This window comes from Vanellus vanellus (assembly GCF_965231255.1).
Source record: "Vanellus vanellus genome assembly, chromosome: 5".
NCBI classification, from domain to species: Eukaryota; Metazoa; Chordata; class Aves; order Charadriiformes; family Charadriidae; genus Vanellus; species Vanellus vanellus.
This window is the reverse complement of record NC_138910.1, coordinates 5670247-6687056: the sequence shown is the minus strand read 5'-3', so window position 1 is coordinate 6687056 and position 1016810 is coordinate 5670247. Positions and strand designations below refer to the sequence as shown.

At 39.1% G+C, this 1016810-nt stretch overlaps 1 protein-coding gene across 1 annotated transcript; it reads right to left on the bottom strand.

Moving 5' to 3' along the window:
• Positions 1-139440: 139440 nt before the first annotated feature.
• On the bottom strand, positions 139441-912478 carry LRP1B (LDL receptor related protein 1B; the record flags this gene model as incomplete). The annotated part of the gene is made up of 92 exons (XM_082483434.1): positions 139441-139581; positions 142102-142200; positions 143237-143381; positions 145614-145704; positions 147849-147925; positions 158563-158676; positions 160746-160850; positions 161444-161618; positions 166058-166219; positions 177589-177753; positions 187115-187240; positions 187766-187939; positions 190259-190375; positions 193622-193728; positions 193991-194214; positions 200182-200423; positions 202761-202880; positions 203882-204016; positions 204517-204654; positions 204914-205036; positions 205570-205692; positions 208757-208889; positions 209810-209916; positions 210933-211062; positions 211702-211808; positions 218325-218441; positions 225148-225267; positions 228123-228242; positions 228400-228516; positions 230140-230233; positions 233358-233506; positions 234304-234492; positions 248289-248488; positions 251888-252069; positions 255796-255918; positions 259464-259549; positions 261610-261793; positions 263246-263433; positions 264570-264710; positions 269368-269490; positions 270459-270587; positions 272003-272122; positions 273888-274010; positions 277837-277986; positions 278184-278297; positions 279301-279420; positions 282749-282877; positions 286632-286757; positions 287233-287425; positions 299856-300060; positions 301490-301679; positions 317066-317437; positions 320470-320594; positions 320886-321037; positions 321192-321318; positions 326255-326384; positions 326795-326929; positions 333930-334061; positions 335944-336065; positions 339391-339535; positions 355212-355361; positions 360948-361042; positions 361339-361513; positions 364985-365212; positions 366411-366542; positions 377083-377327; positions 378246-378410; positions 382321-382525; positions 384192-384389; positions 392762-393007; positions 395430-395630; positions 402406-402588; positions 404486-404653; positions 405979-406059; positions 410886-411002; positions 412889-413014; positions 417128-417268; positions 418894-419016; positions 425679-425868; positions 428607-428826; positions 431744-431924; positions 440385-440621; positions 441928-442071; positions 444098-444269; positions 447233-447455; positions 488157-488319; positions 509325-509582; positions 518430-518558; positions 519934-520053; positions 612563-612700; positions 732100-732225; positions 912364-912478. The coding sequence occupies 92 exons, from the start codon at positions 912476-912478 to the stop codon at positions 139441-139443; spliced, it is 13947 nt and encodes a 4648-aa protein (XP_082339560.1).
• Between the last annotated feature and the right edge of the window lie 104332 nt (positions 912479-1016810).

The following is a 1016810-nucleotide window of genomic DNA, read 5'->3' as shown; positions in this document are numbered from 1 at the left end:
ACAGGGACCTGCTGCTCCCTGCTTCTCTCTTTTGCTTTTTTTCTAAAACTTCTTCCTCTAGGGATTTTACAGAATACATCAGTTTCAAGAAAAGAAGGGCGGTGGTACATCTCAGGAGCTTCTCTTTTATACAATAATTACCAACTTTTTATGTTAGAAAACATGTGGGGAATATCACGTGTTGGTGGTTAGTGGTGCCTTGGAAGGTGAAACAGTAACTGCTGAAATACGCGTCATAAACAGTGTACTTCCAGTATAGGTGGGAGACTCTCCATCACCTCTTACAGAAACCATTTTTTCAAAATCTCAGCTTTTTTACTGCTAATATTGTCATAAATGTCTAAGTGGCCACCGGCTTTAGAAACTAGAGATATGCTGGAAATACAGGGCTGGATTCTCTGATATGTTTACTCCATTACTCTCAGTGGACTTCATCTGATTCATGCACATCACCCCATGGGAAAAGGAAATTTCCAACAGGGCTCAGAAAGACCTCACGGGAGCTAAGGGCCAATTTATAATCAGCCCGATAATTTATTTTCCACAAGGCTTCCTCCATTCAGTACTCTCAACCAGGAATTTTGCAAATCCTAGGTTTTCGTCTTTTGAGATGGTAAAAATCAATTCATTGCTGACTTTTTCTGAAGAAATTATTGTGGAGGGAAAAGCGGGTGTTAAACAAAAACAGAAGCACTCCAAACACATTCTTTCAGCTCTTATAAATAACATTTTTCTCATAAATTCATCTCTTGTGAAGAGATCTCATCTAATTCACCTGCCTTTGAAAACCTAGTAATGTGAAATTAATAGAATAGTATTTATTGTTATAGACCAGTAACATTTTAGAGGGAATAAAACTTCTAGAATAGGTTTTATTTTGTGCAGGTCTTTTTCACCAAGGTGAGCAGTCATTCCAAATATCACGTAAATTGGAATCATAACTCCACTGTACAAACCTGTTTGGCTTTCCGGGCACTATCTAATGGGCTTCTCTTAAATAATTGTGTTGCTGTCTCACACTATAGGTAGACCTCTCTCAAGCTATTTTTTGAAGGCTTCCTTTCTTTTGGCACAACTTTCCTGTTGTCATCCATTTCAACAAGCATGAGCATTTTTCTGACTTCAGTTTGGATTAGCTGTTCTTAGCCACTTTTTAAAGGGACGTTTCACCTTGAGTACAACAGCCCTTAGCTTCTAATATTCATAAAATTCAGATCTTGCCTACAGTCTCTTAATGCCATTGTTACCTTCTACAGTTGCTTTTTATCCTTTCAGTTTTACTGGCCACGTGAGATTTGCTATTAACCACCCAACAATTCCGCAATCACTGCTTCTGAAGGTTCATGAAAACAATACAAATGCAGCAGAGAGAATATTGCATTTTCCAGTTCGATTTTTTTTATCTTGGCTCAAACTTATGCAGTGCGGGTACTTGAAATTAGTAGTCTATCACAGCAAATCTCATACAAGCATTATGTTATCTATTTATATAAACCCAAGAAAAACATTTTTGCTTTATTAGGGACTTCAATCACATTTACCTGTTTGGATTTTAGAGCATCAGTGTCACGTGATAGGTTTTACACAGTTGACTGCCTATTAGTTGAATACTCTAATTCAGCCTCTAATTCTCCCTTTTAATGGTTGAAAACCCATTAAAGCCGCTATTTCTCTAATAGCTGTGTAGAAAAAGTGATGTTTGTTGTTGTTTCATCCTGATTGATTCTTCTCCTCATCCTCCGGCTGAGTGGTCTGATGGGGCTGCCCAGGCCCTTTCGGTTCAAGTTCAGTGCTAGAGCAGCACAAAGCACTTTTTCAGAAGTATGAAAATAAGACAGACTTGCTCTGTGTACACTATCCACAATAAAACACTCCTCTAGCTCTTTCCTGTTAGCACACATCATTAGCCTACTATCATTTATTAGCCTAAAATAAAGGTCTGCAGATCTTTTTTCAGCATTCGAAATAATTTCAGAAAATTTGGGCCAAACCCTTTGCCTACCTAGCTGGGCAGACTGGATGAAGCTAAATAAGTCCTCAGAAAATTGCGTAGGAGGGAGGAAAGCTTCTTTTCCCCAGCATGCACCGAGCTTTGTAAAAATCTGGTCCAAGTTGAAGCAGACTAGGTTACAGGACGCTTTTTCTCTTCAGCTATAAAAAAAGAAGCAGGCGTTTGCACCTGCCAAATTTGCTTTTGACTTCCATGCTGCGAACCTGTAATCACTGCAGGTAATGGCATCTCGCTGAAGAGTTAACTCAATAAGTAGCATTAAGGGACATGGAGCTTATGATTCATTTTGTTACAGCATTTTGTTATACACTGACTAAATATCAGTGGCTAAATTATGACTAAATACCACTGGCTAAGTTATCAAGGTAGCTGGTTTTATAACCCTATCTAAATGTGCTTTGCTGTTTTGTAGGCTCTCTAATGTACCACAAATTGTCCATTTTTTTAATTATTCTAGAATATGTCGACTTCCACCGTTGCTTGGCCTAAAGTCAAATGTAACAAATGCTTTGTTAAATAATTGGTCTAAGACTAGAGAACAAAGTCATCCATCATCAAGTCACAGGTTTTGTTTTGTTTCCAATAAATAGTTTCAGTTCAATTTCCTTGGGTAATAAATCTTAAATCTGTGATATTCAATAGCATTACACAACACTGAATTTACTATATGTGTTTAAACACAGGTTAAATACCTACATGAAAACCAAGAGCTTACAAAGCCCTTTTACAGCATTTTTGAGTGTGTAATGGACATAAAATATTTAAGACATAAGCCAACTACTGTTCAGCTGAAGAAGAAACTTCTGTTATTCCCCGAGCGCTCATTATCAAGTTTGCTGAACTTTCCTCAGAAGCAGCTGGTGCTGGGCAGTGCTCGACAAGAGGGACAACAGTCTGACTTGTCGCATCACAAATAAGTCTCTCAAGCTTGGAGTGGGTCACAGAACAGAAATCGGTCATTTCATGGTGCAGGAACCGTTGCCTTAGCCATATTTTCAGCCTTTGGATAAAAAACACATTACTCCCCCCGAATAAGGATCCTGGCCCCGGAAAGCCATGCCCTAGGTGCTGAGGGTGAACAAACGGGGAACAAGGCACCTCAGTGACGCAAAGCAAACTCAACAGCCGTTATGGGAAGGCGCGGTCCATTTTGTAGCATGGCTCAATAAATTTAAGAATCTAATTCCTATTATACTACCCTTCTCTAATTTTTTAAAAATTTATTTGAATTGTTTGGAAGGTGAATTCATTAGTAAAGGATTCGGCTTCACATGTTCACAGAGACATGAGAGTCCCAGTGGTTCAATAAATCAAACAATAAATAGAAATATTTTTGGATATGTTGTGGCTTTCTCTAGGTTTTAAGATCTAAGTGAGCCAAAATGGTACCAAAAGAGTCAAATTTTGCCTATTTTTTGATGAAATTATTGAAAATTTTCCTGATTCTATAAGATTTTCAGATGAAATACAAAGACCATTTTACCGCAAGATTCTCTGAGACCGTCTTGCCAAAACTGAGTCCAGGTTTAGCTGGAAAAAATTGGGATTTTATCCTGAAATAGCAATATGCATTCGCATTCTGTTGTCCTAAATCCCACTAACAGTGCTACCAGGACGTACTAAAGCAGAGAAATGACTCCAGAGAAATACAGGACCATCAGCTCTGTGGATGAGTGTATAGATAACTTCAAATCTTTCATGAGATTTGCTATTATTTTGGAAGGTGAAGACAAGATACACATGGTATCTGATACATTAGCACAAGATCCAACAGCATGTCAAGGGCAGTGAGGAAAAGCGTTGGCCGCTCAAAAAGACTTGTCAGGAATTTCTGGAATACCTGCAGTGTTTCAGTGATGCTTACAAATTGCAAATGTCATTTTGTGATGGACTGCAAATAATTAAAAATTGCTAAATATACTGCTTGTAAATGGGCTTGTTGAAAACTTTGATCACAGACGGAAAGGAATTCTTTTAAAAACCTACTGTTAACAGTAGGTAAAAAGTTAATGAGAAACATGTAAATAATTAATTCTTCCTCTAGAGCCAGAAAAGATTTGTTGTTGCTGCTAATGGACTCACAATATAGGTTGTACTGTCTTTTCTGAAGTAAGCGCTGAATTACTTGTTCTCCATAAAAACAAAATAATTTATTGCACCAATAGCTTTATTAGTATTTGTATTGCCAGTAAAGAATATTTTCCTGGGTTCACTAAAGCAACTTGCCTTGATGATGTACATAGGATGGCAGAGCTAAATTGACACTTCAAAATAAGCAGCATACTTCAAATCAAAAAAAAGCTGGTGAAGGAAAATATGCAAGAGAGGTCTGGCACTTGGTATTTGCAAGAAAGCAATTGCAAAGGGCACAGAACTATTTAAGATGACCCAGTTGTAATACTGCATTAAAACACGTCTTTCCTCCATGTGATGTTCTTTGAAGCAGTATCATCAGGAGAAGCAATACCCTTCCTTTGTTTAGACATGTGGAGTATCCAGAGTCATCACAGCTTGAAGGTAATTCAGGTCAAAAATAATTACAAGATCCAGGTGTTCAGACGGGGTCATTTCATAACGGAACTGAAAATATACTCTCCCTACATTATTTGATAAATATTTTGGCAACATTACAATAATATATCTTTTGACATTATGTTATTAAGTAATGTCATTGCTTTCAGTTGTTCTATAGAAAATAATTCCTATATAGTTCTGCTGAACTTATACATTTCATGCAAGCTTGCTGGGGACCGTGTCTGCACAGTATTAAACACTGTGTTGTGGCAGATGCATCTCAGGGACAGCAGAGATACCTTGGCGTAAATCAGTGGATAGCTTGGGGATAGGTAACAGATTTGAAAAAAATACGTAAAAAACTGTCTTCCAAGTTCTTTCTGAGTAAGATAGACAATCAGCCCCTGGTACAGCTTCATTCATGTGTGACAGACACTGATAATATTTAATCATAATAAATGCACAGGATCTCCTGTTGCTTCTGCTACTGATGGAGAAAATGCACCTTGGCTGTCTGATGCTATTAGTTTTCATTTATATGTAAATATAAGTGAATAAATATATTAGAAGGAAGGGTATTTTTTTTTCTTAGAGGGAAAGTAGGTTTCTGAGGCTAGGGATTTACCACCATTCAGCTGTAAATATATATATTAATATTAAACAATCTAATCTAATAGCCACCTAGAACAAAAAAACCTTAAATATTCCCAGTGAGTCGGTTCACCTATGGTTGCACTGAACTTTACTGGAGAAAGCCCTGGCAAGGCCCCTAGCGGGGATGCTGCAGCTGTACCTATGCCCAGACTGCTATAGGACCTGGCCTAAGCCTTATACCTACCCTCGGCCTTGCCTTAACGACTGCTCCCCTGGTCTCCAAGTATCCCATAACAAAACGCCCAAGTTCATCATCTGGCCTCACCGAATAGCATTTCATTGTGTGCCACACTGTCCTTCCTCCAGGCAAGTCTTTGCAGCACAGACTGCATCTCCTCTGGATATTTCTTCCCGAAATCCAAAGCATTTTAAACCTTGGTAGCACCTACCAGGAGGACAAGGAGTTTTAATGACTTCATCCTTTTTTTCTTTTTTTTTTTTTTTTTCTCTTTTGCCCCATGGCGGTTTGAAATAGCTAGAGGCATTAAGAGCTTTTAGAACTTTGCAAAAACTTGTAGGGCTGATGAGTGGGAGGGTCTTGCAGAGCTCCCAAAGTTCTTCCTCTGCAGAAGAAGGAAGTCTCACTGTCTTTCATGTGAGGGCTGTTACTCATCTCAATTTAAGGGACAGCCACAGATGGTCTCCCCAAGCTAACGGACACAAGTTTTGTCCTTGTTTCTGACTCCTGTGGAAGCAATTCTCTACTGATCCAATCGTTAGCAAGTCTCTGGTCATTTGGGGGAGGTGGGGTGGGGGTGAGGGTAGCAGAAATGCTCTGCGAGATACCAGTCACATCACCCTTGTTTGTGCCTTAGGCTATAGAAAACGGTGTGCCTTAACCACATTAGCCGAGTTGATAGGCTTGTGGCTTTTCAGCTTGTTTCTGCAGAATACCACCTATGTGTCACAGATGCCCCACACCGTTACTGGAAATTATTTGTATCAGAAATAAGGGTGGAAGGAGGCTACGGTAGCTCTAATAGACCCAACAGCAAGAAATCCTACAGCATTTATACTTCCTGCAAGAATAATTTCTCAGTCTTTGTCACATGCTGTTTTCCACATCTGGCCATGGCACGCATCTCCACTTGTCAGTGGACGTTGCTATTTCCAGGTTTCTGCTTAGCAGGCTCGATGCGTGCACCTGCATGTGACCTAGCAACAGATCTGTAAGAGCAAATCATATCAATTCTGATGGGAACCAAATTAATATATCTTTTACGGGGCACAGCTGCTGTACTGGTGCTGCTCCCTGCACAGAAATGCTATGAAAAATGTGCCCCGTTTCCCTACTCATGTACACCCATGCAAGGCAGTCATTTTTTATTACGTATCTATTTAGCTATGTCTTACATAGCGAGCAGCCTAGAAAAGCGTCAGTCGACATTAATAATAAAAATAATGAAGAATTACGTGATGAGGGCTTACCAAGCATGTTCTGGTATGTACCAAAGAAGCCGTGGCTGGGAGTCGTGGGCGCTTTCGTCTCCACACAATCTCTCTCTTCTCTGTATTAAGCGGCTGCCCAGTAGATGGTGGTGTTATTTCAACTACTTTCCTCCACGCTCCCTAGGAAGCGGCCAGGCTGCACGGAACAACTGTGGGAAAAGTTGCTTTAGGATTTCGCAGCTCCTAGGATCGCACTTACAGGTTATTTCCTGCGGCATCCTGATATTCCTTCTTGAAGAAATAAATGTTACTCATAGATACAGATTACGTTAAACATTTTTACAACGGCCTTGATGAAAACGCTGGTGACAGGAGGAAGGGCCCCTTCTCACAAGCAGGAAGAAATATTTCTTCAAAAGATCTCTTTTCCAGAAATTTCAGTCTGCTACAAGCTGCACTCCAGCCCTGGTCTGGTAGTATAATTACCTCCTTCTGGGATTTCCAGTCTTCTCCACAGCTTATGTAGGATAACCTTATTACTCATGCTCTTTACCAGCAATACCCTGTTCCTTTCTTTTTCAGTTCTTGTAACACTTTTACTCTTCTCTGTTCCTGTCCCCTCCTGAGCAGATACTTCCTTAGATTTGCTGATTCCCACGTGTTTCTTTTTTGTAGTCTGTATGGTGTCCTTTTCTCAAGCTACTGGTCACATCTAGAAACGCAGCAGCTCAGCACCTGGCTGTTCGGTGGTCATGGAGTAAGATCCCACAAAAGAGTAGTAAACCCCATCACAGATTTGCTTCTCCCTTTGGATGGGAGCTAGAGGGGGGGAAATAGCATTTTTAGGGTTGAATCTCTCTCTACAAGTGCTAAATAAAGTTGTACTTAATCTTTTTCTTAATTGAATAATTATGACAGAGGTTGCAGGGTGACATGGTCAGTCACCAGCTGGAAATGATCATCCAACGGCAGTTTGAGAAGTTTGGTGGCTCAGCTGATGATATTGAATCAATTATGGTCTGATACAATACCTGGAAACTAGCTTGCTCATATTTGAGGTACGACATGCTTCAGTGCATACTTTTTGAGTTGCTCCATGTGTTTAGTTAGCCAGATATATCTTCATGAATAGTTTATATGAACTCCAACATGATGCAGGCAAATTTTCTGATTTCAGTAGAGTGAAAATTTGTAATACTTGTTTAGGTCTTTGTTTCCATACTATACTGCTAAGAAAACAATAACTGATTATAAACACCATATAATAACTAGAGAATTTTAGGACCAAACCTGTTTCTTGAGTGTGGCAAAACCTTTAACAAGACTTAGGAGTCCAAACAACTTTTGACACAAGTGCCATTAATGACCTACAGTGAAATAGTTCCACACAGGCATATATCTATGTCAACAGACTTTTGATTATACTATTTTTTCCACTCTTTGATCATGAATTGAGCTGCTGGACTTTTCACATACATAGTGGCCACCAGCCAAGCCAAACCCATACCTGGGTGCGGGTGAGAGGTAGTGGCAGTCTGGCCACCCTCCAGCCAGGCATGTTATCATAGAATTATAGAATGGTTTAGGTTGGAAAGAACCTTGAAGATCATCGAGTTCCAACCCCCCTGCCATAGGCAGGGACACCACCCACTAGACCAGGTTGCCCAGGGCCACATCCAGCCTGGCCTTGAACACCTTCAGGGATGAGGCCTCAACAACCTCTCTGGGCAACCTGTGCCAGGGCCTCACCACCCTCACAGGGAAATCTTCTTCCTAATGTTCAATCTGAACCTGCCCTCTTCCAGTTTAAAGCCATTCCCCCTCATCCTATCACTACATGCCCCAGTAAAAAGTCCTTCCCCAGCTCTCCTGTAGGCCCCCTTTAGGGACTGCAAGGCCGCAATAAGATCTCTCCAGAGCCTTCTCTTTTCCAGGATGAACAGCCACAACTCTTTGTGCTGCTTCTGGGCACCACAGAGACCTGCTGCACAGCAGACATCCGCAGTGTCACAGACTGCAAAAAAGCAATTCTTTCCAAGAGAGCGCGTCTCTTGCCGTGTATCTGCAAACCTCTCCACCACTGTGCAGTTCCCCCTGAGCGGTGCCAAAGGCAGAAGCCAACTCCTCTCGTCATCCTTTAGGGTATGACAGCTTCCAGGGAGGAATGCTCCATCGGTTGCTCTGCCCTGTGGAGGTCCCACAAGCCTTTATTCCCAGTCCCTGCCCCTTCCCAGGGAGCTCAGAGACGGCTCCAAGTCAGCAGCTCCCTTGCAGCGTGCTTTGCCTGAGGCTGCATTAATTACCTCCAAAGCCAGGTTGCACGGAGATGGCAGTGCTCTTGCAGCCTCTGGCATTTCTGGCCCTAGCGGGAGCTCCCAGAAACCTCAGAGTTTTGGGGCACCCACAGTGCAGATACAGCTGAAATCTGTGGGCAGGACCCAAATGTCTGTTTCCAGCGTGTTTCCTCAAGCGCCACCGCCCGTGCTCGATCAAAGGGCAGTTGGTAATGCAGTGCTGCAGCCTGGGTTGCAGTTATCCTGAGCAGACAGGCATCCACATCCACTTAGCCATGCAGAGTAAGGTATAAAAATGTAAAACACATGAGAATGAGGCTGCTTGAGAAGAACAGAATATATTTTTTGTAATATAAGGCAATTTATATGTAAAACATCTGTAATCACAAAAGTGCCTTAAATACAATATTCAAATTTCAGTAATAAAAATCCTGTATCTGACAATGATAAATCAGCACATTAAAAACATGTCACTCAGAGAGCAGATGCTCTTTGCAGGGGAAACAAGGTTTGTAATGTGGAGTTAAAATAGTGGTGACATAAACAGGATCCGTCATGCACAGCTGGTCTGTGTCCCCAGCAGTGCCAGGGTGGGAGCTGAGGAGGTGCAGAAATACTTCACGCTGCAGCATGTTGCTATGGACACAATGACTTCTTCACCAGGGCTGCCAGGATTGCGTGTTTACAGGGTCGGACCCCATACTGCCCCTAAAATGATGGGAGCTCCTTGATGGTCAGGTGGTAAATTCCATTAAAATGGCTCTAATAGGAATATTCTAGCTATGCCTTTCTTCTTTGTGTTCCAGGACCCAAATCACTTTATTTTCAAATTGGCTAAAATAATTCATAAACTAAACAAGTCTTACCTAATTACCTTGGTGTACCCCAGTATGAAAACAGCCTTTGGATCATACATGTCCCTGATCTTTTGGATGACCTTCTACTACTCCACGTGATTTCTACACAGATGATCAGAAAGCAGCTTTTCAAGTAAGCCAAGGAAAAAGAAACTGAGGAGATTTCTCAAAGTAGAAAACATAAGCAGTTCAATTGCTTAGAAAAAAAAGGACCCAAAAAAATTCACTAAAGAAAGAGGAATTATTGTATACTATACAGCCACAACTCAGCCTGAAATTAACTTTAGATAGCTATATAGGAATTGGGAAATTTCACTCATACAATGCAAAGAACAGGGTCACAAGCTAACTTTCATGGGAATTAGACCTTTATATATCTGGTCTGTGCTTGATTAGAGCAGTGGGCTGAAGTGCAAGGAGTTTTCTAGTATTCTCTTCTTGTTTTTTCTTTTTTAGTTAAATCTATTTCTAAAGCAATAAGATGGAAGGTTTAGATGCTGGAAACCAACCATGCCGTCAAACAGTGTCAGTGACAGAAGACTTCAACATGTAATACAGTGTGCAGTGTAACAGGATTATCAGAAAGTAATAGTTAAGGTTTTGTTCTACTAAATGGTCGCCCATCCTTTGTCAAGTATTTCTAATTACCAGGATTCTAATGGTAATGTTTAACAGCCCCAGAACTCCAGGGTCTTTTAATATTTGCCACAACAGAGTTTTCAATTATCAAAATTCTGTCCTTAATTTCCATCATCATAATTATCCTTCATTACGGCAACGTTCATAAACCTGACTCATCAAAGCAAAATTTTTCCTTGTTTCCCTTGACTTGCAGCTTAAACTGGGACTTAACCTCCCAAACAGTCATTTCACCCTATACTTGCAATGAATGAAAAAAAAAAAAATCACTTCTTTGGTTTCCCACATACGACAGTTGCTGTATCAGTGTAGGGGACACACAATACTTTTTGTGAAAACTAAGAGTCAAAGGTTGAGTATTTATACAATTCACATAATAATAACAGTAACAGTACAGGATAGAAATCTCTAATATTTACAACAGTCACTCAAATCACAGCATGGCTGACCTTCAGAAAACCTAGCATGTTAAAAAAAAAGTATTTGTAGTAGATAAGAGCCATCTCTCTGATAATTCACCTGTCGTAGAGGAGCAATCCATTTGATATGCTACTAATTACATTAAAAAATACTGGGACACCATTAAGCTACAGATCTTAATTTATTTAAATTGCTTATATGCAATTCACTTTCAAAGTGCCTCAACATTTGCACTTGAAAAATGTGATCAGCCTACAAAAAATTTAGATGTTCTCAGTGTCAGATCTTCTAGCCTCCACCGGCTGTGACTGACCTCAGTTTGATGGCAAAACCAGGACAGAGTCCGTCTTCCTGAAAAAATGCCTTTCAAACCCACTGAAGAAGGGTCACTGCAACCAGTGGCGCACCGCTGCATTGAGCCGTCCCCTACCGCACCCTGCGCTTGCTGAAGTCAATGAGGATTTTATTGCTGATTTCGTGGGAGCAGGCTCCAGCCCTCCATCTCTTTGTCAGTGTGCTTTCAAAGTCCCTTCTGCAGTGCTTCATCCCAGTCAAGAACTCAATTTAACAAATTCAGACCAAGAAGACTACAAAACAAATGCAGCTGTAACAAGCAGGTCACGGTAACGGGTTAGGTACTTTACATTACTTCAAGTACTTCTATGGCATTTCTACTCTTAAGTCTGTGTAGCAGCCTCAGCCTAGAAGGTTTCTAAATTAAAAACCAGACTATGAGAATTACTGCTTCATAAGGCTTTAAGAGAGAAAAACAACTGGCAATCTCGCTGTCATCTTCTGTCATTGCCCTGTGGGATACTGTGTGGTGTAAGGAGATTGTGTGGTGTAATGGATGAAGCAAGCCCTGGTAGCCAGCTGAGCCTTGGAGTGGCTGTGTAATTTTGGGCCAGTCACTTGACCTTCTTTTCCTTCACTCAAGCCAGCTGGAAAATTAGAGGTAACATAGAGCCAGAGTGAAAACTGGACATTGCTGATTTTCTGAAAACGTAACTTGCAAAGCCACAGTTTTGTAACACCGGTTTTATTCAGTGCTGTAACGTGCATGATGCGTGCAAACAACAGCTCTATATATACAGAGTGCCATATAAATTTATGTGATTTATAAATGCATGTCTTCAGGTTTTGGCTGTGTGTTATGGACTAAAGAGATCTTCTTGCAACTGCCTAAAACCTACAGATAATAAAAAGTGCAGTCCATACTCAATTCCTAATTAATCTAAGACCTTCTCTTTACATTTTTATTAATTTTAATGTAGCCCGTTAGTGGGCAAAAGACATGATTTATATAAAGGCTGCAGTTAGCTCATTGCGAGAGGCTTAAGCTGTCTGCTGTAACACTGAGGTCCTGCACACAGCAGCGAAGGAGGCTTGGAAGCCTGGGTTTTTTCTCTCATCTGTATGCTTGCTCTCATTAATCCGGTGTTGACCGCACAGTCTTGCCAGGAGGGGATCGAGTCATTCCCGTTAGGCCACAGCTAATATACTGGCCAGGTCATTAAGGCTCTGCTGGGAGATCCTGACTGGGAGGTGTAAATGTTTTCAGCCTGAAGTGGGAACTAAAACCATTTCTTCATGTTTCCTTGGCAAACCTGAAGCTCTTTGGGCACTTTGTGCATATTCTTGCGTTAACGTGGCTGATGGCCTCTGGTGACCAGCTCTCTGTATCACCTCTGAGGAGGCTCAAGAGTCCTCTGAAATAAATTTCTGTTCATCCTCATGCCCAGCCATCTCACTTGCCTCTGCAGCAGAAGTGGACTGTGGCTCCTATTCCAGAGGTTTTCCAAGACTTGGCCCTGGCTGACCTGATCTGGTCTTTGTGATCATCCAGCTTCAAGCAGGCTGGAGTAAATGACCTTCAGATGACCCTTCAACTGGCGTTTCTATGCTCCCCTGGTCCTGCCTGGTCACTGGTGCAAAATCAGCTTAGGCATGATGGCACCATCTCTGAGCATGGGCAACAATTGGACCTTAAGTGCCTCGTTTACCTATTTAAGAGGTTGTCTTGGGGACTTGGAAATCCTCAAGAATTCACTTCAATTTGCCTTCACCCATGAACTCTTCTGGGTGTGCAAGTCTGGATCTGGGTCTTACTCATAACTCCTCTCTAATAGCCTTTGATCCCAAATCTGCAACTGAACTGTGGATACTATAAAGTTTATTTTCAATCTATGATAGTCAACTGTTAATGAACTTTGTCTCAGATAACTGTTCCTGAGCTGCTGCCAATGTGAGCTTAGCAGCTTGAGAGCAGTTTCGTTCTTCCTTTTCAGTAAAACTCTTTCAGTTGTCACAAATACAGAAGTAGGATAATATTAGCACTGAGATCTACCTTTATCAGATCAATATAACTTGATTCAAATTCTATATGCAGCTATTCCATTTATAACTATACAAATATTTATTTTAAAAAATCAAGTACAGCAAAGAAATATGACAGAGTGACTGGCAGTAACTAAAATAATGTATGCAGATATCAATAATATCATGTGTATATGTGTGACACCAAAGAAATAAGTAATTACAAGGCATGGCTTAAATACTACTACTGTATTGGGAAATCGGTGCCCTTATATTGTACTGCAATCTAAAGCAAAGATGAGTAGCTTTATTTCCTGATGGCATTTTGAGAACCAGCCGCCATACAAGCTGGTGGTCCTTAACTTAATACTGTTAAGAACTGTCAAGATTAAATTTATGCACATGAAAGCGTAAGCAAATGCATGTACTTGAATTTACATGCTTGTTTTCATGCAGTTCTAGTATAACTGCTCCTTATGTCCATAAAGTTAAGGAAGATCCTGACTTGACTGTTGCCCATTTAAAATTTCAGAAACTACTAGCTACCTTAGATAATGAGATGAGGGAACGTCTTTTGCATCTAGCTGGTCTTTGGACCTTAGTTTTTGGACGAGCTTTCTGCTGGTACTCTTGCAATGTAGAGGAATGTACAATTAAAAATAATCTTAACAATGGTTTAAAAATATTTACTGAAAATACTTTTACTCACACAATATTACCTATTGCTCTTCAACTTGGATTGCTAGTGATAACGTTGAAATTCAGTGCTGATCAAGAGAAGCAGCAGAAAGTAGTGTCCCAATCTAAAGCAGATTTATAAACAAGTTATATCTGTCCTGGGTGCATTGCCAGCCCTTGCTAGGCATTGCAGCACACTACTCTGGTGATGGACCATCTGCCATTTAGCACACTCTACCCAACATCTTCTATATGATGGATGCAAAAAAATGTCATTCTTTGCTTAGCCTCTACCGGAGCACAATCAGTGGCTCATAAAAGCTTACCGCCCTGTATGGGGAAAAAGTCTGAACTAGCACGTGGAGTCAGCTGTGTTGGGAAACGGTTACATTTCAGAAGTCCGTCACAGCTGGAATTTCTATTTCATCTGGTGGAACTGAATCAGTTCATTTCATCCAAGCAGTAATTCAAGGTCCCAGAAGAGCCAGGCAGGCAAATTCTACCAGAGAATCGAAATTTGGCTGTGCGTGGAGAGTTGACTCTGGGCTTGAGTTACCTTTACAAATACAAGTGCATATTTCAAACTCTGCAAGCACATATGGTATTGGTTGGCAATTAGGCATCCCCCGACAAGGTTATTTGTCTTCAGAGTCAACAAATACAGCATGATTAACCTTTGTCTAGGTAAAGAACAAATATGTTAAAGTTCCTTATTTAAAATTATTTACTTTATCATTCACAAAAGTCTAATCGTGCCATCATTTAATGTAATAAAATAATATTGCAAGACCCATGGCAGGTAGGCAAAATGCAACAGCAAAAGCTCAACAAAAGATTTTCTCTGTACTTTGATTATGATAACTTACTGGCCCAGCATAAAAATGCTGAAGAAAATGGAAAACATTCATCCTGTTCACTTTTCTATTAGCAAAGACTGTTTTTTCCTTTTGTTTCCTCAGAGTCTTGTCTACCCTAGTCTCCAGTGCTCCTGACTATGAGACTTCCGAAATCATTTACTAACAAAATAGATACTACTGTTAAACTTTTCTTTTTGCTATGTACTGGTATTTACCACACACTTAAGTCTTCTTTTATTAACAAGTGAATAAATGTAAAGCTTAACCAAGCTCTTCTTCGCAGGGCTTTTTTATAAAATACAACGAAAAAAAAGATTTTTTTTTAAGTCATACTAAAATTAGGAATTGGTTATGATCACGATTGATAAAATTTAAGTAGTTGAATTTACAACCTTTGAGCTAATGTCCCTTCTCATAAAACATATTTTTGTGTCCATTATCTCATATTTCTATGGTTGATAGGAAGTAACTACCATATAATGTTAGCAATCAAATCTGTTATATATAAGCATGTTTTCAAATGAAGTTGTAATAAGCAAATATTTTCAACAGAGCTTTCTTTAAGAAAATATTAAATGCATTTTTTGCAAGTTAAATCAGGTATAAAGAAAATCATGATAAAGGCAAATATGTCAACAGTCACAGGCTAACCAGTCCCTCCCTTGACTGACTGAGGGAAAACTTTTCTGCTTTGGTAAATATTAAGAGTAGAATTTGAAAAACACTAATTAATGTGCACAGCCCCTATTGACTCTCAGAAAGACATGACTTTCAAGGTCACTTAGCCATTTTTAATTATTTTATCCTTAGTCTTTAACAGGAGACTCACATCACCATGGTATTCAAGAAAAAAAAAAGTGACATATACTAGAAAATACTCTAATGACTGAAAAATCGAGATCCATTTTATTTAACTATTTAAAATATTTCAGTAGAAGAGACTTGCCTGGCATTTGGACAGGGGGATCCAAGTATTCCTTGAATGGTGTTCCCTGCATAGGTGGGGAGATAAAGTCTATAGTTCCCTCTGATAGTGAATGCAAAACAGCTAATCTTCCTCTGACTCCAAAATCCTTTTGCCTGGGCACAAAGTGAGCTGTCGTCAGGAAAAATATCATAAATAAAATATGATTTAACTACACACAGCAAATAACATATATAATGCTTTAGTAGCAACAGCAGACTGAATGACTGCTCATAGAAGAGAAGTACTGTTGTTATGATCAGCATCAGAGTAAAAATGAGTGCCCAGAATGGATTCCTTTTTGGCTTGTTATTGGATGTAAAAAACACTACCTGTCTTTCTCCAGGGAACAGTAGATTGTTTGTTTGTTTGTTTTTAAGGGGAAAAAGCCAAAATGCAATAAAGAGGTATCATACAATCTGCCAGCAGTGCAAACAGTGAAAGCTGGACACGCACATCACATAATGCTTTGTAAGCTGACAACTGATACTGATAAATGCCATCAGACCGCACCTCTGTCCTCCCACTGCTCATCTTAATGTTGCCTAAAAAAAATGGTAGTCTGGTTTATGAGAACTCAGAGATTTCTCTCCTGACACTGTGGAGAGTCAGTGATGGGGGAAAAAAAGGAGCTAAAAGTACGATTTTGTAAAGGAGAAATCTTTTCATTGTAAATAGCCTAAGAAGAAAAATGTGAGTAGCATGAGTCTTTTTGTGACTGGAGGTATCGAAATTTTAATTCCTGCATATGATGGAGGCTTATAAAATTCTGATGTGGAAACATCTGTTGAAACAAGCTGCCTCGGATCTTGCCTTATAATCTAGACCAAAGGTCTATTTCCAGCTCTGCCACGAGCACCACTGTGACCCAGGATGAGCTACCCATCTCTCCTCTGTCTCTGTTTCCAGCTATGAAAAATGGGTTAATAACACCTGTCTCGCAGGGAAGTTGTGAGCTTGCATTTTTCAGCCAGATTGGGGATGGTAAGAAAAAAACGCGTTGAGATAATTGACTGATACTTGCAAAGTGCTTTGAATGCAAATATCAAGCAGTCTTACTTTATTCAGGCTTTCCTATCTTTAGTTTCCCATTTACTAACCAGTGCACATGTGACAAGTTTCTTAGTTACAAAAGACATTTTTTAAGGAAGTTTACGAGCAGTAGCATATCAGAAGGTCTGAACAGGGTGGATTTGTTTTGCTTCTTTCAGATTAACTGTTTACAGCTTTTACCATTGACGTTTTAAAAGGCCAAGAAAAGAAATATAAATGCCTATTTGGCTTTAAAAGCATTTGGAAGACTATAACGTGATTATCGTCTCCCCACACTAAAGAGCCTGGTCATTTTTGGTGACCTCCTTTCTATACATTTCTGTCTTAATCTTGTAATTTTATCGGTTTCAGTTCACCATCTCTTCATTTTCTTCCCCTCTAAGTGCACACACTCACCATCTCTCACTTCCCCGCTCCCTCTGGAAGTAGGAAATGCACTGCGGCTGTCCAGTGCAAAGGCTCTTATATGTCTCAAGGTCAAAGTCTTGCAACTCCCGTGACTTGCCATATGTTTTGTAATTCCTCTTCTGTCCCTGAAGATGCTAATGTTGCTGCTGCACTGGGAGGCCATGAGCCGTGGGTGTGAAAGCTGCTGATGGCAGCAGAAGTGCCCCAAACAACCCCAGAAAGAGGATGAAAGTTGGGATCCAGCAAATCCGCTGGCACTAATGGCAGCTCCGCAGCTCCTACTCCATGGAAATGCTCCCAGGGATCATCTGCTCTTCCTTGTGGCTTAGCAGAGGTGGGAGTCTCATCTCCCTCCTTCGTTTCCCAACGGAATGAGTCATCACTGGTGCTCCAATTCGCAGCTCAACCTATGGATTTTGCAAAACCAAATCACCCGGCAGACTCGTCCTTTGGAGAGCTGAAGTGACCATGTGTGAACGCACTGAGGATCTGGCGTGAACCCCATTAGCACCGGCACACCAGCCAGCACTCGAGTGAGAGGCCCTGAAGTTCACAACGACTTTCAGTTTAATTTGTTTTCTAATCTGCTGAACAATCTTCAACATGACCTGGCTGGTGCTTCTGAATGCTCATAGCCGTGGTTGTTATCAAAACAAATAGAGGAATTATTGTTCTCTTTAGTCAAATATTGATTCACATGCTGTTTCTACTGGATAGACATTCTACAGTCATGATTACGTTTACACAGCGGGACCAAGATGTGTGGATCAAGTCCATGTCCATTCTACAGGCTGTTGTGTTTTCTGAAGGAATTCCCTTTGGATGATCTAGGAGAAACTTTTAGGGGTTTAACCAAGAGACCTCTATAGCTCTAGTAGTATAAAAGACCATTTTCAATACCATGCTCTTTTGTGACCTTGATTCAAACAGGTAGGTAAAAACTTGTCAGCTGTAATAATATGCCTTGACGCACTGAAGTACACTGAGTCTTCATCAAAGTTCATGTTTTCCATTGCATTTTTAAGCTCCAGAACTCTGAAGTTCTATCAATAGGTGCACAAGTATTTAGCTTTGATTTCAAACTGTGATGTTGCTTTTGCTAAATGGAAGTCCTTTATAGACAATTGTGTTCCTGCTCCAATAATCTCTGCAGCGGCTTGTTTCCATCGCACAACTTTCTCTGTGCTGGAGTGATTGAAGTTTCTTCCAGTTCAGGAGCACTGCTGCAGACAGAGACTGGTTAAAACTAGTTCTGGCATGCATTAAATTCTGACTCTTTTTTCTGCATGTCACTAATCATCTTATTTGGTTTAAAAGGAAGGGTCATTGTGCAATGCTGTTCCAGAAGGCTTCAAAGTCATTGATCAAGAAATATGAATCCATCACAGCGTGTAATTGGGTATGAACTGTCATCCTCCCACAACAGGCACTTTGGCAATATCAGAAAGGATGCACTTTTGCTTAAATAGTCATCATAGCAGGATCTTGTCTTCTTGGTAATACAGCTTTTACTAACTAAGAATGCGGAAAACAATTTGACATAGCTGCTCAAAGAACTTAGGAGCAGCCCTTGAGTGTACTGCACAGGCTCTCATGATACTGTAAGTCTTCTCCATTATTAAAATAGATTAATTTATGGTTATAGTGTTGAGTAGCCAAGGATTCACCAACTCAAAATCACTGCACAGCAGTATCCAGAGCTGCCAATCTGCCAGTTTTCAGAAGGGTCTCAGTGAAGGCCCGGCGGTTGTTTGTCCCATCCCAGTGGGTGAACAAATATTTGAGCTGACCAGCTGCTGGGCGCAAGAGGGCAGCTGTGACAGGGACATTGGGTAGGGACCGGTCAGATGGGAATTTCAACTGGTTTCTTGAAAGAGGAGTCTTCCTGGTTTTCTGAGAAGTCCTGAAACGTCCTTCCTGCTATATAGTTTTTAATTCATGGTTTGACCTTTTTAGGCACACGCTAGAAGTTCAGATGCTTGTCTCACACTTAACTCCCTCTTATACACTGTATTCTGCTGTACTGTCTGCAGTGAATGAAGGCAAGCAGTGTGTAAGCTCATATTATTCCCTGTCTTTATACCCTCTCTTTATCCCTCTTTGCCTGTGAGATTTGCAGAGGAGAGATTGCATTTCTGAAGTGTTCAGAAAGCATCGCACTTGTAGGTAGTGTTACCAAAAATTAAATAGAGTAAAAATGGAGCAGACATTATTCTCAAAACCAGCTTGGTGTACTTTATTGGCTCCCATCAGTCAATAGGATGCGTATGAAGAAATCATGCATACAGATGACTTCAGAAACAGGAACATATATTTGCCTTCTAAACTAAGAGTGCTTCTAAATATTTGAAATTACATTCAGCTTACCTCTGTCTTTTTAAATGTACCTTGAATTTCTTTGTAATATGAATCTGTTCAAATAAGGGTAGGGACAAAACCTTCCCTGTTTTTCCTATTATTTTTTTGACAAAATATTATTAAAAAAGCTATGGCAGTAGCGGCGGGCTTTATATAATAGAGGTTTACAATGGATTTGCGGATGGGCTCTTAGTGCAGTACTAGCCAACAGAGCTATAATAAAGAGCTTTATCTGGGATTACAGCTTCTGGAATTACTCATTAATTGGATTAATGAACTGTAATTCATCATGCATGTCAATCCTGCTTTAGTCGAACTCCTTCTTCCGCCCTCCTTGTAACGTTCATCCAAGGAAGACCTCTGTTCTGGGAAAGTTCAAGAACAATGTTAAGACTTCCATGGTTTCACATTCATTTTAAATCCCTAATGTGGTCAAAATTCCCTTTATTCCTTCCCTGAACACCTCTGTAACTTTTCTTTATATGATATTTAGGGTACTTGAGGTATTTTTTTAAAACCCCTCATTTCAGAGCTCAAGTCTGGGTGGGTTTCTTTAGATTTCAAGGCTGCAGAAGTGCCTTCACTGGGCATTTTTTATTTAAAAAAATTAAAACGGAAGTGTTTAACTTAGTTTTTTTTGTTGTTGTTGAAATTCAGTACATTCTATTAAAATATTTTCTTAAGTAGAGTGAAAAAGAGATGCAGCTTAAGACTTCTGATAGTTTGCGGTTAAAAACCTTTTTTGGAAACCATGATCTAGTTTTTATTTTCTCCCATTTTTTTCCTATGTGCTGATAAACGATCTAGAATATTAAATTTCTTTTTTTTAGCTTTTTGCCTCAGATAAGCTCTTTCATTTGCACCTTCAAAGGACACTTCTTCATTGGATATACAGAATGTACATTACTCGAGTGATGGCACTCTGAAACAGTAACATTAGTGCTGTTCAGCTGTCAAAAGCTGAAAAACAGATTCTGCAGATATCACTCCTCTGGAGCTGTTAATAAGTTGCCTCGGAGCCTGGTTACAGAAGAATACGTGCATGGCAGGAAGTCAGAATTTGAAATGAAAATGTTTCTGAAGTTTGGAAGTTACCTAATCATACATCTTCCCATTTACTCTGTGTGTGTCGAAGCCCCTCGGCCTGAAACTCGAAAGGGTAAGGAGCTCTCTGCTTTCATATCTTGGGGGAGAGAAAGAGCCGTTTCATCTGCATATCCCAGCGATTCTGAATTTTCGGCAGACGGAAGTTCCTGAGGGAAAGGAGCTATCTACTCCCATTTATTTGTAGAGTGGAAGTCAAACATGGTCACAGAGACGGTTTAATGTACGTATACTTTCTATACAGAGCATTTGCCGTGAAACGGCAGGACTTGTCTTGCCTGAAAGAAGTGCAGAATAGACTGAGGAGTGGAGCGAAAAGAGCTGCTGCTATTTTATATCAAGGAGCTTTTTCTCTGCTCCCGGCCCCTCTGTGTTGGTTGGGAGGATGCTTTGATGGGAAGCAGTGAAAGCCTGCATCTCACTGAGATGCATTGTGAAGCCCTTCTGCAGGAGGGGGGTAGCAGAGAGGAACCAACGCTGGCGAGATCTCACCAACTCAACTGCTGAATGTGACTCAGGTCATTAGAGCTGGATTAAGGTGCCTCAAGAGAGGTCTAGGCTCGGCAAATGGACTGGAAGACAGGTCAAGCTGGTTGCTCCCAAAAAATATTTTTAAATATTCCCTGGCACCAAAGCAAGGATGTGGTTTAACCGAGGAAGAAAAAAAGGGGGGAAGTGATATCCAAAGTGACGTTTTTCCACGTGCTCTTCAATTGGTATGGGGGAATTGAGTTAATGAAATATTGACAATGTTTCTGTGAGTGAATGCATTACCTAAAATAAAGAGAAATAACTTTTATAAGGAAAGATAATATCCCTTATTAAACCAACTAATATAATTAGAAAACAGATAGACTTTCAAGCCAGAGTCCCTTTGTCAGGCTGACAAGAAGAACAAAATTCTACCTAATGTAGGTCAAACCCAACAGCTCATAATTCAATCTAATTGCGTTAATCATTTTGTGGCAGAGAAGGGAGCCAGCGCCTCGGCGCAATGAGGGCTGTTGAGAGGGGACACGGACCATCACCTTAGTTTGGGTGACATATGAAGGTGCTCGGTGTTGTAAAGTGGGTGAGAGGAAGACTGTAATGTACTGTAACAGCAGAGCTTTTACAGATTTGGATTAACAGTTGACTTCTAAGTTTTTAATTCCTGGCTTGTCTTTTGAAGGCATTTTCCTGGGTCTTCTGTGAGGATCAGTTCTGAGAGATCAAAGAAGGAGCACCTATTTTGAGGCTCCCCACTGGAAAAATAGGAATTGTGACTCATATGGCATAGTTGTCTTCCTAATAGGACTGTTCACTCTTTATTACTCCTAAAAGTTTCCCTTGTTTTGTACACAGGCTCAGGGTGGGCTTTATATCATTGAAATTTAGCTGCCATGTATGCGATAGCCATCACTCAACCAGTTAAGGCAAAAACACTCCTCCAGAGAAAAATTCACGTCACTTACCTTCAGGGGAGGCTGATATTGGATTAACTTAACGCATTTGGCAGAAAACGTTGGTAATTCAATAGCTGTCACGTCGTCTACAGCATCCTACAACGGGGCGATGACTCAGGGAAGCCCCAGCTGGGGACGGAAACCACTGAGGTTATCCAGCCTGAGCTGCCCCTGGTGTTTCAGATATATTTGAAGATGGCTCAGATCAGCCTTTACAGGTGGTGAAACAGAGGGCACCAAGGTCAGAAGCTTTAACCAGCTGCCTTGCCTGTGTAGCCTTCCCAATTTTAGTGCAATCATTTCACTGTTTATAAGTAGGGCTTAGCAAAATACTACTAATCCCAGGAATTCACAGAGGCTGCTCCAGCCAGAAGTGGTTTTCTTTTAAAGAGATCAGCTTGTTATTTGAATCTGGCCCTTGCTGCTAACAGTAGGATTTGAAAGATTAAATCTAGAGGCAAGTAGGCCTGGAAGATATTTGCAATAAAAATTACGTAGTTTTATTAATTAGAAGGGTCAAAGTGAATTGGGCTGAGCGTCCAGTTGATCCTTCTGCTTTCAGGAAACACGGCAAACTTACCACTGCTCTGAGGTGCCTTGACACGGGTGGAAGGCAGAAATGAGCCTGGAATGGACTCAGTGACGGGCAGGAACAGGATTTTCCTGGGAAAATCAGCTTCTTGCAATGCAGGTTACAAAGCCCTGGTCTTGTGGTGAAGCACCAGAATGACTGCACTGAGTCCAACCAACTGCTGTCTGAGGTTTAGCTGCAAACGACCTCGGACACACAACCTTCCAGTGCAGTTTGGGTTGCACAGATTGCCTAAATGTGCAAATTCCAACCAGTGTATTTTTATAGCCGTTACTACAACCTTGATTTCCCTGTTTGCGGAGCAGAACGCTACACTGAATAGATGCGTGGTTTGTTCTGATTTATCCAGTAGGCAGGGTATTAGGCCTACAGATTTATACCATCAGTTATGCCAAAGTCTTCTTGTCAAGAGCCGACATTGATTTCACGCTAAGGTGAAGCATTGTGTGGGCCGCAGTCAGGATGTACACGTCTGAGCTACCAAAGGCCCGGAGAGATTAAAAGCTGTCTACAGCTACCGATAACAGTATCAGACATCCTCATTTACCAGCCGCTTTTTGGAGTCTGCACACTCTAGGGTCTGTCTCTGATACCATCCATGCCAGCAGCAACTTGGTGTGTGTCCATGAAGCAGCTGACTCAAAGCTTCGGTTACACAAGGCAAAACCGTCTACCTCAACCTCAAAATCTGAGCGATTTGCATGAAGTTTAACGCACGCAGTTCGGGCTGTGGAATGCGACAATGAGCAAGCACTGTGTAGAAATGCCACTGTGTATATTAATATGCCAGGAGAGAGTTGCACTGAATTGAAATTGTATTTCTGGCTGTAGTGTCCTTTGGTGAAATTCGGGGTTGCACACCTCACAGCTTGACCCACTGCGCTGCCACATCTCCATCCCACTTATAAGTGTCCTCTCTTCTGAAACCCTCATACAGCCTAAACATGACTCTTTCTATAATGAGATGAATCTCTGTAGCTTGCCTTTTTCTTTATTCAAAGCAGACTTTAGGGTCTTTTTTTAATACCACAATATATAAGCGATATACTCTGCATCTATTGCAATTAATCTGAGTGTTTTTGCTCTCCAAACGAGGTAAGTGTTGATCTCATTCTGCTCCTGGATCGCCTCTGCTCTGAGTTTTGTTCTGTGCCTCACAGAGCCCTGATCCCCCATCCTAGGCATTACGCCATGGAAATGATAACACTTTAATTGTATTTTAGGATGTAGATTGAGGACTAAGATTGCTTTTCTGCAAAATCCCAAATCTTCCACGATTGTGGAGCTTTTCTTCAACACAGCTGACACTATTTCAAATTGAACATTTTTAGATGGCTGCCACAAAAAACATCAAACTCTTCTGTTGAGTGTAAAAGTCAATGCCTGAACCCCAGGAAACACTGCTCAAATTATCATTTAAAATGTCAGCGCAGGCTGTAATGAAAACTGAATTTTCAACTACTCCAAGAAGCACACTTACAAAGGGATTTTTCTAGAGTTTTGAGGCCTCTGTGGTTTATGAGGGAGAAAACACCATTATAGATATGTAAAAGTTAATTTGCAGAAGTATAGATTATATTGCATTATTATTTTATTAACACTTAATGACTGGATCACCTTACCAGGAAGATGACAGTTTCTGCACAACTGAAAAAAATACGTGAACATAGCAAATAAAATCTGATTTTCTAATACAGCACAAGATAAATTATGATATGTAGTTTTACAAAAGGGTGAATGCCATAATATTAAAGGAAAAGTTTATTACAGATAATTGCTTGCTCTGTTTATGCTGTTTTGTAGAACTTGGATAAGCAATTTGTTACAGAGATTTATAACTGTTTTCATGAAGATGTATGAAACTACAAAAATTGCAAGCCTTTTTAATCCATCTATAAATCATTTTATACATTTAATTTCTTCCATATAAATTTTATGGGTTCATATATAAAATACAAGTTAAAATTGCTACATGCTTTCAGATGAACCAGCTACTGCATTTCTTTTCACCTTTTTTGTTATTACCTTACATATTCTCTTCAAGTATAATACATTAAAATTCCCACAGGTTACTTAAATATTTAATGGCTGTTATAATCTGCATTTAAAAATATTTTTGTAGGGATGTCAGTGGTGGGTACTGCGTATGTTTCTTCTTGATAGGACTAGCAATGCGTTCATTAGTTTGGAAACCAGACTAACGGTGAGTGAGCCCTGGAGAAAAAAATTAGCCAAGGCTGTGTGCGAGGGAATTACCAAAGCAAGGGGAAACCAGCTCAGGCACAACCAAGCCCCAGCGGTGCTGAGACCCGGTGCTCTTTGGTCAGGCCAAAGTCTTCTGCGTTGTCCCATGGCTGATCCTTGTCCTTGAGGCAAGCCCCAGGGAGCTGGGGATGTTGGAGCCGCTGCTCTGTTTATCTGTCTTGGCAAGATGCGGCAAAATCTCTCTTTTGCTAGCAAGACTCTGTGGATTTAATTGAAAGCAAGTGGTGGGTGCCAAGGCTCTTTCTCCTCCCTGCCCTGGGTAGTTCACGCTCCGGTCTCCTCCTTTCTCCTTGTCATACCCAGTCTGCGGCTGGCATAGGGCCACACCTGTTTCCGTGAAGTTAATGGAGGTTTTGCTGGAATTTTGGTGCAAACAGGACCTTAAATGGTGAAATCCCCTAAAGAGTTTTCTGAAACCTGTTAGTCTGCAGCGTGACTATGCCACTTCTATGGCAACGACATGACATTGTTCACTCCTAATTGTTTTGACTGCTTACTCATCCGAGTGGATTATTATGCACATTTGTGCTTTGCGAGAACAGATTTCTGCAAAAATACCTGTGAGGAAAATAGATTTAAAATGTCCTTTTAGCATCACAGTCTTCACATAGGCCAAATACATGTGGAACAAAGTTAGGTGATCTTTTTTGTTTGCATTTTATCTAACAATAGCAGAAGAGTTCTGACTTCAGAAACGGGGAGATCTGATCATTAAGGTTCCTTTTAAAGCATAATTAGAATTTTTAAAAGAATTACAGACACGGTAGAGATAAGGTGTCCATTTTCCCAAAATGTTCTGTAGAAGAAATCCAAACAGAAAATTTCACCTAGGGCAAATTTAGCAAAATTCCTCAGTACGAAAACAGGTAGGACATCATTTTTATTATTTGTACAGAACTCTGCTTTTCACTCAACAAGGGTACAACTTAATCTTACAGTGAAAACCCCTGGTACAGGCACGGCACTGAGGAACCATCATGAGCTGTCCCTTGCCACTTTACTTCCAGTTGAAGTTCCACAAAGTATCTGAGCCCCTCCTTCACATTGTACCTTCTCTTAAAATTTTCTTCTGATTATGTTACCTGGTCTTTCCCCTCACCCCTTTTGGAATTTTCCCTCTTTTTTTTTTTTTTTTTTTTTATTTTTTATTGTGTTTATGCATGTGTTTGTGTTGTTGTTGGGGTGCGTGCAGTATACAGAACACATAATGCAAAATATTCCTTATTTCTGTGAGGGAGCCTTCCAGTTCCCCCCTGTTTGCTCCAGGACACCGTATTTCAATGGGTCCACAAGGATTTCCATTTCCTTCCACCCTTCAGTGAACTCAGAGTACTTGTAGGTTATTTAATGATTTTTCAAAAGACTTAACAAGGTTATTGCCACTAAAGTGCCTATATCTCAGAGGACTGAGAAAAAGAAATACGCAGTTTAAGCCACAGAACTTTACAAAATCTTTTAGGAGAATAATCCTCCAGACTTTGTATTTAGGCATCTGGGACGTATACCTTGATGATATGCAACTATTACCAATGCGCTGGTACATATGTTTTAAATACGACAGCGCCTCAATTATAAATTACTTACTTGTTTCTGTATTATTTTAAATGGTAGTTAAGAAGTTCAAAGCCGTTTCATTACTACAGCAAAATTTATCTGTGGGGACATTAGAATAAAAAGTACTTTATTTGCTTTGTGACTTAAATTGCACCATTGTGGGGTATTAGCTTGCATTTTAAAGCTGTAAATTCACAAAATTACATTATGTTTATAGTTGTCATCAAAATATAAAAAGTAACATTAATCTTCTTGAATTTAATTTTCCTGGATTTTAATTCCATTGCTTATTACCAGAGGGATTTATAGAATTTTTTCTTAATATATCTGACTTCACAAAGTTTATGTTTGAAAAAAATGATATGCCACAGTACTAAAGTAATTTTCTAGTTGATAGCTTTAGTATTGCCTTCTTATTCTCTAATAATTTACATACAAGTATTACAGTACTCCATTTTTGTCCCAGTTCAATAGAAATTTTATGCCAGCAATATTTCAGCCCTCAGCTGAAACACAGTGCTGGGAATGAGGTCGGAGTTTCCCAGGTTCTGCACCAGCTTCTCACAACTCTGCTCAGATTAGAGGTGGAACCAAACTCCTGCTGAGAAAAGATGCTCTGATACTTCTTTCAGCTGCCAAGTGTTTTTATTATTAGATTCAGGTTTGATTTCCATCAAACTTTCCCTTTCCATCTCTTTCTGGTATTCAATCTCCTAGAGCATGGGTTGGGTGTTGCTGAGCTTTCATGCATCCCTATGTGATCATCCCTCTCAACTACACGAATTGAGTGAAGGAAGAGGATGACCTAGTACATGTCCTCCTTTGGGCAAACAGCATCATTCTGTATTAGTGTAGTTCAGGATAAATATTAACTTATTAATACCATGTTAATACTTATCCTCCATGAGGAAAAATGAGAGATTATTTTTCCTTCATTTCTTTTCATAGGCAAACATTTTATTGAGCAGATGGGACTCTGATACTCCAGTATCAGACAAGATATGTAAAATATAATATCCCCAACTGCCTTGTTCACGCTGATATCAGAGAAGCTTATTTTGTCCCACAGTTTTGAAGTCTTGCATGAGGTGCAAAATGGGAAAGGTGTGTGATATGGCAGATGCACGTTTATTTGTCTCATGACTAGACGTGGGAAGAGCAGCTGAAGTAACAAGATACTACAAGAAGAATGTACTCTTGCCTGGATCTCAAAATGCTTTTGTTTAACAGTTTAGGCTTGTTCTGGTTTTAAGTTTCTTAATAAAATAAAAAGAATAAACTGAGAAACGGTGAGAAATTACTTGCACTGCTCATCCTTTGCTGCTCTCATGGGGAAGCCCCCGTGAGATTCTGCCCTTCTTGGAGACTGCCTATATTTTCTATAACTTCTGAGGTTGATTGTCTTTTGCTGGTAGGCATCGGGGTGAGGAGGTCAACACTTGCTGAACTTGCTGAACTGGGATGAATTTCTGATGTTGCAAGTTACCCCCAACACCCAAGTTTAGAGAGAAATATGTCTTTTATCCCTAAATCAGGCCCATCTCATCATTGCCTACCCCACTCTCCTGTTGCCTGAATTTTTATGGGCTGTATTTTAGCTCTGTTGAGAGATCAGCAGCTCTTGCATTATAGAATGGCCTTGAACACCTCCAGGGATGGGGCCTCAACAACCTCTCTGGGCAACCTGTGCCAGTGCCGCACCACCCTCACAGTGAAAAACTTCTTCCTAATGTTTAAACTGAACCTGCTCTCTTCCGCTTTAAAGCCATTCCCCCTCGTCCTATCACTACACGCCCGAGTAAGAAGTCCTTCCCCAGCTCTCCTGTAGGCCCCCTTTAGGTACTGGAAGGCCGCAATAAGATGTCCCCGGAGCTTTCTCTTCTCCAGGCTGAACAACACCAACTCTCTCAGCCTCTCCTTATAGGAGAGGTGCTCCAGCCCTCGGATCATCCTCATGGCTCTCCTCTGGACATGCTCCAGCAGGTACATGTCCTTCTTCTGTTGGGGCCTCCAGAGTTGGATGCAGTACTCCGGTGGGGTCTCACGAGAGTGGAGTAGAGGGGCAGAATCACCTCCTTTGACCTGCTGGCCACACTTCTGATGCAGCCCAGGATATGGTTGGCCTTCTGGGCTGCGATCGCACACTGCTGGCTCGCGTTCAGCTTCTCATCAGTCAGCACCCCCAGGTCCTTCTCCTCAGGGCTGTTCTCCATCCATTCCCCACCGAGCCTGTATTTGTGCTTGGGATTGCCCTGACCCAGATGTAGGACCTTGCACTTGGCCTTGTTGAACTGCATGAGGTTGGCTTGGTCCCACCTCTGCAGCCTGTCCAGGTCCCTCTGGATGGCATCCTTCCCCTCCAGCGTGTCTATCTCGCCAAACAGCTTGGTATCATCGGCAAACTTGCTGAGGGTGCACTCGACCCCACTGTCCATGTTGCTGACAAAGGCGTTGAACAGTACAGGCCCCAGTACCGACCCCTGAGGAACGCCACTTGTCACTTGTCTCCTCTTGGACATCGAGCCATTGACCGCAACTTTTTGAGTGCGACCGTCCAGCCAGTTCTTTATACACTGAGTGGTTCATTTGTCAAATCCATGTCTCTTCAATTTAGAGACCAGGATATCGTGTGGGACAGTGTCAAACGCTTTGCACAAATCCAAGTAGATTACATCCGTTGATCTTCCCTTGTCCACTGTCGCTGTAACCCTTTTGTAGAAAACCACCAAATTTTTCAGGCATGACTTGCCCTTGGTGAAGCCATGCTGGCTGTCACCAATCACCTCCTTGTTTTCTATGTGCCTCAGCAGAGTTTCCAGGAGGATCTGCTCCATGATCTTGCCAGGCACAGAGTTGAGACTGACTGGCCTGTAGCTCCCGGGGTCTTCCTTGTTTCCCTTTTTGAAAATAGAGGTTGTGTTTCCCCTTTTTTTGAAACATTTTCACACAGGGCAGCTTAGCCCTTCACCTATTTCCTTATGGATTTTGCTTTTTCCATTTTGTTCTACAAAAGCAAGCAGCAGACCCAGTTTCCAAGAGGGATGGGTCACAATGTTTGCTCACCTGACTTGAGAGAGGGAAAAAGTTAATTTGGACACGCTCATTTAGAGGATCTTTTTCCCAGTCCTTGTGGGAAGACCATGAATTACTTGCAGATATTAAAATCTTAAAAATGCGACTGAGATGCTAGTTTAATAGAAGTCAGAACTTATAAATATTCCATGTGCCTGGGATTGTATATTGCATTTTTGCAATTTTCATACTATTATCCATTTTTATTATGAGCTTTATTCTATCAGCAGCTCTGATAACTTCAGTAAAAAGTTTATTTAAGAAAACAAATCTAAAATGGTTTTCATTGTAGACTAAGTTAGTGTAGTTTTGGACTGTCAGTCATTCTTATTTCTAGTCGGGATTTATTGCCTGTTTGTCAGGTGTAGTCCACAGATGATACTTAACAGTAAACAAAGGCCTGTCTTTTATTATAGCTTATGTGTGTCAAGGATGATTTTTTACTTGCATTAGACATCAGACAAGCCAATTTCTGAATATCCTGCACCTCTAGTTTGTCAGTTCATGGGACGATATGACACCCTTGTTGTCATTGCTGAGGGTCTAGCTATATTGTTATGTTAGTGTCTAATTCTTGGATCTGTGACTGAAGGTACAAATGTTAGCAAACTGTGATGGGTGGCTTGGTTCTCATAAGTTCCTCAGGAGCAGTATGGTTTGGGGTCCAATTTAAACCCAAAATTAAGAAAAATGTGTTTTGTTTCAGAGTTTCAGAAGTTGTTTTTCTATGACCAGCCCGCCAGACTATGTGTCAGGGAGGGGAAACTAAACACAGATAATTTACCTCTCTTATAAAAACTGATCCAGGATCTTTCCACTTACCTACCTGTGTTGGATAGAGCAGCTACACAGGAGGAGGAGGAGGCATTTGCATGGGGCCACATCCTTCATATGCATTTCAGACATACCAAATAAATAATACATCCATTACTAATGTCTCAGCAGGATGATCTTTCACCCTTTTGCTCTAGTCTCCGGGAAGCCATTGTAGTTCCAGTTACAGTCATGCTCTTCTAATTTTTGAAAAGGTTAACACAGTTTTATCCTTAATAGCTGCTTGATCATTGCAGAAGCTAACAAGTCATGTTGGAAACATTAGTCAGGGAGACAGGGGAATATATCTGTATGTCTCACACAATTATAAGGAGAGTTATTCTCCTGCTGTTATCACTACATTACCATGGCTGGTATTGAAATGACATATTTATTAGGGAAGAGTACATGAGGTTCAAGAAGCTTTGGGTGCCTGCCAGCAGTGAAGTGTTTGCCTCTCTCTCCTCCATCTGGTCATCTGATTGTCCAAACCATCTTGTGAAAATAGTCAGGCTATTGTTGCTTCTCTTATGTTCAAGGATCCCACATTGGCACTTTCATGAAAGGGTATCACCAAGTTCATTGCCACAGTGATTTGACTAAATGGCAGAGCACTGTTAAGTAGACAGCCAAATAAAAGAGTGAGGTTTTTTTTTTTTTCCCAAATGTGCCTAACTAAGCATATGCACGTCTGTGTGAATTGTCTTTGACAAATGAATTGCAATTCAATTTTTTCATTCATTTAAAAAAGTAAACATTTTTCCCACATCACCTCTCTGACCATATCCAGCAGAGCGCTGCCTTCACCAGGAACAAGTAAAATCCCTCCATCTCTCCTGCTTTGGGTTTCATCTTCTCTGGATGGTCTGATCAGTCGAGACCCATGCAATGGCTTGGAAAATCACAAGCTTCCCCAGCTCAGCGTTGAAGGGCAGGCTCCAGCATTGTGCGGCGGTGGTGCAAGGCCAGCTTTGCTTTGCTCTCGCCTCCTCCCCAGTGTAAAGGAGAACAGATACCGAGGTGGAGGCAACACTCAGGGGCGTCTGCGTCTACAGGATCCCAACAGAGAATGCTTTGCTGACCCTGACTGTCTCCTGTGTGCAACACCTGCCTATGCTTAAAGACAAGCCTGACTTAAGCTCTATAAATAGAGATATGCTGAAAAAAAAACAAACGAAACTGCTGTGATCAAATCTGTTACTTACAGCCGTGTACCTTGTTTACGGTACATCTCTTGGTGTTACGCTTCCTGATTCCACCTGCACTGGAGCGTGCCCCACACAGAGACATCGCTTTTGCACTGCAGCTCGGAAACCTTGCCAAAACAAAACCCAGCAGGAAATCTTGGTTAAGTCTTTGTGGCTTGGATGTTGCTTAATTTAATGGCCACACACAACTAGTAGAGCCTTTTTCTGCTTTGTAAAGTAGTTAGGAAACTAACGTAATAACTACTGTGAAAGCGGATTGCGTTTCTAATATATTTGCATGTTGAACTCCTTGAAAGAGCAGAGAAGCTTGAAATGGCCTGAACAGGAAACCAAATAAATACAGGAGGGAGAAAAGGTGGAGGAGGAGCTGGAAGAAACACCACTGCCAATGCTGTTTTAGCTGCCCTCAGCTGGATCAGAACTGACGCATTTTGCACTGTGGAGATCAGGTGTCCGGAGCTGCAGTAACATGAAAACTGGAGTTATGGGACAGGTCGAGGAACACAAGCAAAATCAGTTGCCTTTCGTGTGTTTTTAGCCACAAATCCAACCTCTTTCCAACAATTCAGGTTAGGAAATGTTATAATTCATCCCATCATGTATGTAGCCGTGTGCTCTGGGAAAGGGGTAGGAGGATGCAGATACGTTTAAGTGGCTTTTCCACTTGAAGAGAAAAGCTCTTTTAACTTGGAGATTAGCACACTGATCTAATCTTATATGGCAGTAGTCTACAACTAAGACTTATTTCTAGTATTGTGATGGATTTTTTTGCTCGCTTTACTTCACAAAATATTTTTGTGAAGAAAGACTACAAGCAAAACAATGGTACTTATTCCATTTTATTACAAAATATATTATGCTACTTTTATATACAACATATGTATACATGCATCTATAGATAATAATATATCTCTATTGGTAGACATAAACAGACATCAACATTGATATCGAGATATATATATATCTATAAATATGGATATTTGTAAAAACATTTCATGTTTAGAAATGAGAACTCTAAGTAGAATATAACTAGGAATATCTTTGAAAAAATCTACAGATGTTAATCAGGCTGTTCCGGTAACTGTTGATACAAAAGTAACACAAAGAGTTTCTTATAGGTATAATACAGTGTTTTCGTGAAGGCACACATTGCGAGTAGGGCACACAGAAATTATACTCAGTGCAATAATATCAACATTTACCCACACTTAACTACGTTTTAGCTGAATATAGGTTGATATTGCAGCATTTTTGGTAACAGTTTTCACTAAAAAGAGTATTTTAGTGGCAATATTTGTAGCTAATTTCATATCAAACTACTATCAGATTGCATTTAAAATATTTTAGTGGCTTAGCGTTACTGCCGGACAATGCTAGTTAGTCACTGTAATTGCCTAAAGATTCCATATTACTTTTAAATGGGGAAAAGAAAGACTAATGAAGTTATACAATTAGAGTAATCATAGCTAATGGTTAAATAAGGATGTGAATTGCATCCGTGGAGCTGTTCTGGGTTCTTTGATGTCCTGGGTTTAATGACACTTAGCTGAATCTTAAGAGCAGACGCTTAAGAGAAATTAAATGTTCCCCATCTAGAGCTGATGACCTGAGATTGTGCAACAGCTTAAAAAGATTAAGTCTAGCTGAAAGCCCGGACTACGCTTATTATAATGCAGTTATTGCAATAAGATTTTTATTTTTACCGTAACATCTGAAAATATTTTATAATTAGGAAAAAAAATCTATAGAAAAGGTAAAAGAAGAAGAAATTTTATTCTTTAGCTTGCACAATTACAGGAGATGTTTCTGACCTGAGCTGTGAGTATGCACTTCGGGCAAACCCTGAGGTCCTGTCTTGTGGCCACCTCCTGGTATGCAGGGTGAGAACCTGAAGTTCCCAAGAAAACCTATGGCAGGGAGGATGCTTGGGACATCGAGAGCATCTCAAAGATGGTAGAAGTGCCTTCCCTAAAACTGTCCAGCTCAGTACCTCTCTCTGGGAGGGAAATGTTTTGGGCTGAGATATCTGGAGGCAAGCCTGCAATGATTCCAGGCAGTCTTTGCAGCAATACGAATGGCCACTCCAGAGTCCAGAGAAAAGAAGGTATAAGTGATTTTTTGAACATCTGAAGTGAGCTCAAAATATAAATTTTTGAGTTAAAAAATTAATTTTATGGAAAATATTTTTTTTCCAGCTAAAGCACTCTCTAGATTTGGTTTATTTAGACTGTTTGTACTCACACATTTTGTAATTTTGGATTTCTCAGCTGTTTAATGTAAACACTGGGTGACATCTCAGTTATTTTATCAAGAGTGTCATACTAAAAATGAATGTGTCAACATGAATAAACCTAGAAAATTTCAAAATAATTGGACAAGTAGCATCATTGCAGCCTCCAGTTGACTAAACTAATAGCAAATGAGAATGCCATGATGGAAATATTGAGACATACAGTGCAGAAAACACATAAAAAGCTAAATGGAGACTAGTTTTTTTAATTATAGGAACTGAAGGGGGTGCAGGAAGCATTGCTTCTCACACAGGCTTGTGGGCTTTTGTGGCTGACTGGCAATATCTGTTTCGGCTTTCAGCAGGGCCGTTGGGGAGCTGTATACCTGAAGCGTATTCATGTCCCATGTACCTTTGGCACTGCCTTGTCAGAGAAGGCTCAGGTAGCATCCAGCGCCTTTGGTCTATCTTTGCAAGGAGAACACACTTTCCAGCATTTTTTTTTTTCCGTTTTACCCATCACTGTAAACCTCAAGCACTTCAAAGCGCAAAAACCTCAAGCACCTATTTATGCTTTCTAACCTTGATAACAATGCCACGTCCGTACAAAAAATATGATGTACAGGATTACATATCAATGACCCTTAAATACAATGTCTGTAACATCTGTGGTACCGTGGCCCATGATCCTGTAATCACCAGTGAAGGATCAATGAAAATCTGACATCAAATTACAACAGTGAAACAAAACCTGCCTCCAGAAGAAGGAAAATGGAACAATGCTGACTGAAACTGCTACTATAACCTGTGACAGGTTTTGGCCGTGATCCACCACTTAAACCCATATGCGTGTCCACTAAGTTTGACCCCGGTGTGACAAGATACAAAGCCCAGCCTGCAGAATCCGAAAGAACAACTAGGGTAAGTTAAGTAAGCATCTGCTTCTGCCTTTCCCCCAGAGGCTGCTGGCACAAAAGCTCTGGAGTCACCTGGAACTTCTATCAGAGAGCAAAAGCAGTGTTGAGCAGCTCACTGCCTGGGAAGAGCATCTCAAAAACTATCTGCAACTACCAAGACTGTCATTAAAAGGGCTCCTTCAGCCTGTCAAGTTTAAAAAAAAAACCCAGAAGATAGGAACAAACTTCCAACAGATGTAGCTGTCATTTAAGATTAAAGCAAAAAGCTGGCGGTACAGAACCTTACGATGTGTGCAATCACGCTTGTTTCTACCAAAGCAAAAGTAGCAACATCTCTTAAAATATATCAGTTAAAAATAAAAGAACAAAGTACGCCAACAATAAATAAATCAAGACGCTGAGTAGAAGAGCTCCACAATATGTCCACACATGCATCCTATAAGCACCTCAAAGCTCTGTCCTCAAGGACCAATAATCCCTCCAAGAAATCATTTCCTTTCCTTTTCACAAAGCATGCTGAAACATGAAGTCATAAATTCTCCTTCTGACAAGAGGAAAACACACCTGCTCGAAAAGTGAGAGAAACAGGGAACAGGAATGGTTAACAAAACCCACGGCGCTAAAGCAGTGTCGAGTCTGGGCAGAGGAGAGCTGCCGGAGTCCCTGGCTCGGGACCAAGCGCTTAGAAAAGAACCAGAGAAGACAGTTGTTGTAGGAAAATAGCCCCGTTTCAAACCAAGCAGCCATCCTATCTAACACAAATTAGCAGCGCTTCCAAAAACCAGCCTCCTGCTAACCTGGAAATAAAGTAATCTTCCCATATTAATCTGTACTGTGTCCAAACACCGCATACATCCCCTCAGCCAAAAGGGTAAATGGTACAGATAGCGCCTCATGCCACCAGGGCCTTTTTCAGCTTCTTGGGACCGGAGAGGACTGAGTGAATAGGCTGTTGCATACACAAAGTGGGGGGATAATTGTTTTCAGGTGAAAGAATCTTACAGTCATATCCAAAATCCACTTCTACTCAAGTAGAAGCAAGACCTCTATATATATGGGGGGGGGGGGGGGGGGGGGGGAAGAAAAGCTTCATGTAAAGAAAAGCCTGTTCTACATATATGGCTTTAAGACATTCTTGCATGTTGTTTTACCTAATACCTGAACGCTTGATATACAAAAACATATAATTTTCAAATGACTGCTTCTGCCACACATATTAGAATTTCTTCCCAAGTGAATGAAATCCTAATTTTTAAGAGCCTATCCAATTATTTGTATTTTAAAAATCATCTTGGCTAATCACTGACGAGCTGCACGGTACAAGAAATCTGTTGAGTGCGTAGTTTTTAAAAGTACTATATAATCAAACCACTTAACCAAGCATTTTATATGTCTCAGGACAAAACAAACCTCTGTCAATGAAATTACAAGGCATATCACAATCTACAACAGATGCTTTATTGAATTCTTTAAATATATTACTCTATTAGTATCAGTTCGTGTCACTGTTACTCTTCAGGTGAAACCTTCTTAAACGAACACCAGATAAAGGATGGACCTGTTGCAGCAATAGATTTACTGTTATGGATTTAAGAGGTCTCCACTGTATTCACATTACTTTATTACCATTTAGTACATTCTAATTAAAAATAAAAAGACTTCTTCCCTTTGCCTTCTTCCCTTGTGCATTCTGAAGTGATTTAATTCTAAAGAGAAAGAGCAAACGACAGATCAAAAGAAAATGTTAGACTATAAATTACCTGCTTCTCTGGACATATGGACTATTCATTAAGTAGGAGGTTGAATGCTAGTTAAATTCCTTGCCTGGCAGATACGCTAATTCACCCAAGCCATTTTACACATCATGTAAGACGTTCCCACTCTGTGATTTAGGGAATTGCTTCTCAAATGGAAGCTCCGGTTCCCAGACACTCTCCAGCCGCAGCTACGCTGGTACAGCAAAGACTGGCACCACTCACTGGGAGGGGGTCACCCCTGCTTCCAACTTCTAAGGATGGAAAAAAGGACTTTGCTCAGGAGTCCTGTCCCCAGGCGCCGTGTAGACCTTAAATTAACTTAATTAATATCACATCCCAAGAAGGTAAGCAATGTCAGTGGGGAAGGTAACCAAAAAATGGCTAGAAATAGCGATGAGAGGTGCACAGACTTGTCTTTCTCTTGGAAAGACTCAGGTCTGCATACATGGAAGTGGCACCAGTGAAGTGCTGCGCTCCCCCATCTTTGAAAGTGTCCAAATCCTTGAAGACAGCCCGTGCCCCACAGCGCTTGTGCTTCATACCGGCAAGGCAGGGAAATTGCATTCAAGCAGAAATGGAGTTGCAGAAAAAGCTGCTTTGCTGCCAGCCTAAATGTAAGTTAACAGGAGCATATGGGTAACCCATGACTTTTTGTATGTTGGGAATGGTTTGTGGTTAAAACTAAGCACAAACCTTTGTTGGGCATACAAAGCTGCAAAGTACCTACATTAGCGCTACATTTTATTGTTTCATTTTAAAAAGCCCCATAGAATTTCCAAACTTTATGCAGAATTTGAAGTACGTTAAAATTGGCATTATTCATGGATGAAAGTCCTGAATGCTCATTGTCGGATTATTATTTTTTTAAGTGTTGATGATTCTTAACATTTATAAAAATAAGAAGCCAATTTGCACTGGATAGATCCTAGCAAAACCCTGCCAGAATCAGCTTGGCCTTCTCAGCAGAGTCGAGCGAACGCAATTTAGCATTCTCCAGCAATCCCTAGCACTTCCCAGGCTTCTTCTCATCAGAGACTTGCCAAAGTATTTTGAACCGCTTGCTTTTTTTCTGACTTAGATAAACATCCTATAGGAAATTAGATTAATACTAGTTCACAATGGAGAACCTTTATGACCCTGTTTCATTATTACCACTCAGATCATCGTTCACATCATGAATAAAGATGTGGGGTATTGCTCCTGGAAATACATTATGCTGCTAAAAGGCTGTGTTGTTTAATGCTGCCTGTGCCCTGCTGGGAGGGAAGAGGTGGTGTTGAGGCAGGCTGTCTCGGAAAGCTTCCCCTGTTGCCAAAGTGAGCCGCTACAGCGAACTTCCAAAAAGCAAACAACCCCTCTGAAAGGCGCACGAGCTGGCGCTGGTGTTGGACCCACGCTGATGGATCCGGTCCAAGGGTGTCCCTTGCTTTGCTGGTGCGGAGCTCGCTTTGGCAAGGAGAGGATGAATGAACATAATGATGGATATAACATCAGGGCAAAAGGTAGTCTCATTCCTCACCCTCTTTCCAGAAGTATCAGTACCAAATAGTACAGGCGAAGAAATAGAGGATTTTGCCTTAGACTAGAATTTTTTTTCTTTAAGATCTTTTATAGCATACCTGAGTCTCAGGTTAAAGTTTTTCCCAGCCACTAGACAGGAACAGATCAACGGAGCTGAAGTTTAATCACAGGTTGACATGGCACTTCAACGTGGTTTTTGGTAGGTGGGTTTCCAAACTGAGGAGCACACTGTTAGAATTCATTCGGGGCGCTCCCCACACAGTAAGTTTACGGAAAAGAAATTCACTTCTGTGATAGAAGAGAAATCTTCTGTGTATGTCAAACCACTTCAGTCATTTGGGGTATCATGAAGAATACGTTATCCAGTTTTAACTGCAGCATCAGAGAGTAGATTTTAACTACTAAACGGGAATTTGGTTACCGAAATCAGGCTTCTCACTTTCATTTTTGTGAAAAGCACCACTGATTAATCATGTTGTGGCAGGAGTCACCAGGCCATTTTGTTAATGACAGTCTTAAAGTTACTTTTTCTGAGAGAAAGCAAAGCGGAACTTCTGCCTGGAAAAAAAACACAGTATTGTTCTTTGTCCTGCTAAAGAGTGGTCCTTTGAGAGAAATTGTCAGATCATTGAGAACTTGTTCTTTCATTTTATTCTCCATCTTTCAAGGCAGTTCCCAGGGCAGAGTAGCTTTCTGGGAACTGAACCATGGCACGTGGGTTAAAGTTTTCAGAAGAATGGATTATGGATTGCCTGCATTGCCTGACTTTTTCCTATTACAAGATTGATGTGGATATGTACAAAGTAACTTAAACTCAGACTATAGCCAGACTCTGCTTCACTGATTTCTCCTCCCTGAGAGCTACTTTCGGAGCCTCTAAGGGCAATTCCAGCCCTCAAATGTACATAACTTATTAGAATGACATTGAAAGTCTGGCCAATTAGTGAGAGCATAAATCTGAGTTAAAATGTCCACTTCTGAAGATTTTTGGTTACTGACACTGGTTGTGATCGCTCTTGCTTTATCATACCCCAAGAAGGAAATTATGCAGTGGATTTGCATGGTTTTATTTGTAAATAATTGATATTGTGTGTCATTGGCAGTGGGTACAGAAGATTTACAGCGGTTGGAAAGATGAGGGGAGGAGCCGGCGGTTCACACTTCAGTAGTCAGAGCTGCTAAACTTAAAATTCAAGCTACATTCCCGTAAACATGAAATATGAGGATGAGGAAGTGATTTAAATTTATGAATAGGGAATAATGTTCTCCCGCTCTAAAATTCTCTTACCATTTGCTGTAGCTAATGATGGAATGGTTTGTGAATTTACTTTGTGACTAAAATACAGATTTAACCAATTTTAAGCTTTTAGAACATCAGAGTCGGATGGCACGCAATAAGTTGTAATTGTCAATTATCGCAATATATCCATAAAGACAAAGTCATTAAACAGCAGTGAAACTGCATACGGTTTGAAAGGTATCTAAATGTTTCTAAATTTAGCCCAATTAAAATAATAGACCAGTGTAAAAAGTAGTGCTTTGAGGAGTCTGAGGGGGAAAAAAATGAGACTAGTGATCTAGTAGTCTGTGCTCTGTATAAATAAAGCTCTAAAAATTCAGAGACAAGAGACCTTAACTGAAGTCCATTAAAATCAATAGAGGAATAAAAACCAGACAGAAATAGAACAGGAAGGATGACGTGCCAAGGGAGTTTCAAAGTACTGATTGTACCAGGGGAGTTTCAAAATATTGAGTGCCACCTGTAATTTCTACTGACTTAACAAAAGCTATTGATGATCAAGAACCCAGGAAATTTTGGAAATCTGTCTGCTGCTGAATTTTGGCATGAAGTCCTGCTCTAAGGATGTTATTCCACTGACCTCGCTCAGCCTGTGATTTCACCCCGGTCCCTCCGTTTTTCTTTTTTACAAGGTGTGGACCATAAATAAGTCATTATGCTGAATCACTCTCTTTCTCCGGGGCAAAAATTCTCCAATCTGCTGCATTTGCTTCATCTGAAAGGGCAGAGAAAAGTATTTATGTCTATCCTTAGGCTTATAAGTAGCCCATGAGCACCTCCCCAATATCTCTAAAAATATAGAGGTCATTCAGAGAATACTTGTTTCTACCCTGTCCTCCCATTCCTCGTGGCTCTGAGGATCCTGAGAAGGCTCATCGACATACAGGGACTATACAACAGCAGCGCTGACCTTCCTGTTCTGAATTCATGAGCTCAGCTTCAGTAGCAAAAGATTTTACTTTTATTTGTGTTTGCCATCTGCTTTTTCAGCTTCATGTGTCATTTTTCAAGATTTTCTTCCTGTCTATGAAGAATGCCGTTTTTTCCATTCAGGGAAATCCATTTTGAAAGAATGAGATTCTAAGTGTTGAGGTTTTAAGAAAACATTAACTAGTACGAGATTCATAAGGTACAATTAAATGAGATTTTACTGGTATACCTTAGAGGAATTTTTCCCTTACTTGCCTGACTATTCTCTCTATTAAAATAGCACCAAAAAAAAAAAAAAAAAAGTCTACAGCATCCCCACATAGCCATCATCTGAATTTACAGTGCTCTGGTGCCCAGTTGACCCATTAGTGATTATCACTACAGCCAGAAAGTGCTTATTTCGGAAGAGCATCCTATTTGATTATAAACTGTGGAATACATATGATTTTAATATGCTATATTGGCCAGATTAACCACTCCTTCGTCTTACAATATAAATAGTCTCATTTATCTCAGTATAGCACAAAATTAAGTTAAGGAAAAAATGAAAGAGAGAATGGGTGGATTTAATAGTCAGGAGATTGCACAGCCTGCACCAGTCTTTGTGCTTCGCTCAAGACAGGCTGCAGTGATAATTTTAAGTCTGCCTGATCAGTGACGATGCAAAACGCCGGCCAAATGCTGTACACCTTGCTCATGCCAGCAGTCCCACTGAACCCCGGTGTTTATAGCAGTTTCTGTACTCCATCAACCGGATGCCACGAAATGAAGTAGGATAGTCCATTAATTTCTTTTAGTGCAGGACTGGCAAACGGGCGAGCGCATCAATTGATGTGCTGAATAGGGGGCTGGGAGGTTAGAAACGCACCTGATACTGAATCTTTACAAAACAGCTCCAGTAAAAATGATCGTTAGTCAATAAACAGCACAATGTATTTTTCAGAGGAATATTGTCCAATAAGAAATCAACCGCTAAAATGGCTGTCATAAGTAACATAGAACAGGATGGAAGTTTTCCCATTTGAAGTGAGATGTTTGTATAAATTGGCTAACAAACAAAAGAAATAAGATTATTTGGCAGCCACCACCCTTAAAAGAAATTTTAGGCCCATCAGGCAAAGAGATGCTGTGTTACTATGACTATGAGCACATCCCTGGCTCAGAATTTCCTTTACTTTCATTTGATAGACTAATTACTTCCCATTTATGTTTAAGTAAATGATTCTTCACAGCATTCACAGACTAAGTTCTTATTGGATAAACGTAAACAAAATTTATGGATATCACTAAACCCAAGTCCTTGGACTGCGGAGAGGACTGTCTTGAGATTTCAGCCTTCAATTTCTAACTTCTTAAAAAGTCCACAGTAAGTAATGATGCTCAGTATATCAGCCTGATACTGCCTCTGCACATTAGTGCTGGTTAGATGGTGTCCATAACTCTCGCAATGCTGAAACCCACAGTAAAAACAAGTACCATCATGAGGCTTTTCTCCCTCAATAAAAATGTTTCCTTAAGTGAAGCCTATATCAAAAGAACTTGTCTATCTAAATAGCTATTTGCTGAACACACTTTGGGGACCAGAAAGGAGGAGAAAGGCACAAGTTTCAGTGGTCTGAGCTGCTCCTCCGGCTTTCTTTCCTCTGCTGTCTTACAAAGCATAAGCCCAAATGTGTGTGACGTTTGTTAAATTGACATGGGAAATTGTACCTATGTATTACCCCGATTAAGCAATCTGGCATTTCAAAAATACCAACAGCAGTGATGTTTTCTTTAGTAACATTCTTGTAAATGCTCATTTTTTGATCTTTAGGCAAGGGCAAAAAAATTAATATTTATGAAATAAAAATCATGATTATTCAATTTTGCATGCATACTATCTAGTAATGACATACTGCCCTCGCCTTTGGCCAGATTTGGGCAGGTAAAGTGAGCGTGAACCTGACTAATGGACACTGTGCTGGTGTAAGAAATCTGCTTAAGAAACCAAAGCAGGCAGGTACTTAAAAGAAACAAGCAGGCAAACAAAACTACCTTTTCACTTAGAAAAGGAATTTCAAAAAGGAAACGAGAAACAGGGTCTGAAAGAACATTTGTTCTTAGTAGATAGGCAGGCATTTTTAGAGACTATCCAGACTACAAGGGCATTAAAATAAAAATTGAGCAATTTAATGAAGAGAACAAAACATTTCAAGAGCACTGGAGTACACGTTTTACATAAAGAAGAATTCAAAGAAAAAGGAGGAAAAGAATGAATTTTAAATACTGTTTTCACTAGTAACTATCTTAAAGTCTCTAATCAAAAACTGAAGGCTTTATAGAGAGCACAGCAATTACAGCTATCAGACACTGTATGTAAGTTTTTCTTTGTTTTTTTTTTGTTTATTTCTTTTTCTTTCTTTTGTTCTTTCTCTATTTCTCCATTTCTTTTTCCCTCTTCCTCACTTCCTCCTCTTGCATGTGCACGCTATCCCTTTTTCATAACTTTTCCCATGCTTGTTTTTTTTTTTTTATTTTAAGTCATTTCTAGAAAACTTTACCAAATATTTGAAGCAAATGATGACATACTGAAAACATACACAAAAAACACTCTTCTTGTTGATTTCTTAAAGTCTGTAATAAAACTGCTTTCTAAAAGTACGTTTGAGGTTTGACTGTGAATAGTTATATTTAGGGCCCAATTAGGTAACATGAACACAATGGAACAATAGGCTTTGTTACCTGCTAAACAATATTTTGTAGACAAGGGTGTCTCGCAGAGAGCTTAAGTACTAAAGTGCTTTGGCTTCGGAGTTCTGGCATCAAGATAAAATAGGAAACTATTTAGGTGAAAATCAGTTGTTTGTAGCTGAGCTCCATTTGCTGGGACTGCAGACTCTGAAATGGCTTGTATCACCCTCGACAACAATGGCATTATACAGGAGATGTCTAATAATATAAATAAGCTCATATTCAACCACTTATCAACAACGATCACAACCAATCATTTCAGTATCACACACAGAGCATATAAGCCTACAGCAAAAAGTCTGGGTAGCTTTAAATCATTCTTTAGAGTGTTTCAGTTTGTCGCTCCCTCTCTATCATTGTATCTCTCTTTTTTTTTTAAGGTTTACATATTTTATCATTATAAACAGTTGGGAATGAAATTGCCTATATTAAAAAAAAATAATTAAGCAAATAAGGCAGAAATTATTGGTTTATTTTATCCCCAGAACTTACCAAAACACCAAAATTGTAAAAACACAAGGAACTTTTAAAATCTCTATCACTGCCCGGTTCGGTTAAGCAAAGCACAAAAGTGAGAAAACTGTGGATGGAAGGAGAACAAACTGCTGTTGTACAATTTAAAATGTAAAGAAACACATGCATATCTCACCTTTCTTTCTTTTCCAACCGATACCATGCTTTGTGAAATAACACATCTTGCGAGACATATCTGAATGTCATGATACTCACAAGATTTTCTATAGAAGACAACCTAGAATGCTGCAACATCCTTCCATGAAAACACTTTCTGTTTTCTGCTATTATCAGGGCAGATGAGCTTTTTGATACACAGACTAGTTCGTAACAACATCATTGATCTCGTTAACACTGTAAATATCTGTGAGGCAGTATCAAGCTTCCAAAATGATTAATGCCCATTGACATAATTTCCTTTTCATGTGAAACCTTAAAAATATTTTAAAAGGCTGCTCCACTGAGCTTTTTAAAAGGCATCGAAGATTAATTGTCCTCTATCATGTCTGTAGCATCTGAGTCTTTCGAGCTGTTCATTTTCATGGAGATATACATTAGAGAGAAAATTAAAAGTTTTAGACTGAGTGTGAAGATTGTTAGATTGCAAATAATTAACCAAATGTGAGTACCTGAATAAACTAAATTATTGGGATTTTCAGCCTCACCTACAAGAACGTCGCTTTTATTACCATTTCTACCACTTCTAGTAATTCAAGATTTAACTGGAAGGAAATAAATACATTCCTGGAAAAAAAAACTTCTTGTAGAATGAATTTAAAGTAGAGCTTAAAAGTTTGTTTTTCAGCAAGACGATTGGTATAATACATTTTTACTACAAAAGCATGTCTGTATCTTTCTCCACTGGGGAAAGGGCTAAAAATATATATATGTTGTTTTAGTGTTTCCTCAGCAGGCCTCCTCTTTTCCAGTTCTTTTATGATATTTAAAATCCCCAAAAGAGAATCACTTATGACAGAAAAGCAGAAAAAAATTAGAAGCCATTTTCTTTCAGCTTCTGTGGACTATGCTTTCAGTAAGAGTCGCTCCCATTTTTCAACCGGGAATCATTTTCTCTCGGTTATCAATATTGACAATTTTACTTGTTTGGGAAAGACATGATAGGTTTTGACAGGTCATTGCACAGGGTGCGCCAAATTGTGCTCCGTTCCCAGGCTCTCTGCTCTGATTCCCATCCCAGAACATTAAATCTCCACTTTTCTAGCAGGTCAGATGCCGTCGTCTTCTCCTGAGGAGATCAATTTCCTCGATGCCAGTAAATGAACGAATGAAGACACTGCTGTGTCAAAAATCGTTGCTGGATACTGGTAGTTCACACTAACAAGAGGAAAGAAGCCAGTGAGTGATTCCTACAGTTAACCTTCACACGTACACAGATGGGCCTGAGCAAAAGAAAATGCCATGCAGAGCGAAGCCGTAAAGGCAATATCAGAAAGACAAATGTTCCTGATGGAAAACGATCTTTTTCCACCAGGTCATCGGTTCAAACCCATTCACAAACTGCAAGAATAAGAAAGGTTAAAGGATTGAAGTTACTGAGAGCCCAAGGCTTTAAAAGAGTTTTCCTGTCCTCTCTGTGTACTTAAAAGATAAATAAGTAGCAATAGCTACGAGTACCTGGCAAAAATTCCAATGAAACGTGAAGAATGTTCCTTTAAAACTACAGAAAAATTGAGTTAATACACTTCTCGGATACTCAGGTAACCTACTTCTAATGATAAATATGGCCACATTATCACAGGGAATAAGGGAGAGAAAAGATGAGTGAGAAAACGAACACTGCTCATAGTAACAATAGTATTTAGGAAGTGGTGATAATAATAAAAAAAAATAAGATGTGATTTTGATACGTGCTTCAGAAGATGATCTGAGAAGTGAATAGATAGGGGAGCGGTAGATGTAAATCAAATAAACATTCGTGATGTAAGAACAGTGTACACTGCAAACACATCAGCACAGCACATCCACTGCACCTCACACTGGAGCACACACTTCCTGAAACATCCAAACCCCATTGGCACTCAGACTGGAGTAGAGATGACGACTAGAGATTTTCTATCAAAAATATTAGCCTAACAAATATTAACTCCTTTCAGATACACCACTGAGTGTACACAAGAAAAAGCCTGCACAGGTACCCACTTGAAATTCTTTCTTTAGAGGAAGTCCCGGGAAGTTAAAGTACAGTGCTTTTTCAGGCGCTTTCTCTTCTACTCATTCAATGTTTACACTATCTGTAGCATTCAAAATATCTTTAGCTATGGAGTAGGTTATAATATTGGTTTTTTTCAAGAGACTGGGATTGCTACCTTTTCTGTACTCCTTCAACTGTCTTTTAGTAAAATTATTACTGAAGCATCTGTATTACCTCAGAGAAAATTTCAGCATGTCCCAGACTCGCATAACCTGGGTAACGTCTACAAACTGCATCAGTCTGAGAGGCGCAGGTCATGGAACGTCTCTTAAGAAGGAAATAAGCTGCCTAATCATAGTTAACTGCCTGGGTCTACGTGACTGGGAAGCAGGAATCCTATCGACTTTTGTTTCGGTGCTTTTGGAAATTCTGCTTTTTATGGCATTTATAAGCATTGCCACTTAATTGCTTGGGAGAGGAATGAGAAAGAATAAACTTCACATAATCAGATGTTAGTAAAATGATTAATGTACTTCTGGAAGACATGCAGTTGGTAGAAAATTAAGCTGATATAGGGACCTGTGCATAACAATACTTAAGCTCTTTTCCTGATATTGAATAATATGTGTTCCCCACGTGCAATAATGTATTCCACTATTCACCGTGTTGAGAGATTATTTATTTATACCTCTTTTTTTCCTACTGGCATGACATTTTAATGTTGAATCTTGTGTTTTGGTGCACGGATTATTGGATGGATGACAAAACCCAGCGTGGTAATTAGCATACACAAGTATGAGGGAGCAGAATCGAGATTTCTGGGCAGCTCGGTGAGCGCTGTGCCCTGATGGATACATTTTCTCGTTTGCTTGCAAGAACAACTGCACCGTTTCCTCATGCTGAGTCTGTTAGAATTCAGGAGCAAACATGAAGAAGCCATTGGCAAGTTTCTTCCAGCACAGAAAGTTAGTTTAATTTGCTATTAGACTGGTTTTCATGCAAGAGCACCATGACATCTGACATGGTACGCTTTCTTCTGTGACTTAAATTGTTTTCACCAATTCTTACACCACCATTTGCTTCTCTCTCCTTAATGGTTCAGTTACCAAATGAGATAGCGGAAAAGACTCTCATATACCTTTAAAATATCCAGGAATAATTAACCTCTGAAATAAAACTTTGCTCTACTTTTCAAGGAATCATTAAGCAATAATGGAAACGACAGACTTTTTAATTAAACTTCACTAGGGAGGCAATTCTCGTATTTGCTGAGCTTGTCAGATGCCTTGACAGCATTTCCCAGTTTTTCTGGAATTTTACTACTTTTTCTCCCTGACCCTCACTGAACTCTAGCTTTATTTTGGGAATCTCGATGTTGACAAAGATGTTCCCAGCAAACTGAATTTTCCTCTTGCTTGCAGATGCTTTCTGGCTGCAATGTCACCTTGTGCAGTCCAAGAGTATGTTGCTTACTGCCTTTCTTATCTCAAAGTGGTGGACTGGGGAGCAGAGAAGGAAACATCCATCCAATTTTGCTCTGGACATTGGCTCTCTGCTCCTATTTTCTCATGAATCACCTGAGGTCCTGACTTCTCCAAGAGCAAGCCAGACTTTTGAAGGTATTTCAACTCTATTTCAAAGGGATGATCCCTTGAAATTTGGACCACCATTACTGACCACCTTAATCTCTGTTCAGGGACTGGCAGGTACAAAATAGTGCTTTGAGGGAATCAGCCTATGAAGGATGTGCTGGGGAAAGGACCAGTGGAAGAAACACCAACATCAGCAACTCCAGGTTTTATCTCCTTTTGAATAGTCTGTAGAAGAGCACAGAAAAATTGTAGAGTGAAAAGTGGACCGAAGAGGTCGAGCAGTAAATTAAGATGTCAGAAGCAATAGAGCGTGATGAATTTATGAAGTCCGTGTTAGACAAGTGTAATGCTTGGAATGTAGGAAAGTTGCTAGAGAAGGACACACACAAAAAGAGTGATCAGAGCTGGGACTATAAGTTAGTGAGTGTGGTAAGACATTAATAAGTTTTCAATGTCTCAAAGAGAGAAAACTGGGTATTGGGAGCTGAAACAAGAGCAGCTCATGCATACTCCTCAAGGGGAAAGAGAACTGACCTTCCATAGTGCATTTGGGTGCAGCAGAAAGACAAATCTGCTGCCAAATCATGTCATGTTCCAACCATCTGCAAATGATGCACGATGATGAAGGCACGAATACAACTATCTGTTAGTGGCACAGCTCTCCTGAAAATGCTACTGCTGATTTTTTGAAGTCTTGGGTAGGTGTAGTCAGAAACAAAGGAGACAGCTCAGGCATGATGTAATAATTAGACCTTCACCCCCAATCCAATAAAAAAGTGTAAAAAAAGGCCTTGTAAACTCCATGTGCGGAAGTTGCAAGCTGGGTTAGACAGGTAATCACGGAATCATGGAGTTTCAGAGTTGGAAGGGACCTCTAGAGATCATCTAGTCCAACTCCCCTGCTAAAGCAGGATTGCCCAGAGCACATTACTCAGGACTGCATCCAGGCGGGTCTTGAAAATCTCCAGAGAAGGGGACTCCACCACCTCCCCGGGCAGCCTGTTCCAGTGCTCTGTCACCCTCACCGTAAGAAGTTTTTCCATGTATTTGAACGGAACTTCCTATGTTCTAACTTGTGCCCATTACCCCTCGTCCTGTTACTTGGAACCACTGAAAAGAGCCTGGCTCCATCCTCCTTCAACTCACCCTTTACATACTTGTACGCCATAATAAGGTCTCCCCTCAGCCTTCTCTTCTCCAGGCTAAAGAGTCCCAGCTCTCTCAGCCTTTCCTCATAAGGGAGATGCTCCAAGCCCTTAATCATATATATATATATATATATATGATAGGAATATCAATTATAGGTATATCAAGATACCATCATAAAAGGACCTTCACAAATTACTAAAAATTGTATTATGAGATTATTATGAAAAGTGAGGTATATAATAATCAATAATTGTCTGGATGTGCAGAAAACCTTAGCCATGAAAAATCCACGGCACACAACTACTTACAGTATTATGAAAACTAGTTCCTTAAAGTCAACGTATATTTCAGCTGTCATATCTTTTTTGTGCAGTTATCCAAAAATTTCAGTTCCAATCTGTCCTTTGCACCTACAGTAAAAATTAAAAATAAACTCATGTTATCCTCTTCTACCACCTGTTTAAAGAATGGCATTCAATTCTGACATAATAAATACAAAATATATAAATAATACATTTGGGGTTTTTAAGTTTGCCTTAAAAAATAATTTCTTACTTGAAAATTACAGTTTTTAAGCACCAGGGCCTTACATTTCTGACCAGGTGATTTTAATGGGAATCACATTGGATCACTACCAGACATTACATAAAAAATATGCTCTTAAGTGTCTCCGTTAAAATTATGAAAAGAGTGCGGTTCCGCTAAATCTAAAAAACTTATCCCTAAGTAATCTTGCCATGACTTTTCATTAGGGTGCATTAGTTTAAAGAACCCAGGCCAAATCAACACTTGATTTAGAAAGGAAGGGTGGTGAGTTTTGTAAAACTCTATAGAGGTGTCAGCATCTGTACAGCTCTTTTTTCCAGTAACGATGTATTGCGATAACAGAATTTCTACCCTCAGCTATGTCATTGAGAAAACATTTGGTTGGCATTTTCTACAGGCACAAAAGCAAGCTCGGTAAAGAATGCCTTAACATAAAGTCTGTAAATCCAGCTGAGGCCCACAACTGCATGAAGGTCATTTGAATAGCAGAATAAATAAGTGACCATTTTCTGACTCGTCTCTGACCTGTTCATTTCTCAACTCACATAATTTGAGCAGTGCCAAGTTTTCCCTTCCAAATCTTCCATCACCAAATTTGTACCGAGCAGAGTCTCATCTAATCCTCCCAGGAGTTAATTTCCATCGAGTTCAGCAAAATGTTCAAGACTTCCTATTTTCATCTTTTGTTTATAATATGAGCTTTTAGAATGGATTCCTGAGGAAACAGCAGAAGTTTTTGCATTATGTGCTTTTTTAGTTTATTCTAATATTGATAAAATCTCACTCAAATGTCACCAGATGAAATTTTATTTTTATGCCTTTTGCAGTAATATTAATAAATATTAACATTAAGTTAATGCATAATTAAAATCTTAACATTAAATAGATATTAAATAGCCAAATGATTTCTAGTCTGAACTACACCTGCACTGTTGCTACGTAACAGCCATCGATACCTGGGAATTCTTGGAAGAGAGTTCAATTTTTCTCCTTACTTTCTCCCTTACACATTTTCTGCTCTCACACTCACTCTGTGGCCTTTTGGGGGAATATTTTCCTTTCTGGATATACGTGTTACAGTCCTGTGTCCATGGAAACTGGAGTCCCAAACAAGCAAGAAAGACAGAACAGCAGTTTTTGCCTCCTCCAAGACCCAGTACTTAGCCCCAAATCATCTTCTGCACTTTCCTTATCTTCCAGATAATTGTTTGTTTCAAGCTATTTATTTTTTTTTCTGAAATGGTTTAGTTTTCATCTTAGTTTTCAACTATTTTTAAAGGTATAAAGATTGATTACATTCTCCCCCTTTCTTTTTAGCTGCCATTTGTCACTGTTGTGAAAAACATCAAAATGAAGGCTACTTCTATTAAATGGGAAACACTATAATTCCCCTGCAATCTGTCCTTGTATAAGAAAAAACGCAGAAATAGCCTTTCCTCCATGGCTAGATTTGATTTCCCCACATAAATCCACACCTTCACACACCCCACCCACACATCATTTCATACATACTGCCAAGTTAGTGAAATGCCACAGACCGCAAGCAAATATTTTAGAAACAATTGCATTTATCTTGTGAATGGCACCCTCTGATTAGCTTTCTTATAATCAATCACACTGATATCTGATTCAGAAAATCTCATTTATGCCTCTGTAAAAGCAATTAGATGGAGACCTTAAAAGAACAGATTAAAAGGTTTGAATACTTGGAGAGAGTAATTTAAAAATATTAAAAGGAAATTACTTTTTAATTTTATGTATTCATCTATTTGTAAGTTAATGAAATTAATGAGGCAAGAAATGAAATGGAAATTCCACAACTTTGCATTTCTATAGTTAGTTTGTTTGCCAAGAGCAATCCCAGAAAAGCCATATTTACTACCAGTCTACAGCTAAAAATAATAAATAGTCTAATTGCAAGAGTATTTCCATTAAATATTTTGTCTCTTTTCTGTCATATAATCTATAAATATCCTAAAGATCTCCCTGAAGGGATCTCTGCTGGCCAGCATGAGTCTGAAGCCCTACTGTAAAAGTGTATAAAGTGACCCTGGAAAAATCCAGCATTTCTATTAAGGTTGGTTTTTTTCCCTCCTGCAAACAATATCTGCTCAGCTTTCCATGTCAACATAACTTTGAAATGAATCATTTGAGAAACTGAAAGCTGTGGCCTAAGAACTGTGAAAAAAAAAAACAAAAAAAGCAGTTTTCAGAAGATATGTGTGCACTTGAAGTGTTTTCTTCCTACTGCTACAGATGGGGGAAGATTCGCTCCTTTCTTTCGTCTTAGCTTGTAAAAATCAGCACAATCAAAATGAGTCCAAGAAATAGGCCGAAACCCAACCTGCAATTCCTTTGCGACCACTGAACATCTGTAAATTTTGATCAAACACCCAAGCTATGGATCAATTCCAGTGATTGATGAGCCCAGGTACTCTAACGAGGTAGCTGGGCAGCATCTCCTGCTGCTGACTTCTTCTTGAGCGTTTTCAGTCTATGGTTGGTCCTTGGTAGGCTGCCATCCTCAACCCCTTTCCTTCAAAAAAAAAAAATCATAATAACCCATCCCAGCTCTGGGACACTTTAATACATACAAGGAATTAATATTTAGAGCCTTAGAGACACAGGGTAGGTTATGTTGCTTACAGCTGGTTTTGCTGTAGGCAAGATCATGTCTCTGGATTAGGGTGGGTTATGCTAGCAGATAGGAGGCTCCAAACAGGCAGTAGCAGAATGTTCTTGGTTGTTTAGGCCCTAAAAACCATTGGCAGTGAGTGTAGATACAGAGTGAGGGAATAAGATCTGACAGTGCCGAAAAGAAGCAGAAATGGGAACCACTGCTCTTGAAAATTCTCCTCATAAATGTTAGGAAGGTCATTACATAAAACATTATTCAAGTAGGTATTAATATTTGATAAAGATCTGAACCTCAAGACCTGGTTTGGGGTGAAAGGAATGGAAATAAGAAACTTGGGGTTTTGATAAGCATACTAGGACAATTCCCGTAAGGGCTCACATGCATCAGAGAACTACGGAGGTTGGGCAGAAATATTGGACTTTCTGCCTCTGCCCTTAACATCTAAACAAGCTAATAATCCGATCGGAGCCTGGGTGTCTATCATACGTGTATGTTAGCAATTGTACAGTGTCATTCAGAAGTGGAGAAGAATTGGATTTTTCAACAGTCTTCAAGTTTTCCAGCCTATTTCCTGAAGAATTTGGAAGAAAAGCAAGTCTGATGTTATTGCTCATGGAATCAGTAGGAGTCACTTGGTCGAATCCTAAGCTCCTTTGGGAACGCCCTTAGAAGGAACAGGAAGGGGAACATGCAAAACATCAAAATCTGAAAGATTACATATAAAGTAAAAGGGAGTCAGTAAAATTACTCGAAGAAAGTGACATCAGTAGTCTTTAGTTCTTGTGAGGAACAAAATGAAAAGATAACTTTTGAGAAAAGTAGGAAAAAATACACCATCAGGGCTGGTGTCCCAAGCTAATATAGCACCATCTCAGTTCATATTATACTTTTACTGGAAGCTATGAAATACTTAATTAAAAAGAATATGTTGGCAAGAAGTCTTTTTATTAGTTATATCTAATCACAAGCAATTACTGCAGTATTAAACAGGCAATATACCAAAAGTGTCATTTATTGTTATGAGATTGTGTAGTTTAAAGCTCTGTTTAATAATACCAACAATAGTGATAATAACAATAATGGACAAAGCATTAACAGGAAGCTTGTGAGACCGTTTCCCCTCTTGTCCTGCCCAAGAGAAATCTTCCTGGCAATTTTGGATCTCAAATTGCACTGCTGGGATTCAGCCAGATAGACAGTCACTAAGTTGCAGCATTTGGGTCTCACTCCATCAAATATCAATGTTTCCAAGTTTCTCTATACTAAAATGAAGTGGTTGAGCAGCTCCTCGTTGCTCTGAACCAGGTTTCCTTGATGGACACTTGCTGTTGGACCCCTGTCCTTGGAAAGCGGGATGTCGTATGGCTGCTGCAGGGCTCCCCATAAAAGCACCTAGCACCCAAGTCTGGGAACTCTTTTTGTATTGACATCTTTCTTTAAAATGAATGTTTAAATCATATTTTTTTAAAGTGAAGAAGCTCCTCTAAAATGCATGGCTGCAGACAGATCCACAGCACCTCAAAAGAAGCAGACATCTGTTTTCAAGATGCTCATTAGTCACTCTGTTTTGGCTGCAGTAACGAAGACATCGATTTGGATTTAATAATAAAACCATGTAGGTATATTTCTTTTCTTAATTTTCCCCATTACTTTTACACATAAACTTTAACCTTACCAGTCCTTCTGCTTCCCCGTTTCTCTTCTGCTATGCAAGGAACCGCTATCTCACCTGACTTATGAGTTTCCTTCTTCTCTTACTGGTCTCATAGTAGAATAGGAGCTATCCATTATTAAAATATCCCTTCTCTTTTTTTTTCCTCCCATCCAAAACTTATAAAAATGCCTCTCACGGGGATCTTCCCTTTTATAATTTCAAGGCCCATTTCAAAACAACTCCCAGATCACTCTCAGCAGGGGAGTTAAGTGTTCCACTGTGATTTTGTCTCAAAACAGTGGTTATGTTTCAGGTCTGACAGTGGTCCATGAGCTTGAATGGTCATCAAGCTTTAACTACTTCCTATTATTTCTAGACAAAGTTATGCCAATGGCAGACTGCATGGGACTCAGTATATATCAAAGCATCCAATTAAAGAACAATTTTAGACCTCTACACAGAATTCATAAATTCTGCATAAACAGATTCCCTGAACCATCACCGCTAAGTCAGCTGTGAATATATGTGGGTAAGTGTCAGTGCTTATGTAAGTAAAATAAACAAATAAAACAGCATATGACATTATATCTTTAGTAACACTAGAATAAATCTTCAAAGTAAGAATTTGATTTAGTATGTATTTGTCTGAAAACAGAATTTGGCCCAAGATATTCAAAAACCTTTAAGCGTATTGACAATGAACAGCAGTAAAATATTTAATTTCCCTATTTGCAGCAGCCCACTAGACATACAGAAAATTTCAGGCCCTGATATGCAATTAACTTGACTTTGAGAAGGTTTTGGACCTAACTGGATTCACTTGCAAGATAAAACAAAATCTACTGAAAGAAATCTATTACTATATATTTTGTTTTAAATTGGAAGGATATATCCTTTGAAAGTTTAAATCTCACCAAATTTTACACTTCTTTTATGATCTTTTTATTATTTTTACCGGGAGAGATTTTGATTTCCGTGTCTGTAAACAAACACAATATCTTGAGATTCTCACCTACCCGAATTGTTATCTATAAAGTCATGTTGTCTTCTTTGATGCTTTCTCATTGAAATTGGCATCAATGATATTAAGTATATTGGCATTTACATGATTTTAGGTGCATCAATGCATCCTTAGGTATTTATTGGGTTTGTATTTCTTGTTGCTATCTTGTGTTTTTCTCAGCAGCAGCTTTCTCACCTCTGCTCATATCACTGTCTAATACAATTAATCAACAGGAAGTTCTGGTCTGTATAGTCGCTGATCTATAAACATTATAAAAGCTGTGTCACTGCACCCTGACAACATCAAAATAACAGTATCAAAATGTATTTCGATTAATCATGCAGTTACTTCTATGGAACTGCAAATGCATCTTTTTCATGGAAAAAAAAATTAATCTTTTCAGTAGAGTTTTATTTCCAGAGAAAGAATTCGCTGTATGTGACCAATTTTGCTTGTTCTTAATTTTTTTCATAGATGATTATATTCAGAATATGGATATTGTAATGACTGAATCTTTATTTTAATGACAGTTTGAGATGGAACTATCTAAATCTGCTCAACAGAAAATGAATTCACAGTAAATAACAAATTACCTTTGTCTTACAAAATAAAATAAATAATGGATTCAAAAATTATTGAGAAGAAGTATGGAGTGTTTTCAAAATGTTAATTTAGAAAATTGGATGTTCACATTTATTTCATGCATTTCGGGCTGATCTGCAAGTAGAATCACTTGTTAACCAAAGCGGAACAGAGAAGTAATACATTTGCAGGAATATTTAAACTAAACCTAAGTGGAAAAAATATTTATTTTTCATGTAAAATGTTTCGTAAAAGTGGGAGAAATCCATGTCAATTCTTGCTTTTCTGTTTTCCACTACATTGTCAGCTTTTGCAAGGTGAAGTTTGCTCCATTGAAACCCATAGTAAAAACCAAAAATCCCTCGCTGCAGTAAAATCAAACACTTTGTGAAAAATGGGTCACTCTGAAAATTAAGACCTTGAAAACTGAAAACACTTTTTCTTTTGTGCCTTTTTCTTATTATTACTTCTGTGACCCCTCAGAAACCTTCAGCTTATTTTTCATGGAAATTATGAACAAATTTCTGACTCTGTTCTCTTAACCATCCACCGATGCAGAAGATAACATTTATCTTCTCAATTGCAAAGCAGAGCTTTGGAGCTCTTATTTACCCACAAACCAGACATATTATAGGCAGCAGCAGCCAATAACTGTTGTCACGATCTCCACATTTTGCTCAAAAATATTCCAGTCTTTGGAATAAAAACATTGCTGGACCTGGAAAAGCCTTTCATTTGCAAACCCCTCAATAAGACTAAGATTTTTTTAAAGGTCCCTGCCAATAAGACAGGACATCTATTTTGGCCAGGATTCATATGTGTTGACAAGGGAATGAGCAAAGTCCTAACCCACTTTACACAGGCCATGGAATATTCCCATCAAAAGGTAACACCACTAAACTAAGACTTGGGGTGATTTTAAGAGCTGAAGAATGCTGTGCAAGCATGAACCCTTGGAGCAATTAAATCCTTCAAAAGGCAGCCATATAACAGGATTTAGTCTAGAATAAGAAGTGAAAGACCTACATTCTTGGGTCACATATGACATAAAACTCAAATTTGGCATTTTAATTTTTTTTTCCAAGAAATGATTTGAAGAATATTCACTTTATTCAACTGCCAGACCTAAAGCTTTCCAAGATAATATACTGCTTCCTTTGATCCTACTTTGGCACAAACGTAACATGCCTCATTGTAATCCGAATCCTCTCTTTTGTTTCCTGTTTAACGTCAGACATTTTAACAGAAGAAAAAAGTCCCCGTTCCATCCAGGTCTCAAAAACATCTTCTCTGCCTCTTTTTGCTTTACCACTAAAACTGGCAGATCTCACAAGTGTAAGACCGCATCTACAATTTTTCTGAGGTTTCTGAAATTTCCCTGTCCCACAGCACTTGTATTCACAAGTCTGCAGTTTGAACCCATAAAATACTCTCCATACTTACCTTGTGGAAAGCACCAAGTATATGCATGTCTTAAATCTGTATCAGTTCCCCATCACATCAAGATGATCCAGTTGAGGTTGCTGCCATGAACTCAGGCCCTCAGGTTATTCACCCTGACAACTGAGGAGTCAGGCTTTAAATCTGGGCTCACTATCATTGACTACAGCTAGGATTTATGACTGAGCTTCTCTTAAACGCCTGTATCAATGAATCATAATTGCTCTTCTGAGACAAGCTGGGTTTTGCTGTTCAAATCTTCCCACTGCAAAATCAGCTGGCTGCCCTCGACAGTCACATTTTCAACAAGTTTCATAGATTTGCTTCGTATAGTGGTTAAATGTTACCCAGGCTTTTGATCCATCTGCGACACAGCAGAGCCCAGTACTGCACACGGAGCGATGTCACGGTGCCCAGTAAAGGTTGTTTTTGAAAAACAAGTCCCACAACAAACCAGCTCTATGACTGACCACTTCAGGTAGTACAAGAAGTGTTTTATAAGTGATTATGAATCTTTGGTGCCATATATTTCTTCCTGGAAGGTCTTATAAAGGATTATATAGACTTCGAAACACCTTCATATTTCTTCTCTTATTCTCCTCCAATCATTCTCAATGACCTCAAATGTTGCATGGAGTTGTCCATCTGCTCTATATAAGCTTTACATCATTATATTAAGCCACATATTGTTCATGTTAGCCTGCATTTGTATTTGAGACTACCAGGTTGAAACAGTTCGTTCTTCCCTTGCAAAGTGGTGATTTAGTTAATCATTGTTCTTAGCTCCTTCTGGAGTTTATTCCCGTTTGGGGCTTGGCACAGTGCTTTCTCCCAAGAATGGTGTTTCTTACCTACATGAGATAAAAATTTACAGCAGAAAGTTTCATTGTATCTTTCACTGCATCTTGACAGAAAATCTGTCAGTCATAGTGCTCTTCACTAAGTTTTAATTTCTCTTTTAGATATTATGGACTAAGGATCTTCTGACTACCTTGGAAGAAAATTCTAAAATTTAAAATTTGGTTTTGTTTGCATTTCACTCCAACAATTTGGGTTGACATCTGTGGATTGTAGAGGAATAATTGCGTGGCTGAGAATTTAATAATTTGACTGTGCACAAAACAATTAAATATTTTTCTGAGTGCAAAAGCACTGCAACTCTTTCACCTCACTTGTTCAGAGGAATGTAAATGAGTGGGTCAGGTGGGAATCTTTATTCTTTCTTTTTAAATATCTACTAATGGAGCAGTTGTCAGAAGGCTGAGTCATAATGTAAGTGTGTTTCTGACCAAAGGTCTGATTATTCCAGCACACTTCAGGGTAGCCAGAGAATTACACATAATCTGTGTCCACTCCAGTTATTCAGCAGACTCCTGTAATTCTCTCAAGAGCACTGTGGGAAAGAAACACGCAGACATGGGGAAATTGTTGGAGCAATTTTTGATCTAACTGAACTCAAGCTACTACTTCTGTTAGAGGCAGAAAGATTCCTTACAGAAGCCAAAAAACAATTATAGCAAAATATACTACAGTTCATCTTTGACATCAGAAAGATGTCTAATGAATATTTATTTTCAGCATAAAGACTGTCTTCTGAGAGGATACTTAAGTCTATCCATCTTGAAATACAGGAGATGGAAAAGAGCTGCCAAAGAAAACAAAAAAATGGAGAACTGTGGCAGTGGTACAAAGGATAATCAGGTCATCTGGACAAATAGTTTAATAATAAGTAAACTAACACAAATAGAGCTGCAAATTATATCTGAAATTATTAATACAAAGTGAAATCATGCAAGATATATTGTGAGAAGATTTAGCATTACTTACTTAAGTAGAAAACGTTTCAAGAACTATACTGTCGCTACCCCTGGAGAGTACGTATCATTCGTAATTGTTACTCAAATTTGAAGGATTCCATACACTTTTCTAACTACACTTTTTCTGGATGAGTGGATAAAAGAAGGTCATAGGTTTAATAAGTACATAGGAAAAGAAGGGACAGTTAGCAAACAAAAGGCGCAGACAGTCAGAAAGATGTTAAACTAGTAAAGAGAGAGAGACCGGGATATTTGGTAGATTCTCCTGCAAATACAGAAATCATTTGAAAAGAAGTTAAAGACCTTACATAAAAGGCTTTTTCAGAGGAAAGGTGTATTTGCAATTTGGTCGGATCCTGAAATCAACCTGTGCTTTCCTATAGATCTACACGTCTTCCTTCCATGATTTCAAAAGGTATTTTAAAAAAATATATCCTCGGTATCTGTTTTCTTAATGTTAATTGTTGTCAAAGACCCTGATCTGTTGTGACAGCCGTGGTACATCTACACGCGGCCTCTCAGCTGGGAAGGGGCTGAAGCAGAAGGAAGGATTTGTCTAGACTCGACTGCTAGGGCACAAGTTTTCGGCTGTGCAAACAGGCTCTGACTCTCAAGTAGGTATGTGCATGTGCTTGCACAGTGTTTCAAATATTTTTAGCTTTGGATTGCCACCAACTTGCAAACTTTCTGTGTGCCTGTGCACATTAATTCTTTTTCTCACTGTAAACTTCCTCACCTTTAGGGAAAAAAAATGGCTTGAGATTACGTTAGGAGAGTAAACACACATAGCCCTAGGTCTAGGTCAAACATTGACTCGGAGAAACAATAATTGTGTCAGTAAATTATTTCTGGCACAATATCTGTCACCTGTTTCAAAAGAGTTGAAGGCAAACATGCCCATTCCTCAGCTTAAACAAATCTGGCCTCCATGCTGCTGAGCTGGCAAGAGATGGTTGCATTTCTTTTCTCCTTTTCTTTTAAAATCAAGTTTTAAAAGATCCTTGTTGCCAGGTTTCAACAACAGCCATTTTAAGCCCTTGCGGGGGTTTGCCTGCCAATTTCTGGTTTCTTCTTTGTTTTCCGAGGAAGGATTTGAGGGCTCTGTGCTGCAGGAGATCAGACAGTCACTTCCCTTGTGCTCACGTCTCCCCTTCTGCTGGAGGGTCAACGTCTGGGAAGGACTTAAAACTTGGGGAATCAGTAGAGACCAGCAGTCAAAGTACTCAACGCAAGTATTTGTGTAAATATTAGGAAATGGAAATTCTATGTATCGTTAATGCCATTGTACAGGAGAATAAGAATATTGAATGGTTGTATCCCCCCATCTGTTCTGGAGAGCTCATCTTAAATACATAGTTCAGGACTCACTGAATGCAGCAGCTTCTTCCGTTGATGCTTGTACTAGTTTAAAGCTTAACTGCAGTAATATTGTTAGTTGCTTCTCAGTTTGCTTCTCACTTTACCCATTTCTGAAGTTTTTTAGACCAATCTTGTTATTTTCCATCCTAAATGAGGAAAAAACTGATGGACAAGACAGGTCACAGACAACCTTGAAATTATGCTGTGTTCTCCAAGGAAGGGATGAAATCCTGCAGTTTTATCATTTACGAGTGGCTGTTTACTTATACTGCCTCATAACTAGACCTTGGGATTCATTAATGACTGAAAATCAAAGAGTCTGTAGCAAGCAGTTATGTAAACCTTAGTGAGTGAAAAAAGAGTCATATGTATCTTTCATATTACGGTATAGGAGAATAATAATATCAAATAACCCAGAGTATGCTGCAATGTAAATGTATCAGCTGTGGGTCTTCATAAAAATAGGAAGACACATAAAACTTTATAGCCAATGTCTTTTTAATATTCTAAATTGCTACGTAAGTATAAAAAATTACTTTGCCTATGTCCTGTTAGCCAGAGAGGCCAGAGATCTAATGTTTTATCCTATAAATTTATTTTAAGAAATAAAGCAAACTGTCTTTAAAGAGTATACCAATGCAAAAAAAAAAAAATTATTACATGCAAAACCCTTAGCATAAAATGAAATTAGACAAGAAATAAGGGAAATGATACAATACTATTTGAATGATTAAATCAATTTAGGCTGGGGTCACGCTGCATTAAGGGAAGACATTATATAGGCAGGACTATATTTTCTTTTCCTTTAGAGAGGACTGAAGTTTACTTGACTCCCACACCCTAGCAATACATGTGACGCAGAGGAATGTTATCTTTCACTGTCGTTTTAGTAGGAAATGAAAGCTGTTCCTCTTGAATGCAAATCTTGCCTCTGTGACCCCTGTACTCTTGAGTTTGGATTATTTGAAAGGGCTATACCACTAGTGACCTCAGGAAATGAAATTATCAAGGGCAATCGTATCTCCCCCATTCAAAGTTTTAGCAGAAACAAGTCTGATTCTGTAAACAAGCACTCCTCATCTGCTGATCCTTTACCCCTTCTCTGCACCAATTCCAGTCTGGATTCACCTTATCTGAAGACGGACAACAGGCAATGTATGCCGCAACTCACTTCAGAGTCTTATTCTGTAACCTAAATATCTCACTGTCTTCACTGGAAAGAGGCTGCAGAAGCAGCCCTACAGAGCAGCTCCTATGCAGCATGCAAATGAATACCATATGTTATACTTTTACATGTATCAAATCGATTGACTTCATCACCATCTTGTCTACCCGAACTAATAATTTTCCATGTTATACCAAATCAGATGCTTTGCTGAAAGCCAAAACCTAAGATATCCATTGTCTTTTCATTTTCCTTTTTTTCAAAAATATGTAATGTCTAAAAAAAATCATGATTTAGGTATAGTAAATACATGGAGTATTTTACTCAATTTCCTCATACACATTTTTTTCATTCCAAATGCAGACGGAGGTGAACCTAGCAGATGAACAGCAGTGGTTTCACATCTTGCCTCAAACCTTTTTTTATCAAAGGTTTCTTCTAGGAGTTGAAAGGCTACGTCAAAATGTCTAGACAATGCTTGTGTGAAGCTGTATGTCAATAGATGAAATTATCTAAGATTCTCAAGACTAAGTTATTATTTAGTTCCATGGTTGGCATCACTTTGAGCATGAAAAATGCAAACTAAAATTAGGGTAATGAAAGGACTGTTTTTTAGACCATGCACGTGCAATTTGTTGAAGTCGTTGCTGTCAGATATTATACAGGGAAGGAGTTTAGCAGGATTAAATGAATGATTAGCCATTGGTATGGATGGAGTAAATGTTGACTGAACATCAAATAAGGACATAATGAAGGGGCTGTGAGCCCTTGTGCTTCAGGCCATAACAGTTAACTGCAGTGTTTAGGAGGAAAATACTGTTATGACTGGGTCTTCCGACCACCAACCATATTATTGTACTTCTGAAACATCAAGCAATGCCTAAAGGATGCTGCAGTAGATATACCAAAGGACAGTTGTGATATTCCAAGAAACAAACCCAGAAAGTCAAAACTCATCATTTTAAAACTCTTAATCTACTCTATCATTTATTCTGCCCATTCTGTTTGTAAACTCTATTAAAGTGCATTAACGAACTATAATACTGAAGGCAGACAAGAAATCTAATTATCTTTTGTCGCAAAGCACCATATGCTTCTTTTAACTTCAAATAATAGACTGAAGAACATTAGTATTTTAAATGAATCTTTGATGAAGTTGAACAAGAGAGAGGAAAAAACAAGTTAACCGATATATTCCACATACATTGTTTTTTACTAGATGGGTTTACCTTGTCACATAGTTATTTTGCAGCATACCAAAGGCTAAATGAAAACAGGTGACACGGTTAGTCACTTTTATGTCAGACATTATTTTCCTTCCAGCTGTGGCCCTGAGGATGTTTTTGTTCAGGGTTGGTTTTTTTATTATTATTATTACTGTATTTTTGGCATGCTCATCTCATTGCAAATGCACCAGATGTCTCCATTGACTTTTTGAATGAACAACCAAACTAGAAAATAATAAAACTCCTTCATATGTTGCATACATAAAGGATGGTCCTGTTCTTTGGGATTTATTTTTTACTCCAAAATGTTATACTGAAAAAAATAAAAAAAAAACAACACCCCAACCCACCAAAACAAAACACCACCCCCAAAGCAATACCTTCTTGTGGCTGACAACAAGTGTGGATCCACTGAACTGAAGATTACTTATGCAAAAGGAGTGAAGCCAACGCATTCCCTCTCCATCTTGCTGGGTGTCTGTGTGCACTGAGGAAAACAAGTCCATGTGAGTGCAGAAGTGGGGCCATCAGCCCACCCCAAGTCATGAGCTTCACCCAGGACCTCACACGCTGAATTTCTGCTGTTGACAGCACACGATGTATCTCACTGGCCCATATTTCAGAGAGGGACTCATTGCCCCAAGGAGCCCGAAGAGAAGCGCAGAGCTCACCCCGCTTCACCCCTTTCTTCAGTGGGATGGTGAGCCATGTGTCAAATGTGGTGTCCATTTTTCCAGGGGTATTTATAAGGACATGAACCCTGTTTTCAAATGGCAACCCTTCTGGTGATAAGAAGAACAGTATGGAAAAATAGTTGTTTAAAACTGTTTTTATTGCCCACCTTTGAAATTTTCCTTTTCCTCTTCCTCGTTCACAGGTGTCATGGTTCCAGTCGGGATAGAGCTGACTGTCTCGCTAGCAGCTGGTATAGTGCTATGTTTTGGATTTGGGATGAGAATGGTGTTGATAGCACAGTGGTGTGCTCAAGGCCTTTTCTGCTCCTCACCCCACCCCACCAGTGAGTAGGCCGGGAGTGCACAAGGAGTTGGGAAGAGGACACAGCCAGGATAGATGACCCCAGCTAACCAAAGGGATATCCCATACCATATGACATCACGCTCTGTACATAAAGCTGGGAGAAGAAGACATTTGGAGTTGTGGCATTTGTCTTCCCACATAACCGTTACACGTGATGGAGCTCTGCTTTCCTGGAGATGGCTGAACACTTGCCTGCCCATGGGGTGCAGGAAATGAATTCCTTGTTTTGTTTTGCTTGTGCATGTGGCTTTTGCTTCACTTTTTAAACTGTCTTTATCTCAACCCACAAGATTTCTCACTCTTCTGATTCTCTCCCCCATCCCACCATGGGAGGAGTGAGTGAGCAGCTGCATGATGCTTAGTTGCCGGCTGGCGTTAAACCACAACAACTGGTTTTACAGGAGAGGTTCTGAGGTAACCAGTGTAGTTGTGCAGTTCTTTCTGTCATCGGCAGCTACAAGAAATTTTTTTAAATGCATGATTAGTCTTTTATTGAGTAGTCCATAAATAAACTTAAAAGGTAAACAAATGGCTGTTTACAATATTGAAGTTGGAACCAAAAAGAAAGCTATTTTAGATGCTTGGCAAGACTCATTTTGCTTTGTCTTCAGCTAGAAAGAAAACAGAAACCATTTGGCATGCCTGCAAGGGTAATGAACACATACACACGGACTATCACTCGCACTGCTTCATGAAGCCATTGCGTGCTCTCTCGTGTGATGAATACAAGCCTGTAACTTTAACAGTGCATTTGAAAGAAAATTGAAATAATTGTTTGGATATTTTGGTGTCAGCCTTCTCCCCCTTTCACTACATTTCCCAAAGCATTGCTCAGATTAAGCTCATTTTATACCGCCTAGTTACCTGTGCTGAAATTACACTCCTATTTAGGAAGGTGGGGGGTTGGTAGAAACTTCAGTGGGCTCAGGGTTGCTCATTTTTCACTCCTCTGCCTGTTCCTCACCAAAGTTAGAGGCCATGTGTCTTGCAGAATCTGAATTTTTTATATTTTAAATGCATTTTTTACTTTTATGTTACAGATGTGACATTATGTGCTCATTTCAGATTATGTGTCTTTGCCTTGATGTACAACATAAACAATGTACTTTTACAGTTGAGATTGAGGGAAAAGAAGGAAAAGTCTCATATACGCACACATTTTTGCTCTGGGTTTCTTTGTGTGTTTTTTTTTTTTTTTTTAAAGGATTACTCACATTCTTTCCAAAAGAAGTTGGCAATACTTTTTCTCAGAAAGGAAATTAATTATAACAGCAACTTCTGGTTTCCTTAAATATATTAGTACTTTAATATTTGATATTGGGTTAAAATCTGAAAAGAGAAATAAAAGCTGTTAAATCTTTAACACATCACTTCAATTTCCTCAGAAAGTCTGGGAAAGCACTTCCATCTATTCTATTCATTGCATAAAGCAAAAGAGGATTATTCTAAATGTGTTCAGAGACCTTAACTATGCAATATCCTGGTGGAATTCACATGTAATGAAGATTTTAGACCAAATTCTGCTTTCAGATAAAGCCACAGTAATATCTTTGACTTCAGGACCAGTTTGACTGAAAGCAGATCTTGACCACATGCTGCTCTGGTAATTTTTTGGGCAACGTCTCCTTCTCTGCTCTGAGAACTGTTCATATGCGTCAATCCTACTCCGAATGAAGGTTCAGGGGCCGTCAGTAATCTGCAATATGCTCTCATTCTGAGTGCAGAGTGCAGGAATTTGGAAACTAGATAAAGAAATGTAATATTGGTTGGCTAAAGAATTTTACTCAAAGCAATAATCCACAAATTACATTTTTTCAAACGGGTCCTAAGAATGCCCTTTTTCAGTTACACCCACAGAAGGAGAGGCGTAGCTGGCTAATATAATTTCCGGACTGAAAAGAAATATTTTCCTAGTTAAGCATTTCATTTGGATCCTGACAGTTCATTCAGGATCCTTTGGGTTTTCATCTCTCCGCTTCAAGTATATTATTCCAGATAATAGCTACGGTATTTACCATTTTTATCTCCTCCTCTCAGTGGTTCAATAAAAGTGCTTTTTGAATATATTGGTCTAAAGTGTTTCTTGCAGGCCTTTTGAGTGCACTGAGGGACAGTCCATCCAGTGTTGGCTCAAAGTGGGTGCTTAAGACACTTGTGACCTGTTCTTTTCCCCCTGCTATCAACTACACTTTTGTATACTCACTTTAAAATCAGTCAGTCAATAGTAGTCTTAACTGTGTTTCTTTGCAAAGTGGAATACAGTTAGAGGGAGGGATGGTGATTGCATCCTCACCAAAAACTGCTGAGAAAGAGACATAAACCTGATCCCACCTCTGTCTGAGGAGGTCTTTCAGCCCCATCCCAAGGCTATTCTGAAAACATCAGTCTTCTAATAAAAAGTGCAAAACTACCTCTCTTCTAAAATTTCTGTTCCACATTTAGCCAGGATGCTGTTTTTAAGTGAGCCTTTGTCAATTCTTCAAAAGAAAGCATGTAGATACCTCTCTTCATTCAATACTTTCAAGTGAGATGGAAGCCGATGATGGCTTGTCTCCAAAGTCCCAAGTGAGAGACCTCTGCTGCGGCGGGGACAGCATCTAAAAGAGTTTCTTCTTTTTATGTCTTCCACCTACTTCTTTTAAGTGGATGTCTACTTAATTGTACAGTTGAGGATCCTTAACTGTTGAGGATGTCTCCTCATTGTACAGTTTTGGATCCCAGGTGCTTTAGAGAAAGACTAGGATGCAGATAATGGAAATCTACTTTATTTATTTATTTATTTTTATTTCAGCTGGACTAGGTGATCATTGTAGGTCCCTTCCAACTGAAAATACTCTATTCTGTATTCTACTCTTTTTCATGGGTTCAGTCTTAGGCATCATTTGCACTAGTATCTCCCCATCCTGCCCTTGGGCAACCGCATTTTTGAGTTTCCTGACTTCACTGCAGAGTGATTCTCTGATCACCAGGAAAGAAGAGAGAAAAGGACAGTTTTCCCTGAGCCATTGTAAGTATTTCCTGCCAGGACCCCCGTGATAAGATGGAGCTGGTGATTTCATTTTTGCAGCTGCATCACAGAATGACAAAAAGGAATTGTACAGTGTTACCGCTTACAGAGCTCATAAAGCCCTATCAAGATCTCTGTCCCCACGTGCCCACGCTAAAGAATGGCTATGATAAAGCTTGGATATCATCCAAACCCTGCTTTCTCTCTCCAATTTTCTGTTTTCAGCAGCCAAGCTTTTCAAATATATACTAGAATAATGTGACCTCAGGAGATCTTTATTTAAACAAATAGAATTAGGTTGTATAGCTATGTTGCTAATGACAGTTCCTGAAACACATTTAACAGCGATTTGATGTTATTATTACAGCTAAGTAGTTTTCATAAGGTGCCAGTTAAATATTTCTCCACTAACTCATCAAGACAAAGAGTTGACCTCAGCTTTCTTTCGGAGTCCATCAATACAGCTCCTTGGGAAGCAGAAGGGCCGTTTAAAACAAAAACAAATCCAAGAACTTCCACCTCCTCCTGTTCCATATTAGCTAAATAGACTGAGCCTGCAGGGCTGCCCATCCCTTAATGGCTCGTAATAGCCGTTTTCATTCTATTTTTAAGGGTAAAGTTCTTCATAAAGGTGGGCTGCCTGCTGGGCTCCTGATGGATTTAAGATCTTGATATTAGCTATGGTGGAAGTAGCTGAAGAGGAAGGAAAATACATTCTAGTCTTGCTGTTGTGTTCAATGGAAGTCTAATCACATCAGACTTTTTTTTCAAATTAGCATTATTTGCTTTTAGCTTTCATTAGTGCAGTTTAGATTAAGCAGTTGGTTACAGTAAACCCTACGCAAACCAGGCTTTGTTTTAAATGCCATACTGTAAAAATCTCTTAAGCTTCTCTACAAAGGGGCCTAAGGGCTGTATATTTATAGAGATCCATGAAAAGGATTAGAAAGGAAAAAACCATGCATGCTTTTGTGAGAATTTAATTTATATGAATACGATGAAGCTATTAGCAGGAAGGGAAAACATTCTGCCAATAAAGGGGCGTCACTGCATTTTGTCAGCTTGATGGAAATGTGTTGTAGCTGGGTATTTTCTTCAGAATATCCATATTGCAAAGCTCGCTGCCCCTGACGCTGCCCTAGAGTCTGGGCTCAGTGCCGCTCATTTTCAGAAGCACATGTCCCTTACCGCTATGCGCTTCTCTCAGCGTGGTCACCCTGGAAGAGCTGTGCTTGTTTTCCTGCCCTTCCTGCAAAGAAGAAGCTGAGAGAAGACACTGGAAACACAGACACGTATTTCCCTCAAGGCACAGCTACAAGAGACCTGCCTGAATTTTTGAGGATGGCATACATATTACTTGGTGCTTGATCTCTCTGACCTTGGAAAGCTCTCCTAGACCCATGGAAAGGTTTGGGCTGCCAGGCAGATCTGGTGTCCCAGAGGCTCTGGAAAAGGTTTCTGAGTTACCTGAGGCTTGTCTACTGCTTTGAAAAGTCCTTCCAGCCTGCGGCCTGTTGGCAATAGCATTGCTGTTCATGTCAGCCTGTGAAGATGTCCTGTTATCCTGGATGTCCTTGTCCATGCCTTCTACTTGCCCTCTATACTTTTAAGCCAGAACTAATGTAAATCTAAATTCTTCAAAACGTCAAGGCCCATTTCCTTCAATCTTCCTTTCATGAGCATCAACTCTTAAACCACGTGGGATACAGACGGTTTCCTGACTGGCACGCAGTGCGCTCTTCCAATTATGGCTAAAATTAACAGCGTGAGCTGCTCTTCCCCTTATTCAAGGTCGGATTTTTGCACCTAGTCCTTGTAGTCTGGGGACTAAGAAAGTCATCAGGTACCTCTGGATGCAGTGCCTGGCTGCTGATGGTCCAGGGACCTTGTCAAAGTCTGCCACAGCCTCAGCAGCGTATGGCAATGCATGAACAAACAGAGATGTTGCAACAGCAGGATGAGTTAACCCCGTACTGGAGAAGCAGGACACCGCTGTGGGAATCTCCAGTTGCTCTCCATGATCTAAAGAAGTAACTACAGAAAAATAAACGAAACTTTGCTTAAAAATGGAAGGAGATATGATTGAAACCCCTCTATGGAAAATTTTAAAGCAACCAAGGGACCAGAGTCTGAATTTATAAGCCGGCCACCGTGTACTGCCTGGGACTGAGTCTTTTCAGCATCCCCTGCAACTACATGCATGTGCTGAAAAGTGAATAAGCAACATTATGCTTTTTCCTTTGGGGGAAAACTCTGAAAGCACTTTTTCCTCTTTAATAAACTAAGAGGTTTAAAAGATTTCATGCTACCTTCAGATGTCAGCGCCAGATTAGGATGTGATGACAGAGGACATAAGGTATCGCTGGACAGTAAAATGCCTCTGGCCACCAGCAAGCCTGTCCTCGTTAATTTTATCTCAACCCCATCTCTCTGATTTGTCACTGGCTCTGAATTCTTCAATCCCTTCTCTCCATAAAAATGTCTAGCTGTCTCTTAAATTCATTTATGCCATTGCCTTTTATGACCTTACTTGATAACTTACTCTTTGTGTTTTCCATCCTGAATAAAAAGCCCTGCCTGAGTGAATTCCCTCGTTGCTCCTAATTTCCTAATTTTGAGGTTGTGTGGCTGTCTGCTGTGGTTATTCAATTCCTCACCAATATGGGCATTATTTTTATGGATATTTTTTTCTCACTAGCTAAAAAGATTATTGTTTTGTTTTGTTTTTTAAATGGCAGTTCATTTACTAAAATATATGTGGGCAGCCTTTTTTACATTTTTGTGCCAGCTGCAAGTTTGGAAAAAGTTTTAAGAAACCTTACTTTCACGTCATACATACGTATACTATACATATAGCAGGGACTCATTGAAAGGGCTGGGCATGGGCCAGGTAAACACCGCCTGGAGTCAGGTTGGTAGCTTTGCCAAGTTTCTTCCCAACATACTAGTCTTTTCCCATTTTCTATGGATTGTGTACTTTACCAGCCTCCTCTACTATGTCAACCACCAATAGATGAGAACACACCTTCTACAAAAATGTTCCTGCAGGCTGTCTAGATAATTTTCACAATGGTTAGTATAATAATAAACTTTAAGAGACTGTAATAAGAATATTATGTTCACATGTGTACCTCTACTCTTCACACCTGTCCTGGTTTGAGGGACACAGGACTAATTTCTTTTCTAATACTTGAGAAAACTGCACTTTTAGAAGACTCTAGTGTCTGAATTTGTGAAAATATTTGCTTTATAGCCAGCTATGGTGTGTGGGTTTCAAGGTCTCAGTGTTTTTGAGCTCATCAGGTGCCGGGAAGAGGAGGAGCGAGACCCAAGCACTCGACACAAGCTGGCCAACAGGGTTATTTCATACCATGAATGTCACATTCAATATAAATTAGAAAGTTTGCCGCAAAGTTCTCTTTCTCTCCCTTGATGGCTGCCATCCTGAGAACCCCTTGCCCCAGTGCCGGACCCCTGAGCCCTTCCCTTCCCCCCGAAGCCGTAGCGCTGGCAGTGTGCGACACTTGCTGTCACTGCTGGGAGTGCACAGCTTCTACGGATAGAATTGGCTGAGTATAACCTTTACATATTCTGTATTGGTATCAGCATCAATATTGGTTCTTTAGTGCTATTAATGTTAATTATCTAATCAGTCTATTAAATCTCTTTATAATTCAACCCCTGGGTTTCCTTGATTCTTCCCAATTCCCCTTCCTGGGTGGGGAGGGGTCACTGGGTGATAGAATGATTATCTAAATGACAATAAATTATTGTGGGTTTCTCAAACCATAACAACACCTCAGCCTGGGTTATTTGCAAAACTCTCTTATATGCATTTGCTATTTTGAGACTTTGTGCTCCTGTCCAGCTCAAAGGGCATTATTAAGGCTTTCCCTGTTTCATTTCTGTGCAGATTTCATTGTCCGTCATGGTCAATATATCTTCCCTTAATTTTCACAGAGTCCAGCCAGGTAGGTCATGACCAGATTCTTCTATAATCTTTTTATATATTTAGACACTGTAATGAGATCATCATCCAGTCTGCTTTTTCTTTCAGGCTAAATATGTTACACTTTTTGAGTCTTTTTCTCATCTATGGCATAAATTTAACTCCTTACCTTTACTGTGCACTCTAAAAATTGAATAAATTGTCAAAGCTGTAGGTGGTATTTCAATCTTTGTACTCTTGAGTTAATAGATGATTTTAAAAATATGGTGGGTCCAGCTTAGGTACAGTTCTTACACCTTTCTTAAGCAGAAAGATCTGCCTCCACAACACTGCTGAGTGTTACAGAAGCTGCCATTTGGGAGCACTAGTGAAAAAAAAAGAAAAAGAAAAAAGAAAAAGGTGTTGGCTGTTCCAGCTGATTATACTGGGACCTGATGGTTAGCCCGACCAGCATCAAGCCCACCAGATAGAGGGAAGGATAAAGGCTCAAAGCATTCCTGCTCCTTTGTTATAAACCATGCGGACCACAGTTCTGGTAGGAGATGGAGTAAATTATCAGCAAAACAACCTGAGGTCCGGTCTGGAACATGCCTAATGCTCCCTTATAAAGGTATTTTTTTCCTATAGATTTATTAGTGAGAAGAAACTGTGAATCACTGAACCTATGGATTGTGCTGCAGCATTAAATAATAATAAGCAGTTCTTCTAGTGTTATCTGTGGGCTAGTAATGAAATGACTGTGTCCTTCCTCTCTGTGTTTAGCAATATTAATTCCTATGTCCCTGAGTTATGTGGAAAACATAAGTAGAGTACCCAGAGGAAATGCTGTATTTATCTTTCAGTACTGCCTACAGTCTCATGGGGCTGGCACGGTTTCTACCAAGGAAAGATAATAATGTGGTCTACTTGCAAGGAAGGAAAAAAATAATCGGGGGTGGAGGGTATTTACCGTAGTTGTATAAATAAGAACATTTTGATGTTGATTTTGGAGGCAGATGTGATGGGAATTGTCAGATACACGCCAAGAGTATCGGAGCTGATGTTCAGTAGCTACGACAGGCAGCAGCCACACCAAGGACAAGGTCACGCAAGTGCGAGAAAGATAGTGGGCTAATGACTGTATTGCTATCATTTGCTGCAAGGCTAGCACAATAGGCATGCACTGTGTAGCACTTTAAAATATTGGTTCCTAGCTGTAATTTCATGTATGAGCTGCAGCTGCTTTGCTTGGCTGCTCTATGTCCTTCTTTGGTGTTTTTATAAAAAAAAAAAAAAAAAGGGGACTGTTTTCTCAGCAGAAAAAGGACCATGTAATAGATAAAGCACCACAAGCAATTTTTTTAAATATTGGCAGGCTGGAACTAGCCAAAGATGATCGTTATCAGGAAAAAAAATGCTGTCATTGGCTTGATTTGCTCAAGTCAGGCTGATCGTATGAACACGAAGCTCCACTTTCTCACATGTTCCGAAGCATGCCTAAGGTCTATTCCTGAAATTGCATCCAAGTGCTATTCATTAACAGTTTTACCATGCATATTTATTTTGCACTGCAAACAATAATGTGTGAATAACAAAAGGGTTAATGTCGTTATGGAGGTGCAAGTAGCTCTGTAGTTATGAGACGGTTTATGTTTTCGTTCAAAACCATGCAGCGTTTTCTGCTCTCAAGATTTGTCTGCAGTAACTGATGTGTTTGCTTAAAATAGCAGACAAAAAAATTGTTTCAGGATATTTAAATCTGGATTAAACATGTTTCTATACTAATTAATAAAACATCGTTTAAGTGTCATCTTGTACTGTGCTTTTAGTACAGATCACTCACACCCAAGAAAATAGCTAGGGCAGAGACGGACTTTGAGCCTAAACTGTGTCTGCTCCAGGATTCAAAATGGCAAGAGATGTAATTTAAGCAGCCCACCCTGGAGATGGCAGCGCTGGCCAGATTTGCTGGAGATGTGTGTTTTGACTGTGGATGCTCCACTTGAGCTAAACTTTGGCACAAACCCCGATGCCGGGATTTATACCAGTAAGTAAGGAAAGCAGCTGCCTCTTGCAGCACATGCAATCACGGCCTATCAGTGAGCTCCGTGGTCTTAGTAGCTCACAGGATGTGTTTTTTTGAAGGAAATAAAAGTCACACCCAGGAAAAGAAGACCTAAAACAGTTCTGAGAATAATGTGAGAATATGAAGAGGCAGGCAAATGTCAGTGTCTCACCCTGAGGTGGGTCTGAAACCCATTTTGAAGGAAGCAAAGGTAACCGAAGAAAGTTAGAGTGCAGTTTTATACAGCTATTTGTGTGGAAAAGCAAGCTGCTTGTGTATTTGTTACACAGTAGAAAAACGTACGTGCCCTGTGCATGCCCAAGCTCCCTCAGTAATACAGCAGGAGCCGCGCTGTCCTGCCTTGAGACGGAGCGGGTTGCCGTCACCAAGCCTTGAGCACTGGCTGCACAAACGAACAAGGAGGCCGTGTCAGTATGGGCCACATTTGGGAATTTTTTTTTATTTTTTTTTTTTTTTTGACAAAATGAATTGCCATCAGTGGAGAATAATTTATCATAGCTGAGCCTTTTTCGGTAGAAAACACTGGCTGAGCCAAGCCTTTTGTCAGGAAATACTTTTTAGCTGCAAGTTCTGTTCAGGGTGAAAAATGCCTCCCCTGAAGCAAATTGATACCCAGGACTGTCAACAAGGATGTGTGAGGAAAGGTCCTTTCTCCGATGAGTACACCTGGATGGCTCAAACAAAAGACAGTAAAAGCCCCCCTTTCTGCACGGTGGTCAATAACCCCATGGTGAGGACTTGCTCGGAGGAGGTGGAGGAATGGCAGTGAAAGGACATGAGTCTGGGCATCCTATGCCTCCAAATGCCAGACTTCAGCTTTCCCAAGGTAAAATTATTTAAATCTCAATATTTCCTAGGAAAGGCAAATTCTCATGAGCAAAATGCTTCTTTTTAGGAAGGAAGGGCTTGTTCCTTTGTGCTTTCCTTGAACAACACTGTCCAGTGTTGTATTGCCACCTTTCAGCAGAACTTTTTTAGCCCTACTTTGGAAGCACAGGGGAAGAGTCAGGGGAAATCAGCTATGAAGAAATAGATGTATTTGAGGTTAGGGAAGTTTTTTGACTTTGGTTGTACATGAACAGGCAGAAAAGTTCTCAGGAGCCATTGAATCTGCTGACATTTCTTGTGCCATGTGCATTTGCAGGTTTTCCTCACTCAAAAGTTAGTCCGTGGTGTCCTAGAAAACCTGGGCACCACGGAAAAAAAAACCTCCGGTTGTTTGTGTGGGTTTTTTTTAGATTTAAGAAATATTGCCATCTTTCCTGATGATATAACAAACAAAATACCTGTTGAAAGAAAAGGACAGCTTTCTTATTTTGTCTCTTCTCTCGAATATGGTACAGCTTATTTGCAGGAAGCAGGAATTATCTGAAACTAAATGAAACAACTATCCACGATGTGTCGACTAGGCAAGAAATAGTTTTCTGGTCTCACCTGAATTTTTGTGGTTTTGGATGTTTGTGGCTGCCAGGTGTGGGTGAGGAGGCAAGGTTTCACCCCCCGTTACAAGAGGGCTGTGAGGCTGAGGGAGTTCTCATGGGTCCAGTCAAAGTTTTTATTTTTCTCAGGTTTCCTTTCAGTTTTGATCCTCTAATGTTTACACTTCATCAAGGCATAACAAGTAGCAAAACAAAATTAATTTTCAGCCTTCAGAAAACACCTAAATAGGTTTAGAAAAGGTTGCAATGGAACACTTCAATAACACGCAAGCCTTCCCCTCTGAAGAGTTTTACATCAATATCTTTGTGGAAACAAACATTCTCCTGATTTCAACAGGCCAGTGTTTCTCATTAAAATCCCTTTCAAGGTTCTTTCCTAATTCAGACTGTTGCACGGACCCCAGTTGCTGGAAACTCTCTCACTTTAGGCTTTTTGAACCCTCCTAAAACAAAGGTACGATTTTCTATTCAATTTTCTGGAGTAGACAGACCTATGGAAAATTGTAATTGTTTAACATTCACTGGACTTTTGCAGAAAAACCCCAAAGACATCAGTTTCTTCTCAAGTTCTCCAAACCTCCACACTTTACTCTTGGAGGTCCAGAAGAGAGCCAGAGACATTTCCTCAATGTCCTCATCTGGCACTGCTGATGGGCACGGGCAAAAAAACCCCACGTATTTTGGAATCGTGCTCTGACATACATGAACCTTTTTTGGGAAACTGAACAGGTGTCATTCAAGCTCCACCAACGGAAGGAGAGCAACTTGTCCGTGAGCCAACTGCTTCCTCTTTTCACTCCCAGTGTACTCCTAAGAAGCCCAGTGGGTAATAGAAATCTTGCTTTATTACCATCCTTCTATGTATAGATTAATGCATTCACTACAGCCTTTTAGCAAGACGCCAAGCACTCCCCTGCTCAAGTAATAGACATTCAGGAGGAAACAACAGAATACAATTAAGAACAGAATACGTAATATTCACTGAAATAAAACAGATTTCCAATCAATTAAAACAGGCTCTTCTTCCAATAGCACCAGACAAATAATAAATTTACAAAACTAATCGGTTCTACACAAGCTGAGCTAATGAGTGTCATTTGGGTCACATCCTCAAATTGCAAATAAATGTTATCATTTATCAACCTAACACATTACTCAATAAATCTTCTGCACCAGTGTTCATACTTATCAGCTGTGTCATTTAATATTCCTTTCTGATTTAGAAAACTATTTCCTCTGGTGCCTGACCCCTTGTAATGGAAAACTACTGAAAACAGACAGTAGCTAATTCAAGAATTGTATCACTTAGAGCTAAACAGAGCTGTGGACAGCGTTGAAATGCTCTAATATTAATTTTTCAGTGGGTGTCCTCCCAGGTTGCAAATATTACAAGCTGTTGAGATAAAAGTTTCATTTAAGGAAAGTCAGACTGTAGGCAATGCAGTAAGAGCTTTTACGGCGTGTAAAGTCATGAAAAAGATTCCGCTCTGGCCAGACAAAAAGGTCTGTTATCTCATTTATGCAACGCAGAATTGTGGATGCTTCCAATTACAGGCATAAAACCTCCCCATCTCAGAGATCTGATGTGCTGCACACTATTTTGTGTGTATGCTTGTAGACTGGTGATTTTGGCGAGTTCAGCATTTTCCAATCCATGCCAAGATGGGAATGGGAAAGAGGGGAGCTTCCAAACACTACCCCTTCACCAACACGCCTCTCCCCCCCAAAAAAAAATAAAACCAGAAGGGGCGATAGGTCTTTTTGCCCCACAGGTGATACCTGGTGGGTCCTTTCCTTTGTCCCAGCCTGCTTCCCCATCAGTGGCATCTTTTCAGGGCTCACTGTGTGTTTCTCTGCCTCGTGCAGATGGAGACCTTTTCCTGACACTTATCCATTCCAGAACTGAATTACCCAGATTCATCTTTTTCATTGCAGACACATAAAAGCATAGGCATACAGCCACTGGGACACATCTAAGAGGGACATCTTGTGACCGACCTTCTTCATAACTGTTTGTTCCTGTGTCTCAAGAGCACGTTTAGATTGACTGTCAAACACTAAAGGAGTTATGAACTGCGGTGTCCTTTTTGTGCACCCGCTTTACAAGCCCCTGCATAGCTGTACACAATGTACAGGTACAGGACCACATTTTACCAGGAGGGCCCTTACTAGCACCGCACCGCGTAGTAAATGATCCATTCGACGAGCACGGCTGAGCAGGGCATGTCAGTGGTCGGCTGCCTTATGTTCTTATGTGGATCTAACTCGCTTCTCATTTTCAATTCCCTTTCCCCTGGCTCCTTCCGCCTGCTGCTATTTTTCCTGCCTCCTGTCCCACTTCTGCCCTGACTAGTGCCCTTTCATTGATTCAAGTCCCCCCTTTACCATTGTCATCGCTCCTGTCCCTTCTTCTTTATGGCTCCTAATGTTCTCTTTGGCTTTCTTATTTTTACATTCACATCATGCCCCATCCATTTCCTATGACCTCATTTGGTGCCCTCCTTCATTTCCCTGCTTCTCACTCATCTCAGTCCTTACCCTTCATCATTTCAATCAGATGAGTTCTCTTATCCCCTACCCGCCTCTGGCACCAGCATGGCTAAAAGCAAAGGTAAGACAGCCTTTTTGTTGTCAATTTGACCTTGTTGTGACAGAAACCCCAAAATGCAAAAACGATACGACTGCTCCAGCAGCTGGAGACGCAACACGAGCAGGCTGAGTCACCCCTCAGCAGGAGCGGTGGGAGTACGGACCGTGCGTGATGATCACAAAGCTCTGCAACAACTCTCTGCCTAGCTGGGGGGCACCGAGGTTTGCAAGGATTTCCCCTTTGGGGAAGTTTTTATTACAAAGTCAGGAAATAGCACCTCTGACAAAAGAGGACGCTGCTGTCAAATAACATGTTCTTGTAGGTAGAGCCAGAGATGAAATCCAAAACAACGTGGCTTAAATTATGTAGCCAAAGCAGACATAAGTGTGGATAGAGTTATAAGCAACTGAAAAGTAGAGGTTGATAATCAACTTAACCTGAAGTTAAGGCAACCTTCACTTCAACTTAATGTATTTCTCACTATAGGTATGGTTCCCATACCGCTTATAAAGAAGTCCAGATCTAATGAAATACTCCAGCATACGCTGGGTTGCAATACTCATGAACTCTCCTTAACATATTAAGGTCTATCTTATCTGATTTCACTGAGAATGTATGGAAACAAGCAAATCTGCCATTTCTGATTTCCGTATCAACAGAACTCAGATAAACATGCCAACACTTAACTGCCCGTTTGAACTGTAGTTTTGATCTCACTGCTTTCAAGTGAGAGTCCTGAACGCTTAACGACACTGGAGCATCCAAACTGGTATCTGCTGTGAGAGGGAACTTTACACTTGACTGTTACACTTATTTTAATATTTGTTTATATAATTTAATAAACACAGGAGTACTATACATGGAATCTAGCAATGTGTAAATACCTCAAAAATAGTATGCATAACATTTATGGCACAGCATAGTCATAACACATCAACCACTATTAAAAACAAATTTACTTGAATTTTAGGGTTGCACTTCACACTGCTAAATGTCTTAGATATGTTTATCCAGCCATTTCTAATGTAACGTGCAACATTAAATTTAAAGTAAATGCATTTGCAGTGCCTGTTGACCACTTTAACCGGTTTAATAAACCATTCATAATAAAATACATGCACAGAAGTGTTGCATAAGTGTTGGATAAATCATCATTATTAAAATACTCAGCCCTCCAACTAAAACAAACACCTTTTCTTTGAATGTTAATATGCTGAAACTCCTAGAGTTATAAAGTCTCTTTGCACTTTGGGTAAATATTTTGCTTTGTGAGTTTACGCTGTGTGTATTGTGTGTGTATGAATACTTCAAATGAATGTTTTCTGGCAGTATTTGCGTATCTATACGCACGTCACCTGTAACGATAATGAACAATTGTTAAGCATCTTGCAGAACTTTGTCTTTGCTCCAAACTATTTCTTTCCTCTTGGACATAAAGCAAGTGCTGTTTCCTTAACTAGCTGTGTGTCAGCATTTAGAACAAACTTCCGCATTATAACCTGGAAATGTTTTCATTCGGTTACATTATCTACTTTAGGCAGCTTTTAGGTAGTCTCAGGAGGTGAACTTGCAGGCTGTTCCACGACAGTATCTGTTTTCAAAAACATAGAGGCCACAGCAGAGAGCATTCACAAGCCACACTTTGAGTATTTGTTATTTTACTCCAGTGCATATTTTTACATAGCAGTAACAAGTAGATGTCCACAGGGATGTGAACTTTACACAAATCCCCTGCCTGTTCAGGCCATGAAGATATATGCTATACCTTTGTTCCTCCGCTAAACCGTTCTTCATTTAATGACCTCTTTGTGCCACATATTCATTACCCCCATGAGCCACCAATTTCCTCTCTTTGTGCTTTCTGCTTGTCCTTCTCCCGTTCGACAGCGTGCAGAGCCCCAGTCATTCCCTGCGTATCTCCCCCCTCTTCCTACCGCAGCTTCTGCACGGCCCGGCTCGCAAGCTGAGGCAGAGCCCCTTTCGGAAGAAAAAATTACCAACCGTTTAACAAGATTTTGAACACCAGTCATCTGGATTTACTCTGCGGGTCTTTAAGCGGGTATTGATCACAAGGACTATCTCTGAAATAGTAGGGTTCTAGGCAAATAAATAGGAACAGCAGAGAGGTTTTTTCTACCCATACTTCCAGTATCGAATGCTCCATTATGAAAGCCACTCTGGTTATAACTCCTCTCTTATCCTAACTTCTCTCTGCTGCTTGCTATTTTCAGTAAAACCTAATAAATAGTTTCTGTGGGGTTTTGCTTTCAAAGGTACAGAATAATGGTTGTAACTTCCCTCGGGTGCCTGTTCACCATGGTTACCACGTCACGTTTCTGAGAGCTGCTCGTTTGACTGAGCTTCGGACCGCAAAGATGTGGGCTGAAGGAGTGAGCCTTTACCAGGACAGGGGAGCAGCTCGGGCTCTCCTAAGGCAGCAGAATAAATTAGAGGGTAATTGCCACTGTGAAGGCAGTGGCAATCATAATTTATGCTTCAAAAAGGTGTGACATCAGGAGCCCTGAAAACACCCCACTGTTGGAAAGCCAGGTATATTAACACAGATTGCGATGTAACATGTCTCATCCTGCAGTTGGTGGTAGTTATTATTGCGAAACCTTTGACCTGCTTCCCCCCCAGATTTCAAAATTTTCACCCTGAGCTCTGCCGTTTCTTAATTTTGACCTTCTTCAACAGTATACATTAGATTTCAAAAAGATTTGCCCATAGCACTAAGCAGAAATCACAGTGCGCTGAATTTTAAACTTTGATTGCATGCAAATTAGAGACATAAGAACGCATCAGTATGCTTCTGTTCTGAGAAATGAGTGAAGTCTATTCTCTCATGGTCGTAGAAGTCTGACTTGTAAGAAGGTAGTTTAGATTTATTTAATTATATCACAGAGCAGGATAAACTCTATAGAGTGTCGTGTCTGCTGACTGAGTTTTCAAGATTAGCAAGTATGCTCCAAAGATAATATTCTGAAAAACATCACCTAATCAGTGTGCTCTCTTGCCATGGATTTTATCGCACACGCTAGCTGGCATCAGCATTCTGTTTTACTTCAGGCTCTGCAGCATTTTGGACATCTTTTGAAACTATTTCAACGAAGTTTTGGTAGAGCGCTCAGGGTGTTAAGCACATGTTCACCATTAACAATAATGCGAGTCATGCACGTACTGCTATCAGGACTATGTTTACTAATTACCTCCAAGGCTTTGTATTCTAAACCAAATACATTAAGTGCAGCATTTGCCAGAACGCACTTGAGTTTCTTTCATTCATGCTTCTGTTCCGGTCTCCAGACAGACCAAATATTCTGATCGTGTCACTCTTTGCTGCTAAATTGGATACAAATGTACTCAGATAATTAATCACACTCAGTGCTTATTGTGCATCTTTCTTATTACTATGCGAGCAAATTTTGCACAGCTTGTAGTTCGTTATCAGATTGCATGAAAACAGCTGATTACCTTTCTTCTCTTATAATTACATTAACAGAGAAGCCAGCTTCCTTTCTCCATGCGTCTTTGACCATGTGAAACATTTCAGGAAAGACTCATCAGGAAAAAGGAACAATATTTCCCATTATTTAGGTTTCATTTACTGCTGTCAAACACTGTAGGTTCAGAAACACCCAGCGTTCCCAGCATTCCCATCCTGCAGAAAGCAGAAGTAAAAGAATGAGATCCCTTCTGCTGTCCCTCAAGTCCAGCAGTGCTAAATTCTGCTCTTAGTTGCGCCCTTCTGCCTCTGCCTGGTCATGGTCAAGCTCAAGGAAAGACTCTACCATGGCTGTTACATGAAGAACCTTGTTCTGTTAAAGCTACTGTCATTGAACTTCTCTCCATGTAATGAGAATCCAGGGGGGGAAACAAACTACTAAGATGAACCCAGAAACCCATCTAGACTGATCTGTTTAGCCTTTTTGCTGATGTCCCAGTTTTACACAGAGTAAAACTTGGCTGAATGTCACCACCACCTTTCCCAGGAAGAGTCACGTCTGGAAAATGTCACTAGTCCCACGTCCTTCCTTGACAGCGTCACTCCTGAAGCAAATAAAGCCTTAACATTCACAGGGTACCTTAACACCCTAATATTTCCAGAGCACCTGCAAAACCTTCCTTGGCCTCCCCTTGATTTCTCCTTTCACTCAGTAAAAGGAAAAAAAAAAAAAAAAAAAAAGAAGAGTGCAGAAGAAACACAGATTGATTTGGGTGCGGAAACCTGTTTTCCATGGGTCTTTATTTTCATTGTTAAATTATTGAAACATCCAAAATTACCATGACGCAGGTTGCAGCAAGTCTACTGATTTTTACTCCTTATCATCCTGGGTCATTGGGGCTCAGATTTATTTACCTTCTCCAGATATCGCTTTACTCTGTGTTTGTAGCCCTAAGAAAGCTGGTTGGGGACCTTCTGGGGATGGGTGCTCTTCTTCCAGCCAGCCCGCAGCTCCCTCTGTCCTTCTGCTCTTCCCACCTTGGGGACCTGCCTTCCCTGTGGCCAGCTGCCTGTGTGTCCTGAATAAGATGTGGACATTAATTTCTGGAGCATCTAAAAGAGAGGTGGGTCATATTTGGACTGAAGTGCATACTAATTTGAAGTGAGATACAGCCACCACAGTTCAGCCTTTTAATGATGGGTAGAGCCTAAATACCTTCACAAAAATTTATGCTGATGATGTATATTTTTTAAATAAATGAAAAGTGTTACTTGGTGACTATTATTTTAATTCCATCTTGACAGGATGTGTAATTTTTCAGTTTTATTAGATTGTGTGAAAATGCACATATAAGATTTTAGCTTCCTTTTTGAACTCCCATAGTAGATATTGTGCTTTGTATTGAATCTGCATTGTATTATTAATAATTGCCCCTTTTTATCTGATAACTTCCAGGAAAGGGAAGAAGAGTGGCTTAAATTCTATAAAGAAATTAAGAGCTTTGCTGGCAAAAGATTAACACTGTATTGACCCACTTTAGTGTTCCTTTCAAGACTAACATTAAAGGAGAATTCATCATCTAAGCCTCCCCTAAATATCGAGCATTAGCCTGTCTCTGACACAGAAAAATATTGCTACTCTTATTAAAAGTAACAGTAAACATAAACCAGAGAAAACTTTGTTCAAGATGCTCTAATTGGCCGGTTCCGTTGAAAATAAACATAGAACTGCTGTCTCCCAGAGCAAGCGGATAAAATCACCCGTGTTCTCCCCGTGCAGCTTTTGCTGACGTGTACATACAGCTGAGCGGATAGATTTTACTCGCTCAATATTTCAATAGGAAGGACTGCCAATCAAGCATTCATTTCCAGGAGATGGATGAATCTCTGCTAGTAAGGGTTGTTTAAGAGCAGTGGTTTCTTGTAAGTGTTTATAAGAAGATTCTTCAGTTCAATTCTGTCCCACAGTGCAATTACAAATTCTTCCTTCTTACCATACATCTTCTTTTGTTTGAAAAACAGAAGGCCTGAGCTGTTAATATGCTTATTTGCATATAGGCGTTTTACAGCACACACCAACAACCCTATTCCCTTATGTAATTATATCAGTTCAGCTTTTTCCTAAGGCTTTATTCTCCTCCTCATTATGCTTTCACCAGTGCTAAACTTCTCTGTGTGTGCCTCTAAATTATCTTCTTGGCCCAATCAATGCTTAGAGCTTTAATCAAACTGCATTCAGACTCCACAATCCTTTCTCATTAGTTTGGTTACACTTAAAAAACGGTAGAGACAAATAACATTCGTTTCTATTATACTTTGGAATCGCTTCTGGGATCAAATTATCTTTCACACCTGGATGATGCTGTTGACTTCGCTGGGATTGTGTGTGCAGATATGAAAATAGAACACAACGCGATCATTGGATGCGTAATAAAATAGCGCTTTCAGAAAATTAGCTCTCCTTTCTGCTGGGATCAAGCAGTGGCACAAAATCAGCTCTAAACACATATTTACACTTCAGAGCCCTCAATTATTTTCCCAAAGGTTATCTTTTATTTGTCTGTTTCATTTGTCTAGGAGGGTAAATCCCTCTGGTAGCTCTTGTGAAATTTTGTAAACCTTTTATTTTCTTATTAATGACTTCCCTTTAAAATTTTAAAAAAAAAAGGGAAGGCACCTCATGAACTTCGTACTACTTTGGTATGTCATATGCATGTTTAAATACTTACTACTTACACATATGCATCTCACCACTTACAGCTGACGGGGAAGCAAACCTTTCAATGAGGTTCCACAGTACAGCTTGTCTCTCATCACTGCTTTCAGATGCCTATGCTAGACGAAGAACAGCCGGACTTCACTGTCAATGTCATCTATTAAGCAGAATAGCCTTTGAAATGTCTGTACGATTTTTGTATATTTTTGCTATGAACATGAGTGCGTACTATATTTTCACTGCTAAAATACTGGAACTTTTCAGATGGCAAATTGCCCGCAAGCTTTATCCTTGCAAACAAGAGCATCATTATTTCCTTTTTTTTTTTCTTTTCAAAAGTTAGTATATGAAAAGAGAGAAATCTCTGCCCTCAGATAATTACCCGAGTAAACTGGTTTCATGTTATATCAAAAGCGAGCAATAACTATGTTGCAACAAAAGACATAACCTAGCATAAATAAAAGGGGTTTTAATTACTCCTATGATTATATGAGATAAAGGTAAAATTACAGCTTCAGGTCTCTGATGGGCAAGAGTTATATCTTGCCTTCTACTTCTTGTTAGTGGAAATCCAGGATGTTTCCAATTATGCTCTGGTGGGGTCTTGTTTTAGATCTCAATCTATTCCTTCCTTTTCTCTGGCCATTTTGAAAACGTGAGATGAAATACTGTTATTCTCTTCCGGCATTCCCTGGGACACAACGCTCTCTGACAAGTACCTTCACAAGTCCAAATTACGCCATTTGGATTAGCAGAGCTTGCTGCATCCCAGGAGGAGCACTCAGTCTGGAGGCGGCACAGACGTGTCCTCCTCTTCTTGCTGTGTCAGAGCTAAAGCCTGGATCAAACATCCTCAACACCAAACACCCTTGTGACAGAAGAACAGATGGACATCCACAAATTAAAATCTCTCCGGAATTCCACTGGAATACTTAGCAGTTTTTCTTTTGTTGTTGTTGTTGTTGTTTTATTAAACAGAGCTAGATTAAAAAATATCATCTCACTGAAGACACTGAAAATTGTAATGAGTTTTGTGGTCAGGCAGTAATTATATTATCTTTCCCTAAAACTGGATATATTCAAATTCTCATCTAATTACATTTTCCAAATGAAGCAGGGGAGAGAAAGGTCATAGTATTATAGCCAGCATATTTTGTTTTCCTCTGGAAAGAGTACAAGAATAGTTTCAATGGAAATGGTTTGAGATTATGCTTGATAATTTGTAATTAACTCTCCAGGGTGCTGTGAGGCCTAATTAATTACTTATTGGAAAGCATTTGGAGATCTTTGGATGAAAGTTGCTACAGTAATGCCAAGAATTGTTGTTATTGTTATCGTTAGGTATTTTCCATCCCCAAATGCAGTTAGGTGGAAAATGTACCTTTATTACCTTACGATATCTTACAACCAGGATTAATCTGCTGAAAAGCAGTATTTAAAAGCTGAGAATAATTCTCTCTGCAGTGGGAAGCTGAAGAAGTTTGTTCTAAAACTGTGACTATAATTTATGAATAAGCCAAATACATAAATTGCATTCAGAAGTTCCACAGTAATAACACACTTTATATTCTCCATCTGCAGATAAGCAGGTGCATCTATTTGTAGAATTTGTCTTGTGTTATGAAACTGTCTTCGGTGCTATGAAAATACTGTATCATGAATGTCTCCGTGTGTTTAGCATCCAGCGTTTTTTCTCAGGTCTCTCAATAGGAACATGTGTCCTAAATGCAATTAACCCAAATTAATATAATAATGGAGGGTCATTAAGGTGTTAGGATTCCTATTCGAATTAGGATGATACCTTGGTACAAAATTAAGAAACCAATTAATCCCAATTTAATTTTCAAAGCACTCGCGTTTGCAGAATGGAAGAGAATCACATGTAAAAAAGGAGACAGATGTTAGTCCTTCTCCCAAAAGTCAGAGAAGAAAAGGACAGCTTCAAAAAAAAAAACAAAAACACCCGCAGGAGGCTTAAGCTGGAGGAAGGAACTCACTTTTGCAGTACGGTCTCTGCTGTTCAGCTGAGCTCTGAGCTGTGGAGGAGGGAAACTGTGAGCAATGGAATAAAAGTTATGTGCAGGGACCCAAGAGTCTTTCGGTGTCTCCAGCCGGAACACAAAAAAAAAGTTCAGTCTTGGTATAAAAACTGAGAAAGCTGTAGAGAATCTTGTCAGAATTAAATACGGACATTTTTCTTCCCCCTACCCCCTGATCTTGCTGTTTTATGATAGCTAAAGCAATTCGTTAAATTATGCTTCGTAACCCCTCACCATATCTATGTGTTTACTGTAAGTATGAAAACCCCTTGAAAATAACTGCAGTTGTGAGAAAGGATCTATTTGTGTTGCATTGAGGAGTGCAAGGGATAGGAAATATTCCTGAGGTTTCCTCGCTGTGAAGCGCTAACAGCCCAAGAGGCTACAGCAGAATGCTTTGCTATACTCTGTTTAGACAAAGAAAAGCTGAAGTTTGAAGCTAGTGTCTGTCTTCCGAACGCAGATCTGCCCTGGAGGAACCCTGCCAGTGCTGTAAAAGTGTGGGTAGAAATAAACACAAATTTGCATGCAATCTATGGTACCCGTAATAACTGTATACAGAAATACAGTTTACTAATAGTAAGTCTTCATGCTTTCTTCGGAAGAAGAAAGATCTCAGAATGTATTGCTTTTAATCTTTTTCCCATGTAGTAATACGTTTATGAATAAATCTCAACATGTGCACAAGATAAATATAAACCCCTATTTTTTATGGTGTTGAATGCGTAGTTCCCTCAAGCATTAACTGTCTCTAACAAGCAGGTTGTGGTGTCTCTCTGTTTACCTTGTCAGCAGTATTCATTTCTGTTATCACTCTTCTGGAAGAACAAAGTTTCTAGATATGCCTCAAAGGTGAACATAATTACGCTGTTTACATTGCTATTCCTACAGGGATCATAAAATAGTACTTACAACAATGTTTACAGTCATCAACGAGTCAGAAATCACTCTGTACATACTAGAAAGGCAGAAAACAATACCCCATCACTAACTAATTGCAGATGGGACTGTGCTGTATAAAGATCCCCCGTCTCGCATGTGATCTAGGTGCTGGGTACATCAGTAGCCTGAAGCATCCAGCAATTACTCCGTCCATCAAATCAAAATTTCTCTAAGGTGTTTTCTTTTCACGGGGGCCATGCAGACAACGTGACTTACCAGTTTCTAACTCAATATTCAAAGCAACAAAATAAATAAACCAAATGTAATGAAGCATGGTCTAACGCACCGACTACGACGCATCCCTCCCCCGTGGCAAACTTTTTCATTTTCCCGCTAGGGTCAGCGACAAAGTGAATCTCACAGAGGAGTTCCCTTTAACTTCCGTATGTTTTGAGCCAGAACTTTGCAGTGGGGCTCACAAAAACCAGGAGTGAAGGGGGAATCCTGCTGCAGGGGGGTCCTAACCATCCTGCCCCCCAACCCTGCGAGCGCCTTCCTCTGCGAGCACACGGGAAACGGGAACATAGCGACAGCAACGCGCTTTTGAAGTTAATTCTGCAAAATACACAATACTGGTTTCAGACAGCATGGCGAGGATAATTTGTGCAGTGCTGATAGATGACGACGCGGAGGCAGCTGGGTTTTAGCACAGAAACGGGTATTTTCCTTATTTCTTGATTGCTAATCACCAGTCAGCCTGTTCCATGCAACCTAAGGTAACTGTGATGTGATCTTATATTCACAGTCTTCCTGTTGTAATATTAAGCTTTTCCTGGCTGACACGTTACATTCATCATTTGGTGACTTGATAGTCAAATATCCTTGCTGTTTGCCGGAGGGAGAGCGCAGGGGAGGTATCAGCTCCACCGCACATCCGTGGGAACATCAGCGACAGAAGTTCAAACTAATCAGCCAACATCATCAAATACGTATCATAACAACCCAAAAGCTATCATTTTGGAGAGAGAAAAAATAATAAAAGAACTACAGCATATGAAATGCATCAAGGATAGAGGAAAACCAATTTTTATGGGAATCCTTGGACCTTGTCGACACAACGCTGTTGTTTATGGAGGTAGTTACACTGGCGTAAACATATTGCTCATATAAAAGTGCAACTTTAGAAACTAACCAGAAGGAGAACATACATTTACCCTGGTTAACCTGGATGGCATAAGGGTCTGGGGAGCCCTGTGGGACAGTCGTGCCATGTTGATGGACCAAGGCGTTCACCTGTGGGTCCCACTGAAGCCTCAGCATCACACCTGGGGGGCTGGGACTGAGGTGGGCAGTCTCCCAATACCGTGGTGCCAGTACAAGAAGGGCACGGAGCCCTGTACCTACATCTTTTGTACATATACATGTGTTTGAAATTCCTGTCCGGAAACCAAAAAGGGTTTTGGGAGGGTTTCAGTCATTTGCCTTTTTTTTTTTTTTTTCCATCTGTCTAAGGTGAGAGCTGGTGAATTTACTGAGCACATAACCACGGATGACAGCGAGGGCAGCGTTTACACCAAGCTGTGAAGCTTGTTCTTAACACAGCGTTTCCAGCTGCAAAACACCGGCCAAATTCAGGGTTACTGCTGTCACATATATTTAGGAGGTGACAATCATGAAAGCAAGGGCATCAGAGTTTCCCAGAGGTACAGTACGTACATTATCGATTTCACAACCCATCTGTTAAATCCTGATCTCTTTAGACCTATTTCCAGCTTGAAAAAAATAAAGTCCTAAGGAGACAGAGGCATCTTTGAATCACTCAGAAGACCGAAATGAAACATTTTCACATCATGGTTTGCTGTACCTTTCTTGCCTTTTGTACAGCGTGTTACAGTTTCAGTTACTCGTTGAGTTCTGCACTCACACTATTTAAACTGAGACCAGAGCTGGTGTTGACCGCCTCTCTCTTTACAGTTTCAAGCTAAAGAACTTAGCAGACCTCAAATACTTCAATTTTTCATTTGTGTTCAAATGATTACAAAGAGGCCGTTTTGGTGTTCTTGTCTTTCCAGAACATTATTCATATTATCCTTTGCAAATGGGGAAATATTTAGAAGCCTGCACTACCTCTAAAGCATTGACAAAACCAGTTATTTCTGAGCAAATTTGTCAGGATACAGGAATTTCTAACATTATTTCTTATTTCGTCTTAGACTAAACTCTTCGAGTTCAACAGCCATTCACATATGTGAAGTCTCATTAATTGTGATGGACTTCTTTCTGCATCTCTTAATAATAACGGATAAATGGACAAATTGATTATGTAATTAGCTATCCTCAATATCATTATATGACTAGATTTTTTTAGCCATCTGCATTAGCATGATTAAGTAATTAAGATCCACATAAGGAAAAAAAAAAAAAACACAAAAAAAAAAAAAAGAGAGGAACTGCTCACAAACTTTCAGACACATGAAGAAAGCATGTCTGGGAGCTGGGGGTCGCACAGACAGAAGGTGGCGTCAGTGTGGTGCTTTCAGGTGTCAAATAGGACATGTCCCCTTCCTCTGGAGACCTGTTCTGGTTGGAATGACCCCTTCAATATGGCCCTAACCGCCCCTCGAGCGGAGCCAGTGGTGCCGATTAACCTGCGAAACCAAATGAGTGGGAGCAAGCAGCAGCTCCGCTCGCGTTTGTGGGGAGGTTTGTGCATGGACCGTATCCGAGGTTTGACAGGTCATGTCGCCCCAATGCATGCCCATCCCAGCAAAGTCCTCACCCAAGAACGCACCCCGGTCACACAGCTTGTCCCCCAAAATGAAGCAAAATGCCTCGTACATGTAGGCATTTATAAAAATGTGCCTTTTTAATCCCGGGGCATTTTCATGTTAGTCATCTCTTAGTCATCTGTAAATCCACTCACACTTCTTCTCTCTGGTTTCCTTCTTCTCCTTCCAAATGTTGCCAAAATAATTGCACCTTTCACACTGATCGTGTTGCAGCCTCTTTTTGCACACACCGCTATTCCCTAATGACTGTTCTCTTTTTTTTTTCCTTTGAGACCAGAAGGCACTCTGGATCGATGTATCCAACTTCCTGTAACATGTACTGAACACTTGCCTTCCAGAAAGGCACTCAACTTTGATATAAAGATGTTAAAATTAAATTTGCCGTTTCCATTGCTGTTTTAAATTCTAGCTATCTTACTTTTCTGAGTAACACCCTACATTTCTTTATTGCAATCATATTTTAATTTCTATATGGATAAATTCATGCATACTTTTTTAGCTGGACCAGGAAGACTAGAATACATTCAAGAAATCTGTTTCTAGGAAGCTCTAAATTACATTAGCAATATATTTTAGTAATAACAATCAAGCCTGGCTCATTTCCTAGGGATTAATGACTAGCTGGGAGAGCTGATGGCCCCAAGTAGTAGTCATTATTTTATTAGAGATCTTTTTTTTTATTTTTAATTAGACAACAATTAGAAAAAATCCTGGCTTCTCTGTGCTTAAGAGGAATGAGAGCATCATGGGAGAAAAAATACCATCATTCAGAGTAAGGAAAAGGTCTCTTTCAAACGTTTGATAACCTTTGGTAAGATCACCAGGTTAATACTGTAACACACCAGTGTTTTCTGTGGGTTTGATCTGCTCTCTCAGTGTTTGCATTTCTCTGTTCCCAGAGGGTTTTTTTGTTGATGTTTTGAAAAATGCAGCATGTAGATTTTGAAGAACATTTGTAAATATATTGTGCAGTTTTAGAAAATGTTTTACAGCACAATCTTTTATGACGGGTGGCTCTGTTTGAGTCTGTCAACTAGGATGCATTGGAAATGGGTGAGGAAAAGGAAGACTGGAAAATGCCAAACATCTTTAAAACATAAACCTCCCCCACCCGTGGGGGAGGAAAACAACCCAAAACAACAAGAGCAGAAGAGCCAGAGATTTGCAAACCAGTCATTTTAACCCCTCTTACCAGAAAATATTGGAACAAATAGTTAAATTAACTAATTGCAAATGCCCAGAAGAAATGGGTAATAGTCAACACAAGTTTAATCAAGAATTTTGTCACTATTATGACGAGATTCTTCACCGATAATTGTCAACTATTTTCTTCTATCACAAGGCAAGATGCTTGTGCTACCTCCATGAAATTTTCTTATGCTAACATGGCCTAGATGAGTTAGCTAGGGTGGATAATGAAAAACTGTCAGAAAGCTCACGCTGAGAAGGAAGGCAGTGTCAGAGAGGAGGACCTGGCAAGCAGCTCCCGAGAGAGCTGCTGCATCCTCAGCTTCCTGCAAATCCGTGTTGCATCTGTGACCGGTTAAGGTCAGAGCACAGACCTATAAAATTTACACTTAACATGAAGCAGAAGGGAACTGCAACCACACTGGGTCTTGATGAATTGTGGAGTTGACCTGAGGGGGGAGGAACAAAAAAAAAAGGTGCTATTCAATAGGAACAAATGTCAAGTTTAAACAGGAACAATCAGTGGCACAAATAGACTGGAAGACACTATTTCAGTTGGAAGGGACCCGCAACAAACATCTAGTCCAACTGCCTGACCAATTCAGGGCCAACCAAAAGTTAAAGCATGTTATTGAGGGCATTGTCCACATACCTCTTAAACATAGAAAGTCTTGAGGCATTGACCACCTCTCTGGGGACCCTGTTCCAGTCTTTGACCACCCTCTCAGTAAAGAAATGTTTCCCCATGTCCAGTCTAAACCTCCCCTGGTGCAGCTGTGAACCATTCACACGTGCCCTGTCACTGGATCCCAGGGGGAAGAGATCAACACCTCCCTCTCCACTTGTCCCCATCAGGAAGCTGGAGAGAGCAATGAGGTCACCCCTCAGCCTCCTTTCCTCCAAACTAGACAAGCCTAAAGTCCTTAGTTGCTCTTCATAGGAGATTCCTTCCAGCCTTATCACCAGCTTTGTTGCCCTCCTCTAGGAGGCATTCAAGGACCTTTACATTCTTCTTAAATTGTGGGGCCCAGAACTGCACACAGTATTCAAGGTGAGGCCACACCAGCTCTGAATGCAGCGGGAAATACAGGATGGTGAAGACTGCCTAGTTTAGGGGCGAATCAGAAAAACGCATGGAGCTCAACCAACGGTGTCTAAGAAGAGCAGAAAGTATGGCCAGAGGTTTACAAAATTAAAATTACTGAACTGAAAATTGGTTCTCTTTTACCTCAAACCAGGATAATGCGCAAATCTCATAGGCATGTACACATGGATACCATCATCGATCTTGGGGAAAGAATAAGCATTGTACTAAATAGCAAAGTGCTACAGACAGTGATTTTGTAAATAAGGACAACAGCAAAAATATTTGAGATCAGACTGATTCTGAGGACAAGTTTTTCTAACCATACCTGACCAGGTTGCCGTTGGGTTCCTTTGCAGCTTTTGCACTCCTCAAGAAAAGCTGTTGAGAAAAGGGAAAGGGAAGAAGCCTTCTCACTGTGTCTGATAAGCAGGAACAAAATATCTTGAATAAGAAAAGCTTAACCCACCAGAGAAAAACTGGTGTGCAAAGTTCAGACCGGTTTGATCCTAATTTCCGAAACAACTTATAAATTACCATCATCTTGCGGGTTGCCTCTCTCTTTAAGTGTGTTATTTGTAACTTTAAATGTTGTAGCTAAATAAAATTAGTGCCCGTGACAATGTTGTTTTCAGTTCAAGCAGACTCTTGATGACTTTGTCTCTGTTAACTTATTTGTCTTTGCTTTGTGAAATTATCTGCCATTAACTCATCATGTTCAGTAAATCCTCTGCAGTAATAACTAGATGCAACAGCCCTTCTGTCTAATCAGTTGAGATTTGACAGCCTCTGTTTGCTAAACGTATCACTTCACTGAGACTTTGGAACACACTTTTCATCTCTCTCCATTCTCATTATCCAGCTAAGGTCCTTATAACATATGGTCCTATTTTCCTAATTGCATTCACTGTTACACGTCAAACCAAGCTAATCTTTCAAACCGTCAGGCTAATCAGTACAAAATGCATGGCCACTGTTTGCACACATGCTGGTAACAAGAGGGGAACAGGACCTACACAAATCAGAAAATGCCAGTGAGTCCCAGCTGGCTTGTTCATTCCTCCTTCATTTTCTAAGATTATCTGAAATGCATCTTCTTTCACATTTTTATTTTCAGAGCAATTTTCTCAGCCAAGAATTATTAGCACTGGTGCCCAATGTCCTACCCAGCCAGACCTTTACTATAAAGTATGACTTTGGCTAGTGACTCCCATGAAACAGATCTTAAGGTGAAGGACCAATATTGTACAGTATAGAATCATAGAATCCTAGAATAGTTTGGGTTGGAAGGGACCTTTAAAGGTCATCTAGTCCAATCCCCTGCAGGGACATCTTCAACAAGATCAGGTCACTCAGAGCCCCGTCCAACCTGACCTTTAATGTTTTCAGGGATGAGGCATCTCCCACCTCTCTGGGAAACCTGGGCCAGGGTTTCACCACCCTCAGTGTAAAAAAATTCTTCCTTATATCAGTCTAAATCTATCCTCTTTTGGTTTAAAGCCATTATCCCTTGTCCTATCACAACAGGCCCTGTTAAAAAGTTTGCCCCTACCTTTCCTCTAGGCCACCTTTATGTACTGGAAGGCTGCAATAGGGTCTCCCTGGAACCTTCTCTTCTCCGGGCTGAACAACCCCAACTCTCGCAGCCTGTCCTCATAGCAGAGGTGCTCCAGCCCTCTGATCATCTTTATGGCCCTCCTCTGAACCTGCTCCCACAGGTCCATGTCCTTTTTATGGTGGGGGCTCCAGATCTGGACGCAGTACTCCAAATGGGGTCTCACCAGAGTGGAGTAGAGGGGCAGAAGTATGTTATTACTATTCACAAGAAAATACAACATATTATTTAACCATCTTTAAGGCAGCTAAAATGTAGAGATAATCTGTGTGGTAATTACCACTTGGTTGTAGGTTTCTTATTTGGTAAAAATAAAAGGTAAAATGCAGCCTGTAATTTACGTCTCATATCTCTGACATAATCACAGCAAGGCTGATCATTCTGCTAAAGCAGGTTAGCTGGGAACATGCAGATGAAGGTTAGGGGAGTTACTGGTTTGTACATTTAAACGTACAGCTGTAAACTAAAAGAAAGCAAGCCAAAGAAAAACTCCGTGCTTGCCTTTTAAAAATATTTTTTGTATCTGGGCCGTCACAGACAATTCCATCAAAGCTGTACAAATTCAGTAGACCTGACTTAACTTCTAATGCATCTTCGGTAAATCACTGATTTTCTTTAAACTGGACTAAATGTACCAGAAACCTGAAGCCTGAGCCACCAGCACTCTCTTGAAGTACCTGCATTAGCCAGATGCTTTGATTTACCCAAGTAAATTCCAACAGCTAAAGCAGAATACACACACAGAAGAAAGGAGCGCTCAGTGAGCCAATTAGCAATTTTCTGTTTACAAGCTATTTTTCCTGAATCCCCTGTAAAAATCTTATAAGTTTCCCAATCCAGTAGCCCAGTGGAGGTGAGGATGCCACAGCGCCATGCCCTGAGACCCAACCAGCAGTGGGGCCGAGCACGTATTCCCGACAGGCACACCACAAGCACACATATACAACACACATATACAGGTCCACACAGACAGCAACACTCATGTAAACACAGATGATACTGATGGCCTCATCCTGTCTCCCGCTCTGGCTGGTCTGGATGAAGGTCCATTTGTGGGAAGTACATACACATATGTGGTGTGGATCACTCCACCAGCTGGACTTAGACACATAGTCCACCCAGTAGCTAGTCTGGGATGCTCCCATCTTGCGCTGCCTCGTACACAGACACACATACACACATACCAGCAGGTCTCCCAGCCAACCTCCAGACCTTCTGATCCTTCCCTGTAGCCAACGTGGACCCCGTCCCTTCAGCAGCCATCCCACAGACCCATTGGTCTCCAGAGCCAGCCTTGACTTAGGATTTTCCCCACCTTTGGTTTCATCCCTCAACATCCCACAATATGCCTTGTGTCGTTGTGCCCTGGGCCCCTTCAGGTGTGTGTGGGGCTGAGCCTTTAACCACACAACATAACAAAACCCACCGATTTTCTAAGTGTGGTCTGCAAGCACACGACTGGTGCCTGTGAGCAGCATTTCTTGCGGTGTTGCTCCACCAGCTGCAAATGTACCAGAGGAACAACCTGAGAGCATCTTCTCAGTGGGATGCATAAGAGGTATAACCCATTTTAAATTAAAACCTGGGTGCCAAGGGACGATTGGTTTATAAGATCAGATTCTGAACTATCTTTAAGCATGAGTAAATGTTTCAAATATAATTAGTGCAAATCCTCAGAAGCCTTCCTCAGAAATTAGTTTCTGTAAAAGCGATTTAGGAGTCACTTCCCCTTCCTGCTCCGTGGACAATCCTGTAACTTGCTCCTGGTTACGAAGATCTGGGGTTTCCCACTCTTGCAACGGCAAGGCCTGTTGCCTAACCCATCATAATGAGCATTGAACGAGGGAAAGGACTGTATTTTCTCATATAAAGGGAACAAATACAGAATTCAAGGGTCCTGCCCCCATTTCACCGGCACCTTGCATGTCTCTCATTTATTTGACACAGGAATTGTGGAACTGTCTTCTGTTAAAGAAACCTGAGTACTGCTCCATGGAAATGTATGTATTCACACTGGGACCCTGTTTAGTGCTGCAGTTTGATCTCTAGTCTAAAGTTATATCTGAAGTAACATCAAAGCGTGATTTTAGAACAGTTTTTCTTACATGTATTACATAGAGTTGACTTTATACAATTCAACTGATGCGACTCAGGCTAGAAACCAAGTAGGTAGCTATTGAACGTGTGATACATAGTAGGGCTAGGAAAGGCATATAGAAGAAAGGTAAAGACTTAGATATAGGGAGCAGCTTCAATGTAGGGAGAGATTAAATATGTTGGTATGTAATCTGTTTGGGAAAGAGATGGCTGAGGTGGGATGTCACGGGGAAAGTTACGAACAACCTAGAAAAAGTTAATAGGGAGCAATTATTTGCTATTTCTTACCACAGAAGGGTTTGGGAGGGTGCACTAAATTAATTTATGTAATTTAAGAATGGGCAAAGGGCAGATTTTTTTTCACACATTCACGATTTAACTGTGGAACCGATTATTATAGGGCGTTACAGATGCTAAAGTTATAAAAATGGTTCAAAGGCAATTAAACTAATACAGGGAAGAAACACATTTCTGGGGCTAATCTACATAAGATGTGGATACAACCTTCGGATCAGACCCCTCTAAGCTGCGAGGGTGAGGGCAGAAGTGCCAAACTGCGGGTCTACTCCTATTCCTCGGGCGTTTGCTAATAGCCACTGCCAGAGATGAAATACCGAACTGGGTGGCTTTATAGCCTAGTCCAGCACAGTCAGGTTTATGTTTTATATTCTGAGTTTTCCTTGTACACAGAGGCCTCTCAGCGGGTAGCTCCGACCCTGGAGCTGCTCCAGAGCCCCTGGCAGGAGAAAGCAGTCACATGCCACCAGCAAAATCCTGCTGGGCAGGCAGCAACCACCTAGCAGTAATTAATACTGCTCACGTAAACGATAAAATGACTTGCTTCTAAACACATTACTGAAGTTCAGCTAATGGCCGAAAGAAAACAAATTGTTATTAAGAAAATTATGTACTTCTCTGTATTTTTGAGGCTTTCTGAAGAAGAGGAGGAAAAGGATGCTTAGGAGCTTGGACTTTCAGATTCAGATAATTAAGTTCTGCATTAGAGGCTTATTAAAATATATCGCCCAAGAGACCAGACAGAATGTAAAATGGCTGGGTACAAAACTCTCAGAGACAGAGAGAACAAAGCTGCAAGGCCTAAATGACCTTTTACTATTCCTGAATATCTTATGATGTTTGAAAATGAAGATTGCGAAACAGATGGCGCTGTTAACGAGTTTAGGAAACAACACGGCATATGCTCAGAAGAGCTTTAGGAAAAAGCTTGCATTTCATATGAAGTGCTGTGGGTCAGTTAAGATCAATCAAAAGCAGAAAGGAAAAAGACAGCAAAAAGTCATAACTTTTTTGTTATTAAAAACCAGAAGACACAAAGGCGTAGCTCCAAATCAGCTGCAACTTTTGTTCATCCAGATGGTCCCCCCCGCTGGCTCTGGTGGACAGAATAGGCTGCGTATGTCTCAGAGGGGCAAACTGAAGCTGGCGGGTCTATACCAGAGCTAACTGCCACGGTTTATGTCTGAATAAGTGAAATCAATTAAATCCAGCAAAAACCTATAGATATTGCAACAGCAGTCAATTGTTGCTTAAGCAAACAGCAGTAAAAATTCAGAATTTTGTCTAAAAACTGAGAGAAATTAGCCTATGCCTTTCTTCAGTGCAACCTTTGAAGTCTGTTTTCCATGGCGAAAAACCAGTAAACTTTATCTGCTGCCAAGTGGAATACTGGAATATGTTTAACTTCAGTTAGTTATTGCTCACTGGAAAACACAGCTTTCAGTAAGAAAACTTTTAGCCCTTTTAATTTCATGCTAGCCAGCTGGGTGAGCAATTCCCTACCTCTTGGAGCACAGTAGCTTGCTACACAGTGGATCGTCCAAATTATTGATGTTACCCGCTGCTGTCACGACGTGTCCTCTCTGACAGTGCATGGAGCTGTGCGAGCAAGGCACTTATCTGTCCTCCCAATCATCAGACCTGTGTCGTTACAAGACTCTGGTTGCCTGTTGCACTTGCATTTATGAGGAATGTGAAGAAAACTTCTCTGCGTATTTTTCAGGCTGAGGGAAGGGTCTAGCCCTGCGAAATGCATTTCTGCACAACCCACAGAGCGGTAGCATGCTTTATGAACAATCTTTAAGAGATGAAGCCATATATCCTATTGTCCTTCAATATTCTGACATAACCTTCTATTTTTAATGATGTTAACATTTCATTTTCTTGACTATAAGCTATTACTGGCAATTTTATTTACTACAAGACTGAGGGAACAAGGGGCAGTAACTTATATGGGGATGCTTTCACAGCCCCTGATGAGGATGAACTCAGGTTCAGCTCTGAAGCCCCCAACATAAGGACATGGACCTGTTGGAGCGGGTCCAGAGGAGGGCCACAAAGACGATCCGAGGGCTGGAGCACCTCTGCCATGAGGAGAGGCTGAGAGAGTTGGTGTTGTTCAGCCTGGAGAAGAGAAGGCTCCGGGGAGACCTTATAACACCTTCCAGTACCTAAAGGGACTACAGGAGAGCTGGGGAAGGACTTTTTACAAGGGTATGTAGTGACAGGGTGAGGGGGAATGGCTTCAAACTGGAAGAGGGGAGATTTAGATTAGATATTAGGAAGAAATTTTTCACTCTGAGGGTGGTGAGACACTGTCCCAGGCTGCCCAGAGAAGTTGTGGCTGCCCCATCCCTGGAGGTGTTCAAGGCCAGGCTGGACGGGGCTTTGAGCAACCTGGGCTGGTGGGAGGTGTCCCTGCCCAGGGCAGGGGGGTTGGAACTCAGTGATCTATAAGGTCCCCTCCAACCTAAACCATTCTATGATTCTATGATTGGTACCCAAGTCCCCGAGAGCAGGGTAAGTTTATCTGCTATCAATTTCTTATTCAGGTTTTTGTTTCCAAACTTACAATTTTTCTGGATTTCCTTTCCCCCCTAGCAAAGTTTCCTTTGGTTTAAACCCCTCAGCTGCTTTTCAGTGGTGGGAGAAAAACTGTTCCTGGTAGGAGTTTAGGTGAGGTAGTTTGGAGTCCCAAGAAAGCCTGGGTGAATGCTACTTGCATACGTCTCAAGTGCTGAACTGGGTCTGTGTCCTGCCAAACCACACCTGACAGAAAGGTTAGATAAGCATTCTGTTACATTCCATACCCACCACACACAAAATATAAATGTTAATAATTTATTAACATTTGTCATTAATATTACAAAGTTAAGCATCCATAAGCCAGGTTGTCTGGGCAACCTTCTTTTTTTGCTCTCTCTCATGCACTATATTGATGTGATCTGTAATTACACCGTGACATGCTATTATTTCCGTAGGACCCTTGGCTCTTTTGGTGCACGGATCAACCAGGGCTCCTTTAATGAGTACCGCTAGTCAATATTTTATTTCAGCCCCACCGTTAATTGTGTGGCTGTATCATATTTACCAGCACTGTTTAAACATCGTGCTGAGGACAGACCTGCTAAGCTCCTTGCTGACTTTCAAAACCACATTCATTATTTCCCCAGATCTGCACGGAGAGTCCGTTTGATCTTCACATCAGCACCGCAATGACAGGATGGTAACCTGCTAATTTTATTGTAGGAAACTGAAGTACGAAGAGATGAAGGTCAAAACGGTTTGCTAATTTTGTATGTCCAGTCTGGGACCTCTGGGATCTGAATTTTTTAGAGTGCTCAGCATTAAGTGACATTGGATATGTGCAGTGCACCCCTCCTATTCCCATCCGCTGCATCTGCAGGTGCTCAGCCTTTCTACAGATCACACATGAGGGTGTTGAGGTGCGTACCCAGAAAATGTTGCTACAGAGTAGGGCCAGCAACTACTACGACTTACAAATGGGTTTGGGTGACCTTCTGCCTTTGCCCGGCAAAAAGAAGAGCTACCTGAATTATTTTATCCACTTTCTTTGCTTTTAAGCTATAAAAGTAAAATGCTGTAGGACAAGCACCAGTGCTATGCACTGTCCCCGCAATTAGGAACATGAGATGTCTCTAAAGAAAACATGGGTGTAATGAAAAGAAAGGGGAGAAAAGTAGGCTTTTGTACATAGTGGTTTTGGAGATTTTGGGGCACAGAGCCACAGAGAGTGGGGCAGAAAAGTCCTCCGTAATTTTTTACTCAAATGTAATAAACTGGGTTTGGGCTTTTTTTTTTTTTTTTTAATCCAGTGGAGTATTTTTAAAATATTTCATTTCCATACTTTAGAAATAAAAGTTTTGTTTTGGACAAGACCCCATTTTTCTTTCCAATCAAAAAAAAATGACCAGAGGGTAAAAAAAATTATAACTTCAAAATGCCACAAGACTTACCACATTAGGCTGAATTAAACACTCTTGGTTGCCCAAATTATGTAGTGTTTCCATCATTTTTACTATTTTATGCCATTCACCTTTTCTTCTCATCCCCCCATTGCTGGATCATCCCAGAAGGCCATAAAACTCATCCACTTCTGAAATTCTCATCACTTTTGTTCAGGTGGGGTTGGGCTGGCCTGTCAGAGCAGGATGAAATGCCGAACTTCTCTTTAACAGGAAGAAAGAAACAAAAGAGAGAAAAAGGAAAAAGAAAAAGCAAACTCTCTTAACAGTCCAAAACTAATTTTTCTCCTTCATTTATATTTTTTTTTTGTCACTAATGTAAAACGACTCAGCACTGCAGTGCTTCTGGCGATGCAGGAGCAGGGCTGCAGCTCTCTGCAGTGCTGGTCCCAGCGCGCCGAAGCTGGCAGCTCACCAGAGTTAGTCGGCAGTTTCAGCATCTCTTACTCCCACATGGTCTCGTGCAGTTGTGTCCTGATCCTGCTTCCGTGGAAGTACGCAGCAAACTATTCAATGGTTTTAACAGAGCCAGGTTTGGCCCAAAAAGAACAACATTTAATGCTCTGTTCAATTTGGTAAATAATCTTTTCTCGTGCTACTGCAAACAGGGATGAATTGATCCATGCGGTGACCTCTGTCTTCCTCTCATTCCCCTACCTTCCTCCATGCAGCTAAACAAATTAACAAAACTTCAAGGCAATCAAGTTCATAAAGGACAGTAAATGGTGTTTTCTCTTCCCAAAGCCAAAATAATCTACATTTGTTTTGGAACGCTACCATGAATCACTTTAATCTTCCCTTTCTTGAGATATTTTTTATTTCTTTTGATAAATTCCATCCTTCCTCGGCTGCACAGTGTCCATTCCAGTTACATTTGAAAACTCCTCAGATGAGGGTTTTAGTCATTTGCTTTTTGGTGAGTAATTGTATTCATTTTCAGCCAGAAGACGGTTAACCTTTTGAGACAGTCAATTGCCCTCTCTATGTACCTATCGCTGTGCTTACTGGTAGTGTAAGACTAAAACTTAATAACCTAGAAAAGATGAAGCATTAACTTCGCTCTGACAAAAACTCATTCTAAGTTTTAAGGCCAGAAATTTTCAATGGAACCTGAAGGATTTGGCTCTCAGAGAACTATAGTTTAGTAGAGTTGGAAACCTGAATAACTTAGTACTTATTAAATTGCAGCCTGTATGGCTCAGACAACATCTATACTACTTTTTTTTTTTATATTTGAGTGTAATAACTACTTGAGTTCGAAGACTATTGCTGAAAGATACTGTAAAATATAGGGAATGCATGGATGTAAATACCTTTTATCAATTAGCAAATCTTGTTTTGCTTTAGAAAAAGAACCCTACGTACTTAAATTAAATGATAGCAATCTTTAACAAACACACAAGGAGATTGTGATTATCTGTAAGCATATTTAACTCTACATATCTTTGTAAAAATTCCATTAAAAGAAGCATTACATGCATTACATATACAAAACAAATAGTACAACGTGATACTCTTGGAATACTGCATTTGATAGTAACTTAATAATCTCCAAGTTATAAAAGACTGTGCAAACACAGCAAAGCCATAAATCTTTAACGGCTTATAAGCAAAATTCTACCCTGCTTTCTGGAAAGGCTCACAATTATCCAGACAAAGCTCAAGGTGACTTTTAAAGATGAGAACTCTAAAAGTAAAGTGAGGGGGTAGGTTCTTCACCTGTGTCCTTATAGTGCGAGACAGGCTTTAAGCTTTCTCTCCTCTTGACCCTGGAGGGCCACCAGGAGTGCCTTGGCCTGGGACAGCTGGGACAGAAGGAGACCGGAGGAGACCGGAGGAGATCAGAGGGTGACTAGACCCATCCAGCACTAGTGATGAGAAGAGGGAAAGGAGAGGACAGGAAAGGTGGGTTAAAGACCAAAGCCTGGCCTGGGCAGTTACCCTCTGTCAGTCTGGGACTTCTAATATAGCACGGGCATAGTCAGAAATTCTGGGAGTTTTTTGGGGGGAGGTGGGAGAAGATGAAGATGAGGTCTGTCAGACCCAGTGGGAGACACACAGGTGGAGCTCTTCAACTGAAAGTCAAAGAGAGGAAGAACTAGGTATGGCTTTGGGGACTGGTTTTGTTTGGCTTTTATTTCTACCTGCTAGATGAAGAGAGCACATGGCCTTTCCATTGAGTATGGATGTCAAATGGATCTGTAAAATCATTCTTCACTTGACAGACCTGGTCTCCTGGGTGAGAATGGTGAAAGCTTTGAGAGAGATGGTTTTAAAAAAACCCAGAACAAACAAACAAAAAAAGAAAACAAAAAACAAACCAAAACCCAAACCCCCACCAACCAAGAAGTCCCAAACAAAACCTGCTTAAGATCTTCTTAAGTGTAAAGTCTAAATAGCCCTGTGTGAGATATGTTGAGCTTCTAGCCCTGGCCAAGTACGCTAATGATGACATTGCTATCTCAGAGCAGAGCAGATGTGAAGCTGAAGTTGCATGGTGAGGTTAGCCTCTGATTCATATACTTTATTCTTCCACTGTGCCTCTGAAAAATCAGACTCTGGGAGTCTTATCTATGCTGTACGAAGCAGATGGCCTTTTGCAGCTCCTCAGCTACCCTGGTCTTATCTCAGTGTCTTCTAACCTGCCATGGCATGGCCACCAGCAGCCTCTGGCAGGGAGCTCGAGATGTCCTTCCTGCTCCAAGAGCAGGACATCAGCAAACCCTGAAACCGGCACACCCGTGGCTCTTTCCTCAACCCCATTTGCAGGAACAGATCTCATTTCTAGAAGTCTTTGTGCGGGCTTGAAAAATTCTTAGTAAAATTAATCCTTTTTATAAGCATTCTAAACTCTTAACTCCTTAAATGTTAAGAACATTTACTGCTGAGAAATGTTATGTAGAAAAAGTTTCTTACTGCTAAATCCATCTGCCTGCTTAAAGGTGAAAACTTACATATATTTCTTAACAGCCCCAAAATGACATATTCTTCTGACGTGTCTATTTTCAGATGTTTTGTGTTTTGCTGCAATCAAAATTACAAAACTTTTTAAAATTATAGCTCTGAAAATTATATTTTTGTGTCATTTTGATCTTCCTTTAACCGACTACAGAGTCAAAAAGCTAAAAACATTAATATTCTTTAGGCAGTCATTATCTGGCAATTCTTAAGCAATTTCCTTGCCAAAACTAGAAAGAAATATCCCTACAAAGATACTTAAAAAGAGACAATACCTGCTTTGGTGATGACTCCATGCAAAGCCTTTGTGAGAACTGAATTTAAGAAGACATGCTTAAAGCTGGAAGTCTTTCTTTGTTCAAATAAGAATGAACTGACCTGAAACAGCACTTCAGTTCCTTTTCAAACCCTCAAAAAATTAAAGGTGTAGCACAAGAAATGTCCTGCATGAAAAAAAAATAAAATGGAAACTTTTACAATATGCAGTGATTTCTGCCCAGACAAAGGACACGCAGCCATCAAAGCTCAGTAAAAATTATAACCCAACTGCACGTGTTGCAGCATATTAAGTAGTCATGACCTGATCCTGCTGGCATGGTAATTCTATGGAAACACTGGGGAAATGACAAAAAAGGAAGGGAATGAGGATTTTTATCAGCCAGTGCCTGGCAGAGGTGGTGTCTCATGCTGCGCGGTATGTGGTGATGCCAGGCGAGCACAAGCCCCTGAGGATAAGGGAAGAGCACGGTCGGTCCCCTCCCAGCCCCGGCTCCACAGCAGCCGAGATGCTGTGACACAGCCTCGCCCAAACCACCCTGCTGTTTTAGCTGCTTTTTTTCACCGGTTCGGAAGAGGTTGGGTGGACCAAAGTTCTGTCAGCGAGTTACATTTAAATGTGTCTTGTAATGCTTTCATGGAATAATAAGAGGATAATGTAAGACAAAATATCATCAGCTTTTCTACCATACACTTCTGTCCACTTGAGGGGGGTTAGGCAAACAGAAAGCAGGAGACAATATTTATAAATCTTAAGAAACAACGTTATGCCGTTTGCAATTTAAAATTTTAAATTTTAACCTATTTGGCTGTTCCAAAACACGTCCGCTAATAACTCTTGAATAATTATTTTCATTATTTTCTTTGATCATTCAGGACTTAGTTCATCAGCTTTGACCAATTCTAAAATTGTTTACCTAAAATGGTTTACTATATCAAGCACAGTTCCTGTATCTTTACAGGAAAACATTCTATCCCTTTATAACCAACTTCAGTTTTCTCTGTAACATCAGGACAGGGCACTTCAAGGCATGAGACATCTTAGCCTTGTCTCTCTAGGACACATGCCTGGTCAAGCACAGATCCACTAGGAAATTTGCAATCTTTGACAAAAGCTCTGCAACAGGATTCTTACAGAAGAGGTGGTAACTGATGTAATGTTCACTTTGTTTCTTTTTTCTTTCCCATTGAAAGAAAATATTGACATGAATAGACGGTTCATGCTAGGACAGAGCGAAGAAACGCGTGTGACTAAGGCACATTCCTCAACTTAACGATGAAGCGAGAATTTGGATGAGATCTTCCTCACTACTTGTACATTGCTCCAATGCAGGGGCATGACCATTCTCATGAGTTGACCAACGTGATGAAAAAGCCATGGGTATAATTTTCATAATTCTTACGCAAACCGCTGTAAACACCTCAGGCTTTGCAGTGTTGGCCCCGCACGGGGGGATTTGGCTTAGCTGGGAACGTGCCTTGCAGGCAGAGAAGAGGCTGTGCAAAGCACATCTGCTCTGCGTGTCCATGGGATGAGCCCACACATACGGCTGCATGCCGAGCCTGGCGCAAGCCAGGGGCTTCTCCCAGTCTGGGATACAATATGTTTTCTTTATAATCGCTTGCTCTCTCCTTTCTTAGCTACTAAGCCAGACAATGGCTTTCTATAGTGTCCTTTTATTAAGAGTCTTCAGTGTATTCACATTTTTCATCATTATCTGTTGGGGTTTTTCAGCCGCTCCTCCTGACCCAATGGCTGAAAATTCAAGGAACATCAAATATATTTGATTCTCCTAAGAAGCTTCAAATACTCCAAATTCTCAGCAAATCAGGTAATGATTATTGCACAGTTTTCACAACTCATAAAATATTCCAGAAACGCTGCTTTTCTTAATATACTCGTGATCTAAGAGAAGCAATTATCACTGCCGAGCCTTATTTTAGGGCTGCAGCTTTAACAGACTGAGAGCACTGTGATTTCATTAATAATCAATAAAAGAGGCAATAGAAGCCTCCCCTTTAAGCATCCTATTCACTGTGAAGGAATCTTCTAGTTTAAGGCAGAAATGTAATGCAGATGGATGATGACAACATCACTGCAAAGATCTTCAGGCATTTACATATTTTTCTGATTCCAAAACCCATTAGAGAAGTCAGGCACATTTTGCACTCACTTTTGAGCACTCTGAACGCCACAAATTTAATAATAAAGAGGGTTCCAAGTCACTGCTAGCATAGTGCTAAATGCAACCTGTATTTCTCATAGGTTTTTTCCTAAGTGACGATCTCGACAAGTCTAGACAGAATTTTTCTCCCACGTGTTCACTAAATTCTTCTCATTTTGCTACTGAAAAATTCCAGCAGCTGCCGCAGTGAAACAATGAAGCCAAAACTAAACATAAAACTATGCTACAAACCTTCAGTGGATAGTTGTGGGGAAATATCTTTTTCTGCAAAAAACATATTGATAACTCGAGCATCTTGCTTTTATATACCCAAGTAAAAATTTCATATTCCCTGATGGTATCAGGGAATGGCTTGCAGCTGAATAGCTACTGCTAACTTTTTCCTGCTAATATTATTAGAGTAGCATCGTAATAGCTGTGATGGTCTTAAAATGTAAGAGAAACAAGGTTTTCGGGGGAAGAGGTAGTACCTGTTATTAAACTAGTTGACATAGCTGGAAGAATGACAGCTCTGTGCCCCTGGTAAAAGTTTTGTGTCTGAAAATATCTGTTGGTTTGGTTTTTTTTCCTCTACCGAGGGCAATTTGTTTCTTCCTACAACCACTTTATAATTAATTCGCACCAGCTATGCCAGGGAATCCTCTAACCCTCACTGTCTCTGGCACCGCCACAGACAGGCAATAAAAATATCACTCTAAAGCAACATCCAAAGCTTCTCCACAGCCTTGGGTGTGAAAATTGTCCAAAAAAGATGGGGAGGAAAACAAGACTGCAGTTCTCTGTCCTGGCATACCTACCTATGGAGGTAGGTGACACATAAAGAGGAATAAACCATTCCATAGGAGATGCTGAAAAAAAAACTCAAGAAAGAGGATGCACTGTGGAATCTCCGTGTTAACGTGCAGTCCCAGGCTGAGGGAGATGCAGTCAGGGCTTTGCACAGAGGCACCATCGACATCTCCTGTCCCCTTGCACCAGCCCTGTCCCCAGCAAGGACAAGGAGCAGGGCTGGCGTGGGGCCGGGAGCCCGGGAGCTGGTCATGCTGGCTCAGCTCCTGCAAAAACAAAGCCAGAACAAGGAGGGGATAACAAGCACTTGAACCAACAAAGCCTTCCCTAAAGGAGAGGTCAATATAAAAAAAGACTAAGGGATTGTCTTAGTTGTCAAAAATGCCATCTTTTAATGAAAATGGCAAGCACAAAGTCATTTATTTTTCATGTATTACATGGCAACACTTGTCTTGCAGTCAGGTTTCGCAGGCATACTTTCAGCGCTGGGGTTTTAATGAGGTGCTTGATCCTTATGTAAAATCAGCACCACAGCCCTTATCCAGGAAGAACTAACAAGGAACTATAAATGGCCCAATTACCAGGCTGAAATGTCATTCACACATTTGTTATCTCCCACACCAACAAGGAAAAATAACACAGAGACACGGTAGCTGAAGGCAAATTGCAATTACTGTTGATTGAACTAGAACTTGTGAAGCTCTTCATGTAATTCAAAGCTTTAAAATTTAACGTGAACTATATTTAGTTTCAAACGTCTGCTGGGTTCCTTGATATTTTGTTTTTGGTTTTCCACAAGTCACAATATCCTTATTAATAATATTAGCAGCTCTAAGCGTTGCTTTCATGATACTGCATTGAGTTCTTAACTCTTTAGAGAAGTGACATTGGGAGCAGCAGTGCTCGGGATGGGACATTTCTATGACATGTGGTCCTGGAGCTCAGACGATCTTCCTCCATGTCACCACCACTTCAGTGTAAGGCATGACACTCAAAGAAGGGATTTGGCATGTCTGTCTTATAACTGAATTTTTCTTCTTAAATCTTAATCATGCCGTTCCCAAAGCATATGCTGGTAATCTTTGTAAAACAGGTGTTAATCCCATCTAATTTAGATGTTTATATTACCAGTACGGTAACACCGGAGCACCTAAATAAAACCATCTTTCCCGGAAGAAAAAAAAAAAAAAAGGTCTGCTCATAATATCATCATCTTTAATATTATAAGAGCATTATAATATGAGTTATGCCAGATAGTGGAAGTGCCGTGGTCATGGCATGGCAGCACTCAGCTCCTCCCAACTTTCCCCGTTTCTCAGGCACACCAGCTAATCCAAGCAGAGCTCTGAGATAAATCTAGCACAGGCAGTTCCCAGCAAGTAGACTTAATCTAAATCCCTCACCACTTTCAGAAAAAATAAAGTTGTTGTTTCTCTTTTCTTTCCAGTGCACTGCGTTATTACTCTTGGATACCTGGATACATATCAATAGATGACGCGATCTCCTATAAAGCGCTTTGGATGTAAAGATGAAACAAAGCTACGCACCGAATATCTCATTTCTGGAGCGCTCAGGGAAGCTACGGGATGTGTTCAGGTACCGGCACTGTCAAGTTTAAAAAGCCTGCTAAGAGAAAGAGAAGACTGCTTGTATTCCCCCTCTTACAGCGAGCTGTCAGTAAATTCGCTAATTGGGGCTGCGAAACTGCTCATTGCTGGTGTTATCTGAAAGGCAAAGAAGAGGCAGGGGTAAGGACAGGAGCGGACCAGGCGCTGAAAGGGAGGATGCTCTTTTGCGACTCACTTCATTCCAGATTGATCTTATACAGGGGTAGATCAATTGTTTGCAATATATTCCCGTTGATTCCCAGCCAAGAAATATCTAGCCGATTTTAACGCATGTGCTTAAATTTGCTTGCAAGAGCACGCTTACGTTGCACTTCGTATAAAAACTAATTATGGTGATACGTGTTGCTGAATGCAGAGAGCTAAAAGCGCCAGAAAGAATAAACGTCTTATCTTCTCACCTTTGTGAGTGATAGTTCTTCAGGTTTTTAACAGTGAAATAACATTTTTTATTTTTCTCAGAGCTTGTTCATTCATTGGGTTTCACTGAACTATGGTGTAATGAAGGGGCAGAGCCTAATTTTCAGTAATTTTTGGTAAATCTTATTTTAGCACCCATCTTCCAGAAAATGTTGAAGTCTTTTATAGACAGAACATGTTATGGACTGTTTTGACTCCAAAGTACATTATTTCCAAATTAAAATTTGAAAAAAAAAAAAATTAGAAAAAAAGCTTGGTTTTCATCAGTACCATATATTGCATGAGAATTTCTCACGAGAATATTGCTATAAAATATCAAAAATTTTAACGCAATAAAAAAAATTGCTCCTGAAATGTTGCTTTTCTTAGTATTTAAAACCCAAGGAGCTACTTACTGCCATTTAGCATGCCTTTCCCTTTTCTCTTACATTTTTACTTTTGTTCTGTTTTGTTTTGGTGGCTGACTTTTTTGGAGTTTTTTCAGGTGGTGGTGGCTGTTGTTTTCTTTGGGTTGGTTTTTTTTGGGTTTTTTGGGTTTTTTGGTTTTTTTTTTTGCATTGAAACTATTAGGATGAAAGATCAAGATAAATTACATTTTCTACCCATCATTTTTCTCCCGGACTATCCTTTGCATCAGCATTTCCCTCAAGCTGAAGTCATGCTTCACCAGTTTTTTAAGCACAACAAGCAATCTCGGGGTTCCCATCTCATAGCAGAGTCAATCCAGCTTGCAGGAGAGGATATTGCGTTATGCTTTCTACCCTGCGCACATCACTCCTTTGAAAGTATGTGCTCCTTTCTGCTGTGTGATAAGGGAAGCTTTGTCCTTTGGAGCAAATGTCACTCGCAATGCGCGTTGGAACAGTAATGTGTATTATGGATTTGCTGCAAAATCCGCTACATTATGGAAATATTCCTCACGAATACAATGGTCAGTGGTTCCAGAAAAAAAAGCAATAAATCACAGACAGACGCATAGACAACCACTGGAGTGGACATAGCTGCTTCACTTTATTCGTTTTTAAATATCGCCTGAATGGAGGTGCCTGGTTTTGGCTTGGGATGGCCGGACCCCGAGGTCAAGCCAGACTCAACAGCTCCTGTCCTCTGTCGTGTCATGTAATGGTGATGGAAAGCTGCAGCCAAACACTAGTTCTGGCAGTACATGTTGCAGGAACATCTGCTGTAAGTTATTTAGTCTCCTGATCCATCATGCAGTCAGGGCAGCACGCCACCCCTCTCCTCCACTCCTCCTCCCTGTGAAACGGGGAGGGAGGGATGTCCAACTTCCAAGGCTGAAAGTACAGCACAACAAAGTTTCTTCTCTCTTCTGTTTTGGTTTTTGGTTTTTTGTTTGTTTGTTTGGTTGGTTGGTTGGTTTTGGGTTTCTTGGTTGTCTTTTTTTTTTTTTGTAAAGGCTATTAGAAGCTTTGCCCATTGGTCTAGGTTGTGTAAGCTTACAGGGAAACTTAAGAAAATGAGCAGCAGTGTTTAAAAAAACATCCCTACTTGAAGTCAAACAAGAGCTTCATCCCTTTGCAGGAGTGGTCCCTACCTTATAGCCTTATTTGTAGATTAAATTTGCCACAGGATGAGAATTTTCAAAGGGACTGGATAATCCTATGGACATCCAGGGCATCCAGAGACATAATTAGTAGCTCCAAAGAAGCTGGAAGGTAATTTAAACATTTATGTTTCAGGTATTAATGGGCTGGATTGCATTTGGTATCTTTGCATCCTGAGTTTAGGGGAAGAGCTTCATTAGTTTTTTCAGGCGTCTCACTGCTGACAGAGACAGATTACTGAAATATATGGTCTTTAGGTCTCATTCAGTTCCTAATCACTGGATCCTGTGATGCAGTCAGCTCACATTTTTCTCTCCGAGCACATTACAATTTGCAGGCGAACTCCGTAACATTTTCTAAGCTTGTTTAATATTTCTAGTGTGGTTGTCAGTTGGCTTATGAAATGTTTACCTTTACAGTGTTTTTTGTGTTCCTCTCGGTGAGTTTCTTCTTTGGAAATTGAACCTATCCATGATCTTGTGCAAAGATATTGCCAGTGCTGCTGACCAGAAGGAGCACTGCGTTTCCCGAGGCCACTCTATAATTGCATTTTGGAATACGAGTGAGTTTACTCTCTGAAGGAGGTATTTCATTTGAATTCTTCCCAACTTAATATCTTTTTTAAACTCCATCATCCAGTGTTCATGCAGTCTGTCCACAAATTAAATAGTATCTTGCAACTGTACAAAGTAGTTCCTGTACGGGATTCTGACACGTAATTTTGGCTCTGCTTTGGATCCTGCTCTCTGTGAGGAGGAAGGACGGATGAAGCAAAGTGGACGCAACCCAAAGTCGTCATGACGTGCGAGGTTGAGTCGTGCGTCACTCTGCAGAGATACTGAAATTGCAAATTCAGAGGCCCTGACTTGCCCAGCTGTGAGTCAAATCAAAATAAAATAGGCAACAAATTGCATGTGGATACTATCTCAGACCACCCAGAGTCCCTCTGATCGAGTAATGCTGTCAAGTGACGGCAGTTATTATTAGAGCTGCCTCCCTGTGGGGAATTGGGTCAAAAATTTCTAGAAATGTGGCGTAGTTCCCTGTTTCACATTACTGTTTTGTGATTTTGAAAGCCCTGTGCGCTAAACCCCCTCAGGAGTTGAGAAGGGAAACTTCCACCACTTAATACACGCGCTGCCAGAAAAAATGTTGCCACTAATAAATGATGATTCTCTACTTCTTGTGGTCATGCCTTTTCTCTTGCGTTTCGGTGGCATTTTTCCCTATTTAACTACTAAAACAGACACATATGCTCCTGAGATCCTTTGGTCTGGACCCCAGCACTGTGGTGTCCTGACCACCCCCAAACCACCGTAAACATCTCAAGAGGGGTTTTCTAGTTTATCCCCACACAACCCTTGTCAGCCCTTCATTATAGTTTTAACACACTGAATTCTTCCACTACCTATGTTTATACACTTTAAACATTTCTAATCATGATTTTCCAGCCAGTCTAGACACGGATAGTTCATTTTATCTTTCCGCACAGTGCACGCTTTGCCAACCCGCTAACCATTTTTATAGCTTTCCTCTAAACTCCCTCCAAATTAGTCAACATCTTTCTGTTAATGATGCATTCAGAGTTAACCTAAAAGGTGAAAAAGCATCACTAAATGAGCTCCTTTCTATGTTAGCAGTGGCTTAAATGAAAGCAAGTTCAAGTGAAAAAGCTGATTTTAATGGTACTGGTGGCTGAGTAGAAGTCCGCTTAGACGGTGAGCCACCGGGCAGATGGATGGTTACACGGATTTTAACAGACCGACGTGCTAATGTGGAGATGCCAATAAACAGAATGATTTGGATGAAAATTTGATGGATTTGGGACAAATTCATAAGGATTTCAATGTCATTAAAAAGGTCTTGGAAATTAGAGAGAGACGGATACGTGTTCCCTTCATGCTGCTTAAAGTGAATTGTGGTAGGTTTTTTCAATCCAACAATATGGAATTTTTTAAGACAAGGAGTAGTGAGTACGCAGTCTTTATAGAAAAGTTACACTTCAGGGAAGGACTGAAATATTGATTCTGACTGCAGCAGAAGGGATGTTTGGGGCAGGGGCCTGGAGGCAGAGAAGGAAGTTTTCCAAAATACGGGTAGGGAAAGCAATGCATTGTGCTGAATAGTAACTGCGCACTATTCCTCTGTATCCATAGAATACCGTACAATTTCTTTGGTGTTACAAGTGAGCAGTAACGTGGATTTGAGTGGAATTTCTTAGGTTCTAAAACATTGTTGGTTGCGTGGAGACATTTGTTTTGAAGTTAAAATTGTGTATGCTTCTGTAGAGGCCTTGCATGTAGCACAGTGCAGAAATATAAGAAATTAAGCATCCAGTCCTTAAAAAAGCCTGATCAAGAAAAACAATAAATTGAATGCTAAAAGTGAGAAAACATTAAATGCCAGAGTCTAGATCCGCAATTGCTAAAGTAAATGCTTAATCTTTTGTACCTTAATTACATAAGTACTAATTCCATGACAAAGTATCTCTGGCTGAGCTAAAAGAAAAATATGAGTAAAGCAACTTAGATTCAACATCAACTCATGAGAAAACTTTTGATGCTTCCCACAGCTGAGGATTAAGCTCAAAACATTTATGGAAATACGTAAGAAATTATAACTTCTAATGAAAAGGAAGAGGGCCCTTGTAAATTTTTAATATGAACTATACAGACAATTACATTAATAAGATTTAATTATACCATGAAATATTTAGTGTTTTTCTCTATGCTAAATATTATTTTGAGCATAGTTCTAGAAAGATTTGAAAGCTTAAGAGATACCTAAAAACAAAACAGGAGAGAGTATTAAAAAAAATAATTTCGACAATGTATTCATAGTATAGACCAGTATTTCTGTCTTTACTTAAAAAATTGGAAAGTTTTGGCCAGCGATTGCATTTTAGTCTCTTTAAAAATACAGACATAACATAATAAAGGCATTGTGCAATATGTTTAATAGAAAAACAGCTCATGTATTATAGATTTCATTTTAACAAGTACATCGCAACCTACAATTAACATCAAAGTTTTGGCAGAAATACATAACTATTTGTTAGTGTCTACACTTACTTTGTATTATGCCAAAACTAACCAGCCATATATTTACTATCATCCACAATGCGACTGGCTAATTAATCCACTTGTGAAATACTGTTTCCTAAATTGTATGCTATTGCTATTTTTGTTCTATGGCTCTTCGGTCTAACACCACTTCATAATTAACGGATGCCAAGTTTCCTGCAGGAAATGCACTGCTTTCTTTTCATCCTGGTCCTCAGCACTCATCCTGCTTCAAGGTAGGCTATGGCCATACTGACCCACAGCTTGGGCTCCCGTTCCCACCCAAACACTGGCCACAGCTGCCCACATGCCTGCTCGCATGTGGCAGAGCTTAAACTCTAATTAAACTGTAACTTAAGCATATTACCAAAAGTGGTGGAATACCCTTAGAACAGCTGTAATTGGATCAGCAAGTTCTTACACTTCAAAATGGACATTTGTAATGTCATGGCAGCCTCCCCTGTGGTATCTGAAGCACTGTAGAACACATCTGTGGCTCAGACCCACTGATTTCATGGAGGTTCAGAAGAAGTAGGTGCCAGAACACCATCAACTGATTTTTTTCACCCTAAGAATGAACAAGATACATTATGCAACTAATATGGCCAAAGTTCAACACCCAGACAGGGGCCACAAGGGTTCACCTACCTTCCAGGTGGGTATAGAGCAAGCAGAGCATCCAGGGCAGTGCGCTGGACCCCGTAAGGATATGCAGGACAAGTCCTTCCCGAGGCTGCCACCTCCTCCTGAGTGGGAATGAGTCCTATGGAGGAGACACCAAAAAAATAAGCATCATTTTGCATAAATGGGAGCTCTGAGGATGTACTGACTTATATCTATACAAATTGCTTAATATGTATATGCATAACATTTGCATATGGACACACACCTATCTATATATGCACACACGCACACATACAGTCTGTCCAGAAGCAAAGCCTCCAACCTGTGGTCCTCCATCCCTCCCACATCAAAACCACAGATTATTCTTATTTCTGCAGGGCACAATCACAATTTGTGGAAAAAACAGGAGAGGAGTTTGGGCAGGGAGGGTGTCCATAGTAAGACAATCTTTGCTTTCCGCAGGCACCTCCGCATCGAGGGCGTCGTGTGATTTAATGGCACGGGGTTTGCAAACTGCTCCCCTGCACTGATGGGGATTGACATATGGAAGGGGGAAGCGGTGCTCTGTTTATTCAGTCCCAGCAATTCTTAATGATTTATTTAATAATTTGTCTCAGGAGGAGGCGCTATTATTAATTTTTAATACAAAATCTGCATGCCATTTCGCTACGGTAAGCTGTTTAAAAGTTCTGCTCGCAGCACACACACAAATCGTGATTTTCCCACTCATCGCAACCTGCCTGTCTACCTGGTCTCACAACAGCTGGGGCACCGCAACGTCTTCTAAACTTGCCTTTCTATTCTGTTTCATGAATTTTCTCCACCCCTTTTCCACCACTCTCTCCTGCCTTTTTTTTTTTTTTTTTAATTCTCTCATTTTTGTCTCTGTTACCTTTTTTCTACAACACCTCATTAGCTTTAATTCACTGTATTTCCTTCTGCCTGCTCTGCCAGGCTGCAGTTTTGATATTTGTTTCTTTTCCATTTTATTTGGAGGCCAATAAAGGCAGGAGCGGAGCAAGTGGACCCCCATGCAGAGCGGCAGGGAGGCAGCACAAGGGCTGGCATGTTGGAGGCACGGTGGAGGGGCACGAAAGAGAAAAATTACAGACGGGGAGCCTGTAGCTCAAGGAGAGAAGCTGCAGTAAAGCATGGAGAGCCAACAGCCTGGCCTCAAAGGAGACGAGCAAATAAACCGACCCGGGGATGAGCGAGAGAACTGCAATTTGCTGCAGCTCAGGAACTCCGAATTAACCGAAGCAAATCCCACAAGCCAGCACGGACCTGCAAGCGCCTGGCAGGGAAGGGAGGAGGAGATGCTCAGAAACCCTTTTTTGATGTTGTTCTGCCTCAGCTCATTTCTTTGAGTTTTGTTTGGGGTTTTTTGGTGTTTTCTTTTGTTTAGAAGGTAACTAGGCAAATTTGAACTTCAAGGGAAAAAAAAAACTAGATTTGTGGGTTTTGGTGGTTTTCGTTTTTTGTTTGTTGTTTTGGTTTTTTTTTTTTTTTTTAATGTAAAGAATTCTGTTCTTTCTTGGAAGCTCCCAACCAGGAAGAGGCAAGTGCAGACTCATCTCAGACTGAGCTGGTTTGGGGTCCCACCACATCTGCCCTGGGACACAGAGGCAGGTACGGGCAGAGCTGGTTCCCTGGTTAGCACGTGGAGCAGTGGAAGACATTCAATTTTGTCAGATCATAAAATAATTTAAAATTTCTCTTTTTTTCTTAAATGCCTATAAGGATAAGGAATATAAATTCCTCAAACTTCCATGTATTCAGGCACCTGCTCAGGCACCGTGGCACACCTTGTATTTAGTGAAAGCTATGGCTTAGCTTTAAAATACACTCCCCACTTATATTTCCACTCTTCCAAGCAGTAGACTGTGCACAGTAGACCTCACCTTTTCTTTATAACGTGTGGGACAATCACCCATGCATCTCCTCCCACTGGCGTGCAGCAAAGTTCTCCCCTTTGGACCAGCAGCCTGTGGATAGAAAAAGCAGTCGTCTGTTGTTACTACAGTCTCCATCAGACCTTGCAACAAATTTCACTATACTTGGCACCCCCAAATCTTGAATTTTTTTACCTCAGACACATCGCCGTGCACATGGGCAGGAGGAGAGAGGGAGAAGAAACTGCTGGGGCCAGCGCTCCATGGAGGGCACTAGGTTCAAATTTAGGGTTTGAAGATATAATGATTTGAAAACAAACATCAATTTACCTTGCCATCTTACAAGCTTCTTCTAGAACACCAATTCATGATATAAATAAATCAATGAAACATGTGTCTGTGTTAACTTTGATGTTCCTTAAAGGAACTTTCACAGCAGTAAATGTGTCTAACATTTGGGAGATTATTCTCATTGCAAATATATCTATATAAAATATAAAATGGGAACTATTCTCTCTCAGTACCTGGAGAGCCATTTTAGAGGCGACCACAGCATCTGACTGCTGCCCCTAAATGCTAATACATGTGGTTGTGGATTTATTTATTTCGCATTCTATCCTTCCGAGCCATCATCACTGCATCACAAGCTGATGTTCCTCCATCTCAGTCAGAGAAGGTAGTCCCATAGCTGCGCCTCAGCCACCTCTTCTCTGGATGCTCTTTGTATTAATCAATTATTTTTTTTTCACATGTGTAAAATTAACCAAAGCAAAGACACAGCAAAGAGACAACATATCAAGTAGCCTGCTGACAGCTTGGAGCATATCAACCCAGAAGGCCACGATGGTCTACACTTCTGCTGGATTTTAACAGCAGTTAGATAATTTTTGTTAACAGTAAAAGCATTTGTAGCCACACCATGGCAGCTAAGATAATAACGGCAATGCAATCCCATGCTCCAGGCAGTGTGGACAGCTACGGGTGCCTCCCACCACCCCTGGACCTCTGCGAGGGAGGACACCTGACAGTGGTGGGAGGCTCTGTGGGTAGGGTATAGGGTCAGCTTTGGTGGGCCCAGGGTCTAACCAAGCATGGCACGTTTCACGTTCTGAACACAGGGAAACTGAAAGTCAAGTGCAAGGAGGAGAATTAAACACAGGACAATTTTGCAACCAGCAGAGGAGAAACGAAAATAAGATTTGGCTGGAGATCGGCTTTAACTCGCAGGCAAATCCAACAGGCGCCAGCGATAGCGTTTAGCTATTATCCCTACAGTGACAGAGGAAAACATCAAAATAGATCATTTCCTTTGTGCCTGAAATGTGCCTTTGTCCTAGCTCCGCACACACACAACCTGGGCTGGATAATACAACCAGCTTTATCGCGGCACTGATGCTCTGACAAGGAGCTTTGTGAGCAAAGCAAGGAAAGATTTATCATCATAGATCTAGTTATCAGTCCTAAGAATATCTTCCATTTTAGTTTGGTCATTAAGATGGATTCATTCCGCAAGTCTTTCCTTAGTACCAGGCTAAAAATAAGCTAATGCTTCCCCTTCACCCACGCCATTTCTGTGCTTTGCATTCACTTTTCAGTAGCATACAAAATAGTTTGATAGACACATACATACATATATACAAAACGGGATTTTCACACATAAAAATTAAAGAAAGCTCAGTTCTTTACAGCAAGATCTGAGAAGCCCGAGGTAAAATATGCTGCTTGAATTTTAAGTGTCTTCTGCCATAACAAAAAACTTTTCCAGGGACAGATGCTCAGATAAATCAGCACAGCTCCTCTGAAGTGAACTGAGCCATGGCTGTGTGCACTCCAACTACAGATTTCGTCTGTCTCAGATACCTCTGCAGACTGATCCTGGTCCTAGCAAAGTCAGCCATCGAATACCATATATTTTCAGTAGGGCAGGATTGGTCCCGGCGTAGAAATATAGTTGAATTGCTGAAAAGATGAAGGGAGAAAAAGACATCGTAAAGTTCCTGTTTTGCTAAGCAGATGGGAGAAAGAAGGCCAATTATAGCGTAAAGCATCATTTCACTAAAAGAAGTGTGAGTGCTGGAAGAGCTCTGAACAGAGGGGATTTTGCTTTGCCATGTGTAGTCTCTGGGAAACAAAAGGAAGGGTGTGACTGAAATGAAGACAGGCAGAATGCAATATTTTCCTTTGATGTGTAAACAGATTTAATGCAACAAAAATCAATGAGGAAACTCTCCAAAGGAGAGTATTTTAATGTGTTATCATATTTCACATAGATTTCATAAAAATTCAATTTCAATTATAGCACAGTTTACAAACAGCGCTGTGCCTCCCTGGAAAACATATGGCCATCAAAACTTCAAACAAAATACTGCCAAAGTCGCTCATAAAAAATAAATAGCCATAAGCCAGTGTGTTATTGTCCTTTTAATGTTTGTTGAATGCCTATAATTCTTCTCGTGTCCGCCTCGGCTGTCAGCTTTCTGACACTCAGGTCTCCCATTCGCACACCTCCCCTTGAAGATATCTTGGAGTAGGAGCTGTATTGTGAGCAGTCCTTAATTATTTTGGATATTATCTTACGTCTCCAGCTGGGCTGCTGCAGGAAAAGAAATGAAATAACCACACACACCCCCAAAATAGCGGCGTAGCAGCAGCAGGGAGATGCTGAGCTGAGGAGCGGGCCAGCGCCACGGCAGCTGCTGGAAGAGGAGAAATGGGCTCTACCCCGAACAGCAACAAATGGTTTCCTGAGAGCTCTGGGCTCCATCCACCAAATCCTGCTTTGATACATTAATAACCCGCTCCATGGCTTAGTTTGCCCAAGCTGGGCAAGGAAGCTTGGCGTGGGCCACCTCGCCTTTGGCCCCACCACAAGAGGTAGGAAGGAGCCGGGCTCCGGCCCCGTGCAGATCAAAGCGAACATTCTGCACACAGGTATGGACCTATTTTTGTCAAGGAATTAGATCAAAGTGAATTTTGAGCTTTAGCAGTGCTCGGTGCTGCTTCATATACTGCGGTGTGCAATGGAAGGGTGTTTACATCTTCCACAGATGTTGCTGAAAATAGATCAAAACATTCAGCATTGGCCTTGCATCTGGCTCTTCCCACCCGGGCTAGGAGTTCCAAGGAGGATAGGAATGAGGCTCAAAGTCCAGGCAGGAAGGCAAAGGTGGCTTTGAAGGATCATGCAGTCAGCACATGTGCAGCTCTGACAGCAGCGCAGCCTGGACCCCACTGGCCAGTGCTGGGACAACCTCCTTCTCATACGGCTGGGATATGGGCACCATTTTATGGAAAAGAAGCAAAGCTTTTCCCCCCACTTTTATCACAGAATCATAGAATGGTTAGAGTTGGGAGGGACCTTAAATATCATCTAGTTTCAACCCCCCTGCCATGGGCAGGGACACCTCCCACTAGACCAGGTTCCTCAAACCCCCATTAACCTGGCCTTGAACACCTCCAGGAATGGGGCAGCCACAGTTTCTCTGGGCAACCTGTGCCAGTGCCTCACCACTCTCAAAGTAAAGAATTTCTTCCTAACATCTAATCTAAATCTCCCCTCTTTCCATTTAAAACTGTTACCCCTCATCCTGTCACCATACTCCGTGACAAAGAGTCCCTCCCCATCTTTCCTGTAGGCCCCTGTGAGTACTGGAAGGTCTCCCTGGAGCCTTCTCTTCTCCAGGCTGAACAACCCCAAGTCTCTCAGCCTGTCCTCATAGCAGAGGTGCTCCAGCCCTCTCACCATCTTTATGGCCCTCCTCTGGACCCACTCCAACAGGTCCATGTCCATCTTATGTTGGGGCCCCAGATTTGGACGCAGTACTCCAGGTAGGGCCTCACGAGAGTGGAGTAGAGGGGCAGAATCACCTCCTTTGACCTGCTGGCCACGCTGCTGGGGATGCAGCCCGGGTTAGGGTTGGCTTTCTAGGCTGCAAGTGCACATTGGTGGCTCATGTTGAGCTTCTCATCCACCAACACCCCCAAGTCCTTCTCCAAGCTGCTCTCAATCCATTCTCTGCCCAGCCTGCATTTGTGATTGGGATTGCCCTGACCCGTGTGCAGGACCTTGCACTTGGCCTTGTTGAACTTCATGAGGTTTGCACAGGCCTATCTCTTAAACCTGTCCAGGTCCTTTATCTTCAAGAGGAGTCATGACATCTCTCCATATAGTTTCCAATTGATGGAGAGATGAACTTCTTCCATTAACAACCAAACTCTGCCCTTTTTTCAATGGAGACATTTCTCTTGTGTCCTTCCGGCTGTTGGATGGAGACCAGCATGGACAAGAGAAGGGATTCCATGTCTGGAGGAGGCGAAGATGCCCCATCCCCTGCTGAGCTTTTTCCCCTTTGCAGTCCCTGTGGAGGGTGGAAGGAAGGGTTGTGGGGACCTGCTCCTGAGACAGGGCTGGGGCACAGCAGGGTGAAGGCAGCATGCCGGGAAGAGCCACCCTCCATGGCAACACCACATAACACCCTTAATTCCCAGATGCATCTGGGAATATGGTGGGGAGCTACCGGTCATGCAGGTTTTGTGGTGTGCTTGGGCCAGAGAAGGAAACTGGAGGTGGGGGGAGGTGAATACGGAGCAAGTGCTGACAAAATACCATGAATGCAGCAGAAGAAATGAAAAGAAGAAATATATGGAAGGAAGGAGGATGTTATTGATAGCATTAGTGAAGTGTAAGCGTGGGGGAAGACAACATGATGTATGCTGGCAAGGGAGGAAGAGCTCACAAAACTGATGTATTTCAGCTGTGAGAGAGAGGACAGTGTTCAGAGCTATTAGTTTTCCTTCGTACCCACCTGTGGAGCAAAGACTGTGTGATGCAATGGCAGGCAGAGGTGCCGGCTGCACCTCCGTGGGGATGTTACAGCTGGTACTCACAAATTTTGCTCTGCTTTCATCGGAACAGGGGACACGCATCCTGCATAAATATAAAGAAGAAGAAAAATAATTTCTCCTTTCTTAACAGTAGCCTGCACCTAGGCTAGAGATTTGTTTTTCAGAAAGGATATAAAATGTATCATCCCTACCCTCCCATTGGCATTAATGTGTTGTCTGAAAACATGCCCAATCCTGAATCTAGGATGTGTACCCCTTGGAGTAAGGCCAAATATCCACATATCTCCCATTAGGATTTTACAGGAAATCATTTAGCGTCAAGGTTTTCCCACAAGTAATTCGTCTCCTCACTAAATGAGCCATTTTCACAGCTTCTCGACCATCTTTCTAGGTAAGCTCCTAGGGAGAGTCAGGTGTTATGGCTCCTCAGCATAAGCAGCCACCAGCTGTATGTTTTTGGTCACTTCTAGAATAACAAAGAAAGAAAGGAAAGACTGATTTTTGTTGTTGTCGTCGTTTTTTCTATTACGAGCAACAGTAGCTAAGTTCACAGTGGACATTGTAAGAATACTAAAATAGATCATTCCACAAAGGCCTAAGAAAGTAGCAATAATTAAATATTAAATATAAACGCATGACACTTTCAAGGTAGTTCAAATCAGCTTCATCAATAAACATCCTTACACAGAAAGATGAGTCTCATAGCATCTCCTGAAAGAACTTACAAATGATGGGAAAACTTCAGCTACAGTTACAAAAGCAAAAGTATCACGGTGCACGGGAATGTACATTTCTGCACACTAAATATTCCCCTTACAACCTACCATGTGGGCCTCTCCTGTGAGGTCAAATTTATTCCAATAATTTACAATCCTCTATTTAGAGACCTATAACGTCAAGGTAGCTGGAACCCGTAAACCATGGATTCACACTGAGATGAAAGCCCTGGAGGACATTTGTAGATGTGCCCGTTGACTCAGCCTCACCGCTGAACACAAAACCCCAGAATCTGCAGCAGTTTTGGGCCAGGCATAATGTGCCTTTTTTTATGGTCTTTGTTTTCCCCCTGCCCCGTTGGCTGAGCGCCTTCCCACCCGAGAGCGGGCGATGGTGGGGTGGGCGGCTCGGGTGTCAGGAGGGGAGGGTTTGGGTCTACGCGCTAGGGAAGAAAACGGATTGGAGTGATCTCGTGCATGTACGACAAAGCATCGGGTTAGTACCTAAATGCTCTTAAATATTTAATGAAGAGTCGTGAGGAGGAAATTAGCCACCTCGCTTAACTTACAAACAGCCGGGCTGTGTTAGCTGACAGATACAGCCAGGGTCTAAAATGCTAACGGAAAGGGAAACATAAAGAAAAACAAACACTGAGGTAATGGAGGCGTAAAAGCACCTTTGTTAGCAGATAAATCAGCGGTGGTGCTCTGTGTGGGAGGTGGGACTGGAGCCCTCCGGGGGATTGCGCCATGGGCTGTGGAGAGCAATGGTATTTTGTGGGCTCCTGGGAGAGCATCGCCGGTCCTCAGGACGAGGCTGGGGGAGAAGTGAGCGGCTCAGGTGTGTCACCTCCAGTTCACCAGCTGCTTCTGAAAACCTGGCTAAAGCAAGAGAGGAATATATCCTTTTCCCTTCCAAAAACTCTCCACGGATCCACATGTAAAATTAGAAAGCTCTAACCTGACATTTATAAAGAGGAATAAAAGATATTGTTGTGGTGGGTGAGCAGTTGATTAAATCAGGCTGGAAAGCCAGAAAAATTACATCTTGTGTGATGAAGTGCAGCCAGGAGGAGATACCAGCAGGAGGGAGGAGAAGTGGCCAGAAGGCAAAAGCCACTGCTTGCCCGGGATGCTGCAGCAGCCTGCACGCTTGGGCAATGCACCCGTGCCTTGGTCATGCACGAAGGGAAGAGAGAAAGGAGCAGAGGACACGACTATGGACCTCCAAGCAAGGTAAGGAAGAAGATGTGGCTTTGCGAGACCAAGACAGACTCGCAAAACCTCGCAAGCTCTCAGGCACACCCAGAGATGACGTTGCTCTACCACCATGGGATTCACTGGGGAGAGCTCCTCGGCATGAGACGACTTTTAGGGAGCTGCAGTAACTCCTAAAGAAGGTTGGTTTTGTGTAGATCAGCCCTGGACACCCTCCCTAGCTCTCCTGGGGAGGGAACAAGTTTGGGCCAGAACTTCCCCATCCCGGCTGAGAAAGTGGGAGAAGTTGCCATGTAAGAAAGCTGTGGTGGACTTTAATGAGGCTGCCCATGAGCAAATGTGAAACAAATAAAAGACAGCTGATGGAAAGTAATTATTACTTGAAAGAGTTCAGTACAGATGCGTTTAAGACAGTTATGAAAGAGAGGATTTAACATCTTTTCCAATAAAACCTGTGTCGAATGACAGCCAAGCCCGAGACAGTTAATTAAAGTGCGGCGTTGAGACACTCATATATAGAAAGCAATAAACAGCTTTTGCAGTTGATTAAACAGGAAAGGCTGGGGCTTTTAATTTGGCACAGGAGATATTTGCTGTAAGTGTACCTCAGAGTTATCGGTATTATTGCTCCAAACAGGAAGGTTTGTTCAGCTTATCCCCCCCAGCCCAGGAGCAGCGAGCGCACAGGCACGGGCAGATAAATTATCACCACAGCCCTGCAACGGTGGGGCCTCAATGAGGGTGGACGTGGTCATGAGAGAGACTGGGAAGTGGCTGACGTGCGCAGCAGAGATGAACCAGACCTCTGAAAGCGGGTAAAAACACGTGGAGACGGACACTCATTTCATTGCAGTTGTTCGGCTTTTCCCCTTCCATTTCACAAATGCTCCTGTTGGTTCCTAGACAAGAGAAAAAACGTGCCAGAGCTGAAAAATGACTTTGGGAGTGCAGAGGCTCGCTCTTAGAGCGCCTGGCTTTCGTAGTTCACCGCTTTCAGCCATCGCCCTCAGCGACAGCCAGAGGTGCCGTGTGACAGTCAGGGTACGCGCACACAATAGCGCAGTGCCTTACCCCAGCTCATCTTTACAGACAAAGAAAGAACAATAGAAAAACAAGAGGAGCCTTGTATGCATTTCACAGTGCCCGGCCGTTAACAACAGCCTCCCGCAGCCTTTATTCCTCAGCAAATAGTTTTACTGAACAATTTACCGGGGCGGCCAAGAACTAAAGCTAGGTGTGGGTGAATTTTTGCTTTCCACCTCACTGGGTTCATTAAGCACGATTAGCTCTCTACGGGAGAGTGCCACCAGTTGTGCCTTTCACCGCTTTATCGCCTGCTTTGCCGCAGCCGGCGGTGACTCCGTTAGCCCGGGATTTGTGGGCATAGTTCATATTACTCCTCGAGAGTGCCACACTTACACAATATTTGCATGGACAGGACAGACGAAAAAGGGTAAGGTCATAAGGCAAAACTTCTGCTACGCATTTTTTTTCTCTGCTAAGCGGCAACACCATGCTTCCCAGCTGTATCGACATGGTAAACGGTGTAGGAAAAGAAATCAGAGGAATTCTACTCAAAAGTATCAGCTGAGAACCGCAAATAATATAATGCAATGCAATGCAACGCAACGCAAGCTGCATACCAGTGTCAGAGGCTTGATGGAAAAACAAGAGAAGTTGCTGGAACACAGGCTCATCAAAGCTAATTATCCCTCATGAATGGATAATATGTATAAAACACTATTTGTATAGGATCTGGATTGCCAAAGGAGGATAAAACCCCTTTGGTTGTGCCGGGAGGAGTGAGGGGACAGGGCGGGTGGAAAGGAAGGGACACATTTTTACTGACCTTGTGCTGGTTTCAGCTAACAGCCCAAGTTCTCCAGGCTCAGGAACCAAGCGGGACTCGCTGTCAAATCTGCACTGAACTTAAAAGTAGCAGAGAAAAGCAGCAACTCAAAATGAGTTTTAGTAATGAAGCTGCACTTTACTTTTCATAACAATGGATTTTTTAAAAGGTATGTCAAAGAGAATTGAATTTGGATCCATGAATATAGCAGTAAGCGATGTAACTCAAGTTAATTCAATTCTCTCTGTCTCCCAAGAACTAATTTTTTCCTTCTTCCTGAAGATATATGCTATATATTGTAGTCTTGGTTAAATCTAAGCATCCATTTTAGATCAACAGCTTTTCCTAGTGAAACTATTGTGAATACACTTCGAATGTCTAAAATATTCTCATGAGCAAAAGCTATTTAGAATGACAAAGATGAGAAAGTAGAGACACTGCGAATTAGTTTGAAATTCTGTGAAATTCTGGTGTATGCATAGGAACGTTCATTGCCTGTGCTCTGGAGGTGGGGTGTTCTCAGCCTCTCTCCTTTGGGTAACACAAAGAGCCCATGGGACCAGAAAATGGCCAAACTGTTACTCACAGCATTAAATCACGGACAGTCCCAAGGTGTATGTGGCAAAAATAAGTTTTTCTCCAGGCTTTGTGGAGAAGATGATGCCGCTGACAGGGTGATAGAAGACCTGCACTCTTTTTGGTCTTTGGACTATCAATATCATTTCACATCCAGATGCCCATCAGCAGTGTCCAAGCAATGTTCATTACAGTGGCATTATTATTATTGTTGTTGAAAAATGAAAATAAAGAAGATGCATGTACGTATCAGCAAACCATAGGGCAACAGGGTTTTACAAGCACTTTAAAATACATAATTTTTCATTTTTTTTTCACTTGAGTACTCTCAATAGCAATATTGTGTGTTCTTACAAGGGTTTCAGACTGCAGATTTATGCTTTAGCGTGAACTACACTGCTACCTTCAACAGTAAACTTGGTTCAGGAAAAAAAAATCTCCTGTGTCCTGACTGCACAGTGAACCTCAAAAAAAAAAAAAATCTATCGTTAAGGAGCGGGTTTGCTACACAGAATTTTGAGCAGTCTTTAATTTCCACTGTACATTCTCACACACACTGGATGGTGAACTCCAAGCTCGCACACGAAACATCCAGAGACAGGATTTTAAATCCTAGAGCATAAAGAAACCAATTTAATCAGCTCAAAGCATGCTGATAAAATAGTTAAGTAGATTAGATTAGAATTCTACACTTACAGTATTTTATGAGCAAAGCTGTTTAGTCCCACGGGTGGCATTTTTCTTTGCCATAGTCGAAGGAAAGCACTACGAACAGCTGTGTTATGTACACTGAATACATGTTACTTATATCATAATAACTGCTCAGTTCCTGGCAAACCTGGAATTCGGAGTACTCATAAAGAGCGGGTTATGTACATATCCATTTCCCATTAGAAATTTAATTACCTGAGACCAGGCTATGAAAACCAGAAATTTTGTTTCTTGCCTGCCTGCCTGGACTTTAGAAGTCATCCATGTGTTTCTGTGGCACAACAGCCCCAAATATTCCTAAATTCCTAAAAATTCCTAAAAAGATGAGTGTCACCGCATCTTCTACTGCCACAGTCAATACTTACAGAAGTGCATCTCGATACTCAAACACGAAGCTAAGCAGCACCACGAGCAGTATCAGGTAAAGCGGGTCCATCTCCCTGGTGATCGCTGCTACGTTTCCCCCAGCTTGGCATGCGGAATGGGTATGGAGAACGCTTAAAAGCATTCAAAACTGAAAATACAGGAGAAAAGGAAGGATAATGGAGCACTTTGCTTTGCAAGGCTGCTGTAGGTTAGGTCACACAATGTTTTCAATGGAAACAAACGATTTCTACAAAGTCATAGCGATGAAAACTAAAGAGCAGCGTGCCTTTATTATCATAAACGTCCATTTCCCTATGTACTCTTTAGAAATACAACTTTTCGGGAACTCCGGTACTTTATAAGGTTATCATGATCCCACGACCGCCTCGAAGCAAATACGTATCTTTGCACAAAACATATAGGCAGCCCGTTCCTTGCGAGGGAAGGGAGCCAGCGGAGCCAGCCGTCCTTTGTAGCTCCTGTGCCTGATCCCCAGAGGAGGTCGGCATGAAGTGGAAGCCAGAGCGAACGTGAGAGCCGTCAGGATGAGAAATGACAGAATTTCAATTCCTCGGGGCAGGAAACAGCGAGAGCGGTGGCGAGGGTGAAGAGGGAGAGGAGGGGACTGGAGTGCGAGTTAAGAGCGCCCGAAACCAGCTGGAGAGAAAAAGGGTGTGATGGCTGTGATTACACAGAACAGAACTAATGCTTTATACAACTACAGTGTTCACACAGAAGCATTCTTTCCCCCCTTCATGAAGGAAACGTGTAGTCAGGGCATTCCTGGGGTTGTGCTGCATGCCCACATTCGCTTCTCTCGCCTTCTTTCCCCATGTCTGAAATCCTCTTTTTAGCAAGGAGTGAATGTACCCAAATGCTGAGGGGGAGTTGGGGAACAAACCCAAACAACCAACAACAGAAAACCCCAAACCCCTCACTAGAAGATCTGGGGGCGTGATGAGACACCAGCTTTTGAACCGTCACCCCAGAGGAAGCCTCTGCCTGCTAAGCAGGACTTTCTTCCAGCTGCCTTATGGCCCGAGGCGCTGAACCCACTGGGAAATTAGTCACTGTTGGGTGTATAGGAGGAGTAATACAAACGGTAGAGTATTTTTTCCCTATTCTACAAATACAATGCTATTTTCTTTTTCCTGAAGGTTAACAGTATTCAGCCAATTCCTGAATGTGACACCCCCAAGCACAGTTCAGTGGTGCACCAAACTCCTGGGGTATTTGTTGACTTTCTACCACCAGCAGCCCCACTGTGCTCGGTAAATACCATGGAGTGCTCCTCCTCAGCCTTCCCTGGCGGAGAATCTGTACCAAAGTACGTCTGCGTTGGTCTGGGTTTTATATATTCTTTCCCTTTTTTTCATCTTTTGGCTTAATTGTAGCAAAGAGGAGGTGGCAGCTGAAGAGGAAATCTATGGATTTTGAACCAAAGTGCACGTAGTGGGAGCTAGGTGGGACTTGGATACCTACCTCCTGTAGTCACTGTGCCCCTCCGTTCACTGCCTGAATGTTTTCTGCAGCCAGCCGATCCGCGGATGTACTTCTTACAGTCAGTCGTTAGTGCTAAACTGTTAATGGACTCGCTCATCTCAGAGACTGCAAATGGAGAACATCATTGCTTTCTTGCTGATGCTGTGAGTATCATCAGACGACTTAATCACGCACGTACCTGTGGCTCTGCATTTAAAATACGGTTGAATAAAGTTGTGCCCATTAAGCGCAGCCTCTTACGTGGGTAAAATATGTGACTTGCAGCTTATCACCGTAATTTTGCCCTAGAAAATGAAATGGTACTGGTTTGAAATAAAACAAGAAAATGAACATTACTGGTGTTTGGTGGTGGTGGGGAGGGTGGTGGGGGTGAAAGTTGCACCTCTCAGAACGTTTCCAACTACTTATGAATTGCTTTTGTAACAAGCCCGCAGAATCATAGCCCCCATGGCCTGAATATAATGAACTTCTAGACTGACCCCTTGTATAACATAAGACCTACTTGAGTTAAACCTTGGCTGAATTACAGAATTATCTGTTTAGAAAAAAACATTTAGTTTTGATTTAAAGATTTCTAGTGATGGAGATAGCAACAATGACCCTTGGTAATTTGATTGCATGGTAAATATCTTCACTGACCGAACCTAAAACCTCAGAACAAAACAAAAATAGATCATCAAATTTCATTCATCTGATTCTAAATTAATCCCACCAATCCCAGACTCACCTAAATTCCTCTATCTTGTCTCATGGAGGGCTCTGTAGACTCTAATCAAATGACCCCTTAAGCTGTTCTTTGTAGCGAGAAGTTTGCAAAGGCGTAGGTATTTTTTTTATCAATGACCCATACCAGTCCCACAGCTCAGCTGTGCCCTTCCTTCAGCAGCCCTCTTCAAGATCCTCTTAAATTTCATAGAGTTAGTATTTCAGTTTATTGCACGCAGGAGTTCTGTTGCGCCATTGGCATTACCGATTCATTATCGGCGTTGCTGACCTGATGCTTCAATGGATTCAGCCTGCTACTGTGAAATAAGGCAGGGCAGGGCAGTCAGCAGAGACCTTCCTTCAAGCTAACGAAGCTTAAAGGTTTCTCTGGCAGAAATAATTAGGAATTTTTTTATAGAATCAAGTCTTGTTTTTATAGGTATAGATATAATGAAATTAGATACATTGGCTATATTAGATACAGTCTACGTGATTCTCTGATGTCCAGAGCTTTGCAGAGAAATTACCTCTTGCCTTTTATAGATATGGATATTTGGATATTGGATATATGGATATATGGATATTGGTTTTTTCTCCTGAAATATGAAGATACTTGCTTACAATGCCACTTCAGTTCAAGGATTAGTTTCTTACAGATCGTGCCTAGCATCAGCAAGGGATCAATGCATGTCTTCATTTACAGGCTAAGATTTGTAAGCAAAGAAGTGACAGTTTAGAGTTCTGTGTTCATTTGGACTGCAGTAAGGAGGAGTCAGGAAGGAAAGTGGTTCCCCAAGTCCCATGTTACTCACAGACACTTTCAGATAGCAAGCATGGTCCAGAGCTTCAGTGAAAGAGGACAACATGATGCTGTTGGTCTTTGTGCTGTCACCCACAGACTGATTAGAAATGGTATTCCAGCAGGTTCTTCCATGCTCATGAGATGTGGAGCAGGACTGTGCCATGCACATCCCAATGGGATCATCTTCTCTGCTTCATTTTAACTCTTCACTTTCTTAAAGGCTGTAGAAAGATGTATGGTTTGGAAAAGCAGCTTTAAACTTCAGCAATGGAAATTGAGATATATGCGTGACCAAAAAAAAAAAAAAAATAGGACAGCAAGTGCTGGAATTGGTTAAGGACATCGTTCTCACTCTTCAAAAATGTTGGAGAAATGCCTGTAGAGGCTGGCTCAGCTATAGCTGATGCTGTTTGGGAAACATGAAGAGGGCAAGATGGCCCCCCGAGGTCCTGTCAAGCACTGTGATTCTGTATTTGTTATTCTTAATTAAATAGTTCCCTCCCCCAGTGCTGTCTACAGGGCTTCTGCATCTGTCATGAGTGTGAATCTGTGTCTCTATCATTCAAATCTTGCAAAAACATCACAAGTTTTTAAATTGCAATTCAAACTCTAAAAATATAATACGTACAAATAAAAAGAACAGTTCAGTACAAAGAATTGTATTTCATATTATCTGTATGCATGGAAATCCAGTTAATTTCCCTGATTTTTTTTCAACCTGCCAGTGAACTGCTTCATAGAGAGCAGGAAGCTCTCTATGAAAGGCGGAGTACTTTGGAATATGAATCAGAAAAGATTGAAAATAATTTAGTAAATAAGATGCTGCTGGTCACTGAGTCCTACAGACTTTGGATAAACATAGATGCTTTCTAAAATAGCTGAAAACAAGAATTAAAAGAATCTCATCTGATTCTTTTAACATATGTAATATACAATGGGATTTACTGGCTAGACTCCTTGTTTAAGTCATCCAAGGAACTTCAAACAGATTACGCCTGACAAATTTGGTGGCCTTCTACAAAGGGGTTACAGCAACAGTGGACAAGAGAAGATCAACAGATGTCATCTACCCGGACTTGTGCAAAGCGTTTGACACTGTCCCACACGATATCCGATATCCTGGTCTCTAAATTGAAGAGACATGGATTTGACAAATGGACGACTCAGTGGATAAAGAACTGGCTGGACGGTCGCACTCAAATAGTTGCGGTCAACAGCTTGATGGCCAAGTGGAGACAAGTGACGAGCGGCGTTCCTCAGGGGTCGGTACTGGGGCCTGTACTGTTCAACGTCTTTGTCGGCAACATGGACAGTGGGGTCGAGTGCACCCTCAGCAAGTCCGCCGATGATACCAAGCTGTTTGGCGAGGTAAACATGCTGGAGGAGAGGGATGCCATCCAGAGGGACCTGGACAGGCTGGAGAGGTGGATCCAAGCCAACTTCACGCAGTTCAACAAGGCCAAGTGCAAGGTCCTACATCTGGGTCAGGGCAATCCCAAGCACAAATACAGGCTCGGCGGGGAATGGCTGGAGAGCAGCCCTGAGGAGAAGGACCTGGGGGTGCTGACTGATGAGAAACTGAACATGAACCAGCAGTGTGCGATCGCAGCCTGGAAGGCCAATCGTATCCTGGGCTGCATCAGAAGAAGTGTGGCCAGCAGCAAAGAAGGTGATTCTGCCCCTCTACTCCACTCTTGTGAGGCCCCACCTGGAGTACTGCATCCAGCTCTGGAGTCCCCAACAGAAGAAGGACATGGACCTGCTGGAGCGTGTCCAGAGGAGAGCCACGAGGATGATCCGAGGGCTGGAGCACCTCTCCTATGAGGAGAGGCTGAAAGAGTTGGTGTTGTTCATCCTGGAGAAGAGAAGGCTCCGGGGAGATCTTTTTGTGACCTTCCAGTCCCTAAAGGGGGCCTACAGGAGAGCTGGGGAAGGACTTTTACTAGGGCATGTAGTGATAGGATGAGGGGGAATAGCTTTAAACTAGAAGAGGGCAGGTTCAGATTAAACATTAGGAAACATTAGGTTTTTCACTTTGAGGGTGGTGCGGCACCGGCACAGGTTGCCCAGAGAGGTTGTTGAGGCCCCATCCCTGGAGGTGTTCAAGGCCAGGCTGGACGTGGCCTTGGGCAACCTGGTCTAGTGGGAGGTGTCCCTGCCTATGGCAGAGGGGTTGGAACTCAATGATCTTGAAGGTCCTTTCCAACCTAAACCATTCTATGATTCTATGATTACACAGTTAGCCAAAACTGGTTAGTAAACAGGGAAGTACTGTGGTATAACTGTTTCCACTTGCTGCATTGGAATGCTGTTAGTATTTTCCATCTGCAAGCAGCAGAATCTGAGACACTTAATTCTGGACTCAGCCCCCCAATGTGTAGCACCCCACTATTATGTCTGATGGTAATCCTTGCACAGACAGTGACACATCACAAAATCACTGTAACAAGAGTCCCTGGAGGTCTTTAGGGTTCAAGTGTCTTCCCCAGTATTGTTCAGCCCACTGGGGAAACCTTCTGGATTGCAAATGGAGGGGAGGAGACTTTGTCCTCTATTGATGTGTGCATTGGTTCTCTTCACAGGGCTCATGTGTCACCAGTGGAGGTTTATCTGTGGATCCTTTCAAGGGTACTCTGGGAAGCCAAGGCAACCGTTAAGAACTGTTAATTGACTGATTTATGGTTTTACCATACCTTCATGTGTGGAGTGCCTGGTTGTTATCTTGTATGTTGACTTCTCTCCCAGCTCCAGCCAGCAAAGGGAAAATCTAAACAGAGGTATTTCTTCATAATATCAACATTCAAAATAGACCATGTAGTTGCAAATGGACAAACCCCCAAAATTAGTTTCATTCTTTCTCTTTTTTTTTTTTTTCCGCCCAGTTTGAACTAACTTGCATGCAGCTTTCCATGTGCATCCTGGAGTCTCCATCCTTTTGGCCACCTGTGAAGCAGCACCTTTGGAGACAGTCCCTTCTCAGTGCACAGCACTTGCTCATGTAGCCAAGCACATTTTGCACATCCCCAAAGACTCGTCCCAGATTTAATCTTGCTCTCTGAAACTTGCCATTATAAGATTGTGTAGGTGGTGTTCTTAATTAAGAAGCGCATCGTTTCACTTCCTCTGAGACACAACTGTTGCTTTATTAGGTCAAGAGCCACCTCCTTTCCTGATGGACTAATTAACTGCTCCTTGTCCCAGTGAAGGGTAACGCTGCCTACTCCCTCCCCTTTGGAGCATCGCCGAGCACATCTCAGTGTGAAGTGTCCTCTTCAGTCAACTTTCATATTTTACATCATGCTGTGCAAATAAACACACTTGATGCAGGTTCTAAACAGGGTTTCAGTGTTCACAGGTTATTTCTCGTCCCTGGCTGCTGTGATAGCGCTGTCACTGGAGTGACAACCTGTGTGGGGTGACTGACCTCAACATTTTTCTCTGTGGTGGACTGTAACAATTGTTCTGATAATAATGATGTCCACGAAAATAGGATGTGATACAGTAACACGTGACAAGATTTAGGCTGTCATACTTTATTTATTGGATATGGATAGTTAAACAGACAAAATAATTGCTGCTTTTTGATTACTTTGTCATTATGGTCAATGTTTTGCTATTTCATTTAGTGTTAATGTGCTTGTTAACCTAAATTATTTTATTCCTTCATTAAAATATTCATTTTTTAAAAAAATAATTAAAAAAAAAACTATTTTATAAGATACGAGAAGAAAATTCTTCTATTTTCAAATATTGAAATATGTTATTCACATTTTAAAATCCTTACAGCAGTAGACGCAAATGCTAATGGATGTATGGACTACTTAGCATGAAATAAGGGGGTTGCCCTGCTGATTACAGTCCCTTAAAAGCAATGTGACATTGTTTGTTTCAGTTTTGATATTCCTTAACAAAGGGCACTACGGTCCAGTCAGATGTCATTAATTAGGATTATTCGGTGACAAGAGATGCTGTTCAATCCTTTAACACTTATTAATTTTATAGTAAAATGCACAATGAGAGCATTCATACAGTTTGACGGATAGTCTTAAAATTGGGTAGTCGATATTTTGATGAGGCTTATGGACAACTGTAACTTTCCAGTGTGATTCAGATTTGGAAAAAAAACCCAACCTTAAGCATTTTGCTGGTCTACAGAAGCAGAGCCACAAACACTGATGGTGGTGTCCCCATCAGTCCTTCACATGGCATGGTGGGACATGACGATACGTAATCCGTATCTCCTCCACAGTCCTTCAGTGCCTGACGTTACTTTTTAACTGTCACCACAGTACTAGGGGATTACTTTCAGCTCTTCCACTCGCTGTGTCCCAGTGACCTTGCATATTTAATCATAATTGGAAGTCAAGTGACTTTTACGAGACATGAATGCTAATTAGCTTTCAAATTGCTGGAGAGGGTACTTTGTCTGGAGTTCCTCTGATTGTGATAATTAATTAGTTGTGCGAGGTCAGCCTCCTGTCTTGCACAGTTCATTGAACAGCGTCTTTTCAAATATTTATAAAGATGTTTTAGTACCTATCACTGAAAGCTACATTAATGTTTTAATTTTAAGCAGAAAAAAGGACAACCTGATACTGTCAGATACAACTTTGGTAGTATGTATAATAGCAGTCTCAAATTAGCCTTTTTATTATGCTTTATTTTATTCATGTTCATTAAGAATAAGGGAAAAAAGATATCTGATTCTGCAATATAGGAAACAAACTAAAAAAATTAATTAAAGCTACAATTGCAGAATAATTTACATTAAAATACTGTTCAGGGCAATGAACTGTTAAGACTTCAGGAATTTCAAGAAGATTAGAATAGCTCAATGTATGCAGAAAAACATCGCACGTCTTTCACAAAGGCATACCATCTTCCGAAGCGTCAGGTAAGACACAGCATGGCAGTAACAATGCACGAACCCAATCAGCACACACAGACAAAACCTGAAGAAGGTCACTGTCTTTTTATGACAGAACTATTTTCAGACTGCCTATTGAACTACAAAACCCTACAGGGTAGATACGTTTTTTCCGAACCAAGGTAGCTCACCGCAGCCGGTTGAAAGGCCACCAAAAGACCACGGGATGCCCAACCCGGGGACGCGGGGGCTGCACACCAGCCTCGGGGAGCTCACTCGCCGCATGGCTTTTACTGCGCAGCGGCTCTGATTATGCTGTACGAAGCATCCCGGTGCTGTCCGAATATACGTATTACATATCAAAATCAGTTCTACAAAGCAGTCCAACTGGCTATTATCAAGGATTTATAATTGGAATATCGCGACTCCTGCAGTGAGGAGAGCAGCGCAGCGTTGCATACTTTCGTTCCTTATGCTGTTTCAACAAATGGGCTCTGATCCGTGGAGGATGCACTGGGCACCTTAAAACTACCTGGATGCTACGCCCCTCCTACTATAAAAAGCAGCAAACACGATCAGACTTTTAAAGTAGAGCATTTACGAGCCTACATGCTTATAAATGCAGATATGCACACATGACATTTTTGGGTGGGGGTAAGAGGAGAAGAGAGATGTTTGCAACTACAGACATGCCTGGAGAAGGGCAGCCTTAACCTGAAACAGAAGAGAGACCTCCCATCCCATCTTACTCTCACTAGTCTCTTACTCCTTAAGGACATCTCTTCTGACATATTGTTATAAGATGTGGCAGACTCCCTCCCGGTATGTGGGAACATTAGTCGGGCATCGTTTCCTTTTCCTTTTAAAGAGAAAATCAGTTATGGACCTCTATCAGCTCAAAATAACAACATGACTCCAGCTGCTGTACTTATACTTCTGTAAGTCTGAGGGTACTGATTTACCAAATACTTGTATTTGTACCATATTTCACCAAGTTTGCAGAACTTCTGTTGGGCGATTCCCAAATTGATATTGACCTCCTCCCTCCAACCTTTTCAAGGCTTCCAGAATATTTATCCAATAGGATATCCAACAGGAGCTACCTCCCACAGGAGATGGGGTGCGCTAACCATACAACAGCAAGTTACTCACAGGTAATTAATGACAGAACAAGAGGGAATGGCCTCAAGCTCCAACAGGGTAGATTTAGACTGAACATTAGGAAAGAATTTTTCACAGAAAGGGTGGTCGGGCATTGGAATAGACTGCCCAGGGAGGTGGTTGAGTCACCATCCCTGGATGTGTTTAAGAGATGTTTAGATGTGGTGTTGGGGGATATGGTGTAGGGGAGAACTTTGTAGAGTAGGGCAGATGGTTGGATTTGATGATCCCAAGGGTCTCTTCCAACCTAGACAATTCTATGATTCTAAGTTCTAGACAAGGATGTCAGCTGTGCAACTAACACCAAAGCTCATAACAAGATCCAGGCTTCAGAATCAAAAGATAAAAATCTTGGGTTGTTTTTTTTTTTGTTTGTTTGTTTGTTTTTTCTTCTATTTTAAGCTCACAGTGGCAGCGTGTAATCACAGAAAAGGTCTATTTCCTGTGCTTCACGTTTGCCAACATTGGGAACTGGAGTTTGAAATTCAGGACTCATACGAGTCACCAGCAAGCATGTATCCCAGTAAAAAGGGCCACCTATGACCCATGTAATGCCATTTGCCAACCTTAGAGGACAACTAAACCGAGTGATCAGCATGCTGCTGTCGCACACCGTACAACAGCGATCACCATGGCATCTCAGGGAATACTCTCTCCATTAAATTATCATATCAAGATCCCCTCAGACACAGAGGCGGAAAACCGCTTTAGAGACTTGCTCCGGCAAAATGCAGGGTGGGACACCCTCATTGCGCCTGACCGCCACCATAATTCCTCTCTAAGGTCACTTACCTGGCGCTGCTCTTCTTTAAGGTGTTTTGCCTGTACGTACACTCGCACTGGAAGCATGGCAATATGCAAACGCTGCAGGGACGGTATCCATAAGTACACCTTTACACTTTCACTGGATCTTTTAAGATGTCACGAAAGGAAAGAGGAGCAAACATTCTTCTCTTTTACTTTCAAATGAAGTCACAATGTATTGGCAGTGAAAAACAGAAGGATGGGGCTGTGAAATACATAAGGAGAACACGCCTCAGCGGAGAACCAGAGTTGTCCCTACCTGTATCAGTTTCCCGGGGGAAGGCGCAGGCTGCTCACCCAAATGAAGGGGAAGAGCACCCCCCGGGGTGGAGTAACCCATTACAAGTGTGAATGGAGCCCCGAACAGCTGCTCTAACTGTCACAGGAGCCAACACATTTTGCTCAAGCCTGACACACAAGCCCAGATGCAGTTATGGAAGGGGAACAGTCTCAGCTGACAGCACACACCACAACTTCTCAGTCAGAGGTGTGGATACTGTTCTTTCTGAACACCACGAAAGAAAGGCAGCGCGTGGTACTGTCCACCAGCAGGGCACGACGTCTGGGACAGAAGACAGAAAGCTCCATCTGACATGCTTTCTGCTACAACTTTCCTATCAGGTGTGACTGCTCTCACCCACCAACGATGTGCTCTTCAAAGGTTCGTTCCTGCATTTCCAACAGACCAGGACTCCACCGTGCTTCGCACTGGGATACCCTATCAGCCATGCGGGTGATGACCAAACCTTACGGTCATCAATGGAATTAAAACTTTGTATCTTACCTTTGCCTGCGGCTCTTTGGACAGAGCAAGACCGCTCAGGCTCCCGGCCTGATTTAGGTGTTGGCCTGTTACAGAGGTCCACACACATGGGCCACCAGATTTAGACATCAGCATGACCAGGCTGTCGATGCAGGTGGAAACCCATTCCCCGAGGTTCAAGTGCAATCCCTTCCCAACCTCTTGAGGTATTCAGGTGGCTGAACGCTGATCTGTTGAGCAGACCATCTCTTCAGTCAGCGCTGCCATAAATCTACATGTGCTTATCTTATTCTGATTATCTCTAACGAAACATCAAACACCTACTTATGGGGCACAAGATTGCTGCTCGTGCATTACCGACACCAAACACGAGTGAGAAACTGTTTGACTACACAGCTTTTTTTTCTGAAATCTTTTGAGGTGCCAACTCTTGTAACATTCAAAATTGTTTATCCTTTTTTTTTTTTTCCTCCAGGTTGACACTCACTTTAAAAGAGCTTAACAGTAATCCTAAATTAACATATGCCTTGAGTTTCCATGGTAGTTTCAAACCTTCCTTTACTCACCTGTGAAAATGAGTTTTTACTCAGAGTAACCACACATCAGTTCTGATACTATACATATTGTGTATATGTACAAATCTTGATATTTAATTTATTTTTTTTTTTTGACAAAAAATGGATCATTATTACGTTTAGTAGCAACAGTGGAGGTAGTAGTATCATTATCTTCTTTCCAGGAAAAGCTCATTCAACACCCTCTTTAGGCCAGCAGACAGTTCCCTCTATTCAAGTACTACTTTGAAGACCACCGTCAGAGGTCATGAGAGTCACAACATCTACCGAGTGATGTGCAGCTGGCATAGGGAAGCAAAAAGATGCTTTATGCTTCTTTGGTCCTTTTTGTCATCTTACAATACGGGCACTAAATTAGACACCCTTATTTTCCCACAAATAGAGATAGTAAGCGCGATAAATTAGAGAACGAGGATGATAAATTATTATTCCCCCTGCCAGCCATGCTTCCGCCCATCTAAGACTTGAAAAATTCCTCATGTCTCAATGTCTTTGCAGAGATGCCCTGGGCTAGACAAACAAGATTCACTGTTGGTCTGCTTGTTCCGTGTGAAAAATGTCTTTATTTTTCAGGCTGATTATCTTGAGGACCTTTTATTATCACTGACATTTCTTTCCTTTATCATCTTCTCATCCTCCAAAGAGGGGGATGCACAAGAAGACACTTGTGTTTATTCTGACGCGTTATGCACTTTTATGTGAAACAAATTTTCTGAAATGTGTTTACACAAAATTTTGTTACATATGTGACCACACCGATTCTGGTCACTAAGAGCTGGATAAAAATAAAATAATGACTGTTATATGAGAACCTTCTCCTCAATCTCACTGATAGATTTAGATAGATTTTATCTCACCGATAGAACTTAGGTAGTTGTACAGGCATTCCACTACAGAGCTTTCCTTCTGCAAACATCAAACCCCATGACTGTCTTGGAAATGAAAGAGCAATTAAAAAATGCACATCAAAATAAATATTCTGAAATGTGCTTCCTCGTGTGTTTATCGACAGGGCTGTATTCATGTTGGCAATCTTATTTCTGTGAAATGACTAATCAAAGTACTACGAGCATCATCCATCTCAATTTGTCATTTTGAATTTTTGTTGTCATAATTTAGTGTTTATGCAAACTCTTGCACAGAACAAGAGGTCTGTCACAAGGCAGAGACTCCACTGCACCAGTGTTACATGTAAATACACTGGTGTAAACTCTGGGGGAAAAAAAAAAAATCCATTAGACACAACTATGTGAAGTTTGGCAGAAATGCTTTTTTTTTCATGTACTGCGCAGAGCTTCTCCGTTCAGCAAAGAATTTAAGAACCTAGTTTGCGATGGAGCACATCATGTTGCCCTTCAAGCTTACATCTTTGGGGTTTTTTTGTTTGTTTGTTTGTTTGTTTGTTTTTGGTTTTGTTTTGTTTTCTTTTTTTTTTGAATGAAAATGCGGGTAATGAAAGTAAAAAGAGACACAGAGCTGTATCATGGTCACCCAGGAACCTGGAACCATTCCTTAGCCTAAGACTAAAAGGTAAATGAACAGTGTATTTCAGCATTAGATTTATCAGAAGTTCCATTTCCCTGAATAATTTTAATACCTGATATTTATGGAACCCACAAACTGCTTCACATTGCTAAGAAAAATTATTAGCACTGTGGAAGAAAAATTTTACCCTGATGAATTCAATGAAATAGTACAGTTCTAGCGTTTCACATGAAACGTCATTAGTATCTTGAGGAAAGCAACCACAAAAAGCCTTGCAACTATACCCTGAAGAGACAGATCTTTTAATCAGTGACACAGGCACATTTATCCCAATTTTTTTCTTCTAAGCTTATGTGAACTTAAAACACACATGAATCTGTGGCATTAATAACAGCAAGAAGGCTATGGAAAAGTAGAAAGTTAAAAATTTTTCTTGTTCCTTGTAAAGATTTATAGAATTTCCTGCCCAAAAGTATTTTACTGAACTTATGAGGATGCACATATAGGTTATTGATCAGGTTCTCCATCTCTCACCCTCCAGCTCCTTGTGTATTTTGCACAGCTATAGAGCCTCGGGATTCTGGGGCTGTTAAAGGATTGTGAGAAACAGTTCCTATGGAGAACCTTGGTAAAGTAAAAGCCAAACAAACAAACAAAAAAAATCCATTGGAGATTATTACATCAATGTGTAATTTAAAGATCTTTAAGGCACGGCAGTGGTAGAGCTCAGTATCTCCATCAAAGTTCTGCCTATAAACTTAAGACTAGATTCTGATCTAATACAATATCTCATAGCTCCACTGACATCAACTGTGTATTTCTAAGAAAAGAAATTAATTTCATTTTTTTAAAAGTAGTTTACACTTAAGCAAGCGTAAAGTAAATAAAAATGCCTCACTGAAAGGAAACATGAGACATCACAATAAATACATTTCATCAGGCCCGTATAAGAGTTCATTATTTCAAACTCACGTTACTCATACACTCACTAGTTAAAATTTAGTTCTACCTGAGTATTAAATATATGAAATTCTCTGCCAGAAAATAAACAGTAATGTTTCTGAAAAGACCAACTACTTACGCCTCATAACCGCTGCAATTATGCAAAAATTGAGGGCCAAATCCATCTCTGATCATGTCAGCGGAATAAAGGTAGGACTTGTTGAATCATAGCTGTATGGTAGGAAACTATTTAATACAGCATTTTCCGAGAAAATCAAATCGTTTTAAAATTCTATTGACATAATATACAGCTATACACCTAGGTTATCCACACGTGTGCAGAGCTGCAAAAACATTGACATAGGAGTTGTATATAAAGCAAAAATTGTCACTGAGAAAAGGAATTTAGCCATTTGTACAAAGTAATCTTCTTTCCCTTCAATTTGCTCAGTTTTCATTTTATAAGTTCAATTTAAAAATTAGTCAACACACTGAATTAAGTATGTAGATTTTCATTTAAATAAATCAGTCAACAATTTTTTTATAAAGTATTTAACACTTCATTGTAGAAACATAGGCAAAATGACTATTATAACCAAAATGAAAAATACTGTTCAATTTAAAAAAATGTACTTAAACAAGAACCTGAAAAAGTTTATGATATGCATAACATTGTTCAAGCAAAATTGCACTAGTATTACATAAATCAAGAGTTTTATAAAGGCCCCAATATGGCAAAGTTTAGAAATAGGTAGTATGCATGCACAATAGTACAACAAAAATCTTTTATAAAACAGCAGTTATTTTTGTAATGCTTGTACAAAGGGAGTAAAGAGCAACCACAAACATATTTAATCTGTTAGGTTAATATATTATGATAGCTAAAAGTCAGTCATGTCTAGCAGAGGCAGGAAGAGTCCTCCACAGTATATGTGTGAATAAGTCTTTTGTGCCTTTAAAGTTATGTATAAAATATTTCGATTCAGTTCAAACCTGAAAGAAATCGTATTCTTTATTTCCATAAAATTAAAAAAGGCGAGTCAGATTTTTCCTCTTAGCAACAACAGAAAGCAGACCGGGTCAGAGCAAGTGCTGGAAACTGATACTGATGCTTTTCACTTTCGATAACCGGATCTTGACATTTAACCCAGACTATTGAAACTCAGGCTCAGGGAAGGTTTCACTAACAAGCAATTTGGTTATGTTTTACCTCATCGATATCACAGTTTGTCTCCATTTAAAGAAACTGCTTCGTTTTGTATTTTTTCGTGTCTCTAAACAGGTGTGACTTTTTTGTGATTGTCAAAATTGAATGCTGTGATCATCTGTGTCTGTGTGTGCTTAAGGTTTGGGGTTGGGTTTTTTCCCTACTGCTTGGTATGTGTTGGGGAATTATTAATACATAAGTAATGCATGTGATTAAGTGAATAAACATATAATGCATGTGTAGGCAATGCCCTCTTGTGCTCTCGGGTGGCTACTGTCCTACAGGACTGTTGGAGTTCATATGCTTTGTCCCACAGCAAGTAAGGTTTCAGCTTCCAAGATATATCTTTACTATGTTCTATAAGGTTTTAATAAATACAAAGCTTGTTTACATGGTATATATGTTTAGTATATCATGTACAGTCACTGAATTTCTGAAACATAATCATCGTGTTCATGCAGATCATTAGATGTTTCATTTCTATAGTCTCGTTTACTTGTTGGCAACCTAAAGCTAATTTAAAAGCAAGTTATGTTTGTTTGTGAAAAGTTATCTAGCTTTATCAGGATTTGAAGAGAAATTCTAATGGGCACAAAGAAGAGAGTAGACCATTCAATCATTCTTTCACCATTTAAAATAAACAAAATTACACACTGTACTACAGCTTCCAGACTACATAATGAAAAAGTGCAGATACCATCTTCATTGATTAAGTAGAACCAAAAAAGTTCATAGAAAATAGATTGCTCATTTTCACGCTACAAACGAATATGTTGTTTGCAATTTTAACAAATTTAAAGGTGTGTTATTTCAGCAGCATTGTTGTAAATTGTACCGTAGTGCAGTTTCTTTTTCATAAAAATACCTTACAAATGGTCAGTCAAAAGTCATCAGCAAAAGAAAAACCCAGAAAACAATCAACCGAACAAAAAACAGAGGTAATGCTGATGCCAAAACAATTATAATACTGTTGGTACATAGAAAAGTAATCCTTATATTTTATACATTTATACAGAGTATAAAAGGTTACAGCAGGTTATGCCACAGTCTCCCTTATCCCAATATCTATTTTCTTTGGAAGGAGTTCTCTTCTTTCATCAACACTTGCTAAGGAGTTTCGACAGTTTTGTCCATCCATGTATAACTTTGCATATACTGGATTGGCGTAATTTGTTGTCTGCAGAGAAATTAAACATACATTAGCTCAGTCGGATTAAACCAAAATAAATGTTTATGGAAATGGAAATGGTTTTATTAAAGCAAGAACAAGTACACACAAAATATAACTGGACATATTTAATAGGTACCTGGACTTCTGCAAACCTGATAATGAGTTAATTACTTAGTTAAAAATTAAATTCGTGATGAGAGACATGCTATTAAAATAATCAATGACATGACATGCAGCATATTATGCTATTAAAACCATAAAAACAATGACAAAAAAATAAAACAAAAACAACCTTGAAAAATGTCTCTGAAGTTGACTTTTTCACCTTATTACACTGGAAGGTTTCAGAATAGGTATGAAGAAGTTTATAGAGAAGGTGCACTGTGAGACCATGTGACAAGGTTAACAGTAGAAAACTGCAACCAACAGTTTCCATATATTACCTGTTCTAAGACATCAGCATCCCATCAATAGCTGACCATGTTTTCGAATTCTGTGGCCCAAATATACAACATGATTTGACCAAAAATTCAATACTTTTGTAATGAAAATTAAACTTTAATAATAAACCAGCATAACTCTTAATATATCATAGTAGTTACAGATTGAGAAGTATTTTCTCAACAGTTTGGGTAGTTTGGACTGTAACAAAAATATCTACTCAAATGAGCGGTACTTCAGTATAGGCCAAGTCCATTTTTAATTCTGCAAAGCACCTCACCATGTGAGACATCTCCTGAGTCTGACAGCAGAGATGTATAACATGGATGAAAACTTACTCTCCTACCACTCGTGCTAAGGAGAAATCGCTATCCAAGGTTGGTCATGTAAACATCTCCAATAACGCCTTTGTACTCTGTGCGTTTACGGTCTCCTAGAAGACCTTTGCTATCCAGCTCGAGGTTCAGCTTTTTACCTATAATAACTGGAAAGTGTACCTTATGGTCAAGATCTTCCGCTTTCTTGTAACTAATGAAACAGCACAACTTTGCTTACAGAAATACTGAGTGGAACACCAGTAAGCTCTAAAATAGGTAAATTAATTTGTTTGATGTACGCAAGAAGCGGCTAAACTTTAAATCACCCAAACCGGAATCGGGTAGATTTTCTTGACTCGCAAATACACCCCGGCTAACAAGGAAGGAAAGATGTCTAGAATCTTCATTCTTGCCTTCCCTGTTGGTCAATTCTGAACGCGGGATTCAGGTACTCCTTAGGCTGGCTAGCGAAGGCAGCTACTCATTTAGTTAGTTAAAAGCTGCCTATTCCATTTATTACAGATGACAAAGTGATTGCCTGGTTTTTCACACTTTCATGGAATGGAGGCAGAAAAAGGTGAGTCACATTTATTAAAAAAAAAAAAGAAAGAAAGAAGCTGCTACTCTTCTATATTAATGGAACATAAATATGCAATCAACTGCTGTAGTAATTTATGGGAGCAAAGTCTCAGTTATACCTGTCTGTCCCCCCATTGAATTAGAGATTTTTACATTTGTTGTAATGACTTTCATCAGAAATTTAGCCAAACAGAAATTTAGTTTTATTTTGATTGACAGGAGGTTTTATTTCATTGACAGTCATTACGAAGGATGATAACCACAACAGAGAGACATTTGGCCTCTATATAGTCCCTTATGGAGTTATTAAAATTATACATACTAGTAGGCTCTATTGAGTCTTTGAGGGGGTACTGACAGCAGAATGCAGTACAGTGAAGTACAGAAAGTAACTGGAGTGACTTGAATGACAGAAAGAGTTAATGTTAGAGATGGACATATAGTCCTAGCTTTCATCATCCATGGTTTTGTGCTCCATCAGAAATATCATACCCTATACGAATTGCTAAACTTCCAAATACAACATATTACAATCACGCAAAAATGCCAATGGCACAAAAGATGAATATATATATACCGAGGCACATGAAAATGAATGTCAGATTGATGTCCCTTTTTAATATTTTAAATTTCAATGTTTGCAAACATCATTCTAAGTTGTAGTCAAATTCTGATGTGTTAAAAGTAACTATTTTATGATAGGCTGAACGATTGATTGCAAATATTAAAGGAAATTGTTCATTTTAGTGTGTATCAAATTCCTCTAAAATAAAAGGACTTCATTTATTTGGGAACTTCTTTCAGTTTGAAAAAACTTCACTAAATACCTGTAATTACATATAAAATGCAAATATATCAAGATACATGGCTGTCAACGCTATGCTAAACTTACATAATGCTATGGAAAAGCATCCCATTGCATACTGGTTTTGCGTTCCTTTGCAACAACACATTTGCAGTTTTAGATCGTGTTACAACGAAGGGTACACAGATGAAATTTTGTATGCGGAGAGGAACCCTTTATTTCAAATAGAAAATGTAGTATTTACTGTCATTCTTCTTGCCATTAAAAGAAGAAAAACAACATTAAAAACAAACAGAAAAATGCCTCTATTCTAAAATGACAGACAAACTTTCTTTAGAAAGAGGCTGTGGTGGAATGAAATGGATTTGAATCATCATTTCTCACCCCTGTTGATAGTGGTCCTTTCAAGTCAGAGTTTAGGTAGATTGATGGAGCTGTGTGGGGAAGCTTGAATGCAGTGGGCCCTCCCCCTATGTATCTGGCCTGTATAAACAGAAAATTTTAGTTTCTGTGCTAATAGAGCATCTTCCACGTGTACTTACCAACACTGTTAAATAAACAGTGCACTGATTAAAACCATTCTTTTAGAGTGACCTACCATTAAAAAAAAAAAAAAAACAAACCCAACATCTACTTACAGGTATTCTTCAGCATGAAAAATTCTTGTATTCAGCAAGAGAATAAAATTCAGCATTTTAAAGTCATCTTCCATTAAGGATTAGAGGCAGACTTCACAATACGCATTGGCTCAGTTACTCTTCCTCCAGCGAGTAACTCCATTTTCAGCTTACCTCTTGTATTCAGCACACTGACTATGTGATTCAGCGATGTCATTCCTAGAGCTAACAGTAATCCGGTTATTGCTTTGTCAGAAATGCCACAGAATGATGGCTGCCCTTTGGTGTATGTCTGATTACAGAGCTCTAGGAAAGATATCGCAGCATTACCCCGTTCATCCCATGTCACATCGCTCAGGGAGTTCAATCAGTGAAGAGTGGTGCTGCAGAAGTGACAGCATCTTTTACAAGAAAATGATAATACTTACTAGCTTTGTGTAAACATTTAATCTATCTACCCCAGCCAGGACTCTGAATTCTTTGTGCTTTTGGAAGTTTTCACATATGAAATAAGGTAGTCTCAGATGTACGAATACACTCTTTCACGCTTCAAAAGCCAGACTGTACGATAAGATATTTCCACTCAGTATTTGCAACTAGACTAAAAAGATAGGTTACGATTTGGCAACTTAAGCAGCTGTGTCTATGACAAAAAACTCATTTCATAGTTTAGTTCTAACTCTGTTTTGGTGAAACGCAAGCACTAGGAGTACTGTTCATCAGCAAGCATCAGACTGCAAAACAGCTGTTAACGTATACATGAAGTTTATTCTAATGAAATCCAACTTGCCTTTCTATTCACCTAAATCATTGTTTTATGTTTCTATTAATTACATGTAAAGTCAAAACCTTTGTAAGACAAAACATGTAGTGATCTCGCCATTAGAAAAAGCAAAAATTACCTTTTCTGCATTTACAGTAAAATCTGAGGCTAAGAGACCACCTTCGGTGTGATCATGGCCCACCTCATACATGTTGTATGACGGATTGCCAATTTCTACATTGATTCCTCCATTTATAATGGGCTGTCTTCTGATAGTTTTTGTCCTGTAATGGATAAACACACACAAAAATGCTAGTGACTTTACAAGTAATTTCTTGGATGCTTCATCCTAAAATACTGCAAGTTTTACTTCTCTTTAATCATTAAGACCAACAGGATGAAAAAGTGTTTCCTGCTGAGACAATCAGAAAATCCTTGCATTTTCCAACAAAGTGCAATCTGAGTCTATGTGTAGATCTCACATAAGCTGGAAGGAGCTTTTTATTCTTTTTCTCAGTTTGGCTGCAGTGATATGAATTCATACGCAGTGCTCACTCGTTGTCTATAACCCTGACTTCACCCTACTGTCTCCAGATTTCCCTCACTTCCCAAGGAAAGCCTTGCAAATTCATTGCAGATTCCCTGCAGTAATGAAGATGGAGCGCGTATGAGTTATGTTCCCTTGCTCATTCATTTCACTTCCATTTGAAATCAGTTGCCCAAAGTCAGTTGTAATCTGAGGACAAGCAAATGGTTTCATTACGATGCATTAAAAATGTATGAACTTCTCATAGTTCCAGTTTGTATTCCCTGCCAGTGGTTATTGGAAAGCTGAAGTTCAACTTGAATTTTTCCAAACTTTAATAAAAGATAGAGTCTTATTTTTAACCTTGAGTTAGATATCAGTACAGATAAGTTATTGAGTTGAATTGTTTTAGTTGCTAAATTCATTTCTTTTAGGTAAGGAGGTGATTTTAGTCTGAGCAATTGAAATAACCTCAAGAGGGTAATTTCTCCCAGTGCAATATGTTCTCTAGAATTACAAGGGAATAATAGGGAGGTCACAGTCAGGGTAATAGTCAAGTCCTTTTGTTTGGTTGAGAAAGATGCAGTCAGTGTCTGAAATCTGTGACACTAAAAGATCTGTATTTTTCAGAAATGGCATAGAAGAAAAATTCCTAAAATAAGCACTTGTCTGTAGCGTACAAGTATTGAGCATCTATACCTAATTTAATACTTGACAGTCTTCTTCGAAGAGATTAAAAAAAAAAACACCCTAAAATACATTTTCAAATATAATTTTAAGAAAAAAAAAAGTTCTTTATTGAGGTCAGTTCTATTTCTCTAGTGAAGATCTATTATTTAACAAGTTCTTCTCAAGATCTTGTTCCACTTAAACAATTTACAGACCAGCAACTAGCTGTTGGGATTTGCCTGTCACTAAATTGGGTCCTTAGGTATAGCAGCATGTGATGACATCCATGGAGCCCAGCAGGGTCAGTGTTACTAACAGTAGGATCAGGGAATGTGTTTATATGGTCAGCTTTTCAAGAGGGATTTAAAAATGAATGCTTACTAGTTAGCACCACAGTTTTCAGGGGAATGCTACACATGATGCCAGATGATAGTAACTTAAAAGATTCTTTTAATCTAGAGGACTGAAATAGTCCAGGTCTTCCCTAGTTGGCCACATCTTTACTATTTGGAATCTTTCCTCATTAAATCTGCATTACCACTACCATCACTTTCTCATTTCTCTGAACACGAGAAAATTAGCAGCTCTCTCGGGTGTCCGCTTACAGTAGAAACACCCTTACTTCCCTGGCCACCCACCACGGCTTCTGAAGAAATGGCGAAAGTCAAAACCTCTACTACACTCCCTAAGTTCATTATCAGCTAAAAGGCAGCTAAATTCAAGAGAACAAAAGATTCACTGTTCATCGAATTTGAAATTTGGCCTCCTACGCAAGATGCTAAATATAGTAACGATGACATGAGTTGGGGCTCTACAGTAGATACTTTGAGCACTGTTTACATCTTCACTGTAACTTATATAAAATTGAAATGAACTAGTCAAAGTAAATAAATTGAAGTGAACTGTAACTAGAAACTGGAAATTCTGCACAGGCTGTATCTGAAAGTATTTATAGACATGACCACTACTAATTGCGTGGTTCCAATGAAATACATTAATTCTGCTTACTAAGTTCACTGAGTCTCTGGATAAAATTGTTAACAGTTATACGGCCTTGGCAGGATGGAGCAAACTGGATGAGAAAAGAACTACATTTTCTTATCTAGTGTATATGGAACGTAAGTATAAATAATAGACTTCATTGCTCCAGCAAGAACCAAAATGTAACTAACTCACTGCGTCCAGAAACAAGTTTTGGGTTTTTTTATAGCAGTTTTTTTAATATCTGCTCAACATTTATAAAGTGAAATTTTATATCAAAGATGCTCATACTTTAAAGATTTACTTTTTTAATTTCATACATCAATATAAAATTACTTACCTTCGTTTCCTTTTGCAAAGAAATAGTCCAATGACCAGAGTAGTGATCAACGTCACCAGTAAAACAAGAGGAACAATGATTGCAATGCTTCCTAAAACAGGAAAAGGAAATATCATTGAATACTCACAGCTGCATCTAATAATTTCTTCACAGCTGTAAAACAGTTAAATTAATTAAAAGAAAAAAATTCCCCCACCAACAGTTGTAATTTCACATGATGAACTTCACCAATTTGAGATTTTAATGTTGATCAATAAAAAAAAAAACATCATTACAGATAACGGTGTACACACAAGTACTTTTATGAACAAATCAGGAGCTTCCTCTTTCTGGATACCAATATACTTTGGAGTAATTCCCTGCCCTCATTTGCAGTGATATCATATGAAGGCGTGTGGCATTGCTGAACAATTTGGATTGGAGTGGCACAGACGCTGACTTTAACTGCCACCATCATCTTCACACTACTATTAATTTAAAATATTCAGTAGGCATTGCTCCGATTGAAGAATTCCACTATTACCATTTATGTGTATTTCTTACTTTTATTTGTGGGAAAATGAAAAGTAGTAAGCAATATTCATTTCTAGATGGTTGGTGCATTCCTGCATTTTACTGCATTGTACTCTAGAGCCAATAATTTTGCTATGTTGATATAGGCAATCAAGGAACCTACAATAATGCTTAATGTAGCAGATAAACAGTGCACAGATCAGACAGCTATGTTAAAGGAGAGGAGGGAACAGGGAAGAAGAAAATGGGCTTAACGTTATTTTGGCAGATAACTTCACCCAAATGAGACTACCTGCAAAAACAAGGTCAGTGGTGGTACCCTTCTAAAAATTTCTCAGCTTTCATGTAAGGATCTGGCAATAAAGAAATACATGCAACAAATAATTTTATGTTATAAAAAACTGGCCGCTATAAACTACAGGACTCCAGTACAAAGCCAATGTGGAATAGCATGCATTTCCTTTAACATCACAATCCTTAACTGGTGGAAAACAAAAATATAGCTTGTTGTTTCATTGGTTACATTTATTGATTTATTAAAAAAAAATAAGCTGTTGGCAGTCTCTGCTCTACATTAAACACAGTCTAAACAAAGAATTGAAAAAGATGCCTTCAATTCTGCTTGAAGGCTTACTGAAAGCCAAGTTGTCTTGTCTGGCTTGAAACGGAGTACTACTGAATAAAAACTACTGAATAAAAACTTGAAGCATCCTGAGTTCACTTCAGCTGATGAAGATTCAGCATGTAAAGGACATTACCACAATGCTATTTTAAGATAATATTTGATAAATAACTGGATTAAGTTCTACATAGGAGGAAAAAAAAAAAAAAAAAGGTTAATTGTGTCTTGGCAGGTAAACATTAAAGAAAACACCCTGAAAAGCAGCCTGCCAGGCATGAATTGCGACCATGCCATCTGGTGCCCATGGTGCAGGCTGGGGTCTAGCATTAGGCACGAGACAAAGATCCATTTCCCAAATCGTAGCAGGTATGCTCCTCAACGTGAAATAGTGATCTAGGTTCCGGCTGCTTTTTTGCCTGTTGCCAGTGTGTAAGCGTTATTTCATTCGTCTGGATTGCTAGAAAGATTTCATCTAAGCATCAAGCTGACCTGAATAGTGGGCTTCATTTTACTGCTCCCCTTGGGTTAAATGTGACGGGGAGACGTACAGCAGGGTACCATCAGCATACTCAACGCACAGCAGGGAACCTTGTCCGGTTTAAACTGCCAATAGTGTAGCAATACCATCCCTTTTATGCTTACAGACACATTTAAAAAAAAAAAAAAATACGACAGGAGCTATTCTTACTTCCAGGATGATTTTCACAGTAGGTAAAATTCAAACCTCTGCAGACAGCCAATGCAGAAGTTATGCACTACTTACAACTCTATTTTTGATGCTTTCAGTAGGACTTAAACGGTCAGAGGTCTCGTATTAGTTCTCTGCACAGCAGTGATATCACCGCGCACTTGCCACTTGGTACATTTTCTTTAAGAAAAGTGCAGGTTAGCCCTTGAAGCAGTGAGTGTACAGCATAGGGCCTGTATCCCAACCAGCTCATGAAACACTGAATGTCAATCAAAAACTATTTTTTTTTTTTTTTAAATGCGGGTAACCAGCACATTTCATGACACAAACTCACATTCTAAAACATCGCCAGGTTAAAATGCCTAAACTGAGCCCAATTTGACAAGTGATAGCAGTGATTTGAAGTACTTACTTGTACTGATATTGTCAGACTTGCTGCTTTTGGGAGCTGGCCTCTCACACTGGGTGCCTGACCAGTTGGCTGAACATCTAAAAGGATCCAATTAAGATGGTAAAATTAATAGATGGCAGCTGTCAACACACTAACCTATTAAAGAGACCACCAGCATCTTCTCAAGAGCTACGCGAATGGCAACAGTGATTCTCCGAAATAAACAATAAGCTTCAGGGAGGAGTCGGCGGTACTCTGGCACGGCACTTACAACACTGAGTAGGTTTTCAGTTTGAAACTACAGCTTTGTGCCTTCAATTCCTGTTATTATCACTGCAATCTTCACTCCAGAGTCCTTTTCTAAAATTCTTGAATAATAAAACAACAATCGATGGTATATTAGCGTCCTATTAAACCAACTGCCGCCTACAATGCAATAACGAAGGAACGCTTGAGCTGGATGTGCACACCACCAACTGAGTCCAGCACGGCTTATTTGCTAAGGCACTTTATTGCACCACATTGGTTTAAGCTCAGCTTTGATCGAGACGCTCTGACAGCCACGTCCGTATCGCGCGAGGCATATGACTGGACATAAACTACTACACACATCCAGCAACCCGCAGTATCCATACCAATTGGCTCCTTCCCCAGTTCTGCTGTCCCCCATTGCTCTGGATAACGCAAAGCTTACCGCAGAATAGTTCCCACAGACCGGGTTGTAATAATTTACTTGAGCAAAGCCCCATCTTTGACTAATATTCACAAATTAACTGAAGTTCTCCTTTTCTTTGCTTTCAGATTTAAAGGTTTTCCTGAAAATCCTACACTTTAATGGTTTTATGTTTTTTTTTTTAATTTGAACTATATAACTAGATATGTAGTTGTAGAATTATATATATACATGTGGGTGCGTAAGCAGGTGTGAGTTAAAGCATAAAGAGCTGTCCTGAAGGGCCAGGAGTACCTACAGCTCCAGAGGGCCCTGAATACTGTTTACGTTCACGAGCCAGGTGCCTGGATGAGCACAAAGGTATTCTGTCATAATTTCCTTGTGTGAATATCAATACACAAATATTTCTTCAATTGGGACTCGGAACGCTCTCCCATGCATACAAGCAAACACAAGGAGTCCATGTGTGCCGACTCAGCAAATCCATCAAAAATGGAAACAAATCCCTGAATGAAATTCAAGTGCGTATTCATCCCGCTGTAAATATAATTAAGTTTACCACAGAACCTCAAACCCTCCTTGTGGAAACGGCAGGAAATAGTCACTTTTCATCTGCTTCTGTTGCATATTGTGCAATGAATCATATTTGTTTCTAAGTATTTTTGAATTATTTATGAATTTCAATGTGGCTTATCTTTAGGAAAATGCAATAGAGCATTACCTTCCACGCAGTTCTAAGAACTACTTTTACTTGATGCCTTTCTAAGGATTTAACAAACTGCAGAGTTTAGAAGCGGACATGCTTAATGACTGCCATTGTTCTATAATTCAAAAAGGTTTGGAAAGGTACAAAATATTCCAGACAACAATTGTGGAATTCTTCCAGGAAAGCCCTAGCCAGCTTTGGTGGTGATGGTTATGGCTCTCTTTTGTCTTTGCAGATCACTGCAGAAGAATGCCCAGTTTCTCTCTTTGCTCCTAAGCTTATTCCAGCACAATCCAACATTCAGAGAAATCTCTTTACTGGGTTTCATATTAAGTTTGAACTTTTGGGGGAGGAACTAATTTAATTTTTAGTAGGATATGTTATGAAGGTGCTTAACGCAAACTCTACAGAGGTAAAGCACAGATGGTCTTTAAAAACACGTTTATTAATTGATATTTTTTTCAAATTTTTTGACACAATAGATAAATTGCATTTGACTTGGGAAGTTGTTCATGTTTATTGAAATAAGCTTGTTTACTTAAACATACACACTTAAATTTCCTCACTGCAAAGGAACCCCCATATTAGTAATTGGTTACACACATTATGGTTCACAAGGACATATTTTAGAACTGAACCCACGTGACTTTTCCACTCCTGCTTACCACCACTTTAGCACGTTCTAAGTCACACGGAACACGACTTTAATCTTTTAAAAGATGGACCTGTTCCTTTTTTTTTTTTTTTTTTTTTTTTTTTTTTTTTTACAGATCTCTTCAGCAATTATATCAAATGGAAATGATTACACTGACAGCCTACCTTACTAAGATACTATTCAAGGAACTTGTTTCTTCAAAAGATTAGGATTCAACACACGACTGCAAAATAAGTATTTCCACTCTTGTAGAGAAACACTATAAATCTTTATACTTAGAATACTCTACTGGGATCCAAACTGTTGGCATGTGACAACCATGAAATAAAGTCTTTATATTTCTTACTGGAAGTTTTGCATCATTGCTGGTGGGGATTCAGCTCATGTGATTAAAGCTTGTTATGAGAGGCAATTTTCATTTAAGACGACACTGTTGAAAGGGAAAGATTTCTTTGACAGCTAGACATACCTTAACTTTGTGCCTAAATCCTTATATTGGAGGTTTCAAATGATTCTGCTGTATAAGAGAATCGTTACTATAAACCTGTCTTAAAACAGTTTAAAGTATATAAGATAGTAAGACTAGCAAAAGAATCATTATGAAGCTTGCAAGTATAAGCTTATGAGAATCGACTGTATAATGTACAATTATGCTCTTCAGAATCTTACAGCAGATATGACACCACAACAGCTGGTGAAGAAAGAAATCCTACAGCTATAGAGGTAGTAAAGAGAGAAACAAAAAAGGTAAGAATATTAGCAGTTCTTTACCTATCTTGCCATTTTAATTATAAAAGTCAGCAATATTGAAACACTTGTGAGGCATTTGATAAAAATCTCATAAAAACCGGATAGCTAGTTGCCACTTCATTTTCAGTTTTTTCCTAATGCTTGCTGTCTGCAAGACACTCCAAAGGGACTGAAGCTGACAGCATGGCAGTCATTTCCTTCTACACTCAGAGGTAAAATGATTGCCCTTTTATGGTTCAGCAAGCTCCCAAAGACTTGTCGTGGGCAGACAGAATAGAAAAAGAAATAAACCCCAGGGGAAAGGTATGTTGTCTGCAGGAGAATTTGACACAGAAAATTAGCCACGAGCAGGCACGTGAATAACGATGGGGTTGGGACATGGACAACCGTTCATGTAGGAACATGGGAAATGAGCAGGTCTTAACCAGTTTCAGTTGTCTTCAGGTACCATAGACAGAAATTGTTCTGATATTAGGATATTTAAAAACTCTGACTGCTCAGTACCTAGGCATGGGAACTGGCTTCTGGTCCAATTTGATGCACAGTCTTTTGTACCTTTCCAAATCATTTGGTACTACCAGGAGCTTTTTGTTCTGTAGCATTGCCAACAGTTGGACGGGCAGAGATAGGACATGTGCAGTACGGGCAAACAAAAAACGATTCATGAAGCAGAACTACCCGAAGCCACTGGTTTCACTGAAGACATTCATATTACCAAGAACTGTGAAGAAAGAACAGCGATAACGCCTAATCTGAGCTACACATAAACAAATACAGATGGAAACAGATGGGGAGGTGACAGTGAAGGACAGGTTGGAGTCAGCTGAGTGGTGCAAAGCGCTACAGTGAACTTCTTAAGGTGCAAATTTCCAGTTCCCAACAGAATTGGTGAACAGAGTAAAAAGCAACAATATCATAGAGAATGACAACATAAAAACCAAAAGGGAATGTAATAAATAAAGGTTGTACATGGTCTGCTGCCAAGGTCATTAATAAAACTATGATACGGCTTTCTCTCTTACAATTTAATTCTACATTTAGGAAGAGATGACTGCTTGGGACACACATTCTGAGATACAGAATGCCTACGTGATAAGAATTATTTATTTTGGGGAAACAGTATTACAGAGGAGATGTTTTAAAAATTTTAAACTGAAATTATAAAGGTGTCCCAGTTGTAACAAGGAATACTTAGAATTAAGATATTTACATTTCAGAGATTGATCACTCTTGTTAACAGGATCTATTCACGAGAGAGAATATGTCTCTCTTCTCTATTTTTGTATGACCCTTACAGGTCAGTGCACTGAAACACTCTAAACGCAATTATATGGGCACTTGACCAAAAGGAACCATTTGACTATGAAATCTTTGAACAAATAGAAAAAAAAAAGTAAAAAGGCTAATTTGGTGGCAGTGTGCAATTTTTTTTTTGGTTTTGTTTCTCTCTTTTTTCCCTTTTTTTGTGCCACAGGCATTGTCATAAAAATATAATATAGCAAGCATAATATGCAGTTAAAAGTGCTTTTGTAGACAACTGCTTTCCAACTCAATATACCAGTGTGTGTCAAAAAAATGACAGAAAGTAGCATTGAAAGATTAGTATAGAAGTATAACAGAATCTGTGAAACAGTCATTACAAAATAGAGGTGGAATGGGAATTGAAAATGTTTCTTACCTATAAATGATATTTCTTCATTATACAAAGTAATTTGCTACCTTTGCTTTTATTTTCAGTCACGACAGAGACAGTAATATACAGTAAAACATCCTAATGAAAGTGTTCAGCCTCACTATTTTAAGAACCCTTACATTAAAATTTCACTGGAACATATCTTATCATTAATATTAAAACTATTTGTAAAATGAGAGAAGAGAACATCTGGATTATAGTTATTTACTCCCTGTATTAAATTGCATTGAAAGACAGAAATCAAAATAATCCCCTTTTTCCCCCAAACTCTGTAGGATGACATAGGAGGACAAAATCCTTGCACTAAAACAAATCACTAAACCATTCCTTATAATAAATTTAGCAATACTTCATACAAGGAGCTGATATTATAGAGTTATACCCACAGATAAACCCTCAAAGATACAAAGAACTTTCATAAAAATGAAAGACCAGAAACCCTCCCCAACTTTAATCAATAGCACATCCTGTACCTTGTCCTATATTGTAGGATTTAATTATTTTCAAAGAATATCTTTTCCATAATTATTTTATACATAAACAGATGACGTTTTAGTATTTTTGTCTAATGAGCATCACTTGCTATCTTTATAAGGAAAACAAAGTGAAGGAATTTGACGCAGAAGTTAAGGGATAGAAATTTTACAATGTTACTTTAAAATGAAAAAAAAGGTTACCTTGCAATCCAATAAATTAAGAATAGGAAAATTGCATAATCCAAAACAGGCAAAACAACAGAAAATTACTTTTGAGGAACCCAAAGAATCTTAAATTTAGTAACAACACACATGAAAAAATAAAATGTGACTTTAACCATGAATTTTAATCTGTGCATGACATTACTGTACAAATCATCATCCACAGTTGCTGCATGGTGTTCCCTGCAAAGGAACAAGCCTTCAGATGCAATCAGCCTCTGTCATCCCAAGGTAAGAAAAAGAAGTAAATGAGGGTCATTAAACACCATGCTTAGCAATATGTGCACAGTACATACGCTATACAAGTATTAATATTAACATAGAGTAAATATATAAAAATTAAGCATGTCTAGATGACTATTGCTGTAGCTGAAATTACACTGAGCAACAAAGCAAAAGGAAAAGAAGAGATTGAAATGTTAAAAAAAAGAATGAGAAATGACTGGATCGATAGGTATATGACAAACCACATTTTTCTCTCCTCACAGAAGCAAAGTAAGCAGTGATGTACAGCAGCAGCTACTACGCAAGTTTTATGCGAACAATTTTAAACTCACGGACAAAGGATATCTGCATTACAGCCTTGCTAGTAAATTTTCAATCAAAAATATACACACTCTTTTCCAAGGTCTTCTCCTTTCTTCCTTTGACAACCACTCTTCAAACATGTGTTTGCATTTAATTCTTGAACTAATACTAGTTTGTGATACAAACTGAATGAAAGCATCTTCTATAATATAAAGTTATAACCTGCTGCTGATTATGCTCAATTTCAAGACATTTGTAACTAAGGTATTTTTAGTTGAAAAAGGAACCTCTCAAAGAACTAGCATAACACTCTGAAATCCCTGTTGTAATTGTAATTGGGGAGCTCATTAAATATACCCCAGGAAAACACGTACCTCAAGATACTTGATAAAATTTTCTGTTCTCTCTTACGTCTTTTCAACGCTGCAATTGTTCTACGCTGCAGTGGCTTTTTCTACCCAACCTTCAGACAGTGCCCGTCAGGGGATCGCACGGTTCAGTCTCTTTCTTGTCCACAACCGGACTATGGGTGTACCTCAACCTTTTTTTTTTTTTTTGAACAGGGGTTTGCCAGAGTTACGAATTTTACACTTATTTATGAACTTGCACGTACCTACAGCGTTTATACAAGTCATACACGTACTTACAGGAAACCTGTTCATATTTGAAGATTTATCAACGCGAAAGAAATGTCAGGAGGAAGATATAGCGTCACAGGAGGGAAGTTCCTCCATCGAGAGGAATGCACTCTTTTCTTTCTGATTTCCATGACATAAACACATGCACGTGTGTGCACACATGTGTGTACCCCTCCACACAGTGTCTCTCTGCAACCTACCAGACATAAAGCTGGCAAGAACATCTCTCCTGCTTATTTCAACCCTGCAGGAATTATCTTTCTAATTTATCCATGCCTCCACTTCCAACTTCAAGCTTCTTGTTATCACTTTTAAGCAATTCCACAACTTGTTCTCTCCCTATGTGTTCACTATTGTTTTTAACCTATTACTCCACCAAAATTCTCAGTTTAGAAATGAAGTAACGTATTCTTTCTCCACCCTTCACTTTTCGGTTTTCTCTGTTACCAAACTCATGCTGTCTTTCAAGCTCCTGTATGGTATGTGCCTTTTAATTAATCTGAAAGATCACTGATTTCTCTATCATCTAATTTGCTCTCAAAATCATGCACCTGCTTACTGCAAGCAATTAAACTATCCAGGACAACTTATTCTTCATTACAGAAGAACTGATGTTCGTTCTAATGTAGAAGTACAACACGCACAACCTGAAGCCCTCTGAACAGTTGACACATCTACCCACAGGCAACTAAATGCTGTACATTGTCCTCTGAATTTCTCTCTGTTTCTGATGACACCTGGGAAACAGAGGCTCCGAACTACAGACACAGAATTGCACACACCTCTATGCGCAAAGTAACCTAAGAAGGAATAAATTATTATCCTCTTAATTAGCCACCATAATATAATCTTACTTGTTTCACCTTAAAGTCCTCAGCCAGTCATCCAGCATTGCTTAAAAGCTCTTTGAAGGACTTAAAAGTTCTCTTTAAATTTAGTTAGCTTTAGATAAGAATCAATATGATTTATAACTTCTACAGGTCTTGATTGTAAACTTATAACAGAAACTATCCTTTGTCATCTCTCTAGAATGCCTAGTGTAAGTTACGATTTGATCACATTCATTTGCAGATGCTACTACTAATAATACAAATAGACCACAGCTATGTGCAGATGCAAATAATAATAGTAATACAAATAAAAAGATGGAATTATAGCAACCTATTGTTACAGTGAAGGTATAAAAGAAACAAAGGTGAGAAAGGGCAATATTCTGTACTGAGGAGATTGATACAGCACTGCCTATGTAACAACCAGTGACGAACTTGTGTACTTGAAAGTTCTAATTTTTTTCCAGCTCGCTTCATTGGTATCATACAAGGCATGATCTCTCCCCAAACCTCGCTCCTCTTGCATGGATGTATGTGCAGTTAGATAATTAGCAAGAAGGAAAGAGAGAGGTAAATAAAGGTAACTAGTAAAAAAAAGACAGACTTGCAGAACAGATGGAACTGACAGTTTGTGAAATAAATAGGAAAAGCATTTCTCGATTATTTCCCATCTGAATCTGATCTCCTGTTCATTCTGTTTTCAATGGATTTGTGAAGTTACTGGAGCAATTCAGACGTATCTCATATGCTTCTAGTGTTATACACATCACAGCCCACCCAACCCACCTGTGAGTAGTGCTAAAGATATCCTTAAAAACTTATTATGTGAATCCTACAAAAGACAGTAACTATATGTAAGATAATACTTCTTTAGATGACACCCTCATGGTACATTTTTCAGAAAAGGTCAGTACCTCAAATATTAACATTCTGAAATTCTCTCACAATCTTTGTTATTGAGCAAGTAGGGCATTAATGGGGGGAGGACGGAAGAATGTTCTTTATATTCCTAAAAATAATGCTAATAATTAATAAGCTAGATTGCACAGGACCAAAAAGATCCAAAGAGAAATCACAGTACATTCTGTATATTTTAAAATGTGACAGACCATTCATTGAAACTCGAGACCAACTTCACAAAACCTTCCTTTTTTGGTCACTTATATGCAGCCACAATAAGGCCTTAATTCATTCCTAAACTGGTTAGGTGAAAAGCACAACTTCTATTTTCAATGTGCACCTAATATTTAGAGCATTCTAGTTTAAAAAAAACCAACCTTGAGATAGGAATTTAAAATAAAAAGATACCCTAACAGTACTTGTTGGTAAAAGGAGAGTATGTTCTTACAGGCTTATAGTTCCTCTGTATAATTATGGCTTTAGGATTGCCCTTTAGAACAGATAAATCTTATTCTCTACTGTCTTTACTGAATGATAATAAGGGCTTGATCATGTATAAAGTTTGCATTCTCAACTGATCTGTCTGTGCGAGAGAGAGAGAGGAGTTCCTGCTGAATGACAATAAACCCAGACATTTCCTATTTCTTCTAAAAATTACCCAGCTGTGAATTAAAGACTGGTTAAGAAAAATGTTAGCCCTTAGATAACTGTCTCCCAGAGACCAGAGACAGATGTCATACATAGCGTGGCCACACGCGCAGGTTGAAGGGAGAAACCATTTTCCCTAACAATGGAGTAGAACTTCCAGAGCAAATCTTTGAGACTTCTGTTCCCTGACACAATGATGCTCGTGAAGCACGGGATTACTTAATTCCTTCCCGATGTTCTCTACTTGCCACTATCCGGTTGATAAAATTATAAACAAGCTCCAGTTAAGAACTAATTTGATGCCAGAAACCCACAAAACATTGGGAACAACTGGAGCTTGAAGTGAGGTTGGCAAGGAGAACTGAGACATACGGAGTTACACTTCTTCCTCTCCATCCCTGTAACTGTCTTCCACTCCATCAAGCAACTATCTGCTTCTTTTCCTCTTTGTCACCTTGGCTTTGTGAAGAAACAATTTAGAAGATTCCCTTAACAGTTCCTAGACACAGACAGTGGTGGCCCTACTAACCCAACAATCAGTCTAAATAGACAACAGGAACACTAATGCTTCTATTCTGAATGTGAAGAAGTGAATTATCTACTAAAGTTTCGTTTAAACTTGAACACATGATTACCAATGCACCTGAAATGCTTCCTCATACTGAACAGAAACTTGAATTTAATCTTTCTCTACCACCTTCTTTTCTTCTGTTCCCCCTTTTCCACCTTTCCATCAGTGGGTTATCATCACGATTCTCATACTAAATCCAAAACACAGCACTATAACAGCTACTAGGAAGAAAATTAACTCTATCCCAGCCGAAACCAGGACACAATACATTTAATAAAAAAAAAAATCCAAAATTATATGTATTATTCCGAAAACCCAAATATGATATGAGGAGATACAGACTGTTCCAAGGAACCATGTCCCATACAAATGCCGATCAACAGACCCGATCCATACTCTTCAAAGTTTAAGAAGTGGTAGTCAGAACACTAATCTAGTTTCCCATGGATTTCTGAGAGCTCAAATCGTAGAGTTTCATTGCTTGAGAACACTGACAAAGGAATTGTGATCATATTTTTCAAAAAAAAATTAGATTATTCACCATACCTAGTCACTGGCATCGCTACCCACCAGACAACCACATCACAGACAACCCTACGGCATATTATGTTTTCATAAACCACACATTGAGATAAGATTAAAGCTGTTCAAGTTTCATATTTTATCCCGAGTCTACGTCTTTGCCTCATGATTTCACTTCTGGCTTTTGCATCACAACTGTTGAGTAAAGCGATGTTCATCTGACTGGTATTTCATATCTCTCTGTATGTCTGCCTTACAGAATGTTCAAAGACTAAGGTTGTTGCTTTCCCTGATGAGGATTAAAATTTTCTCTTTAAGAAATAGACCTAAAATCCTTTAGAGAAATACAGCACACAAACGTATCTATTTTATACTTTTTTTTTTTTATCAGAGGAGAAGTCAAAGCAATGATGTAGCTCACATATTTTTAAGAGTCTCTATTTTGCAGCATTATTTCTATAAAGTTAACAATGAGACTTATGACTACAAGCTTAACTCCTGAAGTGGTACCTAAATAGTTCTTCTGTTCCTTTCTCTGTGCAGATAAGAAAGAGGAAGTCAGGTCCGGACTATGGAACAAGCGCAACATCACTGTTTGCTAAACTTTATGCTCCGTGGGATTAACTTGGTAAAATATCTCAAAATGCGAACAATAAAAGCCAAGTGGCATTTTCAGTATTTTCAATTCACTTATTAAAAAGAAAGTTTTTTATTTCTTCCTCCAATGATACAGATACTCCAAAAGTATGTTTAAATATACTCATCAGTGCAACTATCAAAGGGTAAGTGTGTATTATAGAAACGAGCCCCCAGATTAAGTATATATTGTGAAATGTATGCGAATGTGCATGACTTGAGCCAATGAACTGTGGCCTGAAATGATGTCACAGAATGTGCAGCATTAAGTGGAAGGTTAAACCTACTTGCATCGCGGTTCATTAAACGCGGTTAAAGTGCAAATTCCCTCATTCTGACAGTAGTAATCACAAGGGTTCACTTTCTGGTCACAGCGCTGACTTTTAAACCCCACAGAGCATCTGCAGAATTTCAGTAAAATAGACCTATATAAATATTCTGCCTTTTGCTGAACAGATTTTAAACGCATTATATATAATGATGGCAAGACACGCACACGTATACAGGCACACACCCATAGATAACAAAATTAATACTCTTTTTTTCATGGAAGGTCCAATCTGACTATACTGAAAAGTTTGCTCATCAGCATTGATCAAACAATTTTAAAACAATGGGCCTACACTAACTGATGGGTTCAGGAATCCAACCTTCTTCACGAAGTATTATTGTCAAATGTACTATGCATTTGTATTGATTGATCCAGACTGCAATGGTCTTAAGAATGTTCATGACCATTTCTTTAGCATTGTTAACAGTGTTAACTGTTAGCAGTGTTAACAGTGTGCTGCAGCATTTATGTATTGTAAATCCATACACAAATTAAGGTAGGAAACTTTTTTTTTTCCCTTGAGATGCTATGGTGTTCCATACAAATTTGAAAAAGATGCCCGTTTTATAAGGAAAAAGAAAGAAAATATCATAAGCTTCCAAAATTGCCATTCTAGGGGTTTAAGCAAAGGAATCGGACTCAGTCATCGTATTTGGTCCTTACACATTATAGCTGTGATATTTTCCTTTTGCTGGGATTTATGAGTCTTTCTAGTCCTTAAGTAAAGTCATTTAAGGAGATAAAAACAACATATAAAAAGGACTGGATCAAAATAAAAAGGAAAAGAGAAACAGGCTTTTAAGCATTTTCAGCTGAATAAGGACTACCGTGCAGAACTGCATTCCACCGTCTCCAACCCCAAAGCTGCAAACATCTGTTGAGAACTTCTCTTCGACAGTCCAGCAACTACCGTTTTGCCCCTCTGCATGTTCAGAAGTGCTTGAGCTCTCACAGGGAGGAACCATGGGTCCACCTCTTACACTGGTCAGGCTACAAAATCTCGGCATTTCTCCACGTAACTTGCTTGAGAGTGTGAATACAGCAGGCACTCTCTTTTAAGATCACCTCCCTCATACACATCAACAAAATGAAGGGACGGCTGTATCTGTATTTACACCGTTGTAGGGCCAGATCCCTTTGGACAATAACTGACCTATGTCACCCTGGAAATGAGACACTCTCTTCCAACAACTCATGCGTTCCTGGAGGATGCTCTGACCTCCAGACTGTCCTGAGAATTGGAAGACTGTCCACAATGAATCCTTTCTGCAGCGCAGAAAAGATCGGATTGTTTATTAGGCAAAAGTGAAAAAAAACTCAGAGTTTGACTAGATAGCTCAGTGTAACTGAGAGCAGGGAAGGAATTAATTTCTTGCTACAATGACTACTTCTGTATTTTATATTTAGCAGCTAAAAAAGAAGATACACCATAGCTCTCAAGAAAGGACTAGAAATGTAGGCTTTTCTACCTCTTAAGAGAGTACTTCATCGGCTAGACTACAGAATCACATTTCCTTTGGTATTTGATGTTTGGGCTTAAGAAAAGCATCCCACATGATTCTATCAACAATAGTGCAGGAGGGAGAGAGAGCAATCGCACCACAGAACGGCCAAGCTACTGCGGGCAGCGTGAAGGTTAGGGCAGAAACAAGAGATACGTGAGCATATCCTCAGAGCCATAAAGGATATAAATGCTGATATTATTCCTCCTATTCACTAGCCATCAGGTTCCTTCCAGGAGTGTACCGCCCCACCTCTGACCATCTTTATAGGAGAAAAGACTAAATCCACCTTTGAGAAGCAGGGCAGGCAACCATCCCCTACCTCCGGATTCCATTCTGGAACAAATGCCTAAATGGACTTTACATCTGGCCTGAAATTATTAGAAGTCTTAAAAGAGATATATTTTTATATGTATGCATTCACTATATATCTCTTAGCTATATATTTCAATACACATATTGCAAAAAGGTAGAAAAATTACAGAAATAGCTATAAAAAGCTAAAAGTCGTAAGTTATGACTGCAGCCAGCACATTATACATCCTAGGGAGATCAAAAATACAGACACATCCATAATAATTTTATTATTTGTGGGCACACAGATATTCTAATGATCTACAGAATGCAGGATACTCACAGACAGACAGGGATATTTGTCTCTGGGTCTAGCTGACATGTACCACCATTGTAACAGTAGCCATCGCATAACTGACAGGTAGAGGCAATCTTTCCGTTAGTGCAACTGTCATGGTAAAAGAGAAATACAAATAGCAATCAGTATTTTATTAAATCTGGTGAGTTCCTTTATAATTATCTATGTATTAAAATACTGATTTTGTATTTACAAGATCTACTGATTGCAAGAATTCTAGGCTTCCACTTTGAAAAGTTAGCACAGGCAGCGAGCTTATTACACAAAATATTTTTAATCTTTCTTTCTATGAAAATGAACTATTATTATACAAAATAATCACTGAGCAATATACCACCACATCTCACCACTATGCTTTCATTAGGATACAATATGTCTCTATCACTGTCACAGATACTGCAGAATGAACAAATTTCAACAGTGTGATAAAACTTGACTGTTTGTTTTATTAAATATTCCAATTTTTCCAAGCAAAGACCCATTCAATCTCCTGCTATATTATGCTTCCCCCAGTGAGGAGTGCTCCAAAAGTTGGTTTAAAAAAGCAGGAGCCACACAAAGGAACTGTTCTGATGCGGCCGGTTCAAGGCTAAGCACCGTGTAAGAGATTTCAAGCATAATGCAATATAATCACTGGTAAGTATATGATTTTGAACACAATCACCCCCCCTACACACACTTACTTGCATACTATGTCATTACTGTCCTTGTTTATTATGCAGTGTCCCCCATGACATCTGATACACCTGTCCACTTCACATTTTGGACCTTCGAATCGTACTGGACAGACACATTCTACGCTTCCATCATCAGAAATAGTGCACGATTCAGAATTCACACAATAATGGTGGCAAACATCTGCAAGCAACACGACAGCTAATTACTCTAGCGATTAGGGAGTATCATTTAAAAATAATAAGTTACTTTTCTGTGTTTTAAAAGGCGTTATAATAAAAACAAATGATAAACGCAGCTGGTGGCTCACTGGCAACTACAAGAATCAAGAATACCCCATAAAGAGATACATAATATATTAATGATGTAGTCTTGAGAAGTGAAATAGAAAGATAAACTCATAAGAGATTTTTTTTTTTTCCTTCTAGGTGTCTAACCGTTTATGGCATCATTCCACATAATGCAAAGACCACTGATGAGAAAAGCAGAGTAATGTTAATGTATTTAATGGGACATCGGCTGAATAAAAATCTTTTCATACATTCACATTAGCATTAACAGCATTATGCTAGACTGAAATGGAAACAGTATTTTGGAATAATTAAGTTTTATTTTCATTTATCTGCATATTAAAATTTCATTAAGTTCTAATAATAATACATAAAGACATAATCCATAAGTTCTGCAAAAAAGTACATACATGCTTATCTTTATAGACTGTGCAAGACCACATTATCTTACTTAACTGCTTAAATGTCAGCAGGACTGGGATCTCAAATAGTGAATTCTTTAACTCTTTAGAAGGACCAGTAGGTGTCTCATTTTTTTCATATCCCTTAAAAAAAAACAAGTTGCCTGACTGAAGGAGCTTCCAGAGCTACAAAAGACTGGTATATTAACATTTAGGCTCATTTTTTGTTTATGTGGTAGCAACAACTTTCTTTGTTTTGATTTTTTTTTTTTTTGGTCGTCATTTAAGCTCCTTAACGGGGCCCAACTATTCAAAGTCTTTATTTCTCCCTATTTCTAATACTTTCTCCAGTTCTGTGTAGTTCACATGTTGCATTGAGCTTTTGGTGGCATTCTTGATGGACAGATGAACTAATTGCTATAGAAGGTGCCTCAATTCTGAACAATGCATCTTTATTAGCTTCGAGTTAAACTGGTCCACATTAATAAAATATTACCTTTCTGTCAAAACTAAAAAATTCACATCCTTTAAAGCCCAAGACGCGCCTGAGGGTGAGTAGCAGCATTATAGTAGGGCATTATCAGGCTGTTCACTAGAGAACGAAACCTCGGCCAAACTTCAACCTTGAGTCTGGCAGCGTAAACGCTCCAGCTGCCGTTTGACGGGGCACACGTTGTGAGCAGCAAATTGGAAACTACTAATATGGGTATATTTTATGGAATGTATTCAAGATGGACGATTTTGTGAGGGTATCTCAAAGAGAGAAACATTTTGCTTACGCTTCTCTGCGCTCAGTTTTCCCCCCTCTCAGAGAAGCGCGTCCTGACTGCCGTGCCATTGGTACTCACCACGCTGGAAGACCTCTGCTAAAGGACAAAGTTTGACTGTTGGAGGAGTTATTTGTGTTTGATAATTCATTGGATGTCTCCACCTCTCTACGCAGGCTGTAGATTCATCTACTTATGGAATCACTACTGGGCAACCAGAGATCCTTAAAAGATACTAAATGAAGTGGCTCATTGTTTGCCGTTCCCAAATTCAAGGTACAGAATGGTAATTTGCAGCAGGGGGTCTGTTTTCTGAGCAAAAACTACCTTAGTTTGAAAGCTAATACTGCGAGACATTTTATGAAAAAAGCATTGCAAGGGGAAAATGTTTCCACGTTCATTAGGACAAAAAAAACCCAACCCCAAAGCTAGGCATAGGAAGTTCATACTCTAAACCATTATTGGTTTTTAGTATTGACTGAAGTCACAAACACCTTTAATCTTCTGCTACATCTAAAATGTGTATGCTACATTTGGACTGAAATGACACAATTTTTTTCCCCCCTACAGAAAGGGATTTCAGTTTCAGGGAAAGAAACAGCTTGTGAGCTCACTATAATCTACTTTGAATTATTGTAACTGCGTGAAAACGTTTTCTATTTTTTAGGTTGTTTGGGCCTTAAATGATACAAGAAATGAACTTTAACTAGTCTGTATGTTTTATTTCTGGAATTTAAAATAGGGAGTTATATTCAAATATATCAAATACATGTGTATATAACAACATGCACAGTGTTAGTAGAATTCTATGTAAATTCATTCACTTAAATTTATTTCAGCAGCGCCAGTGCCTTGACACGGAGCACACATTTTGGTTATTAGCCCTTATGTGAACTAATCACAGGAGAAACTCTGCATTGGGTAATTGGAGACGATAAGTAGGAGGAAAATAAGGTCTTTGCAATCTGGCAATACCGCAAGTAAATGTCTTCTCCCTGCCATAAAACACACTAATAATACTTTCAGCTTGGGAGCATGAGTGAAATACCTATGCACATTCATGTATCATCCTTTGCATATGAACTAGTTTCAATCACATCATAGAAAGACTGAAAAAGGTATCTTAGAGGCAACCAATCTTTGCAATAATACTATATTAGTATATTGCAACACGCGTACAAAGTGAATGCGATTAATAAAGCAAAAATCATACATATGTGTGAATAAAGCAGAAAATCATAGATGTGAATTTATATAGACATTAGTAACTGTAAACCTGTACAATTTCATAGAACTGTTATTGGCCACAAAAAAAAATATTCTAAAAGACTGTAAGACTTTTTTTTTCCCTAAAAGTATTAAGCTTTAAATAAACAAAAGCTTAATTTTATTTTGTATTTTATAATGTGTTCCAGTCTCTGTATTATGGCATTTTTCCAAAGTGTCAGCAGACAATCCAAATCTGATAATAAATACTGTTTAAAAAGTACCCCTAAATTTACATTTAAATTAATTCTTTAAGAAAAAAAAAAAAAAAAAGGATGTTTGCAGAAGCATTCAACTAGAAACAATTTGTTTGGTTTTTGGGTAAGCCTCAAGTAAATATTTTTTCTTAATCTGTGTGTCTGTCTGTGCATGATTTATGTACTATACTGTTTTCAAATACCCAATTGTGTTTGCAGATAGTTATTTGTGGATCCATGCAGTTTGTTTAATACCAAGTGGGAGAGAATCACAATTACTGCTGGTTTTCCATTCAAAGGTTTCAATTTATTTCATAGTCTCCCAACTGGAAATACATTCAGTTTACTTCAGTACGAATCCTATTTAAGACACACACTAACCCTTTCCTTGTTTGACAGACCTTTCACTAAAACTAAGTACTTTTTGTATCTTGAAGATAATTCTAAACCAGACCTTTATAACAGCTAATTTGCTTTCCATTTCGTTTAAATCTAGTCTTCTTCAGCAAATTCACTGAATTACGTACGAAAGAGATGATGGCTTTCACGTTTAATGTTCTATTCTATAACAAGCACTACGACAGTCCTCTATTTTAGAGTTATAGTCAAAGTAAAGCAGGAGCAGAGAAAAGATTAAAAAAATAATTCTGATCTCAGAAGAATAATCAGTTTTAGGTTAGGGTTGCCAGTGAGTCATCATGTTGAAGAGACATGAGGAAGGAAAACTGTAATTTTGGAATGAGTGACCAAAAGAATAAATTCAAAATTATATTAAACTGTCTTGAGTCACTGGAAAACAGATAATGGTGACCCATGCTAGGAGAAAGCGTGGAGAGAAAAGACAGACAAACGGAGTAAGAACAGAAGGCCTAATGGTTCATAATCTTCTTTCCCCTCTCTTCTGTAAAAGAAGTAAAAAGTTAGAGAAAGTTCTAAAAAGTGAGAGGAGCCTTTCTAAAGACATGGAAACCTTTAGAAAACAGTATCTCAATGAGAAGAGACTGATGTGTCAGTGGAATGAAACACTATGGAGAACTTGAGATGCAGAGGACAGAATCCAAGTCCTGAGCATTAAACAGTAATACTTAGAAATCGTCTTTTTCAATACCAGGAGGGGCCAGAAAACATATCAAGGTGATCTTAGACTGCACAAGATGAAGGAATATAGAGGTGTGACACTCGAAGCAGTTGTCAATATACTGCTTACTGGGGTTAGAAACAAGAAAGAAAGGAAAGGTAGCAGTCCAAGGGGCGTGTGGTGTGCAAAGCTAAGGGACACCAGACAAATTCTTTAACCATCTACATCAAATCATTATGTTTAGGCATTCCACCAGCCTGAGGTAACAAATAGGAGAAGTTGGAGTAGAAAATTTTAACGTAATTATCTCTTTTATACTGACAGTCAGCTGTCTTGTACAGCTCCACTGTATGTATTCATTCATGAAAATACTAAAATAAGTAATTCCTAAAAAAGCTCTTTCTTCACCTACGCATGGAGATGGATATTGCAGAAGTATGTTCAAAGATCACTTGACTACGTCAGCTTCCATTCCCTTAGCAGTATGAGTAATTTAGGAGCTAAGTTTACCAACGCATGTCGTAGAAAAATAACTCAAACCATGTTAAAATTAAACTTCTCTTATAAATCCAGATTTAAGAGTAGTATATATCAAGATTTAAGAGTTTATGAGGATTACTTACAATACTGACATCTGTCTCCCGTATACTCAGGCAAGCAGTTGCAAAAGGGCTGGTTCCCAGCAGTGACACTGCAGGTTCCTCCGTTCTGGCAAAACCGATCGCAGACCGTCTGATTGCAGTTTGGTCCCGTAAAACCCAGCGCACAATTGCAAGTAGGCCTCCCTATTCCAAACAAAGAAAACTGTTTTATGATAAAAGTAAATAAACATGAAAATAATCATCGGCAATTTAAAGACTGATTCACTGATCATAACAGTAGCAAGTCGTAACGTGTGAGCCCATTTCTCCAAATACGAATAAAAAATGACTTTGCAAACATTGCTTGAATTCAGAACCTCTTAAAAATAAAGTTAGCGCTGTGAGATATGGACACCTCAAAAACTGCACCTTTGCATTTGGCACTTGTATATGTATGATCACTGTCTCTCTATTCGGAAAGTATTTTAAAAGATGGACTTAAGCAGGAATTTAAGATATGAATAAGCTCTTCAAATCATCCTGCCAGGCTGGGTCACTCCAGTTGCAGAGGACAAACATTTGTATAACCAACATCAACTCCTCTTCAGAACACACGCCGTTATTCTCAAATCTACAAACCTTTACGTATAACCACACGAATATACAAATATTTACTAATGCCCTTATAGCCAAACTTTACATAACAATTTTTACTAAAACACAAATAGGTGGGCCTGTTTTGTTATCCTACCTCTCGCATATAATAAATACTGTAACATAAAAATTGCTGTCTTGCATCAGACCAAAGATGCCTGTAAGGTCAATATTCAATGTTCGAAAAGTAGTGAACACCTAGGGTGAACATTTGCACAAAATTAACTCCTAGTCTACAGCTTCTTTTTAAAGGGCTTTAAACTAGTGTTTAAACACCGATGCATTTTCCTGCTGTGATTCTTCCCTATTTTAATTTTTCCAATTTTTTTCCTTATCTAAACCTCATGTCTAAAGGATTTATAGCTGTGTTACAATTCCACTCTTTTATTAAACGCTTCCACTTTTCCCTGGCTTTTTTCTTAAGGCTTATCTTATTTAAAACAAACTTCTAGATCCCATAAATGCTTTTCCATCTCCTGACTCTGCTTTTATATCTCATTTGTAATCTTCTTTTCAAGTAAACGACCCGATGTGTCCAACTAGCCATCTCCCTTCTGACTTCCTAATAATCTATGCTCATTCTTGTTTATCTCTTACAACATGTTATTTTTCCCTAACTATCCTTCCTTTGTTTTGATTCCGCCTTCAGGGTTTTCTTAAACTTAGGGAAAACAGACAGAGCTTAACACTTTTCTTCTTCCTGGCTTCCAAGATGGGTAAGGAAACAGACAAAGATGAATCAGGACCTGAGGACACTTCTGAAATCAAGGGGTAGACAAGATGGTCTTTGGTTGAACCATAAGAAAACCAACCCGCTGGCAAGTACAATCAAGAGCTTCACTGGGTCACTGCAGAGCATGGGATAGCTGACAGGCAAAGACTAGATTGGACATAAGGAAAAATTTCTTCACTGAAAAAGGGTTATCGAGCATTGGAACAGGCTGCCCAGGGAAGTGGTTGAGCCTCCATCCCTGGAGGTATTTAAAAGATGCGTAGATGTAGTGCTGAGGGACACGGTTTAGTGGTAAGTTGGCAGTGCGAGGTTAACGGTTGGATTTGATGATCTTAAAGGTCTCTTCCAACCAAAATGATTCTACTGTTCCATAAGTCTATGACTCATCCCTTTGAGTAAAGTCACAGAAATACCATATAGCTGAGTACAGGACCATGCATGAGCTAGCAACAGTCAAAGAGAAAACAGGTATCAAGCAGAACAAAAGGAACGCCTCATAAGTAGACTACAGAAAACCAAATCAGTAACACACATGCTTTACATAAATGGTAAAAGTCTAACAATTAAGATGGGAGAACCAAAATGTCTGGTCCCGAATGGGAACATCAATATCACTGGCTATAGCCAAATTTGGAAAAGAAAGGCAACTAATAGGCCGTTGTAAAACTAATCCACATTTCCTTGATATCTTGTCTTTGCCCTGACAGAATAGGGCTACACGTTAAGAAGTGCTAAAGTCAAACAGATTAGCAACTTAGCTACAAAATGTACTGTATGTGTGATGCAGAAGCCCTTTGGACGGGAATTACAGGCATAAACAGCAAAAACAGCCTACTAGATCAAGTTAATAATATGACTGTGGAATTCGAAAGAGAGAAAGAATGTCTGGGAATATGTTAATGATGAGAAACGCCATTTACCCCTGCATTTACATTTGAAAAACTTCGTACCAAGGCCATAGGGCAGAAACGATCTTCTACTTCATGAAGGGGTGGGTCAGCGAGCACACAAGAGAAGCTGTGCTTGACTTGGGCCTGACTTAGTTTACAACGTACACAAGAGCCAAAATCCTAAGTAGTCAAATGAAATAACACTTAAGGGTTATTTTTCCATAATAATTATCTCTTCTTCATACTGATCTACCAGGAAATACTTGCCACTGCCTGACTTGCTGATGGATTATGACCAGGTCCCTTCCTTGCTGTCTTGTGTTTTATTCATTGTTTCCTCATTTTAATACGATGTCTGGTATCGGTATCCACAACTACTTGCACATTTGCCTCCTGATATCTTTTACCACAGCTGTGTCTAAAACTCTGAAATGTGCAACCCTTCCTTTTTTTTTTTTTTTTTCTCTGCTTAGTTGGCTGTCTCATTAAAGTAACACAGAATAAACTAAATATTCCCTAAACCCCCCAATTTTAATTTTCCTCCGGTCTGTCTTTGTTTTAGTACTATGTAATTATTTAATATCATATTCATTGGTGAATTTTTCACTGCAAGTGAAGTGCCCCCGTTTTTTTCTACTCATTCATGCAGAATGATTTATTTATTCTTCTTCCTTCACTTACTCTTCTCACATGAAACCCTTCACATAATTCTTTTCTATATTTTCTATTTTAAGCTATGCTAATTTAAAGTGTTTTGCAAATCATCCTAAAGGCCATGAGATCAGTTAGTCTCTTCCTCTAATGAGTACAGCAGGAACAAAACCATTGACTTAAAAATAGCTCCAACTAGTTTAATATGCATCAGCCTGGTTATTCATATCTGTCCCCTGTGATCTAAACATTAAATCAAAGATGTTGAACTCAGATGTTAGCACAGACTCTTTTTGTTTTTCCCCATGTATACACTTGTATTTAAATTTCTGCCCCCAAGCCAGGTGGTTTCACACAATCTTTCATCTGAATCAAGTGTTTCAATAAAAAAGTTAAAATAAAATAGTGATAGAACACAGATCTGGAGGTCTGAAATCAGTTTTGATTATTAATACTCTTCAATTTTTTAAACTGATGGGGCAATGATATTTTCTTAGGTTGTAGAAAAGATTATTCTATTCTTTGCTAATGTAGGCTGATAAATATGCCAAACTGCTGACAGTTATATGAAAATTTAATACAGTATAGCCTAAACCCTGTTTTTGTCACTCAATTTAACATGACTTTCAGTAATGTTAATAGTTCATTTTCTATTTATACACAGACTGTGGCATCTAAAATAATACTAATAACCACATTTTAATCTGCCTTATTCTCATAAATTATTTCTGATGCAAAATGGTTCCAAGAACAGTTTAATAAAACTGCAGCATTAAACAATGCCAAACAATGCCATAAGGTTTTCTCTCATAGAATCAGAATATTGATTTATGTTTGCAAAGGAAATAGTCACGTTAACCAAGATGTCACAGCTCCTAACTAACAATCTTGTGATCTCACGCACAGAGAACTTCAGCATTTACACTGGTTGTGAAGTTTCAGGATTAGAGCTGTACAGAGACAGAAGTAAAATCATCTCTTAATTCTCAACCTTCACCACCACAGAAATGTTCACAACCCACCACAGTGTAGAAAAACATTAATAAGGAAAGTGGTTTGTGGAATGCTAACTGCTTCAAATTCAGATAATAATCTTTTTTTGGTGCATTTTATGCAGAAATGAACAAAAATCATTTTCTGAAAGAAAAGACAAAAAAAGTTCTGCTGTTTTCAGTTCTTCCTTCTTCAGTGCAATCCTCAACTGGATTTACTGTATGAGAATACTGTCTTCTCTTCCTCAGCCTATTACAGATTAGCATCCTCACTTTCCTCATCCCCTTCGTTAGTCTCTTCCCTAACATAATAATCCCAAGAAAAATTTCCCGTTTCAATTATCTACATTGAAAAATGTTTGTCAAAGTGTCAAGGAGGACAAGGTGGCAGCACATTCTCAGCATCCCATGTGTAAACGTTCCAGTTTCAAAAGCACAGTAATAATATCTAGAGAGCAAGAAGCACATCTTTTTGTTTTGTTTTGTTTGGGATTTCTGTATTCTCAGTGATTTACAATGAATTTACATCCTCTTTGCTATTTACTATCTCTAATCCAATTCTGGGACACACTGCGTTTCTCACTATATGTATATGCAAATGGAAACATAATGCATGTAGTCCCTATATTGATGAGAGTACTTAGAATAATTCTAAATAAAAATTCTAAAGAAAGAAATTGCTGAGAATACATTAAAGTGTGCCTGGTAAGACATATAAAACAAGTAACAAAAATAATAATGAAAATTCTCTAAGGCAACAACATACTTGACAGTCACTATTCTCTGAATATTCTTTATGTAGCCTCACTCTTAAAAAAATAAGAATAATAATTTACATATTTTTTTATCTTAATTCTAGAACTGATAGAACTTGAAACAAACTTATAAAATTCTCACATATTTTTTCAAACGCTTTGCACAGAAACTGGTAAATTAAGGGAGAATATTTTATGGTGCCCCTAGGACACGTAAAGTTATTTTGGCCAGTAGGACATGAACAAAATATGTGAAGTTTTTTGCACAAAGATGAAATGCAGTTTCCCTCTTTCTTATGAAGAAAAATCTTCCATAAGAAGATGATAGGGACTGAAATCCTACAATGTTCAATTAGGTTTTGATGACAAAGACTGTAGTTAGTCCTAGTTTGTCAATTTAATTTGCTATGTAATAGCAAATAACTTCTCAAATAATCTTTAAAAATAGTGAATAAATATTTTAGTGCACTATCTCTGTGATGTCTAGGCAATTTCTTTTGGGAATCTACTCCTATATCTTAAACTCCTATTTATATTTTTTTTGTAATGAACAGAACTCTAAGGAGATTAGCTTTGATTCATGCTATTGCCTAAGCAACAGAGAAATATTACGTATTTTGTATGACCATATAAGATATTTTGCAACTGAAAAAAAATACACTTTAGGGAAAAAGCACTATTTTTGTAAGCTGTCTGAAAGTTTCAAAAAACATGACCATCCAGAGTAATGTCTGCACCAAGACATAGACTATTTATTTCTTCCAGTCAATGGTAAATTCACTACTAGCAATGTGTGGTTTTAAGTTGTTATGTGTGAATATGCACATTTACTCTGCATATTTCACTATTTAAGAACATAATGTGGCACTACACCAGCCTACTGTAAGTAAGATAATGTCTCCTGGAGTAGTTATCAGCAGTCTGTGGGAATCACAATGATTCATTTCCTTGTGGCTGAAGGACCATAATTAGCTTTACTGAACCAATCGTAGTGGAGAGAAGCTGTATGACTTTACATGATTAGCAGGTGAGCTGATTGTGAAAGAATGTTGTGAAAGAAAGGGAGAAAAAACAATCCCTAAATATATTAGAGTGGTCTGAAAGGCTGCTCTTCCCAAGGCTGGTTGTGGTAGTTCTGTTGGGACCATTAGATCAGCTGTGACCAGACTGCCTCGATATGAGCTAAATATCACCCTTCTCCCCTTCCCACAGTCCCCGTCCCGGTGAGAAGATGACGTAGCATCCCTGTTGGAGACTACCTGGACTGATATGACATTAGCAAACTAAACAGGTTCTTCACTGACAGCGTTTTCAGTATGCACCATTGTGTCCCAAAAGCCACTTGTTTTGCTTATAAAATAGAATATGAAATAATATCTACTTTACACAGAATTATTCTTTAGAGAACATTTCATCAATGTTCATTTAGTGGAAAGACATAATAATTTTTTAATGATTTTGATACAAAGATCACAATTCTATATGGTTAGACATACTCTTCATACTGTAAGCATAGTACAAATATGTATTTATCTAATTTTGTGAACTATTTAGATCTAGTTAATGCATTCAAGACGTAGTAAATTATCGCACCAACATTTTTGCTTTAAACTGTAAGGGGAAAGGAAGTGCATTTTTACGGTAACATTTAATTTTTTTCCAAATTCCCATTAATTTGGCATACTGGAAAGTGTTCATTATTATACCCAAACTTTTAATTACACGTCTCAGATGTGTACTTTTAATTAACTGATGACATTTTCTTTGTTCAATTATTGTAGTTCAATACAACTGTCATAAACTTATAAATTTTAATTAAAGCTGCCCCAATCTCTAGCTATATAATGTTCACATAGGAATTTGCCAAAAGGCTTAGCAGTAAGTAAACCAACAGTGAATAATCCCTGAATTGCCGGTGGGATTTGTTTAACAAATTAACATTTGTGTGCAGATAATGAGGTTCTACAACTTACCACATCCAGCAAAGATTTAGCACAATCACGTTTTAAAAAATGAGTAATACTCTGCAATTTACTTAATTGGTTATCACATTACTATTATATATTAGGCGGTGAAAAAGAATGGGATTTACACATTCACTAGAACACACACATCCACTAGAAGAGTACTTTATATGCTGTGTCATTTTATTTAAATCAGAACATGATGAAAGGTTTCTTTTCAGGATATGTCTTCCTTAGTTTTTGAGCCAGAAGCCAACAATAAGGCGGTTCCCCGACTCCCGGGGAAGCCTCCCAGCAGCGGGGACCCTGCAGAAGCTCACCTCCCTGTGAGGCTAAATTTACTGGCAGTCCCGAAGCCTTCCAAAGGCTGTGCGTGTCAAATGACACTCGTTAGGTCGACTGCATCACAGCTGCTTGAGTTGGATAATATGTGAGACTCGTGAAAGGGCAATCAGAGCTGCTAAGAAAGACAGAGTCGAGCAAGCCAAAATTATCGCGGGTCATTTTGATTTTGCAGATAGGATTTGGATTGGCACTCGCACATATATGGCTTCTGCAGCTTCCAGAGGAAAAAGCTTCATCACTTTGAACAAAAATAAATTTTTAAAAAAAGAGAAAATTGGGGAAAAAAGTGCAACTTGATTGCATCAGTTTAGCAGGACTGTTTGATGAGCCAATTGTATAATGGATCACAAGTCTAAATGCTGCTACATGAGGAACTGGTTGTCAGCATTGTAGTTTGGGAGGTGGTATGCACAAATAGCAATAGCGCTGGAGAAGAAATTAAGATGATATTGAGCTGAAGTAATTTTAAAATAGTAATGTTATACTATCCAGAAATGTGAGAGAATTCTCTACCAAAAAAAAAAAAAAAAAAAAAAACCAACCAAAAAACCAACACCCCAAACTAAAAAAAAAAAAACCCAAATTGTGCAATGTACCTATTGCTAGTGGACAGGTCCACCTGGTAGGATGTAATATTATAAATCTAGACAAAACATAATGCATAAGCTCTACAACCATTAAGGAAAAACTGAGAAATTCCTGGTAATAAGGAACCTTTTTATTCCTACATGTAGCAATGTGCAAGAATAAAGTAACCTGTGCACTAAAGACACTGCTGCTAACCTGAGAAAGCAGAGCAACCCTGCCTTGAAGGCTGAGACAACGAGCAGCAAGTGCATGAAGGCGGCTCTGGATTTCCCACCCTCAGTCCAAACTGGGAACAGTGTGTGCAGCCCCTGCAGCTGAATGTGCCCTGACCACCTGCCATGCTTCGCACCCTGGTATATTTGACCACAAAGAGGAAACGGTTGTTGCAAAAACACTTGAGGAATTGAGCTTTGTTGACTTAATTACACTTTTCAATACTTTGGGGGCATCCAGTTTAGCTTCCCTCTGTAAGATACATAATGGCTTTAGTATATCATGGATTAGATTAAACTAGGATAAGGGGACAGCTCACTGACATGCTAGTTTGTTTCAGAAACACACGATTTATGGTCTGATATAGATAAGAAATACAGTCTGATAAGAAATAGAGATTTGTTCTTAATACAATATTTACAGGGTCCAGGGGCCAGGCATGCAAGGAAGACGAGATGTGGATCAATTTGAAAATTTTATCTGGAACGCTGGATGGAGTCACTTCGGTTTTGAAAGATACACAGTCTTTTTTTCCACATCTGCAGCACATGCAAGTTACGGCACGGGCTTCAAGGCCTGGCTACCCTCACGCATCAGAAACGGCAGACAGGAAAGCTGCTTAACTTAAAATGTGGTTATGAAAATTTGATTAAACTGGGAAAGTGGAGACGACACAGCAGAAGAGTATTCCTTTTAACAGGTATGCCCAGTAAGAGTGATGAGAACCAGCTCTACGTTGGTCTCGGCTCACAGGGGCTTGGCACACTTTGGCCATGAGTGGTATAGTAAACTTCAGTTGCAGTTAAAGGTTCGGATTCCCCAAAATGAGGCAGTTGAACAGTGAGATGTGAGCTTTGGCGACATCCACGCTGGCTCTCCTGATGTATTTTTGGTGCAGGCACATTACCCTGTTTGAGACCAAGCAGAAACAAGGCTACGCCTGCATCTCCAGGCCCTCTGTAGCAGCTCGGGCCTTGATTAACAATTTAGCAGTATACTGTAGAATCTGCTCGTATCTCTCCTTCACTCACTGGTGGCCAAACCTACTACACTAATTATTTCAGCAAGGCTCGGAGATTTCAGAGGCTGGATTTAGCCTCTGAAAAAAAAAAAAGCAAAAATCCAGGCGAGAGCACAGCCGTGTGAGCACAGCAAGCGTTAGCTACCTCGTAAGGAAAACACGAGCTGCTGGAGGGGAGTGAGGCCTATGGCTACTGCCAAAAGATAAGGATTAAATAAAACCCTGGAGCCTCTGCAGGATTCAGAACTGAGCTGAGTTCTAGGGGCTGAGTTATTAATTTTATGAAGCCTTTAAACCCCACAGAAGTATCAATTAAACGCCAGACATGTAAAGATGTGGGAGTAAACATCCTCTCCACAGATGACAAGGAAGTTCTGCACATCATTTAAATCACCCGTGACTTACTTTCATTCACTTGCATGTTCTCACTAAACATGGATCGATCTCACTACATTGATAAAAATCTCTGCTTATCATTTGTGTCAGTAGTTCCATCAGCTGTTAGAAGCAGTTTCCAGTATAATTAATCAACTTCAAGCACAAGTAATTCTCTTTTTCAAATATTTAGCCATTATTAGTGATGTTAACTATGAACAACATTATTAACCCTCAAATACTCAGAACGGAAAAATCTGGTGTTTGGCAACAACAAATTCCTCCGTTTGCTTTCACTTGGGTTTTTGCCACCACATCTCAATAAATAAGAGGAGGCTCCACAGAAGCCAGCAAGTGAAGCTACATTGCAAAACTATATAAGCTAAAATTAATTAGGAATGAGTGCTGAGGAAAACATTGAGATGTAAGCCCCCTCTGTCACAGAGGCTAAGATACATAATTCTGCATTACAGGGAGCTCTCTCTGGTTGCCCTAAACAGTCACAAACTCCTGTTCTGAAGTCAATTGCCCATACTTTTCTTACAGAAATCAGGGTGTTGGTCATTTCATCACCCAGGAGAAAACGTTTCACACCATCTTCTGCAGCTGATAGGCCTCTGAGAAGAGATGAGACCTCAAACACTTCTCCAGCTCTTCGACTTTGAACCAAATATTTAAATATTCCGTGGAGCAGAAAATAGAATTCAACTTCTCCTTTCTCACATAATTACTAAATTTTAGAGTGCTTCTTATCACACTTTCCCTCTCTAGCCCAAACACTAATTGCATTATACAGGGTACAACAGCCTACATGTTAGATCAGCTGCCCAAGACCCGCGTTTTGACCGTTTGCTTAATCTCCCTGAAGATATAACATGTGATTTCAAATTCCTTCAGGAAAACAGAATCACAGAATGGTCAGGGTTGTAAGGGACCTCTGGAGATCATCCAGTCCCACCCCCTGCCAGAGCAGGGGCACCTACAGCAGTGGCACAGGACGGCGTCCAGGCAGGTTTGGAATGGCTCCAGTGTGGGAGACTCCCCCACCTCTCAGGGCAGCCTGTGCCAGTGCTCTGCCACCCGCACAGGAAAGAAGTTCCTCCTCATGTTTAGATGGAACTTCCTATGCTCAAGTTTGTGCCTGTTCCCTCTTGTCCTATCACTGGGCACCACTGAAAAAAAGACTGGTCCCATCCCCCTGGCACCCTCCCTTTAACTATTTATAAGTATTGATAAGATCCCTCCTCAGTCTTCTCTTCTCCAGACTAAAAAGCCCCAAGTCCCTCAGCCTCTCCTCATAAGAAAGATGCTCCAGTCCCCTAATCATCTCTGTAGCCCTTTGCAGGACCCTCTCCAGCAGTTCCCTGTCCTTCTTGAACTGGGGAGCCCAGAACTGGACACAGTGCCCCAGATGCGGCCTCACCAAGGCAGAGCAAAGGGGGAGGATGACCTCCCTCGACCTGCTGGCCACACTCTTCTTGATGCACCCCAGGATGCCATTGGCCTTCTTGGCCACCGAGGCACATTGCTGGCTCATGGTCATCCCGTTGTCCACCAGGACTCCCAGGTCCCTTTCCACAGAGCTGCTCTCCAGGAGGTCAGCCCCCACCCTGTACCGGTGCATGAGGTTATTCCTCCCCAGGTGCAGTACCCTACACTTGCCCTTGTTGAATTTCATAAGGTTTCTCTCTGCCCAACTCTCCAGCCTGTCCAGGTCACGCTATAAGGCAGCACAGCCTTCATGTGTGTCAGTCACTCCTCCCAGTTTTGTGTCATCGGCAAACTGGCTGGTGGTACACTTTATCCCTTCATCCAGATCATCGATGAATATATTGAACAGGACTGGACCCAGTACTGACCCCTGGGGGACACCACTCGTTACTGAAGGACAACAACAAAGGATCTGAATTCCGATCAACCAAATCTTCCTGAGAATTAGGTAAGTAAAATGCCTATTTTGTGAATTCCAGTAAGACAAAAGTAAACAACTCTGTAATTTAAGGAAATATCTCTGCGTATGCACCTAAAAATTTAGAGGGACAACTGAGATAAAGAGAGAGCAAGATGTGTGGGGCTGTTCCAGATGTAGTTTGACCAGACCTTACGCTTTACAGTTGCATTTCTACACCTCGGCATGCACGTCTATACTGGATACTTACATGCTCCGTTTTCTGGGATGCAGCTTAATTCTGCTAAAACGCTAAGGTACGTGAATGAAAAGCACTATTGATTATAAAGTATATGTATGGTATATACTGCCATATCGTGCATCACTTAAGTACAGACAAAGCAAATAAGTTACAAAGAGAAAATATAACAAACAAGGAAGAAATTCCAACATTTAAATTAAGGCAGGTATAATAGTAAGATAGAGCTGCTCAGAAATATTTACCGAGGAGAGAAGCTCCACAGGTTCCTCCGTTCTGGCAGTAGTTGTAGCAATGGTTAGTTTCACACCTTTCACCGGAGTAACTGGGCCAGCAGTGACATCGAGGATCCCCCTTCTCGTTTATAATGCACTTTCCTCCATTTTCACAGGTTAATTTACAGGTATCGTCTGCAGCAAGAGCACACACAGAATTGGTTTCAACCGTTTCATGTCACTGGCAGAACAGAACCTGTTTGCATCTTAAACAGAGCTACAGAGCTCTATCAATGGGGGGAAAAAAATACCACTTTTCAAAACTGAGAAAGTAAACTATCACTTCTGTTACCACAGTGCTAGAAAAAAAGACCCACTTAGGAGACTGTAAGCCCTCGCTGGGAGCTGGAGAGGCGGTGGGGGCTGCGCTGGCCTGTACAGCAGGGCTCGTACCGTTCCCTGTCGGGGCCCTCTGCACGGCAGCTCTGCTTCATCCACATGGTGTCACAGGGAAGTTGACCTCTTTAGGATGTAAGGTAGTAATGACAGTATGGGTTCTTGCATGAAACTATCATTCTCAGTTAGATTAAGAAATGAAAAAAATGAATGGTGGTTTCACCTGGGGGATCTCAGAAAACTTCCCAGCCATTTTCTGGTGACTTCAGCCTTTTCCTGGTTGATTTTTTAGATCTGTCTCCCACTCCCTCTATTAACGAACACCCTTCTAAACTAAACCCTATCCAAAAATACTTAAAAGGAAATCATTCAGCCTTTAAATCCTCCTCAGAAATTGATATTTGCATACTAACTTTTTGCTCCTAAACCAAGTTTTCTGATTTATTCTTATTCTCCTCTGGTCAGTCTGTGAAATCCCTGAGAAGAGATACTGCCTGCTGCTCTGCATTCATCGAGTGCTTACGGCAGCAGCGCCACCGTCTGAGCGGTGAGCTACAAGGTGACACAAATTCTGATTAGGCCACATTCAATCTTTCTGTAAAGCTGTTTTGCAATTAGAGGTGTGCCTGTCTTGGAAACTCTTTGAAAAATAAATCTCTATTCATTTCAGTGAACGAGATATAAAATCATTCAATGATACCAACAAGAAATTAATTACAGACTAGCATGCATACCATGCTCAAACATCCAAATAATTGTAATCCTAAAGAAACCGACAAGCACCTTTCCAGCCCAAAACATGCTTTCGGCAATAAGACCTTTCATTTCTCACATAGCAAAACAAATCCTGTGAAGCCAGATTGGCGCCTAACTAATCCAGCATCTGAACCTACATGGCTTGTAACAAGAGGGATACCACTAGCACTGAGAGAGAACTCTTCAGATGTTTTGCTGAATTCATCTGTTGTAGTTTAACAACTAATGAAAAAGAGTCAACGTCCCTATTTCATAGAATCATAGAATGGTTTGTGTTGGAAAGGACCTTGAAGATCATCAAGTTCCAACCCCCCTGCCCTGGGCAGGGACACCTCCCACCAGCCCAGGTTGCCCAGCCTGGCCTTGAACACCTCCAGGGATGGGGCAGCCACAGCTTCTCTGGGCAACCTGGGCCAGTGCCTCACCACCATCACAGTAAAGAATTTCTTCCTGATATCTAATTTAAATCTATCCTCATCCAGTTTAAAACCATTACCCCTCATCCTCTCACTACACTCCTTGATAAAGAGGTCTAACATTGATAGACACAGGCACAGCAACTCCTTTTTTTGATGTTTAAATAAATACATTGCGTTATAAGTGTAGAATTTAGGAATGACGGATATCCTCTAGCTGAACAGTTCTCTCCAGCAGGGACTCTGCAGAGTCCAGTGATATAACGGTGCTTACGCAGCAGCTTTTTCTTTGGCTGCACCCTCTCCCGCCCCTGGTCCGCCCCTCCTCAGCAGGGTCGGGCTGCCTCCATTAGCGGCCAGAGCTGAGATGATGCAGATATGTAACCTGGGATCAAACCTATTTAAACAAAACTTCTGGGAACTGATCATCTTTCAGACAATTGCACCTCTCAAATGAAGCTTAAACCAAACAACACATCTAAAAGTTATTGTGGGGGACTGACTGGCACATCATTATTTCAGATGTTTTACATCAAAATATGAAGTACTGTATGCATTTCAATTTTTTGTATCCACTCTGGACACATACATCTACTGCAACAAAGCTACTTTGTATTTGGGAGTTTGAAGATGCCTCAGTGTTTTATTTATTTGGGTGGTTCATTAAATCCTTTGATGTTCCATGAACCGTTCTTCAGTTACTCATTATAGAAGTTGTTTAAATGGATAATGTAGCATATCTTATTGGAGTGAAGGTCTATTTTTGTTTTGCTTATCTTATCTGTTTTACTTATCATTAGTCATGAGTTTATAGAGCAGAACTTGGTAAAAAAGGAATAAATAATACTAAAGTACAGACAAGTGCTCATTTTTATGAACCTTTCTTATAGCACATTAGAAACATGTTATATTTCTCTTCTAGAGCAATTCCCCAGAATTAAGTTATAAAATTTGAGAAAAAAAATGGAAACTAAGACAGACTATGAATTCAAGAGAAAAAGAAAATATCAAAAGGCATATTTAGAACTATAAAATATGAACTACAAACTTGAAAGTTACCCTAACCACACCAAGAAATACACGCCCTCGTATTTTCAGAAAAATATGCCAAACCAAAAATTGCCCACAGTAATGATTTTCTAATCCAATTGTCTTTCAAAGATTGGGACAGTCATGTCTTATACTTTTAAAATGCAACATATGTTACAACTTTATACAATGGTCAACCAAGAAGGTTCCTGAAAAAACATAAAAGTTTGTAATATTTGGTGTCATCATAGGATTATTAAAATTCATTACTCATTTTGTTCTCTCTAAAACATTTTAAATTCAAGAGTTTCAACCCAAATCTAATATGAAACAGAGAAAAGTTACTACAATTATGGACTTTAAATAAACTAAGAAATAGGATTGAATAATGTAACGGATAAGCCAGTTTTAAAATACTGTGTTAGTCTTTAACAATATAGGGGTTTAAATGCTGCTACTTTGCTGTCTGAAGGTAAATACAAGAATCGAATTACTCTTGCTGATTCACATCAACCGAGTACAAAAGGGGATCAGACGCCTTTCTGTGAGAGACAGGAGCAGAACGGTCCCACAGGAGAATACAGGAAGACAAAGAATACGGGCGAGAGACACAGAAGAATTGTTATAAAAAGCTGAATAGTCTTTATTTGAATTACTGAATAAAGACCTCTGAAGAAGAGCTCCAATAAGAACCCACTATTGGAACAAAGTTAGAAGAAAAAAAAAAAAAATCAGAAAAATTTCTATCTGGAATCAATTCAATACTAGTCTGAGCTTGCTGGAACTTGGATTAAGAGATCTCTTAGCTGCTTTTTTCACTTCTGAATTGACAGAAGTAAATAATTTCACTTGTTATTCCACTTCTTGTCTAGCTACTGGAGCTCTCTAACATGAGAGAAAGGAAAGGATTACAGGTCCTGTAATTTTAAATATTCACTCCTCGCCTCATTATTTAGTCTTCTGCTGCCCTGATTTGCCCATTTCAATCTTAATGTATCTTTCATAAAGAACCAAATAAATTTGATTTGCACTTTTGCTTATGCGTTTCTCCCTGTTACGACTGTTTGACACAAACATTAATGGACTTAGGGCTTATTTGCTCTTTGACTCTTTCCTTTAACTGAAAGTAAAAGGAAAATCTTACATGGAGGAAACTGATAAAGCAGCAAAACAAAGCTCTGTGAACTCTACTGGCATTTTTTCCTTCACTCATTCAATTTTTTGATATTCCATCCCTCTCCCCCAATCGCGCAACCACATATCTTTTATTGGCATTTCTAGAACAACTCTTTCTTTCTTGAGAAAAACGCATCTGACTTTTTGCCGTTTTTTCTCTTTGAAATATCCACTGGTTTCCAGACTAGGCAGTTAAATGGAGAGACGACGCTACAGAGCACAAGGTTCATGAACTACTTTCTTTGGGACAGAACGGTTTCCCTCCCCACAGTGGAAAACACTCATCTCATGGGGCAGAAAGGGATTTGCTCTTGCCTGCCCTTCAGTCAAGGGGGTAGCTCAGCCTTTACTGAGTTGAATGCACCTATTAAAAACAGAGTAGAGAGTTCTAATCTTATGGTAAGGTTTTAGAAATCTTCCTGCCCCTCCATACGAGGGTCTTACTATTTGCCAGTTTTCCATTCACTGAAATTTATGTGAACAAGTTGTAATCCCCAATTTTTTCCTGAATGCTCTAAGACACACCCTCATTTTTTATCCCCCTTCACTTTTCTTTTCGTTTTTGTTTAAAAATCTGTTTGCTATCCAATTTTAAATGGAAGAGAAGGGCTAAGGAGGATGCACAGTGAGAAAAAACTGACACCTGCTGTAATGTAACCCATTTTCTTCTGTTCTGGGAAATACCAGTCCCAATGGTAACCCCTTTGTAAATATAGAAGATACTGCTGTAAACAGAAGATTCTTCTCAAATCAGAAGTAGCTTTCTGTATTTGACCTGGTTCTACTCTATAGCTAAGAAAAACAGAAAGCAGGGCAGAAATCGAGAAGATAGCATGGACTTAACTGCCATAGTGTGGGGACTGAGGCAAAAGAAGAGTTAAGTGTGGTAGAACTAATAGGGAGGAATAAGCAGCTGCAGCACTGTTCTGGCAGAGGATGAAGTTGTGTGAAGCTACTCCCTAGATAAGGAGGTGCTGCTCACAGGGAAGAGAGATTCCCTTTTCGGTGGGAAAGTGATCTTTTAGGGTACATGATGGTGTAAACAAGTAAAGTAGAAAATTACTGGCCTTGGTAGAAAAGTATATAAAGAGCACGCTTGCTTAATAAAGCGAATTTGGATTTGGATTTCGATCCTGCAATTCGGAGTCCGTGTGTTTCAATCGCCACAAATGGTGACCCTGACATGATACGAAGGAAGAAGACGACTGGAAATAGTCGTGGGGACGGAGCCCAGTGAAGCTGAAGACAGCGGGCAGAGCTGTTGACGGATCCGGATCATATTTAAGACGACACCTGTAGTAGGTGAGCCACTGGGGACATGGGAGGGAAGTCTGGCCGTCCCGACAGCCACACCATAGCTTTTGCTAGTGCAGCTCCCTGAGGCAGAGTCTGGGGGTGGAAGAGAAGGTATTAACCTCTACATCCCCAACCAGAGCGCTTGGTCTACCTGCAATCTCTGTGTGCAGTGGGCAAGTGCCCACAGAAATGTGCTGAAGGAAACCCCATGATAAATTACATTTCATCTCTGTTCAGAAGCAACGTCAGATCTGAGTCTTCATAATTTTTCTCAGCCTTTTCATCCAGCCAAGAGAGCACAAGTATTCCCTTCTTAAAATGAAAGCGATAAATGTGCAGCTCCAGAATAGTGAACTCTTGGAAGTGTTCATTACTCTTGCTCATTCAGCTGTGGTACACACCGTCTTCCTCCAGTGCAAGTGTCTGTTTTCATCCTCTTGGTACATTTTTAGCTTCATTGTGCTACAGACAATTAGATACAATAAACCTAATGGATGCAAATCCAGTGGTCTCTTTTAGGACAATGAAGCGGTACTCTACCCATTTGAAAACTAAAGGGTAGCTTCTAAACTGAAAAAGTCAGGCCTGCTATAGTCAATAAATAAACCACAGAAGAACTGTGCTCTGTCAATCATAATCATCTTGGGAGAAATGAGATTGAAGCTTATCGAAGAACACACAGGAACTCTTTCACTTTGTTATAAAAACATTCTGAATGATATAACACACATATGTTGTAATAACTCCGGCTCGAAAAAGCCAAATCAAACCCAAAAGCTGTTTCTCATCAGTTGTGGGAGATGCTGGTGAAACAGCTGTCTGAAGCAATCTGGATTCAGTCTTACAGAAAGCCACTGAGGGTTCAATATCTAGAATTCCTCACATAGGACTCGTCAAGAAAAATCAACTCAATGGATCAAGCCAGTAGTAATATTGTGCAGAATTTCAAGAATTACCTCAATTTCTTTTGTTAAAAAGAAAAAAAAAAAAACCACAACAACAATCCAATGAGCCAGAATCTGAGTCAGTTTTTCAGTCACAAGAAACTGAGCAAGACTGAGATTACCACCTGGTCACCAACCTTCAGGCAGACTGACTGGTGAGGTCTCATACAAAGCATGTGAGGCGTCTTTGCAATAGTCTTGCAAAAAAGTTACCAAAAATGAAGAATGGCATACTAATGTTGAAAAATAACCATTATTTGTTGGAAGGCGTTTTTCACAAGGATAGAGACCTATGCATTGTCAAAGCAGAATCTTCAAACACAGACTCCCCCAGAAGCACTACTGAAGACGGATGGGAACTGGAGATGGCTGTCCCGTTTTGACTCTGCCAAGTTATGGAAATCTACCACTGGCTTCCTTACTACATTTTGAAAGAACCAGAGCACCAAGAAGTGTTATGAGTGTTCAATATACTATTGTTTGTAACTTGAATTATATGCTATTCAAAAGTAAAGTTTAGTAACACTAGTTGTTGATATCCACAATTAATACTTATTTGTGAAACTAAAAGACTTCTTACATGACTCGAACAAGCTACTGTGCAAGCACAAAACAACCAGCACACCTCACTTCTATTGCTACATGAATGACGCCCACTAAAAGAGACTTCAAAAGTTGAGCTTTCAGATCTGAAAATTAGTGGTACTGTTTTTTTGAACACATAAAATACAACGTATGTAACCTGTTTACTATTACATTGTGATTAAACCAGTAAGAAAACCAAATGAATACATCAGTTTAAAAATGTTTCACAGATACTCATGTCTCAAATTAAAATCTTCTGGATTTTGTTCTCTTATGGACAAACTAGAAGACCACCAAAATCAACAGGAATATTTCAACTGACTTTGAATCTGGATTTTATTGCAGATCAACAACAAAAAAAATTACTATATAACCCCCTTTCTATTTATATCATGTCAATCTTCTACAACATATAGATTTTGACAGTTACGTAAGGCAGGAATTGCTGTTTTGGGTTACTGACATTCATAACTATGCCAAAAATGTTCTGAGACAATGAAGACAATATAATGTTAGATTTAAGCAAGTTGAATGTATGCAGTTTGGAATATTTCACATACATTTTCTAGCTCTTCATCAGAAAAGGCAAGGAAGACTGCAGCTCCTATTTTTTTTTTATTCCATACTGTATAACTTCCTAAAGGAAAAGAATGTGGTTTAGAACTTGACTTCCAATAAGAAAAGACATTTACTGATAATCTACACAATGTCTTTTGTTTGGAGGCTATTAGTGACCTATTAACAGCAAGCGGGTTGTCAGCCAGCCATTAATTATTAACCTGCATTAATTCAAGATGCTGGTCTAAAGGTCAACTCTGATCTTTCCAGGAATCTCTGCTGATCCTTGGAAGCCCAAGTGGAGCGTCAGCATGAGACAAACGTTTAACATTCCCTTCATACTTTTTTTTAAAAAGTCAAAACAGTGAAAAACATACACTTGTTAGTGTGCTATGATACCGAGGCTTGTTTCAATTCATAATTTATAATCTGTGAGGCTAAAAAACCTGCAATCTACTATTACACAACTAACATACAAGAAAAAAAAAAAACTGTGCAAAAATGCCTATGCTAGACATTACTTGAAATATAATTGTAATCAGCAAACTATGGAACACTTCTTTAGCAGCCCTTTTAAAAGGCGTAACAGATACTGCAGTTGTGGGAAGATACTCAAAATTATCAATATATTAAAAATGCTTCTCTAGGCATTTTCTGTCTATCCATAAAAATTTATAGCCAGCAGTGAAATAATTTAAAAGCCTCTTCAGATCTTTCTCTAATAAAAACATACCTGAAAACTCTACCGGCGCATAATCCTTTTCCCCCACTATAAAACTGTAACATTATTGAAATACCAGGTGCAAATTACTACCGATCACCAGTGAAAATCAGTATTTTTTTACGTGTCCTTTCTTCAACACCTAAGTAGTAACTATGGGTGATTTTAAATAGTTTTTAGCTGGTACTGTATCAGCAGAAAGTCTTGACAAGCGTCCACCTCAGATGAACAAAGAGCTGACGCTTGGAGGGACAGGGAGAGTGGGTGCTCTGTGAAGACAAAGGGTGTTCAGACCGATTTGTCTCAAGAGCTAGAAACCTTGTACAGTATACCGATGTTTTCTATTTCACCTATTTCAGTGACATCACTTCCCCCCTAACAGTGGAAATTGTTGTAAAACAGCTGCAAACTACTTTATACTTGTATAACTATTATATAAATACACCCTGATAGGTATTCAGCCGAGGTTAATAATAATACAGTACAGTATTAAAGTGTTCATTTACTCTATTTTTGCTAGAGAATGGTGTAGTACATAGAAAAGTTGGTACTGTAAATGCATTGCATACAGCGGACTCCTACATAAGCAAAACCAATGAATGGGTTTGTTATCTAGAACAAGTTTTCTAATGTTGTTTCAGTCTCTAAATTATTCTTAAATTTCTCGATACAGAAAGAGAAATGCTTCTAGGCAGGATAGCTTTATTAATACCACATCAAAAACCACTCAAACACAGTTGTGTTAATCCAATATTTAAAGAGTAGGCAGTATAAATAGGTGAGATTCTCTCCACAGAAGGATGACATTTCAGGCAAATTAATTTAATTGCTAAATTGAGCATTTGAAGTACTGAGGATCTCACCAAAATATGTATTGCTTACACATCTGAACCTGGACTCAAACATTAGAAAAACATCCTAATACATTCTGACTTCTAACACACAAGAGAAATCCTATTTTATGATTTCTAGAACCTTTAAAATTCAAGCCGATTAGGAATTCATTCCAGCAGTCTGACCACCTTAGGTTTGTCCTCAGTTAAAGTGGGAATAGTTTTAGAGTACATAATAATCTTCTTCTATGGAAAAGATTTTTTTTCACCCCTACAGTATAGCAAGAACTTAGTAGTTCTTTTACCATGAAGTCAGGTTTCCTGTGTCTTGATATTAGTCATTATAGATGTTACTGAAAGATATAATTTTAGATAAAAATATTTCAGTTGCTTTTTTTTTTCCTGCCTGTTACATCAAAGTCATTATTATTTGCCATGTTGCTCTTACTGCCTTTTGACTATTGCTGCAGTCTAAGCAGAGGTGTTTCTTGATGGTCTTTAAGGTGTTGGGTTTTTTTCTCCTGAATAGTTAATGTTTAATTTGGAATCCAAAATGCTTCAGAGCTTTTCAAACTTCTTTTGGTCGATATATACACACTTTCGTTTTGAAATATCATCTTGTATCAGTTCAGCTGAAAGCTCATTTATCATTTTGATGAATATAAACTTTTTTTTTTTTTTAATCAGGGATTTTGCTTCTTCCTATTTTGTTTCCATTTCGGACGAGTAATATGTATATTGAACAACATCACAAAACTCTTGACTTGCAGACAGCCTAGCCTTTTGCAATGACAACAACTGAGTAGTTGTTTATTTTTGGGTTCTCATGCAGTTTTCGATACCTACCTAAGAGGCTCTGATCGATGCATGTTCCATTCACCAATGATTTTCCTTCTGGACAAGCACATGTTGCACCAGAAGGGTTGAGTAAACAAATGAATTCACATGTCAGGTCCAAGCATGGATTAGGCACTGTTTAAAATGACAAAATATTAAAAATATTGATTTTTTATGATTATTATTACACTGCGCTTTAGAACTAGGAAAAAATAAATAATCAGATATAAAATTTCTTATACCCTTCCAGGTGCCTGGATATCAACAGCCTAAAGTCAGTGAACAAACACACTCACTCACTGGCAGTGCAAGACTCGCACCGGGACAGAATTTATTCCCGTAACAAAAACATGCATTGGTAATACGAAGTAAAACCCCTCATCTGGTTGTGGCTAGAGGCATTTGTATTCAGCTCTCTTCTAATTTTTGTATACCTCATTCACAGTGCGGGTACACATGGCAAGCGTTTGTCCAATGTCTTTCCCAAGGAGAGAAAATGCATCAAAAAATCTAAATTAAACTTATATAAAGAAAATGACTAAATCTATTTTCAGTTTGTACAATCAGGCTCTGTTTGATATTTGTATAACTCGGTCACATTCTTTTCCCCCTGAGGTGAACTTGCTCAATATTGAGTGTAAAGTAATTATGCTTACTCACAGTCCATTTGTTTGTAGCGGTGAAAAATCAAGGCACTTTTTGCTTTATCAACATCCACACTTAGATATTCTACGAGGCTCCTGCCAAATTTGTGTACTCTAAATGCACCATTTTTAGGACCTGCTCCATATATGTAATCCTCAAAAATGTCAATTCTATGTGGATGCAGTAAACCTAAAATAAAAAATAATAATTAATACATATATATATCCATATGCAAATAATAAACAACATTGTTTTAATAATAACTTAAATTGCATTATTGCAACTACCACCCAAAACTATTCTTTTTCAGATAGCTTGTTTTGCACCCAGACAGTTCGCCTTTTAAAAAGCATCTTCTTAGAAGGAACTCTTCCCATACTACAAGCAACTGAAATCTCTAGCTTTATATTAGCTCTCCACCCAATTCAGCCTCAGAAACTGGTTGAATACTGAAAAGCAGGGAAATCCCACAGTAACAGCTAGCTAATTAGAACGTACTTAGCAGCAACAGTTTACCTAGAAGAATGTGACAAGAAAGAAACAGATTATTTTGTTGTACATAAAAAAACCTATTCTGACGAAATGTTTCTTCGGTTCCTTCTTAACATGTTTGAAATGCTAGCTTTCATACGACACTTATTTAAACTCATAATTATAGTAAATTATTATAAAATGACATGCTAAGCCTCTACCAATTCCTCATTTTTAAGAGCTATGAGTGCCAATTAGACCACATAGTTGGATTCTGTCTGTAGAATTTCACACCTTTTCCCCTGTAGCTTCTGACTAAAACTTCTTTGCCAGAGATGCACCTCTTCTTGATTTGAAGCCATAAAGAAGCAGAATCTATCTTTCCTTGTGATACTTTGTTCCTACCACTATCCCCATTTACTCTAAAAATGGTTTCATATTACATTTGCATTTATTCAGTTTCTTTCTACTGTTTTTCCACTCTATCAATAATTTCTACTCAGTACTTTATTTCAATACAAAGATTTATAAATTCAAATTCACTATTTTATGCTTGCTTAATTAAATGGTTCTAAGTTTTTACTCTCGTCGTAAAGCAATTTCTAGACTCTCTCAATTTTCTTTTGGTCCTATTTCTCTAATTTTTCCATAGTTACTAAAACTGTCAACAGGAGACAAAAGGTGACATTGCATTACTGATCCTGCATTTCAGTATTAAAGGTTACATATGGAATTTAAAAGGTCTCTGCATTCCACTTTCCCCTTTATAAACCCCGAATCGCTGGGTTTGGCACAGTGCAGCATAGCCCTTCTGTGCTATAAAATATCTTGAAAGACAACACCTTATATGCCTTTTATTCTGTAGCAACGTTGTGCCTTTTCTTCTCTTGAAGGATAACCTCACGTTTATTCTTAAAATACAAATGACTATTGAGACACATTAAAACAAACGTAGGATACTCTGCTGGTCTTCGTACCAGCCACAAGGACTAGCGTAACCACCGAGTATGTATTTTGTGATAGATTACAGCCCGGCCACCAGGAAACACTATAACCAAAGGAGGTGCAGGCAACCTTATGAGGAGGAGTTACTGGCTTCTGAAATCTTTTGTCAGGCTTCGGCACGGTATGGTTCAGTGTTCCAGGAGGTTGTAGTCAGATCCCTGCACTCAAAGTGATCCTTTTTGAGATGACTGCTTCCACGTATATTGATCCAAATTGTGAAATACAACGCTATTAAACCAGAATAAAATCAATTTGGATCACGGGAGATTTTTCCTAGTATCTTCCAGACCCCTCTGGTGAATTCCAGATCATTGGCTGAAACACTCAGTAGCACTAGATGTAACACCATCCTGATGAAACTCTACTACCAATTGCCCACTAAGTAATCTCCCCCAAAAGCCTGCTTTCGTATTTTTGATTTTTTTTTTCAAATGTGTCCTCTCTTTTCCACCCAAATTTCATAAATTGTTACATATATTGTCAAATTGTTAAAAAGCCAACATGCAATTCTACAAAAACAAATGGTTGTTTATCCAGAGTCTTTTTCTTTAGAAAAGGAACTTTCCTCATTCACATTCTGTTAGCAGAATTCTGTCATTACTTACTGACCTGAAAGCCAAATCCATTACTTTTTCCAGAACTGATTCAGGTCAACTGTTCTATAAACTATAAAATTCCTGTGCAATGCAGACAGGTCTAATTTTTAACTAGTCAAGGTCCTCTTGTCGCTATGTAAGTCCAAGTGAGGCCAAGCATAAATATTAATCACGGTATTTGATAATACCTAAGCTAATAATTAGGTAACATTCTTAGACATTTGCGCATATCACTGAATATTTACTCCTCTAAAGTAACTTTATCAGAATATCCAAAAGCTAAAATTATCTAAAATATCTATTTGTTTAGATAATATCTGAAATGTTATCTAACAAAAGTAATGACTGCTTTTTTGCTTACACAGGTTCCCTGAATAGTGAGAGTTCAGCCAAATAAATCAAAACAGAAATCACATTATAGACAAGCTGCCCATACCTTGTTTAGTGCTCACAGACACAACTGAATCGGAACCATCAAAAAGAACACTGCCAATAACAGATAATTCAAAATCAGCCCAAAACAAACGCTGACTGAACTGATCAACTACGAGACCTACAAAGAAAACAAAGTTCAAATAGGTATACAAAACCTGAAAAAAAAATAGTATTTTTATGTAACTGTACATTTTTATATCATTTATATTATTGTGAGCACAATATATGGTGACAATGAAAAAACATGACTGGAAACCAATGAGAACAAAATATAACACCTTCCACTTAAACCTTCCCCTTGAGGCAGGCGTGGTTTTTTACTTACTTTAACTTACTCTTCCAAGGTCAGTACCTTTTCAAACCCATTATCCTCAGCAGGTAGGGATACATACCAGGTGGGAATTAAATATAGAATCTAACCCTGTAATTTCTTCTACCAACAAAAAAATCTATTATGTCAATAGATTTCTAAGCAGTAGCAACAGTGTGACCACAAGTTAGAAACAACGCATTCAAATTTCAGTCTTCCTCACCTCTTCTGTTACCACAAGTATACAATTGTGGGAGTGGTTTTTGTTATGAGCAATGCTTCACGTGTAATTACTACAGAACTAAAAATCAGATTATTTTAATTAAAATAGTGTTACAAGACTTAAACAGCAATATTGACAGATGTCTATATTCACTTATATATGCAAAGAAAGGACAGGAGTGACTGCGAGTACAACTGAGAAGAGAGATAACATTGTGACTACCCAACCTCTGGGTAATAACTAAATAGTTAAGCCAAGTAGTCCGTGTTTCATAGAGGATGATTAAATGATTAATGTGCCGTTTTAGGTCATGTCAAAAGCTTCAGCCTGAAAAAAATATTTGAACCATAAAATAATTTAATTCTAAGCTTTTGAAGTTGTGCTGTATTTTTAACAAGAATGGGGAAAAGTATTTTTCTTTCTATTTATGCAAGTAGGTAAGTCAGAAAAAAATACATCAAAAGAAATTATACATAACAGCAAAAATTCTCCTCTTAAGGTCGTAAATTAATCAGCTACAGATAGATGAGAGGAAGTGGAAGAAGTCTTTCGCACAGACCAATGAAATATGTTTACATTTGCAACTCCATCAAAAAAAACCCCAACTCTTTAAAAGAAACACTGGTATTCAGGCATACAGCTAAAGAGAATCACTTCTGGTAAAAGATAATCACAATGTGTCAACTCTGTGTGATACACGGTACCTGTAAGGGGGAATATTTTAGAAGCAGTCCCCAGTCTCCAGCTTTAAATTATTCTTTGCATTTTAGTAAGAATATTTAAATATCAAATAATAAATAAATAAATAACATTCTCGATGTATCTTTCACAGTATCAGAGATAACACAAAGTGAAAAGTACTTATTTTCGGTTTTTACATATAGCGCTCCTGTGATAGTAATTTTTATGTAAATCTTGTGAATTCAAGCCCAAATGCTCAAAACTCTCTCTCTTACTTGAAACAGGAAAGGCATATTTAGTAATAAATTTAAAAGCAGTGGAACACTGATGTTTAGTAAAATCTTAAACTTCATCTAAACAATAGTAGCAAAGTCTCATTTGGGAGGAAATATTAAAAACTTGGATTCTTCCTTTGACTTCTCTTTACAAAGACTTGGATCTGTATGAAATGTCTGACAAAAAAATTAAAAGGCTCCATAAACATCTACTTTCTACCATGAAGTAAAAGAAGAAAAGCACAGAAGGATGCTACAAAAGTGCTTTCAGGCAGTAGGGACAGGAAAATGCAATACTGTGGCAGGGTATTTGTGAAATCCCCTCTTTGTAGAGTCTGTTGATTTTTAGTAATTCTGCTAGTTTTCTTAGTTTTCATTTTATTCATCCTTACACGCAGACAGAGGTCTGGTTAAATGTTTATATGAAACTTTTCTATATATAATATATATCAAGAAAATGTTTATGAAGAAGAGCTCTTGCAGTTCTGCTTCTGGTCAGGAAAAAACTAATTACCTGCATTTTCAGATAAGTTTGATACCATTACTACCTGCAAAATTCAATAATTTCACTGGTCCAATACTGATGGCCAAAAAACCAAAAAGGCTTTAAATGCCCTTTAATCACCAAGGAAGGGGTGACTGGCTCCGTAGGACATGACCTTGGCAATCAACCAAACTGATAAGAAGAGACAACAAAGCACAAATCGAGCAATTTGAATTAAATCTAAAGATTTTTATATCTGATATGTTCACAATGTTTTATATAAAAAGTTCAGGAAAGAATACATAACAACACTGATAAACATAAAAGTCTATTGTGTTTCGGTTATTATTACTACTCTGCTTCTTTCTTACCCAAGGAACATAAGCTTTCTCGCTTCAAAACTTTCCTTATCACATATGTAACTTCTTGAGTTGCTATATTTCAACCTAATCACGTCAATAAAGAAAGAGGGTTTCCTTTAAGGGATGAGCGTAATTTGCATATGCAAGACCATAAGCCCACCTTAGCTTGGGACTTAACAGTCTGTTAAGATATTATTAACTTGTTGCTGTGACAGCGGCAGCTTCTGAGACACTTAGACGTTCAGATAGCATCCTCTTGAAAGACGCCAATTTCAATAGATATGAGTACCAAAGTTGGACAACCCCTAATTTGCAATGCAGTAATAACAAATTATCATTGGAAGCCTGGAGCAACATCAAATATCGCATGAGAAAATGGGTCATGAACAAATCATTTGTGGTTTCAAGACAGGATGCTGCTATTTAAGAGACACATTTCATTCCGGATTTATCATTTCCTTTGTCATAAAAATTACTTTTATCCTGCCAATGGAGTCTTAATGGTAATTCACAAGATCTCAACATTTACTGTCAAGCTTCAAGATAGTTCTGTAAAATACTGACATAATTAAGTTGTTGCTTCTTTGAATACTTAAACCTTGTTTTATACTATTTTGCAGTGTATTCAGGAATGTAACTAGAATAGGCTGTGAGATTTCATTTGCATTCTGAAAAAAAAAAAAAAAAGTATCTCACCACGAACTGGCGTTCCCTTAATTGATTTTGCTTGTTCAGTGCTATTGAAGAAATTGTACTGTAACTGATTATGTATAGTCCTTTGGTACTGCTTTGTAAAATCATCATGTTAAGCTTTGTTACAGAAGTTTAAGTCGCGTTAAGATGTGTCATTTGAAAACAGAACTAAGAATTTTGATTATGCATATGAATAACCAGAATACATATTTTTAAAAGGTGGTGTTTTTTTTTTTTTTTTTTTTTTTTGCAAACTGAAAAACTGGAATTCAGCCAACACATCTGCACTGAGTTAGCAAGTACCATGCAATTAGGAAAAATGGATAAACTGTATACCTGTAGGTCTTTGTAAATTCTTTTGAACCAATATCCTTCTCAGAGTACCATCCATAGATGATTCCTCTATGTGGGAGCGATCCCCAATAACTGTCCAGTACATCATCCTAAAATATTAAACATAAACAAGCTGGATGCCTATACAGAACCTCAAAACACTTCACCAATATCAAATTATTGTGAACTTTCCTACCTACCTGAAAGATGGGAGATAACCGATCCTGATTTATACACAGGTAAATTGAGCAGGAAAGCTCAGTAAATGATTTGGAAAAGTTTAGACATTTGTAGACATCATTTTATTTCTGTTACTCTATTTTGCATTTTTGATTGAATTTCCAAAACAGAGTAACGTTGAAACATACGTACCCCTTTTTAGGATTTACAGCAATTGCATACGGTTCTCCCGCCATGCTTGTAAGGAGTCTTGTACAGTTAGGTCCGTTCAGTTGACCTACGTTGATGGAGTACCTCAGACTAGTCCAATGAGTTGTATAGTAGCTGAACCAATGCATTCTGGAATGATCAGTCCAGTAAATATTTCCAGCCACCCAGTCAACAGCAATGCCCCTAGGTCTTTTGAATTCTGGACACTAAAAGGAACAGATGTTAAAGTCAGATTTATGGAAATGATCTTTCCCAGCAGCTGCATAGACACAGATTTATGTAACTTTTTACAGTTAGGGAACTTTTACCTTTAATATGGTGAAATATTTAAAAACACTGCATTGGAATGACATAAATTCCACCTGTAGGTGATGAGCTCTAAGTGATCTGCTAACAGTTCCATTCCATGCAGAACAACTCGATGGTTCAAAACTCAAGTCTAAGGCTACCTACATTAAGACAAAGGCACTTAGGCATCAACTACTTCAACTATTGATACTGAAGCAAATAATTGTTGCAGACTGTAATTCAGAAGGAAAGGAAAAGGAAGAATTAAGATTATACAGCTGTTATATTCCATGCAGAACTATGGTCTGATTTGTCATGCCAAATCCCTCAGTGAAAATGGTGCTCGAGACCACCTTGGGATACTGCTGCTCAGCAGTCTGCTAAGGATCAATAAAATCACTGCATTTAGAAAATTGCGTAAAATTACCTCTGTATTCTGACCAATACTAGTATGCAATTGTAAGGAAATTTTAAAATTTTCTCTTCCCTTGCTGTGAACTGTTCCTGTGTTCCACCAACCAACCAAACTAGAGTTAGTACAATACCCAGCTTAACGTGTAAAAGAGGCTTGACTGATTATAAATTTAACATTATAAACTGTAGTATCTCTGTCATGACTTCACCGTTACCATTAAGGCCTAGATCCTAAAAAAATGGTCCTAAGGATAGAAATTGATATTGCAAGTAGGAGATACATATGAACAAGTTTCTCTAAAGTTTACTAGAACTCCTGCAGAGAGGAGAAATATCTCTAAACTAGGACTACCCAACTATTTCTAACATGATTGCAGTATATCAGAAAAAATTCAAGACCCACATGAGCTAAATACAGATGCAATTGTTTGCCTGTTTACCTATAATAACATCAAGTCAAATTATGAACAAAAAAGTCTGTTCCTTGACAATTGCAGTAATGGAGTGCTACTAAGCTGCATAACTAAAAATCAGGAAAGAAAATCCTAAAATAACTTGTTTTCCTCAGGTGTCAGAGTTCCCTAATACCGCAAGACATTTGTAGACTATTTTCATCATAAAATAAAGGTCATTCCATTCTCTAGGTGAAATAATAGGACTGCAAGGGTGAATTTAGATAGTTCATTCTTCATAAACCTTTAATTCTGCAAAAATGTCATAGAATGCATGTCCAAAAGACACTCAGAACCCTGACTTTCTATTCAGATGAGTATTAAAGCAGAAAAATCAATCATCACATTTACAAAACATTTCTTTAAAAACAGGGTCACAGTGATTTTTTTCAAGTTAAATGAAATAATGTATTGTAATTCTTTGTTATGAAATGATGATACAGGCAGCATACACTTCCAGAAATACCACAAAAGATAAACTTTTTTTTTTTCCAAGAAACATAACATTTGCACGCAACAACCTCTTTTTTTTTTTTTTTTTTTTTTTTTTACATTATCCAAGGAACATTCACGTAAAGGACAAGATACCCAAAAATGTGGGTATTTGCAGATAAGCCTAATTGTACTTTTAATCCAAACTCCTTTTAATTCTGGGTAATATTCAGGTGCCTGTGTCAAGAAGCCTCTCACTGGTTCCCAAGAAGCTGGGAGTAGAAGCAGAAGAGACAAAGGGGACGTCCTAAAAAGATTCTGGAACGAGGTTGGGTTGCTCACTAACTTGACCCTTTCCCATTCATCTTAACTATACAGAAGTGAAATTCCAGTAATGTTGGGGTGCGTATTAAGGATCAAATGAACAAGGAAATAACCAGAAGAAGTAGAAAGCAGCCACCTGGTACAAGAGATCAAAAAAGGGGAATAAAAACCACTAGCTGATGCGATGGCTGTGTAATTCTCAGTTGTGTTCATTAAGTTTCAGCCTAGATACATCATATTGCTGATGTCTTATGCGTCTTCTGATACTGTCTAGGAAAATTACTGTAAATGAGCTTTTACCTAATAGCGTATTTGGATTACGTTAATTTTAAAGAATGATTTTTGCAGGCAGAATAAGGATGAAAATACAGGAACAAAATCACATTAATATTTTCTACAGTCATTTTAGCCCACTTTGATGCTAAATACAATGTACTACAACTTATTAGAAAAATTGAGGTTTGAAGCCTAATCGCCTTTAGTACTATGGTAGTCTCCGCACAACTACAGCCCATGACAGCTTGATGACTTTTTATCAGAACTACTGCCTATTGTAAAAAAAATAAAGAAAAACAAAGAAATAAAAAAAAGAAACTGCAGTAACAGCTTGGATTTGGAAACCAGTTTGATATAATGGTAAATTACAGAAAAATTGTCAACGCCTAGAGTTGAGTTTTGACTGGAGACAATATGTTACACGTGCAGCAGGAACCCATCACCTTGCAACACTTAGCATATTAACACAGGAAGATTAAATTACAAATCTAATTTATAACATAAGCACATGTAAAGCAATGTTTTCTTCTGTTTACTTTACAGATGATTTTGGTATGGCATTGCTGTGGAATAAAGTAAACCAACGATTTATTGTTGCTTAAAATATCCTAAATAAAAAAATATATTATCTCATGATATAGTATTAGAACAGAAAAAAATAAATGAGGAACACTAATACTAGAAAACTTTTAGACTTCTGCTCGTGGAAACAGAAAATTTTCCTCGACAGAGGAGCGGCCCAGAAGGTGCGATGGTTCACCAAAACACCATTTGCATTACATAAGTTTGATCATTTAAAAATCCCAACCAGCTGCTTGCAGAAAGAGAAGGTCTCCTAAGTCTAGAAATTGTTTCCATTCACACTGAGGTGCTGAATTGCCCTGGGGCAAACGTTGAGAGTATATACGTGGATATATCACAAGAGCAGTTAAAGGTCCTTGTTAAGCTCTCACAGCAGCGGGGCCGGAGCAAGGTGCTAATGTACTGACGGGATACATTACAAACCCTATGTTTTTCTTCCTATTATATGGTACAATTATTTTAATGTTCAGCTTTGTGTCCTCTTCCAGGAAAAACAGCGCAAGTGGCAAGTCACTCTGTGTTGAATATTTACCTCAAATAACTTACACATCTCTCTCCAAGGATTATGCCAGTGAACAGCTGTACCAGTTATCACCAATTCACTTATACCATCTTAACCTGCTCGGAATGCCATCCTCTTCTGCATCTCTCGATAAACTCTAAAGAGTTGATATTTACTATTGCCTTTAAAGCTTCAATTTGTAGCAAGCTTAAACCTCTTTTCACAGAAAAATGTAAGAGATACTTAGAGCTATTCTCTGAGGAAGGCTCTTGATATGCTAATTCCATGGAGCAATTGCAGTTGAGATGGTTTTTTGCATTAATGTAATTACCTGCAAATGCAGGTGACTTTGTTCAAGCTTACTGTCCTGATTTACATATCAAAGTCTAGATTTAAAAGTTATAATATAACCTTTGAAAACTTATCCATTAAAAAACTTGGGTTAAAATTAAGGAATTCTCAAGCTTTTCAAAACCAAATTTAAGTGACAATATTAAAGCAACACTATAAAACCAATTAACCTACTGATCAGTTATATATAAGGCAATAACATTGAGTATTAATGAGATAATGCTGGGAAAATATTCTGAATAGTTCAGCACAATGAGAAGTAAATGTTTCACAAATATAAATGAAATGTGTCCAAGATATATTCAGATTCAGTCTGTGAATTTTCCACGTGTAGATTAGTAAAAAAGCTTTGTATGGCTTGGACCAAGCATCTTCATGAGCACCTACCTGCACTGAAGAGACAGGGGGAAATGGTGTATAAAGAAAACCATAATTCAAAATTATTGAAAAAATTAAGAGGAAGTGACTAGAAAGTGTTCTTGCAGAATGGTGAAACACCGATACAAAAAGCAAAAAGTATTTCAGTACTTCAGAAAAAATAACAGCACTTCTAAGAACATTTTATCTTTATTAGTTTAAACAGGGAGACAATGTCAAATCAGCTATGAAAATTTCAACCCCTGGACGATGAAGTCTCACGGAAGCTTATTTTCAGTTTTATGGACCTGTAAGAAAGTGTAGATCCATTAGAGAGACCGTGGGTCAGCAGACTGCACTTATCCTTGCAGAAGGCACCTACATATTAACCAAAAAGAAATAAAATAAAAAAATAACAACAAAAACCCCCAGCACTTGAATTTCACAAGACTTTACAAGTTTGTTACTTTCTAATAATGAACTCAATACAGAAATGGGCCTATCAGGTATCTGCCACATTTAAAAGAGAAAAATGTCACAGCAGAATTACTCCACATGTTCACTACATAGTTTCTCTGAGTATCTTTCCCCGGAACTCAAATGACGTACCTGACTTACTAGAAATGCTAGGAATAATTTTCTACTTTAGATCTACTTTACAAACACTTTCTGTCAACAAAATTGAGACCCTCTTCAGCTGGGCAGGTGGAAAGGTTGGTTTTAAACCACTCTTCCCATATATATGCCATCACAGACACGAGGTATCTTCAGTGGCCACCGTGTCTACCCCCCCAGGCTTCTTGCACCGCTGGCATCAAAGGTCAGGAATGCAATTCATGTGCAAAGGAAATATCCATGGATGAAAGGTACTTAGACGGGGAACTACTGGAGAGACTCCAGCGGAAGGCTACAAAGATGATCAAGGGAATGGAGCACCTCTCGTATGAAGAAAGGCTGAGAGACCTGGGTCTGCTTAGCCTGGAGAAGTCTGAGAGGGGATCTCATCAATACTTATCAGGGTGGGTGTCAAGAGGATGGGGCCACACTCTTTTCAGTGATTCCTAGTGACAGGAGAAGGGGCAACGGGCACAAACTGGAAATTGTCTCAACATGAGGAAAAACTTCTTTACTTTGGGGGTGGCGGAGCACTGGCACAGGCTGCCCAGAGAGGTTGTGGACTCTCCTTCTCTGGAGATATTCAAAACCCACTTGGATGCTTTCCTGCGCAACCTGCTGTAGATGACCCTGCTTTGGGGGTTGGACTGGATGATCTCTGAAGGTCCCTTCCAACCCCAACCATTCTGCGATTAGTCTACTGTTGCTACTGCTGTTTATTCTACTGGGTATTTAAAAGCATTCATGTGATGTAAGGTCACCCCTGTTACCCCTCCTAAGTTTAAGGAAACAGCCAGGCAGATGTTATTTCTAACCTGAGTTATTACTGGCCAAGAAAAATCTAAAACCTCTCCTCTGCCATCACATTTAATAGAAAGTAAAAAAAAAAACATAAAAATCTAAACTTAGAGCATTATAGAAACACCGATGTAAAGATCACATTGTTATCTTCAGTTCAGCACTAACACTTCCTTGAGAATTTTGTAGAAATATATTATGCAAAATAAGTATCAACCTGCATTTATTTTATTTTCAAGTAAAGAGCACTTGAAATTACCCTAGGTTATAAAAATCCACATTTCTGTTGTAAAGTGCAGAACTACCATACACTTGTTCTAATTCTTAAATGTTTGTCATAGCTTTGCCGATATTGTTTATATGGTCACTACAGAAATCAAACTCCTCTTTGGCCTTTCGACATTTTCTGTTTTCCAAGGATTTGAAATTCATGCCTGCCTTTAAACCATCTGTTGCTTATATATGTCTATTATATCCTCTCTTTTCTCTCTTAAAATAAAAGATCTTGACAGTATACAATCTTTCCAAGCCTCTAACACACTGGTTATTTCTATGTAGAAATTTTTTTTAAATACTATAGTTGTCTTCTCTTAGAGACTTGACCGAGTCTGCCAGAGTCTTGAATGAAAAGGCATTAGTAGACATAAATACCAGTTGAATAAAATCATTCTCAGATAGACATTTTAATTTACTAAATTAGCACTCGTTATGACAGGCAATCAGAGCAGAAAAGTAAATCAAAAGAAATTTGTATCATGTAATCTTTGATTTTGATCACTTACTATCAAGCCACTGTTACTTTGCCTTCTCTCTCTGTCGTGAAGTTTTCTGTAGAAAATCCCTCCTGGATTAAATTGAGTACTCCAAACTATCATGTCCCCTTGAAAATAAGCATCCATTCCAGTTATCCTTGAATTATGCTCAATATGTGATATTTGCTGATGAACATCGCTGTAGTTGAATGGATATGCAAAACCCAGGATGTCAGTGTCATTAGCAACATAGAGAACTTGATCTTCAGAGCCTAGGGATTATTATAATGAAACAAAAATAAGGTAAATGTCAACGAATGCAAAAATCAGTGTTTTTCACTCAAGTAGCTTTTAGGTGTTTATCTGATATAATTTCTTATGTTAAAATCATTTTCCGATTGTTGAAGACTGCAAAAACACTCACAACTCTGGGCAACAAATGCAACTCTTCATACTCTGATACCAATATATATTACTTCAATGCTCTCCAAGCTGACGCTGTGACATCTGACACTATATTTTATGGAGTATGTAATATAAGAATTGGAACACTTTAAGCAGTATACAAAAATAGAGATATTATGCATTAAGCCCGTATTTTTACACAATCAATTTATATAAAGATAAATATAAATTAATATAAATCAATAATTGATATTTACATCATTATTAATAATGTATATATTTCTATTTTAAACTACGTATTTTTATATGCACGTTGTGTTTACAGGGTCCTAAATGTATATATTAAAGGAACACAAAGTTGCCAATAAGCATTATTTTAAATTGCTTCATCGGAAATTAGAAATGAAATGATCCTATCTTTAGTGAAGGCAGTGAAGTTTTGCAATTGACTGCAACATGAGAAAACTGGCCCAAAGCTGCTACAGAACATGTGCAGTTGTGTCTTATATCTCCTCATTTCAGATAGTGAACATTTATGGATACCTGTGAATGGGTGGCATTTATGGATACCTAGTTACCATCTTGATTCAGATGTTGTAAAGTACGTTATTCATAAGAAAATGCTGTCTCAAATCTCAAATTTGCTGGATACATTAGAATGCATTTCAGTTTTTTAGTTTTCCATTTTATTTCGCATTTATCCATAGAGAATCAACTTATAATAAAGTCTGTCCAACACATTTCCTCCTTATGAGTATGAAATATCAAAACCCATTTGTTCCCTCACTCCTGCTAAATACAAGAAGAAAGAGGAGTTCCATTAAAGCAAGTACCAATGAGGGAAAGAGGGAAACATTAACTGTATTACAATGGAAATGAAGCTTGTGAAAAAATTCACATGTAGGATAATGATTCCCAGATTTTTAAGTTATAAGCCCCCAGAATTATGTCTGTGTTTCTAGAACAACAAGCCACTACCCTCAATTAGTAACCTTGTTTGTTTGCATGTCATAATCTGACTGCTTCTTCAGTAATAGGCAATGATGCTGAATCCTGATAGAGTCCACATTATGTATAGAGGAAATTACTCATTAATGACTCATTAATCTGATCTTCCCATGGTAAGCTTGCTTCAAGAAAACGTGACGAAAGCATGTAAGAAACCTGACTGCCACCATCTAACCACTCAGCATGGGTGTACCTACATCACTCACTGGTGTGCTACAAAGAAAGAAGAATTGGAATTAACGTGATACAATTTATTGTGGTTCTAAGACGTAGGTCCGCAACATGTGCTTACTGGCCAAAAGGTTCAGAGCAGGTATTGCTCACCATCATACATCAGATATGGACAGAGATCTGTAAGGAGCCCCATCTTCTAACTTCAACACTCCTTCTGCACTGAAGACTCCAAGTGTAGGGATAAACCAAATTCACACCAAAATTTCACCAAATGGCAGGTGAGATGCTATGATCACACTTTCAGTTATTCAGAGACAGATCCATAAAGATTATGTTAACTTTACTCAGGCAGCCAGATTATTGCTTGTTTCATTTATAAAATGATTTAAAAGTTACATAATAACCTGATTTAACTACTACCTCAATTTTGTGCAATACCTCTGCACAATACCTCTGCTTTGGGAAAGACACAAATAAAGTCTATGTGTGCATATTTCTTTATCTTCACTGGAGCATGATCTAGGCAGCCAATTTATATGAGTATATTCTTAGGTGACTATACTTATAAAAACTCCACCTAAATGACTTCTGTAAGATTTCTCAGTAAGACAAAGCAAAACATAACTCCAAATACGAGTTAACTTATTCCTCAAGTTCTAAAACAAGTTTCTATGAAAGAGTTGATTCTTCTTCTCTACCTTCTAAAGCTTCACCAGAATGCTTACAAGCTTGCTAATATATAATCTCTGTTTTTCTTATTTGTGTGTCTTTCTGTAAATAGAGAAAGCTGGAGCTGGAAATCGACTTTCATATTAAGCATGTTCATTTACACGGAAGTGATAAGAATTTACTGCTTACCGAAATGAAAGGTAAATCTGAGTGGTTTGGGGAATTATTTCTGTGCACTATTCAAGAAATATTTATCTAAAAATAAATTGTATATGCAACACATTAGCGTTACCAACCATGTACATAACAAATGATTTAGTAGAGTCTCTCTATTTTGATTTTTATAGCCTTACCTTTTGCTATGCAGCTGTTATTCCTCTCCTTATAATTTTTCTCACATGCACATTTGTACGACCCCTTAATATTATTGCAGTGTTGGGAACAGGCACCAAATACCATACACTCATTGATATCTATGAGGAAAAGAATTGTAATTGACATACCTATTGTTTAATGCACTATTATTTAACGTGTTCTAAAAATCATGGAACAAAGCAGATGAACAGAAGGAACTTGCAAACATTGGTATATATTGCAACAGTAAAAAGAAGCCTCCTGCAATTATCACTATCTATATCTCCGAAAGATTTTTTTTTTTTAATCTTATTTCTCCATCCTTCCTATACCAACCTATTATCATTAGAGCTTGAAATCAACTTTGAGAATGAAAATGTCTGTTACGATTGTCTCCAACATGCCTATCTCTGGTACAGTCAAAACTACATGGTTATCCCTTACTGGAAAAGCTCCTTTTTCTTAAGAGCCAAACAATGATGTTTTTGTATGGAAGTATATATTCACTTTGATAGTCACATTGGAGTGATCTCCACTTCTTCTGTAAGTAACTGCTCACCAGTAAGAAAATAAATTCACAACCCGTTGTTTGGAAAGGGAGATTTATCTTATCTTTCTGATCAACTCTCTCATTATAACAACTATGTCTTTTTTTCTGACCAGTGTGGCATCATATATATTAAGACTACATTTTCTGAGGAATTTTACTTTCAATCTGTTTACTTTCATTTCAATTTGTTTTATGCATCTTTGTTATTTAAAGTATCTCGAAATATTCTCGTATACCAACTTAAATACCGATCCCAATTGCTCAGTTAAACTAGACCTTAAATCACCCATTTACCCCTTAATTTATAAAACCATTCAATGGTCCGACCTGAACTTTTTGACATTCACCACCAACGTTAATCTTTGATAACCTCTCCAGGTAAAATGCATAAATCTAGATCCTGTAAATCCTTTCAGTTTCTATTCTTGATTTCTTAATCCCATTGCCATGAACCAGTTTTTACTCTGCAGATAAAAGTGTGTGATATGCATCTCCTTCTGCAGCACAGAAAATTGACAATGCAGTTGACTTTTAGTACTTTACAGCAAAGGATGACGGAAAGATCTGTACCTTCACATTGTCTATTCCTCTTGTTTCTCTGAAACCCAGGTTTACACTGACACAGTAAAGATGTTTTTGTTTGATTACAGTATGCGTCATCTCCACAAGGATTCACATTATCATCACATGTATATTCAGTGACACCTAAACATAAAAAAAATGCCTAAAAAACCACTGTAGATTTGTTTTAACTGTAAAAATGAGGTCTAAAATAAAAACAACAAATAACAAATTTATCTTTGTGTTAAAAGAATACCCGGTAAATTTTACACAAATTTATCAAACACTGTTTACCTACATATGTATAAATTGACAGTATTTAATTGAGATATTTCATTTCCTATCAAGAATTAAATAGTAAAATTTATTTTGTTGCAAATATGAAATAAAATACAATCAACTTAAAACTAAACTACTTCAAAACCCCAAGAACTACTCTAAAAACTACTGCAACCTGAACTGATATAAAATTTGCCTTCCTTTTGTGGTATGTCAAATAGCATTAACTTTTTTTAACTAAAAAAAAAAATAACTTTAATTTTAATTAGCTTCTGTGTTGAGTAGGTTTTGCATGGATGAAAGTCCCAGTTAATTATTTCGTTTCTGCTACAATCACGAAAATGTATCTTGTCAGCCAAACTCACTTATTTTGCAGTCTTGCTCATCTGAACCATCTCCACAGTCATCAAACCAATCGCACTGTAGCTCCATTGGAATACATTTCTTATCATTACAAGCAAACTCATCTTTTTTACACGGTCTTGCTTTATATGTGATTTTATCTATATAATTACAAATTAATAAGAGAAGAAAAAATCAGTATTTAAGATACTTAGATTATTTTCGACACATACAAATGGGAATGACCATGAAGCATTAAGTAACTGGAAATTATTTCAAGCTTAATTTCTTTCAATTTCAAATTCTGATCTACTAACTTCCAGTTAAGCTTTACTGAAGGACAAGCAGATCTCTGTAGCAAAGTTTGCCTTCAAGTTGCTCTCTTTGATCTGAATGCCTTGAAAGGTAATTATCACCTACCGCAGTGATCTTCATCCGAGTTATCACCACAGTCATCAACCTCGTTGCAAATCTGCTCAGGTCGCAGACAAACCCTGTTGTTTCTACATCTGTACGGCCTTGTTGGAGGGCATGGAAACTTTACTGTTATTAAATTAAAAAAAAGAAGCAGCTATTAGCCAGCTTGTATTGAACCTTCTTTAATGTCTCTTTGTCAAAGCAATAAGGAGGCATGGGAACACTGTTGTACTTGACATATGAATGGTACTTGATTTTAACTTCTGGTACCTAATGGAATAATGCTTCAATGATGTTTACAGTATAAGTTATTAATTTAGGGAACGAAATTATTTTGTTTGATAAGGGTAATTACACTTCTTTCTGAGAATCAGTAAATATGAGAGAAATAAAACAAAGGAAGTAGAAAGTTTAATGATGATCAATATTTCAATGTAGAATTAACTTTTTCCCATCTGTGCATTTCCTACAAAAAGATTAATTTCTCACCAAAATCTTACCTGAAATTACATGAATAGCCATAACAACAAACTATATCCCACATTTCAAGCTAATCTTCTAAAAGTAAACTTAGATGCATGTATCCTTATATATTCATGTATGTTACATGACATTTCTGCTTCACGACATGAAAAGTACTTAAAAATGTAATGTCTTACCACACATTTCAGCAACTTCATCAGAGTTATCTCCACAGTCATCCTCGCCATCACAAACCCAAAAATGTAGTTTGCAGAGGGAATTGTTGCACAAAAATTCATCAGCTCTACATATATTTCCCCCTGGGAGGATAAAAAGAAGACAGAAAAACCCCAGGAAAAGAGAAAGACAAAAGAAAGAACGTCAATTCTCGATAAACCCAGTACAACCACTTATCACGAAATATCTGCAGAGAATGACACATGTAGCATAATTTAATGAACAAATCTCAAATGAAAGGGTTGGAGAGGGAGAGAGAAATACTCTTTTAAAAATCTCTTCCTTGACCATATACTTCTTTCACTTTCTTTTCATGGCTTTTAGCTGGGAATTACCTATCTGGCCTGACTAGAAAGGGCAGTCAGCAAAGACAGACACCGATGACTCACCAGCTCGGCATGTTCCCCTCGCATTTAGCCAGGAGATGATTTAACTATCTTTCTGTCTGTAACTTCCTTCGGTGATGCTGCCTTTCAGAAAAGGCCTGGCTGAGTACCATCAGTAACTTGTGCTATCAGAGAACGGTACAAACCAGAAGACAGAAATACGGTCAAACTTGTGAACGGCCACTTCAGTCCAGTTTTGTTTCATGTGACTCTCTGATCCTCCACCTATTCCTACTCCCACTCTCTGAGCCACGCGTTGTCTACTGATGAGTAATAAGCTTGGCCAGGCTTGTAACGTCCCCATCAGCTATAAACTCTGGAATTAAGGAAGATCTAGCCATGTAGGCACAGAGCAGATAAGACCAGGTGACCTCGAACAGCGTCTTCTTTTTTGTAACTCCTGAAATGTCTCATTAGGATAGTTACTGAACACAGAATGCAGCAAGAATAAATTCCTCTGTGTAACTTCATTATTGACTGAACTCTGAATCATCTAACAAAATGGAACAGAGGGCAAGAGAAAATGTTTTAAGATGGAGTGCTCAAGCTTGAAAAGTTGGTTCAGGTTAGATTCAGTTTTAATATGCATAGCAGTAAGAAGGCATTTTGTTTCAAAATTGTGACTAAATTTTACCATCACCAATCAACAAGGTTACAGAAACTTCTTGAAATTAATTTTCTATATAACACATTTTTATAGTAACTGGATTCTCAGTTTCCTGAGAGGAGTAGAGTATAAAAGAAATAAAGCTGTGTACCTGCAGAAAGGAAAAAATGAAGTTTTATATGATAACGCCAAAACTCTCACTGTTGCTTACCTCAGTGCACCACCATGCTAACAGTTAGATCAGGCCCCAGTGGCTTTTTACGTGTTCATTCAGTGCCCTGTTCACACCCCATTAAAATCAAAAGAAGCCTTTCTTTCGCTATAAAGGGTGCAGAATGGTTTAATTTTTTTTTCCAGAAAATTAATTTATATGAAGTACCCACCGTGTAACAGGATGTTGAGAACTCTCACACTATGTTATCAGATACAATTCACTCCCATTGCAAATATAACTTCTGAACATTAACAGAAATATTTTTTGTTATCATCCAAGGAAAAATATATAAAATTCAAGTATTCTTCATGATGAAAGACATAAATATAAATAATTGTGTGTGTAATCACAATAAAACCATAATTCTAGTTGTATAATAAGACCAAAAAGAGCTATGTTTATAAATATGCACAGTGGGCTACAGATAAATATTATGGAGATTGTTTTAGAATGCTGTCGAATAAAACTCCATTTGTGTTTGCTGCATTTCCAAAGAGGAAAAAAATTAGTTATCAGTGAGATAAACTGGCATTTGTTTCATGTGATTGCTCTGCCTGTCGTAATTCCTTTATAGAATAGATTTCTATAACAGAAATCATAATTGTGACATAAATACAAAGTATTATAGCAATAACCAACTAGGCAAAAGACTTCTTATTGCATTATAAGCAATTTGCAGTTCACAGAAGCCCCATTATGCTATCCAAAGAATAATGTGGGCTTCAGATAAAATAAGCGCTTTACTACTTAGTTATGCTTCATTGGTTTTAAAGAGATACAGTCCAGACATTTTAAAAACAGTTTTAAAATGGACTAGAAGTTTTTTTAAAACTTTGTTATCTCAGTCTTTTTAAAATAATCCATTCTTCAATGCTTCCAAATGTGACGTTTCTTCCCTTTGCATCTAAACATCTCTGGAACACTCTTCCCGTTTTCTTCACTTTCTGGTCAATCATCCCATATAACTCCTTTTTTTTTTTTTTACTAGTGGTAAGTGTTGCTTAATAGACTTACAACAAAATAAGGGAAGGGTATTTTACTCCATAATTGCTTGCTTCATCTCTGATTCTTGTTACTTCTTATTGTACTGCATTATGCTTTTGAAGTTACACACATCATGTGATTGTAGACGACACACACAGAACTACTCACTTTAAAGAAAAGAAGAAACATCTGGAAGAAGCTGACAAAACGCCCGGTAAAATTTTGCTTTTTAAAAAAAATTCTTAATTTGAGTGAGTAGTTCTGTGTTTGTCAAATTTTTTTAAATACTACACTTACTAAGAATTTTGTACAGAGTTACACTGCTGCTGCCTGGTAGCTGAAGCAAGGTCTGGTTAAAAAAACCCAGCAGCAACTACGAGAATTAAATCAACAGATGTATTTCTCAAAAACATATTTGGATGCTTAATCATAAGCATGAAAGTCTGAGCCTAGTGTTTAGCTTCATGAGAATCAATTTATGTGCATAGTTCTGCTCTCTGAGGAGAGCGAGAATTCAAAATGTGGTTTTACGGGTTCTGGTTAGTTGCAACATTTCATCTCCATGGAAATAAATAGAAAACTGGGGTCTTAAGATTACTTATTTAGCAATTTTTCATTATATTGCATGGCTTTGTAATTTATTGTTGCCTATAAAACTGTAAATTAACTGGACTTATTACCGATTTCTCTGATGAGACAGAATATGCTTCCAGTAATAACACAACCTTTTGGTCCTTGGGGAAGGAAAAAGAAAGAAGGAACAATGAGCTGTGTTATAAACAACGTAAGTTTGGCTTCGTCCTGAAAATCACTTGTGAAGTTGCTATACTGTCTTTGTCAAATGAGGTCACAGAGTTTTCATTTCAGCGCTAGGAATGGGCAGGGTACCACTGACTTACGTCTGTTCATCCAAAACCCAACAAAGTCAGCCTATTAAAAAGAGAAGTGTCTCTCGCCTTGGTCACAGTTTTCTTCATCACTGCCATCCACACAGTCATGGATTCCATCACAAAGCCATCTGACAGGGATACAGTAGGCCTTATTTTTGCATCGAAACTGATCTTCTTTACATTCCGTTACACAATCCATCTGTGTGAATACAGATATGAACTAAGTATGAATGGATGAGCAAAACAACAACATACTTAAATACAAACCTAACAGAATTCACCACCGCTGGTTTTTATTGCCCTATGTATTTCATACAATAAAGTTGTGCCTGACAATGGAACGTGCAATTTAAATAGTTGCTAAAGTCGAAGTGAAATTGTAACCACATGTTATAAATGTTCTGATTTTACTTCTTTACGTTGCTTAGTATTAGCAATGGAAACAACGGCTACATTTACATTTCTGAAGTCAACTGCCCTACAAGAAATGGCCCTGATGACATGAGGCCAGTTAGTGTGAACTGGTTCATATTGATCAGCACTAGAAACCTCCAGAGTGGATTGTCTTCACCTGCAGTATGTAGCATTTGGCTAAAGCATCCTTCATACTCTCACTGGCACCTTTATGGCTCTGAGAAATAACAGCAGTGATTTCTGGTCTCTTTTCTGGAATTTGTTTATGAAGGCGGTAATTTTTTAGAAAGATATCATCAGTGCAACATGTAGGAAGAGCATGGCACGAAGGCCCACAGCGGGTGAGGTGCCTGCTAGGATTGTGTTAGGTGAATCTAGAGGACAGAGGAAACCAAATGTGAGACAAACTCGTCCACGCGGCCAGTACAGAGCCGTCCCTGAAGCAAACTCCTCCAGATCCACCTCAGGTTTTGACTTAGGGAAAACAAATATGTCTACTCCAAAAGGTGGCCACAGAGCAAACAAACATAATGCAGTGTAATTACCAGGGAACCAAAATCATGGGGCTAAGTTATCTGATACTCAATGGATACAAAAAAAACCCTAAACATTTTCCCTTTTAATTCTTTTCAGATCTAAAACTGTTAACAAATTTCATGTCAGACAACTGAAAGAGGGGGAAATCAATGGAAATTTGTCAGCTACCTCATCAGATCCATCAGCGCAGTCATACTCTCCGTTACATTTCAAAGATGCCGAGATACAGCCTCCACTTGCACACACGTACTCGCTTGAAGAGCAGGTTGGAGATGCTGGTTACAAACACATATTTTAGCATTAAGAAAAAGACAATTTATAAATAAGTTGCTTTATAATTTAATGTTTTCATCTGGTTAACATAGGGAGCAAACGCGGATTTGTAGCTGACCAGAGCTTTTCCGAACGTTGGTAAACTACAATGAAATATTTGACAAAACTGGATTGTTGCATCCTAAGTAAATTTTATAATGACAGTGAAAGGATATTTGTGTTTTATCACTGAGAAACTTCTTTTTGTGTTTTTCTTATGCTTGGTAACAATGGTTCCTACGCACATATGCATATTCATAGAATGAGTATATTAAAAAATGGGCTTATGGTTTAGCTAATTAAATAATTAAATAAGCTAAATCTAGAAGAAGCCATGGGTTTAGAAAGTATACATTATTACAATCAAAATAAATACATATTAGTTTTATTTAAAATGTAGGTAGATATTTTTGTCAAATTGTAAATCAGGGGTGTTTTGTCACAGGCTTCTATCAGTTGCACCCATGGAGACAAAACTTATAAAAATTTAGGAAAATTCCTGCAAAAATAAACAATGGTATTTTCCAATACAGCAGAAAGGAAATAAAACAGTAACAAGAAAAATAATAATTTGCTAGAGAAAACCTTTGCATAATGACTAGTAAACTTGAAATGAACACCACAAAGCAAATAATCCCCAGAGACACTTTAGTAACATGCCAAATATTACTGCAGGTTTCAGAGCAGAATTTTATATGCTGAGTATACATTATCAAATTACATTTCAATATAATTAAATGAAATACCATTCCCCCAACAAGCCTCATATTGCATAGCTGTACATAAGGGGTGTTTCAAAATACGAGTAGGAAGACATAATGACGTATATTCAAAAGTATTTCAAGTATTTCATATTTCTTTGCATCCCTCCCTACTTCTAGTGCCCAAGGAATCTCTATTTGATGATTTATTTTGTCCTTGTTTCATTCTGATTTATCCCTTGCTTCATTTCATTTCTCAGCATTATTGAAAACAATACCTGGTTCACAATTCTTCTCGTCATCCCCAAGTTTGCAGTCTTCGTGACCATCACATTTCCATTTCGCTGATATGCACTGACCATTGGAACACTGGAACTGATCTCTCGAACAGCCTGTTTCACAATACCTCTGGTACAATAGAAACAACATATATACGAGATCAAGGGTTTAATATAAACATTGGTAAATACAGAGCTGATCACAGAAGTTACAGCCTATACTCCTCCACACAATGACATGCAGTAACGCCTTGTGAAACAATATATTCGTAGATACAAATCACAAAAGGTGGCTTGCACCCTCTAAGTAGGTGGGAAGCACCTGAGGTCCCGCACTGGCAGGAAAGGAGAAGGGACAAGAGGTGCAGGAAAGAACAGAACAGCAAAGCATCAGCCAGGGAGCTTCTGCTACACAGCAAACAGTCTACACTGTCTTCTCAAAAAAGCCCACAAAGCAAACCACTGCTGTGCATAGAAGGAGTGGTTCCCCAACCAGGACAAAACATTTCCAGGATGGAAAGAGGTGAAGATCATTGGTGGGACAAAGAGATGTAGACTATTGTTAAACCTGATTTTATTTGCATGTTCTCTTTTTAGGATAACTATTTCACTAAGTTTAGTTTTAATTTAGTAGAGATATTCGCATATATGGATTCATGAGTAGAATTCCCATTGCTGCTTTTTAAAATATTCATACGTGGGAATCCATTTTCCAACAATACAAAACTATTTATTTTCTAAAGAACTATTTTTCCTGGCAGAAGCCTACCTCATCTGAGCCGTCTGCACAGTCATAGTCTCCATCACACCAGAATCTTGCTGAAACACAGTCTCCATTTGCACAAAGAAAGTCTTTCAAAGTGCACGTTTGAGGCTCTGAATAAAGAAGAGTAAGAACCCTAGGTTTATTAGCATTTCCATAAGGGATTTTATACAGAAAACACCCGAATCACTCAATGAATGACTATAACAAAGTCAAAACCACTCACTTGCAAACTGTAAGGATTTTTTTTCTGTAGGACTTCTTTTCATAACATTTTATAACTAAATTTCATTTACATTTAGTAAGATAGTAATGAAAATACTTTCATTTCAGTTCTATCAAATTTCTTTGGAAAATTATGTGATGCTGACTATATAAATATTTTTTATTTCAATGCATGTATGTTATTACAGGTTTTGCGAGATATGTACCCAGACTAGAAATTCATTTTGCACCTGTCAATATCCAATGTAATTAGAACTAACCAGATCTTTGACTTTCCATCACGCAATCACATACCATTTATCACATATCTTTTAGCATATACGTGTGTGTCGATTCAGCTTCCCCTGTGCTAAGCTTTCAGGGGTACAGTATTGAGATGGTCAATGGAATGCCCAAGAGGCAAGGTTTGGAGCTGCAAGTAAAATCCGTTTTCCAGAAATGAAGTATGGGAGGAAGCATAACAATAATCCACTGACTTAAATACTGACAAAATTGTTGGAGAGATATCAACAGAATGAGAATACAGCCAGTTGCTAAAGCCAACGGACAGTATGCTTTCATAAAAAAAAACACTACTGTCAATTCGTTAGAAAACACAGAAAAGGAAAAAGAATGGTAAGGATAAAGATGGAGTTTTCAAGTCATTTCAGGGAGACAGAAGGGAGATGTTAGATAAAAAGAATCTAAGGAGCTTACAGATGGATAGGAAACAGTAAAGGTTGGAAGGTAGGTGGGATATTTTGTGATAAACGGGTATGTTGTTCTACTCCCTGGGAAGAAACAAAAGACAGGGAGGTCCAAAGTCATTACTGGAGGGGAAGAGTAGACATAAAATTAACTCAAGGCACAGGCAAAGCAAACAGGAGAAGCAGGCTGCAGGGAGTGATGCAGTAATCCCGCATAGGTGAGACTGGCTGTTTCGGCCTCTTTACTTCACTGTCTGCACAGCTCTGCGTTTTCGCTGCTGCTGCTACCACGAAAACACTGGCAAAGGGGGACCAGTGTGGAAGATCCCCCCAGCAGAACACTGCGTGCTTTCCTCCTGAAAATGAGGACCATTACAAAAGACGTTGGAAAAAATGAACTTCATGTCTGGGCTTTGGACAAAGGTAGATAAGTAGTGGGGGTTGAGGAGAATTTAAGCAAGTCTCTACATGCAATTTAGACTTTGCCAGTCAGAGCTTTGGGAAAGCAGGCCTGTAAAAGCAAACAAGGATTATTTGTGGGATTACTTCCATCACAGTAAACGTTGCATTATGTAAATAATGTAAAATCAAGAATAAGGATTAATTAAGACCTTCTCAACAGAGAGATGGGAAAAGAGTTGAGGCAAATGCTAAATGAGAGTGACTAAATCAATGGAGGAAGGGTAAAAAAGAAAGAGGAGAGACTGAGAACTGACAGTAGCAATGGACAATAATGGGTTGGGCAATGCTAAAGGGTCCTTTAGCTAGTTATGGAAGGTGGAAGCACGAATGCTTTTGAAAAACATACCATAGTGATCAAGGAAAGCAAACACAAAGTTTGAGACTTCCCATTGAGAAGAATTTTGTAAATACCAGCATGAGAATATAAAAGATGTGAGTGGCACAGATCTAAGCTAAAGTTGAACTTAGGGGTTTTTTTCTGGCTTTATAAAAATTAAAAAAAAAAAAAAAAATCAAGAAAGGAATAGTTTTAATAACCCTTTCAGCTACTTTTTTTTTTTCACTTCATAAAAAAAGTCAAAATTACCCTGTTTGAAAGGTTTTAAGAGAAATTTCATTTTTCAAGAAGGCCAAACTTTTCATTTTGAAGTTGCAGGAAAGTCATAATAAAAGCAGATCTACAGCAATTGCATCAGTTCTCCAGCAATGCTATATTTAAGCAAATCAGCGGTTAGCATTTATATGGATTCTTAGATTATACACATACTACTTCTAATTTTTTTCACAGCAAAAGCTCATTGTATAGATGTTTGTAAATCAGTGACATTTGATTCCTTTTGTTGTAAACAGGCCAGGAAGAGGAAGTTCAAGATATGATAAAATATGTAAAGGAAATAATTTGTGGAAAAAGTAATTCACATGCAAATAAACATTTGTCATGTTTCTATATTGATTTGCAAAATATAAGCAAATACATTTTCTATACTGCTCATGAATTATTTATAAACAGAGATTTGATTCTGGAAAAAAGTACACAATGAGCTAACTTCTCAATTCTCTGTTTGCAAGAAATATTTCTGCTGCTGCTGGAATACATCTCTGTGATTTACATATGAACACAGAAGAGTACTTTCCCATCAGTGCTCAGACTGTTAGTGAAAGGAATAAGTATTAATAGACTTCTGTATAACCAATGAAGGACAGCATCTTTCAGCTTCTGCTTTAGAAAAACACTGAAACTCCTTCACAGGAAAAGCATTTTTGACTTATTAGAAAGAAATTTATTTGAAACCCACCACATAAGATGGTCTAGTTTTTCACATTTTTAAGACTGAAAATAATCTGTAGAGCCAACAGACATTTGTCATCAACTTAAATGGTAGAAAGAAAAGGGTGTCATGAAAAACATTTAAAAGATTGTCATATTTGGGTTTCAACTTTCCATTTAATTATCAGAGATATTGCACTAAGTCATCAATTGAAAATACTTTAAGAGACTGATTACTTATATACAAGTCAGAGGGAAAAAACAACTTTTTTTCTTAAAATAGGATATGAAGTTCAAACTTATAGTCGTCTTTTACTTGTATTCGTATAGATTAAATATGCTCACGCCTTGTGAAAATTCTGTCTTGTAACAGCTGTTACAAAGCCAACTTTTAGAGAAACTAATTTGCATATTAGAAAAGGTGGAACTTGTACATAGAAAGACAAACAACAGCAATACAAACATGTATTCAAACATCCAACCAAAATGAATGAGAAGCGTACATTGACCTCTTGATTCATCCTGGCATTTGGCAGTAGATCACAAAGATTTAGAGGAATTACTTAACCCACACTTTCTTGTGATGAATGAGTATTCATCTCATCTGCTACTAGACGGTTGTGTTGGAGTAGAAACCTTTCAATAGGCCAAGCCAGAGTATCTAGTATGATGCATCCACAGAACATCAGCAAAACAGTATTATCACGATGTTGTGGGTTAACCCCGGAGGGCAGCTGAGCCACACACAGCCACTCAGAAGGGTAAAAGTTGAAAAACTTGTGGGTTGATACAAAGACAGTTTGATAGGTAAAAAAAAAAAAACGCGTGCACAAGCAAAGCAAAACAATAATTTATTCACTGCTTTCCATCGGCAGTCTGGTATCCATCAAACCAGGACAAGCTGCTTCCAGGAAAGAACTTGAACATAAGAAGTTCCATCTTAACATGAGGAAGAACTTCTTTCCTGTGAGGGTGGCAGAGCACTGGCACAGGCTGCCCTGAGAGGTGGGGGAGTGATTCCAAACCCGCCTGGACGCCGTCCTGTGCCACTGCTGTAGGTGCCCCTGCTCTGGAAGGGGGGGGTGGACTGGATGATCTCCAGAGGGCCCTGCCAACCCTGACCATTCTGTGACAGAAGGGCTTCATCATGTGTAACTGTCTCGGGAAGACAAATTGCCATAACTCTGAACATTCCCCCTTCTTCCTTCATTTCCCCAGCCTTTTATTGCCAAGCGCGATGTCATATGGTATGGGATATCCCCTTGGTCGGTTGGGGTCAGCTGCCCCAGTTGTGTCCCCTCCCAGCCTCTTGTGCACCCCCAGCCTGCTCACTGGCGGGGCAGCGTGAGGAACAGAAAAAGCCCTGACTCCGTGCAAGCACTGTTTAGCAACAAGTAAAACATCAGCGTGTCACCAACGCTGTTTTTGTCACAAATCCAAAACACAGCACCATAGAAGCTACTATGAAGAAAATTAAATCTATCCCAGCCAAAAACAGTACACGTGCCAAAATGGAAGACGAGGGAAAACCAAAACCACCCTTCCTTATCATTCACTATTACAATACTGCTAAAAACAGTGACATGGCCCATCCTGCAGAATGAATGCCTGCAAAAATAAGACAATTAAAGTGGTCATAGTTGGGTTGGTTTTTCTTTTCCATATATTTGATGTGGCATTAAATGCATATTTCCTTTACCTATTTATTTTCAGTAACTTTAATTATTTGGTATTTCACCAAAACAAAGACGACACTTGTTCTTTGTTAATCGAGGCATAAGACTGGTAGGAGTACAGAAAAGAAGAAACCTTTGGTACACAGGATTTTATCATACTAAAGTAGCATCCTTGCTTCTGGCTAGCTTTGACACCAAGCTGCCTTTAGAAAACTGACACTAGCCATTGTCTGACTTGCAGCAAGTCAACTCAGCCTTAAGCGTGTGAAGAATATGAATTTACATCACTGTTCACTCAAAATTTACTCAAGAGGACATTATGAGACATTCCAGCTTAGTTTCTTTCAATATGTCAGTTTGAAACATTTTCACTTAATTTAATGTTTAACTGCTAGTTCTTATTGCATCGGGGTACAATCTCATCCCAGGACAAAATTAACTAATTTGTTCTCTTGACAACTTGTAAGAGCAACAAAACAGCACTGAGAAGATTCTCTAGCAACTGTAATATTTTTACACTGATTAAATTAATGTGTTTCTACAGCACTATTACATTTGCTTTGCTTCAATGTTTACAGTGTACTGTATCTTCTTTAATTACATTCAATAAAACACTGCTGGTGCCTTCTTTTGAGCAGGAATAAGATCATCATTACTATGGAATTATCTGCGTTTGAAGTTCCCTGAAAGAGAAAAATGCTATTTTTGCTCTAATTTGTTTGAAAAAATCCAAATAAACTCTAAAAGTTAATTCCCCCTCCAAAAAGATATTAAGAACTCTTATAAAGATACTAGGAACTTTTCAGAAGAGTTAAAAATGCATTTCACTTTGCTTAGCGCTAACTCAGTATGGATCTATAACCTTCCTAATACCTCTTCCTCATATGGGAGGGTCCAAATGACCGCTGGCAACCTTAATTAGGTTTAATGTTTTAAAAAGGTCTTCCAAATTTGAATATATTAACCGGAAAATTGAGCTGCCATTTAACACTATTTATGGCAAGCATAGAGGTCCCATTAGTACTGCTCTCTCCGATGTAAATTCTGCTTCCCTAGTGTCCTTGCCTAGGTTCTCATCAACGTGACTGCTTCATCTCTTCTGTAAGCTGCTCCTATCAGACTGCTTCTGACAAAGTCATGGGAGAGGATGTAATTTCCTCTGATAACTCTCCCTCAGTTTTTTGAAGGAGCACAACAGATTTACATTCAGCTATATAAACATTAGATAAGAAACCAAAGAAAGTAAAGAAATAAGCTAGGAAGGATGGTTCCCACTACATATTGTAAGACAAATATAGTTAAACAACAATAGACTCCAAGACAAATATAGTCAAAGGACAAATTCATAATGGGCACAACTATTTGCATTATACCACTGATAATTTTTCACACCCATACGTGATACTTTTTAAGATACACACTCTGCTTCACTTCTGATAACTTCACCAGGATGCTGCGTGAGCATGCGAAGAAACTATATAGAGAAATGTAAACACTTAAGCTGAATTTCTACAATTCAATGAATTCATTCTGCATTCTTGAGAAATAACTCATTTTCTGATATAGTTGCCCGACAAGCCATTTTGTAAATTCATGTATGCTATGAACAACTTATTGTAATGTGCAGTGCAATATATATTGTCAAATGCTTTTGAAGCTCTAATGTCATATATATTTGTTTCATTATACTTTATTCTATAAGTGGCTTGACAGCATATAAAGAATTTTATACATCTATTTCAAACAGCTGAACAATATTATACATTTTCCCAATGCTTCCAGGGTTTTGAATTTTACAGCTGTGTCAGCTTTCTGTACTTAATTTAAACAGCAGAATAAGGGACTCAACAATTAGAAATGATGTATGCATTTGACAAGCAAAAGCAATTGGAAAAAAAGCTAACACAAAGTACAGTTCACCAGTACTCTCAACTCACTTTATTGTTAACAAAGGTTTATTGCTTTATCAGGGAGCAGTTTTTATGATTCTTATCTAGAAATAAGAAACATAATATGTAACTTACCAACACAGCTAAACTAATTATAATATTTATTTTGAATTAATCGGATTATTGAGAAGTCACAGGTCAAGCATTTTTGCATAGCTGATACAGAATTATGGCTCTTTATAAGAATGAATAAAATTGAAGAACTTCTGCAAGGGACATTTTCAATTCTGGTCAACTGATTTTCAACGGATCAGATGGCATTGTATAACACACGTGCGGTTTATCAAAACCGAAAAGTTTCCTCTTACATGTTGCTAAACTGGCTCTACTCCTTATAACACAGACTTAGGCAAAAGTTACTTACTACAGTTTTCTTCATCAGAGTTATCACCACAGTCGTTCTGGCTGTCACATCTCCAATGATCTGGAATACAGTTGTTGTTTTTGCACTGGAATTCATGAGGCCCACAAGTTTTTTTATCTGTAATTAAGATGAATAATGCAGACAAAGAGTCAAAATGGGAAAGACTGCTATTAGTCAGTGACACGACAATAGTGCTAGAAACATTTAAGAAGGAGCAACCATAGCACTTGAAATGTTACTTTCAGAAATAATTTCTCATACCACATTCTTTCAGGTTCTATTAATTCATCCATACCAAAAGACATAAACTCATAAAGTTGATGATAAAATTAAAATATGGACTGTATGCAGTCATTTACAGTAAAAGTTACGAAATTCAGAAGTGCTCACAAATTAGTCTGAAGAGAGGGTATCAATGCACTGAATCTCAAAACCTGCGTTGACTTTTCCTTGAATTTATCTGTAAGACTGCTTTACAAAAGATCAGATAACAGTAAAACACAAGACTATTTATTTGAAAATGTACAAAATATACATATATATACACATATATATATACACATATATACTTCTCAAAAGTTATGTTTGCATATCATAAGACTAATCATATCTGACAGATAACTATTTTGATTTAATTTTTCACCTTCTGATGTCTTGGATTGGATGTCTACTTATAAAAAGTAAAACATTTTGTAAACTGAGATTAATTTTCTTCATGCAGTAAATTTTCAATGAGCTTTCCTGTTCACACAGTAGCATTGCAGGCAAAGCCTCCTGGAGATGCAGGAACATCTTGAACTCCTCCAGCAGGAAGGAGTCACCTGTGTTTTATTTACATTTTCTACTTCTTGAGTAATTCTTTCAGGTTTTAAGGACTGAGATGAAATGAAGTAAATTAAGAAGTTATCAGTGACATTTTCCTGGGGTGGGGGGAAAGTTTGATTTGTAAAAGCCTCAATGACATATTTAAAATGACACGTCACTGTGATGATATTTCAATAAAAATTGCCTAAATTTACATTAGGCTACTTCATAGCATGTCAGTTCAGACTTCGTATTGCTATCACAACTACTCAATGAGTTCTAATAACTGACAGAATGAAGAAGGACTGAAACACTAACTTAAATCAACCGGCTTTCTCTGCCTGTGGAATGCTACGGCCCAAACTGCTGCTTTTTGTGCTTTGTTTCAGGTGTTATTCTAGAACTAGAGTGATAAATCAAAACTATACTTGAATATCAAGAAGGTGGAGGTAAATGGTGTTGCAGCTAAGTTGCGTACTCAAAAATTTGATGATTACAATACTTCCTTTTGCATTTGTTCCTTAGACACTGGTAATATCGTGACGGTAAGTAGTTTTCACCCAAAAATACTTTCTCCTATGATGTTTCTCAAGATGACAGTCTGTGACTTTTCAATCATGACCTGCTGGAGTGGGCCACAAAGATGACCAGAGGGCTGGAGCACCTCTGCTATGAGGACAGGCTGAGAGAGTTGGGGTTGTTCAACCTGGAGAAGAGAAGGCTCCGGGGAGACCTTACAGTGGCCTTCCAGTACTTAAGGAGGGCCTACAGGAAAGATGGAGAGGGACTTCTTACAAGGGCATGTAGTGACGGACGAGAGGGAATGGCTTCAAACAGGAAGAGGGCAGATTTAGATTAGATATTAGAAAGAAATTTTTCACTCTGAGGGTGGTGAGACACCGGCACAGGCTGCCCAGAGAAGCTGTGGCTGCCCCATCCCTGGAGGTGTTCAAGGCCAGGTTGAACGGGGCTTTGAGCAACCTGGGCTGGTGGGAGGTGTCCCTGCCCAGGGCAGGGGGGTTGGAACTGATGATTTTTAAGGTCCCTTCCAACCTAAACCATTCTATGACATTCCAAGTACTTGCACCGGCAAGCACTTAAAAACATTTAACATTACAAAGCAAAAAATATCCCCACTCCCCCTGAAAATAAGACACCTGTATTTTGTTTCTGTAGCTTGGCAAAAGTCAAGTTTCAAACCAGAAATCCATCCTATATTTATTAAAATACTTCTGGTAAAGTCTACAGTCTCCCATTAACACACCTGCCCACAAAATGAATCTTAAAGACTAATGACAGATTATATTCTACCGATCCTCTCACATTCAATAGAAATACCAAGATTTAAGGAGCGATACACCGAAGCCAGAGATGACATCCCTTCATTTCAGCTACCCGCTAGGATGAAGAGAGCATGCCATATATATTTTCTTTGTCTTCATGAAGAACTATCTAGTTCTAAAGGATGCTAAATCCATTTTCTAGCATTGTCTCTTTACACTCATGAAGAAAGGCTGGATTTTTTTTTTAAATTTATCAATGTGTAGTCTAACCTTATGATTCCCACTTGAATATTAATCTTACCCTATTTTTACGAAACGCAAAAAAAAATTAATTCTTCCTTTATACAAAATAATTTTTATGTTTGTAAGGAGCTCTCTTTTTCATTTCACAAATCTGAAATCCTTATTTTTTCTTTGGGTTGACTCTGATTTCTCACAGCAGCTTAAACTTGACAATGGTTTACAAATCAGATTTGTTTATCTTGTATTTCCTTCTTCACATTAATGAGAGCCGAAGAAAACACAAGGGTACTAGAACTAAGATATAACAGAGGAAGATTCGGGGAAGGTGCGTAACAAATATCTGATCTTTGAGAAAGACTGATTTACTCAACTCAAAGAAAATAGTGCAAGACCTTAATTTTTGAATCATGGAACCCCAAAAACCACACGCAGACCCACACACATTTTGTCATTGCTGTCTTCAATGCTAAATTGCTTTCCTTTTTTCTTAAAATGAGACCATCTTAAAATGTGAAAGTTCAGGTAGGAGTAGTACACAAAGTAGTAAGTACTGATAACTCAATTTTCATATTTCTCTCTTCAAATTATTATTAGGAAATTCATTGGTCTACTGTAACAGGCAAAGGGCACTTTTCAGGTATTTGTGTGACTGCCTGAGGAAGCTGTTGATGTGTTGGGGTTCGTCTTTTATGCACACCAATACAGGATTTCAATTTAGAAGTAATTCTAAATGAGCGTGAAGAAAATGGGATGAAGGCTAAAATGGAAAACAAGACAAAACAACCCCCAACATATTACATATGCACCCTAAAAGCATTTTGATTCAAATATAAATTGCTATGAAGTAAAACACTATTTTGCCACTAATTGCACTACATTGCTGTTTGGGGGATTTTATTTCCATATCTGTGCACGTGTGTACATTTGTGTGTTTGTGTGTGCACGCCTGAGAGGGATAAAATCCAAAACGACAAGAAACTCGCTTTCGATCGAGGATCAGCTCACTGGTCTGGAGCTCAGCAGGCTGTCACTGATGCTGGATCCAGAGAATTATTAGCCTGTTGAAGGAAGTTTACATAATGCATCCTTCAAGTATCTCAAGGAACTTATTCTTCATCAACAGAAAGCCCCGCCCCACTTTGACTTGGCTAAAAATAAAATAAATATCAAAAAAGTGAGGAAGCAGAAAGCAGTCATACTACAGTTGACACGTTAAGCTCATAAAGACCTGAAATACATATAACCTTTAAAGCAGATTATAATCGCTTTCCAAGACCGCACACAGCTTTCTTCAGCTTCTAACTCAAACAAAGCCTTTTGTGATGCAAAATATTGAAGTTGTGAGCAAGGATTACCATAATCTAATGGCTTCTTTTAATTGCCCAGACAGAAAGCATGAATTAACTCTACCTGCTGTTCTTTGATAAACACCATACACTCATTAATAAGCATATATTTCCTAATTCTACTTCAATTGTCTGAGTTTGAAAGTAACCGCAGAAGACTAAACACATTCAGATTACTTCTAGCAAATTTACTCAATATAATATCTCCAATAACACACAGTAGCAAGTGTTGACTATGCAAAATATACAACTATGGAGCACTTAAGCAAAAAACAGATTATCCTTTATACAAGTTTTGCATTGTAAGCATTTCAGAAATGAACTATAAATGATACCAAGTTAGTATTAGCACCAACACAGGCAGTTCTTTATTATACTTGGCTTGCAGCTTTATAATTTAATTCTATCGAACTTTGTTCATAAAAATAAACATCTTTAAATTAAAAAAAACAACCACAACAAAAATAAAAAAACAACCAATGCAGAAGACCAAACCGTGTTCAAATTACTGCTATAATAAAGTCATTTAAACATAATTCAAATGTTAAAATTATGAAAAACTTAAAATGTGATTAAACCCATCCTGTTCTTGACAAGGCTTAGTTGTTCTATGAGTGTACATAACTGCAAGTGGCACAGAGATTGAGAATACAGATAAATTGTTCTGTCTCCTCCAACACAAGAACTAAGACGATTATATGCAGCTAACAGATTTAAAATAAAAACAGAGGCGTTTTTTCAGGGAGGTAAGTAATTAAGCTGTGGAACTCCTTGTTACAGCCTGTTGTGAAAGCTTTACAAAGGTTAAAGGAGACTGAAATCCACCAAGAGTTAATGCATACAGAGGCATATTTGACTCACGATATCTCCGATTCTCAAATTGTTAGAGGCTTGAAGAGTTTCCCAGGGAAGTTTCATTACAGGCCGGCTTTCCTCACATATTCTTCCCTAGATACCAGCTTTCCGTCACTGCCAGAGACAGACTAAAAGGCACGTGTTGTCTTAGATATGAACCAGCACAATCAGTTGTATATATTGTGCCTGAAAAAAACCATTTGATTTGGGACTGCACGCGTTGCTCCTCTATACTATTTAACTGTTTGAGTAATTTGGACTTTATCCTTTCTATTGGCTAAAATGATGAATCACAGTGAAGGACCTATTATAAATACAGTTTCCCCTGTGCAGTGTTGGGTTGGTTTTTTTCCTCTTTCCTTTTGAACATTGTATCTTGAGGACATTATTAGATTAATTATGTTAAGACCCTTTGTTCCACAACAGTTGGGCTTGCATGTGTTACTCAAAAGATGAATCCACAGTTTGGAAGCTTGGAATGCTGTTTGCATTGGAAGGAAACAGCATGTTGGAGATCAAGGTGATGGAGGACAGTGCCGGAGAAAACACATATGAAGTGGAACAGAAGGTGAGCAGTGCAGGCGTAGTTCCAGAAGAGCTCAGAACAGGATATCAAGAATCTCTATGACGTGGGTTCATCTCCTTTTACAAGCTTTGCATTCACTGTTTCTTCAAGACAAATGTTTTTGGACTGTAACTTCTCTCCACTTGATACGATTTAATTACTTTCCCCTTCTTGACAGTTCAAATGATGGTCTTGCATTTTCAGTGTTGAGGAAGAGTTCAATTTCCTAGACATATTTACCAGCTCCAACATTTTCATGTATGGGCTTGTGTCAATTGCTTGAAACATATCCCTGGAAATTTGCCTGTCTCTCAGTGCTTTGCTCTTGACTACAGCCTGGAATTTTGTCACTCTGTTGTGCCAGTGGTAGCATAAACTTGTCCAGACTCATGTGTTTCATCAAGACATCTATTGATGCACAGATGAAGAAAGGTCAGAGCTTTGAATGTTTTGTACAACTATTTTTCCTGTTCTCTTCCATCTCAGAATATTTTCCATCTTTTCCTTTATAGACCCGTCTTGAAATTTCCACAAGTTTTTCTGCACTTTGTGTGTGCAGCTTTTGAATTGACATCCATGTCCAATGATTTTCCAATGATACCGGTCCACTTATTTTGACTTTGATTACCTGTAACCCATTTCCCAGGGGGAATATTGCATTTATTATTTTCTTTCATTTGCAACAAAAGAGCTGACTCAGTACTTTCCAACAATGCAGCAATGACTGATAACAGCTTCTACGACTAAACAGCGTGATCTTTTCTTTTCCAAGTGATGATGAATAGCAGATGTATACAACAATATCACAAATAGACCAATGTGAAAACTGCCTAGATATTTTCAACTTTCTATGAGTATTGTCTTAATAAAATAATTTTAACTGTTTCTGCAGAAATATAAACAATTCATCTGTTCTGTCAGTGAGAAACATGCTAAAAGCTGTACAGTTTTAGCTGTGATCCGACAACAAATCTTCAAAAAAAGCAATGAAAGAAATTCTTGGATTCAAACCTATTACTTACATTCTGAAAAATCTGCCTCAGTGAGAAAGAACCCTGTGGTTCTGGATACTGTGTAAAATCTAACAGAAATTAGGGCTTGGTTTGGTAATGGTGCGGTTCTATCCCGGATCTCTCTAGAGGATCTGCCTCCTCAAACTATTGGATTTAAGTACAGAAGTTTCATAAGTATCAGGGGCTCGTGGAAAAGTCCTATGGGGATGCAAATTTTGTGGAGCGGTGTGTCAGTGCACATAACCTCCTGGAGCTCAGAGGGAGAAGGATAGTTGGCCATGTCAAGTTGGAATCTGCTCTGGACCCTTCTGCACAGCCAGTCTTAACTAACACGATTTGCAAATTATTACATTTTTCGCTACTTATTAACTACAGCAGCAGCAATGTATGCAGAATAAATTGACAGAAACTGGATAATACTGTAAGAAAAATCAAGAATGTCACTATATTCCACATGATATGCTCATTTACAGCTTCTGCCAATAAAGTGGTAGTATAATATGAAGCTTATAGACTACCCATATGAAGATTACCATCTAAAAAGAACCATACGAGCCAGATACAGCTATCACACCAGACAGGAATTATTGTACATTGAAAGAGGACATATTAAGTGGGATGATTATTTCCTTGTGCTACTTTTTTCAAAATGTCAAGCATACAGTAATATATTCAAACCCACAGTAATATATTCAAACCCACTGTTATACTCACCACAGTTCGCTTCATCTGATCCATCAGCACAGTCTGGGTCTTCATCACATACCCACAGTTTAGAAATGCAGTGTTTTGTTGTTTTACACTGGAAATGCTCTGGAGAACAACTGTTTTCAGCTTTAAATAAAAGGATTCCAAATTAAAAAAAAAAAAAAGAAAAGAAATTTCTGCTAATATTCAAAATATTTGTTTTAAAGAAAAAAAAATTCAGAAACTGGACATCTCTAGCATCACTTATGTAACGTCTGTAAGATAAACAATATAAACCTGAATGCTGTTTTAACTTTGTCTTCTTTTTATGTATTATTTTATATATAACAGTAAGGTTAAACAAAACTCAAACAAAATGTCTTGTGATATTCTTTTAACAACAAATAGAGTTAACGTTGATACAATCAAACCGCTTTAGTAAGAAATAGTCAGATTTTTTTTTTTCCTAACTTCCTAAAACACCGGTTATCAATTCTAAAAGTCAGTTTGAAGGGCTAAGGCAGCTCTCAATGCTCTGATTGAAAAGGTAATCAAAATTATGTACAATTTTGGTGAAGTTCTGTGCTCTCTGTGAAAAGAGGCTATGGGTAAATGGTGAGAAAGGTTTGAAAATTATTTCATTTCAGCAGTTTAGCAGAAGAATTTTTGAATGAATCCCACAGCAAGATAAAGATGCAGCTCACCATCAACCTATTCTTTCAGGATGCTTTAAGTTAAGGCTTGATTGCTCGTCGTGGTTTAGGCCTTTAAAACAGCCACTTGACAACAAAAAACACCCTCAGTGCACTCGTGTGATTCTACACCGACTCCCTCACAAACATATATGTCAGATCTTACTATTTCTTAAACTCTTATAACTGAGAGTATATAGGCAAGATGAATAAAGGATATATACCTGGACTGGACTGTAAGCTATTAGTGATCAGATACATAAGGATATCTTTAGAGATAAGCATATGTACAAGAACCTCCAAATTGTTCTAAACTGAATTGAACATAGGTGGAAAACATTATGACCTATTTTTTGATTATGTTTACCCACATGAGTGTTTGTCCCACTTTCACTCAGTGAACTCTGTAAGGTTTTTGTTCTGTTGAAAGCAATCTGCTCCTTGATACGACCATTCTCGTTTCTTGGGTTTGGCAAGATGAAAAATTTTAGGTTTGTTAAAAGTTGTTGTAGTATTTCTTTCATTGTCATGTTTCCACACATAAATTTACAGTGCTGGAATGACAAAGCATTTAGACTTGGCTATGCTGCTAACTATACTTATAAAAAGTAATACCAATTCTCAGCTAGGACACCTCACGGGGGGATTTCAAAGTGCTTTACAAGGAAGACCAGCATAATTACCTCCATTTTACATATGGAAAGCCTGAAGTACGAAATGTGACTTTTTCAAGGTCACTTGAAATATAACATGAAACAGTGGTAGAGCTGAAAAAAGGTCTGTATCTTACAAATCCCTGTCTGGTGAAATTAGAATGAAATAGATAATCTCATCTGTTATCTGTCCTGTGACAGGAGCCCAAGTCAATATGGACTTTGCAGTAGACCCACTTAAAACCTCCCCTCTTTGTAATCTCCCCAAAGGCAAATGAACAGTTTTCAGAAGCCACAAACAAGGTTTTATTAAAATATAAACTAGCACACTTAACTTTCTTAAGAGAGAAATTAATAAAGTCTAGGTAAAACAGAACAGAAATAAAAAATGTATATAATTAACCTCCCGCACTCCCCACTGTGTCTTTGCAGGTGGGTTGATGGCTGAGTTTCAGACAATTCAAAAGCTTGATTTATGTCACAGCAGACTGTCCTATCCCCATTAATCCCTAGGAAGTTTTCAGCTCCATCACCGCTGATCCTGACCCTATCCCTCCCACGGTCCCTGAGCACCGCGGCGCTGCAGACTCCGCTGCTCTGATTGCATTTCATTTCTGTCAGCTACACCTCAAGGTTTTGGGAACCTTCCATATACCACGCGTAGTTCTTTACAAATGAAAAAAATCAATCTCCCCTCTCTTCCCCAGGAGTTTACCTGACACCACTTAATCAATTTTTAAAGAAACATAACATGCAAACCAACATAGAATACTGTCTGTCAGAGGCTACAGCTCTGCTGAGCCATTTGGAAGACGGCCATTAAACGTGACCATCAACAAAGCCTTTGTATCCTTAGCAACCCTTTCCTTGGAAAAGGCCACGTTCTTTCCAGAAATGTAGCATATGCAACCCTTGAGAAAGCTAATTCAGAAAATAGGACCAAGCACCTTAGATCAGCAGTAGATCTTAATAATTAACTAAGTGAAGCACTGAGATGTATTTCAAGAGCGTACCATCATTTAATTACAGAATGATCAAAGATACGAGCTATTCAATACATTTCTATTCTAAATCTGAAAATATTTTCTCTACTTATACCTAAGAAATACGGAGCGAAAATGAATTTTAAAAAGATGTTTTAAAAGCTGAGTAAATGGAAATCAAGTTACATAGGCAAATTAATGAAGAAGTACCCAGAGGAAAGGGAATAAAAAACGGAGAGAACTCCATCAAAGAAAAAGGATGTAGAAGGACCTATGGATCTACATCTTTTCCAATAGAAGATGTAGAAAAATATCTTTTTCCACTGAATGTCTTGCTGCAAGGCATGGCAGATGAAAGCCATAGGAAGATGAGTCATTTGTGAGGTGGTTATGAGTAAAACGGATGTTTCAGCCTAAGTCAGAAACCCAATTAAATGCTTGAAAATAACCCCTCTTCTTTTCAATGACTTTAAAAAAAAATATGAAGTCAATAAATGACATTTTAGTTTGTTCTCTTGTATATGAAGCATTGTACAGCAAACAATCCCATGAATTAACTGTTTTGCATGTTATTTTACATAGAGGACATCTACAGTATTTTACATATTTGACTTCAGTTCCTTGTTTAAAATCAGCTACAGTTCTAAGAGCAAAATTCTCTAAACATAACTTACGACAGTCTCTTTCATCTTCTTCGTCACCACAGTCATCCTGTCCATTGCACCTCAGATTTATTGGAATACACTTCTGATTCTTTGTGCACTTGAACTGCCCTGACAGACACACGTGTGTGTCTGTAAGTTAAAAGAACAAAAATATCAAGTTAAAAAGATGAAATGTTGAAGAATAAAAGATTTTAAAATATATATGAGTTTCTTGATAAAATTTAAAGCATGGCATTTTAATCAGTTTAGCATATTTCTGAAGTCTACAATACACATAATCACCTACCACAGTTCAGTTCATCAGAGTTGTCCCCACAATCATTCTCTCCATCACAGATAAAGGCTGGAAGAGCACAAAGTCCAGTTCCGCACTGAAAACGTCCTGGCTGACATCTGAATTCAGCTGAGAAAAACGAAAACTGCTTATCAATACTATCAGAGGAGTGGTTAAATTATCAATAGTGTTGTTTCTCTATGGACTAAGCAAAAGAACATACAAACCTTTGTATTTGCCTTTATAGTCTCAATCTGAGTAGACTTCAGTAACTGAAATGTACACGCACTATTGCAAAATTAATTTCAAAGTCTGAGATTTTGAATTTGCATAACTATAGTTCTACTCTACTAATGATACAGAGTGCAACCCTCTACAGGTCGATGTTTACTATTAGCTCAACAGAAACTTGCAATTTAGGATATAAACACTTGAGTTCAAGTCTGCATATAAGAAACTAATCTATCCCACTCGAATTCTATTTCCCATGGAAGGTCTAACATTGTTCCTTTTCACAGCCTCTGCCATTCGAGCAAATGAGCAATTATGCACCTCTATAGTAATATTTTATATAAACACAGTGTAGCTTAAAATGTAATTTTAGGTAGAATGATTACATAAGTTAAAGCTGGCTTCAAAGGTCTCTGCAGCAGCAAAAGAGAACTAATTATAAAATTGTAAAAATACGGGTGAGAGATTTCAATACAAAAACATCAAATGAACCGTTACTGAACTGGAAGATTGTAGAACACATAGCAGAGCATTTTGTGTGTATAAACTTGAAGGAAGAAGGCAAGAATCTTTTGGTTTATGTAGATTAATATAATAGCATTAAGGTAGTCACTGACTGGGACTGAAAAATAGCATCATCAACAGATATTACTCTTTTTGCATCCAGTACGCTAGAAAGGTACTTTTCTTACAAGTAAGTAAACTTGCAGTCAGCTACCATCACAGCAACCATCCCTTGGGATGCTGAAAACAACATCATCATTGACTTCCAGTTGCTGACAATTCAAATACTACAGTATTTGACAATTCGAATACTACAGTAACCTACTATTTGGACTACGGGAGAGCATCGAGAAATAGACTGTATCTGCACCACCTTCAGGATAGTGTGTCAAAGTAACACAGGACGCACAAACAATGTTCATTGCATAAGACTCTTCATGCTGGAGGGGTGAGATTTAGCTCTCCAAACTTTCCTTTGACAATATGTATAAAACCATAAAATGAAAATATTTACATAAATCATTCTGGGAAAAATACACAGAATCTTAGTAAGAATCACATGGAGAACGTTGTTAATCAGGAGATTGCACTAAATAATAAACATAAGCAAATGAGTTTATCATTCCACATGTCTACTACATACAAAAATAAATCAAATAAATCTGGCAGAATTTTGTATTTATATATAAAAATCAGCAATCTCAGAACACAGGTTTAAAATAAAAATCTTTAGCAAAAACGTAACCGGGATCAAGCAAAGGTTTAACACATGAAAAACACCTTCCTATAATTTTCTGAAGACCTTAGAAGACCCTTAGTAGACATGAGTTAATGAAAATCTTTTACAGGCTGACAAAGAAGAGCCTGTACTCTTTGTAAATCTGACAGAGACCAAGGAAAAGAAAACAGTGGGAAACAAAAGTGTGCAAAAAAATCATCCACCTAACATTTATGAAGCATTGTATTTGATTTGGAGCCTACTGACAAAACTGGATTCCAAATTCAGAATGGACTTACGGCATTCCTCAGGCTCGTCAGAGCCATCTCCACAGTCATCGACAGTGTCACATTTCCACCAAAACGGAATACATTTGTCAGTTTTGCAACGGAACTGTAAAAGGAAGGAAAGAAGGGAGAAAAGCTTTGATATGAATATTTATTTATTTATAAACAGAAATAGTACAGTTTATGAAAAATTAGATTCACTGCTTAAGTCATTGTTCTATTAACCAACTCCGGCTGTTAATTTTGTAAAACCTATTTTTTAAATATTCTTTTTTTGGAGAAGTTTTGCACTGAGTCTTCCGCTGATACAAATCATTGGAGTTTCACTGCCATACAGTGCCCCTGATATAAACAACCTATTGCATTTTGCTGCATTCCTTGATTTGGTCCTTTAAGATCTTATTCAAAACAACCACTCCTTTCTTAAACAGTCTTTGTGGGCTGTTGGAGCAGACTTATATCATTTTCCCAGAGAAACAGAAAACCACCCACAGTTACAGAAAAGGACCTTAACGTGCAGTGTTGTGCTTGTGTACAATATTGTTTACATTGTTTGCATTAAATGAGAAAACCAGGAGGTAGGCCTTCCAACCTCGCAAAAAGGTAAAATATTTGTACAAAACAAAGTCCTTTGTAAGACTTTGGCAGTGCCTTTACTCTAAGCTCAGGCAATACTGCACCTTTGTTCTGACTGAAAAAGGAATGTGAAACAAAACCGAGTAGAAATTACTTGATGCAATGCGCTAGGGCTAAACCTAAAATCAGAGTTCATTATGCGGCTAACGCTAGGGAGAAAAATCTGGATAGATTATCAGCAGCTTCTGAGAAATGTTGTGTTTCCTACCTGCTGTCTATACAGACACAGAAAGGAAGGAAACCAACAGGTTTAGAAGAGCAAGACATTTTATTTTTGGTGACTAGGCATTTATTTTTTTTTTCATTTCTTCACATTTTTAAAATCACTGATTATTCAATAAAGCTGTAGTTAAAAGGTATATTAAATTTGGTGCCTTAGCTCTGTTTCATCTTTGCTGCCACAAAAACATAGGGTTTCATGGCCATTGATGTAGTAGGACCTACAGTTGGAGCTACATCCTTCTTGTGGCACGCTGAGGGACATGCTCTATAACAGGTTGGGTCTGAAAGGCAGCTCTTCCAAACTGTTCATCTGTTCCACAAAGCTATGCATCTCAGAGTAGCTCAGCGGAAGGCCTCCAAATATAGAAGACAGACAGAAACTCAGGCAATTCTCATCCTTACTATTTCCCACTTGCTAGCCTAGCCTTCCTGCTGCTTCATTGTTTCAAGGTGCCAGCCTCGCTCTGCTCACCACGAGGGACTTCGGGCTGTTAAAATGACGTGATGAATTTAATTCCAGGACGTGGGTACTAACTCTTAGATGCTGTTATGCTCTGCATGAAAATGCTCGCACTCCTTTCTGAACTGGGGAGCCAGCCACTTTGCAAAATCAGGGGGCAGGGTCACATGGGTCTGCCTGGAATGTCCATTTTTGGCATTCTGGAGTCTGATGCATTTTGTACCAGACAATTTCTCACGTCAGATTAGCCATCCAAAGACAGCTGAAAGTCCAAAAGACAGCTGAAAGTCGGTAGACGAGCAAGACCGGTGTATCAGCCAACTCCTTTTCATCAGAAACAGCTAACAGAGGGTGTGTTGTCAAGAGCGCTTACATCATAGGAACAGCTATGATTTTACAGCATCGGCTGAAATTCTTAAGTAGCAAAGTATATTTTTGCCACTGTTCTCTGCATCTGATACCAGATTGACAAATTATCAAGCGGCAAACAGATTTCAAAATGGGAAGAAAATGACTAATAACCAATGTCAACTTAATAATCAATGCCAACCAACGTCCGTCTGAAGCAGCTTCTTCTGTTTAACCCTGCTCTCCCAACTAGGGAATCCACAAGAGATAAAATATTGCTCCTGGAGGATCCAAGATGTGATGCTATCCTTCAATTCAGACTACCAAATGAATTATTTAGAAAGGAATAGAGCCATTCAATCAACTGGTAGCACATAAATTCATGGTAGAATAACCCTCCAGTGCCATTTAAAGGAAATTTTAAAAAGGAAAAAATGCAGTTTTTTAACCAAAAAAATTTGAGAAGATACATATGGAGGGAAAATAGGTAAGAAATTCCTCATTTTACAAGTGGTTTACACTTTCTTTTTGTTCATCACTTTATGGGAAATAACAAGCAGACAATCTGAACAGAAAAAGTATGACGAACATCATAAAATCACACCAAACACTACCTTAAAGGGAACAGAGGAAGAGAGTGGAAAGGTTTCTTAAATAACAATATTACTTGAATAAAAATTTACATTATTTATTCAGATAACCACCGTTCCCTAAAAATTAAGAGTAAAAACTTTCATTAATGAGTGCAGACAAAATGCACATGATGTAGAACACAGTAAGAGGTCATTAGCATACAAATAATAAAAGTGGATACTAGAAAAGCTGGATGACTAGAAAGATTTTATAAGGCCATATGTACTATTACAAATCAATTAACTAATTCTCTGGGTAGAACAGTCCAAAGACTTTTTTCAAAGTGGTTCTCTTATAAGAAATCAGTATATTCTACTTAATTTACCTTATATTTTACAGAGAAAAATTCATGAAATATTTATTTCAAGTACTAGGGAATCCACCTCCCATAAAGAATTCAGTGTTTTATAACTGATGCTTAATTAATTTAAATGATGTTAATTAATTGCATATTCTACCATTTTTGTTTCAGCTACTGGATTGTTTTTAATGTAACTCTATTTTTTACCCACTTAGCTAACTGGACTGAGCTTGTTTCCATATATTAATGTAAAGTTCGCTCATGCATGAATACTCCCAAATCGTTGTTATATACACTTCGTATTTTTATGTTTCGTATTTTATACAAATGTTTTTGAAAGCAATTTTTATGGGTTTAGTAGCTGTATTTGTTCTAGTGACTGGCAGAAACATCCGCATTTGAAAGGGAACAAGTTTTGCATTCTCTGGAAAAAAGGCATTTGCAAGTCTATTTTCAACTAATAGCCTTGAAGATGAAACACTTTAAATGCACAAGAGTTACCTAGTCTTCAGCTCCTTTGACTGATGCTTCCACATTTCAGAGGCACCAGCGGTCGTTACTTAAAAGCAGGTGGAAACACAGCAAAATATAATCCCCGACGCGTCCTCCCCTCCATAGGTATGCACTTACCTGACTGGCCGTGCAGTTCGATAAGCACGTCTTGTTATCCGCAGCAAGGTAAAAGTTAGTGGGACAGGCACAAGTATGCATCTTGCCAGGGGCTAGAAGGCATAAATGACTGCAGCCACCATTGTTTAGTGTACACAGATGTTTGGACACTGTGGACAGAATAGGAAAAGAACACCAGAGCCCATCATTTCAGCATACTCAGGGTATCTGCTTTATAGAGGAAGAAAAACGTATTACACATACTATTTTTACAACGGAGCATCTCAAATCAAAAAACCTGTGAGAGGCAACCTTTTCCTTTTGCCTTTAAACTATTCTCTGTTGCATGCAAAAATTAATGATTACTATGGATGTAGATTCAATACTGAAAGAATGAGAGGAAGAAAAAAGCACTAGGGTTTTCTATAATGAGACAAAAAATAAGCTTATCTAGGTCAAGTGCCAAATTATATCCAGTTACAATTCAAATACAGGGACATCAGGAGATCAGACACAATAGTAATGCCTACATTCTCTGACATTCCCTCAGTCCAACAACTTCCTAAATAAAAGTATTCTTCTGTATTATTAACACTCTCTTACTTTTCAAATAAGAAGGTTAAAGGTTTTCATAACACACTGTTCCCGTCTTGATAACGGGTAACTCATACTGTAATGTAACTTAACAGTTCTGTGCTTCAGTCAGTATCTGGGTTAATTTTTGAGTACCCAAATTGGTATCTCGTCACTGAACAAGATGTATCACATTTATTTAACACCAGATACACTTACAACATTAATCAGAGATTTATGTTTAAAAATGCTAATTTGAAAACTTCCACAATTTGAAACAAAACAGAAATAAAAATAAATCACTGCAGATAAATGAGCTTCCATTAACTCAGCAACTGCCTCCTAAGTGAAATACATCCACGTGCTGTACAGAAAGCATAGACAGAATAATTACCATCAGGTTGCCTATAAGAATGATACACCTGGATGTCTGTTATGGTATGCCATGAGTTAATCAGTGATAGTCTGTCTGATCCAGAGGTTTTGTGGGCACGGCTGAGTGATTTGGTTTTCCCGTCTGTCCAGTAGATGTAGTCTTCAAACAATGTTAGTGCAATCACCCCTGGAATATCTTGATTAGGGACTGTAAGAAGAGATGCTAAGATTAATGCTCGCTCTTGGAAGACTGCCAGTTAAAATATTCCATACTGCATGGGTTGACAGATACAACTGCTATATAATGTCTTGAGAATAATTGTCATGACAATATGTCAAGCCTAGAGGGTTCTTTATTACCAGTTACGATAAAGATGGATGGGGTACGAGCTCTGCTTGCTTAGAATTAGTTGGCCCAATCAGTGTTAAGGAAATGAAAGAATTTCAGTTAACAAAAATCACCTCCAGATACTAAACCAATTATATGCTAAGCTTTAAAGCAATACATAACATAAATATAACAACCTCTTCTTTACAGAAGGCTAATATTCATTTGCTGGTTTAGGGGAATAAAAGTTAATAGAAAACATCCAAAACATAAGGTATACATCTCTAGATGCACTGTATTTAACACCCTTTAAGACAATTAATAGTACTTTATGTCAGCAAAATATACTGACAAGACAGGGAAAAAAAGTTTTGCATTAAAATAAACAGAGCAGTGAGAGGGCTTATTGCTTATTCCTAGCGCAACCAACCATACAATTTAAAAAAATAAACAAAGTGATGATAATACCCTATTATTACAATACCAAAAAATTATGAGCCGACATCAGTTTAAAAAGGATGGAAAGACAAAAGGGAGAAAAAGCTTTGAAGCATTCTTTATCCTACTGTACTCTCTTTAATCTTTAATCTTGAACTATTTATTATTGGCAAACATAAACAACTCCACTTTTTTTTTTTTTTTTTTGCTTTAACGTATACAGCTGTAATCATAAATGCCACAGGACAATATCTTACCACAATGGTCAATTTGTAAATTATAATCTTCTGTCTCTGATTCACTCTAATTATTGATAGAGCTGAAAAGGCAGATCAGAGCAGCCGAGTCCGCCATTTTTAACCAGCATATCATTAACACCTTTACCTCGTTTTCTTAGATGAAAAAAGCTTAATCTTTTTACTATTTAAGTAATAGTGTTGGCAAATCTCAGATTCCAGTTGGAAAATTTCATAGTTCTTTGACAACCGATGATTGATAATGGAGTTTATGGAATGAGAACTTCGCAAATTCAATTTCATATACAATAGCCTTGCTGACAGTGAACTCTAGCGTAGGGTACGTTGCCTTCTGGTCAAGGAAACCTTGCTTCTTAGACCTGAAATTATTTTCCCTTCTTGTATATTTACATATACCGTAGCCATCGTACTGAAATAACAGTATGACATTCTTATAAAGAGCTTCGCGACATTTCTAAGAAATTAGTCAAAGTGCAAAGAAATCTTAATTTTGGCACTTATTACATAGGCAAATTCAACGCGGTTCCTTACGTAGTATAGTCCCCCCAAGAAAAGCTCTTATCGTTTCCCCTACTTGTAGAATCACATTGTGAAAAACGAGAAGTGAGTCTCTTCCCACAGCGATTGTTGCTGTCCTGTTCCTCTGAGCGAGGAAGGGAAGAATTTTGGAAGTACCATTAATTTCAGTTTTGCCACCAAAGTAACAAATCAAGTACAAAAAAACAAGAATACAGGAACTGTAAGTACAGGTATTTCCGTTATATTGATTCTTTTTCCTCTCCTCTTTTTCCTTATTTTCTCACCACTGGATTTATCAGAATAAATTGCCAGAAAAACCTCCCAGATTCAGGAGAACACCCAAAGGCTAGAGCAGGCTTTGTCCGGCCGCTGGAAGACCTACATGTATTATCACCTAATTATATATGAAGACTTCGTTATATTAAACCCAGCACTTTTTATTTTAGATAGATTATAAGCACTTGCTACTGAAAGTTTTCCTTTAAGCTCTAAATCATATGATCGTGCCATAGTAAAAAATTAAAAGACAAGCAGGAATTTTAGGTACATCTACAGAACTGCAGGAAATTCCCCACTGATCTTAAAGGGCAGTTTCTAATGAGAAATACAAACCAGGCTGACAGAAGAAGCAGGAAGGAACAGCAGAAAGAGAAGCGCTACTCTGAGCGAAACCCTGAAGCTATCCATAAAAGCTATTTATTTTACTTTTACTTGACTTCGGGAAAAAAATATCTGTTCATATAAATTATGACCCTTGCTGCTACTTTTGACATCAAATTAAAGATGTCAAAGATACCATTCCAGTCTTTCTAAATAAAATAAATGTGTTTTTTTCTTTGTCTGTTTTCTCTTATTTTGATCACGGTTAAGATTAAAATGAGAATAAATGGGCCTGCAAAAGCCTTAATGCACATGAAGAGGATTTACATAGGAAAATTATTCTGATTTGGTCATCTTTACCATTCCACACAAATGAAAAATGTGTGTAGCAGTGCTCCTTCTTTTTGGCCATGCCGGAATTACAAGTAAACACCATACTCTGAATATAGATGTATGAGTAAATGCTTACTTTTGTTTCTCTGTACTTAAAAACAAAACCGCAATATCAAACATAATGCAACAACGCTATACTCTTTTTTTTTTGTGATCTTTAAAGAAGTATGACAGAGTGTATCTGTTTCTAAAAATTGAGTTTTCCATTGTTACCACATATGGGTCAAGAGTTGAAACTCTCAGTGGTTTAAACACTCCCAGATTAGGACTGTAGTTTGTCCTGCCACTATTTCTGATTTCTGAGTAACTTTATAATTTTAATGAGCTTCTGTGTTTAAGTCAACTTTTCATTAAGTAATGTTCAACACAAACTTGATCAAAGTTCTTTCAGAAGCTTGCACTGTTTATAGCTGTCAAACCTAGAGAAAGTTCTAAAAAAAAGAAATCAATTAAGGAAGCAATGAATGGCCTGTGTTAAATAAAATAGCACAAATATATATGTAAATAAAAATATATGTAAAGTAAAACACAGAAAATAAGTATAGCATCAAGGGATGCAAATATTTCTTATAAAAACTCTAAGCTGACCATAACAATTTAAAAATTCTTAGAAAATAAGAATAATAATTACATAAATATAAAAATCTTATCAAAATTATTCTAAGCTGACCATAAAAGTCAATGTATTTTCTTCCAGTTGATACATCTGTAAAGACTGAGAGAAGTTTGTGAAAACAGGCATTTAATGGCAGCTAATTCTGATTAACTTTACTGATTGAAAAACAGTTCTATCACAGCTGAATAGTATTTTTCTTTAACTTTTAGTATATTACAAAGAATGGAACATCAGAACTGTTGATGCAATAGGTTATAAAATCTACAGGTCACATCAACAGTGAATGACCATAAAAAATGAACACAAAACTGTGAGGGAAATTTTACATCTTATTTTCTGATGGAACAGTAAAATAGTCTCTCACGCTCTTTATTCTTTGCCTTTGAGGACATCAGCTTTCCAAAATTTCAGGCGGTGACAGCTATTAATTTATCATAAATGTATGTAGTAGAAGAAACACCCACTTTCTTTCTTCAGTCTTTCCTTTAACTTCAAGAGAACCTTAGCTGCATTAGTGATCTACCTCGTCATAAATGGCATACATTAGTTATACGTTGCAATACTAATTACTAACCTCACAGCGTACATTATGGTGTGAATCAGAGTTTTAAACAAGGAAAGCAAGACTAATTGCTCTCCTTTCTTTGGTAAATTCTCTGAAAATGGACTACTTCCTACAAAATCAAAGTAAAGGCACGTTAGTCATAACTGGGAAGTAGCTCTGCTTCCTCTGCATCACCTATTTGAAAATATTTAATCAAGATGTCTACTTGACAATCCATTAGTAAGAAAATAATATATTCTGTTAAACAAAAAAATTACATTACACCAACACAAGGGTCAGATCTCCACCAGCAAATCCATGGAGAATTTAAATAGTCGTATTTTAACACACAGCCGTGAGAACTGTGCTCACTTGCTATTAATTACTTTCCAGGATTACCTACATATTCAATAGACTTTTTTTTTTTTTCTTTTGTTTCTCATAACAATGTAGCCTCTATGAAACCTTCAAAAAGTGGGTTGAAGTAAACTGAAGCCCAATCCATATCTCAAAACACTAGAATAACTAATAAAGCACCCCACGTGCAGACCAACAATCCACTGGACACAGTTCTAGCAGTCCCTAAGAATTTTCTAGACCAGTACTTACTACATGTGCTTTTTTACCCTCATTGTTAGAGCATCAAAGCCTGAAATAATCCGTTGTAACCCATGCATATGATTTTTTTCTCTCAGATGAAGAAATCTCAACACCTATAACTGAAGTGCGGTTCCATCAGAAAGGGGATAATTGCCCAACCACCACAGGTCTCGGACTCCATCACCATGGCCGGGCACCCCGGCCAGCTGCTACAGAGGAAGGGAAGAGGCGAGAAGTGCTTTTAGCCCTTTTCATTAATCCTTGCCTGAACAGTATAACTCAGCTGACTGCTTCCACTGAGTCCCAAATAGTTATTTCAGTCACTCAAGTTTCTTGCCGCTGGTGATACAGTACAGTTCAGAACATATACAGCAGTTTTCATATACTGCAACATACACCGTGTCATATATGAGTAAATAATGCTCTACCTTGTGCCAGCAAAAGAATCTTATGAATTCAAACTGATGCTTACTTTGATTTTCAAGGCCCCGCTCTTCTTATTGGTGTAATAAAATGCGTTATGGGGGCATATTCAACAACCTACTCAACAACTATGAGGGACAAAAACCATGGAATGCGAAATCACGACCCCAAGTAATTTCTGAAATTCAGTTTTGTGACTCCTTTTCCTACCAGAGATGGGCGAATCCTTTGCAATCCCTCCTCTTCTAACAGGCCTGCTGCTGCCACCTCTAGCTCTCTACTGGGGTTTCAACGTTATACGTAAATCATGGATTCTCTTACACTGAATGCTAATCCCAAACAGTGCTTGACCAAACAACACGAAGATGAGAAATGCGATAAGAAAGAGAGGGCAGAAAAGAGAAGGGAATGCACATACCTATCAGAAAGCTGCAGAAAACAGGAGGAAGAAACACAGGTGGGTAGTAAAAGGGAAAAAATTGGAAGCTTGCAACAATCAGAAACGGTGGGAAATAAAAATTATTAGATACTTGAACACAAATAAAAATGACAATATATAACATACTAAAGGGAGATAAAGTGCTGCATGAACTTTAGGGAAGAAGAGCCACATAGCTCCATAAGAGGAAAGATCTCTCTCCTGCGTTTTGTACTAATTTTGATCCAAAAATATAAACTTGTATGCTGCAAGTCATATCTGTGATAAAAATGTCTCATTGTCTCTTGTTTCCCTTATATTCTCCGAGTACCTCTACTTTAGTATAAAAAAACGTTCATTTGATTTCAGGGGTGAAGATCATGCCAACTGGGAATCAGCCCAGTCCCACTCACCTCTTACTGAAACACAGATTATTTCCAAAAGCAAAAGCAAATACTCTAACTAAAATGAACAACAACAACAAAAAAGGTCTCAATGTCAGCTTGTCAAATCCATATGCCAAGAAAAGCGTCCTTAAAAAGAACAAATGCTGACTACTTCTAATCAATAAACACTACAAGAATAGCTGGACTCTATCATACCCACCAAGCCTACATTTCCTTTCCCACTCACCTCCCGTTCAAGCTGAGGCTGGTTGATCACTTCATTTCTAAGGTAGAAAGAGATCTGCCCCTTTCCAAAATGAAGGGATTGCAACCTTGCAAAGTCTATGAGAAGGGGAGGAAGATTCCTGCCACGCTCCTCCCAGAACTACATTCACCCATCTACAGTTGCAGTGCTGGTAAGTAACTGCTAAGGTAATTAATTGTTGTTAAGCAACATTTTAAATGACCACCTCCTCTCACTGTGGAATTAGAGAAATTTCTGTTGAAGAATTTTGGCACTCAAAGACAGAAAATTGGTGATCAAACCTTAAAAACAAGGCCGCATTGTTTTGTTTTGCATTCCACTCTCTGAAACTCTTGATTTCCTGAACTGTAATAAAATTGAAATAAAAAGGCTACTGACATCTTGACCCAAATGGAATCGGTGATAAAAATCTTAGGAAGAATTAAAAATCTTCCAAAGAAAAACTGCATCAAGGAAGAATAACACTTAATAAGAAAATAGCCATTATACGTACAAAATAAAAAAAAACTTGGGAATTACTGATTCTCTCTCGTGCTGAATCCACTGCTCCATACTGTCCTGTTTTTCAGTTGAACTCCTTTATATCCATTTCTGTCTCATTTTATATTCAACTTGTAACCTCTTCGAGACAGTCAAGATTTTTTTTTATTTCTGTATAGTACTCACTTCTGGTTCTTGCTCCTTTTGATAAAGGATTTGAAGTGTTCAGACAATGAAATTATTAATGATTAATGACAATATGATTATGCCTATTAAACTTGTTAAAAGCATGTAATTTTGATTACATTAAACCACTAGTTTTTTTTAAAAGATGAGACTTTTTATAATCAATATTACTTTTACTAAATTGTCACTTTGTTTAAAAACCAAAACCTGTTAAACTCAATAAACAGAAAAAAATATTTTCATATAATATATACATTAATTCCAGTAACTGAAGCCATGTTTCACAGAAATATATATATATGAATATACCTTTAGGATGATAGTACCAATATTTTTAATAACAACACGTGCATGCACACATATTTCTTTCTGCAAATGTAATATAGACATCACACATCCATACTGGGTAAGTATGGAAGGTACAAGTCCTAGCATTACGCGGTAAGATATTTTGCCAGTCAAAAAATGTAATTGAAATAGTGACGACTGAGAATATCTCAGTATAATAAACTCACACAAAAATGTATATGTCCCAAAACTACTATCACAAAAGAAGCAGGAAATTTAGACTTAAATCCCAACATCTTAAGGCACAAATGTATCTGCTCTATTAAAGCTGATTATTACATATGACTTATAATGACACTATGAGAAGAGATTAACAAATTTTCAAAAATCTGCCTATGAAATCACAGAATCACAGAATCACAGAATCACAGAATTATCAGAGTTGGAAGGGACCTCTAGAGATCATCTAGTCCAACTCTCCTGCTAAAGCAGGATTGCCTAGAGCACGTTTCTCAGGACTGCATCCAGGCGGGTCTTGAAAATCTCCAGGGAAGGGGACTCCACAACCTCCCTGGGCAGCCTGTTCCAGTGCTCTGTCACCCGAACCGTAAAGAACTGTTTCCGTGTATTTGAACGGAACTTCCTGTGTTCTAACTTGTGCCCATTGCCCCTCGTCCTGTCACTTGGAACCAATGAAAAGAGCCTGGCTCCATCCTTCTTCAACCCACCCTTTAGATACTTGTATGCCATAATCAGGTCTCCCCTCAGCCTTCTCTTCTCCAGGCTAAAGAGTCCCAGCTCTCTCAGCCTTTCCTCATAAGGGAGGTGCTCCAAGCCCTTAATCATCTTAGTTGCCCTTCGCTGGACTCGCTCCAGCAGTTCCCTGTCCCTCTTGAACTGGGGAGCCCAAAACTGGACACAGTATTCCAGTTGTGGCCTCACCAGTGCCGAGTAGAGGGGGAGAATGACCTCCCTCGACCTACTGGCCACACTCTTCCCTATGCAGCCCAGGATTCCATTGGCCTTTTTGGCGACAAGGGCACATTGCTGGGCCATGGATAATTTACTGTCTACCACAACCCCCAGATCCTTCTCCTCCAAGCTATCTCCCAGCAGGTAAGCCCCTAACCTGTACTGGTGCCTAGCATTCTTCCTCCCCAGGTGCAGGACCTTGCACTTGGTTTTGTTGAACCTCATTAGGTTCTTCTCTGCCCAGCTCTCCAGCCTGTCCAGGTCACGCTGGATGGCAGCACAGCCCTCTGGGGTGTCAGCCACCCCACCCAGTTTGGTATCATCAGCAAACTTGCTGAGGATACACTCTGTCCCCTCATCCAGGTCATTAATGAATATATTAAACAAAATAGGACCGAGTATTGACCCCTGGGGGACACCACTGGTTACAGGCCTCCAACTAGACTCTGTGCCGCTGATCACAACCCTCTGAGTCCTGTCCCGCAGCCAACTCTCAATCCACCTCACTGTCACCTCATCTAGCCCATACTTCCTCAGCTTCCTAATAAGGATGTCATGGGAGACAGTGTCAAAAGCCTTGCTAAAGTCAAGGTAGATGACATCCACGACTTTCCCCTCATCCAGCCAACCAGTTATAACATCATAGAAAGCTATCAGATTGGTCAAGCACGATTTACCCTTGGTAAATCCATGTTGACCACTTCCAATAACTTCCTGTTCCTCAACGTGATTGGAGATGACATCCAGAATGAGTCGCTCCAATACCTTCCCAGGGACAGAAATCAGTTAATCAAATCTAGGACTGAAATATTTTATTGCCCTACTTTAAAATACTTTATTGCCTTTTTAATTTTGGTGTGAGCAGTTGTTTATATGCCGGTTCCCCTGTAGCAGTAGAGAGCAGCATGCTGTCACAGCAGCGCTGAAATTATTCTCAAATACATACAAGTCACTATTCGAGTAGAGCGACTCACAGTGTGCAAAGGAGTTTCAAAGATTCGTAAATTATTTCTCAGACCGACAGAGACCACTTACGTGCCTGCCAGCCCCTACGCCTCAGACTCGTGCCTTGCTGCTGGTTTCACTATTGATGCCCACTCTGCCCCGCAGGCTATATGTCCCTTCGTCTTTGTCTCTCCGTACTCCTGCCTGGATTGTCTCCTGCCATCACCCAGCTATGAGCACAGGAACTGCTGAGTCCCTTCGGTTTATCTCATTTATCTTCTACCGCAACTGGAGGAGCCGTGCAACACTCTGCAATTTTCTTCAACAAAAACCTCCCGGTTTTGATCGTGTTGATATGAACAGGGGGAGACCCCGTGACACAAGAAAAAACTGCATTTTATGTTCTCTGTTCTGGTCGCTTTCTGGCAGGAGCAACTGCGTGGAAAATAATGCCCATCCTTTAAAATTTGTGATGGCACATGTCCAGCTTATACGGAAATATATGGCGAATGTCTGCTAAGTTTTTGATGAGTTCGTAAAAAAACTATTTTCAGAAGTTTATAATTAATAGAATTTTATTATCACAAGAACAGTGGAAAATTCAAAACCCCACTTGTTGGTAATCTTCATAAACTGGGCTCCATAAACTGGAGACTGTGGAACCTTAGAGTTATGTAACTGCGTGACTTGCATTTAATATAGGTGAATCTGTGCATTTTTCCTGAATATTATCCTTTAAAAGAGATAGAATAAAATAAAATAAAATAATCAGATTCAGGGAAACATACGAATTGGAGAATTTTATCTGAACAATTACGAAAACTGAATCTAGAATACAATTGTCAAATGCATTTGTGAAGCAATTTTCATTGTGAAGCAAATTGAGAAATGCAATTATGAAGCAATTATCAGTTTGTGCTATCAGATGTGGCTATAAAAAGTAATTCTATAGACTCCTCAGAAGTTGGGAAAAAACTGTTGCAATATCAGAACTACCGTTTATATGTCATCTGCTGTGAGAAACGCTCTTTTCTGACTTCTCTAAGTTTTGAGCTATGAAAACTGCAGTATCAAGTGGGAAGGAATCTCACAGATTCCTTTTACACTAGGACAATTTCATGAATAGCTGCATTTACTCTTATAAAAGTCTGGTGGCAGAGTTCAGAATTAGACACAAATACTCACTTTCTACCTAGAAAGCCCTTACAATTACCAATTTTTGAAATTACAGATGCTAAAAATGTTATAATCTCCAAAAACCTTATCCATGATACTTTAAAACTCGCATATATGTACGCCAATCCTGAGGTTTGTAAAAACTCAGGCAGAAGCCAATTCTGAAGAAAAGGTTTTTTCAAATTGAGATACAACAGGAAAGTTTCTCTCTGTTAACTATACTACAGCTAAAGAATTCAGTGATGAATACTTAATTCCTTTAAGGTTCAACACTTTTTCATTGCTTAATTTTGATGCCGCTGTAACAGCACAGAAGTGCTCAACTTTTGTTTTTACAGTATAAAACATCAAAGAACTCGACACAGTTAAGGGCTAATCTCAGCTCAGAGAAGCTTCTGTACTTCCTAAACTGGACTATCAGATTCTACTTTTATAGCTTCATTATACTGAAATTCTCATCTTCAAAGAGTGAAGTGGGAAAATGGGAGGCACCTCTGGGTTTTAAGAGCTCCGAAGGATAGGAAAACCTGCATGAGGCAATCGGATACCGAGGGAACTGCGAAGCTTGCATCTCCTCTGGGCAGTGGGAACCAAAAGCAACTGTTAAGTCTGACAAATTCTTAAATTATTTTTTTTTAAAGCTCATAGAAGTAAACCAGCTTAGCGCTTAGCCAGATTAGCGCTTCAATGCTTGCTTAATCATTTACCGTGCATAACATTTGTGAAGGCTGCAGTGCTAAATTGGCTAAGCTCTAAAGACAGTTTACATAATCAAGCATTAAACTTCAAATAGATAAGCAAGGTCATTGCTGCCCCTAGCGCCAAGAAGAGCTCCCAAGTACTGTAAGATTTCTGGCCTAGTTAGCATGTTTTCAAAGTTCTTCCTAGGACTCTCCTGATAATTATAAAAGCCTATTTCTGTATTGAAATGCAGGGGAAATTTACAATAGAAAAGCAGCAGATGTTCTCTTTTCCTGAAAAGTTCTTTAAGATTTGTAAGAAAGAAAGAAAGAAAGAAAAAAAGCTTGTTGCAAAAAGTGTTAACACTAAGATCTAAATACATGGAAACCCCCATTGCATGGCATAAACACTCCTTGGTTTAACATACAGCATGTAATAATTAGCCCAAGGTTGTTCCGTCTGTCCTCAAGAAGTATTTAGTGCAGAGCACAGAACACCGCAGTCTCTCTCATACAATAATATCTCTTTATGATATAAAATCCACCCATTCTGATAACATACTTATTTGCTGGGTCTTGTGAAATCCCTGTGGTGTTTTCGGATACATTTTGTAACAGGTAATTTAAGATCCCAAAAGCATATTCTCAGGGAAAGAACCTCACAGCAAGCTGGCCTTATGCTCACAGGTCACAGAAACAGGGGAAAACATAATTAGCTGACGATAACAAGCACTTCAGACTGCATCACTCACGTGATTCCCATTTAGACTTTTTTCTCTGCTTCATGAGCATTTATCTGATGGTCATCATAACTGTGCCTTTATCCTTCTCCATTTGAAAACACAAAGGCTACAATAAACTCAACCGTCCCTTAGTTAACTTTGACAATACAAAGCGTCTCAAAATGACAAAGGAAAATGGGCCATGAAATCCATGCGAACAATACGTCAAGAAACACAGTTATCACAAGATATGAAACTGATCTTTCTCATTTAAGTCCTCATCAACATGGATTAGAATTGCTCGTATCAGGAACCTCGAAGGGATGACAGTTTGACCTCCTCTCAACCCCAACCACTGAACTTCCACAAGTTTCCCTTATTGAAGACAACTAACATGCAGAAATATTTCTAGTCTTGTGCTGAAACATGAAGACACGCAAACATTATTTGGTATTTTATTTCAGGGGGAAGGGGGAGGCAGGGAAAAGATTCTGATTAAAGACAAATTGATCGCTATGTAGGAGGTTTGCGAAATGCTCAAAGCACCCTTCGGAGCACCTACAGGCGTGTCTGATCAGTTTGACACCAAGAATTCTATTACTACTTTGTTAAATCCACAGAAACTTTTCTACAAATTAATTTTGGTTTGATAATCACATTTTGAGTGAAGCTCCTGACAATAGGAAGTGACAAACAGCATTACCTAAGGAGAAAATCTTCCTTCTGCATAATTTAAATACCTCGGGATCTTTCTCCCAAAGCAAAGGTTTCTTATGGCTTGAATTTACATATCATCTGTACTTAAACCAGAAGTAGTATGATACCAGGATTAACCAAAGTCACTGTCACTTTTGGAGCTTGCCTCAGATATTTAACTAGTACCAAATTTCGATAAATTTTCATTCACAAACGGAAATGGTAAAACTCTCAGGCACAAAAGCCTACAGCACGTCCGGTAATACGTGACTTCGAACTCCGCGATACCTGGAGAGTCGGACATGCTCCCTGAACAGCGAGGAGTGCATTCAGCTGTCTAAACTGGCAGTGGTGGTGCTCTGTTGAATGAGAAAGATAATTTGTTGTACGAAACACTACTCTTCTCTGCTACCAGCCGTGGCTCTGTGACAAATTTCCTTCTTCTCTAGGATCACATATCCTCAGGGAAGACATTAACTCCATGAATATAAAAGCACTTGAAGCTGATTTTACTGACTTGGGCAAGAGATATCCACAGGCTGGAGACTGAGACAATGGACACCAAAGAGAGCATGGCTGGAATTTTGCAGATACCTTTTGAAATTTAGCGTTAGGAGTACGTTTTCTGAGAAAGAAAAATTCTGAAACTTTCAGGTTGAAAGAGAAAATTGAGAAAGGTTTGACCACTGCAGTCAGGTCAGGGCTAGGAGAGACACTTTGGCTATTAATCACTTCTTTTCTTTGAAAGATCCAGAAAGAAGAGTAAGAGGACAATTGTATGAGAACAAAATAGCAGGATAGCAGCATGGGGAATAACATCAAGAGGCGGACGGAGCTTTGCTTCATTTGTCAGAAAAACAGACTGTCAGCAGGAACCAAACCGGCACTCGGGGGTATGTCTAGGCATGAACTGTTTAGGTGAGCAGGTTATGGCTGTCCTGTGCTCGTTACAAAAACCATGGAATTGAATGCTGAGATTAATGGGAATGTTTACAGCTCTCATAGCTATTGCCGTAGTCTCTCTAATCTACCATCTCAAATAACTGCCATTGAATTGTTCATTATCTGTTTATAACTTACTAGTCACGAATACAAAGGCTAGAAAACTTTTTGTTTTGTTTTGTTTCACCGCGAAGCTTCAATCTGAAAAAAAGTAGTTACTTCATGAACTCTGGTTTGGAGAAAACCTGGAGGCAGCCAGTACGAGATAAAAGCCAAAAAAAGCCCAAATGCATGAAGTTTTACCAGGACAGCAGCACTTCTGAGGTTTGGGTAAAGCTTGCAGAAGGGAGCTGAAGTAACACTGTTTCGTCTCAAAAAAAAAAAACAAAAACAACCCAAAAACCAAAAAAACCAAACCTCAACACACCAATACCAATTATTTCATATATTTGAATTAAAGTGAAAGATCTTTAATTATACCATTTAGAATATGAGAACTATTATTCATAGTATGAACCTTTTTTCTTTTCTTTTAACGCTTTATAGATAAAAGATACTAGGTTTTTAATTATCTGTCAGGTGAGAAGCAGAACAAAAGGATAAAGATTACTTCACTATATAAGTATTTCAAAAGTTATTATTTTATCCATCTACCAGGAAAGCCCCAAATTACATTTGCAATACTGATCTCCTTTATTGACTCAGGCTGAACAGACTAATGGACATTTCCAGGTTTTCTCAGGCTGGAGAAAAGGCTGCTTTTAGCCACGTTCTGGCTTTGTAATTTGGTCGAGAACACGTGTTGCAAATATACACTAGAGTTCAGAATTGACAAGGCAGCCTCATATTGCTGAGCCTCTTCCCAGAGTTTCTGGTTACATTTGACACTTTTTCCATGGACATGTATTACTGCATGTTTAAAAATTATTCATATGCATAACAGAGAAGGAATATGAAAATCGACTTTTAAAATATTGATTAAAAAGGAAACAATGTATCAGTAAAGGTTGCATAAATGTTTTAAAGTATAGTTTTTACATAATTAAAAATAACATACAAAGCACCTTCAATTTAAAAACTACCAAAAAAAGAAAAAAACAAATTAAAAAATATAAAAGCTGTTGACCAACCTTTATGTCTATGAGATCCATCCATGTCAGAAAACTCAATATGATTTTCATCAGCCCAATACAGTCTATGGTTGACATAATCTATCGTAAGAGCCATAGGTCTAGATATCTGTGTTTCTATGACAACTGTTTGACTGGAGCCATCCATACCAACACGGCCAATGTGAGGATACTCACAGCAATCAATCCAGTACAAGTATCTATAAAACAAAATACAACAGCTGCTTCGCTTAGAGATGCGAAAATAATAACAATAAATTAATTTATTTAGTTGATCTCAAGAGAAAATCTGTAATTATTCTACAATGTTTCCATTTTCCAGACAGATTTTTGGATTTTTCTAGACCTGCTTGTAAATGAGTGTGCTAAATGTAAAGGGTTTGAGTAGCAGAGTCCTCATGCTAGATGTGATTTCATCAAATTCACTATGGACTAGTAAAAAGTGCAGTTAAATTGCTTGGTCTTGATACTTTAGAATTATAGAATACTGCCCAGATTGTACTTCGTGAATCTAATATTCTGCAAAAATGGCATCACTGCTAAACTTATGACAGATATAGTATCACAGTTAAATTTTCTTTTATTAACACATATTATAAAACGATGTTTTTTTTTGTTAATAATTGTATGATGCAAATTATATCACTTCAAGAAGCACTAGTTCCAAACCATTAGAACAGTTTCTCATATAAAGGGATTAAAAATAGGTAAAGCACTGAGAAAGACCATTGGAAAGCTGAGTAGCAATTTTCTTTTTAATATACTATTGAACCGCAATACAGAGCATGTTTTCCAAATAAAAAGTCCTATTATTTGGTACATGGATGCACGTTGCCACTGCTGTATGCCATTACTTGGAACCTCAGGACAGATTTTTCCAGCTGTGATGCTGACATGGCTTTAACTCTACAGGTTTTGGACAGGTTCTCAAAAAACCCAGATGCAGCTCACATTCTTAATAGCCACCCGGAATACTATTTGCGTGCAGGAGAAAATGATGGCCCTAAGAACAGCTACTGGTATCCTACAAAACACAGGAGCAATACGTTGGCACTGAGCATGCTCCATGTAAGCAGCAGAGAAAGGGAACCTTCTCCACTGACTCCAACAGTAAACTTTTTCTTTGGAAACACATCATTACTATTGTATGGCATCAGCAATATCGCTGATTTAGCATTTCTCATTTGTGAGAGAAACCCTAAGATACAATTAATGCTATTTCAGACAATAACCCTGAATTTGAAATGCAAACGTAGGTTTTATTTCCAGCAGCTTTCCATACTAAAAATAAACCAACAAACAAATAAATATTAAAAAAAAAAAAAAAAAAAAAGAGCTCGGTCGTGGAAAGTGAAGTCTGTACACATGCTGTGCACTGAGCAGGAGCACAAGAAGGTTTTTAATGCCTGTGCATATCTAAACCTTCCTGGAAGACTGGGACTCTCTGTAAAATCTTTGTGGAGTTGATTTTTGCATACACAGGGAACAGATTCGGATATCCAGGCAACCAGAGAGAGATACCATGTATCGGTAACTTGAATACATTTAACAAACATCTACATAGTCCCTGCCAAATTTTGCAGGGAAGAAAAGGTAGTTACAAGAACATTCAATGCTAGTTCTAAGAACGGGTAGAAAATGGGTTTTCTCTTAAAAATAATGAAGTAGAGAGGTTCCGTTTCTTAGCTAGGAAACACACTGATTTTGTTTAGGCAGAGTCCAGATGAACTCAACAATTTTCTCCTGTCACTGACACTTGAGACGATTACTTGAGCCTTAAGATTTAGAGATGGAGAAGAATCCTTAATTTGCCATGATACTATAAGAGTGTTGTAAGACTACAATAGCTTTATTCACACAGATGTATCCTAATGTTCCGCAAAACGGAAAGCATTACATGTGGAATTCAGATATGAAAAGACATAGGGCAAACCTTCTATAGTCTCTATTTTATTTATCCAGAGACTAGATAATAATTTAAGTATTACTATTCAGAAGTATTATTTTTCTTAAAGAATCTATGCAGCATAAATATTTAAGAGAATACATTTGGTTAGAAATTCACCAGGTTTGAATAATTTTCAATTAAATGTACACTCATATTTTAGTGGATAGTGTTAATACAGGTGATGGTTTACTGGTGAATTGAGAGGTCTCTGAATACGAGGCATTAACTGCATATTGACCCATATAGACCCAGTGGCCAATGGCTGTGCATTACACATATAGCCACATAAACAGGAAATACCTCAATTTTTTAATGCATTTTCTGTTTTAAGAATATCAAATATTTTATCTTCTATCATCAGAATTAGAGGCTGGCATGAAATGGTTAGATGGTTTAGATAAGTCTCTCTAATGCTGATTTGGTTTTGATCAAATAGCAATGGCTAGAAAGTTTCTGTTTAAAAAAAAAAAAAAAAAAACAAAACAAACTGAAAACAAAATAAAAACACAACCAAACAGGGAAAAAAAGGCCTTGTATCTCTTGGGGTTGGGCAAGATGACCTTCAGCAGTTCATTCAAAGCTCAACCATTCTGTGATTCTGTGAAAGTCAAATATTGAATAAATTTTTTAATGGAAAGATGATTTCTTTTCTTTTTTTTTCTTTTTAAAATTCATCATATTAGGTCAATTTCCTCAAGGACATAAATTTTATGAAAAAAAAATATAATATTTTAAAATTTTAATATAAGTGTTAAAAAAAATGTCTGCGGTTCCTATAGCTCTCACACCATTCAAGTAATAAAAAATGGTGGTGGTGCTCAAAACTGTCCTCAGAATACCAGCACAGATTTATACTAATAAATAAATGATAAGTCATGCCATAATTAGCAATTACAGGTACCAGTTAACAAAGTACTTAAACTAACTAGGCAGTTCTCACTTCTTATCATTGTTGTTGCAATACATTTTTAAATCATGGATAACATCAAATTTCTGAAAACTAAAGTTAGAAACTGTCACCTAAAACAAACCCCTTGTGTCCTAATAATGAATCAGTCCAGTTATTAGACATGTGTGAAAATAAAAACTTTAATTTTATAGAGTAAAAAAGGCAAAAGCTATCTTCAAATTCTGTGGGATTAAACATTTTCATTCTGCAATTAACATGAAAAAACTATCAGAAAAAAAGTCTTAGGGTATGTGGTAGTTGAATGGTGTAAATTATTTTGGAAATTAGTAAACACAGAACAGAGCACTAACAAGACAGTTCAGTGAATCAATAAAACAAAACATATGAATTGTCTTTCATGTAATATGAACTTTTTGTTATTTAGTAACACATTTCTTAAAAAAAGACATATTTTTTTTTTAATATCTGCTTTCCTCCTATCAAAAGAAAACATTTACAGAGTAGTAGATATAACAAACCATGGTTTTAGGATCTGCATTCATCTTTCTACTACACCTATTTTAAATGTAATGATGATATAGTAAGCATTGGGAATGCATTTTAGACTAGTGATATCCAGTGTAGCTGAAAGTTAGATAATAAAAAACTAATTAGTATTTCCTATCTTCTGTTTTTGTAAAAAAATATTTAAATATAAAATTAAGGTTACATATTAATTACTGCGAAATGACTGATTCATACCCAGCTTGAGGATCTAAGCACAGGTCTCTAGGAAACTTCACTCTTTTGCTCACAAGGACGGTGGGGTATAAGCCATTGAGTTTAGACACCTCAATAATTCTCTTTTCAGTATCAGACCAGTAGAGATTCTTCCCAATCCAATCGACAGCCAGTGCATTGGGAACAGCTGTATTGTGGACTACCTAGAAAAGCAGATATTACATAAATTATTCATCCAAATACTGGGAAAGGAAAAACTCCCTACGAGTTTCTAATACCAGAATATTGAGAAGTTGGATATATGATAGTGACATACAACATGCAAAGAATAGGTATTTTTCCCTGTTAAACACTGACACTTCTGAAGTAATGACACTTCTTAAGTAACTAAGACAATGTGACACTTTCTTATAGTAAGAGAGAATGGAGAATACCACCTGAAGTAAAGACCAAATTTCCAACGTTATGTGCCAACTTTGAAGAGTTCTGTATCTTTCATTTTTCAACTGAAGTTTCTAATTTTTCTTTTGTCTCATTTTAAAAAGACTTTTTCCCCTTTACTATTCTGTTTATTTTTCAGAGAACCGATTGGAGACAGGGCTTCTCTCCCCATAGCGTGCCCTCAAACACATCTGCTCACCATTTCTCTCACCAGTCTACATTGGCATATATTTCATTTTAATATCACAGTAGTGCCGTACGTCATCACGACAGACAGACCCTAAGGGCACTCAACTCAGGCAAACAGGAAAAGATTACCCAGTTGGAAAGTAAATACTGCGCTCTTATTTCCAACATTCATGTGGGAGAAGAAAGAGGAACTTTCTAAGAATTTGTTAAATTTCAAAAGGGCTACTTTATTAAAGAAAAAAAAAAAAGAGACAGGAGCAATTTAGTGACCCACTGGAAACCCCAGGCTCTACTGACTGGGATGTGTTATTCTCAAGTTTTTTGATGACGTGAATAATTCCAAGACTTGAACAAACGCCTCTAGATAGACATGATTACAAATCTCATCGTGATTGTATGATTCAATCTTGCTTGACTGGGAGTACTTCATGTTAAGTGCTGACTGACATTTGAATATTCCAAATCATTAGAGTCCAACTTCTTCTTAGGCTTAAAAACTCTATTTCTGATAAGGTCTATTCTGACCTATTCTATTCTTGATTAGGTCTGATTAGGTCTGTGCAACTAGAGCTTAAGAAAAAAAAAATAATCAGAGCGCGCAATACTTGAAAATATTTAAGATTTCTTAAGTACTAATAATGGGTTTATCACTGTAGTGTATATTCTAATTTATGGTCGTCTTCACCACTGAAAGCATCTGAAATAGAGTATAAACAGTACACATAAACCTGATTATGTATAACAATGTGTTATTTTTAATTTTATTTACCATCTGAAGAAACTGAAAAGCCTGCAAGATAAGAAGGGATACTGTAAGATACTTGAAACCAATTTTATAGTTATGAATATGTAAAAGCACCCTTTCAGGTTATTACGTTATTTATCACTTTATAAAATCTTTTTAAAATTAAATCCAGGCATGCACCGATTTTTTTATATGAATAAAATACTTTCTTTTCTAATACCTTAGCACTTCCAGCTTCACTGTTTTATAAATCTATAATTGCAGCAACCGCTGCACTGTAACATGGGACATTTCACGTAGAAACGGATAGCTCTGCAAACCTAGATAGGGCTTTAGCTACGCTATCTAGAAGCATCAACCAAAGCAATTAGTCTCGCTTTTCTGATGACTTTTCCTTTGGAGAGTCTCTTTAAGCTTATTCCAGTCACCGAGATCATCAGTGTGACATTTAATGTACACAATCCAGCTTACTACAGCATTTTCCAACGCCAGATTTCATTTGAATCTACAATGCTATACATAAAACACTGTGTTAATGTTTGAACACATTTATGTGAAAAAAGTTCTTGCTTCAATTGTATAAATATCTCCTCCATGATCCGATGCAGAAGAAAAATGAGGTGCCATCAGGTTACCCAGAGCAAGAAAACTAGAGTTGGTATGCTGAAAAGATGTTATCTTCTAAAAGGGAAAACCTAGATAATATATCAAATAGTACAATTTACTCTAATAGTATATTTATTTATAGCAAATAGTAACACAAGAACAATGAAGAAAATAAAATAAGGAATTCATACTTCAAGGGAAAAGGTTGTCAACCATAAAATCTCTCTTCCACAACAAAAAAAAAAAGTTAAAATATTTAAACAGGTTTAGTGGGAAACTAATTATTTGTAACATCAATTATTAAATATGTGCTGTGCTAACCTATTAAAATCTAAGTTGAAGAGACATAAGGTTATCATTTGTCACTGGATAAAAGATTACTGGCAGAATATCAGACAGCTACAATATATAATTCTTGAAAATTTCTGCACATACTTTTAGCTTTCAGAGGCCAAATCTGGGCCAATTTTTTAAGTGAAAAATACCAAATAATCTTACAAAAATTAAATGCACTTATTTTTACAATTTTTGCCTTGAATTTGGCATCCTATTTGAGTAAAACCTCCATCGAGGTGACATTCTGTAAATTGCAAAATATTAATGAAGGACAAAGGAAACCGCCTCCATGACCCCAATCTAGTTTTCTTCTAATGTTTGTTCAAGTTTCTGAAACCTTTCCTTAAAAAAATGAAATTATTATTACATCATTAGAAAGAAACAGGAGTTTTTTTGGACTCTCCCACCTGGACATTACAACGTTTTGACTGGGAAAAAAATTATTTGTTCTTCTTGAAATAGTTAACATTAGAAAGAAAAAGTCTGTGGTCATCCCCAGTCCTGAAATCATTTCCTAAAACAAAAAAAATTCAAACTCATTCAGAATTGACAAGAAGCTGACTAGGATGCTTTGTAAAACGTTTCAAGGCAATAAATATGATTCAAGGATTTAATGGATTTTGAACCCCACACTTGCCTGTCAACTATTTTTTGCAGGAAAAATCTTTGCAGGAACTCGCCAGAACTTTTGAGGGCATGCTGGACTTTAGGTTTACCCTAACGGAATCAGAGTGCCATAACTTAGGCTCATCCACATTTTTTTTAGGTTCTAAGAACGATTATTTCCTTGTGCAGGATGTAAACAACATTCACTGATGCCAGCCAGTTGCAAACCTCAACCCTCAAAAAGACTAAAGTCGGTGTGCTCTGAGGATGTGTCAGTCCGTGTACTAAGCTGCAAATGAAAAATAGAAATCTTTTCTCTCTGTAGATTTTACTGGTGTACAATGAGGGAAAAAAATTCACAGGATATGTTACTGCTCATTTGTTCCATGTTTAAGAAGGTCAGACATAAGAGAATAAGCAAAGAAGAATTCCTTACTGCTTATCACAAATTCTGGAAAAATGTTCGCGTAAGTCAACAAACGTGCTTAATAGTGGATTTGTGAAGTTTTTCCACTAGAGAGGCAAAACGGACAGGCTGTGCGGAAATGGGAGCACAGTTTTACCATGGATTATTCACAGCAAAGACATCGAGTTACTTTCATTATCAGCCTAATGGAGGCGAGACAAAAACAAACTGAAGACCATGGAAAGTTGTATATGAAGAAATAATACATCAGTGTATTTACACAGCTCACACCTAATATACTTCTTTTCTTTGGCATTCTGTAAACCACACTGAATATCCATTTCAGTCAACTGTCAATTAAGTCATAAGGAATTTAGCACATAAATAAAGTCCTCTTAGTCCCTACCTTTATATTTCAAATAAGATACAAATGCAATTAAATTTTACTAGGACTAGCTAGCTTTTACTGTCTTTATATGCATATATCAACACTCCCAACCCCCCCCCCCCCCCCCAATCTGGGTTAAAAGCAAGAAGGAGCATTTCCCAAAATACCGAAAAAATTCAATTCTAGTAGTGACATTATTAACCCCCAATTACCTTGATGTCACTTCCATTTAAACACATTCTGTTTATGCGACTGCCATTCGGTCTGCTGGAATCAATCCAATAGATGAACTCTTCTCTATAGTCGAAGTCTATTGCAATCACATTGTTCAGCCCCTAAAAACAGAACAAAAAGAGTCCATTTATTCAAATGTTTGAATATAAACTGTTGGACAGCATTCAGAATACAAAATACATCGCGTGTAATATTCAAAATAGTTTATTTTACTGACTGCATATTTTTGAAGTACCTCTCTCATTTTTCCATGCATTACTTGTAAACAATCAGAAAAAGAGAAAAACTGTAACAAATAAATATGGTGACAAAGAACTATCTCACTACAAAAATGCAGATGACGTATGTAACTAAATGAAACTTCTGTGTTGTTCTTTCCTATTATTAAAATGAACTTCAGCAGTAAATACTTTAATTTTTGTTCAGTTTCTCTGTTCATGACTACTTTTGGCATTACCTTGGCAAACTAGATAACGTTCATTTTAGAACAACTCAGAAATAGTATATTTACTATTTTTATTAATGAAAACATGCCATTATTAATATAAATTGATGAGGAATTCAAAGTTGTGATGCTCAAAGAAGCATTAATTTTAATTCCTGAATAAGGAGGTTTTAAATTCTTAGATGCTATATTGTAGGTACTGCGTACATATATATATATGCGTACACACACACACAGAGGTAGTATATACATAAAGTGTGAGAGCTGGAGATCCAGCAGGCATCTGGAAGTCTCCTATGGCTCCAGTTCCTAAGCCAATACATTGTAAGAAAGAGTGGTGATCATATTTGAGGTACTCCTCCAGGTTGGAAAGAGCAGTCATCTAATAATGGCTTTTCACCCCAAATAGCAGATAGGAAAGAGAGGTGTTGCGCTCAGACGCTAGCTCTTATTTCCTTATCTGAGAACAGGAAAGCCTTGCCCCATAATCTCCTTAACATTCTGAGATGTAGTGAAATCACAATTATTCTTAATGTACAAAGATGTTGTTATTAATCAAAGACGGAGCAGCAGTGGTAAAAAGAACGGATGCAGTTTGCGCTCCTTTGAAAACCGCGAGACCATTTTAATCAATCCCCTTATCAGCCCAATGCCCTTCTACTCTCAGGTAGATGAGCGATCTCCCTCGTTAATGTAATTCATAGTTGTAGAGGGAATGTTCCGGACTAGCCAACTCTAAAATAAACAACTAACAACAACAATATTTAATTGTACAGAAAGAGATACAGGGCCTATCTGCCAACTACTACAGTCTAATACTGTAAATCTATCTTTTGATCAAAATGTAGAGGAAAAGAGTAATTAGGCTGCACAACCCACCATTAAAGAAAGCCTGAGACAACACAGCGTTGGAGGACCACGCTCATTTTCAAAAATCACATATCCATGCACAGTGTTTTAACAAAACCAACTGCGGCTCTGTCATAACTGTGCTGCGAAACACTCTTCCCGGCCCTTTTTCTACTGTCAGTATAAATGCACCTACAGATAAACCCCCACCCCAAATACGGAGACAACAGGCAAATGAATACAGAAGAGTATCAAAAATTTGTAACATTCATGAAATCAAAGTCTGTAATTTGTGAAAAAATGGCCTTACAGCTACATATTCTACAACGCTGTAAAAGTTTCTTAAGTCTCCAGACTAAGCAAGAGAAATGGCTGCCTGCAAGTCTTGGGTTTCAAGTGGTTCATTTTGTGTCAGTTTAGTTCCAATATTTTTCAGAACATCAACTGCAGGTAAAATTGTTTGTGTACATCTGCAATAGAGTTCTCTGTCCTGACAACATCTCCTCTTCCTGATCCACACGTCACTTGTAAGTCCTCCTAGCGTAACTCTCTGTCACTTCTCACACAGCCTGCCTTTAAACTGCAGCCGCTGCATTAGTCGCTCATCTGAAACCTGTGGTTTTGTTTGTTCCTGTTGCACACAGCGCAGGGTACCCTAGGCTGTGATTTGCGTTGCCTTGGTGCCCCAATTAAAAAAATGCAGGTAAAAATTACAAATAATCAGGAGGGAGATTCTCTCTATCTACTCTGCCTATGGACACCCCAAAGAATTTCGATGACTAGGAGCGAAGGAAATGGAAGGCAAAGAGCATACATGAGACACAATTCAAACAGTCGCACTGTTTATATATATATATATATATAAAAACAAAAAAAAAAAAAAAAAGAAAAAGCTGGTACGTGTAACTCGGAGAAGACTGAATGAATTCCTACTTTCAGGTCCTTTACTCCGAGTTTGTGTGAAGCTCTGTTAGAATGGCAAAGCACAGATCAAATACACAGAGAAGGGTGGGTTTGCTCCTTTGCCAGAGCAGCTCTGCTATTTGCTTTCATCTGGTAGACGTCTAAGAAAGAGCCGATCCATCATAACATTACAAGGCCAAAAAGATGTCCTTATGAGGAAGACAGCCCACCTGTTCTGCTGGTATAGCTCCCTCTTTTGCTTTCATATCTGGAGGCTTTTTAAAATGCTGTATTTGGAGGATCAAAGGCCAGCAGGTTCAATAGCAGAGGTATTTATTAGACCAGTGAATTAATGCGATATGGAAAACACAGATTCTCTTCCATGGCTGGAGCTACATGGTCTCTGACATACTGAGGAGGAGTCCGTTAAATTCAAGACTGACGAAGCTCTGAGACAATCTGTCAGCACCAGCCATAAAGAAAATTTACTTGTTGCTCCCCTCTTTTCACAGGCTTCTATCAATAGATATACCAGCAAAAGAGGAGAGAGGCAGTGAGATGTAAATGAGAGGCAGTCAGAAGGATTTCAGAAGAACAGACAGACTTTAACATAATGCTTGCTGTGCTTAAATAAAGTCAATGTGTAATGCAAGATGGTTAATTTTGTAATTACTGCTGTGAAGACCTGAGCACCTCTCTTGTGATATTAAGATGCAACAGCTTACTGACGCAAAAAGTCACAACAAGCCTAACGCTACCGATTGGCAATAACTGATTTTTCTAGTCTTTCTACAATTCGTTAATTAGTACTCCAGGAAATAGTTGTTCTTATCAAAACATATTTTGGAACTCTAATCTCTGGTAAGTAACTACACTTAGGTGAAGCATAGAAGCAGAGCGGAATGCTAAAAGTGACAGCTCTGTACTTACTAGGAGACTTTCTCTTTTTGTAGGTTTTTTCAAATAAGTTTTTTTTTCTGTAAGAATAATTTATAGTAATTATTAAAAAATTAGATTTAGCCAAAGATATATGTCCATGTATTGTAATATTGAAAGTCTTGGAATTGTCTAAGTCAAAAAAATAGATTTGTATCGTGACAGTAAATAGCCCAAATAATACATTACCAAATAGTTTTTGGGTTGGTGTTTTGGTTTTTTTTGTTAGAACTGAAATATACAAATTGCGCAAAACATTGTGATGAAAGAGGATCACAAATAACATAATTCTTTTAGTACATCAGAATGACTGATGAAACAACTGCCTGAGATTCAATCATGTCAAATTCAGATAAAATAGTCAATTTAAAATATTATGAAAACTCTGAAGATACTGCAGTTGTTCTATGGTGCACACAATGCCAATTGTAGGATGATGCTTCCGTCAGTTGCACACTTTAGAAAAGAATAAAAGTATTGAGTTAAACTTAGAGCACGGTACTATGATTATACCTGTTTCAACAAAGTGTAGTTGGATCCATCAGTGCTAATTTTTCTTATTTCATGATGATCAGCCAGAATTAAGAAAGGTTCCTCATCTAAACCCCGGGAGAAAGAATATATTAGACTAGCTTTAACGTTAATTTATGGAAAATCAGGAATACAATGCTGAAATACAGATGGTTTGAAAAATAAATGTTACATGCTCTGATCAATGTTATGGATGAAAGAAATATTTAAAACATTCAAATGTTCCAAGAAAGATCAATGATGCAGTATAAAAATGAACAAAGCAATCAATTAGTATATCTTTCAGTGTAATTTAAATTTTTTTGCCTTTGCAATATGGGAATCATACTGTATTTTATGCTAATTAAATGTCAGAGATTAAATTTGAAATATATTTCATACCACTTGTTTTTATTTCAACATTCACTTTCAAATTATCACTAAGACTATTATTTGTTGTGGTTGCAATCCAAGAACGTTTTGACCATTGCTTTTTGAGATTTCAATACTCTGAACAGTATAGACATTAAGAACCAGCTATTTGGACAAACTTTGATTCTCTAATTCTGAACTGAAGCCAGATTTGGCTTTCTTACCCCTGGTTTTCTAGTTTATAAAAAAAAAAAAAATTTCTTCAGCTACTCATTCATGCCATCACTTACTTTGAAACACCTCTGACACTGACACACATAATAGCAAAAAAAAAAAAGAAAAAGGAAAAAAGCTGTCTATTTTAGTTCTGTTAACAGAGACCTCACATACAATAAACCCCACATTTACTACTAATAATTAAAAATGTATTTAAGACTTGTATCTACTGCTCATACATTCTGGAATGTAATGTGTTGTCCAACCTGCTCTGCCCTCGCACTGAATACATCGAACCGCTTTGCTTGCATTTTCTGTTCAACTCTTAAGACATTCTCCAGTTCGTAAATGATCCAAGGCATCACCCTCGGCGCCAGCTGTTCGTGATTTGTGGAGAATGGCTGTAATGCTCTGCTCTGTTGTAAAGAGTTCAAGGCAACTTATGCAGGAAATTAGAATGAGGCTGAACATTCACGGGTTGGCACCTCCTTGCAGCACAACCATCCGTGCCACAGCCCAAACAGCTTTGTCGTGGTCACTTTTGAAGTTTGATATATGACAACTCCAATAAAAGGCACTATGATGTGTTCCAGCGCCCTTTCTCATGTGAGCGATCTATGCCTTCTACGTGGACGAGCGCCTCGCAAGGCATCCCCTAGACAGACCCTGCATTTCTGCCCTCTCCTGTGCTTCCCCTGATTACCGAGGGAAGCACCCGCGACAGGAATACGAGGCAGGCAGCGGTTCCAGCCTTCCTGCCGCTTCGAAAGAAAGTAGAAGTTTTTTGATATTTAAAATGGGAACACAAGCAAACAACTTTGTGCGAGACTGGACTAAGGAGGAGTCTGCTCAAGCTGCAGGTTGCCTGCACTGCGAAGCAAATCCAGCAGAACGCAGTAATGGGTTTTCTGTTTTTTTTTCCTGTTGACGTCTTGCTCTTCCTTTCACTGATCTAACGAATCCTACTCACTGAAGCACATAAAAATAACATCAGTGCCCTAGACAGAGGGGTGAGGAAATAACCAATGTTCTTATATATCGTGAACTTTACTGTGTATTACACGTAAGACTGGAGAATTTCATATGCTACAGGAATAATGGATTTTGCAACTTCTATTATTTTTTTCCCCGTTCATCTTTTTCATACCAGGAAGCTTGAAGTACTTTCTAATATTCTAGAGTTGATGACGTAAAACAGCAGAAGTATTTTAAACGCTTATAAACATACTACTATCATGTGACTCAGAAGTAGAATTAAGTGATGTATTTTAAGTTTCCTAATACTTTTTCTAACACAGTTACTAAATCAAACTTTCATAATCCACTGTAACTATTCACTAAAAATGGATTGAACATAATACATACTAAAAATAGAAATTATTATAGAAATTATTATTAGATTCAGACATTGAATCACGTTCTTACTGCTTACTGAAGAAGCAGCGTGCTTCAAAGTATCTCTGTTTATGCAAGCATAAAAGGGTAACACAGACCTTGGAGCTAAGGTATTTCACAAATTAATTTGGATACAGCTGTGAATTAAAAAAAAAAAAAGTGATACCTGAAAGGGATTTGCAGCCATTTAGGTTATCAGGCTGTATTTCATACCCATCTGCACACAAGCATTTGTAAGTTCCATATGTATTGATGCATTGCTGGCTACAGGGAAATCCCGATGAACATTCATCAATATCTATACATGTTTTGCCATCATCCTTCAGCCGGAATCCAGGCCAGCACTGGCACTGGGAAAGAAAAACAAATACATTCATTTTGAATTACTCTTTGATTCTCTTTGTTATCTTACGTACTTTCTTCTGAATATGTTAGCATTATAATCTTTTTCATGTAGTTTCAGTTTTTCAAGTGACATCTTAATTACATTGCTATTTATACTGTTTACAGGCAGACATACCTGCATTTCTTTTCAACTACTGCTGGTGTGATCCTAAGTACCATTCCCTCCCAAACAACCCTGTAGAATGAGTGATTATTCTTTCTTCTTTAACTGAAGAAAAAGTAAAACACATCTTCTCACAAATATGGAGAGGATTCTCCCATGAATTTAATGATGGATGGACCCTTTGGAGTTCTTTATTTTCAAGTACATGTGTGTTTTTTGGTAAAGACAAAGTTTTTAATAACTTTTCTTGAAGTTTTCTTGAACATCTGGCATTCTGTGTAATAGATACAGTAATGTGAATGAGAACTCTTGAAGATTTTTATTGGGGCAGATGATGACCGTGGCAAGCTTATCACATGCAATGCGAGTAACGCAACATACAACTGGGTAGAGGGGATTTGAAATAGGGGCATAGTTTAATCAACGGAAAACTTTCTGTCACGTTCCCTCCTGCATCCTCTCTATTATTCTCTGCAGAGACCCACGACATGCTTTCTCCCCAACAACGCGACTTCAACAAGGTTTTTGCTGTACCCAACCTAGTCTCCAACACGTCTCCGGCTCTCAGTCTATGGCCTCCAACTGGGACGTGGTTTCAGAGGTTTGAATACCTTTCGACAGATTTTATTTAGTTCTCAGTGGGCCAATACTCTATTACAGAAATGAAAGATTTGAGGTGCCGTTAGGGTTACTTCAGAGTTAAAACTCTGAAAAAAATCTCTCTTCTATTCTCAGCATCTATTTACAGATGCGTGCAGCGGGTGGCTAGGGTTTACGTAATTCCCGAGGAGTATTCCTCTCTACGTCTCCAGGCCAAAGAGCAAATTCAGCTGACTCAGAAAACACCAATGAGCAGTTTTGTTCTGCAACTAAGGCAATTTTATTTTGTTTAAAAATTTCTGTGGTTTTGACTTAGAAAAAACATTGGAGAAAACTGTTATGCCTGCTATTCCCTCCTATGTGTTTTCATTTTTCACAACTGGTTTTCAGTGCTCTTTATACATCAGTGCTCTTTATACATCTTTATACATCAATGCTTTAATTATTTGTTAATAATTAAAGCATTGTATGTTCTTTTCCATAGGTCTAAAGTATGTATTTTACCAGGTTTTTTTTATACAATTGGCAATTGTTTGCTTACTTGAAATAAAAATTTGAATGTTCTTACTACGGTATTCACTTCATTCCAAGGAAGTACAACTCACTGGAGTTTTATTATAATCAGCCAGTAGTTTAGAAACAGTTAAGAGTTAAGAATTTGCATTACATTACCCCATCTTTTGTAATTATTCACCTTGTATCCAACAGGAAGATCCTGACACTCTTGAGAACAGCCGCTAACTTTCTTACTGAGGCATTCATTGACGTGGCAGCTTTTCTCATCAGATCCATCACTACAATCTTCTTTGTTATCACAAACATCACTTTGAGGAATACACTTGCCATTTTTGCACATAAAAAAAGAGCTGTTACATGACTGCTCTGGAAAACAAAAAAAAGAAAGCACAACTTTGTGTAGTCTACTAATATTTGGAATGAGTTGTCTCATGGGCTAGCTGCAATATGTGCATGTGAAATGAAACAATTGTGTAAAAATTGAATATTAATTTCTTACTGATAGTATTATAATCCCTTTTTACATTTCAGTGTCTTTACAGTTTTATCCCTCTCCTGGAAAATGTGTGAATACTTCAACTTATTATTCCCTCCTACACATTTGTTTTCATTTAATTGAGAATCCTCTACATTATCTCTGCACAAAATACATTTCTATAGTTTGCAAAACTTAAAAAGTGTGGCTTCTCTCCCCTGTGGATGCTGAGGTGTTTAGTAACATGACTGGCTGAATTCTGATGCATTCCTTGTCTAAGGACATGCGCACATGTTTTTTTTTCCTGTTTGGAAAAACTTGAATAGGTCAGCTCAGCTACATTCAGCTTCTTCAAAGCAGAATAATTAGAGTTAAAGCAGGTATGTTGCCGTACCTCAAAGCAAATGAGTGATTTCTATCAAAACTGGTAATAAGGGACCAGCGCTACCGTACAATAAAGTCGTAAGACCTAAATGGAAGAACTGGTCTTTCAAAAAGCCACAGAATAGGATATAATATACACACCAGGATTCATTTTCCGCTCGAAACCCAGTCAGACCTCAGCAAACTTATGCCAGTACAAAATATCAATAAAACAAATCACATTTGGTCAGTAATTTGCTAATAAAAGTAGACCCCTTTTTAATATAGCAAGAACATCCCCTTTTGTATGATCTATTTCTGTCTGCTGAGTATATTAAATATATTAAATATTTCCAGGGCAAGCTATAACCTCTGACAATAATTACGTGAATATCATCTTATTGTAGTAGTAACAGAATTAATGCCTTACTGAACTAGCAGCCATCTAATGCCATCGAAGCTGACGGCTTGAACTTCGTGAGCTGAGATTTTGGATGCTGAGGACTGACAACACAGTTGTCTTGCAAGACATGAGGAATAGCGCCATGAAAGCACTGGAGATTTAAGCTATGAGGTTTTACATCTGCCTGTCTACAATTCTAAACCATTACTTTCCAAAAAGAAAGGTCACACGTGTTACTCAAAAAATTTAATAAATACGAACCTGAACTTTTGCATTTGATATTTATAGGTGCTTCATCGGAATGGTCTGGGCAGTCAAAATCACCGTCACATTGCCACTGGGAATTTAACAGGCATCTTCCATCAGCACAGGTGAACTCTCCAGGACGACAGTGACGATACCCTAGAAATACAGCAGTCACTGGCACCATGCTTTGCTTCATACTTTCGACATAAAATTTTACATACAGAAGGCAATGTAAGTATCTCTTGTTCCGTAAAGAGATACAAAGCATTATACGCTTATACACGGGTGTGTACCAACAAAGAGAGAAATCAAATGTCTCTTATGCAGCACAGTATAGTCAGGAAACAATTCCCACATATGTAAAACATATTTATGCAGCTCTCGATCCTAAATACATTTTCTTTTAGGTGTAATTTAACTTTTTGCTATTATTAGGAAATAGCTTTCTAACAGACATTTTAGAAACTACTATAACCAGCAAATATTTTGGGATATCCTTACTACTATATGTACTATGTGCTTGCCCTTTAAAACGTGTAGAATACTAATCATTTTAACCACACTAAATATTCATTTTCTAAGATGACCATAAAATCAATATATATAAAATGCATACATTTGCAAAGCTAAAGTGGATTTCTAACAGAAAATTATAATACATAATGAAGTAAAGAACCCACAGACAGGCATTTGCTTCTTAGAACACAGCTGTGTAAGCTAGAGTTCAAAAACAACAAAGTAGTAGAAAAATTCAGAAAAGTCAGCACAAATTTAGGTTTTTCTATTAAATTTTGAAACATGAAAGCTAACAATTCCCAGAAGGAAAATCACCTGCTGTTTGTAAGATGTTTACTTGTAAGCTTCATAACACTAAACCAAACAGTAAAAAACTTATGTTCCTGTTTGGGAAAGAAGAGTGTAACTTCTCCTATATTCTATGTATATAAATTCTGCCTCAAATAATCCGTAGTCCTTTCAAAAAAGCCTTGAAAGCAAGTCTTGATTTAGTTTAAAACTCAAAAAAAAAAAAAAGATTATAAAGTAAGAATTACATAGCAACACCCGTGCTGATTATGAAGAATTTTGCAACTTTTTTGAAAAAAATCCAGATTACACTGAATTATGTTTAACACACTTTCCTGCTGAAAAAAAAAATGCAGATTTTAAGCTCAAAATTTGATTCTTCCAAGGAATATATCTGAATTATAGTAACTACTGAAGCTGTGAACATCCGAAATGAGCACTGATAACTTTCTACTCTCTAGAAGTAGAAAGTTGATATTTTTTCTTTTTTTTTTTTTTCTAATTACTGTATTTCCTGCTATCTAATACGGTTTATTTTTTCTGATAGCAGATGGAGATATAACATTTGACCCTCTGCGATGAGATATGCGTCTACATCAAGAGCTTTAAACCTCTCGTCGATCTTTAGTTGTCATTTAGAAATGTGCTAATGTACTATTTTCAAAATGCAATATGTTATTATATCAGTTACGAACTTTACTTGGAATTCAAATAATTCTGTGGTCTCCGGAAGGTGTGTTTTTTCCCTCCTTTTACACAGATCATGCTCGAAAGAAGGCAGGCTGCCTTGATACAGAAGAAGGTGAAGCTTTTCGGTGGTGTGAGACACATTTGAGTGCAAGATTTTACAGACCAACAGCTCTACCTCATGTCTGCGGTATTTCACAAGTGCATCATCGTCAGAAAGGTCATTACAAATGTGCCCATGAAGGGATTCAGCCTAATACTGCCTCTGCTCTGGATGACAGGACATACAGAAAGTGGGAACTGAAACCAGAAAATCCTTCCTATTCCTGTATTTGTCTTTTGATTAGCCACCTAAACAACGTATTTCATCTTCTTGATGAAATTTCATATTCCTGAATACAGGTCCTAAATTATTATTTTAATTTTCAAGAACATCATAAGAAATACATTACAGGATGAGACAGTGGCTCATCGAGCTCAGTATTCTGTCTCTGACAGCAGCAACAGGAGATGTAATTTAGGGAGAATGTATTTCATTCTCATGCTCTCCCCAGCTTGAATTATTGCTATTTTCTTTGTTTACAAGTAATTAATTATTAAAATTTCATTTAAAAGACAGGATTATGCAATGGAATCAAAACTTGTATCAAAGAAATTTTCAAGGATTAGAATGACTGTGAATCTGTTTAGATGCAAATTCTGACATAGAAATAAACAAGTAAAAAACTGGTTACTCCAGTCACCAGTCCCATTTTTATATATCTGAATAATACTCTAGAAAAACAAGAAGATATATATTTTTCAATGATACAGACAGGGGAAAAAAAATAAATCTAGATTTTTAAATGGATTTCCTTAATTCAGCTTTTAGGGTTTTTTTTTTTGTTTGTTTGTTTGTTTTTTTTATGATATCAAGATGGAAAGTTCTAGCTCTAGAATGTAATAGAGCTAGGATCAGGCCACATAGTTTCCAGTCAGAAATCACTTGGTGAATTAGCTGGTGACATCCCGACAACACCTTGAAAAGTCTGTTTTGCAATTTGATTCCTACGCTCTACAAGTAGTTCCCTTTTCTCATAAAAGAATGTAACCCTTTCCTAAAATTACACTATAATGATTTTGCTATACTAGTCACATGCTAAGGTGTGTATTTGAATACCAGCTAGTAAAAAATTGCATTGGAGCAGTGTAACACCTAACACATGTTGTTCTAGATTTCAGTTTACTCAATAGAAATAAACCGAGCCAGTGCCTGAAGGTAGGTCCATACTACAATTAGATAAGGAGTTTGTACATCCTCTGCTTCTGTTGCTATTTCCTCCTCCTGTCTCTTCCCAAAAGTCTGTCAAACTATCCCTATTTATTGACATATAAATAGTACTGAGGCGTACTTTAAGGGACTGTGTATGTATATGATGCTTTAGAAAACAAATGAATATACCAGCAAAAAATTATAAGCATGTAGGGAAAAAAAAAAAAAAAAGCACTTATTTCCAAATTTTGTGACTGTTTAGCTCTAAATACTTATTTAGGAATTGAAGAACCACTTCCAAATAAAATCTGAGCGGAAAGGTTCTCCTACTCCCCCACCATTCAGCTTGAGCAGCCCTCTGTGCGTGAGTGGGCCTGTGCGCTTGTAACCCCGTGTCCTGGGCAGGGGCAGAAGGGGCACAGAACTCTCCTCTGTGGGGGTCTGCGTGTTCAGAACTTTTGGGGACTAGTTATAAAATGGTGTTTAAAAATGCCTAAGACGTATCAACACTTTGCAGGTGTGATTTACCCATTGCATTGTTGCAATTGATATTTAACGCATAGTTCACTGACTTCCAACGAGTTATCTGCCATTAATAAATCAATAACCTGCGTCGATCCTGATTTGGTTTAATTTACGTGAACTAAGCAGTTTTCCCTACAACAGCTTATTGTTGCAAACCGCTCCTCTCAAAACACCGTGCAGTTTACATAAGGGAAAAGCAAACAGAGTTTCCTGGGAAAGGTGTGTTTGTTCCCTTCCTTCTTCCAGGATCTAGAAGTCTGGGCTGGCAAGCGGTGTGACGCAGTGACGGAGCAGCAGCAGAATGAAAGAGCTGGTAAGGAGAGAACCCAATATCCACGCGTTTCAGGGTTTTACTTCACACTAGCCCTCCTCTGCTCTTGTGGACTTCATGCCCGCCACTACCTGAAGTACATCAACTGGCTCAGCTTTAAAGGGGATTTTGTGGTGTTTTTTTCCCCCCCGATCAGTTCATTTGCTTTGACACTACTCCTTGTGAGCCGTGGGAGAGTCGCTTCAAAGGTGCTCTCCTGATCTGTCCTGTCTAGTGTTGACGTGGCAGGAACGGCTGTTTGCCTCTCAAGTACCAGCCTACTTCTGGTGAGCACAGAGAGAAAAAGGACAATTTGGTGACTGCCCAGTTCATCACAGAACAGATTTTTTCCATCTCATATACAGTTCTAAGTGACACTGATGAAATCTGTTCTTTCTATGACCAGCAAACAAATAAGTTATTTGCTATGTTATATTCTTTTCCTCCAATGTTCCATTACATGTTCGATTGAAACTTCACATGAAAAATTTTACTCAATGCAAATACCAACCATGTTTTTTCTTACAATCTTTGGATGTCTACTTGCCTCGTTTATGCACACACACACTTCAGGTGGTGTGTACTAAAGACTGCCTAAAATACATAGCTAGCTATCTTCTGCTGTGGTTCTCATCTCTTGAGCACATTTAATAGATTAAATAAGCAATATAGATTTTAACTGCACAAAATCAGGGATGATAATGAATAACTTGCCTTTTGGGACAGAATATTTGCTCTGTATTTTCCATAAATATCATTTAGATAGATGGATGTTTCTGAGTATGGCCTAGATATACTGTACAGACACTTACGTAATGTAAGAAACCCTAAATTCATATGAATAGTGAAAATTAAACATTCACATGAATTTAGTTGACATCATTTAACGCGATAATCATGAGATGCTTCATTATTTCACCAAAAAAATGTACAGAGACAAAGATACATAAAAAGAAATACATAATGAACAAGAAATTATAGACTGTACATTTTTTAATTCTGTTAAACATTAGCAATTGACTGTAAGTCACAACTATAGCAAATAATTTGTCACTGTAGCTCCAGCTCCAAGTTAATACCAAGTTGTATTCATTAATGCATAATTTAAAAGTTAACATTAAAACAGTTTTTAAAAGGGAATCACAAGTCACAACAGTGACTTAAATTAACAGACAGAAGGCCTTATGGTTAACAGTCTGAATTTTTTCTGTTTACTCTACTTTTGTTATACTTGCCACATTCCAGAGATTCATCTGATCCATCTCCACAGTCATCATCATGGTCACATACAAACTGTTTGGGAATGCAGACTTTGTTATGGCACATGAAAGCATTCTCGTCACAAGTGTTATTAGGAGCTAAGGAAAATACAGTACATAAAAATAAATGAAATTGAGAAAAGTAAGATAAACAGCCATTTTCTTACAGAAAGATGAAACGAGAAGTAGTTAGTCTGGGCGGATTCAATGGAAATAACCATAACTTTTGAGCAATACAAAAAGCACCACACAATTCAATAGCAGAAAAAGCTAATCATCACTACAAAGATAGCTAAGTAAAGATAGCTAAAATCTCATGTAATCCAAGGCAGAAAGGCTTCAACAGTTGATGACGTCTACTACTAACCCAAGGGTCTGCCACTGAGGAAAAGGGCATATGGGAAGCAGAGATCCTTCCTGTGTTACTCTGCTCCTGAACAAAAGCTCTTTAAAATCCGTAAATGATCAAAATATAACTCAGCCTAGAAATGGCAAGTGATAGAATATGCATTCAGCGGAGAGAACACGTTTCAATATTTTTAACCTATACCATTTTTATATACATTAATAAAACAAAACCCCTAATGAAGCTACTACTGAACTCCTGACACTTTTAATAGAAATGTAACTCTGAAGATTGGAAGTACCAGTTTATAGGGCAACAGATGTCAAGATCTGAACAATTAGCCAGCATAAATTGGAGACAGAACTGTATCTCCCTTTTTGATGCACAACCCTGACATGCAGCAGCATTTTCTTCAGGAAGAGGAATAAAACTGCACAGTCAGTAATGTGCTAAATTTCATAAGTAAACAAGCTGTATAATGTCCATGAAGTGACACAAATGCTGGCGTGCCTCAGTGTATCTTAACAAAACCTGAAGACGTTAGGCTGACTAAAACATGAAGGATCCTGGTATGTACGCTCACATGTGGTCCATCAATCTTTACTAACAATCTTGCCAGTATAGGGGTATGATACGACAGACACAAACAGCATCTGGATATTGTAAAGGCAAAAAAGCGCCAAGAAAAGAAATACTATACATTTTGAACATGCAAACATACCACAGCCTGCTGTGGACAGTTCATCGCTTCCGTTAGGACAGTCTCTCTCACCGTCACAAAGCCAGTGTTGGGGAACACAGGCATGGGAGCCCAAGCAACTGAACGTATCTGCTGCACAGGTCACTGAACCTAAAAAAACCACATTACATGTGAGTCTCGAACATGTTCTGATTCTTCTTTTAAGGTAATGGGTAATGACTGAGTAAGGAGTTTTTATCTTAAAAATAAAATTGAAAGAAGATTTTGTTCTGCACGGTACGATAAACGTGCTGGCTAAGACTATTTTACAGTAAAATTTTGACAATCTACTATTTCTTCCATTCTTTCCGTCTCAATTTTCTGCAAAGAAATTTAATTTAGCTTACTTCATGAAAACTATCCAACAGAATAACTTTTCAAACCAATTTTGGTCTTTATGTTTGTCTGCATGTTTGGACTGACAGAACAAAGGAACTCATCTTGTAAACCGCATAATCCTCACATCACTAGACTCGACGCCAGGAGGCTAAAAGTATTCAAAACTTGCATGAGTCAGCCCCATGTAGAAGAGAACAATGCGTACCAAGTACAATAGTAGTGGGAGTGAGAAAATATCTGACTGTTCTAATGCAAGTAACTCGACATATTGTTTATTTCACTAATTATTTTTTCTTTAACAGGCTTTTCTCCAGATAAAAATATAACCCTAGGATTAATTTTACACTGTTTGGAAGTAAACTTTTACACAATTCTTCACTTATTGTGTTGTCTTAGATAAATTAAATATACTTCATTAAAAAGAAGACTGTATTTTCTACTAATTTTAATTGGAAATTAACAAAATAGTAAAACAAATACAAAAATTTGATGGACTTTAAGTAAGAGGATTTTTGAAAAGGAACAAATATTTAAGAGTTAAAAGTTGAAATTTTAAAACGAAAATCTTAAAATACAGCATAGATAACGATGGAACCAATGTATAAAATATCGTGAAATTGTGACAGTATGACTTGCCACAGCGTGATTTTCTTTTGAAAAGAATTAACTACCCCATTTCCAGTCAACTGAGCCCCAGAATGGAAGTAAAATTTTCAATTCCTTATGCAATTTGAAGGGTTTGGGAATTTGCGAGGAATATTATGCAATAATGCTTATGACTGTATATAGGAAAATTTAAAGGGAATAGGAGAAAAAGCTGGGGAAGAAAACCCAACCTTAGCGTCTTCAAGCACCTACCACTGAAATCTACAACTCAAACAGCAATACAGGGGTTTTGTGTCAAAGATGGGAACTGGAGAAAAGTTTGGTTCTCCTTTTGCCCATGACTGGTGTGCCATTCCTGTCTTCACTGGCAGACTACACACAAATCATATAGTCCCCATAAAGAGATATTTAGCTTCAGGCTGGAAGGGGCTGGGGAAAGATGTCCTTTAACACCCTACCCTTAGAGCACATGCTCCTTGGAGATGCTGTACTTGTTCCCTTTCCACCACCTTCTTAGATCACTTGGTCTCTTTCAGTATATATGATCTGACACAATATGGAACTGAAATTATTGTACTTACCACAAATAGCATCACTCTCATCTAAACCATCTCCGCAGTCATCCTCACCATCACAAGTCCATTGCTTAGAGATGCATTTGTTTGCAGAGCAAGCAAATTGATTCCATGAACAAGATGAATCTAGGAATGATACCAGTCACTGCATTGGTTAGGTTCACAACAGAACTGTGCTCTCTGTATTTTCTATCATAGTTTAGGGATCTCCACATTGCTTCCTTCCGTTCTCCCAATTCTAGCATACTAAAACACTCAAATACAGTGTAATACTAATCTTGGTGTTCAGGATGTTACCAGTTTGTCTAAGACTTTGCATTCACAAATTCATTAACTAAAACAAATAAATAGTAAAACTTTCAAAACACTTACATTTTAATATTTTTAAACTTTTTGCTACTAAGATGAGGAGAAACAATTTAAAAAAAATACAGCTGGTTTATGTATTTCACAGGGATGTTATAACTACATTGAACTCCTTTATTTTGGTAGTAGGGGAGAAATGGCACAGTCCAAGCTTTCCAACGGTGCCTTCCTCTTCGTATTGCAGTATTTAATTGTCTTTAAAAGATTTCACGTTATTTTCTCTCACAAGAAAAATTGCTGTGTATTTGCGTTCTGTTATCCCATTTACACTTTTGCATACATTGAAAATAATGGCATACTTCTGCATTTCAAAATCGGTGCGCACAGCTCTTCCGAGTAAGTGCTAATACTATGATCTTTCCTGAAAACTTCAAATCACCCATTTTTCCCAGACTTCTTTAAGAATAAAATTTATTTTGTTTTAACTGATGACAAAAAATTTTAATATTAAAAATAAAAAGAATTTTAGGTAATACAATCTGAATTTAAAAGCAGAATGTTGTAACGGCTACCTCAAAACGAGTAAAAGCAGTAAGTAGGGAAAAAAGAATTGACTAAACCCCCTTTCCTCTCTCCCACAAAAATCGGCTAATAGGTAGTACAATATTGATAGAAGTCTATATGTATAATAAAACCTGGAAACTTAAACACTGAGTTGCGCTTGATAAACATGGTCAACACAAAACTTTCTGATTTTCTTAGTGCACAGCATTTCGAAGTTGTAAGATGTATATATACAATGTAAATTGCAAACCAAACATGGAGGCATGTTAATGGAAACTGGGTCGTGAAGAGAAGAAAGTATAAGTTTCAGTCACGTTAAGAGGTAAAGCAAAAAAACCAAACACATTTCAGGTTTTATTTAAATAGGGAATAGGAAAACTTGATGCTGCTTTTTGCTGTGCTGCTACAATTTAATTATTGAATTCATTCAGTTAATCTGTACAAATTTAAGGTAAAAGACCAGCTCTCACGATGAGCAAAACCAATCCCCATTGCTCCTCAATTAGGTAGAGCTGAAGAATCGAAAAGATCTGAGACAGAGCGGACCCTTAACCTGATTCACAGTTTATGCTGTATTTTATTCACATCACTTTTGTCATTACTTCAAACAATTATACCGGCTTCTGACACAAAGAAATGTCTATTTTTACATTATAAAGGTCTATTTCTGTTACTTCCTGTTGGGGTGACAAGATATTGACACGAACTGATTATATCTATATCTATATCTATCTATAACTGTCCTAATAAGGAATTATGAAGAGTCAGTGAAATTGTTAAATATTAAAGCAATAGGAAAGTCTGTATAGAAAAAAAAAAATCGACAGGGCTTTCATTCTGGCATGAAATAGGGTTTAAAATATCGGCAGCGTGAAGTACTAGAGAGTTGAATCTGGAAATGTAGTATTAAAGACTGTTTTATATAGCTCTAGATTCAGTCTCTGAGATATAAATGCACACTTCTTTCTGTTTTCGAAGTGCATTAGTGATTACAGGAACACAAATAAGATATAATGCTCACCACAGTGCAATTCATCTACTCCATCCTCACAGTCTTTCTGCCCATCACAAAGCCAGGTGGTCAGAATACATCTTCCACTAGGACAACCAAAATAATTTTCTTCACATGTGGGTTTGTTTTGAACTGTGACAAAATAAAGAATGTAATGTAAAATGGTCTCTACTAGTATGATTAGGAGCCTAATACATTTCGGCTAAATTTCTGAATACTAATGGACAACAAAGTGTTTATGTCTGAAAATGCCAAAAAATACTATTTATATTGTTTGTGTTCATACAAATTAGAAAAGAGTGATAGCTAAGCAGTTTAGGGAGCTCAAATACTGCATTTATTTAGAGAAGAATCAGAGCAGAGCTTCAAACTACATTAAAAGGACCTATAGAATAAAGTCGTTCAGTTTACAGGTTTTGAGCTCAGGTAGATCAACTTTGCTTGTTGTTTTACACTAGGTGAAGAATTTGCCCTTCTGCTCAACCTGCCACCACCTACAAGATAACCCAATCGTGGCAGTATTTTAGTCTTATTCACCGGGATAAGCTACAATCCTGCTGCATGCACTGACTAACTGGAGCTATACCGCTGATGTTGGAGCCAGAAATTTAGACTTTGTCACAAATGAAAAAGATGTTCTTCCTTGCCTTTTTTTCTTTGTAGAGTATGAAAGTCATTTAAGATTTTACTTTTATGAATGCTGAGAAAACAGACGTGAGGAAAGAAAACATACGGTATATTTAGTTTCATGACGTAAGCACAAATATTCGTTTACTGAGTGGCACAGGTTATTTTCAAAATCTCAAGCAAGGTCTTTGACTGGGAAAACCCAGGCAGTATACACCCGTTCCGAGCACTGAAGATCTCTGAAGCTCTCTACCAAGGTTTCTATTACTCCTTAAATGTACTGGGCCTATTCACACTGGTTATGTTCCCCCCCACCCCGTAAAAAGAAAGTTGAAGTTATCATATTTATGGCTTCTACAGCTGTATGAATAGAAAAAACAAAAGAATAAAGAAAGAAGTGGGGCGTCTATGATGACTGGGTAGATATTAGAGTCTAAGTATAGCCACCCCTAAATGAATATTTTGCCCTAATTTTCTGTAAGAACAATGACACTGAAAAAAGACTGTTAGAGGGAATTATCATATTCATAATACAAACAGCACTCAAAAACTTAATGTGCCAAAGTTGGTCAGTTTTGAATGAAATGGCAAAGGAAATCACATGTAGGTTGAATTGGAATAGTATTCCTTCCAAGTAAAGGGAGGAATGATCCAGGCAATTAGTCACACATTAAAATGATGGAACTTTTTGGCACACGTTTGAAAGAGAGAACAAAGTAATATAAATAAATGGACTATGGAATAAAATGCAACATTAGTTTACTTATGCAACATTACTTTAGTGAAGCTATAGTATACTGCCCTTCTTTGGTATGAAAAATCCCCATATAAACAAAGGAAATACAGTAAATCTAAGCTATTTTGAGCTCAGTGAAGCGTTCTATACAGCAAATTCTAAAGAATTATTAGATAAACTGGAGAATATGGAGATTTGAATGAAAACTATAATTTAACATGCATCTGGCTTATAGAGAGGATGAAAGCTTTTAATGTCAGGTTGATTGTTGTTAGTGCTGACATTCTAGGTTCCTTCTGGAGTCTGGTAATATTTTCATCAATAAAGCTGGCACAAAATGTATGAGACACCAAACAGAAGCTTTTGGGGCCACAACAGGCTTATCACACAGAAAAACAGAATATTAAATGGGAATAATCAGATGATGGTAATTACTAGGCTAGCAAAAATTGGATGGTATTTAACAACATAAAATTAAAAATTTTTACTAATTAATAACATTTATTATTTATTAAATCTTTTTAATAAATAATGATTCTTAGAAGACAGAGTGACGTCTCAGTCACAGGAAGACAATTACAAACTAGAGTGAGTCCATTATGAAAACAAATATAAACAAAATTTTTAAATGTATTTTCACTGATTCAAGGCAAAAGTAAGACTTCATCTGATATATTGGATACTGGTCTGGTATATTCAAGAGAGATGCAGGTTGAGTTGACTACGGTGACAGAGACGGAAAACCCTGTCTTGAAAGCGGGAATTCTAAAATGCTTTGGCCTGTTTGCCACTGCAAGTAATGAGTAAGGATGTGATGACTGAAGGACTACAAGTATAAGAACAGCTATAAACTGGAATAGATGTAGACTAAAAATTAAGAGTGAATGAGATTCTGGAAGATGATAGTGATAGGAATACTATGAGCAAAAAGTACTACTAATTTTTAATTCTACAGATTTTTGCATAAATGCTCAAGCTGCACAAGAGGAGATACAGGCTTGGCATCCCTGGAGTTTCTTTACTAGCGTACTGTCTTCCGCTCGATCAGAATTTCACAGGATGGGCCTAATCCTACAAACGCATATTAATGAACCTGTGTTCATTAAAGTCTTGTCATTCTAAATAGAGTTTGTAACTTCTTTATTTATAGGTATGTTTACATATTGTACTTAATATTCTCAAACTTACATGAGGATAAAGGAAAAAAACATAAATGCCATCCTTCATAGGTAAGAATTTAATATTGTAACTAATTCATTGGTTAACATTAGTTACGGTACTAAAAGTCTCAACGATTGGGGTTAAGGACAGTATAATTCATAAAAAATCCTACTACCCCCCCAAAATTAGAAAATAAGTATGTATTCATAATACAGCTAGATATTTATACTCATTCATCATTAAGACAACACTTCAGAATTTAGGCTAACCCAAACAACCTATGAAATAACAGAAAACAGATGCTAAACCTGTGATTATGAGATAACGAGCATTTCTAGATAGAAGATACACAAAAGCACTATACACCTGCATGTGGGATTTTTCCCTCCACTGCTAATAGTAAGGCTCAGCAGGTAAAACTATTTAAACTTTAAAAACTTTATGTTATCTTCTGAAATTCATTAACACTTCCTTGCATCATTCTGATAAAAATTGCATCATAAAGTCTCATGAAAGTAGAGGCTTTCCTTCAAATTTATATCTGCATATCTTGAAAACTTGTATTTCTAATGTGTTAGTATTCTGCTTTCTCATGAAAACCCGTCAGATGAGAAGTCAAAAAAAACTTTAAAATGTCAAGTAAGTTTGCTTCTTTTTTCTTCCATGTAGGATATTTACATCAGTTGTTCTTGTAATTGGTTCTTTGCCTATCTTTATTTTAATAAAATTTTCATGTGATTCATTTTCCAAGAAACTAAGCTTATTATTTCTTTTTCCCTACATGTCGTAATGGTATAATGTCTTTCCCATAGGAGAGCAGAAATACACAGGGAAAACCCAGAAAAGGATCAAAATTTCCACCTGTAAATATCTCTTCCTTTTCTGGAAGCCTACAGTCTCAGCCCTGGGACTGGGACTCAAGTGTACCATCACCTTTTTGTACTGGCTGAAGACCACAACAATCACAAAATTCTACACTGGCAGCCTACCCCAAGTACCTCAGCAAAATAAAAGAGAAAGTTAAAAAAGTAAGCAGGAAAGGAAATACTATCCACTAAAATAGTGGCTAATAAAAGTTTCTGAGTGATTGTGTTGAAGCTTGATGAGCTGGACATTTTAATGACTGATGTTCTACTTAAATAAAAATGATTAATGACAGACGTAACTTTGAGGAAATAGAAAGCCAGACATTACAGTCTTCTTCAGAGAAATGCATTAGTAATTTGTAATAATTTGTGTAATCTAATGAAACACAAAATAAAGATTGGTGAAAAAAACTGCATTCAGTGTTATATTTATCTCGTAAATAAAATAATAATATAATAAAGCAGTATTGACTGACTAAATATTTTACAACACAATTAGAAAAAAGACCCAAAAGTACCAGAATATATTTTTTAAGAGTAATATTTTTTTCTTGTTTTTCACAGTTACCTGGGCATTTTAGTTCATCTGTATAATCTCCACAGTCATTAGATCCATCACATGTCCATTCTGGCAGTATACAAAGTGAAGTCGAATTACAGCTAATAAACCCTGAAGATTTTATTCCAAGTTTATAGAAGTAAGCACAGTTTGTATTATCTGGAAAGAGACAGTAAATTACTATAGCACACCTAATACAGACTGAAAGCCTTATAGCTTGGTTTTCAGGTTTAGCTTGAGTTTGCGCAGATCATGCAGCTGCTGGTATCCAACTAGTAATGACTACGAATTAACTGCTATATAACAAGGAATAATCATGGAACAGATGCTACAAGGAAGCACAAACACAAACTTACTACAGTTCTTTTCATCTGAAGCATCTGCACAATCAATGATCTGGTTGCACTGTGCTGATTTTCCAATGCAGATCCCATCTGCACAACGGAATTCTGTTGAAGCACACGTTGAATCTATAACATATGGTTATAAAAGATGTAAATTTGTGTACTAAACAGACTCTTCAGATGCGTATTATATGTATTGTGTTTAAACCTTCTACCTTTTAGGATGAGGCATTCAGAACACACTGTAGCTTCCATAGCTAAAAATTCAGTAGAAATGTAATGCCTAATAAACTTGAAAGACTAAGTTTCTAATTTTTAAATTTATTTTTTAAGCCAAAAAGTTTCTCTCTAGATAACTCAACTCAATTTGAGACAATCACCATGCAAGGAAGGAAGAAGCGCTTTCAGGACCATCTTTGAATCTCTCCAGTTTCTTTCATGTAACAGCTTTTGCCTGTGTGCTTTTCTCTCTACTCATATTCAGCTAAATGATTAAAAACAATGCAATGCTTTCAAAAAAATGCTAGTCGCTACAGCTACGCAGGTTTAGATGTATTTTATGGAATACTTTCCCTTCCCATCTTTCTGAATTGTAACTACAGATTAGTGTTGTCTGCTAGCTAGTCTTTATTCATTGGCTGATGCACAGGTATAAATATTCATGTTTTAAGACATAAAAAGAAAAACAATTCTGATATAAAAAGGAGAACAATTCCGGTAAGTTTTGCAAAGGACACAAACATTGCCAGGCATCTGAAAAGCAAAGAAATAGAACACTAGCTGCTTCAAAGAAGAAACAGCGCAGTAGATGCAGAGAAGAGATCACCCTTCTGTCTGTAGTAAAGATATTCTCTCATTTATTACTTCACAGAAGAGGCAGAAACTGTATTTTCTGAGTTCTCCATAGCTAAAAGCACTCTCCTTCTAGAGGACTGTAGGTGTAAACCAAAACCATCCTTCATATCAATCCCAACATATGGATGTACCTGCTTGTTTTTGAATTCTAACAAAACAAATCCCAGCACCTGTAATTCTGATAGTTATATGCATTTTCCAGCTACTTCTATTGACATACTAAGTATTTACAAAGCAATATTCTGAAATCAGCTCAGAAGTAACTGTCATTTACCTTTACAGTCAAATTCATCAGAGTTGTCACCACAGTCATTTTCACCATCACATACTTTGTTACTTGAAACACAGCGACGATTAGAACATGGCTTGAAACCCTTCCGACAGCCTCTGTTTTCTGGGAAGTTAAGTACAAGCACATGATTTCATTTGGACACTTTTATTAAAACAAGACAAACATCACTTTAATTAAAACAAGACAAACATTCCAGAAAAAAAACATTTTAAATGAAAATGCATTTGAAGCTACAGGATAGTCTTCAAAAATTGTTCATGTGTTGTCCAGCAGAAGAACTTGGACTGATAAACACGTAAAGAATAATAAAGAAAAGCACGATGAGAAAAAATGACAAAAAAAATGAAAAAAAATTCCTAATTCCCAATTTTCATTATCTTGTGGTATAAAAAGACCATGTGCTTTAAATGCGTTTGTTTAGACACACTTTTGTCAGGTATGTCACATCCTGGGCTGCATCAAAAGCAGTGTGGCCAGCAGGTGAGGGAGGGGATTCTGCCCCTCTACTCCACTCTCGTGAGACCCCACCTGGAGTACTGCGTCCAGCTCTGGAGTCCCCAACAGAAGAAGGACATGGACCTGTTGGAGCGGGTCCAAAGGTGGGCCATGAAGATGATCAGAGGGCTGGAGCACCTCTGCTATGAGGACAGGCTGAGAGAGTTGGGGCTGTTCAGCCGGGAGAAGAGAAGGCTCTGGGGAGACCTTATTGCTGCCTTCCAGTATCTGAAGAGCACCTACAAGAAAGCTGGAAAGGGACTTTTTGCAAGGGCATGTAGTGATAGGATGAGGAGTAATGGCTGCAAACTGGAAGAGGGTAGATTTAGATCAGATATGAGGAAGAAATTTTTCACTCTGAGGGTGGTGAGACACTGGCCCAGGTTGCCCAGAGAAGTTGCGGATGGCCCACCCCTGGAGGTGTTCAAGGCCAGGCTGGATGGGGCTTTGAGCAACCTGGGCTGGTGGGAGGTGTCCCTGCCCCGAGCAGGGGGGTTGGAACTAGGTGGTCTTTAAGGTCCCTTCCAACCTAAACCATTCTATGATTCTATGTGACAATTTTTGTATATAGCATATAGCATCAGTAATTCTATCATATAGAATGAAACATACTAAATTTGACCTAAACCAAATTAGGAATAAATGGAGAGTAAAATAACAAAAAATATTAGCAGAAAAGTTTCTGAATACCAATATTGCAAGTGTTCTGCTCAAGTAGGTACACTATTGAAGAATGTATGAATTTTACATAGGTTGATATGTTTGAAAATTAAGGAATTATTTACTAAAGCCCTAACCTTTATAGAAGTCATGCCACAATAATTCATAAATAACGTTCATTGGATCGATTAATCAATAATAATGAGTCCATCATCCTGTACTTTATCAGATTCAGAAAACAACATATTGTATATGACCTAGTGCATGGCAGAACCTGCTTTTTCCAATGTGTAGCAAAGAGGTCAGTATGGTTGGTTTAAATGAGGCAAAACATACACTGTCAGAATACAAATTATATAATGTCCTTCATAAAATTATTTGGCAAATCCATGGAAAGGCAAATTATTGGATCTTGCATTTATATTTTTTCAGTACTGTAAAATAAAGTATAAATAGTTTTAGCATCTCAGTAAACCTCAAACCTATACTGACATATAAGACAACTTCTCCGGAATGACAAGAAAGAGTATTTTGAGATTCCTCACCAGCTACAACTTTCTTATTTCTTGCCAGATTACTTTCTCTTTATTCCTTCAACCTGTTCTCCTCTCCTAACAAAGTTAAAGAAACTACATGCAATCTTAATCTTTCTTCTATGAACTGTGAATGAAGTAAATGACTAAAATTAACAGCAGAGACAAAGAGGTTTAACCCATATAAAATATAGCTGAGTGGGTTTTTTGGTGGTGGTGTTGTTTTGGGGGTTGTTTGTTTGTTTGTTTGTTTGTTTTTTAATTATTTCTTACATGTAAGCAAGCTGCTTACATAAACACAAATATGTACACATACTTAGTAAGGAAACCTAAGAGGGAGTTCACAGACATAAATCATGACAGACATGAATCATGTAGTTTTCAGTGATTTAAAGCTGTCACTTGTAATTCCAGGGCCTTTCCCCACTGGTAACTAGAAGTGTTTTGTATAGTCCAGATTCTTATTTCCTTGTCTGATGTGGATTTTTTTTTGAGATCTAAACAAACCAACCTCCTGAGATATCTACATGTAGATGATCTGACGGAATGTTGTTATTAGTTTTGCATGACACGATCAAAGCAATTATCACATAGAAGTTTGAAAGCTAATGGGGCACAAATTGGAGATGAAAAAAGAAAAAAAAATTACATGGTATCAGTTGCTATACTCAGATGGTTGGTGTTAATTTCTTTAAGGTTAAAAAAAAAAAAAAAGAGAAAGCTATTCCATTTCTTTTTTTTTTTTTTCAGTATCAGCCTTGGAGTTGGACTCGATGATCCTTATGGGTCCCTTCCAATTTGAGATATTCCATGGTTCTATGATTCTATTAAAATGCCAGAGGTGAACTCCAGGAATTAGAGCAGACATTTTCATAAAACTATCAAAGTAGCAGGTATAAATATAATAGGTGGGTTTGAAATGACCTGAAATTTTTCATATGGGAAACAGAAGAGATACTAAGGCTGTGATATGGATATACTGAACAAGGTAAAGACCAAGAGTTACAGGCACACAGGTCACAAGGAGACTTCACTTAACATGCAGGGTACATGAATTCACTAAGGTGACTTTAGTGATTTAGGAACATTATTTGAACAGTACTGTTTTAGGCACTGCAGCAGGCAAACTCAGCTGGACAACAAAAAACTGGAAGTGATTTGGTTAGTTATCATTAGGTTAAAAAAAGATAGATAGAATTCCTTGGGAAAGAATTAAAGAGCAGATGCCCTTGCGTCTAACTTGCAAGATTAAGACTGATTGGTGTGAAGAACAATGATATTATAAATAAAAAGAAAATTTGGTGGAAAGATTTGTATTACACAGCCATTTTGTATTTTATAATACTACTATTTTGGTGTTTTATATTCACGATCATAGAGAAGCTTATTAAATATGGAAAACTAAATCAAAACTGCTAAATTAAAGCTGAAAATACCCAATTGTTCATCTTCCAAAAAGTAGCTAGCTCTGTTTTTCCTTCTGTTTTAGAGACAGAAATATAAGAACATTTGAGATGCTTTTTTAAACTACGAGTCAGCTAATATATGAAGTTTGTGAGGAAATTATGTTCAGGTACAAGTAATTCTATCCATATAATGTCAGGGTTTTTTTAATGTGCGAGTTGGCATTTGCTCCCTTTGCATTTTGGTGAGCAGTTGGTATGAACAAGCAGAAATGTCAGAGAGGAACCAATGTACAACCAAAATAGGAACACAAAGGTGAAATGTCTGGAAATACTTACCACAGTAGAAAAGTTTCTCATCAGACTTGTCCTTACAATGAGCAATGCCATCACAAGTCAGCTGATAATCAATGCATTCACCATTTCCACATTCAAACTCAGAATAAATGTTGCAAGTGGAATTTTTAGCTAAAATTAAAACATATTAACATGTAATTTTTAACAGCTTTTACACTTAGTGAAAACGAGAAAAAGAGGATTAAGATTGGATATTAGGGAAAATTTCTTCACCGAAAGGGTTATCAAACATTGGAACAGGCTGCCCAGGGAAGTGGTGCAATCGCCATCCCTGGAGGTATTTAAAAGACAGATAGATGTGGGGCTGAGGGACACGGCTTAGTGGTGGTTTTGGCAGTGTTAGGTTGATGGCTGGACTCGACGATCCTAAAGGTCCCTCCCAACATAGACTATTCTATGATTTAAAATATTTCCTACACAATTTTTGAAAACCTAAGTAGAAAATAATCCCACCACAGCATCAGAATTTAAAAGCTTCTACCGAGTGGTGGCCTGCAAGACTGCTACGCTTCTCTGTGTTTGGTGATATTATGAGGGATTGAGGACAGATACCTAAATAGCAACAATTTTCTGAAATTTTATTTTGGGGTGAATTCCAAACCAAGGTAAGAGAGAGCCTGTCAAAGAAAAATACATAGCCAAATATCCATGAAGTAACGTGTAGTGAAGCAACTTTTGTTTTGCTTTGCTTGTGCGTTACTTATTAAATTGTCTTTATCTTAACCCATTACTTATTAAATTGTCTTTATCTTAACCCATGAGATTTCTCAATTTTACTCTTCCAATTCCCTCTCCCATCCTGCCATGGGGGAGTGAGCGAGTGGCTGTGTGGTGCTTAGTTGACCGCTGGGATTAAACCATGACAATGACATAAATACCTTAACCAAGCACTGAAAAACTTTTAACCTGCTACAATGCGATTTTGTTTTCTTTAGCAGCCAATGAGATTTCTGCCCTGCTGTGAAGAAGTAAAAAAACCCCATCAGGCTCTTGCCAGACTAGCAATGAAGGAAGAAATCTTTGCCAGATTTAGAGCAGGTGTCAGCAGTTAATTCCAAGACTTTAGCAATTCCTGTACTTTATCTCATGGGCAAAGGGATGGGCAAAGGGATGGGCAAGTGAAGGACCTGACCCACGAGGCCAAGTGCAGACTGGTAGGCAAAGGAACTTAAGGAAATTTTCCAGCTCCAAGAAGTCTCTTAAATGATCAAAATCAGTAAAACTTGACAGTGTGGGAGGGTGAAATAAGGTGATTATATAAGCCTGGTGGTAATATTCCATCTGCAAGAAGCAGAAACATTTGGCTCTAGTGGAAAATATCTTTTTGTGAAGTAGTGAAGTCTTAATTAATATCTTTGAACCATTAACAATCAGATTCCTGTTGATACAATCTCAATTGATCACCGTATTCTGTTACTAGACTAAAAGCCTGATACTCTGAAACAGTGTTATGGTTTAAATTGAAATCTTTATCACTGCAAATCATCTGTAAAATTCATTGTATCATCTCAATTATACAGCTAGACAAAGCAGTTTTTGAGTAAGAGCTGGAAATGTAATACAGGTTAGTTTTACACTACTTTACCACTGCATCTTGACTCTAGATCAGCTGTATATTCCCTGATGTGAAAGATAAGAGTTTTAACCCTCATATCTCTACATATTTAACTACAGAACCACGTCCTTCTGTGAAATCTCACTGACCTGATTCACTATGTAAAGCTTAGTTAACAAATAACAACAACAGGTATGTGTGAACCAAAGGTAAAGGTGGAAGGTGAACTATGAAGTGTGTGAAAGTGCAGAGTAAAACTGTAGCAACGCACGTATTTGTTTGGAACGCGTTGCTACCTACTGTATTATTATACTGATTATCTGTATAATTAATGTATGCATCTGGCTTCACTTAATAGCAATATTTTAGGAAATAAGGCAAGAGGTAAAGCTATGGATCCAAAATAAACATAGTAAAATAAATCTTAGGATTAAAATCTTAGATACAATTACCAAGCAATTAGTGTGGTATGGTACAAAACTAATTACAGGTTCCTCACAAAGCTATGTAGCTGAGCTGCCAAGCCTGAGAATCTGATTCTAAAGGACTGGGCTCCAGCCCTAAGGATGGCTTAAGCCAAAGCACACCAGTACCAGGTATAGTTCTACTCTTTCCCTCATCCCAGTCTTCTGCTCTCTCTAGTGGCTGGCTCTAGTGATCTTGCAGTTGCCCAACTAAAACTAGGTCTAAATCCAAAAAGTCCTGATTCCCAGTCAAGCAAGTTAGTTAAGTCATCATTCAGTTACACAACTGGTTTTGCTGATGAAAGGCATAGGACAGGAGGGAGAATAAGGCTGTCCTTAGCAGAAGTACACTTCTTGCTCTTCAACGGATCATTAAGCAACAGTATTCTTTCCTCTTCTGAAAATAGTGATATGAAAATACTATTGACGCAGATGTACCAGGAAAGCCCAATATCATTCTAGCATAACAAATATCAGTGGCATGACCAAAATAAGCTCTATTAGCAAAGCAGTAGGTTTGCAAAATAACCAGTAGGGGTATGTCAATGAAGGACTACATCTCTTCATATCCCACACCAACACAGCTCAGCGTATAAAGAGAAGCCACTTGGTAGGCTGTTCAAGAGCAACAGACTGCCACAGAAGAGTCTGAACCAGGTGAACTGTCTAAACTTCTAGCAGGATGGTAAATCTTGCGAAATAATATACAAAACAAATATTTTTTTTTCTTGAATGTTACAGTGTCTCTCTACCTTTACGATCAAAGTAAAGCAGGTGGGTCAAAGCTATGAAACTGAAGCAGCAGAACAGGCATGCTTGGCAGACAAGTTCTCCATTTGCATATCTGATCTAAGAGATGGGATTTCTAACCCCCAGAGGTAAAGGTCCAATAAACCACCGGAATTTGGCAGCGGTCTCTTATCATGACAGAAGAGCTGTAAGACATTGACATTAACAAAGACATAAGGAACCGCATGAGTGCCCTCAGCTTTCCCTCCGTTCCAAATGGAGCCAGCTACACTTGTTGAAGGGAGAAGCACAAAGTCAAGTTCCACATTAGGAATGTGGGTCACCCCTGGGGAAACAGCCCAAAGCTTTCCAGTTCCTTCATTCCTGCTAAGGCACACCATTAGCAAAGTGACAGAGATTTTCTCCAAATTATTAGAAAAGCTGGAAGAGTGCAGAGTATGTATACACATTGCATCCTTCCAAATTACCAGCACATACGTGCATGTTCATAAACACCAACACTGCACATGGACAGTGTGATCTAAAGAAGCTGCAGTGGATGACCACATATTCTGAACTATGAAAAAATAGTTCTCTCATATTTACTTTATCACGTGCTGAGACATACTGGTTTAGAGGAAGTATGGGAAGATGTGAGAAGAGAACTTAGAAGAGAGTAATCCAGAATATTCTGCTACAAAACCAGTCTCCAGAGAGTCTGCCAACTTAAAGGGATGTCTTCCCCAATTACTAAAACACCAATTCTACATGCTTAAACACAACAGCTGGTTAACAAATTACAATTATTGTATATGTCCAAGCACATGACGTGAAAATATTTATACTCAACAGAAACAAATTGCAAATAAGAAATGTTCGGTAGAACACAACTATCCAAACTGGAATTTAAGAAGAGTAGAAGTATTAATGCTTTTTAACCCCCCAAGAGCCTTATAAGACATAAACCAGTTGAAAGTCCAGTATGCGCTGCGTTGCCAGATCAATTTTTACAGTATATAAAAGCAATAAAATTAATGGCTTGGGCCAACAGTCTTTGCTTATGATGGCCAACTGCAGCACAGCATAGAAAAGCATTGTGTCAGCTAGTATTACTTACTCACACATCTGTTATCATCTATCAGTATTCTATCCCCTCTACATGAACAGTTCACTCGTCCGTCAGGAGTCAGAAGGCATAAATCATGACAACCTCCATTCATTTGTGCACACGGAGATAACTCACCTGAAAAAACAAATGATAAAAGATGAACTCTGTTTTATTAAATTTGCTTCAATGACCAATGTCTTTGAGAGAGCAAAGATCACCATATCTCAGATTCATGGGCAATTGATTCAAGTTTTATCAGTCAGATGAAAATGTCAGCATGCCTCAGATGCTAGCATACTAAAGATAAACAAATGGAGTTACCTTGCATATAATAAATTTTAAAACCCACAACATTCAAAACTGCTGACTTTTGACAGGAAATGATTTAACTGCTATTAAATAAGCACAATGTCCAAAAAAGAAAATGGTCATTCATTAATATTTATTTACTTGGGGAAGAGGTTATATCCCACCTTTTGATGAAGTCTTTTTGTTGTGGGAACGGTTATGAAACACCATGAAATGTTTAAACTTGGTTAAAACTAAGTAAAATTCTTGAAACAAATGACACTGGAATTAACAAAATAGTCTATCTTGCTTTGTAACTTACAACTGTTGGTATCATTGGCAACAGCAATAATGCCCATTGGCTGATGTGGGATATCAGAACGAAGAACTTTTGTATCTCCTCCTGTATATTTACTGGAACGCAGAATAGCTCTCCTCACTCCATCTGACCAGAAGATATAATCATCATATACAGCCAGGCTGAGAAAGGTACCTGGTCCAGATTTGACAATTACCTACAATACATAAGTACAGAAGAGAAACATGAGAAGGAAGGTTGTTGCTGCATAAGAAGTTTTGAAAGTGCAAACTGACTGGCATCACTTCGTAGTTTTGAACAAAACACTTAATTCTTCTACACTTACAGCACCTGCAAAAATGAGATAAGAGCACTATACGTGTGTTAAAAGGATGCTACAAGGGTTAACTTATTATTTATTGATAAGTCCGAGTTTCAGAAATCTATGCTTCTATTCCTTAGGTAAAAAATCTCAGTTTATCTAAATGTGCTTGTAAAAATACCTACTCAGCACAGTACCTGCTTCATAGCCTGAACAGAATAGAGGAAAAGAGGTACTGTGGCATGGCTGAAAGTCTGAAAACTCCAAGTCTTTATGAATCAAAGCTAGAAGTGGGTTTCAGAACTGAAGCGTGTCCACCACTATGATCACATTAGAAACTTGAACCCAAGACAATAAATGTTTTGCAAGTGTTTTCCAATATAAAAAAAAAATAAATCTCCTCAGTCACTATACTAATTATCAGTTTAAAAACTAGAAATTAGGAATTGCAGTTCACCATATAGCAGAGTTTGAATGAAAACAGCAGAAATGCAATTAATTTAATCCCAGTATAAATCAGAGCTCCTCTAAAATATTTTCATATATGTTCTTTCTTTTTATGTATCAGAATTGAGAATTTAACATGTACAGTTTCAGTTCTGAAGAGCATAACACATTTTCAATCAGTTCTGTAGCTGAAAATTTAATTTTGGCTGAACAGCAGAGTTATTGGAAGTGGGTCGTTATTTCTCCAGTAGAATTTTTGTAAGATAATGTAAATAAATAATATTTTGAACATATTAATTGCATTGTCTTCCATGTTTCTCTGGGAAAAGTAGTAACTTATGTTTATGTATAAAGTGGGAACAGTTCTTTTGATCCAGGCTGGCAAAAAAACCCGCTGTATCCATGTATATAGCTGCTACTTACCATAGGGAAATTAGGATAAAACCAGAAAAAGAATATCTGTCTTTTAACAACCCCCAAAAAATCACTCTTTTTTATAATCATCAATGCTCAATCGATATCTCTACTTAGGTCATCAGGGGGTTCAATCTGCTTTACGTCCTTTATCCTCTTTCCCACAGGACCTCTTAATAATGATTTGAGTACATTAAAATCAACTTGAAATATAGAGGATAATTCTTTGCGTATACACAGCACATCTGATGAATTTAAGCCGTTCATGCTGATTGCACACATGCACACAGGCTGCACTACGCATGCAGAGCCAACTGGTAAACTGTTTAGCATACCTGCAAGAGGATGCTGTGTACGATTTATTTTTTAAATGATGGAAGGAAAAAGAATAGCAATGTTCAATCCCATATTTAAAAAAAAACAAAGAAAAAAAAAATCTTTCTCATCATACAAAGAATTAACCTAATATATCAGACACCCAATTGCTGGAATAGAAAAAAAAAACAAAAACAAAAACAAAACATTTTTCCCACTACTGCTATGCCTTGGAGATGAAGAAGGTGCCCTAACTCCGCAGTATGCACTACTAAATAATGCTTCAGTGGCTGTTCATAGCTCTGCCAGGTCCCTGCCCAGGGCCAGGCAGCGAACAGCCTCCAAAAGAGCGGCTTGCGAAATGCCTTTGGACTTGTCTTTGGAAATGTCCTTGGACTGACACAGTGCCAAACTACCCCCAAGAACTGTCTGGAAAGAGCATGAGCTAGCACAGGCAAAGTTGAGACAGGTGAACATTTCAACAATTTGCTCACATAAATAATTCTATTCCAGTGCACAGGAGCATTCCTGGCCATGTTTAAATTCACTTAGACAGATATAGTGTCAAAATTACTTATGAATCATATAGTTATAACAAATTCTGCACCACTATGCACATTATTATATTTCTGCATATTTGTAAGGTTTGACCAGCAAATCCTCTTTTTCCAGCAAAGACTTTTTCCAGTGATAAATGTCCCAGAAGGACAACTTTTCTCTAACCAACCTTTTTTTCAAAATTAAAAGTACTATAAGATAGATGGAAATGTATTAATGGCAAAAAGGCCTCTTCTGCAATTGAGCACATTTACCGTAAGACACTTTTCATAACACAGTCTTTAAAAGTCTATGCTATTCATATTCAGACACTTTTCAGAAAAAAAAAAAAATCAATCATATATGTTTCTGAAAGATCTGTACGAAATGTGGCCATGTGGATTTTGCAACCCCATACTTGGTCTCAATGACAATGTGAAACTGTCCCAGTTTGAGGTATTGTATTGTCACAATCAATGCTAAAGAAGGCATTACGCTGTTCAGCATTCTGTGTTCTGTAGCACCATCATAATTTTTCTTGAATTGTAACAAAGGAATGTAACTTCATTACAGAACCAATCATTTTTGTTCAACCTTGGGATGTTCAAGATCCAAATAAAGGGTCACAGAAGTTAACATCCAGGGACATTTGTCCACTAATGCTCACAGCATTACATTCACCAGGGTCACCTGTACTATGTCACAGCACTTATCCAAGGACGTTGCTTTTATTTTAGCATCCAAAAGAAAGAGTTCCTGTTTCTGCCAGCTTTTGGGCAACTTACAGCCCTTCTAACATTCTAGTTTATAGAATCATGCTGAAAATGATAACTTTTTTTTTTTTTTTTTTGTTTTTAAATCTTGATAGCACTCCTGGATGATCAGAAGTAACTGAAAATGAAAGTCTTCTTTAAAAGTCCGTTCATCCTTTAGTTACCCGCCAAACCATGTTTAATTCCTAATGATGCGGTGTCAACCAAATTTGCTGTGTATCAACCCTGCTGTAAGTCATCTATGTTTCTAAATCTTGCATTCTGTACAGCTTGCCTGTTCATTCATCCAGCAGCGCCTGCAGGTTTGGGCAGAAACACCTGCAGATTCACCAGCAGGATCATGTAACGAAAATTCAGGTTTTTACGCTGTGACCCTACTGAAATCCTCCTTGGGTGGCCCCATCTGGTTGGCCCAGGAGGGGTAAGAAGCACGAAAGGGTCTGCCCACCACTCCCTGCTTCCTTTTTTCTTGCTGATTGCTTGTCTCTAACAAAAATAATTACGGAAGCCAATAAAAGCACTTTGCAGATTTATTCCTCTAGTAATGTGATAAGCTTTGGATCAAGACATAAGACGACTGCAGCAGTCTTTCAGGGAATGCATGTACCCAAATACATAACAGAGAAGAAAGTCAATGCAGAATCAGTGATATTACTCAACCATGAGAAAAAAAAAAAATCATGTTTGCAAACTGTAAAAACTCCAAAATAATCAACTTATAGCAAGTTTTATATAAAACTGGTGGCTGGGTAGCAACAAACGACCCAAAGTGGTGCTCCCACTTATAATAATACAGGCAAAAACCTCTTTACATATCCCATCCGGAAGCACATTATCAACACAAGCATAATGCCCGGTTAATCCGCAATCATACAGCTGCGGTTATGTGCAGCCTGTTATTCAATTAAGGTTGCGTAAACTGTGCTGAAATGGGACAGCCGTTGTATGAGCTGAGTCGGAAGAAAAAAGGAGACAGTTCCATAAGAAACTGAGCATCTATGTTACACTGAGTACCATACATGGAATAACTTTTTAACATGTGCAGATAATATACAGGTAAAGAGGACTAGAAAGTACAACCTCAACCATCAAATTTAGTCTGGAATGGTATAGATCACCATGTCACAGAAATTTAATTCACAAAGGCTACATTCATGCACTCCCCCAAACTATTGCAGTACTGTATAAATACTTAAGACCTTTTCTACAAAGGACAGAAACTGCCCCAAAGCACCCTGTGCCACAGAAAAACAAATAAAAACAATTGTGGTCATCAGCAACGTTTTCGGCCACAGAAGAGGGAAATGTGGTAACTGAACGAATGTGAACACATTGAAAAAAAGCAATGTATTACCATTCTGCATTACAAAGATGTGAACCGAACAGATTATTTTTTTCTACAGCAACAACAACTTTTTAAACAGGGATTTCAATGGTATGAAACAAAATCAATCATATAAAGACCCTGTCTTGACATATTTTATCATAAGTCTGAATTGATACCCCAAATTGCAACGATATAGGTACAATTTTAAAACATTAAGGAAACCTGAACAAGACATCCCTGCCACCCCTTCCGCCCGAACCGGCAAAGTCAGACACATCCAAGAGTACATCACATGTTTTCATACTGAATGATACTGACATTCAGTTCCAGCATGTGCTTCGAGCTCTGAATAACAGGTGAAAAGTTTCCTTTGCTTCCTGCAAAGAGAGAAGGAGGCTGGGGGCCAGGGGAGGAATGTCACAAGAAGCAGGACAATTTAATTTTAACTGCGATCCTTTCTTTTTTAAGTTCTGATTTTCAAGTTCTCCAGACAGCTTTTGTTTTAACATACAGCTGCTCTAAATTTGAGATATATGTAGCAGTTTCTCTAAAATAAGAGGACTGAAAAAGGGGAGAAGCCAGTCTGGTATACGTCAGGTAGACGAGAACTTGTGCCAGAATACTATAATTTGAATGATTTATATAAAACTCTTATTAGGTTGTCACTGATAATTAGATTCACAACAATTCTTACCATGACAACGCTTAACTTTTATAGAAAGACAGAGGTGTTTTTTTTTTTTTTTTTTTTTTTCGAAAAAAGCACATAAAGTTAATGCAACAGCTAAAAATATGAGTTGCTTTTACGTATTTTAACTAATAAATGGCTTATTGATAATACTTCTCTTTCAAAATGCTTAATAAATGGCCAGTGCCATCTAGTAAAGCTTTTAAGTTTTTTAAGGGCTTTTTACTTTTACTAGAGATACCCAAATCTCTTTGAGGTCTATAGCAGAATGACAAAAACTGCACTTAAAATATTGAAATTAATGACAAAGTCCATTGCATAATAAAATCATTACACAAGCAGAAAGCAGTATCAGTAATCTAAAAATAAATAAAATTTTAGATGAATATCTGAAAACTCAGTCTGACAGAACCGACTTATACAGAACACATTCATCCAAAATTAGCTAATGTATTTCATTCTTTCAAATGGAAGACATAAAATAGTACGCCATATTTATTATTCCGTTACAAATGCTGTTTTTAAAGGAGTACAAACAAGGAACATAGGAAAAAAATACAGGATTGTGATACAGGGAAACCAGTTGCACAGCCAGGGGAAAAAAATAAAATACTCTAAGTCATAACGTTTCTGTATTTGATTTAGCCACCCAAAAAAAGATACATTTAGATCAGACTCCTTGTTTTGCTTGTTATTGATGTGGTTGCTTTAATAAAAAGCAAAAATGCTATCTGCTATCTCTTGCTGGATAAACAAATCTATCACTCTTGATCTGAAGTATCCAAAGTCTGCCCTTCCCACACTGCGGTGTTATTAGGAAAAAGTTTATGTTAACCAGAAAAACAACAGGCATGAGTTGGGGGGGGGGGGGTTAAAACCAGTAGGAGAAAGAAATTTGCTATTGAAGCAATTTGCTATTGAAATTTGCTATTTTTGAGTACAAATTCCTCATTCCCATTGCCACAAAGAAATTAAAAGAATTTCTAGTCTAGTTTTAAGTTGGGTTTTGTGGAAGAACAGTGCCAATCACTACTATACCCTGCTAAAAATAATCATGCTTTTTGTTGACTGCTCTGAATAAATACGGTATTTTCATCATTGTCATATCTTTAATGCATGGATTTTCTTTTCATTTATTGTATCTTTCAAAAATACCTTCATAATAACTTGAACTGCAATCACATAGCAAGGGATACAAAGGACATACTGGAATACCACATTTACCGAGCACAGTAAGATCCTGTTTCCGTTGAATTGTCTGAGGGAGATGTAACAAAATCAGAAGGGCTTCCTCTTCAAGAACTAATTTCTGTTCCTCCATGCTAGAAATGAATGTTTGAGACACTGAAAACCAATTGCAGCTGTTACTTAGATTTGCAGTTCAGTTGAATGAGATATTGAGCAACTGTTTATAACCAGCCTGTACTTTTCAATGCCATTCAAATGGAAAGTATATAGTACATCTCTATAAATTATGACTACATTAACCAGGTTCTTTGCAACTCCGTGCATATTAATTAGAGGATACTTATTTTCAACATCATAAATGACAATGACAAACTTCATCTAATTGGTACCTTTATTTCAACCTCCCAGAATTTTGAGGGATCCTGAGGTATTATAAATAATCTGATTCTCCATAGCCTTAGAGATTATTTTTATCTTTTCATTAAGTCCTTCTTTCGGTTAATTTCTACCAGGCTACCAACACTGGACATCAAGATATTTCAGCGAACAGTCCCAAACCAACAGTGTTGGATCTGTGCCAACCAGCTCCTTAGCTCACCTGGATTAGATGATTTTCTTGCCATCGGTAAGGGAATCACTTTCATTAGGTTTGTCTTCGCATTACTTTACAGAACTACTTAAAGAAGGTGACTAATCAATGTCAATGAAGTGAAGTCCCTAAAAAACCAACTAATTAAGCAGCGGGGATATTTCTCTCTCTATTTTAGTTCTGGACTTTTTCAGACCAATGCTAATGTGAAACATGGACATTCAGCAAGCTGAGAAACACCGACTCTTGTTGATCAGATTTGCAAGAGAAAAACAAGAACAGAACATTCTCACTACAACTAATATCTTTATACTAACGAACAGAGAAAATTTAAAAATCCACCACAACTTCACTTCTACTACCGTTAGTTTCCAAGATTATCCACACCACTCCAGTTGTTTTACAAACACAGAAAGAGTAGCTTGATTAAAAAGCCCGGACCTAACAATAAGCTATAGGGGGAATAGGAGAGGCAAAACATGATGAACTTAAATGTATAGGTGGTAAACTCTGCACGTTGTGCCAACTATATAAACTTTTACTAGCATTTCTTGCTTTTCTACTATTATTGCTTCTAGTGCTGTTTAACAAAATCACAAGGAAGCAGTAGAAACTGATGAAATAATTTCTCTACGGAGAGTAGGCTCAATTTTATTTTATTTCTGCACAGCCATCCAAGTTTATTAAAATACCTGCCTTCTAGTTGACAGTATTTTCCTTCAGGTTAGTTTTCACATCTGATTATTTATTAGTATATAGAGAATACAGCAATGTGATTCTTTAACTCAGAAACACGTTCAGGACCTGCATCTTTTTGTAACTGCTCATGTTCAGATCTAGGGAGAATCGTTTCTAAGACATTTTAGCACATTCTGATTTTAACGGGCTTAGACATTCTACATTTCCGATTGTTAATATTTTGCATGATTTATCTCTGTTCTGGATACCTTGGCTGATCTCACTTCTATCCTGCCTTAGTAAGTTATTGGGCTACTTCTCAAGGTAATGTTGGTGTCATCATGAATACCTTCCAAAAATTGACCAAAATTACTCTGCTGTCCACAATCATACTCGTAGTACAAATAAATATAATGACACGTCTGAAAAGTAATTTTAGATGTCATTCATTAAGTCAAGTTTTTCATAATTGCACAGCCAAGCCTTTAACTTCCAATTCTGCATTTAGTAGTTTGAAAACCAGATTTGATGTTACTGAAGATAATGGAAGTTGAACACCAACTTCAGGACTTGTTTAATTGCTTAAATACAGAATTCCAACAGAAACATAGAATGGTTTAGGTAGGAATGGACCTTGAAGATTTGAATAAAAACATATATTCTAGAAATTTAAAGTTATAATCGGAAGGTTGCAATTAGATGAAGGTTATAATTACCGATGACACCTCTAAAACCATATTGATTTTAACAATCACACCTGTAGGCCCACAAAACCATGACTGATACCAAAACATTCCAACCTGCATGTTAGAAAATAACCAAATTTCTGTTTACAGGAAATTAACTATACTTCCAGGTTCTCGAGCTGTAAAATGTTACAGAATACTCAACTCTGAAGAAAAGGAAGAAATAAAAATAGATCATGATTTATTGGAAAAATAAGTGCAAAACTTGAAATCAGCTTTATTTGCTGTTGGCTCAGTCTCTGAGCTCATGAACAAAATGTTGCAGCTAAAGCACTAAGCTGCTAAAACCAGCTATGGCCACAATACTAAATCTAACTAAGGGCAGGAGCTAAAATGGAAGAAAAAGGGGAAAGGATTGTGAAAGAAACAATTGTCACTTTTGTTTTTTAAACAGGAAGATCTGACAGAGCAGAACAAGAAATGATAAAAAAACACCCTGCCTGTCTTCTAAGTAATAAAAAAGAACAAAAGTAACAAAAAAATTCTTCCAAACTTGAAAGAGTACTCCAGCAACCAAATACTAGTATTAAAATATCAGCTTAACATAAAATCAATAAACTCTTACAATCCACTTAAAAGAGTCGATTCAATACTGCTAAATTATTTTGTACCCATTCATTGTACTATATTATTGTGGTGAGTGGAATGAAGAAAGAAGCTGCTATCTAGAAGAAAATTCATTACATTACCATTAGAATTTCATGTTCTACTATACAATTTCTACCTTTGTCAACCTAACTGAAACTAGAAAGCAATGAAGCAGAGATAGTGAGGAAAAGGGTAATCTGTTTATTTTTGAGGGGTGGTTGATGGCAGGACCTTGCTGAAACACCCTAAAGAATGTCAGATCACCAGAACGTTGGAATGATTATTAGTTGTATTATCCCAAATTTACAGAAACCAGAGATGTCGTCAATCTGGACAGCATATGAATGAACGAAGAAAAACAATTGCCCTGGAAATATTATTTCGCCAGATCAATAATACAATTTCATGGTTGGATTCTGGCATTCTTGTATCAGTAGGAGTGCACCTACACGCTGATGAGCAAATCTGCTGAAGCCCTGTTAGTGGAGGCAGTACAGCTTAAGTGCAGATTTGAATGAAGAAGCCTGGTGGTTTTTTTTTCTGGTATGACAATCCCCACTTAATGCAGGAAAAGTGCCTTCAGAGCCCAGGAAACACACCCAAGTCTGTTTCAAAGCTTTTCAAAGCTTCAAAGCTCTGTTTCAAAGATCAGCGTTTTTGACATCAGAGTTAGTTGGTTCTCCTGAAGCAGGTACTGGTGTAGGACAACCAACAGTAGCATCGCTTTGTATAGGTAACCCGCTAGAGCTCCCCAAAAGCCTTCAGAAGACCATGCTGGACTCAGCTTATTGCTTTCAGCTTTTTTTGCTTACTGTCATGGGGAAGAAGAGTTAAAATGACAGAAAGCCAAACCAAGAGACAATATATTAGGAAAGTTTCAACATTCAGTGGCTGAGAAAATTGAACGCCCAGTTTGCTGACGCAAACTGAAAGCCAGAGGTCTGATCAAAAGGTGGGACTTCAGTAACGGTTTCTGCAACTACGTTGTATCATCTCCCGTTTCATGTTTGCCATCTGCACTTTGTTATACCCTGTGCATAGATGAAGTTAAACTGTTTCCACATAGCTTACTAATTACCTTGTACTTAACTGACAGCATATTCAAAACCTTAAGAAAAACAGAATCAGGAAAGTAAAACTAAACGCGATAGCAAAATGGAAAAGAAACATCAGTAAAGAGACAGACGTGTACATCAGAAAGTGGAAACACAGCCAAAATGAATAGGAAAAAAAGTATTAATTCTACCTGAAAAAGGTGTAAGAAAATAATTTAAGAATCCCTTTTGAACTAGAAGAGGAACAAAAGAATATACAGTCTAAAAAAAAAGGTATTTGCAGAGAAAAAAAATTGAAGAAAGCATAGAAGATAAAGGAAATGATGTTAAAAATTATTTACTACTGATGATATAAGTGAGATATTTTGCTCTTTCCCTAATAAATATGACAAAAATAGCAGTGACATAGCCAAATAATTAGTAGATAGAGAGGGCAATGTCCTTAAGCAAAGCAAATCACTGGAATAAAATGGCATGTATGTAAGTATTTATGTACATTCTTAAGCTCCAGGAACTTATTCTTAAGTGTCTGAATTTGCAATAAATTTGCAGGCAAGCAGAATGAAGTATTAGCACACATTCCCTACTTGTGAAAGAAATAAAAGTTGCATGTGTCTTTTAAATAGACATTTTTAATTGACAAATGAACCTTACTTCAACGCAGGAGTTTGTCATTTACAGCTATAATAATGTAGATGAATACATCACATGATGGAACAATATCCAACAAACTCTCTAATATACTGTCAATCTTCAACAATGACATCAAAATAGAAGATAAAGGGGAGAGGGGGTCAAGAGGAGGACGATGTAGCACAGTAGAGCTTCCAAATTGTGATTGAAGTCCTACAAAGGAAATACTTGAGAAGCTGATGAGTATGAGAAAAACAGGTAATTTCCTCTACCTGTATTTCCTATACTTTTATATTAAGATGGCAACAAGTCCCTCAAGATTCCATCTGAAAAATACTTTAAAGTGGCAGAGAGCAAACTGAGGTACTTTCCGGATTCATAATTATTCCAATTAGTCAGGAATAAGAACAGCTAAGACTAGACCTATTTTAGGAGAACTGATGAATGAGGCAGGATTTAAGACATCAAATGGCAGAAACTAAGCAGAGATCATTTGAACTAGTTATATCCTTTTCTATTTTAAGGAGGAACTCCAAGATCATTGCACACAACCCAGTTAAAACTTTTGATTGCTTATATTTAGTAACATAAGAGAAAGAATAATAAACAATTCTGCAAATACTATTGATCTGTTATATGGTTCAATACAGACCCATTACATGTACATCTGGAACACCATGTGCTGTTCTGTTACATTATCTGACAAAAGATGCAGCAGAATCTGAAGGAAATACAGATATAATGACATGAATAATCTCTGAAAGTATGACCCAAATTTAAATAAAAAGTACCTACAGGTTTTGTATAAAATTTAGAATCAAGATACAATTAAAGGAATTAAAGGAATAATATGAAAGAAGGAAAGACAGTAATTCCATTTTTATCTTCCAAATGATAAAACAAAACAAAACAAACCCAAAGAAAACCACCAAACTGCCTTCTGTACGTTATTCTCAGATACACAAGTGGATTCACTGAGCCAAAAACCCAGTCATTGATTTTCTCAGCAAATTTATAGTCAGAGATTGAATACTTTAGCATCCCTATAGCTTTGATTTGTCTAGTTTGTGATATAGTTATTGCACCTGGAAACACTAGTGAGCTGCGCTTTATACAAATTAAAACAAAAGGAGGAAGGAAATGGCATAAAACTATATGCCTCGTCAAATTGATTTTACTTCTGCTGTTACAAGCATGGCTCTCTTATTTTGCTCCGAGACGGAAATTTTCACAGAATCACAGAATTTTCAGAGTTGGAAGGGACCTCTAGAGATGACCCAGCCCAACTCCCCTGCCAAAGCAGGATTGCCCAGAGCACATCACTCAGGACTGCATCCAGGCGGGTCTTGAAAATCTCCAGAGAAGGGGACTCCACCACCTCCCTGGGCAGCCTGTTCCAGTGCTCTGCCACCCTCACCGTAAAGATGTTTTTCCGTGTATTTGAACGGAACTTGTATAAACAACGTATGTGGAACTTCTGGATAAGATTCCAGAAACACATGTAATTCCTATTTAAGATGCAAAAAAAAGATTTCAAAGCTTTCATACAGTATATGAAGGATTTTTTTACATTAATAGATATGAAAGTGAGCTGAGGTACCAAATACTGTCCTGTATAGGTGGGAATTGAAAACACAAGCCAGAGCATGCCCTTCATTTATTTTATCATGCACTTTTGGGAGGTACAAAATCACCAAAAGGAAGACTTCATGAAATCTGAGAAATGTAGAGCTAAACATGCAACAAAATTGCAACCACAGATCAACTGCCTCCAGCATATTCCAAGCAAAAGGTCTACTTGAGCTGAAACTAATAGAGCATTCAAGGACCAAATTGTATTATGATAAAAGAGTAATGGAGTGCCATTGAATATATCTGAAAATGAATAGTTAGAAAAGAAAAAAAAAATAGAGTTGTAGAGTAACACTCAAGCATTACACAAAAGAAATTCTAGTGCGTTCAGAAAATTTTGGCACTGGAAGGAAATTATAATCATCCTATGTAAAGCAGAACATTTCTCTACCTCTTCTACTGAAGTTCTATGTTTTTTTCAAGCTGATATAGACCATTTAGGACAGTCATGCTTCACGCTCAATACCCATGCAAATAGATTTTGTGGTACAGGTCTGCATCTCCAGACGGCCATCCAGAAACTGGAATGTGTTGAGTAACAGAGTATTTACTTGTAGTTCAGAAGTGATTTCAGTTTTCAATCTAATGTACAACTACTACTAGGAGAAACTTAGAGAACTAACAATCTTGCTGTAGCATTTTCATTTTAAAGATGCTAACAAAAGCAAACAAGCAGATTTACAATGAATATGTTTGGGATTTTTGTTTTACTTACATATCTTTGTGATCCATCATATTCACACCTCTCGATTTTTCCCAAGCTGCCATCTGAAAAGTAAAGTTTCTCCGCCCTATGATCAATGGTAAGTCCATTTGGTGTCAGAATATCTGTACTAATGATAACTTGTGCGTTTTTGCCCGAGAGGGTAGATCTCATGATGCTTGGGAGCTGCTCATTCCAGTTAGTCCAAAACATTAAGCTGTATTAAAATCAAAATAACAAACAAAACCATAAGATACAGTTTATAATTTAATTCTCTATGAAATGAGCAACAAAAGAAACATATGCCTTTGTAGACAATTACGAATGTCATCTATAAGTAATTGTGATAATCAACGGTGGATAAGAAAATGTGATAGCCAACAGCCTATAAATTATATAGCAGTTTCGTAGCTCATTAACTTGTATGCAAGTACAGATTTTTTTGCCCTTCACAGGTCTGTTCAATTCTGATCATGTCTCTATACTAATATACCATTACAGATAGACATAAGCTGTTTAACAATATAAACTTAATTCTACTAATGTGTATATTAGTAATTTCTAACAGTGAAATTACTCTACAGCTTTTCCCGTATTAGACCAAAGGACTGGTAGGCAGAAGGATGAAAACTGAGAATCAAAAGACCTTAATGTGCTTTGCAGGAGGCACAATCAGCCCCTTGCTACTGTTAAACAACAGTGGACAAAATGAGCTGTGGATGTAATTTATGCACTGATCAGAGCCTGCCCATTCTCTCATTGCAATCTTCATCAGCATTCAGTTGGTTTTTTTATGATATCCAGATAAATTGTATTTTACAATACAGCATAAATTCTTAATTTGCATAAACTGTATGTTAAGTCACACATGGAAATAACCTCCTTGACTACCCATGCAACGTCGTACGTTGTACGTTCAGCTATCACAAATTAAAACCAGAACACAATAAGGCAGAAATGCAGCCGAGCCTCCCCAAAGGGGAGACAATTAACAGAAGCAGAAACAGCAGGTAGCCTTTCTTCCAGAATTAACAGAGAAGACAGCAGAAGTTGCAGCAACTCAACTCAAATTTTAAGTCACTTATTAGCAAAAGGTTGAACTAGAAATATAAACCCTTCTATTATGTTACTAGGAAATACAGTTTTCTTGAGAGTGGCAGGAAGGGAACTAAATTAGACTTCTTTCCAGGATGATGTCCACAAGCACTGTAAATATATGTCCCTTGTTATATAATTTTATACAACATTGATCTTTGTGATAAACACGTGGGCCTATCAATTTGCCACATAAGAAACTCAGATTCCTGTTCATAAAGGCTTAAATTAATTTTGTTTTTATTTAAACAATGACAGTCTTGATAATTCGTATTTAGCTTACTTCTTCTTGAAACCAGCTTCAATTTTTTAATATTCCATGAAAATGCAATAATTATTTGATCTGAAACATGAAAACATATAAGATGTTGTACCTTAATTCTGCAATTGCTTTAAACTAAATTAATGCTGGCATTTGTCTCCGACACCAACAAATCTACTTAACCTTCACAGACTTCATCAGTATTAGCTGACTGTGAAATAAAGAAGTGCTGCTGCGTCCTTGACATCAGGCAAAAATTAAAACCTGGTAAGAAAGATATAATACATACTTTTGACATTCGTCTAGCGCTAGCACGTGTGGATGATCGTCTTCAGACATTGTTATTACAGCTTCCCGGTTGAAAGCTCCTCGACGTCTCTGGTCAACAGTATGTCTCGTGATTGAGGATGTGGTTGAACTGGTCCAATAGAGAGTGTCCCAAGCTCTATGATAAGCAAGTCCCTCCACTGACCCGACATCTGGAAGACATGGTTACAGACAGAGCAAATAAAACTCCTTCTGACAAGATGTTTGTTTTTCTTTTTCCTTCAAGCATGATGATCCTGCAGAATCACAGAGTAATTCAGCTCATTGACCGTCAACACTTTTATCGTTTCACCCCTTTATGTTTTTATTAGAATCAAAGGCTTATTGCTTTTCCATAAATTTAAATAAAAAATCATATAGTTCAAGATCGCTATTAATATCCCTGTAATATATTTGTCAACTCTAACACTCATTAAATTAATATTTTTAATACAGTGTCCCCAGATAATACATTAGAAATAATAAGCAAGTATTCAAGACAGCAATAATTTAGTCACAACTTCAAACATCATGTAAGCCAAGTCTAGGGCATGTTTTCTCTAATTACTTGTACTATGTAGCATTATCTTTCGATGTATTTTCTAACACAGATACAAATTACATTAATAGGGATCAGGGTGTCCTGTCGTTAATAACTCCATAAGGTTTTTTTAAACACCTGAAAAATACTGAAAAAAGATGAACTCTGAAGGTCTCAGCATCAAAACATTGTTTTAATAAGCCACAATACCACGCTCTTTCAGTCTACATAAAAAACGGTGAGCTAGAAACAAAAGCAAATATTAATAAGCAGCTAAAGCATATATTTAATGTCCAGAAAAGATAAATTATACCTTATTCCAATATATAAAAGTGACAGACCGTGAGAAATAGGAGTAATTATTTCCTACCATTATTTTTGAATTACCAGAGAAATGTACGTTGATTACTTCACTTATTATTTTGTTGGAAACAAATAATTTTAGACCAGAAGCTTCATGCAGCTTATTAATGAACTACAGAAGGCAAAACCCTAGAAATATAATAAGGATTACATTACGCTAGTTATTACAACTTACATTTGGCTTTCTGGAAGATGCAATTTTTAGCATGCAATTCATATACACAGAACTGAAAGTCCAAAATGATGTTTGATCACACTGAAAGTGCTAACACTAAATCAAATCGGAGGCAAATAAATTAAAAATATGAGACATAATTATTTATCACACTTTTATATTTCTCTTTCTAAAGCATTTGGAGATCTTCTGAGTACATTTTCATGATATATCGGCAGGGAAGTCTCAGTGACTTGTCTTAAAGAAGAAAGAATAGAAAAAATAAATTAGATTACACTCTTTAAAGGGAGGCGAATATATGTAAAATGGGTTTTCCTACTTATGAAGGTGAATTTATGAAAAAAGGTATGTTCCGTTCACTTACAAGCAACACAAGAAAGTGATTAAGTTTAACTTTAAAGTTTAAAATTCTACTGACCCTTGGAAAGATGACCCTTTAGATAAGAATTCTGGTTTTCAAAAAGATGAATGAGGTACAAGTATTCTTTCTTTAAATGCAATATTCAGTTGCCTTATGGGTTTATTTTGAATTTTAAGCAACAAAAATGTTTTGAGACATAGCGAAGGTTTTATCTTTTGTTTCAGAAATCGCTAGCTGAAATCAAAGACAAGCAGTTCTTTCAAACATCGTGACAGAGATGTGCAAACAGCAACTGAAGTATTTTAAAACCAGTTAGAACATGCCTGAATGCAGGCTTATTATCAGCTATGGTTTCTGCAGTTTCGGAGTATTTCTGTCTATACTACGAATTGAGAAAGTCAGTTGCTTTACTCTTGGGTCTTGCACCCCTGAGCACCCACACCGCATGCATGTTACTTCATACCAAGCCAACCTTCTGGAACAAAAGAGCTAATTCCTTCTGAGATGTAACCCAGGTATTCTTCTGGCAAAAATTTGCCGCTCTTTCTGTAAAAAACCTCTTTGGAGAGTGTAAACAAGACCACACCAAGTTTTATTCCTTTTGCCTGGAGACACCTCCCAACCACTAAAATCTCTACACCTCAAACACACCTTAACTTTCTCACACCATGCTTCAGCACATGTAGAAAACATCCCTGACATCACAACAGAAAAATATCACTCCTAGGACTGACATATGGCCAGCACACAATTTTTAGGCAGCATGCGCCAGAAGAAATCCTAAAAATAATGATAGTGTCTCAGAGCCACAGAAACACAACATCGGATTCAAAGGAAACCTGGACAGCCCAAATCATCCTAGTGGCACCAGGCCAAGCGCTGCACACATGAACCACCCCGCTCCACTGCCTGCTCTGGGCCCACGGATCGCTCCCAGGGGCAGAAATCTGTACAGTTTAGATATGGGCTCTGATACGCGTCTTGGACGCTTCTTGCAAAACATCCACTAACTGTGAAATTAAGAGAAAACTTAGTAAGTGTGATAAGTGTTAAAACGAAGAGTCAGGAATACAATTCTAACTTAATTTATTGATTTCCATTAAAATTATATGCTGAATCCCAATTTGCCACTACCTACAATTCTCTTAACTAAAACCAACACTCTTAGATATAATTTGGACAATGCTCTTAGCTATATGGTTTAACTCTTAGGTTTCCCTGTGCGGAGTCAGGAGTTGGTCTTGATGATCTCTGTGGGTCCCTTCTAATTTGGGATAATCTGTGATTCTATTAAAAAATGACAGAAGATGTATTGACATTTTCTGACCAATTCTGCACTTTGTAATGAACAAACCGTCAGAGCATTTATTGCACTATTTTTCCCTTTCATATCTGTGAATGTCGAGGGTGTCCTCATCTTTATTATGGAAGTTTTTAGAAAAATGTAATCAAGTCTTTGTCTTGTGGTTAAAGACACAGCCCTTAGGAGGTGAGGATTTACCTAAGATTTGCTGCAAATCCTGCTCTTCATTTGAAAGATGACTATCAAAAAACCCCCAAACAAAAACATTTCCCTCATGTAACCTCTTGAATTTCTATCAACTTTAGCTTTGTTCCTTGTCTGAATCTGTCAAGAAATTTGAAAGCAAACTGTTTATACAACATAGCCTAAAACTCTTCTGTAGTAGACAAAAGATAATGATGCTGTTCCTGCCACAGCTAGATGTGATGAACTAGAACACAACTAGAAAGATGAAAGTGCTCTTCAAATACAAGATGTAGGTTTACTTGTAATTTCTATACTTAAGAGAATAACTCTATTTTTCTAAAGTAATCAGAAAGTGTAGCTTCACATTCTTAAACTGGACCAGCAAATCATACTGCAACTCTGTATCAAAGTCCGTAAATGGTGACAGAAGGTTTAATTCAACAATACTATTTACAAAATGGTAATTTCTAAATTTTTAGAAAAGATAGTCCTGAAAAGTTGTGCCATATATGGAGACAAGCAAACATTTATCATACAGGTGAAAAATTCATCTTCCTCTTATTTTAATAAAATATCTAAAATGAGCAATTTTGAAAAACCTTGCCATGTATACATATGTTCTTAGCAGAGCAGAACTAAAACAAAGCAATCAATAAAACTTTTTCTTTAAAAGAGAAAATAGAGAAGCTAATATTAAAAAAAAAAAAAGTCTCTATCTTAATGGCAATTCCAATGATTAAGACTGTGACTGAAAAGAAAAAAAAAAAATATCTGAAAATAACCCAGCAAGAGAATCGGGCTGTGAAAGCTGCTGAAATCCAACGTCTGATATCCAATTAGATAAATGTGTTATCACAAATAAAACTTCGGGAATTGCTTGATATACGTATGCTTTTTAAAGAAGAAGAGAGGGCTCCATATTACATGATCACATCTTCGAGCAAATTAAATCTGAAACTATCAAAAGGTTCAGGTGATGAGCCTGTGGACAATGGTTTCATAAACACCACAAACACAAAAAATCAGAGTAAAAAAAAAAAAAAGCATCTCTAAGAAAAAACCAAAAAACAAACAAAAACATTCAGAGGAAATAAATTTCCTTAATGTAGGATTAGGAAAAAAACACTAATTAAACATAAAACTGTCTGCTGCAAACACATACCGCATGCATTTGCCCAGCTCCACCGAAAGTATAAATTCTGAAGTATTTATACCAATCGCTCTCTTTTATTTGCCAATAAACTTTTAGTTTTATCATGTTCTTCACTTATGGAATAGACAACTCCACCAATACAAAAGAGAATCATTTAATACTTTTAGATATCTGTGAGTAAGGTGGTTTTAAAGTCAGTGGCATAAGACCTAGAGAGTAGGTGCTAAAGCGATCCAAGATTTAGATGAATTCTTATAGTGGAAAATACAACTAACTCTGTTCTTATTAGCACATAGTATGAGCTGGATGAAGTACCATCAGTACACTACTCAGGCAAATCTTCAGTATAATGTTATCAGTGCTAATATAGTATTTGTTGTTAGTTTATATTGTTTCTACGTTAAAATAAACTGGTTTAGAGGTTAATGAAGAATCCCAAAATTCATATAAATCCTTTTATCAATGATAAAATAAGTGCCAAGTGAGGACAAAAATGGACCTAGAAATGGTCCTCTGGCCACTCTCAGGTGGTTCCTTAAAAGTAAAACCCTCTAGCAACTTCATATTGCCAAAGACGGGACACTGGCGACACTTCCAAAGCAACTGCATTCTAGTGTTATATCGTTACCGGTTTGCATAGATATTATCTTATATTTACTTATTTCACACTTCCTTAAAGAATATTCCAGATAATTTTTTATCTCTCTAAGTTAATTTATTATTAGATTCTCAGTTACTTTAAAATACATCAGAAATATGTATTCATCCTCTCTGGTGCTACGATTGGGGGATTCAGTCCAAAAATCTAGTGACAGGATGAAAATTAGCAATTTGTTTACTCTCAGCTTCATATTTTCACAGTATCATATAATATTCTGAATTAGTAAAGCATAAAGAAACTGGAAATGAAAAGAAACACATTTGTTTCACTGACATATTGAATTAAAACACTGATGGCATTAGATGCCTACAGCACTGATTAAATTTATTCTAGCCATGAAGCAACAGTTTATGATTTTCACATGAATAGCATACTTAAATGAAAGGAACATTAATACAATATGATATTAATATACAAATACTCACATTATTCACCTGCCACTGACATTCTGAATTAAATCAGTAATGGGGTGTATAACTGATTAAATATCTACACAAGAGAATGCAACAGCTTATGATTTACAAAGGCAATGGTAGACTGATCACATCATTACGTTGCCAAATGCTATCTATCACTTTTACTGAACTTAACGAAGATGGATTGCATCCCACAGATGAGATGCAGCCTATAAATATTGTCATGCTGATCTTCATCTGACTTTCCCAGGGAACAGACAAGCAACAAATCAATAACTGAAGAACTCAGATTAGAGCTCCCTCATTATTACAAATAAAAAATAAAAATACTAAAGGACATAAAGTTTAAATTATCCAATAGTTGTTGCCAACTAATGTATATACAATGTAACGTATATACTATTTCTCAGTTTCCTAGATTTTTTTATAGTTCACATATGTAACTGACTGCACAATTAGAACTTTAAATAATTCTTTACTCTTCTACTTTGCTCTTCAAGTAGCCATAAAGCAGTAAGTTTTTCTGCTTAACAAAAATTTTAAGACGATAGTAAGTTGTAATAAAAAAGAAAAGGCAAGATGAGTTCCCTTTGTCTCAAAAATTAGAGGGTGATTTAATTTCTTAATTGCTTCTGTCAGTCACATGTTAAACAAAGCCATCATATTCTAACAGAAGCATTAAATATGAAATATGGCATAAACAACTCTGAACTGTAATAACCAATTATTTCATTATCATATTTAGCCTAAGAATATGATTTTATTTTACAGCACATGTGAAATTTGCTAAAATTACACCATAAATCAGCAAAAATCTGTATAGTTTTCTGTATCTTCAAAATACAAACCCATGCTATAAGCTATTACATATTAAAGATTATTAAATGTAATAAATAGTATGAACAAAGGCTTTGGGTTCTTCAAGGCAACAGCTAGCTTAAGTTCAAGACACTATAAATATCTCCATGGATGTAATTTTATTATTCCTTCAAACTCACTGTGGTAGGCAGTACTGGAATGAATGAACATTTGTTGGGAACAATCTAAAGGAAAAATAAAATCATTTTAGAATCCAGAAAAAAATAACCCTTTGTTTCTGTAGAAAGTATAATACTGAAATCTCACATCTTCCAAAATGTTTGGTGTCTTCCTCATGACAATTAAAAATTCAGTCTCTGTGCAAGTAAAAATGAAAATACAAACACTGGATGATTGCTCAGAAAACACTTCTAATACATTTAGCAAACAGAAACTGCCAGATAAATATCTTTCTGGACTTTTAACATTGCTTTAGTCTATATCAATGAAGATACATAAAATATTGTATGTAATTAGTGTATCTGTGAAATAAGTACAGTGTGAAAGAAAGATAGGCAAATGCTAAGTAGTAGTATATTAATAGTTCATCAGTGAACTTATGAAAGTCTTTACAAAACACCTGATGAGACTACTCAGAGTAGGAAACTTCAAAATTGAGCATGAAAAAGACCATGAATCTAACCTCTAGTTGACTTTAATCATGCTTACATGAACTAACCAACCCACTGAATAGTATGCGATAGATGGATGCTATTTCTGTGCAATAAAGTGCACTGGATACTCATCCAACGTACCTGTGGCACAACACTGGGACAGCCCACTTTGGAGCTAGACAAGGCACGTGAAGCTGGACCTCTGAGAGCAGGGGACCTCTCGAGGCGTGGTGAATACCTGCACGCTCACTAAGACGAGGTTGTGACTTACGGAGTGCAGATGATGTAAACAGGACAGAGATACCAGAAGGAAAAGCCGATCCCAAAAGGATCAATCAGCAAGTTGTACAGTGTTTCTGGAACATTTTGTTTGGTTTTAATTTCATTATGGAGACTGATAGAAACATGATATTCACTCTCTTAAACATTTTCAGTTATTCAGGCAGAGCTCGGTAAAAGTTTTATACCAAGAAATAGATAATTAGTACCAGCATTTCAAATCTTAGATTTTTTTTTTTTTTTTTTTTCGGTCCCCTACCCGCACTGGTTGCTTTTGTACACGTCGCTTTACAGTTTAGCTTACTTCTGGATCAAACAAATGGGCTTAGAAACTCACAATGAAAGACCAGAAACAGCACTAGCTCTTTGGTCATTTTTACCCGAATATAAACGGAACAAGAAATAAACTCTTTAAAATGAGGAAAAAAGTAACTTTGAAAACCATATATTTGTTCCAGAACTATGCCTATATATACATAAATGCTGGGTTTCTTTTTGGCTCCCAGTTAACAGCATTTAAAGAACACGCTAATCAAGCCACAGTAGATAGTGTCATAATTTGCCGTGACAATAGGCTTTTAAAAGCTAAATCTGTTTTTTACATGCAATTATGTATTTAATTCTATGGCTACATTCTTGCGGACCATAATATTTCTTCAAAGAATGATTTAGCCCTTTTATCATGAGGAGAAAAAATAACCAACAACTTTTTATGAGGAAATAGTATCTACCTCCAATGATCTTTTTTCGCAGCAATGGATACAGCCCTTCCGTAGTTGTTCCCTGACAGCTCACTGAAGAAATCCACATCAACAGAAATTTAAACCTACAATATTCTGTCTTCTATTATCCTAAATATAACTTACTCCTTGATTAGGTTTAGGGACTGTTTGGGGGTCAGTGGGAAATAATGTAACAAAGGAATAATAATACATCATATACTTAAGGAAATACAGTGAACTCAACAAATGATAAAAACAAGAGTGTTTTGTATAACTGTAAATTGTAACCCTCTCAGGATAGTTCAATATATCATTACTAGTAAACAAGGGTTATGATATTGTAAATTCAAAATAATTAAAAGTATCCATGTAAAAGAGGCTTTAGAAGCAGAAAGACTTACAGAATGATAGCTAACATATAGACATGGAACTGTTTTATTAAGTTTTTAAAAATTTCAACAATTGACATGGAAGAGCCCACATAATTTTTTTATGCCCTACATCTAGAGTCTCAAAAAAAAAAAAAATTACTACTCAGCTTTACCACCTTTAAATCAATAAAAATTACCATTACCATAAGAGCGCCTGCCCTAAGACTAAGTAAGTCTTCTACACATTTTTCTTGTTCTTGTTTAAGTAAAACCAAACGGTATAGAGATATTAGAAACTTTAATGACAGAATAGCCTAACAACCTATTAATATTTGCTGGATCACATTACCCATTAGAATAAAACAAAGGAGAGATGTGAAGAGAAGTTCCTATGTATAGCTTTTTCCTGACAATGCACTAAATATATTTTTGCATTTTATGTAAGTAAGCCACAGCTGCTGATGTAAAAATTTATTTCAGCAAATATTTACATCAATAAAAATTTAAGGGCAACATGGAAAGTTGAAGCAGTCACAAACAATATTAATTCTTTGTGAATAATCTCAAGTTTTACAGGCAATAGCACCTTTCCTGAATACTGAGGTTGGGAATGCTTGGGACATACTGAACTGGAAGATGAGAGTATGCCAGCTTCCATCATGAATACATTTCAGAGTTTCAAACCAGGAACAGCTAAACAAAGCACAAAATATGCAGAAACACATATTTCTAGAATAACAGCTGCTTAATATAAAGTTAGTAAACTTTATCCACCTATAGTAACAGTTATTTACTGAACAGCTCATAAAGCTTGGGTTTTCACTCACAAGGAGGTGGTTGTAATAATAAATTTTAGTTTTTACTACTCAAGTGTCCTAGACTTAACAACAGCCTCTCACTTTCCCTCCTTTAAAAAGTGAAATTCACAGGACCTATACTCCAACATACACAATTATAATGAATCTAATTCATTTATGAAATGAAAAGCAATAATATGAAAGTATTTATTTTTAATAGATTAAAAATTTCTTTCCTGGAGAAGAAAGCTCCCAAACTAAAGAGACCTCATACAATATACCAAATCTAATGCTGTGTAAGAGAAATGGGAACATAAATGCCTTTTTGACAGTTAAATTGGACCCATTTAGTTAGAAAGAATAGCAGCACACATTGGAAAACCTTTAAAAGACTCAGACTGTAAAGAGCCTTACAATACATCACAGGATCTGACACTTTATGTTAGCAGTGAAAAGATTTTTGCCTCCTATAGGCACTGGTGCCTAAAGTTCAAAGCAGAAAAAGCATTTTTTTTTATTTTTTTTTTTTTATTTTTTTTTTTTACAAAATGCTTCCTTTTGTGCTATGAAAGGCACTGGCAAAACGTCTCAGTGCCATTGTTTACAAAGTTAGGAAGAAAACCAGCTCATTGAGAGTACCTCATCTTAAATACTTTTTCTTCTTTTTCCTTTGTTTTCTTTTGCCTTTCCTCCCCCTTTTTTTTCCTCTCCTCTCTCTTCTTAAGTTTCTAACTTCTTCAATTGCTCTTCTTTCTAGTGTTGTGCCACTACATTAAACCTACTTGAATGCTGAGCTGCTTTTCTACAGATACACTGAGGTAGGCTTTGGTTAATGAATATATTACCCTAAACTTCTACCTATGATAAAAAAAGGAAACTGCACTATTAGCTTAGAAACTGAGACTTAGTTTAAAACAAAACAAAACAAAAAAGTCTTCCTTTCATAAACATAAGCTTTGAAACAAGTTAGAAAACCCAAAAGCCATCTCCAGAAATGCTGTGAGGCAGCTTCTTGTTTCCCCACTGTAAATTAGTCAACAATTAGTATGTCCTCCACTGTCTAAAGCTAATCTTAATTTGCATTTTTACTGGGAGGAAAGATAGCTCACACAGATGGTTTATCACAGAGACGGTTAAGATGGTCTTCTCTCCTTTCTCAGTTGACAGAAATGTTAGACTTTTTCGGAGCTGCTGATCTACAATGTCATGTTCACCAGGAAGGAAGAAGGAAAGCAGACGCTCCTCTGGCGCTCTGCTTCCAGGCAAGCAGAGGACGAAGGATGGCAAAGTAAAGAAGAGAAATTTAGCAGATGGTTTTCAAATTAGGGCTTAATCTTGGATATTACAGAAGAAAAAGAACATACGTTTATCCCATCCAATATAATATATGTTTTGCTTAATGGGTCAGTCCACAGCGGTAATCATCTTATGCGTAACAGGAAGCAAAAAGTTTAGCGTGCTGGTCTTCATGATTTTGATTTAATTAAGGTTCCCATTAGCTGTTTGCTCCATTAAAAACACAAAGAATCTATTTTGTGAATAGTATACTGTCTTTCACTGGCTTTCCCTGGGTCAAACTGAGACCTCTAATTCCTTGTAGAAGAAATCTCAATTCAGATCATCACATCATTAAAAATAAAGACAACTCGCCATTTATCAGTTGACAAAACAAACAGCAGTCAATGGGAGATACGGTATCAGAGGGGATAAGTGTATAATATTAAAAATGTCATATGTCAAATAGACGCTTGTTTCTGTTGAAACATTTTAATTTTGTCATCTCAATCTACTTCAAAATTACTTGAAGATGGAAGATAGATCTATTTAGATCTATAAAGATTTTAAGTACTTCATAGATGTTTAGCAGAGTGCCTTTGAAATGGCTTCCAGTTTGAATACTACAGAAACTGGTTCAGAAGTTTGAAATAATAGTGGTGTTCTGTCAAGAAGTGATCAACAACAAAGAAAATAAGAATAAAATTCTCCCCTGTGCTCCTCCTGAGAGGAGAATAGACTCTATTGTTCCAAATGAAACTGATAACCTTTAGCAATTTTGAACAAGTCAGATTTCGAAATACCTCCTTGCATAACTCTGTGCCTTTAACTGCTTCTGTTCATTCTTTCTGTACACTGCTGCATTACCTCCTGTTAACCTTGGCTTTCAGTAACAAATTCTCCCGGAGAGACCGGCAACAGTTAGATGGTCTACTTCTGGTAGGGCTGAACAGAAATTGTAAAGATTATTCAGACATGGCCACGCCAATATATTGATTTAAACTCAGTGTCACATCCATGTAAATTTGTTACCTTTTCTACCTCCTTTTCTATTTAATGCATTCTTTCCATTTTCTACAAAGACTACAGTCCATGCAGGGCTAAAATTAAACAAAAACCAACTTCCAAAGTGTATGCAATCTCTCTGTATCTTGTCTAGAATATGGAGTTAGGATTTGATTTGTTGAGGCACTGGTTCTTACAATCTAAAGCGCCAGAAAGCTTATGCAAACTGAAAAAATACTCCTTTTTGCAGAGTGAATCCTGCATGATCCCTCAAACTGAACGAACAGTGAAAGTATACAGATAGCACGAATTTTCCAAATATAATCCCTGTGACTGTATTTTGTTTTACAAAGGACTACCATTGGCAATGAAAAATAGGAACGTCATCAAGGTTCTCCAACATTTTGCCTTAACAGGTTCACAAAGCTTTTACTACACAACGGGATACAAATGTACACACAGGTACAGTTGGCTTCGGTTACTCGTTAGAAGCAGAAGCAGTTTAATCTATGTAAAGTGAACTGCAAGGCTGACCTTTACAACTAAAAAGTGGAAAGTTAAAAAGAAATTAGTGGATGGGTGGAACCGCACAGTAAGTACCTACTCATCCCTACGTAGCCTGATACTTCTCAAAGGATGTACTTAAAGCAAGAAAGACCTATTACACTCTTTTGGGAAGGAAAGGCTGAGATCAAAACACATGATATAGATGGCAGTAATGTTACAACATATTTAAAATAGGTATTGCTGCATTGATAAGTTAATTTTAAAAATGTCTGCAGACTGGATTAGACTGTACTTATGCTATAGCCATAAAATCATGTGTGATGCTGAATGGATAGGTAACTCATCACCCAAAAAAATATTTGGAGGGAATCACAGCCAAGAACAAGGTAAATTTTTAAAAATTGGCAAATCAACAAAGATTAATCCCATAAAGGTACTTATAAAAATGCAAAAAAAAAAAGTCCCTACTGACTGACCAAAGGAAATAATGCTCATTCTGTCAGCAGACTTCAGAGATAAGACAGAATCTACTCCAAAACCCCACACTGCACAAAGAATAAAGGTGTTAGGGTATGGCTTACTATGCACATGCTATGCCGTTTTTTTTGTTGTTATTGTTTCTTCCCGCTGAAGACAGAACACTATCAGGTACTGGGTTCTTGGTGAGTTTTGAATCTGTTTTCAGTGAACTGGAACAAGTTAGATAAAGTTGTTTATATGCTGTAAATCTACTTTCCCTGAGCCGAAAATGTGTTAGCTAATGGGTTGTTTATGAGTTGCAAATCTGTTCAGTGAGGTGAAAATTTGTCAGATAATGGGTTGTTTATGAATTCTAAATCAATATTCAGTGAGTCGGAACTATGTTAGATAATAGCTTGCGTATGGGTTGTAAATCTGTTTTCAGTGAACTGGAAACATGTTAGATAATGGGTTGTTTCTGGGTAGTAAATCTGTTCTCGGTGAGCTAAAAACATATTAGATAATGGGTTGCTCGTGAGTTGTAAATCTGTTTTTAGTGAACTGGAAACTTGTAATAAAGGGATCTTTATATATCTTAACTCTGTTTTTAGTGTGCAGAAAAGTTCAATAACGTGTTAGATTTGAGTGGCATATCTGATTTCAGTGAGGTAGAAAGCCATCAGATAGCGGATTCTTTATGAGCAGATCTACATTCAGTGAACTAAAAATCTGGGACAATATATAACGCACTCTATTTTCACTATTTGAGTCAAATAGCGAGTAAAGGTTTGCATGATTTGTAGATGTCAACGTAATGAGGTAGAAAGGAGTTGTAGAACTGTTAGAACCACACTAGACATTTCTGATGTGGTTTTGAATCTCTTCCTAATAAAGTAAAACTTGTTACAGATGCGTACTAATAATTTTGCAGGAGAAAGATAGCAAAATCAATGTCACAGATGTTATTTTTCAATCCTGCAACGAAACACTAAAATCTCTCAGCTGGATTCCATTTAATAATCACAGTGGAATCACTGATGTCAACCAGTCTTACCACCGCTTTTTCCTTTATAGGTATCGCTGTTGGTCAAATACTTCCACTATATCAAGCAGCCTCATGAATTGTTTCCTGTTTACAGCAAGACAAAATCATGTGTGGACTGCGGAAAAGAAGGTTATGTAGTACAAAAATACCAGTTTAAAATTAATGACTCAACATAAAGAAAAGGGGTTTAAAACATATGAAGGAGAACAATAAACTAACATATACTGGGATGTGATATAACTTCTCGTTTACAACGAAAAAACAACCGAAGCATTTCTAGAAAACAAACATCATTGTTCACAAATACATCCATAGCACATACAGTAAATTTTTTGCAAGGACAGAAAATTTCATCTGACATTCAATTATTCAGAGTGCTGACTCTGCTAATGAAAAATGAAATTGGGCATATTAAGATTACAAGTAGAAACACTTCCTAACAATTTCTTAAAAGTATAATTCTCAACTATGCATTATGGAATGTCTTTAGCTCTTGTACAGCAACATATTATAAAGTAATGAGGAATACTTTATTGTTCTTTAAAAAAAAATAATCTGCATTCACACTTTACCAGTATTTTTTTTTTTTTTTCCTCCTCTTTGTCTGTTTTAAATGTAAAAATTTCCAGAGGCTTTTCATGTCATAGAATCATGGAATCGTAGAACGGTTTAGCTTGGAAAGGACCTTGAAGATCATTGAGTTCCAATCCCCTTGCCATAGGCAGGGACCCCTATGTATGTAATATTTTTATTCTCTTCCTATAACACCAGAGTTAAAACAGTACTTGTATATCAACACTGCGTATTCTGTGAGCTGCTTGTGTCTCTTGCATGGCTAACATCAACTTTGAATCCCCCGGTTTTAAAGTTTTCCTGGGAGTAATCAGAACATCTGAAAACATTGCTTACTTTACCATATATTAATACAGATATCATTAATTCCTCTAAAATATGCACACATAAAAACTCAAAGCAAAAAAAGGCTTTGTATCATATTTGAAAAATGCTTTTCCATTCATTAGTGTCAACAGATTTCATGACCGCAAATACCTTCCCAGAAGCACAGTGCAGAAGTACATAATGATACAATTATCCAATGTCAGTTGTAGAATAATATTTCATCAGTTTGCAGCTGTTTAACTTCTTTCTTTTCTAAAAATATTTCCATTACCATGCAACTGCAAAGGGCGATATGGTCCACATCAAGTGTGCTTCCATTTTTCCTCATCACTTTCTTTGGTCTTGTTATCAAACTGTTTGACCCAAACCAATAGCTAAATGTAGCAATGCCATAGGCAACACATGACAACAGAAATTCAGATGGGAATGAAAAACGGTTACTGGAACCAACTGCAGCCTCCTAAAAAACCAGACAGTACTCAAAAATGACAAGGAAGCGAAGAAATACAGTAAATATATGCATCTGATATCTGGCTACAGATGAATAAGGTTTATTGCGTATTTGAGAAAAATTAAATTGGAACAGAAATGGAAGACAGCAGAAGTTTTTAGATTCTAAATTTTTGTAGCCCATATTTTTGGATGTTTAGCATTAAGGATACTTTTCTTACATATCAGCATTCAGATTTTCCTTGAATTTTAATTTTACCATGACAAACCATGATAACTTTTTACGTACATCTTGTTTTAAAGTTAAGTTGGACTTCGTTGAGAAAGATTTCAGTGCCAGATCCTCAGAAGATTTGACTGAGCTGCAAAATATGTTCTGTGTCTTGTCCTGAAGACTTTGTTGATGATATTGGCATCAATTCCTTGATAGCAGTGTCAGGCTTCAAGTTTTCAGAGGCTAAGAAAATGTTAAGTTTCATACAACTCCTTGTGCTAGTGTGGGGAACGAAAGCATAGTAAACATGCAAAGGTATGGAGCAAGCCGCTACTAAAATGGACAATTTTGTAGGTTGGAATTTGCCTCCGATTATCACTGAGCACAAGTTGCTTTTCTTGTGCTCCCTACAAGAAGGGCGAGTCAACTGGACACGCTGGCAAGGGTCCTAATATTTCATACTGAGGACTGGTTATCTCAGCAGAGATATCTTACAGTACTTCACCCCTACAAACTAGAAAAATAAACAACCAATGGGTTTGTGGGGTAAGGAGACTTCTTTCATTTCTAGGCATTGCACAATGAGGTTTTGTTTCAACAGTAAAGCCCCTTAAAATCACAGTAATAAAAATTAAGCACCATCATGATCACTTCTGTTTTCTAGTAATATGCTTCGTGCATTGCAAGATTGTTATAAAATATATTATTTTGAAGTTGCAATTCTAAAGATGATGTTTAAACTTATCTTACAGGGATAAATTACAATCATTGTGTTATATACTTAAGCATGGCAAAACTTTATTGACATTTTTTACTCTCTAAAGTCAAGCAATTATCAACTTTTCACTTAATAAAGTTTATTAAAATAAAATATGTATTTTGGGAAACAATGTTTTTTACTTACTTTCAATTAGCACTTTTCTGCCGGCCCAGTTGTCTTTAATTACTTGTATATTTCCGAAGTGTGCATCACTGAAGAATATGCGATTCGTACCTCTTCCTTTCAGACTGTAGTCAAAAGCAAGAGCTATCACATTTTTGAAGTACTCTGGATTTTCATATGGCCTAACTGGTGAATTTAAGTTGGTTTCATCTGAAAGATGTATACTTTTTAATATTGTCCTTCCCGAGTACAACAGGTAACCTTCATGTCTCAGGCAAGTGATTCCATCTTCTGCAAGATAGCCATGTGCACAAGCACATGTTCTCTGTGCATTTCCCCGATAGAGGCAAAGTTGATGACATCCACCATTATTCTTGGCACAAACATTAGTACCTGTACAAAAAAAACCCAAAAATCTATCTTTTATAATATTACACTTAGCTAACTTAAATCAAAGCACAATTCTATGTATTCTAAGAATTCTCCTCTTAAAACTGTTTCTACAACATTCACAAGTAAAACAAAAGCCAAAACAGTAAAGAATGTCACTTTAACTGCAACCTAAAGACATTTTTAAGAGTACAATTAGTGAGGAAATATAATTAATGTCCTTTCCAATTCACAAGAGTATCTATTTCATTAACAGAAAATGATAAAACGGATTATTCCTCCATAATCAGCTGAAGACTTGGAGATGGATTCAAGTGCTTTGAAAGATATACTTTTTTTTTTTTTTTTTAAAACACCTGTTACTGGCAGAAGTCAAATTTAGATACCATCAGAATACACTACTGCTTTTAGAAAATTTATATCAAAATGAAAACATATACAAAACTGTGTCAATCCAGTTCCCTGTTTTTAATAAAGACATTTCCTAACATTTTGTTCAAATTTCCTTCAAAACCCGACTTTAAAAAAAACTGCATACCCTTAAAAAAATCATTGTCAAATTAGTAACTTCAATAACTTAAACTACACTCGTTGCAAGCAATATTTAAAATTACAGTAATTGTCAATAATTAGGAGCTATTTTCCTCTGTCTTTTTTGGACTATGTATGAATTACTATTGTAGTCAGTTTAGATAATTTAGTTTCTGTTTCTGACAGCACTTTCCATGTTACAACTCAGCTTTTTCAATATAACCATTTTCCCATTTCTGAAAGTTTTCCACATAGCAAATGAGAAGAAAACATTTTAAATAGACTGTTTTCACGTAGAAAACCATAATAATTGTCGGGGAATATGTAGTGCCTGAAAGTACTGTTGATCGTATAATTTAACTGCTACATTCCAAGCTGAGGATACTTTTAAGAAAAAATAATGGGGAATGATAGTTAACTTGCTCTTAACATTAGAAACGTTGAAGTTCGTGTTCCTGGGCAAAACTGAGATATTCCTCTACAGTTATGTAAAAACACTTGGAGATTTAGCTGTATACAGTTGGTTTGTTTTAAAGATTCTTTTGAAGTTTTATTAGGCTAGAAAAGTTAATATCTGTTTGGAAGGATAAGAGGTTGAGAAGAGAAAGGGAAATACATGAAAGAGATCCTCAACATTCTAAAATCTCTCTTTGAAAACTTCAATGCTTCCACAGGTCACCAGCTCTAAATATCTTTAAAAATGGCCAATTCTAAAGCCAGTGTAGTTAGGGTATATCCTTACACACATGTAAAATAGCGCTGAAAGACAGGAATCTGCTTGCGAATTGCACTGCAGGACTGGCTCATCAGAAAGGGTAAAACAGGTGTTTGAAAAAAAAGCATTAATCACAATCAGCACAGGTTGTTGGGTTTTTGTTTGGGGTTTTTTGTTGGTTTGTTTGGGGGGTTGTTTGTTTTAATAACAGGAGGTCAGGAAGCTAGCTAATTACAATTTTTCAAAACAGTGTTAACTACTTCTAGTTCAATGAACTCAAAAAATATATATAATAGCGTGATATAGAAAAACATTCCAAAAACATTTTTCACCTGTTTTTTCCCTTTTGTCCTTCTGGCTCACTGACAGCCCCTCCCAAAGACATTAACCATTTGTACCCTAGTAAAATTTGAAAAACGTATTAAAATTTCATCCAGTTATGTTTTTCAAACTAACATCAATCAAAAGATTTTTAGGCTCAGTAATCATTTCTCCTATTGCTAATGTGATCAAATCTTTAAAGCTATCAATAAAATCATTCCATTTAAAGAAGCATTTTTTATCCAATTGTTCTATTTTCCTAACATTATAATATAAAACCCTTCCAAGCAAGCAGACATTAACTATTTCTAGCCTAGTTAAAAGAAACGATAAGTTTTTGTGTGGATTTTATTTTCATCCACAAAATATGATGCCCACAGTAGTCTGAAATTACATGCAGAAATACTTAGTAAAATTAATATTCACGTCTGAGAAATGATTTTTTTCAAAACTATTTAAAATTTCCTTTAGAAAAAAAAGACAGTTTTTCTTTTTGATTGTTGAAGATGTTTTCTTTCAAAATGCAAATTTCTTTTTCAAGTCATATTTAATGTGGTTATTTAGGAAAGATGTACATAAAAGAAACAGGATCTTTGGGTATGTAATGTTGTGATTAAAGCAACTTTTGAGCGCTACCAACACCAGAAATATATTTGTATTAAAAAGTTTATCTTGTATTATAGTAGGATTTTAGTCTTCTCTCTTTTTGAATACTTTTATAGAAATTTTTGTCTGGATTGACTGGTAGCAGTTTGTTCTGAGGAAATCATCATCATTTTTGGTAGACCTTTGCTCACTGACACAAGTTTTTCAATGTCTCTTCAAAACCAGAAATTTAGGAAAAAGATAGCCAGAAGTAAGATTATTCTTAGTCAGGTAGCAGAGAGTAAAATTTAACCATTGATACCATAACTCACTGAGAGTATAAGTTTTTGCAAAACAAATCGAATATAAAGGAAACAGGTTTATTTACAAGGTCTCTTCCCACCCAAAAAATCCTAGGACTCAAACCCAAGGAATTTCAGAAAATAAATATTCGAGACACAGAGGCTGGGAATTTCTAGCTGTGAAAAAAAAAATATTCTGGTTTGCTTTCCAATAGAAATCTGAGACTGACTGAGATTACTGCTCTTTAAAGCACAGTTTAAGGTCCCTCTCATTCCCAAGACTGGTTTTTGCTTTTCAAAAAAACCCCAAACAAATAAAACCAAACTCAAAACAAAACCACCAAACCTGGAATGATAGGAAGTGTTTTGGTTTTATATTTTCTCCTTAAAACAGTCAGAAGAATTTTAGTAGAATTTGTACTATATGTTTTCTTTAGTACTTTAATTTTAACTTAAAAAAAATACTTCAAAAGTAAAAAGTGGAGATAAAATCAGTGATTACTTAACTTTTGGTATGCTTTAATATACATAAAAAGTAGGTGATATTAAAACAATTAATAGCATCCTTAAGAACAGCCAACCTTTCTCTCGTGCTCTATTAAAGACTTTCACTTCCTTCAGGTTTATTCCAAGGCCAGTCCTCATGGTCACAGCATCCGTGGCCTCATTCTTGTGGCCTCTTCTAATAGAGCCATTTGCATGTGCTCTGCCAAAAAAGTTGAAGATGTCTCATCAACAATCCTCAACTAACTCACACCAAACAAATGACTGAAGGGCAGTGGAGAGTTCGCCTAACAGAAGATTAAGAAACCTTTTCTCATCTATGACACTGATACGCTTTAGCTTCCAGTATCAGAAATGCCCTTTCTTTGGAAATTGCGTAGCTTTCTGCGATCCATTCTGTGACCTTGCTAAGGAATGGCTAATCCTACAGAGGTGAAGCACCTGGCACTGAAATAACATTTTGAGACGCAAATACTTATGAAAAATAAATTACCTGTCAGACCAGTAGATGTAAGCTCCAAACACCGCGACTGAAAACATATCCACATTGCTCCCTGACAGCACAATCTCCCGATTCCCTCCACTCTCAAGGTCAATTCTTTCTATCTTGTCGGTACGAGCATCACACCAATATAATTTATTTTCCTAAAGATTAATTTCAAAGGAAATATCAACAGTCTTGTCCAAATATTTAATTAAGGGTTATTAAGATTACATCAAAGCGGAAGACCAGCTGGCTTTAATGAAACATAACAAATACTGTACATTTTAACATATACTGGAAGACAAAGGAACTAACCTCATAGTCGACGGAAATTCCATTAGGCCATGCAATCCCCAGGCTCACAAGCACAACCTTCTCAGACCCATCTAAGTGCGCCTTGCCTATGCAAGGAGTCTGTCCCCACTCTGTCCAAAATAAGTACCTAAATAGTTATAGAAATTGCCAATTAAAATACCATCAAAATAAGAGTCAAAAATGTGTGATACTGCACTTTAACTGGAAACAAAATGCATCATTACCATAGGTATTTAAAAAACAAGGCTCGTGCCTCTAAATAATCTTAAGAGATTAAATGTATCATAATACTTGTTTCATAGAACACTTTGTTGAGAGATTTTTTGCAAATGATACATATGAAGCAATTCTTAAAACTGTAATCGATCAGTCAATATGCAATTCTATTCCCTAAAGAGTTTAGCTTTACGCTTGGGAAAATAAAAGCAAATTAGAAAAAAAATTACTGAACAGAAGCTCTCACATCTAATTACTAGCAAATATGATAATATAAGAGATGTGTGTCTAATTTAGAAGTGTCTTAAACATGAAGCAGTGAGGAGCACTGTGGGAAATAGTAGAGCAAAGGGATTTTATTTGGGAAGAAAATATTTCTCCCATTCCCCCTAATGCACGTGGGAAAAATCTGCATCTTACCTAATTTTAAATTGCTGTTTACATACTGGCACAGAAACATCACTATCTCGGGGTAAGACGCTAGGTCAAACTTCTGCCTTGACCTCCTGCTTCTCAATCTGTTGCTTTAGGTATAGCAAAATGAGGCCAGTGAATCTACACAGAGCACTTCCTTTACTGACCAGTAACCTACAGAATAGCTTTAAGTAAATGTCTATGTGTCTAAAAAAATATATATATGTACATATATTTGCGTTAAAATGTATTATAAACACACACAGATCTATATGTTCTGAGCAAGAAATCTCCTTCTAAGACAACATAACTGAGGTCTAGTGTGTTACTCTTCCCCTGAAGGGAAGCATTTTGATAGCAAATATTCGTAAGCACACACTAAAACATTGTTTAATAATACGCTGTACACAACATCAGTAGAACATGTAAAACCATTCTCCGTTGTTTTTCTCTGTGTGGAACGTATATGTTAGTCTGTTTTTAAAAATTACAAAAGTCTGCTGTGCATTCCTAGCCTGTTAGACAACCCCTGAGTCTGGCGATATCACTATGCCAATCTATTGGTATATTTGATTGGATGACTGCAGATACGTGATATAAAGTGGGATAAAAACGGGAGAGGGAAGAACAAATATGGATCCTATAATTAGCTCATCAAATTTATCTTCTGAAACATTTTCTGCCTTATTTTGGCTCTAAATGTAGGGCTTTCTGGCTATAATAAAAATGAATTTGATTCTCATACTTCTTGACATAGCAAACAATAATACAAATACTAACTACAAAATTTATACCACATCAGGAAATTGAACTTCTACATTAGCTAAATTAAAAATCTGTTTTAGAAATGTTAAAATAGACAGTATTAGCCAGCTGGATATCAACAATCACTGCTTAAGTTTAATACAACTTTAACCAGATTACTAACAGAATTGAGCTTGCTTTTGGGCACCTACTCAGAGATATTTTCTTAACACAGGGCATCAACTAAATGCTGACTACAGAAAGGCAGGCATTCAATATACTTGAAATAAACATTCCATGCTCTTTCCTTAGACTAGTTATTCTGAGGAAAACAAAACAAAACTAAACTAAATAAACCAAAAAACTCCATAATTGGCAGGTTAAATGACTCTAGAATCCCCCAAAGAAAATCCTGAGTAGTTGCTAAAAATGTAAGGCAAGTTGCTTAATGCTCTCCTAGAGCATTAACGTTTATAAATATATTGATATATAAACTTACAACATAAACTATTAACTAGTATAGAAAAACTTGATCTTCCCGTATCTTCCCAAAAGGTCTGGGAAGTACCATCTAAAATACTTGATTCCTGGACCTTTGTAGGTAGCAATGTGCTACCGACACATTTGCTGTATATACTGCAATGCTAGAATAACTATGACTCAAGTTATTTTGGAGATGCAAGTGGTGGAAATTTGATGTTGGCCTAGAGTCAAATTTAAAAAAAAAAAAAAAAAAAAAAAAAAAAAAAAAGACTTCTTTGGAAAAAATTAAATCAGAGTTTAAACCCCCTTCCCCTTGCCCTGCCCCAAACCCTAAACACAAATGAAATTCCCAAAATGTTTTTGAAGGAGGCATCTTCAAAGTCTAAGAATTATTTCAGTATGAGCTTAACTCCACATTTCAATCACAATTCTGAGCTTGAGAAGAAAACTATTACTCAATTGGAAAAAAAAAAAGTCAGCCAAGTGTGTGTTCTATTAAGAAGTATACCTGATGAGGGACAAAGACACTCCTTTGTAGGACTACACATTCTTAACTTGTTCCTTGGTAACAATAATAACGCTACCAACCAGCTGAATCCTGGCTGCTTCATATCTTGGTATAACTGGCAGGTTCAACGAGATCTAATAACTGCTATTTTCCTTTCCTTTCTTATAGCTGTCAACTCAAGCTTCAAGAGAAATGAAGAATGTGAAGTCAGGGTAAGGGGAGGGAAGAATACCTTTGAAAGTTTTGCCTCGTAAATGGAAAGAGATATGACAATAAGCCAGAGGGTGAAAAGGCCTTAATCTTCCCACAGAAAGGTGTATCTGTACTTCACAAGCAAAACAGTGCTATCCTTCTCCTGAAGAAACTTTGATTGGAGACATCTCAAGACATCATTTTGTGTCAAAGTATTAAAAAAAAGAAAGATGAAGCTTACCTACCTTCACAGAAGATATACTGTTCTACCAAACGTGTAAATTATATTACTCTTCCTATGTTTTCTCAAGTATTCTAAACATGTCCAAAAACTAACCATAAAACTCAACCAGATCAAAACATCTAAGGCATGTTTCACAACTGAATGCATTTCTACATTTAACATTTCTCTTCACTGTTTTTTGTTTCAAGTGCAATAATTGAAACTCGTCCAAATTACATTTTACCTACATTTTATTAATATCTGCTTCTTGGTTGCCTTACACTGTTCAATTTTAAGACCTAAGAAGATGGTTCAGTGGCATCTCTAAATAACCATTAACTTAAAAGCAGGAACTGTTTCTTTCCAAAGAATCTTGTTAATATTGCTGGCTATTATTTCATCTGCTTATGTGCACACTTACCATTTTTGGTAAAATAAAAACATGACCTGTTGAGTTAGAAAGCATCATGTGAAAATATTTTCATTATAATAAAAAAAATCCACACCTGAGTAAAAAAACAACTTTTCTGTCAATACCAGTATTAAATAGTATTCTGTCAAGGGTTCTGCATTTACTCTTCCCTACGGCAATTGTTAAATGCCGGATCTCAGCTACAATCCATCTTCCCTCTCCAAACACTGCAGAAGAGTTGATTACACTTTTTACCATTTCTAGTTGAAAATAATGGATTTTATTTATATAATTAATATTATTTTAATATCTAATTGTTCTCCAGAGAAACTGCATCTGCTGCACTTAGCCCTCATAGACTTCATGGGGGCTTTTCCTTTCCTTTGATGTAAGAAAGGGGTGAAAACCTATCTGTATACGTGTACAGCAAATACATTATATAAATGTGGAGGGAAATTACACTGTAAATTAATTACTGTTTTGAAGAAGTTTGATCTACCCTTCTCTACCCTTCTGGTTAGGCTTCTGTGTACTTACCTTCAATTTTTTGTTGTTGTTGTTGTTTTTTTAATCTTTTTTGTAACAGAAGAGCACAGCTATTCTGGTACATTAAAGACAAAAATATAATAATCAATTCAGCCAGATCCTGACTAGGATCTGGAGAAGATCCTACTCTAAAGAACAGCATTAATCTTAAACTGTTAGCAGATAACGCCAAGCAACCGGTGCTGCTATATGAGCACAGCTGTAATGATTTGTGGCAAAAGCTATTACACGATGCAGAAAATAAAACAAGTTATTGCTTTCAACTTCATTCTAGTCTACAAAATACACAGATCACTATGTCTATATTCTCACAGAAGAAATCATGGCAAAGACTCAAACAGCATTTAGATCACTGGTATCAATCTGGTCTCAGTGAGAAGTCAGAAATCTTCATTGCTATGGCTGCAAACTCCTCTGAGTACAGAGACTGCTTTCCTGAAGATAGTGAGATATGGATTTGATTGAATCTGGGGAAATTGAGCTACAATGTCATCTCTGGCTTTGGGGGTAGGTGGTTGCTCAAATACTTCTTTAAGATTTTGATACACACCATTTAGCACTTCCCTTTTAGCAGTGTAGTACTTAAACCCACTGAGTCTTGCTCATATGCCTTCTCCTCTGAAAGAACATGTCATACCCCCATAAAAAGAAAAAGGGAATTCTTCACAGAGTTTACTGCTTCTGTTTTAGTTGTAGCTCCACTAACAATAGTTTTGGAGCTGGAAGGGGACAGAATGTTCTCCATTTCTGTTAATGCTGCAGTGTAGTCCCTACTCTCAACAAATAGTTGTATGAATACAGATGTCATTTTTGACCACCCTTACTTTCTTACCCACGTGCTTCATCTCCCATTGCTTTCAGCCACCCTGGGCAACCTCCTTGGTTGTTGTAGTGGGATGTTACGTGACTCTAGAATTTATAACTACCAAGGACTACACTGTTCTACCATTTCATCATGACTTTGAGGTCTTCATTAGCTAATGTGAATTCCTCGGAATTGCTGGAAGCTTAAAAACAGATTTAAGCATGCTTCCAAGCAACGTCCAAACTTCAGTTGAAGTGATCGTCTTAGAAAATGAAAACTGTTTTTTAAAGAAAGTACAGTATGTCATGTATACAGAAAGCAATGAAAAACCTCAGTATATGATAAGAATAACACTTCCTTCCACCTGTGCTTAATTTACAGTAGACTAGTTTCCAATACAATCCTTTTGGGTTTTATTAAATGCTTATCTACTAGAATGAAGGCCTCAATGTACTTATCGAAGAGCTTCAGTGCTAGCATGCAAGCTTTAAAAGAAATGCAAGTAGCCATGCCATGTTACCCTTTTTCTGGGTGTACCGCAATAGATCTTGGCTGGTCCAAACCCTGGGATATAATTACATATCGGAATGAGCCGTTGAGCCTGGCAACTTCAATTAAGTTGAAGCCATGATCCGTCCAATATATGTTACCTAGGAAAAATACCTTGAAGTTACTGGAAAAAGAAAAGACTACTTGAAAAGTGTTTAAATCTCAAGTGTGTATGTTAGGACCAGAACCTAACTGCTCTATTTTAACTTATGTATCTTAAATTTGTAATTTCCAGTCTTACTGAGCCTTCTGCTTTAAAATATAAACTTGTATTCGTGGTTGTCACCGTTGAGACAGTCCATCTAAGAAAGCGTCCAAGATATTTAAATAATTTTTTTGTCTGTAGTAAAACTTCAAAAAACAGTAGTTGTACCTTCAAAGAAAAATATCTGGACATTTGGAATATTAGAAATTAGAGCTCAAAGCAAACCAAGTTATTTAGTCTTGAGCTGAAGATGCAAGAGCGTACTGTCAGAAATCACGACAATTCCTGAAGCAGATAAAGACCTACCTGCTATCCAGTCCACTGCAATGCCTTCAACTCTTCCCAAACCATTTGTAATAACGTCTTCTTTCCATGTTTGGTCTCGTTTAGATCTGCTAATTTTGTTGAAACCCATGTCTGTCCAATAGATTGTATCATTTCCTATAAAATACACGGCAATGATTCTTAGATTAATTCAGTTACTTCAGTCCAAGTGTCTACATCAGTAACTGTAAAAAATGACAATCATGACTTTATTAATTTGCCTCAGAGTAAAGAGAAGACTGGTATCAAAACTATAATCTTCAATTCCTCATTCTTTTGCCTTTTGTTTTTATTTTATTTAAATCAGAATTCTAGGTTTTCTACTGGTTGTGTAGTACTGCACATATAACACAAAAGGGCCATGATAACAGATGCAAGCGACTTCCCCTGTTAAAAATCACAATAAATATGTTGTCCTTTTTTTTTTCTAATGGTATAAATGTTTGAAAAACATATTATTTTATTTATTAATCATCATTCCAAAATATTTAGGGGTCTGAAAAACTACAGTGTAAAACTGCCTATACAGCCTTTTCCTTCAGTAATCGTACAGATTGAATTTTGGCGGTATGAAAAAATTTAACTAGAAAAAAAAAGTGTGATGTTTGATAGTGATAGACTGATAATAGAATAAATTTACTCTATCCACAATTAATCCTTTATTTTAAATGTCCTGACAAGCTTTCACTAGGAGACTTTTTTGGTGGTTTAAGGCATTTCAGGTGTCTTCCCTGCCATTCTGCTGCAGTTGGCTGTCCATAAGGCAGAAGAGAGGGAACACTATGTAGTTTTAAAATACAAACCTATTTTCATTGACCATTCAAACTTGTGAGTCAGGCTGAGAATTTAGAGTGGCCAAAGAACAAATATACCCTCCTCTTTGTTGCCACAAAGTGCCCTTGATAAAGAGATGGGGCAAACATCCCTCAAGCAGAATTCTATGTATTTCCATTGACAGAGCTCCGAGTTAAAAACACAGATATGCTGCAAGCCACGTTCTGGTTTCAAAGTCATCAGCTGGGGACCTCCCGAGTGAGCTGTTTTGTCTAGGAAAGACATTGCTCAGAGAGAAATAATATTTTTTCCTTCTTTATTTTTTCATACTTTATATATCTGCTTTTAATTCCATAAGAGACAGTGTGTGTATATAGTTATATAATATATATATTCCTATAGATGAATATATTGCATCTATAAATAATAAAAACTTTTATATAGCTGCATATATATAGACACATATATACACGTGTATATGTGTGTGTGTGTAAGGAGAAAACCAAAACTTACACAGATAACAGTCAATTCCAAGACCAAACCGGTTTGGTGAGCTCAAGAACCCTAGCGACACCACCAATAAAACAAATGACAAATTCTGACTTCAAGTATCCCAAACATATGGTTTGATTATCACATACAGGAGCCATGTATTTTGCTACTTTTTTCAAATGAGTATGAAAATTACACAGCTCTTAATCCTAGCTGCACATACATTCAACAGTAAGATACTGATCTATTATTGTGTGCAAGCGTACGCCAAATATCCTTCACTAGAATATAACATATACAGAATTACTACAAAATCTTATCTGAAAGTACATAGTTAATAAAAAAGAAATTCTATCTATTCTGATTACCAACTGGATAAGCCATTCTACAAGTGAATTTTATGTATTTCATATTCCAGTTTAAGTCATCTCCATAAAAATAAACCACTTTGTATTCATACTATGACTATTTAAGTCAGCCACAGGAGCAAGAATCCACATAACAGCTTAGAAACTGTTATAAGAACAGAGATCAACATGGTTTCACTTCCATGACTATATCTTAATGTATATAGCACAACTGACTTTGTACTACTGTTTTCTTAAAATAGTGTTTTTCAGTAATCCAAAAATTCAGACAACTGAATTACCTGGATTTGCTTCCAGATAATCATGTTAAAAAGTTAAAACCAATTTAAAAGATCATATTTCTCTTTAAAATATACCATTACAGACAAAAACCATTAAAAGATCATCTAAATGACTAATTTACTTTCTGTAAAATGCAATATTTTATGAAAAAGCTTCATTTTGTTAATAATAAACGTTTTCCCTTAATACACAATATACCTGAATATAGACAGGTAGAAAGCAACTAATGATTATATACAAGTACAAAAAAGGATGCTGAGATGGGCAGACGTAACTTCAGAGATATAAAAATACTTCCCAATAATAAAGGAAAAACAAATTTTCAAGACAAATATTACAGGGAATACTATTTTAACATCAGTCAAATTAGATTTTTATTTAGTTGGTAGTATTCCTGTAAAATGACCAGAATTTTTAAGCAGATCCTCTCTGTTCTAATAACAAAAAATTATGTAAGCAGTTTTGGGACTGGAACTAACCAGGGAAACTTAAGTAATATTTGCTGTGTTGGAGGAAGTTCGCAAAGCACATGCAGTTCACTTCTAGAAAGTGCCCTTAAAAGTAAATGCTAACAGCTTGAATATGTAAAGATAATAATTACTCAACCATACATACACTGATATTAAACGCCAGCTAAGACATAATTTCTTTAAAATTAACATATTATTTTACAGTCCTATGCCTCACTTGCCTACCTTTGTATCTTGAATTAAATATTCATTAAACTTATTTGTAAAACACATTGACAATGACATTTTGATGTAATTGTTCGAAGATGCTCCAAGGAAAAATTTTTTTTTTTTTTTCTGAAGTACTGATAAAGGTAATTTATTCACAGCAATGCAAACCTTTTCAGTCATTATGTTCCATACATTACATTGGACAATTTTTTTTACTTTTCAGGTACGTCATGACACCTTAAGAAAATTAAAATATATATATATTCTTTTGCTGTACAGAGTGAAAATATCCAAGGAAGTAGTTGTCACCAAACTAATAAAGATATCACTACAGCATTTGCTGAGTTTCAGTGTACGCTTGGATACAGATGGTAAGATCCAAATGAGAAACCCCCTCTCACTTTATGGAGATCGCAATTTTTATGGGTTCCTTTCTGTTAATAATCAAAGTTCTCCGTATCTCAATAAAACATGGAGTAACATTCTAAGTAGGACTCAACCACTGATGACCCGTGCCATGCAGAACAAGCTAACAGGAATTCAGATTAAGTAACTGGCCTTTATTTTGGTTTAGTCTGTTCACTTATAAAGGTGGGTGACGTTTTCACAGACCTGTGCGTCAATGCCGTTTCTGCCAGGTAGCACTATTAATATTATAATTGCACAAACCTGTTTTATTTTCCCAATTACTCTGAAAAATAACAGACGTGAAGACAAAATCTCCATTCATTCTGGTTCCTGAAGTCAGTTCTGGCATTAGACAGATGGAAAGAAGGCCTATACTCAATTTGGAGCCTTCAGCATCTATTTACCTATTCTATTGCTGGAGCGTGGAGAGAAGAGAATTACCTACAAATGGCAGTTGCCACAAAATGGCAAACAACTGTCTGCAACTGTACACAGCTTCTGCAAGCATTTTGCTAAGTGGTGAGCATTAGTAACCATGGCCTCGCACAGACGCCTGCAGTCCACAGGCAGCTTATCAGCAAACGCTGAAAGTTAATTCCATTTAACGCATTAGTATTTTGCCAATAAAAACCTGTAACTCAAAATTCAACATACAAAATATGTGCTGAATATCACCCCTTTTGTCAGGCCTTGTCAGCTTAGTCTGTAAATGTTTAAAATGCTTATGTCAACGAAGAGAGTAAAATCTGTTCTCCTCCCACCTGTACACACCTGCACGTACACCACAGGTACCAGTGCCCGGAGGCACAATGATCGCATGAGTAAGAGGGTGAAAGAAAACGGAGGCAAAAATGTGGAAAACTATGTGACACAACACCTCTGGGTTCCCAGCTCCCACCAAGTCCAGCAAAACTCGGGGAGGGACTGGGAAGCCTCTGCTTTTCACAGAGGCAAAATCTTGCAAATCTTAAGCTGTTTCTGAGATGAACTACTGCAGAACTGAAAGGGGCTCAGCAATAGCACTATTCTTTCAAAACTAGCAACGATTTTAGCTATTACTCCACCCTTATGGAGGCTTTTGGGCACTAATGAAAACATCCGTGTAACCGCTCTGCATTGTACTTTAAAAAGACAGAAATGCTACTACTCATTAAGTAGTTTGTGCCCTCTAAGTCCGTAGGAGTTAAAGTAGTGTCTCCTGATGAACAGGATCACTTACTGGGAGACTGTCCTGGTTTCAGGTGGGATAGAGTTAATTTTCTTCCTAGTAGCTGCTGCGTTTTGGATTTATTAGTTTGACACATCAATTTGAAGACCATCATTCTGCAAATAAACATGTTCTCATTTCTTCAACACTTAGAATGCCCCTGATATCTTAAATACAGTAGTGTTTCTCTGCCGTGAAGATTCTCCTCCAACCAGAGGAGAACCAACTTCCTCCAACTTCAACAAATGCAAACCGGATTCTAGGGTAAGAAGTATGATGAGCTTCCCGGAATAATGTTGAGAGGAACAAACAATGCCATCATTTTTAACAATATAGAAATGAATGACTACTAGGATCACACCCAGTTTTACAAACCTATGTCTTAACACTGGCAACCTCTCTCCCCAACAACCTCTAAAAATGTCCAAAGGTCAAAACTACTCTTGTAGTTCTTTTATGAGAATTTAGAAGTACAAAGATATAGGGAGAGAAAAGGTGCATTTATCTTCTACCTCTTCCATGCCTGCAAAAAATATTGCTGTAAGTCTTTTAACTAAAACACGCTATACTACGAGTATATCTTAATGTATTTTAGCCACTCTGCAAACCTAAATATTACTGACAGTAGATAAGAATTTGGGAATGTTTCACGATTAAGAATGAAACACAAGCAATAAGCACTAAGTGAAAAGAAAAAAAAAAAAAAAAACAACAACAAACAAACAAAACCCAAGATGAATTCTGGAAGTACCTCCACTTGCCTTCTGAATCATATTTGATGATCAAAGGTTTTACTAATGAATTCCGAAAATTCAAGGTAAGGTATCAAAAGTATCAAAATGAGAAAAACAATTGCTATTTAAGCTGAAGTGCTGTTGAAAGCTGAATTTCTTATAACACAGTATCCCCTTGTGATTTCACTGCTACAGAAGATTCACATTCATGTTTAGCAATGCATTTGTCACTGTCAATCATATTCATGTTCCTTGTACTGATCATCACACAAGTGGTGAACCTCATTCGATTTCATCCTTCCTCAAATCTCATTTTTTCAAAAAGCTAAAATTTAGTACATGTATCTTATTCTTCCAAAATATTAATTTGATATTGGCTAGTGAAGTCCAAACAAAGGTCTCTAAAGTAGGAGCTAGCATACCCTATAAATAGACTACGCTAAAAAAATCCCCAAACCAAAGAAAACACAAGATGCAAAATCCCCAATAAAAACCTAGTATCGGTATTTTAGAATGAAAAGATGGAATTTCAGATTTCTGTATTGCACATCATAACTTTGTAAAGCTTGCAAGACTTGAATTCAAAACCGGTACTTTTTAAGGTAAGTATACTATAACAACAAATATAATCCCTGGAAAACCCAATCGCTTTGTCTTAGTACTCTCTGTCAGAAACATGCGTAGCTACCACTTCTCTGTCATCCTGTATCTTTCCAGGAATAGATGAAATCAGCTCTATTATGATCTTTCCCATCCAAGATATGTGTGGAAAGGCACTGGCTTTTAAGTGATTTTTATGTCTCAATAGACTGTGACTGAACTATACCTATGATATAACGAAAGGTCTAAAAATTAGCAGTCACTGGTTTGAAAGAAAAATATACAAGTATGAGGGCACTGTAAAATGTTGAGTGAACTTGGAATTTTGCTAGGCAAAGCAGAGGTGCAAGAGCATCAGTGAAGAACGAAGGCCAAAAGAAGAGAAGACTTCAATGAATTTAACTCCTAACCTGTTAAGAAAAGGTTAGTGATATTTGTGTGATGAAGTAGTCAAACAACAAGCAGAAAAAGGTTTGTTTTTAATATGAAGGCATATATTAACATATACTTAAGCAAAAACTTAGGCTCTCTCAATGCTGAATTCCCAGGCAGAATTTATTTCAAAACGAAAAACAATGGAGTATGACAAAATAATTGTATGTTTCAGGAATCCAAAGTCCATATGTATATAACGTAGGTAACTTAAAATTTTATTTCTGAAGTGCTCATTTGTAAACTCAATGGGTACCAAAAACAGCTCATGAGAAAATCAGTTCAGAAGGAAGGCTGGTCAAAGAGCTAATGGCAAAAATATGGAGATATAAGATGTTTTCAGGTCACTACTTGGTCACAGATCTCTCATTTTCTGTAAACTAACCAAAAATTCCTAATGTCTTTGAAGATATTCAGACACCTTTTAGTACCAGTGGGAGATGTACCCAGTTACTTTTCAGGACTGATCCTTCATTTCTTTCCATCTTCTTCCATGTGCATGCAAACCAGAAACCTCCTAATTTCAGAGGGAATTTTTGATGCTACCTAAAGTGAAAACAGTTTCCTATTTATACACTGCAGTGAAAAGGTACGTAGTGTACTTAAGATAGAAATGGTTGTTCTTCAGGCTGTTAGAACATCTGCTTCTAAAAGGAAGAAACAGGTACCGAGTTGGCTTGTAGGCTGCAGTGAAGTGGCTGAGCTTTACTGGACAGAAAGAAAACTATCCCACTCAGCTGTCAAACCCACCTGCTAGGTACAATACGTAGGACTAAAACAATTCAGTGGAAAAAATGTCATGCCAGGAACAAGCTTTTTTCTATGAAAAAGGAACTAATAAAACCTCCTTTCCTACAGATTTGTGACTACCTTCTGTAAAACCACGTTTCCCACTCAAGTTCTCAGTGATGTCTCCACTGAAAAACAGTGTATAGTGCTGCTAATTTGATCTATACATACATAATACATGTTTTTCTATTTACTGTAAATAATAAATAGCTAGAGGTTAACACTAACACACAATCAACTTGAAATATAGTTGTAAATACTTAGAAGGTTTGAAAACTGGGGACTTATTTCATTTATAAGAATAGTGTACAATATTTACCATACATACAATAAACTGTACATAATATTTACCTGCATGAAAGTCTATGCCAACAGCAAATGAAGTTCCAGATATAGGCATTAAAGCATCCATTTTATCATTTGGATCAAGAGGAATTCCTCTAATCCCTTCATGAACAGAATACATAAGAAATGATTCAATACCTATGGGAAAAATAAAATAGCCAATGAGAGCAAAGTGGAGACTTCCCCAATTAACAAGGCTTGAGGAATTGACAAGCACTAGACATGGTTTTCCAATACTGCTCCGTAGTTTTCCAGAATAACTCCATTTCTTTGAAAAAACAGCCACGAATTGTTATGGTGTATTTCTAATTCAATGATAAATGCAGTTTCACAAAGAGAAGGGAATTACTGTCCATTTCAATCATCACCTTATAATTAAGTAATTAGTGGTAATGAAAATTAAAACTTAAGAAAATGTTTTGAATTATGAAAAGTTTAAGAATATTTTCAGTGCACATCTGCACTTTATGCACATATTCAGCAAGAGACAATTTTTGAAGAACATATGGAAAGCAGGACTCAAGACTGTAAATTGTCTTTTGAGGCATGGGATTTATCTCATCTCAATTAGTCATGCACACTTCCTTTACAGACAATAGAGAGAAAGACATAGTTTTAGGGAACAATGCAGCTGATTCATTTGAAATGTCTACTTTCGTGTTAGATTAATCACACCCCAGATGCACCTATTTCTAGTAAGTAGGAAGAAAATCAACTGTGTAGAGTTCTTGCTATGTAGTCATTCCCAGTTGAGATGAATCACACCTAATTGTTGAAAACCAAAATTAGAACAAATACTTTGTTGCCCTAATCTGCTTATATATCAGAACACTCCTAAATTTAAGGGAAATTATGCAGCATGACGATACATAACTCATTATTGAAGAATTTTAGCTACCATACACAAAAAAGCTCCCTTTTCTTCACGCCAATTCTTTGAATATTTCGTTCTTTGTAAAGAACTAGCTAGAAGAGACCCTAAGAATACAGCTTAAAAAGTTTCAGGTAGAGAATTAGAAAGTTTTCTCCAAAGCAAGAAGAAATCTAGCTAGCAAATGAAAAGAACAATGCCAAGCACGTATATATGTACAGAACCGTACTTGTCAGTTTTTCTCCATGAATTTTCAAGACAGAATAAAAATGTTTTTGATTCATGACCTCTTTTTAACTGAAGAAAAATTTAATCATAAAAAGCTGTTATGATCTAGAAAGTAGTATAGCTAGACATAAAGGAGGAATACATTTCAAATACACAACAACCACCTGCTTTACCTTAACCCACAACTGAAATCTATAAATATCTGAAGAAGTAATTGTAAAAGTAAAAATTACTATTTTTAAAAGAAATAAAAAACATTAAGAACATGCTATTAAGTCACATATGAAAAGCACTGAAGTAGAAAAGCCACATTTATGTTGCTTAATTCCGCTTCCATGTATATTCTACTGTTAAGGTAGCAAACCCTCACAGGAATAAGTAGTATTAAACTTATACAACTATAAGGTACCTTGACCATAAGGCTGTTTTGTATTATTCAAGGAAAAAGTAAGACTTTGGATGTAAGCTACGTTTTGATTATTTTCCTGCTCAAATAGACGAATGATTAAAAAAAATTAATCAGGCCTTACTTTATATTAAGGGCAATACAATAGGATGAGATACCCAACCTTTCAGATACTGTAGCTTATAATTTAGTTTAAAGATAAGGCATATGACCTTGAACAAATATGTATTGTTATTAACAATGGCTTAGATGGTTTGCTTTTCTGCCTACATTTAAAACAAAACAAAACAAAACATATTTCTCAGAGTTTCCACAAAAAGCTATGCAGATATAAATAAAGAAATGAAAAGCTAAATTTAAAGTCTGTCCTAACCACAACAGTCATTTCTCTGTTACTGCTTTAATCAAACTTATTAAGTATGGTTATTTAACTTAAAATTATTAAAGACAGTTTATTTACTCATTACAGCATTTCCATAAAACTGAGTTAAAATAAATATGGAAAGCCATTTTACCTTTGCATGCCATGCGGTTTTTTTGAAGGTTGTAGCCTACTGTACACACACAAGTTCTGGTGTTTTCTGACGTTGGTAAACAAAGCTGGGAGCATCCACCATTGTTTAACTGACAGGAATTGCTGCCTATAACATGACGGGAGAAGACACAAGAGGAATCAAAATCTGAACAGTGCAATCCTGACTAAAAACAACTGTTGACATCAATTTATTAATATTAACAAAACCAGATTTTGTGCAGCTAGCTTCTAGAAAAATTGAGATACACATAAAATATTTCAGGTAAGCTACTAGTCATATACCCTTCCATGCTTCACACTTACAGCATTTTTACTCTGCACTTAGATTAGGGGATTTTTTTTCCTCGGAATATTTTTTTTTTTAATAACTCAGTTTTCTGAGTGAGAATCTGCCTATTTTAAAGTAAAAGCTGAAACTTAAAACTGAAAAGAGTACATTAATTTTGTAAGTAGCAATGCTGAAATCTCACTGATGTTAATCTAGAAAGTGTATCTTATTCTAGATCATGATCAAATCATTAATCATACTGTATTCATTCATCAAATCCTATATTAACCTCGTATCTTCATGAACCACGATTGGTTTAGCATATTTAAGATACGCTCCATTGTGATCTCACAGATCCATGCTCCTACTTCTTAATTAGAATAATATTTACTTTTAAGTAATAGATGAACACTTTTTAATAAGAGTTATAACAAACATTATACACAGTACAATAAACACATCTCAGAAATTTGAAGCTTCATGAAGAAACATTTAAGGCTACGAAGGCATTCAAGGAATTAATTGATTACAAGTTACCAAGTCCACATGAATCAGAGCACTTCTTGTCGCATTTATTTTTGCATTCCTAATTTTGAAGTAGAAACCATTTCTTCATTGTAAAAACATAGATATTTTCTAATGATCCAACCATAAAAATGGAAAAGACAGGTGAGGTTTCAAAGCCTCAAGTATCCTCAAAGGGACAAATTGTAAAGAAAGGAAAAAAAAATAATCTAGGACATCAGATTTGTATTCAAATCTACAGAGCCTCATCACATTTGCTCTCGTGTCACTTTGTTTTAATGAAACGCAAGATGCATACAAAATATGCAAAGATTCTTTAAAAAAAATTGTGCAAGTGTAAAGCTGAATCCCGTCTACACTGTTTAATTTTTATATCCTTTTGGATATAAGAACTATATCCATCCTTACATTGCTCCGTCAAATATGGATCAGCAAGGTGACATTTCATTACACAACTTCAGGGCTCTCCTTACGGTTAAAGTTCAGTAGTACAAAAAGACAGAACTGCTCCTTTTCTTGACTTTTTTACAGTGGAAGATGCATATTAATGACAGACACCAGACATTGCTAACTCATGAGGCCATCTGCACATCTCCGTGGCAGGCAGTTCAAGCATTTTAAAATGACAGAAACATTACTGAATGCCTAAATGTTTATTACTTACTTTTCCACCATATTTAAAACTAAGGGCGAGACTGGCAAAGCACCTTTGGTGTTTCCTAGATTAGGTAAAATGGTAAGCGTTCCCAAAAGTGCTCAATATGGAACTGACTTAATGTACTCTGTACGTATAATACTTATTATCCATCAGACACCTAGCTCCATCCTGCATTCTTTTGGAAGCTTCTCTGCAAAATTAAATTATTTGTTTCACGTAGATCCCCTCCTCATCACTTTCAGTGCAACCATCAACACTTTGAAAGTAGCTAGAATCAGAAATAATCTCTTTCTAATGAATCTCCCAAATGTCTTCATCACTGATATCCAAATTCATAAAACTGTGTGCATGACCCCAAATTACACTTTTTCATATTATCTTAGCTCCCCCTTTGCCAACTAAGTTTTGGCAATATTAGCAATATTCCCCCATTTTTCTGCTATCTTACCTCTGATTTATACTACAGAATCACAGAATGGTCAGGGTTGCAAGGAACCTCTGGAGACCATCCAGTCCAAACCCCCCTGCCAGAGCAGGGGCACCTCCAGCAGTTGCACAGGACGGCGTCCAGGCGGGTTTGGAATGGCTCCAGTGTGGGAGACTCCCCCACCTCTCTGGGCAGCCTGTGCCAGTGCTCTGCCGCCCGCACAGGAAAGAAGTCCCTCCTCATGTTTAGATGGAACTTCCTATGTTCAAGGTTGTGCCTGTTCCCTCTTGTCCTGTCACTGGGCACCACTGCAAAAAGCCTGTTCCCACCCCCCTGGCACCCTGCCTTTAAATATTTATAAGTATTGATAAGATCCCCCCTCAGTCTTCTCTTCTCCAGACTAAAAAGCCCCAAGTCCCTCAGCCTCTCCTCATAAGAAAGATGCTCCAGTCCCCTAATCATCTCTGTAGCCCTTTGCTGGACCCTCTCCAGCAGATCCCTGTCCTTCTTGAACTGGGGAGCCCAGAACTGGACACAGAGATCCAGATGCGGCCTCACCAGGGCAGAGTGGAGGGGAAGGATGACCTCCCTCCACCTGCGGGCCACACTCTTCTTGATGCACCCCAGGATGCCATTGGCCTTCTTGGCCACCGGGGCACATTGCTGGCTCATGGGCATCCTGTTGTCCACCAGGACTCCCACGTCCCTTTCCACAAAGCTGCTCTCCAGGAGCTCAGCCCCCACCCTGTACTGGTGCATGAGGTTATTCCTCCCCAGGTGCAGTACCCTACACTTGCCCTTGTTGAATTCCATAAGGTATCTCTCTGCCCAACTCTCCAGCCTGTCCAGGTCACTCTATAAGGCAGCACAGCCTTCATGTGTGTCAGCCACTCCTCCCACTTTTGTGTCATCGGCAAACTTGCTGGTGGTACACTCTATCCCTTCATCCAGGTCATTGATGAATATATTGAACAGGACTGGACCCAGTACTGACCCCTGAGGGACACAACTCATTACTGACCTCCAACCAGACTCGGCACCACTAACCACAGCTCTCTGAGCTCTATCTGTCAGCCAGTTCTCAATCCACCCCACTGTTCATTCATCTAACCCACACTCCCTAAGCTTGCCTATGAGGATAATGTCACTTCTGTCAATTTAGATGAATTAAACTGCCTTAAACCAAATAGATAATTAGGAATATTAATGAATTCTCTCGTAATACTTCACTTCTTAAAATTGAATAATTTGAGATGAGGTTCAGACTGTTTGTTTTTTTTTTTTTTTTACTAAATATTTTAAACTTAGATTCTGTCAAACTTCACTGTAGTGTAAACTTCAGAAAACAGGATATATCAAAATATATCACACAGATATTCTAAATCAATTATCCTATTATATTCAGTAATCTGTTCAATAAAAAATATTTAATATTATTTTATCCCAGAATTACAATGAAATACATATTCTTTTCTTGTAGCCACGTTTGGAGAGTAACATGGGAAAAGATAATAGGCAATCTAAAAGCTAAACATGCTTAAAATCTTACATACCTTGCTGTGCTGCTTTATCATACACTTTCATATGCACAACACCTGAAGTTTTGTTTCGCAGGACAGTTGGGTTTCTTCCATCTTTTTTGTTACAGGTACCAATCTGAGCTAAGTTCTGGTCTGCCCACCAAAGCTTTTTATCTGTAAAATTTTCAAGTTTAAAAATTAAGATGATCACTATCAAATTACATGTGTTTGAAACCTAAGGTGGGAAAAAGATTTTGAGGTTAATTTTCAGATCAATTTTAAGGAAAATTGCTCAAAGAATAAAGAATGTATTTTTTTTTATTTTAAACACAGAAATTTTGGATTTATAAATTTACTTTTTTCTCTTTAGTGATAGGTTTTCACACATTTTTAAGTGGAAAAAATGAATTCCCAATTTGTAACTGAAAGTTACAAAACCTTATTCACAGATCATATGCTACTACCACACAGGGATTGCTCTCAAACTTTGCTATATCCATTACGTACGTAGAGACGACAGGAACTCTGGTTCCAGGTTTTCATTGCTTGACTTGAGTGTTCAAATTAATAAGTACGACAACTACCATAAAAATCATTAAGGATCTAGTTACTGTCTTAAAGAAATGATTGAAATTACCAACTTACAAGAATAGTAAGTTTTTCATCCTAATTTACACAAGATCTTAAAATAACAGAAAAAATGAGACCTGCTATGCACATACTAGCATAAAACTTCAAGCCATCCTTGTCAATCCACACATGTAGAATACTTGAATCATAGTATGTAGGACTCGTCAAAAAATTATGACAGAGAATTCTCACTTGATGCACAATTGCAGTATGTGCAACACATTTTTCAAGGGTGGTATTTCAGGTGATTTGAGTCATGAAGATTTCACTTAAATTCACACAGGTTTCTAAATGACATGAGGATAGAAACGCTCAGCTTGATCATATTGTTGTGGCAATACCGGTTACTGTGGAACGTAAATTTTCATTAAAAAAGAAATTAAAAGATATGAATGTCAGTACTAATGCAAAGATAATCTTCATCACAATTTAAACAACAGTGTACAATGAAAAGCAATTTAAAAGACATTTCAAGAAATGAAAGGTATACATGAGATGTATATTCTTTATTTCACTTACATCACTTCAGGAAAATGTTATTTTTGAAGCCCTATTAACGTAATTTAAATATCAATGTTAGAGATTGCTTTAGTTTTGTTCAGAAATATACAACAATTGTCAGTGGTACCAGTTTGTCATTTTGAGACTTTGGCTCATTACCTGCTGGAATTAATGAAAGTGCCTCTTCAGTTAAAGAGCTTGCTGGTCTTTTATTCATCTAATGAACACTACTAAGATGGCTCAGTGTCAACAGTTTATAATTTCTTTAAGGTAATAATCTTTACTACTTTTCCTCAAACCAGTATCGGGGTGGTATTCCTACCAAGTTTTGAATACTTCATGTTTCACACCATCACCTGATATTGTACAAATGGGTTATAAAATAAGTCACAACAACCACAAAACAAAAAGGAAAAAAGCAAAGACGACCTTTTGGGAAACACAGTAAGAAGAAATAAAGCAAACAGAAGAAAAGAATATTAAATATGCACTTTTGAAAGCCTTCACAGCAGTTCTCATAGAAAATCTGTATTCCCTATTGCTAAGGCTTGGAAGACAGAATAGGTTAAAATGAGGGGAAATCGGAAGAAAGCTAGAAATGCCCTTCACTTTCTTGGTATTTCTTTATACCCTCATGCATATAAAAGGCCACATTTATTAGCTTTACTGGAGCTCTGAAGGATGACATCAAGATCACAGAACTGCTTTCTACAACAGCTACATCCTGTCAGTGTTTTGATAAAGACGTTAGGGTGACGATGGAAAAGCTCTGTAGCATGACACTGTTACTCGTAATGGCCATACTGTCAAGGACTAGACTTAGGTGTCATGAACCAGAGTGCCCACGGACTGCTCACCTTGATATCACATCTGAGACTATCACGACTTGAGAATCGGGGTGCTGAAATCAGCCATTTGTGACTTGCCAAGACAGAAAAAAACCCCAACCTTTAGATTTCCCATACGCAGGCACCAGCATTGCACACTCAAGATGGAATCATTTGTTTAATGCAAACTAACGCATTCCACATAAATATCTTCCATGAGGTACACGGCAACGGTTCAGTTCAGAGGAAACTGAAGAACACACTGAAATTGCAAAAGTGAATTTCTGAAAGGCAAACGATCTTTTGTCAGATCCAAAAGAATAATAAACATAGTAATGATGCTTCCTGGCTAATTTTAACAGACTAAACACTTGAGAAATTAAACTTGCTTCCAAAACAAGAACTCAGCTAACTCATAGTGACTAAATGTTCACAGTGAAGAGCTCCTTACCTAACCAATGCAAAGTCCTTCAGCTGTTTTCCCCTTATAACATAATATTTTCATGTTTATCTTAATTAATTTCAGCCAGCTTGTTCCCATTATTCCTCAATCTCAATGGATGCTGGAAGCAAAGCAAATCAGTCCTCTCCTGTCTGGGTGAGACTGAAACACAGAGCATACCGAACATACAGAACACACTTAGCCAACGCTAACTCTTAACATCATCCTTCAGTCATTGCATAAAAGCATTATTTCAGTGAAGAACTTCCTGACGTTTCTAGCTGTAGACAAACAAATCCAATGCCAAGCACTGCCAGCTATTTCTATCAGGTGTAACGGGAACAGGCACATCCTGTATTCCAATTTTCACAGTAGAGGCATGAGACAATTCTGCTAGTTTTTGATAACTATTTCCAACCGTAGGAAGAATCAACATGCAGAGCTAACGCAACCTTTGTCAAAATACACATTTCCTTTTGAAGTGAAACCAAGAACACGCATATGCCATACTTCCTTGACAAACTCAAAAGCCACACCATACACAACCTTGTCTGACCGAGCCCCAGTATACTGCGAAAGAGCGGAATGATTGACTGGTTCACTGGCAGCCAGATGGCCACGCAGCACATGTGCTGGCCGGCGTATCACTTCACGTGCAGCTCCAGGGTGGCAACAGCCTGTGCTTTGTTTTGACACACAGAAGATGGGGAATAGAGTGGAGAGAAAAAAGGGAAATTTAAGGAATACATGGAGGAAAATGGGGTATTGTGATAGCAAATTGTGGAACTGTGAAAGGGGAAAGGGTCTACAAGTGCTCACAGTGGAGCACAGCGGAGATGTGGAGACATCTGTTTTGAAAAGAGGAACTCGGGCGAGGTCTTAAGGTGAAAGATGTGGGGTATTGCACTGGAAGTATTATGGAGAGAAGGTTACAGAGAGAAGCTGAAGTTACTGTATTATTAAGATGCAGCAGACATGAAAGCAGTCTTCACCAGTCCAACTTCTGTGGCAACAACTGCTGATTCGAGGCTACTTCCATAGAAAAGCCTGAATTAAAATGTCTAGTTATATATGGAAATTCTACTGACTTTACTCTAGGGAAGAAATTAATTTTCAGAAGTGAATAAAATTGCTTGCAATGCTAAAACACATTTTTCATTAAAACCAAATTATAATCAATAACTAAGAAATCATGCAAAAAGTTAGAAGCAGGCACTACCTCCCAATGCATCAGAATACTTATTGTAACAGCTTTGGTATCAAACTCAAACTTCAATGAACTAATGAGCCAACACTGACACAGAAACCACAGCCAGTCTTCTGACTTCAAGTCCTTAAGCCATGAGTCCTCACGGTCTCTGGAGTTCACACAGATGTATGATGGGATGGCCTCGATGTCCCCGCATGACAAGTAAGTTTCACAGTCATTAATACATATCATAATGCTTGGTTTCTCATTTTCCTTGAATGCCAGAACACCCTACCTGAGTCCTTAACTCCTGAAGTCCCAAGAGTAAAACAGTACAATGACCTTCTTCAGGCTCATTGTGGATTATCGGTTTCTCCTGACTTAGTCAAGTCAATCACCCTACTGACTGGCTAACACTCTGTAGCTCACTGCTTCAGAAAAGCAGCTATGGATTTTTACATTATGAATTAAAAAGTATACTTCTGAGGATCCACAGTCTATATTTTTCCTATATTCCTATATTATATTTTGTTAGTAAAATTTAATCAATCAAATAAAATGTAGCTCTGGTACTAGCCTTCTAGGATGTCTCAGTAAAAAACAAGGTTTCATAGAATCATAGACAAGTTTGTGTTGGAAGGGACCTCTAAAGGTCATCTAGTCCAACCGCCCCTGCAACGACCAGGGACATCTTCAACTAGATCAGGTTGCTCAGAGACCCGTCCAACCAGCCCTTGAATGTTTCCAGGGATGGGGGATCTCCCACCTCTCTGGGCAACCTGGGCCAGGGTTTCACCACCCTCAGTGTAAAAAATGTCTCCCTTATATCTAGCCTGAATCTTCCCTCTTTTAGTTTTAAGCCATTAGCCCTTGTCCTATCACAAGATGCCCTGCAAAAAAGTTTGTCCCCATCTTTCCTGTAGTTCACCTTTAAATACTGAAGGTCACAATTAGGTCTCCCTGGAGCCTTCTCATCTCGAGGCTGAACCACCCCAACTCTCTCAGCCTGTCCTCATAGCAGTGGTGCTCCAGCCCTCTGATCATCTTCGTGGCCTCCTCTGGACTCACTACAGCAGGTCCATGTCTTTTGCATGCTGAGGGCTCCAGAGCTGGATGCAGTACTCCAGGTGAAGTCTCACCAGAGCGGAGTAGAGGAGCAGAATCACTTTCCTTGACCTGCTGACCACACTTCTTCTGATGCAGCCCAAGATACAGTTGGCTTTCTGGGCTGCAAGCACCCATTGCCGGCTCATGTCCTGTTCCTCTCCAATTTAGAGAGAAGGATGTTGTGGGGGACTGTGTCAAAGACCTTACAGAAATCCAGATAGATGACATCCGTAGCTCTTCCCTTGTTTACTGATGTAGTCACTCCATCATAGAAGGCCAAGAGGTTGCTTAGGTAGGACTTGCCTTTGGTGAAGCCATGTTGGCTGTCTCAAATCATCTCCCTGTCCTCCATGTGCCTTAGCATAGCTTCAAGGAGGATCTGTTATATGATCTTCCCAGGCACAGAGGTGAGGCTGACAGGTCGGTCATTGCCAGGGTCCTTTACCTGGCTGCCATGACTTTTCAAATATCATGGAGAGTGGCTTGGCAACTACACCAGCCAATTCCCTCAGGACTTGCAGATGCATCTCATCAAGTCCCATAGACTTCTGTATATTCAGGTTCTTCAGGTGGTCCAAACCTGATCTTCTCTTACAGTGGGAGGGACTTTTCTCTCCCAGTCCCTGACCTATGGTCCATCCACTTGAGAGGCTGGAGGAGAGAGGTTGCCAGTGAAGACTGAGGCAAAAAAGTTGTTGAGTACCTCAGCTTTCTCCTCATCCGTTGTTACCAGTTTGCCAGTCTTGCTCATCAGGGAGACTATGCTTTCTTTGACCTTCCTTTTCTGGCTGACATACCTGTAGAAGCCCTTCTTATTATTCTTTGCATCCCTTGCCAAGTTCAGCTCCAGCTGCACCTTGGCCTTCCTGATGCCATCCCTACACAACCGGGCAGTGTCCCTATATTCTTCCCAGGATGCCTGTCCCTGCTCCCACTGCCTGTGCATCTCTTTCTTGACCTTTAGTTTGACCAGCAGGTCTCCAGTCAGTCATGCCAGTCTCTTGCCTTCCTTTCCTGATCTCTTACACCTGGGGATTGAGAGCTCTCGCGCTGTGAAGAAAGCATCCTTAAAGATCTGCCAGCTCAGTTCTGCTCCCTTGTCCCTGAGGGCAGTTTGCCAGGGGGCCCTATTGACTAACTCCTTGAAGAGCTGGGATTTTACTTTCCTGAAATTCAGGGTCCTGACTTTACTCTTCGCCTGACCTATATCCCTCAGGACTGTGAAGTCCACCAGTGCATGATCACTGCAGACCAGGCTGCCTCCAATCGTGACATCACTGATTAGCTCGCTTGCATTGGTGACCATCAGGTCCAGTGTCACATTCCCTCTGGTGGGGCTGTCTATTACCTGGCTTAAGGAGTTATCCTTGATGCACTCCATTTGTCCCCTGGATTGTGTACAGCTCGCTGTGCTGCTTTTCCAGCAGATGTCAGGGTGGTTGAAGTCCTCCAGCAGGAAAAGAGGTTTCATTGGCTCATCTCTGTTATATTCTCTCAGTTAACAAAGTAGTATAAAAATAAGTGCAAGGAACTCCTCTGTGCTCTAAGTCTTTTGGAAAAGTAACTATTTTAAACAAACTGAACTAGCTAACATTTTCATATCACATTACCTCAGACCTAGATTTGACCAATAGTCTCAAGGGCAACACAATATAGTTTTCATGTGAATGTTAAAATTAACCATGAAAGGAAAAACAAGAGAAAAAGAAAATGAAATTATAGCAGCTGTTTGAATTCAACTTTATCTTCAATTTGTCACGTATATTTTCCAACTGGAACAATGTAATTGGCAGTATATGGACAGTACCGTACGCTTAGGCTACTGACAAACTACTGCTTTGCACTGAGTTAACATTTCACTATATTTAAAGTATTAATTATTGTGAAATACAATCTCATAGCAATGTTCTACATGAAGAAAAAAGTATGAACATTTCCTTTTTTTCTCCAAATAGTTATGTATCTTTTAAACATCTTAAATGAAATAATTAAATGGGGCAAGTCTGTATAATGGTGAGTTTAACATCATCAGCATTTGAATTTCAGACAGAAAAAGTTATTACCGTTGATGAACCAGAAGTAAAAACCCAGATCAAAAAAACTTTTAAACTTCGGGAACACTGCCTTTCCAACAGATGTTGAGTATTAGGTTCATTTCAAGTTCATTTTCTTTTCAGTTAAATTAATTGTTGCCTATGCTGCAGTTTTAATATTTAAATAACTAATTTATAAAGCCAGACAGTTGAGTGTTTCATGATGAAAGTTACAGATCTGAAAAATAATTTCCATTGCAGTAACTGTAAAAAGTTACTGTACAAAAGAAAATAAACTCTGAAAATATCAAGGGAAAAAAAGCATTTACTGAGTAGTCTTCACAGGTATATGATGAGACAACAATCCATAGAACAAAAATATTCTTAATATGAAGGCTTGGAGACACAAATGGAACTTTCCAGTGAAACTTGTGTAAAATATAAAGGAAATATATCCTCCTACACACCCAAACATGCCAGAATTGACTGAGTGAAAAGATCTGCAATATCAATCTGTTAAATTAACGGTAGCTTGCACCTGATGATGCCTTTTATTAGACAATCCTTACAGCAAGAAATTCCTGTGCTCAATTTTGATGGTGTGAATTATAACAGAAAGACAGATGTGAGCAAAGAACATAAAAGTGACTGTGATATAATGCATAAGTGAAATCATGGGAATTTGCCACCACCGCCTTTTTTTTTTTTCTCCTGTGAGATTATGATCCACAATAACGAATATGTATGCTAAAAGTTTAGCCTACCTTTTTCAATGAAATTATTATATGTGAAGAAGTGATTTTAGTCTTCAAATCCTCTATTTCACCATGAATCAGAATGGCCCATTAAATAATTTTGGGGGGAATGACTGCAGTCCTGCGCATAGCATACTACAACATACTGCTTTACATATCCAAATCCAACCATAAAATATTTTTTTTTTTTTTAAGAATGGAGTACAGGAAGGAAGCAAAACACACAGTTTTGGCGTTTTGCATCACTTACTTCAAAGAAGTGATCAAATGCTCTCAGGCATTTCTTTAGTATTTTGTGCAAAAACTCATGCTTGGCTATGGTTTCAACAGCTCCAAAAACTGAGATGGGCTGACTTGCCTTTCTCTTTAGGGAAATGAAACAAAAAAAACCACAAATACCCAATTTTCCATATTCTTTTACTGACAGATGAAGGCATGGCATGTGCTTAATCAAGAAGTTCAATTACCAATAATTAGCTGCACCACAAAGAGTTTCCTTTCTCCCCTTTAGTATTAGCATAGAGCAAAACCATTTCTACGTCACCAACTGAATGTCCCATCATGTGCTTCTTTTGCTTACTGAGCTACTAAATGAGACTATTGCTATTTTCTTATGCAGTTAAGAGTATCTAGACAATTTCCATTATTGGTGGCAGACATGTCAGTTCATAGAGTTCTTTCCCTCCTTTCATGACACAAGAAACAGAAATCATCACAGCATAAACTTAGTAGTAGTCCTTGAAGTACCTGACTGTGAACACAGAAACTGAGTAGTCTCTTACGCCACCTATACTGCTAAAAAGGACAAATCACAACAAATCACCAGTGAATTCTCAAAATACACTTTATAATGATTCTTTTAACTTCCTCTTCTGTCCTTGTTAAGATGACATCTGGATAAAAATTTAATTGAAAATATAACTTACAAAGTGTTACTGAACTAGTATTCATTATTCTTTTACATGGCGGCTTTATACGGTATACTACAAGTTTTAGAAAGAGATATGGATACAGTATGGGGAGTTAAATGAGAAACACAACCTGAAAATTTAAGTTGAAGTTTATGCAAATCCTGACAATCCAGGTATATTAACCATAAAAACCAACCAACCAAACAAAAACCACCAACAAAACAACACCACAAAACCCAACCAAAACCAAAACCAAACAAAACCAAAACCAACCCACAAATTCTGAAGTACAGATATCTTGAGGACAAACCTCTTATGACTACCTGCCACAAAACACGACTGGTCACAGCCGGCCAGTTATGCCCTAAGACCTAAAGAATACAGGCTTTAATTGTTCAGAAACTGCTTCAAGGCCAATATACGCCACAACAGCCTCACACCAAAAAACCCTCACCACGTTACACAGCTATTTCTGACTACAGTTCTCAGCAGAATTTTGGATTATTTCTCTCTGCATTATCAATATATTCTCTCATTAGATAACTCATCTGTGATTCCTAGTATTAGGATGAATTAATCCATTTCTATATTAATTTTAAAATATACTAGATTATTTTAGAAAATGACGACTAGCATAAAGACAACTTGCTTGCACAAACTAGGGAAGAAATAATGCTATTTGAAACCTTTAAATATCAAACTGAAGTTAAATGATTTATTTGCTTGATTATGCTAACAAGAGTGTTGTTCGATCACTAATTACAATCTTGTTGCTGAAACTAGGTTATAATATACATTAAAATTGTTGTATTTATCCATGTTGTTGGGTAATTAGCATTAAGTGCAGCAACTTATTGGGAAACAGTAATTTCAAATGCCAAAATTTGCTACACTGGCATTGTGGACAGTCCTTTGGAGATTTCAAGCAGTACTCTGAATGCAGATTGTGATGGGCCATTAGTTTTCATTAATGGTGGTTTGAGTATTTATGGAAGACAACTATGTACTGTACTTAGAACTGGGCAAATTGCCTAGATATATTTCATATATTAATGCTAATGTAATGAATGGTGTTACGGCAATTAGAAGACTGATGACTTGGAAAATTAAGGTGTATGTATTTGAAGTTTCCTGATCTAAGCAGCCCCCTTCACTTCGCAATTACATCCAGAGAAGTCCCAGCTCCCACCACTTGAGTTACTAGAAATTCTGGTTACCGGCATTCTGCTGTTATTTTTGAAACTTTACTTAGGATAAAACAAAAATCAGATAACCCATATATTATTTAATCACATGATGAAAAGAAAAGGCAGCAGAGAATGGTTTATGTTGGAAGGACCTTCAAGATCATCTACTTCCACCACCCCTGCCATAGGCAGGGACACCTCCCACTAGACCAGGTTGCTCAAAGACCCACCCAACTTGGCCTTGAACACCTCCAGGGATGGGGCAGCCAAAACTTCCCGATATCTAATCTAAATCTACCCTCTTCCAGTTTGAAGCCGTTACCCCTTGTCCTATCACTACATGCCCTTGTAAAATGTCCCTTTCCAGCTTTCTTGTAGGTGAGGTGCCCTTCAGATACTGGAAGGCTGCTATAAGGTCTCCCTGGAGCCTTCTCTTCTCCAGGCTGAACAATCCCAACTCTCCCAGCCTATCTTGATAGGGGAGGCGATCCAGCCTTCTGATCATCTTTGTGGCCTCCTCTGGACTCACTCTAACAGGTCCATGTCCTTCTTGTGCGGAGAACTCCAAAGCTGGTTGCAGTATTCCAGGTGGAGTCTCAGCAGAGCAGAGTAGACCCTCAACCTGCTGGCCATACTGCTTTTGATGCACCCCAGGATGCGGTTGGCTTTCTGGGCTGCAAGCACACATTGCCGGCTCACGTTGACCTTTCCATCCACCAATACCCCCAGGTCCTTCTATTCAGGGCTGCTCTCAATCCATTCTCCACTCAGCCTGTATTTGTGCTTGGGATTGCCCTGACCCACGTGCAGGATCTTGCATTTGGTCTTGTTGAACTTCATGAGGTTGGCACGGGCCCACCTCAAGCCCGTCCAGGTCCCTCCAGTACGTCGACCACTCCACACAGCTTGGTGTCGTCAGCAAACTTGCTGAGGGCGCACTCAATGCCACTGTCCGTGTTGCCAACAAAGATGTTAAACAGCACCGGTAGATGTTAAACAGCACCGGTGAATATATTTTGGTAATATGAACCCACATTTCCTGTCTAAAGTAAAATACTGTAATTGTTACTGTCTATTCTGGTTGTTTGAAAATACACCTTGATGACGGCATTATATACAGTTTGTGTTCAAAAGACATTGGTCTAATATCTGCACTCCCATTAAAAAGCTAATACATATGTCTAATTTTGTTGTATTGCTGATTGTATTTTTTTAGATGAATTTCAACAGAAATAGCACTTATAGAGTCATTCACTTCAGGAGGTTTATCTATTTTACACTAGTAAGCAGCAATTAGAAAATGCTACTTCTCAGTATCATGGAATATTTCCTTTGAGGTTTCTACCATAAGTATTTAAAAAAAACAATCACCAATGCACAACAAATTATATCCTCATTATACAATCTACATCATGTTCCTATTTTGTAGTGAAATGAGCTGGATTTTGTGTAAGCTATCTTTTTGTGAGGACCTGATACAAAATCCAATCCATTACTTCCACCAAAACCGCTGACAGGAGCCTTCAATATCTTTTTCTTCTCAGCAACAAACTTACAGTAACTAATCAATACTTTTCCAGCAATGCTCAGTTTATGATTCTGAGCCATATGTCATTAAAGAAAGAATATGCCAGTTTGGAAATACATCCAGATGCTGCTGCAAGTTCCTTTGTAATCCAAATGTTGTGATAGGACGACTCTGCTCACCAATTCAGAAATATATCTACTTCTCACCAGAAAGGTAAATTTCTAACCATATTCAGTTACAGTCAAGGAACCATTTTCATTAAGTAATTTGGAAGGGAGCAAATGAGACTTCCTGCAGAATGCCAAATACTTCTATATAGTTTGATTACATTCAGACACTGGCTACCAGAAAAAACTGCTAGAATCAGATGCTGAAAATGATACATTAACACAAGCATAGGAAATATTTTCTTAATGTTGAAAAAAGCATCACTGTACCATATAAGAAAATTAGAGAGATTGTCACACGGAACACCCTGAGTTTCCAAAACAGTGGATATATTTGTTATTAATTTGTACACGGTGTCAGTAGCAGGTATTGAAAATTACATGGGGCATAGGGTGCTGTGAATTAGATAAGCTTCTAAAAGACCAGAAGAAACTTCAGAGTTTTTTGAACAAAATAAAATGAATAGTTAACACAGTAGCAGAAGAAAATTACTGTTGACCAAATGTAAGACAATAAACAGTGGGAGGTACTAAACAAGGAATTCACAGGCAGTTCTGAATGGTAAATTAGCTAAAAATGATTGATGTTGCATACACTGCCATTTCACACAGTGAATGTGAATTTGAAGAAAAAGTGAGACAAGTAGAAAAGCAAACGTGGATTTATAGCAACACCTTTGTAATACAGATTGACAACAGCAAAAATCAATTTTTGTAGGCATGGAAAAAAATAGTAATTTTGTATATATTCAAATGCTGTACTTTCAAATGGAATATAATTTTCATCCCATCTATATTATGTTCAAAAAGACGTAGCAAAAGCAGGCACCAAAAGTCTAGGAATTTTGGAGCTCATGGAATAAGAAAGACGACTGACACTACTGAATAGAAAACCAATAAAAGAAAGAATAAAAATACATAAAGGTGTGAATTATATAACTTTTTTCCATTTCCCTCAATGCTAAACCTGAGAGTCACTTTGGCACCAACTTTTTTGCTAGCATTATCATCACCTTCTATATGTTCCCACTAAAGGATGTAATAGTAGGAAAACATTAAACAGAATCTGGAAAGGATTAAACAACATTAAACGTCTGAAACAGTAGTGGTAACTTCCCAACAGTTTACAACGGCTGAACTGCAACACTAAAATAGAGGGATTGAAAGCAATGAAGTACAAACAGCGAGGAGATTGAGGAGTACCACTAAAGGGGAATGGCATTCATCATTACCTGGTGAAGCTCTGAACTACTCCATAAACTATATTAAATAGCAAAACAAAACACTACTGACTTAGCTCGTGTTATTTATTGAGTTCATACCACAGTACACAACCATGGAGCGCCTAACTGCTTCTCATTTCTTTTCCCATTTTGAAATAAACAGAATCAAAGATCAAGGTAACACAGAGATATCAGAAGAGCACAGAGATTACCAAAGCAAGAAAGAAGTCAGTCTTGGGTCAAGCCTCTGTCAGTCATTAGTTTTTTATAGTTCTGAAAAACCTTCTGGAATGACAACTCTAAGACATAGCAAAAACCAGCAGAAACTGTCAGAAGATCTGTCAGGTATCTGTGCAAAAGGCTGTCCAGACAAGGAATGGAAGACACTAGCTTTTCACGCAGACTACTGGATTATCCTTGGGTGTCCCTGGGAGCTCCTGCTCTCTGGCAAGGAGAGTGATGGCTGGAAAGATGCTAGTAAGGAGATGCTTCACAAACAGCTAAAAAAATATTCAGAAGCAAGAAGGACTGAGGTCCTAAAAGAGATCACCGGTACAGTAAATTTATTAGAAATTCAGCAATTTTTTTGACAATCCTTTCTCCCCCAGTGCACCCGCCCAGTGCACAGGAACCAGGGCTATCTTAGATGACATTACCCTGTCCCCTCAATCCACTGAGGTTCCCTCCAACTTTTCCTTGGTTTTGCTCTTCAGACCAATAAAGGTTCTGATGATCAACAACAAATGAGCAATGTATGACCTGGTGAGACTACTGTACAAAGGGAGTCTCAAAATACCCGACTCTATCTTCTCTTTCTGCCCCAGTACAAACATAACCCAACAGTATAACATGATCATATACTTAAATAAACAAAAAAATAAGCTTTCCAAAATACTGCTTTTACCTAGAGAGACACTAAATGTGAAAGGCAGAAGAATGAAAAGACAGCAGAAGCCTACAGGACTCTGCAGCACTGAGTGGAACGTAAATGCTACAAAACAGCTAAGAATTTGGGCACAGATATCATACCTGTTTTCTTTTTCAGTCACTGATGAATTCAAATAGTAAAAAAAAAAAATAGATTAGTATATGCACAGAGAAAAAACATTCCAGCTCATCTTGGTTTGTTACTGTGTTTTTAGATAAAAGTAGTCAAGAAAATTTATGAAACCGACCAAAAAATGATGCAATAAACACTGTAAGTACTGTGATTCACCCGCTAGATCTTCCTATTAAATTGCAGCCAAACAGATCAACAGGGGTACTAAATTTTGTCACACTACCACGTTAACTCTTACATTAGAACAAATAAGAAGAATTACTACATTTATATCTTATTAGTTATGTTCATTTATCAATTACAGCTCTCTTATCTTGCTTCATATAACATTCCATTTTTTGTTCTGATCCATTTTCACGCAGGAAAGCCTGACTTTAAGAAGCTGGTGTAAAGCCACCAGCACTGCAAGAAAATAAATGACATTTATGTTGCTACAATATGTTCCACAATATAAAAACATACAGGAGAAATGAATACAGAAACTTTTCATGTTTTTCAATCAGCACATACATTACTGTTTATAAAACTGTATCTGTTTGCACTTTTCTCCAACAGATTTATATATGGAATCATACTGCAATGTCATATTGCAGTTTCTTACAGCTACGGCTCCAACAGACAAAATCCAAAAGCAAAACAAACAGAAAAACCGAAACACATTGTAAGTTTTGTTTACCAATTTTGAGTAGGAAGAATTGTCATCACCCATAACAACAAACCATCCCAAACTAGGAATATTAGATGTATGCTTGTGTTTAAAAACTACGCAGCAGAAATTCTCACATCTCCACATCTGTAAAAATTCAACTACTTTCATGCAAACAAGCACGAAACACTTGTCTTTTAAATGATAGCTATATACTCTTTATTCAATATCCCAGATGGATGATCACTGTTGTAGCTTCTGTGAGTCACAGATGAAGACTTGATACCTCAGGCATCTCAATGACAGTACGACCAAAGACTCTTTACATCTCCTATTAAAGACTTGCAATAGCTTCCTAAAGTAAAGGTCATCTAGTCTCTCTATTTCTAGTCATAATCAAAGAAAGACAATTTTTCTACATTAATGTTCATGGCTCCTTCTGACACAAAACTTGCTTTTGTTTATGAACGCATATATAAAAGCATTCCTTCTCCGACAGATTTTGTGGCATTTAGAGTTCAATATAAGCCAAATATGTGTGTGTGTCCTGTTTTACCTCAAACCAGAACAGCATAATGAAACTAGGTTAGCAGTTACTACTTATATGACTTAATTTACACTATATGCATAAAGTCTTTGGAGTTCATTCCACACAACTTTCACAAGCACACCAACTATATGTATGTTATATAATCAATCAATCAATAAAATACTTTATAAAAAGACTCTGGCAGTGTATGAGTCAACTATCCCACCAAAAGTCTACTTATCAACTCAACTTTTTTTTGGAACACCCGAGTTAATTACAAATAATTTTTAATTGAACCAGAACAGAGCAAAGCGTGTGGAGGAAATGCAGAAAGCTCTAAAGTTATCTCTGGAATAATATAAATCACTAGTTCTGAGTCAGACACACTATATCGCAGGTTCAGCAAGGGACAAGAGCTGAAGACACATATGGGAAGCAGTCAATTCGAAGCAATACTCTCATAATATTCATCAATCTTCAACTTAAAGACTTCTTGAATTTCTTAGGATTTTTTCCTTATGTTACTGTTCTTCTGATAATTTTTTTTATAATTTACAAGTTCTTAAACATTCTAAACTTTTCTCTTGTGCAAAGTATAACAGAACTTTTTTTTAATCAATTTAATACGTAGAATGTTAGCAGACATCTGAAAATTCAAATAATCAATTTTTCCAAATCATCAATTCATAACCCAAAGAAAACGTTACAAAGTGCAAGCCAATCTCACAAACTAGGACAATCCTGAACCAAGGCAACAGAAAAGTGAGCAGCAGAAGAAACAAGTCATAGAAAATTCTCTGTAATAAACAGCATAACACACCTCCTTCCAACATGCTTTACAAGTAACTAAAGCAAATATAAGCCATCAGTCTGTTACCTTCATCCTGTGTATATATAGACTATACTTAGAAATATCTACTTGTAATACAGATTGTAAACTGTCTGTTCAATGAAATATAAAAATGTTTTTCACAAAAAAAAAAATCAGTCTCATTGGCGAATGTACTCTCTGTATTATTTACATTAAAACAACAGTAGCTTCTCCAAGCTTTTGATATTTCATCATTAATTAGCTTCCAATCATTTAAAAACTATGTTATTACCACTGGACTTACCCATAATGGTTAAAGCTGTGGCTTTTGTTAAGTCTTCTTTCATTGAATCTATTATTTCAAGATTACCACCATCCAAGTTGCATCTATTTATGGTTCCATTTCCTGAACTGATCCAGTAAAGTTTGTTCTCCCCATAATCTATTGATAAACCTGTAATTAATGTATACAACTTTAACTGTGGCTTGAATTTATAATATACATTTAGTGTTAAGCTGTTTTCATAATAAAAGTGTATTTAAGAAATATGTGTCTGTACACACACACAATTATATTATCTATCCACTCAAACTTTAAAAAGAAATATGAGAAAACCCAATAAACGTGGTCATTCACAGTGGAAAAAACATGCTTTTAAAAAGATTTCTGCCTTTTATTTCTCCCATCTACAGAAATCAGTGACTGCCCGATGAAAGCGTATTATTTGGCAATGAACAATTACTTGAATGAACTGAGGTCCTAAGCGAGGTCATTAACTACTAGTAAATGTGAACTAGAAGCCATCATTTATATTCTAAAAATATGAATACCTAAAGACTTAGAAAACAAGCTACTTTTTGTGATTAAGAACTATAAATGTCTGTTCTCTCCCTACATGCACAGGCCTCTGCTTAGAATGCAGAAATACCAAAACCTAATACTAGTTCTCAATAAATTTATAGTATTAAATTTAATTTTGCTTCATAGTGAACTGACCTCACAATCAGTTCTTTGGAGTTAGAAGCAAGAAAACTGTACAATTAAAAATACTTCCAAAATAATCTGCTAAACAAACAAGGCATATAATTTTCTGGAAGTAAGAGCAAAGAACTAAGAGATAAAGTGTTTCAAACTTCTATAATTCTTTAAAAATATTCAAGTAACTCTAGCAGGAGATTTTCCACAGTGAATTACGCTTGGCATGGTGACAATACATGCCACAATAATTTGCTTTGGTACTAGACTTTTCCCAGAACTCATGTTAGTTATCCAGCAGCAAGTTGCCAAAAAATACTGTATTTCGCTCCATAGGTCAATCTCTTGATAGTGTACAGTACCCTTCTTCCATCCTGTAAACTGCTGCTCTGCGGACAGCCAGGTCTATTTTCCCAATGCCGGCAGGAGAAAGCAGTGCCATGTGCTGCAGTAGTTACAGCTGGCATCACGCCACTACTTCTCTACCCACGTTTGACACAGTAGGCCAAAAGGTGCCTGCTTTTTAAGCTTGTCAAAAACAACTTTCCAGTTCCTTTACAGTTACTGATATTTTTTTTGGCCCCCCCTCTCTGCAAGCGTATCCCCTGGAAGAAAAACAACACACGCTCCAGAGAGGATAAGGGTACGGAGCAGTGCCGTCAGGAGAGAGTGATCTTGTAGCATCTTTCTGCACGTAGGTGTTTTCGTGCTTGTACAAAGTGAAAAGACAGTGCCACAGACCTTGGAGACAAGCAGCACTTACAGTACTTAGGCCTAAGACAGGGAACTCTCCTGGGGATGTGGATGAACCTTGCTCCGGGTTACAAAGGTAATATGCAAGTATAAAGGTTTCCTTACTGCGGCACAGACAGCACTTAATATTCCCTGTAACTCCTGACTGCTCCCAGTCAGCCGCTCACCGATTTCACCCAGACAGATCTATTTATGGGGTTGCCGTGAATGCAGTCTACACAGCAATTACAATGTTATCTTGTCAGGTTTTCTACTTCTTCAGTTATTAAACTGGTGTTTCTACACATGGGTATTCCAATTACACAGCAGCAACTGACAGAAATAACATTCCTATCTTCTACCCAAGTCTACCACATTTTTCTTCCCAAAATATTTTCCTGTTGTGTTATTCCACCTGTTACCAACATCTGTGAAAATGTATTATTTCTCAGGTAAGCAGAGCATGTTTATTTAGATTTTTTTCAGGAATTGTCCTGTTTTTACTAATATTTTCATTAGGTGACTTACTAGCCGTAAGCATCACAGGTACCCCGACACATTCTTGCGTGGGTGACTGGCTTACACCTTATGCCACAGATGCCAAAGTCAACCTGAATACGTGGATTGTAAAACGTTGATCTCAGATAATTCTGTTGTGTTTTAAAAAAAAGTATTACCATATCATAGAATGGTTAGAGTTGGAAAAGACCTTAAAGATCATCTAATTCCAACCCCCCCGCCATGGGCAGGGACACCTCCCACCAGCCCAGGTTGCTCAAAGCTCCACTGGCCTCTAAAAAACTTCCAGGGATGGGGCAGCCACAGCTTCTCTGGGCGACCTGCGCCAGTGTCTCACCACTCTCAAAGTGAAAAAAAAATTCTTTCTAATATCTAATCTAAATGTGCCCTCTTCCAGTTTAAATCCATTACCCCCTGTCCTATCGCTACACTCCCTGATAAGGAGTCCCTCCCCATGTTTCCTGTAGGCCCCCTTCCAGTACTGGAAGGGGCTATAAGGTCTCCCCAGAGCCTTCTCTCCCTCCGGGCTGAACACCCCCAACTCTCTCAGCCTCTCCTCGTAGCAGAGGTGCTCCAGCCCTCTGATCATCTTCGTGGCCCTCCTCTGGACTCGCTTAACAGGTCCATGTCCTTCTTATTTTGGGGTCTCCAGAGTATGACTTAGGCCATCACTGTTTTCACATGCATTTTCCAATTTCCTTACTCAAATTTCCAGAAATAGGCTACTATTTAAAAAGTGTATGCCAAAGGTTATTCCAGCAATTCATACACAGAGGTACCAATCTTCAAGCCACATATGTAATGAGATCTGAGCTTCCACTACCAGAAAATCAAGTTTGATATTTTAATTTGGTGCATCTGTGAAGTTCAAGGAAATGAATCTTGTTAGCATTTTTTGTATACTTATTGTTTAAATAATGAATGTTCCTCTAACTTCATTTTTACCTGTAGAAATGTTCTCTAAAAAGCAGAGGATGCTTAAGGGAACAGTGCGTTCCAAGAACATTAAAGATGGGATTCATTCTAAATTAATTAAATGTTGGATACTGCTGTTACAGCTTAGACGAATTATAGGAATAGTATTTGCAATTTTTGTTCACATTTAACACCTTAGTGACTTAAGAAAGATTTTCTTAACTGTTCATGGCTGATTACATTTGAAGTGAAAAAACAGTGCTTAAAATTAGGAAATCCTTAGGTTTATTTCTCTGCTAAACACACATACACAGTTAAGAAATAACTGTTTTAAAACAAAATAAATTTAAGATGAAAATTTCAAGAGCCAGTCTCAAGAAGATTTTTGGCTCACATCTGCAACCGTTTTGTTTGTAGACTATGCTATATATTCAAAAGAACGCACAAATTAGCAAGGGATATTCAAGTAGAGAGTCAGCCAAGAAAATGAAACAGGAACAGCTCTACAGCAAATGGGGTCATACCATAATGCTCAGCAAAATGGAGACGAAGTTTTTTTCAGAAGAAGGGACTGAATTCTATTTAAAAAACAAAACAAAACACCCCACGCCTGCAAGACCAAACCCAAATAATACTCTCCCTCTATAATTATGGAGTCCTTTGAATATAGCTCAGAGAGTGATGCAGTACATTTTTAAAGGTTATTTATCAAAGCTATTTCAAAACCTACCAAGAATACAATACACAATTTCATAATAGCCATTTCCTTAAAAAATCCACTGGGTGCATGGTTTGTATATTTAGAGTTTTATAACAAAGAACTGCTTAACTGAAAGGAAATTCAAGACACCAATGATCTGCATCACAAAGTATAAAATTAAGCACTAACTCTGACTGCAGTTTAATGGAAGTCCAGCAACTCGTTCCTTTTTCAACCAATCCATATGTGAGCCTTTTGGAACTGCAGAATGGACTAGGAAGTCCTATCTAGTATGTGCAAGTTAAGATAAGAGAGACACGATCTGTCATCCTAAGATTATCAGTTTCCAAAATCTTCAAACTACATACTCTTAGTGTTAAAATAAATGATTTTAATTGAAATCGCCTCCTTCTATTGATAAAACTCAAACTGAGAAAAAAAAATCCACCAGGATATTTCAGGTCACATTGAAATACTTTCCCTCATTCTTCAAATTCTGAAATTATGTCTCAAGAAAACTAAAAACCCCATCAATTATGAGGACATTTGACTCCAATAAGACATGTATTTGTCTTTTTCAGTAATCACCCTGTGAACTCACTTATTAGATCATTCACCTCACTGCTTAAATACTCAAAATTAGCACTGCATCAACTAAAGTTTCACTTATGGAGAAAGACAGTTTCTCAGTTAGAAATGAAATATTAAATTTAGGTTTTAAGACTGCTACTCTCTGGCTCTTCAGTAGTGTCTTCATGTTCTTAGCAAGGGAATGTCTTATGCTAATGGTCAGAATAAATTAAACCATTCAAAAAGGCATTTTGCATATATTTGAATTTAGAGTTTGACATTGGAACTTTAATACTCATTTTATCTATAGTATATCTGATAATTTTCCCTCAGACATGCAACAGAATCTGTTTTCATTTCCATTCTAACAACAAAACCGAGCCAAGATGTCTACCAATTAAAAAGTTTTTCAGCAATACACAGGTTCAAGCTTTTTTTCCCCCCATTACATACATACACATATATATAGCTACACCCTTTACATACTACATATTCTACTCTTTACATACTTTTCAGACTGCCCAAGAAGGGAAAAACAATTCAATCTCTATGGCCTCCTTATTGCATAATAATGAGACCTATCGCATAATAAGAACCTTCAATCTGGAATATAACCTATTTCAAGTAATTCTTACTTGAATTTTGCACACAGCCTTACTTCCGAATATTGTTGTAATGTTACTAAATGTGTTTATGCTTCACCTTAAAATTAGTGGGTTTACCACTGTTTTTTTCTCCAGGTAAATAGATAACTGCCTCTTCAAGTGGACAGATTAAAAAAAAAAAAAAAAAAATCAAATAAACAACAAAAGAGTTACCAAATAACATCTACAAAATTATTTGAATTTAGGGTTTAAAATGCATGTCATACTACTGTAATGTCATTTTTGCTTCTGCTTGCTTAATGAATTCAGTTATGAAAACCCATATATGCTTTAAAATGTGATCACTCTATTGATGGGCCATTAATAAGGCAACAACAATTAACGTAACCACTTTAACTCTCTAAAAACTGAAATTACCAAAAGAAAAGAGACTTGATCCAAAAAAAAATAAATAGTACATATATAGAAAGGTTTTTTTCCCCCCAAAGTGACATAAATTATCATTAACTATATTAATTCTGAAACCTTCAATGAGGTTAGGTCATTACAAGAAACGTATGCTTCAACTGTTGCTCTTTTCTGTATGTGAAAAGTTATAAACCAAATTATCTTTTGATCATGCAGCTGGGATTCTGGTGAGGAAGATTCTACATTTCTAGTCAAAGTATCTTCTCACATATATCCATAACTTATTAAAACCCTGCTCTTTTTTTTACCCATGATCTAAAGATTGAGAGCTACAGATGCTTTCTCCTTCACCTTCAGTCTACACAACTCCTGTTATCCTAGAAGTTAATAATACTATACTTAACCCACTACAGTAGATTTCAATTAGAACGGGCCAAAAATATCTTAAATTGTAAACCAGAAAAGTACATCAGTATTTTTCACGCCTTTATGCCTGTTCTTATCACTGTTATATAGGATATGAAAAATTTCATGGTGTACTGAAATAGTATTTAAAGATGATGTCCATAATAATGTACTATCAAATAAAAAAGAAACAGGAAAAAAAGTATTTACCAACAGGATCTTTTTGATTCTGAAAGAGTATTTTGCTGTTGCTGCCATCCATGTTTGCCATGTTAATTGTGTTTCCATCTGTCCAGTAGAGCTTACTGTAGAAGGCAATGAACATATTTATAATGTTGCTTTGTGTACAGAGTATTTTTAATACATCAGTCATGAAAACATACATAAGTTTAGAAGGCGGCAAAATATACAACTATCAATTATACGATTTAATCAACCATAAGCTTTGGTAAGGAAGCAGTACTCAGTTAATAAATTCTGAATAAAATCTTTCAAATGTATGCATTTACTTTAAGTTTGAAAGAAAACAGATGAGCAAACTCAAAACCTGAACTAAGAAGACATGTTCTGAGTGTATTTATTAAAACTACAGATATCTTACCCTTTTACCGGGTGAACCGCAAGACACTGGGGTTTATCAATTCCATGAATGATTGAGGTTTTCAAGGAACCATCTAAATGTGCCACATTAATTTGCGTTTCATCAAATTCTGAGCTAATCCAATATAAATTACGTGATATCCAATCCACTGCAAGACCTCGGATACTCTGAATATCTGTAAAAAGCAAAAGCAGTTGTCCTTTTGATTTTCTTTCTAGATTGTTCTCAGTCTTGGTGAAAAAAACCCAACAATTTCTGCTACAGTTTCTTAAAATATTGTGCAATATTCTATTAAGATATGTTTATAAACTAGTTGCCAAGAAATAGTAATCATTACTTTTCTTCTTGAGCCTTATACACTTGCAATAAGAACATGAAAACTGCACTGAATATTCAGGATAACCTCCATAAAGATTTCTTAAAAATTAGTATAAACCTATTGTCCAAAAATGATAACCAGACGCTAAACTTTTGCAGTGTATTTCTCTATGTAAGAAAGCATTTATTACTGTTTGCACTGTTAAAAAGTGTGATATGTTGTGGTTTGGTTTTTTGTTTTTTTTTTTTTTTTGTTTGTTTGTTTGTTTGTTTTGTTATTTTTTTTTTGAGATGATGATGTAGAATGAGTTAGCCCCTACTAAGAAGTTCAATAATCACATTTCATAAACATAAGAATTACTCTTGACATAAGAGAAAGGTTCATACTTCTGTAGTTGTGAGTTACAGTTTACATACAGAACATCAAGTGGCTTTCTAAAACAAAACTATGCGAAAGTTTAAAAGCCTACTTCCTTCTTTAGCACGAGGAAGGCTCAGTACAGAATATCTGAATTAAAACAGATACAGCATAGTTCTATAGCACATATGTAGGTAAGTAGCTACGTCACTGAAGAAGTTTTTTTGGTTTATTTCTGAAGATTTTGAGCTTACTCCCCTGCTTTCCTGGTAATGGCCAAACATCTGTCAGCCAATGGGAAGTAGTAAATGAATTCTTTATTTGGCTTTGCTTGTGCACGCAGCTTTTGCTTTTCCCATTAAACTATCTTTAGCTCAGCCCATGAGTTTTCTCACTTTTACCCTTCTGATTCTCTTCCCCATCCCACTGTGGGGAGTGAGTGAGCAGCTGTGTGGGGCTTAGCTGCCTTTTGGGGTTAACCCACACCACTACTATTACCTGAGGTAGCAAAACATGAGTAAGGTACAATTAATTTAGCAGCTTCGTCACTGTCTTTGTATGCGGTAGCCTTCCTTAGCAAGATACTGATTTTAAAAGCTTTAATATATATTAATATCTGCCTTAAAACTGGGTATAAAACCACTGCTCACGAGCTAGACACCAACATGCCGCTCTGTCTTGGCATAGCTTATGTTGGCCAGCATCTTTGTAGACAAGGAAACAGGCCAAGGGTGATTTAATGATTTCATTATAGTACATAGTTTGTACAGTACCTTTTTGTCAACTTAATGTTGTTACTTCCACTGACAGAATTATTGTCATTGACAAACTAACACGGATGTGGCTGAGGTTTGACTTGCATACACGCAAGGTCAAATGGTGATTGGGCATAGGGCAGTGTGCCAGCTTTAGAGCACGTAACAAAGGACATCAAATACATAGCCTTGACCCATTTTAAACTAATCCCCTGCCTTTTTAGTTTTTTTGGGGTTGGAGGAACTAGAAAACAAGCATTTCATACTCTTAAAAAGATTAAAGTATGACTTTGGCATCTTTGTGACACTGGCATAAGACTTCATCCAAAGAGAATCCCACTAGTATGGGCTTACAAAGCTTCTTATGTTCTTATAAGAAATATGAAAATATAACTGTAAACAAATGAGATCATTTTAACTTATTGAATAGTCCTTATAATATTTTGATGTGCCAGAACATTATAATTTTGCAAATTTTACATATAATAAGTTAAATCTGGCACAAACAAAACCCATAAAACTCCATCACAGGAGGTACCGCAATAAAAAGGATACGAAAGAATGCATGATAAACAGAAACTCTCACACATGGTATGTTTCTTTAAGTTTCATTAAGTCTCTTGACAAGTTTGGGGATTTTTCAGTATTTATTTTTTAATAGTAAACCAACGTTTTTATTCTACTACCATTTTAAAAAATAACAAATCTTTCTCTTTTAGGCACTTCAATTCACAATGTAAAGAAGAGCTCTAAGAGGCACTCTAAACTTTCTTCTCATTACTGGTACCAAAAATTGTTTCCAAATGTTATTAAAGTTGTCGCTGAGACAGCAATGGAAAAATATACACCCCCACAAAATTACTTTAACAATCAACACAGTCAAGTGGGGATATTGCCATATTCATCCAATGATTTCCCAAAATACGCTAATACAGAACAAATTTCTACTAAAGTGAAACCTGTGGCAGAGCTTAAATTAACTTTCTGAATTCCCCGAATAATCAACTAAGGAAGTATTTTCAGGTTTTTTTTAACTTGCTCTCATAATCAGAAAAGGTCTGATCTTTCAAAAGTGAGTTATTTCTTTCCTTCTGTTCCCCTTCAAACATATATTTAACAGTTGAGGAAACAGAGTTTGCAAAATTTGCCTCCAGATAGCTCCTGTCAGACAGTTTTCCTATTTTCAAGCAGGTAGCTATATTACAAAATAGAATAACATCATGTGCTGCCAGGAAAGGAACTGACAGTGGCTGGAAAAAAACAAACAAACAAAAAGCACCACTATCAAGGACAACAAATGGCATCACTTTAATACTGCAGAAAGTGACATAGGGTCGAAGCAATCAGGTATAGACTTTACAGTCCATTAAGTTTCTGTATTCAAAGTACAGAGCAAAAGTGTCAGAACAATGAAGGTGTTAACTACAGAAAAAACGGCCAATCGGGATTTTCCATTTGCGATATTTTGTTTCCTTTTACAGCTGTAACCAACCTACCTATAATGAAAAAGCTCAGTAAAAAGGAAAACCTTAATTGTAGTATTTTAAGGAACTGAAGAAGCAAGGACAGAAAAGATGTATGCAGCATTCAAAGACACATTATCAAAAGACTCCACTTCTTCCTGGCACTCGAGTACTGCAAACAGCCTGATGCCAATCAGTTTGAACATGACAAGCGTCGCAAGAAGACAACACGCAAATGCATAACACCAGTATCACCAAATTCCAAAGCTACCAGATAGTATATTTCACTGATGGTGCTGAACCTGAAAGATCTACATGGACCGGAAAGAAAAAATAACGCTGATGGAGCTAATTTCTTTGCTAGGTCAGCGCAGATAGCCGAAGGACACAGAAAATCCACATGACATTTTTCAGCGCAAAATTATGTCAGGCTGCTGTTATTTTTCTGGTTTTCATCTTCTTTTTCTCTCTACCACCCCCAGGGAGACGTTCTTTCCATTGTTTACTACACATTTCAAACTTGTATAAAAGCAATATTATAATTACATCCCAATTTATTTAAATAAAAATGAATTATGAATCAATAAAATGAACTAGAATCCTAAACAAAATTGTCCTGTCTTGTTTAGATCAATTATCCAGTGCCAGTGAAAGGTATTCCTAACAAGAACTTGCACACTCATACTTTAGCATACTCATAACACACTTTTACCTATAATTAATTATTTTTACTTCAATGTTATGTTATTTACCTCTTGAAATAATGGTTTCTAAGCCAGTCCCATTAATGAAGGCGCGCTTGATGGTCTGTGTTTTCACATCAGTCCAGTATAAGCGTTCCTCAACAGCATCAAAATCTATGACCGTCACATCATCAATGTCAGGAACAGTGAAGGCTGTGATGAAGTTGAAATATGGGTTTTCTATGTCCACCCCTCTTATTTCTGAACGCCTTGCATAAAGAAGAAATTTCTTCCTTTCTGTTAGAAAAAAGGAAAACATCACTCCTCATCTTCCTCACAACATCGCAAACAGAAGTCAAAGTCATTCATTTGAGTTCACTTTACAAATGCGTAAATAAAGCTTATACAAATGATTTAACATCTCCAGAAAATCTGCAGCCTACTGACAACTGAGAAATAATGTATGTTATAGAGCATAAAAATCACAGTAAAAATATATTAATTCTGGACACCGGACAAGATGTTACTGCACCACTAAATCAATATGGTCTTGTGCAAATCTACTGAAAAAAAGTTAAATGATATTTTAAACATTTTACCCCACTTATCCCATTTGTACATCAGAACAGATATTAACATTTGCTATCTCAAGGAAACAGTATCACTGTAACAGGGAAGTTCTGCAAATAACAAAACTCAGGAGGGATACCACAAAGTATGTGTTAAGCACTGAAAGGAAAACAGGCAGAAGAAAAAGAACATGTTGATTGTTTTAATTTAGAAATCCACTAATGAAAAAGGGTTATATATTAAGGGCAAAACACAACTCTATCTACGAAAAGTGTACATTATTGGAGCCAATTTCTGTGAATGAACAATAAAGGTAACTTTTATCCCCACAAGATCCTTGATATGACAAAATATTTCTTCTATTCCCTAAACATTATTAATCAATACTGAAAAGAGTAACGTAGTACAAGGTTTTACAGATAATAGACACAATTATTTGACATTTTGAGGGCTTTTATAGCTTAAAAGTGTTTATCCTAATTTTTTACAAAACTCCTCTGCAAGGCTGCATGTCTAATATTTACTCTTCATTTAATTTTCTTAATCCTTGAAAATGAAACTAAGACAACTTTAGAAGAACAGGTAGAGATTTAAGCTATTATGTACCTTTTTGTTATTCAGTTTACCTGACTCGTCATTTTCTGGTGACACACTTTGCAGTATAAATCTTTCTGGTTTGCAGAGATAGGTTTTACAAACATATCATACACGTAAGCAACAGAAAAAATATCTGTGGTAACAAGTATCAAAGCTCCACACACATCATATATTAGAATAAGTTATCAATTCTCAAAAAGTAGATATCCCTTTAAAGTATATCATTAAAATGCACTGTAGAGATTGTTTTTAAGAATATGTATTTCAGTTTGTCAAGTTCAAAATTCTAAAATCAATACAACTGTCAGGCTTTGGGAGGAAAACTTACCGTAACATGTTTTCTTGTCTAAAGACAGTTTCATTAGATGCGGACAGGCACATGCGGCACTTCTGTTGTGATTGATCAGACACATGTGAGAACACGGACCTCTGCCCTCATTAGCAGCGCACGGATTGGAAGCTAGGAGTGAATAATCATAGAATCATTGATGAAATACACAAAATATAATAATGAAACATAATGAAATACAGGAAATATAAAAACACCTTCTGGAATGAAGGTTTGTCAAAATAGCACAAGCTGCACTGGTGAGAGAGTGGTGAAAACTCTTAACACAAACCTGGCCTCATTGATTCCCTGAGCTTCTACACTAATCACTTCTTCTACGCTACCATTCAACTCTTGTCCAAGCACTTTTTTTTGTTTTCCAGTACAGCCACAAAACTTATCATTGGAATTTCATGAAGCCACTGGATAAAATTTTCCAGTGAGATACTAATTTTGCAGTCTATTTATAGCATTGAAATATATAGAATGGTACACTCCTAACCAGGATACCTGGGATAAAAAAAAAAAAAAAAAGTTAATATGATGAGGACCTGAACAACAAATTTTGTTTTGTGAAGGATCAAAGCTTAGCCTATACGATGAATTTCAGCAAAGTCAATGTTCCCTCTCACTTTGATCTACCTACTAGAATATTAGTTGGAAATCTCACATACAAAAATAATTTGAAAAAAAAGCCATGCCAAAGTATTTTTACTTTTCTCAAAGAAAAACCTCTCCTAAGTGAGATTTTTCCTAGCTTTTTTCAAGTAGCTTCTTATTTCACTAATTGAACAAGATGTGCTAAAATTGCTTTAAAGAGGAGAAAGAAAGCTGACTGGAGAAGACTTCTTAGTCTTACAAAACCTAGAAACTATTCTTATGATCTTCATTCATTATTATACACACAGAGAAAGTAATGTTGATTTTTCCACTTCCTAAAAAAACGTAGAAAATTAACAGTGCTGAAAGGAGAAGTGGGAATGACTGACTCATAAAGACAAACTTATAATTAACAAAATCAATTAGTTTAGAATATATTCTTCCAATGCTGTGCTAGCCTGCAATATAGGTAATTAGATAACTAGAGAAATCTGATGTTTGAATTTCTTCGTGATATAAATTTAGCTCAAACTCAAGGACTAAAATTTGAAGACAAACTCAAGGTTTGCTTCATTGAACCATTTCTTTTTCATCAGTGCATGCTTCCTTAGATTCATGCATCAGCTCCTGAATCCTTCAACTGCTTGTCTGATCAGTAGTACAGGAAGAATGAAAATTTCAAAACCTTGGATAAACGGGTTAATGGAAATCTACCTAGCATCTTGCATCGTTCTATCAAAAAAACACAGGCCTTTACAGAAATCTGTAAAGTCACCCCATTTGCCCCTTTGAAACACTGGCAGCACCGGAGGCCACCCAGCACTCTCCCAGCCTTTGCAGTTTCTCCCGCTGCTCTAAGGTTTATTAGAAAGAAGCATCCCACATCCTCTCTGTCACCTCTTCTAAGCATCTGATTAAGAAATCAGCTGGGACAATGAACTTAAAAATATTTATTCTTGGTTAATGACTTAATATCTCCAACTGCTAATGGACTGTAAATACCTTATTAACCTCATGTGATGATATATTTGATTCTGCCTTTCCCAAAAAATACAACAGAGAAATGTTTCTTTAACATCATCATTTTCCTTATATCTGTAGTAACAATGTAAAAAAATCTGGGGTGTTCTCTTTTATAAGTTCACAACTTTGTGTGGAAGATAAGAAACGTGAAGCTGAGGAAAAGAGACGGAAGTTAAGAAGGTTCCAAGAGCCCTTTAGAATAAGAATCAATTAATGGGCTGTTAATTCTAACAAATATAAGTCATCTATCTCTATGAACTTGACATCAAAAATGAAACATAGTTTAGGGTTTTGACAATATTGTGAAGGACAGTATAGAATTGTTATTGTAAGGGATCTCAGGAGATCACCCAGTGGTTCTACCTCCTGCATTTTTTGGCATTCTTAACACTGCTGCTGCGAGATTTAAAATTTAGTCATAGGTTTTGTAAAAAAAAGTATTTCCTTTAATTTATTTGCCAATACAAAGCAGTAATTTCAGCGGAACCTCAACCTCTTTATATGCATACCACTGTCAGTGGTAAGGATCTGCTTGGGGCCTAAGAATGATAATCCCCATCTTGTCTTTCTATGCAAGTAGTACCTTATGTTCTTCTCTACCTAAGTTGCCATTTAAGTATGGGAATTCAAATAGAAGGACATAGAGAGGAAAAAGTAAAAGGCATGCTGGTTAATCATCATGTTAAAGTAAGAGTTGTGGTTAAAATGTTCTACGAGCCACAACAAAGAGGAGACAGTACAATTTGTGTACTATCTGTCCACATCACAATTCCCTTCATATATCGCAGGATACAAAATTGGTGGAAAAAGAAGTGCCATAAAGCAGATGTATTCGTTTCCACATGCATGCACAATTGGAGGAGTAAACCCCCATAATCTAAAAATTACTTATACCAGCACATACATATATATTCCTGTCTTATTCATATTGCTTTCACTGAGTAACAGCTAAGCCCATTCTTTATGTTGTTCTAATAAAAACTAATTCTCCTGAAGGCAAATAGGTATGCTATTGCTCTGACTCTCGAAAATTTGGCTCTTTTATTTCCTTGTGCTAGTTCTAACCCTTCCTTCTATTTCTATTGTGAGTCACCACGTAACCATTCTTTATTCACCTTCTCCATGCCATTTGTGATTTCACAGACTGCCATCATACAGAAACCTGTCTATAACCTGTATTTCAAGAAACATCAGCTTACCTGTCCTCATACAAAAACCTTTCCCATACTCTTGATAAGCCTGTCAAGCTTTCTCGGTATCTTTTATAAGATCTGCACACAGTATTCAAGATATGGGAGCAATATGGATTTACACAGCCATCGCAGTTCACCGTCTGTGGTTCTCTATTCCTTTCCTAATCATTTCCAGCAATTTATTTTCGTTTTGATCATGGCAACCCACAGAACTGGCATTTTCACCAACTGGCCAGCCTTTTGCATTATTTAATTGATTTCCACTGCTGATTGCTTGTCAATCTATTTCTCTTATGTTACTGTGCACAGATATACGTATGTCACTCTTTTTCATCATATTTCTTCCTGACTGCGCTCTAAAACATTATTTGAATAAAACGTTTATTTTTCTTGACCAGTAACCCATAGAAACCCCTCAGACATTCTATCACCAGTTGACAAATGAACAGTTACAATGACAACACCTTGGCATCAGGTTTCAGCTTGGCAAAATTTTAATTTTATACTTTAATGGTGTGCTACATGATTAAATTCCACCTACGCCTTCAAACATATGCATTTACACTTAAGTCAAAAGGATACTTTTAAATTGCTGACAATCTCTTCCCATTGATATTCAAAACCAGTTATAGATGTAATCCCCTGCTTGCTGTCAATACTTTCTGAGTATTGCTTTTTGTAGGGACAAAGATCCTTGGTCAAGCTAAAATTTTTATACTACCTGATTATGTCTGATTATTTTGTTTGGAATTATGTTTGGAATTTGCAAGTCAGGACTGATCAGATAATGCATTAGTTCTAAAATACATATTTATTTTCTGTATTCACTATTTCTACTTCAGTTTTTAATCATTCACTTGAAGAATTAGTCAGTGTACCATCTAACAAAAATTTACATATTCACCATGAAACAAAATTAACAAGAATATTATTAGCTCAAAGTTAGCACAAATCTTCGTGATACTTTATTGTATACTGTATGATAGCTTTATGGTAATTCTGAAGCTCTTGTTAATGATTCTCTGCCCCTCCCTTCCCCCGTGTACAGCCTGAGATGAAAAGGTACTGAAAAAAACTAGAGAAAAATGTAATTAATTATGTAAGTCCAAAACTAAGAAGGGGCTAGCTGGAATGCCTGGCCTTAAAAAGTATGCTGACAAATTAGGCAGATGTAAAAGAATAAAAAGTGTTTTAATGTTATGGTATTACCACATGGGAAGGACAAAGGCAATAGTACTTTTAGGAGTAGGTGCTATGCTTTATAGAAAATTAAAAAAAAAAATAAATCATAAATTTACCATTGAAGTAACAAAAAAGAGTCGACAAAGGATTAAATTAAATCCAAGTGTGAAATTCTGTGCAAGAGTTACAAGATAGACAGAGAAAGACATATTTGAAAAAAATCAATACGTATATATTGATATACAAGGAAAAAACAATCTCAAGTTAACATACACGTGAATAAGCACTGAAATAGCACCCATACCTCCCAGATCCTTTTCTGAAGCCATAGATAATATTTATAGTTATGAAATGGCCGTCCAATACCCCTCTTATTACAAGAGCTAGGGCATGCTGAACAGAATTATCAAGTATTAGGAACAAAACAAGCAAGACAATGTCCTCTCTCACACAGAGCACAGTTACACACCAGAGCTATCAGCCCAAAAAGCTGTAGACACCAAGAGTTTGTCTAAGATCAAAAGTCAACTAGTAAAGCTCATGCAAGAAAAATCAGTCAAAGGCTTTAAAGCCTTTGCAGCACAAAGATATCATTTTAGGTTCCGCAGTGAGAGCTACAGGAAGCTGCCAGGCTGTACGGGAGGAGCACCGCTCTTATCTTCCCTCAGGTCCACACTTTCCTGACGGCACTGATCAGCCATTGTCAAAGACATGATGCTGAGTTAAGACAAACGTAGGAAAGAGTGCTTTTATAATTCCTAAAACAAAAATGGAACTTTCACAAGGCACAAAGGAATCCAATTTAAAGTTCAGAAAGTTTGTATATATTTTGCGTGATTTATAATACATATACCAATCTTGCTGCTGGTTTTGAAGTAAAAAGAATGTGCGCAAGAAGGTTGTGATAAAATCTCAAACTAATAAAATTGTTTAAATTCCCCCAAAATAAAATAGTCAAAACTTTGCTCATGTGCATCTTAAGCTACGTTTCTGTAAAAAGTGATTTATTTTAAACAGCTGGCAATCCAGCCTCAATAGAATATTGTAACAAAACAGTGCTAGTTAAATGTTTTTTACGTTTTAATTACAAAAGACCCCAGTGGTACCAATATACTTTATATTCAGCAGTTATTATACTGCTTGGCCTGATTTTTAGTCTATAAACATACAGTCTGTAAAAAAAAAATAAAAATAACGCCATGGCCATGTTCGGTTGTTTGTTTGGGTTTTTTTATTCAAAATAATACCCTTGAGAAATGCAGAAAACTGGGGAATGTGTGAGGAATTCACAGCTTTCTAACTGTTTTCAAGCTGTGATCCTTCCAATGCACTATATTTACTCCTCTCATCACTACCCTCAGTAGTACCCCTCATGGTAGAAGTGCAACTTCTTGTGCCTAAAATAGAAGACCTGTTCTTTGCAGCAAGTGGGTTTTTTAAATATAATGGTAGTTGAGAAAAACACTCCTCCCAGAAAACCTGTGTTTGCTATGCTAATGGCATTCCTGGCACACAGCTTTGATGCTGTGAAGACGAGCAGGTCTCAAACTCATATTCCTGAGATGTGACATTATTCTGCCTTAGATCATGAAGCCTTCCACAGTACCCTGTGGTATACTGACAGATGAACCCATCATCCATACAAATATCTCAGTATAACTTCACTACCTTCAATTAGCATCTGCCCTAGATTAACTGAAATAATGTTGCTTTAGGGTGCAGGAATTTATTTAGCTCTGCTCTACTTTAATTCGACCAAAGTAAGTTGCGTGAAATATTTTAAAAGCTAATAACCTTTCACCTACATAGGTGACCCAGATGTATAATTATAGAGCTGAAACTACAAAATGTTTGTCCTTCAGAGGTACATTTATACTGACATTTTGCAATGTAAATCTACTGTTAATTTTATTTTTGGGATTCTAAACTGCATGCTATCTTGTTTCATTTATTGCAAAATTGCTACAAGTTTAAAAGAAAAATTAAGAAGTAATCACATAGTATCCCCATTTTTCTCTAGCTCCAGTAAAGCTAGGTGCTGGAGATTCTTAGAAAGAAACTGCTTCCTTTGAAAGAGAATAATTTAGAGCAAACCCAGAAGGTCAATCATAAATCGGAATATGGTGTTTTCTACATCATAAAATAAAGGCTGCAATTACATACCTTGATGTTTGAACTTCTAGATTCTGGCAAATAACTGCTGAAAACTCTTCTACAGCTTATACCTTGCCTTGAGGCCAAGGTATCAGTGACTACGGAATACTGACTGATGTCTCCCTAGGCTACAGTCTCTAGACTCTAAAGACGTTGCCTGGCCCCAGTCCAAACAGAAAATAGTTGTTTTCTTCTGACAGCAAGAAATGGCTAATGGGAACTCTACTCCTACTGTAAAAACATCAAATATAGAACACAGTTCCTCAAATCCCTAAGTTCAGGAAGTGATTAATTATAAAAAAATAGCAAACCCCATTACATTAAAGGTGTGTGCAGAGACGCATATTTACTCCACCCATATTTTAAGATCCTGGGCACACATACTCTTTTGTCCAGAAGTCCGAGAGCTTTGTTAGAACAGTAACCTGGCCTAAAAAGTAAACTCTCGTTAAGAGGCTTATTCCAAAAAGTAATAAAGCCCAAGGAACCTAACCACTGAAAAACAGTAACATCCTTCTTTAATGTAAGTTCATTATTGGTTTAAAATAAAACCACCAGAAAAATGTAACCTGGCCGCATATGTCACATATGGCAAGGCACATTAGGAGTTGCTCATTGCGAGTCCTTACCACAGTCGTCATCGTGCTTAGACTCACAAAATAACAGTGAGTTGTATTCATTGCTCTCCTTTCTTCAATGCATGCTATTAGAAAGCATTCTTCAAATCTTTTGACTACTAGTGTGCAGGTAGACTTTTACTTGCTGGTATTCATTTATATTAGAGCTATATCCATAGTCTTCTATGTATAACTAATGCAGAACTGGGTTCTAAGACATTTACAAAGCCATACAAAATTGTCAGAATTCAATGTTTTCAAAGAAAGATTGCTACTAACATAAAAGTCTGAATAGCTTACTGAGCGCTACAAACCCTAGGTGAGAAGAAAAACAAAATATCATTTCTCAATATTAAAAAAAAAACAACAAGTATACGTGATAGGAATTTTAAAGTAGTTTCTATTATTATCAACTTTTTGGCAAAAGAGTTGAAATTTATCTGGAGACCATGGAACATTCTACAACTAATTGGTGGTCATCCTCCATTCATATTTTTTACTTTCCTATATTTATATACAAATTAAGTCACTGCCCTTTGCTATATCTCACAATAAAACACATATTCGATTCTTTTTCAGGCACTGGTGTTTTCCAGGGCATGTCCCAAGAGCTTCTATAGCCAGATGTGTCCTACAATAACAGAATTTAATTTACTAATAGATAATGCACCTGGTGGTATTTCAAGAATGTCAGAAAGTAACGTTGAACTCAAACCTATAAAAATAAAGGGAAAAACGTACATATACACAGCATATGTGAAGTACATATATGTACATAGGAATATGTTTAAGTAGATATTCATATACCGACTACGTATTATTATAGCTGTGACACCTATAAAGTATGCATTATTCACACCTAGATAATCTGTATCTTTAAGCCTATTTACCTACAGAAAGTCAAAGACAGGTGATGGAGAATTAGAGACCATGAAGTTCCTAGGGAAGAATGAACAGCTTATGGGAGATAGGAGACAGTAAGACCACTGCGCAAGAATAGTTGCTGGAGTAAACTTAAGCATATGTATAAACAACAATAGGGTAACTCACCTCATTCGTTAATCATAACTTCTGTTCTGGATGATCTGTTTTGTTATTTACAAATAACCCATGAGTTACTGGTATAAAAACATAAAAGAGTCTACAGAGACTTAATTCTTCCCTCCGATAGCTGACACAATCGATTCTTCCCCCCGATGGCTGCTACATTTGTATAGGAAAGCTATGTTGAAGAGTTGGACTACCTTGAGAAAGCTGGGATTTCAGCTCTGGTTGAGGAGTTCTGAGCTCTGGTCTCTTTTTGATCAATACTCTAATTCTTTCCAATCTCTTTCCAAGAATGGGTTTTGAAATTGTCAGCAACATCATAACAATGTCTTCCTGTCCATATGTGGTCTTGGAACTTTAAATTTATTTTAAACATCAACATAGCTACAGTTGTATCAAAAAATGTCCCTTTATTTAGTTCTTCACTTTACATGGGGATCCACAGAGAGAACTGATCTTCAAGTATCCTTCCAACAAAATAACTGAAGAAGTTTAACCAGGATCATAGTAAATGACTACGTAACAACACTTTCCAACTGTTTCCATTCACATTTATGATTCCCAAGTCAGGGATACATGGACTTTGAAACGGACAACTTTTGAAAAGTCAGAGAAGGAAGAACTATAAAGCCCAATTAAAATTCTCTTTTTTATGATGGTAGAAGTAGAGATAACTGGTAGGAAGAAGAATAATATTGCCAGCTGTCCGCACTGTACTAAGTATCTTGGATTCACCTGTCCTCAACTGGAGAGCAGCTGGGGAAAAAGTGAAGTATGAGGGAAAGCAGGAAGACATGTTTGGATCAGTGCTCCCCAACAGGTGGGTATCAGGATGAAATCAAAGCAAAATGTGCCAAGTCCCTCTATAATTAATTTGGATTTCATTATTGCTTATGTCATTAGCAACATGCTTAGGTACAGTCTATATACTGCCACAACTGAAGCCAGAAAACTGAAAAGAGTGGAAAACAATTCTACACCAGTTAAATAAAATATATATATTTGTAATCCTCATAATCTTCAGAGAACTAATAAATAGTTATACTCTAGAAAAATACTAGATGTGCAACTAACAGGCTACTCCATGATTACTTTCTTGGTACCTTCACACTTACGACCACTGAAGTCAATACATTATATTTCTTAACTAAATATTTATCACCCAAATGAGACATTCACTATTCAGTGATAAAATCATTTGAAGCTTCAGCTGAAATGAAAGGAAAATCATTAGCCTTTTTACCTATGTGACAGACATTGTAAATCCATCTCAAGGAGCTAAGCTTTAACAGGTTGCTGCATTTTTCGTTAGGAATTAAATAGAATATTTCATTAAATCGGAGAGATAAGATCCGGTCAGTTTTAATTTTCAAGATTAATACAGTTTTATCTTTAGTTATTGTAGCTGAAGATTACTAAATACACAACTAATGTTGGACTACCTAGCTAATGACAAAGCCTATGCACTTACCATAATTGTACAGCACTGCTCTGCTATAAATAGATGTTATACTATAAAAGCTGGTATAAAATTGAAATGGAAATATACACACACGAAGAGGTAACCTTTATACAGATGAAAATGGGAAGCTAAAGTTACAAAATAATGTATCACAAAATAATTGAAGAATTTCCTATTATTTAATTAGTGCATATACTGTGAACTTCCTTTCAGTTTTGGTCGTTATGCACACCAAAACTAAGTTTGGTGCTTCTTGAACTTTTAAACTCCAAACTCGTGCCTCCAGCAGGTTGAGTTCATTCTCCCATGAAAGCCATACAGTGCTAATTGATAATTGTAACTGTTATTTTAAGATAAAAGCTGTTGAGTGAATAGCATATGCTTTGGAAAAGCGTCAGTTTATGGACAACAGCAAATTGGGGCTATTTAGGTAGAAAAGTAGTAGTCTGCAGTGGTGGAATTTAAGTTATGCAGTCCTAAGTGTGAACAAGAAGACTGAGAAGTAAACAAAGACAGACAAATCAAGGAGGACCACGAAGATATCAGAGGGCTGGAGCACCTCTCCTATGTGAAGACAGACTGAGAGAGTTGGGGCTGTTCAACCTGGAGAAGAGAAAGCTCCAGCAGAGACCTTAGAGCAGCCTTCCAGTACCTAAAGGGGGCCCACAGGAAAGCTAGGGAGGGACACTTTACAAGAGTATGTAGTGATAGGAAAAGGGGTATTGGCTTTAAACTGAAAGAGGGGAGACTTAGATTAGATATCAGGAAGAAATTCTTCACTCTGAGGGTGGTGAGATACTGGAACAGGTGCCCATAGAAGTTGTGGATGGCCCATCCCTGGTTGGACAGGGCTTTGAGAACCTGGTCTAGTGGGAGGTGTCTTTGCCCAGGGCAAGGGGGTTGGAACTAGATGATCTTTCAGGTCACTCATCTAACGCAAACCATTCTACGTAAATAAGTAAATTAAGGCAAATTATAGCACAAAGCGAATATTTACAACTAAGAATTGTATACACAGTTTATTTCACAGATAAGTTCATCTTCCTCTGGAGAGAAGGAAGAGAAAGACAGCTAACACTTATGTTTACTTTCATCAGACTAGTTACTCCAGTCAAAAAAATAATTAAGTTGGAAGCCTTTTAAATAAATGTGGTTCAGCACTATATTTGTAACACATCAAGAACAAGAGTCCCAATGGGCAATTTTCATAGCCACTGATCCCATGAAGTTTCTTGAATAAAGATTCTATTACCACCCAAGGAACACTAGTGTTGAATATGACATCTAATTAAGAATTGTCAGTTCAAGGCAAATTCATATACTGATATTTGTACATAAAAAGAATATTTTTCCCCCTCATAGGAATAATAATTAATTATTCTATAAATAGTCACCTTGTGGTTGACGACTTGGATGATATATCTGAAGATCAAAAGGCTGAGCACTTGTTTTTTGTATTACGCTGACATTTTGGCCAGTCCATTTATTGGCTTTTGCAAGTGTATTGGTCCGCCAATCTGTCCAATATACTTCACTCCCATACAAAGAAACAGCAAAAGGGTGAGAAAGATATTCATGACCCCGTATAATCTCTATCATGCCGGTTCCATCATATAACGCAGAATAAATGGCATCCGACCTACGAGAAAACCCAAAATTTAAGATTACACACAACTAAAATAAAAGTCACACAACTATTATGACATTGGTGCAAGTATAAAAACTTCACTCTTACATACAGCTAAGACCAAAGAATGTTTACAGTGCAATCATTAACTTCAGAGATTATTTCTTTCCCATGATTCATTTAACTAAGAATATGAAATACTGCTTTGCTTGTATACTGTTTTTAAATTCAAATTTACCTCCATGCTGTGAAAATACAGCAGGAAAATCAGTTAGCGTTCAGATGAACTTACAGAAAAAAGTGACACAGCTTGGGTCTTCCATGCGTAAGCATCAGGGGTGACTGCTCTCTAAGGCACGGTGAGCCAGAAGCCATAGATGATACCACATCTGGCAGCAGCTTCGCTCTCCAGGGCTACACCCAGCTGCCCCCAAGCAAGGCAGGGCCCGGGGTGGCATCCAGGTTCAACCAAGAGTCCAAATCACCAGAAAAGTTTGTGGTGATGAAGCAGGGTCAGGTCTGGAAGCCACCCGGTGGGCTGGGGTCTGTACCAACTGGGCCCACTGCCCGGCAGTGCTGTGGTTGGGCTGGAGCCTGGTGCTCCAGCGGTGTCACTCAGGCACGGGCCAGGCTCCAGGGCTGAGCTGAAATGGGCTCCTGGGCTCACGGGACGGGGGTGTGAGGGGAGGTCCCCGAGAAGCCTGGTCAGGGTCATTAAGGTCTGCTGGTACAGACCATGCAGAAATTATGTATAATAGCAACAGGATTGAAGAAATGTACATGCTGTACATTTGCACCCGCCGTACATTTGCACCCAAGACTTATGTACATAATGTACATAGTTACATTCCACTTCCAATGTAGTTCACATTTCTGTATGTAAGAATAAGGATTTATAAACAGCTAGGAAGAATACTGTTATCACTTTACCTGGCATCGGTCCATACTATTCTTTTTTCAAAGTGATCTACAGTAAGGCCATTAGGCCACGCTCCAGTATCCATATCTTTATATATGATCTTTCTTTCCGCTCCGCTCATGGAAGCAGATTCGATGCGAGGAAAATTTGCATCCCAGTCTGTCCAAAAGAGAATTCTGGTGAGAGGAAAGGGAAAAGAAAAGAGATATAAGAAAATATTCAAGCATGCAGGATAGCTTAAAATGGTTCAAAAAGACAATTGTTGGAAAAAAGTTCAAACACTCACTTGTTTTAAATTAAAGGAATAAACAGATGAATTTAGGCAACTAAATAAATTCCTTGAAGTCATAGGGTAAAACGGAGGTAATATTTCATTATCAGTGTTAGAGCAATCATGAAACTCAAGAATTTTTCTAAAAACTAGAAAATTAATAGCGTTCCCTTTTTCATGTCCATTAATGCAAATAACAGCTTGTCTTGTCTTCCTTCTATAATTAGAAACCCAGCTCATTACAAAAAATTATAATAACAACCTTTGAAAGCAATCCACAGATGAGGAGGATTGGGAGGGGAGAAAGGGACAAAGGTGACTTGAGGTAGCAGGGATTAAGGAACATAATAAACTGGAGATTTCCATGTATTATTAAGAGTTTTCCAATGAAGACCCCTAGATTTTTGTATATAACTAATTAATTTTATATAGACCAGTCTTTCTAAGAAAACTGAAAAGATGCGTTGCATGGTAGGCTCTCTCAGTTATGTACTATCTCTGATTTTTGTCCAATAAGGAGAGCTTTCACCTATATAACCTAAGAAGTTTCTTGTTAAGTAACAGAAGCAGTGTCATCAAAAAGCCAAAAACGCACTCTGTTCTCAGCTTGTTAAGTTTCCAACAACACAGAATTTTTTTTTTATTTGTTAAAGGAAAAGAATACCTTTGATACGAAAACATTTCATTAGCTGTAGAAAGCTAATTGCAGAGAGCCAGAATGTAACAAAACTTTTGACAAGTAACATCGGACAGCTTCAGTCCTGAACACATCCTCAATAAGGCCTCTTCATTTAGTGCCTTGGAACAAATAATAGGTATTACATTTAAATAATAAAGGATAAGGGTATAAAAAAAAGCCCCCTGGGTGAGGGTCTCCACGCTGTGTGTATATGCAGCTCTGTGCCAGTGGCTGGAGCCAGAAGACAGGTCCCAGGCTGGGTGGCAGCCACCGGAATGATTGAGGGTGCACCGGTCAGCGTGGGAACGCCGGCAAAGGCGAAGGCAGACTAACCGTGGGGCGGGTTAAGGACTTGGCAGCCAGATGTATGCAGGTGTGTCCTGGCTTGAGCGACAAAGGGTTAATCTGTCTTTTAGTAATTTTACTTTTCAGTAAGGTCTCTCCTAACACTTAGGAAAACCGCATTTTTAGAAGACTAATGTCTGAATTTGTGAAAATATTGACTTTATAGCCAGCTATGGTATGTGGGTTTCAAGGTCTCAGGGTTTTCGAGCTCGCCAGGTGCTGGGATGAGGAGGAGCGAGACCCGAGCACTCGACCCAAGCTGGCCAACAAGATTATTTTATACCATGAACGTCACATTCAATATAAACTTTGCTGAGGCATTTTTCTCTTTTATGATGGCCGCGATCCAGAAAACTTCTTGCCCTGGTGCTGGACCCCTGAGCCGTTCCCTTCCTCCTGAAGCCATAACACACACAAGTGTCTGACATTTGCTGTCCTCTGCTGGAAGCGCACAGCTTCTACTGATAGAATTGGCTGAGTATAATCCTTGTATATTTTATACTAGCGTTGAGATCACTATTGGTTCTTTAGTGTTATTAATTTTCTAGTCTTATCCTATTAAATCTGTTTATATTTCAAACCTCAGGTTTCCTTGTTTTTTTCCCTGATTCCCCTTCCCAGGTGGGGAGGGATCATCGGGTGAGAGAATAATTGTCTAAATGACAATAAATTGTTGTGGGTTCTTCAAACCATAACGATGTGTCTCTGGGAGCGAGGAGGCACTGGGCGAGTTGGCTACCAGAGGGACCAGGCCAACTGGCAGAGAGACCGTGAGGTCTGGGGCCCGACTGAGAGACATTTATATGTGTGTGCGCGTGGCAGCGGGGGACAGCGAGGATCCAGGGCTAGCTACTGGGTAGGACTGGGTGCCTACACCCAGCTACAGCAGTGCGTGCGGTGGGAGCTATGGCAGCCTCGCCATCTACTTGGAATCATCAGTGTTTATTTATTCACATTTATTTGTGAACAGATTGAAGAGCTGTTCCCATCTGCATTCAAAGATTTCACTCTTTCCTCACTTCTAAAAAAAAAATGGAGCACACAACTGCTTCTAGCTTTTCAAAAGGCAGATTAAGCCTTCAGTTTCAGGAAGAGTGGTGATTTGATTTTTTTTTTTTTTTCCCCTCCCAACCATTTAATTTGAACAGCTTATCTGCCAATTCTTCTGCCAACAGGATGCCTCTTTTTAAAGATCTCTGTAGATAAGCGATGCACTCGGTAAATAAGCTTTCTAGCATCCAAACTGAGACGGCAGGGTCCTTACTCATTAAAGCATGCACTTGCTAATTCAGAATTTTAGGTCCCAGAGGGACCTCAGGTCCCCGAATCTGAGACCTTTACCTAATTTTATTTTTATGTCACACAGCAGTGTTTCTGAAATAAATATTCAGTGAAGACACATGATAGACCATAGTCGGTTTCTAAAGAAAATTAAATATGATGATTTTTCAAACTCATTGTAATTTATATTATTTTGGCCACATTTAATTTGTTGTTTTGTTGTTGGGTTTTGTGTTTGTTTGTTTGGGTTTTTTTTTTTCCTCTCTGAAAGAAAAATATTTACGAGAAGAGGGTGTAGCTATTGACCACTACACCTTTTGGTCACTCTAAGAGGATCCATCTACACACAATATTGGGTAATGAGGTTTCTGTGATGAATTTACAATTTCATATAGCCTCAAAGTACTGCTCTAACTCCAAGAATCGTGAAATTTTTGCAGCAGACGACTGAATTTCAATACAGAATCCAAACTGACACCTAGCTCAATAGGGAGTTGTGTTCCATGACCAGTTTTACTTTCTTTCCACTACTTCAGTCTATTGACTTAAATTTTGATGTAAATGGTGTGTATGGGTCATTTTTGCTCTGCCAAAAAAACGAGGCTAATTTTAAAAGGAAGCAAAAATATCCTAAGCAAAGTTTTAATGTAGTGTTTTTTTTTTTTTTACTGTGAAGATTTTAAAACAGAATTGTGAAATAAATCTATATGTTTGATGATTGCTAAAACTACACTTTATGCAAAAATAGTTTTTACTTTGTTAGCATATTAACAATATCAGGCAATATTTTAATTTAAGCATACTTTAAAAAAACCCTAATTTTGGCCTTTTAAAATTAATATTTTGTTTGATATTATGAAAAAATCTAATATTTATTAGAAATATATAGTTATGACAGGTATTAGATAACATTTATGGTAGTAGGCTGAGAATCTACTACACTCAGTTGCTCATGATTAATAACAGTCCAGTTTAATAATATCCCTTATGAACAGGTCAAAAAAATACTGACAGAGGTTGGCAAGCATTATCTCCACTGTAAAGAAGGAGAACCAAACACAAAAGGTGGGATTTACCTTACTCAACTTTTAGTCTTCCAGTAACATCTAAGCTATACCTTTAAAGTCCCACCAAAAAAATCAATCCCTAAGTGAGATGAATCAGCTTGTCAATACCTAAATCTGTCCATTAACCACACAGGAAGGTTAGACCAAAACCTTCAGTTACTATCATCTGCACTAAAAAATTAAATGAAACAATCACATAGCAAGGGAAGTAATTTGCCAACAAATAGACCCCTGTATCTTCCGCCTTACCTTTTCTTAAGGCTTTTCACTGGGGCAAAACACACTAATAATGGATTTTATTTCACTCAAAATATACTTTCAAGAACTGTTAAAGGCAAATTGGGAACTATAACTTACAGCAAAAAAGGAAATCAAAATCTCACACTTAAACCTGTATCTTTAAAATACTTTTCAAGACAAAAAAGTAATATTATTTTAATTACCCATATCTGGGATCCAAAGCAATAGCCCTCGGATGCTCCATAGCTCCTGCTATTAACGTTGTTCTCAAAGTGCCATCTAGTTTTGCTACTTCAATTTGGTCCAAATTGCTGTCTATCCAGTATATGTTTCCTGCAATCCAATCTACAGTAAGACCTTCAGGTGTGGCCAGGCCATGTTGTACTACGACCTCAATGGCACTAACACCTTAAAGAAAAGAAAGGGGAGGGAGGGAAGAAAGAGAGTCTTAAGTACTAATACAGAGTCTGATACAGTGAAGAGGGGCATACAAGTCTATCCTATGCTCTTGGAGTGCAGTCTGGATTAATCTAACAGATGATAATACTTTGCTCCACGTGACATTTTTTCTTTACAAATGCAATAGACTACTGTAAATAAGTACACTTTTGGCAATATACAAATAAACTTCATTCCACAGCAATTTCATAGAAATTTTTAGTTCTCTGATGCCTTAGTAAGTAAAGCTCTGAAACTTTCCATAAAGGTCAGAGATCGCATGCAGAGTAAGACAGGGGACATGCATGTGCCCTATTACCAGGGACCTCTTCTGCACCATCTGTGAAGGGCACGCTCATGCTTCACCTCCCAGTGACTAGACATACTAGACAAAACTCATGCAGCTCTCTTTCAGTTCTTTCTCAATCAGAAAAAGAGAAAACTGAAAGATTGTGATGAAGACAGAAATGGCAGGGAGAGCCCTGTTTGGGCTACACATTTTGAAAAGCTGTGCAATAAATAGCCTTACTTTGTTACTTTAAATTCACATGCACAATTCATACTGTCACTGTCTAAAAATAGCTGTTCCCTCCACACCGTCTGGAGGGTCCCAAAATTCTTCACACCAAGGGCAACTACAGAAGCATTCTGTTAGCCCTGAGGACTTCCAAGAAGGCGCAGTGCTTTTTGCAGTTGCAAGTTAGTTCTTGACAGCTGCAAGGCTGAGGGAGTAAAATTTTTTTTTTTTTTTTTTTTTTTCAATCCAGCATAGAAGTCACTTGGGTTCTGGTACAGTGTGATTATAATACAGCACGACAAAACCAGACTACCTTACTGGTCTCATATGAACACCACAACCACTAATGAAAAATAGCAAGCCTTTGCCTGCCTTTACATAGTTAGCAGGGTAACATATTTCTTCCCTGGTCTGGATCTGTGGATATAAAAATACCCACAAATACCATTTACTAAAGAGAAGAAATAAACCCGAAAAACTACTACAAAAAAATGTGTTGGAGAACATACACACGAATGTATATGTGAACTTTTACAAAAGCAAGTTAAACATGCTTATGCCTGTTAGCTCATGCAGGAATGAAAGCACCTGATATACACTTCAGCAAAGAATGTTTTGTAGAAACACTTTTGTATGTATTATGAGATTATATTGAGTTCATAATTATTATTGAGGTCGTAATTATGTCACCAGGGCAAAGAACAAGTATTTCTGAATGCAATACAATTTTGAAGCAAAACCTTTCACTTAGCAAGAGCAGATAATTTATCAGACGTCTTATAAATTCTTATACTTCTTTAATAAGGTGAAGGTAAATTACAAAAAACGAAAAAAAAAAAAAAAAAAAATCAATATTGCACTCATTGGACCAGGAAGAAATATCAGCCCTTTTCATTTGCCATTTTCTTCCCCCTATAGCCTATTGCAAAAGGAAACTTTGATAACAAAGTCTTTTTCTAGCTCTACATCAAGCACAATCTAGATACACACATTTTTAAAGGTAGAATGCCATCATAAATTCCGTTTCTGTGAATGGTAGCTCAGTCACAATTTATCTGGTCCAACATCCTGTAACTGCAGTTGTTCTTACTGTTAAGAAATTAATGATTAAATTCATACCTCCAGTATCAGAGAGCTTGCCTCTGTAAATTTTGTCCTCTACCACATCAGTCCAGTACAGTAAACTCTGACTGAAATGAAAATCAAGTGCTATTGTATTTCTTAAACCAGGAACTAAAAGGCTGTAGTCACGTTTGTGAAGATCAATTTTTCTGATCTCATGTCGAATAGAAAAAATTATGAAAGCTTCAAATGGATCTGGAAGCAGAAGATTATACATTTCAAAAGAATAATAAAGAAGATATTGTTACATATTGATAGAAATGACAAGTGGAATAAGAACAACAGAATACTTTATTAGGAGAAACAGATGATTAAAACAATTCATATTCTGATAAGGAGTCTTTCGAATACATTTTTAGTCCCACAGACTTCTCATTTCTCCCTTCTAGCACTATCTTTGATCACAACTAGAGATATTAAACATTAAATTCTGGAAAATCAAACTCAACTACTGAACGCTGTTTTGTAGTTCTACCACAAGGAGTCCGTAATTAGAGTTTTAAAAAGTCACATGGTATCAAAATCAGAATCTGTTTTTTCAAAAGTTTCAGAAAAAAATAATCCATTAAGTTATACGTGGTTTCAAATGCCAGTTAGTTGAAACAATTTAGTAAAATATATACAATGTACCTTTTAAATATATATAATGTACTTAGTGTTTTTAATTGAATTCCTTAAAAAAAAAACCCCACACCTTAAACTACCAAATAAATGAACTTTTTATACTCTTATTGATACACCCCATCACAAATCCAACTACCACTGAAATTCTCTTTCCTTTGCTATTCAATTAATGCTAGATCATTTGTGTCTGTGAGCTTATATCAAATGATACATAAATATCTGTAAACGCTCTCTGCATAGGTCAGCTATACTATAAAACTGATTATTATAGTTCTTACATACTTTAGATGAGGGAAAAAATCAAACAAGTAGCTGTGTTAATAAAATAAACAAGAAATACAAAAATTGGATTCGCTAAACTGTTGAATCAACTCCATATATCCGATTTAATACAGAAAGTTTTGCAGTTTTTCCTCCGCACCCCTCCCGCCCCCCCAGTTCTTTCTCCTTGAGTGCAACACAAATGATATCGGGGGTTTGTTTTCCATACCATCAAACCTCCATTTTATATAAAAGACAGATTATTGGCAGTTTATGGCAATAGGCAATATTGCATTGTTCTTCTAAAATATTCAAAGAAAATGTCACACAAGTTATCGCCAAATAGCAAGATGCTTATATAGCTCTTTTTGAAAAGATTAATTTCATGATCTTCTCTTAATAACCATTGCACATACATATTAAATTCTCTATGATGATTTAAGTTAATCGGGTACCTCAGTAGAGCTATGTTTCTGCTCTTGAAGTACTCGTTCATAATCTGGCTTGGACTTTCCAAATGATCCTCCTATTTGTTAAAGCAATGAATGACTTCCCGCAAAGCCAATTTTTCAAAGCTCTGCAGTAGTTAAGTAATTTAATGAAGAACAGGATCACTGACATTAGTAGCTGTTTTACAAGTACCAGTTATCTGAACCCGAGAAACGCTTTAATGGCACTTTCCAATTTCTGATAAATTGGCAGCTATTATGCAGGAGGCCACAGGCTACTGACATACTGGATTTTTTTGGCAACTCCAATGCATAAGAACATACATGATGGACATCACCAGTTCCTCCGTAATTACCACCACAATGGAAAAAAGAAACCTAATACATCTGTGCTATGTTGGAAGGGGCTTGTTCATTCAAAGTAAAGGAATTCTAGCTTCAGCTCCATAACCTACAATGCAAAATATGAAGTACGCTGATGAAAAGGATTCGAGTTCAATGGGATCTCCACAAATTTAAGGTACAGTGCTTATGAATGTAAATCAACAACAAGAAATGGGTAAGAAAATATGGGTAGACAAAGTAAAACCATTTTCTTTATTTGGACTTTTTAGTTCAAATGAGCAGGTCATACGCCTCTCCCCCCCCCACACTTTCTTACCCTTCCCATAACAATTTAAAGCTGTAAATTCAGACCCTCCGTTATTGTGGCTAATATACAGTCAAGTCACAGATGTGATATTACATTAAAAAAAAAGAATGATTGATTTTGCAACAAACGAGATACTGCATCACAGTGCAAAATTTCTCTGGAAAGAATTCAGAAAGAAGACAGAGAACAGTTTTACACAGGTTCCTCTATGATAAGGCTATTTAAATATACCCGAATGGATAGCAGTAATTACTGCCTGGCTGGAGAGTTGTGAGCCAGAGTCCAGCCACCTCTCTGCTTTACCTAATGTAGCAAACAATCACCATAGCCTGGATGACTGGAGTCTAGAGTTGTATTATTGTATGTGTATTAAGTACCATGTCTCAAGGATAATAAGCTGCATAAAACTGAGTGTAAAACTGATGGGATACCAGATCTGTAGGAAAGAATCTAGAAAATTAGATCAACAATGGCATGGCACTGTAAATAAGGTCAACTCAAGGTTTGCACTTGAAAGAAACATGATGTAACCCTTCCACTCCCTCCCTCCTGCTTCGGTGAAGGCAGTCTACAATACTGTACCCTGTTTTGAGCACGGCTCATAAGGAAGAATGTGAATCAACTACAGGAATGCAAGAGGAGATCAGCAGGTGTTGTAAGAGGTCTAGAAAGTATGGCCCGCAAGGAAAGAATGAACAAACTGGAATTGCTCAGTTTAAAAAACAACAAAATAAGATGATGAGTGGAAGCGCATAAAATTCTCCGAAGACATAAAAGGCTGATGAATTGAAAATGGGAAACCCCTTGTTTTCTATATACATAACAAGTAGGCCAAGGATTAAAGGCTTAAACTGGAGCAGGAAGACTCAGACAGACTAGAAAAAAAATCTTTTGCAGGAGTGAGGCACTGAAACATCTCACCCCTGGGAAACTTGGAGTTCACCACTGAAGGTGTCTTGAAGGTCTTTGGAAGAAGATAAACAGCAGCAGTACTAGATAGACTTTGATCTTCCTTCCAACCTTATCATTCAATGACTGTATAAAATGAGCTATATTATAGTGAATTTGAATTTTCAGACCGAATCAAATCAATTTTACTTAAGGTTGTGCTTTTCCCACTTGATTCCTCTTCCAGAAATTGAGAGCAAATACTTTTTATTTTACCAGCTGATTAAGAGTATTTTCCTAAAATCTCACCTTAACTGAATTCTATTAATGGTTATTGATTCCATTCTTTAAAACTTTTTCTAAAGAAAAGTAATTGTTACCAATTTATTAGAGAGAAATCATACATTTCTGTACCTTCCAATTTCATGACTGCAACAAGCTTTTTTACCATACAGGTAAGTGTATATAATATATGATACAAACATAAAGCATGAACTTCATTGACAGTTGTAAGAAAAAATCCTGATAGAAGAAAACTGCCTAAACAACACACTCAAAAAACACTGTATAAAAAGAATAACGCTTCAGCTTTTCCAGTGGTTTTAATTTAAAATACTTTCTCTGGAAAAATGCTAACGGAAGCTTACTGTAACAACAGTAGCACAGCAAGCACATACACTGTGCTTTTATGAAATTTACCTCAAAGGAAGATGACAACTTCATAAAGAGTCTGAAAAAACCCAATTCATTAAAAGTTTGACATTGCTCAGAGAGGATTGGACTACCCCACCCTCATTTTAGTATTGAAAGCTATCTGGAAATTATAACAAAACTGAATTTAAACCCAGATAAAAAAGATCAAACTTACAGACACATCATCCTTTTTTCCAAGTACATATATCTAGTCATATAACAGAGTTCCCACAGCTTAGAAAAGGTTGCCAGCCATTTTTTAACTAAATCTATACTAAGCTAAGTGTTTCTGAATTCATCTAACATTTATTACATCAAATTTTGAAAGGCTGAACATAAACATGAAGTTTAAATAGCTTTCAAGAACCATTGTTTTTCCTGTATGCTCATTGTCATCTAAAAGAGTTCATGTGCAATATCTTATTTTGAAATGTGTTCCAAGAGAAAGTAGGAAGAAGAGTATGAAAATATATAATTTATATTGACTTCCTATCTGAATAACGGAGCTCTGTAGCATACTTTTAGTTCAATCAATACAAATTTAAACGCGAATGAAATGTTTAGTCTTTGGGAAGTCAGTAATGTAACAGTACACATGCCAGAACAGCAATAAGGAAACTAGATGAAAACAAAAATTATGGAAAGTGAAGAAACTCTGAAGGAGAAAAACACTTAAAATGCTCAAGAAATGAAGAGAACATAAGCAGAAATAAGGGAAAACAGGGAAACTAAGAGAAAGACATTGAAAGAATTTATTTTTATACACTTATTATTCCATAATTTATTATATTTATCGGGTAATTCATTAGATTCCACTGACAAACACACTATTTGATTCTGATATGCCATCCAAAAAAAAAAAAAATCACATACATTACTGCATTTTCAGCATTCATTAGATTTTCGATGGACACTCAAGTAAACGTTTTTACAATATCTTGAAAAAGTGAAGTGCTGCATACTGACTTTACAGTCTATTGCTGTGTGCTAGTGAAATGTTTGACTGTATATAGGAAAGTGTTATTTTAGATAGAAAAAAAAAATGTACGGAAGGGTAAGGTAATCATTTTCCTCTGAGTAGTTTTTGTCTTCTGGAAAAATGATTATTAGTTACTGCTCTAATATAATACACATCTACTCCCGGTTCAAGGCATTTTAAATCACTATGGCTCTTCTAAGAATTACTTTATACCAACTGGTATTATTGAAGAAGTAGTTTGGCATTTGGGTGCCTGTTTATCTTCCCAAGATCACTTTTAACTCCACTAGTAATAGTACTTGAAAATTTTTTTCTTTATTTTACATCCATTTAAGATCTCCTGCACAGAGACATAAATGCTATGGACATTTTCAGGCTAACAGACTCACAAATGAGACCAAAATTGTGTTCACTTTACTAAAATGCTATACACACAGTCAGCAACTAAAGTATCAGAGGATCTGTCCTTCAGAGTATTTACCATGCCTTTCAAAGGAAATAAACTGAAAGGGGGCAAGATTATTAGTTACTATAAAAGCATATGCCATATTTAATATGGAATAATTTTGTTGCAGCTTTGATGGCATTAGGATAGTATCTTTACAGTTTGTAAAGAAAGATATAATTTTTTTGTTATACCAGCTGACATCACCTGTCTGAGATCATATATTTAATATTACATTCTCTGAGAAAATCTGTAAAATCAATTTGTGAATTCAGATTCTCACAAACATCAGTAAATCTTAAACAAAAATATCTCATAGACTTAAGAAACCCTGAGAAACTATAGTCTCAATTTCCTTACTTTCCAGCACAATTGAGTATATTTCACTGTGGGGTTTTCTCCTTTAGCTTCCAAATAGTGCTCTTTTCTATTTGTTTTCATTTAAAGTTTGTTTCAAGCTTTCCTCCACCAAGTTACTAACACTGTCTTAAAAGATTTTAATCCCTTCATTTCTGTAATGCAGTAAGAATGTACTTTTTGAATTACTGGAAATGTCCAAAATAAAACTAATTAGATTGGTCAAAAGTCAATCAGACTAAAGCAGTGTAATAAGAATTTTAACAGCAATAAAATAAGGTTCAGATATATAGAACCACAGTAATACGCCAGTGAAGCACGATTTGAGAGTCTACTGTCAGCATAGCTCAGTAACGTCTGAACAAGATATGTTCCTGGTCTCATACTGTAGTATTAACTATTAACACATGATAGTAACAATTACAGAGACGCAAAGACTCAATTTGGAGATCATTCCAGAAATTATAACAATAGTTATTCCAGCCTGATGAAAGTAAACCACATTCTTAATGAATGAAAAAAAAAAATAAGCTCAAAGGCAAGACGTGTAACTGAAGAGAACATCATTGACATAAAACTAATTTTTAATTATTTATTAATAATGAATGACATCACACCGATCTTCAAAAAAGGAAAGAAGGAGGACCCAGGGAACTACAGACCGATTAGTCTCACCTCTGTCCCTGGGAAGGTAATGGAGTGACTCATTCTGGATGTCATCTCCAAACACGTTGAGGAACAGGAAGTTATTGGAAGTGGTCAACATGGATTTACCAAGGGTAAATCATGCTTGACCAATCTGATAGCTTTCTATGATGTTATAACTGGTTGGCTGGATGAGGGGAGAGTCGTGGATGCCATCTACCTTGACTTTAGCAAGGCTTTTGACACTGTCTCCCATAACATCCTCATTAGGAAGCTGAGGAAGTATGGGCTAGATGAGGTGACAGTGAGGTGGATTGAGAGTTGGCTGCGGGACAGAACTCAGAGGGTTGTGATCAGTGGCACAGAGTCTAGTTGGAGGCCTGTAACCAGTGGTGTCCCCCAGGGGTCAATACTCGGTCCAATTTTGTTTAATATATTCATTAATGACCTGGATGAGGGGACAGAGTGTATCCTCAGCAAGTTTGCTGATGATACCAAACTGGGAGGGGTGGCTGACACCCCAGAGGGCCGTGCTGCCATCCAGAGTGACCTGGACAGGCTGGAGAGCTGGGCAGAGAAGAACCAAATGAGGTTCAACAAAAGCAAGTGCAAGGTCCTGCACCTGGGGAGGAAGAATGCTAGGCACCAGTATAGGTTAGGGGCGGACCTGCTGGGAAGTAGCTCGGAGGAGAAAGACCTGGGTGTCGTGGTAGACAGTAAATTATCCATGGCCCAGCAATATGCCCTTGTTGCCAAAAAGGCCAATGGAATTCTGGGCTGCATAGGGAAGAGTGTGGCCAGTAGGACGAGGGAGGTCATTCTCCCCCTCTACTCTGCACTGGTGAGGCCACAACTGGAATACTGTGTCCAGTTTTGGGCTCCCCAGTTCAAGAGGGACAGGGAACTGCTGGAGCGAGTCCAGCGAAGGGCAACTAAGATGATTAAGGGCTTGGAGCATCTGCCTTATGAGGAAAGGCTGAGAGAGCTGGGACTCTTTAGCCTGGAGAAGAGAAGGCTGAGGGGAGACCTTATTATGGCGTACAAGTATCTAAAGGGTGGGTTGAAGGAGGATGGGCTTCATTATGGGCTTCATTAGTACTGTAATGAAGTTCTAAAATGTTTTGTAAATTAGGTCAAACATTGTCAAAGCAGAAAAATTAGAGTTTGCCTTTTCTGAAATATGGACCATTAAGTTGGCTACTAACTACTAAATTATTTCAGGTGACTAGCAATAGGAAACTTGGGCTTAGCTTATTTATTCAGGGTTTTTTCATGTGATTCACAGAATCACAGAATGGTTAGAGTTGGAAGGGATCATCAAGATCATCAAGTTCCAACCCCCCTGCCCTGGGCAGGGACACCTCCCACCAGCCCAGGTTGCTCAAAGCCCCATCCAGCCTGGCCTTGGGATGGGGCATCCACAACTTCTCTGGGCAAGCTGCGCCAGTGTCTCAACACCCTCAGGAATTTTTTCCTAATATCTCATCTAAATCTACCCTCTTTCAGTTTAAAACCGTTACCTCTCATCCTATCGCTACAGTCCCTGATAAAGGGCCCTTCTTCACCTTTCCTGTAGGAAAATTCATCTGAGGAAATGCTGAGTATCTCGAACAAATCGAGAATATCTTAATCATGATATCTACTGAATTAACCAATATTCAAATAAGTTGGGAGATATTTCTACTCGGAATTTAGAAGATACCATTAAAAAAAAAAAGATAATAAAGAATAAAAATATCAAAGAATCCTAAACTGAAATTTTGAAAATCCAGACAGCAAAATCCATGTTATTTTTAACTCCCTACAGGGGAGGTAAAGATGTGATGACAGTTTATATTTCACATACGTGTTTGTATTTTATGCACATATTCACACTGCACTTGAAAAAGACACCTGTAACGTAGTTTCTAAATCATAATATCAATAAATATCAATACTGAGCAATGAGAGGAATACATTCCCGTCTCCCGTTTTGGCTTATACTGGTTTTCTTCTAGATTAGTGAGCTGACCGGGCTTACTGATGTCAAAAAACCAAGTACCAGAATGTTGTAGGTGAAAAAATAGTTTAAATTGTGAACACTAACAGGCAGTAGATAATTGACTATATGCGTATGCACGCATGTTCAAAATTAAACTTCTGAACCCTCAAGTAAAACTGATCAATATCATGATGTCACAGATTGATCCATTTCTCCAAAGTACAAAGAAAATCCCTCATATTCCATATATATACACACACAAACAGAGCTTTCCTGCATATTAAATATACATGAAAAACCTGTATAAAACTTCCAACAACTTAGACATTATTTGGTATTAACATTCCTAGAAAATCTTATAAGCAAGGAACTAACATTGCCATACCCCTTCATCCTGCATCAAGAATAGTGAGAATAGGGACAGCCTTAATGAGTTCTTCAGATTGCTATCAGCCACACACTTAGATAACCCAAGCCTATATTTCTTATTAAAAAAAAAAAAAAAAAAAAAAAAAAGGAAATAACCTTTCACTAAATCAACCTAACAAGTAATAACATCTGGAATATTGAAAATAGACGGAATTTCAACTTACCAGTGCTGACACAATTTTCTCCATCCTTACTGAGCTTCCAGCCTTCGTAACATGAGCACTTGACAGTATTTTTATGCTGTTCACATACTTGACTACACTTAAGGTGCTTGGTACAGTAATCCATAATCTCACAAGTTTTGTTGTCTATATTAAGACTGAATCCTGCAGGGCAGGAGCATACAATTCTTCCTCCAGGAACCACAGAACATTGATGGCTACATCCACCATTGTTAAGTGAACATTCATCTGAAATAATATGGAAAAAACAAACAAACAAACAAACAACATTAAGGGCTGCAAGGGCTGTCAATTATATTGTATATCCTTAAAGTCACCAGGTCAACTAAAAGACGTAAAAGGGCCTCTAAAGAAATGCAACTGAATTTTACATTTGTTAAACAGCTTTCTATATTTATTTTTTAAATTATCTGATTTGTCGGTATTGAGCATGGTAGCTTTATTACAACCTTTCAAAATTTCAGCATGGCAGATGTACAACATATGTACATTTTCAGACTTTCATGCGTATTATTTCATTCATTAGTAATTAAAGAGTGTCCATACAGAGCCAGTCCAAAGACCATTATAGCTCAACCATCTTAAATGATGATGAAAAGCTGATGCACAGAGAAATAAGCATACTTTCCCAAAGACTTCCCTTGCTTCCAGCCACTTGAGCTTTCAGGGAGAAGACTCCCAACTCTTAGTCCTATGTGTCTATATCACAAGCAACTTGTCAAAAAAACACGTACAAATATGAAGTAAAAATCAGGATTTCTTTCTCATCCTTTTCCAAAAACAGCTACTAGAGACTACTACTTTTGCATTCTCTGTGTCAGTGCTCTCACATTATATTCTGAAGGCAACTGATGATTTGCAAAGTTCTGCTAAAAGACTTGAAGGTGATTTGTGAAACCCTTAAAGCATCTGCATGATAAGTATGATAATTGTGTCTGTGAGAAATCCTGTGACCTCTGGAGAAAAAAAACAAAACAAAACATAGAACTTCTCCTTTCCTCACAGTACTACTGATATGCAGGGGTCAAAACTGGTCCATCATTGCACTGGAAACAAGGCTTCACTTTTATTTTTTAATCTATTTGTGTCTTTTAGTTACTTTCTTTGATTCTAACAAGTCACATCAGTTTTCTACAGAAGAATTATTTCCTTCCCGTTTAATAAAAATAAATAAATAAATAAAAGGCCGCTTTCTACCAGTCCTTTGTTCAGATTTCAAGTTTGTTTTTTTTGCGGCTTTTTTTATCATGACAAAAAAGAATCAAACTCTTTAATGTATCTAATATGCAAATGTGTTGCTCAACATCCCATATTTGCCCTTCAGTTTATGCTTAAGTATGTTTTAAAACTAAATAATTAACAACTGCTGAAATACCTGTTGACCAATAACACAGCATCTCGAGGCTGTAACAACCATTAAAAACCAATCTTGGCCCTATACAGTATCCAACAGGATACAGGTGTCATAACGGGCTATTACTAGTAGGAAGATAATTGTCCATACATAGAAATAATATAAATTATGCCAGAATTTCTTTCCCCTGGAGTCTAGACAGCATGGGATTCATATGTAGCTCTCAGAGGATTTAGGTCTACAATGTAATCTTAACATATTCCAGAAGAACACTGAATTTAGGATCATCTCTTACAGGGCAGTCTGCAGACCACCAGAGCAGGACAGTGCAAAGATCTCTTTGCCATATCCCGCAGCAGCTCTTTCCCAGCCAGCGGACTCTGCCTCCTACGCTAAGCGACTGCGCTCAGCCCCCCGCAGGGGCTCCTCATAAACACAGATCCTAGAGAGTGAAAATGCTTGCAAGCATCTCCAAATGCTTTGTAACAATGCTGAAGTTTGTAAAACACTTTGTGCAAAGCAAGGTCAGTGGGGAGAGGCAAACTGTTGATATAGTTATTATAAACAATTAATAATGATATATTATGTATGAAATATAATATACTATAATTATATATTAATATATTTAATTTTATAAAAATTATAAAATTACCTCTTTTTCCTACAAACCATGTTTCACTTTTATCCCTAAACCATCACAGTACTACCGCTACAGTATCGTAAATTCTTCTAAAATCCATTCATTTTATCTCTGCGTATATTTTGTAATAATTTAATTAGATTATCTGTTATACTTCTGTCAGATTTATAAAAGTATTTTTGTACATTTTTTACCAAATACAGTTTTTCTACATTGTCTGACATGCCATGAAATCCTTTCAACAGCCCTGTCAGGGAGACACGTTAACTCCTCCTAGTCATCCCAACGTGTTTCTTCCTGAACTCCTACGCAGCTACTGAAAGGATTCTATCAACTCAAGCTTCTGTAGTTGGAGAGAACTGCAAATTAGCTCACATCTTTTCATATACGCCAGCACCTTTTAAATTGTTTACCTCCAGGAGTATTTTAAGGGGTTCAGAAATGAAAAACTTACCTAAGGAACTATGTTTTCCCTTATTTGAAGAAAACTAGTACTTCAAGCACAAACACAGTATGATTTAAATCACGTAAAAATCCTCACATAGGCTACTGTGATAAAATTGCAGTAAGATTAACATGAGAACTGTTTTCCCACCAGTAAGTATTGTGACAGACAATATCAAGAATAATCAGGAAAATGTGTCTAAAAGAAGTACCACAAAGATCGCCTTCATCAGATCCATCAGGACAATCTCTTCTCCCATTGCAGAGCTTCTCAGGCTGTAGGCAGATGGAGGTATCATTAGCACAAGGGTATTTTGGTGGTCCACACATATAGCCCTCGCAATTATCCTCATCAGACTGATCCTCACAATCAATATCGCCATCACATAGCCACGCTTTGCTAATGCATCTCCCTTGGAGAAAAGAGACAATAAACACAGGAAATCAGACTGGAAGCAAACTTTAGAAAAAACCTTCAGTAACATTACACAGATTTTTATTTTTTTTTTATTGTGCTCTTCTATTAATAATACTTTCCTCTTAGACGAGCAAAAAGAAACAAACTTGTACTTATACTCTGAAGCATCATCCTCATCAGTGTTGGCAGTCTAATTTTCCAAACAACATCAATCCTAATTATTTCTACACTGAACAGAACTGCACATAGGAAGGATGCATCCTCATACTTTGTTAAATATACTAAATTATTCTAAAACGTTTTAGATTTTTTTTTGTTGTTTTGGGTTTTTTTTTTTCTTTTCTGCTTTTCTTTATCTCTCCCTTTATCTTCTACTCCAAAAGCTTTCCATACGAGCAATGTTTCAATATGTGACTTTCTATTAGCACAAGTCTGAGAAACAAAAGTCTTTCTAGGAAGTATACACAATACATTCTCAGATTATGTCAGATAAATGATCAGCTTTTAGACAAAATAGCTACAGCAGATGAAACTTGCTACACAATTTCATTTTTATCAAACCAGTGTTTAGATCATTTCCTTCACTCCTCAAAGGGGGAAAACAAAACTCCACTTTTGTGCTGCCCATCTATGTTTAGAGATGCAAGACAGTTTCTTGATTGGGAACGAGTCATGATCCTTAAAAAACATACAAGTATTAGATTAGACTCACCCAAGCGAGGGATTTTAACAGGTGAAAAATAACTGAGATTGAGAACGTAGCAGTGGGTTGTGTGTGCTCCTGTCCCAAATGATTTTTCAGCTCTCAAGCACAAACCCATGACTCGCTAGCTACAAGCAGTAGGGGCTAGTTGTAAATTTGGATAACATCTGGACTGAACAGAAGTGGCATGCACTTTATTCTCCAGTTAATAAAGAGACAACAGGTAGAACCATGGGTCAGGAAGCTGATCTTGCACTGTGTTTCTGCCTGTAAGCTATTTAGGTAGAGAAAATCATGTTGGAACATGAAAGAACATCCTGGAACTGCCTGCATCTGTTTCCAGAAGCACTGGTGGATGCTCAGGGAGTGACTGGTGATGCCTGAGACTGGTAACTGCAAACCATTGCACAGCATGAACTGACATGACTTTCTGCCCAACCTCCCCAGTTCAGCAGCAACCTTCCCAGTAGGAAATAGAGACTGATTATGAATATGTGGGGGAAGCAAGTGAGTGAGCGTGTGAAGTGATCAGTTAGGGTAAAACGCTCATCTTTTTGGTTCTTTAATACACCTTCAGTTTCAAATCTGTTACGGGCTGTCTTTCACTCTGTATCGCCCATGACACAGTTCAATATAAAACCACCTCAGAATAGACTCTGTGCGACTGTCCACACAATGTAGCAACTGTCCCTAATGGTAACCCTACTGTCTGCCATAATACAGTAGCAGATTTCAATTTCCTTTAAAAGAAACATTTGCTTAAGATTAGCATAATGCTTTTCATTTGATATTTTAGTCTTCTTTTAATGGGAAGGGTGCCGTCGTCCTTACAGAATGCCGACGGGATAAAATACAGCGAAACAAGACCAACGAAAAAAATATTTCTGCAGCATCTTACAAAGCAAATGTGAGACTGCCTTCACTTTTGGGGAAGAAAAGTAAGAAGTGAAACTTCAGGATCATACTACAGTGATTGTGGTTTCAAACAACACAACATGATTTTACCAGTGCAAAATCACCTGGAAAACTTAAACAGGGAGTGGTGTCAATTAGAATTAAAAGCTTTCACCGTTTTCTATAGTGGTCAAAGTCCCAAATATTCTACATTTAAAAGAAAGAATTGCACAGACACAGGGAAATGAAGTTGTATGAATTATATGTATGCAGTTTACCATTACATGCAATCACAAGTGTTTCAAAAACTGTCCATATTCATCATTATCTTCAAACAGCCATTGATTTTATATATTATTATAACACAGCAGCAGAATGAAAGCTAATGAAAAACACCAACATCAAGCAAACTAACCAGATCCCAGAGTAAATTGACGTTACTTCCAGTAGAGCTCTTAATCTGTTTTTTAATCTTTTCTACATAAAGATATTTACAGAGTAAATAATTTTTCCTGTCTTTCTCTTACCTTAATGAAGATATATTTTATAATAAAAGATTCATCTTCCACTACGACAGCTATGACATGTTCTTAAGCAGAATATACTTTCAAGGAATTAATCTTTGCCAAAATTCTATAGATAGATTTAATGAAGTACTATGACTGTCTCGAAAACATTACTTAAAATTCACTGATGTTATTTATTGCCCCTTATTGAAAGGGGCACATTTTTTGTTTCCAGGAACCTTTTTAGTTAAATTCCATCAGGAATTAATTGCCTCAATGGATATGTGTGTTCATTTCCACAGCTCTTTTGTGTAACACAGAAGATATACATGTAAAGTAGTGAATCAGTTCTGAAGCAACAGGTATGTGGGAAGGCCAGAGCCAAATGCTTCTCCAATGCTTTTTATTTCCTACAAATACGAGCAAGTACAACACAATTAACTTTTTATATACTGTTCAGTCTTTATTGCGATACTGAGCCCAGGAAGTTTTTCGAAAGATTACGTACTAAACTGTAGGAAAGCTACTTTGGTGGAGCATTAATTGCACTCAGTTTCCTTTTACAGTTACTTCTTGCTGCCTAAGGCTGTAATGCCTTCCCAACCTATAGAATGAACTGAATCTCCTTCCTATCAAAATGAAAGAATGTTCTAATCTGACAGATATAACAAAATGTTGTTATATACAACGATCTTGTTTGTCTTGTAGAACAAGCCTGAGACTTAGACTGGACTACTTTGTTTCAAGAACAAGGTCATTTCTGGTATTTAAAAGTTTTCAGTAGAAAGCAAATGTGTATAAATGTCTCCTGGATGAGACAGGAGAAAAAATTTCAGGGCTTAAAAGAAGACAGCTGTTAACACAGAAAACAATGATAACAGAAAACAATGATAACACAGAACCCCAGATAAAGCCAGTATTGGAATAACATATATAGTTTTCTAGTTTACTTGCTTCGGTGGTTTCTTTTAATTTAAATTTTTAATGTCAACTGAATTCAGCCCTCCAGTCAGAAATGTCATCATTCTGAACCATCATGTTCAAAAAGGTTATTAAAGTAGTTGTACAAGATGTGCAACTCTAAAGATCTAAAAGTGAGCGAGGAGACGGAGCAGGGAGGGAACAAGTGGAAGCAATACTGGTAAATCCACCTTATGACTGATATCCTTTCCACCCACCCTTTGAACTCCTCTACACTTCCCAATCTTATGTTTTCACTAAGTCTTCTCCTTTTCCAAAACTTCTCTCCTGCCATATCTTGCCACAGTAACCCTTTCCTCCTCCTCAGCCCTCACACAATCTGTAGGGTAGCCCTACCAATTTCTTCATCTTCTTTCTCAAAAACCCTTTGTTCCCAGCCTTCCTCAGTATTAATATCTCTCCATTCACCTCAGCTTTTCCCATATTTGTATCTTGATTTACACTCCCCATCCAGACAGCACTATTGCTGCTCCCCTCTTCCAGTATTACTGAGATGATCATCCCTTGAATTCATTTCCTCTCTATGTACATTCCCGATTTTCCATTCTAAAGAACACCTACTTCTTCCCTCATCCTCCCCCCCAGTATATTATAAACATGAGAAAAAAGAAGTACAGAATAATAGCCCCCAGGGTAGCATTAAAAATGGTAAGATACAAAATGAACTGCTTCTTTAAAGAAATATAAAAAATATTAAGTATGACAAATATACAATGCAGTTTAGATCTACTGCTTACGAAACTGAAGTATTCATGGCTGTTTTGCATATGGCTTCACAGAAGTACTCGATTAGGATCATTAGAGTAATTAGATGAATTTTTAAGTGAGATTGCACAGATTCTGCTTTTGGTCTGGTACTACTAACTGCAAAGTAGGAAGATGAAATAAAAAGGATATATTTATGTAGTACATAAAACTGAGTTAAGCACATGCCTGTAATAATTTTTGGAGGACAGAATCAGAATTTAAAGTAGGAAGTTGGATCTTAGACTAATCTAATTTAAAAGAAGTCTAATCTAATTTAAAAGCAGAAAATAACTGGCTAGAAGCAGCCCAACAGTAGTCAATCTCAATCAGGTAGCTATTGCATCTCGTATCCTACTGCTACACAAACTCTAGTATATTTTTCATCACACATCACCATAAACAACCGTGTGATGTTCTTGAAACAATTAGAAATGTCATTCTGAACTCCGTTGATTCAAGTGCCCTGAAGCATATTGGCTGACTTTGGATACCACAGCTCAAGAACTGTACAGGTTGGACAGTTCCAGTGAGACCAACAAAAATACTAGAGGTTTAAAAACATAACATAAAAGCAGACGACACGTGAGAGGAAAAAGAAAAGTATTTATTTATTCAACAAAAGATGTGTTTAAGGAGATATACAACAGGTCTTTCAATATTCAAAAGATTAATACCAGTGAAAAGTTGAATACAACCAAGTAAGCTTGCAGCAAAGTTTCAAGTGACTTATGCAGAAAAAAAATGTTCAACTGTTAGAGGTAAATTACTAAAAGGCTATCTATACAACTTACAGAACATCCTCTATTGGATATTCTTAAGTGCATACCAGAAAAGGGGCTGGACATGATGGGTTCTTGAGACTACCAGTACTGAAGGCTGGTAATTGCTGTAACTGTAAGGTGACACTCATGCCTGGCGCATTGTGACAGATTGACCACAGCCAACAAAAGCTACAGCAGGAAAAGACCCTGTAGCTACTATTTACAGCCATAAAACAACAACAACAAAAAGTAGTAAGCAAAAAAGCGGGCAGTAACATTTCACTATTACTGGTCTCACCAACTGCCATTTCCCTCAAAATGTGTCGGCTGTCTCACCTCCCCCCATACACACATTCCTACCCCGACCCATCCTGTTTTGTATTAGAAAATCAGATGTCACCACTTAGCAATCTACAAGGGGAGAATTAGCCAGTTTCTCCTCATCTGAACAATTCGCACAAATGTGGAAGCCAGCCAGTATTATTCCTTTGGAGTAATCCACAGGGAATATGACGTCTATTCTGAAACCTGGACGGATCATGACAGAAACTATTTCACATAAAACCATTATTACTCATTTGTCCCACCATATGGAATTAAACTGAAATGTAGCTAAACTAACATTTGCTTTTGCTGTTTTCTGTTCCAATGCATTACCAACATGCCTCCATCAGTTTTGCTCCTTCCAGGACTGATGGAAGGAAAAATAGTGAAAGAAAAAATTACAGATGAAACTCATAACTGATTCCTTAAGTGATGTTGCCACACAACCAACAACCGTGATTGCGTCTTCCTTTAAATCAAAGCCATGTACCCTTGAATTTAGCAAGTGTTTGATGAAAATATTTTTTTGCTGTATCTATATGTGGCACCTCAAGAAGTCAAATTTCAGCTTTCATCCTGTAAACTGACTGAGATATTGCCCTCCTTATGCACGACTGTAAACACAGGTAAGTGCATAATGAGGCAGCATAGTTTGAGACCTTTTCTCTATTTAAGCACTAGGAAAAATGCAGTACAGAAGTGTATTTCCTATGTCAGGGTTTCTATCAGTCTATTTCAGGGAAGGGACCATTCTATTAAAAATGAATGATCCCTTTTTACTTATTGAAGGTTTTTCATTTAACAGCTACTTGTTCAATACACCTTTATGGAAACCGTAAGAACACAAAAGGAAATGTTTTGTTTAGATGAAATTCAGTATTTCATATTTATTTATCTGGACATTATGATTTCTATAACTTTAAAATCCAAGTAGTAGCAAACCTTGAAGCATTTCTAAGACATCATAAAGTAGTTTACATATTAAAAGTGAACTCTTTGTTCACACTGTAGATTTGAATGAAGTATCTTACTCTATCCATAGGCATTCACAAATACTTTTGGATAGAGCTCACATAACTAGACTGCAACATTTATCATGCTTAGCATGATAATGCTATGGAATGGGTTCTTCTTTCCTGTAATAATTATAGTTGCCTAATGGCAATCATATTACTGCTTATTATATCCTGAACTAAATTTTGCTTTTAGAGTTTATTTTAACCCCAATATTTCATTAAGCTTTGAGGAAATTGTAAAGATTAATACAATGCTGACATATATTAATTTGTTCCTTAAGGAATTGTCTCTTAAGGAAATATTCCATCTAAGCATTATTTTGCAAAATATCCTCACGTAAAGATTGTCACATTCTTTTCACATGTTTTAATGAAGTATACTTAGCAAAATTTTATTTTAAACGTTCTCAAAGAATATATGTTTCTTCCTATATTGTTGTTCAAATTCCCAGTGCTGTAGTTCTTTGAAGTCTTCTATTTAATTACTTTATACCATTTTAATCAACTTACTTGGAGGGCCAAAGATGGAAAATAGAAGAGAAAACTTGCCTTTTGAAGTACTATTAAATGCTTTGTTTAAGTATTTGGTATGATGTATGTCATACAGAACAGTTTCAGCTTTAAGTAATCTCAAAATCCATCCATTTTATATTTTAAATCAGAAAACAGGTTAGGGGAAGTATATTAATATTCTTTTCTTGGTTCAAGTACAATAAGTAACATCACTTCAGTAGTATTAAGCATTAAAAGCAGTATTCAAATAGTAGATATGTTCAAATCACACAGACACACACATGCACTGAGTAAATAAGAGTGAAACATATCAGCAAGCATGTACCTGTACTTTTGCAGGAAAACTTTGTTTTTTCATCACATAGTCGTATAGTTCCATTACAGCCTTTCTCATCACTACCATCTTCACAGTCCTTTTCTCCATCACAGCGCCACAACTCAGGAACACAGTTTCCATCAGGACTGCATTGAAATTCCTTCCCATTGCATTTTCCAGGGGAGGGAGTTTCTTAGAAAAATAAGAATTACATTGAAGAATTTTCCCATGTGAGTTTTTTCCATGCCAAGTCTACAATGACTTAAAATCCCCCTTCCTAATCAAAGGCAAAATCAGAGTCCCCAAGTATAACACTCAAAACCCGCTAATGCTCCCTAAGTCATCACTCCAACACAAGCTTCAGACAAGCTCTTTCTTAACCTGCTCACTCCCTTCATTGCCCCCTCCATTACAGGCTCAAGGTAAATATCAATTTATTTATTTTTTTTGCACAGCTTTCAGACAAGACTTAATTTGGAGATGTAAGGAGGACCAAGGCTGATGAAGTTTCCCTGGTGCTTTGCAAGCCGTGCCTCTCACCTTCAAGCTACGTTCCCTCCTCCTCATTCTTTCTCCTCTTTTTTCCAACAAGATCCACCTCCTAAGTCACAAAACATGAAAGGTCACATCTTTGCTCTACTGACACAAGAGTTCTGGCCCCGGCACCTGCCTGGCTTGTGCTATTACAGCACTGGCAGACTAGTTGTAGCCTTTCTGAATTCTGCAGCAATCAACTTCAGTTCAGTGCAGCTATGGAATCAGTCTCGAGCGTTTCAAAACATAACAACTATGTTATATTAATTATTCATCAAATAATTCTCTAAGTATTTTCTAGACGATAGCTTTTTCAATTTTATCCTTGCCCTCCTTTTCCCAAACTATTACAACTGTATTTCTAGGATTTCAAAATATACTAACAATAAGAACATGTACTTTAAAGTAATGATAAATGTATGCATTCCTGTTTGTACCAAAAAGCATTACTTGAATAAATTCTTATAGGAATGTCTACAAATATATGGTTTATTTTATTATAAATTGCCTTGTTGTTGTTTTATTTCTAAATAATCTGCATTCTTGCATTCTATAGTAAAAAACGCAAAGACAAGTTGCTGGCCAAGCGTACATCATGTAGCAGAGCAGAACACAGGAGATGCATGAACTGATAATAACCACGTAAAACAGCGCTGTTTCAGAGACATTGGTGCAAACCCCAACATAACATGGTGTTGTACAAAAAGGTAGAGCAGGACTTTAAGCGCTGAAGTGGACGCAAACAGGGAGGAAAGTGAGTAGTTTAGATCCAGACCAATTATTTTGATACAACTAAATAATAATAGTAATAATAAATTTTGTAAATATAGAAAAAATAAGGACTTTACAGTACGCATTCTCCTAATTCATCTACTTTTGTGAGGTTTGCAGCTAGATCTAGAATATAAACTCATGAGAAAACCAATAAGACTGTGTACAATTATTTTGTTGTGGAAAAATCACTATGAGAAATTCTTATCTGATTATTCTTTATCCTTTGCTACATGCATCCACCCCTTCTCTCCCCACCCAAATAAATACAACATATTGCATTTAAATGGGACTGTAGTTTGTTAAAATATTTTTATGCTTCAGTAACACTGTTTTCAAAAAACAAAACAAAAACCCAAACCAAACCAACAAAACAATACTTGGATCACACAAAAATGAGAGTGTTACTGCATAAAAAGAACCAGAAAATATAAATGGTAACTTAAGGAATGCTGCTTACTGCCTCTTTATCTAGACAGCATGCATCTCTGTAAAAGGAAAAACATCAGGTTTAGCATAATTCAGTAAAATAAAACTACAAAACTTATCTCAGTATAATACCTAGTTTGTTTTCAAATGCATTCTTCTTCTAGGATACACTTCTGAATTATCATATTACACTCGACATATTTTCCATTCCAACCTTTACCAAGGTTAAAAGCATTTTCTCTTTTTCCACTGACTGAAGACAGGTCCTCTGTGTTTATAATAGTATTCTCTGTGTATAATAAAGTACTCTCTATGTTTATAAGTATTAAAATGTATGAAGAAAAAAAAGACTAACCTTCCTTGCTGCAGTTTGTTTTGGTTTCATCACTGAAATCTCCACAGTCGTTGTCACCATCACACGCCCAATGACTGGGGATACATCTACCATTATAACATCTGAACTGATCAGCAGAACATGAGTGAATACAGCCTAGTTCATCACTTCCATCACCACAGTCATCATCTGCAAACATTATTTTTTTTATTATTTTAAAAGGTAAAGAAATCTCAATGAAAGATGTGATGAGAAAAAAATATTTCCAAAAAGGCAAGAGAAAAATAACCTGCAGTAAATAAAATAGTATGTTTACTGCCACAGGCGTAAGGTAAAATTATTTCTAACGCAAGTAATTCCTTAACTCTAATTTACCGACAGCACTTGACTGTGTCATTTTGGATAGTCTAACCCCTTACACTTATTCACAGTTATTCAATCACAGACACCAGTAAGCACGAGAAGGTTGTAGATTTTCTTCATTTCTTTAGTCGTGTGTAACTACACAGGCTTCTAAACACAGTGGTTTTAATTTATTCTCAGTGATTCGTCAAGTAAACTTAGACAGTTAAGCACACACACAAAGAGCTTCATATAAACCAAGATGAAAACCTGATGTCAGAATTTCTTTTCAATAGTATTACAAATGTGGTTTCCATGTACTTGCAACAGTGCAAGGTGGAGAAAGATGGCAGCGTATAAATAAGGGTGGAATGTAGTTTCTCATTACTCTAATGTTGTAGTCATTACAACAATCTTAAGACAATTCCCATAATTTGATCGTGATCGCCAAGGGAGGGAAAAGATAAATCTGCTAGGTAAAAACTAAAGGGTCTCCTTGCACAGAATTTCAGTAAGCACGCTGTGATAATTTGGGGAATCCGTCCATTTACAGCTATGAATTCCTGTCAGCCTCATAAAATTATAGTAATATCAAATGTTACCGTGGATGAAGAACCAACCCAATGTTATTAGGACTGGTATCACATCACTCCTATATCACAAGCTCTGACAGAAGATTTATTTGAACAGCTGTCATTCAAGTATGTACTCTTTCAGAGAAAAGAAATAACTACACTGTAAAGTCTTCCTAGCCTTTGATCTTGAGGGATGCTATTTATTAATTTGAACTTGCCCACAAACAACAGAAAAATCAGATATTTTGGCCACTAGAACTATTTTGCTTTCTAAAAGTAGAAAATACTTTCATAAGCAGTAGTTTAGCTTTTTTCTTTTTTCTTTTTACTTTCAGTATTGCAAGTTTACATCACACTTCATTCTACAGAATATACTATGTGTAACTATTTACCATATCCACTGCATCATTCCTTATATGAAGCTTATTACTGCTGCTCTCTAGGTCAGGTCAGTAATTTAAAAATGCTATTTTTATTCTCTGACCACTTACTAGCCAAACTAGCAATATCAGTCTCAGAAGAAAAGAGTGGGCATCAAAGTAATATTTATGTAATATCCACTATATTCATTTCAGATATAGAACACTTGATACTTGCCTGAATCACAAAGCCATTTGCTGCTAATGCATCTTCCATTTTTGCATATAAATTGAGTTAGTGGCTCACACGTTGGGAATTCTGTAAGTGTTCAAAAAGAAATAAAAACTATTTAATGTATATCCTCTTTAGTAATATTCTTCCACCTTCCTATATGCATAAATTGCACAAGTGTATTGTATTAAACATTTGCACCTGCCAGATACTTAATCTGGAGAGGAAAAAAAGGTGAGACACCAAAAAGAGCGGATCAAAAGGCTTTTAACTGTGAACACTAGTCCAAGCCCTGTCCTTCCTCAACATAGAGCACTGAAATGCATTATTCTGTGTCATATAACATGATCCTATATGCCCATCAGACCTTGGCTCTGTATGCCACTAAGCATGTTAATATTTCCAACTATATTATATATTATTACTATATATTATATCTCGTCAACTGATACAAACCATATTTTCAATGTATTTATATAAAAAAGTTGTCTGATTATTGCAATAATACTGACAGTAAAAGACAGGAAATAGACAACTATAAAACGAAACGGTTAAGTACAAAGCAAAAGAACAGTCAAGAAATAAAGTTACTGTACACTGACATAATAAAATCCAAAAGAAAATGTCAGTATTTACAATCATTTCCTCCGAGCATTCCAGTAATAGTACTAGAAAACCGAGACAATATCATTCATACAGACTCATTGATATTACACATAGAGATTAGGTTTTATAATTGTCTAATATGCTTTTGCATAGAACGATTTGAATCTTCTCAGACTTCTTTTTCTTCTAAAACCAATGACATAGCTAGGAAAGTGGTATGAATACACAAACATGTTAAACAGTGCTTGCACCCATCCAGTTTGCAAAACACAAGATCTACTCTACAAAACCTACCAAATTGTAGGAAACAGTCTGAAAGTCTAACTTGATTCAAAAGGAATAAGGAGGAGCCTAAATTGTCTATACAGCCCGTCAAGAGAATAAGACACCTCTCACTAACTGATACCTAATGCAAACCGAAGATGACAACGTGAACAATCTGCCTGAAATGCTACTTAACGGCGTTTGTCCTTCACTAAAGGATTTCAGATTGAAAGTTCCTACACAGTACATCCTACACGCAACAGAAAGAAACGTCCAAAGTAGTGCATCAACCTGTCAGCCGCACCAAAAGTGCCCAAGATTAGAAGAAACTCGGAGTGTGTTCCTCATTAGGTTGCTCGAGCTATGTTGGGTTGTTCTAGTGTTGTCACAACTGAAATGACAAAACTAGACTTGCTAAAGCTCACAATGATTTTGAGAATTAGGCCATGTAATTAGTACTGAAGAGATTTTCTAAACTTTTAAAACATGCCACAAACTTTTCCTTAGGACAAGAATTGAAATAGTCAATGAATTTCTGACTTGGGTTTGCTGTCTCTTGCCATCTTTAGTGCAGAAAATGCTTTAAAGTCAATTCAAAAGTTTGTGGGTTTGTTCTTCTTTTAAGTTTTAACTTAAAAGAAGTCACACACAAAGCATGAAACCAAACCAGCTGCATCAAATTTAGAGATCACCTAAGAGATCACCTAAGACCCAATGATTATTCTTTGCTTCAACACAGAAAAGGGGGGGAAGAAAAGTTATCACTGATGACAACACTTTGTCAATTACTCCCAGAAAAGGGTGCTGTTTCTTTTTTTTTCTTAATTTGAAAAAAAAAAAAAAAAAAAAAAAAGCTGTCTCTCCTCAGGAACACTTACAGCAAGAATAAAAATCTGTTCTGAGGCAAATAATGGAGATATGCAACTCTAATGGTACTTAGCTACAATATATGCCTTATGTGCTTCAAGCAAAGCTGAAAGCAATTTTTAATTTCACTCTTTAGCTCTTTAATAATTTTTCCACAAATTTAACTCATATATTAAATGCAATTTTCCCCTTTTCCATACATGAACGTCTTCATGACTTTATTTTCTTTATGTTCATCTGTCCACCCAAGACCTGTATAAAGGGACAGAAACTACTTTAAATGAATTGCGATTACCCTCACCACCACCCATCTCATGATTCTCAGCCCACTACGGTCTTTCCACGGATGTTTTGCAGTATCTCCAGTGTTTGCTTCTCATAGTCCCAACCTCCACCACCACCCACAGCTCCCGCTCACATCCTACAGGACAGGCACAACACTTCCCCTCATTGTCCCTATGGTCTTCCCAGTACTCCTTTCCTTTCCTGTTTCACAGCAAAGAGATGCACATCCTGTCTCTGACTCCCAGCCATCCCTGTGGCTGCCCTGCAGACAAAGAAAGCAAGAAAGGTGCCTGGAGCTCACAGTGAAGTCTCTCCACAGTGTAGACACCAATCTCGTTTCTCTCTGCTATCCAGCTCTTGTTCTTTGAGACTTCTTTCACCCTTCTGTTACTGAGTGCAAATGGTACAACAATGAACTGATAAACAGATGGACACAAAAAATTGACCCCAAGTCTTGTTTCCTTCGGGAAAGCAGTGGAAAAATAAGGAGGGTCTCTTTTTCAAATCTTCTTCAGAAATGTCGTGCTTCTTAGTAAATCTGGTTGTATCTTAAGAAAAAGTATATGCGTTATGATACTGGCATCATCTTCCCAGTCCTGCTCCCCCCAGCTACATGCCAATATAAGTACGCTGAAGTTCTTGAATGAATAGGAGCCAAAAGTTATTCGTAGCTGAAGACTGGTGCAGTTAAAAATCAATGCTTTGTAATGGTAACAAAAAGCAAACCATGATTTTACTTTTAATAAAACTTGCAAATACAAGAAGAATTTTAAGCTGTTTCATAGAAGAAAATATATACCACTAAATAGAATAGCTGAATGAATGCCATTAGCATGCCCATCAGCCATCAAATTATAAGGCAGAATGAAAAATGAAATATTTGACACATCTGCACAACCACCGTGCTCGAGGTCAAAGAAACAAGATTCTGAAACATGAAACATACGTAAAGTTTGACCAAAGCTTAAAACAGCAGGTGAAATCAATGTTGATTAAATGATTGGAAGAAATATTCCAGACCAGCCGACAGGATACCAAACAAAACACATGGGAAGAAAATACAAAGATGATATTAACATCTGTATAGAAGGTGCAGCCAGTCAGATAAACTATTATAGTACCAAGGGCCATGCTGTACCACTACACAGAATGTGATAATTCTAGAGATTGCAAAATACAGTGAGTCCACTGGGATCACCTATTCTACCTCCATACACAGCAGAACTTGATTTGAAACATGCCAATTAGAAGTCTACCTTAACACAATTCTCCTTTTTACTCACATAATGACTTTATTTTGATTTTATTAAATGTTATCTATTTTGAAGTAACTGATCAAGTATCAATTACTGTCAACATAAAATGAGCTTGCTTTTTTTGTTTGTTTGTTTATGTCACTATTAAAAGAAGAAAAAGGAAGAAAGTAATAAGAAATAAGGCAAGAGAAACCAGGTGAATATTCCAGGAAATATAACTACTGTTTACCTGTAAAAGTCTTGAGAAATCTTGAATGCAGTTATAGAAGAAGGAGATTCTGAGACTCACACATGGACTTAAAAGGTAACAATGTAAACTCAACTAATAGGTCATGAATAATTAAAAATCAAACAAACTTAAGGGATTACGGATAAACATAGTTTACTGATTGGATCCTACACGTTGTCTTCCATGGATGCTCTGATAATTGAGGTTCTGGAGATTTATGTTTGTGGAAGACAGGGCATCATAGTGTCAGCCTATGACTTTCATTTATGCGTTTACTTTCTATTTCTTTCTCAGTCTTCACTGCAAGTGCTTCATAGGCACCGAGTTTTGCAGAAAAACTGTTATCAGTAATAGAACTCTAATAACTCTACTGAAATGGTTTACAGTAAGTAGTTTAAGGAAAGCGAAAAAAAAGGTAATGTTTTATCAACTACATTTCTTTCATAGTTTGATTTTGATTAGGAAACAATTTACTTTTGTAACGTGAATCAAGTTAGAATATCAGCTATATCTGAGAAAAATACAGGTCCAAGTACTAAGTATCCTAACAGGTACACTTTAGATTTTATTTTTTTTTGTGCTCAACCTGTCACTTCATGTTTACATGGCCAATGCTACTAAAATGACCAGTCAGCATTCTTTCTTGAAAAGTCTTAATAAGTAATTCCAGAAACACATCCTACTATAGTGAAACATACTTACTAATTCATGTTAGTAATTCAAATATCACAAATACGACTTTGTAAACAGCGGCGAACCTGATACAATATTTTGCAGACAGCTCGTTGACCCTTTTGCTCTCAGACTCACAGTGGTTACCTGTGATCTACCAAACAGATGAAGGCAGTCATGCTAACTTATAAAAATCTTAATTCTTTGGAAGCACCTGATGAGACCGAGCGCACCTCTCTGCCATAACTCAGTAAAGCAGCAATCAGCAGAGTTGCTGATACTCTCTCCCGATACAACCGAGAATGACTAATTTTTTCTGCAAAATACAACAACAAAACATCCTTCTGTTCAGACTTGAAACAGTCTGATTTTCTTGACATCTAGAATACGCTGAAGGGCCCATGTGAAGACGTATGTGGCCGAGACAAATATCAATTTCTGAACATGACAGTATTTGATAATGGGCTGTGAATTAGAGAAGTGTTGACTGATATGCATATTGGGTATTGTAGTTAAAAACTCATTAATAGAAAATGCAGCCTTTACTTTACGTTTATTAATTAATCAAATAAATTACATTTTGCAATTTCAGGCATAATATTAGCAGTTCATATAAAAATAAAAAGGCCCTTCATACTTTTTATACCCATAAGTTCATGTGAAAGGAACATGTCCATATGTTTAATTTCATATACAATAATTTTAATTTTTTCCCGAAAAGAAAATTTGCTTACCACAGGATGTCATTTCATCGGTTTCATCTCCACAGTCATCCTCCCTGTCACATAGCCATGATGTTGGAATACACCGTCCATTCCCACAAGAAAATTGGTCAACCTGACACGTTCTTGCTGTCAAGACAAAACACTCCAAAAATGCAAGGGAAGTGGACTAAATCTATTGGGTCTCTTGGTGCACGTCTGTATGCAGAAGTTTCAAGTCTGGAGGGCATCTCCTGGCCTGCTGCTCATTTTACCTGATCTGACTAAACATCATTCACCTGCTTTGATTTCAGAGAAAATTGAGGTCATCTGCAGGACTGTGTTCTACCTCTGTTATGTAGAATTCTTAGCGGTTTCTTCAACATATGAGAATATGAAGTTTGATATGGAATTATACATAACTAGGTGGTAGAAGAGCATTAATGTTTGATAAAATAACATTAGTACTAGTGTTGAAATAAACAAAACTCAAGGCTTAGAAGTGTCTAACTTACAATTGTAACATTAACAAACTGTATTTCCTAACATAAACAACGATCTAGTGAGATTGATGTTTACACAGAAAAATGGCATGTGTGTGATGTGCCTGACCTCTCTGTTCTTAAATCTTTGCCTTTGCAAATATACAACTGTAATGATCCATTAAAGGGAATGATGTATGTCTTTCTTCTGAAGAAATAAGGATCGCTAAAAGAAATCATGCTACGTAACTAAATAAATTACTTTGAGAGCTGATGAACAGTAAAACGTCAATAAAAATCTAACATAGAAAATTGACATTACTTATAATTTTGTTTATTCAAAATGTGAACCCATAACTACAATGCTAGTGAACGACACACATTTTGATTCCAAACTTAAGCATTTGGAGTTCATCTATACGTAATTCCACACTTTAAAAAAAAGACTGAGACGTCAGAAACCCCAATAATCAAAAGAATATTCCTTCATTTGCTATTCACAATTACCATTTCCCTTTTTCCCCACAGAAATAGCCCAATATACAAGAGAAGAATAGAAGTTTAAACTATTGCAAAGAAGTAGGTTTTTAAATGAATGGTGTTTGCCACTGCAGGAAAAAAAGGATAAACAAGAATACAAAATTCAACCCACAGCCAATAGACACAGGGATGCAAAATATGGTTTTTAAATCTGACTCCTATCCTACAAGCAAAACATTGAATATCAAGATGCATTACAATCCACAATAACACTGTAGAGTTGATATGGACACTATAGGTCTGCATTTGCACTCGGGGGCTTTTAGCCAAACCACACAAGTAACAAAATGAACAGGTTATTACACACATGAAAATTTAAATCAAGGAAAATGAGTTCAGGGAATATTTTAATACACAATGTATGCTGTCTGTCATTACATTTCAGTTTAAAACAGTCATCAGCTCATTGACGCCTATTGATATGTCGTACATCGGATATTTAATGACTGTTTAGTGTACACTACTGATCAGTACTAAACATCACTTCCACACAAGGAAAGGGCAGACTTGGAACTCCATGATTTATTGCAGTGGAATAAGCAAACAATCTTCACTTTGGTATTTCCTTAAAAATCCACTACACAGTTAATAACTTACAAATGAAAACAATTTCAAGCTACCGAGGGGAAACTGAACAGCTAATTATGCTTTTGTCAGCATAAAATAAAATTTACTAGTGACATGGCACTCATCACAGCATGTTAACAAACAAAATTCTAACTGCCAAAAAAGATTTAGCAGGGACAAGTCTGTACCTAAGCAGTACTTTGACAGTCAACCCATAAGGATAGATTAAGTGCTGAATTACTTTGGAAAGCACAGTCAAGCACCAAGATTAAGTAAAATATAATTTATATTCCAGCCTTAGTGGCACCAAATTCGGAATTAATTTAAAAGGGCAATAATCAGATTACTAGTAGCAGACTGGTTCAGCTCAGTTCAGAGCAGTCTTGAACTGTTTATAGAACTACTGGAGTTAGAGAACTTATATGTGCAACCGAGTAAAATTTTTACCTGCACAGGTTTTATTTGATTCATCTTCATTATTACCACAATCATTAGCTCCATCACAAAGCCACCTCTTGGGAATGCAGCGATTATTTTGGCACTTAAACTGATCATCAGGACAACTATGATTGACTAGGGAGAAAAAAAGAGAGGTTTTTCCTAAGAAGATAATCAGAGAAAAACAGCTGAAAATAATATATTAAATAGTATTCCTGGTGACGCAGTTAGTATGGTTATCTTGTATATACAATCAGCATGATATAAGAATTGTTCAGCAAACCAGCCAATTAAAAAATATTGCAGTACTTTCATCATAAATTAAACAATACATAGTAAAGATTCTCCTATCATAATAGTGTCAATATGGAGATCCTTTTCTATTAACTGCTAGGTGATAAGAGGTAGCAGCATTTTACAACGTTGCTATTTCCTTAAAGAAAACTCTCCTCAATCACATTTTATCAATGTGATGAGGTTTGCAAATTGAAGTGCTTATAAACAAAACCAAACACCAAAGGGAACAAATGCAAGTTGCTAAGTGCGTATCCAAAATACTATACCACAGTGAGCAGGAATTTTGGCCGGTTATAAAATGCTTCTAAAATGATGCACATTACTGTCAATGGCCACATACAGATCTGCTGTTTACTTACCATGAAATTGTAGGTGTCAAAAAGTGAAATATGCAACACAGTGTAAAACTGACAAAAAAAAATCTGGTATTCAAGAGTGAACAAAGTATCTCACAGAAATGTTTTTGCTAGCTACCAAGTATCATGGGAAGGATGAAATTATGTAAATACTCTTGGCCTGCTCTTGCAGCTGTAGTAAGTATATATGCTCTGCTTCTTTTATGCTAATAACAGGAGCTATTATTAGCAAATCTTTCTAATCTTGATCTACACAAGAACAGTAAACTATTCACAGTTTTAAATGCTGGCTTAAAAAATAATCTCAAGCTATTTTCTACCTACTCAGCCATCCACAGTCTCTTTTTTTAAAGTTTAACATATATCTGGAAACAAACGGTATTTAAAATGAAAGGACGTTTTGCAGGCTTATCCTTGACATTTCGGTAGCTTTTATCTTTGACCTTTCTACCTATTCTTCCTATTGAAAACAACACTGAGCGAGTGTGATATCAACAGCACATGAACCCTTCGTGAGTGCTTTGTGTGGAAGGTGCAAGAACAGTGGAAGTAAAGATTAATTAATAATCTGAGCAGAAAGGCATTCCAAGTCTCATAATAGTTACGAAGCAACCTAATTTGCAGTGTGACTGGAGAACAAAACTGTTATCATCCATGTAATAATATTAAAAATGGAAGACTTTTTTTAAAAATACCTGACTTCAATACTAGACATAGTTATTGTTTTAAATGGCGGTTAAGTTTTTGCTCATATATATTTACTAATGTGTGTGCATATTCTATGCATGTTTGCAAATATTTCAGACTAACTCAAAAAGAACTACTGAAGTTACTATAGCAACTGCTGAAAAGAGATTACTGTTATCATACTGGCCACTTAAACTATATATCACATACAGATTTGGGACCAGATTATGATTTCATTTATATCTGTATAAATCCTTTGAGAATTACAAGCTTTGATCAATGAATTGGTCTAAATTACTCTAATTTAAGTGAGAATCAAGTCAACTCAGCCAAAAGATTTTCTATCTCACTCTCTTTATTAGTTGAGCTCCTTATTTAAGTGTAAGAATCCCTGGTATTAAAATAAAATATTAGTAAGCACTAGAATTCAGAACTGGAGAAATGATTTGAAAAGAATTAGGACTGAAATCTGTAATGACTACTACATGAAGCCATCAAAATACATCAGCTATCAAATATATACCAAAATTCAGGAAAAAATTAAAACTGGCCGTGTAATAGCTGTACAGAAAAAGACGTAGGCATCAGCAACATCAGGCCAGTGTGACACAGGCAAGATTTACCCAAAGATGTATAAACAGGACTATCAACCCTCACAAACATGTTCTCTCAGCCTAATCGGCTTTACAAAGGCCTCAGAAGAAGTACCTATGTCCAGTTTTGAACATCTAACCCCAGGGATCACTTGGCGAAGTTCAGAAAAGAGCAATGAAATCTAAAAAACCCATAATCTACTGGAAAAAAAGAGAACCGATTAGAGTTGTTTCATCTCAAAGAGATAAGAATGAGAGACTATGATAAGAGACACATAGAACAATGCTGCACAGAAGAGGAATGTATCAGTTCTTCATGTCTACAAGTGATAGGGAAAAATGTATTTTCATGTCAGTAAAGCAGATTTGGTTTCAAGAAATGATCTAATGATAGAAATAGGAAGCATTGTGACAAACTGAGTAAGGAAAGGAATTTTCACTGCTGCAACTCTAATTTTACAGCAGGCTATCTAAGTATCTTCCAAGAATGACACAGACACATAATGGGTATATTTTCTATTATTTTTTAATTTCAACATCAAGACTCCTCTACAGCCAAAAAAAACCCCAACCCAGCTCTAGTAAACCTGCTTTTTTAAAGATAAAGTGCATCTAATTTAAAACTGGAGGGGGTGTGTGTGGTTGTGGTTGTTTTTTGTTTGGTTTGGGTTGGGTTTTTTTTTGGTGGGGTTTTTGTGGCATTTTTCTTCTAAGAAATACTTTGCAGCATCACAGAAATGTTTAAGGTTGGAAGGACCTGTTGAGATCACCTACTCTAATCCCCTGCTCGAGCAGGACCAACTGGAACAGGTTTCCCAGGACTGTGTTCATATGAATTTCAAGTATCTCCATAGATAGAAACTCTACAACCTCTTTGGGCAATCTATTCTATTGTTTGGCTATGCTCACAGTAAAAAAGTGGTTGCTTGTGTTCAGATAAAATTTCATGCTTTTCAATTTGTACCCATTACCTTTTGTCCTGTTAGCAAGAAGAGCCTGACTCCCTGTTGTTTATTGCCTCCCATCATATATTTATAAACATTCATAAGATCCCTCCTGAGCCTTCTACTCCCTGCAGATTGAACAATCCCAGCTCTCAACATCTGGGACAGATGTGCCAGTCCCTTAATTATCTTAGTGGTCCTTTCCTGGACTCAGAGCTCAGAACTGGACACAGCTCTCCAGATATGACCTCCTCAGGGCTGAGTAGAGGGGAAGGATCACCTCCCTCAACCTGACGGGGATGTTCTTCCTAAAGCAGCTCTCTTTGCATTGCTGGCTAGTGGACGGCTTGTTGCCCACCAGGATTCAAAGATCTTTGTCTGCAAAGCTGCTTTCTAGCTGGGTGACCTCCGGCATATACTGATGCCTGGAGTTATTCCTCCCTAGAAGCACTTCTGTGCTTGCTGAATTTCACCATATTCCTCTGTCCAGTTCTCTGTCAAAGCTGCTTCGAATGGCAACACACTCAACTGGTGCATGAGCCACTCTTCCCAGCTTGCTATCACCCATAAACGTCCTGAGTTTGCACTCTGTTCGAGTCATTAATGAAGAGATTACTGGCCCCAGTACTAACCCTGGGGTGCACTGCTAGTGACTTAGCTCCGATTAGACATTATGCCACTGACCACAAGCCCCAGGGTCCGGCTGTTTAGCTAGTTTCCAATCCACCACACTGCCAACTTACCTAACCCACCCTTTGTCAGCTTGTTTATGAGGATGTTATGGCAGACAGTGTCAAAAGCCTTACTACAGTTGCAATAAACAATATCCACTGCTTTTCCCTCATCCACCAAGCTAGTCACATCATTGTAGAAGGCTAGGAGGTTGGCTAAGCATGACTGCCCCTTCATAAATCCATGCTGACTACTCCCAATCACTTTCTTGTCCTTCATGTCTTTGGAAATGCTTCCAGGACTAATTGCTCCATCACTTTCCTCCAGGTTGAGGGAAGGCTGGCCCTGCTTTATGAAGGCTGGACTGGAGATATTCTGAAGGCCCCTTCCAACCTGAATTAGCCTGTGACCCATATAAAAAAAGTGCAATATTAGGAAACAAAGCAAAAGATACCAACATTTAAAGAATCAGAAGTGATGATGTGAAAAATAAAAGATGACTGCTCTTGTACTATGTGATGAAATGAGTACGAGTGTCATTTGAAAGGACTATTATTATTATACGCAGGAAAAGAAGAAAATGAAAGATTTATATTAATGACTCAGGGATTATCACTTTTGTTTGACTCCCCTCAGACTTCGTTTCCAATTTTTAAAATAAAGTGTGAATTGTGGGTTCAAATATAAAATCATACATACAGCAAATTTCAGAATGCTCGTCGCTGCCATCCAGACAGTCATCATCCCCATCACAGCGCCAGCGATCCTGGATACAGCGCTTATTGTTACACTGAAACTGTTCAGCTTTGCACAACTGCGGTAGCACTTCTCCATGTTTAACTAGGAAAAATAGCCAAGAAGCACATCTATTTTATCAGCTTGATACGTACAGAACGCAATATTACCTCTACATAAAAAGATATAAATTCTTGTTATCACTCTTCAGAACATTTTTAGTAAACTTTGCATATTTGAGGTAATTCCACCTGAAGCCTGTAGCAGCATGCATATCTGAGTGTATGGTTGAGGTAATACATTTTTAATAAATGGAAGAACTCAGAACAGAATGGCACTCAAACTGTTTTTTAAATTGGTGTTTAGATGATAGTGCAAAAATATCAGTTTATAATATTGCAATGCCTCATCAACAGTGAAAAGAAAATATTCTTACGGACACAGACCAAATTCTGGCGCACGTTAAAGAGCTAGAAAATAATTACTGAAAAGCTGATTCTTGTATCCAAGCAACAACTCAAACACCTGCATTATGCACTGGTACAGACTCGGTAAAGAAGAAAGGATAAAATTCGGCTGAGGTAGAATTAAGTAGCAAGCTACAAGCTTATTGATAAATCCAGACAGATACATTTCTCAACGTAATGTTCAGAATCCTTAATGTGTAAATACCAGAAATCACTCTATGACCCTATGAGGAACATCAAAGTCCTTGGAAAGAGTTGGGCAACGAAGTGTGTTGGGCAAAAAGCAAGAAACCTGCTTCATTCAGATCTGAAAGTGTCTAACCTCTCTTCCTAATGCTTACATTCCATCTTACCAGTGAGAAGTCCACCTTCCAGTATTTTCTGCTAAAAAGAAAAATAGTTTTCTTTAGCAACAGTGATGGCTCTGCCAGCCATGCATTTGGGTCAAATTCAAGGTAATTGCAAGCTCAGTAATGTTCATCACGTTATGAAATAATCCTTATACTTTACTCATCTCTACTAGGCTTATTGCTGGAGACCTCTGTAAAGTTTTACACACTACACTTCAAGAAATAGATCAATGAGATTAAAAAACAAACAAACAAAAAAAAAACACCGTAAAATTTTGAGTAAGTTATAAATATCAAGTCTAGACTTTTAAAAAATACCTGTATTATCTGATGAGTTATTCTTTTTAATTGAACATCCCACATTTTATGATTAACACTTTTTTTTTTTAATTGGTATTTCAATGAAGGAATCCAAGGAAGAGAGGCAGGAAAAAGACATCGAACTTTGCATAGTCTGTGTCAGAACCTATTATATACAAATATACCTGCTTGACATATTTTATGAGCAGTTTCAACATGAACATTTTCTATGCCAGATTTCAATTTAAGATACTTAGTCCACATAATAATCTGAAACGAGTTTACATAGATTTAATCACAACATTTTCTGGTATTTCTGATATTCTATAAAAGAGGTCAGTGAAATATTTAAGTGCTTTATTGTATCAGACATGCTGAAATATTTTCCAATGCATTTTATCCTCAAATATTGTGTACTTATTATTTTGTAGTTTTTGAAAAAATCTTCGTATTTAATAAACTGTCTTCAATTAGAATCTTTATTCAAGGAGTATTTCTTTGTCTTACAGAACCGCAAAAAGCCTCTAGGAGACCACACTTTCTCAGTTTATTTTCAGGTTTGACTTGATCCCTTAACAGCAATATCAACTCAGATATTCTTTAAAAATCTTACCCGTGCAGGTTGTACTGTTTTCCTCCAAAAGCTGATTATCAGCACAGGCACAAACTCTGCCTCCAGGAATGGCTAAACAAAGAGTGCTGCAACCTCCATTATTAACACGACATGCATTATCACCTGTGAAAATAAAAAAAAAAGCAACTTTAAAACTAGCCGTTCTAGAACTAAAAGATGTTTTTCTAGAATGTATGCACATGAAGCATTTTTTACAATTATTCTCCTCTCGTTTTAGGGATGCATTATTCTCATAGTTTGGTTACTACAGGTTATAATATTTAAACAATTCTAGTCACAGGCTGCAATAACCTGTAAGAATAGAAATAACAACTGTGCCATCAGCTCACAGCATTCTAACTCACTTTTTTATGAGGGGAACAAATATTACAAAATATTTAATATGACACAGCTACATGTACATAGTAGTTTTAAGGAATGATATATAAAGGAATGTTCTGAAGTATACTGGCATTTACACATGCTAAAACAATGTGACTACAAATGCACGCTAAGAAAAAAAGATAAAGGGAACAGAAATTAGAAGTATAATGAGATCTATAGCAGAAAGAATACAAGGAGGATATTCCACTACTCTTTTCTCAACAGACCTATTTCTCTGCCTTCTTTTCCTGTGTTACTGTTTCTTCCCAAAAGCTGTGCACTGGCTGTTCACATGAAGATACTGACAGCTGTCAGGTATTTTAATCATCTACCAAGGACTGCTGCATCCTCACTACCTCATTCCTTAAGGCAAGCAGACTTAAAACCAAAGCCCACTGAAGCAAATGTTTTGATTTCTGTTTGTGTCTTTTTGGTCACAACTTAATTGCTTTGATGTGAAATGCTGAGGACATTCAGCTTCTCGTGATCAAAGCTCTGTTAATTTCAAGTGTTGATGATACCTGATTACAACCTGGTAGGCTATAAACCTTCATGTCTGCTGAAACTTTAAATTAAAACTACTTTTTTCATCTTCCTGTCCTAGTAAAAAGAAGGTGTTCCTTCCTCTGCTCCTCATTTTTAGGTGTAAAAAGCATTCATCAACTTCCCGGGTTTAAACAGACTACACACAATTCCCTCTCCTTAAAGCACCACCTATTCTCTTTTAATAGAAAATGCAATATGAAGTTCTCATAGGGGTAGCTGCAGACAAGCATATTAAACCGCCCTGTCAGAGCTATACCTGCATGCGCAGCAAAACATTTTAAAATTACAGCTTATTATATATACACATTTATTATTATAACCAGCAAATAATTTAAGATTTTGAAAATTTTCAAGTTTTAAGATGTGCCTCAATAGGTCTTACAACATAGACCCTGAACATTTCATAACAGTCTACTCCTAGACTTTTTTCTGACCTAACATACAGCACTTTTTAGGAGCCAATGTGTCTACAGTCCATTAATATCCCACTGAACTTTCAAATAAATTTCTGTAAAGTAATTAATACAGAATGCTGTGGGAAGCCACTGTGGTCATGGTACTTTCATTGAGTAGGGTGTGAGGGAGATGCAAGAACATGGCTGTAGAAACAGGGAAAACCGCAGGTCTCGATGAAGTGTGAGGGCTGGATCACAATTTTACATAGAGCATTTCAAACTTGGACTGGGCACTTAAAATACTTCATTGGATCTTGACTTCATGTTTTAGACTAAGACCTAAAACTTTGTACAAAAATCGACTCCTTTATTACACCTATCCTCACCAAACCCCCAAACATGGAAAAAGTAAGAGTAAGAGATGTATTTGCATCTAAATCTTGGAAAGCCTCAGGTACAACACAGCCTCAGAAAAAGTAGCCTTGAAACTCTCCACATCGTTACAGTGCCACCCAATATTCAAATCAAAGAATGTCAGTAAAACAAACATTTAAGAAGATATAAGAAGGTGCCAAAACAAACCAACCAAAATATGATCTTCAAAAGTGAATCCAAAATTATAGAACACAAGTCAAGGAAATTTGCAGTGATTTAATTAAAGAATATACATGAATTTGTCAGATCACTGCAAAAGAATAAGGCTGTAGAAAAAAAAGACTATTTAAGACAAATGTAGAAAACACTCTGAAAACCTATGATGATTCTGAAGCCCAATGCAAGCTTAAAATAAAGAAAATCAAAATTAAAACAGTAGATCAAAGTCAACTGGTCTGTCTTGAAGATGAAAAGTTTCTGCTTAACCTCATAATTGTGATGACAAACTACAGCACAGTAGGTTACGTGCTAAGTAAGTGATAAAAGAGAGGATGACGACAACAAAAATACAAGTACCAAGAGTTAAGGCAACAAGATCCTAGATTAAAAAGGTTTATAAAGTGAGCTTTAAGGAAGTCCTAAACTTGAAGGTGCAATTAGACCTTCCATCCCACCAGTCTTGCTGAAGACACTCCTAGGCTAAAATGTCTCCTGAAATGCAGTACAACAAACAGGTCAAGTCTCTTTAAATTTTCTCGACTGCTGTTCATAATAGCTATTTCATACAGGTGTTCTTAAAATATTCACAAAATTTTAAAACTAATTTCAAAGTTATTATCATATTTTTCATATTTTGCCAGCTTTTAAAACAGCTGCTGCCCTGTTACTTGCATATGATTAAATTAGGCTAATTCCATTTTAATTTGCTGAAAAATTAGGCCAGAGCTAAAACAACAACATACTTGCATCTCAGTCATTGTTCTGAGAAAAAAACCCACCACATTATGGCAACCATATATATTTGCTTAGTCTTCTCATTTAAAAGATATACTGAAATATTTATTGATGCTTAGTAATCATTGTACGTTTGTGTTTTCACGAGTATTCATTTATGTTTGTACCTTCCCATAAACCTAACCTCAAGTACTACTAAAGCTGTGTAAGTCTACTTTTAGGATCATACTACACATATGAAGATCAGCAGCGTGGAGCTCAAGCAGCTCTTCTTTGCAATCTGAGGAGTTAAAATATCAACTGCTTTCCAAAAAGGCTATTTTAACTGCTGTATACAGACTTACACAAGAATTAGTTACATATCAATAGCAATCTCCCCTTTCATAGCAGTGGAAATACCCGCAGGCCTTGGCAGGTTCAGATGCTGACTGGAAATCCAACTCCTATGATTACTATGCTTCCTGTTATCACCCCATTTTTTAAGGTATTCCTGATTCATAAAGACCCAAAGACTATGCCTAAGTAAGATGAAATCTAAACTCTGAAAACAAGAAAAAGCCACGTTCCTCCGCAAGAGGATTGTGCCTCATGAGATACAAAGACAGTGAAAAACACCTCTTCTTAAGAGATACCAAAAGAAGCTTAATGTCACTGCCCACGGTACTAAGGAAAGCAGGATTGGCGCAGTCAAGTATCCTGTAAAAGACCGCCTAATAAAAATGCCAGTCTCAATTCAAATATGCCAAAATGAACTGACATGGTTTCTGCTTGTGTAGACAGCGACAATAACAGCAGCATCAAAACAGTAACCTCAAAATATCAGAGCCAAATGTTTTCTAAGGTACGTGCGCATAAGCTCTAAAACATAACTAAATATAACTCATACCATAAAATGAACTACTATGGTTTTCTCTGTACCACATCATTCAGCCTTGATCTTATTCTTTTAGGAGAAACACACCAAAAAAAAAAAAAAAAAAGAAAAAAGGGAAAAAGGAAAAAAAGAAAAAAAAAAGCTTCATTTCCTTTAAAATAAATGCTTATGCCCCTTTGGGAACAATGCAAGATCAAGCTCTCTGAGCACAACTGTTGTGGTTTGGCCTCAGCCAGCAACAAAAACACCCCCACACAGCCGCTCGCTCAACTCCCACAGCCGTGGGAAAAATCGGCAGAAAAAGGCAAAACTCGTGGGTTGAAATAGTGTAATTTAATAGAACAGCCAAAGAGAAGAAGAAAGAAAAACAATAACACCGATGAAGTATAAGGACGCGATTACAGTAGACGTAGACCGGGACCGGGACCGGGACCGGGACCGGGACCGGGACCGGGACCGGGACCGGGACCGGGACCGGGACCGGGACCGGGACCGGGACCGGGACCGGGACCAGCGCAGCCCACCTCCGAGTGGCGACTGCCCCGCCCCCCCGGCTAGCTCCTCTTATAGCCCGGGTGTGGGTCACGTGGGGTGGAATACCTGCCTCCCCTGCCGGCTCCTTGGGGAAATTAACCCCCTCCTTGCTGGAACCAGGACAATGATAAAAATGGAAGATCCTAAAGGCTGCAGTTAGCTTACAAAATTCCAATTGCAATTTCAAACAAAGAATGCATTAATAAGCCAAATCCTCTTCCTCAAGATTTAAGCTCATTCAGGTAAAAATGTCAAAGAGGAAATACCTTAGTCTTCTGCCTCTGGTGTTAGCTTATTTTGAAGCTAATAGCCACTGCATTAATTTTTAAATTTCCCTTTTTTTTTCTAAAACCAAAGAAACTTTCTGAGTACCAACTAAAGTAGCAGAAATACTGAGTATTTAAAGCAATCACCACATCCTCTCTTAGCAGACACAGTTCAAAGTACTCTGAAATTTGGCCAACTTGATGGTAGTTTCAGGAGCATATTTTGCCTTAAAACAAAACAAACAAACCAACCCAACAAAAAAACCCAAACACACCGTATTTTTACATTGCACTGGAAGTAAGAGAGAGTCCTTGAAAAGCCTCTGTGATAGGAGACAAACTGCTACAATGACTTTGATGTAGCACAGTCCTACTCATACTACAGTTTGGTTTAGGTATTGAAAATTTAGATGTTACGACATCAGAAAGGAGAAATTCAGCATTGCCTCCATACTCATAAAACCAATTACAAGTTGACCGTCTGCACCTCAGCTCTCCGTAATCAAGTATTAATCTCAACGGCTTTCCCTAAGAAAGCCTAGCTGGACATGTAAAAACATTATTCAGCAGGAAAGGGAAGACTTCACATTAAGCTGTGGTAAAGAAAATCACTAAGCTTTTCAGTAGGGCCTCAGACGGTTGAGACATCGTACAAAGTGGTTTTCCAAAGAAAAAACAAACTGGAAGACATTCTTTTAGATAGAGATGAAGTCTTTGTCTTCTCCAAAGAATATTAACTACATACCTAACACTTCAAATATAGTAAATTTTAAAATGAAACATAAAGTTAAATGACCCTATACATGCAGACATTACATGCCGAGTATTTTGCCTATACGCATGTGCACTTCTCATTTTATACTTTAGCATCATTTTGAAAACTAAACTGTTTCTTCCCTTTGTAAATCACCAGTTGTTTGTTGTTTTTTTTTTTTCTGGATGGAAAAAAAAATGGTTAGACTAGACAGAAGAAAAGCAATACAAAGATATTTAGCATGTGTGGTATGTAAAACCTCTGAAATAAACCTATGCAAAACATTTAGCCAGTATACATAGGGAAAATATTCACTAGACTTTATTTTCACATATATGGGTATCATTTTTGTATGCACACAGAGAAATGTATATACACATTTGGCATATAGATATATGCCTATAACAAATACAAAGACTAAATATTTTCTCTCTGAGCCCTAAATCTATTTTCTAGTGTTTTGATCCTACCCATTCTGTATTAGTTTTATCAGTTGCTCTCCAAGCGATTCATTGACTACAAATGACAGAGACACAGTCAAAGCTTCCAAGCGCTAACAAACATGAACAAGACACTGTACCCACATCCAGATCTGAAGGTCATGATACTGTGAAAATAAAATTGGGCCTTATGCACAGGGACAAAGTACACGTGTATAGGTCCTGTAAACTCTTAAAAAAAAAAATAAAAAATCACTGTTTAACAAGTGTATTTTAACATTGTATCTGTGCTAAGTAGCATTCGGATAAATGGTGAAATTTACATTTTGTTACTTTTCTGGTTTACATACAGAAGCAAAAGTAGCAGGATTGCCAACACCTTAGTGTCTCCAACTTTCTACAGGAACTGTTGAACTGGAAATGTTCTACATGTCAAAAATTATGATCTATAGACATTAATATTTGATATGGTTATCTTTTAAACAGTATTTTATTTACACTAATTCCTGTTATGTTTGGTAGCAGGCATTAACCAGATATTAACCAGAAATACGTTTTCATTAATATTCAACATATTAATTATTAATATTCAACAACTCAACTGAACGCTGTAATGCAGTAAATTGACTCCAAAGTTTTCTTAAGTAAAATACATTTGTAAATTTACCTGCATAGTAGCAATTGCATTTTCTAAACTCCATCCATGCAAACCTATGGTCTTTATCTCATTTTTCTACTTACATCATGTAGCAACAACTATGGATTTTTCCACTACTCTCAAATGCCCCTTACTCTGATTCTGTGTAACAGCAGCACGCACTTTCAGGAGATTAAGTCATATGGTGCTGACGTAGACCAACATCGGGGAGAAAATTACAAAAAGGAAAAGACAGACAGGATCTATGACCCTATTTAAGAAAATATAAACATAATGATACATTTTATGTCTATGAGACAATGTGTATATGTTATCTATTCTTTTTTATACTTTCACAATATCTCTGACACATGAAAAATGGCACTAAAGGCAGTGTAAATACACAGAAGAAATTCAGACAGGTATAGTACTATGATTCACTTTTTAGTAGGTATGAGATGATCAATTTCGACATCAATGGATTGAAACAATGGAAAGTATCTTTCTCATGACACAAGTCATAGTCTTTTTTCTATTGTTCATCTAGTCACCTCAAAGCACCGGGAGACTGCAATGGAAAATATCCTTTCATAACAGCCCTTTGGAGAAATTTATGTTATAAATACCTTGCTGTTTACGTGGATCATAAATCTGGAGTCCAAACAAAGGTGGTCTCTCACTTCTTAACAGTGTCACATTCCTTGTAACCAGATCCAGCTGGAAAATTGACCCATTCATATAATCTGTCCAGTAAATATAATTTCCGTGATGCGATAGGCCAAAAGGATGATTCAAATCTTTTCCATTGTATACTACCTGCAATTAATTAGTGGTAGGTGAGTATTAGCAAGGTTAAAATAATTATTATTTTTTCTTAGCATACACTGCAGAGAACATAAAATGGAAAATAGGAATACTGAGATAAGTACAGTGCCCAAACATAACAACTTAATGCGATATAATGAAACAAAGAGTGTAAAGCCATTCTATGCACCAGCATAAATAGCTAACTTAAAAACTTCATATAAATTCATTTTAAGTGTCCCCTGCCAGATAACGCAGAGGAATGTAGGTAACCATGCAATCATTATGTTCAGTAAATATCTACCTCCTTCCCTAGCAAGGAAGCATGGTTCTTCATGTAACATTGAGTATCTGTCAAGCACATCAAATATCTGTTTCTTTCAAAGTAAAGAATAGTGTGTATGAGTTGCTTATTTTTGTTGAAATGTGAAGTGCAGAGATTGCTTATTTATTTCTGTGAACTTCCTCTCTAGTTTGGGTTATGATAACTTAAAAAAAAAAAAACAACAAAACAAAAACAAACAAAACCAAAACCAAAAAAATGCCATAATTTGTTCCTAAAATAAAAGAAACTTTTTTCCATGCACCTTCTACTTCTGGTTTATTAACTCATACATAAAATTACAAATTACACCCCAAATCTTGCCTTTATCTTATTGGCCATGGAAATGTTCGAAAACCATCTCATTTGCTACAACTCTAGTCTCAGGACTCCTTCACAAGAGCTGCGACTACCACTGCACAAGAGCTGTCTGATAAAGAGGAAGAGTTTAAAAATACTCTCAATCCCTACAGAGCGAAAACAAAACTTTAAAACGAGTCTAAACTTACCATCAAGTAAATTACAGTAATTAGAACCATTGACTTTAAAAAGACATAGAAAACTGCAGAACTCTAAATAATCTAATTTTGGAAGCCCTGCCTTTATACTTCAACGTAGCAGCTGCAGTTGGAAATGACTGAGTTCCAGTCGTCTTCTGCTGGCTGGGGCCCTTGCTTGAACAAATGCCCAACAAGGTATTTCTATCTTGCCTCTAGAAAGAAGGAAGCGGTTCATCAGGTACCTTACCTTGTCTCTATTTGGAGACACAAAGCCAAGAGAGCAAGGAGACAAAGCCAACTAAAATAAAACTACTTTGAGGTGACAAACATCATCCCCTTTTGCCCTTCAAATTTTCTCTTTGGCCTTAGAATTCCTTTGGTCAAAACCCCTTATTTCAGTTAACTGCTTTTGACCAAAATTAATCCATCAGTCAATTATCCACCAGCTACTGATGGGATTCTTGTAGGACTTCCCCACCCCCAAAAATCTTCCCTATACTGACACAGGATTAAATATGCTATTGACCCAGTTATATTTTGACCAGAATATTCCATAACTAACAACAAATGATTCAGCATCAAAAGCAAGTATCTCCTAGTTATTTTTGGCTCCATAAATTTTATTCAGTTACGCATTTTATTTAAATCACAGGTTTATAGAAAAACACTTTAAAAAAAAAAAAAAACAACAGAATAATTCTGTGACACACTTCAAAATAAAAACTGTAGAGATAGGTGGCTCTGATTATTCACCAGTTCTAGTGGGAGGCAAACCCAACAAAACCAGTTCTCACTAGTAATCCATGTGTAATCCATGACAGCTGTATTTAACCTTCCTAGACCTCTTCTGTCCAGGAACTTTTCAGGAAGTCTAGCGTTGCTAGCAGGCAAGCATCTCTAATTAAAAAAAAAGTCTTTCTGCCAATGTGCTCAGCTCCCTCCCCTCCATTACAGGACCATAATGGATTCGGAGCAAATGTAGAAGTGCTAAATGTAAATCCTGACCTAACCACTATGACAAACTCTAACACCACAGCATTAGTACAGGCTCAACAACAGATCACTCAATATAAAGGATTTTAAAAGCAATATTAAAGCAATATGAGCTTGTTACAGGGATGAGTTACAGGGAGGACTGTATACAGTTGCAGTACTAGAAATCTGCGTATTGGTCCTATCAAGCACATCATACAGAAGGAATCACAAGTGAAGGATAAATTAGAAGTCACAAGACACATACGTTTTGTGACTAAATCCTCCCACAAACATAATGCCCACCACTCTCAATTAATGGTGACGTTTCAGTTGTCAGGGTACTAATTTTATGAAGCAGATGCTAAACCTTCCCCCAATTATCAGACTCCCATCCAAGCTTTAACTGTTTTCCACGTCTGTTCTGATACTTCTACAAAAAAACACAGAACTTCTATACAGACTTGTATCTAGCTAGTATGGCCATTAGTAACAACTAAAACAATCTCTCTCCATCTTTGGCAGCACTAGTTGAGTGTTTCCCCTCTGCATATTACCGCAAATGCTCAAACGGGGCACTGAGGTTCATCGAAAGCAGCTTATCCAGTGAAGTTAAATGAAAGCCTCTCTGGCAGAGCCAAAAGAAGTTTTTTTTTCTACTGAAAAGCTCTTTGTAGCTTCGTGGCTCAATCAAAATATAACTCATTATCACATGAGAAAAATAGATTAAAAAAAAATAAAATCAACTTTTGTGTCACTTTCTAAAGATGAAAATTTTAAGCTGTATTATAGTCTTCTACAGGAGATTGCCAACATTGCTTGTTTCAACCGAGATGACACTGGACATGCCGCAGGGTTACGCAGACTTAAAAAGCTAGAAAAGTATTTTTAACATAACACAATAAAATCCAGAGAAAGAGCATGCCTGTGGCAAAACAGCAGTATTTTTCTTTTACCTTTCTGTCAGTTCCATTCAAAAATATCCTTTCAATGTGATCATAATAGGCGTCACACCAGTATAATACATTGGCACGATAGTCCAGAGTTAAACCATTTGGCCACAGCATCTTTGATGTTACAAAAATCTGCCGACTGTAGCCATCCATCCATGCCTTCTCAATTCTTCCCACACTGTCATCTATTTCATCTTCTTCCCAGTCTGTCCAATACATCCAACTATGGAATTATAAAAATGAACATTCAGGTACCATTTTAATCATCTGAGTTATACTGTAGACTTTTAGCAGCAGTTCGTAACAGTATATCCACAAGGCAGAGGAACTTTGATTTTAGCATGTTTCTTTCCAATGCTATTTCTATAACTGTATTTACTTTCCCTGTGTCCTGGGTGCTGCTGAAATGACACTTAGGGTCTTTTTGCTCATATTGTAATGAATTACATGAATACCAAATGGGCTAACTGACATGAGAAGAGAAAGAACTGTTCAAGACCTTATTTAATCACACCAGAATTATGATTATTTTTTTTAAACCAGCAATTTTATTGACTTTGTCACAAGGTTGAAACTTTTACTGTTTTTCGGGGTTTTTTTGGCCAAGTCTAATTTGCCTTTATGATGCAAATCTGCTTTTTATTATGCTTAATACTATCAAAAAAGCTGCAATATATGAATTAATTGCACTCTAGTTTAATAGTTACAGGATAACCTTGACATTCTGTGAACTTCACATCCCACATGAAAGCAGCTAAATTACTCAAAAAACTATTATGAGCACTCTGTCCCTCACAAAAATGTTTAGAAAGATAGATGGCTATAAAAATTATTTGAAGAATAGGTGGTAGGCAATTTTAGCATAGTTTTATGGTTTACAGTGCAGCAAGGTAGATAACTAAAGCAACTCTGAAAAAAAAAAGTACCTATGCTATGTTGGAAAAAATAAGTAAGCATTATAGTAGGTCATCTAAAACTATTAGCTCAGATCAGTTCACTGAGCCATTCTCTCCTGGACACTACAGAACACACCCTACGTTTCTTCTTTTTTCCTTTTTTTTTCCCCCTGATTGAATCAATCTGACTTTCATATTTTATTACAGAATTTGCTGGTCACAACTCTGATTTCAACAATTTCAAATACACGACTAGAACTTACACAAAAGCAGAGGGTAGCAAATATGCTAAGAAACACCGTTTTTCTCTTTTTTGTTACTTTTTTTTTTTCCCCTCAAAGGAAAACCAGGTTCATGGGAAGAAACACATAGAAGCATGTATGTAATTTACAAAGCATCTAACCAGCATTTCAGATCATATGACACAGAGTGACATCAATACGCTGAAAACATTTACTAGATAATAGACACTTTTAAAGTGAAATCTAGGATTTCAATTATTAACATTAAATAGAGGAAAAACATCATACAAATCTTAAATGGATCCTAGTTGTTGAAGTTGTCATGATTTAGATGCTATTTACATGCCTCACCTTTGATTTCACCAGATTTATCTTTCTGAAATTCTACAAATTTCTGAAATAACTTGTGTGATCCTAACCCACTTAAACTGCCTGTACTTTGAGGAATAAAGTCCTGGAATTTAAATTCTAAATTTCCAAGGAATGAAACAATGAAGTGAAAAACAGTTGCGTTATCAAATCTGTGTAAATGATACCAATTCAAACACACTTTTTTGTATAAGCATAATTTGATCAATTTGTTTTTTTATATAAGAAATTGGAAAAGATAAAGAAAAAAACTGCACCATCATTGCACAGGTTTACAGATATGCAAATATAGCTTTTTTGTTTATTTTCTGTCTATTCCAAGTCACCCACCAGAAGGTTGTTTTGGGTTCTTTTAATATATTTGTAAATAAATGCTAAGAACATCAATCAATTTTTGATCCATGAGGCTTACAAACTTCATTGCATGTTTGACTCAAACAACAGTACGTTTAATCACAGAATTATAAAACCTGCATATGCCCTAAAGCTCAGGCAGAGATGTAGGTCAGTATGGTATTTATTTTATTGGAAGACAAAATATGTTTTACAAATGTTTACATGACTGCTCAACAGCAATTACTGAGCTTTTCTCCATCAACATTTTGTCTGTACTTATCCTAGTTATCATGTCATAAGCTAAAACGTGCTTATAGTAACAGACATCTACATTAATGTGCTTTAATTGTATCTCAAAACACAGTTAATGCTTCTACATTAGTTAAATCAAGATTAATACTTTCTAAACATAATTAAAATGCCATAATAAATGCTATCCCTCAGGAAAAGCTTCCATGAGAAGTATAATCATGAAGGGCATGCTGTTTTATTAGAAAAAATCTTTTATATAATAGCCCTTTTCAGACAATACATCTTCATACACTATTTCCTGTGACATGCATTTACTGAGCTGGAAAATTTAACAAAGTAATTGTAGGTATGGTTATGGTTTGTGATCTGATTTTACATCCTCACTATCTGACCTTAATTAATTGTAGCCTTTCCACACTCACTTCCATTCCTCAAAGGGCAAACTCAAAAGTGAAAACCTGATAGAGTAAATACATTCTAGCACTAGGAAAACAGCAATCAATCCAGCCACACTAGAATTACCTGCCTACATCATCCTCCAGTGACAATTCTTTGAATAAATGTAACACTGAATTTTTCGGTAAACCACAACATACCACACTAATATAATGTTTGTTTTATTATGCAGCCTATCACAATTAATTATGCTAGTAAGTAATGAAAAGCACCTGTCTCATTTAGTTTTGTACAAGGATATGGTTATAATTATCTTCAGAAATTGAGACTTACAAAGAGAGAAATAAAAGACAGTATTATAAAGTTCACTTGGTATTAAAAATACAAACAGGTCTGATACACTCAATTTGTTTGAGAAAAAGGTGAATCACATTCAAATTAACTCGACGTAGGTTCAGCTGTGTCTGGGTATACACGTTCTTCTGAAGGCTTCAGGCAAGAATGCTGGACAGGAATTACAGCTATTATAGACTACTTTAGAATTAGAGACTACTACGTGACTCTACAAACCCCATACTAAGCAAAATTCAATCTCGTATTTATGCTATAAAGGCATGCACTAAACAACATAAATTAGTCTACTTCATACCCATTGACAGGATCGACAACAATTCCTCTAGGGTGGGACATGTCTCCCTCCAACAAAGTTTTTCTACTCTGAGCAGCTTTTTCCAGTCTGGCTACAGCAATCGTTTTCCTGTGGCCATCGTTTGTCCAATAAAGATTATTTCCAATCCAGTCCACGGCTATGCCTTCTACATTATCGAGATCTGTTGAGAGAGAGAAGACAGTAATAAGAGATTAATAATGTAAGTTTATGTTCTAACATTATCCATTAGTATAAACAATGGAAAATATATGGTCCATATAGCTAAATTAGATTATTTCCTTGAATCTGAATTATATTTGCTGTGTCTGTCAGAATTAGTCTTTGCTGAAAACACCCTATAACAGACAAAGACTGGTCATAAAACTTGTGTATTAAACCATAAGCCTTCATACGTTAACCATAGCTGCCCCTGGGCAAATCACTATTTAACAAAAACCTACTAAATTTTAACCCTAAATAGCAATATCAATAAATTCAAGAACAGCCTCCAGGATCAGCTCCAGTATCTTGCTTTTGACCAAATCACAAGTTTCATTCCTATTAAAAAGCAAAATGGGCATTCAATTTACATTTGTTCCATTATCCCTTGACCTTGCAAACCATGTAAGCAAGAACATCACAACAGTCCGAGCTATTCTCCACAGCTAAGCACAAGAGGAAACTATTGGCATAGGAAGCAGTACACGAGCGAAGAGCAGTGCTACCGTCAATGTACCAATGGGCTCATGAGTCTGACAGCGGTAGGGCTCTGTCCAGAACCAAAATAAGTCAAGAATGTTCACTCCATACAGTGTGGAGGTTTCCCCACTTGAGAAGTAATAAAAAAATTCCCTGAGCAACAAGTTTTCCCTCAGACTTATCCAACATCCCTTAAGATTAATGGGAGAGCTCTGCCCTCTCCCACATGATCCCAATTCTTTAAGTGACAGCATAAGGTCTCTAAAGTGCTTTCCATCTCTCTTCATCATACCCTTCCCCTTTTCTTTCAGAAAGATCTCAAAGTCCAAGCGCACGGGGTGGGATACGGAGAATTTCCACTCATTCTCTCCCAGTCTTTGTAGCATTGTGAAGGTTGAGGCATCACCCGCCTTCAGGCATGGCCCTTTGCCACCAGCCCTCTGGCATGCTCCTCCCGCTCTGGTCACTCCTCACCTACAGCACGAGCCCACCATTTGTCAGGGCCGCTCACACCCAGGGGAGCGATGGAGGCTTGGGCCACGGCGTTGGTGACCACCTTTTCTGGCCCCTCTCCCTCGCCTGTAGGCACGCTCTAGCAGCCCTGTCCCTTGCCTACCCCCTTCTCCTCAGTCCCTCCATGGTGTATTTCTCTGTGCTGTGTCACACCACCTCTCTGTGCTGCTTCCTGGGCAGGCCCAGCCCCGCACCGCCCTGACACACAGACACCAGCCCTTGGCCTGGCCCTTTCCTCAGGGGCGGCTGGGACCGGTTCTGACCAGCCTGGGGCGGTGGGAGCCCAAAGCACAGCACCCAGGGGCAGCGCCTGAGGGAGGGGCTGAGGGGAGGGTTACCGGCTACTCCCCCCCACCGCCTTCCAAAAGCTGAGGAGGCCACGTCTGCTTGCTTTAGTATCCTTTCCGAGGTCAAACTTGAGGTGGAAATGCCCATTTTACTGTTACATTCTTTGGTATCTTGTCACCTGGATTAAAAAAAGGTAATGGGGTAACAGCGTCATAGCTCTGACTCCAGTGCTTCCACCTGAGAAGCCTGAGAATTCACGGCGCCAAATTGGTGCCTCCTTTTGCTGTGATAAAAATGAAGGTCGGTATGGCCGAAAAGGTAAGATAAAAAAAAAAATAAATCAACAAATCAACAAAACACGCTAACCTCCCCCCCTCCCTCCCCACTACAATACTATGGATTGTATTACTTATTTGTCACACTCAGATATACAAACCTACAGTACAATTTCAATGACAGGAATCATCAAGACTTGAAAAATGTAAATTGCCTTTTCTGTTCACATTTACACCAGTAATGCCATCCAGATACAAGCTTTCATCAGACTCATTCTTTCTCGCTAGTATCGACGTCACTTTCTGATCAATGCTGGAGTTTTTTGGAAGATTTTCTCAGAACAACATGATGCAGAGAGATTTTTATTGCAATGTACATAAAAAGTTCATTTTTTAAGAAATGCTGATGTGACAAAATAACTGATCCTACTTAAATCATACTTACACCAGATACACATGCGAAAATCTGCTAAACTGAACACAACTGTTTATTGTTTGAACTGTGCTGCCAGACATATGTAATTTAACTGTCAGCTTTCCAGACAACGACTCCCCATGAACTCCTGAAGTGGTCGTTGGGGACATTTCAAGTGGTTATCAGAGTCATTTTTACTGCAACAGCATTGTGCAGTGGCGATGTGTTGCCATCATCTAAACCTTCCCTCAGATTTCTCCACCAAGATGCCTCCCCATAATACAATCAGTAACTACTCACGGAGAGGTCTTACTAACATTCGTAACTTCAGCATACCTACAAATTTTCTTTTGCAATGTGTCAGACATATTTTCCTTGGGATCAACTCTTCACCCATAACATTTTTTAAACCCCAAACACCTTTACCGACTATCACTCTCACAAACTATCTCATTCCCTACAAGACATCAGTAAAATTCTTTGTGATGGACAGGAATGCAAAGCTCTTTTACCGAGTCACAGTCTACATAACTTAGCACAGAAAACTTTCTGCTTACTATAACCCATAGATAACATATGGGACGTCATCAACCATATACTAAGATAAAATATGACAGTTTTACCCAATAAATGAACTATCGGGCTTTTTATACACTCGGATGCAATAACAGCATCTATAAAAGGTGCTGCTACAATACCAATAGCAGTGGAACATGATGAATTACTTCACAGTGGTTTTGTTGAACAAAGTTTTTTAGTGATTGTAATACCACCATATTCCCTATCAAGTTAGCAGAGCTATAATGTTTTCAAATACCTTGTCATTGCAAAATGTTTCATTTTTGGTTAATTTTATAACAATTCATTTTTTTTAAAAAGCAAAATGTATTTATATACAACATTTAAGTATATTAAAAATAACAAGGATCCCCTTATTAGGAGAGATACCTCAGTCAGTATGCTTTCGATGGTTAAGAATAGAAAAATAAAAGCAGCTGGTGCCTACTGAAAGTCATAGCATGACAGCCGTGTAAGATTTTAAAAACTGCTTTTTCCCTTATCAGTATCCTCTGTGTGGGCACAATGGCAACAGACAAACAGCACAGATGAATAAAGATAAATGTGCAAATGAGATTATTTTTTTTACCATAGAAGGAAATATATTGACAATAACATAGAAAGTAATTGAGAAATAAGTTTACTTGTCTTGAAGAAATCAACAAGGTTGAGATTAGTTTAGGACTCTTTGTAGCTTTAACGTTGTATATAGTTCCAAGTGTGTATTCATCCTATCCCATCCATTTTGCTTATGTTAAATTAAACACTCATGGAGACTTACATATATATGTATGTATATATAACTGTGTTGTATTTTACACTTGCTAGGTTTTGTTTGCTGTTTTTTTCTTTAACCCTTGAACTGCAAAGTACAATCTACCACCTGCAGTGTCCTGAACAGTAACAGGAATTAAAGGTACATAACATCTCCAGCTGCCATCTTTAAATGTGTAGTTTTTTGAACGTGGGAGTAATTGAAGCCTGACTCCCCCTGTATTCATGTGTTCCTTTGTTTCTTGTTTTCTTCTCTTTTGTTATAATTCCATTTCAGAATTTCTGTGTTCAGATTTCTATGCCCAGCTGCAGAAATCAGTAAAATGAGAGTGAACTTGCAAATCATCAGTTCTTGATATCTTCCTCTCCCTACTTTTACAAAATGTTAGAATTTTAATTATATTTGGACCTCTGCCCTGTATATCAAATTAAATTGAAATTATTCTAAAGGTCTAAAAGCTGTTACAGAGAGACAAAGGTACCCACCAAAGTATCAACTAAACCCTGTTCATATAAGAAACTAGACTTAAATTTACTCACGGTCTAGAGATGACACTACATACTGTGAGACACAACATGAGAAAGCTGGGGGGGGAGGGGGAAGTAGCATACGCTGAGAGGTTTTCCAAAATGTGTTTAACATTTTTGTCCATATTTCTGATATATCTAAACTTCACTATTACTTTTGGGCATGTATTTTACCTTGTGATCTAAAAAGCTTGAAGGAAGCAACGGTGTCAAAATTCACTCTCCGGATGGAGAATATGACACAACAGGATGATGATATACCTAACTCAGCAACCACCCAGTCTGACAAGTCAACCAGTCAAAGAACAAAACAACCATGATCAGACAGAGTGGGTGAGAGCACTGCCAGAAGCTCAGCCGGGTTTCCCAAGCTGATAGACACAGTTTTATTTGTTGTCTCTCGGTGCCTTTGCTACATTCTTTTAAAAAGGCAATGCCAGAGTCAGCCGAAACTCTCTGAAAGTGGGATAGCGGCCTTTGGTGGTCTTGGAGCGATCAAGCATGTTGAGAAGAGAGAAGTGCAAAGTATGGTAGGGAAAAGAAGACAGCATTCTCACTAAGGACCTGGTAGCCAAGGCTCACAGACATAGACTGCTAAACAGAGCAGGGAACAAAGACAAGCTTCAGGAGCAAAAGAAAAGTCCTTCAGGGCTCAGAGGAGTCTCAGCAGATTTCGCTCAACTCAAGAAAAGACTGACATGACTAAAATCAAGCTTGAGGACAAGGAGTGATTTGTTCAAAATCCATTTTACTTTTATCCTATCTTGTGGAGGAATTCCTGAGGGAAAGAGGTCATGGTTTGATTCCAATGAGCAACCCAGGATTTTAGCCAGGCGGAGAGGCCTACGCGTGCTGTCCTTGAAGTCTATTCTGAACAACATGGGAACAAACTTGGTCCGGGAGCGAAACTGCAGAAGGGAAAACAATCAGCGTGTGCTATGTCCATGGGCACAGCACATCGCTGATCAGGTTGGGGGGCGTTACGTGTAAGCAAGAGGGTTAAACCAATCACCATGTTGTTTATGTGTGCTATTTCTGTAAATATATACATATTCACCATATTGTTTGTGTGTGCTATTTTTGTAAGCCTTTATATACTCTGCTAAAACACCTAATAAACGAGAACGACCATACTCTCATTGAGGCTACGTCGTTACTCCGGGACATAATCCCACTCTGACACTATCTGACCAAGACTTTATGGGTTAAACACAGTTTTTATACTAATAAGATCAGCTTCTTAATGAAAATCTTGTTTTTTTGATTTTTTTTCTGCTTTGGGAGACTAAACAGTCCAAATATGGACAGTATTTCTATCAACAGCAAAGCTAAATATCAGATTAGAATGCTAGATACCTCCTAAATTTTACAAGCATATTGCTCCAAGTCTATTCAGTTTCATATAATAGATACTGTATCTGAGCTACATACCTTCTCCAGTAATTTTGAAGCATCTATATTTCTAGACCAAATAAAATCTAAATAAAAAAACCCACCGTCATAGTAATTAGATATTAAATGTAACAGAAGGTTTTAAAATAAAGGAGAATGATACAGCATAATCCTATAGGGACACTTCAGACTCTTTTTGTGAAGTTATGGTTTGATGGTTTGAAGTTCACTTTTATTTAACTGAAAGCTTTAAATACATTCTTTACTTTTTAGGTGGGCTTCACATCAGTAGCAAGCAGGAACAAAATAACTGCCATTCTGCTGTTCTGGTTAAACAAAATTGATTTGACTAGAGTAAGCCAGGCTTTCTGCACTGAAGCCCTTTCAATGTAAAAAGGATGAGGTGAATAAAATACCATTTTGATCATTCTTCACTTGATAATTGAATTGGAAATACTACCAGAATTTTACAATCAACAGTAGTATGTGGGCTCCAAAGATACTGAATATAGATACAAGATTTTAAAAAAATCATGTTTCTAGAGTCAACAATTTGCCACACTGGTTTTAAATATGCAAGAAATTATAAACACAGTGCGTAATCTGGTACCGAATGGCCTAGCTCAATGTCAGTTAGGTCATGTACACTAATAGCACTTAAAATATTAGATTAACACGAAAACCGGTGAAAAAAATTCTTCCATATACCAGCCAACTAAACCGCTTCCAGAGATCTTTACAGACTTGCTTTGACCTTTTTTAAGCAAAAATTAGACCTTGACCATCTTTGCTAATACTTACAAGTGAACAATACAACTTTAAGGCTCACAGCCCCCCCAAACAACATAAGGGGGACAAAGACAAGTAAAAAAACCCAGAGTTCGCGTTTATGTTACTTTAAGTGAAAAGTATTTAAATAGCTTTAAAAATGTCTGGTTTGTTCCAATATTTTATTTAAAAAACTGATTTGACATGCAAGTTTGAAACCTTAATTATAGCAATTTCTGTTGCTAGTAAAAGTACACTACTATTGCAGTTATGACGCCAACTGTAGGATAGGCCGTGCTGTGGGCTGTCAAATATTTATCAATACTACACAGCAGTTTGTTTCCCAAAGCGAAGAATAAGAAATCACAGCTGAAACTATACGGGAAATCAAACTCCAGCAGCGTTAGGTGCTCAGTGTTCTCAATTCCCAGTCAACAGCTTGTAGGATCAGGCTCTCTTGCAGGCAAACTGTAATTATCTGAGTTACAGTGTTGTTTGAGTTAGCGTATCTGCTCTTGCAAAACCTGATAGTCAGAAAAAATGACAACTTCTAATCTGAGAAGTGACACCTACCACAGATAGAGTTCCTTAGCCGCATGCTGTTCAGAGCGAATATTAAACCACCTCCTGACACACCTGATTTTCTTTAGTAGCCTTCCGCCAAGGAACGATTTAATCTGTCCCTGCTGAGTTCTCGAGAGCTGACAAGAATAAAAGCTGAGGTGGTATGGCTGGAGGCCGTATTAATTTTATAAATCATGAAAAATACATTAACAAGTGTTCTTTAAACATACTTTAAAATTATGAAACTATATCAAGATCTAACTAACAATGTAAGCTCCTGGGGAAGGAGTAGAAGGAGAATGAGAGTGACATTTTTTTGGTCTTTGTAAGTATTAGGACCACAAATAATACATCATTGGATAGGCCATAACTCTTTTGGTATTGCATTGGTATTTTTGCTATGTTGTACATATAAAGTGTTCCAGTTAAACATCATTTAAAAGAGTCTCCTCAATTTACTGGTTTGGTATACAAAGTTTATTCATGTTTGCATGTTCGATTAGACTCACTCCAACCTGTTTGACACCTTTCAGCAAGGATGCTCCTTGGTGCTGCCCTGTAATGTTGAAACCTACATACTGTCCACTCCTTCCTCTACTCCACATTTGGATTACGTTGTTGTAAAATGAAATGTGTGCTGTTTAGTAAAAGAAGGTCAGCAATGGAAGTTCTGTAATGTATATTACCCATTTCCATATTCGCAGTGAAATGAAGAATTACCAGATTGACAGTTGAGTATTCATTATTTAGTCAGCTGCCTTTTATAAAGCAATCACCAATATTGCATAACGAGCCATCTATTCCTTGCAACTACTACTGAAGGGATCTTTGGGCAGACTCTGAGGTCTGTGGAGACACCTTATGCCAAAACAGCACCATATCACTGCAAACTGCAGGTAACTTCTCTGAGACGGGTGGATTAAAACACGGGTTATGAATGACAGAGAATGAAAATCCCTGTGCTAAAACAAACGTGGTTTAGTGACTTTCCCTGTCTTGAGCTTCAGTTTACAAGTAAAGATATTAAATTCTCTGATGGTCAAGATGAATATTCACGCTGCTTATTTTCTTCAGTACTAGAAAATGAAGGAGTTGTTACCTCCTGCTGAAGCAGTCTTTCATGAAAAGGATCCATAAAAGAAAAAGAAATATGAGTTGACAAACTGGAGGTTTTATCACTGAAACAGAATTTTGTATGATCTGCTTCTAGAACAGGGACATTCTGTGAAGTGCGGTGGGACAGGTGGATGCTAGAGAACTGGTGGTATTCTCTCTCATTGCTATAATAAATGGTACAAACATCTTAACTAAGGTTCTCAAAAATGTTTAGGTTCTCCTGTTGGTTCGACATATACAATGGAAAATGCATCAGGGAAGACAATGCTGTCATTGTCTTTTTCTCTAATGAGTTTGCAAGCACTACAGGAAATCTCACTCTGCCAACCTACTCGAATAAGGTCCAGAATCCACATTGTGATACAAATTGGAGTGAAGGAGTCTTACAAAGTCCACAAGAATACAGGATGGCTCAGTGCACAATTACAAAGAACTGCATTATGGATGCATTGTATCTAACTACTGAGAGAATACAATGGAGATGTAAGAGTTACTCTCTGGCAGGGATAAGCTTAAATAGACAAAGTAAGAATTCACAACAGAGCAACTTAACCAAACTTTACATTTCTTTACTTGGGAAAAATAAGCAGGAAGTGGTAAAAAAAGAATAAATCTCCAACTCTGTTCAAGGCCTAGTTTGGGTTTGTTTTCCACGGGAGATTTAAATAAAGCTTTAAATTAACTGTAAATGTCAGTTCAACTTCTCCTTAGTGAGATTCTCTGAATGTCACTATCAGTTAGCATTGCCTACCGTCTTTGAGGATTGTTTCTCGCTCTGTGCCATCAATTTTCTGTCGTCCAATTAGGAAACTGGTAGTATCAGCAAAGTAGATGTAATTGGTTTCGGCATGGAAGTCCAGAGCACGAGGATTGACCAAGTTTTCTATAGGGATCATGTATTCATCAGATACTTTGGTATTCAGGTCCATTCCCCGTATTATTCCTGGGCGTCCCTTCCCATAAAAAAGAAACAACTCGTTCTTTGGTCCTGCAAAAGAAAGATTACAAACATAAACAACTGATGCTGCCTAATCTTCTTTACAGTGCATAATGTCACTGTTTAATTAACTGGCACAATTAGTGAGGGAGCAGGAACATTATTCAATACCAAAAATTAAACTTTCATATATTCTGAAGGTATCTAAACTCAAGAAATCTAGCTAATTATATTACCTTAATTAAAATACAAATTACTTCAGTGAGCTGCTTACGTCCAATTAATTTCTTCTATAAAAGTTCACACTGAAAAGCAATGCTAGATCACAGAATAACTTTGCACCTCCTGTGAAATGGACATATATAGCTTTGTAGACATTCAATTTTACAATTCATTAGGATCTATCAGGGTAATGTAGACCATGACTGAAGTAATCATTAAATCTAACAATTCCATAAACTCTAGCAAATACAAAACATCTTTTTTTTTTTTTTTTTTTTTTACCTGACGTTTCTCAGAAACAAACAAGGCAAAAGATTACAGTAAATTCCTTTCATTCCTTTCAAATGGGAAGGAATACAACAAATCAACACACACTGTTCTTTCATACTGAGATACAAAATATGGATACCAGTATTTCCTATTTCTGAGGAGATTTTTACAATTTAATCAAGTAGGTTAATTACCAATAACTGAAGTGTAGTAAGAGGATTATCTTTCCTTAAAGACAAATATCCTTAGACCCTTAATACTATCCATATTCTTCTTTCAATTTGACCTGAACTAAATCAATGCCATTTGATCAAGAAACCAGACAAAAATAGGCGTTCCCCAAAAGTTTCAGAACTCTTCTGTTGCCTGTAGGTGACCAACGGATTGTGTGTACCTAATGTTAGATATAACCATAGTTATACAAATAAAATTTGCTCTCACAAAGTCTTATCAGAAAAACCTTGCTTGACTTATGCCTATGACCAGCCTGCTTCTGAGTTACAAGGTGATTTTATGGGTAGAAATTAGGTGTGACAAACTATTTAACTGCATTTCAGTACCTATGTGCTGTGAAAATGCATAATATATAAAGAAAGAGTAAGACTTAAAACCTGTGATAATTTTTAGAATTCTTTAAACAGCATCCTAGGTTTAATTTGTCACTTCTACGAACTAAGCTAAATCAAATCGTTTAAAAAGAATGAAAGGAGTCTATGAACAAAGTGTCAGGTACATGTTGCAAACAAATTTTACCCAAAAGCAGCCCATGTGATTTCTATTGTTCTTGATAAGCATGGTAAATAACACCCAGAACAACCCCCTGAAATACTAGCGGCTGGCAAACTCTTTGATTTAAATAACATACTTTTGCATGACCTGCCATCACTCCCCAGGATGAAGCCAGTCCTGCAGCGACAAGTCCGTGCTTTGTAGTTGCTGCTGAGCAGACAGATGTGCGAACATCCCCCCGGCATTCCATATGGGTCCACTTCACATGCATGGCTTCTGACTACGGCGAGCGAAAAACAGCACGATTTAAATCCATTTAAAGCAAGATGATTATATGCATCGGCATGTAGAAAGTTTAGACAGGAGGAGAAGGGAAATTGTGCCACAATAAATCTTTCCCCAGAATATAACTACAAAATAAAGTGGTTTTTTAAGATGATACCCAAAACAGACAAGTAATCCAAAGGGCCATCTTGTGGCTATGAAGTTGTACCCATCGTTGTATGCGATCACCCCTTTTTGAATAAGCTTCTGCCTAGCGTTTGCCAGGCAGCGCTCCCCTGGGGTAGCTGACACTTTTGCCCTTTTTCATTTGTTGCTTTGGTTCATTTGGTTGGTCGGTTGGCTTTTCGAGAACAGAGCGGATCCCACGCCAACGCAGTTTGCTATTTATTCAGCTCCGTTAGACAGTACCTTTCTGGGGCAGATGCCTGTGCAGAAGCTAAAGAAGAGAACAAGCCTTGTAGCACTTTTCCATATTTGTACAGTTGGGACATAAATCCAGCTGAAGAAGCCAAAGAATTCCTTCCCCTTGACTTCATATCTTCAATTGCACAGTTCTAATTTAGCAGACTAGTATATCAAATTAATTTTCTTAAACTCTTTAAGGTAAATCCAGTGAGAAAACAAAATCTATCCTGCTATCCTACATTTACTAAGCCGGCTTACAACAGGCCAATAGTATTTTAGCTCAAAAAATGTTTTTCTCTTTTTTCTCCTTTCCCTCAAGCTTTTTAGTTGTTTAAAAAAAAAAAAAAAAAAGTAATCAAGTGGTTTAAGGTCGATATTGTTAAAGGTATACAGAAACTCTACCAAGCTGAGACAGCTTTTACAGCGCATCTTGACAAGCAACAAAGATGTCCATTCAAAACAAAAGAAATAGCGGAGTGAACAAAGGGCAGGAGGAACAGAGTAATCGCAGGATGTAATAAAAGATTACACCATGCTCATGTCTCTCCTCTACTCAGCCTCTCTGACTCCCTCAGGGGTGCGCGAGGGGGGCCTATAGCAAGGGAAGAGTCTTTGCAGCCTCCTTCAGACACCGACATCTGCAAATCGATGCCCTCAGCTATAGGGCGAAAATTAGTTCACCCAGTCTACATCAATTTAGAGTTTGTTCCCGCTTCAGAAACTTCTCTAAAAGCAGTCAGTCTGTTTAATAACATTGACGTTGATCACCAGAATTGATGCGTTAGCTTTTCTGTCCAAGCAGTCATGGCAACGATTTATTGCTATCAGCCATATAAAAAAAATTCTCATAAAGTATCGCTGTAAACATTTTGGATCTTGCTATCTTTGCACAAAGTCCCCACAAATCACACTGCTGTTCTGCATGCAGAAAGTACGCGATCAGAGCCAAGATTAGAGTCATACAGGACTACGGACCTCAGAAATTGCTATTTTACCAAAAAATTCTGAGATTGGAAAAAGTTTTTCATTCTAGACAAAAATGAAGATTTCTCTCACAGAAGGCAAAGATGATATTCGTTCAAACCAAGGAAACTTAACAGCAATTTCCCCTCTCAGCAATTGCTGCGCTGGCAGTTAGGCAGGCCAGCTGCCCACATCTCCGTGCTTTTTTGGCAACCCCGAAGACGGGGGCTCTTTTTGAGGTTCGTAGTCTGTCTGAAAAGCAGGCCCAGAGAAACCAGGAATCTCTGAGCTCTGAGACCCAAGCGCTCTGAGACTCAAGCGTGTGGACAGTATTGGACATCTAACAGTTTTGAAGGTGTTAAATTCTGAAAGTGTTGAGCGCGTGGAGACAGAAAACTTGCAGACCAGGGCTCTCTGGAGGTTCTCCAAGCTGAATGCTCAGGAAGCAGTTGTGTTAGGAGCTCAGAGACGTGGGAAAACTGGCAGTAAAGCACATAGAAAACTGGGCAGATGAAGAAGCAACAGAGAGTTCTGCCGCAGTGACAAATTTTTCACTGCATCTTCTGATACATTGTTCTGGAAGAACATTTTTAACCACACATCCACCTCATATCTGGGTTTACGTTTCCTGGAAAGAGGAATTTTGATCTTACCTGCCGTTTGAGTTCTTTTCTGGTACACACGGATCTCTTTAGCGTTGTCAAGTCCAGCAAGAGACTGAACATCGGTGCCGTTATATCTGTTTATTCGTAAAATGCTGAGGTTATCTGAATTAATTGTATATAAATAGTTTTCAAATACTGCCAAACCACAAAGATGCCTTACCTGGAAAAGAAAAAAAAATGGTGTAATCATTTTCGCTGAATATTTTAGGTATATCTATGATTTGTAAACATCAAACATGACTGTGAATTGTACATGCTAAACTGTACAAAAGGATTTTTGAATGTGTCAATGAATGTTTGTAAATAATAAACAAAAACTACGCTACAAGTATAGTTCACATTCTTGTGGTCTGGAGTTTATAATTAGAAAAGCTTTGTGCAGGGAAGAAAAATAAAAATATTTAGCAATCCAAATTCATTTATCCTCTGAATTTCCCAGTTTCTCTGTCTTTTAAATTAAAAACTCCTTCATACTTAAAATACAACAGCTTATTTTAGTATTAACTAATATTAATTACCTAATAATAACCAAGATAAATTAGCTAATATTAAATAGCAATAACTAATAAGTATAGTAAATATAGATATTTAAAACACAGTTTATAGATTGAATTGATGCTTTTTTTAATTACGTTATAATCAAAGCAAGGCACATAGTGCAAGATATACGCACTGAATATTTTCTTAAGAAAAAAAAAAATAAAAAAAAATTCCCGCATCTATGCTGTGTTCCATTTGTGTTCGCATTTTTGAATATGTTCCTTGTCATACTGTACTGCTTGTTTCTCAAAAAGTGAGTTCTAAAATTATATTAATCTGTGATGTGCCTGGGTACATGGATTAAAAATTACCTAATGTTAGTTAGCCAATCACGGCTCAAACATGAAGAGTTTGATAATCTAGCGGTTGTGATTGATTTATAGATTTAGAAAATGTAAAATATCTCATTGGCAATTTTGAAAGCTAAACAAACAAAAGAGAATTTGTTGGCAGATATTCAGATATTCACAGGCAGAATATCTTACTAGTCTAATCAATAAACTGTTCGCCACAAAGTATTTACTTCGCTCATTTACTCACAAATTCAGACATATGTCACCAAAAAAAAAACACAACCCCCCCCCCCCGTCATGCATCAAATATTTCAGTCCTTTTTGGAAATTTCCCTCTCTGTTGGCCAAATCTTGCCATTGTATTCTGCTCTTACTGGGGGGGGGGGAGGGGGACACGGACGACACCAAAAAACAAAAAACAAATAGCTCAATGGAAGTGTTTTATTAAGACCCAATAAAAATTCAACCCAATTATAGCAAGATGGAAAAGAAAACAGACTTGAAAATAATGATGCATCTGTACCAAATTGTTGAATTCTCCTCTGCATTATAATCCCTTCTTCCCTATTTCTGTTTGCACTCAGTTTAAAGCTTTATTATTTAACTCCCATGAGAGCTTTTCTATATTTACACCATTAAAACTATGTGACTCTTTTTACAATGCATTTTATAATGACTTAATTATTTGTATTTAATTTATGCATTTGTTGTTTTTTCTGTCTCGTGAAGCTTTCCAGCTATCTTATGCGTGAATGGAAATGTTCCTTGCCACAAAGAATAGTCCTGTGAAAGCCACCCAGGCTATCAATCATAAAAGCCCGTATCATCTGGAAAGCATGTCGTTTGATATGCTTGTACTTAGGAAATAAACTTTAATCCCTAAAATTTCTTAAGAATAGTTTTCTGGTCTGCTGTTTCCTTGGACTAATGAGGAGCAACTTGGAGTTACAGCTGTTCTAAATCCTGGCCAATGCAGGCACAAAACCTAGTGAAATTACCAATTTTTCATTTGAGTGGCAAGACAACCCATATTCTTCTCCTTTGCTGATAGCAGCGACCAAGCAAGAGGCCAAACTTTTTAATACCCTTTTTAATACCCTTCACCCATATGGAAAGAAAAAGACATCCTTCTCCTTTCTTAGCTAGTTTAGAGAAGAAAGAATTCCTTTGCACTTGATAAAGAATCCTCTTTTGCATCTAAATTTCAAAAAGAAGGGAAAGAAGAAGCATCTATCCCATGACATCAGTACAACTCAGTTACAAGCCTGTAAAAATACTTGTTGGTTGGTTCTGAAAATGGCTTTCTTTTTTTAAGTATCTACTCCATTACCTCAAAAAAAGAGTTTACAAGACTTGCCATTCCAGAACAGCTGGCTAAAAGATAGGAGTAATTTGGTAAAAAAATAGGAAGGAGTTTGCTATTTAGCCAGGTGACCTAGACTGGTTTTTGTCACATTTTCTGCCTATTTTTAAATGGTAGTTATGCTAGCCAGCTGTCTCTGGGTGAAGAGTGATTACTTGGAAGCAAGCAAAGAATGACAGCAGAACAGGTAATATGTTTATTCTGTCTGCACATTTTTACACCCTCTGTTTAACTTCAGGCAGCAGCAGATGTAAACGTGGTACCCACACCAGATCCGGGAGTCCAAGTAGCAACCAGGAACGGTTTGGTCTTTGCTAATTTTCCCTCGATTTACATAAGCCTCCCAACTGCCAGGGAACCCTTCCTTTCCCTGCTACCCACTACGCTGCTCTCCAAGCTGGGAGATATACTCCTGCTCAAAGATTCACACAGTCTCAGCATTTGTATTTATGACTGAACATCTGGATCAACTGGGAAAAGCACCATTGACATCAACAAAATATGATGTAAGGGCATCCAGATTGGTCTGAACAGGTGAATAGCTTCTGCTATTCCGTTTCTTTCACGTTCTTGAACCTCTTAGACTCTTCTTCCTCAACTGGCAAGGACGTCTTCTTGTCATTAAGAATTTACCCCCTAGTATCTTTCCATTGCCCCACATTTTCCCTCCTGAAGTCTTTTGCAATGGGGAGTGTGACTTACACGGTGCATTGTTAACGCGACACTGCATGGAAGCTTGTCCATAGGTTGAAAACCAGGCTAAATTGCAAATAAAACAAAACACGCAGGTTGATCTTTTAATGTCTAATGAACTAAAAAGAGAAAAAAAAAAAACAAAAACCACCCTGAAATTACTGTAAGTGTTAGCATTATGTATGTTCATTTATTGATACCATTAATTTTACTAATTTGCAAATAAATACCTACTTGTCTGCCTTTAATTATTGTGTGCCTCTTTCTCCCTTGATAGTCAACAACTTCCACGCTATCCAGATATATGTCAACCCAGTACACATATTTATTGACGAGGTCTAGGGCAAGAGCAGTTGGCTGTTCAATTTTAGAGTCTACTATCCACGTCCTGTTCATTCCATCCATGTCACATCTCTCAACCTTGGCAGCGTTCCCGTAGTCTGTAAAGAAAAGCTTTCTGTTGAAAGAAAATAAGATGTTGTGAGTTTCAAAGGGTGTGAGCAGAGTGCAAAGCTCCTGGTGGCTCTGTGCAAAGTAAGTTTTTGTTCCTTGTCGTTTCAGGGGGTTCATCTATCAATAACCCATATAGCCCATATTGATAATCATATCAGTACCAAAAAAATTCACCACGTCTTCTAACAAATTCACAGTTACACAGAACTGTGCAATGTACAGAGGTTCTAAATGTGTTTCCTTACACCACAGATACACCATGTAAAAATTGTCTTTTAAATGGATGGTATTCATACGTGCAGAGACTACATTGCAATCTTAGACATCTCTAACTATTATTTATAAAAAATGGCAAGATAGTCACAAACACCAAAGAGTGGCAAAACCGCAAAGCACTCACATGGTTTGGAGAACAATTCATTGCATATGAGGTATGACAAATACAGTGGTCCACACTGTCACGTTTTTGAAAATATATTTCTAAAGAAGATGCTTTAGAATGCAGTGCATTTGTATCCAGTCTTGGAAGGATGTTCAGGCTTTAAAATGTTTCCACAAATCCAATGAGTCAGTCCATCCAAGAATAATGGGAAACTATCAAAGACTTAAAATTGCTACTAAAGCTTCCTAACCCGATACTTGATTAGCATGCACTGGATTTAGCACACACAAATCAATTTTGATTAACTTGACAATATTTTAACAAGATTACCTATTTGTGAGACTAAATTACACTTGCAATCTGAAGACCACCTTGCCATGACTTTAACATGCTATAAAGAATAATCTGATTCCACAATGAATGTTACTAAAACTACTTTGAGAATCAGGATTTCATTTTCCAAATGAAGTGAATTATCTCCTAGTTATTACCACTAATGGGAATCACACTGTGTCAACAGCACATAAACCTTGAGATATCTTTATGTTAAAGAGTAGTAATTTATAGCCTTGTAACCTCTCATAGAAATTCAGCATTGTAGAATGTTTTAGGCTGGAAAGAATACATGTTTCCTAAATAGCCAAATGAGACCCATATCCTTTATTATTACTGTCTTCAAATAAATAATATATTTTAAATGTAGTCAAAGTGATTCATGTGCAAGATATATAAATTTAAAAAAAAAATCATTAGAAGTATTAAAGGCAGTAGAATTACCTATAGTATATGTAGAGCAGGTGTCAAATGCCAAAATGAATTGATCACAGAATCATAAAATAGGGCTTGAGGAGAATTGGAAAGGTCATGTAGTCCATCACTGGGCCATAACGCAGAATAAACTTTACCTATAACATTCCTGAGGGATAACTCCATTCCTGACAGGGACTTCTATTTATCAAAACCCTTCTGAATTCCTGTCTTGTCCTTCACTGTAATTCTATATCCCAGCTGTACTTTAAGAACATTTTAAAAAACACATACTTAACATTCAGGTCCATATAAATCAAAATGTGCATAGTACAGATGATGTGCAAAGTAAAAATTATGTCTGCAAAGCAAATGTTTAATGGGGAAGGAAAACAGCCAAAGAACTGCATGCATATAGATGTATATACACTTATATATATATATCTCTCTGTATGTATTTCATCAGCAATAACAAGGCCAACACCTATTACACTTAAAATAAGTTGTTAAAATATTACGTGTTTTTCTACATTCTGTATTTCTGGGGATTTGATTTAGGTAATGTAATGGAACTTTGTATCTCAAGATTCAATAATTCAAGTAAAGCTCATTTCGCAATCATAGAACCAAACGGGTTGTGCTGCAATCAGGCACATACATCCCCCGGTGTGTGTATGTGCGCGCGCGCGCGCACACACACACACACAGAGCAACCGCAAAGACCTGAAGCTTGACTTCACACCCACTCTTCACTCGATTGCTTAGTGCACAGTATTCTTATACAAGACTTAACACTTCTACGTGATATCACAAAACAGGCTAATACACAAGTTAGAAATAATAATTATTTGCCTTTTACAACCATATTCTTTTTTCAGATCAGACAAGAAATATAATGTTTGTGTGCCAATAACAGATACAGTAAAGAGTATCTCATTTAAGATTCTTCTCCAGCTTTCAGGGATAGGGAGGTAATTTCTTCGTTTTCTAAATATCTGGTTTATATTGACATAAGTTCTGCTACGGAAGCTAGCGTGACTTCATCTGTAAATGACGTACTTTGCATTTTAAAAATAATTACTCCTCTGCCGGAGACTGATGATAATAAAACTTTACCTTTTAATGCAGAGGCGAAAGACAGAGCAAGAAAGTAGTCACCTAACTGCTGCCATATGATCAAAGCGTACTGAAAATTAAACTAAGAAAATTAAATGCTTTACCATGTAATCTTGAAATGCAATTCTTTATTTAGTCTAATGCAGATTTTTAGCATGAGGTTTAAATAGGAATTGCATTTATGACACATGAAGCTGAGCCACAATTACACTGTATTTCCTTTGCTTGGGAATTCTCAAGGATACATTGTAGTAGTATTTATTTCAGCTCAAGTCTAATTTTCCTGCTCACAAATGGTGCTGGATTCACCTATCCATTTTCAGCAGAGGGTGATGAAATCTTGTATAAATTTACAGAGCAATTCCAGCAGGAATACTGACCCGGTACAGCCCAAGCGCTGTGCATTAGCACTGGCCTTGAGGGACCAGCTCTGACAGGCACAGGGAGAGCGGTGTTCATTACAGCCTTCATTTCCTGAGACTACCAATGAGGATGCTAATTTGAGCTGCTATAAAATAGTAAAAATTTTGGCACTAAACTGAATTTTATTAAGGTATGATATCCTTTGAAAGCTACAGACTTCTTCATGCATAGAAAATCTGAATATTCTCCTGGCTCTCTGAAACTGTACAAACCCCATGTTCTGCCCATTATTAATCAAGAACAAAAAGAGCCATCTTCTTCATCGAGTCCAGGTGCTTTGCAGGCATCTTCTACTACTCTTTTTTTCAAACTTCTTAAACTCATAAAAGTACTTCCTTGTTTTAACCCAATGTTCTATCCAGAAGCTCTTCCAGAATGGTTTCATTGCCGTTCCAACAGTGAGGAATCTACATCTTACAACTAATGATGATATCTTAACGGCTAAATTATACCCACTGATTTCTACAATGCACTTATTTGCCTTAAACAGCACTTTTCCCCTGTCTTCCCCTCCAAACGTATTTCTAGACGGCCAGCAAATCCTTTCAGTCTCTACCTAGCAGCTAGGGAAAAGAAAAGAAAGTCAATCATTGTCATCTCCTGCGACAGGCTCTTTATGTTGCCCTTCTGTGCACTTATTCCAGTTTTAGGTCAGGTTACGGAACAAGCACGGTCAGCACTGGATGCACCGTTCCGGAGAGGACTTCACCAGTGTCTGTACAACGGCATTGTAACTTCCCTGCATCAGCTGGAGATTCAGCCATCGCCGCGTGACATTTTCTATTTTCACAGCTCTATTACACTGCTGATTTACAGCTGTTCTCCTCCCTCTGCTGATTTCCCAGGGTTTTGCTGACTTTCTCCAGTCTATGAAATACAACCCGTTTCATAACTTAACAACTCAGTCTTAAAAAGTTACGGTTGGTGTTTTTCCAACAAGAGTTTGGTTTCAACTAGGCAAACACAGGGAATATTCCCTCCACATCTGAGCAATGAAATCTCTATAACATTTTAAAATACCCTCAACTGACAAACCCACCGACTACAAATATCAATAAAGTCACGTTACCAAATAAAACTAATTCCAGAGGAAAAGAATGCCATCATGAGACAAAAGTGACAATGCGCTTCCCGGTCCCTATTCTTGCACCAGTGGTCACAGATTCATCTTTCCTTCACTATCAGGTCCCCAAAACACGTAAGGAGGGCCTCGAAAGGCCTGCTGTTCTTTCCTGACAGGAGACATCTGTCCGTGATAGAAACTTCCCTTCAGACCCCGACAGTTACTGTCTTGGTTCAGCTGCCAACGATACGCACCTCCCTTATCACCGCTGGTTTTGTCCAGCAACTTCTCTCTTGTCACTTCCTTTTGTTTTCCAAGCTTTCGGTCACCGCGTTCACAATCCACCTATCTATCTCATTAGTCAAGAAAGAAGTATGTTTTCCTCGTAAAGATACATTTGGGCATTTGGATGACTGAAAAAAGTCTCAATTTCTGATACACCTAAGAAGCCAAATACTGTACAGCGCAATCAGACGTTTGGGGGCAAGATTTCACAATTTTGCAACTCTTTGGCAAAAAAATAAACCCACCACCCATGCAGGGAATAATATTATCAGGTATCATGAAGTAGTTTTCAATTTTTTCCTGATATATACAATTGAGCTTCACAGTCGAGTGCATTCATGTGCCATTGTTATTGTTTTTTATTCTTTATGTCCCTCCTCCGTCTCTCATTACTGTTTGTCACAGGGAAGAGGTACACATGTCACCATGTCCCGAAGCTTGTCTATTCAGCTGCCAGGCCTCAGACTCGAAACTGTTCCCCGTGTAACTCACAAGCCAGCCTATTCCCACTTCTTAGCGCTCCTTTAACTCCCAGGTTGGCTTTTAAACCTCAAGTGCTCCTTTGGTGGACCTATGGAAGAGGAATGTGTTATTGCACAGTAACCTCAATCCGCTACAAGAAGTAAAAGACAGTTTCAGGCATGCCCAAATAGGACGGAGGTACAGAAAAGAAACCACCGTAGGTGGTGTGGTTTAAGAGCAAATGCAGGAGTGGAGGCTGAATGGACTCAGGTACCAAAACACTTTAATTACAGATGTATCCAAATTGCCCACCCTCCCTATTCTGCAAGGGAAGACGTGATATCCTATGGAGTTACCTAAAGCTCATATGTTAAGACTACTGTCAACGAGACCCAACCCCTTGTCAGCTGGCAAATGGCAATGCCGGGGAAAATACCATCTGCTGCCTCTTCTGCCATCTCTCTTCCTCTGGTCTTCTCTTATCAGAGATAAAGATGCGTCAGCGTAAGCACTACTTGGTAGGAAAGAGATAAAGGTTACAAACACACATGCATTTAAAGGGTAGCACCTTCTACTTAAGCTGAAGAATCAGAAAGGATGCTCTTCTGAAGTAATTACAGGTCCACTGGCTTAATCTCAAGAAGGTGGGACTTGCTGGAGCAGAATTTGAAGGGAAGAATGACAGAGCTTGGCAGTTCACAGGGAGAAGTCAACTATCAGAGGTAAATTAATATAGTATATATAGAAAGAAGGCTGCTTTCTTAGACAAAGTTACTGCCACGGACCAGACCTATCTATATTAAAGTAAAATAGTCGATAGCATACCTTAACAGCAGCTAAGAGTCGAAAACGCAGTATTTGATTTCCAGAAATTACACTGAAAGGATCATTATCAAGACAGAAAACTACTAAAGATATCCTGTTGACTTGGGGAAAATGAATGAGTGACAACAAGTTGGAGGCTTTTTTCTAATTCAGAAGAGGGATCACGGCATGGGAAAAAACTCTGAATTGGAGTAACACAAATGGGGTGCAATTTAATCGGTTTAAAACCTAATGAGAAGACTGTTGGCATTGAGTGGCACCAGCCAGATATACTGTAGGACAAGCTGTAAACACGGAAAGATACACTGTAGGATAACTAAAAATTTGGGGACTGTAGGGAACAGGGAGCCTTCTTCAGAGGAGGCAACCAAAACACCTAATTAAAAAGACTGTATGAACACTTGTGGGATGCTCTGCATGTGAATGAAAGCTTAAGGTATCAGGACCTACTTACTACTTTTGGATCTACTTATTGGATTCTCAGAAGGGGACTGCCATGCAGTCCTCCATCTGATTTCTACTGCATTTAATCAAAATGAATGTGATCTGATTTAATTTACATTGCATTTAATTAATAGCATGCTTTATAGCATAGTGCAGGAACATTTTCCCCTCTGTTGATGATTAAGCTGATTTCTGGGTTCAGTAGTTTTCTTTTTCATCTGCATCTAAAGCAAAAGAAATCAGCCACGCTCAGATTTAGCCCATTTTTGGTAGTAAATGAGCCATGGCCCTTAGCGCACCAGACAAACGTTAGGTACCTGAAGAGTGCTACTCGCTAAGATACCCACATTTAAAACAATTGCCACGTTTGGGGCAAAGGCAATTTTTTCCCCAGGGCAGGAATGTAAATGCCACTGGATTTGGGCATTTGGGTCCCCCCTTTCTCCTTCTTTCTAGCACAATGCAGCACCCATCACTTTGCGGATCATTCCCCCTTGCAAATCCACGCTATTTTGAGGGGGGTTAAAAACTAGCAGGCTCTCCAGCAAGGTGCCTTTAATTTTTGTAACTGATTTTGGAAGGTAATATTGAGTGGATGGGTTTTGGGCTACATAGGAGTGAAATTCTATTAAAGCTCCTCCGTGATTTCTGCACCCTAAGGGAGGACATGTGTTCCAGACGTTCCTAGGAGTTTGGAATCCTAACAACGAGTGCATAAGAGTAAAATAACAATGGTTTCTTCTCGTAGAGAGCTGCAGATTTAGTGCCGCGCAGGAAGCAGCTCAGAGATGATCTGCAGAGAATAGTAAAACCCAGTTAGAATACTCATTCTCACCGCACACAGCCGAGCTCGAATCACCACTTGTTGAGCGACAGAACACGGGCGAAATCAGCAAAAGCTCAACCCGAGTGCCTTAGGGAGCACGTCTGTACTAAAATACCTTTTTCTTTATACAGAAATCACCCGTTCAAACAAAGGTTTTCTTACTTGCAGTAACGTGGGCAGCAGTCTGAGCAGCAAACGGGGGTAAAGTAGCTGTGAATTGGGGGGGGGTGGATTAAAAAAAGGAGCAAATCTGGTTCGCTATTGAAGTAGCTACACATTGTCATAATGTGTGCAGTTCTTATTGAACAGAGCAGCACAGCGTGGGGGAAAGAGAAAAATCCCGCAATTATTTTTTCCTTCTTTTTTCCCCCCTACTAAAACTGTCCATCTATAGAAATAAGCCTAGCATAAAGCTGCGATCCTTTCCACTTCTGAGGGGATAAAAGCCGCCACTTTCTTTTGTCTTAGGAATGGCAGTCAAATATAAATAAAAAAAAATAAAATTAAAGGTCATAATGACACTTAAAAAGTTTTGTCTCCCCCTTTTCCACCCAAATAAACCTTCTCTGCAGAGAGTTAACTGCAAAAGGCACTCCAGAGCATCTATCTACCGTCTCTGGGTGCAACAGGAATAAGATATGATGGTAAGATGTACGGCTAACTTTCTATCTTACGATACGTTCTCAGTTTCAATTTTTTCTCCCAAGCTATACTTCACACTCAGAGTAAATCTGAAGCAGAGCCATATCAACCCAACCGTATTCTGTTTCTTGCTCCACTTATGAATAGGTGTGACTTTCTGCACACGCTAAAAAACTGCACGCCTGGAATGTAACACCAATAAATCGCAAACACCCATAGAAATGAAAATTCAATTCGTAGCTTTTGCCAGAGGATAAAAATGAAAGGAAAGTTTGTCTTAACGCTCATCCTCCTCGTAATAAAGTCTGTTTCCCCCCCCATCAACAATAAGATTACAGCTATGAGACGTACTCTTGAAAAACTGCATCCCTTAGCGCATATCAAATTTATACCTGCTTAATCTGCTTTCTGTCTAAATACAAGTCAATATTCTTTCATTAAAGCCGTGTAATTACCTTGAGTAATTTTGTGCAGCAATGGTGCATTTTCATTGTATTTCTCTTTCTTCTGAAGAAAAGGATGTTGTCTGAATTTCAAGAATTTATTCCCAATATAAAATTTAGTAAGTCAATAAAATTTTACCTTTTATGTCACTTTTTCCATAAAAATATGCAAAGTTATAATAACTTACTTTTAATTGAAAGACACGTTGCAGACGTATTCATGGATTCATTAAGGGCCCTGAACTTTGGTACTTACTTTTCAAGTGATTGCCATTCATCTGAAAATGTATGGATTTGGATTTAAATCAGCTGCGGAAATCTGGAAGTAGAGTCCTTTCAGACTGTAAGTGTACTTCCCCACGTGTTACTACAAGCTCATCAATTAGATTAAGAATGAAGAAGCATTGATTATTCCCAGTTTATCACAAACCAGCTGTGCCAAATTGCTGTGTTGATCCACTGAGAATACGCATTTCTTAAAGACACTCAAACCGCCCTGTAACATGGTTTTATACCATCACTTAAGTAGGCTTTTCACATGACAGCCAAATAGTACCAAGAAGTCTTTATAATACTATTTCACAGACTTTTATATCTTTATAAAAATGTGTGTTTACATTCAAATCATGCACACGCTGCTGTTAAATATACTTAAATCTGTAACTCTCAGCCTGGAGAAAACATGAGGATGAATGTAATTCTTGGATTATCCTGAGTAATTATTTCTGAGGATTAGATGGTTAATTTCCGCTGCTGTATATTTTATCAAATACATAAGATGCATTGAAATAATTTTGCCATTGAAAATTAAACTTCTGTTTCGTCATTGGAAACTCAGGGTCTGACATATACTATCCTTCAAACTCAATTAGAGATGTGTATTTTTAATGTAATATTTTTATTATTCTTTGAAGGATTTCCAGAGCAACAAAATGGTGCCACTTGACCATTTAGAATATTTACACAAACCAAAGTACACAGCAGAATACGCACATTCAAAGACTTATTTTCAAAGATTTAATTAGTACTGTACTGAAGCTCTTTCACAGAAAAAAATAAACACAGTACTTTTCCTGAAGCTATTTCATTTTAGCAATATATTATTATATGCAGTCAGACACTATTTTTTCTTCCACGTAATAAACAACCTTTGCCTTTAGTTGAAAAGAGACAATTTTGAAAACGAGTTTTTAAGAATAGGATTTTGGGGGCGGGGATAGGGGCAAGCTTTCACTAATTGTTCCGTATTTGTAGAGAAGGAAAATAAAAAAAAAAAAAAAAAAAAGAGAAGAACCCTGAAAGTGTGTCTGACTTGCAGCCTGATGGAACTCGGGCTAAGAGGAACGCAGTCGGGAGCTTGGTAGGTTTAACTTTTGTCCTAAAGCTACGGAGCAAGTCAGGACAGCGCGAGCAGTAACTCGCTTTTGAAAAATGACTGTCTAGACACAGGAGACTATTATTTCCCAAACACAATCCCATTTCTCCAGTGGCTTTTCTTTCCCAGAATTTGAGACATGGCCCTTTCAACCCAGCTTGAGAAATGTTAGCGATGCGGACTCTCTGGCACTAGGAAATGCAAAAAAGTGTACCCGTTCAGTTTGTCAGATTTAAAATCATGTTTTCCACATTACTTACATCTCTCACGATACAGATGTCTACTTTAAAATAAGAACGCTTTGTCTTCAAATTTGTGATTTGTCAACCTACTTTCTCTATTGAAAGTTACAGAGAATGAAAAAGGCAGAATTTTTGCAATACTCATTTATTTTAAATTTATTATTAACGTGAAAAATAAATTATAACAGTTATTCCGCCTTGGTATTTTATGACCTATACCAGATTAAATGTCAGAAATAGCTGGCATTTGAGAACCTGTCTCATCCATCTTATACAGAAAATGCTACAATAATCATCATTATGTAGGATTACATTAAATTAATCAAAAATCCACAGTTTGCAAGCTTTAGGAATCTCAGGGCTCTTCCTTCGCAGGCAGACCTGAAAAAAGGCTAGGATTATCATTAGAGGTGTGCACTTTAGATCCCAAAAGCTTCACGCCCCAGTTGTGAACGCCGATGATTTAAAGTCACGATGAATCAGCAGTCAACAGCAAGGACGGGGATTTCTTCGTTCCAGCAAATTCACGGGAAAAGAATATATCAGTGGCTACTAAATGCAATGAATCTTCTACCTCTAAAAATCACAACGTCGTAGACTGCTGGAAGCGGACAGGTTTGCTGTGGGTACTACTGCTGTATGCTTGTTTGATTTTTACTTTCTCATCTAAGCAGTTCACTTTGCTAGAGTTTTGGAAAGTCACAGCTGGGATGCTCTGCGAAGGGACTGTGCTCCTACGTGCCTCAAGGCTACTGTCCTCAAAGCTCTTGGCTTAGATTTAAGTCATCAAATACACTCAGCGACATCAAAGCTGAAGATGATCTTGGATGAAGACACAGATTCTTTCATAGAACTAATTTCACAAAAATTACACTTTAATTTTATATTTTAGATATATATATAATTCTAATTTATATAAAAATATACTTTACACGTGCTAATAATTTCACCTTATGCCAAAGGGGAGCAAATACATTTCATTTTGTCCTGCCCAAGCAAATGAATCCTTAAGTTTGTTTAAATTGTGCATATGTAGAACAGAAAACAGAGACGGTCTGTATTTGACAGCAATGGACAGAGCTGATCTTTAACTTAACATGCCGCCTTCCTTTGGGATAAAGCAGTAAACTTTGCAAGTCAGGGGATCACTCCAATCTAATTGATGATTCCGGTCTGTGAACAGCAACGAGGAGGTACTGAGAGCTCACCAAAAAAAAAAAAAATGTATCTACCCCAACCATAAAAACCATGCGAAAAGAAATAAAACCAAGATTCTCCTCCAACATTTCCATGTTCCTCTTTAGAAATCTCCTTTTTTTTTTTTTTTTTTTGTAAGGTAATAAATTCTGAAGTCAATATTAGAACTCACTCTACATCCTGTGTTTGCGATCAAATATCTTCTGCTGGAGAGATTGGTTCAGACACTGCCGGTCTACCCGGGGCTTGTTAACGGCACATCTTTATGCAGGTCTGCAGAGCCCCTAATCTCCCCACTCCAGATTCCTAGCTGGAGCGTTATTTAATGTCAGCAACAAGCAAATTATTTGATGCCAGGTCTCAGCTTGACATTTGACAGCAAGTAGAGAAAAACATGCAGTTCTGCTTCCCCATTAACTACTAACTAAACAAGTATTTTTTTCCCCAAAATTGTACTTGAAAGTTAAATTAAAAAAAAAACAAAACACAAAAACCCAAACCAAAACAAAAAGCTAACAAACCAAAACCAAAGTCTCGTCTGAAACAGAGATCATAGACAACGGATTATCAAGTTAATAGAAAGAAAAAGCAAAGCATGATTTATACAGAATCATAATATTTGTAATTAGAAGTGTTTTATTTGCATTATTTTATCTCTTCTGAGATCAAAGATTCTTTAAATCTTTGAGAGGTTGTGGCTGCCCCATCCCTGGAGGTGTTCAAGGCCAGGCTGGAGGGGGCTCTCAGCAACCTGGGCTGGTGGGAGGTGTCCCTGCCCAGGGCAGGGGGGTTGGAACTACATGATCTTGAAGGTCCCTTCCAACCCAAACCATTTGGTGATTCTATAATATTTTTTCTTAAGGTGTTACGAAACAGAACTCAGTTTTGATTAAGTGACAACTAAATTGGTTGTATTCCAGCATGGAGAAGGCTCTATCGATTTTGCTCTTGTTACTCTATTCGTGATCTCTAACCTTTAATTTGCAGCAGTTAGTCCTAGTGGGAAGGTGGAATTCTTCATAATAGTACTAATAATTAGTGCCTAATCACTAGAACTAATATGAAACTGCGAGAAAACTGACTGGTGTATATATGCAGGTTTTAAAGCCAATGAATGCTGATCCGAAACACAAATATGTGAACAACAGAAGGATTTCAATTTTGATGTCCAGAGGTTGCCACAACTGAGAGCCCACCAATGACCTGTGACACTACTTGTTATATTTCCCCTGTGTCAGAGAAGTTATATAAATAATAATTGTCCAAAAAATGTTCAGGCGCGCTGCTCTAGTTAGCAAAAGATTTCACACACTTTTCCTCAAATTCTACTGAATGCTATGAAGAATACAAAGACAGACATGTTTCTGTACGTGGCGGGATCTAATAATAGGCAGATACTGATGGGAGTGTAACTGTAAATTAATGGCGGTTGTGTATTTTGATGCTCAATGCGATTTTAATTGAGCTGGGGCAGGGAAACATGGTATCGCACCGGTGCAGCCGTGCGCCTACACTAGTGAGAGGATGGAACCGTTAGGGGACCCGCATATTTTATGGCAAGTGACAAGATACGAAATAAAACACTTTGCGTTAAGGAATTTTGCATATGGACTCATTTTGTTGTCCAATTTTTTTTTTTTTTTTTTTTGTACTGAGAGATAGATATGACCATCAGAAGCTCCAATCCTGAGGCAGGAACGGGTCAGAGCCGTTCCAAGTGAAACCACCAGAACAGGGAAACAAATGGCAATAAATGCTTTTTGCAGCCACACGCTATGGTCCAACCAAAGAGCCCCTCATTTCTCAGGAGTACTTCCAAAACACTGTCACGCCTCTCGCCAAGCTGCGAAGAGCTTCCCCAGCTGAGCACTGACACAGAGGTGGATTCCCCTGCTCAGGAGAGCAAAAAGGAAGCAGTTATGGTAGTTCTAAGGGGAAAACGTAGGCATATTTCCACATCTTTCTGTTTCACTAACACCATCACATAATCATAAATTTAAGTCATAACTCAGCAGTTCATGCAGCTGCTTGGAATCTGCAGTATCGTCACTTTTCCTTTGCTCAGCCAAGCTATGACAAGAGGTTATTTTTAAGACGTTATTTTTCGGTCCTGAGGCTTTTTGATACTTTCAAATTCATGGCAAAAAAACAAAAAAAACAAAAAAAACACAACTACTTAACTTCTGAAAGTTGCATTATCTTCTCATTAAAAGCAACTTCATTGCCTATGACAGTGACCATAATTTTTTTTTTTTTTTTCCTGAGAGTCTACAGTCACATATAGTTTGCTCTCAGCAGCTTGCTGCCTTCCCTTCCCTGACAATTTCCAGTGGAGATCGATTCTCGATTAATATTTGTTTAGTCTCCTATTCAGGAAACTAGCATATTGGTACCCAGCAGATTATTGAATGATCCTAGGGCGAGGCTCATTCCCTAATGACCCCTTTCATGAATGGGACATATTGGGGAACTGCTTTTCGTCCTTTAAGTGTGAACGATGCTTTGACAGACAAAGATCAGAATATTCACGTTTTGCTCATGTATTTGTAAGTGCTAAGCTGCGGGGTTTACTTCAGTATTGGAAACGTATAATGGCTTCCAGCCCCGCATTCTTATTATTTCATAGGAAGGATAACAAACATCTATTATCCTCCTTTTTTATAGACTTCATTTATTTATAAGTAAAATACAGTCAGTGGGTATTAAATCCTTATCCAAAACTACACCTTATCACAGGACTGGTATTAATGTCACCTAGTCAGAGTTAAATTTCATTCACTCAGATAATCAACTGAAAATATGAGAAGCTTAATAAGGCAATTTTCCCTCTGGAAGAAAACAAAAATCTGTTTTTTCTTAGTACAATGCTGATTAAGATCCAATATCTACAAACCACAGGCACAGAACTTGACAGTCGACTTCACTATTTATTTTTTTTATAATATTTTTGTCGGTGTCCATAGCTGTTCAATGAACAGCATATGGGCAATCAAATCGTATTCTTAGAATAGTTTGAAATCTGATAAAGAATTGCTACTGTTCATGACAGACAGGGATTAACCTATTTTACATCTTTTAGGGGCCTCTCCTATCTCCCACTTACTCAAAAACGTTTGCAACTGGTCCAAAGATGAATGTTTTACAAATGGCTGTAACGTTACTTACAGCTTAAATAGTCTTGAAATATACAGAGTTAGTGGTTACTCCAACATATATTTTGCAAACGTGTTCTCAACCAAAACCACACAACCTAAGATGTGGATAATAAATACATATCTTGATTTTAAAATACCAGTAGAGCAAATTAGTGGCTTTTATTCACATAGTATTCGTAGGCAACTTCTAAGCCTGTGTTCTCTCACTTTTCCTAATCGTTACAAATGCTCCTTTTGCTCTTCTAAACTTTGCTTGAGAAACTGTTAGTACCCAGAATTAATGAATTTGCTTTCAGACTTTTTGGAAGCTGTTAATTGCCATGAGTACATGGCATATCGTAGGGGAGGACTTTGTAGAGTAGGGCAGATGGTTGGACTCGATGATCCCAAGGGTCTCTTCCAACCTAGACAATTCTATGATTCTATGATTCTATATGTGAAATTTGAAAGGTCCGAAAGATGTCTGAAATTTTGCTTATATATATATATATATATATTTATTTTTTTAAGTGAGTTATTGGCTTGAAATTTCCCATTTCATTTGAGCGGATCATTCTAATCCTTATTTACTGAATCATCTGCTGCTGTTTCCCACATGAAGCTCATCTCATTTCAAGAACAGTGAAAACCTGTGCTGGCATGACAAAGTACTTTATAAAAAAGCCGTACCTGTAACACACTTGCCGTACTTGTTACAGAATATTGAACATAAGTAATGAATTAAACAAGAGATCGCAGGGAGCAACCTGGGAATCACGGGATTAAAGAGGCTGTCGGCTGATCCAGAAACATAGCATCCACTTCTGCTCCAAACACACCACTTATTTATTTTTTTTTTAAATGTTAAGAAAATGTATTAGCACACAGTTATACATTTTCTTTGTTTACGGAAATGATTGAAGGAATTAGCCAACATAAAAACAAAATAAAAAATAAACCGACCCAGCCCTCCTTCTCTCCCCCAAAGAACCCACAAAACAATCAGCCGTGGGAAAAAGTCACCAAGTTATGCAACAACAAAAAAAAAAGAGACTATTTCAGGGAAATACTGGGCAAGTTTATCTACTTATCTCTCCATATAGTCTCTCTATCTATAGCTGGCAGACACCTTCAGCTATGAGATTGCAACTCCTGCTCCACACCTGCTTCTCCTCAGAGGGGAAAGCCCAGCGTGACAGCCCGTTCAGCACAGAAAGGACTCCGGAAAGTCACAAACCATTAGTGAATTAATAAACCAGAAAGCTAAAGGCCACTTGACTACTTCCCTTCCCCTCCCTCCCTCCCTCTCCCCCTCCCCAGCCTGGTGCCTGCCCGCACCCAGGCACCCTCGTGGACAGAAGAAGACCTGCCCCAGGGACGGAAACCTCCGTCTGCAGAGCAGCTCTGACACTCACATAAGACATTTCACAAGCAATTTCGAAGCAAACGCACAAGTCTACTTCCCCGTTACTCTTCTGAAACGCCAAAAAAGTAGCAATGCATTCACAGGAATGACCCCCCCGCAGAATGAGGAGAAAGAGGCAGCAGGTTTGGAGGGAAGGGGGAAGCCAGTGCACCCTGAGGACACCTGCGTACACCATTTCTGTCCTAATGGCTTCGAACACCAACCTACCCTGTGTAGAATTAGACAGGAAGACAATTTCTGGGAATTACCAAACTGGAAAAAATGAAGAGTTGCAGCAAAATAAAATACAAATACTTTTCCGGCCGAGTACAGGACTACGGCGGTGCAAAGTAATCAGATTACGCCAACACGAACCGAGGCATCGATAGCTGAGCTCTCCAAGCGACCTCAAAAACTTTGATACCGATTCTAAGACAATTCTCACACTCAAAAGAAGTGACAGGTACTGCTCATGTCATTAAACAAATATGAAAAATGGGATTCCAGCATATTTATGATGCACCACACACAGTCTCGTAGGTTTTTGTACACCCCACCTGCGCAAGTGAGGTCTTCCCCTGCTCCAAGCAGCATTGCTGCCCTCACGCTCCAGGCCATGGGGCACAATTCAGCATTTTAGAGACGATTAGCTAATTAGTTTCATTAATTAACTAATTATTTAATTTTAGGAAAAGAAGAACCAATATAAAACCCAAAGAACACCTCCTGTAAGGCTGCGCGGGGCAGGGGGCTACACGTACCAGAGCAAGATGTAGCAATGGAGACAACTTTTATTAAAGCCACTAATACAGTCCAAGGAGAAGATTTCCCTTCAAGTCTGAAAGCACATCACGGTGCGCCTGCAAGTCAGGAAGGTTTAACGCCTTTATTTTAAACCAAAATTGCCGCACGCTGACACGAGCGGGGAGCGCATCAGAAAACAGCTCTGGGAGGTTTGGGAGGGGGGACGGGGGCTGATCGTTTGGCTGCTCGCTTTACAAAATGAAAGCAGTAGTCTACAGGCATAATTAACAAAACAGATTTCAAGACTATTTTTGTTATATTTATACGTTATTTGCCGTCAGAAAAAAATAATGAATGCCTACTTTGCATATTAATTGCAATAGCAGTTAATTTGCTCCAATCAGCCTGAGGTGAAGGGAGCACAGATTAACTTGAGGCTTCCCCCCCCCCCGCCTTTGTTTCAACGTAATTGTCCTCCTCTAATGTAACCCCGGTGAATAACCTTACAATCTCCGGCAGCATTTTAATGGCTCAAATTCCTCCCTGCTCCCTACGACAAGGTGGAAGGCAGCCTGGGACGTACAGCAGAACAGTTATTGCCTTTCTCATCATATTCAAATACGTGTTCCTTTCCACTTTTTATTCCAAAAGAGGGGTAAAGATACTCTTTTATATGCTTTAAAGGTACCCCTGTGTTCAGCAAGCAGTGACTGTTTGGTACAGCCCGCTTCTTGTCGGCACCTGGCAAGGGATGGGCTTACTTCTCAAAGCATAACGGAGAGGGCGCAGCGGTGACAATCAGCACAGCGGATCATACGGTGCCCAAATCCCAGCGAAACCCATGGCAATATAAAGGCTAAACCCCCGGGAACGAGTTGCGCAGATGCCTTTGAAAACCCTGATTGCTTTCTTCCCATGCCTAAACATGTCTGAAACCTCGTCTTCCTCCCTGGGAAGTCAGATTCAAACAAGAATTCACACCACAAGTTATGAACCCCGAGTCCCTGCGCAGCAACCGGAGGGGAGCGAAGCACTTTGAACCTGGATTCACAGCACAATGCTATTCAATTCCAATGCAAAACTACATCTTTTCTCTTATTGTTGGGTTTATTTTATTTTTTTTTTTAATTAAACTCGTAATTGAGGCTGTCCTGTGTACTGAACTCAATTAAATATGCCAGGGTATGTTCAAAACGTGCTCTCGAAACTCTGCCGCTCAACGTCCAGGCTGGAACATCTCATCTGCAAGTATCAGACAGCTGTGAACAGGAAACAAATTACCATCCGAGCATCACGCTATTAAATACGTCTTGGAAAAGGCAGCACTCATCTCACTATCTACACAACACTTGAAAATCTAAGGACCGTTCCTAAGGTGAGGAAAAATTAAATCAAATGGAAGTATAGATCGAGGAGGGCAGGGCATTTCTTTTGTTTATTGGTTTCATTATTCCTCATTAGGAATTTTGGTTGGATATTTTATCAAGCGGTGATTTTGGCACCACGTGAAATTTTCTGTTAGAGGCACCATACTGCAACAGACGCGGCACTGGCTGGGCTAAACCTGTTGCTGACGAGTTGAGTTTTTCAAATCCGTACGCACCTATTTCAGTATCGGAGAACCCGACCCAGTATTTCCTTTTGAAGCTTTGCGCTTTCTATTACTAATTAAACCTACAGAACAAAAGCAATAAAGGCATGCATGAGAGACAAAAAAAAAAAAAAATTCTCATCTCTGCTCTGATGAAAATTGTTCATTTCTACATTGACAAAAAGCTTCAGCGAGGGAAAACTAAACACCTGTCCGGTTTATTGGAGGACTGGAGATACCTGAACCTGGAAGTCCCAGACATTACCGAGGTACCTCCTGTGGCCATGGCTTTCCCAAGATATTTTCTCTGTCACAGTAACTTTGAAAGTTCCCAGGTTGACCTCAATATAGAACACAAAATCTTTTGCAGGAGAGGAAAAATTTTCCCCAGCAGCTCTACTATTGACACGCTAAAACATAAAAATCATTAGACTTTCTTCACATATGTTTCCACTGCTGAAGTACGCATCCTGCAAAGCTGAAAACCAACACGTATGAAAGTACAGAAGTTTCCATCTTTACGATCACGTGTCTGAAGAAATAATGAAATCCTATTTTGTATTTTATCATCCATTTCACAGAAAGCGCCCTGGAAGCAGTTCATAAAAAGTAAAACAAAAAACCCCAAACCAAAAGTACTCCAACGCATCTTCATGCCAGAAAACCGAGATATCGTGTTCTTCTTTATTCTGAAATACTCTCCTTGAATCATACTTCGGTACAGCCCCAATGGATGAAAGCAGCTCCGAAGGGCAGTAGGTGCGATCTTTGACATATTGTGTGGTTCCCTTAACTGTTAATGATACTCAGCGATTCTCACGTTCAGGAACAGATAAGCTGTTTCAGATCAATGCTCAGTATTTCTTAAACTGCACACTGCCACCACACAGTCATGAAAACACCAGCTATTTATAGAAAAAAAAAATAATCATTGGACATAAAGGTGTTCAATGCTCGTAACAGATCACCGGCCATTAGTGAGATATTCATTCAGCTTTGTTTTAATCTGAATGGGAACGCAGTCTGTTTGGAGTACAGAGATGGAAGCAACGAGCGCGGAACACACGTGTGTTTTATTAGCGGTTGTTTTTAGAATGCATTCTCTAATGTCACATAATGAAGTCAGTGATCCAAGAAAGCTAAGGAAAGCACAGGGTAAAAGGACTGAACAGGATGATAGTTATTAAGCCTCTTTTCAAGTTTTCCTAATAAAAATACTGTCACTAGTCAGTCATTCATAACAAATACTGATTAATTTGCATCCTTCTCAAAGCCGTCAGCAAAAGTAAGGTATTTTTAGAGGCTGCGGCGTAGAGCAGTGAGCTCACACAACTGACAAGAAGTAAAACAGGAAAACGCGGGGACTTTTTAGCTCTTATACCTGTGCTTTATCCACCTGTTCATAGCTGGGTCTTTACTAAACGCCAATCAGGCGGCATGCCTAGAGCTGAAATACACCGTCAAGCGACTGCCGTGTATTCGCTTTACCTTGTCTGCTACGCGTGGCGAATACTGGCTTTCATTTCCCAAGCCCTGCATTAAGGTAAAATAATTTACAAACCTATTGAGTGTAAAACCTCAAAGTTGTATAATTTGGCTCACGCAAAATTGATTTGATGTGCTACAAAAGAAGAGGAGGACTCTACACGGCCACCACGCACGCCGACGAGTTATAAACGCAATTTATAAACGCAAACTAAGCGCTCAGTTCTGCCTTCTCCTGAACACAGAGCTACCAAACGAATGATTTTTGGTAGGGTTTCATGAAGAACTCTAGCTTTTCAGTACAGGTTTTAGGCCTCTACCACAGGCAATACTGTGTAGCCGCAGTGGCAGCTGCTGAAATTAAGACGGAATGCTTACTTTTATCAACACGTTATTAACATGCTAAGAACACATGTACGTTCTTCAGTGCCCCCCTCTCTCAGACAGGTTTCTGTGCAGAGGATTCACCTCAAGGGACTGAGACTTTGAGACTCAGTGTAGACACAGATCCTTGAGATTCATTTTTTGCTGAGATCCGGTCGCTTTTCGCTCGCTGGGTTCACAGTTCAGTTCTCAAGGACGCGCACTTGACAAAGCCCCCAGAGAGGATGTCCCACCAATCCATTTTGACATCACTGCCTACAATAAGCGTTCGGGTACCGAACTTCCCTGTGAGCGTCGAACACTTGTAGGTTTACATTAAAGACTGAGATTGCACCACCTACCTGAGGGTCCTTTTCAAAATCATTTGTTTATATTCTTTCCTTATATCTACTCCCAGTGTAAAATGAGACTCACTATTTTTTTCCTCTGGCCTTAATTCCCACCTCTTTCCAAGGCTCTCGATCCATCTGCTCTTTCATACTAACCAGTTCCTTAACTGCCTGTTCATCCTCACCCAAACCAGTCACCTCACTCTTTTAAAGCACTGCCCCTTGACTGGAAGCCGTGAAGGTTAACCAGACTCTGCTCTCTCCATTTGGGAAACAAAAGGCCCAATTCTTTCACCTTGTTTTTGAGATTTTGAGTCTGGCGTTCAATATAGAGTAATTGCACATTCTGGAAAAGAACTCATGTTGCACACAGATAAATTCACTGTATTTTAAACACAAAATGCATATAATGATTAGGAATATTTTTTTCCATTTCTGTCACAAAGCTATTTTTTTTTTTTTAATCTATCATTACTGTAGCTATGAATCCAATGATGGAAAATAAGCATTTTTATTTGATTAAGCGTTCTGAGTTTGGGGAACACCAGCTTGGAGCACAAAATGAAAAATAAAATGACACGACGAAAGGTAAATGTCACCAACCTTATGATTTAAAATACAGTTAGAGAAGACTTAAATCTTACAAAAAAAAAAATGTATATGCATTTTTTCTTTAAACTACTATATACGCACATATGCATGCTACACAGAGACATTTCACCTCTAGAGAGCCAGGGCACGGTCAGCTGATGACCTCTGACAAGTGCACCGCAAACCATGCCTGGCGCTAACACAACTGCCGCCTCACCTTTGCTTTCACCTTTTTTCTTTCTTATTTGGGAGAACGGTGTTAGAAACAGAAAACAGGAGTTAAAAAAAAAAAAAATATCCCATAAGGCAGAACTGGAACAACCTTCTAAGGCACGTCTAGACCCAGCAGCAATACAGGAAGGGTTCTCCCCAGGGAATTTTCCAGGTTTCTTTAAGTCTACTATTTGCTATAAATGAATGAAGTAATAGGGCTATGCACAGATGTCTAAAGTTTCATGAGATTTCCTAGTTAGGAAATTATATTTGTAGCCACAGACAAGATAAAATATGTATCTGCAGGAAATCACAACAGCCAGTCAGAACCACCTCCCCGATAAAACTTCAACACCTTACCTTTTTCCCCTGGTTTTATAGCATGCTTCCTGTCAAAGCAGCTTCCAAGAACACCTAATCCTACAGAGAACGTGAAATTTGAAGTACAGTTTGCCTGACAATTCGATTAGGGAAATGGAGGAAGCAGCAAATACGGTCCATCAATATCCCTTGAAGCTCGAGGGTGAGCTCTACCATCCGCAGCGCTGGTCTGTTTAGCACTTCAATAGATTGGACTTGATGGTACCGGGTTTAAAATGATACTGTTTACTTTCACAGAGAGGGAAACAAAATATGGAAACTATCAGAGTGAGTTCAGTGATATATATATAATGGCATTAGAGCCAGACTAAGTGCCAGTCCTGCCCAGGCTACAGGAGCTGCTGAACACCCTAAGAGCCAATTTACCTTTCCTTCTCTTCCATAATTCACAGGGGTTGGCATCACCCTGCTTGCAGCTTCCCAGAAAAAAATAAATAAATAAATCGTGCCGTGATGGTACCAGTTCCAAGAGACAGGTAAAGGATTTTATTGTTAGCAAAAGTGCTTGAGCAGCTCTCATTTTATCCATTTTGGTTGCAAACAAGTAGTGACTGAGAAGTGCTATGTATACTTTATTTCCCGCCCCCAATCTTTTCCCAGCCCAAACAGAAACACCTTTCCGCAGACATTTGGCACTGACAGCGACAGTCATTGCTCTCGATACCGAAATACACTATGATCTCCCCAAACCCCATAAGATCTCTACTTAGAAAAGGAAGTTTGCGATCTTCATCTTGCGGTTTTCTTACCTTCTGTAGAAATCTACCCTACCTTGCAGCGGCAAAAGCTTCCTATCAACACCTGGGGATTCCAAATTGCAAATTAGGAGCTCTATTTCTCGGCAGTATCACAACAGCAAAATAAAATACCGGCAGGAGACCAGATGTGAAAAAGCTCGGATTTGGCTCGTCAAGCAAGATTTGGGTCCCATCCAAGGGCGAGGGAAAACTGAAGCTTCTACAATGTTTTTAATTCGGTTTTACATGAAGTGGCCCATTCATTGCTGTTATTTTCTCTTTACCTGAACCGAAGCGGGTTACTTAAATTGATATATGGTTCAACCAAAGACGATTAACAAATGGAGATTTATGTCGCAGCACCGGAGAAGATATTTTCCCACAAAAAGAAATATATTTCCCTCATTTTCCTTTGGGTGTTTGGACAGACACGCATTTAGGAACATATAAACTGTCTGTGCGACTGTATCTCGGAAGGCGTTGGGTAAATGTGTCATTTCCATGGGATCACAGCTGCTTTCCAGCTGCTTGGAAGACTCAGAATGTTACCAAGGATTGATTAATACATGCGCGTGTTATAACTGCACGTAATTAGTTACATGACAGTAAGAGAGAACTTACAACTGCATAAACATCTGAAAGCCGCTGTCATAGCTTTTCTATCTACCAGATTCTCTTTCGGCAGATAGAAAATGGCTAAATTGCCTTTCTCATCCACGGCAAACTGTTAATACGAGCTCTCAAAGCCACCACATGCTGAGGAGAAAATACAGCCCAGGTGCCCCTGGTTATTACTAGCTGTCATATTTTTTTATTCTAAGAGGCCCGCAAGACTTCATTATCTGATTTTACAGTGGTATTTTACCATTAACGAGTAAAATCCAAGTAAAGAAAGCCCAGGGAAATGACACCGTCCAGCCTGGGAGGTGGCCGGTTGGCCATCCCGAGAGCAGGACTCTCCGCAGCGGACAGTTTGGGTTCGAACTGCGGCCAACGCATCCTAAAAACTGTAAATCAAAACAAAACCTGTGCCCTGGGAACAATCCACCAATCGCACGATTTTTAATGAGTGCATGGGGTCACGTCTCTTCTTTTGCCTAATGTGTCGCCTCCATCTGCAACATCCTAGTATTAGTCTGCAGCCTGAAGTTTTCTGCACTTTCTTCCGTCTTCCCCTTGACTGCCCTCCTGATTTTCCTCTCCAAACAAGGTTCTCCACATCCTCCACACACACTTTTGTCTCAGCTCACCCAATTTGCTCCTTTTGCATTTTCACTTGTATCTGCTTGTCTGAGCTCAGATTATTTTTACTGCGCCGTCTACAGCCTGGCATTTTATATTGTCTTTTCCACATCCGTCCATATTCATTTTAAGCACTAAATCATACTTTCATTTCTATAATACATGATAACAGAAAGGAATTGGAGCTTTCCAAAGTGACGATTCCAAACTGAGGACGCAATGGCCCTAGAGACACTAGAAACCAGAGATTTAAACTTGATCATAGAGAAGACTCTGCACCTGTGAAGTTCGCATCTTTATTAGTGTCTCTTTTCCCCTGAAACAGCTCTGCAAAGAAAGAAAATGATAGAATGGAGTTCCCATCATTAAGCCCCCGTATGCGTGAATACGGAGGTAAGCCAAAACCAGAAATAGATCGCTTATTTGGCTTTCGGCAAGATAGTATTTGGCATTTAATATATTAAGTGGTAATCTCCATTGTATTTATTTAGTTGAGCATTTAAGGGGCATTTAAATGTGTGAATGATAAATAGAAAGGAGTTACACCAACTGCAATCAAACCGTATGCTATTCTAGGCCTAGGAGCTATTAAAATGAGATCTAATGCAAAGAGAATTGAGAGGGAGCGTTATGATGAAGGATACTAATAATAGTACCTCTGGGGTTTTATTTGCAGGTGCGGTTTTCTTTTTCTCCCAGTGGAAAAGGGGACCTCTAAGTCTTACGAAACCCACCTGTGCATGGTACAACAGACTATAGAAGAGCTTGCTTTTCTCATTCACCTTTCACAAACCTTCAGATGCCACCCAAAAATTTCTGCAGATCGCTGGTTAAAAGCCAGCGCAACAAACACAAAGCCCACAGATCAGGCACTGACTTAGAATAAAATTGCGATCGTACCACATTTCTATCTTTTGGAGTCACTTTTGGAGTTTGATACTGCCGTACATATGTGGTCCAGCTCCAGTAACTTCATTTCAGATTTGTCCCGCACCCCCCCCGATTCTAAGTATATTAATTGCCAGACATTTACATGTTCTTCGTCATGTGTTTATCTCATTATCTTCAGGGGACAGATGCTGAACAGCTGCAGAGGTGTTCTATCGCTTGTATATGTAAGCAAGTAAGTTTGTATTTCTGCCTGGGCTTCCAATCCTTCTCCGTAGCATACCCACACTTATTTATCTTTCCGCAAGACAATGTTTGCCATTTAATATATTAGAGGATAATCCATGTTGTATTTGTTTAGTTGTGCTACTCGGAACATTAAAATCCAGGAACGTTTATTCTGCAATGTTCTCAATCGGTGGCAGGAGCTGAGAGCAGAATTTTCTGGAGATTTTGAGTGCAGCTGTTTCTCTGTTGTGCTTTATGGAGCTTATTATGCATTACAGTCAGTCCTACAGCCCCTTCATCCATACGTTTCCTTGAATGCAAATGCCCAAACTTGTTTGTGTGCAATTTTTTAACTAGCTGATGTTGGAGCCAGCTGAGGCAAAAGGAGGAGAAGTGTCAATACACGCATCAGTATTGCATTTCTCCAACGAGAAAGAAAGAAAACCGTCAGCTTCTTGAAATCCTAGTTTGACCTTGCTTGTGCTAAGGGTACCTCAACGGGGTGGAATTCAGAGCTCTACTTTGCCGGAGCCTAAAGGTCAGACTGCAAAACCGGAGCAGAATGCATGCTGCTTATTGGGCTGTGACATACGTATAAATTCGGGCAGCCAAAACACAACACTATATTGTCCACAGGACATGTTCGTGGTCTCCGTGACAATGTTTGCCCCACAAGACCTTGACGTCAGTGACTCGAACACAGCTGTGGTACTCTGCGCCCTGACTTCGGGTCTTACGCTCTCCTGCAACCCTATTCACTAATGAATTTGTTAGGGCTAAACAATACGTCTGAAACTGAATATCCCAACGTGAATTCACTCCGTATTTAAAGTGACGTTAAGAACTGTGCAGTTTTACAGCGCGCTGGAGAAAAGACCGCGTTTAAGAGCAGTGCGTTGGGAGAGGTGGCTGGAGCTTGCCTGTGAGCCTGCAGGGAGCACACCGTCACTCTGCTCTTGCTGCTTTTAATTGTATTCTTGTCGTCCTAGAATGCGAGCAAAACTTTACAGTAAAATATTAAGCGTTCATATGCGGTATCACCTGCTGCCTTCATCTGTTACAGCTGATGCTTTCAAGGTGATATAGCTAGTTGGTCTTTGGACAATAAAAAAACAAAACAAAACAAAACCCAAAACATTTTGTAATAACGCTCTTGCGGAAAGCAAAAGCACTGTCTGACAGAGGGAGCGCAGCAAGCGCCGTGGGGCATGGGAGGCACCGAGGGCCCCCCCCGCAACTCCCATCGTCAGCCAGCACAGAGCGCTCACCGTGGGTACGGTACGGCTGACGCCTCCGAACTGGTCAATGATGTTCATTACAATCGGATGTTCGTTGCAGAACTTTATAGCTTGTATAGACAGAGGAATATAGATTTGATTAACTAGCTACAGCCTAAACGGAAATATTTCTGAAGCTAATGTTTCTGGAGACTACTAACAGAATTTAGTCAAGTAGTATTTCCTGTTACTAACTGGCAACGGGGAACCAGATCACACGGCCGTATCTCTAAGGAGTACATCAGATGAAAGATATGAATATCCTTATCCAGTCCTGTGGTCTGTGTGTGGATATTCACAGTAATAAATCTCTTGTCAAAAAGCTTTTGCATTCTATCTCTCAGCATCTGTACTCCTACTGAAAACAGTATTATCCCGCACGCGGTTATTTTTTTTTCCCTTTTTATAGAAGGGTCAAAAGCCAGCTCACACACTGCCGTGCTGGTAGGCACCGGCTGCCAACTTTGCTCTGCTCTAAGTAGTGTAACATTAAGGTGATGACAAGCAGGAGCTCGCACTCCTCACACTCCGGCAGCTGTGCCTCTCCGTACCTTCCAATGTCACTGGAAAAAATGGAAGTGGAAAGACTGTAGAAAGAATTTCCAGAAGTTCTGCTGGGCAGGAAAAAAAACTAAAATAATGAACAATGGATAATAGAATGTAGAACACATCTTGCTTTGAAAAACAGTAAGTGAGGACAAAGCAATATGGAGAAAGGAATCAGACATTATACTGTTCCAACTGAAATAGGATGCAGTTGAGAAGGATGCGTAGTTAAAGCTGTACATCCACTTGGCTTTCAACAGAAGCCGAACCAACCCACTGGCTCTGTGCAAAATCCCAACCCTCTTTTCAATGCTTAGTGAATCATCTACACAGCTACAAGACGGGGAGCACCTGGCTCAGCAAGAGGCCTTCAGGAAAGGATCCGAAGGGTGGGAGGATCTCAAAGCATCCATAGAGGTCCCAATCCTGTTACTCTTCTCTCGACAGCATGAGTTGGTCTTACTCTCACACGGACTCCGTTGCACCTTCTCTGGCCGGTGCTTACCCACGTTGTTTAGCTAAGTTGCTTCCCGCTGTGACCGTGTTCAAGTGCTGTTTTAAAACTGTGTTTTGTTTATCTTGGATTCTTTTACGGGTCCGGTTTAGAGTGTGGCAACACAAACTGCTGCCTGTTGACTTCCTTCAGTTGAGGGGGCGACAGCCGGAAGGGCGCGGGAAGAACAAGTCAGAGCAGAAAAATGGAACCGGATGGAAATCAGAATGACTAAATCGCTTTTACCAAGGTAACACCTAACCCAGAATCTAAGCCCCAAGTCAGTTATATCACAGTGCTAAGGAAAAACGCCACAAAAATAGCAAATATTATACTGAAGTGTTTACAACAGGTAACAAACAAGTGAACTTTCCTACTTCCCTGAGCTTCCTAGGAAAACAGAGAGGAAACGGAGACTATACAAAGCACAGCCACTAAATAGTTAGAAATTTGGATGAAGGAGGTGCTGGTGGTGGGGAATAGATGCAAAAATGTTGCAAGAAGTGAGTCTTCTCAGTCTAGATTAAAAGAAGGTCTGTTAGTTGTCCTGAATTATCTAAAAAGTCACTACACGAGGAGGGAAATAAACTGCCCTTTGTGTCAGCTCGCAGCATAGTTAAAGGCAATAACCTTAAATTGTAAAAGGCAAGGGACGTACAGGTTCATGGAATCTCTTCTCTGAATATTACGAAACTGTTAGACAAAACCTCCTTGAGGAATGTTGCGGGCGAGTTTGTTCTGCCTTCAAACAAGGTGATAGAATAGGCGACCCCTCAACCCCTAACTCTAATCTCGGCTCTTTTTCCGTATAAACGGGAAAAGGGAGAGCAGGTGTGGGTTTATGTGACTTATCTCCCCACTGTGAGATAAGTAAGAACAAAATACAAACTTGCATCAAAAATGCTACAAGCGCAAATTTACGCATTCAAATGTTAGCAAGTATTACAGTTCCTGAGTTGTCTTAAATTATCCCATGGTATGACCGAGCCACATTCTTTGATTACATCCATGCTTATTGTTACTTCCAAACACCCTGCCTCATGCCCTGAAGAGTGACGATTGGTTTTTTACATTATGTGCAACCTCGTGCCCTTCGACAGAAAGGCATTTTGTCCAAACCCTGCTCTGAATACAAAGCTTTTCGTTTCGGAACGGGCACTTTAGCAGTGTTCGCGCCACTGTCTCCTACTGCTTCCCACATACTAACAAATTCCTCTTCACAAAATCCTCCCGAGCTTAAATGAAGTAATCTCCCATAGAACTTAAACCCAGAAATCCAAACCTACCCACCAATTATGACTGCTCAACTTAAAATACGTTAAGCCTGATATCGCACAGCCTGATTTGGCTTTTGACACTGAGACATTATATTTTCGAAACCTTCTTCTAAATCACAGACAGTCGAACACAGTCAAAACTTCTGCATACCCAGGACACAGGCGGCTCATGGCTATTCAAGCGATGTAAAATACATAAGCAGTAGTGTCTGGCAGAACATTTGGGTACGATAATTCACCAGCAACAGACAGGAATCCTCTTCTAAAATCTGGGACAAAATCCTAAGGAGAATTCATCTTGCTTTCCCAAGAGAAAAAATATTTACTCTTCACACTATCCCTACCTCGTTCACGTCCTTCCTACCAAACGGGGATAAGAAATGGGAAAGCTTCATTAAGCCTGAGAGTCATTACGGTCTACAGCGCGCGAGCCAGCTGTGGAAAGAGAAATGAACGTCTGTGCACATGTAGTTTATGTGTACATCATACCCAGACACACACACATCCTATATAGGCACCTAACCTAAACAGCTCTGCAGAGTCTCGGCCGGTAACTGAATTGGGTATGACCTGTACACATCCAAATCTTTCGAAATAAAGCTGCCAGTATATTGAATGTTTAAACAGGCGTTTAAGTGCCAATATTATGCTTTCACTTCTGAAAATGTTAGAATATACATCCATTTTTGAAATGTGAGCTGCCTATACTAAAGTATGAAGATACAGTGAAATATTACTACCTTCAGAAAACCGTCTATGTGACAACAAAATAGTAATTTAACAGGGAGCCTAATACCTAAAAAACAAATAAACAAAAAATTCCTTGAATATTCAGAAGATGTAACACTTTCACATCAGTAAACCATGTGAAACACTCAGGAATACAAACAGGAGCTTGGCTTGATGTAGTCAACCAACTTCTGTTCCAATTTAAATATTTTGGTTAGAGGTCTGATTTTCTGTTGAAGTCAGTGTAATCCCTGCTGGAAAAGCAGTTTGCTTATTCTCCTCTCCTTCTGCTCAGACAAATGAGCCGTGCCAGCAGAAAGTACCATCCCTGATCATTCTGCTGGGTAAAATCAGCCAAGAGGTGGTGCTGTACAAGTTTCGTGTCTGAAGAAGTCTACAAGCAAAAGTGTACAGTTGTAAAACTTACAAATCTGTAAGGCTGTAAGTGGTTATTTTTCAGCAGGTAAAAAAGGCAGTGATTTTCAAATATCCTACTATCAATATAATGTTCTCATTTAAAATCTTTTAAATATAAATCCCTGAGTATTTTCATTTGGGGTTTGTAGATCTGCTGTCATATCCTAAGGAATAAAAATGCTCTAAATGAAGCTGAAGCAGAGTCAATGAGACCCCTTTTTTTCTTGATTTTTTTTTTTTTTTATCTTTCTTCTAGACTTCTCTGTGATAGAAGTTTGCATCTTCAATGAGCTAATTACCCACTGATTCCAGGTAAGCACGTTTTCAAGTGCCAGGCTGGAAACTATCCAACCTCATAAATCCTGTAGCTTGGAAACACTAAGCCATAGGCCAACTGCAAACCTGGGCAACGTTTTTCGGCTGTGTGCATGTGTGTGTGTGTGTGTGTGTGCGCACCTGTGTTATTAAATATCTGAAAACGAATTAACTAGCTCACACTAACTGGTAATGAGCAAACTTAAAAGTCAAAGCAATGTTTCTAGCAGTAGAGTATATTCATTTTGAAAACTATAGAAAGCAAGGGCTCCCTCACTTTCAGTTACTTTGCTACAGTTTCACTATGTTAAAGCAGCAGTTCCGCCTTCGGTTGACACCTTCCTCCTTCCACCATGAGTTGACATCATTGTATATTTTGATAGATAACTTGACACAACTTATCTAGCAGCTACGTAACTGATTAAACAGGAGAAAGAGACATTTCATCGGTAACTTGGAAACACTCATCTTTCAAGAAAAGCTGCTCATCACCCACGATGTCCACAATCTTCTACCCGACGCAGTCATTCGCCTTCTCGAGCGCTACAGGGGAAAGCTGCTCATGCTGCTTTAGGGCTGCAAAACTAAATGCGACTTTTAAACTTAGAATTCAATGGCCGTCTCTGTTAAAATCAAGGCAATCCTGAAAAGGCAAGGCTGCAGCCTCTGGACAGGAACTTTTGCAGATGTTCCATTGCGGATTTTTTATTTTGGCATCAAAATCCTTTTAGAACCCAGTTTTCAGTTTCATTTGCAGTAAACCTTACCACCTCTAAAAGAAAAGAAAAAAAACACCCATAAAATTTATATTTATTTTATATTTATTTATATAAATATATATTCTATTATATTTATATAATTATATGTTTATATATTTATATTTTATACTATGTTTATATAATTTTTACATTTATTTATATATATTTATGTATCTATAAATATATATATTTATATTTTTGGACACCCCTGCCAGACAGACACAGTCCTAAGCGTCCCTAATGACAGACATTACAACTTTTACATTAGTCACAGAATCACAGAATCATAGGATGGTTTAGGCTGGAAGGGACCTTGAAGATCATCTGGTTCCAACCCCCCCGGCATATGCTAACATCTCCTCAGCCTTGTAAATTTTTCCTGTATCTACCAAAGCCTCTGCTATTTTTTTTTTTTTCTCCCGTCCTTTCTTTAACAGGGAGAATAATAAACCACTTTTCTATTTAACCAGGCTTCTATAGAAAATAGTTACAGATTTTTTTCAACCTTCTGTTTTCTAGACTATATTACCACGGTTCTTGCAAATTTTTCACAGGCCATGGTGTTTTGTTTTTTTTTTTTTTTTTTTCATCTCTTATTTCTTCTTCTTATCTCCAGATTTCCTCCAGCTTTTCTATACCTTCCCCCAAAGGGGTCCCATTTCAGCCGTGCTTTAGCAAGGCACGTTCACGCTGCTGAGCATAGCAACGAGGGCGCTGACATGCAAGAAACCTCAGGAAAACAAAATTTGGAAAAAAAAAACACTACGAAAAAGTAACTCTCGATGTAAGCAGCCCTGAGGGAAGAGCAGTTTCAATCCGGATGATATCATCACATTGCTGATGAATGACTTGAATGGGTTTCATCATTTTTGCGAGCGTGGGTAGTTCTGGTTAATCCAGAACAAGAGTAATGCCAACGGTTTCATACTGCAAACACTGCATACACGCAGGCGGTGATGTATTGTCAGCGAAGAAGGAAGTGAATGGCATGACAATAGCTTGTTACAAAAACCTGTGGTTTACCCAATTTTGTGCTGCTACAATACAAAGACTGATGTAAAAACAACACAAGAAATGTGTGGTCATCACCAGAGAAAAGACTTGGGAAACTTTAGAACATCATAACACAGCATCTGTGTTAAGCACAAACTTTTTGTTACTATTTTGATTTTGTTAATTTTATAGAAGAAAACCCTAAAAGTATCTCTCAAGATACGTACATCCACAGGCATTCACTAAGTCCACGATAACGTAAGTACGTCTTACAAAAAGTTGGGTCCTAAACGGCTCATTGTCAAGTTATTTTTCTGTGATTCCCCTCACGCAGTGCTCTAATTCATACCAGAACCTGTCTTCAACATAAATGACCTTACAGAAGCTGGTTAGATAATAAGACAATCAGGTAATAAAAAAAAAAAAAATAAAAGGAGACTTCAAATAGACATGAACATAATGTACATGCATTATAGAGCCTTAAACTCCCATTTATATTCTCATTCAGAAACAAAGTGGCCTCAATTCTCTCTAGCTTAATTGCTTTCATCTTGAAGAAAATCATTGATAGGGTGATTTAAATCATGTTGCTTTTGCCTGGACATTTCAGTTATTACAAAAAAAAAAAAAAAGAAAAAAAAAAAAGTACTTCAAGACTTCCAGACAAGGCAGAATAACGTGCCCGTTTTCCATCTCCTTCACAAATAACAAATTCTAATTCATAGATTCACAGTAATTTCAGTAAAAGATGAGCGTTTTGATCAGAAGCTTAATTAGCTGAAAACCAAAGGACAGGGATCTGAGGACAGGCAGAAGAGTAACTACACTAATTACCCAGAGACAGTTTAAAACAAAAGCGAGAGGACATGCGTGGCATCAGCTGTGACTTGCCCTAAGCAATCAAACTCCCGGAGTTTTATTAGTGTTGCTGCTGTTTGTGTGTTCAGCCTGGTTTGTGGAGGCGGTTCAACTGGTCAGTAACCAAAAGCAGCAGGGACACCCCATAAAAAAGCAGCTTTGGGTAAGGAAGACGCTGTGGTCAGACGACAGCGGAGTTCTTCGGGTGGGTTTCAGGAGAACCTCAGCCAAGTGAGAAGGCGTGATGCTGAGCTGAAGGTCCTCTGGACCATCTAGCTTCACATTTGAGAAGTGAAAAAGAAGGCTCAGGGGAGACCTTATGGCTCTACAACTACCTAAAAGGACCCTGAAGAGAGGTGGGGGTCAACATCTCGCTAGGAACAAGTGACAGGACAAGAGGAAAAGGCTTCAAGTTGTGCCAGGGGAGGTTTACATTGGATATTAGGAAAAAGGTCTTCACAGAAAGGGTTATCAAACACCAGAACGGGCTGCCCAGGGAAGGGGTGGAGTCGCCATCCCTGGAGGTATTTAAAAGACGGGCAGACGTGGTGCTGAGGGACATGGTGCTGAGGGACATGGTGCTAAGGGACATGGTTTAGTGGTGGTTTTGACAGTGTAAGGTTGATGGTTGGACTCGATGATCTTAAAGGTCCCTTCCAACCTAGACTATTCTATGATTCTGTGAAAAAAGTTTTACGGGCTTACAAGCTATTTTATTTTTTGCAATTCTTTTACAAACTACACCTATTTTGTGATTTCATCATTGTTTTCGTATTTCCAGGATTTTTTTCTATAATTATGACAGTACTCAAATATTGTTCCTACTAACAGCAACGCAGCTATGAAATCCATTACCGGGCACGTGCTGTGTGAGAAAAAACCTTACTTACGTTCATATTGGAACAGGTGTTTCATCAGTATTACATTAGTTAACTTTTTATTCTCCAGACAACGAGATAATACCGTTGCTCAGAACATCACTAAGAGATTCTAACAACACTGCCCGTCTTCGCCGTCTCTTTCACAATGGACAATTATATTCTTTCTCACTCACAGATTATCATTGCTACTAGTACCTGGTTTTTCGCTGAATGCAACTTGTTTTGTGTACCCAGTACAGTACATCTTCAAAGATATATAAAATATTGGATATTAATCATAGTCTTCAATCATTAATTTTGGTAATATTTGTTTAATTAAAAAAAAAAAAATCCCAATAGCAAATGCACTCAATTACTAGAAAATATGCATGTACCCAACCTGTTCAAGCTTATTCAATTTTTACTGCCTTGATTATAGTAGTCACTTTGATCCAACTCTATAACCTGATGTTGTTAATGAGTTCCCTTTTAATGCAGTTATTTAATGTGCTTGATAGTTTCACTCCCGCAACTTTATCAGTGACTGTGAATACTTTTCAGCTGTATTAGCTGATGGTTTCATACAAGCTTTTATTTTTCTATGTTCATAAATCCAATTTTTTTTGTTGTTTATTGAAGAAAAAACATTATTTCTTCTGTTTTCTCTTTGCACATCCGTGCGAACTCACATCATGTTACTCTGGGAAAGAGAGCGGATGAACTCTCCCCTCGTTCCTCTTTGTTATTAAGAGCAGCAGCAGAAAGGTTTCCCGGTGAGCGGATCTGTACTGCTGCACAAGAACCAAAGTTTCAAAGGAAATTAGGTCCAGGGGGAAATGTAAAGGTTTAGTTTAGTTTAGTTAAAAAGAATTAAATTAAAAGATGGAATAGCACAGAACTGGAAGCAGTTTTCTGAAAACCTGACATCAGGAAAAACATATTTTTTCCTTAATGTTTAGCAAGTATTTTAGCTAAACAGATGACAACAAAGGTAAACATAATTTTAAAATATGGTTTTGGTCTGATTAAGTATTTCCTCCTCTCAGTTGTTTTGGCTCCACTATTATCCCATTTCCAACTGTTCACAGCCTGGAAGAGGTTGTGGAATAGGAGGATGAACAACAAAATCTGAATTCTTAATGAAAACTTTCATATTATGATTAGTTATTACAAAGTTTTTTGTGTTTTTTTTTTTTCTTTGGTGTTTTTCTCTTTTTCTTTTTTCTTTTTTTTTTTTTTTATGAAGAAGATTCTTTTTCAGGTCACCTTTAAAACTTTCCAGAAGTTAGCGCGTCTTATAGGTATCTTACAGCTCTTTGAAACTGCTTTGTGACAAGAAAAGGAACTGAGCTCTTTTAATAACGGCATGTTATTAAAATACTAATGATTTTGCTGTTTAAAAGTGAGCTTTAACGATTATAACACTCCTCTTTGATCAGCCGAAAATGGTGACTAATCTGAGAGGAAAAAGAAAAAAGTTTTAAGACTCAGAGATCTCTCCCAAGCCTTGTGGCTGCTATAAAAGCTCAGAGACCAGAGAGTAAAAAGAGAATAAAAAAGGCAGCAGACAGTAAGTGTAGATGTTTTATTCTCATCCTGAAAGACTCCCCTGTCTAAATAACAATGAAGCAAATAAAGAAAAATATATACTGGTTTGACCTTCCCTGCTTTTTCCATTCCTGCCCTCTCCCTCCCCTGTAAGAAACTCGATCTCCTCATTGATAACAAATTCCTTGACTTTCTCTCCCTTTTCCTCGTTCGAGAAATCACTCAAAATCCAATTGCCGTTTATCGCACTGTCAGGGCACTGCGCCAGGTCGGGCCGAAGACTTTTTCTTCCTCTCTGCCTTCTCGAGCAACCCCTCGGGCATCACGCCGTCTCTGGCTACCGTCTAACAACAGGCCAGAAGCCAAAGGCTGTGCCTCTCCGCAGCCCGGGGACCGGCAACCCCTTCGGCTGAACGGGAGAAACGATTCAAATCAAAGCATTTCTAATGAAAAAAAAAAAAAAAAAAAGTAGGGGGTTAAAATAAAGATACTTTTAATATTCTCACTAAGGTCCAAAATCTGGAAGGGCACAGCCCGGCGTGTTGCCACCCGCTGAGGCGCCAGCAGTGCCACCCCGCTCTCCTCCTCGCCGGGTCCCGGAGCAGCACCCGCTCTCTCGCCCTCTGAACGGAGAGGGATCCGCGGGAACGCCGAAATGCCTCTTGGCGATGCCCAGGACCCCGCTTTACTCTGCAAGTGTGTTTTATTACCCATCCGTTTACCTTATCTCAAGCTTAACTCAAGGCAAATTACAGGTAAATGCAAACTCCCTTCATGCTGTCTAAAAGACATTTATGATTTGGGTTTTTTTGAAAGATATAAGTACAGAAAAGAAGAAAAAAGAAATGACTTTCAGTTAAGTTGATTCGGAAAGGTCTCCCTCTATCTCCTCATCAGCTGACTTGCTCTTTTCTGGCTATCACAGGTTTTGTAATAGAGGATTTCAGGGTTGGCCTCAGGCTCTCTCTAGTCAGAGGCTCCATCAAAGACTTTACCCATGCAAGATTTCTCTTAGCTCTTCTCTAAAATCCCGCCAAGTAGGATAGCTCCTGCTGGCTTACCAGTCTTCCCATGCCGCCAAGCAGGTTGACTTGTCAGCCCAAAACACCTTCTACTTATATCTTCACAGGGAAAAAAAGAAAAAGAAAAGAAAATCCCTTTGACCTTTGCAGGGTTGTTTTCCATCCTCTGGGATGGCTTTTCCATACCCCGGGCACTATCTCCCGTGCATAGCGCTCTAGCAAGGAAAACTTTTGATTCAATGATGTGTAAAACCTTTCCCATTCCCTTGGCTTTTTAGTGCGAACTGCTCAGTGGACCTTACGTTACATTTTGATCTGTCCAATAAATGCAAACATCCCAGGAGGAGGAGAATCATGCCCGGTTTGAGTAAGGATACAGGCAACAGCAGCTAATCACTGTGGACAATAACAGGGTTCACGTGGCCAACCTCTGACTTCTTCCTCTTACGCCTACCAGCATTATTTTAGAAGTAGAATAAATTTGCAAGTAAAAAGAAAAAACTTTAAAAGGCAGAAACAACTGTTTCTTATGCTTTTTCTAGATCTTCTCTCAAATACGGTATTTTAAAGATGCTGCTCAACTCTGTCCTTATACAGACGGCTGCATTTCAAAGTGTCATCTTTCCCCTTGCTTTCTCCTACTTTCTGAAATTGTAGACTGAGGCAAATTTCCCTACTGTGTTTCAAAAACATCATCATCATTATTACTATTGTTGTTGTTGTTATTATTTTCATTCTGCGGCTTTAATTGTAGCCACAGAAAAATCTTTGCTTAGAATCCTTAGAATCAAAGAGGAAGTAAATGGAGTAATAGTTTTTTATTTTTTCCTTAGAATAGATTTCTGAGACAAGGAAGGGGAAAACTTAAGCTATTAATTCTTCCCTTGTTGTTCACCGTTGTGGATCAGAAAGGTATCAATGTGGTGCTGAGGGACACGGTTTGGTGGTGGGTTTGGCAGTGTTAGGTTTACGCTTGGACTCGATGATCTTAAAGGTCCCTTCCAACCTTGACAACTCTATGAACTGATCCCTATTACAGACTTAAAATGAAATAGAATTTTTTTTTTCTCCTGTGCAATTGTTTGGGTTTTTTTCCCTGACTTATTAACATTACCAAGAAATGGTACATAACACCATAACGCACTAATAGATATTGTTCCTTTAACATCATCATATCACAATCTCTTCCTGTATGCATTTACAAACGTGGTGTGAAAGAAAAAAGAAAGAAAAAAGCAGAACTTGTGTGGTTGGTTTTTGTTTGTTTTTTTTTTTTTTTTTAGTTTCTACGACATAGCAGAAGGAGAAGCCGATTAAAAGATTTATTCAAATATTTGCATGACACACACTATTGCAGTATTAAAGTGTGAGCTCGCTCCTTTTACAAATCTCTTTAGCAGTAAGTGCTTTCTCCCCATTGTTACTAATACAACTTTTAAATGGTAGTTACAGCTCTGATTTCAATGACTTCAGCTTCTAATTGGGCATCCTCTCCAATTCTCTCCCTCCTCCTCCTCTCCCCCTCCAGTATGCCTTGCCTTTATAGTGATTGATGTCGGAGGCGTCTAACCCATCTCCTCGCTCCCAGTACTCCTCTACGCTCTCCTCCCACGCACCAGCTTTGCTCTGCACATCCTCTTTGTAATCTCACCCTACGCGCTCTTTCTCCACACGTTGCCTTATGTTTGGAACAGTTTTGGAAATGGGTGCTAGATCAATACCCTCTGCATTTCAAACGCTCTCCTTAAAATTCATCTTTTTCCGCAAGCCTATGAAACAGCAGCAGATTCTGACCGGCATCCCAAACAGTGTCAGAGCCATCATTACAAGTCGCACGTTTCTGGAACCAGGAGTAGCCCCGAGCCAACAGCCCTATCTGCTATTCCTGCCTTTCCCTGTTTCCCGGCATTCCCAAAGAAACTGGAAAATGAGTGCAAGGGGAAATTAAGTAACTCTGATATATATATTACTCCATGTATGGTAGGTGTCTAAGCGGTACGATCAGGACCGAACATTTCAAGTGCTCCTGTTGGGAGGGAACTGCAGTATCTCCCTACTCCAATGCATTTTGCTTTTGTAAAACATCATTATACATTCTCTGTTGCCACTGTGGTGCAGAGGAAGGCAACAATTTACTTTGAACGCTGGAGGTAATTAAGTATACATATTTGCAGTATAAATATGTAGATGTACACAGCAGTGCATTCCACAATATTAATTCCTAATGTTCCTGAATGCATCCGAATATCAGATTACTTAAACAACGTGCATTTCATGCTCTCTATTGAATACAAGGAGTACGGAGACATAAAAATAAAATAAAATAAAATACCTTGTCTAGAGACATTTAGCTGGTCGGTGGCAGAGCTGAGGGAGAACCTAAATCTGATCTATCCTCTTGTGAGTTTTAAATGTACTACCTTCCCTATCATATACGTATGGTGATCAAAGTCTCATGAATATGCACGCTGATTGCCAAATTTGCTGGAACCCTTTACAAAGTCATTCCCCACGAGTACAGCGGACCTACAGTGAAGACCTTAGCTGGAGATAAAATCATTCTAACTCAGCTCATATTTGTTTCATGTGACAGTCATCAGCACCGTCATCAATTTTACACCAGTTTCAAGGACCGGTAAAAGTAACAGCTTCTGTTTCTTGACCATGGAAGAAAAGAAGTCCCATATTAAAACTTATCAAAACTACGAACTGCAGACACACAGAGCCAAACATCTTACTTCAAAGGCATTTGATAGATAATATATTATCGCAAAGCCATTTATTCTCCCTCTCTGTTTCTGATTGCCACTTTATTTCCCAGTAGCATCGTTCTAGCTTTTTCTTCAATACACGGCTCACTGAATGGTCTGGACTCTGAAGTACCCCCAGGGATCGGTGGAGACACAGCCCTCCCCTCCGGTCACGGCCTCCCTAACACAGGTCCGATGCTTACACTGTGCTACTCTTAACTGAAAATTAGTTGATGTAACAGATGAGTATTAGCACTGCAAAACCTCTAATTGGGTAAATTATTAGTTCATTGTTTGGAGGGAGGGAATTTTTCAGGTGGGCATCCGTTAGACATAATCTGAAATCACCAGAAAATGAAAGACAGTTCAGATTGATAAAAGTGCCAAAATCCCAAACCAAAGTAACATGCTTAGATTAGAAACATAACAATCATGCTTGTTCAAGAGGTTTTCGAATAGCAGAATCTTCCTTCTCTCGATTTAAAGTTCAGTTTTGGAAGAATAACAAAAGTTCTTTCATTCATTGTATGATATGAAATAAGCTTAGTAGCCCAAGTTCCAGCGTAAGCTCACAGAATAATATATAAAACCATCATCACTGAACATCTAGTAAAACTTGCAGGCACAGAGATGTAAAATTATTCATACCCAAAATATATTCTCGAGCGCAGTGAGGGGAACCATTCGGAATTGAGAAGTTTTCCACTGGTGCTTCAGTTGTTCTATTGATAAATCCAGAATTTCTGGTTGACGAAACAACAGAATGCCTAACAGCACAGACGTGAACATGGAAGAACAACCGGGCTTGACCCTGTGCTACTACAGGACGTTTATCACAAGCATAAAGGCGTGCGATCAAGCTCTGAATTCCTTAGCACAGGACATGGTCTCCTCCGTGCGAGTGTACCTTCAGCTTGCAGAAGGACGCTGGGGCCAATGAACATGCTATGCATGCTACAGGAGCAAACACCTTACAATGTAATTACATTTAATACCTGAATATGTAATTCTTACAGGTGATAAAGGCTCCTGGAAGAGCCTAGACTTCATATTTAAATTAAAAAATCCACCAAAAATCTGATTTATAATCATATGCTTACAGTGTAGAAACATACTGCCTTAAGAAGCCATTGCACACACACATTCATGCAACTCACTCATTCGGTGCTCAGCTTGCATCCATTTTTATTTTTTTTTATATGGATGTTTTTGTGATTCTTGAAATAACATAAAACCAGCAAGTTTACCTAGACAGCACCGCCATGCTAACACTTTGACTTAGAAATATGCCTCAACTAGTATTAGCATGAAAGAGTAAAAAGAAAGCAAAAAAAAAAAAAAGACCAAAAAAAGGGGGAACAAAACATTTTTAAGTAACCAGAACGTTTTTATCTGTTTGCATTCTGTACCAAACCCAAGTCACAAACAAGCAGAACTAATATATAAGGTGGGGCTTATCAGTTAAAACGTATGTTGGATAGCCTATTGACCAAACAATGTGTGTCAGACAATGAATGAAACTGCCAATCAACGCAGCAAAGAAATAACTGATGAAATGAAAAAAAAAAAAAAAATGCATTCCGAGAAAAATTTCCACCGTGTGTTTCCATCACGGAATAAATTGGTACTGCTATGAAGAATCACACTCTGAAACACCATAAACACTTCTGGTCTTTCCTGCAGGCCAGCATTTAGATCTACACTAAAATAGACACTATTACTCTCTTATACGGCACTGGAAAACGCAACTCTCTGAATAAGAATGGTTTGCAGCTAGCAGATAACAAACGAAGGAAAACCACTCCCTCTTTTTCCGTTCCACCCCTCCTCACAGAATCAAAGGGTCGGATAAAATCCTTGCAGCCCTGACAGGTAAGATTAGCTAATGACAAGCTTTGGATTCCTCCGGTAAATCCAGCAAAGAATATACAAGCGAGTGTATAAAGAAAAGGCTGCTGTTGGCAAATATGAAAGCTGAAAGTTCTTTCGGATCAGAACTTGCAGGAAAATCAATTTATACATGAAATTTTATTTTGCTTTTAAAACAACTCTGCAGTCAGATCAAGTCAAGCTTACCATCTGCTGCAGACAGAAATACAGCTATATTCAAGAATTACATTATAAAACTTCTTTGTAAACTTTACATGCAAGCTGTTCCTGTCAGAATTAAAGTCATTGTGATAACGCATCTTAATATTCAATCAGCCTTTAAATAGAGTGACAAAAGTCCACATATGGATGACAAGCTGTTCTACAGTAAATATTTTTGTATTTATTGAGAAGGGGCTTATGGCAGTTTAGGACGTGTTCCACCAGGCATTTCAATCTACACTGCTTACAGACTAATCAAACCAAGATAAAATCCCTGTTCTAAAATCCTCACCAAAATTTAGTTTTTGAATTAACTTGATCCTATTCCTATTCCCATTTAGTTATGATTTTACTTCAGCATTCGCTTAAAAATTTTTCCCAGCAGGCGGTTTTTATGGAACGTAAGACTTTTAGTACCCTGTATTTTAAGCTAGGCTCTATTCCCAAGTGATGCTGAACGTATCTATGGAAGAAAAAAAGCAAATACAATGCAATTTTACCATTATAGCTGACCCTCCAAAGCAGGGTAAAAAAATTCCCACCTTTTTATGCAATTCAACTTGTTAAAGCCATTTCCAATATTCTTGCAACTGAGAGGATATAGTTTAAAAACCCATCAAAAGTTCCTTTTCCACATACTCTAGTTAGAAACACAGTTTACAGAAAAACAGAGGCGAAAGAAAATCTTATGACAAGCAGGCGTAAAATTGTTTTTTCATTTCCAGTTCCATTTTTGAGACGGTGGCACATGTTGCAATTAATGTAGTTAACTGCTCGCTACGAGTTCACTACACGTTACTGTTTTGTTATAGCAACTATGCAAATAACACAACAATGCAGATATAGTTTTTAAACCACCCGAATGAAAGCAGATATACTATATGCAGTCACAGACAAGCACACATCACCCAAAATAAACACTTCTTAATGCAGATAAACAACCTTACCCTGATGTTGGGTCAACAGCTATGGCCTTAGGGTTACTGAGATCCAGCTCGATGAGGGTAATGCACACTGAGCCGTTCCGGTTGCAGACGAAGATCCTGTCACTGATGTGATCCACAAAGTAAAAATTCCCGGTGATCCAATCGATTGCTATTTGCTGTACATCTGCCAAAAAAAAAAAAAAAAAAAGAAAAAAGAAAAAAAAAGCTCAGAAGTGAGTGCAATTGTAATACAAATAACTGAACTGCTAGCTGCTTCCCCAGGCAGATGCTCTGCTCAGCTGAAGAACTCAAGCTGGTTTTACATGTATTATATGGTACATAATAAGGAATCCAGTTCTCGAGCCTCAAATATTGGTTGCAGAGAATTTTTCCTTTTTCAGTACAAAAGTCTGACCGCAACTTCAAGGGCGTGAAAGATACACCCTTGTTTGTAGTTCTCTTAAATATTTTAAAGTTAGTCCTGGGGAATTTTTCAACGGTATATTCAGAAGCAGCAGCGCCGAGGGATGGCGCATGTGTGAAACGGGGCTCCGAAACGCCGGCGGCAGCAGGTCGCAGTGGGAAGGCAGCCTCGGAAGCCACTCGAGTTCCGAAGTTAGTGTTCTACGGTGTCTGTTACACCGTGGGGATGCTGCACTGATGAAGTTTGTAAGGATGTATTAGTTACGTTTAAAGGGGACTAAAACCAGATAACAAATACTCCACAGAAATTCGAAAAATCTGTGTGTAGACGCGCATGTCCAAACCCACTGTATGCAGTAGCAGTCATGCATGTGTATGCGTTCAATTTCATTTAAATACCTTTTTTACAGTTCTGAGAGATCTGGATGCTGCCAGATTTCCGGTACAACTGCCACAAGAAGTACCATTAACGTAACTGTCTGCGTGATACTTATATAGAGACGTTTCTTAACAACGCTGCCAGGAGTTTTCCTTCTCGGCACGCTAAGGCAGCCTCACGACTGCCTCACACAACTGTTTTAAAGCAGTCAGTTCTTTTTCTTGTGGGACCCTGGAACCACTCAAAATCCTGCATTTTTCTTATAAGTCAACCTACCTCTGCCTACACAGCCTTCCTGTTACAGTAAGTAAAAGTATGAAGAGCAAAGAACATATTTCATTTAAGTAAGATTTCTTTACTTCTTATTCTTGTTGACAGTACTGTATTGATACCACCCTGTAAGATAGAATAAGCTATTCTTAAATTAAAAATAACTCCATTACAATAACAATATTTCCTATTTCAAAGCTAAATATTGTGTGTTTTTTTTTTTTCTTTTAAATATATATAGTCATTATATTACAGTGGTTACAAAATACAGCTAACATAAGTTGTGATTCTTTCAAGATGAGAGAAGCCAGATGTGATCACTTCACATAGTAGCTTTTTTTTGGTTACTTTCAGTTTTCTGTATTTCTACCACCCTTCAGAAGTTGAAATTTTAGGGTTTTTTTCTGCACTACAACAAGAGCCCGTTCCTACCGTCGCATACAAGCTGCACTGGAAAATATAAAGTAAACATGATTCAGAAAAAAAAAATGTAGCCATTAAGATTTTGACCCTAGTTGAGGGCTTGCAAGTCGTGCATTTGCTAAATACTTAAAACAGACATGGAGACTCATGAGTTGTCCTTCAAAGCGCGGGTAACAGAAACAAGATTTCCTCAATAAAATATCAGGATTAGCTGTATTCCATCTCAGCCATCCCATTACACAGTTCACTGCTGTCTCTTCTCTCTCAGATTTCTCCCCTTCCGCTATTCATTTTCCTTTTAATTCAAAGCAAATATTACACCTCTTCCCTTCTGATAGCTCCTATTACAAAGATACGCCGAGCCAGAAGCAAGAAATGCTCCATTTAGTCCAGTATCCCACCTTCAGAGGAGGCCAATGTCAGGCATACGCGAGCACTAATAGATTTTAGACAACAGGGAGGAAAAGGATTTTTATTTTCCTTGTCCAAACAAAATATAGGACATGTTTTTAAAAGTATCAGAAAAACTCTGTCTCTCTGGAAATCAGTAATAGTTTAAGCTTTTTCAACATGTCTGTTTTCCATTTTCAGAAGTTGGATTCGTGGAATTAAAGGTTTATGGTGCAGTGATTCCCCGAGACTTTTGAAAATTGAACATAGGCTTCCATGTGAGAGAGGCATTTCTGAAAATATTCTTGATAAAGAATGAAAGTTACTAAAGAGATTCAATTTTAAATATTTGTAGAAATGAAACTAGTAATTAAATTCCTGCAGTGGGAGCTCTGGAAGATCGTTCTACATTGGGAAGTGGGGGAAAAGGAACAAGCTTAAGTAGCAGCCCGCTGGAGGAGGCTGCTCTTTTCTTCTTAACCTGTGGGAAAAGTACCTATTTTTACATAAATGTGACATGTACCTGAAAGGCATGACCCACACGGATTATTAGATTTGTTAACATAACTATGCTTACATTTATAAAATATTGGCTATATTTATTCCTTAGTTCTTCATTAACATGTCACGAGAAATGGCACTAAACAGGTATTTTATATGGAAAACAAAAATAATCAGTTGAAGGTCACATTAGGGATAACCATTTGCAGTTAAAACTGAGTTAAAACTGAAGTTGCTGAGCAATCCAGGAAAAGCGTGACGTCCAGAAGCAATTTCCCACCATAACCTTTGTGTCAATGACTTCTAAAAGCATTGGTAGCTCTAAACGCCTGTTTACCCCATTCCGCGTCCCAGCAGGTCGCCTTTGGGAAGGGCAGGGAGATACCGGCAGCATGGGCTATTTGCAAGAGGTAGGTTCATTACAACTGCATTCTTCATCAAGCTGTTCCTTACAAAACCCGCTACGCTTAAAGACTTAAACAGTTTCCAGCAAAAGAGGTGCATTCCTTCACATTTTTCTTTCGAAGTCTACCACACGAAATGGACGAGAGAGTTCCCACTATGCGAAGAACACCTCTCAAAAATAGACCTTCTGGGGCAGTACATCACCGTAATCTAGTAATTAACCTGAACAGTCAACGCACAGCAGCATTTAACAGCTACAAACACGTTATGTATTGTCGATACCGTTGATCTGGTTTTGTCCTCTTTGTACCTTGTGCCCTGCAGTGAATCGGACACATCCAACTTCTCTCAAGAGAAGACGTTTATAAAGAATTGCCCAAGTCCACTCCCCCATAAAATTACATTCCACATGAAACACCCACGTAGCTCGCAGATAACAGTTGTTACAAATCAAACTTCCAATCTCTATGGTTTCGCTAGCGGCTACGCATTAAGCTGCTTTGAACGGCTCTCCAGCCACCGCACAAGTTGAATGCACTCTATACCACAGAGATAACGCTTTGGTTGCACTGGGGACCTTTAAAATAGGTATTCCTGTACTCAAGAAGTTACTGAATTAATTTCGTGCCTATTTCTGGATTCATATATTAAACCCCAGTGTGTACAGATGTCTAGTCCGCTCACATCTTTAAAGTAATTAATCTTTTTTTCCTTTCATTCGCACAGTTTCTGAAGTCTCTAAGAAGAAATGCCTCCCCCTGAAAACACACATATTTATTCTGAGCAATCTTGTATATATCTTTGAGGGTTTTTCCAATTTTAATAACAGTTTCCTTGGAGCATTTCTGCCAAATGTGATCATCCTTCCTTTATTACTTTCTAAAAACCAGGATTTCCTCTTAAGGACTTCATAAAGAATAGTTGAGACATCATATAGGCTAAATTCTACTCTAGTTAATGACATTATGTAGACCATGGGCACTAACAAAAATGTGGCCAGAAGTATACTTTTTCTATTTTTTTAAACACGCAAATATTACTATACCTTTAGAGAAAATCGGAATTTTATATGAGGGTGGCTAAATCTTCAAAGGGTACTGGAAATATATGTCTTGTGGCCAAAGTATAGTTTATGAAAATCAGAGCCGTACTGAATGACTGTTTTCTTTCGCTTTAATTCTCAAACTTGTATCTTGTACCGTATGCATTACTACATTTATTTCAATTTCAAATCAAGACTTGCACAAGAAGACTTCAGCTGCCAGAAGGGAGAGAAAAGCAGCACTATATTCTTGTATTCATACTACTGTTGTAATCGAGGATTCGGCACACACACTGCCTACTAAAATCAATATTATGTTAACAGACTTCATTTTTCCCAGATGTTGAAGAAAGAGTAGAAACAGAAAAATTAGCAAGCTTTCCGCATTTATATACTTCAGTAAAAGCATCCCTTGCTTTTAAAACTACTCGGTGGAACTCACAGTAGTTGCGAGTTGGAGTCTTTTTTAGAAACTTCAGAGTGAACCGGGGAATGATTTTGGATGCAATATAATGAAAATTAAAAATTCTTAGTGCACTCTCCATATGCTTCTGGTTAATAATGAAAGAGATAGACAGCTTCTCTCTATTTTAAGGGAAAGAACTTAGCTTCTACTGCCTTATATACTTAAAATTTTCCTTGCTCTGAACTTGACTGCAGTGAGGACTGCCTAAAGGAACTTGGAAATCTACTCAAGACTCAAGGTGCAACAATTTCATTGACAGTTACTACGGCAAATTAGAACCATGATTCATTTTCTCTTTGGGCATGGTTTTGGACCCTTTTTTTTTTTTTTTTTTTAACATATATAGCAATTCAGTATTGATTTCTTGCTCATATTTTCCCCAAATTAATGAATATCTTTGAAAATGCTTAAAAATAATCTTTGTCAAATAATTTTTCTCACTTTTTTTTTCTTTTGCAAAAGTTGATCCTAAAGAAGGAATTATTTTGATTTACCCAAAAAGCTAAAAAAAGGTACTATTTTTTCTTCCATAACCCGTATACATCTCTTCTGGATGACCGTAACACACCGACTTCCACACAGAAAGGATTCTGGGCTTGCTTGGGGGAGACGAGAGAAGGGGAAGTGGTTTAAAAAGTGGTGGTTGTATCTTGAATAGAAGAGCGTGGGTGGGCAGGTACCCCGATTCCCCATCGATTCAGCCTCGAAACCACAGCTGCGGGGAGGGAAGCGTTTGCTACTCTTACTGCACCGAAACATCAAATCATAGAATAGCTCCGGTTGGGTTTGGTTTATAGACATCTTTCTGCTTTGCAAAGAGCAGCTCGGCGTTGTCACGGGTAGTCAGGTCTGCCAAGAGGCACTTGTTTCATTTATTCTATAAAAGAAGCACGGTGGTTTTGAGGATTGTGCAACAGTTGTTTAGACGGTTGGCCATATGCTAGGGGAATAAACGCTTCGGAGAAGCAAGAGAGGATTGTTGTAATAAAACTTTCAGGAGCTTAACATTTCTGTAATGAGCATCCTACCACATGGAAGATGACAGTATAGTCCCCAGCGGTAGCGCAATACAGGAGTGCAAGGGTGGTGCTGCTCAAGTGCCTCGTGCCAGGAAGAGTCACCTTCTGGTCCCCCTTCCCCCAAAGACCAGGCCAACAGAGCCGCACATCTCCCGGGCATGTTCACATCCGCGTACTCTACAACCTGTTATGTCAGTAACCGTTTGCCTCTGGGGCTCTCTTTCAGAAACCAGCCCGCAGTAAGGAACAGTTTGCTTCGCTGCAGTTTGACTAAGGAACTACCTCCTGCTTCCTGCTGAGTCCAAAGAGGTGAGACAGAAACAGAGGTTGGGGAAAAAAAAAAAAAAAGAAAAAAAAAAGATCAATCTGTAATCCAAAACCATGAAAAATGAGAGAGAAAAAAAAAAAAAGTAAAAATTTGAGACATTTTGCTTTTCCCTACGTTTTCCCAATCTTCAGGGTGTATTTTTTTTCCACATATATGCATTTTACTTCTGCACAGCTAGAAAGCTGCTTTAATTTTTTGACTGAAAGCTGAGATTTGAGCAGGTGGGGCTTTGTGAACTGTGTAAAGTAGACAAATAAGAAAAGTGCCAGGGAAGGCCAGAGTTGCTTAGTTTAATTTACTATCTATTTAGGGGAAAAGAAAAAAAAAAGATATAAAATTATGTATTTATTAAGGAACAAACAAATTCAAACAAATTTTATTCCAACGAACAATAGCAACCAACTTGGGGATAGGCTGTTTGCCTCCACCTGAGTAAAAAGACAAGTTTCGAATAAAGGGAAAACCAGTAGCAAACCTTTCTTTTTCTAAAATAGCCAGAAATGGTGAGACCAGGTAAATAGTAATTAAAAAATGACAGGCTGTGAAATTCCGCAGAAGCACTGCCTTTGCTGTGCCTCTCTTCTGAGAGTAATGTTCCTAATTAGCAGCCCAGACAGCCTTATACTGACACTGTGGCTTGGGAAAGTTAAGCTGGCATAGATTTTTCTGTGCCCCTTCTACTGACAGTAATTTACCATAATTATGTCTGCAATGCCACTTATGAAATCTGATTTTTATTAAAAATGTCACCGTTCAATAAGTTAGACACACTGATGTCTAAACTTTTTACAGCCATGTCCTGAGTGATTATTGCATAAGTTTAAAAATGAAAAATCAAATGAAAAATATCCATCTATCTTTTTTTCAAATGACTCATCCTCAAATATCTAATTCCTTGGAATTACATCAGCCTTCCTAGATAGTTTTTGTAAAGAATATAATGGAAACCTAAAACATACAAAATGTTAAAAAAAAGCACTTCAAAGCATCCAGACTTCAAGTTTCTCAAAAGAAAAGAAAGCTTTTCCTCTTGTTTGCTGAGTAACATAATTTAAATTTCAATAAATTGGGTTACTGTCGAAAATACAGTTGGTATTCTTCCAACCCTACAGGATATTACAAGATACTGATTTAAAAACCTATAAATGTGAACATTTAGACAATAGCGGTTTCCCCAAGCTGAAGAGTTTTCAAAAATATGAGCCTAATCTAAATATTATGAATACTCAATGAATGCACCTAGTCTCTCAGAGACGTAGTCTCTCCAGTCACTCAGAGATTCCAGCACTCAGCTTCCAACTAGGTACAACCCCCCCCACATTTAGGCGTTTATTCCCTATGGGCATGTCTCTTTCTATTTAACATCAGACTTTTATCCTTCTACTGGATGAAGTTCTCTTACCAAGAAGAGAAAATCCAATGCCTTAAACTTCGCATGATTTAGGAGTTTTTAAAATTAGCAGTTCCATACCTTTCATAGGATTTCATGAAGACGGTGACAACATCTGGCCTACAAGATCCCTGTCAGTCCTCACGTCTCTGAATTCATATCTGAGCAGTGATGACAAAACGTGGTCACAGAAGCCAGTTTGGGGCCTCTTAATCACAGAATCGCAGAATGTTTGGGGTTGGAAGGGACCTTCAGAGATCATCCAGTCCAACCCCCCCACCAGAGCAGGGGCACCTACACGGTCCAGTTGCACAGGACAGCGTCCAGGCGGGTTTGGAATGGCTCCAGAGAAGGAGACTCCCCCACCTCTCCGGGCAGCCTGTGCCAATGCTCTGCCACCCGCACAGGAAAGAAGTGTTTCCTCATGTTGAGACGGAATTTCCTGTGTGCCCGTTGCCCTGTTTGCGCCCGTTGCCCCTTGTCCTGTCGCTGGGCACCACTGAAAAGAGCCTGGCCCCATCCTCTTGACACCCGCCCTTTAGAGAGCCCCTCTCAGTCTTCTCCAGGCTAAACAGACCCAGAGATCTCAGCCTTTCCTCAGACGAGAGGTGTTCCATTCCCTTGATCATCTTCATAGCCCTCTGCTGGACTCTCTCCAGTAGTTCCCTGTCCTTCTTGAACTGGAAGGCCCAGAATTGGACACACTACTCCAGATGTGGCCTCACCAGGGCAGTGTAGAGGGGGAGGATGACCTCCCTCGACTAGCTAGATGATTCTATGACTCTATGAGGGCAGACCCCAGGTATGCTTGGGTCTGTGTCTTTGTCAGGGATTTTAAAGAAGCGTAGCAAAATCTGGTCTGAAATTTTTTAGCATATTTCTTCTTTTACTCATGTGATAGAATGATTCTACCACACAATGCATCAAGTTTCTGGAATCAGTAAAAAGAGCGAAATTTTCTGTTACCGGGTCTTGAGTCAGAGGTGGTGCCGACACCAACAGATTAAATGAGCGGGAAAAGGTGTGGAACAATGAAATAGGGGCCTTATGAGTGGTCCTATCTTTTGATCCGGAGTATTATGATTTTTATAAGGAGTGAATTTTCTGACATCAATCTCATGTCAGAAACAAGTAAGAATAGTTGAAAACCATTACGTTTCTAATTCTGCATTACTGAGTTCCAAACACGTTGCCCGGTGATTGTACACTTGTAATGGGGTCCCAGTAGCCTGCACGCATGCTGAACAATAAAGACAGATTGATAGAGGTACATAGTCTCTCTTTTTTTTCTTTAACTGCACATTCAAAAGCTTCTTATAAATCTGCTGAGACTGTAAATCAAACCCAGTTATTTACTTCAAAGCAGTTAAGTCATCCACTGTTAAAATTAAAGCATAATTCAGCCGCAACAGGCATCCCATCAAGCACGTGGACTGGCAACCGCTGTGGGGAAAACGACGCGGCTACATTAGGCTGTAACACTCGCCTCCTCTAACCACCTTCCATCAAAGGCAGAAGTCTACAACCTTCCACCTTCCGAGGACTGCCTGCCGCACGTATTATGAACTTCAGAAACGATCGTCAGGCAAAAATAAGGTCACTTAAGCGTTTTCCCACAAAGACGCTAAGCAGTAAGTTATTACAATTTTAAAGATATGCCAATAAAACATGGAGTTACTTCTGCAGCACGAAGTGTTTACGGAAAATTACTTCCAGAGAAAGTTTGAACGGTTTAATACCGCAGGTAGGCAATGGCGCTTTAAGGAACGCTTTCGGGGGACAATGTGGAAGTAAATTATCTTCGTCAGCACTTAAAGAAAAGGTTAGGGAACAAAGGAAACTCATATTGAACATTTTTCATAGAACGTAACATTTGTCAGACTATACTGGTTCACAGGCTCTGGAGTACGCTGTAGTTTCTTGCAGGTAAAATGCAGATGATAATTTTGTAGTATAATTTCATTTTGAGCCCACTGTATGTTGCTATTAGCAATATACGGTGTACACAATATGAATATGCAGTACGTGACATGACCTAGTGCTATAAATCAATCTGTTTCTTTTCCCCAAAGGGCATTATTGCATTCAATTTTAATCAGAAGCTAATACTGACCATAGAGTATTCCGATACACAGATATATTCATATTGGGCACAAAATTCTTTAACTTCGTCTCAAACATATGAAGAGAAAGGGAGAAGACATTACACTCCCAATTATTTTTTTTTTTATAAAATAAATCTTATTACAGAACTTGTTTGTAATATAATTAAAATCTGCACACGGCGTCCAATTTAAATCCTGCTTGAGAATTACGACTTAGAGAATACTAGAAAATTTTCAAATATTTTCAATTATAAAAAAAATATAACCCGCAAAGTTAGCAAATATATACCTCCTTGTTCCACATAATAGCTCTGAAACAAAACCACATCGTGCACCTTACTAGATGAGATTGCCTCTTTTTTTAGGGTTGTTAAGGAAAGAAAAAGCCATTGATTAAAGGACATGAAGCTGTTTTCTTTATCTTTTTCCCCCTAAAAATGAAATTCTTCACTAAGGGCCATTATATCCATGGGTAAGCATTTCTACAACGCAGAGGAATCAGTCACCACCTGACGCCTTCAGCACACTTGTACTTCCGCAACACTCGGACCCGCCGTACAGCACCACTAATGTCACTTGCCTCATCTTAGAGTTTGAGCAAAACAAATAAAACCTTTCGTGTCTATGAACGCTGGCTGCCAGCTGACTGTAACAAATGCACACTCATGTAATCATTACCTCATCCTCCCTTTCTTCCTATCTGTCCTTTTCTTTTTTTCATCTTTTGTTTATTACATCTTTTCAACATCAAAATAGTAACCCTTGAGGAGAAGACTGTTATTTATTATATTTGCCCTGGCCAACAGACAACCACCCAGACTTAAAATACTGGCATCGCCGATGCACTTACATAAAATAAAATAAAATAAAATAAAATATTTTTTCTTGTTAACTTATTTCCAGTAATGCAAGAAATAAAAATAAAGCATGGTTTAGAGTTATACATCAATTATTTTTCTATTTTCATCTAGATAACAGGACACTTTTTTTTTTTTTCTCTTTATTTATTTCTGTCATTATCAGTATAGTGGTGGGATCCAAGGATTGGTCTACCTGAGCATTATCTTAAAATGGAATACCACCATAGATTCCATTAAAAGGTCTCATAAACCACTCAAATAGCTGTTGCTTCCAGTAATATAGCTCAAACTCAATGCTCTTATATTTGCGGAACTTGAACTTTGCTTTCAGAAAGCTTCCAGCCCTTTCCAAAACTCACCACTTCAGAAAGATATGAGGCCATAATCCCACTTCTTCTCAACTACAGAAGTCTTATGTGCTTTGTGCTAACTATTTCTACCTTGTGTATCCCCTATCATTTTAGCATTTTGGTTTTAAAACCTCACGGCATCCCTAGCCATATGGAAATACCGTTATTCTCATTTTACATTTAGAGGGGAAAAGACAAGATTACTTGCTAAATGTCATCCTGTAAGTCTCGGGGAAAAAACAGTGGTCTCCTGACTACCAGCATATTGCCTTTCTTCCTAAATCACTCCTCCTTTCACATAAACAGTAAAAAGAATTCGTCCCAACACTTGCAAAAAGAAATACAGCGGAGAGACGTGAATACTCATCACATCCCTCCTCCAGGTCCCCTCTGCAACGCATGTCTTCCTTTAAGTGATATTTTTTGCCTACCCTAATGTTAAATTACTTGGCGGTGAGCGTCTCCCCAGGCAGCCAGTTGCAGGGTGTCAATGCCGTCTGTGGTTAAGAGCGGAGCGGGAGTGGGGCACCGGGTGCTGCCTCCACCTTCCCCAGCAGCCTTCCAGCCAGCAGTCAGTCCGCTCTGCCGCCCACCGGCCTCTCCAGTTCAGGCAGAAGACTACTGCAGTTCTTTACGGAGCAGCTACCTTCAAATATATACTTTTTCTTTTTTTTTTTTTTTTTGCTCAGTCTAGGAAAGAATAATTGTCTGCCCGAGTGTACGTCTGCAAAAGCAAAAAACCCAAAAACTCCAACTGTGACCAATTATTTTGGAAAATACAGAACATGGATTACAGTGCATTCACAGACAGTTCTAAAATATGTTTTCCCACTACTTCATCTCACTCGAGTCTCCTTTTCCCAATGGGTTCATTTCTGAAGCCAATGCAGTGGTTACGACTATTTAAAACAAATCTGAATTTTGCAACCAGTGGAACAGACTCAATGACTAACAATTATATCCTTGAAAGAGTCTTAAAATGAAAATACCTGTTTTCAGTATATTCCGAACTAGAAGAGACATAGAAATGCATCATATTTATCTCCTTATGTATAAACATAAAAATACTGCCCAATATTAAAAAATGGAAACATAACATATGCTTAAGTAAAATATCAACCTATGACATGTAAGCAAGTCCAAAAATGCCCCAAAGAGCAAGAGGCTCTGGAAACGCAGATCCCGGCAGGTATCCCCCCACACTCCTCAATCAGCTCATTACTTTTGCTTATAGAGTGTGACAGAGATTTTACGCAATTACACACGCAAAGACTATCCCAACTGCATCACCAGCTCGAGAACTGTCGTGGCGAATGCCTAACCCAACGCATCAAACCGCAGCTGTTCCGTGACACGTTGATGAAGTGCAGGGCTTCGGCTTCGCGCAAACAGACCAACCCTTTTGCATATTCTGTCCTTCTCTTCTCATTTAATTTCTTACAATGATCAAACCGCTTTTTTCCAGAACTAAGAAATTTATACAGCTTACGGCTGACTTTAGCAAAAGTGATTTATTCCACTTACAAGATTTGTTACATGTAATTTTCCAATTTCAGAATAAGTGCTTCACTAAAATCACCGTTAAAAAATTTGAAGTAAAACCAAGATTTCATTTGAATGAAATTCATTTGAATGAATTTCAACCTTACTGACAAACAGTGAGAAGGATAGGATTTGTTCTTCCATTTATTTATTTCATAATGCTGACATGATCCATAAGGTTTTCCGCATTTGAAGTTTTACTCCAAAGCTGAAGTCAAAAGAAATTTTTAAATCAAATTTGCTTCATTCTACGTAGAAATCCACAAAGCATATTTTGTGGATTGAGAAGACAAAAATATTTCTATGAAGAGGAGATAGCACTTTTTGCGCTAGTCGTTGCCTCTGCCATTCAAAGAAGTTAAAAACTGCAAAAAGCAATCATATATTAAACGCCCAAATCAGATAATGGCTTTCATTTGTCCCGTCCACCACAGTGCAAATAATAATCACAGTTTTATCAACTTTTGCAAACATGAAACTCCTCTTTCTCTAAGAGCTCCTGATAGAGCACTAAGCAAAGAGCAAGCCCTTTATTTTATTCTGAGCCGTGCCGATTCTTTGGCGTGTCCCCGTCCCAGACCAGCGCAGAGCGCAGAACGACCCAGGCTGCAGCGAGTACTGAGAGCAGACGAGCCCAGAGCCTAAAGCGATACAGCCGACATAATTTCATAAAAACTGGTGACAAAGATGCTGCAACAGGTTTTTATTTTATCTTCTGAGTTCAGCTTTACTTGGATTAATGAAATTTCTTACTCATTTATGAAAAGCATGATCTTCATTTACCCTTTACCCTGCAGCAATACAAAGCACTAGATCAAAATGCGAGTTGCAAAACACACCAGTTAGTAGAGGGCACCAGCTAGACCACAACCCGTAATACCTGTGGGTTTATTCTACTATTCTTTCAATTGCATAAGATACGTAAGCAGGTTTTTTTTTTCCTTCCTGCTGCTTCCCCAGAAAAATACAGCAGGCGGAGGTTTCTGTGTTACTGTGCATCTGAGACAGAGGGGCAAAGTCGTAGTATGTGGGATGAAGCCCCTGCTAACGCTAACAGGGGTTGGGCCAACTCACCGTCGGTCACTTCACTGATGTCCCGTAGACTCGGTTCTGTATGTAGCAGACACAGCCCGGTGCGTTCCTAAAACTTCTCAGGCTCTTTGCTGAAAACATACTGCTTCCTTATGGTTTTAACTATTGGATAAATCTCCACCCGGGATGGACTTTGCTCTGCAATCGCTCAATCACTTCATAATCGGTAGCGTATTTTGGAATCAAAATACGGTACCAGTTATGATATTGGATGTATACAAACAGTATTTTGGGTTTATAGATTTTCTTATGTCCCCTTCTTTCCTAAAAACACAAAAGTACTTTTGAAGAAGCCACAGACTTTTTTAATTTTATTGCAATGTTGGTGCAACTTGTGCGCATCGATTTGTGTCTCCAGGAGGCAGAAGAACTAATTTTAACTACATGATCTGCAGTTCATTATGCAAAACCAAAGGTTTCTTGACTTCTTCAGGTGACTTTAGTGATTTTTTCTGGATAAAGTCTGAATGAAATATTTACTTTAATAAATTAATATCTGGAAGTAAGTGGAATATCTGCTGTTAGGTAGTCTAATTGAAGAAAACTTGATTAGCATTGTCTGTAACATGAACTTACAAATAAATATCTCCACATTGGAAGAAAACCAGTAGCTATATTTTTAAAATATAACAGAACCAGTAGAAAATGAAAAAAAAGTCCATGCATATATAATTAGTTGATGGTATCTATTACTAAAATATTAATCAGATTTTTTATTGTCATTGAAGACAGTTGCTAAGAGTGTGCACCTGAAGCCTCAAGTTCATAACCAACTTTACTGAAATGGGCAGGTTACAACTATATGCTTCCTATATATCTCCTATATACGTCTCCTTCCTTAGAAGAAAGGCAGAAGACAAGCTTCTGTGAATACTGAGGACACCTCAAGAGCCAGAAAGCATAAAGAGTAGAGGACTTTTAAAAATTGCTGTACCTAGAAACTTGCTTAGATCCTGCATGGGATCAGGAGGGGGTACAAGTATTGATTGCAGAAGGTAAAGTCATTCTGCTCTTGCTTCAATTGCAGCATGTTACAAACAAAAAGGATTTTCTGGTTTCAGCAGATAGCAGAGAAACTACTCAGCCAGAGCTGGAGTCAGAGGAAGGAGGGAGCATCTTTCCCGATGTCTGAGAAGGCTGTGCTATGCGAATGTCTGTTTCTCCCTGGACATTTCCCCATTATGGAAGTCCACAGCGGATTTACAGAGGCAGAACAAGTTCAGTTTTTGTGAAAGTCGTATTACAAACAACACTTCCAATGGCTACCAAGTAAAAACCAAAATGAAGCCAACACGCTGCATATGGATGGCAAAGGCTTATGGGAAAATGTGTGTCTAATCCCATAAAACATGCATTATTTAACTCCACATTTCATAAAAAAATAATTTGTGGGTTGTTTTATTTATTTTTTTTTACTGACGTTTCATTATACTTGCATCTGGGGATATAAATGCATTTGTAAAATATTCACTACAAAACTGTGCATTTTATATTTACAGGAACCTATTTATCTATACATTAGATCTTTACAGCCCCTACAATTACTTCATTCTATCTTCAAAACCTCATTAACAAAATACAAATGTTACTGCTTTACAAGGAGTATAATAATTCAATTTAACAGAAAGGACGAGTCCCTCAGCATTGTGCCCGATAAAGATAAATTTACACGGTTACCGATACTACGAGAAAGTGTTCATTTTTTATTTACAGAATGGTGCTGCTGCTGTGGCAGACAGCCGCTTGCTCTTGGGCTCCCTCCCTCGTACATGACCTGTGCTACCAAGGAGGGGTTGGGAAGTAAGGAGGACACACAAAAGCTACAGTCATGACCCACTCTTAGGACAATAATGAAGCTAATTAAGATGGAGGTCTAAGAACGGTCAGCTAGGAAGCTGAGAAATTGGGGAAAAGGGAAACCAGCAATGCAGAACTGAGAATAAGGACATGAAGAGATGTAGGCTTTGCAGAGACAGTGTTCGGGACAGGAATTTAGAGGAGGAAAAGAAAAAAGAAGCAATCACATTTGCACTGAGCAGTGCCATTGAGATAAGACATTTTATTTTCTGTACTCAGTCTGAGAATTAACTGTCCAGGGTATGATTATTGAAAAGCATACTAAAAGAAAATAGACAGCACGCCAGCTTTGCTATCAGAAGCAGGGTTTTGACTGATGTCAATGAGGGATCGATTGCAGAAGCTGGATAAATAACAAAGCTTGAAGAAACAGTAGTATTAGATCTTTGAATGACTGAAAAATTCCATTCTTGGCAATTAGCAAGCAGTTAATAAATGGCCCTTATGTCAAAAGGGATTAAGTGCAGGTAACCTAACTTTGTAGGGAAACACCACCAATTCAGAGCATGTGCCATGGAAGCTTCTTCCTCCAAACGACATAATGCAATGTTACAGGGATGCTAATTCAAGCTGGTAGCACAATTCTCAAGTCAAATTGAATGGACTGAATCCAAAACACGCAGTAAAAGCAGACAGATCCTTCACAGCCAACATTTAGAAGCTCCTAATATATGCAAGGCCCTCTTCGGCTCTCTGTTCTCACAGATTGTATCTTAACTTTTGTGCAAACACCATCAAGCATTGAGATATACACCAAATACACAAATACTATTCGCAGAACAAGATAATGGATTTGCCATACCCACCACAATAAAGGGATGAGATCCAACTGATTGGGTTTGTGGGAACAGAAAGGTTGAATGAATGTTTTTAACAAAAAGATGTGAACTACCATTTTTCTTCTAGTAAACTTGATGATCATCAAAAAGGCTATGTGTAACCAACAATGAGAAAAGACTAGCCAGGAACTAAAGATAGGAGCACACTGATTAAAGGAAGTTTCTGTACAAACCTGAGTCTCAAAGGAGTCTTGTCATTACAGGGGGCAGAAAAACTATACGTAAAAGGACAATTATCAGATAGCATTGTTTCCCGCACTAAATAAAAGTCCATACTGCACCAGGAAAGCACCTCATCAAGGCTGTATCAAATACTGGATCAAAAGGTGTTTTAAGTCCAGGTACACCAGAATGAGGAACGAATGTATGGACAGATGCAAGGATGATACAAAGAAATAATTTCCCATGTCAGGCCATGGAGTATGAAGGACATCCAACTAAAGATTTGGACTCGTGGCTGCTCTGAAGGGGAATAGCTAAAAGCACATGGAACATAAAATAAAATGTAAACGTGGAAACATATGAAAATCCTAAGAGATATTCAGGAAGACACGAGGGAAGACTCAGGATAGATGTAGTCCTAACAACATATGATAGTGATGCACGCATGTACCTAAGACGGGATCCAAGCCTGGTTAAGCATCACCAAGTTCCACAGCAGTGGTCTGCCCTGGAACTTGTGCGAGGTAACATTCACAAGTCACCTACAGGACAACATGAATAACAAGTTGACAAAATCCAATAATAAAAATAAGGTTTCCAGAATAGTAAGGAGGAGGGTCAGTTTTGAAGAACTGCAGGACCTCAAGAGACTGAGTGACTGGGCAGTGAAAGGAGATGGAAAATCCAAGCTGAATAAACATGAAAGTAATGAGAAAAGTATCCTAGTTTTCTATATTTAATGATGGATTTGTCTTAAGCACTGAAGAGTGAGATATTGACAATATAAAATAAAACAACAAACAAACACACAAACAAACAAAAACCAACAAAAACCTTTGGCCAAAGTAAGAAAGGTCACTATCCCAGAAACATCATTTGTCCAGTCTTCCCAGAAATGCAAGAACAGCAATGCAAGATCAGTCAGGGCTCTGGGAGTGTCAAGTGGATGCCATATACAGGACAAGTATGCTGTGATATTTCTTTAGGATACTTTTCTCACATCCCAGTCTTGCTCCCGTTACTGTATCAGATACTCTGAACACTACTAAAGTGCCATTTGAGGTGTAAATGACCTTTGTCATGAAACCTTCTCATTTCTGTTCATCTTCTAGGAGGTCTGTAAGCATGGGCTGTCTGTCATGGAAGAAAAAGAAAAATCACATTCTACAACTATATGACAGCTTATAACGCTTGTCTGGAAACAAGCCTGGGGCAGAGCTTATGTAGGAATAAACACCTCCCCCCAGATCTTCACAGTTGTTCTCCTGAAGAAGCCAAACTTTGCTTTGATTCCTCATGAATATTCACAGAAACTTCACAGAAAGGTTGCTGACAGAAGCACCATCTCTAGCGCTTAGCATTTCCTTCAGTGCTTGAGCCTCATCAAAGCCAAGCTAAATGATTGTAGCTCTTCCCAGGACAGCACTCGCAGTTGTGGTTAATCACTGCTAGGAAGTGTTTTAGGTCAGGGGGTGGGAGGGTTTTTCTTCCAAAAAGGAAGAGTTTTTTCTTCCAAAACCATGGAAGAAAACAGGAATGTAACTAGACACTGTTGGTCAGATCCTCTGGGCTCCCTGTCTGATGGTCTTCACATCCAAAAAGTGAGAGAGCCAAAAAGTCAGCTTTGGCTTGTGATCATGAGGGCAAGCAGAAGGTGCTGGGTTCCACAGCAGAGAGGCAAATACTTCTGTCCTCCGGCGACTTCGACCCTTCATGCCCATCACCTCTTCGTAACCTCGGAGTGACTCTTCCCCCGTGCGGTGGTAGGGCAGGCGAGGGAAGGCAGCTGGATTAAAACCGAATTAGTACGGAAGAAGCAAGAGGTTTCTTTTCATCCAGATTGGTCCCGTACAAGCACATCTGCCAACAGAAAAGCCTGTGAGCCTTCCAAGGCAAGGCAGGATCGCCTGCCTGGAGGTATAAAACACCACAAGGTGGCAAAGCTAAACACAAACATTCCAGGATTTGTACTGGTCTACTGTGATAACTGAATGCCAAGGAAACCTGAACCAAATACCAGCCAAGCGGAAAATATCATCCTCTGAAGCATCATCCCAGAAGAGATTTTGTTATATTCTGCAGAAGAATAGTGGCTAAAACCCAGGCTGTGCTGCCTGGTGCTTGTTTGGAGAGCACATAAGGTGCTCACTCGGTACTTGTAACGATGATGACAAAAAATCCCTATTAAAATCAGGAAGAAGGAGATTCCGTTATGCAGAAGATGCTGCTCTTGCCACCCCCCCCCCACGCTCCAGCACACAAAAGTACATCTGTAAGATTGAGCATCACAGCTTTGGAAGGGCAGAAAATTGTTAGTGATTTTCCACCTTCATGCCATTAAAAAGAATTTTTGCTAGTCGGGTCCTAGAGGTAGCACTTCACGTAAATGATTGTTCCTGAACGTTTTGCTGTACTAACTGGAAGTGGACTGTGAGCTAGTACCAAGGAGCGTGCCTGTTACGGGCAGCAGTGGCACAAGCCTGCCTTCTGTGAGAATCTTCCCTGAAAGCCTATTTGGCTCCAACACTGTCTGCGTAAATCTTTCCAAGAGGAAATTTTCCAGCTTCTCTTCCAAAAACTTCTCGGTCTTAAAAAGACAAAGACGAAACGACATGCCAATGCCCGGCCTTGGCTAAGACAAGAATGCCTGTGCTGCTATCACCATGCCTACAGAAAAATATCCTTATTTCAAAGGATAAACCTATCAAACAAAACAAAACCTATCCGTGACATAATAAAACTTACAAGCCTGAAACTAGCTTAATAAGCACAAGGAATGCGATCACTGGACTTGCACCCCATTCTCCTGCAGTAAGAGATACCTGAGTGCAGGATCAGCCTCTATGCTGGGTGAAAAACCGGCTGGATGGCCAGACCCAAAGAGCTGTGGTGAATGGAGCTAAACCCAGTTGGCAACCGGTCACAAGTGGTGTTCCCCAGGGCTCAGTATTGGGGCCAGCTCTGTTTAATATCTTTATCAACAATCTGGATGAGAGGATCGAGTGCACCCTCAGTAAGTTTGCAGATGACACCAAGTTGGGTGGGAGTGTCGACCTGCTTGAGGGTAGGATGGCTCTGCAGAGGGACCTGGACAGGCTGGACCAGTGGTATGAGGTTCAACAAGGCCAAGTGCCAGGTCCTGCACTTGGGTCACAACAGCCCCATGCAGCGCTACAGGCTTGTAAAAATTACAACTCAATTTTGCAGTAGTCACCAAATGACCTATACATGTGTGCAGGCATATATATATGAGATACAGTAACACCAGACTCCTGCCGTGTCCTTGCAGACGTAACTCCAGATACACGTCTGGAAGAGAAGATATTAATCGGGTGGATAACTTCTGCACTGAGTACTGGATAAAAAAAAAAAACCCAAACCAAATCTGCAACAGATGAGTTCTGAGTGAACCTTTGGAAGTTATTCTTCCCGTAAGGAGCAGCATGTTGTCCATGCTGTCTCATGCCTCAGATGCCCCAGTGAAACAGTCTGTTGAGAACGTTCACTGCAGAGCTGTGAGCGCAAAAGCAGCTTTTGCTCTACTTATCCCTCTGAGAAGGCGTGCTCACACCACGGGGACTGCCGCTGCTCCGCTGCAGCAATCCAAGAAGAACGTCTGTGGATGCATATGTCCGGAAAAAAACACCACCACAGCTACATCTGCAAGATTTTGTCAGTCAGAGCTCCAAACCCGACTCCAAGCAATGCTCCTCTAAGCCTCCAAGCACTATTTCCCAAAATCAAAATTAAAGAAGAACCTGGAACAAGTCTCTGCAGTCGATTCATGTCCATGGGAATTTCTATTCTTCATTTAAACAAGATTGAACGATTGCAGTCAAGTTTCAGAAAAATATTAGAGACCACAGGCTGATGTGTACTAGCACTATGAAAAATGATTAGCTCATTAATTCCAGGCACCGTATTCATTTCAAACCCATCACACAGCCTTAATTTTGCAAACAGATGCACTAATGCAGATCCGAACACCACCGAGATCAGCAATTCCCTTCACATGCAGAGAACAGAGGGAGAGGAACACGAGAGAACTGGTGGAGGACTACAAAACATAGTGCTAAGGTCCACTCTGATAATGAAGATAAGTGGCAGAACAGACACACATACAGTTCGATGCAAAACAAATTTTGCTAAAGACTGTAGTTAATTTGATTGTACTTAGTAAAAGGAAAAGAAAATAAAATATCAATAACAGAGTGAATTAAAAAAGCACAATCAAATACTGCCAGCAAGATTTTTAGGGCTCTTACATATCTAATGGATGAAAAGTCCTCTAAAATGCAATGTTAAAAAAAACCTGGATAAAATAGGAAGACAAAAAAAAGTGCAACTATACATCTAGGATAATAGAGTTCTCTAAAAGTAGAATAGTCACAATAAGTGGGGAACAAAAAAATCTCTTTTTTTAATTTAATTTTCTATTCTACTAAATATGTAATTAGGAAAATAGGTTAAAAAACCCAACCAAAACCAAAAAAAAACCCAAAAAACAAACCCAAACCCTTACTCTGCCAAAATGGCCACAAATGACTTCTCAAGATCTTAGGTCCAATCTTAGGTTCCAGTCTTGAGTTTTTGGAAGCCTGTTATTAACCCCACCTCACTGCTGCCATTTGTAAGCTCATCTGTGGACACCTCTTCTGTGAAAGCTGAAGAAAGTTGCATTTTTTTGACCACATGCTATTTTGCAGTCTGTTCACATGAGGACGTGTAAGTGGACGAACACCTCCTTCAGAACGTAACAGCGTTCCACAAGCTGAAAAGCTGTTTGAGAAATAATGCCGTAACGCCAAGGAATAATTCAGTAAGAGCAGTTTAGGTCCTTTTTTAAACTTTTTTTTCTTAATTGCAAAAAAGGGCAGAAACTTATTTCCAGTAAGTCAGGAAATATTTTGTTATTTTCAAGAACTAACATACCTATGATAGTTGACAGCAAACGTGGTAAGCGTGGGTGTTTTTAATTCATTATTAATATTGTCCCAACAGCAAAGAAACATTTTCAAGCTTTATGTAGCACTACTTTGCCAGAGAAAAGGAAGTATTTTACGTTTCTTCTTCTGTTGCACTGCTGTTTTTGTCACTTCCCCACGTTATAGTTAGTCTATAAAAATGCACATCTTTAAAAATGTTGCACAGATATAAATATTGCAACTCATACTGAATATATCTATGTATAGGAGTGAGAAACATAAAAGTGCTTCAGTACGAGGTGCAATATTTAATGCCTTAGAGCTATTTTCAACAGCAAGCCCCAAAATACGTCTGAAGGTTCCTGCAACAGTTGGCCAAGACAGACTCCACTGTTTTGCTAAAACGCTGTCAAATACTTACTGTGCAGATACTGAGCAATGTTAATTATCCACTCATCTGTTAACTTCCCAGCTTTCGTTATCTTGGTACACTTCAGCTGACTGGAAAGATCTCTTGATTCAATCCAACAAATTGTGTCCTCTTTGTAGCTATAGTCTAGTGTCAAAATTGCAGATCCTTTTCCAGGAGTTCGGGCAGATACTTTGCTTCCATTAAGATATAATACCTCAATTGCTTCGGAGCTCGCAATCAGAAGAAGAGGAGGTCTATCGGCAGGCTCTAAAAACAAAGGAAAGAGAATTTAAATGGTTAACAGACTGTGTATACCATATTTATCTTGTCAGCTTTGACGTAGTTTTTAATGTTCTTACCTGCATGTTTTAAGTGATATAATAAATTGGTTTTGTTTTTATTTTCATAACTATCCTATATTCCAAATTACTAGTCTATTTTATCCCGCTGTTCTAATGGTTCACATCATTAAAGAAAATTAATTACCCTAGCCCCACAGCTTCTGTTTAATTCCAAGTATCATTATTGCAACATTTTTCATGCCTAAGTCATAAAATGAAATACAAGTTATGCAAATTATTTCTATCCAGATTAGTGGCATTTCTAAAAGAATGAAGGGCAGGAAAACCCGCAGAACTTACGAGTACACACGAAATAGTAAGGTACTTTTTACACCACAGTCTGTAAAATAAGACAAAAAACTGAGGAGTGGATGCTTTTAAATGAAATAAAAAACAACCTGACAAAAAACGCAACGCGGCAAAGCCGGACTGGGTCATACAGATGATGGGCCTAATGCTGTGCAGTGTAAAGGAGAAAGCGTCATGCAGTGGAGTGTCCTGACGCCAAAAAGGGAACGCGTACTTTCCATTGGGTTATCATTAATGTCACAATAAACATGCAAACAAAAACCATGAAGATGCAGTTCATATTAAGCTATTACGCGCAGCTTTAAGTGTTCTCCCATTCACCTGAATCACTTTGCCTAGAAATCCTGCTAGTGATGTAAAAAAAATAATAAGTGAGTAATGAAGGAAACAACAATGCCCCGATAGTGAACAATACGTACCTTAAAATACAAAATGTTCCAGTTCAAGTTAAAACTTTAAAAAGTTCACTTGTCCACACAGAGGAACAAACAATTCTCATTGAGAGAAAGTATTTTTAGCATTATGATGGGCACTACTGGGTACAACAGCAGCTGTTCTTGGCTTTAGGTGTACCTTTAATTGTATCAGTCTCGGAACATCCAGGGCCGGTTTGAAATGACGCATGTGACTTAGTCAACTGCAAATGAGTATTAGTCTCCGTAGGATGAGGAGTCTGTTATATGTGCTGTATTTCCTACACTGCTGAAATTGAGAGACTTCTTAATCTAGATCTAGACTTGCACGTTAAACTGAAATAAGGTCCCAGTTAATCCAGAACTGTCAGAGGGACATATATATCAAAACCGTATGCCGGCAGTTCCTCTTTTTTGGGGGGGAGTATTCCTTCATTATCACAGAATCGTTATGACTGGAAAAGACCTTTATGATCATCAAGTCCAACCATTATACGACTCTACCAGGCCCACTTCTAAACCACGTCCCTGAGCACCGTATCTAGATGGCTTTTAAATACATCCAAGGACGGCGATTCAACCGCTTCCCTGGGCAGCCTGTGCCAGTCTTTGAGAACCCTTTCAGTGTAAAAGTTTTTCCTAATGTCTAACCTAAACCTCCCCTGGAGCAACTTGAGGCCATTTCCTCTTGTCCTATCGGTTGTAATTTGTGAGAAGAGACCAACCCCGACCTCTCTACACCCTCCTTTCAGGTAGCTGTAGGGAGAGAGAAGGTGTCCCCTCAGCCTCCTTTTCTCCAGGCTAAACCACCCCAAATCCCTCAGCTGCTCCTCATAAGACTTATTCTCAAGACCCCTCACCAGCTTCGTTGCCCTTCTCTGGAGACACTCCAGAACCTCAATGTCCTTCTTATACTGCGGTGCCCCAAATTGTACTCAGTACTCAAGGGGACATTAGAAACAGTAGGGTAACATTGCTTTGCTTCAATTTATAATGAAGAACTGCTGTTGATGTAACATATTATGTGAATTGGCTGGAAAAAAAATCAGACAGAGGTATGTATTTAAGATAGAGAAACTGTTTCCTGAAAAATCCCCTTCCTATTAGCCGTTCTGCATTCAGAGTCCTTCTCCGACCGAGATTGAGCTGATGCAGGACCTTGTGAGAAGATTCTCTGAGAGAGGAAGATATGGGGACCCTAAAAATTGCTTCAGGTTTACCTGGAATAACAGGAATGCCTAATTTTGCAATGAGGTATGTTCGTGGGAATCACCGAATGGAAAGCTGTCCCTTGCAACATGGTCAACACCACCACAGCATGTCTATTTGACCAGTTCATTTGTTAAATTAAATAATGTTGTCAACTGGGCAAACTTTTGGACGTTTATTTAAAAGAAAACTTACCCTAAACCATAGAAATTCACTGTCACGGTTTCAGTTGGGATGGATTTGACTTTTTTTGCCGGCAGCTGGTATAGTGCTGTGTTTTGGATTTGGGATGAGAAATGGTGCTGGTGGCGCACTGGTGTTTTTGGTTGTTGCTGGGCAGTCGGGGCCTTTTCTGCTCCTCACACCGCTCCACCAGTGAGTAGACTGGGGGGGGGGGGCACAGGAGGTTGGGAGGGGACACAGCTGGGACAGCTGACCCCAACTGACCAAAGAGATGTCCCATACCGTATGAGGTCATGCTCAGTGTACAGAGCTGGGGGAAGAGGAGGGAGGGGGGATGTTCAGAGTTAGGGGGAATGTTCAAAGACGGCGTTTGTCTTCCCAAGTCACCGTTACGCGTGATGGAGCCCTGCTTTCCTGGACATGGTCGAGCACCTGCCTGCTGATGGCAAGCAGGGAACGAATTCCTTGTTTTGCTTTGCTCATGTTTGCGGCTTTTGCTCTACTTATTAAACTGTCTTTATCTCAACCCACGAGTTTTTCCTCACTTTTACTCTTCTGATTCGCTTCCCCATCCCAACCGGGGAAGTGAATGAGTGGCTGCGTGGTCCTAGTTGCTGGCTGGGGCTAAACCATGACACTCGCACTGCCGTGGCAAGCATGTGTGAAAAATATTTGTGTTGCCAAGTCAGAAGCTCTCACCCCAATGTAATCTGCTTGTATTCAAAGGAATAAATCAATGTTTAAACGCCGTATTGAAATGTAGTACTTCCAATCAACATTCTACTTAACGAAGTTTTCAAAATTTTACTAAGCAATTCCAGCTGTCTAAATGGAGAAAAAAAATTGCATAAATAAAAGGATTATTTGACAAATAATACTTCATCAGCAAGTCTGATTAAAGAGAAAAATTGCTTCGGTGAATACAGTGCTCAGTGGTCTCACTCAAATCCACAGAAGTAGGTGTTAAATTCTGTTCTTTGATTTGGTACTACCTGCTTTTACTTAAACATCTCCTTTACTGATTTTTTTTTTTTTTTTGGTTATGTAAAGTTGTCTGCTATAACGGATCATGTATTCTTTCTAAAGTGGATCTCCTTTACTCTTTCCCTATTGTTTCTCATTCCATAATGTATATTCTACCTTGTAATGCACTTTTAACCTCCCCAGTAAATCCCACAGTGACATCTGCAAACCCACACTTCCGTAGCATTACTCACCAAACTTACTGACTGTCCTCATCCGCCTCAAATTCACTTCCACCAATACATCAGTCATATCTGTGCATAAGAATTTTTTTTTTTTTTTTTAATTTTACCAGGTATCTAACAACTGAAGGGATTGAATTTATTTGTGAAACAACCTCTCGTGGTGTGAGCCATGAGTGAAGCTCCCCAGTCTTGCTTTTTCCAAAAGACACGGCAGTTGGGTTCTTATTAAGCAATTTTATTTGAAATCTGCCAGGTGGGCCCATTTGCAGTCAACAGGTGGCTGGTGTATGGAAATCCCTCTTCCTCCCCTTTCTTGTAAACTTCTGTTACCCATCAGAAGAAGACAGCCAGGCTTAAGAGTTTCTGTCTCTGTCACCCACTCACCCCTGAGACTTTCCAGACTGGTACAAAAGGTGTGTTTCCATCTGCATCCTGCTAAGTTTTGGAATTATTTTTCCATCTAACAGCTCTGGGCTCAGCTTTTTCCTTCCCATAAAAGAATACCACTGCCTAATTCTGGATTCAATCCTTCCTTTCCCAACCAGCAGCCGTGTGAAAATCCTTTATTATTACTTTTTGCCCTTGTACTTTGTGTTAAGTAAGATATTTCCACTGTCTACAATCTAGAAAGCCTTCAAGAGGAGGCAGCTACAGAGGAGCTGGTTGCCGTTACCGAGCCAGAGCGGTTCTTCAGTTGTCCGAGGTTGCAATAGAGAACCGTGTCCTTTCTTGCACTGTTTTGAACTGACCTATTGAAAACTGTAACGAGGATTTGATACTTCACTAAACTAGGGAGAAAAGTTGTATTTTAGTATTAATGTCTAAGACATAAGGGAAGTCTGAAAAAGAATTATCATCAAACCTCCTGAGCGACAGTTGTAATCAAACCTGGCTGCAGATAAAGGAATGGTAAAGACTCGTGGCACCGCTAAGAGGTTCCGCTCAGCAGGCACTATTAAACGTTAAAAAAATATCTGCGTTCTGGCAGAACTCATCCAGCTACTAGATTACTGAGCTTGAAATTATATTTTTCAAGCAGCCCATACATGAAATAATTCAATGGATTGAATCAGTTAATCATGTCTTTTCACAGTAGGGCAGGTAACCTGCGTATTTCAGTGTTGCTCAGAAAAAGGCTGATTTCTTAATTACTTATTAGAAAAAGAGTAAATCTATTTGAATGATAGACCTATATAAAAAATATTAAAAGTTCCTCCAAAAAAATATTTAAAGCATCGTACTGTATTCTATAATGTAGATGAAAAACAAAAAAGATGAAAAAAAATCACGTCTTCTCATTCGCAAAAACTGCTTGTCTGCTTCTCAAGAACAGAATCTACAAAGCTTAAAAGTTTAGTGGACAGATCTAGGATGAGTTACAGTGAACTGACAGCAGCTTTTCAAATAACTGGACATCATGTGTGTCATTTTTCAATGAGTTTTCTTTTCTTTTTTTTTTTTTTTTTTTCATTTTATAGGAAAGATAAGAAGTGAATGGCTCTCTAATCCGGGAAAGTTTTATGATTCATCCCTCTTGACTAAAATGAAAGCATCTTCCTTTGAATTATGTTTAAGATAGAGTAGTGGAAAAGATGAAAGACTTGCATTTCCCCCCTCCCTGATCTTGTCTAAAATACAGATCAATAAGTGATGTCACAACAAATCAGAAACTGAGGTGTTTTGCTCTGCCAACAGTCCTACTTCTCCTCTGGAAGAAAAGCTTCAGAAATGCCAGCATTTTTTTTTTTTTTCCCCCACTACAATGATATGAAAAGGACAAAACCCAGAATTCAGTGTTTACAAGCAGCTTAAAAACCCTTCTCCTGTGGTGTGCATTGTAAATGATAAGTACTTTGCTCTTAGTAATACATGTATTGTATAAAAGTCTACAAAATATTTGGTGGGGTTGGATAAAATGCAGTCCAATTTTACTTTGAAATTAATTTTCAATGTTTATCCACAATACGCCCCACAAATGGGCTGCTTTATTTCGAAAACCTCAAGACTTAGTTCTGTGAGTTTTTACAAGAGAACTGTGTTGTGGAATCAATTTAAGAATGCTGAATGTTTACTAAATATCAGAAAAAAAGCTTTTTGCTTTAATCATTATCAATTTACCCTCTTTATCTACATGACAAATGTTTCTTATCACATGGCATTTCTCTCGAGATAGGCCATGCAGATATAAAACATACTTTTGGAACTTTTGGAAGAAAGATGAGATTATTTTGTTTTCCTCAGCTAAAGATTTCCAATTCTCTCATTTTTTTTCCTTAAATATTCTTTTCATCAAATGCAGGCCTTGCAATACGGGCATACAAACTTGGTAAACAAAGACGTTCTAAAAGTCTCTTCAGCAAAGCTGTATTTTGTTTCATTTTCACCTCGGAAGAAGTCATTAACTGCTTCTTTATTCATAAAAGAAAGTGTGGTTAAAAAGTCTGGAAAAAAACCACGGTGTGCCCTCAGCTGTTTTGATACCTATTTTAACATCCTTCCCAAAGGTACCGTGCAGCTAAAAGTTTCCGGCTCCAAAGTTATTTAAATGAGTTGAGGAAGAAAATGCAGAATTTAATGAGGGATAAACCTTACCACCTTCCCAGCTAAGCATTTGGCTGCCTGAAGGGTAGGAAAAAAAGTAGCTGCTCTGAACTTCTTCGCTAATTGTACCACGCCACGTGCGGAAGGATGGTTGTGCAGGGAGGGTTGTGCAACAGCTACTGGTGATCTCCAGCGGCCACCGAACCCATCCCCTGCACGGGGGGAATGGTTCCTCCAGCACCGTGCTCACAAACATGTCCCACCTGCTCAGCACCTTCCGCAACCGGGGCCTCCACCGTGTCCCCCACTTCTCTACTTGTCAGTATTCAGAAACCTCCCCTTCCATTTACAGAGACAAGTAAGATGTGGCAAAGGGCTGATGGTTTGCTCTTGCGTACTGGGCTGTATGTAGGATCTCAGCGGGGACGGCGATTCATATTCTTAGCAGATCTGCTGTCATTAACATCGATAGTTTTACATAATGCCTACCCTGACCTAAACCTCTACTGCTGCTTCTTATCTTTCATAGCTTTTACACACAGAACAGAATATTCCTTAGCTCGTTTTCTTTATCTATTTGACAACTACTTTTGTCAAATGTAGACAAAGTGGATAGCTTGCTCCTTCCATCCTTATTTTCTTTAGGCTTTTTAAGGAAGAAAAAGTTGGCAATTTTTCTAAGTGCTCTTTTTTTTCCTGAAGACACCTTTTTTTCTCCATTCTGTTCTACTGATCCACATCTGCCCTGTGTGATGCCCCTCACTGGATGTCATACCCCAGCTGGAGACTTCCCAGAGCTAAGTAGCAGGACTACTTTGTATGTCTTGGAAGTAATAATCCTACTTATATAGAGAATCATAGAATGGTTAGAGTTGGAAGGGACCTTGAAGATTATCTAGTTCCAACTCCCTGCCCTGGGCAGGGACACCTCCCCTCAGCCCAGGTTGCTCCAAGCCCCGGCCAGCCCGGCCTTGAACACCTCCAGGGATGGGGCAGCCACAGCTTCTCTGGGCAACCTGGGCTAATGTCTCACCACCCGCACGGTGAAAAATTTCTTCCCGATACATAATCTAAATCTCCCCTTTTCCAGTTTGAAGCCATTCCCCCTCGTCCTATCATACCAGGGTAGTACCCCTCCCCCTGCGCAATGGGAAAACATTGACTTATTTTTGCCTTGTGATCCATGACACATTTTGGATACTTTTCACCAGTCTATTTGTTCAGGGCCACACCTTGCTTTTGTCCCTGCTCAAACCTTATCCTACAAAGCTGAAACTTGTGCAAAGCAGCTTGTATGATCAGGGAAGCTTTGGAGGTAATGGTAAGGTTGTAGGAGAGCGCCCTGCCAGTACATGGAAACGTCACTATTTTCCACGCTATAAACTGGGCCCAGTGAAGCAACATAAGCTCTTACAAGTGATTGTGGCTCTTGTAGAACTCTACAATAAAAGCACCTTCATTACTGTGCCAGGCGTCTTTTTTACCTCTGTGCCCTATGAAGTATTTGGCCCCAATATGCATCAGATTGATAATTTAATCCAGCATTAATTCAAGGAAAACTTGTGTTTACACAAAAAAACAAAACAAACAAACACCAATGCAATGAGCAACACTCATTTCTTTGCAGCACCACGATCCTGACTTGTACTGTTCTCCAGTGATGTCTCTGATTAATGACTAGTGCTTCCCTTCTGAAAACAACTGAAAAGATGAAAACTACCGTAAAATAAACATGATGAAGCATTATGAAAGACAGAGGAGTAGTTCTTCTCTGTTAATCTGATTCATTTCATCAACACCGCCGAGATACTGACAGCTCACTTCAACACCGCGTCGTTACCCAGTCTGCTGGATCTACGAAGGGAAACTCAAAGGCTCAACTCAAGCCCAGTACTGGCACCATGAGGCTTTCCTGATCTAGAATCGTGTTACTGATTTTCATGCAGTGGAGGAAGAATATTTTTACTTCATATGGACTTTCTTATCTCACAGTAATTCACTGTGGATTTTAAAAAAAAATGCTCAGCTGTGTTGTGCGAATCAATACAAAACTTGGTACAAGCATTAAAAAACTCTGTAAGTCTTACTGGTGCTCAAGTCAAAACCGACTTAGCAATGCTCTTTACAGGAGGAAGCCTCAAAAAAAACCCCCAAAAACCCCAAAACAGTAGACCTTCCTCTTTTCTCCTAACAAAATAACTACAAAAAGGAAGACTCAAAAAATTTATAACAAACACAGCTTTATACTCAAGTGTCGAATCATTGTGGATGTTGAGTATTTACCTAAGGAACTTTTCAGGTTTTTTAATATAAAAGCATTGTTAATTCAATGTGCTGAGTAAGAAAATGTAGTGTACAATATCACTTCATTAAACACAATTCACCAATTTCCTCAAATAACCAACTTACTATTACTAATGAAAACGTGCACTTAGAAACAAAAAGCCTAGTTTGAATATGTATATAATGCAATTCACCTCTTGGGATATTGCAAGGACAAAGCAATCTCACGTCTTGTTTTATCCTCCATTTTATCCACAATTGCCTCACGATCATTTCCTCTGCCTTCTCCCTATCTCCGTTGTCTTCCCAGAGTAAACAGCCTATTTGGTTTGTGAGAGGAAAATCGTTGATTTATTTATGAACAGGGGAACTGGGAACTGTTCTAATCTTGGCTGAACTGAGTATTTCACTTTAATTAATAATAACCATATAATAACTTCTAATATTTCCCTTGGAGTATTGTTGTAATATGTGGAAAGTTGTTCTACGGTTGTTGTGTGGCTCTTTGTAGTACAGTGAAGGAAAGACTCTCTCTCCTGTGTTCGTCTCTATCTTTTCATATCTATCCTTTAGATAGGAACAAAAGATAAAATATTTTAATTAAGGTAAGAAGACGTTAAAACTTACCATTTTTGGCCTTGCAGGACTTGTTATCAGGCTGAAGTACATAACCCTCCACACAGCTGCAAATGTATGATCCATCTGTATTTATACACATCTGGCTACAGCTTCCATAATTATTACATTCATTCAAATCTAAAGGGACATTAATGAAATCTTGTTTAACGATTAGAAAATAAAATTCAACAATAAATCAGAATTCTAAAAGGAAAGTTTAAGTCATTATGGCACGATGCTTTGCGTTTTCCTCTTCTCAAGCCCTGACCTTATCACAGATGTTGCCTGTTGAAGTTAGTCCAGTAACCAAACAGAAAGCCAGGAGTTTTCAAGTTTAATAGCTATTACATTTGAAAGATGAAATGTTCACTTGTTCAAGTAATATCCAATGTCTACAGCATGTTAGGGAGACATTTGGGTTCTTGTTAGTACTAGGGACCGCTAGTTATCAGGGGCAATGAATGAAGCAACGTTTCAAGACAGGAAATAATTGATTATCCTTCTCAACCTATTTATGCTGGCAATGTCTTATAGTTCCTTAAATGAACTGCCACAACTTCTACATTAAACCATCATCCAATACATCAAAACCTATATATTTCTCTAATAAATATAAAGAACAATTTTCTCAACTAGGGTATATAGGCACAATACCATAAAATCAAGATATGCTATTTAACAGTGGTTGAGGGTTTAAGTAATAAATTGACATTTTTAAAAACTGCTGTTGAAATTATTTCCTCAGATATATTTTCCATCACAAAACATGACAACCATAGTGCAAAATAACTTATAATAAATTATATTTATGAAGAATCTGGCTTAGCACTATTACTTGGAGAGAGGAGTGATTGGTAGTGAGCACATACATAAGGCAACAGAATTCCAATCTGCTTATAAAAGAGAAAAAATAAAACAAGAAACAAATACCTGGGTAGAGAATTAAGAAGTCATATATTTCAAAAATGGAAAAGAACACCAATTTCAGTCTACAATTAATTATGCCGAAATAACATTCCCAGCTAAGTTGTATGGTCTGGGAGTGTTCATTTATCAAATTCTAATCTAGGTGTGACTTTATGGGAACGAGGTGAAATGCTACAAGTTTTCCAGGGTCTCCTGGTAGCGAAGTCTGGAGAGCGGCTCGCACAAACGAGCTATAAGCTTGTCTGAGCAGCGGGAAACGCTCCCCTCCTCCTCCGGTCTGGCCGAGGATGCTTTCCTCCCAGCAACTTGTGTACGGTTACTGCTGGGGCACGGGCACGGGAGCTCCACAGAGTCAGCAGGGGAGCCCGGACTCTCGTTTTGGAGGGGCATCCTTTCCTCCTGCCTGCCCCATAAGCCCACGCTCATTCCTGAGGAACACCTTTGAAGATGGGCAAGGAAACGGCCGTGTTCACTAGCCCGCCGTTGGCCAGAGCTGGCAGCCCGCCACCAGCCCTCTGCCCCTGACAGCCACCAGGGAACCATCAGGATCCCGGGGTGTGAACCTTACAGCCTACTTCTTGTTTACCTGAGCAGCTTCTTCCATCACTGCTTGTTTCATATCCATCTCCACAGTAACACCTGGTGCCGTTCCTAGTAATGGCACATCTGTACCGGCAATTCATCTGTTGGCATTTGGGTAGCAATTCTGTAAATAATATTAATCAGAGCAAAATGTTACTAAATATTGTTATTATTCCTAAATTGCAAAATTTAGAAACTTTTATATATTTGTACGTGCCTGTCTCAGGAAGGAAACCCCACCACCATTCACCTGAGCTGGTTTTGGAAATATACTTATGACACACAATACATTGCAAAATGCTTGCTTTGAAAATTGCATTTCAGCAAGTTAATAAATAGAAATCAGCATTTTATTTCTATCAAAAGCTGCTCACAAGTTTATTACCAAGGTGTACTGTTGCTCTGCTTAGACATCTATTTTTTGCACATCAGTCTTTTTCAGTCAAATCAATGATTTGGGAAAAAAAAACAAAAAACAAACCACCAAAGCTCAAACAGTTAGATTATAGTTACAAAAAAACAGCCAAGGTTATGAGAAAGGTTTAAACGTCTATGTCTTTCCTATTCCTCATATCAATTGATTTTTTTTTTTTTTAAAGCTTGTTTTGATTTACTTATTCAGATATCACCTTCACAGCAATCAATGGGAATACAATCTGGTTCAATAATTTAACGTTGGACATGCAATGCTGGATAAACAGTGGACATTATATACGTCATTACTACTGAAATCCTTCATAGGATCTATTGCTTAAATACATACCATCAGCACAAGGCATGATGCTATTAACCGGAGGAAATACTGTAGAAATACAGACTGTAATGATTTTCAGCATGAAACAGCATGAAAACAAACCAAAACACCTCAGCCCCAAGAGGTATGACATGTATCGATAATTTTGCTGATCAAAAAAATAGTATTTTAATGAGCAACAACATATTTTCCTCCAGGAAAATAAGTAAAGGATAGAGGAAAACAGCTTGAAGTGTTGATCTGCAGATGTTTTCCAGACCTATATGCAGATGGATCAGAAAATAACCTGCAAATGGACAGAGAAAAGTTCTGTTACAGCGCGGCCTGAAAGTAACTGGGTATGTCCTAAGGAAAAAGAGAAATCTGTATTTTAATATGTGGGCAGTTTTAATCTCTCTGATCATTATTCATCGGGTTCTACTTGGGAGTAGAATGAAAGTGAATATGAAGAAGAGTCTGCACCAGCCTCTGAGTCCTGGAGGTTCCAGTCTGGAACGTCTGCTGGTGCCAAAATAAAGCTGAAATTTTGGGAGAAAAGCGGATGCGGCTGGCACTCAAACTTACTGCTTACTCTAACGCAACTACGCTAAAACCAGAGAGGTTTCACACCGTTACCACAGGGCATTCCCTAGAATTCTGGAACGGACACAATCCACAGACCGCCGAGAGGCTGATAAAACGCCCGCTCTCTAAACCTGCCCATTTCCCAAGTGGTTTGTGGGTTATCTCTCTGCCTTTTGCCCCCTTGTGAACAGGAAGACAATACATTTGCTGGCCATAGCTTGCTTTGTTGGTTTCTCGTCCCTAGCCCCGTCCTTAAATCTCTCACACCTTTCCAAGAACAAGTGCCCTGCAGAATGCAAACCGGGGCACTTCCCCAAGGCTACCCGCCACCGGGCCTGCACGAGGCCTGCAGCTGGAACCCAGGCCGAGTGGGTGCTACCTGTTTATTTCATGTTTCTATCTGAACAAAATCGACATATACATTTCAGTTTCTAAGCAAACACGGATCAACCGTCCTTTACAACCTCTAATTTTCTTCCTCAAATATTTGCCTGATGTTATACAGCCAGGAGGTTTTACCGGATGATAACTATTTGACTCACGAGCGGGATTTGGCATGTTTGCCCTCTTTCCATAATGGATGCAGCCCGCCAGCAGCTTAAAGCACAACAGCGGGACCCACACACAGCCAGCAAAGGCTGCTGGAGAACAGCAACGATGCACTGGCAAGTGAGATCCATTAAGGGAAAATTAATAAAACCAGTCTATTTGCTCATATTCATTACGAAACCTGTTGCGTTTCATCGATTTTAAATCATCGCAGTGTCACGTGGGCGGCTTTTAACAACAAAACGGTTGCGTTTTCCTTACAGAAAGCACAACTGAAGCGCTGCGGATAGACCATTTCTGCCAAAAATATTTCTTGCCACACATCTCAACCTTCATTCTTTCCGCACTTTTTTCTTTTTCACGCTGTCTCTCCCAACTTTGTTGGCGTCCTCATCCCATCTGCTACGCTTTTAGAAAGAGCTTCTCTGAGGAGGTATTCTACTAATACCTCCTTCTCTTATGCACATCCTTACATGCACTTTGTTGTGAATATTGATTGATCAATTAATTTCAATTTTTTTTTCCTCTCAAAATACATGTTTCGTGGTCCCCAGGAATAATGGTTTTAGACAGTTAAAACTAGACCAGTGAGAAAACACAAACTTTCACCTCTTATTTTATCTGGTTATGCAAAGAAGCAACCTATCGCTTGCCTCAAACTACTGGCCAGCTGGGAATCCTTCAAACACACCGGACTTCCCAAAAATCCATCTAAGAAGCACTGTTGACCGCCATACGTTTCTGACTTCAAACTAACATTTCCCCCTGTGGAACGATTACTAAAAATGATCGATAATACAGCATTGGTCACACATTAAGGAAAGGTATAAAATCAAAAGGTTCCTAGGGTAGAATACAGCCGCAGCCGGTATGTGAAGAATCCGGTACATCCGCAGTTCCCCGTGCAATATTGCTTGCAGAGCAACACGGGGAGTGGAGTGGGGTGAAGACTTCAAGGCCAAACCCTGTGATAATCCAGCAAACATGGGAAAGAGATGGCACCACAGAAGAAAAACAGTGCAAAGGATGGAGCGGAGTGGAGACACTGGGGCTAAAACTCTGTGGTAAACTGAGAACTCAGGGGCCAAATGGAGCCCTCAAAGATCTTATGGAACTGATAAACTGCCTACTTGTTACCCTGAGCCAACGATCTGTCATTTTTTTGATGAAATGCTGTCCTTTAGTGAACTTTGCTCATTATAATGTCATTATAATACCAAAACACACCTCCATCCCAAAGGCTACCCGCCTCCAAGGTGCGATCACTCCTCCTTGAGTCTGCGCCCTGAATTTTTCGTAAGCTATACCTTTAAATGCGATGCGAGAAAATTTTACACCAATCATAATGAAAGTATTTATGACTAAAGTCACTCAAGCTCCACCTTGAAGATAAAAAATAGTATAAAAATAGCCCAAGAAAGGGGGGATGTGAGGGAAGACACCATTGTGAACAAGTCGAGGAGGACTCCATCAAAGACTGCCTTGACTTCTGGGAGCAGTTGACGGGCTGAGCCTCTTTTCCCCCCCCATAAGGACGCTTGTGGGTAAGATTCAAACACTTGGCTATACCAAGTGCTTCCCCGGGAAACTTAGAAATCTCTATAGAGTGGTTTTAAAACTTAGCGCATTTGTAACCGAGCTATATCGCTAGCATCTTTAGTATTCGCACGGGCTTTGCGGACAGTCACTATCACCGGCAACCCAAAAGAACTCGTGTACCTGTTGTTTAAATAAACTGCACTGTGTAGGCAACTCGTCGTTTGGGTTTGCTCATTGATTGCGACCGAAGCGAAGCCGTGTTAGTTCATGAGCACGACTGGGCTGAAGGTGCAGTCTGCTATTAGTGTATCCAGAACCGTAACAGTTTAATACATACTACACGCACCCGGGCTGATAGCGGTGAATTGGGCATCACTCAGAATTTGGACGTAGCCGCACCCAGCCTCCCACTTCGGTGAGGATTGTGAGAATGCAAGGGGGGCTATTCACTGCCAAAACTACTTTGCCCCTTTAACGCAACACCCCCCCAACTAAATTATCCATCGGATTATTACAACAGCCATTTGCCTCCATTCGCAGCTCCAGTGAAGAGCTTTCTTACTGCCTGGGTGAGAGACACCTTTGTGCCCCAGAACATTTTTGCTCTGTCACTGATCTGTTAAACCTGCCAAGGGAATCCACAAGCGGAAAAGCACCAAATACAACAACAGCAACGCCAAAGGTAAGCAAATATATCTTCTATTTTACCAGTTCTTTTGTTTTCTTCATTTTAAGTAACTGATGCTGAAAACCATTGGAAGAAAATGGAGTTTGCTTGCCTCTGGAAATGTTTGAAGTATTGAAGGACATGCTATGGAAGACAGTGCATACATTTATGGTTTGGTCGGATTTGTAACAGGCTTCTTGGGAAGGGGGTGAGGAGGCAAAGAAAAATCATGAAGCATTGAACACTGATATTTTTAATGTTGCAGATAGGAAATTTGAAGCGATAAAAGCCAGGGGCCCTCATTTCTTGTCTTTCCTACCTTGCTTGCAGATCACACTAAAATTCTGCACCCACTTTGGTCTCCCTTTCTCCATGTGAATTGGTTTACGAAGTACCGAGGCAGTGAAGAATGAGCATCACTGAGCTCTCCACTTTTATCACAGCTACAGAAACCTCTGAATTTGTCAAAGTGTGGTATTTCTGCTGTAAGATTTAAAGGAAGAAGCTGCACCGAGGGAATGCAAAAGGACGGAGCTTTATAGCTTGCAAGGAGACCCACAATTTAAGTCGTGGAGCTGCAGAGCAAGGCATGAGATTTGCAGAAATACAGGGTAGCAGAAGTAGTTGTGAGTGCCTTTAGGATGATCTATTTTCTCCAAGTCCAGGGAGTACCGACAATTCATCCAGCTCTGATTTAGGTCATTTTGCTCAGTGTTTTCTTTCTTCCACAGGAGACATGAAGGGCAGCATTTTTTCTTCCCTACATCCCCACGAACGAGTGTCTAAAGTTGCGCTCCAGCTCTACCACAAAAGCCCCCCTGCTTTCTCAAAGACACCCATGTCAATGTTAGGCTTCCTGACTTTCACATTCCTCTAACTCCCAGGTACCTAGTCCCATAGGAGAGCAGTCAATCAGGCAAAGATGCTGCCGATCTCATCTCCCCTAAAGTGATATACCTTTGACAATGACTCAGAGGAGCTGTAAGCTTCTTGGACAAACTGCTCCCACGGGACTTCATAGCAATAAAATCCCGGCCTCATTTATTCCTTCTGTGTTCGAGGAAATACACTGCCTATCGTAGTTCATCCAAGATGAATGATATAAGGAACTCTCATCTCTTGAACGGCTTTTTAATGAAAGGATTAACCAATTGCTCTGACTACCCTTTCTGGCAGTGCCTCCCGAGCTGATGTGAGGTTCATGACCGGTTCACATCAGGTTCTCAAGCTTAGACGTTTTGGCTGTTTCCATTAACAAGAAAAGAGTTCAGCTTGCAGTTCCTTAATACCGGAAACTTTTTTGGCTCTTGGGGTTTGTCGAGCAATAGAGTGGATTTACGAAGAATACCTCAGTTAGCTTTGCCTTTCCTGAGAGGATGAGAGAGGACTAAATTCACAGCCAGCAAAATGCATTTAGATGCCTTTATTTTTGAGCCACTCGGATGATAATAAGGCCTTTTGGCTGTAGTGCGTTCCCAATTATGTTTTCTAAGTACATCTATAACATATAAATCTCGTGCTGCTCATTTTGCAATGACAATATATGCCGGGGAGTATAGACAACATTACAGTACTCTGTAAATCACCATTTACCAATTACACAATGTTGAAAATCATCAACGATACAGAGCTGGAGGAAGTAAAAGAAATTGGCTGAAGTTTAATAGTTCAAAGTGCAAGATAATATGCTCAGGGAATAATAGCAGAGCTTCTGCTGTCAGTTTGGGATCTCACAATTTGAAACAACAAAGGATCCTTGTCAGAGTTCATCAGAGAAGGAGGATGAGCTACCAGTGCAACGTTGCCTGGAAAAAAGGGAAATGCATCCCTGAGAGCGTTGGGATAAGTATTTCCCATGGAGAACGTGTTGATATGAAGGCCCAGGATGCTCATGAGTCCTTTTCTTCCAGGGTGCGGCTGTCTGCGCCTGTGGATACCTGGAGAATAAACTCAGATTTGAGCAGGATGAGAGAAGGGCCTCAGGGATTAGCAGGGGAACGGAGAGCTGCGATCTGAGGGGAGACTGCAAGTTTTTGTGTTGATTAGTGCCAGGAGACAAAAACAAAGAGGAATTATGACTGCTGTCTATGAATGTATCAGAGGATCAACAGTGGGGAAAGAGACAATTTAAGCTAAATGGCTATTGGCAGAAGTACAAATGGGTATAAACTGGCCATTAATAAATTCTGGCTGAAAATGAGAAGGTTCTTAGCTATTACCGTAATCAGGTTCTGGAACTCCTCTTTGAATGGGAACAGCAGGGACAGAAAATAAATAAATGCTTTTGACATGGATCATGATAGACTCATGAAAGACAGCATACGGAAAGGCCCCTGAAATACCGGAAACTGTGTTCATGACCCAGGAGGCTCCTTCTACTACTATATTATCCAAGCAATGCAATCTTATGCTAAAACATCATTTTTCATTATGAAACTAAGATTAATCCTTTTTTCCCTTGTCTCTGGAACATACCCAAAGGGAAACTTAGGGGAGCTTGTTACTGCACTAGTCTTCTAATTGTACTCCATACATATTCTTATTTCTCTTAAATATTTGTATTCTTTTGGGCAGCTTTGCGCTTCATGAATTTACTTGATATTATCAGTGCGTTATTCAGTTTTTGTGATTCAATATTCATACACTGATGTCTAGACCATTCTTATCGCACATATGCTGTAAGCCTTATTTTTCTTTTCCAGTTCATTTTCCGAGTTTTTGAAGTACAATTCTTTTACAGATTAGACTCTTTAATGTAATCTACCCTAAGTTTTTTGTTTGCTTGTTATTGTTGATGTTATATGAGCAATATAAAGCTCTATGGTTTGCTTCTCTGACAGAAAAGCGTAGCTTGATTGATAGAATTCAATTGCTGGATTGAACTAATGCAGCATGTTTTTATCTTCCATTTGTTGGTCATTTTATTAGTTTTGACTATCGTACCATTAAAAGAAAAAAGACAAAAAAAAGTAATCATCTTTGTCACACACCTTGGCCTGTAACTCTCTTATGGTACAAATACCACTGAAAAAGAGATATGGAAATCAGAGATCAGATTCATAACCTTATACTCCCACTATGGGTGCCCTCAGTCAAAGTTCAGCAGAGAAGCAGGAGTCAGATTTAAATAAAAACAGGCAACGTATGGCAGATGTGCCCCATTGCAGTCAAATAGGAGGGAGAGAAGGGGAACAACACCTTAAGCTAGAAAAAAGATTCCTGTTTGCCCTTAGAAAAGTGCTCAGATGAATATTCTCTCCACTCGTTTTGTGTTTCCCATGGCCGGTGTGGGTCAAGCTGCAGCCGCTGCGTCCGGGCACCAGCCGGGTCACTGCTGCTTCCCGGATCACGGTCAGGAGCTTTGGGAAAACACAAGATTAAAGTTGTTTTTTCCTAGTCGTGAAAATAAATCCTTTTAGAAAAAATTAGCTTAGATGTCTTGAAAAACGGAGACATTTACAGTTCGGGTCTGCAAGCCAGCCCCAGCTGCCTAGCCCCGGAGATCCATTAAGCAGTACAGGATTTCGATATAATGCACAGACAGGGTAACAATAACGCGGGATGACAACTGAAAAACCCCGCATCCTGAACTGCCTATAGCAAGTTAAAGCAAATTGTAAATCCTGGGTATAACTGCGATCCTTTTCCTTCGTGGAGCTTAGACGTCTAAGCCTGGACTGCTTGTAGGTAACTCCATTTGCTTAAACTCCAGAGTGCAAGATCTTTTCCTAAGGCCCGGGTGCTATAGTAATACATCCAGGACATAAGCAGAGAAATGATGCTTGAGAACGGTATACTTTGTCCTGGGTACCAGGCTGCTCCTGAATTTTCTTCCATAAAATAGTTACTGGACAAAACATATTAACACATTGCTGTATTTCCACCCTTTGCCATTACTATAATCATCAGGCAAAAGAGTCACCTCTAAAGTGTGTTCTCTGAGCCCACAAAACTCCCTTTTTCCTAACGGCATCAATGTAACGCGAAAACACCTTATATTGCATAAGGATGCACAGTGACCGGTGCATCCTCTGGGGGAGTGGTTGATGGGGTGGGAGGTGTGAATCCCCCCGAGGCTGAAGGCACACCTGGGCCATCCTGGGTCCCACCTCCCAGGCAAGTGCTATAAGGACAAAGCTGTCATGTAAAAGCTGCGCTTTTGTCATATTAGTTATCATTGATAAGAAAAAGCCGTCTTAACTACATCTTAACTATAGGATCTTATCAGAGCTCACCCCAATCAGCAGGTGTCTCCACGTTGGGAAACCTTGGTCCGTGAAACCTTGGTCCGTAACACCGAGTGCCGCAGAAAGTTTTACTTGGAGTGGGGAAGGTGTCTGCTCAAGGTGAGCGCTGCTGAGCAGGGTGGCACACACACTGCACTTCATAAATTCTACCTGACGTATCTCAGCCTTCTATTGGATCTTTCTACACATCACTGTCTGTGTGTTGGCAATCAGCTGCTGAACAACTTAATATATTATTTTAAACAGACGTTAAAATGTATTTGTCTATTTTATGATTACAAGAAAATTACACATCTTGTTTAATGCACTTGTCAGTCTGCTCAAAACCAGTAGTGTCTTACTGTGACTATTGTTCAGTGAAAATGGGCACGTCTTGCTGAGTAAGTTCAGGTTGATTGCAATTAACATGATTTTATTTAAAAAAAAAAAATAAAAAAGACAGATTGTTTTCCTTTTCCTTTGTCATTTCCAATATAATGAAGTCAGAAAGAAGAAGGAATGTTGTGGGAAGAACAAAGCTTAAATAAGCAAATCACATCTTCCAAATCCATACTCCAGTCAGCACTCCTTTTCAGATGTGAGTATACCCATCTTCAAAATACTACCTAGCAGTATCTCCCTACCATGTTCATGGATAAATTTATTTTTCAAGGATGTACCATTGAAATGTCTTCCTGTCTAAATCTTGACCTACAAGATTTGGCTGAGCTTCAAAACAATTTGTTTTATGTGGTGTTCTTCAACCATAGCCTCACAAAACACTTGAGAAGATGAGATCAGCAGGTAGTAGGCATGTAGTAGACTATTAGCTTCACCAGTGGAAACGGCTCATTATTTTGACCTTTTGCTGTTTTAGTTATACCTTGGCTGCCGTACACAAGCTTAAGCATAAACTAAAGAGAAGTTCACATGGGAAAATCTAAACTGGGTAAGTGATTTCACGACTAAAGAGAATTTATCTGGTTATTAATCTGGATACAAGATATACATTTAAAATAACTGATATCCTTCGTATGAGAAGAACACACTTGTTTATTTTAGTTTACACAAACAGTTTATAGTTTGAGGTATTTTCACAGTATGGAAGACATACTGAAGCAGGTTCACTGAATTACAGAGAATCGTCATTAAATTGTGTCTAATGAGACACGAAGCCTGACAATGTTCATTAATAATCCAGAAGCGAAAGTAGTGACTAATAAAGTTTGTGAATAGTGATAAAGACTGGCAGAATGGATAAACTACAGAAAGGACTGTCAGTCAACAAGAGCAGACCACCTGAGCTGCTTAGTAGTCTCGACATCGCCATATGAAATGCATTTACAGAGTTAGCTCACGATCTCTCAGCCTTATAAGTAAATTGCCTTTCAGGGCCTGAGGACCGCTTGGAGAGAAAAAATGTAACTTGGCGGCAGGGGTAGAGCAGACTCTGGCGTGAAAAAGGTTCAGTAATGTTTCAGGGAGGTAAAGGATGTTAGGAAGCCTCTCAAGGGGACCTCTGGAAATCTAAACACAGTTGAGGAGTCTGTCCCGGATGAGGGAGGTCCCCTCTCCTGGATTGTCCCTTTACTACGACTCATCCTTAATTAGTCACATTCCAGAGGTACGAACCATATTCCCCTCCCACCCAAAATTCTTTCTGGGATTTCCATCTGAACATAAGAAAACACTTTTTCCCTGTGAGGAGGGTTGAACACAGGAACAGGTTGCCCAGAGAGGCTGTGGAGCCTCCATCCTTGGAAATATTCAACACCTGACTGGACTCGGCACTGGGCAACCTGATCTAGGTGACCCTGCTTTCCGCAGAGGGTTCATCAGCTGGATGGTCTCCAGAGGTCCCTGCCAAGCTCAGGGAATCTGTGGACCCTACAGGCTGTCCCTTCCTTGCAAAGACCTGCTACCGCTTCATCCTGCAGCAGCCTTAAACGTACAACAGGGAAGGGGCAGAACTAAATACCACCTGCAGAGGGCAGGTGGCAACAGGAGGAGAATAAAAAAGGTCAAGATGGAGAGTTGAGGGGCAGCTTTCTCTTCCTCTCCTCTCTCCTGCAGGCAAGACGGTGGTGGGAAGGCAGATCGGGCAGTGACTGCTCCCCGTGGAAGCTGCTGTCACCTCCCTCTCCCACGTCTCTCTAACCCCCAACTTCCCTCCAGCAGCGAGAGCTGCCCAGCGCTGGCAGGACACAGGAGGTTGCTCATCCTCACACAGTAAATCTCCATTTCTTCAGGCAAAGCGTACAGCATGTCACCTTCCAGACTTTTCCGCTAGTCAGCTATCTACTTAGGCAATAAATAGAGCCGGCTCTTGTATCTTAATAAAACATAAAGCAAAGTCACCCACTAGGCAATAGGAAATGTATTCACCAAACGAAGGAAAAAAGGCATTGAAATTTCATAATTGACAGGCAGACAAACGTAAACTCCTACGTGATGCTGTTCTATGCTGTCGTACAAGTGCTGTTGTAAGACTCTGTACAGTTAACCTTTGGATGTGAAAAGCAGCAAGCAGCTGTGGAGCACAAATCCCACTGACAGTACCGATACCGCACACTCGTACAGCCCTCACATTGGTTATTTTTTAAAACTGAAAGCAATTGGAAGGGCTGGACCTCATAGCGGGCTGTACTTTGGTATGAGGTCAACCAAATTAAGTTACTAAGACAACTGTCTGAAAAAGTAAAGTTATAAATTTTGGAAGATGTAATACATAAGCTTTCTCTCCAATGAAACAACATCTTCCACTTCAGCTTCTTAAATATCACTTACTTTGACCATCAAGTATTTCAGTGACCTTGTTCACTCCCATATTTATATGCTCAGCCTTATTGCACATTCTGCTGCTGGTGTTTTTTAATGTGCTCAAACATACCCCTGTTGAATCTTTGCAGCATTCATTTTTAAATAATGCTTTTGGCTTTTTTGTTTGAAATAAAATATACGTATGTGCAAACATACCTACACGTCAGTAAATTCAATCCTTTACCTAATGCATTTTAAGAAGTCATCTCAGAAGTAATAATTTAAAGCATTTTTTTTAATACAACAACCTCCAACTAAAAACTACCGAGTGAGTCTCAGAGTGCTCTGGAAACATTAATTAATAATTGAAGCCCCACAGTGTTCTGTTGCAATAGTCACCCACTCCACAATTAGTGTAAGTTCACCAGTGATGCCCACTCCTGTATACCATTCCACCCATCTCACCTAGCCGCTGGCTAACAAGGAATTCTAAGTGGAAAAAGTATGACTGTTCCTGTAGTTTTATCCAGGTTTTCCAGCTCTGATTAATGGGAAGTCACACACAGTATGTCACCATCCCTGTTCAATGTCTCTCTTAAAACAGTCTCTTGTCAATGACTGAAACATCCGACTTCCTCACGCAGATCTCCTCATTCAGACAATTACATCTACAATGTCCATCTACATTACGCATTACAAAGTTCATGCAAATTTGTTGTACAGCATCGTATAACATGAATTAAGAAAAATCTCCTTTGTTAAAATGTACTTCAGTACAAAATTCAAAACACTTTTTATAGTCCAGAAAGCAATGCTGATGAGTTTCCTATAAACTTAAGGGAAATACTTATGTTTTGAAATATTATTTATTGAGAAGCCAAAAAATTGAATGAAAATCTTTTTATTAAGGCTCTAAACTAAAACTTTCAAACATCTTGTCAACGAGGACTCATGACTGACACCATTGTTGTCAAATTAATGTCCGTTGCCATTTTACACTAATCAGAGTTTTATCATAAAACAGACCAGAATATGACTCTGAAGGTTTTTAACTGGTGTTTAACAGAATTATGGGATGCCCTCCACACCAGTAACCTTTCTCCCTGCTTCGTGAACCCAAAGCAGCAGCTACACAGCGTCACCTCCACATGTCTGAGACAGAGGTGACCTCTGCAGTAGCTCTGAACAATGTGGTGTAAAGAGCAGCACTTGCACTGGTCCAAGACTGAGGCGGATCCAGTGACCAAGGAAAGACACCAGACAGCAGGAATCCCTCTCCCATACTTTAACAGCAACTGATGCCACGTGCTACGGCCAGAGGCCCAGACCGTCACAAGAGTGCTCAGTTAACCAACCTCAGCCAATTTGCTTGTATGAAATGCCTCCACGGAAATTCTAAACACTGCCATTTTCAGTCCTCATATCTACATCTAATGAAACCAATAGAAAGTGTTCCTTTCAGTCCTCATGGCTGCTAGGCTTGGACACCATCTCTACAGGCATTAACATTTCAACCGCTCAGGAAGTTCAAACTAAGTTGTATTTTTGATGTTTTCTACAACTTGGGAGCCACATACGAGCTCACTATAAGTCACACCAATCTTCTTAGGTTTCGATTCGATCACCTTTGCCCACATCATAGGAGAAACATCATTAGTGGCCATGAATGCCTACTGATTCCCCCCAAATCAGGCACAAATACTCCTTTGCCTCCTTTATTCTTTCAGCCATCGCTGATGACTTGCTGATCACCTGTGGTGAGATGCAGGCAGACAGCGGTAGACTAGTTCATATATTACTTTACAGGGAGACAATTTACAAAAGTGTGACCTATATGGATAACAATGACGAGTCTTGAAGACGGTCTTATACATTTATGCTGCGGGGCAGTTAGTTTGCTTGTTCTGCTGGGTACTCAGCTTAAGAAAAAAGATGAAATATCCATTAAGCAATACATTTTAAGCAGAATTGCTTTTCCAATTGTCTAACTACAGTGTACGGGCTTCTAAGTGACTGAGTTTCATTAGCAAATAAACTTTGTGGAAATGAGATGTTGTGCAAGTCAGTAGCACAGATTAGGAAAAAAAAACAAAACCAAAAACAACAGCTCAGCAAAGTTGTTTTTCAAAGATAATTCAGAAATGCAAAAAGTATCAATGTTCAGGATTGATAACATCCCAGGTTACTCTGCGTGCACGCACCTTTGAGCAGCGGAGCCCAAGAGCTCTGGGATCAGGTAGCACAAACATATGTCCAGTTCATGATGTACCACGTACTGAATCCATCTGGATAAGAGGAGGTATTCTGCTCCTGACTCCTACCTCTCTGTTCTGTCTTCACAGCAAATTGCTGCTTAGTCTTTCACTGGATGATGAATCAGAATCAAAATATTTGCAAATATCAAGCCTCTATCAGAAATAAAATCAGTGAGACTGGTACGGATCACAGACCGCTGTGAAACGGGGGTATTTACAAGCGCTCCCTCTCAGTGGGAGTCCCAGATTTGGGAGAAGGTGCATGCAAGGAGTCGAGGGCTATTAGTTGGCCCTTTAATTCACTACTGCAAGAAAACGGGACGGCGGTGTTGCCAGACTGACTCTTACACGAGCAAAGCGGGACCCCAAGGGCATTTCACACAAGACTTAATAATACTGGGGAGCGTTGTGCATGGTCACAAGGGCTCTGTGGACTGCAGGAGCCGTCACGCGTCGGAGCCCCTGGGCTATCTGACAACGTAAAGCAAGGAATTTGTGTATTTTCATACATCGATATATGTCAAGTCCCCAGTGCAATGGCCCAGTAAGTTCCGTCGATAATCTCCTTGGTGCCTCAAGCAGACCCAGCCTGGCAGTTGCGATGCCGTGTTCCCCTTATGTGGCACGCTAAGATGTCTCGGTCCTCTTCTGGAATGACAGTTTGCAGAGAGAAATAACAAGTTTAGCCTCCGTCTTTGTTCTGTTGCCTCAACTAGTGCTGGAGGTATAATGGCGTAATAGAGCTGGGAAGGGTGTGGGAGTTTTAAAACATTCCAGAGAGGCCAGAAGATTATTACTTTTCTTGTCCTGATACTGGAAGAGAAAAGCTAGTGTCTTTATTTACTTTGCACAGTTCTCAGTTATGTGGAAAAACATAATTAAATCATTTTGAAATCATAAAAGACACCTATAATAGCTTTTTCCAACGTCCAATTTCATGCCTCTTCATGGAAGTAGTACCTCAGAAATTGCTTCTCTTCATGAATACAACTTCACTTGACAGATAAAATCCTCAAAAAATTGCCAAGCAGAAACCTCAGGCTCACGAGGCAGTGCCTTCCTGGAAACTCAGCCAAGGACTTGGAATCAATTACATAAAGGGATTGAATAACAACGAATCCCTGAGAATCAAACCTGCGATTCGGTAACTGGACTTTTTTTACGCGCACAACTAAACCCTGTGAAGGATAAGAGAAAGGGCTTTTAAGCTCGAAGAGAATTAAAAACTGGTAGCAAGGAAAAAGTATACTGGAAAAATAAAATTCTTATTCAATTGAGATTTTTTTTTTTTTCCTGGGAAACAGACATATATACTTCTGGACTGTGGCAGGGGCTAGAATAAGTGACACATTTTTTTCCCAAGCAGCATTTACAGCGTGTGCCAGCTAAAGAGGCTGAACGTTTAAATTGTTCTCTGCAGCGAGCAGGGTTGGATCGCAAGTTGGCTTCTGGAGTGTGTTTGCCCCATTGGAGGTGCACAATTCATGACAAATTCCACTTAAGAGTTATATATTGCTGCCGGTGTCTAGAAAGACAATTGCCAATTCTCAAAATACTGTTGCAAGTGAGTTCCTTAGCAGCTCACTTATCGGAGTGTTACAAATCTGAGTCTTGTCTCATAGGCGTAAGTTAGCGTGCCTAAATTCAGATGTTCAGAGAAGCCAGGAAATACGAACCTTCGAATCCCAAAGCCTAGGAAATCACTGTCACTCAAACGTGCTCTCCTGATGTCTGGGAGGAGACGTACAATTGGTGTTCTGTTGTCATCTCACCTCGATCCAGCTGGGATTGTTTAGCGGCAACTTTTCTAGAAGAACTAAATATGTTTAGAACACCAGCTGAAAACATGAAATCGGCAATAACACTGTATAAAGTATGGTAACATTTGCTGCCATTTTATTATGATTCAACTTTCCTCATTGCTTTTCTTATATTTCACCCGACTAACGAGACGTTAGCCTTTGGCAATGTGTAATTGATTGTGTCGCTGAGTTCGAAAGCAACAGAAGCACAAGAATTGCTTTTCATTCATTGCTCCATTGAGTTGTAAGGCAGTGATCCGCCCCGTGCAGCACCTCCTGCTCAAAACTCTGCATCGTTCCTGCCTGGACATGCTACTGTCATAGGCAGAAATAATACATAGGAAAGCTTATTTTTTACGGAATATTTTCCAGAGGACAGTGACATTTGTTATTTTTCATTGTGAGTTCCCCAGCTGTTGTTTCAGGACTTTTTTTCAAGGCGCTTCCCGCCTCTAGAGCCCAAAATAAAACCCTTCCCTTAGCCCATCCTATAAATCAAATAACTGGTAAGTAGCATACTCGGGTGATGAATCTTTTCATCCACGTGCAGCGCTTTTATGCTTAGGTAACAGTTATATTTTTGTGTGGCTGTATGTGCCCTTGCAGGTATAGAGAAATAAAATTGCATTTTTTCACAGGAGATGTCATTGTCACATTTTATTAGTGGGGAAAGTGTAAATAACTGTCATCTTTGTATCCTGCCTCTTTAGCTTCATTCTCCAGGGCACAAGCAAAAAAAAGCCGACAAATAAGTTAACAGAACATGATGTAAAAATTCTCAATGCCAATTTCAGCATGCCACAGCCTGAAATTATTAGAGGCACAGCTGTAAAGGATGAGACAGAAAATGAGCGGCTCAGGTGATGTGCTTTAGAGGTTAAACAGTACTACAAAGATCAGCCCTATTTCTAGCTACTGAGAATAAATAAGGACTTGCCGTGGTATTTGCACAAGGGCTTCATGTATTATTTCAACATTTGGCTACTCCATTCTGGCACATTAGAAGTTAACCTGGCTCTTCCTTGGCTTCTGGAGGGGAAAAAAAAAGCAAAAGAGAAGGAAAGAAAGCCTCCGTTTCTTTTTTTTCTCCAGTTTGCTTTTGTAAAGCTTCCGACTTTTTTAGAGAACAGTCCAACTGTGCCAAGTGCTTGGCTCAAGACAATGAATATTGTGGCAGGTTTGGTGGGGATCGCTACTTTTCTCAAACTCTATTTTGATATACTCTCTTCACAGAGTATAACAAAAGTCTAGTAGCTCTCAGTGAAGCTTTTCACAAGTTCAAGTAGAGACACAGGAGATGGATGTAGCTCCAGTTGCCCTTGGCTCGTCCCAAGTTTGGCAGAGAACCTGACTATTTTCTCATTAAAGAACTATTAGGCTCTGGGGAGAACTTATTGTGTCCTTCCAGTATCTGAAGGGCGCCTACAAGAAGTCCGGAGAGGGACTTTTTACAAGGGCATGTAGTGATAGGATGAGGGGGAATGGCTTCAAACTGGAAGAGGGGAGATTTAGGTTAAATATCAGGAAGAAATCTTTCACTCTGAGGGTGGTGAGACACTGGAACAGGTTGCCCAGAGAAGCTGTGGCTGCCCCGTCCCTGGAGGTGTTCATGGCATTGGATGGGGCTTTGAGCAACCTGGGCTGGTGGGAGGTGTCCCTGCCCAGGGGTTGGAACTCAATGATCTTGAAGGTCCCTTCCAACCCAAACCATTCTATGACTCTACGACTCTACGTAGGACTCAGTAAGCAGAACCACCTACATCCAAATTAGGAAGTTAATAAATAAATGCATCACCTTAGTTTATATGTGCAGCTTTTTCTTTTTTTTTTTTTTTTTTGTATCTCAGCATCACAAGAATGGATTTTTGCAAGATTAGATTACTCAAAATTATTCAGTATATCACTATAACATTAACATTATTACAATACTGTTATCTCTATATTGTATATAAGTAGAAGTTACACTTATAGATAATAGCTCTAAATATTTATAACAAATTGTTAATGTGAAAATATTGCTAAATACTGTTAATTACGTATACATTCTAACTATATTCTATAATGAAATACAGAATAAATACTGTATAATATCTAATTAACAGTATTTTTGGAAGACTTATGTTCTCCTATCTAATATTATCATCAGAAGTTACACATCAGAAGATAAACAGTTTATCATTTTGGAAAATGAAGAATAGATTCATTTGCTTCTCTCGAAATGCTTCTTACAGAAGAAAGTTTCAAGCGTGCCGTAAATTTTGCACGTCATTTGAAGACTTTCATAAGGAGTGATATGGTTAATGTATAGTAATATGGCATATGAAGCAATCAAATACGGCTTTGAAATTGGACAGTATGTCTCTTTATGAATGTATTTTCTGTAGTCTTCCCCAGATCAAATATCAAGAAGCAAACCTTGCTCCTGAACCATGTTTGTTTGTTGGTAGGTTTTAAGTTATACAGTGAAAGAAATCTATAGCAGCTTTTGTCACCGACAAGAGTAACAAAAATCTTTTAGTGGAAGAGCTCTGTGAGGGCAGGAAGCCTCTTACAACTCTGGGACATCTTTAGTTGGGATTAGATGTTCTTTTTGCTTGACTTAGTAGCAGAACTTCTTAGAGGATGTTCAAACTTCAAAGAGACTTTTCCTCCACAGAGATAAGCGCTCCCATAATTTCTAGAAAATTCGATCAGGCCAGGAGTTTGAACAGCAATTACAAGAAATTCACAGGTTAGATATAGAATCACCTTTTTTTCCTTGAAAAGTAGTATTAAAATAAAAAGAGGATACAAGCGTCTTGCCTACAGTATATTATTATTACTGGACTTCTGCCTGAAAAATTATACTGTTTACACGTTGGTGACAGCTACATCCTTACGCACCGATGTGAAGAGACATGCACAAATGTATTTATACAACACCAGTGAAACAAACTTGGTGGCTCTTAATGGTTCTTAATTACCTTCTTGCTACTCCCTGTTACCAAGCGTAATCCTAAGTGGTATACTCAAAGTTAAAGATGAGCTTGGAGTAGCCGAGGGAAAAAAAAAAAAAAAGTCCTTTATTTATTTAGTGACTTTTAATAAAAGCTATTAAGTACGAGAATTTCAGTACAATCTGTACAGTAGAAAATCTGAATAGATGATTACTGTGAAAGTAAAAAGGCAATTAAAGAGGGAATGATTTAAAATAGTTGCAATATAATTTAATTTTTCATGAAGAAAACAGAAATTGAAAATTAAATTGGGAAAGCATTTGCAGCAGCAGCTAAATTTAAGTGTGTACGGTTCACCTTCACTTTTTCTAAGCACCAGGATGTAATAACTCTATTTAAATTTAGGGAAAAAAAAAAACCAAACAAACAACTTCCTTTATTTTGGAAAGCCTATCAGCACAAACTAATCTTTTTTTTGTCTTTTTTTTTTTTCTTTCTGTTCCAAAGCGCTGGGCTACCTTAACACTACATGGAAAGGATGAGAGTTGCTGCCAGGTGACTGAAGGCGACAGCAGAGCAGCATTTCTGTGCTTTCCTTCCTTCTTAGCAAGAAAGCCCAAAACACACACAAATTTATTTGGCTAAACTGATGCTTATTATCTAGGATACGTAACTCTATGACGCTGCTTCTGAGTAGAAGGTTGACTCTTATACTCTGAAGTTTGAGCTTCAATCCTGCTCTTTGGACTCATGATTCCCGTTGCACCTTTATATCTCCTGGATTCTTTTGCTCTCAGTTTCTTTTGGTTGAGCATCAAATTTCCCTTCATTTACCCATGGCAGCTGCTGAAGACACACCTGTAACTGGTTTATTATGGCCTGATTATACTTACGCATTTACTTTAGCCCCCAGCACAGGAAAGACGTGGACCTGTTGGAGCAGGTCCAGAGGAGGACCACAAAGATGCTCCGAGGGCTGGAGCACCTCTGCTCTGAGGGGAGGCTGAGGACAGGGACTGTAGTGATAGGACAGGAGGAATGGCTTTAAATGGGAAGAAGGTAGATTTAGATTAGACGTTAGAATACATTTTTTACTCTGAGGGTGGTGAGCCCCTGGCCCAGGCTGCCCCGAGAAGCTGTGGCTGCCCCATCCCTGGAGGTGTTCAAGGCCAGGCTGGACGGGGCTTGGAGCAACCTGGGCTGGGGGGAGGTGTCCCTGCCCAGGGCAGGGGTTTGGAACTAGATGGTGTTTAAGGTCCCTTCCAGCCTAAACCATTCTGTGATTCTATGATTATGTAACGACAATACAATATTACATGTCAATTATATTATATATAACACATATAAGAGATTCTATATAATGTGTTTCATATTATATATTATACTGGTCTATTGATCTTCCAGAACATTACCCGGACTTCTCTTTTTCTGCATGTATTTCAACAGACAAACCTTGTTTTCAGCTCAGGATTGGAGCTTGAGTCTAAAAATTTATAAATGCAACCTCTAACACAGAGTCAGCTATTGTTTTCAGCAACAATCTGTTAGTTGCCAAACAAGATACAAAACAAAACTTACAGTCCTGAGGGGTTTGAATTTTTAAGAAAATAATTATTCTTTTCTAACGATATCCTTCATTTGATCTAGTTCTCAAATCAAGTAGTTGAATTTCAGAAGCACTGAGCATTTTTTAACTCCAGCTGCTCGAAGGAATTGACTCAAGGGGAGCTATAGCTGTTCACCAATCTCAGGAAAACATTTAATGTGTGCATCTAAATCTGAATTTAAGTGATTAATTTAGTCTCTGCAAACAAAAACTAAGGCCTGCTGAAACAGGCATAGTGCTTCCTTTTGCAGTGTTCTTTTCCAGCCCCATCAACTTTCAATGGCGGTTGGATTGAAGAAATTCTGAGATTCCCGTCTAGGGGAGTTGGTTTTTTTTATTTTCCTTCCCAGTTTCTGGGTCTTTTAAATCAGCAAGAAAGCAAGTTTCTTGCAGTAAGCAAGTCTTGCCCTCTTTTTGATATCTCCCAAGCTTTTAATTTTGCTGCATGCTCCTCATTTGCTCTCCCTCCAGCACGCTACCAAAAGTTCTCTATTCTGAACGTGCTCAATAGTTCTCCAAAAAGCTCCGTTTTCTACCTCTCCCCAACTGCTTAGCTGCCCTCAGCCCAGCATACAGGACAAAGGATGCTCCAAACAGAAGGTGTTTCTTTCCAACTGCCTCTTCTAACAGACACAGCCCCTACAACTGAAACAAATAATACGCAATACTTCCACAACTGTGAAAAATAATTCTACTGTCACATTTAAAAGAAGAGAGGTTTCAGAAGGCAAAAAATGGAGTATTCTGCAGCACTTTTCCTGTCTCGTTTCTGTTGGTAAGGTTGTAGGGCAAGTCAGAATCGATTATTGAAAGCTCTTCACTGTTACCTGACTACAACTGTACTATTAATTGAAGCTATTTTTATACATTAAGTCTATAATGTGTTTTTTTTTTGTTTCAGGCTTTAGTGACTACTGTGGGTGAAGTCCCTTACCTCCAGCCGTACCTGCTGCCAGCCTCCCTCTAGCAGCTACGGACCCCACCTCCCCTCCAGGCAGGCTACCACCGCCTGGTTCCATCCTGCCCTCATCTGAAGCATTGCAAATGCACGGCGTTTTCACAAACTTAGACTTTTTCTGTATGTAAGTGAGAGCAACATTTCAGAGTGATGAGGAGGCAGTAACGACCATCTCCTGCAGCAGCTCCTTCACAGGCCTTCCACGCATCACTCCCTAACTCTCGCCAAACTCAGGAGGAGAAGGCAACTCCAGCAGCCTTCAGTGATTACACTTCAGTTCATAAGCAGCTTTGATGATTTCTTTGGTGTAGCACTACTATTTGTTGTATGTGTCTTTCCTTCAATATGAGAAAAGTCAGTCTCTGGATGGCAACAGAAAAGGTTTCCTACTCCAGTTCTGGTGTTAGCTTACTTTTTCGTCTTTGTCTTGTATTCCTTCTCTAAACCTACTCTTCCTCCCCCCTCCCACGAGTTATATAGTTATATACAAGCCCCTAGAAGTTGTATCCTATAACCCAGGCATGCACCATGTTCAGAAATATATGATAGGAAATAACTGCTAATAGATTGAAACATTAGGAGGATACAGTAGATCACGAGACATATCTGCTTTAAGAAGAAAGCAACAGAGGGTTGTTTGTTGTGTTTTGCTATTTTTTTCTTTCCAGAATTAACTTCATTATCGCATAGCAAGACTTTTATATTTGTAGTAATACCTAAAATATCAGGAAAAACCCCTCCATCTCTGTACACCATAAAGCTATATTCTAATGGCCTCAGTAATGAAATTATGTCATTTATTTAGTCCCGTACCGCACTACACAGTGTAACTTAAGAACTATGCTACAACATACGGTGTGGTTGTACTGTGTGAAAACAGCAATTTAAACACAGTTTCATTATATGAACATTTGAATATGCATAAATTCATCCATACATATTCAATAGACACAGTTTCACAACTCCTTTCCAAGCCTTACTGCCTAAAGCGAAGTCAGCCTTACGTTTGCCTGATGTAACCCGCAACGTACACTGAGAACCTAAGGCAGAACCCAATCCAAACCAGTACACAGCGTGCATCCTAGCAGCCACAACCAGTTTCAAGTTATGCCCTTTAAGTAGCCATGAACGGACATTCTTATAAAGGTGTCTATAAGATAGGTCTATCAGAGGAGCCCTGAGTAAAATAAAGACTTCAAACACCATTAAAATTAATGAATTAGGTCAAGTCAGGTAATTCATCACCTGACTGAACTGGAATCCAATCTGAGGCATCCTTTAGAAAAGACACATTCAAATGAGGTAGTGTTCACAGGGAAGTTCACGGTGAAGATAATCATAATTTAAATGAGAAAACGCCTGCATAGTTTCAGCCAAGTCTGACAGGGATTCTGTGCGAAAGCAGCATGGTAAGCAAAAGCAAATTTCCACAAATTAATTTGACCTTGATGAAAGGCACGTATTTTTATCAATCAGACTTAACAAACATTGACTTTAGGCATTACCCAAAGACATACATAAACATTCAGGTTGTTAAAACAGTTGTCAAGTTCATTTTCCTTCTGCAATCACAGTTTGCTGATAAAGATCTAGCTGAACTTAACCTCTTTAAAAAAAAAATAAAAAAAAAAAGTATTGCCTCACAAAGCCGCAGTTGGATGGATTAGTCTTCTCTGCCTATCACCTGCTAAAACCAAGACGTGTCGCACAGGCAGACCGAAACCTAGAGCCAGCGTGCTGGCAAGGACAGACCTACAGGTGAAACGGGGTATCATTCTAACCGCAATAGGCGCTGTGAGCGTGGCCAGCAGCACCAGTCGGGGGACTGGGGGAGAGCGGGAAGGGCACCGCTTTTGCTTGCGATCACCATTTACCACGAAGGTTTTCTTGCCACAGGCAGGCCAGTAGGGCAGCATAGTTCAGGGGACATGTTATGGGTCACATACTAGAAAAGAGTAATACACAGGAGCTGTTTAATTTTCAAAAATATGGAAAAAAGATGCTTTAACGGTACTTTCTACTCTCCATTCTTAGTGGAGTACTGGCCCTTGCCAAAAGGGGAGGATGGCAGCTTGTGTAAAACAGTGCTGTCTTCTTTTAAGCCGCTCCATCAGCAGTTGAACGGGGAGTCAACCGTCACTTTGAGGAAACCAAGATTCCCAACGCGTTTCCCGGGTGACACGTCCCCGCCGGGCGTGAGATCCGTACTGCCAAGCGGGGCAGGAGCTCCAAGCCAATGCCGGGCGTCCCAGCAGGACAGGCTCCCCGCCTGCCGGCACGGAGAGCTCTTCGCCTTCTCTCTCCTCCAAGATCAAACCCTTCTCTGAACCGTCAGGTTCCCTGAAAGAAGGGAAGAGCGGGGACCGCAGCAGCAGTCAGGCTCCAGCCAGGCGTTTTCAAACATTCAGTAAGGTGAGTGCGAGATTAGATTTGAGGAGTGCACAAAGGCTTTATTCTGTACCGCAGTATTCAGACATTTATTTTGTGTCATATCCAGCCTTCACCGAAGAAACACCTTGAGGCATTTGATGACTATGTTGACATTTCAATTATGCCGCATTTAAATAGATTTGGTCGTGCTGAGTCTTATTTCTTGCTAAAATACTTCCCATTCTAAATATAGATTCAAAGAGTTATTTACGAAGTCAAATTCTGACAGGGAACATACCAAGGAAGCAGCAAAGCGGAAAGTCACAGTTTTTGCCTCCCCTTTTTAAAAATTCTTTCTGCCTCTCCGCCTTTTTTCATCTGCTCCATGGCTGGAGGCTGTGCACACAGCGCACCGCAGTGACAGCAGCAGAGCTCTGTGAGGAATCCTCAAACCGGGTTCGGCGCGAAGAAAGGCAAAAGAAGGTTTCTTTTCTCTGCAGCCTCCTAGAACTGGCTGTCAAGCGAGCTGGAGATCAGCCTACCTGCTGGCGTAGCCGAAAAGGGTGCAGGCCAACAGAAGGCATCGGCGAACAGCCTAGAAATGAAGGGCTGTCAGTCCTCCCAGTTTATAGGAAGCACTAGTAGCAAAGAACTGGAAGATAAAAATTGCTTCCATAATTTAGCAGCCTCTCTGTAACGACCGACTTCTCTACAAGCCATGAAAATGTCAAAGCCGGTGGTGGTGGAGCTTGCAGAGCGCCGGTAACCAGCCCCTGCGCAGCAAGCCCTCAGGAACCCGCGGGTTCCTAAAACATGTAACACTTTAATATTCTTTGAAGAAAGAAGAAAAACGAAGATTCAGTTAAGTTTCATAAATGCCTCCTCTTCTGCCTGTTCACGGCTAAAGAGAGCGAAAGGTGGCTAATTCCGAACTCTCTGGGTATAAAGGTTTACATTAACATTTTTCTAGCTCAGGCTGTGCATCTCTGTTGCTTTAGCTGCTCCTCAAGTGACAAGTGTTATAGAGCCTGAATATTTTCCTACATGCATATTTAAGGTTTGTACGAACTGCTGTTTATCCAAAGAAAGTAATGGCTTGGAATACTGTCGAAAAATATACCATAATATTGGTGAAGTTTTTACTGAATCCGGTTTTATGAGGAAGAATAAAACAAGTGTGCATAGCTCTTCAGCAATATATACTGCTCACTTTTTTAATACGCCTAGAAATATTTGAGGGAATGTGAAGGTGATCTCTTGAGAATATATCCAATACCCACTGTTACCCTTAAAATCCCATGCTGAAACATCGTTGCCAAAAATAGCCTCCTGAAGGTGACACTTCTATGAAAGATGTCACAAGTTGCAGCAAGAGCCGCATGAGTATATAAGCCATATTCGCAGTGCTAAAACAATTTGTGCATTTATTTCACGTATTCCTTTTCCTGTCTGATATTCCTTTTCCTGTTTTACGTGAAGTTTTTTGGTTTGGAGAGTATTTTTAAGTAGTTGTGCATTGGGATTGCTTGAAAAGTCTCATTATTATGGGAATGAGAAACATATCATGGAAAGAGTGTTTTTGATCCAAAAAAAGGAATCTGGAAATCAAAGAGCAAGAGACCAGTGTTGTAAACAAAACCATTACTCCATAACAAAAAAAAAATTTACAAGGCAAAGAAAGCAAATATTCCAACCAAAAATATCATTTAATACAAGGAGCAAAAATATAACCATTTCCCACATGAAACAGGTGATAAACAGATGTTAGCACATCTGCTCCGTGCATGGGCTTTCATCTCTATGTAATTTTTACAGGTAAACAATACGTAGAACTATTTGCATGTATCCTTACGCACATACGTCGTTGGGTGACCAGTGTAGAAATGATTTCTCACCAGCTGCCTGCCTTCCCCCAAACCCTTCATGCACCGACTGAAACGCGGGAGCGGGCGAAAGCAGACTGGAACAAATCCTTTCGAGAATTCCCCAGAGGCTGACGGTGCTCAGCCGGGGCTGGTTATTCCAGCACAGGCAACAGCCATCTCTAAGGCCGCTCGGCCGGGGGCGCAGAGCCTGGCAGCTCATCACAACACCGAAACCTGCCCAGAAAAACGTGGCTGGGACAGGTCCCAGCTTCTGAGACCTTCTTCCGGCGCAGATATCAGCGTACCTGACGCCAGCTCAGAAGCATTTTTTATAGTCTCAACCCTATCGCAAGGCTTTATCGCAGTACCTCCCGAAAACAGGTTTTTCAGTGCAAGGACCATATGTTGCTGCACTGACTTGTGCATTTCTTAGCACAGCTGAGGCTCCAGACTTGATTCAGATTTTGGGGTATCATATCTGGCTATGGGTAAAAAGGTGAAATCCTATGGAACATTTACATAGAAAATAATAATTATTATTCAGGTGACATAAAGGTTGTTCTGGGACCTAGAAGTGATGCTAATTTTAGGTCATATTGACAACTGTAGTGAACAGCTTCTTTTATTTTATATTTCATTTCACTTCACTTCCATTTGTTCTACTTGTCTCTACAGTAGGTGATTCAGCTACAGGACGCAGATGAGCTGCAGGATGTTAGCTATTGCTATAAGAAATATTTCCACGGTTTTACTATAATGCTTCAGATTCATTTCACATACGCAACCATTACTATAAAGCATGGGGAAAAAAAAAAAAAACAAATTGTTAAATTAGTAAGAAAGGAATTGTGTAAATTAAGTAGTATCAGCATATCCCACCCCCTACTCTTTTTGCAGGGAGGGAAATACGATTTTTTAACAGCTTTTAGTACAACCAAGGAAACTTTACTTTTTAAAAAGAAGCCTGAAGAAAATACTGAAGAAAAAGAAATTCTAGCTTTCCTTCAAACACAATTTGCTATATTAATAAAACACACCTACGATCCTCTTAGAAGTCGTCGTCCCCCCAATCCAAAGTTGTTTGTTTTTTTTTTGAGATAATGGGAACATTTATTTAAAATGTCAAACCTAGTGATTTCTTTTGTTCTACATTGATTTAAGTTTAGTGAAGTTTATAATGGCTACCTTTTGCAAAAAAATAATAATTTCACAACCTAAGATTGAAGTAGGATTCATATATATCCTCTTGAATCTGATGTTAAAGTCGACTAAAATTAGAGATAATCAAGTTCTTTGTTTTTGGCATGGTTGGTATAAAAATGAAACGTATGGATTGTTCTGAGGGGACGCCAGCACCGTAGTGATGAAGGGAGAAACATCCCACTGATTGAGCAAATGAACGTATCATCTTTACACTCTGCTGCTATGCTACGATATTAAAATCACAGCAGCTCACTCTGAAGTTAGTTCATGTGCTTTATATACCTGGGGATGTGCTGTGGGCAGCTACTCTCTGCCTCAAAATAAATACAAAATATATACAATATATACAAAATATATACAATATATACAAAATATATACAATAAACGGACTACCACTTCCCCTTCATCGGTTGACTGTAGGATAGGTAAAGGACATGTAAGGTTTGGGCTCCCACCATGTTTACTGAAGAGGCACATATTCCTATAGTTCTTCCATCTTTGTAGAGCTTTTTTTTGTCTCTAAAAAGCACAGCCAGTCGCATGATCGCTACACAAGCATGAAAACTGGGATTGTGAAGAATCACATCCCTACTGCCATTTGTCACTGCGCTACTCTGACGCAGTGGGTTGATAAGGGAGGAGACCTTGGTTGGCCTCTAGGATTCACTCTAATATATTTAAACAAATCGCTAATCATTATAATAATGTTGGCTCCTTGGAGAAAGGATAAAATGGAGAGGAAAGTTGATTTCCTTGTGAGAATGAGGCACAGCATCACACAGGGCTGTGCTAAAATTCAGACTTCATCTTTTAAACGCAAAACCAGATCTTTACTTCAATACAAACGAGAACAAAACGGGATTACACTCTGATGTGAGGACTACTAACAAGACTCCCAATTAAAATTTTACCAGCAAAATCCAGCAACGTGTCAACCTGTAAGAAACCCGATTGTTCTGCAGACCCCAGCTGCCTACCTGGCTTAACTATTAGAAAAATACAACTACATCCAAAACTCTTTCCAAAAATTCGTATGGAGAACTTTTAAGGGACTAGTGTTATTTTTACTGACTTTTCACAATGTATAATGCTCTCTGAAGTGCCTCTATTAGTTCATTCAGGGTTTTAATAAATTGAGAGACCATCCAGGATCAGAGATTTACTTTCTTTCAAGCAGTACCTCCAAAAACCCTTCCAACGTTCAGAAGTTCAAACCAAATGCTGACTATCACAGTGTGCTCTTCCTGACCTGAATATTTCAAATTCAGAGTTTCCTAATGAAAATCTCCCATCAAACATTTTTTATTGACAATGGTCTGCTCTTCAGAACAAAGAGAACTACACCTTGAGAATAAGAAATGCGTATCTGCAACCTTCCATATTTTATTGGCTACAAAAGTTCTCTGACTTCATGCTTTCTCCATACAAAAAAAAAAAATGACAGAGAAAGCTGTGCCATTAAAATCATACGAGAATCAAGACTGCACTAAGAGCCCATTATTGCTGCTAATGAGGCTGATACCGCTGCGTCGAGTTGCTCTTTTGCTACTGCTGCTCCACGATTCAGGCAGTCTGATGAACTCGGATCCGCATTGTCAAACATCAGGAAGGCAGCCCAGGAAGGTCACAAAGTCTATGGAGCATTAGGCACGTTGGTAAAGTCAGAAGAAGAAAGATTGTTTAGAAAATAGCGAGTATGCAAATGCCTTGTCTTTTTCATTAGCGGAATATATCTCTGGCACCGGAGACTCTGCCGCTATTAAAACCCCCGAACGCTCCTGTTCTCCACCCAGGTCGCTGCAGCCGCAGTACATTACAACTTCCCTCAGCCGTCGCAATGGAACGGGAGAATGACTTAAAGGAGCTTTCAGAGGAAAGTGTCAGCGCTCCCCCTGAGCAGCCTGAGATACGGCACACGCACGCATCCGCATCCGCATCCGCATCCGCACGATTTGTGCAGCCTCCAACTCAGCACAAAATCATGCACTTTAAAATACGACAATCATAACTTCACATTTTCAGATGGTACCATTTGTTACAGGATGGTTGTCTGCTGTGTATTTTATCTTCTACATATGAAAAATTTATAGTCGCTCTTGAAAATGTTTCTGAAAAATTCGAGGAACTCACTATCAACTTTCTGTATAAAACAGCTCACATAAAAAATGTCTTCCTAGTGACAGCAACACATTAGTGCTCAGTGTTGGAAAGCAGGATGCCCAGAAACACCAAATGACTGCCTTAATTCAAAAACAGCACGCACAAAGTAAATTAACCAAAGGAGGCAGAATCATATGGAAAGGCTCTACTGAACTCTATACTCCCGGATGCATTGAAAGAGTAAGACAGGGGCACAACAGTCCTGTGCTGCGTCAGGCAGGTCAACAGACTAATAGAATGGACTATGGGACCATATGGACTATAACAATATGGCTATTTATACGCAAAACGTGATTCACGACTGAGAAAAAAAATCTAGAAACGTAGTAAGTCCATATTTAAGTTTCTGGTGTCTCCCGGACTTTCGGCAATTACTTCACCTTTGGTTTTATTTTCCGCAATTACATGGACACATCCTGTGTACATTGATAAGCAAGTATTTATTGGCTATGTTTACCATTTAATTCCGTATTTAACTGATGTAATTTAATTTAAGTTCAGACGAAGTTATTCAATTTCATTCTCCATAGATGGAGACAGCAAATATAAAAGGTGGCTATTGATAAAAATATGTGGAAAAGCAACTGAAAACTGGAAAAAAAATGAAGTGTAGAACATGAAAAATCCCAAGTTAAGAGATCTGGTAAGATGACAATTACAGCTAAAAAATAAAAAGCTGATGTCTTTTCATGATCTCCCATCTCTTACAAGAATGTCTATATCCCTAGATAAAATCTTTTTTTTTTTTTTTCCCCTTTAATGAAATGACATTCAAAAAGCCCTTCGAGAAGAACAACTGGTAGCAGCTGCAATATTCTTCTTTAGATTTTTAGAAAGAGAGAAGATGACCTGATTGAAAAATGCTGGTCAGCAACAATAGCTTTGTCCCATCTTTTTTTTTTTTTTTTTTTTTTTTTTTTTTTTTTTTGCAAAGAAGAGAAGTGCTCCCTGACTGAGAAAAGAGTGGGCAGAAAGCATGTTCTCCTAATCACTCTCAGGTAACAGGCCCCAGCTGAGCTCTACCAGGCAACAAGCTTTCTATTTTCTTTCAAAGAAAGGGAGGTAGACCTCATTTAGAGAATTTAGAAGTTGGATGGTGGTTTTTTTTTTTCCCCCTCGTGAATAGAAAAAGCTGTAAAATTGGCTGACTAATACTGCAGAAGCTCCTCACAGCCGTATTGGTTTCATTGTGCAAAAGAAGGAGAATTCGGTACCTCTTCTGCAGGAAGCAAACACGTGTGGATATCCACGGGCTCTTCTCAAACCGGGCAGCATTCCTAATTCAACAGTGAGTGTTAGCAAACCTGTATTTTGATCTGTTTAAAGCTGTTTGTAATGAACCATCAAAGTATTTCAGAACAGATAAGAGACACAGTTCAATCCTTATTTTAAATAATAAGATCTGCAAATGTAAAAAATTAAAAAAAAAAAAAGCCAATAGTATAACTTGGGGTAGTTTCCCTTCACCCTGACAAGGAATGACACAGAACACGGAGCCTGGGGTTAATTTGGATTTCATAATTTAATGAATGGAGCCTGTCAGTCAGTGAGGAAATGTGTTAATAAAATCAAATCAAGTACAACGGGGGATTAGAATTCCTTCCTCTGCATGGGACTACAGTGGCAAAAGGCTATCGTTCAGAATATTAAAACTAAAAGATGCTGATAAAACAGCTTAGCATGTTCGGTAGCTGGTGCACAAACATGATAATCATTTCCACATTGAGCACAGAATCAATACAGCGAATTACTTCCAAACGCCTAACAGAGTGTTTTCAATGTCACCAAGGAAAGCTCCCTCTTAAATCTCAGTCTTTCTCTCTTGCCAGTACAGCTCCCACTCACTTCCCTCTGCCACGCTTTTTCCTAGCTCTGAACATCTTCTGCCTCGTCTTTCGACATCCTGCTCTTCGACTGCACAACTTCAAACTTTATCCGCCCTGTTCTGTCCTCTCCCTCTTCCCGCACTCTGAACACTAGGGGGACCAGCAGAGTTAGGTATTTCTTAGGCTGCTCCATCAAAAAAAGGAAGGGAAAAAAAGAAAAGAAAATTTTTGTCCAGAAGACTTTCTAATTCTAATTAGTTAACCGACTTTTTTTTTTTTTTCTTTCCCATCTCAATTTAATAATAATAAAAAAAACACAAACCCAAAAACGATCTGTGGCCGGTTTCTGTCTCCTCTCTTGACAGCTTTGTATTTCAGTAATTCTTTCCTTTGTGATTTTGTCTCCCAGTAATTTTTTTTTTTTTTTCTTTTAACCTTCAGTGCTTTGTAGTTACTAACATAATTTCTAGGTCTTCTTGTTATTATGACTTTCTGTGAGTCTTTTATTGTTGAGTCTTTTTGGCTACCACCTCTTCTGAGTTTTTAAAGAATTTCTATCATGCTTTTTCATAATTTTTTTTTTTAAACTGAATATGCTGACAAACATATAACTCAGTGTTTTGTGCATCCCAAAGCACACTGCCAAAAAAACAACATGCCAAACAAATAAGAGCTGTAATAATTACAGAATTAATCTACTTTTAGTTCTGATTTGAATGAAATCAAAGAAGAATTAACGCAGTAAAGAATTCCACAGAAGTGTTACATGAACAAATCCACTTAAGTAAGACCAAGAAATAACAAAATGAGATATATGAACAGAATGAGCGACTGAGTGGAAAACACCACTGAATATCTATAAAAAGAAAAGCAAGTAGAGATAATAAACAAGAATGAATGATATCAGATGTAGTAACATCTTCGACAGAAAGCTCACAAAGAGCTGGAAAGGCCTAGAGGCCCCCTGAATGATGGACTCAGGATAGAGAAACGTGGCAGAAAGCAGGTTTATGCTCTACTCTTCTTTTCAGTATATTCATTATATTCTGCTGCCCGCGTGTACACCCTTTCCTTTAACATCCTCTGCTTTTTCATGATATATTTTTGTGGGCAATAATATATATATATATATTTCATTTTTTTTTTACTACAACCCCAACCCACTTTTCATCTCTTTCAAAATCTTTGCTTCCATGTAAATGGTGGTACTTCTCAATGTCCTCTTTAGTCCCCAGGGCATCCACGTGTACAGCAGCCCTCAGCTCACCCCGTTCCCAGACTAACTGAGAGGGTTCGACCGCTCAGTGATGGTCGTCGTTTCCTCTACTGAATGTTGGATATTACTTTATGGATATTTCTACTTGATTACACAACCTCTAACTGTGAAAGATTTCTTCTTGATAAAAGCAATGTTTTATACTAAAATGGTATGATTAAAACGAATCCCTGAGTCTTTGCTGCCAAATGTTTAAGAAGGGGTTGTGGTGCCTGGGCATGGGTAAGGTGCAGACACTCCTTACTCACATCCAACACTTTGACAGCAGAACAACCATGATCCATATTTCTTCCTTAAAGAAAAAAAAAAACAGAACCCCTCACCGCTTCCATGCTATGCTTCCATATTTAATTGCCAGCTCTAAACTATAAGCATATACTATCAGGTTGCAAGATTAAAACTTCTTTTTAAAAATGACATATAATCACTAGTAAAAATCTTTAAGAGTACTGCATAACTCTAAGAAACTTCACATAACCATATATTTTAACTTTTATAGACTTTTTGTTCTCTTACATCTGCATCATGCTGCAAAAAATACATACACAATTTTGTGTGAGTAGCAAAGAAAATCAGGAAAAATATCTATAGAAAACCAATGTGAAGAACAACAACAGTATTTGCAGAAATAATGTAAGCTCTGATATCTAGGTTTGAATATACTTTTTAAAGATGAAGAATATGTCTGCATCTGGTAAAAAAGCTTCTAAATCAGAGAAAACGTCGAAGTAATTTGAATATATTCGTCCAGCTCACTTATTAAAGTCAAACTAGGACCACTAACGAGTAACTGCCCTCCAGTGAAACACGTAAGACTCGGCCTAAGGAGAACTCCAGATGTTTTGGAGTGTGGAGGCACATTCACACAGCAAATAGCTGGCACCAAAAATAATAGATTCATCATAAAATCATAGAATGGTTTAGGTTGGAAGGGACCTTGAAGATCATGGAGTTCCAACCCCCCTGCCATAGGCCAGGACACCTCCCACCAGCCCAGGTTGCCCAAGGCCACGTCCAGCCTGGCCTTGAACCCCTCCAGGGATGGGGCCTCAACAGCCTCTCCGGGCAGCAATAGATGGCTCTCCTTATTTCACTTACTTGTTATTGCTCTCTGTGGCGTCAATGGAACGCCTGAGGACTGCTCATGTGTTTCAGAGCAGAGCCAGCTGGTAGGGAGCGATACCATCTTACCCCATTACAGCCGGTTCACCTCTGTATATCTGCCCACAGCCACGTATTCAAAAACTGTCCTCTTAAAATTAAAATCACTCCCTGCATACACAACGATCTGTGCGTGTTTGCTGGTTCCTGTGTTCACCATCTTTCACACTTTTTCATCTTCCAAATTTTTCTTTAGATTGCCCTTTGCTTGCTTAAACATCATTCATTGAAATCTATCTAATATCCCATTATAAGAGCTATCCAATACCACAGAATACGAATTATTGTTGAAGATACAGCAGTGGTCCTGGCACAGGACTAAACATGAAGAAAGAAAGAGGCTGTTCTCTGGGGAGATCCAGTACACAGTTTGAGTTATAGTGTGAAAACCACTGTTTCAGTGACTCTTCAGCCACTTACTGTGCAAATTGATTGTTAAATCGGTCTTTATTATCGCTATGAATCTACTTCTCTACAACTCTGTACAATTGAGTTTTTAAATCAGAAGTATAAAAAGTATGATTTCACAGCCAGCAGCTTCCCTCTGTTAGGAAGTCTGCAGGATCCTGAGCTTTTAACACCAGAGATTACGAAGGTTCTGGATTGTAAACTATCTCGCGAGGTGAGGCAGGCAGCTCACGTATTTTCCAAACCAGCTGTAATTTCAACATTACATTCTGAGATTGAGATTGCACTATGTCGTGTTTGTTTTTTTTTTCCCCTGGCAGCACACCCTGCCCTTTGTGGCTGGAATGGAAAAACAGCATCCCCCATCTACCCGCAGGTCTCAGTTGGAATATTGTTACAACCCTAAAAAAATGAGAAGCGGGACAAACCTATGGAAAACGCATGGACCCAAGAGACTGAGGTAGAGGTGGATTAGGACTGGGAGGAAAAGATATTTAGAGGACAGAAAGGACAAGTTGAAGAGTCGGAAAAAAATGAAGCTGGCAAAGGGCACATTTTATGTATCCATGTAATGGCTCTGTACCCTACGGTGTACTGATACTTGCCCGAGTGCCTCTTGGTGACACGAGCATGTCATAAAGAACAGCGAGAATCCTCAGAGGAACCTCCATTCTTCGGATTTTCAGGTTGGGGGACAGCAGAAATGCTCTGTATGACAGCTTTGTTCCTCTGGGAGCTGTGCGAAAGGAAAACCTTGAGCGAGCAGCAAATTGGCACGGACAGGAGCTGGTGCTGAGCCCACCTGCAAAGCTACAGAAGTTGCATAATGCAAATTAAACTAAAACCCACCATTCCTACAGAGTGGCTCTTTTCTGTATCTTGGTGATGATTGTCACTCATCTCGATGAGAGCTGTTATGCTCCTCGTTGCAAGCTGTTATTGTTTTTTCCCTGTGTATTTCAGGCACGCTGAATGCCAAGTCTTTTAGTGCCTTGCTACTGTTCGAAGGATCTTATCCTAACTTTATGTTTTTTTCTGCCCATTTCATTGTTTTTTCATTTATGCAATTGGCTCTAGCCTAGACTCGTGCCCCGTTTTTTTAACAACTTGCTTAGTTTTGATCAGGTGTCATTTATGCAGAGTAGGATTTCTTTAAATATGAACATTCGCATTTCATACTTGATACATGGTACATGAAATCCTGGCACAAATACCCGCCCTACCCAAGAAGCAGCAGTTAGCCCTATGTTGACCACACCTATAATTTCTAAATTGTTCAAAATGTATGTTTTCATTCAGGGAAGAGGTAAAACAGTACCTTTCAAGTCTAATTTTGAAGCGCTATAGAAAGTTACAGCAGAATAAAACAAGGAAATATATTGCCAGATTACTTAATCCTGTTTCTACAATTCGAAAGATTTGGAAAATAGTTTGTAGGATTTAAGAACAGTAAAGCAAAATGTTGTCTACTGCACAGTTGCTAACAACTTGCCCATACGTCAGTTCTACCAGCAGTCCTCGAGAGAGCAGATCAGGATGTGTTGCTGATGTGTCTGCAGAAATCAAATGGAAGGGTTTGCGGGGTCACACTCAAAGTCTTGTTCCAAGCAAAAGGGACCACACCATATACATGGAAAAAATAATGTATTGTTAGTCCAATTCTTGTCTACAGAATAAAAGTCACAGAATGATAGAAAGGTTTGGGTTGGAAGGGACCTTACAGATCATCTAGTTCCAACCCCCCTGCCCTGGGCAGGGACACCTCCCACCAGCCCAAGTTGCTCAAAGCCTCGTCCAGCCTGGCCTTGAACACCTCCAGGGATGGGGCAGCCACAGCTTCTCTGGGCAGCCTGTGCAAGTGTCTCACCACCCTCACAGTGAAAAATTTCTTCCCGATATCTAATCTAAATCTGCCCTCTTCCAGTTTAAAACCGTTACCCCTCCTCCTATCGCTACAGTCCCTGTTAAAGAGTTCTTCTCCAGCTTTCCTGTAGGCCACCTTTCAGTACTGGAATGCTGCTATAAGGTCTCCCTAGAGCCTTCTCATCTCCAGGCTGAACAACCCCAAGTCTCTCAGCCTGTCCTCACAGCAGAGGTGCTCCAGCCTTTTCATGGCCCTCCTCTGGCCCTGCTCCAACAGGTCCATGTCCTTCTTATGTTGGGGGCCCCAGAGCTGGATGCAGAACTCCAGGTGGGGTCTCACCAGACCAGAACAGGAGGGCAGAATCACCTCCCTTGACCTGCTGGCCACACTTCTTTTGATGCAGCCCAGGATGGGGTTGGCTTTCTGGGCTGTGAGCACACATTGGTGGCTCATGTTGAGCTTCTCATCAACCAACACCCCCAAGTCCTTCTCCTTAGGGCTGCTCTCAATCCGTTCTCTGCCCAGCCTGTATTTGTGCTTGGGATTGCCCTGACCCAGGTGCAGGACCTTGCACTTGGCCTTGTTGAACTTCATGAGGTTTGCACAGGACCACCTCTCCAGCCTGTCAATGTCTCTGGATGGCATCCCTCCCCTCCAGCGTGTTGACCACTCCACCCATCTTGGTGCCATTGGCAAACTTATTGAGGGTGCCCTCAATCCCACCATCCACGTCGCCGACAAAGATGTTAGATAGTACCGGTGCCAGTACCGATCCCTGAGGAACACCGCTCATCACTGCTCACCACTCGAACATCAAGCTGTTGACCACAACTCTTCGAGTGCAGCCATCCAGCCAATTCCTTATCCACCAAGTGGTCCATCTGTCCAAGTCCATTAGTCTAAATTATATAATTAATACAGAAAAGCCTCAATAATGATAGGGTACTTCAAAGCTAAGCCAGGTCAGGCAATGTTTGCTTGCTCGTTGTGCAGCTGCTAAAATGAGGTACAACCAGCTCAAGGCAGGCAAGCGGAGCGGGGTGCTGAGACACGGCTGTTACCGGGAAAAGCTGCTACCTATACAGGGTGCTCTTTGTCAGGGGATTCCGAACCACTAAATACTATTAAGGATATTTTTTTTTTTTATTTGATATTCGATTTTGATAGCTTTATTGTACAGCACTGTGCTAACTGATATTTGAGCTTAAAAAAAAAACCAAAACGAAAACACAGAAACATTCTTTAAAACTTTACTACTTCATGTTAGAACTCTTTTTACTACAAAATATTTTGCCTATATTTTCCCTTGTGGTAAAATATTTCCCTTGCTAGTGTCACTAGAATAATTATCTTCTAATCAGACAACTGTCTTTTGTTATGAGATGGTATTTTGGTTTGAGATTCGATAACTAATAAAATGTGAGATATTCTGGTCACACGGTTCAAGGTCCTCACATTAAGGTCTCAGATACTGTGGTAGTAAATGTAGAAACCTCACCAGCACAAAATACATTTTCCTACAAAAGAATATTATAACTCGTTATCTACAGTTCTCTAAATTTTAGTTTGTACTTGGACACCAATGAACACTTTCAAAAATTAATTCTGTAGAGTAAATATTTTAAAATGTGTAATGTGTTCTACCCTGTGGCTACTCGACATAAATATAAGCTTATTATACAAATTATTATTTTTTGCGAGTAGCAGAGGGCAGAATTCCCTGTAACTGTAATTTATCTGTTTTCTTGGTGATGCATGAATAGCTCCATTTCTCTTACTGGCTCACAGTGAAGAAATAGTAGAGATGTGTCGCTATTAAAAAAAGCAGCAGGTATTTTTTCTTGAGTGTATTGAACGCAGGTAGGGGGCAGATTTAACACGTAATCAGATTCCACTTGTACAGATGTGGATTTCAGAACAAACCCTCTTTTTAAGTTGGCACTATCTGACGATGCATATTGGATCTACCAAAAATTCAAGTATTAAAGTGTTAATTAACAAAGGTGATGCTAATGAAATATAGATATTCTAGTGGCTTAGTGATAAAGAAGAAAACTTTCAGACCGCTTTTGGATCATGGTTGACAGTACTACATGGAATAGAAGGACACTTTAAAATTGCCCTTCCGCTTGCCCAGACGTCCGATACTAGCTTAATTAGTAGCTTACATCTAGTGGAAAACATAATTTCTTACCCTCTTCTTACTTACATTTTTTGAAATGTTATTTAAATTAAAAGTTCCTTTCCAGTTTGGTGTTTGGAGCCTGGAAACTGAGAACTTTGGCCAAAGCCCCACATGGTTAGGACTAAAGATAAATGAGGATAACAGGAAGAAACACAACCAGAAGAAAATGTAGTAGGAAAGAAATCAAGGTGCATATTTTCCCTCTTTTCTTCTTTCTTCCCATTCACACACACACAAAAAACCCCAACATTGTGACATAAAAAGAAATCATAACAAAGAAAAGGGTACTCACAACTTCTAAGTAATGAGACTATCTAAAGTTGGGACAAATGAGCAAAAGTACTTCATTTCAATTGCATTTCATTTTAGAGGACCGTCTAATGACACTCTTTAGGAATTTCTCTTCTATTAAAAAAAACCCAAACCCAAAACCAACCAAACAAAAAACACCAAAAAACTTCGCTAAAGATTATAGAAATGTATATATAATCTTGTTTTTTCCTCTGGCCCATAATAAGCGGCGGAAAGTGAAACCACTTCAGCAAGTTCACTTTTCCAACTGCTAAACTTCCTGCCCGTATTTTACAATCTAAAGGAAAAGTGTTTTGATTCTTTTTAATATGCCTTTACTGGTTACTTCATTTTCAAAGAGAAATGGTGAAAGGCTCATCAAAATTATACCACAGGGAGCAATCCTGAACTAAAAGAAGGATGACCAGAAGACACAGCATAAACATTTCATCTCTAATTTCTTAGATTCATTGGTAAAGAACTGTGTGTGTTGATCACAGTAATTGTTAAAAGAGTGCTTTATAAATGACAAAGAGACTGCTCAGTAGCACTGTGCCCATAATATCACAGTAGTCAAAAATTCTCCACCTTTAGACCAAAACGTAGCAATTGGTTTACACTTAAGAGCAATTAGTAGGGAGAGCTACAGAATCACACCCTCCTTGGTCAAGAGCAGTCATTACCATTTTGAGTGTCCCAGTGAATAAATGGCAGTGGTTCGAGCGGATTGATGGATGAAAAAACCTGAATATTTGATCAACTTCATTTTTTAATTGAATATTCACTTTTTGCATTTTGTCCAACTCTTCAGCAGATAGACTAAATCGAAATTCATACTGGAGTTCTACTGAGCGTGCCTAATTGATAACACCAGCTAATTAAATTTACAACTTCTATGCATATTAATTCTCCATTTTTATTTTGGCACTCTCAAATTCCATCAAGCTTCAACTAATAAAGAATGCAAACATTAATATATAGCCATCCCTGTTGCTCAGTATACATCTGGAGTTTCAAAGCATGGGACCTACTACTTCTAATAAAAAAGACACCTTTTGAACTCACTTGGAATATGAAAGACAACCTCAAAAAAGCCAGACTTTTCTGAACCTATAAAGATCAAAGTTGTGGTTTACTTAGGAAAGATAGCTATTTGAAATTTCTTAGATCAATATACGTATAATCATCAATTAAAAGCCTTACAGATCTGTTTCAATGTACAGTATCAACTTGCAGTTTCCTTCCCCCCCATAATTCACTAGAAAATATAATGCACAGTTTTCAGTAGCAGCTAACGATGGATGCTCTTTGGATTGACCTAACTCAAATCAAAACATTTCATGAATTTGCCCTCCAAAGTCTCTTCCGATGTGATTTTTACTCTAATTTTGTATATCATTGGATTTGGAAAATCCTCCCAATCTGTGGATTTGCCCTTAGAATGCATGCCCAGGTGTTAGAATTATGTTCTTCCTTATTCATATGAGGCTTCTTAAGCACATGAGAATTCAGGGGAGGGGGCCATATCTGTACTGCTATAATTGTCACAATCACTCTCATTTTACAGCTACTTTCATAACTCTGATTGCATAAGTTTCTTTTGGGTAAAAAGAAAACATTTACTCTTCCAAAAGCTCATTGTTATTCCGTATCAGTATCTTCTCACACTGTTGTAAAGGGAAGTACAATAGCAAAGACCAGAAAGAGACACTGAACTCTTGGGTTCAGAGCAGTAGCAGGACTCCCACTGGGGCTGTACATATGTCCAAGCACCAGCATATCCAAATCCGGGATTGCATTACTCACATGAGTGGCTGACGCATTTGACAGCAGTTGAGGAGGAAAAAAAAAAACCCAAAAAAACAACGAGTTGTAGGATGAGCGGGAGATTGACTTTTCCTTAGAATATTCTGTTCTTTGACTTATCTTTCTGTTTCAAAAGAAAGGTATTTTCTCTGCAATTTGAAATAAATAAATAAATAAAAGATTACAAGTATTACAGAACCATAAAGCAAAGACATGTTTTCAAACCTGACTTAGACCATTTCATTCAATAAACTGCTTTAACTGAAAAAAAAAAAAAACAGAGAAAAATGGTTTTGACAACCAATAATAAAACTTGGATGCTTCAGAATGTTGTGTTCAGACCGGAATTTGATGGATGAATTTCGCTGACCTCATCGTAAACCTTCTACATGACGGAGACATCACAAACGGCAGTCAGTAAGAGTAAAGGCGCTTGTCGAAGAAAGGGACTAATGTGGATACAGTGGCATTTATTAGTACGTCACTGTTTTGTTAGATTACACTTTTATTTTTGAAATCATAATACAATTCAGGTCACTGATAATAACCACCATTCATTCCCGAAGGATTTCTTACAGTGTAACCCCGGTGAACTTAGATTGCTATCTATCACACACTCCAGATGAGTGCCCCTAAGTAAGCTGAAATTTACAGCCTTCAGGAGTAATTAGCAAGTAGAAAATTTAAATTCACGAACTATGTGGTTTTCCATATGATAAACTATAACCAGTCGTAGGAAGGCTTTCATGATTGCTAAGAACCTTAAAGAGCATAGCAAAAATATATGACTGTTTGTCAAAACAGCTGTCGGCTATTGCTTACTTTATGGAAGGAGTCGGATCTACCCTGTGTCAGCCCCTGAATTAGACAGCGGTAATATGTTATGATAGCAATCCTTCCAAGGGCTGCCAAAATCCACGCCTTCACAAGTGCCACCACGTAAAGATAAGGCAAATGGAGGAGGAGGATTTTCCCTCTGGCTCAGAGCGAGCTGCTGGCAGCTCCTCCGGGGCCTTCCACGAAGCCTCCCCGACCTCAGGGGTGACACCAGTGCAGGGCACCGGGCTCGATCTCGCCCGTCAAACTCTATCCGGTTGAGCGGTCTCATGTCTTAACACTCAAAGTCGGACGGAGGTTGCAGATTCTTCAGCTGTGAAGGAGTTTAAGACATGGAATATGGATCTCCTCTAGGCCCGTTCTTGTTACAGTCATTGGCTGCGGCACTGGGAGCTAACAGCTAACAGACAAGATCATGGTCATACCGTTAGGGAGGGAAAAGTATAAAACGTTTCAAAACGGATGAAAGAAATTCATAAAACTATGCAGAAAAGGGTGTTCCAGATGCAACGTGACTCTGGGAGATGCCAATCTTCCCAAAACAGAGGGCGCGCACGCTTAGTCTCTCCATCAGCCCTATTTCTTATATTCTTCCCAAGCACTGGCTCCTGGCAGAGGCCGGATCCTTGGCCAGATGGACCTTTGCCGAGTTCTTTTGGGGTCAGAATTACAAGAAAAAATTTCTCCCTTTGCCGTATAATCCCCCTTACATTTACCTTTCTCAGTTACAGTACATAAAGCTATTGAATTGGCCAATAAAGGCCAAGTATTAAAGCTATTATTTCTGCACTTCTGAAGTTACACTTGAGAATAGAAGGCTTGGAAGAAGTTCTGCTTGATTCTTAGGGGAGAGGAGGCTTATTTATAAAAAGTAACAGATGTAGCTAGATGAAAAGAAGCCAACCATACCAGCTTAAAAACAACAACAACAACAAAAAAAAAAAAGCAGAGCAACGCTTCATTCAGCAAAAATGGATACTTGCAATATGTGAACACGCTGTTAAAGTGCTTCTGAAATTTTCAACTTAAGAAATGTTTTGATTTATAGGTAAATCAAATTATTTGGAACAAAATACTTTCTAAAATCACTGAATCATTTGCGCAGGATTTTTCAGAGAATCATGAACATGGAAGGCTTCTCTAGTTTCAGCATTATTTCTTACATTTGCTCTTCTTCTTCTATTATAATTGTTACATTCATTAAATGAGCTCCAGATGTCACAATTTATATATATAAAATATATATATAAAATATATACGGTTATTCGGCACCAAATAATTTGCACTAGCAGGCCAAGTTAGCGCATGCAATTCCCTAACGTGCCCTTACGATGTATGTAGAAGAAGAATTTAGGATGAATTCAAACGATGGGGAAGACAACGGAATGACAAATGAATGACAAAGGGTTACCACTCCTGTCCTCTGGGCAAGTTTACGGCCTGATTTGAAAACATAGTTCTTTCTGCAGAGGGCTATACAACCACCATCGCACGGCAGTACGTTTCTAACAAGAGCACTGTGGCTTCTAAACCTTAACAAATGAGGTATATTTTAATTCTTTCATCTAAAAGCAATTCTCCCAGGTGGCTTGTAAGGATCAAGATAACATATTTGTGGGACAGAGAAGCAGAGAGAAAGTGTACTATTTTAGTGATGATTTGAATGAGTCATCAGCAGGCTGCAATTTGTATCTAACAAATATGCTATCCCGAACTGTGATGCCACCATCCCTTAAAATATCTTATCACCCAGCCAAAATTATCCTAACTTTGTTTGGTTTTTTGTTTTTTGTTTTTTTTTTTTTAAATTCTACTACAGATTCATAGTATGTAGAGCTCAGTGGGCCTAATCCAACACTATTTTTGCTAATAATCCGGTGAGTAATACAGACCTAATTCCCAGCAAAATCACTGCGGACTGTGCTGGTGAAAATTCACAGTCCTCAGGATTAAAACAGGATGACGATGATTACCACAGGTATGTGTTTTCTATTTGCAGACTGCTTTTCATGGTTATCTTTTTACAGGAATAATTAAGCTTGTTCTTAGAAAGACTGAAAAAAACCAAAAAGGACGCAAACATAAATACATAAATAGCTGTGGGTTGCAATTAGTGGGAACGTAACACCTATGTCACTTGATTCTTAATAAACAAAACCATGTTGCGTAGCAATAGATGAAAGTAATATGAACTGCAGGAGCACAGAGTTGTGAAAAAAGCCTCTTCCATTACTTATTCCGGGACGCTCAAGCGCAGCACATGGTACCTCTGCCATCTTCAGTGAAAGTAAAAATCCATTTCCCTACATTTAAAACCAATATGCCTTTCAGTAGGACCTTTTTGGTTTTTTTTTTTGGGGGGGGAGAGAATGTGACAGCAGAGCGTCTAGGGTACTTGAAATAGAAACATCCTAAAATTTCACAGCGTAGCAATGCCACCGCAAGTCTCCACTTTCCTGCTCAGTTTTGGTCCTACGTGAGTACTAACGATAACGCTCTTCAAAAGTAAAGAAACAACCCAAACCTTGGCTGAAGCCATTAAAACTCTGGGCCACTCTGCTCAGAAGGATCCCGGGGATGTTATTAGCATAAGGTTTATGTTTTTGTGTACAACAATTACACAGAATTTAATATTTTTCTTCTGCATATTTACAATTTGGAATTGATCCGGGTGCTGGAGGTTATTTTCTTCTAGTACAAACAAAATAAAGAGTACGGTATCAACATCTACACCCATGGGAATAACACCTTCAGCAGAGAACCCCAGGCCCATCCATTTTCTGTAACAGCTGAATGATTACTTAAAGTAATAGGCTTTAAAATCTTTTCTGAGATAAAGCAGCAGTACTCCAGCTCTTTTTTTTTTTTTTTTTTTTTTTTTTTCATTGTGACTCTGTTAGGAAACAGGTAGGCAGCAATAATTCAGTATATAATCCCATTTACCCATAGATCTGAACATCGACTTGAGATTCCTTTGTATAATTCAGGGCTCTGGAATTGTCACATTCCGTGTATCGTGCTAAAACCTTGTATTATAGTTTGCAAATGCAAACCAGTTGTTAAGTTTCCCGTCCCTCGGGAAAGTGCACGCCTTGCAGATTTAGAGCGTTCTGTCTGCAGGCGCGAGCCAGCCAGAAGCTCCGTACATCAGCTTTTGTCTTGGCAAAGGAAAAAGCGACCTTGTTCCCTGTCCTCCTTAGCAGGATTGAAAGACATGGGAGAGACTGCGGGAGGAGTAAGGAGCGACGGAGGAGAGGAGGTGGTGGCATCATCCTTTGGGGCTGTAATGCAAATATGCTCCAGAAGACGGTAAATATATGCGCGACTATCTTTCTCTAAGCTTTTTTTTTTTTTTTTCCCACATTTTTTTCACATTCACCTTCTCTCTCCTGCCTTCCCTCTTAGGCAGGCTGTTACCGTCTATCACCTCGCCGTGGGACCAGGTGGCACTGGCACGTAGGAGAGAGCAGCGGCAGCGCCGATAAAGGATGCGGGAGCCACACAGATAATGATGTGCGGTGCTTAAGAGGAGGAGCAGCAAAACAACCGGCATCCGGCTCCTCCGTGTCTGTTAGCAGGTGCAGCAAGTAGCCGTGAAACCAAACCGCTCTGTGGGAATACGGGGGGGCGGGGGGGGGGCGGGTAAAAATAATCTGTCAATAGACAGAAAGTCTGCGCGGGCTTCAATTTGTTATCTGCTCCACTTGCACCGTTCAACTGGGCAGGCTTTTAAGTGGTATTGGACTAATAGATATTCACATTAACGTATGCAAACACATGGGTATATATAGCAACATGCTATATACCTTGCACTGATCTCTCTTGGATGTAAAGTCAGCTTTGTCTGCACCCATGCGTTGAGGGCAACCTGCCGTCCCTGAGCCCCGCAGAGATGCTCCTGTCTAATAACGCGGCTACTGCAGCTCATGTTGTGTGCCTCATCATCTCCAAAATCAAAAGGCGTATGTAAAATTTGCGAGAGAAATGCTGCGACTTGACATGACGTCTTTTCACGGCAAAGCCATCGGATGTTCCTTTTTGTTCATGTCTAATTCAGAGTGGGAATTCAACCTGAAAGGAACACATTGTATGCGCAGTTATGCACTCACAATAATGAAGAATTTAAGAATAACGTTAAAAAAAGAAGAGCGTTCCTCTTCAAAACACAGCTACATTTTTCAAGTGTTTTTCCACTTGAGCAGTCGGTTTACAATTTTGGAAGCTGTTGGCCTATTTCAACCAAACTGAAGGTTGGGAGTTTTAAAGGTATTAAATTCTGACAAGATTTGTGAAAATCAATAGCCTGGCAGGTGAGAAACTTACTTCCCTGCCTCCGCTAACAGGGAAGCTGTGAAAAAACCTCCCTTTCTGGTTTGTACCAGCAAGCTCGGCAATCGGCTCCCATCCTCCGCCTTGCCAGCGCACACTGGGAGAGCACGGAGGAGGTCCAGAGGTCCAGCGGAGGGGGCTGCCCAGGGGGGTGACCGTCGAGGGGGCGAGCGGGGGCTCGGGGACGCTGCAGGGAGGCAGGCGGGGAGCCGGAGGGCAGCGACGGGGATATGCAGAGTGTGGAGGGAAGGATGGCAGCGGAGGCAGGTCTGGAAGGAAAGCTCGAGTTAGGAAGGGGAAAGGCACGCTTGGGGGTGCCAGGGAAGATTACAGCAACCTGGAATTTTTTGGGGGGACGGATGAAGGTGCAAGATACGATTCTGGTTTTTAATATAATTTGTGCTTATGAAACACCTCTTTTTCTCTTGGTCCCTGGCGAGTAAGGATCTTTTCGCTTTCTGACTCGCTACTTTCTTGGTCTTTGCGCCGTTTCCAACAGTTGAACCCTGTGCTTCTCCCTTCCCCGGAGCGTGCTGCATTCTCGCCTTACGTTGAGAATTCAACAGCAGCAGCTCTCCTCGCCGCCTGCTGCCTTTAATCCCTCCAATCCTCCTGCAGCGGTTTTGTGAGTGGTTTTCAGAGTCGTAGCCCCACATCCTCATACACCACCTATCCCAGGTGCTTTCCTACCTTCTCCAAAGTGCCGGCATCCGGTATTCTTGCCTCTTCCCCTCTGCCTTACTTTCATTCCTGTAGCAGGAAGGGAAAGACGGGACCAACACGGTGCCCCCGGTCTCTTTGTCTCACAGCGGTTTATAGCCACCTCTAGGACTTTGCCACTCACCAAACTTCTTGAATAGGCTGCAGCTGTTTTTCAACTGCTTTTACAAACGTCTTGAGGTGTTAAAGTGAATACAATTTCCTTCAGCCTGAATGGTTTGGAATCTGTTATTTCTCTTCTATACCAAAAGGCAAATGTGGATTTGATGTCTCTGACGGTTGTCTTTGTTCAGGGATCTATATGTCTCTGCTTGTAGGCTGTTGCGGCAAGATAAAAACCTAAGAAGCATTAAAAATATTAGCCGTATTTCAACCGACAGCACATATATCTCAGTATTAGCTACGAGTATATAAAGCAAATCAGCTTGTTTTGTGAACAGGCTCTGCTGCAATTGTAGTAATAGACCTGGTGCTATTAAAGAGTGACAGTTTGTTGTGTTTCCATTACAACTGTCAGGTTTCAGAATTGCACAGCCCTTACACGATTGCCTCTAGTAGCACGCCATGCCCACGATGAGCATGAGAAGCAGAGCGGAAAGATTAACTGCAAATCAAACCGAACGAACCACACAGGTGAGGAGAAGTTTGTAGAAGGGTAATGGCTCTGCGCTTCTGAGGAAGATACAACCTGTGAAGGGGAAAGTCTGTTTTCCGAGTCCAAGACGAGATCAGGATTGTCAGAGATTTAACTACAGTCCTGCAATATCTGCTCACACGAGCTATTAACTCGCAGATACTCCAGCAGGATGTTGTGAAGCTCGATTAGTATTTGTAAAATGTTTGAAAATGAAATGCTGAGAATTATCCTTGCCATCAGGAAAATCAGTGGGAATCACGCCCAAATCCTGTTTTTCAGCTATTCGTAATTTCTCCCATAGATTCTCTGTTATAGAAGAGTTACAATCGCTTCTGGTTTGTGATAGCCTATTATTCATTTACCAGTTCCCTTTTAACAAAATCTTCTTAGTAAATGGTTCTGGTTTTCCCTATTTAAAACCGTTAATTCTTATCTCCCTCTTATGTTGTATTGCACAAATCCAAACCCAATTAAAAGAAAAAAAAAGGTAATTGTGTTGATAGATGCTTATCAAGATTTTTCAAGGGAAAAAAAAAAGACTTAGAAATGACTACAAAGTACAAATACTGTTTACAATTAAAATGCAAATTGTAGGCCTTTAAACTGGAACTCAGTACATGAATTCTGTGTGACATAAGCTGGTCAGAAACGCTCTTATATTTCGTTTCTCACTCCACATAAACAGACAAGAAGAAATCTGGTAGTTAAGTCTTTCTCTCTCAGATGTATGAAGAATTCTGCTGAGATCTGACACCCATCAGGACGCCCTACGAAAACTTATTGTACTGCTAAGAATGATTTATAGCGTGCTATGAACATTGTTGTTTCGTATGGTGAGGTCTTGTTAGAATGCTGATGTATTAAGACAAAGCACCATCACCTCCTAAACTTAGCTGTGATAATATATAAGACCTGTCTTGGTGGCCATCCAGCTTCAGCTTTGCCATCCGTAAGAACCAGTATCTATCACCTCCGAGGAGCTCTTCATAATGCAGCACCTTGTCCCAGAGCTGACAATTTCTTATCAATCCTGAGCATCCAAAACCACATTAAGGGAAGACATCTCCGACGTTCATCACTAAACAGAATCATCCCCTCACCCCACCACTTAAAACAGTGTCCCTCTTACTCCAATTCTTGTTTAAATGGTGGCATTTCAGGGGTTTAAGCAACGCAGAACACATAGTTTTAGCGTTGTGACTCTGCAGTGGTTTCCCATTTGGTAATTAATTTGGTAATAATTTGGTAATTACCATAATTTGGTAATTAATTTTTAATTAAGTCACAGAGCCTTAAATGTAGGTAATTCCTCTTTTGGCAGCTAAAACTACACAGTATAGCATTTTGGCCAAATTGTCTGTTTGAATTGTATTTTCACGATGGTTTAAACACCATCTAATAAGAAGGTGTAACAGCAGAGTAACGAACTCTCTATAACAAAATATTACACAAATACTAACGGCACTGCCCAACCAAATTTCCCTTCTCCAATCACACGCATCTCTGCTATTTCGTAAACAAATAAAACCCAATAAAACCCAACATAAATCTCCCCCGGGCAATTACAGATTTCAGCCTCGTTGCATGCCAGGTATCAGAACGCAGATCGGCAGAAACTTGCTGCGCTGAATCAAGAGAGCGAACTTTATTCCCAAGAGAGATGCTACGTAGATGCCGACCGTAGGTCCGAATCTTTGTCTCAGTGACATACAGGCTTACACCTTAGCCATGGAAACTCTGGCGGAAAAGACTTATAGAAAAAAAAGGAAATAGGGAAGCAGTCAAGGTGCTGCTTACAGCCATTAGTATGTTAATCAAGGAATGTTTGTTTTGTTTGAATTTAGCAATCAGACTGCTGCAGCTTATGTATGAGCATATATTTAGCAAAATTAGCAAACAAAGTTAGCAATCAAGTAGCTGAAAGAGATCATGCCATGCATCCAAGGAGGCAGGAAGGTTTCTGGGAGAAGAAGATGAAAGCAGGGTCCTTGGGTTGGTCTGCACTGCCGCAGAAAGGCTGCTGTGGGGAGACGGGCGCTGATCCCCCCCCCGGCTGCAGCGGCCAGCTCATCAAAGGAACCGCTAATTGATAGGGAAGTCATTCGGGTAATTAGCATTCGGTCGCTCAGATCTCACACCTTTTCAGTTAAATAAAGCTCTGCCTTGACAGATGGACAGTAGCCTGGTGTCTCTTGAAGCTGAAAGGGTTGTATCCCAACATCTAACTGGCGGTTATAGGAGTGAGGAAATAATGTTCCCATCTGTAGCTCAGTTACACAACGCAAGCGGTAAGTGTCCGCTATCTCTGATACAGAGCGGGGTCAAGATTCCTTTTTCATATGGATGAACTAATATTGGATGAACTATTGAGCCGTATTTCCAAAATCCCATAATTTGATGAAAATGAGTTTGACTCTACTATTAGTACCCTTTAAAGGCGCTGATGAAAACGCCTTACTGCCAAAGTGACGCAGGAAATAAAGATATCAATATATGATTGGTTCTAACAGCGGAGAAGAAGGTTATAGTCAGTGGATTTTGCAGTCACAGGGTAAAATCATAGTTGAATACTTTCACTACTAATTTAAAAACTGGCATCTTACATACTGACTATTAAAACTGCACGGTCATCTTGCAAAAATACAGGATCACAGTTTGGCACAACTTTTACAGAAATGAAAGGAAATTCTGAATAAGAGGGATCCTCCGTCTGACTTCTATTAGACCGTTAGCAGTTAAAGATGGAAAGACTGGAGGGATATTTTTCTGTTCGCTGGTTGGTAGAATCAAGGGATTTCTCTTGAATGTAGGGAAAAAAAAGTGGAGCTTTGCTGACTTTACAGGAAGAGGAGAGCTATGTTCTAACTATTTCCTTTTTTTATTTAAGATCATCTCATCCAGATGGCTTTACTCTGTCAGAGCTCTTTTGAAAAGCATTGGCAGCGCACCCTTAAAACTCACCAGATTTCCCCTTTGTCCTTCCAGTTGCTTTCAGTGGAAGTTACAACTACTGTTGTGCAGGGTTTGACCCACTCTGACTTGCGATACTTGGGGAAATTACCATACATTCCTCCCTAAAAGCTTTTGAAGCGTCCATTTCCATCAGTTTGGATGCTACAATAAATAATGCAACAGCAGACAACTTTATGAGAAGATGCTATGAAATATGAAGCGCGAAGAAAAGCCAACCCACCAACCCTACTTGCATCGGGATTTTGATGCACTGAATAAGTATCCAGATTTGAAATGACCGTGCTAACAAACTCCCAAGCGTAACCTATTTTTCTAGCCAAAAGCACAGTTAACCTAATTGCACAAAACAGGAGGAATTTATAGTCATTTTTACATTCGACAAACGTGTAAGAAAAAGAGCTTGTTTCAGGAGAAGCTATAGTAGGGAAGACAATCATTTGTTCCCTCTGTTCTTACCTTCAGTAGACAACTATTTGTATTAAAGAATAAAATTTAGTGACAAGAACTCCATACATACATATCCAATTATTTTATTCTCTGAGGACTGTTTTTTATGTATTGGGGAAAAGAAATGTGTGAGGTAGACTGTGATCTTTCTCTGATGCAGTAGATCCGATTGCTGTGTTTCTACAAGGCCACGTAGCTAGTACAGCTTTAATTTAAGGCCACAGCAAACTAAATAAATCTTGTTATTATCAGTTAACTATAATCTTTTATTTACTTGGATTTGACACTAATTATAGTAGCGCTTTCATAGTGATAAATATCTTCTAATACATTTATCAGGACAAGTTAACAAATACTGTAATAAGACAGTGACTTTGGGTCAAATTCTATTAATTTGCATTGATATAAATCACGATTCATTCTTTGGATTCATACCATAATACAAAAAAAAAAACAACAAACCAACTTGGTTTTAGGCTTTATATTTTGATGCTGTGCCTCTTGAATGAAGATAATTTAGACTCCATTTTACGTGTCAGTCTTCTAAGCGTCATTTGTATTATTTAATACAAAACTAAGCATTTCCGCATACATCTCCAAAACAAAACATTTCCATGAAACAATAAGGAAATCAAGGTCCTCATGGTTTGTTGCTCAATGCTTCAAAATGCCTTTTGATAAAGGAATTGTTAAGTACAGCTCATAGATCTGTAACAAAAATAGCTTATGCACTTGTGCGCAACACTCGGATTTTCAGCTGAATGTGCTCATAACAACGTGGCATTGTTCAATCCTCTGCCACAGCTCTCCTCTTCAGATGGTCACCAGGTGTGTTGGGACACACGAGCAGGCAGCATTCGGGGCAGAAGCCTGCCATAGGGAACAGTCTCATTCTTGACTGTGTCACAAGAGGTCTTTTAATTTCTTCCATCTGGCAGCTCCCACCACAAACGGAATCTAAACCTCTGGAGGCAGATTGGCACGCACCCTGGAAACGCTGTTTCTGGGTGTTTAGACCAGAGAATCTGCACTAGGATGTCCTCTTTGCAATTTAAATCATCACGTTACAAATGCAGAGATTTATTATTGTTGTTGTTGTTGTTATTATTATTATTATTATTATTGCTAGCAGCATTTTGAAAATTCGCTGAAGAGAGCTATAGCCGGGGGAAAGAAGAGGAGACGCTCTGCTCCCTTTGACTCTACTTTCAAACGTGGCTCAGGGTCCGGGAAGCCCTGTTCCAAAAGCAAGACTATTTAAAAAGGTGGTTGAACCTGATAAACCTTCGAGGTGAATTTCCAGCCGTCACCGAGGATAGCTGAGAGCAGGCGGGCAGCAGGGAAGAGGCAGCAGATGGGCAGGTCGGCGGGAAGGTAACCCCAGGCGATGGGTAGACGGCCAGGGCAGGGAGGGCAGCTCTGAGAGACCAGCAAGAGGGTCAAACAGCAGAAAGGTCTCAGCCTTGGTGAGCCGAGGTTCACCACAAGTCATTAATCACACCTGTTGGCTTTTGCGAACGACTTTTCTTTTCTCCTCGCTTCAGCCTGACACCGCACCACCCGGGTACCGCACGTTTCAGCAATGCCTTTTTAGAAATGCATATCTCATTTTTGTCGGGTTCCCCGAATATCTTATTTTAATCCCCGTTCGAAATAAAGACGTGTTTATTGTAAAAACTTGAAACAGGAGAGTATTGCTAAAGACTATGTAGTCGCTGTGGCCGCAACGGCCGCTGAAACACAAGCCGTGAGAGCTCAAGGCCAGGAAAGCAGTGAAAGAAAACATACAGGTAACATCCCCCTACTGAATATCACTTGGGAGGCACAGAGTGCAAGATACTAATGACGTGTGGTCCTTAAAGTCGGAAAATTCATTAAACCAGCACAATTTTGTTACGATGAAAAGCATACAAATGCAATAAAAAAGGAAATTTATCTGGTTTTGTGTTGTTTTTTTTTTTTTTTTTTCCCTCTGGCACAGCATGCAGATAATTTGCACTGGCTCAAAGCACAGCAACCTAAGGCAAAGCGTGCCCCAATATAACTGAATTCTTTTGCATGACTTTGGACTATAGCTCCCATCACAAGTCGCATTTTATTTTTCTGTAGAAACGCGCTTTTGTATTCCCTATTCCACAAATGATTAAGAAATGATTAAATCTACTTTTTTTGTGTTTTGTGTGTTTGTTTATGGTTTTTGTTTTGTTTCGTTTTTTCTTACTGATACTTTGGAAAACTGGACAGCACACATCAATGGCACTTTGGCTGTTTGGAGACCAGCCATTAATTCAGAGAGTAAGTATTCAATTTGCATTTCTATCAAAATAGAGAAAGACAAGAACACTGCCACCGATTTAGCACCTCCTCCTGCTCCAAACTTTCTTTTCCTCTCCCGCTGCCCGTACAGACCTTGCCCAGCACAGCTGAAATGAGCCTATCTGCATACACAACACTGACACGCAGATTCAGAGGTTCTTCTAATTTGATTTTTATCAACACAGCAGGGAAAATGTGAATCTCCACCGCATCTCATTAGGGACCAACCAATTACACTTAGCTGAACTCCCAAGTAGAGATGGATAAATAATTAACAATTTACTAGATGATTTAAGATCCGATTTTTACACATAAGAAGATTGCCATTTTTTGCAAATATTTTTATTGTTGTCTTTGGAAATACCCTGCGAACTATTTCTGTAAATAATCCTCGGTTTGTAGTTTCTAGTTTTGCAAGGGATCCTTTGGGGCATTTGCTATTCAGCACTTACGGGCTGAAATAATTGTCTGAAACCGTAGATCACATATTATGTTTCTGTCATGTATTTGGATGGCTGCAATAACTATAATTATTTTCTGATGCGAATATTCATATTCTGCATCTAAGGAAAAAAAAAATTCTGCAATGTCATTTTAAAAACTAAGTTTCTATAAGTATTCCTGTCACTAAAACGACTAGACGGTTTGAATATACCAACAAGAACGTTCACTTGAACTACTAAAATTATGCGTCTTAAAAGTGGTTTGCAATCTTTCCGCAATGTCACCGGAGAGTAAGATATGAAATAGATATATGATTGCAGTCACTGAGGGCTGCTTCTGTTCTGGTATTCTTCCAGCCTCAGGGGCAAGAGAGTCAAACACCGGTCTCAGATCTGGAGTCTGAATGAGAGTAAAAAGGGAAAAATCTCAATACGCGCGTAACCAGAGTTGGGATTGGTAAGGAGGAGCAAGGAACTATGTTAAGAACAGAAAAAGATACGGAACCGACAAGGAATGAAAGCAAGAATCCTCTGCTAACAACGTATAGAATATTTAAGGTTTCTGTTCCAGGACCTAAACAGCTCTCCGCATGAATAAAACATGCACCTCTCTGTTTCAGGCATTATTCTTCCTGTTTTTAACATTTTTCAAGTCTTTAGCGTGTCCAGAAACCAGGGAAAATAAGAGGGAAATAAAGACATGGATGTGCAGGCATGTATAGGTTAGGAAATATGCACGTACATAAATTCAGAAAATTTTCAACTGGAAAGCAAGAACTATCAATGAATGGATTTAACCCATACTTAATTAACTCTACATTTAATTATTAAAACACCATAACTATAGCAGTATTAAAAATAGCTGACTGGAGACTGCCCTTCTTCCCAAACTGCATAATTACAAATTCCGCAATATTGAACTCATCCCAATGCTACTAAAAAAACAATATTTATCTACTAACAGAACAAGTTATGAATATTGTTACATAACTGAAATTGTGCAAAACTATTCACTTATCAAAAGAATTAGAAAAAAATATTCACGTACTCAGCTCCTGTTAAAGAAATGTGGAGGCATACATTGTTTTCACAGGGGAAAACCACACAGAAATAAAGACATATACTAACACATCAAAGGAAAAACAGTGAAATGCTTCTGGAGAATAAACAGCGTTATGAAAGGAAACCTCAGAAAAAAAAAAAAAGTCCTTTTTCTTTAAGACAAGTTTTTTTTCCCCCATTTCTATAGCTAAAGAGCATCTGTGGTTAATATACATTAAGAATGAAGCTCAATAATTCTTTTGGCTTCTCAACATTGCAAAATAACTATCTCTTGTCTTAAATCTTTCTCTAATTTCTTTGAACGATTCTTTGTCTGCAGCCTATTTATAGTGGAGTTAAATACTCAATAATCCAAAAGTGAGCTGCTTTGATTATAAGCCTGCTATGTTCTGCTTCTTGAGTGGATGATAGGTCTTAGAATTAGCTGTCTGTGCAAATTCATTACAGATACTGGTAAGAAGCCAGTAAGCTCCTTTGTGGAACCAGGTAGCTGAAACTATTTGAGACTTCCCTCATCGCTATTCAGCTTGATAGGATAGGCTCAGGACATTTGGGAAGAGGAGTTTCACTGAGTATTATTTTGTGACCGTTTTTCTATTAATAAGAGAGAAGTAGAAAGACCAGCGAAGCAGAGAAGAAAAGCTGCAAATAAGCCTGGGGCACAGCCAAAGAGGTTCTGGAAGCTCTGTTCTTAATGAAATAATAATTAAAAAAAAAAAAAAAAAAGAAAAGCTAAGAAGGAAAGCTCCTGAGCTCCTGGGCTGGATGCTGGAGAGCTGGAGACATCATCTGTGTGGCAATTCCTGGCTGAGGGAAAAGAGCTTCGGATGTTCTGTGTGACTAAAAAGGATCGTGTGAAAAAAAAAATAAATACTTACAGAATCATTTTTTTTAATTCCTACCTGAAACAAACTCGAAGAGCCTGAATTCCTGAATTCAGTTATCTGCTTCAAAGAAAATGGTGCAATGTAAATGTTGCATATGGAATTCAGTTTAGCTAGGAATTAGCTAGGAATTGGTCTTCCTGATGATCCATGATGGACCAAACAGTGTAGGTAGCTCATAGGTAGCTCATAGCTCACTGCTGTCTCAGAAAATGAAAAATATGATTTCAACCAAAGGCTGGACACATAAAAATGAATTAAAGCAGCGTCTGAAAGGTTTCTAGAAAACAGCTGAGGGATTTCTTGCTTTCGGAGATCAAACATCTGTTAAAGTAACAACCAGACCGTCTAGACAGATTATGAAGTCCATTTGTCTCGCAATGGTAAGACAAATCAGGACAAAGTGACTAGTAATGCAATTACTACTGACAAAAATATTTTTCATAGTAAAAGGACAGAGAAGTTAAAGGAAACTCGCAATTTCTTAATAGAAAAGAATGGCAGCAAGCGCTTAAGCACCCGAGAGAGGACCGGAAAGGCTGCAGAGTGCTTATTTGGTAATATCTGGCACACTGCAGAAAAAAAGCCCGACCCTATTTCCAGCAACCAACCAACGGTGCTAAACAACTTAGAGCTTCTGTCACTAATGTGCCTCAGTTTAGTGTCTGGTCTTTTTGCAAAGTTTCATTCCAGCCATTTGTCAGAGACGGGTGAGGCACAGCTGAAAGCTAAAAGGAGATAGAATGACGAAACTCCGTCAGAGCCGGGAGAGGACCTTGGGAGACTGCCTTCTTGGCATAACAGATTAACTGCTTCTAGGATAAACCAGAAGTGACCCTCTTTATAGCTCCTGTGAAATTTGTCATGGAACGTACAGTGATAACCGGGAGAGGAAGTATCTACCAGGGCAGGGAAAGATGTTTGCGATAGCGCCCAATACATCCTGATGTCTAAGATGTCCCTGGGACAGAGGGTTCTCATCTGCTCCATGACATTCCCGAACAAATACGATCGGTTTGTAAAATAAGAAAAACACAAAGTAGTGAAAAAACTGAGGGAAGCAGCTCATGGAGATATATGTAATACCATATTGGCTCAGTCACAAAATCCATCAGCTCAGTGTCCTCTTTCTGAAAACTGCCAGAAGCAAATGCTTAGGGAAATATACTGCCAACAAGACATGTGCAGAGTCATCTTTCCTCTGGCTTTTCTTCCCAGGTACTGACAGCTGGTGGCCACTGAACATCTCAAACGGATGGCTGTATCGGGCATACTCACTACTGATCAATACCGCTACCAGGAATGTGACTAATCCCTTTTCTTCACCTACATTTGGGTTTTTTTTTGGAATTGTAGGGATAATTTAACTGTGTCCTGAGTAGAAAACTTGTGAAGAGAATGGCCACAAAACCCAATGCACCACAACTATTAAGAAGCCCAGCTATACTGCAGACCACGCACCCACCGTAAAACAAACCGTAGTTGAAAGTCACTTTCCTGTTGCAATAAAAAGAAGCAACACAACTTGGAGGCGCCGGTCTGGAAGTGTTGTTTACCTCTGGCCCTCTGTTTTTCTTTGCTTACTGCAAATTAATAATAACATTAGTAATGCAATTATGTACAGGGATAGCAGATATTTGCTGAAACTTAATAGTTATCAGATCAGACACGCCGAGACAGCCTGGGGGAATATGAGCTGCTAAAGTTCTTGTGGATCTGGAGGAGAAATGCCATACCTGTCATTGCCTGCTGAGTGTTTTAACTGTCAGAAAATGGTAAAGAAGGAAAAACTGGTGCAAACCTGAAGTAGAAGCCTTAGTAAAAATCACAAGAAGGTGGTGCTTCTCTTCAAATGGGAAAGTCCAGTTTTAAGACACTTTCCAGTTTGGGACAGTACTTGCACTGTTCAATAAAGACAAACTTAACTGGTCCAGCCAAAAACTGAAATTGGAAAAAAATGAAAAAATATTTCTATGAGGCTCTACTAGAGCGTTTAGTAAAGAAGGAAGAAACTATCCAGGCTGTTAGTATAGGGATAGCTATAGGTATAACGGAGCCGTGGGCCATTTTGTAACCTTCCACCCAGTTCCAAAAAAACCCCAAACTTCACTCAGGATACACACCAAGTGACCCGGCGTTACATGTTGATCTTAATAATTGTACATATCCAAATAATTCTTACCTATATTAACTAATATATTATATTGTCTAATTTATACGAGTAATTCATTTTTATACATGCTAACCAGTATCAATCCTTCTTGAATTATTAACTTACCTGCCTATTTTCTTTCATTTGTTTTATTTCCTGACCAACAATTTAAATAACCTTTCTGGGTTATACAGTAACTTGTTTGTATCAGCATCCCCACAGTTCAATCCACTTAGGTCAGGCAGGAAAGCTTCTAATTAACTATGTCTCTCAAGCATCTAAATTGCTCAGCTTGAATTTCTGCAGAGTTAAAAATCTCAATAGGATCAACATCATTTTAAAGGATTCTTACTCACTAATGTAATTTACTCATTCTCGTAATTTAAAGTCACGGCTTTCGAACCTGGCCGTATTTAAAAAGCTAATGGTGGTGGCAGTGCCTGACCTGCCTCGTCGGTTTGTTTGGTATGGTGGGCAATAATTATTTCCTGTTGCACGCTAAAACCTTTGAAACGTATGAAAGATGCGCGAAAAATTTTGCAAAAACCTAGCCTACGCTGTGAGAATAAGCCTCAAGCGAGAATTTCCTCCCAATAAATGGAAACACGGACACTCTAGAACTGTCTATGGCCAGACACGGCTGCAGTGTATTGACTCCGCTTTTAAAAAAAAAAAAAAAAAAAAGGAAAACGTTGTTAATTTATTGATTTCTTGGTTAAGATAAAATATATATTATACATGCAGAAAATAATAGTCCTTTAAAGTTTGCAAAATTTTGGCATTACGACAAAATCCGCCATAAAGATATAAAAAGCTATTGTCAAAACCAGAATTCCCAGTGGAATAAAGCACAACAGCGGTGCAAATTTGTAAAACTGCACAGTTAAGACAGATTCTCTGGACCTCCATACGTGAAAGATGAAGTCAACTGAACTACCTCCTTTAGCTCAGACCCGATCATCAACTCGTAAATCTCACCGATGCGCACATCTATCATAAAGTTGCACCGGGAATTAATGCTGCTCTCGGACGTGGTCATGGGCCACTTCCCTCCCGTGTGGCGCGTGGGGAGGGCGGTGCGGCTCCCGCGAGGGTTAGGAACCTCTGCTGCTTCGTAAGACGCAGGGTTTATGACAACAATTATCATGAGTTATTCAGCAAGGTTATAAATTCCCACCTTTTTCTTCCATAATGGCCATATTTGATAATTTTTAAGAAATATATAGCAACAGCAGAATGTACTGAAATTCCCAACGCTACCAGGATGATGAGCAGTATCTCACCTGCCAAATCCAAACATGATGAAAAGGTCAATTAAGAAAGGCTGGGATCTTAAAATAAAATAGGCAAAGGTGTAGTCTATTTGAAAGGCAAATAAAAGGAGAAATGAAAAATTAACAAAAAATAACGCTGATGGAAAGTTCTTACTAGTAAGCGCAATGCTTTTTTTTCCCCTTGGAGGACACAGTGGACCATGTCAGAATTGGAAGCCGGCGAGCACTCGCAATGCATATTTAATTCAATGGGTAAAGCCCTAACTGTTGAAAGCATTAAGTTCAGATGTTGTATGTTCCATTGGCATAAAGGAAACAAAATGCTTAACCACATACACATCCGCTCCCGAAGTTTAGCTGCATCTGCCCTATAATATGTATTTAACATAGCCATGCTCTCAAGAGAGTTCTGGGGACTAAATACTGCTTTGTAAAGGAGATCACATTTCATTTATATTGTGCACTCCTGAAAAATCAAGTGCTTCTCTTACACAACATAAAGGTCAAATCATTAGCCTGTAAAACTTCTGCATTCAGAGTTAGAGAGAAAAGCTGTCGGAAGCTTTCTTATTCAACATCTGTTCAAAGGTTTGGCCGGGTATTTCATAGGATATCTCGGATATCTCCAGACTGGTAATATGTACTGTCCAACTCAGTGGTACGATGCTCTCCAGAACGCAATATATTTGATTCTTATGTTGTTTGCTGTGAGAAGTCTTAGGTTAAGCATAGTTTCTCTGTTCCAGCGCTATGAACATGTCTTTCTGTATTGCTTCTATTGATAGACTACCTACGTTCAACGATTTTAATGTCAAGGTCAATTATGTGCAGAGTCAATGATTACTTGCACCTTTTTCTTCTCTTAAGAACCATAAAATTTTGACCTACCAAGAACCTTTCCACTCTTTATTTCCACCGAATCATCTCAGCAAGAGAAAAGAAAAACAATTCTGGCTGAACCGGTTCTGTCGATCCTTTAAAATATTATATCCCCATCTGAAGTGATTTATGTGGCACATCAGATGAATGGGAGCATATATCAATTGTGTGATCTATGATGCTTGTGTGTCATGTATTGTGACAAAAAATTAATGGAACAATAAAATGCAATAGGTGCAGTCACAGCAGACCAATATTTTTGTTAAATGTTTTAAGGAATACCACAGAGCAAAATATTTCACGTATTGTAATATTTATGAAAAAAATGAACACGTGGGAAAAAGATATACAGGAAATTTTGCTCCCACTCAACTTTCTTGATGTGACGTAATTAGGTGTCGCTTCCCTTATTTTACGTCCTTTGCATTTTTTCAGAGTGAAGCAAGAAGGACTACTAATAAAAGAAATCTTCATTCTTTATCTGCCAAAATCAGAAGGCAGCCAAGGCATATATGTTCAAGTCATTCCAACAGCTTGTACCAGCACCTGGTATTCAATTTTTTTTTGGTTCGTTCCTTCTTAGGAAAAGCAATAGCATGGATATATTTAAATGGGGATGCTTAATCTTACATAAATCAGGTAATATCACAAATATAAAAGTATTTCATCAAATAAATGAGCTAAACACACTAATTGGGGGATGAAGGGACATCAGTATCTCATGGAGACGAGCTGCAGATCAATAGACATAAAGCACTTCAGGTCCTCACGGTAAATGATTCCTGTAATGACAACGTATCTCCAAACCAAATTACAGCCTTTGCATAGGGTGGGCACACCTGACAAAGGGTCTGTGGGAGACTTACGCCTATGTGGAGTAACAGCTGAAGAGTGGGTAACCTACAGCATGTAAAAACCATCAGACACTTATGGTTAGTCCTTGACCCTCTCTCTAAATAGCGTATGGATTCTCTGCAGAATGTCTACAGTGTATATATATAAAAAATGACAGGTTTGCATTTAATGAAGTGGTCTAAAACTCCACTCTGGCATAACTTTAATAGAGATACAACCTCATATATGCAAATCTACACTCCAAAAATAGTAATTATTTTTATTTTGCAATTCAGACAAAGCAACAGGCACAGTATTTAAGTGGAATTTGTTTTAATCTGATACCTGAATTTCCACCAAATAAAGAGTAATTATATCTGATGTAATTTACTAATTGTAAAAGATCTGGTAAAGATCTTTCATGATCAAAAGTGAAGTAAATAAAGGGGAACAAAACCAACTTAGTAGATGTCTCATGAACCCTCAGTGTACTATAAACTGTGCGTTCCTTACCACTTTCCTTAACGCTTTAAAAATCCCATTCTAGAATTTCTGCAGTCAGCCATAGGGATAAATAAAGTGATGAAAAGAAAAGAAATTGTCTGCGATCTCAGTTCCTTCCCAGCTCATGCTTTGACACAGAGCTTCTATTTTTATTTCATTTCCTTAGCACTGATGACTCCGTTCCTACACCGTCATTTCCATCAGTGTGGCCGATACCTACGCTGGGGTTGGCACTCGAGCGGGGATTGATACTCGAGCTGGGGTTGGTACTCAAGCTGGGACTGATACTCGAGCTGAGGCTGACATACTTCAGCAGTAGCTCAAAAGAGCAAAGGAGCCAAGGCTCTTGGCTCAAAGGAACACTTTTAGAGCAAACCTCTCAGAGCCGCAGAAGCAGTTGGAAGGTCTCAGTCTTTGGCCTCTCTGTCTCAGTATTTTAGATCTCTAAAGAAGTGTGGGGAAGAAGAAAGAAGCCAACTTATCACTCAAGCTCACAAATTTGATGCTACAGAATGTATGTATTTACCGGATGACTTTACACCCTCGCTACAACTTGGCTTTTGCTTTAGTTTCAGAATTAATTTGCTTCCGTATCTTGATTACATCTCTGTGTATTCCCTTAATCTCGCAGTGTAATTTGGAACATTATCATTTCCTTTGAACTGACTTCTCCCAACTGTTTAATGTCATTAGCAAACTTCAGCATCTCACTGTGTTCTTCTCTGTAGACATGAAATGCAGAAAAGAAAACTGTATTGTCTGAAGACAGCCCTTCAGTCACCATCTTGCCTCAGAAGACCCATCTGTCACCAATATCTTTACCCTCCTGGTCCTACTCTTGATACTTCACCAATTAGTGTTCTGCATTATACTTTATCAAAGCTTTTCAAAGCTCAGATCAGACAAATACATTTACATAAATGCTACCGCCTGAAAAACACGCTTTACGATGACCAGCCCATATACCTCTTTCATACGTGCTGTTTTCTAACTTGTTAACAAGAGTCCCATGTAATCCACTCAGCAATTAACGTAGCTACACACTCAGCAAAGACGGGCTCCTGCTTGACTAAATAAGAAGGAAGAATCTATAATTGCTAAAATTACGGTCCCAGTGGTCTAGTTTGGGATAAAATACACAACAATATTATAATGAGAAGATTTAAAACTACTATCAAGTTCAGCGCTAATTTTGCAAATAACAGTGTAATTGCAGGAAATACAGAAAAGAGAAGAGAGCAAGGCATAAATCGACGCATAAAATTACACACGTATACTGGTATCACGTACACCGATACATGTCTTAGAGCTTCCCTGAATGGGAACCAGAACGATGAGACAACCAACGAGAGCTGTGCCGCTGCCCAGGTGGGACTGGACGTACCCACGCAGACCTGAGTCCACCCCAGTGGGTTCTACACCACGTTTCCCGAGCACTCCCGCTAAGGAGGTTCCACGCCTGGGGGCAAATGAGCCTGTCCTCCATGTGGGAGCGGAGTGACCCTTGAAAAGCACACTGGGAGGATGCTGCCCCTCGCACCCTCCTTTCCTTCACACACTTGCAGAGCAACCGTGCAGGCAAAACCACGTGCAATGTAGATTGCTACTCCTCCCTGGCTCAAGCTGAACTAACTGAGTCCCTCGGTTTGCTTTTATGTTTGAATGTAACTTACTACGCAATATAAAGCAGCGTCACCATTTAAAATCATTGATCAGGCGGCCTGGCACGTTTAAATTTTTTCATTATCCCATTTGAAAGAAAGTTTGGCCACCGTGAAATATTTTATTTTAATAGATGCTGATTTTTATTTCTTTTAAACAAGCTAGAAAACACTACATTTTATCTACTGGGACTTTTAACAGCTGAGGTCTCAAATGCCGAGCACTGTATTTACAATGGAAACGCTTACACACTTCTAATTGTTGCATTGTTAGTTGTGATGATATGATAAAAGCAACTTCATACATGCTGTGATTTTGCCCTGATTGTTTGTGTCAGTTAGTCTTGTAAAAGCGAGGGGGGGCCCAGCGTGCTCTCCCGGTCTCGAAATGGCAACATGAATTGCGGTCATTAGAGCATTCATGACCTGTGTACAAAACAAGGCATCAGCGTTAGCACAAACTGAAGGATCCTCTGGGACACGGATAATTGCTCCTACTGGTATGTATCAAACTCCGTCTCCGCTGCATGGCTTTGTGAGTTTCAAAGAAGAGAGATCTTTTCACTTCGAGATTTAGGAATGATGAACGGCCGAGTATACTCTATTTTCTTTCTAGAAATGAGATTTATTGCTAATCCAAGGATAAAAAAAAAAAAAAAAAAAGGATGATACCAAAAAGAAAAAAAGAACAAAACCAAACAGGAATACAGTGGTTGGAATAAGGCCTAGATCTGACTGCTCTTAAAAGGAAATACATATCAAATTATGTGTCTTTATTGTGATCAATATGTCTTACTTATTCACAAATACACATCTACATGTGGAAGCAAGAAGACTGTATATAAGTTTAAATGAAGCAACTGTGACTATATCACGTTAATTCTATTTCCTTTGCCAAATCCCTTGAGCAAACTGAAAAACGGGAGTTAAAAAAATGTCTGGGTCAGCCAAAAATGCATATTCACAAGTATTGACTTATTTATTTTTGGCAGAACCACCTTTCCCCCAGATATTTTCTAATTCAGAATTAATAAGGCATTTGGCCAGTGGTGGATCCAGCTCAGTCCCTAACAATGACCATACCTGATGCTTACAGAAGGGTAAGAACGGGGCACACGTGTGACACCTTCCCCTTAGTAGTCTCTCAGACTTCAAATCCAGTCAGGTCAGTGATTTTCTAAGGAAGCTATATTTGCTATACATTCAATAACCTTCAGCGCATTTTTCTTCCTTACACTTATCCAGTTTGCCTTTACACCCATGTAAACTCACACTTTTACAACACACTTTGGTGAAGAATTTCATAGGCTTCTTACCCAATATGTTGAAGAAATACTTTCTACTGTTTGTTCTGAAACCTGTCACCCATTTTGTCTGATTCCCCGTAATTTTTTGTTATACAAGAGATACTGAACAACTATCCCCATCCGTATCACTCCTGCTTTTACAGACCCCTAAAACATTCCAACATGGAAAACCATTTTTGAGGATGAAGAGTCTTAGCTTGCTCCATTATTCCGAATAAAAAAAGTTACTCCATCACCCTCGTTCAGTAAAACTTGTTGCCCTTCACTGATTTCTGCCCAGTTCTACAAAGTATTTTATTTCCAACTTGAAGAAGCTCTCTTTCACTGCTTAGCTAGTCTCGCTGATACCCAGCTCGTGGGAGACTGAAACAGAGACCCCACTTGCCTGACTTGAAATTATGTCTTCCCAGGAAATATCTTGGTTAGGATGTTCCACTTTAAGAAGTTAAATATATATTTTAACAACAACAACAAAAAAAGATATAAAAAATAATTACTGTGTACTCATGCTCCAGAAATATACACCTAGGCTCCATTTTTTTTCACTAAAGGATATCTCAGTAATTGAAAGAGAAATCAGTGTCAGCAGAGGGTGAGAGCTTCCCCCCCAAGCCACCTTGCAGCGTGATGATCTAGTGAACTGTGTTAAGCGAGGCAGGGAGAAGTTCGCGTTGACCCAAACAGACAGAGTTTGAAACAGCGTCTCTCGCTTCCTGATGAAATGATTTAAACACAGACGTTTCAGTTAAAGCAACGGCCTTTGCCCCCAAATTCTGTGCATCTCAGGATAATATGGTCTGAATTTGTGATGCAAATTCACCACCACTTTCATATTGTTCAGTAAAACCTGAAATTTCAATCAAAAAAATCACCAAAAACATTCACCGAGTTCTAGTCTGTTACCAACTTTTGTTTTCCAGAAAAAAAGTACTATATTTTTAAATTCAAATCAACCCAGTAGAGCTATTCCCTACAACACTTTCAAACTTTACAAAACTCAGCAACATGCAGCATTGCTCTTCACCTGCAGAAACATAATGTTTGCCCACAACGCCTTTTGCAAGGCAGCAGCTAAATATAGTATGCAAACACACTCCCGCAATCTCTAGACCTCAACAACACATTAAATCTGAAATTCAGAAAGGGAATAAAATGGCAAAGTGGAGTTTTGAATAATATGTGACGAAGAACTGATGGATGGAGCGAGCAGGATATGCATTAATTACTTAGTGACGAGTCAATTGAAATAAGAAAACGAAGAAATATTATCACTAGAAGAGATGTGAAAAAATGGGTTTGCATGGAGGCAAACGTGCAGTGCGATGTCTCCCACTGCATGGGTCTGGTTTTCAGTTTTTCACTTTTCCTCTAATTAGGCTACCAGTAAACTGACATGTGCATCTTTATGAGGCAGAAGACATGTAGATCAGTTTTAAACTGCTCACAGGTTTTCCATTTCTGTTCATTTAGCTGTATCTGTTCCACACGTCAAAGCACGCTGCGTGCAAAGGAACGCTGAAAGTCTCCGAGCTCAGCAGGAGTTCCATGTTCGCCAGAGAAAGGTATTCCCACAGCTTCCACAGTCAACGAACAGCCTCCTTATGTCGTGTCCAGTAGATGCTTGAGGACAACTCTCTAAACCACTTAAACTATTTCATTTTCTTCTTTCCTCTTCTAGGGGAGGAGTATTCTTCCACTAACTTTGTAACCATGAAGGGAGAACAACATTCAATGGCATTTTTAATTACTGCTCTTCCTAAACCATTTTCAAAATTTAAATTCAAATGCAAATTTATTTTTTTTTAAATTAAAACGAATATATTTCTGACAGCTGTTTTACTGCTAGTAGCCTCCAGAGATCAACAGTGAGATTCCCACAACTCACGTTTAGAGAGTTCCTGTCCTGCAATGTTTCAAATTTCAGTGCCCAAAAGAGGCAAGGATTAAGATCCTCAAAAGCAACATGCTCTGAAATATACTGCTGTTATGGCAAAGGTCACCAGATGGCACTGTTAAACATTTAAAGATTTAACTGATAAAGATTTATTTTTCAGATGAGCGAGGTTTTAGTCTTAAAAGAAAATGCTATTGTGTTGCTTTTTGGGTGGAGAATCTTTGAGGAAGCTCTGACAATTAATTGGGAATCTTTCTGTCCGTCTTGATTTCTCTAACTTGAATCAATAACAGAGAAGAAGTCATCTCCTGAGACCGCTGGTTTAAGTTCTCCAATGAGCGGCAATTGCCCATGCGGGCTGCTTTTGGCTTCTTTGTTTCAAAGACCAACTTATGTAGTGTGAAATATACTCATTACACAAAGAGCACAAAGCTCTGGTTGTGTAGTGCTCCTTTTTCTCCTTTAGAAGGAAGCCACAAAATTTTGATATTCAGTACCATTTATCAAAAAGGCAAAAATTATTATTTATCTTGGAAAGGGGAGGTGGGGAGGGCCCCCAATTCCTTAATAAAGTTTTCCTTCTATTTTTCTCCACGTTTAAAAGTCCATGCGTTTTTTTTTCTGGAGAGTTCAGGGAATCTTTTGTAATAACAGAACATACTTTCACAGCAACTTCTTGGCAATGCTTTATACTAATTGATACTTCACGGTCTAGGAAAAAAAAAAACATACTGGTAATCTCTCAGTATTACTCTGTTCTCATGGGAAATTCACAATCTACCCAACAATGAAGATTTCTTCTTCCCAAAGATCGGTGCAGTTCCATCAATTTGTTAACCTGAAATCTTTATTCTCAAGCCCTGGAAGATGTATCGATCAGCACTCTTTCACAGGATATATATATATCATTTTTGTCTACTTAGATCTAATAGTAGTAGAAGGAGTGGGAATGTGTACAAGCTTGCACAGAAAATGATATACAGCGTAGTCATGTTTGACATGAATTTTATCACCTGGCTAGATGCTGAAGAGATTTATGAAGACGAGTTCTCTAACTGGACCTGAAACGATACATAAAATCTCACTATCTGGTCACTCAGGCAGGGAAGGCTCTGAGGAATTTTAGACCATGCTTTTATCTTTAGTGAATTTGCTTGTCACTTAACATGTTAGTGTAAATAATACTGTATTTTTAAAACTTCATCCTCAGGAGTATAAAACCATTGGCATGTATAAATTGTTATAATAGTATATGACAGCATAGTTTGGACGAGTCAGCAAAACTGTATTTAGAATTAACCCGGTGATTAATTTCATTGGCACCAACTGAAAAGAAAGTCAGCAAATACACTACTTTTACAGCACCATAGAAATACAGAGAGGACCTCTAACCACATGGTTTAGGTGCTTTGAAATCTCATTTTATTTCCTGGAGAGGCAACAGACTTCCTGATAAGTCACTTAAACTCTTTTGCTTTTTCTCCTTATCTATAAAATGGAAATAATAGTACAGTCTGACACCGTTTTAGCTGTCTTTTGAAACTATGGTCTGACTATAATCTCATCCTGTTTAATTCAGGCATTTGGGTATTTTAGGGGATCACTATTTTCCTGTGATTTGTGGGGAGGAAAAGCTGACAGACTTGGATCTATTCTAACATAAAATCATAGAATCACAGAATCACAGAACAGTTTGGGTTGGATGAGACATTTAAAGGCCATCTAGTCCAACCCGCTGCCACGAGCAGGGACATCTTCAAGTAGATCAGGTCGCTCAGAGCCCCGTCCAACATGGTCTTGAATGTTTCCAGGGATGGGGCACCTCCCACCTCTCTGGGCAACCTGGGCCAGGGTTTCACCACCCTCACCCTTCCTTACATCTAGGCTAAATCTTCCCTCTTTTAGGCTAAATCTTCCCTCTTTTAGTTTAAAGCCATTACCCCTTCTTTCCGCAACAGGTTCTGCTAAAAAGTTAGTCCCCATCTTTCCTGTAGGCCCCCTCTAAGTACTGGAAGATCGCCATAAGGTCTCCCTGGAGCCTTCTCGAAGCAGAAACCTTCCTGAAATCTCAAAAGTAGCATCAGAATATTAAAATGACCTTTTGCACTCTCCATATTTCTAGACTATGCAATTAGTAAATAAATAAAATTATCTTAATCCATTCCATATTCTGGAACTTGCTGTCTCCTTTTATATTAAACACAGATGTGCTTTAGGAAAAAAAGTATATTTCCTCTGTCATGAACTTAAATTTGCTACAACAATTAGTCCACCTACATCTGGGATTCTGTCAAGAATTTAAAGAAAAATGGCAAACACAATCAACTGAATACTACAGTACATTTGACCATGTAGTAAAACTCCAGAAAACGGTTCAGAAAGGGCAACACATAAGTCCAGTTCCTTCAACTTAAGGTGCTCAGAGGCTCTGCTGTCAGTCTGAAATATTTATATGTTTATTTTTGCTGTACTTAGAGCCACTATCTTACATACTCTAGAACACGTTGTAAAGGCCTTTCATCTCTCTTTGCATGACCAAGGACACAAGTTTGTATATTGGACTGCATTTCACTGGAGAAGTCATCTAAGAAATGCTTGTTTGGCTCGTTCACAAGCCAGTTCTGACACTTAAATTCAAATATTCTCACTGAAATCCATTGAATCACACTAATTCAAAGTTGCCAAGAATTGAATTTAAATTCTTATAAAATTCAAGAATCATTGAGACTATTATAGATTCAATTTTTATCCCTTGGAGTCATAGTGTGTATAATTGCTTTTAATCAATGCATGGCTAAACTATAAAAACTAAGGAAAGGAAAGAAGAAAGACAGAAGGCTATGTCATCTATTGATTCAAAGGAGATGTCTGTATTATTTTCCTTAAGCATCCTTAATTAGTCAAATGACATTAAAATAACTAAAATGCACAGCCTTTTGGCTGGTGAATACTCGTCAAAAGTGTAACACCTGTTAAAACTGTAGAAAGGAATTAAATTTAGTTGCATACTTATAAATGGAAAAAAAACAACCAATAAACCAAAAAAACCCAACCAAACAAAAACCAACCACACAACCCACAAGCTGAGATGCTAAAATAGAAAATTTCTATGCAGGATTTATTTTTCTTTTTTGTTCCTGTTCCTCACTGTCATGTGTGGGATTTATTACACACTAACGAGCATGAAAAAAAGAATTTAAATGGAGATTTCTGTAGGTGTCTCAGCCTTCGTTCCACAACCAAAGTACATAAAATTATTCTGATTTTTAACATTAACATTTGCATTAAATACCTATTCGCTGCTGCCCTTAAATGAATTTACCACTACTGTTGGCTTCCAGACTCAGAAATTGACTGAAACAGACAAGAAAAGTTCTGGAACATGAAACAAAACTCTCCAAAGATAAACTTCAAATGCATCAGGAAGAAAACAGAGAAGAATGAAATAGTATTGGAATGTATGGGACACGGCAAATCTGCAAGAAAAAAATTTAAAACATTTTCTCACATAAAAAATTGATTTGGAATAACAGTAGAAATAGTCTCCCAAGTGGTGGTTATTAACCAAGACGTCATTGCACATGCCTCTCTACACACACAAGACCATCAGCAAAAACAACTTCTACTTGTTAAATTTTATGCCAAGATTGAAAATGTAACGTATTTCAAGCGGGAAAGTTAGCGCCGTATCTGGGCCCTTACCCCCAACTCACGAGATAACAGCCTGGCAACAACTCCGTAGCTTTTTTAGACTGAAGATTTTCGTGTGACACAACACAGCCCCCAGCAGACAGTCAAAGCCCTTTCTTCAGGTCCATCTGATGTACCCAACAGAAAGACTGGAGGTTATTTGAGCAGATCCAGGATATGAGAAACTACAGAAAATGGGTGCTCACGTAAAGCAGCGGAAATCCCACTGATAGTGACACTCTTGAGGCTTAAGACCTGAGGAGCGATTTAGCTGTATGCATCTATGTGTATGTGTCCATCTATTTGTGTTTAGCACAACCAACTAACATGAAGTGTCCTCTTGTCATGTGTATGACAAGAACAGAAGAAACATACGGTTGCCAGGAACTTTTCGGATGATTATCTGTACACACCCCCTTAGCTCGCTCAACTCAGTTTTAATTAGAAGGAAAAGGTGTCTGCAAAGAGATTGATGGATCGAACCTGGAGGAAAGACAGAAAATATATGAGAAGACGCTCAGTGCCACCTTTATGCTATCACTCGGCAAGTCTCGCCTATGACTGGAGATCTGCTCATAATCATGGGCAATTCTAGAAACTGGAGTAGAGAAGACAAAGGCAAAAGGTTTAGAAATTGCCTTGAAGTGAAAAGGGCAGCTTAAAGGCAGAATTCTGCTGTTTTCACAACCTTTCAAGTTAACAGAGCAAGAAGAGAAACCGGTGGTTTCTAATGAGAGACTACTGGGAATGATCTAAGAAGAAGGAAAGACTCCAAAGATGATTAAATGGAGAGAGATGTATATTAATTAACCTTCAGTGGATTACAGTCTGGAAACTTCTGAGTTATGAAACTTTAGAGCTCATCAGGAAAGAGGCAGAAGAACTTGAAATGTGGTAAGAGAAGAGGACGATCCACTTAGAAGACAGAAGACAAAGTAAATAAAACAGGTTTGGGGTTATTTAAGTTGGGGACATTCACTAGAAAACCTGACAACTCCTGTAAATTCAGTGCTATTTTGAACACACTGCGAGGGACGTACTTTATTAAGACACATAGCAGAGAGTACCACTACAAACAACAAGGAGAGGTAAAGAACTTGTGATGGAAGTGATTAAAGAAGCAGTAATTGCATAGGTGATAGGCTGGATAACGGAACTGACCCATCCTATGTATGTTTTTTGGGAGAGGAGAAAAGAAATGCTCGAGGTGATAGGACACTGCAGTGAGTGGGGAGAAAATAAAAAGAAAACTGAGAAACTGGAAGTCTCCCAGGAGGAAAAGGAGATACTAAAGGAATAATAGTAAGAGGATAGTGACTAGTAGTAAAAGAAGTGACTGTGACCATACACAGTCACAGAGACTACAGCACTGAAGTGTGCTTCAAGTGTCTGGAAGTGCGAGGAAGATGACGTTAGAGATAAAGAGCACAGGGCAGACTGTCTATCCACGATGCAGTCAGGACTAAATGAGAGTATATATGAACGGGCTCAGTTTAGTCAGATCCACTTTGGAGTTCAATGGTTGAAGAGATCGAGGGGAATATCAGGAGTCTGCTATGTGGACTTGAATTTAACCGACAATAAAAATTATGCGTTAAAGCTAGCAGGGAAGCAGTGCACATGTCTAAGAGGCACTGGGTAATGCTGTGGAAATGACTACAACCTCCAGTTAAAACCAGCTCTGTTTATAGGTCATCGTATATATTTCCACACACACGCAAACCCTACCTGGTTAAAGCAAGTCACTTCTGAACATGACAGGAATGCACAGATGAAACACACGGCTAGGAGAGATACTGGCATTTCCCTGTGATTTAAGTGGAAAAATCTGTTTTGTAACCAACTGGAAAACTTAAACCACAACGTATTACAAGATATTTTTCACTGTGAAGAAACATGCTGTTCCCTAGGGGTTGGCAGGAGGGCCAATAACCTTCAAATCAGAACCGCTGGACATTTAGCACCCAGTAGGCACTGCCTAGTTACTGCAAGTAACACCCGGCATCCCGCCCAGTTTGAGACTGGAGATCGTGGACTGGAAAAGCCTCTTCTTTTTGGAAAACAAGCACAGGATATATACACCCTAGTAACAGGATAGTTTTCTCTTCAAGAAGATAGGCATACTCCAATGAGTGCTCTTGACAGGATACTTTATCCCATGCCCTTGCTCCCATGAGTTTCCCTTAGAGTGAGCAGCAGGTTCCAATCCTTCCCATGTAGGATGTAAATCAGTGGTGGTACAGTTTTCACTTTCCTTCCAGAGTTCCAGCTTCATAGAAAAAACCTGTTAGAATCTGCAACAGCGAAGACCCTGCAGCTTGTCCTTAAAGAAAGTACATCTGATATGAGTAAGGGTTGGGGTGGACACAAGAAAAATGGAACGTCATTAAAACAGATTCTAATTTTGTACAGTATGGAATATTAGAACAGCACATTCCCCATTTGTTCTTGCGTTCGTGCTAGAGGGGTCACTGCCAAGGTTAACACTCCCGCGCAGGACAGACGGTGGCTGCCTGCTGGTCGCACTGCGCCAGAGCCAACGGCACAATTACGTTGGTCATTCAGGGGCAGAGAGGGGTTAGTCAGTGTGAAATATTGAACCGCGAATCCCTTTTTGAAAGCAGGCAGTAAGGAAGATTGACAAAACCAACATCGAGATTCTCAGCTGATAAACTGCTTTTCCTACGGCACATAAGTGTCTCTGGGAGACTGAAATGCTTTTATGGGTTGTCATGTCACCTTAAATTTTGGTGACTCAAGCATCATAAATGACTTCCCTGAAGTACACAAAAAACCAGCAGGAACAGTAGAAGTAGCTAGTGAATACCTCTGGATATTCAGCACAATTTAGACTCCATGAAATATAGATTTTTCAGTACAACTCATCCACGGCAATAACATGCTGGTATTTACAACAATACATTTGATTATTTCTCAGTATTGCGTTAAAAAAGGAATAAAAAAAATCAGGAAATCTGAAGGCAGAGTGGATGGTGGCTGCCTTTGATGCCTTGGCTGCTCTCCACTACCTTCATTACTCAGCTCAATGGGGTGCAAGATCAAGAAAGTCGGCTTCCACCTCTAGGCCAGGGCGGCATAGCTCTCGCAGGGCGCTGCGTTCTTAGGGAAGCGTGTGAATTGTAATCACAAATTACAAACCCCTCTTCCGTAGAATATTATTGTTCTTCCAGAAGTCAATACCAAGGAGGAGGTGGAGAACGCAGAAGAAGGGACGAAAGCACAGACAGTGCAGTAATGAATAACAATTTTGTTTAAAAATTGTGTAAAAACAGCCTACTTTCATTTATTGTCTTCTTAAAATGCACAGTTGGACTTCTCCCATATTTATGCACTTTTGCCGATATCAACTTATTTCCATTGAAACAGTACATACCTTTGTTGTACTGCTTCTAATGTGTAATTTATCTTGGCGAGAATAATCCTGTGCATTAGACTAAGTCAGAAAACAAATAAACCCAACATAATGAAAGTAATTTCTTTTCTATTTCATTTCCATGCAGAAAATTAAAATGTGTTTTGGGAAAAAGCACGAGGACCGCACAGACACTGTTGTTGCGAAGCCATTCAAGGAGAGGAGCAGCAACCTCCGAGCCCTGCCTGCTGGGCCCTTCCCCCTCCTACGCGGGCCACGGGCTGCCCGGAGGAGAACAGCAGCTTCCACGCCACACAAGTCCTACGGCTGGGCACGGGAGCAATGCATCAGCCTCCCAAAATGCAAAAGTTTGAGCAGGACATTAGGATTTCATAACTGTTTCTTATAACCACTTCATACCGCAGCTCTTCGGTGGGGGAGGTGATGCTTTATTCCTCTATTTTGCTTCAAAGCGCCAAAGCACTTGTATTAACACCGAAGAAAAAATATTCAGGTCAGTGCTGAACAGTAATAATCTCCCCTGCGAAAGGCTCACAAGGTAATTGCAAGCTATCTAAGAGTCCTCCTCCAACTGAAAGGCACCCATGTCCGGGATGGAAGGCAGGGAGTTTGTTACAGCAGCCCTAGGCCTTCTGACAGCTGTGACTCAGGGTAAAGTCAAATACAGCATCTAATGAAAGCTAAGTCTACACAGACCTCACACAACAAATATAGTCAGGATAACGAACGTAGCACACCTGGACCTCGGAATAAAATACCCCCAGGAACCACGTGCTCTCCTGACCTGAGACATGGAGGTCTACTTCCGTTTTCGACCCATGCAGAGTACTCGCGAGGCCGGAGGAGCAGTGCTGGGCCATCACTTGGTTACTCCTGAAGCCTTTGCCACGACCATTCTTCTCTGTTTTTCTCACCTTCCCAGTGTGCTGCGTTCTCCCCTTTAGCCCATCGCCATTTAGGAACACGCGCATTTTGGTGCCCTTTCTGCAAGCAAGGACGTCGGTGCACGTTACACGGAGGCTAAAACCAGAACACGCATGATCCTGTTGAAGCCAAATTGCCCTCTGTGCTACAGAAAACACTCTGTAGACAGCTTTTAGGAAATAAATCATGTAAAATGACTCAAGTTTCCACTGTATGAATAGGTAAACGGTTCCTAGACTAAGGACTCAAGGATCTGCATCGGCTCATCAACATTCATAACTTCTGCCATAACATGAAGGAGATAAAGCACAAACAAGCTCTGAAAGGAAGATAAAAGAAGAGGTGTTAAAAGCAAACATTCTTCTTTCATTGTGCTGTTAATTTTCTCTTTAACAGATCCCATTCCCAATCCACCCCGCGCACGGCAATAGTCTCAGCGGCGGTGTGTTTTGCAGATCTCTCGGCAGTAGCACACATAAAACCGTACCTATATAGGACACAGCTGCTTGAAATTTCCAGGCAGCCGCCAGATTTGTTTTCGTTTGGGAGGATATCCCCTCAATTGATGCACAGATGGAGAAGGCAGTTAACTAGCAACAATAATAATCATCCTCCATGACAGGCTTAGAGCTGAATCCAAATCTAAGGTGAGGAGCCGCGGGAGATTTTCAGGCTTGGAGTCAGTGCCCCGATGGTTAGTGAGAAGACCAGCCCAGAGCGGAACAAAGGCACAAACTCGCAGTTTCAGTTGGGGATGGACTCTTCTGTTTAAGCCTTTAAGCCCAGATAGAGCTATTAGAGAGAACCATTTATTAAGACGCCTGCTGCAGTACAGGACACAAACCAAAGAGAAGCCACTGTTTCCAACAGCTATTAACCTTGGTGAACAGGTGAATCCTGTAATCATAAAAATGTGTTATCTTGGAGGCTATCGGAACAGGGAAGGACAGTCTCTCTCGCCTCCTAATCCGTTACGTGGTTCCAATTTAAATGATACAAAATCCCTCAGAAGTGAAAGGTTTTCTTATTTCTTTTTCCTATACAGTCGCGTTATCCCCCAAAAAAGTTTATCACACAAATGTTGGATCCGTTATCTTATTAATTGTCGTTATCATAATGCTAGCTCCGGGTAGAATGATTGATTAGCTTGGCCTGGGTTTAGAAACACATCCTAATATACGAATGCTTAGGAAATTTAATTTGCAATTTAAGATGAAGTCCTCTGGGGCAGGCTTTCCACTACCTCTGGCTCCACGCTGGCGTAAAATATGAATAGTGGGTGAAAATTATATCAATGCACCACAGTAACCTTGAACTCCAGGAATGAACAGAATTCAAACGGTTTGGAGCACGCCGAATTCTTGTTTTCCAAATGTTACCTCAACTTTTCCCTGTGTGCTGGAAAGGAGGGCATAAAAATGTTCCCCTCCCCCCATGAATAGCCGCTGTACTATATCATTTTTTAGTGCATGGAATATTCTAAAATGAAAGTAGTCTTGTACTTTCCATCTATGGCACCAAATTAGTAGAGGGAAGGTGCTGCAGATATTTTGCAGCTAAACAAAAGCCAATTCATTTTGCTGTAAATAACTACTGAAGCAACAATAGAAATACAAAAACATACACATATACAACATACCTGGCTTATTAGTTTTAGAAAAAAAAAAAAAAAATTAAAAATGCAATTTCAGCAGTCCCGAAACTGCAGTTTATGAGATTTTATGATGGACCGTCAGACATTTCGGAGACGTCCAGTTCACCCCGCTCCTGCCCTAGGCGGGAAGCGCTCCAGGTTGGACTGTCGCACTGTGTCTGGTCCTTTGCCAGCAGCCACGGCTGCAACCGCAGCGGAAAATCAGCTGAGCCTAACTAAGATTTATGCTCCGTGCAGTTTCATTGCAAACTAAAATTTTGAATTGTTTTGTTTTGTTTTTGTTTTTTTTTTATTATTTTAGCCGAATGGTTTCAACCACCTTTACATTGCAATTGCGTGAGCAAAGGACAAACAAGGTCAGAGAATAATGAAATTATAATTCAGTGACAAAATAACAAGCAACAAATGAATGCATTGGCAAATCGAGCCCAACAATAGAACATTAGTCAAACAACAACAAAATGATTAATAGATTTAAGTATTCCTGTCGATGATTAAAATACCCAACTCTTGCACTTGTGAATTCATCATTTTCACTCCGTGAGTAACAACAGCCATGTGGTAATTGCTGCCTTCTTTAAGTCACCAGTGCAGATTTAATGTGCTCAAAGCAAAGCTTTAAAGCCATGCAAAATGATTGCAACCGTTTTTGGCACCTATCAATAAAAAATGGGTTTGTGGTGATATTAAAAGATGAAAATCACTTTCTTTTACTTACTGACATCTCCTTTTTGAAGTTAACTTTATGACTAAAAAGAGAACAGCCACCTTTTGTCACTGTTGAAAGATGGATGGATTAAAAGGAGCACATATCACCGCTGCAAATAGGCTACAGATCTTCATCAATATAAATCCACAAAGCTTTTGACTGTACCAGGGAAACATACTCTGAAATTTTCATTCCATGAAGAGATTAGGGGAACTTAAAAGGCAAATAGCCATTGATTCTTATTACACAAACTGTTTAAGGAAGGAGAAAAATCAAACATTTAAACTATTCCTTTAAAATCTCTTCCTTAGCTTGGGATTCTTCTTAAATGCTTAGCACCATCGGCAATTTTGTGGAGTCTGTGCTGTTTCCCCCCTTGAACTTCCGTGTAGTTTGCAAATCAAATTTCATGGAAACTCTTTTATTTTTTTCTTTGAGGCACAGCAGGCAACATTTTCTCTACTCTTGTTAGTACCTTTTTTCATTAGGAGAGCCTGTTGAGCGTTCTGAATACAGCAGTCGCTATACTTTGCTGTTTGTATTTTATGCTATAGTACCCTATAGGGTCATTGATCCTGACTCCATGTAATAACCAACTGGTTTTCCCTTATATGTGTTCTTATACATGTGATAATTGTCTCTGGAGTGACTAATTATAGTTATCATAAGGTAATAATTATTACCTTAGCACCCAGGAGTTCAAGCCACAGACCAGATTCCCTCTATCAAGTCAGAGTTTCCTCTGTGATGGAAATCTCCCAGCCTTGGACAAACCAGCGATGCAGGAAAATAGGAAGGGAAATAACGAATGACAGCAAACACGATGGCCAGTATGAGAAGCAATTGCCTAATGTGCCAAAGATCCCATTTCACACAGACTAATTAGACTTTTTCGTGTTTTTCCAGAACATCAGTATCTCTCTTGATTTTCTTGAAGATATCGAGTACCCACAATCTTTAATACAAGCTTTATATTTTAAAACTTTCTGACAAGAAATAAGAATGAATAGTCTGAATTCTAATTACTTTCAAAACAGTAATGAAAGATTTATCCTGCAGTGTTTTAGATTATGCATCTCTTTTTTTCCCTGAAAACATCCATCTTTAGATGACTCTCTGAGGACACTAGAGAAATTTTAGCACTATATTCTAAAAGTAAATTACACTGCAGCTGGTGAGACACATCTCTTTAAAAATAGCATATATGGATTGAGGTAAAAAGAATTAGTAAGCTTCTTTACAATGGCACGGCTATTTATTCCAGGTAACATTAGATGTACTTTCAAAGGTTCCTACCAGTCATACTCATATATCAGCATCAGTGGTTAAACGGTCTGTCCAGAGCAAACGGAGGGAGGACACCCCAGAGGGAATAACGATGCACCGGCAAGAAGGTTCCCATTTGAACGCCGTGATTTCAGGTAGCACGCTGCTCTCCTCCTCCCTCGGGCATTTTCCTGCCTGGATCATCACACCTCCTGCATCTCAGCACCACCTCCGCTCCCTCCACAGCCAGAATGAACCCCATCAACTGTTATGTTTTCCTTTTTATGTTTTACTTTTTTTTAAGTTCATCAACTAACTGTCCTTTGGAAGTAGCAGAGAAGAGAAGAGTGACCATGATAATATGGCAGGGACAAGGCCCCTCCGAGCCAAATGCAGGGCATCTTCAAATTCTTAAAATACTTCACGTTTTGTGAGATCGTAATTTCCAGTGATTATTTAAAATGTTTATCACAATGAATAAAATCTATTTTTCCAAAATTCTAGATTCTAATTCTATAATATATTGCCTGACCTTTCTCTAAAATAAACATCTCTATATACAGCACAGACGTATTTGGAGGTTTCTGCAATTCTCTTCTCAAAATGCATCAACATGGGAAAAAAACCCCAAAGCTTATATTCTTCATATTTAAAAGGGCAGAGTTTCTCTGATGTTTTACTACAAAGCTAACATAAAATTATTTCTAAAATTCACCTTTGACTTTTTAATTTACAAATATTTTAGCCTTCTGTACACAGCAAAATTTTAAAGCATTTAGGTTAGTTTTTATTAAAAACTCCCCAAGTTGTTGGCTAATGTCTATTAAGAAAGAACAAAATAAAACAATAGAATGCCACAAATAAAAAATGTCTGCATTGGCTATGCTCAAGAAAACCACTTATCGTGCCAAAACTGTCTATGTAAGAGTCTTACTGGTAACTCACCTGAGAAAAATGTAAGTAAAAACTGAGTAAGTACTCAGGGCTGTGCCTCAGACTGACAGCTGAATCCCAGCACCTACTTCCACTAAGTCCACAGATGAACAGGTCTTTAGAAATACATATAGTATAACTGCAGTAGAATCTATACAATTCTAATTATCAGCTTACTACTAATGCTAAAGTTTCTTCTGATTATAGTTTCTTCCCAAACACTGGAATTACAAATGTGCAAGCTTTAGTTATGGTCACACTTGCAGGAATGACAGGACTTCCCAGAGTGGGAGGCACCGATTAGTAGCTTTTTAAAATTAAAACTACATTTTCTATAGCACAGGTCAGTTTAGAAGAGAAAACATTCTCTGTTACACCTAAAGCATGAAATATATTCTTGGTGTATGTTTAGCACCACAATCAACTTGCCAAGCTACTTGCCGGCAGAACTCAGTGCTGAACATCAGCACTGTCAGCTCCTTAGAAAACTCCGACATATTTTACATAGCCCAAATACTTCTCGTCTACATCAATAGCCCTTTCACACGGGGAGGCAAGCTCTTGAACAGAAATTCAGGATAAATCATGTATTCCAGCTGAAGAAGATCGCAGCACAGTAACTTCTCTGGACGTAATCAGCATGGGATGGCTGAGTAGAGTCCACCTCTCCATTAGGCAACCACCACCACCACGGCTGAGAGCTGGCAAGGGAAAGTTAGGAGGTCTGTGGCTGCCTACTCGCCTTTGCCCGTAGTCATACCCTACTTTCAGGAGTAGGGTATGACTATGAGAAAACTCCAGCTAGTAGGTGTACAAGCCAGGAGAGAACGAGCATAGTTAAAAGCTGCTCTTGTTCTCTTGTTTAGATTTCTCGCTTGCAGCACTCATCCAGCTAGCCCCAAAAATGTGTCCCACAGCGGTCAGTGATGGCAATCCAAAAGCAGTAAAACTTGTAGCAAACAAGAGTAAATGATCAAAAAACAAACAAAAAACCCCACCCAACCCAAAGCCAAACCAACCAAAAAAACCCCCAACAACAACAAGAATAAAAAACAAACAAAGAAACCGCCAGTAATTTCTATTTGAACCAAATGTTTTCAGATTTAACAGAGTTTGTGACTTGTTCATCCAGACCTCAAAATCAAATTGAAGCACCATACAAATTCTGGAAGATGCTAAGATTTACTAAACTGCTACAGCTTTTCCATGCTTCTACCACCAAAAATGCCCACGGCGTGAGACAATAATAAATCTCACCAAGAATTAGTTGCTAATAACAACTCTTTTCGAAAGCAGATAAATTATTTTGGAAGTCTAGAACTCCTAATCACACTCTTTGTCAAGTCTCTAAATGCACAGCTGTGCCTTCATTAGGGGAAAAAGAAAGATGTGAGAAGCACTTTCACAGCTGAAGTCAGAAGCGAAGGCCTGCAGATGTATCCGTTAACAAGAATTGTATTTCATTCACATTACTTTTTCACTTGGAAGATGACTGTAACTCGTGCTAACGCAAGCCAACAGCAATTTCTACTTTCATTTACAGTCCATATATCGAAAAGAGCTTCCCGGATCCTTTGGTGAACACTGATAGCGGCTTTATTAAGATCAAGAGACTGACTCTCTTTATGCAAGTGCTGGAGGGCTAAATACTTCGAAAGCACTATGGGTCCTTTTATAAGTGTGTTGGGGCAGACAGGGACATCTACAGAGCTGAGGTCCAAACCAGCCCAGTTGGTGGGCAGCTCTGTGGGAATTTACATGAGACCCAGCTTCCCTCTCCTGCTGCACGCTGGGAATTTGCATATGGTTCATGTACATCCTTAGGTATGTGCCATCTGTATAACGAATATCCTGAGGTATGCAGCAAGGGTTCTTTCGGACTTTGTGATGAGGCTTAGAAAATCTGAGGCGTTTTGCAAATGGCTCCTCCCAGCTGTACATCCCTTTGGCATCAGGAGGGAAAAATTTCCTAGACTGGTGGAACGATTTTTTATTAAACGTAACGAATAGACTTCTTAAGGCATGTAAATCATGAGATTGCAAATTTCTGCATTTAAGAGGAAACATTTGTCAATTCTTACACGCCGCAAATTGAATAGTTTCAGCACTGGAATGATTCACGTCTTTACAATAGTTTCAAGACAGTATCAAGAAACCCGGCACATACTGGAGGACTTCAAAACAAAAAGTTTTCAAACAGTAGAAAGCCTGATTTTCTGTGGGGATCATGTAAGGGCACGTTTTAGTCTTTCATCTAGTTCTCCTTTGTAAACCCAAATAGGACACATATGTAGAAACCAGTAACCTTTTTGGTAAGAGAGGAAGCATCCATGAGCCCCATTTTACTTCATCTGAACACTACTCCACAACACGTCACTAAAAGGTATGTCGTTATTTAAAGCATTTTTTCCATTAAGCTCAGGAGGGCAAAATTACAGTTCGAAGATCACTGTGTTTTATCCTTTCCTCGAATACCAGACGTTATGATCAACATGAGACTTGGTCGAGGTTTGTGCTTTCTTCTCTCCTCTAAAAACCAAACCATCCGGCTGCCACGGTAAGGGCAGGAAGCAAGCCCAGGTCTTCCTGAGGGGCGAGCATAGCGCTGTGCATTTTGATGAGTCATAGGACATTCACGTTTACCAGAAAGTGGACGTATGGGCCTCACGCTGTGTCTATTTAAATTTGTGAGTAGTTCTCTCATTATTTTTTAACATCAATTATGCGTATCAGTTCATGGCAGAAAGCAGAAGAGGATTCTTATTTACAACGTACCGTAAATGTGAGTACTCAGGATGTCTGAACAGGTTCGGGTTTACATTGTGCACGTTTTAGGTAACAATTTGCAGAACAGAACTTATTCCCATCCTGTTTTAGCCTCTTGATGCCAGTGCATGCCAGTAGTTTGAGAATTTAAAACTATATTCATGGCTTTCCTGTAGAAACCTAAAGGTTCCCTATGCATAAATGTTTCATGCCATTCTTCTATCACATCATTGCCTTTGAAGGAATTAAAAAAGCTAAACTTTGCTAAAAGACAACTAAATGTTTCGCTTCTTCACAATTGTGACCTATTCTTTTTTTAAACTGTTAAGTCTACGTCACTTTCTACAACAATGCCTTGATCCCAGATGGAACTGTTCTACCATAAATATTTTAAAATAGAACATAAAATGTGACTTCACATTGTTTTTAGTTTTGTTCAAGAATTTAGTTCAGTGAGTAAATGAAGATCTGAATGCTCACTAAATGAAGATGTTTGTTTTCAATAAATAAATTATAAGAGTCAATAACAAAGAATGCAACTAAACAAATGATTGCAAAAATGATGACACAACCAGTCCGGGGCACAAGCTGTTATTTTGGGACAGCTGTTGAAATCATCTTAGAATAACACGGAGGACACATGCCATGGCAGTATCTTATTATTATGTTTAAAATTAATAAACAGATTGAGACTGTTCCTTCAAGTACCAGAGCTTTACCCTAAAAGCAGGGAAAAAAAAAAAATCCCCCAAACCCCCACTGGGAACAGTTTCTGAATAGGCAGGGTATGTTCCAGATTCCCAGAAAAATGGGACAGAGCAACTAACGGCTCCTGTCCTGCAGCAGAGGGTATCTTCCCTCTTATACGTCTCCTTTGACAAAAATACATAGTTCACAGCTCCACTTTCCCTATTCCAAAAAGACCCTCCGGGGCTGGGAGCCCATCACCTCTACAGTTGTGTTACAGGCGCACATAACTGACACAAAGAGCCGCCTTTACCATACGCAGCTGGATTAACTTCTGCTAAAATTCTAGGAGATGCACATCATTAAAAGAGGGAAAAAGTCAATTAAAAAAGTGGCAGGTCCTCCATCTGATGCATAATTTTGAAAGAGGTTATCAAATATGCAAGACCATTAGCAAATAAAAAGTACCTTAGACAGCAACAAATTGTGCTGAATTGCCTGCTGGTAATTAAAAAGTGCATTTGTTTAAAAGACCATATATAGTTCTTAATGAGCGAGGATTTTGACCTTCTATAGCAGGGCGAAGAGATGTGTTTGGGGCTTAAATTACTATAAATGAGTCTTTCATTTTAAAACACAGACTTTTTCTCTCTGGCTGATCTGGCTCTGGGAACGTGACAGAAGCTCTTACGGAACCTCACGCGAGCGTGGAACCCAAGCTGCATCACGGAGGGGTCAGAAAAGTGTCACTGTGCATCGCATAAGCCTATTTTTGGAATCATAATCTGGTCTGCTGCTAATTCCTCCTCTTTTTTAATCTTAGTGGCCATCACTTCCTTTGAGAAAATGGGAAGGCTGACAATGGTCCACTGTTCCATTAATCCATCCCATGTGTAAGGTGTCTTATCTTCCAAAGAGCATTTTTAATCCTCTGCTACATGTAAATGGATTTTAAGAATGACTGGCTAGACACAAATTATTTTAGAAAGATGCTAAACATAATCTCAGAAAGTTTCATTTCATAGAATGTGTTCGACCACACGATATCCCACAGTTAAAAAGGGATGCTCAGAGAGCAGCCAATGCCACTAGAGCAGCCTTATTCAACAGTTGCCTGCCAGAAAGCATTATTGCTGTGCACAGAGCGGATCATGGTCACATCCTGAACTTTAAATGTGTTTCATCCTTCTCCAGACTTAGCATTTTTCTACAGTTGCTTAAAAAAAAAAAAAAAAAAAAAAAAAAAACCAACCCACACAAAACAATTTACTGTAGACAGTAAATTATCCATGGCCCAGCAATGTGCCCTTGTTGCCAAAAAGGCCAATGGAATCCTGGGCTGCATAGGGAAGAGTGTGGCCAGTAGGTCGAGGGAGGTCATTCTCCCCCTCTACTCGGCACTGGTGAGGCCACAACTGGAATACTGTGTCCAGTTTTGGGCTCCCCAGTTCAAGAGGGACAGGGAACTGCTGGAGCGAGTCCAGCGAAGGACAACTAAGATGATCAAGGGCTTGGAGCATCTCCCTTATGAGGAAAGGCTGAGAGAGCTGGGACTCTTTAGCCTGGAGAAGAGAAGGCTGAGGGGAGACCTTATTATGGCGTACAAGTATCTCAAGGGTGGGTTGAAGGAGGATGGAGCCAGGCTCTTTTCAGTGGTTCCCAGTGACAGGACGAGGGGCAATGAGCACAAGTTAGAACACAGGAAGTTCCGTTCAAATACACGGAAACACTTCTTTACGGTGAGGGTGACAGAGCACTGGCACAGGCTGCCCAGGGAGGTTGTGGAGTCCCCTTCCCTGGAGATTTTCAAGACCCGCCTGGATGCAGTCCTGAGTGATGTGCTCTGGGCAATCCTGCTTTGGCAGGGGAGTTGGGCTAGATGATCTCTAGAGGTCCCTTCCAGCTCTGAAACTCTGTGATTCCGTGATTCCGTGAAAAAAAAAAAACAAACACAAAAAAAAAAAAAAAAAACACAACCAAATCTATTTGCATATGTAAATGATTAAACAGCACCTGAATACAAGTGATTAGAAAAAATGAAGCACATTTTTTGGATTGGATGAGCCCAATCCAGAAGCTTAAAATCATGGGAATGTTGCCATTAATTTCAACAGGAGTCGAGTCTCATCCTAACTATTTTTTTTTTGTTCTTGCACACTGCTTATTTAAAAAAAAAAAAATTCACAAGTGTCTTCACACTTAAAGAGGTTGTTAACAACAAACTTAACTTGAGAGGACATCATCTGCACAGAGAACAGTAAATGAGGTCCATATTTCCTTGGCATACTGTGTTGGGTTTAAAAACCAATATTAGTAGAAATTATTAACCTGTCTATTCTGCTATATGCCACCAGTATATTTGTGGTTCGCATGCGTTACAATTCTGTTACATTTATTTAGTGAACAGTACTGAAGCATATATCAGTATCATTTTATATCATCAGAAGGTTTTCTGAACTTCGCAGTTGCAGGTGAAGAAATGGTGATGAACCGGATAGACCGACACTGCTGCACGCATATTAATAATGCTCTCAGTACACCCATTTTCACAAAAGAGAAAATGTTCTTAAACTACGGAGCCTCCTGGTAAACTCTTATTTTCTCAATTGAATCAGTGCAGTGGGAACACACTCCTACTCTGAGGCACATATTTCCAAACGGAGAGCACCGACTTAAAATCGGTCTGCCTTACTAGTCCTCGTATAAAGTATTATACCGAACCTTGTTATCGACCAGTCTCTGTATTTTCCCAGGGTTTTTTCCTTACTTGATTTCTTCCAGTGATTCTTTTTACTTGCCATTTACTGCCTGTGCTTTCCCATGCTACCACTTCTTTTTCTTTTCTTTCTCGCACAGTTTTTAACTCTTTCCATTTCATCTCAGAGTATCTTAACCTGTACGCTTCACAAACAACCCAAATTATAGGCATTACTCCCGCGAGTTAAAGACTAAGTTACACTTTATTGACACAGATTTTTGTGGCAAAAAGTTGACTGAAATCTTCCAGAGAGGATATAAGCAATTCTGAAAATCAGTTTTTGCATGCTCAGCGCACGTACTTGCTTCTGAGTGGAAGACCAAGAGTTATTTCTCAAAGCGTCAAAGTGAACTTCTTCGCACCACTGAATATTTTCAATCTCACTTAAAATTGCTGGTGACATCCTGACTTGTTCACGGTAGTCTAAGAAATTATGGTAATTCTTAAATTTTTAAACCATATTACGCAATTTGAAAATGACTTAGACTTTTTGATGATACAGTTTCATGACCTTAATATTGCAAAACGCAAGAAGTGGGATGCAGTAAGAAATTACAAGCCCTTGTCTAGAAGAAAAATCTACGAGTTCTCTTCTTTTCAGCTATCAATTGCACTGTGTGAAAAGGCAGAATAGGGAGGGTGCGGTATATACGTGGCCAGGCAGGCGGATTTTGCGTATTCCAGGTGGGACTACCCCTACTCCAACTGCCAGAATTTACCCACTTTCGTTAACAATGCACAACTAATTGCTGAGATGGGAACGAGCGAGAGACAAGAACTGACTCTTTGCCATGAGAATTCAAATGAACACTCCCGGAGCTTCAAGTATTTGCTATAATAAACGTTTTAACTGTTTACTCCGCAGACAAGAGCGCCAGGAGGAGCCAAAGCACCCCCCACGCAGAACATCTTGTAGTTTGCTGGTTTGTTTATTCACCTTGGGAAGATAAGGAGCCGGGAAGTCAAATCCCCTCAGGCAGGGAGCGAAAGAACTTGAAACTGAGTCTCATAATTTAGCTCGGCTGAGGACTCCTGGGGCGGAAAACTGACAACTGCACTTCTGACAAATTATGTGATGCTAGCCCCAGAATTTGCTCTTTTCTTTCTTCTTTTCTGTCTTCAATTTGATATCATTCCGTAAATTTAGGTCGACTTTATGAATAGCTTGAGGAGGAACAAAACCACGTTTCTCAGCACACGTGCCTTTCACTTCATTTTCTTCCTCACTTCCAACACCAGGCTGCCCAATTAGTTTAAAACTCTGTTGATATGAGCAACGAATAGGCAAATAACATCACTGGAATAAGAGGCCATGGAAATTTAATAATAATTACTGATGGACAGGTGCCTCAGATGCATTTTTTCCTCATCAGATACAATTTTACTATTAGTTAATGTAAGAAACGTTAACTGAATTTTTAAGCTCTATGTCTAAACTTAGAAGTTCCTGTATACCCTGAACAAGAAAAAAATGCTCAAAAAGCATTACTCCTTCTAAATAAGATTTCAGTACGTCTAAGGTATCCCACGCACCCCCAAAAGTGGTGACAATAGCTGAAGATAAACCTCGTGCTATCGATTCTCCCTACACCTCAAGGTTACTAGTGTTTTGTAAGCATTCGGTGTCGGGCCCCAGTTTCTCCTCCCTGAAAAGCTGTCTCCGGCGCCTATATATCGAAAACGCAGTGAAGATATACTCTGTGATGGGAGCTGATGGGAGCTAATGGGAGCCGGGCAGCAGCTACAATTCCTGCTTGCGGGGTGAGTTTACGTGTCAGGTTTTTTGCCACGTGAATATATCTGCAAGTCCTGACATAGAGATTATACCCAGAGTATTTATCTTCATAAAAGTACTTTGAAATTTATTTGTACAAAAAGCATCTCACTTTTCGTACATAAGATAACTCCTCAAAGAGTTTGATTAGTTGTAACAGGGAGAAATAATCAGGAAACTACACACGCTAATCAACAGAAAGAAAATAAAAAATGTTGACTAAAACTGAAAAGGAGATGCTCATAGGAAGAGTTTAAACACTTGGGTTTTTTTCTCAATAGAGGGCAGCCTCAAAACAGTAACAGTAGGCAACAACAACAGCAGGCAACAATAAATACCATTTAACCCAAATCCCTGGAAAGTAGAACAAAGCTTTCTCAGACCATTCCATCGCGTCCCCTACAACACTGTCGCTGTTTTTATCAGGTTTGTGTAGCCCTTAACACGAGCCCGTTAACTACCACCACAACTAGCTGGACCTCTTAACTACCCTGATCTTGTTTAAAATAGGACATATTAACATTTTTACTGCACTCTGTGCACTTTATTAGGCAACGGAAGCATAGAAAAAACAAAATGTTGGAGTTAAAATATTTATTCCCCTCTCTTGTAAGAAAGATTAAAAAGAACTCCATGGTGCAACCATTCAACACTGCATCTCCCAGCGTAAACGTGGTTCCCGCGACCTTGAAGAAAGTATATGTATTTAAAACGTGTACTAAATAGAAAAACTAATCAGTATTTGTAGTCAGGGAGGCCATAACTGACCAACACTTGATTTTGCCACCGAGGAACAGTATCCAGCGTTTTCGCTCAGGCAAATGAATGCTGCAACTTGAAATGGAAATATTGATTGGGAGCAGACAAGACATACATCGCTCCTTCACTGGACAAGATCAAAACAATCTATAAAAACTATGTACTACATAATGATCTGTTATCATATGTAATTATCAAATATGGTCAAACATTTAAATTCTACACTCATATTACCACACAGACGATGCTGATAGTTTAACAATGGTGTTCATTTGTGTATTCTGGCCTCTTTAGCAACAGCCCATAAAAGACGGGATGAAATCACGTCACTCCAATGTCTTCCACTGCTCTATCCCCTTGCCAGCCACCTTTAATTTGCTTTTCTGCAATAGGATTTTGTGATAGAAAGTTATTAAATCACGAAGCCCATGACTTCTTTGTCTTGACAGCAGAATAGATTAAATGACCTTGGCTAATTTCAATGAGCCACATCATGCTCTATCAAGCCAAAAAGATGGGGAAGAGAGTAATATACAAGAAATTGGATATTTGGATGGTGAAATGAGAAGGAAATACAATAAAACCAAAAAAAAAAAATCAAAATAAGCTTTTCCCCAGACAACTCCAGTTACTTACTAGCAGCTCTGTTCCAAAGCAAAAATACTTACAATCACCTTATTTTAGTGCCTACACTTTTTTTTCCTTTTTTCTGTCTTGCAACCACAAGACAAAACTTGGTGCGGGAAGCAGAGCGGTTGCAGAGGGAATCATTTTGCATGTTACCTGATGGTTTCAGCAGCCCCACTGGTACCTCAGGAGCACTGTGAGACCTCCTGAGGGTTCAACGATTCAGTAACCTGGTGTGACACTTTGTGCATCACCGTCTTAAAGGATGACTGATTTAAAGCTTGTCAGAATAAACCAAATGAGTTTACAGGGATTTCTTCGGCAGGTGTGAACTCCTTCCAGAAACAGTCTCATGAGAAAATGGTGGGAAGATTTATAATTCTAGACTAATTTAGGTTTTCTCTGTTACCTTGTGACATAACTTCATGAGAATGAAAAAAAATAGGGGATTGGGGAGGGGGGGGGGGGGGGGGGGGGGGGAGGGGAATAAGACTAGGATCTAAATGTAGCTCCATAACTTTCAGTTCTATAATTTCGCCTCATTCTGGAAAGGCTTGAAGTTTCCATAAAATTCTGAAATTTGTATTTCCCCCTCCAGTAAACAGTACTTAACTTTTCCCAGTGTTCCAGCTGTAGAAGTGCCAGAACAAAAACATGATTCAGTAATAGCAGTATTTATCTTTGTCTTATGATAACAATTCATTCAAAAAGCGTAAACAGAAAAATAATACTCTGATTACAGGCTGCTACAAACATACCAATTATTCGGCCAAATCTTCTGTGTTCTGCATTTTTTTAATACTAAATGACCCAGAGTTTGCCTTTGTATATTTTATTGACTAGAGATTATGGTTCAGATCACAGTTAATAAAGATTCAAATAACCTGAAGACTTGGAAGGACTCTATGAGATCTGTTATTTTCAGTCAGAATTTCATTTTTCATTAAAAAAGAAAGTATCTCAAGTAACCTCTGTGATCTCTCCTAGATTTTCTTAATCTTAATTAACCGACTGAAATATGTTGGGTTACATCTAGTTAATATATCAAACAAAAAATGGAAGTTATTTTTGTAAGATATTTAGTCTTCCGAAGGTAATGCAGATTCTCCTGTACGCCCAGGCTCATCTTGCCAAGAGCGCTAGGCAGGCAGACAGGTAGACGTGCAGGCAATTACCTTTAGATAATGACTCCCCAAATAGCAAGGGGCTTTAATGGAAGTCGCAGTCTTGCAATTATGATTCATTTCAATAGGAGATGGTACAAGCAATCTGAATAATCAGTATTTTAGATGGAAAAGATACAGTCACGTTCTTCATCCAAGTCCATCTTCAGTGGGGAGCTGCTGTGATTCAGAGCCAGGAGCAGCAACGTCCTGAGCTCCGACGAGCCCTGGTCCGGCGACTCCTGCATGTCACAGAGCTGGGATACTGGCCAGATACTATTGGTAGCTAATCAGTAGCAGCAACTAGAATGAGAGAAAGCGTCCTCAAGAACCTGCTCAACTCTTTGAACTTCAGAGTATTAGCGCAAGTAGACTTCCAGGGAATCCCTCCGGCACTCCTGCTTTCCCCTTCCCAAAGCTTTGCCTTGTCTATCCTCAAACCAAAGAATTACAGAGCAAAATCCATGTCAAGGCTGGGACAAGAGTTTATTTAATGAGATCCCGATATACTTTATGGTGAATGTGTCCATTGGAGAAGTGTACGTGCAGACTGTTAATGCTGTTGCTATTTTGTCTTGTCAAGAACGATGGATAAACTTGCTGCAGTATTCCTACTGCATAACACAACACTGTCCGTCGAAATGCAGTGGATACTGCAGTATAATGCAAAATATACTTAAACTTTAAAGGCAGAGCATCAGTGTGTAATTAGCGCCTTCACCGGGCTCTTACCTGGGCCTCTTAATTCCATGTCAGTTTTGCTTCTTGGTAATTGTTCAAAAAATGTTCCGTTTTATGATAAATTGGCGTAAGCCAAATATATGCAGAGTATTTGCATTGGCATTTTTTTCAGTATTCTTTTAGTATTTTCTGACTGGAATATTCAGAACTTTAGCATAACTATTCCTTCAGCTATTAATAATAGCTTAACTTTTAAGTTAGTTACATGAAAAAAGACATTTCTATATTCTGTAAAAGTTCTAGTTTTCTATAGCCTTAACCCAGAGACGGGCCAAAACCTAAGTGTGGCATATCACCTTCAATTTTTTGCCATATATATATATAAAGTACTGATTTATAAAACTGTACAGATCACCTTTCTAAGATTCACAGTGATTGCAATTCTCTAGAAATTATCTTAAGGATATATCTAATCCTTTACCTACTCAGGGCCAGGTTACTCTGTCTAATCCATAACGGATACTTGTCTAAGCTCTTCCTAAGGCCTTCAGAACAAAATGAGGTATTTTAACCTTCAAAAGACCACAGATACAGCAGCCGGAGCACACTGTAGCCATATGACACCTACTTTAACTGACCACAGCCAGACCCAGTCCCAGTCCAGTACCAGTGATGCCCCCAGCGACCTCATGCGGGACCGGGATGAACCATGGGAAGGAAAGACATAGCTAAATAGTTCAGCCTGCAATAACTCGGTAAGTCCCCCGTGGCAGAAGACTTCTCAGCTCATTGCATGGCTGAGCTTTAAAAGTGGCTGAAAATGCAACTGAAATAAAGACCCCGATCTCAAAAGAAACCCGAAGAATGTTACAGAAAGAAATTTAATTCGCAAGAGTGGCTCCGGATCAGTCCTCTACCAGAACTACTCAAGCCTGGGTCTAGTTTTGGCATTGGCAATTTTTCTCTGAGCCTTTTCAAGCCTCCGAACAGCTGATGGGCACCAACTCCCCCATTTGGCAGGACTGGAGGGTGGTGAAATTATCCGGTGAATCTCAGAAAGCTGAACAGCCCCAGCCCACGCTTTATAAGAGGGTTGAGTATATACTCTGATCCCTTGGTTATGCAGCTTCTCTAAAGCATTCTTTAATTAGCCAAAAAATAGCAAAGAATTCAAAATGACCAAATACAGGCGTCTTATCACTATTATATGCCATGAGTTTCAGTGAACTACGCACCCCGTCTCCTCTGAAGGACACTGAAACACATAATGAGAAACAACCACACATAATAAAACCTTTTTTTTATTTCACATTGCCACAACCCCTCCTGAATTTATGCGTTACATTCACCAGCAAAAATGCATATGTGCCTGAAATAAAAGATGATGAGACAGGGACGTCATTGTATTTACTACGATTTCCTTGAAATTTCACATACATTACCATTTCACACTGCAGATGCCATCATATTTTTACTTGCCCAGGGATAGGTGCAGGCCTGAATATATCGCTCAAAGATCATGATACAATGAATTAACATAAGAATGTTAAATTTAGAGAAAGAAATTAGAATAGTTCCAGTTACTGCATGCTTATACTCCATCAGTTCTTAAGCATTATATGAGAAGCTTTGACTCCTGTGGAGTAGTGACAGGGAACTGCTGGAGAGGGGGCAGCATTAGGGGACTGCAACACCTCTCTTATGAAGAAAGACTGAGGGAATTGGGTCTCCTTAGTCTGGAAAAAAGACGGTTGAGGGGGGACCTGATCCATGCTTATAAATACTTCAAGGGTGGGTGCCAGGAGGATGGGGCCAGGCTCTTTTCGGTGGTGCCCAGTGACAGGACAAGAGGTAACGGGCAGAAACTTGAGTATAGGAAGTTCCACCTAAACATGAGGAGGAACTTCTTTACCTTGAGGGTGGCAGAGCGCTGGCACAGGCTGCCCAGGGAGGTGGTGGAGTCTCCATCTCTGGAGACATTCAAAACCCGCCTGGATGCGTTCCTGTGCAGCCTGCTCTAAGGTGGCCCTGCTCTGGCAGGGGGGTTGGACTAGATGATCTCCAGAGGTCCCTTCCAACCCTATGATTCTATGATTCTGTGACCTGTACCCTGAAATGCTCTTTGCCATGGTCACACCCCCCTCACTTCATAATGTAACTTCTTTCCCTGGTGCACAGACCGGGACTTATTTACACAGCACTATCTGTGTCGCGAGCAACGGGTTATTTTAACATAGTCAGCTCTGTTACCAACGGAGTTGTTTGCGATTAAATATTTAAAACTGCTATTATCTTCTTCAATCAAAAATTTCCTATGAGCAACGTTAATTAAATTATCAGAATGCCATTTTTGTTACTAATATCAAGAAAAAGGTTTCTGAAGCAACTTTGCAGCTTTTGGCCGTGCAGATGAAGTAAACATATGTGTTGCATATTCAGGACTTTGAAGAACATACAACAAAATGGCTCAGTGGTTACCCGTGCGTTGTTCTGATATACAGATATATATAGAGAGAATAATTACAACGATACTGCACTCATACCAAATATCTAATACACAGAAATGTATCATAATGACACAGTATTGGCAGTTGTTAGTATCAAACTACATGAGTATAATGTAAAATTATTGTTTTCTATATTCTTTGGCTTTGTTAATAGAAATGTACCCATTAATAATTTCAAGAACAGGCTCTAATAAGCAAGTCAAAACACGTAATTGCTACAAAAATCAATATTAATGAGTTGTTAACTATTTACTAGATGAGATACCGGGACACAACTTAAATTCTTAATAAAACACAATATAAATGAACTTCACTATCTATGTGTTCTGTGTGGTTTAGAGCAAATGTTTGTTTAGTACATTTTACTAAACTCTACGGTAAATTATTAGAGCAGACATTAATTTTACCATTGGGAAGTTTTCATATTCATATATGATAATAAAGAAAGGAGTGGGAATCAACATGAACATTACAAGGTGTATTTGAGCATAAATTAAAAAGGGTATGAATAAAGATCAGGTATTTGATGTGCTATCACATTCCAAAGCATAGGCTACGTATACAAGATGCTACATATGAAAACCAAACATAGTTAATTTGCAATAACATAGGATTCTATTTTTATTCTATTTATTTTTCTGATCTGTTGTTCGTCTCAGTGGCCAGTCTGACCCAAACCACGACAACATTACTCTTCTAATTTAAAGAGTTAAAATACAATAAAATTACAAGATGGTATAATACAATAATTATCCAGCACTGGAAGTTCTCAGTCCTCTGCCATTTAATCCAGAGCAATTTATACAAATGTATGATTTATCGCAGAATACACATTTATACACATTTAAACACTTCTCTGAAAACCACTCACCTGCAACTTCAGAAAGGTTCAGTATGGGCCAAATACTACTTTGGCCAGTATAACATTTGGGTTTTTTTGGATGCTGAGACCAATGCTAAAACCAATATGCTGACACAGATTTTGATTTTGTGTAATTCTCATTGAACAAGGACTACAAAAACATAGAGCCTTCAAGAAAAGAAATTATTCCTATCACTGGGAATAAGAATTGTCATTTTTTTATGACAGCCTGTATCCTCGCCTGGTTATATAAAAATAACTACTTGTAGTTTTGTGAAGTCAGCAGTATTACACTGATTAATTCCAGCTGGCTTTTTTCTTTTTTTTTTTTTTTGTTGTTTTTGGTTTTCTTTTCTTTTTTTTTTTCATAGAGCTTATTTTTGGTGCTTGCTTAGATTTTACTATGACAGTTCTAGAAATCTGTTCACATGAACTTTTAAATTCTATTTTAACTTTCTGAACTATGCCATTAATTGTATCTTTTACTGTATGTTGTCACATTGGATTGTAGCAGAACCCCAGGACCTATACCTGAGTTTCTGGTTTTGAACATACGAGCTGTTGAGGTTCATCAACAATCATTTGCCTAGCAGTAAAGTCTACTGACTGACAACACCTGACATGTTAAGGACTCATGGTATCCAAGATTTGGGCTTAATATGGCAGCCTTATAACTGTCCCCAAGGCAGACCTGAATAAGTCTTCTGAACAGTAGAGCCGAGATATTAAAAAAGGTTGACCTCCACCAATTTCTACTTAAGATTTCTCATTGCCACAATTTGGTAAATACACTCTTAAACAGTAGATTGTAAGAATAAAATCCCCTCAAAAGCAAGTCCTCAATGCAAAATAATGCTCATAGCAAATAGGATGTATTTTTTAGTGTTTTTCTTTGGCTTTTTTGTTTAAACAAAAGTTATAAGGAAAAAAAAAAATTATTCTGGCAAACAGTGTGCTGCCCAACATTAGCTCCCTAAGAAGGGGCTTCCTCATCCTTCTTTTGGTATAACCATTTCCATCATACAGGGTTAGTAATCATTAAAGACAAAGTCTGAAAACCTGTATGAGATTTTTACTCACATTTGCTTCACACAAAATCTTTTTAAAATGAACTTGTAACATACATTAAAATATGCCTCTATCGATCCATTTTTGTTTTATATGTATTCCCAAGAATAAGGAAGTTCTGGGTTTCTTTGACCTCAAAAAAAAAAAAAAAAAAAAAACCAAAAAACAAACCCAATATAGCAGAAGACTTCAGGGTAAAGCATTTTTTCCTCAGCAAATTGACTTACCCCGGCAATGGACTCCTTCGTCGTACCCATCAGAACAGTCGTAAACACCATTGCAGAGCTGGGACAAGTGAATGCATTTGTTTGTACCAATGCAGTTAACATAATTCGGGGTGCACTTGAAGTCTGCTTCCTCGGGACCTAAAAAATACACAGAAAATTTCTTATACATATTTTTATATCTACAAGGCCAAGAAAGTTCTATACTGCATTTCCATTTTAAAGCTAAGGGCAACACTCCATGTATTAGTCTGCAGTTTTTTAGTGGATTATCATTGCTGCGTTTAGGAGAATTAAAATCACCGAGAAATGATTAGTGCAATTAAAAAGAAATCAGTGGGTCAGAGAGGATTATTCCCCAAAAATACAGGTGTTTTACAGATGCTTAAATTAAGCTTTGCAAATATTAAAAAGTATCATAAAATTTTCAATTGCCTTATGAATATCATATCACATCAAGAGTCATATCAAGTGCAATAGGTACCAGTAGTTACATTCACTGTTGTGCTATGTAGATAATTTTAGATATTTATGAAATTACATATAAATGTTACATATTTATGGTTGCGTTAGATCAGAGAAACTGTTCCTCCAGCTCAGGAGTCTACCTCTGAAACTGTGCAGTACAGGATGGTAGGGAGAGGACAAGGATGCTGGGATTGCTCCCTTTGGGATACCATCCCGGCTGCAATCACTCTGTGTCGCCATATCTCTGAAGTCTTAAGTACAGGGAATTTGGTGGAAGTTTGGGGATTTTTGAGGATGTCTTTTGTTTACCTCTTAGAGAGGGTTCTGACTGATAAAAAACCTGACAAGCATAATTTCACATGATAAAGACTCTGAGATTTTTAACACGCTGCAAAGAACATTTAGAGGTCTGAAGGGTTTAGCTTATTTAGAGGATGAATCATAATTTACACACGGTATATGATTAGCTACACAGACTGGAAGTGTGGAAATTCTTCAGGAAACAACTTTAAGCACCTTGATCGCGTGTGTTGGAGCCTGGAGTCTGTGCTAAACTCTGACAGCTTGTAACAGTCCTCAAGGGAAATACACCCTGGGACTCACTGTGCTCAAGCGTAATATGCTTTCACCTTCTTCAAGGCACTAACTCCAAGACGAAGGACAGAAATCACAGGCAGTAGCTGAAAGCTCCCTTCTAAGTGGGAAAATCTCAGCTTTGGCAGATCTGGTCTCTGGCGGTCAGTAGGACAAAGCAAAGGAGAAGTCTGGGGGGAATTTACAATTTTTAAACAAATACAGATAGTTGTTAGCCCAGCCTGCTAAATAAAAATCCTAACTTTAAAAACAAACAAACAAAAAACAATCCTAACTTTAAAAACAAACTAGAAAACTTTAATTAAAAATTTCCACTACTGTGTTACATGTCAGGAAGCTGTCCACCTTTTAGGATGGGCACAAGAAATACCAATTTTCAGGGTATTCTTCTACGCAACTACGTAGAAGTACGCGTACGTAGAACTACGCGTATGCGTCCACTGCGCAGCAAGGCAGGACCTGCAGCATCCTGCTTCCCTCCTGTGAGCCTTCCACCTGCCCACCTTGCCCCGATGAAGCGACACCAGTTATATCCTCGGTGTTTCACTGATTAACAGAAACATAGCGCGCTGCCACTAGGGCTGAAAAGGCGGTGTATATGGGGATGAACGTGCTCTGTCTCAAACTATTTATGTGCTTCCGGGATCCAAAAAAACCCTGGTTGTTTGTTTTTATTATGGGCATACGCTACACACAGTTTTTCAAGAAAACTGCATTCCTAAACTATGGATAAGGAGTCTAAATAGCTTTTGAACTCAAAGAACTATTCTCACTATGCTCTAGGTTAAATAAGCGCTTAGCAAATATAGAGGTATTCAAACACTTCACAAAAGGATATATTTTTCCTGTATTTTCCAGTAAAATATAAGAGGACATTAACAACAGAAAGTTGAGAGATGATTACAATTTATCCTAGATGTTAGGATTTGAATACCACGGTAATAAGAATCAGAGAGGTGTGACCTCCAGATGCTGGCAGAGACCCTCCCGCACCACGCAAGAAAAGGAGGGGTGGGGGCAATGCAGCTCTATGCCCTTCCCAGGCAGCACAGCCACTGTGGGGAGATGGTTTGGTTTTTTTTCCCTTGGGCTTTGGGCATTTTACTCTTTTTTTTTTGTTACCTGGAGGTAAGACACTTCACCCCACGAAGCATCTCATGCACACACACACACAAAGCTCACTACAGGACCTAAAACCTCCAGCAGTGCCCAACGATCCTCCAGGTCTGGTTTAAGTCTGCAGAGCTTTCAAAGAAGAACTTAAGTGAAGCAGCTTAGGACAGCCAAGTGCTCAATGCCAGGTAGGTCCCGTAAAACTGAAAGGTTTAATTTGATTTGTTCAGATCATGAAAGACATGGACCTGTTGGAGGGGGTCCGGAGGAGGGCCATGAAGATGATCTGAGGGCTGGAGCACCTCTGCTATGAGGAGAGGCTGAGAGAGTTGGGGTTGCTCAGCCCGGAGAAGAGAAGGCTCCGGGGAGACCTTATAGCCCCTTCCAGTACCTAAAGGGGCTACAGGAAAGATGGGGACAAACTTTTTAGCAGGGCCTGTCGCAATCAGGCAAGGGGCAAGGGCTTTAAACTAAAAGAGGGCAGATTTAGACTAAATATAAGGGAGACATTTTTTACAAGGAGGGTGGTGAGACACTGGCCCAGGTTGCCCAGAGAGGTGGGAGATGCCCCATCCCTGGAAACATTCCAGGTCAGGTTGGACGGGGCTCTGAGCGACCTGATCCAGTTGAAGATGTCCCTGGTCATTGCAGAGGGGTTGGACTAGATGACCTTTAAAGGTCCCTTCCAACCCAAACTGTCCTATGAGTCCAATTTCAGCTGCATCAGGACTCAAAGGCACCTAAAATTTAACAAAACCAAACTAATTTTCTGATTTTATATTTATAGCTTGCTTATTCATTGCATTGCAGCAACTGTGAAAAAGAGTGTGAGCAGTAAAAAAGATCTTCTGCTCTGAAACGGAGAACATTCATTAAAAAAAAACTTAATATGGGAAGTATGTAAACCAGGGTACTTGTAGTACGTACGTAGAAACCCCTGATTGCTAAAGGGCTTTCAGCATCCACAGATATACTTGGTAACCACACTTTATCAAACAGACAACTGAAATCTGTGACCAAAAACATACAAGCATTTATATTTCTCTTCTAAATTTAATGAGTGAAAAGAATGAATCTCTTAATTAATGTTTAAAATCTCAATAGCACTAGTCTGATATGCTCCTGTCTAAAGATTTGGGGATTTAATTTTGCTTTGATGCTTCTTGCTTTTAAAATACAAGATCCCTTCAGGACACAAACGTACTGCAATTTTAAATGCATTATCTAACTCAAAATCAGTAGTAGGGGGACTTCCTAAATTAGATTGTTTGGAGAAGGAAGAATATATGAGGGGAAACTGAAATACTCCCCAAGAAGTACTACTCACAATGTTTTGTTTTCAAGAGAAATTTTGTGCGCTGCTTGTGAAAACAGAAAGAATAAGATTAGAAGTGATTATCTTATTCATGCAATTAAGATAAATTCATATGTACTCTCTGTTGCTTTACTAGCATGAGGCAACTCGACTTACAAACGAAGATGAACTTCAGTCCAAAAAAGCCCTATTTTACAGCAGACGTGTGCCTTATACCGTAGAAAACTTGTGTCGGCAAAACGACACTAAAAGGTAACAGGTGCCAATCATCCAACAACGTCAGGGGAACAAGACAGCATGTCCCAAGGCCTCCCCTGCCCACAATTCCTACCACCCTCAGTGAATCCAAAAAATTAAGCTAAATAAAGCTGCACGTTGTGATGCCTTTGCAGCAGCACAGGCATTTCCCACTGAATCCTACCCAGCTGCCGCGCGCTCTGAAATGTCTAATGCAAATAAAGATGAGTAGCTTTTTCTCTCGTTTACTCCCCTTCCCTCTTCCTTTACCAGACAGCCACTTCAGACAGCGCTATCAAGTCCATTTTGGGAAAAGGAATTTAAAAGTGTTCCTCTTCAAAATAATCTCAGTGCAAGAACGCTACGAATATAAAAGACGGTCGGGATGGTGTCTTTTCTTCCCCTCAAAAACCACAATAATTCCTATCCTCGCCAGTTGGTGGAAAAAATAGTCAAAGCTCCTGGCTGCAATTACCATAATACACCGTCTCGAGGTTTCAAACGCTCATACCGGGACACCGCTTGGAGGGCGAAGAGGATGGAAGCAGCGCTGGTCATACCAGTGCTGTGCACCTCAAGGGCCTCTGGCTCAGGAAGAGGAAGATCTAACAGCCCCCTTGGTGCAACTGTCTCTTAAAAGATGGCTGAATGAGAAATGGTCTAAAAGCGGAGCTGGGGAAGGGTGAGCCGGGGCTGGGGGAGATCCTCCAGCGCTGGCAGCCAGGGCCCTCCCACCCCAACCCGCGGGTGGCCGGGGCAGCCCCAGCCTGGGACACGGGGAACCTCCGCGGGGCTGAGCCATGATGGGTGGGGGTCAGGCTGAGGCCTGGTGAGGCTGCCGAGGTTCGACGCAGCCCTGGGAGGGCCAGGCAGGACCAGGTGGACAGATTACTGCTTCTTTCCCCAAATTCTCCCAAAGGCGGGCTGTGCCCAGGAGCAGACAGGCTGAAAAGAGGACAGCGATTCATTTCAGATCCAGATCTCTTTGGCTGTTGAATTGACCGGGATGACCACGACAGTCACGGTGTGTCGAGGCTCACTCCACCTTCCCAGCTTGTGAGAAAGCACGGAAGAGAACTGCACCGTGTTTTGGCAATACCTGCGCAGCGCACAGTGAATCCAGCTGACGGCCCTTCAGCCAAAGTGCCCGTGCTTCAGTGCGGGTTCGGAAGAGGAAAGAGAGACCTTGTGATATCCTCCAGCAGGAGAAGAGGGAATCGATGAAACGCAACCTCCGTTTTCCCACCAAAGAAGCATCGTGAGAAAGTATGAAAGGCCGCTTTCAGGATTAGCAGAGACATTTTACCATGCACTTTTGACATGGTATCTCTCTTGAACTTGTGCTTAACGCAAACTGCACCCACCTTGCTTCGGGCTCACGCTATACTAAATTTCAAACTCAGGAACGCAACTGAGGATCTACAAGCTGATTATTTCCACCAGTTTTCGTTATCATAAGCAATATACAAGCGCTTATTAGCAAAAATTATGGATGAACATTATTTCATTATGTATATTTTCTTATTCTAGAAACATTCCCTGTAATTTAATGTAAATTAAGGTACAACTTTGTGTGCTAAGTTTACTAAGGAGTTCCAAAGTATGAATAAAAGATATTTGCAAAGACTGTAGAGATAGCCAGACGAAAGGAGACATGCTAGGCTGCCCAGCACAAATTCAAGGTCCGCAAAAAGTTATTAAATAACAGTAACACACACACTCCCACTTATTGCAAATTCATTAAGAGATGCTCACATTTGACAACTCTTACCAAAAAAAAAAGCATCAAAGCTGCTACTTCTGAGTTTATTTTTTCACCTTTGTCTTTCTCAGCTAAGTTTTTACAAAGCGCTTTTTCTTTCAGCATCTCAGGTAAGTAGTCAGACTTTTAAATAAGAGACGAGGCGGCCAAATGAGGTACATCCCTTTTACATCACCGCATCCAATTTACTTGAAGACCAGCAATCTCCTAGCAGCTCTAATCCTGGGCTGTCCTCAGCCACAAGAAACAATTATACCGAGCTGTGGGATGCCTTAAAAATTCCCATTTGTGTTGTAGATCGGTGACTCCCAGATCCATCCTGCTCTCCTAAGTGTCTTTACGGAGTCACCTGTCTCCAGAGTGAGCAGTTACCCGGAACAAAAAACTCATTCCACTGGTTCGATGGCCTTTGAATTCGAGTCTTTGCAGGCATAAGGTGGGAACCCTGGAAAAGGTATTTTGTACCTTTCCAGGTACAAAAGCACCAACACAGCAGCGGATGGAATCTGACCCAAAGACCAAAATGGTAACATTGATGCAAATAACAGAGTTATCAAAAAATGTTCGTGCTGGTTCTGACTGAAGCACACGTTCCCTAGAGAAGTTTTGGTACAGCAACTACCAAGGTCTTCTCTGTGGTATTATCGAATGAAGTTGATTAATGACTGTAATTAAGCCAAGAGAGCCCCAAGTTTAAGAGGGAATAATCCACGCATCTTTTAGGATCTCTCTGGATAAATACAGGCCTAAGTGAAAATACTCCACTATGGTACAATACAGTATGGGGCTTATTAAATCCACATATAAGATTGTAAGACCGGTTTCTCCCCGTTAACTCGCCTCCGTAGCATTGCCGGTGACCCAGTGGCCTCAGAGCAAGGTACAGGATATTTAAGATTGCAGAATTGATTAGAAAACTTAATATTTATTATTTAACATAGCTCTTGGCAACAAGAAGCAACCTGCCACACGCAGCCAAAGTAACATGAAATATCTGATATATTTTTAAAGGTGTGAGAAGTCATCCTCACAGGGTGTTTTTTTTTTTTTAAATTTATTTTTTGTCCAGTTCATCACTGATTACCAGGGATTTCAAAAGTGCTTATCTTTTGTAAAATTTGAAATCACAACATCTTAAAGTAATGTTTCTGACCCTGCCAAGAAAAGACATACTTTACCTTAAAGATATTTAAGGTTTGGGGCTAAACTATGATCATTGGAAGAGGTTGCTTTTGTGGGAAAATTAGAGATTAACAGTAAAAAGAGATTATAATTCCATGATTAATTGTTTTTATGTTAAATGTTTGAAAACTTCCAAGAAGTTGAATACTACATATTAATTTCTGTAGTTACAGGTTAATGTGTAAAGTGTAAACTAAACACACGTGGTATCCCATGGTATCATAATTGCTTTAAAAAGTAATTTTTCCCACAGACTAGATGCACACTTTTAATATCAAGACTTTGAAACACTAGGATAAATTTGTGGAAATTACTAAAAATCTTTACTCTTTGGTATCTTATATATATGCAAAGAAAGGATTTAATATTTAATAAGGATTTATGCATGATAAGTAACCCCTTTTTCATTGCTACTTTTATCCATATGCTTTATTCAACCACATAGACTAATAATGAATATAAGTTTGAAGTCACCTTCAATTTTCAATTAAGTCAAGTATTCGGATGTCCATGAAAACAGACTAATAAACACTTACAGTAGGATGTGGACAACTGAAGAGGAAATCAGGCAAAGTGTTGTGCTGTTTATGGCAGAACAACAGCTGTAATTTCTGACCTCACAGACACAGCAAACTTTCTCCAAAATATTTCACATGAAACAGAAAAAACCAGTGGCGGCCAGTAGGTGAGTGTGCAAATGAATCCATATACTCACGGTGTGCCCTCATAGCCCATGACCAAACGTAAGAGGTGAGACTGCTAAAGACTGCAGAAAGCAATACTGAAACAAACAGGAACAAAAGAGGAAATGCAGAACTTCGGAAATCAAACGATGGCATTGAGTCCTCACAGTGTGAAAATCAGTGATCTGTACTAATGCACAGCCCTTACGCGTCTGGCGCAAAGTGTCTCATCTCTCCTCTCCCTTCACAAACAGAGGAGTGGGGGACACAATCAGCCCTCTGGTATCTGCCTCCCTTTTCAAGAACGGGCTTTGGCTCATTGCGCTTTGTAGAGGGAGAAGAACCACCGCTACCCAAGCCAAAGTTTTCCAAATCCAATCAAGGATTTGCATTGACCATAGCCTGTGCTTAGAGTGCCGATATATAGTCATAATATATATACTGATATATAACTCATAATAAAAAAAAAAAAAAAAAGCCTCGTAGTGGCGCACAAAACTCCAATTTCTACCCTCCCGTGAGAGGCTTTTAACATTGGCACCGGTACTATCTACAAATGAACTCACAGGTGCAAAGCGCAGCATATGGATGTGGGGTTTATGATGCTTTACAGTTGCTTGCCTTTTCCTCTTTCTCTGTCTGTTTTCATAAGTACTAGAGAAAAGCAAACAGCAGTCTAAATCTAATATTATACAATAACATTAATTGTCTAAATACTTTTTTCGTTTAAAAACATGAACATCGTTTGCATACCGCCATGACGAGGGCTCTGTCGGGAGCTCTGTTTGAGAGGGATTCTCCAGCAAACGCTTTGCCTTTGGCTATCTTTTTTCCTGATCGCTGCTTTCTGTGTGTCAGACACTTGCTCATCTTCGCTACACAGATGTAAATAATTAACAGAGCCACAGGACTCATCTATTCTACTGTAATGCAGCTGATAGCCACTGGAGAGAAGCAGGAAAACTATGTCAAAGGTTGTACAAAGGCCGAGTAAGAGGAAAAAAGAGGTAGAGGAAATGTTTCTGAAACAGCTTAGCTTTGGATCATTATCCAAAAATTCCTCTGGGCCCGCACAGGCTGGGATGGGGCTGGAGTCAGAATCCACCCGATTCTTCAGGCGATCAGGGTAAGAGCAGCCGCCAGAATCGGGACCCGAACTAAAAGTGGGTTTTCTCTAACATAAATCTACCTACTAAAGCCGTAGAAGCCATGGAGGTAATCGGACTGATAATAGTAAAATCAGGTCATAACAGCAAAATCCACCTACATTCCTAAATGCACTTGGACATTTTGCATCCAAAAACTACCGAAAATAGAAAATTCACTTGGCCAAAGGGAACAAAGACCACCTCCTCAGCCCAAACCCATCTAATAAACAGTTCTACAAGACTGGAGTAATTTTTCACTGAACAGCTCTAAATTTAACTATTTCTGGATTGAATAGCATGGCAATGTGATGATGATGATTGTTGTTATTATTGTTATTGTCTTAAAACAAGGTTCAGGGTGGTCAGAGAAATCGATGGCCACGAAGGGAACACCACCAAACCTTCCCTGCCCACCACACTTTTCCGCAGCCTCTCTAGTTAAGACCAAAAAAAGCAAAGAACAAACGGTGGCAGAGGCAAAGAGAAGGGGAGAGGAAAGGAGACTGGAGTCGCCTGGAGTGCTCCAATATCCCTTCCAAAGAGTTCATACACTCTGCCAGAAGATTAATGTAATAAATCAATTAATAAATATATAGTGCTTAAAGACTGCCACACTGTATCAGAATGAAAATTACTTTAGAGGAGAGGGTAATGCAGTACATAACTGTATTTTATAGAGGAACTGACAAGGACCTACAGTCCAAAAGAGAAATGTGCTTTAATGGGATTTTTTTTTTTTTTTTTCTTTGCGTTTGCATTTTTTCGGGTGTCAGTGAAAATGTCTCTGGTGATATCTCCAGCAGGACTGCATCTTTATGCAATAAGGCAACAGAGTGTACTTTGCATATTACACATTTCTAAGACACTTCAGATTATAAAATTCTGGCCTTTATTAAAGTTAAGGTAAATGTATTAATTTTTGCCTATCACTTAAATCAAAACCTTCTATTCTATCTATAGTTTCATTAGATGCTGGAAAACTCATCTTGTTTGTGCACGTTATCTGACTTTCATTGTCCCAGACTTAAGAACTATCTTTGTTTTATGGACTCTATAAATACATGTACATACGTATATATAGTGCCTTAAAAAAGCATATATGACCCACTAGAGTGTTAATACAGTAAACCACACTTTCCCATTCCCCATTCTACAATACCCTGGATTTGTGAATATAAATATTAGAAATGGGGTTTGCACAGTTGTTAAACCTCTGATTCTTCTTATATATTCCTAAATTTCACCCTTAAAATTTTCACTTGAATTTGTCATAAATGGAAAAATGTGACCTTGTAAAATTACATAGTATGGAAGAAAATGCATTTATCTCACACAAACTATCAAAAAAAGCCCTCTTTGCAGTCACAAAATACTAATAAAAATATCTAGCTGTAGCGAAAACAGGTTGGTGTTTGGAAGCAAGAAGAACCAAGAACCCACAAGAGGACACACGTAGCATGAACTTTTCCTACAACTCAAGTCTCTATCTTTCCTTCCAAAACTCAGCGTGCCAGTGGTGGTTGATTAAAAACAACAATAATATAGTTCTTACCATTATAATCTTCCATCACAACTGCCCGGTACAATATAGTTACACATCAACGCGTTTTAGTATTTTTATATACTTGCTCAATGACCGCAGTTTCAACTTGTGCAGTAAAAACTTACCATATAGACAACAAGAGAGAGAAAATTGATGTTCTTTGCTACAGTCCCTAAAAATTAAAAAGCTAAAACACAGTTTAACTAAGCTCTTGCATGTAGGATGCATCAGAATATAAAGGAAGGTCTTTGTACGGAGCTATACATAAGCAAAACCATTACAAATTTATATTCCCTGGTCATTTTTGGAGAACGGATTTGCAAACATTTGTCAATGAAGACTGTAGGAAGAGGAGAAAAAAGAATGCTCTGTTTTCAGGAAGCAATAATAATTAATATATTTTTGTATTTGCCGAGACAGAAAAGCTTTGCTAATGAATATTTTTGGTGATTTACTATAACACTAAAGCAATACTTTATGATCAACAAAGTAAAAAATTAATATCATCTCATGTTGGGTCATTCCTCATTAGTTTTAAGGAAACTGCTTTTAATTTGGAGATTTTTTACTTTATCAGGGTCACACATCTCAAGGCTGTCTTGGGTCAACTGTTGCAATGACTCGATGTCTATCTATGCGCAATACAGAACAGGCTGCTAATAGAGCCTCAGCTTGAGAAAAATGATCATCAGGTGAACAAAAGAAGTGTTAATTACTTTCACAATTAAAGTAGCTAACACCAGCAATATTGTAACACAGCAACACTTATGTTATAGATATTTACATATCGAAAGCGTATAAACGTCAATGGAAAAACGCATGTAGACACCCTTCATAGAACAATATAGTGGTGTAACAGAACAGCTGGAGACAACACAGAATAGAGTATCTGAATCTCTGCTGCATACCAGCTCTATTAGACATTATAAAAATGCGTTTGACTATATTTACATACATCATCCATTGATATATATTCCATTTTATCATATTGCAGCTCAGCTCTTCATTAGACTGCAGAAATTGTATTAAAATAAGGGAACGGTAGGAGTTATTTACTGGATCATATCTGCAACGAGCTCTGGAAATGTTGATGGAAATCCTTCTATGGCCCTCATCTTATGAACATTTATGCATCCACACACAACCTCAGAAATATCTATGGATTGAGACAGAATTGACTAAGTTCATGTTTGCAGCAGTAGAACTGGAATCCAAACCCAGAAATAGTTCTCAAGTCACAAATAACATGACATTTCACAGGGTTTGATGAGATTTATAACATGACATAAGTCTTTTAAAACCAAGAAAGGACTAGAACATACACTGACACCTTAGTTTTTTATTTTAAACAGCAAAAAATGAAGTTCCCTTCTGATTTGCAATCCATTAAGGCTTTTTAGTAGATGTCGTTAGTATCAACATGCATGTTTTATTTATGATTTTGGGGTAGAAATTTACCATTAAAATGCATAACTGTGTTCTATAACTATATGAAAATTTAGCTTAGAGGGCCAACATTTTCTAAGTATTTGAGCCTTTTAAAAAAAAAATGTTATTAAATCCGCATTACTTATTCATTTTAAAGATTATCTTATATGTTTAATTCAGCTTTTCTGCAGTAACTTAGAAATACATCTCATGTATTTTTAGTGAGCCACGTAGTTTGCAATCATACAGTTATTCATTTTTATTTTGTACACAGACACATAAATGTAAATTACATCTAATTAAAATACATTGTGTGACTTGTTTCTTCTTATGCAGTCACACACTGAAATGATGAGAACCAATTTCAATTGTTCTAAGTACAAAATTTAACACTATAAAAGATCTAATCAGGTTTGTTGGAGTATACACTGTGCCAAAAGGTAAAAATTACAGGGCTTTATATCGTATAGACACTGAGGGTCCTATTTGATTCAGTATTAGCCTATGACTATAAACTGCTCTGGAATGCCTTTAATTTCAAACAAAAAGTAAGATATGCTGTAGTATATATCAAAGGAAAGGTTCCATCCCTCATAACATATCCAAGTCCTTACGTCCTTAGAAACAAATACTGGTGAACCCAAACTCGTATGGATGAAAAATTAGAACAACTGGTAAAAAAAAAAAAATAAATCCTGTATTACTTGTAGGAAATGTTAAATTAGTAGTTCTCAGAGACTTTTAAAAGGCTTTGCAGTGTGATGGGTACTACAATTCAGAGAGAAAATTAGTTTCGTGTGTTTACCAGCTGTAAAATAAAATAACCTTCCCTCCCCATTTCTGTGCTCCTAGAATAATTCTAAAGAGGCATTATTTAAGATGATTCAGCCTTGATTATTATCTTTTTTCACAATACAAAACCCAAAGTGTCTTCAGATAACAGCACGGTGGAAGCAGACAAAGAGCCCATGTCAGCCACAAACGCAGTACACGTTAGTGAAGAAGCCAACACTCTCCAGCCCTTTCAAGCCGGATCTTCCCCCATTATTGGACAAGTACTAATGAAATTCATGGGAAAATTCCAGCTCGTTCACTTCCATTCCTTTTGAAAGAAGATTTTGCTGAACTCAAGGCCAGGCCACCTCAGCTGGGATCGAATACAACCACCCAGAGACGTGATCCTGATCCACCTGCTCAGCAACTCCTGGAGGCTTCTGCTGGTGCACAGGCAAGTTTGCATAGAGCTGCAGCGCTCATCCAAAGTGATGCTTTAAAATGGCAGTTTCAGTATAACTCTGTATTAAAACGTCGTTTGAAACAAAAACTGGTAGTTGACCATTAAAGTAACAGTCCAGCACAGCGGAATTTCCAGGAGCCCGTGCCTGGCTGGTAACAGAATCCTCACTGAGAGAAGGGGCCAGGGGCACTAAAGTCTGGTCAGTGAGAAGAACAAATCCATACCAAATACAGAGGAGAAACAGTGAAAAAAAATACTATTTGCCTGCTGAATTCTGGTCCCCAAGGAGAGCTATAGAGACTTTTTTTTTTTTTTCCATCATCAGCCAATGACACAGTTTTTCAGAGTGGAACATTTAGACTTTTCATTGCTTATAATGTATTTTAAGTTTTCCACCATGCCCTAGAAAAGCTGAACGCTTCAGAGGACTCAAGAGGAAAGGGAGTCCAGAAGCATAGGGACTTTGCTAGAGGCAAAGGGAAGTGAATGGTAATACCTGAATGCTAACACCTACCCAACTGTAGGTGGGAAGTAGTAGCTGGAAGACAGTAACCCAAAATATGTTTAGCTTTTCATCTTTTCCCATAGCTAGCAGCATTACTTCTAAAAGCAAGAATGCCATAAATCTGAGGAAATGATGCAGTTACACCATGAAAAGTCTGACCAAAATCTGCTATGCCTAAATGTGAATGATCACTACAACGTGAGTAAGAGCAACTCGTGTAAGTCTCAGGTACGACTCATTCGAGGCTCTTCTACTATGGCAAGGCAAGCTGTGAGGAGAGAGAAGCGAGCCACCTACTCCCAAGAAGGAGCTTAAATGAGGAAAGAGAAGTAGCTGGTTTTTGCACTTCATCTTGTACTTCATAAAGGTAGATGCCCCATCCCTGGAAACATTCAAGGTCAGGTTGGACGGGGCTCTGAGCAACCTGATCTAGTTGATCATGGCAGGGCAGTTGGACTAGATGGCCTTTAAAGGTCCTTTCCAACCCAAACTATCCTGTGATCTTCTTCTCTTCTCTTCTCTTCTCTTCTCTTCTCTTCTCTTCTCTTCTCTTCTCTTCTCTTCTCTTCTCTTCTCTTCTCTTCTCATCTCTTCTCTTCTCTTCTCTTCTCTCCTCTCCTCTCCTCTCCTCTCCTCTCCTCTCCTCTCCTCTCCTCTCCTCTCCTCTCCTCTCCTCTCCTCTCCTCTCCTCTCCTCTCCTCTCCTCTCCTCTCCTCTCCTCTCCTCTCCTCTCCTCTCCTCTCGTTAAGCCACAAGATTCATCATTTGTGACTGGGGAAATCACTTCCATCAAGGGCAGCTCAAGACAGTGCTTACTAAATAAGCCAGTCTTTACTGGTACTCACCAAGGTCTAGTAGAGAGTTGTGTCATAGAAAAGTCTTTAAAAATTATACTCCAAAATAAGAAGAAATATTTTTTTTTATTTTATATAACAATATATTTCAATAGATCCAAGCCATTATTAAAATCCCAGCTTTACAATCTACTCAGAATGAAGAAAAAAAAAACCCACCCTCAAACTAACTTCCTGTTATCAAATTATGAAATAAAATCAAACCTGTTCCACATAAATCTATATGAAATGGTAAAATGGACGCAGAACACAATTTGTCTTAACATCTGTGCATACTATTTTTAGAAAGGTTCTATGTAACCGTACTAGAAGTATACAGTGATAAACTAATTTGGTAAAATAAGTGCGTTGAAGAGAGAAGTGAAGATATGTTTGTATTTTTAACAGTCATAATACCAGTTTATTGAAAGTATTTCATCTCTTTCACAATAGGACTAGGAGTGAAGAGATTCCCAGTTAATCACAACAGAGCGTGCTGAGCCGGACTTATGATAGCTGTTAAGACCAATATTGGCCTTTAACTGTCAAGAATCAAGATTTAAAAATGTGTTCAGGTGAATACTTGTAATGTTTTCAAACATCAAACCCAAGAAAGTGTCAAAATGGTTTATAAACAAGATGCATATTGTGCTGGGTTCGTATATCTAATATTCTAAACTTTAGAACACGCTACTCTGTCAAAACAAAGGTGGAGTTTCTGTCTAGAAATTTTTTACTGTCTTGTTCTAATACACTGTCACTCAACAGTTACATGAAAACTCAATATAAAAAAAACCCATTATTTAACACTGGATCTATATTTAGCGAACAATCAAAAGTTCTTGTACAGGTCTAAAAACAAATCTTTTCAGATTTAGACAGGAAAAGCATATGATTGTCCCTGTAACTTCATGATGATTAAAAAAAAAAAAAAAAGGAAATCTTTTACCAAGTGTTGAGTAGAGAAATGTTATCCTTCCCATTGATTTACCTCTAGCGATACAGACCTAGGGCATTCCGGTATGCATGAATTTTCTGGTATGAGCTTGGTATTTTCAACTCCATAGGCCCCGAATCCTGCCCTTCAAGAACAGCGGTGACACTAACGGCATCAAACTGATTATTTTTCTGGTATATTAAAAACCACCACCAACATCAACTTTAAGAGGTGGCTCCTAAATACTACCAGTGAATCAGTGTTCAGTAATTCTTGCTGAGAATGAGCAGTACCTGTAAAATGGATAGGCTTACTGCAGCTCTGAATAAGTGCTGCAATTTCAGTCTCTTTTGTTTATTTTAAATAGAAAGTGGATATTTTTCAGGAAAGCGACAGTACATACAGATACTGTTGGAGTACTGGTGGTTTTTTTAAAATAAAGTCTACAATGGTTGACTAAATAATGACAGAAAGCATATACCTGATAACTACAGAAGATGCATGGGCGAGCTTGACTACTGTCGGAATTATTTACAGTCTTTACAGTCAGATTATGGGAGAAGTACTTCATTTACTTGAATACAATTTCATGAAATTCCTCCTGTGGTTACTGAACCAATCTGCTTTGCTCTGGCATTTGGTGAAGCACAAAAGTCACTTTCTTCTGATGAAAGCAGCCCCGAAAGAAAAGATTGTAATATTCACATTTTACCTGAATACATTCCTAAGGACTTATAGGACATAAATATTTAAAGCAGTCCATTTAAAGACTGTTAAATTGACAACAGTATCCTATTAATCTCCATAGTTTGCCTCTGTGCTGTGCATTTCTGGGTTGGGACCTAAAAAGTAACACAATTGTGTTCCTTTTATTTGCATTTCTTAGCTTTCGTCCAGGCTCAACTCCTATTAACCTTAAGCAACTTCCACAAGAGCAGGATGTGATTTTGGTTACTGCGCGTCCATATTTTTTTAATGTTCAGTTTCTTACACCTCAATGTCTCTTTATTTCCTTCCAGAGTAAAGCAATCAATGGTGTCCACAGGTGTTTTTGCTTTAAAAACATTTTGCAAACGTGTAATTTTGTGCCTGTTCACTACCTCCCACACCTTCAAAAGTTGTGGGTGTAGATCCAGAGCATGTAAGGCATGTGGAGTGAAATCAGGTGAAATCTGAACAACTAAGTTCAATATTGAGACTGGAGAAACCCGTTAAGCTGGGTGAGTGCCATCTGTTTTCACTTCCAAGCGACACTACGTAGAAACATCTGAGATAGCTTGAAACAGAGGCGTTTGCGTAGCACACTGAAGCGTCGCGGTAGAGATGCTAGCTCAGCTGCCACAAACCAACTTCAAATTCATTTAAATTAATTTACTTTGATCATTAATTCCGGCTGGGACCAACTTGGGCTTTCAGTGTTGCAACTACACGAACGCCGGTTCCTACAGCCCTAAAGCAAAGAGGAAACTGAGTACTGCTGCTTATTTCCTAGCCGAAGAACGGGATGACAGGTTAAGAAGGATGGGAGTTGCTAATAGACTGAAGAATTTGTCTTGGCTTTTTTGTGTTTTACTGGAAAAAGATGGAGGTAGGTACACTATCCCAGTCGTCTTTTTGAGAGCTGTGCATTTGCTGCACAAATACTCCGCAGTGGTACGCTGTTTGAATGTGCACAATATTTCAGTACAAAGCCTGTAGGGATCCAACGTTGTGCCAAACCACTCATTTTTGCCTTGTTGTTCTCGTGGAAGAAAGAAAAGATGTCGGAACCTCTCCCTGGTGAAACTTGCGTTTGTTCTCTGACTGAAAACAGAGCCAAAACCGACAGTGTTTGTGTTACCGTCAATTTGTGGCAGACGATTTGCCTACTTTGCGTGAGAATTCTTTGATGCCCTTCTATATCCAAAAGGATCAGTTAAGAAGATCAGTTGCTGAGATGACTTTTTATCCCCATTTTGCTGTATCAAAAATGATGTTTCATTCTTGTGCTACTTAAATTTGTTTCAGTTTTAAAAGAATGTAGGAAATTTCTTTTTTTCCTGATCTTTGACCCACACGTCTCAATTATAAAGAGTATAAGTAAACAATGGAGTTGGAGGGAAGTATTTTAAATGTAACTTTTATTCTTGCTCTTTCTCACAGAAGCTTTTTGCTTTTTCCCATGCTAGAGATGATTAAAAAAGAGAAGCCCACACCATGAAGAACGGTCTCAGCCTCTGGAACTCTTAACTACAACAAATACTTGAAGAGTGATGTTTCCCTTTCTCTCTGCTTTTGTCATGTGGATGCTTTTATGGCGAAAAAAAAATTCAATATGCTGTTTGGGGGACCGTTCTCCCATCTTTTGTTATCTCTGCCTCCTGGTGGTCTTTGTTTTTTGAGTTTTTATTTAAAAAAAAAAATACCACTTTTAAGCGTTTCTTTTGTCCTGACTCATTTTCTGCTGTTCACATTCCTTTCTCTGACCCTCACTGGTTTTACCCTGGTGCATTTACTTTACACATTAAAAGAAAGATAGTGGAGCTGAGATCACAATGTAAAAATATCAGTCCTATTTTTCCTTGCAAATATATCCCCTAATTTTCAGATCTGTTCTTCGGAATCTTATTCCTCAGCTTTGCTCATTTCACACTTGCTTCAAGGTAATTCTCTTTTATCAGAAGAACAGTAATAAGGAAACCTCACGGCCTATGAACCAGTATCCAAATAAATTTCAAGGACTTTATTTTACAGTTAAACACAAGTGTTTTTCCCATTTACTTTCATAAAACAACAGTTGTGAGGCTCCTTGCTCCAGGCAGTGGCTCATGTGTGCCTTGGAACGTGACTATTAGTTTAAAAAGTTTCTCCCCCTCACACTGCCTACAAAGTAGCTACAGAATCCATCAGTAAGTGTAGATATTAAAGACAAAATTTTCAATTTTCAAAAAAAAAAAAAGAAATGGTATTAGTACAAACACATCTGCATAGTCAAAGTAACATGGGTAGTATAAGTCAGGGTCAGAGACAATAAATTAGGTAACAGATGCATGCAGCAAATGGGGGAAGAAAAAATAAAAATTGAAAAATAAATAAAATCAAACCCTACAATTGCTGCAACGTTTTTGTGCACTCCTTTTCTGAAAGACCTACAATGTTTGCTGAAAGACTTTGATGATTAAAAAAATGGCTTCTTCCTTAATTTGAGTTGCAAAACAGTCTTACATATCTCTCTATACATTCAAGAAACACATTTGTATGTCTAATAAATAAAGAGAGACTTTATTCCCTGCCATGGAGGTGCCTTTTTATGTAGAAAGAAAAAAACAAGAGCAAGGTCCATAAAAGTTCCAAAACCTCACCAGTACTCTCGTCGTTTCCCTGGCATATTTACAGCTGTGCAGACCCAAACAACTACTACCCGAAAGATTTGCAGTCAGGGGTCTAAGTTAACTGCCTCAGCCCCCAGTTAAGCTCTCAGAGGAATTGCCATGGTTTCTGAGCAAAGAAGTCCATAGATTTAGGTGCCTAAAAGCAGAAAGCTATTTTTTAGATGCTTCAAGTCTGAGACATTCTGAGTTTCCAAAAAATCCTTTGTTCCCAATGAATTATTCAAAGTTTAAATTTTACATCCACAAAATCAGCTTATCAGACTACTGAAATTCTGTACTGCCCCTGCCATGGTTTTAACTGGTTTAACAAGTGGATTTCGAGACAGGCGCAGCATTTTGTTCGTCAGTCAGCTTCTTTTTCAGAGGCGTTACATTATTTGATGACTAATTGCTGTACTGAACATCCTGGTTCCTGTTACACAGTTTGACTTTTACACGGTTTTTGGGTAGTGCACAGCGAGCTTCGCTTTCAGAGCGCCCGTGCCATCGGGGTAATGGGATTCACGCTTGGCCTATTGTGCGGAACTGCCAATTTCGCTACTGCACGGCTATTTCATAGCATGACTTTTAGTTCGCAGCAAATCTCTTCCCTCTCTGAACACGAACTGCAAATTATACAATTAGTGGCCTTTTATAGCTGAAGAAAGAAATCTAAATGTTAACTAAATACACTTTTTTCCTCTTGATGTGTATCCACAATGGCGCCTCAGTCTTCTTAGTCCACCAACCACAGGCTATTAAGTCTTTTTTTTTCCTTCAGACTCACCATTTCATCTCACTTCTAAAACTCTGTTTACCACCCAGATTTCATTTTTCTGAACAGTTTTGCATCTTCATTTCCATCAGCTTCAGTTAGTCCCCGTGCCACACTTCTTCCAGGGAGACCCTACATTTTACCATCTCTCATCTTCTATAGAAGTAGATTTCCCAACAGATCTCAGAAAAAGCAAAGACTTCTGCAACAAAATGCAGGCAGAGTTTTGAATGACCCTTTTTGTCATTTATAGAGGTTTATGCCTTTTTTAATTTGCATTTTTTTTATTGAGAATTTTCCTAGGTTTTCTATTGTGAATCTTAAATAGCTGTTTTGCTACAGCTTATTTTTTTTCATTTCCAAATAGAAATGGAATAGAAAGAAGAAAACTGTTTTGGTTTGGGGAAAATGGTCCAAAGCATGCTGTAATCTAGTTGAGATTTCTCAACAGGTGCAGAAGAAATACATGAACTTGAATTTTCTGCATCTTTGATGCATACTCCAGCCACTGGATTATTTTGCGCTCTCTGATATCATAACGTGCTCAATAACATTTAATTAAAACTGATAGTATCCATGCAGTGTGTCTATTTCAACATTCTACATCTCCTGTTCACCAACAAAGTCCATATATTCCAACATAACCACATAACTCTTAACATAGTAACGTAACTCTGTCTGGCACCAGTTCATATTTTTGCGACTATACGCTAAGTGTCTGCACTGTCCGTTACTGTAGCTCTCAGACGGCATCAGTAAAATCAGTAAGTAAAATAATTTTGTGGGTTTTTTTGTTTTTTTGTTTTTTTTTTTTAATGGGCAAGCTGAGACTTCTTCAGCCTGTAGCTTAAACTGTTCGGCATTTCAGAGACCATCTGGTTTGTGCTGGACACGTGCCACAGCCAGACAAACACTTAGAGAAAGGGACTTGGTTCTTATTCCACATTCATCCTTTGGCTCTATTTTTTTACGCTGCAAGTCTTTCCTGGTTTGTAACCATTTTTACCTTCATTTGCAGGAAATAATCCTCTTTTAACAGACTACTCCACGCTTTATTTTAAATACAGCATGCATGTGAACTGAAGAAAACAAATAATCAATTTTAATAAGGGCTTGGAACCTTCTGCTACCTCCCATCGCTTCTCATCTGAACCGCGGGTAGTGTCATCAGGTAGGCAACTTTTAGACCAAGAACAAGTGATGCAGCAAGAGCTATTTCAGCTTTGACAGACAACTCCACCCCCTGGCCCGTCACGCACACGTTACAATTCAGTGCAATAAAAAGCAGTTTTCAATGGGGAGAAATTGATTTTATGCCCGCACTGAACTTGGCAAAAATACCTCATAAAGAATGGGGTATTTTTTTTTTTTTTCTTCCAAGTTTTGAAAATGACTTAAAAAAAAATATTTTTTTCTGCTATCTCCCTCCGGGTTTTATGGAAGGACAGTTCCCCCTATCAAAGACCGTTTGAAAGTTGGAGGCACAGCCACATGCGTGCACTCACAGAACTGGCAACCAAAGACCTTAACGCTCCTCATGTCTTCTAAGAGCTTCCCAGTAGAAAGCCGTAGGTAGGTGAACCCCTCCTCCCTCCTGTATGCAATTTTGCAGGCACCGTGACTACTGCTCTGTTTTATTTTCCAGGAACTTGATAGGGCCAAAATCCAGTAGTGTGGCGATGCTGAGAAGTCAGCGCAACCTCAGACAACCCTTGAGCATGGCAAAGTTTGATCCCGTTCATCCTGGAACGCAACAGTGCACTGCATGTTATAGAAATGGATTATCACTTTTGATTCTGCCAAGTGTCTCCTACTCAGCCAAGCATGCCATCCTTCAAATCCGTATCTTTTTTTTTCTGGTGGTAATGCTGTAACCAGTAGTTCAATGCCTTAGATGAAAATTTCTAAAGCCAGACTGCTTGTTTGAAGACTGCATTGTCACCAGCAGCTGCATTAATTAAAGCAGAAAATCCAAATGCTTTTATAGTTATTGACGCTTTGAAGGAATTGAAGCTTTTACAAGCTGCTTTTCCAGCTGTTATCTCACTTTTTCACCTAGCTCTCCCTGTGCCTTCTTGCAAGTGGTTTTCTCCCTTGACCTAAAGTGATTTACAACTTATCTATGTTCAACAACTGGGAAGACTGCTTGAGTGACTTGACATCTGTTTCCATACAGCTAGAGATCTCTCCATCACCCTTGATCTGAGGACAGTTGTTGACATGTACAGAGATTCAAATGATTGTCAGATCTGACTGTAATCAGCCTTTTGTAGAGCTTCAGCGAGCTGCTGAACAGATAAAATCTCAGGAGAACAAGTCCCTCAGTGCACATGAGCTCACTGACATTTATTCTTTAGGCCAGCATAACAATCAGGCTTTGACTCGGTTTTGGTGCTTAATACAAAAACAACCTTAAAAGAAAAGCCGAAGGGGATGAAATACTTACCCCTCTTCGATCTAAAACCTACACCCTCACCAACAAACAAACAACAAAGATACATAAAATTAAATTAAAAAAAAAAATGAACTCCATGGATAAGCTGCATTTTATCAAACTTTTTGCTAAATTCTCCCAGAACGACATGATTTGACTCTGACTGAGTTCATTATCCTCCGTCCCCTATGAAACGCATAAACCAAATGTTAATCCCTGCAAACTACACGGTGTAAGTGAAGGCCAGGATGTCGCACTGGTCTTCAGGCCACGGAATGAACCTTGTCCATTCCGGTACGTCGGCAGATAAGTAGGTGGGCGGATTGGTAGGCGAGTAGCTAGACAGGTGGCCTATTTTGCTTATTTGTTACATTATCTGAATTTGTATCAGAAGAACCGACATTATGAAAGGAAGGGAGAGCACAGAGTGAATAGAAAAGTGGACCCATCATTGATTTTTCTCTTTCTGCATCAGATGAGGCATACAGAAAGCATGTGAAAACACCATTTCACAGCGACATAGAGAGACTTCAAAAAGAAAAAGGCAAATGTCAGTAAAAAGATACAAAATATATGTGAAGTCATTCTAAGAAGATAACGAACAGCAAGAACAGGAAGGATGAAGAACAGTAATTACATTTATAACAGAAAAAAGCTTTGAGAGCAGTAGGTTTGATAAGTCTTTCAGTGGATACGTCTTCAAGAGCAACAGCTGCTTTTATGTTGCTGACCCTTTAATGGAGTGTTACCAACTTTTAGTCAGAGAAGCCTTTTCTGAAGACTGTTACGAAGTCACTCAGCAGAAGCCACTCTTCACATATTTGTAACCGATTTTTTTTTTTCTTCCTTTTGCATAGACACACCTGATCTGAGCATTTGGTAGTAAGCAAAAACTTTAATCTGACCAAGCAGATCATGTAATCAAAAGTCACTACCTGGGAAAAACAATGATAAAAATAAAAATCAGATGAAACATCCAAAAGAGCCATACTGGCAGCAAGTAGAAGACATAGCAACAAAATACAGAAAAAAACCTGATACCCCAAGTATCTAGGGTTTCCCAAACTAGATGATGATGTACTTGTCCATACTACTAGTTCCGAGACGGGCAATTATTTCCCTAAAATGCAAAAGCACGAAGCCTCACTTGCAGTTCTCAGTAATGCTACTACATTAAGAGCACACAACGTGTATTCGGTACGACTCTGATTATTCACGGCAAATAAACACTTTCACACAGGAGCTCAGGCGTAACAGAGGGAGACAGGCTGGATGGCCGGCAGAAAGTGAAGCCCAGGCTGGGAATCCTGCACACACCACCTGCGCCACGGTCTGATTAATTATTCCGTTGATTCAGAACTATTTAAAAAGAAGTTTAAAACGACAAATTCGCGGTTTGAAACAACATACACAATTATCAGACCACTCATTCACACGCACATGTGGAACACAGAAAAGAACTGAACAGTAGCAGAACCACAGCTCACCTGCCTTTAAATTGAATGTTACTACTAACTATATACTACATAAGTGCAACTAAAGGGTACTCTTTCACAATCTTTACGTAGCATAACCCCTCTATACTAACTTCGCACACAAAATAAAAACTCTTCATGTGGTTTAACTCAATCGCAAGCCTCACAGTCCCCCTCTGCTTCCAATAAAAGAAGTTTACTGTACTATGGGACCCTGTAATTTCCCCAGAAACGCATTTATTTATACAAATCCTCAAGAAATATTAATGGAAAAATGCGAAAGTTTGATTTAAATAAAATCTCCAAACAAGGTTCAGATCAAGATTTCAAGATGATTTTCATTCCAGTCCCTGAATTCCAGGAAGAGGTGTCAATATTGATATGTCCTCCTCATTTTTCTGAAATACACATTTAGCTCCATTTAACATAACCAATGAGGTTTTAATCTGAAAAACATCAGACCAGGGTCTCAAGGGTATGTCAATGGAGAGACAGCGTGTAAATTATTAAATTCAAGTAATCGAATATACAGGAAAAGCAAAAAATGCACACAAGATCACGCATAATTGACTACTTACTAAATGCATGCACAGTATATTTTTGAGCAATTTGTTTATTAGACCCATAATTGAATTTTTTTCTTCTATTTCAAGTTGTTAATATTCTCTAACCTTTCTGTAAGGCAGCTGACGTTCTTTATTCCAGACTTTAAAGTATGACCCTAAGAGGCTAATATAGCTAACATCTATATAATTACATGGAGATTGTGTGGCTATATTGGTTAATATTTTTATTTATTTATTCATTTATAGCAATACAAATCAAGAGTAAGTTCACAGAAACCAAAGCAATTACAGGGCTGTAAAACAGATGTAGGTAAAGATGACCTAACCCATCACAATAAAGGTTCGTGATGGCTGCTTTTCAGGTAGGAAGAATTAATTGATGATGGGGTGACTATTTCCCGTGAACAAAACTCCAAGACATATAGAATGCTTTACCTGATAGGAATCATGCTCAGTCATTATTCAAAATCAGATTAATCATTTATGCGATACATTGGCCGGTATAAGTTTCTTACTAGCCCTTTGACTATTTATCGTGGTGCTATGCAACCGGTTTCTGAATTCCAGTGACAGTCCTTCCCTGCTTTGATCTCTCTTCAACTGCACTAGCTATGAACAGCAGTTCACAGATCTATATGTATAATTTCCTTTGCACAATTTTGTGAATAAAACTATGTTTCTATGAATGTTTGCAAGGAGAAAATAAAAGGCCCCATGAATAAAATACAAGTCATGGATTTTCCCTCAACTTGGACTGGCAAATACATTTTGCAATATTTGTTTGGTCTAATTGCTGATATATAATGACATTTTTACTTAAACTAAAGATCAAATCAAGGTCGCATGCATTTCTAGTTAAAGCTGCAGCCTCCATGTACTGACTGGATGAAATAAAGACCATACTGCTGGATGAACTAGCTTTCAGACTTCCCTGAGGTGTTTGCTGTTCATGCTGTAGTTCCACAACAGAGGTAAGCAGTCTGACATTACCCTTGAGATTGACATTGAAGAAAGATCCTGTAGGCTATTATTCAGATTAACAAGGAGACAAAAGGAAAAAAAAAAAAAAGTCTCCTCCTTGCACCCCTGCTTCATAGAATCATAGAATGGTTTAGGTTGGAAGGGACCTTGAAGATCATCGAGTTCCAACCCCCCTGCCATAGGCAGGAACACCTCCCACCAGACCAGGTTGCCCAAGGCCACCTCCAGCCTGGCCTTGAACACCTCCAGGGATGGGGCCTCAACAGCCTCTCTGGGCAACCTGTGCCAGGGCCTCACCACCCTCACAGGGAAAAACTTCTTCCTAATGTTCAATCTGAACCTGCCTTCTTCCAGTTTGAAGCCATTCCCCCTTGTCCTATCACTACATGCCCGAGTAAAAAGTCCTTCCCCAGCTCTCCTGTAGGCCCCCTTTAGGGACTGGAAGGTCACAAAAAGATCTCCCCGGAGCTTTCTCTTCTCCAGGCTGAACAACACCAACTCTCTCAGCCCCTCCTCATAGGAGAGGTGCTCCAGCCCTCGGATCATCCTTGTGGCTCTCCTCTGGACACGCTCCAGCAGGTCCATGTCCTTCTTCTGTTGGGGACTCCAGAGCTGGATGCAGTACTCCAGGTGGGGTCTCACAAGAGTGGAGTAGAGGGGCAGAATCACCTCCTTTGACCTGCTGGCCACACTTCTTCTGATGCAGCCCAGGATATGGTTGCCCTTCCGGGCTGCGATCGCACACTGCTGGCTCACGTTCAGCTTCTCGTCAATCAGCACCCCCAGATCCTTCTCCTCAGGGCTGCTCTCCAGCCATTCCCCACTGAGCCTGTATTTGTGCTTGGGATTGCCCTGACCCAGATGTAGGACCTTGCACTTGGCCTTGTTGAACTGCATGAGGTTGGCTGGGCCCACCTCTCCAGCCTGTCCAGGTCCCTCTGGATGGCATCCCTCCTCTCCAGCGTGTCTGCCTCGCACCGTTTCAACATGGTCTGTCTCTATTTAAACAAATGTACATGAGTAGGATACAAATTTGCCACAACAGAAAGAACAAGTCTTGAGAAACTGCTAATATTTAATCAATGAAGTTTGTTCAGAGGACTAAAGATCTCTTTTATTCACTTAAGAAGTGTGCATCCCCTTGATGAACTAAAACAGGAATGTAGAGACAGCCGGTAGTGAGGTGGCATTGTTGCTGTCTCCGTGGAGCAAAGTGGGCAGAAAACTAATACAGGCAAAACAAAATTTGTAAAGATGAATTCTTTCCTTAATGACAGCAAGACATGTCAGCTCCCAGAGAGGGCGAGTGAAAGCGAAGGATGGAGGTAGTGGGGCACGTAGGGAGGAATCACATCGGTGCCACCAGGGGTGAGCTAAAATCCTAACTGAACTTGTGCACGTGACATGTAACACTGTTCCTAATGATTTCAGTGGCAGGACAGTCTGCAGTCAGAGCAAATGCTACAGAATATTTTAGAAATGTGTAAATTTGAAGCCTGGGAGAACCAATGCTGGGATTCAGCTGGATGGTCTTTGGGGACAATTTGGTGAACACTTCCAATTTGAGGCATCGGCAAGATATGTAGAAACCAAATATAAAACTTTTATTATTATTATTATTATTATTATTATTATTATTATTATTTCCTAAAATTTTAAGCTCAATTGTTTAATGGGACACTGAGTAAAAGTAGGAAGGTGAGATTTTTTGATGGCATTTTAAAGTGCTTGTTGATTTTAAATCTGTACTCTCTCCTGGATTTAAATTTTAACCACCTTTAGTTTAAATTAAGTTCATACTACTGAAATCTAAGCAACTTCTCTGCAGACTATCCAGAAAGTAATAGATAACTCAAATGTATATCCATGTACACACTGACACAAGATTCACAGAAGTCTTACTTCTCGCTTATTTTTCTTAACCCAAATTACAGACACTGAGAGAGGAAGCTTTTTCTGACATTGGTAGCTGTCAAAATCTTACCTAAAACAAGAACCTGGGAGACAGTGCTGCATTTTAATTTCCATCTGATTTCAAAACAAGATATTTTTCTGTCCTACCGGCAAATTACTTCAGAACACAAAGGTGCAAATGTGCCATTGTTTCAGTCTGACAAATGCTGTGCTTTCAGCTACTTTTTCTACTCTTGCACTTATAATACTTTGGCTTTAGTCTTCAGCTCCTGCCGCTTTTGCTAATACTTATTTGCCCACTACCTTATTTATTTTTCGGATTTTCCTGGTTTGGTCATCAACTCTTAGATTTGATGGTTTTTTCCACCTACATTTGTTAGTTATCTGCTTTCTTCTTTAATATATAAGCAAGCAGGTTTTCTCCTCAGAGTTCTTGGTTGCTTCTTAATTTTTTTCTTTTAGCTTCCTATAGCATTTTTAGTCCAAGTCATTGCACTAGCTCGCCCACTCAGCTTAAATGGCATCAAGGAAAATATTTCAGGTATGAGACTATTACTGCCCAATTACAAGGTCCTTTCAAAGATCTTCCATCTCAAAGAACCTCTGTTGCTGGTTTCTTCTGAGTTGACAAAGCAGTGAGTTGCTGACATGCTCCATAGCTTGAATACAGACAGTTAATCTAATATTGATATAAATTGCTTGATTAGTTGTTACACAGGTGCAGAAGAAATATGCCATATGTAGTTTCTATGTGATGAATAACTTAATTGAATAATATTTTAAAGTAGTTTGAACATAGTAAGAATTAAATGGAAAATTCTTTATAGAACAGGGTGGGCCCTTAGATGTAGCTCTTGACTTCTACAAAGAATCTTCTATAGATAATGTTTTACCTTATGCTTCTGGGTGAATAAAGTAAAAAAGGATTCAAAAACCTTGTCTAAAAGATATTCTCTAAATTTTATATTCACCTCTCATTTTACTGTTTTTTTTTTTCCCTTAAGCATCAATGTGAATAGCGTTCGGTTTCCAGAAACGTTCGCAGAAAGAAAAACTTTTGCATCTTTTCAGTGTTTTCAAAAGAAATTATTTGTTCAACAACTTTAAGATGTTCTTTATCTCCCCTCCATTCGTAAAAATGCAGGATTTCACAGGAATTAAAAATCTATTCACAGTTCATTACTATGCAGGCTAACAGCTTTAATTGGTCAAATAATTATTTGCTAAGAAAATTCCAGCCAATTATCTTGAAGTATGCTGCTGGTGGAGAGGGAGGATTATTTGTCAAGAGGATGCAGCTGGCGAATGCGTTCCATGATATCATAAAATAATCTGACTGTGTCTGGATAGGCTGAAGAACATATTTTTTTTATTATTTGTTTTTGTTAAGGGAATACGGAAGAATCCCTACGACAGCTCTCCCTTTTATCCAACCCCCTCAATAACTTTTAATCTTTAAAAAAAATGATAAACCAAAAAAGTTCCCCGGGTGGGAATCTGTCCCTTTTCATCAGAAAGCATGAGAAATTCCATCAGGGAGGTTGTAGCTCTGTGTGAAAGGCAATTGCACAGCAGAAAAGGTAAGAGAAAACGGCCGTTTGATCTGTGTGTCCTGCAGTGCTAACCGGCATTAATTAGACCATAGCTCTAGTAACTGTATACAAGACAACAAAGACATTCTCAGCAGTAGTTTACAACCAAAATTTAATTTCTTCAGAGTAGGATCTGTCTATACCTGAGAACATGACCTTATCTCTGCAGCTTTGTTTACTGCTCCCATTGATTTAGATCCAGAAGATAGAACTTATTTCAGTGATAAACTTCTGAGCAATATAGACATAATATTTATCCTCTTTTGTGTGATCTTTTTAAAAATGCATAAAGCTTTTTTATTATAATCACACCCTCAAAGTATTACCTATTTCCTGAGATGTGCCCCGCGCAGTGAATGTGTCTCACTTCATGCGACATGCAGAACAGGAAAGTTCACTTTTTGAAGAAAAACACGCAAGTTCTCCACTTTGAAAATATTAAGATCTTGTCAAAGAATAATAGGGGAAAACCAATCAGAACAGTATATAATAATTTAGGAAGACAATTTGCCAATCACTTGCTCTGCTCTGAGCTTCTGTGGGGAAGTTCTCCTGAATGACAACAATTTGACTGGCAAATTGTAGAGCTGCAAAAGCTCATCTTTGGCATCTCCACTAAAAGGCTTTCAGCTATTCCTTAGCTTGCTGAATGTAGTTTTATTTTGTTTACTTGCTTGGATGTAATTGCATGCAATTTGTAATTGTGCCTTCCCCTATAATTACATGTGCCACTTTTCGTAGTGAAAAAATAATGCAGCAACCACCAAAGCATGGCAGTATAAAGATATATGCGGTGAAAATTGATCGATTTTCATGACTACATATGTTTTTAATGTGTATACATGTAAAGGAATGAAGACCTTACTATTTTGGGTTGTCCACGCATTTCAAAGCTGCACCAATTATTCAATGAAAATCTAAACATGCATTAAAATTCCCTTCATCTTATTGATCACAGTGCAATAAATACTTTGCTAAACTAAAATCCTTTCATTGTTTTAAATCTCTTTTTTTTTCAGATAACTGTATAGACTCGCAGCACTATAATTAACTGAAATAATGGTATTTTACAAACTTCTGTATGGTGTCCAGTGATCCACGAGTGTTATGTAGTGCAGCACTTCACATGCTGTATCTCATCAATTTCTAAAAAAGGTCTAAAATACAGAAGTCTTTCAGTCACCAAATGGATGCTTTTGATAATCTCTTCAGAAACTAACTGAAGAACACATTGTTTATACAGAAACGGGCACAAGGTATCCAGCGCAATTGTACAGTAATGGAAACTGATGGCAATGCAGTTCACTGAAATGAAAATCTAATCCAGAGTTTAAGAAGTCCAAATCTAAACAATTCAGAATCCAAAACTGAATGGAAGACGAAAATTGCAACTGTGGACACGAAATGTGGAGAAACTAGAGAGGAAATTCTGATTGTCCTTCTCCCTGCCGATGGTGAGATGAAGAGGAGGCACTACCCGGAGAGTCAGTTCACGCTGGCTGTTACTCTCTCATTAAAGCACTTTGTTCTTGTGCTTAACAACTGCTTCAGTCATTTTTCCTCAGTTTCCTTTTCCTTCTCAAAAATCTTAGACCTACCAGCAGCGTAGAATCCACAACCAAGAATTAAGCATTTCAGTCTTTCCATGGCACAAAACGGGACACTCCCAAAGGATCTTCTGAACGCGTGTACGTGGAGCAAAGAGGCACAGGGAAACATCGGCTGCATATTAGACGTCTTTTAACTAAGACCGAAACAAAACCGAATGTCCTAGTCCACAGCCTGTGTGGGTGGCATGGATACGGATCCTTCAGAAAGAAAAGGGAACAGAGAGTGCTCTGACCGCTAAGCCATTATAGCTGAGTGGGATGGCAGGAACACCATGAGTTCTTGTACCTCAAACATGAAATTTTAAAAAAAAAAAAAAATTAATTATCACCATGTCTTACTTACAGACTTGGTCACTGGGTCTGCCGAGCTTAGATGAGAGTTTGTCCTTAATTTCTCTAGCTACGGTGGGTTTTGGATGCACAGAAAAGCAAAGCCTGATACACCTTTGTATGAAAAAGAGAACTGCCCACAAAGTTTCAAGAGCCTTCGCCTTGAGTTAGCCACTGCCCGAGGGCGGATGGCATCACCCACAGAGGTACGCTACTGACGGAATGAGGAACTTTGCTTTAGTTTGGAAAAAGGCAACTTTTCTTCTAGTGCTTCAAATACATGCCACCCAAACTTCTGGCCCACAGATAGGAAGTTACTCTCAAAGAGTATGGAAAAGTCCATTGCACCAGTGTACCAAAACATTTTTTTTGCAGTACTGGTAGAATACTCACAAAATATTTTGATTTCTTTAAGTTCACCCTTAACAAAAGCAGAGCGAAGGAGCAAAACGTCTCAAGCACCTGGCCACAACGACAGCATTTTAGTCACTTAGAGAAACGGCTGCAATTCCAACAGCAGCATAAAAAGCATGTGCATTAAACCTACTAACTAGCAACGGCGTCTGGGTACTCGAGCCGAAACGGTCTCCTCTGGCATAAGAACATCCGCATATGGTGTATGTCTGTTTATTTAGAAAACATGAATTACAAAGCCTGTGAGGAATGTTACAGTTCTGCATATGAATTGTCGGTCACGTTCATGTGATGACAGTTAAATTATAGTTTATCTGTCAATCACAGTCATTAACTCTGTGCGTGTGTGAATGTGTGTGTGTATGTACAATACACTCCATTTCCCAAGTATAATGCACATGTACATGGGTTAAGCTACCACATTTCACTTTGAAACAAGACGGAATATTCATACGTTTTTCGCCGCTCATTTGACAAGCAGTAACTTCCTGAACTATTGCAATTTGTCTACGAGACTGCGTTCTGACCGGCCCACCCAACAGACATCCTGTTATCCTCATTTTACAGATAAAATAACTAAGACATCATAATAAAACAGCAAAATGGTGACAGATGAACTTCAGAGTCTTCATTTCTAATCTGCCCTTGCTGTTCCCACGCTGTCTTCACGATACAGACAGCCCTCAACAGTCTTCCGTTTTCAAGTTAATTTTTACGATCTTTTTAGTACTGCAACAGTTGCAATATACATATATGTAGATCTTTTGTAGGAAATAAAATTATTAAGTAAATTTACTAAAATAAAGCATGCCAGGTACTAGAGAAACTTCACTGGTGTGACATTTTATTGTTTTATACATACTTTTTACCCCTCCCAACCCCAACTCTTTTTCCGGGCAGATTTCTGTAACGCTATGCTCAGCCTTTTCCTATCTCCATCAGGAGCTGGAAACACACAAAATGGGTAAATATAAAACTACAAATGAATTTGTACCTGGTGGAAGCCCAGCAGTCTGTCTATAGTTGCCATTGGCCAGTTGCTTCTGGCGGGGGGAGGGGAGAAGAAGAAAGCCACATTCAAATGGCTTTAGAAAATTTCCTCCAAAACACAATCTCAATCTATTTCTCCATCAGCGTTCCGACCGGCCTCCTAGGATCAAATCTATTTCTTATTCCTCCATCATCAAATGATAAAGAAAAGGAGAATGAAAACAACAGAGGCAACGGACAACGAACATCTCTCAGGCAGGCAGGAGAGGAGAAGAGATGTTTTCTCATCATCTGCTCCATCCCCACTTCCCACCCCGTCCCTTTACAAAGCAACTCTTGTTTGTCAACCAGGGACAGGTACAATCGCAATACTTATGCTCTGTAATTCAAGTAGCAATTTACAGATGAGGCGGTTTAAGGATTAAGATGTCGCCGAGAGGATGCGGAGACAGGCTTCTGCAATGCAGCAGGTACTGATGCCAGCAAGGACTTTTTGCTACGCTCTCCTCAGTTTGATACACTTTTCACTGGACCTGACTCAAACTTCCTAAAGGGTTGTTACCGCTCCTGATGCTGTTATTGCCGACTGGAGTGCACCTGGATCAGGTGCAACCGTGGTACTGAGGTTAGCGACTACACCTTTGTGCACGTGTACTGCTGGGTAACACTTTTCAGAGAAATGACTGCAGGGGCCGGAGCACCTCTGCCGCGAGGACAGGCTGAGAGAGTTGGGGCTGTTCAGCCTGGAGAAGAGAAGGCTCCGGGGAGATCTTACGGCCCTTTCCAGTACCTAAAGGGGGCCTACAGGAAACATGGGGAGGGACTCCTTATCAGGGAGTGTAGCGATAGGACGGGGGGTAAAGGTTTTACACTGAAAGAGTCATGGAATCATGGAATTTTCAGAGTTGGAAGGGACCTCTAGAGATGACCCAGCCCAACTCCCCTGCCAAAGCAGGATTGCCCAGAGCACATCACTCAGGACTGCATCCAGGCGGGTCTTGAAAATCTCCAGAGAAGGGGACTCCCCCCCCTCCCTGGGCAGCCTGTGCCAGTGCTCTGTCACCCTCACCGTAAAGAAGTGCTTCCGTGTATTTGAACGGAACTTCCTGTGTTCTAACTTGTGCCCATTGCCCCTCGTCCTGTCACTGGGAACCACTGAAAAGAGCCTGGCTCCATCCTCCTTCAACCCACCCTTTAGATACTTGTACGCCATAATAAGGTCTCCCCTCAGCCTTCTCTTCTCCAGGCTAAAGAGTCCCAGCGCTCTCAGCCTTTCCTCATAAGGGAGGTGCTCCAAGCCCTTAATCATCTTAGTTGCCCTTCGCTGGACTCGCTCCAGCAGTTCCCTGTCCCTCTTGAACTGGGGAGCCCAAAACTGGACACAGTATTCCAGTTGTGGCCTCACCAGTGCAGAGTAGAGGGGGAGAATGACCTCCTTTGACCTACTGGCCACACTCTTCCCTATGCAGCCCAGGATTCCATTGGCCTTTTTGGCAACAAGGGCACATTGCTGGGCCATGGATAATTTACTGTCTACCACGACCCCCAGATCCTTCTCCTCAGAGCTACTTCCCAGCAGGTCCGCCCCTAACCTATACTGGTGCCTAGCATTCTTCCTCCCCAGGTGCAGGACCTTGCACTTGCTTTTGTTGAACCTCATTAGGTTCTTCTCTGCCCAGCTCTCCAGCCAGGGGAGATTTAGATTAGTTATCAGGAAGAAATTCTTTACTCTGAGGGTAGTGAGACACTGGCCCAGGTTGCCCAGAGAAGCTGTGGCTGCCCCATCCCTGGAGGTGTCCAAGGCCAGGCTGGATGGGGCTTGGAGCAACCTGGGCTGGTGGGAGGTGTCCCTGCCCATGGCAGGGGGGTTGGAACTCAATGATGTTCCAGGTCCCTTCCAGCTCTAACAATTCTATCATTCAGAAAGCTGAAAATAAGGGGTAGGAAACAGTTATGAAAGGAGGGGTATCACCCCAGCAGCAGTTGCTTCCGATGAGAATCCCCCCATGTTCGCACGTGCAAAACCATGGGGACACTAGCACGAACCCACAGCATAACAACAGCAAAGAGCATCACTGCCACAGGGGCCTGGAAAACACAATCACAGCCACTACACAAGAGGTTACACAGCTAAAAGCAAAAGGCAGGCTGGAGAACTGCAAATGCGAGGTGTGTAGCTACAGCACAGTGAAGGCACCCACGGGACCACACAAAACCCTTTATCTGTGCACATCAGTATTGCTGTCTGTATTACTGTCAGGATACTGTTACCTCCGCAGAGACCTTCCCACCAGGGTACGCGAGCAGTAGAAATACTCCCCTCCTCCTGAGTTTGTATTATCTTAGCTGAAATATTTGTAAGGCACACTTGCCTTTATTCTTTGCTCTGCACCTCCTCCTCAAACTAGTCACCTATATTCTAAAAAATGACATTATAACAAAAAAAAACCCCAAACATATATGAAACTTCTGTTCCAATATATCCATTTTTTATCCTGTGTACTAGCAGATAATCTAGCAAACCTATTACCAAAAGAAACCTTTAAAGCTTTCAAGAATGAAACTCGTTTCCGTATGGTACCCTGACTTTCAGGTCTGTACAGAGAAGCTCCAGTTATATGCACAATAATGTCAACTAATCAAAGATAAACCTGCACCAGATCACGAGTATTTGGCATTCCAACTTTTATTTCCATCAACTGTGGTGTCTTTGTCAAACCATTCCTGGGTTAATTGGGGTTTTGCAGCTATCAGATTCTGTAGTCAAGACAAGATTTGTGTGTCACTTCTCCACAGCAGCAAACCCATTTTGGGATGAACCAGCTCTTCCCCAAAATGTCCTACTGCTGCAGTTTTCCATAATCTATTAAAGATGCCTATTAAAAAAAATAAGTTTGCAGCAGCAATAGCCCACGTACCAATGCATGCAACAATAGTTGCAAGTGGAACAGTGGAAAACTGCGTTGCAAGTACTGTATGTATTTTTCATTTAAACTCAGTAATTCTTTAGAAGGCTTATTATGTCAAAATAAAAGTGTTAGTATCATTTATATCCTTCTGAGAAATATATTACCTTATATATCAAGAAAACTAATTAGAACGAAGAACATAGTTTTCTTGTTCTTTCTAAATTGTACACAACCTTTTTATTGGCACAGTGAATTGTCTCTGGTTGAAAGTGATGATTCCTTCAGAGCTAAACACTTAAATCTTTATTTAACAGTGGAGCAAGCCCTGAAGAAACAATATTCCCATGTGTCGAAGTAGTATATTTTTGAAAATACAGCCTTCTGCAGAAACAGATTTCAATTACGGTTCTTAATGCTTAAAATACAGTGACCTCATTGACTAATTTTCCCATCTAGTTTATACCTATGGAATATACAACAATTTCAATACAAATGCAGCTGTCCGTAACCAACAAAAGCAATATTTACTTGAGAAATCAATTGCTACATTGTAAATCATTGCATAAATTGACTTTCTACACTCACAAATGTCACTAGCTCCAACCATGCCACAGCAATGACAAGTTACTATGGAAACTAATGTATAAATTATGTTTTAGAATAATTAAAGTGTGCATTTACTTCAGCATTACAGTATTTATAAGAGCTATGTAGAAAATTAACCATCTTGCACAAAAGCATCCACCATCCCAGAATTGACTCTTGAACCCCATGGAACTGAGAAAGAATGCATCTTTCTGTCAATGAAACACTTGATAGTTTAACTAACAACACTTGTCCTCTTTGAGAGGCACCATTATCTGTTTTGTGTCTCCGTCAGGCACCAAACTAAACGTAGAAATCAGAAGCTGTGTACTCCGCCGTATTTCTCAGGGAAACAAGGGCAAAGCAGACTTGAAGGAAGAAGAGACAATCACTCTGGATGCTCTGAATATTAGCAATGGAAAATATTTCTGAAGTGTATGTAGATCTAGGTACATCTTCCTGACCTTCTACATCTTCACAGAATGCAGCAAGGTAACCAATCATTTTCCCTCACATGTTAACACAGCGATAAGCAAATGAAAAAAGAACAAAAAAAAAACAACCCAAAACAACAAATCAGCAGCACCTTAGTCCCAAAAGATCAAATCCTTTGTTCTGCGGAGCATGTCAGTGTATCTGTAGAGGGATCTGTGAAAGGGATGGAGTTAATTGCTTTGTGAGCCCGATGCACTGTTAATAGAAATTTCTTCTGAATAAATAATGTGGAAATAGGAGTATTAAATAGTTCATGATTTTCTAATTTACCTTAATTTGCACTCATTTTGGATTGCCAGAGCAGAACACGTTCTGCTTCTCAGCTAACTAAGGAGTGCAGAAAACCTTCCCTCACCCTGGAGACCACGGGAGGTGAGGGCCAGACCAGGCGTGCTCCCGGACTCCAGTGGTACCTACACCCCGCTGGGACGGTGCGCCTGTGCATGCCGTACTCCTCGGTTTTCCCCTGCCAGGGATCCACTTGAGACTGAATAGTCACGAAGATGAGAGCAAGGGGTTCCCGTAGCTCAGAGGTGTAAAACCCTCAGCCTGATGGATTCCCAGAGCCTCGTGGCAGGACTGAGTGGGCCCTGGCTGACTGCTCACCTCGCAGCTTGGGCTGGGGGAGAACAGCAAAAGGCAACGCTTTGTGGCACTGGTTCCCATAACCACACCTTCAGTGGGACTTGATTCTCCATCACTTTGGGCAGGCCCCATCCCTGGAGGCGTTCAAGGCCAGGCTGGACGTGGCCTTGGGCAACCTGGTCTAGTGGGAGGTGTTCCTGCCCATGGCAGGGGGGTTGGAACTCCATGATCTTCCAGGTTCCTTCCAACCTAAACCATTCTGTGATGATTCTAAGCGACAAATGTCTTCCATGCCTGCCCCTTCTCCTCTCCACTTCTTGTACAAAAACATAAATGTGTAGATTCAAATCAAAAGGTTCTACATCTAATAAAGTAATTAAAAAAATTATAATTCAGATTTATTTTTGCTTTTGGGAAGGAGCAGCCGTGCTGTGAACTGTAAATCTGTATTTTTTTCTGTTTTGACTAATTAAAATCCTATTCACTAATAAAGCTCTGAAAAAAAAACAAAACAAAACAAATTAAATTAAAATAAAATAAAATTAGAAGACCCCAACTCTACCTCTTTGTTCACATTTAAAGGCTGGCTGACTGCAAAGGCAGCAGGGAAACCCGAGCCAAACGGAGAGACCTGTTCACGGACTGGAACAGCAAAGTTCCAGCAAGTCGTGAGTCTCCGCGACAGCCACCCTTTTCTATTTGAGTGGTAACCTCACCTTTTGTTGGCACTTCAATGTGCTCTGCTGCTTTGTCTCTTTGGATCCATCACACGTATCTCAACACAGTGCCACCGAAGTGACATTCTGATAAAAAAAAAAAATCTGCCTCCCCCAAAATTTTACTCCCATTTACTCACTCCTCCCCCACATTTAGCTAATTGAAGTTAACAGAAGAGCAATTCGAGTGCAGTTGGTTATTCATCTCTTTTTAACGTGGTTTGGTTTTAATACCATATTTGTGCCTAGTGATTAAGGGAGGGCCTGAAACTCACTCTGCCCCCATCTCTCACAGTGTGAACTTGGGACAAAATACTGGTTTTGCTAACTTTTGCTTTTTCTGAGTATTACTTGCATGCTCATAATAGTAATCTTCTAAAGCATAATTAATTATGTGTATATAACATTTGAACTCCCCCCACTGAAAGGTGCTATATAACCGTTATTTAACCTTGAGTTCATTATCACTATTAAGTCGTTTAATCAGAACTGAATAATCTTATTCGTACTAAGTCATCATCTCAATATTAATCATTCAGAAGGTTAGGAAACATTAATAATACCAAATCTCTTTTTTTGGCTTTATTGCAGAACTTACACAGAGAAAAATGGGGGGGGGGGGAGTGGGGCGAGAAAAATTACATCTTTTCGAGAGCAGTGTAGGTTATTAATTCCCCCATGTGACATCTGCCCAGGAATGACTCGGGAATGCGCGCTGTCTTTGAGGCAGCACACAGTGCCATTCCAGACAGCTTTGTGCCGTGAGAGCTGCTGGTTTAGAACATATCTCTGCGACAGAGATCATCATTTGACACTAATCTGTAATTTCTCACTGCTGGGAACTTATTTGAGAAAGACAATGTATCAAAACATCTTTTTCAGCTTAAACTGAGTAAGTTTTCTAACAATAATAAAAGAAAACATCAAATTTTGCTATTCAAAACACGCTAGTACTCCACTTGTGAAAATGAACTTTGAAAATTAGCTTCTTGACAACAATGGAAAATGTTCATTAAAGGAAAGCCCAGCAGGACTTTCTTCTTCCTAGTGTCTTGGGGTCTGTACAGTAGCACACTTTAACCGTTAAATATTGAATTTTCTTAATTCCCTTCCCCCCTGCTCCCCCTTCCCCCCCCCCCCCGCCCCGATTATGGAAACTTCATTAAGAGATGGGTTAAGGTTTTCTAAATGAGTCAAAATTCTGTTTCACTATATTGCTAAATTTAATCATGAAGGCTAAATTTGTATACAACAATTCTTCAGAGGTAAGTCGTTTTCATAATGTGAGCTTAGTAAAAATCCAGATTAAAATAATTGCTAAGGGACCCTCCCCCATGTAAATAAATAATCGCAATCATCAAAGATTTCAGGTTTTTACATACAGTCTTACAGTATCAGGACAGGCACAGACAATTATCTTAGTTTTCTGCTTAAAAGGAATTATCACTTTGGTCATTATGGCTTAAAAAAAAAAATAAAAAAAAGAGCAAATAAAACTCTTCAGATATTCCCATTGTATAATACTATTAACGTGTCCTTTAATAGGCCTCAGTGCCTGTGTTCCAAAAATCCCTGGTGACCTCCGTTTTCAGCATTTTGTGTCATCAACAACAGGACTGAGTCTAACCCAGATGGGAAATCACGGGGAGGGTGTTCAGGGTAAGAAGAGTCCCCGTGTCCCCTTCAGCAGAACGCAGCGTCGTTAACCATGGAGGTGTACCAGTTGGGTTGGCCTCGGCTCTCTCCAGCAGCGGTGCAGAGCTCTGTGCCTACATAAATACAAATACCAACTCCTCCATTGCTCTTAAGGAATCATGTCCCCCAAAGCAAAATCAAGGCACTACAAGAAAACACAGTGTTTCACTCCATTTCTTTTTCTTTTTCAGACTAATGAACAACCTAAATGTGACAGACCATACTCACATCCCTTGAAGGATGACCTTGTAGAAGGTCAGTATTACAGCAATTAGTCTGTTACCAGTATCTACATAAACCAGAAGTTGGTAGAGATGGAAAATGAGACTTCCAATCCTAGAAAACAGGTGGAAACGGTAGCAAAAAAAGAAGTAACAGCCATAGAACATAAGAAAATTAATAGTATACATAGAGAAATAGTTAAAATAGTGGTTAAGTGCCTCTCAAGTCTATACAAGCCCATTGAAAAGACAAGAAGCTTCTGGAAAAGAATAATTAATATAAGCTATGTCTATATGATAAACTTTTTTGCTAGTATCCCTTACCTAAATATCTTAAAAATAGCTATATCATCATGAGATAAGAGAGAGGGTCATCTTGCGAATTAAAGATTCCCTTAAAGATAAAAAGGATATGGCAGAATTACTTTTTTTTCTTTTCCATAATAGGACATGTAGGTTATTTCAAGGATCAGTGCTCAGATCTGTGATATTCAACATTTAAGTAAATCACGTGGCAAGTTTGAACATTTGTACATGAAAAGGCTCAGACAATACAGAATGTCTGGGCATAAAATGATAGATACAGCTCAATGTCAATGAGCTGCACACAAGTAAAAATAACCCTACCTGGCACAATAATAGGCCCCAGATAATACATTGCCACGCATACAAGACATCTGGTGTCATGTCAGACAGTTCTCTAAAAGTGTCAGCCTAATGCTCAGTAGCATTCAAAAAGGCAAATAGAAAACTATTACAAATATCTCAAAAACATCATTACGCCATTGTATAAATTCATGATGTACCAGGTCTGGAATTTTCCATGTAATCCTAGACATCTTACCTCAAGAAGGACTTTGAGCAGAACTACAGAAAAGTACAAAAAAAATTAAGATACACTGTACAGAACTTTCTAAATAGAAAAAAAAAAAAAAAAGATAATAAGAAGGAAAATAACCCCACAAGTAGAGCATTTTTTTTTTCCTTCTGTTAAAGATACAGGAACAAGACCGGAGTATATAAAATAATGAATCATATGATGAAGTTGAAAGAAAAACCCACATCATTTCATATGTTTCATACAAAAAAGGAGGATAAATTTGAAAAGAAAGAATCTTGTTACAACCACCATTTAAAACCACAGTTTTGCAAGACACTGTTGTAGGATTTGGTGGAAGTCAACGGGTTCAAAACAGGTCAAGGGCAGAATCTGTCATTGCCTATCAGTTATGATGCACAGATACAAATTCCAACTAAGTGCCTTTCTTTTCTCCTTAAGTCATCAGTTAAAACCTGTAAGGTTTTACCCAAGGTTGGGTAAGTCTCCATTTGTCCTGTATTTTTTTAGGTTTCCCTAGTGGTCACTTTCCAGAAGACTTTATTGAATTGGTTGGACTCTTGCTATCACCAGCTTCCCAGTTTTTATGCTTCTAGACAATGCTTCTGAATCCTTAAGCTTATTTATTATCAGCGTATACCTGACCCAACTGAACTCTGATTTAGCTACTATTTAATTTAGTATTGGATAAGAGGTATCTTATCTAGTTGAAATAGTTAGGAGATAAGAGCTCATTATAAAGCTATTTCCCAATATCAAACATTTTCCCTCCCCCCCCTTTTTTTTTCCTGATTTTGCATTCTCAGATCTTTCCCAAAAAAGTTATTTAAACTCCATTTTACATGATGTGACAGTAGGAATGTGTTACTCGCCCCATTCTCAAAAATTGGTATCTGTGCAAAGGGGTGGGGGTGGGGGGTGAGAGCGCCCCGCGCAAGGTCGGCAGTGAGACAACATTTAAAGCAGCGCGAACCTGCTCATGCAGAACTATTAGCTAACCGCGAGCTGAAAATCTGCTGAAAATTTGCTGTACTGCAAAAAGGGAAAGAAAACTTCACGGCAAAGCTCAAGGACTGAAATCAACAGAAAAACATTCTGTTTGAGCCACTGGATGGTATTATCCAGAATTTCTCTCCAAAACAACAACTTACCCAGCAAATTGCTAAATTCCTCCCATTGAAGACGCACATCAGCCAGGCAATACACCGGGATGGCAGTCCCACAGCAGTTTAAAATACCTGCTCCTGATCTTCCTCTATAACCCAGGCTTGGCTCTCCTCCTCCTGCGTGCCACCACCAGCTCTTGCACAAGCCAAGCCTGCTCAGAAAGCCCGCACACGGAAAAGCTAACCCTACGGATCGAAAAGCTGAACAGTCTGCGGACAGATCGGCTCCCAGCACGGCTCCCTGAGCAGACAAACAGATTTTAAGTGACAGCAAAGAAGGAAACAACAGAAACACTACTGCTAGAGGAACCATACGCAAATAGTCTGATTCACTCCATTTTTTATCATTATTATTATTATTACTGGTCAATGTAAAAAAAGAGCCTATGCTTCCATGACATCTTATTTCCCTGAAAAAAAAAGTCCTTACTAAAGAGGAGAAAGTGGGAGGTTTCCTCATCTTCTCAGATAATTGATAGGACAAGGGGTAATGGATTCAAGCTGGAACACAAGAGGTTCCACTTAAATTTGAGAAGAAACTTCTTCTCAGTGAGGGTGACAGAGCACTGGAACAGGCTGCCCAGGGAGGTTGTGGAGTCTCCTTCTCTGGAGACATTCAAAACTCGCCTGGACGCCTTCCTGTGCAACCTCATCTAGGTGTTCCTGCTCCGACAGGGGGATTGGACTAGATGATCTTTTGAGGTCCCTTCCAATCCCTAGCATACTGTGATACTGTGAATTATTAACTTCTCCCTAGAAAGATATTTTTCTCAAGATGTTTAAAATGCTTTCAGTCCCAAAGATAAATAAAGACCTCCCAGTAGTACAAGGAGATCCTAATTGATTAGCATTAGCGACAGGTCCAACTACATAAAAAATAATTGAATTGGTCAATGAGCAATTCTCTCTGTATTTGTGCAGAGGCGTTAAGAGGGCATAGGAGAACTGAAAGAACACACTATCATTAAGGTATCGTGTCAGGTTTCGTACTGTCAAGTCTTATTGCCAGACTACCTCTTGCTAAGGAACACCCCAGCTGCTAGGCAGCTAAATGGAATACAACAGCTAAATATGATGTACCACTGTTGGTCCTCACGCATGTCATCCTTGGTACGTGTTTGTGGCTGGGGTTCGGGCTCAGACAGCAATCCGAGTTTGAGCTATAGAGTTCCATCCTCAAATGGAAGAGATGACTCTTCCATCAAAACTCAAGACAAGCCCCAGGGTACCGCAGTTAGCGATGACATCCTGAATCCGTTCACTTCGTAGCTACCGCTAGACAGAAAGCCACAGACACAGGCAGGCAATTAAACCCTCGGCAAGGCTGGGGCAATACTGCGTCGCAGCATCTCAAAACCTACAGTTGTTCTAAATTGAGATAAATAAAGCCTCCTGAACGGTTCCCCAGTAGTGGCAGGTTGAAATGTCTTGTTGCAAACTTACACTTGCACTCCTCGGTTTCAGGACGCGTCCGTGTGTGTAAGATGGTATTTGGGAGGAGTATACAGTCCATCACAGACCACGCTCAAGGTTCTGCTCTCCATCTCCCCCAGCACCTGATCCAGTGCACTCAAACACCGTCGCTTTAGGTCTTTTCAGCACAGTTCTTATTAACACTCTTCTGCACCAACTAGTCATAAGCACAGTGGATTTAATCAAATCCAAACAAACCTCTCCCAGACACCAGCTAGGTTGAGAAAAAAGAAGAATGCTTCAAAAGGGGATGCAATTCTCTCAAAAATAATCATCTCTTGAAGCACCACATTTCAATAGTTTAGATTGGGGATTTCTTTGCCAGTTCACTGGGCTTCCAGATTTCCTCTCGCATCTGCTCAGGGCTGGATATCCTACATCGAGTGAATTTTATTCAGCTTCTCCAAAGGGAATTTACGCAATAATTTAATTAAGGCTTCCTTTTGTTCAGCTAGCCAGCCTGGGTCAGGGGATTACAGGGATCCCAGGCCCAGACAGGATGAATATGTGTTCATATTTAAGCCGTACTGACGATGAATTACACCACAGGGATGGAAAAAACAGATCAATATAGGGACCATATGATATCACCAGGAACCCTTTGTTCGATTTTAATCTCTTTTTAGTAAGAAGGGAGGAAAAATGAAAAATATTTTTGCTTTCAACAAAATATTTGTTCAATACCAGTAAGAGACAGAGTTAATTGAGCCTGAGGCTCAGTTATGAGGAGGTCCTTGGTGCTTCAGATGTTCAACAGAATCTCCCATTAAGACAGAAGTTTTGGAACCTCAGAAGGCTGTCTCTCCGGTGAATGATTTATAGCATTCCTCATCCTTCTAATCATTGCAAAAGGAAAAGCTGGCCTTAGATTATTTTCAGCAATTTCCTCCTCGCCCCAAAACCAGGTCATGCACCAAAAGTACATAGGTCTATAAAAATGAAATACATTATTGCTGTGTTAAGCATATGGTTATTTAGGAATATTTAACCATATCTGCTTCAGGCTTACCTGAAATTGCAGTCTGGGGTTTACTGATGTTCTTGTTTTATTATCCTGCCTACTCTCAAGACAATCAGAATTTATGTAGCTTGATAGAGTAATGCACACTAAACAATAAGATAATTTTTAATATATATATCAAAAGCATGACTATCTTGAGGACACGCACTACACATAGGGGCACATACCTGAATACAGATTTATAACACTTATTATTTAAGCATATGAATAGTGAGCGAACTGTATTCATTTTTACGTGCTCACAAAGGTAGCAGCAAAGAAGAAAAGCAATTTTAAGTGTGCTGAAAACTAGACTTAGAACAGTCTAGGATCCTTTCAGAGATACACTTTACTAAATTAAGCCCTTAAAGCAAAAATTAATTTGTTGTAGAAATTCTAAGTCAATTCTATATTCAAAATTAGCACTTACTTTCCTAATGACAGTTTCTCCCCTTCTCCCTACATGGTCAACCTCTACTTCTTCCCTTCCTGAAAAGCACCTCTTAATTCTACGCCAAAACTTAACACAACATAATAATAATAAATAAAAAATTTATTTGGACTCATTCTCCATTTCAACTCTTCTAGTTGTAGAACTCTAAATCTAGTTCTATGAGGATATTTACAATAAACTGAAGTAGAAAATTTAGAATTTTTTATTGAAGCACTTAATCTCTCTTTTGATTTAAGAAATGAATATATGTAGACCACTTCCTCAAGGAAGATCAACCGTAATGGCTTCTTTTCATTTGTATTACGGAATGCTGACAAAATTTCAGCCTCCTCTGTCCTATTTCATTATCCTTCCCCAGTTTTTAACAACATGTGCTTTGTCAGCACTCTTCATTTATAGCATATTGCTCTTTTCTCTACGACTGTTCTATCTTGCTAAAAATAGAATTGGGAATTTATCTTGCATAACTCAGGTATGGGGCTTGTTCTGTCTATCTTCTATTCTTTCCCACCTTCCAAAAATCCACTTACTGTCACTTCTGTCTTCAATCTTCTCAAAATAATATATACCAGTAAGGTATATATTGCTCTTTCTTGACAACTGCTGATTCCTTAGCTTGATAGAGATTTTCCCTGATCTTATAGACAGCACTAGCACAGCCAAAATTTACCTACTCTTCGGTTCGTACGTGGAATTTTGTAACATGTCTTTAGCCATCAGAAATTTCCACTTCACTACTTTTAGGACAGAAATGTTATAAGAGAGAGTTGCATATTTACTCATACTAGTGCTTGGAAATTTTTGCTGGAACATGTTTTGATGCCCTCACCGAGCAAAGCTCCAGGCTCCATGGCTGTTGCTGGACAGTGGCTCAGCTGGCCTCACTAACACACCACTATGGCCATAACAATGCTACTAATTCAGTGTAAAATGGAAAGGGTCACTGGAGTGACACAGTTCGGTCAGCTCTGTAACTAAGGCTAAAATACTGTTTTAATTTTTCAGTATTTAGAAATTCAGCTAAACCCATACACCTATGGTTTCAGCCTTTAGCTATTACTATTTGTTCCAAAGGAATGTACCCCTTCCCTTCCAATTTTATATCAAATTACTGTTCCCCATGCAAAAAACAAGTCAGGCTTTAACTTTCACTTCTACAATTTGGACAAATTAAGATCTTTTTGTTTCCTTCTGTTTTCCATTACAGGGAGCGCATATAGAATTGCCATCCTTCTTGCAAGGAAGTCTTCTACAATTATTGTTTAAATTATCAATACGTGCCTTGAACTGTGGACAGAGCTAGGGGACTTTCTGACAGTGTTTATAAATCAACAAAAATCAGAGCTACTGTTTTTCCATTCCTACCTGATACACCTTGTGTACACATACAAGGGGATAGGACTAAGAACTCATGTTTGATTCATTTCCATCAAAATAACAGCCTCCAAAAGTAATGACTTCCTAGGTAGGATCTTCCTTTATGCAAGTGTGACTTTATTAAAGGCATGGGCTTTTTTGCATGCTGCTTGCTGGCACACAAGAAATTCCAGCCACTCTGAATCTGATCAGTCACTATCATCATTAACCACATCCCCAACTTCTCCGTAATCTCAAAATTTTATGAATATTCCTTTTATATTTATTATATGTGATAAGAAGTGCTAAATAGTACAGAAGAAAGACCGTCAAATCATATCTACTCAGTGATGCACAATTTTTTTAAACAAAATTGTTTTAAAATATACCAGTTGCTTATTTTTAACCTACTGCACCATGTTGTTTTGCTGTTCTTCTTAAGGTATCATGTACTACAGGTATTTTTTCCAAGGCGTATGACTAATGTCAACATCTTTATTTCATCAATCAAGCTTGTAATCTCATCAAAACCAATATCGAGGTAGCCTGGTAGGATCTATTTTCCCCTCAGCTAATGCTCTTAGGCATTAATAACGTTATCTTCCTTAAATTTGTATTAAGCGAGCCTTATATTAACCACTGCATTATTTTGCTCTGGATCAATATCAGGCTAAGAGGCCAGCAATCACCAGGACTGTTGCATTTACTCTTTTTAAATATTGGCACAACATTATCCTTCTGTCTGGCATCCGTACCTTCCCCAGATGAGTTATTTTAGTTATTGCAAAGAACAGTTCTATACAAACACCACAAATGCCACTGCCGAAGTAACTTTGACATTTTTGGTATAAAACTCTAGAATACATTTTCAAGAAGCCTTAGGCATCTAAATCCATAAACATTAAGAGCTTACATCAAACTTTCTAGCGCTTACGGGTACCCAGAGCTCTTCTTACAGAGCGGGCACAAAAATGAGGTCTGAAAATGTTCAAGTTTATGGTCAAGACACATCAGGGCAAGACGACATTCAGCTCTTTCACTTGTTGGCCTCATCATGTAGATGAGCTCTGATTATTTCAGGAAAAAGAGAAAAAAAAGGTGCCCCCTGCCTACTACTGCCTACCCTGCTGACAAAACGTTCCCCAGGGGAGATCCCAGTCCATATCCTCCTCCAGCTGAGGAGACTTTAATCCCGATTTCACACCTCCTTAGAGGGTTCCCAACTGTTACGCTGTCGGGTATTATGCAACTCCATCTGTTTCTGCTATCACATTTTATGTGGATTACGTACGTAGCCACTGAGCTAAAAAGAGGGAAAAAGCAAACCTGACTCTACAGTGTGGGTGGAGGGAAAAGCTACACCTCCGGGCCCTGCTTCTACCACCATTCTGTATTTTGGTGGCATGCTCTAGCCAGTGGGCTAGTGGTTGAGAGAAGGCTTTGAAAGAGCAATGTAGCTAACTAAAGAACACAGCGTTCGATATTGCCAGAAATTGCAGAGCAGATAGCAATAGAAAGCTACTGATTAAAAGCATCCAGAAGGAAACTGTTCGTATAATTTCTTAAAGCTATGTTTGCATAGATATATTCATAGAATCATAGAATGCTTAGAGCTGGAAGGGATCTTAAAGATCATCCATTTCCAACCCCCCTGCCCTGGGCAGGGACACCTCCCCCCAGCCCAGGTTGCTCCAAGCCCCGTCCAACCTGGCCTTGGACACCTCCAGGGATGGGGCAGCCACAGCTTCTCTGGGCAGCCTGATCATACATATATATATATATTCATGTATTCATACACAAACACACACATATATTTATATATTTAAAAATAAAACTGCAATGAAACAAAAACTGACATCCCTATAGAACATGAATTGCATTGTAAGTTCTGAAACAAATGAAACATCATTTCATTTTCTTTCTACTCCTGGATATTATACTGCACTGTGTTATGTAGAATAAGCAACCATGTATCTTATTTAAAAAATAGATGTTCTTACAATATAGATTTAGCAAAGTTTATGCGTCTAGATAAATGAATCAAAATTATGAAGCAAAAATGAAATGTTGCAGATGTCAGGATGAAAAGTTTTGACACTATCAATAGAAAATGAGGCGTTTATGTAAACCTACTGTAACTGAAGACAGCAGTGACACGGATGGGAGCTAATAAAAGTTTTAGATCTTGAGAAAAGTTCAAATTCTGGTCAAAAACACTGCAGAGAAAATTGGTGTAACTGCATTACTATCCGTATCTGTTTTATTTTTTTTTTTTTCAGAAATACTTCTTTCTGAGAGGTAAACCATCTTCCACAAACAATACAGTATTTCAAATCAGTGCAAATTATTTAACGGTATTTCCCTAACATACTATCAGTGACATAATTTTAATATTTCTTTTATCAGTTAATTTTTTAAAAAATGGAGTACCACTTGCTTACGACATTCAACTGTATAGTGCCCAGCAGATTTCCTTTTTCTCTTTACAAAGCTTTTGAAGCAGCAGTACTAGTAAACCAGAGTACACAATACCCATAGGAGCAGTTTCTGTTCACTGCCTTTCTAACTTCGCCACTAAAAGTAACCGTATTGTTAGTTACTGCTAATCTGTGCCTACATTTTTTATTATTTCTTTTATTGACAGTTCACGGAAAACAGCAGCAAAACAGTATAGTAACACAATCACATCAAATAATGCTTTGCACTGACACAAGGAACACAGCATCTTTGAAAATGGTACTTGTTTTCCAATTCCGCCTCCGAAAATCTTAAAGAAACATCAGGTGAGTTAGAAGTCTCCCTGATACATATCTCAAAGTAATAGAACTCTCTATTTTCGAACAAATACTCTGCAGTCTATCAAAAAGGAAAATTTTGCATTGTCTCCAACCCTTTCATCCACCCTATATATAAATAACAACGCATTTAAGTGAATATGCATCAAAAAAAACAATTTCAACACGTGTGAATTCTTTTCTACATTACTGTGCTCTGTGAAGTGTTAAAATGCCAAATGCTGATCCATTTTATTTACTGCTATACCAAATATACATAAATAATGCATAACAAAAGATCACAATATCAAGATTCTTCACAGAAACCCCGTGTTAACTAGTTTTGGGGGTTTTTTCCATTAATTCTTAATGCACAAGGAAATGGCTAGTTTCTCACAGTGTACTTTGCTGGAGCATAGCAGCTGATCTAAATCAAGTGAAAGGGATGGATGTCCTGTACCCGAAGCAGAGTGATTTTCAGAAATCAGCGTGGAGATGAGTAGCTACTTCTTGCGTTATACTAAACCACAGACAAATACTTAACTAAATTTTAAAAAAGCTCAACCCTTCCTCCAAACCAAAATACCAGCTCAAGCCATATCTAGATGACACTACTAATTTAAGAGGATTAGAAAGTAGGGCTGTGGTAAAAAAAAGGAACAACAACAACAACAAAAAAAAAACACAAAAAAAAAACAACATCAAAAAATGAAACAAAATGCGTCATCTAGTCCATTGATTTTTAGCCACAAATAAATACAGGCAAAGAAAAAGGGAGAAAAAAAAGAAGAAAATTATTTACTCCAGAAAGCTCCGGGAACCTCTTATTGAATCTGTATAAAAACAAAAAACGTGTAAGACATGTCTTCAAAACACTGGTATAGCTTAAGTTAACCAAGCCTACTTATCCTAATCCTATATATAATTTATATACAAAGTCCTGTAGCCTTTTACAAAGAAAGTACTCTTATTACAACAGTAGCCTAGAAGTTCACTGCTAATTATGATCAGTTACAACTTTAACAAGCTGAGGGAAATGATATGGCTTTAAAAAAAAAAAAAAGCTCGAACCCAGACTAAATATGCTGCAAAACTCTCAAATCGGTTATGTTTTGATACAGCCATTTTATACGCCATTCATATCAGATGAATAGTTTATATTGCCAACCCTCAGCCGTTACCCTACTGTGTTCCTAACGTCTCGATTTGAACATTTTCATCAGGTTGAGTCTAGTCAGGAAACTGCCATATTCCATTACGGTCCAAAGCAAACAGTTACTTGCGGACTCATTATTGCCTGGTTTTAACTAGCATAACGAGTTTTTAACAGATTTGCAGAGCACAAGCTATTAAAAGTAAGTAGCGCGTGCCAGACGTGAGGTTTGAAGCTCCTGCTGTGAATACCAGATCTCTTTGTGCCCTCATCTTCATTTTCAGACACCGGCTCACATACGCTCCCTTTCTGCAAACGAGATACTTTACCCTCCCACGTGCAGATCGCCCGCAGGAAATAAAACAGAATAGTTAATTGCTGTCTTTGGCTGACAGGTCATGGAGTTTTCAGAGTTGGAAGGGACCTCAGAGATGACCCAGCCCAACTCCCCTGCCAAAGCAGGATTGCCCAGAGCACATCACTCAGGACTGCATCCAGGTGGGTCTTGAAAATCTCCAGAGAAGGGGACTCCCCCACCTCCCCGGGCAGCCTGTGCCAGTGCTCTGTCACCCTCACCGTAAAGAAGTGTTTCCGTGTATTTGAACGGAACTTCCTGTGTTCTAACTTGTGCCCATTGCCCCTCGTCCTGTCACTGGGAACCACTGAAAAGAGCCTGGCTCCATCCTCCTTCAGCCCACCCTTTAGATACTTGTACGCCATAATAAGGTCTCCCCTCAGCCTTCTCTTCTCCAGGCTAAAGAGTCCCAGCGCTCTCAGCCTTTCCTCATAAGGCAGATGCTCCAAGCCCTCAATCATCTTAGTTGTCCTTCGCTGGACTCGCTCCAGCAGTTCCCTGTCCCTCTTGAACTGGGGAGCCCAAAACTGGACACAGTATTCCAGTTGTGGCCTCACCAGTGCAGAGTAGAGGGGGAGAATGACCTCCCTCGACCTACTGGCCACACTCTTCCCTATGCAGCCCAGGATTCCATTGGCCTTTTTGGCAACAAGGGCACATTGCTGGGCCATGGATAATTTACTGTCTACCACGACCCCCAGATCCTTCTCCTCAGAGCTGCTTCCCAGCAGGTCTGCCCCTAACCTGTACTGGTGCCCAGCATTCTTCCTCCCCAGGTGCAGGACCTTGCACTTGCTTTTGTTGAACCTCATTAGGTTCTTCTCTGCCCAGCTCTCCAGCCTGTCCAGGTCACGCTGGATGGCAGCACGGCCCTCTGGGGTGTCAGCCACCCCTCCCAGTTTGGTACCATCAGCAAACTTGCTGAGGATACACTCTGTCCCCTCATCCAGGTCATTAATGAATATATTGAACAATATTGGACCGAGTATTGACCCCTGGGGGACACCACTGGTTACAGGCCTCCAACTTGACACTGCTCCATTAATCACAACCCTCTGAGTTCTGTCACACAGCCAGCTCTCAATCCACCTCGCTGTCACCTCATCTAGCCCCCCTAGGTAGGTCCCCTACACTTTTTTAAAAGCGTGGCCTGCCTTGGTCAAATTCAGTTTGGGTAACTAAAACAACTGCTTTAAATGTTCCTTCACTGTCAGGGGAAAAAAAAAATAAAATATTCTTTCTCAAATAACATACTGTATTGCAATAATCCCCACAGCCTGTCCTGGGTATGCTGTGCACCTTGGGAACAGCCACACGTGGTGGTCATAACCTTACTGGTGACCTGTCCTTGTTGTAAATAGAACAGGACAAAACCAAGCCTTGGGATGGCGCTTTGAGAGGAAAATCAGAAAGACTATTTGTCTTATTTGCTGTGAATTTTGGAAACGTAAAAATGTTCCAGAGAGTAGATATTTAAGAAAAATTTCCCTTTTACCTCCCTTGTGAGAGGGTGCCCTGGGAATCATAATCCCACTGCAAGGGAGGCAAGTCTCAAAGGTTTGCGGTTTTTTCCTGCCTCCAAGGTGACTGTCTCCTCAGCACTTCCATCCCAATCCGCTGCCGCTTTTTCAGGCATACGTTCTCACCATGCTCGGCTTATGTGCAAGTTTGGATATATAATACTGTTAGATTAATATTAAGAACATTCTTTTTAGAATATGCTGACGAGCCGTTCTGGAGCAGGTCGAGAGGAGGCAGAGATTTAAAAACCCATCTCTGGAGGCTTTGCCAGTCAGAGATTTACACAGGCAAACCTTATCTTCATGCTTGACACAAACGCATCAACGGTGACAATATTCCATCTGGGCACTCTGTTTTCTCAGTCTCTCCACTAAAGCCTCTATTGCTTTGGAAAGATTTCATTTGCTTACTGTGAAATAAACCACTGGCGAGCTATGGGAATCCCAGATATTTCTAGCTACCCAAACTAATGAACTGGTTCTCAGAATATTTGGTGAAGAGGTATAAAAATCACATTTTCAATCAGACTGAGGACTTCTGAGCTTCAAGGGGTAGTTATACATCTGAAGTAAAATGTGTTCTAAGGAAGAATTCCTAAGACTATGGTAGAAGACTAGTTTAAAATTGCTGAAAAGTACAAATTAAATAGCTATTTTGGTAATGTGATTTTAGAAATTAAATAGCAGTATTGGAAACGTGTCGCAGTTTGATTTTGGGTTTTTTTGACAACTCAAGGAAAAAGTTATCAGAAGATGAAATTTCTTAAATACTGTTTCCCAAATTAGATTTTTTTTTTTTTTAATTTATTTGGGCTTTGATACAAATTTTGGATTTTGGTGAATTCTGAGCTGGAGTGGAGAGGGCAAAGAGGAGATGAAGACAAAAAAGAAATTAATCATCTTAAACACCAAGTCCACTTCAATGGAAGAACAACGTAGAAAATAAATATGCTTTTTTCTGAATAAACCCTGTGTAGAGGAAAAGCCTGTAATTTGAATTCTTTACCTAATAATTACATACAATTATGACCAGAAAAAAGAAACAAAACTGAGACAAGCTTTCTGCTTTCTTGTCTCAGCCACTTTTTCTTTCAAAGAGACAAGGTTTGAAGAGTCCTACTTGCAGTCTTGGTGGCAGCTCTCTGTGCTGCCATTTAACCTACAATGGAGCATTAAAAAATGCAAAAGAAAGTACATGCAAATTTTAGCCAGCAATTAGTGGGGTTTATGAGCTCACTCAGAATGTTATTCTGTGAATTGACGGGGAAAAAAAAAAAAAAAATGGTATTTCTTTCATGAGCAGTTGACATTTGTGAACAACAAGGCACCAGACCATCAGGTGGCTAATTTAAGCATTAACAGTCCTTGGCAGGAAAGACAGCCAGACTGCATGCAGGCATTTATGACAGCATTTCTAAATGTAGGTTTTAGTCCGTAATCCTATAAATGAACATTCTTTTGTGCAATATTTTGACAAATCAAGGGAAAAAATGCCAGGAAAAATCCAGCAGATAGTATGAGTCACACCTTTCCTAAGCCATTTCGGGCATCTGTTACTATGGGACCATATGGATAAAACAGAAGATGCAGGTACCTTTTCCAGTCACAAGTATTCTAAAGATATGCATATGGGCAGAAAAATGTTAAAAAACAGAGACCCTGATTTCATGGTGTGTTAATACTATGTACTAGGCTTACAACAGATTTTTTCTTATCACTGTTACAGCTAATTGTTATTCACTGTTGCTCTTTACACTCTGACCTCCAAGTGCCAAAATCAAAAGTAAAACACTTCACTTTTAAAGGGTTTCTTTGCTGTTGTTGTTTGGGTTTGTTTTTTTTTTTTTTTTTGAAAGTGGGTGTGTGGGTGTTGTGTGTCCAACACTAAGCTCCTCATTCCTCATCTGTAATTCAAAATTTTATTATTTTACTACAAGCTTATTATACTGTTAGAAAATGAATTAGTTCAACAGAATAGGCTGGAATCATATTTATTTTCCCCATATTAGAAGGTCACTGAATGATGAATGTGAAAATAGCTTTGATACCCTGGGTTAATGGATCATTACCTACATTGCATAAAATAGACTTAATCGTCACTGTTCTTTCATTTTATAGCCAAAGAAGATTCAAGAGATATCACCACTAAAAAAAGTAATAAAACACCTCACACGTATTAAATGCTATAAATAACATTTGCTTACCTCATGTATTTCTATCTATGGGTTCCAAAGCGTTGGCAGACCTATAAAGAATCAAAACCTTGGAGGCAGAATAGCCCCTGCTGGCACTACGTATGTCCAACTGCACTTCAGAGAGAGATGTCACAACTAAAATCCCAGTTCTTATGTGAATTAAGGCACAAATCTTTGGAAGGTTATTCATTTTCCGCATAAATATCATAAATTAAATTAATAAATTACAGTTTATGAATTCTTTAAGATTATGATTTTTGCACTTAAATCATAGTATGATGTATCAGCTTAGAACTTCTAGAAGTACCCACCAGTTTTACTGCATTTTCCCATTTTGGGTAACAGAAACATTTCGGGAACAGACTGGTAAGAATTTTTCAAGCTGTTCTCAAGGTGTGAATGAACTTGAGCAACTTCCAAAACCATGAAAATTAAGAAATTAGGGAAAAGTGCCATTTTCAGGCACCTGAAGAGCTATCAAAAGTAGAAAGCAAAGCCTAAAATAATATGCCTTTTAAAATGCAAAATCGCATACAAATATATATAAATCTGTATGTCAGGGTTTCCAATCAGCTGGGCTAAACTGACTGCAGAGGGTAAATTAGACAGTAACATTACAGGAATTTGTCACAGTATCATGAGGAATATCCAAGTCTTATAATAATGTACCAGTACATTTTTGTTTGTTTGTTTGTTTTATATGCATTTTTTCTTAAATAAGAGCTGCTGGTTTGAAAACTTATTTTGCTTTGCTTTGATGTGGGTTCCAGTCCTTCGATTCACACGCACCCTTTTGGCCCTGCTGCAGGACTCCATGCTGGTTTGGATCCAGCAGAAACCTTAACAGCATCAGAGTTTTTGGGTTTTTTTTTTTTTTTTCTTCCTTCCATCCTGAAGGTTTTTAAATATAGTATTTCCTTTCCAACTTCCTTATCAGTAAACCATATGCAGTGCTCATCATGAAAGCTGTGTTATCACCTCTGGTCTTCCAATGACAGTTCTAAGAGAAATCAGCTTTAAATCAATTACAGCATCAATCAACCTCCATGCACTTCAAATTCAACAGGATCTTGTGTTTGAAAATATCCACTGGAAAGAGGGTCTGACAATATACAGATGATTATCTTCTTTCTCTCGGTTGCAATGTTTTTTTATCATAATGATCCGAAATGACACTTGAAACAAAAGTGTTTGAAACCAGAATCTCACAGCCTGAAAAATGTTAGTGTCTCAGGACATTAAAAAAGAAAGTAAAAAAAAAAAAAAAAAAATCAAAACCTAATGCTGCCTGTTTTATCTTCTGTGCTTTTTTCTGTCAAGCGAAATAAAAGCGCAAATCTATAGAATATACAAGGAGTATAAAACGATCTTTCTTCCCCTTGCTGTCCTGCACCGAAGGTAACTGCTGTTTAGTCAGGAATTGATAAAAACAAGAGAAGCTGCAACAGGTAAGTACAACTGTCGGCATAACCCAGAGGTGACACGGGTCCAGCCTCTGAACGTGCCCTATTGCACGCCAGCGGGATCTCAGTTGTCCTTTCAAATCTAGCTGGAAACAAGGTTAATTTTCTGTTAGAAATCCAGATCCGCTATATAAATAAAGTTTGTCTATATCGACATGTCTCTGCTTAAGTTTATATTTCACTGAAATTCTACGTCTTTCTTTTTTCACTGGTGAAACGTACCAGTGACTTATTTTGACTTGCATACCCCCAAGTGCCCCACCAAACTATCGCTAGCAGGACGAGAATATAATTAGAGCTTTGCATGACTGTAGGAATCCCCCAATTGTCCTTCACAAATTGCTTTTATGATATCCTTTGAGATTTTCATGTATGTAGTCCAACACATAACACAGTAAATTTGAAGCACACTTGAAAACAAATGTAGTATCAATATAGTAACGACAATTATCCTGATATACATATGGAGGACTATTTTAAGCTACTTTGCTTCAGGTGGATCAAGGCGTACATCATTATCAATGAAAACAGGTGGGGTTCTTAAATCAAAATAAATCATGAAAGATTATGCTTCTTCCTCTCCTTATTTTCTCCAGAGGAAGTAATCAAGTTCTATTTTGAAAACTAAAGGATATTATATCAAAATGATTTTACTCGGTATAATTAGAAAAGGATATTATTTCTAGTTTTCAGTAAGAAATTTAATGCGTTCTTACTAAAACATTAATTACAAGTAATTTAATTGTTACTTAGAATTAAAAAAAAAAAAAAAATCCTTTCAGTAAACCAGTAGGTTATAGTACTTTATGACAAAAGACTGCAATTCACCTGCCCATGTATATCATCCAAAAAGGCCTTGGTACTCAGCAAAAGCAAATACAGAGATATTTTATACTGAGGAAAAAGAAAGGAGACCAAAACGGAGGCTCAAATCTTGGTTTCACTCTTACAATAGAAGTATTTAAGAATGTTTGCTTTGATGAGAACAGGCTGACCTTAAACATGGGCAAGTATTAGTCAATAAAAATTTCTTAAATGAAACAAGCTAACAGGGGTGACAGCCCACCATACCTGCTTCTCAGCAGGGGTGACACGCTCGATCCTGCCTTTGGGCACCCACGGTTGAAACTTTTGTTCTATTCCCAAACAAAATGGCAGGTTCAATACAGCAGAAGGTACAGACATTTGGGTTCAGTTTTCTTCTGCACGCACAGGTTAGTGCAATTTATTCACGTGTTTTTATCTATATTTATACGTATGTACGCACGCATTGTGATAGCAAGAGAACTAAGCAGGGACAGAGATAATGGAGGCTTTTTTCAGAACTAAAAGGATGATTTAACTCCAGCCTTCTGTTTTTCCTCTCGTTATAAAAGCAGGTCAAGGTTGAGCTAAAATATTCATACCGTAAAATCATTTCATAACAAAAATAATGGAATTCCAAAGTAACTGCAAAACAAACCCAGTTTTTCCACTTTAACAGCAACTCTAAGAGAACAATGGGAGATCACCCTCTAGAAAGAAGTACTAAGTTCAGTCATGAACTTCTTTTACTAAGAAATAAGAATATGAAGTGAGACGTCATCTTTGGGTCAGGATCCACAGCTTGACTGTCCTGGTATCCAGGTGCAAGACCGATGCCAGTGTTCCCGGTCTCTACAGTTCCTCCTAGCTGGAGGTTGTTAGGGGAGGATGCACCAGAGAGCAACTTCTCTTCTGCTCCCATTCTTAAGAGGGTCAAGATGTAGCAAGCGAGGACAGCAAAGCTCAGGAGCTGATTTGGCAGAGTGGTTTAATAGTTTGGCCTCAGGTGATTGAAATCCCTTGGAATTTTGTTCCTGAGAAAACCCGCAGTTAGGAGACTTTCTACAATGGACAGAGAAGGACTAAGCAAGTAGCTTCACCCTGGAGGCACAGGCAGGAGAGAGTAGTGGGCGTAATCCAGAAACCTTTAAGACCAAGATATTTCTGACTTTCAGACACATCGCAAAGCAGCCACGGGAAGAGAAGAGAGAGCCTCTCCGCTCACGGCGCAGGAGGCACGGAGCACAAGGTAACACTGCACAAGTTTTGCTCATGTTATTGGTAAAACATCAGCCTGATATGAGGACTGCACATCACGGCTGGGCATGAAAATTTCTAGGATATTTGAAATAGAGATTTATCTGCAAATATCTCTCATGGGTACTCCAGACTTCAAGGGAAAATTCTGTCACGTGGCCAGTCTCTGCTATTGAGGCCAAGTTTTATAATTAGTGTAATAAGCTGATGAAGATGGCTCTACCTTAGAATTAGTTATTTTTTTTTTTTTACCTTTGTTTCTAACAAAAGCAGTTCAAGCACCTAACTCCTATGGTGGTTAGAAACTTTCTCTTTAGAAATAAGAAAGTAATAGCATGAAAAGAGAATTCAATGTGAGCCTTTGACCAAATCTGATTCCAAAGTTGAACCAAAGGTTTTGTAAATATTCTCCAACGTTTCCTCGTAACTATTTCATATATCTTTGATCTTCTTGTTTCTCTCTGGGGCAATTTTTAAGTGTCAAAAGAGAAAGAACAGAATAGAGTTGAGTCCAGTCCAGTTGAATAGTTCATTTGGAAGGGGTCTACAATGATCAGGTCCAACTGCCCAATCACTTCAGGGATGACCAAAAGTTAAAGCACATTATTAAGGGCATAGTCCAAACACCTCTTAAACACTGATGGGCATGGGGCAAACCTAGCAAATATTTCAGTGATGCTTACAAAGAGAGATAATCCTCCTTCTAACAGGAATATCCAACCAGATTAATTTTCTGCTTTTGGGGATATAGGAAACAAATGTGTTTTTTTTTCTCGTTAAAGCTTGTAAACTGATGGTTAGCATGGGATTTTTCTACCAATTAATATTTCATTTGGAATAAGAAATCATACTTTTTTACGTCGAATAACTTAAATTGTTAGAGTTTACACATTCCTCTCTACAGACCACAAACTTTAGCAGTGATTTTTTGTTCATTTAACAACCTACAATGTTTCTTGACAAGACTTTGTCCCTCATTTTATCTCTGTTTAAATATACTCCGTGGCACCTGTTCCATTCAAATCAGAGGCAAAGGTAAGTGTACTGTAATAAGCAAAAAGCTATATATATATCTTCACACGGAGCCATGAAAATATCTTATAAAGGGCATTATACCCTTGGGAAAGGCACCATTTACGTTTCATCATCCTAGCAATCTTTCCTTAGGAGTAAGTAATATTTACCGATGGAGTGTATTTAGGACAAATCAGCAAAGCACATAACTGTGTGCTTACATTTAAGGATGTGCCCAAGTCCATCTCTACTCAGCACAGGCCACTGACCCCCATTCATAAGAGCACTTACGAATTTCTGCATAAACCTGAAAGAACAAGCGGTTTGAGAAACCGCAACGGTGTATTACCATCAGTTTTGCTTAAAAGCAAGGAAATGGCCTACAAAACACTGAAATCACTGACATGCTTTTAAAATATTCTTCTTGTTCAACGTTATAAACTCTTCTCTCAGGAGTTAATACTTTTGCAATATTCAAAGCTATTAAAATAAGCTATTGTCCTGGTTTGAGCAACACGGGACTTTTTTTTTCTTCTAATACTTTGGGAAACTGCACTTTTAGAAGGATCTGGTGTCTGAATTTGTGAAAATATTTACTTTACAGCCAGCTATGGTGTGTGGGTTTCAAGGTCTCAGGGTTTTTGAGCTCATCAGGTGCCGGGAAGAGGAGGAGCGAGACCCGAGCACTCGACCCAAGCTGGCCAACAGGGTTATTTCATACCATGAATGTCACATTCAACATAAATCAGAAAGTTTGCTGCAAAGTTCTCTTTCTCTCCCTTGATGGCTGCCATCCGGAAAATTTCTTGCCCCAGTGCCAGATCCCTGAGCCCTTCCCTTCCTCCTGAAGCTGCAGCGCTCGCAGCGTGCCGCATTTTCTGTCCACTGCTGGGAGTGCACAGCTTCTACCGATAGAATTGGCTGAGTATAATCCTGGTATATTTTATATTGGTATCGAGATTAATATTGGTTCTTTACTGTTATTAATATTAATTATCTAGTCCTATCCTATTAAGTCTGTTGCTATTTCAACCCCCCGGGTTTCCTCATTTTTTTCCTGATTCCCCTTCCCAGGTGGGGAGGGATCATCAGAGAGATCGGAGAGAATAATTTTCTAAATGATAATAAATTGTTGTGGGTTTCTCAAACCGTAACAACTATACAGACAGGGAAATGCACAGAAGAAAGTAAAGTATTAGATATTTTGTACTGACAGAGAATGTTGCAATTTTCCTCTATTTCTACAGTCCATTCCACAGCGCAATCCTCACTGGAATACAGTTAAACATTTAACAGTGAAATGGTTAAATGTATTTGCCACTCACCCTTTTGGCTCTGGAAAACCTGAAGCAAAATAGATAGGTAACTTGTAAGCTACACTCTACTTCATGTGTTTGTGTGTGTGTTACAGCAATAATTAGTTTGGATTAGAAAGAAAAAAAATTGCTGCCCTCCACCAAAGACACCGACACTGACGTGATGTTACCTTATTAGTCTCAATTCTCCCAATAAATACCAACCTTTAAGAGAAAATACACAGCAGAGAGGAAAACAGGCACAAGATCCAGCTTACAGTTTTGAATGGTACCCCATAATATCAGAATGACAGTTTTGACCTTTTGGAATCTGGTGAAGGACAGAGATTTCTGAGAATTCTGTATTTTGGTTTGGGGTTTTACGTAATTTTCTAGAGAGAAAAGAATCAGAAACTGATTGTATATATGGAAGTTAGATTATGCTTGGCTCAAAGCTCGTAAATTTGCAATTGTTACTGTAATTTAAAGTACGTTTACCAGACTTGTTCTTCCACCCCCACCCAGTTTTTAATACTTTAGCCCATTTGGGGTTTGGTTGGTTTGGGTTTTTTTTTTTTTGTTGTTGTTGTTGTTGTTTTTTCCTGAAGTTGTTTCTTGGTAAATCAATAGATCTTAAAAATGAAAAAGGTTTAAGGAATTTGCTTTGAAGAATTATATCAGTAAGTTACAAAACAGGAATAAAACAAACTTCAAGCACAAAACCTCCCAAAGCCACTTCTGGGAAGACAAAACTGTACTTAGTATCTGAGGTTATTGTACAGAAAGCCCTGGAGAATTATGCATTTGCAAATCAGACAGCATTTGAATGCCATTTTATGAAGGCTGGTTTCTGAGAGACAGTTGTCACCTAGAGGCTCTCTGATATTAACAGCAAATCACTCCTGATAGTGTGTTTTGAATCAGAAGCAAGAACATGGTTATAGCATTTTGATCTTACGCTAAATATTCATGTAATGGCCACAGGCGTGAATAGTAACTATTCTCCAATGAAATTATTTTTTGTATATAGGTGTCAATGTCACAGAAGCCGAAGATTAATCTCTCCCTTTGGTTGCTACAGAAGTGTATGTATAGGATAGATGAGTTCTTAAAACTGCCAACTCAGACTCCCAGGTTTTGCCCGGTTGTTTGTATTGTCCTGCCATGAACCAGAAATAAGATCTCAGCTTTACTAGTTGTTAAAATGCTGGACTGCTATTCCACTTCTACCCATTTGTTTCAGCAACTACAGCGACCTAACACCATTTACTTTTTGAACCTTTTTAATTTTTTAACATTGAACTAACATGATGTTAGGTAGAAGGAAGAGATTTAAGGACGCTATGTCAAATGATTCCGTCATAAAATATTTTTTCTCCCCTTCATCTTGCTTCATATTATGTTTCAAACAAACAGATCCAGCCTTTGCTAATCAACCACTAGAACCAAAAAGCCTTCATCCTGTTCATCTAATATAGCTGTCTTGATGAGTTAACGGCAGCTACCATGGAAAGCATTCAACTAAATTTATGCTAATCTTGGATAGAGGTATCTTAGATATGAGATTATTACAAAACACAATGATCTGAATTGTAATTAAACCCAATATTTAAGGTGTCGTGCAATAATGTGTGACTAATGACGACTCTGCTACCACTAGAGAGAAAGCAGACTTAACCTTAAGTTCTTTTTCTCTCTGTAATTGGAACATACCCTTTCCCTGATGCCCTGGCAGAGGTATATGCACTGTGACACTGCGGTTTGAGTCAACACCCTGTGCAAAAGCTAGAGAGAAAGGAGCTGATCTACAGAGCCTGTTCTGCTGTTCTCTTTCTTTTGTTTAGTTTCCTTGATAAGTGCTTTGACCACAACCAATGTCACTGCAACACATTAATATAACTAGAGCTGAGAAAAGAGAACGGCGAATGACAACTGGCTGTTTTACGGATTAAGCTTATTTTTATCCTAACTCTTCTGGCAGGCCCTGGCATCATCCTGCGGTGAGCAGAGATCAGGTACCAACTGGCAAAACCATACTGCAGGGCTGGAGATGAACAGAATACGCAGAAGAAAAGGGATATCACCAGGACGGGTAATCTTTGAACTGCCAGCTAACAACTTCTGAAGAGAACAACAACCAAGGTCCGTAAAAATACTGGAGCAAGACTAAAAGGAATCTTTAAATATCTTCTAAGGTGATGTTAAAGAGAATTAAATAAAAGCTCTGTGCTTGGAACAGATCATACCCCAAAGCTAGCTCACTTCTATTTCATGCCAAATAAAAGCCGTATGAATCACATAATAAAACATTATGGCTGCTGGCACAATTAATTAGAGATGGAGGAGAGCACAACTTTCACCTCAAAAAGAAGTGTCATATTAGAAGAAGAAAAGCTGTTAAAATATTGTGACCATTTCTAACTGATTCAGTACAGAAATTGAGATGCTAAAAAAATATTCATTTACAGGAATTAAGGAGAGTATGTATCACTGTAGCATTCCCACTACATGGTAGTGTTTGCAAAACACCTTCTGGAGATCATATTGTGATAATGGTGGATCAGCACTTCAGATGGCAGATCTCTTAATTTCTCTACTGCTACTTACGGCGATGAGAAATTCCACAGTTATCTTTATGAGCCAACTAAGTCTATATATACTTTAGGGACAAGACACTTCTACAATTAATGCAGTAAGAGATAAAATCCACCTTCATACTCTTAAGTCTGAATCTTCCTTCTACGCTTCGGACAATTATACTGCTTTGAGCATTTCAGGAACAAAAATGAATTCACAAATTACTCAGGATTGCTCAAGATTGATTACCCAATTGAAGAATTACTCATGACTGCTACTGCAATGTAAGCCCCATGGTGTATTTTATTTGTGGTTGGGTTCATGAAGCACCATCTTTATGTAATTTGAGCATACGAAGTCCATACATTACATGCTATGCCGACCTGCACTGCACAAAAAGCCAGGGAATCCCCTAATAATACAATGAAGACACAGTTTTGAATCAATGAGAATAAATGTAACAGTTTTCAAAGAATGTTTCTATGTCGAGCACAGGTACTACCATACCTGTCTATTAAGTGCATGTACAGTCCTGTTAAAATTGACAGACTTACTGGTGTGACTGCTTAACCTGAACGAAAAACTTGCAGTTCTTGCCATAAGTTCTAGTTCTCTGAAGTCATATGGATGGTTGGTTTAGGAGAAATGTAAGAATAGCACTCAGAGTCACAACAAAGAAAAGTTAACAGTGGTCAAAGCATACCTTCCGTTCACCAAATAAAACTATGCCCAGTCACTGCTATCAAAAGAGACACAGATTTAGGACCCACGTTTTGGCAAACGCGAATTACCCTATTCACGTCCCACTCGTTTTAAACAAAACAAACAGTCAACGGAAGCGGTATATCATTGTGTGACTTAATGGATGACGGCCAAGACGTCCCTTGTAACCGCTGATGCCTGATTATATCAATTAGCACAAATGCTATTTTAGAAATACTTATATACACAATACAGTTCAGCAGAGTTTGGGGATCCAGTTTCAATAAAAGCAGACAACGATTACACAAGGGTTCATTTATAATCTCCCTTCATGTGCTACTTCTAACTTCTAAAAATGTCCATTTAAAAGACCTAGAAATTATATATATTTATTTCAATCATATACAATTACTAAATGTGTCTCCAAAGTTTGTTTCATTTTGGTCTTTTTAAGGTTTCTCTAAAGACAGAGACGCTGTTCGCTATAGAATCCTGAAAACTTTCTGCAAAACAAGCTGTTAGTAAATAAGACTTTTCCTAGGCTTACGTTTTGATATTATGGTTTGTATGGTGTGTTAGGTAAGAGTTACACTGGAGCGACTCAATGCATATTGCAACACTACACAGATACACATAGTGACACACTTCTGTCCCTTATTAACAACAATGATTGACAAGAAGCTCTGTGTCTTAGAAATGAAACTTAACTAGGTTTTCTTCTGTGATATTTACCCAGAGGGAATGCGGAAAAATATGTAGTCGTAGTTAGAATTTTTCCTCTTTGCGTGTAAGAGGAGCCAAGGTTCCCCTAGGTATACATCCTTCTGTGTTTATGAACAGATGTAGGAAGGAAGCAGAGTTTATGGTATACTAGTTTTAAATTGACTCATTTGTGATTTCATTAAAATGCAGAATAAATTTGATATCCCCAGGCAATATTTCCACAGAATTCTTTAGGTTAAGATTTTCTATTTCTCTAAAAAGAAAGAGAGATTTTCTAAAGGCTTGCTTGTTTTATATATCATTAAAGCTGCTGTTGAAAGAGGAAAGCAGAAAAGATCAAATTTTGTTGCTCAACATTCTTCATTACTTCTTGAAACAGCATATACCTCATGAAACTGAGAAACCTAATGAGAAAGTTAAAGAGCCTCCACTTGCTGAGCATCCATGTAAAATCCACATAGAGTAAAGGCTTTTGCATATGTTACACTTTTGACTTCACTGCTGTTCTCTTCCTTTTCTATTAAATGTATTTATTCTGGATTAGGTTCACCTGGGTTTTGTGCAAAAAAAAAACAAAAAACCAAACCCTGAAAGTGAAAGCTGTTGGTATGAAGTTATATAGAGGAAGAAACTACAACATCATTCCCGTCACCTCAGGAGTTTGTAAGATGAATATGAAAATAGGCAGCAGTCCTTGAAAAGGTGATTTCATTAAGATGACGGAAACGCTGGTAGCAGTGATCGTCATGAAACTATCTCTACTATCACTTCATTTCTAAAATACCAAGCAGCAACACATCCTCATTATCATTACCTTTAATTAGGCAAATACCTGCATGTTGGAATAGCAGCAGAAACTCGTAGGGAACTGCTACTTTGAACTGATCAAAGGGTGCCACGGGCTGGTTTGCTTGGCACAGAGGCATGGTGTCACCCATCAACCCTGTTCCTGGAGGAAGCAGCTTCTGCTGAAATCAAACCCACGCTATGTTTTATTTTCCTCCGTGACCTTAAAATAGGGAGTGGTAGGCTGAGGGCATACATCAATGATATTTAGCTAAGGCAATATGGAAATGAAGAAAAGTATTTGTATTTAGTGTTTGAGATCTTACACCCTTTTCTTTAAACTCAAACCCTAAAGATTTAGGTCCAAAGTGACAGTAAATAATAACAAAGCTCAGCAAGTCTCCTACAGAGGTACCTGTGAATATTTCCTAAATTCTATGATAGGCCAAAATAAAAGCTTCTATAGTTTAGCATACTACAGCCTATGTAAAATTTAATCTTACAAACGACTTTGATGATGAACAATAAACTTTGATGAACAACCAAAAAGCATTAATGTACTTCTGGTTAAATATTCATTAGGCCCAGATATTTTTTATCTTTCATGAAATTTCCAATAGTGCCAGTCAGGTGCATTAGCGGCCCTATAAGCTATCCTCAGACAATTTTTGAACTAATGCTTGAAAATTTGGCACGCACGGTATGCATCTGAAATGCCAAGATGAAAAATCAGTTCAGAACGTTGTCATGGGAGAGTTAGTCACAACCAATTATACTGAGGTTTTACACAGGCAGTAAAAGATAACCCCAGATCTGCACCGTAGGTGATCAAGGGATATTATCATTTGCAAAATAGCCGTTTCTTCAGTTGCAACCATGGTAATTAGCTGAGATAGTGACAGGCACGTACTCTTGATAGAGCAACCAAGTCTCACAGCAGAGGGTATGGTTTCCTTCAGCCGGGAGGTGGTATTGGGCTCCCGTCCTTAGCTATCTCTGCCTTACTCCTCCCGACAGCAGTATTCCTTACACGCTATGAGGGACCGAACTGTTGCATACGTGGATTTTAGCAGAGTGTGAACTCTGTCAAATCATAATTTCTTATTAACAGTTGGACTTTTAGTTCAGTACCTGGAATTGCCACTCAGGCAGGAGACATTATATATAGAAACGAAAATGCTTTCTGGTCAGTAAAGCCATAGCGCAAACAACGCAATACAGTATTTATTCGACTATATTTACGGTGAAGATATAAGAGGAATGTAGGGAGAAAAAATTAAGATAAAAGTTCATTTTCCCGTAACGTTTCCACCTTACACATCCATCATTAAAGCTCTTCCTCTGTGAACAAAGAATGAAAACTAGTTTTGAAAGTTTAATAAAAGTTTTTGGGTCTGTGACAGAACGAGTTCTGATCTGTTTACCTCAAATAATTTTACTGCTCCTTCAGTAGTTCCCATGTTTGAATAAGAGCAGTCGCGTTGTAAGTGATGTAACAGACTCTTCCACTAAAACTCATTCGGACAGAGATTAGGGATTTCAACATGAATGCCACTTTTCTTGCTCTAACATACTACTACAGAAAGTGAAATAATCTTTGTGTAGCATTTTTTGGCAGTGTAGGGTGCTTATTTATGAACTGGCTATTTGAAATTCCTGACATTTGGGTTGCTGCAAACAATTTATTCAGTGAAAGAAACAAAGACTAAGGGAGAAGGAAGGTCAAGAAACTGATTCAGAGTTCACTCCCCAATTAATTTCATCTGCTGGGAGTCTTGAACTTCTCTAAAAATTGGAATTCAGGAGGAAACACACAGCATGACCTAAGTATCTGTGACTGGCCTGATTTAGACTGCAAGAGCTATGGGGACAACCAGACAAATACTTTTCTTTCCTGCATAATACAGGAAAGAAGTAATGTAAAAGGCTGCAGCATTTCCCAAGTGACCACCAGAAGGTAAGTGTTGCAACAGAGGTTTTTATTAATGCTGTCTTAACTGCTTATCTTCTGAAAAGCCATTTCTCTTTGAAAGAGATGAACAGTTCATTGCAAAGTTAGCTAGCGAGGAAGTGTATGGACCCACTGGGAACCTGAGGTTGGAAATAGAAGGCAATGTCGCTAAGTAATGAGCCCTATTTACCACATTAGGCTTTTTCCTTCATTTTGGTTTTATGTTGAGAAACTGTAAGCGAGGGAAAAAGCCAGTCTCCAAAACCCTTAATTTACAAATAGCCTTGTGCTGTAGCTGGGGGAAAAAAAGAAATGGGGGGGGGGAGGGGGGAAGATGTATTCTGCTTGCTTAGGTTAGAACTGCTCTGAGAACAATATAAATGGAGTAGGAAACAACTAAAGAACTATGGGAAACAGAGAGGTGTAGGGAGGGGAATATCCTCCTCTGATGTCGCCTTCCAATTTCAACTCAAGTACATATATTTCTTCACATTAATAAGAACATATCTTTACTAACTTGTCTACTTACCTTAACAAATTTAGTTCTTCTGTAAATGGATGTTATACCAGGTACTTTAACTATATATAAGACTAAATTTGGCCAAACACATCCTCTGGAGCTTATCCACAGATCTCAGTTTCTCTCTGTGATTGCAAACATTGAAATTCTTGTGCAATTAACTTTTTATATATTGTGCATTGCTCACTTCCACATCACATCGGACTAATTAAAGATTCGTTAACTTTTGCAAGGTTTCAGGTCTGCTAGTCACATTGGAAGGCATATGTGAAGACTAAATATCTGTAGGCAGAATCTGCCTATCTAATAAAGCAGATTAACGCATATCAACTTTGGTGAAGAATCCCATTCTACCAGGTGACCTTGCCTGGGATGACACGTAAGACCATGCTTCTAACTTGTCACCATTCCCTTGCCTGCATTGGCGCTCTCATCTCTGCTACTACTCGCCTTTGCTCAGATCACCAGAAAAGAGCAAAAGGAAGGCTTTAGAGGGGACATAGGGGACAATCTGTCTGGCCACAGGCAGCCTCACCTTCTGTGCTGCACCCACACGCAAGAGGAGAGAGAAGGAGAGCTGGGTTGGCTCATTCGTCTCCGTTCAGAGATGACAACTGTTCGGTGCTGGTGGAAGGGTGGGGAACAAAAAGGAAAGGGGGGGGGAATAACATGGCACGTGTAAGCATTTGCATGGGTGTGTGCAACATGCTCTGTGCAAAAAGTAAAGGACTTTTAAAGAAAGTTGATGCTAAAATGTAAGAAAATATCTAGTAAATATAAACAAATTTTTAGATGCTTATACCTTGGCCAAATATGGACATGAAAAATAAAGATACTGGTGTATTTCATGGGCAGGAGCAAGAACAGAATATTTATACTCGCAACAACAATTTTTAATTGCAGTTTGAATGAAGTGGGTCACTTTGGAGTGGGATGTAGAGATAAAGGAATTTGGGAAACACTTCCTTGCTTCAGTGAGTCTTTAGAGCACCTCAGTGAAAGGCTGTACTATTTGTACGGAATACTCAGCCAAACATTGTATTTTCTCTTAATCTCTCTTTCTCTCAAATACTGGACATATTTTGTAGGACCGAAATATCCTAGTATTTAGCTTAACCCATATAACCGACATTGAAATTTCTGACGATATATTTAAAGCTTAGCAGAAGATAAACAACTGAAAATAGGGTTTGTTATGGGAAAGCGGTAAATAACCTCAACTGTAACCCCTGCTGCAAGTTCTTCCAGTAACACATATGAAGCAGAGTTTTTCCCATAAACCTCCAAAGATATTACGTTAGATTCTTTTCTAGTCAAACCAACAGAAGCAGTAGTCTCCTATCAAATTATGAACCTGTCTGTGACTGAACTTATCTGCTGATTTGTTACATCTTACGTGGTAGAGCAGATATCTCTTCAAAAGAGCTTGCAGAAGCTGGGACAGACAGACTTCTGACATCTCTAATATTTGCTTAGAAGAATCACAGGAAAATTGGTCTGTCTGAACAGTATTCAATCCAAAAAGCAATTTACATATCAAAACAAAGTACATCATTGAACGCACTTTTAAAACAGAAAGGGCACTTGCAAACAAAGTATACGGCAGCATGTCTATTTTAATTATAAGTATATACACAAAACATACACCATAGGCATAGAAATGGATGGCAATTCTCTCTCATTCCCCATCCTTGACCTAATTTCAAAACATTAGATAAGATGTCAGGAAACCATTTTGAGGGATGGTGAATATTTCTACTTCAGGACTTATATAATATTATTTTTTCAATATTTCTTCTGCCTGTCCTATGCCTTCTTAGTTGGAATGTTCTTTATTAGCCTTCACATAACAAGACTGAGTGCCAAAAATACAAGCGCTCTAAATGCTCAGGATATTTCTCTTTTTAAAATCGTAAGAATAATTGAATACTACTTGCCTGAGGAGATGAGAGTCGCAATATGTCTTATATATCTTAGTTGATTGGATAATATACTTAATGGAACATACCTGGGAAGATGAACTGCTTATCTGGTCGTAGCATATGTCTCCAGGAAAGATAAGACACTTGACTTTTTCTTCCTCCCCAACTGAGAGTTCTTGATAATTTGCTTGTTTGTTCATTTGCATATATGAACTATTTTATGGAGTCTTGCACACTCACTCACCAAGAGTAAAATGCGGAGAGGAGTAGCAAGCAAGTAGCTCTGACATCTCCGAGCTCCCCTGACCCCTGTTCCCAGCAGGTCTCCACAGCTAAAGTAGCTAACCAGAAGACCTTCCGCGTGTCCTGTGCTCTGTAAAAGTGACCTCAGCCAGCCTTGCAAGGGGCCTGGCCTGAACTGTCAGCCCCTCATCCAATGATTACGCATCCTGGCATCAAGTTAAATGCACAGATCCTTCCTTCTCCCCACGGACCTCTACTACTTCTCAACCACTGCCAGAAAGACACCTCGTAGGTGCACACTACAAGACTTTTTGTTAATCACCAATAATGCTTAGAGTTCATGTTTACAAAAACCTGCTTCACAGGCACAAACAGAAAGGGACACATTCTCCTAACCCTGGCTTTGGGCTGGTAATTATAACCTCTCTCCTTGTTTCAATTGGGTATAATGAAATTCAGGTGGGAGGTTCACTCATTTCTGCCACAGCCCATTATTGTGCCTTGGGCAACAACCGTATCCGTAACTGAAATTCTCAGCTACCGGCAATAGTTGTCACTTAACAGGTCATAATATATGCCTTACCAAAACCACCTTATCTGTACAGAAAGCCTTGCTATTTACTTATAGCTGTGCTGCTTTTAGAAGTGTCATGCAGGTACTACAGCAGTATTTATATTTGGTGGCATATCCCAAACATGTCACAGACTAGGTGATGAAGGGATAATGTCCATTTAGTCCTTTAATTAGAATTTACTCCGGAGGAGGCAGAGAGAGTAAGGAAAACAGTAGCCTGTTCTGTACCTTCCACCTGGACTACAATCAAGCAACCACCGCTGCCCTTCGAGTGACTGTCCACACACTCATTTCCAGCAGACCTGATTACAAGCAGCACCCACAAATGAGCAACTGGAGGCTGGTCCTCAGCAACTATTTAAATGAGACCAGCAGGATAACTCTGCCTAACACATCAAGCCAGAGTTGCACAGCAGAGGGGCTGGTTGCATGGGCAAGGGCAGCCCCTCATGGGGATAACAGCATGGGAAGAGGGTCCATCACAGGAGGCCATGAAACACCCAACAAACCAGCATCTTTCTGCCTATGGCCAGAAGACAAAGTGCAGGTAAGAACAATTAAGATACCCAGCAATTTATATTTTTTTTTTTCCTCGCGAGCTCCCCTTTGCAGAGGCTTCGCTGTCTCAGGAAGAACGCTGGCAAAGAGTACCAGGCAGAAGCATTTTATTTTATGATCCTTCTTTTCAGCAAACCCTTTTCTTTAATGAACAGAGATGAGAGCTATTGTTCTGTGAAAGGATGCAGTCAGCCTCCTCTGCAGCTACTTTGAGTCATTACATCCCAGAGCTTTACTGAAAAGCTGGGAACAAACTCAGCACTGGGAACGACAGGTAAGGTGGAAATGGTCCTGGATAGGCCAATCTTTGCTTTGAGAAGGGGATTTTAGTCTCAAGGAATCAGAGTGGGGTCTGAATAAAAGCTTCTCTCTGGATTTATGTGGAAGCTCGTGGAGCTGCAGAGGAAAGGCTGTGTCCTGTTTGGCTCTGAAAGGTAGGCAGGCGGGTACTCGCTAATAGCGTGGCTCTCTCCCAGGCAATAAAGGCAGCATCTGTGGTGAACTGAGGTAGGAAACTTGCTGACACGATAAACACCACTTCTGAAGCCACTTGGCAGAGTCACAGCCAAAGTCAAGAAATCAGTCATATGAAAAAAGGGTCTACAAAACTTCAAAAAAACCCCAACTTCCTGATGATTCTTTGGTGCATTTTGCTGCACCACATGTAAGTCCTAAACTTCCCCAACCTCTAACGATCAGAGACGGGGACAGATTTGCCCCTCAAAGGGCCCAGGAATCTATGGAAAGATCTACTTCGGGAAGGCAAAAGGGCTCCAACAAGATGCTGGCAAAGGACAGAGAAAGAAATTGTGTTTTGGCAAACCCCTTTTTAGTTACATTACTAAGGAAAGGGAACAGACACTTTTTACTGCCAACAACCTTGCTAGCCAGTAGCTCACAAAGAAATGACTTAATAGATTTAATAGGTGAATCATTTCCTATATTAAGTTACCAATAACTATAAATATAGTTACGACAGCTGAAGTTCCACAGTCTTGGTAGCAGGTCACCCTAGGGCCACGTTTTCTCATACTAGCTGGTTCCTGATTTAGAGGTCGGCTGTAAGAGCTCAGCTATAAGAACTCACTGAGTCACCATTAGCATGGTAGAAACCGTTCATGGCTCATGGATATTAGATCACTTAAAATTTCTGACATTGCTTACAACTGGGGGAAAAAAAAAAAAAAAGCAGACAAAAAGGAGTGATTTAAGCTTATCTGCAGCCCTTTATTTAGTCAGTGTAGATGTTACCAAAAGCTGAAAACCCATTGTGGTAAAGAATTGGTGTAAATCACCATAATCCAACATGAAATTCAACTGTATTCCCATTAGGCCCGGTAAGAATGGTGTAAGAATTGGATTTATACCACATAAAAACATTCCCATAGTGAAGACATATCTACCAGGGAATGCACTCCTCATACTTAAAATACTCTTCCTTTTAAACATTTCGAAAGATTTCCTTTCCATTTGCTGCAAGCTATCAAATGTTGTGACCAAAATAGTTGTGATAAGCAGACCACAAGACCTAAAATGTAATGTCTTTCTACTTTTAATACAGGTCGGTAAAAGGAGCAGGATACAGCCTATGAACAAAACCTCTTCCTGTGCTCCTTTTCTTATTCTCTGTTGTTGTTTTTCTTTTCTTTGTAATGGTATTCCATATAAGAATCTAACAAAAGTATTTTTAAGTTTTACAGTCTACATCTAAAAATGCCTTTCAATAAAGTGAACCTGCAAGTGTAGTGCTTTGAAGAGAGTAACTATTCCAACCTGGATAAAATGACACAATTTTATCAGCATCAACAATAAAGCACAAAAACAAGAAAAAATGGGGAAAAGAAAGAAAAAAAAAAAAAAAAAAAACCAAACAAAAAACCAACACATGGCCATACCTCAAATCAGATCATTTTGGCACTGAAGATAGGACAGTAAAAGAGAGAAGAAATGGTATTTGAGGGAAGGGGAAATCTACCCTATTATGACATACCTCATTTGGACCCATATTTGAGGAATTATTTCAGGCATTCTGAAAACGGGGAGTTTGGCTGGACTTCTTTTCTGGAAGACTGCTCTTAAAAACATGGAATAGTTTTGTTGTTTGTTTGTTTTCCTGTCTAGTAACAGTATGAAAAATGGAAGAACTGATTCACTAATTCACATAAACATCTTACTCGGAGTCTAATGGAAGGTAATAAGTAGTTTAACATTAATTGTGTTTGTGAACAGAAAATGAAAAAGCTTCAAAACCAGTCAAATTGGTACACAGCACTGCTACTCCCACACATTTAATGCTAGCATAAAACGGGCACCATCACACTAATCCATTTTAAAACCTACAACAAAATTTCACCGTGCAAGTGTGGCCTCTCCGCCACCTAAATATAAAGCCTAATTGAAACAAAATTTTGAAATGAAACATCCACGTGGCCCAATAAATAAAGAAAAGAATTATCAAGTTGTTTAATTTAATTTTGATCTGTGTGTTTGTGTAGAATGGTCAGCTGCCTAAGCAACACAGGTCAATGCTTGCCAATAAAGCAGTCAGAATACAAAGTGCAATACGCATGAACGCTTTCAGTCTCGACGTATATATTTCCCCAAGACTAAACTACATAAATGATTTATATTTTCATTCCTTCGTTTTCCAGGATAAATCTTCAAAATGTCTTAAGGACGAAAGTTCAAGGTCCAGATGCTCTCACGATCAACTTTATCTTTCAAAACAGCTTAAACAAATTAGGATAAAATTATTATCTTGAATTTTACTGTAGTTGGGAAACATGCTGTTTCCAAGCATTTGGATTAATTATGTCCCTTTGAATTTTCTTAGGCCACGCTGTGGTACAAGTAACCCTTACGCTCTAACTAAGTGCATTTTTTTATAAGGAGAAATATGCTAAATTGGGTGAAAAAAATAGACCTGGAAGGGTGAAAGCAAAAGGAAAATAAGCATAAATCACCAAAAAGCTTCTGCTCCTTTGCCTGTGAAGCAGGTTACCTGTTTGGCCTCACATCGTTCAGTGACCGCAGAGAGAAAATTAGGTTTCTGTTCTGATCTTTAAGAGAAGGATTAGCAAGACTTTGGAGTTGCAGTTTCTATTTTCATCTAGATTCTCCCTTCCTGGTTAAAAACAGTGAATTTACATGGATTCATGTGTCTTGACAGAGCTTTTCAAATAAATTAAACTAATTTGGATGAGCTTACATGATTAATAAAATCCTCAAGTCTCAAAAATATTTCATTTTGATGGACAGAAAAGACAACACACAAAGCTGTGCAAGAGAAGAAATTTGAGGATGTTATTGAGCTGACAAGCAGCTTTCCATTACCACTCTTTTTTGATAAATGTGCTCAGGATGTAACCTCTATTTTTGCCTGTATATGAATTAGTATATATCGCCCCTCCCTAATTCCGTGGTATGTAATAGTGATAAAACACTTTCCAAAGAGTTGCCATCAATTATTTTTCAGTGGTCTACCTTTAGTCATGCAGTAAAATCTAAGGATTTTTTATAAACTCTCAGCATTGACCTAACTGAGCTCGACAAGAATATTTATTAAAGACTTCAGATGAAAGGGCAGTAGGCCAGCCTCTGAAATTCCATGTATATTAGGGTATGCTACATGGCAGCTCCCATATACTGATAGTGAATAAAAGCATAAGTTATCTTAATGACAATATTTTTAAATCAGTTTTGAAGTACGACTTTAAGTGATTACCTACTCTAAAACTCTAAAACTGAGAACTGAATAACGTTATACGCTAGCATGTAGCATATTTCAAGATCTTCCATCAGTTTAGCGTGCATGTTCATTTATCACTGACGTTCATATATAATTTATGAAACGTTGCTGCGCATTATCAGATTAAAACACACGTTTCTGCTTCTGTTTTTAAAACACTACAGTGAGAAACGCTGAAGGACTTCAGAAACTGCAAAGGCGAAATCACAGAACAGCGTTTGCTACAGTTACCAAATCCTACCTGCAAAATCCATCTGACTGAGCGGGGTATTTGTTCTTTTGCTGCTAACCTGACAAGATAAACCATACCGTAATAGACCATGACTCCAGAAACCTTCTCATCCCTTGTCAGCTTCGTACAAAGATCAAAGCTTCACAGCAAGACAAAGTTGAGAAAAATGTTTCGGGCGCTATGGAAAGTTACAGCAGCTCATACCGCAATGCCTACAGGAGCACCACAGCGACTGAGGAGCCCACACCATCACTCTTTAATGATGCGAGCGGTGCCTTTGGAACACCTCCCTAATGGTACGCACTCACATTCTTGCAGCGGTGCTATAACCATCCCATTGTTTACATTGGCTCGCCAGACTTTAAAGAATTTGCGCCCCTTTCTCACTTACAACCTGATTTAAAAAAATCCTATTTCGGCACATGACAAACTTTAAGTACATCTGCATTCAGTAATTAACTCCCAAGGGATTACTATTATGATAAGTATCAGCCTTCATTTGTAATAACACAGACGTAAAAGGGCAGGTAAAGATAGGGTATCTTCAATACATCCCCTGGAAAGGCTTTCACAGTCTGAAAACAGAAAATGTGAAGTTTTGGCTTTTCAAGGAAACGTAATATATTGTTGCTGTAATTTTAGCTGTAGGAGTTTCTAAGAGTGCTCTTTGTCTTGTTTGTTAATGAACCGCAAGAATGACAATAAACATAAGAATATTTACAGAAACGTGCTCGTTAAAATCAAGTCACCCTTCCTTGAATTTCACCTTTCCGTATAATAATTATAGCTCAAAAAACAAGGTTAACCTGATTATACACGGTACAACAAACACAACATTTTAAGTATCAGCACCACATTGCTCCCAGTAGGCAGCTCCAGGCAGAGTACGGCCCCAGTCCAGACTATCCACTGTAAAAGGAAGGAGGAAATGTAAATAAAAACAACATGTGAACTAAACCCACAGTGAAAGATCGGGGTGGCCATGACACTGCAACGCGTGCTAACGATGTACCACTCCTTTGCTTTTGCGTGACCCCGCAGAGAGGTACGATCTGTGCTCGCTCTAACCCGCGCACCAGCGATTTCTGTTTGCTCTCCTCTTCTTGGGAAGAAAAGCCCCAAAATGAGGGAAGATGGATGCGTGGCCCCCCATTTTGCCACAGCATCTCTAAGTACTTGACAGGAACGTGCTGGAAAGGCAGACCATACACCCCCGGGAACAACGAGCAGCCCCGAGAGGACGTACAATTCTTAGTAAAACAATTTTTCACATACGCCTTTTGGATTATGGGCATTTTCAGACAACTCTTTCTTTTGCTTTTTTGTTTGCTTGCCAAGTACCTATTCTGACCTCTTCTTGCTGTAAGAAACACCTGCATACAAACCTCATCAATAAACAGTCTCACACGCTGCTGTTATTTCGGTTTTGAATTTTACACAGCAAATTACTAACGTAAGATGTAAGCTGTTTCTGCAGTAATGTGATTTTAACCTGCCTTTCTAGTTTTTTTTTTTCCTTGATTAATGGTAAATTACTGTGAATATTCAATGTCTTTTAGTAGTCTACTTCTACATATTAACAACAAGATAATTATAGGTAATTCATTTTAACAAAATTAAAAGCTTTCGCATGTGCGACTTTCAGCCCAAAGATGATTTGCATTTATTCCAATAAGACTACAGATCATGGAAAGGTGCCAGTACTTCTCTGATTGCCAGCTTACTCCTGGAGTTTTACAGAGATTTTATTTTCTAATTTTGAAGTCCTTTTATTCAACTTCCACACTAGAGCAACATCTCAAGCCTTTGAAATGAAGCCCAATATCATCAAAATCAACGCAAGTAATTTCTGTCTTAATGAGGCAGTCCGTATCTGGCATTCAGCAAATACCCTTGGTAGACTCTGACGGGGGTGGAAGGGGCCCATGAAGTCGCTCAAACTTCCCATGCCGATTCGCAAATGAGCTGGCGCCGGCTGCAGAAGGGACTACTTCAGCTTCCTGCAAGACCTTCCGTAACGAGATGCACGCTGGAATAAAGCCATCCTCTGGTCTTCTGACTTTTTGAAGTTTCTTTCACATTCGCCGTTCAGTGTGAAGACCTAACTTTGCCATTAATTTTGTGCACAGCGCTTCCCCATTGATTTCAGGGGGATCGATAAAGCGGGCTGCTGATTGGGAAACAGAGGACCGACTGCCGAGCCGGTGCCGCGCCAGCGAGGACAGGGAAGCCTCTGGCCCCGGCGGGAGGCAGCCAGCAATTTAAGGCTACACACCAGCGTCACCCATATTGCCCACAACATTTTAATTGACTTGCCAGGAGTCCCACCACCCTATCTTCCTCTCTGTAAAGAAATACGGCCAAGAAATCAGTCGTATAAATAACACGGTGAATAAAAGTTGCTTCTGAGGAGAGACTTGGTAGAAAATAATCCTTTAAGGCCCCTAGCTATTTTTACTTTTACCATGTCATTAAGACTTACGTATTTCTGTCCTGGATTACCTAGACAGAAATACAGACACACCTGCAGATGTTATATTCAGTGTATCTTATTTGTTTGGGCTTACTGTGGAGGCACAAGAGCAAATCTGTTGACTCACTGCGGTTCCAGAGCCGACCTGGATTCTTCCGGTCTAACCAAAGCACTGGCTATGACAACACTACAGGATGGCTGGTCTGAAGTTTTCCAGTTCAGCCAAAAAAGATGTTCATCAGGAAAATAAACATATTTGGGGAAATACAGACATGCAGTATTCCTGCATTTGCCAAACTAGAATGCCGGGAAAAAAACAAATTTTTCAAACAAATTTCTGCCAGGTATGCCAAATTGTGCTATATAATTTTCATGAAATAAACCAAATAATCAAAACCAAAAATCAGAAATAGCTGAAGAGTATAAAGCACAATAGATTCAAAACTGACCAATGAAAAAAATGAATATATGAAATAATTCTCTGCCATGAAATATAATTGAGACAGTAAAATACAGCATAAGTTTACACTTCTATATGAACCCCTGAGAGCTTTCAAAGTTGTCATCACTAAGGGTGGTAAATTTGACAGAACAATATAAAAAATAAATCTATAATCAGTAAATAACTTTAATTATTTGTACATATTGATAGAAGCAAAAGAGTTGAGACTTTATTACAGACATTGCAATGTTCTTCAACTCTCAATTAGAAAACTATTTACTTCATCAATAAACAGTTGTGAAGAGACCACTCTTTCTTATGAGCCTCCAATTCAGGTGGGCCGAATTCTGGGCCAGTTGCTGTCTTTTTCATACATTTTCTGTGTAACGTGTATTGCATTTGTCTCCACGTGCAGCGATGCAGCAATTGCTTTTAATTCTCATGCTCCACTAAGATGGTGTAATGAGTCAATACTGTATGCTCATGCCATGACCTTCTCTGGTTATATATCCTTCTGGTGCAATACCAAGGTTGATCTTCCTAATCAATCCTAATTGATGCTATCAATTCATTTGGAAAGAAAAGACACAAGCTTCCAACGGAAGTCTAAGCCTTGCTAAACGCATCATTTGTGAAAGAATCTCCTAAGGAAAAAAGAAGCAGAAACCTATTGTTTGGGAGCATTAAAACACAATGTGACAAAATCCATTGTAAATATATCACCTGGAACATTATTGCCCGGGGGGAAGATTAACTTCTCTGTCTTCTCTCCAGCGAGTCTAAGCTTATTTCCTATGTATTGAGCTTGGTGTCTTGTGCTATTCAAAGCAACTTTGAGGCAAATCACATATCCCTAATTGCGATCTGTTCACTGTGGCACGAATATGTACGCATCAGTTTTTAGGGCACTTTTTCCTTATTTCATTTGTAATTTAAATTGGCTCTCAAGTGAATAGGAAAAATCCCTCTTTAGTTCAGTGACATGCTTTTAATTATTTTTGTAGGTATAAGAGCTATAAAAATCAATGTTTTTATTAAGACAAATACATTTTATGTAAGTCAGAAAATATTATTACAGGCTAGTCCCCTTTTAAATGTGTGTTTTATTTTCTTAGTATTAAAAAAGTCCTATTAAAAGCACAATTCAGTCCATTCATAAATTGCAAGCTACCTGGAAAGTTTTCTAGGGGAATTAACTAGACTTTCGGAAAACCCAGATTCAGGCAATGAAAAAGTAGATTTTTCAAGTGCAGGAACGCCATGCTTTTTGGGTTAAAGCAGAATTTATCCACACAAGTTTGACTAACATATAAGTTGTTTAAGAATCAAGAGAAGACCCGTCCTCACAAAGCACGTTTCTGAGATGAAACCCCAGCCCACTCATTGAGTTAACTGTAAGCAGAATTTAACTCAAAAAAAAGCTCCACTGATATTTCTAAATGTTTATTCCATGTCGCGATGACGGGCTGTAGAAAGATCACTATCACTCTATTCACCGTTAGGAGTTGACTTAATCCACAGTGGTTCTATAGAACAGGGGAAAAAATAGATATATTCTTCCCCATATTCTCAAGAACCAGTTGTTTATACACCACTTTTACACTAATACAGCCACAGTATCAAGAAGCCACTCTGTGCTTAGGTTATTCCTAAAAACTGAAGAAATAATGTTCTGGGAGAGAGAACAAGAGAGAGAGATTGTGTGAAGGCCATAGGTAAAAAAGTGTAAGTAAAAGGGAGAGAGGGAAAAAAAAAATACCACCACGAATTTAAAAAAAAAAAAAAGTCTTAAAATGAGTAATAGAAAACTACAAAAAGAAGAGTCTAAACAATGTGGAGAGAAAGAGTCGAGAGAATGAAGAGGTTTGGGAGACAGGGACTGGCACTGCAATGAGCCACCAGGACCTGTCCCAACCCCTCACGCCGGTGACACTGGAGAGGATTTATCCATGAAGCTGAAGAGCTTCAGAGGAACGATTTAATGTATTTATTTCTTGGCAAGGTGTGACTCAAAATTAAGTTTCTAACTTCCAAATTAACTGGAGAATCAAATAAGGAGCTGATGTATATTGAGATTTGCTTTCCCTTTTTGTGCCTCGTTGTGATATTATCTCCCTCGTTCTGTTTCAATGTAAATCTATTTGGGGTGTTTTATGCTAGTAACTCTACAATTTAGTATTGCAATGCAGAGAGTCCATTTTAAGCGCTAAGTGCTCCCAAAAGGTATCTGTCATGCTGCCACATTTTATTATGCTCAAACATCAGTGAGAGAAGGGAGAGGACGAATGCGCGCACGTTATGATGCTTTACATTGAGCTTGTTTCCCTGGTTGTGCAGGAAACTGCAGAGCTGTGCGTTTTGGATAAGTTCTCAATTATGTTGATATAAATGCTCATAAAAAAAAAAGTAATTTTACTTTTAGGTCATTAATACTGAAATGTAAGGAACTTGATTCAAGCTACATTCTATTAAAGAAACCCAAGTAATTTAAATAGATTTCTTCAAGCACGCTTTCATCTTACAAAAATCTCCACAACAACATACCTAACTTCCTAATTTTCCAGCAGTGCATTTTACAGACAGCTGATATACGGAGGCAGTGCAGCTTGCCTTAAAAGGGCCAGGTAATTACCCATTGGCCAAGAACTCCTAGTACAGCCAGCTTTTTATTAGTGATTTTAAAACCTCATCAGCCATCAGGGTCACCAGATAACGTTCAGGGTATCCATTCCATTGACAGGATGTACAGGGTGATTTCAACAATATATCCTTTGACCAAGGTCTTGGGCTTCTTTGGCAAGAGAGGACTTCCCTGCAATAGCCGGACGATCAAAACCAACACTAATAATTACATGATCAGCAACATCATTGTGATAGAATATGCAGGATACAGCTTTTGTTATTTAACACCAAGTATCACGTAAGTGTTAACATGTAAATAGCAAAGCATTTATTCCACTTGATATGAACAAAAAGTTCTTGGGAATAAAAGACTCTGGGTAGAAATTTATAATTAACAGAAAGCTGAGTTGTGAAATTTCTCCCTGTAACTGAAAATTCAACTGATATTCCCTTTGGTCCACGTTAAGCATACATTGTGCAAAAAAAAAAAAAAAAAAAAAAAAAAAATGTTTCTGTATTCAATACACAATCACAAAGCAAGTTCATAAAAAAAGCTTTTGCGAACACTGAACATACACCACAAACTGGCAGATAGTAGGGTGATAGAGAAGGAAATCTTGCAATATTTATGCACCTACTTTACAAAAAAAAATAAATTTAGAACAGGAAAACAATTCAGTGTATGGTCTTATGACTTCTTTATATGGTATGTTTGCCCTATATCCAAGTTATATTCCCCTAAAGCCAAGTTGATTTTGTAATATAAAATGCCTGTGATCACGCGCTGTGCTAAATTGCATGGGATGACCAAGACCCACAGCATTACTATTGCAAACCAGTTCAGTTTGTGCATTCTTTATCACCTGTAGGATGGCAGATAAACTGATATTTTTATCCCATCCAAATGCTGTTGATGAGATTATTCTTAAAATAAATTTGGTATTCAGAATTCTTTCCCTCCAACCCAGAGTTTCATTCCTTCAAGAAATGCTCAGTAAAACACAAAGAGATTTCTGCAGCCCCCCGGTCCATGTCTCACATGCTGGGTTGAGTTTCCAGCTCACTTTTGTTTAAGTTGGATTTAGGTGTTTCAGTGCTCACGCAGCTCTAAGCAATATCTTCTCATTTGTATGTGTCTGACCTAATTTGATTCCATTTTTTTCTAAACCTCAGAGGTAAGATATAAATGTCAATACAAATTAAACTCTGGCCAATGTAAATCTCTTTAGTCTTTTATTTCTTTTTAAAAGCAAACAAAAAGGAAGAAAAGGAAGAAACAAAGAGGGAAGCAGGCTGCAATCTCCTATGACTTCAGTTTGAAAATAACCATTCAACTTAAAATAAATATTATCCTGAGTTTAAACAGCTATATTGCCTTCCAATAATTGGTAAATATGAAAATCATCATTAATGGTCTAATGTGCACAACTGACATTTCCCCTATGCTATGAAAATTCTACTTATGTCTTGTAAATACTCAGCCCAGCCTCTTGTTTAATGCCCGTTGCAATATCTTTAAATTCAATGAATCTGTGGAAGACATTTGTAAACTGGAAAGTTTACAATAAGAGTAGATTTGGATCCTTTAATTTTACTAACCATTATTAAAAAAAATAAAAATAAAAATCTAGATTTTATGTGCAGCTAAAAGAGCAATCCATGGCATTTTCCAAAGTACCTGTGTAGCATTTCAGCCTTCTGACTGAATGAAATATGAAGTCAGAAAAATTAAGTATAAACAGAAGTAGACAGAGTTTATGACTTCCTAATTTTGAGCAACAGAAAGCCTATCCACATCTTTCTTACCACAGTATTCCATGGCTCCAATTCATAAACACGTGGGAGGTATTTAATCCACACTGAGACAGGAGTCGTGGTTTTTTATATCACTTCCTCAAATTTTTGTGCAACTTCCAAAAAACCTTTGCAAAATAGTCAGACCATGACAGTGTGACATTTGGGACTAGCTCTATTCTCTTCTTACGGCCTCCCTCTTCTGCTTAGACCTGCTCTGTTACCTCCCATCACACCGTTGTGCCCACGACGGAAACCAGATACATCCAGTCTTCAGCATTTATTTCTAATGCTTTTTAACAGCTCCTTGCAGTAACTTTTATTTCCAAGAATTTAATCACACTTCAGCAGACATTCAGCAAACGTCAGCTGCCGTATTAGAAGTGAAGGATATATTATAGGGGTTTTATCTTTATAAAGTTCTATAAAAGCTACATGCAAGATTGCCGTCTGCCTTTTCAATCAGCGCTGATAAATATAGAGGTATAAAACAACCGCTTTCTGCTTTATAGATTACAGTCTCTGAATTTTCTAATGAATGAAAATGAAATGGCCATGCTTGCAAAGGGCATGACCTTCATTTCTGGCTCCCCCTAGTTTCAACTATGAGGTGCAACCTCTCCTAAATCACCCCAGCATTGCACACCCTGCTCAGAGGTACAGAAATCCCCAACTCCGCAACCCTGGAATCTCCTAATCCTCCTGCTTTGCCCTCTCCTCCCAGCTACTTCTCTACATGGCTTTATTTTCGTAAATACTTATATTTTAACAATAACTACTGCTGCATATCCCGAATCCCACACAGTTAAATACCAGGGCTGTTCTTAGCTCCAGATTTACTCACAACTTTAACTTTTATTTCTTGGTGTTGGGGGAGGAGGAAAGAAAGCAAAAAGATGAAAATATACTTAGCAACACATTTTTCAAAAATACATACATAATGTTCATTGCTCAGAAAACATTAAAGAAATTACATTTTACAGCAAACTGCTAGTAGTAGCTTGAAACAAATTCTGCTAATTGTACTTTTCAGAAAAAAACCCTGCAGTTAAGATAACTAATCAGCTGGGAATATTATAATCTGGCAAAGAAAGCTGTCAATTGAAGGAGGAATTTTTAGCGTGGCTTATGAGCCAGAATTAGGACAGCTACAAATGTTTCATAGTATTTGGCAATATTTGAGAAAAAGCTAAGTTTTAAATAGATTAAAAAAAGAAAAAAATTTCAACTTAAACCTTTCACCTACAAAAAAGACAATTGAGGAAAAATAATATATAAAACATATTTTTAGCACTACATATATATAAACGCTATATATACGCACACACTCTACAGATATTTAGTGCTAAAAACCAGGAATCCAATGTTCCATTATTCTTATTTTCACTGGAGGAACCACATAACCCCTTTGTGCCTTGGTGTATCATCTGAAACCGGAAGGATAATAAGTGTTTATAAAACTTTGAAGTACAGTGGGAGACTTCAGTGTCTAGAAATCCTCAGAATCCTAGCGAAAAAGCAACTGGTTAGCAGTTAAAACAAACAGCTGAAGAAACTGCATCTTCCCTGATGTGACCTTACACTGAAATCTTTTAATAAAATCCCTACTGCTATTTTCTTGTCTCAGGTCCCAGCTCCTCTGTTCTGTCCCATGTCGCGTTTGAAGCAAACTGGTTCAAACTGGTCATAGATTTAGTGATTTTTCTGCTTTGTTATAGAGCAATAAAAAGCAAAGCAATGTTTACCCTGATAATGGAAACTCAGAATAATTTTGCCTGTGTCCACAATACTTGCCACTGTACTTCGTTATCATGGAATCACGGAACGGTCAGGGTTGGAAGGGACCTCTGGAGATCATCCAGTCCAACCTCCTGCCAGAGCAGGGGCACCTACAGCAGTGGCACAGGATGGCATCCAGGTGGGGTTTGAGTATGTTGTATGTATGTTGTATGTATGTTGTTGAGTATGTATGTAACTCTTAGTTACGTTGAAGCCAACCTTACCCTTACTTGTGAACTAGAACACCAGAGTCTCTAACTGGGGTGGTGCAATCCAGAAAACAAAGCAAACAAACAAACCACTCCACACACACACACACAAAAAAAAAAAAAAAAAAGACAAAAAAGAAAGACAAAATAACCCCATCACCATCAATACCACAAAACCAGAGCCAGAAAAGCATTCAATGTGTATCAGCTGACACAAGCAGAGTCAGCAGCTCTTCTGCAGTTTATAAGCACCCCGCAATACAATCCTAACTCCAGAAAAGAAAAAAAGACATAAATGCCAAAGAAATTTCAACTTTCCTCTCAAAGTCTAAGGAGAGGTAACATTTGTAATTACCATCATGATACTACAATTCACAGAGTCCCCGTAAATGCGGAGTCTAGGACACCAGGATTAAATACCTGCAAGGAAAGATCACTAATGAGGATTAAACTATTTTCACGTACAGACGACACAAAAAGACAGCAGTGATGAACATCTGAGAGTAAACAGAAGAAATATAGAAAAGTGCTATCAAAACTGCAGCTAGTCACCTCAGTTTTCAAATGACAGTCTCTATATAGAAGTATCATCATCAAAATAACCTTTGTACATTCTAATTTATCATTCCTATATAATACACAGCTATGTATTATTATCTATCAACACAGGACAATAAAGAAAAAGTGTCCTTGGACCACACTCGGCCCTTGTTAAAACAGCACTGAAAAGGTACAGTACATGTTACGGTCTAAAGACTTGAAAAAGATAAAATTTCTACAGAAATGCAGTATATTTTACTGGACTAGTTAACACAGATTGGGGGGAAAAACCCCCAACAAACTAATAAGATATAGAGCTTTTTCAGATAGCTTGTATTACAATGCTTGCTCGTATTCGCCATCTCCATCAATCAAATGACAGACATTGCCTATCTCTACAAAATATGACATTCTTCAGCCTTATACCAGTAGAATTAGTGAAGATGATGTTATATAGTGACAGCGTCGCTTCATTTTACTTTCTGTAAAGAAAAGAGAGACTAAAAATATCCTTGGATATCCATGCATATTTCAGGAGTTCCACAGACTTCTAGTTATTCAGTGGGATATAGGAAGTGTTTGTACTCAAGGCTAATAAGATCATCAGGGGAATAACCACTAACGATTAAAAGTCAGAAAACAAAATTTACAACACTGAATGGCACTCAGGCTGAAGAGATCTGGCACATTTAGGGAAGATCACATACCAATTAACTAGCATATTTAAAGGGTTTATGGAAATGTGCAGTTCTGTTTCTTAAAAGGTAATAAATAAATTTCATGTGATTAACAGCTGGTGTATTTGCCTGTGTACATTTTATATCATCTCTTTTTTTTTTTTTTTTTTTAAATTACTATAGGGTCTATAGCAAAACTGAAAAACTAATGAAGCAAATCTACAGCTTCTAAATTAAAAAAATAAAATAATGGATAATAGATGAGAGAGAAAGACAACTAATGGGTTGCATTAAGTAAAAGATTCGCATTGGTACAGGCATAAAGCAAAGGAAGGAATTTACTTCAATTTACTTTACTTCAATCTAAAAGCAGTAATGTAGATCCATAGAAACAAAAATTACTCAGATGGGAGGTAGGACAGTGCCAAGCAGCACTCATGTAATAGGGAAATGCTGATTAGAGAAAGAGTATGAAGGTCATGTTCTAATTGAAGACTAATTGATCCCGGTCCACTGGAATCAATGAACTCTTTACCATTGACTTCAGTGACAGCAAACTGCAGAACGCATCCATTGTAGCTTCTGCTCTCAGGGCACACGGCAAACCTCACAGGCCTGACACGGCTGCTTCTTACAGCTGAAGCAATGAGTGATGGCAGTAGTAGAAAGCCAACCATAAATAACACGTTCATCACGTATCACACTACGTAGTCCTTTATGCTTGGTAGTTTGATTTAGTAAAAATCCCAGAAATGTGAGCTGCAAACTCCCTGTCAAATTTGGGATATGACATTCACGTTGGAGTTTTAAATGAAGAATCTACAGAATATTAATATATATATATATGTGCTACCATAAAAGAAAAGAAAATGAGGTCATACAGTAAATAAGGAACAATTCATTGGTCTGATACACACAAAAATTAAGAAGCTACCTTTGGTGCAAGATGGGCCAATACAAGAAGTGCCTTTTAAATGATGTATTTTTATTCTGGATCTCCCAGAATAAGCCATGCTCTTGAGAGTCTTAGTTTAGGACTGCTCATAAAGAAATCATTAGTCTCCTCTAGCCCTCCTACCAGAACTGTTACACTTTTCCCCTCATTATAATTACTGTATCGTCCACCTCTTGCTCCTCCTTTTACCAGTGTTGATTTGACTGTGACTCAAAGCCAGTTATTTGCTGAACACGTGGTTGCCACCGAATTGAAGTCACATTATACAGAGGAGTTTGTTGCTTTTGTTGCCTCTCTCAGTGAGTCCACTTTATTCTCTTACTCCGTTCCTGGTGACAATTTGTGGTGCAGCTGGAGGTGTATTGAGCCATCACCGCAGGACTGTCAGCCACTACACTTCTAAAGAAGAACACCTCCAAAGGGAAACAAACTGAGCACAGACTTTTAGGAACTGCCCACTGACAATAAAGTTAACACTGCATTGGACAAGAAATGTATTTCACATTGCACACAGTGGCACTGGAAGCACTTCGGTCATTAAAGGAGTGTGCTCCATCTATTGATGGGGATTATTTTTACTTTATCACTGTGTTTTACCTGTTTGTGATTTTCTGTCAATTCTTTTTAGAAGTTCCAATAAAGGCTATTTCAGACCCAAACTCAGAACAGGGAAAAGTGCAATTTCAAAAGTAAAAGAAACAATAAAACCCCAGCACTGCACAACAGCCATCCCAAGCTGAACAATTCCCACCCATACAGAGTCTTTCCAAAAGTGCAATCCTCTGCAAGTTTACCAGCAGAGACTGCTGGTAAAGCCACACAAAGTGGATCGCTGTGCAGAGACCTATCAACTCAGATCACGCATGGAGCAGAATCGCTGCGATGACGGTGCTGTGCCCACCAGGGCAGCCTATGCACACTGGTGGGAGCTGGCTCACCTGTAGTAATCAGAAATCTTTCTCCATTCACACTCTCATCTCCTTCACTCCCATGATAAGGAAACGGTCTCTGTTCCCACAGTGTGGACATGGAGTTTAAGAGGGTCAGAGCCTGCTTTTTCACAGGACATGGCTCAGTGCTGCCAGGAGGAGGACAGCCTCCCGCTGCCCATCTCCTTCTCCCTCTGCTGCTGTGGCTTCAGGGTTCTACATCCTCCCTTCCTCCAAGACCCTGGCACTTGCCAGATCTTCCACTGAATCAGTAACTTGCAAGCCCTATAGGCGAATACCCATTTTTAAAAAGAAAAAAAAAAAAATTACTCCTATTTCAGCAAGCTAAATCTGCTCATAGAGCAGTTTCTTAGGCATTGGGATGAGTTCAAAATTCTTGGTGGATGCATAGCCAATATCCTGGCACAAAGAGCAGGGACAGGATGGGACGGCAGCATGGGTAAGCAGCCGCAGGCTCTGATACCCCATGCTACATTCCCACACAAACAAAAATGCTATTGATAGCAAAACTCCAGGACAAAGAAGAGCATTTCCCTGCATTTAATTAGGTATAAGCAATAGTATTCAGTTTTTCCATGGAAACATGGAAACCACATCTCAGAACCATAATTGAAAGTTAAAAGGAGTTAATAGCAAAGCATTTGGTTGGTAAGTATAAACATATTTCCAATCAATCACCTAAAGCAGATCCTGCATATCTTATTCGTTTAACCACTACATCAGATTAAAAATTTCAGCATTTTTGCAAATATCTTTTTAAATATCCTCTAAATAAAATACTACATGCACCCATATTACATATAAATTTCAGTTATTTCATTCAGTGCATTTGATAACACTGCTGTTTACTCAGGTAAACACTAAAAAAAAAACCCTAATATTCAGATATCGCTACCAATTCAACATGACAATTAGAATGGATATTCTAAGTCTTTTTGACAGAAATACTTCAATTCTATCAGAATTGGTAGTTTTGTAGCTCAGTATATACCAGATGCAAATATATACCGGATGCAAACTTCTGTGTCCCTGTTTCAGGTGAACTCTATATAGCACAGCGCTTGGCATTTTGGGGTTGTACGGAAAAGGCTGCAGTGCCCCATGTTCTGATGGAACAGAACTGGTTGAAACAACAGTAAGAAATTTATGAAGGAGTTGGAAAACAACAAGAACCAACCTCGGGCACAATTAAATAGAGAAATTTTCAGCAGACTCTTAAAATTTCAAAATATCTGTTCTGGGCCTCTAAGAAACAACCAAAAGAGGCAATATTATGAACCATGGATGCAGTGTTCATACAGAGTCCACTGTTCACCCTCCAAGAGCATAATCATTTCTGGAGGGACCAGGGCATGCAAATGTATGAGCTCTGATTCCAAAACCACAGCCAGATGTTGTAGACTTATCATTAAAATCACATGGAGAGGCACTGTTTGCAAAACAATTTCATCCCATAATCTCTTGACTGATGCCCGGTTTGCCAACTGGCAGGAGGTTGGGAAGGCTCTTGAGCAAATCGGCACGTCGCTAGCCCTCACTAACGCAGCACACTCCGTTCTCCCCCGCCCCCAGTGCAAAGGGGCACGGGTAAGTTTTTTTCTGGAAACAACCAAATCACTTAAAATTTCACCCCCTTCTTCAAATTTCCACCACTGTCTCCGAGGTCTCCCTTCCCAGTGAATCACAAATTCTGAATACATTCCAACACGAGGATGGCTGTTCTAATGTGCAGTGTACCAAATCTCTGTATTTGAAAGCAGCCTCAGCCTTCCTACTGCTATTCCACAGCTTTCCCTGGTTTACTTTGCCTTTTAGCAGCCAATATTTTCAAATAGTGTTAAAGCTTTCTCTGCATAGAGAAGCTAAGAAAGAACGGGGAGTGGAACCTGCTATGCTTATCTCCATCTTTTTCCTCCCACAGCCCACAACCAAACTGTATCACCCACGGTCATTAGTAGAGCGGGATTTGGGCTTTCAGTCTCAGAGGCTGTAGGCATGGCAGCTGCTGGGAAACGGTGACCATCAGCAACGGTCCCCGGCAGAGACGTTCTCTGGGTCTGCAGCGGCGCAGCAGCCTCCACGGGGCTCTGCCTTGCCGGCCCCAGCGGCAGCTTGGCTGCCCAAGCTCTTCTCAGGAAACTGAATTTCACATCTCCCTTTGGTCTATGCCCATCCCCTTACCCTGGCGGGGCAGGATGAAAGGGAGGGCAGAATCAAGAGATAGCATCTTTTAACTTAAACTAAGGTAAGTCTGTCGTAGCCTAAAAGAAGAATAGCAGAAAGCGAACGGAGATGCTGAAGCAGGTGAAAGGCCATTTATGATTAATAAGATCTGGTATTTTTCATCTTTCCGCGACTTTAATTAAAACACAAAAAAAAAAAGCAGGTATGAAATACAGTCCTTTAATTTGTGGGATTGAGATGAAAGCATAGAATGCTTTCATTCCCAATTCAGTGCCCTAACACCACACCTCCGCACTAGCTTGTCTTTCAAAAACTGTCCCAGACCACATCAGAAAGGTCTAAACGTTCATCTCCTGCTTCTCCTGCTCCACACGCTGCCCTACACAGCATCTCTGAGCAAGGTTCAGCAGGCAATCTCCTTCTGCTTGCTGGCACTGCTCCATTTTACATATATAATAGTCATTGGGTCAGGGTGACAGGAGCATTTTGAGTCAAAAATCACATTCAAGAAGCAGCCGGTCAGGACATTCAGCTAATGACAACAGCCTCACTTGCAGTCCCGCTCCAATGAATGCCAAATACTTAATCTACAGCTGCCACCAGGATTTCCTACATAACCCAATCTATCACGCACACTCTGCATAGCAGAGCATGATTCCTTGGAAAGTGTAAGTGGCTGGTGGAAACTGCCAGTTTGAGTGGCAGCTGAGCTGCTTGTTGAACATCTAAAGCCTGGACGTACACTTCTTAAGTGACAGGCATCTGTCTTAACTCTGTGGATGTAGCCTTTAATTGTTCCGGTGCCTGGCAGCCCAAGCAGACAAGAAAACGGCCATGTAAATGTCCCACTCAACCACAGCGTATTCCCACCGAGCACCAAGCTGTACATGAGGAGTCTGTGCTGCGGATGACGTTGGGAAGCGCAGCTTGCCAAGCATGAAACAGTCAGAGCATTTCACTGCCAGTTTGAATTGTTAAATTTTGCACAACTTAAAAAGTGAATCCTGGATACTTGGGCAAGTGCCTTGCCTCGGGAAATAGGATGGGCCCTACAGAGAAACAACTCAAGTTATAATTCTGGTAGGAAAAAAAGCAAACAGCTCTTCTCTGGAGCTACCGCTCTCCCCACTGCTCCCCTTTTATAACCAGAGACATAGGGGACTTATTAACACACCATAAGAGAGAGAGATGTGCTAAAAATGTGAAGGTGAAGTTAAAGAATGTAAACCTGTAAAAACACTTAGATCCCATGACCCGCTACGTGCTAATGCTGCAAGCAAAACTGCTTTTCCCATTTCAATCTGGTATTGCTTCTGGAGCAAGGACACCAGTTTCTGAGAGAAAGCAATTTTTGCAATAACTTTCTTTTTCAATTACATTAGCCTTTGCATTTCTTCAATATACAAAGAATGAGTGCCTTGATGATATAGGAGAATCTCTTTTGCGAACCTGAGGTTTCTTCATTGTACTTTGAACGCTGACACCAGGGAGATCTGTATGAAAAGTGTAGGAAAAATACAGTCTCTCAAGGGAATTTAGATTGCAAATTACTGATGTGCTAATAAGATTCTTTAAGTATGAACAGGAATAAAGAAAGCAAGCATACAGGCAATTTCAGTAGGATACATACAGGCAAAATTAAATAATGCTGTGGGAGTAATCCTCTGTAAAAGGCATACTTCAGGGCATTTCATTTCTCTCCACTTAGTCAAACAAATGAATTGACTAATAGAAAAATCAGAATTATGCTTTTTTCATTTAATTAATGCCTCATTTTTAATTGCTTAATTGCTAATTATTCCAACAGTACCTATGCAATCAAATATGCTATAGCTACAAAAATTCATCCTAGCATATTATGTTAGAAAGTTCTACAGATACAGGAACTAAAATTTGAAAGCTAAAAAGATGAAAATAAGGGAGAAAACACTGCTTTTAATTCCACTGAAACATGCTATATGTGTAGATTTACTCAAGGTACTGAAAATCTGAAAAAAATCCAAAAGCCCTTACCTGTCCTTTTTTGCTCTGGTTTCTCAGCTTTATTTTTCCATTTTGTTTATCAAACCTGGTCATAACTAGTTTCGGCTTTACACTAAAAATATCTACTCCCATAATAGCACATGGGCTCAGGTTACTGACCATACACACTCATTTTTAGATTTTGTGGTGTAGGGCAGGCACCTATTTCCAATCTTAAGCAGCACAAACTCTGCCAATTCCTGGTCTTCTGACGAGTATATTACTGGGATAAAAATAATGTTGAGAACAAGTTCTATTTTGATAACTGAAAGGTGTTTCAGACAAAAAAAATATTCGGATAAAAGAAAAAAGAAAAATCACAGCCTGGAAATAACACCATGTAGAATCTGATGCACGAGTTCAAGGGGGGCAGGCCCCCCAAAGAATCCAAAAACCTGAGATGTTTGATCCTGCCATATCCAAAGTGTTCTGTCCTTTTAGTTTCAAGTAACATTAAGCATTTTTCTGCACTAAACATTAAAAAAGGACAAAAAATAAAAAGCTGATTTTTTTTTTTTTTTTTAATCAACACAAGTGATTTAGGTTGCCTATTTACACCAGAGAGAAGACCAAAAATAAAATAATTTACACTGCTCTTCTTGCAATTTTTTTTTTTTTTCCTGGAATCACAAGAACATTAAACCACAGGTGATGGGGAAGTTGACAACACAATTCAAAACTACAGAGGAGTTTTAATTTCTGAACTGATGTTTCAGTCACTGGCGGTTACATAAGATCCAACTTGCCAATTCAAAGAGCAGTAAGAACTCTCCTTTTTAAAAAAGGTTTTCTTCTTTTTCCGTATTATTTCAATTTTCTCCTCCTTGGAATAGTGTAATAATGAGTGAGAATCTATTTAATTGGAAGTTTTAAAAGAATGGATACGTTTTATATGTTACATAAATCAGAGCAAGAGATAAGAGTTCTTCTCTATAAGAATTTTTTCCAATTTCCAAGGGCTTGAAAAGATGGAATTTTCCAATACATAGAGTCATGAGAAATCATCTGACCTTGACAAAAGATTTTTTTTTTAGAAGAGAAATCACTTCTAATAATATGAGAAAGTTATCATACCACAGCACACTAAACCATGGGCATACAATCCTTCATTACATCAAGCAAATGATCACTTAAAAAAAAACACTTCGAATGCTTAGAATTTGTAAATATTTGCACTGTAAATGTCATTGCACGTACAGTGCATAGAGTTAAATGCACAATTGCCTTTTTGTGGTTTGTTTTTCTTTCTTAATCTATTAGATATCATCGTGATTACAACAAAATTACAACCAGGTGTTATGGAGAATATTACGAAAAAAAGACAGTGATACGAAGGGTCAGCCACAGTAATTGTAAATGTAATTCAAAGCTCCTGTAAAGAGTTCATACTACATGTAAGAACCTAGCCCTATAGATTTCATTAAATTATTCTAATAGGACAACTGAAAGCCCATTGTGATCAAAGGAATTCATCTAAAAATCCTAGTTTGACAATCAAAATCAAAGTCCAATGGCAACCACTCTCCTTCCCAGTCCTCCCTTTTCACATAGAGAATTAATCTGGGCTTTTTAAATAAAGATGCTCTACGATATTAAAATATTTAAAAAGCCTGCCAATTATGGTATTATTTTCCTAACTATTTTCCACAAGTCTTCAACAATTTGAAGCCTCATATCATTGATATTAATCAGTATAATACCAACTCAAAAATCTGTATGTAAAAGTGATTTCCTTTAGATACCAGAGCTGCCAGCTAACCAAAGGTTATCCACACCATCGAGCTGGGCAGAGAAGAACCAAATGAGGTTCAACAAAAGCAAGTGCAAGGTCCTCCACCTGGGGAGGAAGAATGCTAGGCACCAGTATAGGTTAGGGGCGGACCTGCTGGGAAGTAGCTCTGAGGAGAAGGATCTGGGGGTTGTGGTAGACAGTAAATTATCCATGGCCCAGCAATGTGCCCTTGTCGCCAAAAAGGCCAATGGAATCCTGGGCTGCATAGGGAAGAGTGTGGCCAGTAGGTTGAGGGAGGTCATTCTCCCCCTCTACTCTGCACTGGTGAGGCCACAACTGGAATGCTGTGTCCAGTTTTGGGCTCCCCAGTTCAAGAGGGACAGGGAACTGCTGGAGCGAGTCCAGCGAAGGGCAACTAAGAAGATTAAGGGCTTGGAGCATCTCCCTTATGAGGAAAGGCTGAGAGAGCTGGGACTCTTTAGCCTGGAGAAGAGAAGGCTGAGGGGAGACCTTATTATGGCGTACCAGTATCTAAAGGGTGGGTTGAAGGAGGATGGAGCCAGGCTCTTTTCAATGGTTCCCAGTGACAGGACGAGGGGTAATGGGCACAAGTTAGAACATAGGAAGTTCCGTTCAAATACACGGAAACAGTTCTTTACGGTGAGGGTGGCAGAGCACTGGCACAGGCTGCCCCGGGAGGGGGGGGAGTCCCCTTCCCTGGAGATTTTCAAGACCCGCCTGGATGCAGTCCTGAGTAATGTGCTCTGGGCAATCCTGCTTTGGCAGGGGAGTTGGACTAGGTGATCTCTGAGGTCCCTTCCAACTCTGAAAATTCTGTGATTCTGTGATTCATTTCCCAGAAATACACATGTTTGATTCCTCAACCAAACACTGCAAATCTTGCATGTGCTTTTTCTCTCTAATAAAGAGCAATTATCTTGGTAGAAGGAAGGCATCTTTGATAGGAAACAGACTTAAAAGCCTTAGAAACATCAGTCTTCTGAGTTCACAGCCCTAACAATGCTGGACTGAAGATTTTTCTTTCAACTCCCTCCCAAAGCCAGGTCTCTTGTTTCTCTTTTCTAGTCTCTGGAGTACCCTCCCATTGCAACATCCTGTTCTTTTTATACCTCCCTTTTAGTTTTGTTTTTGGGTTGGTTTTTTTTTTTTGGGGGGGGGGGGGGGGCGGAACAGACAAAAAAGCAGCAGTGGAATTTCAACAGCTACTAAGCACATGAAAGAAAAGAAATAGCAAGCAACAAGCCAAAAGTGAAAGAGTTTCAGTATTTGGCTCCCCAGCTACTCAGGACCAATTGTCGTCACCGTTGGTTGGAAGAGCAAGAATTTGCCGTGGCAGTCCGTGGCCATAGGGAGCCCAAAGCTGCCCATTCCCTTCGAGATGTTCAACAGCCACAGGGAGCTCGCTGCCATGAAATCTAGGCAGAAGCTGTAGAGGCAGCTCAGAATTCCCATACAAGCTACACAATTGCTCATTTGCCTCCCTTGTCTGAGCTCAATATCCCTCTCCCAGTGCAGTATTACTCTTCCCCACGGGAATGCAGAGAACTTTCCCTGTTCAAACACAGTGATCGACAGGAAGGTCAGCTTCTTGCCTAATACACCCTTATTTTTAAAATGAAACTTAGTGTTCATTTTCTCTGACTTTTCATGGGACGGAGAGGGACATTATACATTATTTAATAGGACTTTTAGAATGAAACAGTAACTCTCCAAGGCTCTTCCAAAAAGTACAGGAGATTAAGGAAATAGAAGACGAAAGCTGGAGGTGCTAGAAGTGCCTTTCATGAAAACCAGCAGGCTTTATGTCTGTCTGCACAGTTGCTCAGAGAAACAAAATTTCTGATGTATTTTCCATTCTATTACATAGCTTTTGTGTGCAATTTGCTACATAATTAAGAGATCCAAAAGCACCATGTTACTGGTTTCAACAGAATGTAGTTCAAAACCATTCTTGGACAAAATACCCATTATACCTACTGACAATACGCCGCCTTCTGTGCTACAACTTATTGTAAACAATGAGTAGCTATAATTAGCAGCTGAATGTCTAGACAGGAGTTAAAATTAATGTTTGGTTAACGTGGCACTGTAACTGTAGATGATGTATCACTGCACATGTATTATAGTAACTATTGTTACAAAAATTCTGTACCGATCAATTTAAAATAACCTTGTAAAGTTTAATTGCTATCTAACATGAGTAATGAATTGAACAAATGTCAAATCCTAGTAAATGTGTCTTTTATCATAAATCAGTACTTCACATACAATAATTATCCCATTAATGCTAAATGAAATGCTTATTGAGTGTATTTAGCAGGCACTGTAAGTGGTTGAAATGACCAGGTATACGTAATAATTTCCCGACAGACATACTTTAAAAAAAAAAAAAAAAAAAATAATCACTTTGAAAGGAAAATTATACTTGTTAAATAAAGGTACAATAAAGAAGATAATTTTTAATAGAAGCAAAGGCATAGTGTTCTAAGTTCTCTTTAACAGTTTCTGAGTTTAATAAATAAAAAAAATACAGTAGTAACCTCCAGTATCTTCCTAAAGCAAGAAGGCTCTATGCTTCATTTGGTTTTAGTTCTGTCTTATAAGATAAAGAATGGAGAACAGGTAGTTGCCAATTTATCTAACTTAACACATCCCAGACTTGCCAAGTGTGCTGTGATAAATAGCTTTAACTACCTTCTGCTCATCGTTTTATTACAGGACATGACAAAGGGATTTGTAGATTAAGTCTTCAACTTTATTTGTGATACTTTACTGAAGAAAGATGAAAAGGGAATTTAAGAGGTTCAGTACCGAAAAATGCAATTAAAAAAGCAAACAAACAGCAAAACTATATTTTATATTGAAGATATTTAAGGTTTTAGAGAAGCCTTTAAAGAAAGCTCAATGTTGTTATGATCACTGAGCAATGCCATAAATAACTATTACCTTTTTGCTTTCTTTCTGAAATATGTTTTTATAGATTCTTTCTGAGATACACAGGCGTAAGTACACTACTGTCTCAGTCTGTTGTGCTGAGGAAAGAAGTCCTTTGCTGTCATATGTAAGAGGAAATAAAGATAAATATACAGCTGTACCAATAAGCCAATTGAATATGGTCTGTATAACGCTGCTCTAATACTCCTAATGCTCAGACAAAGACAAAGACTCCCCCAGTTAGATTAAAGGGACACCATCAAAGCTTCAGTCTCCTCTTCCCTTTCCGTTCCTAAGCTCAAATCTCATACTTTTCTTGTGTAGGTTTCAAAATGAGAATTCATCTTCACATTCTTCTCTTGGCAAATCACTATGGCATGAGTCTTGCATCTTTTTGAATCAGTTTGCCTGCAGACCACCACAAATACCCCAACAGCTTCTTTTAGTAATTTTATGCTACCATGATCAGTGAAAGAAATGCATGCATCTGTATTCGCTACCTTGTAAATAAAGACTTCCTAAAAAGCTTACGAAAGCTTAAGAGTGTGCCTCCTGATTCATTAGCAATTCATGTGCACCGGTAATAACCATTATCATTAAATCATTACCATTAATCATTATCATTAAATGGTCCTTATCCTCATCCTCTATACCATGTAAATCCATCCTCCATCATGAAATAAAAAAGTTTTTTTCAATTCTTTTGATGTATTTTGTGCAATATATAATGTAGGTCACCTCAGGTTCGAGACACCTTTTACCTGATATAGAGAGTAAGGAATTGTCCAAGTTAGGAAGCAGATTAATTTACTTCTTACCTGTTCTGAACTGCAACTGTTTTCCAACCATCTCATTCAAGTAGTAGTTCTTAGCTGACAGTTTTAACAACCCCGCATCCCCCAAACTGTCACAGGAATCTTGAAGTACACAATGATTACAAGACAGAAAGAAATGGCGTTCATCAGGGGTTGGTACTGGAACCAGTGCTGTTTAACGTCTTTGTTGGCGACATGGACAGTGGACCCTCAGCAAGTTTGCCGACGACACCAAGCTGTGTGGAGCAGTCAACATGCTGGAGGGAAGGGATGCCATCTAGACAGACCTGGACAGACTTGGGACATGTGCAAACCTCATGCAGTTCAACACGGCCAAGTGCAAGGTCTTGCACCTGGGTCAGGGCAATCCCAAGCACAAATACAGGCTGGGTGGAGAACCGATTGAGAGCAGCATGGAGGAGAAGGACCCAGTGGATGAGAAGCTCACGTCATGTCATGAGCTGACAATGTACACTCGCAGTGCAGAAAGCCAACCGCACCCTGGACTGCATCAAAAGAACTGTGGCCAGCAGGTCGAGGGAGGGGTTCTGCCCCTCTACTCCACTCTCGTGGAACCCCACCTGGAGTACTGCATCCAGCTCTGGAGCCCCCAACATAGGAAAGACATGGACCTGTTGGAGCAGGTCCAGAAGAGGGGCACAAAGATGATCAGAGGGCTGCAGCATCTCTGCTATGAAGACAGGCTGAGAGAGTTGTGGTTGTTCTGCCGAGATAAGGCTCCAGGGAGACCTTATAGCAGCCTTCCAATACCTAAAGGGGGCCTACAGGAAAGATGGGGAGGGACTCTTTGCCAAGAACTGTAGTGATACGACAAGGGGTAACAGTTTTAAATTGGAAGTGGGTAGATTTAGATAAGATATTAGGAAGAAATTCTTTACTCTGAGGGTGGTGGGGCACTGGAACAGACTGCCCAGAGCAACTGTGGGGGCCCCACCCCTGGAGGTGTTCATGACCAGGCTGGATGGGGCTTGGAGCAACCTGGTCTAGTGGAAAGTGTCCCTGCCCAGGGCAGGGGGGTTGGAACTAGATGATCTTGAAGGTCCCTTCAAACTCTAACCATTCTATGATTCTATGAAATATGTTGAGTGGAATATCGGTGAATAAAGTTCACTAAATTGTGACTGAATTCCTAATACAATCAATAGTTTAATTATCATATCATTCTGTCATCAACATGTCAGAAGCCTGGCAGTTTTTGCAAAGTCATCATCTAACAAACTGCTGATCCAGAATCAACACAGATTTGAAATCCAGAGAAAGAAACCCAACATGTTTATGTAAACCTATAAACAAATATAAATGGGATACATACCTGACAAATATGAAGTCACCATAGGCTCTACTTCTGCCCTCTATATCTGACATCCAATATACTTTGTTCTTATCCTATATATTTTTAGAACATTTTTAATACTGTTTTATAGGCCATTTTATAAGGTAAGTATCACTGTAACATTTTAATTTGAAATGTGAAATAAAAACACTTACTGGAAAAACAGTGCCCAACTGTTTTACTAATTGTTTATTAAATTTCCAAGGAAAAAAAATGCCAACACCTGCCTTAACAAGCAGTACAACAACAGTATTAGAGCAAGCTACATTTGTACAAGGACCCTTTGCAAGGAATGGAAGTAGTCCCCATTTGTCTAGCCAAGAGAACATTTTCACTGCTGCTTTTCCCTGTCTTGGTTCATAGACTTCAGTGCTCTCTTGATAGTTATGCTCCTGCTCGGGCTATGGGTACAGGCAATCAAATATTATCTTTTTTTAAATCCCCAAATATTGAATTTGTTCAAACAATTAAGTGATCGTGACTTACTTGCAAAATAACTGGTCACCAAGAGATACAGCCATTCTCAAAGCTGTTAGGCTGCTGATTCAAGCTCAGAAACTGTTTTAAACTCAGTGGCAGCTCAGCTTCTCTAACTCCCCCATACAGCAACATCACGGGTTTCACATCATGCCTTCTTGCTGGCGTTCTATTAGAACTATGCTAACACACCATTCAACGCATCTTTTGTTTCTCTCCCCACAACGTTCACTATGTACTTCAATTGTGGTATGTCATGGTTTGGGCCGGACTGGCCACTCAGGCAGAACCATTATAAACATCCTTCAGAATAACCTACCAGTACAAGAGAATTTTTTTGTATGTCTGTATGTATGTGTATATATATGTATATATGTCAATCTTTATCTGAATTATCACCTTTAAAAGAAGTTCAAATGCTTTATTTTTTAGCTATATCTACCATGTGACATCTGTGACATACCTGTGACATCTATTAACAGACAGAACTCCACAGAGGTTATATAGCTGTGGGGTTTTTTAATATGAGATTATTTTCATATATGTAGTTCTTCTGCAATAGATATTTATCAAGTGCTGATGGGCTGATAAACTGATTATACCACTACTTGCCATAAAAGCTGACAGTATTCCTTATTCCACCTTACTTTTTAAAAAACAAGAAAAAAGAAAAAAAAAAGAGAACCTTCTTCCCCTCGCTACTGAGCAGAGACAACCCTGGAAATAATAAAATATCATATATTTTTATCTTAAAAATTTCCCTTCTAGATAGATCTGTATTCTTTAGGTGCCACTTTGCATTTTAAAAACAAGCAAAGCTTGTTTTATTGCACCTATTTACATTTCTTATATTCTATTCATGCTACAACACGCTTCACAGACTGAAGCTGAAAATCCTTATTAAAGATGGGGCTAAAACATTTTTTATTCTCTCACAACCCCTGGAACTTTTCAGTGGCCTTAGCATGTGAGAATCTGTATATTTAAAAGTCTCTGGGAAGAGCGTGAAAGTGGCTGTTATTTTATGCCAAGGCTAATATTGCAATATACTGGCCACACTTTTATGGCCACACATAACCAACCTTTCGATAGACCCTTCATGACTGAGTGATTAAAGAATAACATTTGTAATTGTATAGCTTTTTTTTAATGACATGGCTGAAATAGAGCCCATTGTATGCTATATGGTCTCTTAAAATACGGGGTGAAAATTCTGTTAAAACAGCAAAAAGTTTCCAGTTGACTCAGGTTAGAAAAATAATGAAACTCAATGACCGCTGCATTCTGCTGCATATGAAAAACAGTGAGCTATATTTCTCCTGTGTCACAGAATACAAAAAGGAAGTAGAAACATGGAAGAGATTCAAGGTAATGCAAGACTGAAATGAGGAACCACACTCCTCATGACTGAATCAGCCCTCAAATAATAAATAGGGAAAAAAATGCCAAACTTACGGACTAATGTTCACACGGACGGACAGCACTGATTAACGTGTCGGAGGTAACACAACATTAAATCAAGCTACGCTGTGTATAAGGCAAAGCCCGTGTGCCCCCACCTTATACCTGAGGACATAATCAAGGGATACAGTCACCGTTTATCTTTAGACAACCTCCGCTTGAGCGAGGTCCAGGCAGCACTACCACCAATCCCTCCAGAGCCGGAGTCAGGTTTCACCATGTTTCCACCACTCAAAGCATCGCCCTGGGGTGAGTGGTTGCCCTGGCATGGATCGGCACTCTGGCAATCAGACTAAATCCATGAAAAGGCAGACAGTTGAGGCTGCCGAAAAAAGAGTTGAAAGAACTGAAATTGTATTACTTTGCAAGAGTTTGCATGGCATAGCAAAGATCACAGAATCACCTCCTCAGAAGACAAATTCTTCACAGAAGTAACAGGTGATATCACAGCACAAAATGAATAGACCATTAGCCTTCAGCAAATGGGGTATTTATTGTTTTTAAATTGTACATTAGTGCTCAAGCAACAATGATATTTATACTGCACATCAAACTGCAAGAATAAGAAAGTAGTGAGCTAAAACTGAGGACTTAGATTAGTGATCTTGTATGCCCTGAGGGAGTATGAGATCTAAATAGATGCACACATAAAGTAAATAAGACACAATGATACTGGGGAAATAATGCCAACTGAGCAATAGGAAAAGGCTATTGTTCAGAAATGTCCAATGGATATTAGACTCCAATCTCAATAATCATTTTGGAGAGAACAATCCTGAAACAAGGCTAAGCACAGAGCTAAAAGCACCTCCAAGACAAGCACGGGCCGGTCCTTTTACAGCACCATGGCCAGAAAGCAGCATACGTTCCTCCACACATAGCACTCAGAACGAGCTGACATATACCAGAATGCCCTACGGTCATTTCATATCTGTATTTAGAAGATTTCCTCAGATGAGTAAACCGAAACATCAACATATCAGTATTAAAAATTCTAGTTTCTTCCTTCAGCTTTTAAGTTGTAGATATTAACAAAGATGAAATGTTATCTATTCAAATAGAAAAGTAAATTTGACCTCAGCGCATTAGTGTTAAACCAAAATGCGTTGTTTTGATATTTACAAGATGCCAGAATTAGCTGTGCTTCATAGTCAGCCTCATACATCCTTGCTGAAACAGCCTTGCAAAAGTCCCTCTGGAGGAGGAGAGATGGAAAAAAAAAAAAAAAAAAAAAAAAAAAAACAAACAGTTACCAGCAGAGGATTTACAAAGCAAACTTCAAAAATATTGAGCTGAGCATTTGAGCTCTGTAGACAAAGGATTCATGAAGCCCAAACTGGAAGCAGATTCTACATATATGTAAAATCATTTCCAGCACGAGCTAAGAAGCAGCCAGTGATTGCCAAAGCTGCTGCCGAGGATGAAATCTGCTATCCAGGGGGCAATGGAGGGTGCCACGTAGATTAATGAGAAATCATTAGTTTGCAAAAGCTACACTCCTCACAATTTGTCCACACACCATTACATTTGTCTGGCAAAATATTAGACAAAGAACCATTATTTTGAGACGTTTTGGCCATGTAGAACTGCTGTTAGACAGTTTACTAGTGAGACACACTGAGCACTCAAAGCTCAGGCACTGAGCAAAGCAGACATGCAAAAGAGACTGGTTTTAACCAATGTCTCAATAGTCAATAATAACAAGTAGTGGCAACACAGTAAACACTGCAGTGGCATCAGTGCCAGGCTGTGCTGTGGGTGGCTGGAGGAGGCCCTAATCGCTACCAGAAGAAACATCCACACTGCTTCCGAACATCTCTCAGTGATACACCGGCATAAAGTCCTGTACAGCCTTCAAGGATTTCTAATTTTTATTTTATTCGCTCCTTATTTCAACAACAAAAGATCCTGCACGCTTTTAGAGGAATATTAATGATGCAAAAGACCCAAGCCTGAACTCTGTGAAAGCCATTACAGTTCGCCGAGAGTAACTGGGCCGATGCCAGCTCAGTTTATTATATCGCCTTTGTTTGTTTCCCTGCAAACACGATGCTACAGTGAACCAGGGGATGTTAATGTACTTCCACGCCATGCTGCGTTTGTTTTTATTGCCAGAACTCCATACTTAATATAGCCAACACCTTCTAGGAGGCGAAGACATCTTAATGAGCTCAGCACAACCATGCACAGAGGCCTACACCAAAGAGCACTGCTCGCCGCCTCCTGAGCAGTTTATTGGGGATCAGTGTCCAAATATTACTGCTGGCTGCGGACTAACTAATGCAGTTTTAACAAGCTGAAAACATCTTGTTAAAATGAGTCTGTCATTGTAAATAAGTGACAGTAAAGTGGGCACACAGTGTAATACATCTACCGAGGCCATCACATGATGGGAGGAATTAGCTTTGGTACTTGGCATGTTTCTATGCTGATAACGGCGGGGGGTTTTGCATATACTTTTTATTCCAGCAATTTCAAAAGAGATCTTACTGTCAACCTGATGCATCTATTTGGTATAAAACAAAATCCCTTCAAAGAACATCCCAGTATCATTAAATTGTACCACTAATAAGCCTGGGCCTGAGAAGCAGTCCTGCCCATCCCCATGCACTGAGAAAGCATTATCCCGGGCAAACCCTCTGATCTCAGCCTTTAAAAGTACATACAGTACCATACTAGAGTAACACCAGGTTAGTACTACTCTACTGACCTGCACCACTACATATGGTTCATGTACATACATAGCTCTACTCAAGATAGTAGGATGTGCTTCCAGAGAGATGGGATTCAGTCTCAGCCCAGCATCGCACCAGAGTAGCACGAGATCTGCTTTAAGGCTTAAACTGAATCCGTGCACTTACCTGTGCATTTACAAGCAAGGCCAAGTGCAAGGTCCTACAGCTGGGTCAGGGCAATCCCAAGCACAAATACAGGCTCGGCGGGGAATAGCTGGAGAGCAGCCCTGAGGAGAAGGACCTGGGGGTGCTGATTGACGAGAAGCTCAACGTGAGCCAGCAGTGTGCGATCGCAACCCAGAAGGCCAACCGTATCCTGGGCCGCATCAAAAGTAGTGTGGCCAACAGGTCAAAGGAGGTGATTCTGCCCCTCTACTCCACTCTCGTGAGGCCCCACCTGGAGTACTGCATCCAGCTCTGGAGTCCCCAACATAAGAAGAACGTAGACCTGTTGGAGTGGGTCCAGAGGAGGGCCACAAAGATGATCCGAGGGCTGGAGCACCTCTCCTATAAGGACAGGCTGAGAGAGTTGGGGTTGTTCAGCCTGGAGAACAGAAGGCTCTGTGAAGACCTTAGAGCGGCCTTCCAGTACCTAAAGGGGGCCTCCAGGAGAATTGGAGAAAGACTTTTTGCTCAGGCATGTAGTGATAGGACAAGGGGGAATGGCTGCAAACTGGAAGAGGGTAGACTTAGATTACATATTAGGAAGAAACTTTTCACTCTGAGGGTGGTGAGGCACTGGCTCAGGTTGCCCAGAGAAGTTGTGACTGCCCCATCCCTGGAGGTGTTCAAGGCCAGGCTGGATGGGGCTTGAAGCAACCTGGGCTGGGGGGAGGTGTTCCTGCCCAGGGCAGGGGGGTTGGAACTAGATGGTGTGTAAGGTCCCTTCCAACCTAAACCATTCTATGATTCTAAGTACGGACCTCCTTACAGGCTATATACAACTTAAAGTAAGATTGTTATAGCAACATACAGCCCTCCCTCCACACACACATTTCTGAGAAAGTTCTTTTGCACTGCCCTGAGAATAGAAAGAAACCTTCAGATTCAAATATAAATAAAAGTAGGTCTGGTGTAGCGCTCCCCTGCTCAGCCAGAAAAATATAAACAAAACTCAGTAACAAAACAGAGTTCCCCAGAAGAGACAGCCATAGAGAAGCACCTTAAACCCAACGCCTCCTTCCACTATGAGTAACTTTTCACATTGATTTTCCAAGCACTGGAAGTTTTTTAGTAAGTTACCAACCCCTGCCAATGAGGGTCATATATGCAAGAAGTCCAAATCTGCATTAAAAAAAATAAAAGTTTGAGGTAATTCTGGGTGAATAGCATCACAGCTATTTCTACATGACTGACTCCTCTTGCAATTTTATACATCTCTTAGCGTTCTTCTCCGCAGTGGACCAGGAACTTTCCCCTTGACACTGTGCATGATGTTTTTCAGTTGTTTACAGTCATACAAAAATCAGATTGAAAGAAGTAAAGCTCTCTTAAAGAATCTCAAAGTATTTTTTACGCATTTAAAATTGTAAGCCTGCTGGCAACTAAAATGTGGCGACAAATACAGCTGATTCACGGGAAAATAGAATAAACATACCATGATTTATAGTTTTATGATTTACCACAGAAAAGCAACTGAGATGTCTGGACCGCTGCAATTTTCTACTCCTTCCCAGGCTTGGATTGTTCCCAATTAGAGCAAAGTATTCCAATTATTTTGAAATCTGATTGGTTTAAAAAAAAAAAAAAAAAAGGTACGCTGCAGACAGGACCACAAGATAAAGCTATTTGACTGAAAAAAAAGAAAGGAGCTGAAAAGCACTCAGCAATACTCTGTGACTAAGCGTCTGGGTAGGGGCAGGTGAATCACAAGTGCAAGACTGCATGTGTCACTGCCTGGCAGCAGCCGTTCGTAATCCAGGCTGAGGTGTAAAGGTTGCACGGTTTGCATTGACCTGTGTAGGCTGCTGGAAGACTTGGGAACTGATTAGATCCTGTTGCTCCTCCATCTACGGCTTCCCCTCGCGAGGCCAAGGGCTCCTCATCCATTTGTCCCACACAGCCTTCTGAGGCTCTTCAAACGGGCAGCTGCAGCAGATCATTGCAGCAGCATTAGCTGTGCTTCCTACATTACTAAGCTGTGGCTGCATTATAGATGCTGGCTGTATGACTGCTGCGTGCTCTCATCTTTCTGGGTACTATTCCTGACAGCGGCAAGCCAAAAACCAAAGAGACCGGGTCTTAAAGGCCAAGGAATATTATATGCATCATTTCAACCTATCATCAGCTCAAAAAAAAGCCAACCATCAAACCTTTTTTCTTTTTAAGCTTAGCTTAGTCAAAGTCAACCTTGTTCTAGCTTATTAAGAAACATTTATCAATTTCACATCCTTCCAGTACTTCTACAGAAATACAAAAGAACGTCAAATAAAATGTTTAAATCCATATACATACTTGAAATAAGCATCACCATACTTCATAGAAACAGTAAATTAGCCAAGATCCTTCTTCCAGCATTCTTTTCTGTGGTAAAAAGTAGTGCTATGAAATGGCTTCTTTCAATATTCTTGCTTATCTGTACCATTATTGTGAACATGAAAGATGAAAGGGACACTTGGAGGGCAGCCCTATACCCAAGCCCAGGCCCAGCACCAGGATTTTGCTGGTGAAGGAGAGAGCACAAAGGGACATTATGAAAGGTCCTTGTACTGATCTTCTACACAGGTACACATTTTTACCCTTCTTGTATATAAACTCACTCTCCCTCTGAGTGATCTACCATTTTTTCTGCTTTGGTGACTTGTCCCTGGTAAATCAAGCTGAAAACAATCTAAAAAAATAAAGTATCAGTGAGAGTTTTCTGATTTGGGGCTCAATATTCAGAACTGTAGAAAGTATATTGCATAATATTTTCTGTCAACAATACCAGATGCATTTCTACTATAAATAATTTGTGGGATATTTATTTATTGACCAGACATTGTTATATCTTGATCTTAATTATATTTCGTATAATTTGGTAACTGAGCAACGGTTAAGGACCACACCTGACCCCTTTATAAAGCTGTCGGCAGTGTTCCTTCAGAGGTAGAATCCTGGGGTTGAATATGAAACTTCAGCTGAATTGTTATGGCACAACTGCAACTAAACAGCAGCAAAGCTACTCTGGTTTAGGCCAATACAAAAGCTTACAGAAAGGGAAAAAGCACATAGCTAAATCTATACCAAAATATAAATAGATGATAATTTAAACCCCAAATACATCATTTCATCCTGCAGTACATCTTCCTAAATTTGAGCTCCAACCTCTAACAAATGCTCTCTGCGAATGCAGGATTTTTCTCTGTCAGACAATCTGCAGACAGTTTTGGACAGGTAACTCACAACAGCCTGTTCCTTTTGCCTGGATGCAGGGAGCATGGCTAAAAGGCCAGAGACAGTAACTTCAAGGACCAAATCTTAATGCACATGGGTAGAGAAGGAACCATTCATCACCTAAACTGTTTTAAAGCCAATCCTGTTTCTTAGGCTGGAGACAGTGGCTTGCCCATGTAAAGCAAATTTGAAGATCAGGGTTCTTGACGTGGTAGATTAGGCTCTTCTTCCAAGCATTTTGCTTGCTGTGTAATTCAATCATTAACAACCTTTGTGCCAGTTCCAGATAAAAACATCCTTAATGTCTTTTAAAGGCAGCATTTTTTCTCCTGAAATGAAAACCTTTTCAGGTTGTTTTTTTTTTTTTTTTTTTTTTTAGCCACAAAAAAAAATCTTGCTGCCAGTACTAGTAATACATTAATTATTTAACTGAAATAAATGCATCTGTTAATGTGTTTAATTAAGCATACAAAGCTCTTTATTTGATGTTATTTGTATTTAAGATTTTCTGTTTTCCCTGAAGTATTTATTATCCAAGGCATGATTCTTCTAATCTTAGATATACTCTGGGACTGAAGTACTATTTTATATCAGCATTTCTCAGCTGCTTTTATCACGAATAGATATATTACAAACCATGTTAATGAACTGCTTAGTATTCATGTATTAGACTTTTCCTCATTTTATATGGAAATAATACTATAAAAATTCTAAGAATACTAGTTTTATGTGCATGATAATGATGAGATTCAAAGCAAATAAGAAGGAGGAAATCTGTGGTGGCAGTGAATATGAAATGGATTAGTACATCGTCAATGTGCTTTACATTGGTATAAAATTATTAAGCATGTAATTAAGTAGGATCAATTGCACTGTTTGTTTTGGGGGTAATGTTTTAGCTATTTTAGATGTTTCATCTTTAAGAATTTAATTTCACACTTTAATGATCTTCTTGTAATTTCCTCCTCCTGCTATGAAGTCACATAGTCAGGTTACGCATGAAATCCACTACATATCAGGAAGTGACTAGGGTGGAAGGCCAGGCCAAAGTCACTGCAAAGGAAGATAAGAACAAGGCAAATTAAATAATTTTGTAAATACAAAAATAGTGCAGTTCAACTGACCTTATTCATCAGATGCATTCAAATCCCTAGGATTGTTAGCAGGAAAGAAATTATATAGTTACTTGCAGCAACTGTAGCTTTGACCTGGCTGACCTCAGAGACATCTCCAGTGCAGCCAAAGTGAAAGGAGATTTGGCGTTATAGGAGCCTAATGAGTAAATCCGTCAGCCTTCAGTACACTTATCTACATGCAGGTCACAGAAATAAATAAAAAACTAGAACTCCAACGTAGGGTAAGGTGGAGAGAGAGTCTTCTCTGGCTTGGACAGAAATCTTACTACTGCGTTACTGAATAAAAACCCAACTGTGAAAATAGGTCTGCTATTAAACTGAATTGTCTCATTTTGAACAGGGAATTACAAATCAATGAAACAAAGCACTTGTTACTATGGAAAATCCAATGTCTGAGTAGGTTCCCTTATTAATTTTATATGCTGGATAAAGCGCACGCTGCCCCTGCGGTCCCAGCTGACCCCATGTTCTCCTGTACATGACTTCCCAGGGAGTGAAAGCAGAGCTACGGCCACCAGCAACACTCTGGACTGAGGGGAGTGAGGAGGTTGGAGACAAATTCATTGAAAGGCAAGGCAACAACAGGTGCCCTTCATTTTACTGAAAATATAGTCAGAGAAGATAGATTTCAGTAAGAATAACATAGCTTTATTTTATTATTGTACTGAGAGGGTATCATACTATATAATTTCTCTCTTAATAGTAGAGCAGATATCTATTATTTATACTATCCATTATTTGTACCTGGTGTTTGTACTTGAACTTACCATTGGCACTTGTAACTTAAATTACCTCTTGCAACAAGAAGGTAGAAAACCAAAGATGGCAGCACTTTAGTGATCTACCTTAGACAACTTTAGATTAAACAGTTTAATATCAGCTAAAATATCAAATAGCCCAGTATAGAAGTAGAGCAGAAAAAGTCAGAATGAGTTAAAAAATGCCATCTCCTTATTGTCTATAGCCTGAGCATAAAGGTGGTGAGAGACACTCTTTGTAGCCTTGGCATCCTTATGAATGCTTAAGAAATGAAGCAGAGAAGAAACACTTTAGAGGTAATTATATTATAAGATTAAAAAAAAGAAAGAAAGAAAAGAACCAAAATTATTTTTTTCCCACCTAGATTTTGTTTCAACACTTAAATGATAAGTTTGCCACATCTTTACTTTGAAGTAACTCATGCTATTGCAAATAGACGATTAACAGCTATACCTTCTAAGAAGCTGTGCCTTTAATGAGGATATAAATGTCAGATGCTAAAAAGTAATTTAGCATTGTCCATGAGGAAATATATACAGAAACTCGGGTCCAATCTTATAAATGCCTGTTCTCGTGAGTAGAACTAAATCAAAATTATTTCATATTGGGCATATCCAAGTTTTATATACAATTTAAGACCTGTTTCTGAGGGCACAGCTCACAGACCTGCAAAGTAGATGCATCAAAATCCATGTGCATCTTTGAATAATGTAAGATGAAGGCGTTAAGGAATGCAGACTTTAAAATGTTTCACTTGGCACAGTTTGACCCAGAAGTACTGGGGTATGAGTAAGAGATGCTAAAACATGGACTTCTGGATTAGAGCTGTACATCCGTAAATTAACACAAGGAACTAAATCCTGAAGGATACTTTTTGAAATGAAATCTTTTCCATCATTTCCTTTTCTGCTTTAATAGAAGGCTAAAATGTAGCACAGTTGAATCCAGACTGCTGGCTACAGTGAGTTACAGTCCTTTGTCGTACTTACTCATTATTCTTTGTGAGCAGAGGTTTTTGTTTTGCATTATTTCTTCATCCATAGCAAAGCGCCCTCTTTGCTGACTAAAACTACTGTGCATTTTATCACTAATAACACATCTAAACTCTCATTTTAAATCACAGCCCTATTTTCAAAAAGAGCAATTTTACTTTTCTTCCAGAAAGCCATCTGCTTGCTAATGAGAGTTGTTTTCATCAGTAATTTTGAGAAGAAAAATGGTTATTAGACTTTAGCACTTTTTAAGTGACAAATAAAGAAAACCACCCAGCCCACTATTTAAATACACTACATTTCTCCCAGTACAGGATCTCCAGGCCAGATGTATCATTATAATTATAAACGTTTGTAATGAGTCTCGGTGCAATTGTTGCCCACAGTGAAGTAGCATCACCTCAGATAAAAATCTTTCAACAAGAAATTTCATACATAAGATTGCTGTAATTTATGAATCCCTGCATTATCAAAAATTACCTTTTTATACTAGCAAAGCCAAAAAGGCTTTCGATGATGCTATATGTACTCACTTTTTTTTTTCTAAATATGTTTTTCAATTTTATCAATGGCTAATCAATAGACAATGCCGAGATACAGTAATTTCTCTACCTCCTTTTTACCAAAGCTATTCCTGGTAGAGAGTGCAATGACAGCCTAACAATCAACACTCTCACAGTCATCTTCATATTGGGCTGAATTATCCTCCTTAAGGTGCATTCCCCATTTCCCAACTCTCTTTTACTGGTGTTGACTATTGAACAGCAGTAGCGTGACAAGACAGCGAGAGGCAAAATTAACAGGAAGATAAAAACTGAGACAGAAAATGAAAGAATAAGAATTTGGACATCAGTGCAAAGGACGAGACCTATGAGAGGGGAAAGGGAATCTGTTTAGGATAATGATAAAGAAATACAGAGGATGAAAAATAGTTTTCATAGTAGTTTTAGTAGTTTTGTCAGCAGAACTAAGAAAAAGACAAGAAAAGAAAAGTGGGAAAATAATGATTAAAGCAACAGCGAGGACTAGGGCTAAACAAAAACAGATGTGTGAAAATGCAGAGCTGGAGTGAAAGGGATAACTGAGGTACACAAGGCCCTGAAAGAGTTGCAAGGACGTAAGTATGGAAGGAAAGAGGAGAAAAGAAAAAAGTAGTAAAACTGGTAAGTGATAAAAGCAAATTAAATGGATTACAAATGAATACGTGTGGAAATAGGGACAAAAACATCATGGAAAAAAATTCAAATCAGTACACATTAAACTAAATAAAGAGCTTTTTAAAAACAAACAAACAAAAAACAAACAAACAAACAAAAAAACACATTGCAACCTCACATCTCTCCCCTCCATCACTTGCCTAATGATCAGTTACTGCCCTGCTCTTTCAGGCATCTTTTGCCCCAGTGTATCTTAGAGACTTGCTGGTGCAGTTTCTTTCAACCACAGTGCTATCATTTAGCTCCTTACCGGGGTCTCCTACATTGACAGTGCAGGAGACACAGCCCTCCTGTGAAACCAGAGAGGACTGCATCTGTACCTCAAAGCCCAAACTGTGATTAACACTGAAACATGTGTCTTATCTGTGGCCAAAACCTGTCAAAAAGGTCAATGCTAAGGGGGGAAGGAAAAAAAAAAAAAAGTCATTAGGTTAGGCTTACCAGCCGGCACAACCTCATGAAAGAGAAACTGTGCCAAGTCTTTCCATTTCTTCTTGCCACGTACACTTTTTTTTTGGGTGCAATTTATAGCTTAGCTATGGAAATAAAATTGCTTTGAGTTAAAAACTTAAAAACAAAGTCTTGGTCAAAGTATGAATTACTTTTATAGGTTTTCGAAAGATTGATCTTTTCATTTTCTTGTCTTATGAGTATATATCCCATTAGATCTGCTTCTGTGTAGGAAGTGCAATTTTAGCAAGCAATTAATCCATAAATGAGCTGTTTCAGAGTTTTAGGTATTGGGCATCATCCTTCAAAGCCCCTATCCTGGCCTTGTATTATACCTACATGTTTCCACAGACCTTAAAAGAGGCTCATTTTGTCGGCAATCATTTAATTGAATTCCCCGTGAACCAGTTTTGGAAAATCATGCACAAGATAATCAGCCGTAGACAAAAAGAAAAAAAAGGTAGTATTTCTAATGACCATGTCACCGAGAGACACAATGACCTTTAAGTCCTTCAATACTTAACTTCTTGTTGCATACTTTATTCAAAAAAAAAAAAAAAATGCAGCCAGAGAGCTACAGAAATTATTCCTGTTTGGACCTGGACCTCTTGTCAGGAATGCTGAATTTCTGTGCAATAACGACACCATGATTTCCCATGTAGTTCTCAGCTTTCACGTAGACCAGACATTCTGTGATTTTGACACCACACCCCCCTCAAAATTCATAAATAAGCATTTTGAAAAATTTGCCTTTTGTAGAAAGGCAAAAAGAAATCTAAGGCTGCATTTTATGTACTCAGATGGTCCCATAAACTCTAGCGCTTTCCTGAGTACAAGGGAAAATCTTGTCTAAAGATCTTTTCATATTACTAGCTGAAACATTTAACAAACAAAGGAATTCTTCTTTCTTAAACTTTTGGTGCAGCACACAGATCTGCTACACATTTGCAAGATGTGAATCATTACTAGTAAACCAGAAACGAGCTAGCCTTACAAAAACCTATTGGCTGATAATAAAAGTTAATGTAACTATTTATACTGGTAATCTGTAAATAATTGCTTAAACACCTGCATGTATAACAGTAACACTAACTTTGGAATGATAATCAAAATCTAGTGCAGTCTTCAACTACCCTTTAAGGCAATTACGTTTGGCTGAAAAAGGACCGAGTGTATGGACTATGTAAAGGACAATGTTAAAGAACATTCAGACTGAAAAACAGTAGAAATGAATACACAGAACAGAAAATAAACTATATTAAAAAAAGTTATTGAATGCTTTTAGCCTTTAAAATTAATTAAAAAAAAAAAATAGCAGAAGCGAGTAATTCTATTTTACCTGACTGTAGCATGTCACTTTCAAAACAATCATTTACGAAAAAAGTATTTTTTTATTCACAAAATTGAAATTGCAGCCCCCTAGAGAATGGATGCTGCCGGAAGCCAAGCCCCTGTTGCTAACCCTTTACAGACAGGGCAGCAGTGCCCGACAAGTCAGCAGGAACAGGACTCGCTGCACTTCTGACACCAGTCGGACAGACTTACGCTTTGCTCTTGCAAGATCCTTGTGTTCAGTACGGTGTAAATTTTACTTCCCGCAGTGTTACCTGGCTGACAGGGTATATGATACATACAATAGGTGCTCAGTGTACCATGGCATTCCTCAAGCACTTTGTTATCTATCCTTTCAAACATTCCTAGGTCTTCCTATCCTACTCCAGTTCCTATAGTTATCATGGACACATAGTGCCACCCTTTATTATTAAAAAAATATAAAATAAAAATTTAAAAGCTGGCACAAGCTTAGTCATTCCATACTTCAGATGGCAGAATGCGATGCAGCTCCAAGCAAAAGCCACATAACCGCCTTCTGGTGTGGCCCATCAGCTCACGTTCAGCGCTGCACCAGCAGTCAGCGTTACACCAGCACATCTGCTCGCCTTTCGTTCGCCGCAAGTTTAGATCTGTACGTGGGCTGTACAGACATAGCCCACCTAATTCTGGGATCAGACAGAGGTAGCCCTCTGATGGTCTGACCAGATGCCCACCCAGGCGCTCACTCACTCCCCCGCCTCAACAGCACGTGAGGGGACATCAGACGGCAAAGCTCATCAGTGGAGATAAAACACTCACCAGTTACTGTCACAGGCGAAACACACTCGTGTTTTAGAAGATTAATATAATTCAGAGCCAGACTGCAGTCCCTGTCAGGAGAACCTGCTTCAGCGTGCGCTCCTCAGCACAAGACACAGTTTCCTCAGGAAATATCCACCTGCTCCTCCACGGCCACCTCTGGGGCCTGCAGCACCTCCGCCCCCCCGCCCTGTCCTCCTCCTCAGCCCAGGGCGGTCACAGGACCATTCCTTTCCTCATTCCTCAGTGCCCGGCAGCATTTTTCCCTCTCATAAATACATCTCACCCAGAGGTGCCGCCAGCGCTGTTGACTGGCCCAGCTGTGCCCTGCCCCGCGCAACCAGCTGGAACCGGCATGGGGCAGCCCCGGCCTCTCCTCACAGGGGTCCTGGCCCTGGCTGCCAACACCCAGACACACGCACATGGTACAGGTCCTAATAATAATAATAATAATATGGAGGCCACAGCCACACGTTTAAGCATACCAAGTATTCAAAAACTGAACAAATTGGTTTTATTCAGAGAAGGATAATGCACAGGTTCCAGTGATTTGACTACGTGCTTGTGTCTCAGAAGTAGTATCACCATCCGTTGGGAAATTATAGAAAGGAATTGCCTCTAAATGTTCTCTAGGGCCTCCATACCATTGCTTATACACTAGCTCTGACAGAAAATAAGTTCATAAAACATAGATGTTATTCCCTGGCGCAAGAGGAATGCTCCCCTGTGCCCAAGGATGGGGCGGCCCAGAGGGAACAGGAGCAAAGTTAGTGGTGAGAGATGGAGGAACATGCCCAAAGAACAAAGACCACTAGGCCTCATCAGCACTGGTCCCAAAGGCCACGGTAGTACAACCTGAACTTATCCAGATCAACTGCAACGTAGCCTTTGTCTCAACGGGGTGTTTCTCTATAACCTTTCCAAAAAGCTTAGAGGGCACGAGCACCATCGACATTCGTCCTTTCCAGACTGTTTGCTCTAATATTCCATTAACTACCAGGACCATCAGCAATCCCATCACACCATCAAAACGACCTTTCCTGGAGGGGCCGAGCACGGCAGCTTTCCCAAACGACATGGTAAGGAGAAAGCAGAGGTCAGAAGCTGAAGCCCAGTTAGGAGTCAAGCAGGTGTTCACCACAGGGAAAGAGGGCAGATGATGGCAAACTATCTGAACGGGATCAAGCACAGCAGACCCGAGAGGCTATATGCCAGAAAACAGGATGGCAAAAACACCAGCCATAATAAATACATCTTTATACATCTTGTCTTTACCAGTGGTTACCAAACACAGTAGCTTTGCCAGGGTAAACTGCAAGGATGCCTCAGTGGGAAGTGTGTTTTCTTTCACGTCTGTAAAAAAGTTATCGGGAAAGTTAATCCTACTTCAAAACATTCATCTTGTCCTGTCAGAAGCGCTTGTTTTCACGAGCTAACATAAAAGCATGGCAATATTTCACTGCTGCGTTGAGCATTTAACTTAATTTTATGTAACTAGCAGCAGTTTCATCAAATTTGTTGACATTTCTCATTTTGTTGTGGTTCACTTCCTACAAGAGCTTTAGAAGTGAAGTTTTACACTACTGATATGAAAGATCCTGATTCAGAGAGGAAAAAGTGAGTATACATACATCAACTCAAAGCAGCTTAAATTAATATGACCAGTGATATGGTCAAGTATCTTGCTGAAGAGGAGGCGTAAGCAGCTATTTTATGTAGCAGGTTCCTTGTTCAACAGTAACTACAGACAGCAAAATTATAGAGTGAAAAGACGTGACCACATTTTTCCCCTCATGTCCAGCGCTTTCTTCATTTACCTTCAGTAGCCTCATGGCAGCTCATCTTCAAAGTATGCAAGTTATTTATTGATCTGGAATTTTCCAAAGCTACTTAAGAGTGGTTTGGGAACCTGGCTTCTATTGAATTTCGATGAATCTACTCATAGAAGAATTAAGAGCTTTACGAAATTTTATCTTTATTGTTTCATACCACAGGAGCAACACAGCATCCAATTATCTTATCCTTTTGCTGGCAAAAGAACTACAATTGAAGTACCCAATTAACAATTTTTAAGCTTGTGAAACTAGTCTCACATAATTAGCATCCAGAGAATGAAAGAAGCTATTTTAGCAAACAAAGTGAGACTTAAGCTTTTAAAGAAGGTATTTCTGGTTGCTGCCTTTCTTTAGCTCCTCCAACTTCAGTTTAATCATGATTATAGAAGATTATATTCCCTCAAAATCCCAGAGAAAGATTATCATGAGGGATAATTTCAACATGTTGTGATAAACCTACATCTACTTAAACTTCTAGAGACAGGGACCATTCAAATTTGCTGATCTGCTAATGGAAACTGGGGTTCTTTCAAGTCAGGACCACTCAGCTACAAATAAATTGTGTGTGTGGCATATATGCAAACAGTCATTCAGATACCATTTAAGAAAGCTCAAAGACGAGAACAACTGTGCCAGGATAACAAAGAAGTGCAGTTGTGGACAACGTGAGAGACAGTTGTAGTCTGGCGGTGCAGAGCGAGTTGCTTTCAGAATGTTGATGTTGCTAAAATAACTAAGTGTCAAGTACTTTCATGTCTTGCCAGCAGCAGATCTCATATTGTACTGTGCTTTTTTTCCCCTCTCATAAGATATTCATGATATTCAAGCAATACTTAAGGTCATAGATGGTTCTAATGGGCAACTGTACCATAACAAAGCACTGCTGCTTGCAACATGCCACAGACTGATATGAAAAGAGCTCAGGGTATACTTGTGCCAGACCTCAAGTCTCTCTTCACCAGGCAAGTATCAGGCATTGTTATAGCACATTCCTCTACTTCATGGCTAAGAGACAATAAACCAGCCCTTGCTGGAACTGCTGCTGCTGCACCAAGCATTACTAAAACCAAACACAATCAATGTGTACAGTTCCAGAAAGAAGCTACAGAAAATAAGCAATTTCATTTCCTGCTCCTTTGTTTCACCTTGCCTTAGCACAAGGCATTCTGACAGACAGGGGTTTGTGAACTAAGATTAGAAAACAATATGCAAGCCAGACGGATTCTGAAGCCGCGAACACACACAAAAATATCCTTAAATACTAAATGGATTGAGTCATTTGCCAATATATCTTTTAGATCTCAACCCTTTTAGTAGGGGGTTGAGGAGGAAACCAGGTAATACTACATCAAATCTAATGTCTAGATTTCTGAATCTATTGATATTCCTTGGGCAAACGCATACCTTATTTACAGATTAAGGTTAGTCACTTTAATTCATATTTTATTCATATTAATATGTTATTCAGAGCTACAACTGTGGAACACAACACACACTGGTACCAAGTCATGCCTGACAAATTTGGTGGCCTTCTATGAAGGGGTTACAGCGGCAGTGGACAAGGGAAGACCAACTGATGTCATCTACTTGGACTTGTGCAAAGCATTTGACACTGTCCCACACGATATCCTGGTCTCTAAATTGAAGAGACATGGATTCGACAAATGGACCACTCGGTGGATAAAGAACTGGCTGGACGGTCATACTCAAAGAGTTGGAGTCAATGGCTCGATGATCAAATGGAAAGCAGTGATGAGTGGCATTCCTCAGGGGTCAGTACTGGGGCCTGTACTGTTCAACATCTTTGTCAGCGACATGGACAGCGGGGTCGAGTGCACCCTCAGCAAGTTTGCCGATGATACCAAGCTGTTTGGTGAGGCAGACACGCTGGAGGGGAGGGATGCCATCCAGAGGGACCTGGACAGGCTGGAGAGGTGGGCCCAGCCAACCTCATGCAGTTCAACAAGGCCAAGTGAAAGGTCCTACATCTGCATCGGGGCAATCCCAAGCACAAATACAGGCTTGGCGGGGAATGGCTGGAGAGCAGCCCTGAGGAGAAGGACCTGGGGGTGCTGTATCCTGGGCTGCATCAGAAGCAGTGTGGCCAGCAGGTCAAAGGAGGTGATTCTGCCCCTCTACTCCACTCTCGTGAGACCCCACCTGAAGTACTGTATCCAGCTCTGGAGTCCCCAACATAAGAAGGACACGGACCTGCTGGAGCGCCACAAGGATGATCCGAGGGCTGGGGAAGGACTTCTTACTAGGGCATGTAGTGATAGGACGAGGGGGAATGGCTTTAAACTGGAAGAGGACAGGTTCAGATTGAACATTAGGAAGAAGTTTTTCCCTGTGAGGGTGGTGAGGCCCTGGCACAGGTTGCCCAGAGAGGTTGCTGAGGCCCCATCCCTGGAGGTGTTCGAGGCCAGGCTGGACGTGGCCTTGGGCAACCTGGGCTGGTGGGAGGTGTCCCTGCCTATGGCAGGGTGGTTGGAACTCAATGATCTTCAAGGTCCCTTCCAACCTAAACCATTCTATGATTCTATGAAAGTGACAATGCTGTAAATTGGATCTTTGAGATACAATTAGTGAACTTCCCTACTTATGCCCCTATAAAAGTTGCTGAGATATGCAGATGCTTCAGCTTAAGACCAATACCAGTGGCAAGAATGGTAAAATAAGAAAAAAAAAAAAAAAAAAACAAAAAAAAACCAAAAACTCCCCCCCAAGTAACAGTATTAAACAGATGTTTCCAACTACCAAGTGCCTAAAGCAGACACTAGTGAACAGTCACTAGGGTGAGACAAAAGGTTGTCACTACTTTTGTTTTTTAGACTCTATGCATTTTAACAGTGCATTTGACTTCTGTAGTTGTCCCACCAAAATATTCCAGCAGATGAGTCTACAGACAGCGATTTTTTTTTTTTTTTTCTTTTACAGTAAGGAAGTCCTCTAAATATTTGCATCAACTTCCAGACCAACAGCTATCTGTAAAAGTCTAACGTGTCTGGCCCGATTCTGAGGCATCTGATAGAGTTCTATTGATTTCAAGCAAGCTTGCTGATTTAGCCTACTGAAGAACGTAGCATCATCTGATTAGGTTAAGCAAATTGATTTTTGAATCCTGACTATTTGTGAAACCTTATGAACAACCTAGAGACTTACCGCCCAAGAAAGGATAGAAATTACTTGGTCAAGAGTTTTATTAATACAATTTTTTTTTAAATCAATTTTCTCACAAACAATTCACTAACAGAAAAGCAACAGAATTTGTTCACTAAATTATTCATTACGAATTTCTAAGCCAGGTTCTTTGGTACTATAAAAAGCAGCAGCTCCACCGAGAGCAGAAAGAATTACAGCTGCTAAGAAACAGAAGAGAACGCAGGTACAGGTGCTGTAGGAATTCACTCTGGTTTTACAAAGCTATTTGTGAGACCATTTAGCAGAAGATGGGAAGTAGAAGGGGAACAGACCTTGGATGGAAGCTGCCTGCCGACTCGGAAGGGCACAGGCAGTGACAGGGTACCTCCATCACACTCGTCGGAAGCCCATGGAAGCTGTGCCTGCATAAAGCCCTCCCCCAACCTCTGCCCATGCAGAGACCGAATTCAAGGGTAACTACAAATACCACCTTTTTCTCCTTTCTGTCCAATCCTAGATCTCTTTACTAACGCTAAAAAAGGGACTGGATTGTAGGATTTCAGGTGGATTCCTGAGGAAATCAGTTGATACAGTCATTTGATATGTGTTTGTACAGCCTAATAACTTTCAGGTTCTATTGCAAAACCCAGTTAAAATGCCACCAGGATAGAGGTCACAGTTCTAGTTCCTAGAAGTTTTCTGCAAATAGATGGTTGAGTGACGAGACTAATAAGACTTTTCATATTCTCTCCATGGGAAAAGCTGCACCATGAGAATTTCTCTTCCTTTAGATACCTTGAAATCCCCACAGGAGAGAAGTTAAGAACTTCCACTTGCAGGAAAAGCTTTGATCAATGCTCGCACGTTATTAGAACCCAGAAAACCCTATTACTAGGCACAAATCCACAGAAAATCAATCAAACTCCATTTGTTTATGGCTATAGGAACAACTAGCAATATCTGTCAGGCTACACCAAATAATTCATCGTAGGTAAGTCAGCAAAGAGCTGACAAATAGAGGATGCATTCATCTATAAACAAACAGACACGACTCGGTGCACTAAAACTGGAAGGTGCTGCATCCCTCACATTAAATATTGCATAAGAATATTTTTAAGGTAGTTTATAACTCCTTACATATACCATGATGCAAAGCATCAGCAGGAAAATTCAGGAACTCATCTCTAATGAGAAACAACTTACTTGATGAAGCTACAGTACATACACATATTTCAAGAAATACTACATTTGACAGTAAATTATGCTAACTAAACAAATACAGAACTATCAAGACCAAAACATAATTGCAAACAAATATGTAGGAAAGTTTACCCCAGCATCCCAGTGCTGTCACTCGGTTCTTACGCAGAGCTCTGGGCTGAGTTGAACTGGAAGGGTGAGACAAGGCACCAGACCCAACATTATTACCGTCTCAGCCCGTACAGCCAAGTGTTGCCCAGACACCTCATTAACCAGCAGTTCATTAGCAAAGGGCTATGTAAGCTGTACATGTATAAGGATTCAAACATCTTCCTGCTCTACAACCAAAAAAGCAATGATGCTAACTCCTACCTTTGGCTTAGGACAGCCTAAGTAATGCATCCTGCCGAAACTGCTAGCATTGCAAAGGGGAAGGTGTTCCCAAGAGGAGCAGGCTGGCTGATGTCAGGAAGAGCGTGGGTTTGCTTTCCCACCCTGTCCCCCTTTCTTCAAGCCATCGATAAACTTCAAAGGTTATGTTTTTAATATGCCGTGACTTTGCATGGCATTACTGAACACAGATCACATGGTCCAGTAGAATAAACATGCAGTTCTTGGGAGGAAAATATCCAGGCATCCAGCAAGGTGCTGGGTCTGAAAGTACATGCTAAACATCAGGAGGCGAATTAAAAACTTTGTGTGTGACTGTTTTTATGCTCCTATCACAATATTCATTAGTTACCAGGAAAACTTTTAACTGCAGATACTATGCTTGAAAATATTATAATAGAGAAGACAGTAAGGAATCATCAGTGCAGTAATAAAATCTTAAGTGTACCTGATGCTTCCAACTACAGTATTTTGGTTTTGAGAATCCCAAAGTGTTTCAAAGGCGGTTAATCAGAGCACCCTCACCACAGCCCCGGAGGCAATTTTCCCATCTGTTCCAGAGAACAAACGGTGGAGCAGGAAGGTGCAATCACTGGTGCAATGTTTGCCCAGACAGAAATGGTTTCCAAACATCTTGACCTTCTATCCCTCACTGTAAAGATTAGACTCCTAAATACTGTCTGATGCTTGATATTTTCTTTTCTTTTAGCAGCAAACCACCTTTCTAGCCTTCCTGATTGTCAGCATTGCTTTGATACAAAATACATGGTTCTTCTCTTACATTAAGTGATTATCTTGGGGATAAAATCAGGAAATTCCCTCATTTTCTTCAGAACACAGGAAACAAGGGAACATTAAGATTTAATTTCACCTCATCAGTAGTCTACAAGGCTGATAAGAAAAAGTCTGTAAGGTTGCTACTCCGGTCTTCAGAAGCTCTTAGCCACATTAAAAAAACACAAGGTCTTTTATTATAATTAACCATATTTTATTAAAGCTTTCCCTCATTTTCCTTTCTTTGCTTCTTTCCCCCTCATAGTTTTTACATCTTCTTTCATTCCTCCCTTTGATGTTTGCATGCTTGTCATACTTTTATTGAAAACATTTTGCACTATTCATTCCCACCCCACCTCCCTCTGTTTTAGAGGACCACATTTTTCCTGGGTCTGACTTTGCCTCTGCCCTCTACAGCTCATCTACAGATCAGTGAGAGCGTAGGGAACATATGCTCTGGTGGCAGCGTTCATTACAAAGTGGCACACGTACAAAACACCTTCCATCTCTTCCATTTCTTTTGTCTCTCACCTACACAGGGAATGTAACCTGTTCCCCTTGATATGAAGATTTATTCAGGACTTATTAAAAAAAATTGAAACTGTGCTTTCAATTGTATACTTAGTGCAACTATAAACATTACCATTAAAAGGAAGATAAAATAAAAGTAGCACCTTCTTTACTTACATATGTCTAAAGACTCATCTGAATCATCAGGGCAATCAGGCTCTCCATCGCACAGCCAGTGCTGAGAGACACAAGTCGCGCGATCACGACACAGAAACTCTCCTACGTCACATAACTGATGTTCTTCTGAAAATGAGAATGTGTTAGAATGCAATGGTTAAACATGAAGGAAAATAAAGTGGCACAATGAAAATGAAAGGTGAAAATACAGGGATTCTGAAATCCGAAATCAAAGCAAACAACAGAAATATGAAGTAATAATTTAATGAGATCTCTCATGTTCTTACTTAGGCTGTAGAGCCCTAATACCCAGCTGCAGTGTTCCAGTAGGAACATCCCATAACCCTTCCAACCAGACACAAACAGCATTAGCATAAACTACCTCTATGAAAGAGAATTTTAGATATTTTTTTTTCTCTGTTTCACCATTAAGTAAATTTGTTCACTAGTTAGAAATCAACAAGCTCTAATTTCATCTTATCAGCAGGGAGGTACCCCATTCTTCTCTCCTGCCCCAGAAAATATTTTCAAATTGCTGTTTCAAGTCATTAAATTTCCAAGAATGTATTTTTGTAAGCAGTCAAAGGTCTTTTTAAATAAACACATATATTTTTTACTATTTTTTTAGGTGCAAATTTTAAACGTAGGCCAAATCCTATCTCAGGCTTATATAAAAATGATTTTATATTTCATGTGACAAAGTTGCAAACAAAGGCTTTAGTCATTTACGGTCAACACTGAGGCACCTTGAAAAAAAGAGCCTTAAAAAAAGAGGGTGATTTTGGAAGCCCGGAACACCCAAACTATCTGCTGGATTCAATCACCAAAGTCTGATGTCCTCAAGATCTAGAGCTAATTAACTCAAGACTATTTCATCATTAATGTAAAACTATTCTAACATTAATTAAAGCTCACAAAGCCTCTGATAAAATTACTATAATGCATTGCACAATGTATAAATTACAGTAGTGCCTTCCACATTGCAGATTGCTGGGAAAAGGTTTCTCAAGTATTCTTACACTGATACAAGTGAGAAATAACTACACTGGAGTCAATACGGTTACAAGACAGAAAAGCAGGTATAAATAAGGAGAGAATTAAGCCCAATTCCACTTGTACATCCATCCCTTGGGTTAGCTCGTACCAAAAGCCAACAGATACTGTTATTTTTTGCTTATCGGTATCAGCACACTGTAAGTGGGTGCCCTGTACACGGCTAGCTTCAGTGTCTGCTGAACCGCGCTGCTCTCTTGAGAGACCTTCATTGCTGCAACTGCTGATTAAGTGCTTCGACATTTCGGGAAGCGTTACGATATTCATTTCTTAGTCTGATATGTCTAACATATCTTAGTCTGATATGTCTAACAATTAGCATGATAACAAAAAAAAACACCGTTCCTCAGAACAACTCAACTGGCTTCCTGAAAAAAATAATATGTATATAGTGTCTGCAAAATAGATGTGTTGTCTAATCACTGTAAGATGTGTTTCTAAACATGCTTGTAAAGCTGCCTCTGAGCTTCAAAGGAAAACTCTTACGGCACACTTTTGGGGACATTGATGTGTTATTACTCTTAGGAAATAACAATGGGAACACTTTGTTAAAAGTAACCTATCATTTCATATGCACACACCTCATTTTCAAGGTCAGTCTCTAAAACTATTGATGACTACAGTCAAAGTTGCAGCTATTGCGTAGACACGTTTCCTATTGCTCAACTTAGCTACAACACGGCTTCTATAATTGTGTAGGAACCATATTTTTTATATTTTAATTCCTTGCCTTTACTTCAACAGAAAACAGCACTCAGTCGTTCAAGTTATCTTCTCTGAAAAACGTGAGCGACTATATAATTAAAAGTGTAAGTTTACATGCCCATGGAAGTGGTTTTGCTTAAATCTTTCAGGGAGATGACTAAAGGTCCTGCTTTGATAGTGCTTCTTGAAAAAAACATCTTGAAATTCAGAAAGAGGAAAGGAGTTTGGCAAGTTTCAGCATTGCAAAGACAAACAGTAGGATGAGCAAAACCTGTATGAAGAACTGCTTAATATTTATTTTTATCATATTCTTGAAATCCACAGTAAATTTCTGTTTCTTTATGGAAACCTTGTACTACAGTGTGAACTGTCATTTTCTGTGTGTAACTTCTCTGTTTGTAACAGATCTGGGAATATTAAAACTAGCACAAAACCAGTTATCCACCACGTCCACTTATTTATACCACACAAGAACAACTATTTCTCAGAGGAAAAAAAAAAAAAAAAAAAGCTGAAATGGCTAACTTCATGAATTAAGATTCATAAAATCGAAGTATTTCAATTTTTTCTAAATGCTGTTTTTCACAGATTTCTGAGCTGATAGCTAAGTGGAAAAAAAAATATAATGAACTAATACAAAAATGCAATTGTGAAAACACTTACACAGTCAAGTTTACACAAGCGACTCACTCTGCACGAACCTACTCAATTACCTACATGCAAAATACCTATAGAAAAAGGAATCTTGTTTCTTTCCTAAGTCCTGTCAATAATTGGGTAAAAGAAGAAATCAATGCTGTTATTTATACCAAAATGTAATACTCTGAGTCTAATTATATACTGCAGCAAGCAGAGCCCAGCAGTAAGAAAATCACATTTGAAGCCAATGAAGAATTTCAGTCTAGTTAATAAAGTTTGTAAACAAACCTTACAGTGATGCCAATGAAATCACGGTGGAATGTGCAGAACTGCTTTTTTGTAGCTTTTGGGTGCAATGCCTATATCGAAGCCTGTCCCTAAGTCCTGTGGCTGTCGCTGCAGAAAGCCCAGCAGTAAGGGAGGAAGCCAGGGAAAAAGGGACAGATCCCCATCCTACAGAGTCCTTAACATCGCTCCCTTGGACACATAAAATTTAAAGCAGAGCGAAAGACAACCAGTAAAGTCACACTACTGTTAATTTAAAGACCTTTCCCCTCTGCAACCTTCCCTTATGTTTTATACTTTTATCTGTAATAAAACCCCTTTCACTACTCAATGTCAACTGGCATCCCAGCACTACTGCCAGCTATAATGAACAGGAACCTGACGGAAACCTCTGAGTAACACCATAAATGCCTGAGTAAACGGCCTTCCAACAAGGAGCTACATGGAACAGGGAAGTATCCAACCACCGTGCCCAAGGGTAATGAGAGTCTGACACAAAAAACAGGGAGGTTGCTGATGGGAAATAAGAGATCAACTTTTTTTTTTTTTTTTTTTTCTTTCTTTTCTTTTTTTGAGGAGGAAGATTGACAGTCAGTAAACACTGTTGTAGAGGATTATCAATTGTCTCTTACTCACCAGGTTCTTCTAAAGCTGCAGATGGTCACATATGCCTACACAAATAAATCTTAGGTTTGTTCTTATTTGGGGCAAAAATGATGAAAATAGCCTAACTAACTGGACTAACGAAATTTCGAAAAAGCAACTTCATACACAGCTCAGTTTTGAGCATGTGTGCTTGGAAAAAAGGCTTGTTTTATACTTTTTTTTTTTCTTTAAAGTAGGAATAATTTAGATATTTCCTTCCAATTAAATTTTTAACTTGTATTTTATCCACCAGTACAGAAATTATGAAGATCTAAGCTTTTTATATTCTCTATCTCAAGAAAAACCTAGCAGAGTGAAAAAAACATTAACTTATAAAACTTTGAAAAATAGATCTTGTTTAGAATAAAGCAGCTTAATATTAGCTCAGGACTTCATAGGCTCTGATACTGCTTTTTCAAACTATCTTCTTTTGCCTGCCTATAGAATTATCTTTATTTTTCAGCTGCCATCTTTACAGATTAATTGGACCAGTTAATCATGAACATGCACTAATTAGTGGGTTTATGTTTTTTAAAAACACTTCCTAAAAAATAGTCATCTAAGATGGCCTTATTTTATAACTGCAGAAAACAGTTCTTTTTAGTGACACCTCTCTGCAGACTGTTCCCTTCCGTATTCTGTGTGCTGCACAGGCAGGCTCCCAGCGGATGAGAAAATTCACATTTTTAACTTACCAATTCTTTGAGATACAGAGCAGATGGTTAGAAATCATCTCTCTATGGGTAAATGAAAGCTTTGCCTCCCTAAGGATAGTACGCCGATCCTATGTTGCAAACACCTGGCAATGCCTCTTAGAAGGAAAGTTTCACAGAAAAGCTGGTGCCTTTGTTTTAAAGTGTTTCCAGAGCCAAAAATGCATTTTATTTTATTTTTTTTTTTAAAGACAGGCATATTTTTAAGAGGACAAAGCTCCAAACCTCCATTAGAAAACTAATTACAATTATAATTTATGCAATCACACCACACTTGGAAAAACAAAATTCTGTTATGCTGCTAATAGACAAGGAAAAAAAATAGGCAAATGACCAAACAAAAAACCCAGCGCACAAGACAGTGGCCAAAGTCTGCCTACAACAGGAATGCTCCCCGTTTAATAAGGCAGTTGCGTCTGTAAACACGCGTTCAGCTCCTAAATGATGAGGGACAAAGGTCACTGCCTGTGCTCACATTGACGGGTAGAAGTCAAAGGTAGCCAGATCCTTCTTATTTGAAGGAATGCAATTATGAAAAGCAGGTCATCAGGGTTCTCGAAAAGAACTGTACGGGAGATAACATTTATATAATTGAGTGCTTCTTCAGTTCTAGCATGAGAATGTAAATGATTCACTGTGAATCTAATTAATATCTGCCTTTGTCAAGGAACCAGATGAGCAGAGAAGCATTTCTAGAATTGTTTATCCTGCAGGCATCAACACCGTCCCCGCTTTCAGAAGGCCGTTCCTTGGGCGCTCTAAGGATCTGCCAGGCTTCTGCTATGGCCTAGGAGACCCCACCACCCCGCTTAGATGGCAGTTGCTTAGCGTGCTGCCTTCAGAGCACTTCAACCTCCATCTGCTATGAGCACCTGAGAGCCCCAAAAAAACAGATCTCCCACAAGGCAACACTCTTCAAAGTGAACAAAATGCAGTCTAATAAAGTCTTGATCCGTTCTAGCAGGGAGTACGCTCATTAGGCTTTCACTAAATATTCATAAAAACCACATGTGCAAGTTAATCCAGAAACCACATTCAAATAGAAGCTTTTGAATGATATGATATAGCACTATATGACTAAATGTTTAAGGATAAAAGATCATCATAACATAATTTTTAAAAGCATTTGTAAAAAAATAGCTTAAGATTAACTTGAAGTGAGAATGTTTCATGAATTCAATTTAATGAATTCTTGCACTCATTAAAAAATTAAAGATATTTTTTACTGTGGTTCAAGTGAAACAAACACCTTTGGAACTTTCAATCTTCTCCTTTTTCAAGGAAGGAAAAGAGCAAGAAAAGATGCACATCGAAAAGGGGGATGTGTGTGTAAACATGTTTTCCTTTTCAATTTGGGAACGGCAAGATCAAGGAAAGAACCATGAAAACCATGAATATGTAAGTGCTCAGCTGGTTTGTCTCCAACTGTGTACCCAGACAAAACTCCCAGGAAAGAGGGGGAATTGCCTGCCAAAATACCGATTTTTTCAGAAGTAAAAGAGCAGGAAGACTATGAGCAGAAAGGCCAATAAGAGTGAGTGGTCAGAAAAATGTAATTCAGCTGTATGTTTGTCATTTGGATCGCCTGGTGACTGCATCACCTGTCCGCATGACCAGGAACTTCTCTCTTGATGATAATAAACTCGTTCTGCCATGTTTCAGGGATATTATGCAACCAAAAACTTGCACTTTTAAGTTCTTAATTAGTTTTGCTTTGATTTTAATTAAGTTATCTTCATTACAAGAGCTTAGAAACTGAGAACTTTTTTTTCCCCCCTCTCAAAAGCATGTTTTCCATTTGGGATTTTCTTTGATCTCTCTCTGAAACATGGAAGGGTAATTTCTGCAAAATTTAGTCAAAAGTTGAAAAGTATATTCCAGTAGTAATTTATGATAGAATTCATCATATGCTAAAACCTAAATTACTGTAACTGAAAGGGAGATGGGAAGAAAGAACATGCACAGCACTTCCTACTTATGACTTTTCAGACTTTTATATAATACTTTTCCAACCTTTCATACCTTTTGAGTTCAATCTACATTTTTAAAGCCCAGCATACAGTAAAACATTTACGTTTTGGCCGCACTAAACTACAGACAAAATCCCTGGAATGAGTCTTGCAAAACAGTAAACAGAGTTTTACATTCAGAGTATAAAAAAAATGTTATCATTTATTTCTGTCCTACCCAGTTCAGTACAATGCCACGTTCAAAGTCAGAGAGTAAAGTTTTATGCACAGGATCAAAAAATCTCTCCCAAGATCTACCAGACCCTGACTTGTACCTCTGCGGTGCAAAGGGGCTTAACCAGCTGTGTGTATGTTCATATGTACATAGCATTCCTAAATAGCAATAGATATTTTTTATGTTTATTTATACAGTTCCAGGCATACTAGTTATCGCTTACTCAGCACTTACTAATCAACTAATTGCTTTATGCATAGGCAAAGCACATACACAGGTACCAGTCACTAAAAGCACCATATGTTCAGTTTATGCTACACATCCTTAAATGCCGCATGCAAGCTTTTCTCAATCTGCACGTCTTCCTCCCAACAAGGTCACAGACATCTTGTTTAGAGTCTGGTCAATCTTTTAATTGACATCAGACATCCTACTTCTCAGCCCATAGTGTAGTCCATAAATATTCACGCTCAAATTCCTTATTTACATCACACAGTTAGGATAAATCTTCATATTTTTCAGACTTGCTCAGTGCTACTGTAACTTAGGGATCAGGCTGAGCAAATACTGTTAGAGATCGGTGTTAACAAGATGACTGGAAACATGCACTGCTTCGTACAAATCCTGAAGTATTACAAATCCTGAAGTATTTCTGGAGGTGGGCCAGCGATCAGTCTAGGGGCAGCCTTGTTCCTCTCATTCTTGCTCTTCCTTTGACAAAAAAAAAAAAAAAAATATTTCCATTAAGGGGGCTGACCCCGAGTCCCCTCCTGGGGATTTGAACCAGAGAAGGTTATTATTCAGCCTTAATTTGGCACACTTTATGGACAGAGAAATCTAAGAAATATTCAGATAATGAGAAAGACCCAAATATTCCTGAGACAATTTTTACCTAATCAGCAAAGGGTCACACAATCATACATATCGCAGCAAACTACGAAATGACATGATAGTGATGTTCTCTAATGACACAAAAATACTACAGAATAGCCAGATGCCTTCTTTAATACAATGGAGAAATACTAATAGAAAAATATTACCTGTAATCTTGTCATTTGCCAATCCCTACTCCAAGTAGCCCTATACAGAAAGGAAGTTGAAGTCCCAACAAGCTCACTACGAACCAGTTCTTCACAATTATCTTTTACCTCCTCGGGAACTGGAGGAAACATGCAAACACGTTCTCCAGGGTGAAGTTGTCTGCCTTTCCAAACAGCCAGACTTAGGCTGAATGTTAATGTCAGGATGGAGGGTCAAAGTGACCATCGCTTATCCCCCTATGGATGAAGAATGACAAGCCCCGTATCTGAGTCAACAACGTGCCCTTTCAGCTGGTGACGGCTAGACAGTGCCAGAGTGAACATCAGCAAAAATGCTCTCATTTGTGGAAAGCCCTCAAAGGTTTCCACTGAAACAAGTCTTTCTTTCCCATGTTAAAGAACAAAATGTCTTGGAAGAAACCATTTATATGGAATGTGAAAACCTCTGAGCCTCTCCACCTTGGTGTGTATTATCAAAATGTGTTCATAATATTATCATTTCATTTGCTCTGGTGTCAGCCTCCTCATCAGAAGCAAATGGTTGCAACAGAAGACTTCAAAAATATTTACAGAAATTAAAAAAATATATATTTATGCGAGGAACCTGGCAGGAACCTTCACAGGACATCCTATACACTACGCTCTTTTGTCCTGGTTCAAGGTAAAACAGAACCAACTTTCTGTTCGGCAATTTTCCTTTGCAGCTAAGCCTCTTCTAACTAACTGAACTCTCTGAAATTAACAGCGTATTTTTAAGACTACTCCACTCCCAGAGCGGTAAGACCTGATTATTTATAATTTATGCCCAGGCATGGTATGCAGAGAGGCTCTTGCTCATCCTTATTGCTTTAACACCCAAGGGCAGCTCACTTTGTTATGCGCCCCATTGGAGGGTCAGCAGTGCCTCATGCTCAGTATAAAGCTGAGGGATCAAACGGTCGGCTCTTTCTTCAATGGCCGGCGTCTGAGGAGGACTCTCTCTGTCCATCTGCCTTTGATCCTGATCCTGAATCCAGATCTGGAATCCAGTTTCCATCCATTGCCGAGTCCAGCCTGGGGCTTTCCCAGTGCCAGCCGGTGACGTGATCGTCATCCTGGGAGCTGAACACCGTTTTGTATAAACTGTATATATTTCCTTGTTTTCTTTTTTATTATTTTATTAACATTTTCATTAAAGTAGTTTAGTTTCTTTTCTTAAACTCCTAAGTCTTTCTTCTATCCCTGCAGCGAGATCGCTCCCTCCTCTGAAGGGGAGAGAAGTAAAAGACAGCATCTGTCATTCGTCTCAGCAGCCAGCCCGGCCCAACCCACGACAGCTTTCTAGTCCAGGTATATACCTTGATAAGCAACCAAACTTTCACATGGAAAAGAAATTCTAGAAGAGAAAACTTGCATAATACATGTTTTATACACACACACGCTTGCTGCTTCGTCGGGAAGCTGAATGGAGAAAAGACTAAGGCTTTCAGCTACTCCCAGGATCAAATCTCCAAAAGGTCTGAAAGAGGAACTCCTGAAAAGCAGAAGAAATGAGCAGAAGGATTGGGACTGGGAACAAGTCACCCTGAGCCAATTTCAAACCCAATTCGACGCAGTGCGCCACTTACTGTGCCTCTCAGCGGGACTTCAAATGAATCTTTTTCGTCTGCTATCTGTGTTGGCTGTTTTAACTCGGGTATTTCCAAGTTACGCTTTTAACTTCACTAGTTGTAAAGCTTCCAAATTTAATTGTAATGTTTTCAGTGAAAAATTGCTTCTTTTTCTTAACGTAGGATGGAAATCTCAACTTGAGACAAATTATTTAAATAAATGCCATACACAATATTTTCTCTTTTGAAAGCGGAAAACATTCATTACATAGCTTATTACAATACCTTTGATAAGTCCTCTGTTGAGCAGATGTTCTATCATTGTGAATTTTCACATACTAACATTTTTAACAAATACCGAAAGATAATTAATTTAGATAAATTTTGTATATCAAAGGGTAATCAATGATGTCATTGTTTTAATTCAGTAGTTTTATTAGCATGTAAAACATAACAAAGCCATTTCCTTTGAATTTTTTAAACTCTAATAGAATGACATCTGCCCAAGCAAGGCAGGAAAAGCACATAATAAACGGCTGCAATATTTAAATATACCAGGAACACTGAGGAAATAAAAACATTCTGCTCTGTTTATCACCCCTTTGAATAAAAGTAAATTTTTAAGTTGTCTTTTATAGTGCAGATAACTTAATGAAGGAAAGATACAGCTAGGTAGGACGTAGGTAATTCAGATGCTGCATACCGGGAAAACAAAGTTAAAAAACAGAAAAGAAGCTATAATCGTAGAATTATCTTAAAGGACGAAAAAACTCAAAGCGGTATGGAAGGAACTATAAAGTATCCAGACCGAACTAAACCATCCTGTTTGCCTTCTCTTTTATTTCCCTGGAGGAGGATGTTGAGGCTCTGTTATCATCGGTGGTTGATTTGCTTGTTTTAGGGCTCAAAGACAAATTTTGTTCTTTTTGACAAAAATTTTCAATATTGTACCAGATAGTTAAATCCTGAAATTATACAGCCTTCCAGGAACTAACTGTTTTGTTCAAGAAGAATCCCAAGAGCTCATATACTCTCTTCCTTCTTTGGGATTTGGTGGGCCTTTCGCCTTTCCCTCCCACTCGTGTGCCTCAGAACAAGTGGGAGGCACCAGTGACTTCAGAGAACCTCAAAACACACACGAGGAGCGCTCCAGCTCCTTCCACGTAAGGCCCAGTCTCGCTTCCTAAGACACAGTTATCAATGCCGTTCTTCAATCCCGCACCGAGACGTCTGTCCTTAGCTCAACTACTCCCGTTCTCAGCTACTCTTACGAGAGGAGGTTTGCCGTGACGGGCAGCTTAGCTGTCATTACAGCAATCACAGAATATTTACCCAGCTCCGAACTGCTGCTTACAGCTCACACTTAAGCGCAGCAACACGGGGCTATCCATCTTCTCTACCCCCTCTTTTGTCGTTCCATTGCCAATCATTTAATGTGAACTGCTCTGCTAACCACGGTCAGTGTCACGGAGATAGTGGCCAAGTTTGATGGATAGCAAAGCCGGTTTTTAGCCCACAGCGATTAATGTAACGGGCTGGGGGAGACGTGTGGAAGAACTTGCAACTCGCACACAATTTAAGTACGTGAGTATAGTACATAATGGCACGGACGATGGCAAGGCAGGAGAAGTGAGAACCAAACTCTTGGAGAAAACCTTACCAGAAGACAATAATCATTAAGATATTTTTGCAGCTAGGGGGGAAGCCCTGTCCTACTACACTCTCATAGCCAGGAGTGGCAAGCCTGCTGGTGCTAAACATATCTCAGAATGATCCCACTTAAAATGACATGAAATAGTGATGAACAGGTTTCGACAGCAGATGGAAGCCTATTACATAATTCAATTTTAATGACCAGAGAAGTCTTAAATATGAAGGTTTTGTTTTGTGCAACAAGAGATTTATATGAAATGCAACAGCCAAATCTGCTACCATAAGCAACTACATATGTTTAATACATGTTCATTTTATATTGGAATAATTAATCTACAGGGAAGTGGGGTTAAAGACTGCAAGATATCCTTATACTAAAGTCAATAATTACAAGGATGAAAGAACTAGGAGAAAACCACGCTAAAAACTCCTTTCTAAATACAGTCTAGATAAACAGCTAAAAGAAGAGTCTTATTACCAGGGTTAAGTATTCAATTCAAACTGGATACTGCATAACTTTAATACCAAAAAAGCTTAGAACAAATATTATGAATGTGGTAGTAACATCAGAAACTTGCAACAACAAATAAATCTCTTTTTCATATAAATAACTTTTAAATTGACTCCAATCCTACAAATGCCTCCATATGTATACTGGGCCCTACTGAAGTCATATCCGTTATTTTAAATAACTCAAATCAACAGTTCTAAGTTAAATTGTAAGAGTTAAGTCAATGGGTCACCTAATATAAGCTTAATTGCAATTTAACAGTTGAGAAAGTAAAATTGTGATAATCTGAAGTTCAAGTCTGACTTTTTTTGATAGCATGATCCAAGACTGATAATTTAAGGTGTAATTTAGAAATGTATTCATTGAATAATAATTTTCACACCACTAGAGAACAATATATTGTGATTTTAGCTGCTGCTGTCAAGTATGCCTTGAATGTGAATATCTGAGTAGGCAAACATATTATTTAGAGGTAGGAAGATGTAATACTTAGTAAAAAGTTACTACTGGAAAATTTTAAATGGTATTTACAATGGCAGCTTGTATTCTTTCTAAAACGACAACGTTACAAAGAAGGATCACATCAAAATAATGGATGGAGCGTTCATATCTGAAGCACCTTCCTGCTTTGGAAAAATATAGCCAACATATATGCATATCGCATCACCTAGAATAGCACCGTGTCACCCAGCTACCTACAAACAAGTTTTGAAACTACCTCCACTTGGATTTATTATCGCACCCAGGACAGCGGGAATAGCACTGGGTGAGTTATGTGAGCCTCGAGTACCGACTCGCAGGATTAATGAGCACGTATGCCCATTTGCTCCTCAGAAACAAGAAGGAAACAGTCAAAATTTTGACACTGGGGAGAAGAGTTGAGTCGATAAAAGGATGAGAAGACCATCACAGGCCTCAAGTACGGACAGGTAACAAAAACTTTTATTTTTAAAGCAAGCTGGGAATCAGCTGTCTCTGGTGAGAGCTTTCTCACAGGAAGGAGCTCTGGTCGTAGGTTGCATTCTAAGATTATCATCAGTTCATCGTGCAAGGAAAAGCAAGCACTATCACTCAGAGTTATTTAACGTTATTACAAAAATCATCATAAAAATGTATTTATTAAATGTTTTGAAACAGTAGCATCTTAAAAAAAATACACATAAATTAAGTATTTAATTAATCAAAGGCAAGCCAACACCAAAGAAATGTAAGTTTAAATAGCTATTCCTTTGGCTTATTAAGGTGAAATTCTATTCTATCCTTCATAAATGTTAACTTCCATTTTAAAAATTACTGTAGAAAGACAGCTATGAAAATAGATATAGGGGGAAATAAAGACAATGTTTGATACAATGTTATCAAGTAACTTTATAGAGGGAATAAATAAAAAGTTTATTGCCAGATAGTCACTTGCCAAACAAAAAAAGCCCCATGTCCTTATGGAGGTATCATTTCATTCAAAGGCAGTGTTCCTCTGGGAAGACTTACACCTGCTATTGCTTTTTCAGACCCTTAAAGTCCCTAAGGCTGTTTGTGTCACTCAGGACGGACAAGATGATGGAAACAGTCAATTAGAAAACGAAAGACAGCATCAAGAACAGAATCAATACGATGGTATGCAGGATTCCACCCAGGTGCTGAAATTTTTAGTTGTACAGAAACCAAGGATGAAGTAATTTCATTTTTAACATAACTGCTTTCTTCAAACTGTCCTGGTATCCGAGGCTTGAAGGGTGGCCAAGGCAATCCTAACTTTTCAAAAGTTCCACTGCAGCCACGGAAATCAGGCTCACAACCCTGATGTGCTGAGTAAGGAGTTAGTGGGCACCTGAATAAACACGAAATAGCACAGCTTTTGCAGAGGAAGGTCCCACCTTACAACAAAACCAGCTGGAGGAAAACCAGCACAAACACAGACTCAAGCTCTGGCTCCTCTTTGTCCCCACTCTCTTCTGTCTAAAAAACTTTAAGTTACTTTTGAGGCTTTCCACGTGTGGGGGACAATAATTAGAATTCAAGCGATAGCTGAGGAGACAGGAGAGGAAACCATGAGCTCCACGCTCAGGAAAAACTGGCCAGCTTTCAATAAAAAACAAGAAAAGACATGCTCAGGTAGTAAGCTCAGGATAAAACCTGCAGATATCATCATTTCAGCCGGTCAAAAGGATGATTGATGTTTAACCTTTGTTAGCAATAACCAGATCTCACTTGAGCAGGAGGGGTGCTGAGGATTTTATTACCAGCTTTGCTGGCTGCTGAGATTGCGCTAAGAAAATTATGCCTTGGTTTTACCACACATAAAGGGGAACAAAGACTCTCTTTGCATCGAGCTACTTTGGCTCTAAATGCTTATTACTGCTTACCTCCAAGTGATTTCATGCATATTGAAGGTGAGCCATGCTGTATCCCGTAAAACACGCAAAATCTTGTAAACTGTCACTTCCTTGACAGTGTTGCCACAGTTGTTCCCAGCTACCTCCAGGTGATGTGAAAACATACGCTTGAACTATCTCTGCTGGGACTTATTAAACAAACAGTATGTTCTGTAGATTAAACCATAATTAGGTATGATGTCAGTATTGTAAAAGAGCAGTAATTATGCCCCTATTTGTTCTACTAATTTCCTTAGCACTAAAAACGTGAATTCTCACAGGCTAGCATGAAACTGGTAGTTCACAGTTCAGAAATCTCCTCTCATCTGATGGGTAAAAATACTTCTACGAAATTAACAAAGCCTGCAAGTTCTCTGAATTTTTTTTTTATTTTTTTTTTTTTTTTAAGAATTTAAAGACTTCAGAGGATTTTGAATCAAGCCATGAATAAGAAGTTCTCCTATTTCTCTGTAGTATGGACCACTTAATACAGTTAAGTAACATGCATCCTTGCTACTCTTCCCTTGAGAATAGAATAATAGCAGACACCTACACAGAAAAAAACAGTATTAGGAAGCACATATTTTTAGCAACTTTAATTATATTCTAGCAGCAGGAAAGAAAGAGATACAGAACCATACAACCAGGCAATTCTCCCCAGAAAATAGACGTGGCTTTGGAACTCCACAGCAGAGAACGATTTCACTTGCGAATGATTTCGAGTCAGGGAATTAGTGAGAAGGCTGTTTCTCGGGTGCTGCGGTAGTTATTCTTTGCAGCTGCTCTACAGAATCTCAGCAGCTGGGCTAAATCACTGAAGCAGACTCAATCCTTACGATTCCTCGGAAACGTGTATGTACACACACTTCAGAACGAGCTGGTTTGGCCTGATCTACGATCACAGTGATAAAATAAGGTTTAGTGCTTACATGTATTTTTATTTATGGCACCATATTTCTAAGTTTCCCCCAGCTGGGGATTCATTAAGAGCAGTCCACTCTACTTTAGGAACCAGCAAGAGCAGTTTTACATCTCAAATGCACTGCTGTTGAAAGGATGCAGAACTGAATGCCAACCTGGATTGCACAACTCCTATTCCAGCTATATAATGGTCCAAATAACACGGGGAGATCCAGAGAAACTGGGTTTTGAAACAACCCCATTGATGAACTCAAGTAATTTCTTTCGATACACCAACAAAGTCATCCTTCTGCGCAGTAGGCTGAAGATACAGGACAAAACATTCCAATCACTCCTACTGCTGATCACGTGCTATCATTTTTTCATCATACCTATTACTTTTGCTGTATGCAAGGCATGTTGTAAAATTTAGATTTCACTTAAGATGCAAGTGAAAAAAAAAGAGCTTCATTCCATTCATAAAGTGCAGATTTTCCTCCTGCAAAGTCTGTATCTCTCACCGAGCAGCACAAATAACCCCACCATTTGACAGCATCTCAGCTTAGAAAATACTTACATTGCAAAGGTAAATGTTTAGTTCGGTGGTTTAGTGCCATATTAGTTTAGGAGGAAATAAAGCCTCATATGTTGACTATGAAGGGAAGTGTTCGTGGAGCTGCTTTGCTCAGTAAGAGCCCACACCGCCGCCTCCATCACCAGCCCAGCACGGACGGCAGCAGCTCCCACCCGGGGGCTGCTATTTGGTTTTTAAGATATACAGATGTTAAACCTGTAATAGGAAATTACTATTGTAGCAGGCAACAGAGCATCCCATGCATGTTGCATTTTCAGGGTGGATGTTATCGGCATACACAAAATTATACCTACACTGGAGACCGAGTATTGTAGAAATAAATAACTGGTGAAAGAAACCCTTGCTCAGAACGACGGCACTTTATAGAACAACATTTAAATTCATGAGTTTTACAATCCCTATTAAAACAAGTGTTAAGAAAACCCACACACTTAAAGCATATGAATAAACACTCTTGTGGGTGTATCTATTACAGCTTCGAGAACCGGGACCAGAAGTAAATACTCCCCAAGTGCACAGCCTGCTTCCGATGTCACAGCCCCACAGCTGCGGGTGCAGAAGGCATCTGCTCCCTCCCTCCCCGTTACTGCGGTGCAGCCGGTCCCCAGCTCTTCAACAGTGCTGCAATTCAGGGTTATCTTCAAGGGAAGCACCCACCAAATGTCCTTACCAGTCAGAACAATGTTTTAAGTGAAACGTGAAGAAATGAAAGCCTGGCAAGCAAAAACCCAGGCAGAGGTCGCTTGCATGAGTGGTCTTAACATTTTATAGTGCCGTTAACACATCCTCACTCACTTCAAGACTGAACCTTGACGTATTCTTTAATAATCCAGGGGGATTATAATGCTGACTGCAAGTTCTTAGCAAAAGAAGCTGTGCTCGCTCAAGAATATTGTTTAAAACTCTGCCAGGAACACATGCTCTGCCATATTCAATAGGATACCCTTTGGACGTTGCTGCTGGGGCCAGTTCAAGTACCAGCTCTTATACACCAACTCTTGGAAAGCTTTTTTTTTTTTTTTTTTTTTTAATCAAATTAGAACTTATTTTATGCTAATAAATTAATGTACAGTATTAACTGCTACAGTCATCATTTGAAGGCTTGTATAATAAGCATTTAAAAGAGTTTCTTAAAAATAAGAGCAATAGCTGATGTTACGGTGTGACAGTCAAAAACCATTAACTTTAGTTTCACTTATTGTATTTGCGGAACAAATACAAGCCTGAATTAGGGCTCAGGGAATGGAATATTTAGATTGTACAATCTAAATATATCTCCCGGGGAAAAACAATTAATTATCTTTGTTACTGCCACTACTGCTGAGAACAGCTGCAATTCCTGGCTTGCCAAGTTCACGTCATTGAGGGTTATTCCTATTAATATCAATTAAGATCTAAACTGTTTGAGTCTCTTCAATAACGATGCTCAAGTAGATTTAAAGTGCCGTTTCACAGAATGCACACCTGCAGCAGAATGGTGGCACCTATTCTCTTTTATCTAAAAAAAAAGATTTAAAAATATAGATGTGGCTCACTGAAATGTGTTCAAGCACCGGTAGCTAAGACGCACTAATTCCTAAGACTGCTCCAAAGACCTGTGTATTTACTTCCACTTAAGAAGCATGTAAAAACCTTGTTCTTTAATTGAATTGGAGATACTATTACACCATCACTCATGGATTGCAATTAAATTAGCCCCTGAGGTTGTGTCAAACTGGTATTAAGCACATCGTATGACTTCACCATTGAGTGCACTTAGAGACCACCGTGGCTGGAAGGAACCCTCCCTTGCCCCCTCAGCCTTGCCTTTTGTCTACTTAATTATGCGATCTTCAGAGAAATTAATCTTCTCACCTTAAGAGAAGTCCACACGTTCCCTCACACAGTTTTCGCCTTTTGTTCCTATGACTGTTTTAAGTTCTTCAAACCTGTTTCTCATGAAGCCATTGTGGGCTGATGAAAATAAAGAGCAATTATCACCTTGTAACTAGTTTCTTTAAACCATAAGCAAACAAGTTCAGGTATCAGAAGACTGATATTGATTGAATCAAGTCTAACTAAACTGAGGCTTAGGAATTAATAAACTAATATTTTCTCATCATTTTCTGTCTATCTGACTGATAACAATACAGGACTTTTTTTTTCCCCATCCAATCCCACTCTATGTTTCAAGGACACATTTTTAAACAACTTTTTCTTAGATTCATTTTCTGAAGTGACATTAAAGAAAAAAAAAAAGAAAAAAACCCAAAGATAGCAATGATTTCGAAGATATTTCCCAAGACCACATTGTGAGACTGAAGTAATTAATGATGGGTTAGGGGGAAACATTTGGTAAGATCCAGCAACATACACAAGATGTTTTGAAAGATGCTTTGTGCATCTGCACAAAGAAAACTTTTTTTTTCTGTTATTTGCTACCTGGTAATGATCACTACCATAAATATAAAGAAAGTTTAAGCAACAACAAGTATTCAAATCCTGGAAGGAACACATAGCAGAAAAAAAAAAAATCCAAGAGATTTTAAGGGCAATTTGACAAGTAAAATAAACCATATGTTTCATTTTGAAGAAAATCACATTATCACTAAAAACAAAAATAGTATCACGGGTAGAAGACATGAATATTGAAGAAGACCTAAGGTGATGAATGCAGCTGAAAACATAGGGGAAGACTTCTTTTTAAACTCACACCACCTGCATAAAGTTATTTTGAAGATCCCTTGAGACATGCATTAAAATAACTGGATAATTTAAAGTATTTTGGAAATCTGCCTTTTGAGGAAATAGAAATAAGATGACATTGTAATATTGCGAACAGTTGATCAAAATGTTTATAACTTTGAAGCCCAAGAGAAAAATGAGAATAAAAGTAGGATAAGATGCTCTAGTTGCACAATATTTTGTTCATTGCTTTGCTAAATGGACCGAGGACTCTTTTACCATTAGAATATGACAGAGAAGATGATAAGTCAGATGTAGGTGGTCATGACTTTCCCAAAATGTCCAGCCGGGAACACTAATGTGTTTTAGGCCATCACTGGAGGGGGCAGCACGAGGCCTCCTGAGGACACGCCAGGTCAGTTGTATCTCATGGCCTGCGTAGCTGAAGGTTCAAGGCTTTGCTCAGATCTCTGCACACTGTTCCCACCATCCCCATGGACTGAGGCATAAACATGCAAACTATCTATGTTACGCTTCATAAAAGAAATAATTTTTAAACCATTTTGGCTATTCGCTTACATTTGCTAGCCGGATCGCTTTTTGTCTTTCCATCTCCTGCTGTGCTGATGGAGATCCACATCAGAACAGCACTTTTCCCCAGCCCGGACCTTGGGCAGCACTTTCCCTTGCCTTTGTTCAATCAGAAATATCATACTGTGAATCCATTTTAGCTAAAAGGGGCACGACACAATGCAGTCTGAGAAGCGAGGAGGTGAGCTGGGTCCATAGTTTCCTTCTTTTGGTGAGTGTGTGACCGGTTTAACCTCCCACGGAGATTTAGCTGCTGTTCCAAATGAATTTTACCTTCTGCAGCAGAAATACTTGTGCATTTGTAAGCACTAGGGAGAAAAAGTAAAATCTCTCATGCTTTACAAAGATGAACGAGTTACAATTCCATGTTTCCACAGAACCTGCCAAATTCTGCTGATTTTACCCCACAAAAAAATCATAGAATGGTTTGGGTTAGAAGGGACCTTAAAGATCATCTAGTTCTAACCCCCTGCCCTGGGCAGGGACACCTCCCACCGGATCAGGTTGCTCACAGCCCCGTCCAACCTGGCCTTGAACACCTTCAGGGATGGGGCAGCCACAGCTTCTCTGGGCAACCTGGGCCAGGGGCTCACCACCCTCACAGGAAAGAATTTCTTCCTAATATCTAATCTAAATCTAGCCCCTTCCAGTTTAAAACTGTTACCCCTCATCCTATCGTTACACTCCCTGATAAAGAGCCCCTGGTTTTCCTGTAGGACCCCTTTAGGTACTGGAAAATCAGATCTTTAAGGCTTTTATTGGTCACTTGCATGCGAGCCGCTTTTCGTGGTTTCACTCCCCTACTGTGCCTGACCTCAGCAAGGACAACAAAGACATTCTTCGGTCCTCCTGGTTTTCTGTGTTGGCCCAAACATGACCCTGGACACTATGTCCTCTCTCATTTCTACCAGGTGACATTACTTAATGATGCCCCAGAAAAGCCACCCAGAGGAAATAAGTCTCTCTCATTTGAAGAAGGAAAAGGCCAACAGTACTGTTGGACTGTTGTTAAGGAAGCAAAACCAAGATAAAATGATGTTGGAGATAAGACAGATAAGAAAGAGGTGAAAATAGAGACAAGTGAAAAATATTAAGAGTCATCAAGATGAAGACAAAACAAAGAGCAACCCAAGGAGTTATTCGCTTGTGTGAAACATCTTTTAAACACTTAGAAACTGGACCTCTGCACATTCAAAATCCGCAGAGGAATCAGGTGAGTCAGAAGGAACCTTTTATCAGAGCTACACTAAGTTTACATCAAGTAGACAGAAAAATAACCTTTGAAACTGAAGTCCTATTCATCATTTAAAACCAAATGCAGTATTGCTCCTGTTTAACTCAATGCTGCTTCTAATAAAGTGGTTTGGACTCACTTTATTGGCTTACAAGTTCATTTTTATTCTGATCAGATTCACTGATAGACACCGCTGTGCTTCCTCGTCTTGTCGAAAGAACTCAAGACCAAGACAAACTCAAGGCTGACGTTTCAGTACATAATAGGACATTTATCATTCAAAAGCAAACATTTTACTTTAAAAATATCCCAGCTAGCATCCTGCGGCAGGTAAAAATCCTTCTAAGTTTTTCTAATTGTGGTTTGGTGAAAAAACACCAATATAAAAGAGACTACTTCATGAAAAATTCCTTTTTTTTCCCCCCAACCCTGAAGGTAATTGCTTTAAGCACTGCATAAATTAAAATCCAGCAACACTGAACTTAACCTAGATAGTTACTTTACATAACTTAGAAGTGATGAATAACAGAAATCTGCAGAACTACACAAATTATAGGACAGTCATTTTATGACTGTTCCAAAAGTAATGACCTCTTTAAATAAACTCAAGTTGCATTTCTTTTGTCTTACCAGATACAAGCTAACATTTCCCTCTTTCTATTACTTTTCAAATAGTTCATGAGACATTCTATTATCATTTTTCATAATTTTTGGTCAGGCTTTTCCCCCTCTAGGCATGCAATTATATCATTAACCCAGACATGCACAACACGAAGTATAACTTTTCCTTGAGTATTAGTACACCCACATAAATAATTAAGAATTCCAGCTTGCTGAAATATCGTCTGGGGAATAAAGATCACCAAGAGAAGAGATCAAGTGAAATTTATTTATTTAGCGAAACGAAACAAAGGCCTACGGGAATATCTTCACCATCTACGAAGACGTTAGAAGAGACACAGGAAAAAAGAATGTTTATACAGGTGTCCTTGTGAATTAGTATCTAAACTGGCCATGATTTAATGTAAAGAAGGTTAGAAAAGCTAGCTTTTGAGAGACTTCCCCTAAGGGCCAATAAAGGCATATAATAAATAAATGAATAAATAAATAAATAAAATTACAGTGGCGCTTAAAGAACATTATGAATGGGATATAAAACCGTTATAGATAATACATTCCCAACGTTCTTGATCCATAAAGCACAGATGGTATGACCAAAACTTTCCATAGTCTGTATTAATGAGCATGTTTACACTTTTATGTGTTTACTCAGAGCTGTTATCAATAGCATTTTTTCACTGCGTTATGAAGACCCAAAGCTGGCATCAGCCAACTTGCATTCAAAAACAGCAGCCAAAAGGAAAGCATAATGTTACCGTGCCGCACCCCCTTAAAAATCTCTGTCCTCCACTTAATTGCAATGACCCTAAAGTAATAAGCATTTCCTGGAACACACAAAGTATTCTTTCTTGACGAGGACAGAATATATTTGTTTCCCAAATTAGGTGGAACCCTACAGATGTTGGCATTAAGTGTACTGATGGGAATCATGATCATCTGTCAGAAAAATGTATAAATCCTTTGGGCTCTATAACAAGTTGACGGCATTCTTGTGAAATATTAACTAGGCACAATGCAGACATTGACATTTAACTCTATTTCCACTGGATTTTTTTCCGACTCATCATTGCTCTCTCCAGTTTTCTCAGGCTCCGTATTTTATAGAAATGACCATATGTTTAGATTTCTATTTGATGACATAATTGCAAAACTGCAGCGAGCAAGCAGCTAGAGCTCGGCATGTTCACCATGCTGTGGCCACAGAGCTGAAGAAACCTTCCGCAATGCGGTGAAAGCCACATTAACAACTTCCAAATCTCAGTGAGGAAATGGGTATTTATATTGTCAGCTACAGTAGAAGCACGAAACCAGGCAGCCCTAAATATAAGCTAGGTCCCTCGGTTACTTTTACAAAAGTAATAGCAGAAACAGTAAATTTGAATCTGTCCAAGTTGCTGGTTTCTGTGGAGAAGAGGAGTTGGCCTTTCTGTAGATCTGCCATTGTTTGTAATACAGCAGTATGGTAAGACAGAAACTTCATTAATGTTTTATGAAGTTGTAGGTGGTAGAAAACGGCTTCTTGCTCAAAAGAGCAAAATTAGAGTTAGAATCTTTTTCTCGTCAAGAATTCCTTCACGAACCCAAGGACCCCTGTCTTCATTAAAAGTTTCCCTAGAAGTGGTATGTTTTCCATGTAGATGCAAGATGTTTTGCTTTTTGACAAACAGGCTTTTTTTCTGATAAGTGCACTTAATTGAAAAAAATTTCCAACCAGGAACTTCTGAAACACTCAAACGAGAACGTGCTGAAGGAACAGCAGCATGAGATGGGCATGGGGCAGGGGGGATGTAACGATAACTGCAAGTACCTGTCCTGCTTTCTCTTGCGCAACTCATTAGATCATCCCTTTGTAAGGGCTCCCGAAGATAAGTCAAACGCAGGACATTATTTCACTCGAATCACAACACAGCTTTCTAAGGCTTTCAGCTCTTGACAATCTGAGCTGAGGATGTAAATGTAGTATTTTCAAGGCACTGAAGAACCCTGAGCACTTTTGCCCTCTTCAGGTTGATCTCCAAACTATAAAAGCAGAAAAAAGTAACTGAAATTGAGATGTTAACTGAAACCCTCAACTGCAGCTGCACATTGCCTCCCATCGACTTCAAGGCTCCATCCACACACCTGTATGTGTACCAGCATGGGTCAGATCTGCGCTGCGCTACTGAAATCTTGGCCTGAAAGATGAAGAATCCCACTGAACTGAACAGCGCACGATTCCACACAAAAATGAAGTGAAGTGCCTGTAAAAATCTGTAGCATTTCCTTGGACACAACTCCCACCTGGGTGACGTTTTTGTCGGTGTGAGATCCACAGCACTGCTTTGGTACCAAACCTCTTTTGTATAGAACGGTCAGACACTTATAAGCCACGTAAGGAGTAAACATTATATAGGCAGTAAACAAATAAAGCGGAGGTGGCCAGGGAAGCACTCAGAAACTATTCTCTCACAATACACACTGATGTGGCCATGGAAGTGCTTTCCAAAGCCAGGATAACAGCATCGGGGGGTTCTGTGGGCACGGCATGCCATCCTGCTGGCCCTCGGGAGCTGGGGACCCTCGGGCACCCCCAAGCTGTGCCGGAGGTATGGGCCTGTCCCTCCAAACAGGAGAGCGCTCCATGTGGTACTTGGAGCAATTCCAAACTTTTGCTTGAATTGCTTCTCTTTTTCTGCATTTTTAATTTCTAAAACTGCTAATAGGCTTTAAGTTTACAACCAAAACCAAAGTAAGCATTTAACTTTATTAGTGTTTTTTAAAATTCCTTTATGCACTAGACAAGGAAGTGCCTGATTTTCCTCAAATGCTACAGAAAGCCAAACTTCAAAATGTTTCATGGAACAAAACTTGTGTCCTCTACATTCTTCTAATCGGAATATTAAAGTAATTAAAACTCATCCAATGGAGCTAATTATCATTTCAACAGAAGCAGAGCCAAGATTCAAGAAGGGAAGTGCTATTAAAAAAAAAAAAAAACCCAAACATACAATCAAAAAAACTTGTACTCTCTAGAAAAACATAATTGGTTTAACTTGATATAGATGTACATTAGTTCTTGGATGCAAAAAGCAAAGCTTGATTACAGCAGTAGAAAAAGCTACCGTGATTATCCTAATTAAAAATTTGCCAAGTTATTTATGGTATAATACAAGAAAATGACATTCATTATCCTATAAACTATTCAACAAACCATTAAGCACTGTAATAAAAATCAATTGGCAAAGAGAGGTGCAATTATATTTATACTCATGTAAACTCCTTAGTGAACTAAAACCAAAGCATCACTCAGTCCCAGTATTCTTTACACAAGCAGTGCAAAGGTGTTTGAGAGATTCAGAAATATAACAGTATCTCTCAATTAGCATGCTAACAGTTGTTTAATCAGTTAGCTTCCAATTCGGTAGCCAATCACCAATTACACATCAGGTTTGCGGAGCACTGAGTTCAGAAGAAGAAAAAGATATTTAAAAAAGCAGTCACTGCTCGACAAAACACAAATAAAAGTCTAAAACTATTTTACCACCTTTTAAAATGTGTTGATTTGTTCTTAATTAACTGATGAAGCAGCATTCTGAAGTCTTTCTATCACTACACACACAATTAACTCATAAGCAATCAAGGAAATTAGAGGAAAATTAGAAACAGGATTGTCATAAAGCGTTGATCATCTACACCTGCGATACACATCTGCTGGAATTTAACTTGCATAATGAAACAACTGGACCAGCCTACCACTTTTTTTTTATTATTTTTTTAAATATCTCAAGCATAGCATTGTCCACAATCTGAACTGTTTAACTGTTTAAGAAAATAATCGCCCTATAGGTCAACCTTTCTGATTCACGCTAACAGTCAAAACCAATTTAGATGAAGTGGAACACATTTCACAAAAGTGGAAGTGAATACGCCATAATTTGCCAACACCTTTTCAGTATCAATCCTATTGAAGCCCATTTAGAAAAGCATTACATTACTATCCTATCAGTTCTACCGCCCTACCAGTTTCTCAGGCTAGAAAATAAAAATTCATCACCCTTATCTCTATCAGCATGTCCTACAGCAGCTCCCACACCCAGCCCGGCACTGACCTTTGCCTACGCTCGCTGAGAGCTCCTACCTGCCAGGCTCTGCTTCACGTCAGCTAAGCTGGAGAGTAATCTCTCCATCCATTCATTTGGCATAAAATGCAATAAAATAAATACTTTTTTTTTTTCTTTTTTTTTTTCAAGCTCAAAGGTTGGTTAAGCACCTGCAAAAACAAAATGAAGTTCTGTGGGTTTGCCAACACACATATATTTCCGAGAAGCAATTAATGTCTCTGAGGTAGTGTGTTAGTGCAAGGGGAACTCTGCGCTTTGATCTCATTAGTGAGAATGAATCACGACTGGAATTCACCAGGGTAAAGAAAACCGGGAGACTAAGCTCACATCTATCTCTCTTACTGCAGAAAAAAGGAGACTGTAACTAGGACTTCTTCACAATAATGTGCATTATTCTGCAGATTCATCCCTTCATCTCCTAAAACGACAAATAAAATACAAACGTAGCTGTATTTTATCATTTCTAAGTAGCTTATCTTTTCCTCCCTTTTCCGAGAGACCTTTGTCAACTTCCATTGCCAAGAGCAAGTATAGGAAATGTTTGTACCATTCAGAGGACTAAGCAGGCATAAGATATGAGATGCAAATTAGTTGCAGCTACTACTAAAAACCCCAACGCTCTTACACGCACTTGCTAGAGACTTTGAGACGAGCATTACCCCAAGTGTGAGTTCAACTTACAAAATCCACTAGTTACACACGTAAATCTAATACCCTGTCCTGATGCTGCGAGGCACCACACGCGCCGGCTCTGCCCCCCCTCCGCCGTGTCCTCCCGCCCGTACCCCGCGCGGTACCAACCGCCGGCCCTCGCTGGCAGCAAGGCTGAGAGGCAGCGCCGAGCAGAAGGATGGCTGGAAATCTGCAGCCGAAGCTCACAGAAACAGCTGTTTTCTCCCTGGTAATGTAGAAACTAAGTTTCACATCACTTTCTCTCTCCCGAGAAATACAAGCAATGAAAAATCCAGTCCATCCCTCCGCATTCGGTCTCCAGTTGAGAAAAGGGACATCTGTTCGGGCTGAACAACCCCTGCCAGCTGACAAACTTAAACACACGTAGAGAAGCGAACACCGAATAGCAAATTTTGATGTTTTTGCTCTCTGTTATTAATATTTCTTCCATTAAAACACAGCCTTTTCTTTTTTTTTTTTTTTTTTTTTTTTTCCAAACATTCCCAGTGTCCAGCTGAAGAGTCAACATGAAGAATTTCAAGGCCAGGTTGGACGGGGCTTTGAGCAACCTGGTCTAGCGAAAGGTGTCCCTGCCCATGGCAGGGGAGTTAGAACTAGATGGTCTTTTAGGTCCCTTCCGATTCTAACCATTCTATATTTCTAATTTGTACCCATATTAGAGGGGAAAAGAAATCCCAAATCTAAAAGCAACATGCCTTCCCTCTTAGTTGTGATGTCCTTCAGGTTTACAGCATAAGCAATGATGCATACACATGCCAGCAGAGCAAGAATTACGAGGGGGAACCATTCAGTATAAGAAATGGAGGCCCCAGATTCAGAAGTATGGTTGCAAGTGAAACCAGCAGATAGCCTCAAACCCACCCGAAAGCCCCTCAGTAAAGCGGAAGGTACCTGCTACTCAGCTACTCGGCTCCAGCGATGGTTCCCCCCGTCCTCAGTGACCCAGAAGATGGCTCTGGCACAGGGACCCAACTATAAATCTGTTTTTCTTCCACAGAAGTTATGGATTTTCCACTAGGAATTATTAAGCAAGTTCTTATATTTATGTATATACACACATTTATATTACAGCTCAGGGCAGGTGACAGAGAGCAAAATAGTTCAGTTGGAAGGGACATACAACGATCAGCTAGTCCAGCCGAAGGACAACATAACCGTGACCAGCTGGCCTTAAACCCCCATAATGCGCAGCCTGTGACAGACTCCAAGGAGCAGGATTGGGCCCTTCAGAGGGAACCAGGGAGGCTTTTGCCATGCATTTTCCTGCCGGTATTTCAGCTTCACGTCATCTCATGCATTGACAGCGCTATTAATCTCAGCTGGAGAAATTCAAGGCAATTAAAATATTAGCTTCTTCCTTAAGTCTTCTGGAAATTTTGAGCGGTGCCATATCAGAAAGAAGAGGAGAAAAGTTTAACCTCACTTGTTGTTCCTCCCACCAGCTTCAAACTTACAAGTTTAATATCCGCAGTGAAGAGAAGTGAATTTAATGGCTTTATTGGACCACACTTTACCGGGCAGATACTGTGCAGAGCAATGTGGGAAAATAACAAAGACACAAACGAAGCGCAAAAAAAAAAAAAAAAACCCAAAAAAAACAGAAACAGAATGAAATCTGTTTATTATCCTGCTTTTCCAAATTAACACAGAGTTACACGGCCTGGGACTTGCAGACCCACTCAAGCAGCCCCTTGGCTGCGAAGGCAGCCAGGCAGTCAGGGTTCGCAGCTCCGGATGCCACCAACGCAAAGCTGGGAGCTGCGGAGCCAAGAGGATGAATTTAGGGAATAGAGCTATGAAAAGCTAGATTGCCTTTTTAAAAGGCCCACTTAATTTTTAATAGGTTTTTTGATAATACAGGATATGCAAGGAAACAAGTCCTCCATCTAAGGCAACTAAACCACATTTCTTCGTTAGGTAAAATGCTAGAGTGGTAGCAAACATTTTTAGTTCTAAGAAATGGTGATGGCTTTTTGTTTAGTATCACTGAGAGAAAAGACGAAGGGGAGGATGAAGAGGAGGAATGTGATATGTGACAAATTCAGCGTGAGAACACATTCAGAGTGAAAAACCTCACTTTTCCTCCAAATTCAACGTTCACAATCCAGCAGACACTCGCTATTTTTGCCAAACTTCACGTCTTGCTTTTAGACAACTGATGACCTGTTTGCAGTTGCAGCCACCAAAGGCATCGTGTAATGTTTTCTCAAACTAGACTCAGAAAAAGACTTTTATGACCTCTAAAAATAGGTTTAAGCCCCCCCAGCACTGCCAGCACGTTCCTCCCGTTTGCCAAACCCAAACCTGCCGCCCCTTTTTAATTACTCAAGTGCACAAGGACAAAGAGAGGCAAAACCACGTTTTCCTCTCTTTTATAATCCTACCGGAGGAGCTACTTTCCTTATCATATATATATATTCCACATTTGCTGAATGTTATTCCCTTTTTTGCTTTTCCTCTTTTTAGGTTACTTCAATTTTTATTTAAATAAGAAGCTAAGGATGAACAGCCTTTTTTTTTTCTCCCCCCAAAAAGAAGCCAGCTCTTGTTAGGCATCCTTATGAAGTGACCACATTTTTCTGAAGGCTTCGTTCAGTAATGGGAACAGCTAAGGGCTGAAGTTCTTCAAAAATGTAGACCCCAAATTACCAGCTGCTGTCTCTAAGCCTTCTAAAGAGATAAAGAAAATGAAGACAGGGAAAACATTTGATCTTTCATGCTATCTCCTGGTAGAAATTCCTTCCTATCTTTTAAACACATTTAAGGCAAGTCCTAGAAGTAAAAGCACATATGCAGGTGAAAGTAATTGTATGATACTGCAGAAGATCTGGCTTCGAAGAAAATTGGAATTCTTCAACGTATAAATAGGACGTGCTGCATTTTGCCTGGTTTTAATGTTCTGCAAAACTTGTGCGTGTGTCGTGAGGTTTAGTCAAAGTCACAGAAAAAGGTTATTTACTTGTACAGTCTTGTTGATACATGGAAGATTTAAAGGCTGAACGAGTCAATGGCATTTTGCCACCAACTTCAAAAGGGATGGGATCTTCCCCTTAGCAAAATTACATACAAAAGAACCACGGAGTTGTTACTTCTATAAAACTTTCATAAGATTAGCATAAATTAAGCAAAGAGCTTTGCTCAAGATGACATTAACACTTGCCAGCTTTCAGCGCAAGAAGAGCGCTGTCCTGTTTCCAGTGGATTTATTTGTAAAGGTGCACTAGAACATGCCTGAGAAAACCACAATGAACAGAGGAAATGGATCCGTCCCTCACCATGTACACTTTCTGAGCTCCTCACATCACCACCATCTTCGTTAACAGAGCGGCCCTTTATCACTACAGCTAGGTAAGAAAGTCAGTTTGCTTCTTCATTTTATTTTAATAAGTTTACAAAAATATTTTAAAAGAGGGAGATGAAAAGTAAATGCCTTATGCTTTCCAAACTAAAATGCAGGATTATGCATATGGAGTGCATGGAGCTCCGCCTGGGGATGGATGAGAAGCCGACCAAGAGCTTATGGGTATGGATTAAAGGGAGGGAAGGGACAGGTGACATTACAGTGGGTGTCTGCTACAGGCCACCCGACCAGGAAGACTGAGTGGATGAGGCCCTCTACAGACAGGTAGGAGCAGCCTCGTGTTCACAAGCCCTGGTCCTCATGGGGGACTTCAACTACCCCGATATCTGTTGGAAGGACAAAAGAGCAGGGCATAAGCAATCCAGGAGGTTCCTGGAATGCATTGGTGATAACTTCCTTCTCCAAGTGATAGAGGTGGCAATGAGGAGAGGTGCCATGCTGGACTTCTTCTCACCAACAAAGAGGGGCTGGTGGGGACTGCGAAGCTTGAGGGCAGCCTTGGCTACAGTGACCATGAGATGGTGAAGTTCAAGATCCTTAGGGCAGCAAGGAGGGCGCACAGTAAGCTTGCTACCCTGGACTTCAGGAGAGCAGACTTTGGCCTCTTCAGAGATCTGCTTGGCAGAGTACTGTGTGATAAAGCCCCGGAGGGAAGAGGGGCCCAAGAAAGCTGGCTAATATCAGAATAATAGAATCATCTAGCTTGGAAAGGACCTTTAAGGTCATCGAGTCCAACCATCAACCTAACACTGCCAAAACCACCAAGGACTACCTCCTCCAAGCTCGGGAGCAAAACATTCCAACAGAGAGAAAGTCAGGCAAAAACACCAGGAGACCTGCATGGATGAACAAGGAGCTCCTGGACAATCCCAACCAGGAAAAGGAAGCCTACAGGGGGCAGAAGTAAGGACAGGTAGCCTGGGAGGTATACAGAGAAGTTGTCCAAGCAGCCAGGGATCAGGATAGGAAACCTAAAGCCCAAAGAGAGGTCAATTTGGCCAGGGGTATCAGGGGCAACAAGAAAAGTTTTGATAGGTATGCCAGTGACAAAAGGAAGACCAGAGAAAAATGTGGGCCCTTTCCAGAAGGAAATGGGAGACCTGGTCACCTTGCACACAGACAACACTGAGGTATTCAATGACTTTTGCCTCAGTCTTCACCAGCAAGGGCTCTAGCCACACCACCTGAGTTGCAGAAGGCAAAGGCAGGGACTGGGAGAATGGGGTACCACCCACTGTAGGAGAAGACCATGTTAGAGACCACCTGAGGAACCTAAAGGTGCACAAGTCCATGGGACCTGATGAGATGCATCCATGGGTCCTGAGGGAACTGGTGGATGAAGCTGCTAAGCCACTATCCATCACATTTGAGTAGTCGTGGCATTCCAGTGATGTTCCTGCTGACTGGAAAAGGAGAAACGTAACCCTTATTTTTAAAAAGGGAAAAAAGGAAGACTCAGGGAACTACAGGCCGGTCAGTCTCACCTCTGTACCTGACAAGATCATGGAGCAGATCCTCCTGGAAACTCTGCTAAGGTACATGCAAAATAAGGAGGTGATTGGTGACAGCGAACATGGCTTCAACAAGGGCAAATCATGCCTGACAAATTTGTTGGCCTACAATGAGGGCATTACAGCATCGGTGGATAAGGGAAGAGCAACTAATGTCATCTACCTGGACTTGTGCGAGGCATTTGACACAGTCTCACACGACATCCTCGTCTCTAAATTGGAGAGACGTGGATTTGACAGATTTCTCTCTTATCCACTTGGTGGATAAGAAATTGTTTGTATGGCTGCACTCAGAGAGTTGCAGTCAATGGCTCAATGTTCAAGTAGCAAGCAGTGAGGAGTGGCATTCCTCAGGGGTTAGTACTGGGATCGGTACTATTTAACATATTTGCTGGTGCCATGGATGATGGGATTGAGGGCACCCTCAGCAAGTTTGCCAACGTTACCAAGCTGTGTGGAGTGGTTGACATGCTGGAGGGAAGGCATGCCATCATCCAGAGGGATCTGAACAGGCTTGAGAAGTGGGCCTGCGCCAACCTCATGAAGTCAACAAGGCCAAGTGCGAGGTCCTGCACCTGGGCTGGGGCAATCACAAGTACAAATACAGGCTGGGCAGAGAACCGATTGAGAGAACCTGAGGAGAAAGACTTGGGGGTGTTGGTGGATGAGGAGCTCAACATAAGCTGGCAACGTGTGCTGGCAGCCCAGAAAGCCAACCACATCCTGGGCTGCGTCAAGAGAAGCGTGGCCAGCAGGTCAACAGAGGTGATTCTGCCCCTCTACTCCACTCTCGTGAGACCCCACCTGTAGTACTGCATCCAGTTCTGGGGCTCCCAACATAAGAAGGACATGGAGCTGTTGGAGCGGGTCCAGAGGAGGGCCACAAAGATGATCAGAGGGCTGGAGCACGTCTGCTATGAGGACAGACTGAGAGAGTTGGGGTTGTTCAGCCTGGAGAAGAGAAGGCTCCAGGGAGGCCTTATTACAGCCTTTCAGTACTTAAAGGGGGCCTACAGGAAAGATGGAGAGGGACTCTTTCTCAAGTAGTGTAGTGATAGGACAAGGGGTAACAGTTTTAAACTGGAAGAAGGTAGATTTAGATCAGATATTAGAAAGAAATTCTTTACCCTGAAGGTGGTAAGGCACTGGAACATATTGCCCAGAGAAGCTGTGGCTGCCCCATCCCTGGAGGTGTTCAAGGCCAGGCTGGACAAGGCTTGGAGCAACCTGGGCTGGTGGGGAAGGTGTCTCTGCCCATGGCAGGGGCGTTGGAACTGGATGATCTTGAAGGTCCCTTCCAACCCAAACCATTAGCAGTATTTGAAAGTTAGAGAAATCAGTCATGGGAGGGAGGTGGGGGGGGGGAGGTGTGGAGAAAAGAGATCTGGCCATTCAGAATTTATCAGAATTTATGAAACCAAGGATGTGAGCAGGGCACACGCACTAACATTCAGTCAAGTGTATTAGCTTCTGATTCATGCTTCACACTCTTGTAGAGAAGTAAAAACATGCTGAACCAGTAAGAACACCATGCCCAGAGCCAGAAGATGCTGCATTATGCAGTCTCAGTCTCTGCTACTGGTATTAGGGATACCACAAAAAGGGTTCAGAGCAGTGGAGACAGAACCCCCCAGCTAAGGGAGCTGGTCTTTGTATAGCAGGTGTCTGTTCAGGGACACCTGAACAACCCCAGCACTGGTACTCCAAAGGATGCACGCTGTAGCAAGACGGGGCTGGGATTAAAGTTAGGGAAAAACGCTACCCATAAGGGCTTGAAGTCTTGCTCCTTCTGGAGCAGGTACTTCTAATTTAATACATTGGTGTGTGCCTCCATCCACAAGAGTTGCAGGCTGGAGCCTTCTCCGCAAGGCTGGTGTCAGCATCCATTAGATACATAACAAGAGCCGTCTTACTGTTTTCCTTTCAAACCAAATGCTGGTGGGGCATTTCTACAGTAGTCAGATGGTTAGAGTGTCTATGTCAAAGCTGTTGAAGTGCATCTCAAAATCCTCAGCTAAGGAAGACAGTTCACCCAAAATTTCCATCTCCCAGGGGAGGAACCAAACTAGAGCTTTTGGCTAGGGACTCCACACTTCCTCTGAAACCACATCACCCCACAGCTGGCAACACAAGCTTCCCTGGGTAAGAGATGGCATTTGCACCAAGGAGTCCCTCAGACCATCTGTCAAGATAGTCCGCTTCTAGGTGGGCTCAGACAATTTTGCATTGAACAATTACTGAATAGCAATAAAAATAACCCAACAATTACCTTGAAAAGTCTAACTTATTTTCCTGATTACACCTCTTCAGCATCTTTCCAGGAGGGTGCTCAAACCTCCCTGAAAAAAGTTAATGGAAAAGTTTAATAACCCTGTGAAATCTGTCTTGAGAAATCAACAAGAATTATTTGCCAGAGAAAATAAACCTCTATTAAAGATGGAAGGAGGGAACAAACCATTTTGGCATAGCATCCATGAATTTTTTGCAAAAAGAGATACTTGGTTGGTCCTAGCTAGCAGTAGCTAATGGTAATAAATAAAACTCAACAAATATGGCACATGCACGCTTGCCTTTTTTTTAAAAAAAAAAAAAATTCTTTCACTCTTGGCAGTTTTCATAAAGAAAACTTTAGTTGAAAATACCAACAAGTTACCTAGGCTTAAAAATAGCTGGTGGTAAGTCACGACCAAGTCCATGATTTTATGAAGTTATCCTGCTCCTTATTAAAAGTCATTTTCCTTTACATTTAAGTCCTCAGGAAACAAATTTTGTAAGCAAATGATCTCCCACGCATTACGGCAGCACTTTGCTGACCCGTCTCCTACAGCTTATGATCACAGAGAACCACGTGCAACACAATACTTCAGAACAACGTCCAGATTATGTAGTAACATCAGGACCGCTGTAATCAGCAAACAGAAACACGGTCCCTCGCACTACGTTATATTCTGCAGGGACCAGTCGATGAAAGATGCTGGCAGCTGCTGAAAGGAGAAAAGCTCAATGAATTATACAAGCTGCATTAAAGCAGCTTTCACATTAGCTCAACTAAGGGACAAAGGGTTTGAGGTGGGAAACAGCATTTTGAAACACAACGTTATCATAAAGTCCAATATACAGGGAGGTCCAGCCTATTCTCCATTGCCAGCCGCTTGGGAAATTTACTCTGCAGCTGGAGCCTCAGTATTCTGCGTTCGAAACGTTGATGTTTCTCACCTGCTAATAGGCTCTTACAAGGCTCAAACACGAGCTACGTGCAAGGAAGAAACAACTCCAAGAGAAGCAGAGACAAAGGGAAAACTATTACTTAGGTGCAATGATCTCGGGACCGTTTCGTCTATTCAGTTTGTTTTTTCTAAAACGTATTTCACCTGCCCTTTCCATAACCATCTTTCAGAAAATAAATTTAAAAATGGTTTTAGCGGTTCAGCTATGTGACACTGGCTGGTAGGAAATCCAGTTAAAGTTTTCTAACATAACAGAACTACAGAGGCATCATGTTATCATCCTGTTTGTAAATGCCAATGGATACAGGCCAGATAAACAGGATTTTAATTAACAGCTAATTAGAGACATGGGCCTTCTCTTGGAGACTCCCAATAATCTCTAGATATCTCTAAGGTGGTTATCACATCCTTGATAACAACTGTTTTTCACTTCTAATGCTCCACCTTGGCTTTCTTGGGTACACCACTCACATTAATGGTGAGAGATAAGTAACGTCAGCAGTAGCCTAAAAATCAAGTTACTTCAAAGTAAAGTATATGGAAAAGGTTGGGGGGGTTTCCCCTAAAATTTAAATAATATTTATGCTTCCATTTACTGAAAACTAGGTTCTGAAAGTCTCATAAACTTATACTTTTCAAATAAATAAATATATGCCTGCATTTGAAGGATGTTTCTTTGTCAACAGGGCACAATATTGCAACATCTTAGAAGTTTTCCGGTATTTTGGTGAAGGAGTTCCCCATTACTTCTGTTTTAAAACAAATATATATATCAATCAGTTGAATTTCTTTAAAAGGAAGGAAGCGCTTGACACAAAACTCCCCCTCTCCCTTGGGCAAACATAGTTTTGATTAGCCCCAGCCTCCAAAGCTCAGTGCTGAATGGCACGGGTAGAAAAAGCAAAGAGCAATTTAGACGGTTCTAGGACCCGAGGGAATGCTACAACATCCCAAGACGCAACCCTGGGATTTTAAATTGCACAGTAGCACTGCGGCTGCCAGTCAGCCTCAGACAGCAGATAGTGCTTCTCCGTTCATATTAAGAAGGGATCCACTGTGTGATGCTGATTAGATGGATACATTTTGCTGACGTTGCCAGAAATGTTTATTTTAATATAATGGAGTAAGTAGCTGAGGCAAATTTAAGTTTGACCTTGGGGACAAAAAAAATATTACGCAACAGACATATCTCTGCACACAGAATCTATACACAAGTACAAGGAGATGACAGAACTGTCAACCAAAATATTCAGCCACAGGAGTCAACGTGATTTACCCTTATCTAACCAAGTTCAGGATCGGGCCCCCACCTATATTCCAAATTGACTAAATGATGCTATTTCAGCATCCTCTTCGCCTTCCCCCTTTCCCTCTCCTCCAAAAATAAAAAGAAATAAGAGTGAGATCTTTGGTGGAAATTTGAATAGTTATTATGCAGGTGTATGGGTACAGCGTACTGTGCCTGGAGCTAAGAAATACGCTATCTTTGCTTTCCAAAGTGGCTGCATCAAGCCTCGGGAAACAGAGAATTGATACAACCCAGACACACAAATCACTTTCAAGTAGACAGTCAATCCCATTTCTTTATCCATTTATATCCAAGAACCTAAACGATTCTCCTCTGCTTTGACCAGGGATACAGCCTGGCTTGGCAAAAGTGCTCCGCCACAGCAGAACAATGTACAAGAGTACTTTTTTTCAATCCAAGTCACTCTAAAAATTACATGTTTTACAATAGTTTGTTCCAAGCAACAGAAAGACAGTATTTTATTTTGTTTTCATAAGGAGCTTTATCAATGCACAAGTAAACTTCAGAGCCAGTTCTGTGTCATACAAAATCCACCGCGCTTTAACAGCCGACTTCAAAGAAACGACCGAGAAGTATTTCTGAGGTTGCAAACCTAATCAGCTCTGCAAGGCTTTGTAAGCCACTTACAAACACCAGGGTCAACATCAGCTCCAGTCCAAGTTTCCCCAGTGACACCTGGGCAGGTTTTTTTTGCTTTTTCCTTTTGCATACTTAGGTGTCTCCAGTTGTTACAGTGCTGTTGTGCCGCTGCTTCTCTACAGCGCTCAGAAGTCACGGTTCAACCATACCTATTAATAGACAATTTGACTGTTTCTCTGTTTTGTATTTAAACTTGCTTCTACAGGTCTTCCATAAAAATAAACCTGAACAAGTGACTTTTCCTGAATGCTGAAAATAAACTTTGCTCTTCCCCCAAGTTGAGCCCGAGATCTATTTTCAAGAATAATTTAGAACGTGGGCAGAATCGGTACATTAAATCCTCAGCAGAACAGCTCTCACACCTCATATCACCAGAGCCCCCCCAGTTCTTGGTCCTAGGGCATGAATGCTGGCGACCTACCCCAGAGACCATATCCCCTGCCTTTACCTTTCCGATCTTCACAACATTTGCTATGCTTTCAGTGCCTCAAGTCTTCTGTCAAGAAGTGTCCTTTCCCATCTCACCTCCCAGACCCTTCCTAGCTTTGCCCTCAAGAAGAATAAAAAACAGCACTCTTCTTCTGAACCTTAAGCCACCCTTAGCTAAGGTGGCTGTCTCCTTTCACCCCCAAAACTGTATCACTTTTTTTCCAAAATATCATTAAGCTTCTACCACTCACCTCATTCATTCTGCGCAGCTCCGTATTTCTGATTATTCATTCTTCCCACATTAAATCCCAGAAGCTGCTGTCTCTTATGGCATCCTAAAAGCTGCTGCTTCTCTTTTTCCGTCCTCGCCTCCTGAGCCCTTACAGGGTCCAGGTGTTTTCCACCAAGTCCCCTGAGGAGGCAACTGATTAATCGCAGCTGACCTGAACTCTTCTCCCCTTTAATCACACCTGACCTGAACTTTCACCGTCTTAAAAATACTTGAAATCCTGCAGGATGCCGTGTGACTTTATTGATGGTCTTTTAAAAACCGTACGATAGAACATAAATACACATGAAATAAGAACTAGTTTTCTCTATTGCAATGGTATGTGTTTCTAGATTTTGGGACTGATGGAGGAAATCACTACTTTTTGCGGTGTTTTGCTCAGAATCCGCAGTGCATCCTTGCCCTGCTCCCTCACGCCGGCCAGGAGCAGCCCTTGGGGCTTCCTGGGAGGAGAAAGGGCAAATAAACAAGTTGCCAGCATGATCCCAGTACCTGTGTGTTTTATAATGGTGTCATCCCAGTACCCCCGTATTTTAGAAATGCTGGAGGAGCACTTTAAGCCAGGTACCTCCTTCCAGAAGGACAAGGAACTTCTGCGGATCCTTAGATGTCTGGGTAACCTTTAGCCAAAAAATCAGCAGATGAAGGGTGGTTGTTGGATCTCAGTTCTAGAGCGAGTACTTAAATACTTCATAAATCTCACATTAATGTCTAGGTCTTGCAGGGAGGATCCAGTGATGGGAGTCTATAATCACTGCCATCAGATGAAGCTTAGAAGAAAATGATAGATATGTTCAGGCTCACCTGCCAGTGGGGCTATTAAAGAATAAAACAAACAGAACTGGAAATTATATTAATATATGGTTTTAAAATAAAACTGATCCTAAGCTCATGCAACTTCCCCGTAGTATTACCTAATGCACTGCCTTTCTTGCATTGTTTTTCTTACCCCAAGAAAAACATTTTTAAGTAACATGTCAAAGTTACACATCATCAGGCTGGCGTATCGTGGTTCTGAAAATTTAAAAAGCAGCAGGTAGCCAGAACCCATGGTTAAAGATTGGTTTTCCAGTATTGTTTTTTCCATCACTTTTTCTTACTCCCTATTGATATTTCTAACAAATTATTTTTACCCCACAGTCTGTGGATTCACAGAGACCAGGGATGGATATCTCAAATTAGCCGCTAGAAACACTGCTTTCTTCTTTTTGTATTTTTCTGGTTTTTGACACATGCTACTTCTGTGCCGGCTGCACTCCTTCTGTGCATATTCTATACAGTTGTCTTTAAATGTCTTTTAACTGATTAAAGATGGATACCAAATTAGCCTTTATCTAAATACTTCAAAAGTTTCATATTTACTGAGAAGTTTACAAATAAATACAAATATCATAACAGCCTTTTTATGTATTACTGCTGCAGCCAAACAGGAATATAATTTTTAAAAATAACTTTATGTAAATATATTGCAAAATAGTACAACAGAGCAAATCAGACAAAATCACAAATCTGACTGTCAATATGATCTTCTGCCTCATGTAATAGAAAACCAACATATAGTAAACTAATGCCTTCCAGGGATATTATTGATACATTCCAGTCATCTAAAAAGGACGCTTGTCAGTGGCTGATCCAGAGGCCTAATTCTTTTTTCCAGTATTCATTTTTCCTTTTCTACCTTTCTTTTGTCGTGGTTATGGTGAGCAATGATTATGGTCATCATTATTTTGTTCCATATACTCTGCATTTTTCCAGAAGAATAGCAAATATCACATACAAAGTAGAATGTAGTGAATAGGTCTATAATGTGACATCATCATTTTGTATCATATTTGCATATTAATGGTGCCGATGAGAAGAACAAATTGAAAGCAGTTATTAGAACATGTAAGCTAAATTTTCTTGCATAAGCCATTTTCATATCATGTCACCATAAAAAAAATTGTGATGAATGTTCCCTCTGAAGCTGACAAGTTACAAGGGCTTGTACTAAGGGAATAATAACTCCAAGATTCATAAAAACGGTAATTACTTTATCAACCTTCTAGTCACATTGCAGACACATATACTGAATCACTCCAAAATAACACTGACATAAAAATTAGACTTTATGTTGATACTATACTTCTTACCTGAGGTTTCCTTTAAAAAAAAAAAAAAGGGTCCAATATATTACTAATTACCCTGAAACCAAAAAAAACAGGTTTATGTCATATATCTTTAATTGCCGAGGTAAGGCTGGATGGGATAGGGAGAAAAAGGAGTCGACATCCGGAGGAAAGAAGCATTCAAGTTTAAGGATGACATTGCCAAGGAGTAAGTTACTATATATTTTCTGAAGGAATAGCAAAGGTTAAGAAGTTGACAGCTCCTTATAAGACACTATCTTCTTGGACAGCCTCCCAGGAAGGACAGCAGAGACAAAAGTACACCATAAACCAAATCAGCTTAAAATGGAGTTTGATTAATTCATAAAAGAGATTATGTGGTCATGCCATGATCCAAGAAGATCTCCCCTGTCCCACATACCCCTCGGCTTCATCCATCACCACATCAGCTGTGAAAAAGATCCACAAATGGGTCCAAACTAATCCTGAAATCATGTTTTATTTCTCATATGAGACTGCCCAAAATATCTACAACTGCGCAGGTACAGAAACAATGAGAGATAGCTACATGCATTAAGAAAATGGATGTTCTTGTCTCCCGAGGTAGACCTGGCATGCTTTTTCAGAGCACATCTGGAACCTACAGAGAAGACAGCTGAGAAAAGAAGTGCTATCTGCAATAAAGAAGACAAAATGCTAATTGTGATCACGAGTTTATTACTGAGCAAGGTGGGGATCCCTGCGCTCCGTCCCCGAGCCCTGTTTAACTGTATAACATCTGCAAAGTGGCAGGGTCCTGCTGACACCTTTGCCTTCACGTACCAATTTATTCCTCGGTCAAGAGAGCAGCGCGGCCCCTCGCTGCAGGTGGCAGCGCCGCCGACTCCATTTCCAGCACTTAACTCTCCTCGGGCAATCAATAAGGACGGCAGGCGTTTCCCTGGGACTGTGGATACGAGAAGATGGTGGGGTGCTTTGCTACCGCCGGGCTGAGCTGTACAGCACTCGGGTCCTTTCCAAAGACCTAACAGTTAGACCTCTGCAGCGCTCAATGTCCTTATTGGCATCCCTGGGAGATAAATAATATCACCATCAAGGAGGGGCGGTAGAAGCATTTAATTTTCTTGCTCGGAGCTGAGTGGATAAGCAGCATTTGTTCTCTGTTTCAGTAATAGGGTGCAGCTGGGGAGCAGAAAGGAGGTGCTCGTTACTTCTTACTCATTCCTTTAACCATGTGCTGTGGGAGCAACCTGGAGGGCTACTAATGCCACTGGGCTGGAAATAAAAGGGGTGGTGTTCCATCCAATTTTTTTGATTTTTTTTTTTTTATTTTAACATGCAATTTGTGTCATCCAGCCAACCAGAATTTACTTTTTTCTAGATTATTAGGTTTGTGTTCTAATATAATAGTTCTAATAAAATACAGCTTTAGAGACTGGAAGATTCATGGGGGTTTTTTGATGTTCGCACTTTAAAAAGTGTCGGTCGGTTCTCCATCAAGGAAACATTGGGGCCTGAAGCAGAGATTCTGTTTGGGAGGGAGAGAATGGGATTAAATGTATTTTAGTGCATAATGTCCATTGAAATGCATGGGATTAGAAATGTATAAAATTAGAAATGTAAATATGATTACAATTTTTAAAGCTTACTCACAGGACCGAGGCAAAAAACCATCCTCAATATAATGCTGCAATTTTTCTGTCTTAGGTATAAAGTTACCTTGCTTGTTCTCTCTGAGTGAGCTTTAACTACTCTTTTTTAAACTATTCACCGCATTATTTTAATTACTAGTCAGTCCGTATGTCAGGGCAAAAATATAGCTGGACATTTCAGCACTTTAAGAAGAGCCTCTTGCAGATGGAAAATACACTACAGAGTGACAGTAGCTTTTCCCTGTGAGCTTCCAGGCTCAATCTAGCCTAAAAAGAGGCAATAGCCCAGCCTTTGTTCCCGTTGGGTCCTTGACCTCCTTGTTTAGAGTGCTAATGGGGACAGCAGTTACTCTGAGTCAAGATGGCATTTTTGAGATGTGAATAATCACCCAAGAAAACAGACCGAAACAGTCAGTACATTCACATCGCCTGCCTAACCCAGCTATTAGCTAGTTCTCATGTTCAGCCACTACTACTGATCTATATAGGAATACAGACAGTGACCTATAGGGAATATAACCCGTATCCCATTACCAACTCCCTGAGACATTTTTTCCTTCCAAAGCTCAAGTTTTTCAATGACATCCTTCTAAAAAGACCCTCTTTCATGTCCCTTTTGTCGTTCTGACCTTGTTCTAGTGGGAATTTCAATTCTGTCCTTTGAGACATGCAAATGATGCAAAATTTCACTCTTCTCTTGCTGCACAAAGATCCAAAGAGTAAAACTCCAACTCGTGATGTGGACTGTCCCCCCGACTTGTGTGACCAGCACCCACCGTGTGCTCCTGCTCACAACGCACAAGCTGCCCGTTCACATCACAAAGTCACTGCTGGCCTGTCCCTGCAGCATCACCTACGCTGCCAAGAAAATGCAGTATAGGAAGATTTGATATATTAAATAGATATTACATACAAGCTATATTTACAGAACTTGATTTTGCAGAAGTGTAAATTACCCTGTTTGACAATATAGTCTTTACAAGTGGAAAAATGAGACATTCAAGTAACTATCTCCGTGTTTTGCTTGGCAATCAAAGTCACAGATTACAATCCTGGAGGCTTTAATACACCTCTTCAACAGTCCCCTCTAATGCTACTTGAATGAGCATAAAGCACTCTACGTTGAACCACTGTGCCCTGGATTTCCTTAATTATATTGGAATAAGATGAAGATTTCCCCAAAGCACGGCTGTGACTCAAACGCGCCCAGGTTTGCCCCGCTAATGGGGTCAAAACCTCTGCAAACATCAGGTTCATAGGTACCGCTGCTCAAGGGCTGTGGTCTGAAGCACAATGCGCTCAGCAGAGTGGTAATCGTAACACTCAAAACTATTCAGAAGACCAAACCCATGCATCAAGTAAAAACGGCAAGGATAAAATACTGTACGGAAAGTAGAATGTTTGCTAGAGCTCGTGGGCTTAAGCTTCCTAATTCATAAAATTCTGCACTTATCACTGTACTTTGCATCTGACTTTTACAAAAAGACTGGCATTTTTTGTATCTTTGTGCCAGTAACGCACAGGAAAAGAGCGGAGAGTACCTGTGTTAATCTGAATTCCTGATGCCGCAGTCCTTACTATTCTTTATTAAGGCTTTGAAAAGCAAGATCCGTGATTAGTGGAGGACTTTCACAAACAGTGTTGGGGTCCTACACAATGACTGGCACATGACAAGAATCATTTTAGGACAAGGAGACTACACGCAAGAAAAGAAGAGATTAGATTTTATTTTTTTCTACTTTGTTTTTGGAGCTTTGATCAACAAGCACTAAAATTTCCCAGAAACTTCAGAAATCGCTCCCCTGTATGTTAATGGAATCACAGCCCCTCCTAACTTGATTCCCAGTCTTAATAAGTTCGGTCATCTGTTCTTCCAAATCTCACTTGAATGTGGAGAAAAGCCTTGTTTTGATTTATCAGTCTAGGAAATGCCAGAGTGGTAACATGTACAGCACATCCAGTCATCACTGCCTTACAACAACGCGAAGGTTACACAAATAAGAACTATCATTTACAGCTTCCTGAATTTCACAGATGAAGAGAGGAAAGCCATTCTGCCTATCGCAGCTTTTAAGAGGCTTGCGAGATGTATATGAAATTCTTAAATCATTTCCGCAAGAAAAAAGAGCTTCTGCTTCACTCTCAATTTCCCTGTAATTTCAACGTACTTAATTTTCAGATTAAGTTGATATAAAGAAAAGTGACATCACTGAAATGCTATTAGTCATCTGACTTTCTAAGCAGAGCTATAGCCATGAAAGATTACTGGAAATCATGTGGTTAAAGCACTGCAGTACATGTAGAAAATGTAGCAAGTAAGGTCAAACTTGCAAGCAAATTCAGATGATAAGAAAGAATTGCTTTGATGATTTTTAAAACATCATAGTCATACTATATTGGGTCATCCACACTAGCTTGAATCTTTTTTAAAGTTATAATAAATTGAAAAATCCAATTTCTTGGATGAAATATTTTTATTTTTAAATCAAATTCAAGCTTGATTGAAACGTACTTGCAGGATTTGCAAAGTAAGCCAAGTCTGTAAAGCAATCAAGAAATTTTGATGTAGGTAGCTTCAATAGCGTCATACGTGATCTCCAAGTTTCCAACACAAAGTTTCCCACGGATGTAGGAGGGAGGGAAGCTCAGGGGTTCAGCATACCTGATAGATATATTCTGTTCCGGTGGAACTAAAGTATTTACTTGCTAAAACTAAATGGGAAAGATTTAAAGGTGTATTTCAAAATTCATGAAAAATTCCCTAAAAGTTCTGTTTCTGATGAGAGGAGGTTGAAATAAAATAACATTTCAAACTTCCAGGTAACTCTCAGCAATTCATGTATTTCTCCCATCAGTCAATAATCCGTTAGCTGCTCTGCAAACTCTAATTTAAGCAGATAATAGCGATCACACCAGTAATTTGGGCCTGACCAAAGAAAATTCTTGCATCTATTTCAATGAGCCAGATCCAGGAGCGACACGTGGTCTGGATATCCCGTTCTGTCTATAGCACGAAGATAATACATGAGTTATTTGTTGCAGAATACACTTTGGGCAGCTAGTCAGCGCATTCACCAGCCTGTAAAATTTCATATAACTATTTGTTTTAAATCCAGCCACCTGTAAACTAAATGGGCAATCTAACATTTTGCCCTCTGGTGTCCAGTGGCCGCTCTTTGAGGATTTCTGGATGTCAGCGTACAACCAGCATAATCAGACTGTTTCCTGAGAAATAAAAGTATTTTTTTCCTCTGGCTCCTTCTGTTTGGAATGTGATCATCAGGCCAGGGATTCAGTGTTATTTTATCGTCTGGCAGCTTTAAAATAGAATTGAGATATTACAGATCCGTTTGCTTGATAGCCTTTGCAAGATTTTGCCTTTGAGAGTGTGTGAAGCTGCATTTCCCTCGGATCTCTTCCCGTGAAGTGCTCTGACCCCTCTCCGCAGCAGCCTCTGTGCCCTGAGCCTCGAAAGGAGGCCGTGGCACGGCAGCCTGCAGCCCACCCCGCAGGGTGCTCCGGGCCAGGCTCCTAGGAAAAAACACCTTGCAGGTTTAGGACCCTCCCCGCAGAACTGGGGGGAGGGATGTTAAAACAGAGAGCGGAGAGCCGGGCTGGGAAGGAATTTAGACAGCAGGCTATTTCTGGGTGAAGTGAACTGGAAAGCGCTTTTGTTTCTGAAACAGTTGGCAGAGTCGCAGCTCGCTGGCGGAGAAACCCCAGAGCAGGAGATGAGATTTCGGACGGAGGCAAAGCTCACGCGGAACTCTTGTTTTTCACAATCTTCTTGCCCAGAGAGGAGTAAAAGGGATCGTCCTCCAAAGAGACCCTACCGTACTCAATCTTGTAGGTTTGCCATGTGGTGTTACTCTGAAATGATATTGTCCCGTTTTCTCCATTATTTTAGGAAGGTGTAAAAAATAGCCGAGAAGCAACCAATGATAGGACAAGGGGTAATGGATTCAAGCTGGAACACAAGAGGTTCCACTTAAATTTGAGAAGAAACTTCTTCTCAGTGAGGGTGACAGAGCACTGGAACAGGCTGCCCAGGGAGGTTGTGGAGTCTCCTTCTCTGGAGACATTCAAAACTCACCTGGACGCCTTCCTGTGCAACCTCATCTAGGTGTCCCTGCTCCGACAGGGGGATTGGACTAGATGATCTTTTGAGGTCCCTTCCAATCCCTAGCATACTGTGATACTGTGATACTGTAACTTGGAGTACTTATTCCTGGACTCCATCCCGGGTGCTACCATCTCCTCTGCTCTACATGTAGCTGAGGTCCAGCACATACATCACGTTGCAGCACTACAGCTTCATGCCCACACTCTGCAACGGCGCTTTAGGAAGCAAAAAAGACGACTTCAAATGCAGTATACCTCTACCAGTATCGTTTTCTTTAGATGGGCTACCAAAGGACAAAGCAGTTTTAAATAAATCTTTCATGTCATCAAAGAAATCCTCGTATAGTTAGTCATTTGCAGGGACAAAAAATATCTCCATATTGCTTGAGGGGAGCTCTTCTGCTCTTTTACCATATCTGCAATAACAATTACTTCCAAAAATTCAGAGAAATGAAAACTTAGCAGCGCTCGTAGCAGGTATGACATATACGCCTTTTACAAGAGGATCAACACAGGCTCTTCACTGCTTTTTACCCTTAAAATTATTTTAAATTGGCTTGTTGGGACCAAACTGATTTTCCCCAAACTGTGTCTCCAATTCTGCTGCAGCTTTGGAGATGAGATAGCTGGCAAACATTATAAAATACCTGCTGTGTCCACAGGCTTTCGGGAAGGCTTGAAGCCGACTCCACTGCTAGAAATCCCACCTCTCAAAGCCTTCCTTAGGTACCGTATTTTGATTAGTGCAAAATCATCCTTACACTGCGCGTACAGGCTCCGCATAGGAAATCGCTGGTGCAGGGGGTGCATTAGGGTGGAGAAGGGGACAGAAAGGTCTCCCCAAACCTCCCTGTGCTTAATTACTCCCCAGAGGGTGAGTGTTTCAGGGAAGAGGCTTGGATATTTCTCACATCAACATTGTCATTCCCCGAAGTATCCAGGGAAGGGAAGCTCCCATGCAAAAACCATCAATATGTGGGCTTCGCCTTAGATTGCCTGTCACGCCACGTAGGTTATGTTACGATTACTGGTATGTCTTGATGGTAAACTCTGTTGTATGCTGCAGATGGATTTCCTTAAGTTTTTCTTAAAGTAGGACATTCCAGACCACTTTCCCTTTAAATACCCTAATTCTAGATGCATCTGAGTCAAGTATTACTTACTTATGTTTCAATCTTCGGTTTTTCTTTATATTTCAGTTATAGAAGCACTCCCAACTTCTGTCATTTTTTGTACTCGGACACTTGCACCAATAACGGGTGCAGAATGAGCTCCGTACTGATACGAATCTGCTATGAATCCGTAAAGGCAGATTTTCTTATTAAACAGCAGCTTTATTTGATGACCTGGAGGGTACAGCAGCACACAACTAATTTCCCTACCAACCACACCTTCTAGCACAAAGGCAAAAGGCAATGGCTCTCCTCCCAGAAAATTCACTAAAATCCAGGAAAGGATGACAAGTACAAATAATTGTATCAGAAGGAAACTAAACTACTTCTACCATGTCACCAACAAGTTTAAAACCGAGCAAACTTGAATCAATAATCAACTAACACCGAAAGAAATAATGAGAAGAATAATAACGTTACAGCTGAGTGAAGCTGGTCACCAGCTGGCAGAAACGTTAGCAGAAAATGCGCATACCCATAGCTAAGGAGTACAGAGTCAAAAAGTATGAGACCTCTTAGTGTGGAAAAAGTAGGTGACAGATGACTTTTTTTTGTTGCTCTAAGACAACAAAATAGACTTAAGTATTGCAAAGCCTACTAAACACACCACAGTGATACTAAATGTGAGATTCCAATGAGCGTTTATGCAGCCCTTAGATATTGCACATAAGAATCAAAAGGCTACTGAAAGAGGTGACTGACGTCTGCAACCCTGGAAAAGCCAACTTATTAACAAGTAGAAGTAATAAGTAATACTTAAAATCAGATCCTGGATCAGTCTTCTAAGTTTTGACTTAAGGTGCAAAAACTTAACTCTCATATACATAATTAAATAGAAAGTTGAGATTCTTTTTAAATACAACTTGTAAAGATGTGGCTTCAATACAGTTTTATTATACTGCCAGTAACTAATTACAATGTACAAGTGTCTTTAAACATAATCCCCCCACCGCTAATATGGGGAACGCTTAAGGAGAATTTCTGATTTAGATGTTCTGTTTGTTTGGGTTTATTTCCAAGTAAGACCACAGAAACACATCAGAAATAGACTCTTGCTGAAAGCACAGGGCACCTGAACAAATCCTCCCTATTTAGAGGTGCCTCCTGAAAAAAGTAACTTACTTTTTATATTTTTTGGATTATCATCTACCACAATCCCATCTAGGATTAAGATATATATTAATGAAGGCAAGCAACTATACTAAAGAAGAGGTAACGCAGATATTTTTTTGCAAATAGTTGGCAAAGCCAAACTACATTATCATCTGTAGTGAAAAGCTCTAGCTTTTTTTTTTTTTTTTTTTATATGATCTCTGCCTAGATAGAGAAAAAGTGAGTTAGGAACCATCAGGGCAGTGAAGTGACACCTCAGCTGTTGATTCCTCAAGCAACTCTGTAGAAATGGTGGCAAGTCATTTCAAGCTGAGGGCCTTCATCTGAGAAATCTGCTCTTGTATTTTGTTGGAACCAAATGTGTCTGACTTTGGGATGCAGGGCAGGTACATTTGTTCTGGCAGCCTTTTAATCGAATCTCTTCTCTGGCAGAGAGGCAGTTCTTGTATGTGACAGTAATGTAGATTTATGGAAAATAATAAGGTGATCAGCTGCCCTGCAGAGTTATTATTTTCTTTCATTCAAAAAAATAAGACATTAAGACTAAACTGATGGGTTGATGTATGCAATGACACGCGGTGCCTGTTTCATAGTTCAACGATGTTAATGGAAAAAATCCCATTGCCTTCACTTACGAATCATCCAGCAAGTTTAAAAACAAGGCAAAACAAAAACTTAAAAAGAAAAAAAAAACAGTGCTAGGTAAGTACCAGAACAGTAACCACTTTATAAATATCCAGATTGTTAAAAGAATTTCTTTGGACTCCATTCTTGTCACTTTGTGTTCCCTAGGTTTCAATATTCTAACAAATTTGTTTAAAGCAAGATTAATCACCGAAGCAGTGAATTTAAAATTAATATCCCAGAATATCAATAGAGTATCATTAGGACATGAATTTTAAATTTATAATCATGTTTATGCACAAATAATTATTAATATTTGTTTTCACTCATCTACCTCCTGATAATAATCTCATCCTAATAATAAACTCTGTCAGATCAATAGAAGTTCTTTCTTTGACTTGACTGGGCATGGGAGCAGACACCTAACCAGAGCATAAAACATACTAACAGTGCATCCAAGTAAAGCTGCTTGTGTTTCAAATATCAATCTACAAAAACACTCGACATTCCTATTTTGCCCTTCACAAAAAATCCCTGGGAAAAGACTACAGAGCAATGAATACTAATGAGAAAACGCATAGGGTAGAAATTAAAGATGATGCAGTTAGACAAACATATTCTCATCTTTTCTGCTAGTGTACAAGGAAATATCCAAGTCAGTAACAAATACTGTAACAGCTTTGAGACAAAGCCATATGTTGAAATCCCAACTAGACACAACGCTTTGTGTCCTTCCTCTGTCGTGGTTATCAGGCCGGAGACATTTTCAGCAAACCTGACAATTACAATTTTTTAATTAATATTTCCAAAACTTACTTTCACGCACACAAAATCGTTTATGCTGAAATAGCTGGAAGTATGAGAAGAATCCAGCTGGCTTCACAAGCGTTTTTACGCAGGTAAAAACTGGGGGTTTCACCAAACAGAGTATCAGCTAAAAAAAAATAAATAAATCATTCAATTAACCTCAAGCAAAATATCACTGTTGCAGGCAGGTCAAGTTGAAAAGAATATACTTTTCCAGCAGGACACAGACTAGCCAGCAAACCAGCTGTATCACGGTGCGTAACTCGGAGCCCAAAGCAAGCCCTCCCCGCTGAGCCTTTCTCCACTCCCCTCTCTCTGCAAGGGGACTCCCTCAGAGGAAGCATTTCCATCGCCCCTTTTTAAACCCAGTAGCTCACTCCTGAGCCTTTGCAACGCTGCATGATCTAATAGCAGGTGTTCTTAAAGGAAATACGGTGAAGTTCCTGATTTACCTCTAACGGGGCTCGGATGCGTCCCCGCGAAACCCTGCCTCCCCACCAGAGCTCCCATGCAGACCCCTGCGCAGGCTCCACGTCCCAGAGCCAGGGCAAAACACACCCAAAAGCTCTCTCTGCTGAAGTAGGTGCTACAGTAGCTGCTTTGACTACTGACCCACGGCTTCTGCACTGAATGGCAAAGTCTACTCCTTTTAAGCTACCAAGCCCAAACTGTGGGCCGTCCCCTTCATCTCCTCATAGATGGGAAAGCTTCTAACTCAAGAGAGAGCAATCTTACCACTGTTCCATCTGATACTTCAGCTTGCTTGCAAAGTTTTTCTTTTTTATTTCTTTAGAAAACACATACTCTATACTTACTCTGAGACCCAACAGCGTTTTTTAACAACAGATCGGTTCATTTTTCTAGGCTTAATTGGGTAGATAAGACAAAGTAACGATAGCAAAGTAAATGAAATAGAAGGGCACTGGGATGGCTAATAGTGCTCGTGATCCCGCTGTCAAGAGTTGTACCAATCTACCTCTTGACACTTTGTCCCAGGTCTTATCCGACAGCCCTGTTCGACGAGCAGGGAGGGTAAGACCCGGCAAGGGCACGACTGCAGCACTGCAAGCCTGCGCGAGAGCTTGCTAAGCTAGGACTGAAGAGCTATCCTTTTTTTATTCACCCTTTCCCTCAACTTCTGTGTATAGCTTCTTCTTGGGGAAAAAATCCACTTGAGAACATCTTTGATGTTCCTCTGATGGACTGCGATGTGAAATATTTTGCCTCTTTCTTTGCAAATGCAAGTGGCAGTAAACATTTGGGATTGATGTAAGTCACCTGAACTTATTCTCTGTAACTTTCATACAGTCTTCAGCATCGGCAAAACTCTACTGTTGATACTTAAATGATTTACTTTGTGCGGCAAGTCATACCACACAAATATAGTTTCTTCTATTCCTCATGGCAACGATACTTGGAGCAGCAGAGTATTTTTTCTCCCTCTTCATTAGGCTTTTGAGTCCAATCCTGCCATTGATCAGCTCACCAACTCCAAGTGACTTCAATGCAAGTTCATATATAGCTCACCGGAAAAGTGGGATTTATTAACGCACTGCCGGAGCTCACAGACTGCTGCTGCTACCTTATTGATCAGATCCCGGGAAATGGCATGTCTACCCAGGGAGATTATGGATACAATCAAGTACGGGGCATCAGACTGACTGATATTTTTACAAATTTCATACTGCTTGTTATTTTCCTGGTGCTGTGTGTGAGGAAACAGAGGTATTAACAATGCAGGAGGGAAATAATCTCTAAAAAGTGAATATAAAATGAACTAACAAAAACTAGGTGGCATTTACCCTAGGCGAGAAAAGATTTTATCTGGGTCGTATCAACAGAGCTTTTCAAGGTATGAAGTCCTCACAATAGACCTTCTTGAGTTTGTTGTGTTTTTTTTTCCTCACTTAGCTTTAACCTTTCCAGCCAATCCAGCCCTACAATATTTTGTCTTTTTCTGATAAAAGATCCCAACTGACATTGGCCTGAGGTCTACCTAACCACTCCAGGATTGAGAAACCAAGTTTGCTTTCCCATTCGATACGCCTGGGCTCATAGCTTCAGGTGGATTTTAATCAAATCCACATTGCCCTTTGCTTGATCTGAACAATCAGCTCAGAAAATTTCTCATTATGGCTTTTGTAAGAAGAAATAATAGCCTGTCTTCTTGCGAGCAAACACTATTTGAATGAACAAAATTAATGGCTGTTTCTCTTAATTTTTTCCTCCTACTGATGTGATAGGTTATATATGAGATGTAATTACAATAATGTCAAAGTCACTATTGAAAGAGTTAATCCGCTAGGAAAAATTCCCACCAGCAAAAAAAAAAAAAAAACAAAAAAAATCTATGGTATGCAGATGAACTGTTTACTTGGTGGCTATTCTGTGATCAAAATGAAACTAAGCTGAACTGCTGAAACAATAAAAGTAAATTGTTACTCGGGGTTTGCAAACCTCAATTAAATAAATATTATGCAGTAAACAACATTCTGGATTTTAATTAGGATAAAACAACTGAAAAAGGAGTTACCAACCGTTTGTGCTTATCTCATTGTAACCTTCAAATACTTCTTACAGGCAAGTATATAACAAAGAGGTTTAACTTAAAAAAAGAACACACAAAAGAAAACTCCAGTTTTACTTTCATCAGCATCAAAAAGTCATCTTAATATACATTTCCCCTCCTGAAAAGTTTCTATAAAACTTTAAATTAGATAAATATGGGTATTGACGGTGGTTTTCTGGTCCCAGCTTTTCAATTACTTTTAAGAAAACAAAGCATTTTGAAAATAATGTGATCAATTTGTTGCACTTGCTCTAACAAGACGAAATAGTCCTCTAATTATCCAGCCAAACAAAAATGAAATCTAACTGGGGGGTAACTAATTTTAAATGGCAGGTACCAGGATGGAAAATCATGCCTCATACTGCATTTTTGCCGGGAGGTATAACGCAATGCAAGACAGTATTGTCATCACCCGTTAGCTTTATCATATTGCGGCCCACTTTGTTAGACTTGAACTCTTTGCTGAGTTACCAGATTCCAGGATGTCTTTTGTAACAGAGTTAAAGCAGATTTCTACAGAAACTGAAGCCACAATCCACGCACTCTCATCCCTCCCCAGTGCGTCCCTGCTCTGCAACTGGGTTCCTACAGCAAACCGCAGCTGACTCCTTCATCCCAGACCGCGGTACGAAACAGAGAAGCACAAACTGTAACCTGCATTACTATGGCTTAACGGAGAATAAGATGTCTTGTTACTTCTTCAAGTGGTGGAGTCAACACACCCAGCGACATGCCCTTTGGGTGATCTAATTACTTCCACGGGAGCGGCAGGAATGGCGGCACATACATCACGCGTGCATCCGCGGGGCCGTACCAGCGCCGCTTCACTGACTTAAAGCACTAAGTGCTGCATTACTCATGGATGCCACCAGATCTGTGCTCCCGCATCCCGATCGTTATTTTTAAAGAGGCTGTCTGGGAATGGCTGAAGAAAAAAAAAATATTGCCAGTGTGTAACAAATGGGCGGACCCCTGTCACCTCAGGGAACATGCCGTGGGGGAGCGCTCTGAATAAAGGTCAAAGCTTACTCCTGCAAGCTGCCTGCTCTTGATGCAGCCTCAGACATGGCTGATGGCCGATAGGGGGTCCTTCCACAAGACGCCAACCATATCTCTGGGTGCTTCAGAGCCTCAGTACAGCTGAAGCATCAAAAGGGAGGGAGGTGATTCTCCACCTCTACTCTGCTCTCATGAGACCCCACCTGCAGGACTGAATCCAGCTCTGGAGCTCCCAACATAGGAAAGACATGGACCTGTTGGAGCAGGGCCAGAGGAGGCCACGGAGATGCTGCAAGGGTTGGAGCACCTCTCCTATGAGGAGGGGCTGAGAGAGTTGGCATTGTTCAGCCTGGAGAAGAGAAGGCTCCAGGGAGACCTTAGAGTCCCTTCCCAGTACCTAAAAGGGGCCTACAGGAAAGCTGGGAAGGGACTCTCTATCAGGGAGTGAAGTGATAGGATGCGGGGTAACGGTTTTAAACTGAAAGAGGGGAGATTTAGATTAGATATTAGGAAGAAATTGTTTACCCTGAGGGTGGTGAGACCCTGCAACAGGTGCCCAGAGAAGCTGTGGCTGCCCCGTCCCTGGAGGTGTTCAAGGCCAGGCTGGATGGGGCTTTGAGCAGCCTGGGCTGGTGGGAGGTGTCCTTGCCCAGGGCAGGCGGGTTGGAACTGGATAATCTTGAAGGTCCCTTCCAACCCAAACCATTCCATGATTCTCTGAAAACCTCCACAATCTTCTATTTCATCTGGGAGCTGTGGCAGTAAGAGAAGGGATGCAAACCTCTCCCCTGCTTCCAGCAGGTTGAAGAACATCATCTTGGCAAAAAAATGTATTTATATATATGAAGTGTCAATTAATGTCAATTAAGCTGTCTTTAACATGCTGAAATTCTAGCCTTCTTATAAATATTGTTCCATGATTCAGCAGCAAGACAGCAAATTCTCAGTGGAGACAAAATTATTTGCTTAAAAATGAAAAAAAAGTTAAGCTACTAAAGAAACAGCGATGACATTTCTAGGCGCTGACATTTCTGCACAACATGGCGAGCTATTAATTTGCTAATTACTCATGTAACACTATTTCAGTGCATAGTTTAAGCAACAATTTAAATTGAAGCTGAAGATTAAAAAAAATGGCCTAAAGGCTTGGATTTCTCCCTTCATTTTACACTACAATCTCTAAAATAAATGAAGAGGCTCCATTTTTGTGTGGCTTACTCGGGAGGAGAGGTGAGAACCTCGATGGTCAGACCCGGCACTGCCTTGGAGCAATAGTCACAACTGCCATAGTCTCCTGTTTACCAGCAGAATTGGTGTATTTTTACTAACTTTTGTATTCCTGACAATACCACCTGTGTCCAGAAACACAACTTCTTTTTTGCCATTTCTCTCTGCTTTTTAGCATGCTGTTAAACCACCTGCATTCACACCTGGAATAAGGCAATCGTTAGGGTGCTCTCAGACCTTCTCTGTACGAACAGCTTGGGATGGAATCGTTTTGTATCACACGTGTAGGTGTCAATACCTTCTGCTGCTCCTTCTTTAGGTCATGATTCCCTAAAGCAGCTTTTAATTCTACTTTATGAAGGAGCCAATGCTTTATGAAATGTCATTACTCCAGACCTCTGCTGCCAGGTAATTCTCACCAACCCGACACCCTGACAGGGAGGGTTTGGGGAGGAAATTTTTTTTTTTTTTTTTTTTTTTTTTGCACTAGCAATCTGGAAGTGAGGGAATTTTTTTCCCCAAGAAAATGACAGAATGGTCTCTAAAGAGCAGGCCAAAACATCAAGTAAGGTTTCCAACGCTATTTCCAGCCGTTCCTCGGCCAAGACTGACATACTGTTTCTGATGAGCCAAGTCCACACTCCAGTCAAGCCTCAGCTGACGGCAGTCCTCTTGGCTCTCCTTTCATTCCCTACCTCTTATCGGTTCCCTTTAACCTCCCCGTCTCCTTGCTAGCTTTTTTCCCCTGCTTAGAGAAAGACAGGTCCCTAAAATAGGGTTCTTGTCCTACTTTAGAGATCCCAGCAGAGACAAAGACCCTGGCCACCCCCAAGACCTCAGCAGTTTTGTTCTGTGTTACCCAGAGGAGGACAACTGCTGAAGGTCAAAAGGAGAAATTTCCACTGCCCTTACAAACATATGACCAACTTCACTTCCATATGACCAACAGCTTCCTGGTTCACAGAAGAAAGATTGGCAGTTCTGTGATGTGGAATGTCAAGCTGAATCCAACCTAATCCATTTAAAAGAAAATCCATCTTTTAATGCTTCAGTTGGTTGACTTTTTCATCAGCATAATACAAAGCCCATAGCATAGCCAAGTTCAGAAGTGACACTGGGGCTATTTCTTTCTCTCCTTGTTCCCAGTTTCCCAATATTTGTTTGGATAATGTATGTAAAAAAAAAGAAATGAAGAAAACAGCAAGGGGAAGTTAGGCAGCTCCAAGTTACCTGGAGGTACACTGTACTACACACTCTCTGGATATCAGCTCTTCTTAAGTTCTCCAGTGGTACTGAGCATTAGAAGAAGAAAACCCATGTTTGGATGATTTAGAGCGCTCTAATTATTGTTTTGTCATTTCTATATGTCTCTTGAGGAATGCTGTTTCCTGTGTAAATTATTTGCCTCCACCAGCAGTCATCTCTCATGCCTTGGGGAGCCCCATGCCAGCGTTCAGCCAGCCCCAGCCTCCTCCGAGCCTCCTGCAAACGGACGCGCAGGTATCCCTGTGCTGACACGCTGGCAGAAAGCAATCAGTCATATCCGATTGCTTTAAGGGTTGTATTTGACCAGCCTCCCTAGCTATATTCCGTAGTGGAAAGCTTATCTAAGTGTATACAGATGCATCTATATGTGCTTGTGAACACTACTTCCACAATGTCCACATATTATGCAAGCTTAAGAAGCTTCCTTGTACTCATCCCCAGCTTATCACCTACATTTTCTTTCTGTAGATACACGTTTAGGGAACATTAGAGAATGGGATGCACGTGACTAAAACCTCTTCTGTCGAAGCTATATTCAGCTGGTCTAGGATGCCTCCACTGCTGCAAATTCTAATCTAAACAGAATTCTTTCATAAGGTACCAGAAAGCTGAGATGTAGCAAGCTGCTATTAGCTGGCTAATGTCTTTTCCCCAGACTACTTTGCCTGCAGAAGCTCCCCAAAAGACATGCCAGCCAAAAACTCCTTGTTCAAAGTCCTGGAAGGCTGAAGAATAGCCTCTGCAGAGCAGGATGCACAAACCTTGTTTATGGAGATGAAAAGGAAAGTAGGCGAGTTTCACATCAAACGCGTATAAACAGACTGGTAGATAAAACAACGTATTTACAAAATCTATGAAAAATTAATGTTTAAGACAAACACTGTGACCTCATATCTGAAACTGGAAGGTTGGGTGCCTGTGGGTATGGAGAACCAGGAAAAGATGAGAGTGTGAATTTGGGAGAGCGCCAGTACAAATTTACAGGAAATCACTGAAAGCTCACAAGGCTGCACTTAAAAATTGACTTTCCCCTTCAGCCTCTCAGTAGATCTTGCAGTGACATCTTATTGCTGCTAAGTGAACAAAGAAGCCCTGAATATATGGTTAAATCACACACAATAGCAAACATTAATTAATTGATATTTGAATAGCATACTGAGAGTGTAACAGTTGTACAAGTGGGATTTGGGGAGCATTCACTCAAATTTGACACCTCTGGTATGCTCAGTTCTCTTTCAGCTCCCCGGTGCGGTGAGAGCTGTGATTTTAGCAATACACAATGCCTGATATACCAGTTCCCGCAGCTGGGAGGTTAAGGTGGGGACCGCAGCGGCTTTGTTTTCCTTGTCACTGCTAGAAGTACTCATGCTCACAGCAGACAATGAGAGGATGCAGGTGAGCTGTTGCTTTTGAAAGTCCCGAGGCATGTATATTTTTATTCAATTTCTCTGAAAGGTCAGTACCATTCAGATCACTTATCAATGATACTTCCTTGCCTATGTATCATTTTTATACAGTGGCATCAGTTTTTCTGGTTCAACAGTCAGCTCCTAATAAAAGAGGATGACACATATTAGAAGTAAAGAAAAATAGCTGTAATAATGGCACTCCAGTCCTACTTGCTTGTCTCTTAACCTCTTTCTTTCAAAGGCTCCCACGCTGCAGTGCTCGGAAGAAAGTTACCATTGAATTATCTACCAGAAATCTATCGGCATCTATTGCTGCTTTGGTGCAGCAGCGTAGGGAGCAAAAATAACAGATAACTCTTCTCAGATCCCCGCCCCTCTTCCGTCTCAAAGTATGGGTCGAGAAATAAAACCTGTTGCAGATGCCGATTTTTTTTTAAATTAAGCTCACAGTTTCAGACAGATATCAGCTCCCACTGACAACTCAGCCCCCCCAGGACCACGGCACTCGCTCACTGCCCCCCTGCTCCTTACAGGCATTGTTCCAGGGAAGCAGTTCCACGAAATTCTCACTGATCATGAAAGGCAAATAAACTAAATCCCAGAAGCAAAGGCAAAAACATCAATACAGTTTTCTCTAGCAGCTCACTGCTATTTATACAGGTGACTATGAACATTCACACATCAAAAACGTGGTATTTTGGCATATCTTCCAGGAGCAAGCGCCTCCCTAATGGATAGTACGGTAAATATGCTGTCCCTGATGAGGAAAAGATGCTCGAATCATTACAGCAATAGTCTGTAATGAAAAGGATGCAGATTCAGTTCCCTGTCAGATTTCCCGACACGAGATTTTTTAGAAATCTCACAGGTACCTTTGGATTTCAGTACAAGGACCTAGGTGGCTTTTAATGCCACAATTAAAATTTCTGTGCTTTTCTTAACTTCACAGAGGAATTATCAAGACTGATACATTAAAGAACAGGGGATTCATTAGGGAGCTGGCAGCACACAGCTTTGGTATCTAAAGTGGATGGAAATCAGGACTGGGTGAGTAAAGCCTCCAACCTAAAACTGAACTGGTTCCACACATGATGGGTTGAAGACGGCAGAGGAACAGCTGTGGTCTGCTCCCTTTCTAAAGCACAGCAGCTATATAATTGCTGAGTTATACCTCTGTCCCCAAATCCCCTCTGAGAGGGACCCAGAAAACTTCCCAGCAGGGGATGGTTGGGTCTCTCTCTGCATGGAGTGATGGCTTCCCTCATTCTTGCTGCCTTCACCACAGAGGTGGGACAAATACATTCATCCAGTGTTTTTCATGGACAGGCAAGACAATTTCACATATATATTATTTAAAAAGCACATCTTGTGCTGATCTTGTAGCCCAGGCATTTGCACTCCAATCTGTGCTATCTCATTTCTAAGATTAAGCAGTTCAATAGGCTTGGCCTGTTAGTCTTAATCACACTAACACCACTTTTACAATGATCTGGGCTGAAAGGTTTAGTATTAAGGACAACCGCCCTCTTCCTTTATTACCAGCCAAAGCTGAGCCAGTACACTTAATAGGAAAACCATCATGGGCTTCAGAAAGAATAAAGTCAAGGTTAGACTCCTGGTGACATGGAAATGCTCAGAAATGTCTATTAAGGAGTGTCCCAAGCACTGAAGTTCTCCGCATTCCTCATTCATGTCTTATTGAAGATGCTCCCACAAGTCAAAATTTGGAGCTTCTCCTTCTGTTCAATGTTAGTGCGAAGACTAAATAAGAATTAAGATCGATTAAGAGTCATTTCGCACTAAAATGCTGGTGTACTACATGTCCTTGCCAGAGCTCCCCCGTGTATCTGACGGGAATAGCTGCAAGGACTGGAGAAGCAGTAACTTTTGGAAAGTACCGTAACTGCTACAGAAGCATCACATTAAGTAGACCATTTCCAATGAATCCCAAATGCTCATGTTCATTAGCTTTTTCCAAAAGCAGAATACCATGTAAAATGTACATTGCACAGCATGACTTGTGCTAGTGCCCTAAATGGTGAAAGAAGTCAAATCACATCCCCAGATTAAACATTCACAGGGAAAAAAAAAAATATCTCAGCAAAAGAAACGTTGTTCTGTAGAACTGCAATCAAACAGAACTGGGAAGACTATGACTTCTTTACACAAGAGCATGAAGTACACGTGTTTGAAAATCAGCTAATGTCTGCTTTATAGACCTTTAAACCAGAAAATAATGTATTTTGCTATTACTTTAGATAAACAGCACACGATGAGTCTGGGGACTTCGTGCAGCATGGAATAGGATATTAAACAGCAAATGTGTCAGTTATGTTATTAGATCAAAATCCCAATATTAATATATTAGCTTTTTTTAACCTGAGAGACAGTGCCTTACATAAACAGTGTTCTCTGTAAGTAAGGGACTATGGGAGCTGATGCTGAGAGAAGCAGACGTAATCTCTAAGGCTTTGCTTTGACGCAGAAACCTGGTAGCAGTCCCCAGTTGCTGGATGAGGCATGATGAGGATGTGGCAGGATAAGGCCAAATCGCAGCCTCCCCTATTCCCCTCTATGTGTCCTCCGGGTTGCAGCTATAGAAACTCTCACCACGTGGCCCAGAAGGACCTCCAGCTTGGACACCTGCTGGGAAACTTTGTTCTTTGGAAAATGTTAGGTAATTCTGCTTTTTACATGGACAAATCAATGTGTCAGACATCAAGGGCTTCACAAACAACACTTTGAACTGGTAAAGAGATTGAGTTCACTAAACGGGATATGACAAATGTCATCGTTGACTGGAAAAATTACTGGTTTTCCTCATATCTTTATAAAAAGTGCCATCTATCTCGTAGCTAGAAGAAGTATTTTTTGCCATGTAGGTGAGCCGGACCAAAGTAAAGAGCGGATTTTAACTGAAATATTCACTTGTGATTACTACTGCGATCACTACATAAATTTTGCATGTGGTGAGCATCAGGATGCTTTTGACTACCGTGTGCTTATTGCTACTTCTTTTTGTTCATTTATATAAAAGTAAAAAATGAACAAAAATATTATCTGACTCACCAAGGAGTTATGAACTGTCACTGTTATTGATAACAACAGGAAATGAGATCTGCGCCCGTTCCCCTTGCTCAGCATTGACGTGGTAAAATCATAAAGCAACTGGAAAATGCAGAGCCTGTGTTTCTACGTGCAAGGCAAGGGACCAGTTTCAGCACTGTGCCACCCCAGTCTGACATCTCTGGGACTCCAGTAATTTCACTGAGTCATAGTGGAGCGGTGAATCAGACCCCTGCAGCAACTCCTTCTTCTTCATTTTCCAGTTCACCAAAGAACTTTGTCTAGGGCAGTTCAGCAATACATTTTTACATGTCTCCGACTTTAATAAAACACTTCAGTGTCAGCTGAGCTGTGGTCCAGATGTATCACTATATTGTAAAGAAGACGTAAGCAATCTACTCAATCAAATCTGAGGCCACAGCCAGGATGCTACAGCGGATGGACCGTGGCCAAGGACAAACGCTTCCTCAGAAGGTAGCACGTTTAAATTTGATTTTAGATTAGAAGTCATGCTTTTATGGTGGAAATCTGTGGCAAATTTACCTACAAATATATTTTTATGAATCTTCCCTAACAGAAGTCCAGCAGTGAGATCCTCTGTGAAGGGGAGGTGGTGGTGACTACCAGCACAGTCCAGCATGCGATGGTAACATCTCCTTGGCCCCTGGAGAGCACTGCAGGCTCGGCCTGGACTCCACAGGGCACACACCAGGGACAGAGCAAGAAAAGCAGTGCAGGAAAGGATGGTGAGGGAGTCAGGTATGATTCTGGGGAGAAGAGGAAGCCAGCACAGATGAAAAGAGATCATCTCTGTTGAGTCACCAGGTGACACAACTTAACATGAAGAGCTAAAATCAGTGGCTGCTGCCCAGGACCAAAGACTTCACTCACATACGGTATTGGCCAAGACCTCAAAACAGCCTTTAAGAGCAGCCCTGAGGCCCTAGAACTGAAGGCATATAAGTAGCTAAACAGAGAACTGAACTAACTCTATTAACTTGTCCTGCATTACTGGAAATACCTGACAAACAGCCAGGTCTATGTCACCAGGACCCGGAGCAAGAAGCTTAACAAGAGATGAACAAGCTTAAGACAGCATTTAATGTTTAGTCCCTTTAAGTCCTCCAGCTTAATCATGATCTTGCAGCAAACGCTCTCGCCCCTAAACACTTCAGAGAAGGGCACCTTCCCTCTGTTCGTCAAGGCTTATCACCTAAACAAAATTCACGTCAGGCCATGAAGTCAGAAAGACAAAATTGTCCTGTGTTGGAAGAAAATGCCCCAGCACGATCTGTGGCAACCCAAGGCAAAAGTCTAAAGATAAAGCAGTGTCCAAAACCTTCCCTAACCTACCAAGCCTTTCCCTCATTACTTCCTTGACTCATTTGCCTTGTGACCCTCCATCAAGCTGCAAGCCCATCATGGGAAGAGAAGGCTGTGCTTCCAGGCAGAGCTACAATTGTTCCTGTCAAGCATACATCTTGACCATGAGAAATCCCATTTATCCCCAAATCCTGCCAGAGGACTCCAGCCTTCAGCTTCCATTCGAGAAGGTTCCTTATGGACCTCTCAAAGTGATTTCATGCCCACCACCTGGATACCTGTATGCAGATACCTGATACAGCGATGGCATGAGCTCAGGTGCTGCCATCCTGCTACAGAGGCCACAATTCTGCACAGCAGAAAAGCAAGCACTTAGCTTCAAGTAACATTAAACGGAAAAAAAACAAGCTTGGAAAGCTGTGCTGCCAGACAGCTCTGTGAACACAGCTTTTACCCTTCGTGTAAGTACAGAAACTTCTGCAGCTGAAGAAATGAATCAAGAAATATGGATAAAATGGGACAAGCACTAGAGCTTGAAGATGTTCTCGAGTGCCATCTGGTTCTGAAGTGCAGCCACTCTGGCGGGCGCACAGGTAACGCACTGGGCTGTTTTCAATTAGCAGGGCCCTCACATCACGACTGCCAGCGTCATCTTAAACTAATTGCTGAAAATGGCATAATGTGGACTAAGTGCAGCAGTCACCCTCTTTTAAACCATTCGGCACCTGCCAATTACTTTGGATTCACGGGAGCAAGGGGAAAGCCGCAGGTGCTGGAGTGCTGGTGCTGCCCCGGTGCCGGAGCTGCAGCACGTCCTCCTGCAGCATCCCTGACAGCCTCTGCCTCACATGAGCGGGTTTTGTGGCCGAGCTGCTGTGTCCTCTGACAACTTCAGCAGCACGAGGCTCTCGAAGGACGACGTGCTGGAACTTAATAGCTTGTTGTTCTACAAACTGTTTGGCCACGTCATTGGCATGAAAGAAAAGCATTGGTGTTGCTTCTATCCCTACTTCAGCCTTTTGAAATAAAATATTGCCTTTTTTTCTTTCAAATCCAAGTCCCCTCAATGAGGTCTCAGTTTTTCATTTCCCATCAAAACCACAATGCGCACAGTGACTCATGCATAAAAGATTGGTAGCAAACTCATGCAATGCTTGTGTAGGTATACTTGATGAATGAGGCTAGAGATTTCCAATTTGTAAAGTTATTATTCCATAAGCACAGTTTGCCATGTAGCAACTGTAAAATTCAGAAATATTTATTCAGATAAGATCTGATACAGATCTTCATCACATTTCCATTTTGGCAGTGATTTTTAAGGACCTTACCAGCTATCTTCTCCCGATTACAGTACCAGAGCTCCACCTATAACGAAGCAAATCCCTACTATCTTTGCAAAAGCACAACATGTAAATCTGACTTCCGCATTAATCCTTGAAAAAATGGATACAGTCTACGCAGTGTTAATAAGGCAATTATCACGCAAGTGGCACATTTTTTTCTGCGATTTCCTAATTAACATGACTATCAACTGCTTATTAATAAAGCAGTTTCCTATGCTTTAACTTGCAGCATATTGTAAACAAATTTAAGATGCCATTTCTTGCTCCATCATTTACATCACACTGTTCATTCACACTTGTATTTGTTTTTCCTATTTGTTAGTACATTTCAGAGAAAACTGTATATCATGAAGAAGAACATGGAGAAGAAAAGCAGTATTAGGAAAAAAGCCACAAAAAAGCAGATTGGTGGATTATTTCCTATTAGATTATGCTCCCAGGGAATTTTTTTCACAGTATGTGAAACTACATGCCAGTAATCTGGACAAACTACCTCCTCCTGCACCAGTATTTTATTTGCCTTGCTCCAACAGATGCTACTGACAGTTTACTAAATGGTGCACTGCTTAATAAATTTAGCAGAGGAAAACGAATATTTATTCTCATAGAAAATATATCATGCATGAACCTATGTTAATTGCAGCATTTTGGGGAAAAAAAGGCTTTGGTCCAGTAAATGAGTGGGAAAACAAGGATTCCTACTCTTTCTGATGTTAACACCAAGCAACTTCCAACATGACGCAGTCTTCTGATTTGCTGTTTCCTGTAAATGCCATCCCATGGCTAAATTTTCCAGAGCCAGCAATTTAAATATCCAGCCCTTTGAAATTACATCTCTTCGGTGGCGCAGCTGTCTGCGACCGAGCACAATATGACTTTGATATACACAGTGTTATCCTAAGAGGTGGGTTTATGAAAAAAAAAAAAAAACAACACACCTTTGCACATTCCTTTCTGACTGACTGTTTAATGTGAGAAAACATTTCCAACTGAACTTGTGTTGAAGGTTGTGTGAGCATTTAAAGGCTGGGGAAATCGTTTCCTGTAGTATATAACCCGCACCACCACAGGCTGACTAATGAGTCAGAGAGTGCTGAAACCCTCAGGTCCCATAAACATCCACTAATGAGATGAAACAAGATCTAAAGTGCTCAAACGTTGATAAGTACAGAATGTATCTCACGATGTACTCTACACAAATTAGTGAAGGGTTGCTATGGCTCCTTAATGAAATGTTATTATGTTTTAAAACTGAAACCAGACATCTGGGAGGGGGGGAGGGGTTTGGGAGGAAATGGGAGCGAGTGTTTGAACACCGTTGTCTAGGCTTCCTTTCATCAGCCAGCTGAATTTGCTTACTTGTCCTGAATGAGTGGATCCATTTCTTCAGCTGGTGCAGTGCCTTGCAATAAAGCCGAGCAGTGTGTGCCGTCTTCCGCTCCCTGGGAAGTAGAAATCTCTGGTATGGGAGAGGAGGCTTCTGTAGGAAAGACTATACGAGCTGCTTTTTCCCGGCTGTAAAAGTCTCCTGTCCTCCCACAGCGAAAAAGAGCATCCAAAGGATCTGACAGACGTGAACGCACCGATATATTCAGCACATTCTCAAAACGACCAGTCAAACCTTAAAAAAATGAAGCACTAAAGTGCTGAGAATCGCTTGTCTCATGCTAAACTCGGATGTGAATATATTTATTTTAAAGTGCTTTATATGAGACCCTATCAATTTCTTTCCTTACCAACCTTAATATACATGTAGAGATAGATAGATAGATAGATATAGAGAGACAGATACTGGCATATATATATATATATATACACACAAAATTTGAGTGACAGACAAGGGTGGGTCCGGCTCCAACTACATCAAGCCCTAGGATTTGCTCCTCCTGGTGAACACTGATTTTTTTTAACAGTGCCCAGCATACACACAGCTATCTTCCTCCTGAGTTCCAGAGCGATCACTGTACTACAAGCTTCAATAAAAACTAAATACTCCAGCTCTGGTGTTGGAGGTGTCCCTGAAATCAGTTGCCTGGAGAGGAACGGGTTAAACTAAACCAGGGAGATACCGAGAAGCACGCTTTCCTCTAGCAAACCTTGAAAACATTTCTTTAAATGCATCCTTTTAAACTTTCTTTTCAGAGGATGAAGTGAGGGAGGACCAGGCTGACAAAGATTAAATGAGCTGACATTCACTCCCCAGCACTCTGGGAGGCAGACGCCTGCTGCCGGCACTGCATATCAACAGTGCGCGTGGGCGGCCGGCACGGCCCCCCAAGGGTGGTGTCGAGAACTGATTCCGTCTTTCCTAACAAACAAGCACACAAATATATATCCGTTTTGAATCTGATTCAACTTAAATCAGTGCCATCTAATCCATTTAATTCTCCCGCTCGCCTCTTCTGCCTAACCTGTGGCCGCACCTCCAGCCCCAGCCACCTTCTCCCTCACGGCAACGTGACTTGACATCCTGCGTCGCTACCGCCTTCCGAGGCTCCCTGTTTTCCAAACTAAGGATAGTTTTAATATTTCACGCTACCTTCTGCTGGCAGCCCTGGTAATAGCTCTCGAGGGGACAATTTTAAAAATGGAGAACAGAGCCATTCAGTCCAGGTGCCCGACAGCTACTCCCCGGCTTGGCAGGCCTACAAATGACAGGCCAGGGCCCCCGCGCCCAGCTAACGACTGTCAGCCCAAATTACAGGACCGGGTTCCAATACCTGCATATCAATCATTCTGGCTGCTGAATCAATTAAACCGATACACCAGAGCAGAGGCCCGACCCACTTCTCATTAGAGTCGGCGAGATATTTCTTACGTTAATGACTGAACTTCCCCTACCGATACTTGAGCTGGACGCAAAGGCAGCCGATGACTTTCTGCGGCCCACATTTTCCTGGATGTTGTTTTAGGGCACTCTGGTGACTTCTTCTGACCTTAAAAACTTGAGTATGACTTCACCATTTAAACGTAAATGTGAAATTGTAAAACCTATCTCATAGAAGTGTAATTACTCTGGGAGTGACCTATCACTCGCCCTACTCAACAGGCCCTGGCTCTCAATCCATGGGCAGGAGCACACGGAGGTATTTAAAAGACATGTAGATGTAGTGTTGAGGGACATGGTTTAGTGGTAACTTGGCCGTTAGGTTAACAGTTGGACTTGACTGTCTTAAAGGTCTCTTCCAACCTAAATGATTCTACGATTCTGTGATCTGTGATAACGCAACATTTGCAGAAGAATAATACATCAACAAGGCAACGGCTGTGCACCTGATGAGACTTGAATGTACAGCTTCCCGGGGGAAAAGTTCTGCATGAAAACAAGCCCTTCAGTATGCAGAGTGAGGGATAAATCTTGCCACTCAAACTAATCATCATGGTAAAAATAATAGATTGGATTAAAATCAGCTTTACTCTTTATTAATTATACTGTTTTCTTCCTCTAATTATAGTGTTCAAATCATATAGTGCTACGCATGCATTTGCACCATTTTAAAAGGATAAAGAAAAGTAAAGGAAAGAAAGTTTATGTGTGTATGTATAGTGTGTGTGTACATACACACACACACAATCTAATTATCTTTAAGTCATTCAAATACCGATCTCAACAACCTGATACTGGAAAACCCAGGTTGATACTCCAGTTCTGTAATCAATATTCCCAGAGTAATTACACTTCTATGAAAGAGAAAAAAAAAAATAAATGAAAAGACTCAAAGTGATTTCAAAGTAAATGATTCAGATGATATATTATGTAATTTCTGTTTATTACTACCTACTCTTTCTGATTTTTAATACCGACATAGAGGTCTCAGGACAAGACTTCCAACCAATTTGGTCATCTTCCATTTGGCAAACACTATGTCTAATGGAGCTTGAAATTAAACCAGCTTTTTTGGTTACTTCCTACTTTGCAAAATCCCAGCAGTGATGATGGGCTCTCCTGTTCACGGGCTGCAGCAGAAGATGCCCAAAAGCAAAAAGCCTATTATTGTCGCTCTCACACATACAGCTGAACTACTCTGCAAGGTTCAAGTCCACGAATGAGGTCAGTAGGAGCTACCACTTTAAAAATGGATAAAAAGTAATAGTATACAGTATTTTGATTTTTGCTCTAAGTAGAAATGATTGTGATTTATCTATTTGACTACCTATGCTGGGACAAATGCAAGTGATAAATGGTCACTATAAATAACAAAGCAGTGGATGTTGTTACCACCTCACTTGGAATCTGACAATACAGTCTCGGAAATCCCTGTCTCACTAGATTAGCAGCGCATGTAACTTAATTAAAGAGACTTCTTCAACTCTTATTGAGTGTTTCAGTCAGTCAAATAAATGCACTCACAGATCTGTTTAAGTTTGTCTTCTTCTTCTTAAGGGTATTTGATCTTTTCCCGCATCTCAGAATCTGTTTGGACAATCTAATCTGCTCCGAGAGAGGAGCAGTTACACAGGCCATGTTGTGAAATGTCTAAGAAACACTTGACAGCCACAACCTGGACTTCTTCTTGTCCATTTGGGAAATTAAATATGTATTTAAGTGGAAAGTTACTCATGCAGAGCACTTAATATATTAGTCATCATCCAGACTTCTAGTTTTCACCTCAAAAGTAACATTAATATCTGCATATCCGTACTAGCTACAGCTACAAAGGATATTTCATTTTGATTTACAGTCTGGCACTAGGAAAAGTATTTTGCTATTTTTTCCATTTGTTTAGTCTGTGCCATCTGTTAATTCTGCATGAATACTTCATTCCACTGCTTCCTACATCGCAAATGTCTCCCCCTTTTCCAGTATACCCCATGGTTTAGTGTTGCAAAGGGGCTGGGTTTTGCCGAAGCCATCCCTCATGGAAAACGTTCAGAGTCACTGAATTGACCAGCTGTGCTCTTTCAAACCATACAAATCTGCTGTAGGGCAGTGACAGATTGACGTTGTCCAAGATTTATGCTCTATTTTCCGAACATTTCCTGGGAGATCATGACCTTGTTGTGGATTTTCTTGGGGGAAAAACTTAGAATTCTTAACTTCACATATGTAAATATATAGATCAATGCCCCTCTCAGCAGACAATTGCCAGACTATTCAATGACTGGTTTTTTTTTTTTTGTGAAAAAGATACCGTCAAGTCTCTCCTTCCCTGAAAATCTCCTCATAAATGTCTCTGATGGCAGATCGTTAAATGCTGAGCTGTGGCATTTCCCTGAAGATATAATTATAAAGCTGTGGGAGGAAAAGAGACAACTCTTTAGACCACACTCTTCTTTCTTTTATGGCTATGTAGTTCAGCGGCTAATGTGTATATTGAATTTAATTTAATCACTTCTGTTATTTCTACTAGTTAGATAGCAGCCATTTCATTCAGACATATTATTAAATTATTTATATGGGAACTTCTACTAGCTCAACTTCATTAAGATGGAGTTAAAAGTTTATAAACTCCAAAATAGCATGATTGTCTGAGATCACGGCAAGAAAGCTGCAGTACAAGAAGATTAAATTTCCATGCCGGTATGCATATGCCTGTATATGAGCCAGATGCCTAAAACCCCATCGCCACTGGAGATCCAGCGCACACAGGCAGAGGAATTTGCAGAGCAACGTGATGGGGAGCCGGAGCCCAGCCACTCCCCAGGGTTCATTGGCTTTATCGATCAGGTCTCCACTGGCACAGCAGATGAGACACGGTGGCTGCATGTAGATACTGACATTTAAGTTAGTCTCGTATTGAATCCCAGCGAAAGAGCCTGGAGTGCAGTCACTGCTTAAGAAGTTTCGAAAAGTTTTTTTTCTGGAAAAGAGTCTACTGTTTTCACCGAATCTTTCTGAACTTCTTGTTCCTCAATATTAACTAGAATATCATTTGAATCCGGGATGAGTGTTGGGGTAAAACTGTTGTGTTCATTTTTGCTAGGGCCATCACAGTCTGGTTTTACAAGCTCGAAAAGAAGACAGAGATGCTAATCCATCCCACTCACCTGTACCACACAATTAATGTAACGCAGGATTACCGATCTTACCTATTCAGCCATCCGTGACAATTTTCCCACACTTTCCCTACATAACCCATGCTATTGCCTACTTTCACTCCACCGTTCCCACATACTCCCAAACCCATGAAGCTCCTGTCAGGTGTCCTGGCAATGTGAACCCAGCTGGTGGGCATCACGGCAGCGCTGCAGGTTGGACTCGCACGTTCCTGAGAGGCAAACCCCATCCTCTGCAGCCCTGGCTGAGCTAATCGAAAGCCTCTTTTCCGAGCAGAGCACAGCGTGATCAGCGCTCTTCCGCACTGATGCCACTATATGCAACTACCTGAAGTTAAGATGTCTTCCAAAACTACCTCCTTTTTAACTAGAAATTGGCTAAACTCCATTCACAATGATTTTGTATTCATCAGTTTATTTTCACTATATGAGAGAGTCAGTAATTACCTGTATTGCAGCCACATTTTTCCCATCACACACACACGGCCTTGACAAAATATATGTGCAAATATCCCCAGAAATGTGAACATTGTATAACAAGCTTCCGTCCACAGATGGTGGAGCTGGACAAGGATATTCTTATGGAGCCAACCTATTTTCATTCCCAATCGTAGTATTACTGAAGTCAATCCAGTTATACCCGGTTACCATAACAAGAAGAAAATTGAGAGCACTGTGTTTTGGGTTTCAAAGACTGAGATGTTTCCTAGCTATTTAGCTGACTGGGCAGGTGGTTAGTTTCCATGATCTTTAGGTACTATACAAGTACTATTTTTACAACAGCAAGCTGCAACTATCTTCTTTCAAAAACCTGGCCATCTCCCACAGCTGCTGGGGAAAGAGCTCAAAAGTTCGTGTTGTTAAATTATACCAAAACATGTCATGTAATACACATAGTCATAAGAGATTATAAGAACAAGGGACATGTGAAAGAGAAAGATAGGAAAAGAACAACGGCTTATCTACCCCAAGTTGCTATTTGACTTAGAATGATTTTAAATTAATCTAGTTAAACTAGTGCAAAGACTTTGTAAACCTTATAAACCATTTTTACTGTGGTTTAAATCAATTTTAAAAAACAGATTAAAGTCTTGGGCACAGGAACTCGTTACCATGAGTAACAGATTTCTGCACCACAGGCAATCTGCGGAATAGTGGAATATGTCATATAAACTGAAATAACACTGTCTGTAGAGACGCTTGTTTTAATTTATCTGAATCACCTAAGCCTGTATGAAATGGAGACCTCCTGTAAAAAGAGACCGGGAGAGGTGAAGTGATGAATGCGCAAGAAAAGAACATGGATAGTCTTTCAAATGGTACACTACGTGCATAGAGGTCACGAGATAAACATTCATGTAATACAAGTTTATGAATCTGTTGAGGGGTCTTCATAACATGATAACACCAGAAGAACAAAGCTGGACAGTTTTCTTGCCAAAACGGGATTTTCTAGCACTTTGCTGATTGCTTGTTTTTACAGAATAATCGGTTTATTTGACTACTTTCAGTCTTTCTGCATTGCGGTTTCGGAACCTAACCTGCAGGAACAACAGCGTTTGAAAACTTAGTTAAATATTGCCAACCACATCAAAGATCACTGCAGTCAGCTGAAAAATCACTATTAACCTCAGTGATTTTTGGGTGTGTGCTTACTGCACTCCAATGTCCAACATGTAAAGATGCCACTTCATGAAACACTTTGGAAAATTAGAAAAAAGAGGTATGAGTATTGAGCTGCTCTCCCATCCCAAAGACAGGGTCTTCACATGAAAGTTAATCATATTTACCATTCAACGTGGAGAAAAGTAATCAAAGTAAGTTACTTATTTAATGATCAAAAGTCTTCCGTAATTCTTTGTAAAGTGTCACTAAGATTGTATTAAGATCACACTACTTATATTCTTAATAACAACTGAGCTATTCACTTCAGAAGAAACTCAACAGCATACACTGCATGCACAAATATCTTAGACTTCTGGATGTTTGCCGTTTATTTCCTCTGCTATTTATACTCTTAATTTATGAATAATATCGATTTACAAAATTTATCAGCTCAGGTGTCTGCCATTCTTTCTGCTTCCTAATTGCAATTTGAAGAACCAGAAACAATTTGCATGACATAACAGGGCAATGCCAACATGTGCCACTGCAAGTTTCTCTAAGGAATCTCTTTCCCCCTTTTGTCATAAAACTACATTAAAAAAATTAATCACTAGGAATCCCATCACAGCAGGTTATGTCATAAATAAATGTTTGCAAATATTTTTTTTTTAACTTCCCCTTAACTACACCTCTAACCCCAATTCTCCAGGGAGTTCAACTGGACTCCTTTGAAAAAAGCGTTGCATATAATTTTTTTAAAAGCAAGTGAAATGTTCTGGTCTGGCTCCCCGCCACAAAAGCAGGGACATTGAAAATTAAAAATTACATCCCTGGCTTTTAGTCACACTCCCAGTTCTTTCTCGATCTTATGCAGCAGTCTTGTTTTGTCACTGACCTTTGTGGTGCTGTAAGAGGAAGGAAAGGTTTGACACAATAAATCATAATGTCACTTTTGGTGTAATTGTATAATACCAGACTTTTTTTTTTTTCTTTAATCAAGGTGAAATATAAGGCTACCCTCTCTTTAGTGGGTTCAAATAAACCCTAAATCCAAGTAAAAATTAATTTTCTTGTCCTAATTGAGTCCCCAGTTGATCTAGGCTTGTTCATAGACAAATTTAGTTTTGCACAATAACACGCAGGAAATTGGGTGCAGGGTACATTAGAAAATGAGCTAAAACTTCGCATTGCTCCAGCCCAGCCTATCACGTTTACCTGCTGTAAAATGTTTTGTTTTTTTTTTTTAAATAAACCCCTTAAATACTTAGGGCTACATTATGAGCAACTTCATACTCCGCGTGCTTACTCCAACCCATTTTGAAGCCTTATTTCTGAGTCACAGCTCTACGTTAACTTCCAGCAGAATTTCCCCTCTCTGGGTTTAAATGAATTGGTGGAAGGGTTGGGACCAGGACTAAATGCTATTTGTCCTTAAACATCTTCTTAAGTGTTTTATTCTATGAATATATCATATAGAAGAAAAGCCTTATTTGCGCGTGCCAGAAAATAAAGGTCTCAAGGATCTGCTGTCTAGCCAAGAAAAGAAGAAAATCTATCATCAGAACTCCTCGCCAGGGAGAAAAGGGAGGAATGCAGCCCCAGGAGCGGGAGTCAGACACTTGAAAGCGCTTCATCCTCCCAAATTTGCATCCTCAGCTGGCAGAAGAGCACGCTGCTGCTGCACCACCTCCACCACCGCCTGAGAAGATCAATTGTAAGTAGGTAATTAAAAACATAGTTGTGTTAAAGGGACTTGTGTTGCTTGTTTGTATATGTTTTCAAAATTGGCTCGCTGTGTTTGTTTAATAAAGAAGAGGTCAGCATTAAGAGGTAAACTTCCCATATGAGCTGCCCAAGGAATTCCTATAGATATTGGGATCAAAGTCTTGGAAAAAAGGGCAAGAAGACAATCCTAAAAAAAAAAAAAAAGGCAAACAAAACAAACAACCACCAAAAAAACAAAGAAACCAGGAGCAGCTAGAAAAAAGGAGCAGCGCTAACAGCTGGCTCGCACCACAGTCACACAGAGTTTTCCACAAATTCCCTCAAAGGGTGCAGATTACAACCTATTTTGCACAGATTATTTTTGGCTTTACTTTCTCTAACTTGTTGAAGCAAGGTGTTGTTGTTTTGTTTTTTTTTCCCAACTTGTGACCAGACAGAAGATTGCACTGAAATTCAAACTCTGGCTTGTATGCTTTTAATCAAAGTCCATCTTCTGATGGTTTGTTTGAGACAGACCGATGCTGAGGATTTACACTTTACTATCACTCAGTAAACTTTCAGTTTAAAGACTGTTTCTAATAGCACCAAACACAAACATTATTTCAAAGGCAATGGAGTATTCTTCTGCAAAGGAGAAGTTAATAATAGTGAAAGGCTACAGATCTCCGACTGCCCTGATCCTAGGATAGAAATTATATTTTAATGCAGACTTCTTACACACCTCCTTCAGGACGGAAATCAGCTGTTTGCACGGGAAAGGGTGTTTAGTCCTGAACAGTGATTCCAGGTCTCATTAATTCAATCCTGCTGCAACACTACTACAGTATTCTCACGTCCCCTTCCTAATAAACATAAAATAAATACATTTATAATTATTAGAAAGGGGATGTGAACATTTCTTAGACATTCCTGGAAAGCTATTTATATATTTGCAAAACCAACAACCCTCATCATTTTTTTTAATTAATAATGTGTGTCATGGCCTTGATATTTATAGGTACAAGTTTTTCACAAGAAAATGTTAATTACATTCACCAGCCATGAGCGGAATATATAAGAAGCAATTTATAAATTAAATAAGGTAGTTTGTGGTTTGAGGAAATCGGAGCTAAACTGAAATTACGTTTAGATTCATGGATCAGAAATACGTACTGATTCACTACAGCATATCAAAACACAATCAACAGATGGCAGAACACTACTGGGCTTTGGGGGTTTTGTGTGGGGTTTTTTTTGTAGCTCACATTTATCTACATTAGATATATAAGACAAAAGTGTCAGAACTTAATAAAGGTTCGGGAATAATTTTTTTATTTTTTTTTTTAAAATGTGGCATGTTCTCATATTCGGTGGCTAAGTTGTTCTATTTAGGAATAAACACCTGTGAAATTCAGAGCAACTATGTGATGCTATAAACCAGACATGCTTAATAAGATGAAAGCTGTTTGCTCCAGCAGCCCGTACCAGGTCATTACGGCTTTCAATTCATCTCCTAAGCCCAAAGCTAAGAGGTTTGGGCATGTCACTGGGGAGGGTGGTGGTGACCCTGGTGTAGTCCAAAGCATTCTGGAGGCCACCTGCAGGACCCAGGGGCTGAAGGGTTCCCAAGTCTTGAGCAACCTGGTCTACTGGAAGGCGTCCCTGCCCATGGCAGGGCGGTTGGAACTGGATGGTCTTTAAGGTCCCTTCCAATTCTAACCATTCTATGATTCTATTTTTGGTAACATATAACAGAGAGGTAAAACCCACAGGAGAAGAAAAGCTTTTCCAGTCAGGTCCTGAGATGCTACTACTGATATTGCCAATGTTTTAGCCCAGACTGTAATGATACAGATGTGTGGTTTTGTTTATTTGTTTTTGCACTGGAGATTGGCTCCGGGGAGACCTTATAGCCCGTTCCACTATTTAAAGGGGGCCTACAGGAAAGCTGGGGAGGGACCCTTTATCAGGGAGTGAAGTGATAGGAGGAGGGGTAATGGTTTTAAACTGGAAGAGGGGAGATTTAGATTAGGTATCAGGAAGAAATTCTTTACCATGAGGGTGGTGAAACACTGGAACAGGAAAAGTTGTGTATGCCCCATCCCTGGAGGTGTTCAAGGCCAGACTGGATGGGGTTGAGTGACCTGGTCTGGTGGGAGGTGTCCCTGCCCGTGGCAGGGGGGGTTGGAACGAGATCATCTTTAAGGTCCCTTTCAACGCAAACCATTCTATGATTCTGTGATTCTATGAGATAGATGCTTTGGGTCCTGGGTTTGCAAAGTAAATGCCCTGACATTAGCAAGATGGCAACTGCCATACTGAAGCTCAGCAATTGAAGCAAACATGAAGTCCTGAATCTGAACAGCTTCAGCATCAGAATTGCATGAGGAACTCAGGCAAAACAAACCGTGGTGCTTGAGAAAGCACTCAGCAGAGCTAAATCCCTCATCTGATAATACTTATTGGGAAAAAAAAAAAAAAGAAAAAAAAGAGAGAGAAATCCACCTGCTTTGAACAAAATTGCTACCAGGGAGGGAACTGCAGGTAAATTGACCTGCTCAGTAGGAACGAACCAGAGAGGTTAACGAAGAAGAACACTTTTTGTCTCCATCTATTGGTCAAAAGTCAATTTAGCTGCTGTTTGGGTATGTATTTTGCAACACTATTCCAGAAAGGACATCTGTGTAGCGAATACCCCAATATCCCCATCTTTTCTATCTTGTGATGAGCCTTTTTGATGCCCTGGAGCACATTCTCCATCTGCCCGATAAAAGCCTTTTTGTACAGAATGCAGGTGTCCAACTTCATTATTTGCTCGTAAGGCTGCAATAATGCAGCAGCCTCTGACAAACAGCTTTCCTCACTGAGAAATAAAGTATGTGCCTTTACAAAAGGAGAATATTACAGACAGTATCATAAACCGAAGAGGTAATTTGGGTTCTTAACTAAGCACAGGAGTTAGAATAGCATATTGACAGTAATCTTGATTTCTGGTGACCTGGAAACTGGAATCGGATTTTTTTTGGTATAAACATAAATGTAAAGTTCTGAACCGAAAAGAACTAATGCTTTAGGAATTCTTCAGTCAGGAAAGAGCATTAGCACTTCAGGAGAGAAGGTGCAAAGGCAATAAGTAGCTATTTAAATGTGAGCAGCATCCCTTTCTTTTTTTTTTTTTCCTTATTTTTTTAATATTAGCATCCACAACAAAACAACCTGTATGTAAGTTAATATTGGCATACTGTCCCTGCTCAGAAAGCATTCCTGCTGCATTACAGAAGGCAGCTGGGTGGCACAGTAAATGTGTCATTTGCTATTTAACATCTCTGTGACCTGGATTTAAATTCAGAGTCACACAAAATGAGACTTCAGTTCCCTCGGAAGGCTATTAAGGCACACACAGAAAGACTTGTGAGGCATCCAAAGCCAGCGGGAACGCGCTCCCCGCGCTCGCCCCTGCGGACGCACACCCTCAGAGACTGCAGGGGAAGGGGGAACTGGATAATTTTTATTAAAAGGATGCCTTCAGTTTGGAAGAAAGGCACCCAACTACTGTGAATAAATCTTCTGTTTATTTAAAAGTTTACCCACAATGCTTTAACCTCCCCGAGAGAAAAGGCATTTCATATCTCGCTGCCCATCCTACTGCCTCATCACAGAGGTTTATAGGTCTAATTGTTTTCCTATCCACAAAGAACAAAAAGGAGAGCTGTGAAAAATTCAAAAATGTTATATTCTCTCCCTCAAAGCATCATTACCCACCGCCTACTGCATAATACTCCCCACCCTGCTGGTGCGTCTGCATATGAGAATGAATCGCCTGCCTTACCTTTACAAGGCAGGACAAGCGCTTATGATGAGGCTTATCTTTAAATTAAGTTCAAAACTCCCTTTTCTTATTAGTTTTACATCCACTACCTCAGAAAGATTAAAACCACAGCTTCGGCACGAGTCAATTTTTCTTCTTCTCTTTTCTGGGCCCGTTTATTACCTTTTTAAAAAGTGGCCCCGCAAGACCTGGGCACCAACACACATGTCAGTTAGCATCTCTTTACCACCTCATACCACAAGTGACGTGAACCCTGCACCTCCCACCCAACTCCTGTGCCCTCCATCCCATTCCCAGTCTGAGGACACAGTTTAACCTTCATCCCACGCCAACCCGCATCCCTGCGGCTGCCACAGCGATCCTGCCCTGTCCCTGCCTCCAGCTCCAGACTCCCGTCCTCTGCAACCAGCCGCATCCAGCAGTTGGCCTCGTTGACATTTCCTCTTTTTTTAATATTCTTTTTTCTTTCTTTTTTTTTTTTTTTTTTGATGGATTCAAACAGATCAATTCCTTGGTTTCCCGACTACCACTCAGGAGCTCGTGGTAGTTGTGAGCCATTGGCACACAAAAGGAAGTACAAAGGTATCATCCGCATACAGATTAGGATTAATCCTGAACAAACCCCAGAGGTGAACCCCAGAAACCCAGCTGAAAGCCGAGCTACTTCTGAAGTTACCATGTAAATAAAGTTTACACAGAGTTTGATTTTTGCCATCGTTTCCCTGAAAAATGGAAACAAATGATTTCATTTCAGATAGCTGAAGTTTAACCAAAGCATCTCAATTTGTCAATCTAAATCAAATCATTCAATATTAATGTATACCTGTCTGAACCGCCAAGGGGTCCTTCATTTTTGTTAAAGATTAAAATATTGTGAAGCGTTTCTAAACATAATGAGGAAAAGGAACTGAGGTGTAAGTAATGCTGAGAGGCTCAGTCAAAAACACAGCTACAGTTTTTAACATGCTTGTATTGGTCCTTTTACTCTTCTATCTGGAAGGTAGATTCAAAAGAGAAATTTAAGCAGCGTTTGGGTAAAATCCCCTTGGCTGGACTCTCTGATGTCTATATTTCACAAAGTGCCAGTGGTCGTGCCAGTTTTCACTCCCTGCCTCAGTGCTGCCCAGTACGTTGTCCATTTTTAGCATGAACCTCTTTCCCCAAAGCACCTTACTTTTATTTTTCTCATTTTATCAAGCGCCTTCTGCAGCTCAGAGCGGTCCCAGTGCAATCCGAGCTCTGGGAACACGAGACCAGGCAGCTCCCCAGCTGTCCTTGCTCCCCTCGCCCAGGGATGAAGATGACGCCTGCACCGTCAATCTCACTCCCACTCCCCCTCACTCCTTTCCTAATTTATTTTACTAGCCCTTTCAGTATGCCATGCAAAAGAACAGCTCTGATCCAACCTTCAACCTTTGGCCATACCAGGCCTTTTCTGCTGGCAGCATAAGGAGATCCCACACCCCGTGGACCTCACGTGGACCCAACTGATGCTCCTGCATCTCTCCACAGTTTGAGTTTACACACATATGGAGTTAAACCCACATACTCGTCTATTTACATCCTCGGTTTTATCTGTATTTTGTCACTGTCACCAAGAGTTACATGTGCTAAAACACCCATGAGCCCCAGGTTTCATCACGTGCCTCTTTCTGGCGGAGTTTCCTTTATTTATTTTATTTCCCTCCAGAAGACTCTCATTGGGATGTTATCCACTGCTTTATTCAATTCCAACAGGACTCTTTGGGACTTGGGAGAGCTACAAATCAAATGCCTCAGAATAAATCAAAGCATAAAATTACATTGTCTCTGGCAAGAAAAAGATTTGATTATCTGCATTTCTGTACAAAGAAATTACAGGAGAACTTGCATTCGAGTTTAAAGGCCTGGCTTATTCTCAATTGAAATGTAGCAAGCAAACGGATATGTCCCTCCAATCTTATCCTGACAGGAATCAGTTTGAACTGATTTGTCCCCTCCCTGGTGACAGGGAGTGAATGCAGAGCGCTTGGTATTGCAGATGTAGGCTATTTCGGTCCGTGCGGCAAATCGGTGGGGATTTTATGTATAGCAGGAATTGAATTGTGCATCTCTCCCAAATGATGGGAAAATCACTCCCCATGAAGGTGAGGCTGGAGAAGGATCAAAGTAACAGTACAAAGCATGCTATAAATAAAGGTCAGCCTCTCTATATATTTTCTCCAGAGAAAGACTAAACTTGGAGACGTGTTGAAAACAGATAATTGCACTGTCTGATGCATATTTGTAGTCTATAAAATTTTGTATTTCAAAAATATCATCGAAGCTAAAAATGGGCTATATAAGGATTAGCTATAAAAGTCAGTAGTTAATGATTCACCATAATACATGATTTAGCTGTAAGCTAGAAAAACATAAAAATAGCTCAAGAAACTAATTTCTTATTCTGTTTCAGGCATACGGATGATTTAAACTCGGGCATTTCCATATTTTTCAGATCCCTGAGCAATGGCATCTGATGAGAAACCGATCTGTTTAGACATTCTCTTTCTAGGGTAAATAACGACACTTTATGACATCCTAGAAAAGATTGTGTAGTTCCATAATTGGTAATTTTGTACAGCTTGCATGAGGTCTGTGTCATCTCACAAATTTCACAAAGCAACTGCTCTGACTGGGGTGCTATAATTGATTACACAAAATTGCCGGGACAGGGAAACGAGCACACTATCAATTACATTGATAGAAAATTGGTGGGGCCGAAAAGAGATTTACAGCAACCACAACTAAACTCCTAATGGCAGGGACAGGGACAATACTCACGTCTTAGGCTCACCGTTAAGTTACAGATCACATAAGAAGTGATGCTGGATAGACTGTGCCGGCGGATCAGCCTGGGGTAATTTCCAGCGGGACAGCACAGCTTTCCAGTGCGTATCGCAGGGAAAAGCCAGAGCTCAGCATGGAAATGCCGCATTTCGTTCCGTAAAGCCGAATCCCCGCTCATTTCCCTGGCTCTCTGCAAGTGATGCCGCCTGACACTAGCTTTGCTTTGGCATCTTAACCATCCTGCTCACTTCCTTCAGGAGGCACAGCCCTCCGTCATCAGACAAACTTCTACTGCTTTTAAATTCCCTAACATTTCTCTCTGTGAGCGAATGAGATTTTTAGCCGTTGAGTTCAGCTCTTGTCAGATTTAGCTCTAACTGAGCAGAGTGCTTGTGATTTCACGGGCTCAGGTGATGAGGCTCAAACGAGCTCAAATGATTTTCCACAGGCTACAGCGAGACTGGGTCTATCCCACCGTTATTTCACCACAGCAGCTCAAGTCCTGTAAGGAGTCTTTCTGCTTCTCAACTACAGGAAAAAGAAGACTGGACGGACAATATGGCAATAAATTTTCATTTCTCCTCATGTATTTTGGATGAAGCCTGCATCTAGATATACTATTTTCCTGGCTTCGGCGTGGAAAAAACCAAGCTTTTCACATGGTCTTCTGAAATTTCATCATCTATTACCATTAGTAGTAGAAAACCAAAAGATTTCCTCCAGAAATAAAATTGTACAGCCTAATTCATGTCTAACCGTTCAGACAGAAACACTACTGCGTGTGTCAGACCACAGCTCAAGCCTCCTTCCCTCGCCACTGCTGGGAGCCCCGCGTGTTAACCGAAGCTCTGTTATTGCGGAAGCTGTAAGATCATGGAATCCCAGAATAGTCAGGGTTGGAAGGGCCCTCTGGAGACCATCCAGTCCAACCCCCTGCCAGAGCAGGGGCACCTACAGCAGTTGCACAGGACGGCATCCAGGCGGGTTTGGAATGGCTCCAGAGTGGGAGACTCCCCCATCTCTCAGGGCAGCCTGTGCCAGTGCTCTGCCGCCCACACAGGAGAGAAGTCCCTCCTCATGTTTAGATGGAACTTCCTATGTTCAAGTTTGTGCCCGTTCCCTCTTGTCCTGTCACTGGGCACCACTGAAAAAAGCCTGTTCCCATCCCCCCGGCACCCTCCCTTTAAGGATTTATAAGTATTGATAAGATCCCAACTCAGTCTTCTCTTCTCCAGACTAAAAAGCCCCAAGTCCCACAGCCTCTCCTCATAAGAGAGGTGCTCCAGTCCCCCCATCATCTCTGTAGCCCTTTGCTGGACCCTCTCCAGCAGATCCCTGTCCTTCTTGAACTGGGGAGCCCAGAACTGGACACAGTGCCCCAGATGCGGCCTCACCAGGGCAGAGCAGAGGGGGAGGATGACCTCCCTCCACCTGCTGGCCACACTCTTCTTGATGCACCCCAGGATGCCATTGGCCTTCTTGGCCACCGAGGCACATTGCTGCCTCATGGGCATCCTGTTGTCCACCAGGACTCCCACGTCCCTTTCCACAAAGCTGCTCTCCAGGAGCTCAGCCCCCACCCTGTACTGGTGCATGGGGCTATTCCTCCCCAGGTGCAGTACCCTACACTTGCCCTTGTTGAATTCCATAAGGTTTCTCTCTGCCCAACTCTCCAGCCTGTCCAGGTCACGCTATAAGGCAGCACAGCCTTCATGTGTGTCAGCCACTCCTCCCACTTTTGTGTCATCGGCAAACTTACTGGTGGTACACTCTATCCCTTCATCCAGGTCATTGATGAATATATTGAACAGGACTGGACCGTCACTGACCCCTGAGGGACACCACTCGTTACTGACCTCCAACCAGACTCGGCACCACTAACCACAGCTGTCTGATCTCCATCTGCCAGCCAGTTGAGCAGAAGTCTACCGACTGGTGAAGAAAAACCCTAACGAAGAAAATTCTTATACTTATATATATATAAAGTGCATATATAATCTTATATTACATATGTATACTTTATACTGGTGCATCTCAGACTGATATCAGCAGGAGCCGCGCCAGTTCTTGAACTCAGACCCCAGTGCTTTCGTAAACACCACAAAAGAACTGAAAGTGCTTGTAATATCAAATTCCTACACCAAAACCTTTTATGTAGCTTCAGAGCTTCCCATAAATACATTAAGCACGGTTATAAAAAACAACAGTCTTCCAGGAACTACACTACAATGACTTTTTTCTGACAACAGTCATCAGAAAAACTCTTTAAGATGTTCGATGTGGTAAAATATGTAAATGACATACAGTTGCTAGGAGATAAAAAACTACGTGAACTTGTAAAAACATTGCAATCTGCTGCCTTTGAGTCTGCAAGGTCAGCTGTATTTTTCACAATGATAACTTATTTATATTGTCTCCATGCTAAAAATGAGTTTCTATGCAGGTTACCTCTTTACTTAATACTAGCTGACCTACTGTACCTATAAATTGGTATTTATTACAAGGCTGGTTAACTTCCTCACAGAGTTTACAGCCCTTTAATTATGTTTTGCCAGACTAATTAATAAACACATTGTACACTATTCCTTTCTGCTGAAATAAGCAAAGGGTCTATATTCAACACTTCTGTATCCATTTATTTATTTAAGCATTTCATTAAATGTTAGATATGTCTCTTTTTTAATGAAAAACGCTGCAACATGGGAATGAAAGTGTGGTTTACTGTCCAATTAACAAATCTAGTAGCTTACTCTGTCACTCAATGAATGATAATGCATTGCTCATAAATCAGGAAGAGAACTACTTAGGCATAGACCTTGTAATCAATGCTACAAGCATTGGCTGCTCTCCACATAATCCAGCGCTAAATGTGCAGCATGATTTTATTCCAGTAACACATTAACAGACTGTACAACCATTTTGACTTTTGTAAATGGTCTAACGGCATCGCAGCAAAAAGCATTTGTCCATTTTTTAAAATAAATGTATCCCGATGACGAATGTGTTTAGTAATTTTAGTGATGAACCAGCAACATGAACTAACTATGGCCTTTCAGCGCTTTTTCATCCCTACGTTTCAGATGGGCTCTCCACCAACAGAGGCGCGCTGGCTAGGATCCAGTTTTTGTATGGACCTTAATTGTTCTGTGCTTCCATGGATATTCTTGGGATTCCTTTACTTCTGCATCTGCAGAGGAGGTTACTGCTTCTATGGGTAGCATCAGTTGCGCTGTTTGAACTTAAAAAGAGTGTCAAAAGGCTGTAGGTTGTTGGGGCAATGGTCAGAGGCTTCATAATATCATTGTGCCAAAACACTGGGAATAAAAGCAGTTTTCCCATTTCCATCCCCACTAGTGACTTCCAGGCACTGTCCTGGTCCAAGGATTTGCCCCTCCAAGGTGGAATGATGGCAACATTGCACTTCTTTGACTTAGTTCTAAAGCTTTTCTGATCTAAAGTTGTTGTCTTCTGAATGCTCAGAGGGTATTAAACAGGGTAAGCGCTAAAAGCGTCTTGCGGGAAATAAAACAAACGTGCTAAAAGTCTTCACAAATATATTGATAGAAAGCAAAGGGCAAAATACAGACCTTATGTCACTTTTTGGTTGACGACCCATTTTTGCTGATGCAGCCGCAACAAGGAAGCGAAGGAACTGGCGACCCCAGTGAAACGACATGTGGTACTGATATGTCAAACATAAAAGCCTGGTGAATCCAGCAATTTTTTTCTAAAGTGAGCTCCCTTATTTGCTAAGCAGCTTTGCCTGAGCTTTCACAGCCAGAGCTGCGGAGGAACAGTAACTGAATTATGAAAAATCCCCCTGGGATATTTGAAAGGGTGAGAAGGTTCCAGAATAGTGGAAGAATAAATCCTAATTCTCATCCAAAAGAGAGAGAATGGGATAATCATGAAAATATTAGCGGGATAAGTGTGTTGAATAACAGCCAGAGGATCTTTACCAAAGTCATCCTAAGTAGGATTGAGGAAACACTTAAATTAGTAATATGTGGATTAGTACAGTTCCAGGATGAAATGGTGTTTATGCATCAAATCTTTCCCATCGCACAAAACGGAGAAATAGAGGGATTTTGTGTGATGTTTTCTGCAGAAATTTCTTCACTTAAAGAAACGATCATCATGCGCAATAACTGAAAATTTCTGAAACAAGAGAAAACAGGTTTGACTCTGACTGTTCTGCTGCACTGTCTATGCATGTACTGAAGCAGATAATTTAGATTGGTTTAGAAATATAATGGAAATAATATTTTTTTTTCCTACTTTCCTCTCTTCCTGGAAGAAGAAATGCATTTCCTCAGGGAAATAGCTGATGTACTGCCAGGGTGATCTTGGTACTACCAGTAAAGAACAATCAATGCATGATATTGTGAGCACTAATGGGGAATGAGAGGGCAGAGGAAAAGAGATGTATCTGAAATACAGCTGAAAGAAAAGAAATATTAACAAAGAAAATAGATATTCTGTTACAAAAAAACAACAAAACAGATGAGTTTTGAGATGATGTGAAATGGAATCAGAGAAATTTCTCAACACACAAAGTCTCTGCCATTGATGAAGGACTGAATCTTCCTTCTGCAGCAGTGGAGCTGTCACTCAGACAGACAAACTTACCGCACTAAAGACAAACCAGAGCTTTTACATTTGTTCAAGCTGTACCCAAACAAGACTTCAGTTAGTCTAGAAGGCACAATTTCATTGAGGTTTAGTAAAAATTGCTATCATGCCAGATTGTGTCGTGTGGAAATTACCATCTCTCCCTAACAGCAGGCAGTATAGTAAGTAAACATAAACGTAAAAGAAGAATTATGCAAAGACCGATAGTTCAGTGAAGCAGGAGAATGATTACTTATCATCAGTGGCTAAACATGTATGAGATGAAATGTAATCTTTCTGCAGTGTTTTAACAGCTCCAACATTGTTTGAGTGTCGGGGAATGATCTTATTAACACCCATATGCGCGTATCGGGCCTCACCTCATCTCAGGCTCCATTACAAGCTCTGGCTGAGAGGACATCGCCATGAATTGCAATGGAACAGCCCAACCAGTTAGTTATTTCAGAACACTAAGGAGTTCCTGGGAATGAGATGAGCCTCCATTCTTCTCCAGACTGTCTCTGCCACTCTCCCTTCTCTTAACATTGCAGAGGTATCATCTCGCTGCCTTTTAAAGCCTTTGCTCTCCAGTTGCCTTATTTGATGGACATCGGTCTAGGATGAAGGTATGATGTTACCTTTCTTCCTCAGACCGTTTTTCTTTATTGATCAGGGCATTTAAACAATATAAGCCCAGGGTAGGTGGTTGATCCAGGCATTGGTGTTAATCACCTGTAGTTTTCAGTCTTGTGACTGTATCCCTGTGAGAGGAATATGCTGGAACCGAACGTGTTTGGAACGAATTTTCTTGTTTTAATGGGATAGTCAAGAGCAAACGAAACTAGGCAGCATGGTATAACCAGAACAAACAAAATCTGACAAATCCATTTTAATGCTTCCCATTGAGAATATCATGAACACCAAAACCAGCGGTACCACACAGGTAACATCTGTGTCAATGGCTTTCAGCAAGTTCTAGTTGGGCGCTTCTTCTCCAGTGCACCATCTAAGAACTCCAGTTCACAAATGCCGTAGTGTGCAACGCTCATAACTGATGGCACTACGGCACCTGGGCCACGGATGCAAATTAAAAGAATAAATGAGGAAAGAATCCTTAGATTTTCTGAACTTGTCCACCTTAATGACCACTAAACTGACTGAAAGATCCGTGAGCTCACCCAATTTCACAAAACCATCTTGGCCTTAGTCTGCAAAAGTCTGCAAAATATAAAGATGTAATTTCTGTTTCCCCCATTTTTTCCACTTAATAATTTCACTTCGGAGATTGAAACTCATTATGTTTAGAACTACAAAGCCTTGCAAAGTTTTATGTAAGTATTGTACTTTTCTAATTAGGTCATTCACACCAGTGAAGTTTTTTCCTTACTGCACCTACCTTCCAGAGCAGGTCTGTTTTTCTTTTTTCTATTTTTAAACAAAAGGCAGATTTAATACTTTACCTAAACAGACTAATTAGTTGGTTAGATGCTTGTAGGCTGACTGCTGAAGGAATAAGTAGATTGCATTTCATTAATCAAAATCAGCTTTAAAACCCTATTACTCATAAAACACTTACATTTTACAAATCAGCTGATATATTCGCAGACTATCCATTAGAGGTTTGCTTCCGCTTATTGAGGATTCAACTTCTTACCGAGGTTGCTCTGTATCTAATGAGTACAATGTGTTCCAGTGACCTCCGCAACGTAAAAACACTGCCCTTGTTTAGACACAAATTGCTTTTCTCCATTTTATTTGGTGAACATGAAAGTGGTTAACACGCTATTGGGCCTATGCATAATGACGTTATATTTATTCTTCTCCTGTTCTGCTTATATGGACTTGGGGTGGAAAACTTCGAAATTTATGTACTGAACTCAAAGATAACACTAGAACAAAAGCCATAGTACAGGCATATTAAGAAAGAGAAGGTTGTCTTTCAACAGGGGTTATAGGCTAATATATGTGGAACTTTGCAGCCATGAGAAAAAAAATTGTCAAAGGACTTACACAGAAGTTTTCCATTAGTTGAGCTGTAACATCAAATAATTCCAAAAAGCAAAGGCAGAAAAGGCACGGCTTAAAAAAGCACAATAGTTATATTGCTGCCAACAAAGTATCGACTGGATTTCTTTGCTTACTAACAGCTGTGCAATGCTCTGCCTTAGACTTCCCAGGAGCCGTTTCCCAAATTGCTCCATCTCTCTAAATCTCTAAAATGAGAATAATAACAATTCTTATCTCCTACTCTAAAATGCTGGGAAGTGTTTGTGCAAAGACTTCCATGGTGGCTCTGAGCTCAATTGAAGTCTCTGGACACTGTTGAAATTTAAATAAAATTATTACGAGCAACTATTACCAGTGATCACCATCTCGCAAAACTTAACCATCAGCTGCCATTTGAATGGTGGGTTTGAACGTGGCAATTGTAATTCACCCTGTTCCAGAAGTGATTTCTATCTATAATTTATATGGCTATAAAATTTAAATGGCTCAGCCTTTCCTCATGTGAGTTTGCGATTCACCTGCACGAAAAGACATGGTTTGCCCAATATTGAAAGGATGTTGTTTCACCTACATAATGGACTTCTTTCCTTCTTTGTGAAAGAGTTGTGGCTGTTCAGCCTGGAGAAGAGAAGGCTCCGGGGAGATCTTATTGCGGCCTTCCAGTCCCTAAAGGGGGCCTACAGGAGAGCTGGGGAAGGACTTTTTATTGGGGCATGTAGCGATAGGACGAAGGGGAATGGCTTTAAACTGGAAGAGGGCAGGTTCAGATTGAACATTAGGAAGAAGTTTTTCCCTGTGAGGGTGGTGAGGCCCTGGCACAGGTTGCCCAGAGAGGTTGTTGAGGCCCCATCCCTGGAGGTGTTCAAGGCCAGGCTGGAGGTGGCCTTGGGCAACCCGGTCTGGTGGGAGGTGTCCCTGCCTATGGCAGGGGGGTTGGAACTCCATGATCTTCAAGGTCCTTTCCAACCTAAACCATTCTATGATTCTATGATTTCCTTCCTTCCAGGGCACAGTTTTCCAAGGACTTGATCCTACTCCCGAGGAGCGATGCCGCTGCTTTCAAAGGGTGAAGGAGGAAGCAGCACGGGCTTTATCCACAACAGCAGAAGCCAGACAAACTGGTTGAACGTTACATCCTACTGCTACCTGATACATGCACAATTTCTCCCTCAAAGCCAAGCAAACCCTGAATTCATTACAATATCATGAGCTTTAAATAAATTAACACCCAGCTTGTGTCAGGGCTCGCTGCATGCTGAGCGATTTGCATTCTGTACTTCCACGGATGTTTGCAACTCTCCTGTCAGCAGAAATCAAACCAGGACACGAAGGATTTCACCTAATTCTAATTCTTTACATCTTTGACTTGAACTTTGCTTAAAACCGATACAAAAATTGTAAATTGAAGTTTTAATAAAAGTTGATATTAATCAAGGCAGAAATTAAATAACTCAAGTGTGACAGAACACCCGTCAGACTGGACTCAATTTGGCTGTCCTAATGGCCCGGGTTAATTATTGGTCCCCCTTTCCCCAGGCAGGCTGACTCACGCCCCGTGAATCGCGAGGAGCCTGTGACTCACCACCAGCGTGGAAATCATAAAAATTCAAGGCAGTGCTGAATGCCGGAGCACCGACGTAACTGCGGACTCTCGGACCCTTTCTGTAGCATACTTTGGTGCAGTCAGAATGTGTGAAGTATATCATCCCCTTTCAGCCAGTTGTGTTTTCACACGAAGCAGCCCTGGCATACTCCAGATGTAATTTAGAACTGAACATGTCTGACATTACTTGCTGCAGTTTTTCTATTTATTGCACTCAGGTTTTCCCCACTCTGAACGCTTTTTACTTGCCTCGCCGCCGGCTGCATTAACTTGGTGGAGTCTTGCAGAGAGGAAGGAAAATGCATAAAGTGTTTTTTTCCTGCGGGTACCCCATGCGTACCCCACCTCCTTCCACACATGCGCAACCATGCCGCTCCTATCTGCTCTCTGTGTTTCTCGAACACAGAACTTTACAGAACTTCTTGATTTATGTTACTGAAGAAAAATTATTTCCTAATTATGAAAAAAGAAAAATGACAAGGAAATAATATAAATAAAATAAATAAATGGTTATTCTTTCTGTTAGTTTAGGGCCTGCCCTGCATTTAATAACAAAATATCAAAATAAATAAAATAATTCTTTCTTAACTTTAAAAGTAAACATAATCCTTCTAGCACACGACCAAATGACCAAAGTACAAAATCATGCTGCTAAGTCTCAATGTTCTTCTGATGACTCATCAGGGACACCATGCCCAGCGCTTTACTGATGAAAGAACAACAACTTTCCAAAATGGAAGAGGTGTCATCAATTTTTGCTAATTTTAGGGTAAAAACTGTGCAAACCAAACCTTCCTTGCACATTAAAATAACAAAGCATGATGAGTCGTTTAACATCCAGCCCTACGTTTCCTATTTCCTCACCATCCCTGCGTGCTGTGAGCTTCTCCTGCCCCTCCTGTTCCCACCCGTCAGAGGTACATTATGAAAGGAAGGTGTATTTTTATGCCCCCCCTCCTCAAACCTAGTAGTGAGTGAATAGAAGAACTGCCGGGTTTTGGTAACATGCCGCTACTATCAACCAGGTTTTCCCACGGCACTAAGATGTCTCCATCACCGTTAAGTCTTGAGGTTTTAGAGGAATATTTTCTGATTTATCTTGGTTTGAATTTAATTGAATTTGGTTATTTATAAACTACGTTAGCCTCCACCCTTCCCACACTACTGTACCACAAGTCTGTTGATTAAAGATCCGTCTATTCCCTAGCAAGGTCATCTCACCCATGAAAGCTATTTATGTATGGGATGCAAGCTCAGGACATATTGATCCATAGGATGAAGAGAGATCATAGGGCAAAATGCCCTGACTATTTTTAGTCGGGTTAATTTTTTTCCCCCCATCAGATAAAAGAAAGTGACTGCTTTCATGCATTGTGCTGGCTCCCTTACTTTTCAAAGGAAAAGCCGTCTATGTCTGTAAGTGCTGCAGTTTTTATTATACTACAGGCTTTACATGTGCAACACGGAGACAGGATCTGAATGCCGGCCATTAGGTCAGACTGATGGTCCACACTCGGCGTGCTCAGAGAGGCTCTCTGAGGGAGAACTTAGAGAACTTTGTAGAGTAGGGTAGATGGTTGGACTCGATGATCCCAAGGGTCTCTTCCAACCTAGACAATTCTATGATTCTGTGATTCTAAATCCCCCGGGCTGCCCAGGTGACTTCAGGACAGCCAACGCCAATGTGCAAAATACCTGATCCATCCGGCACTGCTCTTCTTGTGAACTGCCGGGACGGGGGTTTCGTGGCTACAAAGTCCAGGGCTGCGGAAAAAGGGAGGCGAGCATGTCTAGCCCCGAACACTTTCAGTCCTAGATGTTCAGAGGCGGCTTGGCTCATGATGTTTAAATGATATCTAAAGCCTATTTGCAAAAGTTACCCAACCATAGGGCAAAGTCGTCTAATAGGAAAAATATATTTAGCAAAAAGCTTCAGTTCTCCCATTTACCTTCTGTTTGCAAATAAAAAACACTTCAATTTATTTGCTGAAGCATTTCCATAAAATATTAAAACAACCACCGGCATCAATTTTTCTCCTATTGCATAAAAAAATTTGCAACTCTATACAACTCCAGTTAGAAAGCTTTTATTGCATTTATTTCCATAAGATAAAATCAGAATCTGCTCTCTTTTACAAATCTGATTGCTTTTGCCTTCTGGTCTGCTTTATCTCTTTAATGTTTATTCTTCCAGTCAGCACTTTGCAGCACTGATTGCTTCAGCTTTTTTCCCCATTAGACGAAACTTTTCCACAAGTCACAAGCTCCGAATTGGGCTGCTCGGCGCGAGCACCAGTTCTTATCTGCGTCATGCAGGGCTGCGCCGCCTTCCACTCCTAAGTAATGTATTTCTTAAATATCTTGTCATATTTGGCATTCATATTTATAAAAGCATTCCCACTTTTCCTCTTTGATGGGCTTAAATATCACTTAGTTTTGATGGGTAACTGAGAGGTTGGTACCAGAGCCACCTTGCAGCAAGGGCGGGAGAGGAGGGCTCCACGGGTCCCATGTGCCAGGACACGAGCCACCGGCTCTGGGACAGGGCGGATTAGGGAAAGAACAGTCAAACATAGCGAGCCTGAGCGCTTTGGGTGAGGAATATCATCTCATGCTGTCTGCTTTCTTTCTCTGTCTGGTTACCTGCCGGTTTGGGGTTAAGTCTCCATCCCCCGAACGCCTGTGCTGTTTCTTATGAAGCCGCCAGCTGACATGAGCCAAAAATTAACCGGAAAAAGCAAAGCAATCCTTGGGAGCAGCTCCGCCACGGACCAGTCAGAAGGAACAGATACAGAGACATTTTCATGCAGGAGGAACAGTGAGAGATTGTATTGTTAGCCCCGGGGCCGACTTGTTTCCAGGCTTTCAGGCCAGTAACGTTGAAGAAGTTTGTTGCTGATATTGTTTTATGCTCTGCAGAAAACATAGCAGAGGTTTAGGTTTCCTACAAGCACCTTGTTTTTAGAGAAGCGGTAAATACTGTTTGAACCTGCACAAAGACAGAATTAAAAGAGAAATGACTATCAACAACGCTGCACTTTGGTATTTCAGTCCAGGGATGGGTGATACGCTGCCGGAGGTGGTATCACTCACCTCCTAGAGGCTGCATGCAGCTGCTCTGTGCCTTGCCATAATAAAACCTCCACCACTTTCCCCCAACTTATGTCCATTTAGAGGCTTGGGCACATGAAAACAACCACAATTGCATTGCGCACAAATATGCACTCTTTCTGGCCCAAAAGAGATGAAGCAAATTTCCTCTTCCTACTTGTCCTGAACTTTATTTTATAGGGATAAAAACTCTTTGCAACTCTATACAAGTCCAGTTAGAAAGCTTTTATTGCATTTATTTCCCTAAGAGAAAATCAGAATCTGCTCTCCAGGACTGAAGGTGTTCAGGGCTAAAAATGGTCGCCTCCCTTTTACTGCAGCGCTGGACTTTGTAGCCATGAAACCCCCGTCCTGGCAGTTCACAAGAAGAGCAGTGCCGGACATATCGGGTATTTTGCATGTTGGCATTTGCCGTCCTGAATTCACGTTGGCACCCTGGGGGATTTCAGATGAGGGAAACTCTTTTCATGATGAAAGCTTAATTGTCTTTTCTGTCATTAGCCCAAATGAAATTAAAAATAAAAGTTTTGGAGATGTTAGAAATTAAACCATCTGTGCTCTTTATGCTTATGGCAACCCATTGTTTTCTCTGCTCAGAGGGAGGATCTGGGCGCTGCTGTCTGATCTCTGTAGAGCTTGCAGAAAAAAGGACGGAGACGGATGGAGTGGCTGGTGCCCGCTCAGCAGAAGCAGTGGGGACTGATGGTACTCGATACAAAGCAGAGCGCTCCCCAAGTTGTGATAATCACAGTTCATCTACGAACGGGCTCAGACAAAAGTAAGAAATATGAAACCTTCTGTCACGCTGCATGTCTCTCAAACACCAAGGCAATAGGCACTACGGAAGAACTCGCTTTGTTTTGTGAGGATAAAAATGCCTGACATTAAGCAGCTGAGCATCCACAAAGGGAAAGCCAAAGAGCATTTCAAACGCTTTGCTAAGTTATGTATAACAGAGCTTTCTACATTCATTACAGGACACCTTTTCCCGTGCATCCGTTTTGCTTATTAGTGTAATGAATCCTTAATTTAAAAAAACACGGAACAATCCAAGTACATGGCTTCCTTTGCGCTTGCAGAGTTAAAATCACCGTAGCCCATGTACGTTTGGTATCGAAGCTCTCGCTGTTCCCTGTGAATGTATCTCTGAAATCACCCCTTGCAGCGCACAGCCAGTGATTTTGATGCAGAAGAAACACCATCTTTGAAGGATGTTTTCATTTGTTTTCATCTTCTCCTCCGTGTGTGAAAGAGCTGCTGCTTACAGCTGACTTGGCATACACCAAGCCATGCCTGACTTTCTGTACCGTTGACTTCGAAGCTCCCCTTCATACAGCAGCCTTACGCGGGGGGGGGGGGGAAATCACTTTGACAAGATTATACATAAGCAAATCAAAAAAAATAAATGAACGTGGCAAACTGTAGCTCACAGCCCACAACTCTGCCAGAATCCAACTGCTGTTCAGAAAAGCTCCGTTAACGTTATTCTCTTTATTTATGCCTTCCAGCCCAATTTTGAACAAGAAGGGATGAAATGACTGGACGAGTCTCACTGCACAGTCTTAGGGTTAGATGGCAGAGGTGGAGAGGGGTCCAGGACTTGCAAAGGAACTTGAGGTGAGCCATGGAAATGCTTCGAGCTAAACTTTGGTGGCCATTCTTGGTGGGGAAGGTCCTCCCCTCACTGTGAATCTGGATGAGGCTGCTCGCTGAGCCAAGGGCTGCCACGACTAGGTGCACGTATGTGCCTGCAATTTATAAAAACACTTAGGAATTAGCTTCTGAACAACTTAGCCAAATTCCCCCAGCAAAATCTACAAAAATAGGAACCGCTGATCTTTCTGATAATTGCAAAAAATGAAAAATAGATATGTTTTCTGCTACAGATTGTGCCAGAATTTGCAATCTGCTCACAGGAAGCATGAAGTCATAGGATGGAAAGTTCTTCTGTTATTGTATCTGCATTGCCCTCTTTCTGTCATAACATTTCCGAGCCACTGTGAATTTACTAAACTCTAAATTCTTGCTCCTCTGTTACCAGCCATAAAGAGCTTAGCTTCATTATGCAACTGTAATTTCGCTTAATTTTTTTTGAGACTTCAACATAATTTTCTTCATGCAGAATAAGAAAAGTTATTGAAAATGACAACATTTCTGTTGGGTTGAATGAGCTTATCTCCATCGCTGTGCTAGAGCTGTAACTTTTTCTGCCTATATGTGGAAACCTACCTGGTTTCTATCGAAACACAAAAGGAAGGAATATTTACTCTTGGTTTCGTGTATATATTTGAGATAAAATAACATGAAACATTCCAGGAATGCTCAGATCTTTTCATAGTTAATTTGAGTGTGAGCTGATTTACTGTTAGTATAAGTAAAAATAACTTGTCGTGTATTTTCTAGCAACTTTTAAGAAAACTTGTGGTTTTGGAGGAAAAAAACATCTCCAGTGTTAAAAAAAAAAAAATTATTGTTATAGGCTTCTGTTACTTCTGGGGAGATTTAAATTTCAGGTAAGCCTGGGGGCTCACCCCAGCTTGCTTAGGGCAATCGCCTGGGTACACAGGGCAGGGTGAAAAGCACAAGAATGTCTCGATCCATCTTTTGACTAGTTCTGCAGCAGCCGCAATTCAGTCTGCCTTGGTCTGCGGGATGCTTTTAAGGTCTTTTATGAATGCTCCATGCCACAGGTAGAGACAGCTCCTCTGTCACAGCACAGGGCGCAGATCTGGCCACAAAAATGACTGCGGTCTGTATTTTGATTGAAACCGTGCCTTGAACCTTGAGCTTACAGCTACGTCAAGCTTGTTCATAAAGATGAGCATGAGCTGATTAACACGGACACCTCTTCCGATGTCAACCGAGTGATTTTTATGGGTGAAAGCCTGCCACGAGCAATGCCGCACCAGCGCCCTCCGAGCCTGTCCATCTTCCCAAAGTCTTGGTGCAGCGTTATTAAACGCTCGCATTGCACAAGAGCAATTTGGCAGCAGAGGACATTTGTCAAAGGGGGATCAGCTTCAGCCAGACAAGCCGCCTGTCACACTGGAAGACTTTCACCGAGCTGTGCAGGGGACACAACAAGTCACAGCGGGTCTGTGGTGGCCACCTCAGCCCCCGGCTGCTGGCACACCAAAACCACGGCGACTCACTTTAGTAACAAACCCACCCAGTTACGGGGAGCTGACACCTAAGGGAGAAGCGAGCTTTTAATGTAATCTATTGTAATTATGAAATCCTCCTTTATTTTCCATTGCTAATGACACGTGCAAGGAAATGGGAGTTTTGTTTCTTAAAACCTCATTGTCCCTGATACTTTTCCCCATGTCTTTTAATTAGAAGCTATGATTGCTCATTCGTTACCATTCCCGCAGCACAGGGCTACAAGTAAATATCAGCTTTTTGGATCACACACACTCGCAATGTCCTAACGCTTCCCAGTGAATTAAGGGAAATGCTGGAAACATGTTTCATAAACAGAATACTCCCCAAAGCCTTCACGGTTGCTGTTTTATTTTTAACCTGTCCATTAGCGGCTCTTAAAAACTCCCCAGGCTTCATATGCAAAAAACCTGCAAATATGCCTCTTCAGGCAAAACATTAAACCTTTTTGAGCTGGGAAAAAGTCAGGAAGGCAAAAGAGACGCTATAACGTGCCACACTAACCTTTCCATTTCTGAATAGTCACTTTGTTTACATACGTAGGAGAACATATGTAGGAGAACATACGTTTCAGGGTACAAGGAAAAAGCAAGAAAGAATAAAAGAAGACTGATGTACAAAGCAAGATAAAACACCTCAGTGTAATGAAGACTGCCGAAAATTTGGAAACTATCTTACAAAAAGGAGACAAACAAAGCCAAACTGCTGCTCTCACAGACTCCGTGTGCTTGGCATGCCGTTTTCCCTCGTCTCCCAACATTTTTTAATCCCTCAGACTGGAAAAACCAATGTTTCCCGGTCTTTAATATATCTTTTACTTTTTCTTCTGAAAAAGACAGACAATATATTTTGAGTGGCTGAGGTCTAGAATTTTAACTCCATTCGTCCGCTCTGATTTTTGCACTAATATATTTTGTGTGAGTATCATCTATGACTATGCTGGTAAATTGAGACAAATTACTTTAATAGCCAACAGAAGGGCTGGGATATTGGACCTTCTTTTTCCGTATCGTGCATCTCTGCAGAGTCCATCTGAAAATGCGGTAAGAGATAATTTAAGTGTACGTAACATGCTAGGTAAGTTGTATTTACAGTTTGTACAATTATTTTATTATTACTATTAAATCAAAAGCATTTGTTGTTTATTGCTTTTTAGATTTGATGACGTAGCATTTGTACGTTCTTGTGTTTGTATAAATGTAACACAGGCTTTAACTGTAATGGAATATCCTTAATGTGAACCCTCTCCCCTCCAAAAAATGTAAACCAAACACAGACTATATTTGTTTTACCCATCGGAACCATTTTAGGTCATTGTATGAAAATAGGGATGAACGCTCCGTTTAAGTCTCGAATAGCAAGCCAGTGCTGTAACAGCTGGACCTGGTTTTCCTTAGTTTATCCATCTGGTAAAAAGCATCGGTCTGTCGTCTTCTCCTTTACCTGAACTCTGGCAGCTCAGGATTTCAAATACTAAAAACTTCCCAAGAATTTAACGCTTTTTCAGCCTACCAAGTGCCAACTCGGGAATCCACACTCTCAAAACCCGCAGGCGCAGGTGTTAATGAGTGCCAGGTACCAAACGAGAGAGACGCCGGGTGCGGTGTCCTCGTGCCCTCGCACAGGTCCGAAAAATACCCTCTGCGAGGGGAGGACTGGGAGAAAACGAAGCCTTTGACCCCGCGCAGAACCGGTCACTTCTCCAGCTGCCAGGAGCCTGTTGCTGGTTTTCAGGACTACCAAAGGCCGTCTGCGGGGTAACCGCTACGCCTCCTCTGCTCCTCCTCTCCTGCCCGGGGATGAAGGCTGCTCCTCCCGCAGCCCTCCCAAGCCACGCTGGGTGGGCAGAGGCACTTAGGTGTCCTCTGCAATTATTTTGACTGCATTATAAAAACTGGCTACATTGCAGGAATGCAAGTTTGGCCTCTCAAGTCCATTATGCTTCGACTGTAGAACAGTTGCCAGCAGTCAGCATTTGCGAGCAATTAATATAAAGCACTGTGAGATTCGAGATACCATTACTCTTCCTTCATTAGCCTTATACGCTTGCCTTTGACAAGTCTGTGGTTGGCAAAATCTGACTTTTAAGAGCTTCTACGGTACGCAATTTTACCTTCTAGTACGTCGAAATTTCCAAAGTGCATATTGAAAAAACAATCCATCAATACCAAGGAGCATCCTAGCTATTCTGAAAGGATTACTCAGTGAGCCTGGAGGGGCTCGCAGGCTGCATGGCAAAACCTGACGCAGGCAATTAAGAGAGTCCTGGAATGCTATGCTGGTAGGAAATACAAAAATGCCATCTCTCACAGAGACGGATGGTTCTGAAGAGAGCAGATGGAACCTCTAAAGGTAAAAACTCAAATAAAGATGCTCCTACTATTATTTCACACATACATATGTAATCATATATATAAAGCAGATTCACAAGCAAACACGTACATGAGTCCACCATTAGTGATGTGGAAAAATATCTTTGGGCAGAAGGAGACACACAGCAGGAAAAGACCGAGAACAAACACTTGTCCATTACTCATCCCCATCCCAAGTAGTGGCCACAGCATGTAAAAGTGCCAAATGATGCCAACATATCATGCCACGTTCACCCGAAGCTTGTAATTCTGGGAGTATTATACTTGTTATGTTCTTGTTAACCTTCTAGAACCAGTATGTCATGATTAATTATTAATGAAAACCGGTTGAAATATGTCCTTTGGGGAGTACAAATACTCTGAAAACTCTATTCCAATCAGCACATTCATTCTTTGAAGTACACGATTACTTAAGATAAGAATTTACGGTACAATTTATAGGTGACCTTGCAAATGGATATAATAGATTTTATTAGTTTATTTTTATTAAGTAATGAAGGCATCGGCTCTAACAGATAACGCAAGTGGCACTGTAGCAACGGGCAGTCATTATTTCGGTGTCAATATTCATCAAGTGTGATGTCTCACAGAAAGGTGCTGCAGATCCAGAAGGAAAACAAATGAATAACAGCTAGTTTAGGAATCTGCATTTATTCCCCAGTCTTTTACTTAAAGGAAACGCTTTCAAAGAAGGAAAGCACAGTACTCAAAGATTTGCAAATCAGAAGAATTCAAAGTCTTATTTATTTTTTGAACCACCGTATCCTTTAAGCAAAAGGCATCCTTTAAGTAAAAGGCATTAAGGCTGCAAAGGCTGACCCTGTGCACGGGGATGCAGAATGGAGTGTCGGGCAGCAAGAGTGAGGAGGAGTGAGCGAGATGCTGCTTATTTGATTGACAACAGGAGCGACAGCCATGTGTGACCTTGAAATAATGTCCAGAAAGCTCAAATGGCTGAAAGAGCAAAGCATAGCCTCTGAATGTTAGAGTGTGTCTCTGGGCTGCTTCGTAACATGGTTATTGACAGACAAGAGCATTTTTACATACAAAATTACTCACTCCTGTTCCTCCTCAAAAACTTGATGAGAATCTGTGCTACTGCTTAAAACTTATCTACATCCATCCTGCTGCCATCTGCCCCCATAGCCGCTTCTGTCCCATCTTTTGCTCTGCAATAAGCTTTTGCCTAAAAACATGACTTTATTTATTTAAATTAACCCAGAGACCGTCTAGCGGGTGTTTATCATTACCGAGTGACAATTTATCATAATTCTTCATTTCCTTTTTGAAAGCTGCTTAAGTGCTTTACAGATTTCGCAAAGAGGGATCACATCGCCGGAATACAGCCCCCACAGTGAGCTACTTGGCAGCCTCTTAACTGGCACGGCAACACCGTGCAACGCTGACAACGACAACAACAACAACAACAACTGTCTGTGCACATTCCTTATGGCTTTATGCAGGCAGAACAACAGAACGAGTTATTTTTGGCTTTCTCCTGCAAATATGTTTGTATTATTATGTTCTCCTTTGAGGCACAGATAGATTATGATCAAAGACAGCGTGAGGCGATTTCTCCCTTTATACAGCTTTCCATTTCATCACTTATAATAGAGATGTCCATTTGTCCACAGTTGAACAGGGTTTTGTTGAATCACACTAAGGCTGATCAAACTTAGTCTGAAGGGAAGTATTATGGATAATAGATCACTGCCTCCTTCCCCATCCCCGAAGAACTTGATGTTTGAGATAAGACATTCTCCTCATCTCATCTTAATAATACTTAGCACTTTACAAGCTCTGCTTCAAAGCGTTACACAGACATGAATTGTCACAAAGCCCCAGTGAGATAGCAAGGTATTATCTTCATGTAAAAGATTTAAAAAAAAAAAAAATAACCCAAACCCAGAGAGCTTTAGTGACATCTCATGATGGACATGGCCAGAGCTGGAATTAGATGGTGGAGGTTCTTTGCTGCCAGTTTAATCTCTAAATATGACTTTACACCATCGACCTCCTCTGGATATTAACTATTTATAGAAGTATTGTCTCCTCCTTCCTCTCCTCAGATTCTTCATTTTCAATGCTACTAGCACAATAATTACATGAAATTGAACTATTAGCACCAATTTCTATACAAATCTATAAACTGTGAAGCATAGCCTCAGTGTCACATTGTCTAGAAGAGAAAAGGGCATGATTTAATTGAATATGACTTTTCTTCTTTATCTAATTCCGTTCGTAACAACCTCACGGCACTGGTAATATTTCTCCTTTTTAACGGGTGGATGAAGTGCCGATTCCTGTGATCCCATCCCTTTTGCGCTCCCCTCTTGCAGCAGTAACTTCGTATGTGATTGAGATTAGCCAGCCAAAGCCCAAGGGCAGTCCCCGGGGACCGCAGCGGAACGCAGGAGCTGCCGGCGCTCGTTCCCACAGCTGGCCCCGTTGGCAGCATCTGGCATCTGGTGCCCTGCCTTGGCCACCAAATTTATTGGCAGTAGGGAAGAGAGCAACAGGATGATACAATTCCCCAGCCATCTGGCTGTGGTGCTGATTTTCTTAACCTTGTATATGCTAAATAGTCTAATAAATTTTGAAATCAGACTTTGAGATGGCTCAAGGGATCCTTTATTATGACAGGATGAGTCTGTTATGAACAAACATTACCAGCTATATCTCACGCATCTCCAAACGTACCTGCACCCTGTTATTTTAGCTTTAGGTTTGCTAGGTAAGTATCTCTTTTTGTAAACTTTCGTGTTGTGTAACCCTGCTCTGTGCACTCAGCGCTACGGCTGTGAAATAAATACATCGGTTAGGGAGCTGTAACCACATCATACACTGAGAGCAGCCTTCTTAGGGAGCTGGCAAACTTGGAAGTAATTTTTGCTTTCCCCATTGATCTGACCCTATTAGTTCAGCAGATGAGGAAGCAAGCGGAATGAATTCCCCTGCACGGTGAGACTCTTATTTCGGGCCAAGGTAAGCGGGGAGGCTGTGCCGTGAATTCCTCCGACTCATCAGCGCCAGAGCCCGCTCACCGCGGGCTCCGCGGCATCCCCGGTGGTGGGACCGCGACGCGGCGTTCCTGGCCACGCGTTTTCAAACTACCTGGGAGGGGCTTTCGGCTCAACCACCACCCCAGACATTGCGATCGTGGTAGGCATGAGGCAGAGAGAGAGAGGGAATATACCAATACTAAGGGAGTGGGCTCAGGGATTGTTTTTTATTCTGGCACTGAATTTGGCCTTGAACAAATCACTTTGTCTCCTGCCGTATCCATCCCCCACCTTGGATGCTGGTGAGCTGTCCGGGTTAGAAACTGTCTCCTAATGTTTGCCCACAACAGCTTTGGTTGGAGCTTCTTGGCTCTACCTTAATGCTAATAAACAACAGTCTCTGCAGAGCATTGAACTGACAAAGAAGGAGAAGATGGAAGCAGTGACCCCAGTCCTCCCAGTGACTATCCCAGTCCTGTTTTGGTACTCCCTGACGCACACCCTTCCAGGGGGAACCACCCAAGCCAGCCATCTCATCTTCCAAGAAGATTCTTCCCCTAGAGTAATTGAAGGCAAAAAAAAAAGGGCCTTCTGTTCTTTTTACTACCGATTCAATGTCTATTTTAATCTAAATAGAAATGACCCAAAATCAGGGGGCAGATTTCTCTGAAAATACCCTTTCTTTGCGAAGCGCAAGGGTACAGTCTTGGCTCACCGAGTCCTTCACAGAATTGCTGGTCTCAACTTTCCTAATGAAAACATTTTGTTCTTTCCACCACACCGCACAGCCCCTAAATTAATTCTCTGCTGTAATTATATTTGTAAATTGTCTGAGTTAGGTTTGCAAACCGTACCTGCTGAGAGGGGAGGAAAAAACCACATCTGCAAGCTCAGGATTGTTCCATATGGGTTTTTCCTTGTTTCTTTCTTTTTTTTTTTTCTCTTTTTTTGGTTTTCATTATCAAATTCAAAGCTACTTTTCATTGCTACAGTACTTCACAATTAATTGCAATTAATTAACCTTCGAGAAAACCTGTAAGTTGCTGTTATAAGCTCCTTTTTTCCTGGTCTGCTTTTCTCATAAGACTGTTTTGGGGAGATGTTAGGCTAAGGAAGGATTAAAAAATCCCCGATACCAAGACTGAATACTAATTCATTTGAGGTTTCATCTGAATTTCCCAGCTTAAGCTGCTGTCCCTCCTCTTTCTGAAAGCATCTTACCCCCAGAAAGCACAATCATGAAGAAAAATAAAGGAAATTCTTTTTGTTGATTTCTTTATCTTTCTGTAACGTACATTACAGGTGCATAATATTTCCATAACTGCTATTTTCTGAAGAATGAGCCTAATCAACCAATACGGACTTGTTGGAAACCTGGCTAGAAGCAGAGCTTTGAGGGAAGCGGTGCCATTTACACATTACAGAGCCCGTGGGGAGAAGTTCTGCTTAAGGCAAAGCGCACCAAGAGCCCCTCTGAAAATGGGACACAACGACCTTTCATCGCATCCGTAATGCTGTGCACCAGGCTGCTCTTCAGCAGAACTGCCCGTAGATCCTCAAAATCAACACTTTTCCAAATATCGACTATTCTGCCCATAGGAGGCTTGATGAGCTCCCCCGGAGTTAACTTGTGCGCCCATCCCGGGCACACGCTGAGTGAAAACACATCAGGTTTAAGGCAGGCAGAGTCCTTCGCAGAGAAGAGGAGAAGCGTAATTAATCCCTTAACGGGTGTTCTTCTACAAACCCTAATCACGACCGGCATTAGCTGGCATCATTACTTACTTCTGCTGTCTGCGATATTCCTCTGGGAAAAAAAGGTCTCCTGTTCTTTTCTCTAAGGGCTCAAACTCGTCCTGCATGTGTGGTCCCCAGCAGTGACCACACACGTCAAAAGGTGAGCGGGATTTTTACGGTACTGGGTGGATGTATACAGCATATCTGGACTCCAGTATTCCCAAGCATCCTCTGCACTGGTCTGTCAACAGACTAAGCTTAGGAAAACCATTTCATCGGAACAGGGGACATAGGAAAAGGACGGGTTTTCTATGCTAAGATTGCAAGTAGGGACACTTCTGGTTTGTCTTGCTGAAAGAGATCCTGACTTCTTGCAGAACGATGAAAGCTTAAGGGCTCCCAGACATGTTTTTATGTAAATCAGACTTCATGCATTATTTGAAGACACATTTTGGAACGTAATTTATTAGTGGGTCATTTTTTCCTTAAAGTTGAGATTCTATTTCATGGAAGACTGGCTTTTGTCTAAGCCTTTCTATGTATCTCAACTTCCACTACAGTTTTACCCCTCCTAATACGAACAGCAGGAGATGAAGGCTCATTAACAAGCGTAAAGAAATTACATGAGACAATGCTATCAGTTTTAAATACCCAGCTATTTCACCTAACCTTTTAAGTTACGGTAGCCTGCAAAGTATTCTTCAAAACCCAGGGGAAAGCAGTTGCTGGGCTCTCACAGATGCACAAAGGGGAAGGAATCCTTTACCCATGATTGCTGGCCTGAGGACTATCCATCACCACAGCTGTGCCTGTCCATGACATCCCCATGGGGCTTCCCAAAGGTGTGGAAGAGTTAAGATAAGCACTCCAAACCAGTACCCAAAGAGTCTCCTGAGCTGTGCAGGAACCACCCCACATCTCAGACAACCACCCCACATCTCAGACATGTTCCCCGGCTTGGAGACATTGCACAACGTATGGTAACAGAAATAAACTACAGGATTTACAGGACTTATAGGATAAACTACTACAAACTAATACATTTGCCGATGATACCAAGCTGTTTGGCGAGGCAGACATGCTGGAGGGGAGGCATGCCATCCAGAGGGACCTGGACAGGCTGGAGAGGTGGGCCCAAGCCAACCTCATGCAGTTCAACAAGGCCAAGTGCAAGGTCCTACAGCTGGGTTGGGGCAATCCCAAGCACAAATACAGGCTCGGCGGGGAATGGCTGGAGAGCAGCCCTGAGGAGAAGGACCTGGGGGTGCTGACTGATGAGAAGTTCAATGTGAGCCAGAAGTGTGCAATCGCAGCCCGGAAGGCCAACCGTATCCTGGGCTGCATGAGAAGAAGTGTGGCCAGCAGGTCAAAGGAGGTGATTCTGCACCTCTACTCCACTCTCCTGAGGCCCCACCTGGAATACTGCATCCAGCTCTGGAGTCCCCAACAGAAGAAGGACATGGACCTGCTGGAGCGTGTCCAGAGGAGAGCCACGAGGATGATCCAAGGGCTGGAGCACCTCTCCTATAAGGAGGGGCTGAAAGAGTTGGGGCTGTTCAGCCTGGAGAAGAGAAGGCTCCGGGGAGATCTTATTGCAGCCTTCCAGTACCTAAAGGGGGCCTACAGGAGAGCTGGGGAAGGACTTTTTACTGGGGCATGTAGCGATAGGACGAGGGGGAATGGCTTTAACCTGGAAGAGGGCAGGTTCAGATTAAACATTAGGAAGAAGATTTCCCTGTGAGGGTGGTGAGGCCCTGGCACAGGTTGCCCAGAGAGGTTGTTGAGGCCCCATCCCTGGAGGTGTTCAAGGCCAGGCTGGACATGGCCTTGGGCAACCTGGTCTGGTGGGAGGTGTCCCTGCCTATGGCAGGGGGGTTGGAACTCGATGATCTTCAAGGTCCCCTCCAACCTAAACCATTCTATGATTCTATGATTGACCCAAATGGGAGAGAGAAGTGGGTAAAAGCCCACAGTGCTGAAGCACTGGAGATACACAGAGGGCAACTGAGGGCAGAGAAATAGTGTTCCTCTCTGTCAGTGAAGGGCACTGGCACAGAGAAAGACAGTCAAAAGGTAGCTTTAATTTTTATAACAGCTGGCCCGACCTTGTCAATGAATTTGTATTGCAGCAACAATTAAAAGCTCTGGTTTGGGATTAGGACTGGAGTACGCTAAGTGCTGTACAAACAGCGATCCCAGACAGACAATCCCCACAACAACGATTTCATAACCAAAGCATAAGGTGAGGCAGAGACAACAGATGGGTACAACAAAAGGTTAAAGCTGCACACCATGACAGCGCAATGATGATGATCAGTGCCGCAGTCAGCATCTACAGCACGCAAATGCATGGCTGTTATTGAGGATGCTGTAAACACCACAGCAGGGGCAAGGTGGGGAAAGGACCTGCGAGTGAAGGTCTAATTGCGGCAGGAGCTCCACAGAGCAGCCAAGAAAAAGAGTGGAGAATCGCTTTAAGAAAAACTGAGTAAGCCTTGCGGGCAATGATATATAACTAAAGACATAGGTGGCTGCAAAAGAGAGACAATGACAGCATAAGGGTAGTAGGAGAACCCCTTAAAGATGAATAGTTGGTATTTGGTGACCCCATTTTCCTCTGCTATCGGGATATCTTCTTCCAGGCACGCCAGCCCCTGCTGTCTGATGACTGTTATCCGTGAGGTTTTCAGTGGAAAATGCACACTTCTTTCAATATTCAGGAGAAAGTTGCCACTAATAATAGAAAAGAAAACCTAACTGCTCCGGTATATTGGTTGTCATTTTTTGAGACTCGCATAACACCCGACTAAAAATCCATCTAATAGTGGTGCATTTTAGTCCAAAGGAGACTATAATTCTGTGTAATCACTGTAACTGCTTAGAACTCAGCCTGTCAATATGGTCTTCAACAAAAGTACTTCCAAAAGCTGCTTTCAGACTGAAGGCTTTGGCACCTAACACGCATATATGCTTTTCTGTAGATTTTTTCCAATTGTAGTTCCACAATGGAGCCTTCAGACGTATAAACCACGCGATCATCTACACGCATCTGTGGGGAGTTGATTCCAGTTTGCTTTCTGCAAGGGACTGCAATTATGATCTGAGGGGGGAAATCTGCATTTTACTGTTTTTAAATAAATGACATAATCTTTACCTATAGCAGCCGTTCTCTTACCCCGCACACATAAAAATGTCACATATACCGCAGAAAACAGAACCACCCATCAAGGGAATCAAGTTGACCAGACTCTGGGGCTAGTCTGGAAGAAAGTGATTTCCATCTCTTACATATCTCACCTTTATGTACATATTCTTACAGGGAACTTTCTGATTGCCTTTGTTCAACCAACACCTAAAACCCCTGCATGTTTCTCTAACACCCTTCTAACCTGCATTTATAGCAAAAGGGATGACATCGGATGTCTTAAATGGCAAGTTTTCTGCCTATCATGGAAAAGCAGGTAGCCCTGCACAGGTAACTTCTCCCGAACCCTCGGGAAGAAGTCCAACATGCAGTTTGATGGGAGGTGGGAAAATCATATTGACACCCACAGACACCCGCAGCCTCTCCAGCAGCACATTGTTAAGAGCACAAAGAACACCCCAAGAGCAGAACTGCTCTGTCGATACCCGAGTAATGGCAGAGGAAGTACTATTTCCAATCTTAAAAATGCAACAGCTCTTTTCAGGTTTGATTCCATCGAGGTGCGCATTCCCAAAACAAGTTTGATTATCCTATAAGAAATTCATGCTTCTTAAATGTCTGGTTTGGGGATTTTTGAGGCATGTGCTGCATGAGTAACTCTATCAAAACAGAAATCCACTGTTTTAGAAAGCACCCTGACTTGCATCTGCTGTTCAGCTAGTGACTTGTGAATAAGGGGGGGATTTCATAACGAAGAGTGGATTCAATTTCTTCATAGCCTCTGCTACAAAAGAATTACAGTCAAGTGGCAGCTTTCTGATCATTTAGGACCAGACCCGAAGCCTTCTGAAATTAGTGAGCATCTTTCCACCAGTGCTGGGCATAGCAGAGAGGACGGGGGAAGACACAGAAGTGGCCACTGGCTGTACAGTGGTGTCCAAGCCAGGCAGAGAGGGAACACTGATTTGATGTTGAAAATGTCTCTGCTCTCGATATTGGGACAGTTTGGGAGCACGATCTTCTGTGGCCACTCACTGGTACAATACTGTATCGATATTCATCGAGATGTACTGGTCCAATACGAAATGCTAAGGGCTTAGATTTTATTTCTCACAAAGCAGCATTTATCTTTCGAAAACACAGATATAATTTCACGCATCTTTTCTATCTGTAAGAGCGTGAATACAAAGAAGCGCTTCACTTAGTGCCCATCTCTAACAGAGAAAGAGAAGAACCATCTGACTCGGCAGGATAACGCCGTGTTTCTGTACCACCTCTTTACTCAGCCACTGACTATCACCCGCCCATAGGTGACCTTGTGGCCATCCATAGCCAGATTGGCTCCCACCCTGTGCCCTGATGTGCCCCCCAGCCCGGCGCACAGGGGCAGGCAGTCAATCACACCTCCCCACCGCCGAGCCCGACCTGCCACAGTGGAGGTACCAACTCACTCGTCTTATCCTGGAGGTCACTCCTTCGAACCCTCATCTCAGCCGGAATGGAGCCCCGAGAAGATGAACGCCCAGAGGTTAAAGCACAGGACTGGAAGTCTGAAGACACTTATATATAGACCTGCCACGTGTTTTGGGGGAATATCATGAATTTTGTAGCTCTGCAACGTGCTTCTGCAGAAACTGATAAAATGCCATATGTTTGCTCCAAAAGCCACTTGCCACAATACCCTCGACTTTGGCACAAAGAGCACCAAGGTCCAGGCGAAGAGACCATGAGTTATCATCCCAGCTCTTCTACCGGCCGACTGTAATATTTCTCTGCTCTTTATAATTCTCAATAACCGAGGTCCTCAGTCCCTGCCAGGGGACGGATAACTGTAATTTACGAAACGTATAGCTACGGTGACGGAGAGGTTGGGCAGGTCATGGCAGGCAGACCTGGGAATAGAGTCCACACCGCTGCTACACAGATTCGCCTCTTATCCATTTGGTCTTTCAGGAGCAGACAGAAAATTATCAGATCACTGAATGGCCGTCTGGCTGGCTGGCAGGTCACCTAACGATCACAAAATGAGATCACGGAAGGAGATTTATGAGTCTGGTTTTTCACGTTTCTGATATTATGCGCCGCACTTGACATCTGAGATTTTAATGCACTTTCACAAATATTTATACAATCTGGAACAACATAAACAAGGAGCTTCCTTGCACTGGGTGAAAACCCCAGAGGACAAAAGAAGGACTACAGTGAATGTTGGCTAATCACCCAATTAGTGAAAAAAACATATTTAAATAGATGAACCAGGAGAGGTGTCAAAAAGGAGCCTAAACTGCAAAATGAGCAACACGTAGGTGAAACTAGGAGTTTATGGATCTTAGCACGTGCTGAAGAACTCGTCCTATGCCATGGTTGATGAAATTAGGGAGGACGGCACATGAGTTTTTATTCTGTTTATAGCAAGTGGAAGCCTGCTTAGCATGGCTTTAGAGCAGTTAGGATTCAACCTAAAAATTGCACCTCTACAGTGAAGATGCCTCTTTCTTGAACACATGGCAATAAAACTAGTTAGAGTGTCACGCTTTAGGCTGGGCTGGCCACTAAACGAACGATAGATGCTCCTTTTAACTTTACGAGAAATCAGTGTTCTCAGAAGCTTTTGCAAGTTCGAACGCAAAGGCTTGAGTCCAACCCAAGCAATTAGGCAGTAACAGCCATTGCCATCAAACGAGAAGAAATACATTTTTTGAAATTAACTTGAGAGGACGTTCTTTTATTTGCAGAATTTAGTAATCGGTAACTCATGAAGGTAAGTTTTAAGCAGAGACAAGACCGCCACGCGAAGCATTAGCAGGATGCAATGCAGAATACTGTGAACCATTCCACATCCCTTGGTTTGAAAAAGTACAGATAAGTCCTGGTAGAATGATTAAGGAGGAGGAAATTAAAAAGAGCTTGGTCTGTTTAGCCTAGCAAAATGAAGTCTGAGAGAGGATACAATTATTCTTTATAGGTACATTTGGAAGTAAACAGCAGGGAGGAAGAGGGATTATTTAACTTTAAAGGCTGATACTCATACAAGACCGAGGGGCTATAAATTGTTCATGAATAAATTTGGACTGGAATTTAGGAGATTTCTGACAATTTGCAGACCTCCTAAAGAAGCTGGTATAGGCAAATTGATTTGAAAGGAAGCTTGATACATTCTTGGAAAAAATAAGGTAGAGCAGATATGATCTTGGAGACAAAAATTAAAGTTTTCGAGAGAGGATTCAGGAGTTTGATTTGCTGTGATTGTTCAGATTTGGCTAAGGCAGACTTGATAGCCTTGTGTGACCTTTTACACGGAAGTCCCCAATAGCTTGATCTTGCTGACGATACAAGACAGCCGGACTGAGTGTCAAATACTCAAGATCAAGAAATAGTTTTCAAGGTGAAATGCTGTTTCTCAGATGAAAGTGGCAGGTTAGTTTTGGGAGTGATGTTTGCTGGGATTTAGTATCTGTTCCTTCTATTGTTGTAAAGACATGATTTTCTCTACTGTATAAGAAATTCTTCTGCTTTTAGTGAGAAATAAAGGCAAACTGGACAGTTGTGTAGCGGCCATTTGTGGATCAAACATAGAGATATATTTTTTATGGCTACATGCACATTCTCCACAAACATGTTAATATATGGAGGCAAATAATATTGGTGAATGTTACATTTGCCACCAACATTTACTTTGATCATGTCCTTTGTTCCCTTCTGATTTTCAGATACAAATTATACAGGAAAAATAGTTTTCCTTCTACAAAAATGTCTGCCTGTATGATGTTCACAAGTACTTCTAAGCAACCCCATTTTTTAAGCTCACTGACAAGCCCTTTAACTACATCTTGTAAAGGCTTTTGCATGAGAGAACCACTAAGGTTTTCCCAAAGACTGTCTACAACACTACATTTTTAATCACAAATTACAAAAATTAAATTATAAAAAGGATGCATTTGCAAAAACGCAATTTTTTTAAACCTCAATAACAAGTTCTGATCTCATGATTAACACATTTGTTTAAACTTACGCTTCTTCCTAATATTCCCATACCCCTTCTAAATCCAGCACATTTCACCAAAACACCTTTAAATATTCTTGAGTACCTCTGCACTAAAGCCGTTTTCTTTTCCAACGCATTTCAAAATGGGCCATTGCCACAGCGAGGATTTTAGTGCAATCCATCAATCTCACTACATTATGAACATCAGTAATGACAGAAAAACCTTCCTGGAATTTTTCTTGCTTATTTGGAGCGGGGAATTGATGAATATCATGATATGTTCGAGCACAGCGTTCAGGAATAGATTAAGGCAACTAGGCAGAGAAGGCTGACTCAGGTACGCGATACCCCCTGCTGACCTCTGGAAGGGCTTGAGGGCTGATCCTCAGCTGGTGGAAATCCCTGTAGCGCTACTGAAGTTGAGGGGTTATTGTAATTTATATGACAGGAGATCCCTCTGTGATTAACCCCGATTTGGGGTAAAAAAAAACCCAAAAACAAAAATAAACTTAGGAAGAGGGGGAGCGACATTGACTTTGTGGGGTTCTCCTCTTCTCCAGCAAGAACATGGGTCACGTTGGTCTGAAGCAGCCTCCTACACAGCCGTGTGTGCTGGATGTAACCCCCATCCGTCTTCCCAGGTTTACACAGCCATCCGCTAGAAATCTCGTTCTTGCATTTCTTCCTTCTTTTATTCCTTCAGCTTATTTAAGGAACGCGGAGGCACATAATAATAGAGATAAGTCTCCTGTAACCTCCGCAGCACGTTGGGTAGCTATCAATGTCAGCCTGTGCGTGTTCAAGGTCTGTGGTGCAGTGATTGAATAATGTGTCTGGTAACATGATCTAAATATGAAATTAACTATCTATCTACCTAAAAAGATAAGTGTTAACATGTTGATAGCAAAATCCAACTTTTTCACCTATTAATATGCAACATTATATGCCGCTACTTAAAAACGTAGGCACGCCTGCATGTTTTATTTACAGATGTCTGGAAAATGCACAGCCTTCTACAATTATTTTTAGTACAGTAAACCAGATACTATAGCCTATGAATTTAGAAGAGAGTACAAGAGAAGGGAAAAAAAAAGTTACTTTCAGTTCAAATGAGGTATAGATGGATGTCAGTCTCTCATCTGGGACACAGAAGAAAATATATTCAACATCATTTACTACCCACTGTAGAAGGAGAAGCAAATTAAATGCAGCAGTAACAACATTAAAACTGCAACAGTTTCCAAGAACTTATCTTTACAGAAAGTGCATCCTTTACAAGCGTCAGCCCTCCAGCACTCTGGGTCCTTATATCACACTGTTATTACTAACCTCTGATCCTCCTGCATCCAGCAGCACAATAAAGAAAGCCAATTAAGTAACAACGGATCCATGGATTTTTTTCTGCCATCGCATTAAAGACGTGACATCATACCATCATTGCCTAAATATGTAAGACGAGGAGCCTAGTCTGCTTGGCTCTGCACGCCCAACAGAGAGGAGAGGTCCCTGCGAAGGCCAGTCGCTCCGACTTCTCTAGGGAGGACAAGAGAGGTGGAAAATACCGGCGTTTTTCTGCCTGCCTCAGTAGGAGCTGACACACTGGTTTTTATTTTTCTACCCAATTCTATTTCACTTCTTTAGTATCATTAATATTAAATACCTATTAAACCAAAAGGTAAAAGCTCAGACTCATTTACTTTAAACTAACCACTCAAACAGTTTTGCTCATTCTGTGTAATTATTAATTAGTCTTAACGGAGCTGTATTTGAAACTGCCGTGATTATCAAGCTTACGCAAAGCCCTAGGCATGCCGTAGGATGCACGGCCTTTCCACAGTCCATTGTGGTGACTGTCCCTGGTAAAGGGAGGCAGATAAACCCATACAGCTCTGGCCAGGGCAGTCGTTGCCAGGGCACAGCCGCTCATCAAGGAAAGGACGTTCACACGGAAGGTGGAAGGAGCATTGGAAGACACCCAGCTATCCTCCGCAGGATCAAGTAAAGTACAAGTCTGATAAACAATGATTAATTTCTAAACCATCACCCTTTATTTTGCAACTAACACCCTAGAAGGAAACGCATCCACAGTTTCCAAAGCTGGGCAATGAATCTCAGCCACCCGAATGCAAAGCCCTCCCTGTGCTGACTTTATCCTTAAAGCACATCCCTACCCACCACGTAGGGATCGTGTCTGTGTCATCAGTAGTAACCACTAGTTGGGAAAAAAACCTACTCAGAGAGATGAATAGGTAGAAAATAGCAGCTAAATACTTCAAGCGGGATCAGGATTCATCAATATGATACAGCTCATGTTAGCCGGAGCTACACAGCTACCTGCTGCAAATTGCTGATGACATTTACCATGCGGTCTTTAGAGAAATACCGGAAAAAACTAATTGAATTGAACAAGAAAATGAGTGGTTAAATGCATAATAACCGTACAGGAAAAAAATATCCACCTTCGTATAAAGGGATCTTTTTTGCAGACTTAAGAGCAGAGGTCTGAGATGACGCGCCCTCCACAAAACTGAGATTTCATGCTCTTATTTACTTGCTGAAGAAGAAAACATCTTTCAGCACTTCTTTGTTGTGACACACACAGGAAGTCCTGAATGTGGACCAATTTTGGAGAGAAGCAAAACGCAGGGACGGGCTGCAGCGACACCCGTCCCTGTGTCCCATCCCTCCCCTGCTCCCACCCATCAGCTCCGGCCAGAATCCAGCTCTGCTGGCGCCCTGTGTGCCGTAAGCTGCCCCCGTTGCCTTGAAGTTAGGGAGGGAGAGGAGCAACAACAGACTATGCAACAACTGATGCTCGAGTTTGCTTTACCGACATAACCCGAAGCAAAATCAGGGGAACGCTGAAACGCCGTTTGCTGGTTCCTGCTGGATTGCTTTTGGGGTATGAAATCTGAGAGGGCTTTTGTCCCATGTTATCATCCAAGAGCAACTCCTCAGTAGCAGGTAATCTGGGCTCAGAAGCCGGATCTGTTCACAGGATACTACCTCTCAGGAGATGCTCTCGTGACAAAAGCTCCGGCTACCTGAAGCAGAGCAATTAATCAGTTATTGCAATACTACAAACTCCCATCACTAAAATGTTGCTATGACACACTGCTAGAAACTACCTGCTTTTCAGTAGACTATTAATATCGTATCACAGACAAAAAAGCATTAATCTAGAAATGGTTTAAAATGGGTAGGACTATAGGATCTGAACTAATGATTCATAAAATCATTTGCAGCTATTAGTCTACAAGGATAAGTGCTGCTAGTGCTTTTATTTCAGTACTTGGTGTGGTACCATCAATTTAAAATCTATCTCATACGCTGTGATGGATTTATGTGTGCTGTGGAACCCATAGCAGCCTTGTCAGGATTTTAAAATCTAGATTGCTATATACAATTACAGGTGTCACAATATGAAATAACAATCGAAGACACTTAGAGGAAAACTCTGAAAATTCCTGTGCGTACCATGCAGGAAGGCAGTTGTTTAATATTCCTGTATCATACTGTGATTATTTCACTTGATGGAAGTGATATATTTTCACATAACTTGATCTAAGGTTACATCTCTCATGAAAATGATTTGCAGTCTTGAAATCCCGGAGGACAAGGGAAAGTAAGAGGGATCTTTTTAACGGGCAGATGTCATTTCTATGAACGTTTCACCAGCTGTCAATAGAAAATCTTTTGGTTGGACTCTACCTTGAAAAATCAGTTGAAAAGGCCTTAGTTGGCAGATATTTTCATTCTTAACCTTTTTCTTGACTGGCAAAAAGGCAGAAATATGCAGTGCTAGGCACATCTAGAAGTGTTCGTATTATGTAGGTGAAAACAGTCACCGAGCCGAAAGGAGTGAGTTGGTTTAAGGATGAGCCTCTCGGAGGACGCACTGTGGTCCCTCTGGACGGAGGTCGGGTCTCCGAGACCTCACAGCACGCAGGAGCTCATGTGCTCCTTCTCCCCAGTGTAACCTGACAGCAGTACTTCATTTCTGTCTGTATAATAAATTAGATAAAATGGTTGAGGTGTTGGGAGACTCATGAGCCCAAGGGATTGCTAACTTGATGAAGACTTTATTTTTAAGTCACTAATTGACATCCAATCATGGGAAGAGTAATGAAGAAATCACAGTTGTCTGGAGACCGCACAGGGCTGACAGACACGTTCAACCCATTTTCTGTAGGACGGACAGGCAAAACGCAACACAATATTACAGTATATGTTGTTACACGGGGCAAGGGCAACCTTTCCAGGAGAGGGATCGAAGGGGCAGAGAGAGACGCGCGTCATTTCATCCATCCAACAGCTAAGGGGAACCACTTGTCTTAAAGTAAGAACACTCGACCCCCTCCTTACAAGTGCAAAGGGACCTCACTGGGCTTTGGGGGTTTTTTTGGACTGTTCCTAGTCCCTGGCACTTCCTTGCGCTGAGTATGCTGAAAATAATCGTCTTCAGCGAAGACGGAGACTATATGGCTGGCAGTATAAAAACAGTAAATGTGGTTTCTGAGGACTTTAATTTAGCAATGTTTAAACTTAATTAAATTATTTGTATTGTGCAATTAATTATGCTAAACTGCCTAAGCCTTGAATGAATGTACTTTGCCTTTTAATCTAAATAAAACACACGCATAGCAAACCAGCAACAACAGAGAAGTCTGCAGCTGATGCCAAGAGGAGCAGAATTTGAGACTCACATGACCTTTCAGGAGCAATGCTGAATAAACAAATAAACCAGGAAAAAAAAACAAAAACAAAAAAAAAACCCTGCCAAGAAATGAGAAAGCACATAAGACATTTTCTGAGACTACAGAGCACCTTGTTATCCAGTCAACGGGAGAAGTAAATGGACTGTACCGGAAACTTGGAGCTGCCCAGGAAGCACTTTCCACTCTCAGTTAAAGAAGTAGTAAGGAAACCCAAAGCTTTTTTTGAGGTTCATCATCTTTATCCCTCATGACTTGCCTGGTGAAGGAAACCCAAAAGGACAGCGCTATTGAGCTGCCTGTTGTAACTAGCTGGTTTGCTGGGAATGAGCCATCAGTGATTCAGAATTTGGCTGGATGATAACAAAGGACTCAATGTTTACCTTGGGGCATACGAAAGACTTGGGAAAGTCTCCTCTTTTTTGGAGTGGGAGGAATGAATCAGTATGTGCAGGTCTGTATCCGATTTTAAATTACAGAAGAGCTATATACACATACAACCTCATTAGCCTTTTACAAGAGTAACTGTCATTTTTATTCTAATATTATGACTGTAATGCTGTGGCTGGTTAATGCTTCTGATATTTAATCACAGAGTACAAACCATAATTGTTCTATTTCTAATATGTCTCTGACCTCTGCCCTCCAGACGATAAACTATGTAACTGCTTTTCAAAATATATAAATGTCTGTAGGTTTTCAGATACATTTACTTACTATAAATATTTGAAAATATTTTAAGAATTTACATTAAGCATTTCTATTAAGACAAAAATTTTGCAAGATTTTGATCTATACATGAAGACATTACTTCAAAAATGTTAAGACTATTGGTAAAGAAAGAGAAATGCCATTTGCATACTGAACTGTCCATTCAGGGCAGTTAGGGGATGATATTAAAATACCCTCTGGTTGCTCTAAAGCAGACATCAGTAGGTTTACTCTAAAACGTTAAGACCCAGTAAAGTCTTTCATTTTCTTAGGCACACTGGGATCTTGCAACCAGTATTGATTCAGTCTTTGTGCAAAAAAACCTCTCTAACATCTCATTCACTTGATAGGTCCTTTGGGGCATAATATTGTTCCTTCTGCTATTATGGACCATTGCCTTCAAATACTGTAACATCTGTGGTTCATGATTACCAGCTTCTGGGGCCAAATTAGTCCCTGGTGTAACTTCACCAAAACTGATCGAATTATGCCAGGGTGAGCCTGACTCTTTGCCTTTCCACATTTCTTTTCAAAAGTGATAGTGCAAATGGTGCAATCCTTCACCTAATTTTTTTTTTTTTTCCAAATAAATAAGCCAAGAAAATTTAAGTGACCTGGAAAGAATCGTTCAAGTGAAATCCAGAATTATTCTTATTATTCTTTTGTATGTAATTCCCAGTTTTCTATATGGGAGCAGCGATTATTAATTTTCCCTACCTCAGAACACAAAGCAGAAAAAAGTCAAGAAATTTAAGACTAATTAGAACTTGGTATTTCTTTAACTCTTTTGGAAAGGAGCCTAATACCCCAGCTGTGCTTTCAAGCGTTTATTCTTTGGGAGACAAAATAAAGCATAGAAATCCAGATGGGGAACAAGAGGAGATGCTACATGCATCCTTAGGGAGTCTCACACGTCTCTTTAAAGAATTCTTTGGAAAAAAAGGCTATATTTGGAACCATACAATAATTTAGGTTGTAAGGACCTCAGGAGGTCCAACCCCCTGCCCATACAAGGGCTGACTTCAATGTTAAATCAGGCTGTAGATCTTTGTCCCCGCCATTCAATCCCATCCTGGGGTTAGCACTATAGATAGCCAACGTAGAGGAGGAATCCTTAATGGGGTTGTAATTGTCATTAATTGCAATGTCTGGCTTATCAAGAGGGGTATTTTCCACAGCTGGAAAAGTGGCAGAAAGTGTAAGTTATCGCAAAGTTGAAACTTAAAATCTGTGCCATGGCTGCAATGAGAACGGACCCTGGTGGAGAGCAGGATAAAAGAAATACTGCCCGGGGCCGAGCGCAGCCCTGAGTGGTACACAACCACAGAAAATATGAGGGGCTGAATAAGGCAGCATTTATCCAGAGGAGGAAGGAAAAATGAGAGAAATAAAACACAGCGGAGTGGAGAAATTTGTCAGAAACGGCAAAGAAGGATCACAGAGGAAGAAGAAAAACTTGTGTGTAACGGTGAGAAAGAGATTCTGTGCTACACAACACGCAGTGACTGCAAGTGTCTTATCGGTCCCGTTTTCTACAGATTTACAGCATCAAAGAAGAAAAGAGAAAGAGGGAAACCCAGGACATAATCAATATGATTAATCTAAATATATATATGTACATGGCAAAATACGCCAGGCTAAAGTGATATCACAGGCAACCGTAAATCTACCCAACACAAAGAGACCCAACTGGATCTTTTTAAGAAGTCATTTGTGCAGACATGTACAACCAAAAGATACCAAAAGAAATAGAAAAACCTTTGCATAGGAGAAGTATGAAGGTGAGTAAACAGCAAGGAGGGAACTGGGTTCGGCTGAGCCAGGATGCTGCGCAGAGGCTACCGAGCTGTCACCGCAGCACTGTGACGCACGTGGGCCGGAGATTTCTGTCTGGAGATAAATTGTCTCGATTGCCATAGGCATCGAGAAACTGTCCCTTCTCCTGCTACCAAATGGTTTTGAATGGAGTTACAAATGAGTTGCACTGATGAAAAAATCAGACTGATAATCGATAAGACTCTTTCTTAGTGGGCAGGTGGGAAAGGCTTATAAAGTTCACTGGTACCAGAGTTTATTGTAACATAAATTACCATAATGATTTTTTTTTTCAAACAAATTGCAAACAATGCAATATTTGAGAAATACATTTTTCCAGCAAATATCACCCACCTTATTTCCAGTAGATAGAAGCTGTAATCCCTATTATTGCTGTAAGATGCAGGCGTCTCTCTTCCAGCTACTGTCGTATTTTAAGCGGTACTAACAAATTATCATTGCTCACAATCAATGACAAGACATCAGCTCACCGTAGTTTCAGAAAAGTGCTCCTATTCTACCTATATCATTTAATGCTGTCAGATACTTTCATAGAGAACTAATAATTATTGCACCCTTGTGATGACGGATAAAAGTAAACTATGATTGACTAGGAATTAGAGAGTTATTGATTAAATCAGGCTACTGAAATCCCATGATGCATTTGTTTCACGGTATGCAGAAAATAATTTGTCAGTCACACAATCTTGTCTTTTTAATATCTGTAGCATAATTTAACTTTCATTGTTAGCAGGAATCTTCAAGAGCAGTTTATGACCTCAGCTAGCTGTATCTAGAAATAAAACCGCTTAATTTGCTACAATTTACACACTTTTTCTAAAAATAGAATATATGCTATATGATATGCAGATAATATATGCTGAAAAAGATTAAGTAACTTAGCAGAAGAAAGGGGAATAAAAGAGAAGAGATTTCCATTTAAAAAAAAAAAAAAGATGGGAAAAATTATCTTCTTAAAGATATGGGACGTAGAACTGATATTCACAACTTCCTCGTGACTTTTTTTAACAGATGCTTCCATTAATAAGGCATACGAAAAGGAGTGGGGACACAGAGGAAATGAGAAACAATTGGTTTCCTGAAAATTCAAAAGTCTTCCAAACAGCAACAGCACTTCCATTTGCTTTAGCAGATGCTCAATTTTTTTTTTTTTTTGACTACTCTACAATGATCGTGCCTTTTAATATCATTTTGTAAACTTAATTTCATTGGCAGCAAGTAACGGTTAACAGAATAATTTTTATAAAAACATTATGCATTTGCTTAAAATACAAAACTTTTTTCTTGACAAGCAGTTTGTCATACTTTTGGCAAGGTTATACATGATTGCCTTTTTATTTTTGGCTGTTACAGAGGCTAATGGCATACTAAAAATCTTCTTTCACGTACAAATTAATTGTGTCCTTTTGCAATTCATATTAGCCTGCCTTACTTTCCTTTCCGAGGCTTTTAAAAGGTTTATACGGAACCAATGGATGTTCTCATTTATTGTGCACACCACTGCAATTACCCACTTTCCACAAGTTCAAAGCAGAAAGACTATAAATGCTGGATACAGCCCATTGTCAACTTGCGGTAATTTGGCGGAAAAAAAAATTTTAAAAGGTCTCTTCAAAATTAAAATAAATAAATAAATAAGCTGTCGGAAAGCTTTGGAGATTGTTGGCAAATTATTTTTATATTTAGCAACCTCAAAGAAGTGCGTGCTTCTTAAGGATGGAACTGCATGTTAGCAATTTGCAAAACTCCGGGGTTCACTCCTGTGTCCAAGAAAAATAATCTATTATCCGCTCTTCCCTCACCATTAACTGAAGTTCAGCGTTCTCCTTTCCGCACCCCATATTTTGCAAAAGGGAAAAAGATTTTCTTTCACCCGTGAAAAAGCCCATGTCAAGCCGGAGCCTTGTTAAGTACGGCCGAAGGGCGCTCGTTGAACGCGTCTGCCCACGTCCGGTCGGCCGCAGAGCCGAGCGCAGCCGCTCGCGGTGCTGAGCGAGCTGGGAGAGCTGATGGACGCGTTGAGCTCCTGACACAGCACCGGGGCTCGGCAGAAGGTGACACTTTGGTTGTGACCTTGAGATTTCTGGTAGAGCTCATGGTATTTCGGCGAGCAGGCAGCAAACACAGGGGATGGCACGAACCAGGGCAATGAACAAGTTGCCCACCGCAAGCAATTCTGAAATCCTGAAATTTTGATAATACACCTCAACTCGGTCCATCTAAAACACCTGCAGGAAGACGCCATCCTTAAACGTATCCGCAGACTCGGCGTCTGTGCAGGCTCACCTCTAGCACTGCCAAGTACTAACTTGTTATCGAGCCGAGGGAAACTACCCTTTAATTTATGCCGGTCATTGAAATACTGCACCTTTGTAACCACAGCTAGAAAAGCTAACAAGAAAAAAAATCTGTACTTAAAAGGCATTTATTCTCCTTGGATTCAAAACACAAATCCTTCAGGCATATACTGACTACAATAAAAAGAAAATTCAGTCATTTTTTTCCTTTCCTTTTTTTCCTAAATAATACCTTCGATGTTCTCAAGAATATTACTAATTTTTCAGCATTTGGTTAAAACATTTTTACGCGTTCCATAAAACAAGAGAGATTAAGTTGCAGAATTGAAGAAAGTTGCCTTCCATCCAGCCACTATTGCTGCAGGAGAAAATTTGGGTAACTGGATTCATACGGGTAGAAGGAGCCGTTGCCTATCAACCCTGGTAATTATGTGTCAGGGTATGAGATCCTGAGTAATACATAAGTGTGATTTCAAGTACTGGTATATTATTATCAGCTGGCACTGGGTCGTCTCATTTTCTGCTCTCCGGAGATTTAAAAAAAAAAATAATTATGTAATCAAAATGTATATACCTATACATATGACTTCATTTTCTTGTTTCTACCTTCACCAAAAAAAAATAATTTTGTACCACAATGTTGACATTTTTAAGGGAGGGGAAAAAAACATTTTTCTGTTTCTTTCCCTCTTAGCATTTCATGCTTTGTGTCATTTGATAATATACATGACTAGGTTTAATACTCAATCGTTTCCCAAATCCAATTTGACTACCTAACAGGGTTTAATTTACATGACGATACAATTTCTCACACCAGAAAGCATAGTAACCCTTCTTCTTTGGAGGTTAATGGTGATCTAGCTTAAAGCCCAAAAGATAATTACAAGGAATGTGCTTCAGGTGACAAAGTACTTTTGACAATCCCAGACTGTTGATAGCTTTTTAATTATACTTCTTCCCACCACAGGAAACAGTATGCTTTCTCCTAAATAGTTTGAAGGCATTTCTAGGTTTATTTATTTATTTTTCAGTAAATTGCTACGCACTGTAATCAATACTTTAACTGACTGTTACCCCAGGCTCCGCTCTCTTTCTTTCTTTTATTTGGAGGAGAGATTAAACTTTGGGTTAATTTTTTTTTTTCCATAGAAAATGAAATACAAAAGAGCATCAAGAGAAGAATACAAACATTTATTGACTTGCTTCCTGTCTTCTGCACCCATTTGATATTTTGTGACATTTAGAAATTGAAACTTTGCAGGTTTTTTAGGTGCGAGCTTTGGTAACGGAGAAGGTCAGGCTCTTAAGCAACAAGGCAGTTTATGATTATTAAATATGACCAACTAAGAAGGAAAAAAATGGAAAATCCCGTGGCTGGTTTTGCATATTACTGTGCTTTCTGAATATTCTTCTGCCCCTGCTTTACTCTGTGGATAAAAAAAAGGCTATTTTGGTCAAGAGAAGAAAGTAATTGCTGCAAATGAATGTGGTACGCAGCAGGAGCAATCACGTGCAGGGGTACCCTTTTTCCATTTACTTTATATGCAAGAGTTGATTGTTTTTTATGCCACTGAAATTAGTTTCCCACCAGTATTTATGTGTCTTACAACAAATTGTTTGTCACTTTCCCTGATTAAATGCGCTCTTAATAACACCCAACTTTAAAAGTCTTTTCAATTTGGAGCCTACAACTCCATCACGATGCCTGCCCCTCCCAGCACCTCTTACTTGTCCTTAAATAAACACCTCTATTATTTAAAGAGAATGGCAGAAAAGTAAAAAATGAGACCTGGACGTAAGAGCTTCGAAAAAAAAAGTCTTAGAATAGAACCAAAAATGCAGAAAAATAGTAATTGCTGTAGAAATTAATTCAAAGAGTAACACTACCTGCTCCCAAAAACTCTCCCTGCATCTAATCAGTCTCCCCGCGCAATGTTATTCATCGGCACAGAGCAAACGAAGTCTTCCATCGGGGCACATAGGCAGTGAATGAAATCAAGCACAAAGTAAATCTTTGAATGGTCAGATTTACCCCAATGATTTTCTTAACTTTTGATTTAGGCTTTTCTTAGTCTCACCTCTTGTTTAGCTCAGACTCGGATTTCCAAGCCTCGGAGGTAATACATCATTTTAAGGTAATGGCAGGAATTCTTAAATCTGGAATAGCACAGCTGAACTTGGTTTCGTCCTATCAATTGTCAATCCATCTAATTAATCCCTGGAGTACGACTGAGTACCTGAGACCAGCGGGAGGAAAGGATCCATAGGCAAATTTTCAGGGCTTTACAATGAAGCTGTGCAGCTCCCGTGTCCTTGTTCCTTGGTCCCCGGGTCAGCTTTACACCCCGGAGTCTTCTCAGCAGCAATTACCGCGGTGCGGCTCTGCTAGTAAAGCCTCTAAACATCAGTTTAACTTATCCTAGTTTTTTCTGATCATTTTTTCTTTTTTTTTTTTTTTCCAAATATAGCCTGTATTGGCTCACTGAGATAAGCGCTCCTGAAAAAAATGTTAAAAAAATTTTAAAAACCCCAACCTCCCCCCCCCAAAAAACACCGCCTAGCTGGATGCAGCAGCTGCCCTTATGGTAGGGATTGCATGGGATCAGCTTAAAGAAGCCCCAGGCAGCGTGTGGTTTTGCAAAGCAAACAGGGAAGAAAGACTTACGCATAATACGAAAATCATGAAGAGTAATATTTGTTGATAAACAAATAGCTTAAGACGCTCTACCCTTATGAAAGCTAGACTGGAATGAACTGCCCCAACAAACTCCAAGGCGTATCTTCGATAAGGATTTATCGTATATTTACATTCTTGTCATAAATGACCTTTTATTTTATTGTGTGATGTTTGCCCTTATTAAAGTCTAGTGACAGTAGAGGGTAGTATTTTAAAAGCACGTCACAGTTAAAGATATTCAGCGTTTCTATTTCTTTAAAAAAAGCAGCTTTGCACACAGCACCGATCATACTTCAAAAGATGGGTTATTGCCTAGAGTGTGGTTCCAAGGAAGTGCGTTATCACTAACGCTACATTTTAATCTGAAAATAATTAAAAAAAAAAAAAAAAAAACAAACCTGTAAATACGTTGCAGCTACAGGGAGTTACTGCAGCGAGAGCCCTGCTACTGACTCCCTGTGAAACGCTACTACGGGTGGTGCTGGTGGAAATCAGAGTGGTCTTATTCTGTCTGATTTATTTGAAGTTTCAAGGACAGACTGAAATAGCAAATGGCATCTTAGATTTGCATTCTTTTTCCCAGTATAGACGTATATAGGTTAATAGATAGATTGAGCAATTGGGACTGGAACACATTATGTAAGTTAAAAAAGTACAGAGTATGGGGTTTTTTCAGGGCCTTAACAAAAAGCACTGTACCAGATGGCTGATGCTGGAGTTCACGTTTCCCTCCTGACTCTGTAGACCAGAGTAGCACCTCTACAGTACGTACGGCTTAAATTAATTGCCACTAATTTGCAATAACTAGAGTAAATGAGATCAAGTTTATGCCGGGACACTGAATCACACATTCTTTTTCTTCTTCTCAGGTAGCCCTCGGATCCTCTAGCAAGCTTTTTTATCACTAGTGAATCTCAAAACAGACTAAACACATTATGTGAATTTAGGAGTTTGGATTTGGTTTTGTTTTTCCTTAATCGATCTAATCTAAAAGCATAAAGTCAGAATTGTAAGTATTTTCTAAAATCCTTCCAGTTCTTCCTTTCCTCTGCCCTTCTTCTAGAAATCATTTCCTCTTCATATATCGCATTGTCAAACGCTTTGATGTGGTCATCACAGGCATTACATCTGATTTACTTCCCTTCAGCAATTTATTTTCTACACAGGTCAACGTCTTCGCATTTATTTTTTCTGTCACATTATCATCATGTTTTCAAATAACTTATTGACAGTATATTCAATGTACGATTTTGCTGCATCAAAATTCCATCCTAAAAACGACTTCAAATATAATGGCTTTCAATGTCACTTCTGACACCAGGCTGCTGTGAAATCTGCATGGGATGTTTTTATCCTCTCTGGACAGCTGTATAGTTAGTAAGCTAAGAAGCTACCCAACTAGTCTGGGTGAAAGCAGCAGGTAGTGAATTGCAAGAATAATACAGATTTCTAACTGCAATAGCAATTTTAATTTAAGGTATTTGTAAAGCTGCTTTATGTTTTTTACACAAAAAAAAAAAAATTGGCATTTTCTGAGCTGTGCTTACTAAAAGATTCTTAAGATTCAGCCATTTACCCAAGGTCCCGCTGCAAGCTAGACATCCAGCTCCAGCAGAGCCACGTACAGCAGCCTTCCCCTCAGAGACCGCAACCCCTCCAACCATCGATGGCTTAAAGCTTTGCTTTCTAAAGGTTCAGACAGGCAACAAGCTACTCAGTCAAGTCTTTACTAGGTCTTCCTACTTTAAATGGGGGAGGTTAGGTCTGGGAGCCGTATCTGTTATTACAAACATTGTAAGACGTAGCTATAGTCTTATTAAAAACACAGCAGCTTGTTTTGTGGGTGACCGAATAGTGAATGGCATGAAAAAGCAAGCGGCGTGTGCAGGAAAGGTGAAGCAACAGAACCTCTCTCACCCAGCAAGTCAGCACTAAGAGGCAGCTGTGCAAACTTTAATAAAGGCTGATTCGTATTTTCATTCCTATTTCAAACGTAAGGATCACATCTGTTGAGCCACGATCCTTATGTCTGCACAAATCCATGTTTCAATCAAATTGCGCCCTTTTTTTTTTTTTTTTTTTTCCTCTGCCATATGCATAACGATACGGTGACAGCTGAGAAGAGGACGGGCTGACATGTTCATGGCTGTGAAGGATGGCCTCCTGTCATCTCAGCTGTGACAGGACGGTCACAGCCTGAAAGGGTCTAATGAATAAGGAAGGATGTATTTTGTCCTTCCTTAGCGAAAGGCTGCAACGATGCCCTTTTTCCACTTAATGCAGCAATGCAATATTACAGCAAGCAATACTGCACGACTCTGTTTCCTCAAGATATTCAGCATCTATTTTTATGAAACCAAAGAGTTTAGTGAAACAAAAGCAGCAAATTTCAGGCTGCTCCTTAGCACAAGAGAAACGTATAGGATAAATGTGTCAAAAGGCAATTTTCACCTACATTACCCAAAGAGGCCGTGCAAAACATGCAATGCTCCCCCATTCAAATGGCAAATGTAAACACCCGCCTGTTTTCAAGGATACCCGTCCTGGAGCTGTTAAAGCCAGGAAAAGGTCATTTGTCAAGGTATGATCCAGTAGTACATCTTGTCCTTCTAATAAGAAGGATTTCTTTTCTCCCGTGACAGCAAAAGAGAAACAGGAGCACTGAGCTAAAATTTCTCAAATTGACAGTAACTATGACTTTTATGGGTGCTCGAAGAATATGATCTATACACTTGTAAGTAGATGGAAAAGATTTTGTAATTCATTTGGTACTGCAGAAGGTCATCCTTTTCCAGATGGGGTGGATTCGGTATGTCCTTATGCATACACAATAATAACTGCATTTGTATACATACGTATGCATTTTGGTTTATGTGTTTCATATGTATAGTGTACACATATCACACGTAATAGGATATATTGCCACTGGTAATGACTCATCGTGTGTAGCCTCACATATAAATCATGACTAATTCGTGACGGTACAGGTTGAAAGGACAGTAGGAATTAAAAGCCTATATTGCCTTATACAGCAGATAATTGACCCTTACTTCAAATACAGGACGGTTCTGAAATGTTGTTACGTGTACAATCTCTATACTTTTGGATTTGCAATGAAGCAGTAATTCAGTCCTAGGTCTAAATGCTGCAGTGAGTGTAGATATGAGTCAGACACAGTGAATGATTTTTCTTCTTCTTCTTGATCAAAAAAACTCAATTTACGTGGTGTATTCAGTACAATGTTACAAATATATAACAATGAAAGTTGTTTATTAACTTGCTTGGTTTGGGGTGGGGGGGCATAGTGTCATTTGGATTCATCATAGTATAATTTTAGTCAAATCAGATCTGAAGCACATAACCTAATACCCTACATAACATAAATACTTGAAGTCTTTTGTTCCAATTCTGGCCAAGCCCTAAATTTTCAAAATATGCAATAAATGAACATCCTAAAAAAAAAATATGTGGGTCCAAATAATTTATTTTAAATCAGGCCTGTCCTTGTTGTGTTCTATCACCTTGTAAATGCAAAATAAACCACTTAACAAGAATAATTTCAAATTGAAATCTAGAATATTTTTTTTTTTTTAAATGATCACAGGGGATGTTTCAGCATTGCCTCATAGAAAAACTTCCCAGGATTTCCCTCTGAGATAGTGTCGCAACCTGCGATAACTTGACACAGCCTAACTGAGCCAGCAGCCTCGGTGGCAGCTGGACGCAGCGAAGGCTATTCGGTGGCTTCTCTGCAAAGTCCCCGGTGCACTGGGACACGGGTGTCCCCTTGGCATTTCCGCTTCTCCCCGTGCAGTTTGACATCCCGCGAACTCGAGCCCTGTAATCCTCTTTCCTGGAGCTGTAGCCCCGGGTCTCAGCATAGACGCTCTGTTTATTTTTCCTTGGGCATTGCAAAACCAGTTCAAGTGTAGCTTGTCCTACTGCTGCGGTGTGATTTCCAGCTGTTATTTCTAAAAGAAGGCTACATTAGCTTTTCACGTGGAACACATGACAACTCCTCCAGGCTGCGAAATAGCCTCCTAAACTTCTCTCGGTAGCTACCAGCGCGTTAACAACGTGCGAGCATCTTTCCTAAAGCTTTGCTGAGGCAACCCGAGAGGGCTGACTCGAGCACTGCGAGTCTCCGCAAATCTAACTAATAACACCCGCACGGCCGTCTGCCGATCCTGCCTACGAGTGGCGGGTTTTTATTCAAAATCGACCAAACAAAAAAAAAAAAAAAAAAAAAAAACTGCAATTGTGGAACCAAATTCCCAGTCTTTGCTTGTGAAAATGCGCAAGTTTGCAGGTGTTCGGGTTTAGAGGGAGAGATATTGAACGTGAGCTGCTGCGCAGGCGGAGGACCAAGGACCGAGCCCAAATCGCAGGTCTCCAAAATGTGAACTGCTTCAAAGTACAGTGCAAGGGCCACTATAGAAATAAATTCAACTATTCCGGTCCTAGTATGTATAAAACCTGCTTATTATTATCAATTATACCAATTATTTGGGATACAACGAGTTTAAGTTTTTAATGGTTCCTACGCTCAGTAGTTTTTCTCACTTAGCACATTCCGGGACATTCAGTGTGGATTCTAAGTTCTTTACCACATGAATGGTGCTACAAATGTACGTTATGCTTTAAAATACAAAGCATTATCTGGTGATTTAAAGATCTGAAAAGCCAGCCCCCCTGTCTCGCAGCTGTTTCCAGGGGTAGAGACCCTCTTATCCGCACCAAACGCACGGAATTTCAGTGGGACCATGGGTACCCTGGACCGCTGTGAAGTAAGTCTCAAGCACTACAGCGTACATCACTGCTTTACGAGTATAAAAAGGCGCTAACTAACTAAAAGGATGAAATAAAAGAGTCACACTTTATCTTGCAAGAAATCCTGGAAAACACGAGGATTTTGCCTATAAAGAAGTTACTTGCAGATGTTGTTTTTAAGAAGGGAATTGAAAAAAAGAGAGGATGAGGGCAATATACTGCTCAATGTGTAAATTACTTACGTATACTCTAATAACTCGCTGTTACATAAAATAAGTAATAAAGAGTTAAACTGCTTCCAAGCTTGTACACGTAGTCTAAACAGCCCACGTACCCACCGTGTTGAAAACGCCCGGGATTGCACAAAATAGAAGCGTGTTAATCTTCACGTACATCTGCACGCTAATTCTACCTAGAAGTGCTGGAGGGAGGCGCCGGGCTGGGTGCTGCTACAGCGAGCCACCGCCGCCTGCCTGCCTCCCTCCTCAGCCTCCCCAGGGGCTGCTTCGCCAACCTTCACCGCGGCAATGCCAAAGAAGTTTTAGGAAAACTCACAGACAGGTTGGCAAGTCATTCATTTTTGCCGGAAGACAAACTACGGTATTTAATCGCCCTGTTGTCGAAATCTGAAGAGTTATGCCCTTCCCCTAAGCACCTCTGCGGAGGAGGTGGCAGCCAAGGAAAGCAAGGGTGATGCTGGGGGACTGCCCCGGCTCCCGGTAGCCGGCAGCTTTTCTGCTGATCGGCAAGGAAATCTGTGAGCAAGCCGGCAAAAAGCAATCAATTCTGCCTCAATTCCATCACCACTTTGTTGAAATCAAATTATCGGTGCTAAATGTTTCCGTTCCGACAATTCAGTCGCCTTCCCCTATTACAAAACACCCAAAGTGAGTAAATTCCCAGCAGCATTTTACCGGCAGTTGGAAATCTCTATGATTTGGAAGTTACCTTTTGGGATTACACTGCTGTTGTTTTACTATGGTGATTAGTGGAAAGCAACGAATGTGCTTTGCAACACGAGTTTGACATTACGAGTAACTACTGCTGGCCATCAGGCTCCTGTTAGTGGAGATTTGTGGGGTTTTTGCAAGTTAGTCCCTCATTAGGTAGAATACTGTGAATTACACGGGGCAGCTTTTTCAGGCTGAGACATTCTGCACATATAATGCAATATGGCAATTTCTGTATGGGTACTAACATTTTACATCAGTCAATGGTTTGGTATTTTTTGGAGTACTAATCAACAAGCTGAGGTCCAGCACTCAATTTGGTTCATAAATTCTATTTTTAAAGGAGAAGGTAATGTCGTCTCTGTCATTGTTAATCTCTTTCTTCCCCGATCCTTCTTGTTGGATGGAATGATTTTTTTACCATTGTTTCGAAAATATTGGTAGGCAACCTACCTGTATAAGAAAGAGGACCTGTGAACTGTCAAAAAAAGTTACTTTGCATGAAAAATTATGCTGCATATGTCGTATGTTTTGGTATAGGAAGCCCACACACAAAGGAAAGTTTGTAAAACTGCAAATTACAACATTCATATTGTATGTTGTAATGTATACAGGAGAAACTAATGTCATAATATTTCATCCTTCTTGGGTTTTGCATGGTTCTAAAAGCCAACAAAGGCAAGAGATGACCATAATCCTAAATGAATTTAAAATTTTAGAAAGTTTTGAAAAACTTTGTTTTCACGAGATTTTATCCCAAATTTTGATAACGTATGCACCTGACTAAAGTAACAAGATTTTGAAAGTCACAGGTTTAACACCACCTAGAATTGGTGTTGTTACATGCACATCTGCAGGCGCACGAGGCGGTGAGGCAGGTGAGATTGGGTCTTTTTAAAATTTGATTAAGAGCAATAAAGTGTGGAACTCAACAGCAGATATAATGGAGACAGTGGTACGAAAGCAGCAATAACCATTATCGTTTGGGTTTAATAGGAACAATATGAAAACCTCTTCTCTTCCTACACTCCCTACAAAGACTTGCAAAGAACCTTTGGCATGGCGCTGCAAATTAAGCCTGTTAACAAGTACGTATCTTAGGTTTTCTTTCTAATTAAATGGAAAAAGATTTCCTCAGGAAGCAAAGAGCACAGAAATGCAAATGGAAAGAACTGACAAATAAAGCTAATACCCTGTTTCCACAAACATCAAAGACTTTTCCTAAGTGACATTTTGTACACTATTGAGGTTTTGTGCTGGTTATATCAGAGTTTTATTACTGTTCCTTGCTCTGTTTTAGGTACAAATCTGACACTACCTATAACGAAGAGCAGAAAGTCAACAAACCTAACCTGTAACCAAAACGGCTCAGCCACTTACCAGATCCCTCATAAAGCAAGTAAAGGTTTTCAACGAGTAGAATAATCTTATACTTAGGGTTTCCTACAGAGCATTTTATTCCCTGTTTACAGTAATGCTCATTCTTACAGGTATTTAATTGTTATTTTTGCACCACTGGAACAACAATTCTGTCCATTTCAGATTTAAACTCTTAATTTGGCAAATTCTGGTTTGTATCTCAAAGAAAACCTTTTAAAAGTTGACTACATCATGCCATTGCTACCTAGTCTTCAGAAAGTACTTTTTTTTATTGTTAAACATTAAATAATGGAAGTTTAAAACTCCAAATTCAACTTAAAAGTACTGTTTAAAATACATTGTGCACTTTGTGAGATTCTTCATCGTTTTGTTAACAGCCACTGTCGTATTTGACCTCCATCCCGTATACAAGCAAAACGGACTAACGCATTTCAGTCTTCAAAGAATTCTGCTATATACGCAGCATACCACAACCCCTGCATACTAATAATCAGCTTTGATTGACAGTTCTTTAAATTAATAGCATTTGGACAACAGTAGTGAAGATGATCAAGTTTAAAAACAACATAAAAATTAACTGGCAGAAAGTTCAGCCTGCTGTAAAAACCCCTAAGAGCCCCATAATGGCCAATATAAGCTGCTTTGCTTCTGCTGGTGTTTGAGTTAACTAGCATGTTAATTTATAGACCATTTTGCAGCATGGTATTTTGGCCAAGATCTCTCTCTTTATGGCTTTCCTTCCATAACATCTTTTATTTACCATTTAATAAAATGTCTATAATGTTTGGCAATCAGAGGCCACTGGGAACTTTTCTACTGCCACCAAATATTTCCACAGGAGCACCACCTTTGACACAAAGGTAGAGAAGAAAGAGTAGCGCGAGACCTTTCTCACCACAGCAGACCACCACCACCCGAGATAAGACAACAACCCTATTACTACTAACAGTGTAGGGTCTGCAACACGCAGATGAGCAGGTTTAACGTTAGCTTAGCTCTTCTGAGAGAGCTGAGTTTGCAAGACTTGGCTTCGACCTACACTTTGCAAGAAAGGCTTCTGTTGTGTAAGCGCCGTTTTACATTCGTCCTTCCCCACCGGTACGTGCTGGTCCATCCCGCTGACAGCATCGATCGCAGTCGCAGGAGATACTTAGTTCATCACTCCAAGCTGAGCTACTGCGCGAGTCGTTTGCTGAAGCTGTTGGGGTCCGACCACAAATACGATAAGAAGCAAACTGGAAGAAACAGCGTACACAGATAGTTCAGCAAGAAGTCAGGTTTTTCTTCAAGCCCTTTGGACAGACGGAGAGGAACAGCTTGTACTTTGCTTTTTCACTTAGTTTTTATCTAGTTCATCGCTTTTCCTAACTAATTCAGCCTTCAGAATTTTATAAACAACTTAAGCTCTGCAAGGTCACTATTTCCTAAAGTGATTTTAATTTTTAAAAATTTACAGATTCATTCAGTTCAGACCTGTGAGTTCATAAACAATTTTTTTTAAATACATGGTTTATAGTTGTATTCTAATTGTAGCAAGATGAAAGCAGAACAGTCCTGACTTTTTTTTTTTTTACTAGCTTCAAGCAGAATATCTTTCCTTTGAGCTATACATTTCAGCCTCTCTAAAAGCACCTGAAAGGTAAGAGAGCTAATATAAATAAGATTGTCTTCCTACAATTCAACTAGCAAGTCTTTCCACCTGCTGCCAGATGTGTCATATTAAAGTTTACAGATATTTTGAAAACATTACATCTCTTTCTCTTTTCCCCAACACCAACAGACACCTGGATTCATTTTTTAATTGCAAGTGCTTTCAGTTAAAGTGTCAGTGTGTAGGTGCGAGTGGTGATCAAGAGCATTAGCACTGCACGACTCCTAGAGAAGTTCACAACCACACTTATTCCCATTACACTCCACATCTCCTTTTTTATTGTATTTGAAAGCAATACTGACCAGAAGATAAATGATCTAAGAACGAATCCATTAAAAAAATGCTAATTGTATCTACATTCATTCCATTTTTTAATGTTTTTATTATTTTTGCTGAACTGGTAATATCTTAATTAACTGCGAACGCTCACAAAAACTCTCCCGGGGTTCAATCTGCCCTAACAGGAATGCCATTACTCAGTTATTGCTCACCGGGGATGACATCCAACCAGCTGAGGCACTATTCCCCTCTAAAGAGATCCGACCATGGTGATTTATGGCCTTTAATGATAAATAATCCTTTACTACTTCTACTTTTCTTGGCCAACTGCACCCAAGTTCTTACGCGTGACATCATTTAATTTCCATTAAATGGAAATGTGTTATCCTTTCACCAGCAGGCCTCGCAGGTCTATCTCCCGTTTGGCATAGAGGCTGATAACACAGAATTGGGTATTTTCATTGTGAAACATACTCCTTCATGAGCATAACCTCTCTTTTCTGTAATAAAGACAGCAAAGAAAGTATCTTCTTACAGAGTACCTACAAAAGGGCTTCCCCCCAGATGATTTTCCTCTACCCCAGCCCACCAGCTTCCCTCAGTATTGTACCTAAAATGACCAACCCGTTCTGACTCCGAGCACTTATACCAATCTTCCCCTTTCAGGTACATCCAAAATTTCTCATTTTTTTAACTTTTTTGCAGCCATTTCCAACCCCAGGATTTCCACAGCTTAAAGAAGAATTCGTGATGTAACCTATTTGATTTGTCTTCTGGGACTACTGAGAACCTGAATTTTTCCTAGAGAAACTCCGAGCTTAGTAATTATGGCACTTTCTTTTAATGGTAATTCCATACTCTATATTTTTAATTGTATTCTATACATGTATTACTGTGTATGTTAAAAATACATTCATAGTAAGATACTGTCAGCACTTTTTGCAGTGAGTCACCGGCTTCACAGTTGCTGTTCTGAAATAATATTTTTAAGCTCCCTTTTTCCCAGCTGTGTCCAAGCAGAGCACTGCTCCTGTGCTGAAATCCCTTCACTTTAATGGGTACTGTGCACATATTCCCATCAGGGGCAGGCTGTACAATAAAGTCTCAGTCTGGCTGCCTTTTGTACGTGTCAAGCTCTCATGGAGCTGTAGAGGTGAAAATTGAGAGAAGTAGAAAAAATTACATTGTTGACACCCCAGGCACAGATATAACACCTGAAAGTATGTCTGGAGTATTGTAAAAATATAATTAATTAATTGTATTTCAGCCTGATGATGTCTCCTAAAATAGTCAGAGCATCTCCTCCTCTACTAAGAGCAAGTGGTTGTCCTGATTTCCGTTCCAACAAACTCCCTTCCTTGCAATTAAGAATTAGTTGAATGCAAAGACTGTTTGCCTCTCTGTCTTCTTCCTGCAGAGGATGAAATACATTACACAATAAAAGTCAATGAGCCTGCGTAACACAAGGCCAATTCCAGCGCTATCTCGGGGGGGCTATGATTGACTGAGGCAATCGGAGACGCTGATGGTATAAGCTTATACAGCCCACTAGGAATATTTACTCTCCATTTCATATCTGCCACAAAAGCCTTAAAACCTGTTTGCTGAATGTCACTGTTTCAGTTCATCAACACCCAACACAATGCTCAAACTTTATTCAGTGGGGATCTGGTATTTCCTCCGCCTTTCCCCTGCTGAGCAGCAGGGGTTAATAAACTGTGAAATGACTCATGACATCTTTTCAATGAATAATAATCTCTTTGCCTTTTAAAATTTTTAGTTTCAAAATGGAGCACAATTATTTAAATTAACCAATATTCACTTGGAGGCATACTATACCCAATCAGGTTTGAATATTCCTTATTTTTCAGTTTCCTTCTAAGTCACCAAACTTATTAGAAACCATCTAAAGCAGACTGTTTCAACAGCTGCCGCCTTAAAAATAAATGTTCTCTCTCCATTTCTACAATAAAAAAAATTAAAAATTTAGACTCCTAAAAAGCTAAATAGAACCATCAAAATATCTCCTGGTCTTTAGAAACCTCCATGACACCAATGATTAAAATAAAAAATAATTTAGAAGACCAGGTATTGCTGTTTTGTTTCCTTTATTATTCACAGTGATGGTTTAGGGAAATCTGGAATTAAAAATCAAGTATTCTTGAACGTCTACTGAAAATCGAGTGCCGTGGCCAAGAAAGCTCGATGCGCCAGAGGCTGTCCTTGCGGGTGCTTTGGCTGTCTTTTATTCACCCAACCCCACTGCCATTCCTTTGTATGCTGTATCAAAATAATATCATTAACAGCATGTATTGCTTGTGCTGTTGCTGCCATTTGTTTTTAATTTGGGATTGTGTAGCTACAAGCACACATCGGTGTTAACTGCCCCACTCTCCAATGCTATCTTGGTGCATACTGGTGCCGATTCAGTACGTTCACGCCAGAAGAAAGGTGTGGGAATCACTGCCCATCTCTGGCTTTTTGCTTTGTGCTTTCCTGGACTGGAAGGGTTCCTATCAATAACCATACGCAGGCAGATAAATGGGAGTGCAATTGACTTTCCATGAAAAAAAGACTGATTTATCTCAGTGTAGCAAGCATATATGGACCTCTTTGTAAATCTGAGCCAATTTAGATGTAGTCACCAGCACAAAAAATGCTGGAGGCTTCAAGAGAGACTCCTGAGATGATATATGCCTCCGTCAAAGCAGTGACAGAAAGGCCCAGCAAACAGCTTGGAAGCTCTGGCTCTTGGCTGCTCCTGCTCCGAGGAGACCCAGACCTGGAACCCCACCACCCAGAACCGGCAGCAAATGAGAGAGCTGTGCCCAGTGCCTCTCGCCTCCGTCCTCGTGCAGATACGGTGCTATTCCAGCACAATCCTCCCTGGCACATACATAACATAAAGGACATTCATCTCGTAACAAACGGGGAAAAAAATAAAAACCAGTTGCAAGCGCTCATATAGCACAGCCTGGAACGGAGCCTTCTGGAGTTATTCGAATAAAACAATGATGTTTCCCTTTCCATTAACACTATCTTCCTCATGGATACTCGAGGCCGGTATTTATTAATGCTGACCTTTAAGAGTAAGTTTAAAGGCCCTGCAGTCTCACTCCCTGGCTCCTACCCTGCTCTGATGCACGGACTTGGCACTTGGTCCCTGCGCCATGAGAGCCCCCTGCGAACCGCGGGACGCGGTGGGTGCCAAAAGCCCGCTGTGTCAGTGCCTCTCCTGGTGAGAACCCTTGAAGAGAAAAGGTAAGGAAACCACAGGGGCCCGTGCTAATTGATTTTCCATATAAACAAATAAGTCATTAAATAAGCAAGTCAATGGTTTCACTTGCATGAAGTTAATAGCTAAATGCTCAAAAGGAATTACACTTACGTCCCGGTTAACTCTTAAATCTATATATATGCTGCTTATGCTGCAAACTAACATATGCTAGTCAGGAATAACTACAGTAAATTAAAATATTTATTTCCTGTATTTATGTGAAACAAAAGCAAATGGAGCTATTTGTCACAACAAAACTACATGTTTCTGAATAAACAAAGCCAACAGCTTATACTTTAGATTTAGTGGGGAAGATATTTCAATAAAAGATACATTGCATTTATAAACCTACTATATATACACTACTTTTTTACATGTGCGACGACTTACAAATTAAGTGAAACGTGGTCTACCAGAAAGGAGCTAAGTGCCAGCCTGAGCTGGGGGTCTCTGATGCCCAAGAGATCCCTGGAGTGCAGAGGTATTCTGTATTTACTTCCCCAAGCCAACCTCAAGCCCTGGGGAGTCTTCACCAATGGCTGGATCTATTCACTGCACACACAGTCACACCAAACCGCTTTTCCTCTCAATCCCTCCTTTCTGTCTTTTTCACCCCCATAATTTTCTAGACTCTCAATATCCACAATTCTAATTTTCTTTATGATTTTTATTGCTCTCAGCATCCGAGATTTCTTGGATAGACTACAAACTCACAAGCTCACACTCAGCACAGTGTTTTTCTACTAAATGCTTTCCCTCTCCAGGTCTTTGGCTTGCTTTCAGTTGCCTACCTTAGTTTGCAGTGCCACCTATTTCAGTTTGCAATGGTCCTTTCTATCTACCAACCTGCTCTCATCACTGTGAGCATCAGCTTCTATGACCAGCTTCCCCTCGTTATTTCACCAACAGTATTTGCTTTAACTCCACAGCATCCCAACATTTTGTCTCTGCCAAGATCTCAGTAATGACTCTTTGGAACGAGGAACAGTTTTGCTCTTTAGTTGTAGACTACGGTAGCCAATGTTGTACGCAATTTTGGGAGTAAGTCCTGGAACTCTTGCCAACAAGACAGGAAAAGAAACCACAGAAGAGCAAAAGCTCACATACATATCTGTTTATTTAATACACATGCCATTTTAAGTAATAGCTACAATCTCCTGATACCTCCTATAGTTTAAAGCTCAGTCTGTGCCTGCACTGAGAAGCCGTGTGATGCCACAGGGCAAGTGCCACCGCTGACCTGAACTAAAACCTACACTGGCAAAATACTACCTTTTTCACTTATATTAAAGAACCAATAAAGGAATAAACAGCCAAATATGCACATACTAATAATTCACATAGGTAGTGCTTTGCTGAGATCCCATATTTCATCACCGCCTCAGTACCACTAAACTACCACAACTATTGTTCCTGTGTCATCATAATTTTTAAGACAAACACATTTCAAAACTGCAAAAGATATGCACAAAAAATTAATATGAAAAGCAAAATGTTTCTTCATTTCAGTTTAATAATGTTTCTAGTAACTGTTTTCATTCTAAGTATCTTGAGATATTAGCTTTTATACAAAACTTATTAATTTTATGAATTATAAATTGATGCAATAACTTCCAAACATCTACCTTTGCTAATTTCTACTGTATTAGCTGTTCTGCATTACTTCAATGTATTTTTTTCATTGACTGCAACAGCAACAGGCTAGGATTATAAATTTTTTAAATACTGGGGTATTGGATTTTGAAGAATTAAAACCAAATGAAGTATATTGGGAATACTGATGAGAGTCTTGCTTGGTCACCTCCTACTGATACTCTGTTTGCATAGTAGGCAGATGGAGGATGCTTTTCAATTCATTCAAGTCAGTAAAGTGCAGGGTGGAATAGGACTAAAACACGTCTTGTCTTCAAAATTCCATGTAGATAAGAGTGGAACATGAAAACTCAAACTCCTTGTAGGCCAGGCTGCATTATCTTGGTCCTCAAACATAACTGAGAGTCTAACAGGTGACTTAAAATAGTGACAGTAGTCAAAAGCTATAAGGTAATAGATACAGAAGATATTAAAAAGTAAATTGCATCAAAGCCCTGGAGGGCTTCCCTCTGCTGCGAAATTCTGCCAGGACTGGCTTGGCAGCAGAGCACCAACCGCTCCCAAGGCAGAAGAGCCCCGGAGCCCAACAGTCCATATTTAGTGCCGCTCACAGAGGTGATCCTCAAGGGCACCTGGCTGAGACAATCTCAGAAGACAGCCGGTTATTGCGAGATTTCTTAGAGGTTCGCTAGCCTGAAGCAATTTTCACTGGACTCAATGAATTCATATATGAACACGTATTTAGGCAGAATGTGAATTTCGGGTACCTATGGAGGTTTACCCACCAATGGTCTCAACACTTTTCAAGGATGATGCTCTTAAGCAATCATTCTTTAGTTTGACAGGTACAGTCTTTCTTGTATGTTCTAGTAAATGCTGTAATTTAGAGGTCTTTACATTCCTGACAAAGGAATGTTGCACAAACCTTGAATGGACCTTTTTCTTTCTTGGTCACTTAGTGCAAAATGGGGGAAATGCATGCTTTCTATTTGAAAACTCGAATTACAGGACCAGCAGTAAAGCAAAAATGGTGATAACATGTAAAGTTTAGTATGTCAACAATAAAATCCAAATTCTGTTCTCTTTTGAAATCCCGCAGTACCTAATTGACTTGAATGGCAGAATAAGATCCATGAAGAGAAGCGTAAAAAATCAGGGTTAAAATTACAGTTTAATTTATTACAAATTCTATTTTATTTAACAGTCTATAAACTCTAGCAAAAATTCTACAACTTTGGTTTTGTACATTTTTTTAATTAGTTTTTAAAAAGATCATGCTACATAGAAATTCTAATGAATTATTTTTTGGTTGATCTCCTCCTCTGTCACCTATCCCAGATTTTCTGGTCATTAGGTCTTTCTCATGCATGTCGGACCTTTCATTTTTAATGCTCAGAATGATCAAGGAGCCTGATGTTTTGTCATTTATTTTAAAATTAAGATGACCATGAAAACTAGCTCAGTTAGTCATTTCTGTATAGTAGTCCCTTATCATTAAAGCAGCAACATTTTCCCAACCTCCATAATTAACCTTTTTGTACAACCGAAAGCAATAGCAATCTATCCTTTGAAAGCCCTTCTGGGGCTACTTAGCACACTTCTCTCACAACTAAACAGAAATAAGCCAGCAAAGATGAAAAAAAAGAACCCAGCCACCCTGCTTAGAATAAAATTAGACACTTTGTTCTATATCAGTCATAAAAATATCACAAATCAGAATTAAAACCTCATTTAACTTTTTTTTTTCCCCAGGTCATGAATGCCCTGCTTTATTTTTTATCTCTACGCACCCATCAATTACTGGTAAAATGTGTATTATCCAATTGCTTTCAGCAAAAGATTATTTCCCTCTTTATGCAATTGTTTGCTTCTGCTCACTATTCAAAAATCAATTTTTATTGATCCAGTCGGTGGCTGGCACATTGTTTCCAACAAAAAAGAAAAGTATGTCATGCAAATTCAGGGCACTACAGAGAAGCAAGTTCCATGACCGTATCTGCCCTTCTTTTTCAGAAAAGTTATCTTGTATTTTTCGGCTTCAAACAGAGAGAGAAGATGACAATAAACACAAGCTTACTTCATAAAACTGGATGTAATACTAAAGGAAAAATTGCAGCAAGAGAACTTCGACTTCTATCAACGGGCATTAAAGCAGCAGTGCTGATTTACCCCAAGAGCTCACCTCTCACGTATAAAGACAGGACAATAATGCTGGCAAAGTTTTATTTACCACTGCAGAGCTACTTGGTGTTTGGGGCTGCTGAAGCCCTCATAAATGACAAAGCTCAGATTCACACAGGGCAGCCCATGTGCGCGTCGATAAGGCACTCCAGTACCACCACGTACACTACAGAAAACCTCTTCTGAGAGACTTCAATGTTGTTAAAATTATCAGAATAATTTTAAATTTTCCTCTTGGAAAACAAGCCACTGTGCATGAAATACAGGAAATTATACTGAGCCTGTTTATAAAAGGGCCAGTATTTAAAAATGAGTATTTTAAGACCTATCTGTTTCTTATAGTTTGGCTGCGAGCCTCTATTTCTGTCATTACAGAGAATGGAAATCTCCGATGTATAAATTTGCCACAGTGGCAGAGATGAAACCCGTGTTTGTAGGAGGAAAAGGAATCAAGGTCTTGGCAGAAGGGATTTTGTTTGTTTGTCGTTTGCTGTTTTCATTTTTCTGGCAGCTATCTGAAGCAGTTGAAGAGTTTTGAACGAAGGAATAAATCTCAGTAGAGAGATAGTGAGCAAAAGCAGGTGAAGTGAACAAAGCTGAAATTAAATCACATTTCTATTATAATCAAATATGTATTCACAGTTGTGTACAACATATTATAAAATCATACAATGAGCTAAACTGTGATTTCAGCAGTGTAAATAGCAGAGAAAATGCATTGATCTCAGGAGAGTACTTCTGGCTTCTCACTGGTATAACCAAGAAGAATTTTGAACAACATATGCTAATTATATACAATATAATCTGGCAATCTGTACAGCCATCACTGAAACTCAACTTTGATCATCCTGCCAGGAGGCTCATTGGTCTGAAACTTTGCTGCAGAAAGAAATATAACCCTCTTATTTTTGTCAGGCAGCATGTCAAACTTTGAGTCATATTAAAATACAAAACATCAATACACACGTAGCAAAATACCTACATTCTAGTTTACCTTCCCAACTCAGTTCGTGGATAAGGTATGATTTCATAACGTGATGACTCACCAGAACCGCAAAGAAAAATATCCTGCAAATTTATTTTTCCATTCTCCATTTCACATAACTTGTTGTTCGATTAGTAGAGGCATGTAATTAAAAACAAAGCCCAGGTAATTAAATTAGGAACTGATTTATTTCTAAATTGTATTCCTCATGGTTAAAAAGTCAGCAACAAAACTCAGCCTACTTTTGGAGAGAACACCCGTAAGAAAAAACCACATTGATAAAACGGGTCAGGGCAAGCAGGCAACAGACACAGCTTTTTTTTTTTTTTTTTTTTTTTTTTAACTTTTTCAGCCAGAGGTGCTCCTATACAAGTAGTGACATGCACATAGTCATCATTTATCAAGTGCTTTTTTTTAATAGGCACAAATAGCCCCAAAAGATTAATACTGTACCAATTGTCTGTATCTCCTCAGTCCCAAACTGACTTTTATCATACTTGGTAAAATTGAGTATCTTGTCTCATTTTCATCTAACTGGAATCACTGTGGTTTCACTGGTACGTGAAGTACTTTAAAACCTAATTGCTCTTACCTCTAGTAAGGAGGAGGGAGGTTTTCCCCTCATGAAGGGGACTCCTAGTCACAGCCATGGAAAGCCTCTCCCTGCCTTGTGGGCACGTGGCTGCAGCCTGGCCGAAAGCCCAGTAAACAACATGGAAAACTGTCCCGCTGCTTTTTAAGCTCACTGGATTGGGTTTTTCAGCCTTAATTGAAACCTGAATATTGCCTCTAATTTTCATGTTCCTGGATGCCGTCCAAGACAAGTGTGGAAAACCATCTTGCAAACATTTTAATTCAACACCTGTTGACTTTGATGAGTATTAGTGTTTCCCCTACCAGTAGCTATGCAAAAAGTACCTCTTTCCTTGAATGAATTTTAACATCTACCTGATGAACTCTTCCTCAAAATCATCTGGTTTGAACCCGAGGTTACAAGTAAACCATAGTACATATGATCATTTGTTGCTCCTGACACCTTCCCTTTTTTCCTCACTTGAAAAATTGATCATCTTAATACCAAAGAAAGTTTGTATTAACATAAATCTATTTCACTTAAGCACTGGCTTGGACAACAAATTATTAAATCTTGACAAAAAGAATATTTATGAAGTATAGAAGAGCCTTTTGACACAGAGAAATCAATATTTTTTTTTCCTTAGAATTCTCGGAATCATCAAAAAATAGCATTTATATAGGAAAAAAATCCTAAGGCAATGACAAGCATAGTATCGTATTTTTCTTAAGTCAATGCAATAAAATAAACTAGAGAAGAAATTAAATCTAATGAAAGAGCCTATAATATGTCACAAGGACAAATTATTTTATATACTAGGAAAAAAAGCAAAGAGTTCACATGGTTGTAGTGCAGACGCTGCCACAGGCGTAAGGAGTTGCACCCACACCCACACTTTCAAAAAAACCCCCATTGTAATAGAGCACGCAAAGCTTCTATTTCAGGATTTATGTCCCCTTGTTTTCACATTAGACACCAGCATAAATCCGCACTGTTAACATGTATATAAAATAAGCTACAAACCCCTTTCGTTACCAGCAAAACCTCTTTCAAAATGCACTGCCACAAGTACAGCCCGCTAGCTGCAATCTGGTCTTGCATCAAACCGGGGACAGCCAAAGCGCTGGTTCCGCATCCATCCACAACCGGTGCTACTCCACTGTAACCGCTGTTAGGCAGGGGAGAAGCTAGCTACCTTTCCAGGTGATTTGAGATTTTCTAGTGATGTCGTAAACAAAAAAAACTGTACCCCAGGACTAGAGGATTTGGCCTTCCTTCATCTTCAATAAGACCCTTACAATTTCTGAAAAACCCAGCCATGCTTATCTTCCTCTATTCCAGTTATCCCAAGCTTTGAAACAGGAACAATATTATTTTTTTCATACTTATTTTTAAAGGTTAATTAATGTTTGTACACCACTTTGTAACACGGTTTGATGACTAAATTCCATAATTATCGATTTCCTCATACATCAGTGCACAAGACAGTATGATTGGCATTTTCTGCTTCCAACTGATGCACTACCGGGATCGATGATGGTCACGGTTGAGATGCTGTAGAAGACCATGTTGAGAACTGCACCTATTTACCTTCCTCAAGTAAAGTTGACCCTAACCAGCACTATTGATCTTCCATTAAAATCACCTGTTAAAAATCAGAGAAGAAATACCTAGTTTCCTCACTTCTAATACATTTTTCTCTTATTTCCATTTGTCTATTATATGGTTTAATGATTTTAAAAGGCACCAGGCACCCAGATTATGGCCATTTTCCAAATTAATTGATTTATATATTCAAGTGAATTTAAGTACAACTTTTCTTTGGCAGATTTAGGCTTCTGCAAAATGAAGACCACCTCCCAGGCAGGAAAGGGTAGCAGAGCAGCCCAGTGCAAGCACTCACCTACCAGGGAGGGAAACAGCCCTCTTGGGAAATGACAAGATAAATCTGCGATCAGACAGCCTGTGATATTTGTAGTATTTGAACTCGAAAGGAAAGAAAATTAATTTCTCCCGTTTTCACGTACCAGACTGAAAACACTCAGTTGCTCTACTTACAACACCTTGATTTTATTCCTAGATTTACCATTCACCGTATTTCTCACCTGGGATAGATGAGGACAGAACTCTGTTTCTACCACTTATAAAGGGACATAATCAAGCCTCCCTTAATGGGATATTAAAATCAGTTGCAATGCATAATTATAATTTAAAGAAAAACACCTGGAGATCTTCCAGTGAAAAGCATTAAATACCGGAAAGCATTATTATTTTTTACAGTATTTGAGTGCATTCATCTGCCATTGCCTTTCCATTTAGGCAAGAAAAGCTCAGAGGAGCTCAGCTGACCTGAGTGTTATATATTTCCCTCTTATGCTCTGTGGTTCTGTTCAGGTCTCTTACGTAATTTAAACACTAGTTTTCACCGTTCAAAGGCAACTACACTTCTGAGATAATTTTGATAGGAGATTCCTTTCATTTCATTTTGTGGTAGTTTGAATTCTGGTCAATCTTTTGTGTCTTTTCTGTTCAGTGCCAGCTGCTTTGTACGTTAGCTGGCAGTGAGTTTTACATTTCAGTGCTATGGGAAGGGACTGCAGGAAAAGATCATCATCCCTTTGTACTGCGAAAGGAAAGGTATTTCACTTGAGACAAAAAGAAAGTACTTTTAAGCCCACTATCAGTTGATACTGTAGCATAACATCCACTTTTTTTTTTAACACATGTACAAACCATGCCTCTGGGAACGTGCAGTACTCTGCATAAGATGACAGTAAATAATTTGGCACTGGTTTATGCCAGGCCAACTTAATGCCACGCTATTAATTTAAAAAATACTGCTACTGCATTCGCTAAGAGATTGAAGAAGTAACAAAAGTATAAATGGTCTAAAAGCCATTCTAAAAAAATTAAGAATAAAATATAATGAAACACTTAGAATAGACTCCTTTTAACTGGATGCGGAGTTGGATAAAGAATAGCACCATGACAATGCACCTATAAGACATGTCAGAGAAAAGAAGGTTTGTTTTTTTTTAATCTGTGCCCCGCTCTCTTTGAATAAGGTGGATTTTTCTTTCTATGACACGGGTAAATGTTTACAATGATCATATGCTCGTAATTTCAAACATGCTCAAAGCAGAGTCTCACAAACTTCAAAAGTATTACCCTGGCCACGGCTTTAAAACCCACCTTAGCTGAGAACCAGGCACCCACCCAGGGTGGCACATTACCTGAGCAGAGCCGTTCCCATTCACTTAATGAACTTTCCTAGAGTTGCTAAAGGGTATAGCTGCTCTGTGCCTGTTTGGGGCTTTAAAAATCTTCCTTTGGAGAACATTCGCAGTTGCTACGTACTGAACAGTTTTCAAAATCCAGCCATCTATCTTTGAATCAAAAAACCCATATGCACAGAAGAGGTCCATGGAGAGAAATGTCTGTGAAATCTTGACCTTCTGATTTTAATCTTCAAACCTAGACTTGGGTGACAGCAACAACTCCAAAATAAGCATTTCATTGATAATACCCTGAAAGCCAAATTTGTGTTATTTAAACACTTTGATGCAGCCACAAAACAATCCCCTTTGCCTCCTTTTCCAGAATTTCATACAGTAACTTTTGAAGAAATTCTGTTTTATCACAATTGTATGCAAAGAGGAAGAAAACATAAACACTTTTGGATCTGTGATTTTGAGGCTACGATTAAATAGTAAGATGTATCTTTCTAGGTTTGTAAAATGCTGCCTTTTATACATCACAACTCTTTCTCTTTAGATGTCAATACTTTCAAACATTATTCATACAAAGCTCAACAGTGAAGCAGACAAACACACATCTGAGTATGGTGGGTTGACCCTGGCTGGGCACCAGGTGCCCACCAAAGCCACTCTATCACTCCCCTCCTCAGTTGGATGAAAGAGTGAAAATAGAACAAAAGACTTGTGGGTGGGAGATCACTCAGCAACTACTATGGCAGGCAAAACAGACTCAACTTAGGGAAAATAGTTTAATTTATTACCAATCAAATCAGAGTAGGATAATAAGAAATAAAACCAAATCTTTAAACACCTTCCGCCCACCCCTCCCTTCTTCCCGGGCTCAACTTCACTCTACATTTCTCTCCCTCCTCCCCCCAAGTGGCACAGTGGGACGGGGAATGAGGGTTGTGGTCAGTCCATCACACCTGGTCTCTGCCCCTCCTTCCTCCTCAGGGGGAGGACTCCTCACACTCTGCCCCTGCTCCAGTGTGGGGTCCCTCCCACGGGAGACAGTCCTCCACAAACTTCTCCAAAGTGAGTCCTTCCCATGGGCTGCAGTTCTTCACGAACCCCTGCAGCATGGGTCCTTCCCACGAGCTGCAGTCCTTCAGGAACCGACTGCTCCAGTGTGGGTCCCCCCCAGGGTCACAAGTCATAGAATCATTTAAGTTGGAAGAGACCTTTAAGGTCATTGAGCCCAACTGTTAACCTAGCACTGCCAAGTTCACCACTAAACCATGTCCCTCAGAACTACATCTACACATCTTTTAAATACCTCCAAGCACTGTGACTCAACTGTTTCCCTGGGCAGCCTGTTCCAGAGCTTGGCAACACTTGCGGTGAAGAAACTTTTCCTAATATCCAATCTAAACCTCCCCTGGTGTAACTTGAGGCCATTTCCTCTTGTCCTATCGCCTGTTACTTGGGAGAAGAGATCGACCCCCACCTGGCTACAACCTCCTCTTGGGTAGTTGTAGAGCCCAGTAAGGTCTCCGTTCAGCCTCCTCTTCTCCAGGCTTCCAGTTTGAGGATGAGAAGTCCGGTGGGGGTGGCTGTCCTCAGCTAGCTCTTGCCTCAGCTACCAAACATGCAGGTGAAGGTGAAGCCAGACCTGCCCTGGCAGTGCCCAGAGAGTAGCAACAGATCATCAAAGAAGGTAGATAACCCATCCCTGGAAACACTCAAGATGGAGAGACAGCTCTTTCTTTGGAGAAGCAGATGACTACAGTTCTGACAGGAAGATGTTTTGGCAAGACTCGCCAATAAACAATTAAAAAAACAATAAAGCCCAACTAAAAAAATCAAGAAAAAATATTTTTTTAAAAAATGCTCTCCCCTCTTATTTGGCACTTTTGAGGCTACATGCAGACTCCTGTGTCCCATTCTGGTCTCCCCAGGACAGGCGTGGTGCAGAGCCAGCCCAGCACCTTTGAGATGGTGAGGGGCTGGGGCACAGGGCGCACAAGGACACGCTGAGAGAACTGCCACTGTGCAGCCAGGAGAGGAGAAGGCTCAGAGCTGGGTCTTCCAGAACACTGAAATTGTTTTCCTAGCCCAATACCAAGTAGAAAATTATCCTGTTTAGTTCCCACATGCACTTTACTATTGCTAGTTTTGGTATTCAAACAGCAAAGGCCTTGTATAAAAAAAAAAAATAAGAGAGCTTGATTTTCCCCCCAACAGCAAACCTGCCCCAGCCTGGGCTCCTCTCTCCACGGACTCACACGTCCTGCCGGGAGGCTGCTCCAGCTTCCCACGGGGTCACAGCCTCCTTTGGACATCCACCTGCTCCAGCATGGGGACCTCCACAGGCTGCAGGGGGGTATCTGCTCCACCACAGACCTCTACGGGCTGCAGGGGAACAGCCCACCATCACTATGGTCTTCACCATAGGCTGCAGGGGAATCTCTGCTCCGGCATCTGGAGCACCTTATCCCCTCCTTCTTCACTGACCTGGGTGTCTGCAGAGTTGCTGCTCTCACATATTCTCTCTCACTCCTCTCTTCAGCTCCAGTTGCACAGGTTTTTTTTTTTCCCCTTTCTTAAATACATTATCCCAGCGGCGCTTCCACCATTGCTGATGGGCTCCACCTTGACCAGCGGCGGGTCTGTCCTGGAGCAGGCTGGAATTGGCTCTGTTGGACATGGGGAAGCTTCTAGCAGCTTCTCACAGAAGCCATCCCTGTTGTCCCCCAGCCATGCAAACCCAAAAAACTGAGGAAGAAGCAAGACAGCTTCTGTGACCCTGGCAAATCCAAAGATGCTTCATGTCATCCAAACCAACCATGACCCCTTTCTCTGACTGCTGTTCCACGGGTGAGAGAGGTTCAGCTTCCTTGGAAAGATCATTTTGATCAGTACACCAAACTCCAAATGCATGAGGGGGTGAAAAATATTTATTTAGAAATTCTTTTTCCCATCCAATTTGCTTTGCCCTAAGCCACTGCTGTTTTGGTAAGGAGGTTTAACCAAACTGGCCTCTAAACTCAGCATGTGGCAGGCAGCATTAGTACACTTGGATTTTTTTATTCCAAGCATTTTTTGCAAAATGCATAGATGCTGTAGATGAAGGAAATATCCAAAGAACAAAATCCCACCATTCAGCTGCATAGACTTAATCATAGCTGTCTTATTTAGGCTAGAAACATGATGCAAGGACAAAAGGAGAAAGCTGTGTAACTTTTTTCCCCGAGTTTGCTATACTTGGCATTAGAAATCATGCTCCTACAGCACAGACTTTGGCTGGCAAGGTGGGGACCTGCGCATTTCAGATACAGAAGCCTCACAGATGTTCAGAGGGTGCAGCTACTCTTGGTACCACCCAGCACCCCTTCATGGATCCAACTGATATTAAACAATATCCAAGATTATGCAGTACAAGCACCTCAAAGGAAGAAGTCTTTCTTGAAAGGCTTTCTGAAAATGGTAAGATCTCTTGTGAAACACATCCTTCCCATGGTGATTAACATAACCACTCTGAGCATGGTCAGCAGAGCTGGTCCGAGGACACCAGACTGTGATCATTTCTATTTCAGCAATGTGAAGAGGAGTGAATATTGCTACACGAAAAAATTTCCTAAAGTTGTGAACTCTGAAGATTTCAGGGAAGGAAGCACTTGTTTTGCATCAGTGAAAGCCTGCAGCTTCCCTGAGCTACCCCTAACTTACACCTGGGGAAGGAAGAAGCAGGATTCACTCTAGAAATTGTCTTGGTGCTCACATCTGAAGTGTAAGTACACAGGAGATTCACGCTACCCCTGCACTAACACCCCACCCCACAAACCAGCACAGGTCAAACCTTGCACCCTCTAGCTGCCTGCTCCTGCTTTCCAGGCTGAAAGTTAGAGCTTGCATCTTTAGTCAATGCCTGGAAATAACAGTTAAATGACATTTACATCAGAAATAATGTTTATCTCAGCCCCACACAATACAACTGCCCTAAAGCAAAAACATCTTATGCTGGTCACAAAAGTAGTGACAGATTTTTGTCACCAAATGTGACCCTCGCTATTAAAAATAATCACCACGTTTTTGCATGTCATTTTGTAAGTCATATGTTAATAGGTAGATGTATACATGTTGTGTCTGATTTGAAGGTAAAATGACAAACATTTCAATAATGTGAAATAAACATCCTACATTCATACTGAACTGACTGAAGGAAAGTTGTAAGTCTTCCTAACAGGAAGACTTCCTAACTCTTCTTCAGAAATGTTTTTAAAGGATTGGCATAACAATAATAAAATAAGAAATAAAATTATTCCTCATTCATCCCACAATAAGCCTGCAGACATGGCAGCTCCTGATCTTCTCTCTAGTTATGAGAAATCCTCTTTCTTTAGTTGTTTTATTACAATAACGAGTACAGTTGCCACAACACGGGATCCAATTTTTCTCCCATCCCCTCCTGAATGCTGATGGCAAGGCTGTATTTTTATAAACACTTTCCAATTATTTCCCTTGGGCTGGATGAGACACACACTGGTGAGCACTTAAAAGTTCAGCGCTTTCTCCGACATGTGCAGCGAGTGCCTACGCGAAAGCTCTCTCTGCAGGGCACAGTGTATTTGAAACATAGATTTCCTCGGCTCCCCGCAGGATCTCACAAATACATCTCGCAGAGGAACTCAGCTCTCCACAAACTGACAACGTTTACATGCGCCTACATGATCCTCCAAGTGCCCCAGTGTTAGTGGTAGGACACATAAGGAAGAAACCCTCAACTATCTAATTACAACCCTAAAGCATGTGTGTGCCTAAAAGCTCTATGTGAATACTCTACTCCTTGAGTATTTTAATAACATAATCATCTGTTGCAATGAATAATAATATAAGGTTATGTGGACAATGACCCTTAAGAGAAAATAGTCATTTGAATCTATATGACACCCTGTGTTTGTTCCGCCCGTACTAGAGCAGGAAACGATAAGCACACCCCATGTAGGTATTTCGGCAATGCCACTTCACCGAAGCCTGGCACGCCTAAAGGAAAATTTGGATCTGGAAAAACACCGCATACCGCAGAAAAAAAAAGTTATGACCATACTGCACTGGTAATTTACATTAAGGTTTTGCATGGCAAGGTGATTTGATGAGCTAAAATAAAGCTGGTTAAATCTATTTCTTTCTTTCACAACTCAAGTACTCCAAGAGCAGTCACAGACCCACCTGAGAGCTAAGTGTCCTTGATGTTCCATTCAGACATCTCTGATTAACTGCAATAAGTGCTAAAACCCATACATTATAAAGGCTTAGCAAGAAAATGTCTGAGAATGTAAGGAAATCCTTACAAGCACCCAGGCAGGTCACACACTCCCACTGTTTTGAAAGGTAACGTACATCTTGCTAAAAGAAATGATCTGCAACAAAACAAAGCATTTTTTTTCAGTTACAAAATCCTTGAAAAACACCACTAGATTGTAATGTTTATTCTTATCTCCAGAAAAATCATGCTCCAGACAAAAGAGAAGATCTAAATGTAGAGATCTTTGTTAGAACACTTCAGTTTCCTACAACAAAGAGATAGGCAGTATTACTATACTATACTTACAAGGTGCAAATCTCATGAAGTTCAGCCAGGCCAAGTGCAAGGTCCTGCACATGGGTTGGGGCAATCCCAAGCACAAATACAGACTGGACGGAGAACGAATTGAGAGTAACCCTGAGGAGAAGGTCTTGGGGTTTTTGGCTGATGAGAAGCTCAGCATGTGCCAGCAATGTGCGCTCACAGCCCAGAAAGTCAACCACATCCTGGGCTGCATCAAAAGCGTGGCCAAGACGTTCAGCCTGGAGACGACGGCCCACAGGAAAGCTGAGGAGGGACTCTTTATCAGGGAGTGGAGCAATAGGATGAGGGGTAACGGTTTTAAACTGAAACAGGGCAGATTTAGATTGGATATTAGGAAGAAATTCATTACTCTGAGGGTGGTGAGGCACTGGCGCAGGTTGCCCAGGGAAGCTGTGGCTGCCCCATCCCTGGAGGTGTTCAAGGCCAGGTTGGATGGGGCTTTGAACAACCTGGTCTAGTGGAAGGTGTCCCTGCCCAGGGCAGGCGGGTGGAAACTAAATAATCTTTAAGGTCCCTTCCAACCCAAACCTTCATATGATTCCTATATCCCATTTTGGGGATTAATTTTTGGGGGCTTGCTAGTTATCCTAGAGCATTTGGTAGCCAGAGTTCAGACCTTGCATTTGATTCTTGCAGAGATGAGTAGCAGAAATTCTACATTCAGAACAAGTACAGCATATGCACAAATTTATCTTCATTATCAGTCTGTTTTCAATGACCAGAACAGTTGAAACACGCCAGATTTTTGGTATTATTTATGATACTCATGAGAGTCCAGATATGCAACTAAATACTCACATCCGTATCACTAAGACATCACTAACTTCATTTCTTCAATTGTAAAATGGGAATAATAATGCTTAGCAGTCCACATTGCTCATTTAATGGAATAATTAACTAGAGACAATTTATGTTCCAATTTAGATACCCCTTATAACTACAGCAGAAATAAGAGAATTTCACAGCGAGTAAGTCATGGCACGCTGCCTTCAAGGCAATTAAGTGTCCCCGGCACCTGCTGGGGCACAGTGCCACAACAGAGGGGCCACTGCTCAGGTTGCGACTTCAAATCTGCACATCAAAAAAAATACTAAGCCACATAAGGTAGCATGGAAAGCCTTTCACAGTTCTATGTGTCCAAATCAGTAGAGGCTAAAATTTATGCAGATTAGAAAGTTTCACATAAACTCAACTCATTTTGCAAGCTCTACAAAGCTCAGCATAAACAGCTAAGTTATTGGGCATTTTGAAATGTTTCACACTAATCAACAAGTTATCTGTAATCAATTATATTTCCAAAGGTCTCTACGGAGTTACACGTCTCTACAAATGTACCTTTTGCCTTGGGAGACAGTACAGTAAGGTGTATCAGAGGCAGGAGAGGCTGCAAACCCCCAGAATAATAGAATGGTATAGGTTGGAAAGGACCTTGAAGATCATCGAGTTCCAACCCCCCTGCCATAGGCAGGGACACCTCCCACTAGACCAGGTTGCCCAAGGCCACCTCCAGCCTGGCCTTGAACACCTCCAGGGATGGGGCCTCAACAACCTCTCTGGGCAACCTGTGCCAGGGCCTCACCACCCTCACAGGGAAAAACTTCTTCCTAATGTTCAATCTGAACCTGCCCTCTTCCAGTTTAAAGCCATTCCCCTTCGTCCTATCACTGCGTGCCCCAGTAAAAAAATCCTTCCCCAGCCCTCCTGTAGGCCCCCTTTAGGGACTGGAAGGCCACAGTAAGATCTCCCTGGGGCCTTCTCTTCTCCAGGCTGAACAGCCCCAACTCTCTCAGCCCCTACTCATAGAAGAGGTGCTCTGGCCCTCGGATGGTCCTCGTAGCTCTCCTCTGGACACGCTCCAGCAGGTCCATATCCTTCTTATACTGGGGACTCCAGAGCTGGATGCAGTACTCCAGGTGGGGTCTCACGAGAGTGGAGGGGCAGAATCACCTCCTTTGACCTGCTGGCCACACTTCAGAAGGGCTTTGTGTGACTGCTGGTGGGCTACCACAAAACGAGCGTTGGGTAAATTCACCCTAATGGCAACCTCTGAAAACATGGTACTCAGTGGATAAAGGTTACCGTTCAATGTTACTTCTACTTCGGCTTTCAAGATCACCATGACACACATTAAAGAACATTTCCATGTACATTTTCTTTGTGCTAACAGTCAGTAGAGTACTTTGCCAAGGGTAAAGTGGAACTCAGTCATTTAATGTGCTTCAGATTCTTTGTGAGCCATTTACAGCTATGAACTTTAACACTGGAGTTTAGGGATATTTCAGGAGACATTAGCATAACGATCCCTTGTTAGGATCCTCAAATGCTAGAATTCTCAAATGGCCTTTTTCAATTGTAAGGTCAGAACAAACATGCAATCAAACTGCTAAATATGTCATGCACAGGAACCACGCATCTGTGTTCCTACGGAAACCGCTTCACTTATGTTTGGAACTGACATTTATTCATTTTTCTATTATTTTACCGTCTCTCAAAACTCACCTGTTCTTCCAAAATTTTCAGCTTCCAAAGGCTGATCTCAGTACTGGGAACACTTTCTTTGAAGCAAACTTAAGAACAAAATGACTTTTCACTCGTGAATATTGAATGAACAGCGGCTTGGTTGGGATCAGTAGATATGTCAGAACCTGAAAAGAAACTGAATGCCTAAAGTTTGCAATTTATAAAATCTCGGCTGGGGCACTTTTGTCCTTCACACTTCTCCTCTACACCTTCAAAAAGGATACTGTGCTACTCCAGCCATTAATTTACACAGCGTTTACTTTTATTATTTTTATTGCAAGTTCACTGCTTAGCCAGAATTTTTCCCCTTGATGTACCCATCTTGTCTGATTTTCCTTGCTACATTTATAGAAAAGTCCGTAGACATGTTATGCTTCACAAAGCTTTTTTATACGTGCAGGAATTCGTATTAGTGTAGCTTGGGAAGACTGAACCAATTTAGCTAAAAACAGGAATTGACCCAAAGTGCTGTCAAAAACTTAAAACCTGAACTTCTTTAATCTTTTAGATGAACATACCAATTTAATGAAAAGTGTCATTCTTCTGAACTTCCGTATTGCATTCACAGCCAAAAAGAAAATAAAACCTGTTCATAGGAGATTACGAGTTCAAAATAAGGAAACCAGAGGAACAGCAGTTTCCATACAGGCAGGGTAAGGCCATCATTAACCAGCACAATTTCATAAAATTATTTTGGATTATCAGAGCCATTAGCTATTTGTATTTTTACTGGTTATATTTTAATTTTTCCATAGCTATTAAAATAATAAACTATGGTAGGGATATTCAAACAAGAGAAAAAACTTTCAAACAGATAAATTCTGCAATTAGACATATGAGATAAATGAATTTCCAACTTATTTTTAAAGTAAAATGAGAAGAAAGCAAGAAGTCAAAACAAGGTTGCTGCTAAAGCCAGACTATTCCAGAAGAACATAAAGCTGATATTTCTTAACCTCTACAGACTTTCAGAGAAACATTAAAATTTGCCCTTCCCACTATCTCTCTTGTCCTGGGAGGAGTGTTATCATTTACAGACATTTTTACACATTACTGTCCATTCCCAGAGAAGCATTTCCTCCTCTCAAACCTTGTAGTCCCCAAAGCAGCCCTTGCAACTAAGCAAAATTGTCATCTATCAGCTTTTGAGTATATTACAGCAATTTGCTGGCCCTGCCACGCACTATTTCAGAATAGTTTGTTTTTATTCTCAAATTTCTCTTTTTATTCTACCCCCATTAAATCTCAACTTAATTAATACCACTGGTCCAACTGAAAAGTTGGAGAGACCCTTTAACTTTCTCTTCCACTCCTGCCTTTTCAAGATACAATTCACCATTTCTGTATTTTTCCATTTTGCTCCTATAATTTGTTCTGCCAGCAGTACAGACTGGGTGTATTTGTAGAGTTCTAAGATGCATTCTTTGACCAATTTCTAATTACTACCATAGTAACCAAAACAGCGCTGTCCCTCACCCATAGAACAGAGTTCTTCCTGAACAAGCAGGATTTGTCCATAACCTTTGTAATGAGTCATTAGGACTCACGCAGAGCAATTATTAGATCTCCCATAGCTGTTGGCCTCCTCACTGTGTTAAACCCCCATAATTCACACCTCTCAATCTTCGGCACTCATAACCACTGCAAGAACTCAGTGCCTGTGAGACTTGAGTTAAATTCTGGTTTCAGTAGGGCTCTTGCCTCCTCACAGGCTACACCTCTGTCCCACCATGCTTGTATCCTTGAAAATTAAAAGGAACTAACACGAGTCACTTGGTTTATCATACTTTTCAGTACATCTACACAGTGATTTCTACTTCAACATCCAGTGTTTCAGTCCTCAAAGTCAATCTAGGGTCATGATAACCATAAGCAGAGCTGAGAGGCAAGTTCTAGATGTGATATTTTTCCAATTTGTTGATAAGTACAGTCTGCAGTGCAAGTGGTGAGGTTGTTTTTTTTGTCCTAGCTAGCTGCATCAATGCACACTACTATTTCAAAAGATTTCTCCCCAAAACATTTGCACCTCACAAAACAAGACGAACACATAAAAAAGCGACCACCAGTTTGCAGGAGGTCTCTGGGATTAGCTCTGCTCCACCAAATTCAACACCGACTTTCAAATTATCACAGAGTTTCTGAATATGTTCACTGGCTGTTTGCACTTTACACTGAAGGATGGGTTTCCAACTAAAGTTGGCATTACTCAAAGGACTTATCTTCTGCTTAGAAGGTCCCTTACGGATGAAAAGCTCTAGATGCCTTGTCCAAGTAACACTTCCATTGCATTGGCTCAAATATTACACAGTAGCCCAAGTGCAATGAGATAAACACTGCTATACAGCCTTTAATACACAGCCAGTCATTACCTCCTCCTCTTCACATTCATAGTCTTGACAAGTCAAAGTCAAGGCTACCTTTACTTGAGGATCAATGACACTTCTGACTAGCCCAGGCTGAAGCTAAATTTCTGAAGCTGAACCTTTCCTGCCAGTCTTTTTTTCCAGTTAGTTTGTGTCGCCAAGACTCAGAGTTCTTTGCAAAACTTCCAGGCATGATCAATGTCACTATGCAAAGCAAAACCTGTCTTTCTCTACTTTATCAAGCTGCTCATCGTATCTACCTTAACAAGTTTTCAACCCAAAAGTTAGTTTTCAGTGAAAACCACCTCCGAGGTTGACATTATATGCCATCACTGTATTATCAGCTACCCTACATATGTCTTGTAACAGTTACTGTACTGGTTAGAAGCACTTTCATAGACAAAAGTTTATCCAAAGAAGAGTCTTTTGTATTCTGAAAATTTCCTTTGCAAATTTATGTAGTGGCTCCTTCTTGAACTTTTGATATTTTGTGCTATCTAACAATAATAGTTTGCTCAAATACCATAGCTTTCATAAATCTTTTTGAAATAAACCATGATTTAAGGTAACTGGAAATACGTGTATATCTGGCCTCAACTATGGGACTGTCTCTTCAATGAGCATACTATTTTGGTGCAATTATCAGGTATGTTTTAAAGGCTTCTTTCACAGCCCCTGCACTTTTCAATAGCTGACACATACTTTTTTTTTTTTTTTTTTTAAAGTATTTAACTGGAAAGGTGGTTCAAAATTTTTTAAGACTGCGATACTGTTTGGACCCTCCTGTTTCGAAAATCATATGCTACCGTAAGTAGGAATAGAGCTTTGAAGCTCCTTGTCCAACTCCCTTGCTCAAAGCTGAATTAAATTCAGTTATATCAGCTTGCACAGGAGCTTGTCAAGTATACTGTGGAATATTTCTAAGGATGCAGATATCACCTGTACCACCACTACACATCTTCTCATGGTTAAATTTTATCTCCAGTTGGAGGTTCCCTTGCAACTCATTGCTGCAACTCATAACCATTTCCTAATGTTGTTTCACTGTGCACCACCAAGAACAGAAAAAGTCTTCTCCCACCTACTGCGTAGAAATGCTACTCCTCTCTACCCAGCTCCTAACTGCTCAGAGGCAGCGTTCAAACCACTGCAATCCATTTTTCAGATAAACAGGCACATTACATATAGGGGGATTAATGCACACTTATTGCATTTTATTTTATTTTTTCTTCAAATGAGACCAAGCACAGATTACCAACCACGCTGTGGAAATGCCAGCTTTAGGATGAACAATCGCTGCTGCTATCTTTGAGGGAGACTGGGAAAGCCCTTACCTCAACCAATATTTATTTTTTAAATGAGCTTTTTTACTGTTTATTACACTGATTATTCACAACTGAAGATAATTTGAGGAGTGTTGACATGCAGTGGTAGAATGACAGCCGACAGAAAATAAGAACAGACGCTGCATGATTTCTGGTACATAGTGCCAGCCATTGGTTCCACAATACATTGAAAATTAATGATCAAACAGTGCAACATCATCCAATACTGCAGGTACCTTCTAGGACAGACAGACAGGCAGACAGACTGCCCAACTCTATTGTATTGGCAAAAGTGAGAAGCTGGACCAAGATTTTAAAAACCATAAACACCCCCAGCCTGCTAAATTCTGACTTTGTGAGAAGTGAAGCGAACTCCCCAATTTTGATGATCAAATTATCTATTCTGGTACCTAAGCATGAATTCATATGCTAAACTTTAGAGTATATTTGCGAAAATCCAGGCTCCAGATCAAGTGAATCAGGTAATAAATCAAGTAATCTAGGTTAATGCAGGAACAGGCAGGTCGGTGTGGGGCGTAAAGACAGAGCACTATACTGTCTAGGGAGAAAAAAGAAGAAAAAAAAAAGATTGAAAATAAATAAAAAAAGTTGAAATTCAAAACTCCATGAGATGTACTACGAAACAGCAAAGGGGATAACTTCATAATTAGCATAGAAGATAACAATGGCTCTGAAAGCTATTTGACATGAAAACAGAAGCACACAGAACATTAAAAATATGCATTATTATGCTCAAAGTAACATAATTTTCCAGAGTAGCATACATATGGATATGTGTTTCCTTAGGATTTAAAATTAACTACTTGATAGATTGAGGGGAGTAACAATCTGTTGTAAAGAGATCTTTTAAACAAGGCACATATGCACTGTAATACTTTAATTGTAGATCTCTGTATTTTAGAAACACATCTGACCTCCTGCATAGTAAGAATTCATTGATTTTCAATAATTCTTAGTGCTCAGCGAGATCCTTGATTCTCAGAGCAAGCCAACAGCAAGTATTTGTAAATCTGTCTCTTAAATTTTAAGTGCCTTAACAAAAGGTGTCTGAGCTCTTTTTTAGCAAATTTATCTTTTCAAAATTCAACAAAATTACGTGTACATCTGTCACTGTAGTGCTCAATCCTTATGATTAAAATTTTATGAAAATAACAGCGAGGTAGTCACACCATTTCGTCCATAACTACTGAAAGAATTCTCTCTTTATCATTTTAGGACCAGGAAGTGGCTTAAACACAGGAGTTATTCATAATGAAGCAATGATGGAGCCAATAAATTCAGTAAGTACAGCCATATGCATAAGCTTCTTGAATTATACTCAAATATTCCTCAGTGTCATTGGGCTGGGCATTACAAAGCAATGCACATGGCAAAGGAAAAATAACATCTCAAAAAGTTCTCCTTTTTTTCCTTGTTGGCTATGATCTGGCTAGTGGAGATGTGCATCACCAGGATCAGCTTCTGCCTTCACGCTCCTGTTACTCCAAGCCTGGGTGTCCCTCGAGTTAAACAGCCACCAAACCATGACTGCAGGAGCACTCCTACAGACACCAGGATGACTAGGAAGAGAATTCCTTAATATCAAGACGTCAAAATATTCCCCTTGTTTTTCTCATTTTGCTTACTGCTCCCTTGATTGCTTTTGTCAAACTATTATTTGTCTTCCCATTGGCTTGGTTTGCCTCCCATCACTTATCACCTTAGGTTTTCGTCTTCTAAAGAAAGTATTTTGCATCAGAGGGTGGGTACATTTTTTCAGAAAAAAAATAATTTAAAGCCAGAACTAAAGATGGGCTATTATTTTTCAACGATGCCCAGCTCTTGCTTTACATATTCTCTTTGAACTGCTACATTGTTTGGGGTATTTTTTTCCTTTTTTTTTTTTTTTTTTTAGTTTTAATAATATGCAGTTTTTTTAAAGGTACCTAGCAGTCTTTTTTTGTAATCATACATTGACAGCGCTGGAGCAAATACTCCACAGTGAACATCACACATAGTATACTTTCCCAACCAAAATGAAAAGAAATGAGATAGGAAATGCCCGGACTGAGTTGGAAGCTAAAGGACAGGTACATGCTTCAACATATAACTTTCCAGTGGACCACAGCACACATTGCTGTCTCATCAGTAAAAACATCCTGGCAGTCACTTTTACTTCATTAGTAAGATATCCCATTTCTCCACCAATTAAGAACATTGTTATGCATTTCTTTTTTAAACTCTACTTATCTACTAGGACAAAGAGAAGTAAGAGCACTGTCACACTGAAAGACATTATTCTAAAAAAATTGCAACAACACTACTGATTATTTTTCCTCTCTCCTTAACAGCAGCATGAATTATTCTACAGCAGCCAGCAAATAACATCAATTAGGAACTGAAGCAAGATGTGCTACTATAAAAGGACATTATCTCCCCTTGGCTAAAATGACCTTTTTAAAACCAAGGTAAAACTTTTAATTAAAATCTGAGTTGCTTCTACGACTGTCTTAAAACCAGGAACTTATCATTAAATTGAGGCAATTATGAAGTACCAAACATTTTAGAGTTAAAAACAGGTTACATATCACATATTGATTCATATAGGTTATAAAGATTTGTGTAACAAGCAGATTGATGTAAGCATATTTTATATAAAAAGGGAGAGATTAAATCTATATCCATTTGTTTGTTACATAAATATTGGTTTATGAATAAAATATGTTGTGGCACGTCTATTCCATTTGCTTGTATACAAAATAGGGGGTCATTTATGACAAATTGATTAATGTATACAATATGTTGGATTGCAGTCGCAGAATATTAAATGTAGCAGAATTACTTTGGGGTTTGTAAGTCATTAATTTGTTGATAGCCATACTAGTTGGGTTTAAACACATAAAAGTCTATTTGCCTTTGCTTAACTTTGAGTAACAACCATTAGAGTTGACAGGACTTCTGTATGTAGCGATATTCTTTCAGTACTTAAAAAAAAAATATTCTTACACTTATATGAATTAAAGGCAGTCTTAACAGAATTTGAATATTAACCTAATACTTGCATGAGATTTAGGGATAATAGCTGAGCAGCCAGTTAAGCAAAAAAAAGTTAACAGGACAGACATAAATAGGTAAAACAACATTTCCATAACAGGTATGTTTTGCACATTTTATTTACAGGTATTCAATCTTGACATTAGACACAGACTTACATAAAACTGTTGTGGCTGGCTTAATGATGCACATTTTAAGCAATCCTTGAATCTCATGTCATTCTTCTCATACTCTATGCACAAATTTATCAGGGGGAAAGGTACTTGGCAGGAGGAAGGGAGCAGATTCTCCGCCCACTCCAACATGGCCAAACAGCACAGATCACAGCAGTCTACAGCCACACCACAGGTTGATTTCTTTTACAGAAGTAATGGCTTTATAAGCCACTTCCACTATAGCCTACTTGCTCCATCTGTGTTATAGCTGGTCACATCCACTGTGGGAAAGAACAACACAAATCCCACAAATAATGTATTTTATTTATGAACCCAGGAACATACTGCCAGGCATTGAGCAACAACTGCACTGCCCAGCCAGTGAGGCAATTTCAGTGTTGGCAAGGGAGCTGAGGTCCATTGGAGCTCCATCTGCTGACATGTACAACAAACTTCGCCAAAGCTTGTCTGGAATTATCACATCCATGATTTCCACAGATCTTTGATCTCTGGCAGAGACCTGTCAAAAATCTGAGCTAGTGACTAGTCATGGAGAAGGAAGCAAGATCAACATCTCCCAACAGGAGATGACTGCTGGAGAATTACAAGTGAAAAAAAAAAAATGGGGGAGAGGCTCCCCATAAAACTGCAGATTTTCTCTGTCAACACCTGTTCCGTGGATTACAATGTGGGAAGGGAAAAACACAGAATGGTTTGGGTTGGAAGGGACCTCACATACCATCTAGTTCCAACCCTGCTGCGATGGGCAGGGACACCACCCACTAGACCAGGCCGCTCAAAGCCCCATCCAACCTGGCCTTGAACACCTCCAGGGACTGGGCAGCCACAGCTTTCCTCAGGTGTGCCAGCGTATCACCACCCTCACAGTAAAGAATTTTTTCCTAATAGCTAACCTAAATCTCCTCTCTTTCAGTTTAAAATCATTACCCCTCGTCCTATCACTACACTCCGTGATAAAGAGTCCCTCCCCATCTTTCCTGTAGGCCCCCTTTAAGTCCTGGAAGACTGCTATAAGGTCTGCCTGGAGTCTTCTCCAGGCTGAACAACCCCAACTCTCTCAGCCTGTCTTCACAGCAGTGGCGCTCCAACCCTCTGATCATCTTCATAGCCTTCTCTGGACCCACTTCAACAGGTCCATGTCCTTCTTATGTTGGGGCCCCCAGAGCTGGACGCAACACTGCAGGTAGGGTCTCACAAGAGCAGAGTAGAGGGGCAGAATCGCCTCCCTCGACCTGCTGACCACACTTCTTTTGACGTAAACCAGGATGGGGTGGGCTTTCTAGGCTGCAAGTGCACATTGTCGGCTCATGTTGAACTTCTCATCAACCAACACACCCAAGTCCTTCTCCTCAGGGCTGTTCTCAATCCATTCTCCGCCCAGCCTGTATTTTTGCTTGGGATTGCCCCAACCCAGGTGCAGGACCTTGCACTTGGCCTGGCTGAACTTCATGAGGTTTGCACAGGCCCACCTCTCCAGCCTGTACAGGTCCCTCTGGATGGGATCCCTTCCCTCCAGCCTGTCAACTGCTCCACACAGCGTGGTGTCCTTGGCAAACTTGCTGAGGTTGTACTCGATCCCACTGTCCACATCACCAACAAAAATGTTAAACATATATATCTATTTTATAAATATATTTATTAAGGACCACAGCAAAGAGTTTGCATAATAACTGTACAGAAGGAAGAGTAATTTGTTGGAAAAAAAGCCATACAGTCATTGGTTTGAGCTTCAATATTGGGTCTCTATTCTGTTTCAAAGGTGGTAGTTTCTTACGCAAGGGATATCAGTTTCCATAACTGGCACCAGTGAACTTCACTCTGTGTGCTAATGACAAAGTTTTGGACTCTGACAGTGCCAGAAGGCTCTAGAACTTTATAATGCTTTTAAAACATTACCATTTATTCCTTGCCATGCAAGGAATATCCCCATTTTAAATGCAGAAAGGGAGGCACAGAAAACAATAACTTTAGACTAGCAGAGGCTTCGGAGTGGTTACAGCACACTTGGCAGAAGTGATGGAATTCTGTGTCAAATCAATAGGTGCAACTGATTACCTGCTATCACGGATAATGTTGATAGCACTGCTTCAGACCAGAAACTTGAAGGCTCTTGTTTGATGATAGGTTAAAGACGTTGCGATCACATCTCACTTCAATTACATTGCAGAGGTAAGAGAAATTAAATAGGCATTAGTCAGCCAACCTTATTATCTCTGAGTTAAGACAGAAAGACAGAAATCACTAATATGAACATATATTTTAGTAAGGCAAACATCGCATTACACAAAATATTTATAATTACATACACTACGTACATTAAAAATATGATTAATAGAGTAAGCATTCTTTGAAGTGTCATAACGTTTTATACGTTAGAAAGAATGGCATGTTTGAAAATATGCCGCCTGACCAATTAACGTCCATTTAATCTTTTCAAATGTTATATTTGCTTTTAAATGGAAATGCATTTGCTGAAACGCAAGAGCTCTACTGACTCCAACACACTCCTAACCGGAACAAATGCATCTACCCCGAAGCCCAAATATTTCAGCCAAAAAATCAATGCATTTTAACACAAGCCAATAAAATTACATCTGAGACAAAATATTCTTATTATAACCAATATATTTCCCCTGGAATATATGTAACATCACTGAAATCAATCTAGAGTCATCAAACTCAAAGGTAAAACTGGTTAAAAGGCTGAAGAGAAGAATAAAAACGACAAAAAATAACTACCAGTGCTCCAACCCTTACTGTGTATCAGAAAACATGGAATATTTCTATTTCGTCACCTCCAAACACTGTAACCTCATTCATCTTGCACAATTTAATGCAGTGTCAACAACTCCATGTCCCTGCCCAAAAGATATTTTAGATCATAGCAATCTCATTTTAGTCAGACAACAGATTTCCTGAATACAGAAAGAAGAATGAAGTATGAAGAGCATTGCACTACTTCCTTTCCTTTTTTTTTTAATTTCTCATTTTATTTACTTATGTTTTTTAGGAATGTCATGAAAAAAAAATCTTGCAATTCATATCTGTATTGCCTGGATACTATGGTTTTTGTAGGGTTTCCTGTGATGGGGCAAGGAAAACACTGAGCCCTGTGAGAAACAACGGCTCAGCAGAAGAGCAGGCAGATGCTGCTGGTACCTCCCTCTCACATCCAACCATTCAGCAGTATTGACTGAAAAAACAGTGTATGTCTGAAACTGCCTATATCACCTTGCTATTTTGTGCCTGATTTGTATTCTAAACTACGCTGGAGAACACAAGATGCCACTCTTGCATCCTAGAAAATAAGAAAGTTTTGGGGTTTTTTTTGTTTGTTTGGTTTTGGGTTTTTTTGTTTGTTTGTTTGTTTTTAAGAGAAGGATTTAAAAAAATCTCCTTCATCTTTTGCATGTTTTCCCCTTGACAAGTGACCTGAGATATACAAAATTGGCTACTAATACCATATATATATATATATATATATATATATAGCATTATATATTATTGCCTGATTAGATCATCTTGGTTTGACGGGACTAAAATTTTAAGTTCCTGAAACAATATGTGCTCCCTCTAGTGTCCACAAAAATCCACTCCAAATGGAATAAAGTGCACGTAATCAGAGCTAAGTCATACCCAGTTTTAAAATAAAGGCATATAAAAGCTAATACATGGCTTGAGAATTAAGAGACACTGAATTAAATCTCACCCATTCACATTTCAAACAGGAGCTACAAATTTATGAAGAGTTAAGGCTGAATATGGACCTGGTCACAAAAACACTCAGTAACTGGGAAGAGAGGAGTGTTTCACTGTTTGGCGAAAAATATGTCTGCTAAATTTCAATTTGGTCACAAATCAGTAGATTTAACCGATACACCAGTCAAGTAATTTGTCTAAAAAAAAAAAAAAAAAAACAGCTAACACTATAAATTCACAATAAGATTAAAATCAATTATTTAAATCAAAGTCTTCTGCTTGTTGGTTTAAATCAGAGCTAAATCACTTTGATTTAAGTCAATTCACCTTACTGAACCCTTTAATCTTTAAGTCAATGACAAAGCTGCCATTGACTTCAAGAGGATGGTTTAGGAATATTCCCTTAAGGCTGCACAAACCAAACCTCCTGCCTGGTTTTGCCAGAATCACATTTGAACAATTGTTAGCCACATCTGATAAACCTGTTTTATAGACTGACATAGAATAGCATCAAGAACTACAGAACCTCATGCTGTCAGACAAAGGAAACATACAGGCAGAAAGCTTTCCCCATGTCATCCCCCCATGTTTATCTTTTAACTGGTTGAACGCTAACTTTGTTTCTTCTCCAGGAACATTTAAACCCAGATCCGGCATCATGTACATAGAACTGCTTGAACCAGCGCAAAACTGTTTACATCAAATCAGGCCCCATCTGTCCACTCTCACAGAATACATTGGCAGATCACGGTCTAAGAGTTTTCTGCACTTGAATTGTTCTTTTCTGGGACATAATTACAAATGCAGCATATTTAATAAAAAGCCGGCTAATGTTTTACTGCCATTGCAGCGAAAGAGAAAGATCCTGCATTCATTATTCACAACTCTCTCTGAAGTCATGGCTGGATTTTGCCAATACATTAATTCTCACTATTTTTCTGAGGAAAAATAAAAGATCTTTGGAGGAGAACCAAAGTAGCAAGCATACACAACAAGCACACACACAAATCCAAATCAGAAAATGTTTTCAGCTAAAAAATGGTTGCATATAAAAATAGAAAGACAATTTAAACAAATTAAATAATGCAATTAAAACAAACCAATTCATATATTCCCATGGGTGTCTTGATGAGCCCTAAATGTAGGACCAAGTTAACTGAAATAGTACTATTAATTTAGCATAAGAATGTAATGATCCTTGCTCCCCCCCAATGGCTGTTTCACTAGATATCCCATCTTTATATATTTGAACTATTCCTTTCTTAATAGCCATTTCTGAGCATCCAAAGGGTTTTTTTGACTGGTTACAGCTTCCTGGGAACTGCATGTAGCTCTGATAAACATTGATATAATAAAATCAGAATCTACTGCCCATAATGAGCCAATTATCTTGCAAGCTAAAAATAAATACGAAAAATCCAATTAAAAGACTTTTTTCTCACTAATACTGACCAGTTGTTTTTCCCTGCACCTTTACCCAGAAAACATGCACAATTTACCATGGAATTTGCACCCAGAAACATGGTCATACTGCCAGTTATATACATACACACACAGATTTGGACCCTAATTTCACACAGTAGGGACACACCTTTAAGAAAAATGGAGCCCTAATTCACTACATACTGTTTTTACATTTTCTTCAACTCTTCTGGGAAGCATCAGCAACAGCAGCATTACCATATCCCTAAGGTGGTCAAGAAATCAGTGGCTTATTACCTGTGATCATACCAAATTGCAGATGAATTATGTAATTCGTCTTTACAGGTTTATGGTGACTACACTTGCACAGGGCAAATATCAACACAAAATTGTCCCCATGGTTACACCCTGATTAAATCCTGTATTCTTTGTAGAACATTAGCATAAGCAGCTGCCGGGCAGAAACCCAATGTAAACAAGGTACCCTGCTTAACTGGGATATCCTATTGAATTATCTTTTATTGTACCAGCAGAAGGCTATTAATAGTGACATTTTCAATAAACTGGATTTTTGAAAGTGAACTAGAAATCACCACAGTGGGAAGGCACTTAGAAGTTATTGCTATACCACTGAAGAAATACCAATGCAGTTATTAGATGTATTTTTAAAGGAAGACTTTCTTTTCCTATATGATTTTCTACAGCTGCACTCACAGCTTTAGGCCTTAAGATGTTGCCTGAGCAGAACAAGGGTTGTGCTTACTTTGCAAGGAAATTCTACATTGATGACTACAAGCATAGCTTATTAAATACAAAGCTAGTAGGATTTTAAAGACTATAGTGGGAAATAAATGGCTAACCACAAGCGAATCACACGTGATAGAAGAGGTGCATCAACTCAGCCTGATGGCAGGCTGGACCAGGACCAACTGCACACCAGCAATTAAGTAATGGAGTTTTCACCCAGAGCTTTCCAATCATAAAACTATGGCTGTTGTATTAGAAAAAGATCCTTTCTAAAGCTGGTTTAAAATATGTATGACAAGAAGATGTGAAGATAGGGCTCATACACCAAAAAACACCAATACTGTCTCAGGAACTTCTGCTGCACCAAAAGCATATAAAGGAAAAGAGGAGAGGGGGATGACAGGTAGGGAGCAGGCAGAGAAAAAATAAATAAAAACCAAACCGAGTGAAAGTGGTAGATATCCTCCTACTCTTTCAGCAGGTTTTGCCCTGCATCTATGCAGAATCAGATACATGGATCGGGGCCAAAAAATACACAGTTATGATTTTATTGAACAATCTTTATTGGAAGAGAGGGGTTGTTAAACTTTCACTTAGAGCTTTTTTTAAAGGTAGTTTAGTAAAAAGGTTGAAGCTCTGGGGATGGTTATGCCAAGATAAATGCGAGAGCTTTAGAGCCCCAGAGTGAATCTGCTTATGTAGGACACAGAAGGAAAAAGAAAACATTCTCGAGAAATTAAGGTCATCTCCCACTTTTCATTTGTACTTTTCTTCCCCAGAACCACCTATCTCACCCTAATGGTTTTTTTTGCTTCAAAACTTATGGACTTTTCTGGCCACTTTACCCACTAAAAGCACCTGAGTCAGACCTCCCATCTTTTCCTTTTATCATGCTAACAGAAGCCTTTTTATTTTTTTTAAACACCTACTCAAACTGTTTTCCAGTCGTTTCACCTTTATACCCCCCCTCATCACCAGTTAATAGGTGGTATTTGAAGCCTGGCAGTTCCTCACGTTCATGAAGTGGGTGTCCTGATCTCTTTCAAAGCAAAACATTGATTTATCTGTATGCTCTCTTCCTAAATGCATTTTTTCCTACCCCAGCTAGCCCCTGACTCAACATATATCCAATACGCATTTCATAATTTTTTTGGTAACTGATCCTTTACCTACGGAGAAACTCAATTTTGCAGATTCAGCTTGCAAAGGCAAATTAAGTGAAAAACGTATTATTCTTGAGAATGCAATTGTTATATAACCCCATCATTTGTAAGATTATTCACTGAATAATGACTTTGGGAATATCTTGTGAACATGAGTCTTACGTGTCTATTAGTCGCCAATCCTGAACGTTATCACTCACCCCGTCCCTCATAGATGAAAGCTGTATTGGCAGATTTGTAGGCTATGACCAACAAAAACTAAAGACAACGTGACAGAAAAATAAATAATTCTTAATCCGCTCTGTCCAGCTAAGAACAAAAGAAAATAAAACAACTGAGGGACACATGAACTTGCTCTAGAGCCCCAGCTACCCACCCACGTTCAGTAGACCAGACGTTAGGAGACCACCAGGAAGAAGATCAGTTTTCAAGCAGGTTGCAGAAGTAAGGATACCAGGTGGTAGGATAGCACAACTTCATATTTATTAGTAGAGACGGTTTAAGGACTCAGCAAAGGAAAAGACGAGAGCTCCCCCAGGAGCCTGGCTTTGGGCTTGCCTGGATCTGTCAGCTGGCACAGGCTGTTCTGGAGGGCTCTCTGACTGGCCAAGTAACACAGCTCAAAAACACCACCTCACCTTGAAAAAGTGGCGGAGCTTGGACTTTTTTTTTTAGATTTATTCTGGCCCTGTACAGAACCGAAACGAACACAATTTCTACGCAGGCAGGCAGACTGCCTCTCCTGGTGGCAGTGGCCACTTTTCTTGCCTGAAAACAAGTTATAAATAGCAGTATTATTCATGCATCAATAGCAGATATTCAGATACATCTCAAAGACGAAGTGACTATAAACCAAGCCAAAGCGACACATACAAATCTATACCACTCCTAAAATAACCTCCCTTTTGTAGCTCTTAGCCAAGGAGCGGCTGCATCCTCCTGGTACAGCACAAATGTCAAAGGCATCTTCCTCTTTATCCATTTGGATGAACTTGCTAAGAGAAGCCGTGCTGCTGGAGCAAATCAGGTACAGTTTCAAACAGAGATTAAGTGACTTTCACAAGTTGGAAAGAACACTAGAATAAGGGGAATGAAAGGCAGGAAAGATTAAAAGAAAGGTGAAGAGGTGACCTCCTTTGATGAAAAAATGAACAGGTTAAAAAAATATGAAAAAAGCACATCCGAAACCCAAAAGCTCAAGCCTTTCCAATGGCTTGGACATTCAGACAAACCCCAAATAGGAAAAGATTGCTAAGACTTCTGGAATTAAGAGACATGATTTTTATTAAATACTATTTAGTGATAGTTAATATTTTACATGTATTTTGGTGGAATGTTTTTCCTTTCAGATTTTAGGAAAAAAGTGAGGATATTTTTAAAAGCCTATCTATTAGTATACGCTTTGTGTGAGACAGATTTATGAAAATTATTTTCCAATTAAATAAAAATCAACAGATGGCACTCTATAGACAAGTCTCTATTTTCCTCATTTAATATATGGCTTTGACTGAAAAATCTTGTATGATTTGAAGAGTTTGTGATTTGAACATGACTACTCTGAAAAAGTTGTGTGAAACATGTTTAAATTGTATTGTCCCTAACAATGCCATTAACGACAGATTAAAGAGATACGTACAAGCCAAAAGAGCTGATTTCAGAGGTACAAAGCACTGTATGTCATTCCATTGAGCAAATAAGTATTTCCTGATATTTTACATGAATAACAAATTTCCAGGCACTGGAATTGCAATTACCCTCGGCTAAAAAGATCACTTAATTCAAGCCCCACCCCAAAGACTTATTGGCCACAGCTGTATGAGTGACTTTGCACAGGGAATCACAAGATTATTACTTGCTAAGTGTGAAATGCTGTAAACTCCACTTGCTTAACTCTTTGCAGAAAGAGTATTAAAAAAAAATAAAATCAGTAAACTGAGCTGCATGCAGACTGTTTCTCAACAATGAGAAGCAAAAGTGAGTCTTCCTCACCGCAGCCCTCCGAAGAAGCAAGTTAGCAGCCTCAACACTGTTTTTACATGACAAGCACAACCTTCACCTAGCTAACTTTACCTTCTGTAACCCTTGGCTGGAAAACAAGACTGACTGGGTCTGACTTCTGAAGCACATCACTCAGACACAGAGGGAGTTTTGTTCTGGACTACGTAGGAGACATGATTTCAGCAATGTTTTCTAGCCGAGGAACCGTCAGAGGCAACTGCGGCCGCAGCAGCCCTGGCATAACCCATTCTGGGCAACAATTCCCCTAAAAGAGTATTTCAGGCCCTACTTTGACCCAAGCAGGAATTTTTAACTTAAATTAACTTCCCCCCCTCCTTATTGGGGGGATAAACAATTAGTACAACAACTCAACAATATGTTCTTAGTTGGTTATCACCGATGAAAGACAACTACATTGCAATTCCAAAGAGCAGATTGCCATGAAACTGCACGTTTTTCGTCCTTGTGCAAATAAGGCACAGTTTACTGTAGGCTGACTTTTCTATGTGTAATATCTGGATTAGCAATTAACATTTTAATTAAAGATGGATTAACCAATATTAGGAAAATTATGTCTGGAACTGTTCAATTTAAAATCCACCATATATATACAGATAAACATATCTTTAAGAGTAAGTCATTTTCTGGCCTGTGTAAAAATGATACGATTTACGACTTTGAGAGACAGCATAATAATTTGATATTATTATACATGGAGATAACTACTGAACAAATATAATACATGGGAAAAAAATTTTGAGAAGCTGTATAATTACCATTAAATTAAGTGTTAGATGTTCATTTAGTGAGAGTTCTGACTGCAGTTCAAGAAGCTCTGCCTATAGACTAGTTTAATTTAGCTATGTTTAAACAGAGCATAATGGCGAAGGAGGACACACTGTTCTAAATGTAAATTGTATTAGCAACAACATATTGAGATTTCTGTACTTCTTGTTCCATTTGCAGGTTTTTTGCCACAAGAATAAATCACAGCGTGTTTTCTGTTCTTGTAGCAATCTTTTCAGGGAGAAGCCAGAATCTGTACCATGTGCCTTTCACGCTGCATCTGGTCTCCTTTTGTCGATGCATCCTGGGTGCTGGGTTTGCTTTTCCGGTTGTGGTTTTCTTTGGGGGTACACCTGCTAATCTCCATCTCACCTTCCTTCCAAAGAGGACAAAATTAGTGCCATTTATTTCCTGATCATAATGGCACCAGGACAGCCAGCAAAACAGAGAGTAGGAAAAAGAATATAATGTGTGGAACAGTTGAACCTATTTACCGGTCATTAAAATTACACAGAAATTGCACTTTCAGTTCAGTCACAGAAAGAAACTGGGACAAGCACACTTACGGCAAACAGTATTATCAGAACCTGCAAAAACCTTAAATGTTCTCATCAGCATCTTTTGAACCAATTTGGATACAGCTGAATGATTTTGCATTTATAAAAATTTAGTATACTTGGAGGCCTAGTAAATAGCATAATAAATACAATGAAGCATTGATTTATGTAGCCAGCCTTTTTACTCTTTAGTACCAAGGTATTTTAGCTTACAATAAAATAATCAAAAAAATATATCCAGGTCTTTATAGTGCACTGTTTCTAAAGCAGCAGTAGCAAACAACAACAAAAAAAATCTTTTAACCCAATTAACTTCAAAAAGGCAAAGCTTCCTGGGGTTGAATACAGAGTTCCTCCGCATCTCCCTGGGTTTAATTTCACCGAGATGAGTGGTGATAAAAAAGTTTGCTTCCAACAGGTAGTAAGGTGGCAGAGCACCCACTGGTAGGCATAGGCACATGTCAGATGAGAAGCAACTGCAACAACCCACACTAAGCAGACAAGAAAACTGAACACTTATGGAAAGGGAATAAGACTTTTCATCCAGGCCAATGTTTAAGGCAGTATTTATATAGGTCATGCCAGATTTGAGTATGACTCCTTTCTACATGTTGATGCCATACATTTAAAAACTCACTTTCAAAGCTTGGAAGTAAGAGGAGACTGAACAATGAAGTTACCCACGTCTACAAAGCAACTGGGAAACACTGAGGCAGCAGAAATACATTTTTGAGCTGCTCATTTGAGTTTAAACATGACATTTCAGTATTTCATAGGCAAGCAACAGGGAAACATTCACAATACTGACTCCTTACTCTGCCACCATCCGTCCTAAAGGCTGGCCCAACATTTTAATGGAATAACATTGTTAAATAGTGGTTCAGACTTCTACTACTATTTAAAGCAAAATAAAAAATACTAGTATCAATGTTATTCTGGACCATATCAAGGTTCAAAGCCTTGGGCTTGGAACACGCTTACCCACATTTAACTGTCCAGAAGTTGGTATTAGGTAACAGAGCCAGTGGTAAAAGGTAAGGATGGAGTGAATTTGTTTCTGAGAAGACAGGTTTCTTTCCTACCCAGGGAGCCTGCATGCCTCAGGCAGGCAGCAGTGGTAAAGCAAACACGACCTCAGTGCCTGCCCAGGCAGTCCAAGGGCTGACACCTTCTGTATTGCAGGCAGCAGAAGCAGCACCTACACTGGCATTTGCCTTTTGGTTAACCTTTCTCAGACTCACACTGAAAGTCTTTCTGAAAAAAAAAGATAAGTGAATGATTTAACATCTATGTGATAGCAAGAGGTGTTAGATGCAGCACGGCCGTAGACCACAGCCAGCTCCTCTGAAAAGGGAAATCATTGCACCCGCCTACACAGCTGCATCGTAGTGGGAACTCTTGTATTCCTACCAGTTGCCATAATATAAAATAAACATTTTCCATCCACTGAGAAGCTCTCCGATGTGAATTTAAGACAGACAGGCCCCATATATTTGCACTGAAAATACTGTAGTGTATGTACCTGTTCCTTCTTTAAATCTTTTGACTTAGTCCATAGAGCATCCTTCGAAATCACCATAGAGTTAACACCTTGTTGTTTCTTCAACTTGTCAAACCATGCACTGCTATTAAAATTTCAGAAATAAATAGTGTGGATTGTCAAAACCTCAGCTGCATTATTAGGAGAATAGAAATACAAAGTGCTGGTCGTAAATTCCACTAAAAGGGAAGTTTTAAAATCCGTTCACAGAAGTTGCTGTAATATTTGAGGGGAGAGAGGGTACTTCGAAGTGGCACGTGTGCCGCCTGAAGCTGAGCTGTCATAGCAACAACCTCATTAAAGCACCCCTCTTGGGAGCACTAACCTGTATTCTGACTGTTGGAAAGATGTCATTTATAATGGGACTTAATTCAGTTAAGAGTCAAAGTACAGCAGACTTGCAGAAAAGTGAAATTGCTAATTTAAGGAATTCACAAAGGAGCACGAACATGAATACCATATCAAACAGCTGTGAAAAATTTGGCTTTTGCCCTCATCATCTTCCATTCCCTCAAACCACCACCAGTATTTCAGCCTTTTAGGTCTATGATTTGCAAATTATTGACAATTCCTCTTTCCTCCTCATCACCCCTCTAACCAGGGCTCAGGATGTGGCTCTTCTTTTCTTATCTTTTATTACCCCTACATACAAGGCATCACCATCTCATCTGCTCACCCTAATTTTCTCCAGTTCTCTGAGCTCCTGCCCCAGAAACTCACAACCAACGCTGCAGCTGGATCTGCTCCATTCCCCTACTCCACCATCCTTGGGGCTCTCCCTTCAGTGTCCATCTCCCCCTCAGAATCCCCACAAAACAGATATTCAAATGAACATTTCAATCCTTAGAAAGAAAAATCTGCGCACATCCAGAGCTGCCTCGATACAATACTCATCACTTTTATAACAGGATGGCAATGCAGCAACCAAATATTTTAATGTATATTTGGATTTCACTTTTAAAGATCTATGATTTAATAACTTTAATTGACAGCAATAACACATAAGTACAATATGTTTTGGAAGGGCCTTTCAGTTTTTAAAGGAGTAGAGATAATTGTAAATAAAAAAAATGAAAGAAAACTGCACCACTTAGTAAATGAGTCATTAACCTTTCAACCTGAGAGCTACCACTGGAAGCCTGGCCAGAGAGACTGCAAAAGCTCCAGCAGCTGCAAGAGATATAATAAATTCAGTAGTTTCAGATTTCTTTTAGTTGCCTTTTAAACTATTCCAAACTTGGTCTCCATATCCCCAAAAAATAGTCGCTTGACTTGGCTTTAATGTGCCGCCAGGCAGGTTTACACTTTTTTCACCTTTGGTAGATCTTAGAGAAAAGGTGAGCTTTATACATTCTGTGCCCATAAAATGCTGTTAGCAGCATTTTAAGCTAAAACCCGAACTATTCATTTGATGCCAGTGCTTTGACCTTGAGTGACAAAACCAGAATTTTGCAATTTTGCTTTTGTGTTAGCAGTTCCCCACACAGCGGATGCAATCTCCATAGGGGTCAGGGAGCTGCACCAGCCTGGGAGCCCACAGGGCAGCGCTCCCAAGGGAAGCCAGGAGCGGGACCACTACCAGCAAAGCACGGAAACTTCCAGTTTAAACTTTTAGAGCATCCCAGAGAGAGAGAGTTAGGACTCAAAATTCATACTGTTCTCTCTTGCTCAAGATTGCTTGGACAAATTATATGAAAGTTTATTCAAATCAGCTCTCCAAAAAGACTCTACACACTGTATTTATATTTTGTTTTCATTAAAACTTGTAAGGCATTAATCCACAAACTTGATTCAAACTCTTGTAGAAATTTTGAGACTTGCAGCTCCTGTATTTTGATCATAACTTATGGTGCTACTTAGAATAACAATATAATACAGAGAATAAGTAATAAAAGTGCCTGTGCAGTGCGACTTGCATAAAATAGGTTATTTACATCGGGCTACTACTGTCTTAAGTTAAAAAGAAAACACTGCCCATATTTACACTGATCTCTTTGTTATCCCTCACAGACACACTTACCAAGAGATACTCATACAATGCTTATAAAATAAATAATAATTTCATTCTCATCGCTTTCTTTTCATTACAAAATGCAATTATTAAATACTGGTTTGCTGGTTTGTTACAACAAACCATCTCCACAGTTCAAGGTATGATTTTTATCCAGTACATGTGGACCTGTACAAGGCTTTCTGTATTTTAATGTGTTTATTTGCTAACTGTTGGCAGAGTTGTACAAGAGTGAGCTTGAAGCCAGTTGCAACTTACAAATTTTTCAATAAAAAGGGAGAAATATTGGCCAGATAGTTAATTAAATGGCACTGGGACACTTTCCCCCCTGCTTCACAAACTCCAGTTAGTACTCCAAACCTGTATTAGGTGCCCCAGCAACACCAAAAACAATAAATCTTCATTTATTGCCAGTAGATATCTAACCCGGTTGTTTTAAATGTGATGAACACATTTTAGCAGAATATATTAGCTGTGCCAATTTAATAACAGGGAGATTGATGAAGCCTTTCCTTTTGTTCCTCCACATGGGGCAGAGCCCAGCTGTGAGAGCTCAGGGAAGGAAATCCCTTAGGTTTTCCTTCTTCAGCAACATCTTTGCCTTTTCCAGGACACAGTTTCTCCTCCCCAGACTGTTACTAGCCAGTCCTTTCCAAATCTCTGCCACTGAAATTTAAGTGATGTCAAGCTTTAGTATCACCTACCCAATGAGAGTGCGGAAAGAAGAGCAACCTCAGCCCAAAGGACTTTGTTGCCACATTTCATTTTTACTTAAGGAGCATGCATTTAAACACATACTTACCTTTGCTCAAAGAACAAGCCCCATTCCTGACGCCTGCCTCGACCACGATCACTTGAAGAACATGCTCATGAACAACCCTGCTCCACCACCAGCATGGGTACAACTGAAACCCAACTCCAATCTTCCCTGCAGTGCTTTACCTAGTCCCAACTGTGCAGATATTTTCCTTTAAAAATTATATTTAACAGTTTTGCAAAAGCTCGCGCCAACCACTTCCACAGAAAAGCCTGCAATGGGGAGGCAGAAGGTCTAACCTTGGGAAGTATATGAGCCTCACTGGTCTAGCAGAAAGTACATATTTTAAATGGTGTTTTCTCCCCCAAGTATGGATACGCATATTGTTACCGGCTAATGAAATTCATACGCATCCCTCCTACTTACTGCTTTTGAAGGATATCCTTTTGGATGTTTTGTGGTCCATCAGACTTTGACATCTAAGAACATATTAGTCTGCTTTTTATTCCTCTCGTAATTAGAAACAATGTTCAGGTTATTGAAAGAATTAAGAAGATCAATACTAATGAGCTTTTGGACTATGTTATTAGACAGTTTCAGCCCACAAGTGCAAAGTACTCTGGCTTAGTTTGCCAGGGTTTGGTTTTTGTCTGCTGGTTTTAAACACTAACAGATTTCTCAGAAAAAAAATGGTAGGTCTATCTATGCATTCAAAGTAGTCAATTTTGACAACTCAGTTTATACCAATAATTACACAGTCCTGCTCAAAAAAAAAAAAAAAAAAAACACACCAACAAAAAGAGCTCTAAAGATTAGACTACTCTACAAAATACAGTTTTGAGAGATGTGCTTATTTTTAATATAATCAGTTGCTTTAAAGGGCAATGATTTCCACAGCACAAAGTTCACATAAATTTCCCCACAAGTCCCAAATGCAAACACTATCTGCAAAGTCCATATGCTTTGTATTTCACAAAAGCTTTGCAGAATACATTTAACATTAGAGGAAACAGGTTTTACTCTTCACTTCATCTTTTTGACAGAAAGGTGTCAATAGAAAGATGCTGACAAGAAAGCTAACTGCAACCCATGCAACTTTATTACTGGAGTATGGGGGAATTACTTCGTGTTATTAAAACATCACTACACTACTCTTGACATATTTTTTTTCTTTACAGTGGTAGCAATTTCTATTGAGATGAAATGCTTTAAACCTTCAGTTATTTATCAGTCACAAGAAAAAAAATATTCTTTAAGTCCAGAATAAGGCAAGTGAATGTAAAATACACACACGCAGACCTCAAGTCCCACAGCGTGTTACCACTCATTTCTATAAAAATTAGATCCAGATCATCCATGAATTCTTCACTAATACATTCATTCCCAAAAGCACGTGCTTCAAGGAGGCTCCTGTATTTTCAGGAAAGAAAGAAGGAAGCTTGATTTCCCCATGGCTTATAAAAGACAATAGTTGTACATGCCAAATGTTGCTGCTAATCTCCTCACCTATTCAGAAATACAAGAGCCTTTTTGGTTCAGAAGCACTGTGGAAGCTGCTGGGTTTTTTGTTTGGTTAGTTGGTTGTTTGGGGTTTTTTTTTTGTACTGGACATGGCCTTTCTTGCACCCTACCAAATAAAATAATCCTGTAAATTAACCAGTAACCCTCCTTTCCTCTCTATGTTTCCATTATCCACTCCTAGTCTGTTTGTTTCCCTGAGGCTGCAATCCCAAATGAAAGCAACATTCAACAGGTGCCTGTATTGTCCAAAGCTGTTACTCTCTGATAAACTCTGCAGCACCTGGTCACTTGAAGTTGTAAGAGATTTTCCCAGGCATAAGATTTTGTAAATTTGTTAGGGAAAAAAAAAAAAAATAATCAGATACCCTACTCAAGGTGCCAATGTGAAATCAGGAGGGAACAAGTAGAATTACCACTCTGCTTGCCCACAGCACGAACACAAAGACCGTGGCCAGCATACACTTCTGAAGCGTTGCATGAAATACAAATATTCAAAGATTTCCACTTAGGTGGGACAACTTTTCCATTGAACATCAAAAAGCAAAGCAAAAGGAATGAAGCATAAAGGGAATTTTTTAAAAACTAGTAAGGGGAAATTAATCGTATGTATGCATGATCATGCAGTGGTGACCACTTCAAGACAACCATCCTCAACAGACAGGTATTTCCTCCCCAAAATCAGAGAGAGTCGTCAGCTGGCTTCAAGAGAAAGCCCTCCAGTGTTAATTTACCCCTAGGACCACCAAGGACATGCTGTGTTATCTTTAGAAAAAAATGACTACTGTGGGGCTAAGCAGACTGTTGATCTATTACACTCTGACACTTTTCATTAGGATATATCAATTTGTAGAAAACACTCTCTTAAATCTGCATATTTGCATCGTGCTTTTCATAGACACATAAACATCCTTTTATAATGCACTTAAATTACTTTGAGTTGTCAGATTTGCCAACACAATGCAGAGTCCAAGTTGTGCCATGCCTACTAGCTTTTTAGCACTTATTTTATACAAAGGCTCTTAGTTATGCTCCCAAGATTCACAGCCACATATTAAGTTCTCCTGAATTTTTAAGTCTTTCACCAGTCGTCTTCAGAGCACCAGTCAACAACAGAACGGCAATCGCAAGCAATCACTGAGAGTTTAGTTGTATTACTACTTCTTGCAAGGCACTTTTGACATGGTGTGATACTACTGTGAGAAGACAGGCCACCAATTAATGTAAATCAGTGCGGTTTCATTGAGGAGCATTTAACAATTCGAACTGACATAAAATCATAGCAGGGTTCATAGTGTTTCATTCATTACTGAATACCGCTAATTGGTTAGGGGACTTCTGCTGTTTTCAGTAAAAGAAACAATTTGTTATCACAGAAATGTATGAATTATACTGAGAATATTCCACAGCAAAGGTAGTAGCAACACTAGAAATACAAGCAGGCTTTATACGCTCGAATGTGCTTTAAATACTGAGCCTCACAGTTTGCATTGGAGCAGTATTTCAGAATTTTGTCATCATCTGTTGACAACCATCTGCTTCAAACTTCTTACCGCCCTAAGAGCGGCCAAAATTGGGTATTGACAGACAGAATTTCTACACAGAAAGGAAACTATTCACAGGACAAAGTAAGTGACAAAGGCTGGAGACCTGGACATACATGCCTAGAAATCTGGGGGAAATGAGAAAATTACAGAAACCTAGATCTGACACTCCTGAGATATTACTGAAGATGCAGTTCGCAGGCCTCTGTGAAAACGTAGAAGTGGCAGATTAGCTGACACCAATTCTCCAGAGGAGTATAATCTACAGAGTAAATGGGTAATATTGTGTACTGTCAACTCTGTTCAAGTCACAGCCATTCGAAAGCCAGAGAAAGAAATGTAACATAGCAAGTGCAAGCCAAGGAATTCATTGAGATGGGTCTGTACATACACACTGACCTGAATAGCTAGCTCTAATTCGAAGAAATGCGATAATGGGCCACTTGGGTCATGGCATAAGATTTTGTCTGCTCAAAAAAACACTGGTACACGTGGCTTCACTGTACTTAGCAACACTACCTTTCACGGCTCTCCCTATATATCCAAGGTTCTATATACACACATACATACGTGCAATACATTCTCACAGAAGTGGTTTATAGCAGCCCTGTACTGTTAACTGTTGCAGCTCAGGTTAGCCTCCAAGACGCTGCCTGCAAAATACCTTCTTGCTCCAACATAGCCCAGCTCTATTTCTATCAAAGGCGTAAAAGCAATTCAACCCAACAAGCCAGTAGGCATGGGACAATGCTACAGTTTTCACACTTTTGTAGTCTTGACTTGCTTCACATCCCCTGTATATGATTTAATATTGCAGCCTCATGTGTTTTGTCTAAGACTACTATAAGACACTAACACGAACAAACCATTCGCTGTTCACTGTTCTTTCTGTAATCTGAAGAATAAACTGCTTGGTTTAGAACATGGGAGTCAAGAGGAATGAATTCAGTTTTGCGGCCTTCTTCCCTTGCTTCCAATGCTTAACTCCTACTGCCTGCAAACATCCCTCAAAAAACAACCACAACACAGTTAAAAAAATAAGCATATTTTAAACCAAGTGTTTCTGACAAACTTGGAAGTCAGGCCAGTTTCCCTCCAGGTGGTACACGAGTATCAGTACTAGAGAACATGCAGGCTTGACCCATCCCTATTCACGCTTTATGAAATACTACTGGGGAAATAGCTATTTTAAGATAGGTCTCAAAAGAAAATCAAGCCTTCTCATCCCTGGATAAGTCTGCAAAGATTCATAGGGAAGCAGCGTGCTGCATGAGAAGGTACCATTTTCACATTCCTTCCAGATCACAAAAACCCACCAAAAGCAAGACAAATTTTCCACAATGAAAAGCGCAGTGCTTCACCTAGAAAACTAGCAGCTTCATCTGTACTACACAGACCTAGGTTTAACTAACTTAGTGACTTGCAAGTAGCAGACCATACACATCTTAGCATATTGAGCTGCCTGGAAATTCCTCTGGTCTTCTGACCTCGTGAGAGGGTGGTCCCTTCACAAAAATTCATTTTTTAAAATAAGAAATTATCAAGTCATCATTTATTACAAATAAACAATTTACGTAATAACTCATCTTCTAGAGGATTATCACAAACTGAGAAAGTAAAAGCAATCAAGACTTGCATCCATATATTTCAAAATTAGATGTAGGCAATATAAAACTGGGTTCAATATAAGGAACCCAGGCAAAACTGAATCAAAGTTTGGAATAAAAATATTGCAAGAAATATCTACTTCTTGCATAAAAGCCATAGGACAATACAGATTACTATTTAACTGTCTTCTAATTAAGACTTCATTTTAATAAAATGGTCCAAAGTTCCCTTACACTTATGCAGCCTGACCATATAACCGACCATATAACCACCAAGGACAAAACAAAGAATCAATTGACTTCAGTGGTGTAGAGTCAGGTCTGTAATCTATTTGTTAGCACAGTAAAACATAAATAAAAACTGCTCTTCTCCAGAGAAGAAAGAGTTTCATTGGCGAATGACATACTTTCATTTCATAAGCACACAGTTTTACACAAATACCAATACACTTTGAGTAAGTCAGTGTGTGTTTGCATATGCAAAAGAGCATCCAACTAGCTATGATCTTACTTTGCTCAATCCTCTTTTATCTTCACAGTATTTGTAAGTAAAGAGAGGCAGGTGTTTTGGGGAAAACTATCTATCATGTAGAAAATTACTATGATTTTTCATGATCTTCTTGCATTAGTGTAACTTTTTTAAATTTGTATTTTTAAGACGACACAACACCACAGCATTTCTCCAAAAAGATACATTTGAACAAGGACGTATCAGAAACAGTAGCACTGTGGTATTTCTAGTGTCTTTGAAATACTCCCAAGAGCTATGTTTGACAAAAAATACTTGTCTGCATGTTAAGGGACCTATAGGGGAAAACCCAAGTGCTCTTCACCATATCACAGCCTCTGACAATAGCATAAGTAGCAGCACAAACTATTTAACCATATCAGAATTGCATTTTAAAAACTGTTGACAAGAGTATTTTTGCTAGTTTGCAGGTAGGTAAATTAAAATCATAAAACATTATATGAAAGATGGATGGGTATCTTTTTGTTCTGTGGGAGTGTGTGTACGTGTTAACAGAACAGTCTTTCTCCTTGACAGAATACCTCCCATGAAAAATACCACATTTGCAAAGCATTGCATCGGCATTTCTCTTGCACATGGTCTATTCCCCCTCTATCATTGGAAAAGAAAACTGCACCTTTTCATTCTAAAAGTTTTCTTTGTTCATTCGAGGAAAAACAATAGTGAAGCTTATGAACTGCTATTAAAAAGAGCCCTATGGTGGTGAAAACCTTGAGGAATTATACATATTCTTATTCTCAAAGCTTAACGTTTATCTTACAGCACTTATCCTATTATACTCGAAGTATAAGTCATTCAATAGCATCATGCACAAAAGTTACTAAGGGATGTCCTCCTGACAGTCAGGCAATAGATAGTCCAAAATACATGGATATTATCAAGAAAAGAAAATAGGTACATTCTTATTTCTGAAGTGACGCTGAATTTCAACAGTTTGGCTCCTCTGGAAGGCCATATCCTTCAGCAGGAAGCAGCACATGAAATGCTTGGGAACATCAGGCGGGTGTTGAAAGCACATTTCAGGATGCAACGTACCATATCTAGAACTCATAATACTGTAATCTCTATTTTTCCACCTCAGAGAATTACACTGTATTTCTAACTGAATAGAAATAAAAATTGCAAAGTGTACCTCACTTCCAGACTGGCATTACATCATCTTTAAAAAGCCCTATTACTTAGTAGTACACTCTACATACTGCAGTGGTTTGTTATTAATACACAATTGGAATTTACTACAAAATGGTCAATAAAAATGTGGTTGCTAAAGAGACATACAACCTTCTCTCCAGCAGCCAATTCTACCCTCAGATTGGTAGGGTTCATCAGTACCATACATAGAGCCCAATTCTATATTTACATACTGCCTGGGAAGCAATGACATATATAATAACAAAATATAATAGACCCATATAACACTTTCCAGGTACCTAGGAAGATCTTATTCCTGCCATGAGGATCTTACAAATTAAATCAGATTAATAATATAGTGAACATATTACTGGCAAAAGCACGTGTTTGTCTCTCTAATGATCCTTCCCAGTTCCCATTAAATCTAATTAAAAGGCACTGACTGAGTTTTATTGGAATTCCATTACTGAGGTCCAATCCTGCTCGCACACAGCCCAGCATCCCCCGAGAAACAGCCCTTCCCCAGCCCACGGAGGCCCTGGAGCATCCTCACGCACACAGAGCTAAGGTGCCCTGGCAGCTGGGTTGGGTGGCTGATTTTACAGTAACAAGCCCTGGTTATTTCACTTTACCAACTAACTAAAAGGGAAGATTCTGCTTTACAGCAGTGGGAAGTTTTGATACATCTTGGGAGTTTTTCACATTATGGTCAGCAACTGACTAGCTAGCTGGAATATAACCACATTTACAAATATTTTCATCTTTTCAATAGACAGAATTTAAGGGCAAAAAATCAACTTGTTTAATTGAAAAACAAACTAGTGGGTTGGACAGAAGGTGCACAGTCATTATTTGATTAATTATATTTTAAAAATCCAATTAGTTCCTAATTGCACTTACAAATTTAGGACCTACTTCTGCAACTTCTACACTTAGCCCAAACTCATACTAAATACAGACTCAATAGTCTGCACGACTTGCCTAAAAATAGCCAAGTTTTGATATTTTCATCTTCACTATTCATCATTAAGAATGTTTTCGTTAAGTGCAATTTAAATGAGTTCTCTAAGCAAAATTTTTTAATTGCATTTGAAGGAACAAGACTATTAAAGAACAGATTAATACATAAAAACTAGGAAAAAGCAACAACATGCTGGGATTCAAAATATGCTACTGTAACAACGTTCTGCTATCTAATTATAAGCATTTCTACAGATAGCCATAATTCTAAATTCACAAATTTAAACTACATACTTCCTTGAGAGTCAACACAGAGAAACCTATCTTCTTCACCTGCAAACAACAGTTTAAAGGACCTGCAACAGGGCATTAGAGGAACACGCACTTCCAAGCTGCAGACCTATTTCACTGAAGTCAATGGGTGTTTTGCCACTTTCTTTAAATGTAGAAACACTGAGGTCCATATGAACCTTAACGGTATGATGTATGCTCAAATTTACATAAAGGCAGTCACATAACACTTCAAAAAAGCCACTGTATGAAATAAAAGCTTTTCTGTAAGTCTTTGGAAGACAGCTACTTCAACCTGCAAGAGTATCAGCAGAAACTCTATGTCAAATTAGTAAAAGGTTTGCTACAAATGAAATTTACATATAGTCTTTTCACATCTAACACCTAGTTTTGAATTTTAAAATTCATTTTACCCTATTAAATTGTTTGCGTTTCTACCATTTTTCCTTTTATTATAGCAGAGCTCTCCAAAACCAATGAACTTTAATAACAATCTGTGTAAGAAAGAACGTGCGTGTCAGTTAACAGAAAACTACACACACAGTGTGTTCAGCCTCCAGAAGTGTCAGGGTTTTGTACATGCAATCACATGCTCAACTGAGGACACATATACATCACTGACTGTCTATAAAACCAGTCACTGGAATTGCACTTGTGGACATCTCCCACAATTTCTGTCTTTAATTACCTCTTATCACACATCCTTCTAACTACTGTCCTAAATTCCTGGATAAATGTTCACCATCCTCTGTAATTTTGCTTCTCCGATCATAGGTAAGTTCTTAAGTAACATTGTTCTTTGGAATAAAGAAATACATGGCAATGTCACTGTGACCTTGGAAGCATCTCTTCTGCATACAGGATACTAATACCTATTATCTCGGTTCAAGACATAATAAACTTAAGTATGAGAGTATACATCTCTGTAGTACAGCACAGAAACAGCTTTTTGGGTTTTTTGAGAATATTTTCCAGTGGATGGCCAAGCTGGAGCTCAGTCTGGTGAAGCACAATAGTGCTTGGTACACCCTGTTTCAAACATTAAGCTACTAATAACAAGGTAGTTGTAAAGCCTCCTGATGTACTTTGTGTTGCTGTGACACCTTACCAGGGAATGAAGGCCACCAGCAGCCATCACAAGGAGACAGATTTATTTCACCTGGTTTGTGTTTCTGCTACCAGGGTGAGTAATCCAAACTCACATCAGCTGAACCTTAAACCTGAAAATTCCATTTCAAAGTCATTTGTTTCCAGCCTTCACTTTAATATGGTCAAAAGGACACTGTGAAAGCAATAAATTCCCTGCTAAGTGGAATAAAGACAGAAGTTTTGGAAGCATTTGTGACTCCAGAGAGGAGTAATGTTCATGAAAATTTGTCTTTCCATCTTTAAAACAGCTTCAAAATTACCAAAGGAAAAAAAATGAATGTGTGATATGCCATCACTCAGGGAACTTGAGTTTTAAGTTCCCTGACTACATTTCCTCATTCAGTATAAAGTCTACCTTTACAGGAGGACCTCTCACAAGACTTTGCTCACGAGCTGTTTCATCACACCTGAAGGACACACACATGCGAAACACTAAAACCACACGTGAAAGAGTTGGTAGCGAGACAGCACTTCAGTGCCACCAACAGGAGTGATCCGCCCCCAAAACCAAACAACCAACCACCAGCTTCACCACAGACAGCAAGTCAATTAATAACAAGCCATGCACTTGTTAATACTACTGTGGATACACATTTCACTGACAACACCACACATTTATGAAGATTATCCAAATCCAGCTGCTGTTATCTGGGGCATCTATGTAATTTGGATAACCTCTAGGTAATCATGCCAATTAGTACGGTGGATTCATGTAATGCCATTCCACAGGAGCAGAGCCACAAAAAACAAACAAGTATGACAAAAAAGGGGTGTAGGAGCCTAGACACGAAGCCAAGTTGATGCTCCAAAGCTGGAGAGAGCTGTGAGACAGAAATACGCCCACGAGAGCTACAGAGCACCTTTAGCTCAAGCATTCAGGAGGTGGAGAGGGGACCTGTGAAGTTCTTTGCATGTCTTTGGGGAGAGCAGGTACAAACGTGGTCTTCTCAGCTTCGTACACTGTTAGCAAGGTTTTCCTCAGGCTCTTGAAATTTATTTATTGCGACAGTTACCAACTCCTTCACCAGGATAACCGTGAGGAAATTTGGGTCCGTGAGCTTCCCCAGGAATAGGCCAAGAAGCATAAAAAAGGAAACCATAGCTCTTTGTGGTTTAAATGGCACAACCTCAACTGCAGGACTCCTCCCTTATCCTATCGCCATCCTGGCTGCAATCCCTTCTCCTCACTTCCTTTTTCCTTCTTTTTTCCATCTTATTTCCAGCTCCCCTTCTCCACATCATTTTCTCTTCTCAATTTTCTAATTATATATATATAATTATATATAATATAATATATATAATATAATATATATATATAATTAGAGGAATTCTAGCCTGGCTGAGGACAGACCTGATACAATAAAATTCCTCTAGTCTATTTCAAGTCCAGGAAAGGTTTAGAGAATTCAAACTTCGGTCATGTCCCCCTTTGCTTTTTTTTCCTGATGTTATCCACTGATCTGATAGAAGGTGTTACCTCTCCCTACAGCACCTGACTAATATTTTATATTACCATGGCTACCACAACACTGCTATTAACACAACCCATGACATTTTACCAATTCTCTTATTACCAATGGTGAGCCTCAGTGCATTCCAAATTTCAGTGCCTTTCACATACATTAAGCTTAGCATGCTCCAGTGACTCAGAATTTCCTCCTGTAAAGGAAAATCAGCTTGGTATGGTCAATAATTTTTGCAGTGTATCATAAAGTTTATCTGATGTGCAAATGTAATTCTCTTTCTGGATGCCTCATCCTGAATCCCTTTTAGGTTGAGACCACTTGACATTTTTTAAACAAAATGCCTTTTAAGTCCTAATTTGTACTCCACTCAGTTTTGATAAGACATGACATTATGATATGATGAGTTAGTTGATTCTAAGTAAATTTGATTTATCCCACTTTTTGGGCTGGTATGATTTACAAGGATGTTGCCTTTTAAGATGGGATTGATTTTCATGTAAACTGACAGCACTTTTTTTTTGTGAAACACTAGATCAGAGCAAGGTAACTATGAAAACAAAACAAAGGGAAAATGAAGCAAAATTTAAACACCAGAAATTAATATACATGAATAATTGGCACCTGCTCGTCTCCATCAAGGAAGACAGAGTGACAAATCCGTTTCCAGAACAATTCCACAAAATGTTTGGAAGTTTGATTTTTATTCATAAGATCAGATGCACACTACAGCTGGCGAAATGTAATCTGTCCATTTTGTGAATACCATGGAAAGTTCTTGAAATATTTTCCATCAAACAAGCACTATCACGACCACGAATCTTCATGTATCAAAGTAAAAGCATAGGTACCCTTCATAAAACTGAAAGATTTTCAAAGAACCTTTCCCATCTGGCTGTTCAGGTGCCATTATATTGAATACTACCCTCGTTTCTTTGCAATATCCCTGTAGCTTATGATGCAGTGTTTGAAACACGCAAGTTTGTGATGCTGCAGCAATACTTTTGTCTTTGATAGGTAGTTATTTCTCATTTTACAGCATGAATCACCTAAGTAATTTTGATAGCTAGGTGGGAAAGGGACCGGAGAGGTTTGGTAGTTCGACTGAAGCAGAAAGCTGTACCTTAGACTGACTATCTAGAGGCATCTGCACTCACCCAAACGAGTTGTAAGCAGTTAGTAAACAATTGAGTAGGTAGTGCATACGTGATGGAGAGGAGCTGGATGCCTAACAGAGAGAATTCAATGCTTTACAGAGTTATATATCTACTGAAACCTAGCTAAATCCTTGCAGATCGGGTGCAACAACACCCAGCACAGTCTCATTCACGCAATTTTGAAGCTCAGGGACTACAAACAAGCCGACAGACTATTTTCAAATTAGCAGTGCTTTTCTATAGCTGTAAGAAAACCTGAGTCAGAGCAGCACACTGCCATCCCTGCACCTGAGCAGAACCGAAGGGGCACTTAGCCTCCACTTTAGAAAATCCTCAATCCAAACCCCTCCCAGGAAAACTGAAGAGGGCTGATAACGGCCACAAAATGCGACGAGAAGCCCTGAGAGGAACTCCGGCAGGAGGACCGGCACCCTCTTTAATCAGAGACTTCTTCTGAGAAGAAGAAGAAGAAAAAAGGAAAGGAAAAAAAAAAAAAAAAAAAAAGAGTTGCAACTTCTGAAGGCGCCCCCCGCACCTCGGCGAAGGGGTCCTGAGCTCCTTCTCCCTCACCGGCCGCACCGAGCTCAGCACCCCCCCGCCGCCGAAACCCCAGCGCGGGTATTCCGCGGGCGGCAACTCGGCGAAATTAAAAACGAAAGAACTTTTTGGAATAGCGGGGAAAGAGGGAGGGCGTTCGCCGTTCCAGCCGTACATCGCCGCCCCGGCGACCCCTCGGGGAGCTCTCCCCCGGCCGGTACCGCTCCACGGCACCGCTCAGGGTGGGCTGCACACCCCCCCTCCGCAATTAACGCCCGCCTCGCTTTCTTAACAGCGAAGCGCTAATTTAGAGCCGGATCACCAGGAGGGAAGGGGCACAAACCCCCCCACCGGTACCGGTCCCCTTCTGTAGGGTTCGCCCCATTGCCGGTTCCGCCGCCCGCGCTGGCCCCAAGCAGCGCGGAAGGACGGCAAAACTTCCCGGGCAAGCAGCCGGGTACCGGCGGAAAGTTAAGCGGGCGTCGCCTCAAGGGCTCCGCTCCGCTGCCCGCCGCCGACGCGCCTTACCTCCGCGGGTTGCCGCTGCCAGCGCCTCGGCGACGGGCGGTAATCCCCAGAGCGTCGCCAGGGCCAGGAGGAGGAAGAAGAGGAGGAGGAGTAGGAGGAAGGGGGGGATGGACATGGCGGAAGGAACCGACCGGCCGCGGGTGCGGAGCCTCTGCGGGAGCGGGAACCGCCGCCGCCCCGTCACTTTCCAACGCGGAGCGCGGCTGGGCTCGCCTCACGCCTCACGCAGCGAGCGGGCAGCGCGAGGCGCCGGCGGCCGGCAGCGCCGCGCTCCGCCCCGCCCCGCGCCCCGCGCCCCGCCCCGCCCCCTGCCCCGCCCACCGCGCAGCGCGAGGCAGCGGCGGCCCCCGGCCGGCGGGAAGCGCCTCTTCTCACGCGTTTTTTTGGTTTCTTTAAAAGAAATTTGAGGTATTTTTTGTAAAATTCGCCGAGGCAAACCTCAGGAAGGCTTGGGTGGCGCGGTGAGTGAGTCAGCAAAAAAATAAAAAGGTTAAAAAAAAAACCGCAGACGCCTTTACGGAGGGTCAGGGATGAAAGTGCTACGTGGTTCCCGCTGTAAATGGAAAGTTGACATCTAAAGGAGCTCTGGCAAACTTGGCTTCGGTTAATGATGCTTCTTGAAGTGCATGTGAGTCGTTACTTTTGCTTTACATAAGCATATTACCTTGAAATTGTCACAGACACGAATATGGTTTGCTTATCACATTTTCACTTTTTTTTTTTTTTTTTTAAACCAGGCCGTTAACAGATGAAAGGTGATAAAGCTTCTACATCGTCCTCAGATACTAGTTTTCTCCAAAGACAGTGAGGTGCGAAAACTGACTGCTGAGACCTTTACATTTCAAGGGTAAAGCCTCAGTCCTTTTAACTTCGTGTTTATATTCCCCAACACAGAACCTAAACACCTTTTATGTAAAGCAGCACAGCCAAGAGACTTCTGGGGCAGAAAGACCAGGCGGTGTTGAAGGGCAGAATAGCACACAACCTGAGAGAAATGTGAAATATTTAATCATTTCTGTTGAAATGGGGGGAAAGACACTGTGACAAGGTTGCCCAAGAACCAAAGATTCTATTCCTGGTCCCAGGGATTCGTCTGGGGTCAGGGGCTAGCAGGACTCACAGGGTGTTGCTGGTAGCTTTATTACTGCAAATAATTTACAGCTGAGGGGGAAGATCCAAATTCTTCATTTATCTACTGTCTATAAAGCCTATGTAATTCCCCTACAGTCAATTAGTATTTATATGGCCATAACTGAGCAGAATTATAGATCCCAGTGTAGAAAATCTTTTCTAATACAGAAATGAGCAGATCTGAATTGAGGTGAAAAAATCTGGCAGCGTCCATGGTCTTGGAAATCAGTTGCTTTTATAACCAAAATGAAGTCATGCTGAATATCCCACTGAAACATTATTCCACTGCATTTATAGGTGAGATTGCTTTGTGTCCTTCTGTAAGCCACCAGAGTCACTTATATGGCTCTTACGCATCAATTATGATTTTATTTGAGCAACCTTTTACATTTCAAATATGAAAATATGTAGATTCCGGAGCCAAATGAGAAAATGTGTAAAGGAAAACCAGGGAATTCCAAGTTGTGAGGAACTCCTGCTTAAATCGGTGACATTTCCCACATGCCAGGACTGTCACATGGTATAAAGAAACATATTTGCAAGTGAACTTGCTGTCCCTGTATTCCTGGGATACGGAACTATCTTTACAGAATAGTCTTTCATCTTGACTTCTTGCATCTTCTGCAAAAGTCTCAAGGTCTGCAAGGTTACAAGTGGTCATGATTTTCCCCCAAATCTTACCTGTTAATTAGCGTGCTGCCCTTTTGTGCCTTCTCACAAAAACACCTCAACTGAAATGCTGTTTTCAGCCATCAGATGCGTCATTTCTAGTTTGCTCCTTTTCGGTCTTACTCCATATTTATTTAACAACAGTCCTCACTACTCTTCTCAAATAATTTCCTTTAATGATATGGTGCAATTTACTGCCCATTTTAAGCATTAGCATTTATGAGAGTCTTTGAAGAATTCATTCATCCTGCTTTCAATGCTGCAGATCACATATGCACCTAAACTTATTAAAATATTTAAATAATATTTATAATAAAAGTCAATGGCCTCCTTGTTTACAGGAAATAAAGTGTCAATACGGAGTATGCAGTCAGAATTATGACTAAAAATGCAATTACCTGTAAGTAATCATTTGTCAAATTGATGCCTAAAAATGAAGCTTGCTTGAAGATAGTGATATGAGGCGATAATTATTGTAGAAACCTGGTTTTAAAATACAGGCTGTTGAACAAATACAAATTGACCTTTGATAAATCATTCTCCTCAGCTTCATTTCCATTAAACATCACACACTATGAAGTGATGGGAGGATGGGACGTCTGGGCATGATGGGAAGGGACAACTCCAACAGTACAGTAAAAATGTGTATGAGTAACTGCCATTCTCATATCTCCTTTCCACCTCAAAAAAAAAGGCAGCACCAGGAGCTGTATGAAAGTTTTTGTACGTAAATTATAATTCAAACGTTCTAAACAATCACCTGCTATATAACATTCTTCGCCTATACCTCAGACCTGAGGAAAACTGAAGGAAATGGAGATTTCAGATGGATACAGTTTCTGTGCTTCCGGCCTTCCTGCTGTTGTTTGTATGCACACAACTTCATTCAGGTTTCTGCGTGGTGGGTGAACATTGAGAGACGCAGGACTGATGGCAGATACACACATCAGGAATCAGATCAGTTTGTCAAATATGTATTGAAGTCTCCAGCCACTCCCATTTGAAAGAACCAAACCAGAAGCACCGGGGTGTTAAACTGAGCACGGATACGGAGGAGAGAGACAAAAAGGAATTGAGCGTTAGAAATGTCTTTTCCTTGCTATGGCCAAAAAAAGTTAGTTATATGGAAGACTAGAGTGAAGTACTGCTGGACAGAAAATTCAAAGTTAAAAATGCTGCTAGAGATCTGTTTGCTCCGAAAGTGCTTTATAACTTCTTCCTCCTAATCAGAGTTATTAACACTGACAGGTTAAACAAATGAATTCATCAAGCTATAGAATATTATGAAATCTCTTATTGAGATAAATTAAACAAAGTAGAACCAATCATTCATTCTTGCTGTATAACACAACACAAGAATATTAATTATCAGCCAAAGGTAATTCTGACATTAGTCAGTATGAAACTACCTTGATTGCATCACTGAAAATTGGGTTATGCCATTACTTATTTATTGTCTATCATCAGCCATGGCCTTCAAGTGGGCGCATAAGTAGGTAGGGACAGTCGCATCGACACTACCCCCACTGCCCAATGTGACAGAGGAGAGTGAAGGGATGCCGCAGATGCAGGGCAATGGGTCCGAAGGTTGCTGGCGATGTGTGCAGCCCTTTGGAGAGCATCACGGGCGCCTGGCCGGGTTGCTAGGGAATGGCGCTGGCAGCCAGTCTGAAGGCAGTCGGGTGCCCTGCCCTGTCCCACCAGATAGAGAAAAGTTGCCAGGCAGCAGCTGACACAGGAGCAGAAAGAAGGAAGAAAGTATTTGAGAGGAGTGAGAAGGGAAGAAAGACCAAAGATTAAAAAAAGAACAAAAAACCCCGAGCCTATCTGAATTCAGGGGTTTGCATTACAAGCTGTGCCTACTGGAGAAAACATCCCCAAAGGAATTTTTCATTACTGCAGTGCAACAGTGGTTTCATTATTAAAGACTTTCCCAGTGTGCATCTTCAACAGCTGCTGGAAAAGCTCTTCATGTGTGAGCTGTAATGTGTATATTTGCATACCAAGTGCCATGGATGGAAATTGCTGCCTGGCTTTTGAGATGTTTTGCCATGGCTGTAATACATAAATCGGGAGTTATTAAAAAACACATCAAAATGGCTCAGTGTGAAGACCTGCCTTAAAAGTGCAACAATAAACGAGGCAAGAAAACCCCAAAGTTCTAAAACTGTAAACCATGATCTTGGGCTATTCCTAATCTCCACCTTCTGACTATCATAAAGAAATTCCATTATATCATTTTGTTTGCAAATGCTTGAGAGGTGATACTGGACCATACATCAGTTCAGGGGAAATGCAATGAACTGATGCAAGTCGGTTAAAGACAAGGCAGCTAAACACCAGCTTATGGCACCCAGACATCTGCTTGGGACAAGTGACATTTTGCAGTTAACTGGATATGCTTTAGTGAAGACATAAATGGGAGATCTTAATGCTGATTGCAAGGTTTGTTTCTCATAAAAATAGGCTCATAAAAGTTATTAGAACAGAAAAGAACTCATCACCTTTTGAAGTCTGTTTAAAGGACAATTTTGAGGGAAAAAAAAAAAAGAAGAATCTCTTTCAAAAGAAACTTTCAAATTATTTTATTACCCAATAAATTACATTTCTTATATACCACAGGCCAACTTTCTTACCTGGCACCCTGCTGTACTCTGAGGTGCTGCACCAACATGCAAGGAGAGATCAAATTTATTTCTAATAAATGGAGTAGAAACTCCTTGTCCAAAAAAATAATGTTTATGGCCAATGCTGAGAAAAAGTATGAAGAGTAGAAAAAAGAGAGAAAAATAGCTGGTTAAATCTGTTTCAGACTCCCCTGGTAAAATTTGTGTCCAGACCATGTGGCACATGAACCAGTTCAAAGTACTTTTTTCTGTAGTTTATCCCAAAATAAATATACTCTGTAGCTCCGAGTCCCATAATAAAATTACCTTTGTTTAATAAACTGTGATTTTCCAAGATGGTGAACACCTTGAGTTCATCTCACAAATGCCCAGGAGCACATGCTTAAAGTTAAACACAAATATGAATATTCTACATCACTAGTCCTGAAGGTCCAGTTACTGAAATAATTGAGATTTGGACACCTAAGTACTTCTGCATTACTACCAAGGGGTGGCAGATATAACCAGTCCTACTAGGAGTAATTTTGGATTCATTTCATAGTTATAACATTCATGCAGCACCTATTCAGAAATCTACAGGAAAATCACCTAATGAGAGAACTCATCTTTTTTTATTAGATCTCAATGCAACTAATTTATGAAATTTTCAATTTCATCATGTAAGCGTTGTGAGGTAAAGTGTGCAGCTTTATCTACCTCTTTTATTTCCTAAATATGGCATCAAGAATAACCTAGTGGGCTCTTTCTCGGTGATAGCGAATGATTAAAATAATAATAATACATAATGCATAATGTCATTCGACAGAAGTCATTATCCATTTCCACAATCTTCTATTAGTTTTCCATATTTTATTGCTCTCCAGGAGCCTATATTTGCCATTTGCCAGAAGCACAGAAACTAGAAGTAATATTTAAAAAACAACTATTTTTTTAAGACTTAGATCTGGCAGTACTGAAATTGGAGAGAATTCTTGCCATTTAATAACTATTGTAAATGGTTCCCATTATGACATATATCAATCATGTATTCAGAATTGTGCAGCGTATCATGAGGGAAAAGATGGTATACCACACAAATAGGGGTGCTTATATGTACAAACCTGGGAAGTTTGTGGTTATCTAACATGTCCTGGAAATACATAAATCACTCCTCCTTACAACAGTAAAATCAATTATAATAAATTTGTTTATTATAAAAAAATAAAGTTGCCACTATCTGTTGTATATCAGCTCTGTATGCAAAAAATATCTTGGTTTGGAGCAAAGCAATGACATCACTTCACATCTCCTGATGTTGTGGGGGTTACGCCATAGGTGCTTTTCCCAAGGGACATGCTTCCTTTCCACCCCAAACATACCTCCACATTGCTTGCTTCATCGGTGTTATAAACTCTTCTTGATTTTCCCCTTCTTGATAAATGTTGGACATCTGCATTACTGAAGAAGCCTGTACAAACACTTTCCTTCTGGCACAACTTTTTATTCTACAGAGAAGCTGAATTTTATTACTTAGCTGGGATTTAGCCCTATGGCTACTGGTGCATCGCACCAGCCTCTGTCCCAGCCCTATTGCACTGCAGCAGCATCAATGCCACCTGGCCAGGCCTGAGAGCTTGTGTGTGTAACTGGTTACTACCCAAACTTCCTTTAACATTTCCTTTAGGAGAAATTAGTAGTATTTACCAGTTTGAGATGTTTGGAAAACTATCCTGCTGACAGCTATTATATTCACTTTTACAGTATCTTCCTCCAAAATCTATCAGAATGAAAACTTATGGGTCTGCACCACAGCATTTTAAAGATTAAGTGAGCCTTCCCCCCCACTTCAAAGCAAATTATTGTGTGATGGCAGCCAGGTGCCATAGCAGGATTTTCATTCTGGTTTGGGGCTAAATCTGATTAATCATAAAACAGATCAAATAAAGGAACATCTGGTACAAGGTTTTTGCCATCAGATAAAGGCTGTACGGTAGCAGTCCAAATGACTGTTGTGGCAAAGAGCCACAACTACAACAGTGGGTAAAATTTTCCTTCACTGCCAAAAAAAAAAATTCTTTTCAACAGTAATTTGAATAAATAATTGTTTCCCTCCATAAAATCAAGACCAGAGCGTGTGACTGTCATTAAAGTTTAAAACAATCCCAGAAATTCAGTAGGCGAATAATAATTGTATCTACCATTGAAACATAATGTACAAGGTACCTGGTTTAGAATTTAAAAAATGCAGACAAGCTCCACAGTCTACGCAATGCTTTTACACTTTTAGCATAATCAGGCTCTGAATGTCATTTAAATGCACCTTTTAATATGATTTTGTCTTTAATCGGGGACTAGTAAGGCTGCGACAAAAAAAATGTTTTAGTTTATTTTACTCACTTTTGTTCTCTATATAAAAGGTGATGTGAAAATGCGCCCCAGGGTCTGCCCCATTCCGTCGCAGCACTATCTGACTAGTTTGGGAGGCGTAGGATCTGTTTGCAGTACTTGAGTGCCCCCCATAGGCTACTGCTCAAATAATTGTTTGAAACTGGGCATAAAACCGAAAATCTTTCAATCCTGGGGAAAAGGAGCCTAAAACCTTAAAAATAAACACACACACACAGAGTCAAGTTATATCTCACAAAGGAAAATTACAGTCGTTGACATAACTCTAACGCCAATCATTCTTTACATTATATTTTATTTTTTGAGAACTGTGTGTGTTTAGGGGGAGTTAAAGCTGCAGTTAATTCTAAATATAATTTATTTAAATGTGGCCATTTAAATTGATAAATTGTCTTTCCTCATAGATATAACGTATTTAAAAAAGGAGAATAGTTACTTTTTCAACAGAATTAACAAACAATTCAAGTTTTATAGGAATAGAAGCTACAAAAAGATATTGCAACTTGCAATGATGTAGTCCTCAAAATAAGAGAATTGACATAAATTCATCTATTGTATTAGAGAAGAAAAAAATGAGTCAATTATGATGCGTACTTAAAAAGCAGGGATTTTAAAGTTACATTAATATTCTCTCTTTTTATAACTGCCTTCCACTTATCTTTAGCAGGACATTAAAATATATTATCCTTTTATCTGCTGGTTGATATTACAGTAAACATTGCGCTTAGTAGTTAATGAAACTTCATGTGCATGACCTTGGGGGTGTCAAATACCTCCTTGTCAAATACCTGCTGACCTTTGGAGCATCTTGCGTCTGCATAAATGATGTTACGGAGCATGAAGAAAGAAGGTGGCAGAAGGGGCAAAGGAAAGTACTGGGGGGAAAAATTCAACTGTGATATTAAAAAAAAAAAGTTCAAGAAGTGCAGTCATTGCGAAACAAGTTACAAGGTGCCTTACAATAGAACAGAAACCCTCTGAGGGGTTAACTCCCCCAGGCTTATTCAGCTAATGCTGTTAGGGAATCACAGCATTTACTCTTTCATGTCAGTAGCTGGAATAACAATGAAACTCAGAAATTGCTACATGGAGGAGAAGGAGAGCTAGAAATGAGAAAATACAGTGAATGACGCTGAGTGAAACAACAAGGTATTGAAAATTCAAATTCAACTTCTAAACAAAGATCACATTCATCTTTATATAACTCCTCTTCCTTGTAGCAGAAGCAGGTAAATCTGCTATCTGTGCGAGCGCACAAATGAAAATAACATGGCCCTGTACATTAAATTTAATCCCTGTCCTAAAACTGCAGAGTGACTCTTCCCATAGAATGACTTTGACTCTTCTCAGTTTGAAGTCCAACTTGTTTGCTGTTAGCCTTCCCTAGCAGGGAGGGCTTTTGTTCACTTGGGCATAGCTGATCTGGTGTGACACTCAGAAGCCTGTTTCCCTTCCCAAGTTCTGCAGTGTACCCTGACTAGATCTGGAAGAAGTTTCCGTAAGCAAGTTGCTAGGTAGGTCTTCATTGACAACAGTCTTACAATTGCTGCCTGGAGCTTTAGATAGATTCCTCTTGAAAATGTGATTATAATTCAAAATGCTTCTTTGCTCCTCTTCCCCTCTCCCTCCCTCCCTCCTCTAAAGGATGGGTATCCTTCTCCTCTGGGCAGTACAAATTCTGCCATGTTCTTTACCTGGGATGAGGATACAAGCAGCGGTACTGGAGAAAAAGGAGAAGAGGAGAGTAGAGAGACGAAAGACCTTTATGATAAACTGATCCCTTGTTCCAGTGATCCTGGTTCATATGGGTACTCACTTCAATAACCTGAGAAGCTCTTTCATGGCTGTGTGCTACATGCCTGTCTAAAGAGAAAGCAGCAGCAGGCTGTGCACTCAGACAGAAATAAAAGGGCACGCAATATTAGGTAAGATCCAATGCCAGTTATGTGTGCAAAATAACTTCAAGGGCTTCAGAATTTTTGTTCAACACTGGAACAGCAGCAAAAGAGGGCAGGTGATCTCACAACACATGTGTACGTCTGTGGTTGCGAGGGACCTGGCCTGAGACGCTGAGACTTCACTTTCAGGTCTAACTACGAGCATATGAATATGAACCTGTTGTTTTTCAGCCCTTTTCCTTGATGATGACATCACAGCTCTTTGCCCCACATGTAGAAGAATGGGGCTCAGCTGCTCTTCTCCATGCAACAGGGACACAGTTCAACATTTGCATGTTCGTTTTCAAAGAGATTTCAAGGATTCCTGTCAAAGAAGTCTTAAAATAAAATTGCAGCAGGATGAGAGAGGATTTTCTTTCATGGATAAATAACTAGGAGATAAAAAACAAAGGATAGCAGTAAATAATTATTTTCTCGGTGGAGGAAGTGGAAATCACTACTGGAGTCTGTAAGGAGACTGAATATTTCTGCAATATCACATACAAGCCAAGAAGACATCACTTACATTGCAGTTTACACTTTGTCTGTCTTAATACATGCAGAAGCCTTGTGTACACCAGTAACCTGGTGCCCTTCCTCTGGATAAGAATGCAGGAGATGGAAGAAGAGTGAGTAAATGATACAGGGAGCAAGAAAAGACAGAAAGGGTAACCCAAGAAATGAACCCAAGAAACTCGCTGGCAGCTAGACCAGTTGGGAAGAATGGTCCTGGTGGAAGCCTTCTTCAGCTAATCTTAAAAGCTTATTCAGATCAAGAAAAAAGGGAAGGAGAGGCAGGAATGGGAATGACTTACCTAACAGAAAGGGTTGTTAAATAGCCAGTGACCCACAGGAAGATTATTGAATGAAGGGGTCCTGCAGCTTTCAAAATCAGAGCTTATTTACTTCTTTATCGGGAAGGCTTTTTCTTTCTAGCAATGTACATCCCGAAGGTGGCACTCAGCCAATAATTTAAGATGATGAAAATAAAATTACAGTAACAGATTCCCCCCATCGACTTGTACTGAGCGCTATTTCTTAGGGGTACATATGCACTCAAAAAAAACCAAAAAAAAAAAAAAAAAAACAGATGCCAGGGACTGTACTTATGTCTTTTCTCAAAGTAAACAAAAGTATCTCTGCAAACCTATAAACAAGGAAGAAGGCAAAACCATTTAACAAACACTCATATTGAATGCACTTTGATAGAAAGCTTCATTCATTCTTTCTGAAAAAAATCTACAAGGATAATGGTATAGCAGGACAAGCGTCTGGGATTATTTGAAATGAAGGCAGGAAGATCTTGTAGTGCCCTATGGCAATCCATCTGGGGAAGATTTCAAAAATATCCAACACTTACTTTAATATAGTCTGTCCCAAAGGCAAAACTATTTGCTTTTCACAAGCATTTTTATGAGCTACATCTTAAAAGTAATCACTGGCAGAGATAATTTATTGTTAGCCAGAGAGGATATTGAAAGGCAGGGGAGCTATTAATCATCTATGCAGATATGGGTGAGATCCTGGCCCTATGGAAGTCAATAGTAAAATTCCCATTGACATCTGTGGAGCTGGGCTATTACTCTCTGTGCTGGAGGTTTAAGTGTTAGCTCTGTCTATTAGGTCAAGTTTCGCACTTGCATAACGCTGCTGATTTGCAGTTACATCACAGTCTGACCGAGGAGATATCTCCAGTTTGCTGAAATAAATGCTTTTCTGCAAGAGTCACTGCTTCTAATATTAATAATAGAAACTCTTTATTAAAAGTAAGATCCAGGTATGCTGTAAAAGTCCAAATATAAAAATGCTTGTCTTTTGTAAAGAATTGAGAGGAGGCTACGATTCAGATCTTGTTGGTGAGACACTGTCACACTCTCCTCCTGGCAAGTCCATCTGTATTTAATTCTGCTTTCCCGGGTAAAAATTCGCAATAGAGCTGTCAACTACTACAAACCAGCAGCAAGTCCAATAAACAGTTTCAGCAATCCCCACACTTGAAATGCTTGCATACAATTACATATGTCCTTCAGAATAATCTATGCCTTTCATGTAAAGTGGGTACATGAGCCCCAAGAGTTAACTCTGCAGCAAAAAAAAAGAAAGCCAGACAAGAATATACAGTTTTAAGCAAGCTATTCCCTTTTCTGTCGGAGATGATGATATGTTTCATAGCAGATCACTTGGTGACATTACGCCACTTAGATGTCATGATCAACACACTCTCACTTCTGCTCAATATTTAGATTCTTTGTCAGACATGTTGCCGATACTTCACACAGCTCCATCTCCTCTGCAGCCATAAAGGATGTGATCAAATTATTTCTACCTGGTTGTAGACAAAGTGCTCTGGAGACATCATTTTTAGTCTCAGCCCAGGGGAACAGAAGTGATTAAACAATTGCTGTTTAAAAATAGCATCACACATCACCAACAGTCCATCTCGGAGTCAGCTGCAAACTAGCAGCAGCAAAGATGTTTGTTTTTACCCTCTTCTGAGCTGCCATGGCAGCCAAAATATTCCCTTTCTCTGAATTGATTTGTTCTGAAAGCCCAAGTATATTTGTTTTCCTGAGCAAATCCTTATGATTAATAATAGTAGGTGAGAGTTATTTTGTGTGCTTTATTTTAATGAATAAACCCAGAGCACAGGGAGGTTTGTGTTCAAACAAGGCTTGAACAAAATTCAGTGAGGGATTTTTGCTTTTCATGTGTCTTTTGTTTGGTGTTCAGGATTCAAACCTGTAGTACCACGTTCTAAATCCCTATATGGGAAAAGAAAGGTCTGACCCCAGTGATGGATTAAATCACTCTATCACTCTCTATGTGGAACTGCTACCCTTTGTTTAGAAGTATAGGGCTGATATGAGGAACGATAGCCTTTATCTATATATTTGTTTTCATGTATATTCAAAACAGGCTGAAAAGCCTGATCTCTCTTAATTAAATCATGAATAAATATGAGATTTCTTTCCTTTAAAGCCCAGCCTGCTGCCTGAGCTCAGACTTTACATACCAGGTAGAGTTTGATCCTGTGGGTTCAGCTCACTGAACCCTGTTGTCAGCAGCTTGAGTGATACGCTCAAAGTGCAAGATCTGGTCTGGCGCATAGAGAATGAGATCTATTTAACAAAATCCTGGCAGGCTAGGGCCTTAAATTCAGATTCAAGAGACACCCTGGCCTCCTTCCCAGGGCTGCGGGATGTCAGCCCTGGCATTCGGCACCGTGATCCCACTTCTTGGGAGCCACATTCCTCATTACCACCTCAGGAAGAAGCATTTGCTCCTCTCTAAGGAGGCAGGCAGTGCAAGGTGAAACCCTCAGCTCTGGGACTCATCTGAGTTTCCTAAAGATGCAGCCCCACCACATTTTCCCCCAGGGGAGTGGGCGCATGGAGCAGCCAAGGAGCTGGGGCAGCAGGTCTGGCCCAGCATCAAAACCTGCCAGGAGCACGCCCAGACCTCGGAGATTTTGGCATGCATTGTTCTCCCTACCCTTAGGTCCTACGCATGAGCTGCGTTCTGTCTGTCGCCTGTCATACTGTGGCTGGCCACCCATCCATCCCAAATTTTGGAGGGGGGATGCTCCTGATTATGGAGCATATGTTGCCCTTCCCCGTGCAGTGCAGAAGGCAGCCAGCTCAAGCAGAGGTGGGTGGTGGATGGCACAGGAAGAAGCGGGGGGATGATCCAGGAAACGTGATCTGTGTTCTGCACGCAGAAAGGCATCAGATGCAAAAAGCATCTTAATTATGGCAATTCAAGACAGAAGTAAAACTGTTCCTAATTTTGCAGAGCACAGATAGGAAACACATAACCCGCTAAGCCTGTAGCACAGATGGAGCTGGGCTGCCAGCAATAAGGTCATTCAAGGGGGAATGCAGATGGGGCAGTACCTATGGGGCAAGGTCCTGCTCTTCCACTGGATGGTGGCTTTGGGCTAAAATTGTCAGGCATTGCATTTGGTTGCCCCACTCATTTACCAGCTCCTCCAGGAGAGGTCTAAATAACATGAAATTAATCTACTGAAAAGTATGCATCACTGGATCAAATATTCTCCATTCGTCTGAATTTTTCAAAGAGCAGCTGATTTCAGTGCCTGCATAGCTCTATAAAATAGCAGTGGAGGGAAAGGGCTACGATAGTATGTCCCTCTGGCTTTTCCATCCAATGCACAAAAGCCTTTTCCACTTTACCAAATATCTATATCCCCAGAAGGGCATCACAAGCCAATATTCATGCAGACTTCCAGAGCACAGAGGTTTCCTTGGGGGGGGGGGGAAGGAGTGGGGTTTCCCAGGGGAAGTGACTAACCCTGATTTTCTAATCAAACAGCAGAGGGTTGTAAAAGTAAACAGAAATTCAGATGCCAGCTTCACATCCCACTCCTTGGTGTGTTAACCCTCAGTAACACCTGACCCATCCACAAGCTGCAGAAAGAAGGACCGTGCTCTTGCTTGCTTGCTTGCTTGCTTGCTTGCTTGCTTGCTTGCTTGCTTGCTTGCTTGCTTGCCTGCCTGTCTGCCTGCTTTGCCCTCAGCTGTTGAAGATAATACTCATCTTGTTGTGTGGTAGAGAGAGGATTTTTGAGCTTGCCAGGAGCCTATAAATGCCAACACCTGAGCAAGAACACCAGAACAGATTGAAGAAGACATGATGACAACCTGAAGAAAAGTATTGATTAAGGGTTGTAGCTCCCTTTTTGATGTGGGAGAATGCACAATGCATGAAGAATAAGTATAATTTTGAAGTCACACCATCAAACCCATGCTCTGCCACTTGCTACCACCAATTTCAGGCACCTTAAAAAATGCTGTGGAATGAGTGTACATATGGTGAAGTGTGAGCATGCATCTGTACAAATGCAATGTTTGGTAGAAACGAAGGCAGGGAGTGGGGAACTAGCTAAACATAGATTTATGCTACACAGAAATACTCAACACAGGGGAAACAAGGTCATATTTTTTGTATGCGTACTTCAAGACCAGGCCAGATTTAATGGCTAAATTCAGGGTTATTTTTCTCCCTCACTGTAACTGGGCTAAAAATCTCACAAACTTGTTGTAGCAGATTACATAATAGCTTTATTTTCACGTGGACAGAATCACTTTAGAACTTTGAACCATGCTCCAATCCCCCCATCTTGCTATCAGGTGAATATATGTGCTATTGTGGTGTTTTCTACATTAAGTAGCATCCGTTAGGCCAATTCAGGACACTCACTGTCAGCAACACAGTACACAAATTTCAAATAAGCTTTCAAAGTAATCAACAATTTATCATTTATTTATGCATCCTTTTTATATCTAGCTTAACATTTAAGCATTAAGATAAAAAAAAGTCTTTGAGTTTACTATTTCATTTCACTCTGCATAATTAAAAGTATGAATCTTTTTTGTTTGATATATAAAACTCTTGTGATGGGGTATAATTCAGCTAACATTTCTGCTCTTAGTACATCTTCACTCCTGTATTTCACTAAAGGGAGTGGAAAAAAGTAGATACGTGTCATACAGTGCTTTTTATATTTTGGAATTCATAACTCTCATAGGACAATAGCATAAATGATGCAGCATCAAGTTATGCATCATCTGCTGCATGTACCTGACACTGACTGAAGAGCAGCTTTCCTAAATAATCCCTTCACACGGTCAGACTGGAGGGGCTCTGCTGCCCTAGGCAAAACTCCATCTTTACCAGTCACCCGTACAAACGGGTGCTGCATGTTTTGCAAGAGCTACTCTCAAGACTTTTAAGTTCATCCTTTTCCTGTCACCCACGTTACATCTGCTTTTCAGAAACAAGGCTGCTGCCATGGCTATTTTGTCTGAAAATGGAAAAAAAAAACCCAACATTAGTTCTGTGCTTTACTACTTTTTTTTTTTTTTTTTTTTTAACTCCTCCTGCCCACCCCACTTTCCATTCCCCTCCTGGCTCCCACTGGCCCAGCAGAGGCTAACAGCATCCCTGCTACTATGGAAGAAAGATGCAAAGACTTGCCACCTTACATAAATCAGTTCACCTGAAAATGTCAGGCAACCAAAGCTGGTCCTTGTCAGCTGTGGCAGGAACCATGAACTATTCAGCACTTACCTGAAACTCTGTCTTCAGAACAGAGAAAAAGCAAAATAAGTAAGAGTGGTTTGCTGTATATATTGCTGGCTGTTGCTTGACAATGAAGGAATTATATTAAATTCAGAAATTTTGAAATTTGAAGGTGTCTGAAAAGAAAACCTTGACCCTTTTATAGGTTAAAAAAAGAAAAAAAAAGAGATCATGGAGAACAATATCTAAAACAAACACCTAGGAATAGTGGGTATTAGAGGGTTATTTGGTGATGGAGAAGAAAACTTATTAGGTATGAGTTCCAGTAATAGCTTTCTATAGCAACCACAAAAATATGAGATCTGGGCAAAAGGAAAGAGAGAAAAAGATTTCTTTTGCCTCTGCTGATGAAGACAACAATTTTTCTTTGAATAAGGCTGGAGAAATTTATCAAAAGCCATTATTCATAGCATGCTCAACAGGGGAATATGAAAATATCTTACAATGTAATAAGCAGGTGTCTTATTCTTGCCCAGTATTCTCTCCTCTCCCACCTAATGATGGTGAGAAAAAAATCAGTTTAATTATTAGTTTTACTTCTTTGCTGAATAAAAAACAGCTTACTGAGAGGTATTTGCATTTTGGACCTTGTTAGGAAGCCAGTACAAATCTGTACAATCATATACTTAAGGCCTTAGATGAGATTAAAATGTCCAATAATTTCAAGATAGAGTTTGCATGTTCTGATCCTTAAATTGCAAAGACATATCCATAGCTATGGCAATTATATGTTTTTTATTTTCTAAACTAAAACATTAAGGATGCAAAAATTCCAGCAGAGTAAAAATTGATCTCACACTTCACCCAAATTAAACAGGAAAAGTGTTGTTTCTGCTTAAAGTCTAAAGATGCTTAAATAATGGCTCTGTTTTGAAAATTTCTTTTATATTCAGAGATATACTTGGCTTATTTTTGGGTTTCTTCCAGACAAAACTTATTTACTTTGAGTCTAATATTTATTAGTTAACTTAAAATTTCCTTACTTCAACCATATTTTAGATTTCAGAGAAATTAATATAAAGGTTGAACAGAAAGATGAGAAAAAGGAAATCCTGAGTCTCAAACTTGAGCCTGCTGCTTGCTAAATGCTTTGCACTGATTGCTTATAGCTCAGACACGCAAAATTTCTATTGATCCTGCCCTACTACAGAAGGATCCTGCCAGCTTCTTTCATCCTCTTCACCTTAGCATTTATTTTCATACTTTTCCTATCGCTGCCCCAGCCTGTCCCCATTAGTCACTTAGATCAACCCTTACTCAAGCCTAGAGAAAAAAGATTGCAGCCCTAAAAGATTTGCTGCCATCTTACTCAGTCCTGCCTGCCACGTCCTTGTGCAAATTCACGTACTCTGTATTTGTGCCATGGTTAGCATCTTGTTCAGGTCTTGAGATGCTGCTAGTAATAGACATGAATACTGACAGTAATAATGAACAAGTATACTGGAAAGAACAAGGCTTTTTTTCTTTTCTTCCTCACCGTTTGATTCTCTGCTGTAGCCAGAAGCACCAAGGGCTTCAGTTTCCCATTGCAAATGCACCTGTCTGAGCTGAAAGGCAGCGTTATGTAAGATTTATACATTGCAATTATAAAGTATTATTTTTAGGCATTTCTCCAGCATTACAACATTTCAGCCAAAACCTAAAGTTGCATAAAAGAACACTCAAAATGTAAACCTTAAAATGCAGTTTTAATAGCATCCTCAGCTTGGCAGCAACCCAGCATAATATTGCTCCACTCCCATATCAGTAAAAGCAATAAAATATGGAAAAGGCTATGGGAGGGGAAACGCAGTCAGGAAGCACCGACACATAAATACTCGTTTCTCCTCTGCCCACCAGAAATGCCAAGAACATCCCATTCACAGCTTCTACAGTCAAAGCTTTGATCCTGCAAATAAAGCTGTAATCCACGCTCCAGTATTGGGCTGCATCCGTGTCTATGTCAAAACTGGCTTGGTAGGTTTCTTTGGACCTGATGAACCAAGAATTACTAGATCTAAAAGTGGGTTGTGGTCAAGGTAAACTTTGTGAATTAGGAGCATATTGGCAAACACAGCTTTATTTGAAGAAAAACGGCAACATTGGAACAGGAGTTCTGATTAATTCCCAACACCTGTCTCTCACCTGAGAAACGCCAGGTGAAAAACTAGTCTCCACAGCCGTCTCTCTCCTCCCCTAAACACCTCCCTGTCTTCACAAGAAAAGTATTGAGAGGAGAGAAAAAAACTACTGTCAGTTCAAATCTGAATTCCTCACAATTTTATCCAGTTTATTCTGTCCTGCAGAATGTGCTTGGGTATCAGTTATCCCATTTGTGCAGAAGTAATAGTCTTACCTCTCAGTACCCAAGTATCTGTGAAGAAAACAAGCTCTTGGGCAACTCAAAATGCTGGTTTTGGCGGAGTTTTTTGTGGTTTTTTTTTGGTTTGGGTTTTTTTTTTTTATCTCTCATGTTTATGTTCTTCCTTGTTATCTATGATAACACCTTTAATCAGAGTGATTTCCATGTGTATTTGATAACTATATATAGTATGAAGACTAAGATGTATGAGAGCAAGACATGGAACCAGAGCTCCTTTCTACCAACCAAGGGCCCTAAATGTTAAACTCAGAAAATCATGTGCTTCCCCACTTCTGATCCTCTGGCAAGGTGAAACAGGTGTCCCTCCAGCCAGGCACCCTCTGACACAAGGGAAGGGGAGTTCACATCTCCTTAGGGTGGGTCTAGAAATGGGTCTTTTGGACAGAAGCTCTTACATTGTGTATAGGTCAGTAGTACCTCATCTCCTTTTAGAAGGAGAAAGCCCTACCTGGAAGTGCCTCAATGGGCAGAGACCATTGCAAGATGTCTCTGGGCTTTCTTCCAGGCAACATAGGTACTGTGCTCTCAGACTTGGCTCAGGCAACTGAGCTCAGGACAGCAATTTTAGGCTTACCTCTGTCATCGGTGTTTCTTGTTGCAAAGCAGAGTGCATCCCTGCTCAATGCATTGTTTTTTTTCGTTCATACTTATGATGCATTTGACTTTTAATCCAAGTTTCTAATACCTAGAGCTTTGGGTCCTGCTATTTCTCACCATTTTTAATTCTAGGCTTTATTGACTTGTGACTGTTTAGTGAGATGTATTTGCATTTCTGCAGGTTGTAGAGGAGTGTCCTCCTGCTGAGCCATCCTTCCTCACCGTCTGGGCAAGTCAGGCCTTTGCATCGTGGCAGCACTCAAGAGCACTCACAGGTCCCGTGTGTTTGCATGTGAAACCAGTTTCTCTGAATTTCATTGTGCTCCTACATAATGGCTGCTCTGCCTACTGCAGCATAAAATTAACTTCAAGGTGAGAGCTTAAACTGTGTGCATCGGCACAAAAAGAACCCACCCCAAAATCAGCAAAAATATATTTTAAAAGATTATGCTGCAGAAAAATAGCTGCTGCTGCTCCTTCCATCCCATTTCTGATGCAATCTCGTCTTATGTAGCTCAAATTTGTTTAAAGAATAAGATGAAATAATATTGCAATAGTGATATGCAGTCATGATTCAAGTTATACCTTTGCCTTCTGCTCATTCAGAGAAACTGAAAATGTTAGCAAATTATTACTTCATTAGCATGCATTCAATTTTATTGACATATTTTAAATTTATGCAAGGTCTTGCTACTATGGACTTTATAGATGTTGCCCATTAATAGTAACATTAAATTCATGTAAGTCTGAATTTCAGGACAGGACTAAAGCTATGGGATTATATTGGTAGAACAATGTTAAATTTAGAAGCAGGAGAAAGGGACCCACAATTGTTGCACATACTTTTGGTACTTTCCTGGACAGGATGGGTATGTGCAAATGGAGAAAATAGGTTTAGCAACGGTAGTTTTGAGAAAACACAACTGTAGTTTTATAGAATTATAGAAGACTGTACTGAGAGATGTCAAATATAGCTCCCTACATAAAATGTTGTTAGTTTGTCTTGTCAGTCTGCTGATGCATGTGCGCTACTCCATTTGGCACGAAGGGAAGCTGTGGGTATCTTGCTGGAGTGATAGAGCCACAAGTGAATATGCTAGCAATTTTACAATGATCATTTTTATTCCCTTTGTCTTTAAAGCTCTTTCTATAAAGAGTTTATGTTTCTGTGAACTTTTTCAAAGTTGACTGTTAGGACAATAGGGTTTTTAATCTACCATCAGCTCCATCCTTCTCTCTCTCCCCCTTCCTCTCTTGTTTTTCCTGTCTATTAAGCAGAGATTTCAGGATATATTCTGTTACCGCTCCCTTTTGTTTGCAGTGATTTTAGAAGAAAATCCAAGTCTGTATAATCCCACTAGCTAGGCTAATAACTTTGCATTCACACTACAATGGACATTTAGAGTCACATCAAATTTATTTCCAATAACCAGTGATCTCCTATAAAACTCACCAGATTTGAAACGGAATACTGGGTTATTATACATACTTTTTCTTTGAAAATGTTAACAACAGTAATAAAAACCCAAACCCAAAACAACGATTTGATTTAAGAGCCATTCTGAATACACAGAGAATGCTTCCTTAGTTTTGATTTTAAAAGCCTTTCTATTTTTACTCCAAAATATAATTCACATAATTTAGGAGTTAGTATAAAATAAGTTGTTAAGAGATTTTTATTTCCCCTTCATTTAGTGCGAAATAGAGAGCTGTTGGCTTTGTCCATTAAACCATGATATCTGCTACATGAAAACTACAGTTATTCTGAAGTTACCAAAACAAACAACCCCAAACCTAAAAATTAGCTTAAAAACTCAGGAATAAGCCTGAGGGAAGCTCAAGGAAATGAATAAAAATATCCAGAAGGAATTAGAATCAACATTGGAGAGACAGTAATTGGGTTGACTTTAGGCTAACTAATTCACGCACTGAAAGTCTCATGATTTTGGGGGGTTGTTTGTTTTTTTTTTTCAGTATGGTTAGACTTGTCTTCAGTCTCGTCCTGGAACTTACTAGAGGGATGCCACTTATGCTGCATATTTCCAACCCTGCCTTTTCTCATTGCCAGAATATATACACATGCATATATGTATGTCTATGTATATGTAATATATATATCTATTTCCAAATTTATGTGGAAAAGACCTTATTTTAAATGAAACACACCACAAGCAAACTACTACAAGCCAGGAAAGTAATTACTGCCAGAGGTAGTCAGGCTGCAGTCCTTTGCTCATATGTGACATTTCCCTGGCAGCTGTGTGACACAGGAGCTAAAACTTCCACTTCAAATGCGGTTCAAATGCCTTCTTCTTCACCATTAAAAAATAAGTTATGCGAGCCTGCCTTTTTAGTAGGGAAAAATGCATACTGGTGCAGTGTGGCTAAATTCTGAGCATTTAGCCCAAGGTAACACAAAAATAAATTCACCTACTTCAATAAAGTAATTTCAAATCGACACTGGAGTAACTGAAAATAAGCATTTTTCACTTGAACTCAAAATTTCCTCCTAACTGAATTGTTCAAGGAGATCCCATATTTTCACCCAACACCATGTAGAGACACCTTTTTTTCCTGCCTTTGAAAAAATGAAACCTTGCCTTGCTGTATTAACTACCTAGATATTCATATGGTCAGCACAAATTACTGGCATGACTCTGCCAAAGAGAGATATATTTGCAGTCAGCAATCTCTTCTCCTCAGATGTCACTGGTCATATCAAGAAAGTAAACAAAATTAGAAATTAGACCGAGAAGAAAAATAACAGCAAAAAAACTCTAGTTTGGTACTTCTGGTAAAATAAGAGCTAACCATCCTGGGAAACTTTCTGGGCTATTTGTGTAGCTTCGGCTTGACCAGAAGACCTGACACGATATATATATATGTACGTGTGTATATATATGTATGTGTTTATGCATACGTATGTATGTGTATATGTACAGCTTATGGGTCCTCATGAAGCTGGTGCTTTGCAGGAAAGTATATTGGCACAACCTTAAATAAGAAACAAGATCCAAATTTTTACCAACTTGGCCAAAGTAAAGTGAGAAGTTGAAGGCAGAAAAAGGATATGCACCTCATTTTTTAGTGTTGCACTGCTCTTCCAGAAAGCAGCGATGACAGGGCACTCTAGGATATCTGGAAACCTGTAAGGAGAAAAGAAAAAGGCAATGTTGAGAAAACTGAGCTGGAATTTATCCTTTGCAATTAAAGAGGATGTTTGTTCCCCAGACTGGCTCACGGAGTCACAACTTACAGTTTATACACCTGGACTTTCTGGATAAAATCGATTCCATGAAAGCCTCCATCTGAACTCCCATCCATTCAAATTACTAAATTTCTTCAGGTTCTCCTGTGAAGCAATATTGTACCAATGCAGAGTAATATAGTTTGGCCTCTGGATTGCTCCAGGAGATTTCAGAATGATTATGAGACAGTATTTCTACTCCTAAGATCTGTGAGAGTCAGGATGCTTATCAGCTTAGGTGATGGTATGATTGCAAAAGAACAAGAAGAACCACTAAGTCTTCACCTTTTAACCAGAAGGTACCTCTTAAAAGAATTACAGTTGCTAGTAAAAGTAAACATATCTATTTTAATCCATTCTCTCTGATTTCTTGAGTTGTGTGGTGGAATGTATAATATTATATCTGGCCATAATGGTAGAATGAAAGGCAAACAAAATACTAGGGTATCTTTCTGCTGCATTTTTTTGCTACTGGAGAGGTTGCATTATCATCAAATCATCTCATACCCATAATTATGTCTTTGATTTTGGTTATTTCATAGAATGTGTAACACTAATAAAGGGATATACTGAGCAAAGATGTAAACTTTAAAAAAGGGAAATCTTTAGATAATTTTGATTTTATATGTGGATAGATAGAAAATAATAAGATGGTTTAACTTCTGCAGAAATGATAAAAAAGGACATAGTAAATAAAACACTAAGTGCTGTATATTACTTACCAGGAGGTAAACTCTGAGATCATATAAACTTTCCTAATATAAGAGAGATAAAGCATTCAATAAAACTGGAAGCTCTCTCCTTTCAAACACATAAGAAAACATAAAATTATACATCTTCTCTCCCACCTTCTTCTCACACTATTAACCTCTGCAACTCAATGTTAGTCACTGTTGGGATCTAAGGAATAAGGATTTGTGGGGGTAGGAAGAGCATCCACCATCAAATCTATAGTGACAATTTCATAAGATGCTCACACTTCATGGAATTAGCCAACCACATACTGGAGTTAGAAAAAAATCTCTGTGCAACCTTGTTGTTCCTTCTGAGGTGTCCTTATGTCTTTCTTGCAAGTGCTAGAAAGAAGAAAATTCCTGTTTTTTTGACCATGCCAAGGTCCGTAGTGAGATTACCTCTCCTGAAACACAGGAAAAGTGTTTTTGTTTTTTTTTCAGTATCCAAAGTAATTAGCAACATTGCACAGGGTCCCTGAACCCTTATGAATATGAATAATTTCATATTACATGGAATTCAGGTCTTCTGTTCCAAAAATTTTTCCTCCCAGCTTTGTCCTCCCCAGCGCTGTCCCTCACTAGAGATAGCCAGGACCTCATCTTTGCAGATGGGAGGAAACCCACAAATAAAGAGGAGATGTGATGTTTGTTTAATTTGATCTTGGCACTGTATTGATAAAGTCTCTTTGGCTTGCACATAGGTAGATGGGTCATTCACTGCTCCCCAAAATACATCATGCTACATTCCTTGCAAATAGTCTCATGTGAAATCATCCCCAGGTTAAATTATTCTCCGGCTACCTGCTGGTTTTGCTGTCATACCTAAAGTGTGCTGTGAGCAGGGGTCTGGGGAGTGAGCATCCTGTAAACACTTCTAAAGGGCAGGGCAGGGAGGAGAAGGACAGTTTGTGTTGTAGTTAAACATTACTTGCTATTGAATCATTTAAAGATTTCCCAGTTTAAGGGAGCTTTTAGTTACCATGGTTCAATATGACATGATATATACATAGGTGCACACCAGGTCATGTCAGCCAAAGATATGTTGTGTCAGTACTTGCAACATCTGAGTGGAGAATAATTTGATGTCATGTATAGAGGTGTTAGGTTGCTAGTGTAGCATGAGGAAGCTGGTGCCACGACGATGTTGGTGCTACCTTTTCCTGCAGTAGAGGGAAGAGGAGCAGTGACAGCAATCGGGTTGCAGGTTTCCCCTCCATCCTCCTGCCAGCCCTGCGGGACTGATGCTGGGCAGGAGTGGCTGCTGGAGCAGCTGCCTGCTCCACGGTGGAGAGCGGGCAGATGCAGGAACGTCTGCAGAAATGCATAAATCTCCTGGAGTGAGTGCCTTGGGGCAGTCCTCTTTGCTGGAGAGGGCTGCACACAATTTATTTTCATTCACGGCCTTTTCCTTTCATGCTAGCAGATAAGTAATCTTCCTCTTCTCGGCTACATCCTTAATTATAGTAGACAGAAGATTATTTACCATGTTGCAATTTCTTTCAGATCCATTAGTTTGCTCAATGTACAGCTAACCATGGCATTACTTTCCTTTGACAGTGTTATTGCGAAAGGGTTTGGAAATACACAAAAGCGACATGTTGGTATAATAAAGCTCAAAATGTAGCATCTATGTCAGCCGTGTTTTCAAGGGTTAGAGAGGCATGTTAACAATATACCTTGAATTTGAACAATCCACCCACAGGACCATCAGAAGACTTTAATAAGAATAATTGATACAATAATCTTGGAAACCACTTTTGAAATGAGACTATATTAAGTTTATTAGCATATAACAGAACTATATAATAGGTCAAGTCATTAACTGGAATATTGTTATAGATTGAAGACCAGCCTGATTTAAAAAAAAAAAAAAAAAGATTATTCCATTAGTTTTGCTTTTACTATTATTTCAATAGTCAAATGTCTGTTATAAAATGTGCCTTGAAATATTTGAAGATGGATTTTATATTCCATCCAAAGTAGACACCTCCAGCACCAATAAGACAGTTACTTCCACATATTTCCATGCTTTTATCTATAGCCTTGACAGTAAAAAAAAAAAAAATAATTTTTGTTCACCTTTTTTCATTTTAAAAGAAATGTTTTTCATGTGATTCCTGAAAGTGGGGCTTTTAAGCCAGTATGAGAGTTCACATTGCTCCATACCAAGCAACAAAAGATGGATATAGTGGAGAAGGAGTACCCAGGCAGTGCACAGAGGTAAACGGACTATTTCAAAGGGCCAGAACAGAGTGGAGGAAGAGGAAGAGGAGTGTGAGAGGAGTGTCGGGCACTAGGCCTATGCTGAGTCATGTCATAAGTTGAAAAAAGGAGCAAGGAGGACAGCAGCTCCTTAGGTTCTGCTTGTGACATACCACGCTGCCAACAGCAATTCCCCTTCAAACCTAGCAATCATCGGATTGGGATTTCTTTTTATCCCATTTATATTTTCAAGACAACTTCTGAATGTGTTAAAAACTAAAAAAAATCCTGTTAAAAAATCAGAAAAGTCCTGTTAAAATCTCAAAAAAGTCCCCAATTATACCAATGAGATCCCCTCAGCTTATACACTTTAAAGTGACAAAAAGAAAGCTGAAACAATTTTTGCAACCTCAGGAGCCTGTTTTCCAAGCAGGGCTCCTTTCTGGTGCCCCCAGACATCTTGCAAGATTATTCCCAGGCTTCAGAAGAGCATTAAGGTCTTTTCACGTAACTGCTCAGTAGTGTTGAGTTTTTCCCTTCGGAGAAACACTACAAGTGGTTTATCTGCTTCACCTCCCAGCCGAGCTGCAGGAACGCTCCCCTGCATTTCTCCACCTGACAGCAGCCTGCTCCACCCTACGTCCTTACAATCAGCAGAGGCTGTGCTGCCTGCGAAAGGAGGTTTTGTCTCTTTGGGAAGCACACAGGCATCCTTAGAAAGAGAGTGCATCCCTGACGGTGTCTCACGGCGTGCTGTAATGCAAGGCACATCCTGAGGCTTTTCCTAGTATCAGCATTGACTCTCCCTTGTTACTTATGTTTTATTTTCCTTTGCAATGCTGAAAGAAATGCTTGCACAAATTATAATAATCTTTTTTTTCCCCATAAACCTGGTAATAAGCACCTATTTTTAAGCACCAGTTTTGATCTTGTATGTGCCAGCAGTTCAGGTTATAGATTAGTTACTGGGGTAGTGAAATTAATGAAATCTCTCCTGCTTAGTCTAATAATAACAGGAATATGGCCAAAGGGGAAGTGGAGTTTGAATGGAAAAAGAAAGAACAACATTCACTTACAGTAACAATTGTGTTATATATTTTTATATTGATTTGAAATTCACTGTTTCTTTAGGTCCCCACACGTTCAATTCTCTGCCTGCTGTTACCCTAGGGTCTGGGATTTAACAAGCCTTTCAGATGAACGCTGCATTCTGGCTTCTCACAAACACTATTTCAGACTTTGAAAACTCAGGGATGTGTTCTCGTAGTGTCTTACCTTCAGCTAGCTTTTTCAAGTTCTTCTTTGTAACCATCGCGACTAGCAGCAGAACATTTCAAAACCCTAACCTGAGACTCCAGAAAATTATTTCAGAGTAAAGAACAGTTTTCCATGCAAATCTGGTGCAAGGCACAGTCAGCTTCGGAATATTCTCTTCAATACTTTTGTTTGATGCTTGCTAAAGTCAGTAAGGAGACTTCAGGTGACTTCTGCAGACTGTGTCTCAAGCCCGTCTATATTAGCTATCTGTATCAGTGGCCAACTTCTATTCATGTTAGTCCTAGATCCCCTGATCATATGCAACATTTGATAATTATTGACTCATTGGTTAAGCTGAATCTAAGTGTAGATTTAGTTAATTGAAAAAGTAAAAAAAAATATCTTTTTGAAGCAACATCTGCTGTTAAAACTTGGAGGATAATTTTCAGACACGTTTTTAAGAAAAAAAAACTGTTATATCTGACTTCTGATTTTTCTTTCTTTTTCAAAATATAGCTTTCTTTTCAAACATGTCTTTCTTTGATAAGCCTCAGAGCACTAGTGTTAGCAGACATTCTGAATCAACATATCTGTCAGTGATTTTTTTTTAAATGAAGCAGATAAATTAAAGATCAAAATGAGTATTGGAATAATACAACACATTTCTTCACATGAGGGAGCGACCTCGTTTGCCACTCTGCTTTACAGGAGTGGTGTGCCAGCAATGCTAATAAAGTGCTATCAATTCATGTGCTTTCTCGGTTAAATACTGTTGACTTCAAGAAGTGACACGTCTTAAATTGTATAGTACTGTATGATACGTGATGCACACACACACAAAACCCCATGCTCTATAGTGCTTGCCTACTCAGTACAGTATTGGGATGGAGTGCCATGCTGCAGCTAAGGCTCTTAGCTGAGTGATGCCTCAGCTTTGTCCAGAACCGGGTTCCTACATGCAGAAATGTAAGGATCAAAATACTGTATGATGACTCACGAAAGGAAAGCTCATGCCCGTTATACTCACCCCCCAGATCACCCAGGCAAAATAATATGTGGCTGCAAAATGTGCCCAAATGTGTTTCCCCTGTCTTTCCTCTGTCCGACACAAGGACCCATAGCAGGGGAGCAGGGGGCAGATGATGGCGTGTGTTTCAGTGTGAGCTGGGAGTTTCGGGCTCCCAGTTACTAGTCCGCACTAGATTGCTCGTCTTTGCTGCTGTTGTTACCAGTGACTACTAAATTAGAGTTAACCTGGGTATGCCTTCTTTGCTGAAATTCTAACTTAGCTTTTCTATGTAAACACCCATTTAGTATCTATATCTCGCTCCCACCTTTGTAAAGCAAAATAATAATATTCCCTCGTTTCATATGGTATAATGAAGTTTAATACATTAAAGATAGTGAGGCACTAGTTGCTATAGTAATGTACTATTTAAATAACTAAGGAAAAAAAAATCCAGAGAGAAGTGTTTCAACAAATGCAGTTTATTGAGGTTTACTTGTTTTGCATGAAACGTCTTTGGGATGATGAACACACCATGTGGAAAGTCTCCAAGAGGCTATTCAGGAAAGGAGCCTGGTAAGGGCAATGAGGTGTCTGGTGGTAGCAAACGCTGAGCACAGAGAAGGCTTCCCCATCCTGCCCACATCCAGGCTTAGCTGTCTGCTGGCAGGGTGACAGCCGTGGTGGGTGAATTGTCCATTTCATGTCCTCAGCCTGGGAGAGGTACCTCTGACCACCCCTTCGCAGACCGAGGTTCATGGTTTGTTTTAGGAAGGGCCAGCAGCCACGTCAGTGCCTGTGAAACAGCCAACTAGTTTGATCATTCGTGCAGACACAGAAGCCTGGAGTGCAGCTCCCTTCCCAGTCGGAAGCAATTAAACTCTCTGCTGCTAGATTAAACTGTCTTTGGAAAATACCTCCGGTCCTGAGATCAGAAACCCACCAGTAGCTTGTAGTACAATGGTTAAGGAACTACACTGTGGGGCTGGAAATGTGGGCTTGAACTTTCTCTGGCAGAAGGTGAAATTAAATATATATTCCCCATATCTTGGGCAAACGCTGTAAGAAATAGCTAGCATATATAACACATAAGCACTACTACCAATCATGCTCTCGAGGGCCAGGTTTTAAAAATAAAGTGACTTCATCTGTATTCTTCACATGTTTGTTGGCTGTGATCTGTGAACAGCTATTAGATCAAATTCCTCAAGAGATTTATGGAAAAGAAGGCTGTTTTCTGAGACCTGATCAGCCTGATGGGTGAAGTAGGCACCACCCTGCCGAGAGGGGAGAAGCTGTGAGCAGTAGAGGAGGCCAAACCCTCCATGCCCAGGGAGGTACCTGGCAGCCAGGAGGACATTTTGAGCAAAATCTTTGACTTAGATACTTCAGTTTCACCTAAGTCACACTTTAGGCACTCGCATCATTTTTAGATCTTGTCCACAATCACACTGAATAATTTCCTAAGTCAGGTTGCAAGTGAAGAAGAAAATTAGAAGCTTACCCCATTCTGTAAAGATGCTCCTCAGTTATGAAGGCAAGGATAACTATTTTCATTCTATTTCTTATCATGATATAGAAAAGAAAAATATGCAAAGAAAATGATTGGTCTTTAAGAACATTTTAAAAGTTGTGTATTTTCTAGTTTGGTAGTTTGGCTTTCAAAGAGAAGGATATATTATTTTATTTTTTTTTTAGAATTAGGTGCTCTATTTCTTTGTAAATTTTTTAGGTGATTAAAATGCATGGATGGAAGTGGAGAAAATTAGTAAAAATATGTCTTGGTAATAGGTGAAATGCAAAATGCATAACTTACAAACCAAATCTTAAAGCGAGTGAATCTGTTGAAATCAATAGGAGCTGAGATGTCTGACTGAGCAGAAGGTGGGAAAAATAATAGCTTGTTGCTCCTCTGCACAAAAGATAAGTCAAGTCAGTCCACCATGACCTCAGTACACAGCAGATTTTATACTCAAATGGCTTATTTTACATATGGGCAATGGTTTTCTAACCTTGACACCAGCATGCACCAAATTCCACTAACAGCATTACTGACAGAAGCAAAAATTTACAATATAGTCAAACAGGATTTTTTATATATAATTTTTTACGCAAAATGTTTTAATCGGGAAATTCTGACTTGCTGTAGTAGAGAACTGTTTCATGGGAAAGTACCACAGAATCACACAGAATCACAGAATTATCAGAGTTGGAAGGGACCTCTAGAGATCATCTAGTCCAACTCCCCTGCTAAAGCAGGATTGCCCAGAGCACATCACTCAGGACTGCATCCAGGCGGGTCTTGAAAATCTCCAGGGAAGGGGACTCCACAACCTCCCTGGGCAGCCTGTGCCAGTGCTCTGGCACCCTCACCGTAAAGAACTGTTTCCGTGTATTTGAACGGAACTTCCTGTGTTCTAACTTGTGCCCATTGCCCCTCGTCCTGTCACTTGGAACCAATGAAAAGAGCCTGGCTCCATCCTTCTTCAACCCACCCTTTAGATACTTGTATGCCATAATAAGGTCTCCCCTCAGCCTTCTCTTCTCCAGGCTAAAGAGTCCCAGCTCTCTCAGCCTTTCCTCATAAGGGAGGTGCTCCAAGCCCTTAATCATCTTAGTTGCCCTTCGCTGGACTCGCTCCAGCAGTTCCCTGTCCCTCTTGAACTGGGGAGCCCAAAACTGGACACAGTATTCCAGTTGTGGCCTCACCAGTGCCGAGTAGAGGGGGAGAATGACCTCCCTCGACCTACTGGCCACACTCTTCCCTATGCAGCCCAGGATTCCATTGACCAGATTTGAGAAAATTTTTGTCTTAAATGTTTTACAAATTGAGGATGAAAATTCTGACTCTGGTAATATAGAGAGAAACCTACCTCTAGAAATAAGTATCTGTTTTTATCTGATGTAAACTAGAGACTTGAACCCATCCTTCCCCAAATATCACACGAGCATGTATCCCCATTGAGGTATAGTCTCATTCTTTTTTCCTATTCTAAAATAGCATTTTTACAAAGAGGAACCACTGTGATAAAGACTTTCTGAACAATTTGTTGTGGTCCCCATCTGGGAAAAGGATCATGTCATTGTCTTCAGTCAAGTAGTTAGTCGGCCTCCTTTCCTCACCCTTACACCCCTACTTGTTCAAAAAACTATTTATTTATCAGCCAGGAGAAGGACAGCACAGGAATACGTAATAGGCTGGCAGGCACCAGTCTCCAGGAGAAACCCCAGACTGAAGTCCCTGACCCAGACAGGGGGAGAGCTGAACTTGGCTCAGGCACACTGTAGGTGAATGCTTCCAGCTAGGAGTTTTTATAATTTTGCTTTATGGTGGAAACTTCTGAAACCTCTTCGTTATACCTCACCTCAGAATAGGACTTTTGCAATCCGAAAATGTTTTATGGGATGAGGAAATTGCTTCCTGTCTTGGGCTACTTTTGAAATTGGACCCAAAGTACCATTATTGAATAGTTTTTAGATTGTCCTGGCTGGTAACTGCACTGACTCCATCACGATGAAGCTTTTATACCTTTTAAAAAAAAAAAAAAATTGGCAGTAATTGCCTGAATAAACTGAAGGGAATTTCAGGCCTTGAATACTCCTATATTCAATGAATTGTCAGACTTTTTTTTTTTGCGTTCTGCAGTTATTAATTAGTTAGAAAAGAGCGTTAACGCTTTACTCGCATTCTTAAATAGCTACTTATGCAAATCAATATTTGCTCACGTGAATCACCGTATTGATCTCCTTTTAGCATTTTAAATAAACAGTTAACAAAACAGCTTTAATTATTTTATGGTCCATCAAGTCAAGCAACTGTTCTCCCTGTTTTTGAGAAAAGTGGTTGAGACATCATGGGGTAAAATTAAGTTATTTCACCAAGACCATAGAAAGGCACATTCAAAGCTGAAAGCATAAAGCAGCAGACCTTACTTAAATCACCTCCACGGAGGTTTAAGCTAAAGTGTTATGCTTGTCATTGTAAAAAAAAGCCCAAACTATGTACAAAGTCAGCCACAGTCATTCAGCTAATAAGTGTAATCTGTTAAACTGCTATAACTCAGACATGTTTGATTGTGTGCACAGCAGCGGTGGCTCTAATGCTTTTTAGCTGGTGGGGTTCTCAGCAAAAAAACTTGCAGTGGACGTGTGTGTGTGCATGTGTGGGCATGCAGCGGAGATCTGAGAGAACGGTATTGTACAAACTGAAACCATTCTAAATCATTAATTTTCAAGGTAATTTGAGCAAGACAAGAATATTTAGTTATATTTGGGAAAAAAAAAAAAAGGAGACATTTCTTTGTGAATGTCATTGTAACTTGGTCTTCTGCAGCATGTTTTGTGGTAAACTGGAGTTGCTACATGCCCGTCTCTGCAGCCTGTGAAATCCCCCCTGAGGGCTGATGCTCGGTGCACAAAGGCACCAGACTCCACGAATGCATTCACTAAACTTGTTTTCCAACACAAAATTTCATCATATAAAGGAGAGTTCAAGAGTACAATTACACAATTGATTTGTACAACTAACCTCACAAATAAAAACAGGATTTGGAGGGGAGGAACCCCACTCTCTCCCAGGTAAGAGCTCAGGCACAGCACTGAGTTCAATGCCCACCTCTCTAACTCATGCTCTCAGAAATCCCATCAAGCTCAGTTTCTTCCCGAAGCAAGGAAGACAGGAGGAGACGAGGGACTGCTCATGTCTGCCCCAGTTTTACCAGGGGTGAAATGACTCGTAGCTGATATAGTCTCAGAAAATCAAGGTACGTAAGGTCATATTTTTCAAAATTTCAGGAACTTTTGAGAGCTAATTTTAGGTGCAGTTGGTAACTTTGAGCTATAGCATATACTTACTATATATAGAAGAAGATAGAGACATTTTAAATATTGAAATTACAGTCAATATTAGCAGGGTCCATATGTCAATGGCAAGAAATTGCAACTGCTAGTTCATGAGCTTGGTGGGTAGCTCTATGAGTGGGAGTTTGTCTGGCTACACATTGAGAAAAACCCCAAAGACCTTCAGGTTTTAATGATATATAATTATTGTTCAAAATACACAAGTACTGAGAATGCATGAAATTTCATATTATTTTGGGTAACACACTTCTCCTTTTGAAAGGTATTCGGGAAGATATGGAACGTATATATCTACTGTCATCCCTCATGCCTCCCACCTGCAAAGAGGGGAAGATAAGAGCTGGCATGATAACGCAGAAGAGACCAGTCTGGGTACTTTTATGACCAAAATGAAATCTTCTTCCTTCTGGAATATCGTGGATCAATTTTATGATGAATTTAAATATCTGCAGAATTGTAGGTTTAATATAGATAATGTATTGTGTAAGTTTCTCAGATTTAATTTCCTGGCACTCTTTCTCTGTTGTACACTCTAGGCTTTGTTACATAAGGGCTCTAGATGAGAGATAAAAATAATATTATAATGAAATGTGAATTAACACTAATTCAATTTGGTGGGTTTTGGAGATGACAACTATTGATATATGGATTTTCTTGTTCCAAAGGAATATACAGTCAATAGCACTGAAAATGGGATTGATCAAATGAATTGTCTTATTCATGTATGTAACTGCTTTTGCAAGTCATAATTTTCCCACAGATTAATAGATTTTAAGGATAACAGTTATCATAGTAACTTAGCATCTTGTCTACATTACTGTGGCTGCAGTTAGCATCAGCAATTTAGCTCAGACCTTATCATGGTTTCCAGTGAGGACCAGAAGTCGCCTGAGGAAGGGCAAGAGTGTACAGGTGGGGATGGAGAAGAGCATGGAAATCAGTGAATTCAGGGAGCAACAAACACTTAATCCTAGGCTGCTGCGGCCCCCCACTGCCAGCCACCGAGCTGGCCAGCCCTGCCCTGCGTCCCACCGATTGCAAATTCGCCAATCTGTAAAATCTGACTTCCTACATAGAGCAGACCAAAGATCAAATACACATGGAAGATCAAATACATGTGATAGCATGAGTCTAGCTGTTTTGTTGAACTTCTTTGATAACGCACAGTTACAAATTCCTCTCTTTAATCTATCAGAAATGGTAGCCAAGCCAGTGCAAGAAAACCCCAACAAAAAAACCTCAGCAAAATTTGGTAGATTAATTTTGTGAATAGCTTTGTAGTTTTTGGTATCACTGATGCTGGAAAGTGAACATAATTCACAGGTTAGTGTGCACATGAAAGGAAAACTTCGAAACAAAAAAAGAAATCTGGTCTAATTAACCAGTTGTCACAATATATTGTATGGTACATATGTACTTTAAAAAGGTTCAAAGCCATTTAAAGAACACATTGATCTATGACAAAAAAAAAACACAGTTAAATCTAAGTGTATCAGCTGCAACAGTAGATTATGAATAAAAGATCATATATGCCGTTTATGATATCTTCAAACAGGGAGTGCCAAAATGTGTTTCTAAGATGGCAGAACGATGTATTTCAGATTCAGGATCCTTTTCAAGGTCCTCTAAAATCAGATTTCAAATAATTCCTCTAGAACCTGACTCTTCTTCGAGTCGCTGTGGTAATAAACAATAAAAAAAAAAAAATATTAGCACTTAATGGTCCAGTTAAGAACACCACCATGCAAAGCATGAGAAGCATGTTGTCATCAAGGGAACTGAAACAATTCTGTTAAGAAAACTGTGCCTCCAGCATCTTCTGGGATGAAGGATGAATGAGGAGAAAGAAGAGAAAACCCCACCTATTTTGTTTGGTTTTGTTGTTTTTTTTTTTTTTAAATGGAACCCAAATAACTTTTACAGCACAGTACCACAACAAAAAAAGCTTTCTTTTCTCAGATCTCCAGATGGTGGGAAACTCCAGAAAAGGAGAAGCTTTCCACCCCTGTCAGTGGGTTATGTGCACCATGTTATATACGTGAACCTTCGTCCCAAGATAACTTTGGCAATTACTCAGAAGTCATTAAAAATGTAAGCAAACTCCAAATTGATTGAATTATGACATTAAAGGCATCTGTGAAATGATTAATTCAGTCCAATCGATGCACCATATTGCATTCAGCTCCCGAGGATCAGTGATGTAATGCTGTCAATAGCAGCGCTGGCCTCGTTCAGGGATCTCAGGCTGGGCATCCCTTTTGGCTTGCCCTTTTTCACCTACTGGAGTCAGGGAATGGCTACTGGGAAAAGGACGGCCAATGACTTGGACTCTTCTCCCTGTGCCCGCTGTGGCTCCTCGCTCAGCAGTGAGCTGCAGATGTTGCAACATCTGGCCCAGAAGTGGGTGTGTGCGGCAGCAGAGCCACAGCACTGCAATGCGGGAATTGGTAGCTCTGGGCAGAAAGTCTACGCAAGTGATATTCTCCTCATAGCCCTATTTCTTCCTTTTTCCCAATGGATGGGGCCAGAGAGCTCCTCCCCTCCACTGTGGCTAACTGGCTTCTGTAAAGGAGGCAGTTCTACGGCCGGCCTACCAGCATAAGGTTGAAAAGGGGAGGACCACGGGGCTTAGATACACTTTTTATCTTTAAAGATACACTTTTTCTTGCTTCTTCTCATCCAAATAATTTTCCGTTCTTTGGATGACTTCCCAAAGTCGTCACGACAGAGAAAAGGCTTGAAGGGGACTTAAATTAGGAGAGTTTTTTTGCCAGATCAATAAAGGGTTGTCATTCAGTATGTAAGGGGAAAAGTGTAAGTATGAGGCACTTGTGAGGGAACTGGGAAGGCAGTTAATGGTTGAGGGAATAGGTAACAGGATAAGAAGTATTTAATCTTGTAACAGATGTCCCCATCTTTTTATTTACCATGCATTAAAATGTAAGAAATCTGCCAAACTGATAGCTAAGAGAAAGGCTTTAGGTAATTTAAACTTGAATGACTTACAAGAAGAAAGGCAAAACTCTGGTTACTCCAACACTTGTCTTTTCTTTCTTTTTTTCTTTTTTCTTTCCTTAATGTAAATGAATAGAAACCCAAAATGGATATCCAGGTTCAATACTATATAGGTACAATTCACTTGAGGTCTTGTTTAAATCTGGTCACCTCTGTTGCTGAGAGGAGACTGTTATTACCCCATGTCAGCTGATCTGCCATGCTCTCCATTGATGTTCACAGCCTATGTTATGATGGAGAGGTGTTTACACCAAATAATCACTGATGGTCAGCCTGGCAGAGAAGGAAAAGGCAAGAATTTCATAGCTAAAATTACTTTCTCTCTCTTTGAGATGGATCCCATCAAATCAGTGTTGTGAGAGGTAAAAGAGTTTGGGTGTCCTTTCAGTGTCACTGAACAAATTGTTGCTGTTCTTTGTGGTAAAATGACAATGCCATTTCCAGAGCTCTCAGTCAAGGCAACATCATTCCCAGGCACCGGATTCTAATTCTAAGATTTCTTTATTTTATTTTGAGGTAAGTTGATGACAGTGAATAGCGAAGAGAGCAAATATGGTAATATGGTTAGTAAAAAATATAAGTTAAAACTGTAACATTTCCACAAGCAGGAAAAGAAAATTATCAGACATTTGTTGGACTATCAGGTCTCTTATTATCTGTTTGGAGGAAAAGACCATCTAGTTTATCCTACTCTCTCCAAATGAAAAGGAACAGGCTACATACCTGGTGCTGGGCGCAGAGCCCCAATTGTGAATGCAGCCCACCCAGATTTATTCATACACTTAGTGTCTGGTATCTGCATAGAATCATCAAGGTTGGAAGGGACCTTTAAGATCATCAAGTCCAACCATAGACCTAACACTGCCAAAACCACCACTGAACCATGTCCTGATGTGCCACGTCTACCCATGTTTTAAATACTTCCAGGGATGGTGATTCCACCTGTTCCCTGGACAACCTATTCCAGTTTTTCCTAATATCCAATCTAAACCTCCCCTGACACAACTTGAGGTCATTTCCTTTTGTCCTATCACCTGTTATTTGGGAGAAGAGACTGATCCCCCCTCGCTATAACCTCCTTTCATGTGGTTGTAGAGAGCAATAAGGTCTCCCCTCACCCTCCTTTTCCCCAGGATAAACAACCCCAGTTCCCTCAGCCACTCCTCATCAAACTTGTGCTCCAGACCCCTCACCACCCTTCTCTGGACATGCTCCAGCACCTCAATGTCCCTCCTGTAGTGAGAGGCCCAAAACTGAACACAGTACTCGAGGTGGGGCCTCACCAGTGCCGAGTACAGGGGGATGATCACTTCCCTGGTCCTGCTGGCCACACTATTCCTGATATAGGCCAGGGTGCTGTTGGCCTTCTTGGCCATCTGGGCACACTGCTGGCTCATATTCAGCTGGTTGTCTAACAATACCCCTAGGTCAACTGCAGCAATGAGCAGGAGCAGATCTCCATAGTGGGGCAGTTGGTGCTGATGTAAATCGATCTGAACGGAGGTGGAGTGTTTGATGTAGAATGAGGCTGGACTAGAGCAGGTCACTTCCTCATGCTGCCAAAGCCTCTGCAGCCAGCCCTGGCCAGGCAGCACACCCAGAGTCCCAAGGGTGCTCACTCATTTGGGGTCCCACTTGAATGTGCAGCTAGAGACACTCTTGAGATCGAATTTTAGATTAGCTGAATACTTACTGAAACTGATTATGAGCAGAGGGTGATTATAGTAATTTTTACATCTCTGAAGAAGTTTTAGGTGTCTCTGATGAGCGCCCTTCCCCCCCAGAATGGAGGCACTAGAAATCAGTGAACTCTTAGCAGTGTTGAAGATCTTCTCTTTTGTAGTTTACCTTTTGACAAAGGCTTTAACCCACTTTTGTTTTACGCAGATGTTGAAAGGATTAAATACAAACAAGGATCAGACCAAAGCAACAGACCAAATGGGGCTAGAAAGAAGCCTCTGATGTGACTCTGTGGCACATCATTATCAACTTATGTGGGTCAAGATCATGTACAGCCACTGAGATTTTAGGAGGATATTCACAATTCAGAAGGTCTTCAGCTTCCTAAATAGCTTTAATCTGTGTCTCCCAGAAAAATTTACTTCCCAAGTATTGACATTTTGTTATAGAAAAAGAAGTATTTGACTAAAAAAAAACACAACAAAACACCCTTTTAAGCCTTGATCCAGATCCATCATAACCTGAATATACAAAAATAACATGTCATTAAAAGCCTAATTGACATTGTTTCATTATAGATTTTTATGTCCACTAGACTTTGACCAGGCAGATAAATCATAGTATCTTTTGCATTGTGCAAAAATATTTTATCAGGTAATAAATAATGTATTCTTATCCCTGAAGCATCTATACAAGTTACTATACATCAAACCCTAGTTGTCAGTCAAACACACCTTACCTCCTACCTCCTCATAAGCACAGAAAATTCTCCAAAACCTTCCTGTCTGCAATCTGGTATGGCATGTTGGGGAAAAATATAAACAGTTGTTCAGCTGAGAATAAGGTGTGAATCCACTACTTAAATCAAGGGTTTACTAAATAAAATTAGGAAATCATGTAGAAGTTCAAGATTTAGAATCGCTTTAAAATTTTGAAGTGGTTCTATTTTTTGTGCTGGGTTATTGAAGCAAGTTGTGGCGCAGCATGACAGGTTTCAGAAAGCAAAGAGTTATTCTGTTTATTAATCTGGGTCTATCTAAGTCCAAGTATTGACCGCTGATTTGCCATGCTCCCTGAAAAGATCTCTAGAGACTGAAAATATAAGGAAGGACTACAAAATATGTAATCATCTAGGATTGGGCATATCCCTGATTAATGAGAAGAAGACATGATGACTTCTAAGCACAAGAAATCAATGTTATATATTTGCCCTCTCCCCTGCCCCAAAAGGAAAAAAAAATTATGTGCATGACAATACTCAACTTTAACAACTTTTGGAGACATATAATATATGCACAATGGAAATGAGTATCCAGAGCTCCAAAATATATCCACCTGCAAACTTAGTCAACTGCACCAAACAAACAGAAAGAGGGTTTTCATGTACAGTTTGGAAAGGTTTCCTATTATTTTGGTTTTGTACAGCTTTTGAGAATGATCCTTAAAGATTCCTGTTATGTACTTTATTACACTTGTATTTAGACCAAATGTAATGTTAGACATATTATATATGGTGATTAAACTTACTCTTTTTTATAGTTTGTGTATATGAAGTGAATACTAATTTTGGGAATACAAAAGTAACCTTTTGTTCCTTTATATTGCTGCCTTTCTTTTAGGTAATTTCATTATATCTATAGAATTAGTGAAAACAAGCTTTTTACCTCTCCTTTTTCCAAATACATCTGTTCATATGGAATTGTGAACCATGTTTGCAGAAACGATCACAACATTTCAAATAGCTGGGTTTGCTTCTTTCACCTAAATGAAATTTTTTAGATTTTTTTTTTTTTTTTTTTTACTATTCTTGTACTATGTTCTACTCTGGAGATTATTATAGTTTATCTTGCTTATCAAAAGCTCACTGACATTTATTGAGCTGGAAATATTGTTTGCTATTCACTGTCAATCAAAATCTTGACTCCTACTTCTAGCTATCCATTCTGCTTTATGGTTCTGATTGATATTGGAAAAAAATCATTACTGGATGAAACTTAACACAGAAGTAACTGGTGGATATGGTGTTGTGCTGAAGAGACAGCATGTGTAGCACCTACTGTCAGAACTTGGAAAAGTTACCCAAAACCAAACTGGCTGTGTTACTTAAACTAGGCTGCTTTCAATTAAGAAAACTTAATGAAAACTTAATGCTAGGAGAAAGTCAAGGCAAAAGAATCTACAAAGAACTGGCCAAATTCACCTACTGCTGATTTTTTATGGTCTCAGCGGAGCATCCCTTGACTTCAGTATGAAAAGCATCAAACTTTCTGTTTGTTAACATTTCAGATATGAGAATGACAGAATAGATAAGCAATAGTTCAGAAGTGTTGTAAAGCAACAACAGCAACAAAGTGGAGGAAGGAGGTGAGGCATAGTCCTTTCCAAAGTTAGAGAAATCGCGTGTAATGGGTAACCTATACCGTTTACATCCTATAACTCTAATAGGGTATATCATATGAATGCTCGCATCCTTGACAACGTGCTCAGTTCCTCAGAAGTGATGGATTTATCAATATGAAAATGTTTTAATGTTTTAAGGTTGTTTAAGAGCACGTTGAGGGTAGCCACTTCAGAGAGTGAAGGTGCTGGGAATTTGCTGAAGAGAGGGCTGAGTGCCCACACCTCTAGGGAGACAGGACCCACTATCCCAGCTCCCCATACCACCTCATTTAGGCACTCAGAGTAACCAGTGATGTTACTTTGTCTCCGTCAGCTTCAATAGACAGAATCAGGTCCCTTAGACGATGGCGTCTGTGACTGGACAGAGAAGTTCCTGTAGCTCTTGCGCTGGCTGTGGTCTCGTGCTTCATGATGAGGTGGCTATAAGCTGTACTTAGTTGCTCAGATATTGAACCAAAATGATGTTGCTAGTGAGTTCCTCTTTTCACGTTGTTTTAGTCCCACACTGTCATGCCTAGCATACGAGTTAGTTCCCATTTAAGGTCTTCTCTGGAGTAAACTCAAGGGTTCCTTTTTTGGGAACTCTGAACTCTTTCCCATTACAAAAGGATAATCCATGGAGACTCGCTAACTCAGTGCCTGAGCTGAGCTGCATATTTTCTCACTCCCATGCCTTGTGATCATAGATAGGGAATGACCTAGGTGATCCCTCCACATTCTTTCATAAAAAGCAGAATTAAAAAGGAGCAGTGGCAATACCCTAGCAAGAATATATCCACCTTCCCATCACCTTTATTCTGCATAAACCTCATGCCCAGGGTTGTTAGGTCAACAAGGCACATCTTAGAAAGCAGGCAAACTAGGTAAATCCTGTCGTGTCCAACATATGTATAGAAAAAGCAATTAATGTTCCTTATAGGTGTTATATGTACAGCCTGGTAGATTCAAATCCTCCCAACACCTCCTTTAAGTCTCTTCGACAGAGGCTGTGGGAGCTTCACTGCACTGATCAATGAACAAGACCAGCCCTGGCGTGCCAGGCTTGGAGGATGAGGGGGAGTGCTGAAGTGAGAGAGCGTACAGGTCTTAAGTTAACTGAACATGGTAGGTCAAGACATATTTTTCTCTTCTGTAACTACTAATCAAGAAAACAGTAGTGCTTTTTGTGATAAAGGCATATATTCAGTTGGAGATGGTCAATTTAAAAACAAATCGTCAGTCTGTGAAGGGCTCCTTAGCTGTGAAAAACTAGAACCTTAATCTTTTTTTTTTCAAATCAGACAGCTTTGTTTATGCAGCTCGATTTCATTACCACTGGGGTGACTTTCAGGGTCACTCTGAGAAAAAAAACTAGCAATTATATTAAATAGGAGAACAAAATAAAAAAACCCTGACTGTTCTGTTTACTTGAATCCTGCCATTCTGTCATTCCAACATGAAAACTGTCCTTGAAGTCTAGTACAACCTACAAAGGCAAACAGTGGAGCTAGTTTATATAAATCAAATTGGTGTCATATGATCCCCAAGCCCTGATGTGTTTCTATAAAGTTAGAAGCAAACTCTATTTTAAGCACGAAAGGACTATGTGCCGTCTCTTCTTTTTGTTTTGTCATTTGCCAGGGGCATGCATCTAAATAAAAAAAATCTTTACATCAATAAAGGTATTCTCCATATGGTGATGTACAGCCCAGGCTAAACTCTAATAAATGACCTGCTCATAAGTCGTAAGCAAGTGCAAAGTCTGAGTCATTCAGTTGTCACACCTGAGTCTTACACTGAGTGGTACTGCCAACCGAGAGAAAAACAACTTGTGTATTCAGTCTTGCAAAATACGAATCCAAAAAGCTCAGCAGTGAAACTCACACTGTGATTATTGGAAATGGGCTCGGACCACTCCTTCTATTACTCCTGCTTTGTATGCAGAAAAAAACCCCGACAAACAAACAATGAAAATGAGCATGTTTTTTATCCAGAGGAAAAGCACACAGTACGAACGGGGCAGTAGAGGGTTGTTTTGAAAGGGCAAAGAGACATCTATGCTGAGGTGAGTATGTCTTCCAATATTTCAGGAACCTAAGTTTAAGGTGGAAGAATTAACAATAATGAAAATAAAAAGAGAAAACAAAGAAAAAATATTTTTATGGTCAGCTGCAGTTTTCTCTCTTTCTCTCTTGTACTCTTTCATTATTCCCTCTTCCCTCTCAACCTTGTTTTAGACATAAAAATATTCTTTTTTTTAAGGTTTCAATTAAAAAAAAAAAAGCATTAAGAAACCTAAGTGACTATTATCTCTGAATCAAGTTATGTCCTTAAATATGGATTGAGAAGAAAGCCTTCCTACGGAAAAAAAAACCAAACAAACAAATTTATCAAACAAAATATCCAGTTTCCTGGCAAGAGAAGTGGAACCACTATACTTTCAATTTTTCTGAAAAACAAACATTCTGAGCACAGCAGCCTATTATCTGCTTGGCACTTGTTTCATTATCTATAAAAATATGTGACCTTGGCTATAAAAAACCTATAATCTGGACTGGCTAAAAAATCCCCTTCCCTCAAACAGGTTTTATATGTTGTTCTTGTAGCTCATGCTTTTGTTCTTTCTATTTCAGCCTCTCTTTAATAAATCCTTTGAGAAGGTCCTACTCCTGTTCACTGAGCGCACTGGTTAATATTCACATTTGTTTCAGAAATACATAGAATTGAAATGTACACACAGATTCATAATTTTTTTCTTTATTTTTTTTCCTTCAGGTAGCGTCCGATTCTGTCTCAGCTTTAGTATAAATAGTCTTTGCTGATAACCTTTCAGTTACAAAGAATTCAGCATTCAGACCTATCAATCTTTTAACGCAGAGCTGACAAAACTCGTAACAAAGGAGTATTTTGTTTGAAGGGCAAACCAAATTGACTTGTGTTTCCAATAACTGTAATGTCCGGCTTCTTATCAGTATTAATAAGAAAATGCAAATTGTATTCCCGTCAAAAAATTGAAAAAAGTTGCAATGAGCAGTACAAGCAGTAAATTGCTTGCAATATGCTATTATATTCAGATTTTTATTTTCAGCTCTACAGTAGTTTACTTGAGGTGAGCAAAAATAGCAATCAATGTAGAAAAGGACAAAAATGTTCCAAGTCTAACTTTTAAATATTAGCAAACAGAAGAACATAATGGATAATTGTACGAGAAACAATAACATCTATCAATACGTAAATCATAAGCAGGTTAACTGTTAATCTATTTATTGCAATTTTTATTTAAAATAGAACCAAAAGTACTATTAAATATGCAAGGGTTTCGAAATTCTGAACTACCCTTGGAAAGTGATCAACACTTAGCGAATCAATTTTCTATCTGCTTTGTGAAAACAACTTCTGCTTTATTGCTTTTTGGAAGCAAAATTAAAGTGAAGCCTTATAAAAGCTATTAAAAGAGAGAACTTGTGGCTTGCAAAGCGTTGCCCTCTCCGACTAAATTGTATCATTTCTGTTTCTCATTTGATTACCGAATGTTATTCAGGAAATGATGTGTTTACTAATTTTTTGCTTGCTCGAATTAAATATCTGGTAGACTAAAATTCAGGTTTTTCTCTTACGTGTTTGAAATGACAAGAAATCACAGTGCATCAATATTGTGCATAAGGGTCAGATATGGTCCAAGTCTAACTCTCGCTAATGCGTGACAGGAACCTGGGGATGTGTAATCAGAGGACAGGTTAGAGGTTAGCTTTAAAAAGTTTATTCTTTCAGTGAATAGATGGTGTTAAATAAAATGTTCAATCTATTGGTTGTTCATCTTCTTTTCAGGGTAACCTGCAATTTAATTCGCATTAGGCATGACTATCCTGGTTTGCAAATTGAGGAATGAAACATCTCTGAAATGTCTTTCTGGTATAAACATTACTTACTTTGACAAATATAAACCGACCAAGGGGATCACTGTTAGGTCATGCTTTCTGTTAGTTGTGAAGAATAATATCTGGGTACATTAAATGTTCATAAACATGGAAATTATTAGAATGTACCTATTTGAATGTGAGCACTTACAATGACTTTCGAGGGTTTACTAATCTCAAGGTGATACTGGTCAGGAGGAGATGCAGCCTTTCCTAAAGGCAGATCATGTGGCATTCAGGAATTAACAGATGACAAAATTCCACCCCAGATCCAAGGCAGAAGCCATTAGAAAAACATGTACAATACTGGTATACTGGTATCACTTAGGAGCTCATGTGCCTTCCGCAACTCAATCAAGTACCAAGTAGACTAAAGGTGCATTTGCATGGAGAGCACTTTGTGGTAATCTAATCTCAAAGTGGTCAAGGCAGAGAAGTTGGAAATGTACATCTTACTGTTTACTAGTGAGGTGCAAGTATGGAAAAACATAAATTCTGACCACAGAGGCTGCCTGATAACGTAAGGGCTCCTTAAATCATGAATCAGACAAATTGACTATTTAAATTCTGCTCAAGCTATGACATAAAATATTGAAAATAAAATATTGAAAATTCCCACGTATCGCCTCTGCTTTATATGTTATCAATGGTTTGGCATTTTACACACAAAGAAATATTAAATAGCAATGCCAACGCTCCAAATGAGGCTGGACACCTGCTGCTATCCTCTGCCAGGAGTAGAAGAAGAAGAAGGAAAAAATGAGTTTTTGGCCAGATCTCAGGTGCCATTCCGTTTTGTTGGTCATCATATAGCAGCCATCACATTTTTTTAAAAAATCTCTAGTCACCTTCTTTGAACTCTTCCATTGTTTTATGCCTTCACACTCTTTGTTCAGGATGCGCGTGTACCATGGATTTGTGCAGTGACACAATGCTGTATGACTTCGCTCTTTCACTTTCTGTGCCTTCCCTAACACGTCCTGGCATTTTGTTTGCTTTTCTGACTTTGAGTGAATACTGACTTTCCACAACACTTCTACACCTATAATTTCTTTAGCTATTTTATTGCTCTGTTACTCAGCACTGTGAAATCCTTTCACTACTCCTTGCAGAAGGCATACATATTGCTCAGGTTTGCCCGACCGTACTTTCACATTTAAATTGACAGAGCTCGTACTGTTTTCTATTTCTTCTATTTGGATTTGACTTTTTTTAAGGACATCTTATTTTTTCTAATTATCTCCTGTGCAGTGTTCTTTAACTAAGCCCCATGATTATTTTTTTCTTGACCTTTCTAAAGGTATTTTTGCTGAGAGTTTGCCTTAAGTCAAAACCAAGGTGGTTTGGTTTTTTTTTTAAATAAAAAATGCTCTCAGCCCAATGCAAATATTTCATGCCTTTGCCTTCCCCTTTTAGCAACTTTTTAAAAGTTATTCTAAACTTTCTTTTTCTTATGTCATATATTTGAAAACTACTGTATAAAATTCAGGATGATTTATTAATTCAACAATGTTGCTAGTACAGCTAGACTTCCTATTACTCAGTGGCCTTTAGGACAAAGTCATGAGTTGCTTCTTCCTAACTAGCTAATCTATTAAATTATCATTTAATTTATTTAAAAATTTAATCTGACCCTCCAAACCAAAAGGAGATTAATCTGTGAGGATTAACTGAATTCTCCCACTCTGCTGTTTCCACCACCCTGGTGATCTGCTCTGGGTTGTCAGCCTGGAGGCAGAACTGCTTTTAAAGCTGGAGTCTCTGAAAACCTGGTCAAGACTGTCTCTCTCCTTCCTCTACTCAGTAGCACTGTGGCTGGTGGCCCATCACTGCCACTGTAAGCTCTTTGTCCCCTCCACACCTCCAATTCATCTACAGGGGTCACTGGGCCTCTGAAGAGCATTATTTGACTGTAAAATGTGTTGGCAATCAGTTCAGAAGTCTTCTTGCATGACGTCTTCCTGATTTTTGTTTGGTTTGTAGAGATGTGCTTATTGCTTTTGATTCTTTACTTCCCAGTTGATCTCTTCAGCGTCTTTTTATTGTGTTTTGTCTCAGAGGGATAGAGGGCTCATCCCTCCATCTGAAACATCTGACATACATTTGAACTCATGAGGCCAAAAGGACCTTTATTTTGTACAAATAAAGTATAAATATTAGCAACAAATCCAAATTTTCCTTAATTGAATAAAATGCTATGTGCTGTCATAAATACTTCTTTGACACTGGAATCTCCTGTTGTGTTTGAATTATACTCTAGATAAGATTATTTTTACTGATATTTTTTTTCTGAGATACATCAATAAGGCATAAACTTCTAGAAATTCACATTGATCCAAATTAGAAGCAAACAACTTAATTTTTACCCTAATTAAGTAAGTGCATATAAGAAATGTTGCCAGAATTTTGTAAACATGTGAGCCCAACCCCTACCCCATTCATCCACTGGCCAATTTTTGTGAGTGTCTAATTCGCCTAAGCGTGGAGCCTCTAAAGTCCACTCTGGTTGAGCCCAGTTTCCCCTCAGAAAATGAACGCAGCTGGAAAGCTTGGGAAACTCTCTGAAATTAGATGTGTGTTTTTATAATTGAATAGCTGAACTTGAATGAATTAATTTATCCTTCCCTCAATTTTCATTCCTTAAAAATAACTGAATATAGTTGAAAACTTGAAGCTTTTGAAGTCAGTGAATTTAAGTGTGATGAGGATTTTATTTTATGTCTTTGTCAAAATAGCCTAATGTTAACTAAAGTGATTGAAGGAGTATCAGATAGTTATAAATAGTTTAGCTAGACCAGCTTTTTAATTCCATGTCCTGTGCCTTAAAGCTGATTTTAATGAAGAAGACAGAACATTTTGATATATATTGTCACATTTCCTCATCTCTTGTATATTCATGACTTTAAAATGTTCAGATAATTCATTTCTCAGTAATCAAAAAAGCCCATGAAAATATCAATAGAATTATTCAAATCTCCTGTAAAATTTCAAAAGTATTTCCATAGTAAATGCCAAAATTAATGGCAACACTTCACAAGAAGAGGTTAATCACAGTTCATTGTTTTGCTATGCACTGCAATGACAATACTCATTATAAATGCATTTGATACACATGTACATGTAATATGCAGTTTTCATAGATCCACTACTCAAGTATTACAGCAAGACGTTAGCAATTCTTACTTTTGACTACCGTTTATGGAAGAACCAGGTACTTAATGTATGAAATGCTAGAAACCACAGCTACAATAGATCTCTGCACCCTCTGAAATAATTTTTGAAAGCTAAATCTTGCAAAGCCAGGCAGTGTGAAGTGTTACGCATGATTCAGGAAGGGACAAAATTTCTGAATTCCATTTGAAAATTGAACTTCATTCCTTGGAGGCCTGGAGATAACTTCTGAGAACTACGTGGACTGTTCTGGAGTCCTACATTTGTGAATTTGTCAATATACTGAATGCTTTGGATGCTTAAACATAGCTGCGTATCTGGGATTAAAAGGGAATTTATCTTATTATTTAAAGGTAAAATTCTCTCTATTATGGCCCACACAAAATATTTGCATTAATTTGCATCACTTATCATGTGAGTAATAAGCCCTGTGCTTCTTTCAACATTGCAACAAAAGTTCTCCCTAGCAAACCTAAAATAATTCATCACTCTCTGAATTCATCAGATACACAAAATTCCTCACCTCACTATGATTAACTCTGTCTACATACATTAAAGAGACCAGTCCATCAGGACTATTTGCTGTGCTTGTTCACACATCAGAAAGTCTAGTTCCCTGCAGCCTTGAGAGCAAATTGAATTTTAATTTCAGATTTGATGTCTAGTCCCCTAGTTCTTGTTTTTTATGACTTGTGGATTATTATACTGGCCAAAATACTTTCTGCATCCCATTAATTCCATTGATGGGGTCTCATAGTTTACACCACAGTCACTGCTTCCATACTCGGAAAGAAAAGGTGAAAGATACCGCTTATCTTAAGAGAAGCTAATGCACAACCTACAGCTCCATGTGAAGTGTTCTAGTAGGACGTATTTTCACGGGGCACATAAACTTAGGACGCGGTCATGAGTCAGGCCGTGTGAGATTCTTACATATCACAATGGACGAGTGATTCTTTTAGTTGTTTTTTTTGTCATAAAAACAGTGGTTAGTCTACAGCTGAGCATTGCGTTGACCATTGGTGATCTTTGTAAAAGAGACCCAACATCTCACAAGGAAACATCGCTGGTGCTCGTTAAGAGAAACCAAAATAATTCCAATATAGCTCTCCACAGCTTTCATTCTGCTTATGTGCTGCGCAGTTCAAAAGGACATCTCACCTTCTTCAGTGCCTTTCCTACTCCTGCCAAAATGCCCCTGTCAGCAGAAACGGCGGCAGGCAATCTGCCCTGACTATCCTGGTGACCAAGGGGAAGTGATTGATTACCCAGAGAGAGGACAACATTTGTTAGGCACCGGCCACAAATATCTGTTTCCTTCTATGTTGTATGGTACAGGAGAGAGAAGGTGCTCTTTCCAGAAGGGAACCTCTCTGAAAAAAAAAAAAAAAACAACCCAGAAGAAATAAGGCTCCTTGGTACTGCTGAATTTTTTATGCAGTTGTCTTGCTGAAAAAAGTCTCAGATGTCCTCAAATATTAATACTTGTAATGAAATGCTCAGATTCGTGATTGCATAAATCCTTTCCTCAGATGAACGTTTCAGCCTGTGGGATCACAGCCGATTAAAAAGATTGTTTCAGCCACAGTCACCTTTACTTAAGCTGATGCCAGGTGCTATCATCCAATTTAGAAGTCAACACAGTATGCGAAATATGCTTCTCTGGGGGGCAAAATCTGACTCATATTATTCTCAGCATACCGGCGTGGTGGGTGTGAAATGAGACACCGCGGGACAGGAGAATGAGGGCAGATTGTGGTAGGGAGGATAAAAGTGCTTCATGAAACCTTTTAATACATTTTAACTAAGAGACTTGGGGCTGTATCTTGTTCTCAATTTTGTATTGACCTTTATGGGGTTTTAAAAGAGAGCAGAATTTCCCTGTTCTTAATTTATGCCACTTACCAAAGATCCCTGGAGTCAAATCTGTGCTAATTTACACAATGTGCAAATCCTCTGAAGTCAACGGGTTGTGGTGTAAATCAGAGCATAAATCAGGTCAGTATTTGGCCTCTGATGAAGAGCCAATGAAAAAATATTGCCCTAAATGATTCAAAAGAAGCAGCTAAACCTATTGATTTTTATTTAAATGAATCACCTTTGGATTAGATCTCAAAATGTTATTAAAATTGAAACAGAATGATCTTTATTCTAGAAGATGAAAGTACTTAGCATACCTACTCTCTCGGGACCTGCAGGGAAAACCTGTAGTGATAGCAAGAACCAATTCCTAAACAGTCCCTGAAAATTAAAATATTCCATGAATGACAGAATCAAAATTTGATGCTAGATATCTAGGTAACTTTGAAATAGCTAAGCAAAGGGGAGGGGGAGAGCAACTCTATTTCCTTTTTTTTTTTTTAATGCTAGGATTTTTGTGATTTACTACAGTATTTTTTCCAAGGCTCTGGATATCTTTGCTATCTCCACATATCCATAATATATCATTTTGGATCAAATCATTGGCTAGTTCTCACAGGTGCAGTCACATTAATTTCACACCTCTGAATTTAGCTCTTTGCTGTGTATCTGGAGACCATTCATCAATATTCTCTGGAAACTGGCTTGCTCCCTTCTCAACAAATAACTATATCAGCCTCTGATATTTTCAGCCAGAACAAATTCCACTTGGTGGCTTTCATTTATATACGTATATTATTCTAAATATAGGAAATATTCCAGCAGATGGAAAGCAGGGTGTATATGATCTTCTATGGCAAACTTTAAATAAATTGGGTTTGTGAGGACTCCTTCTCAGCTGGTTATTACATCAATAAATCAAGAAGTATCAAATGTGGAAACATTTATCAGATTTTGATAACGTCTTCTGGAGTCATTCAGAACAGCTGACATAAAATAGCTATAATTACACGTTATGGTATTGTATCATGTGTTTCATATTTCATAACATTTATTCTTAGTGAATGTCTCAACAGTCTCCTATTAGTGGAAGACCATTATCCTTTGACAATGGCCTATTTTTCTATTCTACTGACATTAACTCTTAATTATCTTTTTTTTTTTTTTTTTTTAACAATAATAAATTAAAGTCTGTGAGGATTATGGAAATCTCTCTGACTAATACCCTGTGACTGTTACCTTAAATGCTTAGGGCTACAAAGTGAAATTCAGTGTGTATGAGCTCAAAGAAGCTATTTACTACTTTAACATTTTACAAGTCATACATTAACATTTAGCAAGTCATAAAAAATTTACATCTTTAAGCGATTTGTACTTAATAGGTTAGTGATATGCATTTCATTCAGGATGCTGGGGAAGGAATCTATAAAATGAAGGCATTTTGCATTGTCTGCAAATAGTTTATACTGCTGGTGGATGTACCATCAAGCCCGCAGAAAGAGTCTGGTATGCTTCTCCTGCTTAATTAGAAGCTATTCTCCATGGGAATAATAGTATGTCTGCAGTAGCAAACTGATACAAACTATCTTAAAGTTATTCAGCTGCTAGTAAATCAGTTGCAATTCAAGGAAAAAGACTAAGATTAATCACAGCGACCGCTATAATGAAGTCATTGACATGGATTATTGTGATTAGATTGGAGTAAATATTACTATCTTATGTCTGTGAATATCTGCCCTATTTCTTTTCAGTAGGTTACGGTTACTGCAGTTATTTTTGGTCACTTTCTATATACACTGAAAAGATCAGTAATTAAAGACATAAACTTTGTCTCAGAATCATGATAACCAAACTGTGGAATGCTCTGTAAATGAGTTACATCCATCGTTAACCAAGTTGGTGCCACTAGGTGGTACCCAAGAATATGAAGCATAGGCAGCGACTTCCATAGAATTTCCCTTGTTTTGCAAGGGAAGAGGCTTCCTTTGTGCTTCTGAAAGAGGCTGTGATATTCACATCACTTTTCAGGTGGATATTTGAGGCAAGGCTAAATCCCTCCCAGACATGATGCTCTTCTCCCAGTTCCCATACAGCAGCACCGAGCACTGGGACAGCCTTCTTTTCAGACATGGATTATTAAAACCTAATGAAGAGGTATTCAAGATGAGACTGCAAGCTAAAATTCTCTGTACAAAACCAGAATATGAATTAATTCCTGTAAATTCTGAACTTCTTTCAAGTATATTCTTAACAAAAAAAAAAAAAAAAAAAAAAGAGCTAGGTTTTCCAGATACATGGTTCCTACTAAATTATTTACTCTGCTCTACTCATGATTATATAAGGTGATTTGGACATGCCGCTATTTTGCTATTTGCATGTCTTTGCCATTGAAAGCTGAAAAATGAATAGGATGACAGTACAGAATAGGATATTTAGACAGCAAAATACTGCAACAATAACTGGTAAAATGTTTTATTCAAAATATCCATCTAAAATATTGCAATTTGTTTTAAAAGAATAAATTACAGACGTGTTTTCTACTTCTGTAAAGTTTGTCTCTTTTAGGATACAATTGTGTATTACTTATCCCTTAAATAAAACACATTTTAAACTCATGGAAAGTCTTGAATTGGGCTCCACAGGATAGTTTGGCATTTCCTTTGGGAGGTCTCCCGGGAAGTAGGTTGTTGTTGCAAGACCTCTTCAACTTTTACCCTGTGGAATTACTGTTGCATTGTGCTGCTGTGGAGGGATCTGCAGAGCACATATGGCATGACCTTTAGCAGGTAAAAGTGTAAATTTACTGTGAAAACAGGGAATATGTGCTCCAATCCTGATACTGTTTCATGAGGGTCATTAAAAAAAGTTCCCGAAAGAAATATTAATATCCTCATGTCACAGACTTTAAGAAATTCTTCAGGTTTTGCTTAATAATGTTAATGCTTTGGAAAAGTAATTTTTTCAGTTAATCTTTAAAATGAAAGTATGGGTTATATCGTCCCACCTCTCCAAAATAAGGCACTTTGATCAAATATGTTCTTCTCCCTTGTAAATGTTTTTCTTGAGTGGTGCTCTTCTGTCTAGCCCATCTTTGGAGAGGAAAGGAAAAAGGTATTATAAACGTTATCAAATTTTGCTTGTACCTTTGCCTCCTTCTAGATTAAAAGTACCTTGTTCCACAAACATGCAAACACAGAAGTATTTCTAAGGTCTTGAATGCAAAAAAAATGCTGTTGATGCTTCTGCATCAACTTTGTCACGAGTACTGGGTCCCTCCTATCTCCTCTCCCATCCTTCTACCTTTCAGCATGCCAGGCTGCACAAAGTCCAGCCTGTTTTAAGCTATTCCTTTTATTAGATGGGTAGTAGTGCTATTTCAGTGCTCAATAACTGAAATAAATACTATTCTAAACTGTCTGAAAATATCTTTTTTTCCCCTCTACCAGTTAGAGAGAATGGTCTTGAGCTCGGTTTCCAACTATTGAGTCAATATATATGCATTAATAGTTGCAATTTCTTTTGGGATTAGAAATTTTTTTTTGCTCAGTTGATCATTTTGAGTATGTCCTGAAGCCCTTACAAACCCAGGGAAAAAGTCATGCAACATCCTATTGTGAACGGCGCGGCTGGTAGCACACAGTGACATCCACAGTGCCGATGCTTCTCGGGTTTGCATTGTCCCCAGGGTGCCATACTCTCTGCCTCCGGAGTGGCTGACAGAGTTCAGACCTATCGCTCTTTCATCTCACATATGTAATTCAGCACCTGTAACTCCCAGTTTAAAAGACCGTGGGGACTTGGAGCAGCTCGCAGAGGAAGAAGAAGTATCACAGTTAATGTTCCAGCTGATTTCAAAGCACAGTAGGTTAAACCTACTCATATGGGTAATGAAGCAGCTTGGAGACAGGTCAATGGAAGTTTAGAAAATCGAAAGCTGTACTGTTTGCTAGGTTTTTTACTGCAGAAACTCCTATCACAGAGACCTTAGGCACCTTTCATTAATCCCTGCTGGCACATTAGGTCTTTGAATTAAATGCTCAGCACATTTTCTGTATTTTCACTTCAAATCCGAGAAGAAAAACAAAAGAAAAATGAACATGAAATGGACACGTTACATTTCATAATTTTGTTGACTTTTCATTCCGCTTTTATTAAATTGAATATAATTTGAAATCTCTGAATAGTGCCTCTGGCACTCAGTGCTATCGACAATTCTCATGTCCTTGTGAAAAACAGTGGGGGAAAAGATGGCACAATATTATATTTTGCTTATTCTTAGTAACACATTTTAGGATCTCCTGATTGTATAGTCTGAAAAGGTCTTAGCTGGTGGGAGCTTCTATAGAAGATCTGGCCTGAGGAGATAAATATAACTAATTTGTTGGGTGGGGGATTAGTTGGGGGATGAAAGAACTGAGAGTAGCCCTTGGGGGTACTGGTGGATGAAAAGCTGGATGTGAGCCAACAGTGTGCCCTCATAGCCCAGAAAGCCAACGGCATCCTGGGCTGCTTCAAAAGAAGCATGACCAGCAGGTTGAGGGAGGGGATTCTGCTCTTCTGCTCCACTCTGGTGAGACCCCACCTGCAGTACTGCATCCAGCTCTGGGGCCCCAACATAAGAAAGACATGGACCTGTTGGAGCGGGTCCAGAGAAGGCCACGAGGATGATCAGAGGGCTGGAGCACCTCTGCTATGAGGACAGGCTGAGAGAGTTGGTGTTGTTCAGCCTGGAGAAGAGAAGGCTCTGGGTAGACCGTACTGCAGCCTTTCAGTAATTAAAGGGGACCTACAGGAAAGACTGGGATCAACTTTTTAACAGGGCTGTTGCAATTAGACAAGGGGTAATGGTTTGAAACTAAAAGAAGGAAGATTTAGGCTAGATATAAGGGAGACATTTTTTACAATGAGGGTGGTGAGACACTGGCCCAGGATGCCCAGAGAGGTGGGAGATGCCTCATCCCTGGAAACATTCCAGGTCAGGTTGGATGGGGCTCTGAGCGACCTGATCATTGCTGGAGGGTTGGACTAGATGGCCTTTAAAGTCCCTTCCAACCCAAACTGTTCTATGATTCTATGAACTACCCTGCATATTTGTCTCGATTTAATGAGAGCAAAGAAACAAAATTATTTTCAGTACATTTTACACATAACTTTACATTCAATCAAGCACATCAACATTAGCAATCAATTAGTAACTCAATGCATAGTTTTGAGTAGCTGTAAATTACTGTATACACTAACGGCTCTTAAGCAAACCTCCAGAGCAGGTTCGTTTTTTTCACCAGTAAAGCAGCTAACATCATAAAGCTACAACAGGGAAAAATGTTAAAATTAACTTAATCTATTCTAATTTACAAATAAGCAAATCTTACTTGGAGAGAAAATGGAAACAACAAAAGCAACACAATTCTTACCAACTCTCTCTGGACCATTTAGAATATTTCTCATTCATATTACAGCTCAGAAAATAATTTTCTCCATCTCTTTCTGTCTCTTTCATCTGAAATGTCTGTCACTCCAGTATGTTGTGCTTGGAGACTTCTGTGGATTTTTTTTTCTGCTTGATTCTTTTTTCCCTTTGCACTAAAACTATAGCATGTTTAAGTGATGATAACTCCTTAACTTCCCCATCCCCATGGTGGTAGTCCCTATGAAAACAGACTATCAAATAATGCCGTCGAAGATTTTTTTATTGCCTTTCAGCAACTGTGTGGCACATATATTTTGGAGTCAAATATGTATCCGACAGATTCCCGGTGATCATCAGAATCAGATCTGCTAAGCAAGAGAATGCGATTTTTAAGCCTATTCTCTTAGCTTTATCATCATTAATGGTACATACTTCACTGAAATTTTCTTTAGAAGCATTATGTCAAATGCTGACTTCACTGCACATATGTCACACACTGATATCATTATTATTACTCAAGTTTTACTGGAAGGAAGTTGGGGCCAAAGTACTTAATTTACTTAATTAATTGTTAACTGTTTGACCAAATATGTCTTCCATGGAGAAGATGGGAGTACAATGAAGTGAGTAAAATTTCACAGGGCTTTAGATCAGGCATTAAGTAAAGTAGTTATATCTTTTGGAAAAATGAATGTAATCTAATACAGACCTTCTTTCCTTTACTCAGAAAATTTCTTAATATTCTTGCTTATGCCAGAATGTGAACAAAAGTTCTTCACATAGACACTAGGTCTTCCTTTTCCCTGCATTTCTAGTATGCATAGTTCACTTATAAAATCAGGTCTTTTAGAAAAAAACAATGTGTTATTGATAAAAATTCTGCTATCTCGTAGACTGGCACAGTGAAATCAGACTGAGTATTCCATGTTATGGTCCTGAAGAGAAATAGGAGGTAGTTGATATCCCCATTCTTCAGGTATTTATACAAAGAAATGAATTATACTCAGCAGAGAAGTCACATTAAATGCTTGCATTTCTTCGGGCAGGTTTACTGACAAATAGTGAACTGTGATTGTGAATGTGTGTTTATTTCTGTTTCTCTCTTGTCCCTCTAAATAGCCATTATATCTGTCTGTCATATATAGAGAATATTAGTTTACTCGTATCCTCTTCAGTTAAAATTAGGAAGTGGAAGAGGCGTTGGTCTTCATTATTACAATTTAAAATGCTTATGTAGAAAGGCAGAACACCCTAGAAAGACAAGAAAGTAACCAAATGCTCCTTTATCCTCTTTTTTTCTGAATACACATCCTACCTTCTCTTACAGATTAGGAGCACGTTGAGGTGCGCCCACTTAGACTTCACTCCGAGAATGCAACTGCTGAGGCACATGGGTTCGCTTACTTAGAAACATTCAAAGGATCACATGAGGACAACGTGGGTTTATGTAGGTAATTTACACAACATCTAAAATGCGTTGGGAGCCAGTTCTACTTCTCAAGGCAGCAACACACTTTTCTCTGCCCTTTAGCATGCATTAGCATGCAAAAATATGGAGATGAGCTGTTGAGAGAGTTTATCCTGGAAGTTTCTTTTGGCTTCTCCAGTGGCTGCTTCTTGCTGTGCTACCTGGGAAGCCTGTGGCATCAGTGGTGTGTGGTGCTCCTCGACCACCTGCCAGCGTCTCCTCAGCATTTTAGACTACTTCTTTCAGGTTATTCTGCCAGAGATAAAGCTGTATGAAAGCTATATTTACCAAAATCTCCCGTGCCTTTGCAGTTAAAGGATAGGAAGCTCACTTATATTGTATGGCCCCGTGTAAGTCCTCTAATCTGAACTACGAAGAGGAAATTGAGTTAAGAGCTGAGTCAGTCAGAATCATAAATTACATTCACAAAAAATAAAACATCCCTAATCTCTATATTACATATAAAAAATACATTAAAATAGTGTTAAGTTAGCAAAATCAAACACTTAGAAGCTTGGAAAAGCCATAAAGAACACTGCTACCTCATACCATTTCAAACTGAGTCTCTTTCTGCATATGAAACTCACTGTCTTTAATAACAGCTCTTCGTACCTTTTTCCACAGAACCTCTCCCTCGCTTCTTCACAGTATTAGTCTCCCTTTGCCTTTTCTCACCTGTCCTTAAATCTTCTTACTTCTTCATTCACCTTTACTTTTCTCTCCTTATTTCTTCCACATCCCTGAAACCACCGAAATCTCCTCTCCCACGCTCCCATCTCTCTCCACCCCATCCACCTTCTCATCCTCCAGCCCGTGTCTCATGGCCTCCAACAACCCATGGACGCTTGCTGACCTCTCTCACTCTCATGTAACCTTCTCAATCACTGCCTCGTCAATCTCATTAGATGTCTGCCTTTCTAAGATCTAATGGGACTCCCACAGCACTAGTGGAAGAATTAATTCTTTGTAAGTACCAGAAGATGTGGAGCTGTTGATCAAGGGTAGGGTTCAAGCCACGGGGACTCAGAGAGGATGCAATATCAAGCAAGGGGTGCAATATTGAAGTTAACTCTTTGCCTCTTGCAGATCGTTTTAACTGACACTATTGAAAGTTTGCACTATAGTTTATCCTGTATTTGAACTAACAGGAGAGTATCACCTCGACAGGCAATCACTTAGGAAAAAAATATCTATTTAAAGCTAAAACAGTTACACTGCAGCCTGAGTCCCACATGGAGACATCAGTGCATGTCATTACAGGATCTGGCCTAGGCAAGAAAAGTGGTGAAATGAATGGTACCCAAAATACTGTCAAAGGAGATATTTTCTCTCTAATGCCTTTCAAGTATACAACCTTAGGGCTGACTCCTAACAACAGAAGGTAAAAGATTCTTAAACAGACGTGCAGTTTTCAAATTGACAGTGTCCCTTTAACAACTTCAACAGTTGGAGAGTTTTATGTAGGTGGGTGAATCTGATGCTAAATAGTTAAACCTGTTTTAACCAAGAACTTGTGACTTCCAAAATAAACTCTTGTCTGTAGAATAAAGTAACAGAAATGAGGAACAAAGCACAAAGGAACAGGCCAGCTCTAATTTATCCAGGTTCAAGGAGACTCATCTATGTGCTTGATTTTTATTTTTTTTTAAATGTGATGAATTAAGTGAAGTTTCTGATGTCTGTCCGAACGAAATGTTTAATCTACTATTGCACAGTAAGTTCCCAGCAAAGATGTTGGGAAACATTTAGTGAGAACAGAGTGCATAGGAAGTACATAGGAAGTGCATAGGAAGTCCCATTCTATTATAATAGTACAGGTAGTACTTTTATCAAATTCATACCACCAGCTTGATTTTTAAGGATTTCCGGGTGCTGTAATTGTTCATAGGGCTGATTTTGTCTGCTGCTTATACGGGGTATTTCAGCTTTCTACGTTCACAAAATCTTCCTCTTCAACTTCTGAGACTGCAGCTTCTGTCCACTAATGCTTCTTTCAAGTCAATGACCACTCTTCAAATCCACTGCCCTGTTTGTCCTTCCACTACTCTTCTAGTCTAGCATTTGTTCTTTCAGCTCATCTTCAAGTCTGTCTGATTTTTTTTTTCCACCATGAACAGACCAGGGATAAAATATATAGCTACTAATGAACTAATAAAAAGTCACATCAGTTACATTACCCCTAAAGACCCAAGTTCTGCTGCTGTGATGACTGGTTTTTGCTGAGATGCCACTGCCCAGAGCTCCACTGGTGTGAGCAGCAAGCTGTAGGGTTGCCAGGCTCTTCAGTATGCCAAACAGATGAGCAGTGCACGTGTGTGTAACACCTTTATATTCTCCAGATAACACAAGTACAATGAATCTTAAGACTGCCTGTCTTTATAGTACCTAAGACATGGAGCTGATCTGCAATCTGCGCAAGGAGCTCTGGGGCTTCCAGCACTGGGCACCTACAGTCGTTCCGCATTGACCAGCGTGTCCTGTGCTCCACCGGCACATCTGTGTGCACCGTGTAAAACCACTGTGGGCTGTTTCTGGGCTTGCAAAAGCTGATAGATCTGCAAATGCAAATGTAGTCCCATTAATTAGAATAAATGACCACATGGTTGCATGGTTAACTAAGTTCCCAAACTCCCAGGGAAGGAACCTTTTGCACTGTCGAACACTGCAGAATTTGCATCTAAGGGAAACAATTTAAGTTTCTATATTTTACCATCAATTAAATAACTGAGCTAGTGCTTTCCTTGCACATTTACAATTTAAATCTAAATTTTTTTGGCCACCGCAACATATTTTGGTTCCTGTCTTGTAGATTGACTCACGGGGATGGAGAGGGCGACCTTGGGTGTGATGATGATAGAATTTAGAACAAGAATTAGCTAAATTGCCTCACAGAAATTGTTTGGCTAGTGAGGATAATTTTTTGGGCAGCCTCTGCCGCTGTACAGCATAAGGCTGTATTAGATGTACCTCTGTGTGTAACCAAACGTAGAGGGGAGTGAAGCAAAGGCGCCAGGCCAGCAAAACTGGGTGAGGAAGCCATGAGGCATGTGTTCAACAGTCCACAGTCATCTCCTCCAAAGGAGAGTGCAGTTAAAACCTGGACTGCGTTTTTACATATCAGCCTGTAGCTGATCAGCCAAGGAAGGCTGGTAACACAAACAGCCTTCTCTGCAGGGCTGCACTGCCAGCGACCCACCGTTACTTCTGGCTCAAAACCAAACCACTGCCTAAAATGTCAAAAAGATTTCAACACTCACCATAGTCTGATATTACCACATCCAATTCTACTTCCGTGTCCCAAGAGGAGCCCCCACTGCTGTTCATCTTTGGTACATGTATTTGGAGAATTACCACTGGTGATGGGGGAAAGCCAAGAGAATAAACAGCCACCGAGTACAGTCACGTTCCTGAAACTGAAGAACAAACATCCCCAGAAAGAAATTTGGAAGAACCTCAAGAAATGAGAACTTCTCTAAATCCTCCTCTCCCTGCAGGCCCCTGCACTGCAGGAGGGTTGGTCTCCTGCGTGCAGGCTGCCATGCGCTCCTGTGGTAGGGATGCTCTCTCACAAAGCATTAAGCCCTTTAAAATGAACAGTAATTAGTAGGTTTAATAGATTGACTATATATTTACATCCAACCTTTGAATCTACTTCACCTCTGTGAAAGTACTGCATCACGTACCATTACCAGTATACCTGTAGCACCATAGTTATTGCACCATTTAAAAACTTTTGGCTAGACTACATAGAAGAATATGTATCAGAAAGAGTTTACTCTTGAGGACATTAAAGCTTATCATGATTTTTGTGTTTCAATCAAGATTATTTGTTGTATAGACTTGTGCCATGTCTTGGTAAAGCGCATGACCACTATGTGGCAGATTTGTGGAAATACCTAATTAAAATTATGAAGGAAATAAATTAGGTAAATTGAAATTATGGTTTTCACCATGACTCTGTTTTGAATCTATAACACATCACCAGTTTTCATGTAGCTGAGACGGTATGATTTTTAACCTTCCACTCAGACCAAATTTAATTTCTGCATTTCTCAAGCTCCTTCCAAATCAGGCTGGGCACTCAGTCCTCCCCCTTTCTTGGAAGTCTCTTAATGACAAAGGTCATTACGACATTTTAAACAACCCAGATACATAGAATAATGAGTGTATTTGCAGGTGTGGCAAAAGTTATGCTTCTTGTTAGTAACATTTTGGAATATTACATTACTCTTTCAATGTAATGAAATCTTTGTAACTCATGGCATCCTCTGCTACATAGAATTTCAATGAGAACTGATAGGAGATGTCCATCTGAAGAAGAGGAATGCTACTGTTGGTTTAATTTTGTTGCTATTAAAATAATTTAATAACAATATCAGGGTATACATCTCATTGTGGGGATCTTTGTGGACAGATATGAAAATAATATCCCCCCTCACAGAATGAAAAGCTCGCAGCCCTACTCCTGTCGGCTGCTTCAGAGGGACAGGACCCGTTCCGTACCATTTCCATGGAGATACTCCACTCAAGCCCAGGACAAATCTGCACAGGGTAGCTTGGCAGGATGAGACTTAAAGTTTTAAAAAACAATTCCATGACAGTTAATAAAAAACTCAATTATAAGCCACATAACATTAAAAAATATGACAGGAAGAGAAAACAACTCATGAGACACCTATTATCCAAAGATATTTCCAATTACAAATTGCAGCACAGCTTGAGCACCTGGGCTATTCATGTACACTATCCCAAAAGCTGATTACTACATCATGATATGAGTGATACAATGACTAATACAGTATCGGTACCACCATCTCCCACTCTATTCTTTCAGTATCATGTAAGTGGAAAGTGTTTAATTAGAAAGCTTTCAGTATTCATTTTCTAGCTTAATAGGCTTTTCTGGTTGATAACAACCTTATTATGGGTTGGGAATAGATGCTTAGCCAACCCAAAAATATCTTTTTCCCCCTTCTTGTCTTTTAAGAAAAACAAGCAAATGTATTTCCCGTCCATTGAAATGCTGTTATTAGATTGCATGCATTTTAATAGAGCTGTGTCAGTTCAATTAGTGTAAGGGCAAGAAATCTTAAATTATATTCTTATTTTGTGAGTGTAGTATCATGGGTAAAACAGCCCTATAGATGCAATTTTCTGGTGCTTTATGGTAACTCTGGGCAAATGTGCAAGCCAGCAAATATATCTGTAAAAATTCCTTCTTGTATACAGCAATGCTTAATCAAAGTTTTAGCCAAATGAAGTTCTTGCATTACTATTCAATATATGTACTAATTTCTTCCAGTTTCAGCAGTCACTGGTTCTCTACCTGGTACCTCGTGAATAAGTGAAAAGTGTTACATTAAATTATTAATTCCTTTTTTTTGTTTCTTTGACATGAGAGTTGAAAAGAATTACGCCACTGAAGGTTCTCGTGCTTATCGAACATAAAGCTTTCATTTTTCTTCCAAGGAAACTTGTAGTGTAAGTGATGGGGTTTTGTATCCTTTATGTTCCAAAAACTTTCCTCTGCCTTTTTTATAGAATCATAGAATCATATAATTATAGAATAGTCTAGGTTGGAAGGGACCTTTAAGATCATCGAGTCCAACCATCAACCTAACACTGTCAAAACCACCACTAAACCATGTCCCTCAGCACCATGTCCCTCAGCACCATGTCTACCCGTCTTTTAAATACCCCCAGGGATGGTGACTCAACCACTTCCCTGGGCAGCCTGTTCCAATGCTTGATAATCCTGTTGGGGAAGAAATTTTTCCCAATATCCATCCTAAACCTCCCCTGGCACAACTTGAGGTCATTTCCTCTTGTCCTATCGCCTGTTACTTGGGAGAAGAGACCGACAGCCACCTCACTACAACCTCCTTTCAGGTAGTTGTAGAGAGCGATAAGGTCTTCCCTCACCCTCCTTTTCTCCAGGATAAACAACCCCAGTTCCTTCAGCCGCTCCTCGTAAGACTTGTGCTCCAGACCCCTCACCAGCTCTGTTGCCTTTCTCTGGACATGCTCCAGCACCTCAATGTCTTTCTTGTCGTGAGGGGCCCAAAACTGAACACAGTACTCAAGGTGGGGCCTCACCAGTGCTGAGTACAGGGGGATGATCACTTCCCTGGTCCTTCTGGCCACACTATTCCTGATACAGGCCCCAGGGTGCTGTTGGCCTTCTCTTAGCTCCCTAGCTATTGGGAAGAAAGACAATTTATGTAAAAAGCACTCCTTGTCTTGCTAAGTATTAACTGACATTTTCCTCAGAGTTTCTATTCAAGATATGGGCTTATTTTCAAAAGTTAAAATCTGGGGTTTGCTTAGGGTTATCCTTGTAGGTAAGGACAGACGTGGTTTAGAGGAAATTTTTACATAGTACGTTTCTTAGCATCTTAGGAGGAATTTTAGTATTTAGGAAGTTTTTACATAATAGTTGAATCAGTTTTGTTTGATTTAGTTTTACATGGTTCTAACAAGCTCTGGAATGTGTAACTTCAGCTGGAAATGGGATCTCTGCCAAGTATCATCGTTGCTATGCTGAACTTTTATTGAGTAATGTAGTTTAGGGTGTCCAGCCAGCAGGTATGATCCCACGGTTGATACCTAGGAGTACATGTTAAGTCTCGAAACATGAGAACAGATTTGAATTTCACCTCTCCTTTATCGGAGGATCATTATCCTCTAATTTTGCACTGAATTGGCAAAAGAAGAAAAAAAAAAAGAAAAAGGTAAAAACCTTTCATTTTGTCAAAGCAACAGAGGGAACATAGGGTCTTAAAAGTGTCAGGAACAGATGGGTGCAGGCACACCTTCGGCTGACTCTTGCAGTCAGTTGGAAGCAGCGGAGCCAGATAGCAAGTTAGGCAGATTGCTTCCTGACACCAGAAACGGGGAAGAAGTGCCTTTTTAAGGATGAGATTGCTTTCCAGTTAATGATTGAGATGTAGTACAGGCATTGTTTTGTTCCTCTTAACTGCATAGTTTCAAACTTCATGTTTTTCTCCTAGTATCGTCATAATTCCGGCTTCCTACATTTTCTAATTGGGAAACTAAATCGTGCTCAGTTTCACCGGGGTCTCAAACAGATTGTCATTTTTTCTCTATGTGCAATTTTTTTGCCAGTTTTCTTATATTAAAACAAAATGGTTACCCTTTTTTCCATAGGGTCCCAGACGAGCATGCATATCAGAGGAGGGCCAGTTCTTGTCTGCAGTCCTGCATCGCCTCCTCCTTCCTCCTCCTCAGACATCACCTTTCCTCCCTCCCATGCTTCTGCCCGCCGCGGTCATTAATGCCCGCACCTTTGCGACTCCTCTTTCAGAGCTGCTAGTGCAGAATTACCCTCGTTACCAGCTACTACTCCGTGTTTCTCAGGGAAGTTTTGATGGAAAAGGAGTATTTTGGTTGTGGTTAAAATGTTAAAACATAAGGTTTATGTTGCAGTGGGGTGTGCTCAGCCAGAACTCTGTAGGTCAAAACAACCCTTTACAAAATCTTCAAGCATTCCTGCCAGTGCAGTGAAAGTGAGTACAGTCGTTAGGTTTTTGGGTGCAGTTTAACTCCTTGGAGTGCTTTGCCTATAAGAAATCAAGGACAGTAATAGCAAAATGTTTAATATGTAACCTACAGCTGTAAAAATAAAATGCGGAAGGATATTTCTTAGGGTGTTTTTCCGGACCCATTTTCATGTCCTTTTTTCATCATCATTATAAAGAAGATAAAAATATAAATAGTAACCAGCACTTTTAACGTTGCTCTTACCTGACATGAGAGAACCTGATCTTTAAATGTTTAGAGGGCTCTTTGATCCTTTGTTTTCTGTGTAAACTGCCCATAGGTCAAAGTCCTTACGCCTTTCCTAATAAAGAGATTTATATTTTTGTATGATCTGAAGCACACAGCAGTGGCTATAATGAACTGTGTGTTGTGGTGTTCTGTTTGGCTGTGATGCACGCTGACTGTTAAAACTGAGGTACCGTGTACGCACAAGGACTGAAATCGTCTCAATTCTGCTCGTTTGGTTGTCACATAAATAATCTTAGTCAAAAGGACGTGACATAACTGGACAGATGAAACTTGAAGTTCACTTTGTACTTATATGAAAAGATACAGCATTGTTATTTGCACGGTACTGAATAGTTTGTGTCTCCTTAAAACAGTACTCAGTGAATGAAGAGATCTCTCGCAAACTCCATGTTGCTGATTCTCGCCTGCTTATTGTTAATCTTGCCTCAGTTGATATTCCCCTTAAATCTCCCTTATGAGCTATGGTTAGTGATGGAAACTGTCCTTTTCAAAAGGGAAGAGAATGAGAAAGAAAGAAGAAGAAATCCTAATTTTATATTTTGCTGGATAAAAGCTCGAGAAAGATATCTCTGTGATCCTAAAGGTTTAACATCAGAAGTCGATTGTGAGAAGTCCCATTTTTTAAGTCACTGTTTTGAGGCTAATCTAATGATCAGGCCTTGGCTTACCATTTTAACAGCTGCATCTTTCCTGACACCTGCAGAATTATTCATAAGGCTGATGTCAGACTATGCCAAGGTAAGTAACATTGGTGGAATTAGGCCATTATGAGTCAATCTTATGCCTACTGGAAACACAATTTTGCTATTAGTATGAACGGTATACAGATAGGCCTTTTGATTGCATTTAAAATATTATGGGTTATATTTATAATTTGGTTTGTGTATATTGTACTTTGTGTAAATCAGATCATTTTGTAGCGCCTATTTCTGTGACTGTGAAATGTGCCTTTATAAATGAAACATAATATGTTGTTTCGAATGCTTAATGGTAGTTTGCATATTGTTCTATAAGTTTTAGAAGTATGCAAGTCACATTGACTTTTCTTATGAATTCTTTTGAATATATTTAGCATATATTATTTTGTGTAAGATTCCTACTTTTTTTCCAAATGCTTTTTGTATTGTTTCTTCTTGTTTTCTTCTGTATTGCTCTCTGCTTTTCTCTGCCATTTGAGTGACATCTGCATGCAGGCTGTCTCTGAAGGCAAACAGCCCTGGCGCACGGCACCAGAAGGTTACAGATGAATAGCAGGAGACATATATAAGACATAGGTAACATTACAATAGAGAGAAAAAAGTGATGCATTATTATTGTCTGCCTGACCTCCCTCTGAAGCAATGCGCAGCACCAACTTTGATATAATTATTCCTGAATGTGCCAAAGCAGTACTTTCTGAAATAGCCCCGGTGTCAAACATGATGAATGACCAATTCTGTAATGTCAGTCCCAGTGGTAATTCCAACAACAGCACAACCCACCAAACCCCGGGTTGTCTGCAAACCCAGCTGGGGAGAGGGACCAGGAGGGACTGCGGACACCACTCCCCACGTCTGCGTAATGCAGGACGTCGGGCTTCCTTGGCTCCAGTCCCTCTTCAGTTCGAAGTGGAGACACTTGGAGCAAGTAATCCAGCCTCACTTTGTCCAGCTCAGAGACAGCATGTAGAGTTGCTTTTACACCTGCTGTCAGGCGATATGGGTATTCGTCAGACTCATCAGAAGGCAAGATAAGTAATCAATGAAGTAGATCGGATATTTTTTCAAACTAAACACCAAAATATGAACAGATTTCAACACAACTACAAAAATCCAGTTTCTGTTAGTTGCACCTTTTCATGGTATTTTTAAAAGAGGTGTGTGAGTATTTTAAATGAAGTTCATAAGTTTGCATAAAGTTTAAAATTCTGCATGTCTGAGGGTAGTGTTCAGTAACTTGTCTGGGCTGTAGAGAGATGCTTTCCTTATTCGGTAGCAGCTTCCACTTCTGCCACTGAACACCTGCTTCTGCAGGTCCCATCAGCAGACTTGCTGCATCCCAGGAGCTAAATCCCGCAGGAATGTCATCTCAGTGCTAAGGTGGGAATTTCTGACAAAGCAAATTAGTGCAATGCAGCACTTTGCCTCTCAACATGCATCTACAGGCAGTGACCGTGCTGCTGCTCATCAAAGAGGAGTCCCATGGCGTTTAAAAGATACTCACGTTGATGACTCACCTTCATTATGTAACACAGGGTATCAGTACATATGATGTCACTAAATTTCTTTTTTTAATATACTCTGAGCTCCTGTTTACACTGTTTTCCGTTCTAGCAATACCCCGTTTCCCTTTTACTTCACCTAAACATACTTTGTACTTCCAGAAAAACAAATAGAATATGTGGAATATATGTTGCCGAGAAGGTTTTTTAAAAAAAAAAAATTCTCAGTCTTGTCTCGGTATTTACTTCGAAAACATTGACTTTGGTTGCATTTTTAAAAAAAATAAAGCCCAGTCATAAAAATAATTCATTTTTATATGCTGTCTTATGCAAATTCTTCTGGCTTCAGATTTCATATGAATTGCCACATAAAGCATACAATCAATAATAAATGACACATTTAATACCGATTTGGGTTTGGAAAGTTATTTTTCTTTCACTCTTCCAAAGCCCCAACTTAAGATATATACAAAAAGGCATTAGAATTGGAGATCAGTTATTGTAATAAAGCTTTATTTGGGTTTTAAAAGCTAAAACTTCTCTGTTCCTCAGATCTAAATGAGAAGTTATTCCTTTTCTTTTGCTTACATGTCCTGTTTGTAAATCTCAGCCTGAAAAATGGCTGTTCCCTCTGCTGTTCACCTCCCACTCTAACAAATGCTTGAGGACCATTTTTAAACTTCTAGGTTCTTATTTAGAGGTTTTATTCAAAGAGTGAAAACCTTTCAAGGATTACTTTTTCCATAGCCAGTGGTAAATATCAGATTTGAAGCATGCCAGTCAGATATAAGATTTAATATTTCAATCTTAAGCCATCATTGTTTCAAAGAACAATGTAATTTATTAGAGTAACAAACCAAGCTATAATGGACTCAAATCAATATAATACAATTAAACCACATAAAATATGCAGAGCACAGTGGCATTTTGGCTCTTCTAACTACTTTATTCTCATGCTCATATGCAGTGCTGTCTCAAAGCATGGGCCCATGGGGACCGTCTCACGGTCCCCTAATTGGAAAGGGATACTGCAAGCAGTGCGTAATACCTAATGCACATGCATCACTGCCCATCTCACTTCTCCTGGTACTTGGTGAACAAGATGTGGAGTCTGTACAAGAGCTCAGGATGCTCAAGAGAGCCGTGCTTGTTCATATAAACAGAAGATATTACTACATTGTTCTTCAGAATAAATGCATTAAAAGTGGTTTGGTAGGTGGACGGGAGGAGAAATACTAAAAAGACAAAACCCTCTGCAAACAGTACGAAAGCAATTTTAAAGGCTTAAAATAAGGCTAATTATTAAAAATAATACATAACACTTCCCACTATCAAAACCCCGCATAAAGCAAATGGTTCCTACACAATAGTGAAATATGGAATACCCTTATCTGGTTACAAAAGGCATTTGAAGCATGTAATGTTTTTAGGCTTTGGTCTGGAAAGGTGCTGAACACCCCCATGTGCTAATAACATATCAACATTGAGGATCAGTCCTTTAATGAGTTTTTCCTCAAACTTTTTCCTTTAATTCCCTTCTGATCATAAGGCTTCTTTCATTATGCATATTAGTCCTGGAGTCTGATAACTACGCTGTGGGGTTTTCCAGAATGAATAGCTTTAATTCTGTCAGTTTAGCTTTATACTCATGATACGCTAAAGCCAAAGATACGGTATTCTGTTATAAACCTACTTAAAGTATCTGACAGATTTCAGCTTTTGGCAATTCTTTAAAGTTTCTGGGCATAAAAGAGCCTTCCACCAGCTTAATTTTGTAACAGATATTTGTAATCGATGGTAAGTACTTCACAAGTATATTACTTTCTATTTTGATACAAAGCATGTCTGGACATTTTAAAAGGAGAGGCTACAAAAAGATTGTGCTTGAGCCTTCTCTGGGAATCAAGATTGGCATATAAATTGTTCACGGTGGCTTCTAGTGGTGATTCAAAGGTCAGAAGGCTCTGTTATGTTTAATGACAACTATACAATGGAAGTATTGTGGCCATTAAATATGAAGGACCAGAAAGTACCCGCTACCCAAATAACTTTTGCAGATTTGAAAAGAAAGAGCTGTTTCTCAAGATGAGTGTCTCAGCCCAAGTATCAGGTTTCCGGGAGTTTCTAAAGGAAAAATAAACGTCTCTTGAACTAAGCCTTGTCTTCAGCTGGCATGAAGGCCCACTCATTCGGTGCAACACAGCTGAGTCACTGTAGCTGAACAGTCGTGAATACAATTCCTCAGTGTACCACGATGGACCATAGGACTTGAGACCCAAACCACTGTATTATATTTTTTTATAGGATTAAAATGTTTTTTGAAAATTGTACCTTTTTCTTTAAAATATATAATTCTCAGAACTCTTAAGAATGCATTCAGCTTGCTTAGGTTTTGCTTGTGGTTTTGTTTTACTTGCAATAGCACTTTCTTATTTGGTTTACTTGAAATAGAACTTTTTTATTTCACCTTTTTCATTAATTTGAGACAGTACGTGTGGTCTGGCTTTGCTTCAGAGCTGCCTGACATGTTCAGACAGTGAAAAAATTAGGGAATATGCTATTGATGAGAAATCTTTAAAATCAAATTAAAAATTGCAAAATCATGAACTGAAATGAATATATGTTCTTTTCCTAGCTCCCTCATATGTTAGTGCCTTGCTAAGATAACCCTACCCCGATGGCCCAGACAGCCAGAGCAGGCTCCTACCTGAAACCCCGACACTTTCTCTCAGCACATGGTGGGGATTTGGTGTTTGGCAGTTTGGAGCCCTTGTGCCAGAACACTTGATTCTTATGGTCGGTGGAAGGCAGCTTTGAAAAGGACAGGTCTACGCTGAGTAGAGCCTAGTACCATAAAGTCTGGTCCAGAGGAGGGACTAGCTTAGGGAATTTCTTGGTGCATGGACACTCCAGATAGGGCTTATGGGGCTTTGTTTGGCCATGGTGTTGGCCTGTGCTCAAGCTGACATCTGACCTGTAACCTCTGGCTGTGATTAACCCCCTGAGTCTTATTTTCCCAGTGCCAAAATACCTTTCAAACTGGGACAGGGATGTCTCCTGCTCTCTGAATGTTTTTGCAACCACAAATTGCTTCAGAACTTCTTTTGCAGCGCTGTGGGCTTTTGCAGTGTTTATATGTAATTTGTTTATTCATTGAATTTCTTGTCACGCATGTATGCAAAGCCCCTTTTACTACAGGCTCAAATATTTGTTTACTTCCCGTGATTGCTTTTGTGGAATCTCTCATTATTCTGAGACCGCTGGCTAAAGTGTCTTTGTCTTGGATGGAGCTAGCTAAGCCCTCGCTGATACCTACCTTTTGGTGCTGTACTGAATCATGGAATTTGTGCTTTGCTCCAACTATGTAAGATAAATTTCAATCCCTCGAGTTATTTTTTTCGTCTGTGCTATTTGTTTTTTGTGGACATTTTTTGTACGTGCATTGGCATTTTCTCAGCTTTCTTGGGGGAAGGGGAACAAACAGAGGGGATAAGGAAAGAGAAAAGGAATTAGGGAGTTTTCAAGTAATTTGAAAGACAAGCCCTGTCCAAGAAGTTCTCCATTTTAGAAGTCTTATTTTTTTGGCATTAAGTGCAGGGATGCCTGATTTTTAATCTCGTCACATTTTTAATTGTTTTTTTGCATCTGTTTATCGTTACATTGCATGGTGTCTATATGCTGTCAAGAACCTGTGGATCTTGCTAGCACTTTTCTGCCTTAATCCATATTACATCTGACACCCTCAGGGTGGGGAAAATCCCAACTGTTGATCAGCTAATTGTTCATGATCCCATTAACATTACTGGAATTACTTGATTTCACATTGTACCTTGTGTTCTAAGAAAAAACAAACAAGCAAAGCCCATATAAATAAATTTTACTTTAACAAGTCCACAAAATTACATTCTGCTTATGCTAGAATGTTAACATATGTTAGCCAACATGTGAAAATAAATATTTTCCCTAGCCTGGATGTGATTGTCAGATTTTTTTTAAACTAGCAGAGGGTTTTCACACCCAACAGTCTTGCTGCCATTAGGCCACCAGAAGTGGTCAGCAGCTGCTTGCTGCGTGCAGAAGCTCACACTGTCTTGCAGATCAACTGCTGAAACGTGCTCAGCAGCTCGACTGTATGTGATTCTTCTGGAAATGAGAAAAAAAATCAGTAGTGAATATCAGCTAGGCAGCGAAGGCTTTTGCTGATAGTAATCATCTCCAAGTACCCTGGGTACTCAGTGCAAATGAATTAGACCCAATAGATACACAAGGCAGCTGGGGCAAATTATGCCTCCTTTATAGATGTGGAAGTTGCAACAAAGAAAAAATTAAGGAATCTGCACCTGGGCACAACAATAAATCTGGGAAAAGATGGTCAAGAAAGTGTGGCCTTGGCCTTTTGCTTTACCCACATTAACTTTTCTCCTTCCAGCACTTACGGCACAAGTTAAGCTTGTGCCATAACAGATGCTGCCTTAGACAGCCCTCCCCTTTATTTTGGTAAGAAGGATTGATTCTCAGAGACAAAGTATTGCTGAACTGTGTTAGCTTTGCTTTAAGCACTGTCGTAAGCACAGTCTGCTTCAGGGTGATGTGACAGTAATTTTTCTCGCTTGTCTTACTTAAATAAAAATAAAAATAAAATAATAATATCATTGATAAAGCTTTATAAAGTGATTATTTGTATTTGTCTTCTTCTAGTTTGCAATATTACAGGGCATTTTTTCTTTGAGTATGGAATTTCAAATTTCACTTCTCTTTCCATAGAAGAAACTAAATGCTGTTGAGGCAGCAGTATTGAGGATAACATCATGGGTTTCATATCGTGCTGAAGCCAGGTAGCACTCGTCCTTCATTAAACAGTCTCTCCCAGGTTTAACTTATAACTTTTGGACAACACAGAAACCTGCCCGGTCTGTTGCACTACACATTATTAGATTTGGAGATATGACATGCTCAAAAAAAGATTTCCTTTTTTCTTTCTCTTTTCCCTATATTGAAATGGATTTGCTGAAATATGGGATCAGCTGGACTCAGGCCAAAAGCACTTTGAGGCCATATATTTATAATGGTTTTGTTATGAAGAATAGCATTTGGCTAATGGACCCATACAACTGCTAGAAGAATATCGACATACATTCAAATCACAGGTCATATACAAGGGGATAAAGCTGTGAAGAATCTTGCGGAGGTTAGTTTGTTGTGTTTAGACGTTTTCTTGCCACTTGTCTGTTTGTTATATTTGCTGTTCTAAACTGAGTTCAGTAACAGAGCACATACGTGCTTTATTTTCTGAGATCTTTTCTGTCCACTCTTTGGTACAAGATACGCTTCTTATAGCTCTATCATCCAATTCAGGCTTTCGTTAAAATGTATTAAACCTTTTCATTGAATTCACTTCTTCTGCCAAGGATGCTTCTGTGAAGTACATTTTTCACACTTTTTCCACTATGGCTCTTCGCAAAGATTAGGTCATTTGTGTCAACTTGTAAACAGTCTTTTGGCTGATGATTCTTTTCTGTTATTATTATAGATTAAAGTGGATTTAGTAGCACAGTACTGTAATGTTGAAAGATAATTAGAATGTCCCAGTTTCAGGAGCATAGAAATTATTATGGTAAGCCAAAAAGATGCTCAAAGTAGGGTTTTGACAATAACTCATACCACATGCTTCAGAGAAAAGTGGAAAAACCCTATACAGCACAACAATATAATAGCTAAATGGGAAGTTTCTCGTTATACCTATCAGCTAGGAGCCTGAATGCCCTCAAGCATAATACATGAAATGTCTGAATTCTTATTTTATCTGCAGTTGTTCTTATATATATTTAAAAACAGGTATGAATCTTTATCTTGCCTGTATATTAAAGTATACTACCTTTACCTGAGAGGCTCTTAGTGCTCTCCCCAGGTTAGAAACAACTCTGAAATACTAAGTAGTCACGGATCTCCTTTGATTATTCAAGAGATTCTTCCTTCTCTGTGATTGGGAACTATTACCTACTTTTGGCTTGTACACAGAGAGGATATAGAACGTACTAGTAATGTGTATTTTGGAAAAGTGTCCTACAATGTAGGTTTAGTGTGGTTAGAGATGAAACTCTAATGCTGTATTCTCAAATTCCAGTGTATGAGATGAGTCTGTTTTGTAAAAGTACCTTGTTTATGTCCATGAAAGTGCTGTTCATCATTAGTACGTAAGAAATACCACATAACTCATTGCACATGCCAATAAAAATTGTTGCCTGAATGAACTAATTCAAAATCTCCCTGCTTTATGAGGGCATGTACTCTGCCTGGGTACATAACTAAAGCCCCAACATTCTCATACAAATGTCTCCAATCACGGGGGTTGTTTTGTCCAAGCACGTTTGATCCGTTTTCCTGATAGATTGCTTTCAGTTCTTTCTAATTTTTCGTAAGTGGTACTTCAAGAGAAAACCAGAAAGGGAATGTTTGGGAAATATTTCAGCAAGTTGGTTTCTGTGCTCATGGCTAGAATATTCGGTGAAGAGCTAGACATGCTGACACATACTCATGTCGAGTATATATGTTCCATAAAGTAACATGAAAGGCAAAAAAAAAAAAAAAAAAAGCAATGACTGACAAAAACAGCAAAAACGGTGTAATAAATGACACAAGTAATAAGTAAAATGTAGGAAAAAAGGTTGCTAGGTATTTGGAGACATTATTTACAATTACTTACTCTCAAATCATTTAATTCCAGCTGTATTGATGGACAAGAAACAATATAATCCCAGAAGCAACGTGAAGAAATATGGCCAAGTAGTAGTGATGTATAGTAAAAATATCCTGAAACTAGTGAGAAAATTGAAGCTACCCAGAAAAATCCAACAAGTGGGATACATATTGCTTATCTGAATGTGTGTTTGCCTGAAGTGGATGCACAATGCCTACTCATTAGCGTGGCAATAGGGCGATGCAAGGTGTGGGGTTTATTGAATACACCACACAGTTCTCAATGTGAGGGAGCAGTAACCTGTTGAGGAACCTACCAAAGTGTGCACCTATTTCGGGTACTCCTGCAGAGCAAGCAAGGCTTGGAAACAAGAAACCTCCCTCCTCAGTTGCCCCCCAAGAGCAACTTGCACCACAACTGAAACACAGATTTCTACCAGGTCTAGTAAAATCCAGCAAGAGGGAAGCTGGAAACCTGCAAGGAAAGGCAAAATATATCTGTTGAAGGTATCACAAACCAGATAGTTTTGTGGGTAGGTTGGTTTTGAATTCATCCACTACCACTGAACAAAGAGCAAACAGAAATGACTATTCATTATCAGTTGCAGCAGACAGACTGTCTGACCTATGCAGAATAAACGTATTTGCTCTTGGTGACTTCTGACATATTGATCTTCTGGAGTCATGGAACCGCTTGACAGCATCTTTCAAGATGCCTCTTTCAGCATGCATGCCTACGGGGCGCAGGAGCCCTTGCAGGAGCTCTGTGCTTGGAGGACTTCTACTTCCCTTGTAGTTCAAGCTCCAGTTACTGCCATTCTGACTGTGAGAAGAACAGAATATAGCATAGGAATACAATAACAAATTTCTTTGACTCTTAAAGAAGTCTTCTATGGAGAACATCTGCTGACTTCTGAGGGGCTGTGCTGAGAGTCCAGAAAATAGAGAAGAAAGCATGAGAGGAGTCCGGTTCCTTCCTGCTCTCCAGATGGATTTGGTACAAACACAATTGTATGCACATAATGATGCAACCTGAAGAAGGTTAGAGGTACAAAAACGAATTTTCAAGAGTGAAGCAACTAATGATTTTAGGCACAAGTGTCCCTTCTGTCACTTGGTAGGTCTGTGGCTTTAGAAAATGAATCTTCGTTGAGTTATACAACTTCTGTCCCCAGCAGACATTTCTGTGAAATACAAACAGCAAACATTAAAAAGGAATTTGTATCAGCCAACAAAGAGCTTAAGCGAGAGCACAGGTTAACAGAGAGAAGAGGTTCAGGGGGAATCAGAAAGTCAGTGCATTGTGTGTGAAGTGTGCAGCTTCTCTGTAAACAGTTATCACAGTAAAAAAAAAACACAACAGTTTAGTTTTAGAAACGTGGAGTCCTTTCAGGTTATTATTCAATGTGTAGTATGTGAAAGAGAATCTTCAGAGGGAATTACAGCATAGTGTTTGAATTTGGTTTTGAAATACCATTCATATGGAGATATTTTTGCCTCCAAAACTCTATGAATCTGTATAAACTCAACTGAAATGTGACATCTTCTTGTTCCTGTTGAGATTATGGAAGTATGCTAAAAAAAGGAATAAAGATGGAAACGCATTTTTCTCTCTGTATGGCTTTCATAAAAAAACAAACTATAAATAATAAAAAGATCCCTCAGCAGTGGTATAAATCCGGGTTTGCTGTGAGACTTAGCCTGAAAACTCATTGGTGGGCTTGAAAAGATAGCTGTATGATTTCTAAATATGAGGGATTGTGGTTATACCACTTCCAGCAAGTTTCTGATTCACAATCTTTTCTTTTTGATTCTGTTTCTTTTTGCAAAGCTTTAAGAACATAAGAAAATCTATTGGTAGTTTAGTTTTGTAATTGTCAAGTCCCCTGATTAATTAGGCATGCAATATAAACGAGTACAACACAAAAGTAAATGTGTGGGAGGCTGCTGAGATCATAGTTCTACTGCAGTTAGTTTATTTAATTCTCAGTGAGTCTGAAGTTTGTGGAGCTGTCAAAGATTTTTTTTATCAGGTCAAGGGAAAAAAAATTGTTGGGATTCATGCAGAAGAAACCGCATAAGCGAAGTCTATCACTGAAACTTTATGCTTCTGTTATACACTATTTATACTATCCAAGATGGTATTAAAGCAGGATGACTTTATGGGCACTGTAGACTTTTCTTCCAAAGAAGAAGTAGATCATGGCCATGATCTCATGGACGTGAGAAGGACACTTGCTGTAGCTGCTGGGCTTTCCCTGGGCAGGAAGGAAACAAAATGACCGACACAGCTGCTCAGCACTACTCCATCTGACTTGTCTGATTTCTGCTATAGAATAGACACAGGGATAGGGAATGGAATCCATCAGCCTAAAAAGCTAGAAAGACCCTGAGAAAGGAAGGAAGCATCCTTGCCACGTTTCAGTGCTAAGGTGAAGTTCTGCTCTGTCATTTACTTGTACCTAATGTGAACCTCAACAGTAATCTCAACAAAATCAATAGACTAATTGCAGAGAAAAATGTTACCCAATGGGAATAATGATTGGCAGAATTTTGCCCTTAGAATTCAATTAAAGTTATTTACCAATTGCTGTTTTCAGCATCTTTCTTATGAACCAATTTCAAAAAAACAATAGCAATTACATACCTGTCAAAAAGTGTGATTTTCAGAACAGTAAAAAACAACAGTTCATGTGCACTCCTTTACACACTTGTAGGAATTAATTCAGTGATTTTCACGGGGAAGGATGGGATCCAATAAACTGCCCCTGCCGTGACTGCTAGAGATGTGCAACGCTCACCTGTATGCTCCCTGATACTTAGCAAAATTTTGATAATTTATGACTTACCTCTTAAAAGCTGCTTTTACTCGCATCAGCTGAATAATGCCTGCCTATGCACCAAAAGCCTCTTCTAGCTAATTAAACTGGTTTCTTTGGAAGAATTTCCTGGCCATTTGGTCACATCCATTTAATACAAATACACAAGTGGAAAACTCACGTTAGTAACTCATGATCATGGAATCTGGGTGAAATCATTTAAAATTAATATGTGTTTAAAGAAGTGATTAAATACTGAAATTGTTCAATGAAAATTCCATATACCAAATGGTGAGATATAATAGCTATCTGATCTGTTAAAAGGAAAAACCTTTTAAACTGATCGATCTTCTGCACAACAATTTATGTCAGTGCCTTTTAAGATGATCCCTTCTTAAATGGGTAGCTGACAAAGAAATATATCTAATACAATTGCTAAATGAATAGATTTGCAACGTGCTAAGGCAATACATTTAAGAGGTCTTCCATGTATTTTGAGAAGAGGTTAAAAATCCTGGCAGCTCTTAAAAAGCAGATTCTTAAGTGGTGTACTTTTTGTACCATAAGTTTATGACTGAATTGGATAGCACCATTACGGCAAAACATGGTTTCTCTCCTTCTCAAGACTTTCTTTACACATGAACTAGGTAAAAATGTTGGGCTTTGTTTTTATCCTGAAAAAAAAAGAAAAAAAAAAAAAAAAAGTAAGCACATTTTAGAAAGGGACAGACTGTCTACAGCAGTTTTACAAAGCCTGGAAGCAGTATCTCATTCCCACTCATTCATCCTGCCCATCATGGTCTTGTCCAAATTATCTAGTCTCTGGCTGGCCTCCAGGACAGGCTGATGAAGGTTTTGTTTGCATGATTTTCTTTGGCATTCCATCATCCGAACATGTAAAGGAGTATTAAAAAATGTTGGAGATTACCGCTTTTTTGTCCTTAAGAGAAAAAAAGAGGTGGTATCATCACCATTTCAAGAGCATTTTAGTCAATAATATGTTGTAAAGTTTTGTCTCTAAAAAATAATGCAGTGATGCATCCTGTGTCTCCTGTCAAACCTCTCCTATGCTAGTTATTATGAAGAACGGTGTAAGATGGGAAAACAACTACAATTTTTCATCATAATGTTATCAGACAGTGACTGGTAAAAGGTGGAGAGTCTTGTATTACTTATTCCTGCATATTCAAGTACGTATGCTACAGTATATGTAGTGTTGAACCAGAAAATACCTCTCCCGAAGAAGAGGAAAAAAAAAAAAAACATCGTCAGGATTTGCTTCCTTGTCTGCTTCCAGAAATAAGCACTGAGGCACGACCCCCTGCTGGGGGCAGACTGCGGAAGACCTCTCTCACAGAGACTGGCAGGCATATTTGCCTACAGGTAAATCCTATCGAGGACCTATGCTTTTCTCCTGTAAAAAAAAAAAACAAAAAAAACCCCAAAAAACCGAGCCAAGGCATGGCTATAACTCAAAGTATATCTCTGTACTTAATGAGAAACCACACGCTGCTCACCAGTATGTCTCCATCCAAGTCTGAGCGCATCATCTTTTTAAAATCAAAGAACAGTTGAGATTTAATGTTCACCAGTAAATTTCCACTCTGCTCCCTTTAGGAGAATGCTTCCGATTCACAGACATCTTTATACGCCCATAACTCTTTATTTTTAGTGTCACTATATTGCCTTTGAGGCCTGATCGTAGGGGTGGGCAGCTATCTAAATAAGGTGAATAAGGAGGACTAAAAGATGATTTTTTAATCTCAGAGTAAGACAGGCAAGAATGTAGAGATAAATAAAAAAGAATGGGGGATATGAGAAAGCAATGAGGTAATATTGATTAACATGGTATGTAGTACATCTCAGTGTGCCCATAGCCAATGAAAAACAAAGTAATTTCAAGAAAAGGGAGGTTTGAGGGACATTCTGGAGGAAGAGTAGTTATTTTTTCATATGTTTATGGGGAGCTCCTGCAAGGAGGGAGTGATAGTATGGGAGAAAGCATGAAAGTGCCAACTTGAAAAATGAACATTTTAAAAATGGAGTTTAGCAGTATGATCTGGTCGGAGATGGGGATACACCGTGACTTTGGAGGAGGAAACAAGAGGTTTGTGTTTGACACGGCAGAGGAAGCAGGAGGAGTAATTTGAGCAAGACAGAGTATTAAGAAGAGTATTCTGCTTGAGGCAAGCATGTATTGACAATGTCAAAGAGAAGAGTACTGCAGAAGCTGAAATTCACGACGAAAAGAGGCGGGTTAATCTCTAGCTGTTTTGATACTTATAAAACTTATACATACTAGACATGCTGAGCAAAAAATATCTGCAAGATTAGAAGAAGAGCTAGAAACTGATGAAATGACAGCATGAGGGTGTTGTCCACAGGGCTCACGGAGAAGAAAGCTTTTTCTTCAAATGAAGCGTATATTCAGGTTAGGTCATCTCAGGCCAGAAAATGTTATGTGTTAATAGAAAATTAGTGACGGGACATAATGTGTGGCTAATGTGGTTAATGCCAAAGGAAACTGTCAGCAAGCAAAATGAGAAGAGCGTCTTTTTTCCCAGGTACACCCTAACGAATGGATGATGTGTTAGTCAGCTGCTGAGTGGGTTAGGGTGTAAAGTGACATTTAGAGACCTAGTTTTTGCTTCTTATCATCTGGTTTGTCATAAGTTCGCTGCAGAGGTTGCTGTTTGGCCCAACCTCGTCCCAGTGGCATGGGCAGAGGGGAAGGCACAGACTGTGTGAAAGGAACCAGAGGGGCTGAGCCCAAGGGGCGAGTGCTCGTCGCTCTTCCCTGCCTGGCTGTGGTCCTCAGGAGTCTGGACGTGACCTTGGCCCAGCATCACTGCCCCCGTGCCTCATCCTCTGTGCTGTCACGTCTTGGCCAAAAATAGCAGTGCAGGTGATTTTATTTAAATCCGCGGGTAGGACAGATGATGCAACACTTCGAAGTGCTAGAAGCACCTTGCCAAGGTTACAACGACTTATGGGCTGGGGGTCAGGTCCCTTCCATAGATATTCCCCATCGCATGGAGCATGCATGAAATTCAGATAATCTGCAGGACAGAGCTGTGAGTGCAAAGAGGACACTGCTCAGGAGGCAATTAATAGAGAGATTAAAGATGGCTTCTCTGGTTACTATATGTATTGCCAACACGTTAGAGAGAGCCATTATAGAAACTGGGGTACAAGATAGATTGCCCTCAAGTGAAAAGCAGTTCTTATTCTTCAAAGCAAAAATAATAGGTGATAACGTTTCTCACTTTATGTTATGCATGATGTTTTCTAATAAACTAGTGTGCACAGGATACTTGTGCAAAGAATGTTCCAAGTAAAGAATATGAAATGGGAACTTTCTTAGCAGAAAACCAAGATTTAATTAATAATTGATATTTATCGTTTTTTATGGATGTAAATTGTTCCAAGACCTTGGTCAAGACTTAAGGCCCAGCTTTGACAGATACAGAAGAAAACAACCTGCCATCTAGTTTAATCTTTTACACTGTGACAAATCCTGTAATGCACAGGATAAAGCATTTTCATTATTATAGTTTTTATCATGTAATTGTCATACTCATATGCCCATTAGGAGGTGAGATGACATGGTAAGTAGCTCCCCACAAGTTACGTGCCCGTGCTGGGTTTGGAAAGAATACCCGCTGGGACAAATCCTGAAAGGAGTGACACTCAGAGAGAAACAAAGCTAAACTAGCAAAGAGGTAGGGACAGTTTCTCTGTTCATAGTCACCTTCAAAGAGTAAGAGATCTTCTGTGCAGAGCAGATAAATTACAGGTTGGCCTCTCAAATGGGGTGTTGAATGGAGGACAGTAGTAGACATGCATGAATAGACATGTCTGTGTAGCTGAGTGTGCCCATGAAAGGAACCACATTTCTTGCAAAGATAATTTCAAAATTATATAGTACGTTACTGATTTCTTTGCTTTAAAGAACTCAGTTCACATTAGCCAACAAATGGCAATGCTTTGCAGTGAAATTATGTGAGACCTGATATAATATAAATTTCTAGTGGTTTAATCTTGATATTTCTTGAATGGAAAATTAAATACATTGCAAACTCAGGAGTATCTGATTTACATAGAAAATGCCAGGTATAGAGTTAGGTTGTCAGTGTTCTGAAATTTTTATCTCACGTTTTATTTTTTAAATACTGCATTACATTAAACAGATTAAATATGGAAACCAAGTAGTGCCTGGGTTATAAACTTTACCTTTTACGTTTTTACAAAATCTATTGTCGATGTATATTTTCACTAAATATAGTTTTCTCCACCAACAGAAGAACGGCTGTTACTGTGTTTAACATATTATTACACAGGCAGGCTCACTGTGTAGGCTAATAGTTGTATTCATGCCAAAAAAATTGATGAAAAGCCACATTTGTTTCCATGGGGGTGTTTTCATCTTGCCTCCATATGGAGATGTCACTTTGGTGTCGCGTCAGGCAAGGGAAGATCTCCTTCCCCAGCCCCACAACATTCCGCTGCTGGAACCAGTCCTCTGCTGCCGTCTTTGGGAGCTGTAATGCAGAAATGTGGTTAGAAAGTACTGGAAGAGGATCATTCCCAGTATATGTTTTACAAATTCTAGTATGGGCCAGTATCGCGAGTAGCCTGGCTGTATGTAGGTAGGAAGGTAGGTAGGTAGGTACGCAGGTAGGTATGTATGTTCTGACGTGGGGCAGCCACCAGGACCCTGTGGGAAGGAGGGAAGTATATCCACCCATGGATGCCACCCTGTTGTGCCATGGATCGCATCTCTGAGCAGCTTCAGCAGGAGCTCCCGGGCTCTGTCTCTCTTCGCGGGAGTCAGACTCAAAAGCCCACGTATGAATATTTAAACAAAAGGCATTAACAAACCTGCCTGGGAAATGTAATAAGAATGTCTTTTTGAAGAAAATATGCTACTAAAATGACAGATAGCCACATTTTTCACCTCTTCAGTTCTAAGTGCTCTTAGTGTTAATTTGTGAATTATGGTTTCTAATGAAAATAGTACTTTATGCAGTAAGGATGGTATTATATTTTCTTAATCTATTTTACAGAAGCCCTTTTGTTGTTCAGGCTGTTCTTATTTAAAAGCTAAGGCTTGTTTTGTATTTCACTGCCTGTCGCCAGCTTGCTGACAAAAGTAAAGGCTATGAATTTGTTAGACCCTACTTTATAATATATTCTGTTTATCATCATTTCTTTTTCATTATGGCAGTGTTATTTTCACCACTGTACTGAAGGTGCTGTCAAAATTTCCATTATAAATATTGTTTCTGAGGGGTTTATAAGTCTAAGGGTTCTGTATTAAAATTCTCCCTGGCTGAAATTTGACGTGCAAGTCTCGGTAAAGAAATGTTTTCTTTACATGCAGCTTAAATTGGCTTAGTCATCTTTTTAAAAGAAATTTGCATGTAAGTATCAGGAGCCACACATATAGTACAGTCTCATATGTTTAAATAACAACAAAATAAACACTTATTTATACAAAAGGTTTCTGAATTTCAATAGGTATCAGTCTACTACCGCTAAAAGACATGGAAGAAAAAGCCCTGATAAAATACACCTACTCCATAAATACACATTGGCAATTTTATGACTTCTAGGTTGCTACAGTAGATTTATAAGGTGATGAGTAAAGGTGCTGTGTTCAATGTCTGACGGAGATGCAATGCAAAAGTGTAGAAGTTAGTAATGGAGGAATAGATACATCATCGTACCAGCACAAGACGGGCGTTTGTTTTTGAAGGGATTCTGTTGACACAAGCAAGAGCAATCTTTTAGTGACCTCTTATTTCATGAGACATTCAAGATGCTTAGTCAGAGTTTCTTTACATTTTAATTTACAGAACCTTATTTGTGCTGTCGTTTCTCTGCTTTCACCGACTTCTCAGGGATGATACACCTGTCTGATGCTTATTCCTGGTGTAATTCCTTGTTACAAGCTCTTTCCTTGATTTAGTTCACCCACTCACCTCAAGATCTCATGATGACTGCTTTTTCTCCTCTAAATTTCAATAACATTACAATGGCAGAAAAATGAAACAACACTCTAAAGGAAAATTATTGAATAAATATTTTTAATTAAAAAGGTGCAAAATATGAAAAAAAAAAAAAGTGTAGCATGTGCATCAGACAGTACTCAAAGAATAACTGTTACAAAAATGAGGAAACAGATGCTTCTCCTGCCTTGATTTCTGGCACTGTGCAGTTTTCTTAAAGTAAAACAAAGGCATGATAAGAGGATTGAAAAAGGGTGATTTTTTTTTCCCCAGTTTGTTCTACGCCTCCCCTGCTCCCCACTGAGCCCAAGATGAAGCACTATGGGCACCTGCAAAGTGCAAAGCTCTGCCTTCCTCCAGTCTTCCATACTAAATACAGACCAGAGAGGATCCATCCAGAGCTGCTTTGTGCTATAACGTCCTGAGAAAAGTCAGCGGAAAAGATTTCTAAACATATACTTACAGTCTTTGTTTCAATGCGAGAGAATAGTTGCAGTTCAGGGGAATAATGGTTTACGCAGCCAGCTACTCTTCCTCTGTGCCGCTCACTGCCACGTGAGCGTGGCAGAGTGACCTGCCTGGTGGAGCATCGTGCGCTGTGTGTTTCCTCTGATGGGTGCACTGTGGAAGCAGCACTCCCCACGGCCTTTCAGACACCTCTAGAAATCTTCCTAAACTTCTTTCAGCAGGTTTGACAGTTTGAGGTTCTTGTTGTTTTCTTTTCTTTTCTTTTTTTTCCTTTAATAATGATTACAACTCCTGTAACTGTCTTTGGAGACTAAGAAGTTTCCATGGCTTGGAGCATATGCAATATCTTGCCTGATTAATATCAGTATAGATATGTGTATGTGTGTGAGTCCATTTTTTTTTTTTTAAAGATGGTTCATTAAAGAAAAAATCCCCAGCGATTATAGTATGTAAGAGATACGATGCTTGTTGTCAGAGGTAGAGGGGAATATAGTGGCAATATATGGGAGGGCTGAGACTCCTACCCCTCTCTGTGGTCCATCCCCTTTGTTTTCCTCTAGCCCCCAGAGATGCCCAGCAGCTAGAGGGCTGTGGGTCTAATAAATCCAGCAGCACCCACTGCGGGGACCAAATCCTGCTCTAGGCTCTTGTGCTCACTGAAGCAGACCCAGAAAGCTTTGTAGTGACAGCAACGCAGCGGCAAGACACCCAACTCCTTTTTAACATCCCCAGATGAAATACCTACACAACCTCCCAGGTCCTCCAGTCAAGTAATAATTCACAGGGTATGAAGAAGGGTAACTAAGATAATCCTTCAAGCAAAAAAAAAAAAACAACCCCAAAACACAAAGGTGCAAAAATACCTATTTGCTGAGTATTTATTTAGGGGAAACCAGTTCTATATAATGATGCAATATTGTAAAGGTGCATTTCACTTCATATATGTGCACAAATGACTGTACTTCAGGGAAATTCACAGGTGAAGCTTAATCTTTCCCTAGAACCATTTTGTGAAATGACCGGCAGTTTAATTCATTCCCCCCTATATGTTCTAAAGTCCAAAAAAAATAGGTAGTCGTATGCACTGTCAGCAAGGTAAGCTACTGTGGTGCCCTTTTTATGGAGTAGATAATAATAGAGCATTACGGAGTCTTTGAAGTTCCTTCTCCTTCAAAAGCCTTTATATATTAACATATTTTACAAAAAAGCAAATTCTTTCACTTTTAGAAACTACATTGTATTACTCAGTTTCAGTGAAGAACCTGGGAGTATAAATAGAATTGTAATGTTGCCTTTTGAATAGTAATTTATTTAATCTTTGAAAGATATTGCATGCAGGAATATAAGTAAAGAAAAAAAAAAAAGGAGAGAGAAAATGTGCAAAGCTAACTGCAAAATCCAGGTGGATAACTGCAGAGCTATAGTTAGTTCTCTGCAGAATACAGCAGGCTCATGGGACTGACACCATGCCAATAGAGCATTTCTATGAGTCATTTTTTCATTTTCTTTTTCAAGAGAGAAATGAAAGAACTCAGATAAATATTGTGGGGTCATCTCTAGGAATGAGATTGTGCTGATATGTGGACCTAAATCTCAAGATGTTTCCATAACTTTACTCCTGTAATGGCTAAAAACCTCCCTATTTCCAGTTCCATTTATTTATGAACACATTGTCCTTTATGTTTTACTCTTGTGCCAATATTGTCTTTAAGTCAAGCGGGTCTTCTTCCTTCCCGGTGTTAAGCTCCATGCTGTATTCAGAAAGGAGATCATGTCCCCTCTCTGCCTTTCAACAGCGGTAAACTGTTCCATTCGGTTACCCGTGGGCATGCTTTGAACAGGAGTACAGTGAACTCGTCCTTTCTTTCCAAACACTAGCTTAAAAGTTGGCTTCCTGCCACTTGTCACTCAAAAAAAGCAAACGCAAGAGTGGTTGAAATCACACAAATTTCTCTATTATTGCTCAGCTTGTTTTGCCTATCCCTCTGGTGACCAGAGCCAAACAGTAACTCCCGATACAGCTGAGAAAAACTGCAGCACACAGAAAAAAAAAAGACCAAATTTAACATTCGGGTACACTTGTGTCAACCTTAGCAACCCTATGGATTATTTTAAAAAAATATTTTCGCTACTTCTACTACTAATCATAGTAGAATTGTACCCCAAAACTATTTTATTATCTACAGTTTCTTGTAGGAGGCCAAGATTTCCATTTGGATGCTCCTTCAAGAAAATATCTGAGTGATGTACAACACACTCCAGTACTGGAGGACCCAGTGGAAGATGCGCCGAGCATCATTTTAGCTTACTACAAAACAGACATCAATAACTCCGTTTTTCTGTCCAGATTGCTATTTCCTTCATATGACACTTTGTGGAGGTCGCATTACTCATTCCCACAAAGACACAGGTGCAGCGGGTTCAGTGCCAGTGAGTTCAATACGGTGTGATAAAGTCAAGGCAAGGCAACTAATCAATTTTGGATGAAACACACAAAGCCCTCCAAGAAAAATAAACCCCAGAGTTAATTTACTCAGTCGTCATCACCATCAATTATATATACAGCAAGTTTAATATTAATTGCTCCTGTGAATATACCAGGCTTCTTTTTCTTTACAAAACAGTCTGTGCTCCCCAAATATAAAAGAGGTGCAAACCAAAATTGTTGTTCTGTGTACAGATACGGTACGTCTTTAGTGGACCAAAAATCAAGGATCCAGATCTTTCAGCTGGAAGTTTGAAATTCAGATCCAAAAGAAACGTTTCCCATGTTCCATTGCTCTTGCCTCTTAGAGGGATGCTTTGATAGCGCAAGCCTGGATTCAGTGCTTGAGTTCAGGTCCAGGCTTTTGGCTTGAGACCATCTCTTAAAAGTAAAAATGAAGCAACCCCAAAATATACAACCCCTGATTCTGCCACATGAGTTAAAGCAGGAGAGAATCCTTCCCTAATGACCCTGACCCAGAATAAGTGCGAACCTGCTTAAAACACTCTTTTACCATTTAGGAAAATTTATGGCACTGTAAGTGCTGAACATTTGGTCACAGCACTTTCACTATAGGTTTGCCTAATGACTCTGTAATCATCATCTTTTTGTTGAGGATTTTCGTCCCGACAGGGTTGGTCTGACATTCACCGAGGCGCTCACATTTGTTAGGAGGAGGAACCCCGCGGCAAAGCCGGGCTGGCGGCAGCAATTAGGCAACGCTGGCAGGAGCGGCGGTGGGTGGGAGGGCTGCAGCTGGGTCTCAGCACAGCACTGGGACCCCCCGGAAGGGGCAGGCGGGCTGGTGTGAAGTGTCCTTACACCGCTACCGCTCCTATCGCTCACTTTTAGACTGTGTGTTATGGAGCTGGGTCTAATGCTTAATTTTGGAAAATGTGTAAGTTTAAACTGATGTTTAAAGACGGTACGGGTGTCTCGCTGTTTTGCAGTCCAGACTCCCCTGAACTGCTGCAAATATATTCCAAATACTTCGAAAACAGCATAAAGTCGTTGAAAGAATATTTTGTAGAAAGGTGACCTCAAAAGTAAACCATCGCCACAGGCAAAAGCATGTTACCAGGAACTCCTCAGAGACAGGGGTCTGATTCTTCCCTTCCGTAGGCTGGTTTTACACCAAAGCATCTCTGCGTATCCCACTGGAGTTCTGATTTACACCAGCGAAGGATGGCAGAGCCAGTATCCCTCAATAAGAAGAATGTTTATAAAATAGAAAACCTGTATCTCTACCGTCTTGTCCTGGGTGCCATTTCCAGATATTTCCCACTAATTTGTAATTGTCTCCAACCCGAACTGCAGCTCACTCTAGCCCTTGACGGTGGAGAATATTTTCACATTAAAATTTTGATCAGAAAGCATTCTTCTTCCAGGAGATGAGTGCTTTAAAAAACAAAGGTATTTTTAAAATCTAGGTTTAGTGTCTTCAAAATGTCTTTTCATTAAATATCTTTTGGCCATATGCACTTCCACTGCACAATATTAGTGCTCACTAAGATGTCATGATATTATTTTTGTGTTGCAAAGTACAACACAAATCTAACTGCTTTTTATGAAATTTGTTCAGCAGAAGCTACTCAGAGACACCAAAGCAAATTTGTTAAATGTTTCCTGGTCGCCAAATTTGATTCCTCTCCCCCCCAAAAAAAAACTCTTCCTGTCAAAGAATTATCACCCAGCTGTCAACAGATGTCACATTTTATGTAGGGAAGGAAGAACCCAACCTGCAAAAACCCATTTAAATTCACATCAGCTTGAATGTTAGAGAAAGTAGAAGAAAAAGAAAAAAAATTGTTTCAAATAATTTCCATAAAGTTGCCTGAAGGGTGGCTACGTTACGACTGCCATACTGCGGACAGCACTGTATATAGGGCATGGGCTGGATGTGGGTCCTTCAGCTCCAGGAGTGCAGGTTCCATCTCCTCCCTCATGGCCAGCCCTGGGATGTTACCCAGCTGTACCCAAAGGCTGTACATTGTTTAAAGCATATTATTACAAAAAAATGTCTTAAATGGTCATCCAACACATATGATATTTTACTGGGTTCTTCTGAAGTCTGTATCAGAGTAAAACTCAAGATCCACAGGGTTAGAGACTAGAAATTTGGATGGTAAGTCATGAGCTTTAGGCCACTAGCTTTAAAGAAAATCAAGGCATCTAAGATGTTGCTGAGGATCAGCTCTTGTGTGAACACGCAGGGAGGGAGCCAAAGGATGAGCAAGCCACACAGAGAGATGTCTCAGAGAGCGCCAAACCCTTAATTGGGATATACAACACCCCTGTGAAGAAGGCGTTATTATTCCCACTTTTACAGATGGGGAATTATTTTAGGTGTGACTTTTTTCATTTGTTCACAACATTAATTTCAAGAAGAAGAGAAGCAGAATGAACTGCTGTGCCTTCCCTGCTAGAAAGGAAAACAAATAAACGCCTCCAAGAAAACATCTTGCAGGAAGAACACAGCACTTGCCATTTCTGCATTTTGGTTTCAGAGGTGACTTCCTCAAAGGCAGCAATATATCCTGAGAGCCCCAGTGGTGACGGTGAGGAAGGTAGTCAGCAGATTAGGAATTTACAGCTTTTTCTTTCTATTTATGGGCTGTAACATCCTGCCCCAGTCCAGCCAGTGCCCCTGATGTTTTGTCTTTTGGGGGCATTTGTCATATGCTGTTGAAGGATTTGAAAAAAATAAAAGAAAAAAAAATTAAAATCCGGGGCTTATGGGAAGAATAATCTAGAAGGCATGCTGGGCTGATGGAAGTTGAAAACCAGATTAATCCAATATTCTGCAAAAAATACAGGGCTTGGGTTACCTGTTAATAAACAACTAATCTGCCAATGAGTTATGAGCTCTTCAGACCACCCCCTCTAACACGATTTTGACAGGCATTACCGCAGTGGTGTCCTGACCCCCCTGCCAGAGCCAGAATAGAATTTAATATTAAAATGTGAACTGACACAATAGGATGAGATTTGGGTCGAAAACATTTCACCTAGACTTTCACAGTGGTCCTTCCCTCACTCCATGGTACACCCGTTTGTAGAGAACCAATACCGGATGTGATTTTGTCTCGACGTTGCCGCCATGACACCACCTTCTGGAAGGACTGTCTTCATGGTTTTGGAAGTGGATGACTTCGTGCACCTGCGCAGGGACTAAAGGCGCGAAAAGAGCAGGAAGAGGCTTTTAAGGGACCGGCGCTTCTGGTCAATCTGCGCATGAGCAAGCCACATATAAGGCTTTTGGTGGGCTTCTTTGCTCTCTTTGTTCTCCTCGCCTCCCTGCTGCGCGCATCACCGGACCCCAGACTCAGCCGAAAGCCGTTGGACTCAGGGTGGCAGTAGCGAACTTTCTCCCTTTTTCTTTGTTTCCTTCCTTACCCCCCTTTCCTTTCCCCTTTGCTTTCCCTTCCATTCCCTTTTTACCATTCTTTCTCGGTTTTGTTAAGAGAATTAAGTAAAAGGTGGTACGACATTTGACTGACTTCAGCGTCTTAATCTCGTCCTTGGGATTATAACGAAACCTTCCCGACACTGGATCAGGACACAATTTCAAAGGATCTTCTCTCACAGCATCCACAAAGGGAGACATCCACCTCACCAACCGTCTTGTGGTTCCTACAGAAAAGGAAATCTCACACGTTTTTCTACTCATCAGATTTTCTTTATTTTACATATTTATTAATTCTTTTACTTTTAATCTAAAACACTTCCTGCTACTACCTAGCTTGCTAAGAAGCATCTTTTGTCCACAATTCTGCTGGGCTTTGTTTTGTAAGAACATTCTAGAGAGTTCAGCTTTTATTTCAGTGTATCAAGAGTTAATTATTCAGACCAAATTTTCATCAGTGCAATAGGTTCGTTATTCCATTTTTTCTCTCCTTCCCAATACCTAATGGAAAGATGCTGTGATTCTCAATACTTGTCTGTGGTTTGGTGGTTTTTTTTTTGTTTTTTTTTTTTTTTTTTTCGTTCAATACAGTTGTCTGTGTCAACTTTCTGTTGTTTTAAAACTTTGACTGCAACATTGACACAATTACCACTTTTGTGTTCTCACAGCGAGTGGAGCAAAATATTTCACGATAGCCAGGGAGCTATCATATGATCAATCACAGTGTCCTTTTCCTTGAAGTCTAATTGCATCCTACCAGCAGGATCCTCCTTCCTCATTGATTACCTCCCTCCTTTTATTTCTTACTGATTCATTTCTCCCATTCTCAGCTTTAATTAACAGGGATTTCTCTTCGTTTTCCAGACATTCAGAAACTCCTTGACAAGCAATGAGACAACTACAATGCATCCATGGTCACATGAAGAGATAATAGCCCTGCTAGTATAACTTCTAGCAGATGAACTTTTTTAGCTTTCTATTAACCTTGTGTGTGTGTGTGTATGTACGCGTGTGTGTATATATGCATTTTTAAAGCACTTCTAGAGAAAGCCTTTTATCTTTTCAAACCAATAACAGGTCAATGAAATTCTTTTGCATTCTGCGGCTGGAATCTTCTTATCTCTTGTAGACTGGCAATCATTTTGCTCTCATGACTGACTCTTTCTTTAGTTTGTTGAAAAAAATATACTAACAGATTCACCCTTTTTCTTCTGCTTTGGCTCTTGGCAGTGGAGTGGTGGCAACTGATGCACCCTGTCTCTGGGTGCATTTACGGACACAGCAGCCTGTTGGCGTGTAAATACGCCACAAGGAGAATGATATTACCAGTTCTCACAGGTTATATAAATGTTACTGTAACAATAGCATGGAAAAAAATAAATCTAATTAAATACTTGTATCTGACAAGAGTTTTGATTGTACTCAGCTAAACCTGAAAGCAAGTACTTGTGTTTGACACAGACTTAAATCTCCCTGACTGCATACATAAACCTATTGACTTTGAGACAGTATTTCTTTTCATATTGGTGTATGGGCCTGGAAAATCAAGGCTGGGTAAGTTGGCTTCAAGGTTGGATTACTTGACTATGTTATTTAAGCACCTTGGGGATGGCAAAGAAAAGTTAAAAGCTTCCTTTAAAGCAAAACGTCCTTCCTTTGGGTGTGTGGGAGAAAGCTATGAATCTCTGTGTCACACAAAGCCATAAGAAGCAGAGCTGGAGACACGCGACGCCTAAAGAAGTTGTTTTTGCTGTATTTCTGGAGAGAGCTCAGCTCCCGCTTTGCTGTTTTAGAAACTCTCTTTTTAACTGCATAAGAACTACATCAGAGCTCGGTGAAATTCACAGCTGTGCAGATAGCAAACGTGAGAGATACTTACGTTCTACTTAAGATCTACTTGAAATTACAGGAATAGAAATAAGCATTCTTATAGTGCTGGTGACAGCGTTGCATGTCTTGATTGTCAGCTGGTGCAAGACCCATATGTCTTATGTCTTTTACCTCAGGGATTATAACGTCTCCCAGGTTTAATATAACTTGTGGTAATTTATGCTCAATTATTAAACTTTCTTATTCATATTTACATTCTCTCTATACCTATCAGCCACATACCAGCAGTGCAGCAGCCTGGTACAAAGACACAGTGCATTGGAAAATATCTCAAGGAAATCTGAAAGCAGATTTAGAAAACACATTCTACTTTGTCATAAAAGCAACATTAATTGGATACTAATATTTGGATAATAATTAGTTAAGTTTCTTTCTGGCTACGTTGGCATTGAAACATTGTCTCTTCAACAGCAACCTTATCTGTGGAAAGCTGCCAAACCTTTGAGAGAACAGCCCATCAAGGTAAATAAGAAGGTTCAGGGAATGGCAAATCTGTCTTAAAATAGGCCCATAACAATGAGAGAAGGAACAGGAAGGGCAATTTAGCAGGCTCAGGTAGAAGTGAGTACTCACGAAAAAGAGCTCATGGAGCTTGCATTATGCATGGGAAGCACAGGCAGACAAGCTGGTTCAGACTGAACTTGTTTCCAAGCTCAAGCATAACGTCCCTGCACAACCACATCATGCAGACAATTGAGCAAAAACTGCAGAGCATCATTTAGGCTCTAAATCTGCAAGCCCTTACTGGACTAATTAACCACACCAAAGGCAAACTGTTTGGACTGTTTCTACCCAACAAGTATGTCGATATGTTGGGTTGAATTGTTCCTGGTTTTACTCATGTGAATCACAATATGACAATGTTTTCGTCCTTCTGTAAAAGACCTCATGGGAGAACATCTTCTGCAATCAGTCACCTTCGCATTGATTTAACTCCTAACAAGATCAAAACCAAACGGTTTCAAATACATCCTCACTACTGAAGCCATGTCATCAAAGTAAAAGACAAATAAATCTTTCCTGGCCTTATTTCACCAAAACGTTTTCCAGAGGTACCTTCGCTGGTCATGATGTGTTGCATCATCTGCCTGCGCTTTTTGTTCTCTGGGCAGCATTTTCTCCCTTAATCTTTCAGAAATGCGGGCTACAACATAACTTATTGTACAACACTGAGAATGATATGAGCTTTTGAATTTTGTTGCCTTATTATGCGTTCAGATCTGAAACAACCCCCGGTTGTCACATGTGTCCAGTCTGAAGGGAAAGAGCCTATTTCACAATGTACAAGTGCTCACTAAGAAGCAAAACGGAGAAGAGAAGCAAAAACTCAGCTGAGCGTCCCGGAGTAGCAGTCAGGAGGAAGACCGAGAAGCAAAAATACCTTTGCCGATTCCAGCAAACAGCCTTAAGTTGATAAAGATCTTGCCTATATGGATCTTTCCTTTCAGTCTGGAGCAGGCCGGCAGGCAGGACCCTTTCCTGTTGATCAACCTTTCTCTTTATCTGTTTTGTAAGACAATGAATGCGTACGCTATCTACGGTTTGACAGCTTTACAGGTGTAAGATTCTCAATATTGCTGTGTGCTGCCAATCTTTTTATGACCTGGCACTGCGGACTCACAAATGCCCATGACAACAGTCCGTACAGTTGATCTACCAACACTAAATTAACTGCGCAATATCAGCAATCAGAAGCGGCAGACCTCAATCAAAGGTCCAGTAATGACAGTAGGTTGGTGACTGGCCACAGACTTCTCTGCGGTTTGGCCAGGTAGGTAGGCTGCCTATAAAAATAATTGAGCAATCTTCTGCTGAGCTCTTCCCCTGCTCCGATCCGCTGTTGCCGTTGGCACAGCAGCACACCACCACACTCCGGCATCAGCTCTGCTTTGCCGTTGCGAGTCCCAAATTGCGATCCAAATATTTCCTCTTTGCAGCATAGGAAGCTGCTGTAAACCACACGTTCCAGGTGCTAGGCGCAGCGTGTATGAGGCGTTTGGCAAGGGATGCTGATGATCTGAAATTTTCCGTCGCTAAGCATAGCAATACAGTGCTACTTCTGACTAAAGACATTTTAATTACAAAACAAAAGTTGAGATAATAGGCAAGCTGGCACTATCCGACTACGGAAAAAACCACAGCCAGCTTCCAGGGCTACTGAAGTTCCTACAGTGTTACACATCTGATAGCGATTCGATCCACTATTTCTTGTCATTAGCTTTCCTGTGCTTAAGAAAAAGGAGGAAAAGAAATGCAGCTTTTTTACAATTCTGCCTCTTTGTACCTCCGTGTACGACAGGAAATGGATTCTAAAAAGCTGCCAAGAAAACTGTAAAAATGACATTCAGAAGTGCTTCTGTAAAATTCTGATTACACTTTACATCTGGTGAAAAGACATGAAGGCTTCACTGATATCAGAACAATCCATCAGCTTTCGCTCTGCATAATTATTCCTTGCGAAAGTGGTGCTCAGGGAAGAGGGCTGGAAAATGCCCTTAAGTTCTCATGACCTCCAGCTGTGGCAAGCGTTACTATCAGCGTTAATATTGCTAGCAACTATTTGCATGAAATCCTGGTTATAATGAGATTGATTGCAAGACCTAACAGACTTCATTAAGGACAAGATTTGCCCTAATATCATATATTTGTTTTTAAATGAGATTATTTAGACTACGCTTTCTCCTACTCTTACAATGTGCTGTTTGCTCAAGATGAACTCAGGCACCACTACTGTATTTTTAGTGTGTAACTCTTGCAATGTTCATATCCATCTTCGAGTTCACCGTTATTTTCTAGGATGTACTCTCTGAGAGGGAAAATGGGACATCTCCAGAAACTGCATATTCAGAATGAGCGAAGCGCTCGCCTGGTTACCAGCACCACGTGTCCTGAGCATCTCAACGGCTACTGAAATGCGAAACCCGTATCTTCTATATTGGCTGCAGCTCTGCTCCAGAGAGAGAGAGAGGGAATCTTTATGAAACAGGAGCGTGCTGCTCCATGGTTATTGCCGGAGGCTGGTTTGTGCCGTGCACCGGCTCCCTCTGCTTTTGCTCCCCCTTGGCCAAGGGGGATCAGTTCATAGTGCAGGGTGAGGAGGTGCGTCTCAGCTCAGCACGTAGGCGAAGACAGCACTCCTCTCTCTGGGGTGGGAGCAGAGCCTGGTGGCATCTCTGTGCGGTGTCCTACCTAGACACGCAGGGCTATTTGTCTATGGAATGCACCTGAAGGCAAGGATGCTCATTTTAAATTTCAGGTCTGTAAACTCAACTGCAGGAGGGTGTGTTTTTTGTGTTTTAATAATATTCTTCAGTATTTTCAGACCAGCGTGGTCTTCATTTCATGTTCTAGAAGTCTTGATTTTATCTCAGTGTGATCAAGAGACATTTAATGCCCATCACACAATGTAGCCGCTCCTTTCCCCTGCTCTGTTTGTGGAGTTTCTGCTAGGAAGGAAAACTCCCCATGGTCATAATTTTGGAGCCTATTTGCTCATAACAGAGAGAGATGGTGAGAAGTCTCCTTTCAGAGCAGAGCTTCAGTGTTCAAGCTATATTAACCCACATATCTTTTATACACACACACACACATCAACATTTATATACATGTAAGTGTAACTACAACACTTAAGACCCCTCATCGACCATCAGCTGCCACAACTCCACAGATGAAAGATAGCTCACGAGAACATCCTTTAATGAACTATGGCATAATGGGGCTTTGAGACCTGGTCTAGTGGAAGATGTCCCTGCCCATAGCAGGGGGGTTGGTCCTACATGATCTTTAAGGTCCCTTCTAACCCAAACCGTTCTATGACTCTGATAATAAGAATACATGTATACACTGGCAAAGATGTGCCAGACCGTGAAGGCCATTTCATGTTGACTGGTGGAAGAACTGTGTTTTCTAGGTTTTCTGGGAAACCATACGTTTCTGGGCTTGTATTCAATTTGGGTTTTTTTTATTGTTGTTTTGGTTTGGGTCTTTTTTTGTTTGTTTGTTTTTAATTAATAATATTCTATATTAAACAGCTTCCACTGTTCCTTTTTGGAAAATACACTGTAATATAGCTCTAGGGAAAAAAAAACAACAAATAACTACCCAACCCCTTAGCAAGTTAATCCTACACATTTCCTTATTTAAATATGTAACCTTACAAGTATACTTAAAGCCTTATTATAGTGTTTATTTAATCTGCCCTCTCTGTGTAAGCTACTGCTCATGAATCAGTACACGCCAGGCTCTGGCACTTTTCAGAATGTTCTCTGAATTCGATCAGTTTGTCCATACCCTGTTGGTGACATAACTTTGTACACTGAGTATCTATCTATTCAAAAGCTGTTTTGAAGCTCAGTGCACTGGGTAGGAAAGCACACATTCAATAAGCAATAGATCTTTCAACATTTTACCATTTCTACTTTATTTCTTGCTCTCTGGTTATTTTGATCATTAATGTGTTGCTATTATGTATTCAGAAAGAAATGAGGTATCTTCCCCTTAAGTAAGGAGTTTTTTCCTTTCCAAGATGTCTCAGACGCCTCATAGGTATGTCAAGTATCAGAGATAGTATCCATTCACATTGTCTTATTATTCTTTTCTTTTGCTGTGGGAGGGGAAACGGCTCTTCGTAAATACCATACCCACACAGTAGACAATGGACAGCGTAGGGAAGGGATCAATGTGATTTAGACCAAACTACAATGTGTTTTGATGATTCGAAATCTGCACAGTTGCTGAAACTGTTGCTATGTTACATGGAGACATTTTGTGGCACCAGAAATTATCGAAGAGATCAAAGAGCTGTGCCAGAAACACAATGCAATGCCATTCTAGTACATATTTTTCTTTTTTTTTTTTTTTTTTTCGAAATTTTGAAAGGTTACTACAGAAGTTTCCTTCAAAGTAGAGAAAAATCCCTTGCTTGGTGCTTAATTGTGAGAAATGTAAGTGCCAGCATATTCTCTGAGGTTTATTTTCACTTGTTTGTGGGTTTTTTTTTTTATTTTTATGAAAACAACTGAAATACTCTGCTTTTAAATGCTTCTGTTTAACAGCCCTACTAACACAATTTACTACATGCTTAAGAATGCTATAAAGCTCGCAGAATGATGCTACTTACAGAGATTTTCAGTTTCCCATTTCATATGTTTTGTATGTAAATGTCTAAAAGATAGGTTCTTGCTTTGTTTCTTGTCTCGGGTCATCTCAGGAAGCAGACAATGCTATTAAATTCATGCTATTCTGTATTGGGGAATACAAATCTTGAAGACTTGAAAGGTACATTTCCATAACAGAAATACCTATACCAACTCAAAACACACACAAAAATAACTGTGATATTGCATTCCTTCTGTGTCTGCTGATGGAGTGGAGCTTGTGAAGGCCATTTGAACACGATGCTGTCCTTAGGGTGAACAGAAGAACAAACGCTTTTTCCTTCTCAGTTGCAGAAACTGAATGGAAAGTTCCTACTCTGTAAGGTCCCTCAGAAGTGACAGCAATAGCTAAATGATAATTCCTTTATTTGTTGGTGTTTGCGTTTGTTTTATGGGAAAACCCGCGAAGAACAAAGTTGCTCTTGCACAGAGGAAAAGCAGTAAAGTGTTTCTATTTGCCAATAGTGAGCCTATTGTCTAAAAAGCCGCATAATGAGAACAGCAATGCAGGGAGTGATTTCCCTATAGATTTTATCAGAGTGGGCTCCAGTGAGAATGTCAAAAATCCATTGTATAATAGCTTTCCGGTTTTCAATGAGACTGAAGTTTTGCTAGTGTAACATTATTTATCAAATAATTGTAGTAATGATTGAGATTAGGCTGTTATTTGTAAACCATGCTAAGTAAGGAGTAACACCTAACGCATGATCTGCAAACAGACTAGAAACCACATTAAAAAAAAATAGAAAAATTAAAAAAATAGAAAACGGTTGCTGCTTCACACTGTTTGGGGGTACCAGTGCACGAGTTCACATCTACTCACAGGGCATCATGACGGCCGCCCTGGGCTCAGTTAATCATTCTGAGCCATTGCCTTGAGCTTTCTGCCCTCATCCTCCTCCCTCGACATCGCTCGTCCCTTCTTTCCCCCGCCTCACTCTTACTACCTAAGCACAATTTCCTAAACATAAGAGGTAAAATGTGACAGTGACTAGCAGCAGAACACTCAGCGATTAAGAGGAAAAGGATGTACATCACAGGACCTGATTTAAAGCTGTTATCACAGTACTACTAATTTGGTGCTGTGCCAGTCACCAAAGGCTCTGGGCACCAAACACACTAAGCTTCTCCCGGTTGTCTTCTCCATCTCCTGAGATGGCTGCTGCCTCCCCCTCTAGCAAAGTGGCTGCAGGTAAATACAACAGGGGGATAAAACGCTAAACACGAGGAAACTCCGCTTCTGCCAAACTCCCCGGAGAAATTTGAAACCATCTTACAGTGCATTTCAATTGCCGTATGAATTTCAAATGATACGAGGAAGGGATGAAATTTGAACAACGCAGATTGTCAAATAATTGGGACAGATCTACATAAAATGTTCTAGTCTCCAGAAGATATGCATAAATTACATATCTTGATTTAGAAGGAACATGTGAGTGCCCCTGCAGTTCTGACGAATGGCTATGAACTTCATACTGATATCAGTAAATTTTGGAGCTGCCCAAGACACCAGAGGATTCACACGTGGCTTCTTGGGCTTAAGAGAATGTCATGGTACCCAACAGCACACCACAGTTGTAAGCAAGGACCTGAAAACCTTTTGCCTTCTGTTCCTTTTCTCTTCTATTGCCATCACCAATGATAGACCGTTTCCAAATACAGAGTAAGCATCTTTTTTATCTTTTTTTTTTTTTTGCAGTTGCATAAGAACGTACAGAATTCAACTTATTTTCCTATGTTAGTAGTAATAAAGGTTTTTCCCCTCACAGAAAACAAATAGCTGCAATTCACAGGCAACAGAGACAGGGTGAGGAGAAGAGTGATGTCAGTCTGTATAGATTCTTATATAACCACTCCGCAGGTGCAGAAAGTGTAAACCAAAAGTTGTGTGTATATATATATATATATATATGAAAAAACCCTTTGTGGGCCAGCAATTTTGTTCTTGATATTGTTTAGATTTACAGTGCTTCTTCTGAGTTTTGTTTGTTGTGCTGTATTTCTTAATGATCTGCTTGCTGCAGTAAATAATTCAGGCAATCATCCTGTACTCTATTATTCTTTGGGCATATGGATTATTTTTTTTTCTCTTCAAAGCTCGAGTTCCTACTGTATGTTGAAAATTTCAAAGCTCTCTGAGGAACTGAATACAGGTTTTGTAATTATAACAATTTCTAGTCTAGCACCTGTACATCTGCTGCACCCTTTAGGGAGTAGAGCAAAACAAAATGTATCAATTCCCTCTGGATAAAATGTGACAGGATTTCCATTTTCTATTTTTCCAGACCACCTAGGCTTATTATTTTTAGAACATTATGGATTGTTTTTGAGCAATAGTAGGCTGTTGTGAAAACACAGGCAAGATGCAGAGCGTAGCCTGTCTACACAAAACTGGCTGCACAAGTGGAACTGCTTCTTCTGCAGCGGTGCAACTGGGTTTTCACAGACCGTAGCAGAAATAGATATACAGGACTTTACAGTATCAGTCCTTTATAGAAAGACAGCTTGAGGTCTTCAACAAGAAACTCCTATTAACTGCTTTTGGTCACATAGAAATATCTTTCAAAAGCAAGCTTTTAAAGCTGTTCTAGTCCGATAAGTGTAACAAATACTGCGACTTCCCACTTTTTCCTTTTCCTGAAATAAAACTTTTACTGTGTATGCACGCGGGCATAGGTAATATAAGCCATCGTGTGCAACTGAACTTTGTGAAATGTTTTTTGTGATACTGTTCCGTATCCCTGCGTTGCATACCTATTATTTCATGTAAAAGGAAATGGTGAAATAGTGCACTGAGGTATCAAATAAATATTATGATCTAAAATGAAAATATTATTTTTCTAGTGGACAACTTTCAATTGCAATTTTTTGAAATCAGGACACAATGAAAATTATCTACTTGATTTTCACCTGTGTAGCTCCTAATAAGTACAAACATTAGGTCGGACACCCGGGAAGGTGTTAAATTTGTAGGGAAAGCCCAGTCCTAGCGAAGATAATGGCAAAAACCTCATTTCACCTTGGTGTTTTCTCAAATCACCTTTGAAGACTGGCTACCTTTCTGCCTCTGTTATCATTTTAATTATGCTGCTGCAGTTTTTTTAATTATATGCACACATCGGGTTGTGTCTTTTGTGCTGCTTCTACATATTCCCCCATTCAGGATTTGAACGCTAGAGAGGAACACCCGATTAAAAAGGATATCTGAGTATGGCCTTCACTGATCCCATTCCGGTTTCCTGAATATTTCAGTGTGAGGGTGCGCTGCGACCATCAAGTCTTGCTCTAATCTGTGCTGTACTGTTGCTTTGGTGTTGCTTGAGCAAGAACAGCGTGAACATGGGCACCACACCAGCCCTGCTCCCCTGCGATGTGTGTGCCCAACACCGCGCTCTTTGACCCAAGTGAACCCAAGATAAGAGGAGACCAGATCAAACGTCATACATTCGTGATATTGGGAGGGGGGAATTGTACGGGTTTTTTCATTACATATTATTACTGCAGAGTAAATCTCAGTAGGTCATTGAGGTGGTGAAGTGTATACATCCACAGGGTGTGACCAGCAAAACAGGGAGCGCCCAGCCGGAGCCGCAGAAGGAGCATAGCTCCTGTGAGCGCACAGGTATGGGGACCAGCGGGTTGAGCCCCTCCATAATCACATAAGGGGTTGTGTGAGGTTGAGCTCCTCCATAATCATATAAGGGGTTGTGTGATTTCAAATACTTTGAAAGAATTTACGATTCATGAAAAACCGATTAAGGCTGTAGGGGGTTATAGACTGATGTAAGACAGAACTCCAAGTCTAATTTGGGGCAGAATATACATAAAATGTTAATAAGTCTATTTCAGATAAATCCACATTGTTGTAGTTGTTTCTTAAAGAAAAGACAATTGTGTGATGCTTAATTCAAACAAAAATGAGTGAACAGCCAAAAGTTAGGAGGAAAAGTGTCAATCTAATTTTTATAATTGTTGCCAAGGGAGCTGTTAATAATTTTCACTGTAACACCACAGAATCATAGAATCATAGAATTGCTGGGGTTGGAAGGGACCTTTAAGATCATCAAGGCCAACCATTAACCTGCCCTGACAAAACCACTTCTAAACCATGTCCCCAAGTACCACATCTACCCTTTTTTTTTAAACACCTCCAGGGATGGCGAATCCACCCCCTCCCTGGGCAGCCTCTTCCAAGGTTTAATAACCCTTTCAGTGAAAAAGTGTTTCCTAATATCCAATCTAAACCTCCCCTGACATAACTTAAACCCATTTCCTCTCGTCCTATCACTTGTCACCAGGGAGAAGAGGTCAGCCCCCACCTCTCTACAACCTCCTTTCAGGTAGTTGTAGAGGGTGATAAGGTCTCCCCTCAGACTCCTCTTCTCCAGGCTAAACAACCCCAGTTCCCTCAGTCATTCCTCATAAGATTTGTCCTCCAGACCTCTCACCAGCTTCACTGCCCTTCTCTGGACACAAAGACTATTCGCAGGTGCTATCCCGCTCCAGGAGCTGCTCTGTCTGTCTTTGACCAAAGAGGCGGCATTTTTCAACCTGCATCAGGCTCAGATCTCACCTGCCCCTGCCGAGGGACAGGAGGAAGAAGAGGATCTGCAGTTACACCCAGTCCTCCTACCACTCTTTGGAGGTCCTGCTCCTCCATTGCTGCCAAGTCCTGCCCTCAGTCACTCTCTGTTCTTTAGGTATCATATTTTTCTCTTGAAAACCACAGGATTGGCCTGAACCGTTTCTGAGCAAGATGCAGCTTGGACGGCGGATTGAATGACAGAGTCATAAAGAAACAAGGAGATAAGAATAACTAAAATCTAAGAGGTGTCAAGGACAGCTTTTTAAAGCTCTCCTCAGCTGCAGGTGGTAAGACTGTAAAAGGCTGTTCCTAATTCAATCCAGTTTAGTTTAAATGACTTCTGAAGGATTGTTTAAGCTCCTCTGCTCACCTTTGCACTGAGCCGGACTGGTGTCACTTACACAGTCAATCATGGCATCACAGCTAGAAACATTAGGAGTACAGTGAAGAGCCCAAACTAAGACAACTCAGAGCTGCCATTAGTCCCTCCATGCAGGAACACAGAGAGCAGCTGAATGACCCCTCCTGATAATCCACTCCGAAGTCCTCATTTTCGCACAAACCATAGGTTAGGAGTTGTTTGCTTCCTAATCCACTGCAGAGCCCTGGGCTCTTGATTGCCCACCCTGCGTGCGTGCTGCTTTGCTCCAATGATCTCTTCTGGAGCTTAGGTTATTTCTTGAACTGTGTGGACATACACACAGGGAGCTCAAGCGCTGACCTGAATACACCAAAACCCGGTAGCTACGCTTGTATGGACATGCCTTGGCTAAATTGGATTGGATTTCCGAAGGGCAGACTTTAGCCTGTTTAGGAGCATGGTCGAGTGTGTCCCTTGGGAGGCAGTTTTGAAGAGCAAAGGTGCCCAGGAAGGCTGGGCATACTTCAAGCAGGTGCTCTTAAAAGCTCAGGAGAAGGCCATCCCCTTGTCTCGAAAAACGAGCAGACGGGGAAGACGACCAGCCTGGCTAAATAGAGAACTTTGGCTGGACCTCAGGAAAAAAAGAAAAGTTTACATTCTCTGGAAAAGGGGGTTGGCAACTTATGAGGATTATCAAGATATAACAAAGCTATGTAGGGGGAAAATGAGAAGGGCCAAAGCTCAATCAGAACTCAGCTTGGCCACTGCAGTCAAAGACAATAAGAAAAGGTTCTTTGAATATATCAATAGAAAAAGGAAGACTAGGGAAAATGTAGGCCCGCTGGTGAACGAGACAGGTGCCCTAGTGGTGGAGGACGCAGAGAAGGCAGAGTTACTGAATGCCTTCTTTTCTTCGGTCTTCACTGCTAAAGCTGTCCCTCATGAATCCCACCCTCTGAAGGCAAAAGGGGAGGTCTGGAGAGTGGAAGATTTTCCCTCAGTTGAGGAGGACCGGGTCAGAGACCACTTGGCCAAGCTGGACATTCATAAGTCCATGGGCCCTGATGGCATGCATCCGCGAGTGCTGAGAGAGCTGGCGGATGTTATTGCTAGACCACTCTCCATCGTCTTTGAACGGTCATGGAGAACAGGAGAGGTGCCTGAGGACTGGAGGAAGGCCGACATCACTCCAATCTTCAAAAAAGGCAAGAAGGAGGACCCAGGGAACTACAGACCGGTTAGTCTCACCTCTGTCCCTGGGAAGGTATTGGAGCGACTCATTCTGGATGTCATCTCCAATCACGTTGAGGAACAGGAAGTTATTGGAAGTGGTCAACATGGATTTACCAAGGGTAAATCGTGCTTGACCAATCTGATAGCTTTCTATGATGTTATAACTGGTTGGCTGGATGAGGGGAAAGTCGTGGATGTCATCTACCTTGACTTTAGCAAGGCTTTTGACACTGTCTCCCATGACATCCTCATTAGGAAGCTGAGGAAGTATGGGCTAGATGAGGTGACAGTGAGGTGGATTGAGAGTTGGCTGCGGGACAGGACTCAGAGGGTTGTGATCAGCGGCACAGAGTCTAGTTGGAGGCCTGTAACCAGTGGTGTCCCCCAGGGGTCAATACTCGGTCCTATTTTGTTTAATATATTCATTAATGACCTGGATGAGGGGACAGAGTGTATCCTCAGCAAGTTTGCTGATGATACCAAACTGGGTGGGGTGGCTGACACCCCAGAGGGCTGTGCTGCCATCCAGCGTGACCTGGACAGGCTGGAGAGCTGGGCAGAGAAGAACCTAATGAGGTTCAACAAAACCAAGTGCAAGGTCCTGCACCTGGGGAGGAAGAATGCTAGGCACCAGTACAGGTTAGGGGCTTACCTGCTGGGAGATAGCTTGGAGGAGAAGGATCTGGGGGTTGTGGTAGACAGTAAATTATCCATGGCCCAGCAATGTGCCCTTGTCGCCAAAAAAGGCCAATGGAATCCTGGGCTGCATAGGGAAGAGTGTGGCCAGTAGGTCGAGGGAGGTCATTCTCCCCCTCTACTCGGCACTGGTGAGGCCACAACTGGAATACTGTGTCCAGTTTTGGGCTCCCCAGTTCAAGAGGGACAGGGAACTGCTGGAGCGAGTCCAGCGAAGGGCAACTAAGATGATTAAGGGCTTGGAGCATCTGCCTTATGAGGAAAGGCTGAGAGAGCTGGGACTCTTTAGCCTGGAGAAGAGAAGGCTGAGGGGAGACCTTATTATGGCGTACAAGTATCTAAAGGGTGGGTTGAAGAAGGATGGAGCCAGGCTCTTTTCATTGGTTCCAAGTGACAGGACGAGGGGCAATGGGCACAAGTTAGAACACAGGAAGTTCCGTTCAAATACACGGAAACAGTTCTTTACGGTTCGGGTGACAGAGCACTGGAACAGGCTGCCCAGGGAGGTTGTGGAGTCCCCTTCCCTGGAGATTTTCAAGACCCGCCTGGATGCAGTCCTGAGTAATGTGCTCTAGGCAATCCTGATTTAGCAGGAGAGTTGGACTAGATGATCTCTTGAGGTCCCTTCCAACTCTGATAATTCTGTGATTCTGTGATTCTGTGAAATTTGCCATGCGAACACAACCTCTTTGGTTACTTTAATCATTCCCTGCAGTGAAAAAGGATCATAGACACTAAGGCCTCCTGTAATGTATGAACTCCCTTTGAAGCTGGGTGAAAGCCATTTGTAATAAAAATGTCACCAAGCAGCACCTCTAAAAGAGGAGCAATCAGTATTGTTTGGTGTTCCCAAAGGAGCAGGGCTCTGCAGGTAGGGTTGCTGCAAAATTTGGTACTCAGACAATGCTGCAAAGATCTGGTTGGTGTTTCACACGCATTTGAAATATGACATACAGCTATGCAAAGTATCATTTTTAATGCTTTCTCCAAAAAGTCCCACCGATTTATAAAAGCTTTTTGGTTGGTTTATTTTTGGTGTGGTTTTTTTTTGTTTGTTTTCCATTTCAAAGTAGCATAAAATATTGCACATCAAGAACCAAGTACCCATTTCCTTGCATAAATAATGATCCCATATACCAGATCCAGTTTTACACCGCCCCATGGTGCAAAGGTGATTTTGGCAATATGAAAATACTTATTTGCCCTCCTCCAGAAAGGATCCAAGTCTACACTGGCTTGTTTCCCACTTCACTCCAAAGCCCTGCTCTCTGGACAGTCCATGTCGCGTGCATCCTGGTTTCTTCCCATGATCCCTGCTTAGCCGCAGGAGACGTACGCAACTCGTGGGAATACAAACCAAGTGTTCTACAGTTTAGTCCTGGCCAGTCTTCTCCAAGGATCAATAGCTCCGCACACTATGGGAGTGAGGTAACGCACCTCCGTTGGCTTGAAGGTCAAGGCTTTCTCCTTGACATGGTCTGCCAAGACAAACAGAAGCAATTTTCTCTTTCCTCCATTGAAGGGAACTCCAGGAGCCAGCACGGTTGGCGTAGTATAGGCAGCAATTGCTGATTAACACAAGTAGGGACTTAGGGAGATCCTGGGTTTTAGCAGAATTGTTGTAGTCAGCTGGCTTGCAATCTGGAGTATGAAAGGACTATCACGTTCCCTCTGTCCAAGGCTCCATAAAGCAACTCTCTGCTCTATCTCAGAGGACGTTGCACTCGGGCAATTGCTTTCTAATCTATGTTTTTCATATCATTCCTGTCACTTTGACATTTGGAATAAAAACCCAGGACGGCGTAAACAAACCTTTTAGCTAAAAGGGATGGCTAAAAGGGATAGATAGTATCAAAAATGGATCTTGCAGTGATGCTCTTTATCTTTTCCCTTCCTCTGCCTTATAGCCCTTTATCTCTTCCCTACTTAGAGCACAGAACTTCTTAGTTCCTGCTATCTAAATTACAGGTCTTTCAGCAGTTTGTTAAGTGTAAAGAAACATGGGTCTTTTGTGTGGTGCAGTAAAGCTCTCGTTTTGTTAGTTACTAAGTCAGTACTCACAATACACGGTTATTTCAGGTTTTCTCATATGGTATCGCAATGTCTAAAGGCATAACGACCACAGCACCAGAGTAAGAATGAAAGACATGACCTCGGAAAATCAGTTGGGAAGGGGGATATTTGAGAATGTGCAGAATGCTTGAACACAAACTCAGAGGAGGTATTTTTAACCTTTTCACTCATTTTGAAAGGTTTGTCATAGATATGTGGTCCTTGACAATAAACAGAAAGGTAGTGCTTTGGAGAGACGCGTCAAATCACACTATGGCTAAATGCATTGACATGTTAGTGATGAAAGCTTGTGTTCTTTTCAGAAAAGAAAGATGCCTTAGACACCCTTTGCCATGTTCTACTAATTGACAGTATTTCAGGAACTGAATGCCTTCTGAAAATCAAAGTGGAAAATAATATTGTTATCTTCTGTCTTAAGAGTTCAGCCTGAAAAATTTGCTTAAAGGAGGAGGGGGGGGAGATGGACCTTTAACTCAAGGTTAGAGAGAACCATCTGAAGTGTAATTTAATGCAGGATATCAAGGGTTAGGCAACAGCACACCAGGCAGAGATGATCTGCAGATTAAATGTTGACATATTTTTATGGTTTTCTTCCTCAATTTTTATTCCTCTTCCTGTCTTGTCAGTGGACACAAAATAAACAGTTAGAGGTAATTCAGGAAAGCAGCCTCGGGATCTTCACCAAGAAACAAATTAAAATTGCATGCCATTTCTATCTACATAAAGAAGAGAGGGCAAAGCATTCCTTTCCTGGATTGTACTGACAGCAAGTGGATGACAATTGCTCTCCCTTTCTGTAGAGGATGATGGAACTTAATCTGCAGTTCAGAAGTTCTTGGATAGTTTTAAATAATATTCTCATTCTAAATGCGCACAACGTTGAGTATAAAGCACGTCTTACACAGACCGGCTCACTGGTTGAGCATATACACTAATGTTCAATCAGTGCCGGTGCTCCATTTTTTTATTAATCATTTTCCCTTTATATTTTCAAATTGGTACCCTTTTAAAGAAATAGAAGAGTCTATAATTCTCCTGTTGGGGTTTTAAAATGAAAAGGACTGCGTGGATAGTGTTTTTAACCGGTAATAGAGAAAAGAAAAAGTAGAGTATTGTGCTGAATTCCTTCTATTTCTTTGGGTTTAAGAGTGAACAGAAAAAATTCCACAGCCAGGAAAGAATATGAAAAAAATCTCTGTTTTAACTCTACCTAAAACAGAAAAAAAAAGTCTTCATTTTAATAATCTTATTTAATTTTAGTTTGATCGTGGTAAATATGACTCCAATTAATTTTACTTAGCAAGTGCAGATGCAGCCAAAATCATATTGCTACATCTGAAGATAAGACTCAAATTTTATGCTAGGAGAAATAATAATGAAATTGCCTTGCCATGTTTGATAAAGTCATAGTGAACAATCTGGAGTACAGAAGATAACTTCACACTGCTTGGATTTAGGTGGTCAAAAGATACATCTGATGCCAGCAAAGAGCATTTAACATAGTTATTCTTACACACCAGATTATGAAGATGAACGTTTATTGAATAAATTCTCAGCATTTACAATTTCTTTTCAAAGCCCAGTGGAGTATATTAATTGAGATTTTTAATGGAAGTTGGGCAATTGAATTAGTTAAGCAATTATGCAGGTCCCATTAGTATTTATGTATATATTTTACGCTGTTGAATAACTCCACAAATCTGACCCCCCCAGGTCATTTCAGAACCTTGAGCTGGGTCCAAACGTATGTGGAAATATCTATGTGCTTTTGAAAAATCCACTTTGATTTTTCTGTACTTGTTTAGTCACTTGAATAACTCAATAGATTTGATCACTAGGCACTTTTGCAGACTTTAGCTTGTTTTTCTTCTGTACATCAAATTATTTGTCTCATTCAAATTGATGGTCCAAACTGAGTTACAAGTCTATTCAATCATATGTGAGTTTAAGATTATTAAACTCATTTCTTGGGATCACACTCAAAATCTGTTGTGCTTTCTGCCTTTTCCTCTGTTGCTCATTGGCTGTTTGCTGAACTGTGCAAATGTTTCTTCTCTAGTAATGAATACTTATTTTTCATTGACTTCTTAGAGCAAATACTCCCATGTGCTTGTTATCTTTTTTCTTCTCCCTGCTCTAAAGATGTTTTCCTTACATAAACAGCCTGCATTGCTCTGGACCCTTTGATCTGAAGATAAAAATTCCCACACCAATGACTCTTCTGATTTCCCTCCTGATTTTCAGGGGCACGCTTCTCCCCTCAGTCATAGATGTTGTTAAGAATTTTTTTTCCTTTCTGTAGTTTCTGCCTCTATGAACCAGAACTTTACGGTCTGCACGAGGGCTTAACTCTTCTCGGCTGGAAAGGACCTGCCAAATCTCACTCACTTTGAGTGAGAGATGTGTTGCCTTTGATTTTAAAATCGCCTTAAAATTAAATGGCTCCACTTTTGTGGCAGATGATTGTGTAGTGTGTTTCAATTAAGACATTCAGAGTAGTGTTTCTAATCCTCTGAAATTTCACATATTTAAATTGTCACATT